The 1,136,492-nt window shown below is 46.8% G+C and overlaps 10 protein-coding genes, 5 long non-coding RNA genes and 1 pseudogene across 24 annotated transcripts; 10 read left to right on the forward strand and 6 right to left on the reverse strand.

The window, feature by feature from the left end:
- The first annotated feature begins 149,697 nt into the window (after positions 1-149,697).
- Positions 149,698-151,519, forward strand: LOC142784937 (THAP domain-containing protein 1-like). Its single transcript, XM_075883307.1, has 3 exons — positions 149,698-149,847; positions 150,002-150,200; positions 150,882-151,519. The coding sequence occupies exons 1-3, from the start codon at positions 149,777-149,779 to the stop codon at positions 151,287-151,289; spliced, it is 678 nt and encodes a 225-aa protein (XP_075739422.1). The 5' UTR covers positions 149,698-149,776; the 3' UTR covers positions 151,290-151,519.
- Positions 151,520-189,262: 37,743 nt separating this feature from the next.
- Positions 189,263-189,817, forward strand: LOC142784988 (uncharacterized). The gene has a single exon (XM_075883411.1). The coding sequence runs from the start codon at positions 189,263-189,265 to the stop codon at positions 189,815-189,817; it is 555 nt and encodes a 184-aa protein (XP_075739526.1).
- A 78,890-nt stretch (positions 189,818-268,707) lies between these two features.
- On the forward strand, positions 268,708-270,941 carry LOC119187700 (uncharacterized). The gene is made up of 4 exons (XM_037435779.2): positions 268,708-269,080; positions 269,495-269,557; positions 269,731-269,793; positions 270,261-270,941. The coding sequence occupies exons 1-4, from the start codon at positions 268,999-269,001 to the stop codon at positions 270,926-270,928; spliced, it is 876 nt and encodes a 291-aa protein (XP_037291676.1). The 5' UTR covers positions 268,708-268,998; the 3' UTR covers positions 270,929-270,941.
- Positions 270,926-276,889, reverse strand: LOC119159455 (putative nuclease HARBI1). Of its 2 annotated transcripts, XM_075883310.1 has the most exons (4): positions 276,673-276,889; positions 276,458-276,597; positions 275,837-276,005; positions 270,926-273,302 (listed from the first exon to the last, which is right to left on the reverse strand). In XM_075883310.1, exons 1-4 carry the CDS (start codon positions 276,880-276,882, stop codon positions 272,625-272,627), a joined length of 1,197 nt encoding a protein of 398 aa, XP_075739425.1. In that variant the 5' UTR covers positions 276,883-276,889; the 3' UTR covers positions 270,926-272,624. The 2 variants fall into 2 exon arrangements, with proteins under 2 accessions (XP_075739425.1, XP_075739423.1); XM_075883308.1 differs by having other exon boundaries at positions 276,458-276,889.
- A 476-nt stretch (positions 276,890-277,365) lies between these two features.
- On the forward strand, positions 277,366-283,313 carry LOC119183429 (putative nuclease HARBI1). Of its 2 annotated transcripts, XM_075883312.1 has the most exons (4): positions 277,366-277,582; positions 277,658-277,797; positions 278,250-278,418; positions 280,937-283,313. In XM_075883312.1, the coding sequence occupies exons 1-4, from the start codon at positions 277,373-277,375 to the stop codon at positions 281,612-281,614; spliced, it is 1,197 nt and encodes a 398-aa protein (XP_075739427.1). In that variant the 5' UTR covers positions 277,366-277,372; the 3' UTR covers positions 281,615-283,313. The 2 variants fall into 2 exon arrangements, with proteins under 2 accessions (XP_075739427.1, XP_075739426.1); XM_075883311.1 differs by having other exon boundaries at positions 277,366-277,797.
- Positions 283,298-285,531, reverse strand: LOC119183428 (uncharacterized). The gene is made up of 4 exons (XM_037433690.2): positions 285,159-285,531; positions 284,682-284,744; positions 284,446-284,508; positions 283,298-283,978 (listed from the first exon to the last, which is right to left on the reverse strand). Exons 1-4 carry the CDS (start codon positions 285,238-285,240, stop codon positions 283,311-283,313), a joined length of 876 nt encoding a protein of 291 aa, XP_037289587.1. The 5' UTR covers positions 285,241-285,531; the 3' UTR covers positions 283,298-283,310.
- A 26,024-nt stretch (positions 285,532-311,555) lies between these two features.
- Positions 311,556-823,971, reverse strand: dachs (unconventional myosin-IXb-like dachs). 7 transcript variants are annotated; one of them, XM_075883320.1, is made up of 26 exons: positions 823,323-823,503; positions 786,103-786,138; positions 785,591-785,751; positions 718,897-719,120; positions 718,402-718,489; positions 705,291-705,475; positions 665,051-665,220; positions 654,092-654,266; positions 635,315-635,389; positions 635,168-635,252; positions 610,798-610,904; positions 586,432-586,677; positions 561,941-562,088; positions 525,644-525,786; positions 521,519-521,692; positions 508,326-508,426; positions 506,639-506,841; positions 505,884-505,938; positions 485,459-485,570; positions 482,169-482,268; positions 448,898-449,004; positions 422,286-422,380; positions 420,170-420,325; positions 373,970-374,114; positions 371,124-371,223; positions 311,556-322,211 (listed from the first exon to the last, which is right to left on the reverse strand). In XM_075883320.1, the coding sequence occupies exons 5-26, from the start codon at positions 718,478-718,480 to the stop codon at positions 322,012-322,014; spliced, it is 2,961 nt and encodes a 986-aa protein (XP_075739435.1). In that variant the 5' UTR covers positions 718,481-718,489; positions 718,897-719,120; positions 785,591-785,751; positions 786,103-786,138; positions 823,323-823,503; the 3' UTR covers positions 311,556-322,011. The 7 variants fall into 7 exon arrangements, with proteins under 7 accessions (XP_075739435.1, XP_075739429.1, XP_075739428.1 ...); XM_075883314.1 differs by lacking the exon at positions 785,591-785,751 and having other exon boundaries at positions 823,323-823,971; XM_075883313.1 differs by lacking the exon at positions 823,323-823,503 and adding an exon at positions 786,271-786,841 and having other exon boundaries at positions 785,591-786,138.
- Positions 470,521-471,494, forward strand: LOC119166651 (uncharacterized). The gene is made up of 2 exons (XR_012888765.1): positions 470,521-471,277; positions 471,404-471,494. It is a non-coding gene; the product is annotated as an uncharacterized LOC119166651 (long non-coding RNA).
- Positions 529,229-530,961, forward strand: LOC142784941 (uncharacterized; annotated as a pseudogene).
- Positions 617,712-620,778, reverse strand: LOC142784942 (uncharacterized). The gene is made up of 2 exons (XM_075883321.1): positions 619,622-620,778; positions 617,712-617,789 (listed from the first exon to the last, which is right to left on the reverse strand). Exons 1-2 carry the CDS (start codon positions 620,096-620,098, stop codon positions 617,760-617,762), a joined length of 507 nt encoding a protein of 168 aa, XP_075739436.1. The 5' UTR covers positions 620,099-620,778; the 3' UTR covers positions 617,712-617,759.
- On the forward strand, positions 621,228-626,886 carry LOC142784943 (uncharacterized). The gene is made up of 2 exons (XR_012888766.1): positions 621,228-622,372; positions 624,205-626,886. It is a non-coding gene; the product is annotated as an uncharacterized LOC142784943 (long non-coding RNA).
- LOC142784944 (uncharacterized) lies at positions 743,766-748,204 on the forward strand. Of its 2 annotated transcripts, XR_012888768.1 has the most exons (5): positions 743,766-743,857; positions 744,772-745,855; positions 745,918-746,022; positions 746,078-746,191; positions 746,486-748,204. It is a non-coding gene; the product is annotated as an uncharacterized LOC142784944 (long non-coding RNA). The 2 variants fall into 2 exon arrangements; XR_012888767.1 differs by lacking the exon at positions 746,486-748,204 and having other exon boundaries at positions 746,078-746,327.
- Positions 793,846-819,721, forward strand: LOC142784938 (uncharacterized). The gene is made up of 2 exons (XR_012888763.1): positions 793,846-794,139; positions 817,058-819,721. It is a non-coding gene; the product is annotated as an uncharacterized LOC142784938 (long non-coding RNA).
- LOC142784939 (uncharacterized) lies at positions 819,025-822,425 on the reverse strand. Its single transcript, XR_012888764.1, has 2 exons — positions 822,049-822,425; positions 819,025-819,130 (listed from the first exon to the last, which is right to left on the reverse strand). It is a non-coding gene; the product is annotated as an uncharacterized LOC142784939 (long non-coding RNA).
- Positions 823,972-836,898: 12,927 nt separating the features above from the next.
- LOC142784990 (uncharacterized) lies at positions 836,899-838,354 on the reverse strand. Its single transcript, XM_075883412.1, has 2 exons — positions 837,694-838,354; positions 836,899-837,203 (listed from the first exon to the last, which is right to left on the reverse strand). The coding sequence occupies exons 1-2, from the start codon at positions 838,352-838,354 to the stop codon at positions 836,899-836,901; spliced, it is 966 nt and encodes a 321-aa protein (XP_075739527.1).
- A 215,998-nt stretch (positions 838,355-1,054,352) lies between these two features.
- LOC119167781 (uncharacterized) lies at positions 1,054,353-1,054,988 on the forward strand. The gene has a single exon (XM_037419305.1). It carries the CDS (start codon positions 1,054,353-1,054,355, stop codon positions 1,054,986-1,054,988), a length of 636 nt encoding a protein of 211 aa, XP_037275202.1.
- Positions 1,054,989-1,136,492: the final 81,504 nt, after the last annotated feature.

The raw sequence follows: 1,136,492 nt of genomic DNA on the forward strand, positions 1-1,136,492 counted from the left end.
CATCGAGGTAGCGCCACCCTAGAACCCCTTAGCAATTTGTCACCAAATCTCTACTCCCTCATACACGTACTATAAAATATCATCATCAAACGCCGGAAGAAAAAGAAAGAAGACTTCTGCCTGGAGCGAGCGCGTGCTACTTCACTTCTTCTAATAAACCGTATTTGTACGAAGCAGTCCATGGTCTCAATCATCTCAATAATGGTGCCGTGAACCAGGATACTACCTCCTCGCCGGCAAGAAAGTTCAAGCTGCCGCGGAGCAGCAGAGAAGAAAACGGCGGAGGAGCAGAGGATCGACCTTGATCGAGCGACGAGACCACGGTGGACAGTACGAGCATCAGAACGAACGATTGACAAGTAAGGAGCCATTGTTAACCACCTCAATATGAACAAGGAAGTGATAACGAAAAGAAAGCGCTTCGCTCCCAGATCACGCGACTGGTTAACGCAGCCCAGCAGTAAATTAATGATGGAGCTTACCGGGAGCAGCTGCTTACAACGCAGGCGCAGATTAAAGCAATAAGCGACAGTCTCAAGAGCGCGAATGAGCAAGTGGAAAAGTGTCTAACAGAAGACAATGCCGAAGCTGAATTCTAAAGCGTCATAAAGTACGACATGAAATTAACGACGACCTTATCTGCAATAGAGTTCAGACTTCGACAGCCTGCACAATCGAACTCAAGCGATAGGACAAGGCAGGTGACGCCCTCAAGGACAGGACAAGAAGCAACGGAACTAGTTAAGCTACTTAAGCTTGAAATGATAAAGTTTGGGGGAAAAGCTTTGGAGTGGAACTGCTTTTGGTCTCAGTACGAGTCGGCAGTTCACCTGAGACCGAACATGAGCAAGGGACAGAAGTTAAATTACTTGTTAGCATCACTAACCGGAAAAGCGGCGGCTGCTATTAATGGACTTCAGTACTCGGCAGAGGAAAATTATGATGACGCAATCAGAATACTGCAAAGAACGTTCGGCAATCAAGAACATTCCATTGAAATGCACAAGAATGAGCTATTTAGTTTGGAGAAAGTGAGGTCTGTTCAAGATACCGATGACCTAAATAGGCTAATACGGAGAGTGCAAGTCAACATATTGGCACTCAAGTCACTAAAAGTGGAAACCAAGAGCTATATGCCGATGTTGTTGCCGGTATTGAAAAGAGCAATTCCACAAGAATTATCCGCGCAGTTCAAGTCAAAAGAGGCTATGACAAACAGCTCAGCTTCAGAAAACGGCGAGCAAAACAACGCAACAGCAAAAGCGTGCGAGGAAAATCTGCAGTGGCTTATGTTATTCTTAAAAGAGCAAGCGGCTTTTCGTGAAGAAACACAACGTGAACAAGAGAGGATAACTGCAAAACCAAGAGAGCACCACGGACAGATGCGCACAACTTCAAGCTTCTATACCTCAGCGGACAGAATATGCTTATTCTGCAAGCAGAAAACCCACGCAACCGAAAACTGTCGTAGAAGCATTCCAATGGATGAAAAGAAAGCTATGCTTACCGAAAATAGAGCATGCTTCAGATGCACGCGACCAAACCACACTGCACGCATTCGCAAGGCCCAAGAAAATGCAAGCAATGCAAGGGACGACATGCCACGTCAGTGTGTAGAATGGTGATGCAGGAAACAAGGGCAGAGCTGGTCTCAACAGCGCAAGCCGAAGCGACGACGTCTACGCTACACGCAATCGAAAATATCAAGCATAAGTTTGTGCTTTTGCAGACGGCTGTAGCGTGCGTAGAAGGAGAAACATGTGGCCTACATTGCCGTTTGTTATTAGACAGTGGAAGTCAACGTTCATTTTTCGAAGCGGGATTAGCGAAAGAAATAGGTGTGAAGGTGTTGCGACAGGAAAGGCTGACGATTGGTTCATTTGGAGGAGACGAAAAGGTCAAACTAATGAACGTTGTGCAAGTGACTGTAGGATCACGAGAAACAAGCGCGACAACAGTGATTGAAGCGTTACAAGTCGACGTTATCTCGCACAGTTGTATAGTCACTCCAACTAAGAAACTCAGTGAGAAAATGAAACAGCTAAAGATGCAAGTGGCTGATCACAGGACCGAAACGACTGCAAAAAATTTTGTAGAACTACTGATCGGCTGAGACTATTATTGGGAATTCTTTACTGGTAGAACTCGAAGAATCGAGGACAGACTGATGGCTTTAGAAACTATACTGGGATGGGTACGGCAAGGGCCGTCAGAGCAAAGCAAGACAAAACTAACACATAATCAAGCAGTCAGGTTTCTGAAGGTCGAAGCTGCGGAGACAGAACTCCAGCAATAGCTACAGAAGTTCTGGAGCCTGGAGTCAATGGGGATCACAATAAATAGTTTGGATAACACCGGAAATGAAGTGGTTGAAGAATTCGAGCGCAAGATTGTACAACAAAACGGTCGCTATCAAGTCAGCTTGCCATGGAAACAGGACGTAAACTTGGAAAGCAACAAGGAACATGCGATAAAAAGACTACATCAACTGACTAAAAGGCTGCAGAAAAATGAAGACATGCTGTATCGCTACGACAAAGCTATATCAGAGTATATGGCATTAGGAGTTAGAGGAGGTCCAATAGCCATCAGAACAGCCAAATTCATTTTGCTATTACATGCCACATCATGCGATAATTAGAGAGGACCGAGCCACAACAAAGGTTCGACTAGTGTTTGACGCCTCATCACATTCTCGAAAAGGCATGTCTTTAAACAAGAACCTAGAGGCAGGACCCAATTTGAATGAGGACATGCTATCGCTGCTCATTAATTTCCGAAAAGAAAAGGTGGCGTTAGTTGGAGCTGTTGAAAAGTCATTTCTACAAATCTCTATACATGAAGAGGATAGAGATGCATTGAGATTTCTGTGGAGGAAGCATGACGCTGAAGGAAGGTTAATGCATGAAGTGCAAACATGGCGCATGACAAGAGTAACGTTCGGAACAACACCAAGCAGGTTTATACTGGCAGCTACAATTAAACACCATTTGAAACAAGTGGAAGACCAGTTTCCTGATACGACAAGGATACTACAGAAAGCGATCTACGTGGATGATGTCATTTTGGGAGCAGCAACGCTTGATGAAGCAGTCAAGTTGTACAAAGAGGCAAAGCAAGTGTTCAGAGAGGCAGCATACTTGATAGTAGTATACCACGATGGAAGCAAAGAATCAAGGCTGGTAACAGCAAAAAGCCGCGTAGCTCCAATTAAAGGGCTGACATTGGCGCGACTTAAACTGATGGCAGCGGTGGTAGCATCAAGATTATGCGACTAAATCAAAGGTCACTTCAACGAAAGTTTTCAGGAAATGGACTGCTGGACGGACTCGATGATTGTGCTGCACTGGATCAAGGGAACAAGCAAAAGAGATCCGTTTGTTGCCAACAGGATTGCAGAAATTAGAGAAAAAACACTTCAAGCAAGCTTGTCATTCGTTCAAAGTGACGACAACCCTGCTGACCTACTTACACGAAGAATAAGCGCAAGGCATTGATAACGTCAAAGTTATGGTGGAACGGTCCCGAATGGATACCATCACTGTAAAAGAACTTAGCATAATTGGCGCAAATACAGACGTGGAAGACCAGTATAAAACACAATGTCACCACTGCATGGGAAGAGCCAAAATTGAGCCAATCTTAAAATTCGAAAGGTATTCTTCATACGAACGGCTTATAAGAGTGACATAATAAGTGTTCAGATTCATAGACAACACAAGAAAGGAAAATCACAAAGGGCCGTTGACAGGAAAGCAGGTATCAAATGCAGAGAAATACTCGATAAGACAGACCCAAGTATCACTGAGACAAACAAAGGGTTAGGCATATTCAAACACTCAATCATTTGAAATTAATGGACACGAAGTCTACCTTGATGACGATGGAATCATCAGACAGAAGGGACGATTGCAGTGCAGCCAAGAATTCAACCAGCACGTTATAGTAATTCCAAAGCATGAGCATTTCACGGAACTGCTAATACGTCACGTGCATAGAATGGTATTACACGGAGGAGTTCAAGTTACGCTAGCGCAACTTCGAACTAAGTTCTGGATATTGCAGGGTAGGCAAGCAGTGAAAAGAGTTCTGAAGAGATGTGTCGTCTGCAAGAGGCATAACTCCAGACCAGCGACTCAAGACATACCTCCACTTCCGGCAGAGTCACTGAAGCAGAGTAATTCAAAGTTACGGGAGTTAACTTCACAGGACCGCTTTATGCAAAGGACAAGTACCAGATTGCGAAGCAATATGTACTGATATTCACATGCGTGGTAACGAGAGGAGTACACTTGGAAGTTACCAACGATTTGTCATTGTCGAGTTTTCTACAAGCATTCCGACGATTTACGGCTCGACGGGGAATGCCAACAGTAATCTACTCGGACAACGCCAAAACATTTATAAAAGCTGGAAAGGAAATCAACAGAATGCTCTAAACAATTCAAAACGACATCTTAAAGAATAACTGCAGTGGCCAACAAATTCAGTGGCCAACAAATTCAGTGGAAAACAATAGCCGAGTGCGCGCCATAATGGAGAAAATTGTACGAGCGCCTCATAAGAAGCTCGAAGACGTCGATGCGAAAAATAATATGGAAATGCACAGCTTCGGTAGAGTAGCTACGCACTATTGTAGCAGAAGTTGAAGGAACACTCAACAATCGACCATTGAATTACGTATATGGAGAACCTGACGAGCCAATGCCACTAACGCCAGCAGACATCAAAGGTGGACGGTGACAGCTTCAAGACGGACAAACAAGACTGTACAACGGTGACATTGAAGACGCATAGCGAAGCAGATGCAAACTCGTGCGCGCTTGGTGGAAAAGATGGCATCAAGAATACATCAAGGAAATAGGAGCTACAGTCAAAGCCAAGACACGGCAAGCAAAACCACTCTCACAGGGTGACATCGTGTTGGTTGAGCACAAGGCTCCAAGAACATTTTGGAAATTGTGCCGGATTGAAAAACTCTACCCTGGGCGAGACGAAATAACGAGAGCTTGTCTCCTTCGCACAGGCAAAAAAGACCTTCTAAGAAGATCGGCGAATGACATATACCCTATGGAAGGTTGTTTCAAATAGCCTGCGAGAGCTTATCACCTTTCAACTTGGGCGGGCGGCAGCCTATAAAATATTATCATCAAACGCCGGAAGAAAAAGAAAGAAGACTGCTGCCTGAAGCGAGCGCGTGCTACTTCGCTTCTTCTAATAAACCGCATTCGTTCGAAGCAGTCCATGGTCTCGATCGTCCTAATACGTACCTCTAACTTGAAGAAGAGAGTTTGTGTGTGTGTGTGTGTGTGTGTGTGTGTGTGTGTGTGTGTGTGTGTGTGCGTGTGTGTGTGTGTGTGCGTGTGTGTGTGTGTGTGTGTGTGTGTGTGTGTGTGTGTGTGTGTGTGTGTGTGTGTGTGTGTGTGTGTGTGTGTGTGTTTTGTACTGCATGGCTAGAGCTGCACAAGGACTATACATGCATCCCTGGTATCAACGGAGCCAAGAGGAAACCAGGGTATGAATATCACTTTATTTTAGTGCACACAATACTGTCACATCCTACTATGAAGCTGACAGGTATAAAATAGAGCTCATTTAGCAAGAAGGCAAGAGTGAAGCTGCACTTGTAATTTGGAAGCATAGTAAAAAAATAACGGATCAAGACAAATCGAAGGAAGGCCAGGCCTATCAGAACCCACTTTTCAAGTGGCTTTTAGGCACACATGTGCAATTCCAGATAATGCACTCAGGGTCTAAGGCGTTAAAGTATGAATGCAGAAAATGAGAAATAGGCTAATGAGTCCATTGATTTGAAAAATGGCAGATCCCACGTACAGTGGGAACCGATGATATGTGAAGCACGAATGAGGAAGGCTGATATGTTGCTTGAAACAAAAATGTTATGTAACGAACGTAAATTATACCGAGCATGACTTCCATGTCATGATTATTATGTATGGACATGTCTTAATTTTACCTTCATCATCTATCCACGTTACATGACACCAAATTTGGTATATGTGGAGCTAGCGAAACGGCCACGAGCCAGCTATGAGCGTAGCATGTAGTGATGTTTTAGAAGACATGCATATCATGATTATCAAGTTTGAACGTGTCGTTTACTTTCATCGTCCATTGAAGTCACATAATTACCAAGTTCGTTATATGTGAAGCTAGCAAAACAGCTGCGATTGCATCATGAGCGTGGTATGATGTCATGTTCTCACAAGACACCCATGTGATGTTTATAACTTTTGCACTAGTCATATACCGTCGTCATTCATTGATGTCACGTAACACCAAATTTGGCGTATGTGAAGCCAGGGGCGGATCCAGCCACTCATTCCGGGGGGGGGGGGGGTCATGACTTTTTTGTTTTACTAGCAGAAAAACTACCCCATAGCGCAAATACTGGTAATGTGTGCTCACAGGAGTTTAATTCACTCATGAAATGAAAATAAAACATTCTGCGTGGCAATCAAGTATTCTACCACAGAGCTACACCAGGTCTTGACACTGCTGTGGAAATAGACACCACTCAGGCAGAATAATGCTCGAAAGGTCAATTGCTGATGCAATGCTAACTATATAATTTCCTGAAAATTTTACATGCACTCCTATAATGCAGCCGTCATGACCAGTTCACGTCGACTGTTGTTAAGCGCCGTACATTTTGATAGATTTATGCAGCAGTGTTCGCGGCTATCACCCTTGAGAGCACAAGCGCTACATATCAGCTTACCACAACTGATGTTGATAACACTCGTGTTGCTTCTGACATCATTATGTAAGTGTAAACAGCTGGTTATATAAAACATATGCAACTGTTGAACGTACATCTGTGGTACAACATTTGTTCATATGTTTAACGTCATTTAGTATGTTTTGCTAAATACACCACTGTCACCTTCCTTCAATGGTATACGTGAGTCTCAAATTGTAAATTATGTCATAGTACAACATTTTTATACATTGAAAGAAGTCACTATTTTTCAGCGCTTTTTTTTGCGGTTATCCTACATGGATGAAGTTTTTTTTCCCTTAAAAATTCGCTTACTTTCTGATTTTAGAAACAAACAAAACAGATGCCTATCTGTTTTTTTATCTCTGAAATGAATTTATCTCTCATTGCTATCTCATTGCATTTATCTCACGTTGCTAGTACTCAGGGGCAACGCGTCCTAAATTTCCCGTGCCTACCGGATGAGCGCGACACGCCGGTCATCTAAAGCGGCGCCGCCTACGTAGGAGTAAGGGTTTTTGTACTTAAGCTTTGAGATCGGCAATTTTGGCGTTCGCTACTAGTTTCAGAGGATGCCTTGTAATAAAACATTTGCTTGTTAAATGACGGCGTCACTTACGCAGGGTTAATTATAATTGCGTTTACGCTTTTTTCAAACTTTTTACGTTATTTTTGTTGCATATAAGCTCAAAAAACGTAAAAAGCTTATTTGAAGACACTCCTACTTGAGTAGCGCCACCTCCGTAGTTCCGACGACCGCCGCTTCCCAAGCGACCACCGATAATCCGGCAGGCACGGGAAATCTAGGAGGCGTTGTCATGGGGTAACGATGGCATGCCGTGGGTAATTGGATTACAATGCCGCACGAAAACCTATAAATACAGGTGCTCGCAACTATGTCCGTTCTTGTTCACTCCGCTTTGGAATGGCGCAGGTCAACTGTGATCGAGCTGTCACTGACGACGGAAGCCATCGTTGCGAAATTTGCAGTATGTTGTTCACCAAAAGGAAAAACATGTTTCGGCATGTCAGGCACGTCCAGAAAGTAACCCCGAAGTTAATACGCGCGTGAAATGAGAGGTTTGTGGCGTTGGCCTGTCTTTACTGGAAGAGTATGTGAGGCACCACATCGCAACGCACGAATTCGTCGCTGACTACGTGCAGCGCACGTTCCTCAACGATAAAGGGGAGTGACCCATTCATTCACTGGTTGATGGTTGTTAGGAAAAGCAATTACAGTACATTATCATCATCTTTTGTGGTGCGGCTGTACAGCACATGATCATTGGCACGTGTATTAACTGATCCAGCTAGGTAATTTTCGTGTGCTTGTCGCGTGGGAAGTAAAAGAATGCACAGAAGGGCTAATTGTCGTTCGCGATCGCACTGGAAGTACCGCGGCTTGCGTAACTTATAGTTTTTCTCTCTAAGCTCACTTGCCCTTTTTGGTGTTGCACAGGACGCACGTGCTCTTGTGAATCGTATCGTCGATTCGATGGAGTAATTCTGACAAATGTTCATAGTAAACTGTAGTACGTGCAATTTCAGTGCACGCTAAACAACACCAGGTGGTCAATATTTGCGGAGCTCTCCACTACGGCGTACCTTATCATATTATTGTTTGGGCACGTAAAACCACAAAAATTACAATTGCCGATGATGACCACTGCCTGAAAAGGGGCACTGATGACAAGTACATTGTGTTGACATTGGCACCGGACTGAGGCTTCTACTAATAACATGTTAGTCTCTAATCTGCTCTATCTGATACAGCTGCTTAATTATTTAACGTATTGCCTAGTGTTTAGTTAGTGAATTTCCTGACCTGCAATTACCAACTATTTATCATTTCAGATTTTGTATATTTTCCAAAGCTCTGTAAAAACCAAGATATCAAAAGGCTGACCAAAGGTTTATAGTCTTTCAGAGTGAAGGCCTAGCACTTACAACAAACAGCATTATAATAAAAGCTTATTGTGAAAACATGACCTGGTTGTCTTCCTGTGTAGATAATGCATGAACGCGGTGTCTGCACTACTTTTATTACGGTGATGCAAGGCAGTTACATTTCAAGCCGCGTAGATTAGATGCATAGCGCGTCAATTGAAGTTTAAGGAGGAGTCTAAATCAGTAGAAATTATTTGTTTTAGATTGCTTAGATTATTATTATCATTCTATATTGCTGCGGTATTTGTACGTTTTTTACGCTGCTTTGCGTTTCGTACCAAATTTACAAAAAGCTTGATCGACATTGACATTGTCTGCAATGGCGGATTGTTTACTTGCAAACATGCATGCAAAGTTCGCGCGATACAAATTATTCTTTCGCGACTTTCTTGAGTTATACGCGTTAAATTTCGCATTTGTTTTGAAGCTGGCGTATGTTTTGTCACATGTGAAGGTGTGATACCTGTTCACTCTTGGATATTCGCACTGGACCTCTACGACAGGTGAGTAAGGTACGCGCTATGAAGCAACTTCGAATTGATCTTAGTGCTTTGTACAATTGTCACGCGCTCTACTTTCGAAAAATACGAGCTGTTTGATCGATCACTTGTGCTAGATGTGTCGAACTCTGAAAATTCATTTCCGATGATTGGAACACGATCGTCAACGTGCATGCACAAGTGGACACCGCATCACGATCAAGTGTATTAAGATTTGCGCGAATAAATATTGCTTTGCTGATGGGGATCAATGGCTGCCCAGCGCCCACTCAGATGATACCGGTAGCGCATAATGCACTGTTTATTGCAGTTAAGCCCAACCAGGATGAAATTTCTGAATAGTGGCCGACTCCTTTCTGCAACCGGCTTGCAGTAACCACGGCAGAGGAATTCTATCTGGTCAGACTCCTTCGTGATCAAAATTGACAGTATGACACCCATAGAATACCTATTTGTCGGGGAGGTCAGCTTGTCGATATGCAGGTGTAACTAGATAAGAAAGGCGAAATACATTGTTCGGTGGAAGTCGATACTCAAGGCGTGGCATGAAACTTTTGCTGAACCCTTCTTGCTCAACTTGTACAATTAGCTTATTTGCGATGTGTGTCTACTTCGTCCTGTTGTTTGCATTTCTTTAATCGAAATGGAACTCTACCAACTGGCCCAACTGTCGACCTTGCTTTGATATACAAATAGATTCAGTCACCTACAGTGCACACTATGCACTCACTTTCTTGAGCTCAATTTTCGTGACGTACAGCCTGACACTTAGAAGCACCTTGCGGCTCTCTTGTTTACAGTTCATACACCTTGGTGCAGTTGACCTGCCAAGATTGTATGCCTTGCAAACTCGTAAATGGTATGGTGTCTTGGTGCCATGCCTTCCATTGCTTTCTCTCAGTAACGTAAAATCTCTGCAGCCATTTTTCGTCTGCACCATAACGGAGATGCCTCAACTTCAGCCGTGCCTGTGTTAACCCAAACTGCCTTCTAAGAACTATGTTAGCAATCCCAGCACTATGTGCTACTGGGCCTCATAACAATAAGAACAGCTTGCTCGATGGCACAAACTGCCCATATTCTTTAGCCCCACAATGCAGCTGCGCAGTTCTCAGTAGGGTGTGTTGGGAAACTGTCCAGTTATACAAACACAGTGATGTGCTGTCAGCTGCAAGAGAATAACTCGTTTATAACAGCTCAATTTTACAGAACGGAGGAGGGGTAATGTATGTGAAAATGACCATCCACTACTGTTTGTTGCACAAAACTGCAATTGAGTCCATATTGACACAATGTGACTTCAAATTACGCACGCTAGCTGATACTTGTGCCTTCTAGATGGTTTGCGACGCACGAGCCTGTGGAACCCAGCTGTGCGCGAACCGTGTTGGAAAAACAGAACGTAGACAAGGAGGCAGAAGTGAATCCTCGAGACAATCTAGCTGTGTTATTATTCTCGGGCACAAGTTCGTCCTGCCTACGTTAGCCTATTAAAAGAGTTCATTGAAGAGTGCGTTACAATATGAATTTGTCATGAAGAACAGCATTAGTTGGTAAAAAAATTTGATATGGTGTGCAGTTTGAAACCGTGACCGACACGTTTTCGGGATGATCTCTGTACCGTTTAAGCTAACCAATATGCTGCCAGCAATCACAGTGCGAGGATGACTTCAACTTGAAGTGCATGGACACTGATAACCAGCTGCTAGTAATCTTTTGAAGTTTGATTTTCATAAATATATGGTAAAGAAGAGTCACGTGCTAAAAGCTTCAGCATGTTTCCGCAGCTCTCTTGCCACATTCAATGTACGTGCTCAGACTTTTTGGCTTATTGGCACTTGCACAACACATTGTTAGCCTCCTAGTCATATCTGTAAAGTAACAACCCCCGAAAGGTGCTGGTTCTAGGCTTAAGCCTACGAGCACAACGTCTTTCTTTCTTTCCAAGAAATCGGTATGTATTTCGTGGTAGCTTTGTGCTAAAACAGGTAAATGGCCAATTTTCAATCCGAAATAATTTGTTCTATACGCAGATAATGTATGTGAGCGCAACTGTGATGTCTTTAACCCCTTTAGTGCTAAATTATTCGTGAAAAATTGTTCGAAATTTGCCATTTTTATATAGCAAGACAGCACCGAATTGGGCTAGTTGGTTGATATTCATTCTTCAAAGGTATAACTGTGCTTTGCTATGTCTCTGTCTGCTTAGTGCAGTTATACCTTTAAAGAATGAAGATTTATGTACGACGTGAAATGCTTCGGTGACGTGTTCAAAAGAGAAAAAATACTTGCAAAAGCACTCTGCATCAGGTAATGCATTATTCATCATTTTTTGCACAGTCATGCAATACCTCATTCCTGAGGCACATGAAGTGTAATCCCAAATAAAATTCAAACATGACTAAAATAATCAATCACCAACGTTTGTATCACTAACCCTTTCATCATCTAAAGGAGAAATATAACCCATGGGAGATCGCCTCACAGATGAGGTCATGTTCGTTTATAATGAACGGGAAACCAAAGCACGCATCGCACGTTTAGTGGGCAGACTCAATAAAAGTGGGAGTCATGAAACCTGTGCTGCCGTCTGTGTTTTACATAGGAAAACATCATTTCAGTGAGCTCCTTGAAACATTGTTGAAGAGCCACGACGAGCACAGGTAGTCATAAGTGCTTGAGGGATTAATCATGTCCAGATGAGCTAGGCTTGAAGCATGCTGCCAAATTTGATAAGAGGAGCTCCGAGTAAATGCCCTCAAATGTTTATTGTTACAGCGCTTCAAGGATGAGGGAAAAGCCAAGAGAATCAAACAATGAGACACAGTGCGGCATACCTTGTCTTCTTTCTTCACGGTGTAACCTAATGAAGCAGTACCAACTAGCCCACACTGCACTTTAAATGTGTTCAGACCTACCTGCTTGGCAAATTCACAAATAGCAATGGAACTGAGTGCTTTCGGAGATAGCAAGGTCATAACTACAAGGCCTGCACATACACATCTGAGCATGCAGAGATATTGTCCTGTATAGACAGTCACTAGCTTGATGAATGTGCAATAAATGCAATTATTTGGGTGTGGTAATATATGTGATTTCTACATTTATTTACTGCAATACAGAAAAGTTCACGATTTTTATTAGTGATTAGCATCAATGAAAGAAAAGTAATGCAAAGTCATGCTACATGTATTTGTTTCAATTGAAATACCCTGGGGCACAATGTTGATTAAAGAAAAGTAATACCATAGTTTCATTATTTTAAGTATGCCCCCTGTTTCTGCTAAACCAAATTGAAAAAAAAGTTTGCTTGTGAATCCAAGCACTCAACCATAGTGCTGTAGCAGAGTTCGGCATGGACCGAGCCTGCATCATGAAGTGGAGGAAGCAGCGGTAGTAGATTTTAAAGGGTGCTGCAACATGCAAGAAGTCAGTAGCATAGCCAAAAATTTTTTCTGGGGGCGGTAGGGGTTCAACCATACTTTTTGCATGTTCGTGTGTGCCTTTGTATGTGTGCGTGTGTATAGACTCGCAAAACTAAAAATTTGGAGGGGTGTGTGAACCGCCAATGGCCCCCATCCCCCCACCCGGTTACACCCCTGCAAAAAGTTCACGGGACTACGCAAGCAGGGGCTACGCCCCTGCTTGCGTAGTCCCGTGATGCAAACTTTTAAAGTTTTGCATGTGTATATACACCCACACATACAAAGGGGTGCACGAACATGCAAAAAGTATGGTAAAATCCCTCCCAAAAAAGATTTCTGGCTACACTTCTGCACGCAACGGTCGGCACCCCGATCTTGAACAGGAAGTCTGCGAGTTTGCAGCGAAGAAAACAGAGACATCACTGTCCTCGCCAAAGCCATCCAGACGAAAACAATGGATATCACGAGACTAATGGAGATTACCCGTGCAGTGTTTGCGACAGTGATCGGAACATTGCTACAACATGTATTTCAGACACATGGAGGTGGATTAAAGTCGACATTGCCATTAGGTCGTCTAAGAAGTGACCGAGGATGATCTCCTGTGGGACACTGAGAGTGGCGGCTCAGATGGTGCGTCGGACACAAGTGGTGCAACAGACTCGAACGGCAGTGCTAGTACTACCTCACGGCGGGTTCACGAAGCGCACTTTTTTTTACAGCAAAAGCTGTTAACAGCTCACAACTGCAGTGGCAGTGGGGTGACGACAGAAAATAGCGCAAAGAAACGGGGACACAAGACGAGGACAAACGGCTTAGCGCCTGTGCCGTGTGTCCTCGTCTTGTGTCCCCGTTTCTTTGCGCTATTTTCTGTCGTCACAATGCACCAACAAGCCCAAATTTCGACAGGGCAGTGGGGCTTTTGTCGCCGCCGCGCGTAGACACAATTGCATGTAATGTGAAAAATGAGAAAAATTCCTAGGAGCATAAGGAACATGAGATGAGTATAGTCAAAGTGTGCTCCAGAGTTTTACAAGTACTTAGTAGTTTGCAACGTTATTTTCCGAACCTTGTTTGGGAATTGGTATCACCTTGACTCACCTCCAATCTGTCGGAACATCACCGGAGTGAAGGGTGAATTGTAAATATCTCCAAAAGAAAAATTAACACCACTCGGCATGTTACCTTAGGAAGGCGTTGGTAATTTGATCAGACCCTGGCACTTTTTTCTCATCTTTTTAAGGAGCAGATCCAGGATACCTTTTTGTGTTATAGTTAGCTCAACTAGACATTGTTCACCACGAAATCGCACTTGTGGGATTGAGCCATCGTCCCAAATGACATGTGGTACAATGCCGGTTTTCCTTTAAAAGTAATGACGCCAATTTCGAATATTTTCGGGTTGTTGCTCTTGATCAGGGGTCAGTAACCTTTTGAAGTGGAGGGCCAAGTTGCACGAAGTAGACACTGCGGGGGCTTGTATGGCAAACTGGAGGGGAGTTGAATTTGCAGTCAAATAGAAAATAGGTGGATTAACAATAATGATCTACAAAACCTGAATGGAAATCAAGTCAAAACTATATAAGCCAAAGGTGCTCACCAAACAGACACAGAAAGTTGTATAGTTGCTCATTGGTTACTTGGGAGGTGCATAGTCGAATTATAGGTGGGGTGGGGAGGGTTCGGATGCTGATGTGTTTGAAGCTGCATAATACTGCCTCGCGGGCCGCAGATCACCGATCCTTGTTTTAAATAAAAATAAGTGTTGAGAACCCTAAAAAGAGTGTCGTAGTGCTTTTTCTGTATCGGAGGTGGCTTCGCAGTGATGTATCAAAACAAGTCTGACATCACGAGAAACTCAAACTCGCAAATACCAGAAACGGCTGTAAATGCCACGTGTTCACGTACACGATGCCGAGTGACTGGTCGTCCAGAGCTCAGACAATGATTGCTGCAATTTAGGCTGCACGCCGGACACAGATTTTGCCAACACAGTGACCTGTGAACTTCTTCATCAGTCTAGCAGACGTCTGCCATCATCTCGTTTCTCGAGCTCCAATCATTCGGGGGCATGAAGTCATCTGTTCTCATTAATTCGATAATCCATTAAAGAAGAAGTGTTCATTCGTACATGCTGTCTTTTGTCTCGCATGACAGCCTGGTCACTGGCGCACCTTGAGGGGCACCACAACCTGTGTTGACTTGTCGTGACAATGTCTCTTGCAATCAGGCTGGCTTACAGATGCTGAGGAATGCTAAATTTAAAACCAAAGTTAAATATGTTATACATATTGTCTTGCTCCGGTGTGTGGAGAACGCTGACTGTGCTCACCATGGAAACAAAAAAAAAATGTCACTACTGGGGCACCCTAAAATCGTGTCAGTATTCTTAAACCATCTAGCGGTCGAAATTTAGTTGCACAGGGGTCTGCAAAGAACATGAAGTCATGAGAATTTTTCAAATGTGTCGTAACAGTAGCGCTACATGCATTTGATGATTTAAAAGAATCTTTTTTCAAGTTTCAATTTTTTCTTAACTATGCTTTGTTTATCGACTTGTTTCTTCCTTACCATGCGAGGACGAAGAGCAGTGAGCACACTTATTTGCGAGCAAACAAGTTCTTTCCATGAATTACATGAGCAGACAAGAATGTTTATGTCACAATAAACTCTCAGGATCACTAAAAGGCTTGTTGAAGAGAAGGGACTATTTCTTAAAATTTGCGGCGGGCTCATTGCTGTTAGTGTCGTGACGTTTGGCATTGTTGACTGCAATGGCATCCTGAATGCGATGCCTGCTTACTTGAGTGTAAAAAATTATCGAAGGCAGTTTAGAGGTTCTTTAATGAGGGTGAATGAAATATCGAATTTTATGGGCAGGCGCCAGAGAAGGAAAATTTCTTTGTTAGATCAAGAACTTTGTCAAATCTGATATTGTTAGATAAAGTATTAAATGTTAATATTTTTATGGACCTTGCTGGTAGAGTAAATTCTAAAACACAGAGGCATTTTTCAATTGATGACCCAATAATGACGACAGTGAAAAAGATGCCTAGCATCTACCCACCTCATACAATGCTTCTGGCATCAAGCGAAGTCGTGCACGTGCTGCACTAAGCAAGGGGTGCATGAATAATACATTTTAGAACCAAATAGAATGCTAATGTGAGTCAAATGCTATTTGAGTAGTTTTTGAGCAGTGATGCGACTGTTTTTGATTGATATGTGAAGTTTAACGTCCCAAAACCATCATATGATTTTGAGAGACGCCGTAGTGGAGGGCTCCGGAAATTTCAACAACCCGGGGTCCTTTAACGTGCACCCAAATCTGAGCACACGGGCCTAAAACATTTCCGCCTACATCGGAAATGCAGCCGCCACAGCCGGGATTTGATCCCGTGACCTGCGAGTCGGCAGCCAAGTACGTTAGCCACTAGACCACCGCGGCGGGGCAAGGCGACTGTTTTTGAAGCAGCACTAGAATGGTTATTATAACCATTTGCTAAATAGCCTAAGAATTTGACATTTTACTCGACCCAAATATTCACAGAAGAAGATTATGTTTAAGTATAGGCGATAAAAGCATACGAAAACTATGTAAAGTGAGGCAAATTTGTACACAGCCGCAACTAAAACCATAGAAATATATTGTAACTGCATGTTGGAATACTGTAGTAACTACAAGGTGGCACCTTGGCAACAGCTTTTAAATTAAACTGGCATATAATTATCAAATAATATTGTCATGTGGCCGTGACGTGTACGAAGGCAGTAGTCGGCAAAAACAAATTTTTAATTTGGCGAACTTCTGCCAAGAAACAAAAATCGCACTACAGCAATGCTCGGTGTACTCTGATGGCAGCGAACAGAGCAGCTTCCATCAATAAACCGACAAGCGGTAACGCGCGTCTGCTTTCATACGTGAACCATCGAAGCTTCCAGCGTTATCGCTGGTGGCTGCGTAATCACTCGAAGAAAGACTATTCGCGCCCATCTTGCAATTTTAACGGATTTACGCGAACTCATGACTCAAATTCTATGTATCACAAACTACTTTAACTATTATTACTGCCCCTGAATTTTTATATTATAAAAGAAAACTTTTGTTGAAACATAATAAAAGCTTTGGCCAGTGCAATGATTATACCAAAACAAACTAGATATTCATAAAAATACATTTTCCAACAATGGTGTTTTTGATCTATGCAGCCATCACTGTGTATGCCTATATGAACTTTCCTGCATCTTGTTGTAGGTGCAGTAGCTGTTCATAGTTATACGCTTACTGAAATTTCTGGAAAAAAGAGGCATACAATAAGGCTATTGCAAGGAAACTACGGATGGAGGGAGAATAAAAATGCTTACATTATACACAATATACATCCTTACCTTGACAGAAAACTATCCCTGGCCAGGCATGCCGACCAGGAAATCTCTAGAGAGGGTAACGGTTGGAAACATTAGGACCTGCCGGACAACACATGGGTGGCCCTGAAAAGGGCCGTTTCATCAGAGTTCAGTGAGGTTGAAAGTTGGGCTGGGCGAATTGGTGACAGAGCATCTTAACATGTGAAGATTCACACAGAAATTAGACATGTAAGGAGGAATACTATTTGACAGGCCAACCACTGCACTTGCATCCAGCTTATTTTGAAGGAAAAAGAAGGTGGAGGTAATACACATATGCACAAGTACACCGCTTGCCACAAAGAGCTTTGCTCATAACAATGCATAAAGTTGTTGCATGTGGTGCACTTGTGCATGTGAGTGTTACCACTTTCTTTTTCCCTTTCAAAACAACCTAATTGCAAGTACAGTGGGTTGGCCTGTCGAATCATATTCTCCCTTAGATGTCTGGTTTCTGTGCGCTGCCTCACACGTTGAGATAGTCTAAAGCTTTTTTGGTCCATGACGAGAGGGCAGGTGAAGGAATTCGGAACATTCTCAAGATTTGTGGCCTTTAGTGTTGCAGTGGCTGCACTTCAGCACCCTGTAGCGGGCACCTGGCTCGCTGCGCCCGGGCGACTGGATTCCGAGTCCAAAGTCTCAAACAAGAAAAGCCACGATGATTTTGGCAAGCTGATTGATGCCCCGGGCTCTGTCTACATTGTAGCCGTCAAATGTGAAGAGCGCACGTCGTGGCTCTTTTGAATAATCGAGAAAGCGATGCTGTGGGAGCAAAAAGTTACTGTGATTAGAAAAAAAATGTAATGTATTAAGGCAAGAAAGAAATCATAGGTCAACTTAATTTGATGCGCGCACACACACACACAAAAGTAATGAACATGGGGCCACAGCATAGTTTCATAAGATAAGGTAGAATGCAAAACTTTGGCAAGTCGGTGGTACATTAAATTGTCTAACAGCGCAAGAAAAAAATAGCACAGCGCTTGTCTGTGTTTCCTTCTCGTCCTTTTTTGTGCTGTTCATGCATTTTCATGACGACGCAAGCTTACCTCGGCGTTCAAGATGCGAACCGATGGCCAGCGCTCTAGCGTAGCGGTCAACTTGCGGTTCAGCAAGCGTGCTTTCTTTTTGTTGCGCTCCGCATCGGCGTCTTCGGGGTGAAAGCAGCGTGAGAGCACCTTGAAGACGTATACAATCGGGGCCACGTCGTGCTGCAGTTGTAAAACTAACTTCTGAAATGTAAAGAAAATGCAACCTTGAGCAACTCACAACAAGCATAGGATAATAATACGTACACCAATATTGTCGCATATACCCTGAGGCTCCGCGTTGACATTGGCCAGGTCGTCGCCTCCAACGTATAAAATGGCAAAATTCACACGCTGGAAGTGCATCGCACTGACAGCCTCGGCCATGCGCACAGCGTCATAGCCAGCGAAACGAAATGTGCAGGTCTTGACGGAGGCGTTCAATGGAAGGTGACTGCTGCACATAAGTTTCACTTGACTGTCGCCAATCACCACGCCGCGCTAAGAAGGCATTGCTAGCTCCAAATGCAAACACAAGGCCGACGAAGCTTGACTGTGTCTGACGACTGGCTGGCTGGGGACAAGGCCGAGAAATCGTCGGATCTTTCCTTAGCTACAACAGTACCTGTTTAGGGGCAGGGCGTACCTCCCTATGGCAACGTCAGATCCGGTTTTGCGCCGCACTGGGGAGCATTACCAACGCCTCCTAGATTTCCAGTGCCTGCCGGATGAGCGCGAAACGCTGGTCATCTATGGCGACGCTGCCTACGTAGGGGTAAGGGTTTTTGTCTTGGCCTTAGAGATCGGCAATTTAGGCGTTTGTTACTAGCTTCAGAGGATGCCTTGTATTAAAAAAGTTGCTTGTTGAATGACGACGTTACTTACGTAGGGTTAATTATAATTACGTTTACGCTTTTCTAAAACTTTTAACGTTATTTTTGTTGCATATAAGCTCGAAAAACGTAAAAAAAAAACCTCTTTGAACACATCCCTACTTGAGTGACACCACCACCGTAGTTCCGACGTCCGCCGCTTCCCAAGTCACCGCCGATAATCCGGCAGGCACGGTAAATCTAGGAGGCGTTGGCATTACATTCCAGCACCGTTGGATGGATGGATGTATGGATGGATGGATGGATGGATGGATGGATGGATGGATGGATGGATGGATGGATGGATGGATCGATGGATGGATGGATGGATGGATGGATGGATGGATGGATGGATGGATGGATGGATGGATGGATGGATGGATGGATGGATGGATGGATGGATGGATGGATGGGTGGATGGATGGATGGATATGGCTATACCCTTTAGATCGGCCGGTGGCTCGCGCCACCAAGCCGTAATACCTAATGAACCAAAACCTAGATTTATTTTTTCCCTTCAATAGTGAGGTTGATTATTCGTACTTTGCCGTGAAGAGTTCAATTTGCACTCGTGCCTTGACTTTAGCCACCAATCAGATAACCTCCTTCTAGTTAAGTCTACCCGCTTAAAGCCTATTTTGCCCTCACTGTCCCTAAACCCCAGTGCTTTGAAAAACTCTGCGCCGTCATCCTGAACTATAAGGTGAAGCCCTTTACAGAACATTATCAAGTGTTCGGCAGTTTCTTCTTCCTCTCCGCACGCACTGCATAGCGTGTCTACCCCTTCGTATTTGGCCCAATAAGCCTTGGTTCGCAATACTCCCGTCCTGGCTTCAGACAGTAGAGAACTTCCCAGAATACTATCATAGATCCTTTCCTTGGCAATTCCCTGATTAAGAGTTCGATAGATCTCTAGTGTGGACTTCTTTATCATGCCAATTCTCCACATGTCAGTTTCCGTTTCCTTCACTTTTTTCTTAACCGATAGTTCTCTTTGGTTTGGCCACCTGCTGTTTTCTAAGTATTTACTAGTCAATTTCCTGCTTCGCTTCCTCCATTTTGTATCGACATTCTTCATGTACAAGTAGCTGAAAACCTTCCTAACCCAACGCTCCTCCTCCATTTCTCTCAATCGCTTCTCAAATTTTATCTTGCTGCTAGCTTCCCTGCCCTGAAATGATGTCCATCCCATATCACCTTGTACTCCCTGATTTGGTGTATTCCCGTGAGCTCCTAAAGCAAGCCTACCTATTCCACGTTGCTTAATTTCTAATCTTGCTTGAACTTCTGATCTCAGGCACAAGACCGCATTGCCGAACGTCAGCCCAGAAACCATGACCCCTTTCCATATTCCTCTCACAACATCATACCTATTGTAATTCCACAGTGCCCTATTTTTCTTCACTGCTGCATTCCTGTTACCTCTGACAAGTCGTCACGTATATTTCGTGTCCACTCAGGTACTCGGTCCCATTGCTTATCCATACGCCCAGATATTTGTATTTATCTGTTATCTCTAGCGTGACCTCCTGTATCCTAAGCTCACTACCTTCGTTATCATTAAAAATCATGACTGCTGATTTTTCCTTACTGAATCTAAAATCTAACCTATCTCCCTCATTATCGCACATGTCCATCAATCTCTGTAAATCTTCCTTGTTGTCGGCCATTAGCACTAAATCATCTGCGTACTATAATGCTGGTAGTGCCTGATCAATGAGTTTTCCTTGTTTGACTAAAGAGAGGTTGAAGCCAAGTCCACTTCCCTCTAATTTGGCCTCTAATCCTTGTAGGTACATCATGAATAACAAGGGTGATAGTGTACACCCCTGCCTAAGTTCCCCGTCTCCCCAGGCAGCTGGCAGACGACAGCGCGGTGCGCTTGCTGTGCGGCCATCTTAAGTTATACGCTGGGAATATTGGATGCGCTCTTGCTGTCTCTTTGCTTTTCTGTCCGCTTTCGCATGTTTTGGATTTCGCATTGTTTGCGCACCCAGTTCTTGTCATCAGTGTTCTAAGCCACGTCGAGCATGTGCGTGTTTCCGAAGGTCGGGCAAACACGCGTTATACTCGCCAGGAGAAACAGCGGTAGGTAGAACGACCGTGCCAGTCTACGATGCACACGCACTCGAGTAGTTCGCTTACAGTAATTTGAATCACAACAGAAATACGTACAATTACCTACCAAACTGCTGTTTAGGTTGGAATTTGGTCAGCGTTGTGGCCTGTGTCACAGGCATGGAGAGAGCAGATGGCATAGAATGGCATAGCAGACGCCACAGCGGATGCAGTCAGCATCAAGCGCGCCGCAGATGGCCCGGGGCCGCTCGGGCTGGCTCGGGACTTTTAGATCACTTGCATGTGACGTAGCCGCTTGTGAGCTGAGGCGCCGGCGGGCCATCCACGAGTGATCCGGGACTTGGTAAATCGATGAAGCTCAGTGTTAATGATAAACACAGAAAGTCAATATACGCGATAAAATAAGGCAAAGTCACAAAAAATCGGTAAAAGTAGCGTTTGTCAGTTTTGGCGACTACGTTTTCATGTCTGGCAACAAGCCTTAGTTGTCGCCGCATGAGCTCACGCTATGTTGACTTCTAATTCTTTTATGCCCCTCTCGAGGAAACCGCGCCGAATGAAATCAAAGACGTGAGGATCAATGCACAAAAGAATGTCCTTGCTGTAGACGTTATGCACCGTAGCGCACTGCAAACCTTCAGTACATAACAGAAATCGGCAACGTGAAAGTTCGGCCAATGGTCGCTACAGGTTGTAATGGCACTGTAGGCGTCATTTATGATGTGGATCTTTCGATCTCAGCTATTGACCTGCCAATACTAATAAAGCCAGCGACTGAAGGCACCCACATCACGCACATTACCAGACTCGGCAACTCACGCTGCTTGAGGCTTGTGTTCGAGGGATTGATTGATGATTGATTGATATGTGGGGTTTAACGTCCCAAAACCACTATATGATTATGAAAGACGCCGTAGTGGAGGGCTCCGGAAATTTAGACCACCTGGGGTTCTTTAACGTGCACCGAAATATGAGCACACGGGTCTACAACATTTCCGCCTCTGTCGGAAATGCAGCCGCCGCAGCCGGGATTCGAACCCGCGCCCTGCGGGTCAGCAGCCGAGTACCTTAGCCACTAGACCACCACAGCGGGGCTTGTGTTCGAGGGAGACAGCCTTCCCTCGTATGTCAGAGTTGGCCATGTTCGCCACTCAGTGCGTCCATACATACCGGAGCCACTGCAATGCTACAAGTGCTTCAAGACGGGACACGTAAAAGGTGTCTGTGAGAAGTTGTGTGTCCGCGGCGCGCTGAGTCTCACTCAAAAGACGCTTGCGGCGGCACCGTGTTACGATATCCAAACTGCCACGGCGCTCATGAGGCCTCATCCAAAGATTGCCCGCGGGTGCGAAATGAGCACGTGGTACTCAGGCGTATGGTGCGGGACAATTCAATGCACAGGGAAGATGCCGCTACACTACGCCAACGACGGCGTCATGGGCAAAGACCATCACGGAAAAACGGCTCTACCGATAGAGAGATGTCATCCTCTATCAAAGAGGCTGACCCACAAACACCGAGCTCACTGAAGACGGATACTGCCAAACAGAAGAAAGGGACAGCAGTCGCACCTTCCGAACAGTGGCCCTCACTTCCACGAAGTCAACTTACTTCGGAGCTGCATCAAATCCCGCCGCCCTCGATGACCCCTCAAACCAGTGATGCGATGAATAAAGGTCAAGTGATAAGCTTGCTTCAATCGCTGATGAGTACCATGCGTGTCCTACTGAGTAATATGAAGACTTCGGCTGCGCAGACTGCACTGCATGTGCTGGACACCCTGAGTCCGGTGCTTGCAGCTCTAAGGTAAAACCATGGCCAGCGAGGCACCGCCGTTTCGAGCGGAAGTCAAGAATGCATCTGCCTTTCAGTGGAACGCCAGAGGACTGAAGTCGCGCATGTCTGACTTTAGACAGTTTGTATTTGTGAACCGCTTTCCCATTATCGTGATTTGTGAACCCAACCTGTGTGCTTCAATCAAGCTGCCAGGATATGAGTGCTTTATGTCCTCCACTCACAGAGACTGCAGCAAAGTTATTGTATTCATGCGCCATGACCTCACTTATGTTCACCACAGAGTCTCGCCTGATGAAGAAAATCAGTATGTGTGCCTTACTGTGAAGAAGGATAAGGTTGCCTTCACGATTATCGGAGCTTACTTATCTCTATCAAGCTGCCTTGACTGCGAGCGCTTACGTGGTATTCTGACATCGACTCCAAGGCCATGGGTGATCACTGGGGACATCAATGCCCACCATTTCCTATGGGGAAGCTCCAGGGAGAACTCTAGAGGAAGGAAATTGGTGTCCTTAGCCTCGGAGTACGAACTCTGCGTTTGTAACGATGGAAGCCCTACATATTTACGCGGATCAGCCTATAGCAGCTGCCTGGACCTTACATTGGTTTATCGCTCACTTACCAGGAAAGTGCACTGGTTTTCGGATCTGGAAACGCGAGGCAGCGACCATATACCAACTTACCTGTGTATAGAAGGTTTCACCAGCTCCAAGTCCTCAAGAGGCCTCAAATACACCGAATGGCCGAAATTCAAAATGTTAATGAAAGACTGCTGTACCGACGGCTCATCATATAACCTAGAGGACTCGATAAAGGATGTCCTGCAGAAAAGCGCGCATACACATTTGACTAGTCACAAGCGCACTGCTTTCGACATCGAGCTTGAGAAACTTCGCACAATACGCCGTCATGCAGAACGAAGGTACCGACGGACAAAGTGCATGGATGATTTGAGGCTGGCTAGACGCATTCAAAAGAAAATGCAGCGGCATATGGATAAACTGGCTAAGCGACGTTGGACATCCTTTTGCGAGTCGTTGGATCTACGAAAGCCCCTATCACTGATATGGCGAACTGTCCGGGGTCTTAGCACAACCTTGGGTGAGCGACACCCGTTTACATCTCTGGCACTTCACCTTCGATGCAGAGAGATTGACGTCGCAGAATCTTTCTGTAGAAGAATTGCCGGTGATTATAATTTCACAGTATCAAGAACGGGAATATTTTACAACCCACCGCCCTCACGTGATCCCCGTATGGAATGCCAGTTTTCTATGAATGAGCTAGAGGCGGCAATGGCACTGTGTAGACGTTCTTCAGCACCCGGACCTGACGGCATTACCTATCGTGCCCTTTGTAATCTTGGAGACAAAGCTCGGAAGGCACTCTTACGCCTATACAACGACTCCTGGCAGACTGGTACTGTTCCCCAGGCATGGAAGTCAAGTCGCCTCATTCCACTTCTAAAGACTGGTAAATCTTCTTTGGATATTGCCTCATACTGTCCTATCGCACTAGCCAGTTGTGTGAGAAAAACGATGGAACGAATGATTCTAACACGAATGCAGTGGTACTTAGAGCACTACGAAATCTATCCAGTATCCATGACCGCATTCAGGCGCGGCCATTCTTCAATCGACAACGTTGTTAATCTGGTGACATATGTTCAACACCAGAAAGCCGGTAAGAGACTGTGCGCCGCCCTGTTTCTAGACGTTAAGGGGGCTTACGACAATGTCACCCATGAAGCCATCCTTAGTGCTTTGGAAACAGTAGGTCTTGGTGGCAACATATATATGTGGGTGTACAGCTACTTACAGCTGAGGCCATTTTACGTGATGACAGCGAATGGCCCAACACCTGATTATTACAGCAGCCGAGGAGTTCCTCAGGGAGGAGTGCTAAGCCCTACACTTTTCAACCTATCTCTCATTGGTCTAGTCGAGCAGCTGCTTAGCACTGTAGAACTTTCTGCCTATGCTGGTGACATCTGCATTTGGACTCAGCTTCGCGCCCGCCTTCAGAAGGCTGCTACAACGACGTCATGCTACCTTCGTTAACAAGGCCTCGAGGTGTCTGCAGGGGTAGCGTTCACGCGGAAACCAATGTCTGCTTACAACATATCAATAATGAAAAATACGTATCGTTCAGCAGAAGCCACAGGTTCTTGGGGGTCATAATAGATAGAAACCTGCCGTGGACTCCACATGTAAACTATGTGAAGAAGCGGTTGATCGCAACATGCCACATGTTCAAATTCCTTGCAGGAAAGAATTGGGGAGTGCCCATACCATCCATGCTACAACTGTACAGAGTGCTGTTTATCGGATTCTTACGGTACAGCTTACCTGCAATATCTAACACCGGCAAGACCAACCTGCGCGCAATCCAGAGCATTCAAGCCCAAGCACTTAAGATATGCCTTGGATTACCCCGCAGTGCTTCAACGGCTCAAACAATTGCCATCGCTCAAGATCACTCGATAAAGACGCATATTATAACCGAGACAATGCGCATTCACCTCAGGCATTATGCCAGGACCCCTTCTGACCACCTGGCGAGCCCAGCTGCTGAAAAGAGCCGCACGACATACGGCACTATCATCTACAAGCATCGTTCATCGTTTACTGAGACATACGCACCTGCATCAAAGCCACTGCTTCCTCCTTGGAGTTTGAGCCGGCCGCGAGATCACTTAATAATTCCAGGAATGAGGAGAAAATCCGACTTACCGACACATGCCCTGAAACAACTGAGTCTATTCCTACTGGAACAAAACTACAGTAAGCACGTGCACATTTACACGGATGGCTCTACTACGCCGTCTAGTTCAGGTGTAGCAGTGGTTATACCATCCCAAGGGGTAACTCTGTGTTTTAAGACTTCACATGTGACAACATCAACGACGGCATAACTCGAGGCTCTGCGCAATGCACTGGAACTCATCAATTCAGAAGAAAGACCAGGTAAATGGGCTGTGTTTTCTGACTCAAAACCAGCATTACAGTGCCTGATATCAGTTCTCCGACGTGGATGCCACAACCAGTTGACCTACCAAACCGTGAAACTTCACCACCTTTTAATACAAAAAGGCCATGACATCGTCTTTCAGTGGTTACCTGGGCATTGTGGTATAGGCGGCAATGATTCTGCAGATCATGCTGCTCGCACGTCACATAAAGAAGTGAAGAGCGTTCCGATTCCGCTTTCAAGAGCGGATGTGGCGAGACAGATTCGTCAACTGGCCCGCAGTCTCACACTGACTGAGTGGAACACACCAAGCATACGACGTACAAGACTGCATGAGCTCGACCCTTCACTACAACTCCGGCCTCCACCCGGCCTACATTGACGTGCAGCTTCGCCTCTCTATCGCCTTTGGCTGGGAATTGCTTTCACGAAAGCGTATACCACGTTAATCGGAATTGCTGACAGTGCGGCGTGCGATGTTTGCGGCAACGACGAAAATATCGTACACCTGCTGTGCCATTGTCCTCGATTTGCCTCAGATAGACAAGTACTTGCCAACGCATTGCGGCGACTGGATGATCGGCATCTTTCTGTGCAGGTGCTATTACAGCAACGTCCACATGCCTCGACGGCCCACAAGGCAGTGAAAGCCCTGCTGTGTTTTCTGAGAAAGACAGGCTTGTGTGAATGCCTCTGGCATGCGGTAGAGTTCTACACGCTGCAGTGAAATTACTGTCAGTCTCTCCTCCACCTTTTTTCTTTTCCCTCTCTTCCCTCTTTCTCGTCTTTATTGTCCCCATCCCTAATCCCCCAGTGTAGGGTAGCCAACCGGATGTCTTTCTGGTTAACCTCCCTGCCTTCTCCCTTTCGTTGCTTCCCCCTTCTTCTGTATACATGTGCTTGTGGACCGAGCGGCGATTATGATCGCATTTACGCAAATCGCGTGCTTGTTTTCATTCATACTGCCATGTTTGTTGTTCAGGACTATGTTATGCAATTGCCAACGTTTTCGAAATACATTATGCTTGCCTTATGCGATTCCGCGCAGCGTCACCGTCGACAGCGTGAGGTATGTAAACAGTGTATATTTTGTGAACGACGCAGTTCATCATTACACCAGTCATTGCATCGCTGTTGCATCGCTTCAGCCTGTCGGATGTTTCGCTTGACAGTGAATTGGTAGCGTTTCCGCGCGAAAAAAAAACGAAGTCACAAAGTAATATTTACCGGTAGGAAACGTAGAATTGAGTCCAGATTGCCGAATAGCCCAAGTTTCAGGGATCGCCAAAATCACGTACCTTTCCTTCCTCCGTGGCAAAAATGGTTCAGGGATCTTCAATAGTATGCTTGCGATCAAAATAAACAAATATAAACGCGGCGAAGCTTCACAAAGGACAAATTGTTCGCAGTGTACTTATATTTATCGCAAATCTATAGAAACAGCAAAACTGCCATCAGAATGGAAAGTAGCAAAGGTGATACCCATACACAAAACCGGAGATACCGCTGTTCCTTCTAATTTTAGACCTATATCCCTCACCAGTACGTCATGTAAGATACTAGAGCATATAATCGCTAAGCATTTAACTATTTTTCTAGAAAACAACAATCGTCTGCCCCCCCCCCCCCCATCAACATGGCTTCCGGAAAGGTTTATCAACAATCACGCAGCTTACCGAGGTTGTCCACGACCTTGCACTCAGTATAAACAACCGTGGCCAAACTGACGTAATTCTACTTGATTTAGCAAAAGCGTTTGATCGAGTGTGTCATACTAAACTGATTTCGAAATTGCAGAACATTATTGGGGATGGGGAAATTACGAACTGGGTAAGAGACTTTCTTATAAACCGGTCACAGTTCGTGGTTTTCGAAGGAGTATTGTCGTGGACGGCCCCAGTTAAGTCAGGTGTTCCCCAAGGCTCCGTCCTAGGGCCATTATTATTTCTAATTTACATAAATGACACCACTAATAACATAGACTGCAAAATTAAGCTTTTCGCAGACGACTGCATTATTTATAGAGCAATTAACAGTTCGGATGACCATTTATTTTTAAATAATTCATTGAGTAAAATTGCTCACTGTTGTGAGCAGTGGCAAATGTTAATTAACCTAACAAAAACAGTTTGCATGACGGTAACCAGGAAAAAAGAACCCTCCGACTTTACCTATACAATTAACGGCGTACCTTTACAAAGAGTTACGCAGCAGAAGTATCTTGGCGTCACCTTGACTTCCGAATTGAGATGGGATGCGCACATTAACAATGTTACAGCATCGGCTTTGCGTAAACTGTTTTTTCTACGAAGGCGTTTACCCTTCGCGCCGACAGATACTAGGCTCCTAACTTACACCACATTCGTGCGACCAATCTTGGAGTACGCTAACACTGTGTGGTTCCCGCAAGGTGTTACTAATATAGCAAAAGTTGAACGGGTTCAAAGGAAGGCCATTAGGTTTATACATAATAAGTACAAACGCACCGACTCACCCACAAACCTTTTAGAAACCTCCGGTCTACCCACGCTTGCAACAAGAGCAAACATCGCGCGTCTCAAATTTCTACACCCCATTCTGCATAACCACAGCCGGATCGATGCATCCAGGTACATATCTTTGGCAGAATCACGAACACTACGACATAAACATGCATACACTATCAAAAAATACTCTTCCAACAACGACTGTTTCAAGCAATCCTTTTTCCCCCTGTAAATCAGCGAATGGAATAGGTTAGATCCCTCCATTACTAACGCACCATCACTGGCAGAATTCACTTCAAAAATTGAGACTATACTTTGAGACAACGGCTTTCCTCAACCATGACCTCCATTATTGTTTTCCAGTAGTATTTATTTGGATGTATAAGTATACACAATGCCTTCTCTGTATAAAACTGTATTGATTCTTTTTATGCAGCAAAGATTCAGTTCGCTGCTTCCGAAGTGTGAATATTTGGAGTGCATAAATACCTATGTCTACTGTTTCTATGTAACTAGGATTATGTTACCAATTTTAAAATAACTACAGTTCTGTATGCCGCCTGTAAGAAAGTACTTAGCATTAATTGTATTCTGATACTCATGCCCTCCTGCTTTGGTCTCGTAAGAGACTGGCAGTATTGTAAACAAATAAGATAAATAAAATAAATAAATAAATTTATGGTTTCGTTTGAAAAAATTGAGAAAGTATCGGCTCTGTTTGCGTCTTACTCCCTACATGCTTAGTTTATTTGGTGCTGTTCACACGCACACACACACACACACACACACACACACACACACACACACACACACACACACACACACACACACACACACACACACACACACACACACACACACACACACACACACACAAAGTGATAGCCATCTTGCGCAGCCAACCACTCTTGCGATAGTGTAATTAGGTTTTTTTTTTTCGAAAACGCTTGACCTCCATAGTGCTGTTATAGCCATTCTAGTTGAACCAAGCATAAAACTGGCTATTTATTGCCTTCTTGAGCATATATGGTTGCGCAATTAGTTACACTGCAAGGTTCACAGTTCTACATTATCTGACAACATCAAAGAATTTCAAGCGCGGATGTCTTTCCTGATTTTGAAAAGTTAATAAATGATGTTATCAACGTTGACTGGAACAATCTAGCATCAAACACAAACATCAACATTATTTTGGTAAAGCTTAACTGTAACCTAGTTCAGGTAGTTACCGATATCATTTATACACTGTGTCAACAGCAACTATACTTAACGTGCAGCAACAAAGTATACCCACTTTGGATAGGCTGCACAAACTGAGGCCACCCTATAAACAGCTTCAATATTATAAAAAATATGTCGCAGGCATTTCGTAGATTTATCGTGTATATCACAGGCTAAAGAAAGTGGAGAGTAGATATGACGGTATGTTGTTTTTGAGCCTGCCAATTAGATAGGTAAGATTTTGTGCAGCTGTGCAGAGAAAGAATGATAGATAAGAAGCAGACAGACATCTTTTTGTAAAACACACCAATGAATTCACTAATTGTCATACAGGTTTGGTTCATAAGGTTACTTTTAGCCGCAGCCATTATTTCTATGTAGAGGGCTGCTGTATTAATCAGAGTTTAATGAAATGCAACAGATTGCTATCTTGAGGCTCACTTTATCTAGACATTCTCAACAGTGGAAGTGCATGCTGCAAATCGATGAATGTGCATTTTTGTACAGGTGCAGGAATGAACAATACATCTGACTATTGAGGCGTGACATATCGATATAGGTGGTAGCTCATGCATAAGTCAACAGTCTATTAACCTACACAAAAAGAAACTAAATGCTTTAACAGTTATCATGTACATAAATTCCCATGCGTGTTGAATTGATAGGTTGACCTATTGCTTGTGCATGCAGAGACAAGTTTTCGTGCCTTCTTTCTTTTTTGCCACTGTGCACCTTTGCAGTTGATATTCAGTATTAATGGTGTTGTGACATCTTTTTTGCGTTTGTGCTCACATGCCTAATCAGAATGAATGCTTACCGAGTAGCCTAGCTTTCTCTTATCCTAACCAGTATGTTGCGCCACATAGCAGAGAAGCTTTCATGCTACACTGTGGAATCGTTCCAATCACAGTACGCAGTCATAGACTTTTATGCGCACTATAATCGTACATACTGCAATTTCCAGAAATTGCAGTATGTACGATATTACCTGACTCTGCTCTGTTTTCTGCTTACAATATAAGAGGAAGTGACACTGAAAAGCCGCACTACATTCACAGCAACTAGTGGAATATGTAAAGTTGTGGCACATTACCGTTTTGCATGTTACCAGTCCATGATCGACTCAGGTCAGATCAAAGCTTTCCATTATTAGACAAAAGAACAGGTACCTAAACATTGATAAACAATGGTATCGGGCCAGTTGGTAAGGATCCATCTTGATAGGAAGCGCAGCCACTATTACAATGTTCTTTGTAATAGTGGCTGCGCTTCCTAGCAAGATGAATCCTAAACATTGGTTCCTGGTCCCTCTAAAATGAGGCATTTAGTGCATATTCTGGGTGTCTGTATTTCAGCGGCGTTACGGTGTCCGACGTGCTGTCGCCACTGGTTTAACGCGAGGACGAAGGTGTGCTGCTTGGGAAGAAAGCAAGATGCCAAAGCAGAGCAGAGGCTGTGGCAGCCAGCTAGCCAAAAGCCCGCGAGCGTTCTATGCGCTTCGCACCACCGATGCTCGTCGTCTTTTTCTCTGGCTGGCTAGCCACTACTAGTGCTGCGCTACAGTATCAAGTCCAGAGCTCAATTTAACTGTTGTGTTGTAGTAGGCAATTTGTCTTCCGCATTTTTACTTTAATAATTTTCCCAAAGCTGGCATAACTTATTGTGTATTTTACCCATAACTGTAATCATTAGAATAACGTCGACCATATGAGGTTTTGGAACATGCACTTAAATCTAAATGCATGGGCCCTTTTGCACTTTCCTCCATAAAAATGCAGCCATCATCTCGAAGAATTTAACAAAGCCATGTCTTTGTGCTTAACAGTGCTACACCATACCCGATAAGGTACCATGGCGAGTTCTGCTCATGTTATCCTTGTTAATGGCTGGTAAAAGTGGGGAAAATAGACGTAAAAAATCTCCATTTCATTTCAACCTGAACAAAAATTAGCCATGTTTGAATAAATGAAAAGTATAGCCGATTTCTAACAGTTGCATTTAAGCATTGATCGGATGTGAAGCATCTTGTTACAGACCACAGGGCAATCTTGCAATGTACATGTACCTTTTTCTCTGTCTGGCTTCTTGTGTCTGCAGTCTCAGGTAGTTTTCCTAATGAAGTGTTGCCATAAAATTTGTAGCTTGCATGTTTTTTATTAAAGATGTTTCTTATTCTTCTAAGAAGTATGATGTGTGTTTCAGGATTCATGTATTCTTGCTAAATAATTTGATATATCCTTATTTACACAAATTACTGCTTCCAGGTGCGGTTTCTTGGAGCCAAGATGGACAGCGATATTACTGCGTTGAAAGCTAGAGTACGTGAGACCACAAAGCTGGAACACACAGAGTGGTGCATCCTCTGCTCTTCAACACACACACACACACACACACACACACACACACACACACACACACACACACACACACACACACACACACACACACACACACACACACACACACACACACACACACACACACACAAGCAACTGTCTGGGCACCGTCAAAATGCAGGAAATTGTCTAATAGAAAGTAATAGCGCGTGTAAAATTCCAGTATAGGCAGAATCTTTGCAGAGTACCCGGTTACTAGACGATGGTATTGGCATCTTGTGACACTTCATGCAACCACATATATAGGAACGTTTCTTTGTTTTTCCTGAGTGATCGTGGTGAAAAAAATGTTCAAAGTTTTGCATTCGTAACTACATCGCTGATCAGAATTGACATCAACAGAGAAGTAGAATGTAGGGCATCAACATTAAATCTTTTTTGTGGCAAAACCGGTTATCCTATTGTTCGATTCATCGGTCATTCGCTTTCGAAAACCGGATTGACCGGGTGGTTACTCAGTTAACAATACTGTGATATTTGGATAATGGAATAATCGGATTTTAATTTCATAGTGCTAGCATAAATATTCGTTTTCTTGTATTCTCGCGTTTGTAGGAAACGTAGCGACCATCCGATGCGTGCTTTTATTGATCATCTCATATTGTTCATTTGTCTTAATGTAGGAACAATACGTGCGTCAGTAGTGATAGTGCCTTTTGAAAGGTAGCCTCTTGAAAGATGATTACCCATTCACAAACATTCCGTTAGATATGAATGTCCACAGGGTGCGGAAGTGCATGCACAGTTGAAAAACGGGAAGTCTTTGCATGGGCCATTAGTGATTACGTCAGTAATAAATTAATGAGCTGCGCACATTGCGTCAGTGCGTATCCAATAGCACTTAAATTTCGAATAAGCTCTTAGCGAGACTAAATATTCGTTTTCGAGTATTCGAATAACAGGATGCACGTTCATTCAAACCGGATAAGCAGAATTGCCATTTCTTTAAATCCGGATAACCAGCTTTTAAGGCCGGGTTCACTTTTCTCCGGTTTAACTAGATAGTCGGTATGGCTGATACTTGCAAGCCCTATTAGAATGTGCCAGATATCTGCAACAACAGTTCTCGGCTGCCCTGATACATCTTAGTGATGCAAAGTGGCCCCACCAATCTGGTCTCACAATTACAGCCACGGTAACGCAGTATGCTTAAACCAAGATGTCTAAACCAACCGAATTTACTGAAGTTTCCTTCAAACTTTTGCATGACGATGCGAAGCACTTTCGTAAATGCTAGCAAGTTTGGCTACTTCACCAACACGCTGAGAAAAATTAGTATGTTAGCCTATTGTTTGCCTGGTGCCCCAGAGCTGTTGGTCAGTCACTGTTCATTGCATGTCACTGTATTGTGGTGTCACGTCACTAAAATTTTTGGTACACTTTCTACACAGCGACGTCAGTGACAGTCGCACTAGCGAGGGTTTTCTACCGCGAGAATGAATATTTAGGCACACTATAGAAGTGAATTAAGATATGTTCTTAACATTTGCAAAGTTCAACGCTTTGTGCTGAGTGTCCTGGCGTACAGAGGAGGCCTACAAAAGGCTTTTTAGGGCCGCCAATTTTGGTTGCACCACCCAATCAACATGGTGTTCAAGGTGCTTCAAGAAACATTTCTGAAAATGCTTTATAATTAGAGAAACTTAATGTTTACTTGCTGCCTTACTGATTACTCTTTCTGTAGTAGAAAATATTGTAGAACACTGAAGACATTCTTTAGGACTACTTAGAGATTAAACTAACTCTTCGATTGATGGCACCAGGTAGTCAAGTCAATTAGAGAATCGGGTCCTTCCTGTGAATAGCTCACTGCTGCTTTGACACGGGTATAATTCTTCAGCAAAATTGCCAACACCAAGAGTGGTGATGTGGGCACTGTATTGTGGTGTCGCGTCACTAAAATTTTTGGTACACTTTCTACACAGCGACGTCAGTGACAGTCACACTAGCGAGGGTTTTCTACCACGAGAATGAATATTTAGGTACACTATAGAAGTGACTTAAGATATGTTCTTAACATTTGCAAAGTTCAACGCTTTGTGCTGAGTGTCCTTGCGTACAGAGGAGGCCTACAAAAGGCTTTTTAGGGCCGCCAATTTTAGTGGCACCACCCAATCAACATGGTGTTCAAGGTGCTTCAAGAAAAGTTTCTGAAAATGCTTTAAAGTTAGGGAAACTTAATGTTTACTTGCTGCCTTACTGATTACTCTTTCTGTAGTAGAAAATATTGTAGAACACTGAAGACATTCTTTAGGACTACTTAGAGAATCAACTACCTTCGAACCTTCGAATATACCTTCGAAGAAATTTTAAATAGGCACCCGTTTCCTTGAAACTCTTATTCTACAAAGTATTGGTACGTAGCAGATTAGAATATGCAGCATCTTTTTGGGACCCTGGTCATGACTCGCTTATCTATGAATTAGAACAAGTGCAGAATCGGGCAGCGCGCTTCATCCTTTCAAATTACCATCGCACCTCGAGCGTCACATCAATGAAAACTACACTAGCATTACCCCTACTGTCTCTTCGCAGGAAAGTGTCTCGGCTGTGTATATTCCATAAAATTTACTTCACCAATCCGTTACTCAGAAGCAGATTATTGGCCCAACCAACTTACGTTTCCACTCGCATTGATCATCGCCATAAAGTAGGACTTCCTTTAGCGCACACCAAGTGTTTTCATGATTCATTTGTGCCAAAAACATCTGTATGTTGGAATCATCTTCCTTGTGATATTGTTGGTATAAAAGATGCCGCTTTATTTAAAACTGCCGTCACTAATTTTATTTGTACGTAGCCTCAGTTCAACCCTGTAGCAAGTGATGATTGCAATTTTTCAGTTGTATTTTGCTTTGTATGCTGTACATGTATGTATGTACCCACTCCCCTCTGTAATGCCCTCGGGCCTTGAGGGTAACTGAATAAATAAATAAATAAATAAATAAATAAATAAATAAATAAATAAATAAATAAATAAATAAATAAATAAATAAATAACTCTTCGATTGGTGGCAACGGGTAGTCAAGTCAGTTAGGGAATCAGGTCCTTCCTGTGAATAGCTCACTGCTGCTTTGACACGGGTAAAATTCTTCAGCATAATTGCCATCACCAAGAGTGGCGATGTGGGCTTGTTCGTGAAACATTTGAAAGAAATTAATGTAGCGCGAGGCGAAAAAACGAACGCAGGAAAGAATAGACTGAGAAGACAGAGCGCTCTGTTTTCTCAGTCTATTCTTTCCTGTGTTCGTTTTTTTGCCTCGCGCTACATAAATTGCCATCACCTTTCGCGGTTTGGCGGTATGAATGCACAGTGTGTGACTGTACACCTAACTGAGCGCAGAACTGAAAGTAGTGCTGTGCTCTTAAAGGGCAACTTTGGCGATTTTTCAGGTCAATGGATCTCAAAAAAATTCACTGCGTATGTTCCTTGCACATTTCATTCATTTATACTAAATTACATGCTTGAGAGATGCACTGATTGTTTGCACATGAATTTCAAAGACTGCCTTGAAACGCTCACTTGGCTTGCTAGAATAATATCCTCCGAATAAATGCACAGAAGCATAATCTGGGCATTAAGTCTGCCGTTAACTTCATGCACAGATTATTTGATCACTGAAGACCTAAGGTACGACGTGGCAATACAGTCTACAACATTAACATGCTGCGATCGAAGGTTTAGCAACAGTCTTGATTATTTAGGGAACTACTGCCAGATCAGATTTTCAAGTGCGGAGGCAATGTCTAGAAAAGGTTTTGCACAACTCTGAGGTCTTCTTCAAGAAAATGTTAACTCTCCTCCGTTTTTTCCAAATGGTTGCTCGCTAGAAAAGCACAGTGCGCTTTTTCAAATGACAGCCACATTTTCACTATCTTGTTCTGTTCTATTGACTGTGTCTGCATGCCTCACCTTCTTTCTTGTTGAATCTCAGTGAACTTTCTCAATTTTTTGTGGTCATGTGCATGCAAAAAATATTAAAACAAATGCAATAATGTAAATGTGGGTCACTTTCTTACCAGAGTGCAGGTAATATGCTGCAGCCCTATCACTCCCACACTAACAAGAAAGTTGTGTTGGCAACGGTGTGGAAACTAACTCAGTTTAAATGAATTGTGAATTCACTCAATTGTGAATTTTGGCGATGTCAAGGGATGATTGCTGCTTCTTTTTCACGCATTATGTTCAATTCGTGCTACATTGTTTTGTTTTTCATGTATATATATATATTTGTCTTGTTTTTTACTTGCTATAATGTCCCTTATGATTGGGCCACAGTATTGGCCTGCAGTATTTCTGAATAAAAACTGAAAATAAGTAATCCACAAGTGATCTTAATTTCAAGCTGCAAAAAAATTTGACGAGAAAACCAGGGCTTGAGAGAAAGTGCGACATGCTAAGTAGCATGTAGCCCACCAAGGCATAATGCTAGAGAACACGGTAACCAGACTGTCTAACCTTCACGCAAGTGTACTAACATGCTAATGTAGCCAGTGCTGGCAGTGCACCGGTATTGCTTGCAGCTGACGCTTATAACCTCAACCTTCATTCGTGCAGTGTTGCAAAGTAAAAGGCAGTTGAATTCCTTGAGCAAGAACATTTGAAGGTATGAAGCAGTTATTGCATGTAAACTATGGGCGCATTAGAAAACGACACTGCTAAACATGCACAACATTTCTAGGATGCATTATTTGCATAGTGAACAGTGCTGCCTAGTATCATTGAATAACTCTGCGATTATGTATGCCGTATTCGGGCTACGTTGTATTGCAAGCCACAAATTCTTTTTTTTTCTAAGCTTTAGCTTGTACACGCTTTTAAACACACGAACAAACAAAGGGCTGTTTCGAATAAGGTTCAGCTTTTACAAATCTTTTTTTTCTATCGTCTGGACTGTACAACATATCATGGTGCATACACGCCTCACACCACGCACGCTAAATATGTCATTTGTTATTCTTGAAGCAACGAACACATGCGTTTACAAACACTGCTGGCACCAATTGTTTTTTGCACAGCTGTACGCGTGACAATCAAACATGCTTTTTCGGCAGTGCGCACAAGTGTTACGTGTCTTGAAGTTGGGGAGTCCGCTGCAACGCAAACATTAATTTGTTGCAACGCAAAGCGATACAGACCATGGCATAGTGCTTTTATTAAGAGGTAACAGAAGGGCAATATAGGAAGAACATGGACACAAAATCCGGTGTCACGAAATCATTAGTATATATATATATATATATATATATATATATATATATATATATATATATATATATATATATATATATATATATATATATATATATATATATACACTAATGAGTGTATATATAGTGCATTTTTTGAAGCTTAGAAAAGTGATAGAAAAGCGTATTCGCTGTGACCTGCATGCTTCCACTTTAAAGATGTATATTGCTACATCAACAGTACCTAAAGGTTTAAGCCTTAACTTAAGGCCTGCTACGTCTGAAATGACTAGCAATAATCTCTCCAGGAGGGACAACACGCTCAAACAAGCGTCTCTGGAACTCACGCGCATTGTGACTAACCAATATGAGTCATCCGTAAAACAGCTAAGGAACAAAGAGAACCAACTCTTTGCTACGCGGAATTTCACTGCCGATAAGAGAGCGTCACTTGATAACTACAGGCAAGAAAAATTTCGCGAGCTCAGCGACAAAAAATATAAAAAATTGATACGCGATAACATTTGCACAAGCGTCAGGACTCTTGATGACGCAACGTCTTCAGTGCATTCGTCTTCAGCAGAAGCTGGAAATATAGTAAATATTTCTAGTGCCACGTTATCGGCTGAAGAATTGAGCGTTCTTTCCCGTGGTTTGAACTTATGTCCTGCCACTGGAGGATACAATAAATTCCAACTAATCAGTGACTTACACAATTTTGAAAGAAGCATGCGTTTACGCGAATACTTTCATAATCGGCCTCCATCTATCAAAACAGCAATTTTTTCTACTAAGCACTGGACTCCCCCTTCCCAAAGAGATAAATGTCTCGATATTTACATCCGAGCAGTGCAGCGAGATGTACTCGAAGCATACAAAAAGCAATCGCCGTTTCACCGCAACCTAAGCGACAAAGAAAAACAAGCGATCCAGACCCTGGCTTCTCGAGACGACATCGTCATCAAACCGGCCGATAAAGGGGGAGCAATCGTAATAATGAATAAGGCTGATTACCTTCGTGAGGCCTACAGGCAATTAAATGACCTCGCATTTTACAGACATTTGAGCTACGACCCAACCGAGGAATTCAAGACCAAAGTAAAAGAAACTTTAAAAAAGCTTGTAAGAAAAAATAAAATTCCAGAAACTGTGCTTAAATCCTTAGTCCCCCTGAGTCCGGTAGCTGGTAGATTTTATCTGCTTCCTAAAATTCATAAACAAAATAATCCAGGCCGGCCAATTATTTCAGGAACAGGAACCATTACGGAAAGCCTGTCTCGATATGCAGACAGCCTAATTAGTTCAATTCCTCCTAACTTTGCTTCATATGTCAAGGACACTAATCACTTTCTGCGTGACATTGTAAATATGCGTGTTCCGAGTGAGGCTCTTCTGGTCACACTAGATGTGGTGTCACTGTACACAAATATACCCCATGCGGACGGGATTCGCTCTGTACTCCAAGCATACAATGACTTGGTAAATAACAAACCCATCGACGGTTCCACCTTGGGCACTATTTTATCACTGATACTCGAGCTTAACAACTTTGAATTTAACGGTGAACATTATGTTCAAACCAGCGGCACCTCGATGGGCACAAAAATAGGTCCCAATTATGCGAACATCTTCATGGGCATTCTAGAAAATAACTTTCTAGCCACTCGTGACCTTAAACCACTTTATTACAAACGCTTCATTGATGACATCTTCTTAATTTGGCACCATGGTGAAGCGGCATTACAATCTTTCATTGCAGACTTTAACAAAGTAGAACCATCCATCTCCTTTTCCCACTCTTATTCACCCGTCACCATAAACTTCCTTGACGTCAATGTAGCTTTAAGCAATGGTAAACTAACGACAAACCTATACAGGAAGCCCACTGACCGACAAAGATATCTTCATTTTAAAAGTAGCCATGTCAAACACTGCAAAACAAGTATCCCTTATAGCCAAGCTATCCGTTTTAAAAGAATTTGCTCGGACAACAGGGATTTCAATCGCAAGTGTGACCAGCTCCGTAAAGCATTAACCGAACAACAATATCCTTCACAAATAATTGACGACGCTCTCCAACGGGCAAAATGTCTGGATCGGAAAGAGCTCATCAGTAAAGACAAGCGATTAGCGCCACCTTCCCGAACCAACCTCGTTCTCACGCATTCTTCATCTATTCCTAACGTGTCGTATATACTCAGAAAGCATTACAACATACTGACACAGAGCGATCGGCTTAAGGACATCTTCACTGATTCACCGCGGGTTGTATATCGGAGATCAAGGAACTTGCGCGACATGGTAACTTCTTCCAAGACTAGATTCATTGCTCCCGTTGGTTGTCACCCCTGTAAAAAAACCCGATGTAAAGTTTGTGCGCACATGACCACTGCAACTGTTGCTAAAAGCACGGCATCTAACTTTTCACTTAGGATTAAAGGGGACTTAAACTGCGATAGCAGCAACATCATTTACTTACTTGAATGCTCAATCTGCCACATGCAATACATCGGTCAAACCGAGACATCTTTTCGCATCCGTTTCAACAACCACAAATCACACGTAAACAGTTTGCCACATCTTCCATTGTCCAAGCATTGTCATCTACCAGGTCATTCGTTTGACAAGATTATGGTAACACTATTGGAATCTGGCTTTAAATCGCACCATGATCGCGAAATTCGAGAATCGTTCTTGATTCTCAAGTTCAGCAGTCTGTTATCCGGCATTAACGAATGCGTAGGAAAAGTGTCATGCCTTTCTACGATGCCCTGACGTGCGAAATTTTGAGAAATATTTAAAGAAGCATCCCTGACGTATATTATACTTCCTAAAGGTTATCACATATTTATATTTTTTTCATGCGTGATCCTCGTCGTCAATGGTGAATGTTAGAAATGTCTTTTACATGCCCACAATCTTGTCTATTGTATTAGATTTTAATGGTTTGTAGTGTGGTCACGGCTGTTTAAAAGAATTTTTGTGACACTCACATGCTGATCGCACGTGTTTTGTACTGACCGTGTTCATGCCTGCCCATAAAAGCGGCCACATACTCGTATTTCTGTTAATCCTGACGAAGGCCGTGCCACGGCCGAAACGTAGAGTAAACAATTATCAAATTTTCGTAAGTGTGCTCCTTTATTCTTCACTATATATATATATATATATATATATATATATATATATATATATATATATATATATAAAGAAGTAGCGAGGAAGGAAGCGCACTGGCTCCGTAGAAAAACGGAAGCGAGAAAGCACGGCGTACGAGGAAACACTTTTATTAATCACATACGTTTTGGCTGGTGGGCCAGCCTTCGTCAGTGCATATACGTTATATATATATATTTATATATATATATATATATATATATATATATATATATATATATATATATATATATATTGAATGAACTTGCAGATAGCACATTTGAAAAGGAAATCGTAATCGTATTTACTAACGTTTCAGCCATGGCGCGGCCTTCGTCAATATAGAAAATACCCGGACCTGTCGTGCCTTCCCTTCAAGTTCTCATATATGTGTATATATATACATACATATATATATATATATATATATATATATATATATATATATATATATATATATATATATATATATATATATATATATATATATATATATATATATATATATATATGTGTGTGTGTGTGTGTGTGTGTGTGTGTGTGTGTGTGAAAGTAGATGCGCTTTCACATAACAACTGTTTATTGTGCCGAAGTTTCGACGGGAACCCCGTCTTTTTCAAGGCATAATAATATTTACACATGTTCCGTGTCTTCTTATAGCCTGTCGAGACAGGAGGAAAGGGGTCAAAAGAAAAGTAAAAAAAGAAAAAAAACAAAAGAGAAAGAGAAAAAAAGAAGAAACAGCGAAACGGGAGGAGAAACAAAAAATAAAATATAGAAAATGTAGGAAAAGAAGCAAGACCGACACGGCGTAATTAGAAAGGGGCAGCATCTCAACAGAGTAGGGCAGAGGTAGATGAGCAATGTCATCGTTGTCAACAACACCTCCCCCGCACCGACTCTTTCCCAAGCGGGCAGAGTGCCGCCGTTTTTGTATTTCACCTTTCCGTGTAGTCCGCTGGTGGCTCGTTCCTCTTTGAAGTTTAAGACAAGTTAATGGGGAGAGCTTAAGCGCTTCGAGTGCGTGCTGGTGGCGTCGGGAGGAATGAAAAAGCCGGTGTTTGAGGCGCCGCTATCGATATTCATTAGATGCAATGGCTCCTTGTCAGTGAAGAAACAGAATGTGCGTTAAAAATTAAAGAAGAAAAAAAATGAACAGGGGAATGGGGGGAGACTGTACGACATCCGGGACAGTCACCACATAGTTGCGGCTCACGTGAAAATTCCAGACGGTGCATTTCTCGTAACATTGAATGTTAGCTCACTCTACACAAATATCCCACATGACGATGGTGTAAGGGCGCTTGTTTAATCGTATGGCACACACAATCCTGTCGCTTATCTAAGCAAAAAAGTAATTGAAATCTTCACAAGACTTGTACTCAAATTAAACTGCTTTGAATTTAACAACCAGTACTACCTTCAAATCAGCGGCACGGCGATGGGTACAAGAATGGCCCCAAACTACGCTAGTATATTCATGCACCCCATAGAGTCCAATTTTCTTTCATCTTGTGATATCAAACCATTATTCTATAAACGGTACCTAGATGATATTTTCAGGGGCTAAGTAGATGCCTGAGGTTTACGACGACGAAGTGCTCTGGGGAACGTGCTCGGACTGCAGCAGCGTTGTACGCATTTTGCTCGCCAGTATATCTATTGTGTATACTTTATTCCCCGTAACATCATGGGAGGAAGGTGCGAAGTACAACTCGCTATACAGCCCCACGAGCTGGATCTTCGCAGCGGACGGCGCATTGCAGCTACCACGATGACTGACCAGGCTACTCAATGTCAACAAGAGCCGTCAGCCCCGCAACCGATCGTTGTGGTGCAACCTCGTGACCCAGGCCCATTCAACGGCACAAGTGGCATAGACGTCGATGACTGGCTGGTCCTATATGAGCACGTCAGCAGCACCAACCATTGGGATCCGACGCTTATGTTGGCGAACATCATCTTCTACTTGCAAGGCACGGCAAAACTCTGGTACGAGACACATCAAGAAGAGTTGACCAGCTGGGACATCTGTAAGCAGAAATTGCGCTATCTGTTTGGGAAACCCATTGGACGTCAAGTGGCCGCCAAGAAAGAGCTTGCGACTCGTGCCCAGACATCCACAGAGCCGTACATCGCGTACATCTAGGACGTGTTGGCTTTGTGCCGCAAGGTCGACAAGGACATGCTCGACGAGGACAAAGTTGGACACATCCTGAAAGGAATTGCTCATGACGCTTTCAATTTTCTGCTTTGCAAGGACTGCTCGACGGTGGAGTCGGTCATCGAAGCATGTCGTCGCTTCGAACAGGCGAGAAGTAGGCGCATAGTTCACCGATTTGAACGCCTTCCCAACATGGCTGCTACGTCCTCTTGCGAAGATTTCCCCACACTACATCAACCACCAGAGCCGGAAAACGTCACCAGAATAATCTGTCGGGAACTCGAGGCTATGGCACCCGCTATGTCTAGCGTCAGCGCGCCAGGACACAACCTCGATGCTCTTTCAATGATACAGGCCGTGGTTCGCCAAGAGATCGCGAATATGGACGTTTCGCCACCTCATCGAAATGCCCCTGCTACTTCAAGCTCGGCTCCAGTCGTTGCGGCTGCCACTCCGAACCGCACGTTCGCGCCAAGACGAAACCCAGCTGAATGGCGCACTCATGATGATCGGCCCATATGTTTCACGTGCCATCGGATAGGACACATCACTCGCCATTACCGTAGCCGTTGGACCTCATCACCTCAACCGAGATTCTACGATTGGGGACCTCGCTCCGGACGTGCACCTTATGCCCCGTCCTACCGTGCAGAGACAGGTGCAGAGCATAATTCAGAACGTCGGACTAGCCGCTCGCCATTGCCCGTACGTCGTCAGTCCCGCTCGCCCGAACCCCACCGTTCTCGGTCTCCCTACGACCGTCGCTCGGAAAACTGGCCGGTGCAGCCCCCAGAGGTGACGCTGCATACACGACTCGGACTGCAAATCCTCTGATTACTCCCGACCAGCGGTGCAACCTTCTCACAATTCTCGTTGATGGTTTACGTGTAACTGCTCTTATTGATACCGGTGCGCAAATATCTGTGATGAGCTAAAACCTCCGCCGCCGCCTCCAAAATGTTCTGACGCCTGCGATTGCACCTACCGTTCGTACAGCGTATGGGAGTACTCCTGCTGTCCTTGGAATGTGCACTGCGCGAATAACGATTTCTGAGCATCAAACTTCAGTTCTGTTTGCTGTACTGGAAAATTGCCCTCATGACCTCATCCTTGGACTCGACTTTCTGACTTCACACGCTGCGCTCATTGACTGTTCCAAAGGTCTTCTTTGGCTCGAACTACCATCCTTCTCAGAGACCGTCTCTACCAGCCCACCTCGTCTACGCTCTGTTGATTTCCTCAGACTTCCGCCGCAAGCCGCAATCCAAGTCCAACTCTCGCCATATCCTCCAGTACCCGATGGTGATTATGTTGCTGCCCCAATTTCTGACGTGGCCATGACACGTAATGTTGCACTCCCCAACACGGTGGTTACCGTCAAGGACAACCGAACTTCATTTCCCGTCCTCAATTTTGGCTTCTCAGTGCAAGTTATTCCTCGCGGCATGTTACTTGCGCATCTGACACCACTGGTCGACCACACAGTTTCCGCCCTAACCACCGATCCGCCACCCGATTTTCCATCAACGTCGCTCTCGTAACGTTCCTGTTCCGACCTTTTCAAGCCAATGCTATCTGACAAGCTCACCTCTGAACAAGTCTCTGCTCTCTGCCGTGTGCTTGCTTCTTATCGGGAGATCTTTGACTTCGGCGACCGTAATTTGGGCCAGACATCCGTGGTAACTCATCGCATTGACACCGGTGACGCTCGGCCCATTCGCCGACGGCCCTACCGTGTGTCAGCCCCGGAGCGTGCTATTATACAGCAAGAAGTCAATAAAATGCTTCATAAGGGCATAATCGAACCATCATCTAGTCCCTGGTCTTCACCCGTTGTACTTGTTAAAAAGAAGGACAATAGCTGGAGATTTTGTGTTGATTACCGCCATCTCAACCATATTACCAAGAAAGATGTCCATCCCCTACCGCGCATAGATGATGCACTCGATTGCTTACACGGTGCCAAATATTTCTCTTCAATAGACCTTCGGTCAGGCTACTGGCAGATTGCTGTGGACGACAAAGACAGAGAGAAGACGGCCTTCGTGACTCCTGATGGACTTTATCAGTTCAAGATGATGCCATTTGGATTATGCAATGCCCCCGCGACGTTTGAGCGCATGATGGACTCTCTCCTTCGAGGCATGAAGTGGACCATCTGCCTCTGCTATCTTGACGACGTTATTGTTTTTTCGACTACTTTCGACGACCATCTTACCCGTCTGTCCACAGTGCTTGATGTTTTCCGACGTGCCAACTTGCAACTTAACTCGTCTAAATGTCGCTTTGGGCAACGCCAAATCTGCGTACTCGGCCATCTTGTTGACGCTGCGGGCGTTCAACCAGACGCTGTGAAGTCCGAGCAGTTCGCGACTTCCCCACACCCCGCTCAGCCAAGGACGTCCGAAGTTTTCTGGGACTGTGCTCCTATTTCCGTCATTTTGTCGAGAAGTTTGCTGAAGTAGCCCGTCCTCTAACCGGCCTCCTCAAAGCCGATGTTGCATTCACCTGGGGCCAACAGCAAGCAAACGCCTTCTCGTCGCTCGTTGAGATTCTCACCAATCCACCAGTCCTACCACACTTTGACTCATCTGCCGCCACGGAGCTTCGTACTGACGCCAGTGGCCACGGCATAGGCGCAGTGCTGGCGCAGCAGCAACAAGGAATGCACCGCGTCGTCGCGTACGCAAGCCGACTATTGTCGCGCTCAGAACAAAATTATTCGATCACAGAACGCGAGTGCTTAGCTCTCGTCTGGGCAATTGCGAAATTCCGACCGTACTTCTATGGCTGACCATTCTCAGTTATTACGGACCACCATGCGCTTTGCTGGCTCTCCTCACTCAAGGACCCTACGGGACACCTTGGTCGCTGGGAGCTGCGCTTACAAGAGTACACTTTTTGCGTATCCTATAAATCCGGACAACTTCACAAGGATACCGACCGCTTGTCCCGTTACCCAGTCGATCCCCCTGACATGATGGAAGATGGACAAGAGGTACTCGTTCTTTCAATTACCGACTTCACCGACATAGCTGCTGAACAACGCCGCGACCCCTCTTTGCGTGCTATTATCAATGGTCTGCACTCCCCCCACCCTGACCACTCCTTACAACTGTTCGTTCTTCACAACGACATCTTGCACCGCTACAACGCCCGCCCAGATGGTGCTGAGCTTTTATTCGTTGTTCCTGCGCATATTCGCTCAGATGTTTTGGCTCAGCTCCATGATGCCCCCTCTGCTGGACACCTAGGGGTGTCACGCACGTATGACCGCGTTCGCCGCCGATTCTTTTGGCCTGGCCTCTACCGTTCTGTGCGACAGTACGTTGCGGCATGCGACCTCTGCCAGCGCCGCAAGACACCTGCTCTGAGACCTGCTGGTACCCTCCAGCCCATTGAAGTACCAAATGAGCCATTTTTCCGAGTCGGCCTCGATCTACTAGGACCTTTCCTCGTGTCGGCCACCGGTAATAAGTGGATTGCTATTGCTACCGACTACGCAACGCGGTATGCCGTTACACTCGCCCTCCCCACCAGCTGCGCTACTGATGTGGCCGATTTTCTTCTTCATGACACCATTCTGCGTCATGGTGCTCCTCGTCAGTTGCTCACCGACCGTGGCCGCTGTTTTCTATCTAAAGTAGTCGACGAGCTCCTGCGATCCTGCTCTACCCACCACAAGTTCACTACAGCGTACCACCCACAAACCAACGGCCTCACGGAACGCCTCAACCGTACCCTGACGAATATGTTAGCGATGTACGTCTCCAAGGATCACAAAGAATGGGACATCCACTTACCTTTCATTACCTTCGCATACAACAGTTCACGTCACGATACAGCTGGATTTTCGCCTTTTTACCTACTGTTTGGTTATGACCCGCCTTTGCCCATGGACACCATGCTTCAATCTGACGCCCCCTCATCGACTGCTTATGCTCGTGATGCCCTGGCCCGAGCTGACATCGCCCGCCAAGTCGCCCGGGATCGTTTATGTGCCTCGCAGCTTAACCAAAAGAGTGCTTACGATCGCCGGCACCGCGACGTACAGTACTCTCCGGGGTCGCTCGCGTTGCTGTGGTTACCATCGCGTCGTGTTGGTCTCTGCGAAAAACTGATGTCCCGTTACGTTGGCCCATATCGCGTCATACGCAAGGTCACCAGCGTGACCTATGAGATGGCTCCACTCCATACCACGTCAGTACCAGCTTCAGTCCCGACCGATATAGTGCACGTCTCACGGCTTAAACCATACTACTCACGCCCCGAGAATTGATCGCACCGGGACGGTGCTTCTGCCGCCGGTTGGTAATGTCACGGGCTAAGTAGATGCCTGAGGTTGACGACGACGAAGTGCTCTGGGGGACGTGCTCGGACTGCAGCAGCGTTGTACGCATTTTGCTCGCCAGTATATCTATTGTGTATACTTTATTCCCCGTAACAATATATTCATAATTTGGACACATTCAGAAAACGAGCTCTTCAAATTCATACAGGCATTCAACCAGGTACACCCCAGCATTTATTTTCCACACTCCTACTCTAACACTGAAATAAACTTTCTTGATGTACTCATTCGAGTTGACGATGGTGCGTTGGTAACTAGCGTATACAGAAAACCTACGGACAGGCAACAATACCTGCACTTCAAAAGCTGCCACCCGCGACATTGCAAGACCAGCATTCCCTATTCCCAAGCACACAGATTCCAACGAATCTGCTCCCACACCGAGGACTTCCACAAAAACAGCACACATATGCGCGAAGTACTCCTTAATTAGGAATACCCGCCAGGTATCATCAATGACGCCATAAAAAAAGCTGAAAATCTGGACCGCCAGATTTTTCTCAACCACCAGAAAAACGCCGACCAACACCGCAACAAAAACTTGCTATTAACTTTCACGAGCAACCCACCGAACATAAACAAGGTCCTATGAAAACACTTTAACATATTGGAACAGAGCGTGCGACTATCCCAAATTTTCACTTCTCCTCCTTTTGTTGTATACAGACGGCCGAAAAATATAAAGGATCAATTAATAAATTCAAAGATAGGTGTGAAATCTCAAATTGGGTGTCACCCTTGCGGAAAAAGCAAATGCAAGGTATGCAAACACATGCAGACAATGACAGTGGCGAAAAGCACCCACTCGGATTTTAAGCACAAGATATGAGGTGCACTAGACTATGACTCAGACACCGTCATATACCTCCTGGAATGTGGGGTATGTAACAAGCAATACGTGGGCCAGACAGACACATCGTTTAGAATTAGATTCAACAACAATCGGGCACATGTACGATCTCTGCCAGGCCTTCCACTTTCAAAACACTGCACATTAAAAGACCACAGCTTTGATGACATCAGGGTTACACTATTAGAAAACAACTTTCGAACAATCAGAGAACGGGAACAACGGGAATTTTATTTTATCTACAAATTTAACACTATAAAATACGGAATAAATGAACACCCAGGCACTCTGTCAGCGTTACGACCACTAAAAGACGCAAACGCTTCTCTCTAATCAGTACAGTTTCATTACGACAATAATATTACCCGCTAACAAAGCTTTTGGCCTATGCATCTGACAACATAGAAATGATTTGCCTCATCAAGCACAGCCGGAACGCACAGATAAGTGGTCCCGGATGTCGTACGGTCCACCCTCCCCTTTTTTCTTTTCTTTTTTTTTTCTTCTTTAGGTTTTAACGCACATTCTGTTTATTCACTGACAAGGAGCTGACAGCTAGGTGGTTTCGTTAACTTTTTCATACATGCGCGCCATGTCTTCCCTGTGAGCCGCAACTGTGTGGTGACTGTCCCGGATGTCGTACAGTCTCCCTCCCCCTCCCCCCTTCCTTTTTTTCTTCTTTATTTTTTATGCACATTATGTTCCTTCACTGACAAGGAGCCATTGCATATAATGAATATCGATGGCGGCGCCTCGATCACCGGCTTTTTTATTCCTCCCGACGCCACTAGCACGCACTCGAAGCGCTTAAGCTCTCCCCATTAACTTCTCTTAAACTTCAAAGAGGAACAAGCCGCCAGCGGACTACACGGAAAGGTGAAATACGAGAACGGCGGCACACTGCCCACTTGGGAAAGAGTCGGTGCGGGGGAGGTATTGTTGACAATTATGACATTGCTCATCTACTTCTGCCCTACTCTGTTGAGATGCTGCCCCTTTCTAATTACGCCGTGTCGGTCCTGCTTCTTCTCCTAGATTTTCTATATTTTATTTAATGTTTCTCCTTCCGTTTCGCTGTTTATTCTTTTTTTTTCTCTCTCTCTATTTTCTTTCTTTTTTTCTTTTTTTTTACTTTTCTTTTGACCCCTTTCCTCCTGTCTCGACAGGCTATAAGAAGACACGGAACATGTGTAAATATTATTATGCCTTGAAAAAGACGGGGTTCCCGTCCAAAACGTCGGCACAATAAACAGTTGTTATGTGAAAGCGCATCTACTTTCATATTTATAACCTTGCGGCAACCGAAGTTATTCTTCTGCATATAAGCCTTATATATATATATATATATATATATATATATATATATATATATATATATATATATATATATATATATATATGTATTGCAACGAGCAAGGTTGCGTAAAAACACAGGTTATTATTCCAGAAACGTTAGCCGCAACAAGCTGGTACAGGCAGGAACCCGGCAAGCACGAGCCACACACGGACGTCAACGTCTTCTTTCACGCTGGCACAGAGCTGGCGCCACTATGCTTCGGTACAATTACTCCCCGCGCAGAAAGGAGCCAACCTGGCGACCTAGGGAAAGGACACGACAAGGGGGTCATAGCACGGTTTGAGGCGTGATACGTGTACTGTTTCACGCCCACGGCAGCGTTGGTCCGAGGGTGGATCAATGGGCTCAACTTCATAGTTGACAGGAGATGTTTGCCGCACCACACGGTAGGGGCCATGGTATTTCGACGAAAGCTTCGGGGAAAGACCGGGAGGGGTAGACGGGACCCAGAGCCAAACCAGCATTCCTGGGTTATAGTGTACAGTAGACGCAGAGGAATCGTGGTCAGTTTTCTGGCGCCATTGGTCTTGTGCGGTAAATGAGCGAGCGAGTTGACGACACTCTTCGGCATAAGCAGCTGCTTCGGAAACAGGCGTCGCTTCGGAAACATCAGGCTTGTAAGGGAGAATGGTGTCCATGGAGCATGATGGCTCACGTCCGTACAGAAGGAAGAAAGGAGAAAAGCCAGTGGTTGTTTGTGGCGCAGAGTTGTACGCGTACGTGACAAAAGGGAGCACTTGGTCCCAATTAGTGTGGTCGTCAGAGGCGTACATGGCAAGCATATCTCCAAGGGTACGGTTAAAGCGTTCTGTCATGCCATTGGTTTGGGGATGGTATGCCGAGGATTTCCTATGGACAGTGCGACATGCCTTGAGTAGCTCGTCGACGGCGTTCGAGAGAAACACGCGTCCACGGTCACTGAGTAATTCACGAGGTGCACCGTGTCGCAAAATGAGATGGTGAAGAAGAAAGGACGCAACGTCTTTCGCAGTGGTAGCAGGCAGCGCAGATGTTTCAGCGTAGCGTGTTAAATGATCTACGGCGACGATAATATACCGGTTGCCTCGAAGAGAGTTGGGTAGAGGACCATAAATATCAATTCCGACGCGGTCGAATGGTCTCGCTGGGCAGGGTAAGGGTTGCAAAGGGCCAGCAGTGCTGTGAGAAGGCGTCTTTCGTCGTTGACACGTGGTGCATGACCGAACGTACTGGCGAACGTGCCGATACATGCCGCGCCAGTAGTATCTTAGACGAAGGCGAGAGTAAGTCTTAAATACTCCAGCGTGGCCACACTGGGGGTCATCGTGAAAGGCAGCGCAGATGTCCGAACGCAAATGACGAGGGATGACAAGGAGCCACCTACGGCCATCCGTCACGTAATTGCGGCGATACAACAAGCCTTCACGGACAGCAAAGTGTCTTGCTTGACGAGAGAGGGAGCGTGAAGTCGTTTCTGACGAACTCTGAGAGAGGACGTCGAGCAAAGAATTGATCCAGGGATCCTTGCGCTGTTCGGATGGCATGTCAGTGATGCTCAACGATGACGAATCGCAAATGGCAGTTGATAAGCAGGCAAGGTCAGGAGGCAGTGGAGAACGGGATAGTGCATCGGCGTCTGAATGTCTGCGTCCTGAGCGATAAACAACACGGATATCGTATTCCTGAAGGCGTAAAGCCCAACGAGCGAGGCGGCCAGTAGGATCTTTCATGGACGCTAACCAGCATAAGGCATGGTGATCTGTGACAACATCAAACTGGCGTCCGTAAAGGTAGGTGCGAAATTTTCCTATAGCCCAAATGATAGCCAAGCACTCCTTTTCCGTGACGGAATAGTTGGACTCTGCCTTCGTTAGTGTACGGCTGGCATAGGCGACAACGTACTCGTCGCAGCCATCCTTGCGTTGAGCGAGAATGGCACCGAGGCCGACACCGCTTGCATCCGTGTGAATTTCAGTGGGTGCATTGGGATCGAAGTGGCGGAGAACTGGCGGAGAGATGAGTAGCCGGCGTAGCGCCGTGAATGCCTCATCGCAGTGGGAATTCCAGCCAGAGAGGTCCGTGCTACGGGAGAGAAGCTGAGTCAGAGGGGCAATTATAGAGGCAAAATTGCGAATGAAACGCCGAAAATAGGAACACAAGCCTATGAAACTACGAAGCTCCTTTACGGTAGTAGGCTTGGGGTACTCAGCAACGGCACGCAGTTTGGCAGGATCTGGCGATATTCCTTCTTTTGAAACGACGTGGCCGAGAATTGTGAGTTTGCGGGCACCAAAACGACATTTCTTGAAGTTAAGTTGCAACCCGGCTGCCGTAAGGCACTGGAGAACTTGTTCCAGACGGGAAAGATGAGTTTCGAAATTCGCCGAGAATACAACTATGTCGTCTAAATAGCAAAGACAGATGTGCCATTTAAGTCCCCTGAGGACACTGTCCATCATTCTTTCAAAAGTCGCAGGCGCATTGCAAAGACCGAAGGGCATTACATTAAATTCATATAAGCCGTCAGGGGTCACAAACGCCGTTTTTGGACGGTCTCGTTCAGCCATTGGTACTTGCCAATATTCAGAGCGCAGATCCAGTGAAGAGAAAAACTCCGCACCTTGAAGGCAATCCAAGGCGTCATCAATGCGTGGCAGGGGATAAACATCCTTGCGTGTGATGTTGTTTAGTCGACGATAATCCACGCAAAACCTGATGGAGCCATCCTTTTTTCGCACGAGGACCACTGGCGAAGCCCAAGGACTGTGTGAGTGCTGAATAACACCACGTTGCAGCATCTCGTCGACGTGTTGAGTGATGACGTCACGCTCGGCCTGCGAGACGCGGTAGGGGCGCTGACGAAGTCGAGTATGATGACCGGTGTCGATATGGTGAGCGACAACTGACGTGCGTCCCAAGGGAGGTTGTCCGTGGTCGAAGGAGGCGCGGAAACGGTCAAGTAGTTGAATGAGCTGATTGCGCTGGTCTTGCGTAAGGCCGGTGTCTACGCTGCGCAACAAAACGTCTTCGTCAGGTAGTGAGGGCGCGGTGCCAGCTGTGACAGCATCCACGGACATCGGTGTCGTATCAGAACGGGCATCGAAAGAAAAGATGTCATCATAAGTGTCAAGACTTCCAATGCATTCGCCATGCAATAAGGTAGCGGGACAAGGGAACGGATTGCACACGTACACGGCACTGGAGCCATCGGCAAGTGTTATGACGGCAAACGGGACGACAAGGTTCCGGCGACGAGCGCATTCTTGTGACGGCATAAATAGGGCAGTTGAATCGGAAACGGAGTTGCACAAAAGAGATACCGCGGTGACCGAAAAAGCAGAAATGACGACGTCAGCGGCGACGATCACCTTTTTGGGTGAGCGAGGGAGATCTATGAATGTCGTGCTGAATGGAAACAAAACGAGTTGAGCACGAGCGCAGTCGACAACCGCATGATTAGCGGAAAGAAAGTTCCATCCCAGGATGATTTCATGCGACGCATGCGGAAGGACGACAAATTCTACGATGTAAAGCACCCCTTGAATCACAACACGAGCAGTGCATGTGGCAGAAGGTTGGACGTGTTGCGAACTCGCCGTGCGTAAAGAAATTTCAACCAGTGGAGTCGTCACTTTGTTCAGTTTGCGGCATAACACTTCACTGATTATACAAATAGCGGCACCTGTGTCGACAAGAGCAGTTGTGGCGAAACCGTCCACAAACACGGCAATCTCGTTAGGGGGCGATAGATGAGGCCTTGGAAATTTTGTCGGTGGCGCAGCTCTTGCCTCAGGAACTGCGACTGTCAGTTTTCCTCCTGGGCGTGGTTGGAACGGCGAAGCATGGGGGAAGGAGACCGAAGACGGGGTGAAGGAGATCGACGTCGGCTGAAGTCTGGTCGACGTGAGCAGGGGTCATGCGAATCAGGTGTCACATGCGATTCTGATGGCCGAGGTATGTTGCCGGAATGCTGCACATCATTAAAATAGAATCCACGGCGACGACAGTAGCGCGCGACATGTCCTGGAATACCACAGTTGTAGCAGATGGGCCGGTTATCCGGAGTACGCCAAGAGTTGGCAGGTGCTCGAGGTGGTGGAATGGGCCGATTTACCGGATAAACTGAAACTGGTGACCTGTAGTAGTTGGTGGATGGACTGTATGAAGGGAGCGGCGGTTGGGCAGAAGGTCGGCGGACGGCTTCTGCATAAGTCAGCGGTGCAGCCACTGATATTGGGGATGTGGGCGAAGGGAGAGCCTCGGCAACTTGCGTCTGAATAGCACGGCGAAGTGAGTGGTCCAGTGTTGGGGGGGTCTCGTTGATGGTGGCGACAAGAGAGAGCTGTCGAGCAACTTCCTCCCGGATGTACTGTTGAATTTGAGGCATTAACACGCTGTAGTCGGGGCCACTGCTTTTGCACTCCAAGGCCGAAATATCAGCTGTCTGCGTATTAGCGCGACGTGTAGAAACTCGTTGCTTGCGCAGCTCATCGAAACTTTGACACAACTGAGTCAAGGCCGTGACGGTCTGTGGGTCTTTGGCCACAAGCATATGAAAAGCATCGTCATCAATGCCTTTCATTATGTTCTTTATTCTGTCAGCCTCCGTCATCCTGTCATCAACTCGCCTACAGAGGCTGGTCACATCCTCAATGTAGCTTGTGAAGCTCTCACCATTTCGCTGAAATCGTCCCCGCAGTCCCAGTTCAGCGCGAAGCTTACGCATGGCTGGACGACCGAAAAACGAGGTGATGGCCTCTTTGAAAACCGACCAGGTGGGGATGTCGGCTTGGTGGTTGGTGAACCATAGGTTGGCCAAATCTGTCAAGTAGAAGATGACGTGAATCAGCTTCGCAGGGTCATCCCACTTGTTAATCGCGCTGGCATGCTCGTACTCTGCCAGCCAGTCCTCGACATCTTTATCTTCAGCGCCGTTGTACACTGGTGGGTCACGACGACGAAGTACACCAGAACACATGACGGGTGGCAGCGTGGAAGAGCCTTGTGGGGGATCGACGCGCTCGGTCATCGTGGACTGAGATGGTAGCTTACGGCTGCGGAGCTCCAGGACGTTACCCAGCACGTTTCCACCAAATGCAACGAGCAAGGTTGCGTAAAAACACAGGTTATTATTCCAGAAACGTTAGCCGCAACAAGCTGGTACAGGCAGGAACCCGGCAAGCACGAGCCACACACGGACGTCAACGTCTTCTTTCACGCTGGCACAGAGCTGGCGCCACTATGCTTCGGTACAGTATATATATATATATATATATATATATATATATATATATATATATATATATATATATATATATATATATATATATATATGTATATATATATATATATATATATATATATATATATATATATATATATATATATATATATATTGTCGCAGTACAACGCGAACAAAGCACAAGTACGCCTTGAGGCAGCAAAAGCAGCGTGTTCTCAACAGCTGAGCCACAAGATCTTCGTTTTCGCGTCAAGCCAGAGGTGGTCCACTACCTGGTGTCCGATAAATCCCCCCATCATCGTTTTTGTCCACATGTAGACACGTGTCATTTGCCTCCCTCTCAAAGAGCATCGACCCGATGCGAAGTCAATAATGCAGTTTTTGTTAAAGTATAAGTCGCACGCAATCACTCGCTCACGTAAGGCTTCATGCGCACTACGTGAACGAGTTCAGGATGGTGCTGGCGACGATTGGTACTACACGAATTGTCGGGAACAACTTCGTAAGTGACGTCACTCAGTTGTCGCAGCACTCGGTATGGCCCAAAGTATCTTCTTAAGAGCTTTTCTGATAGTCCTCGTTTCCGTACGGGTGTCCAAATCCATACTTTGTCGCCAGTTTGATAGACAACTGCTCTGCGGTGAGCATTGTAGTGGCCTGCATCGTACTCTTGCTCCTGGCGGATCCGTAAACGTGCCAGTTGTCTAGCTTCTTCCGCGCGTTCCGTAAACGTGTTGGCATCTGGGTCGATGTCGTCACTTTCGTGCAGCAGCATCGCATCTAACATAGTTCGTACTTATCGTCCATGAACGAGGCTGAACGGGGTCATGCGGGTCGTTTCTTGCTTGGCCGTGTTGTACGCAAACGTTATGTATGGTAAGATTTCATCCCAATTTTTGTGTTCTATGTCTACGTACATCGAAAGCATGTCTTCAATGGTTTTGTTCAGACGCTCCTTCAGCCCGTTTGTTTGTGGGTGGTAGGCAGTGGTCTTACGATGTGTTGTTCCACTCAGCATCAGGACGTGATCCAAAAGAGCTGCCGTAAATGCGGTTCCTCTGTCTGTGACCACGACGGTTGGTGCACCATGCCTCAGTACAATATTTTCGATGAAAAACCTGGCCACCTCCGCTGCTGTACCTCTCTGAATAGCTTTTGTCTCGGCATAACGGGTCAGATAATCCGTCGCGACGATAACCCAGCGGTTTCCTGCAGTGGACATAGGAAGTGGGCCCAAAATGTCCATGCCTATCTGGTAGAATGGAGCTGTTGGGACCTGCACGGGTTGCAGTAGGCCAGCTGGTTTAGTCGGTGGTGACTTGCGTCGCTGGCAGTCGAGACAGGTACGAACGTGGTGCTTCACGGCTGTGGTTAGTCTCGGCCAGTAATACCTTTGCTGTACTCTGGCCAACGTTCTCATGTAACCCAAATGGCCAGAGGTCACCTCGTTGTGGCATGCTTTGAGTATTTCGGTACGAAGGGCTGCTGGTATGACGAGCAGATAGGCGGATCCTGTCGACGAAAAATTTCTTTTGTAAAGTACTCCGCCCCGTAAACAAAACGATGACAATACTCTTGCGAAAACTCTTGGCGCCTTCTGAGATCTGCCTTCCAGGTGGTTAATTAGGCCAAGCAACTCAGTGTCGTCCCGTTGTTGCTGCGCAGTGGCGGTCGTGTCGAGGACACCTAGAAATGCCGTTTCGTCCTCCTCGGGTAGGTTTGCCGACTCGATGGGTGAACGGGACAGACAGTCAGCGTCCATATGTCACTTGTCTGACTTGTGCACGATCGTCATGTCAAACTCTTGCAGTTTTAGGCTCCAACGCACTAATCGGCCGGTGGGATCTTTTAGATTAGTTAACCAGCAAAGGGAGTGATGGCACTAATAACTTTGAAGTGTCGGCCATACAAGTACGGGCGAAATTTCATTACTACCCATACTACGGCGAGGCATTCTTTCTCTGTTGTTGAATAGTTAGCCTTTGCGCGTGTTAGCGTTCGGCTTGCGTAGGCGATCACTCTTTCTGTGTCCTCTTGCCGTTGCACAAGTGCAGCCCCAAGACCTACATTGCTAGCGTCCGTGTGAAGCATCGTCGGGGCTTCTTCGTCGAAGTGGGCGAGCACAGGGGGCGTTTGGAGACGTTGACGCAGGTCATTAAAGGCAGCCTCCTGTTCTTCTTTCCACTCAAAGGCAACATCATCTCTTGTGAGACGAGTTAGTGGCGACGCGATGCGGGCGAAGTCTGCGATAAACCGGCGATAATAGGCACAAAGGCCTAGGAAGCGTCTGACAGCCTTCTTATTGGAGGGTACTGGGAACTGTGCGACGGCGGCAATTTTTCCAGGATCGGGCCGGACGCCTGCGTTGCTGACGACGTGACCGAGAAACTGAAGTTCGTGAAAACAGAAATGGCACTTTTCTGGTTTCAATGTTAGGCCCGCGAACCGTATGGCACGTAAAAAAACTTCCAGCCTTTTGAGATGCTCGTCAAAAGTGGTCGAAAACACTATAACGTCGTCCAGATAGACTAGGCACGTCTCCCACTTCAATCCCGAAAGTACCGTGTCCATAAGCCTTTGAAAAGTTGCGGGCGCGGAGCACAAACCGAAAGGCAAGACTTTAAATTCGTATAAACCATCTGGGGTCACAAAAGCGGTTTGTGACCCCAGATGGTTTATACGCCCTGGCTAAATACCCTGGCTTATACCCTGGCATTTAGCCAGGGTATTTAGATCGCTTTGCAAAATAGCTACGTCATCAGTGCATGTGATCTGTCTATAAATTATACAGTCATCGGCAAACAGTCGAATTGTTGAAGTTATATTGTTCGCAATGTCATTAATATATATCAGGAATAACAAAGGCCCTAAAACTGATCCCTGAGGTACTCCTGACTTAACGACACAGGAACTGGAGAGATTATTATTTATATTTACTTTTTGAGAGCGACCAGATAGAAATTCCTGAATCCAGCGGGTAGTTTTTATGTCTAACTTTAGGCAGTTTATTTTTTGGAGGAGCCGCATGTGGGGAACACGGTCGAAGGCTTTAGAAAAGTCGATAAATACAGCATCTGTGTAAACCGATTTGTGCAAAGAGTCATGTAAATCCGTAGATAATTCAAATAACTGTGTCTGGCAAGACCGCTTGTACCTGAACCCATGTTGATTTTCGAATAACACTTTATTAGTATTAAGATGTCTCATTATGTGGGAGTAAATTATATGTTCGAGGAGTTTACAACAAACCGATATAAGTGAAATCGGGCGGTAGTTTTTTGGACTTGAGGGATCACCAGATTTATAAATGGGTTTAACGTGACCAGATTTCCAATCGTCAGGGACGCACCCAGAATCAAGCGATTGCTGAAAAATTAAGGACAATAAATACGATGATACGTGACTAGTTAATTTCAGAAGTTTTGAGCTGATGCCGTCAGGTCCAGGGCTGGACCGAAGCGGAAGTCTAGCAATTGCACGTGATACACCTACTTCCGTTACGATAATGGGCTCGCTTGGGCAAGTAATTGGAGTAGGAGTGACGGAACAGGACTCGTCAAGAGGTGGTTCGTCTGCAAAAACTTTGCTAAAGACATTGTTTAAAACCTCAGCACATTCAGAGGTGGGTACAATCAACCCATTTGCGTCTTTTAATGTTATTATGGTGTCCGTATCCTTAGGGTTAAGAACTCGCCAAAACTTTTTCGGATCAGATTTTAACAGATTCGGCAGCGTATCATTGAAATAATAATCCTTAGCTTCTTTAATAGCTTTTTCTGACTCCCGAGCTAGTTCTTTATACCTATTCCAAGTGTGGTGACTGTTAATTTGCGAAGCCTTTTTGTAAGCTCTTTTCTTTTTGTTTAGGCAACTTTTAACCTTCTTTGAAAACCAGGGAGCACTTGTTTGTGATGTGAAGGAAACCACAGGAATGCACGTATTTTCAATTTTTTTAAGGAAGTCCCGATATATTATCCAGTTTTCATTTGTTGTATGATTGCTAAATTCGTTCAGAAAAGAACACAAAAACTCGGTTAACATGCAATTAATTTTTTCAATATCTGCTTTTTTGTAATTTAGTATGCGTTTAGGCTTTATTTTCTTGTTAAGGAGAGGCAGAGGGTGGGAACAGTGTACTACTTTGTGGTCACTAATTTCATCAAGGACTTGGACTACAACGTTTGTTGGATTGTTTGTAAAAATTAAGTCGAGGATGTGATGGCCGCGCGTCGGTGCAGTTACCATTTGAGTTAGGTGAAATAGTTTTAAGGTACGAAGGAAGCGAGATATTTCAAGTCCGACAGACATTGATAGCGATGATGGTGTGACCCAGTTAATGGAGGGGTAATTGAAATCACCGCAAAGCAGCAAGACACACTGAGGAAATTTGTTAAAAATTAATTCTAGTACATGGGTTAGGCGATCAACAAAATCTGGTTTGCTGTCAGGCGGCCGATAGCAGACCCCGATAACACAAGTGCAGCCATCAAATTGGGTTTTTACGCAGAGTAGCTCGAGAGTGGTATCGATAGTAACAAGGGAGGGTTGATAAGAGTTTCTTACAGCTATTAAGACGCCACCGCCCCGAGACAAAGTTCTATCTTTACGGAAGACCGTGAAATAATCTGGAAGTGATAGTTCACAATTGCGTATGTCTTCACGGAGCCATGTTTCAGTGCCTAGAATTATATCAGTGGAGCATGCGTGACCTACTGAAAGCAACAAGTCAACTTTATTTATAATGCTACGGAAGTTAGCGAGAAGAATAGATAGGTTTTGAACTTTTGTTTTTCTAGGCTTGAATAGGACAGCTTGTCAATCCGTGATGGGAATTTTCGGAGGGTCTGCCTGAACTACTCTTGCGGAAACCGCGTCATAGTGGTATATGTGTCCTCTGAGCTTCAGTTTGTTATACCGTATGCTGTAGCGTTCATCCTTCTCTTTGTTCTGTTTAGCGAAATCGCGGAGCATTTTCCTTGCGAACTGTATTTTAGGGGAGAAATCTTCCTCGAGCCAGACTTTAGGTTCAGTGTTTTTGAGTTTATGCGCATTTCGAAGAAGGGAATCCTTCGTCTTGAAATTCAAGAACTTTATTATCAGTGGGCACGTAAAACCAGGACGAGGCTGCCCAATTCGATGCGCCCGTTCAATGTCACCGGGTTGCAAGTTTATTTTTAGTTTCGTGGAACAGAAATCCCTGACTAATTTTTCGCTAGCCTCATAGTCCTCTTTCTCCTCTTCCACTAAACCTTTAATTAGCAAGTTATTTCTTCGTGAACGATTATTTAAGTCATCGACAACACCTTCAAGGTCACCATTAGTCCGCGAAAAAGTCATTTTAAATTCCTCAAGCGTGTCATTCACTGCTTTGACGCCCGTGCCTATTTCAGGTACTATAGGTAGTTTTTGTTCAACTGCGCAAACTCGGGACCTAATGTCAGCAACATCCCGTTGAATTTCATTTAAGGTTGCTGTAATGACGTCAAAGTTCTTTTTGTTAGTTTCAATGCATTCTTTCAGTAGAGCATACACATCATCTACTCTGGGGCCTGGATTGGCTTCAATATCTCCAGCACAGAGCAAAAGCAACGTTAGGCAGATTAAAAGTGCTAGAGAGGGTTTGGGGCACAAGACACACAGAAGGCGGGACTCTGCATAAGGGCGTTGAGCATCCGCTATCTTTTTTCTGCAGCAGTTTCTAAAGCTTCCGATACGAACCCTGTAGGTTGCAATGTCAACCCCCATGACACAAGAGACCAGGAGTGTAAGGCAAAATACAACAGTGGGGAATCAGCAGCCACAGAAAAGGGTAAAAAAATAAAACAAAAACAACTAGGGTTCTAGTGCGTACCTATAACAAAGCAGGAAGGTGGTTGATTTCTGCGCTGCGTGGCCGCATATCCCGGAGGGTCAGGGGCGAGCAGTCCTTTTATGCTGAGCGGTAGCGCTGCGACAGCACTTAGCTTTCCTTAATCTGTGACGTCAGACAGCCGAGACGATGGCCCTTCCCTATCACCTTCCAGGCAAGAGCAGCACGACGCACGGGCAGCAGGCGGTGATGATGGCCGATATCTATAACAAAGCAGGAAGGTGGTTGATTTCTGCGCTGCGTGGCCGCATATCCCGGAGGGTCAGGGGCGAGCAGTCCTTTTATGCTGAGCGGTGGCGCTGCGACAGCACTTAGCTCTCCTTGGTCTGTGACGTCAGACAGCCGAGACGATGGCCCTTCCCTATCACCTTCCAGGCAAGAGCAGCACGACGCACGGGCAGCAGGCGGTGATGATGGCCGATATCTTTAGTTTCTTTCACACTGTCCTGAGAGAAGCGACCACAGGCGTCAGCCGTAACCTCGGAGTCCTTTGAGCGCCCGCCCAACCCGCCGATTCCTTGGACGACTCGCACTTGATCCGCACTCGAACAACCGCGGGAATAGGGCGCAATCTTAGCACAAACATATTTATTTCCCAACAGTTTCGGGAGGGGTCCTCCCTTCATCAGGGGATGAGTTTTACTGACATGAGCTTCCAAACTTCGTTGCTGCCGCGTCCCTCTCGCCTTGAAAAATGTTTGCGAGAGTGAGAGGGAACTAGAAAAAAAGGGAGAAAAAAGACGAATAAGAAAAAGAAAGAAAAAAAGAAAGTAAAAAAGAGGAAGAACCACTGTCAACACTGAGAACGAAGCCAACTGTCCGTCTACATCCACATACGGTTCATATCACGGGCTGTTCAGTTCTTGACGTGTGTCGGGCCACCCAAGATTGTCGCCGCGGTGCCGGGAGGGTCCGTGACGGCGTGCATAAAGAAAAGGGTTTCCCCGTAATGGATCGGTCGGCGGGCACCGTGCGTAAAGGAAGGAATTCCCGTTAATGGGTCGGTCGGCTATTTACCTTCAATCTTCGTCCGTTTCCCTTTTATGGTCATCAAGTGGTAGGCGAACGTAAACACTTTGTATGTGCATGTAAAAAAAAAACAAGAAAGGACAGTGTACAAGTACGAGTCAGTCAGAAAAAGGCATGGTCTCCAGCTATCAATGTTTGTCACCAATTTTCTCCTGGCTTACTTCTCGGAGGCAGTTGAGTTTTACGGGGTCCTCGTTGATGCCGGCTACTACTGTACGAAATTTGAAAATAAAATATGCCTCACGCTGTTCGCGCACGCGTCTGTTTGAGAAACCGGACTGCAAAAGAGTTACGCTGATATTTTCAAAACTGTGGTTTGGCAGGCGCAGATGTCTAGATAAAGGTAGCTTCGGCAGTGAAGTGGCGTGGTACCGGTGATTATTGAACCGCAGCCGAAATGGCGTGTCTGTTTGGCCGATATATTCTTGTCCACAGATGTTGCAATGTAGCATGTATATTACGTTACTGGAGTCACAATTAAGGCTTTCAGTTATGCAGAATTTGAAATCCGAGAAGTTCGCTTTGGATTCACGTGTTGTGACCATCTGTGGGCATACCTTGCATCGAGCTTTTCCGCAGGGATGGCACCCTGATTGAAATTTGGGGGTGTTTGTTTTTGCACTGACAAGAATGTCCTTCAGATTTTTATCCTGGCGGTACACCACGTGAAGTGGCTTCGCGAAAATAGAAGTTAGTCGTTTGCTTTGCCTGATTATGTTGAAATGGCGGGAAAGTATGTTGTTGATTCGTGGCGCTGATGAGAAGTAAGTTAGTACAAGGTTCGTTTGGGAAGTCGTTTTAGATACTCTGTTTGGTCCCTTAATTATATCATTCCTGTTCACGTTGTGAGCACGTAGTATGGCATCGTCAATAATGTCTTCCAGATAATTTTGTTTCAATAAGGAATGATTTAGGTGTTCCGCGTGTCTGTCAAATTCCCGCATATCGGTGCATATTCTTCTGTACCGGTAGGCTTGAGAATATGGAATACCCGTTTTGCAATGCTTTGGGTGGCTGCTGTTGAAATGTAGGTACAATTGACAGTCTGTAGGCTTTTTATAAAGGTTTGTTGGCAAGCGGTCATTTTCGACCGTGACAGTGACGTCCAAAAAGTTAATGCTAGTTTTGGAAATTTTGTGCGTGAATTTTATTGACGGGTGGCATTTGTTAAAATCCTCTATGAAGCGGAAAAGACTTCCCTATCATGGTTCCATATCATAAAAATATCGTCTAAGTATCTTCTGTAGTAGAAAGGTTTCAAGGTGCGTCCCTCAATGAATGGGATTTCAAGTGAAGCCATATAGGTGCTCGTGAAGTTTGGGGCCATTTTCGTGCCCATTGCAGTGCCACTGACCTGAAGGAAATGCTTGCCGTTGAACTCAAAATGGTTATAATTTAGTACAAGTTCGAGAAGTGTAAACAGTACCTCGCCACTTACACTAGTTGATGAGTCAGATTTTACATATTCAGAAACCATAGCCGCTATTCCGTCATGGTGGGGTATGTTGGTGTACAGTGAGCAGACGTCCATGGTCACCAGAAAACTGCCGCCTGGGCTAGACTTGAAGTTTCCCAGATGAAGTGGTTTGTGTCCTTTAGGTAATAGGGAAAATTTGGGGGGATGTCTTTTATTAAGGAATTGATGAATTCTGATATATTTTCTGTTGATGTGCTGTTACTGGATACTATCGGACGTCCCGGATTACCTGCCTTGTGTATTTCGGGGAGCAAATAGAATCGACCGGGAACAGAATGGGCCGGTAACATTGCTTTTAACATTTTGTCGGTAATTTTCTCGTCCCGGCGGAGATTGTTTAGAGTTACTTTTATCTCCCTTTCAAATTCGGGAGTCGGGTTTGTTGGAAGTTCTTTGTAGAATTTTGTGTCTGATAGCTGTCGTTCCCCTTCTTTTAAGTAGTCCGACGTGTTTAGAATTACTATGCAGCCCCCTTTATCAGCCGGTTTGATAGTAATTCCAGTGTTTTTTCGTAGTTCATCGAGTGCCCTTCGTTCTGACTTTGATATAATGTTTCGAAATGGCCGATTTTTTTCATACGCTCTGATATCTTTTTGAACTGCTGATATATACATATCGAGGTGTTTGTCCCTCTGCTCACTCGGACATCATGATTTGTCACCACCAATCACTCTATTCTCGTCTGCACAGTCCCCGCGATCATAAAAATATTCACGGAGGCGGAGACTACGCGCAAAGTTATCGAGGTCTTGGTACAGTTCAAATTCATTGAATCTACCGGATAATGGACAAAAGGTCAAGCCTCTCGACAAAAGTTGAAGCTGAGCGGGCGTGAGTGTTGTGTTTGACAGATTGAGGACATTTGTCTCATAAGTTTTCGGCTGCTCTTGGCTATCACGTGGCACGGGAGTGTCAGCGTCATATTCGAGAGTAAGGATGTTTTGATTAGGATTGCACTGTAGTTTTGAGTTCCCATTTTTCTCCTCAAAGTTAGGTTGTGGTACAGGTGGTCCCTGGCGTTCTTGTACGGCCTCATTCCTATTTTCCTGTTGCAGAGCAGTGGAGCTACTGCAGTCCCGCTTGAATTTTCTATCTTTTACTACTGAAATTTCGCCTCTCTTCTTTAGTTCATATCGTTCCAGTTCTCTTGCCTCATGCTCTCCGAGATTAGATACCAAATTCTGCGTGGCCTTTGTGACATTGTATTCGGCGGCCTTACGCTCACTATGGTCCGCAATTACCCGAGTCAGTTGCAAGGACGCTTCTAGTAATATTTTTTCCCACATCCCCCTTTTTGCTTCACTTAGTGTAGACATTGAGGGGTTGCAGGCTAGGCGGAGGCCCTTAGGTGCAATTTCGTGAGATAGATATTTGGTTAGTTGTTCCGCGTGTTTTTCGTATTGCACCCGCTTTTAAATTATTTACCTAATCGATAGAAATGAGTGGGACCATGCGTGTTTAAGACTGCCCGTACCTTTTGTTTCCCCGTGTCATTTGGAAGCCGCCGTTTTGGTCTTCGCCGCATTCGTCCGCCTGGTGTTGTAAGGCCTCGTTAGTGGGGGTGGCGACGTCGTCGCTGCTGGGACCCTGGATGGTTCTTCGTGTCCTTCGGCTCCCTGTTGTTGAGTGGGTTTGCCACTGGAGTTTGCCGTGCAAGCCGTTGCCGCCGATCTTTGACTCACTGGTGGGACCCGCTGGCTCGCTGGCCTCGCTGGTGGTAGTGGCGACATCGTCACTGCTGGTGCCCTGGATGGCTCTGTGGGTCTCTCGGCTCCTTGTTGTTGAGGGGGCTTGGCACTGGAGTTGTCCGTGCAAGCGATTGCCGCCGATCTCCATGCCGCCGACGTCCATCGCAGCTGCACCCTCGTGTGCTGTGCCAGCAGCGGGACTCCCTCGAAGCTTGCATGTAAGCCGTCAGCAGCCAGAAAGCGGCGCAGCGGGAGTGTTTAGAAACCATGTTCGACGTAATAGACGCCTGCTCCCAACAACCCGTAGGGGCAGAGACGGCGGGCCTCTCTGCTGAATCGCTGTACCTCCATATTAAACCGATTCATTGATCGCCAGTTCGAGTCCCGCCGTCGGCGGTGGGGTGCGCGAGGTAGTGGCAGACTAAGATGCAGTGTCTTGATGTTCGGGCTCATCTGCCTCATTCGCTTCAATGCCTCCCTCAACGAATCCAGTGATCTTGAAGAGCTCGTCTTCAGGATGTCCGTGTTGCCCACATGCAGAAACAACGTGTCCACCCGGTAAGGTAGGTACTCAAGTAGCGCCGGAATGTCCGAAAACATAGCACCACCATAGGAGATGAAGCACGGCGTCGATGAGTCCTTCGGGCTGAAGTGCGTGTGGACGTACCGCATGATTGAGTCCCCGATGACGGCACACTTCGTAGGGTAATTTGGATATCTCCGCGACTAACTCTCCGTTGATGATGTACTGGCAGCCATGGTTCAGGTGAGTGGGAGTAATAATTCAATGGGCCAGTTAGTCTTCGTGAATGTATGAGATATGTCACAACGGGAGCGTTGTCAACAAGAATAAATATATTTATTTCCCAACAGTTTCGGGAAGGGTCCTCCCTTCATCAGGGGATGAGTTATACTGACATGGGCTTCCAAACTTCGTTGCTGCCGCGTCCCTCTCACCTTGAAAAATGTTTGCGAGAGTGAGAGGGAACTATAAAAAGGAAAAAAGGGAGAAAAAAGACGAAAAAGAAAAAGAAAGAAAAGAAAGAAAGTAAAAAAGAGGAAGAACCATTGTCAACACTGAGAACGACGCCAACTGTCCGTCTACATCCACATACGGTTCATATCACGTGCTGTTCAGTTCTTGACGTGTGTCGGGCCACCCCAGATTGCCGCCGCGGTGCCGGGAGGGTCCGTTACGGCGTGCATAAAGAAAGGGGTTTCCCCGTAATGGGTCGGTCGGCGGGCAGCGTGCGTAAAGGAAGGAATTCCCGTTAATGGGTTGGTCGGCTATTTACCTTTAATCTTCGTCCGTTTCCCTTCAATGGTCATCAAGTGGTAAAGAGAGAGAGATAAAGATACAAGGAAAGGCAGGGAGGTTAACCAGACGCACATCCGGTTTGCTACCCTGCACTGGGGAAGGGATAAAGGGGAGAAAAGAGGTCGCACAAAGATGAGAAGGTACACACAATCACGAGCACACTCGGGGAGCACACACAGTTCACAGGCGGTCGCTCAGGTTTGTTGATTTAAGGTAAAGAAGCAGTGCTTTAGTTGCTTTCTGCGCAACTGAGGCAGATGCCCAAGGTCCTAGTATCTTCTGCACACAAAATGGTCCGGGGTCAAGTCGATTCAAAACCATCCGTAGCTGGCATCGCTGTGTGTCGTAGCAAGCGCAGCTGCAGAGGACGTGTTCGATGCTTTCTTCATCTCCGCAGTAGTCGCATGCAGGAGTGTCTGCCATACCAATGCGAAAGGAGTACACCTTTGTGAATGCAACACCCAACCAAAGGCGGCATAACAGTGTCGCGTCGGAGCGGGAAAGTTGTGATGGTAGCTTTAGCTTGAGCGATGGATCCAGTTCATGAAAATGACACCTTTGGAAGCTGGTAGACGACCAGAACGTGCGTGTGAGATCTCGAGCCAGCAGGTAAAGTTGCCTTGCTGCATCATTCCTTGATAGAGGAATCGGGACTACACGGGTTTCTTCATGGGCTAAGCGGGCTGCATCATCGGCTAGTTCATTTCCAGTAATACCGATATGTCCAGGCAGCCATTGATATATAATATCATGCCCTCGTGCTAGAGCTTCATGATGGCAATGTCTTATTTCTTGTACCAGTTGGTCATGGCTCCTCCTACGCATGGCAGACTGCAAACTCTGAAGCGCTGCCTTCGAATCACAGAATATGACCCATTTTCCTGGACGTTCTTGAACGAGATATTGTAAAGCAGCCCTTATAGCAGCAAGCTCTGATGCCGTAGATGTAGTCATATGCGACAACTTAAACTTGATTGTCATTTCTGCAGCCGGAATTACAGCGGCACCTGATGAGCTGCTGGATGAGACGGACCCATCAGTGTATATCTGCGTTCGGTCTAGGTACAACTCATGTAATAATAGCAGCGTTGCTTGCTTCAATGCTACTCTGGAGTGACTGCTTTTCTTTTTGATTCCCGGAATTTCTAGACGTACTTGCGGCTGGTCGAGGCACCACAAAGGGCATGCCGTTCTCGCAGCTGGTGTATATCCTGATGGAATGCTGTTTAGATGCCTGGCTATGACGTCTGAAAACGTAGCACGTGGTCTTCCGGAAGGTAGAAGGGCCAAGTGGTGGTCGGGGACACGGCTAGCATGTCGAATGTGCGCTCTGAGGCAATCCACAGCTATATATGTCCTGACCGGATGGTCTTTGGCAAGCATGATTGTGGCATAAGTAGAAGCGCATCAGGGCAGTCCTAGGCAGATACGCAGTGCCTGACCCTGCAAACTCTCCAATGAATGAGTATTCGATTTGCAAGTGTTAGTCAGTACCGGCAAGCTGTAGCGGAATAGACCCAGAATTAGGGCCCTGTACAGCTGTAGCATGGAGGCCACAGAAGTTCCCCATGCTTTACCGCACAAGAATTTCATGATATGCACAATAGATAGCAGTCTCTTCTTCAAGTACGCACAATGTGGGCTCCACGAAAGACTTCTGTCGATTATTATGCCCAGGAAACGATGCGTCCATGCATATTTGACACTCGGCCCATTGATGTAAACAGGGTATGGCATCATTGGTTTGCGTGTAAACGCCATCAACGCGCACTTCACAGTTGACATATTTAGGCCTTGTTTCTGAAGGTAAGCGGTTGTGAGGGTTGCTGCCCGCTGTATTCGTGCACGCACCTGAGGGCGAGTAACTGCAGCACTCCAGAGGCAAATATCATAGGCGTATAAGGATAGGCACACCGACTTTGGCAGAACCTTCACCAGACCAATGAGGGCCACATTGAACAATGTGGGGCTTAAAACACCTCCCTGAGGTACTCCGCAGTAGGTGTAATGTTGGGCAGTTGTACCCTCATATGTTTGTACAAAGAAACCTCTGCCAGTTATATAATCTTTTATCCATTGAAACATTCGTCCACCAATGCCCATTGCTGCGAGAGAAGTGAGGATGGCATCGTGAGCTACATTATCATATGCACCCTTCACGTCAAGAAAGAGTGCCACTGATATGCGCTTGCGACTTTTTTCTTGTTGAACAAATGTCGATAAATCAAGGACACAGTCAATGGAGGAGCGGCCCCGGCGAAAGCCTGCCACGTAAGAAGGGTATTTGGTGTATCGTTCCAAGTACCACTCGAGACGAAATAGAACCATTCTTTCCATCACTTTTCCGAGGCAGCTTGCGAGGGCAATAGGGCGATACGCTGTCAAGTCCAATGGTGATTTTCCCGATTTCAAAAGTGGTATTAATCGACTAATTTTCCATTCTCAGGGCACACTGCCGCTGAGCCAGGAGTTGTTGAAGCATGTTAAAAGTTCTTTCCTAGCTTTTTGTCCAAGGTGTCCCAACGCACTATAAGTAATACCATCAGGACCTGGCGATGACATGCGCTTAGAAGCGACTAACGCACCTTCCAGTTCTTCCATGGTGAACGGAATGTCCATTTCTGGTAATCGCGTCTCAGGAACGATCACGGCGTCGATCTTCTCGTTCACAATATTCCCGGCAACTCTCGTGCAAAATTCTTCAGGCACCTCGAGTTCTCTTTTTCCCTGATGGAGTGCCAAAGCTTTAAAAGGGTGCCGTTGTTGTGGAGAGGAGCGAAGACCACGAACTGTTCTCCAGATATATGACAGCGGTTTATGAGGGTCTAGAGATTCACAGAATGCTTTCCAGCGTTCGCTCTCCAGTTTGTAAATGCGTCGTTGAATCTTTTTCTGGAGCCGCCTTGCTTCCCTCAGATCGTAAATTGATCTTGTGCGTCTGTATCGTCGTTCTGTACGCCTTCGTATAGCTCGTAATTTTTCCAGTTCGATGTCAAACTGTGTTACTTTAGACGAAAATGGTAATTTACATTTGGACGCTTGCATAGCTTCCACTATGGTATTTTCCAGGCTGCAGGCGAGGCCTTCTTGGCAAGCGTTCTCAACACGCGATGCAAACATCGACCAGTCAGTGCCAATTGCAACATGGAAGAGAAATTTTTTATGACACCATCGATCGTCACGTAGGTGGGTATGTGATCACTCCCATGAGTCTCAATATCGCAAAACCACTTAACTTTGTGAGATAAGCACCGTGACACCAACGTCAGGTCAAGGCAACTGCCATACGTGAGACCCCGCAGATATGTGGGGGTACCATCATTCATGATGAAAAGGTCGTAATCGGAAGCAAATGTAACAATGTTCCGGTCCCTGGCATTCATCCTAGTGCTCCCCCAAAGCATGTGATGGGCTTTGAAGTCACCGGTGATGATCCAAAGCCCATCGGTTCTCATTAGGATGTCTTTTAATCTGTCGCAGTCAAATCGCGATGACGGAGATATATATCCACCAATAAGCGTGAACGAAACTGCATTCTTCTTCACACGACGACACACGTACTGATTGTCGTCATTTGAACTTATTGGGTGCGAAAGATAAGTCAAGTCTGTGCGAATGTAAACAATTACTTTGCTTCGTTCTTCGCAAGCGGCTGAACAAAAAGCTTCATAACCGGACAATCTATAAGGCGTTGACACGTTTGGTTCACATATGACAAGTATAGGGAATTGATTGGCCCGAACAAATTGGCGCAAGTCCGAGATACGGGACTTCATGCCTCTGGCATTCCACTGAAAAATCGACGCACTTTCAACTTCAGTGCGGAAGTGGAGATTTTGTTGAGCCATTGTGCTTATACGAAGTTAGCAAGAACTGGATTTAGTGCATCCAGTATTTGCAGTGCACTCTTAGCAGACGGAGATTGTATGCTGCTCAGTAGCGTGCGAATCGTGGCAATTAATGATTGCACGATTGCAGCCACTTGCCTGTCTTGGTTGGAAAGATCTCGAACCGGGACGATTGCAGTCACTTGCCTGTCTTGGTTGGAAAGATATCGAACCGGGAGCGCGGACTGGCCGTCATGAAGCTCCTTCGGTTCGCTTGATGCTGCTTCCCTTTGAAGTGCAGGCCACTCTGTCGCAGTTAGGGTATGCTCACTGGCTTTCACATGAGAGGGGAGTGATGTGCTTCACATGAGAGGGGAGTGATGTGCTCTTAAACGCAATCTTCACACAGCGAGACTTGCCTAGCCGGGTGACATCAACAATTGGAGTATCAGTTGTTGACATGACAAGAAGTTGTAAGTCCTTATTGGAAATAGCGACATCAATGTCGTAGATTACGCCGGTTACTACATCACATCCCAAGGGAACATGAGAGCGCACCTGGTTGCCGTCCAAGTCAGTTACACTGCGCAGAACGCCCAACGCACTTGCGTGCAAAACGTCCACAGCCAGCATATTCTTTCTGGCGTTCACTCTTATGTCCGTGATCTCATCTGGCACGAGCGTTTCCAGAGACCTCGACACAGACTGTCTGTTAAGGCGTTTCATGCTGACGGTAGGAAGTGCAGGCAGAAACAGGATGGTATAAGTGTTCGATTTTGGCGCTTCACTTACAGTTTGAATAGTTGAGGATGAGGATGTCCTCATGTTCCTTCTCTTTGCCTTGCGGCTCAGCACAGGTTGGAAACCGTCATCTGAGAAGTCCTCACTGCTGAGGTAGTAAGCATGAGTATCTTCACTGTCGCTGTCGCTCGCTTGTCCCATCCGCTAACTGGAGGCGGTCGCCGCTGACGCCGCTGGTGCCGGCAGGCGCCCGGAGTGGTCTACTTCCATCCCCTCCAAGGGAGCAGCGGAAACTGATCAACAGACTTAAATTACAACTGAAATACGCCGGATTTAGCAGAAGCAGCTCCTATTCAAAACACACTTCTTCGTCTTCTTCATCAAGTGGTAGGCGAACGTAAACACTTTGTATGTGCATGTGAAAATAAAAACAAGAAAGGACAGTGTACAAGTACGAGTCAGTCAGAAAAAGGCATGGTCTCCAGCTATCAATCTTTGTCACCAATTTTCTCCTGGCTTACTTCTCGGAGGCAGTTGAGTTTTCCGGGGTCCTTGTTGATGCCGGCTACTACTGTACGAAATTTGAAAATAAAATATGCCTCACGCTGTTCGCGCTCGCGTCTGTTTGAGAAACCGGACTGCAAAAGAGTTACGCTGATATTTTCAAAACTGTGGTTTGGCACGCGCAGATGTCTAGATAAAGGTAGCTTCGGCAGTGAAGTGGCGTGGTAACGGTGATTATTGAACCGCAGCCGAAATGGCGTGTCTGTTTGGCCGATATGTTCTTGTCCACAGATGTTGCAGTGTCGCAAGTATATTACGTTACTGGAGTCACAATTAAGGCTTTCAGTTATGCAGAATTTGAAATCCGAGAAGTTCGCTTTGGATTCACGTGTTGTGACTATCTGTGGGCATACCTTGCATCGAGCTTTTCTGCAGGGATGGCACCCTGAATGAAATTTGGGGGTGTTTGTGTTTGCTCTGACAAGAATGTCCTTCAGATTTTTATCCCGGCGGTACACCACGTGACGTGGCTTCGCGAAAATAGAAGTTAGTCGTTTGCTTTGCCTGATTATGTTGAAGTGGCGGGAAAGTAGATTGTTGATTCGTGGCGCTGATGAGGAGTAAGTTAGTACAAGGTTCGTTTGGGAAGTCGTTTCAGATACTCTGTTTGGTCCCTTAATTATATCATTCCTGCTCACGTTGCGAGCACGTAGTATGGTATCGTCAATAATGTCTTCCGGATAATTTTGTTTCAATAAGGAATGCTTTAGGTCTTCCGCGTGTCTGTCAAATTCCCGCATATCGGTGCATATTCTTCAGTACCGTTAGGCCTGAGAATATGGAATACCCGTTTTGCAATGCTTTGGGTGGCTGCTGTTGAAATGTAGGTACATTTGACGGTCTGTAGGCTTTTTGTAAAGGTTTGTTGACAAGCGGTCATTTTCGACCGTGACAGTGACGTTCAAAAAGTTAATTCTAGTTTTGGAAATTTTGTGCGTGAATTTTATTGACGGGTGGCATTTGTTAAAATTCTCTTAAGCGGAAAAGACTTCCCTCATCATGGTTCCATATCATAAAAATATCGTCTAAGCATCTTCTGTAGTAGAAAGTTTTCAAGGTGCGTCCCTCAATGAATGGGATTTCAAGTGAAGCCATAAAGGTGCTCGCGAAGTTTGGGGCCATTTTCGTGCCCATTGCAGTGCCTCTGACCTGAAGGAAATGCTTGCCGTTGAACTCAAAATGGTTATAATTCAGTACAAGTTCGAGAAGTGTAAACAGTACCTCGGCACTTACACTAGTTGATGAGTCAGATTTTACATATTCAGAAACCATAGCCGCTATTCCGTCATGGTGGGGTATGTTGGTGTACAGTGAGCAGACGTCCATGGTCACCAGAAAACTGCCGCCTGGGATGTCGAGACTTGAAGTTTCGCAGATGAAGTGGTTTGTGTCCTTTAGGTAATAGGGAAAATTTGGGGGGATGTTTTTTATTAAGGAATTGATGAATTCCGGAAAACTGAACTGCCTCCCGAAAAACTCAACTGGACCCCGGAAAACTCAACTGCCTCCGAGGAGTAAGCCAGGAGAAAATTGGTGACAAAGATTGATAGCTGGAGACCATGCCTTTTTCTGACTGATTCGTACTTGTACACTGTCCTTTCTTGTTTTTTTTTTCGCATGCACATACAAAGTGTTTACGTTCGCCTACCACTTGATGACCATTGAAGGGAAACGGACGAAGATTAAAGGTAAATAGCCGACCGACCCATTAACGGGAATTCCATATTTTACGCACGCTGCCCGCCGACCGACCCATTACGGGGAAACCCCTTTCTTTATGCACGCCGTCACGGACCCTCCCGGCACCGCGGCGACAATCTTGGGTGGCCCGACACACGTCAAGAACTGAACAGCACGTGATATGAACCATATGTGGATGTAGACGGACAGTTGGCTTCGTTCTCAGTGTTGACAGTGGTTCTTCCTCTTTTTTACTTTCTTTCTTTTCTTTCTTTTTCTTTTTCGTCTTTTTTCTCCTTTTTTTTTAGGGGCGAAGCTCCTTAAAGCGTGGGCTGTGCGTCCCCTGTAGCCTGTATGTAGCCACCTCTAGTTTAGTTCTTGCAGTGTTCACTAGATGGCGGTACCGTCCCCTGTATGCAACCACCTCTAGTTTAGTTCTTGCAGTGTTCATTAGATGGCGGTACCGTCTCCTGTATGTAGCCACGTCTCGTTTAGTTCTTGTAGTGTTTACTAGAAGGTGGTACTTGTAGCTGATGATGAAAAGATGCAAGATGTTATAAACTAGAAAGCGGTACGTGTAGTTGATGAAAGACGCGAGATCTTATAAAATAGGAATGATGTCACATATGGCGCGTGTCATTGGTTGAAGGCAATCGTTCGATTTAGTGCGGCGACGTACGCTAGGGGGAGCGATGTAATAAAATCGAGTGGGCAAAATGTACAGAGGATTCATGGTTTACCAGGTTTACCTCCGGAGCTTCGCCCACTCATCATCATTCACTTCGTGGATATGGCGGAATTTTTTTTCCTTTTTTTAGTTCCTTCTCACTCTCGCAAACATTTTTCAAGGCGAGAGGGACGCGGCAGCAACGAAGTTTGGAAGCTCATGTCAGTATAACTCATCCCTTGATGAAGGGAGGAGCCCTCCTGAAACTGTTGGGAAATAAACTGTTGGGAAATAAATATATTTATCCTTGTTGACAACGCTCCCGTTGTGCCATATCTCATACCTTCACGAAGACTAACTGGCCCATTGAATTATTACTCCCACTGACCTAAACCATGGCTGCCAGTACATCATCAACGGAGCGTTTGTCGCGGAGATATCTAAATTACCCTACGAAGTGTGCCGTCATCGGGGACTCAATCATGCGGTACGTCTACACGCACTTCAGCCCGAACGACTCATCGACGCCGTGCTTCATCTCCTATGGTGGTGCTATGTTTTCGGACATTCCGGCGCTACTTGAGTACCTACCTCACCGGGTGGACACGTTGTTTCTGTATGTGGGCCCCACGGACATCCTGAAGACGAGCTCTTTAAGATCACTGGATTCGTTGAGGGTGGCATTGAAGCGAACGAGACAGATGCGCCCGAACATCAAGACACTGCATCTTAGTCTGCCACTACCTCGCGCACCCCACCGCCGACGGCGGGACTCGAACTGGCGATCAATGAATCGGTAATATAGAGGTACAGCGATTCAGCAGACAGGCCCGCCGTCTCTGCCACTACGGGTTGTTGGGAGCAGGCGTCTATTACGTCGAACATGGTTTCTCAACACTCCCGCTGCGCCGCTTTCTGGCTGCTGACGGCTTACATGCAAGCTTCGAGGGAGTCGCGCTGCTAGCACAGCACACGAGGGTGCAGCCGCGATGGACGTCGGCGGCATGGAGATCGGCGGCAATCGCTTGCATGGACAACTCCAGTGCCAAGCCCGCTCAACAACAAGGAGCCGAGAGACCCACAGAGCCATCCAGGGCACCAGCAGTGACGATGTCGCCACTACCACTAGCGAGGCCAGCGAGCCAGCGGGTCCCACCAGTGAGTCAAAGATCGGCGGCAACGGCTTGCACGGCAAACTCCAGTGGCAAACCCAGTCAACAACAGGGAGCCGAAGGACACAAAGAACCATCCAGGGTCCCAGCAGTGACGACGTCGCCACCCCCACCAACGAGGCCTTACAACACCAGGCGGACGAATGCGGCGAAGACCAAAACGGCGGCTTCCAAATGACACGAGGAAACAAAAGGTACTCGCAGTCTTAAACACGCATGGTCCCACTCATTTCTATCGATTAGGAAAATCATTGAAAAGCGGGTGCAATACTAAAAACACGCGGAACAACTAACCAAATATATATCTCACGAAATCGCACCTAAGGGCCTCCGCCTAGCCTGCAACCCCTCAATGTCTACCCTAAGTGAAGCAAAAAGGGGGATGTGGGAAAAAATATTACTAGAAGCGTCCTTGCAACTGACTCGGGTAATTGCGGACCATAGTGAGCGTAAGGCTGCCGAATACAATGTCACAAAGGCCACGCAGAATTTGGTATCTAATCTCGGAGAGCATGAGGCAAGAGAACTGGAACGATATGAACTAAAGAAGAGAGGCGAAATTTCAGTAGTAAAAGATAGAAAATTCAAGCGGGACTGCAGTACCTCCACTGCTCTGCAACAGGAAAATATGAATGAGGCCGTACAAGAACGCCAGGGACCACCCGTACCACAACCTAACTTTCAGGACAAAAATGGGAACTCAAAACTACAGTGCAACCCTAATCAAAACATCCTTACTCTCGAATATGACGCTGACACTCCCGTGCCACGCGATAGCCAATAGCAGCCGAAAACTTATGATACAAATGTCCTCAATCTGTCAAACACAACACTCACACCCGCTCAGCTTCAACTTTTGTCGAGAGGGTTGACCTTTTGTCCATCATCCGGTAGATTCAATGAATTCGAACTGTACCAAGACCTCGATAACTTTGCGCGTAGTCTCTGCCTCCGTGAATACTTTGATGATCGCGGGGACTGTGCGGACGAGAATAGAGTGATTGGTGGTGACAAATCATGGTGTCCGAGTGAGCAGAGGGACAAACACCTCGATATGTATATATCAGCAGTTCAAAAAGATATCTTCAGAGCGCATGAAAAAAATCGGCCATTTCGAAACAACATATCAAAGTCAGAACGAAGTGCACTTGATGAACTACGAAAAAACACTGGAATTACTATCAAACCGGCTGATAAATGGGGCTGCATAGTAATTCTAAACACGTCGGACTACTTAAAAGAAGGGGAACGACAGCTATCAGACACAAAATTCTACAAAGAACTTGGAACGAACCCGACTCCCGAATTTTAAAGGGAGATAAAAGTAACTCAAAACAATCTCCGCCTGGACGAGAAAATTACCGCCAAAATGTTAAAAGCAATGTTACCGGCCCATTCTGTTCCCGGTCGATTCTATTTGCTCCCCAAAATACACAAGGCAGGTAATCCGGGACGTCCGATAGTATCCAGTAACAGCACATCAACAGAAAATATATCAGAATTCATCAATTCCTTAATAAAAAACATCCCCCAAAATTTTCCCTATTACCTAAAGGACACAAACCACTTCATCTGCGAAACTTCAAGTCTCGACATCCCAGACGGAAGTTTTCTGGTGACCATGGACGTCTGCTCACTGTACACCAACATACCCCACCATGACAGTGTAGCGGCTATGGTTTTGGAATATGTAAAATCTGACTCATACACTAGTGTAAGTGGCGAGGTACTGTTTACACTTCTCGAACTTGTACTAAATTATAACCATTTTGAGTTCAACGGCAAACATTTCCTTCAGGTCAGTGGCACTGCAATGGGCACGAAAATGGCCCCAAACTTCGCGAGCACCTTTATGGCTTCACTTGAAATTCCATTCATTGAGGGACGCACCTTGAAACCTTTCAACTACAGAAGATACTTAGACGATATTTTTATGATATGAAACCATGATGAGGGAAGTCTTTTCCGCTTCATAGAGAATTTTAACAAATGCCACCCGTCAATAAAATTCACGCACAAAATTTCCAAAACTAGCATTAACTTTTTGGACGTCACTGTCACGGTCGAAATTGACCGCTTGCCAACAAACCTTTACAAAAAGCCTACAGACCGTCAAATGTACCTACATTTCAACAGCAGCCACCCAAAGCATTGCAAAACGGGTATTCCATATTCTCAAGCCTACCGGTACCGAAGAATATGCACTGATATGCGGGAATTTGACAGACACGCGGAACACCTAAATCATTCCTTATTAAAACAAAATTATCCGGAAGACATTATTGACGATGCCATACTACGTGCTCGCAACGTGAACAGGAATGATATAATTAAGGGACCAAACAGAAAATCTAAAACGACTTCCCAAACGAACCTTGTACTAACTTACTCTTCATCAGCGCCACGAATCAACAACATACTTTCCCGCCATTTCAACATAATCAGGCAAAGCAAACGAATAACTTCTATTTTCGCGAAGCCACTTCACGTGGTGTACCGCCGGGATAAAAATCTGAAGGACATTCTTGTCAGAGCAAAAACAAACACCCCAAAATTTCCTTCAGGGTGCCATCCCTGCGGAAAAGCTCGATGCAAGGTATGCCCACAGATGGTCACAACACGTGAATCCAAAGCGAACTTCTCGGATTTCAAATTCTGCATAACTGAAAGCCTTAATTGTGACTCCAGTAACGTAATATACATTCTACATTGCAACATCTGTGGACAAGAATATATCGGCCAAACAGACACGCCATTTCGGCTGCGGTTCAATAATCACCGTTACCACGCCACTTCACTGCCGAAGCTACCTTTATCTAGACATCTGCGCCTGCCAAACCACAGTTTTGAAAATATCAGCGTAACTCTTTTGCAGTCCGGTTTCTCAAACAGACGTGAGCGCGAACAGCGTGAGGCATATTTTATTTTCAAATTTCGTACAATAGTAGCCGGCAACAACGAGGACCCCGGAAAACTCAACTGCCTCCGAGAAGTAAGCCAGGAGAAAATTGGTGACAAAGATTGATAGCTGGAGACCATGCCTTTTTCTGACTGACTCGTACTTGTACACTGTCCTTTCTTGTTTTTTTTTCACATGCACATACAAAGTGTTTACGTTCGCCTACCACTTGATGACCATTGAAGGGAAACGGACGAAGATTGAAGGTAAATAGCCGACCGACCCATTAACGGGAATCCCTTCCTTTACGCACGCTGCCCACCGCCCGACCCATTATGGGGAAACCCCTTTCTTTATGCACGCCGTCACGGACCCTCTCGGCACCGCGGCGACAATCTTGGGTGGCCCGACACACGTCAAGAACTGAACAGCACGTGATATGAACCGTATGTGGATGTAGACGGACAGTTGGCGTCGTTCTGAGTGTTGACAATGGTTCTTCCTCTTTTTTACTTTCTTTCTTTTCTTTCTTTTTCTTTTTCGTTTTTTTCTCCTTTTTTTCTGGTTCCCTCTCACTCTCGCAAACATTTTTCAAGGCGAGAGGGACGCGGCAGCAACGATGTTTGGAATCCCCGGATGAAGGGAGGACCCCTCCCGAAACTGTTGGGAAATAAATATATTTATCCTTGTTGACAACGCTCCCGTTGTGCCATATCCCCTATATATATATATATATATATAAATATATATATATATATATATATATATATATATATATATATATATATATATATATATATATATATATATATATATATATATATATATATATATATATATATATATATATATATATTAGTCCACTGGATCTTCCGTGAGCGGTCACAACGTGGTTTATTTCGACGTTTCGGCCTAGAGTCTGGCCTTCATCAGGATTAAAGATACAGTTTGTTGGTGCTCAGCTTTATACAATCTCAAATCAGAGGGCGAGGCTCAGCTTTATACAATCTGAAATCAGAGGGCGAGGAAAGAGGGAAAAAAAGGACAGAAAAGAAAAAAAAGGAAAGAAAAAGAAGAAAAAGAGAAGAAGAAGAGAAAAATGATAAAGGATGGACGCCCCTCGGGTGCCCCCCTTCCACTCTTCCCTCCACTTCCCCCTTCATCTCCTCCCCCTTCTCCCCTTCCCCTTTCTGATGTCAGCGGTCTGTGTATGTTTCCGTTCACTAATGCATTCCTCCCGAGCAGACGGCCCCTCCTGGCACTGGCGGTTCGGTGTGGGGCAAAAAAGAGCTGTTCAGGAAGTCCTAAGCCTTTAACTACTCGGAGTCCCGTAAACAATTCGTCCTAGAAGGAGGGGTGCCGCGTATTGTGGCAGAGGCTGGTAAGCGGGCATTTTAGGAAGTTCTAAGCCTTTAACTACTCAGCGCCCTGTCAACATTTCGTCGTAAAAAGAGGGTTGCCCCGTATTAGGGTAGGCTGTGCAAGCGGGTGCAATGCAAATTCCTTGCCCGCTTCTGGATTACGCGTGTAGTGGGGGCCTCCCGGCTGTGCACAGGGTTGCTGTTGGGCATGTCATGCTTGGCACAATTGATTGGGTAGTAAAAATAAAACAAAAAACAGACGACAGCTGCATTTAGGAAGAGTAGCATTTAGAAGGGTAGTAAAAGTAAAACAAAAAACAATTTAGGAAGAGTAGCAATTAGAAGGGTAGTTAAAATAAAACAGAAAACAGATGACAGCTGCATTTAGGAAGAGTAGTTACACTTGGAATTGTTTTCGGTTGTCCAGTGCCCCTCGCAGCTGCAGTGCCGTGAACTCAGTTACTATTTTTATTGTTGCCGTTATTGTTTTCTAATGCTTTAATTGCTGCAAGTGTACCAGGATTCTCATTTATTCCTCTATCGAGGGTGTTAAATCGGTGGATAAGGTATGACTCTTGTTGTTCACGTTCTCGATTTGATTTAAATCCCGTCTCTAAGAGCGTTACTGGTAGTTTGTCGAATGCATGGTCGGGAAGATTGAGATGTTTTGATAGAGGTAGACTTGGGGCTGATTTCGCATGGGCTCTGTGATTATTGAAGCGGATCCTAAATGGTGTTTCCGTTTGTCCGATGTACTGCGTACCACACACGTTGCATTCGAGTAGGTATACCACATTAGAGGAATCGCATGTTAGGTTTCCTCGTATGTTAATCGAAAACTTGGATTGCGTGCTGGCTGCTTTGTCGGTTTCTCGCATCGCCTTACATACAAGACATCGTGGCTTTAAACAAGGGTGGCATGAATTATTGGGGGGTGATGTGTTAATTTGGAAGTGGACAAGGGTGTCTTTGAGGTTACGTGGTCGTCAGTAAACGACGCCTGGAGCGGATGGGAATGCGCGTTTCAGACGTTCACTTTGTTTCAGAATGTTGTAATGTCGTTTAAGGATTTTGTTCACATTTGGGAAGTTTGTGCTGTAAGTCAGGCAGAGGTTTGTTCGTTGTGGGTCTTCTCGTGGTGGTCGCATCTTAAGTAAGTCTTCACGCTTTAGTTTTCTCGCTTTTTGAACAGCGTCATTAATTACTTGGGGGGGGGTATTTTTGTTTCTCGAGCATAAGTTTTAGCCTCTGTGAGCTCGTGTCAAAGTCAGCGTCTCTAGAGCAGATTCGCTTAAACCGGTGAGCCTGGCTGTATGGAATACTGTTTTTACAGTGGCGTTGGTGATTGCTTTGGTAATGGTGGTATTGTTGTCGATCCGTTGGTTTGCGATATAGGGTTGTAGAGAGCTTCTCTTCTTCTATTGTTATGGTAACATCAAGAAAATTTACGGTAACTTGCGAGTATGTGTGTGTGAAGTGTATGTTCGGATGTACAGCATTGTAAGTGTCGATAAAGCTGAGAAGTTCGTCCTCGCTGTGGGTCCAAATAAGAAAGATGTCGTCTATGTATCTTCTGTATAACATTGGTTTCAAGGAACCTTGTGCAAGAAATTCAGATTCTAGCTTTCCCATAAATATGTTGGCATAATTAGGTGCCATTCTCGTGCCCATAGCGGTCCCGCTGATTTGTCGAAAATATTCTTGGTTAAACTCGAATGAATTTAATTTGAGGACCATCCTCGTGAAAGTTGCAATGGCAGAAAAATCTGGGGTGTTAGATTGTCTATGGTTTGGGTACATGTTTTGTAGTGCAGCTATGCCGTCATCGTGAGGAATATTTGTATATAATGAAGAGACATCAAGAGTAACCAAGTACGAGTTTTTCGGCACACAGATACCTGCAATGTCTCGAAGAAAATGTGTGGTGTCTTTTATGTACGACGCGAGGGTGCATAGAATGTGGCTTATTAGTTTGTCCACGTACCCTGATATGGGTTCAGTTATTGTACCGATGCTTGATATGATTGGTCGACCTGGGTTACTGGGTTTATGGATTTTTGGGAGGATGTAGAAGCGACCTGGACGAGGGTATGCTGCTTGCATCAGTTTGTGGTCAGTGTTGGTTATCTTTTCTGCATCCAACAGTTTCTTTAGTTCTGTTGATACGATACGTTTGTATTCGTCTGTCGGATCACCTGGGAGGCGTTCGTAAAATCTTGAGTCGTCTAGTTGGTGGTATGCTTCTTGTAAGTAGTTGTGACACTGTGGCCCTGTGACACTGCGGTTGTAAACGTATCGTACACGAGCTTGTCACCTGACGAAGAAAAACTGCTATCTAAGGATAAGCTTCTGCCCAAACACAAACTTTTTCGATGAATTCCACTTGCTCCGAGACCTCGACAACTTCGCTCGAAGCTTAAGGTTGCGCGAATATTTCTTGGAGAGGCTTTCTAACCACGAAACTATTTACCGTCGTAAATCAAATGATTGGACACCGAACAGTAATCGAGACAAGTGCTTGGACCTTTACATAACCGCAGTACACAAAGATATAGTACACGAATACCACAGACAGAGAGGAAACCGAGAAAACTTGTCAAAATCTGAAAAATTAACTATGAAAAATTTGGCATCTAGGACAGACATAACATTAAAACCCGCTGACAAAGAAGGAGCAATTGTAGTCCTTAATACAACCAACTTCTTACAAGAAGCATACCGCCAACTAGACGACTCAAGATTTTACGAACGCCTCCCAGGTGATCCGACAGACGAATACAAACGTATCGTATCAACAGAACTAAAGAAACTGTTGGATGCAGAAAAGATAACCAGCACTGACCACAAACTGATGCAAGCAGCATACCCTCGTCCAGGTCGCTTCTACATCCTCCCAAAAATTCATAAACCCGGTAACCCAGATCGACCAATCATATCGGGCATCGGTACAATAACTGAACCCATATCAGGGTACATAGACAAACTAATAAGCCACATTCCATGCACCCTCGCGTCGTACATAAACGACACCACACATTTTCTTCGAGACATTGCAGGTATCTGTGTGCCGAAGAACTCGTACATGGTTACTCTTGATGTCTCTTCATTATATACAAATATTCCTCACGATGACGGCTTAGCTGCACTACAAAACATATACACAAACCATAGACAATCTAACACCCCAGATTTCTCTACCATTGCAACTTTGACGAGGATGGTCCTCGAATTAAATTCATTCGAGTTTAACCAAGAATATTTTCGACAAATCAGCGGGACCGCTATGGGCACCAGAATGGCACCTAATTATGCCAACATATTTATGGGAAAGCTAGAATCTGAATTTCTTGCACAAAGTGAATTGAAACCAATGTTATACAGGAGATACATAGACGACATCTTTCTTATTTGGACCCACAGCGAGGACGAACTTCTCAGCTTTATCGACACTTACAATGCTGTACATCCGAACATACACTTCACACACACATACTCGCAAGTTACCGTAAATTTTCTTGATGTTACCATAACGACAGAAGAAGAGAAGCTCTCTACAACCCTATATCGCAAACCAACGGATCGACAACAATACCTCCATTACCAAAGCAATCACCCACGCCACTGTAAAAACAGTATTCCATACAGCCAGGCTCACCGGTTTAAGCGAATCTGCTCTAGAGACGCTGACTTTGACACGGGCTCACAGAGGCTAAAACTTATGCTCGAGAAACAAAAAATACCCCCCACATGTAATTAATGACGCTGTTCAAAAAGCGAGAAAACTAAAGCGTGAAGACTTACTTATGAAGCGACCACCACGAGAAAACCCACAACGAACAAACCTCTGCCTGACTTACAGCACAAACTTCCCCAATGTAAACAAAATCCTTAAACGACATTACAACATTCTGGAACAAAGTGAACGTCTGAAACGCGCATTTCCATCCGCTCCAGGCGTCGTTTGCCGACGACCACGTAACCTCAAGGACACCCTTGTCCACTCCCAAATTAACACATCACCCCCCCCCCAATAATTCATGCCGCCCTTGTTTAAAGCCACGATGTATTGTATGTAAGGCGACGCGAGAAACAGACAAAGCAACCAGCACGCAATCCAAGTTTTTGATTAACATACGAGGAAACCTAACTTGCGATTCCTCTAATGTGGTATACCTACTCGAACGCAACGTGTGTGGTATGCAGTACATCGGACAAACAGAAACACCATTTAGGATCCGCTTCAATAATCACAGAGCCCATGCGAAATCAGCCCCAAGTCTACCTCTATCCAAACATCTCAATCTTCGCGACCATGCATTCGACAAACTATCAGTAACACTCTTAGAGACGGTATTTAAATCAAATCGAGAACGTGAACAACGAGAGTCATACCTTATCCACCGATTTAACACCCTCGATAGAGGAATAAATGAGAATCCTGGTACACTTGCAGCAATTAAAGCATTAGAAAACAATAATGGCAACAATGAAAATAGTAACAGAGTTCACGGTACTGCAGCTGCGAAGGCCACTGGACAACCGAAAACAATTCCAAGTGTAACTACTCTTCCTAAATGCAGCTGTCGTCTGTTTTCTGTTTTATTTTTACTACCCTTCTAAATGCTACCCTTCCTAACTTATTTTTTGTTTTATTTTTACTACCCTATCTAAATGCTACTCTTCCTAAATGCAGCTGTCGTCTGTTTTCTGTTTCATTTTCACTACCCGATCAATTGTGCCATGCATGACATGCCCAACAGCAACCCTGTGCACAGCCGGGAGGCCCCCACTACACGCGTAATTATGAAGCGGGCAAGGAATTTGCATTGCACCCGCTTGAACAGCCTACCGCAATACGGGGCAACCCTCTTTTTACGACGAAATTTTGACAGGGGGCGGAGTAGTTAAAGGCTTAGAACTTCCTAAAATGCCGCTTACCAGCCTCAGCCACAATACGCGGCACCCCTCCTTCTGCGACGAATTGTTTACGGGATTCCGAGTAGTTAAAGGCTTAGGACTTCCTGAAAAGCTCTTTTTTGCCCCACACCGAACCGCCAGTGCCAGGAGGGGCCGTCTGATCGGGAGGAATGCATTAGTGAACGGAAGCATACACAGACCGCTGACATCAGAAAGGTGAAGGGGAGAAGGGGGAGAGAGATGAAGGGGGAAGTGGAGGGAAGAGTGCAAGGGGGGCACCAGCGGGGCGTCTACCGTATATCATTTTTCTCTTCTCTTTTTCTTCTTTTTCTTACCTTTTTTTCCTTTTCTGTCCTTTTTTCCCTTTTTCCTCGCCCTCTGATTTGAGATTGTATAAAGCTGAGCACCGACAAACTGTATCTTTAATCCTGATGAAGGCCAGACTCTAGGCCAAAACGTCGAAATAAACCACGTTGTGACCGCTCACGGAGGATTCACTGGACTATATACAAAGCTACGTCCACTCAACCACCATGCCTGCCTATATATATATATATATATATATATATATATATATATATATATATATATATATATATATATATATATATGACGTATGAAGGTAGCGATGGTTGGTAGAAGCCGAGAAGGAAGAAGTGCAGAGTAGAATAAACATGGAGTGTGAGCCAGGCCAGGTCTCCCATTCATCATAGCGTTACACAAGTCGACAGGATGAAGACCTCGCAACCACTTCATCGCCCGGCCATCATCATCGAAGACCTCAGCGAGATGCAGTGACCGAACGCGGACCACCAAGACCACCAAGCATCATGACAGCAGCATCAGACGGCCTTTCCATCCCCAAGTACACCAGAGCAGCGGACGATGGACCTGTACAGGACTGGTTCAACCTGTTTGAGTTCCACGCTACCGCTGCATCTTGGTCGGAACGGGAGATGGTTACGAACTTCAGCGACTACGTCACCAGTGAGGCATTTAAATTTTACCTCACCCACATATTCGACAACGACGAGTCTTGGCAAAATATAAAAAAAGAAATGATCGTCTGGTTTCAGGACTCCAATGAAGATTCGATTAGAACACACGCTTTCAGTGCATTCGATCTCAGTCATCGCAGTCATAAGCAGCCTTCACGCGTTTGAGCACAGAGCAGAAGTTAACGATTCCCGTCAGGTGAAGTCAGTCATCTGCTCATAGAAAGACATCCTAGCCGTCTTTCTACAAGGCCGAACCTACCACCTGGTTTCCCATGTACACAAATATCACCAACGCTAAACTCTTCCATACAATACACAAATGAAGACAACATTCAAGCACCCAATGTACTTGACTCTTCATCTTGCTTGCGTAAGTCACCACCTAGTTTTGTGCCAAGTAGCTCGTCTGGTGCTTGTCACTCTCATCGCACCCCTCAAGATATCGCCACATACGCAACTCACCACCTGAAATATCGGCCAAATACCTTGTCAAGCCACTGCCATTCCGAAAGCGATTGTACTTCAAGAACGCTTGGCTCAATTCTCCCGCAAAAAAACGAACCTACGGAATCGGAAACACGTCAAGCGATGTTTGCGGCGATGTCATTCTCAGGAACCGGACCAACCGAAAGGGGAAACATTACGGAGTCACCATTCAATGCGAGTCTCGCCGATAAAAACGAAAATGTATCTACTGCTTTTCTTGACAGAAATCATGATTGCATCCCACTCGTAAAGAATGCTGGCAATACCGACAGCGTCTCCTTATTCAACGACGATGACCAACCACAATTTCCTCAGAGCCATCACCAAACCAAGAAAATACGACGACGAACGAAAACTTCAACGGAAGCACACTCACGACTTGAACAACTTAAAAAATTAGGGACTTTGATCCATGGGTCATTTCAAGAAGTAGGACGTTTCCGAATGAAGGAACATCGCCACAGACGCTCTCTGCGTCTGTGGTTACACAGACAACACCACGGAAAACGCCCAGAAAGACGCGGAAGCACTTCTTGCACGCCGCCAGCACACAGACGTCTAGCCGTCACCATCTCTCAAGAAACACGCATTCTAGATACAATGCGTCTGTCGCAGGTGCGACTCGAAATCCGACGCATTAGACATCCAACCTTCCAACGCTACAAGGACTCCCAACCTTGTTAGTTTTTCGCTACTATCCAGGCTGTGTCATCACCATTTTCCACGTCGAATGCAGGGTTATTCTCTCCAGAACGCAACAGCCAACCTCGCCCACCTGAGGTCTCCTATAGATGTCACTGGACTGCCTTCCCTGTGAAGATTTGTGCAAGTGCATGGAACTGCCGTGTTACATGGAACTACTCTATTTTGTGATATTTTTTCCTATGATGAGACACCACTTGTTCATGCTTCATAGTTTGTACCTCGCGCATTCTTTCGGGGGGAGGGGGGAATCATGTGACGTATGAAGGTAGCGATGGTTGGTAGAAGCCGAGAAGGAAGAAGTGCAGAGTATAATAAACATGTAGTGTGAGCCAGGCCACGTCTCCCATTCATCATAGCGTTACATATATATATATATATATATATATATATATATATATATATATATATATATATATATATATATATATATATATATATATATATATATATATATATATATATATATATATATATATATATATATATATATATATATATATATATATATTTATAACGTATGAAGGCAAGTTTTGTTGGTAGAGGCCGAGAAAGGTGAAGTGAGAATGGAATAAACAGGGCGTATGAGTCGTGCAACGTCTCCTATTTATCACAGAGTCACACCAGTCCACAGGATGAACACAAGCCAGACCCTTTATCAGTCGTTCAACAGTGATGCAGTTTCCCACAAGACACCCTGACCACACATTCACTACGGAATTGTCCCCTAGCAGCACACATCGACCAGCACCATGACAGAACCATCAGTTGACCTTGACATCCCCAAGTACAACGGATCAGTGGACGACAGACTCGTACAGGACTGGTTCAACCTATTGGAGCTCCACGCCGCCGCTGCATCCTGGTCGGAACGGGAGATGGTCACCAACTTCACTGACTACACCTCCGGTTATTAAATTTTACCTTACCCACATATTCAAAAACGACGAGTCATGGCGAAAAATCCAAGAAGAATTCTTCACCTGGTTTCATGATTACGATGAAGACTTGATTAAAACTCGCCATCGGAAGGCAATCGAGCTCAATTGCCACAAATCCAAGCAGTCTTCACGCATTGAAACAGCCAGATAAGTCGGCCATTCCCATTCTGACACGACAAATTAAAGCATCCGCACGCGGAAAGGCAGCCAGACCTGTTATTAGGAAGAATGTACCTTCCACAGCTTTTTGAAACAGCCCGAAAAGCAACCTTTACGTCATCACTGCACCGTAGGACTGATGTTAGGGAGCCACTTTGCGCACTGTACTGCCCGTCTCACACGCTTAAATCACCTTCTGGTTTTCCATCGCTTGGCTCTTTCGTCGCTCACAACACTCACCTCACACCTCACACGCCCGATACGGTCGGGATAGAGCTGCGGAACTCAGAGGATACTCAGCCATGCCCTGCTGCTTCTATCCAGCTCATTCCAGAATGAATCTGGAATGAATCCAGATTCATTCGTCAGAACAGCTCAGCTTCTTAGGTGCACGGAAAGACGGGCATTCAGAACTCAAATCAGACTGAACGACGCCTGTTGTGGTGTCACCGTCCAATGAGCAGCGACTTGTAAATCCTAACACAGAAGGCTCAGAAGCACCAACTCTCACCGGGTGCCCGGTGCCAAAAGCCTTCGTAATGAATGGTATCGCATGTGCCAGTGATATTACTCCAGTCAAGTCTGTTCTGCTAACTTCACTACACGGAAAGCATTGCTACAGCTACCAAGTGAGCACTACGTCAAGTTGCCAAGAAATACATTGCATTTTTTCCGGAAGGGCTAGAACCTCAGCATTTTTCGCAACATCAGCAAGACCAGCACAAGAAAGTCAACCTGGTTAAGCGACATGCTATCTGACATAGACAACCACAGTCACCGAAAGACTGCTCGCAGCTCAAGGAAAGCCATTTGCAAGAAACTCAAGTGAAGTGTCGAGAAATTCAAGAAGTGTCTCTCGAGATAAAGAACACATCAGATTCAAGACATTTTCCCGAAAAGAAACGTCGCACAAGTTTTCTCCAGCAGACGGAGCCTACGATCAAAGCGATTGAAACAACAGGAGACAAAACCACACAAACGGCGCAAAGCAGCACTCTGTTTTTCAAAGAGAAGCATGCATCGCCCCGTATTCCAACGGTTACGCAAACTGGCGTAATCGTGCGTACCATTCACGACAAAGAACACGACGTGTGCGAAACTCGAGCCATGAGTGTACCAAGGCATTCCACACTTGTTTATTCCTCTCAAGAATTGCTGCGTCATCAATATTTTCTGCCTTCAAGACGGTATTTATTAAAAATTGCATGGAAACACTCCAGAAGCATTAGTATTATAAAAGTGTGGTAATAGCTTAAAAATGATCACTTATGATATGTTTACTAATAAGCCCAGCCTTTCTAATAGAATAACACATAATTATGCAAAAACCTTTGTCTTCACCGGTGTCATGAGCTCATAACTAATGGATATATGTCATATTCGATGTTCACTTTTTTGGTTATGCCCACTGAACACCTATCTTCCTATTATTGCAGAACATTTCAATGATTACTTCTGGAGTGTGCTCTGAACTTCTGGAGACTGTTATGACCTAAGCAATGCAAGAGCTGCAGTGCACGAGATTGCAATTTCTCGACAAGGTGTTTTGGAAATGCTTCTTAATCTTGATGTACGTAAATCTGCAGGCCCGGACGGGATATCGAATGTTTTTTATGACGTTACGCGGAAGAGATTTGTGTCTTTTTAACAGAATTTTGCAAGTTAAGTTTACGCTTAGAGAATATTCCATCCGACTGGCGCAAAGCCAGAGTTATCCCAATTTATAAAAAGGGAGACTATCTTGAAGTTCCTAATTATTGACCAGTTCTTATTGCAAGTACTTGTAGTAAATTATTAGAACACATTGTAGCAGGTTTTATTCGCCAGTATTTGAGTGATCACAAGGTCCTCTCTCAACAACGGCATGGATTTCGAAAGGGGTTATCGACTACAACTCAGCTTGTGTCAGTTGTTCATGATATCTCTTAGGTACTTGACTCGTCCGGACAAGTTGACATACTATTTTTTTTATTTCAGTAATGCCTTCGATAGGGTGCCTCACGGAAACTTAATCTACAAGCTTGAGTACATAGGTCTCCCTTCGAACTATATATCATAGATCCAGGCATACCTACAGAATAGGCAACAGTTCGTAGAAATTAAGCAATGCTCGTCCGTTGCGCGCCATATAACCTCGGGCGTGCGGCAAGGCAGCGTACTGGGACCACTCCTATTCCTGATCTATATAAATGATATCTCGCAAAAACTCCCTAGTGACGTGCATGTAAATTTATTTGCGGATGAATGTGTCATATTCAAAAGGTGTTACCTCGCAGAATGATCACCAAAGCTTGCAACAATCAGTCACAGCTATTTCAGAGTGATGTGGGCTTTGGGGAATGGATATAAATACACAAAAACAGTTTTGAAGCGAGTGACAAGGAAAAAAGAACTCAGCATATTATCTTACGTTCTTAACGACACCATAATAACCAAGGTTGACCAGTATAAATATTTAGGCGTCACGTTTATAACAAACTTACTTGGTTTGATCATATGTTTCTTACATGCTCTTCGGCCTTGCGTAAATTGTGGTTTTTGAAAAGAAAGCTTAGCAAAGCTCCGGCGAGTACAAAGCTTTTGGCATACAACGCCATTGTGCGCTCAAAACTTGAATATGCAGTGGTTGTATATGATCCTCACACCAAAAAAACATCATGAATTTGAAGCGTGTGCAGAGGAAGGCTGTTAAATTTATTTTTGGAAAATACAAAAGAGAACATTGCCCTTCACTTCTAATGCTTACCAATAAAATAGGTTCACTAGAACGTTGCCGTAAACTTAGTCGCCTACAGTTCCTGTACAACATAATGAAAGAGAAAATTGTCCTTCAGAAGCCTCACTTTTTATTACCCCTAAACACACGGTTGACTAGACACAGACACAGCTTTTCTCTCACGCCCATATTCGCCGAAACCAAACTTCACGTGAACAATTTTTTTCCGCGCACCATAATAGAATGGAACTCTTCAGCTGTTCACGTCATACAATCCGAAAACTTTACAAAAGAATTCGAAAACCACTCCTCTTAATATTTAGTATAAATATGATCAGTGTTTAAACATTTCTTACAATTGTGTTGTGAATACCATGCTGTGTGTAGTGCTCTGTTATTGTCTTAAGATTTTTTTGTGTTGCTATCGCTTGTGTTAGTGTTTTGAAAAGCAAGCCTTTCTATTAGAATAACACATAATTATGCAAAAACCTTTTTCTTCACCGGTGTCACTGAACGTTTTTCTCCTTGCATTGCTAGTCTTTTTGTGAATGCTTTGTCATTGTACTATTGTATTTGACCCTCCTGCATGGGTCACCATATTGGCCTGCAGTATCGATAAATAAATAAATAAATCATCTACAAAGGTATGCACTTACATGCACACACATATATGTTTTAGTGCGCTTCTCTGTGGTGCAGTCGGCAAACATTTTATTGCTCACAAAATGCCTGATAACACCTGTATCAATGTAACTAGCTGTAACTCTCATTGGCATATCACAGCACATGACTTTATAAGCACCTTTACACAGGGTCTTTCAATCAAGAAATGTCCTCAAAAAAACACAAAAAAGATATTACCACGCTGCTTTCACACTTTTTTGTGGTACCAGGCATCTTAAGTGGGGTGTAAACATACATAATCACAAATAAAATGAAGAATATTGAGTTAACTAACTTTTTCTATTTAGGGGAGACTAGTGGTCCTGTAAAATGGGAAAATTGCAGCTCTTGTTGCTAAGAGCACGTTGCCCCTTTTGGATTTTTTCGATAGTTGTAGCTGGCAATTGCTAGCGAACGAGAAAATTTGCAAGTTTCGCAGAGGAAACCGAAACTCTTTATAACGCACATGCCATGCTCTTTCTCGACATCCAGAATGAGTAATTTCGTTTTGAAAGCCGTTGGTTGACTTCTCTTTGTTCTTGAGCGGGTTTTGTTTGAAATTAGAGCAAGTATGATGCACTAACGTTAACAAAATGCAGAAGGCTGCAATCACTATTGTAAACCGTAAAGTCTATATCTAGCTGTTTTAGTTAACTCGTTGGAGCTTCGGTTTCAGTTTCGCCCGTGAATTGTGTGAATTTCACTGCTCCACAGGATTTACCAGGGCTGATTGTTTTAAATCTCAAAGGAATAATGGGTTAATTACACAAGACAGATAATCTCCTATTTGACCTAAAACGCGTTCCTGGTAAATAAAAGTTAATTTGTTTTATTTCTTTAGGGACATAATTGTTCTGCCGAGTACATTTAATGATACGTTTCTTACCGAAGCTCAAGTAACTGTGAAGGCTGCGAGCGCATGCTTCATTTTCCTTAAATTTGAAGATTGTCAGACACATTTACATTCATAGCCGTTTTGAATTCATATATGGCTGTATATTCTATAGTGATATATTACTTGTTATATACATATAGGTGCACTCAGATATGGGAGCACATAGCGTAATAAGTACCCTGATATGGATACAAGTTTTCTCAAATATGGCAGTATAGTGCCTCTTAAGTTTCATATATTAATGATAATATATATTCACTCCCATAAGGGAGTGTATAGCCATATATAGACAACTTTATATAGCTGCCTAAATTCATATATGACCATATCTGACTTTTAATGAACCACTATATGCAACTAAATAAATTCATATATGGCCATACATGACTTTACATGTGGCCTTATTTCATCATATAAGGCTTTATACTGTTACGTAAATTGAAACGGGACGTGGCTATTTGGCAGTGTATTTATACCGATAAAATCATAGCGCGGCACACAGAGCGAGAAAACCAGTCCTCTACGTCGTCTTCTGTCGACAACACGCTTCACCCTTGATGCGATAGCTACGTAACATTACCCCTCCCCCCCCCCCCCCGAATGTAAAATCACCGACTCGGTGCACTTTATACGCGTTCTTCAGAAGGAGGGCACTATGGTTTCAACTTACTGACGCGGACTACGTCACTGGGGGTGTTTGCAGACAGCTTAGTCCCGGAGACTGGAATGACCTCATAGGTAACGCCCGTTAACCGTCGTATAATAGAGTAAGGTCCCTTGTACGGAGATAGCAACCTCTCTGACAATCCAACCTGACAAACTGGGCTCCGCTCCAGAGAAGAACTAGAGAACCAGGTGAGAAGTCACCGTCGACATGCTTGCTGTCGTAGAGAGCCTTCTGGGTTGCTTGTGAAGCCAACAGCCTAGAGTGGGCAATCTGATGTGCGTGGTCGACACGAGCGATAGCATCACGTGCATATTCGCTCGGCGGAGGTGTAGTAGTCCGTGGTAGGGTGTCTAGTAGTAAGGTAGAATTATGGCCATAGAGCATATAAGAAAGCGAATAACCTGCTGTATCATCACGAGATGAATTATAGGCGAACGTCACGGGAGGTAGCGCTAGATCTCAGTCATGGTGGTCAGCTAGTGGCTAAGGTACTCGGCTGCTGACCCGCAGGTCACGGGATCAAATCTTGGCTGTGGCGGCTGTATTTCCGATGGAGGTGGAAACGTTGTAGGCCCGCGTACTCAGATTTGGGTGCACGTTAAAGAACCCCAGGTGGTCGAAATTTCCGAAGCTTTTCGCTACAGCGTCTCTCATAATCATATGGTTTTTTGGGACGTTAAACCCCACAAATCAATCAACCAATCGATCAATCACTCATGGTGGTCAGATGAGACATACATTGAGAGCATGTCCGTGAGGGTGCAATTTAGGGGTTGGGTAAGACCATTTGTTTGAAGAGAACTTGTTGTTGGGCTAGTTGGTAGATCATTTCGAAAAGTTAATAAGAGCGCAAAAACTTGATACGTTCAGTCACACACGCACACACCCATACACCAAACACACAGCGCTCACTTCCAACTGATTTATTCATAGCTCGAATGCTTGAATATATAAGGACATATTGTTCGCACACACACCAAAGAAGGCCAACAGCATATATTATCAAAACGTACAGTTAATCAATATCATAACCTTGGAGCGATAAACTGAAGTTCGCTTGCTAACAACAAAATTTAAGGGGCGCTTACACAGTTATATTTATTTTTTTTTTCAATGAAAAAGGCTTCTAACACTTCACGTGCAATTTCACTTGCGCTTCTGCCCAGAATCTTTATTTCAGAAAATCGTGCGTCACAACCACACGAGATGACATGCGCAACCAGGTGCGCATACTTGTCATCTCTTTTTGTTAATTTTTTGGCGTGTTCTCTTAATCGGTCATTAATACATCGTTCAGTTTGGCCAATGTTCACTTTTCCGCAGGATAAGGGTATGGACTACACAATTCCCATGGAACACTTAACAAAGGCCCTCTCATGTTTCTTCTGACAGCCGCGCTTCTTTCTATCGCACACACTTTGGCACAGTCTTCCCATTTTTTCTGGTGCGGAAAACACCATCAGTACGCCGTGCCTGGCCGCGACTTTCTTAAGGTTGTGCGAGACCTTATGGATATATGGCCCAACTTGTGGCCTAATCCTTAAGGGCTGCGTAGCAGTCATCGCTTCCCGTGTTGCACATTTAAACTTCTGCAGAAGTGATTCAGCAACGGCCGTCATGACCGATCGAGGGAACCCAGCAGCCTCTAGTCGGCTCACCTGATTAAGGAAACTAAGTTTCATGCTGTGTGGGCACGAGCTTTTTAGCGCTGATTCTAAGCAAAGAGACGCAACGCCCCTCTTCACAATCTTTGAGTGGGCAGAATCGTATGGCAACAGCTGCTTTTCAACACGAGGATGATAACACCAGCAAAGATGCTCATCGTTCCACGTGAGGCTTAAGTCTAAAAACCGCAGACAAGCTTCTTGAGGCAATTCAACAGTAAACGAAAGCCCTCGTCCTAGTCTTATAAAAACGTTTAAAATAAAATAAGGGAATGTAAGGTCACCCTGTTTATCTAAAAGAATTAAAAAATCGTCAATGTACCTAAAAACCTCTGAAACCTTCCCCCTTTAAAAGCATTGTCCAAGTCCCTATCTACATCCGCTAAAAAATATCGCAAAGAAAGGGCTTTTTCGTCAAACATAATAAAAGTTGCCTTGAGATAAAATTCTAAAAGCTATAAAAACTTGTCTACATTAACGCCCACGTCATTGATAAAATCGACGTCACCATTCTCTTCTATGCAGGATTTTACAGAGGCTAGAAGCTTCTCATGCGGCACGGAATAATACAGATCTACAACATCCACTGAAAAGGCGTTGCCTGTGGTAACGTGAGACCGCATTTGTTTGAGGATGGTAAGAAGTGGTCAGTTTGCGTTGCGTTGAGGAAGAGTGCAAAAAGTCGTCCAGTGCGCGTGACAAAAATGGGCGTCCACGATCGGTTAGCAATTGATGAGGAGCGTCATGGTGTAGAATTACACCGTGGAGCAAAAAGTCGGCAACATCAGAAGCAGTGCTGTGTGGGAGCGCTCTAGTGATGGCGAACCTGGTCGCATGGTCTATAGCAACGGCGACCCACTTGTTCCCAGAGTTTCATTCAGGGAATGGTCCGAGGAGGTCCATACCAACACGGAAGAAAGGTTCGGTAAGGATGGAGACCGGGTGAACGATACCAGCAGGGGGTGCGGCAGGTCGTTTTCGTTGTTGGAATTTATCGCAGGAGGTCACGTAGCGTCGAACGGACCGTGCCAGACCACGCCAAAAAAAGCGGCGCCGGACGCGGCCGTACGTGCGAGATACGCCCAAGTGGCCGGCAGTTGGATCGTCGTGAAGCTCATGCAGGACCACTGAAGGGAGATGGTTAGGCTCAACTAGAAGTAGATTAGGGCCATCTGGCTGGATGCTACCACGGTGCAGCGTGCCATTTAGGAGAACGAACATGTGGAGTTACACGTCGTTAGGGTCAGATTCCAGACGGAAAATGAGTGACCACAAGGAAGGATTGCGACGGTGTTCGTCACCAATCTGACAAAGCCTAGACATGGACATGACGCTGGGGCCGGGCTCGCCTACCGATTCATCTAGTTGGTCAACAGGGTAACGGAACAAGCAATCGGCGTCCTTATGGACGCGTCACGACTTGTAGGCAACTGCGTTGGAGTACTCCTGAAGACGGAGCGCCCAATGACCAAGTCGTCTAGATAGGTCCTTCAGCGAAGAAATCCGACAGAGGGCGTGATGATCTGTGCCGACAAGAAACGGGCGGCCATACAAGTAAGGACGAAACTTCAAAACCGCCCACACAAGGGCAAGGCATTCTCGTTCTGGTATAGAGTAATTACGCTCAGACTTTGAAAGGAGACGACTTGCATACGCCATCACACGATCAGTGCCCCTGTGAGTTTGGGCCAAAACTGCGCCGATGCGATAACCGCTAGCGCCTGTCCGCACTCTTGTAGGAGCATGCGGGTCGAAATGTGCAAGTATCAGTGAAGTCCTTAGAGCAGTGATTAGTCGAGCGAAAGCGTTAGCTTGAAGAGGACCCCAACAAAACGGGACGTCGTGTTTGACAAGGTCTGTGAGTGGGCGTGCGAGTGCCGCAAAGTCTTTTACGAACCGGCGAAAGTAAGAGCATAGGCCAACAAAACTTCGAACATCGTCATGGATAGAGCACGGAACTGGAAAGTTTGTTACTGCGCGTACATTTTCCGGGTCTGTTCATACACCTGAAGCGTCAACAAGGTGGCCCAACACAGTAATTTGACGAAGACCAAAGCGGCACTTCGAGAAATTCAGCTGGAGGCCGGCATGTCGGAACGTTGATAGAATGGTCGAAAGGCGTTCAAGGTGTGTGGCGAAGGTGGGTGGGAAGATTACCACGTCATCTAAGTAACACAAGCATGTCGCCCATTTAAATCCTTGAAGCAGCGTGTCCATCATTCTCTCGAAGGTTGCTGGGGTGTTGCCGAGACCAAACGGCATGACCTTGAATTGGCAAAGGCCGTTGGGGGTAACGAATGCAGTTTTCTCACGATCCATTTCGTCTACAGCGATTTGCCAGTAGCCAATGCGGAGGTCAAGAAATGAAAAAAAAAAAGGTGGCGCCATGAAGACAGTCAACTGTGTCCTCAATACGTGGAAGAGGATACACGTCTTTTTTGATTACTTTGTTGAGGTGCCGATAATCAATACAGAAACGCCAGAAGCCATCTTTCTTCTTCACCAAGACCACTGGGAAGGCCCAAGGGCTTGACGATGGTTCGATGTCTTTCGATAGCATGTTGTCCACTTCCCTCTGAATCACTGCTCGTTCTGATGCGGACACGTGGTAAGGACAACGGTGGATGGGCGCAGAGTCACCAGTGTTATTTCGGTGCTTGACATTATTAGTCTGGCCCAAGGAACGATCACAGATATCAAAAATGTCACCATAGGAGACCAAAACGCGGCAGAAAGCGTCGGCCTGATCAGGCAAAAGATCTTGCCCAATCATATTTCGAAAGATTGCTTCGGCAGAATTGGGTAACCGTGAGACTTCGGCTTGGTCCGGAACAGTTACAGCGACAGCGTTTATGTCATCTTCTCTTATGGCAGTGAGTTGAGCAAGCCACACCTGGTAGGGCAACTCTTGAGGAATGCGGCCGAAATTGAGGAGCGGATAAACACACAGTTGTCCACTATGGTGGCGATGGTATGCGGCACTGTAACACTGCGCGTCAGTCGTGCGTCTGTTACAGGTATAACGATGTAGTCTCCGTGAGAAACTGGAGGGGTCGATGACAGACAGACGTATGTCACATGTTGAGGCGGCAAGCGAACAAAAGTGGTTGGACCCAAGCGGCTGACGGGCTTTTCACAGGCATCAGAGAGCAGGGGAAGGTAGAGGCTGAGCGTGCCAGAAGAACAGCCAATTAAAGCTAAGTGTGCTGAGAGGAAATGAAGGCCCAGAATGAGGTCCTAGGGGCAACGATCTAGTACGGCAAAAGTACAACGGCGTGACGACCAGCAATGTTGACACGAACAGTGCACATTCCGACAATTTCTACAGCGCCGCCATCGGCAATACGTATGGCTTGAGTTGTAGAGGGCTTCATGATCTTCTGCAAATGACGGCGTAGATGTGCGCTCATAATAGATAGGTGGGTGCCTGGGTCAACAATGGGCGTAACAAGAACATTGGCGACTTTTAATTTAATGATACTGTGGTGTGTGGGCAGCGTCAGTAGAGGGTTTCCGGGCGTCGTTGGTATTGCAGTTTCACCTCCATAAGCTGCATTATCTAGTTTTCCTGCTGCGAACGTCCAGAGAAGCTCGGCGAGGAAAAGCGCCGAGGCGGCGGAGAGCAGGATTGGGGGCGTAGCGGCGACGGTGAGCGGGAGTAGCGGCGACCGAAAGAAAGGGCGTCAGTGGGGAAAGGCTTGTGAGGAGGCGGCGAGTAAAAGTTGGACGGTGTTGCGGCTGGACGTCCCGAAGTGGTAGGGCGTATGTAAGTAGGGTAGCTCTGACGTGGTGGGTTGGACCAGCAGTGACTGTAATAACGAGAAATATGTCCAGGTTGATGTCGGGAAAAGCAGATAGGCTTGTCGTCAGGGGTTCGCCATTGCGTAGAGTTCCGGAAGGGCAATGATGGAGGAGATTGGCGAGCGTTACCTGAAGGGTATGGGCGTACTTCGGGGTGAGTCATGGGACACGCTGACGGAACACCGAGATTAGCGAACTCCTGCATTACCAAAGCTTAAACTAAGGCTACCGATCGGTGTGATGGGTCAGTGGCTTGGGTAGTAAAAACAGGCTGTTAAATGGGAGCTGGACAGGCAGCTTCGAGATCCCGACGAACAATTCGGGTGTCGTGGCCATAGGTAGGTGGTTGGCTAGCGGCTTCACACGATGAAGTTGAGGCCATGTTCGGCAGTCGCGTGAATCTCTGCGTGATACGGCGGCTCTTGGCGTGTTCAAACCGCCGGCACTCTTTGATAATTTCATCATTGTGGTGACATTAGTGTATACAAGCAGGTTGAAGGCATCGTCGGCGATGCCTTTAAGCGCATTCGATAGCTTCTCAGGCTCGGGCATGTGTTCGTCAACCTGGTGGCAAAGGGAGATGACGTCATGAGTATACGCGACGCAGGATTCGGTAGACGTCTGTGGCCGAGTAGCCAACTGATTTCCCGCAGTTATATGCCGTTAAGCGGTGTTCCCAAAAAGGTCACGGATCTTCTCCTTGAAAGTGTCCCAGCTGGTAATGTCGGCTTCGGGCCTTTCGAACCACACACTCGGAGGGCCATCAATGTAAAAAAGCAGGTTGGCAAGCATGAGTGTCGGGTCCCACCTAAAGCTGGCGCTGATCCGTTCATACACTTTGAGCCACTTGTCACAGTCAAGGCCATCCTGTTCGGAAATTACGCCAGGATCCCGAGCATGAGGAAGTACAACGTAGGTAGGAGTCACAGAAGAGGTGGGTGGTGAAGGCGATGTACCCTGAGCTGGTGACATGGTAGGACCCGTGATGATGCGGCCGTTGCGGAGCTTCGTGATGGCTACAGGGAAGAACCAGCTTGTCCACCACAAATATGTTTCGTAAAATGAGACGGGACGTGACTATTAGCCAGGGTATTTACACCGATAACATCAGAGCGCAGCACACAGAGCGAGCAAACCAGTCCTCTTTGTCGTCTTCTGTCCACAGAATGGTTCACCCTTCATGCGATAGCTACGTAGCAACATAAAACCTACATGGGCCGTATCTAGCATTTTGTAAGGGTTTTTCCGCATCAAACTGACGCATTCCGTCACGTCCAGGAATCGTACTTGGGCGTATTTGGCTTCTGTGACCGTCCGCTACGTCAAACAAACGTTGTGAAGCACCACGTTATTACTGGCGAAGCATCTATGATACATCGACGGCCGTACCGCATTTCTACTACAGAGAATCAAATTATTCAAAAGGAAGTCGACAAGATGCTCGCCAAAGACATAGTTTAGCCATCTCTAGTCCATGGACTTTCCATGTTGTTCTTCTAAAAAAAAATACAACAGTTCGTGATTCTGCGTCTACCACTGACATCTGAACCAGATCACTAAAAACCTCGTCCACCCTCTACCGCGCATTGATGACGCCCTCGATTGCCTTCATGGCGCTAAGTATTTTTCTTCCATCGACCCTCTGTGAAAATACTGGTAAATTGCTGTCGACGGCATGCACCGCGAGAAGGCTGCTTTTGTGACCCCTGATGTTATTTACTAGTTTAAGGTCATGTCGTTCGGATTATGCAATGTTCCAGCGACTTTCGAGCAAATGATGTGAGCCAATGGTGGATTCTCTCTTGCGCTGGTTGAAGTGGTCAATTTGGCTATGTTACCTCAACGACGTCATTGTATTTTCTCCCCTTTGAAACACACCGCGACCGGCTTTACTCATCATTCCTATTTATGGTAACGCAGGACTGCAATTGAACTGATCGAAGTGCCACTATGGACGCCAGCAACTATGTTGGGCCATCTTGCCCACTCCTCTGACTTACGCCCTGATCCTCATAAAATTCGAACTGTGCAAAACTTCTCCGTCCAGACCAGCACTAAGGAAGTCCGCAGCTTTTTATGTCTATGTTTTACTTCCGACGTTTTGTAAACAATTTTCGGACGTGGCCCGACTTCTTACGGACTTGCTGAAGAAGGGTGTTTCATTCTTTTGGGGCACTGCGCAGGCTTCGGCGTTCTCTAACCACATCGCGTTGCTCAACACAACCTATTCCGACTCATTTCCACATTTCCGCCCCAACAGAAGTCCGCACTGATGCCCGCGGCCACGTAATCGGTGCAGTTTTAGTCCAGCATCAAAGTGGCTGCACCCGCGTTATCGCATATGCCAGCCGTCTCCTCTCTGCGGCCGAGCGGAACTACTCGATAACCAAGCGGGAATGTCTTGTTCTAGTTTGGGCGGTTGGCAAATGTTGACCCTACTGACCCTACTTACGTGATCAACCGTTTCACCGTCATAATTGATCATCACGCCTCTGCTGGCTCTCGTCGTTAAAGGATCCCATTTGGCGTCTTGGTGGCTCTGCACTACGGTGTCAAGATTATGACTACTCAGTGTTTAAAAAATATGGCCGCTTACACCATGACGCTGACTGCTTGTCCCACCATCCAGTGGACCGCCCTAAGACTTTCTTTAAGCGCCGTCATGTGTACTCTCTCTCTCTATGCTTGAAGCAACATCCGTGATGAACAGCCCCGAGAGCCCGTCTTGCGCGACATTATGAAGAAGCTGAACTCTATGACGCCACATCCGTCTGCTCGACTGCTTGTGCTTAAAGAAGACACCTTGTGCCGCTGCAAAGTCAACACTAATTGGCACGAATGGTTCCTTGTGGTGCATTCTCACCTACACTGTAAAAAAAATATCGAGTAAAAAAGGTGTCTTTTTGTCTCACAACAATAATCGTCATCAGGCTTGCGTGCGCTTCCTTTCTTGAAAACTCGGCGCTGGCCACTTTCCTATCGAGAATGCAATGTGACCTTGATAATGGGCATGTCGATCGTGACCGGAATGTACTGGGCGCGGGACGATACCGCAAGGATGGAACGCAGCATAGATGACGATGATTATTGTGGGACAAAAAGACACCCTTTTTACTCGCTCTTTTTTTAGAGTGTACGTTCAAGTGTTATCACCAAGCTCCATGACGCCCCCACCGCCGGTCACCTTGGTCTCTCTCGGACGTACGACCATGTTCAGCGTCGACTTTACGGGCCCATGCTTGGCTAACCTCCCTGTTCTTCCTCATTTATTCCTCCTCCTCCTCCAGGCTTTATAGCTCCGTTCACCACTACGTCGCCACATTCGACCAATGCCAATGTCGAAAAAAAGCCGCTATGAGTCTTGCCGGACTCTTCCAGCCACTTGATCTTTTTATTGACCCCTTCTTTTGAATTGATCTTGACCTATAGTAGGCCCTTTCTCTAAGTCTACCTCCGGAAACAAATAGATAGCTGTTGCTACGGATCACACAACCCAGTACGCTGTCACGAGGGCTTTGCCAACCAGCTGTGCCAAAGATGTAGCCAATTTTCTTCCGTACGATGTCGTCTTTCATCATGGCGCTCTATTCCAACTGCTCACAGATCGTGGATGCTATTTTCTCTCCTGAGGTATTGACGACCTGCTTCACTCTTGCGAACCGAACAAAACTTTATGACGACCTACCATTAACAAACAACTAAACTTAGCAAACGATTCAACCGGACTTCAAAAGTATGCTCTCCATGTACCTTCCCTCTGACCACCTAGACTGGGACGTTGCATTGTCCTTTCTGACATGTGCATACACCTTCTCACGCCCCAATACCGCTGGGTGTTCACCATTCTATCTCTTATTCAGCTGCGACCAAACTCTACCTTTCGACACCATGTTTTCGACAGCTGTCGATTCGAAAACTGTATACACCCATGACACTATCACTAGAGCTCGAAAAACACAAGCCACTAGGAAGCGCCTCTCGGCATCGCAAGAGCAACAGAAGCAACGTTACGACACAGATCATTGTGACGTTTCCTTTTCCCCAGGTTCTCGTGTTAGGTCAACTCGAGTCACCCTAGGTTCTCTGCGCCTTCTGCACTTTTTCACGGTGCACTGCACCTCGCTCCTCGATTCTCAAAGGTACAGCGGCACCCCCTCCGCCAGTGTCCTCAATTGTACAGGGTGTTGGTTAGGTGTCACCGTGGTGCCGCGAACCCTTGCTCCTTCTAGCGCGAGCGTGCACCATTTTGGTGCAGCTTTGCGCTAGTGAGGTGTGGGGGCAGTCTCGTGAATTGAAAGGAGGGTAGTGAAGGTAAACTGTGTCATCTGGGGTATGAGCCGGCAGCTCGGATACAGCGTAATGGAGGTGAACCAAGACGTGTAGGAGCCCGGTGCTCGCCCCTTTCTACATTATGAAATTCATTACAGTGGTGTGACGGGCAGGACGGCTGGCAATAGGATGGGTCGTCAAGCCAAAGCGTTTTTAGGAGGACAAAATCGAAAGTTGGGCTAGTTAGATATGCATGGTAAGTTCAAGCGCACGAATGAACAGAAAGAAAGAGAGGACAAGCGTTTTTTCGCAACTAAACTGTTTATTAGAAAGGGCAAAATGTATATACAGGCAAATAAAAACAACGCATGCGTGTGGAGCCAAAAAGTACACTCTTGGCGCATCGAGAACACAGAGTAAAAGAAGAAAGATTATCTGGGAACATAATCTAGAAAAGCTTTTAGGAGGGCCCAGAGCCCTGAGGCCAACAGTGTAGCCAAAGACGATTCTGAAGGGGCACCAATATTCAAGCCACGTGGGGTCCGTGGAAGCATAAATTGACGTAAGCTCAAGAGCCGAGCTAAATCAAGCATAGGCTATATTAACATGCAGGGTGGCAGGAATGGGTTGAAGTGTGAAGAGATAGAAGAGCGGTTTAGGCAAGAGGCAGATGGTGTATGGGGGAGACACATCTTCGGGACATGGAGCAACCACCTTTCAATCCAGACTACGTATTAAAATATTGCAACTGAACAGACGGTAGAAAAAAGGGAGGTGGAATTGGGAAATTTTTACATAAAGGTATGGATTGACAAAGAGTCAAGCAGGGAAGCACCGATAATTTATGGTTAAAAAGAAAAGTAGCTGGACAGATGACATTCTTTTTTGGTGTACTTGTGTATGGAAGCAAATGCCAGAAAGGAAAACCAGGCAATGGTGGAGTGTATAACATATTAAATTGAGGAATTAGGAGGCGAGTGCGAGATAATTATACTAGGAGATATGAATGCGCGCATAGAAAATATAGACGGGTATACTGGCCCAACAGGCAAAATTATCATTGACATATGTGCAAAAGCCGTGATTTATTCATTCGCAACAGTACTGAGACGTGTGAAGGGCAAAAAGATTGCCCGCAGCTTCCCTTGGGGGAACACTGAGGAGGATGCGGAGCATATAATTGGTTAATGGGGTGTTAAAGTGCGACTTACTTGGGTCGATGGCTAAATTGGTTAACGTGGTTGTGAAATTGTGTGTTAAATTGCGACTTACTTGGGTCGATGGCTAAATTAGTTAACGTGGTTGTAGGAGGGGGTGTTAGATGAGTGAACACGTACACACGTATGCGAAAGGGCGGCGCTGGTCGAAGGGACGTCGATCATTGTGTTTGTGGATTCGTTGGAATTCATTTCACCGCGACCTTGGACGTCGACGCGCCGTACAAACCAACCGACGAGCGGCAACTGAGCGAGCGAGCGCCGACCTTGAGTATATATACAGCGCAACGGCGCATGCACTGTCAGCTGTTGAATGTTCTCGAAGCGCGACGGCGCGTCCACTGCGCGTCCACTGGAGAATCATGCGCGTCCACTGGAGAATCAGGAGAATTGTAGAATTTTCTCGAAGGGGAGAAGCGCGCGCGGCACAGATGGTGGGTGACGGTGCATGCGCGCGTCAGCTGTCGAATGTTCGAGAAGGGGAAGAAGCGCAACGGCGCATGCGCGCGCGTCAGCTGCCGATGTTCTCGAAGCGCGACGGCGCATGCCCGCGCGTCAGCTGCCGATGTTCTCGAAGCGTGACGGCGCATGCGCGCTACATTATACAGCTAGCGAATGTTCGTGAAGAGGAGAAGCGCACGCGGTGTGTAGAGGAGGAAGGGTGCACAGATGGTGGAGGAGTGAAGCGCGCGCGGTGTGTAGAGGAGGAAGGGATGCACAGATGGTGGAAGAAGGAGGAGGAAGCTTGCGGACGGCGCCGCACTACAAGCCTCGAGTATTAGATGCTCCGCGTCTAAAACATGGGAGGTAGGAAGGCTGAAGTCCACGGTAGATTTTGCACTGATGTCACTTAAGATGCTTGATAGGCTGAAGGGAATGAACATAGATGAATGTGGCTCCAGAAGTCTGGGTAGTGATCACAAACGTATCGAGCTAAGTTTTGTAAGAGCAATAAAAGTGGGAAGTAGACAAGATGAGCCACTACAGGAGACTTTTTATTCAGAAAGACAAATAGAATTACCCACTAAACAAATTCAGAAAGTAATGACAGATGATAATAAAAAGGTGTGGACGTACACAAATCTAAATAGACTGAGCTACAGCTTGCTAAAACACGTGACATGTCATTCCAAAAAAGAAGACACAAATTTAACTCCTCGTGGGATGAGGAAGTAAAAAGAGCCATAGCAAAACGTCAGGAAGGCTCTAGGGAACACAGATATTTAAACAGTGGAGTGATGTTGAAAAAAAACACCTTTCTAAGCTGTAGAAGGAAAGCATACCATCTGATCGATGAAAAGATTGGAAAAAAGGGGGCTCAGTGGCTGGCAGAAGTACATAAAAAGGATAGAAAGGCCGCTGCGCTATTTTTGAACAATCTAAACTGCCTAAAAATGAGACAAGCATTGAGCAGAGGTTTATAACTGCATCTCAAGGTGTTAGGCTAGAAGTGGATGAAGCTATTGAATATATAAGAACAAGGGTGACAAAAAATTTCAGCAAAGAACTGCCTTATGCACCTTAATAGACAAGGATAAATCAAGTGGCGCGGTAGCTCCATTTTCACAACGAGAGTGGAAAATCGCTGAGAAGAGGGTTCCAAGTGGTACATCTACAGGCCCAGATGACATTCCAATTATGCTTATGAAGACATTGGCTCCGAAGTCTGAAGAGACTTTGAGAGAGACAGTGAGCAGAACAATAATAAATGGTGAAGTCCCCTATGGATGTAAACTTAGCAGGATGAGCATTATCTATAAAGGAAAGGGGGACAAAGCTGACATAAACAACTCCCTTCCTATAACAGTGACATCAGTGGTATACAGGCTGGCGATGCAGGTTATAAAGGATAGACTGCAGGCATGAATAGAAAATGAAGGGTTGCTGGGGGGAACTGCAGAATGAGTTTCGGAAACACAGGCGGTTGGAAGACAATCTGTACTCACTGACGCAGTTCATAGAAATAGCAGAAAAGGAACACAGGTCAATGTGTCTAGCATTTTTAGATATCAAGGGAGCGTACGATTGCATGGTTCAAAAGAACTTGTGGGGAATACTGGGCACACTAGGGATGGAAGATAGAGTCGCTGATCTTTTAAAGGACATCTACTGAAGTGGCAAGGTAGTTATAAAATGGGGAAAACAGGTATCCGAGCCTACAGTGATAAAACGGGGGCTTAGGCAGAGGTGCTCTCTGTCACCCTTGTTGTTCATGATGTATCTACAACAACTACATGTCAATAAGAGGGGAGTCCCCTTGGCTTTAGCATCTCTTTCGTCAAACAAGGAAAACTCATTCAACAGGCACTACCGCATTTATGCACGGAGATGATATCCACTTGGCCGTTAGTTACAGCAAGCGCAAGCCATGGCTGCCCGCGAGAACTTAAGACGATGTTCTGGGGCAGCGCGTGCATTGACTAGTAGTTGCTGATTCTTGAGGTAGCCATCTTGCCAGTTTTCGGTGCGTCTCCCCGCCGGCTCAGTTCTTCCTAGTGTAAGACCTTTTGCAGCACGTGACAACTGGTGGAGCTGCTGGGTAACCACCATCAGATGTTCCAAACGCCTCCAGGTAGCCCTGTACCTGCAGTGACAACACCTGTTCACCACTCAAGCCAGACTCCGAGGGCTACCTCCTGAGCATGTACCTCTTCCCGAGATGACGTATGTCCCACCCCCGAACGCTAGGAAAGGCGTTGCAGCCTCCAACGCACAAGAAAGCGCTGCATCCAGACCTCATACACTGTGGAAGCCACGTGTGCCGAAGGTGTTCCACGGTTCCGTCTTGAAGGATGTCGAAGACTTGCTGGCTAAGTTCAAACAGGTTTCAGATTACAATGGTTGGACCGACCTCAAAAAATGAGGAACGTGTATTTCAGCTTGGAGGACGGCACTCGTACTTGGTACGAAAACCATGAGCCTTTTCCCTCGTGGAGCGTCTTTCGTCGATACTTGCTGGCAAGTTGGGCCAATCCCTATCGCCGTGATTGAGCCGAGCGAGCGATTTAGTCGCGCCTCCAAATGCCGAACGAAAGTGTCATGATGTGCGTCGAGGGCGTGACGAGCCTCTTTCGTCGAGCCGACGCTGACATGGCAGAAGAAAAGAAGGTCCGTAATTTAATGCGAGGAGTGAAGGAGCAGCTTTTCGCTGGCCTCGTTTGCTGTTCCCCAAAGGCCGTGGCGGAATTTTTGACCGAAGCCACAACAATGGAGCAAGTGCTGCAGCAGTGCTCTACTGTGTACGACCGGCAAGTGAGTGCCGCTTCGTCAATAGGTCAGATTGGAAGTGCGGCAAGCAACATCAACATCGAGTCTCTCTGCGACCTCATGGGATCAGTGGTGCGCGACGAACTACAAAGAATTCAGTGCCAGTCCCAACCCATTGCAGGGTCTATTTGCTGCCTTGTTAGAAACGAAGTACGACGGGCTCTCCAAGTGCCGCCTTCCAGCTATGTCCTGCCTGTCCCGACGGAGCCACATCGTGCATCATATGCAGAAGCTGTAAGCTGATATATTCCTGCTTCACGGCGCTTCGTTAATCCTATGTCTCAGGATGCACTTCCTTCGCTGCAGCCAGTTCAGCACTTAGAAAATCGACAGCCGCTTCCCAGAAAAACTGACGTATGGCGCACACTGCACTGACGACCACTGTGTTATCACTGTGGTGAAGCTGAACATGTGTACCGGGAATGTCCCTATTGTCACCTCGGACGACAGGGTTTCGCCGTCAACACACCACGGCAGAGATTTGGCGAAAGACCGAGAGCTATTGATGATTACCTCTCACAGCAGCGCATGCCACTGCGGCGGCAGTCGCGGTCCTCATCCCCAAGGCGATCTTCTCCAAACTTTCGGAGCCTCGCACGGGTGGCGCCGGTGCACTAGCCATGCTCTAGGCGGGAAAACTAACGACAGCGACCTTCGGGAGCGAGGCCGCTGACACTCGACGCAAGCAAGGCCTCCCACCGACGCAAGCAAGGCCTCCCACCAACGCAAGCACGGACATGGAGCGATTCCCCGATGACAGCGACGAAAGCCAGAAGCAGATTTTCTTTGAATATACATGTGGTAGTCAACGGTCACCACGACGTTAGTGCACTATTGGACACAGGTGCGGACTACTCGATCATAAGCGGGAAAGTAGTAGCGCACATAAAGAAAGTTGTTACGCCTTGGTACGAAGCACAGATTCGTACTGCCGGCGGGCACGTAGTCACCCCAGTCGGCATGTGCACTATCAGATTGAGCATCGGGGACGTACGTTTCTCGCCAGCTGCCTCGTACTTTTTGACTGTTCCTGAGGCCTAATCCTAGGATTCGACTTTTCGCGGGAGCACGGCGCTATTATCGATCTTCGAGAGCGTACCGTGACGTTTTCCACAGCTGGATCCTCCGAAAAATCTGACGACATCCGTGACAGCACGCTTCGCGCTTCTGCCGACAGCATCACGTAGCTTCCGCGTTCAAGCGTCCTAGTTGATGTGGTGTCTGACAAGTTATGGGATGGTGAGGTTGCGCCGAAGGCAACTTGACGCTTTTGTTCGCGCTAGGTGTCTGCGCTGCACGCAGCCTCGTCACGCTTTATGACAGACACTCTGCCATACTTTTGACTAATTTCAGTAACGAGTACCGGCACCTGTTTCGTGACACAGTCATCGCTTTTGCCTACCCCATCGCAGACGTTTCTGAATGCGTTGCATCTACATTAGCCGACGATGGGCTTAGACCGACACCAAGCTACGTGACTTCACTACTTGCGAAAGTTAATGTCAACTCGACCCTCTCAGACCAACAACAGACCGAGCTACGTGAACTGCTATATCAATTTAAAGAGTGCTTCGCGTCCACCTCGAAGGTTCGTCATACACCGATCACCAAACACCGAATGATTACGTATACGGATGCTTCACCCATAAAACAACACCCTTACCGCGTTTCGGCAAAGGAACGTGATGTGATAAATGCTCAGGCCGAAGAGATGTTGCAAGATGACGTTATCCAACCTTCGAAGAGTGCCTGGTCATCTCCGGTTGTGCTCGTGAAGAAAAAAAAATGGATCACTGCACTTCTGCGTGGACTACAGGAGACTCAACAGCGTGACTAAAAAAGACGTCAATCTGCTGCCCCGCATTGACGATTTCTTCGAAAAACTGTGGCGGACCAAGTATTTTTCATCGATTGACCTGAAAAATGGCTATTGGCAGATCAAAGTTGATGAACGAGATCATGAAAAAACCACCTTCGTTACACTGGATGGCTTATATAAATTCAAAGTGCTTCCCTTCGGCCTCTGTTCTGCACCTGTGAAATTCCAGAGAATGATGTTACTGTTCTTACAGGTCTAAAGTGGCACACGTGCCTAGTTTATCTGGATGATGATGTCCTGTTTTCTGCGACATTTGAGGAGCACCTGAAGCGTCTGCAGAATGTGCTGGAAGCGCTCCGCTCTGCTAACCTGACACTGAAGCCAAAAAATGCCACTTTGGTTACAAGAAACTTAAGTTTCTCGGCCATGTTGTCGGTGCGAATGGCATTCGACAAGACCCTGACAAAAGTACCACTGTGGCCTCGTTTCCTGTTCCACGTGATAAGAAGGCAGTACGTCGCTTCCTAGGGCTCTGCACGTACTATCGCCACTTTATAGCCAATTTTTCTAGGATTGCTGAACCGCTCACTCGACTCACTCATGGATATATTCCATCCGTCTGGGAGGAAAAACAGGACGCAGCTTTCTTTGAGCTACGAGAGCGTTTGCAGACACCACCAGTCCTCGCTCACTTTGACCAAGACGCTGATACTGAAATTCATACTGAAGCCAGCGACGTGGGTCTTGGAGCTGTCCTCGTACAACAACAGGGCACAGAGCGAGTGATAGCGCACGCTAGCCGCACTCTTTCTAGCGCTGAGGTAAACTACTCCACGTCAGAGAAAGAGTGCCTCGCAGCTGTATGGGTCACGATGAAATTTAGGCCCTACCTTTACGGACGCCACTTAAAGGTAGTGACCCACCATCATTCGTTGTGCTGGTTAGCCAATCCTCGGGACCCGTGTGGACGACTGGCGCCATGGAGTCTTCGTCTGCAGGAATAATATTTCACGACCGCTTTCAAATCGGGCCGCAAGCACGAAGATGCTGATTAATTATCCTGTGCACCTGTGGAAGTTTGTGGCCACGACACCGGAATGACGGTGGTTTCCTTGGGGACCTTACTACAACAGATCTGATTACACGAAAGCGCGCGGACGATGAAATTCGCGCAGTTATTGAAAACCTTGAAGGACGCAACTCGCCCATACCTCGATGTATTTCTCGAAGTCTGCTGTCGTTCTGTCTGCGAGATGGGGTCCTGTATAAGAAAAACTCAACGGCAATGAGAAAACCTATTTTCTAGTTGTGCCCACTGACATGCGTGACGACATTCTTCTTGCCTGCCACGATTAGCCCACATCTGGTCACTTAGGTTCCTCTGAAACTCTCACTCGAGCTCGACAAGCATACTACTGGCCTAAGCTTTCTGCATTCGTTAAGCGATATGTGAAAAGCTGCCGGGAATGTCAACGCGGCAAATCCCCGCCACTAAAGCCCGTGGGGCTTCTTCAACCAATAGAACCACCCAGAGCGCCATTCTATGAAATAGGAATGGATTTACTGGGGCCCTTATCATCTGCCGGCAACAAGTGGGTCGTCATAGTAGCCACCGACTATTTTATGAAGTACATTGAAACAAAGGCACTACAACGCGCTATGGCTTCCGACGTCGCCCAGTTTTTTATGGACCAGATCGTTCGTCGACATGGCGCCCCGTCGTGCGTAATCACAGACAGAGGAACAGCATTCACGGCCCAGCTCATTCACGGCGTATTCAAGCTCAGCTACACGAGCCTTCTTAAGACCACGGCATATCATCCGCAGAGCAACGGCTTGACAGAGCGACTCAACAAGACCATCGCTGACATGTTATCTATGTACGTAGATGTCCAGCATAAGACCTGGGACCAGGTGCTACCATACGTCACATTTGCGTACAATGCTGCCGTCCAGGAAACTACGCGATTCGCGCCTTTCCGTCTTACCTATGAACGTGAGGTCCAGACCATGCTGGATGCGATGCTTCCACACGATGACGACGTTTTGATCACTCCTGATGCTGCGCAGCTTACCCATTACGCCGAAGAAGCACGCCAGTTAGCACGCCTACACATTACGCCCTAGCAGATTACAGACGCTTGCTGCTACAACGCTCGCCATCGACAAGTTGAATACCATCCAGGCGATCAAGTTCGGGTGTGGACTCCAGTCCGACGCCAGGAACTGTCAGAAAAACTGCTCATTCGCTACTTCGGACCATACAAAATATTGCGAAGCGTGAGCGATGTGAACTACGAGGTAGTCCCTGACGGCGCCTTCTCGCCATGGTAACGAAGGCACGCCTCGGAGATTGTGCACGTAGTGCGACTGAAGCCGCACTTCACGTGGTAGTGCGATTGCGCATGAACCTTATCGCTGTTTTTGTGTTTGCGCGTATTTTCTGTTGGTTCGCCCCGACTTTGCCTTTGTACTATCTGAGCATCAGAGTGATGCCTTTTTTTTTTCAAGGGGGAAGATTTCCACTTGGCCGTTAGTTACGGCGAGCGCAAGCCATGGCTGCCCGCAAGAACGGAAGACGATGTTCTGGGGCAGCACGTGCTCTGGCTAGTTGTTGTTAATCATTGAGGCAGCCATCTTGCCAGTTTTCGGTGCGTCTCTCAGCCGGCTCAGTTCTTCATAGTTGAAGACCTTTTGCAGCACGTGACAAATAATAGTGTTCAGATTGACGCAATATATCTTGACTTCTCCAAAGCCTTTGACAAGGTTCCTCACAGAAAGTTAATTAATAAGTTAGCACACCTAGGCATAAATTATAACATAATACAGTAGATAAGTGTGTACCTGACAGGCATAAGACAATATGTAGAAATAAACGGCTTCAAATCTGAGTCATTAAGCGTTACCTCAGGGGTACCGCAAGGTTCAGTTTTAGGACCTATATTATTCTTAACTTACATAAATGACATTTCATGCGGCATAGATAGAAGTACTACAGTGCGACTTTTTGCAAACGACTGCCTACTTTATAGAGAAATACACAATGAAGCTGACCAAAAAAGTTTAATGATATTCTTGATGCTGTCAGTAATTGGTGCACTGAATCTGAAAAGGAAATTAATCAAACTAAAACTGTTGCTTTGCGCGTCACAAACAAAAATAAGCGTGTCTTCTATTCCAATTACACTCGTTTTACCCGCCTGTTTACACTATGTTTTACCCGCCTGTCAACCGTCAATGAAATGAAATATTTAGGTGTAACGATGTCCAGTAATCTATATTGGAGGACCCATTTAGAAAACATTTGTGCGGTGGCGGAGAGAAAACTATAGTACTTGCGAAGAAAATTAAGACTTGCTACGACTCCCGTTAAGCTAGCAGCATATCTTACGTATATTCGGCCAACATTGGAATATGCCAGCATTGTGTGGGATCTCTCGGAAATCGGCCTCATTAATATGCTAGAAAGAGTACAAAGGTGAGCTGCCAGGTCTATTCTTTCAAAATATTCGTCGACTGAGTCAGTAACAGAAAAGCTACACACTCTTCAACTGCCCACTTTAGCCGAACGACGGCGATTGGCAAGAATGAAGTTCTTGTTTTTATTGTCAAAAATAAATTAAACATAAACACAACAAAATACTTAACGCCACGCCGCGGAAGAAACCTAAGAAGTGTAAACGATTACACATACGAAGTGCCACAACAGCGTGTCAACGTATATGCGAATTTTTTCCAAAAACAATTCTTCAGTGCAATGTTTTGCCATTGCCACTGATTTATTGTTATTCACTGGAAAAATTTGAGAAAGGGCTCAAAGATATTTTTCTGTAAGCATGGTCTACTATGTTAATTTATTGCAATTTATTTGTATGCTTACGACTGCACTGTTTTTCCTTCAGCCTCAATGCCGGTGTTTCCAATGCATGTTATGTAACATTTCCAAGTCCAAGTGTTGCTGCTTAAATTGCTGTATGATTTGAGTGTGTTGATAATTATCATTCTTAGTATGTCCCCTCCCCCCCCTCCCCTGTAACAGCCGAAAGGCTAACAGTATTTGGAAAATAAAAAAAATAAAAATACGGTGCTAGTGGCCGAGAACAAGGAAGATTTGCAGAAATAATAGACATCTGCAGTAATTAGGGAGATAGGTTAGATTTCAGATTCTGTAAGAAAAAATCAGCAGTCATAATTTGTAATGATAATGAAGGTAGTGAGCTTAGCATACAGGAAATCAGCCTTAGAGATATCAGATAAATACAAATATCTGGTGTATCGATAAGCAATGGGACCGAGTATCTAAGGGAACACGAAATATACGTAACGACTACAGGCACAGCAGGGTTCAAAAATAGGGCACTGTGGATTTACAATAGGTATGATGTTGTGAGAGGAATACAGAAAAGGATCATAGTTTCGTATAATCCAAGGGATATTCGAAATACCTAAAGACGAGTACACACGCCTTCCCGGAAAACATAGCACTAGATTGAATCATGATGCCCCCATTGAACCTTTCAGCGCTCGCACTGACATCTTTCGGTGGTCATTTTTCCCGGATGCTATAGAACAATGGAATTCTTTACCGCAACATGTTATTATTAGTACCGATGTACAAACTTTTGACAGAGAAATTGATGCTTATTTTGGTAATGGTTGAAGTACTGCTCATTCTGTTTTCCTGTGTTCATTGCTTAGTGGTTTTTTTAGGTGTTCTGTTTGTACTCATATTGTACTCCCTCCCTGTTATGACCCTCAAGCGAGGGTTGACAGTATTATTAAATAAATAAAAAATAAATAAATAGTTCGTGGTCTGACGTTCGGCAATGTGATCTTGTGCATGAGATCAGGCGTTCAAACAAGTTTAAAAATTAAGCAACGCGGTATAAGTAGGCTTGCTGTAGGAGCTCACGGGAACACACCAAATCAGGGAGCGCAAGGTGATATGGGATGCCGTTCACCTTGCGACAACACCTCACTCTGTACTCTAACAAAACCTCAGCCACTCAGGGCAGCTGGCCAAGCTCCCTCGACCAGGGGCGACACCGCTGTGAGTACGCTGATCGAAGACTATAATTAGAATGTCAGTACTGGCTTCGCATGCGGTTCACCCAAAGCCCCATCGAGCTTCGCAGCACGATCACGCGACTCCTGGTCACGGTCAGGGCCTCAACAGCGTCTACTTCCACGATTTTCCCGACGGGCTCACCAGGACTGCACGTCATTGATGAGGCGTTGACCACAGCCGCCTCCTAAGACCACGAAAAGAGCCCACCCGAGAGCCGCAGTAAGCAACAGTTTACCAACACGGAGTTTTTGTACCAACTCAGCTGCTTGGTGTCGACATGCTCCAGAGTTTCGGCATCTGTATCGCCATCGTTGGCTGCCTGTGAATGCCACCATTCTGTGACTGTCAGGACGACACCGTTTACTGGATAGCTATCGTCAACACGCTAGGAGCTCACAATGAATAGACCGAAGAGCACAAGTGGTGAGTAGCCATAGACCACCTTCAAAATCCTGCCGTGGCGTGGCATAGATACGAAGGTGTTTAGCACCAATCATGAGTGGAATGAAGCTGCAAGCTGATTGCTACTTTGAGCCGGAATCCCTCCCACATCTCTGCAAGCGTCAAGACCAACCTGACCGGTAACGATAATGGAGCTCACGGAGTGTTCTATTTTGAGGCTCCAACTGTGCGCTACAGTTCTCCACTTGAGCTTCCAGAATCTTCTCCGGCATCTGACCGAAGTTCATCATGGTCAGAGAGCAGCACCGAAGACAGACCTCATGAAGGGCGTTGATCTAACGACGCTCTTGACGCCATCCAAATCTTTATGCCGCATGAGAGCTACGAGGCAGACAACCTCAATCGCTCAGCTCGCGCTTCCACCATTGTGCCTTTTTTCGAAGACCAAGTTCATAAAAGGACACATATTAAGACACACTGATTAGAGGCTCGTTAAAAGCCACATCATGGTTGTTTTCCAGGAACACATGCTTTCTTAGCCCCTTTGCCATAGCAAGAATGCAGTTCCAGACAAGGCACCCAACATGTGAGGCTTTACATGTACGAGTGTTTTTTGGGTGCATTGGAAACCACTTTAGAGACAAGAGAACAGTAAATCTATCTGCAATAGAATACAGTGTATACCATAGTATAGATGACAATGCACCTTCTCCTGCTCCCTGCAGCAATGTGAAGCACGATAAAAATAAGGCACAACTTTCTTTTAAAGTTAAATACACTTGGTAATCAAGCTTTCAGAATTGAGACGCTTTAAGACACTGATGTCATACATTTAGCACCCTCTTGCAAAGCAAATAGTATGTGCCGAAGCAAAGCGGTGCCATCTATGTGCCAGTGTGAAAGAAGACGATGTTCGTGTGGTTCGTGCTTGCCGGGTTTCTGCCTGAACCAGCTCGTTGTGGCTAACATTTTGTCAATAATAATAACTCTTCGTAGGCGTACTCGCTTGTTGCATTGTAACAAGTTGTAGAGATGTAACTGCCGTGGCCGGTATCAAACTCCCGAACTTCGGGTCGGCAGGCGAGCACCTTAGCCCCTGATCCGCCATGGTGGACACAACTTTACGTAGTCGTGTGGCTCTGGGGTAGAAAAATTGGCTACTTCACAAAATGCCAGGGTTCGCTTTTGGATTTAACTGTGATTTTTATTCTGTATGGTCAAGAAATATTTCACTCTCCGGCATTGTCACTGAAACAGGCAGCAGGTTTTTTTTTCCGACATAAGCTTTGTAAAGTTATCATGGAAAGATTTCCAGTGTCTGTTTTAGCAATACTTGAGAATAAAGCCTTGCTGGGGCTCATAACATTTGGGACACGCCCAAATTTTATGGGTCATGGGTATGCACCAGATGTGCATGGGAAAAGGTTTCATGATTTACGAGACACGTATTTCATGTAATTCGAGCCATGACACGTCGGTCATGTTTGTCTTACACTCATAGTCTTATAAGCCAGTTTTGGAACGTACTAGTGAAGGAGGTGATCACCCGAGCACCCTGACACAGGCAGCTAGATAGATGGATAGATCAAAACGGTCAAAATACCTTTATTTCGCTAAAAAAGGCTTTGATATTCAGATGGTGCAAACACACTTAAGAACCAATTGGAAGATCATTTGGAACGTAGTAAAAGATTGGGCATGTGACAACCATTTCATATATTAACAGTGAAGCTGTTTAAGCAGAGAATTGGTGTGCGATGGGAGAACAAAAGTAACTATCACCATGAAGGGGCACATGCTCTCTTTGGCCTCTTGTTCATTTATGTCCTGCTGTGCTTCACTCCCAGAACACATGCGCCGATACGTCCGGCATAGGATGCATTAAGACTGATGGACTAAAGAATGAGTGAAAGAGAACGAAATGTTGGCATAAAAAGATCTCAATGAAACGGCATTCAAATCTATGTACTGACAATCTGAAAACAACCGCTCTGCTATCCAGGCACGCTACCAAAATTTATCATAGCTTTTTATAGTATAGAGTGTAAGGAGGTTGGAAAGATAAGCGAGAGTGAGGAACAGGGAAAAATGTGGAGAGAAGAAGGTGTCACATAGAAAGAATGAGGAAGGAACAGAATAAAAAGTGAGGAAGGTGAAAAAAGAAATAGAAAGAATCTAAAATAAAGACAAAAACAAATTGTATGAAAGAAGACAGAAATAACATATAAAAAGAAAAAGAGGGAGGAAAAAGTCTAATAACACAAAAACAAGGAAGTTTGTTCAGTATCATTTCTTTGAGACTTGGCACCACTATTGCAAATCTGCCTCAATTTTTTGTCCCATTGTTATCGCGTGAGAACAACACTCAGCACTGGTTGCAGATTAAATCAAAAACCTGAAAAACATGTCCCACCGACTCTTCTTGTGTGACCAAGCATGCACAGAACACTCTGAAGCCAATATTCTTACGCTACTGACAAGGCCCTTGTGATCGACCATGAGGATCGTCTCGGCAGAAGAATACAAACATTTCTTCTTTTGTCACTGCTAAATTTCACAAGGCATCAAGCGAGCATGTTCAGAACTTCTGTAGTTGTTTTGTACTTTACAAGGATGAAGGTTGTGTCATTTTGCTAAATAGCACTCGCACTTATTTCTTGCCTCTTGCTCTTGACAACGTGTTCAGGCAAATCACCCAGATATAATTGGTCTCAAGCTTTTGTTCCACAAGCACCCCATGCAGCCAGAACATACCAACGAAGTAAATGTTCTTTATTTTGTAATCAGCATCCATATTTTAGCCAATCTGAACTTCGGTATTATCATCTTTCTCCAATTTTAATAACAACTCTCTCTAAGAAATGTCCCGTATATAGGATGCGGTAAAAAGGCGTTTTAAATTACATTACTTGACGTTTTTCAGCCCTTCCTCCACATCAAATTTCTGCACTATGCTAGCCTTTCCAGGACTAAACTTTGTGACTGTGGTCCACCAGATCAGGGGAGTTTGGTACTTTTGGTTTCTTTCTAATGGTATGCTTTCTCATAAGGTTAGTTTAGAGATGGCACAGTGATGTGTATTTGTTCTTCCTACGTCCTCGTTTTTTCGCTGTGCCGATTTCTTATGCAATTCCTAAAGAGAAAATTGAGCCCCAAAACTGTCTTCATCAAACTGGGACACCTCAACAGTAGCTCACGAGGAATGGGGGTAAGCAGGGATTAAAAGGATAGCAGTAAAGGTATATATATAGAGAGAGATGCGCAAGGACAGTGAGCAATGACACAAGAGAGATAGGAAATATGGAAACACAGTCACAGGAGTCTGAAGAAGGGGCTTGCGAGAGCTCTTGTTGGGGACAGGAGATGGCGTAGGGCTAATCCAGTCAGCCAGAGCTGCGCTGACGTCGTCGTAGGGGACCGGCGGCAGGAGGTGGCGTAAAACCAACCCAGTCGGCCAGAGCTGCACTGTCGTCGGAAATCGCGAGGGCACAACCGGTCGGCACGAAATCCAGCGAGTGAGTCTGACTGTGTCGATTTTGACATGCATACAATGCATCTGTGCAGAGATTTGAATATAGTCAACACAACTGCAGAAAAAGCAACACTAGTGACACGAGGACAAGCACAGGCTTCCAACGGAAATTTTATAGAACATAGAATGTATAGCCCACATCCAAAATATCAACATGCTCATGGTAAGAAAAAATAACTTAGGTGAAAGTACACTGAAAGAAACTGTAAAAAAAACTAAGGCAAAATAGCACATGACAATGAATACAGGTAAGCCAGTTCATTAGCAGATAGGAACATCGAAGGTTTATTGTCACCAGCTTCCTTTAGCTGTTCATGCAGCCTCAATGATAATCCGGGTGCTACCATAAAGGTGAGCTGCTATAGCTTTTGTTTTCTCGAACAGAGGCTGGCAACCACAATCTCAACAATCACAAGCCAAAGAACCATCTCTATCTATGGTTGTTGCCTTTTGACAGTGTTTCTGCAACCATATACTTAGGCACCCGTCTCTTTGACCCACATAACTGTGTCCACAGAACCAGGATATGTTGTAATCGATGCCTCCTGCACAGTCAACAAAGTTTTGCCGTGCATAGATTGGCTATGATTCAAAGCTCTTTTAACATCACAAGATAATTACATAAATGAGATTGCTTATTCAGTGCATTGGTAAAACAGGAAAGTACCAAAACTTATGGTTACAGGGAAATTTGCAAAAAGTAAAATAAATGGGCAGAGACGCTTCCTTGGGTTCTCATAATTATAAATACGACTGCCAGGGCCTGTTTGAGAAAAGACAAGTTCTCGTAACTCATCCTTATGATGGCGCCTAGAACCTTCAATACTTTTGACTGCAAAGAACTGGCTTACCTGGATTCATAGGCTACTTCTATGTTGCCATTTTTCGTTTTTTTTTGTGTGGGCTCTGTTGTTTTATGCTTCACTTCGTTTTTTTTTGTTGTTTTTAGCATAAGCATGTTGTTTTAATCTCGAGTGTAGGGCAACACATTTGGGAATTGTGAGAAATATCAAGTGGATGTCGGCACTAATCCTCGTCTTAATTGTGTTGCTGTGTTTAGCGCTGAGCAGTTTGAAGTATGGAATACCAACTAGTCCGGTGTCGCATGTTGTGCAGCAACCGTGGGGTGACAGCTGCACGCTCACAGTCGAGTGTTTTTTTATCGCTCGCGCAGCCATGGAAGCGAATAAGGAGGCTTGACTGAGCATGCGAATGTCACATGAGCACTTCCAATCGAAAGTGAATTTCTGGACCCTGATTGACTCATCTCCACATCTAAGACAATGAAAAAACTTGGACTGGTTGGCCATCGGAATTACTTGTGATGAGAGCTTGTGGGCTCAAGCAAAACGTTTATTGAACTCTGGCTACCCCTTGCACTTGTTGACCGCTGTCGCCGAACGTATAAGCAGGAAAGGAAGGGCAAACGTCAAAGACCAGGCAACCGCCACTAAGGCAGGCAAGGTTTCTGTAGTGCCTTACATGCATGCCATTTCGCATAACTTGCGAAGGATAGCAAGGAAGGCGGGTGCGGATGTAGTGTTTTCTGCTCCCGAAAAGTTGCAAGGAATGTGCAAAAAGGTCAATGCAGAAAGTAGCGGGAAACAGGATTGTAAGATTAAGCACCGGGAGAAATTTGTGAAGTGTTGTGGTGTTGTCTATAGCACTCCTTTGACTTGCGGTTGCGAATACATAGGCCAATCTGGAAGGTGTGTGAATGAAAGACTAAGGAAACACTAGTACAATGTAGAAAGAGCTGTATGTGGTCATTTGACCCTTGACTGTCAGAGGTGCGGTTGCGTCCCTATGTTACAAAACACCCGTATACTCTTTAAGGCCCGTGACAGAACCCCACGTGAAATTATTGAAGCTTTTGAAATAGACAAAATGAAAGAAAAATGTGTGAGTGTGGCTTCCATAGCATTATCATCTAAAGAAAAAAAGTATCTAGAATCTTCACTTTTGACGGGCTAGTGTAGATTGTCGCTATCGGTGATGACACGTGCATGGGCTGTGCTGTATTCTTGACGTGACATTATCCAGGTTTTATCGGTCTACTGTTGTATAAACAGCGTGTGTGATCGCAAATAAAACATTAGTTGCAAATTAGCGCTGTGTGTGTGTGCATCTCTCCTTTGTGTGTGTCCTTGTCGTGGTGCGCTATACCAGTGAAAATGAAGAATAGCGTCGTATGATGCTTGTACTTTGAAAACAGGGTGGTTGGCAGCTTTTCTGAATGATGTAGTGGTTAAAGTACCACGCATTTAACAGTTCAGCTAATACAAGTTCGATGCTACTACGCATGTAAAATGCAGTATTCGACGAACAAGTGCACGAATCTGAGCAGGTTGCCGAACGGCCGCGCAAACCACAAAACTTCAAGCGCACTCAGCAAAACTGGCAACACGTACGACCTATCACACCGTCACCACCTCACACACAACAGAAGTGAATATCACGGATGTCAAAGAGCACTGAAACAGGATGACGAGTCATTGATATTGTGGCCTTCACGCAAGCTCAAGCGAACCACATAATTCAGTGGTTCCAAACGCGAGCAAAATCTAACTATTCAGGTTCACAAAGCTCTTTTCAACGACAGATACAATCACAGTGTGCGCCAACGACGTAAACATCGAGCCAACCATAAATACGACAAAAGCATAGCGTCCTTAGGTTGCCTGAACCAGCGTTGTAAACTTTGACGAAAAGCCGCAATGTTCCACAAATCTGCCTAGATCGAAGCCTAGTTGGGTCAAAATAGCGTTTTTGTTATTTTAACCGGGTGAACATAGCATACCGGCTATTCTCACCAGGTCGCAGCAGCGGCGGCCGGCTGGCTGCTGCGCCGTGCGGCGCAGGAGACGCTGCCTTTCGACTTCACATGCTTTTCGCTGGAGTCTGGACTCTGTCGCGAACAATAAATGGCGTCACTGCTACGTCAATCACATGTGACGTCACTTGAAGACTTTTTTTAAAGTTAGTTTTGACTTTCCCTCGTATCGCCACGGAGTGCCTAGTATGCCACGTGCTTGATGAATTTCGTCCCTAGTGTCATCTTCACTACTCACGGGGCATCGATGGCATGCCGTGGGTAATTGGATTACAATGCCGCACAAAAATCTACAAATACAGGTGCTCGCAACTATGTCCGTTCTTGTTCACTCCGCTTTGGAATGGCGCAGGTCAACTGTGATCGAGCTGTCACTGACGACAGAAGCCATCGTTGCGAAATTTGCAGTATGTTGTTCACCAAAAGGAAAAACATGTTTCGGCATGTCAGGCACGTCCAGAAAGTAACCCCAGAAGTTAATACGCGCGTTAAATGTGAGGTTTGTGGCGTTGGCCTGTCTTTACTGCAACAGTATGCGAGGCACCACATCGCAACGCATGAATTCGTCGCCGAGTACGTGCAGCGCAAGTTCCTCAACGATAAAGGTGAGTGACCCATTCATTCACTGGTTGATAGTTGTTAGGAAAAGCAATTACAGTACATTATCATCATCTTTTGTGGTGCGGCTGTACAGCACATGATCGTTTGCACGTGTATTAATTGAGCCAGCTAGGTAATTTTTGGGTGCTTGTCGCGTGGAAAATAAAAGAATGCACAGAAGGGCTAATTGTCGTTCGCGATCACACTGGAAGTACGGCGGCTGGCGTCACTTATAGTTTTTCTCTCTAAGCTCAGATGCCTTTTTTGGTGTTGGACAGGATGCACGTGCTCTTGTGAATGGTATCGTCGATTTGATGGCGTAATTCTGACAAATGTTTGCAGAAACTATGGTACGTGCAATGTCAGTGCACGTTAAACAACACCAGATGGTCAAAATTTACGGAGCCCTCCACTACGGTGTGCCTTATCATATTGCCGCGAACGTAATAACAGACAGCGACGAAACGACATCTTGCTTGCCCTTAGACCAGGACGCAAAAGCCCTCTTCTTTCTTCACTTCCAAGGGATTCCACCTACAGTTGATGGCTCATACCCATTACCTGTGACATTACTCCGTCTCCTCAAAAAGCATCGGCTCGATGCTGGTAATGAGCGTTGAAAAAAAAATGAGAAAAAAAAGATGCTACCATGGAACCGAACAATTCCGTCGAAAGGGAAAAAAATGGGCTGGCGTCATAGAAGTACTCAATAAAGAAATGAGTAAATACACAAGACAATAAAAAAACCAAAGTGACAAAAACATAGTCATTGCATGGTAAGTTAGTCCACGTTCGATGGATGACCCGAGAAATATAGCTTGAGTCTTGACACGTGCACCACATCACTTTGTGGAAACCGACGGGAACGTCTTGAGGCGCCCTCAGGCAGAACTTCATACGTAACGTCACTGAGTCGGCGCAGAACTTTGTAAGGGCCGAAGTAGCGCCGAAGTAGCGCTGAAGCAACTTCTCAGAGTGACCTCGTTGTTGGATGGGAGTCCACACCCAAACTTCATCGCCTGGTTGGAAGGTAACCTTTCGGTGTGTAAGGTTGTAGCGGTGTGCGCCGGCAGTTTGCAAGCCTGAATACGGCATCAGGCGAGTTGACGGGCCTCCTCGGCGCGTTGAGCGAACCATTCAGCGTCCGTGTTGAACATGCTCAAGTTGTTGGGAAGGAGGATTGCGTCGAGCATTGTAGTGACCTCTCGACCATGAACTAAGCGAAATGGGGTGAAACCTGTACTCTCTTGGACTGCTGTATTGTAAGCAAAAGTTACGTAAGGGAGTATATCATCCCAGTTCTTGTGATCAACGGCCACATACATTGACAGCATATCTGCAATGGTCTTGTTAAACCGTTGAGTGAGTCCATTTGTTTGGGGGTGATAACCTGTGGTTTTCCGATGTTCTGTACCACTTAGTCTCAGCACTTCTTGAAGCATCTCTGCGGTGAAGGCTGTACCACGATCAGTAATTATCACACCTGGCGCTCCGTGACGAAGTACAATGCTGGTGACAAAAAAACTGCGATTTTGGCTGTGGTAGCTTTGGGCAGGGCCTTTGTGTCGCTGTAACGCGTTAAATAATTGGTGGCAACCACAACCCACCGGTTTGCAGACGAAGAGGTGGGAAATTAGCCGAGCAAGTCAATGCCAATTTGATGGAATGGTGTCTTCGGCGTGGCAATAGGTTGTAATAGTCCTGCTGGTCGGACAGGTGGAGTCTTACGGCGTTGGCAGTCGCGGCATGTGTGGACGTACTGCTTGACTGTCTTCGTGAAGCGGGGCCAGTAGTATGAGCGGCGAATTCTTTCCAATGTGTGCGTGTAGCCAAGGTGTCCGGATGATGGTTCGTCGTGACAAGCATGTAAAATATTGTCCCGAAGCGAAGTCGGCGCAACCAGTAAGTAGGTAAGTAGCCTGGGTATGGTCAAAATTTTCTTATAGAGGACTCCATCACTGATGCAGAACGAGGCCAGCGAACGTGCGAAGTTCCGAAGAAGGCTGCGTTTTCGGCCTTCGAGGTAGTCAATCAGCGGGCTTAGCTCCATGTCGTCGCGTTGTTGTTGAGCCAAGTCGGTTGCTGACACAGAGGAAAGGAATGTATCGTGCTCTTCAACGTCCGCGTTCGTACTTCCAATTTGTGCACGTGAGAGACAGTCAGCATCAGTGTGTTTCCGTCCTGACTTGTGAATGACTGCAACGTCAAATTCTTGCAGTCGAAGGCTCCAGCGTGCTAGACGACCGGAAGGGTCTTTGAGGTTGGCGAGCCAGCATAAAGAATGCTGGTTGCTAACTACCCTGAACGGTCGACCGTATAAATAAGGGCGAAACTTTGTTATAGCCCAAACAACGACTAAGCATTCTTTTTCTGTTGCAGACTAGTTTTTCTCTGCAGATGATAGTGTTCGGCTTGCATAGGAAATCACGCGCTCTACGCCATTTTGCCATTGAACCAGTACAGCTTCAAGTCCGACGTTGCTGGCATCCGTGTGCAGCTCTGTGGCAGCGTTATCGTCAAAGTGACCGAGTACAGGTGGGGCTTGGAGATGGTTTCGTAGCGTGTCAAAGGCGTGATGCTGATCATAACCCCAAACAAACGGTACGCCGTCTTTCGTAAGTTCATTTTGCGGTTCAGCGATTTTAGAAAAGCCTTTGACGAAGTGTCTTTAATATGCGCAGAGTCCCAAAAATCGGCGGAGGTCGCGCTTGTTCGTTGGGACAGGAAATGCGGCAACAGCTCTCGTTTTCTCAGGGTCTGGGTGTATACCAGCGTGGCTGACGACGTGACCAAGAAATTTCAGTTCCTCGAATGGAAAGTGGCATTTCTCAGGTTTGAAAGTCCAGCTGTTCGAATCGCCTGAAGAACTGCCTGTAAGCGCTGGACGTGCTGCTCAAACGTGTCCAAGAAGACGACCACATCGTTAAGGTATACAAGACACGATTGCCATTTTAGCCCAGAAAGAACCGTGTCCATCATTCTTTGAAAAGTAGCTGGTGCCGAGCATAAGCCGAAGGGAAGGACCTTGAACTCGTAGAGTCTGTCAGGAGTAATGAAGGCGGTCTTTCCGCGGTCGCGCTCATCAACAGATATTTACCAATAGCTGCTGCGTAGATCCATGGAAGAAAAGTAACGAGCATTGCGAATGCGGTCCAGCGAGTCGTCTATTCGTGGTAAAAGATACACGTCTTTCTTCGTGATGTTATTCAACTTTCTGTGGTCGACGCAAAATCGCAGAGTGCCATCTTTTTTCTTTACTAACACAACAGGGGACGCCCAGGGACTGGTCTATGGCTGGATGACATCGTCCTTGAGCATCTGCTGGACCTGTTGGCGTATAACGTCTTGTTATTTTTGCGAGACTCTGTAAGCATGCTGTCGAATGGGTCTCTTGGTAGGCTCGGTGATGATACTGTCACGAGGTTGTGATACACGCAGCACTTGAGAGGAAGCACGCAGGAGTCAGGGCGGTGTCAGGCGAACTGTTTATTGGGCGAACTTGTGCCCAGCAAAACAGGGCCAAACACAACTCATAGCAACAGCGGCGTGAACAGTCGTCGGCCGACGGAAAAAAAAGACCCCCATGCAGTGGCGCACTGCGCCGGCTTTTTATACACGCGTCGTAACGCGTTCCAGAGTGGCATACAAGATAAACGCGGCCTGCGTTGCACTTAACAGAAAGTGATAGCGTCTTCCTTCGTAAACCAAAAGAACCGCGCGTGTCAGTCTTTTATACACGCGTCATAACGCGTTCCAGAGTGGCATACAAGATAAACGCGGCCTGCGTTGCGCTTAACAGAAAATGATAGCGTCTTCCTTCGTAAACCAAAAGAACCACGCATGTCAGTCTTTTATACACGCGTCATAACGCGTTCCAGAGTGGCATACAAGATAAACGCGGCCTGCGTTGCGCCGCACGTGTCAATACGATGCCTGGCAAGCGGTGTTTGGTTAACTTTCAAAGTCGTAACGAAGCAGTCCCGAAATGAGCCGAGTAGCTTCAGAAGACATTCCAGTTGTGCAGACGGTAGACCCTGGTTTACGTCGAGAGTGCTTGCAAATGTCATGGCGGAATCGTCGCACGACGAAAGAGCAGATAATGTTGAGGGACCAGGGACGTCGGCAATATCCTCAAGGTATGCGATCGCAGTGTGTTTGGTAAGATGGTGATACTCCTCGCTGAAATTCGTGACTAATAGGCAAGCCTCCTTTCTACTGGGCTGAACAATACCTCGGGCAACGCAGATTTGTTGTGCAAAAAGTAGGGACAAATTTCCTTCTGCAATTACAGCATCGGGGACGTCTTGGTCACATTAAACGTTGATAAAAAGGCTGCTGCGCGGAGGCAGAGTAACAGATTCGGAGGATGCACGTAGGGCAGCCTTCGATGAGCGGGCATTTTTCGGTTCAGAATGAAACGGGTCCTCGAACGACACCTGCAAGTCTCGTAGGTCAATAGTTGCGCCGTGTTCGCGAAGAAAGTCCAGCCCCAGAATGAGTGGACGGGAGCACACAGGTAATACGAGGAAAGACCCCGTGAACGTCGAAGCACGGACTCGAACACGGGCTGTGCACATTCCAGTTGGCATGACGAGGTGGCCCCCTGCCGTTCCCAACGGCGGTCCTTGCCAAGGGGTAGTTACCTTCCTCAGTTGGGATGCTAGGGTGCTGCTCATAAGCGAATAATTGGTGCTGGTGTTGACGAGGGCAGTGACGACGTGATTATCGACGTGTACGGGGATGTGGGCGGAAACAGTCTTATGACTTTCGGAAACGACTGGAAAGTCAGAACGGTCTTCGTCGGGTCTTCGCGTCGAAGGAGGCTCTTTGACAGTTCGTTGGGACGCGGCTTTATCCCCAGGAGCCACGGTTTCTAGTTTCCCCTGTGGGGATTCGGTGACCTGCCTCTGAAAGGAGCGTAAGATGACGAGGGAATGCTAGGTGACGTTGGGCGGCGATGTGATGGTGATCGTGATTGGGGGCGTTGACCAAGGCGAGGAGCTTGCTGGCCCGTAAGGTACGCTTCGAAGTCGCGGGGACGCTCACCGTAACGCGGGCACCGAGCATCAGAGTGAAAGCCACGGAGACCAAATTGGCGGTACTGGCAGTTACGGTAGACGTGAAACGCTTCGCCACAGTGGTAGCAGAGTGGACGGTTATAGGACGTACGCCACACGCTGGCCTTTGTGGCGTTCTGCCACAATCCAGACGGAGGATAAGTTGGTGCACTCGGAAACCTTGAGGCGGCTGGCGGAGTCGAAGAGGTGCCCTGGAATCGATGGCTAGCCTGATCTATTCTCCCCATGGTGGGATCAGGGTCATGTGGTGCAGGAGATCGCAGAGCCGCCGCATAAGTCAGCACAGGGGCCTCAGGCCTTGTTGGCGCGAGTGGGGTGACCACCTGTCGGATCTCATTTCGGATTAAGTCTGCGAGAGCACTTACGGGTGTTTGGGGTCCCGCTGCTTGGAGTTGGCGCAGCTCGTCCCGCACGACGCTTTTTATGAACTCAGCGAGGGCATGCCTCTCGCTGTCAGCCCCGATAAAGCATGCAGCAGGGGTCACGTCGTGGCGTTCATACTGTGACGACCTATACTGGAGAGTACGCTCCATTGTGGTTGCCTCATTTATGAACTCTGCCACAGTCGTCGGTTGATTGCGCACGAGTCCGTCGAAGAGCTGCTCTTTTACTCCACGCATTAAATGCCGCACCTTCTTTTCCTCTGACATTGCAGGGTAAGCACGCTTGAAGGGTCAAAGCATGTCCTCGACAAACATCGAAACTCTTCTCGTTGGGTCGTTGGTTCCGAGACGAGATAGCCTGCTCCGCTCTCTTTTTCCTTTCAGTGCGGCGGTACGCATCACGAAACTGTCGGCTGAACTCATGCCACGTCGCAAAAGAACCCTCGTGATTCTCGTACCACGTTCTGGCAGAGTCTTCTAACGCAAAGTAAACTCTCCGCAGCTTGCGAGCTTCATCCCATTCGTTGATGTTGGCAACTCGATTGAAGTGGTCAAGCCAGTCGTCAACATCTTCATAAATGTCTCCATGAAATGAGCGTGGTGTTTGCGGCGCATGAAAAACATGCGGGAGAAAAGAATAGTCGTCGTTGGTTTGACTCGCCTGGTTGTTAGTTGAAGATGCCATCTCGTCTTGAGAGAGGGGACCGTACTCGGGAGATAGTCCTCGCAGGCGGCGACTGCTTCTTGCCGTGGGAGCTCTAGCTGTCTCCAAGTAGCTCGGTGTGTCGGCTGAAAATCTGCAGCTGAGGCGCATTTACCCAGCACCTCCACCAGTGCCGCGAACGTAATAACGGACAGCGACGAAACGACGTCTTGCTTGCCCTCAGACCAGGACGCAAAAGCCCTCTTCTTTCTTCACTTCCGAGGGATTCCACCTACAATTGATGGCTCATACCCATTACCTGTGACAATATTGTCACGGGGTCGTGACGTGGCCGAAGACAGGAGACTTCGTGTTAGGATTTAACTGTTTATTTGGGCGAACCTGTGGCCGGTAAACTGAAAGTCCAATTACAGCAGCAGTCTCGCACAGATAGCGGTCTCGGACTGATAGCGGCGAACGGAGCGTCGGCCTTCGATCAACAACTGACAAGCGGCGAAGCGCGTCGGCATTTATACTCTTGCCGTCGAATGTTCTAGCGTTATCGCTGGCGGTGGCGTAGGTTCAAGAACAATCTATACCGTTCGCACAGTGGGCGTGATCTTATCGAAATGATCTACTACAGTCCGGAACCTTCTAGAAAACTGCAGGCGCGGTTTGCGCTGAGAATCGTGTGGTGTTTTCGGACGATAACAAAAGCTTGGGAAATGGAACGTGGCATTGCCCCCCTCTGAAAAAAGGCATCGTCCCGATGCTTTAACTAAAAATGAAAGTACAATAATAATGCAAGAAAGTACAATGAATAAATTACGATACAACAATAATACAAAAAACACTAGTTCAGTTTGTTAACGCGCATGAAACGGCTTGAGGCGCGCGACATGGACGACTTCAGGTCGCGATCGGCGTCGTTGAGAGTTCGTGATGCCGTCGGGGACAACCTCGTAATCAAGTGGGCCGAGCCGTCGAACCACCCTGTACGGTCCGAAGTACCGTCGCAGAAGTTTTTCACTTAGTCCACGTCAGCGTATCGGCGTCCACACCCAAACACGTTCACCGGGCTGGTATTCTACGAAGCATCGTCGAAGGTTGTAACGGTGGCTGTCGGTCGTCTGTTGATTCTTGATACGGAGACGTGCAAGTTGTCGGGCTTCTTGGGCACGTCGAAGGTACTCGCTCACATCCAGGTTTTCTTCGTCGGTGACGTTGGGTAACATTTCATCGAGCGTCGTTGCCGGGCTCCTTCCGTAGACCAATTTGTATGGCGATATCTGCGTCATCTCCTGCACCGCCGTGTTGTATGGGAAGGTCACATACGGAAGAATGGCGTCCCACGTCTTGTGTTCGACATCGACGTACATTGACAGCATGTCGGCGATCGTCTTGTTAAGCCGCTCGGTGAGGCCGTTGGTCTGTGGGTGGTACGCTGTCGTCCGGCGGTGGTTTGTTTGGCTGTATGTCAAGATTGCTTGAGTTAAGTCGGCAGTGAATGCCGTTCCTCTGTCGGCGATAAGGACCTCTGGGGCGCCATGACGTAGGACGATATTTTCGACGAAGAATTTAGCTACTTCGGATGCACTGCCTTTTGGCAGGGCTTTTGTCTCGGCGTAGCGGGTGAGGTAGTCGGTAGCTACCACGATCCACTTGTTTCCGAAAGCCGACGTCGGGAACGGCCCCAGTAGGTCCATACCAATCTGCTGGAAAGGTCGGCAAGGTAGATCAATTGGCTGCAGAAGTCCCGCTGGCTTTGTCGGCGGTGTCTTGCGTCGCTGACAGTCCCGGCATGTTCTCACATAACGAGTGACGTCGGTGGTAAGACGTGGCCAGTAGTAGCTTTCTTGTATCCTCGCGAGCGTGCGAGAAACACCGAGGTGCCCTGCCGTCGGATCGTCGTGCAGGGCCTGCAGGAGTTCTGGTCGCAGAGCTGAAGGCACCACAAGGAGGTACTTAGCTCGAAGCGGTGAAAAGTTTTTCTTTTGTAGAAGACCGTTTCGTAGAAAGAACGACGCAAGTGCGCGCTTGAATACCTTCGGGACTTCGGCGGTCCTGCCTTCGAGGTATTCTATTAGGGCCTTAAGTTCCGGGTCGGCCCGCTGTCGTTCAGCGAAGTCGTCGGTAGTTATTGTTCCCAAGAAGTACTCGTCATCCGGGTCGTCGGGTAGCGGTTGGTCGACAGGCGCACGAGAGAGACAGTCGGCGTCAGAATGTTTTTTGCCGGACTTGTAAATGACAGTAATGTCATACTCTTGACGTCTCAAGCTCCATCGTGCGAGACGACCTGAAGGGTCCTTCAAGGTAGCTAGCCAACACAAGGCGTGGTGGTCGCTCATAACTTTGAAGGGCCTGCCGTAGAGGTAGGGGCGAAATTTCGACGTAGCCCAGATGATGGCGAGGCACTCCTTTTCTGTTGTGGAATAATTTGCTTCTGCTTTGGATAGCGATCGGCTTGCGTAACTAATAACCCTTTCAAGTCCGTCAGCCCTCTGCACAAGAACGGCGCCAAGACCTACGCTGCTTGCGTCAGTATGTATTTCTGTCTCGGCGAATTCGTCGAAATGGGCAATTAACGGAGGCGTCTGGAGGCGACGTTTAAGCTCCTGGAAAGCGTGTTCCTGTGGCGTTTCCCACTTGAACTCCACGTCGGCCTTGGTAAGGTTAGTGAGAAGATCGGCGATGCGGGCGAAGTTTTTCACGAACCGCCTATAATAGGCGCACAGGCCCAGAAATCGGCGCACGGCTTTCTTGTCAGTGGGCGGCGGGAAGTCGGCGATGGCGGCTGTTTTCCGTGGATCGGGACGAACTCCAGACTTGCTGATAACGTGCCCCAGAAACAAGAGCTCCTCATACGCAAATCTGCACTTTTCTGGCTTCAGTGTGAGTCCGGAAGTCTTGATGGCTTGAAGTACAGCTTCAAGGCACCGAAGATGCTCGTCGAAACTCGAGGAAAACACGACGACGTCGTCCAAGTACACAAGGCAGGTCTGCCACTTCAATCCTGCCAGTACTGTATCCATAACGCGTTGAAACGTTGCAGGCGCTGAGCAAAGGCCGAAGAACATCACCTTAAACTCGAAGAGGCCGTCCGGTGTTATAAACGCCGTCTTCTCTCGGTCTCTTTCGTCGACTTCGATTTGCCAATAGCCAGTCTTGAGGTCCATTGACGAAAAGTACTTGGCGTTATGGAGCCGATCAAGTGCGTCGTCTATTCGTGGGAGGGGATACACGTCCTTTCTTGTGATTTTGTTCAGGCGGCGATAATCGACGCAGAAACGTAGGGTTCCATCCTTTTTATTCACTAACACCACGGGGGATGCCCATGGACTCTTGGACGGCTGGATAATGTCATCCCGCAGCATTTCATCAACTTGTCTCTTCATGGCCTCACGTTCTCGCGTCGAAACCCTGTACGGACTCTGACGGAGTGGTCTGGCATTTTCTTCGGTTATGATGCTGTGTTTCGTGATTGGGGTCTGCCGAATTTTCGATGACGACGAAAAGCAATCTTCGTATTGCAGGAGCAGGGCCTTGAGCAGTTCTTGCTTATCGTTCGGAAGTCTGGGATTGACGTCGAAAGCTATGGGAGGGGCTTGGTTTCTCTGAGCAGGTTCCGCAGAATCGGCGAGGGCGAAAGCACTGGTGGCTTCGACAATTTCTTCGATGCATGCGACCGTTGTTCCTTTGTTCACATGTTTGTACTCATTGCTGAAATTCGTGAGCAAAACCGTTGCTTTGCCTCCCCGCAGCTCTGCAATTCCTCTTGCGACGCAAATATTTCGGGTGACCAACAGATGCTGACTGCCTTCAACGACGCCTTCCAAGTCAGGTGATTTAGGAGCGCCGACTGAAATAATGACGCTTGAGCGAGGCGGAATGGTGACTTGTTCTTCCAGCACATTCAAGGCATGGTGTCCTGATGGCGTGCGCGGCGGTAGTGCTTCTTCTGTGGATAACGTTATCGACTTTGTTTTTAGGTTGATGACAGCACCATGGAGGCATAAGAAGTCCATGCCAAGGATGACATCTCTCGAGCAACGCTGTAGGACTACGAAGTCTGTAGGATAAATACGGCCGTTAATGGTGACTCTCGCTGTGCAGATTCCCGCAGGCGTTACGAGATGACCTCCGGCTGTGCGGATTTCAGGGCCTTTCCAAGCTGTCCTAACTTTCTTTAACTTCGCGGCGAACGACCCACTGATGACAGAATAGTCGGCTCCAGTATCGACGAGAGCAGTCACACTGTGGCCGTCGATAAGAACGTCGAGGTCGCTAGTTCGCCGTCTCGCATTACAGTTAGGGCGTGGCGTCGGGTCACGGCTGCGTCGGCTTGTTCCGCTGCTTCCATGCTGCGTCGTCCGGCCACCTTCGGTAAGTGAGCTTTTGCCTTCAGGGCTTTTCCCGGTTGGGGTTGTGTTCAAAAAGCTCCGTCGCGTCGGCGTCGTCGTCGGAGGATCTTCGGTAGTTCGTCGCACAGCAACCGCACCTCCATCGGTTGCTGCCCTTAGTTTCCCGGATACGGGCTAGGAGACCGGCCCCGCGTTGGGCCAGAGTACTGCCGGTGGTGCGGTGGCGTGCGGCGGCTGGGCGACGGCGAACGCGAAGGGCTTCGTGGTGTCCACCGAGTTCCTGTCAGGTAGTCGGCGATGTCACGTGGTCGTTCTCCTGGCTGTGGACGCGGTGCATTGACGGCGAAGCCACGCAGTCCCATCTGTCGGTACTGGCAACGGTGGTATGTGTGTCCGGCCTCACCGCAGTGGTAGCAGAGCGGGCGATGGTCAGGGGTGCGCCAGACGTCAGTCTTTCTCGGTGCACTGCGCTGGGCCGCTGGCGAACGGTATGACGTCGGTGGGGGTGGTGGCGGCGGTGGCGTCTGTCGACGGAAGTGCGATGGGGCGGCGTTTTGGCGTGGACGGGGAGGAGCGTTGTGGCGCAGTGCAGCGGCGTAGCTCATAGCTTCCGGCTCGGGCAGCGGTGCGTGGGGAATTCGAAGCGATTGCCGAACTTCTTCTCGCACAATGTCGGCAATTGAATCCACTTGAGGCTGGGCCGAAGGCAACAGCTTGCGCAGCTCTTCCCGCACGATCACTCGGATCGTTTCACGCAGGTCTCCGGAGTTACTGGCTTGAGCAGCAGCGCAGTCTGCAGTCAGGCGACGATTATACTGTCTCGTGCGCATGTCCAGGGTCTTTTCGATAGTGGTCGCTTCTGCTACAAATTCTTGGACGGTTATCGGTGGGTTTCTCATCAGTCCCGCGAAGAGCTCCTGTTTGACCCCTCGCATGAGGAAACAAACTTTTTTCTCCTCAGGCATGTCTGGATCAGCGTGACGGAATAGTCGGGTCATTTCTTCTGTGAAAATGGCGACATTTTCATTTGGTAGCTGAACCCGAGTCTCCAATAAAGCAGCGGCCCTCTCTTTGCGAGCGACGCTCGCGAACGTTTGAAGGAATGCGCCGCAGAAAACATCTCACGTTCGGAGTGTGGACTCCCGATTTTCAAGCCAAGTCCTTGCGGTGTCTTCCAAATAGAAGAACACACGACGCAGCTTTTCGTCATGGTCCCAGTGGTTGAGGGCGGCCACACGGTCGTATGTCTCCAGCCAGGACTCCGGGTCTTCGAACGATGACCCATGGAAAATTGGTGGTTCCCTGGGTTGATGCATGACCATCGTGGGCTGGGACGCCGCGGTTGTCATTGTCGCTGCAGTCGCGGTCATGGCCTTCGTCTTCCGCGCCTTGTCTGGTAGGAGCCCGTACTCCGGTGGTAGCCCTTGCTGTCGGCGGCTTGTTCGCTGCTCCTGGTTGGTGTCGGTGTCTTCTCCGCGACGTGGGCTGGGTTCACGGCTTGACGGGGGCGTCCGGTACATGAACGAAGCAGCACCTCCACCAGATGTCACGGGGTCGTGACGTGGCCGAAGACAGGAGACTTCGTGTTAGGATTTAACTGTTTATTTGGGCGAACCTGTGCCCGGTAAACTGAAAGTCCAATTACAGCAGCAGTCTCGCACAGATAGCGGTCTCGGACTGATAGCGGCGAACGGAGCGTCGGCCTTCGATCAACAACTGACAAGCGGCGAAGCGCGTCGGCATTTATACTCTTGCCGTCGAATGTTCTAGCGTTATCGCTGGCGGTGGCGTAGGTTCCAGAACAATCTGTACCGTTCGCACAGTGGGCGTGATCTTATCGAAATGATCTACTACAGTCCGGAACCTTCTAGAAAACTGCAGGTGCGGTTTGCGCTGAGAATCGTGTGGTGTTTTCGGACGATAACAAAAGCTTGGGAAATGGAACGTGGCAATATCATTGTTTGGGCACGTAAAACCACAAAAATTACAATTGCCGATGATGGCCACTGCCTAAACAGGTACACTGATGACAAGTACATTGTGTTGAGATTGACACTGGACTGAGGCTTCCACTAATATTAACATTTTAGTCTTTCATCGGCTCTATCTGATACAGCTGCTTAATTATTTAACGTATTGCCTAGTGTTTGGTTAGTGAATTTCCTGGCTTGCAATTACTCACCGACTATTTATCATTTTAGATTTTGTAGATTTTCCAAAGCTCTTGAAAAACCAACATATCAAAAGCCTGGCCAAAGTTTTATGTTCTTTCAGAGTGAAGACCTAGCACTTACAACCAACAGCATTATAATAAAAGCTTATTGTGAAAACGTGACCTGGTTGTCTTCCTGTGTAGATATTGCATGAACGCTGTGTCTGCACTACTTTCATAACGGTGATGCAAGGCAGTTACATTTCAAGCCGCGTGGATTAGGTGCATGGCACGTCTATTGAAGTTTACGGAGGAGTCTAAATCAGTGTAAAATATTAGATTTAGATTGCTTAAATATTTATTAATATTATTGCTGCGGTATTTGTACGTTTTTTTACGCTGCTTGTCGTTTCGTACCAAACTTACAAAACGCTCGATCGACATTGACATCGTCTGCAATGGCGGATCGTTTACCTGCAAAAATGCATGCAAAGTTCCCGCGATACAAATTATTCTTCCGCGACTTTTTTGAGTTACACGCGTTAGTTTTTGAATTTGTTATGAAGCTGGCGTATTTTTGTCACATGTGAAGGTGTGATACTTCTTCACTCTTGAATATTCGTACTCGACCACTACGACAGGTGAGTGAAGTACGCGCTATGAAGCAACTTCCAATTGATCTTAGTGCTTTTTACAATTGTCACGCGCTCTACTTTCGAAAAATACGAGCTGTTTGATCGATCACTTGTGCTAGATGTGTCGAACTCTGAAAATTCATTTCCGATGATTGGGACACGATCGTCAATGTGCATGCACGCGTGGACGCCGCACGACATTCAGGTGTATTAAGTATTGGCGCGAGAAAATATTGCTTTGCTGATGGGCATCAATGGCTGCCCAGCGCCCACTCAGATGACACCGGTAGCGCATAATGCACTGTTGATTGCAGTTAAGCCCAATCAGAATCGAATTTCTCAATAGTGGCCGACTCCTTTCTGCAACCGGCTTGCAGTAATCACGGCAGAGAAATTCCATCTGGTCAGACTCCTTCGTGATCAAAATTGACAGTATGACACCAATAGAATACCTATTTTTCTGGGAGTTCAGCTTGTGAATATACAGGTGTAACTAGATAAGAAAGGCGAAATACATTGTTCAGTGGCAGCCGATACTCAAGGCGTGGCATGAAATTCTTGTTGAACCCTTCTCGCTCAACCTGTACAATTAGCTTATTTGCGATGTGCGTCCACTCGTTCTGTTGTTTTACTGTTATTATATGACTACTGACCTACCTTCGTTTTGGAGACTGAAGACATGAATTCACTTCAACAAAAGTAAAATGAACTACCTTAGTTATGCGATTTGAACTAGAATGCTTTGGTTTCCCGTACAACACAAATAGCACAAATCGGCTCTCTCAACAGCAGACGCGTGCAGATGAGACTCTGGCTAAGATTAAGGTACGCGGCTTGTCTTAAGAGCATGTTCAATGGTGCTACCATTGTCTTGATGGTTTGACATGCTTTCTACCAGTACCTTCATTTCGCTATTTTACATTCCGCTTTATTCGGGTGTGTTGGCAGTGCCGGTCGTGATCCGCACGTCGGCATTTTAAACCTAAGGACCCCTATTACATCATTTTACCGCAAAGAATGAGCGACTAGCGCGGCTACACAGTGTTTTTAAAAAGCTGCGTGCCGACCATGACGGTACGGAATTTTCATGCCGATGCAAGCTTACCTCGGCATTCAAGATGCGAACACATGGCCAGCGCTCTAGCGTAGCTGTCAGCTTGCAGTTCAGCAAGCGCGCTTTCTTTTTGTTGCACTCTGCATCGGCGTCTTCGGGGTTGAAGCAGCGTGGGAGCACCTTGAAGACGTAGACAATAGGGGCCACGTAGTGCAGCAGTTGTAAAACTAACTTCTGAAATGTAAAGAAAATGCAACCTTGAGCAACTCACGCCAAGCATTAGATAATAATACGTACCCCAATATTGTCGCATATCTCCTGAGGCTCCGTGTTGACGTTCAAGGGAGGGTGACTCAAGCACTTAAATTTCACTTCGCTGTCGCCAATCACCACGCCACGCAAAGAAAGCATAGCTAGCTCCACATGAAAAAACAAGGCCGACGAAGCTTGACTGTGACTGCTGACTGGCAGGCTGGGAACTGGTAAATGTTCTCCGGGCTGGGGACAAGGCCGAGGAATCGTCGGATCTCTCCCTAGCTACAACAGTACCTGTCTAGGGGTAGGGAGTACCCCCCTATGGCAACGTCAGATACGGTTTTGCGCCAAACCGGGAGAGTCCCGACTCTGGGCATACGCTTTCTCGACTTCTGGCTACCCGCGGCCTGCCATCATGCCAGAGCCATAGAGTTTCCAAAAATTCACTAGAGGGCACCCTGGCGCTGCGATCGTTCAGCAACAATGGGAATGATGGGTAGTACACACATTTGCGTAGTTTTAGTACTTGCGGGCAGCGAATCGTACTTGCGGCTTCGTTTATTGCTGGTTACGGTTTTGTTTTGAAAGAAAGGACAAACCCTTCTGAACTTAGTGACTTGATTCGAAATGGCAAGTTTAGAAGAACAAGGTTGTAAAGCGCAAACGTTGAACATTTGTTAATCACGTTTTTGTGAAAAAACAGCTCCAAGCCACACGAACACACACGGAGCTAGAAACAGGCCAGAAGTATGAAAATTAGACAAATGTGTGTACTACTAAGGCTGTGTTTAATACTCACCGTAGACGGCTAAATAGACAGCTAAACGGACGGCGGCCATCTTAAGTCCTATTCCAATTTTCACGTAGCCGGCAAAATAGACTGCTCCGAGAAGACCGCATGGTAGACAAATACAATGCAGGCTACTTTGCTGTCTAAACAGTATGGCGGCTCTTTGAATCGCTCAGATAGGTCGGATATCGCCGGAATGGTCGTCTGCACACAAGCTGACGCTTTCCTAGACGCTCAATTTGAGTAACGTTTAATTCTTTTTGATTTCAACGTGAAATAAGCCAGAAAATACAACTATTACGTTTAGTTATTTTACCTTTTCCTTCTCGACGCGAGGTGGCGCATTGTCGTGCAAAAGCAGTCTAAATATCTTCCGTTTCTCGGAGAGCATGGGCTGGATGCTGTCTTCTAAGCAGTCTTCGTAGACTGTCTACGTGCTGTCTAAGATTTGGAACACAGCCCTAGAGGTGTGCGCCGAGGCTAGAGTGTACTACAAGTGTTGAGTGGCGAGACCGTGCCTCGCCACCCGTTCCCTTCCGTGTTGCCAAGTGGTGGCGGCGCTGCAGTCGAATAGTACTGAGAGAGCCACCCGCCACGCGCAGGAATTGCTATGCGCTTCGGCTCCTCCGGCGCGCTTTTTTGGTTCAGATTTCTTCGTACCTGCCAATCATTTATGTCTAACACATGATGACATAACCCTTGAAGTATGACACGCCAACCTACTGAATATGAGCTCCATAAAACCCTTGTGAGAGATCGAAAATTATTTATTTTGTTGCGGTTAAACTGTTAAATTCGTTACTGCAGGTGTGAAAACGATGAAAAAAATATGATCGGCACAATCATTCTTTATAGCCTTTGCATTATTACACACGTTACCTGAAGATAAATGTGCTTCAAGTTACTTTTGTATTGTGAACATTGGTAGGAGCGCATTGTCTAAACCAGCTGGCAATGCGTTGATTAAAGAAAACATGGCTTAAGAGATGTGAAAGATCATAAATATTCGGAGCTTAACACAAGTGAGTTGCACTACATCATAATATAAGTCCCATTAACACGTAAACATTATTCATTATACAAAAACTTGTTTGAGTCCGCTGACTTCCAGTAAAAGTAATACTTATAATTAATGGACAACGAACCACTGGTAGAAGAAATAAGACACAGAAGAAACAGAAAGGGTATGTCTTATTCTTAATTCTTCTGTCCTAACTGTTTTCTTTTTGTTGGTTATGCGTCTACAATATTCAGAATAACTGAGCGGATTAATTGGAAGTTAGATGCGCTCAGAAACCTCTGAGAAAAAAAATACCGTGTCCAACGCACGCAGAACCAGGAGGTCGTAAGTAGATAGGGGAGAGGAAAGGAATCTGAACCCCCAACACCACGAAATACTTTCGTACTTAAACTTTTTAGGGTATACCTAAATATTCACTCGCATTTACAGCGGCCCCCAATTGCCAAAGTTAGTCGTTCTGCTGCACACCCCCTCCTCCTAAAAAAAATTCTGGGTAGCTTTGCGCCAAACGTTTAGCGTGTCTCTGTACAAATTCGCACTGTAAATGTCAACTTTTCGAGAGTATGAGGTCTCAAAACTACTTCAAGTCCAACGTAGTCGGACAAAAAACGCACCGCGTAAAAATAGCGGCTGTATGGATATTGTGAGTGGGGTGTGACGTGTGACTAATGTGCGTATACTTGCGGATATATATATATATATATATATATATATATATATATATATATATATATATATATATATATATATATATATATATATATATATATATATATATATATATATATATATATATATATATATAAGGGATTATAGGAAGTATCACGCAGGCTCTGATAGTATAGAAAAAGGAGTAATTCACACACAACGAACGTTTCAGCACAGTTTAGTCCGACGTTTCGACCGTGGGACCGGTCTTCGTCTGGGAATACAGGGCATAAAATTCGCGCGCTTATATATGTCAATATTCGAGACCCCCCCAAAAAAACACACATGCTCTTGTGTAACGAACAAGGCTCATCTGTATCAGTACAAAAACGGTTTTCAGTGATCAAAAATATATATCTATACAGCACTGTGTGATGTCACCATTTGTAAGTCATTGGCAGCTGATACGGCTTTGCGGGATACACGTGTGCATCGCGACATTACGGATGTCAAAGCTCTTTTCTTACAATAATGGTTCGCGTGTAAAATATACGCGTTGCCGATGATAAATAATTCTATTATATATATATAAGAATCGCTGTTTCTGTATACATTATCAGCACAGCGCACTCTCTGATAAAGAAGCAGACTAGCGTACACTTGTTATATTGTTGACCAATAAGCTTACGTGGAAGGAAGACACGTCAATGTGCCTGCATCCTCATTGATACCATCTGCTACAGTATTGAACTTGAATATCAGGTATGATTCCCGGAGTTCACGATCATGGTTTGAGCGGAAACCAGATTCAAGAATGGTCGCTTTCATTTGATCGAAAGAGTGGCCCGGCATGCGAACGTGTCGTGATAGCGGTAGATGAGGGAATATATTTACATGGGATTTGTGGTTATTAAAGCGTATTCTGAATGGAGTTTCAGTATGACCAATATATTGTTTCAAACAGGCACTACATTCCAACATGTATACGGCATTATAAGTGTCGCAGTCGAAGCTACCACGAATCTTTAATTTAAAGTCCGAAGACGTGCTCGCGGCGTTTTGCGTGGTTTGCATGTGCACACACACTTTGCACCGTGGTTTGTTACAAGGTGCACAGCCACTCTCTTTACGGGTACCAATTTTAGATGACGTTAACATGTCGTGAAGGTTTTTTGACCGTCGGTAAACAACACGAGGCGGAACAGAAAAAATTTTTTTGAGATTATCACTTTCGGTTAAGATGTTGTGGTGCCGTTTCAATATAGCAGATACCTTAGGAGCTGATGATGAAAATGTCAGAACAAGGTTAGTTTGAGCAGAGCTATCGTTCCCGTCCTTTCCTTTCAGAATCTCGGTGCGGTTGAGTTGGTCAGCTCGAGTTATGGCATCGTCTATTAGTTTTTCCGGGTATTTTCTTTTTACTAGAGAACTTTTGAGCCTATTACAATTTTCAATGAAGTCTGTACGGTCAGAGCACAACCGTTTAAAGCGGTGAGCCTGGCTATAGGGAATTCCTGTTTTGCAATGCCGGGGGTGGCTACTCTGAAAATGCAGGAGTTGATGTCGGTCAGTAGGCTTGCGGAACAGCTTCGTAGCAAGTTGTCCACTTCTTACTTTTTCTCGATGTCACAGTCACCATTTCCGAAGGACAACTTGCTACGAAGCTGTTCCGCAAGCCTACTGACCGACATCAACTCCTGCATTTTCAGAGTAGCCACCCCCGGCATTGCAAAACAGGAATTCCCTATAGCCAGGCTCACCGCTTTAAACGGTTGTGCTCTGACCGTACAGACTTCATTGAAAATTGTAATAGGCTCAAAAGTTCTCTAGTAAAAAGAAAATACCCGGAAAAACTAATAGACGATGCCATAACTCGAGCTGACCAACTCAACCGCACCGAGATTCTGAAAGGAAAGGACGGGAACGATAGCTCTGCTCAAACTAACCTTGTTCTGACATTTTCATCATCAGCTCCTAAGGTATCTGCTATATTGAAACGGCACCACAACATCTTAACCGAAAGTGATAATCTCAAAAAAATTTTTTCTGTTCCGCCTCGTGTTGTTTACCGACGGTCAAAAAACCTTCACGACATGTTAACGTCATCTAAAATTGGTACCCGTAAAGAGAGTGGCTGTGCACCTTGTAACAAACCACGGTGCAAAGTGTGTGTGCACATGCAAACCACGCAAAACGCCGCGAGCACGTCTTCGGACTTTAAATTAAAGATTCGTGGTAGCTTCGACTGCGACACTTATAATGCCGTATACATGTTGGAATGTAGTGCCTGTTTGAAACAATATATTGGTCATACTGAAACTCCATTCAGAATACGCTTTAATAACCACAAATCCCATGTAAATATATTCCCTCATCTACCGCTATCACGACACGTTCGCATGCCGGGCCACTCTTTCGATCAAATGAAAGCGACCATTCTTGAATCTGGTTTCCGCTCAAACCATGATCGTGAACTCCGGGAATCATACCTGATATTCAAGTTCAATACTGTAGCAGATGGTATCAATGAGGATGCAGGCACATTGACGTGTCTTCCTTCCACGTAAGCTTATTGGTCAACAATATAACAAGTGTACGCTAGTCTGCTTCTTTATCAGAGAGTGCGCTGTGCTGATAATGTATACAGAAACAGCGATTCTTATATATATATAATAGAATTATTTATCATCGGCAACGCGTATATTTTACACGCGAACCATTATTGTAAGAAAAGAGCTTTGACATCCGTAATGTCGCGATGCACACGTGTATCCCGCAAAGCCGTATCAGCTGCCAATGACTTACAAATGGTGACATCACACAGTGCTGTATAGATATATATTTTTGATCACTGAAAACCGTTTTTGTACTGATACAGATGAGCCTTGTTCGTTACACAAGAGCATGTGTGTTTTTTTGGGGGGGTCTCGAATATTGACATATATAAGCGCGCGAATTTTATGCCCTGTATTCCCAGACGAAGACCGGTCCCACGGTCGAAACGTCGGACTAAACTGTGCTGAAACGTTCGTTGTGTGTGAATTACTCCTTTTTCTATATATATATATATATATATATGTATAAGGACAGAAGTGTATACCTATGTGCTCCTTTTTCCGTCTTTTTTACACATTAATAATGAGATCTAACAGACAATAATGCCAAGGAAAGTATAGGGGAAAATATTAGACCAAATTGTAATGTAAATATGAAAAGTTGGTATAAAGATGACTTGTACTGGGCAGGATCCGAACCTGCGACCTTCAAATAACGCGTTCTATGCTCTACCACTGAGCTACCATGACAGCTATCCCCCCGGCAGCTTTATAGGGTTTATTTGTGAATTAAACGTGGTAGTGTCAGTCAGTGCCACCAGTAGCCATGGCGGCGAGTGCACACTCTTTTGAGCCTGTTAGGCGTCACGTACCACGTGAACTTCTTACGAGTGGGCAGCTGACCAAAAGTCCCTCGTATACTACCTAAAGGCGCTAAGATGCCAGTACGAGACCCTCGTTAATGAATAAGGAAAGAAGTGTACACATAAGGGCTCGTTTTTCCGTGTTTTTACACAGTAATAATGAGATATAACAGACAATAATGCCAACGAAAATATAGGAGAACATATTCAACCAAATTGTAATGTGAATATGAAGAAAAGTGGGTGAAAAGATAACTTGCCGTGGGCAGGATCCAAACCTGCGACCTTCGATTGGCGCGTTCGATGCTGTACCACTGAGCTACAACGACAGCTATCTCCCCAGTCACTTTATAGGGTTCATATGTGAATTAAACGTGGGAGTGTCAGTCAGCGCCGCCAGTAGCCATGGCGGCGAGTGTCGCACACTCTTTTGAGCCTGTTCGGCGTCACGTAGAACTTGAACTTGTTACGAGTGGGCAGCTGACCAATAGTCCCTCGTCTACAAACTAAAGGCACTAAGTCTGCCAGTACGAGACCCTCTTTAATGAATTATGGAAAGAAGTGTACACCTAAGGGCTCGTTGTTCCGTGTTATTACACAATATTACTGAGATCTAACAGACAATAATGCCAAAGAAAGTATAGGGGAAGATATTAAACCAAATTGTCATCTAAATATGAAAAAAAGTGGGTGAAAAGATTACTTGCCCTGGGCAGGATCCGAACCTGCGACCTTCAAATGACGCATTCTATGCTCTACCACTGAGCTACCATGACAGCTATCCCCCCGGCAGCTTTATAGGGTTTATTTGTGAATTAAACGTGGTAGTGTCAGTCAGTGCCACCAGTAGCAATGGCGGCGAGGGCACACTCTTTAGAGCCTGTTAGGCGTCACGTACCACGTGAACTTGTTACGAGTGGGCAGCTGACCAATAGTCCCTCGTATACAACCTAAAGGCACTAAGTCTGCCATTACGAGACCCTTGTTAATGCATAAGGAAAGAAGTGTATACCTAAGGGCTCGTTTTACCGTACTTTTTTACACAATATTGAAATCTAACAGACAATAAGGCCAAGGAAAGTATAGGGGAAGATATTAGACTAAATTGTGATGCAAATATGAAGAAAAGTACACACACACACACACACACACACACACACACACACATATATATATATATATATATATATATATATATATATATATATATATATATATATATATATATATATATATATATATATATATATATATATATAGGATATGGCACAATGGGAGCGTTGTCTACAAGGATAAATATATTTATTTCCCAACAGTTTCGGGAGGGGTCCTCCCTTCATCAGGGGATAACTCATCCCCTGATGAAGGGAGGACCCCTCCCGAAACTGTTGGGAAATAAATATATTTATCCTTGTTGACAACGCTCCCATTGTGCAATATCCCATACCTTCAAGAAGACTAACTTGCCATTGAATTATTACTCCCACTATATATATATATATATATATATATATATATATATATATATAAATATATATATATTTATATATATATATATATGTGTGTGTGTGTGTGTGTGTGTGTGTGTGTGTGTACATATATATATATATATATATATATATATATATATATATATATATATATATATATATATATATATATATATATATATATATATATATATATATACAAGTTAACTTTCTCAAGGCGGAATGCACCACCGCCTGCCTACAGCTTTGGCACTTACTAGAAGAGAGAGAGAGAGGAAACTTTATTAGAACTTGGCCGGCAGCTTGGTCTTGGTGGCCTCAGATGGCGGCGCTGAGTCCCTGAACTCGGGCGGCATCTTCGGCCTGCCGGACAGCCCAGAGCTGGTCGTTGAGCTCCGAGCTTCTGAGCGCCGCCTCCCAGCGGCGGCGTCGCCGACGGAGAAGGTCCCCCGCGGCTCCCGCAGACGGGACGGCGGCGGGAACGAGTGAGCTCGAGGCTTCTTGTTGCCTGGTATTGGCAGCCGCCATAGGCGCATCGCGAACGGCGGCCGTTTCTCGACCAGTGTTACCGGCGCATTCCCAGAGCATGTGGCGCAGCGTTGCTCTGCGCCCGCATGCTTTACATAGATCGGTAATGTGTAAGTGCGGGTAGCAGTGGCGTAAGACGACCGGGCTGGGGTAAGAGTGGGTTTGTAGTAAGCGATAGCTTACGGCATCGTGTCTGTTTAATTTGTCATGCGGTGGCGGGAACTTTCGCCTTTCCAGTCTGTAGTGTTGCGTAATATCTCGGAACGTGATGAGACGATCACCCCATGACCATTGTGGTCTGTGTTGTCGCTGCGTGTCTGTCGAAGTGTCTCGATCCGGCAGGTCAGAAGCCCCGTTCTCGGGAGCGGAGGCGGCGGCCACGGAATGTGCCGCGGCTCGGCGAGTGAGACCTCGAGCCGCGGCGTGGGCCGCCTCGTTGCCCGGAAGCGGGACATCGGTGTGTGCCGGGGTCCAAAGGAGGAAGACTGTTAAATTTTGTTGTGGCGATCGCGACGCTGAGTCACCATCACCGCACATCTTAAGGATGCGGGCCGCTTCCCGCGAGACGCGGCCGCGCGCGAAGCCGCGGATTGCTGCCTGCGAGTCGCTGATTACGATCGTAGCGTTCGGCACCGTGGCGATTGCTAGGGCTATCGCGGCTTCTTCGGCCGCCTCCGTATGTCCCGTGGTCACCGTGGCGCTCGCGAGGCATTTGCCCGCACGGTCAACGACCGCAGCGGCGTGTGCGTGTCTCCCGTCCCCATATCTCGCGGCATCTACGTACACAACTTCGTCGCTAGTGCCGTACTTCTTTTGAAGGTCACTAGCTCGCTGGTTACGGCGCCCGACGTGGTGCGTCGGGTGCATATTCTTAGGAAGCGGCGGAACAATTAGGCGGTCGCGAACCGAGGCAGGAACATCCGCTTTTTCTCCCTGCTGAGTGTGGTACCGGATGCCAAGTGACTCGAGGATGTGTCGACCCGTCTTAGACCCCGACAAGCGTTCGTTTTGCGAAACGACATGGGCCTCAATTAACTCGTCGAGTGAGTTGTGCAGTCCAAGTTCTAGTAACTTTTCAGTGCTCGCATTCAGTGGAACTCCAATTGCTCTCTTGAAAGCCTTTCGTATTATACATTCGATCTTGTTTTTTTCTGAGCCTAGCAATTTGAGGTAGGGGGCAACGTATGTTATACGGCTTATTGCGTACGCCTGCACTAGACGGATCGCGCAGTGTTCGCGCATACCAGTACGTCTGTTCGTGATACGACGTAGGAGTCGGATCGTGTCGTCCACCGAACGACGTAGTCTTCGCACCGTCTCACCGTTATGGCCGTTTGCCTGCAGGTGTAACCCCAGAATTCTAATTTTGTCTACGTGTGGAATGGGAGTGCCATCTGCCAATAGAACGCTTATTTTGTAGCACTCCCTTTCCTCGTCGCGCGGGGTTTTGCGACCTCTACTTGTAGGTTTGTAGATTAGAAGTTCCGACTTGGTTGCCGAGCATTCGAGGCCCGTTCCTCGCAAGTACTCCTGAAATTCGTCTACACCTGCCTGGAGCGTACGCTCGACGTGACCATCACAACCTCCGCGGGGAACCCAGAGGGTGATGTCATCCGCGTAGATACTGTGATACAATCCTTGTATGCCTAATAATTTCTCGGGTAGCCCCAATAGAACTAAATTAAAGAGTAATGGCGAAATTACGGAGCCTTGTGGCGTGCCCCTCGAGCCCATCTCAAATTCTTGCAGTTCCACATCTCCAACGACGACGCGTACGCGTCTGCCGGCAAGGAAGTCACGTATGTAATTATATGTTTTTTGTCCTAGTCCTAATGTTTGAACTCTGTTTAAAATTGCTTCGTGTTTAACGCTGTCGAAGGCCTTTTTAATATCTAGGCCAAGGATCGCCTTGGTTGAGCTGGTAATGTCATCAACAATGTGGTGCTTCAGCTGAAGCAACGCGTCTTGTGCGGAGAGATTGCGGCGGAATCCTAGCATGGTGTGCGGAAATACATCGCGGACTACGAGAAAGTCAGTCACGCGTTTGAGGACTGCGTGCTCCAGAACTTTTCCTACACAAGACGTGAGCGAAATTGGCCTTAGATTATCAAGCGCAACCTGCTTGCCCGGTTTAGGAATCATGATGACTCGAGCTCTTTTCCACGCTTCAGGAAGGGAACCGCGTTGCCAGCACTCGTTGATATAAGTCACAAATCGGGAGATTGACTCGTCATCTAAGTTGCGGAGAGCCTTGTTCGAAACCCGGTCCAGGCCGGGCGCCGATCGGGTGTTTAGTTCAAAAAGGACTGCCCGAATTTCCGCTTCGCTAAATTCGGCGTCTAGTTGCTCATTAGCAACGCCGTCATAATCTGGGTGTTGGACGCTCTCTGCCGACTTAAAGTAACGGTCACGTATTGCACCGAGCAGGTCGTCGCCTTTATGATCGTTCACAAGTCTCCGAGTTTTATGGCCTTGAGCGGCACGAGTATCTTCCGGATCCAATAGGTGCCGGAAAAGGCGCCAAGCACTCGCCCCGCGCATCTGTCGCTCGAGGCCGTTGCACAGGTCTTCCCATTGTGACCTACAGACTTGGAACGCATGTTCCTCAATTTCTCTGTCTAACCGTGCTATGCGTTTCCTCAACGCCCGGTTATGTCTTTGGCGTTTCCACCTCTTGAGTAGGGCTTGCTTTGCTTCCCACATGTGTAGGAGCCTGCTGTCGATTACTTCGAGCTTCGCTTCGGGCGGAATGTGGCACGTTACCGCGTCTACGTCCCGATTGAGCGTCGCGGTCCACTCGTCTATAACCGTGATCGGCTCGTCGCCTCGCCCGCCTTCTGCTCGCTTTTTGCGGAACGCGTCCCACTGCACTAATTTGAGTTTACGGCCTGTGCTTTCAGAGTATGTTCTACGAACGCTCGGGCACGTGTCTACCGTAATCTCTATCAGAGAGTGGTCACTCCCTAAGTCCTCCTGCGTGTTTTGCCAAGACGCCGCGGTGACATTCGACACGAACGCGAGGTCCGGTAGCGTGTCTGCGCTCACGCTGTTACCCCGGCGCGTCGGATCGGCGGGGTTCGCGATCAGTTCAAGCCGTTGGTCTTGCGAGTCTTCCCAAAGGTGTTTGCCCTTGAGCGTTTCACGCGTGTATCCCCAGGCCCCATGGGGCGCATTAAAATCACCTGCAACTAGCAGAGGTGCGCCGTTGGCGGCCGTGCTTGCTCTCCGGAGCAGCTCCCCAAATCGGTGCTGTAGCGTGGGTTTACTGTAGACGTTAAGTACAAACAGGCCTCGGCCGCGCTTAGGAATTAATTCTACAATAACATGCGGTATCCTTACGCACTCAAGTTCGCGCTGCGTCACCGTGATGTTACGTCTAACTAGCACGGCGGCGACCGGCGCCGGACGCGGCGGGGGCGACGGCAGCGACCGCGGGCGCGCCGACGACGAGAGCGGATCGCCCCGCCCTCGGCGACCCGCGGCCGCCCCCGGCGCCCCACCACGCGCCGAGCGCTGTGTAGCACGTTTTTCTTTCCGCCTGTTGTCCGCCGCGGCCGCATTTATGGCTTTGTAACCAGCTAGTTTTGCCAGATAATTTGTTTCCTGCAAAAGGATAATGTCCGGTTTCGTCTCACGGCTTCGAATAAATTGCTCGAGATTTCCCCGCTTCCTCCTATATCCCCGGCAGTTCCACTGCCAGATCGTGTACTGTTGTTTGTGAGTGTTAGTGTGAGTGTGCGCGTGTCTAGCCATGGTGATGCTTGTGTTTAATTTAGCCCATCGCCGTCGAGGCGACTGGGGTGCGGCTGAATCTGCGGCTCGGCGTCTGGCAGCGCGTTCTGCTGCTGCTGACTCTGTTGCTGTCTAGCGTAGGGCTTACTCACCGTTCTAATCGGTCTGCCCGCAGATGGTGGGAGTCGCGCTTCAATGTTTTCTATGCGCGCCGTGTGCGCGGTGAGCATTTGTGTCATTTGTTCAGAGAGCTTAGCTATCGCACTATTGAACATGTCATTAATCTGTGCCACCTGTTTAGCAAAACGTTCATCGAGGCTGGTCTCGATAGTATCGATTTGTTTCTGTAGCTTATCATAACGGCCAAATCGCTGTGTGGATTCGTGCCTGGCAGGATCTAGTGCTATCCTTTTCGCGGTACACGGGTGGTCTTCGCTTCCGCCTGCCCCCTCTCCCGAACTGCTCTCGTCATCCGTGGCCATCCCCGCCGCCTCGGGTCTCGACGGAGTCGAAGACCGAGGCGTCGGTGGTGGCGGCGCCGTCGACTGTTGCTGCGGTTGTTGCATTCGTGGAGCCTCTCCTTTCAATTTGGAATTTTCCGCTCTAAGGGCGGCGTTCTCGCGTTTCAGCTCTGAAATTATCGATTGTAATGGTCCTAGGCGTTGTTCTAGCGCTCGCTCTACCGCTAGCTCGAGCTCGCTCCCACCGCCGCCACCGACGGCGGGACCGCCAGGACGTCCCGCCGAAACAACGCCGCCGGCGCGAAAGGCGGCTACATCCGCCCATCTCACCTGCTGCCATGTGCCCATGGGTCCTTGTTGTTGCGGCTGCCGCCACGTCTGATGCTGCTGACTTTGTTGGGTGCCTTGGTTGACAGCTGCGGCGCCCGGAACGGCGCCACCGCGCGTCTTCGACATGCTTCTCGGCCTTGGTGTCCGGCTGCGAGAGCGGGACCGGGATTTACCGCCGCCGCCTCTCGCGTCTCGGCTTGTCGAGCGTCCTCTTCGGGTGGCGTTAGATGAATGACTGTCAAACGCCGGATAATGATTGTAGTACCCTCCGTTGCCTTCGGTGCTAATGCCGCTGTTGTAGATGCTGTCGGACGCTGCGGCCGCTTGCTCTTCTTCACGCCGCTTTCGCTCTAGGCGGCGACGCTTGACTATGTAAGGAGTCTTGTATCTCGCCTTGCAGACGCGGTCACCCGTGAGATGATCCTTGCCACACAGCTGACACCGCGGCTCGCAGCGATGGTCAGACGGTGGGTTACTGCTTCCGCAGCCACGGCAAATCTTGTCGGCAGGGTTGGGACACACGTCGGAGCGATGGCCCAGCCTCCCGCACGCGTAGCACACGTCAATGTGCTTTCTGTAGAGGGAGCATCTCACAAGCATAGGTCCATAGTATACGTGTCTGGGAACACGGAAACCGTCGAACAATACGATGATGTTGTCCGTGGTGCCCATTCGCTTGGCATGCAGCACGCTGGGGTTGCGCTGCGTCACTAGGTTGTTAACGATGTCCTCCGGGCTCTCGTCTTTGGAAATGTTCCTAATCAGGCCCTTGGAAGTGTTCTCCGGGGCGGCCTGATAGGCGTTCGCCTCGAACTCTCGGTTCCCGATGCAAAGCTTGCTGATGGCTCCGTAGCGTTTGGCTCTGTCCGCGGACGGAGTGCTGAGCACCACGACGTTCTGTTTAACGTTGAGGCAGATGCTGTCCTCTCTAGCCGCTTCTCTACCGATACCTGCCGCGTTACGAAGGCAGCAGTAAATGCGATCTATCTTGTATTCAGCCCCGTTGAATCCGCCGCGGGGGCGCACAATGATCCTGTAGTCATCGGGCGGTAACTCTGGCATTCGGCTCGCCTTAGCGAGGTGCTGCAAGTAACGAGCACACTTCTTTTTATTCTGCGCCGCTGTGGCAGTATCCGGGGCAATCCCTGTAGTCGCCGCGGCAGCCGCCTGTTGCTGCGTCTCCGTCTTCTGGTCTTGCGCTGTCTCGGACGCGCCGTCGGCCTGTTTCGTTCTCTTTACGCTGCACCATCCTGCTCCCTCGCCGAAATCTTCCGGCCGAATGTCCTCTCCTTCTACCTCTACGACATCCATTTAGCCCTGGCAAAGGCCTTGTACGCTGCCGTCGGGGATCGGGAGCTCCGAGGAGGTCCGGCGACACGTTAGGCTTGCAGGCCCCACCGCCGCAGCGGCCGGCCTATGGCGTCGTGCGCAGAGACGCTGGACTTGGCGTTCTTGCTTTCGTGGTGGAATAAAAGGCGCCAATAAGTGGCTAAAAAGTGGTCCCACCTGGCAAAACTTGGTGTCAGGGAAGTCCATGAAACTGCGGTCGATCGATGTTGAGAAGCGTTTTCCACGATAAATTCGACAATCCACCAAAAACATAGGAAAGTTGCGGAGCCGACGCGCAACACGTCCGCTCTCCATGGCCCCCTAGCGGCTCCCTGGCTACTAAAAGAACTAGACTTTTATTACAAAACATAGTCATGAATTTCCTGGCTTTTACAATGACCATACGCCAATAGAATACTTAAAAAGCAGCACAATTTAAGCTGTTAATACAAAATGAGAACAGGTTACAGTGAATTTACGCAGATTAACCGAGGGTCTATATATACCATTGGTACTTTTTCTTATGTTTAGGATAACCCCGTTCGCGTAGAAATTATGACTCTTAGGCAGGCGCTTTCCTTCAGATCGGCCTCTCGGTATTATAAGCACTTGAAGCTTACATAAAAGAAGCAGAGTAAGCGCGAAAGCACGCGGTAAACGATACCAGCTTTTCAGAAAACATTATTTATTTTCTTCTGCAAAACTGACATGACAAAACTGAGTCGTCGCCGATATAATTGTTGTGACAACATTAGTTGTACTCGGGTTTCTCATGAAACAATCGAGCGCATGTGGGCTCATATGAGGAACAGTGCTCTGGATATCGTAGACATTGCCGACAAAGCGAGCATATGATTCTCCTCTCTTTGTAGTTCACCAGTAGCCACTAATGATGTCGCGTAGCTCAAAGGGCTGCTTGAGTAAGAAGCTAGGCGGATCCGCTCAAATTACGACTTAACGTATTCTTTTTTTTTTGGTCGGTAGGTTTTTGAAACAGTGAATGTCTTGAAGCAATTTCGGCATCTCTGCGTATTTATTCGTTCATCATGGGGCGTAGCAGGTGTGGATACATTTGTGAAGGCTCAGAAACGAATTAAACGCGCTAAAAACGAGCCATTACGGGCTTTCGTAGCACGTGCTCCCAATGCAGACGCTCCTGAGATCTTCAGTACCATGGAACTACAGCGCCGCCGCTACTGTAACCCGCCGGAATATCAGCCAAGATCAAGGAGGATATAAAAACTTGCTGGAGTGGAAGCGACGCCCATGAGGTGACGCCAGCGGCAGCCATCTTGCCGGAGGCAGAAAGCGCCCAGCCGGTGTGTCGCCTCCACGCTTCGTTGCTGGTGCACGCTGTTCTCTTCAAAGTTTTCAATGAGTGCAAGTCTTGCTCTTGGATAATGGTTACCTCCTGCGTTGCCTACGGATGCACAAACAGGCTGAAGAAAGGTTGTGGCCTCACATTTCACCTGTAAGTACATGAAATTTAGCGTGTTCTACTCGCGGTCATTTCTTGCGGTTCTACTCGCGGCATCGTAGTTGCTTGCAGGCCCGCGCATGAAAGAGCAGCAAAATGGCATTGTGTGTACGTGTGCCGCAGTTGATTGTCGTATATTTCTTGACAGGTTTCCAAAGAATGCAGAAGTTCGGAGTTTTTGGGAGCGGGCAGTTCGCCGTGAAGGGTGGCGCGCTAAGGATGGAGACCGCCTGTGCTCTGTACATTTCACTCCTGAGTGCTTTGACCACACTGGGCAAACGACGCGACTGCGGGTGGGAAGTGTGCCCACGTCGTTTCCAGCTTTTCCGCCTCATCTGCAGAAACCTGTGAGTATTACTGACATCGTTGGACGAGAAGCGTAATGTTTAGCGTGCATAACGCTTGTGGCGTTACGGCCGCTACATAATACTTGTTCCACGAAATGTTGTTGCGGGTATACGTGGCATTTTTTGCGTGCCGAGAATTGGCGGTACTGTGGAGGAGTAGCTGTAGATTTAGCATATCGTTACCGTGTTTGCGTTACCGTTTACCGCGTTACCGGACACCACCGGCGAAGGTGAAGTTACCGGTAATGGTAACTGCTTCACCTTCGGTTTAACTGGTGATCAAGATACTTATTTATTTATTTATTTATTTATTTATTTATTTATTTATTTATTTATTACTACTGACCTGTTTACCAGGTCTTAAGCAGGAATTGGCATACAGAAATGTTTACTACAGAAACATTATTGACATCTACAGCATACTGACAGTGGTTACAATTCAATACTTAAGGGCACATCCGGCGAATGGAAAGTTATACCAGAGCGGGTGCATGTCCTTTTTGCTGGCATACAATGTCTCGTGCACGACTATGAAAAAGCTTGTTACTTAATACATTTATTATTTCTTCAAAGAAAATGTGTAGCTTAATCGTACCCACATTATACGTGTGAGGTTTCATTTAGTTTTTGCGCTTGCTGCCTTTTTAGCTCGTCTGAGAAAACGTATGCTTTCAAACCCAGGTCAAACAGAAGCGTCCCGACCCCAAGTCTCGAGATTTCCCGGCCCCGCTTGGTCCTGAGTGTTCTGGGTTGTGCGACCTGCCTGGAGCTGAATATTTTCCTGAAGACTCGCCAACCAAACAGTTCTACAAAGACAAGGTCCTTTCCTCACAAGAAGAGATAGCCCAGTTGAAGAAGAAGGTCAAAACACTGCAGCAAACTAAACGAAGGCTGGTCAAGAGAAATGAAACCGCCCAAGAAATCATCAAAGAAATCAGAGAGCGAAAACTCTTGTCAGAAGAAGGCTCGCATGTGTTTTCATCTGTTTTCTCGGATGACATTCAGCAACTACTGTGCAGGGTGGGCAATGAGCAGAAGGGCAAGTACCCACCTGAGCTGCGAGCATTTGCACTGACTTTGCATTTTTAGTCCAGCCGCGTACGAGTATGTACGATCCAAGTTCAACGAAGCCCTCCCATCCCAGCGAACACTAAGGGGCTGGTACAAGTCTCCCCGCACTGCTCGTTTCGGCTATACTGTTCGCATATATTTTTAATGTTTGTGTGATTGTGTTCTTCCATTTTCGAGTTTCTCAAAGCGTTTTCGTAGGCCATTTCGCCACCAAAAAGCAAAGAATAAATGCTTACAACCTGACACAACTGTTTTTATTGCTTTGAAGACGCGAGAAACTGCACCTGCTGCTTAGATAAGCGCGAGCGCAGCTGTACTCGGCTGTTTCTTGCCTCTGCCAAGATGGCCGCCGGCGGCTCGGCGCGGCTTCACCCGCTCCCATGGGTAAGCATAGGCGGCTTCCACTCCAGCAGGTTTTTATATCCTCCTTGGCCAAGATACGGCGCGGCCGCCTCGTTCACTCCACTGCCCCCTTTTAGTACACTGTACCGAGGCGATTTCGACCGGCGGCGGCGTTGTCGGCGCACACCAGCTATTTCATCGGTGGCGGCGCCGGCGGTGCGGAAACCGAAACTAAACATTCAAAAGGCTCTTCTGCCACTGGTTATTGAATTAGTTGAAATTCGGGAATTTTAATCCAAATAGCATAAATGACACTACACAGATGTGTCGACATCCCTATGAATGCAAAGCGTTTTGTAAAATAGTTTTTATTTCGCTTTCATATTACAGTACGCGTATTTCAATCTATGTCCATGATCTACCACGAATGTGCAGCACTTTGCTTGTTTTTTTTTTTAAATTTAAGATACAGCAGTTTGTTTCTGTTGTTGGCTACGTCATAGTTCATGAAACCTTCTTTCATTGAACATTGAGCAAGCACCGACGCACGTCACTCAGTTCGCTTTTTCCGAATCGGATCTCACTTTTACATTGTATGCGTCACGAAAAAAGAAGCACCTCTGCTACGCGTTTTCTTATTGCGATATCAGGAAACCGCTCTTTTGAGTGCTGTCAAGCCTTGAATATTACTTTCCTTTAAACGAATCAAAATACCTACTTTTCACAATGTGAGAATGTTAAAGCAGCGGTATAAGATACGGAAGAAAACAAATCTGCGCATTTAGTCAACTAGTGCTCACTGCAGTGTTCAATGAATGAAGTGTAGACATGGGCGTGGGCGAGGCGGGTGGTGCAAAAAGGGCACTTGACCCCTTCGAGCCGCACCAGCACTTGCTACTCATTCTAGCGACACCAACACGACACCCTCCCTCAGCCATGACGCAAGTTGAAGGAAAGGTTTGCTTACCCCCAAGACAAAAACCTGTCGATGACCATATGTGCAGATGAGAGCAAATGCAATATTTGCTCAGATACACAGTGCACACAAGTCACGACCTGGAAGCCCGTTGACCACGCCTGCAGAGAACGTTGACTCCCAGGCCCCTTTGTGCTTGGTCAGGGGAGGGGAAGACCCCTTGCAAGTGGGACCCATTAAAATTTCTCTTAATACGTCACAAATAAGAATGCTTGATAACTATGTATAAAACATTCAACTTTTTAATGATTTTTGTAGCGTGTACACGTGCTCAATACCCATCAGCCGTGTGAGACAATTGAAATCGCAACTGCAACGCTCGATTAATTCCGTTGAAGACTCAATAAGAAATTGTAATTGGGTGATTCCACGAGAAATCGACACGGGTCCAAAAGTTGATATTTTAGATTTCATTGAGTATTTTATACTACGTGCACTTCTCACCAGGTAGCCCGAAAGTCAACTTCGTTTCATGATTAACGGCATAACTTACGAGAAAATAATATCGAACTTCACCAACACGGAGGCACCAATTTCGTCACCTGCCATTTTCGAAAATTGCAGATGCTATAAAAAGACAAATATTTTTGTTTCAAGGAAGATATTTTTACTTGAAATGCATGTCTAACAAAGAATGAATTCATACGGTTTCAAGCTTGTAGATCTTAAGGAAATAGCTTTTAAAAGTGTCTAATTTTGCGACAGTTTAAACTTAGTTACGTATTCCGCATTTTTTTTTCTCCGAAAGTATTGCAAGCAGCGTTTTCAAACTTGACACGTTTTATGGATATAGTGTGTTTATTAGATACATAAATTATTGCTGCCGTAGGGCAAACGTAATTTTTTATATACTGCCTCAAAGTTCTCATAATGGCAAAAGTGTATCCACTGAAATTTGAATAATAAAAAAACCCCATCTTCGATTTTTCCTAAAGTCTCGTAAATATACAACTGAAGGCCATCATACAGTAATGTAGAAAAACATGTTGCATTATTTTGTTTTTAGCGACAATATTCGTGGTACAAATCAGAGCTTTTCGAGAATGCGCTGATAAGTTGAGAAATCTAGAAATTGGAACGTAAAAGTGGCAATGAGCTTCAAACGCGAGTAAACGTGACCGCATTTGGTAAAGAAAGGCTGTTTTAGCAGATAGGAGTAACTATTTTGAACACGATATTCTACAGTATCTGAATTCACACTTATACGTAGGGCACTGAGACTTCTAATATGTGGTGCCTCTCCATTACTGACACACAGATGGAGCTGCTGTGACGGCCATGTGTTTGCAACACGTTGGGTAAGAGAATTGAATGTTGAATGAGTTCATAAAAGATTCATCACAAATTTTTATCATTTGGGGCACGAAGACTGCCGCATTAGACTTAATAACACGCTTTAGGGCAAGTTGTCATCCGTCGTCTGCTCTACAGATGAATTGCTGTGCGCCGCATCTTGGAGGCAATGCTTTAGATCATACGGTTCAAAGTAGGGACAAAGATTACGCCTCCCATAATTTTATCGACAAAAACATTGCGAAATTAATTTTAACGTACTATACTTCAGTTTTGCATTCACACTGTGGATTTTTGCGCACGCTGTTTTACATCTGCTCTCATTAAAGGTGAGAGACATAAGAACAGACGACAAATAGATCACTTTCATGCTGCTGGGTTCACGCATAGTTGCATTGGCAGTAATTTGAGCCTCAAGGAGCGTGGCGATGGCTGACCACTTCAGCCGGGATAGAGTTTTTTATTCAGATTACCTCATGTTGCATAAAAAGAAAATACCTTATCAAAGAAACTTCCGCAAGGTCGAAGACATCAGCCTGTTTGCCCTCCAGAAGCTTTTATTTTCAATTTGAGATTTATTTTCTGTACGTTGTTATGAATTTGCTCTGTCGCGATGGTAGCGGTGGCGAAGAGCGGCGGGCCGTCGAGCGGACTTCGATGAAGCCTTAGCCCGAACGTGAAACAGGGAGGCAATCCGTTTGGAAAACAGCAACAAAAGTAGCGTTTACTGTAGCAGGTTGTCGTTTTACAGAGCCGGCCAACACGACAAGGTCGGCTGGGGCAAAATCTCTCCTAACATGGGGCCGGCTCGGCCTTAAATAGCGTCTTTGGTCCATTCTCTAAGACCAGTTCTCGGGCTCGGAGGGGGAGACGTAGCCATACCCGGAACTGCAAAGTGGTCCGGCGGAGGAAACGACATTATCCCCGGACTGCACGGTTCTTCTGCACGGAAGGCGGCGCTGGGAGGGGGGGAGACAGAAGGAGAGTAGATGGGCAGAGAAGGTGTTCCGTTATTTGTATAGGAAGAGCGTGGACACACAGTGGAGAAAAAGAACTAGAAGACTCACTAGTAAATATACGGCTGGTATTGTGAGCCATATGTCAACAAAGAGCGTTAAGGGAAAAGTCAGGGAGGCGGAGAGGATTTGCTGGATGGCAGCTATGGAGAAAAAACCGGCTTTGAGTAACTACCGAAAGGGCAAAAATGAAATAAGGAGGGAGGCATTTTACGATAATTCAAGGGGAAGCGCTTTACTGTTTGAAGCGAGATCGGGCTGCCTTAGAACGCGTAGTTATAAAGCAAGATTCAGTAAAGAAGAAGAACAATGCACATGCTGCGGGAAAGATAAGGAAACGGCGGAACATGTTCTGATTGAATGTGGAGATATCCACCCAGGTGTACGTTTGGGCACGAGCCTACAGGAAGCCTTGGGTTTTAGGGACAACAATGGAAAGCTGAACACACCCGCGATTGAAATAAGTAAGAGACGGTTAGAGTATTGGTGGCAGAAAATTAGAGAGAAAGGACAAAAATAAATATTGGAAAAATAAAATATGGACAGTGTGCCGTAAATGGCAGAGAACTTAAGCTGAAAATTTACCTTTTTTCCATTAAGATAGAATTTATCGAAGTAGAGGCATTATGCCAACATAAAAAAAAAGGTTTTTTTTTTGTCGAGCCTGGTGGCATACTTGTCACCACCCCGTTATAAAGGGGACGCTCATAGCATCCATCCATCCATCCACAGTTCGTCGAAACAGGGCTCGATCCTGCGAGACGCGCTCCCGAACAAGGAACATGTCTGTGGCACAACAGCACCCCCGCCGCCAGACAATGCATCCGGAGTTTTGAGCCGTCAGCGCGGCTCGGAAGGAGGGATGCTGGTTGACCATCGGTAGCCGTTCCGCTCTCTCCGCCCGTTGAGACTTCCAAAGGCCTGCAGATGTTCACTGGAATGACGGAGTCGAACACAAAGGCGAACCACTCCGGCCATAGCAAGCACCCTCCAAATGCTGATCAAGTCGCCAGACCAGCAGACACCAAATGTTTCCTCGAGATTACGCTGGGCTAACAAATAGCATCACGAGCAACGAATCTCGGGAGGAATACACAATGCGGACACTCCTTTACAGTGCATGACACTGCTAAACCAATCAGAATTTTTGTTTTCGTGAGCGATTTTCGATTGTGACCCGGGCAGATTAGGGACGATCGAAGCTGCCGAGGTTAACTCAATTCGGCCCAGAATCTAGAATTTAGAATGCCAAGAACACCCGAATTACGCACATTGGCGTCTCTTGCAAGCTTCAGATCGCTAAACAAAAAGTCATTCGATAAGCCCTAACTCAAGGTGCTCAGCCAATGAGCATCCCAACGAAATAAAACATGCTTGAAAAGTAAGAAAATAACAATGAAAATCAAACTTCCGCACGTTAAACAAAACAAAGTGAAAATTAACCTACACTGACACGCTTACCAACACGTAATGCCAAACAAAGAAGGTATTTTAAACAGGGCTTTTACTCAGCCTTCTCTGTTAAAATAAAACACACTAACTGTTACTTTTGAAATATTATGAAAACAAATTTAATCAACCAAACATATTAATATGAGCTTCTGCGATGACAAGGCAAGTAAAACTTACAAAAATTTAGAACCATTCCTTGCTCATCGGCAGACGACAAAACTAGAAAAGTTATTCTCAAATTTAAATACAAAAAAATACACTTTGGGTATCAGCAGGGTGGCACTCTCAGACGAACTCTGGGAAGTCGCCCACTCCATAGTTTGCGTGGGCTGCGGTCTAGACAAAAGGACGACGAAAGAACTTGTTCGCCGAACTCAGTAGTAGCGACTTTTGACCCGCAGCCGCTGGACTCGAAGAAAGGGGCATCTGCACTGCATCGTTTATGCCACCCGTTCGACCAGTGACCCTTTCGCCACGGTGGGAAACAACCGCTTGTGTTACAGCTCAAGCGCTCGCAACGTTTTCCCATTTGCTTGCATCTACAAGGCAGAGAAAAGGATGAGACCAGGCGGTGATTTCGGCGTTCCAATTTCCATGAATTTTGGTTTTTGTTGACGTGCTTCCCGCCTAATCTCCATCTCAGTGATGGTCTGAGCTTCAAACATTTCCTGCAGGGCCCTTTCGCGATCCTACGCCAAGCCCTGAACCTGGCGTATCGAATGAAGACGTCGCAGTACTTAACAGCTGCTTTAACATGTTTGATGCCTATTGTCTCTTCCGCGCTACGCTTTTGCCGACGCTTTTTTCTCTTCGAATGGCTAAGAATGGTGGAAGCCCCGACACACTTATTCACAAGCGCACTGCCTTCGACAGGCTCTGCCAAAACTCTATGCGGCTGAACCAACTTATCTTTGTGGGGAGTCGAAGTTCCCAATTTGTTGGCTAGCGTTTCCTGGCGCCCGGTGCTAGCAGTCTCTGCCTGTGGCATAACGGGAGGCCCGATTAATTTAAGGCTAACAAAGGCGCTTACAGAGCTTTCAATCGGTGGGGGTCTATCGCTGTCGTGGATAGCCCTTTTTCTCTGGCCTTTGAAGTCGGCCTCATGCTTTCTTTTTCGAGCTTTACTCTGTAGCGTTTTATGTCGCGCATCCTTCTCAAGCTTTTGTCGACAGGCGTCAACCTGTAGCGCCTTACGACTCGACTTGTCGTCAAGCTCTTTTTGATGCGATGCATCCGAATCATGTGTGCTGTGAATTGGCTCCGTCTCCAGCGCTTCGCGATGCGCCTCGGCGTCCTTAGCCGTGCGATGGGCCTCGGCCCCAAACTCCTTGCGCTGCACCTCAGCGTCTGGCTCTATCCGACGCACTTCGGCGTCTCGCTCTCTATGGCACACTTTTGCGGCTTGTGCTTCGCGACGGGCCTCAGCTTCCATAGCTTTTTGGCATGTCTTAGCTTTACGCGCTTCTCGACGCGCTTCATCCTTCAGCGCCCTTCGTGGCGCTTCAGCCTTGTCTTCATCACTCCGACTTTCCTCGTCAGCATGACTTGGAAGAAAAAAATATCTTATCAAGGCATATCTAACATGACTGAAGTCTCCTGCTTCCTCGAAGGGTAAGCAATTCAAAACATGCGCTATCTTGCGTGGCAACAGCGTGGCGAGCTTCTCCCCCCAAAGGTCGCGGCTAACACCAACATTACAGCAAACAACTTCAAAATCATCCAGAAAATGCGCGATATTTTCGCCTGTCTGAAAGTTGTGGAGCTGGTGTTTAGCTCGCTCCCATTTAAGTGCTTGAATTCTAAGATCAAGCTCTTTCATTCTGAGAGCATGCTCTCTTCTTTTTCGACACTCCTCGGCCTTCCATTGTTCGTGCCTTTGAGCTTCGAGCTCTTCGCGGCTTTTCTCGGCCTTTCGCTTTTGCTCACAAACGAGCTCCCAAAACTCGTCAGCTTCCTCGGCCGTCACATTCTCTGCCCGCATCACCTCGAGAATCGCTTCCCTTGTTTTAGCGGGCCCGGCGGAAATCCCCATGGCTCCACAAATTTCAAGGAGGTCCTGCACCAGGTACTGCTCCATCGCGATCTCGTCCCTCGTGATGCTCTACTACAGATATTCACCGTACTCCAAAACTAAGGTTTAAAGCAGGTGAATATTAAATTATAACCAACAAAAAACACGAAACACTCTCCTAACATCTGCCTGTGCTAGAGAGGTCTGGCGAAGTGAACAGTAAACGTTGGGCACTCACCCAACCAAAGTAGCCGACGATGGTCCAACCCGTGGCTGCCTTCGAACAGTGCCGTGGGTGTCGTCAGGCCTGCAGGGATCCGGTCCAACTTGCCAAAGTTGAGATCCGGGGTTGCTTGTCCCAACTTGCCGAACGATGAGAACAGGGTAGCGTATCGCAGCGTAGCCAAAGCTATCACGGCGGTCGTCCTCGTGTTCGGAGATCCGATCCAACTTTTCAGCCGTTGAGATCGGGGTAGCGGGTCCCAGAGCAGCAAAACGTTGAGGACAGGGGTCTGATCCGGCGTGCCAAACGTAGGATATCGTATCCCGAAGCTGCCAACCACTGTTATGAATTTGCTCTGTCGCGATGGTAGCGGTGGCGAAGAGCGGCGGGCCGTCGAGCGGACTTCGATGAAGCCTTAGCCCGAAGGTGAAACAGGGAGGCAATCCGTTTGGAAAACAGCAACAAAAGTAGCGTTTACTGTAGCAGGTTGTCGTTTTACAGAGCCGGCCAACACGACAACGTCGGCTGGGGCAAAATCTCTCCTAACATGGGGCCGGCTCGGCCTTAAATAGCGTCTTTGGTCCATTCTCTAAGACCAGTTCTCGGGCTCGCAGGGGGAGACGTAGCCATACCCGGAACTGCAAAGTGGTCCGGCGGAGGAAACGACATTATCCCCGGACTGCACGGTTCTTCTGCACGGAAGGCGGTGCTGGGAGGGGGGGAGAGAGTTCGTCGAAACAGGGCTCGATCCTGTGAGACGCGCTCCCGAACAAGGAACATGTCTGTGGCACAACAACGTGCAACAGAAAAAACGAAGCAAAAGCAAAAGGCTACATAGCCTGACGAAGGCTTTTGCTCCAAAATACAGTCTGGCAAAATAAAATAAAATAAAAACTAAAAATAACATGTCATACACAACTTAGCCGCAATTAGAGAACATCATTATATACAGATACAATTTGCAAATTCTGATCACACATGTAACCATCACAAATATAAAGAAAGAACAGGACGGTAAATAGTAATGAAATACCTAAAAAACATCGTAATATATACAATAGGTGAGGTAAGGAAAGCATCTGGAGACACATACATTCCTAAGCGCCTTGAACAAACAATAAGAAAAAAAAACACCAACAGAAGGACACAAATAGTTTACTTTAAGCAATTGGGACACAGAAAGTAATAAATAATCCAAATTTCTGTATTAAGTGTATTCAATACAATTATAAAGGAAAATTTCTTGAACCTATTTGTGGAAGTTTTCTTATTTAGGTCAAGTACGTCACCCAGTTTGTTGAGGAGACTCGGTATTTGATAATCATTATGTTGTTGACCATAGGTTGTTCTAGTTTTCGGTGTTCTTATACTATGTGTACGGAGATAGTACTCAGCACATCGAGAAGAATCGTACATGGGGTATAGTTTATTATTTTGGATATACAATAATAACTTATAATAATATATTTGGTTTGCTTGTAATATTAGATATTTAGGGAATAACGGACGTGCGCTAAGACCTTGTGGCATACCGTAATATCCCTCCAATAGTCTTAGTACCTTCTTTTGTAGTGTAAGTAATGTTTTATAGTTTTGAGCCGTCGTTGTTCCCCAACATAAGACACAATAACTTAGCCTGGAATATATCAGTGTATAATATAACGCTTTCTTTAGCCAAAGTGGTAATAACGGACATAGTTTGTACATACATCCAATGCTTCTACTTAGATCTGCTGCCAATTTATTTATATGTTCATTCCAGGAAAGGTCTTCCTGGAACCACACACCCAAGAATTTCTGTACCTTGACTTGTTATAAAGTCTGACTCTCAAAGGAGACACTTAGACTTATATTCAGTGGCTTATTAATGGGTGCAAACAATATATATTTAGTTTTACTCGCGTTTAGCCGCAACTTGTTTAGTTTAATCCAGGAAGACAACTTATTTAGATATGTGTTTACAGACTTTTCAAGTTGAGACATCGATGAACCAGCCAAAAATATATTGGTGTCGTCAGCATACATGATTAACTTAGGAGAATCCGGAATGCTACACAAGTTATTTACATAAACTATAAACAACAGAGGACCAAGTATCGATCCTTGTGGGACACCTTTGTTGACCCTCGCACGGGGAGATGTCTCTTGATTAATAGCGACATACTGATAGCGGTCTGTTAAGTAATTTTGAATTAACCTATTGGCAACGCCACGGACACCGTAGTTATTAAGTTTTTCTAAAAGAACACTGTGGTGCACGGTGTCGAATGCTTTGCGGAAGTCAACAAAAAGACCAAGAGTATATAGATTTTTCTCAAAATTGGTTAGTATCTTGTTTTTAATATTGAGTAATGCAAGCTCGGTGGATTTACATTTTTGAAAGCCAAATTGGGCATCACTTATTACATTGTACTTCGCAAAAAATTTTTGTATTCTAATATTATAGCGCTTTCAAAAAATTTGACAGAATCGGAAGTACCGATATCGGTCGGTAGTTTCCAATCTCTTGGTCATTACCAACCTTGAAAACCGGACATACGCGAGCTATTTTTAATTCATCGGGAAATACGCCGGTAACAAGAGTTAAATTATTAATATGTGACAACGCAGGTGATATGACATCACCGACGTATTTTATTGGTATAGCTTTAATATCATCGTAACCTGCTGCATAATTGTTTTTTTTATCTTTGTGATTAATTCTTCGGTTTCATGACATGAGATAGTGTGCAGAACTATAGAGTTAGATAAGCGACGGTCATTGACAGGCAGTTGTGTATCCTCGTCATACCCCGCATCATCGAAATCACAACTTTTTATGAAGTAGTTATTCATTGCCGCCGCCACCTCTCGGTTACCAAGGCCACTAGAGTTTTCCAAAACCCTAGGAAAGTGGCTTTGTTTTATTTGACCAGAAAGATTTTTAACCTCGCTCCAAATTTTGCTCGGATTATCACTTATTCAACTAAATAAATTCTCATAATACCTGAATTTAGCGCGCCTTATTTCACCATTTAGATGGTTTCTGTATTTTTTGAACTCACTGAGTGATTTGATATCTCGTGTCTTTATAAACGCATGGTACATGTTGTTGTTCTTTGTAATTTTTTTAAATAGCGCATTACTTATCCAAGGTTTTCTAATTTTCTGGCGTTTTGCGTTCTTCACAGACACCGGGAAAGCTTCATCATAACATTATATGAGTTTATCAATGAATAGCTTGTATACCAAGTTAGCATCCCTTTCTTGTAACACGTGGTTCCAGTCTGTTGCAATAACACGATACCGAAAGATTCCAAGCGTATCAGCGTTGATCTGACGAGACCGTACTTTTTATTGCTTTTGCAAGTACCATTGGAAGAAGGAATGGTGCAAAAGATCGGTAGATGATCGCTTATATCTACTGCCAGCGATCCAGCAACGCAAGACGTTGGGAGTGTGTTCGTCAAACATATATCAAGAAGTGTCGCAGTCTCTGCAGTTAGGCGGGTTGCTTTAGAAATTACGTTATTACAGGCAAATGAATTTTCCAGCGCTATTAACTGCCGTGAAGTTGCATCCTGAGAGAGCATATCGATGTTTACATCGCCCATTATCACAAATGGAAAGCCAGTAGGACACAAGTACTCAAAAACGTCTTCAATGAATGAAATGAACTTTGTTTTACACCCCGAGGGTGGTCTGTAAACGATCACAGCGAATGCTTTTTCTATGCGAACCATGAGGCACTCTACAACTTCATTAACCAGAGAAAATTGGGGGACAACTTCATGCTTTAAGGATTGTTTGACGTAAATAGCCACTCCACCACCTCTGCCAACGGGACGCACTATGCCATTGTAAGTGTAGTTCTCAAAATATGGTGGATCTTCGCCTACAGTTAGCCAGGTTTCAGAACAGCAACAAGTCAAAGCTAAATGTAAGGGAGCTAAATATACTGAGGATCTTATCTGTCTTGTAGCGTATGCTGCGTGTGTTTCAATGAAAAACCTTTCTGCACCTGCGCGCAGCCCCAAAAAGACCATTCGCAGAACTGCTATCATGGTAGTCATCACTAGGTATTGCTGTATCGGTGCTCATCTTTAACGAACGTATATCAGTTTGTGCATGTTCAAAAAAAGATGTTCACTCTGTGGCAGTTCCGCCCCCTTCCACGGTCATCTTGGCAAGATCATCTGCGTTTCTTATCTTTAGTATAGGGGAGGTTTAGTTTCTACGAGCAAATATCTTGCCCCCCGATGTCCAGACAAATTTCCAACGCATTTCCTTTTTTCTCTGAATAGCTAATCCAAGAAGCTGTTTTCCGTGTTTCGTCAAGTGCTCATTGACATATACTGCAGAAGACGTCTGGCTGCCCAGGTCCTTGCTGTCAATTCTAACTTTTTTTGACTTGCTTAGAATGGCAAGCTTCTTTGTCCTGCGCACAAATCGGACTGCTATATTAGTTTGGTCATGACGAGCAGTCGGTACTCTGTGACAGATATCGACGTCATCTGAAGTTATTTCCTCTTGAATGGCACCACAGATTTTCTTAACCGCATCAAGGGGTTCAACATCAAATGGGACACCCTTAATTTCCAGATTATTTGAGCGCTGGTAAGTTTCGACCTCCTCTATTCTACGATGTAGTCTGTCATTTTCAGCTTTGAGCTCTTGGTTTTCTTTTATTACAGATTGAATATCTGCTATGAGTTCTTTCACTTCGTTCAAAGCATCTTTTATATCTCGAAGTTCCTTTCTTAGTTCTCGTCGTAAGTCTTCGATTGCTTTAGCAGTATCGCGCGCATTCTTCGACATGGTTAGTCAACACAAATGCGTTCACTTGCAAACGATGACACAGGAACAGCACGTCTGGCAGCAGTGCACAAATCGCAAAAAAAAAATAAATGCTGTTGAATACAACAGACAAATTCTCACCTGAAACAGGCGTAGATTTAGTAAGCGATGCCAATGTGCACTGCTGCCGGACTGTAGGCGACGACTTTCTTGCAGCGTCTTTTGTAGCAGCGGTGAACCGTCGCCCTCTGGTGATGCGCTGCTTTCGTCGTCGACAAGCAAACACGCCCCGCTTCGCCTGGGCCAGAGTATCAGGCTGCGTCAACGATGCATCGGTCGTAGGCGTATCTGAAACAGGCGTAGATTTAGTAAGCGATGCCAATGTGCCGAAAGCTGCCCGCCATGCACATAACGATGACCACGTCTGCCAGAACTGCTTCAGACGCCTCAGAGATATATGCTCTCTTCGTCTAATGGCTTCTCAGCTGAAACAGCTGATGAGTTTTTTCCGGAAGAAAAAAGAGGCAGAAGTCAAGAGCGTTGCGTAAACACGCCTGAAGCATTGTCACATATGCGACTGGAGAAGCTGCATGCGCAAAATGGCAAAGTGCATGCAGATCCAAGACAACTTAGCAGCGATTTTACAGTAACCGTGAAATGCCACCGTAACGTGTGTAGCCACCACTTCAACCATCAGATCTAAAATTCAGTGTGTGTGCCCAGTGGTTCAAGAACTTCAAGCAAGTATATGAAGCGTTTTCTTCGTATCAAAAGCGCATGCGTTTGTTGACACTGTTGCCGAGTGATATAGAGCACCGAAAACTCCAAGCGCTTATACCGAACTTGTCAGCTTACATGATATACAGATCCCGACGCTGGCGCGCAAAACACGGGTTATAGTTAGCACGAAATGCGGTAAAAAGGACACGGCTGAACCCAATGGACGTCCAGGCAGCTATGGCTTACTACTCCAAAGATGAGTATAGCTGCTCTCGGCAGAGTCCCAACAAAAAAGATGTAGTATCTGTTATCATTGACGGAAAAAAGGAGCTTGTTTCGAAAAGGTTTATGACCCGTTCAGTGCGAGGGGCTTACCGTCTCTTTAGAGAAGCTAATCCAAACACGTCTATTGGGCTCTCTAAGTTTTATTCACTGAGGCCGAAGTGGGTTCTTCTTGCACCACACCAAGAAGTGTGCCTTTGTATATACTGTGCTAATGGCACGGAGTGTGTTTCTGCCCTACAAGACGTCACCGATGGTGCCTACGCGGCGGACTTCTTGTAAGAACTATGTCTTTGCAGCTCCCCTACAAGTGATTGTTTTTTAGGCCATTGTGACTATTGTGCTAAGGAGGATGCTCTGACAGCCACATGTTTAGGAATCCCTGAAGATATTGAGGAAGCCTATGCAGTATAGGAAAATGGCGATCTAGTAAAAAAAACAGCCCAGGCAAGTGCTTTTTTTTTGCGAGGGCTAAATCTATGGTTTGAGAAGTGGATTACCCATGATTACATAAGATACATTCAAGAATCAGCAATATGCTAGGTGAAAGAGAACCAAGAAAAAGAATCTTGTATTTTTCACTTTGATTTCGCCGAAAATTGGACAGCCATTTTACCGAATGAGGTACAGTCGTATCACTGGCACAAAAGACGGGTGTCTATATTCACGTGTGTCGTCACAAGGAAGCAATCAATTCAAAGTTTTGCCGTCATCAGTGATGACACATGCCATGATGCTGCACATGACTGTTTTGCTCTACAAATAATCCACAACTATACGAAGGAACAACTTAAGTCTGACACGCATGTTACTTATGTTTCTGTTGGTGCATGCAGTCACTTCAAAAACAAGTACCAGTTGTTTGAGTTATGTCAGAAAGATCATATCTCAACAAAGTAGATTTTTTCGGCCACAGGACATGGCAAGAACTCTTGCGACGGTGTTGGTGGCCTACTAAAGCATCAGGCTACGCTCTACAACGTCAGAGCGGCAAGCTCAGCTGTGATTATGTCCGCATCCCAAATGGTGGCGCAAATGAGCGTGAAGCTCAAGAATGTCAAGCTGCTGTGTGCAAATGCAGACGAGCTAGAAACATTCCGTCAGTTTAAGAAGAGCCAGTGGAAATTGTTGCCACGTGTTCCAGGCATACGTTCTTGGCGTGTTTGGCTAAGCACATCTTCGGGCACTGATCGTGGTCGTGTTTTGTTAGCGTCACGTACTGATAAATGTGATCTGCAAAAGATGCAGCCATTTTGAGCGCATCTCTTGTTTCACGCAGTCACCACCAAAATACCAGTGAGGGTACTTCAAGCGCATTTGCTTTTTCTAGCGAGACCCAACACTTGCGTTGGAACATTTTTATGTTTGAGTTTATCTGCAAATATAGACAGATGTTTTGCAACTGAGTTACAGAGTCGGAGATTTCCTCCGTGAGAGCTGTGTTATCAGGAGCATAAATGCGCCTTCATGGGTACATATTTGTCACAGTGCTAAAACAGCCTTTCTTCACCAAATGCGGTCACGTTTACTCGCGTTTGAAGCTCATTGCCGCTTTTCCGTTCCGATTTTTAGATTTCTCAACTTATCAGCGCATTCTCGAAAAGCTCTGATTTGTACCACGAATATTGTCGCTAAAAACAAAATAATGCAACATGTTTTTCTATATTACTGTATGATGGCCTTCGCTTGTCTATTTACGAGACTTTAAGAAAAATCGAAGATTGGGTTTTTTATTATTCAAATTTCACTGGAGTACATTTTTGCCGATATCAGGAATTTGAGGCAATATATAAAAAATTACATTTGCCCAACGGCAGCAATAAATTATGTAGCTAATGAACACACTATATCCTTAAAACGTGCCAAATTTGAAAACGCTGCTTGCATTACTTTCGGAGAAAAAGTGGGGAATACGCAACTTATTTCAAACTATCGCAAAAATAGACATTTTTAAAAGCAATTTTTGCAAGGTCTACAAACTTGAAACCGTATGAATTCATTCTTCATTAGACATGCATTTCATGTAAAAAATATCTTCCTTGAAACAAAAATATTTGTCTTTTTATAGCATCTCCAATTTTTGAAAATGACAGGTGACGAAGTTGTTGCCTCCGTGTTGGTGAAGTTTGATATTTTTTTTCTCGTAAGTTATGCCGTTAATAATAAAACGAAGTTGACTTTCGGGCTACCTGGTGAGAGGTACACGAAATATAAAATACTCAATGAAATCTAAAATATCAACTTTTGGACCCGTGTCGATCTCTGTGGAATCACCCAGTTACGAGTTCTGGGAACCTACGTTCGTTTGTCAATTTGATTTCTAGGCATGATTTTATTTCTTATATAAACAAAAATAAAACCTGCAATATATTAAAACAAAATGGCTGCTATTGCAAGATGTGTGTCCCCCTTCGTGATTTTTCTAGACTTACGCGTCTGCAAGCCACATCTGGTGTCACAAACTTGCAAGTGCCCCCCTCCTCCCCACGACATCTCCCAAGTTTCCCCTCCCCAATAAAAAGGCACCAATGTAGACCTCCGTAGGCCTCCATAGGCCTCCGTGATTGCCTAATGGCGCGCGGCGGGTCATTTCGATGGCTAGGACCAACAGTACCAATTTCGACATGCTTTATTGAAGGAGCTGAAGGATCAAGAAAAGGCCGACTGTTGTAAATTTCTTGAGTTCAGTGATAGTTTTTTTGTCGATAGCGCAGATTATTGAACCTCACTTTGTGTATGATGCTCCAATGGAAAAAAATGGTTTAACCCAAGATCACTGCAGAGTCAGAAGCCATGACATGGGCAGGCCTCATTAAGCTTCTATATAACATTTCTAAGGTTCAGTACATTTGTACAAATATTTATTGTAAAGTGAACATTGAGTATAACTGAGTGTAATCCTTCCTTGGGTTAGTATCTGTGAAACATAAAATTGAGATTTAGAAATTCTCATTGTGGGTTTCTGCAGCAAAGACCCATTGATTACAACTGATGATTCCGGAGCTACGGCGGAGGTAACATTCGTTATGTTTTTTTGGTTACGGTAATGGTAATGCGTTACCTTATATATATTGAAATACAGCGGTTCAGCTGATGCTTCATTCGAGCAATAGCAAGATGGCGCCGATGAGGAAGAGGAACAGGGCGAAGGCTGATGATGGTTATTGACAGATGAGGAAGATTACGTCCAATGAATTCTTACACTAATTTCGCCCGTCGATGGAAGCGGCCAGCCTTGCCGCGAATTACGCTGGGGAACGCATACGATAGGGCTTGAGACGCGAAACGTGCACAATCTCTGTCCCGCGGCAGCGTTGGTCAGTGGGGACATGAACAGGTGTGACAAGGTAGTTCACCGGTGAGGTCTGTTCGACAACTTTGTAGGGGCCAAGATAGCATGACTCAAGCTTCTCGCATAAGTCAGGCGTTCGCGCAGGAGTCCACAGAAGTAAATCGTCGCCAGGGTGGTAGAGAACGACGTGGTGAGTGGCATCGTAACCATGTTTGCGATCTTCTTGGCTAGCTTCGGTGTTTACACGGGCAAGACGACGGCATAGAGCAACACGGGAATGGTGAAGAGTTGACGGGGCCAGAAAAGAATGAAACGTCGAGTGGTGATGTTGGTTGGCGTCCGTATACAAGGAAAAATGGAGAATAGCCTGTGGTTCGTTGAACTGACGTATTATATGCATACGTGACAAAGGGAAGTATGGAATCCCAATTGCTATGGTCCGGTCGGATATACATGGACAGCATGTCACACAGCGTGCGATGAAATCTTTCCGTTAAGCCATTGGTTTGCGGGTGATAACTAGATGTTGTTTTATGAACTGTTTTTGATGCTTGAAGAACTTCACTGAGCATGCTTGAAAGAAATGCCTTGCCCCGGTCGATCAAAAGAACACGAGGGGCTTCGTGACGTAGGTAAATGGCATTGAAGAAGAAAGTTGCTACTTCCGGAGCAGTTCCTGAGGTGATCGAGGCCGTCTCAGCGTACCTGGTAAAGAGATACGGCGGTGACGATCCATCTCTTGCCGTCTGATGTTGTTGGGAGGGGTCCGAAGAGGTCGATTCCGAAGACAGAGAATGGCTCTGATGGACAAGAAAGTGGTTGTAGGGTCCCGACTAGAGCAGTTGTGGGCCGCTTGCGGTGTTGGCAAAGTGCGCACAAGGCAATATATTTAGCTACCGTCGTGGAAAGACCTGGCCAGAAGAATCGACTGTGGATGCGCTCATGTGTTTTGTAGTAACCCAAGTGTCCTTACGTCGGGTCGTCGTGGGAAGCGCGCAGAACTTCAGTGCGTAGTGCGCGTGGTACGACGGGAACCCATCGGTGGCCTTCCGGGTGGAAAATGTGTCGATTTACACATCGTCCTCCAACTTGAATAGTCGGAGTTGTTTCCGGAGCCTGGCATTAGGGGAAGATGAAGCGCCAGTAAGCCGACCGATGATGTCAGTGCAGTAAGAATCGGCTCGCTGGTGAGTAGTAAGTACTGACGGAGGGGTGGATGAAGGTGGGGAAAAAATGGCTGATATTGACGAGGCGTCCTCCGTATAGCCAATTTGACAAGGGGATGTGACGTGCGCTTAAAACTGCGGCAAGGGCTTCGTGACAAAGCGTCGGCATCTTGATGTTGTCTTCCAGTCTTGTAGATGACGTCAAACTCATAAGATTGTAATCGGAGAATCCAGCGGCCAAGTCGTCTTGACAAGTTTTTGATTGTGAACAACCAGCAAAGAGCATGGTGGTCTGTCACAACAGTAAAATGTCGACCATGTAGGTACGGACGAAATTTTTGGATGGACCAGACAACAGCCAAGCACTTTTGTTCGGTTATCGAGTACCTCTTCTCTGCAGAGGTGAGAGTGCGGCTTGCATACGCGACAACTTTCTCGCGAAAGGCATGGGTGCGCTGGAGGAGTACGGCGCCAATTCCTTGTCCACTAGCGTCAGTGTGTAATATCGTAGGTGCCCTGTCATCGAAATAACCAAGCACCGGTGGGGATGTCAGTGCCTGCTTCAGTTCTTGAAATGAGGCTTCGCATTCATCATTGCAATCGGAGGAACCGGTACTGGCAAGGAGCTTGTGGAGAGGAGCGGCAATAGTGGCAAAGTTGCGAATGAAGCGGCAAAAGAAGGATGCGAGTCCAGGGAAACTGCGTAGTTCTTTGGAGCGAAAGGGTCGCGGAAAGTTGAGGACTGCGGAAATTTTGTCAGGATCGGGCTGGATGCCATCTTTACTAACGAGATGTCCTAGAACTTTTATAGCTGTGTTGCCAAAATGGCACTTTGTGTTTAGTCGAGGTCCAGCATTGGAGAGACATATGAGCACTTGATCTAGGCGTTGCAGATGATCAGAAAAATTGGAAGAAAACACGACGATATCATCGCGGTAGCATAGACAAGTTTTCCACTTGAGGTCACGAAGAACAGTGTCGATCCTCCTTTCAAATGTGGCGGTAGCATTACATAGGCCGAATGGCATTCCGTTAAACTCGTAAAGACTGTCCGGCGTAGAAAAGGCGGTCCTTTTTTTGTGTGCTTCGTCCATTGATATTTGCCAATACCCGGACCGAAGGTCAAGGGTGGAGAAGTATTGGGCACCTTGCAATGAGTCAAGTGCATCATCTATACGGGGCATCGGATATACATCCTTTCGGGTAATCTTGTTGAGCGCGCGGTAGTCAACACAAAATCGTACCGATCCATCCTTCTTTTGTACCAACACAACCGGTGATGACCAAGAACTGGTAGAGGGTCGTATGATGTTACTTTTTAGCATAACGGTAATGTTCTCCCCGATGATTTTGCGTTCGGCCAAGGAGACTCGGTAGGGACGACGGCGTACAACAGCCTGACCATCAGTGTCGATGCGATGATGCGCAACTGTGGTCTGTCCTAGAGGCAAAGCATTGGCGTCGAAGGAGGCCTGGTGTTTCGTTAGCAAATTCAGCAACGCCTCACGTTGAGAAGCAGAAAGATGCGGATTTATCTCGAGAGCAAAGGAGGAGGAAGTAACAGACTGGGCCTGCTGTGGCTGAGCTGTCAAGGCGTCAAGAGAGACCAAAGATACCGGTTGGGTATCCACATAACATGGCACTGCAGAACCTTGGGGTAGGAGGACAGGCTCTGGGGTAGAGTTCAGGCCAAGGATTATCGCAGCACTGTCTTTGAACCACACCAGGCTGGAGGGGACTACAACGCCGCTAGCTAGACAGCTGCTGGAAGGGGTGATAAGGACGTCACCATTGACAATATTCGAAGAAGTGATGGTGATGCGTTGCTCCTGACCCGGGAGCAGTATGGACTCGGAAGCTGTGAAGAAACGCAATGGTTTGATGAAAAAGTCAACGCGTTCGCTGCATTGATCGGTCTCGGTCATTTTGACTACACGTTGACGGCAAGAAATTAATGCAGATGCTGATGAGAGAAAGTTCCAACCTAAAATTACTTCATGAGCACATGAAATTAAGACAGCGAAGGTGATGTGATGACGAATACCATCAATGAAGACATGCGCTGTTCATTGGGCCGATGGTCTAATTATTGCTCCATTGGCCCCAATGAAAAATGATCCAAGGTAGGGTGTCTTCACTTTCCGCAATCGAGATCACAAGTCGGCACGCATAATTGAAATAGTTGCTCCCGTGTCTACCAAAGCCAACACCCGCACACCTCTCACAGTTACCAATAACATGTTTGACGATCGTTTAGGAGGACTTGGGTCATTTCGCCGCGATGCAGTTTTCCCTCCAAAAACTGCGCTGTTTAGTTTTACGACCGCTGGGCAGCCAGTTGAAAGACAGGCCGAAGTGGCGAAACAGAGCGTCGGAGTGGCGAAGGGGAGCGTGGTCGGGATGCACGTGTATTGTTGGTCGTGTTGGAAATGCGCACAGGAGACGGTGATCGGTGGTTGGAATGACTGTCGGCATAACGGTAGCAACCTCGAGCACATGTGTCGTCTCGTTCAAAAGTGGCATAACCACGACGTTCATCTTGCTGCCGACGTCGACAGACGCTGGAAATGTGTCCTCGAATTCCACAGTAGTAGCAAATAGGCCGTGTGGCCCGCCAGGAAGAATGGTAGGTTGGGTTCGGTGGACGGGCGACTATAGGTGCGAGATGTTCATGATCAGGCACAGGTGGTGGTACTTGAGACGGCGAGGGTTGCATTGAAGCGATCTGTGCATACGAAGCGGGTTGGGGGCATGGTGGAGCACGGTGGGCGCTTTGAAACGCTGACATTTCTTCCCTAATAATGCCACGCAGATTGCTAGAGGTGGGTTGAGCGGGAACGTTGTTAGAAGGAGGTAGACTGTAGGCTTGCAATTCCTCACGAATTATGACTCGAATGATGGATCGGAGCTCCATACTGTTTGCCAAGGGGTTCTCAGAGAAGTCGGGTCACAGGTGGATTGACTGCAAGGTATCAAGACGCTGGCATACAGAGATGACGTCGGAAACCGTCAAAGGGTTGTGCGCGACGAGGGCGTTGAAAGCGGTAGATCCAATACCCTTCAGAAGGTGCCGGACACGATCACCTTCTGGCATTGTGTCATCGATACGGCGGCAAAGTGCAAGCACCTCATCAATATAGGAAGTGTAGGACTCACCGCAATGTTGAACGCGTTCTGCCAGTTTCTTGCGAGAAACTTCTGAACCGACGATCGGTGTGCCAAAAATGCGTCAGAGCTGGTCTTTGAAGGGAGACCAATCACGGAAGTCGCTCTCATGATTCAGGAACCACGTCTTGGCAACCTGAGAGACATAAAACTGGACACGTGCTAATTTCTATGCCTCGTTCTAGTTGTTGTAGACACCTACACGATCATAGTTGTCGAGCCAGTCTTCGACATCTTCGCCAGGCACACTGGAGAAGATTGGAGGCTCCCGAGGGGGTTGCTGACCGGGCTAGGGTTGGCGGCTGATGGTTGCGCCCGCGGGTGGTTCGGTTGGGCTCGCTCTTGTGCCATGGTGCTCAGCTGGCGTAAGCGACGTCCCGAACGGAGCTCCAGAAGCTGGTTTTGGATGGAGAGAGGTCGAAGAGATCGGGAAACACCTTCTACCACTTGAAATACAATGGTTCAGCTGACGCTTTATTCAAGCAACAGCAAGATGGCGCCGATGAAGAAGAGGTACAGGGCGAAGACTGATGATGGTTATTGACAGATACGAAAGATGACGTCCAATGAATTCTTACAATATATATATATATATATATATATATATATATATATATATATATATATATATATATATATATATATATATATATATATATTTATTTATTTATTTATTTATTTATATATTTATATATGTGTGCGACGTAAGAAGGCAGGGATGGTTAGGAGAAGTAGATAAGGAAGAAGTGCTTTTGGAATAAACATGGCGTATGAGCCAGGCCACGTCGCCCATTCATCATAGCGTCACACGAGTCGACAGGATCTCTCACCCCTGAAGAAGAAGCCGGAGCAGCTTCGAAACATCGGGGTTTTTTTCTTAAATATATTTTGGTTGGAGTTCTCATTCTTTCAGTTTCTATCCAAAACAGACAGGCCTATGTCAAATGTTCACCTTTGATTCCTGTTGTACACTATATCCTCACTGCTCCGATAAACCCCCTCACACCGTAACATTTAGAGAAGCAATGACAGGTGCGCAACCGTAAACAGCCCCTCTTCCTTCTTGGACGCTTATAGCTCTGGTGTGCGTGTGTGTGTGGGGGGTGGGGGGCAGAAAGAGAAGTACTAAAAGAAAAAAAATGTTGCTTCTTGTTTTTTTAATTTGTTGCAGCAGGTAGCTAACGACCTAGTCATTATTTTCCTTTTGAGGAAGCAGCATACAATACAACACAATCATGCCCACCTAAAAAGACGCAAACACAGGCGCTGTATTGCAACTGATGAGTTATTGTCGAAAGACTCAGCTTATGTAGGATAACACGTACATGTCCACTAACCACAGGTCCTTCCAATGAAGACACGTTTTTTTCTTGCAGTGTTTTGCAGGAAGACTTGATGAATATTGAAACATGAATGCACCTTACCTGATACGAAACTCGGGACAGGTAACAAACTTTTAAAAGAACGTGACTCTGTCAAGTCATGGTTCACAGATTTTCTGCTGACAAACATTTTATATTACAGCATTCCGCACAATGACCAAAATCAAGCGTGGGCGAATGTATATACCAGCATATTATCATCAAATTTCAAAGTAGCACAGGTATTTACAACAGCCAATTCATATGGTACTTATTGTATTTAGCGCTATCAGCGCGCATGTGCCCTTCGAGGAAATTGGATGCATCACAACCTGCTAAATACGCGGAAGAGCGTCGTCAGCTTGCCCGCTTCCTCACAAGTGCTGAACAGCAACGCCAGAAATACCACCGCGATAGCCCGACACCTCTGGCGTCTTATGCATCAGATGACCTTGTCTGGCTTCACATCTCTTCAACCAGCCCAGTTCTCTCAACGAAACTGATGTACAAGTATAACGGCCCTTACCTAGTGGTAAAACAAACCTCACCCGTCAATTACATCGTGGAGCCGCTTGAGAAGCCCCATGATCAACGATGCCGTGGACGTGGGACCGCCCACATAGACCGCCTAAAACCGTATTACGATCCCTCTATTGTCTCCTGCCCATCAGTCGCCAGAATGGCTCTTTTCCGGAGGGGAGGAAAATGTAGGGAAGAAGATGAGTGCGACTCAGAAAGGCAAGGGGTATCACTCAGTCTGTGAAGAAGACGACGTTTGGTTTGCTGGGGACTCAGGCTGGTTCCGCCATTACCGCTTGGCTTGCCGTGACCACTCTCCTGTTTTATAAAAGAGTGCCGCTCTAAAACGCGTCATTTTACATGTAATGTTAAGTTTCTCTTTAATGTTAATATTTAGGTGCACGGGAAATAACTTGGTTTTGTATGTTGAAAGCTAATATATACATATTTTTTTCTAGGTTGCTTGACAATTGCAATTCTTTCACATGTGTTTTTTAAATGGTGCGCCTTCGGCATTTATTGTATGAGCCGGACCAAGTCGAATATCACTCGTTTTCAATCCAAGTGCGTCTGTTTTAGAAACATTTGGCGAGTCTATGAGTCCGAGCGAGTCCTTTTCAGGGAAATTTTGGTGAGTCTGAGTCTGCCAGAGTTTTTTTTGTTTTATTTTGGTGAGTTTAAGTCCGAGTGAGTCCGCTAGAGGAACGTTTTGAAGAGTATGAGTATGAGTGGGTGTATTTGAGAAAAGTATTAGTGGATCACTGGCGTCACACTTTGCTAAAAAAAACTTTTTTTTGCTCATAAGTGGTCGTAAGTTTAACATAAGGTGTTCCAGGTAAAGATACACTGAACAGTCTATTTAGTAGTGATTTTCATTGCGTACTGACTGAATGATTTTGATTACTTTTTGTTTTAGGTGAGAAAATTATTCACTTGTTATCTTCGGCGTATCTAAGTTATCTGTGTGCTCGCACGTGTTCATATCTTGTAACAATGGATCCTAACATGAAGTACAAGCTGCGTGGAAGTCAGGAGCATTTAGAGAACATTTCATTTCATTTAATTTTATTTATTTACTCTCAAGGCACTGGACATTACAAAGAGGAGTGGGAGAACAAATATCAATAAGAAGTAAAACAAAACAGCAGGATTAGAATACATTATAATGTACTTCCATAGATGATTGATTTGAACGTGTTGGCGTCGGTGATTGAAGCGATCGATGAGGGAAGGTGGATCCAGTCAGTACATGTTCTAGGGATGAAAGAGTTGAAGTGCTGATTCGTATGGCAGAATAGAAGCCCAACCTTGTATTGATGGTCATTGCGTGCTGATATGTAGGCTGGTTGAAAAAATAGTGAATCAAAGAGGGTTCTGTTAGTGTGATAGATCTTATGAAAGAGAAAGAGACGTGAATTTTTGCTTCGTATTGAGATGTTATACAAATTGAGTTGAGCCTTCATTAATGTGACACTTGCAGTTCGAGAGTAATTGGACAATATGAAACGTGCTGAGCGATTCTGAATGGATTCAATTGTTCTATGAGCATGTGAATATGAGGATCCCAGATAGACGACGCATATTCGAGTTTTGGTTGCACTAATGGTTTATACAGGAGAAGCTTTAGGCCTATTGGAGCAAGAGAAAAAGTTCGACGTAAATAGCCAAGAGTTCGATTAGCGTTGTATGTTATGTAGTCAACGTGAGCTTGCCATGACAGGTTGTTAGAAATATTAACACCGAGGTACTTGTAAGAAGAAACGTTGTTTAGGGGAGTGTTAATAAGTAGGTACGAGGGGGACGCAACTTTTGAAGGGTTACGAGCTGTCCTCATCGATTTGCATTTATTTGTGTTAAGTTTCATTAGCCAATTATTACACCACGAAGAAATATTGTCCAGGTGAGATTGCAGGGTGTCAGTGTCGTTAGAGGCCAAATTTCACGGTAAATAACACAGTCGTCAGCAAACAACCTAATGGAGGGGGAAATGTTATGAGGCAAATCATAATATATATTAAAAAAAGTAAGGGACCCAAAACAAAACCTTGAGGCACGCCTGAGGTTACGGCAGTAGGAGGAGAGTTACATTCATTAGCAGTCACGAATTGCTCGCGGTTATGCAAGAAGCACTCGATCCATTTTAAGATGTGTGGGTCAAGATTTAGTTTACATAATTTTAAAAGTAGTAATTCGTGACAAACTGTGTCAAATGCTTTAGAAAAGTTGATAAATACACAATCAATAAAAGTACCACGATCAATAGCAGAAAACAAATCATTAGTAAAGCATAAGAGCTGAGTTTCACACGAGTAACTTTTTCTAAAATCAAGTTGAAAGTAAGCAAAAAAAGACTTATTCTCAAGAAAGTTGACTAAGTTGCAGTAAATGACATGTTTCTAATAGCTTACATGGCACACTAGTTAGTGAGATGGGTCTATAATTGTGGGGATCAATGGTGTCACCTGAGTTGTGAAGAGAAACCACCTTCCCCAATTTCCAGTCGTTTGGCAGGGTACTCAATTCCAAAGACTGTGAAAAAATTCTGGACAGTATTAAGGACGAAAACAATGCGGCGTTTTTAAGAAACTTGGCATTAGTTCCGTCATTTTCGGGAAAGAAGAAGGCTTGAGATTTTCAATTCACTTCCTTATGCCCTCCCAATCAAGTTGTACTGGCTCCATTAGATCGTAGTTGCGAGTAGACAAGTTAGAAACAGTGGTAGGCGCCACGTTTACAAATGATGATGCGAATACACTGTTAGGAGCTAGGCAACAATTTTCTCTTGGAATAAATGATTCACTCTCTGAAACTTGGTCGATTTGTTTTTTTTTATTTCCACCAATTACGTGCCAAAATCTACGAGGATTAGTTACTAACAAAGAAGGCAACGTTTGTTCAAAATATGAGTGCTTGGCAAGTGAGAGTGCGCGTGCGTACTCGTCGGCTACACTACGATAATCATTCCATCTTTTGATGTTGCCCGAGAGCTTTGCACTTCAAAAGATGTGCTTCTTTTTATTAATTAGCCACCTTAAAGTAGGCGTGAACCAAGCAGACCGACTGTTATCGGCTATTTTACGGCGCGGTAGGAAGCGGTCGGTAAGTTCTTCGATTTTAGCTCTAAAACGTAGCCAGTTTTCGTTTACCGGGTGTTCAGAAAAGCTAGAAAAAAATTCGCGTGAAAATGTCTCCAGTTCAGCATTAATTACCGTGTAGTCAGCTCTCGCGCAATCTCTCAATATTTTTGTAGTTTTACTAATTTTTGACGGCGTGTTCGGTACGAGAAAGTATTAAGCTTGTTCAGGCTAATTGAAGTGATTTATTAGGGAGTATTAGCTTGGGTCCCTATCAAAATGCAGAAAATAAAGACGCCAATTCATTAAAAGGTGGAATGTCAAAATGCTGATAAAAATTAAATGTCATAGAATTAAAACACCTAAAACAAAGAATGCTGGAAAATCAAAATACTGAGAAGACGTATCGCCGAAAATTCCTTGAAACCATGCACGCGAATATTCCTGATTCGAAGGGAAATGGACGAAGATGTTGCGGGGTTCCCAAAAAGGAAAGCCAATACTTTGTTGCAGCTGTGGTTATGTTTATGTTTTCGACAAGGAGGTGTATTCTAGGCAATACTGAAAGTGCGAGAAGTGAGGAGACTGCAACGCCAGAGTGACTACCGACCTTCCTGTAGAAGGTACTCGCATGGCAATCTCGAAGTAAGTTACCTACGGCAGCCATGTACTTTCGGCTTATTGATTGATTGATTGATATGTGGGGTTTAACGTCCCAAAACCACTATATGATTATGAGAGACGCCGTAGTGGAGGGCTCCGGAAATTTTGACCACCTGGGACTTTCGGCTTATTGCTACCATGAAGAGGAAGTAAGCCAGACTCGAAGACATCGTCAAGGGAGCCACAACCACGCCGCTTACAGAGCAAGAAACAAGGGTTACGCAAAAGGGCTTGCTGTTGCTCTGGACAACCCGGACAATGACGATGTTTAAAGTTTTCGACAACGAATTGCACACAAGCTGTTTGCGATAAGCAAGAAATCACTCTGATGTCCGATTGGAGGTCGAAAAGTTTATAGTTTGCTATTTTTATGAAGGCTTGAGATAAATGTAAAGGGACAACTGGAAATGAGGGTGAAAGAGTGTGCTGGCGTAACCTTTATTTTAGTTAGGTACTTCATCTTCCAGTATAGCTAGGTGACGCAGACATTTTGATATTTCTGCATTTGAATAGTTAGGTGTTTTAATTTTTTGACATTTTACAATTTCGGTACCTTGTATAATCGGCTTTTTTATTTTTCGGTGTTCTAATTTTCGGCATTCCAAAAGTTCGCCATCTTGATTTTCGGCATTTCGAGTGCCACATTAGTATAGCTTTAGTCGATAACACGGTGTAAGTATTCTTACACCGTGATCAACAATAAATGCGAACCCTACCCAGGTGCATATAAACCACGTGCAGCTCTCCGATTACCAGTAAGTGATACCAACTTGTGCGACAAAAGCGAAAAATCAATGAAAATTAAGAAAAATGTTGCATGGCAGAGAAGTCAGAGTTATGAACTAACTGAATAGTATTTGAGGGGCCATGTTTCATTAACCAGTAATAATGTGTTGGTTTATAATTGCAACTTATCCACCGCGAAGTATACCTTTTTTATTTTCGCGGATTCTTTGCATGATCGTTGTGCTGTATCAATTTATAAATCTTCGGGTGTAATTAACGAGAAGCTTGACACGTCGGTATCCTTTCACAGTGTCACAAGATGTCCACGTGGTGCACTCTAAAAGTATTCAAATTCCTCGTTGACTAAAGCTATTACTTGCACGGAAATAATTTGATTAAGTACTTTGAGATTTGCATATGCTGTCTAGATATTTCTCGCGTCTGCTCAGCTTGCACTTAATGCTAGGACGCATTGCTTAAGGTATAAACCAACCACTTTCATATAAACACATGCGAGGACTGGGATCAGTAGAACGCCAATTCAAAACTATTTAACTCACTAAAAACAAAAAAAGGCTTTTTTTGGAAAAAACTTACAGTCGGTACACACATGCGCTGTTAGTATATTTCTGTCTGGACACATCAATGTTAAATTTAGAACCTAATGCAGCGTGTCATTGGCTCAACATCTTTCTGCAGAACACCACAGTCTGGATGGTGATAGTCTACAAGTGCTTCAATTAGCAGTTGTCTCTTACATTGTGCTTTACTTTTCCAAGTGTGTCAGGCGTATAGTCTTTTATGCAGCCCCCTAGAATAGGGTTAATTGAAGGACTCATTGAAGAAGAGATACGAGCTAGTTTTCTCTTTGTACCAGCACCAAATCGCACATTAGCACAACTGCCACGTGCTCCACATAGGACCACTCGAAAATTTTATTCAGAAACGTCATGATGAAAAATAGAAATGGGTAAAGTGCATGGATTAACCCAACCCTTTCAAGACTAGAAGTTTTCGTTATAGCGGATGCACAGACAATAGAATGGAAGCTCTTACTTGCCGACTTCACACTCGCCATTATCAAGAGTTACAACATGCAACTTCTGTGCCCCGGGCCCCAGTGCATAAATCGGATTTTCAGCAAAATGTGTGGCATCTTTCAATAAAAACATGCCGGATTGAAAATGCCTGGTGATCGTATGCTTGCTAGTCTGTAGAAATTCCTGTAACTGCGTTGATACGGCTTATTGTACACCATTCTATAGAAACGGCAGCGGGGCTTAACACTCATGAACCACGGAAAAGCGCAGGCAGAGAACAAGTACTCCCACGAGCAAACTTAGTTTTAAAAATGTTTGAGCGATTTCCTTTTTATCGGAGTATCATTTCTAGAAGTCCTTCCCGGCGAATAAATATTTGTAGTACTTCAACCCAAATATATGCGAGTAACAACCGCCTCATACCTCGGTTATTTAAAGAAAATATACTAGAATTACAAGACTTTAAAGAAAAGCTATCGCATACACTGCACGCCTTTTTATAGTAGATGCACGTTACGTACGTTATTGCGACCACTACCAATTCCCTCTCAGAGTGAAACTGTGCGTGCTTATGTGCGTGTGTCTGTAAAAGATGTTAAGATCGGCCTCCCTGGCTGGGCGCCGCTTGGACGCGGGGGACGATTGAAGCTAAGTTTACCCTAATTTGTTCTGGATCAACGCTCTCGAGGTGCGCCAAAAGCGGCGACAACACGAACGTCATACTTTAGGGCTGTTGGCTTCCCTCGTCGAAAACTCTTTGGACACGCCTGACTGGCTGATGGCCTAGGAAGAGCTGTTTGAAATCGAGGCTGCGTGATTTGTTCGACGTGTCACGAGACGCGCTGAACAATTAGCCGAGAGCTTCGGATCCCTCGTCAGGTATGTTTCCCACACTCTTTGGTGCTTGCAATTCTTCCAATCTCACAAGCCCTAGCCTGCCTAGCGCTGCAGACCCTATTCTGCGCATGCGATGCAATGTTATTGCACTGTGATGTGTTATGCGTAATATTGCACTGTGACCTACGTTATGTTTGTCTCTCGCCGTGTGACGAAGTGAACGTGCACTTTCTCTCTTTGTTGAAAGGAAGGCAGTGTTTGACTTTCTCTCTCTTTTTCCCTCTCTCGATTTTTTAATCCTTATTCGCTGCGCCCTGCGCTCCCTGCTGGGCTGCAGAAATTAGGCGCCTTCTTCTAACCACTACCCCCCCCCCTCCCATTCGGCGGACAGAGATGAAGACGACAATTTCTTCGGACTGCCCTGAACTGAATGGACATACAGTCTGTTAATGTACAGTGATCTGCAAGGCGGCTTTTCTGTAAGCTTTGTTTTCCAACCAAAAACTCTCGTGCGCACACTGCTTTCATTTCTCATTTTGTGCACGCGAGTACAACAGAATGTCACCTCTCCAAAGTCCAGCGCAGGCACGCGGGCACAACAAGATCTCATAAAAGGAATGGCAAAAACGAAATGAGTCAGAAAAGCTGCCTGTGAACGAAAGTTCTTGGTTGAAAAACTAACCTTACAGAAAAGCTGCCTAGCAGATTATTGCAAACTGTCAATTGTTTTCTCCTGCAGAGACTTTTCGGAAGACCAGGGCGTAAAGCGCGAGCACCGAGACGCTCTGATTCAGCTCTCAGAAGCTCCCATCAAGCTTCCATGATGCTACCATCAACGTTTATATAATATTCATACGGATGTAAAACGACATCACTATCAGTCCAAGATGGCAGCCTATGATCGTGCACTAAACAGGGCGTATACACAGAAGAACTGAAGTGGCAGCAGTGCAGCACAAATGCAGCGCGTTAGGTGAAGAACTACAGAACATAATATTTATTTTTTGTCAATTTGTCCAATATGTCATTTCATGCAGCGGCCGCCGAACTTTTGCCGCTGTTCTTAGTGGTACTCTCGGTCTCTGAAGCTGGACGAAGATAACCAAGAAGCCTGTTTTTTACTGGCTACATAAATGTGCAACGAAGCTATAAATCAAGATGAAAAAGAAAAAGACAAATCTTTTAAATGTCAGTACAGGCGCATAAATGGCGCGCCGATTGCGCTGATGAAAAACGTCGGCGGCGGCAGCACGCCGATCAGTTCGCGTCGGCGGCGACAGTGCGACGAAAACCCTCGGCGGCGGCGCACCGACCAGTCAGCGCACACCTCTATTCAATCATCCATCCATCCATCGTCCACTCCAATTCACGAGGAGGGGTGCGACGAAAAGTATGGTGGGATCAAGAAGTGCGGAAAGCCTTGGACGAGCGCATAGAGGCAAACCGCTGGCACAGGAAAGCAGTGAAAACCCTTTCCGCAAGTGACGCTCTCCAAGCAAGGCAGGAATACCTAAACTGCAAACAGGCTATGCAGACAATTGTCCAAACCAAAATCGCTGAGCACAACAGCCGACAACTCCAATATTTCACAGCGGACGGACGCAATGGGGCCAGGATGTTTTGGACCTATGTGTCGTCCCTGAGTGGGAAAGCCAAGGTACCCCAAATTCAGCATGAGGATACACGACTGCCAGTATTGGACATGGACAAGCACCTAGCAGACCACATTCGTAAACTGTACGAATTCAGCAATGGTGATCCAGAGATCATAATAACTGACGATAACCCCATCAATGAATACTGCCTGAGCAACAAGGTGAAATGGGAAGTGACCCGTCCAGCCCTGGACAGAGCGATTAAACGCATAGGAGCACGCACCGCTCGAGGGCTGGACGCCGTACCTGCGAGGCTGCTCAAATGCTTAGGAGACGAGGCCAGGCAGAAGCTGGCAGACATCTTCTCAGGAATCATGGCAGGAGAACCAACACCAGATGATTGGTGATGTGACTGAGTAATCCTAGTGCTGAAGAGAGGAGGAGAGGCAGGGTTTTTGCGGGAGTGCATACCCCTCACAGTAACCAGCGTGCTATACCGAACGTTCGCGCAAATCTTGAAGACGTGGATGGGCGTCTGGGCAGAACACGACGACAAATTTATGGAGCTGCAGAATGGTTTCCGCAACGGACGGAGCCTCGAGGACAATGTATTTGTGCTCACCCAGGCCGCCAAGATAGCACGAAAGGAGAACAGAGGACTGTACACTTGTTTTCTCGACGTCGCGAAGGCATATGATAGCGTACCGCATAAACCTTAGTTTCACTGCATGATGCAGAATGGCATGCCGAAAACATGGGCTAGTCCGCTGCGACGGCTGTTCACGGACAATACGGTGGTGGCGTGTTTTGCCTTGGAAATCGCGTGTTTTGCCGACTGGCCTTGGAAATCAGCGGTGCTGGTGTTTGCAGGCACAGATATAACTGCGGCAGTGTTTCTGCCGGAGGGTGGGCAGATTCCATAGAAGGAAGAGTACAGATACCTCGGTGTCCAACTCAGTACATCAGGGCAAGTTCTACAGATTCACGAGGAAAACATTCGCCAAACATCACGCAAAGCGGCGAACATCATGCGAAAACGAAATCTTTGGGGCTGTAACCAATTCCTACTAGTTCGGGAAATGTGGAAATGTGTGCATGTCCCATGCTTGTCGTTTGCCAAGCTGTACTAACCTTCCAACCAGCAACCAGAGAGTGGCTGGAACAAGGGCAGCGGGAGGTTGGTCGACTGGCCTTGGGATGCCACGGACGAGTACCTATAAAGGCCATTCAAGGAGACGTTGGATGGCCTTCGTATGAGGCCCGAGAAGCCAGGAGCAAGATAGCCTACGAGGGCGGCCTGCGTCTTATGAATCACAACAGGTGGGAGAGACGCTTGTTCCGATACACCAGCCTGACTGGAATAACGACCCAGCGGACTGCGCGGGTGTACACCATGCGCCGAAAGTTTGGTTTCTTTGCGAAACCCGTGAAATCAAGCACAGAGTGCGGATGGGCCCGTGCCATCCAAGAACAGGTACGGGAGGAAGAGAAGGACCAGTGGCGGAGGGCGATGCGTTCCAAGGCAACCTTCACGGTAGATCGAAGTTGCAAGAATGAAATAGAAAAGGAGCGGAAGTACGACAACAATGGCCGCAGTGGCCTTCTGTTTGAGGTGCGGGCTGGGGTACTATGAACCCTTGTGTACCGTCGCCGATTCGACGAGGATACAGATCACACGAGTTCGATGTGCCGGGTGTGCGGGCAGGAAGAGGAAACCATCCCCCATCTATAGTTTTACGCTGTACGTGTTCGGGCCCACACCAACGAAAGGGTACCACACTGCCCGAGGCTCTGGGGTTTGTTCACAAAGATGACCCGGGGCCAACCACAGGAGATGGAGCGGCTGGTACAGTGAACTATGCGGCACTACGCACTACCAAAACAAGGCTGGTGCAGTAGTGGCGCACGGCGCAGCGGTAATGATCTATGTGGAGAAAATTGAGGGTTTGCAGATGCGAGTGTGTACGCCTGTGGAGTGTTTTGTTTATTTACTTTTTAATCGTTTATTTTTACTCTGGCTATAGGGCAGATTTATCTGGCCCGCCTGATACAAAAGGATCAGCTTCAAATCATCATCATAATCATCATCAACTGAAGATCTCAGGAGCGTCTGTATTGGGAGCGTGTGCACCGTTGCCTGCGAAAGCATCTGATTGCTCAATTTTTGGGCGTAAAATGCATTTCTGAGCTTTTATCAGTGGACGCACCTGCTTCGCGCCATGGTGCACGAGTTAACATGCAGGCACGCTGAAATTGCGTCGATACATTCACTGTTTAAAGAGCCTGCTGATCCACACACACACACACACACACACAAACACACACAAAAGCAAACTCAATCGGAATTTGCACGGATCTGCCTAGCTTCTCACTCAAGCAGCGCTTTCAGCTGCATTACATCATAAGTGGGTAATGGCGAACTACAAAGAGAGGAGAAGGATCAATACTGCTAATAATGATACGCTCGTTTTATGGGCAGTCTCTATGATATGCAGATCACAGTGATCCTTATATGAGCCTACATGCGCTCGATCATTTCACGAGAAACTCGAGTATAAGTAACGCTGTTACGACATTTATATCAGTGACGACTCAATTTTATCATGCCAGTTTTGCGTAAGATAATAATTGTTGCTCTTGAAAGGCTTATTACATATTGAACATATAACGAAACACACAAGCGTATTAAAATGTGCCAATTGTATATATAGCCTGCCTGCTAATCTACATAAATTCATTGTCACCAGTTCTCATTTTGTATCGACAGCTTGAATTGTGCTGCTTTCCAAATAATCTATTGATATGACGCCATAACGCCTTTGCAAGCCAGCAAATTTATGACGATGTTTTGTATAATAGGTATAGTATTATTATTAAGTGTCAAAAGTGTAGGCAGGCAGTGGTGCATCTTGTTTTGAGAAATTTAACTTCTATATGTACACTATGTACACACTAAACACACACGCAATATCTGAATAAATATATATATATATATATATATATATATATATATATATATATATATATATATATATATATATATATATATATATATATATATATATATATATATACATATATATATATATATTTATATATATATATATATATATATATATATACACTTCAATGGGCCAGTTAGTCTTCGGGAAGGTATGGGATATGGCACAACGGGAGCATTGTCAACAAGGATAAATATATTTATTTCCCAACAGTTTCGGGCGGGGTCCTTCGTTGCTGCCGCGTCGTCTCGCCTTGAAAGATGTTTGCGAGAGTAAGAGGGAACTAAAAAAAGGAAAGAAAGAGAAAAAAAAGAAAAAAAGGGAAAGAAAAAAGAAAAAAGAAAAAGAAAGAAAAGAAAGAAAGTAAAAAAAGAGGAGGAACCACTGTCAACACTGAGAACGAAACCAACTGTCCGTGTACGTCCACATACGCTTCTTATCACGTGCTGTTCAGGTCTGGACGTGTGTCGGGCCACCCAAGATTGTCGCCGTGGTGGCGGTAGGGGTCCGTGAAGGCGTGCGTAAAGAAAGGGTTTCCCCTTAATGGGTCGGTCGGCTCTTTACCTTTAATCTTCGTCCGTTTCCCTTCAGTGGTCATCAAGTGGTAGGCGAACATAAACACTTTGTATGTGCATGTGAAATAAAGAAAAAAGGAAAAAAAGGAAGAAACCCAAAAACAAGAAAGGACAATGTACACGTACGAGTCAGTCAGAAAAAAAATTGCCCGCAGCTTCCCTCGGGGGAACACTGAGGAGGATGCGGACCATATAATTGGTTAACGGGGTGTTAAAGTGCGACTTACTTGGGTCGATGGCTAAATTGGTTAACGTGGTTGTGAAATGGGGTGTTAAATTGCGACTTACTTGGGTCGATGGCTAAATTGGTTAATGTGGTTGTAGGAGGGGGTGTTAAATGAGTGAACACGTACACACGTATGCGAAAGGGCGGCGCTGGTCGAAGGGACGTCGATCATTGTGTTTGTGGATTCGTTGGAATTCATTTCACCGCGACCTTGGACGTCGACGCGCCGTACAAACCAACCGACGAGCGGCAACTGAGCGAGCGAGCGCCGACCTTGAGTATATATACAGCACGACGGCGCATGCACTGTCAGCTGTTGAATGTTCTCGAAGCGCGACGCCACATGCGCGTCCACTGGAGAATCAGGAGAATTGTAGATGTCGAACGCGGTGTGTAGAGGAAGAAGGGTGCACAGATGGTGGAGGAGTGAAGCGCGCGCGGTGTGTAGAGGAGGAAGGGATGCACAGATGGTGGAAGAGTGGGCGACGGCGCGACGGCGCATGCGCGCGCGTCAGCTGTCGAATGTTCGAAAAGCGGCGTGGACGGCGCGGACGGCGCACTACAAGGCGCGAGTATAAGATGCTCCGCATCTAAAACAAGCATGGTCACCAGCTATCAATCTTTGTCACCAATTTCCTCCTGGCTTACTTCTCGGAGGCATGAGAGTTTTCCGGGGTCCTCGTTGATGCCGGCAAATAAAGTTCGAAATTTGAAAATAAAATATGCCTCACGCTATTCGCGCTCGCGCCTGTTTGAGAAACCGGACTGCAAAAAATCTTTCTGAGCGCAGCTAACTTCCAATATATCGGCTCAGTTATTTTGTATATTGTAGACGCCTAACCAACAAATAACTAGTTAAGACAGAAGAAAACATTATGAGACACCCTATTTCTGATTTTTTTTCGATCTCTACAAGGGCTCTTATAGAGCTCAAGTTCAGTAGATTGGCCTGTCATACTTCGAGGACTACGGCATATGTGCTAGACATGAATCATGTGCAGGTACGAAGAAATCTGAATTAAGAAAGCGCGACGAAGTAGCCGAAACGCATAGCAGTTCCTGCATGCGGCGCGCGGCTCTCTCAGTACTATTCGACTGCAGTGCCGCCGCTACGGACAACACGGAAGGGATCAGGCGGCAAAGCGTGGTCTCGCCACTCAACACTTCTAGTACATTCTAGCCATAGACCGCAACGGAATACGCGCGTTGAGCGCGTCGGTTTGCAGTTCTACGATAAAAAAAATGAGATGAAAACCATTCTTAGGTTACACCTTGTTGTCGAGGGATGCTTCGCATATCGAGCTTGCTGGCGCACTATTGCGGTACAAAAGTGTTGTAGTATATATTGGGTTTCTACGAAATGTGCCTGCAGACACTCAAGATCAACGTTACTAGATTATTTTCAGTTGTAAAACTGGCCGGCGCTGCCCGGAACCGCCACCGATCTTTCTCTCTGTGGCGCTGCAGTCGCAACCGGCTCGGTTGCCGGGGCGCTCGCAGGCGGTTTCGCTTATGCGCCGCAGTAGCCGGCGCATTCGGTGCCCCGGTCTCCGGCGTTTCTTGTTCGCGCGGTCGTTTTCAGAAGTGCTGAATGAGCGATGCCGTTCGAGTGGCACATTTAGTGATTTTCCAGCGACTGTATTTCATTGCTGTGGGCCTCTGCATGTGAGGCTGAGGCCGACAATGCCGACCTGCTTCGTTCCCGGGTGTACCAGTGGCTACAGCAGCAACAAGAACAACACGGACAGGCACTTCTTCTCGGCTCCCAAAGATGCGACGCTTCGCTCGCTTTGAATTAAGGCCATCCCGCGTGCGGATAAGGAGCTTTCACCGGATAAGAAGCTTTTTTTTTGTGACGCACATGCATTTCTATTCCAGATTCCTTCAGCGAGAGCGTGCCTCGAATGTGTAGGTCAAGTCGGCGCGCAAACGCGCTAAGCTGCTGTAAGCACGCTGGCAAAGTTGTAGAGTTTGTTGTAAATGAAAAAAAAAACCTTGCATACATGTATCTATTCATTACCTTTTTTCTGTCAACATGATTTCGTATTTTGTAGCCATATTCACCGTAGGCAACAAAGATGTGGAGTCGATTTGTAAATAAAAATGCTTGCATGTATCTATTCATTACTTACTTTGTTTCTCTTAACATGCTTTGGTATATTGTAGCAATATTCACCTCAAGCAAAAAAGGTGTGGAGTTGATTGTAAATTAAAAAAAAACGTTGCATATATTTTTCTACTTTGTGTCTGCCGTAAAGTGTGCACTGTGAAGAAAACCAATAAATTGCTGAAAAGAACATTATGCTTATTGACATGTAAGCTGGTTTAATTTCGTCAGTTAATTGACTCAATTATTCTTTCAATTAAAGCTATTTTGCCTTTTGCAGAAATGTCGCTTCTTGGTGGCGTTTGGTAAAGCTAACTGTTGTCAGGGCAAGACATGGAAAAGGTACTATTCCAAAAAGGACGTCGAGACAATTGGGAAGTTTCGTCTTCGAGTGGCCATAATTACTAGAGCCACTAAATTACGTAGCTCCAATGGCGACCTTGCTTCTTTGGCTGGAAACAAAATGAGCGGTTTCGTGATTTTTTATAAAATTCGGAAGAGAGAATCAAAATAAGTTTTAACGGAGGCTTATTCCATGCTACCAGCTTGCGGCAGACCGTTCACGCTCGTGGTTGACTTCCGGCGAGCAGCCGATGCAAGCGCGCGCAAACTACGATGCGCTTCGGCTGACCTGTTGTAGAAAGCAATGCAATGAGCCGTAACGGACGGCTTTTCTGCCCCACATTAAGTGATCCTGAGCAGCTACTGGAAAGTTCTCTGGCCTAGATGTAGTCTGGACGCGAACAACTTGACGGGTAGCGGGTAATCTTTGATGTTATCATGCGCTAACGTCATGAGAAGGCCGAGGCGGCGTTGGGAGAAGTGCCGTTGCACGCGATGAGCAGCGGCCGGGTAGAGCAAAATGCGGCGGTCCCGCCCTCTCGCGGCACGCCGAGAAACGAAGACGCCGGTGGCGCACGGCGCATGGGGAGAGTTTTACAACTAAAGCTATCTAGTAACGTTGCTCAAGATCAAGGGAATTGCGACATTTGCTCACCTCTTTGATATACGTGCATGTGTGTGTGTGTCGGCAGATTACCACACAATATATATAAGAAAGTTGAAATAATTAAACCTAAATGTAAAAACTAGAGGTAATTAAATAAACTGGGAGGCACCAGTAACTTTTCTAGAGGTATTGAATTCTAACCAATTTACAGGCGGAGCCAATACCGAAGCACCGATGTCGTGTGCAACTGACAAACTCCAGGAGACGTACCCTAAATGAACCGTCTATAAATGTGACAATCATGTGGCACCCCCCCCCCCTTTCCTGATATTTGTTAGCCGCTAGGTTAAGTGGCCCCACCAGGCTCAGTTGGCAACATTGGGCACGGCGGACTCAATAAACACTTCCGATCACAGCCGCTCGGGGGTCAGTCACCGTCCACTAGCCGTAGCAGGTCGTCACTCTGCTGGAGGGTACCCCAGCCCTCCCAGGTTCACGAACGCGCACCAAATCGTGACACTGGCGACGAGGAAAGAAGCCCGCGGAGCAACCGAAGCAACCGAGAACGCCGACACCGCCCCCCACGTCGGCCGCCATTACGCTATGCCGCTCTACGGGAGGCTCGAGCCGTTCCAGGGTGATGGGTCCGCCTGGCCAGTCTACGAGGAACAGGTCGGCGTGTTTTTTCGGGCGAACGACACCCCCGTGGAAAAACAGCGTGATATCTTCCTGGCGAGCTGCGGGACCCGCGTCTTCGGGCTCCTGCTCGACCTGCTCCAACCAGCCACGCTGCATGACAAGTCGCTAGGTGAGCTCCTCGCGACGCTACGCTCGCACTTCCGCCTGGCCCCGTCGACGTTAATGGAGCGCTTTCGCTTCAACAACCGGAGCCACCGAGACGGAGAGACGCTCGGGCAGTTCGTCGCAGCACTGCGAGGATTAGCGAGTGGCTGCACTTTCGGGGAGCAGCTCGACTCGCTGCTCCGGGACCGTTTCGTCTGCGGCATCAACGACCCCGCCATGCAGACGCGACTCCTGGAGCTTCCCGGCCCCTCGCTTGACGACGCGGTAAAGGCAGCACTGGCGATGGAAGCTGCGGCCAAGGACGCGAGCGAGCTAGCACGTGCGGCCCGCTCACCATCGACGGAAGCGCGGTGAACAAGATGGCGACTCGGTGTGGCAAGTGCAGTCGCTGCGGTGGCGACCACCCCCCTCAAAGTGCCAGTTCGCGGAAGCGTAGTGCTTCGCGTGTGGAAGGACTGGGCACATTGCTCGGGCGTGCCGAGGGGGCACGACCGACGGACGGAAGCAGCCGTCGTCGAGCTCGTGTTCCGTGCCAGCCCACGGCCAAGTGAGTCGACGAAAGGGGAGGCGGCGGGGGCGTGCGGCAGCAGCTTCGGGTGCCACGGCTAGGCTTCACGTCGTGGCCGAAGACCCGCAGATTTTCGACGTGTCGTACACGGACATGTGTCAGTCGTCTGTGTCACCGTATATGCTGACCGTCGAAACCTGCGGGCGTCCCATTTCCATGGAGCTGGACACATGGGCCAGTGTGTCAGTGATGGCCGGGAAGGCCTTCAAGCGCACCTTCCCTGGCGTGCCAGTCGAGGCATCGGGCGTCATGCTGTGCAGCTACTCCGGACAGCTCGCCCAGGTCGAGGGTCAAGCCCAGGTCAGCGTCCACCTTGGCGACAGGGAGGCCACTCTGCCCCTGTACCTGACCAAGGGGCCGTCCCCGACGATGCTTGGCCGGAACTGGATCCAGGCACTGGGTTTGTGGCTGCCGGAGTACCAGGAAGCTGTACGCGCGGTGGAAGACGTCCCGAGCCTCCTGACCAAGTTTAAGGCCCTGTTCCAGCCAGGGGTGGGCACATACACCGGCACGGCGGCGAGCAATCATGTGCCAGACGGAGCCAAGCCCCGGTTTTTCAAGCCGCGCCCGCTACTGTTCGCCCTGAAGGACGGGGTCACGCAGGAGCTGCAACGGTTGCAGCGAGACAACGTCTTGGTGCCCGTGAAGTCTTCAGAGTGGGCCGCTCCCATTGTGCCCGTCCTCAAGCAAGACGGCAGTGTAAGGATCTGCGGTGACTTCAAGGTCACCATCAACCCCGTCGCTACCGTGGAGAAGTACCCGCTGCCACGCATTGAAGATCTTTGGTCGGCGCTGTCCGGGGGACAGAAGTTCACCAAGCTCGGCCTCAGACATGCGTACCGGCAGCTGGTGCCCCAGGAGTCGTCCCGGAAGTATGTCACCATATCGACAACGCTGGGACTATTCTAGTACACGCGCCTACCGTTCGGCGTGGCCTCAGCTCCTGCCATTTTCCAGAGGGAGATGGACAACCTGTTCAGGGGCATGAGACACGTGGTGGTGTACTTGGACGACATCCTGGTGACCGGTAGAGATGACGAGGACCCCCTGCAGAACCCACACAGCGTCCTGGCACGATTGCAGGATGCCGGGCTGAAGCTCAAGCTGGAGAAGTGCATCTTCTTAGCCCCCAGCGTTGAGTACCTAGGCCATGTCATTTCTCTGGCAGGCCTGGCCCCCGCTCCTCGCAAGGTTGAAGCGGTGCTCAAGGCGCCCAAGCCCCAGAACAAGAGAGAGCTGCAGAGCTACCTCGGCCTCATCGACTTCTACAGGACCTTCCTGCTGAACCTGTCGTCGCATCTGCAGCCACTCCATCTTCTGCTTCGAGATGGACAGCAGTGGGCCTGGAGGAAGGAACAGGACTTGGCCTTCCAGCGCAGCAAGGAGCTTATCACCAAGGCTCCATTGCTGGTGCACTTCGACCCGGCCAAGCCGGTCGTCCTGACGGTGGATGCGTCACTGTACGGTGTGGGAGCCGTCCTGGCCCACCGGGAAAAGACTGGCCAGGAACGCCTCATATCATTCGCGTCCCGTCGGCTTCATGCTGCAGAACAGCGATACAGCCACCTGGACAAGGAAGGCCTGGCCCTCACGTTTGGGGTCGAGCGCTTCCACCAGTACCTGTGAGGCCAGAGGTTCGAGGCTGTCACGGACCACAAGCCGCTGCTGGGACTGCTGGGGCCCGACAAGGCGGTTCCAGTGCAGGCGTCACCTCGAGTGGTGCGCTGGGCTTTGTAGCTCGCGGCCTACAGCGGTTGGTCTACCGCCCGGGGAAGGACCTTGCACCTGCTGATGCTCTGAGCCGACTGCCCCTGCCGGAGGTGCCTGCTGCAGTTCCTGAACCTGCTGAAGTGTTCATGCTGGAGCACGCTTACCCGGAGGTGCTGTACAGATCGGCAGTGTCGCAGGCAACCAGCCGGGACCCGGTCCTGTCACTGGTGGTCAAGGCGGTGTCCCGAGGGGAGGATTTGGCTGAGAGGACGTACAGCCATAAGTCCGCCGAGCTGAGCCTGCGGCAGGGCTGCCTGCTGTGGCGTTCCAGGGTGGTGATTCTGCAGAGCCTGCGGTCCAGGGTCCTGCAGTTGCTGCATGCGGGCCATCCAGGCGTAGAGAAGACCAAGATGGTGGCCCGGTCCCACGTGTGGTGGCCTTGCCTGGACCAGGACATCGCTCGCATGGTGCAGACTGCCAGGTCTGCCAGGAGAACCAGCGAGCCCCACGCCATGTGGAGATCACCCCCTGGCCGTTCCCTTAGAAGCCGGGGTCCCGCCTGCACGTGAATTTCGGGGGCCCCTTCAAGGGCCACTACTTCATGGTGGTGGTGGACGCCTTCTCCAAGTGGGTGGAGGTACTGTCAGACACCACTCCGTCGGCAGAAGCCACCACTGCGGCGTTGCGGCAAGTCTTCGCAGCCCAGGGGTTGCCGGACGTCATCGTGTCCGACAACGGTCCTGCTTTCGCCAGCGAGGAGTATCTGGCCTGGCTGACGAAGAACGGCATCCGCTGGATGGTTCCGCCGTACCACCCCGCGTCGAATGGTGCTGCCATGTGGGTGGTACAGACAGTCAAATATAAGCTAAAGAAGAGCAAGGGTGGGGATTTCCGGACGTAGGTTGCCCGAGTCCTGTTTCAGTACCGGACCACACCCCACGACGTCACGGGCCATGCCCCCTGTGAGCTTCTGCTGGGCCGGATGGTGAAGACACCGTTGGACGTCTTGCACCCCGACCTCCGGTCCACAGCGCTCCTGAAGCAGCTCAAGCAGAAGCTGGCGGCTGACCGAAGTTTCCGTCCTGGGCCGTTGCCGGAGTCCGGAGCTCCGGTCATCGCCAGGAACTTCCGGCCTGGTCCACCCTGGTCTGCCGGGCACGTGGTCTCTCCAGCCATTGCATCGTCACTGCTCGTTCGCATGTCGAACGAGACCACGTGGCACCGGCATGCTGACCATGTGAGGCTTCGCCTGGCGACCTCAGCCGCCACCCCTTCAGGAAGCCAGCAGGCAGGGAAGCCAAGTGCAGTGACCGATGCCAGCACAGCACCAGGGGCTGGCGCTACTCGCACCACTGTGACGCCGCCTGCAAGTACGGGGTCACCAGCAAGGTGGGCAGACAGTGCGACAGCGACGCAGGCAGCGCCTGATGCGGCCACACCTGCGACACCCTTGCTGAGGCAGAGTGCGAGGCACCGGAGACCGCCAGACCGCTACTCGCCGGATTGACTGTTGCTTGTGTTTGTGTGGACAAACAAACTAGGGGGTGAGGGGTGTGACAATCGTGTTGCACCCCCCTTTTCCTGATATTTGTTGGCCGCTAGGTTGAGTAGCCCCACCAGGCTTAGTGGGCAGCATTGGGCACGGCGGACTCAATAAACACTGCCGAGCACAGCCGCTCGGGGGTCAGTCACCATCCACTAGCCGTAGCTGGTCGTCACTCTGCTGGAGGGTACCCCAGCCCTTCCAGGTTCATGAACGCGCACCAAATAGTGACAATAAGAACGATTGCAGTAGCGTTAGTTATGCATAATATTTATCAACTTCCGTTGTGACGTGTTTCGCCATGGCAAACACAGCCTTCAGAGCCTAGAAACGAGGTAGCTCGATGTTTGATATAACGCCACTCACTCATTTTGGCAACTTCGTCTATCGGCGTTTTGGTTTCGGTTTGTCGAAAAATATGGAATGGATTTGAAAGGTACGTGTCTCATCTTGTTTTAGACGCAATTGCTTATTTTTGGGACTACATTCTATTGAAGCTACGTCAAGGAGCTAGAAACTAACAGGTTTTTGCAGATGTGCTTGGAAAACAGGAAAAATCGAAAGTGCACTGCCAGGCCGCAGTCTCGTTGTCTGCCCCGTTCTGCCGAAGCGGCATTCTTCGAAGTGAATAGAACAGAGGTGGTCACTGTCCGTAGCCCTCCAACTATTTCTTCGAACAGCACGTTCCCAGGCAGAATGCAGCGCTCTGTCTTTCGGAAACTTGTAACATGGATAATCACGCACGGAATTGTTCTCTACGTTTGCGAATGCGTCGATAAACATGCACCAAATTCGATATTCACTCGCCAAAAAATATGCATGCACGCCATCAGTCTTGCCTAGTAAAGCAACATTTTAGAATTTAAAGTGCCTTCAGACGTCTTACTCATTCCAATGTTTGATACGTGCAGCCACAGACCGCAAGTCCTTCGTCAATAAGCTTAAAACTCTGAGACAATGTCGCGTCAGCGAGCATTTAAAGCTTCAAGTTACCTTCCATACAGCTATACGCATGTATTACACGCATGCACACCTTTGATTTTGCTTCTAATTTAACAAAACACGCGAAAAAACAGGTGATCGTAAGCGAACAAAGCGAGAACAATTACACGAGAAAAGCGATCCCAGGCATATTCTTGATGCGATTTGTGCAGCCATAAGCAACGCACGAAGTCACCATGACCTTGTAAAATCTTTGTCTGCTTTATAAATGCATGTCACAGTCTCCAAAAGCCACAGCGAGGGCGGAGCTACGAAGTGCACTGTGTCATATGCTTCCGAGTATTTCCTTTTTCAATATGGCGGCGACCGGCGTCACTTATCATCGGGGCGCACCTCCACTCCAGAAGACATAGTATAGAACCTTTTTGGCGCCGAGTAGTCGGTGCACCAGCCCCGACTGTTTTTTTCTACGTCGCTGCTGCCGACGCCAACCGATCGGCCCGCCGCCGCCGACGTGCTCTTTCGGCGCGCAATTCATGTGGGATACGTTGTTTTCCTCTTTTCTCAATGGGGACTTCGATGCCAAATTCTCTTAGTGTTTCCCGTTCTGTTTTGGTGATGACTAGGCGTATGACTTGATTCGTGCGGTGTGCATGGAATAGTTCTGATACGTATACCACCAGAATGGAGGCAGGACTTCATCATCAAACCACTACCACGCAACATGCATCCTCAGTTCCACGAACATCGACGTCCGGCACGAACAAAAGTTCACGACAACTACTCAGATACTGAGGGCGTCTTCTTTGTCGATGCAACTCGACAAGTGAACGGCAAATATATGGAAAGCGTCATTCATTGTGAAAAACAGGTTCATTGTATATTAGGACAGGACAGAGACACAACTAGTATGGAAGAATCAGGAATTGCCCTCGCCCTACGAAACCCAAAGTCCACCTTCATTCTAACACATTCAAAAGCAGACTGCTGAAATTTTCGTAAATGCTACATTGGCCCCATTGCGCATCGATTTCTCACACAACTAACTCTCGTCCTCACGCTCAGAGGGCGAATGGAAATAGCTGATATGGATACCCGGTCACTGCGGAGCAAAAGGCAATAAGCTCGCCCGTACTTTGGCCCGAGAATTACTCTTCCGGACCTCCAACTCCGGCATATCGCGCCCACCCTCGGCTATGTGTATGGACCCGCTCCTAACATGGACAGATATTCTAGAACATCAAAGACTCGAAAGATCGAAACTTCCGTCCCCGGGGCCAAAGTTCGGTAAAGAATCACAGGTGGCGTGGCGTCGCCTGCAGACCTTGTCTTGCCCAAATCCATACATACTGTCAAAGATGGATCCCGACCCATACGCACCAATGTGCAGTTTCTGCGCCACTAAAACAGCCACCCTGTACCACATAGTATGGAAATGCCCACATAATCCTGCTCTACAACCCAGAGCACAGCACAACACTGTAGGGTGGGAGGCAGCTCTGTCCAGCTCGATGCCGAAGACCCAAGAGGCCCTCGTGAGACGAGCAAGGACAGCGGCCCGTGCCAATGGGATCCCAGACTAAAGATCCCACTCACTAACATTCCTTCCTCAGTCGCAAATAAATGTTTTATTCCCTCTCTCTGGGCACGCCATTTGAATAACTTTTTTGTTCAGCTTACCTACGTTTATTTTGCGCTTTCTGTCACCAGTCTGGCATTAATTCTGTCCACTTCGCAAACGCATCGAAATTGGTTCGCCTGCCATTTCAAGTTAAATAAGTTGACTATAAAAAAACTTCTCGACTGCCCCTAATAAGGCTGGATTAGATTAAACGTGAAGTTTAAGATACGTTTGAGTTCTTTATTTCAGCGAATCCCAGTCAGTGAGCGCCAACGGTGGTGTTTGGGGAGGGCTGTCGACATATTCTAGAGCTGACGAGAATTTGTAATAAGTGAGGCGGGCTTAGAACAATGATGAAAGGTGTGGAAAGTCGGTACTGGAATATTCATATTATGACTGGGCAAGCGAGTCGAAGAACAAAGACAGTTCAAATGCGAAGGGTGGGAGGCAGAACTGGGGACGGGCAAGGTAGAAGCGCGATGTGTATGGAAGATATTGTTATAACTGAGGAAAGACTAGCTGTTTAGAGCATAGTTACAAAGAAAAGGAAAATGACAATTATTATACAAAATGTTCTATCAAACATAATCAATCAACAATATGTACGAAATGGTGATCACCGTAAATTAAGTTTGTGTAAACTGTGAAGTAATGCACAGAAGATGAATGCGGACAAAACACTGAAGCGTGGGCTTGTATTTTCAACGTGCTTTATCTTGCACGCCGTGCGATGCTCCACGCCGCGCTATCAAACCAAGTAATCTGCGTTTACTTCAGCAGTTTTTATCTCGGCCTTTATTCAACTAGCTATTGATACCGATTTTTCGCAACCGGGTTTCGAAAAAGACACCACATGTGTAGCTTGCTCGGCTAGTTGGTTTATAATATTTTTGGAAGAACAAACTAATGAGGTCAGCCTGACAGGACATTGAGCGAAATGTTCATGGCGGAGAGTCCACAAACCCATTTACCAAAAGCGCATTCATGAAAAATAGGCTGAGGCGTTCCACACCAAGCACTACAAAGGCAAGCAGCGTGTCAAAATGGTTCAAACAGCACACTTCTATGATCAACGCCACGGGCACCTGCTATCTGAAAACACGAATTTCTTATCTAGCTTTAAGGACAAGTGGAGGATCAGTTATGCCTTTATTTATTTATTTATTTATTTATTTATTTATTTATTTATTTATTTATTTACTCATTTATTTATTTATTTATTTATTTATTTATTTATTTATTTATTTATTTATTTATTTATTTATTTATTTATTTATTTATTTATTTATTTATTTATTTATTTATTAGCAATACCCTCAGAGCCAATGACATTATAGAGGGGAGTGGGTACATTCATAAGCATAACGAAAAAAGCAGCGAGAGAAAAACATATCAAACAAGCATCTTATACAAAATTTGGCAAAACAAAAAAGAAACGCAGGAAGCAAGCATAACTGTACACAACAAGCAAGAATTACAAATTGTTGACTATGGCATTTTCGAAAAGCGTGTGATTTACAATGGTTGCTTAAGGAGAGGGAAGGCGATTCCATTCTAATGACGTACGTACGTAGATGATTGAGAAAAAGCGGCCGTTCGTGTTGATGCAATACCGACTTTGTAAGCATGATCAAGGCGAGAAGAAACGTACAATGGAGGCAAAATGATTTCTTCACGCATATGTGATAAAATATTTTGTGGAACAACAAAACTCGGGAAATTTTACGTCGAACTGCTAGGGATTGAAGGCTAAGGGTAGATTTCATTGTTGGTACGCTGGCGGTTCGGTTATAGTTAGACAGGATGAAACGGGCAAAATTGTTTTGAACCATTTCAAGTCAGTTCATGAGATTGTTGCAATAAGGATCCCCAATACATGGGGCGTATTCTAATTTAGAACGAATAAGTATTTTGTACAACAGTAGTTTAAAAGAAGATGGTGCCTTAGCAAATATACGCCGCAGGTAACCCGGCATGCGGTTTGCATTGTTCATAATATTGTTACGTGGAAAATAACAGTCGTCAGTCTACAGCCTCAACGCAGTTCACCGTTTGTTTGTTTGTTTGTTTGTTTGTTTGTTTGTTTGTTTGTTTGTTTGTTTGTTTGTTTGTAGCCTCTAATCCATGGCTAGTACCCACTCTGGGGGATTGGCCAAGAGAACATATAGTCTCGTATGGACGATAACTGCATTATTGCTTACAACGAAAAAAAAAAGGGGGGGGGAGTTGTATAGTGAAGACAGTATGGTAAAAAAAGAAAGAAACCAAAGATTTAGATAGTGAGGAAAAAGAATCAACAAGAAAGTAGACACTAATAGCTATAACTTGATTTTAGGAGCCGACCAGACAGCTGGTTTTGCCAAACCCGAATAATTTGGTATGTCACGGATTTATCCAGATTTGAAAATTACTTTTCGACCCGTTTTTTTTAGTACTTGTTAACGTGGGTTTTACGTTGAAAAACGTTTAGAGTCTTGAATAAAATTACACACCGCATCGAATGCTTCCCTGTGGCAATTTCCCAAAACAGAGGCACCAAAATTTAGAACATTTTCTGTGGTTAAATATAAACCCAGCTTCGCAAATGGAATATCTAAAAGTCGTTTCTTAATTAATGCATAGTTACGACATGAGCCAAAATAATGTTCAATAGTTTCTAATTCTTTGCAAAACGGACAAAGGGGGGAAAGTGTCAGACCAGCTCTGTGTAAATAAAAATTTAAGGGGGGACACGGCACCGGAACCTGGAGATTATAATTTCAAGTTTTTTTGACGGACTCCACTGGGCTTTCCATGGAAACTTGAGGTGCTCATAATCTGTCCATTCTGTGATATTTTCTAAACTATCTGTAAAAATAGCAAATTTCCTATATCTAACCCCTATTAAGTATTCTAACTCGGGTAGTACTTAAATTACTTGTCCATCGATTGATGTTCGAGCCAAAGCATCTGCCAATTCATTTCATTGTAATCCGCAGTGCCTGGGACCCACACTAATTTGAGGAGTTTTAAATGCGGCAGTGCTAATGTGTGGAACGCTGCTAGGGCACGAGATTGTTCGGAGGTTGTCAGAGCTGCACGCACCGAAAGTGAGTCTGTTAGGATGACTGCACTGGTCTTGGTCGTAGGAATTTTACGAAGAGCTAAAATAATAGCTACTAGCTCGGCTTCAAATATAGGAGTGAAATCTGGAAGCCTTACTGGAAAAGACCAGTCGAGGAAATCAGACGCAATTCCTACGCCTGCCTTTTCATTGTTGACAGAAGCATATGTAGCTATTACATTTTTTGTTTCTGCATGTACCAAGTGATAGTTGAATGTAGTGGTCAAAAATCTAAGAGATTGCAACTTGGCTTGTGGAGGGAAGATTTCATCGTACTCTATTCTAATGTTGAGGGTTGAGGAATTAGTTTCGATTACTGTGCTAATGTCTACATTTATGCAATCCAGTTTCTTTTTAACGAAAATTATCTGAGGGGTGTGAAATCGAAGCCAATGTGCAAGAAATAAAGAGTCAGGGTCGCTGATAAATGCGTACTCTGATCTTCGCGCCGGTAAACTGTAGAACTTTAACAACGTTTGAACCATTAGAATGCGGAATCGACAGAGGAGTGTTGGCGATCGCGCTTCTTGATACAATACATTATTCGCCACGAACCTGGGAAGTCCCGGGCATATTCGCAGGGCTTCTCGCTCTAATATTACTAGCGGTTTATATTTAAAAACAGGGGCCCCCGAGAATAATACACACCCAAAGTCCAATATTGGTCGCACATACATTTTATATATAACATCGTGTGTCAGTGCAGCCCGTATTTTCTGTTGCTTAACCTGCGTAATAAACCTAACGCCCGTTGTGCCTTTGCTGTTATATATTCAATGTGTGGGCTCCAATTTAGCTTTTCATTATAAATCATTCCTAAGTACTTGACTGAATCTACTTGAGGAATAGGTTCCCGATTATACAATACAGAAATTGAAACTGTATCTGCTATAGGAAACACCAAGAGCGCACTTTTACTGATGTTGAATGACAATGAAATGAATTGCAACCAAATATCTAGTGTATTAATATATCTTTGAAGTTTTTGATGTAGTGAGTAAATGTCGCTCTCTGCAGCGAAGAACGCGATATCATCTGCATAAATGTAGACACTGACATCCTGAACAATTAGAATAGAGCTCATCAGTATATTGAATAATGCGGGAGATAGGATGGACCCTTGGGGAACACCACGTTTCTGTTTGAATTTATGCGAACAACAGCCATCCTTCACGCAATACAATTCCCTTGATTTTAAGAATTCTGCTATCCACTCAGTAATATACTGAGGAAACTTTAGACTCCGCAAGGTGGTCAGTAGATAGAGTGCTCGACACTGTCGTACGCTTTAGCTATGTCGAGAGTTACTAATGCGGCGTACTGTTTCCTTTTACGAGTAAGCTGTATTCGACTCTCTAAATCCGCATGGGCACACCGAATTGAGCAGTCACAACAAAAACCACCGACAACGTCCACTTCTTCACTCTCAGTCTGAGGCACCTTTCTTGGGTATGTCCCACTATGCCCTGTTTCAGTCAGCCGAAATCACGTAACACAACCCCCGGCGGCAAAAGCGCCGACCCGGCGAGTTTACGGGGCCACAGCAGGAGCAGTGTGGTAACGCTTGAGCGTTGATACGTGGACGATGTCCCTTGACAGCAGAGCAGAAGAGGTTGATGGGTTATCAGGAACAATTTCATATGTAGTGTCGGTCACTCGTCTAAGCACGCGGTATGGGCCCGTGAAACGAGAGAGAAGTTTTTCTGAAAGGCCTGCATGTCGCGTAGGGAACCAAAGAAGAACGAGGGAACCTGTTGGAAAGTGTTCGTCGTGATGCCGCTCGTCGTAACGATGCTTCTGCGAGTCTTGGGACGCCATTAATCTGCTGCGGGCAAGCTGACGAGCAAGGTCAGCTCGGGTAATAGCGTCGCGTGCATATTCAGAAGTAGACTGCGCAGCGGCTGGCAGGAAGGTATCCAACGACAATGTTGGTTTGCGTCGAAACAGAAGGTAAAATGGCTAGTACCCTGCAGTGTCATGCCGGGAGGAGTTGTATGCGAACGTCACGTAGGGTAGTGCAAGGTCCTAATCACGATGGTGGGCCGAGACGTATTTCGATAGCATGTCTGTCAGGGTGCGGTTCAAACGTTCTGTAAGCTCATTTGTCTGGGGATGGTACGATGTCATGAGCTTATGTTGGGTAGAGTAGGAACGCAGGATATCGTCAACCACTTTCGAAAGGAACGTACGGCCTCGGTCTGTCAGGAGTTGACGAGGGGCTCCATGCACTAAAATGAGATCGCGTAGTCGAAAATCAGCGACGTCTGTAGCGCAGCTTGTTGGCATGGCTCGCGTAACTGCGTAACGGGTCGCGTAATCTGTAGCCACCACGACCCACTTGTTTCCGGAGGCGGATGTTGGGAAGGGACCGAGAAGGTCCAAACCAACACGGAATAATAACTCCGATAGGGTGTCGATGGGCTGAAGATATCCGGAAGGGTGTCCCGACGGACGGCTTTTTGCGACGCTGGCGAATTCTACAAGCGTTGACATAACGACGTACAGAGCGTGAAAGGCCAGGCCAGTAAAGCGGCGGCGCACACGGTCATATGTGCGAGAGACACCAAGGTGACCGGTGGTTGGCGCGTCATGGAGCTCGCGTAGGGCTGTAGAGCGGAGGTGCTTTGGTATGACCAGAAGTAGGTCGTGACCATTGGCCGATCAATTACACCGATATAAGGTGTGGTCCTTGAAGGTAAACATGCGAACAGAAGCGTCTTGCGGTGAAGATTCGAGCTGTTGTATTAGGCGGCTGATATCCAGATCGTGACGCTGCTCGTCCCCGAGATGAAGCAGCTGGGAGATTGAAAGGATGCAACCCACATAATCAGTGCTCGTAGGATCGAAGTCGGCCGCAGAGTAGCGTGACAGACAATCCACATCTTTGTGCAGTTTTTATGATTTATACACTACGGTGTAAGAATACTACTGGAGGCAGAATGCCCAGCGGGCGAGACGACCTGTGGGATCTTTGAGGAAGGCGAGCCAGCAAAGAGCGTGGTGGTCGGTGAGAACTATAAATGGTCGGCCGTATAAGTAAGCGCGAAATTTCCCGACTTCCCACACCAGCGCTAGGCATTCGCGCTCTGTGATGGTATAATTACGCTCCGAGGGGGACAGCAGCCTGCTGGCATAAGATATCACGCGATGCTGCCCATTTTGTCGCTGATCCAACACAGCGCCTATTCCGTTACCGCTGGCATCGGTGCGGACTTCGGTTGATGCCGTAGGGTCGAAATGAGCCAGCACAGGAGAAGAAGTGAGCAAAGTGGTCAGGTCGGAGAATGCTGCTGCTTGCGAGGGACCCCAGGTAAACGTCTCATTTGGTTTGAGTACATCTGTTAGGGGCCGAGTGATTTCCGCGAAGTTCTTGATGAACCGCCGAAAATAGGAGCAGAGCCCCACAAAGCTGCGGAGATCTTTGGCAGTTTTTGGCACAGGAAAGTCTTTCACAGCTCGAACTTTTTCTGGGTCAGGCTGTACGCCGTAAGCGTCAACAATATGTCTAAGCATTGTAATGTGACGGCGACCAAACCGGCACTTGGATGAATTTAGCTGAAGGCCGGCGAGACGGAATACATCAAGAATTTTCAACAGCCTCTCAAGGTGCGCTTCAAAAGTGGGAGCAAACACAATCACGTCATTCAGATAACAAAGGCACGTAGACCACTTGAATCCATGAAGCAGGGAGTCCATCATTCATTCAAAGGTGGCGGGGGCATTACATAGGCCGAAAAGCATGACTTTGAATTGGTAGAGGCCATCTGGTCTTACAAAAGTCGTCTTCTCTCGATCCATGGGGTCCAAGGCAATCTGCCAATAAGCAGAACGAAGATCGATAGAAGAAAAGTAAGCGGCACCATGGAGGCAATCAAGGGCGTCGTCAATGCGGGGCAGAGGGTATGCGTCTTTCTTGGTGATGTTGTTAAGCTGGCGATAGTCCACACAAAATCGGCACGATCCGTCCTTCTTTTTAACTAATACCACCAGGGATGCCCAGAGACTGGAGGATGGTTCAATAATGTCCTTCGCTAGCATCTTGTTCACCTCCTTCTGAATTATGCTCCTCTCAAAGCAGACACTCTGTAGGGACGGCGGTGAACAGGGTTGGCATCACCTGTGTGTATGCGATGCTGGACAAAGGACGTCTGCCCAAGAGGTCGGTCGCCAAAATCGAAAATATCCTGGTAGGCCTCGAGAAGATGTTGTACGGCTTCAACTTGCGGAGGTGGAAGATCAGTGGCGATCGTGTCTACAATTTGACGGCTGCCCAAATGTGTTGCAAGTGATGTGCGCTGCGGTGAACCAAGGGTGTCTAAGGCAAGCACTTCAATTTGTGAATCGAGCAACCGACACAGGTGGGCCACGGAAATGCCTTGTGGAAGCACATGATTCATGTAGCCGAAATTTACAAGTGGTAGACAAGTTTTGTTATCTCTGATGCTGAGCACCGTATAGGGCACTGCAACAATGTGCGCTAGGAGTACGTCGGTGAGAGGCGTAGCGTAATAGTCACCGTCGAGCACAGCTGGTGAGCACAGAAAATCGACGTACATCACAGTTTTGGAGGGCCGGTAAGCAATGTCGCTGCATTGTAATCGGCATGTAGGTTGGTACGGGGCGTCACTGATTTGTGGAATTTCTAGGCGGAGCACACCAGTGGAGCAATCAATCAGAGCAGAATTGGCGGCAAGAAAATCGAGGCCTGAGGTCGTGGGGACATGTTGCAAGCACGGTAAAAAGGACGACCACTTGATGACTGGCTACGGTAAGTTGAGCTGTGCACATACCGACGACAGGGACTGTTGCGCTATCTGCAACTTGGACGACACTTGTCAAGGGGGGTGTGAGGACCTTCTTCATGTGACGACGTAAACGCGAACTCATAATACAGACGTGAGCGCCCGTATCTATTAAAGCTTCAACAGGTGTGCCATCAACATATACTTCTAGGGTGTTCCGGTTCAGACGTGAAGGCAACAAATGATTTTTGGGTAAGGTCAACAGGGCAGCTTCACCTCCAGAAACTGCGCAGCCTAGTTTTCTGGCGACATGCGGCAGTTAAACGATGGCGAGGGAGAGCGGCGACGCATATTTGAACGAGAAGGGTGGCTTTGAGGTGGTGGCGACGACGGGACAGAGTGGCCGTAGTCCTCAGGGGCAGTAAATGCTGTAGACTCAGTGCGGGTCGGATAACGTTGGTTTGGTGGACGGAATGAGTTACTGTAAGCGGGGTACGAGCCAGAGGACATAGATGGCTATTGGCTGCAGCAGTAACGAGCGATGTGTCCTGCGCGACCACAGCGGAAGCAGATTGGCTTATCATCAGCTTTTCGCCATTCAGATGGGTTCCTGGTTCGAATAGAGTACGGACGGCGATGTCTCATGTCCACAGAAGCTATCGAGGGACCAGTATTATCCAGGGTAGGTGCAGTGGACAGGCTACCAAGGTTAGCGAATTCCTGGCGAACAACAGCCCGGATCAAGGCTACAGCTGGCGTTGAGGCGTCGGCCAACGTTGGTTTGTTAGCAGCCGGGTAAGCCGCCTCGAGTTCACGTCGGATGATGCGCGTTACGTCTTCGGTCGTAGACCGATGACAAGGAGTGGCTTCGCTAGACGACGATGCTGCAGTGTTGGGTAGGCGCTGGAACTGCTGCAAAATGCGTCGACTCTTCGCCTGCTCGAGACGGCGGCACTCTTTGATCACGGCGTCGATGGTCGTTACGTTGGTAAATACAAGCAGGCTGAACGCAACGTCGGCTATTCCTTTTAAAACTTGCGAAATCCTGTCGGCCTCAGTCATGTTGGGATCGGCCCTTTGACACAACGCTAAGACGTCTTGAATATAAGTCAAGTAGGGCTCAGCGGACGTCTTAGTACGTACGGCCAAGTGCTTTCGGGCATCAAGCTGTTGACCAAACGGGTTGCCAAAGAGGTTGCGGAGCTGTTGTTTAAACATTTCCCAGCTTGTTATTTCATGCTCATGGGTCTAAAACCAGATGCGAGGGGTCTTGTCAAGACAGAAAATGACATTCGCAAGCATAACGGTTGGGTCCCAGCCATATTGCTTGCTGACGCGCTCGTACATACTAAGCCACTTGTCCACATTCGCGTTTTCCTCTCCAGTAAACGTACCGGGATCACGGGGTGGCGTTAGGGTGACGTACCGGGTTTCTGTCGTTGCTGAGGTAGGTGACGAAGCCGTATCCTCACCCGCGGCCATGGTAGCAGACTTAAGGAGGCGTCTACTGCGTAGCTCCGTTGTCAGCAGAGTATCCGGCACATCCACCAAAATGTTACGTGGAAAATAACAGTAGTCAGTCTAAAGCCTCAACGCAGCTCACCGACAACGTCCACTTCTTCACTCTCCATCTGAGGCACCTTTCTTGGGTATGTCCCACTATGCCCTGTTTCAGTCAGCCGAAATCACGTAACAATATTGTTACGTGAAGGTACACGCTAAACTAGGCGCTTGAAGATATATTTACACAGCGCCAACACGCAAGCTAAGATGAAGAACGAGTGCTCTGCTCTGCACCAAAATCACGTCGTCTTTCTCCGCGCCTGTCTAACCACTTTTGTGGGACATTGTCTCATAACATAACCCCCGGGTGCTGAAGCACCGTCTTGGTGCTTTCTATGATGTTGCCGAGGGGTAATGCTTAAGGCGAGATACATGAACAATGTCTGTAGACAGTGAAAGAGGAGGAGGAAGACTCGAGCGGGGATATTTCGTAGGTCACGTCTGTCACCTGGCGCAATACGCGGTAGGGTCCCGAATAGCGGGAAAGCAGTTTTCTGAAAGTCCAACGCGTCTGGTCGGAGTCCACATTAACACAAGAGAACCCGGAATAAAGGAAACTTGGCAATGATGGGAGTTGTAACGCTTCGGCTGCTAATCTTGCGATGCTAAGAGGCGCTGACAGGTAACTTCTCGTGCTTTTTGAACTCTGATGATAGCATCGCGGGCGTATTCGGTCGTCGAGTCGACGGCTGTCGGAAAGATGGTGTCAAACGGTAAAGTTTGATCATGGCCAAACACGAGATAGAGAGGTCAAAAACCAGCTGCATCTTGGCATGAGGACCTATAGGCGAACGTAACGAAAGGCAATGCAACGTCCCAGTCCTGGCGGTCGGACAATACGTACATGGCGAGCATATTGGTTAAAGCCCGGTTGAATCGCACAGTCAGTCCGTTAGTTTGTGGGTGGTAGGCTGTCCTAAATTCATGTTTTGTCGCGCAGGAGCGAAGCAGGTCGTCGATAACTCGGGAAAGGAAATAGCGCCCACGATCTGTGAGGAGTTGTTGAGGTGTGCCATGATGAAGTATGACGTTGTGCAGGAGAAAATCGGCAACGTCCGTGACACAGCTGGTTGGTAGAGCGCGTGCAATGGCGCACTAGCTTGTGTGATCCGTCGCAACAGCTATCCACTTATTCCCAGAAGTGGACGCAGGGAAAGGGGCTAGGAGGTCAAAATTAAGTCGAAAGAAGGGATCAAAGGGAACGTCAAGTGGTTGGAGGAACCCCGCAGGGCTCACCGAAGGTTTTTTTCGGCGTTGACACTGGTCGCATGAGGTGACGTAGCTGCGGACCGAGTGATAAAGACAGGGCCAGTAAAATCGACGCTGTACACGGTCATACGCCCGAGACAGTCTGAGGTGACCGGCAGTGGGAGCGTCGTGGAGCTGGCCGAGCACGCTCGCAATAAATGGGAATGTACCACAAGGAGCAGTTTGTTTCCATCAGGGCGGATGCTGTAACGGTACAATGTGCCATCCTTGAGCACGAACAGTTGAGTAGACGGATCGGGTACCGCAGAATGAAGCTTCTCGGTGATGTTACGTAAGACAGGGTCTCGGCGCTGTTCCTCACGGATGTTGCTTAAAGCGCAGAGAGACAGGACACATGGCGCTTCATCGAACGCCTCAGGGGGGTCCACTGAATTCCGAGATAGGCAGTCAGCGTCATGGTGTAAGCGGCCAGATTTGTAGGACACCAAGTAGTTATACTGTTGGAGTCGTAATGCCCATCGACCAAGGCACCCAGTGGGGTCCTTCAAGGATGCGAACCAGCAAAGTGCGTGGTGATCAGTTGTGACGGTAAAATGTTGACCGTGTAAATAGGGACGAAATTTCGCTACTGCCCAAACGAGAGCAAGGCATTCCCTTTCGGTGATTGAGTAGTTCCTTTCCGCCTGCGAGAGGAGACGGCTGGCATAGGCGATAACGCGGGCGCAGCTGCTTTGATGCTGGACTAAAACAGCACTGATTCCGTGGCCACTGGCATCGGTGCGGACTTTGGTAGGGGCAGCATTGTCAAAATGTGCAAGAACAGGTGGTTCTGTTAGTAATGCAATAAGTGTAGAGAACGCCGTAGCCTGCGCAGCACCCCATGTGAATGAGACATGTTTTCTCAGTAAGTTTGTGAGAGGACATGCTACTTCCGCATAGTTGTTCACAAAACGTCGAAAGTACGAGCACAGACCAAGAAAGCTGCGGACTTCCTTGGTGCATGTCAGATTGGGGAAGTTCAGCACGGCTCGCACTTTATCGGGATCCGGGCGTACACCAGAGGAGTCAACAGGGTGGCCCAGCATGGTTAGTTCCTGGCGTCTAAAGTGGCACTTTGACGAGTTCAGTTGAAGACCGGCATTGCGAGAAACAGCCAGTATTGAGGATAGGCGGTCGAGGTGGGTCTCAAAAGTCGGAGAAAAGACGATAACGTCATCAAGGTATCACAGACAAATTGACCATTTAAACCCACGCAAAAGAGAGTCTATCATCCGCTCGAAGGTGGCCGGAGCATTGCATAACCCTAAGGGCATGACCTTAAATTGGTAAAGACCATCGGGCGTGACAAAGCGGTCTTTCGCGCTCCATGTCGTCGACAGCAATTTGCCAGTACCCTGATCTTAGATCAATGCACAAAAAATACTTAGCACCGTGAAGACAATCCAGGGCGTCGTCTGTGCGTGGTAGCGGGTAGACGTCGTTCTTTGTGATTTTGTCCAGATGTCGGTAGTCAACACAGAATCGCCAAGTGTTGTCCTTCTTTTTGAAAAGAACTACAGGGGAAGCCCATGGACTACATGATGGCTCAATTATGTCTCTGGCGAGCATTTTGTCGACTTCTGCTTGAGTTATGTGACGCTCGGTTGGAGATACGCGGTATGGCCGTCGATGGACAGGGGAGGCATCGCCGGTGTCAATGCGGTGCTTTACAGCAGTGGTTTGACCTAGCGGACGATCACAAAAGTCAAATACGCCCCAGTATGACTCAAGGACGTGAAGGAGTGCGTTAGCTTGATGTGGCAAAAGGTCTGACGCGATCATTTTTTTAACGTCAGCAGACGGGCTTGCTTGCGAAGATATAGCATGCGGGTAGCTACAGTGTCCAACATCGTTCGAAGACAGAGCTGAAATGACGCATTCGTCAGAGGGAGTCATCTGGCGAGAACAATTCCACGCGGGAGCACTTGTGGACACAGAGAAACGTTGAGCACAGGAATCAAGGCGCGGTTTCTACGTAGCTGAATAACAGTGTTTAGTAAGGTAACACTGTGAGTCAAAAGAATGAATGTGATGGGCACGAGCACATAGTCGCCATCGAATACAGGTGGTGAGGGCATTATTGTAATGCAGGTCACAGTTTGCGGTGACAAACGGACATGCTCAGCCGAACAAATACGAGCTTGGGGTGGACTGGGCGGATCAATCGGACACGGTAGGTCAAGTTGCACAGTACCAGCTGAGCAGTCGATGAGGGTGGAATGAGTGGACAAAAAGTCAAGACCGAGGATCATATCATTGGTGCAGTGAAAGAGAACAGTGAAGAGAATTGAAGTTTGACGGCCGGCGATAGTGACGCGTGCAGTACAGACGCCAATAACAGTAGCCGTACCACCATCAGCAACACGAACACTGCGTGAAGGGGCTGGAGTAAAGACTTTCTTTAAGCGGTCGCGAATGTGCAAGCTCATCACAGAAATATGGGCGCCAGTGCCCACCAAGGCTTCCAAGGCTTTAACAGATAAACTGTCCACTTCAACGTCGACCAGGTTCTGATTGGTCGGCAGCGTCCACAGAGGAATTGGAGAGCAAGTCTTGTCAGCAGTGTCACCTCCAAGAGCTACAGCCGTTAGTACTCCGAAGAAAACCGTCGGGCAGAGGATGGAGACGGGGAACGGGGCGGTGGCGGAGACCGGGAAAATCTACGTCAAGGTGAAGGTGAGCGACTGTACTGGGTAGTGGTCGTAGTGGTCTGGTCGTAATTAGCTGAGCCATCACGCCGTGGTAGTTCCTGGCCACAGAGATGGGCTGGTGAGTGGAGGTTGGAGAAGCTTGAGTTTGACCAATACGGTGAGGTCCAAGTGCTTCGGCAATGGCGGGAAATGTGTCCCACTCGTTCACATCGAAAGCAAATCGGCCTGTCGTCTGGTGTCCTCCACGCATTTGGGTCACGGTTACGTGGAGCAGGGCGGAGATAATTCTGTGGGTGGCTGGAGGTAGATTAACTGCCAGCGCCGGGACGGTGCACAGAACAGACCGCGTGAATACCTGCGTTGGTTAGTTCTTGGCGAATAACGGTCTGTATTAGCGAAATGGTCGGATGAGGATCACTCGGTGCTAGTGCTCTCAATGGTGCGGGTGATGTGGCCTCGATTTCGCGGCGTGCGATTCTCGTGATGTCACAGGAGTGTGAATCGGGCTGCAGGTCGCTATAGGAATATCCTCGCAAGTTGACGTCGCAGCAGTGTTGGGAAGGCGCGTAAAGTGGTGGACAATGCGACGGCTTTTAGCCTCTTGAAAGCGTTGGCACTCCGAGATAACATCTTGCACGGTAGAACAGCCTCTGCACACAAGGAGGTTAAATGCATCGTCTGCGATGCCCTTGAGCACGTGCGCTACCTTATCTGCTTCAGCCACGGTTCGGTCAATTTTACAGCAAAGGGTCAGCACATCTTGTATATACGCCAGGTAGGACACCGTGGACGTCTGAACACGTGTGCCAAGTTCTTTCCTAGCGGCCTGCTCGCAGCCGGAAGATTGACCAAACAACTCGCGTAACTTGGTCTTGCATACGTCCCAGCTCGTGATCGCGTCCACATTGTTAATAAACCATGCCTTGGTCATTCCTTGCAAAGAAAAGATGATGTTTGCCAGTATCAAGGTTGGGTCCCACCTGTGGTTTTCACTGACGAGCTCGTAGAGTTTAAGCCACTCATCCGCGTCCTCGCATTCCGTTTATGAAAAGTTGCCGGGATCACGGGGTGGAGCGGCCACGAGAAAAACAGGTGAGGTCGGCGCCGTTGATGCATTGGGCGTTGCAGTTGACGAAGCGTTGCTGCCGGTGGACATGTCGGAAGCAGCGACTAGGCGTCCGCTGCGTAACTCTGTCGTGCGTTGTAACCCAACACCTTCCACCAAAATGTTACGTGAAGGTACACGCGAAACTAGGCACTTGAAGATATATACACAGCGCCAACGCGCAAGCCAATATGAAGAACGAGTGCTGTGCTCTACACCAAAATCATGTCGTCTTCCTCCTCGCCTGTCTAACCGCTTTTGTGGGACATTGTCTCATAACAATAGGTTCAATGTGAACGTTCCAGGTGAGGTTGCTAGTAATGTTGACAGCGAGATAATTATAGGAAGAAACAGAGTCTATGGTGATGCTATCAAGGTAGTAAACAGGTAAAGAGGTTATTTTTTCTGGATACACGCATAAATTTACCCTTGCTAACATTGAGTTCTATGCGCCACTTTAAGCACCAAGCCGTTATAGAATTCAGGTCAGTTTGGAGGGTGATAAGGTCATCGTCACAGATTATTTCTCGGAACACTACGCAATCGTCAGCAAATAAATTTATATTAGATGACACACACGACATTAAATCACTAATATATAGTAGGAAAAGCAGAGGGCCGAGAACAGAACCCTGTGGCACACTGCATTGAACGAAGGTATTAATAAAAATTTGGTTGTTAATCGAAATGAACTGCGAGCGAGTAGTTAGAAAAATCTCAAGCCATGCAAAAGTTTCGGTTCAATATTAAGCTGACGTAACTTGTGTAGTAGTAGTTCATGGCACACCTTGTCAAATGCTTTTGAAAAGTCTAAATAAATGCAGTCAGCAGATGATGATCGATCAAGTCTTGCGTAGATCGGTAAATAGATCTTGCGTAGTCTTGCGTAGATCGGTAAATATGATCCCTATTATCGTCATGTGGGCATAGCAACACCCTTCCTCATTCTCCTATATTGCACCATTATGAACGCACACAAAAGGTCTTCATCAACGTGTGACGCGAACGAGAGATGTGTTCCGACTATAAGTTGGCAAACTAATTGATGAGTCTATTAGAGGAATCGAAAGACTCAGATTGAAGCGTGAGTCAGAGTCTGAGTGAGTCCGGCTGAGTTATACTTAGGTAAGCCTCAGTCAGAGTGAGCCCGGCTGAGTTTTACCTCGGTGAGTCTGAGTTGAGCGAGTTCCTAGTTCGGTTCAGCAAAATTTTGATTTATGTGGGTCCTTGCGAGTCCTATGCGAAAAAAAAACTTATTTATTGAGGGCGTCTTTTTATTTTGCTGACCTATGGTTACAAATATTTAGTCTAATTTTATGGCGTGCATTGTAATAGCGTATACGTGCCGGCTTGTAAAGCCGCAGAATTGATTTTCCAAATTGTAAATTTGTGCAATTCCCCACACCCTTTGAACTCGTTCCAGTGAAGGTACTTGATAAAAACCACTTGCTCATATCTTCGAATAAGGATGATAACCTTAACTTAAAGGCACGGAATGAAATGGCGACATAAAATGTACCACTGAGAGGAGATATCAACATTAAAATGCTAACATGGCTAAGAAGAGATAATGCATACTGCCTACTTCCAAGGTGCACATCTAGGTGTAAATTTGTTTGCAGTGTCACGGACTTAATGCCGTATCACGCTGGCGTGATTTCACAATTTGAAGTTAGGATTTCCAAAAAGACGTTTGGAGTCCGTCCCCCCTCCCCCCCCCCAAAAAAAAACTCGTAATTTTTCAAGATGTAATACTTATTTTATGCATCGCACTTGCTTCAACTTTAATGCAAATAGAGTTCGCCATTCACATACTTTGAGAAGGGATATTGAGCAACTCATGCTCATGTATGCTCCAAAACTCGTATGATAATTTCTCAGAGCAGAACGCATATCGGGTTACAATGATAACAAGAGGAAAAACTGAATAATTATCCGTAACTTAATTATTGTGTATCTAGTGTAATTAATAATTGTTCGAAATAAATGAACATGGCTTTAAGAGGGCATGAAAGTGAGTTGTGCAGCATGTTCTTCCTCATGTGCAACTCCCGGGAATTTCATTGCGCAACATCGTGATTTACATTGTGTTTGATCTACAATCACGTACCAAACCGAATGAGAATGAGGACTATATTCCACCTTCATAAATCAGGCGGCTTCCAAGGTGACAGACCCGCACGATTCGCGAGCATTTTAACTGCTTGTCCCCAGACGCCACTTCCGTTCTCGCATGAATAAATGTGGCGATCGGAAAATTACGGAACGCAAAACAAAATTTTCACAAGAACGAGAGAGACGGGATGGGCGCTTGTGAATGCCCTTTCGATGTCTTGTGTTGCGCTAAACCAGTTTACATCTCGAGAAATTTCAAGTTTTGTAAATGTGGTGACAACACATGCTATCAGCTTTTATATTATTTCTTGCGATGTGATACGTCGAAAGCTTTTTAAGTGGGTTTCGAGGAGGAAGGGGACAGGAATTAACACTCAATGCGCGACGCTTGGTCACTGGCAAAAACAAATCATTTCAAGCTGTAAATCGGTCAATGTTTTTTGTGGCCCCCTGAGAAATTGAGGAGCTTCTAAACACTTTGCCTGCACGCCTGCAGTGCAGGACTCCGTACCGACCTAGCATAGCAGCACCCGTTTTTTGTATTTTTCTTTTTTTCTTACTCAAACTCCTTTTCAGTAGCAGTCAGGTTTGACACGCGGAAGCAATTTCAGTGGTTCCTCACCCGTCATTCTGTTCGAGCAGTTCATTCTGCTAAAAGCTTGACGACAAGAGCTTTTCCCAGGCTCAAGTCATTCATACCTGAGCTTTTGCGTTCATTGTACGCCCCAAGGAATGCAGACAAGCTAGAAAACGCTGCAACCAGCTCTACTCTCCGGGTTTAGGGCGTACTGCACAGATATTTTTATTATTTCAAAGGTGAGCATTCGGCAGAAGTCTGCTTGGTTGGGATAACAGAAAAGTGAAAAAAAAACTAGAAAACTCTATCCAATATTTAAATTAAGAAACCCATTGCTTTGAAGCCTGATCGGCTTTTTTCTTCAGGGGTGATAAGGCCTGAGATGTTTGCCAAAACTCGTTGCAAGCCCTAGAAGCAGAGGGAGGGCACTGTCCCCAGTTGTGCGGTTGTTGTCTTCTACTGTCTGCTGACTGTGCCAGGATTCAAAGGGGAGCCGCCGGCGAGGGCTTCCTTCTGTTTAGAAGATCACCGTGCTGTCGGGACTGGTATGGTGGCCAACACACTTACAATGTTCTGCTTCTGCGCTCCATTCACGGCTCATTTGACGGAAGTCATTGCTGTGCTGCCACATTTTTTCGAGCTGTAGGACCACTTAATGTCTCCTGCAGCCCCACACTTCCAAGTCTTAGGACTCGGGCTGCCCTGCCATCGGCCCCTACCCGCTTCCTCTCTGCCAGTTATGGCCATCAGATTTTTCCAAACCTTCTCCTTCTACCTACTTCAAATCTCTTTTTTCTAACCCCCCCCCCCTCCCCTATGCGCTGAGCCATGCTCCCGCAAGGGCTGGAGAAGATAGTGCCTTTTCCTTTCCTTCAACCACACACATTTATTCACATTTTTTTGTTGAAGCTCTTGGTTTAGCCGGTGCACGTGATCCTACACTCGACGCCTTGGGCTCTTCTCGCAGATGCAAGGTCTTTGGACCAGCGGATGAAACTACCGATGGTGGTTGTGGCAACACCGACACCTGCCTTTTTAACTTTTCTGGCACCCACAATGTAGGATATCGACACGTGGCGTTGTCGCGGCGTGGTTGGTGTCACATTTCCCCCTTCTTTTCTCTAACGGAGGGCTCTGCGAATAAACGTCTCTGTAAGTAACCATTGGTGCCGAGGTCATAGATTATTTTCTCCCTTCCACCACTGTGGTGACGAGTAGAGATTGGATAATTGGTTATTTTGATTGCAGTATTCACGTTTGTTCCGATTTCTTCATTCTTGTCCGAGAAAGGTGATTGTGAACATTTTTGTACGTGTATGGCTGCTTTTCAGGGGAAGCCTGCAGTACGTGATCTGTGAGGTTGGTGGTATTAGCTAAGTAGCAGTAATGGTAATAGACTTTTATTTAGCCACGATTTACATGCCGAGCATTTCGACCGCCTGTGCGACCAGTCGACGCTGTTCTTTCCCTTCAGCGTTGATCCAGTCGGGCCAAGAGGTGATAGAAAGGAATGGGGGATGGTAATAGGTGGATTTCTGAGCAATTGGGCAGCAAAACAGGCAGTGTGACAGGTCGGCCTATGGGAAGGGGCAATTAAGACAGCAGGGGTTAGACATATATTTATAAAGAAAAATGCGAGAGGAGGTTATCAGGCAATTCAATTGGTTGTGCCGTAGAGTTCGACCCTCGAGCGCAGTGAGTGATGGATGAGGGGGAGGGTGAAGACACTTGTTGAGCCAGAGCTGGAGATATACCTACTTGATAGTGTGACGCAAGGAGATCTGCCCATCGTTATTCGCGGAGCTCTCACTGTCTTTCGAAAGTGTAGGCCAGGGAAGGAACGGTGCCCAGTGCAATATATCACGGGCAAGCTGATGAGCTAGCTCATTGCCGTCAATACCTGAATGCCCAGGAACCCAATGGAGGAAGACAGTGGAAGGTTGAAGAGCAGAGGCTGCTCGCTCAACCCACTGTTGAAGAGCAGGGGGCAACATGTTGTTCTGGATATGACGGATGGTGGCGTGAGAGTCAGAGTAAATCATGTACTCGGGGAGAGAAGGTAGGGAGCAAAATGACTGCGTGGCGTGCACCATGGAAAGGACCTCGAGCGAAAGTACATTTGGCGGGTGCTAGTATGGCCCACTGGTGTGCGTGTCAGGTGCTGAAAGGTGTGGATGGTAGATAACGTAGCCACACGAGCCCCGAGGCAACGTTACTAGATTATTTTCAGTTGTAAGACTGGCCGGCGCTGCCCGGAACCACCACCAATCTTTCTCTCTGTGGCGCTGCAGTCGCAACCGGCTCGGTTGCCGGGGCGCTCGCAGGCGGTTTCGCTTATGCGCCGCAGTGGCCGGCGCATTCGGTGCCCCGGTCTCCGGCGTTTCTTGTTCGCGCGGTCGTTTTCAGAAGTGCTGAATGAGTGATGCCGTTCGAGTGGCACCTTTAGTGATTTTCCAGCGACTGTATTTCATTGCTGTGGGCCTCTGCATGTGAGGCTGAGGCCGACAATGCCGACCTGCTTCGTTCCCGGGTGTACCAGTGGCTACAGCAGCAACAAGAACAACACGGACAGGCACTTCTTCTCGGCTCCCAAAGATGCGACGCTTCCCTCGCTTTGGAATAAGGCCATCCCGCGTGCGGATAAGAAGCTTTCACCGGATAAGGAGCTTTTTTTTTTTTTGGTGACGCGCATGCATTTCTATTCCAGATTCCTTCAGCGAGAGCGTGCCTTGAATGTGCAGGTCAAGTTGGCGCGCAAACGCGCTAAGCTGCTGTAAGCACGCTGGCAAAGTTGTAGAGTTTGTTGTAAATGAAAAAAAAACCTCGCATACATGTATCTATTCATTACTTTTTTTCTGTCAACATGATTTCGTATTTTGTAGCCATATTCACCGTAGGCAACAAAGATGTGGAGTCGATTTGTAAATAAAAATGCTTGCATGTATCTATTCATTACTTACTTTGTTTCTCTTAACATGCTTTGGTATATTGTAGCAATATTCACCTCAAGCAAAAAAGGTGTGGAGTTGATTGTAAATTAAAAAAAAACGTTGCATATATTTTTCTACTTTGTGTCTGCCGTAAAGTGTGCACTGTGAAGAAAACCAATAAATTGCTGAAAAGAACATTATGCTTATTGACATGTAAGCTGGTTTAATTTCGTCAGTTAATTGACTCAATAATTCTTTCAATTAAATCTATTTCGCCTTTTGCAGAAATGTCACTTCTTGGTGTCGTTTGGTAAAGCTAACGGTTGTCAGGGCAAGACATGGAAAAGGTACTATTCGAAAAAGGACGTCGAGACAATTGGGAAGTTTCGTCTTCGAGTGGCAATAATTACTAGAGCCACTAAATGACGTAGCTCCAATGGTGACCTTGCTTCTTTGGCTGGAAACAAAATGAGCGGTTTCGTGATTTTTTATGAAATTCGGAAGAGACAATCAAAATAAGTTTTAACGGAGGCTTATTTCATGCTACCAGCTTGCGGCAGACCGTTCATGCTCGTGGTTGACTTCCGGCGAGCAGCCGACGCAAGCGCGCGCAAACTACGATGCGCTTCGGCTGACCTGTTGTAGAAAGGAATGCAATGAGCCGTAATGGACGGCTTTTCTGCCCCACATTAAGCGATCTTGAGCAGCTACTGAAAAGTACTCTGGCCTAGATGTAGTCTGGACGCGGACAACTTGACGGGTAGCGGGTAATCTTTGATGTTATCGTGCTCTAACGTCATGAGAAGGCCGAAGCGGCGTTGGGAGAAGCGCCGTTGCACGCGATGAGCAGCGGCCGGGTAGAGCGAAATGCGGCGGTCCCGCCCTCTCGCGGCACGCCGAGAAACGGAGATGCCGGTGGCGCACGGCGCATGGGGAGAGATTTACAACTGAAGCTATCTAGTAACGTTGCCCCGAAGAGCCCCGAGGAGTCCCGACGGCGTCGGCAGAGGCCAAGAAGAGGTTTGAGGCAAGGAAATGGGGAGCTTGCTTCAATTGCCAGGAAACAGGGCACTTTGCGGTACATTGCACGAAGCCAAAAGTGGTTTTCTTCTCCTTAAATGAAGGCGACGAGAACATGAAACTGTTGGAGCCCTATATGTGCGACCTCACCATGAACGGCAAGCACTGTCGGGTTCTTAGAGACTCCGCAGCCACTATGAACGTCATTCATCTGTCATTTGTGCAACCCGGACAGTTTTCCGGAGACTGTGCCTGGATTAGGCAAGCCGTGGAGGCAGAGTCAGTGCCTTCCCGTAGCTAAAGTGCTCCTTACAGGTGCATTTGGCACGTTGGAGACGGAAGCCGCGGTGTCACGCAATCTCCCACTTCAGTATCCTTACTTGTTCTCAAATATGTCGGATCAAATGCTTAAAGAGAAAGACCTCACGTTGGGAGAGGGCATAGTACAGGCACTAACCAGATCAAAGGCGAGAGAACTGGCCGCGAAAGCCACAGTCACGGAGGAAACCGTGCCTCACACCGACAATCAACCCAGTCCAGAGTTAGACGTGGAGGTTGACACCCCGATGATAGAGCAACTAGAGATCGCCGTGGCAACAGAGCCATTTCCTAGTAACACAGAGGATAGCAGAGAGGGTGACCCCTTAAAGGCGGAAGAAAATACAAAGGAGCTGTGTGTCACGCCAATATCGGATAACTTAAATCGGCTGCTGGGCGTGGGCACTTCCTCCTTAATAGCGGAACAAAAGGGTGACCTAACTCTAAAGAATTTCCAAGACATTTCGAAAGAAGGGGTCGCTAAACAGAACCTGAAATTCCAAAAAAGGAGTGGCATACTCTATCGTAAATATCTGGACAGGCGAGGAGTGGAGTTTGATCAGCTAGTTGTACCTCAGGCGTATCGCCCGGACCTACTTTATTTGGTGCATGGAGGATCATGGTCAGGCCACTTAGGAGTAAAGAAGACGAAAAGTTGTCTCTTTCAGGAGTACTATTGGCCCGGATGTTTTAAGGATGTAGAAATATTTGTAAAATCTTGTGATGCTTGTCAGCGAGTGGGTAAGCCAGGGGATAAGGCGAAGTTTCCAATGAAGCTGGTGCCCGTAATCACGGAGCCCTTTCGTCGGCTGGTTATTGACACCGTAGGTCTCTTGCCCAAGACAATCTCGGACTACCGTCATATCCTGACAGTAATCTTCCCAGCTACTAAATTTCCGGAGGTGGTCCCGCTAAAAGAGCTAAGTTCCGTAGAAATAGTAAACGCACTTCTGTCCGTGTTTGCCCGTGTAGGCTTTCCTGCAGAGATACAGTCGGACCAGGGCACCGTTTTCACTAGTGCCTTAACTACAACCTTCCTAGAGAAGTGTGGTATAAAGTTAATACACAGTTCAGTCTACCATCCACAATCAAACTCGGTAGAGAAGCTTCACTCCGTGATGAAACGAGTGCTGAGAGCCTTATGTTTTGAACGAAAAATTGACTGGGAAATGTGCTTACCTGCAACGATGTTTGCACTAAGAACTGCACCACATGAGACAACAGGGTTTACGCCAGCGGAACTTGTTTACGGCCGCAGACTTCGATCTCCTCTTCGTATGCTGAGAAGGTCGTGGGAAGGTCAGGGTGATCATCCTGTAGTAGTGGAATATGTCCTCACCTTGTTGGATTGTCTAACAAAAGCCCAAGAACAGACCGAGAGTGCGATGACCAAAGCACAGCAGAAGGCTAAGCTTTACTACGATCGAACAGCTGAAGCGCGACACTTTGCTGTAGGATACAGGGTCTTGTTGTTGAGGCCCTTCCAAAAGAATAAGCTTGAAGTGCAATGGGTCGGCCCGGCCGAAATTACTCAAAAGTTGTCTGACACCAACTATGTGGTAAAATTACCAGGAAGTCGTAAGGTGGACCATGTGTATCACAGAAATTTGCTCAAGCCGTATAAAGAACGGGAGGCAATCGTGAACATGATGTTGAATGTTCCGGAAGAAGTTCCACTAGAATTTCCTGAATTGGCTTCAGACTTTGGTGAAGTCAAGGTCGAGCAAAAGATCGATGACTTAGTACTGAAGGCGCAGCTGACGACGGAGCAAAAACAGGAATTGCATGCTCTCTTGACCGAGTTTCAGGATAGATTTGTAAGCGATCCAGGCCGGACATCCGTCCTCACTCATGACATAGAGCTTACCTCGTCGGAACCGGTAAGATCTAAGACGTATCGGGTGTCACCTCGCCGGCTTGAGCTATTTAAAGCAGAGGTTAAGAGTATGCTGGAATTGGGCGTGATTGAGCCGTGTGAAAGTGATTACACTTCCCCGTTAATTCTTGTGGAGGTACCCGGCAAAGATCCGCGTCCTTGCGTAGACTATCGTAAGTTAAACCTCATCACCAAGGATCAGACATACCCAATTCCCCACATTGAGGAACGCGTCGGGAGCGTAAGCAGCGCGGAAATTATCTCAACGCTAGACCTAGTGAAAGGTTACTGGCAGGTGCCGCTCACCGAGAGGGCGAGCCGGTACGCTGCATTTATTTCACCATTGGGGACATTCTGCCCTAAAGTGTTGAGTTTCGGCCTAAAGAACGCGCCTTACTGTTTTTCAAACTTAATGGATAATGTTTTTTGGGGCCAAGAGGACTTCGCATTGCGTTACTTGGACGACGTCGCCGTGTTTTCATCGTCCTGGCCAGAACACTTGGCGCATTTGAGAGCAGTAATGACACGCCTACGCGAAGCAGGTTTAACGGTAAAGGCGCCCAAGTGTCAGCTAGCACAAGCAGAGGTATTACTCGGTCATGTTATCGGTCGAGGGCATCGCCGTCCCTTTGAAATGAAAGTGGCAGCTATCCGAGACTTTCCCCAGCGCCGAACGAAAACCGATATTCGGGCTTTTCTTGGAATAACTGGTTACTATCGTAGGTACATCCCTAGATATTCCAACATTGCCAGCGCTCTTACTGACGCGTTGCGCAAGACCGAGCCCCAAATGGCATCCGTGTAGGCTACTCTCTGTGTAGAGAAAGGAGAAGAATGATGTTGTGCTGCCGCATGACGCCGGCCGACGTGAAGAACGGGAGACAAATTGGATGGGAGGGGAAAGATGCGAAGGTTGGAAGCAGCGGTGCTAGCGGCAGAAGGCAAGGTGGGAACGGAAACGGGAATGTGAGGGATACCAGCTTGAGCCAATAGCCATTGGCCTTGACGAGTGAGAGAAAGACGGACGGGCAATATTAGAATCGCGGTGCAGAGAAATAAGAGAACATAATGGATTGAAGAGGCCTGTGGAAAAGAGCTTAGTGGTTGAGGTAGTGACAGGGAGGTTTAGAGCTGCTTTGTAGAGGCCTGATAGAGCTCTTTCTAGTGCATCGAGAAACTTTCTTACAGCGCAACACCAGAAAAAATACAGGACAGGGAAGCAGTAGAACAGAAAGAAAAGACGGCGCTGACTCACAACTGTTGTTTATTGGAAAAAAACGGGGTGAAAAAATATTGGCAATATATATAGGTCCCGGCAGCCTACACCACAACATGCGCAGAATACGAGGTGCACCGAGGTAGCGTTATCACACTCATGGCAGTAAACAAGCTTGGCCTAAATAACTTAATTCTTTTTCATGCAGTGTGACGGATGGTTCACTAACGCACTTGCTACCCCTAATCTTTATATGATATGCCTCAGCGATTTCTCTAGTTATCTGGTTAGGATGCTTGAAGATGATGGTGGTTCTCTCAAAAATGGGACGACAACCGCATGACCTGCAATGTTCCGGCAGATGAAGTCGCGCGATCCCTTGAAGAGACAACTCATGCTCCCTTAAACGAACATTCACACATCGTTTAGTTTGTCCCACGTACTCCCTGCCACACGATAATGGAGTTAAATACACAGCTTTCTTTACGCATGCGATGTACTTGTTTTTATGATTCACAGCGCATCTCCCTTTGGCCTGTTTGTTCCTCAGCGCATTATCGACCATCGGGCAAATGCGACCTACCTTATGTTTGGCGGAAAAAAGAACGTCGACACCATACCTTGAGCCTACATTTTTCAACCCATGCGCCAATTTGTGTACATAAGGAAAAACTGCTCTTTTTCTTTTTCCATCAGAATTTTCTTGAGCTCCTCTGCGTTTCACGAGCTTAACGCTCCGAACCATAGACTCACACACAGACGAAATCACCTTGTCGGGATACCCAGCATCTACTAAGCGTTTTACCTGGTTATTAAAAGCACTATTCGACACGTGCGCATAGGATTTCCTGAGCGACGCATTTAAAATTGTCTTTGCAATCGCTCTCTTCACAATCTTAGAATGGCCAGACTTGTAGTTTAAAATAGGCTTAACTGATCTTGGCTCATATTTCCTACACAAATGATCTTTACGAAAAGTTAGCTTTAGGTCAAGAAACTGTAGCTCGTAATCCTTACTGACTTCGTGGGTGAAGGTGAGGCCTATACCATGCTGACTGAACAATTTAAGAATGTGGTCAATGTCCTTAGGGTGAATGTCATTGTGGGAAAAAATTACAAAATCGTCGACGTAACGAAAAACAGCACTGCAGCACTTACTAAGGTGACCTTCCAGCTGCCTGACAATGTAGCCTAAAATAATGTCACTAATAATAGGGGCCACGCTCGACCCTATGCAGACACCAGACTTTTGTACATAAAGATCCCCCCGCCACGACACAAAGGTACTTTCAAGGTTAAATGACAAAAGTTCGAGAAATGATTCTAAAAAAATACCGCAACCATCGATGAAAGATTGTTCATCGTTGTCAAACACAATGCAGGCTTTTACGCATTTCATAACCTGGCAATGCGGAAGGGAATAATATAAATTTTCCACGTCAACACTGAAGGCACTACGTAGGCTCATCGAGTTATTTTTGAGGTACTCGCACACAAAATCCGAATTCAGTATGCGGAAAGGGTCAACAATATTCAGGCATGCTAGGTTCTTTTGCAGAAAACGTGAAATATCTAACTGCCAGCTACCTTTTTCCGAGACTATGGCCCGGAAAGGCATGTCTTCCTTGTGCGATTTCACCGTAAAGAAAACTTCTAACTCCAGGTTTTTCGCCCTCTTTACGCTGGCTGCCGAACGTTGCACATTCATTCCTTCTAACAAGGAAAGCGCTCGGTGTTTTACTTCTGTGGTCTTAACACTGACACGCCTGAAATTTTTCTTAACTGCGGCCTCGCTCTTCTGTGAATACGCTTCAGAATTCATAATGGCAAAGTATCCCTCTTTGTCGGCTACTAGTACATGCAGTTTGTTTTCACAAAGAAAATCAACTAGCGGCCTTAGTGAGTCCGTGCCCCCCCCCCCCCCGCGCCTTTCCCGTTCTGGCAATGGTATCAACACAGTCCGAAACACACCTTGAACGTTCATCTTCCTTGGCACACCTTGAGACGTTCCTCGCTGTGGCTACCTTTTCAAAGGGATTCAGGCGAGGCTCGAAGCAGTACTTCGGGCCGAGTCCCAGCACCCTCTCATGTTCCTCCGGTATTGGCGTTGCGCTAAGGTTAAGCACATGGCCCTGTACCAACTTTGCTTTCTTCTTCACCGGAAGCGTCGGACGTACAATGTGCCAGAGGAACTCGCTGGTGGATTCGGTCGTGTCGCACCACTGTCTGTACCTGCGTGAACCAGGGTTGTGATCCAGATAACTCGAACATGCAATACGAAGTAGGTCCTTGAGCATCCTAACTTGTCGCCACCATTCAGACTTGAGAATTTTGCAGATCCTTCGCGAATGTCTATCCGAAGGCTTCAGCCAACCACACAACACCTGCACCTCGGCCGGACAAATTCCTTGTCTGACGTGCCACGAAGCAACTCTGGCTTTTCACACGCACACGGCAATCATAGCTGCCAGGCAAGCCGGGTCATGAAGGTTCGGGTTAACACATAGAAAAGAGCCCTGGGTACTAGAAATATATTGTAGTAAGACGGTAAGTCGGGCCAGTTGGTTAGGATCCATCGTGAACTTTCTTACAGCGCAACACCAGAAAAAATACAGGACAGGGAAGGAGTAGAACAGAAAGAAAAGACGGCGCTGACTCACAACTGTTGTTCATTGGAAAAAAACGGGGTGAAAAAATATTGGCAATATATATAGGTCTTTATATATATAGGTTCTTTCCGTTCTACTCCTTCCCTGTCCTGTATTTTTTCTGGTGTTGCGCTGTAAGAAAGTTCACGATGGATCCTAACCAACTGGCCCGACTTACCGTCTTACTCTTTCTAGTGTGTTGAGATGCGTTTGGGTGAATTGAACGTGAGGTACAAAGTACCTCACGCTCAATTCAACCCGGCATGCATGAGCTTCGTGGAGCCCCGACTGCCGAGTGACAACGCGTCGCAGGAGGTGAGTCACCCAGTGGCAAGTCCTCACATCGTGATGTAGGGCCTGCACGTTCTTTGTCGCGTGTAAAGGGAAGCCAAGAACTTTGCATTGCTGAACAGTGGGCATGAGAGACATGAAAGATGTAGGGAGAAGAGGGTGTTGTCGGAGAGCTGGTACGCAGCTGGTGTTGTCGGAAAGCTGGACCGATTTAGCAAAAGTAGCTCACATTGCTCCGGTGCAGGAGACATGCCAGCAGTAGCGAGAAAGGAAGCGACAAGGTCCAGGCCACGTTAAAAATTATCCTGCACGTGACCGGGACATCCAGACGTACACTAGAGAGTGATGTCGTCTGCATAAAAAATACGGTGGAGGTCGGGTATTTGGGACAGTTCGGAGGCAAGGGGGGCCATAGCCATATTAAATAGAGTAGGAGATAGTACGGCACCTTGGGGAGTGCCGCAAGTGAGGGAGTGTGGGTTAGACAAATTAGTATCGACTCTAAAGCGAACAACTCGATTGGAAAGAAAAGATCGGATGTAAGAATACATGCGAGAGCCACATCACAGAGAGGAGAGCTGAGCGAGTATGTGGTCATGACTGACGCCATCAAATGCCTTCCGCACATCGACGGTTACAAGAGCATGAATCTGACTACGAGAAGGTCAAAGAAAAGTGTGCTGAAGAACAAGGAACATGTCCTGCGCACATACGTGGCGTCGGAAGCCAATAAGATAAGGAAGAAAAAACTCGTTCGCCTCAATAAAATCAGACAGTCGAGTCAAGGCAATTCGCTCAAGAGTCTTGCCAACGCTTGACGACAAAGAGATAGGGCGAAGGTTAGAGAGAGATGGAGGCTTCCCCGGCTTTGGAATCATGCCAATTAGAAAGGATGTCCAAGAGCTTGGAAGACAGCCGCTGTTCCATGCTTCGTTGAATGTGTGTAAGAGAAATTCCTTCGCGTTGTCGAGGAGATTGCGTAGTGTAGTATACATTATCTCATCCTCACCGCGGGAGCCGAGCGGGTAAATTGAGTGGCTAAGGCTGCTTCCAGCTCCCTGAGCGTGAATGGGCGGTCCAGGTCTGGGTTAGCTTCGCCGCAGTAATCTGGGTAGGAAGGTGTGAGGAGGGGTGGAAGATACAGAGATTTTAAATTCTCAAAAACATGAGAGGGAGTCCTTTGAGTGAGATCTTTAGCTAGGGTGGGAGCAACGGCATGCTTGGTACCTAACAGTGACCTAAACAGAGACCATGTAGAGCGTGAGTGCAGTGCGGAGTCAAGGCCGTCACACAGCGTGTTCCAACGAGAGTGCTCAAGGGAAGTGACGTAAGCGATAATTTCCGCCCGCAGAGCATCAATGCGGGAAGAAAGTTGGACGTTGTGTGGCTAAGAGCGGAGCGAGCGTTTCAAACGTTGATGACGTCGCCATAAACGGAGGAAGTGAGGATCAGGGTCAGAAATGGGGAGTTGAAAACGAGCACGGCGACTACAGGATGTCATTGCTGCGGAGATCCGCGATGCCCAGTCATCGTAAGTTTTAAAGGAGTCAGACAAAATGTTATTACGGAACGCTTCCCAGTCAGTGTGAGTGACTCGTTGTTTCCGCCTGTTGTGGGAAAGAGGGTTGGTGATGTGTATGAGAAAGTGATCACTGAAAAGGTTTTCAGCGGACACCTGCCAGTGAAAAGGGAGGTAATTTGCCAAGAGCACTAAAAAACGAGGACGTGACAGGGGGGTTGTAAAATGACATCAGAGCGAGAGAAATACGGGTAGATAGTTGGTAATAGACCACAGCAACTAAATATTTCAGAAGGGGGGATGGTACGTCTAATGGTTTAACGAGAACGTCATTGCGTACATAAATGAACGCAAGTGGCATTCCCGTCGTAGCGTACACGTGATAAGCACGGTGCCCGGGACGGTAAGGCCCGTCCGAGTCTCCTGTATAAAGATAAAATGGGGTAATGTGGGGTGGGTGAGAAGATATTGGTGGAGAGGGGTACTATTATGACGAAAGTTGCGGCAGTTCCTATGCAAAATCTCAAGGTTAGAGAGCCTTCATGTGCGCACGTCTCCGTGTTTTAGGGTGGTGACAACTCCGATCATGGTTGCTTACAACTGGCTAAAACGGCCCCGATACTTGACAGGCCGCCATGTTGGTTGTGAGTGGTCGCTCATAGACATTGACGGCAGCTTTTTGTATAGCAAGTGCTGAAGGCTGAAGGGTTGTTTCCTGAAGTTAGCTGTGGTTTGGTAGAACAGGAAAGACATGTTCGTGACTCGAGTTTGTAAAAAATACGGTTAAAACAATTCGTTTCTCCCACTTGGTAGACTTACCACATTGTCTGAGTGAGGTTATTTAGGGAGCCTATATTTGCTAGGGGGATGACCTCAATGTCACTATGTATGGACTTCAATGTCTGCGCGCCATTCATGAAGCATATTCACCTTAGCACTGCAAATACCTCAAAGGCCTCTTAGTGCAAGGCTCAAAACTGTGCTGTTTATATGATGGAACTCGTAACGACAAGAAAGGCAAAACAAACAACCGGGTAGCTCGCGATGTTCTCTGTAAACCGAATAGCTCAGCTAGCCTGCTTCTCATACCCTAAACATTGCGTTTCTCCGTAATATAATTTCCTACAGCAAGTTTAGTTCCTGCTAACTAATCTGTACAATGACTGCTTAAAAACCTTACAAGCTGTAAGCATTGCCCGAAAAAGTAGGGCATTCAATCACATTACACCGCCCTCTTCCTATGCCCACAAGCCTGTATATTAGGCTAGAAGAAAAGCTAAGGGGGGCAACGAGGGACAAATTAAGTTTTTCCAGGTCAGATTTTATTAAGACGATCGAGACCAGGGACTGCTTCGAACGAATATGGTTTATTAGAAGAAGGAAAGTAGCGCGCGCTCGCCCCAGGCAGCTGTCTTCTTTCTTATTCCGGCGTTTGATGATGATATTTTATAGGCTCCCGCCTGCCCAAGTTAAAATGTGATAAGCTCTCGCGGGCTATTTGAAACAACCTTCCATAGGGTCTATGTGGTTCACCGATCTTCTTAGAAGCTCTTTTTTGCCTGTGCGAAGGAGATAAGCTCTTGTTATTCCGTCTCGCCCAGGGTATAGTTTTTCAATCCGGCACATTTTCCAAAATGTTCTTGGAGGCTCAACCAACATGATGTCACCCCGTGAGAGTGGTTTTGCTTGCCGTGTCTTGGCTTTGACCGTAGCTCCTATTTCCTTGATATATTCTTGATGCATCTTTTCCACCAAGCGCGCACGAGTTTGCATCTGCGTCACCATGCGTCTTCAATGTCACCGTTGTACAGTCTTGTTTGTCCGTCTTGAAGCTGTCGCCGTCCACCTAGGATGTCTGCCGGCGTTAGTGGCATTGGCTCGTCAGGTTCTCCATATACGTAAGTCAATGGTCGATTGTTGAGTGTTCTGCTACAATAGTGCGTAGCTCCTCTACCGAAGCTGTGCTTTTCGATATTATGTTTCGCATCGACGTCTTCAAGCTTCTTATGAGGCGCTCGTAAAATCCTCCCCAGCATGGCACGCACTTGGCTATCGTTTTCCATTGAATTTGTTGGCCACTTCAGTAATTCTTTAAGACCTCGTTTTTAATTGTTTCGAGCATGCTGTTGATTTCCTTTCCAGCTTTTATGAATGTTTTGGCGTTGTCCGAGTATATTACTGCTGGTATTCCGCGTCGAGCTGTAAATCGTCGGAATGCTTGTAAAAAATTTGACGATGACAAATCGTTGGTAACTTCCAAGTGTACTCCTCTTGTTACCGCGCAGGTGAATATCAGTACATATTGCTTCACAATCTGGTACTTGTCCTTTGCGTAAAGAGGTCCTGTGAAGTCAACTGCCGTAATTTGAATGGCTCTGCTTCAGTGACTCTGTCTGCCGGAAGTGGAGCTATGTCTTGAGTCGCCGGTCTGGAGTTATGCCTCTTGCAGACGACACATTTTTTAGTACTCTTTTCACTGCTTGTCTACCCTACAATATCCAGAACTTAGTTCGAAGTTGCGCTAGCGTCACTTGAACTCCTCCATGTGATACCATTTTAAGGACGTGACGCATTAGCAGTTCCGTGAAATGCTCATCCTTTGGAATTACTATTATGTGCTTGTTGAATTCTTGGCTGCACTGCAATTGTCCTTTCTGTCTGATGATTCCATCGTCATCGAAGTAGACTTCGTGTCCATTAATTTCAAATGATCTATTGTTTGAATAGGCCTCACCCTTTGTTTGTCTCAGTGATATTTGGGTCTGTGTTATCCAGTATTTCTCTGCATTTGTTAACTCTTTTCCTGTCAGTGGCCCTTTGTGATTTTCCTTTCTTGTGTTGTTTATGAATCTGAACACCCATGCTGTCACTCTTATAAGCTGTCCGTATGATGAATATCTTTCGATTTCCAAGATTGGCGCAATTTCGGCTCTTCCCATGCATTGGTGACATTGTGTTTTATGCTGGCCTTCCACGTCTCTATTTGTGCCAATTATGCTTACTAAGTTCTTTTCCAGTGATGGTATCCATTCGGGACCGTTCCACCATAACTTTGATGTTATTAATGCCTTTGCGCTTATTCCTCGTGTAAGTAGGTCAGCAGGGTTGTCGTCACTTTGAACGAATGACAAGCTTGCTTGAAGTGTTTTTCTCTAATTTCTGCAATCCTGTCGGCAACAAACGGATCTCTTTTGCTTGTCCCCTTGATCCAGTGCAGCACAATCATCGAGTCCGTCCAGCAGTCCATTTCCTGAAAACTTTCGTTGAAGTGACCTTTGATTTAGTCGCATAATCTTGATGCTACCACCGCTGCCATCAGTTCAAGTCGCGCCAATGTCAGCCCTTTATTTGGAGCTACGCGGCTTTTTGCTGTTACCAGCCTTGATTATTTGCTTCCATCGTGGTATACTGCTATCAAGTATGCTGCCTCTCTGAACACTTGCTTTGCCTCTTTGTACAACTTGACTGCTTCATCAAGCGTTGCTGCTCCCAAAATGACATCATCCACGTAGATCGCTTTCTGTAGTGTCCTTGTCGTATCAGGAAACTGGTCTTCCACTTGTTTCAAATGGTGTTTAATTGTAGCTGCCAGTATAAACCTGCTTGGTGTTGTTCCGAACGTTACTCTTGTCATGCGCCATGTTTGCACTTCATGCATTAACCTTCCTTCAGCGTCATGCTTCCTTCACAGAAATCTCAATGCATCTCTATCCTCTTCATGTATAGAGATTTGTAGAAATGACTTTTCAACAGCTCCAACTAACGCCACCTTTTCTTTTCGGAAATTAATGAGCAGCGATAGCATGTCCTCATTCAAATTGTGTCCTGCCTCTAGGTTCTTGTTTAAAGACATGCCTTTTCGAGAATGTGATGAGGCGTCAAACACTAGTCGAACCTTTGTTGTGGCTCGTTCCTCTATAATGATCGCATGATGTGGCATGTAGTAGCAAAGTGCATTTGGCTGTTCTGATGGCTCTTGCACCTCCTCTGCGACTCCTAATGCCATATACTCTAATATAGCTTTGTCGTAGCGATACAGCATGTCTTCATTTTTTGCAGCCTTTTAGTCAGTTGCTGTAGTCTTTTTACCGCATTTTCCTTGTTGCTTTCCAAGTTCACGTCCTGTTTCCACGGCAAGCTGACTTGATAGCGACCGTTTTGTTGTACAATCTTGCGCTCGAATTCTTCGACCACTTCATTTCCGGTGTTATCCAAACTATTTCTTGTGATCCCCATTGACTGCAGTCTCCAGAACTTCTGTAGCTCTTGCTGGAGTTCTGTCTCCGCAGCTTCAGCCTTCGAAACCATGACTGCTTGATTATGTGCTAGTTTTGTCTTGCTTTGCTCTGACGGCCCTTGCAGTACCCATCCCAGTATAGTTTCTGCAGCCATCAGTCTGTCCTCGATTCTTTGAGTTCTACCAGAAAAGAATTCCCAATAATAGTCTGAGCCGATCAGTAGTTCTACAGAATTTCTTGCAGTCGTCTTGGTCCTGTGATCAGCCACATGCATATTTAGCTGTTTCATTTTCTCGCTGAGTTTCTTATTTGGAGTAGGTATACAACTGTGCGAGATAACGTCGACTTGTAACGCTTCAATCACTGTTGTCGTGCTTCTTTCTCGTGATCCTACAGTCACTTGCACCACGTTCATTAGTTTGACCTTTTCGTCTCCTCCAAGTGAACCAATCGTCAGCCTTTCCTGTCACAATACCTTCGCACCTATTTCTTTTGCTAATCTTGCTTCAATAAATGAACGTTGACTTCTGCTGTCTAATAACAAACGGCAATGTCGGCCACATGTTTCTCCTTCTACGCACGCTACAGCCGTCTGCAAAAGCACAAACTTATGCTTGATATTTTCGGTTGCGTGTAGCGTAGACGTCGTCGCTTCGGCTTGCGCTGTTGAGACCAGCTCTGCCCTTGTTTCCTGCATCACCATTCTACACACTGACGTGGCATGTCGTCCCTTGCATTGCTTGCATTTTCTTGGGCCTTGCGAATGCGTGCAGTGTGGCTTGGTCACGTGCATCTGAAGCATGCTCTATTTTCGGTAAGCATAGCTTTCTTTTCATCCATTGGAATGCTTCTACGACAGTTTTCGGTGTCGTGGGTTTTCTGCTTGCAGAATAAGCATATTCTGTCCGCTGAGCTATAGAAGCTTGAAGTTGTGCGCATCTGTCCGCGGTTCTCTCTTGGTTTTGCAGTTATCCTCTCTTGTTCACGTTGTGTTCCTTCACGAAAAGCCGCTTGCTCTCTTAAGAATAACATAAACCTGTCCAGCTTTTCCTCGCACGCTTTTCCCGTTGCGTTGTTTTGCTCGCCGTTTTCTGAAGCTGAGCTGTTTCTTATAGCCTCTTTTGACTTGAACTGCACTGATAATTCTGGTGGAATTGCTCTTTTCAATACCGGTAACAACATCGGCGCATGGCTCTCGGTTTCCACTTTTAGTGACTTGAGTGCCAATATGTTAACTTGCACTCTCTGTACTATCCTATTTAAGTCATCGGTATCTTGAACAGACCTCACTTTCTCCAAACTCAATAGCTCATTTATGTGCATTTCAATGGAATTTTCTCGATTGCCGAAAGTTTTTGCAGTATTTTGATTGCGTTATCATAATTTTCCTCCGCCGAGTACTGAAGTCTTTCAATAGCAGCCGCAGCTTTTCCGGTTAGTGATGCTAACAAGTAATTGAACTTCTGTCCCTTGCTCATGTTCGGTCTCAGGTGAACTGCCGACTCGTACTGAGACCAAAAGCGGTTCCACTCCAAATTTTTCCCCCAAACTTTATCATTTCAAGCTTTGGTAGCTTAACTAGTTTCATTACTTCTTGTCCTGTACTTTAGGACGTCACCTGCCTTGTCCTATCGCTTGAATCCGATTGTTCAGGCTGTCGAAGTCTGATTTCCATTGCAGATAAGATCGTCGTTAATTTCATGTCGTACTCTATGACGCTTTAGAATTCAGCTTCGGCATTGTCTTCTGTTAGACACTTTTCCACTTGCTCATTCGCGCTCTTGAGACTGTCGCTTATTGCTTTAATCTGCGCCTGCGTTGTAAGCAGCTGCTCCCGGTTAGCTCCATCATTAATTTGCTGCTCGGCTGCGTTAATCAGTCGCGTGATCTGGGAGCGAAGCGCTTTCCTTTTTTTCGTTATCACTTCTTTGCTCATATTGAGGCAGTTAACAATGACTCCTTACTTGTCAATCGTTCGTTCTGATGCTCGTACTGTCCACCGTGGTCTCGTCGCTCAATCCAGGTCGATCCTCTGCTCCTCCGCCGTTTTCTTCTCTGCTGCTCTGTGGCAGCTTGACCTTTCTTGCCGGCGAGGGGGTAGTATCCTGGTCACGGCACCATTATTAAGACGATCGAGACCATGGACTGCTTCGTACAAATACGGTTTATTAGAAGAAGTGAAGTAGCACGCGCTCGCTCCAGGCAGAAGTCTTCTTTCTTCTTCCGGCGTTTGATGATGATATTTTGTAGATTTTATTGCAAAGAGCATCCAAACGGCATCTGGCCTTGTGTCTTCAAACCATCCTGCCTCCTTTGCTGGAAGTTTGTGTCCTCGCAGAGGGCCTAGAGTAAAGCAATAAGACGAAAAATCATTCACGGCTCCGACCACATATACGGAGTCCATACACATTTTCTCTACAAGCACTAAATAAAAGCGGACTTTACGATATCAAATCATCTGTGTGTCTGGTTTCATTATGAAACAAAAGGAAGACACAAATAACGATGCAGCACATAGGGCATACTTGAGTTATGGGCTGACAACTGACTTGCTTAGTGCACATATACTGCTCCGTTCAGGACCGACAGATAGGCAGAAGGATGGACGGACACGAACAGTAAATCTGTCGAATTCTATGTTATTAAAGAGAAGTCCTGTTTGCAATTATTGAGCGAGTTTCTGTGTGGTTGCGCGTGTCATTGAAGCGAAGAACGAATACCCCATGGCAAGCCACACAAAAAGTTAGTTGCGTTGCAACTGTGCAAGACAAGTGCCTACAGGGAACCCGTTCATCGGCTCGTCTGTCTACCTCTTTAAATGCCCTTCCTCAGCAACCGAGGTGAAATTGCAGGAATGCGAACATCTGCCAGAAAAGGAAGAAGCGAACGGGAGCGTCTGTAGGTGGTTTACGGGCCTGGCGTTTTCCGCGACGAATGCAGTGATGGTTTCGGAAACCGACAAAGTGCAGATAGTGAACGCATGCACGACCACACATTCGACTAGTCATATCATTCGATTGAGGAACTGCGCTTCGACTACAAGGATAAACAAGCATACTCAACCATATTCCGCTCGCACAGCGTAGCCGAACTAAGCTAATTCATTAATATACTGTGCACGTTGTCATGCTTACTTTGCTCAAACTGCTTTTCGTTGCATGGCTAAGTCAGCCATTTCACAAAATGTGTGGTGATATACTCAACCAACTCGCAATACAACGGGTACACACCTCACAAACACGGCGAGAAGTAGTCGCCGCCAAGTAGTCTCACTTCACTTGTGTAGCCCAGCGTTTCCGTTGGCTAGAGCAAGTCGGGGAGTGGTGAGGTCTCCAGATGGTTTTGCATCGTGGCACGCAGCACCCTGGCATATAGACTTCAAAGTTATTTTGTGTGTGGTTAGCACGAGGATGGTGTCGTAGCGCAAGCTACGTCTATGGGGTAATCAAACGCAGCTCACACCACAGCTTGCACACCCGCGCCAACATTCAGCTGGTGCAGTGCGATGGAGCAGAAACGCCTGGCTGCAAGAACTAACATGGTGCCTGCTGCCACGGAAACCGGGACTGGCAACATTGTGTTTTAGTGGGTGGCGGCAAGTGGTGGGTCAAAGCATAGAGTTTCTCAAAATTAACTAGAGGGCACTCTGGCGCTGCGATCGTTCAGCGACCATGGGAATGATGGGTAGCCAGGGTAGTACACACATTTGCCTAGTCTTCGTACTTGCGGGCGGCGAATCGTACTTGAGGCTTCGTTTATTACTGGTTACGGTTCCGTTGTGAAAGAAAGAACGAACCCTTTTGAACTCGGGACTTCATTCGAAATAGCAAGCCTAAAAGAATAAGGTTGTGAAGCGCAAACGGTGAAAATTTGCTAATTTATGTTTTCGTGAAAAAAGAGCTCCAAGCCATACGAACACACACGGAGCTAGAAGCAGGCCAGAAGTACGGAAATTAGACAAATGTGTGTACTACCCATCATTCCCATGCTCGCTGAAGCGCCGCGTGTTGCAACTCCCATAGAGACTTGCGCCAGAGTTCTCTCTAATAAGTGTTGTGGGAAACTCTATGGGTCAAAGGCTGACACCACCCTAAAACACGGAGACGCACGCACATGAAGGCTCCCTACTCGAGGTCCCTTTCGCGCGCCATCAAGGTCTTTGAAGTAGAGAGAAAGAAATAGACTTTATTGGGCAATCCTGCGTGGGGAGGGTGAGAGCACCGGGCAGGGTTCCGCATCCTCCTGTCTATCTAGACCTCAACGACGGCAGGCCCAGCGCGAGCTACTAGGAGTTTGCTCCGTTCGATTTTGCCGAGCCAGGGTCGCGTCAAGCCGCTGGGTGGCGTTGAGCTGCGCCTCGTGATCGGGCGAGCCTATGTGGTTCACAGTGTCCGGTGGTAGTGCGTCGGTGATCACTCCCCCCGCACACGCATCACACCCCCACAGCACATGTGTCAGCGTTGCCAGTTCTCGCGCACAGATACTGCACTTCGCACTTTTGTAGAGTCCGGGGCACACGTGTCGGGCCAGGTCGGGTGTGAGCACCGTGCCGGTCTGTAGTTGTCTCAGGAGGACCCGTTCGCGCTGCCCCAGCCTCGGGTGAGGCCCGGGAAGCGCTCGACGGCCCTCTCGGTACCATTGAAGTATGCTGCTGTAGTCGAGTAGTGGGTGCCAGTCCGGGGGTTCGGCTTCTTCCGCGTCCGAGGGGCGCGGGGGGGGGGGGGGGGGGCGCCGCACGGTGCGCGAGCTCTCGTGCGACGGCGTCCGCCCTTTCGTTACGGTTGGCCGCTCCGCCCGGGATGGCTCCGACGTGGGCCAGGAACCACCGTAGATGTGTCGTGGTCGACTTGCTTCTCGGCAGCAGGCCTGCTGCCGGGGTCCCGATGCTCCCGCGGCCGAAATTGGCGATGGCCGTGAGGGAGTCGCTCAGGATGGTGGTGACTTCGGGAGTGCCGTTTAGCGCCAGGGCAATGGCGGCTTCCCCCGTTTGCTCAGCAGACGTTGCTCGGACGCTGCAGGCGTTAAGCAGTTTGCCGTCCCTGGCTCAGACAACCACCGCTACGTAGGTGTGCGGTCGGTATTGATGCTTGGCGGCGTCTACGTACACCGCCGTCGAGTCACTGGCGTGAGTCTCTGCCAGCACTCTCGCTCTTGCGACCCGTCGCTCTTCGTTGCGTTGCGGATGGATGTTGCGTGGTAGCGGCAGGACCACGAAGTGTCTCGCGATGTCTCTTCCAATCTCCGTGCGCTTCGGGGCCTCGTCTCTGGGCGGGCGCAGGCCGACTCTTCAGAGAATTTCTCTGCCGGCAGTGGTCGTTGCGAGGTGGGCGAGCTGCGACATGCGCAAGGTGTTTGGACCCCCAGTCGGGCAAGGGAGTCATTGCTCGTGCTTGCGAGAAGACCCAGGGTGGACTTGTGGGCCTTCCTGATGGCTGAGTTGATCTTGTCCCGCTCGTGCTGCAGCCATCTGTGAAATGCGCCGACGTACGATCGTGGCTCATCACAAGCGACTGCAGCAGTCGCAGGACGTTGGCTTCTCTCATGCCGTTCCGTTCGGTGGAGGTTTGCTTGACGAGGTGGGTCGCCAACCCCATCTTCGTCAGAAGCCTGTTGAGGACCATGTGGTGACCATTGCCGGCGTCGATGTGCATGCCGAGCACTCTGATTCCTTGGACGTGCGGAATGGTGGTGCCCTCTTCGGTCCGAAGCGTGATCTTGGCCGCCTTCGTTTCTGCCGACTTGCGCCAGTGTCCGGGTGGTGGAAGTTCCGATTTCTGCGGGTAGCATTTGAGCCCCGTTCTGCGCAGACAGTCTTTGATCTGCTCAATCGTCTCTTGGAGCGATTCCTCCGTGCGTCCGGTCGTGCCTCCGGTCGTCCACAGGGTGATGTCATCGGCGTAGATCGTGTGCCGTACGTGCGGTAGTCGAGCGAGGCGTTCGGCCACTGGTATCATGACTGTGTTGAACAGGAAAGGGGAGATGATAGCCCCTTGCGGTGTGCCGACGCTGCCCAACTTTCGCTTCTCAAGTTGCAGGTGTCTGACGCAGAGGCACGTCGCTCGGTCCGAGAGGAAGGCTCGGATGTAGTTATAGGTCCGTTCGCCCAGTCCAAGTCTCGAGATCTGTGCCAGGATCGCCGAGTGTTTCACGTTATCAAAGGCGCTCTTTAAGCCGAGGCCCAGGATCGTCCTGCAGTCGGTCTCGCTGGGGGACTCAAGCAGGTCTCGTTGAATGAGCAGCATCGCGTCCTGCGTGCTATGCCGGGCCCGAAAGCCCAGCATCATCGCCGGATACGTGTTGTTGTCTTCCATGTACCGTTGCCAGCAGTTGTTGAGTACGTGCTCAAGTACCTTGCCCGCGCACGGCGTGAGGGAGATCGGGCGGAGGTTCTCGATGCCGGGCAGCTTGTTCGGCGCAGAGATCAGTATCGTGCGGGCCGTGCGCCAATGCTTTGGCAGGGTGCCTGAACGCCAGCACTTGTTGTAGTATCCGGTAAGGGCCGTGATAGCCACGTCGTTGAGGTTGCGCAGGGCCTTGTTGTGTATCAGGTCCGGTCCCGCCGCAGAGTTGCAGTTGAACGCCTGCACATCGTGGCGGACCTCCCAACCAATCAAGTGGCTTTGAAAGAATGAAAAGGAAAAAAAAGCGCTGTCTCGTTACTGCCTCTCTTAAATGAGGGCACCTCCACAGTTAAGCGCAGGGAAGGGGGGATAGGAAATAAAGAGAGAGAATAGAAGAGGTAAGAGTAGAGTGGCGAAAAGCTTTAGATCACTCGTATCGCGCACGCGCGTAAGAAACAAACGCGGGAAGCGCGATATACAAAAAGGCCTGCCGAGAAGCCGGGGGTGAGGAGATGCGCCCGTCACGGGGAAGGAAGAGAAAAAAAGAGAGAAAAATGAAATAAATCACTGGACAAGTGGAAAGAAGGTAGGGCGCTCCCTAACTAATTATGAAGGGGGGGGGAGTGTCTGCTGCAAAGGCTGAATGCGCCCACGTAGAATGGGAAGAAAAAAAGATAAGAAAAAAAAACAAGAGAGAAAAAAAGCGGTGAGGCAGCTCCGAGCAGCCCACGTAAACAAGGACACGTGGAACTCGGAGCAGGAAGAAGGTGAGGTGCGCAGCGCGATGTAGCAGTAAGGGGAAGGAAAAGAGAAAGAGCGGAGTACGCATACGCGCAAAGAAGATATGCCACACGCAGTCGACTGGGACTTACCACCAAGAAGGCCAGCGGCACAGTGATGTGCACCATTTATAACGGACGGGAGCCCGCTTCTTGATAACCAGGTGAGTCCTCCAGGTTGATGCCAAACTGTTGGGCACGAGCTTCGAAGGTGAAGAGAGCCCAAGAAGCGACATTGCGATCATAGCAATCTGGTAGTGCCCTGAGCGCCACTCGAAGAGCTGTAGCAAGGGTGGTCAGGAGTTCGTTGCTTTTTTGGATCTCAGGTTGCTGCGAGGTTGCAGTAGCGGGCTCCCTCGTCGTGCTTCTGTTGACGGTGCGGGAACCGGCGGTGGCGAAAAAGCGCGCGGTGTCTGCGTCACTGTCGAGCGCTTTTCCACAACAGTAAGGGCTGGCTGAGCTGTGGCCGAGAGCTGGGCAGTCGTCGTTGTGGTGGGGACGACGGGCGCACTCGTTGCAGGACAAGGGGCGGCCTCCAAAGTCGCGTCGCCGTTACCGGCGAGCGCATCCCGGAAGGAGCGACCCTTTATGATGGAGGCGTTGCTGCCAGGGGTCCTAGCATGCTGCAGGGCTTGGCGGCGAATCACTGTGCCGTCAGTTGAGGCCATGATGACCGCGGCTTTGCAATGGAGTGTCCAAGCTGGACAGCGAGGCTCGGTTGCAGGGTGTTTCCCGCTGCAGTTTAGGCAATGGGGGTGTGCTGCACACGATCTTGGGGCGTGTTTGAGGCCGCAGCGCAGGCACCGTTCGTCCCGATAGCAGGTGGCGGTTGCGTGCCCGAAGCGGCTGCAACGGGAGCACTGCAGATGCCGAGGCATACGGGGTCGAACTGGGCGCCTTTGCTTATAGAGCAGTATATCCGGCGGGATGGTAGTCCCAGCGAAGGTGAAGGTGAGGCAGTTGCCTCTGCGTGCACCGGACACGATGGACACAGGTGAAGCAAGGTTGTCGGCGAGGTCCTCGAAGGGGATCGTTAGGTCCACTCCAAAAACCATGTCAACACAGGTGTTCAGGTCGAGTTGTTTGGCTAGAAACTTGGTGTCACAGATCATTCCGACCTGGAGTAGGGCAGTCAGATCGGCGGTGGGGTAGCTGTTCACAGCAACAAGGTTGCGCCGGAAATTCACCCGCACTTGCTGGGTGGCTGGGAACCCCGAAAGGAAGGCGGTGATCGCATCCCTCGAAGCAGTCAGGAAGTTAGCCTTCTTCCCGACAGGCCGAAAGATGATGGTGGCCGCACATCTAATCGGAGGAATGTCGCCAACCACGTGAGGACCGTCAGAACACGGAAGCGTGCTTGGGGACACGCCGTGCTCACTGGAGGCAGACGCCGTTTGCTCGGCGGCCGCAGTAGTTGAAGGAGATGAGGAGGCGTTGCTGCCAGGAGGGTATCCCTCGCAGATAGCCACGGCCGTGGCAGGAGACGAGCAAGATCCGGTGTACGCCTTCCCTTTGCTCGAAGTCGAGGAGACAGCGGCAGTGTGATGGTTGCTGACTTTCTGCGGCTGGGTTTTTTTGGAGCATGCTGGCTTGGCTTGGGCCTGCTGCTGCTGCTGTGTTGGCACAGAAGATGATGCCGAGGCTGCCGGAACGGCATGCTGCTGCGTGGATTTCTTTTGTGTGCCTCGCTGAGGTGCCATATGTAGCCCTTAAAAGGGCTGCGCGCGAAGAGCGTGGAGCGAAGTTCGGGGTGAGGACGGGAGCGCGAAAACACACGTCCTTGTTGCTTGAAATCTCATACGCCTTTGGGCGGACCTCCCACTCTTCTATGTCCACGTCGAGTGGGGGATTTCCCGGTCCCGCGTAGTCCGGGTGTCGGGTCTGGGCGCTGGTAGGGAGGTATTGGTCGTTGAGGCGTCTGCCCACCTCGTCTTCTCCGTGCTCCTTGATCGCTGCGTGGAGGATCTGTGCCAGCCGATGTTGCTGGTACGATTTACTCTGCGTATCGTCGCGCAGGGGTCGTAGCAGTTTCCACGTGCGGCTGGTGTGGAGTTGGCCGTCCGCCTCGTTGCAGATGGCGCGCCACTGCTGCGCGCAGAGCTGTCGACTGTACTTTTCGATTTCCCTGCCTAGGTGGGCGATGCGCTTTCGCAGCGTTCTGCTATGACGCATTCGTTTCCATCGGCGTTGAACGAATTGGCGCGCTTCGATCAGGTGTGCCAACTTGGGGTCCGTGGGTGAGGTCGTGTCGTCCGTGTCTATTTCTGTGCTCGCACGTTCTGCGGCGTCTACCAGGCTTCGCGTCCATTCTTCGAGGTCTTGGATGGTGGGCGCGATCTCTAACTGGCGGAACGCGTTCCAGTCCGTGAGCTTGTGTTTCCGAGTCGCGGGCAGTTTGCTCCGAATCTTCAGCGGGATTTTCACTTCTGTGATATAATGGTCACTGCCCAGGTTATGTCCCTTGTTGCACCAGCTCACCGGTCTGTCGTCGGGGAGGTGTGCGAAGACAAGGTCTGGGGTGGTGTCCCTAGTGATCGAGGTGCCGATGCGCGACGGCTGTTGCGGGTCCGAGAGGAGCTCGAACTCCGCCTCTTCGAGCAGACTTCATCCCTTAGCAGTCGTGCGAGGGTAGCCCAGTTCCTTGTGTGGTGAGTTGAAGTCTCCCGCCACGGGCACCGGTGCGTCGACAGCTTTCCGCCTGGCTTTGTGAAACAGCGTCTTGAAGCGCTGGCAGCGGAGTTGCGGGTTGCTGTAGGCGTTTACCAGGACGACGGACTTCTGCTTCTTCCTTCCGATAACGACCTCGACTGCGCACAGCTATAGGACTGTGTCGCAGTCGAGGAAGCGATCGAGCTTGATGAGGGTGAGACCCTGGCGGACGAAGGTGCAGACCCCCTGCGCCACAGCAGCGTTACTGGTTGCGTGCGCTGGGAGGCGAGGCGTGAACGTGATACCCCGGGAATTTCGGGAGCCTTTTCATGTGTGTTTCTTGGACCATAATCACGTCTGGGGGCGCGTCCATGGATTGTGTGTGCTGTTGCAGTATTGCCTTGCGACACCGGAGGCCGTTGGCGTTCCAGTACCACACTTTGAGTTTGGCTTGATTAGTTGCTCTGTCCATGGTTAAGCGAGGATCCGGGTGTGTTGCGATTACCGAGGCCGAGGGAGCTCAACTCTTCTTTGAGTAGTTGAACCATGAAGAGTTTCATCTCTTCGAAGTCCGTGGTTATGCGGGCTTCTACATTTGCTTCAAACTTGGTCACCACCGACGCCACGTTGTCTACCTTCTGCGAGATCTCGTTAATGTGACAGTCTTACCTGTTTAGTCGGTTGCAGATTTTCTTGAATCTGGCTCCGCATTTCAGTCCTTCCTGGCCCTCTGTGGTCCTGGAGAGCTGCGTTGAGATCGACGAGACGGATGTGGTTTCGTCTGCGTCGTTGTCCATGTTCAGGTGCTCTTCTTCGTCCGACTCGTTCACTGAGCTGCGACGGGCTTTCTTTCGCCTGGAGGTCTTGTCCGTCCCTTGCGGCGGTGGTAGTGGCAGCGGTGGCATGGCTGTCGCGTCCGATAGGGTGAGCGTCGCTGTTGGTGGAGCGCTTACATTCCACTGCATGCCCAACCGGGGCTGTTGCGAGGTGAGTCTCATATTCATTTCGGCTTGTTTTCTTATGGTCTCTTGCTGATGCCTCATGAATTCTTGCATAAGCTTGATAGTGCTCTCGAGCTGCAACATCTTGGCTGTTAGCGAGTCGTTTTGCGGTTTCCTCGCCAGCGTGCTCGAGTGTTGGCGCGTTTTCATGTCCTTTGCGCTCTTGGCTCCGCCACTAACGACGTCAGTCCGAGAGGCTGCGCTGCCTATTGCGGTTCGCTGAGCGCTCGTGGCGCCGCGCTCTCCCCCTACTCTCGCTGCGGCAGTTACTCCTCTCCCTCTGTGCGCTCTTTGGGAGCGCGAGAGAGTCGTCCTTTCTGGAGAATCTGAATTTGCTCTGGCCCGTTTCCCCCGCCTTTTCGGTCACCGTCTTGCGTTCGCGCTCGCGTTTGCGCAGCAGGAATGGCGTCTTGAACTTGTTCGCACAGTTTCCCGTGCCCGTGGGGTTCGATCTGCCACACAGTTTGCAGCGGGGCTTGCATTCCTTCTCGTGGTCGTCACTGGGGTTCATCTTGCCGCACGCGAAGCATATCTTTACGTTTGGCCGGGGGCACACGTCCCTGCGATGCCCGAGTTGGCCGCACGTTTTACACACTTCCTTGTGTTGCTGGTAGATGCTGCACCGAATTAAGGCTCCGCAATACTTTACGTAAGGTGGGACCTTATTACCGTTGAATAGCATGAGCACTGCATGCGAGGTTCCAATGGGGTGCGCTTCGAGCGCCGTGTCGTTGTAGTCGTTGACCACGTTTGCTCGGATCATTTCGGACGTCTCGCTGAGGGGGATGTCTCCAATAACGCCCTTTACCGTGTTTTCCGGTGCTGCCGCATAAGCGAACACCTCATACGCCTGCCCGCCGATTCCCAGGGCTCGGACGCTCGCATAATGGCTGACCCGTGCCTGTTCCGGCGTGCTTATTACGATAATGTTCTGGGCCAGGTTTGGGCAGACCATGTCCCTTTGTAATTCCTCGCTGTTCACCTTTGCCGCGCTCGCTACGGCTCCCACGAGTTCCGGCATCATTACTTTACCGACAAGCAGTCCCCCGCGGGGCCTGACCACGATCTTGTACTCGCCTCTCGGCACGAAAGGCATGCGTGCCGTCTTCGCGAAGTTCGCATTGACTCTCTTGATACTCTGTGCCCGGGTTGGCTGGGCTGCCCTCTCACCGGGTGTTGGCGCCAAAACTTGAAGCGGAGTTTCTGCGCTGCCCGAGGTCTTCTTTCCGCGCTGGGTGGTCACCACCCAGTCGGCAAGAAGACTCTAAAATCTAACCTATCTCCCTCATTACCGCAGATGTCCATCAATCTCTGCGAATCTTCCTTGTTGTCGGCCATTAGCACTATATCATCTGCGTACATTAATGCTGATAGTGCCTGATCAATTAGTTTCCCTTGTTTGACTAAAGAGAGGTTGAAGCCCAGGGCACTTCCCTCTAATTTGGCCTCTAATGCTTGTAGGTACATCATGAATAATAAGGGTGACAGGGGACACCCCTGCCTAAGCCCCCGTTTTACCTATGCAGGCTTGGATACCTGTTTTTCCCACTTTATAACTACCTTGTTACCTTTATAGATATCCTTTAAAAGATTAGTGACTACATGTTCCACGCCTAGTGTGTCCAGTATTCCCCACAATTCCTCCTGAACCACGCTATCGTACGCTTCCTTGATATCCAAAAATGCTAGCCACAAGGACCTGAGTTCTTTTTCTGCTATTTCGATGCACTGCCTCAGTAAGAACAGATTGTCTTCCAACCTCCTCTGTTTCTGAAACCCATTCTGCAGTTCCCCCAGCACCCTCTCATGCTCTATCTATGCCTGCAGTGTTTCCTTTATAATCTGCATCACCAGCCTGTAGACAACTGATATCACTGTTATGGGACGGTAGTTGATTATGTCATCTTTGTCCCCATTTTCTTTATAAATCATGCTCATCCTGCTAAGTTTCCATCCATCAGGGACTTCACCATCGATTATAGTGCTGCTCACTGCCTCTCTCAAAGTCAGTTTAGACTTCGGCCCCAATGTCTTTATCAGCATAATTTGAATGCCATCTGGGCCTGTTGATGTACTACTTGGAACCCTCTTCTCAGCCCATTCCCACTCTCGTTGTGAAAAAGAAGCCATTGTGCCACTTGATCCATTCCTGTCTATTGTGTTGCATACGGCACTTCTTTGTTGAAATTTTTCTGTCACCCTCGTTCTTGTATATTCAATAGCTTCGTCCCCTTCTAGCCTAGCACCTTGAGCTGTAGTTATAAACCTCTGCTCTATATTTGTTTCATTTCTTAGGGAGTTTAGATGGTTCCAAAATTTCGCAGCGGCATTTCTGACCTTTTTATGTACTTCTGCCAGCCACTGAGCACCCTTTCTTCTAATCTTTTCATTGATCAGAAGGGATGCTTCCCTTCTAGGATGCTTCCCATTTTCTTTCAACATCATCTGTCGGTTCAACCCGTTGCTTAGCATGTCTGTGTTCCCTAGACGCTTCCTGGCGTTTTGCTATGGCTCTATTAATTTCCTCATCCCACCACCTCTTGGGCTTGTGTCTTTTTTTCCGAGTGACTTGTCACGTGCCTTAGCAAGCTCTAGCCCAAACAGTCTAATTAGATTTCTGTATGTCCACACCGTTTTATTATCCTCAGTGATTACTTTCTCAATTTGTTTAGCAGCAATTTCTATTTGCCTTTCTGAATGAGAATTTTCCTGTAGTTGCTCATCTTGTCTCCTTCCCACTTTCGCTGCTCTTCCCAAACTTAGACCGATACGTTTGTGATCACTACCCAGACTTCTGGAGCCACCTTCCTCTATGTGCATTCCCCTGAGCTTATCATACATCCTATGTGACATCAGTGCGTAATCTATCATTGACTGCAGCCTTCCTACCTCCCATGTTATTTGCCCTTCACACTTCTCGGTACTGTTGCAAATGATCAAGTCATGCCTTTCACACAAATCCATGATCATTTTGCCTGTTGAGTCAGTATACCCATCTATATTTTCTATGTGTGCATTCATATCTCCTAGTATAATTATCTCGCACTCTCTTCCTAACTCCTGAATGTCATTTGATATACACTCTACTATTGCTTGGTTTTCCTCTCTGGCCTTTGCTCCTGTCCACAAGTACACGAAAACAAGGAGAGTCATTTGCCCTGCCACTTTCCCTTTTAGCCATAAATGTTCCTTGCATCCCTGCTTGATGCAAAACGCAATGGAAAGAGATCTGCAATGGGATGGAGAACCAGCTGGTACGGGCCAAGACGTGGCATCTCCTCCTGCACTTCTTGGATCCGGAGGAGACGAAAACATCGCACGCACATAAGCTTAACAAGTTGCTGCGCGACTACCAAGGCACCCACGCGGACTTTCTAGATGACGTGCGGAGCCGTTACTTTCAGTCACGTAGTCCCCTCGCGCACTCGGCATACGCCTGGGAGGGTGAGAGTAACGCGGAGCTAGACGAGAAATTTTGCGTTGCAGAGGTGAGGGCGGTGCTGCACAGGCTCAACACAATGTCGGTGCCAGGCCCGGACGGGATAACCAACAAAGCGCTACGTAACTCGGACGATGAGTCGATATAACAACTGAAGGCTTACATGAACGAGTGCTGGAATGCGGGCGCTATACCAAACTTGTGGAAAACGGCGCGCATAATTATGATCCCCAAACCGGGCAAGCGAGTACAGATTGACAACCTTCGACCGATATCCCTGACGTCCTGCGTTGGTAAGGTGATGGAACATGTGGTTCTCGCTCGCCTTATCAACTACCTCGAGGACCGAAACATGCTCCCACACACGATGCTGGGGTTCCGTCGTAACCTTTCCACGCAGGACATTATGCTTCAACTCAAGCACGATGTCGTAGACAATCCCACACGATCCACCAAAGCGATACTCGGGCTCGACCTCAAAAAGGCGTTCGACAACGTTAGCCATGCTGCGATACTTGAAAGTATACGAGTGTTGGGACTGGGCGAGAAAACGTAGTACCACTACGTACGGGATTTTCTTACGGGCCACCAGGCCCGATTAGCGATCGGCGGACTAGAATCGCAAGACATTTACATGGGTTGTACGGGCACGCCGCAGGGCTCCGTAATCTCGCCCATGCTCTTTAACCTCGTGCTTGTCGGATTACCACAAAAAGTCACTGAGATAGAAGGCCTCCACCATAGCTTGTACGCCGATGATATCACCCTCTGAGTTGCCGAGGGAAATGACGGCCACGTAGAGCAAACGCTGCAGGAAGCCGTCGACGTGGTGCAGGACTACCTTCGCGACACTGGCCTCGAATGTTCCGCCGCTAAGTCGGAGGTCCTGCTCTATAGACCCTCATGCAGGGGCCGTAAACCCAAGAACGCCGATTCCACATTCGAGTGCGCATAAAGAGAAATTAATGTACGCACATCAGACGGCGCTGTCATCCGACAAGTTAACACCATTAGGGTACTGGGCTTGCGCCTGTCCGCCAACGGCCACAACGGCGAAACCGTTCGCAGACTAGAGGGCGCGGTCAATGAAACAATCCGGTTGCTGAAACGAATAACAAGTCGGCATAGCGGAATGAATGAAAGCAATACCATTCGCCTGGTACATGCTTTCGTTATGAACCATATAACGTACGTCGCCTCCTACCTCAAGTGGCAGGCGACTGAACGCACCAAACTAGAATGCCTCATCCGCAAGGCGTACAAACGCGCAATGGGATTACCGGCCAATACCAGCACGGAAAAATTTCTCGAGCTGGGGTTGCACAATACTCTAGATGAGATAATCGAAGCACACAACATCGCCCAGTACAAACGTCTGGCGAAGACCAGAACTGGTCGACACAACCTCGAGACACTGAGATCAACTACCATACGCAGCGCGGCGAAAAGGTCGGGATACCCAGACGTATTCGCGAGCGCATCGTCGTTCTGCCGTTGCCTAAGAACCTTCACCCGACACATCACATCGGTCGGCGCAACAGGCGCGCCCAAGACCTTGAAAAGAAATTCGACAATAGCAAAGACACAGTTTACGTGGACGCGGCCCGTTATGACTGCCACCGCGGCTTCGCGGTCGCGATCACGGATCATGTAGGAACTTGCGTCTCGAGTGCGACGATAGGCACGGAAGAGACGGAGGTGGCCGAAGAAGCTGCCATAGCCCTCGCGATAGCCACCATGGACGCCGAGGTGATAATAGGCGACTCGCAGGCGGCGATACGCAACTACGCCAGTGGCCGGATCTCCCGCGAAGCGGCCCACATACTCCAAATTCACGAACGCAACATCTGCCGTAAAAACGACAGTTTCCTCGTATAGACCCACGCCCACACGGACCCTCCGCTTGCGGGCAACGCGACTGCCCACGCCGCGGCTCGAGGACTTACACGCCGAGCTGCGACGCCTGCCGACAGTCCCGATGTCTCGCACACTTCGACAGCGATGCGGGAATGGACGTGGGGGGATCCCATGACCACTTTCAGAGACATCACGCAACACTACAGACTGAACAGATGCAATTATCCACCACCCCACGCCAAACTAAACACGAAACAGCAGGTTGCCTGGAGACAACTACAGACACACACTTACCCGAATCCGGTGATCCTTCGCCTGTGCTACCGAGGCATTTATACGTCCGACGCGTGTAAGGCGTGCGGAGCCAGAGCGACGCTGCAGCACATACTGTGGAAGTGTACCGGTAACGCGCAGCAGTCCCCTACGAACCCGGTAGACATGGCAGTCTCGAAGCGCGAGGCGCAATGGGAGGCGGCTCTGCTCAGCCACGACCTTGCCGATCAACTGTGGGCCGTCCGGCAAGCCCAGGATGCCGCCCGGGTTCAAGGACTCGAGGCCGTCACCTAGGCCGGGGTGCTTGTAGCCCCACCCCGCTCAATGACGCCGGACTTGTTCAATAAAGTTTTACTCACTCACTCACTCCCTGCTTGACTCTTTGCCAACCCATGCTCTTATGTATAAATGCACCAATTCCACCCCCCTTTTTGCTGCCTTCTGTTCTATTGCAATATTCCCATACGTAGTCTGGATTGCAGGGTGGTTGCTCCAGGTCCCGAAGATGTGTCTCCACAACCCCATATACCATCAGCTCCTCCTGCCTCAATTGCTCTTCTATCTCTTCCCACTTTAATCTATTCCTGCCACCCTGCATGGGAATATAGCCAACGTCTGACTTAGCTTGGCCCTTGTGTTTACGTCGATTTATTTTCTCACGGACTTCGTGTGGCTTGAATATTTGTGCCTGTTTAGGTCCGTCTTTGGCTACACTGTTGGCCTCAGGGCTCTGGGTCCCCCTAAAAAAGCTATGGCTTGGCGACTCATTCTGTTACCGACCCTCCTGCCCGTCGCACCACTGTAGTGAATGTCATCCTGTGCAAAGGGGCGAGCGCCGGGCTCGTACACGTCTTAGTTAACTTCCATTATACTGTATCCGAGCTGCCGGCTCAAACCCTTGATCACACAATTGGCCTCCACTACCCTCCTTTCAATCCCACGAGGCTGCACTCAGACCTTTGGGACTGTGCATATGGTCACATGCACACTCCCAGAGGCTTTTCGGAGCTTACGCATCCCATCCTCTAGGTTTCTCTGAAGGTTCTGATCCTTGCCCTTCAACACATCATTGAGCCCAGCATGAATAATGACTAGATTTTCACCCTCCATGCTGTTTTCTACAACCTCCTGAGCTTTGGCCAGTGCATTCACCATTCTCTTCCCTGACTGTGTCTCTACCCTGACTCTCCCATCTTCCTTCACTGTCTTGAAGACGCCATCCCTAACCCTGGCCACGTTAGAGTCCCCCACCTCTAGGACCCTTCTACGCTCCAATCGCTGGCTTCCTGTTTGTGATGGCACCCCTGTTTGCATCACCTGTTTCTCTCTTTGCTGTCTGTCCTGTGTTTCCGCCCTGCTTGAAGACTGCTGCGCCACCGAGCTGTATATTCTCGGAGCCTCCGTGATGTGGCCAGACACTGCGGCCCCCTGACCTCCCTTCTCGCCTGTTCCTTCCCACCTCTCCCCTTCTCCGCTTCCCACGCCTTCCGTCTCACACCGCTTCGGGCCGGGGCAAAGCGCCATTAGTTTCTTTACCCCCTGCTCTAGCTCGTACCGCCCTTCCCGTTCTTTTCGAAGGTCTCCCTTCATTTGCCCTAATAGGCTGGCGGTAGCCTCCTCCCGCTCGCGCGACGCTCCGAGCTCTTTTTGGAGCTCTATATCCTGCACCCGTTCCGCCCTAAGCTTCCCCTGAAGTCCCTTGATGCTAGCCTCCATGCGCTGCACGGCCGCCTTCAGTGCCTCGCACAGCCTGCACACGAAGCTCACTTTGTGCGCTTCGGCCGAACTCGTGAATGATGTCTCACCTAAGTAGCACCAGCGCTTACATTCATCGCACTGCACCAGCTCACTCTCGCTCGTGGTTTTCCTAGCTTCCTTAGCCATCGGCCGCCCGACCATCGGACCGAGTGCCCGACAGGCCTACATTCAACCCTATTGCCGCTATCAGGCCGCCTACGTTAACTCTCCTACCTCAACAACTGTTTGAAGCTGCCGCCTACATCGCACACATACGTGTTCAATTTCGCTAGTAGCCTATCACTAGGTCCCCATCGTGTTCAGCTCTAGCTCTTTAACAACAAACCAGGCGCCCCGACCTTCTTCAAAACAGCCGCCTAGCCCGTTCATGTGGTCAACGTCACTACAACGTTGCCCGTGTCCCACACCTACAGTACTCGCAACGCTAATTATTGATTAGGAGCGAAAAAAAGATAATGGTGTTCACAAACACAAAGAAATAAAGTGAAGCTTATCTCTCGTTGCGCGGTGCTTCTGCACCAACCGACCTTGCACAACCTTGCACGACCTTGAATCCGCCGAAACGGGTGGAGCCTGCGAAAACACGTCCGCACAGCTCGGAAGTAGGGCGAGATGGATGGATGGATGGATGGATGGATGGATGGATGGATGGATGGATGGATGGATGGATGGATGGATGGATGGATGGATGGATGGATGGATGGATGGATGGATATGGCTGTATCCTCTAGATCGCGCGGTGGCTAACGCCACCGAGCCGTAATAATTAATGAACCAAAAACTATATTTATTTTTTTTCTTTAAAAAGTGAGTTTGAGGATTCGTACTTTGCAGTGAAGGGTTTAATTTTCACTCGTGCCTTGACTTTAGACACCAATCAGATAACCTCCTTCTAGTTAAGTTTACCCTCTTAAAGTCCATTTTGCCCTCCCGGTCCCTAAACCTCAGTGCTTTGAAAAACTCTGCGCCATCATCCTGAACTATAGGGTGAAGCCCTTTACAGGACATTATCAAGTGTTCTGCAGTTTCTTCTTCCTCTCCACACGCACTGCATACTGTGTCTACCCCTTCGTATTTGGCCCGATATATCTTGATTCGCAGTACTTCCGTCCTGGCCTCAAACAGTAGAGAACTACCCCGAGTATTATCATAGATCCTTTCCTTGGCAAATTCCTGCTTAAAAGTTTGGTAGATTTCTAGTGCGGCCTTCTTAATCATGCCCATTCTTCACATGTCAGTCTCCGTTTCCTTCACTTTCTTCTTAACCGATAGTTCTTTTTGGTTTGGCCACCTGCTGTTTTCTAAGTATTTACCAGTCAAATTCCTGGTTCGCTTCCTCCATTTTGTATCGACATTCTTCATGTAAAAGTAGCTGAAAACTTTCCTAGCTCAACGCTCCTCTCCCATTTCTCTCAATCGCTTCTCAAATTTTATCTTGCTGCTAGCTTCCCTGCCGTCAAATGATGTCCATCCCATATCACCTTGTACTCACTGATTTGGTGTATTCCCGTGAGCTCCTAAAGCAAGCCTACCTATTCCCCGTTGCTTAATTTCTAATCTTGCTTGAACTTCTTATCTCATGCACAAGACCGCATTGCCGAACGTCAGCCCAGGAACCATGACCCCTTTCCATATTCCTGTCATAACATCATACCTATTGTAATTCCAGAGTGCTCTATTTTTCATCACTGCTGCATTCCTGTTACCTTTAGTCGTCATGTATATTTCGTGCTCCCTCAGGTACTCGGTCCCATTGCTTATCCATACGCCCAGATATTTGTATTTATCTGTTATCTCTAGCGTGACCTCCTGTATTCTAAGCTCACTATCTTCGTTGTCATTGAAAATCATGACTGCTGATTTTTCCTTACAGAATCAAAAATCTAACTAATCTCCCTCATTACCGCATATGTCCATCAATCTCTGTGAATATTCCTTGTTGTCGGCCATTAGCACTATATCATCTGCGTACATTAATGCTAGTAGTGCCTGATGAATTAGTTTCCCTTGTTTAACTAAAGAGAGGTTGAAGCCCAGGGCAATTCCCTCTAATTTGGCCTCTAATCCTTGTAGGTACATTATGAATAATAAGGGTGACAGGGGACACCCCTGCCTAAGCCCCCGTTTTACCTCAGCAGGCTTGGATACCTCTTTGTTCAACTTTATAACTACCTTGTTACCTTTATAGATATTCTTTAAAAGATTAGTGACTACATGTTCCACGCCTAGTGTGTCCAGTATACCCCACAATTCCTCCTGAACCACACAATCGTACGCTCCCTTGATATCCAAAAATGCTAGCCACAGGAGCCTGTCTTCCTTTTCTGCTATTTCGATGCACTGCGTCAGTGAGAACAGATTGTCTTCCAACCTCCATTGTTTCCGAAACACATTCTGCAGTTCCCCCAGCACCCCCTCATCTTCTATCCATGCCTGCAGTCTTTCCTTTATAATCTGCATCGCCAGCCTGTAGACCAATGATGTCACTGTTATAGGACGGTAGTTGTTTATGTCAGCTTTGTCCCCCTTTCCTTTATAGATCATGCTCATCCTGCTAAGTTTCCATACATCGGGAACTTCACCATCGATTATTATTTTGCTCACTGCCTCTCTCAAAGCCTGCTTAGACTTCGGACCTAATGTCTTTATCAGCCTAATTGGAATGCCATCTGGGCCTGTTGATGTACTACTAAGAACCCTCTTCTCAGCCCTTTCTCTTTCTCGTTGTGAAAATGGAGCCATTGTGCCACTATCCATCCCTGTCTATTGTGATGCATACGGCACTTCTTTGTTGAAATTTTTCTGTCACCCTTGTTCTTGTATATTCAATAGCTTCGTCCCCTTCTAGGCTAGCACCTTGGGGTGACGTTATAAAACTCTGCTCTAGGCTCGTCTCCTTTCTCAGGGAGTTTAGATGGTTCCAAAATTTCGCAGCTGTCTATCTTTTTTATGTTCTTCTGCCAGCCACTGAGCTCTCTTTCTTCTAATCTTTTCATTGATCAGAAGGGATGCATCCCTTCTACAGCTTAGAAAGGTTTCCCATTTTCTTTCAACATCATCTGTCGGTTCACCCCACTGCTTAGCATGTCTGTGTTCTCTAGAGGCTTCCTGACGTTTTGCTATGGCTCTCTTAACTTCCTCCTCCCACCAACTTTTGGGTTTTTGTCTTCTTTTCCAGGGTGACTTGTCACGCGTCTTAGCAAGCTCTAGCTCAAAGAGTCTAATTAGATTCGTGTATGTCCACACTGTTTTATTATCCTCCGTGATTACTTTTTCATTTTGTTTATTGGCTATTTCTGGATAAAAATTTTCCTGTAGTTGCTCATATTGTTTCCTTCCCACTTTCACTGCTCTTTGAAAACTTAGCTTGATACGTTTGTGATCACTACCCAGACTTCTGGAGCCACCTTCATCTATGTGCATTCCCCTGAGCTTATCATACATCCATTGTGACATCAGTGCATAATCTATCGTCGACTGCAGCCTTCCTACCTCCCATGTTATTTGCCCTTCACACTTTTCGGTAGGTACTGTTGCAAATGATCAAATCAAGCCTTTCACACATATCCATGATCATTTTGCCTGTCGCGTCAGTATGCCCGTCTATATCTTCTTTGTGCGCATTCATGTCTCCTAGTATAATTATCCCGCACTCTCTTCCTAACTCCTGAATGTCCTTTGATGTACACTCTACCATTGCCTGCTTTTCCTCTCTGGCCTTTGCTCCTATCCACAAGTACACGAAACCAAGGAGTGTCATTTGACCTGCCACTTTCCCTTTTAGCCATAAATGTTCCTTGCACTCCTGCTTGACCCTTTGCCACTCTGTACTTTTATGAATGCATGCCCCAATACCACCCCCCTTTCTGCTGCCTTCTGTTCTATTACAATATTCCCACGCGTAGTCCGGATTGTTCGGAGGTTGTTCCATGTCCCTGAGATGTGTTTCTACAAAACCGTATAACACCGGTCTCTCTTCCCTTAGCTGTTCTTCTATCTCTTCCCACTTCAGCCTGTTCCTACCACCCTGCATGTTAATATACCCCATGTCTGAATTGGCTCGGTGCTCGTGGCTACGTATATTTCTGCCCCGGATCTACCTATCTTAAATACTGGTGCCACTTTGGAATCGCATACCACCTGTCAAGGAGTCTCCCTGGTTGTTTTCCTCGTTACTAGCTATCCTGCACACCGAAGGGCTCGCTTGCTCCCCAAAAAAGCTACTGCGCGTTCTGCGAGTCGCCAACCCACCTAATGACCTAGCCGCCCATCGAAGTGAATTCCGTCTCGTTGAAAACCACCCCACCTATGCACCTCTCTGTTTATTTCCACCACCTCAAAGCCTTTCTCTCGACTCATCCGCCATATCTCTTGGTTTGCGTTGACAACCGCTCTTTTCAGGTTGCTATCACGCACCGGTACCTCCGGTATCGTGCATATCACTACCTCTACCTTAGGAGAAGTGGCGCGCATGTCATCGACACCTTTCGCCAGTGTGGTTGCTAGTCCTGCTGTATCTTCATTTAAGACATCGTTTAAACCACCTGAAATTATCACGAGGTTTCGTCTATCAGCTGTAGTTCTGAGTTTTGCGCTCGCTTGCCTCATGACTGCTTCAAGCTTGCGTCCTGAGAACCCCCCTACTGCAACCCTCTTGTCACCTCTTACCCTCTCTTTGATGGCTTCTGTGCATCGATTTGAATTCGAGTCCCCGGCGATTATCACATGCTGTGACTTTTCAGCTGGAGCGCTCTGCACCTGGGGGCTACTTGCACCTGTGACGCCGGCTGCTTCGTCCCCTCCCAGCCCCACCACTACCTCGCTGAAGCTGGGCCTTGCGACAATCGAACCGGTTGAACCTGTTTTTTCCAAACTAACTTGCTCTTCCTTCTCCACCGTTCTGGTTTCCGGTTCTCTACTGTTCTCTCTGTAGGCCGCTTTTTTGTTCAGCTTCGCTAGTGCTTCTTCGGCAGACTTCAGTCTTTCTCCCATTGCCCTCGTTTTCTCTTGCTCTGTCGCCAACGCAGTCTTGTGCTCGGCGATTCTCATCAGCAGTTCACTCTGGGCAACCATCATTTTCTGCATTTTTTCCTCAACCTCACATTGCCTACACTTCGCGTCAGCCTCTTCTCCATCCGCTTCTATGCTTGGGCCCACTTTCAAACCCACTTCACATCCTAAACACTTTACAGTCTTTTTAACCATGTCTTTCTGACACCAATTGTCCCTATACTCAATAATTACTCAACTCGAGCCCTACACTACGAAAAAAAAGAAAGTCTAAGCTCTACTACAAAAATTTGCGTGTTCAGTGTACGCGCACCTCCCCCACGGGGTGGCAAAAGAAAAAAAACAACAACAAAAAATTCTAACACACACACCCGCACTAACTAATAAATACCTGGTGGCTGGCCCCCGAAAAAGCCGTACCATAAAGTAAGTGCTACGAAGATTTCAACCGTTGCCTTGTAATTTTAAAGACAAGCTCAAAACATGTAAAAACACTTATCTGCGCAGTTGATCCGGAGCACTCCGAAAACACGTCCATCCACCGTGACAGCCCGAACTGAAGTGAAACAAAACGGCGCCACCTGGTGGTCCTCGTATTAGCTAAAACTCGCCTCACCCACAACTGGCAAGCACAAAACAAAGCTGAGCGGAAGGTCATGAGAAGGCATGCAGATAGCACGGCAAGATGAAAAAAAAAATCTTTTGCGCAATGAAGCGTTGCTAGAGCCTTTGCGGCAATCATTTAATTTACGACCATCCCCACTTCCAATCGTACATTACGCCCTAGCACCCTCGCCTTCAACACACTGCGATAGGATATAACTGGTGCGCGTCATAAATACCCCCTATTGTTCGGACCCTATGAGCAAAGAAACACTTACGCAAAAATGTCGCTTTTTTGCAACCCAGGGCTGGAAAGCTCGTTTGCTGGAGCGCGCGATGTTAATTCTTGAAGTCTAAGTTCCACAGAGCGCCGAATGAGACGGGACCCAGAAGGGGTTTTCGCATAGAGAAAAGGAATCCTGTGTTTTCGTGCAAAGCTAACTGGCTTGGTGGACGCACAAAACCAAGTGCACGTGAATCCCCTTGTCACCAAGCTTTTTCAAGGAAGGTTTTGTGGGCGCTCCTGCGAGCTTCTCTCCGGCGTTGTAAATATGCGTGGCCCCTTCAAAGGACACCGCTGAGGCTCGAACACCAGCCTTTGTATTCTTTTAGAAGTGTGGCAGCTTGGGCTAGTTGGTATGACATGACGATAGTTATAGCGCGAGAACAGAACGACGACACAGAGACAAGGACACGAAGCACAGAGACAAGAATGACACGAAGTGTTCGTGTCCTTCTTTTCTCTGTGTCGTCGTTCTGTTCTCGCGCTATAACTGTCGTTTTGTATTCCCGTGCAAGTATGCCCCTCTTTCCATTGAAATGGTTCGCCAGGAGCAGCCAACACAAAACTCGTGACGCGGGGAGGGGGGGGGGTGTTTGTTTACCTCAATGACGAAGCCATAATTAGTATGCCGTAGGGCGACATGTAATTCAAAGTTAATTTTGAATACCTTCTGGGTAACAATATTTGTTTACATTTCATAGACGATGTGTGTATCTACACAAACCCATTTCACAGGTTATCTTGCTTTCAAACCCTATCAGAAAAAACGAATGGTGGGCATGGTGTAAACCACCACCCATTATTATAGTGGACTAATGTAGTGGGTGAATAATGGGAAACGTTCACTGTGGCGCATGGTGGGATATGATGGGTGCTGCAGTGCCGGCAACGCTTGAGCGCGAAATGGCGTCAGAATCACCGTGACGAGCTGCCACAAAAAAATATAAAGAATTCTATAAAAACGGTATTAGAAAAACACCCGTCCCGTAAAAAAAAACGAGGTGCCACAAAGGATCGAACGTGCGAACCTGCGGACTCTCATTCGGAGACACTAACCACTGCACCATACCAACATGGATTAGTTGTGTGTTAAATATATAGTCGTCATACAAATTTACGGTTCAACTTCAGTTATGTTTGTCGTGTACACGACATAGACGAGATCTGCACCTGCTACTAAAAATGCACATTTATAAAACACAAGCAACTGCTCCTGTAACGATTGCCCCTGTGTTAATGGCACCAATGCTATTTTTTTTACAATTCACAACTTCAAGAAAAAAAACCAAGTGGACTGGGGAGCAGCAACAGTTTACCGGCGGGGTCTGCCAAGTTTAATATCCGTTTCGCGCTCGTTCTAAAGGGCGACATCTGCTCACGCTTTATGACGATTCTAGGCTCATTCCATAGATACGCCCGCCTAATTTATTTGATTGAGTATTGGGATGCTTTTCGCGCAATGAGAGGGCGGTCGTGCCAGCGCAATGCTGTAGCTCTTTCGCTAAAGCAACAACTACATAACGGCTTGGCCAAAACGAATGCAGTGTGCCGGAAACATTACGCTATCATATTGGTTCCCCAAGCGTACGAATTGCTACGTCTGAGTTCTCGCATAAAAGCTAGAGAAGTGCCGGCGAGTGCGACCGGCGGCTGTCGGTGAGAAGAGATGTACGTTCTCTAGGAGTGCTTGAATCGCGTCGCATCGATGTTTGTTGCTTCTTGAGCGGACACCATACACCATGAAAAATGCTTCATTAAGGTTAATTGATACCATGGCTGCGCTGTATTGTCATTCTTAATCGTCGAAATCGTGTATTCTGAAACACGGAAGCACGAAAAACACAATTGTACGGGCTCTGTCGGTAGGCCTAACCTTTACCGGAAATCATGGTGGTAGAACATGTAGTGTACAGATCCCAGCTTGGTACACTATATAAATTGCCCACCATTATAAGTCCACCCATCATCTGCTTACTGCTTCCCAGCATTATCGCAATGATGGGCAGAGCTTCTCAGCTTGGTACACCAAGTGGCCCACCATTAGAAGCAGCACCCATCATCTGCTTAGTGCTTCCCAGCATTATCCCAATGGTGGGAAGAGTTTCTCAGCTTGGTACACCATGTGGCCCACCATAATAAGCACCACCCACCATATTGCCGCGACAGGTTGGCCACGTTCAAGTAGCCGCCGCAATCATCATGGCAAGAGCACCAGCGAGACCCGGCTGGCATGCGTCACGCGTTCGGGCGCTCCAACAACGAGAAAGAGGAAGTTAGTTGACTCTGTGCCTCTTGGCTACTTGGACTCGACGACCATAGTCATTAGACTTGTGGGCACAAGTCTAATGACTATGGCATTAGACTTGGAATGACGTGGCAAGTTTGGCCTGTCTGCCTCAGCATCGCTACAATATTCTTAGGGCTTCCCACCATTATCGCAATGGTGGGCAGAGTGTCCCATTATTGCCCACTATCTAGCCTCTGCTTTCCACCATCATTTCCACTTTACCCATCATCTGTACACCATACCACCCAGTATGTCCTGGCATATCCACCATATCTTCCACTACGTCACACCATATCCATCATATTTTCCACCATGCCCACTATTATTTCCACTACGCCCACCATGTTTTCCAGTATCCACCATGGCAATTTTTCCGATAGGGAAATTTTGTTTCACTACTCCTTTTAAGGGAAAGAAAGGGGGGGGGGTATGGGCTGGTATGTAGATAAAGAGAGGGTCTCACAAACAAACAAAACTGAACAATTGCTTTCCACCCCGCCCCCCCCCCCCCCATTTGCACCTCCTCACGTCTTACAAGAATGGAGTCTTTGAAGATGGGAACAAAGAAAAAAGCGCATGTAGTGCTACATTCATTTCGCTCTTTTTGTATTCGTTGCGTTGTAGCACATGCATCATAAAACGCTGAACAGTGTCCCCTCATGGGAGATTAATTTTCGCCTTTCTCGTACGTTTCATGAATCACTATATGCCATTGTGACCTACATAAATTGCCCACCTGTCTGTTACTAAAAAAAAGCAGTACATTACACACGAAGACTGCCAGCTCCCCTTGCCCCTACTTACCCTTTAAAAAGAGGCTACTCCACTATTAATTTATCTAATAGTAGCCTCAAGGGCAGAGGGCATTACAGAGGCAAGTGGTACATTTGATAATATATAAACGATTAACAGTTACCTGTAAGTAAAAACAATACAAAGTGTACCTTAAATTAGGAATAATACCTAGCAGATATAACAGCATCGCAGTGAAAGTAAAAAGAAACGAAATTTCTTGTGATACAGTGTTAGCTATGTGAACAAACGGGGCGCGCTGAAAGAACATATTCTATATGTATGCTCAAAAACAAAACATTTACGGGACGTTTGCCAGTCCTCTTGCATCTCCAAGCTGTTCTCTCAAGCATTACTGTTAAAATAAGTTAATTTCAGCTAAATAAGCAGAGAAAACACAGTAAATTAGTTGTTTTTTTAATTAGAGTTTCAGTTTTCACGCCGCCGCTGATTACGAAAAGTGGCCGTGCGCCGCCGTCGATCATTTTGCCCGGCGTGCGCCGACGACGCCGCTAGGGTGGCTAGAATGGGGAGGTGTGATTAGAGGTGTGCGCCGAGGCGATTTCAACCGGCGGCGGCAAGGGGGTCGTTCAGAGTCGGCGGCGGCGGCGGCGTTGTCGGCGCACGCCGGTTATTTCATCGGCGGCGGCGCGCGGCCAATTTTCATCGGCGGTGGCGGCGCCGGCGGTGCGGAAACCGAAACTAAAAATTCAAAAGGTTCTTCTGCTAAAGGTTGCTGAATTAGTTGAAATTCAGGGATTTTCATCCAGATAGCACTAATGACACTACAAAGATGTGTCGACATCACGATGAATGCGAGTGTTTTGTAAAATAGTTTTTATTTCGCTTTCACAATAAAAAACGCGTATTTCAACCATGTTCTACCACGAATGTGCAGCACTTTCCTTGTTTTTTTTAATTTAATATGCAGCAGTTTGTTTCTGTTGTTGTCCACGTCATACTTCATGAAACCTTCTTTCACTGAACATTGAGCAAGCACCGACGCACGTCACTCAGTTCGCTTTTTCCGAACCAGATCTCACTTTTACATTGTACGCTGCACGAAAAAAGAAGCACCTCTGCTACGAGTTTTCTTATTGCGATTGCAGGACACCGCTCCTTTGAGTATCTGTCATGCCTTGAATGTTACTTTCCTTCAAACGATTCGAAATACCTACTTTTCACAATATGAGAATGTTTTATGTAGCGGTATAGGATGCGGAAGAAAACAAATCTGCGAATTTAGTCAACTAGTCCACACCGTTGTGTTCAATGAATGAAGTGTAGACATGAGCGTGGAGCAAAAGGGGCACTTGACCCCTTCAAGCTGCACCAGCACTTGCTACCCTCCCTCAGCCATGATACAAGTTGAAAGAAAGGTTTCATTACCCCCAAGACAAAAACCTGTCGATGGCCATATGTGAAGATGAGAGCAAATGCAATATTTTCTCAGATCCACAGTCCATACTGGTCATGACCTGGAGGCCCGTTGACCACGCCTGTAGAGAACGTTGACTCCCCGACCCCTTTGTGCTCGGTCAGGGGAGGGGAGCACCCCTAGCAAGTGGGCCCCATTAAAATTTCTCCTAAAAACGTCACAAATAAGAATGCTTGATAACTATGTATAAAACATTCAACTTTTTTAAGCTTTTTTGTAGCGTGTACACGTGCTCAATACCCATCAGGTGTGTGAGACAATTGAAATCGCAACTGCCACTCTCGACTGGTTCCGGAAAAGACTCAATTGAAGAATGCAATTACGAGTGCTGGGAACCTCTGTTCGTTTGTCAATTTGATTTCTAGGCATGATTTTATTTCTTATATAAACAAAAATAAAACCTGCAAAATATTAAAACAAAATGGCTGCTATTGCATGACGTGTGTCCCCCTTCGTGATTTTTCTAGACTTACGCGCCTGCAAGCCACATCTGGTGTCACAAACTTGCAAGTGCCCCCCCCTCCTCCCCACGACATCTCCCAGTACTCCCCCATCCCCAATGAAAAGGCATCAATGTAGGCCTCCGTGATTGCCTACTGGCGCGCGGCGGGCCATTTCGGTTGCTAGGACCAACAGTACCGATTTCGACATGCTTTATTGAAGGTGCTGAAGGATCGAGAAAAGGCCGATTGTTGTAAATTTCTTTAGAATTCAATGAAAGCTTCTTTGTCAATACCATAGATTATCGAACCTCACTTTGTGTATAATGCTTCAATGAAAAAAAAATGGTTTCACCATCGGTCACTGCACAGTCAGAAGCCATCACATGGGCAGGCGTCATTAAGCCTGTATGTAACATTGCTAAGGTTCAGCACATTTGTACAAATAATTCTCGTTAATTGAACATTCAGTATAATCCTTCCTTGGGTTAGTATGTGTGAAACATAAATTTGAAATTTAAAAATTCTCATTGTGGGTTTCTGCAGCAAAGACACGTTGATTAAAACTGATGATTCCGGTGCTACGGCAGAGGTAACATTCGTTATGTTTTTTTTGGTTACGGTAATGGTAATGCGTTACCTTTTTTATGTATATATAGAACGTGGAGCCGTGAAACGTTCCCCTTTTTATTAGAGTAACGAGTAACGTATTTAGTTACTTTTTACTGTAACGGATACAACCCTAAATATATAGACATACAGGAGTGATGTCAGCCCACACCGTCAGTTGCGGTCTATAGGCTGGCTTTAAACATTACATAGATATATTCCCTTCATCCAGCACGTGATAGTGAAGGTTCGCTCGACCATTGATGTTCTTAACCTTTGAGGAATACACACCAGCTTCTTAATAATATGCATATCATCCAACCGAAGCGTGCACTTCGTTTCGCTAAAATTTACACTCAACGTGAGTGCTGTCGTCGCGCCGTATGTTTTAGGTAGAAACTTAGCCTACTCGAAATACCTAAAGACGTCGATCCATCTAGCAACGCGTGGCTACCCGCTGATGGTTCTGTATTAAAATAGCATCCACAGTGGAGCCTTTCGCATTTGCTGAAATTTTATCGCAACATTATTATACTGCCACTTCGCTTGTATTTTTATGTCACTGTCTTGCGCAAAGACACCGCCATTGTGGTTCAGGAGCTAAGGTACTCAGCTGCCGACCCGCAGGTCGCGCGATCGAGTCCTGCCTTTGGCGGCTGCATTTTCGATAGAGGCGAAAATGCTGTAGGCGCATGTGTTCAGATTTGGGTGCATGTTAAAGAACCCCAGGTTGTCATAATTTCTGGAGTCCTCCACTTCGGCATCTCTCATATTCATATGGTGGTTTTGAAACGTTAAACACCTCATATTAATCAATTGCCTTGCGCAAAGCACGCTTGGCAGTCTGCGAAAATTCTAGATTATTTTAGAATCTTCTGATAAGCTTGAGACACGCACAATATGGATGATGTTCGATGCCACGGGTATATATGGCGACGTACCTTCGCAAAGATCATATTACCGACGACCAATGCTCTGATCACCGCTATCTGCGTAAAGCGTGAATTTCTTGTACTTTGTACTTTTCTATGCACATGTTCACGAAATAAAAAGTGTCGTCTTGAGCAACCCAAGTATCATATTCTTTGCCGTCGCAACCACGTGGCAATAAGGTAAGTAAGATGAGAACAGTGAAATAATTTATACAAAATAGTGAGATGGGGCGTAAGTGCATGGCCAAGTTTTATTTAAGATGTGTGTATCACAAGCTATTTTCCAATATAATGTGGATGAATATGGAAGAACCAATATATGGAACCAATATATGGAACCAATATGGAAGAACCAATATAATGTGGATTTGTTGAGTTACTGTGAAGTTGAATGTCAAGAAAGGAAGAACACGAACTTAGAAAGAGACAGTGAAGACGAAAAGTGATAGGTATCGACGTAAACTTTGATCGGTCATTCAACGCCAAATGTCCAAGGCGTTTTGGCGGCTACCTTTAGTGTATTCGAAAAATGTCTGGATGATTTACTCCATTGAAAGCAGTCTATTGAGGAAATGTTTTGCAGAGAAAAATATTTTTGGTCACCCATATGTGACCAAAATACCGGCTATAGGCTGGGCCCTATATCGAGTCCTAAGATAAAAGCACATTTACTGAGCGAGTCTATGTAGGCTCCATTTATTTTGCCGACCCATGGTTCCGAATATTTAAAACATCCTACTATGGCGTGCCTTGTTGTCGTATTGACGTTCCGGCTTGAAAAGCCGAAAACTTTATTTTTCAAATGATTAAACTGTTCATATCTCCCCCTCCCCGGAACTCATTCTAGGTCCTTTGATAAACACCAGTCATATACCTTTAAAGAATGCTTCGATATCAACTATTCATAACTCTCATTTAGGGATGTGGAAATAAAATGACCGTCACTAAATGACCGATGAGGTGAAATATGAACATTTTTTAAAAAGCATAGTAAACGTGACTAAAAAGCTAATTCTGCACTAAAACAATGTAACCTGAACTAATCATTTCACCACACATCTAAAACCTCATGCAATGTATATTGCATACCTGGAAGGTGCAGTTATTCAAGCGCTTTTTGCAGTGAAATTCGGCCATAGAGTCAATCCCGTTCATGGTGGTGCTATTTTTAAATTTGACGTTGGAATATATAACGAAGCATTAGGAAATTCTTTCCGTGAAACCCCTATTTTTTTGGCGATGTAATTGAGGATTGTATGCATTGTGCTGGCACGAAGTTTAATGTAGGTGATGTGTTTGTAGAGTACACCGTTCGCTGACAGTGGTGAAATAGAAACAGCAATTTATGATAATTCATCACGTGATCTGCTCCCAAAGAACAGAATACATAATGAAGTGCGTTACTAACGAACGGAGGAATTAAATATTTCTCGGTCTTTTAATGTTGTTTCTGTAATCCAATCTACAAACGTTTGTATTAAACGAGCATGACGGTACGAAGGGATGAAATTGGGTTCTACAGCTTGTTGTGACACATGTGCTACTCCAGGTCACCTTTATTACGTGACATCGGAATCTACACTGAGCTTGATCTATGGTTATGTACCTGATCCTTCATCACTCGCGGAAATAAATTTATTCAAGCTGAAACGTGGTCGAAGAATTCTTTTACCTCTCGGCAATCAGACGGGCTTTTAATTCTCAAGTCTTTTTATGAGATATTGCTGCCATCTTTTTCCAACAGGCCTGCAGTTCTGTTGTACCTGACACAACATAGCAACGCCCGTGTTTTCGTAGATTTTTTTTTTCATTCCCATTTAAACACTTTTCCATTCATAGTCATCTTTGAAGCGCGTAAGAACTCCCTGTCATTCCTCACCCATCATTGCGTTTTTCCAGTCCACACTGCAAAAGGCTTGATGGCAAGGTCGTTTTCCACGCTCAAGTTTCTCGTACCCAATCTTTCGCGCTCTTTGTGCTCTTCAAGGAATGCAGAAAGACTACAAATTGCAACGATCTCTACACCCTGCCTTCGGGACTGGTATGGGGCAAACATGTTGCGAGTGGTGTCGCAGTGTTCTGCCATTGTGCTCCGTTCGCTGTTCCCTGCGCACAAGTTGGGTCGACATGGGGCGTCGTTGCAGTGCCATTGGTGTCGTGTTTCCCGTGTCTTTTCTTATGCACAGTTTTCTGCGAATAAATGCCTCTGTGAAGCCGCTGGTGTCGAGGTCAAGGATTACGTTTTTTTGTTCCTTCCGCAGCTGTGGTGACAATCGGTGGTTGGATTATCGGTTGTTTATTTATTTTAGTTTTCTCGTGTAGCTAGTTTTCTGTATTCTTGCCCAAGAAAGGTGATCTAAGACATTTTTTTTTTTTGTGGGAATGGCCATAGGTATGTGCGTACGTGGTTGCAGCTCCACATTTCCTAGTCGTACGAATCGGACTGCCCTGCCAACGGCCCCTAATCTCTTTCTGCTCTGCCAGCCATGGCCGTCACGTTCTTCCAAACCTTCTCTTCCTTCCTACTTCTAAACTCTTTTCCCCACTCCTCCCCCCCCCCCACCGTCCCTTCAAACCACTGAGCCCTGATCTCGCAAGGAAAGATAGCGTCTTTTTTTCTGTTCTTCAACCACAGATTCATCTATTCAGGGGAAGCTTGCATGCAGCAACTGGTTTGAAGGCAGGTAAGGTTCGCGGAAACTCACTGTCACACCTGTCCCGTTTATTAGGGAGGCGATCGCCGGGCTAATTCCAAGGGCCGAAGTATTGGCCCTCCGAACCGCACCACGAAAGCGTGGACTATTTAGAAGTGGTCCTTTTTGGCGCGCCAGCGGACGCCGGCTGTGGCCCAAAGAACAAGCCAGAGCCGAGAGTCGATAAACAAAACAAATACTATATTCTCAAAAATGGCAGATCGAAATCAATACACAAGAATGCACACTCCACCATAGTTACATACAATACGTCACCAAACAAACAACGTACAACGTACTACACAGTACAATCAACCACACTTGAAACAAAGGACACAGACAACAATACGCACTACAATGCAGTCACATGCATTGAACAACCAAGACACATAAAACCTATTCAGTACAAAGTCCTTGGAACAAAAGTCTGAATGATACTCTTCCGAGAATCACTCACTCAAAGTCCAGCGTTGTTGTCGTTCCGCGCCCTCGAAGTTTCTCTTCCAGGAAACCTCGCGTCTTCAATTGGCCACTCTCCAAGCTCCAAACTTCTTCGCCCGAACACGTCGGCTTCACTCGCGCAGCTGTCGCCACGCGTCCTCGCTCGATAGCGGTAAACACACACTCTTGCCTGTAGCTCGAGCCTTCACCCCTCAGGTGGAAATCCTCTTCATCTCCTGCTTCGTCCCTACGGACAAAACCTTCGCCGACTACACGGCGGGATCCCTGCGCACTCTGGCGCTAAATTCCGTCTTCTCCTGATCTCTCATCTCGGCTGCTCCGTTAAATACCTTGCGCGCGACATTCCAGACGGTTCTCGTCATTTCGTCGGCGCAATACGCAGCGAAGGCTGGGAAGAGGGCGAGACGGTTGGAATGCCCTCTGCGGCCGATGACTCAACTCGGTATGACCACGCCCCTTTCGTTCTAGAACTTTCGCGGGCTATCTCGGCCGCCGATGTGGGCGAGGAGGTTCGTCGGCGAAGCCACGCTTCCGAGGGGAGAGCGCGCGCCCCGGGGAGCCTTTAGATGTTTGTTTTCTTTTTCTTTTGACCTCGCGGGGCCACTCCGGCGTTTCGTCGCGACAATTTGGCGGCGCGCCCATTTTTAGCGCTCGTTCTGTGACACTGCCCCCCACTTTAAGAATATTATCTCATAATATTCAGAACCACACAAACGAGCGTGAACAGTCCCCACACACTCAAAGACTGTAACATAGTCCGTCGCTCAACACATGAAATATAACTACAGGTACATGACTTCAACACTTCATCACACATTCCAAACAATACAAATGTATAGAGTTCTCTCATTGATTGATATGTGGGGTTTAACGTCCCAAAACCACTATATGATTATGAGAGACGCCGTAGTGGAGGGCTCCGGAAATTTAGACCACCTGGGGTTCTTTAACGTGCACTCAAATCTGAGCACACGGGCCTAAGAGTTCTCTCATTACAACAATTACTATACTCACATCATTACTATACATCACATCACCGAAACAAACATTTTGACTCACTCAACATACAGTTGCGACACAGGACAACAAGAACATTAACACAACATATGGCACTCAGCCCTACCAAACACAATCCGATTCTACCTCAGCACCTATCCTGTGTATTTCGAGCGGCGCTTGCGCCCTTTCTTGCGGTGCTCTCTCGATCTCTTCTTATTGTTTTTGCTCGTTTTGATCCGGCGAGCCCTTTCCAACGACGATATCTGAGGCGGCGTCTCAGCCATCGTTGTCGCTTCCGACACTGTTAACGGGTCATAACTTTCAACGGGTCCTGTCTGTTTATTTACCAGCTCGTTCATGTCACTGCATTGGGCTTGGCTGGCCAACTCCGTCACCATTACACTGTCGGTCGGTTGGGGTCGTGCCGACGTACGTCCAGCTGCCCAGCGCGTGAACTCATTCAACACGATCATCTTCTCATTCACGGTCTCTTGTACCGCGGCTTCAACCTGGGCTCTAGTGAGATCCGTCACGGGCGGCTCCTCCCTTGTATCTCGCGGTCACTGGGTTGGCGAGGACTCTATCTTAGGGTCTTCTCCCAAACATTCTGGATCATTCGATCCTCGCGCCCCGTCGATGTTTCCGATGACAAGGTCGTACAGGGGGGTTGCCATGCATAAAGCTGTAACCTTCCCGCTGAAGTACGGGGTTTCAACCTCAATTTGTGCTTCGGGAAGCATCCGAACCGTACGGTCAATTAGGCAAACCGGTTTCGTTCTGCCTGTCAACTCACTTTCCCGTACCAAATCTCTCCGCACGATAACCGTGGAGCTACCGGTATCCCTTAACACCGTAATCTTTTTGTCCGCAACTTTTCCAGGCAGCGTTGGCATTCCCTTCGTAACACCGGTCGGCTGTTTTGCCATTACAGCACCCACAATAGGAATTTTCTCCCCATTTTTTAACTCCACGAATTCATCGGTGACGGCATTATTATCAGATTTCGGTGCCACTTGCACACAGGATACCTGGTGAGTTTGACTCGCTCCGTTTCGACATGCGTCTGCTTTGTGCCCAGTCTGACCACACTTAAAACATTTTACTGCCGTAGGGCTCGTAAAGATCGTTTGACAGTTTTTCGCGCGATGACCCACTCGGTTGCACAGAAAACATCGCGGAATGCTCTCTGGTGCACGCTTCTTTTCTTCGGGAACCAATTTCTTCGAATCATCGGGACACTCCTTCTTGACCTTGGCCAAATTAGTTCCACCTTGCGCTTCCAAGAATTGATCAGCCAATTCAAGAATTCCTTCAAGTGATTCAGCCTTCCTCTCTTTCAAGTACAGCGACAGGCTTGGGTGGCAACTAGTGAGAAATTATTCTCTAATTAGGAGCTCTCTAAGTTCATCGTACTCCTGCGCTGTCCCTGAAAGTTCAATCCATCTGTCGAAATAATGGCAAAGTCGGGCGGCATACTGTGTAGCCGTCTCACCATCATCTGGCTTTCCTGTCCGAAATCTGTCCCGGAATCTTTCTACGGTAAATCTAAATCGCTTCAGCAAAGCAGCTTTCACCTTTGCATAGTTGGCTGCATCGGTCGGCGTCAGCCTACCGTACACACTGAGCGCTTCACCACTCAAGCAAGTACTCAACGCAGTTGCCCATTGATGTTCCGGCCAATTCTGGCTCCTTGCAATCGTCTCAAATTGGTGAAGGTACGCGTCAAGGTCGTCCTTCCTTTCATCAAACGCCACGAGCAGCTTGCTTGGGTTCAAGCGGAAGCCATGATCTTCCCGTTCGCTGCTTTCAACTCTAGGTTGGACGGGAGTTTCACTTCGCTGTTGCAAACGGAGTCGCTCGAGTTCTATCTCGTGCTGTCTCTGCCGTTCCCCTTCCTCTCTTTCTTCTTTCGCCCTCTCAGCTGCCAGTCTTTCTCTCTCCAGCTCCAACTTCAATTGCTGCTCTCTTTCTTCTCTCGCCCTTTCGGCTGCCAACTTTTCTCTCTCCAACTCCAACTGGTGCTCTCTCTCTTCTTTCAGCTGTCGCTCCTTTGCCTCTCTTTCTTCTTTCAGCTGTCGCTCCTTTGCTTCTCTTTCTTCTCTCGCCCTTTCGGCTGCAGGAAACCTCGCGTCTTCAATTGGCCACTCTCCAAGCTCCAAACTTCTTCACCCGAACACGTCGGCTTCACTCGCGCAGCTGTCGCCACGTGTCCTCGCTCGATAGCGGTAAACACACACTCTTGCCTGTAGCTCGAGCCTTCACCCCTCAGGTGGAAATCCTCTTCATCTCCTGCTTCGTCCCTACGAACAAAACCTTCGCCGACTACACGGCGGGATCCCTACGCACTCTGGCGCTAAATTCCGTCTTCTCCTGATCTCTCATCTCGGCTGCTCCGTTAAATACCTTGCGCGCGACATTCCAGACGGTTCTCGTCATTTCGTCGGCGCGATACGCAGCGAAGGCTGGGAAGAGAGCGAGACGGTTGGAATGCCCTCTGCGGCCGATGACTCAACTCGGTATGACCACGCCCCTTTCGTTCTAGAACTTTCGCGGGCTATCTCGGCCGCCGATGTGGGCGAGGAGGTTCGTCGGCGAAGCCACGCTTCCGAGGGGAGAGCGCGCGCCCCGGGGAGCCTTAAGATGTTTGTTTTCTTTTTCTTTTGACCTCGCGGCGCCACTCCGGCGTTTCGTCGCGACAATTTGGCGGCGCGCCCATTTTTAGCGCTCGTTCTGTGACACTCACCTCACCCTGAGCTACCGAGCACAAAACAAAGCTTAGCCGACAGTCATGAGAAGGCTATAGGAGATTACACAGCAAGATGAAAAGAGAAGATATTTTGCCTAATGATGTATTGCGAAAGCCACTGGGGCCATCCTTTCCTTTACCACCATCCCCACTTCTATTCGTACATTGAAGTAATGAGAAAAGCGCAACCAATACATATTTAAAAAAACGACGTTTTGAAGCCGATCCCTCACCCCTGAAGAAAAAGCCGGACCAGCTTCGAAACATCCGTTTTTTTTTACTTAAACATATTTTGGTTGGAGTTCTCATTCCTTCAGTTTCTATCCAAAACAGACAGGCTTATGTCGAATTCTCGCCTTTGATTCCTGTCGTACATTATATCCTCGCTGCTCCGACAACTTCCCTCACACCGAAACATTTAGAGAAGCAATGACAGGTGCGCAACCGTAAACAGCCCCTCTTTCTTCTTTGCCCCTATAGCTCTGGTGTGCGTGCGTGGGGGGAGGTAGAAAGAGAAGTACCGAAAGAAAAAAATGTTGCATCTTGTTTTTTTTTGTTGCAGCAGGTAGCTAACGACCTAGGCTATATTTTCCTTTTGAGGAAGCAGCATACAATACAACACAATCATGCATACCTAAAAAGACGCAAACACAGGCGCTGTCTTGCAACTGATGAGTTATTGTCGAAAGACTCAGGTTATGTAGGATAACACGTACATGTGCACTAACCACAGATCCTTCCAATGAAGACAAGTTTTTTTTGCAGTGTTTTGCTGGAAGACTTGATGAATATTGAAACATGAATGCACCTTACCTGATACGAAACTCGGGACAGGTAACAGACTTTTTAAAGAACCCGACTCTGTCAAGTCATGTTTCACAGATTTTCTGCTGACAAACATTTTATATTACAGCATTCCGCACAATGACCAAATTACAAGCGTGGGCGAATGTATATACCAGCATATTATCACCAAATTTCAGAATAGCACAGGTATTTACAGCAGCCAATTTATATGGTACTTATTGTTTTTAGTGCTATCAGCGCGCATGTGCCTATCACGGAAATCGTATGTAATGTCAAGATTCTCTTTAATATTATTATTTAGAGGCAGTAGAAATAACTTGTTTTTGTATGTTGAAAGCGAATATATATATATATATATATATATATATATATATATATATATATATATATATATATATATATATAATAGGTTGCTTGGCAATTGCAATTTTTTCACATGTGTTATTCAACGGTGCTCCTTCGACGTTTATTGTATGAGCCGGACCAAGTCGAATATCGCTCATTTTCAGTCCAAGTGCGTCTGTTTTAGAAACATTTGGCGAGTCTATGAGTCCGAGTAAGTCCGCTGGAGGAACGTTTTGATCAGTCTGAGTATGAGTTGGTATATTTGAGGAAAGTATTAGTGGATCCGGCTGACAAAAACATCGGTGAGTCTGAGTCTGAGTGAGTTTAAATAGAGAGAAATTTCGTTAGTCTCAGTCCGAGTGAGTCCAAAGCAAAATATTTATATATATGGTTTCGTTACACCAGCCGTACAGACAACAGCATAGAGGCTTTCACTTGCCGTCTTCGCGCTCGCGATGATCAAGAGTTGCAATTTGGAACATCTGTGCACCGGGCCCCAGTGCATAAACCGGGTTTTCTGCAGAACACCAAAGTCTATATGGTGATGGTCTACAAGTCCTTCAATTAGCATAAGTGGTCTCTTACAACGTGCTTTACTTTTCCAAGTGTGTCAGGCGTATAGTCTATTATGCAGCCCCATAGCATAGGTTTAATTGAAGGACTCATTGAAGAAGCGATCTAAACTAGTTTTCTTTTTGTACCAGCACCAAATATCACATCGGCACTACTGCCGCGTGCTCCACATAGCATCACTCAAAAATTTTATTCAGAAACGCAATAGCAATGGGCAAAGTGCATGGTTTAACCCAACACCCTCAAGACTGGAGGGTTTCGTTACACCGGCCGCACAGACAACAGCATAGTGGCTTTCACTTGCCGTCTTCGCGCTCTCGATGATCAAGAGTTGCAATTTGGAACATCTGTGCACCGGGCCCCAGTGCATAAACCGGGTTTTCCGCAAAAATATGTCGCTTCTTTCAATCAAAATATGCCGGAGGGAAAATTCCTGGTGATCGAATGCTTGGTAGTCTCTAGGAAATCCTGCCACTGCGTTGATATTGCTTATCGTACACTATTCTATAGAAGCAGCAGCGGGGCTTAACACTCATGAACCATGGAAAAGCGCAGCCAGAGAACAAGTACTCCCACGTGCGAACTTATGGTGTTTTTCACTGGGAGATTCAGAGCGACCGCCGAAATCCCGGAGCGAGCACTCGGATCGCACGAAGCCACCTCTGCCAGTGAAACACGAGAATGCTCCGTGAGAGGTGCCCCGGAAGTTGATTATGCATACGTCACGCAAACCGGTTCCGGAAACAGTTTCTTTTTCCGCTCTCTTCGTTTCCTTGGCAACTTTGGCCGCCACTGCAGGGCGCGCATTTCGACCACGCAGTTAAAGCTTTGTAGAACACTTTAACGCAGTCGCGAACAGCAGTTGTGTAGCAAGTATGGACGAGCACGCGGAATTGACACCGGCTGTGCGTCGGCTGTTGCTGGGCGTTTTCAGAAACAGCGGCAACGATCTGAACGGTAAGTGCGACGTACTTGACGCTGATAATAAACTCTGCACGGAATGCTAACTTTGATAGCTCCGCATGAAGACTGGTCAGATAATTGTAAAGCATGCGGGTACACGTGGTAACGGCCGCAATCGGCGCTCGCAAAAATACGGCATGTTGTGAGCAGGCTTTTTTTTTTAATCAGAGCAGTTGCTTACCCAACACCTTACAGTCCTACTATTTAGAATATCACAAGCGCCGGAATTTTCGCAGCGCTCACCAAGCTGCTGTATTACCTTTAATAAAAATGCATGGCGATCTCTGTATTCGCGCATGAATACATGCATGAAAAATTTACTAGAGAAGTAACGTTTTCTTGGTGATTCTTGACCTCTACTCTTTTGGTGTTAACCCGCAAATGTCTTTTCTTTTTCTCTATTTGAAGGTGCTACACAGTGTGACGCCACCGACGCTTTGTCACATACACAGGGCGCATTTTTAGGAAATGGTAAATTGGTCTACATGTGTCTCTGTAGAACTAGTTTTGTATACAGTCGTCTATATATGTAGAGGACAATGCCTTGACGAGCAACGTGTAAGGACTACTTGAAGAAAATTGTGTACCTGCTTAAAATTAACACATATTAACATACTACAATGCTTTTCAATTATCAAACACAGATTCTGCAGCGTCTACTGGTGCGTCACCAAGTCGGGCTTGTCAGCCAGGGACTCCTGCACGTGGTAAGCATGCATACACAAACATGCTAGTGGCATTAGGATGAAGATAGGTCCAGCAGATTGCAAACCCTCTCAAAAAAACCACGAATTACGCAAAACCATTTAATGGCTTCTTGCTCACGCTTCTCAATATTGGGTGCTTAAATAATAAAATTGAATTCAACGAATAGTCAGCTGCACGAAGAGGCCCCATATTTATTATGCAGTGTTTTCAAATTTACTCTCTAAGAAAATTATGCTGTGAATAAGTTATGTATAGTAATATTATGAATTTGCATGATTGTCTGTTCTGATATGCAAAGCGATCCCCACAGCACCCAATATTTGCTGTGCCAAAACAGTGTGACAGTACTAATGCTTTACAGTAAGTGTTCTATGGCTCAGAGAGCATATAGCTTCGTGCCCTGTATCAAAAAAGTCTATTAATGCCAGTTTATATGTATTTTATGTGTGTATAATGCATATTTCAGCTGCAGGGTGTGAGTGGACGAGTGGCGAGACGAAGCTGCTGCTGGACCTCTACGCCTCATATTTCCCTCAAGTTGGCCCTCTGAAAAAATTTCGCAACAAAAAGGCCATGTTTGAAAAAATTGCAACAGACATTAATAATAAACTGGGTGTAATGAGAACTGGTGAGCAGTGCTGCTCTCGGTACAAAACCGTACTGAAAAGAAAAAATGTGGCAGCTGGGAAAAATAATACGTCTGGCTGTTCCCCACAAGAAGTCCCCTACGAGGCCGAGCTTGAAAAAATCAAGTGGCTGGACGACAGCTTGGAACCAGAAGTGGTACGCGACGCAAGTGGAGTGGTATCAAAAAAGACATGTCCACAGTCATCCACCGAGTCTGTTCCACTTGCTGGTTCAAGCTCGTCAACGTCACACTCTCCATCCAGCTCCGTTGGGCAGGACGACACTCCTGATTCAAAAAGAAAACGCCCGAATTCAGCACGCGAGCTCCACCTGCAAACCTTCTTTGAAAAAATGAAGGAGTTAGATGAACGGCGAGCAGAGCGAAAGGCTGAAAGAGACAGCAAGAGGGAAGAGCGACGACTTGCTAAAACACAGCGACGAGAAGAAATGCACAAAGAAAAGATGAATCTTCTCCGTGAAATTTTCAACTTGAAGAAAAATGAATAAAATGTGAAAAGCATGTTTATTGTAAGCATTGTACACATGTGCACGTTGGCAGGCGCATTGATAACAGATTGACAATGTTTGTTGTTGAGGTGAAATAAGGGTTCCAGGGCCCTTTTACAAGACAAAGTTGCAATGATCATTATAATTTCACGCCGTTTTGATGGTAAGAAAAGCTGAACAAAGACTAAGAAATGCAGAACGTTTGTCCATGCAAATTTTCATCAGGCAAATGAAATGTTAATGCACAAGCAATAACCAAATTGCATGACAAAGAAGCCATTTCTCACAGCAGCAGTCACCATGCCTAAAGGACCCCTGACAAATTTTTGTTTTGACTTGAATGCTTTAATTAAGAGCATTGTGTCCGGTAGTCCCCAAACTTTGATCATAAATATTGCAATGTACTGTGTAATTAATGCAAGAATGGCTCCTTGTGACTAATTTTGGCATCACTGTAAAACTACTACTGGAATCACAAAAAATTACACAGCGAACAATCTCAGGAGTCATAAGACTATGTAGACTCGGGCTTTTGTGACGTTCAGAGCGCACTTTTTGAATTTGGGCACCATGCGTGGGAAACAATGAGTCGGGATGGGTGTTCATTACGAATATTCCTCGAAGCGACAGGTTTAACTGACAAGCATAGTGCCCCAACTGCAAGACAAACAACACAAACATTTCAAGCTCGTAATTTTGGTGACATTGTTCCATTAACACAAATGCTCCTCAGTGTAGCCTGCACTAGCTTGGACTTATGCCAATGTCACTACATGTTTCTCAGAATGTTTGTGGTGGCTGACGAGAGCTGGAGCCCAGCTATGTTTGGCCGGTTGACTTTGTCACTTTCTCGTGTCTCACCAGCACGAAGAGTGCAGTTACTATCAATATCACCAGCTATCTTCAGCTGCAGTAGCCATACCGACCAACACGCTGCGGCGTTAGCACTAGTCAGCAATAAGCATGCTGATGGCTTCGCATAGGAAACAATTACACTGATCCAGTCAGATTCCTGCAAACATCTTGGGTTGACTCACGCTATGTGGAAGCTGCTACGTGTCACAAAGCTAAGAAACAAAAAAATCAGGCTGCGCCCTAGCAAGATGAGTCACTACAACACAGTGCGGCATGCATTTTAGCTGGTTAGTACAGTGTTTCCTGTAGAAAACAGTGCTAAAGGATGGGACAAAGCAGGGACACAACCATGGCAGAGACACAACCATGGCACTGACTAACAGCCAAATGTGTCTTATTCTTCCAGTCTAGGTATATACACTCCACCACTAATCTGAAGGGTGAGAAAAAGCAAAAAAAAGACACACACAAATGTTGGCTGACTCAGGAGGAAAGAAATGCTCAATAAGACAGGAGAGGTAACTCCTTCAGAGAGAGGGAAATATAAGGGAAACTGATGCATGTTTCGCCGCCGTTGTAAATGATACGCTTCAGAAATGAGGGGCATGCATTTATCATGATTCTATTTTTTTTTTGTTTCCTTGAGATTGTGGTAAAGTATATATACGCGGATTAGAAGAATAAAACGAATTTGCTTGTTAGTCAGCGCCGTAGTTTGTGTCCTTGCTTCGTCCCGTCTTTTAGTGTTATTTTCTGCTAGAAATCTCTACAACACGAAACAAAATTTACAACACCTTAACGTTTCTTGTTTTGTGTACACGTAGGCAGTCCTAACTTTAAATCAAATGCGCATCGCTTGCATTAAGCGCTCACGCTTCTCCTCGCCTTGGCGACGCAGTGCATCTTCAGTTGATGCAAGCGGGCCATTGTTGGGGGGAACATCATCCGGTTGTGCCTCCCATTCCCACGGTGCATGTTCATCATCGATGTACGGCGGCACATCCACATCACCACAATTAATGCACATATTGTGCAAAACACAACAAGCTATAATGAACTTGTTCATTTTGTCTACAAACAGAAAGTCCAGGTGCAGCAGCTGGCGGAACCTGGCCTTGAGGTCTCCAAAGGCATTCTCAATCTTCACTCTCGTTGCCGAAAAGTGATAATTGAAGGCGCGCTGCCTCGCGTCAAGGTGACCATAATTCCTGAATGGGGTTATGAGGTAATCTCGAAGCGGGTAGGCAGCGTCCCCGAGAACGTGGTACTTCCCGGAACAGCACACATGCGGCAACTTTGAAGAAAGCCTCGATGTCCTGAAGATTCTCGAATCGTGAATCTTGCTGGGGTGTCCAGTAGTCACATCGAGAAACTTCTTTTTGTGATCACACAGAGCTTGCAGTGTCAGTGACGGATAACTGTGCCTGTTCACATAGGTTGAACGCACTTTTTTTGCAGGGCAGCGGATGCTTATGTAGGATCCGTCAATGCAACCGATCGTGTTGGGCACTCCTGACACCTGTGACAGTGAGAGAAAAAGAACACACCTGTAGTGAACTTCTTGAAGTAAATAATCTTAACACTTGATGCAGTAGTTTTGTTGGTATTAGCGGAGTTAACTTTAGGTGACACAAGTCTTTTACATGCCAGAACTATGGAATCATTGTACGGAACACCACAGCAAAAGGCATTAGAAATTTTAAGTGCCAGGGGTCCCTTTCAGGGTGTCTACCAATTTCATATTTCTAAATTCCTTGAATTTCCCAGGTTTTCCATCATGATTCAAAGCAAATTCCATGACTGCCACGTTTGCATGGAAAACACTGTACACTGCAAACAAACCCGAGTAGAAAAAAAAAACCGGGCGCTCTATAAAGGTAAACATAATTACCAGACGCACTCAAAATGTTCTCAGGGCATGCGACAATTGTGAAAAAACATGTAAATCTGGCCAAAATAAAACCCCTGAGCTAGGCAGTGAGCAAGTCAGCTGTTTGATGTTCCGAAGAACCAGGAAGAAAACACACAAGTTAAGAGTAACCGCAGATGAAGTTTGAAGGTGTCTGCGATCGTTTGACATCGCAGTCAAAGCTGCTGAGAAACTTAGAAGTGGTGCCATTTGGTGGCATTCGTGTAAAATGAAAACACAGGAGCCTGGCCGGTTCTGCCACTGGAGTAAAATCTATTTTACTATAATGGCTGTAGCCCACGCCGGTTAGGATGTGGATTGGATTTAATTAGATCGACCTGAACTACTGTATTTACTGACTCACCTATTTATATGTAGATTAGATTAGAACTGATTCGACCTAGATTGATGTATTTACTATTGATTTGCGCCGCCGCCTAATTTGCACACCTCTAAAGTATACTTTTCAACAAAAAAAGTAAATAACTACTACTCGCATATTCTATGTATCTTGCCTTGACAACGAGTAACGACAACGTTGCAAGAACATAGCCATACTGCAAAATGTTTTTTTTTTTTACGACAAGCACATGCATTTATCTGGGCTGTCATACTTGAAGTGAAATGAAAGCTGGGGTCAACGTTTAAAGTGCTGACATTTGAATATGTGGTGGTGAGAATGAATTTGTCAAGGTGGAACAGTTTCCTTGATTCTATAGATGAATCATGAATGTCCGCATGTTACCTTGATTTACGTACTCTGCTGTAGACGTGACACTGAAAAATAATTGCAGATTTATTTACACAATCTCACAAAACTGAAATGAAAAATTTAGCTGAAGTTACCCAAGTTCTACCCTTGAAACACGAGCTACCAGCATAAGTGTGTAGCTGAAGACGTTTGGTGTTGCACCACCAATAATAATAATAATAATAATAATAATAATAATAATAATAATAATAATAATAATAATAATAATAATAATAATAATAATAATAATAATAATAATAATATTATTATTATTATTATTATTATTATTATTATTATTATTATTATTATTATTATTATTATTATTATTATTATTATTAAAAGACATGAGTAGCCCAGCAAGCTTCAGCTGATAGCAGTTCTAGCCTAGAAAAACCAGACGGCCTTCAAGCCGGGCCGAAATCGTGGCATAGACAAAACATGCATAAATCTACAGACGTGAGTCAGATATGCCGTGTGATATGTAGAAGCAACAGGCACCAAAAGAGTGGATATACCAACATGGATGTTAAAGAATGCTTTAGCCAATGTGAAGGACAAGTTGCCGAGCAGAAATTTCCTTAGTCTAGTTTATGCCATAGGCTGACATAATTGTGACCAGTACATCGGTGAAACTGGTAAAAGTTAAACAACACAAATATGATACCACAAAACGAGGCGTGGCCTCGACTGCCCTCCCTGAACACACGGAATCACAGACCACCAAATAGACTTGTAAAACTCTCGAATCCAGATACAGACAACTGTACATACGCTGCACAGGAGTGATGGGAGGCTTCTGACAATGTACTCTCTCTGCTTACGTCACGTATTTAGGCGTACTGAAGTACACTGTGCCTTTTTCATGACTTTTAAACAAGGCTCTCTCCCATATGAGGTACTGAAATGTCAGTAAACTTTGTGTTCTATGGGTCCCTTTCGCGTTTACACTCAGAAGCAAGAGTTATGCACTGTCCTTTTTTTTTTTTCACACACCTTCCAGCAGCCCACTGTAGTTGCAGCTGAGAGACTTTTTAAGCTTTGATGAATGGCGATGCTTATTTTTGTGACGGTCCCACAGAACTGCTGTCAGTTTTCATGACCTGGCCTGGTTTTTTTGAAATTCCCTGACTTTTCCACGTTGGCAGACACCCTGCTTTTATGTGCACTGTAAATGAACAATACATGTTTCTCTAGCATTTCTCATTTGATAGTGAGACTGCTTGACAATAACCCCATCTTTCAAGCGCAACTTAGTACCACATCCCCTGTGCCCCAACGGCAGCTTAACCTGCTACAATCAATGTATTATGTGACTATTCTCTAAAGTAAGCTTCAATTAGACAACTCATTTGTTGTGTTTGCCATGGAACAGTGAAATACCTAAAATTCTTACTTGTTCGAAGTCCGCTGACAGCTGATCAAGATCTCCTGGAAATGATATTACCTCTTCGGCTATATCAAGGAAATATTCGAGCGTGCGCTCCACGACTCTAAATGCTGTCGCAGTTGCCATGCCAAAGCGTCCAGCAACGTCCCTCAGGCACGCCTTGTTTGCAGCAAACCTGACACAGCAAACACACATTATGGAAGAAAGTGATCAAGTAAAGCCTGCTTTGTGAAATAAAGGCATGAAATATTTGCATCAAAATTAGCAGCCGTAAGAAAAGTAGAAGCTCTTAACACTGTTCTCTCTGGCTGTGCAGTTGCAAGCGGTCATATTTCATTGGTTTCCATTGCATCACACTTAGCAACTTTCAAGGACAAAAAGCACAAGCGGCGTAGCCACGGGAAGGCTACTAGGGAGATTTAACGCCGCCGAAATTGTTAAATTTCACATGTGTATATTCTCTACACACGCGCACATAAACACACGAACAAAAATTTATAATGGTTGGACTCCCCGTCAAAATTCTGCGCACGCAACGAAAAAACGTACTTCTACGCCGAAGCACTTGAAAGCATTAAGATTATACACACTGGTAGGCATGACTTTTAAAACAGCGTGCAGACTTACCACAGAAAGACCAGAATGTGCTCTTCCGCGGTTTTCGAGGGGGACCCACCACGATCACTGCATGGGTAGTGACGCGAGCCTTCAAAACCACGGATCAACGTTTCCGCGACACGCCTCGACACCCTGAAGTCTTGACGGAACTGCAGAGAAGGAAATGATAAAAAGATGAAATTAGGTTCATGTAGTATTATGAAAAGAGGGAGCTCCGCGCTTACCTGCTCGTCTGTGTACAGCCGCGCAACGTTCTCGATGAACCCCAAAATTTTGGGACGTTCGCGGTGGGACTCCGAAAAAGTTTCCCGAAAGAAGGCTTCGCATAGCGCTTGTCTTTCCTCGAAGTCTTCGTCGTCTGAGCTGGACGAGCTGCTGCTTGAAGTGCTTTCGTCGCTAGACAGAAGTTCCGCCAAGGCAGCGAACGCAGCCATTTTGCAAAACTCATGCTGTTTTTCACTGGTAGATTCGGAGCAGGTTTTTTTGCTCCGTGGCGACGAAACCGCATTTCACTGGTAGATTCAGAGTGGATCCGCGCTTTTCACTGGTAGTTTCAGAGCAGCTCGCTCCGAGGCGGATTGCTCGCACTGCTCCGCCGACAAGTCGCAGATTCGGGCGGAAACACGACGAGCAGCATACGTCACTTCCGTCGTTGTACGTTGCTGAGTTCCGTCGTTGTACGTTGCTGAAACTCAGCAACGTACAACGACGGAAGTGACGTATGCTGCTCGTCGTGTTTCCGCCCGAATCTGCGACTTGTCGGCGGAGCAGTGCGAGCAATCCGCCTCGGAGCGAGCTGCTCTGAAACTACCAGTGAAAAGCGCGGATCCACTCTGAATCTACCAGTGAAATGCGGTTTCGTCGCCACGGAGCAAAAAAACCTGCTCCGAATCTACCAGTGAAAAACAGCATGAGTTTTGCAAAATGGCTGCGTTCGCTGCCTTGGCGGAACTTCTGTCTAGCGACGAAAGCACTTCAAGCAGCAGCTCGTCCAGCTCAGACGACGAAGACTTCGAGGAAAGACAAGCGCTATGCGAAGCCTTCTTTCGGGAAACTTTTTCGGAGTCCCACCGCGAACGTCCCAAAATTTTGGGGTTCATCGAGAACGTTGCGCGGCTGTACACAGACGAGCAGGTAAGCGCGGAGCTCCCTCTTTTCATAATACTACATGAACCTAATTTCATCTTTTTATCATTTCCTTCTCTGCAGTTCCGTCAAGACTTCAGGGTGTCGAGGCGTGTCGCGGAAACGTTGATCCGTGGTTTTGAAGGCTCGCGTCACTACCCATGCAGTGATCGTGGTGGGTCCCCCTCGAAAACCGCGGAAGAGCACATTCTGGTCTTTCTGTGGTAAGTCTGCACGCTGTTTTAAAAGTCATGCCTACCAGTGTGTATAATCTTAATGCTTTCAAGTGCTTCGGCGTAGAAGTACGTTTTTTCGTTGCGTGCGCAGAATTTTGACGGGGAGTCCAACCATTATAAATTTTTGTTCGTGTGTTTATGTGCGCGTGTGTAGAGAATATACACATGTGAAATTTAACAATTTCGGCGGCGTTAAATCTCCCTAGTAGCCTTCCCGTGGCTACGCCGCTTGTGCTTTTTGTCCTTGAAAGTTGCTAAGTGTGATGCAATGGAAACCAATGAAATATGACCGCTTGCAACTGCACAGCCAGAGAGAACAGTGTTAAGAGCTTCTACTTTTCTTACGGCTGCTAATTTTGATGCAAATATTTCATGCCTTTATTTCACAAAGCAGGCTTTACTTGATCACTTTCTTCCATAATGTGTGTTTGCTGTGTCAGGTTTGCTGCAAACAAGGCGTGCCTGAGGGACGTTGCTGGACGCTTTGGCATGGCAACTGCGACAGCATTTAGAGTCGTGGAGCGCACGCTCGAATATTTCCTTGATATAGCCGAAGAGGTAATATCATTTCCAGGAGATCTTGATCAGCTGTCAGCGGACTTCGAACAAGTAAGAATTTTAGGTATTTCACTGTTCCATGGCAAACACAACAAATGAGTTGTCTAATTGAAGCTTACTTTAGAGAATAGTCACATAATACATTGATTGTAGCAGGTTAAGCTGCCGTTGGGGCACAGGGGATGTGGTACTAAGTTGCGCTTGAAAGATGGGGTTATTGTCAAGCAGTCTCACTATCAAATGAGAAATGCTAGAGAAACATGTATTGTTCATTTACAGTGCACATAAAAGCAGGGTGTCTGCCAACGTGGAAAAGTCAGGGAATTTCAAAAAAACCAGGCCAGGTCATGAAAACTGACAGCAGTTCTGTGGGACCGTCACAAAAATAAGCATCGCCATTCATCAAAGCTTAAAAAGTCTCTCAGCTGCAACTACAGTGGGCTGCTGGAAGGTGTGTGAAAAAAAAAAAGGACAGTGCATAACTCTTGCTTCTGAGTGTAAACGCGAAAGGGACCCATAGAACACAAAGTTTACTGACATTTCAGTACCTCATATGGGAGAGAGCCTTGTTTAAAAGTCATGAAAAAGGCACAGTGTACTTCAGTACGCCTAAATACGTGACGTAAGCAGAGAGAGTACATTGTCAGAAGCCTCCCATCACTCCTGTGCAGCGTATGTACAGTTGTCTGTATCTGGATTCGAGAGTTTTACAAGTCTATTTGGTGGTCTGTGATTCCGTGTGTTCAGGGAGGGCAGTCGAGGCCACGCCTCGTTTTGTGGTATCATATTTGTGTTGTTTAACTTTTACCAGTTTCACCGATGTACTGGTCACAATTATGTCAGCCTATGGCATAAACTAGACTAAGGAAATTTCTGCTCGGCAACTTGTCCTTCACATTGGCTAAAGCATTCTTTAACATCCATGTTGGTATATCCACTCTTTTGGTGCCTGTTGCTTCTACATATCACACGGCATATCTGACTCACGTCTGTAGATTTATGCATGTTTTGTCTATGCCACGATTTCGGCCCGGCTTGAAGGCCGTCTGGTTTTTCTAGGCTAGAACTGCTATCAGCTGAAGCTTGCTGGGCTACTCATGTCTTTTAATAATAATAATAATAATAATAATAATAATAATAATAATAATAATAATAATAATAATAATAATAATAATAATAATAATAATAATAATATTATTATTATTATTATTATTATTATTATTATTATTATTATTATTATTATTATTATTATTATTATTATTGGTGGTGCAACACCAAACGTCTTCAGCTACACACTTATGCTGGTAGCTCGTGTTTCAAGGGTAGAACTTGGGTAACTTCAGCTAAATTTTTCATTTCAGTTTTGTGAGATTGTGTAAATAAATCTGCAATTATTTTTCAGTGTCACGTCTACAGCAGAGTACGTAAATCAAGGTAACATGCGGACATTCATGATTCATCTATAGAATCAAGGAAACTGTTCCACCTTGACAAATTCATTCTCACCACCACATATTCAAATGTCAGCACTTTAAACGTTGACCCCAGCTTTCATTTCACTTCAAGTATGACAGCCCAGATAAATGCATGTGCTTGTCGTAAAAAAAAAAAACATTTTGCAGTATGGCTATGTTCTTGCAACGTTGTCGTTACTCGTTGTCAAGGCAAGATACATAGAATATGCGAGTAGTAGTTATTTACTTTTTTTGTTGAAAAGTATACTTTAGAGGTGTGCAAATTAGGCGGCGGCGCAAATCAATAGTAAATACATCAATCTAGGTCGAATCAGTTCTAATCTAATCTACATATAAATAGGTGAGTCAGTAAATACAGTAGTTCAGGTCGATCTAATTAAATCCAATCCACATCCTAACCGGCGTGGGCTACAGCCATTATAGTAAAATAGATTTTACTCCAGTGGCAGAACCGGCCAGGCTCCTGTGTTTTCATTTTACACGAATGCCACCAAATGGCACCACTTCTAAGTTTCTCAGCAGCTTTGACTGCGATGTCAAACGATCGCAGACACCTTCAAACTTCATCTGCGGTTACTCTTAACTTGTGTGTTTTCTTCCTGGTTCTTCGGAACATCAAACAGCTGACTTGCTCACTGCCTAGCTCAGGGGTTTTATTTTGGCCAGATTTACATGTTTTTTCACAATTGTCGCATGCCCTGAGAACATTTTGAGTGCGTCTGGTAATTATGTTTACCTTTATAGAGCGCCCGGTTTTTTTTTTCTACTCGGGTTTGTTTGCAGTGTACAGTGTTTTCCATGCAAACGTGGCAGTCATGCAATTTGCTTTGAATCATGATGGAAAACCTGGGAAATTCAAGGAATTTAGAAATATGAAATTGGTAGACACCCTGAAAGGGACCCCTGGCACTTAAAATTTCTAATGCCTTTTGCTGTGGTGTTCCGTACAATGATTCCATAGTTCTGGCATGTAAAAGACTTGTGTCACCTAAAGTTAACTCCGCTAAGACCAACAAAACTACTGCATCAAGTGTTAAGATTATTTACTTCAAGAAGTTCACTACAGGTGTGTTCTTTTTCTCTCACTGTCACAGGTGTCAGGAGTGCCCAACACGATCGGTTGCATTGACGGATCCTACATAAGCATCCGCTGCCCTGCAAAAAAAGTGCGTTCAACCTATGTGAACAGGCACAGTTATCCGTCACTGACACTGCAAGCTCTGTGTGATCACAAAAAGAAGTTTCTCGATGTGACTACTGGACACCCCAGCAAGATTCACGATTCGAGAATCTTCAGGACATCGAGGCTTTCTTCAAAGTTGCCGCATGTGTGCTGTTCCGGGAAGTACCACGTTCTCGGGGACGCTGCCTACCCGCTTCGAGATTACCTCATAACCCCATTCAGGAATTATGGTCACCTTGACGCGAGGCAGCGCGCCTTCAATTATCACTTTTCGGCAACGAGAGTGAAGATTGAGAATGCCTTTGGAGACCTCAAGGCCAGGTTCCGCCAGCTGCTGCACCTGGACTTTCTGTTTGTAGACAAAATGAACAAGTTCATTATAGCTTGTTGTGTTTTGCACAATATGTGCATTAATTGTGGTGATGTGGATGTGCCGCCGTACATCGATGATGAACATGCACCGTGGGAATGGGAGGCACAACCGGATGATGTTCCCCCCAACAATGGCCCGCTTGCATCAACTGAAGATGCACTGCGTCGCCAAGGCGAGGAGAAGCGTGAGCGCTTAATGCAAGCGATGCGCATTTGATTTAAAGTTAGGACTGCCTACGTGTACACAAAACAAGAAACGTTAAGGTGTTGTAAATTTTGTTTCGTGTTGTAGAGATTTCTAGCAGAAAATAACACTAAAAGACGGGACGAAGCAAGGACACAAACTACGGCGCTGACTAACAAGCAAATTCGTTTTATTCTTCTAATCCGCGTATATATACTTTACCACAATCTCAAGGAAACAAAAAAAAAATAGAATCATGATAAATGCATGCCCCTCATTTCTGAAGCGTATCATTTACAACGGCGGCGAAACATGCATCAGTTTCCCTTATATTTCCCTCTCTCTGAAGGAGTTACCTCTCCTGTCTTATTGAGCATTTCTTTCCTCCTGAGTCAGCCAACATTTGTGTGTGTCTTTTTTTTGCTTTTTCTCACCCTTCAGATTAGTGGTGGAGTGTATATACCTAGACTGGAAGAATAAGACACATTTGGCTGTTAGTCAGTGCCATGGTTGTGTCTCTGCCATGGTTGTGTCCCTGCTTTGTCCCATCCTTTAGCACTGTTTTCTACAGGAAACACTGTACTAACCAGCTAAAATGCATGCCGCACTGTGTTGTAGTGACTCATCTTGCTAGGGCGCAGCCTGATTTTTTTGTTTCTTAGCTTTGTGACACGTAGCAGCTTCCACATAGCGTGAGTCAACCCAAGATGTTTGCAGGAATCTGACTGGATCAGTGTAATTGTTTCCTATGCGAAGCCATCAGCATGCTTATTGCTGACTAGTGCTAACGCCGCAGCGTGTTGGTCGGTATGGCTACTGCAGCTGAAGATAGCTGGTGATATTGATAGTAACTGCACTCTTCGTGCTGGTGAGACACGAGAAAGTGACAAAGTCAACCGGCCAAACATAGCTGGGCTCCAGCTCTCGTCAGCCACCACAAACATTCTGAGAAACATGTAGTGACATTGGCATAAGTCCAAGCTAGTGCAGGCTACACTGAGGAGCATTTGTGTTAATGGAACAATGTCACCAAAATTACGAGCTTGAAATGTTTGTGTTGTTTGTCTTGCAGTTGGGGCACTATGCTTGTCAGTTAAACCTGTCGCTTCGAGGAATATTCGTAATGAACACCCATCCCGACTCATTGTTTCCCACGCATGGTGCCCAAATTCAAAAAGTGCGCTCTGAACGTCACAAAAGCCCGAGTCTACATAGTCTTATGACTCCTGAGATTGTTCGCTGTGTAATTTTTTGTGATTCCAGTAGTAGTTTTACAGTGATGCCAAAATTAGTCACAAGGAGCCATTCTTGCATTAATTACACAGTACATTGCAATATTTATGATCAAAGTTTGGGGACTACCGGACACAATGCTCTTAATTAAAGCATTCAAGTCAAAACAAAAATTTGTCAGGGGTCCTTTAGGCATGGTGACTGCTGCTGTGAGAAATGGCTTCTTTGTCATGCAATTTGGTTATTGCTTGTGCATTAACATTTCATTTGCCTGATGAAAATTTGCATGGACAAACGTTCTGCATTTCTTAGTCTTTGTTCAGCTTTTCTTACCATCAAAACGGCGTGAAATTATAATGATCATTGCAACTTTGTCTTGTAAAAGGGCCCTGGAACCCTTATTTCACCTCAACAACAAACATTGTCAATCTGTTATCAATGCGCCTGCCAACGTGCACATGTGTACAATGCTTACAATAAACATGCTTTTCACATTTTATTCATTTTTCTTCAAGTTGAAAATTTCACGGAGAAGATTCATCTTTTCTTTGTGCATTTCTTCTCGTCGCTGTGTTTTAGCAAGTCGTCGCTCTTCCCTCTTGCTGTCTCTTTCAGCCTTTCGCTCTGCTCGCCGTTCATCTAACTCCTTCATTTTTTCAAAGAAGGTTTGCAGGTGGAGCTCGCGTGCTGAATTCGGGCGTTTTCTTTTTGAATCAGGAGTGTCGTCCTGCCCAACGGAGCTGGATGGAGAGTGTGACGTTGACGAGCTTGAACCAGCAAGTGGAACAGACTCGGTGGATGACTGTGGACATGTCTTTTTTGATACCACTCCACTTGCGTCGCGTACCACTTCTGGTTCCAAGCTGTCGTCCAGCCACTTGATTTTTTCAAGCTCGGCCTCGTAGGGGACTTCTTGTGGGGAACAGCCAGACGTATTATTTTTCCCAGCTGCCACATTTTTTCTTTTCAGTACGGTTTTGTACCGAGAGCAGCACTGCTCACCAGTTCTCATTACACCCAGTTTATTATTAATGTCTGTTGCAATTTTTTCAAACATGGCCTTTTTGTTGCGAAATTTTTTCAGAGGGCCAACTTGAGGGAAATATGAGGCGTAGAGGTCCAGCAGCAGCTTCGTCTCGCCACTCGTCCACTCACACCCTGCAGCTGAAATATGCATTATACACACATAAAATACATATAAACTGGCATTAATAGACTTTTTTGATACAGGGCACGAAGCTATATGCTCTCTGAGCCATAGAACACTTACTGTAAAGCATTAGTACTGTCACACTGTTTTGGCACAGCAAATATTGGGTGCTGTGGGGATCGCTTTGCATATCAGAACAGACAATCATGCAAATTCATAATATTACTATACATAACTTATTCACAGCATAATTTTCTTAGAGAGTAAATTTGAAAACACTGCATAATAAATATGGGGCCTCTTCGTGCAGCTGACTATTCGTTGAATTCAATTTTATTATTTAAGCACCCAATATTGAGAAGCGTGAGCAAGAAGCCATTAAATGGTTTTGCGTAATTCGTGGTTTTTTTGAGAGGGTTTGCAATCTGCTGGACCTATCTTCATCCTAATGCCACTAGCATGTTTGTGTATGCATGCTTACCACGTGCAGGAGTCCCTGGCTGACAAGCCCGACTTGGTGACGCACCAGTAGACGCTGCAGAATCTGTGTTTGATAATTGAAAAGCATTGTAGTATGTTAATATGTGTTAATTTTAAGCAGGTACACAATTTTCTTCAAGTAGTCCTTACACGTTGCTCGTCAAGGCATTGTCCTCTACATATATAGACGACTGTATACAAAACTAGTTCTACAGAGACACATGTAGACCAATTTACCATTTCCTAAAAATGCGCCCTGTGTATGTGACAAAGCGTCGGTGGCGTCACACTGTGTAGCACCTTCAAATAGAGAAAAAGAAAAGACATTTGCGGGTTAACACCAAAAGAGTAGAGGTCAAGAATCACCAAGAAAACGTTACTTCTCTAGTAAATTTTTCATGCATGTATTCATGCGCGAATACAGAGATCGCCATGCATTTTTATTAAAGGTAATACAGCAGCTTGGTGAGCGCTGCGAAAATTCCGGCGCTTGTGATATTCTAAATAGTAGGACTGTAAGGTGTTGGGTAAGCAACTGCTCTGATTAAAAAAAAAAGCCTGCTCACAACATGCCGTATTTTTGCGAGCGCCGATTGCGGCCGTTACCACGTGTACCCGCATGCTTTACAATTATCTGACCAGTCTTCATGCGGAGCTATCAAAGTTAGCATTCCGTGCAGAGTTTATTATCAGCGTCAAGTACGTCGCACTTACCGTTCAGATCGTTGCCGCTGTTTCTGAAAACGCCCAGCAACAGCCGACGCACAGCCGGTGTCAATTCCGCGTGCTCGTCCATACTTGCTACACAACTGCTGTTCGCGACTGCGTTAAAGTGTTCTACAAAGCTTTAACTGCGTGGTCGAAATGCGCGCCCTGCAGTGGCGGCCAAAGTTGCCAAGGAAACGAAGAGAGCGGAAAAAGAAACTGTTTCCGGAACCGGTTTGCGTGACGTATGCATAATCAACTTCCGGGGCACCTCTCACGGAGCATTCTCGTGTTTCACTGGCAGAGGTGGCTTCGTGCGATCCGAGTGCTCGCTCCGGGATTTCGGCGGTCGCTCTGAATCTCCCAGTGAAAAACACCATCAGCAACGTACAACGACGGAAGTGACGTATGCTGCTCGTCGTGTTTCCGCCCGAATCTGCGACTTGTCGGCGGAGCAGTGCGAGCAATCCGCCTCGGAGCGAGCTGCTCTGAAACTACCAGTGAAAAGCGCGGATCCACTCTGAATCTACCAGTGAAATGCGGTTTCGTCGCCACGGAGCAAAAAAACCTGCTCCGAATCTACCAGTGAAAAACAGCATATAGTTTAAAAAACATTGGAGTGATATCTTTTTTTTTTTTGGAGCATCATTTCCAGAACTCATGCGCGGCGAATAAATATTTGTAGTACTTTAACCCAAGTATATGTGACTTACAACCTCCTCGTACTTCAGCTATATAATGAAAATATTCTAGAATTCCAAGACTTTCAAAGAAAAGAAGCAGGGCATACACTGCACGCCTTTTTGTAGAAGATGCACGTTACGTACGTCATTGCGACCAATTCCCTCTCGGAGTGAAACTGTGCGTGCTTATGTGCGTGTGTCTGTAGAAGATGTTAAGATCGGCCTCCCTGGCTGGGCGCCGCTTGGACGCGGGGGACGATTGCAGCTAAGCCTACCCTGATTTGTTCTGGATCAACGCTCTCGAGGTGCGCCAAAAGCAGCGACAACACGAAAGTCATACTTCGAATTCTTTAGGGCTGTTGGCTCCCCTCGTCAAAAACTCTTTGGACGCGCCTAGGAAGAGCTGTTTGAAATCGAGGCTGCTTGTTTTTTTCGACGTGCCAAGAGATGCGCTGAACGATTAGCCGATAGCTTGGGATCCCTCGTCAGGTATGTTTCCCACACTCTTTGGTGCTTGCAAGTCTTCCATTCTCACAAGCCCTAGCCAGCCTAGCGCTGCAGACCCCATTCTGCACATGCGATGCAATGTTATTGCACTGTGATGTGTTGTGCGTATTATTGCACTGTGAGCTACGTTATGTTTCTCTCTCGCCGTGTGACAAACTGAACGTGCCCCTTCTCTCTTTGCTGGGTTGAAAAGAAGGCAGTGTTTGACTTTCTCTCTTTTTCTCACTCTCTCGTTTTTTTTACGTGACACTTTTACGTGAATCGCTTTTATTACGTGACACATTCGTTCTCCACTGCATTCGCCCGCTCGTGTCTGCAGATAACGTTCCAGTTCTATAGCGACGACACGCCGTTAATCGCAGTCACGTCATTGAATTTCAATTAAACAGAGGTTGCATTATTTATTTGCAAACTACTTCACCATAAAGTATGGTGAAGTAATTTATTACTTAGCCACTTGAGGAGCTTCCTAACTTGATTAACTTTTTTATCAAGACCTGAATATAAAGTTAAGATTTATTTGGTTAATTTTGAGCATTACCTTCGCAACAGAAGTACATCACCACTGTCCGCAACAATCATTATTCATCTTTTACAGTGCCAGTAGGTCCGTTCAAGGTACGCGATGAAAACATGTTTGCTGGGGTACGTCATATATGACATGTCGCTCAAGTGTCTGTCTCCGCATTATTGACGAATCCAGCCGTCTGGCAAGTTTTTTAAATTTTATTTTGTTTTTTTTTCTAACTGGTGGCCTCAGACAAGCTTATTACGCCTCTGCTCACCACTTATATAGCGTTGTTATACTCGGCGCCTGGGCCGACGGGGGAGAGTGGCGTTCTTTGTTCGTCAAACAAGTCACCGAAGGGCTGCCAGCTGTGTTTTGTCCATCTTAGCCGGGAAGTGAGGTGGCACTCCGACACCATAAGACGTTCGACGTGACGACCACAGTGGTTTCTTGGTGTCACAGGTGTAGCGTGGTAGCCACGCCCCAATCGAAGACGTTGACGTGAGTGAGTGCGAGCGGCACCGTCAGAAATGGTGTGTCCCCCGTGATTCAACAGCGCAATCTGGACCTCTTCCCTGATTTAGTCAAAACGCACACTTTATAATGAGCCACCCAGCTCATTCGCAAGAGATCTCTCGCCCTGTCTGTACAGCATGTAATAAATCCTCTGTTAAGTTTGCCATCCTATTCCTGAGTGCACATGCGTTTTCTTTTCTGTCTGTCTACACCCCCTTTCCTGTCCCTATTTCTCCACCCCCAGTGCTGGGCAGCAAACCGGATGCCAAGATCTGGTTAATTCCTCAGCCTTCCTTTCTCTCTCTTGCCATCTTACTGCCTTGGCATCTTCATCCCGGATATCTGATGCCTGAATTAAAAGGCATCAAATATTTTCTGCAGCTTGTTGAGACGCTGCATATAAGTGGTCATCCTCGAAAATTATCAACTTTACCACCATGGACAGGTGATGATATACACTGAGTAGGTTCGAGCATGTATTATGCCTCGACGCTTTTAATCTTCATTAAACTTCTCCCTTTCGATTTCATCCTTCGGGGCTTTGTGTAGTTCACCTAACGCGATGCATTTGTGCTCCACTGCTACCATTTCATTTCTACTGTGTATACGCCCTTTTTCGGGCACGATCATAGGCTGCCATCTTGGACTGATTATGACGCCGTTTTGCATCCATATGAATATTCGAATAATGCTACGGTGAACTCGCATGCATCAACACGCTGGGCCAGTACATTCAACGTTGTATGACCAAAATCATTGCTAATTACGACATGGAAAACCAGCAAAAATTGATTTTAAGCCTAAGATGGCAGCGTCTATGCATTACTGTAACTGTTACATTTATTTTTTGTCAATTTGTTCAATATGTCATTTCATGCAGCGGCCGCCGAACTTGTGCTGCTGTTCATAGTGGTACTCTCGGTCTGTGAAGCTGGATGAAGATAACTAAGAAGCCTGTTTTTTACTGGCTACATAATTGTGAAACGAAGCTCTAAATCAAGATGAAAAAGAAAAAGACAAATCTGTGAAAATTCGGTACTGGTGCATAAATGGCGCGCCGATTGCGCCGATGAAAAACGTCGGCGGCGGTCGCACGCCGCTAAGTTCGCGTCGGCGGCGGCGGCGTGGCGAAAACTCTCGGCGGCGGCGCGCCGACCAGTCGGCGCACACCTCTAGGTGTGATGAGCCTGGCGGTTTTCGCTTGTCGGAGAGGGTCTAACGGCGCGCTGATGCCGCAAGGGCCGCTGACGGCATCTGTTCGGGCTGTCACGGTGGATGGACGTGTTTTTCGAGCGCTCCGGATCGACTGCGCAGATAAGTGTTTTTGCATGTTTTGAGCTTGTCTTTATAGTTATAAGGCAGCGGTTGAAATCTTCGTAGCACTTATTTTATGGTACGGCTTTTTCGGGGGCCAGTCACCAGGTATTTATTAGTGCAGGTGTGTGTGTTTGAAAATTTTTTGTTGTTTTTTTTTGCCACCCCGTGGGGGAGGTGCGCGTACATTGAACACGCAAATTTTTGTAGTACAGCTTAGACTTTCTTTTTTTTTCGTAGTGCACGGCTCAAGTTTAGTAATTATCGAGTATAGGGAAAATTGGTGTCAGAAAGACATGGTTAAAAAGGGTGTAAAGTGTTCCGGATGTGGAGTGGGTTTGAAAGTGGACCCGAGCGTAGAAGAGGCTGACGCGAAGTGTAGGCAGTGTGAGGTCGAGGAAAAAATGAAGAAAATGATGATTGCCCAAAGTGAACTGCTGGTGAGAATCGATGAGCTCGAGACTGCGTTGGCGACAGAGAAAGAGAAAACGATGGCAATGGGAGAAAGACTGAAGTCCACCGAGGAAGCACTAGCGAAGCTGAACAAAGAAGCAGCCTACGGAGATAACAGTAGAGAATCGGCAACCAGAACGGTGGAGAAGGAAGAGCTAGCAAGTTTGTAAAAAACAGGTTTAGCCGGTTCAACTGTCGCAAGGCCCAGCTTCAGCGAGGTAGTGGTGGGGCTGGGAGGGAACAAAGCAGCCGGCGTCACATGTGCAAGTAGCCCCCAGGTGCAGGACGCTCCAGCTGAAAAGTCACAGCATGTGATAATCGCCGTGGACTCGAATTTAAATCGATGAACAGAAGCCATCAAAGAGAGGGTAAGAGGTGACAAGAGGGTTGCAGTAGGGGCGTTCCCAGGACGCAAGCTTGAAGCAGTCATGAGGCAAGCGAGCGAAAAACTCAAAACTACAGCTGATAGACGAAACCTCGTGATAATTTCAGGCGGTTTAAACGATGTCTTGAATGAAGATACAGCAGGACTAGCAGCCACACTGGCGAAAGGCGTCGATGACATGTGCGCCACTTCTCCTAAGGTACAGGTAGTGATATGCACGATACCGGAGGTACCGGTGCGTGATATCAACATGCAAAGAGCGTTTGTCAACGCAAACCAAGAGATATGGCGGATGAGTCGAGAGAAAGGCTTTGAGGTGGTGGAAATAAACAGAGAGGTGCACAGGTGGGGTGGTTTTCAACGAGACAGAATTCACTTCTATGGGCGGCTAGGTCATGAGTTGGGTTGGCGACTCGCAGGACGCGCGGTAGCTTTTTTGGGGGGCAAGCGAGCCCTTCGGTGTGCAGGATAGCTAGTAACGAGGAAAACAACCAGGGAGACTCTTCGACAGGTGTTATGGACAGATACGATTCCAAAGTGGCACCAATGTCTAAGATAGGTAGAGTCCAGGGCATAAATAGACGTAGCCACGAGCGCCGAGCCCATTCATACATAGGGTATATTAACATGCAGGGTGGTAGAAACAGGCTGAAGTGGGAAGAAATAGAAGAACAGCTAAGAGAAGAGAGGCCGATGGTATACGGTTTTGTAGAAACACATCTCAGGGACATGGAACAACCTCCGAACAATCCGGACTACGCGTGGGAATATTGTAATAGAACAGAAGGCAGCAGAAAGGGGCGTGGTATTGGGGCATTCATTCATAAAAGTACAGACTGGCAAAGGGTCAAGCAGGAGTGCAAGGAACATTTATGTCTACAAGGGAAAGTGGCAGGTCAAATGACACTCCTTGGTTTTGTGTACTTGTGGACGGCAGCAAAGGCCAGAGAGGAAAAGCAGGCAATGGTAGAGTGTATATCAAAGGATATTCAGGAGTTGGGAAGATTGTGCGAGATAATTATACTAGGAGACATGAATGCGCACCTAGAAGATATAGATGGGTATACCGACCCGACAGGCAAACTGATCATGGATATGTGTGAAAGGCATGACTTGATCATTTGCAACAGTACCGAGAAGTGTGAAGGGCAAATAACATGGGAGGTAGGAAGGCTGCAGTCAATGATAGATTACGCACTGATGTCACGTGGATGTATGATAAGCTCGGGGGAATGCACATAGAGGAAGGTGGCTCCAGAAGTCTGGGTAGTGATCACAAACGTATCAAGCTAAGTTTTGGAAGAGCAGTGAAAGTGGGAAGGAGACAAATAAGCAACAACAGGAAAATTTTTATTCAGAAAGGCAAATTGAAATAGCCACTAAACAAATTGAGAAAGTAATCACGGAGGATAATAAGACACTGTGGACATACAAGAATCTAATTAGACTCTTTGAGCTAGAGCTTGCTAAGACGCGTAACAAGTCACCCCGTAAAAGAAGACACAAACTCAAAAGTTGGTGGGATGTGGAAGTTAAGAGAGCCATAACAAAACGTCAGGAAGCCTCTAAGGAACACAGACATGCTAAGCAGCGGGGTGAACCGATAGATGATGTTGAAAGAAAATGGAAAACCTTTCTACGCTGTAGAAGGGCTGCATCCCTTCTGATCAATGAAAAGATTAGAAGAAAGGGAGCTCAGTGGCTGGCAGAAGTACATAAAAAAGATAGAAAGGCAGCTGCGAAATTTTGGAACCATCTAAACTACCTAAGAAGTGAGACGAGCCTAGAGCAGAGTTTTATAACTACAGCCCAAGGTGCTAGGCTAGAAGGGGACGAAGCTATTCAAAATATAAGAACAAGGGTGACAGAAAAATTTCAACAAAGAAGTACTTTATGCACCACAATAGACAAGGACGAATCAAGTGGTGCAATGGCTCCATTTTCACAACGAGGTTGGGAAAGGGCTGAGAAAAGGGTTCCTAGTAGTACATCAACAGGCTCAGATGGCATTCCAATTAGGCTGATAAAGACATTAGGTCCGAAGTCTAAGCAGGCTTTGAGAGAGGCAGTGAGCAAAATAATAATCGATGGTGAAGTTCCCGATGGATGGAAACTTAGCAGGATGAGCATGATCTATAAACGAAAGCGGGACAAAGCTGACATAAACAACTACCGTCCTATAACAGTGACATCAGTGGTCTACAGGCTGGCGATGCAGATTATAAAGGAAAGACTGCAGGCATGGATCGAAGATGAGGGGGTGCTGGGGGAACTGCAGAATGGGTTTCAGAAACAACGGAAGTTGGAAGACAATCTGTTCTCACTGACGCAGTGCATCGAAATAGCCGAAAAGGAACACAGGCCCCTGTGGCAAGCATTCTTGGATATCAAGGGAGCGTACGATAGCGTGGTTCGAGAGGAATTGTGGGGAATACTGGACACACTAGGCGTGGAACATGTAGTCACTAATCTTTTAAAGGGTGTCCATATAGGTAACAAGGTAGTTATAAATTGGGAAAAACGGGTATCGAAGCCTGCAGAAGTAAAACGGGGGCTTAGGCAGGGGTGCCCCCTGTCACCCTTATTATTCATGATGTACCTACAAGGATTAGATGCAAAAATACAGGGAAGTGGACTGGGCTTCAACCTCTCTTTAGTCAAACAAGAAAAACTTATTGATCAGGCACTACCAGAATTAATGTGCGCAGATGATATAGTGCTAATGGCCAACAACAAGGAAGATTTGCTGAGATTGATGGACATCTCCGGTAATGAGGGAGATAGGTTAGATTTTAGATTCAGTAAGGAAAAATCAGCAGTCATGATTTTCCATGACAACGAAGGTAGTGAGCTTAGAATACAGGAGGTCACGCTAGAGATAACACATAAATACAAATATCTGGGCGTATGGATAAGCAATGGGACCGAGTATCTGAGGGAACACGAAATATACGTGACGACTAAAGGTAACAGGAATGCAGCAGTCATGAAAAATAGGGCACTGTGTAATTACAATAGGTATGATGTTGTGAGAGGCATATGGAAAGGGATCATGGTTCCTGGGCTGACGTTCGGCAATGCGGTCTTGTGCATGAGATCAGAAGTTCAAGCAAGATTAGAAATTAAGCAACGTGGAATAGGTAGGCTTGCTTTAGGAGCTCACGGGAATACACCAAATGAGGGAGTACAAGGTGATATGGGATGGACATCGTTTGAGGGCAGGGAAGCTAGCAGCAAGATAAAATTTGAGAAGTGATTGATAGAAATGAAGGAGGAGCGTTGGGCTAGGAAGGTTTTCAGCTACTTGTACATGAAGAATGTCGATACGAAATGGAGGAAGCGAACCAGGAAGTTGACTGGTAAATACTTAGAAAACAGCAGGTGGCCAAACCAAAAAGAACTATCGGTTAAGAAGAAAGTGAAGGAAACGGGGACTGACATGTGGAAAATGGGCATGATTAAGAAGTCCGCACTAGAAATCTATCGAACTTTTAAGCAGGAAATTGCCAAGGAAAGGATCTATGATAATACTCGGGGTAGTTCTCTACTGTTTGAAGCAAGGACGGGAGTACTGCGAACCTAGACATATCGGGCCAAATACGAAGGGGTAGACACAGTATGCAGTGCGTGTGGAGAGGAAGAAGAAACTGCCGAACACTTGATAATGTTCTGTAAAAGGGATCACCCTATAGTTCAGGATGATGGCGCAGAGTTTTTCAAAGCACTGGGGTTTAGGGACTGGAAGAGCAAAATAGACTTTAAGCAGGTAGACTTAACTAAAAGGAGGTTATCTGATTGGTGGCTAAAGTCAAGGCACGAGTGAAAATTAAACTCTTCCCTGCAAAGTACGAATCCTCAAACTCACTTTTTAAGGGAAAAAATTAAATATAGTTTTGGGTTCATTAAGTATTAGGGCTTGGTGGCGCTAGCCACCGCCCGATCTAAAGGGTACAGCCATATCCATCCATTCATCCATCCATCCATCCATCCGGGTAGGGAGCGGCGCACTTCCCTGTGTTTGCTGCAGGTGCGCTGGGATTTTCTTGTACTTGTACTGCCAAGTCGTGCTTGTCTCCAAAAATACATCAAGGTATGTGACTGTATATGGTGTACAATAGAGATTGTTCCTAATGTTATTTTGTTCACAGGGATTCACTGCTGCTTATGGGTTCAATACTAAACTCCTCAGCTCTCTGAATGCCAAAGGTAAAAACCTGGATGAAATGAAGGCATAGTAGTGGACGAGATGAAGCTCTCTGCGCATCTGGACGTGTAGTCGTCCACCGATATTGAAGGTTTCGTAGGCCTTGGCAAGTTCACCGATGCCGCTGAAAGACAGAAAAAGGCTGACCATGGGCTGGTCATAATGTTCCAGCCATTTGCAGGGAAATGAACCCTGATCATTGGTAATAATTTCTAGTACTGCCGAAGCACATTTGTCAAAACATCTTGTAATTTTCTGTGTCTCTTCAGGTGTATTTTCGTCCAGCGGGAACGTGAAATCCAGGCTCCAGACAAAAATTTTAATAGAGGCAACAATTCTATGCGAGCAAGTCGGCCTCTACTTGGATTACATTTGCTGTGACGGTGCACCCTGGAACAGAATCATGTGGAACATCCTTGGAATACGCGCCAACTTAAATGACATTCAGTGCAGAGTCGTTCATCCGTGCGACAAACACAGATTTTTGTACTTTATTTCGGATTTCCTTCACCTGATAAAATGTACGTGTGAGAAAAACAATGATGAAGCACGGCTTCAACACCCACAACGGATGAGTAGGCTTGCTCTGATAATTCTGTGAAATTTGTATACGTGATACGTACTGCTCACCACTAATGTTAATGCTTAACAGTTCCTGATGCAACATGCAAATTTTACAGGCTCACTGGGAGCATGTGTCAGGCATGTGGAAGCTTGACAACAGTGCCATCACCTTGAAAGTGGCACCAAAGTGGACTCGACCGCATATCTTCCCAAATGGATTCGTGAAAATGCGAGTGGAATTGACATTTCATGTTTTTTGTCCGCAAGTTACTCGATGTATGGATTTCCACAAAGATCAAATCGAGGCTCGATACGCAAATGTTGGGCCAACAAGACTCGTCATTGGTCTCATGGCGGAATTGATCGAGGTTATGACGTCCAGGTTCCCAGCAGAAGTTTTACGGTAAAAGTGAAATATTTGCCCTGTCAATAATTTGGCCAGGCATCAAGTTTTCTACGCTTCATTCACTTTGTTTCAGACTTCATAGCCGAAAGGAAGCTGTGCTAGACCAGCCACTCAAGTTCCTTGATTTGTGGGAAACTCATGCGAAAGAGCTTGGCTTTCTAAGCAAAAGTACCGCGGTGGGATTGCGTGTGACCTTGCAAAGTCCGAAGCACCTCCTGGAGTACCTGACTGAGGAAGTTCATTTCACATACATTATGACTGCTCGCCTAAGCCAAGACTGCCTTGAGCGCTGTTTTGGAATTGTGCGGCAGGCAGGCGGTGGCAATGATCACCCCACCCCTGCATAGTTTGTTGGCATCATGAGGTAAATAAATATCAATTTTCACACGTAATGTTGCCTGTCGTATAAACATGTTACATATCTCACTACATTTGACTGCTGTTGTGCGTAAGTTATGCATTGTTTATTTATAGATGCCTAAGCTTCTGTAGCCTGGTGAAGAGTCCCAAGGGAGGCAACGTGGCTGACGGAGTGGTGGAGTCTCTTTTGTCCGTAGAAGAAATGATGCATGAAACGGAAGATGGCGAAGAAGACAACGAAAGACTTCCATCTGATGCTGTAGAAGTGTCGATAGATCATGCATCGTACACTGCTGAGCGAAGTGACTCCCGCCTTGTATAATATGTCGCAGGTTACGTTGCGAGAAAGCGTATACTTAGCAATAATTGTGATGAGTGCAAGAACGCCTGTCTTGTTTCGAGAGAAAATGTGCCAGGAAATCTCCCAGCCCAGGCAAGCAAGCTGTGGGATCTCGGCAGACTTTTGTATCCGTCGAATTCCATTTATACCCTCATCCTGAAACTTGAGGACAAAATCACTTTTCTTGAGCTCAGCACGTCTTCACGCCCAGTCAGCCATAGAGATGCTGAAGGGGATTGGCGAGACAAAACAAATTGGCTGCCCAAAGCATGGTGCTCTCTTGACCAAAAGTGCGGTGCGATTTTATTGCCTCACTCGTGTCCACTTTTTTTCGAAAGGCATGAATTAAAAAAGAAGACGAAAAGAAAGGGCAGAGAGTTAAGCCACGTGTACTCTAGTGGCAGAGCATGAGTACCTTGGCATGCATGAAAATAAAGTTATGTTTTTGTTAAAAAAGTATCTCCTCTATTTCTGCTACTGGGGACAATTCTCGAGTCACAGGTTTCGCGGCATACGTAAGTTTTAGCGCTCTTATAGCATTACTCGTATAAGTTAATGAGCAATTGTAGGCTGCTAAAATTTCGACGTTCGAGAACCGATAATTGAATGCCAAGTGAGAATTTAGGCTGTGACTCGCACAAGATTATGCGTTCGCGGCAGAACAGTAAAACGAGGCTCTTGTACCGACGTTTCTGCTCGTGGATGAAGGAACTTAACATGCTCTAAGTAATATGAAGCCTTCCACTAATCGCAACGTCTCGTATTACCCCTGTAGTTCTGCCGTGAGTAACCGAAATATTACGAAATCCACAAAAGTTTGTGTCGGGTCTCGCTCATATGCCTTCTCTAGAATTGTTTTCAGAGGCGAGAAAATATAGAGATACTTAAGCCACGTAAGACATTACGTGGCTTAAGCTCCATGTATTGTCGTACATTGGCTCAATAAAAAAGGTTTTCAGCGAAAATAGGCGACCGCCATATAGCGCGAGAGCAGGCCCGTAGCCAGAAATTTTTTTCGGGGGGGGGGGGGGGCACTTTTTTAAAACTAGGGGAGAGTGGGCCCCTTCCCCCCGGCTACGGGCCTGCGTTTAACTGCGCGAGAGAGATTTCTGCGGAGAGCAGCGCGCGCTCATTCGTATGTCGCCTGCGCAAGGGTACCCGGATAGATGGATAAATATGGCTGTACCCTTTAGATCGGGCGGTGGCTAGCGCCCCCAAGCCGCAATACTTAATGAACCCAAAATTATATTTATTTTTTTTCTTTAAAAAGTGAGTTTGAGGATTCGTACTTTGCAGTGAAGAGTTTAATTTTCATTCGTGCCTTGACTTTAGCCACCAATCAGATAACCTCCTTCTAGTTAAGTCTACTTGCTTAAAGTCTATTTTGCCCTACCGGTCCCTAAACCCCAGTGCTTTGAAAAACTCTGCGCCATCATCATGAACTATAGGGTGAAGCCCTTTACAGAACATTATAGAGTGTTCGGCAGTTTCTTCTTCCTCTCCACACGCACTGCATACTGTGTTTACCCCTTCGTATTTGGTCCGATATGTCTTGGTTCGTGCTATATTGGGGACTGGCTGGTCCCGACGAAGCAGAAGAAGAAGAAGAAGACGGCCGAAGGAGACGTACGTGGCCGGCGGGGACACTGACCAGCCCGAACACGCGGGTTGGCGCGAAGCGCCGAAAGAAAGCACAACAACCGCACTCCACGGTTACCTAACACACACTGGCTTTATTTTACAGTCGCCTTGAAATTCTGGATGCCAGAGCGGCGCCCCCTAGATTCTTCACAAGTCAATCCGAAACCGAAACTGAAAACCCAAAACACAACAGTTCGCAGTACTCCCGTCCTTGCCTCAAACAGTAGAGAACTACCCCGAGTATTATCATAGATCCTTTCCTTGGCAATTTCCTGCTTAAAAGTTTGATAGATCTCTAGTGCGGACTTCTTAATCATGCCCATTCTGCACATGTCAGTCACCGTTTCCTTCACTTTCTTCTTAACCGATAGTTCTTTTTGGTTTGGCCACCTGCTGTTTTCTAAGTATTTACCAGTCAAATTCCTGGTTCGCTTCCTCCATTTTGTATCGACATTCTTCATATACAAGTAGCTGAAAACTTTCCTAGCTCAACGCTCCTCCCCCATTTCTATCAATCGCTTCTCAAATTTTATCTTGCTGCTAGCTTCCCTGCCGTCAAATGATATCCGTCCCATATCACCTTGTACTCACTGATTTGGTGTATTCCCGTGAGCTCCTAAAGCAAGCCTACCTATTCCCTGTTGCTTAATTTCTAATCTTGCTTGAACTTCTGATCTCATGCACAAGACCGCATTGCCGAACGTCAGCCCAGGAACCATGACCCATTTCCATATTCCTCTCACAACGTCATACCTATTGTAATTCCACTATGCCCTATTTTTCATCACTGCTGCATTCCTGTTACCTTTAGTCGTCATGTATATTTCGTGCTCCCTCAGGTACTCGGTCCCATTGCTTATCCATACGCCCAGATATTTGTATTTATCTGTTATCTCTAGCGTGACCTCCTGTATTCTAAGCTCACTATCTTCGTTGTCATTGAAAATCATGACTGCTGACTTTTCTTTACTGAATCCAAAATCTAACCTATCTCCCTCATTACCGCAGATGTCCATCAATCTCTGCGAATCTTCCTTGTTGTCGGCCATTAACACTATATCATCTGCGTACATTATTGCTGGTAGTGCCTGATCAATTAGTTTCCCTTGTTTGACTAAAGAGAGGATGAAGCCCAGGGCACTTCCCTCTAATTTGGCCTCTAATCCTTGTAGGTACATCATGAATAATAAGGGTGACAGGGGACACCCTCCTAAGCCCCCGTTATACCTCTGCAGGCTTGGATACCTGTTTTTCCCACTTTATAACTACCTTGTTACCTTTATAGATACCCTTTAAAAGATTAGTGACTACATGTTCCACGCCTAGTGTGTCCAGTATTCCCCACAATTCCTCTCGAACTACGCTATCGTACGCTCCCTTGATATCCAAGAATGCTAGCCACAGGGGTCTGTGTTCCTTTTCTGCTATTTCGATGCACTGCGTCAGTGAGAACAGGTTGTCTTCCAACCTCCATTGTTTCCAAAACCCATTCTGCAGTTCCTCCCGCACCCCCTCATCTTGTATCCATGCCTGCAGTCTTTCCTTTATAATCTGCATCGCCAGCCTGTAGACCACTGATGTCACTGTTATAGGACGGTAGTTGTTTATGTCAGCTTTGTCCCCCTTTCCTTTATAGATCATGCTCATCCTGCTAAGTTTCCATTCATTGGGAACTTCACCATCGATTATTATTTTGCTCACTGCCTCTCTCAAAGCCTGCTTAGACTTCGGACCTAATGTCTTTATCAGCCTAATTGGAATGCGATCTGGGCCTGTTGATGTACTACTAGGAACCCTTTTCTCAGCCCTTTCCCACTCTCGTTGTGAAAATGGAGCCATTGTGCCACTTGATTCGTCCTTGTCTATTGTGGTGCATAAAGTACTTCTTTGTTTAAATTTTTCTGTCACCCTTGCTCTTATATATTCAATAGCTTCGTCCCCTTCTAGCTTGGCACCTTGGGCTGTAGTTATAAAAATCTGCTCTAGGCTCGTCTCATTTCTTAGGGAGTTTAGATGGTTCCAAAATTTCGCAGCTGCCTTTCTATCTTTTTTATGTACTTCTGCCAGCCACTGAGCTCTCTTTCTTCTAATCTTTTCATTGATCAGAAGGGATGCATCCCTTCTACAGCTTAGAAAGGTTTCCCATTTTCTTTCAACGTCATCTGTCGGTTCACCCCACTGCTTAGCATGTCTGTGTTCCCTAGAGGCTTCCTGACGTTTTGCTATGGCTCTCTTAACTTCCTCCTCCCACCAACTTTTGGGTTTTTGTCTTCTTTTCCAGGGTGACTTGTCACGCATCTTAGCAAGCTCTAGCTCAAAGAGTCTAATTAGATTCGTGTATGTCCACACTGTCTTATTATCCTCCGTGATTACTTTTTCATTTTGTTTATTGGCTATTTCTGGATAAAAATTTTCCTGTTGTTGCTCATCTTGTTTCCTTCCCACTTTCACTGCTCTTCCAAAACTTAGCTTGATACGTTTGTGATCACTACCGAGACTTCTGGAGCCACCTTCATCTATGTGCATTCCCCTGAGCTTATCATACATCCATTGTGACATCAGTGCATAATCTATCGTCGACTGCAGCCTTCCTACCTCCCATGTTATTTGCCCTTCACACTTCTCGGTACTGTTGCAAATCATCAAATCAAGCCTTTCACGCATATTCATGATCATTTTGCCTGTCGGGTCGGTATACCCATCTATATCTTCTATATGCGCATTCATGTCTCCTAGTATAATTATCTCGCACAATCTTCCCAACTCCTGAATATCCTTTGATATACACTCTACCATTGCCTGCTTTTCCTCTCTGGCCTTTGCTGCCGTCCACAAATACACAAAACCAAGGAGTGTCATTTGACCTGCCACTTTCCCTTGTAGACATAAATGTTCCTTGCACTCCTGCTTGACCCTTTGCCAGTCTGTACTTTTATGAATGAATGCCCCAATACCACGCCCCTTTCTGCTGCCTTCTGTTCTATTACAATATTCCCACGCGTAGTCCGGATTGTTCGGAGGTTGTTCCATGCCCCTGAGATGTGTTTCTACAAAATCTTTTACCATCGGCCTCTCTTCCCTTAGCTGTTCTTCTATTTCTTCCCACTTCAGCCTGTTTCTACCACCCTGCATGTTAATATACCCTATGTCTGAATGGGCTCGGCGCTCCTGGCTACGTCTATTTATGCCCCGGACTCTACGTATCTTAGACATTGGTGCCACTTTGGAATCGTATCTGTCCATAACACCTGTCGAAGAGTCTGCCTGGTTGTTTTCCTCGTTACTAGCTATCCTGGACCCCGAGACTCGCTTGCCCACCAAAAAAGCTATTGCGCGTCCTGAAAGTCGCCAACCCACCTCAAGACCAAGTCGCCCATCGAAGTGAATTCTGTCTCGTTGAAAACCACCCCACCTATGCACCTCTCTGTTTATTTCCACCACCTCAAAGCTTTTCTCTCGACTCATCCGCCATATCTCTTGGTTTGCGTTGACAACCGCTCTTTTCAGGTTGCTATCACGCACCGGTACCTCCGGTATCGTGCATATCACTACCTCTACCTTAGGAGAAGTGGCGCGCATGTCATCGACACCTTTCGCCAGTGTGGTTGCTAGTCCTGCTGTATCTTCATTTAAGACATCGTTTAAACCGCCTGAAATTATCACGAGGTTTCGTCTATCAGCTGTATGTTTGAGTTTTGCGCTCGCTTGCCTCATGACTGCTTCAAGCTTGCGTCCTGGGAACGCTCCTACTGCAACCCTCTTGTCACCTCTTACCCTCTTTTTGATGGCTTCTGTTCATCGATTTAAATTCGAGTCCCCGGCGATTATCACATGCTGTGACTTTTCAGCTGGAGCGTCCTGCACCTGGAAGCTACTTGCACCTGTGACGCCAGCTGCTTTGTCCCCTCCCAGCCCCACCACTACCTCGCTGAAGCTGGGCCTTGCGACAGTTGAACCGGCTAAACCTGTTTTTTCCAAACTTGCTTGTTCTTCCTTCTCCACCGTTCTGGTTGCTGGTTCTCTACTGTTCTCTCCGTAGGCCGCTTCTTTGTTCAGCTACGCTAGTGCTTCCTCGGTGGACTTCAGTCTTTCTCCCATTGCCCTCGTTTTCTCTTGCTCTGTCGCCAACGCAGTCTCGAGCTCATCGATTCTCACCAGCAGTTCACTTTGGGCAACCATCATTTTCTCCATTTTTTCCTCGACCTCACATTGCCTACACTTCGCGTCAGCCTCTTCTCTATCCGCTTCTACGCTTGAGTCCACTTTCAAACCCACTCCACATCCTGAACACTTTACAGTCTTTTTAACCATGTATTTCTGACACCAATTGTCCCTATACTCGATAATTACTAAACTCCAGCCGTGCACTACGAAAAAAAAGTCTAAGCTCTACTACAAAAAATTGCGTGTTCAATGTACGCGCACCTCCCCCACGGGGTGGCAAAAGAAAAAAAACAACAACAACAAAAATTTCAAACACGCACACCCGCATTAACTTATAAATACCTGGTGAGTGGCCCGCAAAAAAGCCGTACCAGAAAATTAGTGCTACGAAGATTTCAACCACTGCCTTATAATCATAAAGATAAGCTCGAAACATGCAAAAACACTTATCTGCGCAGTCGATCCGGAGTGCTCGAAAAACACGTCCATCCACCGTGACAGCCCGAACAGAACAGCGTGCAGCGCTCCAAGCGGCATCGACGCGCTTCGGCTTTTACTGTCTTACGGCTTGTGCTTCGTGTCTATTTCCCACCTTTAACCACATCGAGTTCATGGTAAATACTAGTTCATTGTATTCATGGTACTGCGACCCAACGCTCGCGAAACCTTTCTAAAACTAAGCAGGTTACACCCAGCGAGTATAATGTAGCAACCCTTTCTTGTCAGGTAGTGCTCAATGTACATGCCAATGGCTGCTAATGGGGATCGCAGTGTGCGCGTTAACTAAAAGCCGAATGCTCCTGTCTCTCATTCTCCCTTAGCAGCCATTGGCATGTACATTGAGCACTATCTGACAGGAAAAGGTTGCTACGTTATACTCGCACTATCTTTTTATTGTCCAACAACGCACAGATGAAATCTCTCACCGGCACCACCTTAGAGGTCAAAATATTATTCTTGTTACACACTACAATGGCTACGAGGGACGAACGGGTGCCGCTATAAGGCGCTTCGCCCCTAAAATCAGATGTATGCACTAACAAACAAAGAAGGCAAAATAACTAAAAAAATGGATAAGACAGTTAAAATAGCGGAGGAGTTTTACAGAGTTCTGTACAACAGCCAGGACAACCACGACCTTAATATGAGAACTAGCAGTAACCCAGATGGCGTCCCACCAGCAATTATAGAAGTCAGAGAAGCCTTGGATGGAATGGAAAGAGACGAATCTGCTGGTGAGAATCAGATAACATTAGATCTGCTTAAAGACGGAGGCCATATTGTGGTAAAAAACTATCCACCCTGTTTACGAGGTGTATCCTGACGAGAAGAGTACCAGAATATTGGAACAATGCATCTTAATACGTAAGAAAGGAGATGACAAGGACTTGAAGAATTACAGGCCGATCAGCTTGCTCTTCGTCGTATACAAGCTATATACAAAGCTAACAGAATTAAGGCAACATTAGAATTCAATCAACCAAAGGAACAAAGATTTCAAACAGGCTACTCAACAATCAACCACATTAATACTACTATCAATATGGTAACAGAGAAATGCTCTCAATGCAGCCAACCATTACACTTGCCTTCATAGATTACGAGGAGGCATTTGGTTCAGTAAAAATATCAGCAGTCATACAGGCACTGGGGAATCAGGGCGTCGATGAAGCATATATAAACATCTTGGAAGAAATCTACAGGGGATCAACTGCTACCATAGTGCTTTATAAATAAAGGAATGGAATACCAATCAAGAAGGGTGTAAAGCAGGGAGATACAATTTCTCCAATGCTATTTACCGTGAACTTGGCGCTTTAAAGTTAGAACACTATCTAGCGAGGCAAGTTTAACTGTACTATTCGAGGAGCTAGAGGGTGTTAAATGGGATGTAATAGGGCTCAGTCAGGTTAGGAGGACAGATGAGGCCTATACAGTGCTACAGGAGGAGCACGTCTTTTGCTGTCGTGGCTTGGCTGACAAAAGAGAACTGGGCGTGCGGTTCCTTATCTACAGAAATATAGCTGATTTGCGCATCTGACACTTGTTTCTTTATTTTGTTTTTTTTCTTGTGTGTTATATATGTTGTACCCACCCCCTCTGTAATGCCCTACGGGCCCTGAGGGTATTCTAATAAATAAATAAATAAATAAACATAGAGGATTACTATAGCATTAATGAAAGGGTGGTAGATATTATAATTAAACTCAATAAGGGATGCAAGATGAAGGTGGTACAGGCTTATACGCCTACATCTAGCCATGATGACACCTCAGTTGAAAACTTCTACAAAGACATGGAATCAGCAATTGACGTAGAACAGGTTACTCAAAAATCGACCTCATTCATACTATCAATAAGGTAATAGAGAAATGCTCGGAATGCAGCCAACCACTATAAATAGACTTCATAGATTACAACAAGGCATTTGATTCAGTTCAAATATCAGAAGTCATGTAGACACTGCAGAATCAGGGTGTCAACGAAGCATATATAAAAACATGCTGGAAGAAATCTACAGAGGATAACCTGCCACCATTGTGCTCCTTAAAAAAAGGAACAAAATACCAATGAAGAAAGGTGTAAGACAGGGGAATACAACCTCTCCAAAGCTGTTCACCTTGTGCTTACAAGTGGTTTTTCAGAGGCCTAGAATGTGAAGAGTTGGGGGTAAAAGTTAATGGAGAGCATCTTAGTAATCTGCGCTTTGCCGATGACATTGCATTGCTGAGTAACTCAGGAGAAGAATTGCAACTCATAATTACTGAATTAGACAAGGAGAGCAGAAAGGTAGGTCTTAAAAGTAATCCATAGAAAATGAAAGTAATGTACAACCTCGAAAGAGAACAACACTTCAAGATAGGTAATAGTGCACTTGAAGTTGTAAAAGACTACCTGTACTTAGTGTATCGTTTAGCTCAGAGACAAGACGACGATGAACACGTGGCTGGGCCTCGCCATAACGAAAGACCCCTGGCCGTTTATTTGCTGGGCTTAAGTAGCCGCGCTCACAGCGGGGAAGGGGGAAAGAAAGAAAAGGAACGTAAAGCGCACGAAACAGTGGAGAGAAGACGATATCGCCTAGAGCGAATGCTGATAGCAGATAGTCTGGTCTGTTACATCTTCTCTTCACACATTTTCAAAACACTGATTTCTTTTGCACTCATTTCCTTGATCGAAGGATGGCCCGTAGTGAAGGCGCTTCGGTTCGCTGCGCTGGCGTCCTGACCTGCGCAGGCCAGCCAGTGGGCTTCCTGGAGTGTCTGGAGAAGTGGTGGCGCTATAATCTTCTTCTGGCTGAGTTGGTTGCACCTGGTGACACCCCAGTGGGTTGTCCGGCGTGATGTTGCCGCGGTGTCCATCACTGAACTTCGTCGGAGGCCTCGCGTCGGGGTTCGGATTACCCTCGGGGCTGACCTTGTCGTTGAAGTTTTCGTCCGTTCGCAGCAAGTGTTGTCTGTTCCGTCACAGGAGCCCATGGTCTTCCGTTCTTACCACGTATGATCGTGGTGCAGTCTCTCGTACCACTTTCGCTCAGCGTGACCAGCTTCCATGTTTGATCCGGACCACATTTCCGGCTTCCAAGGGTGGTAGTGGCCTGCCTCGGGAAGACTGTCGCTGTTTCCATACGGGCATGCCTCCGTCGACGTTGTATTCTGGAAGAGTGGCGTGCAGGCGACGACCTTGCAGTAGTTCTCCGGGTGAGTGACCGCTGTCAAGGGGAGAAGATGGATAAGCCAACAGACCAAGCCATACATCACCCCGGGACTCGTGGATTTTCGTTAGAATACGCTTTACGATCTGTACCCCCTTTTCAGCTAAGCCATTTGATCGTGGGAACTCTGGACTTGAGGTGATATGCTCGAAGTCATATCGGCGCACGAAGGACGCGAACTCTCGCGATGCTAATTGAGGCCCGTTGTCGGTGCAAACTTGGTTGGGAATGCCGTATCGTGAAAAGATAGCAGATATCTTGTCGATTACTTCCGCCGCCGTGGTACCTCTGAGTTTCTCCACGTCAGGAAAGTTAGAATGGGCATCAAACACAACTACGTAGTGTTCTCCAGCGAATGTAAATAGGTCTATGCCTACGCGATGCCACGGTCGGTCGGGCGTTGGCTGCAGCAGGAGGGGTTCACTCGGTTGACTGTATGCGTACTTTCGACATACGCTGCACGTTCGCGCTCGTCGCTCAATGTCACTGCTCATTCCCGGCCAGAAAACCAGTCTACGGGCTCTAGCTTTGCACTTGTTCATACCTAAGTGGCCTTCGTGAATTCGCTCAAGAATTTCCGCACGCATTGATTTAGGCACCACAACTTTGCAACCCTTTAGCACCACTCCATTGACCACGGATAGCTCTTCCGCATACGGTTTCAGTACACCGTCTATTGCCATGCCATCTTCCATTTGTTTCATGGTGCGGCTGAGAAGCGGATCTTCGAGGGCTTCCTTCTGCAGCCGCAACATAGTCGCTTTGCTTATGATGCTGGTGACTACTTGCGTTGTGTGGACGTCCACGTCCTCGACTTCGTCGCCTACGCCAGTTGGTAGTGCAGCCCTAGACAGCAGGTCTGCGAGTAACAGGTCGCTACCAAGTACAAACTGCAACAAAAAATCATTTCATAAGACGGATGAAAAACCGCTGTATCCTGGGTGGCATATCTGCAATGTTCTTTTCGGCAATCGCACGTAATGGCCTGTGATCAGTTTCTATCGTAATGCTTCGTCCATACACGAACTGATGAAAGTTTTCACAAGCGAAAACAATTGCCAGTGTTTCCTTTTTTCATCAAAAAGAGCCAGCAATGGAGGATTAGCGAGCGCTGCGCAGATCTGGTCCCATTCGCGCTCATGGGCTGTTGTCCACTCAAACACCGATGCTTCTTTCACCAGGCTACGCAGCAACGCCGTTTTGTCACTCAAAGCTGGCATGCAGGTATTTCCGAAAGTAGTTCACAACCCCGAGTAATCTGCGCACACCCTGTTTATCTTTTGGGGCTGGCATGGCACGGACGCTTTCGATTAGATCGGGGTCCGGACGAATTCCGTCTCTTCCGATAACGTCGCCAAGGAATGCAGCCTGCGTGGTGCCGAACACGCATTTAGCTGGATTAAATGTCAGCCCTTCCTCTTGCGCCCGCCTTAGTACTGCGATGACGCGTTCGTCGTGTTCTTCCTTTGAGTCACCCTATATTAAAACGTCGTCTACGTAGACGCGCACTCCCGGCAGCCCTTCGAACATCTCTGTTAGAGTTTTCTGGAACACCTCGCTGGCTGAGGAAATTCCGAAAGGCAGACGCAAAAAACGGTACCGCCCAAATGGTGTCGCGAAAGTGCATATTCGTGAAGTGGCCTCATCTAAAGGAATCTGATGAAAGCCGGCATTAGCGTCGAGCCGGGAGAAATATTGTGCTCCTGCCAGCTCGCTCTCTATGTCCTCTCTTGAAGGGATAGGATAGTGATCCCGCTTAATGCTCATGTTCACTGCTCTAGGGTCCATGCAAATGCGAAGGGTACCATCCTTCTTGTGCACAACTACCAGGGGGCTCAACCATTCAGTTGGTTCATCCACCTTGACGATGATTGAGGCCTTTTCCATTCGTTGCAGTTCTTGTCGCAGGCGTCCTTTCAACGCTATGGGTACTCTGCGGGCAGGCTGCACGACTGGAACGGCATCCTCTCGTAGCACCATTTTGTAGGGTCGCCTGACGCAGCCGGTGCCGCTGAAGAGGTCAGGAAATGCAAGCTGGAATTTCGTTTGCCCATCGCCTACCTTCACGGCGTCCACCGTCACCGGTACCAGACCAAACTGCTGGCATGTCTTTAAGCCAAGGATGGCTTGGCGCCCCTTTTTCACGATAAAGAACGAGACTGAATGCTGTGCTTCGTTTATCTCGAGATCTTTGGTCGCCACGCCAACGTGTTTGATTGTACTGCCGTTGTAGGCGGAGAGGACAGCGGCGCTCTTTCGCGGAGTGCTTGCGTGGGCGATTCGGTTGAACATGGTTAGGGGCAGCAAATTTGCCCGAGACCCGGTATCCACCTTGAATTGTATATCCTGACCGGCTATTTTTCCGCGAACCATCCAATCCGCTCCTATATCTCCGGTGACGCCGCAAATGCTGATGCCCAAGATGTCAAAATTTTCATCGCTTTCTTCGGCTTTGTGAACCTCGCTTATCCTGCGCGCATTGTTGCAGCATGCGGTGAAGTGATTTCGTTTCTTGCATACATAACAAGTTTTTCCATACGCCGGGCACCGCTCGGGGGCATGTACCTTGTTACAATTTAGACACCAAGTTCCATTCGCAAACTTCGTGCGGTGTGTGCGGCGTGTAACGTCAACGTGCATGCTTTCATTTGACCATGCTGCGCTCTGAATGGCAGCAATCTCAGCAGCTTTGCAAATTTCTTCTGCTTTCTGCAAGTTTAAGTCCTTGTCGCTCAGCAACTTTTCTCGAAGTTTCGCATTATTTGTCCCAAACACCGCTTGATCCCTGATCATGGACTCTTCAAGCGTACCGAAGTTGCACAGCTTTGCTTGCTTTTTTAAGTCCCGCAGGAACCGCTCAAAGGGCTCGGCCTCTTCCTGCTTTCGCAGTCGAAAAATGTGCCTTTCGTAGACTTCATTACCCTGGTCGACACAATATTCTTCAAATTTCCGCACTAACGTGTCATAATCTTCTTTGCTCTCACCTGCCGCAAACTAGAAGTTGTTGTAGACCTCGAGCGCCTCGTCCCCCGCGGTGCTCAGAAGAATCGCTGCTTTTACGGCCGATGGGCGGGGCTTCTCCGGTTCCGTAGCGGTGATGAACAGCTGCAGCTTCTGCTTGAATACCAGCCAGTTTTTCCTGATGTTGCCGGACAGTTGCAGCGGTTCCGGGGGCTTGACGAGGTCCATTTCGAACGTCAGTATCCCACTTCTGACACCATGTATCGTTTAGCTCAGAGACAAGACCACGATGAACACGTGGCTGGGCCTCGCCATAACGAAAGACCCCTGGCCGTTTATTTGCTGGGCTTAAGTAGCCGCGCTCACAGGGGGGAAGGGGGAAAGAAAGAAAAGGAAGGAACGTGAAGCGCACGAAACGGTGAAGAGGAGGAAAAGACGATATCGCCTAGGGCGAATGCTGATAGCAGATAGTCCGGTCTGTTACACTTAGGACAGGTAATAACCGCAGAGCCGAACCACGAGATTGAAGTAACTAGAAGAATAAGAATGGGGTGGAGCACATTTGGCAAGCACTCTCAAATCATGACAGGTATATTGCCACTATCCCTCAAGAGGAAGGTATATAACAGCTGCATCTCGCCGGTACTTAGGTACAAAGCAGAAACCTGGAGACATACAAAGAGGGGTCTACTTAAATTGACGATGATGCAGCGTGCAATGAAAAGGAAAATGGTAGGTGTAACCTCAAGGGACAAAAAGAGAGCAGATTGGATCAGGGAACAAAGCATGGTTAAGGATATCATAGTTGATATCAAGAAGAGAAAATGGACAATAGTTATGCCTATTCATTCATAAATGTTGTTGACTGTATGGTAGAGGGATGTTGAAAGGCACAATTGAGCAGGACCTCACTTATCATTGCTTTATAAAAATATCTCACAATGGTACAGTCATTCATTGAGTCACGCATTAAGAGGTGTGCATCAAGAGCCACAGTTTCTGCTTACAGGAGCTGTTCGTAATTGCGAGTATAGTACTTGTGTTTTGGTTGAGAGTAGCTATATCGGCTTTGCTTTGGGGCACACTGCATGGTTTTCCGATAAGCAAATACTAGTTGAATATTGATGGAGCTTACTTTCTGGTAGTATTGCATGCGTGAAGTAGTCATTACGGTCTTGCTAACAGTGCAAATATTTCTTTCAGATGGTTCACATGAGTACGAAATTGCGAGCATCGCAATTTTTGCGATGCGTGCAAATATTTCTTTCAGATACACATGAGTACGAAATTGCGAGCATCGACCTGCCGCCTTTCCAAGGGAGAAATCAAGATGCTTCACGGGCCCTGCACTTCGCCTCGTTTTTTTTTTTTTTTCCTGATTTTGTGTCATGCTTGCTCTATCTTTCGTGAACGCGGCTGTGACTTGCTGGGAAACTGATACAGCATTACACGTGTAGAGTGTCCCATGGTGTTGCCTACGTTGTTGTGAAAGCCTACAAGACAACAATAATTCGGACCTCACCGACGCTTCTGTGGGGCCGCTTCTTTTATCACGTAAAAGGCAACTTTGCACAGTGAGTGTCTCGTTTAGGCACGCCAATTAAGCTGACGGCACAACACCGAAGTTCCCCACACCGACTGCAGAACACGTTTCGCATGTATATGCGCTCCCGTTTCGGCGAAACACGCTGACTCGTCTGCGCCCTCTCTCGCACCTATCCTCAAGTTTTCCGGAGCTTGTCGCCAGAGCCAGGCGTGGCGTTGTCATCGCTCCGCAAACTTAGAACCGAGCAAAAGATGCTCCGTGTTTTGAATGGTTTGTATATGCCAAGCTGTCGCAAAGTTTTTTAAACAGGGTGGTTTGATGCTCTTTGAAGAATGTGAGGAATACAGTCAATGAATGCCGTCTTCACTTGTTGCACACTCCTTGCGGCCCTTCGCACCCTTTCATTTATTAAATTCTATCATTTGGTTTGTAATAAATAACTTATTTTAAACGGTTAGGGAAAAGTAAGGACTTTACTTTTTCTTACTTTTGGAAAATCGATAACATTAACAGAGTTACTCTTCGTTGGCCATGTGCCCGTTGCTGGTTGCACTCAGCTCGGGCCCGTCGCTCCTGGCTGAGAGACCTACTTCTTCTTTGTTCATCTTTACTTTTTCTTTTTGTGTCCTCTGTATTTTTTAGGGGCAAAGCTCCTGAAGGTGTGGTTCGTGCGTCTCCTGTATTTAGTTGCCACGTCTCGTTTAGTCCTTGGAATGTCCGCTGAATGGCGGTACTTTTATATAATTAATAAGTGATGAAAAGATGTGAGATGGCGGTACTTGGAGTGTTCACTAGATAGACCGACGTACCCACAGACGTAGAGTCTTGTGGGCAGATGGACGGACAGACAGAGGGATTGACGGACAGGGGGACAGATATACATACAAGCAGACGGACGGACGGGGCCAGCGGATGATGAACGGTTTGCTCATAAAACCATTCGAACTTCGCCCCCCCCCCTTATCATTATTCACTCCGTGGATATGCTGCGATGCTTTTTGTCTTTTTTCTCTGCTAATTTTCATTTATTTCTCTCTGTATTCTTTACTTTCTTTCCGATCTTTCATTCTCCCACTATTTCTCGTGTGCTTTATCTTTATTTATCACTTTTTTTCTATCCGTCTTTTACTGTACTTCCTTCTCCCTATTTCTCATTCATTGTATACTATGCTTTACTCTCTGTGGCCTTACAGCCCCTTTATATAATATCCCGCAAGACGCGCGAACGGAATGTCATTTCTGCAATAGCGAAGTTTTATTGCAGGAAATGTGATTTTCAAAAGATTTTACTGTACTTATTTACATTTCTAGCAGAAGGCTCTTGAAATTAGTCAACTTATGTCGCATTTGTTTTCGCACATGTGTGCCTATTTTTGGCTACTCATAAGCCCTTGGTTCAAGTTGGCTACTTTTTGGCTAATGTTTTAAATTTCTTGGCTATATTTAATCATGTCGACCTGACAACCCTGTTTCCAGAAAGAAAAGATCTGGGACCTTTCAATAAATATGCGGTAATTGTGAATCCATACAAAACATAAGCACAGATCTTGTAGGAATAAAGAAATACTTAATTTGCATAGTTCCAAAAAGAATACTAGCAGCATAAATAACTTTTGCTCCTTTACCTTTGTTCTTCCCGCGAGAGTTGCGAGCGCCTATTCGAAGGCGTTTTAGGTCAACCTCACTAGTTTAGAGAGAGAATTTATTGAGAGAAATGTCGGCCTTGCTCTGGCCTGCTACTCTACACTGGGGAAGGGTGACAAGGGAGCGAAAGAGTGATGAATGACGATGATAAGATGATTATCTTGATACGCTGGGGTAACTCTAAAAACATGCATCCAGTACAGTGGCTTCCAAGAATGCTATGCTGCTGGCATCAATCTACGGACTTAACACTACCTCATCGGTTAATGGTGGACTCATTTACTTACTAAATTAGTCCCAACAAAAGCAAGGGGTTACCCATAGCGGAGTCGCTGGATATATGTAGGCTCAGTCAAGGGTGCAAGTACTTTGTAAATATATATGATGCAAGAAAAACACTTTGGTGCTGACTGCATTTCTATTACGCTTGAATTTTTCTTCCACATACTATAGCTAATTTCCTTTTTGTGGTTTTAGAAATAATAGAACAATGGGTCACAATACGACATTTATTGGTAGGTTTCAACACGCACAATGTTGGCAAGATCACCCTTCATTTTTTTGCGGGTCAACATGAAGACACGAACTGCAATGTAAGATACCCGTTCATACAATGAGACAAGACAGCATGTCTATACAAATGACAGGAGTGTTAACTGTCTCTCACAATAAGTTGCCACAACATGCGTGCCTAATGTGGTCATATGCAAAGGAACTTTGGCACAGCCTACTTGCCGAGTCGACCAACTTGACAGCAATAACTTGAGAATGAGTTCAAGCTATTGCAATAAAATTTCACCCTGCCAATCGGCACTCTTTACATAAAAGCAACATCTCCAATCCCTGAGATGAGCCAAGAATATTTGACATTGTGTAAATAATTTACTACAAGAAAGCATGCCATCAATAAGAAGCAAGCTGAAAACAATTAGTGTATAAAGCCTAAATTTATATTACTCACAAAAAAATAAGATAGACCGGAGCAGCATGGTAAGTTATCTGTGCAGTGAACAGGTGCTAGTAGAGATGTGTATTGCTTTCAGTAGCATCATACTTTACTAGCATCAAATTATTTGACGAATGATGCAGTCATGAACGATTTTTGTATCTATGACCCAGGGCACTGTACTTGATTACATTAAAGAGCATGGTATAATTTTACTGATTTAAATTATTTTGTATTGACAAAACTGCATAGTGCTGGAATCAACATAACCTAGTGAGCGAGTTTCACTCTAAACCACTGTGATAAATTTAGAAGTGAAGATAAAATGGCTAGGTTTGTTGCTTTTGAAATGCAGGTTCGTTGACCAGGTAAGTGCCGTAGAAACAGAGACGTTGAGGGTGGCATTAATTTGATTGTGCCATGAGACAGCAACATGCGCTTAGCAACGTGCAGTTTATATTTTCTAAACATTGTACCTTCGGTCTCATTTTATACGCTTATCGTTTGACTTGTACATAAGATGGTTTCTGCACTTGTGGCTCGAGAAAAGACACTTAGTAATGCCGTGTAATCGCACAAGTGCCTTAATCCCTTCAATCTGAAACATATTAGGCTGCATTAACAAACTGCCTAGGTGTGTGTGTGCGTGAATGTGTAGTGTGTTTGCTCTCAATTTTGAAACTGTTAGAAGACTCATGTACGACCTTTCACAAAACTGTGTGAAATACAACAGGGAATGAGTTACGAGGACTGTGACAACAGATGAGTGACAATGCATAACATGACATTGGACGGCTTAAAGGCGTATGGTGCCAGTTGGTTGAATAGTGTGCCGCTTCATCGAACAGGAACATGGTTTCACTTCTGATATTAAACAAATATTTTGGCACTCTCATCACACATTTTGCCCGTGAACGTTTTATTACGTGTAGAATGCAGAAAGAAATCAGATATGCAACTATGTAAAAAAAAAAAGAATATAATGTATCTTGAAATTAAACTTAAGCCTGATAATAACGAAGTTACAACTTACACACAAATAAGTTTGTTATATCAGAAAACTTCGTTATGAAGGTACAACTCTAAGACTATCTTTTAAAACCTTATCCATCGTATGCTTCATTTTAACCAATATTCCATTATATAAAATTCGTTGCATCGAGTTCATGATCATGAAGCTAGTAAGATAAAAAGCTATCTGAAAATTGTGCATAATTAATTATACTTTCAGCCAAGACTCTAGTATTATCAAACACCTTTGAAATTCCTTTGATGATTCTGAACGGGAAATTTTGGCAGCCTGCCCTGTTCGTAGCACAAGCCTACAAAGAAATTCGTATGAAATTTTGTATAGGAAAAAAAAAACGGTAGCAAGGGGAAGGTAGTAGCTTGCGATGAAAAGCTTGTAAACGGGCGTGGTGTCGAGCCGACATTTAGACACAACCCCTGTTTACAGATTTGTATAGGAAAGCTTCAGAGTTGACAAAACCTTTGTGCAAGAGTCGGTTGATCTGGTAGTTGAACTTATCAGTACACTAACAATCTGTATCACAAGGACAAAATAATCGACAGCTTGAAGCAGCCTTCTATGAAAAAATGAGCTTCAGGTTTTGCTGTCCTAGCTTTCGCTGCCACCTAGTTCAATTTTACAGAACTGATTGAGCACATTCAGTGTCCAGGCTTCTCATTCTCGGTTTGGGGACCTTGTTTAGAAAATTCTGTTGCTCTATGAACAAATGCAGTGCACCAGATATCATATTGTCTAAGCAGCACTGGAAGTTATTGAAGTAACCTTTGAAGAATAAGCTAGCACCCCTTTGATACTTGTAGTATCCTATAATGACATTGACATTATCATACAAAATGAAGACACTGATGACACAGATCCGCATGCAGAGAGTACCCTCTCTTCGCTTCAGTAAAACCTTTCCACTTCATTGGAAATGTTTTGACTGCTATTCATCAATGAAATAGTTCTTTTTGAATGAATAGGGAATGGTTAGTGATAGGCAGACATTTCTTAAGAAATGTTTAGTGTGCAGGACTTCATTACCATACGGCAGCATTGAAGGCGTGAATCTAAGTTAGAAGCATGCGAGACACTTGGTTGGCATTCATGAGCGCCAAAAAAAAAAATGCGGAGAAGAAGACACAGGACTACTGCTGACTGCTAGCTGTTCTGGTTGATTAGTCCCCTGTCTATGTCCAATTTTTTTCCCCTGTTTAGCAATGAAGTTTAGAAGATTCTGCCAACTGTGAATGACCACATGTATACACACAAGCCTTCACTTGCTTCAGTATTTTCAGCCACAGTGATTGTTTGTAATCAATTGATGTTGAGCTGCATTTGAGAACATGTACTCAAAACGCTAATGAGATGGTTTTGAAAGCGATGAACATTTCGGAACTTCTGACACACATGGACATATGACAACCTGGTCAGTGTGACGTTAATAAAGTGGGAGCTGTTACTCCCCCAATAATTGCTCCATTACCGTAGCTAATACTTTTTACAGGAAAACAGGGAGCCAATGGTATCATGTTGAGACTCCTTGTGGGATGAAATAACCCGAGTATTGTTTGTCGCAATTTACAGAACAAAATTACATGCACAGGTAACATGATCGGTTAGGAGCATGTTAATGAACCTACACACCTCGAACAACACTGTATAGAACTAACTGTAAAACAGGCTGCATCCTTCACCAAACAATAGCTGCCTGCAACTTCTTTTGTCATTCGTGACGACCGACTTACAAAAGAAATACATCACTGCAGCATTGTTCTGCACTGCAGTTTAGAATTTTCATAGTCTATGTAGGAGATATTGTAACAACTGTAGCACTTCCACCATAGCTGCTCCTGCGGGACAAAGATAACACTGTGTTAGAAAAAATAATTTCACACATATATGCTCAGGGTGTGTTTGGCGATATCTTCAAAAATTTTTAAAGGTAAGGAAAATGTAACATTTCAACCCTGCCTTCAAAATTCATTTTTTTTGTGCATGGAGTCAGGCATTTGAACAAGACTAGAGGCGTAAGTTACGGTAATAATAAAAGAGTTTATCAGTTTATTTTTAAAGTGGCGGAAGCAAGCAGTGGTGGCAAATAGGACACTTTTGAGTTGTTCTTGGGAAGCACTTGTTTCCGCTTAAGGATTTCTGGGTAATTTTAACATAGCGGTAAAATCTGACAAATTTTGCCAGCGATACGAAACCAAAAAAATTCGGCAGATCCCACCTTCCTGGGAATCGACTTTATGCGAAGCATGCGGAGGGAATGTGACCATGTTGCATTTTTCTAATTGAGTGACACGCAATAAAATGACGCTAAATATGTGTGCAAATGTTGCACGTACAGACACATGCTAAAGACCTGCAGATGTTTGCACCTGCGCAACGATGCTAACTAGAACATGCGTATTAGCAACACCAGAAGCTGATATGAAGCGCTGTGCTTGCAAAGATGGCGAAGATGCTGGCCCTAGACACTGCTACATAAATGAACTTCAGCACATGGCACCTAACCACAATCGATGTCAACTCGATGTGATGGCTGTATCAAAGGAGTACATATGTAATGTTTGTAAAATTCGGTAGGCAGCACTGCAACCACTACTGATGTTTCACCAAAATTAGCGTCTATTTGAAATAGTAGTTCCGAGACCTGATGTAGCTCTGTGGTAGAATGCTTGACTGTCTCGCAGAATTCTTCGGTTCGATTCGTGTTGGGACCCTAAAATTTATTATTTGCATTCGCGAGGGGGTGGGGAAAGTAAAATCTGCCTATGTCCGGTTTTTCTTAACACTGAGATTTATTCTATGCCTTAGTTGGGTTGACGCCATCGATGTCGGGTATTGTTCACGCACTACAATTGCCCATGTGTGTTCTTGTCGTTGCTGCCTAGATACCAAGTGTCAATCACCTGTGGCACATACCCGCTAACCAGTGGCACATACCCGCCTGTGGGTATGTGCCACTGTCTGGCGTGAATTGTTTGATGAAGTACGTGAGAGGATTGTGCAATCATTCATGTCTTGACCAGCGCGTCATATTCGTCAAACCATCTCACCTTCCCATACTAATTTTGGTTCTTGCCAAATTAAGGGCGTGGCCACGAGAGCCCCCAAACGTAAGCAGCTAGATTAGATAGATAGATAGATAGATAGATAGATAGATAGATAGATAGATAGATAGATAGATAGATAGATAGATAGATAGATAGATAGATAGATAGATAGATAGATAGATAGATAGATACGCTCAAAGTGGCCAAAGTTTGCTAAGAAATGCTTCGCATTTAACAAGGAAGAGGGCAAGTGCCATATTCCTCTGAGAATTCTAGGATGAGCGAAATTAAGCTTCTCTTTGTGCAGGCCATGCTTGCGATTAAAGCACGCAAGCATGCACGGTGTGCATTTATCAATACAAAATGAAAAACACTACTATAGTCCTTCGCATGATCCTTGTTGCACTCATTTGCGCTTCAGTTTCGATTTCACCACTTAAATTGGCTGAATTTCTTTGCACCGGAATAACTGGGAAATGCCACTTTCTCGAAATTTCTAATTGGTAATAGGATCTTCACAGGAAGGGCTTCAATTCTAGAATACACCCCGACCGCCTCTCTTCACTAAGTGACATAAATAATAATCATTTGTGGCTTTTAACGTTTTCAAACCATGATATAATTGTGAAGGACACCTTATAAAGGGCTTCGGAAATTTCGGCCATGTGAAATTCTTTAACATGCTCCTAAAGATAATGCACAGGCCTTGAGCATTTTCGCCTGTATCGCAAATGCAGCCAACGCGGCAGAATTCAATCCCGTGACTTGTGGGACAGCAGTCGAAAAACATGACTACTAGACCACAATAGTGAGCTGTACTAATGAAGGGCGCTAACTTAATTTGTTTAATTACTGTCATATTTGAAGTATCTGGTAATCCAAAGATATGCACTGTCACAAAAAAAAAGCAATTATGAAAGAAGCCAGGGAACATTATATTTTATTCTAGTTCTCAGCCTTTCAGACACTTTTCTTAAAACAGTCTGTTGTGCTGAGGGAGGATCATAATTACTGTCATATTTGAAGTATCTGGTAATCCAAAGATATGCACTGTCACAAAAAAAAAGCAATTATGAAAGAAGCCAGGGAACATTATATTTTACTCTAGTTCTCAGCCTTTCAGACACTTTTCTTAAAACAGTCTGTTGTGCTGAGGGAGGATCATCTATACAGCTCTGTAAACAATGAATGTGTTCTCAAGCATACTGCTCAGTTCCCAACCTCTCATGCTCCCAAGACATTTATATTTACAACACACTTTTATGAATGGCAGTGCTGTTGCTTGTACCTTGAATCTTCCAAGGCATAAAAGGCAGTTCCCCTCAAGCTCAAAGTGTGTTAGAGAATTGCACAGTGACATGGGGAAACACTGCCTTGCTTTATTATAGCTTTACTATGTTCCTTCAATAACTGAATAATGAATGCCAATTGAATAACATCATAAGAAAGCAGCCACTTCTCGTGGCATGGTCTACAAGTACATTGATATGACAGTTCAAGCATACTGGCTGTTCTGCCCCATCAATTAAACACTTGCAGTATATGCACGCTGAGTGCCGGTACTTCGGAGTTGAGTGGACAGAAGTCTTCGAAGCACTTCAATTGAGAACACAGTGCCAGAAATACAGGTGGACCGATAGAGCCAGCCACGCACTGCGTCGAACTTTGGCTCTTCCGCTTCTTCACGCCACAAAATGGCAGTATTAGTCACGAGGCTCAAAGCCTGCGTTGCTGACAACTGGACGCGTGGGCTCCTATTGTGCAATAGTGGTGAACAGACACCTTCTAGCCACAGCAGTTGCCACAACCTTTTGCTTTTGCTTTATTCTTTTCGTGTGATGATAGGCTATCCTATTCTTGTGAGCAAGCCATGAAATGGGCAAGAAGTGTTCTGGGCCACGGTACGAATCTGATGACAAGAACTGCACTCAAAAAGTGCCACTTTTCACTGCCTGGTGAGAAGCGAACCGCCTCAAGGTATGGCGCCATATGCTTCCGCGCAAGGACCGCATGCTGCAGTTGACTGATCATGTCTGCGCGAAGCTCTTCGAGCCAAGGTACACAATGAAGAGGTGGAAAGCAGTTTACAAATGACGAGTGCACCACGAAAGGCATCTTATGCTAAAGAGGCCGTACCGACAAGGTTTTTCGACTGCTGTGCTCACCGAAAAAAAAAAGGAAAGCCCCTGTGGATCGTTCACGCCCTCCAGCAAGCAAACGCGCTGCCTCAAACTGGAAAATACTACCATACTTCAAAAACTTATGCCAATGGCGACCTAGCAGGCATGTGGCGTGGTCTGTGAGACAAATAAACAAAACCATGTGGCATCTGATGCCACAGAATTCGAAGCAATAGCAGATACGGTATTACCCACAAGTTTGATCAATATAGTTTTTGAGAACGATAGTGCCTTTCCCAACAATAACCTGAGCTTAACACAAGGTTGAGGTTGACGGGCTGAGAACAATCATGTTTTGTGAAGTTTTCATTACAAGTAAGGCAGCTACTAAGCCAAATGATTCCGCAACTGGCGCGAGCTAATTCTGCTATGCTACTGTTCCCAGCCGCGTCATCTTTGAAAGAGTGGGGAACTTGTCGAACAACTGACTGTAATTCTAGCTCAGTCGGGCAAACTTATGCCTATTCAATACACCCAACTCCCTCGCAACATCAATGATATTGAAATGCTTGTCAGGCGATTCAGCCCAACCCGTTTGTGTGCCAGCTGGTCACCTCTAGATCACCACAATAAAATGCATCTCTACATCACTGTAACAAAATGTGCTGTTTTTGAGTTCATCCTCACCCTGAGTTGGTAATTTTCTATGAACCATCCCTGCCTGCGTGTGCTGTCTTCTCCCCGTGAGATTTCTGCACTTGTTAATAAGAATATCCAGGGTTTTATGAGCTGGAATCACGTACGCTGTAGTAGGGCTCCAGAGATTTCGCCAACGTGATGTTGTTTAACGCGTACTGACCCACACAGTGCATGTGCCTCTATGATGTAGCGTACATCAAACGTGACCGCTGCGACACATATTGACTGTTTGTTTTTCTGCAGTAATACTATAGCTAATAGGTTATTTTTGTTCCTGCAAAGAATATATGCACGATGCCACGTGTCCTAATGTTGAAGCAAGCGCCTATTGCGGAACATAGGGGCAGTGAATTGATCATTTTTCACTGATATCTGCGGCTGTATCATCAGAATTCTGCATTATTTGTTCAATGCTTTTGTTCATTTATTTATTTTTTTGCTCGTTATAGAGCAGAGACAGTGTTTGCTCTTTTCATTTACTTCGAGCGGCGTCCCTGGCCCCGAAACGACCACGCATGAAGCGGCATAATAGCCCTCCTGAGCTATGGTTACCGTGGTGCCATCTCTGGCCCTCTCTGGTTGAGAAGATAGCTCTGCCCTTGGCCTCTCAGCTATCTCCGGGCCGGAGCAGAGTGTGGCGAGGGACGACCACGGCTGCTCTTGGAAACTGCAGTCTTCTTGCATTCCTGTGAACTTTTTTTAAACTGAGATGGCGCAATAAATTTGTCCAATCACATTTTGGCAGCAATACACGCCCCAACTTTGTAAGTGACATGTGGGCTGGCAAAGAAGCCCAAGGTCCTCCTGCTACAACTCCATCACATATGGCCTCTTTGGCACAGTATCTGGCAACCGCTTCCCAAATAATGCTTAGATAAACGTAGCTTAGTATTGTCAGTCCCGTGTTCTCGTATCGCCTAAGTTCGTCTTCCATTAGGGTTTTTCTTCTAAAAGATCACAAATGAACCTCAGGACTTAACCACAGACACTCCCAGCCACTGAACAACTGACCATAGCAGCAGTTGAACATGAGAAGCTGCGGAGAATGATAATAATGTCTTGAGTCGAACAGCTCACCACTGGAATCTGAACCTGGAAACGTTCTATGCAAGGCTCTATCAAGTGAAGTGACATTCTTTTTATGCACTTCACAAGTGGTTTTCAGGCTAAGAAAAACTACAGCAAGCTAGACTACATCAAGAACCCGATAAAGTAAAGCTATAGAAGACTACACTTAACTGAGGTTACAAGGTCACAAGCCAACATGCCCAATGCAAAAATGCTGAAGAGGACGGTATGCAGTCGGTTGAGCAAGAGGTGAGCGTGTTTTATATTTAAGAAACTTGTGATACCCTGTTAAAGTGAATGTCTCAAAACATATGTGCCACTGAGCTGAAATCATAGGAAGATTTAGGAGACTTCAAGAATAATAGACCCATCAACTTAATTTCAGTATTGTATACTAATATTTACGAAGATAACTGCATACAAGATAATTGGAGCACAATCTCAACAGACTTTCAGAACAAGCAGGTATCAGGAAAGGATACTCTACGATAGATAAAAACCATGTAATCAATCGCAAAATTCAGATATCTGCTAAATACAACCAGGCCTTCTATTCAGCTTCCATATACTGAATAGATACATTTGACTCACTAGAAATTCCAAAGGTTATTCACGGAAGCATGAAGTGACCAAGGAGTACTTGAAAGATATGAATGTCCTAGCCACCATCTACAAAGATTGTACAGCTACCAGAAAAAGAATCTAGTACTTGTGAAACAGAAAGCGGTCAGAGAGAGACTGAAAGCTTTTATTTGTATAGTTATAAGTGATCTTCCCGTAGTGAGCATAGAAGAAGATATTATTTCCCCAACTTTATTCAATGCATGCTTGAAAGTGTTGAAACATCCAAACTGGGCAGAAACAGGAATAAGTGCTTACGGAAAATATCTCGCCAGCCTACGATTTGTAGATGACACCAATGGGGACTGCGGATAAAAAAAATGACCGGAGGCCTAAACTGAGAAAATGCTAAAGTAGGGCAAACATTACCATTACTATGGAAACAAAGGTAATGATTATTAGTATCGCGAGAGTTCACAACTGGAAACCTCTCTATAAAGTGGCATCCCCGCTATACAAGAGTATGTTTACTAAGTAGGGAGCCTATTCAAATTCACCAAAAAATAAAGATGAACTGGAGCTTTTATGGACAGGCACTTTAGCATCGCAGGAAAAAAAGCAAATATACAGCCACTGTGTGTGATAATTAACAGAGAAATTTAATAAGAGCTCCACATGGGGACTAAACGAGAGCAGAATAGGAAATACTGAACAAGGAGGAGGAGCCGCCAGTATACCTGGCAAGGCAGGTCACGGACAGATGGCTGCTGGTAATGACAAAATGGACACTGAAGGATGGAGCTTAAGTGAATACAGTGAGATAGATAAAATGGAGAAACCATGAAGTTCCCAGTCATAAAATGGAATCAGTTCGCTCAAGATGGGATAAATTAGAGATCATTCGGAGCGGCCTTCACCATGGAGTTTACATAAAGCAGGTCAATCTAATGATGCTGATGATGATGCACATTATTAATTGCCTTATAGTGATGCTCATAAGGCAACAATTCTCATGTTCGTATACAGTCTTGTAGACAACTGGTGATGCTGCTGAACTTGGCAGAAATGAGGTCCTTTCATCAATATTGACACCTTTAGGTCCAGGCATCACTGTGGCATTGATGCTGATGGAAGGCACTCAAAACTGCTCATCCGAAAGAGAACAGGATCAGCAACTGCATTACAACACCGTGTAACAGCAAGCGGATAGTGGCTGACACAAACAGCACCTACAATAAATGCTCTACACTTGAGAATCAGTGTGGAGGAAACAGTTTCCAATGAGCCTCCTACTGTTGTTCGGCTGATAATCTCGGATAGCAATGTGGTTAATAAGTATCAAACTGAACTTTAGCTGGCAGGTGAGCAAGTAACGAGCTAGGCACAGTTCCACTGATGAAACCAGAATGTTATGACACGACAGTCTTCAGTGTAATTTGTCAGAGTGAGCACCACCGCTCTAAGTAGTTCTGCTCCTCAGGAAAATTTATATGTTGACTCGGGATGCAGGAGGCCCACTGATGCTGCCTGGATTGCTAGGCTGGGATGGCTTGAGCTCAAGGAACTGGTATGGCACATGGTAAGTCTGCCCCTTGTATTCGACGAGCAGGTGACCGCGCTGTGGTGAGGCGCCCACAACAACCACGGTTTCACTTTTGGGCAGTTTCACTTCACCCGCAGACTCTTCTGAAAGTAAAGGACAAGAAAATATTACCTGAGATATGTTTCGCAAGGTCAACAACAAGCAAAGGTGTACGAACATAGTGCGTACGTGCACAATGATGAAGCACTAAAAAGAAATCGATACTCGTGAAAAACACATGACAAGGCGCTATCGAGTTTATTCAGAAATAGCATCCAGCCCATATATAAAAATGTAAGTCATTGCTTTAATCAGATTTTAATGCGTGATCATAAGAGAAACAAACAGGCAAGAAATAAAATACCGTGCATGCACTCACACCAAGGCAACAAACACACTTGATTTTACCTTCTCTATAAAAAAGCAACTGCCCATTGAGAGGGCGAAACGGACGGCTGGTTAATGCAACTCCTTGTTCATTTCATTCAATGCCAGCGTATATGCGTGCTCCTTTACGAGAGCCGTCAGTCTGCTTTAGTGCAGGGAGTGGTCGTGATGCAATGCCACGTGATGGGTAGGGCTAGAGAGCATCAGTGCGCGCGAAAGAAGTGGAGCTGAACGAGCGCATCGAGGCACTCAAGGTAGGCTGCTTGCGTCACACATGTGTCTGAGTGCTTTCCTCACGAAAATGCAATAGATGTGTTTTCCTGTCCAAAGTTATGCTTCTTTGTTCCTTCGTGCTCCAACTTTGTGGCTCTAAGCAAATGCCACCTCAAAGCGATCTTGATGCAGCAGCGTCCCAGTGATGCATCCCCATCAGTTGCCCAGGTAATGCCACAAAAAAAAAAAGTGCTATCTCAAACAAACATCGTGTCTCTTACAGAGCCAGCGTAACTGCTAAGATTGTGGACACGAGGATTGCAAGACGTCACCCCTGGGATCTGTACACAACTGAACAAAAAATTACTTTGTACGATTGCCTTCATGAGGCACCACATGATGGGTTCTTTTAAAAAGCCCATAAACTACCTAGAGGTCGAAATTCAGTTGTGGTAGGAAAATTGTGCAGAGTGTACGACGAACATGAAGCTGTGAGAATTTTTCGAAACGGTGCCGTAATGGCGCGGTTAGATGTGTTTGATTATCAAAACCACGATGATGCCTCCTTTTGCTCTCTTCTCTGCTGCCATGGTATCCTTATCCAAGGACGCCTTGGCCTCTCGCCGAGCACCCCTCCCGTGCCCCTCCTTATCTCACAGGGCATGCAACTGAATGTTTGTTGGCAAACCATGCCAGCCATTCTCACCCGTGCTTATATGAATCGTGCCCATATGTATCCTGCATTGCGCGCATGCCTTCAAAGGGTCGCCAACACGATGAACTCGTAAGCATGCACGCGGGCAACACGACTAACAACGAGCAGCACGGACAGCTGCTTGCAGACTAACTGGAAGTCAGAGGCTCTACTCGACCAATCACAACATATCTGTGCCTAGCGTGGATATTTGAACGGCGCGTCACGCGGAGGCCTGAAAGGCCTGTACAGAAGAAGGGATTGTTTCTTCGTATTTGTGGCACGCCGGCGACTCGTAGCTCTGCCCCATGTAAAACCATTTATCGCGACAGCATTCTACAGATGATGTGCGTGGTCACTTGAAAAGTTCAAACAAAAAATATTGGAGTTATTTTAGGGGCACTAAAGCCATGTTCTCTCCCCAGTGACAGCAAAGCACACGCGAAGGCTAGGAGATGGGTGAGAGCCGAAAAGGGAAAGAGGAGAGGATGGTGAACGGCTGGCTTGGGCACATCTGGCTGGCATTAAAAAAAAATCGCAATGTTCATAGACTGCCGCGCTGCCAAGCGAAATTCAGGAGCGTCCCCTCTCAAGAATGGTCAGTAAGCAGACACTCCATTGTTTTTAAGGCATTCGTTACGACTTCGCATGTTTCCTGCATCAGTGAATAAACTTGTCCCTCCATGACATCACAAATCTGACTCGTTCTTGCGAGACACACGTGAAAATACATGGCAACTTGCGCTTTTGATGATAGCCCGCAGAGTGCACATAACGGCTTCACGAGGTTATCTATAGCCACATAGGTTCACCTGATCTCATTTTACTAGCATTCGCTAGTGATAATGCAGGGAATGAATCCTGTTCGCAGAATGCGATAACAAATTGACCAGTGCGGCTTGTCTTTAATAGATGGCAGCACACTGTGAGCAATTTGAATATTGACTGGTGCGCAAAATGTTCTCCAAAGGTCTTTCGAAGTGTTCGAAGCCGTTCGGCATAGGGAATTCTCAGATTGCTTTCAACAGTGGTGTTGAAAAAAATTATCTTGATGACGAGAATTTTCATTGGATGTAGAAAGCTGCCGACACATTGAGAGTGACAACGACGATGAAGGATCTGCTGCTAACTCACGAGGACCAAGTTGAACTTCTCGTCTCCTTGTGTGCTAATGTTTTTTTTATGCTCGTAAGTCGCTTCAATTGTATTTATAGTATAACATAATTCAGCAAGGTCAAAATAAATGCATATTTTTCTTCTGAGCATGGCATTTAGCCCAATTAATGTGACTATCATGGAGCGTCCCAGGGATGGCACCCTGATTGAATTTTGGAGGTGTTTATTTTTGGGGGATAAAAATCTGAAGGACATTCTTGTCAGAGCAAAAACAAACACCCCCGAAATTCAATCAGGGTGCCATCCCTGCGGAAAAGCTCGATGCAAGGTATGCCCACAGGTGTTCACAACACGTGAATCCAAAGCGAACTTCTCGGATTTAAAATTCTGCATAACTGAAAGTCTTAATTGTGACTCTAGCAACGTAATATACATGCTACATTGAAACATCTGCAGACAAGAATATATCGGCCAAACAGACACGCCATTTCGGCTGCGGCTCAATAATCACTGGTACCACGCCACTTCACTGCCGAAGCTACTTTTATTTGGACATCTGCGCCTGCCAAACCACAGTTTTGAAAATATCAACAACTCTTTTGCAGTCCGATTTCTCAAACAGACGCGAGTGTAAAGAGCGTGAGGCATATTTTATTTTCAAATTTCGAACATTAGTAGCCGGCATCAACGAGGACCGCAGAAGACTCTCCTGCCTTCGAGAAGTAAGCCAGGAGGAAATTGGTGACAAAGATTGATAGCTGGAGAACATGCTTGTTTTTTAAGAGTGACTCGTACGTGTACACTGTCCTTTCTTTTTTTTTTCTCCTTTTTTTCTTTTTTTCACATGCACATACAAAGCGGTTCTGTTCGCCTACCACTTGATGACCATTGAAGGGAAATGGATGAAGATGAAAGAGAGCCGATCGACCCATTAAGGGGAAACCCTTTCCTTACGCACGCTGTCACGGACCCCTCCCGCCACCGCGGCGACAATCTTGGGTGGCTCGACACACGCCGAGAACTGACCAGCACGGGATTGGAACCGGATGTGGACGTACACGGACCTTTGGTTTTGTTCTCAGTGTCGACAGTGGTTCTTCTTCTTTTTTACTTTCTTTTTTTCTTTTTTTTCCTTTGGTTCTTTTCGTCTTTTTTTCTTTCTTCCTTTTTTGTAGTTCTCTCTCACTCTCGCAAACATCTTCCAAGGCGAGAGGGATGTGGCAGCAACGAAGTTTGGAAGTTCATGTTAGTATAACTCATCCCCTGATGAAGGGAGGACCCCTCCCGAAACTGTTGGGAAATAAATATATTTATCCTTGTTGAAAACGCTCCCGTTGTGCCATATCCCATACCTATATATATATATATATATATATATATATATATATATATATATATATATATATATTGTTACGTCTACGAGGGGGGTTTATTCAGAGCCGACGTAATGGTCGACTGAACGGTATGCAGCAGTGAACGCGCACGAGCGAGCTCTTGCCACCAACGAACGTCCTCTTCTTTTGCCACCACCCTGTTCCCCACTACACAGGTGCGCATACCTAAATTACATATGTGGTAACATTTCCCTCCGCGCAGACGAAGCCCACAGGGCGAGTCAAACAGTCTCTCGAAGAATAAAGCGCTTCAAACGTGCAACATGGGCAAGTTCAGTTTTTGCAGACCGTCGGCCGTTCGAATGGAGACGCGCTATGCGGTTAACTAAATCACTGATACGGTTTAGAATAAGATATCCCGCATATTGCGCTAGAAGTTTCTCGCACAACCGCCTTTTCTAGTTGGTGTCCACAGCAACACTAGGTCGCCGCGATTGTATGTCACGTGTCGGTGCCGGTGGTCAAAATGTGCATTCGAGCGGAAGCAAGAGGACGCAAATAAGCAAAGTGTTTAGCTTTTTCTGCCCGACAGATGATCTCAGATATGCAGCGATCATGATGGTCCAAACACGGGAAGATGGTATTCAGGGTATGACGAGGTGGTCGAGCATATAGAAGAAAGAAAGTACTGTAGCCGGTAGTTTCATGCAGTGCGGTGTTGAATGCATATGTGATAAAAGGTAGAATACTGTCCCAGTCCTTGTGATCTGATGCGACATACATAGACAGCATGTTCAAGAGAGTTCTGTTCGTTCATTCAGTTAGACCGTTCATTTCGGGATGATACAGTTAATTGGATACGTGAATTCTGGACCGATCGCCTTCAATTTGTTTCCACCAACTCACTTTCCTCGTCTCTATCCCCTGTTTTATCTGGTGTGCCCCAAAGCTCCGTACTTGGACCGCTACGCTTTCTCATTTATATTAATGACCTACTTGTTGTTGTATCATCTAATATACGCCTTTTTGTAGATGACTGTGTTCTGTATCGTCCAATAACAAACTCCATAGACTCTTCCTTTCGCCAGGATGACCTTCTTAAAATCCAGGCGTGGTGCAACCAATGGTACATGTCCCGCTACGTCAGTAAGTGCTCTCACGTGTCCTTTCATCGTCGCCGTAACTATGTAGCTTCTTCTTACTCTCTCAACAACAACACATTAACCCAACAAGACATTTAAATACCTAGGAGTACATATATCTAGTGATCTGTCTAGGGCCCATCATATGGGCCGTAACCTATCATCAGCAACCCCTAAAGTCAAACGACTTGCATATAAAACATTGATTCGATCCAAACTAGAATATGCCTCTGCTATTTATGAAAATCACAAGGTTAATATAATCAATTCCCTCGAATCAGTCCAGAACCGCGCTGCCAGGTTCGTTCTTTCCGATTATTCTTACAGGTCAAGTGTATCCACCCTAAAATCTCAACTCTGCCTCCCCTCACTTTCTTCTTGCCACAAGACTGCTCGTCTAATATTATTTTTTAGGTTTTTCCATTCGCTGCCTCCAGGAAATCAAATCATCATTCCTGCACATCGTTCCTCTCGCCACTCGTACCAAAATGCTGTGTATCTACCACGTGTACATACGGCCACCTACCAACGTTCATTTTTCCTGCATACTACCGGAGAATGGAATGCCCCTCCATCCGATATCGCCCTCATCACCCACATTGCTCAATTCAAAGCTGCCATTGAAGACCATCTTTCAAATCACGACACCTAACCTGACCTGCCAGTTTTTTCATTCGCCCACCCCTCATGTAATGTCCCATATAGGACCTTTGAGGTACTATGAATAAATAAATGAATATGGTGTAGAGTGCCGAAACCTTGATGCACAGACACGAAGCATCTCTTCCACCAGGTCTGCTGTGAATTGTCGGCCACGGTCACTGATTACAATTTTGGAAGGTCCATGTCGAAGAATTACAAAACGTAGCATGAAGAAAGACACATCGGCTGCAGTTGCCGATGGTATGGCAGCTGTCTAGCAGTACCGTGTTAAATGGTCGGTGCAGACGACTATCCAGCGATTTCCATCAGAAGACCGGGGAAAGGGCCCAAGGAGGTCAATCCCGATTTGCTCGAATGGAGCTCTAGGGGGTGGCACCGGATGTAATCGCCATGGAGGAGGACTTGTTGGGAACTTATGACGTTGACACTCATTACAGCTAGACACGTATTGTTCCGTCGTCTGGTGCATTTTGGGCCAGTAGAATCTTTCTTGAAAACGGCGAAGAGTTTTCGCTGTGCTTAGATGACTGGATGTCGGGTCATCATACATAGCCTGTAAGACATAAACGCGAAGACTCTTCGGAACCACCAGAAGATATCGTGAGCCAGTGCTGGTGTAGCTCTTTTTGAAAACTAGCTCGTCTCAGATGCAGAAGTGTGCAGGCGATAATTTTGGTTTGGTAGCAAGAAGTTGCTGTATGGTGCTGTCCCTTTGTTGCTCATTCTTAAAGGTCTTGGCATCGGGAAATGGTTGGTCCAGTGATGTGATGTAGGTGTCGAAGTTGTCTGCGTCACATTCCGTCATTGGAAGCGGTAGTCGCGAAAGACAATCTGCGTAAGCGTGACGTCGGCCACTTTTAGAGGAAACCGTGAAGTCATATTCTTGTAAACAGTGCCCAGCATGCCAGCCGACCAGATGGGTCACGCAGATTGACCAACCAGCAGAGAGAATGATGGTCTGTCATGGCGGTAAAGGGGCGTCCGTACAGGTAGGACCGGAAGCGCTGCTCTGCGAAGACTACTGCAAGGCATTCTTGCTCTGTGACAGTGTAGTTACGCTCAGACTTGCTGAGCGAGCGACTTGCATACGCTACGACGTGTTCTTGATTATCCAAGCTTTGAACCAGGACAGCACCTACACCAATACCGCTGGCGTCTGTGTGAAGCTCAGTGGGAGCAAGAGGATTGAAGTGTCGAAGAATCGGATGAGACGTCAAAAGAAACTTCCACTCCAAAAAAGCAGACTCACATTCAGGGGTCCAGTCAAACTGCGCTTCTTTCTAAAGCAGACACGTGAGTGGGTATGCGATATTGGCAAAGCCTGGAATGAATTGGCGAAAATAGGAACAAAGCCCCAAAAAGCTGTGCAGTTCTTTCATCGAGTGAGATTGCTTAAATGCTTCCACTGCGGCCGTCTTGGCGGGATCCGGTCGTATGCCTTCTTTGTCTACTAAGTGTCCAAGGACGAGTGTTTGGCGCTCTCCAAAACGACATTTCTTTGAGTTGAGCACCAAGCGAGCTTTGCTTAGGCAGTCTAGCACGAGGCCAAGGCGTGTGTTGTGCTCACAAAAGGTGTGCCCAAAAATTACACCGTCGTTCAAGTAACACATACACACGTCCTACTTCAATCCTTGCAGAATGTTGTCCCTAATGCGCTCAAAAGTTGGAGGTGCGTTGCAGAGTCTAAACAGCATCACATTGAATTCAAATAGTCCATTTGTTGTAACAAATGCCGTTTTTTCCTTGTCTTCCTCGTGCATTGGAATCTGCCAGTAGCCTGACCTCAAATCTACAGACGAAAAGTAAGACGCCGATGATAGACAGTTGATAGCATCATCAATCCACGGAAGTGGGTATACGTCTTTTTTAGTGATGACGTTGAGACGGCGGTAGTCAACACAAAATCGCCATGTCCCATCCTTCTTCACTTGAATTACTGGAGCGGCGCACGGACTACATGATTCTTGAATTACATTCTTCTTGAGCATCTCGCAAACTTGTTCATTGATTACTGCGCATTCTGAAGGCGATACACGATACGGTTTCTGTCGGAGAGGTCTGTGAGATGTCATGTCGATTCTGTGCTTTATACGAGAAGCAGGGAATGATGATGGACCGTGCTGAGCGAAATCGAAAATACCGGCATGTTTGCGCAAAATACTCGCCAGTTCATTATGTTGTTTGGTGCTGAGTGACTTGTCAATCATAGCCATAATAGTGGTGTCTCTGGCTTGCAGATTATCTCAACGTGTCTTATCCGGGGAATCGCTGCTTTCTGCAAGGATGGCAAGCGAGAATACTTGGTGTTCACGAATCTCTACAAGTTTCAGATCCTCCAGCAGCACTGTTGGTTCGTCAGAGCAGTTAATCACCCATAAACCAGTATGCCCTTGCACAACCGATAGCGTGCAGTAGGGTATTAAAACTGTCTTCTTTATGCAACTGAGATGCACGGGCTCCACAGTTGCGTCAAATGTTTTCTCGCTTGCAGGTGAACAGACAACAGGGACACATTCGCAGACAACGGCGACACAGTTGTGTCCACGGACACGCAAAGAGCACCTTCCTGACAGGGCGAGTTTTCTATAAACGCAACTGGGATATCGGAATCTACTGTAATTTGTCCTGTGCGACAATCGAAAGTGGCACCACATAGCTTCAAGAAATCGACTCCCAGAATGACGTCACGTGTAGTATGAGGGAGAACAGCAAACTCTGCAACAAAGTTCTGGCACGCCAAATTAACAGCTACAGTGTAGACACAAACAGATTGTAATACCTCTCCACTCACTTTACGAAACGTATCAGGACGGTCCCGACGAAACATAACTTTTCGTCCAAGGAGGTGGATGAAAACTAAACTCATCACTGACACGGTTGCACCTGTGTCCACTAAGGCCATTGTTGGTACACTATAGATAAGCACTCGAACCTCATCGATAAGCACTCGAACAGCACCTCTACCACTCTGTTATGTCTACGAGAAGGGTTTATTCAGTACTGATGTAACGGTCAACTGGACCGTTACATCAGTACAATGTTACAACGAAGACAGAATAAGAACAGCTGGCCCAGGATCGGGTGTTGTCTCTTGTTCTCTGTCTCACTCATCACGATGGCACAGTCGACGAAGAAGAAGTCTTACGTCCCGGCTTCGTCATCCAGGACAGCCGTGATAAGCGTCGCTTGAGGACAGCGTCAAGGCCTCCTCGGCAGCTGTTCACCTGCCGCCACTGCCACCACCGTTCGGGGACGGCGTCAAGGCCTCCTCGGCGGCTGCAGCACACAAGGAACGCCGTCCACGCGTCCTTGGCTATGGATTCTGCCATCAGCGCAAGCCGACAAGTGAACCCTCTGCGGGAAGCCACTGGTACGTGTCTTCGTGGTTTGTCGGCAGTGTGGGCTTATCCATCCAGGAACGCCGTTCACGCTTCTTTGGCGATGGAGTCAACAACCCGACCGCCGTTTCATCTGCTTATCGGACCATCAGTGGACGGTGTCCATGCCTCCTCCGTGGTACCAGGGCATCACCCAATGGACGCTATGCTACCACTACGCGGCTGTAATACGCACGGGCTCCTGTCCTTTGGGAATGCTGTTCAAGTTTCCCACGGCCTGCATTCCCTGCCCGGTACTCTTCCAACACATAAGCCGCCAAGAAACGCTGTTCATGCTTCCTTGGACGTGCGTGTCACCACCGTGAGTACTACTAGAACCACTTACTTCACGAAGGCGAGCCAAAGCGGTTCAGAAGCCTCGTGCGACAGTGCCGTGGAGCTGCGGCGTACCATCGCACTGCTCCGCGCCGAGACTAACAAACTGACAGTGTTGATCGCCGAGCGAGCTCCTACAATGTTGCCAGCATTGTGTGACATTAACGCAGTGTTGGATGTAGCTGCCTCATACGACCTTGAGGCAAGCACACCGAAGCAACGCAGGGAGCTTCGGTCTTCTCTGATCGAGCTCTCACACCAGCTCGACTGCTTCGCGTCGGTGATCTCTGCGTTGCCACCTGCCACCTCACAATCACCAGCCGTCTGTGAACTACCGGAATTCCACGGGGTCCAAAACGATGCCGACAGCTGGGTGGCAACCGTCAACGCGATAGCAATGCGCGAGGCCTGGACGGAATCTCAGAAATAGACCATGGCTGTAGACCGTCTTCGGGAAGGTGCAGCGGCGTGGCACCGGTATGAAGGCTTCAAGCAGCAGTCCTGGGTGGAGTAGAGCTCCAAGCTCATAGCTGCTTTCGGCCGGACACTCTCCGATCTCCCTTCCACCACCCAGTCCAACCTGACCGGTACCGAGGATGGAGTTCAAGAAGGATTTCATCTCGAGGCTCCAGCTGAGCACTCCATTTCTCCACATGAGCTTCCAGACTCGTCGCTGGTACCGGACCCAAATTCGTGTCAGCCATCGGTCACCCCGTCGTCTTTCATGGGGGGAGATACAGAGGGGCACAGGGTAGCTGGACCCTCTGTAACAAGCAGAGACAGAGATGGCGGCGCACAGGCTCCTGCGTCAAATCATGATGCCCGGGCATCGCAGCCTGTCCAGAACGCCAACGGCAATGAAGACCAGGGCCCCAAACTGTACCAACGGAATTGCCTGCTAAGCGTGCTGCGACCACTACGAGATAGCCATGGTCACCGACCAGAGTGTTCGACAGCCCCGCAAGGCGAGTCATCGCGTCCACGAGAGGGACCCCACAGACGCAGCCAATATGATGACAGCCTCACAGAATGTCCTGCCGCAGATTGCAAGACTGGCCGTGAATTATGTTTTCTGCCACACATCACAGAAGTTGCGTACCCACTCTCGACGCCAGTCAAGGCACCTAGCGCGTCTTTCGGGATACGCCTTCGGCAACCCTCATCCGGCATTTTACGTCAGCCGCTGATTTTGCGGCCCGTCCAAAGCGCGCTGTCAGATGCATGTTTGGCTGCTTCCCACAGAGAGCCTCTGCATGGCCGAGACCGAACAAAACGATGCAGCCAGTCTCGACCTCCCAATAGACTTGTGGCAGACTCTGGCACTCAGTTCCAGCGTGGCCGAGGCCGACCTCTGAGATGCAGCCAGTATCGACAGTCAGATATACTTCTGGCAGATACCCCGACCAAATCACAGCATGGCCGAGAGCGTCTGCCGCAACAGAGCAGCCAGTGCCGGCCGCCTGAGTCCACAGCACTTTTTCAAGAGACATCGTGGTGTGCAAAAGAGCGACCAGCTCGAGGCAGCCAGTGCCATCCACCAGAGACGGTTCCCCCAGACCGTCGCTCCATGTTGCATTGTGGTCCGGACTGATCACCACGATGCAGCCAAGCCCGCCCACCAAAAACTTTGCCGCCAGCTCCACGCGCGCGCAGTCATGGCCGAGTGTCATGACCAAGAAAGACGCTGGCACTTCGGCGTGCGGGTAGCTAGAGCAAAGAAGAGAAGAACGAAGATAGAATAAGAACAGCTGGCCCAGGATCGGGTGTTGGCTCTTGTTCTCTGTCTCGCTCATCACTGACACGGTTGCACCTGTGTCCACCGTGGCCATTGTTGGTACACCATAGATAAGCACTCGAACCTCATCGATAAGCACTCGAACAGCACCTCCACCACTCTGTTACGTCTACGAGAGGAGTTTATTCAATACTGATGTAACGGTCGACTGGGCGGTATACAGCAGTGAACGCGCACCAGCGCGCTCTTGCCACCAACCTAACGTCCTCTTCTTCTGCCACCACCCTGTTCCCCGCTACACAGTTGCACATACCTAAATTACATATGTGGTAACAATTTATATATATATATATATATACGGTAGAAAAAGAGGTGGACAAACGTGCAAAAAAACACTAGTTTTACTTTTTATATATATATGTGTATATATATATATATATATATATATATATATATATAAGTAAAGGCACAAACAAATAAACGAAAGAAGTTCTAAAGCCCCGACTGGGGATTCGAACCAGCGCCCTGCCACTTCTCTGGGCAGTGCGCTAACCAACTAGACAACACTGCTCATGCTATCCATATCATTAAAGGCGAGCTATATATATCTAGGGTTGTTCGTTTTCGGGTTTTATATTTTTTCAAATTCGAGGGGTAAAAATCGGGCGGTATTTTTCAAACTGATATTCGGGAAAAAATTGGTTTTTTTGCGAAACCATTCTTTACTTCGGGTTTTTTCAGGTTAAATATACGGTTGTACTTATCAGAACTTACACTGAGCATATCAAAACGTATCACGGGCTTTTTAAGTATAACACGTTAAATGCGGTGTTTCAAGTGGTAATTGGGACAGACACCAGAGTATTATAGCAAAACAGTATACGACCCGAAATTTTGTGTTTGTTTGAAAATGAATCAGTGGTGTTTGAAAATGAATCAATCAGTAAACATTGACTCTTAGAAATTACACATTTTATTCTCGAAAATCTGGTCATCGATTTCTTACACGTCCTTGTTGACATACATTATCATCTGCATGCGCAACATGTCAGTCTCCATTCGAGATTTGTCCGGTCGTTGAACATATCTCAGCGGGGAGAAAGTTCTCTCCACATCACAGCTACCATTAGCTAGGCACAACAATGTCAGTGCAGCATTTGCAAGCTTTGGGTAGCGAGAAGTAGAGTCATGCCAATACTCGATTAGTTCGACAGCTGGGTTTGTGGGGCTCGCTTCCAGCAAATACTGGTTGAACTCGTCATTAAGGGAATCTACATTGTCGGTTACGAACATGAACAGAGGTCGGTAGTCCTCAAATGACTGCCCCAGCAGACGCTTCTGAAACGGATCAAGGACGGCTCCCAACTTCCACAAAGTTAGCTGGTTTTCCTCTTTTTCTGAGACGTTCCGTCCAAGAGTGCAGCGCCATTTTGTGGCGAATTTTGTGCAGAACTCTTCAGAACATGTTTTTACTAAATTAGCGCTGCGCTTGGGTAACATAGACAAAACAGCTTTGGCCTGATCGCTTTTACCGATCATCGCCGAAAGCTCCCCGACAATCTGCTGCAGCTTCACGTTTACCAGGTGATCAAAGCTGGGCATCAAAAGCTTCCCACTTTCAAGCGTTTTCTGGGCTTCCAAAAGTGGGCCGAGTGCATCTCTCATCAAGATTTCCTTCGCATAAACAACTTCTTTTTCAGAAAGTATCCCTCGAATAGCTTCCCCTTTGCTGCTATCATGCGAGCTTTCAGCAAGTCCTGTTAACGAGCTCCACATTTCTACGAGTACCACAAGTGCCTTGTAGAAGCTTTGCCATCGATTCGGGACAACAGAAGGTGGCTTCTTAATGTCAGGTCCAAAGAGGCCATTAGAAGAACAAATTTTAGTGTAATTTTGGTAAAGCTTGTTAGCGTGCTTAAATAACGCTCCAAACTTGATCACTACGGATCGAACATCACACATGCATGGTAAAGAAATGGCATGGTCAACACTTACATGAATAAGGTGTGCTATATCTTTCACGTGCAAGATTTGGATCCCTTCAGCCTGACAGATTTCTCGAACCATCTTTCGCATGTACTCCGCTGAGTTTGTGGCTACTGCCACAACGTCTTTCCACGTCTTGCCAACCGTCAGGAGTGCCTTGCTAACTGCGCTGGCCACCGTGTAACTGTTCGATGCATTTACCCTGTCGACGTCGACCAGAACAACGTGCTTCTTCACGTTTTTCTGGCTATAGTAGCACAAGAGAGTGTTGATAGTAGGCACACCAGTGATGTCTGGGGATTTATCGACGATGACGCTCACTTTCACATCTCGCATATCATCGCGGATTTTCTCCATGTCCTTGTCAAAAGCTTCTTTCAGGTATTTCAGCCGAAGTCTTTGTCCTGTTGGCATGGTCTTCGCGGCCTTGCAGTATTCGCGTGCGAAGTCTCCCAGTGTTCCGTCCGCCTGGTGCATGCTTATTCCGCTGTACACTAGGGCACGAACAAAGTCATGGATAACGCCGTCCGCTTCAGTTTCTTTCGCACGCTGTCTACAGGACATATCAAAAAGCGTCTGCTGAGACGTTCCCACAGTCTCAGCTTCTTTGGAAGCCGTCTTGAACTTCTTATGACGAGATGACATAAGATGCTCACGAATTCGGTTGTAGGGCTTCTTCGCTGGATCGGTGACCATCTCGGTGTTGCAATATTTGCACACTAAAGTGCGGGTGCCTTCACTGTCTTTCGTTGCGATCTGGAGATCATGTTCTTTACACCAGTCATCCAGTGTCTCGTTTTCTTCCCATCTCCACGCTGAAGTTTCCGGTGCCGCCTTATGTCCGCGACGGTGGCTTTGCGCTCACAAGACGCGCCTGGTAATGCTAAGTGAGGATGGCGATATGCGTCTCGTCTCGTGTCGCGCGAGAGAGTGAGGGGTGTTCGCGCGGGGCTGGACGCTGGGGGATGGTATGGCTGGCTTCTTCGTCGCTCAATCTCTCCCCCACCGACTGGTCACCCGTCCCTTCCGCGTGAAATTCTTGGAAGCAGGTGCACATACCCGAGACTAATCTTCAGTGGGCAAAGGGGCAGATTTCTTTGCTTTTATTTCACCCTAAATTTGTTCACAATGTACTCGAAGCGTGGCTGGCCTCAAACGTGTTTCCCACTTTCTTCTGCAAGCATTTTTTTAGGGGGGGGGGGGGGGGGGGTGCATGTACGCTCTCACGCATGTGCGTGCAGAGGAGAGAGGGGATGTAAAGATTAGAGAGGAGAAAGGGGTGACAGAGGAGACAGGTAGTGGTGAGAAGAGAAGGGGAAGAGCATCAACACGAGTTAGCAGCAACTCACGATTGTGCAGATCACTACAGGGAGGTTTATTCGGGGAGAAATCGGGTTTAACCCGATTCTCCTGAAACTTGTTCGGGGTGCAAGAATCGGGTAAAATCGGGTTTTACCCGAAAACGAACAACCCTATATATATCCACCATTTATTATTACTGACTTACTGTCAATGGACATGTAGTCATACGTTGGTTATTCTAAAAAATTTGTTTATTCTCATGGCGATCAGTTTCTCCATCACCCCTTTTCAAAATTAAAAATTTTCTTTATATTAATCACTGGTTTCATGGCCAATTCTCCATGGTGGGTGGCAGACATATATCAAGGAAGAAGCAAGCAAGCTGCAAGCTTCTCCCACCATCCAGCTATATTCAGAAAATTAGGCATTACTGCTAATTCTTAAAATATCCTTTTCCTTTGGGCTACTTATCTGGGTCGCAGCAACAGGAGTGTCCGCATAAGAGTTTAGGAATTTCTTGGGGACACAAGGTTTTGTTGTTAGATTTCTTAATAATGTAATTATAGTTCTTTGAAATTATCATGCATTTATTAATATAAAGTGCTTTATTTACTGTACTTGTAGGTAACCTTATGATTGCCCAATTTTATTTTCTCTAGATGACTAAATAATTATTTTTGTCTTCATCAAAATTTGAAATTCCCTTTTCTCCATTGGATTACCTGCCAGCTTACTGGCCGATCCCCCGTACACGGCTAGAACACGGATAGAACAAGCACGCAAGCAAGCTTCTTCCGGCGTCAATGTGCACACTGCAATGTCTGTGACAAGCTGATGTGGACGTTTTCGTGAAGGGCATTGCAACTGTACTTTTCCCTATCTTCGCTGGTATCGTCAACGTGGACTGACGCCGAAGAAGGAAATGCCGGACAAACGCAGGCGAAAACGCGATATGTAGCTTGGCCTTTGTGATTTCACTATGTGTTGTACGAACATCTGCAGAACAGCTCCAATAAAATGCTAGTCGCGTTGAAGCAAAGTGGGCATGCATATGTGCCCAGACACATGAAGAACGATCTGCTGCGTGTGCGAGAAACGATAGAGCTCAACGCACATTCGACTATGTTCACTAGATTTCGTATGGTTCCTAAATATCCTAGCCTTACTTCGTATAACAGTCTGATGTGTTGCATTTACTGCTTCGGCCTTTGCTGAAACGGTGACTTCTTACCATCAGATGCTCGCATCAAGGCTGATTTGACGTGTGACATCACTATGCCACTCTTCGTGGTTCTGCAATGTGCTGAATTATAGTTCAAGATATTTCTTGTTTTTCATTCTAGGGCCATACATTCAGCAAGATTTATCAGGCAGAAAATTAATTAGTAAGTCTAAAAACTGAATTTCATATTCTTTTGTTGATCTGAAGGTGAACACAAGACCCACTCTTTCTCTTAAACGTTCCTAAAACATTTACAAGAATGCTGCTCCATCTTTCACCAAACAAGATACATCTCACACAGCTTCTAACAGATACAAAATGAAAAAAGTTCATAAGATGGCTTATAGATTCATAATTAATGAATATCAACTTGCATGTTGGAAAAAGAGAGACAACAAGCAAGACGACAATTTGTTCTGCCATCGATTCACGTGCTGCAGCAGCAACGCACGGAGTCAGGTTGTGGTCTTATTGAAAATAAACTCCTTTTTCTACACAATAGGAGGCTCGATTTTCTACAGCATACACTCCGATCTTAGAACTTTGTAACAGTGCAAACTTTTCTTTTTTAGAAATAGAAACAAAGTAAGACCGTGTGAAATTTCTATTCCTTATTATTCATCTGAGGGCTAAAATGAAAGAGCTTTTTGTAAGTTCTACAGATTCACACTTTTGACAAAGACACTGTTTATACATACAACTGCTAGTCATCCAAAATGACACATTTCAATGCAACTTCCTCCTGAGGGTAATTAAAAGAACTGACAACTGACTTTTTTTGACCCAGTTTTTTCCAAAGCAACTGAAAGCTTACCCTTCATAGTTTTTGTAGCTGCACTGGTTAATCCCACAAGCATGCAGTTACTTTATAGGCAGTATTTTTAGATCTGAATGGCTCTGAACACGGATGTCCCATTTTGTATCGCAACGCTAAAAATTGATAGCGATACTGGTAGGCTTTCTAGCGACTTGTAAATGCTGTAGTTCTGCTTTCACAAGAGTTCCTGCAACTATGTTTAACCTTGTTTGTTCTGAGCTTTACAACTATTTTTGAAAATAACAAGCCGTTACAATGAAACAATGTGGCTTTATACAGCTTCCCTATATTTTTAACGTGTTGTGTGAACCTGCACCCAAGTTTGATGCACCTGTGTCGTGAATGGCTTGTCCTGTCGTCATTACTTTCTTTATACAGGAGCCGAGCCAAGTCCCCAGAAACGTGACTGCCCACATGTGCTCCTGCACTGAGTAGAAGTACATGTCCTTTCTTAGAGAAAGTGTAGGTATAAAAACAATGTTGGGCTCCAAAATCTTAGCGGCCTGGAAACTGCATGCACAGATTGATGAGCACGCAGAAAAGTTGCTCAAGATGCCCTGACGAGCATTGGAAAGCAGTGCCACTTTAATGCATACTACTAATGCAGGCCTATATGCAGATTTTTATGCAGTAATATCTTTTATCATGAAGGAGCGAACTACATTTCAGTACCAACAAGAAAATTTTTGATCGCGTACACTAATCTATGGTTACGTGACAGGGTACGTCAAATAATTAAAGTTTCTGCCAGAAGGTGGCGCCATAGGCCATTTTTTGGACTGGCACAAATGATGGACGTGTTTTTTAAGTGCTCCTGATCGACTGCACAGATAAGTGGCCTTGCATGTTTTGAGCTTGTTTTTATAATTAATAAGGCAGCAGATTAAACATTTGTAGCACTTACTACATTGCACAGCTTTTTAGTAGGTTTGTATGTGTGTTTTGTTTGTTTGTGTTTTTTCTTTTGCCACCCTGTGGGTGAGGCACGCTACACTGAATACACAAATTTTTGTAGTAGAGCTTAAACTTTCTTTTTATCCTAGGGCAGGATTCGTCTTACGCCGTGTTTTGTAATTATCGAGTGGGACAATTCATAAGGAGTATTGGAGTCAAACAGACATGTTAAAAAGGCTGTAAAATGTTCAGGATGCACGGTGGGTTTGAACATGAATGTTAATGCAGATGCAAAAGAAGAGAAGGCTAACCCCAAGTGTAGGCAATGCGAGGTCGAGGAAAAAATGGCGAAAATGATGGTTTCCCAGAGAATCATTGATGAGAATCACTGAGCTGGAGACTGTATTGGCGACATAGCAAGAAAAAACAAGGGCTATGGGAGAAAGGCTCAGGTCTGCCAAGGAAGCACTAGCGAAGGTGAACAAAGGAGTGGCCGATGGAGAGAACGGTAGGGCACCGGCAACCAGAACGGCGGAGAAGAAAGAGCAAGCAAGTTCGGTAAAAAACAGGTTCAGCTGGTTCAATGGTCGCAAGACGCAGCTTCAGCGAAGTAGTGATGGGATTGGGAGTGGACAAAGCAGCCAGCGTCGCAGGTGGAAGTAACCCCCAGTTGCAGGACGCTCCAGTTGAAAAGTCACAGCACGTGATCATCGTCGGGAACTCGAATTCAAGTTGATACACAGAAGCAATCAAAGAGAGGGTAAGAGGTGATAAGAGGGTTGTAGTAGCGATGTTCCCACGATGCATGCTGGAAGCAGTCATGAGGCAAGCGAGCACAAAACTCAAAACTACAGCTGATGGACGAAACCTCGTGATAATTGCAGGCGGTTTAAACGATGTCTTAAATGAAGATGCGGAAGGACTAGCGACCACACTGGCGAAAGGGGTCGATGACATGCGTGCCATTTCTCCTCAGGTACAGGTAGTGATATGCACGATACCGGAGGTATTGTTGCGTGACGGCAACCTTTAAGAAGTGGTTGTCAATGCAAACCAACAGATATGACGAATGAGTTGAAAGAAATGCTTCGGGGTGGTGGAAATAAATAGAGCGGCGCATAGGTTGGGTGATTTTCAATGAGACAAAATTCACTTCGATGGGAAGCTAGGTCATGAGGTGGGTTGGCGACTTGCAGGACGCGCAGTAGCTCTTTTGGGGCTGATGCGGTTTCTTCAGGGTACAGGATAGTTACTAACGAGGAAAACAACCAGGGGGACTCTTTGACAGGTGGTATAGACAGATACGATTCCAAAGTGGCACCGATATATAAGACACGTCCAGGGCAGAAATCAACGCAGCCACAAGGGCCGAGCCAATTCAGACGTATGATATACAGTATTTACTCGCTTAATACTCGCACTCGCATAATTCTCGCACCCCCACATCGCCCAACCATAGCCTCCTTTATTTTCTGTGCCTGCGCTTTGCCGCCGGGATCAAAGGGAGCTGACCATCAGGCTGAGTTCCCACAATCACCACCAGGCGGCGCTGCCTTCCCAGAACCGGCACAGCCTGTTCACTGACTCCGGTGCTACCGCCGGCACTGACGGGTGGGTCCTTCGTTGCGCGTTTGTAAGCGCGGCAAGCTTAAAAAACAAAAGTGTGATACCACTCCCGTGTGCCACTTAAATATTTAGGAAATAACATATGCAAGAGAGAAAGAATAAGTACGCAAGATAGCACATTGAACAGAACACCATACCTTCAAGGAAACGGTAGAGAAACTTGTTTATTGCGTATTAATTCATTCGCAACCTGCGGAAACGAACAAGAGGGCGTCGATCGAAACGTTCCTCACACGCACACAGTCTGACGAGCTTTAGTACCCTCGTTGACACTGTTCACAAGCAGCAATCACAATTTTAGCAATCACAATTTTTTTTTCTGATCGCCGCGTCACTTCTCGGGGCTTTTGTCGAAGGCTGCAAGTAGCGCGGATATTCTTCGAATACGCTAGGCACCACACCTTTCATAAGCCTTCGTGTTTTACATCCTTGCTTAAAATCAGAAGCAGCGAAATGACGACTGCACACGGTTGAGTAGCAGGAAGTGGTGTTCGGCGTCCAATTGTCTCGTGAAATGACTTTTATCCACTTTTGCCGCAACTCCTCGTCGCTTGGAATTTCGTGGAATGAAATTCCTACTTCCTTTTTTTTGCTTGAAGACTTGCAACCGGGCACGCAACAGTACGCCATCGCACCTGACGCGGGTCATCACAGCCGAATAAACCACGGAGACTTGTGTGCGTAGGCCGCTGCACGAGACAGAAACGAGAGAAACCGTAAACTAACATTCCTGATTACTTAGCGAAATTCGCTAATAGGTGCGCGGAAAAGCCTCATGAGAAAGAAGCGCGAAAAATGATAGCAAAGCATGAAACCGGCCCTGCAAACACGGGGTGCAAACGACGTTGTTTGTTTACACGCACTCACTTATTGCCGCGTGTCATCTGTTCACGCAACACAATGAAGCAACAGTTAAATATCATACTTGCTGAAAGTACCACGCTGCGAAGATAGGTGCGCGGAAAAGTATTGCCAGAAAGAAGCGCGAAAAATGATAGCCGCGCTTGACAACGGCCGTGCAAACGCGGGGTACAAACGACGTTGTTTGTTTATACGCACTCAGTTAATGCCGCGTGTCATCTGCTCACGCAACACAATGAAGCAACAGTTACAATTATACTTGCTGAAAGTACTACGTACCGTTTTGGTCGTAAATAATTGGTGTTGCAAACGTATGCGACACGAACAAAGGTTTCCTGGAGATGTGTCGCCGCGGCTGAATGCGCCGACTCGATGGATGGATGGATGGATGAATATGGCTGTACCCTTTGGATCGGGCGGTGGCTCACGCCACCAAGCCGTAATACTTAATGAACCCAAAACTATATTTATTTTTTTTTCTTAAAAAGTTACTTTGAGGATTCGTACTTTGCAGTGAAGAGTTTAATTTTCACTCGTGCCTTGACTTTAGCCACCAATCAGATAACCTCCTTCTAGTTAAGTCTACTTGCTTAAAGTCTATTTTGCCCTCCCGGTACCTAAACGCCAGTGCTTTGAAAAACTCTGTGCCATCATCCTGAACTATAGGGCAAAGCCCTTTACAGAACATTATCAAGTGTTCGGCAGTTTCTTCTTCCTCTCCACACGCACTGCATACTGTGTCTACCCCTTCGTATTTGGCCCGATATGTCTTGGTTCGCAGTACTCCCGTTCTGGCCTCAAACAGTAGAGAACTACCCCGAGTATTATCATAGATCCTTTCCTTGGCAATTTCCTGCTTAAACGTTCGATAGATCTCTAGTGCGGACTTCTTAATCATTCCCATTCTCCACATGTCAGTCTCCATTTCCTTCACTTTCTTCTTAACCGATAGTTCTTTTTGGTTTGGCCACCTGCTGTTTTCTAAGTATTTACCAGTCAACTTCCTGGTTCGCTTCCTCCATTTTGTATCAACATTCTTCATGTACAAGTAGCTCAAAACCTTCCTAGCCCAACGCTCTTCCCCCATTTCTCTCAATCGCTTCTCAAATTTTATCTTGCTGCTAGCTTCCCTGCCCTCAAATGATGTCCATCTCATATCACCTTGTACTCCCTGATTTGGTGTATTCCCGTGAGCTCCTAAAGCAAGCCTACCAATTCCACGTTGCTTAATTTCTAATCTTGCTTGAACTTCTGATCTCATGCACAAGACCGCATTGTCGAACGTCAGCCCAGGAACCATGACCCCTTTCCATATTCCTCTCACAACATCATACCTATTGTAATTCCACAGTGAACTATTTTTCATGACTGCTGCATTCCTGTTACCTTTAGTCGTCACGTATATTTCGTGTTCCCTCAGATACTCGGTCCCATTACTTATCCATACGCCCAGATATTTGTATTTATCTGTTATCTCTAGCGTGACCTCCTGTATTCTAAGCTCACTACCTTCATTGTCATTGAAAATCATGACTGCTGATTTTTCCTTACTGAATCTGAAATCTAACCTATCTCCCTCATTACCGCAGATGTCCATCAATCTCTGCAAATCTTCCTTGTTGTTGGCCATTAGCACTATATCATCTGCGTACATTAATGCTGGTAGTGCCTGATCAATAAGTTTTCCTTGTTTGACTAAAGAGAGGTTGAAGCCCTGTCCACTTCCCTCTAATTTTGCCTCTAATCCTTGTAGGTACATCATAAATAATAAGGGTGACAGGGGGCACCCCTGCCTAAGCCCCCGTTTTACCTCTGCAGGCTTGGATACCTGTTTTTCCCACTTTATAACTACCTTGTTACCTTTATAGATACCCTTTAAAAGATTAGTGACTACATGTTCCACGCCTAGTGTGTCCAGTATTCCCCACAATTCCTCTTGAACCACGCTATCGTATGCTCCCTTGATATCCAAAAATGCTAGCCACAGGGGCCTGTGTTCTTTTTCTGCTATTTCGATGCACTGCGTCAGTGAGAACAGATTGTCTTCCAAACTCCTGTGTTTCCGAAACCCATTCTGCAGTTCCCCCAGCACCCCCTCATCCTCTATCCACGCTTGCAGTCTTTCCTTTATAATCAGCATCGCCAGCCTGTAGACCACTGATGTCACTATTATAGGACGGTAGTTGTTTATGTCAGATTTGTCCCCCTTTCCTTTATAGATCATGCTCATCCTGCTAAGTTTCCATCCATTGGGAACTTCACCATCGATTATTATTTTGCTCACTGCCTCTCTCAAAGCCTGCTTAGACTTCGGACCTAATGTCTTTATCAGCCTAATTGGAATGCCATCTGGGCCTGTTGATGTACTACCAGGAACCTTTTTCTCAGCCCTTTCCCACTCTTGTTGTGAAAATGGAGCCATTGCACCACTTGATTTGTCCTTGTCTATTGTGGCGCATAAAGTACTTCTTTGTTGAAATTTTTCTGTCACCCTTGTTCTTATATATTCAATAGCTTCGTCCCCTTTTAGCCTAGCACCTTGGGCTGTAGTTATAAAACTCTGCTTTAGGCTCGTCTCATTTCTTAGGGAGTTTAGATGGTTCCAAAATTTCGCAGCTGCCTATCTATCTTTTTTATGTACTTCTGCCAGCCACTGAGCTCCCTTCCTTCTAATCTTTTCATTGATCAGAAGGGATGCATCCCTTTTACAGCTTAGAAAGGTTGCCCATTTTCTTTCAACATCATCTGTCGGTTCACCCCGCTGCTTAGCATGTCTGTGTTCCCTAGAGGCTTCCTGACGTTTTGCTATGGCTCTTTTAACTTCCTCATCCCACAAACTTTTGGGTTTGTGTCTTCTTTTCCGGGGTGATTTGTCACGCGTCTTAGCAAGCTCTAGCTCAAAGAGTCTAATTAGATTCGTGTATGTCCACACTGTCTTATTATCCTCCGTGATTACTTTCTCAATTTGTTTAGTGGCTATTTCAATTTGCCTTTCTGAATAAAAATTTTCCTGTAGTTGCTCATCTTGTCTCCTTCCCACTTTCACTGCTCTTCCAAAACTTAGCTTGATACGTTTGTGATCGCTACCCAGACTTCTGGAGCCACCTTCATCTATGTGCATTCCCCTGAGCTTATCATACATCCTATGTGACATCAGTGCATAATCTATCGTCGTCTGAAGCCTTCCTACCCCCCATGTTATTTGTCCTTCACACTTCTCGGTACTGTTGCAAATGATCAAATCAAGCCTTTCACACATATCTATGATCATTTTGCCTGTCGGGTCGGTATACCCAGCTATATCTTCTATGTGCGCATTCATGTCTCCTAGTATAATTATCTCGCACTCTCTTCCTAACTCCTGAATGTCCTTTGATATACACTCTACAATTGCCTGGTTTTCCTCTCTGGCCTTTGCTCCCGTCCACAAGTACACGAAACCAAGGAGTGTCATTTGACTTGCCACTTTCCCTTTTAGCCATAAATGTTCCTTGCACTCCTGCTTGACCCTTTGCCAGTCTGTACTTTTATGAATGAATGCCCCAATACCACCCCCCTTTCTGCTGCCTTCTGTTCTATTACAATATTCCCACGCGTAGTCCGGATTGTTCGGAGGTTGTTCCATGTCCCTGAGATGTGTTTCTACAAAACCGTATACCATCGGCCGATGGATGGATGGATGGATGGATGGATGCTATGAGCGTCCCCTTTATAACGGGGTGGTGACAAGTATGCCACCAGGCTCGACAAAAAAAAAAAAACCTTTTTTTCTTTTTATGTTGGCCTAATGCCTCTACTTCGATAAATTCTATCTTAATGGAAAAAAAGGTAAATTTTCAGCTTAAGTTCTCTGCCATTTACGGCACACTGTCCACATTTTATTTTTCCAATATTTATTTTTGTCCTTTCTCTCTAATTTTCTGCCACCAATACTCTAACCGTCTCTTACTTATTTCAATCGCGGGTGTGTTCAGCTTTCCATTGTTGTCCCTAAAACCCAAGGCTTCCTGTAGGCTCGTGCCCAAACGTACACCTGGGTGGATATCTCCACATTCAATCAGAACATGCTCCGCCGTTTCCTTATCTTTCCCGCAGCATGTGCATTGTTCTTCTTCTTTACTGAATCTTGCTTTATAACTACGCGTTCTAAGGCAACCCGATCTCGCTTCAAACAGTAAAGCGCTTCCCCTTGAATTATCGTAAAATGCCTCCCTCCTTATTTCATTTTTGCCCTTTCGGTAGTTACTCAGAGCCGGTTTTTTTTTTCTTCACAACGAACGACGCTCAACAGCGTCGTTCGTTGTGACAAGCAGGAGCACTGCCTAACCGTCACTGACCTACAAGTCGTTCGTCGCCGTTCTGCTTCATCATGGTGCCCAACGCGATTTCGCTGAACACTGATTGCTTCATCTGCGCCATCCACCACGCGACTTATGGATATGCACTCGTTCTACGCATTGTTGAAACCCCGTGATGGATGGATTCTGGGATGCGAGCGCCCCTGGCGGACAGCAGACGCAAAAAGAGAGGAGGCTGCGGGAGGCGGCCGAACGGGCCCGGCGGACTGACTGCGCGGGCACAGAAAATAAAGGAGGCTATGGCCCAACAAACATACGACTTCTTTTTTTCCTCAAGTAATTATCACACCCCCAAAAACTGACACAATAATGTTGTCTGCGCGTTCCAGCCACTGATAATAGCGCGCGTCATTTGGCGCTATCTCTTAAGCCTCAATCGTACTATTACTGCACGGATATACAATCTAATCCAAGCCAAGCCAAAGTGGCAAGTGCGCGTTGCAGCGTGTTTTGTATGTTGTGTTGGTAATCTTGTCACGTTGTGGGGCAATACTGAAGCTACACGGCTGCTTTCAAGTTGAAAATGATAGATCATGCACTAAACAATGACAACAGGGCCGCCGGTAGGCCCTACGGAGTCTTCGAATTTTGTGTTTGCTACTGGTGACGGCAGCTGAAAGCTACCAAGACGCGTTGGGCCTACCGTGTGCCTAAAACTGGGATTGACCGTAAACTTTATTTCTTCAGAAGGAAACTGCAGACGATCCTATTAAATAGCTATCAGCCCAATACTGACGTCCCACGCTTACCTTTTGAGGGCTCCTGTTGCACGACGAATGCTACCGCTACGGCCGGAACACCCACAAGCTTTGCATATGGTATTCTAATGCTCGACTACTTGCTTGCACTTTCAGTGTCTCAAATAAATCTTGCGTTGTGTTGAACCAGTGCTTTTAATGTTGAGGTAAGTTTTAATTAGTACTTCTCAAAGCTTGCTGTTAGTTGCTGGTGTGAGAATCCGATTTGCGGCCACTTCGTTTTCTTTTTTGCACTGTACAATTTCGTGGAAAGTTTTCTCGGCAAGGTTCTGTATGGCATTGCATAAGTCAGTTGCCAGACTTTGGGGTGGTTGTTGCCAGACTGCCACCAAATTGATTGGATAAGTTTGCCCCTGTCGTTGTGGTTTTTTCGTGAGGATTTAGTGTCAACCGCGGTGCATTTTGCGAGTGCGTGAGCTACCTTGGCCATTTTAATTAACAAAATGAACGGAAAACGAATGTTCCAGAAGTCGGGGTGCATTCTCTTGCGGCGTGCGCTGCTGTGCAATTAAGAGATTGTGTCTTAGAGTTAGGGAATTAATGATGCGTCGTCCGTGCGATGAACTTTTTCACGAGTGTGTGTGCAATGTAATTAACGCAATGAACCGCGCGTTACAGCAGTCGGGGACCATTCTCTTGCTATGTGCGCTGCTGTGCAATTAAGAGATCGCGGCTCAGTAATAGGGACGACAGGGAAAACTGAATAGAGTCGCAGCAGGCGGTGCGCTGCCCTCCCCTCTTTCTGTTGTTTTTTCACAGCTGATCGTGCCGCTTCGACCACTTGCCACGACCGCGTGCCCTTGAATGAATAGGGTCCAGATAGATGAATATGGGTCCAGAAGCTTAGGTAGTGATCACAAACGTAGCAAGCTCAGTTTTGGAAGAGAAATGAAATTGGAAAGGTTGCATTACGGGCAACCACACGGTAGTATTTATTCAAAAAGAAAATTAGAAATAATAACTGAAGAGATTGAAAATATAATCACTGAGGATACTAAAACAAAGTGGACGTACACACATCTAACTCGATTGTTTGAGTTAGAGCTTGCTAAGGTAGGAGTAAAATCAACAGGAAAAAGCAGACACAAACCGAAGAGCTGGTGCGATGAGGAAGTTAAGAGAGGCATAGTAAGACGTCAGGAAGCCTTCAGGGAACACAGGTATGCTAAACAGAGAGGCAAACCGGAATATGATGTTGAAAGATAATGGGATAACTTTTTGAGCTGCAGAAGGGAAGCTTTCGATTTGATCAGTGAAAAGATTAGAAGAAATGATGGTGGAAGTAATCAAAAAGGATAGAAAGGCAGCTGCAAAGTTTTGGAACCATCTCAATTCTCCGAGTAATAAGACAAGCACGGAACACAGGTTTATATCTACAGTTCTGGGGGTCAGACCAGAAGTGGGTGAGGCAGTGGAATATATAAAAACAATGATGACAGAAAAATTTAAACACCAAGAAAACACAGCATGCACCATACCAGATGAGGATGGACCTTAGCTCAGTGGCTCCACTGGAACAACGAGAGTGGGAAAGGGCAGAGAAAAGGGTTCCTAATAGCACATCAACAGGCCCTGACGGCATCCCAATTATGCTAATAAGGAAATTAGGACCAAACTTTAAGCAAACATTAAGAGAGGCAGCGGGGAAAGCAATAATGAATGGTGAAGCTCTCAATGGGTGGAAACTAAGCAGAATGAGCATGATCTGTAAAGAAAAGAGGGACAAAGCCGATATAAAGAACTACCGTCCTATAACAGTGACATCAGTAGTTTACAGACTGGTGAACAGATAATAAAGGAAAGACTACAGGCATGGGTGGAGAATGAGGGGGTGCTGGGAGAACTACAAAATGGGTTCCATCAACGAAGGAGGTTGGAGGACAATCTGTTTCCATTGATGAAGTGCATTGAAATAGCAGAAAAAGAATACAGAACCCTGTGGCTGGAATTTCTAGATATCAAGGGAGCTTACAATAGTGTGATTCAAGAAGACTTGTGGGGAATACTGGACACACTAGATGTGGAAGATGAAATAACTAATCTTCTAAAGGTTATCTATAAAAGTAACAAGGTAGTTATCAAATGGGAAGAACAGGTATCTGAACCTATAGAGATATAACGCGGGCTTCGACAGAGATGGCGCTTGTCCCCTTTATTATTTGTGCTGTATCTCCAGAGACTAGAAGTCAAATTAGAGGGGAGTCGACTCGGCTTCAGCCACTCTTTTGCCAAGCAAGAAAAACACATAGAACAGTCATTACCGGTATTGATGTATGCAGATGATATAGTAATAATAGCCGACAACAACGAAGATCTGCAGGAATTGATAGACATCTGTGGTAATGAGGGAGACAGGTTAAATTTGAAGTTCAGCAGAAAAAAATCAGCAATCATAATTTTTAATGATAAAAAAGGCAGTGAGCATAAGATACAGGAAGTCACACTAGAAATAGTGGATAAATACAAATACTTGAATGTATGGATAAATAACGGGGCTGAGTATCTAAGGGAGCACAAAAGATACGTAATGACTAACGGCACCAGGAATGCAGTTGTAATTAAAAATATGGCACTGCAAATTACAATAGGTATGACATTGTGAGAGGGGTTTTGTCATGGTCCCGGGTTTGACGTTTGGCAATGCGGTCTTGGGTATGAAATCAGAAGTTCAAGCAAGATTAGAAATCAAACAACGTGGCATTGGTAGACTTGCTTTGGGAGCACACGGAAATACCCCAAATCAGGGGGTACAGGACATGGGATGGACATCGTTTGAGTGCAGGGAAGCTAGAAGCAAGACAGAAGTTGAGGAGCGATTGAGAAAAAAGGAAGAGGAGCGTTGGGCTGGAAAAGTTTTCAGCTACTTGTACATGAAGAATGTTAATACTAAATAGAGGAAGGGAACTCGAAAACTGTCAAGCAAGTATTTAGATGACAGCAGAATACCAAGCCAAAAGAAAACATCGGTTAAGAAGAAGGTGAAGGAAACAGAGAGGGATATGTGGAAAATGGGAATGCTTACGAAATCATCACTGGAGACCTACCGAACTGTTAAGCAGGCAATTGCAAGAAAAAAGATCTACAATAATTGTCAGGATAGTTCTCTGCTCATCAAGGCTAGAGAGAGAGTATTGCAGACCAAGATGTACCGAGCAAAATACGAAGGCACAGACCCGGTATGTATTGCTTAATGTCCTTCAGATGCTCTGCGATGGTATTCGTTGGGGTTGTCCACACGGCCGCGAAGCCCTGTAAATTTCGCTGAAAGAACCAACCAGTCAAAAGGGGCGAGGCGCAACGGACAGAAGTGGTACACAGAGCGAAAAAGATGAACATTTGATAATGTTCTGTAAAGGGCTCCACCCCATAGTCCAAGATAATGGCGCAGAATTTTTCAAGGCATTGCGGTTTAAGGACAGTGAATGCGAAATAGACTTTAAGCTGGTAGAAATAACCAGGAGGAGGCTAACTGATTGGTGGCTCCAATCGAGGCACAAGTAAAATTGAATCCTTAAACACACAGTGATAGTACTTAACTTTATGGCTAGGTGGCATGAGCTACCACCATATCTATTGGGCACAGCCGGATACATCCATCTATCCTGATTTTAAATGAAGGCATAAAAATAAAACTCCGCTTCTCACGAGAAAGACAGGGTTAGTTTGAGTCACTATGAGAGGATTTTTCCATCCGTGCAGTCATCTGATTTCACACCCTGGCCAGTTGTCGGTCCCTCTAAAGCATAGAAGAACTACCAAGTCCAGTTCTGTCTTCTTTCATCATTGCAACTATAGATTCACCTATTTTTGTGCTACAAATGCATCATAGTTTAATTTTATTAGCTTTTTTATTTTTTGTGTGTACGGTCTCATTGTATTTCGCCTTTCTTTTTTTCTTAGGGGCAAAGCTCCTTAGGGTGTGGGTCTGTCCATCCTCCGTTGGTGTATGTAGCCACTGCTGGCACATACCCAGAGTTATTCAATCATATGAGTTTCGAAACTGGGTTCCGAAACCCGGACACGCCATTGGCCGACTTAGCGAGTGTGAGCCGATCGTGGCGCCTCTGGGAGCGACAATACAAAACACTGCATTGCCACTTGTGCGCGTGCTTTTTTTTTTAGGCAGCTCAACGTCGCACGCAACACTGACGTCGCCTCAGTAAATGGCCTTAGCTTGCACGGCGCCCGCCGCCGCTGTCAGTCGTTTTCGCTCTGCAAAGGCGTAATCAAAGTCGGTGATGATGATGATGGTAGATTTTAGTGGCGCAAGGGCAACTCAGGCCAAAAAGTGCCAAACACAGGGTTTTTTGCAATCAAAGCCGGATCAAAGCGTCAAGATTTATTTGGTTGAAGGTGGTGCTTGCAATTTCGTGCTATCATGGTTTTAACGCTGCGCCCTGATTATTTCTATTACTCCTCGCTTGCTCGTTTGAAAATATGCGCTTGAGATCGATTGCTTACAGGAGGTTCGATAAATCTATTTAACTGTTCCACTCTGCGGTTCAGGATGTGTCTCACTAACATGACGGGAGTGATGGTCGCGCAAACAAGACACAGATACGGTAGAGTGCAAACCAAAGCACAACAATACAGATCAGTACTTACCGCGAATTGGCCGCTTTGTTTTGCATGCAGCGGCCGAATTCCACTAATCGCGAAATCAATGAGACACTGGCTGGAATCTCATATAATTATGAAAGCCCGATGACAAGAAAGTGGAAACTTGAACATTGCTATTTACTTGCAACTAGCACTGCAAACGTTCTTTTCTCTTCAGGTGCAATGTTCGAGGAGTCTTTCCAACGGCACCCACATTGGCTGCTCGGGCAACGTCGTCTACTGCCATCAACAGACTCACAGGTTGGATCCACCCGAATCAACGCTGCATCCCGCTTGCATCTTGCCTTGCCGCTGACTATTTTGCCGAAATGTAAACATTGTGGGCCCACCACATGAATCTCATAAACTACCGGCTTCGCTGCGCCGTTCATTATGCTGTGCTAGCTGTGTACCACACGAACATGCCGCTTATATAGCCACGTTACTTCTAGCGCAATGTGGAAAACGTGAAAAAGAACACAACATCAAGAGAACAAGCAGCTCCTCTGTCCTTTACCACGTCTCCAATACTGTGACAAAGTAACATGTTCAGCACCCTTAGGCACCAACTGACCTAAGAACGAATTCTAGGTGCTGCCATTCTGTTTGGCAGAATGCGGCAGCACTCACAATCTTTCTAAATGCAAAAACACGAAATATTTCATTTTCTAGTTAGTTTTGTTGTCAAGAGATGGCGCTACAATCTACTCACTTCCGCCATTTCAGCCAATGTTTTGTTTGTATTTTGATACATGGAGTTTATGGGGAGTTTCGCAACTCATATGATTGAATAACTCTGGCACATACCCACTCTAGAGTGGGTATGTGCCACAGCGGACACGAGATGGGAGATGGGTGTACTTGGAGTGTTCACTGGATGGACATACGGATGGATGGACGACTGGATGGACAGACAGACTAGCAGGCAGACAGACTAGCAGGCACACGGACTAGCAGGCACACGGACTAGCAGGCAGACGGACTAGCAGGCAGACAGACGCATGGGTGGACGGACGCATGGGTGGACGGACGCATGGGTGGACGCGCGGATTGGGTATGTGCCAGAGGGGATGCGGGATGCGAGATGGCTGTACTTGGAGTGTTCACTAGATGGATGCACGGACGGATGAATAGATATACTGGAAGGCGGACAAACAGAAGGCATGGATGGAAGCACGGATTGGGTATGTGCCACAGGGGATGCGGGATACGAGATGGCTGTACTTGGAGTGTTCACTAGATGGATGCACGGACGGATGAATAGATAGACTAGAAGGCGGACAAACAGAAGGATGGATGCACAGACAAACGGATGCATGAAGAGTTGGACGGACGGGCTCACGGACAGATGCACGGATGCATGGATGGACGCACGGACAGACGGAAGCACGGACGGGCTTACAGATGCTTTGCCATGCTCATCATCATTCACTCTGTGGATATGTTGTGGTAATTTTTTTTCAATTTGTATTTTCAATGCACACAGTGTATGTGTACATGCCTGCGTTCGCTGTATGTCATCCATATTTTGCAGTGTACAGGGGGGGGGGATGTAAAAAAGTGATACTAGGATAGGAATACATAGAATAGTAGCCTGCGAACTTATGAACAACCCTGTACATCCTGGCCACTTAATTTATTGCTTGAATCGCAGCACAACATTGTATGTTATCAGATAAAAATTGCAATTGTTTTTATTCCTGCAACAACAGCCAGTTGATGTGGACAATATTAATAAGCAAGCAAGCAAACAACAAGCAAAGTAGTCATAGAAGAATCTGAAAAGCTTTAAGTTCTCGCTATCCAGGTGCCCCTATCTCCATTGTTGACCACGCATAGAACAATTTGGAAAAAACGAGACAACAGAGCCAAGGACTTCCAACAGAGGTGCTCTTTGCCTCTGTCGTCTCGTTCTTTCCTAATTATTTTGTGCACTGTGAACATTTTGAAATGAATTCCCACCAACTTGCCCATGTGTGAGCTGCCTCAAACTACATTGTAAAGTTAAGCTTCATGTTTTTTTTAATTAGGTTCTGGAAGGTACACGAAAACAACTTGTACTGACAATTCGGGGCCAAGGAGACACAAAGTGAAAGAATAATTATTTCTGTCTGCAGTGCAATCAATTACAAACTTTATAATTAAGTTGTTACTGGCTACAGTAAGTTGGTTTTGCCTTTATTGAAAAAAATGTGGCCAGTGGTGTTTGCCCAAAGTTTTACTTGAAAGATTTCTTCCAGCATGTCAGTGCTCCGAGATATCAGGCTTCAAATTTTAATTCTCTTTTGCGTGGTTACCCATACAAGAGGGTGAGGGCTAGCGCAAAGGTTCTCCCTAAAGGGACATGTCTGTTGTGTGCGGCGTCTTATCTGTGAACAGGGTGAAGCATAGGCAGAGATGATAACAGTTAGCTTTGCCCTCTCGACCGGCAAAATCTAAACTCGAAGAACCCCTGCAACAAGTGTCGTAACATGCAACTGCAGAGCCTCTACCGAAAGCAGCAGATGCCTTACCGAGATGAAGGCATGAGCGGAGAATCCGGACGTCAGTGCGCATGCGTAATAATGACTAGAGAAGTGTTCAAGGTCATGAGGTGCGTGTGTCGTATTTTCTTTCGCCACGCCATTCTTCCCTGCTTAACTTCCAGCTATTTCGTCGGGACAAGAAGAAAGAATGCAATTGCAGCGTGCGACAAATTTGGGAACACCGCTCGTACTGAACTGATTCTAGAAACTTTGCGGCGGTAAATTTGTGGGGCAACAAGCATGCTTACTGGCTCCATGGCTACTTGAAAAAATGTTGCAGGGCCCCTTTAAAAGAACATGTTACCCTCAAATCAGTTCTTAATTTTATTAAGCCTGTTATGACGGCTTATATACTCCAAGTATAATTTAAAGACATTAAGCATCTTGGAGGTTATCACTCGCATCCTACCGAAACTACTACTCAAGGTTGTTTCGACTTTCTTTAAACGAAAAAAAAAAAAAGGCATTTTCATAGAGCCTCTATTTTAATTCAAAAGAGATATTGTGCAGGTTATTCGGGCCATGATAAATATTCCTTTTTTCATATATGATACATACCATTTGAACTGGATTCGAAATTATTCAATCAAAATCACTATTTGCTTCGAACCTAAAATTCACTATTCGCACAAGCCTAATCAAAACGCTTCACCTGTCAAGACGCCAATGCCCAAAAAAGGGTTCAAAATTGTACCTGACTTTTGGAGCCACGCAAAGCACAAACTGATCTCGCATCCACTTGATGACTCGACGGAGTACTTTTGTCAGAATACTCACACACGCAAATGTTATCCCGTCCTTCATGTCGTTCACATCGCTGAGCTCTGTTACATAAACTCGTTTTTTAACAAAGCGCCAAACTAAAAAAGTTACACCACCTCCTGCTAAAAGAAACCATGTGTAGACGCGAAGCAGCAGGCCCAAAGGCTTACACAGGCGGCAGCATTGCGCAGAAGAGAAACCTGGGGAAGCGCAAAACACCCAGTGATGGATTGGTGTTTCCTACAGGAACATTCCACTCGCTGCTAATGGGCAATGAGAGACAGAAAACTCCAGTTGATTCGGTTTCAAGAAACGCTCTAACAGATGCTGCCTGTGTCGACGTTATGAGCCAGGAGAGTGCAGTAAAGAAGGGGGAGGAAATGTAAGTGCCGCTGGGTGGGATGCCTAGAAGAGAGAAAGGGGGAGCGAGCATAGGCTAGCAGATGCTACCTGCGTCGGGGTTGTGAGGGGAGAAAAGGAGGAAGTGTAGGAGAGGAGAGAAAGAGGAAATGTGCACTAAGGGTGATCATGCCGCACATCGGATTGAACTCGGCTATAAGGTGCTTCGCATGTAAATGTCGAGTGAAGCAAGGACAGGGGATCTTAGTGGCCAAAACAACACTCCTGCACACCCAATGCACTGTTGTGGGAAACGTCTATCCCACAGTTTCTTCGCCCTGGTAGAGGAATGTGATTTATTATTTTTATTTACAGATACTGCAATCACCATTTGGTGATTTTAGCAGGGTGGTACATGAAGTTAGTCATGAACAAATGGCAAGTACAATGACATATAATATATACAGGTTATACAATGTGTATAGGGCAAATACAAACTTCAACTGGCAATAACATACAATAAAAAATAGGAGACTACAATTATACAAGCTTGTACAGTGGTATGTAATGCTATTTAACAATTCAACTGGTTAGTGCACTTTCTAATTCCGAGGAAAACAATGCCAATGAGGGTGCTGAAACAATTGCATTAGTTAGTTTGTTCCACTCGACTATGGTGCGAGGAAAAAATGAATACTTAAAGCAATTATTGCGTGTGGGAAAGGGGGTTATGGCGAGGTCATGTCTCTGCCTGGTAGAGTAGCCAGAAGAAAAAGAAAAAATATCGGCTATGTCTACTTGATATTGACCGTTAATTAGTTGTTACAGAAACTTAAGCCTTGAGTTACGGTATCTTAATGATAAAGGTGAAAGTTGAGCTCTGCTTAATAGGTCAGTAACAGAAGTCCTCGAAAAATTATTGTAGACAAAACGAACTGCTCTTTTTTGCACTTTTTCTAATTTGTTAATGTTAGTCTTAGTAAAAGGATCCCGTATAGTAGCGGCGTAATCTAATATTGGTAAAACAATTGATTTGTACGCTAAAAGGCGGACAGAAGGAGTGGATAGTTTGAGAGCACGACATAGAAAAAACAGTTTGTAAGTTGCATTGGCCGTTACATGTGTAATGTGTTTGTTCCAGCAGAGATCATTCGATATGTAAAGCCCCAAGTACTTATAATTAGTGACTTCAGTCAAAAAGGTGTTGTTAGCATTGTATCTGAAATGCAAAGGTTTTTTCATGTGTGTAATTCGCATAAAAACAGTTTTATCAAAGTTAATGACCATCTGCCATTCCTCGCACCAGGAGGCTACTTTTTGAAATGCCTTATTTAACAGAAGTTGGTCGGATGTGCTATGAACCTCAGAGTACAAAACACAGTCATCTGCGTAAAGTTTCACTTTAACAGGAATTTGTTTTACAATATCATTAATGAACAAAATAAACAGTAGAGGCCCTAGAACTGAGCCCTGGGGAACGCCAGAACCAACCATTACATATTTTGAGTTGCAATCGCGAAAAGAAACAAGTTGTTGTCGTTTAGTTAGGTAGAAAGAGAGCCAGCCCATTAACTTTTTGTTTTTAAGTATTTTCTCTAATTTAAAAAGTAATTTTTTGTGGGAAACCTTATCGAAGGCTTTGGCGAAGTCCATAAAAATAGCATCTAATTGTTTGCCGTGGTTAATACTTTTCGCTAAGTCATGTACGGTTTCAACTAGCTGAGTGCAGGTTGAAAAACCTTTTCTAAATCCGTGCTGATGTCTCGTTAAGAAATTGTGTTTGTTGAGAAACTCTACGATATGATTGTGTATTATATGTTCTAATATTTTGCAACATGTTGAAGTTAATGAAATTGGTCTATAGTTACCGACCTGGTTTTTGTTTCCCTTTTTGTGTAATGGTTTAATTCGGGCAGTTATCCAATCATGCGGTAGTTCACCATCGAGTAATGATTTACAGAACAGCACATACAAATACTTTGATGTCCATTCTGCATACCTTTTTAAAAAGTCATTGGGTATGCAATCAGGGCCAGGTGATTTTTTCGTGTCTAGTTTCAGTAACATGTTTAAGATACCCCTTTCCGAGATAACAACATCAGACATGGGAGGTAAGGAGACATCAAAAGTTGGCAAGGTACCATTGTCTTCAGTGTAAACAAATCTGAAGTGTTCATTAAAAAGGTTCGCGATTGATTCATGATCACTTATCTCTCTGCCATCGTCACTAAATATTTCGCATTCATTTGACTTAGGAGAAATTGTTCTCCAAAACTTCTCTGGCGATGAAGTAATGAAGCTAGGTAAGGACTCACCAAAGTAATGCTTTTTATCTGAAATAACCTTAAGTTTAATTTGAGATGTCAATTCTGCAATTCTTTCTTGACAACTGAAATCAGCACAACAAGTTTTACTTTTCTTTTTTAATCGCTTTACCTTCCTTCTCAATTTCAATGTCTCCCTAGTTATCCATGGGTTCTTGGTTCTGGGCTTTTTACACGTGGTTGGGACATAACGCTCAATGCTTTTGCTTACAATGCCCGTAAACTTAATCCAAAGATCATTTACACTATCATCACTATCGGCAAAATCATCAAAATGAAAAGAAAGGATATCGAGTATCGACTCATCATTGGCTTTACGAAAGTTATAAAAAGTAGTCACCTTGGGTTTTTCACAGACAGAAAGATTTGACACGGTTAGCACTACAGCAAGGTGATCGGAAATACCGGGGACAATGTCACAAACGCAATCATGTGTTATATTTCCAGAAACAAAGACAAGGTCTAGAATTGATTTCGAGCTTCCTTGAGTCCTTGTGTAACTTTCAACTACCTGTGATAAATCATGTTGAAAGGCAATGTCTATCATGGTATCTGCGGAAGCATCGCAGTGACTAATGTGTGTCATTGTTGGCCAATCAACACCTGGCAGATTAAAGTCACCTGCCAAGATTATTCGGTCACCCGGCTTTACATAATTTTCCATATATTTTTTTAGCTCATCGATAATATTGACTGAAGAACCAGGGGATCTGTATAAAGCACCCAATACATATCTAGTGTTACCATGATTGACCTTACAAATAATACATTCGGCATTAGGCACATCTGGCATTTTAATTAATTTTAACCCCTTTTTAAACAGAATACATACACCTCCTCCTTTCGAGCTGCGATCCTTTCTATATGCACTGAAACCCGGTGGAAACACTTCGCTGTCATAGATCGAATCTGTTAACCATGTTTCAGTTAGGAAAGCTATGTCAGGATTCTGTGAGAGCAGAACCCCTTCTAACTCAACAGCCTTGTTTACAACACTTCGGCAATTAATATTCAGAATTTTAAGCGAGGTGTCATGTGGGATGCTTTGTCAGTTTCTAATTTTGTTCTTAATGCGGTAACAAGATTTTTTAATGTCGTCCCGCCCATTTGTTACCCCATCAAGAATTAGTTTGTCGTACGAGAGCTTGACTTTCGCGCCTTTGGCCCTTTCGGTAGTTGATGTTTGCCATAATTGCCTCCTGATATCTCTAACTCGCCTAGAAAAGTCTTCAGATATGGATAGGTCACTGTTCTTTAATTTATAGGCTGCCTTCAGGATAGACACCTTTTCGCGATGATCCAGGAAATTTATTACAACTGGTCGTACTTTGTTCTCAGCCTTTTGACCTAGTCTGTGGATTCTCTTAATACCATTGACTGATACGCCAAGTTTGAGTTGGAAAACTTCGTCACTTACGGCCTTTGTGAGTGTTTCGTAGTCCCGGTGCGTATCTCAGTTAGACCGTATATTATCAGGTTATTCCTGCGTCCTCTGTTTTCAAGCTCATCTATTTTTGCTTCAAGTGTTGTAAGCTGTTTTGACAATTTCACATTATTTGCCTCAAGTTCTTTTACTGTTCCCGACAATGCGTTCATTGTCGACAGCTGTTTTTCTATGCCATCAACTCGGTCTGCCAGAGCAGACATTTTTCGCTCAATGTCTGCCTGGGATACCGTGATGGCATCAATCGAAGACTGCATTTTACCCTGGCCGGCTAACAAATCACGCAGCATTTCTTTTTCTGTAGGGCCAGGATTTGATTCTATATCGCCGCAATCTAGTAGATCTTTCGTTAAAACACTCACGCAACCAAAAAAACATTTCAGGCACAGTGATGGTGCTCCATTGTGCTGAATGTATACTTGGCGCAGGTCATTCAGAGAGAGACTGCGGACAAGGTCATCAACAACTTCTAGTATTTGTGTTGCGTGAATCTTTTCGTTCAAGTTGTCCTCAAAAAAAAAAAATAAGGTCCGATGATCCTGTCCCCGAGTATGCCGCACAACACATTCACACTCCAGTGAACTTGATTCTTGTGCTGCCTCAGCCAGTGTAGATTTTCTTGTGCCAAATAATGGGCGTTTTGAAGATTAACAATTATATTTCAGCAAAACCGAGCTTCATCAATCCAAATTATTCTGGGCAAAAAGTAATTTTCTCGACCAGTTTTGATGAGGCCCCAATTGCAGAAGTCAACTCGCCTTTCAATGTCCGCCTCATTTAGGTCCCGATGAAGGCAAACGTCAAATAAATTGAACTTCTGCTTTTGCAGCATATTTGTGACTCCTCCGACGCTGCGAATGCATTGATCGGATGCTGAGCTGTCAAATGATGAGCTCTGACATCAAGGTTACACATGCAACAATGTCCATTTCAAAGTATTTATCACCGATTGCCTTCCTAATCTATCTCAAAAGGTGGACAAAGCCTGTTGTGCAAAAGCGTCAAAGTGGGCCTTGTTGGAAAGGGACGTTGTGGGTGGCAAGACGCAGAATAGTCTTACCACCAACAAAGCGTTGCCATTCATTTTAGTCATTGCAAGCATCATGCCTACTTTTTTTTGGTAGAATATGACTGCTTCACACAAGAAGCAGCCATATTAGCTCGAGAGGACTCTATGTGGACTTCTTTGGTAGTCTTTCAATGCAGAGAGGCTGTGATACCGCAGGCACCCTAGTACAGGACGGTCAAGCTAACCCGTTCACAAGATGTCTCCATGTCATCTTAAGTCATAAAAGAATGTCGTGAAAAATGGTTTTGTGTTTATCAGGGCCATGCAGATGCCTCATGGCAAACATCTTCATTTCACCAGCCGAGAGGACAAACGTAACTGTTATCATCTGTGCCTATGCTTCCACCCTCTCCACAAACATAACGCCACACGCAACAGACGCGTGACTTTAGGGAGGAACTTTGGGCTGACCTTCACCCTGTTGAATGAGTAATCATGCTAGAGCACTAAATATTAGAGCTTGAGGCAAGCCAGAAAAAATCTTCCAAGTGTTCTCATTCCAGTGTTTACACTAAGGGACCTCTTTCTGTATAGCTCTCCCTATATGTAACTCTCCACCCAAATACGCCCAATAAACTAAAAGTACACAAACACCACCGCCCACATTTTTCAATGCAAACATGTGAACTTACCGCGCCCAGTAAAAAGTCAATTGTTAAAGTTTAGCTGCTGACAGCAATAATTATCATCTCACTTTGTGTTCCCCTGGCCTTATTACCACAAGAGGTCTTGTGTTTTCTAGCACCTAATTAAACAAAACAAAAAAAATTCTGCAAAGCATGACTTTGAACATCCGGTATATTGCAAAGTAGTGGGGTGACAAGAGAGCCGATAGGTATGCCTTCTTCCTGGATATATACAACCGGTCAATCCATTACGTGATTTTGGGAGTGAACAACTGGGCGAGTTCATATTGCATGATTCAAAATATAAGACACAATGAAAACGTCGCACGAAAAGGGATGCACGCACACACACACGCATGCATTGTGTATGTGAATGGCGCAAAGCGCCCTGCAGTGGGGTTCTTCGGTTTTCGACTTCTGGCTACCCGCGGGCTGCCAAAGCGCGCTTGTTTTTCTCGGGCTGCTCTGTCTCCCCCGCGGTGCACTTCCGGTTGGCGTTCGTTTTTCTCGGGTTGGACGTTCTGGCGACCCGTGGGTAGTCCGAGGGTCGCCAGACGCTTTCAGGACAATTTAGTCGTGGAAGCTTTCTGGAAGGTTTCGGGCAGGTTTCCGGCTAGCAGACGCCGAAAAGGTACGATGCGCGCTCGGGGCCATTTTTGTGAGGACTCCATGGATTGTAATGTGGGCCCCTGAGTACTGCGCCTTCGCTTGTTATTACGCGTGGCGTTACGGTAATTACTCTAATCTAACGCGCACCTTTTTTCCGGTTAAGCGAGTTCATAAATCGCATGCACGTTATAATCGAGTACGAAAAAAAAATACGTTCAATCTATTGCCATCGGCAAATCAATATGGTCGCCCCCTTCGTGCGTCGGTATGGCGCGTCAGCCAATTCCGACTATGTGTTTACCATGTGCGGCACTTCGTACGTGAGCTGAAGAGTTCGTCATCTAGTAGTGCATTAGAATCGATGGCGTGGAAGGGCCGACTCCAAAAACTAGTGCACCACGATGCCGCTTTTAAAAGAAAAGCCATCGCGTGTGCGGAAACGGACGGAAATCGGGGCGCATCGCGGTCGTTCGGAGGTCCCGAAACGTGCGTGCGGGATCGGCGGAAACAAACGCAGAAGATTGTCGACAGCAAAGCTTCACGCAAAGGCTTCAGTGGACCACAGCAGGGTCGGTTTCCGCAAATTAAAGAGCTGCTCGGCGAGTATGTGCTTGAGCGACAGAGCGGCCCGTGACGACAGAACTGCTCCAAGTGCGGGCTATGCAATTAGTCTTAGAAAAAGTTCTAATTTGGAGCCACTTTAAAGCGAGCAGGTGCTGGCTAACTAACTTTATGGAGAGGAAAGGCTTCTCCCTCCGAAGGGGAACATGCATATGCGAAAAGTTTTGCGGAGGAGTACGATGAAAAGCTTCACAGTTTTCAGAGGTTCGTCCTAAACTTGCGGCGCAAAAACAACTACCTGGTTGGGCAAATCGGGAATGCCGATCAGACGCCTCTTTACTTCGACATGCCTGGCACCACAACCGTCGAGAAGAAGGGGGCGAAGCAAGTTCGCGTGCTGACATTGGTCCACGGTAAAACTACAGTGACGGCAATGCTCTGTTACACGTCAGATGGGCACAAGGTTCGCCCGTACCTCATATTTAAATGGAAGACGCACCCGAAAGGAGTCGTTTTTTCGAGTGGTGTGATCGTGCGGGCCAGCGAGAAAAATGGGTGCGCGTTGCAATCGATGTCCTACGTTTTTTTTTTTATATTTTCGCGGTGGAAATCGGGTGCGCGTTACAATCGAGGGCGCGGTAGAATCGAGTAAATACGGTATCTTCTAAGCCTGTTCCGCTTTGCGAGTTGAGGCGATTACGAGTGGCGGCGAGTGTTTGAAGCTACTGTTCATCGCATTTGTTATGTTTCCCGTGAAGCTTCCTCCTGTGAACAACGCGGTGAACTGTTGCCTCTTGACTGCGTCGTGCACATGCCTTAAAAGTTATGTACGTAGTACACGTTCGTACGCATGCATGGAAACAACTTTGGAGGTTTTTTTTTTTTGGTAGTAGTCTTTGTGAAGCTGTGCCTGCTTTCTGTGCACTTAGCGAAGACGATTGGGATCGAACTTGCTCGCTCCGTCGTATGTTTGCGTACGTGAACCTCTTAGAACCTTTGACCTTACTACTCGATTGATCTTCGATGATGATAGAAGGCCCTAGATTGCGACTGTTGGTAATGCTCGCTGGTCGCGAACGGCGCGCGAAGCCATTTCCATCTATGAGCCAGCATATGTGGTATAATATTATACGATACAGTGTGAGAAAAAAAAAAAAAAAAACGGAGTATGGAATCTGAAATGTATACATCCTTTCGTGGCCCATTTCATCGTTGGCTTTGTCTTTTTTCACCTCTTCGTAATAATGCCGCACAGTACGTACTATGAACTAGTACACTGAATCAAAGCTGATATACATGACATTCGTCAAGTGCCACTTAGGACTAAAAAACAGGTCAAGGCAAGTTCTAAAAATGGGTCAAGAACGTGTCATGCAAATGTTTATTTTATATACAACGCGCACTCGCGGTACCGATACCTGCGCATATCATAAACTTTAGACAAAAACGTAAGTTGGTCAACGTGTGTTTGCGACGTATGATACGCGATAGCTGAGCTGGTATATCTCTTCAAGCTCTTTTGGTGGCACGATCACTTTCGTGTGACTTCGCGTCGTGTTAATTGTGCAGTGACTGATACATGTACTACAGAGACGTGAGCTTGTCAAGTCGTCACCGTCGCAGCAGCTCACCTTGCATTGTTCTCATGATAGCGTGCGCCAGCTGGCTGTTTCGTTTGTGGACGCGGCGAGTGATCGTGCGAGCGCACGAAGTCGTATCCCAAATGCATACACTCGAGGATATAATTTCAGCTTTTTGGCGAGCTTAGCTACGCATTTCCAAGTGGACAATGCAGAAAAAACTAACATACAGGCGGCGCATTGTTTTGTTTGCTGCCATGACGGTAGAGTTCGTTTACCTTTACGCTGGCTGTCCTGCGTTCGATTTTGCGACCTTCGGGCTGTCCCTGGGCGTGCGCATAGCCAGCCTACATCATTTTCTATCACAACTGGATGCAGCGGTAGCTTTCAGGGAGCCCGCGGTTTCCAGAACCAACTCAGGAATCCGAAAATTGAAGAGCCCCAGTGTCACAGACACACGCTGCAGGGTGCCTTGCATGCGTGCATGTGTGTGTGTTGTGTCCCGCTTCGTCTGACGTTTTCATTGCATCTTATATTTCGAATCATCAATACGGACTTAAGAAAAGTGCCAGCAGCTAACTTCATTGTTGCATTCCATGAAGCACTCTTTTAGATATTGTAGTAAATAAGCATGACGTATTTGAGTAGCTTAGCTCAAGCACATCAATACTGAATGTCATGCACTCCATCAGTCCTGAGATACTGACGTCTTCCATGGTGTTTGCTGCCTTGGTGTTAGTGCACGCATGTTCTTTTTTTAACTCTTGCCTGTTTGTTTTGTTTCAGGTCACGTGTTAAATTCTGGTTTCAACGATGACATACATTTTATATACATGAGCGTGTTTTTTCTAAATAAAACTCAGTTGCTAGTAGAACCTTGTCTTGTGTTCTTAAAAAGTGCATGTTCCTCTTATGTAGTGCTTCACGATCATGAACCAACACGCCCAAGTGGAAGTTATTCTGAACAGCTTGGGTAGTTACATAGTTTCAGTGGTTGGTTTCAAAATATTGTGATTTCTGAATGACAGAGAGGATAAGATAGTTGTTTCTGAGTAACGTTTAACTCAGGAACAAGACGACGATGAACACTTGGCTGGGCCTCGCCATGACGAAAGACCCCTGGCTGTTTATTTGCTGGGCTTAAGTAGCCGCGCTCACAGCGGGGAAGGGGGAAAGAAAGCAAAGGAAGGAAAGTAAAGCGCACAGAACGGTGGAGAGGAGGAGGAGACAATATCGCCTAGGGCGAATGCTGATAGCAGATAGTGCGGTCTGTTACATCTTCTCTTCACACGCTTTCAAAACACTGATTTCTTTTGCACTCATTTACTTGATGGGAGGATGGCTTGTAGTGAAGGCGCTTCGGTTAGCTGCGCTGGCGTCCTGACCTGCGCAGGCCAGCCAGTGGGCTTCCTGGAGTGTCTGGAGAAGTGGTGGCGCTATAATCTTCTTCTGGCTGAGTTGGTTGCACCTGGTGACACCCCAGTGGGTTGTCCGGCGTGATGTTGCCGCGGTGTCCATCACTGAACTTCGTCGGGGGCCTCGCGTCGGGGTTCGGATTACCCTCGGGGCTGACCTTGTCGCCGAAGTTTTCGTGCGTTCGCAGCAAGTGCTGTCGGTTCCGTCTCAGGAGCCCATGGTCTTCGGTTCTTACCACGTATGATCGTGGTCCAGTCTCTTGTACCACTTTCGCTCAGCGTGACCAGTTTCCATGTTTGATCCGGACCACATTTCCGGCTTCCAAGGGTGGTAGTGGCCTGCCTCGGGAAGACTGTCGCTGTTTCCATACGGGTATGCCTCCGTCGACGTTGTATTCTGGAAGAGTGGCGTGCAGGCGGCGACCTTGCAGTAGTTCTCCGGGTGAGTGACCGCTGTCAAGGGGAAAAGATCGATAAGCCAACAGACCAAGCCATACATCACCCCGGGACTCGTGGGTTTTCTTTAGAATACGCTTCACGATCTGTACCCCCTTTTCAGCTAAGCCATTTGACCGTGGGAACTCTGGACTCGAGGTGATATGCTCGAAGTCATATCGGCGCACGAAGGACGCGAACTCTCGCGATGCAAATTGAGGCCCGTTGTCGGTACAAACTTGGTTGGGAATGCCGTATCGCGAGAAGATAGCAGATATCTTGTCGATAACTTCCGCCCCCGTGGTACCTCTGAGTTTCTCGACGTCAGGAAAGTTCGAATGGGCATCAAACACAACTACGTAGTGTTCTCCAGCGAATGTAAATACGTCTATGCCTTCGCGATGCCACGGTCGGTCGGGCGTTGGCTCTAGCAGGAGGGGTTCACTCAGTTGACTGCGTACTTTCGACATACGCTGCACGTTCACGCTCGTTGCTCAATGTCACTGCTCATTCCCGGCCAGAAAACCAGTCTACGGGCTCTAGCTTTGCACTTGTTCATACCCAAGTGGCCTTCGTGAATTCGCTCAAGAATTTCCGCACGCATTGATTTAGGCATCACAACTTTGCAACCCTTTAGCACCACTCCATTGACCATGGATAGCTCTTCCACATACGGTTTCAGTTTGCCGTCTATTGCCATGCCATCTTCCATTTGTTTCATGGTGCGGCTGAGAAGCGGATCTTCGAGGGCTTCCTTCTGCAGCCGCAACATAGTCGCTTTGCTTATGATGCTGGTGACTACTTGCGTTGTGTGGACGTCCACGTTCTCGACTTTGTCGCCTCCGCCAGTTGGTAGTGCGGCACGAGACAGCAGGTCTGCGAGTAACAGGTCCCCTACCAGGTACAAACTGCAACAAAAAATCATATTTGATAAGACGAATGAAAAACCGCTGTAGCCTGGGTAGCATATCTGCAATGTTCTTTTCAGCAATCGCAAGTAATGGCCTGTGATCAGTTTCTATCGTAATGCTTCGTCCATACACGAACTGATGAAATTTTTTACAAGCGAAAACAATTGCCAGTGTTTCCTTTCACTCGGCGTCAGTGCTCTTGAGGCGTAGGTCACTGGGCGCCAGTCATCCCCGTGTCTTTGCAATAAGCCAGCGCCGATACCTGTTCCTGAGGCGTCCGCAGTTATCTTAGTGTTTCTTTTTTTCATCAAAAAGAGCCAGCAACGGAGGCTTAGCGAGCGCTGCGCAGATCTGGTCCCATTCGCGCTCATGGGCTGTTGTCCATTCAAACACCGATGCTTCTTTCACCAGGCTACGCAGCAACGCCGTTTTATCACTCAAAGCTGGCAGGTATCTCCGAAAGTAGTTCACAGCCCCGAGTAATCTGCGCACACCCTGTTTATCTTTTGGGGCTGGCATGGCACGGACGCTTTCGATTAAATCGGGACTAGGACAAATTCCGTCTCTACTGATTACATCGCCAAGGAATGCAACCTGCGTGGTGCAGAACACGCATTTAGCTGGATTAAATGTCAGCCCTTCCTCTTGCGCCCGCCTTAGCACTGCAACGACGCGTTCATCATGTTCTTCCCTTGAGTCGCCCCATATTAAAACGTCGTCTACGTAGACGCCCACTCCCGGCAGCCCTTTGAAAATCTCTGTTAGAGTCTTCTGGAACACCTTGCTGGCTGAGGAAATTCCGAAAGGCAGACGCAAAAAACGGTACCGCCCAAATGATGTCGCAAAAGTGCATACTCGTGAAGTGGCCTCATCTAAAGGAATCTGATGAAAGCCGGCATTAGGGTCGAGCCGGGAGAAGTATTGTGCGCCTGCCAGCTCACTTTTTATGTCCTCTCGTGAAGGCATAGGATAGCGCTCCCGCTTAATGCTCCTGTTCACTGCTCTAGGGTCCATGCAAATGCGAAGGGTACCATCCTTCTTGTGCACAACTACCAGGGGGCTCACCCAGTCAGTTGGTTCATCCACCTTGACGATGATTGAGGCCTTTTCCATTAGTTGCAGTTCTTGTCGCAGGCATCCTTTCAACGCTATAGGTACTCTGCGGGCAGGCTGCACGACTGGAACGGCATCCTCTCGTAGCACCATTTTGTAGGGTCGCCTGACGCAGCCGGTGCCGCTGAAGAGGTCAGGAAATGCAAGCTGGAATTTCGTTTGCCCATCGCCTACCTTCACGGCGTCCACCATCACCGGTACAAGACCAAACTGCTGGCATGTCTTTAAGCCAAGGATGGCTTGGCGCCCCCTTTTCACGATAAAGAATGAGACTGAATGCTGTGCTCCGCTTATCTCGAGGTCTTGGTCGCCACGCCAACGTGTTCCATTGCACTGCCGTTGTATGCGGTGAGGACAGCGGCGCTCTTTCGCCGAGTGCTTGCGTGGGCGATTCGGTTGAAAAGGGTTAGGGGCAGCAAATTCGCCTGAGACCCGGTATCTACCTTGAATTGTATCTCCTCACCGGCTATTTTTCCGCGAACCATCCAATCCGCTCCTATGTCTCCGGTGACGCCGCAAATGCTGATGCCCAAGATGTCAAAATTTTCATCGCTTTCTTCGGCTTTGTGAACCTCGCTTATCTTGTGCGCATTGTTGCAGCATGCGGCGAAGTGATTTCGTTTTTTGCATGTATAACAAGTTTTTCCATACGCCGGGCACCGCTCGGGGGCATGTATTTTGTTACAATTTCGACATTGAGTTTCATTCGCAAACTTCGTGCGGTGTGTGCGGCGTGTAAAGTCAACGTGCAGGCTTTCATTTGACCATGCTGCGCTCTGAATGGCAGCAAGCTCAGCGGCTTTGCAAATTTCTTCTGCTTTCTGCAAGTTTAAGTCTTTGTCACTCAGCAACTTTTCTCGAAGTTTCGCATTATTTGTCCCAAACACCACTTGATCCCTGATCATGGACTCTTCAAGCGTACCGAAGTTGCACAGCTTTGCTTGCTTTTTTAAGTCCCGTAGGAACCGCTCAAAAGGCTCGGCCTCTTCCTGTGTTCGCAGTCGAAAAATGTGCCTTTCGTAGACATCATTACCCTGGTCAACACAATATTCTTCAAACTTGCGCACTAACATGTCATAATCTTCTCTGCTCTCACCTGCGGCAAACGAGAAGTTGTTGTAGACATCGAGTGCCTCGTCCCCCGCGGTGTTCAGAAGAATCGCTGCTTTTACGGCCGATGGGCGGGGCTTCTCCGGTTCCGTAGCGGTGATGAACAGCTGCAGCTTCTGCTTGAATACCAGCCAGTTTTTCCTGATGTTGCCGGACAATTGCAGCGGTTCCGGGGGCTTGACGAGGTCCATTTCGAACGTCAGGACCACTTCTGACACCATGTAACGTTTAACTCAGAAACAAGACGACGATGAACACTTGGCTGAGCCTCGCCATGACGAAAGACCCCTGGCCGTTTATTTGCTGGGCTTAAGTAGCCGCGCTCACAGGGGGGAAGGGGGAAAGAAAGCAAAGGAAGGAAAGTAAAGCGCACAAAACGGTAGAGAGGAGGAGGAGACAATATCGTCTAGGGCGATTGCTGATAGCAGATAGTTCGGTCTGATACAGAGGGGGGTAAAAGATGGTAGGCATGCAAACACGCATACAAGTGAGGAATTGAAGGAGACAGGTCTTCTTGTCTGCCGCAGGCGCACTACGACGGGAGAGAAAGTACTCACAAAATCTGGACGCCTTGTCCTAGTAGTGCGAGGCTGGACTAACAGTGGAGCCTGTGGCGGATTCGCAAGGTCCTAGACAGCATGGTTATAATTTCTATAACTTTGATTAAAGGGCCAGTAAAAGAGCTCTGACTTTTTTTTTTTTAGCGTAAGCTACACTGGCCGAGGTTGAGCAGTTTCGCACGGCTTATGCAGAGCAGTATTGCGCATGCGTGAGGAGAAGAAACGTCACACGGCACACAGCTAGTACGCCTGAGAAAGTCTAGAAGCTTCTTAAGTGACGTGTTACTAGAGGACTGCCGCTTCACTCGCATGAGCTCGCTCGCTAGTCCATCCTTCCATCGATTCGTCTGTCTGTGTCTATCCGCCCGTCCATCTGTCTGTTCGTCCATTAATCTGTCTGTTCATTCACGTCTATCTGCCTGTCTGTCCATCCATCCAGCAGTAAGCATGGTAACCTAATCATAGACAACCAGGAAAACTTAAGATAACCAGCTGAACTTTAGCTCACGCTACGTATAGCCTGGCATATGTTGTGCCCCTGAAGTAAGCATGCTAATTCGTAATGTACACGACGGCAATCACATTTCCTGAATACTGCAGTGCTTTGCGCCGCGCAGATTCCCCATTTGGAGAAACAATTGCCAAGTTGTTTTCCAATGACCGACCAATCTTCCTTCTAGACACAGTGACGAAATTGTTGCCAAAGGGCAACATTAAGCACTCCTGAGCTAGAGTTTCGCGCTGAGACGCCACTGAAGTTCAGAGAGTAACTATGTCCCCACCGCGCAATAGTTACGGCGAGCTGTCGATTCTCTTTTATACGTGCACAATACGGGCATAACAAGCATAAAATGCATCACTTAAAGGGGAAAGCTCTTCTCAAAGTGTCCATTTAATAGGCTATCTCAGCCGCTACTGATTGACAGCTCACCCTCTCTTTCCAGTTCTCCCTCTTAAACGTCATTTTGACGTCATGAAGATGTCACAATTCTGGATTCAAATTAGAGAAACACAATGCACTTCAATCATAAAGGAAAAAACTAAAACCGTCCAAGCACTCCATACAGATGGTTAACCGTCGAAGATGAAACATTAGACCGAAGGTGGTTGCAGACAACATAGGCGAAGCCAAAGTGTTATTCGAGAAACTCCTGCGAAAAGTGGGGCACCCGCTATTGCCCTGTTGATGCTGCTCTGCCTGCAATGCCACTTCTTTGGCTTGCCATTGTTGCTACATTAGGCTCAGAAGACTGCCCCATCCTCGGTGCACAGTTTACGTTTGCGCTTCCCCACCCAGACTTGTCCCTGAGCCCAGACTGCTGCACTGACCCAGTGAACATGAATTTTCTCACGGATCGGATGTCGGCACTGTTCTTGAGAAAGTTTCTGCTCTTCAGGTGTTTTTAGGATTCCCGCCCTCCTCATGTGCAAGTTGTAAGTTGAAACTTCTGCGCATGGCTTAGCGACATGGCTGCGGCAGCATGAACGACTTCACTGATGGCGGAGCCAATAGCACGTGCGCTTGTGAATGACGCAGAGAATGACGTCACTAACAACGTTAGTAACGTCGCTGTCAATGGCGTGTGCTTGGGTGCGAGGTAGCCAACGACTTTACAGACAGCGCAGTCAGTGGAGACGGTTATCGTTTCTCGTCAGAAATGGTTTTCGCTTCGCCTACCTATACGTAGCTTTCGCTGTAAAAACACTTATCCAGTGGGAGGAGTCTCCTTAATGTATGTAATACTGCATGGCACAAGTGTGGAATCGTGCCAAGTGCCAAAACATGCGAATTGCACGAGTGCGTGTTTTAAAATTATGCCAATTCACTGCAATGCGTTCTGACTTATTTAATGATCATTAGCGGCATGACCTTACGGACGCGTAGTGGGCCCTTCGCTGATTCGGGAAAAAACCATGGCGAATTGGCCACAGCCCAACTGTACTTGCAGTAGGCATTCTGGGATAATTTGAGACTGCCAATGTTTTACAAGAAGCTTTCCTTTCCTTGCGAGATGGTAGAGTGATGCCTCGAGAACTGAAGCAGCAACTGCGAAGGCCTTGCGCATGAAGGCCGAATACGTTGCACTCTTGAAGGCGGAACTGAAGTGTCCTTGAAGTGTCCTTGGCCATGAATGGTTATCGACGTCTTGCCTAGTTTAACATTGTCAAAGAACCAGCACATGCTCTTCAGCGTACTGTAGTGAAGCACTCACCAGGGTAGTTCATCTTCATCACTCGGGTCTGGGGGTAGCCCAGCTTCGTGTTGCCACTCACGGTATATGGACGGCTGGGTGGCACAGGAGGTGGTCTCTCCTAAAGAGAAAGAAGACATAGCTTGCATTGTCTTGGAACATTTGTAAAATTGTATGTTAAGTATACCAATGAAAAAAGAAGAGCGACTTGCGGTAACTTTCAAGAAATAGGTTTATTGGACAAGAGGAAGAAATTTATTAGCCTCAAGAAGATGGGTCGGCGTCACCTGGCGGTAGGTCAAGGTGACGTCACAGCAAACATTCTTCGATGCCCGCCGTGGTGACCTACATGACATGTGCTCGCTTCGTTCAGTGTTTCACTGTTTGCTGTCGCTTCTCTCTTTTCTCAAGCTTTAGATAAATGATGAAAACAGCCTCATTAATGCTTGTATTAAAACGTCAAAAAAATTTGTCCAGTACAATTGCCAATGATTCCCAGGCTTCATCGTATACACTTTGATCAGGTTGTGTCCCACAGCTAAACTCGAGGATAGGTTCAATTGTTGGCCACGACAACCACATTATGACAGAAGTAAGAATATGTTTGTGCTTACATACAGCAGCACGTTCAGAAATGCCAGGCAGTCAAAGTTATTCTATGATGTGCCCCGTAATCAAGTCGCGGTTTTGACGCGTAGGAAACCATACCTACATTGATTGATTGCACTGTTCACGGACATTTCCTTTGGGAGATAAGATGTTTTCACCTCCACAAGTGTTATATGCAACAGATCCATGAAGGTATATGCGGACAGTTTTCTGGCCGATGTGCCAACCGAGTTGCGAAAACCCGTGAAATATCGATGCTCGCTAAGCATCCTGAAAGTTCTTGTCAACGAACAACACTGCAGCTGTTGCCTTTTTTTTTCTTTTGTACTCACTAATCCATCATGTACATAGTTGCATTTAACGCTTTCCTCGCAATCACTTTGGGTTGTCATCTCAATACAAAATCAACTGTAAACTTCACGCAGCATCGTAGCAATGGTGCGGTTACACTCATAATTTAGACACCGTGCTCGTAAAGTAATTTTCCGAGCATTTGATTACCCCCGAGCTTCAATAACCTGCATGTAGACATGATGTGCAAGACCACACCATTCAGAAAGCTGATGTGTACCTTCAGGCTTTTGTTTTGCAAACTATTGCGATCAGTAGTGCTTCCGCATGAATTAAACTTTTCTGTTTATGATGCAGCAATCCTGCAGCTAAGGGACATCAGAGTACATAAGTACACAACTTTAAAAAAAAAAACGTTTTAAGGAAATCTTTACGCGGTCCTAGTATACTAACATCGGGGCATTTTCTTAGACGTTTTGTGCGTGGCAGTATCATTTTGTTTAATATTCTGAATATATTAAGCACTTTCTATCTTTTAATGTCTCCTGTAGCAGATTTATATAATGTCTCTTGTAGCAGAAAGCGCAACTTTGTCAAATCATCTCAATAATCTGCAGATGTAGTGAGTGAATTGCAAACGTAATTTTATTGATAATAGGTCTAAACTTGGACGGTAAACCAAGTTGTATTGAAGTTAAAACGCAAATGTCTTTAGCATCGACTCCTTGAAGTAAGCGGTGGAAGCAACGAATACCTTTCATTTTCGCGGTTCATTACGACGAGAAGCTCAAAACTTTCTCCAGATCGCTTTGATTTGGGCCATAACATCCCTGGTAGATTTGCATCGCAAGAATGAGCAGTAATGAGAAAAAGAGGGCACACAGCGAGTGCAAAAAATATGCGATCTTCGAACGCGGAGCAAACGAGTCCTTGCCGTGACGACACATCATCGCAGCTGCCATTTCACCAGTGTTCATTTTCGGGGCTATAATACAGAACTGATGATGGCCATATGCTGCAGCAATCCTTGTAATATCTGCCCTTCTAAAATTGCCCACTGCGAACTGCAGTGGCAGTTTCCCTTTGAATTTTCACATTTTTGACGAACTTGCTCTAATGTTTGCTTGATGAAGTAAATTCTTAAGCTCCCAGACCTGGTAATTTAAAAAAATTCTGGTATTGCACTCTTTCATCATATTGAATTTCACAATAGATGGCTATTACTCTCAGAGCCTACTCAGTTTTTAGCACATCTAAACCACCCTGGCAAAGTGACTGCCTGCTTTGCTATAGTCTATTGTATGTTCAGAAAGCGAGCGGAACGTGGAATCACCCTCTTTCTTATGTTGCTGCCACTGAGGATGTAGCTTTGTTCAAATCTTCTGGTATAGGTGCAACCTAATGCATTTCCATTTGAGGACCCTTGTTGCTTGCATTTAGTACTCTCATTACACCCTCTCTACTACCCTGGGGGTCTTGGATGTGCACTATAACAAATAAGCAAACAAATAATTAAAATGCAACAAAATAGAATAAAAGTACAACTCTGTGTAGTTGCACAACAGCATGCAACTTCAATGAAAGTGCCACAATGTCACCTGTTTTCCCGTTGTACCACAATGCTACAGAGGAGCCACGAAAATGTACCCAAAGCTTTATGGGATATATATGCTGGAAAATGATGGTTAGTGTTCACTGTAACTTAGTTAAGTTCATGACAAAAAACAATAACAAAACAATAAAAGTCGACAAGTCTCGCTACTGTAGCTGCACAACTTACATGAAAACAACAAACACAATTTCAAACATTATATCTGGTAAGTGATTTATTTATACTTGCTCATTCTATGCTTACAACTTACGCAATATCACACCTTTGTTTAGTGTCTTCAACTTGTAATGTAGTCAACGCGAATGTAGTCTACAAGCAAGCTCTATTCGTACAGAAGATACAGTAGAGGGCGTACCAAATCTAGACCAAAGAGGGAGCAAGTCTGCTGGATGGTCTTGGCGTCACATCGTTCCATTTCCGGTGGAGGGGTTCCCGAGATCGGCTGAGGCCGAGGGCGGCCTTGTATTGCCACCCCTGCTGGCGGTGCCGCTGGCTGTGACCTGTAATAAGGCAACATAAAGATTATGCTTACACGAGGTAGCACTAGAACAAGTAGGATGGCCATTTGGGCTAGTTTGAAGAAAGGAAGTAAGGAAAATAGAGAAAAAAGAATGGCAGGGAGGTTAACCAGCCTATAGGCAGCCAGTTTGCTACCCTGCATATGGGAGAGGGATGGGGGAGATGAAAGATAGAGAGCAGAGAGGGAAGAGAGAAACACAGCACATTCGGCAGCACACGCGCGCACACTCAGTCATAGTCCAGTCTTGTCTTTCGTGGTGTGTGACATTGCTGTTACAGTCGCTTGTTCAAGTCCGTCTAGCGTAGGAATTTCAACAGAGCTTTCGTCGCCTTCTGTTGCAATGTCTTCTCTAGTTTGAAGAGCATTGTGAAAAGATTTGCAGCACATGAACAGAAGTGCTAAAGGAAAGGTGTAAAGCAAAGAGGGATGACACCAGCGTGCATCACACCTCCTTGCTCTCCGTTCCTCCCTGTTACACCTTTCCTTTAGCACTTCCACGCTTTTGCTGCAAACACTTTCAGGATGCTCAGCACAGAAATGCTCTAACATGAAAGTGTTTTATGCCGCAGCTCACCATGGCTCCTTGACGTATTTCTGAATGGATATGATGTTATAAATATGCTTATCAGATGTTGAAGAAAAAGCTAGAAAAAAATGTTCCATCGTTGGGAACCTACGACACCTCGCTCTGCAACGTGAAACTACTCGGCCGCAGAGCGCACGTTTTTCAACATACAAACGGGGAGCTATTTGCATATGCATGTTACTGTTGGCCGTATTCAGAGCTCGCTGGCACAAAAGCGTGTTGTCGTTATCACTATCGAGATGGCGCGAAAGGCGCACTTTGAGGGTCACCCTGCACGTTGCGAGCGAGGTGGCTGCTCGTGCGTGCGCTTACTATTTCATGTTGGGGACGATTTACACGTCTTGTGCTTCCATGGCAAGCTTGCGTTTGACAGGGAGCACGAAGGTCACATTGCTCTCTGCAGCGGCAGCATTTGCGAATGGAGCATGCTGCTCACGCATAAAGAAAAAACTGTGGCGGATAGTTTGCACTCGTCCTGTGTATACTTGTGCACTTGTTTTGTGGGTCATTTGTGCTTGAGCAGCGAGCTTTACGTGCCGAACTGTGCCAGTTGTTACGTCAAGCTCGTCCTATGTGTATATTTCTTTCTTGAGCCTTTTCTGCTTGAGGAGCACACTGCAAGTTACGAGCCACTTGCCATTCTTCGTGTGAAATTGCAACTTGTTGCTATAGCCCTCATTCCTTCTCCCTTGTGTCGAAACAATGCACAATAGACACTCAACTACCTCTGTCAAGGCACGTTTCACTTTCAACTGGCTTTTATGACAGAGATCTGCCATTCCTTCTCTTTCATAACGTGGGGGCACCCTAAGTAAAGATATATCTGTAGGATTAGCATGCCTTTGCATATAACAATGACCACCAGCAGACAAAGACGGAAAATGTAGTTGACATTGCTTGTAGTATTTAGCTATATTGTACTAAGCAAGAACGAGTAAATTTGAGGGCTCGTTTGTTTTTGTTAGACAAAATATTTATGAGAACTGAAAGGCAATCCTGTCAAGAAAAGTGGACGAAAAGATAACTTGCCACCGGCTGGGACCGAACCTGCGACCTTCAAGAAATGCGTTCCATGCTCTACTAATATATTGCTGATCATAGATGCAGACGTGAGAAGCATGCCGACAACACGTGCCTTTTCCCCTTGTCACGGCGCATGCTCCGGTTTCCTGGTCAGAGTATAAAAGCAGCCTCTTGAATAAACATTCAGTTCTTCCTCTCGCCAAGAAGTTCCTTGCACTTACCTACGATACTACAGTAGCGGCGATGATGGGACCGTCGATCGCACTTCGATTCTGACACCAGAGTAATAGAGTTTCAACCCATAGCATTCAAAAATGCTGTGAGTAGCTGGAGCACGTATCGTGTATGCTTGAAAGCCTACTTTGAGGGCAACGAGATTATCGACACAGCTAAACGCCGAGCCCTACTGGTTGCATCATTGAGAGACAGTGTCGTCTGGATTTTGCAAGGACACCACCAGGGGGTCTTCATCAACTCTTTGACGTATGATCACGTTGTAAAATGCCTGGAGGACCATTTCAACCCTCAAACGAAATAGCTTCCAGCTATACCTTCTTCACACGAAGGCAAGAAGAGCAAGAAAGCATCTGGGACTACATTGCTGAGTTGAGAAGACTAGCCATAAATTGTAATTTCGGAACAACACTAGACTGTATGTTGCGGGACCGGATCGTTTGCGGGATTCGGGACGATGTAGCACTCTGGTGCTTGCTGGACTGCAAGAAGTTGACTTGTGAAGAAGCCTAAGAATGTGCCTTAGCTTCTGAAAAAGTGAACGAAGACGCTCGTGGCATGCAAGCTCCACACGCACTAACAGCAGGCGGCGTCAACATTGTACAGAAACAGCAGCAAGGAAGGAAGTACAGGAGAAACGACCTACCGCGAGGTCTCAGTCTCTCAAGCAACAGATGCAAATGGCTGCATAGAAGGGTGTCGTGTCGGCATCGCAGTTCCATCTGCCATCAATGTGGCAACAGAGGGCATCTTGCTAGGACTTGCATGCCCTAACGTCGGGAACGTTCGCCGTCGACGGAACAGAATGCAAAGATGAAGAAGAGAATTTGTATGCTCTAGTCGCACACAGTTAGGCCAATAAGCGCTTAGTGCAGCCAGTACACCTCAATGTGGGAAAACCGTCGGCTGCGAATGATTGTCAATGTGGGATCACCAGAAAGTGTAATTCCCAAAAATGTGTACAAGAAACCCAGCAAGTTGTGGCCAGCCTTACAGAAAACCCCCATGCGCCTTTCATATTTCCTGGGACCATTATTGGTATGGGGCAAGGTGGATATGAAGGTACAGCTTGGTCCAGTAACGGTAAGTAGTTCGCTGATAGTGATGGACCATCAGAGGCCTCTGCTGTGCGGAAGAGACACGATAGAGGAATTTGACAAAGCAGGCGTCTTCCTTCTGGAGAGAGGTATGTTGTCTGGGGTGAATGTTATGCATGTCGACAGTAAGCTTACTGCACTTCTTGACGAATTTTCATACTGCTTTAAGAACCTCGGATGTTGTAAGGGGCCACTGGTGAAACTATACCTCAAGGGAGGTGCTCAACCTTGATTTCTGAAGGTTCGGACAGTTCTGCACGCCAGAGTGTGCAAGTATATTCCAAAATAGAACGATTGGTGGAAGTGGGAGTGCTGTCTCCAGTGAGCGTGGCTGAATGGGTAAGGCCTGTAGTGCCGGTGGTAAAGAAGAACAGAGACATCCAGCTGTGTGAAGATTTTAAGCTGACGGTCAATCCAGCGACAAGAACAGAACAGTACCCGCTTCCGAAAATTGAAGACACCTTTGTGACGCTAACGAGAAGCGAGGAGTTTAGCATGCTCGACTTACGAAATGCATACAACCAACTTCCCCTGGATGATGATGCCAAGAAGATAGCTGTGTTGAATACACACAAACCCTTTGCTTTTGGTATTGCCTCAGCACCTGCACTGTTTCAGTGTCAGTGGAGCATAGAAGCGTTACTACAGCGACTAGCCGGGGTGAAAGTTTGCCTGGACGACATTATTGTAGTGGAAAAAGTGCACAGTATCATGCTACTACGCCAAGTGTTGGAACGACTGCGAGTGAAGGCCTCACGCTGAACGAAGAGAAGTGTCGGTTCCGGGGAAAAGAAGTGGTATTTCTTAGGCATTGAATCGATGCGAGAGGCCTTCACCCCCTGCAGGACAACTTAGAAACCCTGCTGGCGCTGGCGCCACTGGCCTTGGCTTGCCAGCCTAAATCATTCATGGGACTAATGATTAGTCGAAGTCTCTACCGAATTTGTCATTCACTTTGGTTCCATTACACCGTCTGTTATGAAAAGCAGTACCCTGGTGTTGGGGGACACACAGGTAACAGCATTCCAAGAAACCAAACACGCCATGAGCAACACAAACTTTTTTGTACATTATGATCCTCTGAAACTCCTGCGGCTTGAGTGTGATGCGCCGGCGGAAAAAATAGGCACAGTATTGTCTCAGTGCATTAAAGGGGTGAATCATCCTATAGCTTTCCGCTACGGAACTCTTACGTCGGCAGAGCGTAGCTATTCACAATTAGAAAAGGAGGCACTAGTGCTCGTTTTTGGCATTGTCAAATTCCGAGATTATTTGTTTGGCAATAAGTTCATTCTGGTGACCGATCACAAGCATTTGACTGGCTTGCCGAGTCCGGATAAAGTCATCTTGCAAATGGCAGTGGCGCGAATTCAACGTTGGGCGCCGTTCTTAGCAGGTTATCAGTATGATTTGGAATACAGAAAAGGGGAGCTGAATGCGAATGTCGACGCTCTGAGCCGCTTGCTTTGACTGTCCGTGATAACGGCAGCGAAAAGGAACTTGCTGATCATGTCCTGCATGCGCAGGCTCTGGATGACTTTGTTTTGTCTGCGCAGAATGTGTCTGATCACACCAGCAAAGATTGCACCCTTCAGCAAGTAAAGACTTGGATCCTGCAAGGCTGCCCCAAGCGTCTGGGGGCAGACAAACAACAGTATCAACCCTATTTCACATGAAGGTAGGAATTGACCTCGAGTAAGGGGATACTGTATTGGGGTCACCATGTGATTCTTCTTAAAAGCTGCTTGAAATTTTGTTTCGAAAGAGCTGCATGACACGCATGCTGGCATCACAACAATAAAAAACCTCGTGCGCTTGATTTTCAGGTACCTAGGGCTAGACAGTGATATTGACTTGCAAAACGGTGTCCTCAGTGTGTGCAGCGTTTGCCCATGACCCCAGCGCAAGTTGCAGTAAACTGATCGAAGACCAACGCATGTTGGTACCGCCTACAGATAAATTTTGCCGGTCCTGTGGGAGGACACTGTATTCGTTCTTGCCGATGATAAGACTAAGTGGACAGAGGCAGTGACAATAAAGACGGCCACGGTGGCAACGACAGTGGACATATTCAGGAGCATTTTCGCATGGTTAGGCCTAACACGGATTGTTCTGTCAAACAACGGTCCGCAAATCACCAGTGCAGAGACAGCACGTTTTTTCCCGGAAAATCATGTGCACCACGTAACGACTGCCTCATACTACCAGCAATCCAACGGGTTGGCAGAACGGGCAGTATGGATTATTAAGGAGCGCCAGAAAAATATTAGGTGGGAATGCTGCAAAGTCGACTTTCCAAATTTTTGCTGCATTACAGGACCATGTCTACCTAATAAGAGCTGTCGCCCACAGAAAGACTTCTAGAATTCTAAATCACGGACCCGCCTGAGCAACTTCTCTGCAAAGAAAAATGAGGCGAAGGAGGCTACCGTCAAATGAGTTCCAAGCCCACAAAAAAGAAGTATGCACCAGGTATGCAGGTTTGGAGTTGACAATATGGTCAGCCAGGTCAAAGGTGGCTTCCAGGAACCGTGACAACAGTCGAAGGCAAACGATTGGTAACAGTCAACACGCCAAGGGGGTACAGCGTAGGCACCTGAATCAAGCAGTAGCTCCCGCCTCATCGATGCCAGTTAAGAAACAACAGCCCATGGCCCCGGAGCACTCATCTCTGGAAGGGGCCCTCCCTTCCGCTGGCAACCAGACAACTTGCAGCGATGCTCTGCAAGCCAGTCAGTCTGTGCCGGGTGAGGCAGTGTGTGGAAGTAGAATCGAGCCGGCAGGTCTAAGGCCAATAGAACCAATCCAAGTCAGACGTTTCACCCATACCTGCAAGCCCCTGGATAGGTTCTAGCTCGGGGGGGGGGGGGGGGGGGGAATCGATATATTGATAATCAAATACAGATGCAAGAAGCATGCCGAAACACATGCCTTCACCCCTCACCACAGCGCATGCTCCGGCCTTCTGGCCAGGGTATAGAAGCAGTCCCTTGATTAAACATTCAGTTCTTGTTCTTTCCATGAGGTGTCTTTTCCTCGCACTTACGTACGATACTACACTCTAACACTGAGCTTCAGCGGCGGTGATCCCTTTGACGACATTAAAGCGGTGTGGGAATTTAAGTGTAGGAGCGTCACTCAGTGCTGCCACTAGCCATTACAGTGAATGTAGAACATTTTTTAAGGGCGAAGCTCCTTGTTTAACCTTGTCACTAGTCCCACGTAACCGAGAGAAGAGATCAAAAGGAGAAGTGGGTCACCATTTCTCACCTCATTTCCTGGATAGCATTAATCTGCCCCTACTCTCCGATTGCCTGCTGCGCGTGCTTTGCTTGAGTGCGCGAACGAGTGCCTCTTTCAGTCTCCTGGATAGTCGTTGTACTTGGTGGATCGTTGGTGGGGCATGGATGGAGCAGAGCGGCGGACGGGTTGAAGACGCTTTCGCTTGGCTTCTCTGGCTCGCGTTTCGTCGGTGTTACCCGAGCGCCGTCTGCATTCTCAAACGCAATCGGACGCATAATTGCATGCACAGATGGATGGACGCATGGATGAATGGACGAACGCATGGACGAACGCTTCGTGCCACTCATCATCATTCAGTCCATGGATATGCTGTGATTTTTTTGCTTGTTGGCGTCACAGGGAGACGTGCGCTTTACTACGAGCTGGCAGGTGACTAATAATTCCTCGGATACTACTTGAAGGCATCATGTCTGCCAGAATGAGACCCTCGCTATGAATGAAGCAAATAAGTGTAAATTGAAGGGCTCATTTTATTTGGTCTGTTGCCACCTCATAATGGGATTATACATATACCCCATAAATATGCATATACCCCATCATACATAAGCGGACCGGGCGGGCTGACGGCCGCCTTAGCTTAGTGGTTGAGCACCGGACGTGTTATTAAAAAGACGGAGGTTTGGTCCCTGCCCACAGCATTACATTACTATAACTTTTAATAACATGTCCTACATTTTCCTTGGCATCACTGTCTGTTAGTTTGCTTTACTAATGTAGTATCTATGGCAGAAATGGAAAGAGAACTAACTGGACTGGTCAAGATGGGTAAAAAAGACGGGGACGTTGGTGGAACCAGTTGCATGTTTAAAGGCACCAACTCGCAAGAATGTGGGATTAGATATTGGTAGACAGGAAAAAAACATGACATATGGTGACAGATCGCAGGATCCTTGTCCCATTGTGACTAAGATGAATATTTTTGAATTCTGTTTGAATGTAAAAAAAAACAAGTATGTCGCACCGCAGAGCGGAAGATCCTTGAAGCTGGATTATGGAGTAGTCAAGCACTTTGCTGTATCATCATCATCAGCCTGACTACGTCCACTGCAGGACAAAGGACTCTCTTATGTTCTGCCAGTCAACTCGGTCCTGTGCTTGCTGCTGCCACTTTATACCCGCAAACTTCTTAATCTCATCAGCCCAACTCACTTTCTGTGTCTCCCTAACCCACTTGCCTTCTCTGGGAATCCAGTAATTTACCCTTAATGACCAGCGGTTATTCTGCCTATGCGCTACATGCCTGGCCCATGCCCATTTCCTCTTCTCGATTTCGAGTATGATATTGTCAGGTTCCTTTCCTCAAGTTTTGTTATCACCCTGTTACACTAGGTTCAGCGCAAATCGCGTCTACGATGTCCGAAAAGATTCGAGGCTGTAGTAGATTGTTTTGTCAAGATTACATCCACTTTGTGAACATTTCAGATTATTCTGTAACTTACGTCGCTGTTAGCGATAATGCTAAAACATTCGATGGTAAGTGTATAAATGTCAACCCGCTTCGTCGTTTGTCAGTTGATCGACTGCCGATGCTCCATTCGCCGCTATCAGTGCAAGGCTTTCCGTTTACCAGGCACAGGTTTGCCCAAAGAAACAGTTCATTATTAGACCTGTAGTCTCCTTCATTCTTCCACGTCATCACTCCCTGACATCTGGTGGAGGTGCTGCTTTCATGTACCAGACGCCCCCTTCAAGCTGTGAAGCCAGCCCACGTCGCCGAGAAGACCCCGATGCCAGCCATGAGCAGCAAGTTAACCGCAGAAATCAAAGCCTGGCACCGGAGTACGAGCTACTACCTCACAAGACTACGAAGACCAAGATGTTGACGGCGACCACGGCGACAATGACAGCGCCTGTGCCATCTGCAGCACTCCTGCTCCTGCAACCTAGGGAGCCGCCAACTTTCCGCTGTACACCGCTTGGAGACCCGGAAAGCTGGCTTGAGAGGTTCGACCAAGACGCAGTCTTCAACATCTGGACTGAGGATGACAAGCTTCGGCATGTCTATTTCACTTTAGAAGACGATGCTCGAACTTGATTCGACAGTCAAGAGCGAAACCTGACGTGGGACGTTTTTCAGGCCAGGTTCCTTGCCGCTTCTGCAAGCGTGGTCCGCAAGGAGAAGGCTGAAGTGCTCCTCGAAACCAGCATGCAGCTGATAAATGAAAACGTGGCACTATTCTCGGAAGACATGACCAAACTCTTCTGCATGCCGACCCGAACTGCCCGAGGACAAGAAAGTCCACTACCTTATGCGAGGAGTTAAGCAGGACCTTATGTGGAACTGATGCGAAACCCTCCGAACAGCGCCGAAGAATTTGTGTCAGAAGTGACGACTATCGAAAAGAGCCTTGAAATGTGCACTCGTCGATTCAACCGCCGCTCGACGCCAGCCTGTACAGAGATCCAGCCACTCTGCTCAGATAAGCTACATGAAACCATTAGAGCCGTAGTGCACGAAGAACTTCGCCGAACGTTCCCATCGTGCCAGCTTCAAGTTTCGTCAATTGTAGACGGCATCAGAAAAAAGTGTTGCCATATCCTCGAAGTGAATAATGATGAGTGGGCGAAGCTCTGGAGGTAAACCTGGTAAACCATGAATCCTCCATACATTTTGCCCACTCGATTTTATTACAACGCTCCCCCTAGCGTACGTTGCCACACTAAATCGAACGATTGCCTTCTACCAATGACACGCGTCATATGTGACATCATTCCTATTTTATAACATTTCGCATCTTTCATAATCAACTACAAGTACTACCGCCTAATTTATAACATCTTGCACCGTTTTTGTTCTCTCGTGCATCGTAACGGTTTAGTGCGGTTATTTCATGCACTGTAATGTTTATTTGCCGATTCTTTATTACATTAGATTGTAAAAACTTTAGTTAATTCTTTATTAATATTGTATAACTTTTCAAGTTACACTTTTCTGAAGTGCCTTTATAAAATCTTTCTTTTTTGGACCCAAACTAGCCTATGGCTATGGGTCCACGCAGTGTATGCAAATTTTTGTAAAAAGTGTGAGCAATAAAATTCAATTCAATTCAATCTTTTCATCATCAGCTACAAGTACCGCCATCTAGTGAACACTGCAAGAACTTAACAAGAAGTGGCTACATACAGAAGACGCACAGCCCACGCCTGAAGGAGCTTTGCCCCTAAAAATTAAGCAATCGCTGGGCATGCCTGAGTCAGCGCAACCGCAACCCCAAGCCATGAGCTACGCTGCTGCCTCCAGACGCTACGCTCCTCCCCCACGTTCACATCGAGAGGCCGCACCATCGCATTTTCGTTGCCAGACACAGCGGCCACCACCACTGACGACATACCACCCACCTGCCTCTCAGCGCTACACGCCGAGGAAGACCGACGTTAGGCGCGCGCTGACAACCGCCCACTCTGCTACCACTGCGGAGAAGCTGGCCACACATACCGCCATTGCCAGTACCGCCAAATGGGTCTACACAGCTTCGCCATCAACGCACTGCCCCTGAAGCGCGGCGAACGACCACGCGACATCACTATCTGACCACCACAGAACGGGCACCTCGACGTTACTCCCGTGTGCCATCACCGGGACCTCCGTACCGACGACATTAGTACAGCAGCCCCAACAGGGGCCATTCTGTGAGCCCATATTAGAAAAACTAAGGGCAGCAACCGATGGAGGACAGTTACTAATCGATGAAACACCGAGACCCACCGCTGCCACCGCGACAAAACGTTAACACACCACAAGACGGACAGAACCCCGAAGTTGAAACTTCCCGGCCAAAAGAAGACCTGACGATGCCGCGTGGAAGCAGTGGAGCAAACCGACGTAGCCGTCACTTGACGCTACAACCAAACTGCAATGCATGGCGATGAACAAGCAACCTCGATGTAATATTCAAGGCCACGACGTCACCACTCTCGCCGTCTCTGGGGCTGGCTATTCCGTCGTCAGTGGGCATTTTGCAATGAAGTTGAAGAAAGTGAAGACTGCTTGGCAAGGCCCTAAAATCCGGACTGCTGGGGGTCATCTAATAACGCCAGCCGATGTTTGTACAGCAAGAGTCACCTTGGGCAACTGGATTTATCGCGCCAGTTTTTTAATTCTATAGCACTGCTCCAGGGATGCGGTACTTGGGATGGACTTTTTAAGTCAACACGGCGTCATCATCAACCTGAGGTATGAGGCAATAACGTTATCGACAGAAAAAGTGCTGCCGCCGCACACGCCGTCAGGAAGGCACGCCTTGAATGTGCTTGAAGACCCAAGTCACCGTTCTTCCTCGCCCCAGCGCCAGCATTTCCGTCAGCTCCCAAGAATCAGAAGACATACAAGGCACCATTGAAGGCGACCAAAACCTGTGCATCAACCAGGAATTTTATGTCACCAGAGGGATAGCCAAACTGCGGGGAGGTATCGCAAGAGTGCTGCTCACGAACTTCAACAATGAGTGCAAGCATGTGAGCAAAGGTATGACGGTTGCCTACATAGAAGAAACACTGGAAGCCAGCAATGCTTTCGCCGTCATCAATTCTGCCGAATGCACTCTGACGACTCGAGCATATCAACCAGCTTGTGACGTTAATCCGAGCCTTCCGACGCATAAACAAGAGCAGCTCAAAAACATGCTCCTGAAATACAAGAACTGCTTTTTGTCATCATCGAGAATTCGGCAGACTCCTGTTGTGAAACATCAAATTGTAATAGCCAGGCCACTCCATCAGAGTCCGTACAGAGTATTGACGCGAGAACGCGAGGTCATAAAAAAACAAGTTGACAAAATGTTCCGCGACAACTTCATCCGGCCTTCAGAGCCCATGGGCGTCATCGGTGGTGCTTGTGAAGAAAAAGGATGGAATACTACTCTTCTGCATTGACTATCGCAGACTCAACAAGATAACAAAGAAGGACGTATACCCTCTCTCCCGAATAGATGACGCCCATGATCGACTCCACAATGCGAAATGCTTCTCATCGATGAACCTCAAGACAGCCTATTGGCAGATAGAAGTAGATGAGAGAGACCGAGAAAAAACCCTGTTCATAACACCAGACGACCTCTTTGAGTTTAAGGTCATGCCCTTTGGTCTTTACTCGGTGCCTGCACACGTTCCAGCGTGTTATAGACACCGTGCTCGCTGGATTGAAGTGGCAGGCATGCCTCATGTACTTGGACGATGTCGTGTTTTCCTCAAGCTTTGACAACCCTTTACAGCGGCTTGAAGCTGTACTTAAAGCAATAAAAACCTCTGGATTCGCTCTGAAGCCAGAAAATTGCCGCTGTGCATACGAGCAACCCTTGTTCCTGGGACACGTGATAAGCAAGTTTGGAGTACGCCCCGACCGGCAGAAGACAACATCAATCGCTGCATTTCCGCCACCCACCGACAAGAAAGCCGTGTGCCGATTTCTTGGCCTCTGCGTCTATTACAGGCGTTTCGTCAGAAATTTTGCCCGCTTCGCCAAGCCACTCACTAACTTGACAAGAACCGATATTGAGTTCAAGTGGGAAACCTCGCAGGAGGAAGCATTTCAAGAACACCGCCAATACTTGCTTATTTCGACGAAAATGTGGACACGGAAATCCATACCGACGCAAGCAGTGTAGGACTCGAAGCCGTCCTGGTGCAGAAGATCGACGGACCTGAAAGGATCATCAGTAATGCAAGCCAGTCGCTATCTAAGGTGGAAGTCAATTATTGCACGTTAAAAAGTTTTTTATGCTCTACACGAAGACCCGACGGCTGGACACCTTGGTGTTTCGTTTTCACTCGCAAGAATACAGAAGTATTACTGGCCACGAGTTGCCGCCGACATCACTCATTACCTCAGGACATGTCGACACTGTCAATGACAAAAGACACCGCCGACTAGGCCAGCCGGACTTCTCCAGCTTATCGAGCCACCCAGCCGGCCATTTCAGCAAATCGACATGAGCTTACTGGGGCCTTTCTCATCGTCGAATTCCGGAAACAAATGGATCGTCATAGCTACTGATTACCTCACACGCTATGCCAAAACAAGGGCTCTGCCCAAGGACAATGCCACCGAGGCAGCAAAGTTCTACGTTGAGAACATCATCTTGCATCACGGAGCTCCAGAAGTCCTCATCACAGACGAAGGTCTGGCCTTTACGGCGGACCTAACTCGGGCAATCCTAAGGTACAGTCAGACAAGTCACTGCTGGACCACCGCCAACCACCCACAGACCAATGGCCTCACCGAGCGTCTCAATAAGACCATATGATATGATAGCCATGTACGTTGACGTCGAGCACAAGACGTGGGATGCAATTCTTCCGTACGTGACCATCACGTACAATACCCTCGTACAAGAAACCACGCAGATGATGCCGTACAAGTTGGTCTACGAAAGAAAACCAACAACGATGCTCGGCGTTGCTACCAAACGTTGCTGATGAAAAAAACCTCGACGTCACCGTTTACCTTCAGTGTGCAGAATAAGCTTGTCAACTCGCTTGCCTGGGCATCAAGAATCAGTAGGCCGCCGTTACTGCCGCCGTTACAATCTTCGACGAAGCTTCGTGGAGTATCAGCTCGGTGACCGTGGTCTGAGTATGAACGCCGATACACTGATGTGGACTCAGTGATAAACTTCCACGATGAAACTTCAGACTGTACAGAGTAGTTTGATGTCTAGGCCCACTTGACTACGAGGTTGTTTCCGACGGGATTTTGAACTCCTAACGGCGCTGTGTTCGATCTGAAGTCGACCATGTTATGCGCCTCAAGCCATTTCATGCCCTCACCAGAGGACTCCATCTTGTTGTTGATGTGCTTTATTGCTTGTACTTACTGTTTATTGTCTTTATTACTGTACATTCGACTTTTGTTAAAGCATCGGGACAATGCTTTTTTCAGAGGGCGGCAATGCCACGTTTCTTTATTCAAGTTTTGTTGTCACCCCGTTACACTTCCTTCAGCGCAAACCATGCCTACGATGTTCGAAAAGCTTCGAGGCTGTAGTAGATCGTTTTGTTAAGGTTACGCCCTCTTCGTGAACATTTCAGATTATTCTAGAACCTATGTCACCGCTAGTGATAACGATAGAACATTCGATGGCAAGTGTATAAGTGCGGACGCACTTCACCGCTTGTCAGTTAATCGACTGCCGCTTTCAGTATTCGCCGCTATCAGTGCAAGACTTTCCATTTACCAGGCACAGGTTCGCCCAAATAAACAGTTTATTATTAGACCTGCAATCTGCTTCATTTGACACCGTCACAACTCCGTGACAATATCTTTAACTCTGGTTTGTTCTCTGATCCAATCTGCTCTTTTCTTGTCCCTTGAAGTTACTGTTGTGTTCTGGGTTTCGGTTTCGGAATGACAAGTGAGGATGCCAGGGGGCGCCGCTCTGGCATCCAGGGTTTCAAGGCGACTGTAAAATAAAATCAGTGTGTGTTAGGTAACCGTGGAGTGCGGTTGTTGTTCTTTTCTTCGGCGCTGCGCGCCAACTCGCGTGTTCGGGCTGGTCGGCGTCCCCGCCGGCCGCGTACGTCTCCGTCGGCCGTGTTCTTCTTCTGCATCATCGGGACCAGCCAGCCCCCAATACAGCAATGGCGACGAGGACGTGTAAGAACCCATTTTGTTCTCCGTGTTCGTCTTTTTCTTGCTTCTAACGAACCTACCCTGCTAACCCAAGACACTCTTTGTTCCCAGCAATGTGGCTACTGCGTGCTGCGTCGCTTCATTCCTTCTTCATTCAGCTACGCCGCCTCTGTCGTCTTCTTCAAACAGTGTACTGGCGTCATTTTCGTCTCGTCTGCACCTCTCCATTCTTGTTTGGAATGGCGTCTCCTATTCCACCTCCCCTATTTCTTCTTTCGCCCGGAGACCCGCCACTTCCGTGGGCGGACTGGAAATTGGTGTTTCAGGCCTACGCAGATGCGGCCGGGGAAGACGCCAGCAAGCCCGAGCGTCGTAAGGCTCTGGTGCTCAGCGCGTTGGGCCCTGCCGGGTTAAAGCTCTTCTATACTTTGGAAGCAACCAACACGTCGCCGACGCTAGCGTCGGGCGATGCTTTCAAGAATGCTGTTGCTCTTTTCGATGAGCATTTTAAAGATGTCTCGTGCGATCATCTCGCACGCGTAAAATTCCAAGAAAGGCGACAATTGCCTGGTGAGCCAGTCGTCGAGTTCATTACTTCTCTTCGAACGCTCGCCGCGTCATGCGGCTTCGGCGCGCTCGAGGACGATATGATCCGCGATCAGCTTTTCACCGGGGTAGCCTCGTAAAACGTCCGCTGCCGCATGCTTCAAAAGGGCTCCTCAATTTCATTATCCGAAGCCCTCTCGATTTCGGGAGAGGACGAGCTTATTCGCTCCCAGTTGGAGCAATTTGCTCCGCATTCAGTGCAGAAACTTTCTGCTGCGGGGGGCCAAGGCGGCGGCTCTTCATCTTCGTCTCGGCACGGCGGCCAACATGGCGGCTATCTGCGTCACGGGGGCGAGGAAGCCGACAATATGGCGACCCCATTCCGCCAAATTCTGGTTTTCAGGAACAGCACCGAGCTCCTAACTCGTGCTCGCAATTTTCTTCTCCAAGCGCAACCGCACATTGCTTTCGTTGTGGATCGGCTCGGCATTTAGCCAATTTTGCGCAGTGTCCCGCGAGAAACCGCACTTGTCTTGCGTACGGAAAAATCGGACATTTTCAGTCCGTATGCAATTCCGGTCCAGCAAATCTTCCTGAACCAGTTTCTTCGTCCGCTCCTCCGAGCACTGCACAAACCAATACGGTCACTGTTTTAAATGTGGATGGCCTCCACACTACGTCCGAGCCCAGCATCGTAGCTTCAGTGGGCCATGTGCCCTTGTCATTTCTCGTGAACACTGGTGCCTCAGTCTCTTTAATCAGTGCCGCTGACTTTCATAGTCATTTTTCCAACATTCAGCTTTTGCCTTAACACGTCGTTCTACAAACATATTCCAAGGGAACGATTGATAATTTAGATCAATTCAAAGCTCAGGTCTCCTATCACAGTCGCACTGCTTCCATTACTTTTTATGTAACAGCCAATGGCAACTCACTTTTGGGACGTGATGCCATCAGGGCTTTGTCCATCAACATCGTCGGTGCGTCTATGACGTGTGCTCAAGTCGACGTCCAAGTTGATCTTCCGGCCAACGCGCCTTCTGAATTCCACCATCTGTTCACCCGTCAACTGGGTTGTGTGGGCGGTTTTGTGCATAAAGTGATGTGTCGACCAGGTGTGTGCCCTGTGCGTGCCAAGCTGCGCCGCATTCCTCTTCTTCTCCATGAGCAAGTCTCTGCAGAACTGTCTCGCCTTCAAGCCAGCGGAATCATCGAGCCTGTCTCTGCTTCCGACAGGGTTTCTCCACGGTCATCGTCAAGAAAAAAGATGGATCGCTCCGACTGTGCGTCGACTTACGAGAACTGAACAAGGCGATCGTCGTAGACGGGTTTCCACTTCCTCACATTGAAGAACTGCTTTATCAGCTCTCCGGAGCGGTATGTTTCTCCAAGCTGGACTTCGCGTCCGCTTATCACCAAGTTGAACTTTCTGACTGCAGTAGAGACTTAACCACATTTGTATCGCACGAAGGCTTGTTTCGGTTTTGCCGTGTGTGTTTCGGGCTTGCATCTGCCCCTGCAGTGTTTCAAAAAATGATGTCAATTATTCTTAAGGGTTGTAATGGCGCCCTTTGTTACTTGGATGACATTTTGGTGTGGGGACATACTCGCGAAGAGCACGATGCTAACTTGCATACTGTTCTCAACCGCATAAGTGAATGTGGTATCAAACTTAATAACAAGTGCATTTTTTCTGTGAATGAGTTACAATTTCTAGGACATAAAGTCAGTTCCCGCGGCTTGACACCTGTTGAATGTAAAGTTCAGGCCATTGTCAATGCCCCACGGCCTACTGATGCCAAAACCTTGCAATCTTTTTTAGGTCTTGTTGGTTATTATGCCAAGTTTGTTCCTCACTATACTGTTGTTGAACCACTGCGTACTATACTTCGTCAAGCACAGCCTTTTAACTGGTCAGCTGAAGCTGAGCAGAGCTTCATTCGAGTTAAGTCAATACTGGCCTCAAAGCCAGCTGTTAGTATTTTCAATGAGAAGCTTCCCATCATCATCACGACGGATGCGTTTGATGCTGGACTGGGAGCAGTGTTTCAACAACTCAGAGGTGATCAGCTGATCACTATCGCTTTCGCATCTCGTACATTGACCCCTGCTGAACGCAGATATTCAGTAGGAGAGCGTGAAGCTCTCGCGTGTCTTTTTGCCTGTGAGAAATGGCATGTTTACTTGTGGGGCCGGCACTTCACAATACGTACAGATCACCAAGCACTAGTTGCTCTTCTTTCTGCAGGATCCGAAGGCCGCCGCCCCATTCGCATTTCCCGTTGGTGTGCCAAACTCATGTATTATAATTTCAGTGTTCAATATTGTAAAGGTTCTAATAACGTGGCTGCTGATGCACTGTCGCGCCTTCCTCTTCAGATACCGGTTACTGAAGAGCAGGATGAGGAAGTTGTTTCATTATATAGTTACTTCCTGCATTACTAAAGCTGAGCTTCAGGCAGCTACAGCTGCAGATTCCACTTTGTCTCAAGTTCTCAAATATTTACGTGAAGGATGGCCTTCCAAATGTGCTCTTGCTTCTGAATTCTTGCCTTACTCCGCAGTCCGACAGGAACTGTCTTGTGTCGAGGACTTGCTTTTCCGCGATGAATGCGTGATTCCCCCTGCTTCTTTCCGTAACAAGCTAATACAGCTTGCCCATGAGGCCCATCTAGGCATTGTCCGCACCAAACAGAATCTCCGAGACAGGTACTGGTGGCCAGCCTTAGACAAGCAGGTCGAGCATGCAGTTTACAACTGCCATATATGTCAGGCAGCTGACAAGTCTGCCAAACCTGCAATTTATCCGTTGCAGCCAGTCCAGTGGCCTGATCGGCCTTGGCAGAAACTCGGCATAGACATCATCGGTCCTTTGCATAATGTTCCGCAAAATGCCCGGTTCATTGTTTCTCTCATTGACTACTATTCCAAATGGCCAGAGCTTTGTTTCACACATACGGTTACTTCTGAGGTCACCATGAGTTTCTGTCTTCAATCTTCAGCCGGGAAGGTTTTTCTGATGCCATAGTTACAGACGATGGTCCACAGTTTCAGTCCCAACATTTCGAGGCCTTTCTTTCACAACGAGGAATTCTGCACTTGAGGTCATCAGTTTTCTATCCCCAATCAAATGGGCAAATCGAGCGCTTTAATAGCGTTCTGAAGGAACATATCCAGATCGCCCAATTAGAGCACCGTCCCCTCAAGCAAGTCTTGACTGAATGTTTAGCTTCGTACAGGTTCACACCACAAGGCACCAATGGAGTGTCTCCTGCTCAACTTCTCCACGGTAGGCAACCGCGAGGTGCTCTTGACATAGTCTCTTTGCCTCGTAACATAGCAGTGTCTTCTCCTGATCAAATCCGTACCAGGGTTTTTTCTCATCAACAAGCCATGAAAAAGTATAACGACACCGGTCGAGGTGCAAAGCAGTCCAAAGTTCGCACTGGCGATCTAGTCAAGGTTCGTGTGCCAGGCAAGCGTCCCAAGTATCAGGGTCCTTACAAAGTCTTGGGCCAGGTTAGCCCCACTTCATTTCGCTTAAGTGATGGTAACATCTGGAATGCTTCGCACCTTGTTATTTTTCATACGGATTCGCCTTCAACACCTAAAAGTCTTCCTCATCACGTCCTGTGCGCGCCTTTCAACTACGCATCAGACTGTTACATGTGGCCTCCATGTACAGGCATTTCTTCTTCAAGGGGGGAGGAGTTACCAGTCGGTGTCGCTGCTTCAAGTACACCAAGTCTTACGGTTCACTTCGAACCTTCAAATACGGCTGAGACCGTTGAACCAGACTCCGGTCCACAAAGTTTTTTCGAAGCTCATGCTGTGAGCTCTAATGAGACCGCGAATTTCAACGCTCGTTCGGAGCCTTCACAATCAGGTGCAGAGACACCTGATTCTACACCCAAAAGGGCCCGCCCTAAGCTGAAGCGGCAGAAGCCGCGTCGGTTCGAAGACTACGTGATGTAGAACTCTTGTTCCGTACAGTTGTGTACATTTTTTTGTTTGTCAGTGCACTTTCAGGACTCGTAGTGTGTGAGTTTGGTGTGCCGTGCTCTGAATTTTCATGTGTTCTAACGTACATACCTTGTATATACTTTTGTATCGATCATGTATAAATATAAACAGTGTATAGGTGAACTTTGTTCGAGGAGGGGATGGTTGTTGTGTTCTGGGTTTCAGTTTCGAAATGACATGTGAGGATGCCAGGGGGCGCCGCTCTGGCATCCAGGGTTTCAAGGCGACTGTAAAATAAAATCAGTGTGTGTTGGGTAACCGTGGAGTGCGGTTGTTGTTCTTTTCTTCGGCGCTGCGCGCCAACTCGCGTGTTCGGGCTGGTCGGCGTCCCCGCCGGCCGCGTACGTCTCCGTCGGCCGTGTTCTTCTTCTGCTTCGTCGGGACCAGCCAGCCCCCAATACAGCAGTTACACCTACCATTTTCCTTTCCATCGCTCACTGCTGTCATCCTCAATTTAAGCTGAACCCTCGTTGTAAGCCTCCAGGTTTCTGCTATATAGCTAAGTGCCGGCAGATGCAGCTGTTATATACATTCCTCTTAAGGGATAGTGGCAATCTACCGGTCATGATTGGAGAGTACTTGCCAAATGCGCTCCACCCCTATCTTATTGTTCTAGTTACTTCAATCTTGTGGTTCAGCTCCGCAGTTATTACCTGTCCTAAGTAGACGCAGTCTTGTACAACTTGAAGTGCACTGTTACCTATCTCAAAGCGCTGTTTTCTTCCAAGGTTGTTGTACATTATTTTTGTTTTCTGCAGATTAGTTTGAAGACCTACCTTTTTGCTCTCCTTGTCTAACTCCCTAATCATGAGTTGCAATTCGTGCCTTGATTTACTCAGCAATGCGATGTCATCGGCGAGGCGCAGGTTACTAAGGTACTCTTCATTAACTCTTATTCCTAATACTTCCCATTCTAGGCCTCTGAAAACTTCCTGTAATCTTGTGGTAAAGAGTATTGGGGAGATTGTATCCCCCTGCCTTCCACCCTTCTTCATTGGTATTTTGTTGTTTTCTTTACGGAGCACTATGGTGGCAGTTGACCACTTGTAGATTTCTTCCAGGATGTTTATATATGCTTCGTCGACCCGCTGATTTCGCAGTGTCTGCATGGCTGCTGATATTTCTACAGAATCAAATGCCTTCTCATAATTTATGAAGGCTATGTATAGTGGTTGATAGTATTTTGGGCATTTTTCTGTTAGTTGATTGATAGTATGAACGTGGTCCATTGTTGAGTAGCCTATTCAAAACCCTGCTTGTTCCTTTGGTTGCTTGAATTTTAATGTTACCTTAACTCCGTTAACGAGGAAGCATCAAAGCAGTGAAGAAGAAACTTAGGATAGGCAGAAACCAGATGTATGCTCTAAGGGACAAGGAAGGCAAAGTATCTACCAATAAGGATAGGACAGTTAAAATAGCGGAGGAGTTTTACAGAGATCTGTACAACAGCCAGGACAACCATGACTTTAATATAAGAACTAGCAGTATCCGAGACGACACCCCACCAGTAATGATAGAATAAGTCGGAAAAGCCTAGGAGAGAATGAAAAGAAGCAAAGCTGCTGGTGAGGACCAAGTAACATCGGATCTGCTGAGAGACGGAAGAGAGATTGCGCTAGAGAAACTAGCCACCCTGTTTACGAAGTGTCTCTTGACAGGAAGAGTACAAGAATCTTGGAGGAATGCGAACATCATCTTAATACATAGAAAAGGAGATGACAGGGACTTGAAGATCTACAGGTCGATCAGCTTGCTCTCCGTCGTATACAAGCTATTTACAAAGGTAATCGCTAGCAGAATTAAGACTTTGCTGCATACGTAGCCTCAATGTGTGATGCTGTCATGTGCATAATAACAAGTCCTCAAAATTAGTGTGCAGATATTATTCTTCATTCCCGCTCACTTCTGTAATACTGGCAAAGTAAAAAAAACTGCATAGTGAGAAGCTGCACTGCCTTCACAGCCCCCAGTGTCGAGCTGTGGCGGATGCGCATAGTGGGTGCATGTGCAGTAAGCACTTAGACAGGAACCGCTCTTGCGCTTACCGTTGGTCACAGCGTGTGTTGTCACGTGTGTATACGACTTCATATTTGCCACAGATTGAAAAATTCTCTTCACAAATGTTGGGCGGTGTTTCCCTCACAACAGTTTTGTGATTAAGCATGTGGTGAACTGTACATGTGACAAGCTGGCAGCGCCACAGCTCCACCACCGAGCACTCTTAGTTTACCGCAGCCTAATGGTGCATCTGGCACAAAAGTGTGCATGGTCAGCGGTTTCCCAGTTCAGCCTCGCATAGCAGCCACTGTAGGCACTCCAGCTGTATGTGCAGTCCTACAAGTATCTACAGGTGTTATTATAATGATCGACTTATCCTGGAGCACACACATGACAAACATTGTTCCATCTGCTAACAAATCACTCGGTTTTTTCAAGTGTTCTTTAGCGTATTCCCAAGGCGTCTAAACAACTGGCCTACCAGGTAATAGCCCGACCAAAACTTGCAATATGCATCCCGAATATGCCTATGCAATAATCTGACCGAAACTCAAATATGCACTGAACACATCCCATCAACGCACTTGAAGCCCTTCAAAACCACACCGCAAGGTTCATACATTCTAATTATTAATATGATGCAAGCATATCCTACTTTGAAAAAGGATTGAATTTGCTTCCTCTTTGTACGCACTGCAACCCTTTAGCTTTTCTACAAGTTTTATCACACCTTGCATAATCAACCACCCTATATCTTGAACATCTCACTGTACACTCTTCAAGTGGGTCGCCCTCACATGCGCACTGCTACCTTTTGCACCTCGTTTTTTAGCCATGCCATTACAGAAGGGAACGACCTGTCCCACCAGATCACTGCTGCCACTTACTTATGAACATTTACGGAGAATGTCACTGCCCACTTTTCGCAATGTGTAATTTCATTTTGTACAGCGACTGTGAAATGCTGTCAAAGTGCAAAACATGCTATTAACTGTCTGCAGCCGTCTTCCCAGTGGTGTGGTGTCTCTATTTTTTGATCATCTTGATTTTTTACTTACGGTAAATGACCTAGGTAATATAATTAATTCACTCACTAGAATAACTCATAATTTCACATCTTTAATGGATAACTTTCAGCAAACATAAATTATACAAATGTTAATGCAGGTGTTTTTGTGTATGATATAAGTGATAACCCACCAATACTTTTTGTTGCAGCAGGAACATACATATACATAGTAAGAGGCCGAAATTAAAACATTTTTTTCAAAAAAAAACTGAAAAAAGTTTATCTAGGTTTCATAGTCAAATAGAACACACTTCTTGGGAGGAAGTGTCAAGGTGTTGTGACACCAATAGGGCCTACGAAATCTTTTTTTCATATTGTAACGGAAAGTATTTAATAAGTTAACGCCTGTTGGGCTAACATCACTGCACACAGTGCACAACAATGCAGGACAACAGGGCGGTCCAGACACAGCTGTACAACATTCTTCATTCCTTCTGTGTCATTTCTGTGCTCATGCCTGAGGTACCTTTTTATAACCGTGACACTACCGTGGGCAGCAAAGCACCGTCCCGGTGCCTGCTGTTATTACACGGATGGGTCACTGTGATAGGGCTTCAGGCGAGAAACATGCACAATGTCACTTCTGGATGTCACAGTGGGGTTTGTAGTACGAGAAATTTCATAGGTGACAGGTGTGACTTGGCGCAGAACTCGCTAAGGCCCAAGGTATTGCGATAAAAGTTTCTCGCAGAGGTCGACTTACGGGATAGGAGCTACAGTAGCACGAGAGATCCAGGAGAAAAATCGACCTCCCTATGTCGGCTGTCGCATAGTGACTTTTGTTTTCTCTGGGACGATGAGAACCTGGTGAGGGCTACTGTACGTACGATAAGAGCACGGGAGATGGCATCTTGTGCATAAAAAGTGGTGGGCGCAAGGTCAAGCGCAAGCAGGGTATCAAAAGTGTAGTAAGAAATCACAGCTAAAGAGAAGATAAGATGGTGAGTAGCCGGCAGTTTCATGACGCGATGAGTTGTAGGCGAAGGTTACGAACAGAAGGGCAGTGTCCAAACAGTGTGGTTGTCAAAAACATACATAGCAAGCACGTTCGTCAGTGTGAGGTTGAGGAGTTCGGTAAGTCTGTTAGTCTGAGGATGGTAAGAAGTTGTAAAGTTGTGCCGCGTAGCACAGGATCTAAGGAGGTCGTCAACCACACGTGACAGGAAGCAGCGGCCACAGTTCGTGAGTAGGTGAGAAGGAGCACCATGCTGAAGGATGATTTCATAAAGTAGAAAATCTGCGACGTCCATCGCGCATATGGTCGGTAGCGCTCGAGTAATTGCATACTGAGTTGAAGGTGACCGGCAGGGAGAGACGTAGGCTTCTTCCGACGCTGGCACAGGTCATATGCTGCAACGCAGCGGCGAACGGAACGATATAGGCCCTTCCAGAATACCCATCGGCAGAAGTGGTCATAGGTTCTGGAGACACCTAAATGTCTGGAAGTTGGGGCATTGTGAAGTTCTTGCAAGATATCCTTCAGCAGATGACGTGGGACGACGAGCAAAAGTTCTGCGCCATGGGGCTGCAAGTTGTGGCGGTACAAAACGTTGTCTTGAAGCAAAAACAGGCTCAGTGAAGGATCTGTATGGCCGGATTGAAGACGATCGATCATCAATAGCATCAATAGATCTCGGCGTTGTTCCTCGGCTATGTGCAGACAATCTGTTATGGCTAGGATGTTGGCATCAGCTTCCAACTCAGAGGAGTTTGGTGGATCAACAGGGTGTGGAGATAAGCAGTCGGCATTGCTGTGAAGCTTGCCAAACTTGTACACCACAGAGAACATGTACACCTGCAATTGCAATGCCCATTGCCCGAGTCATTGATATCACGGTCGTCGATATCAAAAATGTCGAACTAAGAAAATAGAAGACCACGAAGCTCTTCAACATGAGGTGGCGACAGGTTGTTTGATATCATTTATTCTAGGAAAGCTCTATTCTGTGCGGCTGTGACAGGTTCGGCTACGGTTTTAATGTCAGGAGTGAGCGATGAAATTGTACATTGCTACGGAGTGGAGAATTCTGCTAAAGCAATACCTTGAGGAATGACCTGGGTCGACACAGAGAAGTTAAGGACAGGAAGAAGCAATTGTTGTAGCTAATCCTCACTACAGTATGAGGAAGTATGATGTTCCGGGAAAAGGTCAGGTCAATGAGTGGAGCTGCCAAGTAGTCGCCATAGAACGGCGACATAGAAAGGTACACAGCGGCCTGAGGCGGTAATCGTACACACTCCACGGACTGTAGCCGTGTGCGAGCTGCAGGAGGGACATCAGAGTACAAAGGCAACTCTATCTGTAAAGTGCCGGGTGAACAATCGATGAGGGCTGAATGCGCGGTCAAGAAGTCAATGGCGAGAATCACGTCATGTGGGCAAGTAGCTAGAACAGCGAAGAGGACTGAAGTGTGAAGGCCGACAACAGTGACGCGGGCAGTGCACATACCAAAAAATGATGTTTACCTGCCGTCGGTTACTCGCACAGTTGAAGGCATGCAGGGGTAAGAACTTTCTTCAGGCGGAATTGAAGACGTGAACTCGTAACAGATATGTAGGCACCAGTGTCTATTAGAGCTGTAACGGTGAGGCCATCGATGAGAACACCAAGTAAATTTCATCTGGAATTAATGGTTGATAGAGGTTTTTCGGTCTGAGTTGTCAATGCAGCGCCACCTCCAGGAGCTGCATCTTTTAGTGTCCCAAGAACTGCCCAGAATACGCTGGTGACAGGGAGTGATGGCGTTGAGAGGAGTGCGTGGCTGGCGACCCTGAGGCGACGGCAAGCGACTGGACCGGGTTTTCTGGGCGTCGACATTGGCGTAGGATGGTTTGGAGCATGGCGTAGGATGGTTTGGAGTGTAGCGTAGAATGGCTAGGCGGGAGGTCCTGAAGGTAGTCATCGGCAAAACGAAGTGACGAATACTGCCCCCGATCCTGTCGGTGGTCGTCTAGAAAAAGTTGCCGGAAAGACCATCTGTTGCGACAGTGGAGGGAAATGTGGCCAACATGATGGCAAGAGAAGCATATCGGTCGATCATCTTGTGTGCGCCACTCAGATAAATTTTGGCAGCGCGATGAGAACCGTGGGACCGACGCGGCAGCAGCAACAATGCGGCAGCGTGGTAGTGAGTGTTATGAGCGTTAGGATTTATGGGCTGCGGTGTGTGCCTGGAGTTTTGTGGAACTAAGACGTCCATGTTGGCAAACTCTTGTCGCACAACAGCCTGAATAAGAGATATTGGGGCCAATTTGTCAGGCACAGGGGGTTGATAAGCGAAAAGAGCCATGGCTTCCAGGTCCTAGCGGACAATTCTTGTGATGTTGGGAGAATTCACGAATGGACATGGCGCCACAGGATCCTCCGAGGAAGAAGTCGTAGCGGTGTTTGAGAGTCAGGAAAAGCTTCGAGTTATTCTCCTGCTTTTGGCTTGTTCGAACCGCCGACATTCACTGATAATTGAGTCAATGGTGGTACAGTTCTTGCAGATTAGAATGCTGAAGGCATTGTAAGCTATGCCCTTCAACACATTGCTGACCTTGTCTAGTTCGGTCATGTCTTTGTCGGCCTTCTGGCACAAGGCGAGCACGTCTTAGATATAGGTGACGTACAACTTAGTGGAAGATTGAACTCGTGATGCGAGTTCCTGCCTGGTTGCCATTTGTCGAGCAACTCACCGGCCGAACAAGTAACGGAGCTTCTGCTTGCACACATCTCAACTCGTCAGGTCCTCCTCGTGCGTCTCGTACCAGGCGCATGCAGTACCTCGCTGGCAAGAGATGATGTTGGCCAGCATAAACGTCTCATGCCACCTGTACTGCTTGTGACGCGCTCGTATAAGGCGAGCCACACGTCAACGTCAGTTGTGTACATGCCGCAAAATGTATCTGGATCGAGAATAGGGGAAGGAATCACAGGTAACGGAGCAGGCGTAGACTGAACGGACGGCGCACTGCCTTCAGGCATTGTGGCTGGACGAAGCTGACGTCCGCTACAGAGTTCCAAAGTCGGAATGTTACCCAGCACTTCCACCAAAAATATGTAACGGAGAGTATTTAATAGGTTAACGCTGGTTGGGCTAACACTGCAGTGTGCAAGAATGCAGGACAACACGGCAGTCCAGACACAGCCCCATAACAACATCGTCTTCATTTCTTCTGTGTCATTTCTGCACCCGTGCCTGAGGTACCTTTCTATACCAGTGACAATTTTCTTAAACCTATATATGCAACTAGTTGTCCTACCATTTGCATCAAGCAAGGGCGGAGAATTTTAAAGCCCTGGATAAGCTCCGAGCTTCTTTTTAGAATCAAGAAAAACAAACTTTACGAAAGATTTATTCAAACTAAAGACTGTGAGCTATTTGGCTAATTGAAATCATGCCATAATCGCTTGGCTAAGGATATAAAGGAAGCTAGACATAACTACATAGTAAACTATTTCAGCACTGGATGCTCTGAGCTTGTGTGAAAAGAATGCCATTTCCAGAAAGATTACGAAATTAGAGATAATTGGTCAAGAGCTCTCAGGTACACTCTTGCAAATGCTTTCAATAAGTATTTTGCTAGCATTGCAAACATTCCCGTTGGGCAATACAATGTAAATAGCCTTCTCTAAATTACAAACACAATATTTTTGAATTCTGTAATTGAGCTTGAAGCAATGTATGTAGCTCGTCACCTAAACACAAGTAAAGCATAAGACATACATGGTTTCCAGATTAAACCTATGAAGCATGTGATTGATCTAGTAGCCCCTCCTCTTTCTTACATTTTCAACCTTTGTCTAAATTAGGCCATCTTTCCCTACAGAATGCAAGCCGCACATGCGACAGTGTTATTTAAAAAAGGTAGTAAAAATGACATGGGTAACTACCAGCCTATATCTGCCCTTCCTGTATTTTAAGAACACTCAAAAAATAATTTATATCAATTTACTGAATTTGAAGAAAAACATCACTTTATGATACCGTTCCTACTTGGTTTTCGCAAAGGTCTTAGCACTCAAGTGGCGTTATTGCCTGAAAAAGACTTAATATTAACAGCACTTAACAAAACTAAATTATTCCTAGGAATTTTCGTCGAATTCATTAAAGTATTTGATCTTATAAACCACACCCTTTTATTAGAAAAACTGTTTTGCTATGGCTACCACGGTAAAGTGGCTTACCTCACAAAATCCTACCTACAACATCGTATCCAGGGAGTCGACAAAAACTAGTATCTCTCTAGTCCTCACGTGGTGTCTTCAAGTGTGCCACAAGACAGTATTTTGAGCCCACTCGTTTTTTAATCTCTATAATGAAATTATCAATACAAACCTTCAGGCAAGATATATATTTATGCTGATGATACTACCACCTTTCTAATAAAGAATTCGGTTGATGAATTAATAGACGTAGCCATCTTAAAGGAGCCCTGACATCTAATTTGCTATGTGGGGTTTAACGTCCCAACACCACTATATGATTATGAGAGACACCGTAGTGGAGGGCTCCGGAAATTTTGACCACCTGGGGTCCTTTAACGTGCACTCAAATCTGAGCACATGGGCCTACAACATTTCCGCCTCCATCGGAAATGCAGCCGCCGCAGCCGGGCCTGACATCTAATTTCAAGATCGAGATGTGCCCATCATTTGATCGCTTGGTATGCATAGGTATTCTTGGCCAAATTTGAATGGCATCTGTCGTGTGGTCGTTATTTTAATTCAATGTCAAACTGCGAAAAAAAGCTAAAGAGAAAAAACGAAAAATAGAGTGCCCTGCGACATCGACACTAGTACTACGTGTTCAGTGTGATACATTCTACAAATATTATCCTGAGTGACGATGCCCTAGTAGCGATGACGTGTACGATCGAAGTGTTCTTAATGTGGCGCCGACTGGCGCCAAAGTGCAGAAACAAACTCGCTCGTCGCGTCTGATCGTCCCAGCCCCCAGCGGTGCTCTAGTGGCTAAGGTACTCGGCTGCTGACCCGCAGGTCGCGGCATTGAATCCCAGCTGTGGCAGCTGCATTTCCGATGGAGGCAGAAATGTTGTAGGCCCGTATACAGTCAAGCCCGCTCATAACGAACCTGAGCGTCCCGCGGCATCCGTTCGCTGTATCTCGAAGTTCGCAGCAAATGAAACACAGCTTTTAAAAAAAGTTGCGAGTGAAAACACAATGTGTTTTTGCCGCAAAAAGTCTGTGATGCACGTGTTTTGAATAGCAGAAGCGATAAGGGCGGTCTCCAGTTCATTTAAAACGGCAGGGCGCTCGTTCGCCGGGGCCCGTGGCATAAGCTGCATAAGGCACTGACTCCAAAGTTTCATCATTCTCGCAATTCAATTCCTCCAAATTGCTCTCACCACGTACTTCATTCACAATGTCCTAATCCGTGCATGGTTCTGCAGTGTCGGCATCATCATCAACCGTAATTAAACCATCGCAACAGATGTCCTACCCGCTCTCCCAGGTCGGAGTCGGCGACACGCTGCCACAAATCCCTGCCGCAGTGGTCCTGTTCGGAATCTTCAGGCTCAGCATCGGGCCCGACGTCGAGAAAGTCGGCATCGGGAAAACAGTTTCGCGCGCATGTAGCAGTCACTGCCGCTCACGAAATATTCACCATCTCCACAGATGAATAACTCGGATGCCTGAAGTGGAAAGTTGGCTGCCAGGTGGTGAACAGCTATGAGCAAGCACTACGCAATGCGGCACCTAACGCGCGGGTTACGCTCAAGCTAAGCGGTCACACTTTCGACGTTTTGTGGAGCGGCGGAAAAAAAAAGCGTGCTAGTCCTCCCATCTGCCATCCTGATCACACACGCACACAAAGAACGAGCAAGATGCGCACACACGACACAGATGCCAGAACGCGTGGAACAGCTCTGGGTCCGTTTCCGGTCAGAAAACAAAACTAATTCGAACCAGTGTGGCGGGTGCCATAGACTGGTAAGTGTTCTCTGGCGTCGCGGAGGGATGGAGACAGGCAAAGGCGTTGTGGTCAAAAGAAGAGAGCAGACTTGCGAGAGAAGGGCAAGGAGTTGCGATAAAGAGAGGGGAAGATGCGGTGGGAGGGCGACCTTGAAAACCAAAACACATGGGCAGGAGGCAGGTTAGGTAGCTTACTTGAAAGGTCCGTGAAACTCGCACGTAGAAAAACTTAGAAACAGTGCACGGCCGCCTGAATCAGGGCGCGCGGCGGTGTTCGAAGAATCGGCTGCCGTGGTCAAAAAATCATTTCGTTGTGCCGGCGGGTTTGTGTGGCCTCACGAACTTCAATATTTCGCGATTCGTTCTGCACAAATTAACAACAGTTTTCGCCCTTCCGCACACGTGCGGAAGGCATGTTGAGTCAAGTGCGAAGTGAGCGAGAACAAATCCTAAAAACGAAACGAATCGCGAATTATCAGAGTCGGTGGGGTAGCGTATGCACGTGCACTAGACGCAGACTAATTGGATACAGTTGGTGGCCGACGATGTTGGCAAATGGTCTGGTCACTCCACGCCGGCGGCGCCAATGACAGTACCAGCGATCAAAAACACAGGAGATGGCCGACCGGTCTTCGAAAGATCCGTGGCAGTGTGAAAACACGGGCCTCGTCTGGCGATGCAGGGTGCTAAGAGTGGGGGGAGGACGGAGGGGAGCGTAACAAAAAGTGGTCGGGCAGAGCGGCAACTAGAGGGGCGCAAAGACAGGGTCGGGGTTTAACAATAAGAATGTATGGGCACCTCGCCGATGCCTGATCGGTGGTCGAAATTCGTTTCCCGGGAAGTCGGCAGACCGCCGACTCCGTTCGCTGTAACCGATCAGCGGCGCTCGGCGACGTTCGTTGTAAGTGCGGTTTTGTGCCATTGAACCAATGTATATTTATTTATTTTTTATTTATTTCAAAGTACCTTACAGGCCCCATGGGGGGCATTGAGTAAGGGGGGCTATACATATATACAAATAAACTGGAAAAAAAAATATACAAGACAGACAATTTGAGCAAGGGGGGAATACATATAGACACATCAAAAATGAAGAAAAAAGTACAAAAGAAACAATTGGAAAATAATAAGTCAAACAAAAAGCACCAACATGTACAAAAGATACACGCATAGTAACCGTGGGCGATACACTGTATTTCCTGCGCATGCAGCGGCCACAAGGCAGAATCCTCGCGCACATGAATGTGACAATCACAAAAATGAACCAATACGGACCAATGAATTATGATACGGCATCTACTTGCTGAGGCTTGTGAAGTGGCTTGATAAGATATGACGGAATGTGTCAAAGTTTGTCTGGGGTGCAATGTCGTCAGGCAAACTGTTCCACAGACGGATAGCACGTGGAAGTGCGGACTGATTGAACGCGTTTGTTGAGCCGTATACACGGGAATAGCTAAGATGATTGTGTAGCCTACGTTTTCCTATATTTTCTACGTTTGCCTATATTTCCACGGTCATGCGGATATTGTTCGTTTTAAGTGAAAGTTCGTTATATGTGGGCTCGACTGTACTCAGATCTGGGTGCACGCTAAAAAACACCAGGTGGTAAAAATTTCCGGAGCCCTCCACTACGGCATCTCTCATAATTATATGATGGTTTTGGGACATTAAACCCCACATATCAATCAATGATCTTCGTCAAACCAGTTTGAATTATTTCCTGAAGTTATCAAGATAAAAACCACGTTTAGAAGAATGAGGAAAGAAAAGAGCATGATTAAACGTGTGCTTGCCGGTAAGCATGCCGGGGAATCGTTGTGAGTTGCAGGTGAGTTGCGGAAAAGCGCAATGAGGGTGTCTTTTCATATCACGTATGTGTTACACATCAACAGGACCACAAGCTATTAAAAGTGAAACAGCGTACAGTCAGATATCATCGCTAACAAGTAACACGCAGGTATCGTTGAATTTCAGTTCATCTGCATACTTTGCGTCCACGTAAAAGTGGCAATACCGTTTTAACCGCGAAAGGCTGGATAGGTAGGGCCATCTGGAGGTGCAAAAAAGAACCTGGCAAGCAGAAAATGTGTTCTATTTTTCCGCTGATGCTCATTCGCGATAGCTATATTGCATGGACCCCTCTGCGTATACCTGAGTGTTTTGCACGCCGAAACACACCAATATAGCTAACTGAGACACACGAGTGAACATGGGAAGCTTGCATATTCGGGCACCTCTGCAGTTCTGTTTGGAATGGCGTCCATTTTGGAATCACTGTTCTGCAAAAAGTCGATCGAACCAAAAATAACTCACGAAGTCGCGAATCGCGGGCATTCCATGTTCCTGACTATTGTATTAAACCCGTGTCGACACTTTTTACGGCGACGACAGCAATGCAGGTGACCAGGCATGACTTAATGTGTCCGCCTAGCATACGAAATGTTTGCGGAGCTGCTGAGCATGACGTCACTCTTTTCTGTGGAGAAGTGGTCAGCTGTGGCGTGATCTGGAGGTGACTGCGAGGTAGCGCCACTGCTGGTGCTGCTGGCACTAAAAATGGCAAGATTGCCAGCCGTTTTGAATTGTGCTAGATACAAGTGATATAAATCAATAATAGTTATTGATATAAATCAATAATATAATAGTTATTCATCCCTCAGTTGCGTTTTAGGTCGCGAATCGCTGCTACGGGGCCTATAGCTACTCGGTGACGCAAAAATCTTGGCATGAGTAAATTTGATGTCAGTGCTCCTTTAACCTTACAAGCGTTAGACGAATGGGCTTGTCAAAACAGTTTTAAAGTACTGTATTTACTCGCGTAATGAACCCACCTTTTTTTTTTTTTCTGAGAAGTTGACGCCAGTTTAGGGGGAGGATTCATTACATGGTAGAAAAAAGTCATAAGAGTTATAACAGCGAAAGTTTTCGGGTGACGAGCTTGCTTGTTTTGACTCGTGAAATGCGGGACAAATTTTTTTGCAGCTTGAACCTCTTTTTGTTTCATCTTGTAACAAAAGAGCATAGATCGACGCCGAAGTGTCATCCAGCCGCTCGGTTTCAATGCTCCAGCACTTGCTAGTAGTAACCAGCCATGCAGCTAGCTATCGGCTGAACGTGCCCTGCACAGCAGGCGTCCCAACTAAGTTCACAACGACCAACCCAACAACAAAAATGCAGCGTCAGATGGCGGCGCACAAACGTGTTAGATGTTGTGGGTGCGCAACGTGCCATCGACTCAGTGGGTGCGACTGCGCTTTGCGTAGATGGCGAGGTGTGTTCTATGACGCAGTGCAAGCGCCAGTTTGGACGCCACACGCTTTGTTTTTATGCCCCTGTGTTTGCGTGGCGCTATCAGTAAAGAGGTTTCTCCTGCATTTGACAGATAGCGCTTTGCCGCAGAAGGTGCAAACGTCACATTTTCATTGACGTCGTCCGCGCTTCGGCTGCTCGCAGCTGTTTAGCATGATTGCATAATTATCTTTGGCTTTCATTGAATTGTTATTTTGTCATATAATGGCTTTATTTACATTGTTTCGATTGTTAACGGCCCTGGCTATGATAAGAAATAAAATAAAGATATACATATAAAAAGTTTTTTTTCTTTTTTCAAGGAAAAATGTTGGGGGTGGGTTCATTATGCCAGTGAGTTCATTACGCGAGTAAATATGATAAATACAACTACTAAAACAAAAGCTAATTAACTTTGCAGTAAAAATAAATAGATTATGGTCAATAAAGATATAACACTAAACCCCTTGCCCATCGTTCTCGTATTTAGCTTTAAAACACTAGACGTCGTCTTTCAGGAAACATTATCTTTGGCTGCACATGTCGATTGCCTAGCAACAAAGCTGTCTAAAGTATTGGTATGGTGATATACTGCTACAGAATGTTATGATGCAAATTTTCAACAGTTTGTTTCACTCCATACTTAAATACTGTCATTTGCTCTGGGGCACCACTACTCAAGGAATCACAGAATACACATTTTCCAAAAAAGGTTCTTATGCACAAATGAAAATGTCCCAGGCCATTTCTACACACTTGAGTATTTCTTAAAATATAGGTTACTATCTGCCACAACACTACTATATGATTACCGTTTGTGTAAGGCGTATAAACAAGAGTTAAAACTAGATTAGATTTTCCTAAGCGTCTTTCAAGGTTGCAAGAAAACACCCCTGTTTATGCAACACATTAAAAGGAAATACTGGAAAATACCAACAGTGCGAACAACACATAGAAAACAAACAATCGGAAGTAACTTACCAAGATTATTAAACATATTAATTTGGAAAGGGCTACAATTATAAAACATGTCTTTTAAAGCTATATACAGTTATATTGATCTTGAGACAAATATTCTCGTAACATATTCTTCTGATGCCTCTCACTTGTAAATCTTGCACACGTGTATGTTTTTTTTTTCTTTATATTTCTGGCATTCTACAGTAACCAAGGTTACGTGTAAGTAATCTTATTATCTTGCGGTTTTTTCTTTTTTGTCTCTGCAAAGAATTCAATTTTATAAGATTAGACATTATTGTACTTTTTTATAGTATATTCCTGAATTATGTTGGTATATTGTTAATGTATCGCTGCTGTTAAGCGCCAATAAGGGGGCAGGCGGCCTCATTAAGCTTCCTGAACGACAGCTTTTTCTGCCCACCTCTTCATATTATTAACTGTATTGATGGGAAAATAAAAGTCATTGTCAAAAAAATCATTGTCATTGTCACTTATTTGCGTTAACGTAAGCAACACCTTACTCTATGTACCTTTTCAGCATGTTTTAAATGCGAAACATTTCTTAGTGAACTTTGGCGACTTTGAGCGTACTTATCTATCTAGCCACTTACGTTTGGGTGCTCTCGTGGTAACCCCCTTACCTTGGCGTGAACAAAAATTAGCATTGGAGGGTAAGATGGTTCGACGAACATGGCGCACTGGTCAAAAGATGAATAATCTCACAATCCAGTCGCCTACGTCGCCAAATACTTCCCGTCAGACAGCGGCACATACCCACATGTGAGTATGTGCCGCTAATATGCGGGTACGTGCCACAGGTGATTGACACTTAGTAGATTCTACCTATAAGAACGATGAGAACACACATGGTCAATTTTAACGTGTAAGCGTTAAAATTGGCCATGTGTGTTCTCATCGACATCGGTAGCGTCGACCCAAGGATGGCGCAGAATAAATGTCAGTGTTAAGAAAAACCTGACATAGGCAGCGTTTGCCCCCCCCCCCCCTCAATGCGATGAATGCAAATAATGAATTTCAGCGTCCCAGCAAGAATCGAACCCAAGCATTCTGCGTGGCAGTCAAGCTTCTACCGCAGAGCTATCCCAGGTCTCGGAACTACTTTTCAAATAGACGCTAATTTTCATGAAACGTCAATAGTGGTTGCAGTGCTGCCTACCTGTTATAAAAATTATATATGTACTCCTTTGATACAGCAGTCCCGTCGAGTTAAAGTCAATTGTGGTGTTGATTTATGTAGCAGTCTCAAGGGCCAGCATCTTCGGGAGCATCAGCGCTTCATATCAGCGTCTGGTGCTGCTAATACATAGGTTCCAATTGACATCGTAGCGCAAGTGCAAACTGGTTATATAAACATCTGCAACTCTTCAACATATATCTGTGCGTACAACATTTGTGCATATACTTAGCGTCATTTCACGATCTGCCACTCAATATATAAAAGAAAAACTACAACTTCGTCACCTTCCTTCTGCATGCTTCGCATAACGATTCCCATGTACGTGGGTTCTGCCGAGTTTTTTTCTTTCTGTGCTGAGTTATGTGTTATGCAAAAAATGTACTAATGTATTCCCACTACTTATGCAGTACCCCAGCCAAATGAAGGTAACAAAGTAAAGTGAAGAAGAGTGGCGAATCTCATTGAGCATTCGACAGGTATTGGTTGGGAGAGAAGAATATCATGCAGTTCACTCGTGGTGCCAGCAGATGGAATGTTGGCCACCACGGTGTGGTATTTGATGGCGTCATGTGTCAAACGAAGATTCTAGTCGGACGAACCAAAATGCCGGTTCACTGCAGTACTAAAGAAAGGAAGCTTCACATCTAAAACAGCTACTGTCAGGCTGGCGACGGTGTCAGGATGGGAACTGCGGATTACCAGTTGCTGGTGCGCCTAAGCGATGAGGCCTGTTGAGAGGAGTGCCAATACCAACTAGTTTTTATCAAAATTGGCAGTAATGCATTACAAATAATAAATAATGCCGTTACCAGTAATGCGTTAGTTTTTTTGGTAACTGAGTAACGTACCCATTAGAGTGCCATACCTGTCATGGGTGTCGTAGTACTTGCGTTACTATTTTTCGATATCGTGTGATGTCACGTCACTCGGTATTTTGTCATCTCGTAGGTGCCATTTTCTCAGAACTCGCCCGAACGAATTCTTTTGACGCAGCGTCAGACAGCTGCTGACCTGCATGTGCGAGTGGAATCTGTTTTGTTCGTGGAAATCGCTTGTAGAAATTTTCTAAGACACGTCGAATCCCTGAGGGGAAGGTTGGGACATTGCCACGCAAAGCTTAAAGAAAGCCACGGAATCTGGCATGACCCGCTGTACAGACGTTGCTTTTCGTGGAAATAGACTGTAGCTGGTCGATTGTAGCACGCACCTGGCCTTTCTGTGTCCAAAGACAGGCTGTCCAAAAAAGAAAGCACATGAGCCAGTTTACTCCATACGATGTGGTCAATGTGACACCACGTTCGAGGGGAGGGGGGAACTTTCCAGAGAGAATGCGGCTGCATAAAAAAAAAAACACCCGCAAGTTTCCCTGAAAAAGAAGCACACTCCCCGAGCACAGAGTGGTGAATGTGATAGGAAATGTCAATTTTTTTTCTCTGAGTGCAAAATAAATTAATAAAAAATTTAAATTTTTGTTTTCTACCCGCTACCTTGATTGGCGTCCCTGTTTCAAGTGAAGCCCATTAATATCGCTGTCTCACGAGAACTATGGCTAACCACAGTGACAGATAGCTACACGGCACACATAATAGCAGTTAGTCTCCTAACCGTGATTATCGCAGATGGGTGATTCCATGAAAAATCAACACAGATCCGACATGAATATTTTAAACTTGATTCAGCATTTTATAATTTATGCATACACAGTCAAATCTCATCAATTCGAACAAACTTAATTAGAACTTCGTTTAATTCGAACTTGCGATGGGGTCCTGTCCAAGCTATGTGTATTCCAGTGGGTGAAGATGCCCGGTAATTCGAACGCGCAAGCACTTGTGAAAAGTAATCCGAACATACCGCACTCCGAAAATGCTCTCAGCACCCCGCCCCATCCCACGGCGGCACCTGCGACACTTCAACACTGTGCACGAGGAAAATGAAAAGGAAAAAAAAGGCTGTGATGGAATGATTTCTATCTCTCCAATGCCGATCTGCTATGTGACTCTGCCACGCTTCTCCCTAGTCCGCCCCTTACCATGTAAAGACTCTTCTCCTTCCAACACCGCGTGCAAAGAAAGAGAGTAAAAAAAAAAAAGAAAGCTGTCATGGAGTGTGGCTCTCTCTCATGCGCTGGTGCCATGCTTTGCCCTTTCCCCTCCCTGCCACATAACCCTTCTCCTTTTAGCAACGTGCACAAAGAGAGCAAAAAAAAGCTGCCGTAGAGCTTTGATTCTCTCTCAAATGCCGATCTGCTTCTCTCCGCGTAGAGACGCTCCTCCTTTCTCGTCACGTGCTGGCCACGCTGCGGCTTTGGCGTAGAGGGTAGTAGCTGAGATGCAGTCGTTGTTGTCGCCGTCTTGAGAGAGTGTTGACGCTGGATATTGCCGCGCGCAACTTCTCTTGCCAGGAGAATGCTGAAGCCGAAGTAGACTTACTTTACAAGCTGCGTGCAGAATTGATTGACTCGTTGCAAGGCAAATGTGTGCAGATGCGCATGACCAAGTACTTGAATTAATGACGAATATCCTGTGATTTCTGAATAAATGTAAGTCTCCTGAAACATCCCCCTCGTGTGTTAGCTCAATGCACATGCGCCACTGCATGGGGAGCCCTCCGTTTACTTTGCTTTCATTAATTCGAACTTCTTTTATTTCGAAAAAATTTTCGGGCCCCTACAGGTTTGAATTATCGAGATTCGACTGTACATCACAGTAGTCCATAAAAGAACTTAGTTTTCATTGTGCCTAATTTACGAAGCACAAAATGTCAACCATATTGCTACGATACTGAGGGTATGCGTGGTAGAAGAGAACGAGGTTGGCATGAGCGGTGATCTGCCAGATCCCTGGACTCTCGCATTCATCATCTCTTGTAAATAAAGGCATCTCACCCTAACAAGATTGGTGAAAGATTCGGGGTACAGCTGAGCGATCCCAGGTGAACGATCATGCAAGTGCTACCTCAAGAACTACGTCGAAGCCGCCAACTGGCCAGTCTACCAACACTCTCTATGGATCCGATTGCTGACGGTGACACCACGCACTCTTGATCTGGCGCCACGTGGCCCCGACACATGGTACCACAAAGCTTCTCTGGGAGGGTTGGAGAAGATGTCGACGAATGGCTGAAACACTTTAACCGTGTGAGTAAATACAATTGTTGGGATGCGGTTTCCCGGTGGTCTAACGTCGGATTGAATCTTCAAGGAACAGCATTAGTGTGGTTTAAAAACAACGAAGAAACAATAACGAAAGAAATAGCGAGCTGCTTTGGGGACCCCTTGATGTAGAAGAAGCGCACTGAGCAAACTTTGATGTAGCGTGCTCAAGTCCCCAGTGAAACATGCACAACTTAGAGTGAAGAGATTCTGAAATCGTGCAAGTCTATAAACCCACGCATGAAAAAAGATGACAAGGTTGGGCATCTCTTCAAAGGGGTTGCTGAGCATGTCTACAATTTCCTCATCCGCAAGGACACCTTGGCGTCTGTAGCGGACGTAATCCAACACTGCCACACATTTGAGACACTAAAGGCTACGCGCATCAATCCCAAATTTGGTAGACTTGCCAATGTCACCACTGTTGCAAGTGTCGACGTCCCTCCAACATCATCCTGTTATCTTGCCTCAATGATCAGGCAAATCGTACGTGAAGAACTTGGAGGACGTGATGCTGTCAACCCGCCGAGGGCACATGCTAAGGGCACCTCCCCACCATACGACGCAATGTGTGCTGCCATTGATGCCATGCTATATGATGTGCCCCAATTAAGAGCACCAGAGCCTCCAACTGACAACCTAAATCAACACCGCGGTTTCCAGAACACCTCCCGTCAAACACCTACAATGGTGTCACTGTGGGACCATCATGGGTACATGGCGCCTCGTGGAAGGTTTGGCGACGTGCGTGAGGCCTCTGTGTGCTATGACTGCGGTTTCCGTGGACATGTGGCTCGATTCTGTGGTCAGAGGTGTCGCCCCCAGCTGTGCTACTACGAGGGACCATCAGCTTTTTTTCGACAAAGCAGCTGGTGCGGTGGTATGCGCTCGATGCGGGACGCGTGCGTTGGGGACGGTTTCCAGCAAACCGCCACAGTGACACACATGTGGGACGCAATTTCCACCGAAATTTTCGCAACGACTTGCCTTCCTTTGTGCGAAGCTTGATACCTCCCGCAGCATCCCGGTTCTGTTCATCGTGTCCTGGTCGACGCATCACCTCCCCGCCTCTTGGAAACTAGGTGGTGCGGCCAATGGAGGTGAAGTTGCCGAACATCTTTCACTACATCCACTTATGCCTCCACCCATTTTTATGATGCAAAATAAGGTCCTCGTGCTTATTGATGGACTTCCTATGGCTTTGATAGATGCTGGAGCAGCTGTTCCAGTGATAAGTCTTAGCTTCAAATTGCAGCTAGGACATAAAGTGATGTTTTGCTGGGACAGTTGTGCATAATTTCATGCAGTGAGTGGAGAGACACTGTGCTCAATTGGTGTGTGTGTTGTGTCACTTTGGGCGACAAGGTGTCCAAGGCTGAATTCGCTGTCCTGACCAGCTCCACCCATGACATCATCTTGGGGATCGATTTTCTACGCGAGTGCGTAGCTACTGTAGATTGTGGTGCTGGCGAGATTATGCTATCGGCATTTACTGACAATCCCAAACGCTGTCAATGATCCATCACCGTCATTGAGGATGTTGTCCTGTCTGTCGCCCAACTCGATGAAAAACGTTTGCGTTGATGCCTCTGCCTCGGACGCCGGCACGTCTGATATTCTTGTGGAGTCCATTCCTCTCATTTGTGCCAAGAAAAATGTGCTCATTCCACATTGTGTTCTGTCCATCAGTGATAGGCGATCGGCCTTATGAGTGTTGAACTATTCAAATGAACCTGTCATGCTACCCTGTGAATTGCGACTCTCTCTTTTCGAACAAAATGCGAACAGTTTTATGGCATCTATAAGCGACGCGAAAAGACCCTATGCGTGCGACGCACTATACAGAAGCCAACTTTCTGAGTATGGTAAACAAGTCGCTATCATTAGAAAAACATCAAACTTTGACCAAAGCCCTTGCGAAGCTTGCTACTATATTTGACTTTGCGCCAAATGAAGAGCAAATAAGTGTACCCGAGTCGCGTACTCTCCACAGAATTGACACAGGATCCGCTCACCCTATTCGGCAGAAACCGTACCGTGTCTCATCTGTGGAGCGCAAGATCATTGCTCAACAGGTAGAAGAGATGTTAAAGAAACTTGTCATCCAAGAGTCGTGTAGCCCTTGGGCTGCCCCTGTGATTCTTGTCCGAAAGAAGGATGGTACATGGCAATTCTGCGTGGACTACAGACGGCTCAACTCTGTTACTAAAAGGAATGTATACCCGCTTCCCACGATTGATGACGTCATCGATTGTTTACATTCGGCATCGTACTTCTCCGTGGATTTGAGATCTGGTTATTGGCAAATCCCCATGCACCCTAATTACAGAGAAAACGGCCTTCATAACCCCAGATGGTCTATTTGAATTCAATGTAATGCCTTTTGGCCTATGCAACACTCAAGCCACGTTTGAGCACTTCATGGTCTCTATATTACGTGAACTAAAGTGGGAAGTTTGTCTTTGCCCATGCACCCGAATTACAGAAGAAATGGCCTTCATAACCCCAGATGGTCTATTTGAATTCAATGTAATGCCTTTTGGCCTATGCAACGCTCAAGCCACGTTTGAGCACTTAATGGACTGTATATTACGTGAACCAAAGTGGGAAGTTTGTCTTTGCCACCTGGATGACATTATAATTTTTGGCTGTACATTCAACGAGCCCAACTATCGTCTAGACATTGTTCTAACCTGCCTTGAGAGAGCTAAGCTCACGCTGAACTCTAAAAAGTGTCACATTGGCAGCCGTGAGACTCTCGCTCTCGGTCACCTGGCTGGACAAGCATGACGTTCGACCGGACCCCAAGAAAGTCGCTGCAGTCGGCAGCTTCAAACAACCTCAGTTTATACGAGAGTTGCGAAGCTTTTTGGACCTATGATCGTATTTCCGTCGCTTCATGCCCAAGTTTGCCGACCTCGCTTATCCTTTGATGTCCCTACTCAACAAGAACGCACCTTTTCGGTGGTCAGCGGAATGCAAGTCGTCTTTTTCGCAACTCAAGTTTGTTCTTACGTTAGAGCCCATGCTTCGCCACTATGACCCATCTGCTGCCACAAAAGTTCACACCAATGCCAGTGGTGTAGGTATCGACGCCGTTTTGGTCCAACCCCATGGAGCTGCCGAACACGTTGCCTATGCCAGTAGCTGTTTAAGAAAACCGGAGCGAAACTATACTGTCACAAAGCAGGAATATCTCGTGGTCATATTCGCCGTGCACAAGTTTTGCCCTTATATCTATGGACGCTGATTCTCAGTTATCATGGACCACCATTCTTTATGTTGGCTCACTGGACTACGGGGCCCACCGGTCGTCTTGCTCGTTGGGCGTTACAATTGCAAACTATGAAGTCTGTTACAAGAGTAGTCGTTGTCATGCCGACGCCGATTGCCTTTCACGGCTTCCCCTTCCAACAACTGAGTGTGACGCTGACAACTTTGATGAATATTTGGAAGTAGTAGATGCTCCGTTTCCTGACCTAACAACTTTTTTAGCAGAGCAGCGCAGTGACAACAGTCTCACTTCTTTCTTTATTTCCAGAAGGAACGGTCAACGTGCTTTTGTCGTAAAGGATGACGTTCTTTACAAAAAGAATTATTCCGGCATAGGCCCTCACGTACTTCTAGTTGTGCCTACAAGTTTGCGACAATACGTACTTCGAGCAATGCACAACAACCCAACATCTGGCCATATGGGTTTTTCGAGGACATTTTATCGCACGCAAAAATACTTCTCCTGGCCAAAGATGCGTAAAAGTGTGACTGCATACGTTCCGAGCTGTGAGCAATGTCAACGCTACAAGCGTCCTACGATTCTGCCAGCTGGACTACTTCATCCCATAGCACCCCAAGGATCACCATTTGACGTGGTTGGTGTTGACCTGCTCTGCCCTTTTCGGCGATCAATGAATGGGAACCAATGGACTATTGTGGGCGTTGACCACCTCACACGCTACGCTGAAATTGGACGATTCTTGCAGCAACAGCTACTCAAGTTTCACTCAAGGCCATTCAAGTTCATGCTGTCACACTTACCGTATTTATTCGCTGAATGCTCGCACTCGCATAATTCTCGCACCCCCACATCACCCAACAAAAATAAGACTTCTTTTTCTCCTCGAGTAATTATCGCACCTCCAAAAATTGACGCAATAATGTCGTCTGGTCGTTCCAGCCACTGATGATAATAGCGCGCGTCATCTGGCGCCATCTCTTAAGCATCAATCGTACTATTACTGCACGGAGATTCAATCCAATTCAAGCTAAGCCAAAGTGGCAAGTGGGCGTTGCGGCGTGTTTTGTATGTTGTGTTGGTAATCTTGTCACGTTGTGGGGCAATACTGAAGCTACACGGCTGCTTTCAAGTTGAAAGTGATAGATCATACACTAAACAAGGACAACAGGGCTGCCAGTACCCTAACAGGGCCCTTCGGAGTCTTCGAGTTTTGTGTTCACTACTGGTGACGGCAGCTGAAAGCCACCAAGACGCGTTGGGCCTGCCGTGTGCCTAAAACTGGAATTGATCGTAAACTTTATTTCTTCAGAAGGAAACTGCGAACGATTCTATTAAATAGCCATCAGCCCAATACTGACGTCCTACACTTACCTTTTGAGGGCTCCTGTTGTGCGACGAATACTACCGCTACGGCCGGAACACCCACAAGCTTTGCGTATGGTATACTAATTCTCGACTATTTACTTGCACTTTTAGTGTCTCAAATAAATCTTACCTTGTGTTGAACCGGTGCTTTAAATGTTGAGGTAAGTTTTAATTAGTACTTCTCAAAGCTTGCTGTTAGTTGCTGGTGTGAGAATCCCGATTTGCGGCCACTTCGTTTTCTTTTTTGCACTGTACGTTTTCGTGGAAAGTTCTCGCTGCGTAATTCTCGCACCCCCCTACTTTGCATTGGTTTTCCGCCAAAAAAAGCGCGAGGAATATGCGAGTAAATACGGTAATATTACGCCATGGATCCCCTGATGTCATCATCAGTGATCGCGGGCGGCAATTTGTTGCCGATGTAGCTGAAGACCTCCTTCGTCTTGCTTCGTGCCATTTTCGTCACACTACCCCGTATCACCCGCAGGCTATTGATTTGACGGAACGAACTAATAGGACTCTCGTCAACATTATTTCTATGTACGGTATGTTCATTTCAAACACAAAACATGGGACGCCATCTTGCCATTTATAACTTTCGCCTACAACACGGCAAAGCAGGAAACATCGAGATACAGTCCATTTTATCTGCTCTACGTACGCCACCCCCGCATAGCTCTTGACACTATTCTTCCTTTTTCCGAGACTGATCAACCTACTCTCACCGAAAATATTTGTCATGCAGAAGAGGCCCGGCGCATCGCCTCTCTTCGAATTCTTGTCTCCCAGAAACACTCTAAGAAGCGTTCCGACGGAAGTCACTGGTTCGTATTGTTTGAGAAAGGGGATTGCGTGTGGCTTTGGACACCGCTTCGCAAGCGCGGTCTCTGCCAAAAGTTTCTGGCCAACTACACTGATTCGTTTGTTGTCCTGGAACGTCTCAGCGATGTCACGTACGTGATATCTCGGCTGTTGGCAACTGGCCGCCGCTCAAGCAAGACCAACGTCATTTTTGTGCCTGTTTAAAATGCTTTCATCATCGCATTGAAGCCTAACTCGCCCGGTGGGCATCATCTGCAAAGGGGGAATTGCTACGATACTGAAGCGACACGTGGTAGAAGAAGAGAACCAGGTTGGCACGAGCAGTGATCTGCCACATCCCTGGACTCTCGCATTCATCATCTCTTGTAAATAAAGGCATCTCACCGTAACAATATTAAAAACGAAAGAACCGATTTCATTGCCCATTGTTCTGGAAACCTCACGACAATGTAGCACATATATATTGTCATGAACAAGGAAAACATTTCGTGTATGAAAGGTTTGTGCAACAAAAAGTAAACTAATATTGTCTAAAAAAACTTGTAGAGTGAAGAAAAGTACTTTGAAATGTATAAATATGGGACATTTTGTTACATTTCGTACATAATAGTTCTGCAGTTGGAAGTTCAGTGCCGTATGTGTCTCTTCTTTCCTGTGTGCTGTGTTTAAGCGCTGTTTTATATTTTTAACATGGAGCCTCACCAACTCGCCCAATCTGTTTGTCTTATTCACTTGCTACAAAGTCGATAAGTGACTCTGTCTTGAAAATAACTTTTGCTTCTTTTTTTATGCATTTGGGAACTGCGATTATGGAACTCCTGAGCGAGCGAGGCTTATCTTGAACAGCCTGACATAAAAGCTCGCAAACTGTTGTGGTAATTATATAAATAATTTGTGGTAATTAAAGTAAATAGATTATGCTCAGACATTTCTTCCCAGACTAGGCCGTAGAAACATTTTTTTACTACTACATAGTTGTGCATCTACTTTGCTAGTACATACCCTCCGTAAAAATGGGCTATTTTTTTCCTGTGTAGATATAGTCTGCGCATACACATGATTTTTGGTGGCCGAAATGCAATGACAGGTGCGGACCAAGAGATATCTGGTGTCACAAACATCCTCCCTTCGTGAAATGGCCCCAATGCAGGCCTCCGCGATCGCCTACTGGTGTGCGGCAGGTTATTTCAGAGGCCACCGATGACCAGTTCTGAGTTCAATGACTTCCACTGGAGGTCCTGTTCCGACTGGTAAAGACCGTTCACTGTAAATCTCTTGACACTTCGGTGATGCTTTCATTGCGAATAGCGTGGATTATTGAATCTCGTATCGTGTATAGTATAATGTCACATTAAGAAAAATGGCTTGAATCTTCTCATTGATAATGATAAGAATAAATCCTATAAATATCATATTTAATCTTGTCATTGTGGAGTAACATCGGTTACTTCTTTTTTGAGGCAATGTAGGGCGGTATCTTGTTCCTTTCTTGTTTGAGTAATGAATTTAATAACTTTTTTTTTTTCGGTAACGTGTACAACAGTGGTTTTTATGTCTCAGTCAACATGGTCCGTGGAGTGGGATACGGATTTCCTCTATCCTCTTTGTGTTTTTGTTGGCGGTGCACAGGAAGAAAATAGATTGTCGTTCTGCAACACGCTGAGTTCACCACACACTGTGGCCAGTAAGCTTTCCGCTGCGCTAAAGACAATAGCTACCATAACAGTCGGTCCCTTTGAAAAAGTCTTACCAGAGCCACGTTGTGAAAGCTGTCAGATAACGAAGCTTTTGCCACTTTAATTCGGTTCCTTTAAGTCTCCTCTTATGTTTTGTCCTGTGACTTCTAAATCCTATTTTGAGGGCTTCTTCATTCAGCCTGAGTCAGATCTTTAGTTCCAGTTGATGGATCTGGTCGGCGTGGATTGCCCTAACTTGCCTGTCTTTCATTCTTCTAAGTCTCTTCCTGTCACCATCATTTACCTTCTGCCAATTCAGGGATAACTACCCTCTCAATCTACCACTTGAGTTCACTGTCTTACAAAAACACGCTTCATCAAGTGACTCCCATTTGAGACCACTCTTTGATTCACCCACCTTATGACAAATGCTTTTATTGCAAGTTGTTAGCATCATATCTGTTTGTACTAGTGTCATAGCCTATCGCTGCTCGTATTTATGACCACACAGTTTCTTACAGCATTCACCGATGAAAACTGTGGTGCTGCAATCATTCAGCCACTATGAGAATGATGGGAAGAACGTGAATTTGCACATTTTTCATGCTTGAGGCTTCAAACGCACTTAATACTTTGTTTATTGTTGTGTCCTACCTTGTGTTAGATAAACAAGAATGTGTCCTTATGAGCTTCGAGAGCCAGTCTGAATTCGCAAAACTAATTTAAACAATATCTCGGGTTTCATGTGCCAAAACCAAGAGATGATTATGAGAAATGCCGTAGTGAAGTGCTCCGGAAATTTTGACCATCCGGTGTTCTTTAAAGGGACACTAAAGTCAAATAACAATTTACGTCAGAGTGAAAGCTCAATGTATGACAACATCTAAAACGACAATATTATCAATTACATTGCCTTACTTACCCAGAAACTAAGGTAAATGCACAAGAACACATGCGCCGCAGTAGGATGTTCTCAGAATGATCCCGATGACATCAGACGAACCGCCTAAAATTAATCCCTAGTAATCAATATAGTTGCACTAAATAAAGAACCTTCCATGCATCAAAAAATGCAATAAAATGCTGCATGTTCGTTTATGTTTGATTTATGAATATAGGAACCACTGAATGTTACTATGGAGAATGGCGCGAGTTGTTGAAAAATTCAATTTTCGTGTAGGTACACGAGACAAATGGTGCCATCTAGCGGGGCCCAGTTGAACCAAAAAACGTCTGCAATCTTGGAGCTAATTGGGGGAAATTGATCAATGACCATTGTTGCTGCTGTGGCTCTCGCTGCTTTCGGTATGCTGCTACTAGCGCAGTAAATCCGGGCATTAATGTGCGCGGCAACAGTGACATGGGTCGGTCTGGTGGGTCCACTTCTTGAGGCGCCTAATTTGAAGTGCGCCAACCCGATGCGAACCACTAAAACATGGTTTTATTTCCAAATAGGCCCTTCCTTGGCACAAAAGTAATACAATGAGGTTTCTGGACCGCTATTTCTACAATCAACGTCACTGCCTTTAACGTGCACTGACATCGCACAATACATGGGCCTGTACCATTTCGGCTTCATCAAAATGCGACCGCCGTGGCCGGGATCACACCTGCGATATTTGGATCAGCAGCAGACATGGCGAAACTAAGAAAGTCAAGGTGGGGAAGTGAAACTGCTGATTGTTTGCTGAACGTCATCTTGCGATAATGTGGCTGAAGGCCAGACGATGCTGCATCCAGCCAAAAGAACGAAGCTTAGGCAAATTCATGTATGTTGGCTAAATGAATGCTATGCGTTGCAGGGCCGTTAATATTATGTAAGTATTTTTTTACTAGAATCACTTTCACAGGTGACAAAGGCAGCCGGTCCTTCAGTGATGTCAGCTGTTGAAACATGTGGCATCAATAAAACTTTTGAGAGTAACGCCGAACAAAGCGCGTGACTTTCTCAGTGAGAAAGAGCAGTGCACACCTCGTGTTGGCAACCCTTCCGTGCAGCTGTAGACTCCGGCGTAAACTGGGCCACCGCAGCCGCTGGTGCCAACCACGCCACACTGCCTGGATGAGCAGGGCAGCTGCGTGACGCCGCGCCTCGCGCAAGAGCTCCAGTTGTTGCCGGGCATTCTCACTGGAACAGGAACAACATCCAAAACATTGAGTGAGAATTGCCTCAAAATCTTTGGAAATGAAGTGAGAGTACACACAAATCGTAAAAGAGGTTCATCTATGCAGTGCATTGTTGCACTTGAAAAAGACATACTGTCAACAGAGTTAGTGGTGAATCATGTGCGGTAATTATTGACGTGAGGAACGTAATAAAAGAAAATGTTACAGAACATTCGCCTTCGAAAGCAAATCAAGATAGCGTAATTAGGCCTCGTGCGCACAGCCACATGAGCTGCTAGTCTGCTTCAATTCTCAGTGCATGCCTCAACCCTGATGTAAGCAAACGAATGGCTATTATATCATAACATTGGCTGTTTCAAAGTATCATTCAAGGCCTATTGCAAGCACAGTTCTTGAATGCCCACTACCACGCCATAATTATTCCTCTTGCGAATCAACGAAGGGCTCACTGCACGTCTGTAACATAGAGAAAGAAAAAAGTTGGGAGCAGACACTCCGCGAAATCTGGCCTCAGGAAGTATGTCACGAATACGTAACAAACTGGTACCCTCACCAAATGCAAGAGGATGCAAGTTCGAAAAACAAGGAGTTATGATCAATCTAACGGAATGTTTTTTACAAATTATAATTATACACCCATATTTGGCATGTTTTTTATACATAAAAACAATTTATTCAACACGTCTTACGCTGTTATTTTTGTAAAGTCGCACTGCCATAAACAGCATCCACGAGCCTACTAGCGCGGATGCGCGAACATCCGCTCCCACTCTTGTGAATGTTTTCTATCAGAAACGCCTCTCATCATCAGCGAGGTTTTGTATTATTGAATGCAGTTCTTTCAGAGTACCATGCCGATACCAAGTTTGTGCTGGTGGGTGGTATTTTCGCCATTTTTCGAGACTTTTCGCTCTGACGCTGAGGCAAGGTTGTTTGACGCGTCAAGGCCTAGCTTTTGAATACTACCGTGCACTCGCTACTTCCAAGTATGTCCATGCAAGTATGGTCGAGGGGGAGGACGAGAACCCCGAAGGGTGCCAGAATCGGATGGACTTTTAGATGCGGAGCATCTTATACTCGCGCCTTGTAGTGCGCCGTCCGCGCCGTCTGCACCGCTTCTCAAACATTCGACAGCTGACGCGCGCGCATGCGCCGTCGCGCCGTCGCCCACTCTTCCACCATCTGTGCATCCCTTCCTCCTCTACACACCGCGCGCGCTTCACTCCTCCACCATCTGTGCACCCTTCCTCCTCTACACACCGCGTTCGACATCTACAATTCTCCTGATTCTCCAGTGGACGCGCATGTGGCGTCGCGCTTCGAGAACATTCAACAGCTGACAGTACATGCGCCGTCGTGCTGTATATATACTCAAGGTCGGCGCTCGCTCGCTCAGTTGCCGCTCGTCGGTTGGTTTGTACGGCGCGTCGACGTCCAAGGTCGCGGTGAAATGAATTCCAACGAGTCCACAAACACAGTGATCGACGTCCCTTCGACCAGCGCCGCCCTTTCGCATACATGTGTACGTGTTCACTCATTTAACACCCCCTCCTACAACCACGTTAACCAATTTAGCCATCGACCCAAGTAAGTCGCAATTTAACACCCCATTTCACAACCACGTTAACCAATTTAGCCATCGACCCAAGTAAGTCGCACTTTAACACCCCGTTAACCAATTATATGGTCCGCATCCTCCTCAGTGTTCCCCCGAGGGAAGCTGCGGGCAATTTTTTTGGAAGTGCAAGTCGTAAAGCCAGCACGGAGTCAGCATCGGGGCAAGTTTTACCCAACGCCGCAGCGTACTGAGGAATCAACGCGTCTCCAGAGAATATCGCGAAGTGATGGCAGACATTTGCAAGTCACCCAATTTCTTCTCCCTTTTTCGACTAAAGAATATGCTACCCGTGACAGCCAGTCCCAAGTTGACTGCAAAAAAACTCGTGTTTTGTGAACATTACCTGAGGAAGATGTGCCTCTTGCCCAAAGCCCAATTGACAGTGGCATTGGAGAGCTTGACATTGGCGATTGTCTGGCTGAAGTGCTCCAGGATGAGCTGCAGTGTTAATGTGCAGAATGAGCTGCACATTCTAACCACCTTTATACAGTGTCACATCCGACACCAAAGCACTGTCGGTATAAGCAAAAAATGAGATACCTTTTAGACAAAGAATTGCAGCTAGTTTGGTGTGACATACGATACAAAGACCAAGCACTGGAACAAGCAAGTGCCCTACACTCCGTGAGAACTTACCTGTCGTTGGAGCGAAGGAGGGGATTCCGCAAATTTGTGTTACTACGCAAGTATTATGGCAGCTTGGGCCGATTTTCGTTTCACTCACTCGCAAGCTTAAAAATAGCGTCACACATGGCCATATTTTTATTCCATTGCACTCCGTTCTTCTCGGCTTCAACCAATGATCCTACATACCTTCTTACGTCACCATGTTCCCTCTCTCTTTGAAAGATGCACCGATTAGAAACTATAACAAAATGATGTAGACATTAAAGTAGAAGAATGTCCAAATTCACAGCTTAAAACCCAATGGAGTTTCACAATATCACTAAAACTGCAAGGCCGAGACCAGTCTACAACTATGTTGGGCGAGGTTGACTGCTGTGTTCAGGGCCGTGCGGGCACTGACACATTTGAATGGATACGAACACTTGCACGGATACGGACACTTGAACTCTTTGTGGAGAATGAGAAAGGCTGGAACGCCCATCGGATGTCCTTGGGGTTGTATTTTTTGCCGTGAAGGGTGCACTTTCGTGTTTCTAGTTTTGCGTGCTTTTTTGACAGGTGGTGATGGCGTGATGCCGAAGTGCTTGTGGTAACCGAAGAGTCCTGCGTATTTCTTGGCATTTGGTGTGGTGCTGTAGTCGGTGTCACCATTGGTGCAGAAAGCGTCTATGACGGCGTAGCTTTATGTGAAAACGTCTTACATCTCGAAACGACCTTAAGGCTAAAGATCTTATTGTACAATATTCTTGAAATCGTGAGTGTGCTTCCGTTAAAGTTTTTGTTCAGCGATGCCTTTGTTGCAGTCTCCTGTTGTCGCATAATTTTGTAGAATCACCTTTGCTTGTTCGCTGATGACACTGTGGAAATTGCGAGCTGTCATTATCGCTGAATGAGTATATTATTATTATCTATGGATTCAGTCACCCGACTTTTGTGACTTGGACTTTTGGGAGCCCATCGGCGCATGGGCGTCACCAGCGTCACCAGCTGGCCACTTCTGGCCTGCTATAAAGCTGACAACGAATATTGCTCTCTCCAGTGGGTCTTTCGGCGGCACGATTTTGACTTGGTTGTCTGTCTTGTCTGTCTGCACCATCTTACAGCAACGGCCAAAATACGACTTCTCTTGCTATAGAAAGGAGGATCGATGTCTAGTGCTGCTGCCTGACCCACTCGTGACGGCATTATCATTTTAAATGTGAAGCATTCCTTAGCGAACTTCGGCGACTTTGAGTGAGTGAGTCGGTCAGTCAGTCAGTCAGTCTGTCTGTCTGCCTGTCTTTCTGTCTAGCCGCCTACATCTATACCAAACCTGGTATGGCATAACATGACTGTATGAATAACATATTTGACTAGTTATAACATGAAAATCATTACATATATGTCACTAATGTCATGATTTACATTTCATGGTCCTGTAGCTATTGCGATGATTTCGTTCACATGGCAGGTTGAAAAACTGGTATGGTATGGCATGACTGTATGGCAAACACAAGCGACAGACCCTAACATGAAAATCATGACATGCGTGTCATGTAACAACATGACTACATGCTACGCTCATAATGCGCTCGCGGCCGTTTTGCTAACTTCACTTGTGACAAACTCGGTATTATGCAATGCGAACGGACGACCTAGCTAAATGACACATCCAAACACGATAATCAAGACATGGGTGTCAGGTAACAGCATGACTACATGCCACACTGATGATGCGCTCGCGGCCGTTTCGCTAGTTTCCCATACGCCAAACTTGGTACGTGACGCCAAAGGATGACGAACGTATGTGACTGGAGCAAACATGATAATCATGAAATGCGTGTTATGTGAGAACATGACTACATGCTACAGACAAGGCGCCAATACATTTCGATGTGACGCGGTGCGCATGCTTGCCGGCATTCATTTCATCGCCTCACACCGACGTTGCCACGCCAGGTTCCGGTCCTGCCATATACTCGCAGGCGCACGCCACACTGCGTTACTTTGACGCATGCGAGTTCCTGCGCGTCCGGCGTCCCTCCGTCACGAAAAGAGGGGGATGCAGTGTTCTTTGGGTAACGCATCGGTGCGAAATGCAACATCGGTCGCGCCTGGCATCAGACTATTAGAGTGTTTGCGTTTTGCTAACGTAGCGTCGCTGTGCCCAATGTTTGCGCGCGTTAACGCTACATTGAAGTATACTGGGCCCTTCACGATGCGCTCGCGGCCGTTCGCTAGCTCCACATATGCTAAATTTTGTCTTACTTGACGTCAATGGATGATGAAATATATGACTGGTGCAAACATGATAATCCTGACACGCGTGTCATGTAAGAACATGACAACATACGACGCTCATAGCGTGCTCGTGGTTGTTTCACTAGCTCCACATATACTAAGTTTGGTATCACGTAATGTGAATAGATTGTGAAGGTCACAGACACATCCAAACATGATAATCATGACACGGAAGTCATGTACGGCATCATTTACCTCCACCTCGTAACTTTGTGCTGATTTTAAAGTAACATATCAACATTTCTCATTAGTGCTTCAGATATCATCGATTCCCACTGTACGTAGAATTTTCCAATTTTTTTTTCTTTGTCAGTAGAGTTTTGTTGCTATCATATGGCAATGTTGACAGCAATCCTGGTCCTGACAAGTTAAACAAAGAACTGTTGCAGCTGCTCGTGGACAAGAAAAATTTCGTTCTGAGCTTTCTTCATGGACAGCCAAGTTCACTTCCATTGAAGAAAGGCTAAATAGGTTTGAGGTCTTGGTATTATCAACCAAGGAAGCAATTCCACGTGTTAAACAACTTGAAAAAAATGGTAACTCATCTTGCTAACTTGGTGTCAAAGTTAGACAACCATTCTGACGAACTTGAACACAGGTCCCGTAGAAATAATATTATTGTCTACGGATGGCCTGAACACCATTCTGAGTTTCCTGAGCAGCTGCTTGATTTGTTCATTAGCCTAATGTCTGAAAAACTTGGTCTTGAATGTACCGACATCGAATGATGACACAGGCTTGGAGAGCATAGAGGGCGAAAGCCCTGCTCTGCTATATTTAAATTTTTAGACTACAGATCTAAACTTGCCCTTTTAAAGAATGCCAGAAAGCTAAAGGAGCACAAATATATGTAAATGAGGACTTCTCAGAGCGTGTTAGAAAGATACGCAGCACATTTCAGCTAACCAAAGTGGGAGGTCCCACCTGCGGTTCTTACCTTGGGACCTCCCAGTGAATCTGTACCCATGCACTTTTCCATGTTCACGCTTGATGAATAAAGTATGAAGCACTGAAACCATGTGTAGGGTAGCAAACTGGACGAAAAGTCTAGTTATCTTCCCTACCTTTCCTACATTTCTTCTCTCTCTTTGTTCCTTCAATTTCGCTGTGAAGGAGCATTCCATGGCTGTGGCAGGAATGTCGTTGCAAATTACCGACATGGATATGGATTCGATGATGCGTTCGCTGTCATCAAATTGGCTGCGTACGCGAACCTCGATGACCTTGCATTTTTTCGCGCACGAGGAGGTGTCTGATGCAAATGTGTTCACCGACAAGCAAGCCTCCAGAATAATCTGCGGACCCAACCTCCTCGCCAGATCTTCTTTGATGAAAGTTCACTGGCGGTCTCCGTCTAATATTCCTCTGACGTAAGACGTCTCGTTGTCATCGACGACACAAGTATGAAAGGTCTGCAAACGTTCACATTTTTGATAATTCATTCTGAAGCACAGCTGCTCACCCATACCAGGCAGGTGAACGTGGAATGGAATACCTTACTACCTGCTGATGTGTGTTCAGAGATGCAGCCCAACACTTTTATTCAGCCGCATTAAAACAAAGCATTACGTTTATTTGTTAATAAACTCTCATCTCAACCGATTATGTACAGAGGTGAAGACGGAGTACCACTTTTGCTAACATAGCCTCATTGCAGTTGAGTCGCATAGCACAAGTGTGTTTTGGCAAGGTTGACTTCTAGAAAGACATCTAGTGGTCGGCAATTTCAGCTAGACAACGCTCCTAGCAATAGAATTTTCGTTATATTTTTTCTTTTTATTCGTGTACATCTCCAAGCTAAGGGTTATAAATACTCCGGGAGTCGCTTAAGAAGTACTGTCACGTATTGAACTTATTTTGTCTCTCGTTCACGACACACTACACAAGATTACCGGTGGTTATATTGTAATGTGTCGAAAAAAACACGTTCAAAATGTTTGAAATAAAATAAATAAAAAAATAAATACGAATAAATAAGAAAGCCACCACTTCTAGTCTGCAGTATGACTTGGCCGCAGCGGGGGCAGCGAAAGCTTGTTCCTCACACGCCTGTGTTCGATTATTTCAGTTGACAACTCAATGGCTGATCATCGTCGGCACATCGTCACATGCTGTGCTGCCCTGCATCGCTGACTGCGTCACACGTTTCGAGAGGCAAGCCCTGACGAAGCAAAAAAGCTACCACCGTGGAGCAACACCAGGGGAACCGTCTTTAAAACCAGTAACAGGGGAGGCCTGCACTTCACTTGGCAGCAGGGGGGGGCAGCGAAAGCTTGTTCCTCACACGCCTGTGTTCGATTATTTCAGGTTTGCATTCATTTTTTTTACATACTAAACAAAGATTATTCTTTTTGCTGCCTTTCTGCTGCCAAAGTGGTGATACATTTCTTGTGTGAAGTATTGCTGTAGTCATGAGTGAATTGACTAAGTTGCGAGAAGAAATGAAAAAGAAGATGATTGAATTCAAATCGTCAGTTGAAAGAGAGCTAAGAAAGGAAATAAGAGACCTGAAAAACAGTGTGAGCTTTTTGAACGTTGAAGTTGAGAAAATAAAGAAAGAGAATGCGGATCTTGTGGGGGATAATAAGTCACTCAGAAGCGCTAATGAGCAGTTGAGAACCGAGTGCGAAGCTTTCAAGAAACAATGTCTCAACAAGAGCAGAGGATAACTGTATCTGAGCAATACTCCCGCAAATGTAACCTTGAGATTAAGGGAATACCCAAACTTGCTGAGGAAGATCTTGGAAATACCCTTCATAGGATCGGCAGACTGCTGAATGTGCCTGTAACCAAAGATGATGTTGAAAAATGTCACCGTGTACCAGCAAAGAATGCCAGTTGAATACCGAACATAATAGTACAATTTTGCAGCCATTCAATACGTGATTTGGTGCTGCAGAAAGCAAAGAAGACGCGCATCTCGACACAGGACCTCGGTCACGCCTCTAACACACCTGTGTTCATCAATGAACACTTATGCCCGGTCCTAAAGCAGCTTCTTTGAGCGGCAATAGCTAAAAAGAAAGCAGCGAACTGTAGGTTCGTGTGGACGAATGATGGGCATATTCTCGCGCGAAAGGATGAAGGCTCACATGTATTGCACATTCGCGACGCAAGCGACATTGAAAAGATTGCCTAAAAACCCTATCCGGAATTGCGGTGCAGCTTCTGTTTCGCCATGGCGGTATCACCTTATGACGTCAATAACCTTGTAGGAAATCGGTGTAGCGATAGTCTGTGCTGCCTTCACCTAAACATTCGTTCAGCACGGAACAAGGAAGATGATCTATCTATTTTTCTAGATACGTTTTTTTTCTTTCGTCGTAATAATGATTACGGAAACTTGGTATTATACTTCAGGCGACGAGATTTACAAGCGAGATGGTTATAATACTTTCTTTCTTAACCGAACAAAGAAAAAAGGCGGTGGCCTCATGGTTCTAGGGAAAAACTGCATAGACGCTCAAATAATACCACAATTTTCTTATGTCAGTGCTGACATTGAGTGCTTAACTTTGACTACACGTAATTATGTATACATACATAGCCTTCATAGATTACGAGAAGGCGTTTGATTCAGTAGAAATATCAGCCGTGATGCAAACACTGCGGAATCAGGGCGTAGATGAAGTATATATAAACATTCTGGAAGAAATCTACAGGGGATCAACTGCTATCATAGTGCTTCATAAAAAAAGCAACAGAATACCAATCAAGAAAGGTGTAAGGCAGGGGGACACAATTTCCCCAATGCTATTTACCGCGTGCTTACAGGAGGTTTTCAGAAGCCTAGAATGGGAACAGTTAGGGATAAGAGTCAATGGAGAATATCTTAGTAACCTGTGCTTCGCCGATGACATTGCATTGCTGAGTAACTCAGGGGACGAATTGCAACTCATGATTACGGAGTTAGACAAGGAGAGCAGAAAGGTGGGTCTTAAAATTAATCTGCAGAAAACGAAAGTAATGTACAACAACCTCGGCAAGGAGCAGGGCTTCGAGATAGGTAATAGTGCACTTGAAGTTGTAAAAGACTATGTCTACTTAGGGCAGGTAATAACCGCAGAGCCGAACCACGAGATTGAAGTAACTAGAAGAATAAGAATGGGGTGGAGCACATTCGGCAAGCACTCTCAAATTATGACAGGTAGATTGCCACTATCCCTCAAGAGGAAGGTATATAACAGCTGTATCTTGCCGGTACTTAGTTACGGAGCAGAAACCTGGAGACTTACAAAGAGGGTTCAGCTTAAATTGAGGACGACGCAGCGAGCAATGGAAAGAAAAATGGTAGGTGTAACCTTAAGAGACAAGAAGAGAGCAGAGTGGATTAGGGCACAAACGGGGGTTAAGGATATCATAGGTGAAATCAAGAAGAAGAAATGGACATGGGCAGGGCATGTAGCGCGTACACATGATAGCCGCTGGTCATTAAGGGTAACTGACTGGATTCCCAGAGAAGGGAAGCGGGTTAGGGGGAGACAGAAGATTAGGTGGGCAGATGAGATTAAGAAGTTTGCGGGTATAAATTGGCAGCAGCAAGCACAGGACCGGGTTAACTGGCGGAACATGGGAGAGGCCTTTGTCCTGCAGTGGACGTAGTCAGGCTGATGATGATGATGATGATGATGATGAATTATGTATATGCTGTCATGTACAGACCACCCGATTCATCTGTGAATACATTTATTAGTAGCCTTGAAGAATTATTAAATTATGTAAATGACAACAATTTAAAACTTATTCTTGGCAGTGACCTTAATATCAACATACTGGAGTCGTCTGCTGTCCCAATTACATTTGTGGCTACGGTCGAGTCGAGTGGCTATGATATAGTAACGGAAACTCCCACACGCATCACCCCTACCTCATAAACGTTAATCGGTCTATTTATTACTAACATAAACAAAGATAATGTAGAGACTGGTGTAATATGTTGTGACATCAGCGACCGCTTTGCACTCTATTTTGTTACGGAGAATGCAATCAAGAAGTTCCAAACACTGCCCGCTAGAACAGTTCAAAATATCACACCTCACACTTTAACAGCATTCAGCACAAGCCTTTCCCAAACAGACTGGAGTGTGGTATACCACTCAGAAAATGCAGATTTAGCCTATGAAACATTCTTGATTATATTTAAAAAAGTCTATTTTAGACACATAAAGAAAAAGTTCTACAGAAATGCCGTAGAAGTCGCAAACCATGAATCAATCGCGAGTGTTTAAGAATGATCAAAAATAAATCAAGTTATTCAGAAGGTTTTTAAAAACTAAGGATGAGTCACACTTAACCGCATTTAAAAAATACCGCAATAAGGCAAATTCCTTTATCATGAAAGAAAAAAGAAATTATTTAAATCAATGATTCCATGCAGACAACTGCAAAGGGAGTGCAGAACTGTGGAAGAAACTTAACCCTTTGCTTCACAGGACACCGATCTCTCCTGGGGTTACTGAAATAAATATAGATGGTCGAGCGGTTACAGATGTAGAGCTCGCAGAAAGATTTATTCATTTTCTCACAAACCTTGCACAGCCGAGGCAAACAGCGCAGACAGCTATAACTGACGCAATGACAATTAGGACAAAGAACATCTTTCTTCGACCAACCGATGATCAAGAAATAGTTTCAATTTTTTCCACCCTAAAACAGAGCAGCGCTCGTGACATAGATGGTATTCAGATTTCCCCGATCAAACATGCAATCGATATCATAGCTCCCGTGCTCTCTTACATTTACAATTTGTCCCTATCAACAGGCTGTTTCCCAAAACAAATGCAAACATCCGTTGTCAGCGTGTTATACAAGAAAGAAGACAAGAATGATCTTACGAACTATCGGCCAATTTCTATATTACCCATATTTTCAAAAGGCTTGGAGAAAATTATGTTTAAAAGACTCATGAATTTTTGTATGAAGTTTAACATAATATCTCAATCTCAACATGATTTTATGAAGGGCAGGTCGACGGAGACTGCTTTACTAGCTCAGAAAGAAATAATCCTTAAATCGTTCGAGAGTAAAGAACTTTGCATTGGTGTTTTCATAGATTTTTCTAAGGCTTTCGACCGTCTGTCATCATACTTTATATGAAAAATTTGAAATATATGGTGTTTGCGGCATTCCACTTTCCCTCTTGAAATCTTACTTTAAGTACCACTCACAATGTGTAAAAATTAAGGATTCGCTTTCTTCTCTCCAGGCAATAACCACAGGGATTCCGCAAGGTAGCCTTCTAGGACCGCTGCTTTTTAACCTATACATAAATGACATTGTCAAGGTCAGTGACAAACCTAAATACAAATATACGCGGATGACACCAGCAGTTTTTTTACAGGTAACGATATGACTGTCATGACCACACTTATAAACACTACGTTAGAAAGCTTAAACACATGGAGTGAACGAAATTCATTACTCATTAATGCAACAAAAACAAAAGCTGTAGTTTTTCATTCACGGGGACAGATTTCCTTAGACAATAGATTACGTATAGGTAGCGCGGCTGTTGAAATTGTAGAAAACTTTAAAACTTTAGGAGTACTTTTTAATTGCACAATGTCGTGGGATCCTCAGATTAATAATATAATTACGAACCTATCAAAATGTGTGGGCATACTTGCACGAATGGGTTATTTTTTTCCAGTTTCCATTAAACTAACACTTTATAACAGCTTCATTTTGTCCCGTGTAAATTATTGTCTTTTGGTATGGGCAAGTACGACAGCAACCAACATAAGTAAAATATACAGACTACAAAAAAAAAGCGATCAGGTTTATAGCAAATGTCGACTACTAAGCACACACTGATGAACTGTTTCAGCGCTATAATATTGTCCCAATTCACAAACTTCACGAGTATTCCCTAGCAATAAGATATAAGCAATCTCTTTTTCATAACAATCGTGCCTTCTTAGATATCTTTGTACTGGAAACGCATGCTATTCTGTACCCTACTCGTCACCAACAACACTGGAACCTTCCATTCGGTAGAACAAATTTTGGGTGACAAATGTTGTGTTTTAGTGTTCCTTTGTTATTAAATAAATTACTGGAGGCAAAAATAATCCTTGAGAAATGAAGTGCACGTGACATTAGAGAAGTGCTTTTATCGTGAAAATCGAGAAAATGGTGGTCCAGGCATTCATGTAACTGTCTATATATATATATATATATATATATATATATATATATATATATATATATATATATATATATGTGTGTGTGTGTGTGTGTGTGTGTGTGTGTGTGTGTATATATGTATCTACATATATGTGCGTATTGTTATGTGTATGTGCATACACGCAATTTCTATGCATAGCATTGTTGTCACATATATAGTATTTTGTATTCTGTCATATTTTGCATTGTACTTCGGAATTTGTGCCGAAAGAAACTACTTACGCATATTAGTCTCTGTACATAGCATTACTGTACGTGCATCTTCCGACTTGTACTGCGACAAACATCTCATGGCCTATGTTCATTGCCTATATGTTCATGGCCTATATTTCTTCACCCATGTCCACGTTGCTTGCCATGTATTAGGGAGGGATTCCATGTCAAGTACGAAAAGTATCTATTTTAATATTACTTTGGCGTTGTTCATAAAAGACAAGCCTTCAATGTTCTGGAAAGCCATTAATCCCCCAAGTCAGAGCTGTCCTTTCTCATTTATTATTTTTGATAAACCATGCTCTGGTAATCTTAGTATTTCTGAAGCATTTAATGACTATTGCAAATCAGTGTTCACATGTGATGATGGGCGCAGTCTCATATTTTGCACTAACTTAGCAGCACCACCTTTCCCAAGCATGTTAATCACTACTGTGGGCGATCGTAACCTTGTACTCAAAATAGGTACAACAAAAAGTGCAGGGCCAAATGATATACCTAATATGTTTTTGAAACATTATTCTGAATGGACCTCTCGGTATTTAACAGTCATTTTTTTCAAAGTCTGTTGAGTCATCTACTGACCCATTACTCTGGAAGTGTGCCAAGGTCGTTCCCATACATAAGGATGGTAATAAACAGGTGGTGTGCAGCTCTAGGCCAATTTCATTAATATCAACGTCCTGTAAACTACTGGAACACATCATCTATAAATATATTATCGAGTACTTGTCTGAACAGAATATTCTCTCATATGCTCAACATGGCTTTCATTCTGGCTTTTTGATTATGCCACAAATACTAGAATTCTCCCACGATATTGCATTCACACTTAACGCCAGAGAACAGCTTGATGCCATCTTCATTGACTACAGGAAATCCTTTGATACAGTATGTCATAATAAGCTTCTCATTAAACTCAAGGAACTAATTCATGACACTAAACTTACAGACTGGATACAGGACTGTCTGAGCTCAAGAACACACTTTGTTGCATTTAATGGTGCTCACTCATCTCAGGTCAGTGTTACATCTGATGTACCAAAAGGGTCGGTACTGGATCTATTACTCTTCATCATTGATGTAAACGACCTCGTTAAAGTAACTGCTGGGACTTTTGTTAAATTTAGAATTTATGAGGATGACTGTGTTGTATATTCTGATGTGGTTGGCACTCAGGACCAATTGTAGTTAAATAAAGTTTTTGACCGTTTTTGCAAGTGGAGTAAGACATGGTAGATGTCACTGAAGTTCAAAAAAACTGTCTCAATGATTTTCTCAAATAAAAAGCACCCATTAAATTTTTCATATTTCAGTTGTAACCACAAGCTAGCAAGTGTAGACATCTTCAAATACCTCGGTGTTCCTTTCGCCCCTGACTGGAAATGGCATGCTCACATTTAAAATATATCCAATAAGGTGTTAAGAAAGCTGGGTTACTTAAAGAAAAACCTTCGAAATGCAACTAGGGAATGTAAAGTAATAGCATACAGATCTCTTATAAGACCTCTTCTAGAATACGCGTCTGTCGTATGACCACCGCATCATGCCAATGATATAAATATGCTTGATTCTATTCAGAAAAAAGCCATCAGATTTATATGTAAGTGTTATGATTGCCAATTTTCCCTTACATTATATGCTAATGAACTACACTCAAATCTCGTTATAACGAAGTTGAAGAGGAGGTACAATCATTTTGTTATGTCCATTATTTTGTTATATCGATTATAACAGCTTGTGGCTACACCTATAGGCATGCAAAGAAGGAAAACGCTTCACGGCTCAATGTACCGCTACACGACCACGCATGTGATAGAAAATAAACACAGTCGAAATTCCTTAATTCGAACAGGCTTAACTCGAACTTTCGGTTAATTAGAACCCACTCTGTGGTCCTGTCAAAGCTACGTGTATTCCAATGGGCGAAAACGCCCTGTAATTCGAACAAACTGTGCTTTGAAAGTGCTAAATGCTCTCAGCACCATTCCCAATCCCGCAATGGCACCTCTCAATGCTGCACACAAAGGAAAAGAAGAAAAGGAAAGACTGTGGTGGATTGTTTGTTCTTTCTCGAATGCCGATTTGTGACGCACCTGTGCTAGCTGTGCCACGCTTCTCTGTTTTCCGTCTTTGCACGTAGAGACCCTTCTCCTTTCAAGGTCGCGTGTGGAGAGAGAAAAAAAGGAGACTGTCGCAGAGAGATGGTTTTCTCTCTAATGCCGATCTGCCACTCTCCGCATGAAGACGCTCCTCCTTTCTCAGTGCAGAGGGTATCAGGGGAGACGCAGTCATTGACGTCATCTTTAGAGAACGTTGGCGCTGTACTTAACCGCGTCCTACTATGCCTTGCAAACTGCGTGTGAGTGAAATTGATTGACTCGCTGCAAGGCAAACGTGTGCAGACACGCATCACCAATTACTTCAATTCATGACAGATGTCCTCAGATTTGTGAATAAATGTTAGTCTTCGGAAGCTTTCCTATCATGTGCTCTTAAGTGAGAGGTAAATCGCTTTGCACCGCAGTGCCGCTTCTCGGTCATGTGACTCACTAAATGCTTCCTCAATCCTCTACCCTTGCTGTGTGAGAAGGACGGCTCTCTCGGCTGCGTGTGACGTGGCTGCAAAGTCAGCGCGGGATTTTCACAACAGTCGGCGCTTTTTCGACAGACTAATTTAGTTTGTTATATCCATTTACCGGCCAATTTTACTTCATTACAACGAAGTTTAAAATGCATGGTTCTCAATGGAGCTTTCAAGAGGAACTTCATTAACTTTGTTCTATCCATTATTTCATTATATCCTGTTACATTATAATGAGGTTTAATTGTACAGTTAAAAAGTTTGGCTCTCCGATGCACTTTTGACCGTCTTGTCCTGTTGCATAAGATCACTCATGGGGAAATATTTATCAATGTACCCATTACCTTTACTAACCCTTCTCGAATCACAAGAAGTAACCACCTTAACATAACTCCTTCAAAGCCATCCATTAATTGCTTTCAGTTTTCCTTTTTTTCTCACACTATTGATATTTAGAATGGTCTTCCGGGCTCCCTGTGCGAGCTGTCAAGCGATAAATTTGTTGAACAATTTCCAAAGTTTTTCACTGATGAGCTGTGTATACTTTCCTGATGTTCTGTTTATTCAATTTGTATACTCGTTAGTTTTATTGAATTGTATTTTATCTTTGTACTCACTCCTGCAATATCTTGCTGTGCAAGATGGCAGTATTTGTAAATAATAATAAATGATAATAATAATAAGTGATTGTCTCAGCATAACTTACGAGTGGAATGAAAGCATGCTTTGCTTCAAGAAAACCAGCACCTGGCTTTTCATTTTCATTGGTGAGACCTGTATTGAATGGTGATTCCATACTGTTTCAACTTTTGGCTGGGCCAGCTCCTGAACAAGACATCGCCGCAAACATGGTTTGATCTGCTTCCAATTCTGAATGTTTCATTTTTTTTGCTGGATAACTGAGCCAAGTTATCCTGAAGTACGACCACTTTCGGAATGGTAGTAGCTTGACAAGGTATTTGGCTGATATTTCAGACGGTCTGTCATGTATGTAGCAATATCGTGCGGTGAGAGTGATGAGCACCACACAATGAGCACCACACAGCAATATGCGAAGAGTGCGCGTGCGCCAGGTAAATGCACTGTGCATAACCTTTCTTCTTACAAGCCAAACGTAGCCGAGACTGCTGTTCTAAATCTGAGGCTCAATTTCAATACAGGCCCTGAAACAGACTGTAAAAACATAATTTGTGCCGTCGAAAATGCGGTTAACCAAAGAACTTTCTCGTAGGGACGAAACCCGTATGCGTGCTGTGTCTGTGCTCTCTTCACTTTGTCATATGCAGCCTTCCTCTCTGAGCTCAGCTGAACTTCAGCCAGTGAAGTCCCTGCACAATAATAAAAAAATTGTAATACTTCCTGCGGACAAGGGCAAGGCTACTGTCTTGCTCGACACGAATGAATAAGTGAACAAGGTTAACGCCCTCTTCGAGGATGCCAGCACATACTTTCTACTAGATAGGAACCCAACAGCAAAACTTCAAAGGGACCAACAAAAGCTGCTCGCAGACATCTTTCGCTTCATGCCGCCTCAACACAAGTCTTTGTATTACTCTTTTCTTTGCAACAGTGGTTCAGCACCAGCCTTGTATGGTTTGCCTAAGATTCACAAGACAGCTGTCCCAATCTGCCCTACTGTTGATTTTACAAGGTCGACTCTGAACAAGCTTTCAGTTAACCCACACAGGGCACTCTCGCCATTAGTTGTAAAAAGTTGTTGTGTGGTGTTTTGTGGTGTAAGGGCCATTTGATGGCCAAAGAGCACCAGGTCATAAGACGAGATGTGAGCAACGAATATGTTGGGTGGCTGTATAAGAACCTTAAGATTCCTCTCCCTAAAATGGGTAAAACATAGAAGTAATAAAATAATAACAGTGACATGAAATGTAAAGTAAAAATGAGTGACGAAAGGTTCTGATAATAAAAGCATGAGTAAAGATATTTGGCACTAGCACAAGTGCCTCATCAGCGCCCTTGTGTCCAAGGGCCGCGAGGCAAGTGCCTTTCAATGTAGCCACCGCAGCAGCAACCTTTCTTGAGAGGTCGCGCTACGCAATGCCTGGGTATATTACATGGTAGAAGCAGACATCATTTAAAAAAACTAGCAAGGATTTATGAGTGAAAAGTGGTTCCCTACCGACGAACATTGCAGGGTGTAATGGTATATGTTGTCGGTAGGGTAATAGTGTTCTCTTCTTAGAGTGTCAAATTGTTCAGACTAAATTAAAATGTGAAGAACTGTTAGTGCTTCACCGTATCTGTCACACAATGGTGGATCGCCACCAGACAAAAGATATGAGTGTGTCGTGTATGTGTGTCCTATCCTGAGCCTTGTTAATGTTACCTGAGTACGGCGTGATTTCGACACTAGCGGCAAATGATCAAGGTGTGGCTTAATAACGTGTAGTTTGTTTTGTGTGTGTCTATCCCACTTGCTAGTCAGTAGTACCCGAGCTTTCAATTGAGAGACAGTTTGGGGTCAAGGGCCGGGATCGATATGGGTGTAGTGGCAGTGCTTTGATGGACGAATGCCGCAAGCTGATCTGCCATCAAGTTGCCCGGATCTTATGATGCCCTGGAACCCAGGACCCTACGACATGTTGTTTGATTTTGTAGAGTGTGCATAAAGTAAAGTGAGACAAGGACAGGGTTTTTTTGTTTTTTTAGCAGCTTGCAGAGCTGTTACCATGCTGAGGGAGTCTATATAAATTACTGCTTTTTGTAGTTGTAATTGTTTGATGTGTTTAGGGACCACAAATATCGCGTAAGCTTCCTCTGTGAAGATACTTGTGTCTGGATGTAGAGGGCCAGCATTCGAAAAGGATGGGCCGACAGCAGCGTACAGTCGAACCCAAGTATGTCGAACTCGCCAAAAAACGTTTATTAGTTCGGTATATGGCATAATTCGATATAGGCCCGGTATAGGCTTTGACACAAAGGCACATAACAAACTAGAAGAAAAGTACTTTATTAATATGGTGGCTTAGTTGCGTGCCCTACTGTGAAACAAAATAGTCCCGAATTTTTTTCTTTGTCAACGACTTCGCTGCCTGCGACAGCACGCACGCCTCCACATTGCCCAACGAGTCGGAGCAGCTGAGACCGCAACCTTCCACATTCAAGCAATAGCGCTGGACCAACACAAGTGCACTAATCACTTCGGAGGATGTAGGCAATAGGCTGTCGTCGATTTCCATATTTCTGTCGCTTTGGCTCGTGGTCGGCACGACGTCTGCAATGTATTCCTCATCCTGTAATTGGCCCATGATGAGGACATCATCATCTGCACTGGTGAACTCGTCGAATGCCGATCCGTCGATAGCACCTGGGAACTCTGCCAGCTCGTTTCAAACTTCGTCAGAAACACCTGCGGTGTCTTCAGCGCTGTCAAAATTTGGGGTGTCATCACCAGGCATGCAGAAGCCGGCATGCCTAAAGCAGTTCTGGATCATCTCCTTCTTGACATCTGCCCACGATCTACTACACATAGAAATAGCTCTGAGCAAGTGGATCTTAAGCTCCCTGCTGACCCAAAGGTTCTGCAGCAGCCTCTCCACTATGCACTTCCGATAGCTGGCTTTCATTGCGCGTATAACGCCTTGATCCAGTGGTTGCAGTACAGACGTAGTGTTCGGGGGCAAAAAAAACGCAGCTCGATGTTGCTGAAGGTTGTACTGCAGTGGTGCGATGAACAATTGTCCACGAGCAGACACACTTTGCGATTTTCGCCTACCAAATCATCATTCCACGACGATAGCCATCTGCTGAAAAGCTCCCTGGTCATCCACGCTTTTGAGTTTGCTCGGTAGATAACTGGAAGCGACAGCGCATTTCGAAAACACCGCGGTGCCGTGCTTTTCTCGATAACCAAAGGTCGAAGCTTTTTTGATCCATCTAAATTAGCTGCCAACAGCACGGACACATGAATTTCGTTTGCCTTGCCGCCGCTTGTCTTGTCGCCACGACACGCAAGTGTCTTGTTTGGCAACATTTGCCAGAAGAAAGCGGTTTCATCTGCATTGAAGATATCTTAGGCTCTATATCTTGCTGCAATATCTCGACAGTTTTCCTCAAATCATTTTTCTACGCTGTCCAGGTCCGCCGCTCTGCTTTCACCTATAACAGCTTTGCAAACAATGTCGTGCCGTTCTTTGAACCGCTGAAGCCAGCCTGAACCGCCTTGGAAATCATTCCTGCCAAGCAGAAAAGCAAAGTCCTTGGCTTTCTGCTCGATCATAGGGCCGGACACCGGGATGTTTCACGACTGAACATCCACAAACCACTTGTAAATGTCCACTTCATCTTCGTCCACAGCAGCGCGCACACCTCGGGCGCCACGGGCACCTGGCCTTTTGTCGACTTGGCCCTAATGTCTGCCTTGTTCTTCAGGATAGTACTCAAGGTCCTCCTTGGGATTTTGTATGCGGCGGCGACGTTGAACTTCTTTTCACCGTGCTCAACCCGATTGATGATTTCGAGTTTCGCGGCGAACGGCAAATTTTGCCTCTTTGTGCAAGCCATGATGACAACGCGCCAATACAGTTCACAGAGCACCAACAGGCAACACCACAGACCACGCTGAATCGGCAGCAGCAGGCACACAAGCATAAAGAAAGAAAAAATGGCGCTCACTTCTACCGTCTCCGCGCCTCGGAGAAAGCACGATGTCCTCTGATTGGCTGTAAGCACTGCGAGCGGGCCAGGATCATTTCTTGGAGGGGGGTGTTCGCCCGCGCACAACCGGGTCTAACCAACTTTTTCTAGGGTGACGCTGGCAGTTTTCCCCACCACCGCGAGGGAAAGCCAACTTGCTGGGGCACTTTTGAGGCACATGGAGTTTGATATATCAGTTGTCGTTGCTATTTTCGTTCGATAAAACAGTAACTTTTGCTATATATTCCCAATGTAAACTTACCGTGTTTAGGAATTGTTCGATATAAGGGATAATTTGATATAAACAGGTTCGATATAGTCGGGCTCGACTGTAGAAGAGGAGTTAGACTTAGAGGCATCTGTAAAAAACTCAGAACGTGTGTGTTTGTGTTGAAGTTCCAGGAAGTATGTTCGGATATGGGCAATGGGCGTGTGTTTTGTAACTTCCAGGAAAGACACATCGCAGTCTATAGTCTGCCACTGCCACGGTGACGGGTACGCTGCAGGAGCCATTAAACTGTGTTCAAGTGACGCACCAGTTGGCACATACCTATGCACGAAGCGGACAAAGAAAAAACTGCCTATGCAACACCAGGCGGGCTGAATGAATTCAACATGATGCCATTCGGTTTATGTAATGCTCCTGCTACGTTTGAATGCATGATTGACACAGTTCTACGTGGCCTAAAATGGAAAACATGTCTCTGTTATCTAGATGACATCGTCATTTTCTCCTCTTCTTTTCGTCAGCATCTTGATTGTTTGGACGAAGTTTTGACGTGTATTTCTAATGCTGGACTTAAGCTAAATACAAAGAAATGCCATTTCGCCAACAAGAACATCAAGGTGTTGGGCCACCTTGTCAGCAAAGATGGCGTTCGCCCGGATCCTGACAAGCTTGCTGCCATGATATGCTTCCCTCGGCCAGAAAATCGTAAGCACCTACGAAGTTTCATGGGCCTGGCATCCTACTTCCGCCGCTCCATCAGCCATTTTGCTGCCATCGCGTTGCCACTGCATAAGTTGCTGACATCTGGATCAACTTTCGCTTGGAACGACGACTGCGAGCGTGCCTTTCAAGCCCTCAAGGATGCTTTAACATCCGACCCTGTTCTGTGCCATTTCGACGAAAACGCACCTACATGTCTTCACACGGATGCGAGCGGTCATGGCATTGGTGCATTTCTTCTACAGCGGGATGCCACTTCACGGGAAAGAGTTATTGCGTATGCTAGTCGTGCTCTTACGGCTGCTGAACAGAACTACTCCATAACTGAGCAGGAGTGCCTTGCTGTCGTTTGGGCCACACAAAAATTTTGACCGTATCTTTACAGATGCCACTTTGTAGTTATTACAGACCATCATACCTTGTGCTGGCTATCGACACTGAAAAACTTGTCTGGTCGCCTCGGTCGTTGGGTGCTCCGCCTACAAGAGTACGATTTTGACGTCATCTATAAGTCTGGCAAAAGACACCAAGATGCAGATGCTCTCTCTCGCTGCCCCCTTCCACTGTCATCATCGAGTACGACAGGTGATTGCTCGTCTGGTGGCCAAAACACTGCGTCACCCCTCACATTATCACAACTTACGGTTATCGACATGCCTGCTTCAAATCGCTACACCGAGTTCGCCACGCGCCAGCGTGATGATCCATATTGCAATCGCATTATCCAACGCCTTAATGGCATATCACCTACTACTAATGCTAGATTGCACCGACAACTACGGCAATTTAAGCTCGATAACAATGTGCTCCATCGTTACGTTTACACTACTTATGGACACCGCTGGGTTCCAGTACTTCCGCGTTCTCTACGTCATCAAGTCCTCGAAGCCTTTCACGACGACCCATGTGCAGACCACTTGGTTTTTCACAAAACACAAAGCCACAATAGGAAACGTTTCTTCTGGCCTGGCATCTCTACTTTAGTGGCCAAGTACGTTGCATCTTGCCATCTGTGTCAACGGCGGAAGCGACCAACTGTGTCTCCTGCTGGCCTTCTGCAACCCATCCCGTGTCCCGAGACTCCTTTCGCCATCGTTGGCATAGAACTACTCGGACCTCTCCCCATCACGCCAGCAGGTAATCGTTGGATTGTGACTGCTGTCGATCACCTGACACGGTACGCGAAGACTGCTGCACTACGCACAAGTTCTGCTTCAGATGTCGTAGACTTCTTTCTCAATGCCATTGTATTGCATCACGGTGCACCTTGCGTCCTCCTCAGTGATCGCAGCAAGACGTTCCTGTCCACCATAATCGAAACCCTGCTCACAACTTGTGGTGCAGTACATGAGACGACGTCAGCCTATCACCCCCAAACTAATTGACTGACAGAGATATTTCATCGGACACTAACAGACATGCTATCGATGTATATCGCACCAAACCATGGCAACTAGGATATGATTTTGCCTTTTGTGACGTTTGCCCATAACACCGCTGTTCAAAGAACCACTGGCTACTCGCCTTTCTGTCTCGTGTACGGCCGTTCACCGACATTCACCATCCACGCCCCTTTTCTAAATGTTCCAACTGACGCCTCGGCAACCGTATCAGAGCAGTTCATCACAAGGCTCGAGGAATGTCGACAGCGGACTCGCCTTAATACAGAAGCCAATCAGCAAGATCGCAAACAACGCTACGACAGCTCTCATAGCGACGTCTCCTTCAGTCCGGGGGATGAAGTGTTGCTTTGGACGCCCATTCGTACTCCAGGATTGTGCGATAAATTTCAGTCACGCTTCATTGGACCCTATACAATCAATGAACAAACGTCACCAGTGAGCTACCGTGTCACTCCCAGCGACCTTTCTTCGGATCGTCGCTGTCGTGGTTCAGAGATTGTCCACGTATCGCGTCTGAAGCCATTCGTTCGAGGTTCCGTTTCCGTCTAAGACGCGTCCGGGCTGGTCGCTCACACGTGGGGGGGAAAACAAGTGTGAACATTATTCATGCGCGTCATCTTATCATATGTACATACTCATCATCATCAGTCTGACCTGTGTTGTGGGGCAGAGGCTTGGCAAGTAAAAAAGAAGAGTCTTGCAGCCAAAACGTTGCCTTACAATATGTACAATAGAACATATTGCGGGGGGATGGACAAGTGCAAAGAATTCATTTTAATAATAAAAAGTGTACAACTAAGTACATCGCCTTGCGATACTCCCGTTTCTTGGACAAATTTTTGAGAGAGAACACTGCCCACATGGACACGAAATGTCCGATTGGACAAGTAACCCTCGATTATGGAAAGCATTCTACAGAGCACACCAGGTGAGACAAGTCTCTTAATATGCCAAAATGCCATGTTGTGTCGTGAGCCTTCTTGATATCGAGGAACACAAAAAAAATGGCAGCATATCCACGGAGTGAATGATGGAGAGTGGGGCGAAGCATTCGTCCTTCTATGCGTCCGTCTGTGTGACCGTCCATGCGTCTGTCCGTGCGCCCGTCCCTGCATTCGTTCATGCATCCGCCACTGCGTCCGTTCATGCGTCCATCCATGCATCTGTCTGTGTGTCCGTTCGTCCATCTATTAAACACTCCAAGTCCCACCATCTCGCATCTTTTTATCATATATTCCCCATATAGAAGCACCGCCATTCAGTGGACATTCCAAGGACTAAATGAGAGGTGGCACACGCACACTTTCTTACGGCTTGCGCTTTGGGTCTACTTCCCACCTTCAACCACCTTGAGTTCATGGTATATACTAGTTCACTGTATTCATGGCACTGCGGCCCAATGCTCGCTAAACTTTGCTAAAAACAAGGAGGTTACGCCCAGCGAGTATAATGTAGCAACCTTTTCCTGTCAGATAGTGCTCAATGTACATGCCAGTGGCTGCTAATGTGAAATAAGAGACAGGAGGATTCAGCTTTTAATTTCTTACGGCTTGCGCTTCGTATCTGCTTCCCCCCTTTAACCACTTGGAATTCATTCATGGTATATACTAGTTCATTTTATTCATGGCCCCGCAGCTCAACGCTCGCTAAACCTTTCTAAAACTAAGGAGGTTACACTCAGCGAGTATAATGTAGCAACCATTTCTTGTCCAATAGTGCTCAATGTACATGCCAATGGCTGCTAATGGGGATCGCAGCGTGGGCGTTGACTAAAAGCCGAATTCTCCTGTCTCTCATTCCCCATTAGCAGCCATTGGCATGTACATTGAGCACTATTTTTTATTGTTAAACAATGCACAAAAGAAATCTCTCACCGGCACCACCTTGGAGGTCAAATGTTATACCTATTTCGGGTATGTGCCACTGGTGGTTACGTACTACGAGGGACATGCAAGCCACACCATAAGGAGCTTCGCCCCTAAAAGGAAGCATTGTTTGTGGATGAAAGTGTCTTTGATCTCTGCCTCGATACGCACCAGATCTACCCTCTCGAAACCCACACTGGAATTGGTGGAGCAGATTGTGTGTTTCAAGGAAATATAAAAGTCAGCGGTTTATAATCTTTTCAGAAAGTTTACAAAGGCAGCTTGTAAGTGAAATGGGCCTATAACTCGAAACTGAGGAAGGGTCCTCGCCCTCTTTTAAAATGGGAATAATTATATCCTCTTTCCAGAAAGTGGGGATAGCGCCAGAAAACCAGATAGCATTGTACAAGCAAAGTAGGGTTTTTTGCATTTTGATTGGTAGGTTTTTCAACATCTTGTACACCACACAATCAGAACCTGGGGCAGAATGACTGCAGAAGTTTAGTGATGTTTGGAGCTCAGCTAAGCTGAAAGCTTGGTTGCACGCTTCGTGTTTTGTACATTTGTGTTCTAGTTTCTGCTTTACAACTCTTGTTTTGTATCTTTGAAAGGGTTCACTATAGTGTGACGAGCTGGACACTTGTTTGATGTGTGCACCGAAGAAGTTTGCTTGATCTTCCAAGCTGAAACCTGGTGTGTTTACGAGAGCGGATGAATGTACTTGCCAGCCTGCTATTCTCTTAACCATTTTCCAGACTTTAGCCTCTTGTGTATATGAACTGATGCCTGATATAAAGTTGTGCCAACTTTCCCTTCTGGCCTGTCGGCACGTCTTCCTGCCTTGAGACTTTATGTTTTTAAAATTTGTAAGATTCTCCGCTGTCGGAGAGTCTCGAAGCAGCTTCCATGCTTTATTTTGCTTTCTATGTGCATTCCGACACTCACTGTTCCACCAAGGAATGTGTCGCCTGGTGGACCGTCCAGTTTGTGGGATACACTTTGTTGCAGCATCAATAAGAAGTGCTGTCAAAAAGTCTACAGCTGCATCTATACTTAATTCACATATGTCCGACCAAGCGAGTAGCTTCTCTGAACTTTTCCCAGTTCGCTTGGTCGGTCTGCCATCTGAGAACATGTGGAGGACTTTTGTCTGGTGATCCACTTAGACTGATCGGAAAGTGGTCACTTCCGAAAGGATTGTTGATCACTTTCCATTGAAAAAGGGGTACAAGCAATGGGGACACAATTCTGAGGTCTATGCATGAGTAGGTTTTGTTGGCGAGGCTAAAGTATGTTGTCTCTTTCCTATTCAACAGATATGCACCCAAAGAAAAGAGAAACTGTTCGATTAGGTGACCTCGTGCATCACAGCGAGAGTCGCCCCATAGACCATTATGTGCATTCAAGTCCCCGAGGACTTTATAAGGTTCCGGTAGTTCATCTATAAGTGACTGGAATTCGTGTTATTCGAGACGGTACTGTGGAGGTATGTAAAGAGAGCAGATGGTGACAAGTTTGCTCAAAAGAACTGCCCGAACAGCCACTGCCTCAAGGTATGTTGGTAGCGGTAGGTGTGTACATGCTACGCCCTGATCAACTATAATGGCTACACCACCATATGACCCTACAGCGTCATTGCGGTCCTTTCTGAATACATATTACATATTGATGTAGGAAATTGGTGTTTCTGGAATTTAAGTGCGTCTCTTGTACACACAACACTTTTGGGGAATGTTTGTGTAAGAGTTCCTGAATATCGTTGTGTTTTCTAAGCAGTCCTCTGACGTTTCATTGCACTATTTGTGTATTCATTATGAGTGTAAATGAGTGCTGTGTGTACTAAAGAAGTATTGCGTTAAGTCAGGAGGCCTTGTCAGGCCCCGTGATGATGATTTCTGACTTTCTGGTGCACTCTAAAGAGTCCCGCTTGTCCTTCGGCGACGAAGACTCCGTTGGACTTGTTGTGTCCAACACCTTAGACGAGGTGCTGGATGCCCACTCACGGTTCACGCGTGCGGGCATGAAAGTGCTAGAGCTATCTGTCAAGACAGAAGGCCCTGGGGCTTCAGATCCGGAGGGTTGGAAAAAGTGAAATGCACTAAAGGAATTCCAAAGGTTTCATTGATAGGGTACAGGACACAAACACAACCTCAGGACATCCTCAGTATGCCTCCGTGAGGACACTATGACGCCCTCAGAATGTCCTCTTATGATACTAGAATGGCACTAATCCCGTCCCCTTGTCCATACACATAACAACCTCAGCACATCTTCAAAACAACATTTCAGGACTTTTTCAGTATCTTTTCAGAACAACGATAGCGTGACCGGTTCGGTACTATGGGCAGTGATACTACTTAGGATTTACTTTTTTTCATGATGTTTCGATACATCAAAAGAAAAACACCTGTGAGGTCTCGTTTATATATACTGTATCAAACAAAAGAGAGGTGACAGTGCTGGACTATTACAGTAAAACAAACAAAGCTTGTTGACTGAAATTTATTCATTTAACAGTAATTAATCACAACTGACAGCTTTGTTAGGCATTCGAGTCCACTTATAGTCTGAAAAAAAAAGAAAAGCAGTATCAAAGCAGTCGACACAGCTCAATCAACTACGTTTATAGTCTTCCTCGAAAGCTTGACACAGTGTCCTCATCACCACGTGTATTGTGCCGAATGCGCTCACTAGTGTTAGAGGCTCCGCTCTGACATCTTACCAGTACACTTAACACTGGCATTTTGCTTGACTTGCCCGAGGTCAGGCCATGTGTCAGATGCAGAAGTCGATCCTTTCACGTTGGGACCAGGCTGCTTCGAAGCACAGTTGATTGCGATTGGCTGGTGTTCTAGGCTGCTTCGAACCACACCTCGCCGCGGTTGGCTGGTGACAATACATCCATGATCAGTCTGAGCCTTGAGCAGCCCAGTGCACCCATCAACACGGCAATTTATCTCCTGTCACCTATGACTTACACTCTCACACATACCTATCTCACTTTTAACCATGCACACAAACAACAAAGAACACGAACCTTCACTAGAACACTGCACGTTCCCTGACTCCATTTTGACAGTCAGTTGGCTTGGAATGGCTTGGCTACTTGACTATCCAGAATAGTGCCACATGGTCAATGGTTGCCAGCTGCTAGTTTGTTATTACGCGCTACAGCGGCGTATAATGACTAATTTAAGGCTGTGACATTTAAGAACACACTGTTTCAAGAGGACATTTTGCAATACTAGGTTCGACACCTAAGCCAATTAATTACCTGTGTCTCATTAAGCAGAACGCATAATTTGAAGATTTTCTGCCAAAAAAGAAACCAACGAGGGAAAAATATACAATAACTATATGACTGCATGAAAAGAACGTGTGGAAAAACTTTTCACATATGAAAAGCATCTAGTTCTTGGTGCGCAAAGGTCATGAGGAATTATACGTAAGTTCTCAGTGCAATGCTTTTGTCGTCCCCTAAAAGTCCTTGACAAGACCTTTTCTGGACAATTTGTCGTCCTCAGAAAGCACTCGAAAAGACGTCTGAACCGCTGCTAGTGCACTACCTTTGTTCTCTCCAAAACGTCCTTAAAATTACTTTTTCAGGATAAACTGCTGTTCTCAAAAAGCACTCGAAAAGACGTTTCTGCGTCAAACCAGCTTGTGTCATCCTCAGTAGGTACCAAGGTCAATGAGAACTGTGCGAGGACGATTGTACCATATGAGGACGGCCTCAGGACATCGAGTGTTGTCTGGGATAGTACTTGATGACAATGACGTTCTCGCATCTTTTGATGTACGGTCGCTTTCTACAAGTATGCCTGTTGTTCTGGCAATTGACGTATGTAAGGCAGCCCTTGTGTCAGACCAATCATTGCCGGACAGAACACCCATCGATGTTCCCGATTTGTTAAGGTTGCTGCAGTCCTGGTCAGAAACACCTATTTTATATTCAGGAGCAAATACTACAAACAAGTTCACGGCCCCGCGATGGGTTCTTCTGTATCCGTCGCTGTCTCAAATCTTACCATAGAGGATGTTGAGAACCAAGCTGTCACTTCAGCTGCTGTCCCGCCCAAGACGTTTCTTCAGTATGTGAATTATTGCTGTTGTGTCTTGCAACAGGATGCCCTGCCTTTATTCTTGGAACTGCTAAATTCTGAGGAGGCCGTGATACAGTTTATCGTAGAAGAAGAATAAGACAGCTGCCTTCCGTTCTTTGACGTCGTCGTGAAACGAGATGGTAGGTAGGTGCCTGACTTTCAGTGTGCACAAAAACAATACACACACCGGTCGTTTCCTGAGCTTCGATTCTGTGCACTCCTCTTGCCATAAACCTTCTGTTGTGTCCACACTTGTAATGTGCGCTCAGAAGATTTGTTCTAAGAAAGAAGACGCACTAGAAGACGAGGATACCATCGGACGTGAGCTGGCTGCTTGTGGATACCCGCCTACTTTCATGAACTCGGTGCAGTGACAACTGCAGCTCAATCGCTCAATTCCTTCAAGAAAACGCGCGTCGGTGCCCTACGTCCCAGGCTTTAGTGAAATCCTCATTTTGGTTTTGCGTGGCTACAACGTCCAAGTGGCTCATGTTTCAACACGAACAGAGGTCGTCTCACAAATGTGAAGGATAAGTTGGACAGACACGATTTTCCTGGTGTAGTATATAAAATTCCTTGCAAAGACTGTGAATACGGATATATTGGCGAGACAAGCAATTTTAAAAGAAGGCTCTGTGAACATTTCAATGACGTCAAGAACAAGAAAGTGGCTTCTGATGCCCTTGCAGAACACGTTGCATCTACTGGACACACCATTGACTGGGATAAAGCCTTTATTATTGGAGCGGAAAGAAAGTTATTACCGGAATTGCATATAGAATCTCTAGCCATTAAAACTACCGTGCACACGCTGAAAAGAAATATTGGGACCCCCCCCTCCCCCCCCATTGTACTCGCTATGTCTGCAACACGTGAAGAAACGCGCATAAGAAGAATGCACTATGCCAATTGCGGTCACTGTGAATAAAGCTCCCGTGTGGGGAGCCAAAACGTCTTTTTAATTTTTGTGTATTTTACCTTGGTCGGCGTTTTTGTTATTTTGCACCAGCCTCTTTGTAGTATAAATAAATTACACAATGCAGACGTATACATAAAGATTGTGCCAAGGTACGCTGATTGCAAAGGGGCCTACCTTGCAATCTCCGACTGCCTTGTCGTCAGTCTTCTTGAGTATCTTGAAAGGAGCCAGGAGGCGGTAGCGCACGTTGAAAGCCTTGAAGCGCATGCGATGGGGCAAGCCTGGATCGTGGCAGTCGACAGAGAGAAGGAACGATGCATTCACATGCGACATTTCTAAACAATTTCGCTATCACTATGATTTTTTACCCGCTTGGCTCCTCATTCGAGAGAGGAAGCTATATGAAACATCCTGACATGCTTGCAGTTATGTCTGAAGTCAGGGTCTAAGCTTTAAAAGACCTTATGCCAATCGAACCACCATACCGGTCAGCTGCAACATCATCTATCTTCAATTTATATTTCATGCAACCGCTGCTGAGATCGATATGACAGTCATGTACACACAAGTGCTGCCGGACACCACTTCGCTCAATGGCACATAGTATTGCTTCTTTTCGAGAAATTTTGTTCTGATGACACAATGATGACAGAAACACCATTCCACGGTCACTATATCTATGTCTGCATTTAAATTGCATTATGCAAACTACTTCAACGTACTACAGAAGGACTTGTTCTTGAACTAGTCGGTGCTACTGAAAATCATAATGTAGCGCAAAAGAGACACCTTTCTGCTGCCCTAATCACTTTCATTTGAATGACCTTATTCAGAGGTGAGATCAAGCGCTATTTAGGCATTCTCAATCACACCTGGAGGACTTTCATTGCGCTGTGCTCAGGAGAAGCTCAGGTGCTAGTGTTTTCACAGAAGCTTGAGGTCTTCTGTGGGTACCTCAGTAGTGAGTCTAAGATTTTTAAAAGGATGGTTTTACTACGATGAGTGTGTGTGTCAAGGATGCCTTCTATAAAGTTGAGCGTCCTTACCGTGGTTCTGTGCTTAGTGTTTTTAAAGCATATGGACACGAACTCAGATTTACTACAGAGATAACCACAGAAACCTCTCTACAGCTTTTAGACCTCAAGCTATTGTAGGACCATGAACAGTTTTGTTGGTGGTATTACCAATCTCGTGTGAAAAAGGGGTTGTTGCCGTATCACTCTGCACACTTTAAGATTGCTAAAAGAGGAATTGCATCACTTTGCTTAGAATATTTATTGAAAAAGTCGTGTCTACAACACATGCACACTAGTTTTTGTGATCAGATCAGCCGATTGATGGCAGTGGGCTTCCCTTCCTCGGTCATAAACACTGTCACCAAGTCACTAATGCAGAAGATGAACCGTGGAACACAAAGAAATAGAGCTGCTAGGGGTTCATTGGGCTCCAAACCTCAAGTGATGCCGTACTAGCACAAGCTCTCCCATAACCTTAAGAAGGTCACTGCTAAGCATGGTGTGGCTCTAGTCTTTTCGGTGCCAGAAAAACTAGCCAAGTTGTGTCTGCGCACTTGCGATAGCGGTTGCCTGAAAAAACACGAGAAAGCCTTTGTTATGTTACACAAAAGTCGTATACTGCATTCCTTTATCCTGCGGAAAAGTGTACATTGTTATAACCGAGATGCCTAGATGACCGGCTAATGGAGCATGCTCTAAAGGTTGAGAAAAACAAGGATAAGAACGTAGATCTTGTGGCATATACTGCCACTCGCGGGTGTGAACCATGATATACAGATATGCAGGTTCTTGGAAGAAGCTTGAATTCATCTGCACGTCTGCAGTTGGAAGCATACTCTATTTATTAAACAAAGATAACTGTGTCAGCGAGCCATCTTTGGTGTTACATCAATAAAAAATATTCTTTCTCGAGGCGAGAATTCAGTGCTTCTAGCTGGTTTATCCGTTTTTCGTATTTCTTTTTCAATTTTTTTTTATTTGTTACCTTGTTGGGCAGCAGCGCTACATACATCACTTGTTGATTAATGCTTTCCCAAGCAACCTTCACCGACTGGCCACGATTGGCGGATGGCTGGCTGCTAGTTGGCAGCCGACTTCACTGGCCCCCAGACATTCCAAAATGATCGGCCTGAAGTGCGCTGCCGGCTACAGCAGCACTTGTTCGGCGGCGTGGGCCGGGCCAGCGTTGATGGATGAGCGAATGCCGAACGCGCCAAATGCCTGTAAGCTGCACGGTTCAGGCCACCGTCGGTGGCCGAATGAACAGCAAGCATACCAAACCCTTATCGGAGTTAGCAGTCAGCAACACATCGTCAATTAGCATAGTGAAATAAGGTGTATATATTTAGGGTGGCATAAAATATATTGTTGCGTGATTTGGCTAATATTCTTATGTATACGTATCACTATAAACACCAGTGTGTTTTCTTTACTTATCAGAAACAATACCTGGGAGACAATGAGAGAGAATATATCTGTGGTCTTAAGCTTGATAACTTTAATTCGCATGGAGTACTTGTGTGACAATTCGATTACATTATTGACTAACTAACCAAAAATATTAGTAATTTAATTCGTACATGGTTCTGCCAGGTGAGCATATTCACTTTGAGAAATTTTTCGGCTCCATCATTTGCCAAGAGGGCAAAAAAATGTATATACAGTCGAGCCCGCTTATAATAAACATGAGCCTGACGCGGCATTTGTTCGCTGTATCCAAAAGTTTGTAGTAAATGAAATGCAGCTTTTCAAAAAGGTGCGAGTGAAAACACAAAATTTTTGCCCAAAAAGTCTGTGACTCACATGTTTCGAAGAGCAGAAGCGATAAGGGCGGTCTCAAGTTTATTTAAAATGGCAGTGTGCTTTTCGCCAAGGCCCGTGACATAAGCTGCATGAGGCACTAGCTCCAAAGTTTTGTCATTCTCGCAATCCGATTCCTTCAAATTGTTCTTGCCCCATACTTCATTCACAATGCCCTAATCCGTGCACGGTTCTAGGGTCTCGGCATCATCATCGGCCGTAATGAAACCATCACAACAGATGTCCCACCCACTCTCCCATGTCGGAGCTGACGATGCGCTGCCATAAATCGCCACCGCAATGGTCCTGTTCGGAAGCTTCACCCTCGGCATCGCGAAAACAGTTTTCCCAAAGTCAGCCTCGTGAAAACAGTTTTGCATGCATGTAGCCGTCACCACCGCCCCCAAAATATTCACCATTTTCACAGCTGAATACCGGGACGCCCAAAGCGGCAAGTTGGCTGCCAAGTGGTCAACATCAAGTGCTTTGCAACGCACCTAATGTGTGGATTACGCCCAAGCCAGGCGGTCCTATTTTCGACGTTTTGTTTAGTGGCAGGAAAAAGAAAAAAGCATGCAAGGCCTCCCATCCGCCATCTTGACCACACACACGCACCTAAAGACCAAGATGCGCACACGCGACACACATGCCAGAACAGGTGAAACAGCTCCGGGCCGTTTCTAGTCAGAAAACGAAGCTTCTGAATTCGAGCCAGCGTGGCTAGCATGGCGAAGCGGTGGAGGCAGGTGAAGGAGTTGTGATCAAAAGAGGAAAGCAGATTTGCGAGAGAAAAGCAAGGAGTTGGGATAGGGTGAAGCGAGGAGAAGATACGGCGGGAAGGCGACATTGAAAAACAAAACACGGCGGGAAGGAGGCAGGTCGGGTCAACGTTTATAGATACTTTTTCAGTTTTCGAACTCCTCATTTCGAGGCAGGCACGATTTCCTTCTACAGTGTGCGAGGGCGCTGCAGTTTAACTTTGCGCCAAGTAACTGGCTGCTTCCCACTGGCTTCACTGCCGATGCAGTTTCGTGCATTCCGTGCTAGTGTTCGGTCGCACTTCTTTTTCTGTGTGCATGTCTTGTCGCCTGGCATGCTTCCATGGTCTTCTGAAGACGATTCAACGCCTACCGTCAGGATAATACCCTGCCATCCACGATGTAGGAAACTCTCCAATTGTTCACATCGCGAGTACGATCTAAGCATTGACCATGTGTGGACACACCGAGCACGTGTGTATGTCTCTTTAGGTTAATTCTACTGTTGCTACTATCACGAGCGATGGCTCAGACACTGCGGACATCATAACAATGTGTTTTGTGACCGGGTACATCAGCAGGTAGAGGAAAAGCTCCTAAGAACGCCATTCTCCCCGCCGTCCGTCCTACGCTGTTACTGCAGAAGAAGGAAAGATCCATGAAAAGTTTGGGAAAGACGGGCAAGGTGGACAATATTTGTGCAAAACATCATTGGCGCAAACTTAAAAGACGAAAGAAGAGACTCGGAAAAGCGCACACTCGCAACTGACTTTTATTGAACTGAAGCTCGTCTTATAAAACCCTCATGCATGTGTACAACCACAAGAAGAGACCAACCAACTATAATCACAATCTGTCAGATAGAAAATCAAATTCATTATCATACAATGACAGAGATGGAACACTGATACATTGTTTGCCAAATTGTCGAATAAACATCGCCTCTGCCAATTCACGTGCCACTTTGTCTTTGCTTCTTAGCAATATTTTCGTACGGTGCAGTAGCGGTTCACAAGAGCATTCCTTAAAATAATGCGGCAAATGCGAACCCGTGCCGTTTCTAATAATATTGGGACGCCTTTTTCTCTTCTTTCAGCAATTGCTGCACCTTCTCGCATTTTGAACGATGGTGCAACACTTAGGAGTGCAATCATCCTGTCATAGTCTGGTATCGACCCACCGAGCCACCTTACTGTGTGCAAACACATACTTCTTCTTGTTCAGTGAAAGCATCTTGTGAAATAGCAACATCCAGATCTGTTTCGTTGGTCTCTGCTTTTCGCTTGCTTGAGGTTTGATGTAGTGGCAAAGCTCGTAAAGCAGGATCTTTGGGAGGCTTCTATGCACTTGAAAGCAAGTAGAAAGGATAGTCCTCAAAAATAGTAGGCGCAGAGTCTGGAGTAAGTTTTCTGATGTGGAACACAAGCACATAGTCTTAATCGCGCAAGTGTCTGCTGCCTACGACTGTTGGTTCAGACTTGTATGTCACTTGGTGCACAGCTCTTTTTTAGGAATTGGTGAGAAAAAACACCAGGTGTTTTCCTCGAACGAGACTTGGAATAAGTAACCACGGCGATCAAGCAGCTGTGACGGAATACAGAAATACACCTTGACACAGATTATATCCATGTGCGTAATGCGCGTAGTGAAGGCTGTGCGACTGCCTTCTCGACTCAAGAAATCGCAAAGCACAAAATGAAATGCAGCCATGGTGGGTAAATCCTAGAATAAGACAAGCCACACTAGATATAAAAGGAAAGTGACAACAACCTGCTTGTAGCACTAAGCCACAAAAGAATTTATACAGATTTTTTAAAAAAAAAAGGATGGTTATATATTTGACGAAAAGTTGTAATGTTGTCAGTTTCTATTTCCAAACATGTTCCTTTACGAACTCAAGGGATAGCACAGAACTTATTTGCACTAGAGTTTTAGTACTGGGGCAAGCGGTTTGCGAGCGTACTTCGCATCATGGACGTGGCTTACAATACAAAGGAATGCAAAAGGGCTTGAGGTCTCCAGAATCAATATTTGCAGGTGCTGTGAACACCGTGACAATGAACACCACCACACTCTGTGTGTGCTGTCCAAAGGGGTTATTCAGCAGTAAGGGTCCTCTTTTTTTTTAACATTCTTTTTTCCATATGCACTTTTTTTTAACCATTAAATATACAACACACATACGTGTTTATATATTTGTCAGGCTTCAGACCACAGCTTTTAGCCCTGAAAACCACTCAAAATTTGGAAAAATAAAGAAAAAACTATAGAAATTAGCTAGCAAAGGGAAGGTGCGATTGTCATTCTGTGAGCGAACTCTCCTAAATGCGTCGTCGTTGTCTAACGAGACCAAGGGCCAAAGGTATTTGGTGCCTTCTACTTGTAGTACAGGTGAAGCAATATTCATCTTTCTCTCTGATCATCCCCAGTGCTTTATGCCTCCTGAATTATGTCTCTCATTAGCCGATTCTTCCGCATTTTTACTGAGTTTCAGCTTGTATTTTCCATAAGCACATACCTACCTAAATTAAGCGGAAAGCTGTCTGGTAAGATTAGTTTTTTTAAGTTGACGAGCCTCCCTCTTTTTCTGATTTCTTTAATAATCCACCTCCCCCTCTTCGTCAAGAACCCCCATTCCATGGTTTCACATCGACAAACTCCTTTGCGCCATGTGCGCGGCGCAGAAGATGCAAGTTCAGGGTTGCTGTGCCCCTATCGCCGATGGGTGGCGAAAGATATTTAGAAACTCTTCCATTTGTATTTGTGACAGGTGAGAAGGCTGTAAGAAAAGAAGCACGCGCTTGCTCAGAATAGCCCGGCCCTGAGACAGTATCCATTGAGTCGAGCACCCTTTCGATGGTCCAAGGCCAAAGACCCGAACTTGAAATCCCCCAAAAAACCTGTCCACGACAGGTGTGACCTCATGTAAGATTTTAGTAGAGACACAGAAACAATATAAACTGGAAATATTCTTTCAACATTCTTTGAATGAACACATAATAACTGTAGTCTTCTCAGAAAAGATTGCAAGCGCAGGAAAAACACAGGCAAGCAGCAGTCAACACAGGAATCACGTGCTGCATTACAGACAGCAGAAAACATGCAAGAAAAAAATGCAAAAAAAATTTTACTACTGGTTCAACCGCTCCGGCTGCTCATTCTTACTGTTTACCACACAGAGAAGAATGTGAATTCTTTCGAAAGGAAAAAAAAGAGTTGGGGACCCGCCGTTCCGCCTTGGATCACACCACGCGTCAGGTCTCTCTCCCAGAAAAAATATACAGATTTAGTTGCGCGTCTGTAGCAGCTGAAAGGACGCGGCCTGTCAATGCAAGAGGCACTGCCCCGTGCTCCCCGGGCTGCAGAAATTAAGCCCCTTCTTCTTTTAACCCCTACCACCACCACTGAAAATGGCTAGCAAGCTCCGCCCGGCTGCTGCAGATGCGGGACTAAATTTGTCTATTGATGACACTTGAAAAGAGGAAAGAAATGCGCTCGCCATGGAGTGACGGACTTGCTGGGACCGATTGGCATGGTGTGTGTGTCAGGCCTTTCACTTTGTTTCCTTACTTTTTTGTGTGTGTGTGTGTGTGTACTAGGAAGGAAACAACGCCATTTCAGTCCCAGGACTTGCTGAAGCAGTACCAAGCAAAGTGACACACATGCATTGGGCAGCACTTCTTTTGCTACGTTCCTAGAGGCAGCCGCGTCTTGCCACCAAGAATTTCATACGTACTCGTAAGTGGCATTTTATTTCCCGACACATTGCCAGTTTTCTTTCCTGACAAAAATCGCTTTGATCTGCATAATTGTGCAATCCGCTAGTCTCTTCTAGCTGACGAATAAGAATGATTCAAGCGAACGGCTGTTGTATCAGTCGCCATTGATCGTTCACGAAGAATATACACATTTCGTGTTTTTTATTTTTTCATTTGTTTATTGAAAAATCGTGACAAATATTGATATTTTTTTCCTTCAGGGAGCACTGCAACAAGGACTGAAAAAAGTGTGGATAGCGTGAAGCACTGGTCTCGCCGTACTGAAAGGAAGTTGGGTAAGATGCATGCTTGGTTGCTAAAGTCCTACTAATTTATACAAGCTGTAAACGCCGACAGAAAAATATCTGCCCGGTTTGTCCTGGAAGTCAGATGTCTTGTACTTGATCTATTTGTTGTACTGTTTGTTTTCCAGCAACATATTACGAGAAAACTGTGTACTCTGGGGCTTCAAGTACTTTTCGGAATCTGAACTGAAAGTGCACAGTTTTTTTCTTATTTGTGTATATACCCACCAAAATGTTTTGCCAAATTTCGTGAATAGAGCTTATAAATACATGTGACTGTGCAACTAGTCATGTAAATAGTCTGCCTCTCTCAAAGTATTAATCGTTCTGTTTGTTCTTTTCAGCCCTTCCCAGCAATTAACAGAACATTACAAGCCTCACATCTCGGTGGTAAAACGTCACACACGGAATACGTATTCACGGCCAAGAGCACTATAATTGACCGAAAAAGAGGACTGATCTAGCAGGAATACCACTCCATCGACTGTATACGCCAAAACGCAGCTAGCTCGGTGATTACTGCCATATTGAAAAGTGCGTGGCACCATCTCTTGCAAGCATGGCGAAGCAATACTCTCAATTGCCACGCGAGCAGACACTCTGCAAATTAAACGCGAAACTTCACAAACCGAGTCCGGCTGGAAGCATGTTTCGCGCTGTTTTTTTGCTGGAATTTTGTGCTGATTGATGTTAAACATTGAGCAGAAATGTCTGCAGCACGTGCATTGTAAACCACGGAAGCGGCTTCATCAGGTACGTACTATTGCGATTGAAAGAAATGTGAACAGCGAAAAGTGAATTGCGGCGTGCCTTGTCTGTGACAAGGCAGAATTTGTGATGTAAGTCGGCGTCAACGCAGCACTAGAATCTGGCTCCAACTTACACTCATGCACCGTATGTGTATCAATTGCCAGTCTGCCGGGCACTCAGAACACACACGCGGTGCAAAAGTGCCAGCCAAAACAAGATTTTAAAATGCTACGCTGGCCAAAAGCACATGCACATTCACCTAGTGACAGTCAAAGCATGTTAGAGTTCGACCGAGTCGAAAGTCATGCTTTCCGAATTGTTCACACATCGCAATAGTAGGCCGTTACAGTTGTACTAAACATGCGCGGTGCATGCATCCACGCATGTCATAATACGTGTATCCTATTATTGAAATGCAGCCTGCAAAATAGTATGGCAATAGTTTTGTGCCTCATACTACAGGCATACTGCATGCAAATGGCTGCTGTAAAGTTAAACAGCTGGAGTCACACTTGAACACAAAAAGTATACTTACTCGTACACTTCACAGGGCTCATAGTTCTTTCTGCTGATCACGATTATATCCTAAGGTGGTGAAGCTCAGCATTTTTCGTTGTGGACGGAAATTTGTGCAATCGCAAAACTATGCACCAGCACAATTCCCGTGATGCATTGTGAACTTCACAGGCAGTGCTCAGCAATCTCTTCCTCTTGCGTTGGTTATTGTCGCATCAGATGACAGCGCAGTGGTACCCAGATGACATTTTATAAGCGGGCGCAGCATGAACAGGTGGTTTTTCGCATTTTAGACTCCCAGAGCCACTGCATGCCATGCTAGCGAGGCGCGCCTTGGCAGTTCCAAACAAATTATGGCGTCTCTGGGAGTGAGAGTGTACCGCCAAAGACGCCTGGGTGCAAGATAGGTGTGCTCTCGTCTATAGTTGGGTTGCACAAGGCCTGTTGCGAATTGTTCCTTGTGAACGATGTTGCATGAAAGTGAATTTATGAAACAGCGGAATAAACATATAAAGTGAGGAAGCTTACGTTTGTCTTTTTTTATTGCATGTTACGTACTTACACGCTAACAAGTGCATACTTTAGAGGCGTTTACTTTCGTCTTACATGTGCACTGAGCCAACGTCATGTGCACAAAATACAAAAAAAAGAAAAGCAGAGCAAGGGACATTAGCAATCGACCTGCAACCGACGGTAAATTGATGCTTAAGTAAGGTCGAGTTATGGTCAACCCGCTTGAGGCACGCACTCAGGCTCGTCGGCCAATGCGATCAGGCCTATGTTGTGTTCCAACATTGGCCAGCGTGACACCAATGTCGATCCCCAAGACCAACCCTACGTTGGTTGCCAAGGTCTAGCCAACCATTTAGCAGTCAGTCAAAAAGCTCTTGCCGAGCTCTTGCCAAGGACAAATTCTTGCTTGGGTTCCACATGTGCATCATTGTTCATCATTGCCTTCGCGCATTTTTCTGTATGCATATAAAAGGCTCATTTAGAAGCAATAAACAGTTGGCTGTGAGTGCTGATTGTCGTGTGTGTTACTCAGGTGGAAGAGCGAGCATTTGTATGAGTGTTTGTGGAAGTCAAGGCTGTGCTAATTATTTTGCAGTATGTCGAATAAGCAACTAGCTCAACAATAAGTTCTAAGACACAGCAACAAGCCTCTTGTACTGATCATAGCCTTTGCTCGTTAAGCATGCTGCAGACGTCAAGGTTGAAGGAAACGCGGACGATGCACCTTAATTCGCTTATGATGCAAAATACTAAGACAGCATCAAAACCACAACTGAGGCAACCTAGACTAAGGCAAGGAAAGAATGCTTCTAAGGTGAACACAGCCAAGATGAAGGAAGCTTCTCAGAAGTAGTTACTGCTCATCCTCCTGGAAGAGTCTGTGAAACGAATGTTCAAACAGTGAAAGCCGATCATCAGAGGCACAAGTCTACTAAAGGCAACACGTTCAAAAACACGCACATGGAACTTGTGAAGGCAGCACCACTGGAAGAGCAGGCGCATGAGGAAACCAAAATTGTCCAACATGGATTCACTTGGACCTGATAGAAGAACTCATGAACAGGTACTGTGTGTACTCAGAACCCGGGTGTTTTTTGTCATCAGGCATCACTATGGGAACGCTGAGAATGTTAAAAACTGTCCACAAGATGAAGTGGAACTGTCATCTTTATGATCACAGCTGTGAGAGAGAGAGAGAGATAAATAGAGAGGAAAGGCAGGGAGGTTAACCAAGCTTGGCTAAATTGGCTACCCTACACTTGGGGTGGGGGAAAGGGAGAATAATAGAAAGGAAAGAGATAGAAAAGAAGAGGAGTAAGAAATAGAAGGATGAATAGTCAGCTCGAGACTACACAGCATGGTGTCACACTGTTCTTTCACAAGCGGTCGTGAAGTCTGGTGGTCCTTAAGCAGTGCAAGGGGGCTTTCGTAGCTTTGCATGTATGGGAGACCGTCGGCCAAGGTCCCAGGATCCTCTCTTCTGTAAGCGGCCGTGAATCTAGCTGACGGAGCTTGACTTCCATAATACGTCGTTCAGACTGGTATGCTGGGCAATGACATAGAATGTGCTCGAGCGTTTCCTTACAGGCACAGATGTTGCATGCCGAAGTGCTCGCCATTCCAAAGAGACGACAGTACGCATTCGTAAATGCCATGCCCAACCTCATGCGACACATTAAAGTTTCAGCGCATCGTGGGAGCCCGTGTGGCAAACGAAGTTGCAAGTTTCGGTCGATCGAATACAGGTGCATGTTGAAAAACCCGGTGTATTCCACTGTAGGAGAGTTATACGGCGAGCAAGTGATTGTAGTCGTCTTGCAGGGTCAGTTCTCAAGAGTGGTATGGGCTGACGCAGGTCTTGGTCATAAGCCGATTGAGCAGCTTCATCCGCGCGATCATTGCCGACAATTCCGCAATGACTCGGCAACCACTGAAATACAATATCGTGACCCTCCTTGAGCGCTTCTTATAGTCATGTCTTATCTGATATACAAATTGTTCGTGTAACCCATGCTGCATAGCAAACCGTAGTGTCTGTAAGGCTGACCTCGAGTCGCAAAAGATGGCCCATTGGTTATGTTGCTGCCAAAAAATGCACTTTACTGCACTTTGAAGCGCTGTGAGCTCTGCTGCTGTCGACGTCATGGTGTGAGAGAACTTGTATTGAAGTAACACATTATCAGATGGAACAACCACTGCTCCTGTAGAGCTGTTGGAATTAGTGGAGCCATCGGTGTAAACATGCATGCGGTCGAAGTACCTTTCGTCCAACAGTCGCAAAGTGAATTGCTCCAGGGCTAGCGGTGACATGGGTGCCTTCTTAACGGTTCCAGGAACTGATAAGCACACGTCAGGTTGACGGTTACTCCATAACGCAGCTGCTGGATGTGTTGCAAGTTTGAAGCCAGACGGTAATATTTCCTGATGTTTTGTCACAATACCGCAGAACGAGTAATGGGGCCTCCGCACTATCAAAGACGCTAAATGATGTGACAGTAGCCGTGATAAATGCTGAATGTGCGCTCTCAGCATCTCGACAATGATATGCGTTGTGACCGGCTGTTCTTGTGTGATGACAATAGTTGCCACTGTCGATGAGCACCTTGGAAGGCCAAGACATGTCCGAAGTGCTTGTGCTTGTACGCTTTGTAGTACAAGGATGTTTGGCTTGCACGTGTTGGACAGGACAGGAAGGCTGCACCGGAGAATTCCGAGAAAGAGGGGTGTATAAAGCTGCAACACGGAGTGCACAGATGGGCCCCATGATTTTCCGGCGGCGAACTTGTATACATTCTCATTGCCAATAAGCTTTTTCTTCAGGTATGGGACATGTGGGCTCCAGGTTAGGTAACGACCTACGGTGACACCTAAGAATCTATGACTGCTCTTATATGCGATAGCTCTGCCGTCGATGCACAATGGGTAAAAAGACATCGGTTTGTGTGTAAACGCCATTGCTGCTCATCTTTCTGTGGCGATAGTCAACCCTTGCTGGCGAAGGTATGCCGATGTCATCGTTGCCGCTTTCTGTATCCTTGCGCGCACTTGAGGCCGTGTCACGCCGGATGCCCAAATGTAGATATCATCAGCGTAGAGAGATATATAAGCAGTCTGTGGTAGCGTTTTGGTGAGCCCCACCAGAACTTCAGAAATGTTATAACCACCCCCACGCGTGTTACAAGTGTATCTTCATCAATTATAGATCATGCTCTAACAAATATAGATACCGACATTCATGCTGGCGTTTTCAAAGAACCCATTGCGGATCACCTTCCGATGTTTATTGTACTTAGTAACTTAATCCAAAATAAGAAGGAACATCGACGACATATTATCAAGACAGACTACGCAATGCTGAGAAAGAGCCTCTTGCAGATCGGTTTTGATGATATATACGACAATGATGTCAATACTAAGTTCTCAAACCTGATAAGAATTCTTAAAAACGCAGTTAATAACTGCTGTCGCGTACTCCCTGCACGTTCATATCAATTACCAATTTGCCCTTGGATGAATGATGACATTTTGTAACTGTTAAAAACGAAGAATTTCTGGTACAATAGATGGAAATGCCATAAGACGAACCGTTACTATTTAGGTCAGTACAAGCTACTGCGCAACAAATGCGTAACGATAATCAGGGCCCGTAAAAAACAGTACTACTCACGCTGCATCCAGGAGGCATCTGGCGATACACGCAAAATATGGGGTATCATAAATGAGGTTACTGGGGGCCGTCAATCACAACATGTTACTCTTGACAGCGTTGACAACAGCACCGTCGAAGCATTCAACACCTTCTTTTCTGGTATAGGCAAAACTCTGGCAGACAAAATTCCCCGCTCTGCAGACAGTTACATTTCGTCACACCCAGTTGTCAATACGTTTGTGATGTATGATATTAAACATTCCGAAGTTTTTCATATTATTAAAAACCTTTCAACTAACAAATCTGCTGGGCTAGACCAAATTACCGCGCGATTGTTAAAAGAAAACGTGGATATTTTAGGCCCAATCTTATGCAATTTATTTAATCACTCTATACAAAACGAAACTTACCCATCCATACTAAAAATTGCAAAAGTAATTCCAGTTTACAAAAACGGTGACATTTCCGATCCGTCTTGCTACAGACCGATATCGGTTCTTAGCGTTGTAAATAACATTTTTGAAAAAATTCTATAAAACCGCATAAATAAATTTTTACAGAAATACATGGTTCTTTGTCCTCAGCAACATGGATTCCGGTCTAATTATTCGTCATCTGCAGTGTTGACATTAGCACAATCGATTAACATGGCCGTAAACAACAAGCTAGCGGGAGTTGTTTTTCTTGACTTACAGAAAGCATTCGATACGGTAGATCATTCAATTCTTTCGCATAAATTAAAGGACTACGGCATACGTAATCAAGCCTATGAGTTATTTTCTAATTACATCAAAAACAGACAGCAGGCTGTTGTGATGACCGATATTACTTCCACACTGCAATATCTGAACACAGGGGTGCCACAGGGATCGGTTCTCAAGCCGCTGTTCTTCTCCCTTTATATCAATGACTTGCCTCACGTATTAAGCTCTTCCGAAATTATTATGTATGCCGATGATACAGCATTAATATGTACGGCCGACAATGTTCTTGAATTACAAAGACAAGTAAACGCAGAATTGAAAAAAATTTCCCAGTGGTTTTTTTGCTAATAGGTTAACGGTTAATGCTAAAAAAACGAAGTACGTTATATTTCATTCCCGTAGGAAATTAATTAGTTACGAAGATATTCAGATAAAAATTGACAACTGCATATTGGAACGTATGGACACGTTTAAATACCTCAGGATTATACTAGATAATCACTTTCACAGGGCAGGTCAAATAAATGCCGTCGGTGTAAAGCTGGCTTCCGGCTGCCACGCGCTTTTACAAGCTATAGGCTACATTGATAAAAGCATTTTGCGGGCGCTTTACTTTCCTTTCATTAATAGTCATTTAATCTACTGCATGGAATCGGGGGCCTGGACTTATGATTCTTATCTGGATCCCCTTCGAAGGCTACAAAAGCGTGCCATAAGAATAATAACTCACAGTAAGTACAACGAGCCAAGCCGGCCGTTATTCCGATCGCTAAAAATACTACCCTTCGATCTTTTGCGTGACTATAAGATGACCGTTTGTGTTAACAGTATCGTAAAATACAATAGCCCATTTGATGTCTCGTTATTTTATTCCTCTTCCCGCCCTACTAGAAGCCTGACGTTCGGTAACTTTAACTTGGCACCAAGAAATGACGTTTATGGTGAGAGATGAATGCAATTCACAAGGATAAAGATCTGGAATAGTTTGCCCACTGAATTGAAGACATCACACAATGCTGCGGTAAAACTAAAAAATCAATTCTTGAGCAAGCTGTAAATACTTCTTTTTCTCTTAGGTGGTAAGCACTTACATTTGTATAAATATACGCTGGTGAATCTTGTAAACCTAGCATTATTTTTTTCCTTCTAACTAAAACTTGTGATAGTTTGATGTTCTTCATGTATTTTAACTGATGTTTTTTGGGTGTGTCCACGAAGTTATCTGTCATAACTTTTTGTATGCGCACACGCAGTTTTGTTTTGTGTGACTAGATTGTTTAGGAAGAGAAAGACTTCTCTACTCTGTATATGTGTATAATTTACAGTGTCTGTATAGCTACATATGTATTATGTGTAATTGATATTTCCCGCTTCTGTCCATTACTTTTCTCACTGGACCCTACACTAGCCTCAGGCTATGGGTCCAATCAGTGTTTGTAAACCTCATGTGACAAATGATAATAAACGTTCAATCAATCAATAAATCAACCAGGTTGAAAAGAGTCGGACTCAAAACGCCGCCTTGTGGCACCCCACCACTTGTGAAATGCTTATTCGTAGGCCCATCTTCAGTTAGAACGAACATCGATCTCTTTGTGAGGTAGCTTCTTACCCATCGAAAGATACAACCTCCAAGTTCAGCTGCTTCAAGAGCATTGAGAACAGCCTCATGGGTCACGTTGTCATAGGCACCTTCTTTCACGTCTAGGAACAGAGCTACCGACAGCCGCTTCTTAGCTTTCTGTTGCTGAACAGAGGTCACTAAGTCAATGATGCTATCAATTGAGGACCGACCTCGTCGAAAGCCTGCCATAGCATCAGGATAGATGTTATAACATTCCAGGTACCATTCCATGTGTGTAAGCAGCATCCTCTCCATGACCTTGCCAACGCAACTTGCTAGTGCTATAGGCCGGTATGATGCCAAATCCAATGGAGACTTTCCAAGCTTCAGCAAAAGCACCAGTTGACTGCACTTCCACTCATCAGGCACCGTTCCATCATGCCAATACTTATTGAAAATGTCCAGGAGACAGCGCTGGGCCTGCGAACCTAGGTGACGTAGGGCACTATAGGTTACTCCATCCAGACCTGGGGACGATGAGCGTCTGCATGTGTTCAAAGCCGCATGAAGTTCTTCCATAGTGAATGCAAGCTCCATTTGCTGATCTCGTGCCACTGGAACATCCTGTGGCAATAGATCAATCGGTATAAAGATGTCGCCAGCGATCTTTGCACAAAATTCACCAGAAACATCAAGCTGTGAGCGACGTTGATGTAGCGCCAGAGCGGCGAAGGGATGACGCTGTTGCCGATGTCAGTGAATACCTCGAAGAGTCCTCCATACGAGAGACAAAGACTTTCGAGTGTCTAGTGAGTCACAAAAACTCTTCCATCGTTGTACATTCGATGCTGGATTTTCTTCTGAATGCGTCTAGATTCTCTGAGGTCATAGATAGATTTCGTGCACCTGTATCATCTTTCGGCACGTCGGCGGACCGCTCGGAGTTGTTCCAACTCTTGGTCAAGTGCGGTACGTCTCGATTCTTTCGGACATATCTTCGTGGAAGTCTTCATTGCACAACAAATCACTTCTTCAATGAATTCCGGCAGTTCGTACATGCACTTGCTCTCCACTGATATCTGATACTCTTTCCAGTCAATGTGTCTTGAGTGTCCAGGGGAAGAAGAATTGTCCAGACCTCTGACTGTCACGTACGTGGGGATATGGTCGCTGCCGTGGGTTTCAATATCCGTGAACCATTGGACTTTCATGAGGCAACTGCTATAAATTCCTTCTCGAAGATAAGTAGGGCTGCCGTCGTTCAGCACCTGAAGCCCGTGCTCTGATGCGAGATCAACTAGGTTCGTGCCTTTTCGATCTGTCCTGATGCTTCCCCACAGTGGATGATAGGCATTGAAGTCACCCAATAATATCCAAGGTTCTGGAGTCGTTGCAAATATATTAGTTAATATCTGTCGATCCAGTCGATGTGACGGCACTATATATACGCCTATCAGCGTAAACGACAATTTCTTCTTTTTAACATATAGACACACGTAGTGATTTCCATTGTGAGACTCTACTCTTTGGCAAACATAAGTGAGTTCTTTACGGATGTACACAGCAACTTGACTTCGCTCAATGCACGATGAAGAAACGAACAATTCATAGCCCGACAGTCGAGGTATTTTTGAAAAATGTGGTTCATAAATGACGATGATGAGAAACTTATTCTCGAAAAAGAATTGTCGAAACTCAGGCATTCTTTACTATAGACCTCTGGCATTCCACTGAGTTATGAAAGCACGCTTGACTTTTTCTCGAAAAGACTGATGTGGTCATGGTGTACCCGCTTATTACTGAAGTGCGGCAAGAATTGGTTCTAGTGTGTCCAAGACTTGCCGTGTGCATTTAGCGGCAGGGATCTGTAGACTAGCCAATAGAGTACGAATAACACTCATGAACGACCTCAATACAGAAAAAACTTGTACATCTTGGGCGCTGCTAGGGGCATATCCGTTGTTGACTGTCGATGTTGAGGTTCCGTAGACACGTGTACCCACGGTAAAGTGGGCCAGTCAGAGCCAGATGTTCTCTGTTGTGCCACAGTGTCTTCCGGCACCTCCGGACGTACACCACCTGGTGGCGGGGGCGGGGGAGGTCGCTGTGGTGGTGGCGGCGGCGGTGGTGGCGGTGGCGGTGTAAGTGAAGGCACTTTCGGTACAGGACTGCTCTTTCTTTTCTTCGAGCATCACCGTCGATGGGAACGTCGTCGTTGAACAACCGTTACCGCTTCCTTTCGTGAGGTCAACGGGGCGCTTCACCATGACAATGGCAGTGCGCGTTTAATTTTCTCAACAAAGCTAGCAGTTACTGCTGCAATACAGTGAAACCTGAACGTAAGGTAAATTCTCGGCAACATTCGTTATAAAAAAGATTTATTTATATGCAGGCTCGAAACAAAAATTTAAAAAATGCATAAATAAACAAAAAAGGGACAGAGGTAGAGGTAACACTTAATTTATAGTAAAAGACTGCGTTATTATTGCGATAGCAATTATATAGACACTCTCGGCGGGTTATTTTCGTCGCCACGATCCGTAACAAGTCCAAATTGATAACATGGCCCCTGGCACCGTAACTTTCACGAGCGGGTAAAAGCATGGGAGTGCTGCTCAAGGAGAGATCAAATGAGTCGGCTCGTCCCTATTGCCCGGAAAGAGCATAAGATAACATCTCCCGCGCGTCAGAACTACCGCCGAATGCTCAAACAAAAAGTAAACCACCCTTTTTGAATGAGCATGAAACAACGCAGGGGAGAGGGGGAGGATCAATTGAGTAGCAATAATGAACTTGAATTGTACGAGCGGACGCGATCTGGCGCGCTTGCTATCTCGGTGAATATCAGTGTGGTTTCAATGCGAAGGGACTGTGTGAAGAGAGCAATTCTCCCTGGAGCGGCCATATTCGCTCGCACCAGCGTTGTTGGAGTTTCGTGGCATCGGATCCAACAGCTGGCAGCCAGCCTCCCTTCTCATAACATTACGATTTCCTGCTATCTCGTTGATTGCATTGCATTCAACGCATCGTTGTGTTGCCAGAACTACACGGCTAAACGCGAAATCTACATGCATGCGAACTGGCGGCGTGGTGCAAGACAGAAGTGCGTGAGGAGTCGACCTCCGAAGATCGTTGTCCCCATGGTCACAAAGAGTTTCCATCAGCGCCTAATATGACATCCTGTCGGTGGCGACGACACGGTCGTCCAAAATTAAGAAAAGTCACTGTTTCGCCGGAAGAGCGAAGCAATGAATGCGATAGCAACAACTTGGAATGTAACGCTGAGAACGGAAAGCAAATTATAACGTGCAATGCACTGCTCACGCACAAATGATGCCCGAAAGCAACATACACAGGACAAGAGCCAACTAACAACATTAACCACTCGACACTTAATGCGCTGTTTAAGCAAAAATGAGGCACAAAACATATTCACAGGTACAGACATGAGTGCAAACTAACAAGAGCCCCAATTGTTACTTTGCAAGGTTTCAAAAGTGCACTCTTTTCGCAAACGGTGCCTGTTCAGCGAGCAAAGTGATCTTTGAGCGCCCAGCAACTAAACCCAATCGTTCCAGTCAAAGGCGCACGATTCTCCCCATCGAAGGATACGCACGTGCGTACAACCATCTACTCCCCCCCCCCAACTTGCGGGGCAATTTGTGTGTGTAGATAAGTGCCCGTTGGCGCATCGTGACGAGCTGGGCGCCAAGCGCAGGGGGCTTTTTTTTTTTTCATTTTTGAGTTTTCCCATATACAGTTACATGTACATATGCGGTGAATGACGGTGGTGGCGATGGCAAAAAACCAGCCGAGATTGTTTATATAATTGCTATCACAATAAAAAAAAGCAAAGATGAACATCGTCGGGAGCCACACCATGTGCCCGCAGTGAAACCAAAGTTTTTTAATGCTTTTACTGGTCATGAAGCTTTGGGGGAAGTTTGGTATAGAGACAGAAGCAACCGCTAGGGGCACCCTCGCCCACGGCGGGGCATCCGAGCGGCCGGGGCGCTGAAGTTGTACGTCTCGCGCTGGAGCTGTGAAACGTTAATATATGTTGAAAGTTGAATACTTCAGAGTGATGTTAGTTTCAAGAAAATTTGGGAAAGCTCTAATACAGTGAAAATTAGTGTCAAATGAAGCTCTGAAACTAGTAATTCAATGGCATGCTGATTCCACTGTAAGATATGCTACCGCTAGAAAAGCGTGCTTATTTTTTCCCCTGAAACATCTAGTGAACATTCAGTTCCTCAAGGACTCTGGTGGTTCTTAGCGCTTCGCGGAAGTGCAGTGGTTGCAGCTTTTGACAGCGCATACCCAACTTTCCAGGCTATATATACATATTCGGTGCTTCTATATATGAAGATATTATTCCTAATATTGTCTCACATTTATTAAACCGATGACCACTTTGAATGAATCAGTGCTTTTAATTTAGAAATTGATGAGGATCTAGCAATACTTCATATGATGTTTGCCTCATTTTCATGTTTTGTTTTGCATTAGTTTATCACTACGATGCCGTAGCGCGATCTAAGTTCAGTTGGCCATGCAATATAATTTTTCGGTCCTTCACTCTGCTGTGTAGCTTACTCATGCTGTGTTTTCCCTGTCGTTCTTTACTGTTTTTACTGTAAAAGCTTAAGCCTTACAAGCCTCCTCAAACGTGAAAATCGACCGACTGCGTCCCGCACCGGAGGCGTCAGCATGTGACGCAAAATGTTATCTGTTCGTGCTCATGATGCATTAATATCGAAAAATTAACTTTGCATGCTTTTTCAGCTTGTGCAAGTTTTGTACAGCATTGCCGTACAGCTGCTTTTGCGACGTCACTGTAGCAAACATCTGTTGGTAGCGCTGCAGTATCTTTTGCATGCAACGAATGTGACCTTTAATTTTTTCAAGCTGTGAGGAGATGCATGTAGCTCCATTTGTTCGGCATATCACCTCTACACTTTTGATCATCTTAGTGCCTGCATAAACGAAAATGGTGAGCATTCCACTCATCGGGCTTCTGTATGCTTCCCTTCATCAAATGCGCCATTATCCAATGCAGTCATGTCAAAAGGGCTCATGCACAGCGTCACTATAGCCTCAACAGTCTACAGCTCGCTGATGGTTACCTTCTATGTTTGGTAGGCGGGCGAGCTCTGCATCTTTTTGCAGTGTTCAAATACGCCGTGAGGCTGTGGAATTTCCTTGGCATCGCATCGGCAAAAGCTTTGGAACTTCGCATGGTGACTTCACAAAAACACCTCCGATTAGCCACTGGTCCACACAAATGACGTCACTCTGATCAAAGTGCTTTTTGAACACGCACACATTTGGGGAAACAAATGTGAAACCACTAGTTTTTTGTAACTGCATTGCGGGCTTCCACTTTTCGCACCAATCAATGTAGGCAGCAAGAACTAGGAGACTTTTTCGTCTTTTCTTTTGAAACCGAATGGACAACCAGGTACCCAGCAGGTATATCGTATCCTTCCCGATCTTCAGGCACAGCACACTAGGCACAATAGTAATAATACAGTGAAAAACTATGCTATGGCACGCCACGATATTATGCATTGACCTCATAGCAGCACCAGCAGCCAGCTTCCCTCTGGTGCCCCACAGGGTGATGCAGCGCCACTCCGCGGGCTCCTCTTGCAGCGCACAAAGCTTTCCCATAGAGTTATGGCGAAGCTTCACAACCAGTAAAAGTATTAAAGAACTCTGGTGAAGCTATGCACGCGCGCAATGGGACAAAAACGAAGAGCGAACGACACGAACACAGAGACAGATACCTTGGAAAACTATTAGATAAAGCACCCTCCATATGCATAGCGGCCGCACATATGTGACGCTAACTAAACAGTGGCATTGTCAACACGCAAAAGTAATTTTATTTTTTATTATTTTTTTTGCTTTAGAGTGGTGGAAAGGGGCACAACCAGGCATGCGCCCGTGGCGGAGAGAACGGCGGCAACGCCATCTCGTGAGGTGCAGGCCCACCTCGCGCTCGCCCGCCTGCAATAACGAGCGTTTGCCCTCGTCTGGTGCGCCGTGCGTGACGCTACCACTTCACACTTTGTCGGTGGCGGGGCAGCCATAGATGACGCATGCTTGCACCAAAATGCCAAAATACGGAGCGAAATTCCTAGATTGTTTGTGGGGAAAATTCATTATATCAAGGTTGTCTTCTGATGTTACTTTGTTACATAGAGGTCACAAATACATGTGCTTCTATGGAGCAACGGCAGGGTATAAAAAGCTACGTTATATTGGGGAATTCGTTATATGGGGGTTCGTTATAAGCACCTTTAACTGTATTCAGAGTTGATCAGAACCTTTGTATAGGACTAAAATGCATTGAATCTGTACTGCTCCTTTCAGGCGAAATTGTTTTTTTTTTTGGGGGGGGGGGGGGGGGTAATGCCTGCAACGATGCTCGGCTTCTGACGTGAAGGTTGCGGGCTTGATCTCCGGCGTGGCGGTTGCATCTCAATAGAAGCCATAAGCGTGAGCGCGGTTCTCCTACAAGGGAGGGGGGGGGGGGGGGGAGGTTCGCCACAGTGTCGCTCCTCACATTACAATTACTTCTAATAACATTCTCTATACTTTACTTGGCGTATTTGTCTGTCAGCTCTTATTAATATTAAGCTTTATGAATGTATTTTTGTGTGCTTGATTATATGTGCCGTATTTACCTTGCTGTGATGCCATATTACAAAGCGTGTACTTAATAAATAAATGAATTGATTAATATCGCTTACAACTAAATGCGACCACTGCAGATGGTTCGAACCCTTTACATTCTGTTCAGCATGAAAAGACTATAACCGTTATACAGTTATAACCGTTATAACCGAGTTTGGCAGTAGCGGTGACCGGCGATAGACGCCCGTTCTGACGTGTTCATCTGCATTTTTCACAGGACTCGGCGGCCGACGGAATCTGGCATCGCAAACATTGGGATTGCGTCATGATCTGAGACGCCCCTGCCCCCACCTGTTATCGGCAGTTTGGCAGTAGCGGTGACCGGCGATAGACGCCCGTTCTGACGTGTTCATCTGCATTTTTCACAGGACTCGGCGGCCGACGGAATCTGGCATCGCAAACATTGGGATTGCGTCATGATCTGAGACGCCCCTGCCCCCACCTGTTATCGGCAGTTTGGCAGTAGCGGTGACCGGCGATAGACGCCCGTTCTGACGTGTTCATCTGCATTTTTCACAGGTTCGTCCCTGTCCTGCCGCTGATACCGGTGGTCCTATTCTCTGGATAGCTGGTTCTGCCGCACTGACGAGCGTGGTACCTTGCAACGCCGGCAACTGCTACATTATTCTTCTTTTGGATGTCCAGGACTCGGCGGCCGACGGAATCTGGCATCGCAAACATTGGGATTGCGTCATGATCTGAGACGCCCCTGCCCCCACCTGTTATCGGCAGTTTGGCAGTAGCGGTGACCGGCGATAGACGCCCGTTCTGACGTGTTCATCTGCATTTTTCACAGGTTTGTCTTCACACATTCACACAGTGTTTTCCTTTTCCTATTTTTCTGCTGGTTGCTGCTACTGCCAAACTTGTCGTCGTAGTCATGCTTTTCGAGGTGTATGAGAGATGAGTGTTTCTGGGGAGGACATATGCCTTGCCTGCATGCTTACCCTAGAAACTACTGATGCTAAAGTGAAATGCAAAAAGTGTGGTAATTCTTATCACATCGAACAGTGCTCTGGACTGACTGAGCCGCTTGATAAGACGAGAAGTGGCACCAATTCTCGCAAAAACTATGTGTGTTCCACGTGTAAAACTGGTGCGCCATGCGTCGGTGCAGGTGCCGCTGCTGCGGCTCGTCAGGATTTTAACTTTGCTGTTGCTTTTGCGGAGTTAAGTCAAAAACTTGATTTTCTAATGCCACTAAATGAAAAGATGAACAGCATTGAACAGGCAGTGCAAACAATGTCTGATCATTTCGATACCATTCTGAAGCGATTGGACAGCCAAGATAAACAAATTGAGCAGCTCCGTAAGAGAACTGAACAGTTGGAACGAGCAAGGCCTGACGAGGAACTACACCAGATAAACTCTGACTTGAATGACCTGGAAATGCGTAGCAGGAGCCGAAACTTGGAAATTCATGGGAAACTTTTCAACGAGCACGAGAATCTACTCCAAAAGATAAACGAGATAGCCAGGATGATCCAAGTTCCTGAGGTCAGCGATCACGACCTTGAAGCTTATCATCGCCTTCCGGCGAAGGCAAATAAGACCCCCGCCATTATCATACGTTTTCAAAGCCAAAAGCTGAGGGATATGTGGCTGCAGAAAAGGCGATTACTAAAGGAAAAGGATGCAAACATATACTTTTCGGAAAACCTAACGCACAGGGCAAGAACACTATTGTGGACTGTGAAGCAATGGGCTCGCGATAATGGCTTCCGTTACGTGTGGTATGCAAACGGGAAAATCTTCATCCGCAGGAAAGATGGCGAACCGTCCCATGTTGTCAGGGACGCGAGTCAGCTGGCTAATTTTACTGTGGTTAGGCACGTCAGCACATAATATGTGAACATCACGTCAAAATGGCTAACAATAGATTCGTGTTGCCTTGCAACATTCGCAGCGTCATGCCTACCGATTGGTTGGGCTCATCAGTGAAATGTTTTCATTTGAATGTACGATCACTGAACAATAAGGCTGATGAACTGCAAATTTTGTTAGACAGTTTTAACCTGTCTTTTGATTTCGTCATGGTATCTGAGTCATGGCTGAGCAGTAGCTTTTGTTTGCCATCATTTTCCACATTTGCCGTCAATCGTAATGTGGGTCGTGGTGGAGGTGTTTGCATTTTCGTTAATAAGAAAATCGAATGTGAATTGATCTCGGAACTTTGTTGCATGTCATCTGCTGTTGAGGTTGTTTCTGTATTGGCAAATAATACCGTTTATTCAGTGTTCTACCGACCACCCAGTGGAGATGTTGACGTATTTTTTGAGTACATTGAATCATATATTTCTTTTACTTCTGCGCATCACTATGATGTCATTATGGGCGGTGATTTTAATATAGACATGATGTCTAATTCTGCCCATGCAATTGATTTTGATGTGCTGTTAAGAAGTTTTGGCTTCAGTATTGTTACTAAGCTTCCTACTCGTATAACTACTAACTCAGAAACACTGATTGACCTGTTTATTACTAATATTAACAATTCTGTTATACATTCAGGGGTAATCTGTTGCGATTTAAGTGACCACATGGGCATTTATTTGTTTTTTCAGAAAAAGCAGCCTAGATCTAAACACACATATACCCCAATGGTTCAGTACGTCACACCTAATGCTCTTGAAAATTTTCACAGTGAAATGTCACTTATGTCATGGAGTGATGTGTTCAATGAAACTAATGCAGAGGCAGCTTATGAAAAGTTTCTTAGTAAATTCTGCGGTGTTTATAATAGGCACTTTCCGCTAAAAAAGAAACGTACTATGAAAAAGATAAGAAAACCTTGGATATGTAATGAACTTCATACACGCATTAAACAGAAGAATAAACTCTATAACACATACATTGCCTCCAAAAGCACACAGCTGTTTCAAGAGTTTAAAAGCTACAGAAACAAGTTGACCAGTGACATCCGAAATGCCAAAAGGCGATATTATGAAAAACAATTCGAAAATTCATTTCGGCATCCTGATAAACTATGGAAACAAATCCGTTCTCTGGACGCTAATTTCATTGAGGATACGCATTTCGACAAGATCACTCATAAAGGAGAAGATTACACAGGGGAAAAATTAGCTGAGGCATTTAGTTTGTACTTCGCAAGGGATCATTCTACACCACATAACTCACAAGACACCCCTACTGCCAGATGTTCATCTACTCTTTTTCTTGAACCAGTAGGTGAGAGTGAAGTAACGCAAACGTTTCTTGAGCTTTCAAACAGTACGTCATGTGATTTAAACAACATACAAATTCGTCCAGTAAAATATGTCATTGAATTAATCTGTGTGCCGCTTACACATATCTTTAATTTGTGCCTGCAAACCGCTACATTTCCTTCGGCTATGCAAATAGCAAAAGTAATTGTGCTTTACAAAAAGGGAGACAAAAATGACTTTAGCAATTATAGGCCAATTAGTATCCTTCCTGTTTTTTCTAAATGTCTGGAAAAAATCATACTGAAACGCATGGACAAGTTTTTACAATCTAACAATATTATCAATGATTCTCAGTATGGATTTAGAAAAAACCGTTCTACGGAAATTGCTTTGATTCATCAAAAAGAATATATTCTTGATAAATTAGAAAAAAATAAGTTCGTGTTAGGCATTTTTGTAGATTTTACCAAAGCATTTGACTGCATAGTACACAGTATCTTATTTAGAAAATTGGATTTATGTGGTATTAGAGGGCACGCTTTAGATTTAATAAAATCTTATTTATCTCATCGGAAGCAGTACGTTCAAATCAGCAATTTTCAGTCCAAAACGCGTGATATTACAGCCGGTGTGCCACAGGGCAGTATACTTGGGCCTCTTCTCTTTAACATTTATATTAATGATATTGCGAACATTGATGATCAATCCAGGTTTATTATTTATGCGGATGACACTACAATCCTTTTGTCAGCTGATACACACAATGAGCTATCTTCCCGTGGTAACAATGTATTAGGTAAGCTAGAAGTTTGGACAAAGGAAAATGCACTGTCAGTTAATGTAAATAAAACTAAAGCTATAATTTTTAATTCTATTAATAAAAAATCTGATACTTTAGTACATTTGCTGTATAAATCCCAGCCAGTTGAAATTGTCAGGTCAATAAAATCACTAGGAGTTTATTTCACACTACATTTGCAATGGAATGATCATGTCCACAACATTTTATTAAAAGCATCGAGAGCGGTTGGTATACTTTGGCGACATAAATCTGTTTTACCTTTAAAGGCAAAGCTTGCTATATACCACGCTTTATTCCTTTCACACTTGAACTACTGCACGTTAGTGTGGGCGACAACGACTAAAACTAATTTAAGAAAAATTTCATCACTCCATAATAAAATCCTCCGTCTAATTTACAACCTTCCTCACAGACATACAACAGATCACTTGTTTAGTGAACATGAAATCATCAATGTTTACCACCTATACATTTACAGGCTTTTACGCCGCTATAAGATCGAACAAAAAAAACGTTCATTTACTATTACAGATATCGCTTCCATGATACGTTATCAATCAAAGTACCCTCACCGTCATCAACCACCTTGGATGCTTCCTCGTATAAGAACTAACTATGGACAACAAAAAATTACTTATCAGCTACCGTTACAATTAAACAGGTTATATTCATCAGGTGTTAACATAGCAGATATCACCCTTTCTCAACTTCGCCAATATCTTATTAACACTCCTGACAATTAAGACCTTATCTTCAAAGTTCGTAGATAACAATTAGGGAAAACAATAAACAAAAACACAAAGGATGAAAATGCAGTCACCGCTGCATGTAAATAATATGTTTAATGTATTCGTGCTTTACATATTGCGACTTTTGATTTATATTACTATATATGTTTATTGCACTGTGTCTGTGTGGGTTTTTTTTTTTTTTCTTTTTTAGTTTGAAGGCTTTATCAATTCTAATTTTGTTAATGTTGTGTATTCTAGTCAGCTGTGGTGTTCTGTTGCCGCCACCGCCACTGCCTTATGTACATTGGGGGGTGAGAACTTAGTCAAGCGGATAATCGCTTTTATTCTCACCCCCTCCATCAACTGTGTATTGGTGGAAATAAAAACCATTATTATTATTATTATACCACTACGGCAGACTTCGCCAAAGGAAGTGGCCACTGCAGATGGTTCGAACCCGTTACCTTCTGTTCAGCATGAGAACACTATAACCACTATACCACTACGGCAGACTTCACCAAAGGAAGTGGCTTCAGTGGCTATTTAAAAAAGAAAAAAAAGGGGGGGTGTCGGCTGGACACTTTATCAAGGTGTGGCTAGCACATGATGCATGCACAGTGAAGACAACCAAAGGTGATTGCACACCCTGTTTCGAAGCAGTCAATGAAACAGCTAGGATAGCTTCAGGAGAGCTGGTACAGACCTCAACTGTGTTTGTCGCGACGGTGGATCTTGTAAACGATGTCGAAGTAGGCAAGGACACCGAAGATAGCTGAAAAGCAGCCAAAGCGGAGAGTGAGAAGAACAGTGCGGTTGTTGGCAGCTCCCTGCACGGCGAGCGAGATTTTTCGAAGGGAAGCAGCTGCACTGTTCCTAAGAGCGTCAAGCTGTCTGCCAGTCTAGAGTGTGAAGTAGGTGATTTTTTCAAAAATCATTTAGACGACGCGGGTTCGACAGCTGACGAAAGCTGTGAGAGGGTTCACGAGTGTGAGATGCGATCGGGTGGCTCGGAAACGAAACACAAAAGGCGGCGCAGACGCAAGAGGTGTCGGAGAGCCGTGAGCGAGACAAAAGTCACTACGCGTGTTGAGGAAAGCTCGAAACACTTGAGCGTACCAGGCAAAAAAAATTTTGCATCGGCGTCAAAGTTGCTCTGCATGCGTCCGACCACCGGATGAAAAGAAAAAGAAAAGCGGATTCTACGCGAACGCATTCCCGTGTAAGTCGTCAGTTCTCTCGACTGCACGTTTCAGGGCGCACGCGATTGCAGGTTCAGTACAGGTGAGTCGGCCCGACATAGCAACGATGCCAAGAAATTGAACTGCCGCAGTGCTATGGAAGGTAGTACAGAAGCGCCCTTAGGTTATAATTTCACCGATGACGCAACCAGAGGCTCACTTCCTAATGGTGAGGAAAAGGTCGGTCACAAACGTCACCGTAGAAGAGTGAAGAGTTCGCGCGCGACAAAGCAATGGGAGAACAGAGGTGGCAGGCAGCCGGACGAAAGAAAGAAGGGTAGTTCATCGACCAGTTAAGCGAAGAGGCCTTTGTGGCAGGAAGTAAGGCGCCAGCGGCAAAAAGGTGTAAAAGCGATCCTGTGCTTGCTGCTGCCAATTTATACCCGCAAACTTATTAATCTCATCTGCCCACCTAACCTTCTGTCTCCCCCTAACCCGCTTGCCTTCTCTGGGAATCCAGTTAGTTACCCTTAATGACCAGCGGTTATCCTGTCTATGCGCTACATGCCCGGCCCATGTCCATTTCTTCTTCTTGATTTCAACTATGATATCCTTAACCCCCGTTTGTTTCCCAATCCACTCTGCTCTCTTCTTGTCTCTTAAGGTTACGCGTACCATTTTTCTTTCCATTGCTCGCTGCGTCATCCTCAATTTAAGCTGAACCCTCTTTGTAAGTCTCCAGGTTTCAGCTCCGTAGCTAAGTACCAGCAGGATACAGCTGTTATATATCTTCCTCTTGAGGGATAGTGGCAATCTACCTGTCATAATTTGAGTGTGCTTGCCAAATGTGCTCCACCCCATTCTTATTCTTCTAGTTACTTCAATCTCGTGGTTCGGCTCCGCAGTTATCACCTGCCATAAGTAGACATAGTCTTTTACAACTTGGAGTGCACTAGTAATACCTATCTCGAAGCGCTGCTCTCTTCCGAGGTTGTTTTACATTACTTCCGTTTTCTGCAGATTTATTTAAAGACCCACCTTTCTGCTCTCCTTGTCTAACTCTGTTAGCATGAGTTGCAATTTGTCCCCCGAGTTACTCAGCAATGCAATGTCATCGGCGAAGTGCAGGTTACTAAGGTACTCTCCATTAACTCTTATCTCTAACTGTTCCCATGCTAGGCTTCTGAAAAGCTCCTGTAAGAGCGCGGTAAACAGCATTGGGAAGATTTTGTCCCCCTGCCATACACCCTTCTTGATGGTTATTCTGTCGCTTTCTTTATGAAGCACTATGGTAGCAGTTGATCCCCTCCAGATTTCTTCCAGGATGTTTATATATACTTCATCGACACCCTGATTCCGCAGTGTCTGCATGAGGGCTGATATTTCTACTGAATCAAACGCCTTCTCGTAATCTATGAAGGCTATGTAGAGTGGTTGGTTATTTTCTGAGCATTATTTCTCTATTACCTGATTGATAGTATGAATGTGGTCGATTGTTAAGTAGCCTGTTCGAAATCCTGCTTGTTCCATGTTGACTGAATTCTGATGTTTTCTTTACTCTGGTAGCAATTACCTTAGAAAATAGCTTGTATACTACAGAGAGCAAGCTGATCAGCCTTCAAGTCCTTGTCTTCAAGTCCTTGACTTCAAGTCCTTGAAGTTCTAATTGAAGAGTCCTAATTCTTCAAGTCCTTGTCATTTCCTTTCTTATGTATTAAGATGATGTTAGCATTTTTCCAAGACTCTGGTACTCTTCCCGTCAGGAGACACCTCGTAAACAGGGTGGCTAGTTTTTCTAACACAATCTGTCCTCCATCTTTCAGCAGATCTGATGTTACCTGATCCTCACCAGAAGCTTTGCCTCTTTGCATGCTCTCCAAAGCTTTTCTGACTTCTTCTTTCATTACTGGTGGGGTGTCATCTTAGTTATTGCTAGTACTTATAGTATTAAGGTCGTGGTTCCCGGCTACTGTACAGATCTCTGTAAAACTACTCCGCCATTTTAACTATCCTGTCCATATTGGTAGTTATTATGCCTTCTTTGTCCCTTAGTGCATAAATCCAATTTTTGCCTATCCCAAGTTTTCTGTTCACTGCTTGAACGGTTCCTCCGTTTTTCCTCTTAGCACCCTCTGCATCACAGCAGAGAGTGCTAAGAATATCTGGATCCGGACAGGCCTCCATTGGAACCTGAACTTGGCAACGCTTAACGCTAGAACCTTATCTAGTGAGGGAAGTCTAGCTGTACTATTCGAGGAGCTAGAGGGTGTTGAATGGGATATAATAGGGCTCAGTGAGGTTAGGAGGATAGAAGAGGCCTATATGGTGCTACAAAATGGGCACGTTCTTTGCTATCAGGGCTTGGCTGACAGAAGAGAACGTTTCTAATTCACAGAAACATAGCTGGCAACATAGAGGAATACTATAGCATTAATGAAAGGGTGGTAGGTATCGTAATAAAACTGAATAAGAGATACAGGATGAAGGTGGTACAGGCTTACGTGCCTACATCTAACCATAATGACGCTTCAGTTGAAAGCTTCTATGAAGACGTGGCATTGGCAATGAGTAAGGTAAAAACACAGTATACTAAACTGATGGGAGACTTTAATGCAAATGTAGGGAAGAAGCAGGCTGGAGACGAGGCAGTCGGAGATTATGGCATCGGCACTAGAAACGCCAGAGGAGAGCTACTAGTAGATTCGCAGAACGCAATAATTTACAGATTTTGAATATCTTCTACCCAAAAAAGAGGAGACCGGAAGTGGACATGGAGGAGCCCTAAATGGAGAAAATAGGAAAGAAATAGATTTTATAATGAGTGCACACCCAGGCATCGTGCAGGATGTGGAAGTGGTTGGCAAGGTACGAGGCAGCGACCATAGAATGGTACAGTCTCGAATTCACCTAGACTTGACGAAGGAACGAAAGAAACTGATACGCTAGAAGCCAATCAATGAGCTAGCACTTAGAGGTAAAGTACAGAAATTCAGAGTATCGCTTCAGAACAGGTACTCGGCTCTTAGTGAGGAGACCAACCTTAGCACAGATACAATGAATGATAATCTGACGAGTATCATTACAGAGTGTGCAGTGGAAGTTGAAGGCAGGGTAGTTAGACAGGACACTGGCAAGCTTTCCCAGCAAAAGAAGAATCTCATCAAGAAGCGTCAAATATGAAAGTCTCAAGTACAACAGACAAAATAGAACTGGCAGAATTTTTGAAGTTGATTAATAAGCATAAGGTATGCAATGTAAGAAGGTATAACATGGAGAGAATTGAACATGCTCTGAAAAACAGAGGAAGCGTCCAAGCAGTGTTTATGGTTATCTGAGGCCAAATTGTATTTGCCTTTGTGTGTTTTTCTCGCACGGCAAATTATTCCATCTTTGGTAAGTATCTCCACATCCACGATTGTTGTAACTTTAGTGGCACAAAATTCTGTCAAAATTTTAGAATATAATTGGTTTGCGTTTTTTTTTTTTAGCCTGGAGGGTTCTAAGCGAGTCCAATGTGCTTGACTGCAGCATGGTATTGTGTTGTGTGGTTCCCCTTGCTGTTGTTGATCATTGTGTTGTGGTTTGGGAGTTGGTTACAAGTTCGCAGCTGGAGGGTCCAAGCCAGGCCATCGTCCTCGTCACCAGCCATTCTCTTCCTGCCCAGCGGTTGGGAGCACTGGCCAGCTGAGATTTTACGGGCGGCGGAGGAGCTGTTACGTTTGGCCCGGCAATTTGTCTGGGCAGACGCCATTGTGCGTAAGCTGGTCTATTGGGGAGGCTTTCAACCCCATTGGCGCCATCTCTGCAAGACGCTGTCAGGTAGGTGTTCCGGGAAGCAGTCAGGTCTCAACGAAAGATTTGCAAGGCAAACCTTTTGTTGTACGGGCTCGTACAGCAGGGGAAGGGCGCCACTGTGGCGGGCCTCCTTAAGACCCGGCTTTTGTCATCTATGCGAGGCTATTTCAGCACACCGACAGCCCGGAACGCGTCGAAGAAGCCGTTCACCGGAATCGAGCGTTTGGACTGCCTGAAGCTGAAAGCAACGTGGACCGCTGCTGACGGTCGGGTTAGCAGCCATCTCCCCGGAGGAGCTCAACTTTCCCTCTTTGGACTCTACCTCTTCGCCCTGTGGTGCCTTCAAGGAGTGGGCCAAGTGCGTGTTTGCGTGGTGCTTTCCTGTTACCATTGGACCGTTTCGCCCAGCCGAGTGGTGCAATATCTGCACCATTCCCGGTGGGTGGACCACAAAGACTTCGTCCCTTGCTTTCTGGCAAGAGTGATCAGCGCCTCCTTTTGACGGCGGTGACAATGGGCTATAAAAGTCGAAGCATTTTTGTGAATAGTGCTGAATCTTTTTCTGAATCTCGTGCACGGAATCTTGTACGAAATCATGTGCTGAATCTTTTTCTGAATCTCTGTTGTACATATTGTGGGATCTTCTGGATCCCTGTACAGTTCCTTCCCTTTTTCAATAATGCGAATAAATCTTTCGTTCTATTTCAATATGAACGCGTCTCCTCACTGGCGAAGATCAGCTATGCGGGCGATGGCGAGTGCCAGCTACCCTAAAGAGAAGCCCGCCGTTCCTGCCATCAACTTCTCTACCCTTTACAGTGCCACCACCAACTCATCTTAGCAAAGCGTTGGAAACACTCACCTTTTTATGCAAGCGTTGCTTGGTCAGCGCAACCTGATAAGTGCTACGATCCTTAAAATTACTTATGTATGCCTTTTCTAGTAAAAGATGCACATGCAGAATATATACGTGTTTTGTGGTGCCCCAGACATGCACAATAATCACTTTTTAATTGACAATTTCACAAGTATGAACGCTGAATCTTGAGCAACATTAGTTGGCGCTGCGAATGGGGTTGGCCGTTTCAAGTACCCAATGCCGTTAAGAGTGCACAAACAGACAAACGTATAGACAGACAGACCAAAATTTTCGCGTCTAAGGTCCCCAAGAAAGACTATCGTCTTTAAAATGACAGCACATCCACTGAGTGAATGATGATGAGTGGGCTGAAGTACTGTAGGGTTTTATCGCTAAACTGTGAACCATCCGCAAATATAAGCCACTACATTGTCAAAGATGTGACAAACACTGTATATATTTTTACAAAAAAATTTATTATTGGTAGGTGGTAGCTATACGTCGCTTCGATACTCCTTTCAATAAAACTACTTTATGGTCGGTGAAGTGATAGTATCAGTAATGGGGCGTCGCAGGATGTTTGTGAGGACGAAGTAGTGGGCAGTTTGCAAAGGTAGAACTATAGGCGGTCACGTAAAAACAAGGAATGGACACAGCGGGAAAATCTATGGATACAAGTACACGACTATCTTGCATTTGATATTGGCTACTTCTCAACAGTATTGGCTATATGGTCGCTGAAATGGTGAATCAATGATGGGGTGTAGTGGGATGTTTTCGAGGTAGCTACATACACCAACGGAAGGACAGACACCCTAAGGAGCTTCGCCCCTAAAAATAAGTGCAAAGAAAAGTTTGGTTGTTCAAGCGGGCCTCACCTCCAGCCATTAGGTTGACGGTTTCCAGTACCTGCAACGCCCTCAGCTGCTTCATGACCACAGTGCGTTCAAAGTGACCGGCTTGCTCGTGCTTGTTGGCCTACATCAGCAAGAGAATGACGACCCAGATGGTCTAGACTGAAAGGTTGGCCATAGATTGGAGATATCGTCTTGGCACTCAATTTACGGCAACTTCTAATTGTGTGAGGGCATGCAAGCTTGAACAGGCTAAATAAAGAAAAATATTCCTGCACTTCGTTAGACGGCATGTTTAAGCTATCTGAATGCAGCCTTCAACCGGAAGAGAACATTTAACTTTTTACATTGCGCATGGCAAGTTTACAAGAACAAGTATTAGCTTCGCTATTGAATCAGCTATCGTATTTTTGCAAATTTCATCAGGGCAGTTAACTCAACGAGTTGGTCTTATGAGTTCCCAGCATTTGAAAGAAACAGGAAAAACAAAACAGAACATGGATACATAAAATGATGTAAGAACTGTGAGAACGCTGGTTTTGAACAAATTTTACTGCACAGAAGGAGCAAGCTTTCGTAAGAATTACAACGCACCACCTCAGAAAGGGTGGCCGCCAAGTGTGGTGTTCGTGCTCTCTTCGGCACAAAAGCTGTTGTGAAGAACTGCTAGCGCAGAGGTACCACGTGCACAAAAAAAAAAAAAAGACGGCGCATTTAAGTGCTTTGTAGCAAATTTCGTCGAAAGATGATAGTCTTCAACCAGCCAAGCGGCCATTTATGTGTTTTTTTTCCAATCAATCTATTTCCTTTTGATAGGAGAAGTACAGAACTAGAAGCTCAACAGCTTGATAAAGTCCCGACTTCGTTACAAGTTGGCAAAGCAGCAGGATGACAAACAATCATGCATAAATAATACGGATCTAACAGACAACCATGCCTAGAAAAGTATAGGGCATGTCATTGGAAGTAATTGTATTGTGAAGAAAAAAAAGTGGATAACTTGCAGAGGGCAGGATCGAAACTGTGACCTCAGAATAAATAAACACAATGGTTATCCCCTGTTTACTTTATAGGGTATATGTGTGCGTCAAACATGGGAACGTCACTCAGGGCCATCTGTAGCCATGGCGGTGAATGCGGTTTATGGGATAAAAACTGCTCCACACTCACCGCCATAAACAGTGCTTCACACTCACCGTCAGGACTACAGATGGTGCTGACTGACGCACCCACATTTGATGCATACATATACCCAATAAGGTAGACGGAGGAATATCCGCCGCGGTAGCTTAGTTGCTAGAGCATTGGACACGTTATTCGAAGGTAGCAGGTTTGGTCCCTGCCCTCAGCAATTTATTTTTTCTTTCTTTACGTGTACATTACGATTACTTCTAACATTCCCTATACTTTCCTTGGCATGTTTGTCTGTTAAATCTTATTAATATTGCATCTAACAAAAAAAACGAGCCCTTAGCTATACTTCACTTTCCTTCACACTAAACTTTAGACATTTAACATTGTATTAAATAATAAAAAGATTATGAAAGAAAGCACTAGTCATGGTGGTCTGACCATGACTAATTTAAACCAATTTAAAAAATGCAGAAGTATATCAGTCCCATTTTACTAACATGCACTTTGTCTTACAGAAATTGGTAAACGCCTACATTATCTGCCACTGCCCACAAACGCAAGCTCCTCATCGAACAGGTGCTCAGATGGTTACGAGCTGAGAGTTTACAAAAAGACACAAAAATTAGCGCTCGCTATCGAATAACAAAAACAGCTAGTAAGTGCTAATCTGTCAGCTCGCGACAATGTGACCACATTTCCTAGCACATGTCTACTTAGCGCATATGGATTGAAGGACAATGCAAAACAATAATAGCCAGTTGCAAGTTTGTGCCTGTCCCTGTTCCTTCTTACAGCACCCCTGCCTTTTTTTTTGCATACCAGTTTTATCTGGAAGTATGAGCCATCTTGCCAAGATACAAGCTTAATTGAACTCAGAAATGTTGTTGGTCTCTCATCTTTTTATTTATCCGTGATTTTTTTATTTATTTCTCTTAATTAAGTGAGGAAATGCCTCAATCATAAAATCAGCAAGCAACTAAAAGCGAGCACACAAGGTCTGTGCTAGTGGCCTCGCGAGATATGGGACTCTCACAGGTAGCACTTGTGTGTAATACAAACGCAGAGGGAATATATGTGATTTATTGCTTGAAAATGCACCAAAAGATGGTCACAATAGAAACGCGATACACACAGGACGACGCGCAACTAACAGTCGAAATTTTTTTATTTAAGATGCACGTTTAAAGCACACAATTCCAGTAACCCCCTGCAATGATGACCGATAACCTAAAGCAGCATGTCATCTGCTAGATAGGGTGTCTACGACACATGCTTGCGGATGACGTGGTTCTTGTGGAGGTGCCAACACCCCCTGTAAAGTAGTTTGCACCTCGTGGCGCACGTGTTTCGCGCATTGGTCTCATTTTGGGTTCACAACTACCCAGCAGTAGGTGGTGTTGTATTCGCAAGTGTGTTTTCACCGCTATCATCATCATGATCATGGTTAGATCGGTAGCGCCGGTGGTGATGCCTGGCTAAAAGATGCTTTGGTGATGGTGCGGGAGAGATAACCTGTTTTTGGCGCGTGGCAGTCAACTCGGACGGTTGTCTCTTGCGTGGGTCCCCGGTGCACGGCACCATGGGCCATCTGCCTTTGTGGTAAATCGATTGCCGTTGGCACTGCCGCCTTGTGTTTGTTATGCTGTTGAGTTTTGCGTGATTATGTGTAAGGTTGTTTTGGCGTGTTGATTAGAATTCATGTTGTAATTATTCGGATGACGATATCGTTGTTCTAATGGTAGTTAAATAAATGTGTGTTGTTTGGTTTGGTCCAACTGTGTCTACTGTGTCCGTTCACTCCAAGAGCCTGGCCCTCGCCGCATCAGACCCCACATGCTTCAGGTAACTGCCTCTTATCGGTCGTCATGGCGGGTGATTACTGGGATTGCGTTCTTTAAATGTGCGTTGTTAATATAAAAAATTAGACCACCTCCCAGTAAAGGGACATACGAGTGCTGCTTCACATGCTACTTGCATGTTCCTTGGCGGATCTGCACAGCTATGTTCGGTTTCCCTATTTAAGCGATGCTCTACAGTAACAAAAAAAAAAAAAAAACACTTCACAACTTGCGCTCGACCTGTTTAGGTGTTCTTTTGTTGTGGTGTCATTTCTTTTTTAGCACAATTTTGTGCTGTATATTCGATCAACTCACAAATCCACGGAGGAACGTCACACGCACCCGTATGCAGCGCACAAAGTGCGGCTTGGCGTGCACCAATGTCCGAAGCAGGTTGTCCAGTCGCGTATGAAAGTCCTGGGTTAGTGTGGACACGGGCTCATCGCCATTTTGCCTGTTACCACAAGATAAGAAGAGAAAATGACATAATAATGAAAATGATACGAGACATAACAAAGATATGGTTGAACTAATTTTAACTCCCTAATTAAATCAAGGTATACACAATAGCTTTAGGATTTCACTACCATCGAACTGCCACTTCGGCAACTGGGAAATAAACATGCAACCTATCTACCTAGCACCACAGCTGGTCAGTGAGATTCATAAAAGCCACACATAGCTTCAACAACCCCATAGTTTCAGTAGCATGGATTAAGCGCAGCAGACACTAAATGCTGAAATAAAACACCTGTGTTTTTTTTTTTTTTTATAGCATCTGCTCAGTGGTTCCCACAGCAGTTGTCATGCAGGCCATTTAAATTTTTTTCTTGGCATATTTTCACTCTCTATGTAACGCGTTCATTGTGTGCCCTTCTTCATCCTGTCAGAACTGCTTATGGAATCAAGGGCTACCACTGGAGAGGCCAGCGCTGCTGTCGCTGTGACCCAGTAAATGGCATAACGTGACTCGCCTCTGCCGTGGTCAGTGCAGTGAGCTTGGTTTCAACGCAGAGTCAGTTCATTTTCCAACTTATAGGTTTGTTTATATGCTCATTGCCACAGTACCAGATGCCTTCGAGTGAGCCTTAATTTAAGTGAGCCCGTTCAAAACATCACGGCACCAATACACTTCAATAATAAAACTGAAATTGGCGAAACAACTCGGCATTCATCCTTAGGTGTGCAGCTCACTCAGCGGCCACTCCTTTTTTTTTTTTTTTTTTGAGTGTGCGTGCATCGGCAAAGATTTTGTGTCTTGGATTGGAGTTAAAATGTACGGTATGCATGGCAGTGTACTTAGCAAATTTGTAGGCATAGAAATTGATTGGCTTTATTTGTACAAGGCTAGAAAGAATGATTCCCAAAGCATGGAATCAGAGCAACCATTCTGTTCAGCTTTTCTATGCTTAAATGAATGCATGATGCGGTATCTATTTTTTGACCTGGTGCGAGTTTTTGTGCATGCGCTAAAACTAAGAAGATGCATGTTCGATAACTTGCCGAGAAAAGGAAAGAATAACCCAGCATTTATTATCGCATGTGCAGCAAGCATTTTCGCGAAAATCGTTTTTGTACTGCGTTGGGGTTGATTTCTTAACATTGCGATATAGAACTTTCTGGAAATGTACACATTGATGTGCAATTTATCCCTGCTAGGCTGAGGGATCTTTTCCAGCTATCTGCAGCTCAGGGTGGCGACAATGATTTTGTCCTAATGCTATCATTTCGCGTTGCGTATTCGGGCGTCTCGTTTGCTAGCACCCATGGTGTGCTGGGCTGCTGGTAAACAAATTGGTTGATACCAGCGACCAGCAGAGTCATTCAAAACAATATAGAGTACGTAATTGTATTTAATAGTCGAGCAAACAATGTGAGCAGGTATGATTGCAACACTCGCACATCACATCAATCAATACACCTCGCACATAGAAGCGCGTGTAGCAATAGCAAGGATTAGGGAGACAAAGTATACGTGGGTGAAATTCCCCTTATTGAAATATATGCTAAAAGATCGTCCAGCAATAATTCTGGTGAAAGCAGCAGGCCGTACAAACCACGGTTGTTGTGAAGAGTAATGTTACTGCTGCAAAAAACTCTAGATACCCTTACGAAAGGTCAAGTGAATTCAACCAATGCCAAAGCATCCCCCGTTCCCTTCGGCCACGTGATACCTCTATGAAAACTATAGGGCGTGGTGTTGCCATGAATTCTGCACAGCAGTCCACCCTGATCAGAATGTTACTGTGCGGCCGTGCACTTTCCACGCAAAAGCATGAGGCAGGTGCGCGCTATCAACATAAATACTCGTGCAAAGTGAAAATGCTTTAATTTACAGATTACAGATTACTAGACAATTTTCACAACAACCCGCCTTTTACCAGAGCACCTCTTCACATTGTGCATCCATAGCGCCATGCGGATACCCTCCGTCGAAAGTGCGCGACGCAGCGAAGACCATACGTTGGCTCGCTAAAAATTCTTCTTAGGGAACACTCCAGATTGTTTCGCAGCTAATAAAAACGCAACCGATGCTTTCGAAGCGAAAACAGATATGGCAGACCAGCCTGAATCAGAGGAGTTGTTGAAAACATCGCACAACCGGTACCACCTGATGTTTTATACGTCACAGAAAAATTCTAGCAGATGACGCCATGGTATGTTCTCGCCCCCAATAGCCCAGCTGTACTTAGCTACTGGTTTCCCACTGCGAAAAAGGCAGCTCGTGAGCCTATGTACTGCTGCTTTCGGATGGAGCATAGAGCATAGTGGGAAACATTATTGGTTTCATTTCATTTGTCAGCATTAGGATACACTTACACAGCATTTTTTTAACTATGTCTATTTTGTTCATAAAGCACTCTTACAAGAAAAGAGAGTTGCACTGGAAACAACTTTGAAGCACAACAAGCAAGGACGGAAGAGAAGAGCGGACACAGTGGCGTATTAACTCTCACATAGAACCAACTCGTACCAACTCTTTCACCAGTGGGGGGGGGGGGGGGGGCAAACTTGTCAATTGGGACACACACACACGCACGCGTGCACAAACACACGCACACTCACACACACACACACATATAAGGGAAAGAAGTATACCTAAGGGCTCGTTTTTCCGTGTTTTGACACAATATTAATCAGATCTAACAGACAGTAATGCCAAAGAATGTATAGAGGAAGTTATTAAAACCAATGGAACGCGTTATTCGAACGTCGTAGGTTCGATTCCTGCTCACGGCTGGTTATTTTTTCACGCACTTTTCTTTCTTCTTATTTAGATTCCATTGTTTCTAATAACTTCCCCTATACATTCCTTGGCATTACTGCCTGTTAGATCTCACATATATATATATATATATATATATATATATATATATATATATATATATATATATATATATATATATATATATATATATATATAGGCAAGAAAGAGACGACGAAGCTTTCGTAGAAGCGTCTTTACTAAACGTTTTCAGCTGGTGGACCAGCCTTCGTCAGAGTCCTCTCTGACGAAGGCTGGTCCACCAGCTGAAAACGTTTAGTAAAGACGCTTCTACGAAAGCTTCGTCGTCTCTTTCTTGCCTACAATACGTCGGGTCCAGCGTGAATGACGTTCAAAGAATCTGGTATACATATATATATATATATATATATATATAAAGAGAGAACTTCATCGATGCAGCTGCTCTTTGTTGTGATTTTTATACACACAGCGCCTGTTCAGTAGCGTAAAAAAAAGGACATGTAGTCAGTTTTAAGGAGCATGCACTATATATGTGTGTCTTGTGACATGAGACGCTTTTTTTGCATTGCCTTGCAACTTTCCGCATGAATTCAATTATGCTTGTGGTGGCCTCCCCAACAGTACATATTTGCACCATTGAATGATTTTTTTATGACTAAAAGCAGCTCAAAAAGAGTGATATTTTAAATGCGGAGCAACCCTAGAGAACCAAAGGTGTTTTGAGTGTTTCTATTTACTTATCTAGATATCTGCTTAGCTACATCTGGGTACTCTCGTATTTGCCTCATAACTTTAGTACAGACCAAAATCGGCATTGGAGGGAAAGGGGGGACGACGCAGGGGTTTTGACACTCTTTCTTGCAGTCATGTGTGTCCCATACCCGTTGTGATGTGTTTGTGCACGTTTAAAAAGTGCGCAACTTCATCAGCCAGAAGAAGATGAAGGTAATGCTCGGTTGCGGCACGTGAACATTTTGGTCCAATGAGGTCCCACCATGGAGATTTCATGGCCCAATGGCTGGGTACCACGAAAGTAGAGAATCTCCAATCGGGACGAGACAAGTGGGCCAGAGCTGAAGCAGAAGCCTGAGCAGAGCAGATCAAGGAGAGTTCGAAGAAGACGGGGCAAGCGAAAGGTCGTCACCGGACCAGGCGCTGAAGATGAGCCGTCGGGCGTCGGACCCGAGCCTGCAGGACTTCAACCAGCCGGGGCCTCCTGTCGTCGTATTCCCGCAACTACAGGAAGGTGTGTTATAGGAAACGCTACAAGGTTTTAATTTTGCATTCTGATGAAAGAAACAAATATGCTGTTGGTCTGGTATGGGACGCTATCACCTGAGAGTCGTGTTCAAATAACCCGTTGATCCATCCGGATTTAGACCATATGGACAAGGACTTGCATAGTTTGTACATATGCTGGGTTTAAAACTTTACTTCACAAGAAGTGTGATTTTCTTAGTTTTGGGCAGGACGCTGTAGCGTGGCTGTGAACTGGACTTTCAGAAAATTTTGTCTGAACGTGCAAGGTATAATAAGTGGATTGATTGTAAGGTTGTAGTGAACGTTAGGCAGGATATGTGTTGTGTGTGGTGAAACGTGCACTTATCTGCAGTTTTTTAATAGCAGAAAAAAAATTTTCGAAAGGGGGGCTTTTGTAATGTGTTTGTGTGCACTTAAAAAGTGCGCCACTTCATCAGCCAGAAGAAGACGAGGATAACGCTCGGTTGTGGCACGTGTAGGCATGAACATTTAGGTCCAATGAGGTCTTTCCACGGAGATTTAGGAGAACCACTGGAGAGGAACAGCGAAGCTATAGGCAGACGTGGCCGAGTCGGGACTGAGTGAAGAAGGTGGCCAGGGCACGGGAGTGGCGGCCAGCAGAGCTCCTGCATCAAGGTTCCAGCAGTCTCCCACCTGGACACAGAGCTTTTTCTCCTCACCTGACGTGGGCCAGGCTTGTCTGGTCTTCTGGCGTTGGCCAAGAAACGTCTCCGGCTTCCTGTGCGAGCCGCGGCTGCCGAACGCCGAAAGGTCACTGACTTTGACAAGCCTGACGCTTCCTTACGTGCCAGTCAACGACATGAGCGTCTCCACCTATTCGCAAGTCTTTCCCCTGCTGCACGAGTGCGTCTTCACCATTACTCTGTCGCATCAGTTGCAAGCCCCGCATCACCGCTGTCATCGTTTGCGTGAGTGCATCCATGCCTTGGTAGCACAGCCTTCGCTGCAAGCACCGCGTTCCACTATGTAGTGAAAAAGCTTATTTTCCACTGAACAGTTATGTCCATGAACTGTTCACGTCTTTAGCTGTTTGTTCTTCTTGCTAACCTCTTTCTAGTTATGCATGCTGTGTTCTTTGTCTGCTATTTGTATTTTAGTGGTTTCTAAATATATTGAGTGTTGGGAATTTGGGTGGAAGCAAATGGTCTCGTCGGCTCATTTTCCGATAATGGTTATATCATTGGTTGTTTTTGTTTTACACGAACCTACACGAGAGCTTGCCCATTGAACGGCCCCGTGACACCCGTATAACATGGGCTGCGGGTATGCGCCTTAAAGTTTATAGCGACCTAGGAGCAGCGACAACAGACGCCGGCAGTTTAAATGGGAGAACCTTTCAAAAAGCTGGCATTGGCAGTGTTGGTACAATGAGTGCAAGGAATGAAAATGAGGATCCCATAAGAAATCAAAATCCAGCATTTCGTGTGGCAGTCATGCAGTCTATCACAGAAATACGCAAGGTATTGAATCTGCTTTGGTAAAGGTACTATGCAGACATCAAGTCGGTGCAAAGTGATTATGGTTACTATGCCAGCTATCTAAATTTATAAGAAGGAGATAAAAATTCCATATGTACTCCTACTATACAGATGCACGTCATTTCCAGTTAGCATCAGTTGCAGCTTCAGTATTGCACCGCAAGGAGCCTTCAGAGACAATGGTCACAGCAGAAATTTTGGAAAAATTTTTACTATATTAAGACATTCCCTGATAACATTTTCATTTCCTCGCGACAGTATGACTGAGTGATTACTGTGGTCAAACAAACATTGTCTTGATTTTCGGTTTCCTCAGCCTGCAGCCGACAGTGACCACTGTCAAAAGTGAGGGGGGGAGGCTCAGCCCTTCCCCAACTTTTCTTAGTGAGGGAAAGCTCGTGCCCCCCCTTGCCCCCCCTTGCCCCCCCCCCCCCAGCTGATACGCCTATGAGTGGACACAATGAGCGCTAACTTTAAACTGAAATTTATAGCAAGAATGAATAGAAAAAAGGTACACCCCTTTGATCGGCGCACGTGCGTGCACACTTGCGCAGAATGCCTGCAACCCCCCCCCCCCCCCCCCCTCAGACACACTTAGATAAGACAGGAGACTTAGGTAGTAAAATACTACCTTTACATTCCAGCCCACTGAAGGCTAGCTTACACATGCGTTGCTTTTCTCTTTTATCATAAAGGCTTCGACAATTTGCCTTGTTAATTTGTTTCATGTCTCAAAATCAGAGAAGTGTCGGAGAAATTAGGTTGACATCCACAGTCACGGCAATGAAATGCAAGGTGCGAACGGGTTGTTCGTTTAAGAAGGCCATGATGTTCTCGTAAGTAGGACACTCAGACCCGACTGACCAATGTAGCATCGCTCACACGTGAAAGGAGTCTAAGAGCGAGTTAGTATCATTCAGTTGAAAGCAATTTACATCTAACTTTTCTTATTCTCTAAACAGTACAGAACTGCCTTGTGCCTCATCATACACTTATTTAGGAATAAATTTAACTTCCATCCTCTCTTAGAAAGAGCATGTAACTTCAGTGTGTGCAAAGGCATCTAAAACACTTGGGTATCTGCGCCGTAACATGCGTCATACTAACCCTAGCTTACGTAAAATAGCTTATCAAACTTTCGTTCACACACAGCAGGAATTTGCCTCAGTGGTGTGGTCTTCTCATCGGAAGTACGTTATTAACAAGCTAGAGTCAGTTTAAAACAGAGCCGCTCGATTTGTCTCATCTAACTATGATCGACATTTTAGTGTTGCTAACCTTAAGCAAGAACTTGATCTACAGGCATTAGAAGCCCGCTGCTTTGTTTCACTTTTATGTCTGCTTCATAAATATGTTCACGTTCTGCCTTGTCATCAATTACCGATTCAAACCCCTACGCGTACATCAAGATGTTTACACAACAGTCTAAGCAACAGAATTGAAAGTTGGGCTAGTTGGATATGCATAGTATAACTGTCAGTTCAAGTGCACAAATAAACAGAAAGGAAAAGAGGACAAGCGCTTTCTCGCAACTAAACTGTTTATTAGAAAGGCAAGAATATATAAACAGGCAATCAAAAAACAACGCATATGTGTGCAGGCAAAAAAGTACACCCGTGGCACATCGAGAACACAGGGTAAAAGAAAAAAGATTACCTCGGAACATAATCTAGAAAAACAAACTGTTTATCGTGCAGTAAAACAGAAGGCTGGCTTTGTTTGGCTGACGCATTGTTCCCCTCTTTTTCTTATGTGAAAAGCTTCTGTCAACTATGGAGCTATGGAACCTGTCCTCCCGATATTCAAGCCTTGTGTGGATGGTTTCAACCCTCCGTCAGGCATTCAAGAAGAATGTGACCAATTCTGCGGTCCGAATTGCTCTGGCAAGTAAGGAGCTACAAGGACTGGTTAAAGGTGTCGTGCAGCTAGATCCACGGTACTGGCTGGCAGCCGTTCTACAGGGACTGGTGCCTGGCAATGACACGGTTGAGTATCTCTGGCGACAAGTTCTTACACTACTTCTAAAGAGAAAGAAGTCACCTGCGCAAGCCGGAAAAGTGTTGAACCTCAGCGCCACAGCACTTCCTGACAAGCACCTTAATGTTTTTGGTCTTGGTCCCAAGTTTCGTTTCGAGCCGCCACTAAAGGGGGTGGACAAGTTGGTGTTAGCACGGTCTATTTCCAGGCAAGTGGTGGAAGAGGAGCGACCCAGGTGCATTTCGGAGTGTGTGGATGCTATTGGTAAGACTGAGACGAACCCACAGGGTAGGGACAAAGTTCGCCCAATTTGTAAATTTCTGGCAAATAACAAACTACAACTTCTTGCAGCTGACAAGGAGGGTTCCTTTGTTGTTATGGATGAGGGCACCTTTTCGGAGAGCGCCGTGAAAGCACTCGACAAGAACTTTGTACCTGCAAATTGCAAGAGCTCAAAAGTGAAAAAAAATGCTTGTTGTATGCTTTCTGACATGAATTTTGAGCGGTTAGCTTCTGCAGTCAAATCTGCTAAGCGATCTGAACTTGATATATTCTTTTCGGTCAAAACACACAAGCCAGAAATGCCTTTCAGAACGATTGTGTCCGAAAGAGACACGTGGCAAAACGTTGTTTCGAGATACCTGCAAAGCAATTTAGAAACGCTTTCTATCCCAGATCCTTTTCGTGTCAATAATTCTGAAGAGGTGCTACAGTTTCTGAGCACCAATAGCTGTAGCAAATGTAGCGCTTTCAGTATAGACATTGAGGACTTGTACTATTCGATACCTCAAGATGAGCTGATGGCGTGCATTCAAAGCTGGATTGCACAGGATAATGATGAATTGTCTTTTAGCCTGAAGTGTGGAACATCTGTATCTAGTTTTCTAGAATTACTTAGCTTCTACCTGAGGTCCACTTTTGTAGCTTGGGGTGGTAATCTTTATGTCCAGAGATCAGGGATATGCATAAGCTCTTCAGTAGCTCCGATTTCAAGCGAAATTTTTCTCGGAAACATTGATGTAGCACTTGAAAATCATTTGTCAGGACTCCCGGTTTAGGTTTTCAGATACGTCGATGATTTTATTGTGTTCACTAGGTCCTCAGATTTTATGCGAGATGGGAATATTTTCAAGGTCTTTAGAGAAACAGGCAAGAAACTAAACTTTTCTTTTGAATTGCCGCGTCTAAAGCAACTGCAATTTCCAGATCTTAACCTGGTCTTCGAACCCCAGCATGTTTGCTGGTATTATTGTCCTAGATCCGTACAGCCTATACTCAATTACAGGTCGAGCCACTCTCAGCTAGTAAAGAGAAGTATCGATACTACGAGTTTGGGTTTCACTCTGAAAAAGTTCTGTCAGCACAGAATGAAAATGAGCTTTGATAGTCAAGTAAAGAAACTAGTACAAGCAGGGTATCCTAATGACGTCATCACATCCGTTTGTAACAACATGATTAAAAAACTCAAATTTGAAGGGAACCACTCGGGGCATCGTGATGAGAGTAGAAAAGATAGGAGGAAAGCAGTGATTTCTTACCTTCATAAGACATCGCATGAACTTAAGCAACTCGCTAATAGATATAAAGTCGATGTGCTTTTCTCAGCCAAAGGCAAACTCCAGTCTATTTGTTCACGCATGCGCAGAGAGTTTCCGCAATGTCGCATGAAACACAGCAAAAAGTTCGTGGGCTGCGCAATGGGCATTGTTTACATGACTCCTTTTAGCTGTGGTAAAGTGTACATCGGTCAGTCGGGAAGGTGTGTCAATGTTCGTCTCAGAGAGCACGATTCTTCTTTGAAATCCTTGGGTGCATCGCATCTCGCGGCTCATTGCAGAGAGTGCGGTTGTTATCCTCTTTTTCAGAATACTGAAGTGGTTTTTCGATCTCACAATCAATTAACTCGTGAGTGGACAGAAGCTTTTCACATAAAAAAAAAGGGAAACAATGCGTCAGCCAGCCTTCTGTTTTGCTGCACGATAAAGAGTTTGTTTTTCTAGATTATGTTCCGAAGTAATCTTTCTTCTTTTACCCTGTGTTCTCAATGTGCCACAGGTGTACTTTTTTGCCTGCACACGCATGCATTGTTTTTTGATTGCCTGTTCATATATTCTTGCCTTTCTAATAAACAGTTTAGTTGCGAGAAAATGCTTGTGCTCTCTTCCTTTCTGTTGATTCGTGCGCTTGAACTGACAGTTCAAGACAATGGCTGTGTTTCATTTACTACGAACTTCGGTATACAGCGAATAGATGCCGCGTCACGCTCAGGTTCCTTATAAGCGGGCTGAACTGTATTACTAACTCGAATTCGGGAACATCATTGGAGTCATCTAGGGGAAAACTCTCACAGAACGCTTCTATGAAGAAGCTTTAAACGATCTAGCGTGCAGCAGCATGGCAAAACACGGCAGGGTATGGCGAAAAGATCAGCAGCACGGCAAAACACGGCAGGGTATGGCGAAAAGATTGATGCAAAATGTTTCTTTCTTTTAGTTCTGAAGCCAGAAAACCAAGGCAGCTGCATTGGGTTCTGAAATATTTAACGAGATGCAGGCGTAACTGCATTGTCTACTGCGCACAAACTTGCGACATAAAGAATGCTGCAACTGTAATAGCATCACACTATGCCATAAAAATTTTGGTATGCACAGTTTTCTTTTTGACTCATGGACACAGCCATCTTGGACTGATAAGGGCTTGTTTTGTAGATTTTTTATGTCACAGTATAAAATGATCGTAATCACGAATGGTTGAATGTGCCGGCGAAGCGATACCGTGCGTGTGAGTTCACCGTAGCACTGTTTGTTTATTTGATACGAATACTAAACTGCAACCTTATTAGTCCAAAATGGTGGTGCTTGAACGCGTTTGAAAAATAGTATATAGACCCCATCATCGAAATGGCCAGGAGAGCTAAAAGTCATAGGCGGCTAGATAGGTACGCTCAGGTTTGCTAAAAAATACTTCGCATAAAAAAAACCGAGTCTGCCCCTGTGCTTTTGGCATAAATGCTTTGAATTCTCGGAATAGCTGTATTTGGTTGTTTGTTTTGTACACATATGTACATTTACTTTCCTGGAACATTGAAAAAGCAATCTTGCGTGACGCGAGACACCATGTGTGCAGTTGGGCTGCATTTCATGTTGGGACATGGCAGTGCGTGATATCGGTTGTGCTGCTAGAAGTGTGAATTAGGCATTTAGAGCAGGGCACAGGGCTGATGTTGAATTCTGCATACGAGATACTGATGAGTCACCGCCAAGCTTTTTATCGTATTACAGTTAAGTCCCTCGCTAAAATTACTTCTGTGTTTTTGGATGCTAAATCAAAGTGCATAGCAACACATTAAGAAGCTATTTATACATCTTTATATTTAGAATTGTTCAAGTCTTTTTATGTCAGCCCAGGATTGTCTGGCTTAAGGCAGCCGTGGGAGAAGCCATCCTCATGATGATGTAACCCTTGGAGGTACTTTTCTATCACACTCTGTCGTTCGGAAGGCTCGTGCATCATTGCATCACACCTCCGGCCACAGGCGAAACACGAGAACGGATGCCACGAACCGAACAAACAGAACACGCCCCAATCACCGCATGTGTATATATATAGATTGTTGGAGGAAAAGAAAAGGGCACTCATTTCTGTCTGCTCATTGGTGACACGACTAAGTGCTCACCGCATGCACGCCCGAAACAGCGCTTGTACCACCAAAGCGAAAGAGAGAGAGAGGGAGAGAGGGTCAAATAAAAAAGGAAATTAAGAAGGGTGAGCACTCCACTGCAGTGGAGAAAGAAAAAAATTGTGACTGCGTCATCTAGGCGAGGCCCCACGCTGTGCGGATTTGTTGGGAAAACAGTATCACCCGTTTCATCCCAGCTGGCTTAATGTGGCCATGTGCAGACATTCAACAGGCAAGACAATCTCACTCCAAATTTGCTTGATTGTGGCTATAATAATGCAAATTAGCTTAATCCAGCTTAATCTGCACCATTTTGTAATCATACTCCATCATCCAACTGATTAGATAAACTAAAGTTATCTCAAAATGGCTGGTTCACGATTGCTTTAGCCTGGATTAGCTTAATACAGAATAGTCAATACGGCCTAATCTCTGTTGTCTTACTGTGGCCATACTCAGTTATCAAATGGCTGGGCAAATACAACTTACTGATAGGAGACTTGCTCAAGTATAACTTGATTTGGATTAGCTTATTCAGGATGTGCTTAACGTGACCCTGCTCTGGCATCCAACAGGCTATACAATCTCAACTCCCTCTAAGTTCATTTGCTCATCATTAAATTATTGTGGATTAGTTTTAGCCAGATTAGTTTAACCTGGCTTAATCCACATTGCCTTGTTGTACCCATACTCTGTCATCGAACTGGCTAGACAATCTCAACTTACTCAAAGTTGCATGGTTCAAAATACGGATTATTTTAATCCAGCCTAATCAAATTTAATCGGATTGGCTCAATGTGACCATATGCAGTCACCGAAATGGCTAGTCATTCTCTATTCACTCAAAATTGACTTGTTCAGGATTAGTTTAACCCGAATTTATTTAGTCATGCTTAATCTGAAAGAACATAACCCTGTTGGGTCTAATCTATTTCATGGCTACGCCATCTCATTTTGGACTGGCTACGCGACATCCGACATAATCTTGACTAATCTTGCCTAATTCATCTTGATAAATATGTATTTTATTTATTTATTATTTATTTACAGAATACTACGGGCCCGACTGGGGCCTTAGCAGGAGGGGCAAAAGTGTACTCGAAAAGGCAATACATAGACACATTTACATACAGTACATTGAAAACAAAAGAAAGGCAGTGTCTAATTATAGAGCAAAACTCGAAAGTAATAACACTTGGAATATCTCAAAAAGTGTAAGGAAAAGCAAAGAAAAAAGCAACACTCACACAATAAAGGAATATAACTAAAACAACTCATCCTGAAGACTTTCAATTATTTTTATACATTGCACTGATGACATTGGTAGCGAGTTCCACTCGTTAATTGTGAGCGGGAAAAATGAGAACTTGAATAGGTTAGTTTTTATGCTGTACTGGGCTTTTTTTAAACATACTCTGGTATTTATTAGTACCAATCAGGACTGATTTGTAGCGATTACTATTGATCACCTTGATTATGCTTATTTCGCATGAGTAAATGATTAACCTGTCTTGACCAAGCTTATCTAAGCTTCTCGGCAAGGTAGCTGAAGCATCTATTCATACTCCACATGGCTTAACGCAATGCTTAACATCCTCTTTGTGAAAGTAGCTTCACCCGGTGATTATGCGATGCAGCTATAGCGAGACAAGCAAGAATTTCCTCAACAGCATGCTCGCTGGCAGCGATTAAAGAATGCACAGCGACACGACCACAGCGGTCGCGTTTCATTTGTGCTTCCCATTTTAGGGCCGAAAAAGGGAAGTTTATTGTATACTTAACTTGTACGTACACAAACAAAACATCGAAAACGAGTAAAGACATTGTATACATCTTACAAATGAGCACCAAAGTCTAATTGATGACTGGGTATCCTAATGTTACAAGTGAAAGAAAAATTGAAAAGAATCAAGTTAATCACATTTTACAGGATTACACTTATGCATGCATACTAGAGTAGGCGCATGGCTAGTATGGGACAACTGGAAACCTCAGGGCACGGCGAAGGCCTCTTCGCCATGCGTTTCCAGTTGCTGATCTTGGTAATTCCACACAATGAGTCTAATTTTCTGTAGTGCGGGATAGGCACCTCTATGCGGCTTGTGTCGTACTTCCGCTAAACAGCGTCGCCGCCACAGTACGTACAAGGTTACTGTAAAGACCAGTCTTGCAAACAGCCCACGTTTCTGTTCCCATGTGCGACGTGCGAAAGTCAAAGAGGCGTACCATGTTCCAGACGCCCCTCGCCACCGAGCACTGAAACAGAGCATGTTGGGCCGTCTCTCTTTTGCCACAGTTTGGGCAGTGGTCATTTAGAACGACTCCCCAATGTGCTAACCGGTCACGCGTAGGCAATGCCCTCCATCTTCTCAACCAATCATATTCGCGCGCCTGGTTAGGTACGCGATTGCAACGCCATCGTTTCCATTTTCTCGTGCAGGATGCTGTTTCTTCCTCTTTGCTAAGTGTGCTACTTGCCACCTTTTCGCTTATTTCTTGCGATGAAACATCTTCCAGACTGCATGAACCTATTGATTCCACTGTTCTTTTTAAGCCACTGGCAGCTCTGTAAAACTTAAGCGGAATTTCTGCTCGTGGTCCGATGTACGGATTCGCCGTGAAAGTACCTTTTAGTGTACTGCTACAGTACATCATGAGCCTGTACCCAGGGTAGTTGCTGTTATCAAACAGCTTCTGTGTGGTTTTTGCAGCCAGCGCTCTCGTGAACGATGGTATATCTGGGAAGCTCAAGCCTCCACGGTTTGTGGGAAGCTGTAAAAATTTCCTCCGTACCTTTGCTGGTTTTCCTCCACAGAGGAAGGTCCCCGCCATAGAGGCGAGGCGTTCTGTAACACGGCGAGGTAGCAGGGTGATGTGTGCTACGTAAAACGCAAAAGCGCATGCCTGTGTCTTGGTGACTGTTGCTTTTGCCGTTAGTGACAGGTTAAAATGAGTGGCTGCTGCTCTGCTATGACATCGGTAGATCTCCTAAGCACGTCATCCCAGGTCTTTTTTGATACATCTCCTTCCTCAAAGTAAACGCCTAACACCTTAACAGCTTGAACGTATTCTAAGTCTCCTGGCAACAGTTCTCTGAAGCCTCCAAAGCGCAATGCCTTACATTTGGTGGTGCTTAAAAGAGCACCAGACAGATAAGAATACTCATAAAAAATGTCAAGGAATATACTATAGCTAGACCAGTTACGAAAAAATACCGAAATATCATCGGCATATGCGACAATTTTGAAGGTTTCCTTGCCTGGCATAGGGAAACCCACTATGCGCTCGCAGTTTGCAACCTTTCTAATCAAAGGCTCTAGAGACAAAATGAATAATACTGGAGACAACGGACAGCCTTACCTCACCCCTTTTTGAATTGTAAAGCTTCTGGTCACTTCATTGTTGAAATAAATACAGCTTGACAGGTCCTGATAAAGTATTTCTACCAGTCGCACATACTGCTCTGGGAGGCCAATTATGCACAAAAAAGCAAAAAGATACCCATTTTCAACTCTATCAAATGCTTTGGCCTGATCAAGAGAAATATATACTCCTGAGATTTGTTTTTCTTTGGCATATGCAAAGAGGTCTCTGATGATTGTAAGAGGTACGAAGACGGAACGTCCTGGTACTGCACATGACTGTAAGGAGGACACAATCTCTTCCAAGAAAGGCCGCAGACGCCGAGATAGCAGCGTGGCTACTAACTTATAGTCTGTGTTTAGAAGGGTAACGGGCCTCCATGATTTAGGATCTGACGGCTCCATATCCTCTTTCAGTAATAGAATCACCCTTCCCTCGCTAAAGGACTGCGGTTTGTGGCCATCACGCAACAAAATATTCACGAGATCGGTGATCGCATCTCCCAAGATATCAAAGAAGCACAGATAAAATCCCGTGAGTATTTCGTCTGGGCATGGTGACGTGGACATATTCATTGATTTTAGGGCGTACTATACTTCTTCTTTATCAGTTTCTGTATATAATACTAAACAGTTCTCCGAGCCTAGCGATGACAAACCTTCGCAAAAGGCAGAGAGTTTAGCAGTAAACTCGTCGTCCTGTGCGTCATGGTCTGCAGTAAACAGTTTTGCAAAGTAGTCTCAGAAAACTTTTTGAACTTCGTCCGGGTCATTAACAACGGTACCATCCTCTTTCAGTGCCTCATTGATGTAGCGGGGCTGGCATCGACGATCTCGGTTTCTTTGCCCATATGTCAAGTTTTCAATTTCATCCGTCGATAAGTGCATTTCTCTTGCGAGCCTTGTAGCCTGGGACCTCTGCTTTAGAAGATTTTGATACTTAATTTTTTGTGCTTCAAGGTATTCGAGCATAGCGAACGTAGCTGACCCACCTCTTTCAATAATTTGAATGCGTCGGAGAATCTCATTCATCTTGGCCATGAGGCGAGTGTGGCCCGCTTTTCCTGCCTGTTGAGCTATGAGGCGCCAGCGAGATTTCAAGTGGTCCCATGTAGTCGTAGTTATGCAACCCACTTCTGCCAGTGAGGCTGCCAGCTCAATTTGAAGTACAAAAACGCTTTCGTCATCATGAAGAATAGTTGGGTCCATCCTCCATGGTTTGTGGATTCTCGTTGTTGTGCTCACGTTAAGCGTGACGAGTAATGGAGCATGATCGCTGAGTTTCTGCTGGCTTGGCGCAAGCTGGACCACCTCACATGCTTGTAGGTTCGCTGAAAAGTCTTCGGGCACATAAACTCTATCAATTCGGCTTTGTTGAATGCCACAAGCGCGGGTTGCAACAAACCCGACTCTATGTATAGTTAACTACCCATCTGACAGCTTGAGATCTTGAACAGATTGCTGTAGTTCTCTGGCGTAGTAATTGTCGGCGCCTTGGCCGGGACCCCTGACGTCTCGTGTAGTATCGAGCACGCAGTTGAAATCTCCGACAAGCACATATATTATCGGCTCGATCGAAAAATTTCTGACACCTTTATAGAACCCGTTCGTTTCTGACCTTGTTACGGACGCATATACGTTGACAAATCTGACTTGTTTGGAGTTAAGTACCACATCTACTGTTATGATGCGGCCTTCGGTGTCAACAAGACAATGAGCACCCCTCCTCAGCGTTGCGTTCATAAAAACAACTCCTGTGCCACGTGGACGTGCGTCTGTGAGTGAGAAGAAGGCATCTACATGAAACTTTTTCTGAAACTCTGCAACGTCAAGCTTAGTACGAAAGTTTTCCTCCTGCAAAAAGAGCATGTCTACGCGATGCGCCCGCGCGAGGTCAAGTACTGCGTGCTGCTTCACCGGATTTCGGAAACCGCGAACATTGAAAGACATAAAAAAAAGTGATGCCAATGTTGAAATAAAGGTGAGGAAGTTGCCTAAAGGAAAAAAAAGGTAAGAGAGAGGAGAGCCAAATGCTAAAAGTACATATCGTCGTCGCTCACAGTTGGTGACGTTTGCTGTGGTGGTGATCCCACCCGGGGTTTCTTAAATGTTCCCTGTTTAGTGGAGTCACTGCCACTGCTCCCACTGCCTGGCTTGGATCGGCGTTGTGAACTCGAAAGACTCAATGCGTCTGCAGATCGTGCCGGTTTGGTAGAAACCTCGGTGTCCGCCGGTTTGCTCCGCATTCATGTTCTTCAAGGTTGTCGACATTCCAAGGTTAGCGTTTGGTGTGCTGTCACTGGCGTCTGTCCCTGTCGTGGCAGAATAAATCAAAGCAGTGCTTTCTGCGATGCCTCTTGTAATGGGTACCTGGTCGTCCGGCATTTGGCGCTTCTCGGGCGCCATTGATGCGCTGCAGTTATGTCGAGTTTTGATGCTGCCTACTAGTGAAAAAAAATTCCGCCATATCCACGAAGTGAATGATGATGAGTGGGCGAAGCTCTAGTGAACACTGCAAGAACTAAACTAGAGGTGGCTACATACAGGGGACGGTACCGCCATCTAGTGAACACTGCAAGAACTAAACTAGAGGTGGCTACATACAGGCTACAGGGGACGCACAGCCCACGCCCTAAGGAGCTTCGCCCCTGAAAAAATCACTGGGCGTTTCACTGGAACTCCCATTTGGGTGTTCATGTTGCGTCTGAGCGGGCTGTTCATCTGAAGTTGCCCCGTCTTGCGTACTGGCGGGCTTGACACAAGTAGCGTCTTCCGACTGCGCGTCTGCGAAATCATAAGACAGGCTTTCTTCATCCCAGTGGTCTGGTGTCTTGACTCGTGTCGTTTTCTTATGAGGACGCAGTACTTCATAGGTTCTAGATTGCGTGGCCACACTTGAGGAGCTTGAAGAGAATTCTTCAATTGTTTGGAAGTCTTGGACACTCGGTGACGGCGTCTTCTGAGCTGCGTCTGCGTATGATCTGCGCTTGAAACATTCTTTGGTCGGGTGATCACCTCCACACCTTCTGCAGGCTTCAGTGCTCTTCCACAGCGTGTCCGTACGCACTGCACCTATGACAAAAAGGTGTTGCACATGCCATGGCCATGTGGCCTTCATTGTGGCGACGCGCACAGATGCAACGCATGCCACGGTACTCCAACATAACGTGGTGTCCATGGATTGAAATAAATTTCGGTGCCGGCTTTGCCATTTCCATCTTCACCATTCGTGTACCAGTAAATGTAGACTGACATCGTTGCAGAGTAACATGTGTAACATACTATGTACTTTTCCGAAAGGCTGCAAAGCAGAGACGACCGCGTCATCGGGTACGTACGGTGGCAACCTGTACACACTCACTTGGTGTGCCGATGACTTCCCCTTGAAATTTTTTTCTTCTGAAAGACAAAACCTTCATTCACCATGAGCTTGGTGGCTTGTTCCGCTGTCCTCGTTGCTACCAAGAACTTCAAAGCGCCGAGGTGTTGCAGGAACAACACCCCTTCGCTACCGGTCGTCTCTTCGAGACACTCGATGATGTCATCGACGGAGACCGCGCCTTCAGAAACGGTAAACATGAAACAATGTTTTTTTGGCGGGGTGCATACTGGCCTAGGGGCGAAGCTCCTTACAGCGGCACCCGTTCGTCCCTCATGGTCGTAGTCGTAGTGTGTAACAAGTGTTATATTTTGACCTCCAAGGTGGTGCCGGTGACAGATTTCTTCTGTGCGTTGTTGAACAATCAAAAATTCGCAGTGTGCAGGTTAACTAAAAGCCGAATGCTCCTGTCTCTCATTCCCCCTTAGCAGCCATTGGCATGTGCATTGAGCACTATCTGACAAGAAAGGATTGCTACGTTATATTCGCTGGGGGTAACATCCTTAGTTTTAGAAAGGTTTAGCGAGCGTTGAGCTGCGGGGCCATGAATAAAATGAACTAGTATATACCATGAATGAATTCCAAGTGGTTAAAGGGGGGAAGCAGATACGAAGCGCAAGCCGTAAAAAAGTAAAAGCCGAATTCTCCTGTCTCTCCTTTCCCATTAGCAGCCAATGGCATGTACATTGAGCCCTATCTGACAAGAAAAGGTTGCTACGTTATACTTACTGGGCGTAACCTCCTTGGTTTTAGAAAGGTTTAGCGAGCGTTGGGCCGCAGTGCCATGAATACAGTGAACTAGTATATACCATGAACTAAAGGTGGTTAAAGGAGGGAAGTAGACCCGAAGCGCAAGCCGTAAGAAAGTGTGCGTGTGCCACCTCTCGTTCAGTCTTTGGAATGTCCACTGGATGGCGATGCTTCTATATGGGGAATATATGATGAAAAGATGAGAGATGGTGGTACTTGGAGTGTTCAATAGATGAATGAACGGACACCCAGACAGATGCATAGATGGATGCATGAACGGACGCTGGGGCAGATGCATGGATGAATGCAGGGACGGACGCATAAACAGATGCACGCACAGACGCGCGGATGGACGCATGGACGGTCACACAGACGAAAGCATAGACGGACGGAAGCAAGAATGAATGGATGGACGAGTTCTTCGCCCCACTCTCCATCATTCACTCCGTGAATATGCTGCCAACTTTTTTTTTTCTTCACTCACTGTTAGAAGAGAAGCAAAACATCTGGTGGCCTTTGACGTGTAAACTAGTACACAGTCACACACACTAGCCTACAATTGCAGCCAAAGAACGTATTTCAATACATCAAGAACGTATTTACAGCACCATTCCAGCAATAACCTCTGTGCTGCACCAGACACTTTTGAACCAACATGGCCGCCAGGCGCCGCGGAGCTTTCGAAGGGTTTTTCAATTGGAAGCGGAGACGTGCGAACGATGAGGCACCCTAGCGCTTTGAGCGCGCCATGTAGTGAGCATTTCTGAAATCACCATAGAAGCTTACACACCGCCGCCGGCAAAGAATGCGCGAGCATAAGAGTTGCCAAACAAGCTCCGTAAAAAAACGTTTTTTTTTTGTCCTCCACGGGGCGACGCAAGCAAAGGTATTAAGACCCAGGATACTAGCCCGTCATGCTCCAAACATTCAACTGACACTGACATTCATACCCACGCTGACCCTACTTCAGGTACATAAATGCTCCTAAATTGAAGCAACAATGCGATAGAGACTCTCAATACTTGGTAACATTGCCTAACTATACATGCTTGCAAACACAGTCATCCATACCTATCCCAGGCAGAGCGCTTCCACTGCCGGACACTTCGGGCGGGGCACCAAGACGAAAAGATGACTTGTCTCTAACCGGGCTATCACAGGGCATTGAGATGCTACTCTTGATTGATAGAGGAGGAATTTCAAATTAAGCGGTAGCCACAGATGGCTGATGTGTCAAAAGTGCTTAACTTCCCTGTAACAGGTGCATGAGATGCATGCCTTTTTTTATGTGGATTGCTGCTCTATAAATAATGCAAGCACACACATCTACACAAAATTGCAATAAATTCACATAAATCTCAAGGGAAACGCAGCAGAAGCAAGGCTCCAGCATTTTCGCAGATTTACCACTGAGTGAAATTGGACTGAGTTTGTTTTCTTTGAACATGACAGTGTTTTATGCTGAGGTCTAACTAAATTTCAGTGATTTATTCTGGTCACGGAAATAATGTCAAAAAAATTTACACGATTAGATGACAAAGAAATAAGTTCCATCAATGACATTCGTGGGGCAATGCAAGCTTCACCTAACCAAACTATTTTCATGACACTTACAGCTCTGTGTGCGCTGTCGGCGACACCCTGAAGGAGACACCACGAGGAGCGACGCCTGTAATAGAAGCATTATTTTGTAACAGAAAGAAAGCTTTCCTACTAAACTTCATACAGTTTACGTGACACATGCTTCAATGATGAAAAAAAAAACCTGAAGCCTTAGGAGGCACGTGTTGGGGGCTTGTTGGTGAGACACAATATGTAAGCTTGAACTGCACTCGGGATGCTAAATTACTTGTTAGTCTCCGTTCTTCCTGTCTGCTTCTACTCAACTCAGGTGCAGTTTGTGTTTATGCCTTAGGACTTATAGTCAGGTCAGAAGTTGCTTCAAATCTTTTCATGCGAAAACTAATGATCCCCAAACCTTGAATGCTGTATTCAATTCGATTTCTTCTGAATCATCAATACTTAAGATAGCTGCATTTTGTGAGCACTGCCTGTTTTACACAGTTAGTGCCTTATCCTATGTCGTGATCAGTGAATGCCTTCTCCCTGTTGGTTGTTCTGGAGGCTACCCCTCAACTTGCAGTGGCTCGCCTTTATAATCAAATAAAAGAAGATCTTCTGGGGTTACATGTGCAGAATATTTTTCAGCTCAGGAGGTGCCTTAATTTCATTTGACACTTATATCTGAGTTCCCAGCATTCATTTCATCAATATCTGCATGTCAATCAAGCAGCCATCAAGTTTTCTCTCGATCATTGCGAGCATCTTCCGCAATCGTGCCTAGAAAATACCGCACACATAGGACATACCATCAGCGAACAGCGCCTTCAACTCGCTGCCGAACAGGTGCGTAGCGAAGCCAAAAGCGCAGGAGCTGCGGTGGAAGACGGCCACCACATCGTCGGAAACCACGTCCCGATTGGTCTCGAGAAACCCCGATGCTTCGTAGGTCACATTGCCCGCATAGTGCCGAATGCCGAACGCCACGCCACCACACTTGACTTCAAAGAACCTGCCAATAAAGCCACACACAAGGGACTCTCGTAAGAACACAAGCTCTGAGAGGAACTGCTGGCACTCGGCCATCGCACAAATGGCCTAGAATGAGAGAGAGCCGAGTTGGTGGGTATTTATTCTGAGTCAGGGCCTGCAGACACCGACACATGAATGAAGTCTAGACACACATACTTACTACCGAACGCACAATGGTGAAAAAAAAAAGGCACGAAAACTTGTGTGCCCATGTCCATGCAATATGCGAACCTATCAATCCAGCACGCGTACCTGCAAAATAACTGCTGAGGCATTTGATTTTATCTTTATGAGAGTTAATCAACAGTTGATTGACGGATGCGCTACCACTACTATCGATACGCCATGCCTCAATTATCAACCGTGTTTCTTTATTCCTATGCCAGTACAGACGAAGTTATTGTTATTTCGGTAACGGGGCAATCTTTTTGAAATGCAGCTGTTGGGCACAGTGTTTAAAGAAAATACAAGTCATTTCTCTGACTATGTAAATTATTCTGTATAATTTACAAGTGCAGTATTCAAGACATAAGGCCAATTGAAAAAAAAAAAAGCTTTTTTGAAAATATGCTTTTTAGCTTTTTGTCGTGGTAAATGGGCTATTTACTATCCAACATTTTGGTCCATATTGTTCTTGTGTAAGCACTTCCTTCCAAACTTTACAAGCAAGTATTAGACCACCTATTATATACTAAATCAAAATTCAAAGTTCAAATGTGTGTGAATTATTAAATTTGCTAGATATGTAGCATTATGTTGGTTATTTCACATCACGTTGAGCATAAACATTTATTAGTTCACTAACAGCATTGTCAATCTTTTTTCACTTTGTTCATAAATATCATAGGCTCCTCACCAGGTTAACGCATAACGTCGTTACATGTGTTCTTTGCAGCTAAGAACACATATGTGAGGTCATCAATGATCAACTTTGCTTTATATGGTGCTCGGTGTCATTTTGGTAATCGCAACTACACTACATTTTATATTTTAAACGACGTGCCATGCCATGCCTCAATTATCAACCGTGTTTCGTCATTCCTATGGCGGTACAGAACTGCACATTAATCAATTATTGGTGTGCTTTTACTCTTAACAATGTAAAGGAAAACCGCTAGCTGGGGGCTCATCTTCCAACATTTCTTTATATTGTCGAGATTATAAGTGCCCGACAAAATAGGATGAATACGCAGTTTTGTACCGAAAAGCAGGAATGAAAAAACACATCTGATGATTGAGGCATGGCAAGCCCATAAGTGAACCAACCACCGATTAAGCTTTATATACATGAAAGGAAATGTGCTCGATTTGCAGGTAGAGCTCCATGCATGACGGATTCGCATAGACATGCACAGACAAAAGTTTTTGTGCCTTCTTCGCTGATGGTTTGGTTGCCAGTAGGTGTATACCAGCTTCATTTTTCTTTTCTATAGATTGAAGGAGAGTTTCAATGGTCGAGCATACCTGGGACTAGTCTTGTGCTGCATGCGGACCTTCTGGACGTATGTGTCAGGCGTACCCCGTAATGAGCACTCCACATCCACCATGCTCAGCAAACCCGTGCGCTGAAATAATCACAGCATAAGCACGCTGAGAAACGTTCCTCGTGATTGTAGTATCGTGCGGCGGACGCGCCGCACGGAGAACACAGGGCACAGCGCTGAAGCGCCGGCCGACAAGGAGTATGCAGCAGCTGGTAGCCAAGCAAGAACACAAGCATCACTATATATTGTGACGACGCAGGATCGACGAGCACACAGAGCACCTTGAACAAATATGCTTTATCGATCACAGGACAAAGACTGCAAGTCTTCTTCATCTCTGCCCTCGGCCAAGAACACTCGCGCTGCTTCGTTGTCACTGCTACTGGCACATACGCGCGTAGTTATTCCCCCTTTAAAAAGAAACATCGCCCCAACGTTAAACATTCGAGAGCAAGACAAAACCAAAACTGCACAGTTAATCACTGAAAGTAAGGCTTCATCCAAAGCATGCAGACAATTTCTGGTGAATGTATGGGGCGCTTCGCACACTGAGCACCGTCCGGAACAACCTCGTAGTTGACTTCACTGATGCATCACAGAACCTTGTAGGGTCCGAGTATCTTCGCAACAGCTTTTCGGAGAGCTCACACTGACAAATAGGTGTCCAGACCCACACTTTGTTGCCCACGTTGTATATGATGGTTCTGTGCTGGAGGTTGTAATGTTTGGCGTCATCGCTTGTTGTTTGGTGATTCGCAACCAAGCAAGTTGCCTGGCTTCCTCTGCTCGCTGGGTAAACACTTCGACATCCGTCTAATCACCATCATTTTCATGAGGGAGCATTGTGCCTAACGTCGTAACTCGGCATCTATAAAGGAGACTGAAGGGGGTCTTCTGAGTGGTCTCCTGACGAGCCGTGTTGTACGCGAACATGACATAGGGCAATATGTCGTCCCAGTTCTTGTGCTCTACATCTACGTGCATGCTTATCATCTCAGCCAAGGTCTTGTTGAGATGTTCGGTGAGCCCATTTGTCTGGGGATGATATGCCGTTGTCTTTCTGTGAGCTGCACCACTTAGTCGGAAAAAGGTGTCCAAAAGCTCAGCCAGGAACGCAGTACCTCTGTCGGTGATGGCTATTGAGGGAGCACCGTGTCTTAAAATGATGGCTTCGATAAAAAATTGCGTCATTTCAGCTGCCGTTGCGCGTGGCAGAGCGCCTGTCTCCGCGTATTGGGTCAGGTAATCTGTGGCGACAATTATCCACCTGTTTCCAGTGGCAGACTTTGGGAAGAGGCCCAAAAAATTCATGCCGATTTGTACGAACGGTGCCGCCGGCACTCGGACAGGCTGCAGCAGTCCGGCTGGTTTGACGGATAATGGCTTGCGACGCTGGCAATTTAGACATGCCTGCACCTAAGTTTTGACAACTCCGTCAAGTCTTGGCCAGTAATAGTTTTGCCTTATCCTCGCCAATGTTCTTACGTAACCCAAGTGACCAGCAGTGGGTTCATCATGGCAGGCTTGCAGTACCTCACAGCGAAGCGGAGAAGGAACGACAAGCAAGTAGCTGCTGCCGGCGGGTGAAAAGTTCTTCTTACAAAGAACGTCATTCCACAAGCAGTACGATGGCAGCCCTCTCAAAAATAACTTCGGCACGCTATTCGTTCGCCCTTTGAAGTAATTTATGAATGGTTGCAGTTTAGGGTCATCGCGCTGCTGTTGAGCAAAGGCGGCAGTGCCTACAATTACCAAAAAGGCCATGTCTTCGTCGTCATCTGGCGATGCCGTCTCAACAGGAGATCGAGAAAGACAGTCGGTATCGGTGTGTCATTTTGCCGACTTATACCGTATATACCAGAATATGAGTCGAGATATTTTCAATAAAGTAATAAGCTAAAGTTGCCCCTTGTTTTATATAGCGGTGTGTAGCCGAAAGTGCGCCGCTGCCTGGCAACATGTGGCTTGCATGTGCTTGAGAAGCCGGACGCGGCCATTTCCGCATCCATATCCAATAGCAGGCTGTTTTTTTTTTTCTCCGTCTGTTTCCTTTGTGTTCGTAATTTGCTTCCGATCTGTTCTGAGTTTTCACTCTGCATGACATTGCACTGCATTTTTAGTGGTCTTTTTTTTTCCTTCACTGTATATAAGTAGCGGTGCGAGGAGGCAGTACTCAGCTATGTTTAAACTAGATGTTGTTGAGTTTGCAGAAGCGAACGGGAATATGGCTGCTCAGCACTGCTTTGGTGTATCGAAAAAAAGCGTGCGCTATTAGAAGACGCAGAAAGAGAAGCTGCAGACGAGCAATCCTCGAAAAAATGTCGTTTCGTGGACGAATTGCCGTTCATCCGCTGCTGGAGAATAAGCTAGCGGACTTTGTGCGGGAAGTTCGTGCGCGCTCGCTGCCAGTGGCCGTGGATACCATTCGCAAGAAAGCCGTGGAACTCGCTCGAGAAGCTCAACTCACGAGGAAAGAGTTTCGTGCACCAAACTTTTGGGTGCGTCAATTTATGTGAAGCAAAGGATTTTCTCTCCAGCGGCACACATCCATCTGTCGAAAGTGGCCGGAGGACTTCGAGGACAAGCTCATAAACTTTCAGCGCTTCGTGAACCGGCTTCGGGAGCAGAACGACTACATGATGGGGCCGATTGGCAACACCGATGAGACCTCCGTGTGGTTTGATATGCCTTCATCGACCACGATCACGCAGCGTGGCGCCAAGGATGTGAAGCTGTTGTCCACTCGCAACGAGCACTCGCGCTTCACCGTCATGCTGGCATGCACGACAGATGGTAGAAAGCTTCCGCCTTTTGTCATTTTCAAACGCAAGACAATGCCAAAGGAATTGTTGTCGTTCGTGTCAACAAAAAGAGATACATAGACGAGGCCATAATGCTCGAATGAATAAAAGTGGTGTGGAACCGTCGGCCAGATACACTGCTGCGTCTTTGCAGCATGTTGGTGCTGGATGCATTTCGTGGTCACTTAACCGACGCAGTGAAACGCACACTCGGCGACGGGAAAACGGACCTCGCCGTGATACCAGGAGGTATGACGTCCACCCTCCAGCGGCTCGACGTTGTGCTAAACAAGCCGTTCAAGGACCGAGTGTGGCTGGAATACCAAGACTGGATGTTAGGCAACAACCCCAAGACACCGACGGGCCACCTACAAAGGCCTCCGCTTGCGACTGTTTGTGACTGGGTGCTTTCCACTAGGCATTCCTTGCCAGATTCCATGGAGGAAAAACCTTTCAAGAAATATTGCATCAGCAGCTCGCTGGATGGCACTGAAGACGACGCACTGTGGGAGGCAACCAGCAACAAACTCTTGTCTTCAGAAGACAGTGGTGCTTTGTCAGACGAATAGAAGAAGTTGCGTTGGTGGTTGAGGGGAGCTCCGACGATCGGCGTGCGGTGTGCCCAATTTGCAAATAATTGTGGTTCGGCTGTTTTTGGTTGTTATTTTTTTTTTTTCGGAAACCTGAACTTGGAGGGTCGACCTATATTCCCACTCGACCTATAGTCCAGTTTATATGGTAGGTAACAATAAAGTCAAATTCTTGAAGCCGAAAACTTCAGCGTGCAAGACAACCATTTGGATCTTTCAAGTTGAATAACCAACAGAGTGAGTGGTGATCGCTGATAACGGTGAATGGGCAGACGTACAAATAAGGACGAAACTTCAGGACTGCCCACAGTATTGCTAGACATTCTTTCTCTGTCGTAGTATAGTTAGCTTCTGATCGGGACAGCGCCCTGCTGGTGTAGGCGATCCCCTTTCCATGTTGTCCTTTGACTGTATGAGCACTGCTCAAAGACCCACATTACTAGCGACTGTATGTGGTATTATTGGCGCATCTTCATCGAAGTAGGCGAGCACGAGCGGTGTTTGCATGCGCTGACAAAGCTCGTGAAATGCCTACTGCTGGTCTTGGCCTCATGTGAAGGGGATATCTTCCCGAGTAAGTTGTGTCAATGGCCAGGCGATGCGTGAAAAATTGGCAATAAACCGCCGGTAATAGGCACAGAGCCCTAAAAAACGTTGCACAAATTTTTTGTCTGATGGCGTCGGAAAATTCGCCAGGGCAGCAATTTTATCCTGGTCGGGTCAGATCCCTTGGTTGCTCACAACGTGACTGAGGAATTAAAGTTTGTGGAAGCCGAAGTGACACTTTTCGGGTATTAGAGTAAGACCAGATAAGCATATCCCTTCAAAAACTGCTTGGAGCCTTCGTAAGTGTTCCTTAAAAGTCGCCGAAAAGACAATCACGTCCTCGAGGTACACCAAGCAGGTTTGCCACTTAAGTCCCGACATAACCGTGTCCATTAGACGCTGGAATGATGCTGGTGCCAAACACGAACCGAAAGGAAGTACCTGAAATTCATAAAGTCCATCGGGCGGTCTTCTCGCGATTTTTCTCATCCACTTCAACTTGCCAGTAGCCGATTTTCAAGTCCATGAACGAAAAGTACCGTATGTTTCATAGTCTATCCAATCAATCATCAATATGTGGCAGAGGATAGACGTCTTTCTATGTAATCTGATTTTGCTTTCAATAGTCGACGTAGAAACTGAAGCTGCGGTTCTTTTTTTTGACGAGTACTATTGGTGATGCCCAAGGACTGTTAGATGGTCGAATAACACCATCTTCCAGCATCGTTTTCACCTGTTTTTGAATTGCTTCACACTCTTTTGGGGCCACGCGATAAGGATTTTGTCAGATGGGCCTGGTGTCGGCATCCGTGATGATGTAGTGTTTCGTCAGTGCCGTTTGACCAACTTTTGATGTGGATGAGAAGCAGCCGTGGAACTTGTTGATCAGCATGAGAAGGCGGCCTCGCTCAATGAGAGATAACGTTGGACTAACGTCGACAGATATTGGTGTAGTGATAGTAGATGCTGCTGCTTCCTCCACTAAATGACAATCTTCTATTTGAGTGAGCTTGTTAAAATAGGCAATAGCCGTGCCTTTAACAATGTGTCGGTGTTCTCTGCTGAAAATTGTCAACAAGAGTTCAGCGCATCCGTCAATAACAGTGATGACAGCCCTGGCAATAGAAATACTGCTAGTGAATGCGAGCTCCTTGACGTGTTCAGCGATGGCAGTACCGTTTTGTAAGATGTCGCAGTGCACGGATACGAGGAAGCAACTTTGTGGTGGCAGTATGACGTCTTCATCGGCAATACGAAAGCGAGGTGGTTGGTGTTCCTCATCAGTAGCAGTGTGCGAGCTTATAGCGAACGTTACGCTTTTGTCGTGGAGGTCAATTACAGCCCTGTATTCGGGCAAGAAATCCATTCCTAATATGAGTTTTTTACGACACCATGAAGAATGACGAGGGTGGCGACAAAGGTGGAATCAACGATGAAGAGTCGGGTCATTCACTTTCCAGTCCGTGTCATCAACTGACCACCTGCAGTTCTTATATTGGGTCCGTGCCATGGAATTTTCACCTTCCTTAGTCTTTCGGCTAGCTGAAGGCTTATTATAACTGAACTGAACTGAACTATATAACTGAAGGCTTATTAGAAAAGTAGGAGCCAGTGTCCACAAGAGCCGTCACTTGGTGGCCGTGAACGTGAACAACGAGGTCAGGGCTGATAACCTCGGTTACGTCGGCAGTTGTCTCATTCGACGGATTAGTCGTTGCTGTCGTCTTCTTCGGCATCGGCAGCTTCGAGCTGTCATTTTTCTGCAACGGGGCTGTTCGGAATTTCGATTATTGACAACTCCACCCCTCGAGGTCACTGCGTCTAGTTTCCCTCGTTGAGGGCTAGGGGACCTGTCCCTGGTGACATCGGCAAAACTGCGACGATTAGGTGAACTGGCCCGCGCAGGAGGTGGAGAACGTGATTCGGGATTTACTGGATTTTGCGGCGGTGTGTTCACAGGAGTGTCGTTGTACATGCGCCGATCATCGTACGTAGCGTAATCATGGTAGCGAAGAAAGTTGGAGTACTGAGCGTCGCAATAATGGCAAACTCTGTAGACGTGCCCAGCTTCGCCACAATGAGAGCATACCGCTCGATGGTCAGCGGTGCGCCACAAATCGGTTTTCCGATGCTCGTAGGTAAGCGAGGACTCACTACTGGGCCAGGTTCTGGGTTTCACATATTAGCTATACAGCATACGTCTTGTCAGAGAAATCGGCAAGGTTGGAAAAGTCGTCGGCGCTAATAGCGGCTGTGTTTGCAGGGTTGGCATTGGTCCAGTCATTGGAGTCCGCTGTGCCGAAGGCGCGACGACGGGGCGTCAGACTGCATCAGCATAGGTAAGATGTCGTCGCACATCACCATAGCCAGATGAAGAGAGAGCTTGACAGACCTCATCTCAGACAACATCGGCAACAAAAGACAATGCCGGCATCGGTTCGGTTGCTGTAATTAAAACGCAGCTTCCTGTCTTCCGGCATCTCGGGATCTGCCCTGCCGAAAAGACGGGTCATGTGCACATAACAGGAACAGGCACGACTGGCGCAGACGCGACCAGCGGAAGCACCTCCGCTATATGCTGAATCATAGCTGACACTGGAATCTGGGCTGTTACGCTCGGCAGATACACTTCCGGTGGAGGGCAAACAGAAACAGTATCCCGGAGATCATCATCAGTTGGAAGAAGTACAGCCGAAGTGGAAGTAGCAGCAGGCAGAATGGGAGTAGCAGACACAAGCCAAGTATTGACAGATGAGGCGGAAATGGGGAAGGTATGGTCAGCAGTTGCGGCGCGACCGAAACAGCCATTCTCGCAGTAGAAGTACTCCGAGTCGAAGCATGTATAGTCCAGGTATGCCCAACTACAGGCAACATGACAGGAGCAGGCGCATCAAGAACACAATCATCTGGGACGCCAACAGGTGCAGCCCCAGTGAGCACACTCTTAGTCTGTGCCGGAATCATTGTAGCCACTTGCAGGACAATAACTGTATTGGTCACCGTCGATGTGCCTTGATGACCGGTTGACTCCGTAGTAGTGCGGCAGAATCGCGCGAAGTGTCCACTACGTCCGTACCGCGAACACGTCCGGCTCCTGGCAGGGCAAGCGGCAGAGTTGGCCCAATGTAGCGTGTCACGCCGCAGCGGTAACAGGCACCCATGTGAGACTGCGGTGAAGCGGGAGAGGAGGTGTCCCACCGGCGCCATCTTGCAACGAAGCTTGGGGAGGAAGGCCACCCTTTGGCCTGCCATCTTGAATAGCTCGGTGAGCTGAGCTGCCATCTTGAACCAGACGCGATGACACGGCGTCATTTGTATTCCCGATAACTGCAGCGACTAGCGGTCGACTCCCTCCTCCTCTCTCATTACGTCGAGCGCCTTCTGTAGGGTGAAGTCCTTGCCCATTTCAAAAAAAGTTCTTTAGAGGTGCGGCGACGCGATGCCAGAAACGACCTGGTTGAAGGCGAGGATATTGCCCACCACGCCGAATTCACAAAGCTTGGCTACTCGGCGTACTTCCAGAATAAATTCTACCACCGACTAATCTGAGCCCTGACGCAGGGCTTTGAAGTGGGCGCGCAGACACGCCGCGCCCCGTTGAGGGTAAAATAGTTCATTAAGCAGCGCAAGAGCTTGCTGAACACGTTCGGCGTCGTCTCTTGAGTGGGCCGGTCGGCTACCGGCTGCTGCTCATCTTCGGCGGCACGGAGGTAGGTGTTCAGACCGGCAACGCCCAAGACGTTCAGGAGCAGCACCTTCTTGTGCTCGTGCGTGGCGTCCCTGGCAGCGGCGTCGATGTAGACCTATAACACCGAATGCCACTGCCTCCATGGAATAGGCGGTACACCGGGGAACTGAAGGAATGGAGGCGGAGAGACAGCCGCGTTCATGCTTGTTGAAGAGAGCGTTGATAAGGCAGTTCAGGAGAGACGCGCACGTCGGTAGGTTTTGTGACCGGACTGGCACAGTAAGTGTACAAAAATAGTATGGATGCAGAAAATACAGTACCGGTGAGACAGCTTGCACGGGTGCTGAGTCCAAAGCATGAGAAAGAAGGCTGGATGCCCACCTTGACACCTGAGGCATGTGGATTGAAGATCCTCCTCGCCAAAATTTAGTATCGTGCGGCGGACGCGCCGCACGGAAAACACAGGGCATGGCACTGAAGCACCGGTCGACACGAGGTATGCAGCAGCCGGTAGCCAAGAAGGAACTCTTTTTATATATACAAACATCACTATATATACATACATATCTACAATGCCCCCTAGAGGCCAGCTAACCGGTTCCAAAACCGGAACCGAAACCCCAATACCACAGTGATCTGCATACAAGCTCTACTCGCGAATTCGGATCAAATTGAGCTTCCTAGTTTAGAAACACTTGTGCTGGCTTTACTGTGATGTTGTAATAGCCTGGTGCAGTCGCATTTCTTTTCTTTGTTTGTTTGAGTAGATGGAGGTGTGCTTGCACTCTCGGCACTAGACACCTTAATTTTCAATCGTTAACCTTGTCAAATGTCTGTAAACTCTTAATGCCACTGTACAAATATTATATGACATGGCTTTTGTTCAGTGAGCCATGGCTAATAAATTGGCTGATAAATGAGTTTTACACTTCACGGCCCACAATATACAATTGGCAGTTTATACATTTTGCTCATTGTCTTATCGCTGTGGAACTTTATTTGACCATAAGGCAATAGCAGGAATAGTAACTATAATAACGTAATGTCTTAGTTTTGCCGCAACAGCAAAGCAGTCAATGCGAAGAACACAAACTGGAATGCCTTATAAAAACAAGGTTAGCCGCGAGCTCTATTAAGGTCTTTAGTGACTCATACTCATGGCATTCACCTGTGTCTGCCCTGAAACGATGCCAGCTGTGGCTTCTGCTCCTCACACTAGATAATACTAGATAATATTTAGCACAATGAAACACGAGAAGGGAGGATAGTGTTGTGTTTTCCATTCTTCTCCTTGGGTTTCATTGCTCCAAATATTACCCATTGTCTTACCAACAAGGACACATTTGTTCCGCTCACGCTCTCTCAACAATGAGACGACGGTACAGCATCTAGTCGCAGCCGTCGAATTAGTCGGGTGACTCCCATGCAGCCCGGTGATGATTCCACGGCACAGACTTTCATCGAAAACACTTTGGAACTTACAAAGTGTCTGTCAATTTTTTTATTGAACCCAGCGTAAGTGAACAAATTGGCAATGTAAGGAAAGAGCACTTGCTGTAGCGAGTGAAGCCAATTCTTTATCGTAAATCGAGCGGTGAAAACTGAATGTGAGCTGTGAGCCGTCTTCTGATCGCTTCGTAAAGCGCGCGCACTTGACCACATCTACAGTTCTGAGTATGTCGAAGCCCTTCCCTTTTTTCTTTGCTCCTCTCCCTTTTTGAGCCGCGTACTTCAGCTGCTTTTTGCACTCTTTCACTTACACAAAAACACACAATGCGCGGGGCGATGTCTATTGATTGGAGCTTTATACAGAACATGACGGTGGTGCCAATGACAAAAACATACCCAGATTGTCCCTATGACTGTCCTGGTGGTGGTGGTGGTGGTGGTGGTGGTGGTGGTGGTGGTGGTGGCGGCGGCGGCGGCGGCGGCGGCGGTGGCGGTGGCGGTGGTGGTGGTGGTGGCGGCGGCGGCGGCGGATTTCATACAAGGCCGGCGAAGAGCGGTTCCTTAACTCCCCAAATCAGGTGATGAACTTTCCTCGCCTCGGGCAAGTCAGGGTCAGCGCGGCGAAATAGATGGGCCATATCCTCAGCAAACATAGTGACGCTTTCATTCGGCTTTTGCATGCGAGCTTCAATCATCTGTTGTGCGAGATCCCGTCGGTCCGCACTCAGGAACGCCACAAGAAACGTTTGACGGAAATCGTCCGAGGTTTGGAGAGTAGGCTCCCTGTTCACGTACCATGTGCGAGCGCTATTTTCCATTGCGAAGTAGGCACCACCAAGTTTCTCTTGCGCGCTCCAGTGATTCACCACAGCGGTCCGCTCGAACTGGTTGAGCCAGTTCTCGACATCTTCGTATGGTTCTCCACGGTAGACTTCGGAAACACGAGGAGGCTCAGAAGTTTCCTGGGAAGGAAGAGTCGTCTGAGCCGGAGGAAAATTCGCAGATGTTGAAGGGGCCGCCATGTTGGTAAGGGGAGATGCAGTCAAGGGTTCTGGACTTAGGCCTAGTCCGGGCCGGCTAAATCGGTGGCTGAATCCGAGGCCCCAGAGTGGGTGTACGGTCACGAACAATGCTTTCCTGCATCAGGTTGCAGGCCCCAGAACCTCCACCAGTGTCGCGACGTGAATGTAGAGGTCGTATTTGAAGAAGCTGAGAAAGCAGCAGTGGGTCGGTCTTTTTATTTACTGCACCCCAGAAATTTTCTCGTCTTTCTCGTTGTTGCGTTCTGCATGAAAGCTAAAAGCATGCAGATGAGCGTATGCACTGTCGCCTTTGTCTTTCTCGCAGGACGCACGTGACAATATGTAACTGTATACAAATAAGACAACCTGTCGTATCATTCACTCTATGTGGCAGCATTAGATCAGATGGGGTTCGGTGAGGGTGTTCAGATAGATAGATGTATGAGAGACTTCGTTAGACCTGAGGTGCTCGACTCAATGCTCAGCGGGCCAGATAAAAAAAATTACATACACGCACGGTATGCAACATCATTACGCTCGTTTTATTCTCGACAAAACATTGTTTAAATTCGACTGTTTGGTCCTAGTTCTACGGCAAAACATTGTTTAATTTCGACTGTTTGGTCCTAGTTCTACTGGAGACCGTATTCACTATGGAATAAATATAGCAGACATATTCACGCCATTCCGACACCACTAGGCAGGAGCATACGTTTCTCGCCTGACCGCTTGGATGCAATGCCTCCTCCTTTCTTGTTGATATAATTAGGAAGAAAAAAAAAAGATGCAGGGATACATCCTCCTTATTTCTATGTATTGTTTCACTTGAATTTGCAGCAGTACCGCCAGTGCCCTTTAGTTTTGTTATAGCGATGCGCGTACCAGCTAATACTCTCATCTGCGGGAGCAGTTGAGAAGTCGTGCTTTGACTGCGGTCGTGGAAACTCCAGCGCCGGTTCTCTATTAGACTTTGTCTCGCACGATTCACAGGACACAGCTCCCCCATGTTCTACAAGGTGAGCCCACTGTCGAATCAACATGCTCCTGGGTATCTTGACTGGGAAGGGCAGTGCAGGAGCAGATCGCTAAAAGACCACAAGGAAGCGGGTTGAATCACATAGAGCCTTTCTGGTTGTGAACACTTAAATCACCAACAATACAACAGCCACGTGCAAATCACATTTTTCTTTCTCTTTTTGCTGTCCACTGTTTTTGAAGGCTCTCTGCAGTTTAGCATTGGCCGACCACTTTCGCGAATGCGCCCCGGCGCCTACCATTTTAGTCCTGCTGTTTCCGAAAGTGGGTTGAACTGGTCGTTCCTGCTGCCGACGACCTCTCCACCACGGGGTGCGTTTTTTCGAGGTCCGCGGCCGATGGTACTTCAGGCATGCTTGCTGCCGGCTCGTCTCAGCCGACCTCCATGGCTCACGGCACGGCTGACACGTCGGGTTCTGCGACGGCGGCGTCATCGAGCGCCCTGGCGTCTACAACGACTGCGGACATCGTCACGCCTGCTGTTCACCCCCCGGTCGCGAGGGCTTCAGTGTCAACGATGTCCGGGGGTGCCTCTCCACTCACCTCGGTAATCTGCGTGTCTGGCCGGCAGCAACCATCCTCGCCCTCGCGGTCTCTCGCGGGCGAGGTTGAAGCCAAGGGCTGTCAACCACGGCCAGACTTCCGAGATGTTGCGACTCTGACCGACGCTCCTGAGGACGACGTGCCTGATCTGCCTATGTCACAGCAGACCGCACATCTCACGCCTGGCATGCGGGCACCCATCTTCCATACCGACCTGCGCACGAACCGACGTGCGCCGACTACTGAGGGTGATTCGCCAGGTCAGGGTACGCCCACTGAGCCTCCTCTGGAGTCCAGGTCTGCTGATTCCCGTGACACGCCTCCTGCTGAGTTCTTGACGGAAGCCGTGGGCGAGCTGGCGTGTGACTGGACTGTGGGCACACCCTTTTACGGGCCGCATGCGTCATTCACCTCTGCCCGGCGTGTACAATCCTACTTGCTCACTGCCAGCGTGGGTGGTCAGATCCACTCATATTCAGATGCCACTCACGTCACGACACCTGCGTACCGTCATGGGCACCAGTGCTGTGCACGCCCGCGAGGGCACCGTCAAGGCCATTGCTTGTCGATGGGTGATCTGCAGGACTTCACTACGCCACTTCTAATTGCTTCGCGCGCAGGGGCCAAATCGGCTTTTGTGCACCCGTCGTCACCTCACCCTGAACGCATCTTTACTACCTGCAATGCTCACTCGCGACACCCTGTGCGCTCCCAGCTAGCCCCAGCTGGTCATCCTGTCACCCACTTGTGTGCAAACACAGTTTCGTAACGCTTACTTCTTCGTCCTCTGCGCAATTCCCAGTGTCGCCCACCAGAGACCCGCTGGCTCCCTTTGGTCACTACACGTTGACAAACTGGACTTCCTAAACGGACACCTTGCGGATTCTCGTTCATGTACATAGTCTCTTTCTCTTTCTTTGTCATATACACTTCAAATCGCGCAAAGCGCTAGGGGGGGAGCCCTGTAGTGCATGATCATCATCATCATTTTCTTGATCACCGCGCCGCGCCACTCGCGCAGCTGACGCGAGCTCGAGCTGCGCGAGGATTAGAACGAGCTTCTGGCCTGGCGGTTTGGACGCTGGTAGCCGCCGCGGCTCCTCTTCAGGCGTGCAATAAAGTGGCGAGATCAGCACGGCCCCATCTGCCGCCTTCGACGCCGTCTCACGTCTTTCTCCTCCTCGCCGCTACACTAGGTTTCAGAGTTCCAAGTAGTGAACGGTAAGCGACAACACCCGCAAACAAAGCTTCAGGCTGAACAGTGTTCAAATAAGTGCCTAAATTGAAAATATGCATCCATAGACACAAAAGACCCTTTGTAAAAGCCCCTCATAACTCCTGACTGGTTGTCACATATCAATGGGATGTGGCAGGAGCAGGAGGAAGAAATTAGACATTTGCGTAAAAACCACTTGCCCCTAATGCAACACCTTACGGCAGCGAAAGCCGTGAACCAAGTTAGTGACGATTGCGAAATTGGCAAAAAGAGTGCGACACACCAATGAAGAGACGAGGTCGATGCAGGGCACGTTGTCGGCGTACTCAATCTCAAGGTCGGCCAGGACACCTTCCTCCCGACACGCCTCCATGCTGCTCTTGAAGACGTGCGTGTTGTAGAAGTGCTGCATTGTCTCCGCGCACAGATTGATGCACAGGTGCTCCAGCTGACTCAACTGCATCGTAAATTTAGACCGTTTGCAGGTACAGCCATGTGAACGTTTTGAATCCTTTCTACTGGCTTTTGAGAAATATTTGGGTGCAGATAACATGAAGCTCCAGCGAAACCAACACAAAAAGAAGAACAGACTCTCCAGCCATGCTTAGTTAAGATTGGCGGTGGAGAAAGACCAAAGGGCCAACTTTTTAAAATAAAGACTGAAGACAAAACATGGCTGAAGAGTCTGTTTATACTTACAATTTTACCCAGTGAGACAGACTTGTCAAATATATTAACCTTTAAAATAAAACAATCTAAGCGCATCATTGATGACACCTTTGCGAGTAACAAAGCTTTTCTTCACTTTTTTTAATAACAGAAAGTTAGTAGGTGCAACATTTACGAACTCCTTATCTGCTTCACTGCAAATAGCTGGCCCTTTACTTTACTACGAAAAAATATGAGAGGTGGTAATAGAGGGCCTCATTTTGGGCCTTGTAGGCCTAATAAATACTACAGTAGACTCCCTTTAAGACAAACACAAAGGGGCCACAATCATTTGTTTGTCTTATCAGAAGTGCCCCAAAAAATGAAATGCTAACATGCCAAGTATGCCCAATTAAGTCGCTTGAAAACACTGAATGAAGTGTACTTATAACGCAGAGAAAAGCAACCAAAAAAACATTTATTTGACTCAGCTTGATAAAAACTGTGCTTTTGAGTAGAGTATGTAGACTAATCTAATGAATACTCGATTTCGCTAGTTCATAACAAATATACTAAGGAATAAATTGTTATCACATTTTAACAACAAAACTGTAGCATGATCCTATTTTGACGATTTGGCACACAAAAAAGACACGATGCAGCCATATTTAGTGTGCAAAATTACCTTCCTTTGTTCTGCACTTTCAATATGAAAATGGCGCATCACAACTTGCTGCATTCCACTGTGAACAGGTACCATGCACACAGGCCCAAAGCAAAACAATGCAAACTGACCACATGTGGTCAGGCGCCATTGTGTGACAGCAATGACAATGCATATGACTCCTCTGATAGGAGTGCTAGTGCCGCATATGTGGTTGCCGTTTCATGAAATTATAACGTAAAGACAATCTTTGTTACTGTTTTCACTTTCATTTTTCTTTTTTCCGCTTCCGTTCTCTTACATTTTACCCTCCAGACACACACTTGTGTTCTGTTCTCTACTGTACTCTGGTTGGTGAACTCAACGTGAGCAGAATACGAAAGGACAAACGCTTTTTTTTGCTTTCTTTGCTGATAAAGCCGGCTCTTTTTCCACCTACAAGCCAGCGGTGAGAGAGATACCAGCTTTATGTGGTGACCTTACTTTTCCATTTATCCCGCTTTCTCTCTCCACGTCGCAATTCGTTTTCGATTTGCTTTGAGTCTTAGCACCAGAAGGTATTGGTTTTTTTTTCGGTTTGCTTTCTTTTGTTCGCCTGAATGCCCCCATCAAGATATAAAGTTCGTTGCACAGAATTATCGTCGTTCCTGTTTGCTGCTAACAGAAGACAGAAGAGCCTGGTACATGGTCCGTCTTGAGCAGATTTTTTTGCATTAAGTCTGTGGGAAACCAAACAAACTCTCCTGTGTTGTTCGTCTTAAGCAAGAATTCGTCCTAACAGAGTTCATCTTAAAAAGAGTTTGCCGTAATTCTACATTATGCACCACCAAACCCGAAGTGCTATTTCTCCAGAGAGAACAAGGCGAAGGAGCCACACTGGACGATTGCTAGATTTCTATTGAAATTTCACTTGGAACACATGAGGCCCTCAGTAATGACATCCAAGCAAAACACTGGTACAGAGGAACAAAAATGTTTCAAAAGCCAGGTGAGTTCATGATTCTGAAACATTTACTCTAACTCAACAAAATATGACAAGATTACATAGATACTTCTCGGCACCTATGCGAGTGGTATCTTCAGTATAGACTGACATCAAATGAGTGGAGGCTGTCCAGTCCACTACTCGTGACGTGTGTCTCTGTAAACGTCCACTTAGGTCCGCAGTCATTGTACACCGATTTGTCTTAATGGATAAACTCTGATTCTCCTTTCGCCCACTCAACCACCGCCCCCGTTTGTTGCTGAGCCAGCATGGTCGCATTGTTGAAGACGAAGGTATGTACAGTTAAATCTAGGTACAAGAAAATTTACAAATTCCCAGAAAAATCTGTTATAAAGAAGGTTTGGTTAATGCAGGTTTGGTACACGAATTCTAAAAAGAACTGAAGGCAGAGCTAACGCAAAACAGTTATTGAGCACCAGAATTCTAAAAAGAACTGAAGGCAGAGCTAACCCAAAACAGTTATTGAGCAGTAAATAAACTGTGTTATTATTGTGATAGCAATTATATGGACACTCGTGATGGGGTTTTGGTGTCACCGTCGTGTTCCGTAAACGTCCAAATTAATAACATGCCCCCACGCATTGTAACTTTTACGAGCAAGTAAAAGCACGCAAGCACTGCTGAAGCAGCGATAAAATGAGCTAGCCCATTTCTACCGCCTGCGCGGTGCACACGATAACATCCCTTCGTGTGTTAGAACCACCGTTGAATGCCCAAACAGAAAGAAGGAAACCACCTGTATTGCGCGAGCTAGCAAAAACGCGTGGGGGGGGGGGGGGGCAATTTTTAAGGGCACGGTCGTTGGCGTGCTTGCTATCTCGAAAGCATCAGTGCACTTTCAAGAGTGCGTTTTCAACACAAAGAGACTGTGAAAAAAAGAGCACTTCTCCCTGGAGCGGGGCTGTATTTGCTTACACGAACATTTAGTAGGAGTTCCGCGATATCGGCCGGATCTAAAAGAGTTGGCTGCCAGCTGTTTACTTTGTATAAAATTGAAGTTTGTTGCTATTGCATTCATTGCATTACATTCAACATACCGTCGTGTTGCCCAGGCTAATCGCGAAGGCTACAGTCCTGCAACTCACAGCACGGCGCAAAACGGAAGCGCTTGACGAGTTGACCACTGAAGATCTGCCCTGATCACTTTGGTCTCAGCGTTTCCATCAGCAACTGATCTGACATCTCTTCGATAATGACACAAAAAAAGCAAAGTTGAACATCACCGGGGGTAACGTACACCATGCACGCAAGCCATGCATGTGCGCACGGCATCGAAAACGAGGAGCGAATGGCACGGATACCGCGGAAAACCCTTCGGTAAAGCACCCTCCATATGCTGCGCAGCCCCACATATATGAAGCTAGCTAAAAGCGTGACATTGCCAACGCAAAAGCAGCTTTTTTTTTTTTTTGGTTTGGGGGGGGGGGGGGATAGGTGGGCACATTTGCACAAACAGTGGCAAAACAGCGGCTCGTGGGACGCAGGCCCGCCCGCTCGCCTCGCGCACTTCCGTGCACAGAAAAAAGCCACTGCCACTTTGGGCTTCGTCAGCTGCGGGGCAACCGCGGAAGATGCTCGTGCCAAAAATGACTAAATCCGGGGCTAACTTCTCTAACTGTTCGTGGCAGAAATTCGTTATATCAAGGATGTCTCCTGTTGTTACTTTGTCACATGGAGGCTGCAAACACATGTGTATCTATGGAATAACGGCATGCAATAGGAAAACTTCATTATACTCAGGAACTCATTACGTGGAGGTTCGTCATAAGCAGGTTTAACTGTATGTTCAGCTGCTTTCAACAAGCTCGGTCCTGGAACACATTGCATTAGCGACATCCCCTTTGTATTCTTTGAGACTCATTACGCTTGTCCTGCCTGTTTGGTCGTTGTAACCAGCATCGCAATACCTGCATTGTACTTTGTATACGAGCCGGCTTTGATCATTCACGTGTGGTACGGAGGGTGCCATCCGCATAGGTGATGCAACGTTTATGTACTATATTCTGATATTTTTGTTAAGTCAGAGTAAATAATTCAGAATCACAAGTATATAAAGATGGTGCAATAGACACAGATAGAGCGAACCTCACCTTGACGTCCTCGAAGCCAAACATGTCGAGTATGCCGATGAATCCATCAGTGGCGTGTCGCACTGCCGAGTTGAGCACGCTCATCGACTTGGACGACTTGGCACCACTCGAGCCGATTGTCGACGCATGCTGGCTTCCGGTGTCTGTGAAGTTTTAAAGTATAACACAATCCTCGTGCTTATTTCTGTAAATGAAATCATTGTTGAAACATTTGGCAAACTTATGAGTTGAACATATACCTCATGTGATCAGCAGTATATATGAGAACTGACAGCAAATATTGTGAATGAAGCTATAGTGGATGTTATTAGAAGTAATTATAATAAAAATTAAAGAAAGTGAAGCGGACATAAAGTGGACTTTCCGCCAGCAGAGACCCAACCTGTAACTTTTATAAGTAAGTTGTAACTCAGTTGGTAGGGCATCAGACGTGGTAATTCGAAGGTTGCAGGTCCGGTCTCTGCCAGGGGCGGCAAGGTATCTTTTCATCCACTTTGCTTTCTTCATATGTACATTACAATTACTACTAATGACAATCTCTATGCTTTCCTTAGCATTATTATGTGTAAGTTGTGTCTGAGAAAAAAAAACAAGGCCTTATGTTTAAGTTCTGCTTGGGCAGGTTTGTTCATCATTTTGCACTGGTAAATCAATCTTTAAGTTTCCTTCATGACCAGTCTAACAAGGTATGACTGAGTGTTCAACCAAAACCTTTCAATCGTTTTGTTTCTGTGTTACCGTTGATTCAACTCCTTTGCACAGTGGCCCACTTGCAATGAAGCGCTCACACCCTGCACTCCATTAGCCCTCTACTTGTGGTCTCTATGGCCCCTTTTACCATATTGTTTACTCTTTTACTTTTTCTTTTGAAAGTTTCGCCGCACGGGCAATCCAGTGAGTGGGTCAGCAACAAATTATAATGTCGTTCGAAGAAAGGCTCAGTTCCTAAAAAATGTAGCCATTGCAGCAAGCTTGGTGTGGTCTAAGGCTTCAGTGTAAACTTTGCAATTTAAGCACAACATGTGAGCTTCGGTTTGACCTAGGTATTGTACATCACCGGGCATTCTAGCAAATAAGTGAGAGTTTCTTGTGTCACAGGTCAAATCACTGTTAATTTCCAGCTTGATGTTTGTTCTACTGATTTACACAGTTGCCATTGTCAACGGTGCAAGCACTTGACAGAGGGCATTTTTCTAAAGCATGGCACCATCCTTATAACACCTCAGGCCAGCTGCTCGTGGTAGCTAGTCACACTAAATGTGCCACGCATCTTGCTGCAAGCCATCAACAAAACACGGTCACAGAAGGCACGTTGCACCCGTTGATGGTCAATGATACTCGCGTATGGTCAGTCGACATTGGCAAGTTCCTCCTCTGCTTTCCCTGGTAGGACACCAAAAGAATTACTGACCAAGGCGGGTCTCGTGCCCTCTACGTTAGTTGTTTCTATTCAATTTTTATTACGTTCCTGAGGGTACATATGTTGGTTATATAAATATATACATATACATGCATTGAGAAACGATCGACGAACGTGCAAAAATGTTTATTACTTCCAACGTTTTGACACGAGGGTCTGCCTTTGTCAGGTATTCTCACACACACACACACACACACACACACACACACACACACACACACACAGAAGAATAACTTGGGTTGCCGCAAGACTACAAATATAAAAGTAGATGCGCTTTCACATTACAACTTGTTAATGCCCACGTTACACACCATGCATCAATCGATTGTAAAGCATTGTTTAGTTATATATATATATATATATATATATATATACACACACACACAAAGTATAAAAGTACATGCGCTTTCACATAAAGATAAAAACTTGTTTATTCAGCCGACGTTTTCGATGGGAGCCCCATCTTTTTCAAGGCATAATACTATTTACACATTTTCGTGTCTTCTTATAGCTTCTCGAGACAGGAGGGAAGGGGACAGAAGAAAAATATTAACAACAACAAAAAAAAAGACGAGAAAAAAGAGGAGGAATAAACATTAGAAAGAAGCAAGAGGGACATGGTGGAATTAGAAAGGAACAGGAACTCAACAAAGTAAGGCGAACGTAAACGAGCTATGCCATTATTGTCAACAATACCTCCCAAGCACCCATCCTTCCCCCAAGTGGACATATGGATCCACAGAAGCACTGGATCCACAGAAGCACTTCTTTATTGTAACGGGGTTTGTTTGCAGAGCAGAACGCATAAGGAGAAGCAGTCAGCAGCGTCTGGCCAAGCGCAGCAAGCACGAGCTTATGCTGATGGCGATGCCCCTGCGGGGCATCGCCATCAGCATAAGCTCGTGCTTTTTTCTCACTACAGTCGCCCTCTTTTTCTCACTACAGTCGCCCTCTGCAAAAAAAGGCCCCATCCTGGTGGATTACGGAGAAAAAACAACTAATGGGTCAGAGTAAGGCTTGAGGCGAGAGACGTGGACAGTGTCACGGCAGCAGTAGCGTAGGTCTGGATGGGATGATGGGCTCCATGATGTAGTTGACGAGTGACGTTTGGTCTACAACGCAGTATGGTCCGAGGTATTTGGGAAGAAGTTTTGTGGAGTGGCCAGGTGCACTCGCAGGTGCCCGAAGCTATACCAATGAACCAGGTGAAATGTTTGGAGCCGAACGGTCCACAGGTTGGCAGGATTGCTGCTGCCACTGGTCTTCAGTCGAAAAAGAGCGGGCAAGCTGGCGGCATTTTTTAAGATGTCGGGTAGCTTCGGACAGAGTTGTACTTTCGGACTCATCAGGTTCATATGGAAGAATAGTGTCTACTGTGTTAGAAGGTTCTCGTCCGTAGAAAAGAAAATACGTCGAACCCAGTAGTAGCTTGTACGGCAGTATTAAAGTCAACTGCCGATTTTTCGGACATGCCCGAAATTCGGACATCTTCGCGGCACCGCCATGAGCCCCAAAAAATCAATGTATGAGGAAGTCTAAAATTTCGGACGCTCGAAACCGCCGGAGTCCAATTTTCCGAACTTTTTGACGTGACGGAAGGTAAAAAACTACCACTGACCTCCAGTGGAAACCACCACAACTGCGTCACACGCGATTAGGATCGCATAAATGAGCGCGCTGGTCTACTGTGGCAGCATCTGTTGCTTGGACTCATTGATCGTTAGCGGAGAAACACACGGCCTCCGAGATTCCTAACACTGGCCCTGTTTATCGTGCAAGGGTGTTTCGCTGACAATCACAACTATCCACCCGGAAATTTTTTGGAGCCAATAAAGTTCTTTTCGCTTTAGCGCTTGTGCTCGTGCGTGCCACTTTGGCTTACCGCGCAGCACTTTGGCGAAGCATTTCCCCACTTAGAACTAGAACTAACCGTCACACACCGATTTGGTCTGGCCACGCTGGCTATCTTGAATGTCTACTAGCGCCACCTCCAGAGTACCCGAGACACCGTCGCCTGCAGTGGCACCGTTTTGTTTACGCAGCCCACATGGTGTTTGGCTAACCTAGTGCGTGGTTGTGCGATCATGTGAAGTGTGCTCTGCAACGCTAAGCCTAGGTGCTTCGACGCTCATCAGCAAACTCCTTTGTTCACATCGTCAGGATTTCGCTTGCCTGCGATGGCCCACACTCCGTGTGGTGTCATGTGAAGCCTGTGTGACGTCACACTGATACCGCCGGTGCTTCATGGCTATATAAGTGCTGTGAACCGGGCGCTCAGTGTTCTTTTGAACTCCGCATGCATGTAACAATAAACCGTCTTACTGTTCTTCGTTCACGGCCACTCTGGCTCTGCTCGTCCCTTGAAGCTACAACAGATTGGCGATGAGGATGGAATCCAAATTCCACTGGGCTACAAGACACCATTAGCGGCGGTTCTGAAGCACTGCGAAGATACAAGCAGGATGGCGACATTGGGAAGGTTCGATCAGTTCATCGAGGATGGTGACGAAGATTTTCAGTCCTATGTGGAGCGGTTCGACCACTTCCCGAAGGCCTCCCAGGTGAGCGGCGACCTGAAGGGGTCAGTGTTCATAACGGCAATAGAAAAGAAGGCCTACAAAACTCAGAAAAGCCAGAAAACAAGACGTACACACAGTTAGTACAGACACTGAAAGAGCAGTACGTTCCCGAAACTTCCATGATCGCCGAGCGTTTCAAATTCAATCGTTGTTTTCAACAAGATGGGCAAGCGATGACAGCCTTCGCTGTAAAGCTGAAGCGGTTGGCGACATCCTGTGATTTCGGAACATTTCTGGATGACGCGCTGCGCGACCGGTTTGTGGCAGGACTTTGCGACAAAGAAACACATTCAGAGCTGTTAAAGACAAGCAAGTTGGCTTTTAAAGAGGCCTGCGATATCGCTAGGAGTATTGAGTTGGCCCAGAAAGAAAGCCAGGATTTTCAGCCCAAGTCGGCGCAAGGAATGATCAGCACCCTTAACCGCAAAACAGAGAGCGGGAAACGCCCACCACACTGGAGAGAAGAAACTTCGGGGATGCCTGCTGGCACCAGGAGAACGGAACCAGTGCACTGTTTTCAATGCGGCTCAGAGCATGAAGCATCTATCTGCAAATTTCGAAAGTACCGTTGTCGGGTGTGTAAACGGTTTGGACACTAACCCCCGAATGCAGAGATGTTACTTGACTCGTTCTTGACTCAAGACAGTCTTGCCGGTCGCCATAAATCGTTCTCGAACTTGCGGATGACTTCAAGGCGACTTGGCTCGGTCGAAGTCAGGACAAGTTTCAAGTCAGCTGCGGGGCTAGCTTGAAAGCGACTTCACGCGTTATTCTAACATGGCCACCTCTCGAATGGACGTCGCGTGAAAGGTGGCCGCTTTTGAGTTTGCTTGCCTCGCCATAAGCGTAGCATTTTTTGAGGCGCACTGCCTGTCGAAGATTCTTGGAACCGCTTTACGTGACCAAGGAAATCCGATGGAGTTGTACGACAAGCAACAATTCCACGCTAGGTACAGATTCATGAAGAACGCCGTGCGGCAGCTGCTCATTATGTTGCCGCTCCGTGAAAGTGGGGACAACCGAAGACAGCCCGTGCATCCAGTGTTACAGCTACTGATGGCTCTCAGGTTTTACAGCGCTGGCACATTCCAACCAGTCACCGGAAATTTCGTCCGCATTTCGTAGTCGACAGTGTGCCGTGCAGTCGAAAAAGTTACGCTACTCATCGCAAAGCACCTGTACGCGATGCTGGTGCGCTTTCCGCAGCCGGCGGACTGTTATGAAGTGGCTGAGTTCCCTTGCGTTACAGGTTGTGTCGACTACACACACGTACGTGCGTATTAATAGCCCCGGTGTCGACAACGTCGAAGTGTTCCGTAACTGCAAAGGCTATTTCTGTTTTTATATAACACGACGACATTTTCCGTCTCTTTCGGTAAAAAATAAATGACTCTGTGCTGTGTCCGTGTGCCTCGTCTATCTTTTCGTCCCGTCTAGGGCACTGTTTCTCGCTCAGATAGCATCGCTTGTAGCACAACGCCACGTAGAATTCCACACACATAAAAAAGAGGTGCCCCTATCACGGTTTTTTTTTATCCGCTTCACCATCACGCAGCAAGACACTGCTGCACCCCACGAGACAAAATTCTGCTGAGGGCAATGTGCTGACCCCCGCTTTTTCTCTTGTTTACCAAGCTCAACAAAAGGATACTAAGCACATTTGTTCCCAGAACTTGTTATATATATATATATATATATATCGTGACGTGGCCGAAGACAGGAGACTTCTTGTTGGAATGTAACTGTTTATTTGGGCGAACCTGTGCCCGGTAAACAGAAAGTCCAATTACAGCAGCAGTCTCGCACAGATACCAGTCTCAGACTGATAGCGGCGAACGGAGCGTCGGCCTTCGATCAACAACTGACAAGCGGCGAAGCGCGTCGGCATTTATACTCCCGCCGTCGAATGTTCTAGCGCTATCGCTGGCGGCGGCGTACGTTCCAGAACAATCTGTACCATTCGCACAGTGGGCGTGATCTTATCGAAATGATCTACTACAGTCCGGAACTCTCTCGAAAACTGCAGGCGCGGTTTGCGCTGAGAATCGTGTGGTGTTTTGGGACGATAACAAAAACTTGGGAAATGGAACGTGGCAATATATATATATAACTGCGACCTAGCCCACTACAGGCATGCACACAGGCGAACAGAAAGGCAAATACCGTGAAAATCGCGTCACCTCGTGAGCCAGGTCAGCACAAATACATGCCGTGGCGTTCGATTGAAAAAAAAAAAAAAAAACGAGGAAAGAACCCAACGCGATGCTTGCTTCGCCTCCAAACAAGCAACCACGGAGAAACGCGCCGCATTTGGGTGGCCACTGAAACCAGCGGGTAACGAATGCTTTACAAAAGCAACACTGCGCATCGCTGTGACGGCAGGCACCACGTGCCACTCGTTAGCCGTAAAATGTCAGGAATATGCTTGTGGCCCTTCGTTTTTATAGTTATTTTAAAACGTACGGTGTTTTTTTGATGTAATGCGTGCCTTATGCGAACAACTTCATTATTACCCTCGTTAGCAGGCGAGCAGCGTGTTTCTGCTTTGAAGCTCGTTCTTGACTTGATCAAGCAAGACAGCCTGAGCATCTATGAAACGCAAAGGCTGACTTGGGCGTTTTGAAGTCCGCTGCTTGCTTCGCGTCGACTTGCTCAAGTCAAGTCGAAGTCACGAGCCAAGTAACATCTCTGCATTCGGGGGTTAGCGAAGATGTGTAGGGACAGAGGTAGAGACGCTGCGAACGTGATAGACGAGGAAAGTGACGCGGGTGAACATGTGCTGTTCAATATTTATTCCTGCGAGGGGCGCACCAGACTCTACGAAATTTGCCTGAAGCTAGATCATAAAAGTGTGCGTATGCAGATTGACACAGGGGCATCTGTGTCAATTGTAGCAGAGTCACTGTGCCAAAAATATTGGCCCAGCCTACCCTTAGAGCTATGCAGTCTCAAGCTAAAAACCTATGGTGGCACTCCGCTGACGGTAAAAGGGAAGCTAAACGTTTCCGTAGAGCACAATGGTCAGTACAAGCAACTTTTGCTAATTGTCGTGAAAACAAACGAGAGCACTAACATTATGCTGTTGGGGCGAGACTGGCTGTCAGCACTGAAAATAGACTGGGCTAGTGTGCATGGGGTTTGCTTGGACAAAGTGGTGTTGCTGCTTGAAAAATATGCTAAGATTTTTGAGCCTACCTTGGGTCTAATTAAAAACAGGGCCATTAAGTTAGTGCTTAAAGATAATAATAGCACACCCATTTTTTGTAAACGTGGTCGGTACCGTTTTCAATTAAAGAAGCAGCGTCTTTGAAACTGCAGAACCTCGTGAAAACAGGAGTGCTAGTACCTGTTCAGCAGAGTGAATGGGTGACACCACTAGTAGGGGTACCGAAACCAAACAACCAGGTCAGGGTGAGTGGGGATTTCAAGGTGACACTAAACCCATGCCTAAGAACTGATCATTACCCCCTTCCCGTGATTGAGGATCTGTTTGTAAAGCTGGCTGGTTGCAAATATTTCACGGTGTTGGATTTGTCCACTGCATACCAGCAGCTGGAATTGCATCCCCAAGCGCAGTCGCTAGTCGTGATCAACACGACTAGCGACTGCGCTAGTCGTGTTGATCAGTACTATCGCAGCCGTGATCGCGGTCGACTAGCGCAGTCGTGATCGCAGTCGACTAGCGCAGTCGCAACACAACTTTTTGGAGCCAATAAAGTTCTTTTCGCTTTAGCGCTCGTGCTCGTGCGTGCCACTCTGGCTTCCCGCGCAGCCCATTCGCGAAGCGTTTCACCACTTCGAACTAGAACTAACCGTCACACACGGATTTGGTCTGGCCACGCTGGCTATCTTGAATGTTTATCAGCGCCACATTCCGGAGTACCCGAGGCACCGTTGCCTGCTGTCGCGCCGTTTTGTTTACGCAGCCCACATGGTGTTTGGCTAGCCTAGTGCGTGGTTGTGCGATCGTGTGAAGTGTGCTCTCCAACGCTAAGCCTAGGTGCTTCGACGCTCATCAGCAAACTTTTTTGTTCACATCGTCAGGATTTCGCTTGCCTGCGATAGCCCACAGTTTTCGCCGATGGCATCGAAGCGCGGAAAACAGTACCGTCGTTAACGATGAAGAAGAAAGCCGCCTTTATTAAGTTAGTGAAGAGTGGCAGATCGCAGGCTGACGTGAGCAAGGAGTTCGGCATTAACAAGCAAACAGTTTCCGAGTTCCCGAGGAACAAAGACAAGATCTTGGAAGCGGCCGAAAAACCGTCTGGTGCCCACCAAAAGATCAATGCAAGCCAAGGTGTTCATTCAAAGCTTGAGGACGCTCTCGTCGTGCAGCTTTATTCAATGATTGCCAAGCAGTTACCAGTCTCGGGCTGCATCTTGAAGCAAAAAGCGGAAGTTCTCGCGCCTCGAATAGACATCACAGATTTCAAGTTCAGTGATGGATGGCTGAGAAACTTTAAGCATCGGGATGACCTCAAGTTAAAGAAGATGTGTGGCGAAAGCGGCACCATCGACAGTGCAGTTATTGCGCAGTACCGCAGAGGAAAACTCCAGTCTTTGTTGCAGCAATTCTCTGCTGACAACATTTTCAAATGCGACGAAACTGGCTTGTTTTACAAGCTGCTGCCGGAAAGAACACTCGCTTTTGCTGGTGACACATGCCATGGTGGCAAGCGTAGCAAAGAACGGCTGACCGTTCTTGTCGGCAGCAACATGTCTGACAGCGAGAAACTTCCTTTGTTAGTAATCGGGAAGTCCAAGATCCCAAGGAGTTTTAAAGGGGCAATGCTGCCAGCGTTATACGAAGCCAACAAAAAGGCATGGGTAACACAGCAGTTGTTTGAGAGTTTTGTCCGCAGGTTGGACAGGAAGTTTGAACAACAGAACAGACGTGTTCTGCTCTTCATTGACAGCTGCACTGCTCATGGTCACATCAATACTTTAAGGCTATTTAGCTGGAATTCATGCCACCCAACATGACTGCGATCCTCCAACCGATGGACCAAGGCGTTATCCGTAACCTGAAAATTTTGTATCGTTCACGTATACTCAACCGCATGGTGCTGTGCTCAGAAAACGGGAAAGGCTACAGCGTTGACCTTCGGTCTGCTGTCGGAATGCTTACGGACGCATGGAAGGCAGTAATGCAAGCCACGCTTCGCAACTGCTTTCGCCACATGGGCTTCATACTCGACACAGAGGCAGCAGACTTGCCTGAAGAAAGTGACAGCGTGACTGACTTGTGCCCTCTCATGGACGATATTATCAACGACCTCAGCTCTTCTGGTGCTTCCATGCCCACAGAAATAACTTTCCAGCTGTTCGTCCATGCTGACAATGAGCTCGACTTCTGAGCAGAGCTAACCGACGACGAAATAGTCAGTCAGGTTATGGCGAATTCAGACGACTCCGATGTCGAAAAAGAGGAACCAACGCCTGCGCCACCTACGACCGCCGAATTGATGCGAGCATTGATGACGCTGTCATCGGTGTACAGTGATGACATGACCCTTGCTCAGATCGAGGCGAATGTGATCACATGCAAGCAGAACGCCGTTCAAACAAGGATCAACCAGTTTTTCAAGCCACTGCAGCTCTAACACCGGCTGCCCTGACAGCACCCGCTGTCGGCTGCATGCATTTTTTTTAACGGCTCGATTTAGAGCCACCCCATTGATGCTTTGGCAGAGTTCCGGAAGTCTGGTACTTCGACCTTGACCCTCTTGATCCGAGAAATATCAATGAAATGGTGTGCTTTTTGCTTGCATTGAAAAATATTAGCAAAATGGTGCTTTTTTTTTTTTTGCTTGCATTAAAAATTATCAGTAAAATAATGTGTTTTTTTTTTTTGCTTGCATTCATTTTTTCAGACTGCCCGAATTTCCAGACGGTTTTTCGCTCCCTGGAGGGTCCGAAAAATCGGCAGTTGACTGTATACGTGTAGATGATGAATGGGAGAACTTGGTCCCAATTTGAATGATCAGAGATGACGTACATCAACAGCATATCGCAGAGAGTACAGTTGAACCATTCCATTATGCCATTCGTCTGAGGGTGGTACACTGTACTTGTGCAGTGCACGATTTGGCATTCGTTGAGTAATGCCTTTCGATGCGTCAGAAAGGAAGGCATGGTCTCTGTCACTGAAGAGCTCGCGATGGGCACCATGACGCAGAACGAATCGTTGCAAAAGAAACGTTCCAATGTCACGGGCTGTGGCAGTCAGCAGCGCGGCTGTTTTGGCATAGCGTGTGGGATGGTCTATCGCAACAACAATCCAGCGATTACCAGCTACAGTTGATGGTAGTGGTCTATAAATGTCAATGCAGACGTGATTAAAAGGTCGACTAGGACAAGGAAGAGGTTGTGACGGGTAGACTTGCCCAGGAGGTAACTTTCATCATTGGTACTGAGCACACGAGCTAATGAATTTCTGCACGTAGTTGTACATGCCGCGCCAACAAAATCTGAGTTGAAGCCTAGCGTATGTCTTGAAGAGGCCTGCGTGGGCGCACTGTGGGTCAACATGGAAAGCTTCGCACATAACAGCTTGAAGATGGTGGGGTATTACAAGGAGCCACTTGCGGTCATTGAAAAGGTAGTTGCGTCAATAAAAAAAGATCGACCCTTAGGCAAAAGTTGCTAGCCTGGCCGCGGAGAGCGCGAGATGGCGAAGGAGTGAGAGGATTAGAAAGAATGCTTATGAGGCCACTGATCCAGGAATCTTTTCGTTGTTCACCCGTCATGTTGTGCAAGGCGGATGCGCAAGTGCCGGCTCAAGGGAAGAGAGGCAAACACCTTCATCCGATATGGGTGAGTGAAAAAGGACGTCGACGTCCATGTGCTCGCAACCGGATCTGTAAATACCGTGAATGTCGTACTCCTGAAGTTTGACCGCTCAGCGAGCGAGTCGTCCGGAAGTGTGAATAGCCAATAAAGGGCGTGGTAGTCAGTGACGACGTTGAATGCATGGCCAAGAATAGTGAGCTGCTGGGCACCGAAACAATACTTCTTGAAACTGAGTTGAAGGCCGGCGTCGGTGAGGCGTGTGAGGACATGCTCGAGACGATTTAAATGGGTGTCGAAATCATCGGAAAAGACAACTACATCATCGAGATAGCATAAAGATGTGTTCCACTAGAGGCCTCGTAAAATAGTGTCCATTATTCCTTCAAAAGTAGCTGAAGCTTTACAAAGGCCGAAAGGCTTAACGGTAAATTCGTGTAATCCATCAGTTGTGACAGAGGCTGTTTTCGGTCAGTCAGATGCTTGTATAGGAACTTGCCAGTATACAGAGCATAAATCCAGCAAAGAGAAGTATTCTGCTTCCTGAAAACAATCAAGGGCATCGTCTATTTATGGTAATGGGTAAACGTCTTTACGGGTGATCTTGTTTAAGCGTCGGTAGTCCACACAGAACCGAATGGAGCCGTCCTTCTTAACAAGAACGACAGGTGACGCCTAGGAACTGTTAGAAGGCTGTACAATACACCGCTGGAGCATGTCGGCAACCTGGTCATCAATAACACGGTGGTTCGTCGCTGAGACTCAGTAGGGACGCTGCCGTAGAAACGTATGGCTTCCTGTGTCAATCTTGTGAGATATGTTCAATGTGCGACCGAGGCCAGAAGCGTGGCTGTAAAAAGAAGTGCAAAACTTTTGCAGCAGGTTGCCCAACTGGCTTCTTTCTGAAGAAGACGTTGCGACATCAATGGAGCGGCAGAAAGCATCAAGGAGTGACTGGACAACAACAGGGTCAGAAATGAGTGCGCTGAAGTCCATAGAAAGTAAACTAGACGGATCGTCAAAAATGTGACAGGCGTCGATCGGATGCACGTGATCGCTACATCCACCATGGAATAAAGGTAAAGGCCCTTCTAGCGTGTTGTACACGAGTGTCTTTGTGACGCCATGGCGGAGAGTAAAGAGAGCAACGGGCAGTGAAGGACATTTGGGTTGAATGAACAGGGCAGAGATCATAAATAGAACATCACCGTCGAAACAGCGTCACATGACACAGTCACCAGCAGAGACGAGCGCGATGGTTCGATGGTGTCATCAGAAATAGACAGTTTATAATATGAAATGGCGGCTTCAACAGCGTAAACATTAGGAAGTGCAGACAGCTCAAGTCCAGTGCAACAGCAGTCAATGACGGCATTATTATTCGCAAGGAAGTTCCAGCCGAGTATTATATCATGGGAACACGAGGGCAGCACTACACATTCGACGATATACATAATCCCTTGGATGGCGTCTCGTGTCGTACAGGCTGCAAGAGGTGTTATGCTTTGTGCGTTAACCGTTCTAAGAGAGAGACCGGATAATGGCGTCAGAACTTTGCAGAGTTTGCAGCACAGGTGGGCGGAAAGGACGGATAGAGCGGTTACGGTGTCGACAAGTGCCATGACGACAATACCATCGACTGACACTTCAATGACATTAGCTAGACAGGGGCTAGGACTTGTGCATGGTGATGGGGATGCAGTTTTTGCCTTGGGAACTGCGGTCGTTAGTTTTCCTGATCGGTGGGTGCAGAACGGCATGCATAGGGAAAGGCAAACGTCGACGTGGAGATGGGGAGCGGTGGGTTAGGCCGAGTGGACGATCAGGGGGAAAAGAAGAGGAAGAACGACTTGAAAACACAGAAGAAAGCTGAAGGTCAAACGAGGGCATTCATCGAATGTTCGGAGCAGCCTGGCGATGACGGCAATAATGTGCCACGTGGCCCACACCGCCACAAGCAAAACATATAGGACGGTTGTCGTAGGTCCGCCATTGGTCAACGTAGACACAAAGTTGTGGCCGGGGGGCAGAAAACTGCGGCCGAGTTGGTATCGGCATAGGCAGCTGTGAACAGGTCGGCGGTGAAAAGGGCAGTGACGAATACATAGGCGCTGGCTGGAACGCTTGCTGTCGACAACAAGCAAAGGCCTCGGCGTTTGTGAGAGGTGCGGCGACTGGCGGCGGTTCACGGGCAGGAGGAAGAGCTTGTGCGACCTGGTCTTGAATGAAGTCGCGAAGTGTAGACACCAATCATCATGGTTGATCGGGTACACAGGACATCAAAATGAGTTGACGAGCAACCTCAGTGCGGATGAACTCTTGGATCTTTGAGAGAACAGGGGCATGGTCGTCTTCTATGCCAAGGGTGGACAGGCTGGACAAAGAGTCGTCGGGAACCGCGAAACGTCGGGTGGAAAGACGTTGCCTGCGCAACTTGTCGAAACTCTGGCAAAACACGGTGAGTTCAACGACAGTGCGAGGACTCTTAGAAAGCAACATTTAGAAAGCGTCGTCCTGAATGCCCTTCATGATGTGCTTGATCTTGAGCTCTTCAGACATCGACCTGTTGACTCGCTTGCAAAGGTCCAGAACGTTCTCAATACAGCTTGTGAAATTCTCACCAAGCTGCTGGAACCGAGTATGCTAGCATTGTTCGGCACGACGTTTCCGTACCTCAGGCCGTCTGAAAACTTGTGTGGCTTAGTGGTTTATGAACCACAGCTTGGCCACATCCTACAGGTAAAAGAAGACGTAGGCCAACTTGGCGGTATCATCCCATTTGTTTTGAGCACTCACTCACTCGTACATAGAAATCTAGTCATGAACGTCCTTGTCTTCTGTGCTTGAGAAAACAGGGGAATTTCGCAGACGCAGAGAACCAGCACAGAGGACAGTAGGTGGCGCCGATGGAGGAATTGGAGCGGCGCTTGCGTCGGTAGGCATAATAGACCGTAAAATGCAATTCTGAAGCTCCAGGATGATCAAAACCCCGCAGACTCCACCACTTGTAACGGGGTTTATTTGCAGAGCTGATTGCAGAAGGAGAAGCAGTCAGCAGTGTCCGGCTTAGTGCAGCAAGCACAAGCTTGTACTGATGGCGATGACCCTGAGGCGCAGAAAAATGCCACTGAGGCACTTCTTCTTCGCTACAACACACACACACACACACACACACACACACACACACGCACGCACACGCATATATATATATATCAAGCGAGTGTCTTCTGTGAATCCAGTGATAAATAGAAATTGGCTTGAGCGGACAAACGTACGAAAACTTTTATTACTCCTACGTTTCGGCCATGGTCCGGCCTTCGTTAGGGAATACATTGCAAATGCCAACGTGCTGCTTATATACATTGGGGGCCCCCAACACGTGTCTATTTAATATCTAATGTCACATATATGACAGTGGTACACAAATCAACATGCAAAACAGCACGATGTGATAATGACACGACTATATCACGAAATGATAATATACGGTTAAGTCTGCGCAGCAAAAAAGAGCATTTTTCACAGTCACAGAAAGGATCAACATGATAAGATGGGTGATTATGTACAGCGAATGTATTTAACAACATTGCATTAAAACTACTCGATGAACTAACAAGAGACATAGGTAAACAACCAGCAACAATGCGCTAAAAGAACTAACAAAAAACAGGTGTAAAGCAACAAGAACAGCAATATAAAGAAAACACAGGTGAATTATGTGGCAATGATGATTTGAAAAAAAAGCACAAATAAAAGTGAGATTCATGGGATTCATGAGAATTAAATATAACAGAATTGTAGGTAACATGCTGAAAACTGATAAAAGCGGCAGACATGTGGTATGGAATTTAGCCTTGTCCGTGACATAGTGATCCCGTTGCTAAATGTGCGCCCTGGAACGTGTGTTTTCCTGCGCTTTCGTTAATGCTGAATGACAGTGCTTTAAATTTGTAGATGAGAAATGATTCGCGTGCTTCCCGTTCGTGGTAAGATTTAAAACCAGATTCTAATATGGTTGCTGTTAGGTTATCGAGTGAATGTCCTGTCGCATTCAGGTGCTTAGATAGGGGTAGGTTAGGGAAAGTTGTGACAAGCGCCTTGTGGTTAATAAACCGCAGTCTGAATGGTGTCACTGTCTGGCCTAAGTACTGAAGCTTACAGACTGAGCACTCAAGTAGGTATGCACAGTTACTCGTATCGCAATCGTAATCACCTTTAATTATCATTGTGAAATTTGACGCCGAACTGTGGGCTGAAATAGAGGTGGTCATGTGTACGCAAACCTTGCAACGTGGTTTGCCACAAGGGTGGCAACCTGGATAGGCAGGATGAGTTAGCACAGATGAAGTCAGCATATTGTGCAAGTTTCTCGACTGGCGATAGACTACACGTAGCCATTCTGAAAATATTTTTTGGAGACGGTCGCCCTGCATAAGAACGTTGTGGTGCCTTCCTAGGATGTGGTTAACGTTTGGTGCTGATGCGGAATGCGTTAATATGAGGTTTGTATATGGTCGCTGTTGAGCAGGCTTATTAGAGTGGAGGAGCATGCTCCTATCCATTTCATTAGCATGTTTAATGTCATCGTCAATTATGTGAGGCGGGTACTTTTGTCTTCTTAGGGCATCACTGAGCTTGTCACAATTATCCCTGAAGTCAGATTTTGCGGAGCACAACCTTTAAAAACGGAGTGCCTGGCTGTAGGGTACGCTTGTCTTGTTGTGTCTTACGTGGCTAATTTCAAAATCAAGGTAGCGGTGTCTATCAGTCGACTTTCTGTAAAGCTTTGTCGATAGTTTATCACCTGATATGCATACCGTGACGTCCAGAAAGTTTATGTTTGATGCTGAGTAGACGAGCGAGAAGGAGATTGATGGAAGAAAATTGTTAAAGCTTGCCACAAAAGACAAAAGTTCAGTTTCCCCATGATGCCGTATCAAAAAGATATCGTCAATAAAGCGCTTATAGTAAAACAGTTTTAGGGTGCACGTGGCAAGAAACCTGTCCTCAAATGTGCCCATGAATATATTGGCGTAATTCGGTCCTATCTTCGTGCCCATCGAGGTTCCACTTGTCTGTACATAGTGGGTTTGACTAAATTCGAAGTTATTTAGTTGCAAAATTAGTTTTAAAAGAGAGGCTAGAGTTGAGCTCTCAATAGGTTTGTCTAGTGAAGATTCGTCGTTGCCGAGGCTCTTGGGGAACTTCTACAAAAAGGGAGCATCAGTAAAAAGACGATGGAATTACTAATACCGCTTAGTCCTGTTGCAGGAAAGTTTTATTTATTACCGAAGGTGCACAAACCAAATAACCTCGGTCGTCCAATAGTTTCGGCTATTGGTACGGTTACTGAACCTCTTTCCCGCTACATTGACGCTCCTATCAGAGAAATTCCCGTCTCCTTTCCCTCGTATCTTCGAGACACTAACCATTTCTCGAGTGACATCGCCAATCTAGACGTCCCCGACAAAGCACTACTAGTCACTCTAGACGTAGCTTCTCTATACACGAATATCCCGCATGACGATGGCATTCAGTCCGTAATACGTGCATATGACGAACGCTGCAGATGGTGCCAAGAATCTCTGGATCCGGACAGGCCGCCATTAGAACCTGAACTTGGCAACGTTTAACGCTAGAACCTTATCTAGTGAGGGAAGTCTAGCTGTACTATTCGAGGAGCTAGAGGGTGTTAAATGGGATATAATAGGGCTCAGCGAGGTTAGGAGGACAGATGAGGCCTATACGGTGCTACAGAATGGGCACGTCTTTTGCTATCGGGAATTAGCTGACAGAAGAGAACTGGGAGTGGCGTTCCTAATTCACAGAAACATAGCTGGCAACATAGAGGAATACTATAGCATTAATGAAAGGGTGATAGGTATCGTAATTAAACTAAATAAGAGATACAAGATGAAGGTGGTACAGGCTTACGCGCCTACATCCAGCCATAATGACTCTTAGTGAGGAAACCAACCTTAGCATAGATACAATGAATGATAATCTGACGAGTATCATTACGGAGCGTGCAGTGGAAGTTGGAGGCAGGGTAGTTAGACAGGACACTGTAGAGGACGCCACCTGTTGCTTCTAGTAACTGAGAGGTGGCGCTCCCACTCTGTATAAAAGGCATCGGTGGGCATTAAACGGGGTTTTTTGCTGTTTGTGAACTACGCGTTGTTGGGTCATTCTTCGCGGGCTTCACGCCCACTTTTGGCTCGGCTAGCGGCGTCCGCGCTACCCGGGCACGTCACTACATGGTGTCAGAAGTGGGATCCTGCGACAACCGTGCAACATGCAGGATAACCCAGCCGCCGCCTCCGCCGTGACCGCCAGCTTGCGAACTCCGCCGCAGTTCACTTTTGACAACCCAGCCCAATGGACGGCGTGGCTTCAACAATTCGAGGATTACTCCTTCGCCTCAGGACTGTCCTCCGTCCCCGAAGAAACCAAGGTACGCACGCTCCTCTACTGTATGGGTCCCCAAGGACGCGAGGTGCTTTCGTCTCTCATGTCAGACGCCGAGGCCTATCGCTCATACTCCGGCGTGACAACAAGTCTTTCGGGATATTTTGTACACCCCGTCAACGAGGTATACGAGTCGAGCAGGTTCCACAAGCGCACGCAAGCGGTAGGCGAGTCAGTCGATGCGTTTTTCACGGCGCTCCGAAATCTCGTGAAGAAGTGCAACTACGCCTCTCGGGAAATCGACGACCGGCTGGTTCGGGACAGATTTATCGTAGGTTTGCTTGACTCTCGCTTGACCGACCAGCTCTGCCGCAATCCAAAGCTTACACTGGACAAGGCACTCATCCAAGCGCGTCAGTACGAAGACGCTGAAAATGAGAAATTGCGGCGTCAGGGGACAGGCCTTGCACCAGACGCACTGAACGTCGACGCCGTTGCGAACAACCAGTACCGAGTGGCCGACGCCCCAGCATGCGAAGCTGCCCGAAGTAAAAGTAACGTCTGTCGGCCTCCCGAGTACCGCGCCGGCCCGAAGTCGGCATGCGATTTTCGCGGCCACGCCCCTCATCCGCGATCTGAGTGCCCAGCACGGTGGGCCACATGCAACCAATGTCGCAAGAAGGGACACTTCGCGGCGGTTCGCCGCTCGAATAATACTAGGCGTTTAAGCCAAATCCCGCTCTGCGCCGTGAATTCCTCGCAAACAGAACGCCGGCACGTTATTGTTCATGTCAACGGACGCCCCCTTCAATTCAAAGTGGATACTGGGGCAAACGTTTCGGTCGTACCTCCGAGCTTCACCGGGTGCCCAGTAGACCTTGACAAACCCGATAATGAACGGTTGATGGGGCCGGGCCGCTGAAGCCTAAGGTTGCTTGGGACGTTCCCTGCTACCATGTCGTGGCTAGGCCGGTCGGTATGCAAAACGTCGTACGTTGTAGCAGACATTGACTCTCCTCTGCTGGGGTACTCGGCGGTAGTGGACCTGGGTTGTTGACACCGTGGAAGATGCGGAAGCTCGGAATAGGCCCCCAACGTCATACAAGGCCACAGCTTCGCTGTTCTCAGGCCTTGGCAAGATGCCTGAAGAATACCACATTCGTATCAAGCCGGGAGCGATTCCATTTTCTCTCAGCGTTCCTAGGAGCATCCCTATTCCCCTCGAAGGCGTAGTCAAGAAGGACTTAGATGCCATGGAAAGGGACGGGGTCATCCGGCGAGTCACAGTGCCAACCCCGTGGTGTGCTGGTATTGTGCTGGTACCCAAAGCCGATGGCGAATACGGAATTTGAGTTGACCTCACGAAGTTGAACCAAGTAGTTCTTCGGAAGAGACACCTTATGCCCACAGTGGACCAGGTACTTGGCCGCCTTGGCAATGCCGCGGTCTTCTCGAAACTTGATGCAAAATCGGGGTTTCATCAAGTAAGGCTATCGGAAAGCTGTCAGAAGCTGACTACCTTCATAACACCATTTGGACGCTACTGCTATCGCCGCCTGCCCTTCGGCATCACGTCCGCTCCCGAAGTATTTCAGCGCCAAATGCCTCGGATTCTAGAGGGCCTGGAAAGGTGTGTGAACATGGTAGATGACATTCTAGTATTCGGCAGGAGCCGTTCCGAGCACGACAGCAGACTCCAAGCAGTCCTTCGCAAGTTAGAACAAGTGGACATTACGTTGAATGCCTCGAAATGCTCCTTCAGGGTATCTTCCGTCAAGTTCCTTGGTGTAGTGGTGAGCGCCAGTGGCATCTCGGCTGACCCTGACAAGGCATCTGCTATTGTGAACATGAAGCCGCCGACAGATACGCATGGCGTCCGTCGTTTCCTGGGCATGCTGAACCACATTGGAAGATTTTTATTGAATCTGTCTGCCGTCACTACACCGACACAGCTCCTGTTGAACAAGAACGCGGTCTGGACCTGGGATCATGCGCAAGCAACCGCTTTCGAGACATTGAAGGGAATGGTGGCATCTAATGCTTGTATGGCCAGCTACAATCCAGAGCTACCCACCCTTGTGTCGGCAGATGCCAGTTCGTTTGGGCTAGGCGTGGTTCTCTTGCAGGAGCAACAGACGGGAGAGTGACGGGCTGTCGCGTTCGCGTCAAGAGCACTGACTACCGCTGAGCAGCGGTACAGTCAGATTGAGAAAGAAGCGTTTGGTGTCTCTTGGGCTATCGAGAGGTTTGAAGAATTTCTGCGTGGACTCAGCTTTGTCATTGAAACCGACCATCAGCCGCTCGTCAGGTTGCTTGGTTCCGCCGATCTGGACCTCATGCCCCCTCGCATCCAAAGATTTCGCATAAGGCTCATGCGATATCAGTTCACAGTCAAGTATGTTCCAGGAAAGTATCTGGCCACGGCAGACACCCTCTCTAGGGATCCCGAAGGCTCTTCCACGTCCGAAGAGGACAGCACAGAAATTTTTGTGTCTCTGGTCGTGGCAGCCCTTCCTTCAACCCTGGCCGTACGTCTTGAAGACTTCAGGTCTCACCAAACTTCAGACGGCGAGTGCTCAATGCTGAAAGCATACTGCATGAAAGGGTGGCCTCGACGAGACCGTCTGCCGCTCAACATGACGCGTTACTGGGACCACCGGGGAGACTTCACTGTATGCGAGAACATGCTGTTCATGGGCAGACGCCTAGTTGTGCCCGCAGCACTACACAGAGACATCGTGAGCCTTCTGCACGATGGTCACCAAGGCGTCAATCGGTGCTTGGCGGTGGCTCGAGGCTCTGTGTGGTGGCCCGGTCTCAACAGCCAGGTTAAGGCAGCCGTAGAGAACTGCCCAGCATGTGCTTCTATAGGCGTTCAACGCTGTGAGCCCATGATTGCGACCGAGACACCATCAGCTCCGTGGGAAAGTGTGGCCATTGACTTGTTTCATTTTGCAAAACAAGAGTTCTTGGTGGTTGTCGACTACCCTTCTCGGTACCCTGAGGTCCTCACACTCCAGTCCACTTCTGCGGGAGCCGTTATTTCTGCGATCAAGAACACATTTGCCCGACACGGCATCCCGGTGACTGTTGTCAGCGACAATGGGCCACAGTTTTCCTGCAAAGCTTTTGAGGACTTTAGGAAGACATACGGTTTCACGCATGTCACGAGCAGTCCACGCTACCCGCAGTTGAACGGCGAAGCAGAGCGCATGGTTCGCACGATCAAGGAGTTATTTCTGAAGGCCACAGACCCGTTTCTGGCTCTGCTAGCATACCGTAACACTCCCGGTGTGTCTGGCTACAGCCCGGCCCAACTGCTCATGGGACGCTCTCTGCGAACTCGTGTGCCAGCCACGGCTCAAAGCCTTGTTCCAGATTGGCCCCAGGTGAAAGAATTCAATGATAGAGATGCCGCCCAGAGACGAAGACAACAGAGAGACTACAATAACCAACACGCAGCGCATGACCTTCGTGCTCTCGACGATGGGGAGGAAGTCTGGGTGCGTGACACGCGGGCAAGGGCGACGGTCCTAAGCCCGGCTCAGAGACCCTGCTCGTACATCGTCCAGACGCCCAGTGGCACACTAGTGAGAAACCGCAGACACCTTGTCCCCTGCAGCAATCCTCAGTCGGCCCCCTCAGATGAGACGTAATATCCCCAACCCTACGGCCCCGACATCGGCGCCGTCTCCCGGACCACAGCGGGCAGCAACCGGTAACGCGTCGGACACTCCAGCTCCTGCACCTGCTGCAGGATCGCCAGGTCACCGTTACACACGATACGGCCGGCGCGTGGTGCCACCTCGGAGACTGAATTTGTGAGACTGCTGCAAGGACTGTTTCTTGGTGGTGCTCTTTTGGAACACTTGTGTTTGAGAGCTCTGAAAGGAGGGATGTAGAGGATGCCACCTGTTGCTTCTAGTAACTGAGGGGTGGCGCCCCCACTCTGTATAAAAGACATCGGTGGGCATTAAACGCCGCTTTTTGCTGTTTGTGAACTACGCATTGTCGGGTCATTCTTCGCGGGCTTCACGCCCACTTTTGGCTCGGCTAGTGGCATCCGCGCTACCCGGGCACGTCACTACAGACACTGGCAAGCTATCCCAGGAAACGAAAAATCTCATTAAGAAGCGTCAAATCATGAAAGTCTCAAGTAGAACAGACAAAATAGAACTGGCAGAGCTTTCAAAGTTGATTAATAGGCATAAGGTATCTAATGTAAGAAGGTATAACATGGAGAGAATTGAACACAATCTGAAAAATGGAGGAAGCGTCGAAGCAGTGAAGAGAAAACTTGGGATAGGAAAAAATCGGATGTATGCACTAAGGGACAAAGAAGGCAAAATAACTACCAATATGGATAGGATAGTTAAAATAGCGGAGGAGTTTTACAGAGATCTGTACAGTAGCCGGGACAACCACGACTTTAATACTATAAGAACTAGCAGTAACCCAGATGACACCCCACCAGTAATGATAGAAGAAGTCAGAAAAGCTTCGGAGAGCATGCAAAGAGGCAAAGATGCTGGTGAGGATCAGGTAACATCAGATCTACTGAAATATGGAGGACAGATTGTGTTAGAAAAACTAGCCACCTTGTTTACGAGGTGTCTCCTGACGGGAAGAGTACCGGAGTCTTGGAAGAACGCTAACATCATCTTAATACATAAGAAAGGAGATGACAAGGACTTGAAGAATTACAGGACGATTAGCTTGCTCTCTGTAGTATACAAGCTATTTACAAAGGTAATTGCTAACAGAGTAAAGAAAACCTTAGAATTCAATCAACCAAAGAAACAAGCAGGATTTCGAACAGGCTGCTCAACAATCGAGCACATTCATACTATCAATCAGGTAATAGAGAAATGCTCAGAAGATAACCAACCACTATACATAGCCTTCATAGATTACGAGAAGGCCTTTGATTCAGTAGAAATATCAGCTGTCATGCACACACTGCAGAATCAGGGCGTCGATGAAGTATATGCTTATGCTTATGCTTATTTATAAACAGGTACGAACTGATCGCTCAGGCTTTTATCAGAGGCATCTCCCGAGAGAGCACAGTCACACCCTACGGCACAGGGTGTATACATATGAGAAACCACGTACAAATTATGGCACACAAAAACTATTGTATCAACATATCTAGTCGACATGACCCCCGACGCAAAGTGAAAGAGTATCGTGCAAGAACGACCATGTTTTATAATTCCTTTTTTGTGATGACCATTAGAGATTGGAACTGGCTGCAAGACAAGCAAGTGTGCTGTATAAATGAAGAATTGTTTTATTCCAGTCTGTAACCCCCCTGCTGTAACGCCTTTTTGGGCAAAGCGGGGCACTCACCAAATAAAGAATAAAGAATAAAGAAAATTTCGCATTTCCTGAACGAACAACCGATTGTAGCTTATCTAATTGACAATACAGTCTCATATGGCATTTTTAAAAAGAAGATACAGGAACACTTCCTATTTACACAAACGTAATCACCGTCACCATCTTTGTTTAATATTCCCTGAAGTATTTTCTTGTGTGTATCACATTAACGTTTTGACTATGTTATCCAAACTGTGTTTCATTTATCGGTCAAACATATTCCTTATTGATGTTGTTGTCTTTTGATTGTTAAAACCTTGTATTCAAATTTAAAGTTTCTTCAGGTATTTTACATGTCTTACATTAGTGTTTGTCTATGTTCTCTACAGTTGGCTTCATTTGTCGGACACGCATATGCTTTATTGATTTCATTGCCTGTGCAAATTTTCGCTCATTTATGTTTTCCTGTACATGTTTTGCATGTAGAAACTTATTTATGCTTAATTTCTTATTGACTCTTTACTTTACACTGAGCACTGTGTTATTTTGGTGGGTTTTGGGTTTACAGGGGGCAGGCGCTTTGTCAGGCTTTTATGCCTTTTCGCCGGTCTCCTAGGCAAATTGTGCCTTTCTTCTTTTTTTTTTTTTTGCTTTTGCCTGAAATAAACTTCAACTTCAACTTCTATATATAAACATCCTGGAAGAAATCTACAGAGGATCAACTGCTGCCATAGTGCTTCATAAAGAAAGCAACAGAATACCGATCGAGTACGGTGTAAGGCAGGGGGACACAATCTCCCCAATGCTATTTACCGCGTGCTCACAGGAGGTTTTCAGAAGCCTAGAATGGGAACAGTTAGGGATAAGAGTTAATGGAGAATACCTTAATAACCTGCGCTTCGCCGATGACATTGCATTGTTGAGTAACTCAGGGGACGAGTTGCAACTCATGATTACGGAGTTAGACAAGGAGAGCAGAAAGGTGGGTCTAAAAAAGAATCTGCGGAAAACGAAAGTAATGTACAACAACCTCGGAAAAGAGCAGCGCTTCGAGATAGGTAATAGTGCACTTCATTTTGTAAAAGACTATGTCTACTTAGGACATGTAATAACGAGATAGGTAATAGTGCACTTCATTTTGTAAAAGACTATGTCTACTTAGGGCAGGTAATAACCGCGGAGCCGAACCACGATATTGAAGTAACAAGAAGAAGGAGAATGAGGTGGAGCACATTTGGCAAGCACTCGCAAATTATGACAGGTACATTGCCACTATCCCTCAAGAGGAAGGTATATAACAGCTGTATCTTGCCAGTACTTAGCTACGGAGCAGAAACCTGGAGACTTACAAAGAGGGTTCAGCTTGAATTGAGGACGACGCAACGAGCAATGGAAAGAAAAATGGTAGGTGTAACCTTAAAAAACAAGAAGAGAGCAGAGTGGATTAGGGAACAATATGGGCCGGGCATGTAGCGCATAGACAGGATAACCGCTGGTCGTTAAAGGTAACTAACTGGATTCCCAGAGAAGGCAAGCAGGTTAGGGGGAGACAGAAGGTTAGGCGGGCAGATGAGATTAAGAAGTTTGCGGGTATAAATTGGCAGTAGCAAGCACAGGACCAGGTTAACTGGCGGAACAGGGGAGAGGCCTTTGTCCTGCAGTGGACGTAGTCAGGCTAATGATATATATAAGGAAAAAAAGTGTATACCTGCATATATATATATTGTTATGCCTGCGAGTCCACAGCAAACGTCCGTGCCTCTGAAAAAGGCAATCTGTGTCAAGGCCAGCACGCCAGCCCGCCTGACACGAACAACTCAACGGCATCATCACGCCACGGCGCCTTTCTGGCGTGCATGTGCAGTGAGTCACCTCAGAAAGCGAGCCTGTCGCGTAAACAACCGGCGTCTTCCTGTCTGGCGGCTGACGCAATGCGCGGCGACGTCACTCGTCCTTGGGTGCAGCCACCTGCAGCGCAGCCTCTCCAGATTCGATGAGAAAGAAGGACGCGGCCCAGCGGCGATTTCATTGGAGGATTCTGACCTCGCGATTAGCGGCGCTTCTGGTTGGACATTTGGGTTGGACCCGGGGCATATAAAGGAAGCCCTGCGGTGCGTCGAGAGAGACCCCTTGAACAGCAGACCCATTTGAGAGTAGAGCTATGTGTTAGAGAGAAGAGCTCGGCTCTTCGCGTCTCTGTCGGCCCCAGTGCCGAATTTGTAACGCCTCTGTATATATGCTGTACATAAACCTTGTTTAACTCACCGTCGTCTCGACCGCTCGTCTATCAGCTCAGCGCAGAAGCAGTCGCGAGCTGAGAAACCTACGCTACCAAACGGCTGGTGACCTTCCCTGCGGAGTTCGAAGCAGTGGCACCTTCGGGACCGTGTTGGCGTCCCCGTCTTTCGCAACAGTGGTGGCAGCGGTGGGATTCGTAGCGCCCTTCGTAACGGCGTCGGAGGCACGCGTCGCAACAGTGGTGGCAGCGGTGGGATTTCAGAGGCCGTGCGTCGCAACAGTGGTTGGCAGCTGCGGGATCGGCCGGCGTCAGCGACATCGATGCGGTGAGTGCCTGATGTTTTCCCCTCAGTTCACCAGACTACTCTAGCTCAGGTTGTAGTAGTTTAGAGAAGGGCTGTGTGAAGCAATGAAGTGAGCTTTGATCGTTTCAAGTAAAGTTGAAGTGCTTTGAAACCAAAGTTAATGCGGAGGAGGTAAACACGGGAGTGTGAAAAATTGCTTGCACGTCTTGCTAGTTGACTTATAGTGGGTACGGCAAGTAAATTGTTAACAGGGGCAAACAGCAAGAGGCTAGTGTGAACGATGGAGAACCTTAAAGTGAAGGAACTCATCGAAATTTGTGAAGAACTCGGCATTACTTTGGGCCGTGCGAAACGAAAGCAAGCGATTCTTGAGATCATGAAGGATGAGGGAGTGTCGGCTGAGGAAGTCGATGAGGCCTGGGTGGATATCGAAGCACGCCGCGAGGAGGCTGAAAGGCGAGAAGCTCGCGAACGTGAAGAAGCTGAAAGGCGAGAACGCCGCGAGGAGGCCGAGAGACAGGAGCGCCTCGAGTTGAAACGAATAGAATTGGCAATCCTACAGTGTTCGCAGGCGCCTAGCGTAGCTTCTCCGACGATTCAGGTCAGCGGTTATAGAATTCGGGACCAACTGCCACCGTTCGTAGTAGGCGAGGACATGGCGAAGTATCTCGTCAAGTTTGAGCACGTCTGTGAGCGAAATGCTTTGGAGCGGTCTCTTTGGGCTGTGGGAATTGAGGCTGGCCCGCTGCCTTTGCGCGGGCTTTCCCGCCTTTCTACCATTCTCATGTCCCGACATGTCTGCCCTCCTTTGCTGTCTGCCGCGCTGGGAAGGGCGGAGTGACGTTTAACTCCCTCACCCGGTAGCGGATGTTGACTGTGGCGCCGCGCGCGGGGACCCCCGAGAGGTTTTCGCGCGCTGCGTCGGGAGCAGGGAGTACAGTCCGGGACTTCAAACGGTGAGCCACGCATTCTTTTCCGTCCGTCGAGTCCCGTCGCTCGGGGCTCGTCGGACTTCGCTGACGGCGCCTCGCGCCCATGCGAACGCTCACCTTTTGTTGCCCCGCTGCGTACTCACGGCCGAAGGGCAGTACGGTGTCCTAGTGCGTGGCCTAGCTACGCCGACCCGTCTCCCTTCGAAGCCAACGCGAGCGCCTTTGCCCTCGCTCGAGCAACCGGGCCCCTTTGTCCCGGTGTCCCCGTGGATTACCTTTACCGCGGAGACGTGCTCGTGGCACCCCTGTGTAGTACTTTGTGCCCGTGGCGTGGATAAGCCTACTTGCTTTCCCGCCGCGCCTTTTTGCAACGGGCTGTACTGCGTTTGGTGTTGCCACAATAAAGTGTTGCGACTTGAGCAGTATCGTGTTTCCCGCCACGGCGACGGTTAACGCGTGCCCTGCGGCTCGCTAAGACCGGACCCACGCTGGTGGCCGTACTCCTTCGGGATACGTGTACACCACAGGGCGCAGAACCTGTTAGCTCTTCTTCCTGGCGAAGTGTCCGACGCGATAACTTGCTTGTCGAGGAAAGCGTTTGAGAGCTATGACGAGGTTAAGGAAGTGCTCTTGAGACGTTATAAGTTGTCGCCCGAGGCTTTCAGGCAAAGGTTCCGGTATGCTAAATAGGGGAATGAGTCACACGTTGACTTCGCGTTTCGTCTTAAAGCCGATTTAATTGAATGGCTCAAGGGCGAAGGTGTTTATGACGACCGCGATAAAGTGATGGAATGCGTTGCATTGGAGCAATTCTACCGCTGCATCGAGGAGGATGTCAAACTTTGGCTGCAGGACAAACTTGGGGAAGTACAGCTAAACAAGGCAGCAGAGTTAGCTGAGGAGTATTATACTCGCCGAAAGTTGCATAGCAGGGCAGTGCGCGTGGAAAAGGATGAAAGGAAAGAGGGCTTTTCAAAGAAACCTGATCAACGGAAACCCGCTCCGTACCGTAATTTCAAGAAGAACCCGTCTCTTAGGAAGGACACTGTAGGGGAAGGGCAAACGGAAGAGGAGAAATCGAGTGAGGTTTCTAAACAACGCACTGATACCACACGGGCGTTTGAATCACGGAAGCCACTAATCTGCTACAAGTGCAAAAAGAAAGGGCACATCGCGATAAACTGCAAGCAAAAGTTGACTTTTGCAACAATCCGAGAATCTGAAAAGAACATGCTGTTGTTGGAGCCGTATATTCAAGAAATTAGTGTGAATGGGAAAAAGTGTCGAGTACTTTGTGACTCAGCAGCAACCATGGACGTTGTCCATCCTTCATTGGTGTCTCTGGATGACTTTACAGGAGAATGCGCGTGGATTAGGCAAGTCGCTGAGGAGCAGATTGCTTGCTTTCCAATCGCTACGGTTGTCATTGAAGGCCCGTTCGGTAAGCTTCGCACCGAAGCGGCTGTGTCTGCCGCGCTTCCCCATAGTTTTCCTTATCTTTTCTCTAACAACTCGGAGCAGCTTCTCAAAGAGCAAGGTAAATCGTTCTTCTCCAACTTAGTGTACATAGCCCTCAGGCGATCGCAAGCGCGGAAGCTTTTGCGGGAGCTTGATCTTGTTCTGTGTGGTAAAACAAGTTCAAAAGCAGCATATCTGTGTGATCATAGTGGCGAGTCGACGGAACCTCAAACACGAAATTCTTCGTGTGCGTCATGTGAGCAGTCACACGAGCGGCCCGTCGCCGAAGCGACCGGCGCGGTTTCCGTAGAAAGGGGGGGAGACGACAAGGCGCCATTGAGTCAGAGCGAGAGGGGCGCAACGCTCTTGCCTGTAGCGGAAAGTTGGAGTGAGTTGTCGAGGGTTGATCGAGAAACGCCCATTCGAGAGCAGCGTGCAGACCTCTCAATTAAAGCACTAGTGGAAAGCCATAAAAACGCGGCACAAGTGCTGTCGAAGGAGTACTACGAGAAATCAGTGAAGAAGCGCGCTTTTGAAGTAGGAAGTCAGGTAGTGCTGCTGCGGCCGTTCAAAAAGAACAAGCTTGAGAATCATTGGGAAGGGCCCGCCAAAGTAGGTAATATCTAAGCTTTGCGATACAAATTATGAAGTGAAATTAGGAAGGTGGCCGAACGAAATTTACCACAGTAACTTGAGGAAACCATACATTCTACGTCAAGCAGTCGTAAATCTGCTTTTGAATTCTTCAGAGGAAGAGGGAGCAGAAATTTTGAGTTTCAGTGATGTAATCGAAAGGGGATCGGAGGTAACCTTGGAGCAGTTGAACCTAGAGCCTAGCTTAGGTGAAGTCCAGAAGGAGGACCTGAGAAAGATTGTTTCCGAGTTTAAAGACGCGTTTTTGGACCGCCCCGGAAACACGAGGGTGAGCGAACACGATATCGAGCTAAACGATGAGGAGTCAATCCGTAGCAAGCCGTATCGTTGTTCCCCTGTGCAACGTCGCAAGTGTGAGCCACTCTTGGTACCGCATAGGTATCGTCGCCTAAAAGTGGCCGGTTACTGAGATGGAGCGTGATACTCCGACAGCGCAACTTTGACGTTCGCTAAAAAAAAAAGGAAAGCTAAACGCTAAAGCAGGCGCATTGAGCCGTGCGTTTAGTTAGTACCTTCTCTACCTTTCGGTTTCTCACTGGTGATTCGGGGCAAAATTTTGACCTCATCACGACGTGGGCTGAGCGCTCTCGCCCAGAGTGAGCTCAAGGGGCCAACTTTATGTGGTATTCTAATTCGTTGCGTTGTTGTACGTGTGAAAATTCGAGTTCTTATTTTAAGAGTCTTGTGTCCCACATGTGCCTCTTGACGTAGAGGGAACGAAATTCCGATAGACGCGTAGCTAGGTATATGTTGTACTATACTTTGTCTGGTGTTCTGTCGGGTGAGCGAGGGCACTTGCTTGTGTCGTGTGTTGTCTGTTGTCGAACCGTTCTTGACAAGTTGCAGAACCATCGACAAGTGCTGAAACCAAGGATCGTCAGAGACGAGCGAAGCTGGTCTACAAGTTGTGGCCACAAGCCAGTGGAGCTGGAATCCGTCCTCAAAAATGGGATGTGTTCCCGGAACGGTGTCTGGAGCTGCATTCTCCCCATGGCCCTGGAGACGAACCTGGAGGGACCTGGCGAACGAGCGCGCCTGACATCCGAGCCACGTAGAAGCAGCTCGTCTTTCCGGCGCATTGTCTGGCGGCGGGGGTGCTGTTATGCCTGCGAGTCCACAGCGAACGTCCGTGCCTCTGAAAAAGGCAATCTGTGTCAAGGCCAGCACGCCAGCCCGCCTGACACGAACAACTGAACGGCGTCATTACGCCACGGCGCCTTTCTGGCGTGCATGTGCAGTGAGTCACCTCAGCAAGCGAGCCCGTCGAGTAAACAACCGGCGTCTTCCTTTCTGGCGGCTGACGCAATGCGCGGCGACGTCACTCGTCCTTGGGTGCAGCCACCTGCAGCGCAGCCTCTCCAGATTCGATGAGAAAGAAGGACGCGGCCCAGCGGCGACCTCATTGGAGGATTCTGACCTCGCGACCAGCGGCGCTTCTGGTTGGACATTTAGGTTGGACCCGGGGCATATAAAAGAAGCCCTGTGGTGCGTCGAGAGAGACCCCTTGGACAGCAGACCCATTTGAGAGTAGAGCTATGTGTTAGAGAGAAGAGCTTGGCTCTTCGGGTCTCTGTCGGCCCCAGTACCGAATTTGTAACGCCTCTGTATATATGCTGTACATAAACCTTGTTTAACTCACCGTCGTCTCGTCCGCTCGTCTATCAGCTCAGCGCAGAAGCAGTCGCGAGCTGAGAAACCTACGCTACCAAACGGCTGGTGACCTTCCCTGCGGAGTTCGAAGCAGTGGCGCCTTCGGAACCGTGTTGGCGTCGCCGTCTTTCGAAACAGTGTTTGCAGCAGTGAGATTCGTAGCGCCCTTCGTAACGTCGTCGGAGGCGAGCTTTGCAACAATGTATATATATATATATATATATATATATATATATATATATATATATATATATATATATATATATATATATATATATATATGCATTAAAAACGATGGACGAACGTGCGAAAATGTTTATTACATCGAACATTTTGGCAGGAGTGCCTGCCTTATTCAGGTATTCCCTGATGAAGGCAGGCCCTCCTGCCAAAACGTTCAAAGTAATAAACATTTTTGCACATTCGTCTGTCGTTTCTCAATGCATACAAAGCCCAATAAGTGCCCTGACAGGAGCCAATGCATATAATAAATATTGATGGCTGCGCCACCATTGCCGGCTCTGTCATATCTTCCAACACCCCCAACATGCACTTGAAGTGCTTAAGCTCTCCCCATTGATTTGTCATAAACTTCAAAGGAGGGCAAGCCGCCAGCGGGTTGCACCGGAGGGTGAAATAAAGAAAGGGTGGTCAAAATGTTCACTTGAAGGAAGGGTGGGTGCTTGGGAGGTATTGTTGACACTGATGGCGTAGCTCATTTACGTTCACCTTACTTTGTTGAGTTCCTGTTCTTTCCTAATCCCGCCATGTCCCTCTTGCTTCTTTCTAACGTTTATTCCTCCTCTTTTATTGCTTCTTTTTTTGTTGTTGTTAATATTTTTCTTCTGTTCCCTTCCCTCCTGTCTTGAGAAGCTATAAGGAGACACGAAAAAGTGTAAATAGTATTATGCCTATAAAAAGACGGGCTCCCGTCGAAAACGTCGGCTGAATAAATAAGTTTTTATGTGAAAGCGCATGTACTTTTATAGTTTGTGTGCGTATATATATATATATATATATATATATATATATATATATATATATATATATATATATATATATATATAAAACTAAATCTTTCAAAAACTAAGTTCATTGTGTTTACCAACAAAAAGAAGCCTCTACAATTTACATACTTTTTGGGAAATACTACAATCACTAGAACAGATCATGTTAAATATTTTTTCGTGTATTCTGTGTACTTACGGCATACTATAGTAACTTATTTATGTAATAAGGCAAGCCTACAAAAACTAGAGTAGCGCAGAATAGTATCAAGACTAAAATTCATTTACCAGCTTTATCATGGGGACTTTAAATTATCATGGGTGCATCATCTTCAACATTCTTTGAAACTTTCAGCCCGAACGAATCACAGCAAAACCTTTAGGCAACCAGTTAGCCACATTAATGTCCACAAATTTGCTCTATTTTTTGACGCGATTACTTGTTGGAATAACTTGTGCGAGGAAGTTGTTAACTCTGGGACGTTGGCTGTATTTATAGAGTATATTACTTTTTCTTGATGTATGTTGCCTCTTTGTATGTGTATATAAGAGAGTATATAAAGGTATAAATGTGTAGGTGTGTATATACTGGTGAGTACTATGTCTTTCGACTTGTTAATTTTTTCAGATGTGCCAAGACATGCTGTGCATTTGTATTTATTTTCTGTTTATTTTTTGTATTCCCTCCTGCATGGGCCCGTGAAGGGCCTGCAGTATCTGTAAATAAACAAATATATATATATATATATATATATATATATATATATATATATATATATATATATTGTGAGCGCATCCGAATCTGACAAAGAGAAGACGGCTTTTACCACCCCAGATGGGCTATATGAATTTAATGTAATGTCTTTCGGACTTTGTAATGCGCCTGCTACCTTCGAACGTATGATCGACAGCGTGCTGCGTGGCCTGAAGTGGAAAACCTGCTTATGCTACCTAGACGACATCATAGTGTTTTCGTCTACCTTTTCGCAACATCTACAACGTCTCGAAGAAGTCCTAGGTTGCCTTGCAAAAGCTGGTTTACAGCTGAATACGAAAAAATGCATCTTCGCAAGCAAGACGATCAAGGTTCTAGGGCACTTAGTCAGCAAATACGGTATTCGACCGGATCCTGAAAAGCTTGCCGCCATCCTCGAGTTTACCTGTCCGTTGCGTCAAAAAGACCTGCGCAGTTTTCTCGGGTTGGCATCCTACTTTCGGCGCTTCATACGCAATTTCGCAAGACTTGCCTCTCCGCTCCATCAACTGCTCGCAAGGAACACGGCATTCTTCTGGTCTGAAGACTGTGAAAAGGCTTTCCTGGCGTTGAAGCAAGCCCTAACATCAGACCCGGTACTATGTCATTTCGATCCAGGTGCACCCACAATTCTTCACACTGACGCCAGTGGTCATGGTCTCGGTGCCGTTCTACTGCAGCGTGACAACACCGCACGCGAACGTGTCATCGCTTACGCCAGTCGTGCTTTGACTTCTGCCGAGAAAAATTATACAATAACCGAACAAGAGTGCCTTGCTGTTGTATGGGCGGTACAAAATTTCACCCATACCTCCACGGCTGCCACTTCACAGTCGTCACCGACCACAACGCATTGTGCTGGCTTTCGTCGCTAAAGAACTTATCGAGTCGTCTTAGCCGCTGGGTGCTTCGTTTACAAGAGCACAACTTTGATGTCGTCTACAGGTCTGGTAAGAAGCACCAAGATGCTGATGCTCTCTCTCGCAGCCCTCTACCCAACCGTAATAGCCCACTGTCACCAATTTCCACCGCAGCATTACCCATCGCAGGTCTCAGTTGGCTAAGATCCGGCCGCCCTTCTACCCTTGTGTGGCATCAACGCGTTGACCCTTACTGCCGCTCCATAATAGCACGCTTAGAAGGCACATCCGCTCCTCCGAACGGCCGACTTCGTTGGCAACTGAAACAATTCAAGCTTCACGATAGTGTTTTAGATCACTATATTTACCACGTTGAAGGAAACAAAGGGGTCCCCAATATACCACGTTGCCTACAACGTCAGGTTCTTGAGATATTCCACGATGATCCTGCTGCTGGGCATCTCGGCTATCACAAAACGTACGACAAAATACGCAGTCGGTTCACCTGGCCTGGCCTCTCATCTGCGATTGCCAAATATGTTTCTTCGTGTGCCTTATCAAGTTATGTCAACAGCGGAAACGACCCACTACTGCTCCTTCTGGCTTTCTCCAACCTCTTCCTTGTCCCACTTTGCCATTCCAAGTCCTCGGGATAGACTTGTACGGTCCCCTTCCCTTGACCTCCAATGGAAATCGTTGGATTGTAACGGCTGTTGACCAGCTCACTCGTTACGCGGAAACTGCCTCACTGCACGCTGGTACAGCCACTGAAGTAGCTGATTTTTTTCTGCATAACATATTTTTACGCCATGGAGCTCCACGTGTTCTGCTCAGTGACCGCGGCAAGGTCTTTCTTTCCTCTATTGTTGCTGAGATTCTATGCGCCGCCAACACCATCGACAAAACAACTTCTACTTATCATCCTCAAACAAACGGCTTGACGGAACGCTTTCATCGTACCCTCTCGGACATGATTGCCATGTACGTTAACCCTGACCACACGAACTGGGACGCCATTTTTCCATTCGTAACGTTCGCCTACAATACAGCTACTTAACGCACCACCGGCTTTTCTCCCTATTTTCTGGTTCATGGCCACTCTCCAAGTGTAACTCTGGACGTCTCCTTCCTTTCGGCTCCTGCTACCTCAGCAAGCCCTTTATCCAAACAATTTTTGTCTCGCCTCGAGCACTGCCGTCATCTGGCCCGAATCAACACCGGCATCTCTCAGGGAGCTCGCAAGTCTCGCTACGGCTCAACACACCATGCTGTCACCTTTTCCCCAGGAGACGAAGTTCTTCTGTGGACTCCCGTGCGTGTGCCCGGCTTATGTGAAAAATTCCTGTCGTTTTATAGGGCCTTATATGATGATTGAACAAACGTGCCCCGTTAATTACCGTATTTCACCACTTAACGCTCCCTCCGACCACCGTTGCCGTGGGACAGAAATTGTGCACGTTTCTCGGCTGAAACTGTACACTTGATGCAATTCCTGATATTGTCTCTCGCGCGGCCAGGAGGCCGCTTTCAGCGTGACGGGGAATTAGTGTGGGCGCAGTCACCGACTCTTCTTTATCAATTGGACATGTCATCATCATTTGTATAATTTCCTCATCTGTAGATATCATCATCAGTGTGTGCCAGCTCGAGCTCGCCTCGAATAAAGCTCTTCCTCATAAGATATATATATATATATATATATATATATATATATATATATATATATATATATATATATATATATATATATATATATATATATATATAATATTATGAGCACAAACTACCAAAATTACTCGAATCTATTGCGCACCTTTTTTCCGGTTGAGCAAGCTTATAAATCGCATGCACGTTAGAATCGAGTACGAAAAAAAATGAACACGGGCATTCTATTGCCATCGGCATTTATATTTACATTTCACCCTACATGTATCGGCCATTTCTGCCTATGTGTTTCCCATGTGCAGCACTTCTCACATATGCAGAGGAGTTTGTCATCTTGTAGTGCATTAGCATCGACGGCATGGAAGGGCCGACTCCAAAAACTCGACGAGTGCACCACGACGCCACTTTTAAAAGAAAAGTCATCGCTTGTGCCAAAACGGACGGAAATCAGGCCGCATCGCAGTCGTTCAGAGTTCCAGAAATGTGCGTGTGGGACTGGCGGAAACAAAAGGAGAATATTGTCGACAGCAAAGATTTACGCAAAGGCTTCAGTGGACCACAGAAGGGTCGGTTTCCGCAAAATGAAGAGCTGCTCGGCGAGTATGTGATTGAGCAGTGAGCGGCACAGCAGCCCGTGATGACAGAACTGCTCCAAGTGCAGGCTATGCTTAGAAAAAGGGCTAATGCCGAGCCAGTTTAAAGCGAGCAGGTGCTGGCTAACTAACTTTATGAAGAAGAAAGGCTTTTCCCTCCAAAGGCGAACGGGCATATGCCAAAAGTTGCCGGAGGAGTACGAAGAAAAGCTTCACAGTTTTCAGAGGTTCGTCCTAAACTTGCGGCACAACAATGGCTACGTGCTTGGGCAAAGCGGGAATGCCGATCAGACGCCTCTTTACTTCGACATGCCTGTCACCACAACCATCCAGAAGAAAGGGGCGAAGCAAGTTCGTGTGCTGACATCGGGCCATAGTAAAACTAGAGTGACGACAATGCTTCGTTGCACGTCAGATAGGCACAAGCTTCCCCCGTACCTCATATTTGAAAGACGCTTCCGAAAGGAGTCGTTTTCCCGAGTGGTGTGATCGTGCGGGCTAACGAGAAAAATGGGTGCACATCACAATCGATGTCTTACTTTTTTTTTTTCGTCGTGGAAACCAGGTGCGCGTTACAATCGAGGGCGCGGTAGAATCGAGTAAATACGGTAATGGGGCACAAGATGGGAGATGAATGAGCGCTTATTTGTCTACTTCTTTGCGTCCTGTTAGTTTGCGCTTCCAATATTTTATTATGTATATGTACCAACTAGCCCGCTTATCAACCCTTCTGTAAATATACATACTTTATATATTACGAACTTGATTTACGCCCACTGCAGGACAAAAACCTCTTCCATGCTCGGCCCATCAGCTCGGTCTTGTGCTTGCTGCTGCCACTTTAAACCTGCGAACTTCTCGATCTCATCTGCCCACCTATCTTTCTGTCCCCCCCTCACCCATTTGCCTTCTCTTAATATCCAGTCTGTGATTCTTGAGGAATGACAGTTATCTTGCTTTCCTGATCCGTGCCCTGTCCATGACCATTTCTTCTTAATTTTGACTATGATGTTCTTAACAGCCATTTGTACCTTGATAATTTCTGCTCCCTTCTCGCTGCGTCATCCTGAACTTAAGTTGAACCCTCTTTGTTATCCTCCAGGTTTCTGCTCCATAGGTAAGTACCAGCAACATGCAGCTGTTATATACCTTAGTCGTGAGGAATAGTGGCAATATACCACTCACAACTTGTATATGCTTGCCGAATGTGCTCCACCTCATTCTTATTCTTCAAGTCACTTCAATCTCGTGGTTCGCCTCTGTGGTTACTACCTGTCCTACGCAGACATACTCTTCTACAACTTCAAGTGCACTGCTACCTATCTCTTCTGTTCTCTTCTGAGCTTTTTCTGCTTTCTTCATCTAATTCAGTAAACATGAATTTCAATTTGTCCCCTGAGTTACTCAGCAATGCAAATTCATCGGCGAAGTGCAAGTTCGCCGATGACATTGCATTGACACACACACATACATGCGTGTGTGTGTGTGTATATATATACACATGGAGTAGACAACAGGGGAGTAGACACATGTACAAATCTATTTATGAAACATTTACGCCGCGGGTCACACTTGAACCACCAATTGTAGAGCATGTGCATCTTCAAGATATTGTGTACTTGCTCAAGCACTGGTTCAACAACAACAGGTGGAGTCAACATACCGGTGTGGTTATGAACAGACTCGTTGGAGTCTGAGCTGAGCGTTCCTGAGGTGGACCCCATCCGCTTCAGGCTGTTGGCTCGTCGCACGATTGTGGCTACGGTGCGGCAGTACAGGGCCTTGGCCAGTGCGTCACGAGTCTGGCTCGCCTGAGAAAAAGGAAAGCGAGGTTCGTTAGTCATGCAGGGGGGCTTTTGGAGTACGTTTGAAAGGAGAGGCTCTTAAAACTTGATGTCGGGTAGGTGGGTGCGAAACTTTATTGAGATCTGAATGTAAACTTTTAACAGATAAAGTGCTTACCAGTGCAAACGACTGGGCAGGAGGGGATAGGAGAAGAGGCGAGACAGAGCGCTTAGCTGCCAACAATTATACCAACACGCCCAATCCTACTGTTTCTTGTGATTCAACAGATGTCTGTCTGGTTGGGTATGTAAAGTGGGAAACTATTTAAACTCCAACCAATAAGTACGTGAAGATGTGTAAACTGGAAGTTTTGAAACCGACTTGGTTAATTCCTCAGGGGGGACTGAGTTTTAGCCGCGTCTTCAAAGCACTTGCGGGGTCGTTAATGACCCCCCTTCCCTCTCTTTCTCCCGTTTCGCCGTAGAGCAAAGTCCATGTGTATACGTCAGGGGAAGGGTTCTGAGAGAATGGTTGATGTTTTGGGCCGTTCGCTGTATATGCCACGACCCTAGTAGTAACCTTCTCCTCCAGTTAGTCTGGCTTTCAAGGATGGTCTTTGCGTCGAAATTTATCCGGTGGTCAAACTTCTCAGAATGCTCAGCGACTGCGCTGTGCTCTTTGAAGAGCTTCCAAGCGTCATTGGTGTGTTGTTTGAGTTGCTCTGGTAGGTTTTTCGTCTCGCCGATACATGAAGAAGGGCACTCGGCGCACAAGATTTTGTAAACGACACCAGGGGTCCTGTCTATTGTTGACTGGTCTTTTGGGCGGGGGAGGAGGCGGCCCAGCAAACATGAAGGCACGTGCGTGATGCAAACTCCTTCTTTTATAAAGACCCGTGCTAACATCTTGCTGGTTCCTTCAACGTATGGGACCGGTACACGTTTCAGAGGGCTGCCAATTAATGCTGATTGTGGTTTTCGTATCCTCTGTTGCTCTGTGGTGGCTCGTATAAAGTTTTTGAATATTAGTTTTTTCTATTCTTTCTTTTGCTCTGTGTCGTTGGAGATTATGGCTTTCTGGAGAAATGTGGTCAGAAATGAGGCCGTGTGGCAGGCGGGATAGGATGAATCATATTGAAAGCCGGAGTGCGTTGGCTTCCTGTGAATGAATAATTCCAAGCCGTTGTGCTTTCTTGCCACCTGGACGTCGAGAGAGGGCAGGCTGCGGTCGCTTTCACACTCGGCCATAGCTGGGTGCACTGAATTTAGATGCTGTCTCAAGTTTTCAATTTCAGGCTTCTTTATGACGCAAAAGCAATCGTCCATATAATGAAAAAAGAGGTTGGGTCGCGGCGAGAAGGAGCTGAGTGCTTTTTCTTCCATGTGCTTCATGGTCAGGTTTGCCATCGTGATGCAGATGGAAGCTCCCATCGCGGTTCTACTGTTCTGCCTTAAGATTGTTTCTTTGTAGAAGAAGTACATATTAGACAAACAGAATTCCAGTAGACGGCAGAGCTCGTCAACAGCCAAAGGAGCCCCTTCACACAAGCTTGCGTCACCCTCAAGCCCAGCACAGGCAGAGGACACAGCTAAGGGCACTGGCGCATTGGTGAACAATGAAACGACGTCGAACGAGACCAGGCTCTCGTCATCGTAGATGCTTACCTGTGACGCTAGCTTCAAGAAGTGGCTGGAGTCGCCTGCATGCATCTTCTGGGTTAGGGGGGTGAAGATTCGGCGTAGAAAATTTGAAAGGGCTCTGCATGGAGAGGAAGTGAAGTCTACAATTGATCGAAGAGAAACATCAGGCTTGTGAATTTTTGGTAGTCCATAGAAACCCGGTGCAGATTCGTTACGCAGATTAGTTGAAAGTAAATTGTTTTTAGATCTGGGTAATGCTTGAAAATTTCCAAGAGTAGCTTGTTTAGCTGTGCCTGGGTTTGCTTCGTTGGGTCCCTTCCTAGCTGTGTGTATGCACCCCTTTGTAAAAGAGCTGAAATCTTTCGATCGCAGTCCCAGCTGTCCAACACCACCGTTGAATTGCCCTTGTCGGCAGGCAAGATGACAATGCTCTGATCTTGTCGGGAACTGCCTGGATCTCCTCTGCGGTCAAGTTTCCATAGACGGGGCATTGTTGACATTTGCCAAGGCACGCTTTGGCAGTTTGTGAAAGATCGTGCAAGCCGTTGCTTATCATTACAGACCAGATTATAGACAAATGCTTATTTCGTTCCTTGCGTTCCAATCTCCCCATTTTGATATATGAGTAAAGGTGCTTTTAACGCATTTTTATATATCCTATAAATGCACATTTCTGACGTTGGTGCCTAACTGCCTATAAATGCCTGTGTGGCATCTGGCGTCAATGTTAACGTGAATGAACATAATGCCCTGGAAACCCCGAGTGTGAGGGGGAGTGCGCCTTTGTAAACGGTGTGGTTTTCGTTTACCCCCGAATCCGCCATGCGTGCAGTTTTGAATAGTCAATAATTTTTTGTTACAACGGAACAAAACTGGCGACAAGGATGGGATAGACTTCAAGCATTTTGCCAATGCAACGAGCACTACCAGGAGCAGCCTGCAGCTCAAAACAAGGTGGGGACTGAGCACGGAGAGGGTGATTGCGGACAATGGCTCAGGCTGTTCAGGCACAACTATTGATCGCGGCGCCATTGCCGTTCGCGGCAACTTCAAAATCTTGGATCAACTATGTTGAAAGGCTAAAGGCATTATTCAAAGCCAACGAGGTGACTTCGAATTTGAAAAAAAAGGTCGATCCTAATCTCTGTCCTGAACCCTGCAACCTACGCTTGTCTATAGAGCTCGTTGGCACCGAGCAAGCCGAAGAATGAAAAGTGTGGTATCATTGTTCGTGTCCTGACGTAACATCTTAGTCCCGAGCCATCGGAGATCTACAAAACTTTCAGATTCTAGAACTGGATGCAAAACAGTGGGGAAAGTGTTGCCAACTACCTAGCAGAACTGCAAAAGATTACCGACCATTGTTTGTTCAGAAAAGCCCTGGAAAAGAATCTTCACGATCGTTTCGTCATCCGACTTTGTGAAAAGGGGGTACAGCAGCTACTGCTTGATAAACCTCGTAGCTTGATCTTGAAAGACGCACTAGACACTGCCCTGGCGACGAAGTTGGCCATCTCGAATGCAAGCAACACGCCAGCCGCTACGGTGGCAACCGGCGTGAACGCTTTGGAGCACGATAACCAGAAAGCCAGTCAGGGTAACCAGAAAGCCAGCCGGCCACAGGGCAAGAAGCTCTCATGCATTCCTTGTAGCCAGAAAAGTCATTCACCAGTAGAAGGCCCACACAAGAACACCTTTTAAGTGCAACAAACGTGGAAATTTAGCAAGCCAGTGCTTTGAGAACAAGACTTCCAGCCATCAAGGCAAGTTTCAGTCAAACATGGTAGTTGAAGAAGAACCCGAAAGTTTTTATCTGTCCACCGTTCAGAACCAAAAGGGCGTGCGTAGCAATGCGTACACTACCACACTCAACTGGGGTGAAGTGGACCTCCAAATGCAAGTGGACACCAGATCCCCTGTGTGCGTGATTGCAGAAGAGACCTAGGCTTAAGGCAAATTTTTGGCAGAAGTTGGAGCACACAGACAAAACTCTATATTGTTACACTGGGAAACTGCCTCTACTGGGAATTCTGAAGCTGGTGGTGAACAACCCAACCGGTGAAATGCAAGGGGTGCCACTGGGCCGGAACACTTTGTCGGTGACAAAGTGTTCCGGCCCATCCCTCTGTGGTCGCGACATCATCCAGAAACTGAACATTCTTGGACTGAACAGTGTCCCCTTTGGGCAGGTAGACAGTTTGGCTCAGGAAACAATGACAAAGCTGAGAAGTACTTTGGTTTGGGCTAGTTGGTTCATAGTGCTGAAAGGGCAGCGCAAAAAACTCGGGAAAAAAGAAGGACAGTAGAGACAGAGCACTGACTAACATTGGTTTGGGCTAGTTGGTTCATAGTGCTCACATAGAAAGGGCAGCACAAAAACTCGGGAAAAAAGAAGGACAGTAGAGACAGAGCGCTGACTAACAGAGACAGAGTGCTGACTGTTAGTCAGCGCTCTGTCTTTACTGTCCTTTTTTCCCGAGTTTTTGCGCTGCCCTTTCTATGTGAGGACAAAGCTGATGAGAGAATTCAGCAACTTGTTCTAACCTGGTACGGGGTTGATGAAAAGGTCGCTAGCGCATATCAACTTGAAGAAAGAGGTAAACCCAAAATTCTTCAAAGCACGCTCTCTACCTTATACCATGCGTGACAAAGTGGCTAGGGAGTTGGACCGGCTATGGGAAGAAGGTATGCTATCACCGGTCACCCACAGTGAATTGGCCACCCCAGTGGTATCAGAGCTCAAAGGGGATGGCAGTTTGAAAGTGTGTGGTGATTCAAGGTCACTTTGAACACAGCATAAGAAGTACATTAGTAATAGGATGGAAAGGTGGGCTAATTGGTAATTCATGATGGTTCAGCCTCCTCTTTGCTTTGTGTCTGTGTTTACCCCCGCGCTCCTAGTTCGCTGAACCATCAAGTAGATTAGTACCCACTGCCTAAGGTGCAGGACATGTTTGCCAATTTGAAAGATGACTATTGGTTCATGAAACTGGACTTACGGGAAACACACTGCCCTGTACCGTTAGATGAAGAGTAGAAGAAGGCAGAAGTGCTAAATACTTACAAGGGACTGTTTTCGCACAACCGTTTGCCTTATAGAATAGCACCAGCGCCTGCAATTTTTTAGAGGAAAATGGAGGCAGTGCTCAAGGACATTCGAGGCACTCAAGTGTTCCTGGATGACACTTTGGTAGCTGAACGCCAGCATGAGTTTGGCACCACCCTACGGAAGGTGTTGTCAGCCCTCCGTGACAATGGTATCAAGCTCAGGGAGGAGAAATGCATTTTGCGAAAATTCAGGGAGAAGAAATGCATGTGAAGAGGGAGTGAACTATCTGGCACACCGAATATGTAGTATCGTGCGGTAGACCCGCTGCAGGGATAACACAGGGCACGGCGCTACAGCGCCGGCCGACACAAGGTACGCAGCAGCCGCTAGCTAAGCAGGAACTCTTGTTTATGTACACTAGCATGCTACTACATACATATTGTAACAAGCGTGTTCTTCAGAGGAGTTTCAGCAAGAAACTCGCCAGGGCAAACAAGACAGCTGCAGCACAAAAAACAGGAGGCCGAGAGCGCGACACACGAACTTCGTCCTCTTTTCTCTCACTGGCATAGAGCTAGCGCCGATGTGCACCGGTACAATTTCCTCCCCGTACAATGAGGAGCCATCCTGGCGATGGCGACTTAAGGAAAAGACGCTATAGGTGGGTCGTAGCAGGGCTTAAGTCGCGTGACGTGAACTGTTTCGCGGCCTCAGCAGCGATGATCGGGCAATGGGTTGACCGGCTCGACGACGTAGTTTACGAGAGATGTCTGCTCCAGTATGCGGTAAGAACCGTGATACCTTGACAAAAGTTTAGCGGAAAGTCCGGGAGTTGTGGTTGGGACCCAAAGCCAAACCAGCTTTCCCGGGGAGTAATGGGCATCAGACGCTGCTGTGTCATGACGGAATTTTTGGCGCGACTGATCATGCATGGTGTACGAGCGAACCAGTTTACGGCACTCTTCAGCATAAGCAGCAGTTTGAGAGATGGGATTGCCCTCAGAAACGTCCGGTTGTTACGGCAGAAAGGTGTCCATAAAACATGAAAGTTCACGTTCATCCAGGAGAAAGAAGGGAGAGAAGCCAGTGGTAGTTTAAGACGCAGAGTTGTAAGCGTAGGTGACGAAAGGAAGTACGCGGTGCCAGTTTGTGTGGTCTTCCGACATGTACATTGCCAGCATGTTGGCAAAGGTACGACTGAAGCGTTCCGTCATGCCGTTAGTCTGAGGATGGTATGCGGAAGCGGTATGGTCTACAATGAAGCATTCTTTGAGCAGAGCCTCGATGGAATTTGAGAGAAAGACGCGGCCACGGTCACCAAGTAATTCATGTGGGGCCCCATGGCACAGAATGAGATGACCAAGTAGGAACCAGGCGACGTCTTTCGCGGTGGCGGCTGGTAGCGCAGATGTTTCTGCGTACCGCGTGAGGTGGTCGATGGCGACTATTATCCAGCGGTTGCCGTCAATAGTGGTTGGGAGTGGACCGAAGAGATCGACTCCGACGCAATCAAATGGCCGGGCAGGGCAGGGCAATGTAAAGGACCAGCGTAGCTGTGAGTAGAAAGCTTGCGATGTTGGCACGCAGGGCACGGCTGAACGTACCGGCGAACGTATCGATACATGCCTCGCCAGTAGTACTTCAGGGGAAGACGCGAGTACATCTTGAACGAGCCAGCATGACCACACTGAGGGTTGTTGTGGAAGGCACTGCAAATGTCCGCGCGCAAATGAAGAGGGATCACGAGGAGCCACCTGCGGCCTTTGGTCAGGTAATTGCGACGATACAGCAAGCCTTTACGAAGTGCGAAGTGTTGAACTTGTTGGACTTGACGACGTAGGGTGCCTGAGGCGGGGTTTGGGGCCCGTTGAGACAAAATGTCAAGCAGGGAAGCAATCCAGAGATCTTTGCGCTGTTCTTCCGGCATGTCGGTGATGGCCATAGATGATGAATAACAAGTGGAAGCTGGTGAACTGGCAGTGTCGGAAGGCAGTGGCGATCGAGATAGGACGTCAGCGTCAGAGTGTTTTGTCCAGAGCGACGAATCACACGTATATCGTACTCCTGTAATCGTAAAGCCCAGCAAGCCAGGCGCCCAGTCGGGTCTTTCAAGGATGACAGCCAGAATAGCGTGTGGTGGTCGGTAACAACATCAAACTCGAAATTTACCGATTGCCCAAACAATTGCCAAACACTCCTTTTCTGTGACGGAGTAATTTGACTCTGCCTTTGTGAAGGTACGACTGGCGTATGCTACAACGTACTCGCCAAAGTCTGGTTTTCGCTGGCAGAGTACCACGCCAAGGCCGACACCGCTAGCGTCCGTGTGTATTTTTGTAGGCGCGTTGGAGTCATAGTGGTGCAGAATTGGAGGAGACGTGAGGAGTAGGCGAAGCTTATTATTTTTATTTATTTTATTATTTAGCAATACTGCTAGCCCCAACTTGGGGCCATAGCAGAGTGGGTGTACATAGTACAACAAAATCAACAGTACAATACTGCAGTCAACACAGAACAAAGCACTTCAAACAACATAAAAAATGTTTCACGAAGAAGAAAAAAAAAAAACACTAGTCAGATATAAATTTTTCAAATGCCTCGATACTGTCTGTTTCAATAATTTTGCTGTCAAGCTCATTCCATTCTTTGGCAGTGCGCGGAAAAAAGGAATACTTGAAAGTATTATTATTGGGCTGGAAAGGAACGACAGTGTGTTTATGACGTTGTCTGGTAGAGTAACCGGAAGAGAACTTTAAGTATTCACCTGTGTTACTATTTATTCGACCATTAACTATCCTAAAGAAGAACAACAAACGAGAAATTCTATTTCTTTCTGAAGTCCGTTTGAATCCCGCTTTGGCAACTAATTCAGAGACTGATGTTGGGCCGTGTTTCTTGAAAATAAATCGGACAGCCTTGTTTTGGATTCTATCTAGTTTATGGATATTGACCTTGGTGTAAGGATCCCAGATAATGTTTCCATAATCCAAAATGGGTTGGATAAGAGATTTGTACGCCAGAATTTTAGTGTCGTATGATGAATAGCGAAGAGAACGTCTCAAAAAATGTAATTTCATCATTGCATTATTAGATATGTAGTCGATATGTCGATCCCAGTGGAGGTTGCTACATATATGCAAGCCTAGATACTTGTACTCTGTTACTCGATTTAGGATGTTTCCATCAGCTGTATAATTGTAAACAAGGGGACACTTCTTATTTGTTATCGACATGGCCACACTTTTTTGATAGTTTACACACATTTGCCAAGAATGACACCACTTCATGAGTTTCTCAATTTCTGTGTTAAGCTTAACTTGGTCTTCAACTGTGTGAATAAGTGAATACAACGCACAATCATCTGCATATAATCGTATTTTAACCCTGCAATTATCAACAATATCATTTATGAACACCAAAAACAACAACGGGCCAAGCACGGAGCCCTGGGGAACCCCTGAGCCAACAGGTAACATGTTTGATGGAGTGTCTTTAAAAACAACGTATTGCTGCCGGGATGTTAGATACGATTTAATCCAGCTACACAGTTTCCTGTTTTTTAATAATGTGTTCAGTTTAATGAGCAATTTAGAATGGGAAATCTTGTCAAATGCTTTAGCAAAATCTAAAAAAATTACGTCTATCTGTTTTCTCTCATTAATAGCTGTGGCGAAGTCATGTGTCATTTCAACCAGTTGAGTTACAGTAGAAAAGCCGTGATGGAACCCATGTTGCATTGGTGTTAATATTGAGTAATTTTCCAAGAAAAGCGTAATATGCTTATGAATAAGATGCTCGAGAATTTTACAACACGTGCATGTTAAAGCTATAGGTCGATAATTAGAAATAAGCTGCTTATCGCCATTTTTAAACAGTGGTTTTATCTTGGAAATTCTCCAGTCATCAGGCAAAGTACCCGTCGAAAGGGATGTACGGTAAATAATTAACAAAAATTTAGATGACCACTCAGCGTATCGTTTAAGGAATGCATTAGGTATATTATCGGGTCCATATGACTTTTTCACATCTAAATTAAGCAAGAGGTTAAATATTCCACTTTCTGTTATTTCCAAATCTTCAATCGGAGGTAATGTCTGGAATTTGTCAAATAAGGGTATGCTACCATTATCTTTAGAAAAAACGGATTCAAAGTGGGTGTTGAACGCATCTGAAATCTTAGCAGCATCGGATGTGAAATCATTGCCTATGTTAAATGTATTAGTACTTGAGGTCTTCGGTGTGATGGTCCTCCAAAACTTAGCTGGTGCCTCCTTTACCAGCGTGCTCAAACGAATGTTATAGAAGTTGAAACGTTCCTGCTTCATCTTTTTCTTAAGTTCACGAGAGAGCATTGCCACTTCAGCGATACGTTTTTGACTACTGTTCTTCTTAATTTGTTTCCTGGCACGGTTTAGTTTTCTTTTAATGTGAATGCTATCACGCGTTATCCAAGGATTCGCAGAATTGATTTTTCGATACTTGACTGGTACAAAGAGCTGAATGCAGGCGTGAATTGTATTTTTGAATTTCAGCCATAATGAATTGACGTCATACTCTTCAGTGATCATACTACTGCAAAGTTCATCGTAGGCTATTTCCAGTCTGTCTAATATCGACGTATCATCAGCAGCTGAGAAGTCAGGAAAATGAGATACGTTAAAGATGGGTTTCTGCAGTAATGAAGAGAACTCTATTAAAACACATTTATGGTCGGAAATTCCCTCAACTATTTCACATTTCGAATCACCACGAATACTTGAACTAACAAAAACAAGGTCAAGCACAGATTTACTAGTTCCGTGAACACGTGTGAAGTCTTTAACTAGTTGGGTTAAACCAAATTGAAATGCAATATCAATTAATGCTTCATTATTATTTGCGTCGCTTCTGTCAGCCGAAAGAGTGTTCCAGTTAATGCCGGGGAGGTTAAAATCACCACACAAAATAAATTTATTGTTATCAGTTGTATTGCAATCAATGTACTTTCTAAGATTCTCTAGTACTTCTAAATCACTCGCTGGTGGTCGGTATACAACACCAACAATCACATTTTGGCCCTCATGAAACAGCTTACAGAAGAGTGCTTCAACGTCTACAGCATCAGACATTCTGGCCACGTTCAAATTTTTCTTGAAGAGAAGGGCAACTCCCCCACCACGAGAGTTGCGATCACGACGATAAACATAAAAATTTGGGGGAGTGAATTCGTTATCATAAACACCACTGTGCAGCCAGGTTTCAGTAAGCGCGATAACATCAGGCTCATGAATTGCCACCAAGTGTTCAAGATCAAGACCCTTATTCACTATGCTTCGACAATTCACATTAAGCAGCTTTAAGGAATTGCAACCAGTTGTTCGTCATGTATGATGGCGTTTAGGAACACGAACAATAGAACCACTGGTTTCGTCCCACATGTAAAGAACATCATTAATGGACACTTTGTCGAAGATAAGCCTCACTCGCTGTTTGTTTTTTCTATATTCTGCGGTGCAGTCCCACAATTTTGATCTAATATCTCTCACTTTCTGAGAAAAGTCTTCTGTGACATAGTAGTTTGATCCCTTGAGCTTAGCGCAGTTTTTTAGAATTGTAAGTTTTTCACGGAAGTCAAGTAATTTCACGATGACAGGCCGCGTTTTATCAGGCCGTTTACTACCAAGTCTGTGACATCTTTCTATTCCTGATATAATAAGGCCGAGCTGGTCGAGCAAAAAAGTTTGAGTTACGCTCTCCCGTAATGATGCAGGAGTTTCGCTAGCAGGTTCTTCAAGACCGTGAATAATAATGTTGTTACGACGACTGCGATTTTCTAGATCATCAATTTTATCCACCATAGCAACAACCATTTTTGCAGATTGCTAACTTCGGATTCAACGGCTTCCAGTTTGCCTTGCGTCAAGGATAAATTGGCAAGAGACGATTCCAACGAATCAAGCCTACCCTTACATTCGGTTAGTGTGTCAGATAATGTTTTCTGCGCAGCATTGAAGTCATTCATGTGCTTGATAATTGCTTTCTGACCTGTTAGAACATTGAGTATCAGGTCGCGATCACTTAAACCGGAGAGCGATGCTTTGAACTCGGTTACCCCTTCATCACTATCAGAATCAGGCCCCGGATTTTGCTCGACATCCCCACATTGTACAATCAAGTCAACAAAAACGCACAAAATGGAACAAACATCATTTAGCACATGTGGGCAAGGTAGCAGCACTAAGCAAACATTATTACTACGAACACACTTGGCATTGGGCAGATAACTAACCTGCACAAGAAAGAAGACGTGCTCGTTCAGCATTGCTGTCAACGTGCTGCCACGTTGCCCACTGAAGTGCCAGAGGGACGTCGGCCGGTATAAGTAGCTGTCAAGTCGTGACGTCACTCCGAAGGAAACGCTGTAATCAGTAGCTTCCACACGCTCATACTGCATCGGCTCGATGAAATCGCAGATTGTCGAAACAGTGAATGCGCCGTTTTCCTCTCGAGCTGCGGCAGCTGGCGAATCCAACCGGATGGAAGCATTTTCCACGGCAAGCGCATGCTCACCAAAGGCGACAGTCAAAATCTGCACAAGAAAGAAGACGTGCTCGTTCAGCATTGCTGTCAACGTGCTGCCACGTTGCCCACTGAAGTGCCAGAGGGACGTCGGCCGGTATAAGTAGCTGTCATGTCGTGACGTCACTCCGAAGGAAACGCTGTAATCAGTAGCTTCCACACGCTCATACTGCATCAGCTCGATGAAATCGCAGATTGTCGAAACAGTGAATGCGTCGTTTTCCTCTCGAGCTGCGGCAGCTGGCGAATCCAACCGGATGGAAGCATTTTCCACGGCAAGCGCATGCTCACCAAAGGCGACAGTCAAAATCTGCACAAGAAAGAAGACGTGCTCGTTCAGCATTGCTGTCAACGTGCTGCCACGTTGCCCACGCTTCATAATGACTCTTCGCAATGGGCACTCCAGGCTGAGAGGTTGTTGCTGCCGGCGAGAAGCTGTGTCAAGGGGGATATAATGGAGGCGAAATTGCGGATGAAACGCCGAAAATATGAACACGGCGCAATAAAGCTTTTGAGTTCTTTTAGAGTGCTGGGCTTAGAATATTCGGCAACCGCTCGAAGTTAGGCAGGATCTGGCGAAATTCCTTCTTTGGAGATGACGTGGCCTAGGATGGTAAGCTGTTGTGCGCAAAAATGACATTTCTTCAGGTTTAACTGCAAGCCGGCGTTAGTGAGGTACTCAAGAACTTGTCCAAGGCGAGTGATATGAGAGGGGAAATCTGCAGAAAAAACCACTATGTCATCTAAGTAGCATAGACAGGTCTGCCATTTGAGGCCTCTGAGAATGGCGTCCATCATCCTTTCAAAGGTAGCAGGCGCGTTGTGAAGGCCGAAAGGCATTATGTTAAATTTGTATAAACCGTCAGGGGTGACGAACGCTGTTTTCGGACGGTCGGCTTCAGCCATGGGCACTTGCCAGTAGCCTGAGCGCAAATCCAGTGATGAGAAATATTCTGCTCCTTGAAGGCAGTCCAGGGCGTTGTCGATGCGAAGTAGGGGATAAACATCCTTCCGCGTAATTTTGTTTAGGTGGCGGTAGTCAACGCAAAATCTTATTGAACCGTCTTTTTTCCACACCAGCACGACAGGAGAGGCCCAGGGACTGTTTGATTCCTGAATCACGCCATGTTTCAGCATGTCATCGACGTTGTCGCTAATAACGCGGCGTTCGGCCTGCGATACCCGGAAGGGACACTGTCGCAGGAAAGCATGATGACTGGTGTCAATACGATGAGTCACTGCAGACGTGCGCCCCAATAATGGCTGGCCGATGACGAAAGAGGCGCGAAAGCGTTGAAGCAGTTGAACAACCTTTGTGCGCTGGACTGGCGTAAGCGTGTTATTGATGCTACGCAAGAGGATGTCTTGGACAGGGGAGGTTGTAGCCGTGGCGGAGGTGACGGCACTTATCGTCAATGGTGTCTTTTCGCACGTTGCATCCAAAGTTGAAGATGGCCTCAAAACTGTATAAATGTCCAACACATTCACCGCGTAACAGAGTTGTCGAGCAAGAAAAGGGATTGCACGCATAGAGCACACCGGCACCATGCACAAGGGTAACGACGGCAAATGGGAGTATGAGGTTCCGTCGGCATGCACAGTCTACAGACGGTGTAAACAGGGCGGTCAAATCACAAACTGAGTCAGAGGAAACGGACACCAGGGTGGCAGAGAACAGAGAAATGATAGCGTCAGCAGCGACAACCAATTTAGGCACCGGGCTCAGGACGTCGACGACTGTGGTACTGAAAGAAGACAAAGCGAATCGAGCTCCAGCGCAGTCAACGAGCGCATCATGTGTAGAAAGGAAGTCCCAACCGAGGGTCACGTCATGGGACGCATCTGGTAGGACAACGCATTCTACAATGTAAAATGTGTCGTTGATAACAAGACGTGCCGTGCACACCGCCACAAGCTTAACGTGCTGCGAGCTCGCCGTCCGTAATAAAAGATCAGAAACGGGTGTCGTCACTTTCTGCAGTTTGCGGCAAAAAAGTTCACTTAAAACAGAAACGGCAGCTCTTGTGTCGACAAGAGCGTTCGTCGCGACACCATCAATAATAACCGTGATCTCGTTCGGAGGCCAAAGATGAGGCCTTGAAATTTTCGATTAGGGCGCAGTTCGTGCCTCAAGAACTGCAGCTCTTAGTGTTCCTCTTGTGTGGGGTTGGTGCGGCGGAGCATAGGAGAAATAGAGCGGCGCCGGGGAGGAGGAGATCGACGTGAGGCCGAACTGGCACGGCGCGAATAAGTGCCCGATGAGTCGGCGGAAACAGGGTATCCTGGCTGCTGTGGCATGTAGTCAAGGTTGGGGTTGTAATCATTGCCATAAACACTGCGCTGACGACGACAGTGACGCGCAACATGGCCAGGAATGCCGAAGGCGTAGCAGATGGGCCTGTTGTCTGGAGTGCGCCAAGGGTTGTGAGGGGGTCCGGGGGGCGAAAGGGGTTGCGCGAGAACCGGGCGTATTGGGTGAACAGGGCGTGGTGGCGAGTAGAAGTTGGTGACTGGGGCAGATGGTGTTGGCGAGGGTCAAGCTTAGGAATGGGTAACGGCTTCCGCATAGGTGAGAGGCGTTGCAGGCTGCGTTGGTGGTACAGGAGGTGGAATCACCTTTGCAAATTGAGCTTGAACGACACGACGGAGTGAGTGATCCAGTGCTGTGGGACTCTCGGTGACAGACGTGGCAATAGAGAGCTGACGAGCCACTTCCTCACGGATGTATTGTTTCATTTGCGGCAGTAAGATGGAATATTCAGTGCCAGTGCCCTTAGCTTTCAAAGATGAGAGTTCCACTGTGGGAATTCCGGCTCGATGGGTAGAAAGGCGCTATTTGCGCAGCTCGTCAAAGCTTTGGCACAGTTCAGTGACTTGTGCTACTGTTTGAGGGCACTTGGCTACCAGCATATGAAATGCATCGTCATCTATGCCTTTCAGTATGTGCCTTATTTTGTCAGACTCCGCCATAGATACATTCACGTGTTTACATAGATCAATGACATCCTCAATATACAGTGCAGTCCACTTATAACGATATCGAGAAAACCTAAAAATATGATCGTTATAACCGGTGATCGTTATATCTGGACTGCCGCCAAAAAATCGTCGCCGGACGTACCTTTTGTAGCTCCAGGCTTCATTTTGCTATTTTCACCAATTAATAAATATTGTAGATAGTAGGATGTCAAAAACAAGACTTTATTTCCTACTCCGAACAACGCATCACGGGTTCGCTGAGGAAGAGAGACTGACCGACGGCGGGGTGGGAGCAGTGGGAGGAAGAAAGCACAGCCAGAGGTACACAGCCGGAATGCCAACGAGGCCCCGCCCCCATGCCGCCGCGCCGCTTTGCTTTTCGCTTTTTTTATTTTCTCTCTCTTTCCCGCTTTCGTTCGGCAAGCTACGAGTAGCTTGCCGGCTTGCAGCTGTAGAAGGCGGGGAGCCGCGGAGCGCGGCGCTTTGCTTTGCGCATTTTTTTTTTAAAATTCTCTCAGCCTCTCCGTGGTCGACGCGCGGCGAGGCGCAAAACGTGACACAGCTGGCGCCATCTGTAGCGCGTCGCGCCAACTCGCGATGCTCTCCTCGGCTTTTTGAACGGCCGGGACGCGCTGCCGGCGCTGTCCTGCAGTGGCGGCAGATACGTACTCGCCTACGCTAACTTTTCGTCTTGTCTCGGCATAGTTCGTTTCAGAAGAACTTATCAATCTAAATGTTACGATTATTCTGAATGAAACATGCCGTCCACGGCAAACTTTTCATCGTTGTATCCGATATGCGGTGGATAACATATCGTTATATATGGTTTTTTTTCCCCATAGCCCCAATGCATAAAATGAGACTGTTAAGTCGACCCATCGTTATAACCGATATATCGTTATATGTGGTATCGTTATAAGTGGACTGCACTGTAACTCGTAAACGTCTCACCGTTCCTTTGGGCATTGGCACGGAGGCGATGTTCGGCGCGAAGCTTGCGCACTCCAGGCCGACCAAAGAACGAAGCAATGATTTGCTTGATTGCCGACCAGGTGGTGAACACGGCTTCATGGTTGTAGTACGATAGCTTCGCCACATCGGTCAGATAGAAGCTGACGCGCATCAACTTAGCAGGGTCATCCCATTTGTTGGGACCGCTAACACGCTCAAACTCTACCAGCCAGTCTTCGACGTCAAGTTCGTCGCTGCCGCTGAACATTGGAGGGTCATGTTGACGAAGCGTCCCAGCACACATGACCGTAGGTGATGCTTGGGAAGGAGCAGCGTCCTCTGCCATTCTGGGGGCAGATGGTAAAGTACGGCTGCGGAGCTCCAGGACGAGAAGAGGAACGACCCAGCACCTCCACCAAATGTAACAGAGGAGTTTCAGCAAGAAACTCGCTGGGGCAAACAAGACAGCTGCAGCACAAAAAACAGGAGGCTGAGAGCGCGACACACGAACTTCGTCTTCTTTTTTCTCACTGTCACAGAGCTAGCGCCGATGAGCACCGGTACAATATGTACAACACCCCCTGGGGGTCAGAGAACTGAAACCCAGACACCACACCACAGAGAAGGTCTGCATCCCTGTGAAAAGAAAATGGAGACCATCATGAAGGCACCTGAGCCACGCAGCGTCAAGGAACTTTGTTCATTTTTGGGCCTCATATCTTACTATCATAGTTTCTTACCAAATATGTTCACAATTCTCTCTCCACTTCATAAGCTTTTGAAGAAAAAATCAACATGGAAATGCGGCCAAAAATAAATGGCTGCATTCAGGGTGATCAAGCAAGCACCGCGAAATTCGAACCTACTAATCCACTTTGACCCAAACAAGCGAGTCATCTTGGATTGTGACACATCACCTGAAAGAGTGGGAGCAGTACTTTCACACGTTATTGACAGAGTGGAACGGCCCATTGCGTTTTGCTCAAGAACACTCATGAACACAGAAACAAACTACCCTCAACTTGAATGGGAAGCCTTGTCACTTGTTTTTGCACTCACGAAGTTTAGGAACTACCTGCTAGGTCGCTCGTTTGTTCTCAAAACAGATCATGAGCCATTTGTGAGGTTCTTTAAAGAAACCAAGGCAGTACCTGCAGTAGTAGGAGCCAAAATCCAGAGATGGGGTCTTATCCTGGGAGTGCATCAGTACACCATTAAAATAAATTGGGACAGCAGAATGGAAATGCTGATGCCCTCAGTAGCCTTCCTGCAGAAGAAGCTGAAGTTTTAAACTGCTCTCATGAGTGAGCAAGTACCATCAACAAGTCTTCTGGACAGCAGCCCACTGTCCCGTAAGCAACTTGAGGAGCTGACCAAAAAAGACCCTGTGTTAATGGAAGGTCACCACCGAATTGAACAAGAATGGCCAAGGAAGGTTAAAGATAGCAAGTTGCAACCTTTCTGGCGGCTACGACAGGAACTCACAGTGGACAATGACCTAATCTGCCATGGTGATCGTGTGGTGATTTCTCAGCAAGCAAGGAGGGCATTTATACTAGAACTACTTGACACACATCTCGGAATCAACTCTACAAAAGCTCTGGCAAAAACACTCGTGTAGTGGCCTGGCATAGGGTCGAAGGTGGAACAACTCTTGCATGAATGCAGTGTTTGTCAACAAGCAGCAGCAATGCCTGAGGAACCCTTGGAACCTTTGCCTGAGAAATGCAAACCTTTGCTTTTGAAACCTCTGCCCTTGGAACAATGCCTGAGGAACCTTTGGAATCTAAGGAACCTTTGAGCTGGCCAGCCACAATGCAGCCATGGGCTCGCATCCATGTTGACTATGCAGGCCCAGTGGAAGGCAAGATGATCCTGGTGATTGTGGACAGCCATTCTAACACCATCAGCTATAGCAGCGGGGACCGTAGAACATTTACTGTGTTCGTGCGTTTTGGCCTGCCTGCATGCCTGGTGACAGACAATGTAATGTTATTCATCGGAGTCGAATTCCAAGATTTTGTACAACGAAATGGGAACCAGCATATTCGTATGGCACCTTACAAACCACAATCAAATGGTTTGACCATTTGATTGTGGTCAAACCATTTGACCACAATCAGATTGGTGAGGTGGTTGCACATTCACCGCAGAACACCATCAGGGCAAAGGACACGTTCACCAGCAGAACTAATGCTTTCCTTCACACCAAGAACCAAGCTAGATTTGACCATAAGGGCCACAGAAGTGCCATTGCCAGGAAAGACAAGCGGCTACCAGAAAGGTGACCTAGTCTTTTATAAAAACTTTGGTACTGGTGAACTGTGGTTACCGGAAGAGGTGGTATGAAGTGCAAGAAAATCATCTCTTGGTAGTGAAAACTCGAAGAGGGATCCTTAGACGACATCTGGATCAGATACGCCGGAGGCACACAGCAGACCCAAGAAGATCCAAGGCGAAATCAAATGAAGACCTACTAGAGGAATTCTTCCCCGAATGACAGCAAGAAGAACCCGTGCCAAATGCTTCAGCTCCAGCAGAAGGGCTACCACAGCAGCACCCACCAGTTGTAAAAAACCGACCGCAGCGCTCTCACCGACCACCAAATATATTATACCTTTAGGGGAAGCTTTCGTGTAAGTGTGGGGGGTGTGGCATCAAGTGTCAATGTTCACGTGAATGGACATAATGCCCTGGCAACCCGGAGCATGGGGAGGGCACGCGCCTTCGTAAACAGTGTCGTTTTTAGTCTACCCGCGTATCCATCATTCGTGCGGTTTTAAACAGTCAATAAATTTTTGTTACAATGTTACAGCCTGTTACTAAATTCCTGCCCAAATGACCACTATTTAACTTCAAATTCAACATTTGATGGAGTTTGACAGCGTTATTCATGTTATGAGGCAACACTGGCTGTTAAGGACTCTCTGTAGTTCTGTGTAGTCCTATGGTTTATCCAGCTTCCGGAAAACAACTGCTATACTGGACGACAGCGTAGTATCGTGTGGCGGACCTGCCACACGAAGAACACAGGGCACGGCGCTGAAGTGCCGGCCGACACAAGGTACACAGCAGCCGGTGGCCAAGCAGGAACTCTTTTGATATATACAATGCCATGCATATATACACAGGGTAGCGCCCCTTGAAGGCGAAAATACTTTACATGAAACCGAATCTGGCCACCATGAAATCGAAACCAAAACACCACATCATATCTCCCCTAGAGTGAAAAGGACATGTGGCTCTAAAATCCTTATAGAATGATTATTGGCACATAAGTAACTTTTATAACCCTATACAATTTTAGAAGAATGTCATGACACATAGAACTTCTGTATTTAAAACCTTAACACCACCCCCTCCTTTTGTCATAAAGTAACCAATTGAAGAAGAGAGAAGCGGCATGAGAAGGAAAAAAAAAAGGCTATTTACACAGCGCACCATGGCTGAAAGCATCTATATAGACTATTTACAACAAAAAATCACAGCAGGACAGTGTATTCCTTATACCTTTATACAATAAATAAATGCACAGCATACACACAACAATGCACATGTATGGTACAAATTCCAATATACGAGTAAGAAAGAAGAATTTAGGACACGAAGTCTTTAAACCTGGACGGTTTCTTACGTGAAGGCATAGAACACCGAAGCTCCGTGCCCTCTGAAGTGTTCTCTTGCGGAGCAGCAAGTTTGGTATGTAAGGATGAGCCTACTGGCTCGCTTATGCGTTGCTCAGGCACCGCGAGAGCATTGAAGAGTCTGACGACTCGCTTAAGCGTCCACCAGTTGTAGCTGGAGACGGAGAACCCTGATGCGAAACATGGGAACCTGAAGGTTTGGAAGCATGTTCATTATTGTTGGGAAAGCTACTGACATGGGGACTGGGCTCGTCAGTGAAGTATTGATACAGAGCCTGAGAAGAGCCCGAGGACTCTGAAGCATGCTCGGTGCACAGTAAAACTTCATGGTGGCTGGGCACCACAGCCGGATTTGAAACCAGTGTCTGAATATCCTTTCCCCCAGGAACAGATAGTGATGCTGCAGGAATAGGGATAGAAACCAATCGTGGAACCGAGGCAGAGTACTGTGATTGGTTCTGCAAAGGCATTGAAAGGTGCAAGCGTGAAGGTGGTCCCCGTTTGGAATGAACGATTACAAGTTCAGAAGCATCCCAAACCAATCCATCACTGAGATTAAATGCTTGGGATCCAATTGCAGACATAAGAGCAAACGAGCCTCTATACTTGTGTTTTTTTCCAGGAATGCGTACTTTGACTCTCTGGCCAACCTGTATGACTGGAGGTTTGGCTCCTCACTTCTGATCCACATAGTTTTTCATGTACTTCTGCCTATTAAAAACTCCCGTCCTTATGGTACAGTCGACTCCCGATAGTTCAGTCGCTTAATTGGAATTATCGGTTAATTGAAAGTGGAGTGGGGGTCTGGTCTGTTTTGCATGCAGTTCAACAGGAATAAATTCTCAGTGACTGAAAGCTAGAGGTCTGAAATTTCGGTTAATTCAATTTTATTTTCAATCGAATTCCCGGAGGAAATCATAATGTTTGTTGAATTTCCTATTTTCGTAGTGCTAAACAACAATGCGTGTCCGACCGGCACCCAAGGGCATCGCAGTTGACCACAGCGCCGCAGCTCAAAGCGTCAGCTGATGGCATCGCAGTTGCATGCAGCGCCCCAGATCACGAAGCGGCTGCCCCGGCGGTTCCGGTTCAGGGCCTCATTGTTGATCTCATTACGGTCGTGTGCAGACTCAGCGTTTCCACGTGCGACCAAGCTCCAAGTGCATTTACTATGGCAACTCGCGGCCCTTATCAGACGCTTGACTTGGTGACGAAAGTCAAAATTTTGAAAGAAGTTAAGCAAGGAGGCACCGCCAAGCAAGATATTGCACAGAAATACGGCATCAAGCCTAATACCTTGTCTAACATCCTGTACTGGACGCTCGGTACTAGACGCATTCGAAAATGACCAGTTCAAGATGTCTCGCAAGAGAATGCGCACCGGCGCCCACCCGGAGTTAGAGCAAGCGCTGCTCATCTGGATTCGGGAGGCTCGAAGCAACAGACTTCCTCTCAGCGGCGATATTGTTGCAGAGAAAGCGTCATCGCTTGCAATTATGCTAGGCATAGAGAACTCTGCTTTGTCCGAAGGGTGGCTCATACGGTTCAAGCAGCGCCACGATATGGTGTTTAAAAGCGTTAACGGGGAAAAGGCTGCCGTCAACGCTGAAACTTGTAATACGTGGAGGAAAAATCAGCTTCGCAAATACTTGGGAGTATATCGGCCGGAAGATATCTTCAATGCCGACGAGACAGCACTTTTTTACAGAATGTTGCCCGAGAAGATGCTGAGAAGACGCTGATGTCCCTTTTGAGGAGTACATTGCCACTGACAGTTCGGTAGAAACGTGCGGTGCACTGTCAGACGCTGAGATCGTGGAGATGGTTCGGCCCAGCGAGCCTAGTCACGAAACTGAGGTTGACGACGACGACGCCGCAAGTGAGCCACTACAGCGGGCTTCTGATGTAGCCGCAGGCCTTGCCCTCGCGCAGCGGTTTTTCCCTGCTGAGAGCAACGCCGAGGAAGCACTCGGGCACATATACAGCCTGCAGGACTTGCTTTCTGCTGCAAGATTCAGCAAACAGAAGCAAACGGCAATCACAGATTTTTTCTCATAAACTGCTTTGAAATAAATGTATTTTTCCTTCATTGTGGTTAATTGGAATTCCACTTAATTCGAAGTTTTTTGCGGTCCCCGTGAACTTCGTATTAACGCGAGTGAATTGTATTGTCAGAAAATGACTGAAAAGTAGAAGTCAACAACAGATCAGTTATAACAACCGCTGTGCAAAGTCGACGCTTATGAAGCAACATTGAGAGATAGAATCTTGTAGTTGCCTGAGCATAAAAACGGTAAGTAACCAAGTACTCTGTAATTGCCTTTATTAGAGGACATTGTTCTAGTTGGGTTAATTGAATGTACTCTTTCAGGACCGTGTCAAACCGCTCAACCTGCCCATTGGCTTGAGGATGATAAGTAGAACAGAGGTGTTGAATACCTTGTTTGGAAAGGAAAGATTCAAACTGACGAGACTTAAACTGGGGAACATTGTCTGTTGCTAAGCATGCTGGAAAACCTTCACAGCAGAAGACTGAAGTCAAGAAGATGATGACTGCATCAGACGTAACGTCTCGAATGAAACAAACCTCAGGCCATTTGGAGTAATAGTCAATCAAAGTGACTGTAAAGCAACAATCTGAGGGAACATTTGAAAGAGGACCCATAATGTCCATATGCCTAACTTCTCCCACGGTTTCTCAAGAAAAGAAACTAGTTGTAGGGGTGCAAAGACAAGTTTCGCTCATTTGTCGGCAGCCTGACAGATGTAAGAGTTCGTAACCGCACTTTACAATTGTTTGTCAAGGCACGGCCACCAATACCCATCACGAAGCAGCTGCTTTGTAAGAATTATGCCTGGATGGTTCTCATGGGCTAACTGAATTATTTGCTCTCTGCAAGTTTCAAAAACTGTACCATGTTCTCCACAGAAAATGAGCCCATTGGCATAAGACAGTTCGTCTTTCACTGCAAAGTATGGTACAAGCACTACAAATATCGTGCAGCAGACGTGCCGCATGACAGCGCCGGCCGACGCGAGGTACACAGCAGCCGGTAGAAACACCTTTATTATAGACAATGCCGCGCATATATACACAGGGTAGCGCCCCCTGAGGGCGAAAATATCTTACATAAAACCGAATCTGGCAACCATGAAATCAAAACCGAAACGCCACAGACAGTTTGTTTGGCAGTGAAGTGAAGGAAGCAGGACATACGCACACTTATGCGACTAGTCCAGCAGATTGCAGCCGACTTCGATTACAGTTTCAGTTACTTGCCAAATGTGAATTGAAGAGTAATAAGTTTAAGCAGCTACATCTAACTACTGCACATAAGCTGATATTCAGCAACATGTCCTCTGTTCAGGTTTTCCATTTTGGAGTCTTTTTGACTGTGAAACATGGGTTTCATATGTGTTTGCAGTCCACAGTGTGCATACACTATAGCCAGGGATACGCAGGTAGCTGTCACACGTGATAGAATGGTAATATATATATATTTATTATTGCGGGGGAAAAAAACAGTAAATAAAAGTACCTAGGCTCGCTCCACAAGTGTAGTAGACTTATACCAATAGAAGAAAAATTAATCACCAGGGCAGAAGCCAAAAGGCAATTTGGATGATAAGGAAGATTGGAAAAACCATGTACTCTGTAGAAATGGTTGACCAGCGAAAGCTTAAGCATGTGGCCCGCTGTTCAGCAGTGAGTTCAACCTGACATGGCCTTTCACGATTATTTGTTACATGTTAGTGCTTCTCAATGAGGTTAGACACACGCTTAGTTTGGGTTTACCAGTGTTTATTTCACATGCCTCACATTGTGCCTCGCATGATCACAGTCATGGAGGAGTGTAATGAGCAGTTGAATGTGTTGCTCAATGCATTAATCACAGTGGTTGTTCTCGAACCAGAGGCAGTCATAAACATCGCAGCCGAATTCAAATTTCCACCACTGCAGAAACTCCCCCAAAAAGCGAGCATTGGCCCGGCTAGCTAAGTAACTCTATCCCAGCAAACATGCTTCCCTAACCACCCCGTTGCCATTGTTGAAACCGATGGTGGCGCCAGAATTTTTAGTGGTAGTCCTCGAGGTCACCGGTATCTTTATCAAAAGCAGTTTATTGTGGCTCTTGCATGTCTAACATACATGTTTTCCATAAACTGCATGCCCATTAACGAGAGCATGTGAACTGTCATAATATTTTATTTTGATGCTACCAATGGCGTTTTTACAGTCACATTTTGTACGAATGACAGTACAGCTAAAAAACTTTTGTAGAGAAATACAGTTTCAGCCGGACTGATATTGACAGTTGATGAAATACACTGCTCAATACCCTTTTAGGACACAGCGTTGAAAAAATATTTTGTATGCCTCTTGTAGATTTACAGAGGTGGCTTCTAGGTACTCTGTGTGCAGTGTATATACATAAAGTTTATTTGTAAAAAATACCATGTAAGATAAACGAATGATAAGTATTTTGTCTCTGTGGTGGAGCAAATGCTGGCCATGCAGGACACCCGAGTTTTATCCTGACTGAGACCTGAAAATTATTATTTCCATATTTACTCGTATAATGAACCCACCTTATTTTCAGAAAAGTTGACGTCAATTTGGGAGGAGGGTTCATTACACGGGAAATTTAACTGCGAATGTTTCACGTGACGGCTTTGCTTTTTTTGGCCCGTGAAATCTTTTTTGTAGCCCGAAGCTCTTTTTGTTTCCTCCCATAATGAAAGCGCACAGATCGATGTCGCAGTGTCGTCCAGTGGCTCAGTTCCAATACTCCAGCTCATGCTGTTTTTTAACCAGCCGTGCAGCTAGCATACCGGACAAACGCGCCCTGCGCATCAGGTATCCCAACTATGTTCACAGCGACAAACCCGACAACAAAAACGCAGCGTTGGATGGTGGTGCACAAATGTTGCGGGTGCAAAATGCGCCGTCGGCCTGGTGGGTGTGGTTGTGCTTTGCAAGGCCTCCGAGATGAAGAGTCTGTGGTGTGTTTCTACGCCGTGCGTGCACCATTATGAAGGCCACGTGCTTTGTTTTTGTGCTGCTGTGCTTAATTTGCGCTATCAGCAAACAGTTTTCTCCTGCGTTCAACGAATAGCGCTTGCCCCTAAAAGGCGCGACTTTCAAATTTCGATTGACGTGGTCCACGCTCGTGCTACTCACACCTGTTTAGCATGGTTGCAAAACTATGTTATGACTTTTATTGCGTTATCATTTTGTGATATAATGACTTGCTTTATGTTGTTTGGATCGTCAACGGCACTGGCTATCATGCCGAAACAAAGTGAACGAATACATTGAAAATGTAAAAATGTTTTTTTTTCTTTTTTTTTCAAGGACCCAGATAAGAAGTGGGTTCATTATGCGAGTGGGTTTATTACACGAGTAAATACGGTATTGATTTTACTTGCATCACTGACAACCAACGACGCCCACAGCCACACCTACGCTGGAATTCCTGCAAAATGAGCTCCTTCAACCTATCGCGTTAATGAGCATAACTACCATTCTAAGCTAGGGGGGACTGACCGTGCCAGCGTCCGAGGTGGTCTTGACAATCTGGCCGCGAACGGAGCGCGTGCGCGATGTCAGTCCCTGGAAGAGGGCTCCGCTGGCCACTCCGAGCAGGGAGGCGACTGCCTTGACCTCGCCACCCTTGGTTTCCAGCTGATGGTGGTCCGAGTCTGCGGTGAACTGCACATTGCCCAGAAGCAGCACGGCCGCCAGCACGCGCACTACGTCCAGGAACGGGATGCCCAGCACCGACAGGCAAGTCTGCGCACCACCCGTTCTCATGTTAATCAATGAGGACGGCACTTGCCAATAGGACAATGTCTGCCGTCACCACGTATTTAAGTAGTTATCCTTATTATTTGTGTTAATCATAATTATTTACACATCCTTGCCTCTGATGACTAACTTTTTCAAAGAATCGCAATTTCGATTTTACGGCATACTTACATACATTCACTACAGTTATTCCTGTACGTGCACCGCAGATTGTAAAGCTTTCCTTACCCTTACATGATGATTCCCTCAGCAACTTTGTATACTGGTTGTCTGAAATAAATATGAAATGAAATCAAAATGACTGGGACCAGGTGGGTCATGCCAGAGTCTCATATATGCGTTGTTTCAAAACACCATCGACGAAGAAGACACAGAGAGGAACAGAAGATGAAACAAAGCACTTCGCCTCGGCTACTTCTGGTCGCCTCTGCATCTTCTTCGTCGGCATTTTCACATGAACGGGTTTTATGAAGGGTCTACGGAAACTTTCATAATGTATAATGTGACGTACATGGCCAGCATAGTAGAGATGGTCTTGTTTGGACGCTCGGTCAGGCCATTGGTCTGTGGGTCGTAGCTGGTGGTGCGGCAGTGACTTGCACGCGGTTGTACCTCAGGATAGCAGGTCCGCAGTGAAGGCCCTACCTCAGTCGGTATCAGAACCTCTATGGTACCATAACGCAGGGCAATGTTCTCGACAAAAAACTTTGCTACCTTGGAGCCACTGCCCAAAGGCAGTGTCTCAGCGTGGGGGTGAGGTAGTTAGTAGCTACGGTGATTCATTTGCTTCGAGAAGCCGATGTCGCAAACGGTCCCATTAGGTCTATGTCGATTTGAAGAAATGGCCGGCGAGGTGGCTCAATGGGCTACAGAAGTCGAGCTGACCTAGCTGGCGGTGTGTTTCGTCGTTGACAGTCTCAGCAGGTTTCTATGTAGTGGGTGACGTCGGCAGTAAGGCGAGGTCAGTAACACTTTTACTGTATCCTCGCTAGTGTGAGGGAAAATGCAAGGTGTCCAGCCGTCGGGCCATCATGCGGAGAATCCAGAACTGCTGGACGTAACACCGAAGGTACTGGGATAAGGCGGTTGACCCAATGTGATGAGAAATTTCTCTTGATGAGAATGCTGTTACGCAAAAAAAAATGATGCCACTCCTCCTTTTAATATAATTGGAACAACGGTAGCCTCCCATTTGAGGTATTCCACATGACCCTTGATTTTAAGGTCGGGTCACTGTCGTTCTGCAAAGTTATCAATGCTTGGGGTTACCAATGATGCACATCAACACCTGACACTACGCTTTCTGGATTTAGAACTCTTGGTGTCAAACTCTTCCTTCAAGTTCAAGTACCAAGTGTTTGAACTGGCTAAGATGAAGAAATACTTTTTGCTTATTGTTGGTGACTTCAATGTTGATTTCCTTTCAAAGAATAATGAAAGTACCCAGCTTATTCAAACTATTTTAGCAAATGGTTGTGAAAATCTCATTGACCTTCCTATGCGAATAAGTCGAAATTCAAGAACATTAATTGACTTATGTTTTACTTCTTTCCCAAAAAATGAAATGTGTTACGATGCATTAAGCTGATATGTATATAATATCTCCCCCCTCTAGTGATCTTATTTTATGTCAGTATCTTCACATGTTCAGTCTCTCTGGTGCCTTCAGAATACGACCATAGTGGCTGCGTGGCATACAGTCAGGAATGGTTCCCGGATGTTGAGTGGGATACGTTTCTTCCGACGTTCTTGCTTTACAGCCCTCATCCGCGGATGCACTAGCAGGCAAACCAACCACTGCAAGAGCATCTTTTGTTTCACGGTTGCCTTTGTAAAAATCGTCTTCTGGATACGAATAGTATGATGTTTCTTGAACGGCGATTTCAATATCCATGTGCCTTTTCTTCATGTGATCTACATGAAACCTGTGCCTCCTGCCGTCTTGAGTTATTGTTACAAATGACGGTTTGCCGCAATCTTCAAGTACTACAGTGGGAAGCCATGCGGGGTTAATGAGAAAATTCTTAACCCACACCTTGTCGCCTGGCACATAATGTTCTGTCATGTCATTCACCTTTTCCTCTTGGGTAAGTTTTCGCGGATGTAGCGCATCCAGGTGAGACGACAGCTGCCTTCCGAACATTAGCTCTGCAGGAGTTTTCTGCGTTGTGGTGTGTGGTGACGTATGCTGCTTGAATAGAAACCTCGATAGCCGACAGGAAAGGCTACCATCAGTTAATTTCTTGAGAGCCATTTTCACTTCTGCCACCAGACGTTCCGCTTGCACATTTGTTGCCGGATGATATGGAGCTGATGTTATGTGCTTGATCATGTTCACCTTGAAAAAGTGCTGCAACTCGGACGAAACAAATGTCGTTCCATTATCGAAATCTATGACTTGCAGTATGCCAAAAGTGGCGAACAGTGATTGAAGCGAATCCGTTGCAGTGAAAGTAGACTGTGACAGAACTTGTGTTACTTCTAACCACTTGGAGAATGCATCCACTACGATTAAAAAAACTCTTGTTCTTCACCGGCCCCGCGTAGTCAACGTGAACGACCTTTCATGGTAGATTTGAACGGGGCCATTCCGGAATCGCCATCGCGGAAGGAAGGCGGCTGTGCACTTGTAATGTCTTGCATGATCGCACTTTCAACTCTATGTCAGCGTCCAAACCAGGCCACCAAAAGTGACTGCGAGCGAAACATTTCATCGTAGTCATTCTTGGGTAATTTGCATGAAGAAGAGTCAACGCTTCCTCTCTTGCCTTCATAGGAATCACGACTCATGTGCCGCATAACACAACCACGGTGCGTGAAAAGTTCTTGCACCCGACTCTTGTGCGGTTGAAAACTTGTGCCCTGCCATGATGCTGCTGATTCGATTTGTAGCCCATGATGAACCTGAGAAAGTGTGGGCTCTTTCATTGTCAATCTGGCTATCTTCTCAGCAGTCAGTGGAGCTTTCCGCAATCCTTCAATCATCAACACGTCCCCTGGTGCCGTTAGCTCATGGACCTTGGAAGCCAGAAGAAGCCTACTGAGTACATCTGCATTCTGATGCTTTTTCTCTTCTCTGTACACCAACTTGTAATCAAAGGCATTCAAAGTCACACACTAACGAAGCATTCTTAGTGATAATACTTGCTGAATCTGTTTGTTAGGGCACATGATTCCAAGAAGTGACTTATGGTCAATCACCGAGTACATGCCGACCGGCAATATACTGGTGAAAACGCCTGACTCCAAACACAATTGCAAGGCCTTCCCTGTCAAGCTGAGAATAATTTCTCCCGCATTTCCCGAGGGTTCTCGATGTGAAGGCTATTGGTATTTCTTGTCTGTTCCCGTCCACCTGCGCAATTACTGCTCCTAAGCCATAAGGCGAGGCATCACAGCTCAGCATCAGCGGACGAGAGTCATCGTAATGTGCAAGGATCGTACATTCATGTAGTGCAAGTTTCTTGAAAGCAGCCTTGTGCGGAGCTTCCCATCACCACTTAGTTTCTTTGTCCAAGAAGCGATGTAAAGGTTCGGCAATAGATTGCAGTTCCGCCTGGTTTGTTGGTTCTGGTGCACTCGTTATTGCTTCAACTTTTTTCAGACGTTGGCTCAACCCCCTAGCACGTGCTTTGTAGGCCACGAACCCTACTTCCCGTACAATAAATATGCACTTTTCTTTGTTGGCTTTAAGGCCTGCCTTTTGCAAATGCTGCAGAACTGCCTCCAGTCGATATAAATGTTTTTCATTTGACGCTCTCATGATGAGGATGTGAAGTGAAGTGAAGTTTATTTTCATTTCATACAAAGGAGGAAGCCAGGGCTAAAGGCTGGGGTGCCTGACAAAGGCCTCGGCTCTCTTGTACAGTCTGGCGACAGTTAACAAAACAATATAACTACATACATGACATAATAAATAAATAAATCAGCTACACTTGCAAGTACAACAAAATAAACTGTTCTTAAGCATATAGCAGTGAAAATATTATAGCTAACAGAAACCAGTGTCGAGTAAATATTTCTTTGTTTGTTTCCTAAATATTTTCATTGAGACATGAGAATTAGCATTTGTAGACATTTTGTTCTCAGCCCACAGTAACCTGAGAAGTTAATTTTTGTTTGCCATAGTTTGTACACGTCTTAGGGACCCACAGGCTTTGTTTTCGAAAATGGTATGCATCATTAACCAAAGTAGTGCTTTGAGAATGTAAATAATTGACTTTAATATGCTACAACAGACGAAAAAATAGACTTGATTCACTTTAAGCAAAGCATAGTGACGAACAATGGTGAAGTGAGAAGATCCTAGGGACTGCCACAGTAACCATGAATGCACCGCAAAGTTCTGTTTTGAAGTACTTATAGTTTCTGGTAGTTAGTAGTCATTAGTAGCCGTTAGTAGTGATAATTAATAGTCGTCCAAATAGGCGCAAAAGTCTAGCAGTCGAGGGAGCAGAGTATTCACGAAGCATTGAAATATTAGATGGTGATGCTAAAACAACGAATGGTAGCCACTTTATCGCGTACAATCCTTTAATTGTATTGATAGTCAGCATCTCTTACGTGGCTTTGTCGACATGCAGTTGTTGATAAGCCTGTTTTAAATAAATCTTCGAGAATGTCTGTCTACCTCGAAGGGTTGCAAGCAACTCAGCTGCCATTGGCAAAGAATATGTAGTTAGCTTGATACTACTCCCATTCACAGCACTTCTATAGTCCCTGCACAACTTCAAAAATCAATTCTTCTTCCTCCCCACTATCACGGGTGTAGCCCAGCCTGAGGCGGAGATGGACTCAATTATGCCTTAAGCCTGGAGCTTGTTGAGTTCTCGACAGACGGCATCGCAAAGAACAAATGGCACCTGCCGGCATTTCAAAAACTTGGGTGTCACGTCTTCAGCCAGGTTGATGCACACAGGTGAGCCTGAATGTCTAGTGAGAGCATCATCGAAAACCACAAAAACCATGGCTAAGGTGTCTTCAATGATTCTTCCAGTGAGATTGTCGAGTCCATGCATCCTAATTTGCAGTTTTTCGAACCAATTTCTTCCTAACAAACTGGCTCTCACTCCTCCAGCCACGAGAAATGGTAGCCGAGCTTTGTTGTGTTTGAAAGAAACATCGATGAGCACAAAACCGACGATGTTTAGACACTCTCCCGACCATGTCCGTAAAGTAAGCTTGCGTTCTTTTAACACGGGAGCATCATGAGGCCAGAGGCAAGCAAAAGTCGCTCCACTTATTATTGAGAACACTGCTCCCAGGTTGACTTTCATCTTGAGTGGCTGACAAGAAAGTAGAACTGCCACGATAAACGAAGGTGTGGTTGTCATCTGTGGTTTCGTGTGAAAAACAGTAAGAAGGTAGTCATCCTGTTCTTCTAACAGTTCGTCTTGCTCTTATAAACAATGAATTCTTTGGTACTTCTGAGCTTTAGCCTTCTTAGAGAGACAATCTTTGGCGGTGTGACCCTCATGACAGATGTTACACATCGCGTTTTTTAAAAACCGCTTCTCGGCCTTATGGTCAGGTAGACGTCGGAAGCACTGAGGCGGCTCTCTTGTCATGCACTTTTGAAAATTCTGACAGAACGATAGTGTCACCCTGCTGCTGACTGCCTTGTATCTGCCTCTGCTGGTCTTTTGCAGCTGTCAACACGAGTTTGTAGGCTTTCTTAAACGTTAGCTTATCCTATGCTAGCAACCATTGTTAATGTTGAGAATTGTGGATTCCACATACCAGTCTGCCTCGAAGCATCACTTCCAAAGGCAGCCTCGTACTCGCTGCTTGATGGACCTCGGCGCTACCGTTTGACGCCTCTCGTCCCGCCGTCATGGAGTCTACGTTGCCAAAGTTGCAGTCTTTTGCCAAGGTTCGCAAGGCTGTCCCATAATCTTTGACAGATTCGTTCTGAAGCTTGTTTCGTTTCTGGAAACGATAATGGCCAAGCATCTCAGAACACCTGAGACCAAAGTGCTGTGTCAGTATATTGATGATGTGCACCAAGTTCACCTCAGAAGACTTCTGTGGGGCCATCAGGGCCCTCAGCGTCTCGTAGGCTTGCTCAGCGCAAAGCGTGAGAAGCACTGCTCGCTTCTTGGCCGGTTCTACGATGTCGTTGGCTTCATAGTAGAACTTCAGGCGTTCTACCCACGAGGACCAGACGGTGCTGGGCACCAATTCTGGTATCTTGCCTTTGGGCATCGTCTTCAAAGTGAACCTGCTTTGCAGGGTCTCGTTTCCTCATCAGCAGTATTTATTTTTATTTCATGTGCCCTTTATTTCATGTCCAGAACGCTGAATGCAGCAGCCTGGTCACGAGCTCAGAGTCCTCGGCCATGTCACTTCGTATTCCTCATCTTCGCTCGCTTGTGCTTAAGGTGATATATAATAGGCTACTTGCAGTCAGAGCTGCTTAGAAGGAGTGGTCACCTCTGGGCTGCTTTGTTCATCAAAGTGCACTGGACAATAGGCTGAGCACCTATAATGCACCTTCCAATACATTTTCCACAACACGTGGCGCCATCATGCCCCCAGACACCGTGGGCTGCCTGGCACCGCAGTCGCTATCCATGAATCAACACTACACTTGACTACACAGTGGACCTCTACGTAGGACTCTATGTGCACTGTGTCTTGTGATGTACTTCTCTCTCGTTATAGGACGAACTGAGTGTGCCTCTTCATTTTTTGCTGAAATGTGAAGGAGGCGGCGTTTGACCTTTTCATTTTGGGGGCGGCGATGAAGACTACTTTTTCATTGAACTGTCCTGAACACAATTGTTTTCCCTGCAGGGAATCAGGGAAGACCGAGCACCGAGATGCTCAAAACATGCTATCATAAATACTGCATATAGCACCACACTAGTTTCCGAATCTAAATACCGTAAATAAACATTCCAGTTATTAGCTTGTGCTTGACTTCTTCCCGAAACTTTGCAGGTTCTGGTCCTAAGGGCAAATCACTGACCACATCACAAGAAAAAAGTTTGGTAGACTGTGTCATCAAGTACATAGAGACATCAAGACCAAAAAATGTAGCAAGAATTATTGCGAGAAGTCTGTTATGATAAAGTTGTGGCAAAACCACACTTCAGCGTCTGAAGGTGCAAAATGAAAAAGACGCAAAGCTGAGCATCCATGTCAACTACGAGCATATTCTATTTTGCTCAACATTCTCTTCTTTGTTCTTCTCGAAGTCGCTCCATGTGCATGCCATTCTTGCGGGAGTTCCAAACAAATCACAACATCCTCCGCTCCCAACAAAATTTAATCTCCCAACTACAATGGGCACAACATTTGTAGTGGCCTCCTAACTTCTGTACCTCTTGCCAAGACGACATTGCGTGCTCTAACGTGATTATCTTTTGTAAGTACACAGCAGTCACTCCGCCAGCTTTGCAAAATTTATAGGCCCCTTGTTTTTCTAAATGATGACTACATGGTTAACCTTAAAGGGACTCTGAAGAAGAACAATGACTTGATTTAGATTGACAAACTGCACTTTGAGAATTTTAGTGCCATATGTTTCTCTATGGTGAGTTGATTATTAGGGGTTAAAGTTTCATCTCTGCATTTCGTGCCAAAATCTTTGTTGAGATGTGGCGCTCGGTAGAGCTGCGCAAGTGAACAACTCGCGTTTCAAACAACAACAACTGACTTATAACATCACCCTTTGTCTCGAACATAACTTTCTCGTGCAGGCGCATGCGCTCTCTGCCCCGCACACAGAAGTGCCGCTTTGCGTCGCCACAGGACTCTCGCCCCCCCCCCCAGTGAGTGCACGCACAACGGCCGCACTCGGACGACCCCCTGTGGTTCATAAGTTCATGCGCACCAAGGGTCTCGTACACCGCCCACTCCGCGTGAACCATTTGAAGACTTGTTGGGGCTGCGCTACGTGGTCTGCCAGGGGTGCCTGCGAAGATTGAGCTCGAGGAGGTGCAGGTGCTCCGCTGTCGGATTCCAAGTGTGCTGGTTTTACACGTTCTAGAGAAAACACGTCGTGAGGACTACCTCTGTCGATTGTAATGTGCTTGTCTGCCCGTCGCAACACCTTGAAAGGCCCATCGAACGGGGCCGAAGTGGATGCTGTACGGCGTCGTGCCTCACAAACACGTGAAAGCAGGAGGAGAGTTCCCGGTCCACATAGAGTGGCTGGGCTGCGGGCGGACGCGGAGGAACAGCGCGTAGCTTGCTCATGATGTCTCACAGTCGCGCGGTGTAGTCCACGTTTGCGTACACGTTCTCGTCCTTACTGGTGGCGAAAAACTCTCCTGGGAGGCGAAGCATTGTTCCGTACACCAGTTCAGCATCCTATATCTGCTTTCAGAGCCGTCCTAACGCCCAACAGAACAAACGGCGGTGCCTTTACCCAACTGTGACTAGCAGTAGCCGCCAGGCTCGTCGTCAGATGACGATGAAACGTTTCCACTATACCGTTGCTTATCGGACGGTAGGCCGTTGTTCTAATGCGGGAAGAACCCAAGAGCCGGGTGACGCTTGCGAATAGGGCGGACTCAAACTGTGTTCGGCGATCCATAGTCACGGTTGCCGGCACTCCGAAGCGGGCCACCCAGTAGAAAATAAATGCGCGGGCAACGGTATCAGCAGTCATGTCTGGAATGGGCACGACCTCCAGCCATCGCGTGAAGCAATCGATGCAGGTTAGCAAGTAGCTTTGGCCCTGACACAACGGCAGTGGTCCCGCAACGTCAACATGCACATGGGCAAATCGACAGTCCGGCAGAGAGAAGAATCCCAAGGGGGTCACAGTATGTAGCTTAACTTTGGATCGCTGGCATACGAGGCATTCTCGTGTCCAGTGTCTGACATCCCGGTTTATTCCTGGCCACACGAACCTCGCTGTGCATAGCCGTTGCGTGGCTCGAATTCCGGGGTGCGCCAGGCTGTGCAGCAAGTAGAAAATGCTGCGATGGAGGTTCAAGGAGACGAACGGTTGGGCTCTGCCTGTAGACACGTCGTAGCATATGGATCCTGTTGGTTCTGCCAATATTGCAGCTTCAAGGCGCTGGTTGAAGATGTCAGTAGGCACTTCAATTCTCCATCACTGCGTTGAGCCGTCGTAAGTGTGGTGAAGTCCACACCGCTCAGCAGGCTGATGGCCTTCACTGGACCACACGAAAGAGCGTCAGCAGCAGCATTATTCGTGCCACTAACATGGCGTATATCTGTCGAGCATTCTGCGATGTACGACATTTGGTGGAGCTCCCATGCCATGTGCGCACCCAAATCGGAGTTCGCATGCAGTGCGTAAATGAGTGGCTTGTGATCTGTGAGCACAAATTCTTGTCCTTCCACATAATGTCAGAAATGCCAGATAGCCGCGTATATGGCCAGGATTTCCCTACCAAAGGAGCTGTACCTTTGGTAGGGAAATCCGAGGGCCGACTTGGCGGCAACGTAGTAGCACTGGTCGCCCTCAGTGCCTGCCGTGGCTGTTTCCCTAGTGCAGGCACGGTGGGACAAATTTATGCGCACTACTTCTGAACCTCCGATGGTATCAGCAGATATGCTCGAGCTGCTTTTGCGATAGCGGCGTGTTAGGCTCGGTTAACGTTTGCGCCCTTCTGCTTGCGTTTAAAGCTGATACTGTTGTGACAAGTCGAGAAATCTGCTCACGCATCTTTTGAAGTTCGTTTAGAGGCTGTTGCGCTTGCACGGCAGCCATGGGTGCGGGTGGGGTCATTGCTACCAGTTTGTCAGCAAGTTCGGCGGCTGCGGTTAAATCCTTGTGCTCTGAGGCCGCGACGACTATGCGGACACCTGAAGGCAATTTTTGCAAAAAAAGTTCTCGAAGCAATGCTCCATCTGTCGTGGTTGATGTCCCGCACTGATGTCGGTTGATGTCTGTCGTGGTCGATGTCTCGACTGCGCTCATACTTGTGAACATTGTCGATCCAAAAGCAAATATTGTGCATATCTGAGCCGCAACACCAATATTGTTATGTACAATCCAAATGGTGTACGAATAACTGTTTATTGGGGCTAACTTGTGCTCGAAAAGTAAAGGAAAATGTAGCGACGTTTCTAACAGGCGATCAGCAAAAGGGGATCAATCTCCGAGAAACCCTCGAGCGGTGCATCACTTCTTTTTCATCAAAATCCCGTGCTGAGGAGGCGCGCGCCGTCACGGCCTTTTCTTGTTTCATCATCAAGCCGCTGGTCTCTTGGAGGGTGCACGAACTAGCGCGCGTAGTTTGAATACTGCGTTTGCCTTGCGTCATTATGTAAGTATTGGTCGGTGTGTTCTTGTACTAGAAAATACATAGATACATAATCAGAATGATCCTGTCAAAATGAACTTAAGAATAAATGTAACCTCCGCCCAAGCGGCCGCATCACCTTTATTTTCCATGCCTCCGCGCTAAAAAAGAAGTCGTTCCCAAACAAGGGCAATAATTTTCTTGCACACGACTATTATCTAGAAATCTTCCATTCATATTGAGATAAACAAACCAAAGCGCGATGAGAAAACTTGTGAGGGCACGGATTTTAGCGTCAGCTTAACAATATAATATATCTGCTGTTTAAGGACGGACGCTACCCCGGAAACGAAACTTTTTATTTTTTAGAATATCATAATGAAACTTTCAGGGTATGTTTACTACATTAAAACTCGAAAACTGCTGAAAAGTTTCATGAAATTGTGCTCAAGAGTTCTAGAGAACTGAGGTCTAACTTGGTGGTTCACTTGTGTGTCTGAGGAAGATCTGGAAGAAATCCCAGGACATACAAGAAGGCTTAAATTATTTGTGGTCATTCCTGGATAGATATTCTAGGTTGTTAAAGAGCCATTTTCTTTTTTAATTTCCCCTCCAAGAAACTTTATGCAACATTGAATTTGATGTAGCCAGTAGGTATGACCTTTATCAATAATTATTTGTTTGTTAATAATTATGGGCACAATTTTCAGAAAAAGAAACTTGTAACACCCTTGCAAAATCATCCAGGAACAGAATGAAAGAAATGGCACACAAATATGATCAGCAGTTCTTGAGAAATCCCTTTCCTCAGTACCACAACTACCTATAAAATCCATTTTGAGAAAACAGTCTTTGAAAGTTCAGCACATGTGTTTTCCTCAAAAAGCTCTAGCAGTGTAGTTGAAGTGTCCTTGTACACCCTTTCCTCTTTTGTCTTCTCTCCATCTTCTCTAAGTGCCGTTTAGAATTTTTTTTTCAAAAGTGGAGCATCTCTTTCAAGAGCCGGCTGCATCAGTTCAAATTTTTTCTGCGTCGCTGGCGTATATTCGAGTTCAGCACGAACAGCGTCCCGATGTCTCGCATTCACATCGATTTCTTCCTTAGTTAGGAAATGCGTCCGCAGATGAAGGGTCAACAGCCCATGCATGCTATTGGCCCCGATGCAGACGAAGTGCTGTGTCTGGGGATCTTAGCAACACTCAGTGTCACGCTCAACAGCACCGATTCAGAGCACGCGCTGGATCCGGTGGTCTCGGGTGCGCTCGATGCATTCGCGGCTCCAGGTACACACGTGGTTTGTCAGATTCTGGATTGGTGACAGCTGACAGCACAGTTTCCCCACCGCAAGCATATACGCACTGGGCACTTGCAGCAGAAAAGAGAAATTTCGATTCTCGTAGAAGCCGCATAACGCATTTCCGTGCTCCGAACTAGCGCAGCATCTGTGGCTTCGTTGCCGGCATCACGCACAACAACAAAGATAAAGGGCACAGAACTTGTGCGAAAAGAAAAAATGAGAGAAACTGACCGAAAATACAGCACAAGGCAAAAAATTGGCCCTGTATCTGCATGCTAACCTGCAAATTTCGTCGAAAAACGATAGTCTTGCGTGTGAAGAGAGAGAACAAAACATTCAATTGATGTCCTGCGCAAGAAAATTGGTGAATGATATTCTGAAGGGGCTGCGTTAGAGTGTCTCGAGCGTGCGGCGTAGGTGAACGAGCGCATCAAGTCACGTCACACGTGAGACATGAGTGCTTTCTGGCAGTTTTCTTGGAAAACGAAGCACGCGACTCTGAGACCTGAATGCGCTCCCGTCTCAAAGGCGTAGAACACAAGGCAACGGGTAGGTGCCACAAGTGTCGTCTTGGAAAAGCGTTGGAAACACTCACCTTTTTGTGCAAGCGTTGCATGGTCAGTGCAGCGTGATAAACGCTATGGTCCTTAGAATTACTTATGTATGCCTTTTCCAGTAAAAGGGGCACATTACAGAATATCTATGTGTTGTTATGATGTGTGAGATATGCGCAATAATTGCTTTTTAATTGGCAATCGCACAAGTATGAACGCTGAAGCTTAAGCAACATCAGTGGGTGCTGCGAATGGGGTCGACCGTCCGGGGTGCCAGCTGCTGCTGTTTAGAGTACCCAGTACCACTAAAGGTGAACAAACAGACAAATATACAGACAAACCAAAACTTTTTCGTCCAAGCTCCCCAAAAAAACTATTAAAATCGGCTCGTAAGCAAACGTCTATCGACGCGGACAAAGCAGAGAGCAACGGCGACACGAGCGCGCCGGACGTGCCATCGCCAGGAGGGACTGCCCCCACTTCCAGCGCAGCAGCAAAAGGTGGGCGCGCTTTTGCCCGCGAGATATAAATTAGCTGCTCTCGTCAATCAGCGCTCTGCATCGGATCTTGGGGAAATGCCAATAGCCTCTCAATCGCGCCGTTGATGCACTGAGCCATTTCCTCAACTGGGAGACAGAAATAAGTGCCTCATTCCTCATTCTTTCGCCAACAATAATTTTATATATATATATATATATATATATATATGTGACGCTATGATGACTCGGAGATGTGGCCTGGCTCATACGCCATGTTAATTCCATCTCTGACTTCTTCTTTCTCATCTACTTCTCCTAACCACCGCTTCATACGTCACACGATTCCCCCTCCCCCCGAAAGAATGCATGGATTACGAACAATAAAAAGTTAACAAGTAGAGGTTGAAAAGTTACAAATGCCAAAAATTCACAATTGGTTCTATGCTCCAGGGGAGTTCCGTAAACTTTCAAAGACTTCAGGGGAAAGTGCAGCAGTCCGGTTAACGCAGGAGTTCTGGTGGGCGAGGCTGGTGGTTGCGTCCTGGATAACACAAAAACGCTTTGGACATGGAAACAGATGGAAATACAGCCGGTATTCTTGCAAAGAACGAACGAGGTTGGAACGCTTTGCAGGATTGAATGTTTCGTAGGCGTCGCATTTTTTGTCGTGGGTTATACAAACGTAGTGCATGCAATTTGCACGCCTGTTGATCGTGGCTGATTAGGCGCTGCTTGTGTTCCTGCAGAGCACAAGCGGTTGTTTTGTGGCTTTTGGGGAGTTTTCTGTGGTGATGACGCAGATGTTCCGACCGAAGGCGCAATCTTGAACGCTGGTGCAGAAAAGTTCCTTGGCTTTTCTTTCTGCGGAGATAGCTCAGATGCGGAACCAGTCTTTTCTTCAGTGTATGTTGATCACGACACTCTTCAGGCGGCAAGTATCCTTGCGATGTAGTTTTAGTTGTTCGTTGCCGATGTTGGTGTGGGCGTTTTAGCTGTTGGGGTTCCTCTTGTTGCTTTTGTTGGCATTGCTGATGTTGCACTGTCTGACGAGGTGGACTTCCTTTGGAACCACGAGCCCGCTTTTCTTTGTAGGTTGACGTGACCAGCAAATAGTTTACTTGTTAGGGTGTCGCGATTTGTGTCAGGCAATGAAGATAGTGCGCCAGAATTGGCAGAAAAATCTGCTGAGGCTCTTGCAACGCCTTTTTTGATGGATGTTTCTGGCACAGGGCAGTGCTTGAGAGTTGATCCTTCCGAGCCTCCTGTGTGGGTTGGGCTCTCAGGTGGCTGGGAATTCGACGGCGACACTGCGGAAGGATCGGTTTGGTCATATTTTAATTGCGAATGACTGTCTTTCCGTGGAACGAACGATGCGAACTCTTTTGGCACATGAAACTGAACTGTAGGTGACGGGCTTGACTGAGTATGCTCGGACCTTCTCCGCTCTATTCCGACCATAGTGAACGCGTGAGACGCGAGGTGGGCGTTGTGAGCGACCGAATATCCACGCGACGGAAAAGCAGGAGGTTGGTCAATGCGTGAAGGCTGCTTTTGACTGTGACGACTGGGTGCGGTTGTCTGTGGATGGTTTGAAGTTTTCGTTCGTCGCCGTCTTTTCTTGGTGTGGTGATGGCGCTGAGAAAATTGCGGTTGGTCATCGTCGTTGAAGGAGGAGACACTTTCGGTAGTCCCAGCGTTATTTACGAGTGCATTGCAAGCATCATTTGTGTCAAGGAAAGCAGTAGATGCATTTTCATTTTTATCAACGAGACTTGCATTCAATGGTGACTCCATACTGTTTTGACTTTGGGTTGGTCTAGTTCCCGAGGATGACATCGCCGCAAACATGGTTTGACGTGGTTGCGATTTCGTATGTTTCTTTCTTTGCGCGAGAGTTGAGCTACGCGTTCCTGAAGTACAGTGGCTTTCGGAACGGCAGTGGCTTGACAAGGTATTTTCCCGATGCGCCAGGTCATCTACCATGAATACGGCGTCCTTATAAGGCAAGTGGTGAGTATTAGGAGTGCTGAAAGAACCGCGTGATGAAAACCCAGGTGGTGGACCACGCATGCGAGATGAACAATGAGGGACATCAGGTGGTTGAGAAACGTCCCGTGTCAAGTGCTGGAGCGATGACTTCGAAAATGCCGATTTTCGTGCAGAAGGGAGACGCGCTTGACGGTTAGGTTTTTCCCAATGTATGCATGGCCTTCTGTAAGTAAACGCATGTGCCACTTCGTCTTGAGGCACTTGTCGATTCGCGCTGGACTTTCGAATGCTTGAGGACTGCTTGGGAAATTGACGATAGTGTGCAGTAGTCTCTAGATGGTTGGCAATGAGTAAGTCTTGGTCATAGTCATTAAAACGGGTAATCATCTCCTCTTTGATTTTTTGCCATGACTCGTCGTTCCTGAATATGTGAATAAGGTAAAATTTAAATGCCTCACCGGTGACGTAGTCGCTGAAGTTCGTAACCATCTCCCGTTCCGACCAAGATGCAGCGGTAGCGTGGAGCTCGTACAAGTAGAACCAGTCCTGCACGGGTCCATCGTCCGCTGCTCCGGTGTACTTAGGAATGGGAAGGTCTTCTGATGCTGCTGTCATGATGCTTGGTGGTCTTGGTGGTCCGCGTTTGGTCACTGCGTCTCACTGAGGTCTTCGATGATGATGGCCGGGCGATGAAGTGGTTGCGAGGTCTTCATCCTGTCGACTTGTGTGACGCTATGATGACTCGGAGCTGTGGCCTGGCTCATACGCCATGTTAATTCCATCTCTGACTTCTTCTTTCTCATCTACTTCTCCTAACCACCGCTTCATACGTCACATATATATATATTGAAAGGCGGCAAACGAGAGAGAAAGAATTCACACCTTGCTCATTGGGCTCTGCGCCTCCAGGAATTCACGTACACAGTGGTTTACACCAAGACGCTGACTGCCCCTCTAGGTGCCCTACGGTAGCCACCTGCCCAGTATTGGACCGGCCAGGCTGGTTTTTTAGGCAAGGGACCGGCTGTCATTGGCTGGTTTTTCGCTCACTGTATCCCAAATATTTTTATTTTTACTCGTCTCCGTGTTCGCTGCACCTCTTGACTGAGAAATTTCACCTGCGTGGTCGGGGACTGACTGCACAGGTTGAAACAAAGGACGGGGGAAGAGAAAAGACAGGGGACCTGAGTCGCCGCAAATACTGAGAAACGCAGGGGTTGACATAGCCCACAAGCCACCCACCACCATCGACAGCTTAATTCCTCGGTCCAAAGATCGCGCACCTGAGGAAAAAGCTCAGGGCGTCGTGTACTGGATCGCGCCGACTGCCCCATTTCCTACATTGGGGAAACCAAGAACTTCCACAAAAGAATGCGGCAGCACAAAAAAAACCTCTGTCAGTTGAACCGACAATGAAGCGCAGTAGCAGAACACTGCGAGCGGTTTGACCACCATATTTGTATCGAGGACGCGATGATTCTGGCAAAAGAAAGGAAACCTTGCCAGCGGCTCCTCCTCGAATCCTGGCACATTCAGCGGTAACAGGAAACGCCAACCCCTCTACGGGGACATCGCCCTCTCTTTCCTGCCAGGGCTTGCGAAGAGTCACGGCAAGCTTTGCACGCATCCCCCTTCCCCTTCCCCAAGACCCTGTGCCGTGCTCCCAATAGGACTAAAGAAAACCACTTTCTACCATGTACCCATAAAAGCTCAAAGCAAGAACCCTTCAAGCCCACTGATCGTTGGAACGGAGCGGAAATCAGTATCAGTAGTTAGTTACGTGCTTCCTTTGCTTGCATCATGAGCACGAATTCTTTGCCTTTGAAAAAGCAAAAAATGCATCAGTGCACGTTCCGGAAAAAGTGGAGATCTCAACCCGAGTGTCTACGGTTAATCAAATCGACGCCATCAAATTTAACTCTAGGCAAGTGCGTCTACCGTTAAATTTGATGGCGTCAGCGCTGTGAAGCATCATGCATCAATGCAGAAACAAACAGAAGAGAAGAGAAACAAACAGAAGAGTCAAAAAGTTCTTTTTTCCAGCCATTTCTAGTGCAGAAGATAATGTGACTGCTATGGAGCTGGGCACCATATTCCATGGAATCAAGCACAACTACAGTTACTTGTCAATGAACTATGGCAGCAAGTTGGCACGAAAAGTCTTCTCGGATTCAGACATTGCTTCCAGAATGGGACTCGGAAGAACAAAGCTGGAACACCTCGAGAAACATGTACTGGCGCCTTACGCAGTGGAGTGCATAGTCCAAAAACTTCGCCCAGCAGGCCGCAACCTTCCGCTTGCTTTCTTTACTGACGCTTCCAACAAGGGAAACGGAAAACTTCTTCCCAATGCAGTGCGTTTCTACAATGTGAGTGGTGCCGAAATAACTGATGCTCTTATCGACTTTGTGAGCAGGTGGACGAGACTTCCGGCAGCATCTGCGAACTTTTGGCAGTAAGTTTGGAGAAGGTAGGCCTTTCTTTGGAGCGAGCTGCAGCAGACAGCGTGAATAATGCTTCTGTGAATTATGAGAAACATAACTCAGTTTTGCAGAAGATGCAGAAAGATTAGCCGACTTTGTTGAAGGCCAATTGCAATTGCCATGTTGTGCATAACTCTGCCAAGCACCCACTCAAGTCTTTAAAAATTGACATTGAAACTCTTGTACTAATGATATTCAAAGAATTTTCTTCTAGCTTGAAATGTGTAGAGGAATTGACAACATTCTTTGAATTTTGTGATCAGAAATATAGCAAAGCGTTGTGTCACATTTTGGTCCACTGGTTAACATCCTTAGACAGATTAACTAAGAACTGGACACCCATCAAGTCATAGTTTCTGTGTCGAGGAGAGGAGGAGTGCGAAAAAATAATCTGGAGATTTATAGGCAACCAAGTCGATGGACTTTCAGAGAGTGTCACGCTTCCAGAGTGATACATTCACTTCATGCACTCATTCCTTGCAATGTTCTATTTAGCAATTCTCACCCTTGAAAAGTCACTTTGAGACGACAGAAATTTAGGCTGTAATCACTAAGCTCAGGAAACAGATGATTAATTGAAGGGATGATATGTTCTTCGGTGTCAAGGCTAATCTGGGATTCGAAATCCTTTTATGTGGACAAGTTGCAAAACTGGACTTTGTGAATGTCTATGACAGGGCCCTTGCGTACCTCAAAAACCGGTTTGACTTCAAGAACTCCCCGTTTAAGATACTCGCTGAATCGGATCTGCGCGGATCTGGAGGTCCGCCTACTCTATTGATGGTAATAAATGCAACCAACCTTTTTGGCATTGACTTTAAAGAAAAAGGGGAGGAACTCTACTCAGAGCTTTGTCTTTTGAAGGATGCTCTGCGTGAACTTGTAAAATGTGAGGAGAAATCAAGCTCGATGTGGCTGAAATTCTTAAAAGATGTAAAGTGCCCCTTCCTGCAGAACCTAATGAAGCATGTCTACTCTATTCCCTGCAGCAATGCGTGTGTGGAACGCATCTTAAGCGTGACAGGAAAGTTGTAGACGGATGAAAGAAGCCAGCTAAGCTTCCTAATGGTTAAAGCGGAACATTGTGTGCGGTATAATTTGGTGTACAGCTGTGAAGAATTTATAATGATGGCGAGAGAAAACAAGAAGCTCATCCGAGAAGCTAAGTCCAATTCTAAGTACATATTCAAGTTCAGCGAATAGGAGAAGGTGAGCGCATAGGATTTCTCTATTTCTTTTTATGCGTTGTGAGTGTATTGCACATTATTTCACGTGTAGGTATACATGAATTGTGTACTTTTTAAAGGAGCACTGAACAGCTCAGAAAAAATGATGAAAACATCAAAATCCTATTAGAAAGACACGACTATGCCGATAAACAGACTTCATTACACATGTTTTTGAACAGTGGCCGTATTTTTGCTTGCGTGCGGCAGCTGTAAGCCAGCACGAGCATTGCGGCTGAAAGGTGCACATGTTAGTGTCTGTTACCTTTCTTTCTCTACCTCTACTCTATATCCCACTCTCCTTCTTCCACAAAAACTATGAGATGTTACGCCGTCTTTAGGGGCTTTATACCACCTGAGAACATTGTTTGCTGCAGGTGCCGCTCGTAGTGGATTTAGGAATCGTAGTGGGGGCTGAGTGGGTTGAGAGACACAGGCGGCGAAATGGCATTGTTGGCACGCCTGTTCTAGCCACGGCTGTTCGAGGAAGTTGTTCGAGGAAGTTCACAAACCGCCGCGCCTTCGAGGAAGGCGCGGCGGTTTGTGAAAAACGCATTAAATTAATCATTTTCTGTAAGTTTCTGTCTGAAATAAAGGTTCTGTTTATGGATTTCAGCCCCCACTTTTTTAGTTTGGCTGAAAACTTCGGCGGCAAATATTTTGTTCAGCATACATAATAAATTAACACTCATTTTGAGTGCAAACATTGTAAGACTCATGATAGTTATGCACTTGCCACCAGAGACTAATTGATTCGCTCAGTGCTGTGTTTGTATGTGTGCGGACATATTACGTTGATGTTGAAGGCGGGTACAATAAATGTCATCGCATGTCAAAGATTTAACATTGACTTTGTTTATTTTCCACACAACCTCAACTTCGTGACCCCCACTGGCGGGCCGGCTTTTCTTTTTTTTTTTTCTGGGAAGGGTGGCAACTCTAAGGTACCCCGTGACGCTCCAAATCAGGTAACATACTATGCGTCCATCTGTACATCTTCGCTCTCCGCTTGCAGCAACATGGGCAGTGAGCAACATCGTGACACTTCCCTACGAGATCTATTCAGCCCCCTGAATACTGGCTCAACGGACAGTTCTCTTCGAATGTTCGTCGTCATACACAGCGTTTTATACCGCCAATTTTCTTCTTTAAAGTTGTGCCAATGCCGCAAAAGGCCAACTGTACACCCCGTCGAGCTCCTATAACGAATTGACATACCTACCGAGCCTTTCTTTCATGCCGGCCTCGACCTGCTGGGCCCTTTCCCTTTATCTGACAACGATACTAGGTGGGTCGTCATCGCTACTATATATTGGACCCATTTTGCCATAACGAGACCTCTACCAAGCAGCTGTGCTAAAGACGTCGCGGACTCTATGATTCAAGACGTCATCTTACATCACGGTGCTTCTCGTCAACTGGTCACCGACCGCAGTCCCTACTTTTTATCTAAGATAATCGACAACCTACTTCGTTCTTGTGCAACCAAGCACAAGCCTATGATGCCTATCATCCCCAAAAGAATGACCTCACAGAACGTTTGAATCATACGCTCACTGATATGCTCACCATGTCCTTCCCAACAAATCATCATGACTGGGACATTGCTCTACCATTTGTCACTTTCGCTTACAATAGCTCGTGCCAGGACACTTCTGGATATTCTCCCTTTTGCCTTCTGTTCAGAAGAGAACCAACATCGCTGTGGTGCGTCGATCGACACGCTTGTAACCAACCCTGGCCACCTGTCCACAGCATATGCTCGCCACACTGTTAGCACAGCTGAGAAGGCCCATAAGATTGTCAATCGATGCCTTTCAGACATAGCTCTGTGTCTATGTTTCTGACACGCTCTGTCAGAAACATAGTTATGACAGCCACCACCGGAACGTCTGCTTTAATCTGGGTGACCTCTTTCTTCTATGAATGCCTCGCGGCATGTTTGCTTAGCCAAAAAGCTTTTACCCAAGTACTTCAGGCCTTACCATGTGCTACGGCAGGTAACTGATGTTACCTATAATGTAGCCCCTCTAAACCCTTCGGTGCCCTCAATATCTGATCTGGTGTGGCGACTGTACCAGCATGAGGACCGTCCGTAATCCATTCGTGTTTCTTCTCCAAATCATCAACCTTCTGCCGCCAGTTCGTGCCGGGTGCTCAGGGAGCTGCGAAACGACATCTGCGCATGCCTGCAATGCTCCTATCTGGCGCGTGCCTGATCTGCGAGTATCAACGCCCTGGGACAGCCTGCGTCGTGGCCAAGCAACTGCCTGTGCCGTGGAGCTACAAGTGGTGGTGGAATAGCCGTCCTTGTGAAAGACACAATACAGGCTACAATTATCGCGAGTGTCGATGAACTAGAGTGTGTATGCATCAGAATGTCTTGTTGGAGCCATAGTTTTATTTTATATGCCGCATACAGACCCCCTGAGACTACGTTTGAATGTATGGCAAAATTACATGAACATATGTCCCAGTTTAGCAACCAGAAAATTTTATTAGCTGGTGATTTTAACCTACCTTCTGTTGACTGGGAACGCTTTACGACGGGGCCCTTGTACAAAAAAAAGATGGAGGCTTTGTTTGACGTCATGCTTACTCATAACCTGATGCAAGTTGTGAAAGAGCCAACCCGTGTGCATGGGTCCAGTAGTTCCATTCTTGATTTGGTATTTATAAGCCGTGAACTAGAGCAGCACACTGTTTCCGTGGAACAGGGCCTGTCTGATCACAATTTGGTTAGTATATCCGTTCCCTTTACCAGATGCACGAGCGATAAAAAATCATTGGTTCATTGTTTCAAAGATTACTCACGAGCAGATGACGTATCTGTGATAGACTACATGGAATCGTGTTTTGCCGTATTTGATGCTGAAGATGTCGGAACAATGTGGAACCGATTTAAAGCAATGTGTCACCATTGCATAGACAACTTTATTCCGAATAAACGTAAGAAGGTTCACAAACAAACTCCTTGGATTACGCACAATATTATTCAACTAAAGCGAAAAATAAAGCGATTATGGAAAAAGCAAGAGCAGACTAGTGCTCTTTCAACCCTCAAGGTCAGCCTTGCACGGGCCGTACGCTCCTCTAAAGATCGCTACTTTATGACATTGCTGCCAAATTTCATAAAAAATGACCCAAGTAAATTCTGGAATTATATTGCCGACAAAAAGAAACCCATGACAGAAATAGAAATTGAGGGCGTGATTGTTAATGACCAGAAAGCGGTGGCTGAGCATTTTAATACATATTTTCAAAGTGAGTTTTCTGGTTCTAGTACATAGGTACCAAGCGGTAAAGTTTTCTATCCATCTGAAGCATCTTTTGTGTCTTACTCTGGCATATTCGCGATGCTTTTAAACCTTAAGTCCGAAACATCGTGTGGACCGGATGATCTGCCAAATATGTTTCTAAATAGATATGCTGAACATTTCGTAAAATTCCTGTATAAAATTTTTTGTGTTTCATTGTTGTCATCAAAGCTACCAGGTGACTGGAAGGCCGCTCGCATTAATCCCGTATTTAAAAAAGGGAACCGTCTTTCTCCTCAAAATTATCGTCCTATATCTCTAACGTCATCCTGCTGTAAATTAATTGAACGTATTATTGCCATGCTAAGCATATCATCCCTTAAACGTGAAACTGGTCTTTCGAATCTTTCAGTGCGCCGTCGCATTACCAGCCTTTGTTTGCTACACAAGTTCTTTCACAGCCCTCTTAATCAAGCACCCTACATCGTCCCACCGACGCGCATATCTCACCGCACTGCCCACGCGTTTCAAATTGCCCGTCCACATGCTCGCACTACTACTTTTTCTGCCTTTTTTTTCCCCCGTGTAGCAGTGGACTGGAATGGCCTTCCCTGTGACGTTCCAGCCATCACGTGTCCATCAACATTTAAAGAGATGGTCACCACGCAAATTTCCATTTGAAAACCTGTGTACATTTACCTGTAACCCACCCCTTATGTAATACCCCCTTGGGGGTCTTTAAGGTATTAAAGTGATGTGATGTGATGTGATGCCCCCCAAATAGTAAATTTTTTGGACCAACATTCTATTTTGACACAATTTCAACACGGGTTTAGAAAGGTATATTCAACAGTAACGCAATCAGTTACAGTAATCCACTCATTTGCACTAAATCTTGATAACAATAGGCAAACTGACATAATTTTCTTAGATTTCAGTAAAGCGCTTGACAGACTACCTCACGATAAACTGATTCAAAAACTTAAGCGGATTGGCCTTCCAGACATTCCCGTAAACTGGATTGCCGAATATCTTACTAACCGGTCACAGTTTGTTGCCATTAATGACCACCATTTACCATCTCTTCATGTCTCATCAGGTGTGCCTCAGGGAAGTATATGGGGCCATTGCTTTTTCTCATTTATATCAATGATATTGTCAATGTCATAACACCTACAGTACAAACTAGATTATTTGCTGATGATTGTGTTTTGTTTCGTGATATTTACTCTGTTCATGATCAAAACGAACTTAACACAAATCTTTCCAATATAGATCGGTGGTGCAATGAACGGGGAATGACCCTCAACGTAGACAAAAGTGTGTGTATGCGTCTGACACGTCAAAAAAATCCGTTATACTATATCTACAAACTAGGGCCGTCATCCCTGAGAGAGGTCACTAGCTATAAATATTTGGGCTTGACCATAACTAACAATTTATCCTGGAACGACCACATAGACAACGTATGTTCAGCTGCCCTCCGAAAACTCGGCTATTTAAGACATAAACTGCGTAACTGCCCTCCAAATGTAAAGCTTCTTAGTCATTTTTATTTTGTAAGACCTAAATTAGAATATGCCAGCACAGTATGGGATCCTTACACTAAGTTTAATATTGATAAAATTGAGCGGGTTCAAAGGAAAGCAGTTCGTTTTATATACAACAAATACTTACCATCTGATTCACCCTCTGCACTAATGACTGCAAATGACATTCAGCCACTTGCTTCGCGCAGACTCAAACAACGGCTTGATTTCCTTTTCTTGTTACTTAACAATAAACTCGCCATTGATCCATCACCATATCTATCTTTCCTATCAACTAAGCAAACCCGACATCACCATCCCAATTTGCTTACCCAATATTTCGCGAGAACTGATGTCTTTATGTATTCTTTCTTTCCACGGACAGTGTCTGATTGGAACAAATTATGTGATCCCCATTCATTGTGAATTAAGTAGAATGAATTGCATTATGTATGGTGCATGTTATTTCTGTTTTTTTTTGTATGTAATGTGCCCTTCCTGCTTGGACCATTTATAGTTCGCAGTATGTACTAAATAAAATAAAATAAAATAAGCATCTTCAGACATTGTCCTCGTCACTCGCCTAAAGCCGTACTTTTCGTTCAAAACCTGCTAACAAGCGCTGGATCGGCGCTTTTTGTAGCCAGAGGTCGATATGGCAGGGTCGCGGCTATCTTTATGAGGGGTTGTCCGAAGAAGAGGATGACGATGTGTTGGTGTTTGAAACATACAACAGCCACCATCTTCAATTCTGAACTATTTTTCTACTGTAAAGTAATAAATACATTTGCAACAATATGTTGTGACCACTGGTGCATTGGACACCTCTGTAGACCATGTCATTCTCCCAACTGCCTAGTAAAGGGCTCACTCGCCTCATCAAGCTGTCCAGAAACAGCCTTTAGCTGGCGAACCTCTCCAGTACCTTCTGGGAAAATAAAAATTATTTGATTTGATTTGATAAGCAACAATTTGTTCAAATTCACTCAAGTGTGATCTGAAGAGTCAAGATGAATGGGCTATATTGGCAAAAGTGGTAGCTCGCTCGTACATGACGGCTCTCACCTTCCAGGCTTCAAAACGTGTGGCGTCCTGTGCCTCGTTCTGGCTGACGTCACCTCTATTCAGGTAGCGCAGGTTCTGCACAGAGTACCCGTCAAGGTGCAGCTTTCCTGCATATTGCAAAAAATGCATTCAAGAAAGAAACCTGCATAGTTTCAAGCAAGGCAAGTTTACTTCTAAGAACACGATTGGCAGGAGACAGAGCGAATTACTTTAACAAAAAGCAGAACAAGCGCATCATAATAATCCTTGGAGTGTAATGCCCCAAAATCACCATATGATTATGAGAGATGCTGTAATAGAGAGCTCCAAAAACTTATACCACCGGGGGTTCTTGAACATGCATCTAAATCTAGGCACACTGACCTCAAGCATTTTCGCCTCTATCAAAAACATGGCCACCGTGGCAAGGATTCAATCCCGCGACCTGCAGGTCAGCACTGCTGAGTGCCTTAGCCACTAGGCCACCATGACGGGTTGAACAATTACGTCACTGACGAAAGGTACTCTACATAATTGAGTCCACAATCCGCAGAAGTGGGGGCAGTGGGTTGGAAGCTTTAAACTTGTTCAGAAAATTTTCAACCCATGCATGTATACACACACACACACACAAAGTCACTGCTCTACCCTCCGAATTTTTCTGATGGCACTCGTAAATCGCTATATGCCGAAATCCCTAAACTTTTTAACGAGACTATATTTGTACAAACAGCATTCAAGAACAGCTAGTTGTGTCAAGCTCCCACGTTTTCTGGGGCCATGCGATTGTTTAGTTGAGGCTTGATTCTATTAGTGACACATGCAGTCCAGTGCAAGACCATACGTTGCATATAGCCCGCACTGCACGGTTGGCTTTTTCACGAGAGGAGCTGACATTGTTTATAGAAACAGGTAGCCCCTCTAAACAATAGACCTATCTTACCACACGATCTACGCATACATGAGTTCCCGAATAAAAACATTGTCATCATATTAGCTGAAATGATATTGTTGCGGCTGCTTGCCAGAGGCTCTGGCATAAGGCATTTCGTGCAAATTCTCTAGTACGATGAGTGAACACAGTATAAACTCTAGATTCAAGCAACGCATTTCAGTTTACTGCCTGCACTAACACTTTAAAAAAAGTGCATTCGACACATGAGCAGGTCGTTTCGCTGTCTGGTAACATTGCCCAACATAATTCAGTTCATGCTTCTGGAGAAGTCAGACAATATGGTGAGAAATGACCTTAGCAGCTATGCACAGCAGACTGAGCCTGTACAAAGACCCATTTGCCATAGCTGTGGTTGTAATTTCTAGTTCTCATCAGCAATGGATTCTATGAAACAGCTTACCCAATACAACACCAATTTCCTGAAGCTCTTGCATTACCCGAAAGTTTAAACTATCAGAGTTTGAATTATAGCCAGTCTACTGCAGTGTTTTTTTTTTCATCCTTGTGTAACTGGAGTGAAACACGGAACTTCAAAAAGACTGTAATTAGAAACTAAAGGAATAAGAGACAGCCTCTTCATTTTACATACACTAATGACAGTCTAAACCTGCTATAGGTTACAAGTTTAAATGGATTGGTGAAAGCCTTGTAACAAACTTAAAATGGCACACGCGCGTCTAAACAATATGGAACAAGCTCTTCAAAAACATTGGTATCTGCGACGCATGTTAAGTGACTCGACAAAAGAATGCGGACTGACAGCACATAAGACTGTCCAGGCTCAAATGTGTGTTGGTTGTTTGGTCACCTCACCACAGACACGACATAGCTATGTGAAAATCTATTTAAAAAAAGCAATCAGGTTTTTATTTTGCCGCTATGACCAGTGTTTCTCGCCTACTTAGCATGTGCATGTACAAACATCGGTGCACTTGCCATTGTGCCATTATCCTGCCTAGGATAGTTCACACCGCTTCGAGTGTTCTAGCAACCATATGCTTCCTTCCATCTTCTGCACACCGCATCCAGTAATCCGATCCTCTAAATATTGTGCACCTTAGATATAATGTGAATTGTTTTCGTCCCCTTCCCCCTGCAGAATGTGGATTTATGAAATGAGCTTGATGAGTCTCTGTGCAGACTCAGTGCTGAGCAGTTTAAAAAAAATTGCGCAAACACATATTTTTTTTAAAAGAATCTTTTTCAGGGTGCTGAGCATTTGTATTTAAATGTACTGTCTCAAGAAGTGGCACAGCAGTATTTATAAATAAATAACATTAAAAAATGTTGCTATCACGTTAGCTGTTTCACACTTTTGGGGAAACAGATTTTTTTTCTAATTCTAAGGACAAACTTTTATCTTGAACAACTCTTCAATCTACAGCCCACCCTCACTTCAAGTCGCGCCAATCCGATGAGCTCCCCGCTGTCGACGCGCCACCGCCGAACAGGCAAGCACTGACACGCCGCCACTGGCGATATTGATACCGCCCGAAACGTCTACCACCACAGCATATAATCACTTTTTTTTTTGTTTTTGGGCTTGCACTTCTAATTTCACAGTCAGTTTTTGCACAGTGAAGCTGATATTGTTGTTGACCATGTTTCAAGACATCAACACCAAACGCACAAGATGCACTTAGCACTGATCACCTTCTCGTATTTGAAACTTTCATTGCAAATCTATCTCGCAATAACATGTTTAATTTTATTTCACTCTTCAGTCTAGATAAGTTTATCAACACAATTCATGGCACTGGCTGTACTGCAATTTGCATAATCCTGAAGTAGTACAAAATTCATATTCCTTATTTCTTAAAGCAAAGCATGCAAGCACTGAAACTGTTAAAAGACATACAATATTTGATATTCTACCTAACCACTGATTAAATTAAGGTTTTCATACTAGTATGCACAAGATGAACGATCTCTACAGGAAAACAAAAATAAAAAAGAAAACAGCCATTTAATGTAAGTCGGAGACTAAGGTATGAAAAAACTGTAGCAACATGTTGAAAAACCTACTTAAAGTGACAAAACAATCTTATTGTAAAAAATAACCCATACAAAAACAGAACTTTGCAATCACTTTCTAAAAAGACTTTAGGATGATAATATAATTGATGGCATAAAGTGCACATAAAAAATTTCTACTCAGCATTGATAGTACCATAGATGCATTGATAGTACCATAGATAAGCATTGATAGTACCATAGCTGCATTGTTTTGACGTGTATTCGTTAATTTTTTCTCGTTATTTTCCACCATAATAAAGTCTGTTCTACAATCCTAAATACCGGACACTGTAGCACTGCTATATACAATATATGAGTGTTTCATTTCAAAGCGCAGATATTTTGGCGAGTTTGTTCTGATGTGTTAGTACAAGAGCTCTCGGTTGGAAAATCTGTCTCTTACATGTTCTCTGTTTTATGCCCTTAAATACCAATATGTTTCATTTAAAGCTCACTAGGGAAGCTTTAAGTAATAAAACTGATGCAACATCGAAATTTACCTTTCAGAGCTGAATGAAGAAGGCTGAGTGTACAAAGAGGTAATAGGACAGATGTGGTTTTCAAGGCAAACTGCTACGAAATTTTGCACACCTCAAGAACAATTTATAGGCAGTCCAGCTCAAGATAACGCTATTAGCCAAATTTCAAGTTTGAAATGCAAGTTGGTCTTTGAGAAACAAGCTCACTAGCAATGCACTTTTTGAAACTTCTGATGTCGTTCGTGCTGAACAAAAGTAGTGTAGTCAGTCAGCCAGACAGATGCAGGCAAATAGTCCCTCTCAAGTATGCACCCTAGAGTGTTCTTTTTAGATGATGACAAAAAAAAGCACTATGTAAGCATGCATCATGAGAGACACATGGCTAACAAACCTTCATTAGAATGTCCCTCTGAGCAACAGCTGTCCACTTCCCACCTACTGTCTCATTTTGCTTTCTTGGAAAACATGCTGGTTCACAGTAAATGATGCTGTTGGCTGACACTTCGGGTATATTTGCTTCAATGATAGACTATTTGCGAATGGTAAGGCAGAATTTTGCGATATTTATGCTGGTTTTGCTGACCACCATGTCTGCGCAAAGCGTCCCTGCATCTTTATAATTTGTCTATCTGCGCCCAAAACTTTTGCATTACACATAGTGAGCAACACTTATTTTGTGAAAATACATTTACGCTCTTTATTACTTTGGACCAAGCTGAACTACATTTTTGTCGAACATTGCCCGATTCACAGCTAGAAGCAAGCCGACCAGTTTTCGGAGCTTTGATTACTCATGCGTAGATAATTTAGTGCTTTGCGGGGCATCGTTTTACCGGTTTTACGCTATTTACACTACCCACGAACTACAGGTGACGCACTCTGTGATTCAATATGATGCCCAGAGCATGCTTCCAACATGCCTAAGAACACTAGCAATATATGGCCAAGTTTCTACACTTCACGACGTGAAGGGCTCCGAAAATTTTGGCCATCTGGTGGTTCTTCATCTGCACTGCTATTGCACAGTAGACGCTCCACTCACAAATAAATGTCTGCTGTTACGATCACTACGTGAGACCAGCCAGCGGAGCACTGATAGCTATCGACGACGTCAGTTTTACTCCCTCAAGCCTTTCGTGGAGGCTTTTCTGAGCCTCTTGTAGCGATGACAATGTTCGCAATGACGAATGATATAGTACACTTCATTTGGGACCTACAGGAGGCGCTTTGAAAGTCGCGAACAGCGCCAATTGTAGTGCGGCGGGCACGCAACGTTGAGAATTGTATAACTGACAGCAGCACCTCATTGCTTTGACAGCTATGGTAGCAAAAGTGCCCATAGCAGGCATGTTGGTTCTTCGAGCAGGATTTGAAGATATCTAAAGGAAACATTTTGCTGCAATGCCACTATAAATAAATGGGAAAACCTGCATGAAAGCCCACGTTTTGCATGTTAGTGAGTGCCAGCGCTACCCATTGTCAGTGTACTGAAAGCAAATGCGTGCATCAGGTGTGCGTAATGCAAGATGCTTGCTTCATAAGTGTCACGGTAAGCTCTCATTTTTTCACACTTAGAATATTATTGATGCATGCCCACTACCCGCGTACTAGCAAAGTACTCCAACTATTTAGAAATATCGATGGTTCCAGTGCGATTCCCCATAGAGATCATGGTGAGTGGCCGGCGGCATCCTCCTTTGTTGCGGCTTTGTGTCACGGCGATTTTCAGCTACCGAGTCTCGTGAATTGTTTTGCTTGAAATTGTTGCGGCATCATTCTCGCTCATCATGATCATAGTCTGTACCTCACCGCTCACGCAGCTATGCTAAGAGCTCGAGGCACGAGCGAAAAAGAAAATGCGCTGCGATTTCGGCCATAAAGGACACCCCAGCCCCGTTTCATCTTTTACTTCACCTTGTAAAGTGACAACAACGAAGGCACGGTCACTTCAGCCATCATCACGTCTCTCTCATTCACTACAATCTCTTGCGTTGTTAATGTTACTTTCTGGAAGAAACACTGGTATGCACATTCGTCGCAACAGTGTGTAAAAGTCTCCGTTTCTCACTCGGTAGTTCTGCTTCTCTACGCCCTGCATCATTTTTTTCTAGCTTGCAGATTGTTTACCAATGAAAGAAAAAGACTACTGGATGAACCACTCAGAAAGATGGGATTAAATTTATAATTTCTGGGGACTCTTTTTTGTGGGGCTACAGCACTAGGTTTTAAAGCTGTTTTGATCCTTTTTAGATTGAAAATATTGCTGCACCTGCTGTGTCACTGAATTGAGAGTTCCATTGCTTACAGCTTGTAAAGCATACTGACAAAAGGTGCTCTTTTTTTTTTTTTTCACCTATTTAGTTCCTTTCAGCATAGGTCAAAATGTTTACACTGCTGCTAAAAAAAAGTAGTAAACAGTTTCACGTATGTTTTGCTTGGTTGGATTGTCTGTTGGTTTAATTGGTTTCAGAAAAAAATTAGCCTCTCAATATACTATTAACCTCCTGTCGTACTTATAGCTTGGAAGCATGTTAGCTTCTTTTCTAAGAAATCTTACAGTGGTGCTTCAAAGCCTTGTTTGCTAATCATTGGGACTTTTCTTGTATTTGCAGGCTGTCTCATTGTAAATCATGTTGGCGTATCTATACAGCACGTCTGCAATGTCATCGAAAAATGGTTGGTTAAAACCAAAAGAAAGTGGCCGATCAAAAAAGGCATCACAAAGAGAGCATCCAGAATTTGCCATAAGTGTTTTCGCAACGAATTTGTGTAAATAAAAAATTTTTAGGTTCATGTAACTGTGAGGTGAGCTTCATTGATGCTCCTATAGCTCATAGTGTGAACTACACTGGCTGATGCTACTGCCATGGCCTAAAATTTTATTTGTGTGTGGGGGGGGGGGGGGGGGGGCAGTAGAGTTCAATCATACTTTATGTATGTTCATGCACCGGTTTGTAGGTGTGCATGCATATGTATACAATACAGTACACATGCAAATTAAAGAAAATCAAGAGGAAGTTAAAAGCCCCCCGAGCTGCATCTTAGTGGCCGCCAGCTGGCCACGTGCTAATTTTCACCGGGAAAATTGTGGCCCTACAGAGGCTGGCACTCAGTCAGGTCGGCCAATCAGGTCTGCCCTACGTTGGTGGTTATAACATCGGCCAATCAGGTCGGCCCTACATCGGTGGTCATAACATCGGCCAAAGTGAGGCCAGTGTCAATCCCCTTATGTGGGCAGACCCAGGCAGCCATCCTATGCACAACGTCGGTCAGTTTGGCCAGCGACCTTGGGTCAGCGTTGCGCCGAGCATTTTTGTACCATTGGGAAGGCACCGCAAATTTCATAGCTGTTCTTCCATTGTGGGTTGTGCCAGTTTATTAAGAGTGAACTAATCAGAAGCAAAACTGCGATTCGGCCTAGTTGGAATCTATCCATCCTGAAAATGTATGCGCAGGCGAACAAGGACAAAGAAAGGAATACAAACTGGCGCAATCTAACAACTGATTTATTAATCGAAAAACATTGACTCTTTTTAACCCTCGGAACAGCGCTCCCTGGTGACCTAAAAAAACACACAATGCACTGCGCACTTACGACAACGATAACAAAAACATAAAAACGATAACAGTTTCATTGATTGACAGACAGGAGCGCGATTTCTTTTGTTAGTAAAGCTACTGAAGGGTGGCTAACACAGTTGTCTTTCTGCTTGTCTATATGATATGCCTCCATTATCTCCCTTGACGTCTTGTTTCTACTCCTATACAGCAAGGTAGTGTCGCTAAAGCAAGGAGAGCATGCGCACTCATTGCAATGCATTGCCAAATGGGTTACAGGCCGACCTTTCAGGCTTGACATATGCTCTCTTAGCCTCGTGTTAATGCACCTGCCAGTCTGCCCTATATATACACAACCGCATGATAAAGGTATGCAATACACCACACTGTGTGCACATTCAACAAACCTGAGCTTATGTCTTATGCTACATCTCTTATGTGCGTTGGTCCCTCTGTCGCATTTCTGGTTGACCAACGCGCACACTCCTCCTATTTTGTTTTTGGCCGAAAACACTACTTTCACATCATACTTTCCAGCCACCTTTTTTAATCTATGTGAAAGCCTATGTACATAAGGGACCGCTACTACCTTAGAGCTAGAACCAGTCATCCCACCTGTTTCCAAACATGGCGCCGTTTCCCGTCTGAGCTTCTTTAATAACCTAGTGCCTACGGCCAACATCACAGAGAATGGGTACCCCTCGTCCTGGAGCCTAGAGACCTGTTCATGAAACGACGCATGAACAGTATGGAAACAGGATTTAACCAATGCAGACCGAAAACAATTTGTTATAATTCCATTCTTGACCAGCTTAGAATGACATGAAGCGAAACTCATAAGCGGCTTTCCTGCCCTAGGCGAAAAGGTCCAACACACATGATCTGACAAAAAGTCCAGCTTCAAATCCAAAAACTGTAGCTTATTTTCAACCGGTACTTCTGAAGTAAATGTCAACCCCTTTCCTAGAGAATTAAAAGCATTCAATACCGAAACCCTGAAGTCCTCTTTGTGCACATCGCACCCCAACACCAAGTAGTCATCGACATACCTGAAGACCTTGTAGACTACACCTTGTAGGCAAAACGACAAATCTCTATCTATGCTGCCCATGAAAATGTCACTAAGGACCGGCGCTACCTTTGACCCAATGCATACCCCCTTCGCCTGGATGAACGTTTTATCCCCGAACCCCACGTGAGTGTTCTCTAAATAAAAGCTCAGAAGCTCAAGAAAAGACTCGACGGGCATACCACAGGTGTTGCGAAACGTCACTTCATTATTTTCTGTTATGCACTCTAGGACACAATGCATTAAAGGCACATGCGGCAACGAGTAATACAAGTCCTGAGCGTCAATGCTGATACCCCAACTGTTTTTTCTGTTATCTGATGCAAAAAACCCCGTGAGACCCTCAGAATTAGCCAGCAGAAAAGGGTCATTTACTTTCAACGACTTCAACATCTTTTGCAGATACCCCGCAACTAGCTTCTGCCACGCCCCTTTTTCTGAAACAATAGGCCTAAAAGGAACCTCCTGCTTATGGGTTTTTGCTGTGAAAAACACCTTCAATTCCAATCCCTTTGAATTCCCAACATCCGACGCAAGTTTTTCTAAGTTGCATTTCCTTAATAACTCGACAGCCTTCCTCTTCACGCTTTCTACATTCACATGACATTCTTTAAAGCACTTTTGAATTGCCGCAGAGGCTTTATCTACATACATAGTCTCCGGTAGAACAACCAAAAAACCTTCTTTGTCCGCTTGAACAACTCTTAAGTTGTTCTCAACCAAATAACTAGCAACCCGAGCGACATTACGGCAAGGCGTGGTGCTTACCGAAGCTTTGGCGACAACGTCCACACATTCCACTACACATCTGTCTTTTTCCTTTTCGGGTACTTGCCGGGCAATGTCTCTTGTGAGGGATAGCTTGTCCACAAGGTCAAGTCTAGGCTCCACACAGAACTTCGGTCCCAACCTCAGGACCTTTTGTTGGCGCTCTTCCACCACCGCATCACCCAGGAGTAGAAGGCCTCCCTTCGGCGGATCTCTCTTTTTCCTGGGCAAGCCCCGACGCACGTCATTCCACATGGCCTCAGTTAAAATGTTCGCTTGTCTACACCACTCGCGGAAGACCTTGACGTTTAGACGCCCATCAGAAACAGACGAACACACCACTCTTAGGCAATCCTTGAAGTGCCTAACCTGTCTTCGGCTCTCTGATCGCAGAATCTTGCTGAATTCTTCTCGCATGTCCTTCCGAAGGAGGCAACCACCCGCACACAAGCAGAACTTCCATAGGGCACTGTGCATTCTTTAGGAACCAGCTCAGCTTGCGGGCTCTGCATTCGCAGACCGCGATAAACGGCACCAGAACCGCCGGGTTAGATAAGTCAAAGTTAGGACATGAAGAAAGAAGGCCGGATGAACTAGAAATAAACTGAAGCAAAACTGCGATTCGGCCTAGTTGGAATCTATCCATCCTGAAAATGTATGCGCAGGCGAACAAGGACAAAGAAAGGAATACAAACTGGCGCAATCTAACAACTGATTTATTAATCGAAAAACATTGACTCTTTTTAACCCTCGGAACAGCGCTCCCTGGTGACCTAAAAAAACACACAATGCACTGCGCACTTACGACAACGATAACAAAAACATAAAAACGATAACAGTTTCATTGATTGACAGACAGGAGCGCGATTTCTTTTGTTAGTAAAGCTACTGAAGGGTGGCTAACACAGTTGTCTTTCTGCTTGTCTATATGATATGCCTCCATTATCTCCCTTGACGTCTTGTTTCTACTCCTATACAGCAAGGTAGTGTCGCTAAAGCAAGGAGAGCATGCGCACTCATTGCAATGCATTGCCAAATGGGTTACAGGCCGACCTTTCAGGCTTGACATATGCTCTCTTAGCCTCGTGTTAATGCACCTGCCAGTCTGCCCTATATATACACAACCGCATGATAAAGGTATGCAATACACCACACTGTGTGCACATTCAACAAACCTGAGCATTGGTTAAATCCTGCATTGGTTAAATCCTGCATTGGTTAAATCCTGTTTCCATACTGTTCATGCGTCGTTTCATGAACAGGTCTCTAGGCTCCAGGACGAGGGGTACCCATTCTCTGTGATGTTGGCCGTAGGCACTAGGTTATTAAAGAAGCTCAGAAGGGAAACGGCGCCATGTTTGGAAACAGGTGGGATGACTGGTTCTAGCTCTAAGGTAGTAGCGGTCCCTTATGTACATAGGCTTTCACATAGATTAAAAAAGGTGGCTGGAAAGTATGATGTGAAAGTAGTGTTTTCGGCCAAAAACAAAATAGGAGGAGTGTGCGCGTTGGTCAACCAGAAATGCGACAGAGGGACCAACGCACATAAGAGATGTAGCATAAGACATAAGCTCAGGTTTGTTGAATGTGCACACAGTGTGGTGTATTGCATACCTTTATCATGCGGTTGTGTATATATAGGGCAGACTGGCAGGTGCATTAACACGAGGCTAAGAGAGCATATGTCAAGCCTGAAAGGTCGGCCTGTAACCCATTTGGCAATGCATTGCAATGAGTGCGCATGCTCTCCTTGCTTTAGCGACACTACCTTGCTGTATAGGAGTAGAAACAAGACGTCAAGGGAGATAATGGAGGCATATCATATAGACAAGCAGAAAGACAACTGTGTTAGCCACCCTTCAGTAGCTTTACTAACAAAAGAAATCGCGCTCCTGTCTGTCAATCAATGAAACTGTTATCGTTTTTATGTTTTTGTTATCGTTGTCGTAAGTGCGCAGTGCATTGTGTGTTTTTTTTAGGTCACCAGGGAGCGCTGTTCCGAGGGTTAAAAAGAGTCAATGTTTTTCGATTAATAAATCAGTTGTTAGATTGCGCCAGTTTGTATTCCTTTCTTTGTCCTTGTTCGCCTGCGCATACATTTTCAGGATGGATAGATTCCAACTAGGCCGAATCGCAGTTTTGCTTCAGTTTATTTCTAGTTCATCCGGCCTTCTTTCTTCATGTCCTAACTTTGACTTATCTAACCCGGCGGTTCTGGTGCCGTTTATCGCGGTCTGCGAATGCAGAGCCCGCAAGCTGAGCTGGTTCCTAAAGAATGCACAGTGCCCTATGGAAGTTCTGCTTGTGTGCGGGTGGTTGCCTCCTTCGGAAGGACATGCGAGAAGAATCAGCAAGATTCTGCGATCAGAGAGCCGAAGACAGGTTAGGCACTTCAAGGATTGCCTAAGAGTGGTGTGTTCGTCTGTTTCTGATGGGCGTCTAAACGTCAAGGTCTTCCGCGAGTGGTGTAGACAAGCGAACATTTTAACTGAGGCCATGTGGAATGACGTGCGTCGGGGCTTGCCCAGGAAAAAGAGAGATCCGCCGAAGGGAGGCCTTCTACTCCTGGGTGATGCGGTGGTGGAAGAGCGCCAACAAAAGGTCCTGAGGTTGGGACCGAAGTTCTGTGTGGAGCCTAGACTTGACCTTGTGGACAAGCTATCCCTCACAAGAGACATTGCCCGGCAAGTACCCGAAAAGGAAAAAGACAGATGTGTAGTGGAATGTGTGGACGTTGTCGCCAAAGCTTCGGTAAGCACCACGCCTTGCCGTAATGTCGCTCGGGTTGCTAGTTATTTGGTTGAGAACAACTTAAGAGTTGTTCAAGCGGACAAAGAAGGTTTTTTGGTTGTTCTACCGGAGACTATGTATGTAGATAAAGCCTCTGCGGCAATTCAAAAGTGCTTTAAAGAATGTCATGTGAATGTAGAAAGCGTGAAGAGGAAGGCTGTCGAGTTATTAAGGAAATGCAACTTAGAAAAACTTGCGTCGGATGTTGGGAATTCAAAGGGATTGGAATTGAAGGTGTTTTTCACAGCAAAAACCCATAAGCAGGAGGTTCCTTTTAGGCCTATTGTTTCAGAAAAAGGGGCGTGGCAGAAGCTAGTTGCGGGGTATCTGCAAAAGATGTTGAAGTCGTTGAAAGTAAATGACCCTTTTCTGCTGGCTAATTCTGAGGGTCTCACGGGGTTTTTTGCATCAGATAACAGAAAAAACAGTTGGGGTATCAGCATTGACGCTCAGGACTTGTATTACTCGTTGCCGCATGTGCCTTTAATGCATTGTGTCCTAGAGTGCATAACAGAAAATAATGAAGTGACGTTTCGCAACACCTGTGGTATGCCCGTCGAGTCTTTTCTTGAGCTTCTGAGCTTTTATTTAGAGAACACTCACGTGGGGTTCGGGGATAAAACGTTCATCCAGGCGAAGGGGGTATGCATTGGGTCAAAGGTAGCGCCGGTCCTTAGTGACATTTTCATGGGCAGCATAGATAGAGATTTGTCGTTTTGCCTACAAGGTGTAGTCTACAAGGTCTTCAGGTATGTCGATGACTACTTGGTGTTGGGGTGCGATGTGCACAAAGAGGACTTCAGGGTTTCGGTATTGAATGCTTTTAATTCTCTAGGAAAGGGGTTGACATTTACTTCAGAAGTACCGGTTGAAAATAAGCTACAGTTTTTGGATTTGAAGCTGGACTTTTTGTCAGATCATGTGTGTTGGACCTTTTCGCCTAGGGCAGGAAAGCCGCTTATGAGTTTCGCTTCATGTCATTCTAAGCTGGTCAAGAATGGAATTATAACAAATTGTTTTCGGTCTGCATTGGTTAAATCCTGTTTCCATACTGTTCATGCGTCGTTTCATGAACAGGTCTCTAGGCTCCAGGACGAGGGGTACCCATTCTCTGTGATGTTGGCCGTAGGCACTAGGTTATTAAAGAAGCTCAGACGGGAAACGGCGCCATGTTTGGAAACAGGTGGGATGACTGGTTCTAGCTCTAAGGTAGTAGCGGTCCCTTATGTACATAGGCTTTCACATAGATTAAAAAAGGTGGCTGGAAAGTATGATGTGAAAGTAGTGTTTTCGGCCAAAAACAAAATAGGAGGAGTGTGCGCGTTGGTCAACCAGAAATGCGACAGAGGGACCAACGCACATAAGAGATGTAGCATAAGACATAAGCTCAGGTTTGTTGAATGTGCACACAGTGTGGTGTATTGCATACCTTTATCATGCGGTTGTGTATATATAGGGCAGACTGGCAGGTGCATTAACACGAGGCTAAGAGAGCATATGTCAAGCCTGAAAGGTCGGCCTGTAACCCATTTGGCAATGCATTGCAATGAGTGCGCATGCTCTCCTTGCTTTAGCGACACTACCTTGCTGTATAGGAGTAGAAACAAGACGTCAAGGGAGATAATGGAGGCATATCATATAGACAAGCAGAAAGACAACTGTGTTAGCCACCCTTCAGTAGCTTTACTAACAAAAGAAATCGCGCTCCTGTCTGTCAATCAATGAAACTGTTATCGTTTTTATGTTTTTGTTATCGTTGTCGTAAGTGCGCAGTGCTTTGTGTGTTTTTTTAGGTCACCAGGGAGCGCTGTTCCGAGGGTTAAAAAGAGTCAATGTTTTTCGATTAATAAATCAGTTGTTAGATTGCGCCAGTTTGTATTCCTTTCTTTGTCCTTGTTCGCCTGCGCATACATTTTCAGGATGGATAGATTCCAACTAGGCCGAATCGCAGTTTTGCTTCAGTTTATTTCTAGTTCATCCGGCCTTCTTTCTTCATGTCCTAACTTTGACTTATCTAACCCGGCGGTTCTGGTGCCGTTTATCGCGGTCTGCGAATGCAGAGCCCGCAAGCTGAGCTGGTTCCTAAAGAATGCACAGTGCCCTATGGAAGTTCTGCTTGTGTGCGGGTGGTTGCCTCCTTCGGAAGGACATGCGAGAAGAATCAGCAAGATTCTGCGATCAGAGAGCCGAAGACAGGTTAGGCACTTCAAGGATTGCCTAAGAGTGGTGTGTTCGTCTGTTTCTGATGGGCGTCTAAACGTCAAGGTCTTCCGCGAGTGGTGTAGACAAGCGAACATTTTAACTGAGGCCATGTGGAATGACGTGCGTCGGGGCTTGCCCAGGAAAAAGAGAGATCCGCCGAAGGGAGGCCTTCTACTCCTGGGTGATGCGGTGGTGGAAGAGCGCCAACAAAAGGTCCTGAGGTTGGGACCGAAGTTCTGTGTGGAGCCTAGACTTGACCTTGTGGACAAGCTATCCCTCACAAGAGACATTGCCCGGCAAGTACCCGAAAAGGAAAAAGACAGATGTGTAGTGGAATGTGTGGACGTTGTCGCCAAAGCTTCGGTAAGCACCACGCCTTGCCGTAATGTCGCTCGGGTTGCTAGTTATTTGGTTGAGAACAACTTAAGAGTTGTTCAAGCGGACAAAGAAGGTTTTTTGGTTGTTCTACCGGAGACTATGTATGTAGATAAAGCCTCTGCGGCAATTCAAAAGTGCTTTAAAGAATGTCATGTGAATGTAGAAAGCGTGAAGAGGAAGGCTGTCGAGTTATTAAGGAAATGCAACTTAGAAAAACTTGCGTCGGATGTTGGGAATTCAAAGGGATTGGAATTGAAGGTGTTTTTCACAGCAAAAACCCATAAGCAGGAGGTTCCTTTTAGGCCTATTGTTTCAGAAAAAGGGGCGTGGCAGAAGCTAGTTGCGGGGTATCTGCAAAAGATGTTGAAGTCGTTGAAAGTAAATGACCCTTTTCTGCTGGCTAATTCTGAGGGTCTCACGGGGTTTTTTGCATCAGATAACAGAAAAAACAGTTGGGGTATCAGCATTGACGCTCAGGACTTGTATTACTCGTTGCCGCATGTGCCTTTAATGCATTGTGTCCTAGAGTGCATAACAGAAAATAATGAAGTGACGTTTCGCAACACCTGTGGTATGCCCGTCGAGTCTTTTCTTGAGCTTCTGAGCTTTTATTTAGAGAACACTCACGTGGGGTTCGGGGATAAAACGTTCATCCAGGCGAAGGGGGTATGCATTGGGTCAAAGGTAGCGCCGGTCCTTAGTGACATTTTCATGGGCAGCATAGATAGAGATTTGTCGTTTTGCCTACAAGGTGTAGTCTACAAGGTCTTCAGGTATGTCGATGACTACTTGGTGTTGGGGTGCGATGTGCACAAAGAGGACTTCAGGGTTTCGGTATTGAATGCTTTTAATTCTCTAGGAAAGGGGTTGACATTTACTTCAGAAGTACCGGTTGAAAATAAGCTACAGTTTTTGGATTTGAAGCTGGACTTTTTGTCAGATCATGTGTGTTGGACCTTTTCGCCTAGGGCAGGAAAGCCGCTTATGAGTTTCGCTTCATGTCATTCTAAGCTGGTCAAGAATGGAATTATAACAAATTGTTTTCGGTCTGCATTGGTTAAATCCTGTTTCCATACTGTTCATGCGTCGTTTCATGAACAGGTCTCTAGGCTCCAGGACGAGGGGTACCCATTCTCTGTGATGTTGGCCGTAGGCACTAGGTTATTAAAGAAGCTCAGACGGGAAACGGCGCCATGTTTGGAAACAGGTGGGATGACTGGTTCTAGCTCTAAGGTAGTAGCGGTCCCTTATGTACATAGGCTTTCACATAGATTAAAAAAGGTGGCTGGAAAGTATGATGTGAAAGTAGTGTTTTCGGCCAAAAACAAAATAGGAGGAGTGTGCGCGTTGGTCAACCAGAAATGCGACAGAGGGACCAACGCACATAAGAGATGTAGCATAAGACATAAGCTCAGGTTTGTTGAATGTGCACACAGTGTGGTGTATTGCATACCTTTATCATGCGGTTGTGTATATATAGGGCAGACTGGCAGGTGCATTAACACGAGGCTAAGAGAGCATATGTCAAGCCTGAAAGGTCGGCCTGTAACCCATTTGGCAATGCATTGCAATGAGTGCGCATGCTCTCCTTGCTTTAGCGACACTACCTTGCTGTATAGGAGTAGAAACAAGACGTCAAGGGAGATAATGGAGGCATATCATATAGACAAGCAGAAAGACAACTGTGTTAGCCACCCTTCAGTAGCTTTACTAACAAAAGAAATCGCGCTCCTGTCTGTCAATCAATGAAACTGTTATCGTTTTTATGTTTTTGTTATCGTTGTCGTAAGTGCGCAGTGCATTGTGTGTTTTTTTAGGTCACCAGGGAGCGCTGTTCCGAGGGTTAAAAAGAGTCAATGTTTTTCGATTAATAAATCAGTTGTTAGATTGCGCCAGTTTGTATTCCTTTCTTTGTCCTTGTTCGCCTGCGCATACATTTTCAGGGTGAACTAATCAACCAACATTTTAGCTTGATCCTACCACGTTCACATAGCGCTCCTGGGTGGCTAGTTATGTTTACAATAGTATTGTCACGGGGTCTTGAAGTGAACGAAGGGAGCAGATTGGGTGTTCAGGTTAAACTGTTTTCTCGGCCGTACTTGGGGCCCCGAAAAAGGGAAGTCAGATTACAGCAACACACTGGCCCTGATAACAGCGAGCAGAGTCTTGGCCGTGGATCAACTTACAAGCGGCAAAGCGTGTCGGCATTCATAAACTTGCCATCCAATATTCTAGCATTATCACTAGCAGTGAAATCCCGTATTTACTCGCGCAATCCTCGCACTCGCATAATTCTCGCACCCCCCAACATCGCCCGAGCAAATACAATTTGTTTTTTTCCTCGAGTAATTATCGCACCCCCGAACACTGCCGCAATAATGTCGTCTGCTCGTTCCAGCCACTGATGATGATCGCGCGCACCATCTGGCACCATCTCTTAAGCATCAAGAGTACTATTGCACGCAAATTCAATCCAATCCAAGTCAAGCCGAAGTGGCAAGTGCGCGTTGCGGCCTGTTTTGTATGCTGTGTCGGTAATCTTGGCACGTTATGAAGTGATACTGAAGCTACATGGCTGCTTCAAGTTGCAAGTGAAAGATCATGCACGAATTGACGGCAACAGGGTCGTCAGTAGGACCTTCGGAGTCTACGAGCATTGTGTGCGCTACCTGTGACGGCAGCTGAAAGCCACCAAGACGCGTTGGGCCTGCCGTGGGCCTAAAACTGGGTTGATAGTAAACTTTATTTCTTCAGAAGGAAACTGCGGATGATTCTGTAGAATAGTTATCAGCCCAATACTGACGCCCTACGCTTACCTTTTGAGGGCTCCTGTAGAGCGACGAATACTACCGTTAAACCGCAACACCCACAAGCTTAACGTATGGTATTCTAATTCTCGACTATTTGCTTGCACTTTTTGTGTCTGTAATAAATCTTGCCTTGTGTTGAACCTCTGCTTTTATTGTTGAGGTAAGTTCTAATTAGTACTTCTTAAAGCTTGCTATAGGTTGCTGGTATGAGAATCCCGATTTGCGGCCACTTCATTTTCTTTTTCGCTCTGTACGTTTTCATGGAAAGTTTTCCCCGCGTAATTCTTGCACCCCCCAACTTTGCATTAGTTTTCCGGCAAAAAAAGTGCGAGGATTATGCGAGTAAATACGGTAATTTACAGAATATTCTGTAATGCTCATGAAGTGAGTGCAATCTTAACAAAATAATCTACGATAACCGTGAACCTTCTAGAACAATGAGATGAAGCTAGCACTGAGCATTTCAGACAGGCTTTGTGGGCGAAAACTGAATAAAACATAACTTAAGTGTAGAGAAGAAACGCGCGTGGCATTGCCCCTCCTGGAAAAGCATCGTCCCAATGCTTAAACCTGAAGACCGAGGGGAAATACACGAACAATAAAAATAACAACAATAAAGCAAAAAACAATAATAAATTAGTACAAACAATAAAGCACAATAATAGAGAATTAACTACAAAGAACTCAGTCCTTAAATTCGTTAGTGCGCATGAAACAGCTTGAGGCGCACGACATCCTTCAAGTCACGCACGCCGCCGTTGAGAGTTCATGATGCCGTCAGAGACAAACTCATAGTCAAGTGGGTCGAGACGTCGAACTACTCTGTACGGTCCGAAGTACCATTGCAGAAGTTTTTCACTGAGTCCACGTCGGCGTATCGGCATCCACATCGAGACACGGTCACTGGGCTAATACTCCGCGAAGCTTCATCGAAGATTGTAATGGTGGCTGTCGGTCGCCTAATAATTCTTGATGCGCAGGCGGGTGAGTTGACAAGCTTATTCCGTGCACTGAATGTAGACAGTGACATCGAGATTTTCTTCATGAGCAACATTTGGCAGCATGGAGTCGAACGTCCTTGTGGGGTTCCTTCCGTAGAGCAACTTGTAAGGTGACATCTGCGTCGTCTCTTGCACTGCTGTGTTGTATGCATGCGAAGGTCAGGTACAAAAGAATGGCATCTCACATCTTGTGTTCGACGTCAACGTACATGGCCAGCATGTTGGCATTGGTCTTGTTTAGCTGCTCGGTGAGGCCATTGTTTTGTGAATGGTAGGCGGTGGTCTGGGGATGATTTATCTGGCTGTACCTCAGGATCACCTGAGTTAGATTCGCCGTAAAGGCCGTACCTCCGTCGGCAATGAGGGCCTCCTGCATGCCGTGACGTAGAACGATGTTTTCAACAAAGAATTTGGCTACATTGGATGCACTGCCTTTAGGCAGGGCCCTTGTCTCAGCATAGCGTGTGAGGTAGGCGTTAGCGACGATGGTTAATTTGTTTTCTGACGTCTAGGTCAGAAACGGCCATAGTAGGTTCATGCCAATTTGCTGGAATGGTCGGCATGGTGGTTACATGGGCCGTAGAAGTCCAGCTGGCCTAGTCAGTGGTGTCCTTCGTAGCTGACAATCTTGGCAGGTCTTCCTGTAATGAGCATCGTCGGCAGCAAGGAGAAACCAGTAATAATTTTCTTGTGTTCTGGCAAGCATGCGGGAAACACCCAGGTGTCCGCCAGAGGGGTTGTTGTGCAGGGCTTAGAGTACTTTTGGTCTCAATGCGAAAGGCACGACGAGAAAGTAGTTGGCTCGAAGTGCCAAGAAGTTCTTTTGGGGAAAGCCATTTCGGAAGGTAAACAACGTCATTGTCACTTCAATACTTTTGCGACAACAGCAGCACTGCCTTCGAGGTATTCCATAAGGACCCTAATTTACGGATCGGCTCGTTGTTGCTCAGTGAAGTCGTCGGCGCTTACATTTCCAAAGAAACAGTCATCATCTTGGTCATCTTGTGGTGGTGCGTCGACGGGTGCATGAGACAGGCAGTCGAAGTCAGAGTGCTTTTTTCAGTAAGTGGCTCGACGATCCGGGCAATGTTTTCGACAAATCACCTTTAATAGGCACAGAGGCCAAGAAATCGACGAACGGCCTTGTTTTCGGCGGGTGAGGGAAAGCAGCGATGGCAGCTATCTTCTGCAGAACGGAGCATACACCGGACATGCTTATCCCATGGCCCAAGAACATGAGTTCCTCATTTGCGAAGCGGCACTTTTTTGGGTTGAGGGTGAGTCCAGAGGTCTTGATTTCTTAAAGTACAGCTTTAAGGTGCCGGAGATCTTCGTCGAAGCTTGAGGAGAACATGAGAACATCGTCCAAGTACATGAGGCGAGTCTGCCACTTCAATCCAGTCAGTACAGTATCCATAACCTGTTGGAAATTTGCAGAGATAGAGCAAAAATCAAAAGGCATCACTTTGAATTCGAAGAGCCCGCCTGATGTTATAAAGGTAATCTTCTCTCAGTCTCTCTCAACAACTTAAATTTGCCGATAGCCGGTCTCGAGGTCCATATACGAAACATACCTCTCGTAGTGGAGTCAATCGAAAGTGTCGTTTATCCATGGGAGAGGATACACATTCTTCTTCGTGATTTTGTTCAGGTGATGTTATTTGATGCAGAAGCATAGTGTGCCATCCTCCTTCAGTAGCACCACACGTGACGCCCATGGACTCTTGGAAGGTTGTATGATGTCGTGGCGTGGCATTTCGTCGATTTGTTTCCTTATGGTCTCCCGCTCTCGCGTAAACTCTGTACTGGCTCTGAGGGTGTAGTCTGGTAGTCTCTTCTGTTATGATGCATTCTTTTGCTACTGGTGTCTCCCGAATTTTCGACGATGACAAAAAGCAGTCTTGGTAATGCCGAAGCAGGCTTCCAGCCATTCTTGCTTATGCTTCGAAAGTTTCAGATTGACATCGAAATTCTCATGGAGAACTCAATTCGTTAAAGCAGGTTCAGTCAACTAGGCTAGGGCGATTGCGATGCTGGTTTTCACAACCGTCATCAAAATAGGCAACCATTGTGCTTTTACTCACATGTTTGCCCTCATTGCTGAAGTTTGTGAGGACCACTGTTGCTTTCCCGCCTCTCAGTTTTGCTATTCCTCTTGCGACGCAAATTTTGCAATTCATAATCAGCTGCTGGTCGCTTTCAACGTGCCTTGCAGGTATGTTGATTTCTGAGAGCCGACAAAAAAATTTGATGCTAGAGCGAGGGGGAATAATGATTTGATCTTCCAGAACTTCAAGGCCTGCTTTCCGGGCAGGGTGTGTGGCGGTAGGGCTCGTTTTGTTGATAGTCTTATTGACTTGGATCTCAGATCGATGACTGCAACATGAAGGCTTAAGAAGTCCATACCAAAGATCACAAATCTCAAGCACCGCTGTAGTACTACGAAGCTTGCAGGATAAATCCGATTGTTAATGCAGACGCTGTACAGATTCCCTCCGGCATTACCAGGTGGCCTCCAGCTGCTTTTATTTTAAGGCCTTCCCAGGCATGCTTTGCTTTTTTTAACTTCGCAGCGAACGCTTTACTGATAACAAAATAGTCAGCTCCAGTGTCGAGGAGAGCTGTCACACTGTTGCTGTCAATAAAAACATCGAGGTCGCTAGTTCGTCATTTCACATTATTTTTAGGCCGTGGCGTCGGATCAAGGCTGCGGCGGTTTGTACTGCTGCTTCAACGTTGTGTCATAAAGCTGTATTCCGGCAGCAAAATTTTGACCTCGGAACTAAATTGGCATTGCGGTGGGTTCTTAAGGTTTACTCGTGGCGGCGGCGATGGAGGATCTCCGGCAGTTCGTCGTACAACAACCACACCTCCATCAGCTGCTGCCCTTAGCTTTCCAAGTGCAGGCAAGGTGACCGGCTCCGGGTTAGGCCAGTGTGCAGCCGGCGGTGAGGTGACATGTAGCGGCCCGGTGACAGTGAACAGGAATATCCGCAGGGCATCCACTGCGCTGCTGCGAGGTAGTCGGCGATGACGAGTGATCTTTCACCCCGCTGTTAACGCAGCGCATCTTATGGCAAAACCATGCAGTCCCATCTGGCAGTACTGGCGGCGGTGGTAGGTGTGGCCAGCTTCTCCGCAGTGGTAGCAGAAAGGTCGGTGGCTAGGGGCACGCCACACATCGGTTTTTCTTACCACGTAGCGCTGGCCAGCAGGTGTAGCTATAGCGTCAGCGGTGGCAGTGGGTAGCAGCAGAACTGCGATGGTGTAGCCTCTCGACGTGGGCATGAAGGCGGAGCATAGCATTGGGCTGCAGCAGTGTAGCTCATTGCTTGCGGCTGAAGCTGCAGTGCTTCGTAAACTCCAAGCGATTGCCAAAATTCTTTGCGGACAATGTCGGTGATCGAGCCCACTTGAGGCTGCGCTGAAGGTAACAGCTTGCGCAGCTCTTCCTGCACGATCACTTGAATAGTTTCGCGCAGATCGTCGGAGCAAATTAGTTTAACTTCCACGTACTCTGGCGTCGAGCGGCGATTGAATTTTCAGGTGCGCATCTCCAGCGTCCCTTCAATTATCACCACTTAGTAGATGAATGCCTTCACAATGCACGGTGGGTTTCACATCAGACCTGCGAACAGCTCCTGCTTTACTCCTCGCATGAGGAAGCGAACTGTTTTGTCTTCAAGCATCTCGGGGTCGGCGTGCTAGAAGTGGTCATTTTTTCCGCGAAGAGCGTCAGGTTTTCATTTGGGAGCTGCAAGCAGTCTTCAAGCAGCCTTTTGGCCCTCTCCTTGTTATTGATGCTCGTAAATGTAGCGAGGAACTTTGTGCGCATTGTGTCCCATGTTGTCAGGGTTCGCTCCTGGTTCCCGAACCTTGTACAAGTGGCATTTTTTAAGGCAAAGTACACATGACGAAGCTTATCTTCGCTGGTCCAGGTATTGAAATGGGCAACACGATCGTATGCCTCCAGCCAGCTTTTCGAGTCTTCAAGGACTGAACCGTGGAAGGTCGGAGGCTCCTTGGATTGCCAGAGCAGGATCGGAACAGGCGACACAGCGTCTGTCATTGGTGCTGCGGCCGTGGTCAAGGTCTTGGTCCGCCGAGTATTCTCAGGTAGAGGCCAGAACTCTAGCGGTAGACCTTGTTGCCTGCGGCTTGGTTAGTGCTTCAGGTTGTCATCGATGTCTTCAAGACTGGCGCTGGCTTCACGGCTTGACGATGGCGTCTGGTACACTAAAGGAGCAGCATCTCCACCAGATGTCATGCGGTCTTGAAGCGGACGAAGGGAGCACTGGTGTTCAGGTTAAATTGTTTATTCGGAGGAACTTGGGGCCAGGAAAAAGGAAAGTCAGATTACAGCAATACACTGACACTGATAGCGGCGAGCAGAGCATCGGTCGTCGACCAACTGACAAGCGACGAATCGTGTCAGCATTTAAACACTTGCCGTCGAATATTCTAGTGTTATCGCTAGCAGCGATGTAAGTTCCAAAATAATCTTCAATGTGCACTAAGTAGGCGTAACTTTGACAAAATGATATACAATAACCAAGAACCTTGTAGAACAATAAGCTGCAGTTTGCGCTGAACATTCTAGACAGGCTTTGTGAGCGAGAATTGAATGAAACATGAGTGTAAAGTAAAAACACTCGTAGAATTGTGCTGTGTAACTCAGTTTGCCTCTTAAATGATAATCCTATCAACCCAGCAAAGCACCAATCAACTTTGCATTGCATTCTCGAAAACTGCGAAGGGTAGACTGCGAGTTAATAATTATTAAGGTCTGTTAATGCATTCCCTCAGCCCTGAGCTAAATTTAAATCCTTTGCATAACATTTTTATATCACCAACTCTATGGCAGCAGGAAGATCACAAAAGATCATTGCACACCTGCACAGGTGCTGTCTCAGACCAATTCAAACATGCAGTGGCAGAGGGAGCGGGAACCAAACACTTTCAGCTGTCTGTCTGTCTGTCTGTCTGTCTGTCTGTCTGTCTGTCTGTCTGTCTGTCTGTCTGTCTGTCTGTCTGTCTGTCTGTCTCTCTGTCTGTCCGTCCGTCCGTCCGTCCGTCTAGCCGCTTAGATTTGGGTGCTCTCGTGATCACCCCATTAACTTGGCGTGAACCAAAATTAGTATGAGATGGTAAGATGGTTTGACGAAAACGACGCGCTTGTCAAGACATGAATAACGTCACAATCTCATCACGCATGTCGTCAAACACTTCCCACCAGACAGTGGCACATACCCACGGTATGCGGGTATGGGCCACAGGTGGTTGACACTTGGTATTTTCTCAGGAACGACGAGAACACACATGGGCAATCTTATTGGGCAAGTGTTAACAAATACCCGACGTCGGTAGCGTCAACCCGACGGGTCCCAGCTGGAATCGAACCCAAGCATTTTGGGTGCCAATGAAGCATTTTACCACAGAGCTACGCCAGATCTCGAATCTACTTTTCAAATAGACACTAATCTACGATACGTTTTTCCACATACTTCGCATAACGAGGATTACCAAGTACGTGGGACCTGCTGAATTTTTTACATCTGACAACTGTGATCCACTTTGACTTATTTCACTGCCTAATAATGCAGAGATGAACTGAGAAACTTTACAACATTGTTCCTGAAGGACACGACGTGTACCTTTTGATATGTTAAATACTTTTGATATGTTAAACAGTGGTTTCAGTGCTGCCTGCTCAATTTTATAAACAATACATATGTACTATTTGGATACAGCCGTCACGTCCGGTTAACGTCAGATGTGGTTAGTTGTCATGCGCTGAAAATGATTTATGTAGCAGTGTCCAGGGCAAGCATCTTTGCAAGCATCAGTGCTTCATATCAGCTTCTGGTGTTGCTAATACGCATGTTCCAGTTCGCATCGTTGTGCAAGTGCAAACTACTGGTTAAATAAACATCTGCAACCCTTCAACATATGTCTCTGTGTGCGACATTTGAACATTAATTTAGTGTCATTTTATGACATGCCACTCAAAAAATTACAACACTGTCACCTTTCTTCCACATACTTCGCATAACGTGGATTCCCAAGTACGTGGGATCTGCTGAATTTTTTACATCTGACAACTGTGATCCAATTCAACTTATTTCACTGCCCAATAAAGCAGAGATGAACTGAGAAACTTTACAACATTGTTCCTGAAGGACAAGACGTGTACCTTTTGATGCAATCGACTATGCCACAGTTCACGATTCTGATAAATTACATGCTAGCGGGCATATTGATAGTGTTTGGTTCTGCTCAGGCTCTCAATGGCTGTTTGATTTGAAGGCCATAGGGCAGCACTAGTCACCGTGCATGGATTGCATAGCCGGGCTGGCCTCTCGTACCTCTCTCCTCCTGGTTGAGTCCGGCAAGCATCTGGTAGAAGATGTGGTAGTTCTTCTCGTTGGTAAGCGGTCGCACCACTCTCGTCTGCGGTTATAAGACATTATTGAGATCAGAAACAGTGACAGTCCATGCATTCAAAGACTCACCTGATCGAGAAAGTAGCAGTGAATCTTGGTCCTGTAAAGGGCACCATCGGTCACTTGCACCTCAATGAAGTGACCCTGCATGAAAATGTCAGAAATGTCATTGTCGTCCCACAACTGTCGTAATTTGTAGGATGGAAAACAGGCCGAGTCGGTGCAGATTAATTCTGGTCAACAATGCGATAAATACAGATGCAACGTAACTTTTAACAGAACTTTTTTTACTGTAAAAGCATAACATATATAACACAAGAAAAAAAGACCTTGTGTTTTCGTATTGCAGTAAAAATTCAGTTGACGATATGCGCTGTGCCTAGTACACCTCTCGTCCTTGTTTGTGTTTTTCACGCTTTAATGAGCCATAATATGACTAGGCATACCAGCTTTTGTCACAGAGCATGCGCACCCCCACTATGAAGATTCGTGATTCAGGTGTATGAAATTCAGTAGTAAAAGTTCTCAAAGCGCCAAGAATGAGATTAGCGGCGCAGTTGACACAGCAAATTATAGACAGCACAGATGAAAAGTTCTCTCATGCTGAAGACTACTGAGAGGCAAAAGCCAACTGCTTTTATCAATTGAGAGAGCAAATGCAAAGGGGAGGTCTGTGTCACTTTTTGTTGCCTTGCTCCTCGTATTTCAAATCTCGCAATATCGTCACGCAGCAAAGGACGATGCAGTTGTCTATGAAGAAAACAAGTTTGTTGGAGCGAACCTGTGCTTCCCTAACAACTGAAAAAATACACAGGCGGCGAAGCAGCGGCCAGCAAAACGACGGGCACGCTAGTGAGCGTCGGCGATCGAATGACGCGGCATCGGCTGTGTGGGAATTTATATCCCTCGGCGCGAGGGTTTCTCGAATAGTCGAATTGTATTGGGAACGCCGTGATAGCGTTTGTCAGAAACGCTGTTCGTTCGAACAGCGTTTCTAACAAACAACGCTTGAAGCGTTGTTTCTATCGAACAACGCCTGAAGCGTTGTTCGATAGCGTTTGTTCGAAACGCTGTGGTAGCGTTTGTTCGAAACGCTGTGAAAACGGCGATAGCACAGGCCGGCGCAGCCAGGCCGAAAAAACAAAACACAAATAAACAAACCCAGTGCATGGTTCGCGGCATTACCCCCCCCCCCCCCTCTAAGAGTGCATCGACACGATGCTAACATAAGGGACACCGATGCTAACATAAGGGACAGTCCACACAAATTAAAAGTTCGTCATCGTCCGTAGAAAGGTTTTAAGCAAACCACATGGACGACTTCGGGCCGCGTGCATCGTCGTGATGTACGGGAGTCCCCATCGGGGATCACTTCGTACGTTAGTTCGCCAACACGTCGTAGAATCTGGTAGGGTCCGAAATAGCGTCGTAGAAGTTTCTCACTGAGTCTACGTCGTCGAATGGGAGTCCAAACCCACACACGATCTCCAGGATGGTACTCGGCGTCTCGGCGTCGGAGATTGTAGCGTCCGGCATCCACCAGTTGCTGGTCTGTTATACGAGCTCGAGCGAGCTGGCGGACCTCCTCCGCACGTTGGAGGTATCCTTGGACGTCGGCGTTGAGGTCGTCGTCTTCTACGTGCGGAAGCATGGCGTCGAGCATCGTAGTCGGCCGTCTTTCGTAGACGAGCTCGAACGGTGTCATCTGCATGGTTTCTTGAATAGCCGTGTTGTACGCAAACGTGACGTACGGGAGGACTTCGTCCCACGTCTTATGTTCAACGTCGACGTACATAGACAGCATATCCGCGATTGTCTTATTGAGCCGTTCCGTTAGTCCGTTCGTTTGGGGGTGGTACGCCGTCGTTCTTCGGTGATCTGTGTTGCTGTAGCGTAAGATTCCTTGCATGAGCTCCGCAGTGAAGGTCGTTCCGCGGTCCGTGATTAGGACCTCAGGGGCTCCATGTCGCAGCACAATTTGGCTAATAAAGAACTTTGCAACTTCTTGTGCAGTTCCCCTAGGAAGAGTGGTGGTCTCTGCGTAGTGCTTCATGTAGTCTGTCGCTACGACAATCCATTTGTTCGCGGATCGGGATGTAGAGAACGGGCCCAGAAGGTCCATTCCGATCTGTTGGAAGGGCCTCGTTGGGACGGCGATCGGCTGCAGAAGTCCGGCTGGTCTCGTCGGTGGTGTTTTTCGTCGCTGGCAGTCACGGCAGCTCCGGACATAGTGGGTGACATCGTATGTAAGGCGGGGCCAGAAGTTTTCCGACGGCCAGAAGATGCCGTCGGAAGCATCTTGCGAACCACAAGCGATGACCTACTCCGCTGCTGCTCGTCGACCCCGACCCGTCCCAACCCGTTATCAAGAGGCCCCGCCGTACCGCCGCCCCATGTCGCCCGCCCGACCCCCTGTAACCCGAAACCAGGCGCCCAGGAAGACCGAGGTGTGGCGAACGCCAGATAATCGTCTGCTGTGCTACCACTGCGGAGAGGCCGACCACGTCTACTGCCGCTGCCCGTACAAGAGGCTGGGTTTGCGTGGGTTCTCCGTCGACGCACCCCGCCCGCGAGCCGGCCAGCGCCCATTTGAGATCGAAGAATATCTGTCGTACACCAGCCATGGACCATCCCGTTTCAACCGTTCGCCGTCGCCCTACCCGTACCAATCCCCCAACCGCCGCAGCCATGCTGACTTCGCCCGTGGAAGGTCCCCCAGCCCACGAGGGGGAAACTAAAAGCAGCAACTTCTGGAGGTGAAGTTGCACAACGGCGAGAAAATGAAAACCCTCCAACGACGCAAGACCGTGACTCACGACATGCCCTCATCCCGACGACCCGACGACACCCTGACGAGACCCCCGAAAACGACGACAGCTACGCTGTGCGACGCGCACCCGAAATAACGAAGCCTGCCGCTGAGAAGACGACGATGACGACGCATAGTGCCCGACCATCAACACGTGCAAGCCGCAATACGACGCCCTGACGCACCCAAAATTTGAAGAAAGTGGCATCCGACGTCCAGTTGTCCATCGACGGCCTTGACGTAGTCGCCCTCATCGACACGGGAGCCGACTACTCAGTCATGAGCGGGTCATTCGCGTCCAAGCTAAAAAAAGTTACGACCAGATGGGACGGTCCGCACATACGCACAGCAGGAGGCCACCTCGTGACCCCAAGTGGAATGTGCACATCGCGCATCACCATAGACGGCACTACGTACCCTTCAGAGTTCGTCATTTTGCCTAACTGCTCCCGTGACGTATTTCTCGGAATGGACTTTTTGACGGACAATGGCACAATAATTGATCTGCAGACCAGGTCGATAACGTTTTCTTCCGATCACTCCACGACGCCACAGCCGAATCTCGGACACCGTGCTGCTGTAAGGATCGCCGACGATCACGTCACCCTGCCACCCCACGCAAGCTTGATGATCGCCGTCTATTGTGAAGGTGCTGCTCCTGACGTCGACGCTATCGTGGAGACTGACCAAAGGTTGCTTCTAGACCGCAGTGTATCTGTTGCAAGAGGCATTGCGCGGTTTAAGCAACGCAGATCCCACGTTTTGGTCACCAATTTCACCGAGGAGTACCAGCATCTAAACAAGGGCGCTGCAATTGCGTTCCTCGAAGAAACGCAAGAAGCGAGTCAAGTGATCGCGGTCGCCACCTTTGAACGCGCACGCACAGATGCTTCCAAGCTGCCACATCCTTTCGACGTGAACCCGGCGCTGTCACAAGAAAATCGGGACAGATTACTGGAGTTGCTCCGTCGCTACAGCGAGTGTTTTTCCTCGAACTCGAAGTTACGTCAGACACCTTTGGCGAAGCACCGGATAATAACCGAAGATGGAGCCCGACCTACCAGACAGTCACCGTACCGCGTTTCTTCACACGAGCGCGAAGTCATCCGGACTCAAGTTGATGACATGCTCAGCGACGACATAATACAGCCATCAAAAAGTCCGTGGGCTGCGCCGGTTGTACTCGTGAAGAAAAAAGATGGCACTTTAAGATTCTGCGTTGACTACCGGAGACTAAACAAAATCACCAAAAAGGACGTGTACCCCCTGCCACGAATCGACGACGCCCTCGACCACCTCTGCCACGCCAAGTACTTCTCATCCATGGATCTGAAGACCGGCTACTGGCAAATTGAAGTGGACGAGAGAGACCGAGAGAAGACTGCATTTATAACCCCTGACGGTCTGTACGAGTTCAAGGTGATGCTGTTTGGGCTGTGCACGGCGCCCGCAACGTTTCAGAGAGTCATGGACACTGTGCTAGCAGGCCTGAAGTGGCACACTTGCCTCGTATACCTCGACGACGTTGTCGTATTCGCCCGGACTTTCGACAATTACCTCACAAGGTTGGAATCTGTACTCGAGGCCATTCGTACGTCGGGGTTAACGCTGAAGCCTGAGAAGTGCCGTTTCGCGTACGAGGAACTCAAGTTCTTGGGTCACATCGTGAACGCCGCGGGAGTCCTACCTGACCCGGCAAAAACAAAACACAAATAAACAAACCCAATGCATGGTTCGCGGCAATATTAACAGGCCCAGTTTCCCCATATTGTCGTCCTTGCTGATGTATCGATACCCTCCCATCCAGCTGAATGTTCTTTGACCCAAACGCTGTCTTAAACGTAAACATTTTGACAGCAATCTGTCTGGCTGGGTAGAAAGTTTAGAAAATTGAAATTGCTCCAGCCACAGTTCAAAAAGAGCTCGACGTTTCGAGACCGACTCGGTCCCTTTCTCAGGGGGTGACTGTATTGGTCATGGAAGTGTCGTCGCGTCGTGTTCTCTCACCACGGCTCCGGCTTTCCCTTTCCACCACGTTTCGGAGACCGTGAACGTACACCGAAGGCATTGTTCCCAGCGAGCGGTTCACGTTGGCAGGCGTATGCTGAATGTGCCAAGACTCGAGCAAGAGCCTCTTTCCCAAATTCCGTTCTGTTTCAATAACAGAAGCGCCGTCTAAGTCAATTTTATGGTCGTGCTTCTCGCAGTGCTCCGCCAGAGCGCTACGTTGCACTTCCATCTTCCTGACGTCGTTCTTGTGTTGGCGCATTCTTTCCGGGAAACACTTGCTCTCGCCTATGTAGCTGGCTGGACACCCAGAACACGACACTTTGTAGACAACGCCCGGGTGTAGCTCCCTCGGAGGTCGGTCTTTCGGCCGCGGTAGCAAGCCAGCGAGCGTCGAAACAGGTTTATGGATTACCGTGACCCCGGCTTTTCCTAGTACTCTCAAGAGCTGTTCACTTATGCCCGGCACATATGGAATGGCGACGCGGTTGTTTGGCGTCTTCGTTTCTCTCATGTGCGGTGGTGTGGCCAGGGTGGAAAGGGGGTCGGGCGGTGTGTCGCTTGCAGGTGTCTTTCCGCGGTGCGGTGGTTGTCGTCTCGACAAACGGCGTGACGCCCGGCGGATGAACGCTTCTGTGTAGCCATTCCTTCGTAGCTCGGCGACAATCCTCTTTTCTTCTTTCTTCCTCTCACCCTCCGACGTGCAGATTACTCGTGCACGTGAAAGGAGTGCCGAAACCACTGAAGCTTTGTGGGCAGTTGGATGACAGGACGAAAAATGCAAATACCTGCCGGTGTGAGTTGGCTTTCTATACACCGAAAAGGTCATGCGCTCGCCCTGTCGTCTGACTAAAACATCGAGAAACGGAAGCGCCCCGTCTCGCTCTCATTCCACCGTGAACTGTATCGCTTGGTCGATGGAGTTTAGATGTTCGAGGAAGCTGCCTACTGCTGCCTTCTTTATTATGCAAAAACAGTCATCCACGTACCTCACAAATACTTTCGGCCTGTCAATAAAGGAGCCCAGTGCCGTCTCTTCTATGTGTTCCATTGTGAGGTTCGCAGCCGTAACGGAGATCGCCGCTCCCATCGCGGTCCCGCTGGCTTGTCTGTAGAAGCTCCCGTTGACGCTGAAATACGTCCCCTTGAGGCAGTATTCCAGTAGGCGACACAGTTCGTCGACGCCCAGGCAGGTTCTTTCATCCAAGAACTCGTCTTGGTTCAACGCCGCTCGAGCGCTAGATACCGCTAGTGCTACGGGCACACTGGTGAACAGGGATACGACGTCGAACGAGACGAAGCACTCATCGCTGCTCACGGTCACATCTCTCACGCGCTCCAAGAAGTGGCTGGCGTCGCGTATGTGGGTTGGTGTTTGCCCCACGAGCGGCGCGAGAGTCCGGTGGAGATACTTGGACAGCGCCCGGAGTGGAGATGTTGTAAAATCCATGATAGGACGGAGCGGAACTGTGGGCTTGTGGGTCTTGGGAAGCCCGTAAAATCCTGGTGCAGAGCCGTTCCGGCAGATGAGCTAGAGGTATGTGTTTCTCGCCTTCGGGTGCACTTTAAAGATATCCGCCAGGAGCTTGTTCATTTCCCTTTGGACACTTGGTGTGGGGTCCTTCGTCAGCTTTTCGTAGGCCGGACTGTCCAGCAGGTCTCGCACTTTGTCGTTGTATGCCTCCCTGTCGAGCAGGACCATTGCGTTCCCTTTGTCGGCCGGGAGGATGACAACCTTATCATCATTTCGGAGCGCATGGATCGCCTTACACTCCTCTCTCGACAGGTTGTGCTCACGGCGCTTTCCTATTTTTGATAGTACGCCGATAGCCTTGAGACGCACGTTCTCCCGAATGCCGCTGTCGAGTCGCCTTATGCCTTCCTCCGTAGCCGCGATGATCTTCGGCAGTGACGGACGTGTCGTGGTCGTGTTGAAGTTATGTCCCTTTGCCAGCACGCTGTGCTCTGTCGGGGAGAGTTGTTTGGAGGACAGATTGACGACGAAATTCTCGTTGTCAGGACTGTAGTGGTGTAGTGGTGGTGTCAGGACTGTAGTGGCCTCCTCGAAAGAAGTTCACCTATACACTGTTTATATTTATACATGATCGATACCAACGTATTATACAAGGTATGTACATTAGAACACATGAAAATTCAGAGCACGGCACACCGAACTCACACACTATGAGTCCTGAAAATGCACTGAAAAAACGTACAATGCAAGTCCTGAAAATGCACTGAAAAAAAAATGTACACAACTCAGTACAATATTGATTTGAATGCATTGCACCTTTTCACAGAACAATAATGTTCACAACAGTAATGAACAAGAGTTCTACATCACGTAGTCTTCGAACCGACGCGGCTTCTGCCGCTTCTGCTTAGGGCGTGCCCTTTTGGGTGTAGAATCAGGTGTCTCTGCCCCTTGGTCACTTGTGCTCTGATGTGACACATCAAGAGCAGTGGAAGATGGTGAAGGCTCTGAACGAGCGTTAAAATTCGCGGTCTCATCAGAGCTCGCAGCATGAGCTTCGGAAGAATTTTGCGGACCAGAGTCTGGTTCAACGGTCTCAGCCGTATTTGAAGGTTCGAAGTTAACTGTAAGACTTGGTGTACTTGAACCAGCGACACCGACAGGTAACTCCTCCCCCCTTGAAGAAGAAATGCCTGTACATGGAGGCCACATGTAACAGTCTGATGCATAGTTGAAAGGCGTGGATGGAACGTGATGGGGAAGACTTTTAGGTGTTGAAAGCGAATCCGTATGAAAAATAACAAGGCGCGAAGCATTCCAGATGTTACCATCACTTAAGCGAAAATAAGTGAGGCTAACCTGGCCCAAGACTTTGTAAGGAACCCGATACTTGGGGTGCTTGCCTGGCACACGAACCTTGACTAGCTCGCCAGTGCGAACTTTGGACTGCTTTGCACCTCGACGGGTGTCGACATACCTTTTCATTGCTTGTTGATGAGAAAAAATCCTGGTGCGCATTCGATCAGGAGAAGACACTGCTATGTTACGAGGCAAAGAGACTATGTCGAGAGCAACTCGCGGTTACCTACCATGGAGAAGTTGAGCAGGAGACACTCCAGTGGTGCCTTGTGGTGTGAACCTGTACGAAGCTAAACATTCAGTCAAGACTTGCTTGAGGGGACGGTGCTCTAATTGGGCGATCTGGATATGTTCCTTCAGAACGCTATTAAAGCGCTCGATTTGCCCATTTGATTGGGGATAGAAAACTGATGACCTCAAGTGCAGAATTCCTCGTTGTGAAAGAAAGGCCTCGAAATGTTGGGACTGAAACTGTGGACCATTGTCCGTAACTATGGCATCAGGAAAACCTTCCCGGCTGAAGATTGAAGACAGAAACTCAATAATGACCTCAGAAGTAACCGTATGTGTGAAACAAAGCTCTGGCCATTTGGAATGGTAGTCGATGAGAGAAACAATGAATCGGGCATTTTGCGGAACATTATGCAAAGGACCGATGATGTCCATGCCGAGTTTCTGCCAAGGCCGATCAGGCCACTGGACTGGCTGCAACGGAGAAAATGCAGGTTTGGCAGACTTGTCAGCTGCCTGACATATATGGCAGTTGTAAACTGCATGCTCGACCTGCTTGTCTAAGGCTGGCCACCAGTACCTGTCTCTGAGATTCTGTTTGGTGCGGACAATGCCTGGATGGGCCTCATGGGCAAGCTGTATTAGCTTGTTACGGAAATAAGCAGGGAGAATCACACGTTCATCGCGGAAAGGCAAGTCCTCGACACAAGACAGTTCCTGTCGGACTGCGAAGTAAGGCGAGAATTCAGAAGTAAGAGCACATTTGGAATGCCATCCTTCGCGTAAATATTTGTGAACTTGAGACAAAGTGGAATCTGCAGCTGTAGCTGCCTGAAGTTCAGCTTTAGTGATGCAGGAAGTAACTAATGAAACAACTTCCTCATCCCGCTCTTCAGTAACAGGTATCTGAAGAGGAAGGCGCGACAGTGCATCAGCAACCACGTTATTAGAACCTTTACAATATTGAACACTGAAATTATAATACATGAGTTTGGCACACCAACGGGAAATGCGAATGGGGCGGCGGCCTTCGGATCCTGCAGAAAGAAGAGCAACTAGTGCTTGGTGATCTGTACGTATTGTGAAGTGCCGGCCCCACAAGTAAACATGCCATTTCTCACAGGCAAAAAGACACACGAGAGCTTCACGCTCTCCTACTGAATATCTGCGTTCAGCAGGGGTCAATGTACGAGATGCGAAAGCGATAGTGATCAGCTGATCACCTCTGAGTTGTTGAAACCCTGCTCCCAGTCCAACATCGGACGCATCCGTCGTGATGACGATGGGAAGCTTCTCATTGAAAATACTAAGAGCTGGCTTTGAGGCCAGTATTTACTTAACTCAAATGAAGCTCTGCTCAGCTTCAGCTGACCAGTTAAAAGGCTGTGCTTGACGAAGTAAAGTACGCAGTGGTTCAACAACATCAGCATAGTGAGGAACAAACTTGGCATAATAACCAACAAGACCTAAAAAAGATTGCAAGATTTTGGCATCAGTAAGCTGTGGGGCATTGACAATGGCCTGAACTTTAGATTCAACAGGTGTCAAGCCGCGGGAACTGACATTATGTCCTAGAAATTGTAACTCATTCACAGAAAAAATGCACTTGTTATTAAGTTTGATACCACATTCACTTATGCAGTTGAGAACAGTATGCAAGTTAGTATCGTGCTCTTCGCAAGTACGTCCCCACACCAAAATGTCATCCAAGTAACAAAGGGCGCCGTTACAACCCTTAAGAATAATTGACATCATTTTCTGAAACTTTGCAGGGGCAGATGCAAGCCCGAAACACACGCGGCGAAACCGAAACAAGACTTTGTGCGATACAAATGTGGTTAAGTCTCTACTGCACTCAGAAAGTTCAACTTGGTGATAAGCGGACGTGAGGTCCAGCTTGGAGAAACATACCGCTCCGGAGAGCTGATGAAGCAGTTCTTCAATGTGAGGAAGTGGAAACCCGTCTACGACGATCGCCTTGTTAGGTTCTCGTAAGTCGACGCACAGTCGAAGCGATTCATCTTTTTTCTTGACAACGACCGTGGAGAAACCCAGTCGGAAGCAGAGACAGGCTTGATGATTCCGCTGGCTTGAAGGCGAGGCAGTTCCGCAGAGACTAGCTCACGAAGAAGAAGAGGAATGCGGCGCAGCTTGGCACGCACAGGGCACACACCTGGTCGACGCATCACTTTATGCACAAAAGCGCGCACACAACCCAGTTCACGGGTGAACAGGTGGTGGAATTCAGAAGGCGCGTTGGCCGGAAGATCATCTTGGATGTCGACTTGAGCACACGTCATAGACGCACCGACGATGTTGATGGACAAAGCCCTGATGGCATCACATCCCAAAAGCATGCCATTGGCAGTTACATAAAAAGTAATGGAAGCAGTGCGACTGCGATAGGAGACCTGAGCTGTAAAATGACCTAAATTATCAATCGTTTCCTTGGAATATGTTTGTAGAACGACGTGTGAAGGCAAAAGCCGAATGTTGGAAAAATGACTATGAAAGTCAGCGGCACTGATTAAAGAGATTGAGGCACCAGTGTCCACGAGAAATGACAAGGGCACATGGCCCACTGAAGCTACGATGCTGGGCTCGGACGTAGTGTGGAGTCCATCCACATTTAAAACAGTGACCGTATTGGTCTGTGCAGTGCTCGAAGGAGCGGACGAAGAAACTGGTTCAGGAAGATTTCCTGGACGGGAATGGTATACGGACTGAAAATGTCCGATTTTTCCGCACGCAAGACAAGTGCGGTTTCTCGCGGGACACTGCGCAAAATTGGCTAAACGCCGAGCCGATCCGCAACGAAAGCAATGGGCGGTTGCTCTTGGAGAAGAAAATTGCGACCATGAGTTAGGAGCTCGGTGCTGTTCCTGAAATCCAGAATTTGGCGTAATGAGGTCGCCATATTGCCGGCTTCCTCGCCCCCGCGACGCAGAGAGGCCGCCATGTTGGCCGCCACGGAAGGACTGTGCAGGCGGGCGTCCATGTTGGCCGCCGCGCCGAGACGAAGATGAAGGGCCGCCATGTTGACGCATCCCGTGAAACCAAGAACTGCCGCCTTGGCCCCCACAGCAGAAAGTTGCTGCACTGAATGTGGAGCGAATCACTCCTACTGGGAGCGAATAAGCTCGTCCTCTCGCGCAATCGAGAGGGCTTCGGATAATGAAATCGAGGAGCCCTTCTGAAGCATGCAGCAGCGGACGTTTTGCGAGGCTACCCCGGTGAAAAGCTGATGGCGGATCATATCGTCCTCGAGCGCGCCGAAGCCGCACGACGCGGCGAGCGTTCGAAGAGAAGTAATGAACTCGGCGACTGGCTCGCCAGGCAATTGTCGCCTTTCTTGGAATTTTATGCGTGCGAGATAATCGCACGAGACATCTTTAAAATGCTCATCGAAAAGAGCAAGAGCATTCTTGAAGGCATCGCCTGACGCTGGCGTCGGCAACGCGTTGGTGGCGTCTAAAGTATAGAAGAGCTTTAACCCGGCAGGGCCCAACGCGTTAAGCAGCAGGGCGTTGCGACGCTCGGGCTTGCTGGCGTCCTCCCCGACCACGTCTTCGTAGGCCTGAAACACCAATTTCCAGTCCGCCCACAGAAGTGGCAGGTCTCCGGGCGAATGAAGAAATAGGGGAGTTGGAATCGGAGACGCCATTTCAAGCATGAAGAATGGAGAGGTGCAGACGAGAAGAAAATGACACTAGTACACTATTTGAAGAAGACGACAGAGGCGGCGTAGCTGAATGAAGAAGGAATGAAGCGACACAGCACGTAGCAGCCACCTTGCTGGGAACAAAGAGCGTCTAGGGTTAGCAGGGTAGGTCTGTTAGAAGCAAGAAAAAGACGAACACGGAGAACGAAATGGGTTCTTACACGTCCTCATCGCCATTGCTGTGTTGGGGGCTGGCTGGTCCCGACGAAGCAGTTGAAGACGGCCGACGGAGACGGCCGATGGAGACGTACGCAACCGGCGGGGACGCCGACCAGCCCGAACACGCGGGTTGGCGCGAAGCGCCAAAGAAAAGAAGAACAATCGCACTCCACGGTTACCCAACACACATTGGTTTTATTTTATAGTCGCCTTGAAATCCTGGATGCCAGAGCGGCGCCCCCTGGCATCCTCACATGTCATTCTGAAACCGAAACCGAAAACCCAGAACACAACAAGAAGCTACATGACATCTTTGGGAACCCGACCGGTCGTCACACAGCTGCAGGACAGGAGCTCACTACTCGTATCTAGTCGTCAACTGAATCGTATGCGTCCCACATACCAGAACTGCTCGCTGTTTTCCGCCAAGTGGATAAGGCATTGTTTGAATCTGATAAAGTTGGTCACGTTTTGAAAGAAATCGCGAACAACACTTTCAACTTTCTAGTCTACAACGCCTCGACTATCGACCGCATCATTCAAGAATGCCGCCATTTCAATATGGCAAAAAGTCGTCGTTTGCACCCTCCATTTTCTCGGTTGACAAACACGGCAGCTGCATCCACTTTCTCCGATTCTACCGACTCGCTGCCCTTCGAGCAGAGAGTAACGCGTATGATTCGACGGAAACTTGAAGCGGCAAGTCCAGCGCTGCTTCAGCCTTCTCCATTCCACCATGTCACTACACCAACAACCCTCACGGTCTCAGTTATTCAGGCGGTTGTACGACAAAAATTCGCCAACCTGAAGTTCCCTGTCGCCTGCCCCGTCATTTGGCCCTTCTCCGGACCAATGCCCATCAATGAATCTCGACGTGACCCATATTCATTTCTCCACGATCTCCCAACCCCACGGAATAGTGACGAAAAACCCATCTGCTTCTGGTGCCACCGCGTTGGACCTGTCTCCCGCTGTACTGCCGCACCACCTGGACGCCATACAGGATCTGATTTTTCACGCCTTCTCAATCATATGAAGATCTTAGCCAATATGAATCTAGCTGTGTGGACCCTGCTTTTGACACGCCAAACAACCGCCTTCCTGGTTGCTCACCGCCCCTCAACACTGTCGTTGCCCGGCGCCCCAACCACGCCGCCATCTCTCACCACTCAATTTTGCATGATATCCAACAAAACTAGATTATGCAGCTCCTGGAGGTAGTGCTGCATCATCACTCTCTGAACCAAATCCTCTGTTGACGCTTCCTACGAACAAGAATTTTATCGATGTGCATGTGGACAGTATTTCGATGTACAGTATATTGATGTACATGTGGACAGTACTTCGACGACAATAGACAATACTGGCGCTCACGTGTCCATAATTAGCGCTCATCTTTGTCGCCGCTTAAAGAAAGTACTCACAGCTCCTACTACAGAGCGATGGCAGAACTGTTCTCGTCATCGGAATGTGGACAGCTCGCATAAGCATCGCTTACCGCTACGTTCCTGTCCTATTCACGGTGCTCCATAACTGTCTTCATGACCTCATCTTAGGGATGAACTTCTTATTGACCCATTCTGCCCTGATAGACTGTTCTGCTAGTACTTCTTGCTAGGACCTTCCTCTTCAGCCAGATATTCACCCCGAAGTTCAACGTGGCCTTTGTGCCACAGATTTCATTCGCTAATCGCCTAAAGCCCTCACATTCACTGAATTCACCACGACTTCATCCATGTTGAATGGGACCTACTAGATCGTCACGCCATTTCCTGATGTCATTCTGGCACGTGACATCACTGTCCCTCACTTCATCATCATAAAATAGCCGCCAACCAGTTACATCTTCCTGTTGTAAATTTTGGCTTCACGAAGCAATTCCTCCCTAGAGGCATCTTAACTGCCACGTTGTGGTCCTTAGCCGATGACCACGTCACCACTCTTGCAGCCGACGTATGCTCCAGTCTTCTATGTCGCCCGCCCGATGCCACACGCCTCGACAAGGTATTATGCCCCATGAGCGCCCCAGAAATCTCACCAGCGCAATCAGCTGCCCTTATCAGTCTTTTAGCTTCCTACCACGACATCTTCGACCTTGATGATCCATCATTCGGCCAAACTTCTCCTGTGCAGCACCGCATCAACAAAGGTGATGCTGTTCCGATTCACTGTCGACTGTATCAGGTGTCTGCATTGGAGTGCGAGATTATTTAGGCCGAAGAGAACAAGGTGCTAACTAAAGGCACTATTGAGCCCTCATCAAGCCCTTGGGCATCACCTGTCATCCTGGTTAAAAAGAAGGACAACACATGGTGTTTCTGCATCAATTACTGGCATCTAAATCGAATTATGAAAAAGGACATGTATCCTTTGACTGCATTGATGATGCTCTCGAATGTCTTCAAGGCGCACGCTACTTTTTATCCATCGATCTTCGCTCAGGCTATTGGCAGATTGCTGTGGACGAGAAAGACCAAGAAAAGACTGCTTTCATCACTTCTGATGGCCTGTATCAATTCAAGGTCATGCACTTCTGTCTAAGCAATGCCCCAGCCACGTTTGAACATATGATGGACGTTTGAGCATATGCCGGACCCCGAGAAAATTCATGATGGCATAAGTTTCCCAGTACCCCAATCTGCCATAGATGTCCAATGTTTTGTGGGACTCTGTACCTACTTCAGGTGATTTGTGAAAGACTTGGCGGCAATCACTCGACCACTTACCGATCCTCTGAAGAAGGTGTTTCATTATTATGGGGGTCCACTCAAGCTGCCACCTTCTCTCGCCTCATCAAGCTTTTGAGGACGCCACCTATCTTGGCCCACTTCGACCCATCCGTCAAGACTGACGTTCAAGCTAATGCCAGTGGTCACAGGACCAGAGTCGTTCTTGCCCAGCACCAACAGAAACACGACTGGGTTTTCACCTATGCTAGCCGCCTTCCTACACCTGCGGAGCGCAACTATTCAATTACGGAGCAAAATGCCTTGCTCTTGTCTGAACGGACTTGAAGTTTCATCCATATTCATATGGCACTTACTTCTCTGTTGTTATGGATCGCCATGCACTCTCCTGGCCTTCATCCTTAAGGGATGCCACAGGTCGACTTGGCCGCTGGGCTCTGCGACTGCAAGAGTACATCTTTGCAGTGACATACAATTCTAGGCAGCTGCATCAGGACCCTGATTTCTTCTCTTGCTGTCTGGTTTGTGAATCCCCTACCGTCCCTGAGAACGACGCTTGTGTGTGCTCCCTTTCCTAACTGATCCACATAGCCGACGAGCAATGCCGCGATGCATCCTTGCGGGCTATCATTGCATGCCTCGAATCCTCATCATCGGACCGATCCCATCGCTCGTTCGTACTTCAGAATGGTACACGATATCACCACAACTTCCATCCAGATGGCCTATCTCTGCTGCTTGCAATACCCAAATACCTCCGCTCAGCTGTACTGCACAAACTTCCTAACGTTGCAACTGCCGGTCCCCTTGACGTGTCCTGCACAGATGACCAGATTCGCCGTTGCTTCTATTGCCAGGTTTCGCACGCTCCACCTGAAGATACGTCGCAGCATGTTAAGAATGTCAGCGCCGCAAAACATCGTTGACGCTTCTGGTTGGGTGCCTTGAACCACTCGGCATTTCTTCAGAACACTTCTTTCGCGTCAGCTTGGACGTACTCGGCCCTTTTCCCGTGTCTTTTGCTGGCAACAGGTGAATAGCTGTGGCCACAGACTATGCCACATGCTACGCCATCACAAGCGCTCTTTCATTAGGCTGCCAAAGACATTGCCGATTTTCTTTGCGCGACGTGATCTTGCAACATGGTGCTCCACGCTAGCTGCTCATGGACCGAGGCCGCACATATTTGTCGAAAGTAATAGCGGCTTCGCCGATGACATTGCATTGCTGAGCAACTCAGGGGACGAATTGCAACTCATGATTACGGAGTTAACAAGGAGAGCAGAAAGGTGGGTCTTAAAATGAATCTGCAGAAAACGAAAGTAATGTACAACAACCTCGGAAAAGAGCAGCGCTTCGAGATAGGTAATAGTGCACTTGAAGATTTAAGAGGCTATGTCTACTAAGGACAGGTAATAACGGCGAAGCCGAACCACGTGACTAAAGTAACTAGAAGAATAAGAATGAGGTGGAGCACATTTGGCAAGCACTCTGAAATCATGACAGGTAGATTGCCACTATCCCTCAAGAGGAAGGTATATAACAGCTGCATCTTGCCGGTACTTAGCTATGGAGCAGAAACCTAGAGACTTACAAAGTGGGTTCAGGTTAAATTGAGGATGGCGCAGCGAGTAATGGAAAAGAAAATGGTAGGTGTAACCTTAAGAGACAAGAAAAGAGCGGAGTGGATCGGGGAGGAAACCGAGATTAAAGATATCATAGCTGAAATCAATAAGAGGAAATGAATATGGGCCGGGCATGTAGCACATAGACAGGATAACTGCTGGTCATGAGGGTAACTAACTAGATTCCTAGAGAAGGCAAGCGGGTTAGGGGGAGACAGAAGGTTAGGTACGCAGATGAGATTGATTGATATATGGGGTTTAACGTACTGAAACCACCATATGATTGTGAGAGACGCCGTAGTGGAGGGCTCCGGAAATTTCAACCACCTGGGTTTCTTTAACGAGCACCCAAATCTGAGCAAACAGGCCTACAACATTTCCGCCTCCGTCGGAAATGCAGCCGCCGCAGCCGGGATCCGATCCCGCGACCTGGGGGTCAGCAGCCGAGTACCTTAGCCACTAGACCACCGCGGCGGGGCAAACGCAGATGAGATTAAGAAGTTTGCGGGTATAAATTAGCAGCAGCAAGCACAGGAACGAGTTGACTGGCGGAATATGGGAGAGGCCTTTGTCCTGCAGTGGACGTAGTCAGGCTGATCATGATTGGGAAAATTGAGATAGTGCAGCGTAAGGCAGTTTGCTTCATTTTTAAAGCTTACCACAAAAATGAATCGCCAACAATCATCGTGACCATTATTATTGTCCCGACTTAGCAATACCAAATGGCAGTTGCCTGGCGGAAATTTCTACACTTGCTTTGTTTTGATAAATTTAGCATTCATCTAGAAACTGCATAAGAAATCAAATTTCAAGACCAACTAGACATACACAAGTTTACAGTCTTGAGCCTTACTTTACACATACAAATCTTTTCATGAATTCTTTCTTTTATTGGACCATCCATAAGTGGAACGAGTTACCTTTTGAAGAGTTCTGTGATAATGATTTTTTGGATGTTAATAACTATGTATCCTTCTCTTAACAATACAACACAAGCGCTCGACTGTCTCACAGTGCATTTGATTTGCATTCTGTAGCGGCGATTTCGATTATCTTGCTGTCATCTTAATTCATTTATTTTGTGTTCTGTGGTCAACTGTTTTACCACATTTTTATTGTTTAAAGTTTACTCGTAATAGAGGTAAACTTTGAATTACTTTTTATTATGCCCCCTGCTTGGTCTTTTGATCGCAATATACTGTAAATAAATAAATAAATAAAATAATTTTTATAGCTAAAGCGGGTCAACGTTGAGTTTAAACTCCCGAATGAGAATTTACCAGGAACGAGGCGAGAAGTACACAAGACCACAAGGCGCAAAAGACGCAACGCCAAGTTCGTCCTAGTTCTCACTGTTGACATATAGACGATATCAATTTCACTGTGGCTTTGTGGCTGGCAGCCACTCCTTTTAGCAGCTTTGATGCGAAAAGATTTAAAAAGTGGGCAGCCTTCAAGACACGCCTTCTTCAACTGAAAACACTAAAAATATGTCATAAGGTTGCACACCTCTAAGGCCATGCTTTTCAGGCTCGCATGCCATTGCGTGCTAACAAACAAGGAAGAGAATGCGAACCACATATGAACATCGCACTGAGATCGCCGAATCACTTCGCATTCTTATTTCTGTGCACTCGGCACTCGGTCTTTTGCAAAACACTATGTCTGTGTGCTAAGACTTGCAGATCGCATGAACAGATGTACTCGCAAATGCCATGCAACAAACCAGATCAGCACGATAGAATGACACCAACTTTTTATTGTCTGTGCGCAAAGAATGATCGGAACTTGTGAGAACGCGGCCTAAAAGTGATGAATATTTACTAGGAAAGATGCACTTTCTAGGCTTCAACACAGTGCAGCGTTCGATTTAGCGAATGTCCCGCTGTGCAGGAGTTTGATATGCGTGTGCACCGGTCTCGTATTTTTTCATGGGAAATTCCAGGCAATTTTTCAACTGTTCGATATAACCAATAATTCGATATATTAGAGTTTGATATATCCAGGATTGACTGCATATGTGTGTGCCTTTCGAATACAATCAGTTGATAGTTTACGCTTGTTCGTCTCTTGTTTTTATATAACGCTAAAAGCTACCATAAAAATAAACCAACTCACCCAACAAATCACTTTACTGAAGCACATTTACGTAGGACGCCATACCCTCGCTACACAATATTCCCAGTACGACACTAAAACACAATGAGAAGAACACCAAGGTAACGCGACAATGGCGTCACCGATGTTTGACTCACCATGGGGGGATCCACGGTACGCGGCTGTCGTATCCGTGGACTCCTGTCAAGAGAAGACCATTCACGCCTGCCACCATACACCAAAAGAGATTCCGGAATATTTACTGTGCGGCCAGCTAGCCTTGCTGCTGAGTGGCAGTACTAGGGCTACCACACTAACCATGATAGTGATGATGATGAACTCTTGCAAGCACTGCACCACCTCTTGCGAGACGCTTGAACCTAAATGCAGCCCAGACATGTGCACGCCGCGACGCGCAAACGGCTGATAGACCCCCACAATTCATACAACTCATTATATATCGAAAATATGTAATAAGTGCAGCAAGGAACAGGGCTTCAACTTTCCAAATATATTCGTTATCAACTAGTCTAGCATGGTTGGTAATTAAATTCGGCTAACATTAGTTCCAAAACATTGCCAGTAATGTTCATTCACTACATATTGTTTAGGGAACGCTTCCGATAGTATGAGGCTATAGCCGAAACCGGTCCCATGTGGCGAGACGTAGTACTCACGATTCGACTAGATTGTGCATTCTGCTGCGTCTTGGCACATCCCAGGGAGCGCAGCACAGTGAAGGCGGCAGCCAGGTGCTTGAAGGCATCTGTCTCGCATCCACCGCCGGCCACGTCAAACAGCTGCCGCAGGAGAACCATGGATGCGTACGTCTTGCCACTGCCGTTCTCGCCACTGCACATTTCATTTGCTTATTTATATAAATAATAAAATATCAAAAATAGGAAGAAAACAAACTGTGTGTTACAAAGTGTCTTCGGCAAAAGCTTGTGGCCATTCAAAATAATGTGCCATGCCTTCTTCTATTGTTTTTTCTCTTGTTTTGTTTTGACACATTCTCATCAGTCACATGATCGCTGAGAGAGTGTGAGGAGGCACCGACAGGGACGAAAGAGCGAAACTTTGATTATTATGAAGGCGTCTAGAGATGTGTACAGCTCTCTGAAGCGGCAGACTGTGTTACTTATCATTAAATGTGACTTATTAATAAAGAAAAAGCATTTCTTTGCGTAGTGGGAGAACTTTTGGCATTCTTCTGTTCGTCTTTCAACATAACAATGTTGAAAAGAGTGGGTAATTGCACCGAGCACTGCGGCATCATCCTCCTGTTGCCTAATTTAATGTCCTCGATGGATTCTTCTCCGATTTTTAAAGTGGCTTTTTTGTTCTAAAGGGATGTCCTAGACGTAGTCATAAACTACGTCAAGTTGTAAACTAATCCAACGTTCAGCAAGGTCAGCTTATCCAAGATTGACACGTGCCTCACGTCGTCAAATGCCTTTGCCAGATCTAACTCCACGATAACTCTTGCGTCTCACGTAGGCTTGTCTATAATTTGGTGCTTGAGCTGTAGCATCACATCGGAGGCCGATAGTCTTAGTCGAAAACCGATCAGGGTGTCCGGATACATACCATTTTATTCCGTGTACCTATTGGGCCACGTCTGAGCGACATGCTCCATGAGCTTACCCGTGCAAGACGTCAACGATATCCGCCTGAGGTTCTCAAAACCCACAAATACAAAAGGACTAACCTTTTGTATCAAGACTATGGCTAAATAATTGTCCTTCTAAAGTTTCTGATCTCTCTCTTACTCCTCTCTTGCATCTGCTTTTTACTAAGGTAGACTGGCAGATTGAATAGAATCGTGGCACAGCATGGGCGCAAAGAATGTGTCTCCCACGAGGTACCCACACTCCTTTTTTATCGATAATGTGCACATAGCCTCTGAGTACATGACGCAGCTCGAAGCGGAGCTCGTGCACCATGCTGCTGTCTTCCAGGGGCTTGTCCGCTCTGACAGGTTCTTTTTGCATCCTTCATGCCTGTTCTGATTTTTCGGCATGCCAAACAATCACAGCTTCGACCCACCCTTCACTTAGTCTGTTTGACACTTAGACGCATGGCACTGGTTTTTCGATGTTGCAGCGTGGATCAGTCACAAAGAGGCACACTAAGTTGGTACATGCTGCGCATGGCTAAACGCTGCCAAAAGGAAAAAACGTCAGGCCTGAATAGAAGGCACAGCATAGTCACGGCAAAAGCTACAAGAGTGGCCTTCAGAGCCCTTTCTAAACACTCATTGGATAACTGCTGCAAGCACACTTGCTTGATACCCACTCCGGCATTAAAAATAAAAATATTTGTGTAGTAGGCTGGCATTCGCTATGCTATTTTTCGTCATTCTTATGAGAAGTGTGGTATCCACTAAACACTTGCAAAAAATTTTGGGCCAAATGTTAATGCAGTGGCTGATGACGAAGAGGAATTACCTGAAGTGGGTATGCGCCACAGTTATTAGGGGAACAAAAAGAAGCTTTTGTGATGTGTTGGGGCATTAGACTGACCACTCGTTACTCTAGTCCTGTTGTGCGATGACAGGTAGTTCTTTCGCTGTTTTAAAATGCTTTATAAGTAGTAGTATTAATGCTATTGCTTTCCCGACACCAAGCCTACCTAAGGCAAGTTTAACAAGAAGTCACAATCACCAGTGTAGGTCAGTGGTAGAATACTGGGCTGGCACCCAGCGGACCCAGGTTCGAGCCCCACTGTTCCATTGCTGATATTCCTTTTTTTTTCTAATTTCGTGCGATGTGCTTATGGGCACCAACGGCAACAGCGGCAGACCTGTGCGCCGTAGTTGTCCGCCGTCGCCATAGCTGTTATGAGTTGTGATTTCATAACAGATTTCGCTCTAAAAAACATTGCTGCTACTTCTACAACAATGAAACGTGACTTGACAACTGCTGTTCTGGAAAAGTTGGCCGACTGTTTCAACTGCAACCTCAAGTTCTACTATTGTCGATGCCAGCACCATCGCTCGTGCGAAGAGAGAAGTACAAATTGGCAACGAAGGCACCCCACTATATAGCTTCCACTGGAGAGTGAGCCCACTGCCCTCTTCTACTATACTGTAGCCGGGCTCCGCTTGCCTCATCACGCGAAGGATGGGAAAATATTTTTTTTTCGTTGCGCATGGCTACAACCATATCTGGTGAAGTAAAGATTGGCTCCACACACAAAATCAGGCGCAAGAACTTTCTGCCCACATAAAGCACCCGGCTAACATAAACAAGTGATTCTTTGATGTTTATCACTTCAAGTCGCCTTTTGCTTAGCCAACGTGCTTTTCTTCCAGCGTGAGCATTATCCGAACAATGCTAGTATTGTTCCGGCATTCTTCATGCTGTAGATTTGTGCAAAGTATTCATTGAAGAGTTACACCCGTGTTTCTCATTACATAACTCGAGAAACCAATACAACAGCATTTGTTCATGCAACGCCTCCTATATTTTATCCATGCCAGGCAGATGTGCCCGATTCAGCTGTTCACCACACTCTCCTCTAGCTCTTTCCCACTCTCGGCCATCGCCTAGCCTTCATGAGTGCTTAGCGATGATGGCGGAGAGAGCTCCTCATACAGCGCCTCATGGCCGCTGCTGGCAAAAGCATTTTTTCAATAAGTTGTACCAATATGCACTGGGCGGCACTTTGAAATCCTTGTTAAATATTGTGTGAACGACAAAGAGTGCCCTTATCATCATTAAGATCAGAGTTGTGTTCGAAGAAAGAAGAGTTCAACGAGGGGGCTTCGCCATGGGCATGGCAGCTCGTCTTTTACTCAACATTTTGGTGCCAAAACCCGGGAGGAAGGACCTTGGGAGGTGAGACGGAGCGTACTTCACGAATTTCGACTGCAGTCGTAGCATCGAGGACTTTTGTAAAGCTGTTTGATCTCACTTCTAAAGGTCCTGTCTCCCCTGTTTCTGGGCACCACAATAAAGAGAAAAGGAAGAGCCGCCGTTCCCATGGCGAAGCTCACTCGTCCACCTCTTCTTTCTTTTGAATAGTATTCTAATCACCAATGATGATAATTTCGCTCTTCGTTTTCTACACAACTAGCAACAACCCTGTTAATTATAATGCTGGGCTGTCCGGCTGGGCGTTGATGAGACGGACCGTTTGCTGCTGGCGCTTTTTCGTTTCACTTGTGGTGACATGGCGTGACATGCGCTGTCGGTGGAAGCGCCTGCTTGAAAAAAAGAAACGAACGGGCTTCATGGGCAGTGATTTAATGTACCGTTTCGGCACGCCTAAATGGCGTTGCGCTTCTTTACCACAAAATCAAATGTCAGTAATAAATGAGAGTTTACAGTTCGTTATAACAGCAATAGCTTGTTTTAGAGTACTTCTTGCACAGGTTGCAATACATGCTATCAGCATTTGCAATACCACAGAATGTTCATGCCGAAACCATAAGGTGACTAAGCCACCTCAATTTTAATCTCCCAGTGCAGCCTAGTGAACCGGAAATCTTGCTGGTTAATCTTCCTGCCTTCTTCCTTTCTGTTTACTTTCTGCTTATATAAATTTTAATGTGAAACCTCTCTTGGAAACCTTCTTTCACAACGCGCGTATCTGTCTGTCTGTCTGTCTGTCTGTCTGTCTGTCTGTCTGTCTGTCTGTCTGTCTGTCTGTCTGTCTGTCTGTCCGTCCGTCCGTCCGTCCGTCCGTCCGTCCGTCCGTCCGTCCGTCCGTCCGTCCGTCCGTCCGTCCGTCTTTAATAATACCCGGTCTGAGCACGTGCTTCTTGTCCGACCCGGACTGCGCGTCTCAGCGACCTTGATGCGTGTTCGATATGGCGCACAAGTACGCCTCTTCTGTTGCTGTGAGACGCGGACTGCGTTAGCAGGGCTCATCGATGACTGTCTCTTGCAGGGCTAAATCCTTGCTCTGCCACTGATAACATTGCACACATTCTCGCCCGTTCCCGAAAAAGAAAAAATTCTGCCTCCACCCCCGGTCAGAGATGTCATATATTTAGCAGCCTGGAAAAGTGACAATTTTTATACTCATAAAAAACAATGCAACGATGCACAGTTTAAAAAAAACGAGTGTGATATAACTGATACCTATTTGCTACTGAAGCAAAGACAGCTTCTCTGCTATTTAGACCAAACCAACTATACGGACTAAATGATGTTCGTCAGCAAGGCCCCTGAAAACATAAAAGTGACAACGTATGCCGCATGAAACATTTAGCGATAAACAACTATCAGCGGCACGACCACTGCGAAATGCGAGTAAAGCTTCCGTGGGGTGCCTGAATTCTGTTCATCCCTTATGTGCCAATGTAGAATATCGCAAGCGCAAAAATGCCACATAGCGCATACAAAGAGAAGAAGAAGACCAGAGGAGGAAATCTGACAGACGCGCTATATAGAGGAGAAAAACAGCTCCAGGCAAAGACACAAACAGTCCCTCAGAAGAGTGCGTGACACAAGCAGCACTGCCCCTCAAGTAGCGTCATACAACAACAACTTCTTGAACCAAGAGGGACCAACTGCCCTGATTCAGGCGCGAGCGTTTGCAGTGGCATTGATTGAATAGAGGAGGTGCTGGTTTATTCATATCACGGGGATGAGTTCAACACTAAGAGCTCCTAAAGAAAAAGACCATTCTGAACTACTTTTTTACAACACTAGTATACCCGTGAGGTCGATCAAAGCTCCTTCGTTGAACAACGAAGCGAAAAACAGCCCAAAACACAGGACAGTGAAAGAGACGGACGAAGCGCTGACTTACAACTGAGGTTTTATTCTATATATTGGGGTATATACACCACGCATAAAATGAAATGAGGGAGAGGAGAACAGTGACTTAGAAATTTTGTTCATAAAATATTTGTATGCATCTGATGCAAATAAGCAACTTTCCTGGTGAGGAGCGCTAACAAAGGTGCACTCACGCTCATATCACTTTTCTTGTCAATGCAAAACGCCACATAAATCTCAAGTGCTCGATCACTGTATAATCGAAGTACCTTGCATTGATTAAACATAGCATGACAGCCACATACAAAGCTATGCACAGCTAAGCGGCTGCCAACAGAACCCCGCATCAGATTGCATCATTTACACAGCGCCCAGTTTGCCCGTTGCAGCAGCTACCAAATGAAAGGGGGATTTCGTATATTTCATTAGGCCAGCATTTAAGAAAATTGTTTGTGTGCTTCATATCACACATGTGAGGCTCTTTGTCCTCTCTGTTTACCATAACGCACCCACTAAAGAGCTTATTTCTTGCTGAAAAGACAACTCTGATATGTGCTTTATGTGCTATCTTTTTCAACCAATGCAAAACCCTATGCAAATAGGGAATGATCGTTGTTTTTGAAAGTGTGCTTTTTTCTTGAACACTTAGCCGGTTTTGTCAGCTGTTTGAAGTCTTCTCAAAGACCTTTGGCTATGGAACACAGAAACTTGTCCGGGTAGCCTTCCATGCACAGTCTGCCCACCTGTGAGTCAAAGCGAAGTACACGTTATGTAATGGCATGATAGCATCAATGCCGCCCCTTGACAGGATTTTACAATTGCTCGTTTGACAAGTTTGGTTGACAAATGCACATGACTTTAAGGTAGCAAACTTTTCTTGGAGCTGGAGGTAACTGCCAGCACACGTGGTCGGATCAAAAGATTTCAAGGTGAAAAAAACGGAAGTTAGCAATAGAGAATTCAGTGGTTCGTTGCTCATGCAAGATCGAAACACTTCAAACTCGTTTGTATGCATTTGCTTTGAAGAATTCAGTTTTGCCACCATAAGTTCTTTGACTATTTGGTGTTTTAGCACCATGCCGAATTCGATGGTCAGGGGCCTGACATCAAGTGCAGTTTTACTCGGACTGCCTATGTTATGCGAGTATGAAAAAGGCATCGCAAAACTGTGCTCCAAGGGCCTACTGCAGAGACCTGCATATGGCTTCCCAGACAACAATTTCCTCTGCGGAAGATGTTCTTCAGCTTACCAAGAAAGGAGCTGACACATCAATCTGGGCATCAAGTCATGATTCTCGGAAATGGAAGCATTCCACCTGTCATAAAAAGTGCATTGAAAAAGGACCCGAAAATTTTTCGTGCCACCGAAATTGGACCAAGTAGAGCTCTTGAGCCTGGTAAGAAGCACTGTTGCACGAGCTTCTCTTGAAGATAGAGACTGGTGCGTTTAAAAAGGAGCAGACTGATTGTTGCCAATGAAGCAGATTCAGAACCTCATGCCAAACTTGGCTACGCCATATGCACTGCAGATCTCAAACTGCTTCAAGCCAACGTAAAGGTGGATTTGTCCTTGCGCCGACAGTCATCTACGAAGAAAAGGCAGGTGCTGCAGTCACAAGCAACTTCCAGATCACGATTGTCAAACCTTCCAAAGTCAAGGCAACCGCTACAAAACTTTTTGAAGATGCTGGGCTTCAAAAGTTGGCATCCTTGGTGCTGTCAGCGAAGGGCTTGAACCTTTTAATGCTCTTTTCGGCAAAGACGCACAAACCGGAAGTCCCGTTTCGCGTGACTGTCTTAGAACAGGGCACTTAGCAGCCCTTTGTGGGAAGGTACTTGCGATGCTCCCTATCTGTCCTTTCTGTGAACCACCCATTTGATTCCATGGTGCTTTTGTAAATGAGCCACCACCAGTTCTATATTCTCTGGCATGGCACTTTGCGCTATCTATTCTTCGTGAGTGCCACCGCGTTTCATCAATAACAATTACAACCTCATGTTCACTGTAGCATCCCGAATGCAGGCGGGGCGACCAAGTGTAAACGTAGCAGCGTGTGCTGAAGGCGTAGCAAATAAATTGAGAAATAAAAGCACGGTAATTCTTCCAACACTGTAGTCTACAAAGCATGATTGTTTCCCTTCTGCATTGAATAGCTGCAATCCAAAACCGCCATAGCTCTTGCTCATGAAACGGCACTAGAAACTTGTAAAAGTGCGTTTCTGGCGGGTTTTCGTATGTGTTTGAGCCACCAACAATGCAGAACTTATTTGTCGACATCACTGAAGGTCGATAGAATCATTCAATCACGATAAAAAATCCATCCTTCTGTGCACTTATGGATACGCTCACAAGAACACTGCTCGTCTGACCCAAGGAGGCTATACTAAAGCTTCTGGAGTGGCGGAGGTGCTTCGTGGCTGAACCCGACACGCCGACATATTACAGAGCAGAAAGGGAATGGGTGCATTATAGGGTACGTGGTTTTCGCATTGTTTTTGTGCGAGTAATGTTGTGTGTAGTGCCTCTAATTGAACCAGATGGTTCTGAACAATCTGCGATCACTTTTCGAGACGACGATGGTGGGCTCTTGGGTAGCACTTGGCTGCGCGAATCGTGTGAAGCGGCCACCAAGCACAGCTTTCAAGTGTAGGCATGCTTCGCTCGCTAACTTTTTCTCACATATTTTCGCAACTAGAACAACATTAGCGAGTACATAGTTTTCCTTGTTGCGTCTGGGGGCACAAAGACACTTTGCATAATTTTTGTACATTTCAGGATTCCAAGGATGTCATATTTCACTGCATATGAGAGTGCGCTTTGAGGCGAGATGATTAAGCGCCAGAAAAGAATGACGACTTATGTTCAGTACACATGTTGTAGCAGGCTGCTTCGATGAGACAGGGTAAATAACGAGATGACAGGCTTGTAACTTTACTACCATGTTTGCATCCTTTTCATGCGCACTTACAAAAGCCAGTACGCGAGTGTGCCTAATACAAGCAAGCGCTTCCTTTTTTTAAAGGTAGTTAATATAGCACCGGCTCTACATTTCTGGAATTTCGAGTTTCTTACATTTGCATGAGCACAATGCTCCCAATGCCAAAATTTGTGATGTTGTGGTAAGCCTCTCTTTATGAAGTAGAAAAAGGCAATGAGCTCCTCTGTAAAGTCATGGAAATTAACACTTTCGCCTAAAGTGCCTCTCATTGATGGAGCTGTCAACATCCCACCACCCCCAAACTTCACCTACAAAGGAGTGGTACGGAAAAAAAAAACTGATTAGTTTGCAAACGAGGTACAATTAACAACTGAGAAAGAAAACTGATACATCTTACCAGTACCAATGGGGCCTTCTAAAATGATGAGGCTTCATTGACTAGATAATGGAGCAGGACATAATATCAGATGAAGGATTGGAAATTTTCGAAGCATCATTTCCTTTGGATATCCAGGAGCTTTTCAAAAGAGTACGCGAAAAGGCAAATACCCACCCCCATAATAAAAAAAAGAGTTTGCACGCACGCTGCACTGTTCTCCCCCAAGGGCTTATGGTTGTGTGCGAGTGAAACTTTTATTTTTGCTACATCTCCGCACTGATTGCTTTTACAGTGGAGCAACTGTGTAAACATTTATTATGAATTGATTTCTCTAAGTACCTTTTTTTTTTTCACAGTCAAAGCTGTTATGAGATCACAACACAGGTCACGTGCAGTGCCATAGTTGTCCCTTGCCGCCCGTAACTCGTAGAAAATGAAAAAAACTCGGTAAATAAAAAACACCAATGGCACAATGAGATTCTAACACACGTCTTCTGCATGCCTGCCCAGTATTCTACCACTGAGCCAAGCTAGTTGTATGAACTTAGTAAATAAAAAAACACCAATGACACAAAAGGGTTCGAACCTGGCTCTGCTGCGTGCCAGCCGAGTATTCCTTCACTGAGCCACGCCAGTGCTTGGAACTCTTTTATAAACTGGCCTTAGGCATGCTTGATGTTGGGAAAGGAATCGCGTTAATATGAGTAATAAAATGTTTTATAACATCAAAGGAACAGCCAGGCGTCACAGAATGCAAATTGCATAATGAGTTGGTCATCCGATGCTTCAACCCAGTAGAAAACTTGTTCTTGATCACCTAATAACTATGGCGGATACCCACTTATTTCACGCATATTTCTTTATCGTCGTCAGCCACTGCATCAAAAAAATTGCACAAAATTTTCTACATGTGTGTAGCAGATACCACGCTTCTACGAAGAATGACGAAGGATAGCATAGAGAATGCTGGCCTACTACACAAAGTTTGTCTATTTACAGCGCTGTGGGTACCCATGGTGTGTTATAGCATCCAAATGATTGTTTAGAAAGCATTTTTACAGTGAAAGCTGTTATGAGATCACAACTTGAGTCACGCACAGTTGTCCACCGCCGCTGCTGGTGTCCGTAACCACATCAGACAAAGTTAGAAAAAAACTTAGCACCAATGACACAGTGGGGATAGAATCAGGGTGCCAGCTCAGTATTCTGCCACTGAGCTACGCTGGTGCTTGTAACTTGTTGTCAAACTTGTCTTAGGCAGGCTTGACCAAGCACCAATGACACAGTGGGGCTTGAGCCCGGGTCCACTGGGTGCCAGCCCAGTATTCTACCACTGAGCTACACCGGTGCTTGTGACTTGTTGTGAAACTTGCCTTAGGCAGGCTGGATGTCGGGAAAGCAATTACGTTAACACGACTTATAAAGCGTTCTAAAACGGCGAAAGAACAACCAGTCATCGCACAATGTAGATAGCGTAAAGAGAAGGCCTTCCGATGCTCCAATCCCTTACAAAAGCTTGTTCTTGTTCCCCCATTAACTGTGGCGCATACTCATTTCAGCGATAATCCCACGTCGTTGTCAGCCACTGCATAAACAATTGGCACAAAACTACTTGCAAGCATTTAGCGGATACCACGATTCTCAGAAGAATGACGAAAAATAGCATAGCAAATGCTGACCTACTACCCAAATAAATTTAGTAATAATGACCTAATGTGTATCAAGTAAGTGTGCTTGCAGTAATTACCCAATGAGTGTTTCAAGAAGGTTCTGAAAGGCCGCTGTTCTAGCTTTTGCTGTCACTGTGCTGTGCCTACCGTGCAAGCGTGACGTTTTTTTTTTTAGAGCATTTTCGAAGCGCGGTATGTTCGAATTAGCCGTCGCAAGTGCTTGCGCGTTCGTAATACAGGGTGTTTTTGCCCATTGGAATACACATAGCTATGAGAGGACCTCAGCGTGAGTTCGAATTAATGGGAAGTACAAATTAAGCGTGTTCGAATCGAGGAGATTCGACTGTATAAACACATACCAGATAAAAGTTCAAAAAAAAGGAGGTTTGCATTTCACTAGTTGTTTGACTTATTGTGAGCATGGTATGAAAGCTGAAACATTATTCTTTTTCTATCTTTTATTTTGTTGGTGCACTTGATTTCTTTCATCGAGCATTGTATTCTTTTCTGTTGATGCTGACATGAAATAATTCTGGAATTTTATTTAGAACATGCTGCAGTCACTAAAAACCAGGCAGGTAGAAAACACAACAATAAAAAACTATGCAAACATTTAAAAAATTAAGGCAATAATAAAATTTTACAAAAATCCACAATGAATGATGCATAAAAAAATTGAAAAAAATACAACGCAAATACACAATATGCAGTGATACAGATGAAGCAATATCTTGAAGCTGAAATAAAATCATTATACAAGTACATATGCAGTTATAATATTCGTACACACTGTAATGCCTCAAGTTACGAGTAAATATTCAGCAATATCAATTTCAACAACTGAATCTACAAAAATAAAAACAAGAAAAAGTTTTACATGACTGGTAGAAGTATTATGAGACCGGCATAATGATACCTTAGTATGATGGCCTGCGGGTACCCGGTCTCGGCCTGTTGTCTGGCCGCCTCGTGTACCACCTGAAGCAGCTGTGGGCACCGGGAGGCTGCGTGTGCACTGCGCAGTGTCAGCGGGTTGCCCGTGTCCTGGTACGCGTTCACCGACACTAGGATGGGCCCCACATTGGTCTGTGAATGAGTGCCAGAATTGTGCGTTATATAAAGGAGCATGATGGAAACGAAAGAGCAATTTGGACTGGTGCACTTGTGAAGGGACACTAAAAAGAAAAAGAATTTTTTGCATGATTGTAGAGTACAGTTTCAGAGTCCCATAAACACCACTCTTACCGTGAAATGACACTAGGACGCTTGTTAAGTAAAAAAATGTGTGACAGCAACACCACCTTGCGATTCCCCCCACGAAACACCGTGACGTCATAAATTTTGATGGTGTCTACTGGTTCTGCGCAGCTTCTAATCGATAAAAAAGGTACATTGTCATCTGAGGTTATACAGATACCTAACATACGAGGTTTCAGAAAATTTTACAGAGCCCGTGTCATGAAAATACAAAAAATACATTCAGAAATTTGTGACATGAAGTGCGGAAATCTAGGCAGGAGATTTAACAATAAAACATCAACCTTGATTTCCTCCACTAATAATGAAATGATGATGGTGAACAAAGTTCCCATAATTAACAGTAACGTTCTAAACAGTCATTGTTTCACTTTAGTGTCTCACGTGCAAGCATGTAAGTGGCGGAAAAAAGGCGATGCAGTGTCGAACGGAAGATAAAAAGGGCTTGTGTGTGTTCCTCTCCGTTCTTCACTGCATCAACTTTTCTTCAGTACTTATTTGCTTGTGCAACAAGCGTTTTTGATCAAACGAAGAAGCTGACCTTATTATTAATACGCTTTTCTAGATGCGAAGCATCCAGTATTCAGTGTGACCACCCTTGCTGCGCGTACATGCTCCTCCCCTTTTCTCTTCTCTTTGCCTCTTGCAACGCCAATGCAGGCATCGTCTCCTAGCCTACGCTCGCTTCCTCTCTCTCTTCTTTAGGCATCCCTCGCAGGGGTCTTTACACCTTCAAGGCGTATTCGCGGCCATCCCCCTCCCTCGCTTTTCCTATGCTCCCCCTCTCTCGTCTTGCAACCCTGATGCAAGCAGCGAGTTTCTCGATAGGAAAAACCGGCTGCTCGCGCTACACAATTGTTGAATATGCCCAACCCGTACATATGGGCACTGGACATTGACCTCCAGGGTAAGTGCAGGTGAGAGATTTCTCTTGTGCCTTGTTCAGCAATAAAAATTCGCAGCATGTGCATTAACTGAAAGCGGGCTGCAGTTCTCTGTACAATTGGACTCTTCTGTCTCTCATTGCCAATTAGCAGTGATCGGCATGTTCGAACGCAAGTACATCACTGCATGGTTTGCACCTCCCCATGTTTTACTCCTGTGCAACGCAGCACCGTGCACCAGCATGAACGTTGCCAGCAGAGTAAGCATTAGCGCCGCTGCTTCGCATTTGCACATGGTTTCCTTCAGAGTGAAATGGCATCATTTCTATTCTTGGCAGTCTGTTGGTAAATGTTGTATCGCCGCTGGATGCACTGTGCAACAAGACAATGTACGCGTTAGTGCCGGGGCACTGTAAGGAGCGTGAGGCGAGAGCGAGGAGGGGACTCTTTATTCAGAGTGTGCGCGTCAACCCGTAGCAATGGTTACACACTATAGCCATAGTGTGGCGCTATGCGACACATTCCGCAAAACCAAAACTAATCGGAGGTCTATGACTCCGAGATTAGTATATTTGAATTTAGGACATGAAATGCCCGACACCACATCATCTCACCCTAGAAAGAAAAGGAGACGCAAACTCTTGCGTACTTGTACAGGAGAAGGCAGATTAATTGTCCAGAACTAGCGCCATATAGTAAATTACAGTTGTTTCGAACATAATACAGTGGCAAGGGCTGAAACTTTGACATATAGTGACATGCATAAGATAGACCAGTAGAAATGCAATAAATATTTGGTGCACATGAGAATTTGGCATAAACATTGAAAATATCTTGCAGAAAATAGTAAAATAAAACAACATTATACAGTTGTTATCGCATGTAAAAATGCAGGAATATGCTCAAGAAACATAATCCTTGCGTGCCAGATTTTTATGGCGTCGCTTGGGACGACGGCATGCAAGAGAATGAGGTGAAGGATTCCCTGATGGAACCTTATTTATCTCAGATTTTGAGCCTTGGGGCTCACCTACATGCTCATCGTAAGAGTGCAAATGTGGTAGTGATTCTGGAGTGTCTGTATGTGACACATTCGTACCCGAGACATTTTTCCCCCTTCAAAAAATTGGCTCTGTCGCTGGGCACATCAGCTGTTTCTTGTGGAGGTGCCTGTAAGGTAGTTGGTAGAAGAGTCAATAACTGAGGCATTGCAGAAGAACACGAATGTGGGAAGTAATTCTGCTGCATGAATGAAGAGTGAGGCAGAGAAAGTGGATTCTGCTGTGAAGTTGAGTTTTGCTCGGCACATAAACCAATATGAGCTTTGAAGCATTATATACACTGCCATCATTCAGGCGGAATGAATTCAATTTAAGTTAACTAGTAATTGTTTACGGACCCTCGTAATTAATCTGCTTGCCTGCAAAATGAGCTTTAACCCTGTGGCCCACCTAGAAGCTTAGGAGGTTTAGCTCTGCGCTTTAAATCAATGCATTGCTTGGTTGCCTGTTGCTTATGGAATACTCATGTTTTCACAGGATTCAATGTTGGCAACCTTGCAATGTTGATTTCAGAATGTGGTGGGCCATTACGCAAAAGTTATGCAGGTGAAAAGCCTGTAGTAGCTTGAGGTGTAAAAGGATACGGGCCTAAGTACTCTGTAACAGCATGTTTCAGTGGGCGGCATTCAAGTTGAGCGAGCTGAATTTGCACTTTCAGAACTCTGTTGAAATGTTCAACTTGGCCGTTGGCTTGTCGATAGTAGTTCGATGAGCAAAGCTGCTGAGTGCTTCACTCTGAGAAGAAAGTTTCAAATAGTTGCGACTTGAACTGAGGACCGTTTATTTATTGCTGTTAAATAAACTGCATCCCATGTCTTGTGCTCGACGCCCACGTACATGGCCAGCATAACGGCGATGCTTTTATTGAGACGCTCAATAAGGCCATTGGTCTGTGGAGGGTAGGCAGTGGTCCGGTGATGACTTTTCTGGCTGTACCTTAGGACTGCCTGAGTTGGGTCCACCATAAAAGCCATACCTCTGTCTGTGATGAGGACTTCTGGAGCTCCGTGACACAAGACGATGTTTGCGACGAAAAACTTTGCTATCCTGGTGGCATTGCCTTTGGGCAGAGCCTTTGTTTCGGTGCAGCGGTTGAGGTAGTCAGTAGCTACGACGATACATTTGTTTCCGGAATTCGACGCCGGGAAAGGCCCCAGTAAGTCTATGCCGATTTGCTGAAGCGGCCGGTGAGGTGCCTCGATAGACTGGAGAAGTTTGGCTGGCCTAGACAACGGTATCTTTTGTCATTGACAGTCTCTACATGTCCCGACGGAACGAGTGGCATCGGCGGCAACTCGTGGCCAGTAATGCTTCTGTATTCTCCCGAGTGTACGCGAAACACTGAGGTGTCCAGCCGAGTCATCGTGTAGAGCATCTAAAACTACTGGATGTAACGCTGAAGCTACTACGAGGCGGTAGTTGACCTGATGTGGTGAAAATTTTTTCTTGATGAGGATGCATTACACAAGAAAAGCAACGCCAGTCCTCGCTTGAATACCTTTGGAACGCAGGCAGCCTTGCACCTCTAGGTGTTCTACAAGGCCCTTGATGTCGGGGTCGGCACGCTGTCATTTTGCAAAATCATCGACGCTTAAGGTTCCCAGGAAGCAGTCGCCGTCCTCGTTGTCCTGCGACGGTGGGCCGACAGAGGCACGAGACAGGCAGTCGGCGTGAGAGTGCCTTTGCCCCGACTTGTAAACGACGAGAATCTCGAATTCCTGAAGTCCCGGACTTCACCGTGCGAAGCAACCTGAAGGGTCCCTCAAGTTAGCTTCCCAAAAGAGGGCATGGTGGTCGCTCACAACTTTGAAAGGCCTGCCGTAGAGGTAAAAGCGAAATTTGGAGGTAGCCCAAATGATTGCAAGACACTCCTTTTTTGTTGTGGAATAACAAAAAAGGAGTGAATAACAAAAAAACTTGACTTCCGCCTTAGACAGTGACCGGCTTGCATAACTGATGACCCTTTCAAGTCCGTCAATATTCTTGCCTAGGACAACTCCTAGCCCTACACTGCTTGCGTCAGTATGGATCTTGCAAACGGTGGGTGAAAAGATCGGATGCCCGGTGTCACCATTTGACCTTGACATCGTTCACCGTGTTCCTACAGCAAAGGAATGCAACAAAAACCTTCTTGCGGGATTTTGTTCAAGGGATAAGAAGACTGAGTTCATAAGCAAGGCCAGACGAGCTAAGCTATGCCTGAGGGACATCAACATAACACAGACACCTAACAATCCCGTGTACGTAAATGAGCATTTGACCCCGCGAACAAGGCTCTCTTTTCTAAGGCTATGGCTCTAAAGAAAGAGAAAAAATGGATGTTTTTGTGGAAAACAAAGTGCCAAATCAAAGCTCGCAAGACAACCGACAGTAAAGTATACAGGATACGCGATGAGGCTGATCTGGCTAAAATGAACTAATTGGCTTCCTTTTTTTTTATTTATTTCACAATACTGCAGGCCAATGTGCTGGCCCAAGCAGGAGTGGATACATCAAAACGTAATTGTAGAAAACAACAGACAACAATGCAAAAGAAACAAAAGGTTAAGAAAGAAGGTGACGCTCAAGGTCACCAAGAAACTTATTAGAATGAAAGATGTCACACGGCAAACAATTCCAGTCATCGACAGTTCTAGGAAAAAAACTATATTTAAAAGCATTTGATCGGGCAAAAATTGGGGTTAGAGCATGTTCATGACCATGACGAGTACGTCGAACTGAGAGCGGTTTAACACAGTCAGGGAGATCAATTTTTACAATACCACACAAACAATTGTAAAGAAAGGAAAGACGACTGAACTTTTTCCGAGCTTCTAAAGTAGAAATGTCGTTTAATTGCATTAAGGTGGTCGGGGAATCAAACCTACGATATTTGCCAAAAATAAACCTTACAGCCTTTCTGTTAATACGTTCCAGATTCATAATATCTTTCTTGGTATGCGGATCCCAGATAATAGAAGCATACTCAAGCTTAGAACGAACACAGGCATTATAGGCTAGAATTTTAGTACGCGAGGGTGCAGATGCTAGTTTTCTTTTTAGAAACCATAGCTTACGTAATGCAGAAGTACATAATGCGCATGCGCCAGCCATGCCTTCCTCGTCGGCTCTTCTGTCACCTGTGCAACTAAACTTGTTCTTAGAGAGTAACTCCCACTCTTTTATTCATCTTAACGCCAGAAGCCTACGAGAACATGTTGATGAATTTCAAAACCTTCTTTCCACGTTTACCAACCCTTTCTCAGTAATTGCAGTTACAGAAACTTGGTTATCAGAAGACGATAGAAATCTGTTCGGTTTCCCTTCCTACACGCCATATTACAGTCACAGGTTATCTAGCAATCATGGTGGCGCAGCCACATACGTATCTTCTAACACTTCCTGTAAACGAAGGTTTGATCTCGAATTAAACAGGATCTACTGTGAATTGGTCTGGCTCGAGTTTGAGCATACTTTTCTTAATATAGATAACAAAAGATTCATATTAGGCTGTATATACCACTCACCGTCTTCTCCAGTTACTGAATTTTGCACAGACTTGCAACGCTCCCTAAATGTTATTTCCCTTGAAAATAAAAATGCTATTATCATGGGTGACATCAACATTAATTTACTAGACGATTTGTCACCTAACTCAATCAACTATCTAGCTGCACTAAATAGCTTCGGGTATGAATCTTTAATCAGTTTTCCAACTAGACCAAACAGCAATAGCAATGGGTCCCTCATTGATCATGCATTTTCAAATCTACTCACGGCACCAGACGCTGGAGTGCTAGAAATTAATATTACTGACCACTATCCCATATTTCTGCGTTTCGATTTCACTGCAAAACCTGATTCACCTTCCTTTATTCGTGATATATTGGACAAGCAGAAATTTATTGATACCGTTGCTAACACTAACTGGTCTGAAGTTTATCTTAAAGCTGATGCACAAGAAGCTTTCACCCTCTTTTCATCTTTGCTCCTATCACATGTTCAATCTTGTACAGATAAGCAAAAATGCAAAAAAATAATCGCATCACCAGCAAATCCCTGACTGACAAGGGGATTACTAACAGACATGCGCACACGTGACAACCTCTACAAAAAAACTAAAAGGCAACCGTTTAACACGAATTTGCTTGCTCGCAATAAAAAATTTTGCAACTTAATAAACACCCAGCTAAAGGAAGCTAAAAGAAAGTATTATGCGCAAAAGATAACTGAGGCCGGAAATAGTACGAGAAAAAAATGGGACATCATTAATTCCTTTTTAAATAGGAACCCACGTTCGGATAAAATAGCTACAGTTCTTCATAATGATGTCACTTATAGTGACCCAACTGACATCGCCGATCAGTTTGCAAACTTCTTCTTTAACGTCGAGCACACCCTACCTTTATTAAATGAAATGGCCTTAGATCGCCTACCCCATTCGTTCTTTCTGTTTCCCACAACTCCAGATGAAATAATCAGCGTTATAGGTACCCTTAAAATGACGAGTGCTGGCCTTGACGGCATTCACCCCTCCCATATAAAAATGGTAGCTCACTTTATATCACATGTATTCTCTTCAATTGTGAATTTAATGTTTAAAACAGATGTTTTCCCGCATGAACTGAAGCAGAGTAAAATAATCCCCGTACATAAAAAAGGAGATGCTTCGTTATTGAATAACTACCGCCCCATTTGCATCTTACCCTTCTTGAGCAAAGTAATTGAAAAACTGATCTGTACACGTTTCACAAATTACCTGAACAAATTTATTATACTATCGCCTTGTCAAATTGGCTTCCGTTCTGGCTACTCCAATGACCTTGCGCTAATCTCACTTACTGACCAATTAAAAAAGGCTATTGACAACGGTTACTATGCGGGCAGCGTTTTCATCGACCTAACTAAAGCTTTTGATTCGATCAATCATCACATTCTTTTTAATAAACTTGAAGCATTTGGTATAACTGGCCCAACATTACTATTATTGCGTAGCTATCTCTGCAACAGGACACAGAAGGTGGTAATTTCTAATGCATATTCATCAACCAAATTAACTAATATTAGTGTACCCCAGGGGTCCATTCTGGGGCCCCTTTTGTTTTTACTCTATATTAACGATTTGCCGAAATGCCTTTCTTCATCCAGTTGTATATTATCCGCCGAGGACACCACAATTTTTAACTCCGACAGCAGCATTACATTCTTAACTAGAAAACTAAACTTTGATCTGGCACAACTCGTTCGGTGGTGCAGTAATAACATGTTAGAAATTAGCACGTCTAAGACAAAATTTGTTGCTTTCTCTTCACCACAAAAACCCTTACTTTCTATCCCTCCTGTTATAATTGCGCGCAATGACATCCCTGTGAGCGACTGCTGTAGATTCCTAGGCGTTGAACTCGACAGTAACTTGAAATACCACCGACATGTTGCATATATTACGAAAAAAATGACGTATGGCGTTCGACTACTGATTAAATCTCGTCTTTGTTTCAATCCATCAATACCTATGTCACTGTATTTTTCTTTTGTTCATTCGCACATTTGTTACTGTTACTTCATGGGGTAACACATACACCACTCATCTTACTTCAGTTCTGACAATTCAAAACCAAGCGATAAGAATTCTCACGTCCAGCCAATATCTCTCTAAGACTAAGTCACTACTTCACGAAAACAATATATTAACTGTATCTGAGCTAGTTAAATATAACCTTGGTATTTACATGTATAGAACTATAAATAACCAACTTCCACACTTTACTACCATTCTCTCAGATAACAATGTCACAAGGTTTGCCCTTAACAATAACTTTCTACTGCCAAAAGTTTGCACCAATTATGGCAAACAAACCATTCATTTTTCCGGAATTTCTTTTTGGAATAGTTAACCTTCCGACGTTAAAGTATGCCTTTCCCTGAAGGTAATTAAATCGAAGTTAAAAAATCATATCATGTCAACTAACTAGCCTGTTTTGCTGTTTCTTAATTGATTCCTGTTCATTGTGAGTTGCGTTCTGTAATCACTTGTCATTGAAGTTAGCGCGTTATTCTTGCTTTTAAATTGTTTCTGTGAGATTACAGGGTATATTATTACTTTATTTGTTTCAATTGCATTTTACTGTAGCTCTGTCTCCCTGCTATGTACATCACAATCATTCTCAATTCTACACTGTACAAGAGGTCCCCTTGCAGTCTCTGACTATGGGACCTCTTTCTGTATATCATGCAGATGTATTCTTCATTTAGCACAATAAAACCTTCTGTTCTGTTCTGATTTCTGTCGAAATGAGCAAGTATTGGCGGTGTCTGCAGGCGTTGTTTTAGTTCTTGAAATTATTCCTCCTGCAGGGTTTCCCACTTGAACTCGACGTCGGTCTTTGTCAGGTTAGTGAGTGGCTCGGAGATGCAGGCAAATTTTTGACGAAACGCCTGTAATAGGCGCAGAGGCCGAGAAATCGACACATGGCTTTCTTGTCGGCGGGTGACAGAAATGCAGCGATTGAGGTTGTCTTCTGCCGGTCGGGGCGTACTCCGAACTTGCTTATCACGTGTTCCAGGAACAAGAGTTGCTCGTATGCACAGCGGCACTTTTCTGGCTTCAGAGTGAGTCCAAAGGTTTTTATTGCTTCAAGGCGCTCTATATGGTTGTCAAAGCTTGAGAAAAACACGACATCGTCCAAGTACACGAGGCATGTCTGCCACTTCAATCCAGCGAGCACGATGTCCATACCATGCTGGAACGTTGCAGGTGCTGAGCAAAGACCAAAGGGCATGACCTCAATCTCGAAGAGGCCGTCTAGTGTTATGAACACTGTTTTTTCTCGGTCTCTCTCATCTACTTTGATCTGCCGATAGCCTGTCTTGAGGTCCATCGGTGAGATGTATTTTGCGTTGTGGAGTCGATCAAGCGTGTCATCTATTCGGGGGAGAGGGTATACGTCCTTCTTCGTTACCTTGTTGAGTCGGCGATAGTTAACGCAGAAGCGTAGTGTTCTATTCTTTTTTTTTCACTAACACCCCCGGTGACTCCCATGGGATCTTTGAAGGCTGGATGATGACATCGCGGAGCATTTAGTCAACTTGTTTGTTTATGGCCTCGCGTTTTCACGTCGAAACTTTGTGCAGACTCTGACGGAGTGGCCTGGCATTCTCTTCTATTACAATTCGATGTTTTGAGACAGGGGTATGCCGAATTCTCAATGATGACAAAAGGAAGATCTTGTATTTCAGGTGCAGGTTTTTCAGCTACTCTTGCTTTTGCGTTGGAAAGCTCGGATTAACCTCGAAAAGCAGTTGAAGCGCTTGAGTCGTCGGAGTGCATTCGGCAGAATCGATGACCGCGAAAGCGTTTCTGGCTTCCAGTATTCCTTCGACGTAGGCAATCGTGGTACCTTTGCTCATGTGCTTGTACTCATTGTTGAAGTTCGTAAGCATCACTCTAGCATTGCCTCCCGCAGCTCGGCTATTCCTCTGGTGACGCAAATTTTGCGGTTGATCAACAAGTGCTGGTCATCTTAAACAACGCCTTGCATGTCTATTGATTATTGAGAGCCGACAGAAATGCTGACGCTGGGGCGAGGAGGAATGGTGACTTGGTCTTCAAGCACATTCAAAGCGTGCCTTCCTGACAGCGTACGCGACACAGCGCTTTTTCTATGGATGCCGTTATTGCCTCAAACCTCAGGTCGATGACGGCACCGTGTTGACTTAAGAAGTCCAACCCAAGTATCACATCCCTGGAGCAGTGCTGTAGAATTACAAAGCTGGTGAAATAAGTCCGGTTACCGATGGTGACTTTTGCTGTGCAAACACCGGCTGGTGTTATTAGATGACCCCCAGCAGTCCGGATTTCTGAGCCTTGCCAAGCAGTCTTCACTTTCTTCAACTTCGTCGCGAAAGGCCCGCTGACGACGAAATAGTCGGCCCCAGTGTCGACAAGAGCGGTGAGGTGGCCGTGGAATATTAAGTCGAGGTCGCTTGTTCATCATCGTGCGTTGCCGTTCGATCAAGACGTCGGGTCGTGTCTATGTCGGTTTGCTACACTGCTTCCAAGCAGCGTCGTCAGGTCTCCTTCTGGCGGGGAAGTTTCTACTTTGGGGTTCTGTCTGGCTTGGGACGTGTTAACATTTCGCTGCGTCGGCGACAGAGGGTCTTCGATGTTTCATCGTTCAGCAACCGTCCTCTGTCGGTTGCTGCCCTTAGTTATCTGAATATGTGCTCACGAAACGGCCCCTGTTGGGGCTGCTGTACTGCTGTCGTTGGTGAGGAACCGTGTAAGGTCCCGGTAATGGGGACGGGATGGTAATGGGCCCGTTCTGTGGTGGTCAGGTAGTCAGCGATGTCGCATGGTCGCTCGCCGCGCTGCAGGGACGGTGCCTTGACGGCGAAGCCGCGTACGCCCATTTGGAGGTACTGGCAGTGACGGTATGTGTGGCCAGCTTTTTGGCAGTGGTAGCAGAGTGGGCGGTTGTCAGGAGCATGCCAAACGTCGGTGATCCTCGGCGCGTAGCGCTGGGAGACAGGTGGGTCGTATGTCATCGGTGGTGGTGGCGGCGGTGTCTGGCGACGAAAATGTGACGATGCGGCCTCTTGACCTGAACGTGGGGGGAAGGTGGGGCGTAGCGTCTGGCAGCAGCAGCGTAGCTCATGGCTTGGGGTTGCGGCTGCGCTGACTCAGGCACGCCCAGCGATTGCTGAATTTCTTCTCTGGCGACGTATACGATTGACGAAACTTGAGGCTGGCACAACGGAAACATTTGGCGAAGTTCTTCATCCACTACGGCTTTAATGGTTTTACGTAAGTCTGAGCAGAGTCGCTGGATCTCTGCACAGCCTGGCATCGAGCGGTGGTTGAATTGACGTGTGCACATTTCAAGGGTCTTTACAATAGTTGTCGCTTCTCAGACAAATTCTTGAACGCTGTTCGGAGGGTTCCGCATCAGTCCCGCAAAAAGCTCCTGCTTAAATCCTCGCATGAGGAGGCGGACTTTCTTGTCCTCGGGAATTTCGGGGTCGGCATGACGGAAGAGTTTGGTCATCCCTTCCGTTAAGAGCGCCACGTTTTCGTTAGGCAGCTGCATGCGGGTTTAAAGGAGGGCTTCAACCTTCTCCTTGCAGACCACACTTGCAAAAGTGGCAAGGAACCTCGCCCGAAAAATGTCCCCCGTCAGGTTTCACTCCTGATTCTGAAACCAGGTCCTAGCAGCGAAATAGACATGCCGAAACTTGTCGTCCTCGGTCCAGCTGTTTAAGATGGCGACTTAGTCAAACTTCTCAAGCCAGCTTCCTGGGTCTTCGAGCGGTGAACTGCGAAAAGTTGGCGGCTCCTTGGATTGCCGAAGCAGGAGCGGTGCAAGTGACACAGGCGCTGTCATTTTTGCCGTGGTCACCTTCATTGTCTTGGTCTTTGTAGTCTTGTCAGGTAGAAGCCCGTACTCTAGTGCTAGGCCTTGATGCCTGCGGCTAACTCGCTGCTCGTGGCTGGCGTCGGGGTCTTCTCGGCGACGTGGGCTAGCTTCAGGGCTTGAAGGGGGCGTCGGGTACATGAAAGCAGCACCGCCACCAGATGTCACGGAGTCATAACGTGGACGAATGAAGCAGACTGAGGTCTAATAATAAACTGTTAATTTGGGCGAACCTGTGCCCGGTAAACAGAAAGCCTTGCACTGATAGCGGTGAATGGAGCATCGGCAGTTGATCAACTGACAAGCGGCAAAGCGCGTTGACATTTATACACTTACCATCGAATGTTTTAGCATTATCGCTAGTGGTGAAATAAGTTCCAGAATAATCTGAAATGTTCACAAAGTGGGCGTAATCTTAACAAAACGATCTACTACAGCCTCGAAGCTTTTTGAACATCATAGGCGCATTTGTGCTGAATGTAATGTATTGGGGTAATAACAAAACTTGAGGAAAGGAACGTGGCAATATATATATATATATATATATATATATATATATATATATATATATAGTTATAAACTTCGAGAATAGTGCAGTATAGGAAACAAAACAATAAAATATTTATTTAATCCTAACAGTTTCGGCTGGTGGACCCGCCTTCTTCGGAGGATGTAGGTGAAATGGTACAAGTTCCCGTAGCAGAGGGTCACCCTCACAGTTTGCAGACCCTCCAATAAAAAAAAAAAAAAACTAGACAAACGGGCGAACGAGGTAGCAACAGACAACAAGAAGCAGAAGAAGGAGAGGAACTAGAAAGGAGCGACGGAAAGCCGCCAGAAACGAGCGGGTAATTCTGGCATTGCTACTGGGTATAGGTAAGACGCGCCGCCAGCGGAGGCGACCAAAAAAAACGGAAAAATGTGGAACATGTTGCCGCTTACTCGCATCCCACACATCGATCGAGTTTAAGTTCACGTGGTTCGGCGGCTGGCTTGCGGCATCGGGCCACACAAACACACACACACACACAAGAAGCATACGACCCGCTCCAGCTTTCGGAAAATAATGGCCACGTTGGAAAGCTAATGTGCCCTCTCCCCCTCCCTCCACCTGCCCTCTCTTGCAGAAAACTGTACAACCAGTCATACTGAAAATAAATGAATGGGTATTCTTGTAAAGGATGAACAAACAAAAACTAAACAAAAAAATATAAAAATTAAATAATACTAAATAAGTACTCAGAAATGAAAATAAAGTCTAATAATATTGTCACGGGGTCGTGACGTGGCCAAAGACAGGAAACTTCGTGTTGGGATTTAACTGTTTATTTGGGCGAACCTGTGCCCGGTAAAGGGAAAGTCTAATTACAGCAGCAGTCTTGCACAGATAGCAGTCTCGGACTGATAGCGGCGAACGCAGCGTCGGCCTTCGATCAACAACCGACAAGCGGCGAAGCGCGTCGGCATTTATACCCTTGCCGTCGAATGTTCTAGCGTTATCACTGGCGGTGGCGTAGGTTCCAGAACAATCTGTACCGTTCGCACAGTGGGCGTGATCTTATCGAAATGATCTACTACAGTCCGGAACCTTCTCGAAACCTGCAGGCGCGGTTTGCGCCGAGAATCATGTGGTGTTTCGGAACGATAACAAAAACTTGTGAAATGGAACGTGGCATTGCCCCCCTCTGAAAAAAGGCATCGTCCCGATGCTTTAACTAAAGATGAATGTACAATAATAATGCAAGAAAGTACACTGAATAAGTACACTACAACAATAATAAAAACACTGTTTCAGTTTGTTAACGTGCATGAAACGGCTTGAGGCGCGCGACATGGACGACTTCAGGTCGCGATCGGCGTCGTTGAGAGTTCGTGATGCCGTCGGGGACAACCTCGTAATCAAGTGGGCCGAGACGTCGAACCACCTTGTACGGTCCGAAGTACCGTCGCAGAAGCTTTTCACTTAGTCCACGTCGGCGTATCGGCGTCCACAACCAAACACGTTCACCGGGCTGGTATTCCACGAAGCGTCGTCGAAGGTTGTAACGGTGGCTGTCGGTCATCTGTTGATTCTTGATACGGAGACGCGCAAGTTGTCGGGCTTCTTCAGCGCGTTGAAGGTACTCGCTCACATCGAGGTTTTCTTTGTCGGTGACGTTGGGTAACATGGCATCGAGCGTCGTTGCCGGGTTCCTTCCGTAGACCAATTTGTATGGAGATATCTGCGTCGTCTCCTGCACTGCCGCGTTGTATGCGAAGGTCACATACGGAAGAATGGCGTCCCACGTCTTGTGTTCGACATCGACGTACATTGACAGCATGTCGGCGATCGTCTTGTTAAGCCGCTCGGTGAGGCCGTTGGTCTGTGGGTGGTACGCTGTCATCCGGCGGTGGTTTGTTTGGCTGTATGCCAAGATCGCTTCAGTTAAGTCGGCAGTGAATGCCGTTCCTCTGTCGGTGATAAGGACCTCCGGGGCGCCGTGACGTAGAACGATATTTTCGACGAAGAACTTAGCTACCTCGGATGCACTGCCTTTTGGCAGGGCTTTCGTCTCGGCGTAGCGGGTGAGGTAGTCGGTAGCTACCACGATCCACTTGTTTCCGAAAGCCGACGTCGGGAACGGCCCCAGTAGGTCCATACCAATCTGCTGGAAAGGTCGGCAAGGTGGATCAATTGGCTGCAGAAGTCCCGCTGGCCTTGTCGGCGGTGTCTTGCGTCGCTGACAGTCCCGGCATGTCCTCACATAACGAGTGACGTCGGTGGTAAGACGTGGCCAGTAGTACCTTTCTTGTATCCTCGCGAGCGTGCGGGAAACACCGAGGTGCCCTGCCGTCGGATCGTCGTGCAGGGCCTGCAGGAGTTCTGGTCGCAGAGCCGAAGGCACCACAAGGAGGTACTTAGCTCGAAGCGGTGAAAAGTTTTTCTTTTGTAGAAGACCGTTTCGTAGAAAAAACGACGCAAGTGCGCGCTTGAATACCTTCGGGACTTCGGCGGTCCTGCCTTCGAGGTATTCTATTAGGGCTTTAAGTTCCGGGTCGGCCCGCTGTCGTTCAGCGAAGTCGTCGGTAGTTATCGTTCCCAAGAAGTAGTCGTCATCCGAGTCGTCGGGTAGCGAGCGGTTGGTCGACAGGCGCACGAGAGAGACAGTCAGCGTCGGAGTGTTTTTTGCCGGACTTGTAAATGACAGTAATGTCATATTCTTGAAGTCTCAGGCTCCATTGTGCGAGGCGACCTGAAGGGTCCTTCAAGGTGGCTAGCCAATACAAGGCGTGGTGGTCGCTCACAACTTTGAAGGGCCTGCCGTAGAGGTAGGGGCGAAATATCGACGTAGCCCAGATGATGGCGAGGCACTCCTTTTCTGTTGTGGAATAATTTGCTTCTGCTTTGGATAGCGATCGGCTGGCGCCGTTTCATGTACCGGACGCCCCCGTCAAGCCGTGAACCCAGCCCCCGTCGCGGAGAAGACACCGACGCCAACCAAGAGCAGAGAACGAGCCGCCGACAGCAAGGTCTCCCACCGGAGTACGGCCTTCTACAAGACAAGGCGCGAGTGACCAAGACCATGACCTCGACTGCAGCGACAATGACAACCGGAGCGTCCCAGCCCGCGATCATCATTCATCAACCCAGGGAACCACCAACGTTCCATGGCTCATCGTTTGAAGACCCGGAAATCTGGCTAGAAACATACGACCGTGTGGCCGCCCTCAACCACTGGGACAACGAAGAAAAGCTCCGTCGTGTGTACTTCTACCTGGAAGACACCGCAAGGACCTGGCTAGAGAATCGGGAGTCCACGCTCCGAACGTGGGATGTCTTCTGCGGCGCATTTCTGCAAACGTTCGCAAGCGTCGCTCGCAAAGAGAGGGCCGCTGCTCTACTCGAGACCCGGGTTCAGCTACCAAATGAAAAGGTTGGAATTTTCACAGAGGAGATGACCCGCCTATTCCGTCACGCTGACCCAGACATGCCTGAGGAAAAAAAGTTCGTTTCCTCATGCGAGGGGTCAAACAGGAGCTCTTCGCGGGACTAATGAGGAATCCACCGAACACCGTCCAAGAATTTGTATCCGAGGCGACCACCATCGAAAAAACGCTGGACATGCGCACCAGACAGTATAATCGTCGCATGACTCCAGAATGCGCTGCTGCTCAATCCAGTGACTTTGACGAGCTGCGTGAAACGATCCGAGCGATCGTGCGGGAAGAGCTGCGCAAACTGTTGCTTTCGGCGCAGCCTCAAGTGGATTCGATCGCCGACATTGTGCGAGAAGTCCGGCAATCGCTTCGAATTCCCGAAACACCGCCGCCCAAACTAGAAACTATGAACTACGCCACTGCAGTGCGCCACAACGCTCCTCCCCATCCACGCCAAAACGCCGCCCCGTCACACTTCCGTCGCCAGACGCCACCGCCGCCACCACCCCAACCGACGTCCTACCGTTCCCCAGCGGGCCAGCGCAGTGCACCGAGGAAAACGGACGTTTGGCGTGCACCTGACAACCGCCCGCTCTGCTACCACTGCGGCGAGGCCGGGCACACATACCGCCGTTGCCAGTACCGACAGATGGGACTGCGTGGCTTCGCCGTCAATGCACCGCGTCCGCAGCCAGGAGATCGGCCACGTGACATCGCCGACTACCTGGCAGGAACTCAATGGACACCACGAAGTCCTTCCCGTTCGCCGTCGCCCAGCCGCCGCATGTCACCGCACCCCCGGCAGTACTCTGGCCCAATGCGGGGCCGGTCTCCTAGCCCGTATCTGGGAAACTAAGGGCAGCAACCGATGGAGGTGCGGTTGCTGTGCGACGAACTACCGAAGATCCTCCGCCGACGACGCCGACGCGACGGAGCTTTTTGAACACAACACCAACCAGGCAAAGCTCTGAAGGCAAAAGCTCACTTACCGAGGTGGCCGGACGACGCAACATGGAAGCAGCGGAACATGCCGACGCAACCGTGACCCGACGCCACGCCCTAACTGTAATGCGAGAAGGCGAACTACCGAACTCGACGTTCTTATCGACGGCCACAGTGTGACTGCTCTCGTCGATACTGGAGCCGACTATTCTGTCATCAGTGGGTCGTTCGCCGCGAAGTTAAAAAAAGTTAGGACAGCTTGGAAAGGCCCTGAAATCCACACAGCCGGAGGTCATCTCGTAATGCCTGCAGGAATCTGCACAGCGAGAGTCACCATTAACGGCCATATTTATCCTACAGACTTCGTAGTCCTACAGCATTGCTCGAGAGATGTCATCCTTGGCATGGACTTCTTATGCCTCCATGGTGCTGTCATCAACCTAAAAACAAGGTCGATAACGTTATCCACAGAAGAAGCACTACCGCCGCGCACGCCGTCAGGACACCATGCTTTGAATGTGCTGGAAGAACAAGTCACCATTCCGCCTCGCTCAAGCGTCATTATTTCAGTCGGCGCTCCTAAATCACCTGACTTGGAAGGCGTCGTTGAAGGCAGTCAGCATCTGTTGGTCACCCGAAATATTTGCGTCGCAAGAGGAATTGCAGAGCTGCGGGGAGGCAAAACAACGGTTATGCTCACGAATTTCAGCAATGAGTACAAACATGTGAACAAAGGAACAACGGTCGCATACATCGAAGAAATCGTCGAAGCCACCAGTGCTTTCGCCCTCGCCGATTCTGCGGAACCTGCTCAGAGGAACCAAGCCCCTCCCATAGCTTTCGACTTCAATCCCAGACTTCCGAACGATAAGCAAGAAAAGCTCAAGGCCCTGCTCCTGCAATACAAAGATTGATTTTCGTCGTCATCGAAAATTCGGCAGACCCCAATCACGAAACATCGAATCATAACCGAAGAAAATGCCAGACCACTCCGTCAGAGTCCGTACAGGGTTTCGACGCGAGAACGTGAGGCAATGAAGAGACAAGTTGATGAAATGCTGCGAGATGACATTATCCAGCCGTCCAAGAGTCCGTGGGCATCCCCCTAGTGTTAGTGAAGAAAAAGGATGGGACCCTACGTTTCTGCGTCGACTATCGCCGCCTGAACAAAATCACAAGAAAGGACGTGTATCCTCTCCCACGAATAGACGACGCACTTGATCGCCTCCATAACGCCAAGTACTTCTCGTCAATGGACCTCAAGACTGGCTATTGGCAAATCGAAGTCGACGAAAGAGACCGAGGGAAGACGGCGTTTATAACACCGGACGGCCTCTTCGAGTTTAAGGTGATGCCCTTCGGCCTTTGCTCAGCGCCTGCAACTTTTCAGCGCGTTATGGATACAGTACTGGCAGGATTGAAGTGGCAAACTTGCCTTGTGTACTTGGAGGACGTCGTCGTGTTTTCCTCGAGTTTCGATGAGCATCTTCGGCGCCTTGAAGCTGTACTTCAAGCCATCAATACGTCCGGACTCACACTGAAGCCAGAAAAGTGCAGATTTGCATATGAGGAGCTCTTGTTTCTGGGGCACGTTATCAGCAAGTCTGGAGTTCGTCCCGATCCACGGAAAACAGCCGCCATCACCGACTTCCCGCCGCCCACTGACAAGAAGGCCGTGCGCCGATTTCTGGGCCTGTGCGCCTATTATAGGCGGTTCGTGAAAAACTTCGCCCGCATCGCCGATCCTCTCACTAACCTTACCAAGGCCGACTCTGAGTTCAAGTGGGAAACGCCACAGGAACATGGTTTCCAGGAGCTTAAACAACGCCTTCAGACGCCTCCGTTACTTGCCCATTTCGACGAATTCGCCGAGACAGAAATACATACTGACGCAAGCAGCGTAGGTCTTGGCGCCGTTCTTGTGCAGAGGGCTGACGGACTTGAAAGGGTTATTAGTTACGCCAGCCGATCGCTATCCAAAGCAGAAGCAAATTATTCCACAACAGAAAAGGAGTGCCTCGCCATCATCTGGGCTACGTCGAAATTTCGCCCCTACCTGTATGGCAGGCCCTTCAAAGTTGTTAGCGACCACCACGCCTTGTGTTGGCTAGCCACCTTGAAGGACCCTTCAGGTCGCCTCGCACGATGAAGCCTGAGACTTCAAGAATATGACATTACTGTTATTTACAAGTCCGGCAAAAAACACTCCGACGCTGACTGTCTCTCTCGTGCGCCTGTCGACCAACCGCTACCCGACGACTCGGATGACGACTACTTCTTGGGAACGATAACTACCGACGACTTCGCTGAACGACAGCGGGCCGACCCGGAACTTAAAGCCTTAATAGAATACCTCGAAGGCAGGACCGCCGAAGTACCGAAGGTATTCAAGCGCGCACTTGCGTCGTTCTTTCTACGAAACGGTCTTCTACAAAAGAAAAACTTTTCACCGCTTCGAGCTAAGTACCTCCTTGTGGTGCCTTCAGCTCTGCGACCAGAACTCCTGCAGGCCCTGCACGAGGATCCGACGGCAGGGCACCTCGGTGTTTCCCGCACACTCGCGAGGATACAGGAAAGGTACTACTGGCCACGTCTTACCACCGACGTCACTCGTTATGTGAGGACATGCCGGGAATGTCAGCGACGCAAGACACCGCCGACAAGGCCAGCGGGACTTCTGCAGCCAATTGATCCACCTTGCCGACCTTTCCAGCAGATTGGTATGGACCTACTGGGGCCGTTCCCGACGTCGGCTTTCGGAAACAGGTGGATCGTGGTAGCTACCGACTACCTCACCCGCTACGCCGAGACAAAAGCCCTGCCAAAAGGCAGAGCATCCGAGGTAGCTAAGTTCTTTGTCGAAAATATCGTCCTACGTCACGGCGCCCCGGAGGTCCTTATCACCCACAGAGGAACGGCATTCACTGCCGACTTAACTCAAGCGATCTTGGCATACAGCCAAACAAACCACCGCCGGACGACAGCGTATCACCCACAGACGAACGGCCTCACCGAGCGGCTTAACAAGACGATCGCCGACATGTTGTCAATGTACGTCGATGTCGAACACAAGACATGGGACGCCATTCTTCCGTATGTGACCTTCGCATACAACACGGCGGTGCAGGAGACGACGCAGATATCTCCATACAAATTGGTCTACGGAAGGAGCCCGGCAACGATGCTCGATGCCATGTTACCCAACGTCACCGACGAAGAAAACCTCGATGTGAGCGAGTACCTTCAACGCGCCGAAGAAGCCCGACAACTTGCGCGTTTCCGTATCAAGAATCAACAGACGACCGACTGCCACCGTTACAACCTTCGACCACGCTTCGTGGAATACCAGCCCGGTGAACGTGTTTGGGTGTGGACGCCGATACGCCGACGTGGACGAAGTGAAAAGCTTCTGCGACGGTACTTCGGACCGTACAAGGTGGTTCGACGTCTCGGCCCACTTGATTACGAGGTTGTCCTCGACGGCATTACGAACTCTCAACGACGCCGATCGCGACCTGAAGTCGTCCATGTCGCGCGCCTCAAGCCGTTTCATGCACGTTAACAAACTGAAACAGTGTTTTTTGTATTATTGTTGTATTGTAATTTATTCATTGTACTTTCTTGCATTATTATTGTACATTCATCTTTAGTTAAAGCATCGAGACGATGCCTTTTTTCAGAGGGGGGCAATGCCACGTTCCATTTCACAAGTTTTTGTTATCGTTCCGAAACACCACACGATTCTCGGCGCAAACCGCGCCTGCAGGTTTCGAGAAAGTTCCGGACTATAGTAGATCATTTCGATAAGATCACGCCCACTGTGCGAACGGTACAGATTGTTCTGGAACCTACGCCACCGCCAGCGATAACGCTAGAACATTCGACGGCAAGGGTATAAATGCCGACACGCTTCGCCGCTTGTCAGTTGTTGATCGAAGGCCGACGCTGCGTTCGCCGCTGTCAGTCCGAGACTGCTATCTGTGCAAGACTGCTGCTGTAATTAGACTTTCCCTTTACCGGGCAGAGGTTCGCCCAAATAAACAGTTAAATCCCAACACGAGGTTTCCTGTCTTTGGCCACGTCACGACCTCGTGACATTTGGTCACACGCCGTTTGGTTCACGTAGCATCGAATTCGTTTAGTTTCACGCGCTATATTGACCAACTTACGTGTGCGACTTCACGTATGTATAAATAAATTAATTAATTCAATTTCTGTGTTTCACGAAACGTCGCGGAGGCACGTCAGTCGCCCAGGGCTCTCGTTGATTCCGTGGGTAAGTGATCTGAATTTCTTTATGAAGTATGACTCCCCCTGTTCGCGCTCCCGTGTGTTCTGGAAGCCGGATTGTAGGAGTATGACACTTACGCGTTCGAAAGAGTGACCAGGAAGATTGATATGTTCGGAGAACGACAAATTGGGGAGGCCCTTTACGTGTGCCCTGTGGTTGTTGAAACGCAAACGGAACGCGGTTTCCGTGTGTCCAATATATTCCTGTTTGCACACCTCACAGCGAATTTTGTATACCACATTGGCTGAGTCACAGTTAAGGTCGTCTTTAATTTTGTACACATAGTCTGAACAGGAGGCTTCGGCCGTATCTGTGGTCACCATGTGTGTGCACACCCTGCAGCGAGGTTTCCCGCACGGTCTACAGCCCTGATGGTGGTCGGATTTGTGTGTTTTCGCCCTGACCAGTAAGTCTCTCAGGTTTTTATTTCTTCGGTAAACCACCTTGGGCGGAGTCTGAAAAACGGCAGAGAGGCGACTACTCTGTTTAAGTATGTTGAAGTGGCGGTTTAGTATAGAATTCACCCGAGGGGCAGCGGCGCAGTACGTGAGGATTAAATTTGCCCCTGAAGTTATATCATTTTTATTCCCGCCTTTTTCTGCCATTGTTGATTCTCGGTCCAAAGAGCGAGCGCGCTCAATTGCATTGTCAATTATTTTTTCGGGGTACTTTTGACGCAAGAAGGCTGCTCTCAATTCCTGTGCGTGGGTGTCAAATTGCGTGATTTCAGAGCAAATTCTTCTGTATCTGTGGGCTTGAGAGTAAGGAACACCTGTTTTGCAGTGATGGGGGTGACTGCTATGGAAATGCAGATACAGTTGGCGGTCAGTTGGTTTTTTATACAGGGAAGTAGATATGATGGTGCCACTGAATGATACAGTGACATCCAGAAAGTGAACACACTTCTGCGAATACGTGTGCGTGAATGTTATCGAAGGATGCAGGGAGTTGAAACCGGAAATGAATTTGGAAAGATTATGTTCACTATCAGCCCACATGAAGAATATATCATTGAGGAAGCGTCGGTAAAATTTAGGTTTGAATGGAGAACGGGATTTTGTACCATTTCACTTACATCCTCCGAAGAAGGCTGGTCCACCAGCCGAAACTGTTAGGATTAAATAAATATTTTATTGTTTTGTTTCCTATACTGCACTATTCTCGAAGTTTATAACTTTTATTACGGTAACCGGAAGAAACTCTGATCATCTATTTCATCTATACATATATATATATATATATATATATATATATATATATATATATATATATATATATATATATATATATATATATAGATGAAAAAGATGATCAGAGTTTCTTCCGATCATCTGATCATCTATTTCATCTATATATATATGTATATGATATAACTTCAGGGGCAAATTTAATCCTCACATACTGCGCCGCCGCCCCTCGGGTGAATTCTATACTAAACCGCCACTTCAACATACTTAAACAGAGTAGTCGCCTCTCTGCCATTTTTCAGACTCCGCCCAAGGTGGTTTACCGAAGAAATAAAAACCTGAGAGACTTACTGGTCAAGGCGAAAACACACAAATCCGACCACCATCAGGGCTGTAGACCGTGCGGGAAACCTCGCTGCAGGGTGTGCACACACATGGTGACCACAGATACGGCCGAAGCCTCCTGTTCAGACTATGTGTACAAAATTAAAGACGACCTTAACTGTGACTCAGCCAATGTGGTATACAAAATTCGCTGTGAGGTGTGCAAACAGGAATATATTGGACACACGGAAACCGCGTTCCGTTTGCGTTTCAACAACCACAGGGCACACGTAAAGGGCCTCCCCAATTTGCCGTTCTCCAAACATATCAATCTTCCTGGTCACTCTTTCGAACGCGTAAGTGTCATACTCCTACAATCCGGCTTCCAGAACACACGGGAGCACGAACAGCGGGAGTCATACTTTATAAAGAAATTCAGATCACTTACCCACGGAATCAACGAGAGCCCTGGGCGACTGACGTGTCTCCGCGACGTTTCGTGAAACACAGAAATTGAATTACTCAATTAATTTATTTATAAATACGTGAAGTCGCACACGCAAGTTGGTCAATATAGCGAAACTTAACGAATTCGATGCTGCGTGAACCAAACGGATTGTGTTAGTATTATTAGACTTTATTTTCCTTTCTGAGTACTTTTTTAGTATTATTTATTTTTATATATTTTTTAATATATTTTCATCCTTTACAAAAATACCCATTTATTTATTTTCAGTATGACTGGTTGTACATTTTTCTGCAAGAGAGGGCAGGTGGAGGAAGGGGGAGAGGGCACATTAGCTTTCCAACGTGGCCATTATATTCCGAAAGCTGGAGCGGGTCGTATGCTTCTTGTGTGTGTTTGTGTGTGTGTGTGTGGCCCGATGCCACGGGCCAGCCGCCGAACCACGTGAATTTAAACTCGATCCATGTGTGGGATGCGAGTAAGCAGCAACATGTTCCACATTTTTCCGTTTTTCTTGGTCGCCTCCGCTGGCGGCGCGTCTTACCTATACCAAGTAACAATGCCAGAATTACCCGCTCGTTTCCGGCGGCTCTCCGTCGCTCCTTTCTAGTTCCTCTCCTTCTTCTGCTTCTTGTTGTCTGTTGCTACCTCGTTCGCCCGCTTGTCTTTTTCTCTCTCTTTTTTTGGAGGGTCTTTAAACTGTGAGGGTGACCCTCTGCTACGGGAACTTGTATCATTTCACTTAGATCCTCCGAAGAAGGCTGGTCCACCAGCCGAAACTGTTAGGATTAAATAAATATTTTATTGTTTTGTTTCCTATACTGCACTATTCTCGAAGTTTATAATGTATATATATATATATATATATATATATATATATATATATATATATATATATATAGATGAAATAGATGATCAGAGTTTCTTCCGGTTACCGTAATAAAAGTTATAAACTTCGAGAATAGTGCAGTATAGGAAACAAAACAATAAAATATTTATTTAATCCTAACAGTTTCGGCTGGTGGACCTGGTATATATATATATATATATATATACCAGGTCCACCAGGCTGGTATATATATATATATATATATATATATATATAAGGGAAAGAAGTGTATACCTAAGGGCTCGTTTTTCCGTGTTTTTAACACAATAATAATGAGATATAACAGACAGTAATGCCAAGGAATGTACAGGGGAAGTTATTAACATTAATGGAATGTAAATAAGAAGAAAGAAAAGTGGATGAAAAAATTACCAACTGTAAGCAGGAATCGAACCTACGACCTTCGAATTACGCGTTCGATGCTCTAACCACTGAGCTTTTACAGCGGCACTCCCTCCATCCACTTTTTTGGGTTTATCTGTGAATTTAGAAGTAGGAGCGACAGTCAGCGCCATCTATAAGCCAAACAACGAGTGTGAAAACACTCTTATGCGCATGTTTGGCGTCACGTAGCACGTGAACTTAATATGAGCGGGCAGCTGATTAATTGTCCCTCTTATACAACCTAAACACACCAAGTCTGCCAGTACGAGACCCTCGTTCAATGAAATAAGGGAAAGAAGTGTATACCTAAGGGCTCGTTTTTCCGTGTTTTTAACACAATAATAATGAGATATAACAGACAGTAATGCCAAGGAATGTACAGGGGAAGTTATTAACATTAATGGAATGTAAATAAGAAGAAAGAAAAGTGGATGAAAAAATTACCAACTGTAAGCAGGAATCGAACCTACGACCTTCAATTACGCGTTCGATGCTCTAACCACTGAGCTATTACAGCGGCACTCCCTCCATCCACTTTTTTGGGTTTATCTGTGAATTTAGAAGTAGGAGCGACAGTCAGCGCCATCTATAAGCCAAACAACGAGTGTGAAAACACTCTTATGCGCATGTTTGGCGTCACGTAGCACGTGAACTTAATATGAGCGGGCAGCTGATTAATTGTCCCTCTTATACAACCTAAACACACCAAGTCTGCCAGTACGAGACCCTCGTTCAATGAAATAAGGGAAAGAAGTGTATACCTAAGGGCTCGTTTTTCCGTGTTTTTAACACAATAATAATGAGATATAACAGACAGTAATGCCAAGGAATGTACAGGGGAAGTTATTAACATTAATGGAATGTAAATAAGAAGAAAGAAAAGTGGATGAAAAAATTTTATATATATAATATTTTATATATATAATATAATTTTAAAAAATAATATATATATATATATGGGATATGGCACAACGGGAGCGTTGTCAACAAGGATAAATATATTAAACAAGGATAAATATTAAACAAGGATAAATATATAAGGGAAATAAATATAAATAAATATATTTATCCTTGTTGACAACGCTCCCGTTGTGCCATATCCCATACCTTCACGAAGACTAACTGGCCCATTGAATTATTACTCCCACTATATATATATATATATATATATATATATATATATATATATATTTATATATATATATATATATATATATATATATATATATATATATATATATATATATATTTTTTTTTTTTTTTACCCGACCAGACGGGATTTCCCCGTATTCTTGACTATATATATACTGTCGCCTTTGGTGAGCATGCGCTTGCCTTGAAAAATGCTTCCATCCGGTTGGATTCACCAGCTGCCACAGTTCGAGAAGAAAACGACGCATTCACTGTTTCGACAATCTGCGATTTCATCGAGCCGATGCAGTATGAACGTGTGGAAGCTACTGACTACAGCGTTCCCTTCGGAGTGACGTCACGACTTGACAGCTACTTATACCGGCCGACGTCCCTCTGGCACTTCAGTGGGCAATGTGGCAGCACGTTGACAGCAATGCTGAACGAGCACGTCTTCTTTCTTGTGCAGATTTTGACTGTCGCCTTTGGTGAGCATGCGCTTGCCTTGGAAAATGCTTCCATCCGGTTGGACTCGCCAGCTGCCGCAGTTCGAGAAGAAAACGACGCATTCACTGTTTCGACAATCTGCGATTTCATCGAGCCGATGCAGTATGAACGTGTGGAAGCTACTGACTACAGCGTTCCCTTCAGACTGACGTCACGACTTGACAGCTACTTATACCGGCTGACGTCCCTCTGGCACTTCAGTGGACAATGTGGCAGCACGTTGACAGCAATGCTGAATGAGCACGTCTTCTTTCTTGTGCAGGTTAGTTATCTGCCCAATGCTAAGTGTGTTCGTAGTAATAATGTTTGCTTAGTGCTGCTACCTTGCCCTTATGTGCTAAATGATGTTTGTTCCATTTTGTGCGTTTTTGTTAACTTGATTGTACAATGTGGGGATGTCGAGCAAAATCCGGGGCCTGATTCTCATAGCGATGAAAAGGTAACCGAGTTCAAAGCATCGCTCTCCGGTTTAAGTGATCGCGACCTGATACTCAATGTTCTAACAGGCCAGAAAGCAATTATCAAGTGCATGAATGACTTCAGTGCTGCGCAGAATACATTATCTGACACACTAACCGAATGTAAGGGTAGGCTTGATTCGTTGGAATCGGCTCTTGCCAATTTATCCTTGATGCAAGGTAAACTGGAAGCCGTTGAATCCGAAGTTAGCAATCTACAAAAAATGGTTGTTGCTATGATGGATAAAATTGATGATCTAGAAAATCGCGGTCGTCGTAACAACATTATTATTCATGGTCTTGAAGAACCCGCTAGCGAAACTCCTGCATCATTACGGGAGAGCGTAACTCAAACTTTTTTGCTCGACCAGCTCGGCCTTATTATATCAGGAATAGAAAGATGTCACAGACTTGGTAGTAAACGGCCTGATAAAACGCGGCCTGTCATCGTGAAATTACTTGACTTCCGTGAAAAACTTACAATTCTAAAAAACTGCGCTAAGCTCAAGGGATCAAACTATTATGTCACAGAAGACTTTTCTCAGAAAGTGAGAGATATTAGATCAAAATTGTGGGACTGCACCGCAGAATATAGAAAAAACAAACAGCGAGTGAGGCTTATCTTCGACAAAGTGTCCATTAATGATGTTCTTTACATGTGGGACGAAACCAGTGGTTCTATTGTTCGTGTTCCTAAATGCCATCATACATGACGAACAACCGGTTGCAATGCCTTAAAGCTGCTTAATGTGAACTGTCGAAGCATAGTGAATAAGGGTCTTGATCTTGAACACTTGGTAGCAATTCATGAGCCTGATGTTATCGCGCTTACTGAAACCTGGCTGCACAGTGGTGTTTATGATAACGAATTCACTCCCCCAAATTTTTATGTTTATCGTCGTGATCGCAACTCTCGTGGTGGGGGAGTTGCCCTTCTCTTCAAGAAAAATTTGAACGTGGCCAGAATGTCTGATGCTGTAGACGTTGAAGCACTCTTCTGCAAGCTGCTTTATGAGGGCCAAAATGTGATCGTTGGTGTTGTATACCGACCACCAGCGAGTGATTTAGAAGTACTAGAGAATCTTAGAAAGTACATTGATTGCAATACAACTGATAACAATAAATTTATTTTGTGTGGTGATTTTAACCTCCCCGGCATTAGCTGGAACACTCTTTCGGCTGACAGAAGCGACGCAAATAATAATGAAGCATTAATTGATATTGCATTTCAATTTGGTTTAACCCAACTAGTTAAAGACTTCACACGTGTCCACGGAACTAGTAAATCTGTGCTTGACCTTGTTTTTGTTAGTTCAAGTATTCGTGGTGATTCTAAATGTGAAATAGTTGAGGGAATTTCCGACCATAAATGTGTTTTAATAGAGTTCTCTTCATTACTGCAGAAACCCATCGTTAACGTATCTCATTTTCCTGACTTCTCAGCTGCTGATGATACGTCGATATTAGACAGACTGGAAATAGCCTACGATGAACTTTGCAGTAGTATGATCACTGAAGTGTATGACGTCAATTCATTATGGCTGAAATTCAAAAATACAATTCACGCCTGCATTCAGCTCTTTGTACCAGTTAAGTATCGAAAAATCAATTCTGCGAATCCTTGGATAACGCGTGATAGCATTCACATTAAAAGAAAACTAAACCGTGCCAGGAAACAAATTAAGAAGAACAGTAGTCAAAAACGTATCGCTGAAGTGGCAATGCTCTCTCGTGAACTTAAGAAAAAGATGAAGCAGGAACGTTTCAACTTCTATAACATTCGTTTGAGCACGCTGGTAAAGGAGGCACCAGCTAAGTTTTGGAGGACCATCACACCGAAGACCTCAAGTACTAATACATTTAACATAGGCAATGATTTCACATCCGATTCTGCTAAGATTTCTGATGCATTCAACACCCACTTTGAATCCGTTTTTTCCAAAGATGATGGTAGCATACCCTTATTTGACAATTTCCAGACATTGCCTCCGATTGAAGATTTGGAAATAACAGAAAGTGGAATATTTAACCTCTTGCTTAATTTAGATGTGAAAAAGTCATACGGACCCGATAATATACCTAATGCATTCCTTAAACGATACGCTGAGTGGTCATCTAAACTTTTGTTAATTATTTACCGTACATCCCTTTTGACGGGTACTTTGCCTGATGACTGCAGAATTTCCAAGATAAAACCACTGTTTAAAAATGGCGATAAGCAGCTTATTTCTAACTATCGACCTATAGCTTTAACATGCACGTGTTGTAAAATTCTCGAGCATCTTATTCATAAGCATATTACGCTCTTCTTGGAAAATTACTCAATACTAACACCAATGCAACATGGGTTCCGTCACGGCTTTTCTACTGTAACTCAACTGGTTGAAATGACACATGACTTCGCCGCAGCTATTAATGAGAGAAAACAGATAGACATAATTTTTTTAGATTTTGCTAAAGCATTTGACAAGATTTCCCATTCTAAATTGCTCATTAAACTGAACACATTATTAAAAAACAGGAAACTGCGTAGCTGGATTAAATCGTATCTAACATCCCGGCAGCAATACGTTGTTTTTAAAGACACTCCCTCAAACATGTTACCTGTTGGCTCAGGGGTTCCCCAGGGCTCTGTGCTCGGCCCGTTGTTGTTTTTGGTGTTCATTAATGATATTGTTGATAATTGCAGTGTTAAAATACGATTATATGTGGATGATTGTGCGTTGTATTCTCTTATTCACACAGTTGAAGACCAAGTAAAGCTTAACACAGAAATTGAGAAACTCATGAAGTGGTGTAATTCTTGGCGAATGTGTGTAAACTATCAAAAAAGTGTGGCCATGTCGATAACAAATAAGAAGTGTCCCCTTGTTTACAATTACAACAGCTGATGGAAATATCCTAAATCGAGTAACAGAGTACAAGTATCTAGGCTTGCATATATGTAGCAACCTCCACTGGGATCGACATATCAACTACATATCTAATAATGCAATGATGAAATTACATTTTTTGAGACGTTCTCTTCGCTATTCATCATACGGCACTAAAATTCTGGCGTACAAATCTCTTATCCAACCCATTTTTGATTATGGAAACATTATCTGGGATCCTTACACCAATGTCAATATCCATAAACTAGATAGAATCCAAAACAAGGCTGTCCGATTTATTTTCAAGAAATACGGCCCAACCTCAGTCTCTGAATTAGTGGCCAAAGCGGGATTCAAACGGACTTCAGAAAGAAATAGAATTTCCCGTTTGTTGTTCTTCTTTAAGATAGTTAATGGTCGATTAAATAGTACCACAGGTGAATACTTAAAGTTCTCTTCCGGTTACTCTACCAGACAACGTCACAAACACACTGTCGTTCCTTTCCAGCCCAATAATAATAATTTCAAGCATTCCTTTTTTGAGACGTTGTCTTCGCTATTCATCATACGACACTAAAATTCTGGCGTACAAATCTCTTATCCAACCCATTTTTGATTATGGAAACATTATCTGGGATCCTTACACCAATGTCAATATCCATAAACTAGATAGAATCCAAAACAAGGCTGTCCGATTTATTTTCAAAAAATACAGCCCAACGTCAGTCTCTGAATTAGTGGCCAAAGCGGGATTCAAACGGACTTCAGAAAGAAATAGAATTTCCCGTTTGTGTTCATCTTTAAGATAGCTAATGGTCGATTAAATAGTACCACAGGTGAATACTTAAAGTTCTCTTCCGGTTACTCTACCAGACAACGTCACAAACACACTGTCGTTCCTTTCCAGCCCAATAATAATACTTTCAAGTATTCCTTTTTTCCGTGCACTGCCAAAGAATGGAATGAGCTTGACAGCAAAATTATTGAAACAGCCAGTATAGAGGCATTTGAAAAATTTATATCTGACTAGTTTTTTTGTTTTTTTTCACGTGAAATATTTTTATGTTGTTTGAAGTGCTTTGTTCTGTGTTTACTGCAGTATTGTACTGTTGATTTTGTTGTACTATGTACACCCACTCTGCTATGGCCCCACGATGGGGCTAGCAGTATTGCTAAATAAATAAATAAAATAAATAAATAATATTCCTGCCCACAAACTTCACCCCCACACTTCAGATATACTTATGGAGCCCCTGGAAAACGGCCGCCTTTAAAATTTATTTACATGCAATGTGTGTTGCCAAGGCAATCTGCATGCACAATGATGTTTTCTCTTGCTGATTTTGTCAGTAGTATAAAATCTTCATTGGCGATTACAGTGTACTAGATATCAAAAATAACTCCTGTTACGGTGGCACCATTTGCTGGTATTATAGATCGAATTTTAATATTTCCTAGCTGTGTTACACGCTGCAGCGTGTTTAGCGCACTCGGATTCATCCTGTCGACAGCCAAAATGATTTTTCGTCGTGTTTATCCTGATGTCATAAATCTCTTTCAGCACAGCGTTTTCTACGTACAAGGACATTGCGAGTCTGCTGAGGACACGTAGATTGTCAATAATGCTCTGTGGCACAGACAGAAGCGGGTTCATCGCTAAAGCGCAGTTCTCACAGTGGCTGTACATGGCGCTGACGATGCGTTGGTGACTTTCCGTTTGGCCTTGCGGTATAGTAAAGGTTCGCAGCGGTCCTCTGAGGACTCATTGCCTGATGCGGAGCACAGCTCGGTAACTTCGCTCTCTCTATATACGCATGGTCACACTTTCTCTAAGCAATGCCCATAGATGAACTGGTATTTGCGGAATCTCCGGAGATTGTACATCGATCATCGTAATGTAGGGGCCAGCAGACCCCACTGTTGCAGTGCGAAATACAGAAGAAATGGCAGAGACGGCAAGATGTGTTGAAGTAGCAAATTGGGCTAGTTGGAGCATACTCATCCCAATCAGCGCATAAAAAGTACAAAAAACACAAGAAAGTGCTCGACACAAGCACTGTTTAACAACCGAAAGTTTAATGAAACAAACGTGTCATATAAATGCAAACTAAAAGGCATAAAAAAATTTTGACAGCATACTTGATTTCGTGCTTGGTGAGGGGTGTAAAAGTTTTTGTATGCCTTCTTGTATGCATTTATATGACATGTTTCTGTCATTAAACTTCCTGTTGTTGGACAGCGCTTGTCTTGAGCACATTCTTGTGTTTGCTGTCCTTTTTGTGCAATTGTCATGATGGCAAAATGTGTCCCACAAAAAAAGCACTTCTAGCTGTCAACAGAGTCTGTGCACTGCTTCCGGCACATCTTTTTGCTGTGGCGCGAAGTCTCACAACGCCTTGTCTAGAGATACAGCGGTTGAATCTTCCTCAGCCATTTCAACTTTTTTGCACTTTTCTTCTTGCGGTTTCGAATGAACACTGAAAACAATTTCCAAATCTCTTAGCTCTGAGCAAGCGGCCTGCGCATAGTTATAAGATTTGGAAATCGTTCTCGAATCGTTTTCGCTAAGGCAATGCGACCACATGGTCGTTTCACCTCGGCGGCGCTGCACGCACAAGCTATGTCGCGATTCTGCCGATGATGGGTGATTTCGAGGTGGCACGCATCAGCTACGCCAGTGCTGCAAAGGGCAAAAGTTCATAGCTTAGATCTCAAAAATGAGCCCGGGTCCGCAAATCAAATTCGTTCAATTGAACTAGTCACTTTTGAGAAATCGTTTAACTGAAACGTTTTCGCATGTAGGAAAACCACTGGGGATTTTCTCGAAATTCGTTAGTCTGAAATCTTCATCAAACTGACGTTCGCAAAAGTGATAGTTCACTGTACATAAGAGAAGGAAGGAAGAAAGGAAGGAAGAAAAACTTTTCTCGCAAGGGTTTGGGACAGGGGTCATGAGCTTGATGGTTGGGGCCTGTCATTCGTCAGCTGTACTCAATTCTTCAGCTGTACTTTCAGCTGTACTCAATTTCTTCAGCTGTACCACAAATTCTGCGACAGTTTCTTGAGAGGCTTGCTTCCTTTGGTTAAAATGGTATCTTTCACTCACCACTGACCGCCTCGGAGAATAGTGCTTCTTCAGCGCCGGCACGACTTCCGGGTATGACGACGTGCTCGGCGTCTTGGGTAGTAGCAGACTTCGGAGCGTCACGTATGCTTCTTCTCCGATAGCGCTCAAGAACAGATGTAGTTTCTTGGCCTCGGCAATCTCATTGACTGTGCTGTAGAGCTCGAATCTTTCGGCGAACACGTCGAAGCTGCCGCTGCCGGGAGCGAATTCTGGTAGCTTGCTGAGAGCCATTACCGTCTTCAGTTCTTCTCCAATCCCATCCTCGTCGCCACTTTGTTGCATCAGCCGGAAGAGAAAGGCCAAGGCCTTACAGAACACCTTTATTTACGGCACTGCATGCTTGCAGCACAAAGCAACGGTTCACACAGCAACCGAACAAGAGCCAGAATATATACGCCCACCAGCCCCTCGCGCATGTACGATAACATGGTGACGTCACTAACACTGTTCATCGGCGATGCTTTTCCCGCGCCGTAATACAGATAACAACACAACAGGGCCCCAAGTCCCGGGCTCCACTGCCTGCTGCCGCCTGCCTGACAGGACGCAGAAGTGCAAGCTGCACCTCTGGGTCAGAGCTGGCGAGCTGTGCCTCCCATTGCTCGAAAGTATTACAAAGCTTGTACTGACCTAAAAAAATATCTAAATTTGGTGGTCGGTTTAGGCATCCCCACGAAATGTGGTAGAGGGATGGCGGGCCGCCACACCATGGACACGCATGCCCATACAGCGTTGGAAAAATTTTGTGTAGTTTTTGAAGATTTGGAAAAACTACCGTTTGAATTCTGCAGAGGTCAATCGCATCCTCCCCTTTTAATGATTTGTGGGGGGCGCTGTATTTTTGTTGCTTGCTCGTTGGTTAGCAAGAATTTCTCGAGGGGCCTTTCTGGGTCGGTCATTTTCCTCCTCGATAGCTTCCTCCTGGAGTGTTTCAAAGGATTGAAGGTGCTTTTGAAGCTCTGCTCGGTTTGTGAGCCCTCGAGCAAAAGCGCCGGATTTCGTTTCCTTCCAGGCCTGCGTGTCCTGGACATCAGATCAACCTGTATTTGTTCATCAATCTCCCGCCTAAGAATTTGCTTATTTTAATATAGAAGGCGGCCTCTTGAAAAGAAACGGCACGCTTCCTGCTAGTCGAAGATGATAATTGTCTGCGGTTTATCTTTCTGTTCCTGCACTTTCATTGCAAGGGCAATGGCAAAGCATTCCGCCTTGGCGATTGAGGACGTGTACAGCGATGCACAAGTCACCATGCAGTTACTGATGCAACTGACAGTTTAAAATTGTACTACATGAAAGAAAAATTTCTCGAGGGGCACGTAGGCGCAAACTTCTGGCTAAGCCACTGAAGTGCATATATGACTGTCTTTAGCTCCCTGATTTCAAGCCCGGCTGGTGGTCACCTCTTACAAAAATGGCTAGTAACACTTTGTAACCATATATTGACATGAGTGGTCATCTAATAACATTTTCGCTCTGGCAGCGCATATTAGCAAATCGTTCGAAAAGCTCCTTTTTACTGTTGTAGAAAGAATATTTTATGTAAAGACCACTGAAAGGCCACACCTTGTTTATACAAAGACACGAAGGAGAAGAGGGGAGCTTGCAACGAGAAATTCATAAACACGAGATGCGTGCTGGAGCTGACAAGCAGACTTGTCTTTTTCAAGGATGCAAGGAAATCTGTTGCAGCCTTGAAAAAGACATGTCTGTTTGCTGAGGCATCAATTCCAGCACCCACCTTCTCTTTAAAAATTTCTCATGTGGTCTAAGGACTATCTTTTGTGGACCAAACTCCATCTTCCTGTGCAAAAGCTATTTCATTTACACCGCCAAAAGCCTCCTACACACTTGCGTATCGTTATCAGCTTGGCTACACCTTGCAGGGCAAATGCCTCTCTCATGTTCCATCGATTTCTAACCGCCCTGTGTTTTCTGCTGCCATGTTATAACTGAAAACTTGTTAATCTCAGCATCTCAATTAATTTACTGTCTTCTTCTTGCACATTTGCCTTCTCTAGGAGTCCAGTAAGTTACTGTTAATAATCAGCAGTTATCCTGCCTACTGACGTGTGAAGGCTATTCTAAATACACCCCCTGAAGGCCTCATTTATAGGTACCCTTTTAACTGTAGTCCTGCGCAGTCGTGTAGCGGTTACGGTGCTCGGCTGCTGACTCAAAGGCAGCGGGTTCGATCCCAGCCGCGGCGGTCACTGTTTGATCAAGAACTGCTAGAGGTCCGCTTATAGTGTGCGATTTATGTGCACGAACACTAGATGACCGAAATTTACCGAGCCCCTCACTACGGCATCTCTCATAACAATATCGTACTTTTGAGATGTTCAACCCCAGATATTTAAATAGATTTTGAAAAGATAATTCAAGTATAGCTTGATATGAAAAGTAATCATACATTAAACAGTCCCCATGCATTTCCTCAGCCCAAAATCACTGATGTCATGAATGCATGCATGCTCTTGACCCCCCCCCCCCCCCCACACACACACACACACATCTCATCAGCCTGACTATGCTCACTGCTGCAAAACAAAGGCCTCTCCCATGTTCCGCCAGTCAACTCAGTCCAGTGCTTGGTGCTGCCAGCTTATACCCACAAAATTTTTAATCTCATCAGCGACCTAACTTTCTGCCTTCCTCTCACCTGCTTGCCTTTTCTGGGAATACAGTCAGTTACCCGTAATGACCTGCTTTTGCGCTACGTGCCCGGCCATGGCCACTTCTTATTCATGATTTCAACTATGATATCTTTAACCCCGGTTTTTTCCCTGACCCACTCTGCTCTCTTCTTGTCTTTTAAGGTTACGCCTATCATTTTCCTTCCCATCGTTCGCTGTGTCGTCCTCAATTTAGGCTGAACCCTTTTTGTAAGCCTCCAGGTTTTGGCTTCGTGGGCAACAAGTATCGGCAAGATGCAGCTGTAAAAGACCTTCCTTTTGAGGGATAGTGCGGTGATACGAATGATTTGAGAGTGTGTGTGTGTATATATATATATATATATATATATATATATATATATATATATATATGTGACACTACGATGAATGGGCGACATGGCCTGGCTCGTACCCCATGTTTATTCCATTCTCTACTTCTTCCTTCTCGGCTTCTACCAATCATCGCTTCATACGTCACACGATTCCCCCTCCCCCCCCGAAAGAAGGCATGGATTACTAACAAGAAAAAGTAAACAAGGCAAGGTTGAGAAGTCACAAATGTCAAAATGCACAATTGGTTTCATGTCCCAGTGGTGTTCCGTAAACTCGCAAAACTTCAGAAATGAGCGCGGCCGTCCGGTGAATGGCGGAGTTCTGGTGGGCGAGGTTGGCTGTGGCGTTCTGGAGATGGTAACCGCGTCTTGCAAAACTGCACTGACCATGACATGACTTGAGCAGCTGCGAGGAACGAACAAGGTTGGAAGTCCTTGGAGCACTTGAAGGTCGAATGTCGTAGGCGCCGAATCCTCTGTCGTACGCACTGTATTTTGTGTCGCGGCTGAGACAGAATTAGTGCTTGCAGCCTGCGTGTACAAGAACTGAAGTTCAAGGAATTATGTCTATGTTCGTGCGTTGTACAAATTATAACGTTCAGTCTCTTTCGTAGCTTTCTGTGGCGTTGGCTCCGTTGTCGTAAACTAATGGGATGGTGTCTGAATCTTTGCATAGTAGAACTGGTAACTTCTCGTCTTGTTCGGTGTTTCATGAGGTTTCGGAGCTGTAATCTTAGGTGCAGTCTTGATATTTTGTGCCAAATGCGTTTCTGGTGCCCATCCTTTATGCAAAGTTGCCTCGCTTCTTGAATTTGTTTTAAGAGGTTTGCTTTGCGTCGTCGTCCTTGTTGGTGTGTCCGTTGGAGTGTCTGCGATTCACGGACTTGCTTTTGCTGGCGTTGCTGACGTTGCTGTGGACCATATCGCGGTGGAAGCTCTTCTTGAACATCGCGCTGGTTTTCATGATAACCTGATGGGGTCTCCAGTCGGCAGCTGGTAGTCTTTGAGCAGTTGTCATGCAATTCAGGCAATGAAGATGATGCTTCAGAGTTGGCAGAAAGTTCTTCAGAAGCTTTTTCTGCACTGTTCACTACGAGAGGCTCTTGCGCATGGCAGCGTCTGACGTTCGATGTGCCTAACCCTTCGGTGTTGCTTCGACTGTCGAGTGTGTATGCACCAGGCGGTGATGCATGAACCCGTGCAGAAGAAGCATGGCTCGACTGTGTATTTTCTCGGTGTGTCAACTCGTCTATCGTGAACATGATGTCCTTATGGGGCAAACGGTGAGCGTCAGGAACGCTTGAAGAGCTGCGTCGTAGAAAACCAGGTGGTGGACCATGTATGCGAGACGAAGCATGCAAGGCATCAGTAGGGTGAGCGACGTCTCGTGTCGTATGTTGGTGCCACGACTTTGGAAATGCCGACTTTCGTGCACGAGGGAGCTGCGCTTGACGGTTGGGTTTTTCCCAATATACGCATGGCCTTCTGTAAGTAAACGCATGTGCCACTTCGTCTTGAGGCACTTGTCGATTCGCGCTGGACTTTCTAATGCTTGAGGACTGCTTAGGAAATTGATGATAGTGTGCAGTTGTCTCTAGATGGTTGGCAATGAGTAAGTCTTGGTCATAGTCATTGAAACGGGTAATCATCTCCTCTTTGATTTTTTGCCATGACTCGTCGTTCTCGAATATGTGAATTACGTAAAATTTGAATGCCTCACCGGTGACGTAGTCGCTGAAGTTCGTAACCATCTCCCGTTCCGACCAAGATGCAGCGGTAGCGTGGAGTTCGAACAGGTTGAACCAGTCCTGTACGGGTCCGTCGTCCGCTGATCCGGTGTACTTGGGGATGTCGAGGTCAGCCGATGGTTCTGTCATGGTGCTGGTCGTTGTCCTCCTAGGCGATAATTCGGTAGCCAATGTACGGTCAGGGCGTCTTCTGAGGAACTGCGTCGATGATGAGTGACTGATGAAGGGGCAGGCAGGTCTCCATCCTGTCGACTTGTGTGACGCTACGATGAATGGGCGACGTGGCCTGGCTCATACCCCATGTTTATTCCATTCTCTACTTCTTCCTTCTCGGCTTCTACCAATCATCGCTTCATACGTCACATATATATATATATATATATAGTGGGAGCAATAATTCAATGGGCCAGTTAGTCTTCGTGAAGGTATGGTATATGGCACAACAGGAGCGTTGTCAACAAGGATAAATATTTTGATTTCCCAACAGTTTCGAGGGTGTCCTCCCTTCATCAGGGGATGAGAATATATTTATCCTTGTTGACAACGCTCCCGTTGTGCCATATCCCATATTTATATATATATATATATATATATATATATATATATATATATATATATATTTAACAATTTCCCCCAGCTTGCCATGTTCTGATGCAGTGATTAGTCACATGTAAGTTCTTAATAAAATCATGTACATGCTATGTGACGGAAGCAGGCAGTAAAAGTAAAAGAGTGTTCCACACTCTTTTACTGTCTTTTACAAATATATATATAGGAAAGAAGAGTATACCTAAAGGCTCGTTTTTCCGTGTTTTGACACATTATAATGAGATCCTGCAGACAATAATGCCAAGAAACGTATAGGCAAAGTTATTAGAACCAATGTAATATATATATATATATCGTGGAAAACTTCAGTGTGTTCGGTAAGTAATTAAAAAAAATGCTGGTACACGTACAAGAGAGCAAGCAATGCCTGCATAGATTTGCGTATCGACTGTGGCACGGCCTTCATCGAAGAATGACATTCATTCTCAGATAAATGCAATGCGACACTCGATACACATATCTATAAAGGAATTGCTAGCTTTCTCGTACTGTACCAGCTTCTTTTCATATTAAACCTGCTTATAACGAACCTCCATATAACAAATTCTTGGATATAATGAAGTTTTTCTATTCCCCGCCGTCCCTCCATAGATGCGCATGTATTTGTGACCTCTACGTAATAAAGTAACTGCGGGAGACAACCTTCATATAACGTCTTTTCTCCATGAACAATCTCAGAATGTTGCTCTGCATTTCAGCATTTTGGCAGGAGCATGCATCTTCCGCCGCTGCCCCGCAGCCGCTGAAGCGGTGGCGGCGAACACGCGGTGGGCAGGTGCACCTGCACCTTACGAGCTGGCGTTGCCCCCTTTCTCGCCGCTGTGGTTGCGTGCGCGGGTGTGCCCCTTTTCCCCCTACTCCAAACCAAAATAAAGAAAAACTACATTTGCCCGATCGCAGTGCCACGCTTTAGATTAGTGTCACAAATATGGGGCCGTGCTGCATACTGCCACGTTCCATTTCACAAGTTTTTGTTATCGTTCCGAAACACCACACGATTCACGGCGCAAACCGCGCCTGCAGGTTTTGAGAAAGTTCCGGACTATAGTAGATCATTTCGATAAGATCACGCCCACTGTGCGAACGGTACAGATTGTTCTGGAACCTACGCCACCGCCAGCGATAACGCTAGAACATTCGACGGCAAGGGTATAAATGCCGACACGCTTCGCCGCTTGTCAGTTGTTGATCGAAGGCCGACGCTGCGTTCGCCGCTATCAGTCCGAGACTGCTATCTGTGCAAGACTGCTGCTGTAATTAGACTTTCCCTTTACCGGGCACAGGTTCGCCCAAATAAACAGTTAAATCCCAACACGAAGTTTCCTGTCTTCAGCCACGTCACGACCCCGTGACAATATGGAGGGCGCTTTACCGAATAGCTTCCACGGTAACCGCGTCTGTGTCCGTGTCGTTTGATTTTCGATTTCGGCGCCGTGCGCACATGCATAGTTTCACTGCCCTCGCACGGTGTGTGCCCCGACGACGTTCAGCTTTGCTTTTTTTATTGCGATAGCAATTGTGTATAGGAGCAGTTTCGGCTGCGTTTTTGCCGCCGCCACCTTCATTCACCGTTTTTTTTTTTTTTTTTTTTTTTTTGTACTTCACACCTTTATTTTGTTTTCTCTATTTTTTATGCGCTCAGTTGTACGCTTTGATTTATACTTACGCTCCTGTTGCTTTAATGTGTTTAATAACTCATTGCATTTGTACAGGAGGTCCCGATACAGTCACTTGACTATGGGACCTCCTTCTGTATACTAAATTCCTGTCACTTGTACCGAATTTTATTAATAAATTTCTGATTCTGATTCTTATATGTGTAGTATATGTACACGTACCTATACATACTGAAACTCAAGAAGAAAACAAAAAGCCGCTCGCGCTCGGCGCTCAGCTCGTCACGATGTGCCAATGGAGGCCTATCTCCAACGAGTACTTTTCCCCGCTAATGCGGAGAGGGAGAGGGGGGTTAGATGCTTGTGCGCGCGCGCTTATGCTTCGGCGGGGAGAATCACGGGCCTTCGACTTTGACCGGAATGATTGCCTTTGCTCTTTTCACACAATCCCTTCGCATTGAAACCGCAGTGATACTCGCCGAGATAGGAAGCAGGCCAGCGATCGCACCCACCCTTAAAATTTCATTATTGCTACTCGAGCCACCCCCTCCCCCTCCACACGTTGCTTCATGCTTGTTTAAGACAGGTGGATTACTTTCTGTTTGAGCATTCGATAGCAGTTCTAACACGCGGGAAATGTTATGCATTTTCTCGGCGATAGGGATGGGCTGACTCATTTGATCTTTGCTTCAGCAGCGCTCGCACGCTTTCACCCGCTTGTGAAAGTTAGAATGCGCAGGGGCACGTTGTCAATTTGGACTTGTTGTGGAACATGGCGGCGAAAGCAAGAACCCGCTGAGAGTGTCCATATACTACAATAATAACGCAGTTTTTTTTTTTTTATAAAATGAGTGTTTGGGGGTTAACTCTGCCTTCAGGCTAGCTTTTGTTTAATTTGTGCATTTATTTTCCGAATTTTCGTACCGAACCTGCATATATATATATATATATATATATATATATATATATATATATATATATATATATATATATATATATATATATATATAGATATATATACTTGGTTCTACATAGCTCTAGCAAGGCCTTAACTATTTCAAACAAACAATTGGCCACTTGACAATACTCACGAAGTACTCCCGACAGAAGAACCTCGCGTGCAGTGTCCTCAGCACAGCGTCCTCAGTGAGTGGACCCGTTAGGTGGATGAGATCGCGCACTTCAGCGCAGGACTTAGTGCCGCCCTGGTTGTGCATCCCGGCTGCAGGTGGAATGATGGGGCTGGTTTTGCACGGCGGTAGTTTAGCACCGTCACCTGGAACGCGTTGGAATAATGAGCATATAAGAGCACCACGTGGCAGCATTTGACGTAGGGGAGTATTTATGCGGAATCACCTTTTTGCGCAATATCACGCACTATTAACCCCTTTGCACTTTTAAGCCGGTTTCAAGCATGCAAAACATGACTTAACATAACTATAATTTCTAGAAATGAGGGCATACAGGTGTTTTCTTTCCCCAAATATCCTTTAGGAGTTAATGTTTTCGTTAAGACACCATTTAGGAGCTAAGATGTCATCGCTGATCGAAATACCCCCGGCGTGTCTTTTATTTATTTATTCACAAATACTGCAGGCCCTGTTCGGGCCCAAGCAGGAGTGGGTAACAAATGTCAGTGACAAAACAGAATATAAAAATATAAGAATATATAATACTAGACACAAAAATAAGGAAATTCTCAACATCAGGGAAAATATAAATAATACATAAAAATAATGGCATTCATACCAAAGTACGAAAAATCTCAGCACTAATAAGGAACATAATATATTGCATATTAAAAATCAAGTGTTAGGTCATTGACGAGATAGGCAAGCGATTGTGTCGTGTCCGCATTTATGACCTCCTGAGGTAACTTGTTCTATAATGAAAGAGCATGAGGGAATAATGAGTACTGATGAACGTTCAGATAACTGAATGGTTGTCCAACTGTTTTATTATGATGAATACGGTCAAAGTGCACGGACGGGTTGGTTATGTAGCGATTGGGTGGAATTTTGAAGTGACCATGGTACAATTGGTAGATGAATTTTAATCGAGAGACTATTCTACGATGAGCGAGTGTTTTCAGATTTGCCTTCTCGCGAAGGGCAGAGACGCTTGCAAAATGAGAGTAGCTAGAATAAATAAACTTCAGAGCCAGGTTTTGGATCCTTTCTATTTTTTTAATCAAGTATTTTTGATACGGCACTCAGACCAGGTCTGCATATTCTAACTTAGGCCTGATAAGTGCTTTGTAAGATGTTAGTTTTATAGAAGGTGAAGTGCGACGCAGTTTACGTTTTAAAAATGCTAACTTCTTTAGCGCATTGCTACAGATGTTATCTATATGAGTTTCCCAATTTAAATTGCTTGTAAGCATGACATGCAGATATTTCACTCGCGTAGCCTTTTTAACATAAGCGTAATTAATAGTATATTGGAATTTTAATGGGTTTTGTTTGTTCGTAACTGTGATGGATGCCGCTTTTGATGCATTGAGCTTCAAGCCCCACTTACCACACCAGGCGCAGATGGATTGCAATGCATCGTTGAGTCTGGCTTGATCAGAATGCTGAGCAATGTCGGCATAAATAACACAATCATCCGCAAAAAGTCGGATTTTCACAGGTGATTGAAATGAGAAATAAATATCATTTATGTAAACTAAAAACAATAATTATGCAAGCACAGATGCTTGCGGCACTCCTGAGTGTACATCAGATGATAACTTGGACTCGCTGATCAAAAATGGACTGTATATTCGGCCAGTTTAGAATAAATGTTATATCGCTTCTAGAGCTATATACCATACCTGTACACCTATTCAGTTAACGTTTATCGTCCATCTTTATAAAACCAAAATATTCTCACCAGCAGAAAATAGTGGCCTAGCATACTATGGCTACATATACCAGATGGTAGGGCAGTATACAACGGGGAAAAAAGTGAGAGTCTGGCGGTTACTTTCCATTTTTTTTTGTTTGACACAATAATGAGAACTCGCAGGCATTGGTGCCAAGGAAAGTACAGGGGACGTTACAAGTAGTAATCACAATGTTCATGCGAAGAAAGAAAAGTGGATGAAAAGATAACTTGACACCGGCAGGATCCGAAACTGTGACCTTTGAATAATGCATCCGATGCTCTACCACTGATGCCATAGCAGTGGTCCTCCACTTTACGTGGTATATGTGTCTTTAAACGTGGGAGTGGTAATCAGCGCGGCTAGTAGCCATGACGGCGAGAGTGGAACACTCGTTTACTGCTTGCTCGCGTCAAATATCGCGTGCACGATCTTATTACGAGCTCGCAGGTGACTAATCCCTGAATCAGAACAGCAAGCTGGGCAATTTCTTATTTAAACATGATTTCGCTGTGGGTATCCCGACACGGACAAAAGAACTGAAGATGATTTGCCACTCACTGGTAGCTAACCTGTGATGGGGAATCTTAATTGCATGTTCTCTGACAGGTAGCTATTATTTTTTACAGTTTTTGAAAGAGTGCTTAGGGTGTTGGACAATGGGCTATACCTCATGACAGGGGTGCTTTGCTCCTGAAAACACCCTTTTCCTAGGATATAAGTGTCTTACTTGAAGGCACAACAAAAACCCCTATAATTAGGGCACGAACTCCATGTTGAGCGTAATTTCGTCGCGAACGACCACGCAGTCGTCGTCGCACAAGCGCTGTCTGAAAGACCGTGCTTGAGTGATTGTACTTTGTGAAAACACGAATTGACTGTAGCTTCTGTTGCTGTTACTCGTTCTGAACTAGCATGCCCCGCGGAAGCACGTGGGCTCATTGCGAGTCTGCAGAATCTCGTTCCCCAACGCCATCACGTGGTTGCTGAGAACAGGGAAAGGCCACCGCACACAGCCACTCACACAGGCCTGAATGCGTTAGTGGGTGCCAGTGTGTTCTAGCAATGCTTGGATCAGCCATTGTCCGTGCCCAGTAAGCCTACCGGATCGAGCTTCGCCATAACCTGTTTCACACCTAAAATAATAAATCAATTAAGGCAGCTTTGGTGGCTAACCTCAAGGAAGTGCGAGGCTGGACAGTCTTCATTGTTTCCTTTCACTTTTCTTTCTTTATCTATGCTTCCGTTTTTTTTTTCATCTTTTTTTCTCTCTTTATTTCCATTGATTTCCTCTTGTCTCTTTACTGATTTCTCTCTCTTTCATGCTCTTTCTATTTTTCACTTGCTTTCCCTTCTTTTTTCTTGTCATGTGGGTTCGCATTCATTACGTCGAATGACGACAGCACTTAAGGTATTACTGGGTGAGTTAGTGCAGATTCATTGTGGCCAACAGCGCCAACAATCAGAGATGGACTTGAAAAAGACACGGCACAGCGCTGGCTTTTAACTGAATTTTCATTGAAAAACAGGAACACATATCACATACGGACAGAACAACTCATGACTGAGCCGGTCTTATCACCCGAGAAAAAATTATACACTGCATTGTGAAGTTGACAAAATACTGCGAAAAATAAAAAACTAAAACACTAACAGAGATACCAGACATGAGGTCCTCATCCACTATCTAACATGAAAACTTCGTTATCCAGTAAGACAATAGATGACTGGCTGACAAATAGCGACACCTTCTAATTTATGTATGTATGTGAAAGCTACAAGAAAACAATTCGACTTTATGATAAGGCCAATTATGAAGCTATCAACAGCAAGCTAACCGAATTTTTTCCGGTGTATGAGATGCAATCTGCAAATCATTCAGTACAAGAAAACTGGTTACTTTTTAATGGCAAAGTACTAGAACTAAGTGATAAGTATAATCCACGGAGCAAGAAAGACAGGAGGGGAAACTCTAGGCCGGCTGAATGCAGGAACAGCGCAATCTAGAAGTAGTTACTTCGTAACTACGGAAGCGAAAAAAAAACAAGGACAGAAAAGAGCGCCGACTTTCAACAAAGATTTAATATCTGAGTGGTGTACATATATAGGCGAAAAATGAGAAAAATGGGCATGCGTAGAAGGGTGCAGGAACAACTACTGCGATACAATGTCAGCAAAACTCTTGTCTCTTGTTGAATGGGCTGAAAAAAAGAATACACATGTAACTTAAAAAAGATCGAGATACGCAATCTCCTTTTGCAACAACGCAACCGATGGGTAACTTACAGATTTACCGTCAAACTTGTTTATTTGATAAGCCTCAATTATCTCACGCGTGGCCTGCGAGTTGTGTTTGCTTAATACCTCGCAACGCTCAAAAACTGGCACGCAGCCGCAGTCTCGGCAGTGGATTCCGTGGTGTCCTTGAACCAAGTTGTGTACATTGTTATTGTGCTCTCTTAAACGGTCATTAAAGCACCTTCCGGTTTGCCCTATGTATAACATTCCGCACGAAAGCGAAATGAGACATACGACACCAATAACACAAGGTACAAAGTGTGTTCTGTGTTTCACAGTGCATCTTCCTTTAATAGCAGCTGGATTATTCACCAGCTTACAAGGCTTTGTAAGCTTTTCTGGGGCGGTAAAAATAAGAGTGACACCAGCGCCTTTACCGATTTTTTCCAGCCGATGCGACATGTTATGCAGATACGGAACTGCAACAAATTTCATGGGAACAGAGGCCCTTTGAGGCTGAGATCGCCTCCTTGATTTTTAATTTCTTCTAGTTCACTGTACCCGCGATATCCGATGGCGCCAGAGTGTCGTCTGCTGCATCTTCTTCTCGCCGACTCCACTGTGCTACTGGACGCAGCTATGAAGGTTTTTCACCGGCTTGGTTTGCCAAAACGAAACGAAGCAAGTAGAACGTCTTAGTGCCAACATTTTTATATGTTGGATCAGATGTTCTGCAGACAACAAAAGAAATGAAGTACTGGAATTTAAAAAAAAAGACGATCTGTAATTGCACATGCCTAAAATTCCTAATGTGTAGATTGAGAATATACTTTGCACATTCTTCGATATAATAGTATCATGCAGAACTACTGCTCGCGAAATAAAGACAGATATTGATGAAGCACGTTTGAGCAGACGGCAATCGATTTGAACAGAAGAGCGGAGACTCGAGCTGTGAATCAGTTCTGCGTAACAAAAAAAGTTTGACCTTTCAACGCTCCGTCTTACCAAGAACAGTATCAAGAATGGGCGAAGGCTATATGAAGAGGAGATAGACAATGAAAGGGAAGTGACTGTGTCTAGGAAAATTATTCTCATAGCGGAAAGGTCAGCAGGCGGGACACTACAGCTAAGGTTAAATTTACAGACATCCATGACCAGCTAAAGATCACGTGACTCACTGAAGCGGTGCCTCAAAATTTTGAGCGGATATTTACTTACTTGTGCCCAGAAATGAAGACAATAATTGGCCAGAATACCGCTTGAATTACGGATAAAAGCAGCGCCAAATGAGTAACGGTAGAGGATACTCGTCGCGAGTCAGAAGTCTTCGGCGAATATTTTATCGACTTCCAAACTTCCAGGTAAGCTATGTAGCGAAAGAAGTGTAGTTCTCAGTTTTACGTGTTTCGTTGATGTAGCTTGGCAAGAAGGATTGGTTTTCAGAAAGTTTCAACATAAGACAAGCTCCGGAAGAGAGCAGACACACGAGAAAAGTGTTTTTCCTGGTTTTTTTCTATTTATTGCTTTTTAATTATACAAAAAGCTCCCCTGTGTGTTTTTTCATTATTACAATATATTATATGCCATGTCCCCAAAAATATTTCTAACTTCGCATGCAAAGGTAAAAGAGAGAAAGCGAACCTGTTTGGAGCTCGTGGACAGCTTTGCGAAACTATCGCGGTATGGTATCTCTCCTAAGGCGGTCTGGCTAGCTCAACGAAAACTTATCGTAACGATTTGCCGTCTCGTTTAGCGAGTATATCTGAGCTATGCACTGATACACTGAGCAGTGAGCACAAGCGTTCAAGTGGATGACGCTTCTCGCGTCTGCTGCTCCGGCGCAACAGTTCGGCCGCGGTTCTGTAGGTGACGCTGTCACGACGTTGGTGGCTCTAGATGGCCACTCTGGACGCCCGCTAGGGTTGGTGGGTGCGTTCCTGCTCCTTTTCAAGAAGTGTCTTATATAGACAAGGATGGATCAAGTGGCCCAATGGCTTCATTTTCATAATGAGAGTGGGAAAGAGCTGAGAAGAGGGTTCCTAGTAGTACATCAACAGGCCCAGATGGCATTCCCATTATGCTGATGAAGATGTTGGGTTCATTTCTAAACAGACTTTGAGAGAGGCAGTGAGCAAAACAATAATTGATGGTGAAGTCCCCGATGGATGGAAACTTAGCAGGATGAGCATGATCTATAAAGAAAAGGGGGACAAAGCTGACATAAACAACTACCGTCCCATCACAGTGATATCAGTGGTCTACAGGCTGGCAATGCAGATTATAAAGGAAAGACTGCAGGCATAGATAGAGGATGAGGGGGTGCTGGGGGAACTGTTACATTGTCTAATGATCTAACGTGAATGTCACTGCATGTCACTAACATAATAGCGGCAGCTAACGAATCATTTAGATGTCTAAAACATTCTTTGTGTCATGCTCCTAAACATATAAAACTTCTAGCCTACAAGTCCATAATCAGACCAAAGCTTGTGTATGCCGCTGCCACTTGGAGCCTGTCTCAGGCGTATCTAACAAATTCACTTGAGGCATTGCAGAACCGTGTCGTACGATTTATTCATTCACCCTACTCGTGTCATATCAGTGTGTCAACGTTGAGGGAAGAATCATCTTTATCAACTCTTGCACTTCGTCGTCGCATTGCCTCTCTAGCTCTGTTCTACAAGTTTTAGCCACAAGTTCCAAAAGCGATAATTAATAAGATACTGCTTAGTGCAGTAGCTACGCTAGAACCTATACGAACTCCTGCCCATTGGATCGCTGTCTCCCCTTGCCAGTCTATAAACGTGCATTTCAAATAAATTCCATAAGTTCTAGGAAGCTATAGCAACTGGTATTTTGCTGTTTTCCATGAATTTTAACTCATTCCTTTGGCCCTGGATGCAGTCTTTCATGAATTTCAATAGCTATGTGTGTCACAAGGAATATTATAGGTCTTCTGTGCCTATGCTAAATCATAAGCAGACCCGAGGGTTATTATTCTCTAGAAATTGTACTACGCACTTAAAGTTGGCGACCACGAAAGCGTCCTCCAACTTGAGCAGCATGAGGCGCCTTTTCAAGTTCTCTGAAATAATATTTAACCACGAACTTATTTTCAAAACGATGGTCCGGAAAGGACAATGCTGCCTGTCCAGTTTTTCGGGCTGCTACCCTTAAGCAGTATACATGACGGCCTGGGTCCCTACAATGCTCTGCCCTTCAATGCACTCAAAGATTAAGGAGGAAAGGCCTCCTTGGTGCGAATATGCTATACGAGCTTTTGCCTGCGTTTTTCCAAGCTACAAAATTATTAGATGGCAGCATACGACAGCCCGAAGCGCTTGAGTTCTCTGCCTTTAAAACAGTTACCTCCACACTAGCAGGCAAGAGTCGTGAGTTGTGTATACGTAAGAGATGGTCACTCTTGTTTTTTCACATTATGCCGCTTTAACATCAACATCAAACAGCTAGCTCGGCTGTCGGCTATTCTGTTTTTCATTGCCTCTACTTTTGTAATGATTCGACTAAAACTTGAAACACAAAAGTTCATTAAAACCTCAATATATACAACTCATCTGTTATATTTATATGCGCCTAATGTAGAGTGTCAAAGACACCATGATTATGCTATGCTATGATTATGCTCTCATCTCCCGTTAAGAAAACTCTGAGAGCGCAAGTTTTGTTTCCGGCTTCTTTTTACAATAATTTGTAGCTTTGTGTCTGGTAATGTTGAGATTGAATTGTAAATGCTCTAACACAATGTATAATTGGTTGTAGCATCGTTAAATCAAAATTATTTTGCATCAGTTCAAAACAGGTCCTCCTAAATTCCATAAAAAAAACTAAAGAGCCTCACAGCGGGGCAGTGCCTTAGACTATTCATCATGAACTTATTTACAGCGTAACACCAGAAAACACAGAGAGGGAAGGAGCAAAAGAGAAAGAAAAGACGGCACTGTTTGTTCATTCCCTGTCTGTGTTTTCTGGTGTTGCACTGTAAATAAGTTCACGATGGATCCTAATTAACTGGCCCAACTTACCGTTTTCCTGAGACTGTGTCCGCTCTAGTTTCGTGGACACTGACCGCATCGTTTCCAAATAGGTGGATCCATGGACGGGGAGAATAAAACGACGTGGTGATGTGGGTGCTTTCAGCATGTCCCCATCAAAAAAAGAAAGTATCCCTGGCATAAGCAGGCAAAACCACCTTGAGAGCAGCTAACAACGATGCCGTGGCGGTGAACAGCTCTAGTCCTTGGTAGCTTGCTCTCTGCGTAGACGTTTGTTGCCAGCATTGCCACTTTGCTTTTCACAGGTGAAGGTGCTTTCGCGATCATTTTCATCCATGACAGAAAGAGAATTTGTGGTCTGGAACACACTTATTCTTCACAGCCATCAGCGTCATTGTCATAGTAATGACGTTAGCACAAATGAGCGCTCAGAAAAGAGCGCACCGCCGAATTCTCGCGACAGTGACGATACCAAGTGCCACAGAGACGCCTCAAGGTCAACGCTAAAGAAGAAAACAAGCATCCAGACTCCCCGGGCCCGCCATCTCTCTCCCTCGAAAGCGTAGTTTTGCCGACCAACCTCCACACATCAGCACCCGAGCAAGCCCTGGAAAGATCTGGAAGGAAAGGGGCGTGTTGATGTAGAGTTGCGTCACGAGTCGTGGACGGTCCTCGCTCTTTTCCAAGCCTTGGCTGTGCATAGCGCCGACAAAATGATTAAAAGTTTCTGGAATCTAGCACGAAAGATATTTAAGCGAGCAGCGGAGAAGGGAGATTAGGAGATGAAGACAATTTACACCAGTGTGCGTATGCAGGAGATGAAGGAATTTTAGCGCAAGTGAGCGTAGGGTCATTTCGCCGCGTTGGCGAAAACTTTTGTCGCCAGTGACAAAGCAGGTGATGAAGAGGGTTTCCACCTGAAGGTCAAGGCTGGTGCTACCAGCATAAGAATAGTGTGAGTCTACCCCAGAGAGCGAGGAGGCGTCCTGCAGTCCCAACGCGTGGGAAGCCAGCGTGTTACCGGCGAATAAGTTTGGTGCTTGGATAGCGGCCAAATCAAGACGCAAGGTTTCATGGAAGAGAAACTTCGGGGGGCAGTGAATCGACAACATCGCTGGACTTAGAGTGAGTGATTCTTGGAAGAGTATCATTCAGGCTTTGTTCCAAGGACTTTGGACTGAATAAGTTTTCGAACTCTTTAGTCTTTATATATCATAGTTGTTTGATGCATGTGTTTGCATTGTAGCAGGTATTGTTGTTTGTGTCCGTTGTTTCGAGTGTAGCTGATTGTATTGGGTAGTGCATTGTTTGATTGGTGAAATATTGCACTGAACTACTGCCGAGTGTGCATGTTTGTGTATCGTTTGATCTGCCATACTTAAGAATATAATTTTGTTTTCTTTATCAATTCTCGGCTTTGACTCGTTCGTTGGACCACAGCCGGCATCCGCTAGCGCGCTAAATAGGACCTCTTTTAAATTATCCGCGCTTTTGAGGTGCAGTTCGGGGGGCCAATACTTTGGCGCTTGGAGTTAGCCCGGCGGTCTCCTCCCTAAGTAACAGGACCTGTGACAGACGTACAATAAGTACCTTATATGTGCTGTGCCGAACAACACACAACAAAAAAAACCTATACAGTGACACTCCGCTACAACGAATGCCGCTTCAACGAAATTTCTGCTACAATGAAAAATTCGTGATTCCCCATCAGCAGTCCATAGGAGTCAATGCATAAATATTGTCGCCACAACGAACACTTTTTCTTCGATCGCCCAGCTTCAAATAAATTTTAAAATGCAATTCCAGGCTCAGATACATATTGCTATGTAGTAAACCCAATCTTTAACATTTAAATACATTTTCAGAGCTTCAAAATGCGTCAACGAAGTCTAAAACACGCGTCGGCACCACCAAAAACTGCCGCTATACCAACGCTGTTTAACAAGCATAGGCACCGCCATTGCTCGATGGGGATGGCAATAAGACTGCCCTGCTTTTGTTTTGCCACTGGCTTGCTTTTGAGCCGCAGACGCACCGAAGCTGAAGCTCAGTCGCTCAGTTCATGGTTTCCTTCTCGCAGCTTCTGGGTTCAACCGCGGCACGATGCCTTTTCTCATTCTGATGCTTATCATTAAGTTCGTGATTGGCCAGTAAGGTAATCAGAGCTGCCGTTCGTCCGCATTATCAACAAAATCAGCTAGCCGCAAGTAATGGATGATAAGAATGGCATAGAATAATGCAAAAGTCGCCGCTCCACGATAGCCAGCCTCCATCTCGGCATTGTCGGATACTTCTGATGGCAGACAGCTGCATGTGTCAACGTGTTATTGCAACTGTTTGGTTCCTTCTCAAAAGCGGTTTTAGGCGTTGTTTCAGCATGCTTTTTACCATGGCCTTGCTATGCATGGATGAGAATCACGTCGTGACGCTGTTGGGAAAGAATAGGAAGCAGCGAACATTTTTAAAATTTTGAGAATAAACGTTCCTTTGTTTGACTAGCTCAGCTCAGATATATTTTTTTCGAATACACTAGAACAAAATTTTTGCTTCAACGAAATTTTTCCCGCACTCTATCAGTTTCGTTGTATCGAGGTTCGACTGTATCCTAATTATGCTATGCCCCTAAACAAAAATCATATTTTTATATATTTATGGAGGTGAAACCAATGTCTAGAAATAACTCAAACAAATATAAGTGAACCTCAAAAGGCTTCATGTGTTGCGCTCCACAGGGAATAAACGCTTCCTATATGGATTTTCATTCATGAAGACAGCCTTTTTTAATGCCTGAAGAAAAGAATATTCAAGAAGATGACAGGAAATCAGGATATACACACACACGGATGATGGGCCGAAAATCTCTGGTGCTCTGTTTTGTGCTCTTTTATTTTTTTCTTGCTCCAGTTTGTCCCTTTCAGATTAAAAGCACAATGCATGACGAGGACCGGCACGAAAGAAAGGCTGAAATAAAACGCCAACATAGTCACGCTTGTGTTTCTGAAAATTCAGTAAATGTCTGAAAGTGTTGTGCATGACTTCCCATCAAGAATTGCTACTGAAGGACAATTGGGCTGAAAATAAAGTTCTTTCTCTAAATAAACTTGTTTCTCTCTCTGTGGCTGATGAAGCAGACATTCGCATTAACGATCCGTCATATTGCTTCACTTATATCGCAGCACTTTCGCAAAATTAACGCTTGGCTGGACTTCTGACTCTTCTGAATTGACGCTTTGCCAGGCAGAATGAATTGTATAGATTGTATACACCAGAACACAGGGAGCTCAGTGCTTGCTGCCATATTGAAAATCGTGTGGATCTATCTGTTGCAAGCGCGGCGAAGCAATGCTCTGAACTGCCACGCAAGCAGACGCTCTGCAAATCAAATGTGAAACTTCACAACCCGAGTCCGGCTGTAAGCATGTTTCACGCTATACCTGTGCTGGAATTTTATGCTGATTTCGTGTTAAAGGTCAAGGACACCTTCCTCGACAGTCCTGAATGTCTACAGCACGTGCATTGCAGAATACGGAAGCAGCTTTATGAGGTACGTACTATTGGGATTGAATAAAAAGCAAACAGCGGAAAGCTTTGCTTTCGACTCGGTCTAACTGCAGCGTGCCTTGGCTGAGACACCGCAGAATTTGTGGTGTGGGCCGGGGTCGACATAGCGCTAGAATCTGGCTTCAACTCACGCTCATGCACCGCATGTGTACCGATTTCCAGTCTGCCGGGCACTCGGAACACATAGGTAGTGCATAAGTGCTAGCCAGAATAAGATTTTAAAATGCTGCGGTGACGCCAGCTGAAAGCATGTGTAGATTCCCCTAACTACAGACAAGGCATCTCGCAGTTTGACCGAGTCTAAAGTCGTGCTTTCCGCGCCATTCACGCATCTCGATAGTGGGCTTTTACAGTTGTACTAAACATGCGCTGTGCGTGCATTCACGCGTGAGTCGTAATATGTACATCCTATTATTGACATGCGGCCTGCGAAAGAGTACGGCAATAGCTTGCGGCATACTGTACGCAGATCGCTGCCGTAAAACGAAACAGCTGGAGCCGCGCTTGAATTAACACAATAGGTATACTTACTCGTACACGTCACTGGGCTCGTAGTTTTTCGTGCTGATTGTGATCGTATGCTAAGGTGGCGGAGCTCAGCGTTTTTCGTTGTAGACGGAAATCTGTGAAATCGCATAACACCGCACCGGCACGATTCCCGCGATGTGCTGTGTACTTCACAGGCAGTGCTCAGCAATCTCTTCTTCTTGGGCTGGTTGTTGTCACATCAGATGACAGCGCAGTGGTACCCCGATGAAATTTTATAAGCGGGTGCAATGTCAAGAGACGCTTTCTCACATTTAGCCACTGCATGCCATGCTAGCGAGGTGCGCCTTGGCAGTTCCAAGCAAATTATGGCGTCTCTGGGAGCTAGAGTGCACCGCGAAAGGCACCTGGGTGCGAGATAAGCGTCTCTCGTCTATAGAAAGGTCCCCGAAACAGTGGAATTGGTCTGGCGCAACTTCCATTTTCCTTCCCATTCATCACAGTTGCAAACGATGGAGAAGAAAAACTTGTGCAGAATGTCACACTCTCAACAACACTTGGTGACACTTATATCACTCGGGACCATAATTATTGAAAGGCCCCAGTGTCAGGGCCCTACATTTTCTTGACGCTGACTGACAACTCTCTAATACTGGTTGTAAATTGACAATTGCGAAGTAATCATTGTGAACAGAAGCCCCCGTCATGGTGGTCTCGACTGCTGAGCCACACTTTGCGGGATCTAAAGCGGCGGCTGCATTTTTAATGGAGGGGAAAGTGCTTGAGGTGCTTTGATTCGGGTGCACGTTAAAGACACGCATGCAACCGAGTTTGGCGGAACCCTCTACTACGGCGTCTCTCGCAATTCTAGGACACTGAACTTCAACAATTATTATTTTTAGGAGCATGTCTCAGCTTACATACTAGAAGTCTGGTCATAAGATTACAATATCACTGTACGATGATTTATGCTGGAAAAAATGAATTGGGCCGAACTAGAGTTTCTGTTTTGCGTGAGATGAGACCAAACCTTACCTGGCACGTAAAGTTGAGGCTTGGCATCCTTGAGCACTGGGCCTCCCTGGGAGTGATTGCTCTCTCCGACGGGCAGCATGCAGGGATCCTGCACAACGCATAGCATACTCAGTCAGGCGGATCAATTAGTGCTACCTCGCCACTATTTGGTGGCTGGCAAGTCTAACTGATGAGTGCGCTTCTTGGTATAGCATGATAAGTGATGGTAGCACAGGATAAGGACAGAATTGTGTCAATTGTCTTTTGTTCTTGTCCTTACTATCAATTATCATGCCAAGTCTACGTTCTTGGTAAGACGCCTCATCGAACACACTCCATAGCAAGCAGCCAGTGTATTGAGAAAGCAGTGAATGAGAAATATAACTCCTTTCCATTTTAGCTAGGCGCACTACACTTCTCAAATTGCAATCGCTTCAAGTGTCCCTGTGCTTATTTAGATCAGAACAGAATATTACGTGACGGCAGAGCGGTACACTTGAAGGAAAAGCCCCGTACCCTGGTGGCCGAAGAAGAGATGGCTGCGACTGCTGGCAGGCCGCCGGGCCCCGGTGTGACTCGAGCTGCCTTGGTGGCATCCTGCAGCACTGACGAGGCCGGCGGCGGCGCACCACCTGCCCCGGCCTCAGTCACGTGCAGCCGGTTGCGCAGGGTCACAAGCTCGCAGCTGAGGCTCTTGAGCCTCTGCTGCAGGTGCACCGCCTCATTGGACGAGGACGCATCTGCGAGAGAACAAATGCATTTGTCACGAAACCTGGATGTTTGTTTTTGTTAAGCAAACTAAGGTGCATTGCTAGGGCAGTTGCTAGCATCTACATTCAATCTATTTTTGCCAATTCAACGTTAGTCTAGAAACTTAGTACTACACTAGGCACCCAATTTCAAGACAAACTGGGCATGCACGTGCTTACACTCTTGAACCTTATTTCACACGTGCTAAAAAGGAACTTTTTCTTCACTTAGATCGTAAGAAATTGTAACGTATCACCTCTTTGAAGATTATATAGTAAAAGCTCATTAATGCTACACCCGTTAATTCGGAAATTCGGATAATTTGGACGGCTCTACTGGTCCCGGCCAAAGTGCATGTTAATCTATGGGACCAAACCTTCGTTATTTCGTCGGAATTCGGCTCTGCACCGTTTGATTCGGACAAATGCTGACGGCTGCTGCTACACAAAAGTGTGATAAAGCAGCGCTGGCACCACTGGAGTGAAACCGAAACCTGAGTGGCATCGCCATCATCATCAACTAGTGGGGGCGATCGCAGCGCCTCCGACGCCATTTTCCCTTGTGTTGTCGTGTCGGAACCATCTCTTCTTGCGGAGTTCTCTTTTTCTTCCATTGTGACCGTATTTGCATGCCACCACCATCGTGTGCTACAGTGATGGCAACGCTGAAAAAGGGGCAGAACTACAATGCGAAGAATTTGGCGACTAAAGTGGAAATTTTGGAAGCACTGAAGAACGGCAAACCGCGACAGCAGGTTATGACCAAGTACAACGTGAATTGACTAGAGTATAAAGTTGGGCATGTTGGTAAGACATAGTTGATCGACGTAGCGCGTTTAGAAACAAATGCTTAATGGTGCATTAATGACCGGCTCCGCGAACACGCTTGCAACGTAAGAAATGGTCGAGATGGCTTTCGGCACTACATTGCAGCACGTGTGGCTGCAAACCACTTTTTCATGGTACGATAATCATAGGAAAAAACAGAAATAAAGTGACAAGGGAGATTATTGAAGCAGAAAAGATTAATAGATTAGGGCTGAACTGCGTCAGCACTCCTTCTCTCGGTCTTTGTGAAAAAGAATTGACGTTTTTGAGATCATAAGTTTTTAGCGCATGGCAATAGAGGGTTTTTCATCTGTTTAAAGCGCTCCCCTCTGTCCCTTCCCTTGTCCTATGTTTCTAAACGTGCTACGTCGATCAACTACAATGTGAAGCGGAGCATGTTGGGAACGTACGTGAAAAATGAACAACAGATTCGACAAGCCTTCGAAAGCGAGCAGTTTTATGCCTCTAGAAAGCGGTTGCGAACCGCAGATCATCTCCAGCTCGAAGAAGCTTTGCTCCGGTGGATTAGTACTGACTGTCGCAACGCGCATCTGCCTTTGAGCGGACCTCTCATCATGGCGCAAGGTGAGAAGTACGCTGCAATGATGAACGTTGAATCGTTCAAAGCATCAGAAGGGTGATTTGCGAGGTTTCGAGAGAGACACAAACTTGTCTTCAGGAGTGTGTACGGCGAAAAGGCCAGTGTTGACGAAAGCGTGACCACCGAGTGGAGAAATGTGAAGCTGCTGGAGCACATCGCCGCATATGAACCACGTGACGTGTTCAATGCAGATTAAACTGCTCTATTTTTCAGAGCTCTGCCCAACAAGACAGTGACTTTCAAAGGGGATGCGTGCATTGGTGGCATGAAGTGCAAGCAAAGGATAACTGTGCTTTTTGCCGCCAATATGACTGGCACGGAGCGCTTGCCACTACTTGTCGTCGGGAAGGCACTTAAGCCACGTTGTTTTAAGAATGTCAAAAGCCTTCCTGTCGAGTACACAGCAAACAGGAAGGCATGGATGGCATCAGACATTTTTCGCGGCTGGCTGCAGCAGTTGGACCGGCACTTCACGTCGAACGACCGCAAGATAATTATGGTTGTTGACAACTACAGTGCCTATAACTGTACAGTCGAACTGAAGAGCATCAAAGTAGTTTTTTTGCCGCCCAACACTACGTCTGCTCTTCAGCCGATGGACCAGGGTATCATTCACTACGTGAAGTCGAAGTACCGCAAGCACCTGCTAGAGCGAATGATGCTATGCTCAGAAGCTGAAAAGTTGTATCAAGTGGACTTACTCGGCGCAGTGCACATCATCGCCCACGTGTGGAAAAACACTCCACCGCAAGTCATCGCCAACTGTTTTCGGCACAGCGGTTTTGTGAGGGCCGAGCATGCAGCAGTAGCTGACGATGGCATCGAGGAGGTGTCAGCCGAGTCCACCGACGATGACTGCCCGGCTTTCGATGCTGTCCTTCCCACAGATGTGACTTTTTAGGACTACATCGCGATTGATCATGGTGTCACCACGAGTGGTCTCCTGACCGATCAAGAGATTATTAATGATGTCACGGGTGCCCATGAAGACCACGATTCTGACGAAGAATCATGCAAGGAGATACAGCCGCGACCTCATCGCACCTCACGAGAAGTCTCAGAGGCGCTGTTAATATTAGAGGACGCTTGCCTGAACACTCCCGACTGCTTGCGTGCTGTTGGCCATTTGGAACAGTTAAGAAAAATTGTGATGTCAGCCAGAATCTGCCCGAAAACGCAGACGACAATTACAAAATACTTCAACGAATAAAGGTATGCTTCTGCAGCTTGATTTTAAATGTTGTTTTCCCTGTTCATTCGTTAATTCGGCATTCGGTTAATTCTGACAGTTTTTCTGGTCCCGTGAAAGCCAAATAAACGAGCTTTTACTGTAATAATAATCTTGAATTTGATAACTGCTTGCCGCAAATCGTTTGTTGATTTACTGACTGGTTGCGGTGACGTACAGGAAAACCCGGGTTCTAACACCGAAGAAATTCTCAAGTCATTAACATGTTAATCGATGAAATTAAAATGTCCATCGGTACTAGTAGCGTGACTGAGTTGAACAAAACAACGTAAAAGCTGGCATCAATTTAAACGAAACTGGACATCCTTTCGTCCAGTTTGTGCAATGACAGATCTAGAGTTGATGACCTGCAGAAAACAATTGATGATTTAGTTTTAAAGGTAGACGACCTAGAGAATAGAAAAGTAGAAGGAACAACCTTAAGAAATATAATAATATGGGGTCTCGGGTAGAATACCTCGACAAAGTTACCCACAAATATACTTCATCATGTCTTGGATGTTGATGACGTTAAAATTGGATGAATCCACCAACTGGGGAAGCCGAATGCAAGCAAGTGCTGTCCGGTAATTTTCTAGTGAGTGGGATAGAGAAGGCAAAAATACAGAAAAACTGCGGGAAGCCGAAAAGTACAGTATTTCTGAACATTATTTCTCTCGTGTCCGGAAAAGAATGTGAGGGAAAGGAAATAGAAAGGTGAAAAGAGTGATAAAGCAAAAAAGAACACCAAAACTATTCAAATTGGATGAAGGAAGCAGCATGATGGTTCCATTATACCCTGAATTACATGATTTCTTTCTGTCTAATTATCGCACTTCTAAAAAAATGGCACAATGTCACTATACACCGCCGTGCGCCACCCGATCCGAAATACGTTTTCTGTCATGAATGTTATCAGCATCATATCTGAATCTGCTGATCTCGAGTGTATAACTTAGATATGACAGTAATAACCGAGATGTGGCTTCACGCTAATATTTCGGATGAGATTGTCATGCCAGGGTCGTGTGAGGTTATTCGCCACAAAACGGGGCCCAAAGGCACGGTGGCATTGCAGTTGTGCTGAAGATAAACAACAAGCACACAGTGATATACCAACAATCAAATGTTATGGATACCGGTTCGCCTGCGCCAAAGCAATATTTTCGTTCCTACAATTTTTAGAGATTACCGAATGCCGATCTTTCAAATCTGGAAGACCTGCCTCACTTCATGTATGACCACTGGTAAAGCAATGTTAATTCTCAACATTCCCAAAAAACTAGAATCTGTAGAGTTTCATCATCATGTCGGCATTCCGAAATGATGCTTGGTATTGCTTTTGTAGCATCAGCTGCACTGGCCGAAGTTGAGCAGTTCAGCATGGTTTGTTGAGAGTCGTGATGCGCATGCCTGAGCACCAGTGATTTCTCACGGCGTGCAGCTGGCACGCTGCAGAAAACCTGGAAGCTCCTGGAGTAACGTCTCACTACTGGGCTGGTGCTTGAGTGGTATCAACTTGGTCGCTAGTCCGTGCATCCATCTGTCCGCCAACCCGTTCATCGATCTGTGCACGCGTCCTTCCGTCCGTATCTTACGCTATGTATATGCTGGGCACTAGCAATGAAAACACGAGCGGTGCACATGGCGGCCGGTCTAATAGCGTCCCCTCTAGCAGCGAGAAGTGTACACTCTAAGCCGAAATTCGCAAAGTTGGACCAACTGCAGTCGTTAAACCAACGGACGAACGGTTCGTCCAACAGAGACTAAACGCGTGACAGTGCGTGTCGTGCGGAAACGCCCGGCAGTGAAAGGACCAACGGGGAGGGTAACTGCGCCGCGATCACCTTCTGTCGATGCTGCACTGCAGTGCTCGGCGCCTTCGGCGATCACAAAAACAAGTTATATCGACTAAACGCCACTGTGAAAGAGAAGCACTATGAAACGAATAGAAGATTTCATGACAGGCAAGTATAACACGCAGTCAGTGCACACAGCAAGCGCCCTCGCGTTTCTACCATGCCGGCACGGGCGGGCCGAAACGAAGTGAGTCTCCGCGAACACGGGCAATGCGGACAACTCGCTCCAATGTGCTGAATTAGAACTAAGAAAAACACTGACAACGCTAATAAAAGTTAGCTGTTCGTCAGTGGTCGTGTACCCGCACAGTCAATGGCCACAACTTCAAAGCGATATATAGAAGAAGTAGGCTTCGTACGCCATCAGTATCAAGCCGCCTGCCGGTGTGAGTGAGTGACGCTTTGCCGGCACACGCGAAGGAAACGTCGCACACAATTTCTGTCACGGAAAAAAATATCTCCTGCATTAAAGCTCAGACAAACTTACGTCTTTTTCTCCATGCGACAATCGTTTTCAAACATAAAGCGTGCACGCGATCGCGGATACGACTAGTCGTGCGGCCGGCGGTGCACAGCAACTTATCAGCACGAAGAAAAAACCATGCCTGCGAACGGTCTCGTTGCTGAAAGTATACAGTTATCTACACCACTCTGTAAGACACCGCGAACATTGAACACCTACCTATTGTTCATTTGTGACTATAAAATAACGACGACGAAAATTCCACGCGAGCCGCATGTTGCGATCGCCGGTGGTCGTTTGGCCGTACTCTTCGTAAGCCTAGCGACGCCTTCGCAAGCCGACACGGTATAGCATCGGCTGCTTCGACAGCTTTGCTGCATAAACGCCGCTGCTATGTTTGTGTTTGCGGACTCGTGTACCAGCACTGCGAACGCTGGTTCAGCCGACACAATTGAATGTCAGCTTATAATTCTTAACCTTTGACTGGGGGGATATTGAAGGTAAGATGGATTCATATTAAAGGATCAGTGCGCTTCGATGCAACGAAGCAGCCAATAAAATTTTCACGTTACAGTGCCAATGTTTATTGTTTTTAAGCCGAGTAAAAGTCGCCCACTGGCACTACATTAGAGGTCAAAATACTGTGCTATATATATCTGACAGTTCGTTCTCAGTAGTGTGGGCGGTCAGTATTTGCGGTGTTTTGCTTTGAAACAATAGTGCGTATGCATATATACGTGTGGGTGTTACATGACCAACATGCTGCGTTATTCAGCGCTGATTAAATTAGGCTAAATATAAAATATACTCAACAAGTGCAGGGTCGCCATTTTTTTTTGTCATTTGTCCAGACGGTTCAACAGTTCGCCCCACTGAAGCATTCCACTAGGACCAACATTTAAACCAAGTGGAGTAAGTGCTAGGGGGTAACAGTTGAACCCTTGCAGTTATTCCCGCAGTTAGTCCAAAGTTGGTTCAAAAATTTGTGGCAGCCCATTTAGTCCCCTATATTTTTATTTTTATTTATTTATTTACAGTACCTTACAGAGCCCTCGAGGGGCATTGTGTAAGGGGGGCGGTACAGATAATATGTTAGAAAAATACATATACGTAATATCTACACATACATAGGCAAATAATGAATACAATAGAAAATGCAGTTCTACTTATGAACATGTAAGCAAAATACATACTAGAAAAGTGAGTACAGTATGTGAAAGTGAAATACAAAAATAACTATTATGACAGTAACTACAACCTAGCAATAGTGAAAAACATCGGCAACAGTCCTAGAAACGCTGATGATTACGAAGATGCGATAGAGCAGTTTTTGGTGCATAAGTATTTATTAAGAGTATGATAGAACTTTTTGTGGTCTTGTTCTGACGCAAGATCATCTGGCAAATCATTCCACAAACGAATAGCTATGACCAATGGCATACCCCACCAATGGCATACCCCACTTAAATTGACCAATGGCATACCCCACTTCAATTCTTTTCGGCTTAGAGTGTAGGTTCATCTTAAGGGGTGGTGATTTTTCGCAGACGTGAGCACAAGGAACGATCAATCACAGACAAACAAGCACCAGTGTCTAATAAGTCGTCCACGCAGACACCTATTAAAACAGATATCATATTACATTGACGCACTGAATGTATGTATTTTCGTTAAATTCAGCTTTTTCTCCACAAGCTGCAGAGTTTAGTTTTCTAGACGTGCCTGGCCGCGGTGGCCTAGTGGCTAGGGTACTCGGCTGCTGACCCACAGGTCGCGGGATCGAATTCCAGCTGCGGCGGCTACATTTTAGATGGAGGCAAAAATGCTGTAGGCCCGTGTGCTCAGATTTCAGTGCGCTTAAAAGAACTCCAGGTGGTCGAAATTTCCAGAGCCCTCCGCTACGGCGTCTCTCATAATCATACGGTGGTTTTGGGACGTTGAACATCACATATCACATCACATCAGTTTTCCGGACGTTGGTTGGTGAATAGCGAGACAGTTTGCAATAAGAGACGTAGAGTGGCGGAAGGATGATGGATAGCAGCGTCTAGTAGAGCTGTAAGGAGGGGTTGTCTCGGATGTTGCAGTTGGCGATGAGGAGTGACGTGGCGGCGGATTGTAAAGACGGCGTTGGAAAGTGGCCCCACTTGACCGATCATCCTATTCGTAAGGGTCGAATCTACCACGCTCGCCTGCTGACGCTTCCGACCGAAACATGCAATGTGGCCCCAATAGCCTCAGTAATAACAGATGGGACGAGGTGGTCGCCATTGTGGGTGAAAGGGCTGGCTAGGTGTACTCGTATCAAGGGTGACAGGCATCGAGTGTGCATACATCAGTTGCGAGACAGTTGGTGAACCAGCGAGGGCTTGTGCGTGCGTCGGCTAGAGTCGAGGTACCGGAGAGTCTACATATGCTGGCCCGGTCATGGGCGCCAACTCCTCTTTCACGACGTCGCGCAAAAGAGTGCTGGAGGGGGAGGTGGACTCAGGGTCACTGAGTGGCCGAAATATTTCAGCTCTTCCCCTATATTCACCCGGGTCATAGCACGTAATGATGGATGAGAGGTGCTGGTGTTTTCAGGGCTGTCCGGCGGTAACCGTTGGGACTCAAGTTCTTCTAGGCGCTGGCACGTGGCAACAACGTCGCCGGCTACTGTGGTCGGGTTTTGTAGACTCTTAGGCAAAATTAGCCGAAAAAGGAGTAACGGAGCCCAATGGGCGCGCGCGATGAACGGATAGACCATTGAGGAGCAACCACAGAGGGAAGCGTGCCGCGTGCAAACCACTCAGTCTCCAAACACGCTCCAAAGGGATGAACCAACCGAGAATTGCAGGCAGTGCGACAAGTGTTGCCAAGGTCACTAGCCATCCTCCTCCTCTCCTGGCTCAGCCTTTCCCCGTATTTTCCTGGCGACGGTTCGCGTTGCGTCGCGCTCGGAGTGCTCGACCAGGGCCGCCTGAATTCGACGGTCTAGGAATAACGACGTGGTGCTTGTGTGTACGTTGTAAAGGTAAGGAAGTTGATGATGGCATCCCACAGCTGCCACCAGTTTTAAAGGGCTTGAAGGTCGATGGTAGGCACGGCGGATATCTCTTTAGGGTAGCTGGCTTCCCGCCGTCGTCCGCATAGCCGATCTTCGCCTGTGAGGGGACGCGTTAAGAGAGGTAGAACGGAGATTTATTCACATTATTGAAGAAAGAAAAGAACTGTACATGGATCTAGAACTCGCACTATGTACAACAGCGATTCAGTTTATGATTCAGCTGATGATTCCAATCAAAATTCAGCACTGTTTACAAAAATGCTTCGGCTTTTATAGCCCGCCGTCACCGCTGTCCGAAGGAGGCGGTGACCATTCTTGCCACAAAGCAGGGGACGAAGTCTTTTTGGTCCACCCACCAGAAAGGGTGTAGATATTGCCCCACTCAGCTGGGTGAAACGGTCCAATGGTAACAGGAACGCACCACATAAAGACGTTACGTATGTTTTTATTTCACCTTGCACGTATTTCTCATATGCATTCGTATTCATCCTCTGTCATGTGTGACTCACTATTTTACATACTTATTGTGTAGCCGTGGGCACACACCGTGCTGAAGGCTGTGTGCGGCGTCGTCTGCGATGCCTGTCATCCCTCTCTTTCGTCAGAGCAGCTTCAGAAGAAATGTACGAGATGTGAAGGTAAAGTTATTTGTGTGTCATATTTTACACGTATTTTTATATTAATTTGTACTTACTTGTAATATGCGTAAATCTTCATCTTCTGTCACGTGTGTCTATCTATTTTTACAACCTTATTGTACGTACAGCCGTGGGAACACAACAGGCAGAAGGCTGCATGCGCTGACATCTGCAATGCCTGTCATCTATCGCTTCCGTCAGATGAGCTCCACATGGAGTGAACAAGATGTGACAATGAGACTGGACTTGTACGCTTCACCATGAATTCTCATAACAGAATGGAGAAACTTTATGAGTATGTAGCAAAATAAAAGATTTCGATGTCTCACTTCTGTCTTTCATTGTTGCCGTGACTACGAAATCAGTTACACATAGGTGGCTAACTACTTTTTCGCGTGTTATTTTCTGCGCTATTTGTTGCTCACTGCGCAGAAAAACAGGCGAAAAAAGTATTGGGCCTGGTAGAAAATAAATTAAAAAATTGCTTGAACTGGGGATAAAAAGTTCATCTGATTGGAGTATTTGAGTGGATCAACCGTTCGTCTGGCGAGGTGCAACTGTAAGGACTAACGGCTGCCCGGTAAGGTGTAAATGTGGGGATGAACGGTTGCCCTATAGGTGAAAATGTGAGGACTAAGTGCTAGTCATTTGACGTGAAGTGTGGGACTAACGGTTACTCACTAAGGTGTAAATGTGAGGACTAAATGTTAGTCATTTGGGGTGAACTGTGAGGCTAACGGTTACTCACTAGGGTGTGAATGTGAGGACTAAATGTTAGTCCCCAGAGCTCGTCTATGGGGACTAACTGTTAGACCTGGTGCCGTTAGTCCTTAAAGGAATTAATGGTTGTGGCAGCCCCATTAGTCCCCAAAAGGACGAACCACACACCCTTTTAACACCATTTCGCCTTGGAGTGTATGGTCAATGCATTGAACGCGACAGTGCCAATCTCTTTCAGTAGATGGCAGACCCTCTCTGATTCGGACATCGAAGTGCTGAAACGGCGACAGAGAGCAAGTACATCCTCTATGTACGAGGTGTAAGATTCACCATGTTTTTGCTTGCGAGCGTCCAGGGTCTTCTTCGCGAGGGCTGAAAGAACCACCGGAGTGCCGAAGATTTGCCGAAGCTGTTGCTCAAAATGTGTCCAGTTCGTGATATCCATTTTATGATCGAAGAACCACGTTTTCGCTACGCCTGTAAGATAGAAATACACACGGCGAAGCTTAGCAGGATCATCCCAGTTGTTAGTGGAACTCGCTCGATTGAACGGGTCCAACCAATCCTACACGTCTTCGCCTCGAAGCCCGGTGAACGAGGGCGGATCACGCTGGTGCCCAGTGATAATCCACGATGAATAGGCCGCACTAGCTGGCGCCGTGGAGTTAGATACAGGAGCGACGGTTGGCTCTTCCAGAGGCATGGTACCGAACACCTAACACAGGCGGCGACCTGAGCGGAGCTCCAGGAGGTACAGCGGGTGGGAGAGGACGGAAGATCGCTGAGCACTCTCCACCCCTTTTAACGCAACGGTGAAGATGAACTTTATTAGGCCCCTGAGACACGATTACGTGACCCCACCCGAGGCACAGAAAACAGGCAAACCAAGTTCCTACACCAGATGAAGATGACCCCTCATGACGATGAACATGCGTGACGAAGATAGATGTGCCTAATGAATGCCCAGAATATTACATATGTATTTCTATGATACAGCCGTCACGTCGCGTTAGCGCCAATTTAGTTAAGCGGCATCCGGTGCAATTGATTTACCAGTTCACCATATCTGGTGTTGCTAATACCCATGTTGCTGTTCACATTGTTACGGGACTGTTGACAACTGGTTATATAAAATCGAGGCTTCAACGGATGCCCGTCTGGTCGGAAAGAATCATTTAGTAAATGGCGAAAAACACCGACCACAAAAGAATAAAATATGACGTTTCAACACACATAACAATGCTCCCGTTCTGGGGGCCCGAAACGTGATTACATTTTTATTCTGTAGTGCTCATCGTTTTTTGCTTTTAAATGCGAAGCATTTCTTAGCGAACTTCGGCGACTTGGAGCGTATATATATATATATATATATATATATATATATATATATATATATATATATATATATATATACCTACCGATCTATCTATCTATCTAGCCGCTTACGTTTGAATGCTTTCGAGGTAACCCCCTTAACTTGGCGGGAACGAAAATTAGCATGGAAGGGTAAGATGGTTTGACAAGTATGACGCTCTGCTCAAGACCTCAATAATGTCACAATTCCGTCACGTACGTCGTCAAACACGTCCCGCCAGACAGTGGCACATACCTACGGGCGGGTATGTACCACTGGTTTGCGGGTATGTGCCACAGGTGATTGACACAGTATCTACCCAGGAACGACGAGAACACACATGGGCAATTTTAACGTGTGAGCGTTAAGAAATATCCGAAATAGGTAGCGTTAACCAGACGAATGCAAAGAATAAATGGCAGGGTTCTAGATGGAATCGAACCCAAGCCTTCTGCGTGGAAATGAAGCATTTTACCACAGAGCTACGCCAGGTCTCGGAACTACTTTTCAAATAGACGTTAATCTTCGTGAAACTTCAATAGTGGTTGCAGTGCCGCCTACTCAATTTTATAAACATTACACATGTGTTACTTTCACACATCCGTCACGTCGGGTTACCGCCAATTGGAGTTAGTTTCATTGCGGTGAAGTTGACTTATGTGAGTGTTCGGGGCCAGGATCCTCGCGAGCATCAGCGCTTCATATCAGCTTCTGGTGTTGCTAATACGTAGGTTCCAGTTGGCATGGTTGCGCAAGTGCAAACAACTGGTTATATAAACATCTGCAACTCTTCAACATGTATCTGTGCGTGAAACGTTTGTACGTATATTTAGCGTCATTTCATGACGTGTCAAACAATAAAAAACTGCAACACGGTCACCTTCCCTCCGCATGCTTCGCATAACGCTGATTCCCAGGTACGTGAGATCTGCCGAATTTTCTTATTCACTGGCTATATAAAGCATTTGAGAACTTCAATTCATGGCGAAAACGTTAAGACAGTTAAGCGGAAACGTTAAGATCCGAACCTGCGACCTTCACACGCGTCAGCATCGAACGCGTCATTCGAAGGTCACAGGTTCGGATCCTGCCTACGGCAAGTTATCTTTTCACCCGCTTTTTTTTCAGTATTGATTGATATGTTGGGCTTAACGTCCCAAAACCCCCATTTGATTATGAGAGACGCCGTAGTGGAGGGCTCCGGAAATTTCGACCTCCTGGGGTTCTTTACGTGCACCCAAATCTGAGCACACGGGCCTACAACATTTCCGCCTCCATCAGAAATGCAGCCGCTGCAGCCGGGATTCGATAGCGCGACCTGCGGGTCAGCAGCCGAGTACCTTAGCCACCAGACCACCGCGGCGGGGCCACTTTTCTTCATAATTACATCACAATTTGGTCTAATATCTTCCCCTATACTTTCCTTGACCTTATTGTCTGTTAGATCTCATTAACATTGTGTAAAACACGGAAAAACGAGCCCCTAGGTATACAATTATTTCCTTATTCATTAACGAGAGTCTCGTACTGGCGAACTGAGTGTCTTTAGGTTGTATACGAGAGACTACTAGTCAGCTGCCCACTCGTAACAAGTTCACGTGCTACGTGACGCCAAACAGGCTCAAGATGACTGTGCGCCACTCGCCGCCATGGCTACTTGTGGCGCTGACAGACACTCCCACGTTTATTTCACATATAGTGGGAATCGAGAGCGCCCTCCTCCCTGGCGTCTCGTTCCCCAGCTGCCACGCGCGCGCCGACAGCGTAGCCTGGGCGCGCATAAGCATCGGCATCCGCCAAGATGGCTGCCAGGGCGCCTCTTGGTCTGGGCCAACGCCTCCTTCAGGAAGATGCCTGCCGCATGAGAAAAAAAAAACAGCTGCCACACCCTTTCCCTCCTTTATTTTGAAAATTTTCTCGGTCGCTAACGTCACCTGTGGCAGACAATGCAACAACGCAACACTTTGCATAGCCTCCGAAACAGTGATGCACAGTTGCAGGTCTCAAACAACTCTCGACTGACGCGCCCCTATGGGCTGCGGATGAAAAACGCTTAGCTGGTACCGCCCGTCGCCGTGATGATGGATGGATGGATGGATGGATGGATGGATGGATGGATGGATGGATGGATGGATGGATGGATGGATGGATGGATGGATGGATGGATGGATGGATGGATGGATGGATCGATGCATGGATGGATGGATGGATGGATGGATGGATGGATGGATGGATGGATGGATGGATGGATGGATGGACGGATGGATGGATATGGCTGTACCCTTCAGATCGGGCGGTGGCTAGCGCCACTGAGCCGTAATACTTAATGAACCAAAAACTAGATTTATTTCTTTCCTTAAAAAGTGAGTTTGAGGATTCGTACAGTGCAGTAAAGAGTTTAATTTTCACTCGTGCCTTGACTTTAGCCACCAATCAGATAACCTCCTTCTAGTTAAGTCTACCCGCTTAAAGTCCATTTTGCCCTCCCGGTCCTTAAACCCCAGTGCTTTGAAAAACTCTGCGCCATCATCCTGAACTATAAGATGAAGCCCCTTACAGAACATTATCAAGTGTTCGGCAGTTTCTTCTTCCTATCCACACACACTGCATACTGTGTCTACCCCTTCATATTTATCCCGAATTGTCTTGGTTCGCAGTACTCCCGTCGGCGCCTCAAACAGTAGAGAACTACCCCTAGTGTTATCATAAATCCTTTCCTTGGCAATTTCCTGCTTAAATGTTCTATAGATCTCTAGTGCCGACTTCCTAATCATGCCAATTCTCCACATGTCAGTCCCCATTTTCTTCACTTTCTTCTTAACCGATAGTTCTTTTTGGTTTGGCCACCTGCTGTTTTCTAAGTATTTACCAGTCAATTTCCTGGTTCGCTTCCTCCATTTTGTATCGGCATTCTTCATGTACAAGTAGCTGAAAACCTTCCTAGCTCAACACTCCTCCCCTATTTCTCTCAATCACTTTTCAAATTTTTTCTTGCTGCTAGCTTCCCTGCCCTCAAATGACGTTCATTCCATATCACCTTGTACTCCCTGATTTGGTGTTTTCCCGTGAGCTCCTAAAGCAAGCATACCTATTCAACGTTGCCTAATCTCTAATCTTGCTTGAACTTCTGAACTTATGCACAAGACATCATTGCCAAACGTCAGCCCAGGAACCACGACCCCTTTCCATATTCCTCTCACAACATCATACCTATTATAATTCCACAGTGCCCTATTTTTCATCACTGCTGCATTCTTGTTACCTTCAGTCCTCACGTCCTTTCGTGTTCCCTCAGGTACTCGGTCCCATTGCTTATCCATACGCCCAGATATTTGTATTTATCTGTTATCTCTAGCGTGACCTCCTGTATTCTAAGCTCACTACCGTCATTGTCATTGAAAATCATGACTGCTGATTTTTCCTTCCTGAATCTAAAATCTAACCTATCTACCTCATTGCCGCAGATGTCCATCAATCTCTGCAAATCTTCCTTGTTGTTGGCCATTAGCACTATATCATCTGCGTACATTAATGCTGGTAGTGCCTGATCAATGAGTGTTCCTTGTTTGACTAAAGAGAAGTTGAAGCTCAGTCCACATACCTCTAATTTGGCCTCTAATCCTTGTAGGTACATCATGAATAATAAGGGTGACAAGGGACACCCCTGCCTAAGCCCCCGTTTTACCTCTGCAGGCTTGGATACCTGTTTTTCCCACTTTATAACTACCTTGTTACCTTTATAGATATCCTTCAAAAGGTTAGTGAGTACATGTCTTCCAACCTCCTGTGTTTCCGAAACCCATTCTGCAGTTCCCCAGCACCCCCTCATCCTCTATCCATGCATGCAGTCTTTCTTTTATATACTGCATCACCAGCCTGTAGACCACTGATGTCACTGTTATAGGACGGCAGTTGTTTATGTCAGCTTTGTCCCCCTTTCCTTTATAGATCATGCTCATCCTGCTAAGTTTCCATCCATCGGGAACTTCACCATCGATTATTATTTTGCTCACTTCCTCTCTCAAAGCCTGCTTAGACTTCGGACTTAATGTCTTTATCAGCATAATTGGAATGCCATCTGGGCCAGTTGATGTACTACTAGAAACCCTTTTCTCAGCCCTTTCCCACTCTCGTTGTGAAAATGAAGCCATTGCACCACTTGATTCGTCCTTGTCTATTGTGGTGCATAAATTACTTCTTTGTTGAAATTTTTCTGTCACCCTTGTTCTTATATATTCAATAGCTTTGTCCCCTTCTAGCCTAGCACCTTGGGCTACAGTTATAAAACTCTGCTCTAGGCTCGTCTCATTTCTTAGGGAGTTTAGATGGTTCCTAAATTTTGCAGCTGCCTTTCTATCTTTTTTATGTAATTTTGCCAGCCACTGAGCTCCCTTTCTTCTAATCTTTTCATTGATCAGAAGGGATGCATTCCTTCTACAGCTTAGAAAGGTTTCCCATTTTCTTTCGACATCATCGGTTGGTTCACCCCGCTGCTTAGCATGTCTGTGTTCCCTAGAGGCTTCCTGACGTTTTGCTATGGCTCTCTTAACTTCCTCATCCCACCAACTTTTGGGTCTGTGTCTTCTTTTCCGCGGTGACTTGTCACGCGTCTCAGCAAGCTCTAGCTCAAAGAGTCTAATTATCATCTATTTATTTATTTACTTACAGGTTACTGCTAGCTTGGGTGCCAGGCTTTGAGCAGGTGTGGGCGATACAAAAGAAGAAAACAGGATAACATACAAGCATAACAATACACTTCTAAAGGTACACTTTGAACCGAAAAAAAAAAAAACCCGGAACCGGAATATACTTTGAACCGGAAAAAAAAACTGTACAAGTGCAATCGGTAGGATAACAACTACTATTGAAGACTAAATCATGCCGAATTCAACAGGGCACGAAGAAAAGATGAGACATCAGAACATTGCACAACATTAGCAGGTAACAGATTCCACTCATGGCACGTACGGGGAAAAAAGGAATTTTTGAAGACGTTTGTTTTACACGAAAATTCAGCGACTTTCATTGGGCGATTGGATCGTGTTGGGCGGCAAATGCTCGGCTGGATGTATGCTTCCTTGTCAATTTGAAGTCTATCGTTATACATCAAATAAAAAAATTTTAGCCCATCATGATAACGTCTTACCGCAAGGCTTTCTAAACCGGCCCTGCGGAGAAGACTTGTAGGAGACGTTTTCCAGCTGTATGAACTGTAAACAAATCGCGCGGCTTTTCTTTGTATGCTCTCAAGCTTATTGGTATTAACTAGAGTGTATGGGTCCCAGATGATTGAAGCATATTCTAATAGTGGTCTGATGTTAGTTTTGTAAGCTAGCAGTTTGGTATCCTGAGAAGCTTTCGGTAACATTCTCCTTAAGTATCCCAGTTTTCGCATTGCCTTTTTCTGAATGTACGTGACGTGCTCCTTCCATTTCAGATCGGATGTGATTAAAACTCCTAAATATTTGAAGCATGATACTTCAGCTAGACTATGATTGTTTATTTGGTACGCGTGCTTCAACGGGGCCTTTTTGCGGGTAATGGTCATTGAAACAGTTCTTTTGTAATTAAGAGTCATCTGCCACCTAGTACACCATGTTTGTATTTCTTCAAGTGACGTGTTTAAGACGGCCTGATCGTTATGGTTGCAGATTTCATTGTAAAGAACGCAGTCATCTGCGAAAAGTTTAATTTTTACCGGTATGTCATGTACAATATCGTTAATAAAAACGAGAAAGAAAAGTGGCCCGAGAACAGAGCCCTGTGGGACGTCCGAAGGTACTGGCGAGGCCACAGAACATGCGCCGTTAACGGCTACGCTCTGTTGCCTGTAGGAAAGGTATGATTTAATCCATGCCACTAAAGTTTCATTTTTCAAAATGGCCGTCAATTTACTCAGGAATTTTAAGTGCGACACACCGTCAAACGCCTTCTCAAAATCTAAGAATATGACGTCCACTTGCCCCCGTTTGTTTAGTGTTGCAGCGAAGTCGTGAACCGTTTCCAGAAGCTGAGTTACAGTGGACCGTCCCCGGCGGAAGCCATACTGTCGGGCGCCCACAATGCAATTGCTCTCAAGAAATTGTGAAATGTGCTTAAATATGATATGTTCGAGCGTTTTGACACATGTTGTGAGAATAGAAATCGGTCTGTATGACGATAAGTGAGAACGGTTTTCGTTACCTTTCGGTATTGGAGTGATTTTAGCATACACCCAATCCTCGGGAAGTTCAGAGCACTCGAGAGATTTGTTAAATAGTAAACACAAGTACTTCGCGCACCACTCAGCATATCTCACAAGGAAAGCGTTGGGTATGCCATCAACACCTGGGGACTTTTTAACATCTAGATGGAGCAGAAGGGAAAAGACACCTTCTTCATTGACACACACGTCACTGATAGGAGGCACTTCAATGAAAGAAGGAAATTGCGGGATGTTTCCATCGTCATCAGTAAACACTGAACAGAAATACCGGTTCAAAGCATCTGCAACATCTAGGCTGTCGTAAACAGGCTCATCGTCTACGTAAAGGCTGATAATAGTGTTCTTTTTCTGTGCGAGATAACGCCAGAACTTGTCTGGAGACGAAATCATGAATTCTTTTAACAACACTTGCTGATAACGCTCTTTTGCTGTCTTAATTTTGTTTTTCAGTTGCATTCGCAAATCGTGCATTATATCAGAGGCAGCTGTTGATGGGCGCTGCTTACATTGCTTTCTTTGCTTTTTTTTAGTTTTCGTCCCATGCGTACGATTTCTTTATTCATCCACGGATTATCCTGCCTCAGTACTTTCCTCCGGAAGGGTACAAATTTATTCATTGTGTCAAACACTACGCTTTTAAAGAAACCCCAGATGTGGTCAATCGGATATTCTTTTGATCCGCAAGTAGAAACAAATTCAGGAAACGAGCTGTCAAGCACATCAAGTATGTCTACATCACTAGCACGTGTGAAATCGGGTATTAGACGTTGTTCTTTTGTAACTTGAAGCGGAGCGTTTAATTGCATAGTGAGGCAGGTGATTTTATGGTCCGATATACCCCGAAAAACCTCAACTTGGGGATTTCGTCGCATAATTCCGTTATTTACAAGGAACAGGTCTAAAACGGACTCAGCTTCATTTTGCACTCGGGTGGGTGTAGTAACCAGTTGTGTTAAACCAGTTGTGGAAACCATGAATTAGATTCGTGTATGTGCACACTGTCTTATTATCCTGCGTGATTACTTTCTCAATTTGTTTAGTGGCTATTTGAATTTGCCTTTCTGGATAAAAATTTTCCTGTAGTTGCTCATCTTGTCTCCTTCCCACTTTCACTGCTCTTCCAAAACTTAGCTTGATACGTATGTGATCACTACCCGACTTCTGGAGCCACCTTCATCTATGTGCATTTGTCTGAGCTTCTCATACATCCCTTGTGACATGAGTGCATAATCTATCGTCGACTGCAGCCTTCCTACCTCCCATGCTATTTGCCCTTCACACTTCTCGGTACTGTTGCAAATTATCAAATCAAACCTTTCACACATATCCATGATTATTTTACCTGTCGGGTCGGTATACCCATCTATATCTGCTATGTGCGCATTCATGTCTCCTAGTATAATTATATCGCACTCTCTTCCTAACTCCTGAATGTCCTTTGATATACACTCTACCATTGCCTAGTTTTCCTCTCTGGCCTTTGCTCCCGTCCACAAGTACACGAAACCAAGGAGTGTCATTTGACCTGCCACTTTCCCTTTTAGCCATAAATGTTCCTTGCACTCCTGCTTGACCCTTTGCCAGTCTGTATTTTTATGGATGAATGCCCCAATACCACCCCCCCCCCTTTCTGCTGCCTTCTGTTCTATTACAATATTCCCACGCGTAGTCCGGATTGTTCGGAGGTTGTTTCATGTCCCTGAGATGTGTTTCTACAAAACCGTATACCATCGGCCTCTCTTCCCTTAGCTGTTCTTCTATCTCTTCCCACTTCAGCCTGTTCATACCACCCAGCATGTTAATATACCCTATGTCTGAATTGGCTCGGCGCTCGTGGCTACGTCCATTTCTGCCCCGGACTCTACCTATCCTAGATACTGGTGCCACTTTGAAATCGTATCTGCCCATACCACCTGTCAAAGAGTCTCCCTGGTTGTTTTCCTCGTTACTAGCTTTCCTGCACCTCGAAGGGCTCGCTTGCCCACCAAAAAAGCTACTGCGCATCCTGCAAGTCGCCAACCCACCTCATGACCTAGCCGCCCATCGAAGTGAATTCTGTCTCGTTGAAAACCACCCCACCTATGCACCCCTCTGTTTCTTTCCACCACCTCAAAGCCTTTCTCTCGACTCATCCGCCATATCTCTTGGTTTGCGTTGACAACCGCTCTTTGCATGTTGCTATCACGCACCGGTGCCTCCGGTATCGTGCATATCACTACCTGTACCTTAGGAGAACTGGCGCGCATGTCATCGACGCCTTTCGCCAGTGTAGTTGCTAGTCCTGCTGTATCTTCATTTGAGACATCGTTTAAACCGCCTGAAATTATCACGAGGTTTCGCCTATCAGCTGTCGTTTTGAGCTTTGCGCTCGCTTGCCTCATGACTGCTTCCAGCTTGCGTCCTGGGAACGCCCCTACTGCAACCCTCTTGTCACCTCTTACCCTCTCTTTGATGGCTTCTGTGCATCGATTTAAATTCGAGTCCCCGGTGATTATCACATGCTGTGACTTTTCAGCTGGAGCATCCTGACCCTGGGGTCTACTTGCACCTGTGACGCCGGCTGCTTTGTCCCCTCTCAGCCCCACCACTACCTCGCTGAAGCTGGGCCTTGCCACAATTGAACCGGCTGAACCTGTTTTGTCCAAACTTGCTTGCTCTTCCTTCTCCACCATTCTGGTTGCCGGTTCCCTACTGTTCTCTCGGTAGGCCGCTTCTTCCCTATCGGAAAAAAACGAATGGTGGGCATGGTGGAAACCAGCACCCACCATTATAGTGGATTAATGTAGTGGGTGAATGGTGGGAAACACCCACCATGGCGCATGGTGGGTATGGTGGGTGCTGCAGTGCCGGCAACACTTGAGCGCGAAATGACGTCAAAATCACCGTGACGAGCTGCCACAAAAAATAAAAAATAATTCTATAAAAACGGTACAAAAAAAACACCCGTCCCGTAAAAAAAAAAAAAAAACAAGGCACCACGGAGGATCGAACGTGCAACCTGCGGAGTTTCATTTGAAGACGCTAACCACTGCGCCACACCAACATGACGGTGTTTGGGTGTTAAATACTTGGTTAGCATACAAACTTAAGGTTCAACTTAAGTCATGTTTGTCGTGTACACAACATAGACAAGATCTACGCCGGCTACTAAAAATTCCACATTTATTAAACACAAGCAACTGCGGCCTGTAACGATTGCCACTATGTTATTGGCACTAGTGCTATTTTTTCGTTTTACAATTCACAACTTCAAGGAAAAAAAACCAAGTGGACTGGGGAGCAGCAACTGTTTACCGGCGGGGTCTGCCAAGTTGAATATCCGTTTCGCGCTCGTTCTAAAGGGTGACATCTGCTCACGCTTTATGACGCTTCTAGGCTCATTTCATAGATACGCCCGCCTAATTTATTTGATTGAGTATTGGGATGCTTTTCGCGCAATGTAGAGGGCGGTCGCGCCAGCGCAATGCTGTAGCTCTTTCGCTAAGGCAACAACTACATAACGGCTTGGCCAAAACGAATGCAGTGTACCGGAAACATTACGCTATCATAATGGTTCACCAAGCACACGAATTGCCACGTCTGAGTTCTCGTACAAAAGCTAGAGAAGTGCCGGCGAGTGCGACCGGCGAGTGCGACCGGCGGCTTTCGGTGAGAAGACACTTAATTACGTTCTCTGAGAGTGCTTTAATCGCGTCACATTGATGTTTGTTGCTTCTTGAGCGAACACCATACACAATGAAAAATGCTTCATTTAGGTTAATTGATGCCATATGGCTGCGCTGTATTGTCACACTTAATCGTCGTAATCGTGTATTCTGAAACCCGGAAGCACGGATAACACAATTGTACGGGCTCGGTCAGTAGGCCTAACTTTGGTGGAAATCATGATGGTCGAACATGTAGTGTACAGATCCCAGCTTGGTACACTATATAATTTGCCCGCCATTATAAGCCCACCCATCATCTGCTTACTGCTTCCCAGCATTATCGCGATGGTGGGCAGAGCTTCTCAGCTTGGTACACCATGTGGCCCACCATAACAAGCAGCACCCATCATCTGCTTAGTGCTTCCCAGCATTATCGCAATGGTGGGAAGAGTTTCTCAGATTGGTACACCATGTAGCCCACCATAATAAGCACCACCCACCATTTGCTTAGGGCTTCCCAGCATTATCGCAATGGTGGGCAGAGTGTCCCATTATTGCCCACTATATAGCCTCTGCTTTTCACCATCATTTCCACTTTACCCATCATCTGTACACCATAACACCCAGTATGTCCCGGCATAACCACCATATTTTCCACTACGTCCCACCATCGCCATCATAATTTCCACCATGCCCACTATTATTTCCACTACGCACACCATGTTTTCCAGTATCCACCATGGCAATTTTTCCAATAGGGTTTGTTCAGCTTCGCCAGTGCTTCCTCGGCGGACTTCAGTCTTTCTCCCATTGCCCTCGTTTTCTCTTGCTCTGTCGCACACGCAGACTCGAGCTCGGCGATTCTCTTCAGGAGTTCACTCTGGGCTACCATCATTTTCTCCATTTTTTCCTCGACCTCACATTGCCTACACTTCGCGTCAGCCTCTTCTCCATCCGCTTCTGCGCTTAATTGGGTCCACTTTCAAACCCACTCCACATCCTGAACATTTTACAGTCTTTTTAACCATGTCTTTCTGACACAAATTGTCCCTATACTCGATAATTACTAAACTCGAGCCCTGCACTACGAAAAAAAGAAAGTCTAAGCTCTACTGCAAGAATTTGTGTGTTCAATGTACGCTCACCTCCCCCACGGGCTGGCAAAAGAAAAAAAACCAACACAAAATTTAAACACCCACAACCACACTAACTAATAAATACCTGGTGACTGGCCCCCGAAAAAGCCTCACCATAAAATAAGTGCTACGAAGATTACAACGGCTGCCTTATAATTATAAACACAAGCTCAAAACATGCAAAAACACTTATCTGCGCAGTAGATCCGGAGCGCTCAAAAAACACGTCCATCCACCGTGACAGCCCTAACTTAACCATGATAGTGTCGGTCGCGAGCGCCACCGCGCGGGGCTTGTTTAAAACTGAAGGCAGGCCAACTTCGCTGAGAGCGCGAGCCCTTCCTCAGGCATCTTTCTAGTGGAGGCGTTGTCTGGGCGAGTCGACTTTATGCACCACAATAGACAAGGACGAATCAAGTAGTGCAATGGCTCCATTTTCACAACGAGAGTGGGAAAGGGCTGAGAAAAGGGTTCCTAGTAGTACATCAACAGGCCCAGATGGCATTCCAATTAGGCTGATAAAGACATTAGGTCCGAAGTCTAAGCAGGCTTTGAGAGAGGCAGTGAGCAAAATAATAATAATGGATGGAGAAGTTCCTGATAGATGGAAACTTAGCAGGATGAGCATGACCTATAAAGGAAAGGGGGACAAAGCTGACATAAACAACTACCGTGCTATAACAGCAACATCAGTGGTCTACAGGCTGGCGATGCAGATTATAAAGGAAAGACTGCAGGCATGGATAGAAAATGAGGGGGTGCTGGGGGAACTGCAGAATAGGTTTCGGAAACACAGGAGGTTGGAAGACAATCTGTTCTCACTGACGCAGTGCATCGAAATAGCAGAAAAAGAACACAGACCCCTGTGGCTAGCATTCTTGGATATCAAGGGAGCGTACGATAGCGTGGTTCAAGAGGAATTGTGGGGAATACTGGACACACTAGGCGTGGAACATGCAGTCACTAATCTTTTAAAGGGTATCTATAAAGGTAACAAGGTAGTTATAAAGTGGGAAAAACAGGTATTTCGGCCGGCAGAGGTAAAACGGGGGTTTAGGCAGGGGTGGCCCCTGTCACCCTTATTATTCATGATGTACTTACAAGGATTAGATGCCAAATTAGAGGGATGTGGACTGGGCTTCAACTTCTCTTTGTCAAACAAGGAACACTCATTGATCAGGCACTACCAGCATTAATGTACGCAGATGATATAGTGCTAATGGCCGACAACAAGGAAGATATGCAGAGATTGATGGACATCTGCGGTAATGAGGGAGATAGGTTAGATTTTAGATTCAGTAAGGAAAAGTCAGCAGTCATGATTTTCAATGACAACGAAGGTAGTGAGCTTAGGACACAGAAGGTTACGCTAGAGATAACAGATAAATACAAATATATGGGCGTATGGATAAGCAATGGGACCGAGTACCTGAGGGAACACGAAATATACGTGACGACTAAAGGTAACAGGAATGTAGCTGTGATGAAAAATAGGGCACTGTGGAATTACAATAGGTATCATGTTGTGAGAGGAATATGGAAAGGGGTCATGGTTCCTGGGCTGACGTTCGGCAATGCGGTCTTGTGCATGAGATCAGAAGTTCAAGCAAGATTAGAAATTAAGCAACGTGGAATAGGTAGGCTTGCTTTAGGCGCTCACGGGAATACACCAAATCAGGGAGTACAAGGTGACATGGGATGGACATCATTTGAGGGCAGGGAAGCTAGCAGCAAGATAAAATTTGAGAAGCGATTGAGAGAAATGAAGGAGGAGCGTTGGGCTAGGAAGGTTTTTAGCTACTTGTACATGAAGAATGTCGATACAAAATGGAGGAAGCGAACGAGGAAGTTGACTGGTAAATACTTAGAAAACAGCAGGTGGCCAAACCAAAAAGAACTATCGGGTTAAGAAGAAAGTGAAGGAAACGGAGACTGACATGTGGAAAACGGGCATGATTAAGAAGTCCGCACTAGAGATCTGTCGAACGTTTAAGCAGGAAATTGCCAAGGAAAGGATCTATGATAATACTCGGGGTAGTTCTCTACTGTTGGAGGCAAGAACGGGAGTACTGTGAACCAAGATATATCGGGCCAAATACGAAGGGGTAGACACAGTATGCAGTGCGTGCGGAGAGGAAGAAGAAACTGCCGAACACGTGATAATGTTCTGTAAAAGGCTTCACCCTATAGTTCAGGATGATGGCGCAGAGTTTTTCAAAGCACTGGGGTTTAGGCACCGGGAGGGCAAAATAGACTTTAAGCAAGTAGACTTAACTAGAAGGAGGTTATCTGATTGGTGGCTAAAGTCAAGGCACGAGTGAAAATTAAACTCTTTACTGCACAGTACGAATCCTCAAACTCACTTTTTAAGGAAAAAAATATAGTTTTGGGTTCATTAAGTATTGCGGCTTGGTGGCGCTAGCCACCGCCCGATCTAAAGGGTACAGCCATATCCATCCATTCATTCATCCATCCATCGACCGTCGGCTCCTTCCCGCGCTGGCATGTCTGGGCACGCTACGCTGGCGTGCTGCGCGAGCTTACGTCACAACGCAGCGCCATTTCTCATTGGACGCGCGTGACATCCTCCTCTCCTACGAGCTATGTTGCGCCCGACGATTCGCTCGTCGCGGCAGATGCATAGAGAAAGAAGAAGACAAGAGAGGACACTCCGCGAAACCTGGCCTCAGGAAGTGCGTCACGACTACGTAACGAACTAGTGCTCTCACCAAACTTCAGAGGGCGCAAGCGCAAAAAAAAAACAGTTATAATCAATGCAACAAAATTGTTTTCACAAAATAATAATTATACGCCCAAACTTGGTATGTTCTTTATACATATAAACAATTTATTCAACACACCTTACGTGATTATTTTTTTTTCAGCCGTACTGTCACAAACACCATCTACCCAGCGACAAGCCCATGCATGACTGACAGCGGGAAGCTTTCGTCGCTTTCGTCAACGTCGGCTGCGTCGGCGTTTTCGTGCGTGAGATAACAGGTGAGGCACGTTTTTAAGCGAAGCTTGTTGAATGACATGTTGTTGGTCTTGTTGGGTCATTTTTTTCAGAAAACGGTTACACCTGCGCGAATAAGACACCATGCAACAAACATAGAAAGATGCACACGTTGCGCTTCGTGTGTGCGAGTTTGTTTCTTACGTGGCGTCTCATTCACGCAGTTGTAACCTTTTTCTGAAGCTTGTAAGGACTGGGAGGTTCGCTAAAAAGAAAGTTTGTGGCTCTATGCGGCGGCTAGACGGGAACATTGTGCAACGTATGCAGTATAGCAAAGGCGGCACGGCGTCAAGCCGAGGCGACGCGTGCTGCGTCTGCCACGGACGCGAGCGTCTGTGCGCTGAGCATAGCTGGGCAGCTAGGTCATAGACTCGGTGGCTCGGTGCAAAATATTGAGAAGCGTTCGCTGGGCCTCGCATGCTTCACGACGCGTTTCCCGAATGCTCGGAACACGAATAATTCTTAGTGTGCCGGAGGCAAATCTGGACTAGCTAAGTGGCCATCATCTTCGTTTCTTCGCTAGCCTTGTGCCACTAGTGCAAGCTGCTCAGAAATGTTTTTGACATTTCCAATATAATTTTACTGCACAAATTTCAACTACGATTTTTCTTCCCAATGTACTGCTGATACTGCGTACGTACGAAGGTGTTCTAAAGTTCCCAGGCAGCGATACCATTGCATTACAAGGGATAGCGGCGTGGAAACTTCTGAAGATCTTTGTACGTGGTCTTGACGTATATTTTTGTAAGTCAGAGTTTTATGGGTCAGAGATGTATCACTGGTTTTGTGTTGTGCATCGATTAGCTAATCATTCAAAGGGGTTTGTTGGTACACTTATGACGTGCACATATCTTTTTCGTAATTTCACAGCGAAGCATCCACTTACTAACATTTTCAGACCGCGCTGATGCCATGCCGTCCGGCGGTCGAAGCTACGGCAGCTACTGCTGTGTATCGTGGTGCTTCAACAATGGCAGAACCCACAAGAAGCCTGGGACGAATTTCTTCCGCATACCACGGGACGGGAGGTGTGTTAAAGCTTTTGTATAGTTTGCATGTCTTTAGGCTTACTGTTAGTACTTGCTTAGTGAGGGTAACAATAAAAAAATCACTATTCAAGCACTTCCCCTTTCAGCTGATAGTTCATTGCCAATGCAGAATGAAAGCATGGATGCAGTATGCTGGACGCGATGATCTCCTGAGTAAGCCGGCCAGCCTATTGTACGCAACGTACAGGGTTTGTAGCGACCATTTTACTGCTCAAAGTTTCATGGACTCTGGGCACACAAGGCTTACAAGAATTGCTCTTCCCAGTGTGCAACCAGCTGCACCATGTAAGTGATTGACTGAAACTCAAATATGTGCAATAGCAGCCACTTGTATTGAATCAGTGGCGACAGTTAATCGCGAAGATCTTTGTAACCGATGGAGAAACCTCACTATAGAAGTAACACTTGGAAAGTCTTAAATTTTGTGAATTGTGGGCTATTACCTTCCTAACAGCAGCTTTACATTTCTGTCGTTTTTTGATGCTCTTGACCTGCGCAACTTGTTTTGAAAGACTTTAAATGGCTATTTCACGTTATCTTCAAGCCTGAGTGCACATGTACATATACCTTTCATCGGTGAAAGCTGGCACTGTTGATAATTCCAAAAATCACAAATTACTTGTTTCCTAATTGGTGCCTTCTCTTTTCTTCCACGTTTGACCAATTTATGCGTTTGAAAGAGCTGTTTAAGTTTCCCCATGCTACAAGCTTTGTAACTTGTACCAACTGCACATATATGCACGTTCTCCGAGCGTCGCTTCAAATAGTGACTGTGACATGACTGCAGAAGCTGCACTGCAAGGTGCGGATGAGCTTCAGTTATTGTTATTTTAAGCCTCTTACTGACACATTGTCGTAATTTCATTTCTTCAGAACCTGCGGTAGAGGCTTCAAAAAGCAGCTCCCACACATTGAGGTGCCCCGATGAGCAGGGTGCGTTCAGTGTCGCGATTTCTTTTTTCTACCCAAATTGACTGTTGACCAAACCTCTGCAGGTGGCAGCTCCCTTGTAGCTGGTGAAAGAATTTCTGCTGACTTCGTCTTGCCGGAGAAAACCTTAACCAGTCGTTCAGCTGTCACAAAAAGAACTTAATTGACCGGTAAGTTGTATGTTCACTTCAACACCAGAGTGGATTGATATTGAGACTTCCGCAGGCCGCTCGCAAGATTGTTCCGACAGCACTGTCCGAGGCACTGAACAAGCTTCACAAGACCCTCCAGAAGATGTCTCCGCCAACAGCTCCACGTCTGAGTGCCCTAGAGAAAATGGTGACTATGCTTTTATTGCAGCTGTTTTTAATGTGCTATTTTATGTTTAGGACATTCTGAGGAAACTATCCTCAAAAGGACACTACGTGTGCACTTACAAAATGTAAGGGTGGGCTCTCAGTGATTTTCATTTTTTTGTGCATAGTCAACATTGTGAATGGTTTGTTTTTAGGTAGAGGAATCGAAAACTTTGCACCACAGAAAGTTGTGCACCTTGGGTCTGAAAGAGCGAGGAAAGTGCTCGCATGGGATTAGTTGTTCTTCGCTTTTACATCCATTTTTTGTTTATTGCAGTGCGTTCCTGTGTGCCAGCGACAATGTTTCCATCAATGAAGTACAAGCAAACCATTAAACATCTGCAAGCCAAAGTAGCAGCACAGCGGACCCACCAGTATTTCACAATGCTCAAAGCATACCACGTCCCCAGCAAACTTTTTGGGAATCTCACTGTGCCATCAGAAGCAGCTTTTGCATACGTACAACTTGAATCTCACTTTCTTGCCATGATTGAGGCCACTGCACATCACCTGAAAGTGTGCGATGTTTTGTATCACCATCTGTCAAGTGTTGGCGACTTTCATTTCTGCTCTGCTGGTTGTCGCGCGAAGTTTCTGAAAATGTTTTACCGGGTTCGTTTATGTTGGCATGTGCGTTTTGTGAACCGAAACTTGGATAGGGTTAGATTCCAGTCTTCAATCTCAGGCATACAGCTTGACAAGTTCAAAGGTTAGCAATTAGCGGCGGGTTTACACTAAAGTATTCGAGTTGAGCCGAATCCTGCAATAGCTTTGTTATGTTATTACTTCGTTACAGCAGATTTCATTATGGTCTTATATGCTTATATTCAGTTCAACTGGACTAACCACTCCTTCGTTGCATACATTGTTTAGGTTACCCGCTATGAGGAGTAGGGACACTGTGTATTCGCTCGAAGTGATTTGCATAACCTTAAAAAGAATGTTGGGTATCCTGTCTGTATTTTTGTAGCAAATGCGGGCAAACTGTACACTTTACTGTGGGTCGCTTGGTCCTTGTGTATGCTTTATCTCTCCAGCTCAAGTAATATATCGATAACAAAACCGCTTGTTGAAATGTCTTCGAGCGGGTGAGGAACGCAGTATGAAGTGGGCACGGTTCACGTTATCACGCTTTTCGTATTTTAGCTTCTCATCAACCTCCTCATCTCGCCCATCAAAATTTTCAAAAGAATACCCAAACTTGTAGCGTTTGATTGGGCTGCGGACGCTGCCATTTTATTTTTATATAGCTTATGAGTGATAACGTACGATGTAGAGCCTTTGTGAAAAATAATGAGCCAAAGTGGTTTACTTCTGCTATTTATCAGCCCTGTAATACTGCTCTCGTAGCACCAATTAAGGTCCACAATTCTGGATAAGTGATGACTACAATCTATTTTAGCTCGCAAGCGTCACAGCAACACCCAGACGCAAATCTCTTGGGATCTAAAGTTTTTGATGAAGGCGACGCATAACAAGAGCCACAAGACCTGCCAGTTTGTAGTATAAAGTTTGTCTTTCACGTAGTGAGCAAGCTGCAAAGCCCTACCTTTCTGAGGACAAGCAGGCATCAAGTCTGCTTTTTTTCATTTCGGACTAGCTGTTCTTAAGCACAGCCAGCACACTGCACCTTTGCCTTTCTGCTATATTGTGTCATGTGGTTTCTGTGCGCTCTTTTTTTCTATGCATTATTTCGGTTAACCCCCAGCGTGATTCGCGACTTCATTGCTGTGTATGTCACTTCTTCCTTCTTCATCAGCATTGTGCGCTGTGTTTTGCCATAGATCCTTACTTACCCACTGGCCCGGTGTGTCATACTTCACCAGCTTCTCGGCTTCTGCCAACTCTAGCGATGTGTGCGTTGTCTGTGTTCTCTCTGTATTTGTTACAATTTATTTGTAAGGCGAGATGCATTTGTTGTCTACCTTTGTCATATTGTGCTTTTTATATTCTCATACTCTACCTTGCCTTTGAATAAACCATTGCGGATACTCTCTCTTTGACTGATATATACATTGATCACTTGTTCCAAAAGAAAAACACAAGCGCGATGAATAAAACCATAGTGAATTATCATTACCTGCATCTCGTTTTATTATAACTTATTCGAAATAAAAATCACGTCACGACCAATTCGCACAAACCACTGAACAAAACAAAACAGGGAATCGCTAAATCAAAACGACCTACAAAAACTATCCATTTGGGCGTTGAAAAGTGGTCTGAAATCATGAACTTTCGTCATAGCCAAACGTCGGTTACGCAAAGTAATTCAAAATTTGCGCCAGTGAAACCGAAACAGGAAGCGCATGCCACTTGCTCTCACCAACCACCAGGTGTGCTAAGGTCGATTGAGCCGCTGGGGTCTACGGGAGTGTCCACTCTTCACCTTTTTTTTATTTCTCTATGGCAGATGCTCTCAGACCTCCACGAGAGGTTGACGCGCTGCTTAGCAGGCGGCTTTTCGTTCGAGAGTTCGACTTCGGCCCTTGTGCGGGAGTCGTAGCACCCTAGGCAAGCGTACTTGCTCGGTCTTGCGGAGCTCCCTATACGACCTGCAAGCCCGTGAGTGTCACACTGTGCTGCATCTTGGGCTAATAAACCCGTTGTTGTTGTTATCCTGCCTCGTGCGTGGTTTCTACGCCGTGCCGGAGAAAACGATGAACCCGGCCGCAACGTCTTCGCACGCAGCAGCAGTGGAAGACGTCGCATCCCTACACGGTTGCGCATAGTAGGTAAGCCTTGTGCAAACCTATCTCCACATAACTGGCGCCCAACTTGGTTTCAGTATGGCTTCTGAGCAGACCCCTTCGAGGCGCTCGTTCCTGTTCGATCCTGTGGCGACGGACTTGATCTCGTTCGAGGCGGACGGCTGCAACAGCGCGGGGTGCGGCCCTCTCGGCGACCCTCTGTTTTCGTTCACCGGGAGAGATCCCTTTTTCGGGGCCCCCCGCGGTGATGCGAGTCGCTTGAACGAGGACCACAGTCCTAGCCAAGCCAGTAACGAGCTGTATCAGCTGTTCGAGACTCACGCGCTTACGGGCCCGTCCCCGGTGCAGTCTCCGCTCGCTGGCCTTTACCCGTCAGCAGCACGGTTGACAGCTGAAATCGCCGCACCCAGTCCTTCCTACCGGGGGCACTCAGGTGTTGGCGGGGACGCGCTTACTGACCCGTCGTGGTCGCGAGCGCAAAGGGTTGACGATGTCGTTCGCGAGCCTGCTCGCTTAACCGACAACGTCGCCGCGTTCACTGACCTTCGTTGGCCTGAGACTCGCGTAGACGACGCTTTCGACGGACGTAGGCCACCGTTCTCCTCTGTCGACCCGTTTGCCAGTCGCGCGAGGCCTCAAGCACCAGTCGGAGCGCAAACCCAACCCTCCTCTATGTCGTGTACTGGCCCTTTTCGGTCGGATGCGCATGTTGGGGAACAGGCGCGCGCACCTGTTACGGCCGCGCCCGCGTCTTAGCAGTCACCACTGCACGCAACTGCAGCGCAGCTCCTAAATGTTCTGTTGGATGCGGTGCGCTCGTCGCCTGTGCTTTAAAGGGAGACCCCGAGTCCCCTCAGCCAAGCGTTCCGAGTAGCTTAAGGGTACCTCTGCCAGAGTACAGCGGTTATTCGGACCGCATCAGTTCCACAGAGTACCTCGATGCGCTGCATTGCTATCAGCAGGCTACGAGGCTGAACGACAGCGTTATGCTAGGCTTTGTTTTGCCCGTGTCGCTGACAACCCAAGCGGCGAGGTGGTACCGGTTCGTCGGCCACCAAGCTCGCTCAATGGAGGAGTTTCAGGCGCTCTTTCGTAGCGAATTCCTTCCTCCTGAATACGAGCGCCGCATGCGTCGCGAGTTAGAGCTTCGCACACAGCATCCCGACGAATCTCTTCTCGAGTACGTTCGGGCTTTGCAGGAGCTCTACCTCCTTGCCAATCCTACGGCATCAGACGCCGAGAAGGTGGAGCGAGCCATACGCCAGGCTCATCCAACCTTCACCGCTTACCTTCAGAGCGCCCATTATCGTGACCTAAACGAGCTGGCATCCGATGCGAAGCGTATTCAGGGCGACATTCTGGCGGCGCGAGCCTATCGCCCACCGCCGTCCGCGTCTCTCGAGCCTCGTTGCGCGTGGGCCGGTCGTGCCTCGTCACACTGGGGTTCCCCGAACCATGAAGCGGCCTCTGCCGCGAGGGACCGAGACGCGCTAGACATGTCGCACTGCGCTCTGGACCCGTACTCGTACGGCCGGGCGGCCACCGTTGCTCGGAAACGTGAACAAGAACGGAAACCCCGTGCACCAGTGCACGAGGGGATATTCGATCGCGGAGCCCCCACTGCGGCTAGCGAACGGACACCTTGTAGCTCGAAAGGATAGCCAAAATCCCCCCCCCCCCCCTGCAGGATGAAAAGGCATTGTATGCTTTCGTTGCCGTGAGCGTGGTCACACCGCGCGTGAGTGCAACGCGCCCCAACCGACACAAGGGCCTCCTCACCCGTCGGGAAACAGGGTGAGCCGTCGGCGAGCTCCCCCTTGCCGGCGGCTGCAGCAGTAAGAGAGCACGGGAGTGTAACACAACCTCTGGCACCGATGGCGTGTCGCGCTGGACATGACATTCCAGCCACGCCGGTGCCGTTCATCGCCCTTACGATCGCTGGTCGAGAGTTTGCGGCGTTGCTGTATAGCGGGGCTTCTATCTCGCTGTTCGGCGAAGAGGTTAGGGCTCATTTGCGCGACCGCTCTGTCCGCATTCGAGCTTGCGAAACTGCCTTCCAGCTCACCAGCGGTACCGCCACCTCGTGCGGCGCTGCGAGGTTGGTTGTGCGTTGGGAGAATCGCGCACGCCGACAGCGCTTTGTGCATCTCCTTAGTCTTTCCGTGCCTGTGATTATCGGTCGTGACTTTCTCGCGCGCACAGGTATCGCGATTGACGTCGCAAGCGGAGGCTACAGGGACGGCCCTTCCGGCGCCCTACGACCTTTCGCTGCACCTCCCGTGGTCTCGGCTGCCAGTAAGTCGCCGGACGCCACGAGGAAGAAGGAGGAAAGGAGACTAAGCGTTGCCCTCGCGGCCTACGTCTCCCCCTCCGACGCCAAGACTGGTCATTTGGCCAGTCTCGGCGGAAAACGGTCCGTGCGCACAGCTTTCCCTCGAGCATAATGCTGCCGCGGTGAACGAGGTCTCGGCTATGCCGGTGACCCCCCCCCCCCCGCTAAGCAGCAACTCGAATGGCTCGCTGCCGCCTTTGCCGGACAGCTTGTCGAAACGCGAGAAAGCACGCCTGTCGTCGCTGTTGACACGTTTCAGCGACACGTTCACGGAACGCCCGCGTTACACCTCTCTGGTGAGGCACCGGATTGACACAGGCGACACACAACCATGGAAATGCAATCCTCGCCCCATTAGCGCGGCAAAGAGGAAAGCAATTGACCAGGCACTGGATGAGTTGATTGAGACCGGAGTTGTCCAACGCTCAAACAGTCCTTGGAGTTCACCGGTGGTAACGGTCCCCAAAAGAGACGACTCCCATCGGCTCTGTGTGGACTACCGCCGGCTGAACGAGGTCACAAGGAAGGATACTTATCCTATGCCTAACGTTGACTCGATCGCGGCTGCTCTAGGCGGTGCTTGCTACTTCAGCACCTTGGAAGCTAGCCGCGGTTACCTACAGATTTAGATGGAGCCGGCTGACGCGGAGAAAACTGCGTTCACCTCTCACAGAGGTTTGTGCGAGTTTACCCGCATGCCGTTTGGCTGTTCTGGAGCTGCAGCTACGTTCCAGAGATTGATAGACCGCGTTCTAGGGGACGCTAAATGGCAACACGCCAAGGCGTACCTCGACGACATCGTCATCTTCTCTCGAACGTTCGAGGAACACTTTCACCACTCGGAGGATGTCCTCGGGAGGTTGCGTGCCGCCGGGTTGACTTTGAACCCGAAGAAAGCTCAAATAGCTGAGACTCGCATTTCACTATTAGGCTTTATCATTCAGACCGGCCGTGTTCTGCCGTGCGAGGAGAACGTACATGCCATTGTGGAGCACGCGACGCCGGCAAACATTCAGGACCTGAGACGCTTTTTGGGCATGGTGAACTACTATCGACAGTTCATCCCAAACTGTGCGGCCCTCCAAGCGCCCTTGACTGCACTCTTGAAAAAGTCGGCACGATGGAGCTGGGGGCCCGAACAAGAGCAAACCTTCAAGGCGCTTTCCGAAGCTCTAGTGGCCACAGCCGAGTTAAAGCTGCCCGACCTGAACAGGGAGTTCGTTGTCCAAGCGGATGCGAGCGACCTGGGTCTCGGCGCGGTACTCCTTCAGGAGCACGACGGCGTCCTCCGGCCAGTCACCTTTGCGAGCCGGTCACTTAACGCCGCCGAGCGTAACTATAGCGTCACAGAAAGGGAATGTCTCGCTATAGTTTTTTGCTGTCCGGAAGTTCGACTGCTATGTCGACGGCGTGCCATTCGTGGTGGAAACGGACCACATGGCACTCACCTGGCTTAAGCGCTTGCGCGAGCCCTCGGGCCGCCTCGCGCGCTGGGCGTTGACCTTGCAGCGGTACAACTTTGTTGTGCGCTACAGGAAAGGAAGTTCGAACGTCGTGGCTGACGCTTTGTCACGTGCCCCCATTTTGGTGTCCGGCACTTGTGTCCGCCAATCTCGAGAGCAATCGCATCAAGTACACCCTGGGCCCTCTGACTCCAAAGGGTCGAAAGGCGGGAACCCCGATGCCGAAGTGACTTTCGAGTCTACAGCCTCGGGTGAGGACGCATACCTGGTAAACCCTGTCACGTCCGCCAGTATCGTCTTTAGCAGAGAGGAGCTGCTCAAGGCACAGCAGGACGATCCGTTTTGTCAACACATCGTTGACGAGCTCAAAGAGCTGAGCTCCCAAGCGGAGCGGGGCGGTCAAGCCGCCGGGCGCGAACAGATAGCTGGTATTGCTGTCGGCGCCGAGTGCCGTACGCAGGCTGGTATTGCTGCGGGCACGTTGGATTCGTATCTGCTTGATGCCGACGGCGTTCTCCTGTGCTACGTTCCATCTGAAGAAGCTCCCCAGGAGTCTTTAAAGGTGGTGATACCCCGCAGTCTAAGGAAAGCCACCTTAGGTTATTTCCACGACTCGCGGTTGGCCGGACACGCGAGTGGCCTTTGACTTTGCAAAAGTTGTGCCGCTCCGCAACCTGGCCTGGCATGAAGCGCGACGCCCTTCACTACGCCCGCTCATGCCGCGTGTGCCAATGCGTGAAGCCTCGTGGGGGCAAGCCTCCCGCGCTCATGCAGCCGATCGACAGCCAACAGCCTTGGCAGGTTGCGGCCTGTGACATTATGGGACCTTTCCCAAGAAGCCGGAGAGGCCATGTTTTTCTCCTGGCTGTCACAGATCACTTCACGAAGTGGGTCGAACTGTTTCCCCTTCGGAAGTTAACGGCACGCGTAATCTGGGACAAGTTGACCGAGGTCTTTACCCACTTTGGCTTTCCGGCGGAGTTGATCACGGACAATGCGTCCTATTTCACGGCCAAGGTGTTTGTGGATGCGTGTGCTGCCTTTGGCATTAAGCACCATAAAACAACCACATATCACCCACAGGCCAACCCGACCGAGCAGATCAACTGGAACCTCAAGCCCTTGCTGACAGCCCTTGCGCAGCAACACAGGGATTGGGATGCTTGTCTTAAAGAGATCGGCTTCTCCTTGCGGTCTACGGTCTCTCCTTGCGGCCGTAGACCGTAGATCGGCTTCTCCTTGCGGCCGCTTTCCTCAACTTTGGGAAAGAGCTGCCTAACCCCATGAGACCACGTCCTACGGGGCGGAGGCGGGGCAAGCGCCGCGAAGGTCAGCCCGCCTGGCTACGCGGCGGAACTGCGCTCACGGATGGACGCGGCCCTCGACCTGGCGCGTTCCAACCTGGCAAAAGCGCGAGCTGCTCAGAAGGCTCCATACGACTGGTCGCATCGGGATGTCCGTTACGATGTCGGCGATCTCGTCCTCGGGCGCAATCACGTCTTGAGTGACGCCGCCAAAGGCATCTTATCCTCCCTTTCGTCCAAATGGTTGAGCCCATACCGAGTGCACACCAAAGTGTCGCCCCTGGTATACAAGCTGGCTGACTCCCAAGGGAGACCAGTCGGCGGTCCAGTTAACGTCTCCGACCTCAAACCTTTCGTTGCCCGCAGCAACGACTTCGGGGAGGGGGAGGCGGTCACCGAACCGCAGGGAAACCGGGATAAGGCTGGTTCCAAACCACGCCACCGGTACAACCTGTGAAAACGCACCTAGGCTGATTTTCGCCCCCGGCATGTAGCGGGACGTCATCCCCTCAATGTAAGGGAGCGGAGATTATAGCTGCTGTGCGATCGCCCATCCAGCAGCAACAGTAACGGCTACCTGGTGAGCTTTCTCCCTGGTAACTACATTACGCGCGCTGCGCACGGAATATTCACTCAGTTCCCAGCGCTCCCGGCTGCTCGAGAGAGAAAAGCCCTTTCCCCGGTGGCTCACTCTCTCACTGGGTATTTTCCGCGTAGTCGGCGGGAGAAGAAAAGCGTGCGCCCTATTGGCTGACGCAACCTTCAATCCGACGGAGTTGGCTCTCTTTATTGGGCCAGCCTGTCGCGCCTCCGGCGCCGCACCTTCAGTTGCGTTTCAGCTTTTCCCCGACACCCCAGCTTTCGTTATGTCCTCCTTGGTGACCCGTTCCCCCAAGTAAAAAACCCGGAAGCCAAGCCGCGTGCTCGGTCGTACCGCAGGCACCGGCTGCCTCCGTCAAATGCTCCCCCGGCCCCGGCTAACAAGACACCGCCTCGTCGCGAAGTCGCTACGTGGACGTTCCAACATGACACTGAGGCCCCGATCGCCTTCGTGTCGACTCGTCGCTGGTCCAAGCAACACAAAGTCTGGGTGGGTTAGACCCCGAGTCCGTCCCGCATCCTTTCTGCGGACGCACCCTTTCGGACCTGCTCGACGCTTCCGGAGGTGCCTCGATGCCGCCTGAGGCCTCCTACTGCGACGTTTGTGGTGTCCTGCTGGTGCACGTGGCTACCCACCTCCGTTAGAAGGTTCACCGAGCGAAGTCCGGCGGTGCACCTGCGGTCATGTCCACTCCGGCGGTGCCGCCTGGCCCGAGCCTTCAACCTGCCCTGTCGACCGTCTCTGTTTAGGTGGTCGTGATGGCGCTCGTCACGGTATGTTCATTCAAGTCGGCCATCGCTGCTACGGTGTCTGCCGCCCTCCCGCGGCCCCTGATTCCTGCTGAGACGCCGCCGAACGAAGACACCAGGACCCCCGTCGATCTTGTGGACGGCACAGAGCTGGACCTCAGTTTTTTCGGTGTCGGTGGATGCTGTTACTACGGCGTCTTTAGGGCGGCCTCGGTCTTAGGAGGGGGGGATGTGGGAATCGAGAGCGCCCTCCTACCTGGCGCCTCGTTCCCCAGCTGCCACGCGCGCGCCGACAGCGTAGCCTGGGCGCGCATAAGCATCGGCATCCGCCAAGATGGCCGCCAGGGTTCCTCTTGTTCTGGGCGAGTCGACCGTCGGCTCCTTCCCGCGCTGGCATGTCTGGGCACGCTACGCTGGTGTGCTGCGCGGGCCTACGTCACCACGCAGCGCCATTTCCCATTGGGCGCGCGTGACATCCTCCTCTCCTACGAGCTATGTTGCGCCCGACGATTCGCTCGTCGCGGCAGATGCTCTCAGGCCTCCACGAGGGGTTGACGCGCTACTTAGCAGGCGGCTTCTCGTTCGAGCGTTCGACTTCGGCCCTTGTGCGGGAGTCGTAGCGCCTGTTATGCCAGCGAGTCCTCGTCAAACGTCCGTGCCTCTGAAAAAGGCAATCTGGGTCAAGGCCAGCCCGCAGTCCGCCTGACGCGAACATCTCAACGGCGTGAACACGCGCGGCGCCTCTCTGGCCCACGTGCATTGAGTCAGCTGCGCACGTGACAGCGAGCCGGCGTCCTCGTGTCTGGTGGTCTGACGCATGGCGCGGCGACCCCATTGGAGGAATCTGCCCTGACGACCAGCGGCGCTTCTGATTGGACATTTTGGTTGGACCCGGTGCCTATAAACGAAGCCCTGCGGTGCGTCGCGATCGGCGGTCCTACGAGAGAGGAGTCCCCATGTCGGAGAGCCGACATGTGTGTGAGTCGGCGGTCTTAGGCGAAAAGTTGACCTATGTATTAGAGAGGAATGCTCGGCTCTTCGAGTCTCTGTCGGCCCCAGTGCCGAAATTGTAACGCCTCTGTATATATGCTGTACATAAACCTTGTTTAACTCACCGTCGTCTCGTCCGCTCGTCTTATCAGCTCTGCGCAGAAGCAGTCGCGAGCTGATAAACATACGCTACCAAACGGCTGGTGACCTTCCCGGCGGAGTTGGAAGCAGTGGCGCCTTCGGGACCGTGTCGGTGTCGCCGTCTTTCGCAACAGTGGTGGCTTCGGCGGGATCGGTCCGTCTTGCGCAACAGTGGTGGCAGCGGTGGGATTCGGAGGTGGCTTCGCAACAGTGGTTGGCAGCTGCGGGATCGGCCGGCGTCAGCGACATCGATGCGGTGAGTGCCTGATGTTTCCCCCTCAGTTCACCAGACTACTCTAGCTCAGGTTGTAGTAGTTTAGAGAAGGGCTGTGTGAAGCATTAGAGTGAGCTTTGATCGTTTCAAGCAAAGTCGAAGCGCTTTGAAACCAAAGTTAATGCAGAGGGGGTAAACACGGGAGTGTGAAAAAAATTGCTTGCGCGTCTTGCTAGTAGGCTTATAGTGGGTACGGCAAGTAGATTCTTAACAGGGGCAAACAGCAAGAGGCTAGTGTGAACGATGGAGAACCTTAAAGTGAAGGAACTCATCGAAATTTGTGAGGAACTCGGCATTACTTTGGGCCGTGCGAAACGAAAGCAAGCGATCCTTGAGATCATGAAGGATGAGGGAGTGTCGGCTGAGGAAGTCGATGAGGCCTGGGTGGATATTAAAGCACGCCGCGAGGAGGCTGAAAGGCGAGAAGCTCGCGAACGTGAAGAAGTTGAAAGGCGCGAACGTCGCGAGCGCGAGGAGGCCGAGAGACAGGAGCGCCTCGAGATGAAACGAATAGAATTGGCAATCCTACAGTGTTCGCAGGCGCCTAGCGCAGCTTCTCCGACGATTCAGGTCAGCGGTATTAGAATTCGGGATCAACTGCCACCGTTCGTAGTAGGCGAGGACATGGCGAAGTATCTCGTCAAGTTTGAACACGTCTGTGAGCGAAATGCTTTGGAGCAGTCTCTTTGGGCGCGGAACCTGCTAGCTCTTCTTCCCGGCGAAGTGTCCGACGCGATAACTTGCTTGTCGAGGGAAGCGTTTGAGAGCTATGACGAGGTTAAGGAAGTGCTCTTGAGACGTTATAAGTTGTCACCCGAGGCTTTCAGGCAAAGGTTCCGGTATGCTGAAAAGGGGAATGAGTCACACGTTGACTTCGCGTTTCGTCTTAAAGCCGATTTGATTGAATGGCTCAAGGGCGAAGGTGTTTATGACGACTGCGATAAAGTGGTGGAATGCGTTGCATTGGAGCAATTCTACCGCTGCATCGAGGAGGATGTCAAACTTTGGCTGCAGGACAGACTTGGGGACGTACAGTTAAACAAGGCAGCTGAGTTAGCTGAGGAGTATTATACTCGCCGAAAGTTGCATAGCAGGGCAGCGCGCGTTGAAAAGGATGAAAGGAAAGAGGGCTTTTCAAGGAAACCTGATCAACGGAAACCCGCTCCGCACCGTAATTTCAAGAAGGACCCGTCTCTTACGAAGGACAGTGTAGGGGAAGGGCAAACAGAAGCGGAGAAATCGAGTGAGGTTTCTACCACACAGGCATTTGAATCGGAAAACAAACGGAAGCCGCTAATCTGCTACAACTGTAAAAAGGAAGGGCACATCGCGAGAAACTGTCAGGAAAAGTTTGCCTTCGCAACGATCCGAGAATCAGAAAAAAACATTCGGTTGTTGGAGCCGTATCTCCAAGAAATTAGGGTCAATGAGAAAACGTGCCGAGCACTTAGAGACTCAGCGGCAACCATGGACGTTGTCCATCCTTCATTGGTGTCTCCGGATGACTTCACAGGAGAATGCGCGTGGATCAGGCAGGTCGCCGAGGAGCACAGTGTTCGCTTACCAATCGCCACGGTTGTCATTAAAGGCCCGTTCGGTGAGCTTCGCACCGAAGCGGCTGTGTCTGCCGCGCTAAATGATCGTTTTCCTTATCTTTTCTCCAACAACTCGGAGCAGCTTCTCAAAGAGCAGGGCAAATCGTTCTTCCCCAACTTAGCGTGCATGGCTCTCACGCGATCGCAAGCGCGGAAGCTATCGCGGCAGCTTGATCTGGTTCAATGCGGTGAACTCTCAAGTGACCTTGTCGGCGGGTCGACGGAACCCCAGAAAGGAAAGTTTCCGCATGAGTCATGTGAGCAGTCACGCGAGCGGCCCGTCGTCGAACCGACCGGCGCGGTTTCCGAAGAAAAGGGAGACGACATGGCGCCATTGAGTCAGAGCGAGAGGGTTGCAACGCTCTCGCCTGTAGCGGAAAGTTGGAGCGAGCTGCCGAGAGTTGATCGAGAGACGCTCATTCGAGAGCAGCGTGAGGATCTCTCGATTGAAGCGCTAGTGGAAAGCCAAATTGAAGCGCTAGTGGAAAGCCAGAAAAACGCGGCACAAGTGCTGTCGAAGGAGCACTACGAGAAATCGGGGAAGAAGCGCGCTTTTGAAGTTGATGATCAGGTAATGCTGCTGCAGCCATCCAAAAGGAACAAGCTTGAGGTTGATTGGGAAGGGCCCGCCACAGTATTATCGAAGCCTTGCGATTCAAATTATGAAGTGAAATTAGGAAGGCGGCCGGACAGAATTTACAACTTGATGAAACCATACGTTCAACATCAAGCGGTCGTAAATCTGTTGTTGAATGCTTCAAAGGAAGAGGAAGCAGAAAATTTGAGTTTTAGTGAGGTAATCGAAGGGGGATCGAAAGTAATCCGGGAGCAGATAAACCTAGAGCCTAGCTTAAGTGAAGGAGGACCTGAGAAAGAGGACCTGAGAAAGATTGTTTCCGAGTTTGGGTATGTGTTGTCGGACCGTCCCGGAGACACGACGGTGATCGAACACGATATCGAGCTAAGCGGTGAGGAGTCAATCAGTAGCAAGCCGTAGCGTTGTTCCCCTGTGCAACGTCGCAAGTGTGAGCCGCTCTTGGTGCCGCATAGGTATCGACGCCTAAAAGTGGCCGGTTACAGAGGTGGAGCATGTTGCTCCACAGCGCAACTTTGACGTTCGCTATCAAAAAAAAAGGGAAAGCTAAACGCTAATGCAGGTGCATTGAGCAGTCCGTTCTAGCTAGTACCTTCTCAACCTTTCGGTTTCTCGCTGGCGATTCGGGGCAAAATTTTGACCTCATCACGACCTGGGCTGAGCGCTCTCGTTTAGAGTGATCTCAACGGGCCAACTTTGTGGTATTCTAATTCGTTACGTTGTTGTACGTGGGAAAAAAATGAGTTGTCATTTTAAGAGTCTTTTGTCCCACATGTGCCTCTTGATGTAGAGGGAACAAAATTCCGATAAACACGTAGATAGGTATATGTTGTATTATACTTTGTCTGGTGTTCTGTCGGGTGACCGAAGGCACTTGCGTGTGTCGTGGGTTGTCTGTTGTCGAACCGTTCTTAGCAAGTTGCAGAACCATCGACAAGTGCTGAAACCGAAGATGGTCAGAAGAGACGAGCGAAGTTGGCCAGCAAGTTGTGGCGACAAGCCAGTGGAGCTGGGATCCGTCGTCAAAAATGGGATGTGTTCCCGGAACAGTCTGGAGCTGTATTCTCCCCATGGCCCTGGAGGCGAACCTGGAGGGACCTGGCGAACGAGCGCACCTGACATCCGAGCCCCGTGGAAGCAGCTCGTCTTTCCGGTGCATTGTCTGGCGGCGGGGGTGCTGTTATGCCAGCGAGTCCTCGTCAAACGTCCGTGCCTCTGAAAAAGGCAATCTGGGTCAAGGCCAGCCCGCAGTCCGCCTGACGCGAACATCTCAACGGCGTGAACACGCGCGGCGCCTCTCTGGCCCACGTGCATTGAGTCAGCTGCGCACGTGACAGCGAGCCGGCGTCCTCGTGTCTGGTGGTCTGACGCATGGCGCGGCGACCCCATTGGAGGAATCTGCCCTGACGACCAGCGGCGCTTCTGATTGGACATTTTGGTTGGACCCGGTGCCTATAAAAGAAGCCCTGCGGTGCGTCGCGATCGGCGGTCCTACGAGAGAGGAGTCCCCATGTCGGAGAGCCGACATGTGTGTGAGTCGTCGGTCTTAGGCGAAAAGTTGACCTATGTATTAGAGAGGAGAGCTCGGCTCTTCGAGTCTCTGTCGGCCCCAGTGCCGAAATTGTAACGCCTCTGTATATATGCTGTACATAAACCTTGTTTAACTCACCGTCGTCTCGTCCGCTCGTCTTATCAGCTCTGCGCAGAAGCAGTCGCGAGCTGATAAACATACGCTACCAAACGGCTGGTGACCTTCCCGGCGGAGTTGGAAGCAGTGGCGCCTTCGGGACCGTGTCGGCGTCGCCGTCTTTCGCAACAGTGGTGGCTTCGGCGGGATCGGTCCGTCTTGCGCAACAGTGGTGGCAGCGGTGGGATTCGGAGGTGGCTTCGCAACACGCCCTAGGCAAGCGTACTTGCTCGGTCTTGCGGAGTTCCCTATACGGCCTGCAAGCCCGTGAGTGTCGCACTGTGCTGCATCTTGGGTTAATAAACCCTTTGGTGTTGTTATCCTGCCTCATGCGTGGTTTCTTCGCCGTGCCGGAGAAAACGACGAACCCGGCCGCAACGTCTTCGCACGCACCGGCAGTGGAGGACGTTGCATCCCTACACGGTTGCGCATAGTAGGTAAGCCTTGTGCAAACCTATCCCTACAACATAAACCCAAAAAAGTGAATGAGGGGGATGGCCACCGTTATAGCTCAGTGGTAAGATCATCGAACGCGTTATTCGAAGATCGTAGGTTCGATTCCTGCCCACGGCAGGTTATTTTTTCACCCACTTTTTTTCTTCTTATTTAAATTACATTGGTTCTAATAACTTCCCCTATACATTACTTTCATTATTGTCTGTTAGATCTCATTATATATATATATATATATATATATATATATATATATATATATATATATATTTTGCCACATTCCCTCTTCAAGTTTTGTTTCACTGTCAGTAATTCTCAGCGCAAACTGCGCCTACAGTATTCGAGAAGCTTCACGACTGCATTATATCATTTTGGTAAGATTACGCCCGCTTATTGAAGATCAAAGATTATTCTGGAACCTACATCACCGCTAGCGATAACGCTAAATTTCCGATGTCAAGTGTATGAATGCCGGCACACTTTGCCGCTAGTCAGTTGATCCACGGCCGACGCTCTGTTTGCCGCTATCAGTGCCAGTGGGCATCGCTATAATATGACCTTAAGTTTAAAGGCCACAAATTCAGCCGATTAAAGTTTTATCTTGTAATTACAGTCTCCTTCCATCGTCCACGTCCCGACCCCATGACATATGGTGCAGGTGCTGTTTTTTTTATGTACCGAACGACCCCGTCAAGTCGTCAAGACGCCAGCCAGGAGCAGCGACAAGCCGTAGGCAGCAAGGTCTACCACCGAAGTACGAGCTTCTACAAGACAAGCTTCGGAACACCAAGGCCATGACCTCGAATGCGGCGGCAATGACAACCGCAGCGTCCCAGCCCGCAATCGTCATGCATCAGCCAAAGGAACCACCAACTTTCCGTGGGTCATCGTTTGAAGACCCAAAGGCTTGGCGGGAGACCTACGACCGCATGGCCGGGCTCAACCGCTGGGACACGGAAAAGAAGCTCCGTCGTGCGTACTTCTACCTGGAAGACGCCGCAAGGACCTGACTCGAAAACCGGGAGTCTTCGCTACAAATGTGGGATCTCTGCTGCGGCACATTCCTGCAAACGCTTACGAGCCTCGCTCGCAAACAGGGGGCCGCTGCTTTGCTAGAGACCCGGGTGTAGCTACCAAATGAAAATGTCACCATTTTCCCAGAAGAAATTGCCCGCCTGTTCTGTCACACTGATTTGGGCGTGGCTGAAGAGAAGAAAGTTCGTTTCGTCAAGCGTAGTGTCAAACGTGAGCTCTTCGGGGGATTGATGAGAAACCCACCGAAAACCGTCACGAATTCCTCTCAGAAGCGGCTACAATTGAGAAGACGCTGGAGATTCGCACTCTTCAGTTCAATTGCCGCTTTATGCCAGAGTACGCAGACGTTCAGACAATCTGCTCCGACGACATGCGCAAGACCATCCGAGCGATCATGCGGGGAAGCTGCGCAATCTGTTACCATCCGCGCAGCCTCAAGTGTATTCGATCGCTGGCATTATCCGCTAGGATGTTCTGCAATCACTTCGAATTCCCGAAGTACTGCGGCCTCAGCCACAATCTATGAGTTACGCCGCTGCAGTTCGACGCAAAGCTCTTCCACGCCCCGCGACACGACACTGCCCCACCGCCGTTCCGCCGATATCCACCACCGCCGCCATACCGTCCACTCACTGGCCTGCGGAACGTTCCAAGGAAAATCAAGGTGTGGCGTGCTCCCGACGACCGACCTCTCTGCTACCACTGCGGAAAAGCTGGCCACACCTACCACCGCTGCCAGTACCGCCAAATGGGACTGCGTGGTTTCTCCATCGACGCGTCGCGTCCACAGCGGGTTGAAAGATGCATGCGACATCACCGACTACCTCGCAGCAATACAGTGTACGCTCTGAGAATCTTCGCATTCGCATTCACACGGTCGCTACACGTCACCTCCCCGCCGGCCGTACACTGGCCCTACCCGGGGCTGGTCGCCTACCCCGTATTTGGAAAACTAAGAGCAGCAACTGATGGAGGTGCGGTTGCTGTACGACGAACAAAACGAAGATCGTCCGACGACGCCGCTACGCAACTTCAAGAACCCGCCGAAACCTCAACGTAGTCCCGACGTCGAAACTTCACAGCCAGAGGAAGACCTAATGAAGCAACGTCGAAACAGTGGTACAAACATAGTAGCCGTGATCCGAAGCTGTGACTCAACCGCAACGCCAGGCGACGAACTAGCGACCTCGACATTCTCGTCGACGGCCACAGCGTCCTAGCTCTCGTTGACACACCGGAGCCGTCTATTCCGTAGGATCAGCGGGACTTTCACCGTGAAGCTGAAGAAAGCTATGACCACTCAGGAAGGCCCTGAAATCCTTACAGCCGGAGGTCACCTACTGACACCAGCGGGAATCTGCGCATTGTGAAGAGGTTTATTGGTCGTTGACGACAACGGCAAGACAACGTGAACCATTCAGCAGAGACCGGCGCACCAGTGAACCTAAGCACGAGCCGCGAATGAATGAATGAATGAACAACTTTATTTATCCCTTGTTAAAGGGAAGGGGGCAACAGGAAAGGGTGTGGTGGGGATGAACTACTTGAAGTAGTCCTCCTCTACCCTCTCAGCCCACTCCAGGATGGCCTCCTGGATAGCGGGCCTCGAGCTGCGCAAGGCAGCCTCCCACTGCTCCTCACTAGAAATTAGGCGTTTCAGGAATGGGGGAAGAGGGTGCTTAGGGCAGCGCCACATGATGTGGTTCAAGTCTGCTGTGGAGGAGGCACAAAATTTACATGAGGGGGAAGGATAACAGGATGGATGAATGCGGTGTAGGAGGTAAGGCGAAAGAAAGGTGCGAGTCTGCAGCTGTCGCCACAGAATTTCGCACCTGCGTGAAGATTTGCGCGTGAGTGGCGGGAAGGTTAATCGCTCTAAACGGTAGTGTGTGCAAATATCGTGGAATGAAATAAGGCGATCCCGCGCTGTAAATGGCGCCTCATTCGTAGCGAATTGCGACACATCGGATGCGTGTGCCCGGACTGTGAATCCTCGGGCACTCGCATGAGCCGCCTCGTTTCCGGCAAGGCCCGCATGCGCGGGAGTCCAGATTAGTGCTACAAGTCGATCAAGGGGATGATGCAAAAGTAGGGAAAGGGCTGGCTTAGAAACCCTGCCCGCTCCGAAATTATATATAGCTGTTTTGGAGTCACTGATTATAACGGATGAACTAGGTATTGTCAGGGCCAGGGCTATGGCCGCCTCTTCCGCTTCCTCCGAAGAAGAAGCAAGAACGGAGGCGGCCGCAGCGACCTGGCCGTGAGAGTTGATTACCGATATTGCATAATGATGCCTGTTTCCGTAATCGGCGGCGTCAACATAGAGCACATCATTGGAGGAGGAGAATTGTTTTTTGAGGGCCCTCGCGCGCTGCATCCTGCGCTGTTTCTGGTGCTCAGGGTGCATGTTTTTTGGAAGTGGTGGAATGTATAGGTTCTCGTGTATGTGGTGTGGAATGGTGTACTTGACCTTAGTGATGGATGCCGGAGTGACAGAAAGGGTTTGTAGAATGTGTCGGCCTGTCACGGTGTTAGAAAGTCTGTTATACTGAGATGCAATATGGGCTTCTCCTAGTTCAGCAAGGGTGTTGAAGGTGCCAGTACGCATAAGCCTTTCAGTGGAGGTCCGTATAGGCACCCCTAAAGCGAACTTATACGCTTTGCGTAAAAGGATGTCTATCTGGTCGGATTCTGATTTAAGAAAGTGTAGGTAAGGCGTTGTAAAAGTTATTTTACTGATAACGAAGGCTTGGACCAAGCGGAGGAGTTCGGCCTCCTTTAGTCCGCCATGTTTATTACTGACCCGACCCAAAAGTCGCAAGGTATGATCAACGGTGGTGTGAAGTGTCTTTAGTGTGTATGTGTTGAGCCGATTGCTTTGAATGTGTAAACCGAGCACGCGGATCCTATCCACTCGAGTAACTGGTACGTCATCTAGAATTACCTGTATATTGGATATGTGTTTTTCGCCCCCTCTGTGAGATGGTAGGAGAAGTAGCTGAGATTTCTGTGGGGAACATGAAAGATTCATAGACCCTGTAAGTGCCACAACCGTATTTGCCGCAGCTTGCAGGGTGTCTTGAATCTCTCCATCGGAGCCGCCAGTCATCCAAAGAGTGATGTCGTCGGCGTAGAGTGAAAACTTGAGGTCAGGGATAGATCTCAATGCTTGCGCCAACGGCATCATAGAGACATTAAAAAGAAACGGTGACAGCACAGACCCTTGGGGCGTGCCGTAACTTCCCAAAGCGTAAGACTGAGATTGATCTGCGCCTATGTGTATGGTTGCGGTACGGTTGGCTAAAAAAGTAGCTATATAGTTATATGTCTTTGCGCCAACCCCTATGAGATTAAGCTCGCGGAGGATGGCGGAATGAGCAACGTTGTTGAAAGCTCCATGGATGTCCAGACTCAAGATTGCTTGCGTATCTAGGCTGCTGTTGGGTGTAATGATATCATGCTTCAGTCGAAGCATGACATCTTGACATGACAGAGATTTTCGAAAACCCACCATTTCTGGTGGATAAACATTGTTGTCTTCCATGTATTTATTCAGACGGTTGAGTATAACGTGTTCAAGCGTTTTACCAAGACAAGAAGTTAGTGAAATAGGCCTGAGATTGGAAGTGTTCACTGGTTTGTTTTGCTTTGGAATGAAAATTACCCTGGCATCCTTCCAGGAACTTGGAAGGGTGCCAGTGTCAAAGCAGTGATTGAAATAATCTGTGATTGCCGTGACGGAGTTGTCGTCCAGATTGCGAAGTACTTTGTTGTTAATGTGGTCTGGGCCTGGTGCTGACGTTGTGCGCAGAGTGGCCATAGCATGCCGAACCTCTGCTTCCGTGATAGCGGCGCTCAATAACTCATTGGGCTTTCCAGTGTACTTTGGTGTGTTATACTTCTGAGCAGGAGGCAGATGTTTATCGCGGAGGTCGTCGAAGAGTCCGTTTAGATCGTTTTTGTGAGCATATACAAGTTTCTTTATGCTCTGGTTTTGATGTGTGCGTGATGTGGTAGGGTCTAAGAGGTGGCGCAGTAGTTGCCATGTGCGTTTGCTGTCAAGGTTTCCTTGCATGCTGTCACACACCTGGCCCCATTGCTGGCAGGCCAGTTGTGTGGCGTACTCCTGGATCTGCAGGTCAAGCTTGGCTATTCGGAGTTTTAGCTTTCGGTTGTGCCGTCCTTTTTTCCATCTCTTCAAGAGAGACTGTTTGGCTTCCCACATATGTAAAAGCTTGGCATCAACCGTGGTGAGGGGGGTTTCGGGGGGCAAAGTTGTAGTATGCACCCCAGCATCTGAGTGAAGTTGCTTCACCCATTCTGAGATGTCTTGGATGTTTCTGGGAGCTGATATCTGGCGGGCCTCTCGAAATTTGTCCCAATTGGTGTGACTGATTGGCTTAGGTGCGAAGGGTTTGTGCTTGAAATGTACTGTAGTAGTAATGATGTAGTGATCACTACCGAGATTAACTTGCAAGTTGCTCCATGTAACGTGCTGAATTCTGCGTGTAAGGGTAAGATCGGGAGAGGTATCTCTCGATACGCTGTTTCCTAGCCTGGTTGGTGCATCGACGTCATTATGTAGCGTGAGTCTGTGGTCTTGTATGTGTATCCACAGGGCTCTGCCCTTAGGAGTAGAAACAGTGTGACCCCACAACGGGTTGGGTGCATTGAAATCACCAAGAATTAAAAGGGGATGGTCTTTGGCAGCGGAAATGGCTTGAGTAAAAAGGGAGTCAAAGCGGTGATGTTTGTCTCGAGGGCGGCTGTAGACATTCAGAAGGTAAAGAGCAGATGTGTTATTCTTATGAGGAATAATCTCCAAAAAATCATGCTCTATATCGACGCCGTCGAAGTGGGAGTGATTTGCAGTGAGGTGTTTTTGAGTAAGAATTGCCGTATCAGGCCGGGACAGCTTTTTAGTTTGGTGGACATTATAACCTGGGAAGCTGACTGGCCCGTGAGTTTCTTGGAGGGCAATGACTTCGGGTAGATTAGAACGGGAGGCAAGGAACTGTTGCAGATGTGCTTTCTTTTTTCGGAACCCCCTACAGTTCCATTGCCAAACCTGAAGCTCGGAGCGAGTCGGGTTATTGGCCATTGTTAAGCGAAGCTGGTGCTGAGGTGGAAAGTGGTGCTATGCTAGGATTATTGGCACTAACTTCAGCTATCCAACTTGTAGTTTGTTGGATATGAGCTTGCACAAGGTCCATAAATTTGGCGAGTGCTTCATGTTTGGCTGCGTAATCTGCACTGAGTTTTTCAACTGCGGTGAGTATATTATGAAATTTAGTTTCTAATGCGGTTATTCTGTCATTATAATTTAAAACTGTCTCCTCCAGGGATTCTTCTGATCGTGGAGTGCTCGGAGTTTTACGTTTGCTGGGGGGAGGGAGAAGTGGTGCGCGTTGAGCACAGGGGCTAGTGTCCATGGGCAAATGTGCAGAGGGTTCAGGTGGGGCTGATGAATGGCACATGGAAGAGGCGGAATGAGAGGGAGGGGCTTGGGTGGTTGATGCGGAAGGAGGACGAGAATCAATTTGAGTGGTAGTAGCGGATAAGTGAAAAGACTCGAGTTGTAATTTAAGCCTCTGAATTTCAGCTTTTAGGGTTGCATTTTCTTTAAAGAGGGTGGAGTCGTTGTTACTGGTGTGATTTGAGGAGCAGCTAGAAGAGGCTGACTTAGCCCAGCCTACCTGGTGTGAGTTGACCGAAGAGTTGTTGAGAGCAGGGCTTGGTGATAGGCCTGGCCAGGCGTCGTCTTGCGTCGTTGAATCGGAGCGACGACCGCGATCTTTACTTTTGCTGGCACTGGAGCGTCGCCCGCGTTCCTTGCTTTTGCTTCGACTTTTCCGCCCGCGTTCCTTGCTTTTGCTTCGACTTTTCCGCTGGCTTGAACCGTGAGTTTGTTCGCGACTAGGAGATCGGTGGATGGGTGGGTCTTGCTTTTCCATGGACCGTGTAGGGCGCGGCTTAAATCGTTGTCTACACAGCGATGAACCTGTTTCATGGTTTCCATTGCACACAACACAAACATGGTCACACTCGTGGTCCATAGGTGCATCTTTTAGTCCACATTTGGGACAAAGTGTGTCACTGGTGTTGGTGCAGACGTCTTGGCGATGACCAATCTGACGGCACCGTGTGCAGGCTTCAACCTTTTGCCTGAAGGGACGACATCGAAGTGCACAGCCGTCGTAGTGGACGTAGTAAGGAACGATTTTGCCTTGGAATATGATTAGAATGGTTTCAGTGCTGCCCAGGCGTCGTGCACCTCCGATAGTCAGCTTTGGGTTGCATCGGCGGAGGGTCGAGATGATTTCGTCTTCCGAGTAATCGGAAGGCAGGAGAACGGTTCCTCTGCAGGTATCGACGGGATCAGCGACATGGGTGGCGACTTCATGAGGGGTGCCGTTGAAGTTCAAGAGCCGTATGCCATGGTAGAGGTCGGCACGATCCAGGTCTGGTGTGCTAATCAGAACGGTATGGTTGATGGAGTTGACGCGTATTTGGTCAGAACTGGTGCGGTCAGAGATTGGGAGACCCGCCGCCTTGAGGATTATTTGTCTGAGGACGCATGGATGTATCACAGCACAGTTTAAACCTCCACGGACTCTTAATATGATTTTGTAATCACTGCGCGGCAGTGGTGGGGGCTTCGGTGCTGCTCTTGATTGGCGCTCCTGAGCCACTGCATGGCTTGGTGGTGACGAAGGATGTTGGCGTTGTCTTGAGAGGCTCTCGTGGATCGCGCGCCAGGAACGCGCACCATCGACGCCGGCTGCGTCGCGCCCTGTTCCAGCGCTCATGCTAGGGAGAGGTAGGCCTAGCAGCGATACTGCTAGCCGACAGCCCTAAAAGGGCTGCGGCTTGCGTAAAAAACGTCTTAGTATTGAAAAAGTATCACAGGAAGCGTCGGTAACACTCACATATAGGTCCAGTCAAGTATTCGGGGCGTTTGGAGTGATCAGTTAGCCACAAGAGGAAAATTTGCAGGAGCCAAAGTCACATGCGACCGCTCACCTCCGCGCGCGTCCCAAATCCCCACGAGCCGCGAGAGCCGGGCGTTGGCGATGCTGCTCGCTGCAGGCACATCTTCACATCTTCTTCTTCGCCCCCGCTGAAAAAGGAGCCATCCTGGTGACCTAAGAAGTTTCAGGCAGAGGCTCATTGTACGATTTCAGTCAGGAAACATGAACGATGTCACGTGCACGCCGCCGCATGTCGTCCGATCAGGAAGCTGGCTCAAATGAGGAGTTAACCTGAGAGGTTTTTGCTCCAAAACGGTATAAGGCCCCTAGTACCGGGGGACAAGTTTCGAGGAGAGTCCCAGAGTTTGATATGGGATGGCGAGACACGCAAGAGATCCTAGGGGCATAGCTGGGATCTGAAAGGGCGGTGCTACGGTGCTGCTCTTTCTGGCGTTGCTGCTCTTCCGAGGTGAAGGTACGGGCGAGCTAGCGGCGCTCTTCGGCTTGTCGAGCAGCATCAGAGATAGGTGGACACTCGGAGGCATCAGGACAGTAGAAAAATAGGGTATGGACTGTATGGGAAGGCTCGCGTCCGTAAAGAAGAAAGGTGAAAATGCCGCGTGGTTTGTATTGCGGTATTATATGCGAATGTGGCGTATGGGAGAACACGGTCCCAGTTGCTATGATCAGATGCCGCGTACTTTGAGAGCATATTACCCAGCGTGCGGTTAAACAATTTCGTTAGCCCGTTAGTCTGCGGGTGGTATGCTGTCGTTTTCCGATGAATGACGTGGCATTCCGAAAGCAGAGTTTCGACGACCTCGGAGAACAAAGCGCGGTCTCTGTCACAAAGGAGCTCTCGAAGTGAACCATGTCGAAGGATAAAGCGACGTAAATTGAAAGAGGCGACATCCTGAGCTGTAGCCCTCCGCAAAGCGGCTGTTTCGGCGTAGCGTGTCAGGTGGTCAACCGCCAGTATATTTCACTGATTACCATCTGGTGTCAATGGAAGGGGGTCGTGGAGGTCAATGCCGACGCGACCAAATGGCTTGGCAGGGCATGGAAGTGGCTGCAATGCGCCAGTCGCACGTGGTGGTGTTGATTTGCTTCGCTGGCAGTCAGGAGAGCACTGCACGAATTTGCGTACAAAATTGTGCATGCCGCGTCAGTAATAGCGATGGCGAAGGCGTTCATATGTTTTGAACACCAGGGCGTGGCCGCATTGCGGATCGTCATGAAGACAGGCACATACTTGCGATCGTAAAGTGTGTGGAATGACCAGTAGCCACCAGCGGCCATCGGGAGCGTAGTTGCGTCGATCAAGAAGTTGATCGCTGATGGCGAAATGGAAAGCTTGACGTCAGAGGGATCGAGATACTGGAAGGTTGGGCGTGCCAGATAGATGTTCAAGAAGAGATGCGATCCACGGGTGACGACGTTGTTCGGTGGCAATCGAGTCGAGATTTAGCGATGACAAGGTCTGAAGGCAAGTGTTTCCGCACGTCGGATCTGGTGGTAATGGTGAGCAGGACACGGCATCAGCGTCAGAGTGTTTGCGTCCGCAGCGGTATACGACGTGAATGTCGTACTCCTGGATGCGGAGTGCCCATTGCGCAAGGCGGCTAAAAAGCTTTCAACGTAGCGAGCCAGCAAAGCGCGTGGTGATCAGTTACTAGATCGAACGGGTGGCCGTATAAGTACGGCCTGAACTTTCCAAGCGCCAACGCCAGAGCCAAAGACTCTTTTTCTGTCACGCTGTAATTAGTTTCGGCTTTCGTCAGAGTGCGGCTAGCGTATGCTACAACGTATTCTGAATAGCCGGGCTTTCGTTGAGCGAGGACAACGCCTAGCCCGACGCTGCAGGCGTCGGTGTGCACTTCGGTAGGAGCCGTCGGGTCGAAGTGGCGAAGAATAGGTGGGGAGGTGAGCAGACAGCGCAGAGTAGTGAAGGCAACGTCACATGCAGGGGACCAGGAGGAGAGGTTCACGTCACCGCGTAGAAGCTGGGTTAATGGTGACATGATGGATGCAAAATTGCGAACAAAGCGCCGGAAATAAGAGCATAGGGCTACAAAACTGCGAGGTTCTTTCATGGTCGTCGGCTTGGGAAATTCTGCGACTGCTCGAAGTTTTGCTGGGTCAGGTAATACGCCGTGCTTAGACACGATGTGGCCTAGGATGACGAGCTCGCGTGCAGCAAAGCGGCATATTTTCAGGTTAAGCTGCAGGCCAGCGTTGGTCAGACAAGTCAAAACGTGTCTGAGGCGAAGGAGGTACGTGGGAAAATCATGGAATAAAACCACGACATCGTCGATGTAACCGAGGCACATATTCCACTTGAGGCCACGTAGTGTATTACCCATAAGTTGTTTAAACGTGGCAAGCACGTTACAAAGCCCAAAGGGCATGACGTTAAACTCTTGTAGTCCGTCTGGTGCAATAAATACAGTTTTTTTTTGGGGGGGGGGGGGGGGTGCTCGGCTTCAGCCATTGGGACTTGCCAGTAGCCAGACCACAAATCTAGCGACGAGAATTCCGCTCAGTGAAGGGTGTCAATGGCGTCATCAATGCGCGGCAAAGTATAGACGTCCTTGCGGGTTATCTTATTCAAACTATAGTCCACGCAAAATCGAATAGATCCACCTTTCTTACGCACTAGGACGACAGGAGACGCCCAGGAACTGTGACATGGTCGAATGACGTCTCTACGAAGCATATCTTCGACTTGATCGCTGATGACACGGCGCTTTTCAGCGGAGACACGGTATGGTCTTTGATGCAGTGGCTGGTGTAGGCCGGTGTCAACATGATGTTCGACTTGCGACGTGTGGCCCGGTTGAGGTTGCGACACATCGAAAGAACTCCTGAACTCATGCAAAAGATCCAGCAGGTCGGCATGTTCGGTGGGAGTGAGAGTGTCAGCGATAGCGCTGGAAAACGTATCATTGGACGACTCCCCGAGTGCCGACAGTGCTTTTGGGTGCTCGCCGTAGTCATCCGGGACATTAACCAAAGACGAAGGGTAGAGATCCTGCACGCGGCCGAGACATTCCTACCCGAGCAAAGTGACAGGTGTGGAAAGCAGATTGCTTACGAATATATCGCTTCTTCCGGCGGCAAGGTCAATTGTTGCGAAAGGCAGCGGCAGAGCTCGACGACTCGTGAAGATATCGGAAGGCATAAAAAGTAATGTAGCGTCAGTGTAGGCGTTGCATGAAACAGGAACAAGTGCGAAATTTCCAGGTGGAATATCGGTATCTTCAAGAACGAGCAACTTCGGCGGCTGATAAAGTAATGGGACACCACACAAGGGTGAAAACTCAACTTCGGCGCGTGCGCAGTTGATGACGGCATTATGGCGGGATAGAATGTCCCACCCTAGGATGACGTCATGCGAACAGACAGCGAGGATAACAAACTCCACGATGTAAAGAATGCCTTCAATGGACACTCTTGCAGTGCGGGCTGCGAGAGGCGATACTTGCTGTGTGCTTGCGGTGTGGAGCGACACTCCCGAAAGCGGCGTGATGACTGCGTAATAAACGGCAGAGATTAGCGGCAATAACAGAAACAGCGGTACCGGTGTCCACAAGGGCGAAAGTACAATAATCTTCAACAGTTACTGCGACCACGTTAGCAGGAGAGGAGCGAGGGCTTAGACAGACCGAAAATTGCGCAGTTCTTGCCTTTTGAACTGCGGTGCTTAGTTTTCCTAGTCGGAGCGCGCGAGCCGGTGACGCATGGGGGAGGGCGATCGCCAATGAGGAGAGGGCGCGCGCTGAGGCTGCAAGTCAAGGTGGTCAGCAGGGGCATTGCGAGGTGACGAAACCGGCCCGTATTGGGCGAAGGGTTGGCTGCCAGCTTGCGACGACCGGGCATAGCTGCCGAACGTCTGCGGTCGACGGCGGCAGTAGCGGGCAACGTGTCCGGGAGTGAAGCGGGCGTAGCAAATCGGTCGGTTATCGGGCGTCCTCCAAGGATTGGCGACTGGTGGTGCCGCCCAAGGGGCAGTATAAGCAGCCGGGTGTGCGGGCTTTGAGCGCGTGGTGTACGGCGGTTGCGGAAGCGTCTACGCACAGCGTCTGCACATGTGAGCGGTGCGACTACGGTAGAATGTACTAGAAGTGTTGAGTGGCGTGACCGCGTCTCGCCGCCTGATGCCTTCCGCGTTGCCCGTAGCGGCGGCGCTGCAGTCGACTAGTACTGAAAGAGCCGCGCGCTGGGCGCAGGAACTGCTAGGTGCTCCGGCTTCGGTGCGCTTTTTTGATGCAGATTTCTTCATACCTGCCCATCATTCATGTCTAGCAAATGATGTCATAACCCTTGAAGTATGACACGCCATTCTACTGAACTTGAGCTCCATAAAAGTCCTTGAGAAAGATCGAAAATTATTTAGAAAGAGCGTTCTTATTCTGACTTCCTCTCTCAACTCTTTCTCCATTGAGCAGTACAATATTAAGAATAACTGAGTCAATGTATTGGACGTTAGCTGCGCTCAGAAAGCTGTGGGTTGAAAAAATACCGTGTCAAACGCAAGCCGAATCAGGAGGCCGTAAGTAGAGGGGCGAGGCAGGGAATCTGAACCCCCTACACCACGAAATGTTTTCGTAATTTAACTTTTCAGAGTACACTAAAATATTCACACGTATTCACAACGACAACCAATCGCCAAAGATAGTCATTCTGTTGCACTCCCCCCCCCCCCCCAAAAAAAAAAAATCCTGGGTAGCCCTGCGCCGAACGTCTACAGTTGGCGAAGCTGAATATACTTATTTATTTATTTATACTTACTGTCAATGCCAGAGGGATTATAAGAGGTGGACAATCTAAGGCAGTGATTAGGTACAGTCAAAAGAAAGGGAAAAAATAATAAAAAAATAACAAAACAGCAACAAAAAAAAAGAAAACATATAAGCACATTTGTCAAAGTACAACCATATTGGCACTTTACTTAAATAACAAGAAAGATCACATAGCACCATAGTATGTTTTCGAGACTATCAAGTCGCTTTCTACTAGTTTTGTGAAAGTGGCTAAGGATGTGCTACTGGTAATGGAAGGGGACAGGTTATTCCATTCTCTGATCGCAAGCTGGAAGAACGAAAATTCGAAGGCATCTGTGTGAAATCTGTAAGGGGCAAGGGTATGAGAGTATTTTTGGCGGGTAGTTTTAGCTGCGGATAACTTTATTTAGAGGGACTTGTCTATGTTTAGTAGACCATGTAACAGTTGGTACAACAACCTTAGGCGTGCCAATAGCGCCCGGTTTCTTATGGTTAGTAGCCCAGCCTTCTTAAGCAGCTCCGCGGGTGAATCTGTTGGGTTAAATTTCTTAAAGATGACCCTAATCGCTTTTCGTTAAACACCTTCGAGCTTGCTGGTTAGTTTTTTTTTTGTGTGTGTACGGGAGCCAGGCAGTGTTTGCGTACTCCAGGATGGGTCGTATAAGTGTATTGTAGGCCAGTAACTTTGTGTGGTGGTATTTGCTGTAATCGCCTTTTTATAAATAACAGTCTTTTCAGCGCAAATGATGTGATGTAATGAATATGAGCATCCTACCGTAGGTCATGTGACCTACGGTGGGACGTTCATAGTAGTGTGCCTCTGTACTAATGCGCTCTGTAAATTTCACCTTTTCGGCAGTATGAGCTCTCAAAACTAGTTCAAGTCTAACGTAGTTGGACAAAAATGCGCGACATAAAAGTAGCGGCTGTTCTAAGGGGCATTGCATGGATATTGTGAAGGGGGCGGTGACGTGTGACCTAAATGCGTGTACTTGCATGAATATATCATCATCATCATCATCAGCCTGACTATGTCCACTGCAGGACAAAGGCCTCTCCCATGTTCCGCCAGTTAACCCGGCCCTGTGCTTGCTGCTGCCAATTTATACCCGCAAACTTCTTAATCTCATCTGCCCACCTAACCTTCTGTCTCCCCCTAACCCGCTTCCCTTCTCTAGGAATTCAGTTTGTCACCATTAATGACCAGCGGTTATCCTGTCTATGCGCTACATGCCCGGCCCATGTCCATTTCCTCTTTGTTCCAACTATGATATCCTTAACCCCCGTTTGTCCCCTAATCCACTCTGTTCTCTTCTTGTCCCTAAAGGTTACACCTACCATTTTTTTCCATTGCTCGCTGCGTCGTCCTCAATTTAAGCTGAACCCTCTTTGTAAGTCTACAGGTTTCTGCTCTGTAGCTAAGTACCGGCAAGATACAGCTGTTATATGCCTTCCTCTTCAGAGATAATGGCAATTTACCTGTCATAATTTGAGAGTGCTTGCCGAATCTGCTCCACCCTATTCTTATTCTTCTAGTTACTTCAATCTCGTGGTTCGGCTCTACCTGCCCTAAGTAGACATAGTCTTTTACAACTTGAAGTGCACTATTACCTATCTCGAAGCGCTGCTCTTTTCTGAGGTTGTTGTACATTACTTTCGTTTTCTGTGGATTAATTTTAAGACCCACCTTTCCGCTCTCCTTGTCTAACTCCGTAATCATGAGTTGCAATTCGTCTTTGAGTTACTCAGCAATGCAATGCCATCGGCGAAGCGCAGGTTACTAAGGTACTCTCCATTAACTTTTATTCCTAACTGTTCCCATTCTACGTTTCTGAAAAGCTACTGTAAGCACGCGGTAAATAGCATTCGGGAGATTTTGTCCCCCTGCCTTACACCCTTCTCGATTGGTATTCTGTTGCTTTCTTTATGAAGCACTATGGTAGCAGTTGATCCTTTGTAGATTTCTTCGAGGATGTTTACATATGCTCTGCGACGCCCTGATTTCGCAGCGTCTGCATGACTGCTGATATTTCCAGTGAGACAAACGCCTCCTCGTGATCTATGAAGGCTATGTATAGTGGTTGGCTATACTCTGAACACTTCTCTATTACCTGCTTGATAGTATTAATGTGGTCGATTGTTGAGTAGCCTGTTCGAAATCCTGCTTGTTCCTTTGGTTGATTGAATTCTAATGCTATGTTAGCAATTACTTTTGTAAGTAGCTTGTATACTACAGAGAGCAAGCTGATCGGCCTGTAATTCTTCAAGTACTTGTCATCTCCTTTCTTACGTATTAAGATGATGTTAGCGTTCTTCCAAGACTCTGGTACTCTTCCCGTCAAGAGACACCTCGTAAACAGGGTGGCTAGATTTTCTAACACAATCTGTCCTCCATCTTTCAGCAGATCTGATGTTACCTGATACTCACCAGAAGCTTTGCCTCTTTGCATGCTCTCCAAAGCTTTTCTGACTCCTTCTATCATTACTGGTGGGGTGTCATGTGGGTTACTCCAAGTTCCTATAGTATTAGGGTAGTGGTTGTCTCGGCTACTGTACAGATCTCTGTAAAACTCCTCCGCTATTTTAACTATCCTATCCATATTGGTAGTTATTTTGCCTTGTTTGTCCCTTAGTGCATACATCCGATTTTTGCCTATCCCAAGTTTCATATTCACTGCTTTGACGCTTCCTCCGTTTTTCAGAGTGTGTACAATTCTCTACCTTCTTACATCGTATACCTAACTACCTTACGCCTCTTAATCAACTTCGAAAGTTCTGCCAGTTCTATTTTGTCTCTGTCTCTCTCTCTCTCTCTCTCTCTATATATATATATATATATATAAATATATATATATATATATATATATATATATATATATATATATATATATATATATATATATATATATATATATATATATATATATATATATACTGTAAGATGACGTCGAGTACACTCAAGACTCTCCTTTATTGACTCGAGTATGTGCCCACAACCTAAACTTGACTGGTGATGATGATTATGTACAGATGAAAAGATGGTACGCATAAATAATGCTCACACATATTTTCCCCGCGCCCTTGAGCGGCCGGCCCGGCCGAGACTTAAGCGGGAAAAGTACGGCGAACAAAGGGTTTAAGATGTGAAACGTCGACTATCTCGGAGGCACGGTAACAACGGTCCGAGGAACCCTCGACGGGAGTGACAAGGTAATTGACAGGAGCTGTTCGTTCACAAACCACGTAAGGTCCTAGAAAGCGTGACTGAAACTTTTCACACAATCCGGGTGTGCGAACAGGCGTCCAAAGTAGTAGTTCATCTCCAGGACGGAATGTGACGTCTCGACGAAAGCTGTCATAGCATTGCTTGCGGTCTAGTTGACTGGCCTCCGTGTTGAGTTGAGCACGTTGCCGTGTCTCAGCGAGCCTGGAGACGAAATGTTCTGGCGTAGTCATCGACGTTTTTGTCATTACATTGAAGAAAGAGGCGTCACCGGTGAATTTCGGCGCACGACCATAGACGAGGAAGAAAGGTGAATACCCGGTGGTTTGTTGAACAGCGGTGTTGTGTGCAAATGTTACGAACGACAAGGTTTTGTCCCAATTATCGCGGTTCGGTCCGATATACATGAATATCATGTCGATTAGAGTCCGGCGGAATCGCTCTGTCAGCCCATTTGTCTGCGGTTGGTAAGCGGATGTGGTCTTATGAACTGTGCCACAAGTTTTTAGGATTTCGTCGAGAATTGTAAACAGGAAGGCCTTGCCTCGGTCACTCAACAACGCGCGATGTGCACCATGACGCTACACAATGGCTTCTCAAAAGAAGGCGGCAACGTCTGAGGCAGAGCTAGTGCGTAGAGGAGCGGTCTCCGCGTATGGTGTGAGGTGGTCGACGGCTGTGACGATCCAGCGGTGGCCCGCTGGCGTCACAGCGGGCCACCGCTGGATGACGAGCTGACGACGAGCTGGAAGACGAGCTAACGAGGTCTATTCCGACAATGACAACAGGTGTGTCGGGACATGGAATGGGTTGTAATAAGCCAGCAGGAGCTGAAGTTGGTCGTTTCCGGCGTTGACAAAGTGCGCAAGAAGCGGCATAATTAGCCACAAAGGTAGAAAGACCAGGGCAGAAAAAACGGCTCCTAACGCGGTTGTAGGTCTTTTGAAATCCTAAGTGTCCAGCTGATGGGTCGTCGTGCAATGCTTCGAGAACTTGTTTTCGCAGCGAACGGGGAAGTACTGGCGCCCACCGATGCCCATCCGCATTGTAAGTATAGTGCTGCAGGACATTGTTCTCTAGCTTGAACAGCCGTAGCTGACGACGTAGTCTGGCATTAGGTGGAGAAGGCGAGCCATTCAAGTATCCGATGATGCGGTTACAGTAGGGGTCGTCACGTTGGTACGCGACAAACTGGGCGCTGCTGTTTAAAGATAGTGACCCAGCAACTGCCAGGGGTGATAACATGAGTGAAGAGGAAGCCGCTTCATCACCTGAGGGGCATTGAGGATGCGTGGTTAGAGATGAAAGTGGCAGAGAGCAGCGAGAGAGAGCATCAGCATCCTTATGCTGTTTGCCGGACCTGTACACAACGTCAAAAGTGTACTCTTGCAAACGCAGTATTCAGCGACCGAGGCGCCCAGAAAAATTCTTCAGCAAGGACAACCAGCATAGGGCATGGTGGTCGATAACCACAGTGAAGTGGTGTCCATACAGATAAAGTCGAAATTTCTGGATGGCCCAAACGACAGCGAGACATTCCTGCTCTGTTATCGAGTAGTTCTGCTCCGCAGGTGTTCGTACACGGCTGGCATACGCAACTACTCTCTCACTTGAAGTGTCGTCGCGCTGGAGGAGGACAGCACCGATTCCGTGGCCGCTTGCATCTGTGTGCAGGAACGTGGGTGCACTCTCATCGAAGTGACGGAGGACGGGGTCTGATGTCAAAGCACGCTTAAGGGCTTGGAGAGCACACTCGCACTCGTCACTCCACGTGAAATCCGTTCCTGACGTCAGAAGCTTGTGTAACGGCCCCGCAATGGCAGCAAAGTGAGAACCGGGAACTGCCAACTGGGTCAAAGTTCTGCAGAGACGGCGACCGACGTGTGCTGTTCGGATACAGCCGACGATAGGGTGGTCCAGTCGCGTAGAAGTCGTCCCGTTCAAGGTTATCGTAGCTTCGTCGTTCGTCTTGCTTACGGCGTCGGCAAAACCTTGAAATATGACCTCGGATGCCGCAATAGAAGTAAGTCGGCCGCGAACTGCGCCAGGCGTTGTAAGGCTGGGAAGATGGTCGCGGTGCGAGTGAGTTGAGCGAACCATGCACTTCGGGCGCTGGTAGCTGCATTGGGCTTTGCTGGGGTGCAGGTGTCCTAGCTGCAACCTGAGTATACGTTGGCATGGCCACCGGATATGAGCTCGGGACAGGTGTGACAGTCATTGAGGCCAGGCTTTGGTGAGGCGTAGGTGTCGCTGCAGCAACGTGAGCATAATTTGAAATGGGCATTAGATGTGAACTCGGAACTGGTGTACCAGTCATCAAGGCCAGTTCCTCCCTCACGACGTCGCGTAAACTAGTAGCGGGTGGCGTCGTTCGGATATCGAGGTGAAGCCTGTGCATGAAGTTCCTCGCGGATGATAGATCGGATCAACGCACGCAGCTCGGTTGTATCATGACTTGAGCTAAGATCAGACATATCAGGTTGTACCCGAGTGGTCTGAAGCTCCTCAAGGCGCTGACAGGTAGCGACAACATCGGGTACGGTTTGGGGATTTTGTTCCTCGCGGATGATAGATCGGATCAACGCACGCAGCTCGGTTGTATCATGACTTGAGCTCAGATCAGACATATCAGGTTGTACCCGAGTGGTCTGAAGCTCCTCAAGGCGCTGACAGGTAGCGACAACATCGGGTACGGTTTGGGGATTTTGCACCACAAGCGCATTAAAAGCGACAGTCGCAATTCCTTTTAGCACGTGACGCACACGGTCGTTTTCCGCCATATAGTTCTCAATGCGGCGGCAAAGGGCGAGAGCATCTTCGATGTAAGAAGTGTAAGACTCGCCAGGGCGCTGAACACGTGCACCAAGCCTGTTTTTGGCGATATCCGAGCGCACTGACGGGTTGGCAAAAATCTGGCGGAGCTGACGTGTAAAGGCGGGCTATGTCGGAAAATCTGTGGCGTGGTTGAAAAACCACGTTTTTGCGACGCCGCTCAAGTAGAATGCAACGTGGGTGAGTTTCGCATGCTCATTCCAGTTGTTGATAACACTCACGCCGTCATACTCCTCGAGCCAGTCTTCAACGTCTCCACCCGGAAGCCCTGCGAACAGCGGAGGATCCTTTTGAAGGCTGGCGACCAGTTGAGAAGGGCTTCTTGGCGGTGGGAGCGGTGGCGAAGCTGGCACGCTGGGCTGGGCGGCTTGCGACATTACCGGACCGAGGTCCTTTAAGCGGCGGCCTTAATGGAGCTCCAGAGATGTGTTCTAGAAGACGCTGCGGTGTCCGAGAACGCGAGAGGACGCAGGAACCGGGCAGCACTCTCCACCACTTGTAAGATGGCATCGAGTACACTCAAGACTCTCCTTTATTGACTCGAGTATGTGCCCCACAACCTAAACTTGACTGGTGATGATGATTATGTACAGATGAAAAGATGGGACGCATAAAATAATGCTCAATATATATATATATATATATATATATATATATATATATATATATATATATATATATAATGAGAACTGGTTACATTGAATTTACGCAGAGTTACAGACGGGCTATGTAAATGGCTATGTAAACTATACAACTGGCACTCTTTATTATGTTCAAGATAACCACTTTCGCATAAAGTTCTTGACTAGGAGGTACAGGCGTTCTTTCAACTCTGCTCCATGGCTTGGCCTCCTGGAGCTTGCATAAAAGAAGCCAAGTGAGCACGAAAACAAGACAGCCTTTCGGAAAGCAATAATTATTATCTTCCGCAAAACTGCGTTGATAAAACTAAGTCGTTACCGATATAAATGAGGTGACAGCATTACTTATAATCGGGTTTCTCATGAAACAATCGGGGCGTGTGGACTTATATGAGGAAGAGTGCTCTGGGTATAGAAACTGCCGACAAAACGAGCATATTTTTTATTCGCAGTTTTGATACTTCCCTCTTTGTAGCTCGCCAGTAGCCACTTACGATGTAGCGCCGCTCAAGGCGCTGCTTGAGTGAAAAGCTAGGCCGATCTCTGCAAGTTCTGATTGCACTACATGTTTTTTTGTCGGCAAGCTCTTGAAACAGTGAATGTCCTGACGCAATTTCTGCATGTCTGCATATTTACTCGTGCACTATTGCGCTTGGCAGGGGTGCATACACTGATAAAGGCTCTGAAACGCATAAAACGCGCACAAAACAAGCAAATACACGCTTTCGTCGGCTACTCGCGCGCGCTCCCACAGCAGACGCTTTTGAGATCTGCAGTACCACGCGACTCCAGCGCCACCGCAACTGTCACCCACAGGAGAATCAGCCGAGATACGGCGCGGCCACCTCGTTCACTCCACTGCCCCCATTCTAGTGCACTGTAGCTACGGGCTGCATCTCTTGCGAACACGCGACAGGAGGAGCCACAGGCTGCGCTGCACACGTTAGGGCACGGAGGAAGGAAAAGGTTTCCTTCTTTTCCTTCTTCCGTGCGTTAGGGCAACGCCTCCTAGAAAAACTATGCCTGCAACTTCGCTCTCTTTCCAATTGGGAGCGTCGTGCCCGCAAAAACTCTTGGAGGCCATGCCTTCTGTCGCGTGTTGCAACCGTCCGCCGCGTAAAACCGCTCACCTCCGTACCGCTCAGTCACGTGACATTACCTCACCGCCCTGTCACGTGACATCACAGCTGCTCGGAGGCAACTGTGAGAGCATTGCTGCGTTCGCAAGGGGTCACCGCCAAAGAGGTTCGCCTCCGTACCGGAGGGAGAGGGTAAAATCCGAGGGTAGGGCGGCACGTTTGCGGCTCACCTTCCAGCCATAATTTTTCTAGGAGGCATTTGTTAGGGGCGCGGCCACAGGCTGGGTAGAGTTACTGTAAATTCTACCTTTAGGTAAAGGTAGCATATGCAGCAACTATACCTAAAAGTAGCATATACAGTAATTCTAAGGCTGAACGGCTGGCGGATAGGCGACAGGAGCACCTACCAGCTGTGCGACACGCGGGAAGTGAACACGGCTAGATGGAGGCGGCTCGTAGTGCGCAAGGGGAACAGCTTGTGCAACCTCTTCCGAAATAGCAGTGTGAAGCGGGGCAGGTAGACGGGTGGTGGTCTCGTGAGTAAAGGGCACTAGGGAAAGTTGGCAGGCGACTTCCTCACGGACGAAGGCTCGGACTTGCTAAAGCAACGGTGAATTGTCAGGCATGGTGTCAAAACTGGACAGCGATTCACCACCACGCTGAGGCTGTCGAGTCAGAGTGCGTTGCTTCTTCAACTCGTCGTAGCTCTGACAGAAGCTGACTACTTCGGAAACGGTGCTGGAAATCCTAGCCAAGAGCATTTGAAATGCGCCATCGTCTATGCCCTTCAGGATGTGTTTGACCTTGTCCGACTCGGGCATGGTGTCATTCACGCGTTGACAAAGGTCGACGACATCCTCAATATAGCTGGTAAAATTTTCACCAGTCTGCTGAGAGTGGACGCGCAAGCGCTGTTCTGCCCACTGCTAGCAGACAGCCGGCCGACCGAACACTTCAGAACATGACGTCTTGAAGACGTCCCATGTGGAGATGTTGTGTTTGTGGTTGTTAAACCACAATTAGACGACGCCAGTGAGATAAAACATGACGTGGCCTAGCTTGTCGGCTTCATCCCACTTATTATTGGCGCTCACCAGCTCGTAGTGCTCGAGCCAGTCTTCCACGTCAGTCTCATCCACACCGCTGAAGACCTTCGGGTCCCGTAGCGTAGGACGGCCAGGGCAGTGGACGAAGTGGGGCGAAGACGCCGATGGGTTGACGTTGTCAGTCATGACGGGCGGTAGCGTACGGCTACGCAGCTCTAGGGTGTAGTGACGGGGATAAACAGCACCCTCCACCAAATGTGAAGAGGTTTATTAGTCATTAACGACAACGGCAAGACCGCGTGAAGAACCGTCCAGCAGAGACCGGCACAGCAGCGAACCGAAGCACGAGCCACGAGAGCCGGGCGTTGGCGATGCTGTTCGCTGCAGGCACATCTTCTTCACAGCATCAAGAGTGACCATTAAAAGCCGAATTTATCCCGCAAGCTCCGTCGTATTACAGCCTTGCTCGAGAGATGTCATTCTTGGAATCGACTTCTTGAGCCTCCATGGTGCGGTCATCGACCTCAGAACAAAGTCGATAACACTATCCACAGAAAAAAACACTACCGCCACGCAAGCCATCAGGAAGCCGTGCCCTGAATGTGTTGGAAGAACTAGTCACCGTCCCTCATCGCTCAAGCGTCATCCTTTTCGTCGGCACTCTGAAACCAGAAGACTTCGAAATTGCCATTGAAGGCAATCAGCACCTGTTGGTCAACCGCGATATTTGCATTGAAAAAGAAATCGCCGAGCTGCGGGGACAAAAAGCAACAGTTATGCTCACGAATATCAACAACGAGTAAAAGTACGTGAATGAAGGTACAACGATCGCCTTCATCGACGAAATGATGGAAGCCACCAATACTTTTGCCTTCGCCGATTCTACAGAACCTAGTCCGAGGAACGAAGCTCATCACGCAGCTTTTGACGTCAAAGCGAGCCTTCAGCAGCATAAACAAGAACAGCTCAAGACCCTGCTCATGCAATACAAGAACTGCTTTTCGTCTTCGTCAAAAATTCGCCACACCCCAGTTACGAAACATCGCATCATAACCGAGGAAAGCGCCAGACCGCTACGGCAGAGCCCCTACAGAGTTTTGACCCGAGAACTCGAGACCGCTAACAGACAAGTCCACGGAATGCCAAACGATGGCGTCATCCAACAGTCTAATGGCTAATTCTATTGAGAGAACAGGAGTGAAGGGGCAGGGCACTGAGGAGTGGGGAAGGGGGCAGGGCACTGTGAGCAGGGCCACTCAACCTGCCACTGGAATGCGCCACGCTCCTGGAGGGCAGGTGAGAAGGTGGCGAGTAGGGAGACCATGTGACTGAAACATTCCAAGATCCGGCATATTCTTTGTGGGGCAGCGGCAAAATACGCGTGAAATCGGTCAGCTACATATTCTTCACTATCCTAATACCTATAGTACGCTTGTGCAATTACTCATTCGGCAAACTTCAAGCTCTCATCATAGCCATCCGCACAAAACAGCGCTTTCAAACTACCCATGGTTGCTACCATTTGCGCCACGCTCGCCGGCTGAAAAAAATTTGGAGGCTGTGACGTTCAAGGACCACGTGGCTCGTCGCAATGCGCCTACTTCGCTTTTCAGGCGAGAGCACTGCAAACTGCTCCTGGCTGCTCTCGGCGCAGCAAAAGCACTCTCGCTCTACGAATGGATGACAGCGCTCCTGCACCTCTTCGACCACTGAAACACGCCGGCTCTGAAGAGAGCACTTTAAGCGTACTTTTGAGTGATCCTGCCCTCCCTAAGAAATTCGCCATAAGAGTCCGTTGGCGTCACCCGTGATGTTAGTGAAGAAGGAAGACGGAGCCCTACGTTTCTGTGTCGATTATCATCGGCTCAACAGAATCACGAAAAAAATAGATGTTTATCTTCTTCCATGAATAGACGACGCCTTGGATCGACTGTAAAACACGAAGTACTTTTCGTCGATGGACCTCAAGACTGGCTGCCGGCAAATCGAAGTCGACGATAGAGACTGAGAGAAGACAGCGTTTATAACACCAGACAGCCTTTTCGAGTTCAAGGTCATGCCCTTCGGTCTTTGCTTGGCACTTGAGTCTTGTCAACACGTTGTGGACACAGTGCTAGCAGGATTGATGTGGCCGGCTTCTCTCGTTTACTTGGACGACGTCGTCGTGTTTTCTTCGAGCTTCGACGAGCATCTTCAGCGCCTTGAAGTTGTACTTCAAGCCATCAAGATCTACGGACTCACCCTGAAGCCAGAAAAGTGCCGCTTTGCGTACGATGAACTTGTGTTCTAGGGCCAGGTGATTAGCAAGTTCGGAGTAAGATCTCATCAGCAGAAGACAGCTACCATCGCTGCATTTCTGCCGCCCGCCGACAAGAACGCCATGCGTTGATTTCTCGGCCTGTGCGCCTATTACACGCGGTTCGTCAAAAACTTTGCCCGCGTCGCCAAGCCACTCACTAACCCTACGAGGACTTCATATACGGACTTCAAGACGAAGCTGCCAGAGATCTGCAATAATAATTTTTGGACAGTAACTGAAGAGAAAGTGTGGCTAACGGAATAAAGCTTATTTCGCGTCGTATGGTTTCTTCTTACGCGAGCACAACTACATGTAGAATGCTTAACTTGTGAACGAGAAAGCTTTACATGACATAAGTATTTCGCACCCATCAAAGTCTATTACAACACCAGTAGAAGCGAGCGCGACGCTCCGGGATACCGGAACGCAGCGCCCGCGCGGACTCATGGGGTAACGTCACGCAACCATCGGAAAGGACTTAGTATTCTAGGGGGTGTTGGTGCCTTCGGCGCGTTGGCACGGAGACACGAATGGAAAGTGTTACACTGGCTAATCTGCTTCGCGTCTAAAATCTCACCTTCACGAGCGGCAATGTAGGCCGCACCCCTCCTCACAGACGCTGCGGCCGAAACACGGTGCCCCAACGAGCTGCTGATCGTCGTGGCTCCCACGGGGAAGCCGCGTGGCCCACAAGCAAGCTCGATGCAGTGGGACTGACCCGCGCCACCTGGTGAGACCCTGAAATGATGCCCCGTGGGATATCGCAGCATAATACCATTTATCGAGGCAGTTGACAGCACCCACCGCACCACAAGTTAAGCAATCACCAATGCCAAAAGCAGTCCCGTGCCCATAAACTTATATACCCACACACGCTTGACCCGCATCGCTCAAATTGTGGCCCGCATTTAATCGCATTCTCTGGAAGCACAGGGGTACAGCTACAGCGCGGAGACATCCTCCTCAAAGTGTGACGATAGTAAAGCAACCTTAATACACTGCCCTTCATTTATGGCCGATACAAGGAAAGTTACTGGCACGAACGAATAGGCTTAGCTGAAAAAAAAAACAGAAAAGTGGAAAGCTTACTTGTAGCCGTGGCTTTGTAACTGGAAGTGGCGGCCACTATAATGAAAAGGTGGCAGGTACGAAAATGAGTTATTTAGTTCACTTACGCTTGACAATAGTCGGCAATTTTTGCTCGATTATGTCTACACGATGCGCTTATTTCAATAAAACGCAAGCAACAGAACTTGCCTATAGTTCGGCCACCCATTGACTGAAGATTGCAGAAACCATCGTTTGTAAAATTTTCCTGAATTTCGCTATTCAGAACCAGCGGGGACAACAATACTGATGTAACCTTGACTTTTAATTATGTCACAAAGCACGTGAATATGCACGGAGAGCATGAAACGACGCTGTCCTCGGAAAGTAGAAATAGCAATATCAACCAGTCACGGCTCCCTGTACCAATTATTGCAGTTAAAATGTCGGAATGGACGACAAGAGAGGGGGGAATTAGCGTGACCGTGGACGGCAAAGCAGGCGGGGCGACTAAGTTGATATCCTTGGAGGCATAAAATGAAACGACAGGGTGGAATCATTCGGAGCATATTTTCCTCTAAATACACTAGAGCACACTCTGGCGCTAGTATCCGTGAATGCTGCGACGCACGGGGAGAGGAAAGACGCAACTTTTGCTGCCCTAGTTGGGAGCGCAGCTCATGAATGATGCGTACTACTCGGATTTGTCTAAACTTGGTCTGTCGGCTCCGTTTGGCTGCGAGTGGCCTGGAGCCGAAAATCTGCGAAAGTTCAGCATTATCGTTTCACGACCTTGACTTTTTTAGGCTCACCAATTCAATTTGGTTCACAAACTTCACAGTGATTCATTGTTTTGTCCCCCCCCCCAAAAAAAAACAAAAAAAGCAAGGAACGGGACAGCACAAGAATAAACAAAGTAACAAGTGCGTCTGATGTAGCAAGCGCGACGCCGAGGCTAAACCGTGTACTACCGATCATTACCATCGCGGCTGAGCGATCGTTGCGCTACAGTTCCTCTATTATTAAAAGAGGCCTGAAGTGGACAGAAGACGATAGTGTTCAGCTTACATGGGAAAACAATAAAGGACTTCGTCTGCCGGCCATCAGTTCATTCGCCACAAAAGGACTGTTTGTTTGTTTTTCTTCAAAAAGCAATGAGACGTACCCACTCTAGAGGATCGGACGAGAATTAATATTTGAGACGTTGAAAGGTACGTCATTAAAACAATTTGGGAAATTCAAAAATAATAAAATTAAAAAAAACATGGTTGATCCCTTAATCATAGGAATCGATAAAACACTAAAGTTAATAGCGTCCTTACAGAAGTAGTGAAGTATTTTACAGTTGATATAAATCAACTTGCGCAAAGTCCATTGGTGTTTGACAGCTACAGCGACAACGTGGATGCATCCACGTTGTCGCTTAGTCATACATCTTCATGATAAGCCTATTTTCGAAAGCGGCGTGATGAGAAGCCATGTTCTAATATTTCAATATCGTCGATATGACAAAAAGTAGTGTGCAATATTTTCTAATTCTTTGCAGAATTGGCCGAGGGGTGATATCATCAGACCAGTTCTGTGTAGGTATCAGTTTATTGAGGGGACGCGACATCGAAATCTGATAACCGTCACTTTTGATTGTCGAATGGGCTCCAATGAGTCTTCCATGGGAAGGGCTTGTACTCCGTCCATGTTGTTACTGATTCCATCCTATCTGTGTGGATTTCTAATTTTCTATATTTACAGTGAAGTATTCCATCACTGGAAGAATCTGAAATATTGGGAGATCTAGTCATGCGCGGGCTGAAACCTCGACCATTTCATATAATTTTACCTTACAGTGACACGGGACCAGCAATAGTTTTAGGGGCTTCAGCTGAGGTGGAACTAAAGACCGTAACGTCTTAAGGGCGCGCGAGTTATGTGAAGCTGAATCAGATGTGCATACCGAAAGCGAATATGTTAATACTATCGCCTGGATCTCGTCCGTCGAAAGTCTTCACCGTGCCATGATGATAGCTATGAGCTCAGCTTCGAAACCCGGAGTGAAATCGAGCAGCGTCACGGCGAATCACCAGCCAAGCGACTCACAGACAATACCAACACCTGCACGTTCCTCATTCCCGAAAGCAGCTATTGTTTTACTTGGTTGTGCATGTACCAGGAAATCTTCTAGCATGTTCTGCGAGAATTTGTGGGATTGGAATTTATATTTAGGAGAAAAAATCTCATCCTATTCTATCATGAGAAAGTGATTTGAGAACTTGCTTACCATTACCTCTAAGATGTTGACACTATAATTTTCCGTTTTTTTTTAACGCAGATTATCTGAGGTGTATGAAAACGTGGCCAATGCGCGAAAAAAGGAGTCTGGGTCACTGGTAAAAACGCATTAATCTTTTCTTACTGGCAAGCTATGAAATTTCGGAAATGTTTGTACCATTAATAAGCGGAATAGACAACAACGAAGGCACATGTACTTCTTGATGTATAACATTAATTGCTGCCGATGTAGGGTGCTTCCAGACACAAGCGTAGAGCTTCCCCCTTCAAGGTAATCAATGACTTAGTTTTATAAGCAGGAAAGCCCGAGAACAACCATTCAAGTTCTAGTATCGGGCACATATAAATCTTGTACGGAATGAAGATAGAGTCCCTACGCACACTAAATTTGCGAGTGCTCATTCGACGCAATATTCTCAAAGCTTGTTGAGTCTTAGCCGCTATGTATTCAATATTAGGACTCCAGTTAAGTTTTTCATTGTATAAAACAACCAAATATTTTTGAGGGTCTACTTGCGGAATGGTGTCTTGTTGATATGCAATAGAAAGGAAAATTGAACTTGCTAAAGAAAACGCCAGGAGAGCACCCTTGTTTACATTTATTGCCATTGAAAATGACTGCAGCCGTATATCTAGCACACAAGGGTGGAAGCTTGGGCTAGTTGGTGCGTATTCATATTAGCAAGGTGTTTCAGCGCGCGAACAACATTATGCCGACGTGTTTTGTGCCTGGGTGCACCAGCGGATACAGAAAAAACCCCGAGAAACGCCACTTCTTTTCTCCGCCGTCCGACCCGCTGTTGCTGCAGAAGTGGGAAAGATCTATTCCACGCGCGGACAAAACTTTGGGAAGGACGTGCAAGGTGTGCGATCTTCACTTTCAAAAAAGCGACATCCTGAAGACATATAAGCTTGTCATAAATGCAGAAGTCGTCGATATCGACCGTGGTGCATGGGCATTGAAGAGCGATGCAGTTCCTTGTTTATTTCCGAACCTCCCAGTGTACCTGTCATGCAGCCGCAAAAGACGAAGGCCGCCAAAGAAAAGGGCACCTTTACGTCAACAAGCTGTGCAGCTGCCTTGCGATCTTCCAGAAGAATCTCCGCAACAGGTACACGCTCCTTCGGAGGACTTCAGTTTTTCTGAGCTAGTGGAAAAAACTGCTTCACTACAGCTTCCTCGCAATTGGAGTTCGGCGGTCCCTGAAGAGCCGGGAAAGCCTCCGGTAATCGTATTCTATATTGCAGAATTCAGAGGACACATCTACTGCATTCTCAAGAGCACTGTCATCCGTGAGGATTTGACCTACGTGGTTTCAGCGAACGGAAAATCGCTGAAAAAGTTACCATTTGATATACCACTGCGGTCACTCAAGGACGTAAAAACGGTCGTGCATGTTCTACACTTTTTGCAATCTTGCCTCGGTTGTCCGCCTGTTGGCACAGCGAAACAAGAAAATGTGTCGCTAAGAAATATTCATCACAAGGACTGCGCAGGCTTGACTGATGCTGACAGAGGTACATGTGCTGCCTGTGCCGTTTTAGCGAGAACACTGAAAAAAAGAATGGCAACAAAACCCAAGAGGAAGGTGCAGATTGCAATCGGCGTATTAAGGAAACGCTTGATCTGTGCCACCACCGCACGAGAATGGAATAAACTTGAAATGCGTCGGCTGAGTGAAAAGTTCTCTGGATCATCTCGTTCAAGATTTACCTGAAGTGCAGAAAGTGTCCATTCGTACATCCATGATGCAACAAGCAGTAAAATCACCCAATGGGTATAGGTACACAACAGATTGGCTCATGGTTTGTTTGCTGCTGAGGCTCTCAAGCCCGAAATGTTACAGGGACGCTGTACACATGTCTTGTGTTGGAAATGAAGGTCCTCCCCCTTCCTAGTCCAAGTCGCCTTGTCCAGCTCTTGAGGGGCCTTCCATGTGACTATGGCCTGAATAAGTTTGCTCTTGAGAGCATTAAGAATCACATGGCTGGGAAGCCGGCATACCTATGGTTGTTTGATTATTGATGAAATTAAGTTGCGTGAGGGAACTGAATATAATCGGTCTGCTTACAAGTTTGATGGATTTGTTGATTATGGTGATGTTAGTCAAGTAGACAGTGACAAGCTTGCGGACCATGCTTTGGTGGTCATGTTCAACCCAATGTTTGCATCATGGGTGCAGCCTATTGCTACTTTCGCTGCGAAAGGAGCAGCACCCGGGTGGATTTTAGCTAAAGTTGTAATAAACTCTGTGCTACAATTGCATGAACATGAGGCCAGAGTTCTGGCAGTGATCAGTGACGGTGCTGGAAACAACAAGTCAATGTGGACTCATCTGGGAATAAGTGGCAAGCTTCAGCAACCAAAGTGCAAAATGGCACACCCATGCCTTCCCGAAGGCACATTCCTTCACTTCATATGTGATGTGCCACACATAATGAAGTGTATTAGGAACCATATGATGAAACAAAAACTTGGACAGGTGAGTAAACCACACTGTTACCGACGCAGCAGTAATACCTCTAGGTTATAGAAAAGCAGTGCAGATATTTTGTATGCCATTCTTCTATTACAGATAGGAGACCATGAAGCTAATTACCAGCATTATGAACTGCTTTTCGAGGCTGAGAAGAAAGCAGCCATCAAAGTTGTGCCAAAGTTAACTGAATATCATGTCAAGCCGCAGAAGCTTCAGACAATGTGTGTCCGCCTAGCCACCCTGGTATCGTATCAGCACATTGGCTGCCTCTTTACTTTGGTACCCTCCTGCAGACGCTTTGACACCTTGCTAAGTCAAGCAAACATTTTGATGTTGAATACACATCACATGTGCAAAAACTCGGTTTCCTCTTATGAATGGGTTGCTCATGCATTTTAAGCTGTTTTCAGTTTTATAATGAATATTCTGGCAATGTTTTTTTTTTTTTCAGCTTTTCAGCTGCAGTGTCTCGATCGGCTTGAAAGTGTACCGCCAGTTGAAGGTGCCAGGATTCGCCGACAGTGCTGGAACACAGGAGTTCACATTACTTTTGAATGACCTTTTTCACATCCTCAATTCAAAAATTCCTGCAGCTGGAATAAGAAACGGCTCTCCAAAGATAAAGGTATGCTGTGCACGTAAATTCTTCATTTACTGAAAAAAATATTGCTTCACTCATTTTATGGCAAAGCAGGCTTGTAATAACTGGGTTTGTGCTACACCACTGGTTCTAAAACTGTTATTGTTCACCATGCTAGCCTGCAATACGCATACGTGTGGCGGCATATGTTTCTGCTTTTGCTTGGTTCCTTGCTGCTAGTGCATTTTCCACTTTCATCGTTATGTTCTTTGCAGTTTCTCGAGGGTTTCCTGGAAATGATGAATCAAACAGAGGCAATGAATGTGAAGCTATTTGCATCAAGACAAACCGTGGAGTCTTTGCACGTGACGCTTATGTCTGTTTTGTCGCTTACTGACTTCTTGCTGGGCCAGGGTGTGAACTACATCCTTACTGCAAGCCTCAACCAGGACCCACTTGAGGTAAAGCAAGAGCTTGTCATGTTATTTGTCGCATTATTCATCAGGAATGTCTTTTGTTTCTTTCAGCGTTTTTTTGGCCTCGTGAGGTCCTTTGGAGGCGACAAAGATCACCCCACAGTGGCCAAATTTAGTCAGCTGTTCCACCTTCTCGCACTGTACACTCCAATCAAACTAGCCATCAAAGGCAACTGCGAAGCTAGCCAGGCGGGCACTGAACAAGTCCTGAAGAGCACGTTTGAGAGTCTCGGGGCAAAACGCTGTGAAGCCCTACAGAAAAAGAAAAGCCTCAAGGAAGAGGTTTGGAGGCGTCTGACATCCATACCCCTAAGGGAGTGCAGCAACAGACCTGAAGACCATGTGTACAGCGTCCCTCTACCAGCCAAGACAGCGCTGTACTATTTAGCTGGATATGTAGTTCGCAAGGTCCTCAAAGCCACACGTTACACTGAATGCAAGAAAGAAGCAGTAGGTGCGCAGGATTCCCTTCCTTCTGAAGCATTGTTGGTGTTGGAAAGGGAATACGTGAGCGGCAGCCTTGTGTACCCCTCCAAGAAACTATTCGAATGCGTGAGGAGTGTGAAGTACGTCTTCAGCCAGGAATCGAAAAATTATTCCTGAAATTTTGGAGAGTATTGGATGCACTTACTCAGAAAGGCACCAGCTTTCTTGATTGCAAACAACACTACAGTGAATTTACTGCAGAGTTGATTCACGTCTACATTATAATTAGAATGCATTTCTTTCCAAGACAGAAGTGCCAAGACAATGACAGTGCCATCAAAGCACAGAGAGAAAGAAAGAAGGCCAAAATTGTCTGCAATTTGAATGCTCATGACAAGTGTGCTTTAATAAAGATGCATTTTCCTTTTCATGAGTTAAAGACAGTATACTTGTGAACTAGTGCGTGATAGTGGCAAGTATTTGTGTCAATATGTTGATGTTTTCCCACTTCTTTCCACAAAATTTGCATTTTCTGTTTGAATGATCCTAAATATTATTCACTTGTTGACACACATCCAGAAACCTGAATACTTGGAAAGAAGAAAGCGCAGTGGTTCATGTCACCTGAACAGAGAAATAATGTTGTTTCAGTGGGATTTTCAACTAAGGTCGTACCTTACAGCAAAGGCTCAGTTTCAAATTGCTTTAGGGCATGGCACGCTGAGGCGCTTATTGCTGAAAGGTTAATTTACCGAGTGTCGAAGATCCCTATGCTAAGACTCGCAAAAACAGCTTTTAAATAACGATCGGTAGGAAACAGATGAGTCGCAGCTTTTACCGAGGCTTCGTTGAGACGTAGCTCATACAACTGAGCTCCAAGTTCTAGTATCTGAAACAAGAAATTACAGGGCAGCCAAACGGCTCTTTAATCGACAAGTGCATGCCTGGCACTATGCTTGCGCGAGCGACTGTTTTTACCGAGGTCCCGGAAAGACGGTAACTCGCGTATCTAGGCCCGGAATTATACTCCTCGTGCCTAAAACAAGGAGTTGCGCTGCAGGGCTCTTCGCTGCCCTTTGCTAAGACTCGCGAAAACAGCTTTTAAATAATGATCGGTAGGAAACAGATGAGTTGCAGCTTTTACCGAGGCTTCGTTGAGACGTAGCTCATACAACTGAGCGCCAAGTTTTGCTTCTAGTATCTGATACCCGTGACACACGGGCAAAAGTAAAGTACTTTGAAGTAAACCCCTTTTGTCACCTAAGGGGACCATTTGCAGAAAGAAGTGGCGCTGATGACACACGGCACCGGACTACTGCTTTAGGCGGTGCCTCAGAAGAACGCTGCAGAAAAAATGGCGCTGTTTGTGGAAGCAGCAAGATTGGAAATATTAAAAAGAATCTGCGCATGTATATCACATTCAGCGACGCCGGAGCATAAAACCGTTTTTTTATTGTCTGGTAGCTTATAATGCGCATACCTGTAATTTTCTTTCGTTTTTTGTGTTTTTAGCAGCAAATTAAGTTCATCTGGCAACTATGAACAGTCGGTGTTTTGCTGTTTTTGTTTTTTGTCGTGCTTTTTACATGGCTGCGTCCAGCTGGGTCAGTGACGGCGTGCCGTGTTTCATCGTGGTCCTGCGATGTCTCAGCGCCGAGACAGAGATAAAGCAACAGTTGAGGTGGGCCTTACTCTTGTCGCCCTCGGCTCCATCGAAGATGAGCTAAAACGCTGCGAAGGCTAGAGTGATGAGCCCCAAACAAAGACTCATCATAAAGAGCTTCATTTCGACTGCTTCCGCACTGTCCCCCCGAGCCATCAACCGCGAAAGGTGGGCCTATGTGTGGAACGAACGCTGGTTCGAAGACACATTGTCGTTATTAGGCGACGGCCACTTTAAGCAGTGTTTTCGAGTGAGACAAGATACTACGTCGCCGACACAGCAACTGCCGCTGCCAATCCTAACATGATCGCGCTAGTGACGTAATGCAGGCGTTTGAGAGTATGGACAGACTATAGGCCTTCACTTTTCAACAAATCGCACTGCTGCTGAAAATGAAAACATTTTTTCAGCGCAAAAAAATACTGAGAGGGCACTGCAGTGTTGCGACACGTTTTCTTCTATTGATAAATTATACACACTGTATGCGAGAGTACTTCCTTCCTGCCAGAAAAGTAGATGCGGGATCTGCTTTTGCGAAAAGGATCTTGGTCGGAAAGGAGTTACTCCTTTGTCGTGTGTCACTGCGCCCGAACGCCTTTCCGAAAGATGTCCCCTTGTCTAAAGGACTTCAGGGTGCCCGTGTGTCAGGGGCATGAAACAAGAAATTACAGGGCAGCGAGATGGCTCTTTAATCGACAAGTGCACGCCTGGCACTATGCTTGCGCGAGCTACTGTTTTTACCGAGGTCCCGGAAAGACGTAACTCACGTATCTAGGCCCGAAATTATACTCCTCGTGCCTGAAACAAGGAGTTGCGCTGTAGGGCTCTTTTTTAACATAAAATCGTCGTGTAAATGCTGCACAACGCGCCTAGCAGTAGCAGACGACTCTCGTTTGCGTGGCGCATGGATGGATGGATGGATGCTATGAGCGTCCCCTTTATAACGGGGTGGTGACAAGTATGCCACCAGGCTCGACAAAAAAAAAAAAAAAACTTTTTTCTTTTTTTTTTTATGTTGGCCTAATGCGTCTACTTCGATAAATTCTATCTTAATGGAAAAAAAAGGTAAATTTTCAGCTTAAGTTCTCTGCCATTTACGGCACACTGTCCATATTTTATTTTTCCCATATTTATTTTTGTCCTTTCTCTCTAATTTTCTGCCACCAATACTCTAACCGTCTCTTACTTATTTCAATCGCGGGTGTGTTCAGCTTTCCATTGTTGTCCCTAAAACCCAAGGCTTCCTGTAGGCTCGTGCCCAAACGTACACCTGAGTGGATATCTCCACATTCAATCAGAACATGCTCCGCCGTTTCCTTATCTTTCCCGCAGCATGTGCATTGTTCTTCTTCTTTACTGAATCTTGCTTTATAACTACGCGTTCTAAGGCAGCCCGATCTCGCTTCAAACAGTAAAGCGCTTCCCCTTGAATTATCGTAAAATGCCTCCCTCCTTATTTCATTTTTGCCCTTTCGGTAGTTACTCAAAGCCGGTTTTTTTTCCATAGCTGCCATCCAGTAAATCCTCTCCGCCTCCCTGACTTTTCCCTTAACGCTCCTTGTTGACATATGGCTCACAATACCAGCCGTATATTTACTAGTGAGTCTTCTAGTTCTTTTTCTCCACTGTGTGTCCACGCTCTTCCTATACAAATAACGGAACACCTTCTCTGCCCATCTACTCTCCTTCATATTTCTTAGCCTTTCTTCGAACCTTATTTTGCTCCGCGCTTCCCTCGCCTCAAAACCTGCCCACCCCATATCGCCCTTTACAGCCTCGTTTGTCGTCTTCCCGTGAGCACCCAACGCGAGGCGTCCCACAGTCCTTTGATTTACATCCATTCCCGATTGCACCTCTGCCCTCATGCACACCACTGAGTTCCCAAAAGTAAGCCCTGGAACCATTACACCCTTCCACAGACCTCGAAGCACCTCATACCTATTGTATCCCCACAACGCTCTGTGCTTCATTATTGCCGCATTCCTCTTTCCTTTTGCTGCCGAGGCTTTTTCCTGTACCTCCATGTATCTATCACTCTCATTTACCCATACTCTAAGGTACTTGTATTCACTTACCCTCGGTATTTCTTGGCCTTGTATGGACACCGTCTGATCACAGGGATCATTGAATACCATCAATCCACACTTCGTTACACTGAATCCTAGTCCAAGAGCTTCACCTTCCCTTCCGCATATATTCGCCAGCTGCTGTATATCATCTCGACTGTCCGCAAATAAGACGATATCGTCCGCATAAAATAAACCTGGAAGCTTCTGCTCAATCATCATGCCGCCCTGTTTGTGTGACAGATTAAAACCAATGTTGCTACCTTCTAGCGCTTTTTCCATACTCACCATGTACAGCATGAATAACAGCGGGGACAAAGGACATCCCTGTCTCAGACCCCTGCTAACCTCAACGTTCTCTTTGCTACGCATTCCTTCCCACTCTATGCAAACTGTATTTTCTCGGTATATCTCCCTCAAAAGCTGTATACAGTCGTCGCCCATGCCCATTCCTTTCAATATATCCCACAAAATTTCCTGATTAACGTTGTCGTATGCCCCAGTGATGTCTAGAAAAGCCACGTACAAGGGCCTATTCTCTATTTTAGATATTTCTATACACTGACTGAGAACAAACAGGTTATCGTCTAACCGCCTGTCGACTCGAAATCCGTTCTGAAGTTCTCCCAAAATATCGTTATGTTCGGCCCATGTTTCTATTTTCATTTTTACTGCTTGCATCGCCAACCTGTATAGTACCGATGTAATGGTTAGTGGTCTATACGAGCGAATCTTGTCCTTTTCTCCCTTGCCTTTATAGATTAAGTTCATTCTACTTTGTCGCCAACTGTCCGGTATTTGTCCGTCCTTTAAGCTTTTTTCTACTGCTTTTAACAATGCTTCTTTAGTGTTATGTCCTAGTTCGTTAATGAGGCTAACGGGAATCCCATCTAAACCCGCGGCAGTGCGCTTTGGAATTTTTCCTTCGGCCTTTTTCCAGTTGAAATTATCTAGTACTAGCTCTTCCTCTGTTGCTTTCTCCGCCACACTTTTACTCACCGGGGAGGTCCCCTGGACGCTCTTTTGAAACGAATCGGCTGTTACCTTTTGGATGTAACCTAGCGCTTCGTACCCTTCCAATTGATTTCCTCCTTCATCTAGAATATGTTGTTGCGTTGTGACAGACTTCCTACCTAGCGCCTTTATGTGGCTCCAAAAAATCCTAGGCGCGGCCTCCTTTTTTTCGTGTATCTCTGTCATCCAGCGTTCACTTTCACCTTTAATTTTTGCCTCTACCAATTTCTGTACATGGGATTTTTTCTCTAAATATATTTCCCATATTTTTTTGACTTCGTCCTGCGGCCGCTTCTCCTTTTTTGCCTTTCTATGCTCCCGTGATGCTTCGCGTCGCTTCTCGATCGCCTCCCGGATTTCCTTGTTCAACCAACTTTTTGGCTTCCTTTTTCCTTTCCAGCAAACAGTTTTCTTCTCTTTCCCTATCTCCTTCGTCATTAGATGTAACAGCTCACTATACTCCCAGTCCTTGCCTGGTATTTCGCCTACTTCTTCCTCGACTCTTGCGGCTATATTTATTATTTGTTTGTCATTTAAATACGAGCTGCCAGACTTTGATTCCATGCTCGCAAAGTTCGACTGCAGCGCCGCTGTGGCGAGAACTGCAGCCGGCCGCCTGCTCCTTGTAGGCGAAGCGGGGAGTTCCGAAACTTAAAAAGTATCTATAAACGTTGCCGTGTCCTGCGGAAACGAAGTTTCAAAGTTTTTCGACTTGTTCCTGCTTTATTTGGCAGCGAAATAAGTGAATCACAGCTGTGGAACGTAAAAAGTGTTTCTCAAATTCTGCAGATGCATGCTTGAATTGGTCTGAAACACCCTTTGCAGGTGCAATGATCTTGCGTGATGTTCTTGCTGCCATAGAGCTGGTGAGAAAAGAAACACATGCGAGAAATTTTATTTCAAATCAAGACTGATGGGACGTTTTAATGAACCTTAATAATTGCTACCTCGCCGTGTACCATTCGCAGTTTTGAGGAAAACAATGCGAGGTCAATTAGTGCTTTCCTGAGTTGATGGGTCTATCAGTGAGGGGGCGAACTGAATTACATAGCATTTTAACGTAAACACAAGTAGCCACCCAGCAGCATATGCGCACTCGATAGGGTAAAGCTACTACGACAGTTGATTGGTCTGTCCTTAATAAACGCGCAAGGCACCATGGGGGATCGGCCATGAAATGAGAGGTGCCTTGTTAAATAAATGATTTTGTTTATAAATCTCAAAATCTTTAAAAATAGATCATTTTGTATATAACTAATTAGCTTAATTCACAAAAAAAAAAGTGTAATGTAGTTGAAGAATAAGTTTCACTTACATAACCTTACAATTCAATTTGTTTCGTCTCGCGTAGCCAATCACATATGGCATCCCAAACACTCCTGTGTTTAAAACCAAGTGCTGTAGCTCGGAAATAACCGCGGAAAGTAATGAATTGAATCCCATTTTTCGGATTTGGTTCATTCAAAAGCCCTTTTTCTTTGACTGTTAAACAATCCGCCTGTTAGGAAGAAATGATGCAGGGCGTAGAGTAAAGCAGAACTATACATGGTAAGAGACAATGCTTTGCGAATGCTGTTGCGACGGATGTGCATGTCGGTGTTTGTTTCAGAAAGCAACATAAACAACGCAAGAGGTTATAGTGAATGAAAGACACGTGACAGTGGCCGAAGTGACCTTGCTGTTTCTGTTTTGCAGTGCGAACGACTATCAGATGCTCAAAAGACTGGCAACTGAGGCCTGAGGAGTGCATGATACTTTGAAATAATTTCTCTTCGGTCGTGTATCGCGAAAAACCCAGATGCAGAGACAAGTAAGCGACAGATAGAAAGGACGGGCGCTTCCATTCTGTCGCACGGCTTCTCCAATATAATATATGTAATGTGTCGTCCACTTGTTGTGATTTCTTCATCGACACACAAGCTCAGTATTGTGCTTTGGTACTGGTATACTTTATCATATGCACATAAAAGAAGCAATGTCGTAGCTGACGATTTATAAAGAAATGTTCGGCCAGAAGTTCTACTATAATATCTCTCATTTTCCTATGCAAGAGGACATGATTTATTGTGTATTCAGCTAGCGAAATCTTCGAAGTGTGAGCTCTTTCGAGAATGTCAGAAAACTACTTTCCAAACTATATAAATGAAACGTCTGCAAGGTATAAACGTTCTTTGGCGCAGGTACGCGCCTGTGGCGTTTCGTGGAAAGCAAGTTTTTTCACACTTCTTAAATTTGTAATGATAACTAGGGTGACGTTATGACAGCCACACATTTTTTTCTTGGCAGCCAGGGTGTCGTGATTAATCGTCCAACAATCATTAAAGCCAAGCTATTACACGGACACGTGCATTTGTCGTAATGCTTCTCAAGAACTCGCCAAGACACTAAAGGCAACAATGTAAACACAAACGGGCGCGCTTTCGTATAGCACTAGAGGCGGCTCCCAAAACGCCATACCATGCTTCCAGAAAGCAACAGGCTCAATTTTCTCATGCTTGCACCGAACTTTGAGCTCAACCCTCGTACATCTGCTTCTTAACCTGCACAACGACTATAGAGGCCACTGCGGATGCATGAATCGATACGCGTGGACAAGGCGTTCCACTCAACGACCTTTGTTTTGCAGTGTGCCAAGCTGAACCAGATAACCAGATGGTCTGTTAAAAATTAGAGTTACCTTCAGTCACCCCTCCACCCCCACCCTAAATCAAAGGGTGGTTCAATGATGCGTGCACTTGATGTGCAGTTGGGTTTCTAGTCTTCATCAACGCTCCACGTGTTGCTTCGAGAGCTCCCCTGACTTATTCCCTGAGCCCCACAATGTTATTTATTTATTTCTTACTGCCAGCTTGCTTTGCAAGCCATAAGCAGCAGTGGTTTGCACATAAAAGGCAGAAGAAAAGATCTGAGAATGCACCTTGAGAGAAAAAGAAAAATTATGGGATCAGTCTTGAAAAGTATTCACAGTATGTGAAATACTACAAAGCATATGACCCAACTAACAATTTGCATGCGCTGCTTAAGAACTGCGTTGGAATTCCACGGGTCCCCTCGTATGTCCACCGTCGAGCACTGCGGGAGCGCCTCGAGGACCGCTGATGCGTGCCATTTTAGCCATTTTGGAGCTGACAGCTTAGCGACTACTTGCTATCGCCTTTCACTTCCGAAGCGTTGGTGTGTTCATTCAGTTTACTGCGAAGGATGGAAATACTTCGTGACCTGAGTGTACACGCTGCTTACACTGCCGCAGAAACCCAAACACCGGCATGGCCGCCAAACTTGGTATACACTAGACAGCGCTGCGATGGGGATTGCTTTGAACAGGCACTACCAGAATTGATGTACACAGATTATATAGTGCTAAGGGCCGACAACAAGGAAGATTTGCAGAGATTGATGCACATCTGCGGTAATGAGGGAGATAGATTAGATTTCTGATTCAGTACGGAAAAATCAGCAGTCATGATTTTTAATGACAATGGAAGTAGTGAGCTTAGAATACAGGAGGTCACGCTAGAGATAACAGATAAATACAAATATCTGGGCGTATGGATAAGCAGTGGGGCCGAGTACATAAGGGAACACGAAATATACGTGAGAACTAAAGGTAACAGGAATGCAGCGGTAATGAAAAACAGGGCACTGTGGAATTACAATAGGTATGATGTTGTGACAGTAATTTGGAAAGGTGTCATGGTTCCTGGTCTGACGTTCGGCAATGCAGTCTTGTGCATGAGATCAGAAGTTCGAACAAGACTAGAAATTAAGCAACGTGGAATAGGTAGGCTTGCCTTAGAAGTTCACAGGAGTACACCAAATCAGGGAGTACAAGGTGATATGGGATGGACATCATTTGAGGGCAGGGAAGCTAGCAGCAAGGCGAAATTTGAGAAGTGATTGAGAGAAATGGGGGAGGAGCGATGGGCTAGGGAGGTTTTCAGCTGCTTGTACATGAAGAATTTCGATACAAAATGGCGGAAGCGAACCAGGAAATTGACTGATAAATACTTAGAAAACAGCAGGTGGCCAAACCAAAAAGAACTATCGGTTAAGAAGAAAGTGAAGGAAACGGAGACTGACATGTGGAGAATTGAGATGATTAAGAAGTCCGCACTAGAGATCTATCGAACCTTTACGCAGGAAATTGCCAAGGAAAACATCTATGATAAGACTCGGGGTAGTTCTCTACTGTTTGAGGCCAGGACGGGAGTATTGCGAACCAAGACATCTCGGGCCAAATACGAAGGGGTAGACACGGTATGCAGTGCGTGTAGAGAGGAGGAGGAAACTGCCGAACACTTGATAATGTTCTGTAACGGGCTTCAGCCTATAGTTGAGGATGATGGCGCAGAGTTTTTCAAAGCACTGGGTTTTGGGGACAGGGAAGGCAAAATATGCTTTAAGCGGGTAAAATTAACTAGAAGGAGGCTATGTGATTTGTGGCTTAAGTCAAGATACGAGTGAAAATTAAACCCTTCACTGCAAAGTACCAGTCCTCAACCTCACTACTAAAAGGAAAAAAAAAGATAAATATATGATCTAAAGCGTATAGCCACATTCATCCATCCATCATCACGGTGGCGGACGGTACCCGCCATAGTTAATTTTAAAAAACTCCATGGTACCAGCCATGGAGTTTCCTAAACTCTATGGTACCAGCTAAGAAGTGTGGCAGCTTGGGCTAGTTGGTATGGCATGACGATAGTTACAGCGCGAGAACAAAACGACGACACAGAGATAAGTCCTTCGTGTACTACTTGTTTCTATGTCGTCGTTTTGTTCCATCTAAGCGTTTTTCACCTGCGGCCCATAGGGGCGCGTCAGTCGAGAGTTGTTCGAGACCTGCAACTGTACATCACCATTTCGGAGGTTATGCAAAGTGTTGCGTTGTTGCACAGTCCTCCACAAGTGACCCTAGCGACCGACAACATTGAAGGTCGTGCAAGGTCGGTTGGTGCAGGGGCAGCGCGCAACGAGAGATGAGTTTTCCTTCATTTCATTGTGTTTGTGAGCACCATTATTATTTTTTTTCTCCTAATCAATAATTAGCGTTGCGAGTACTGTAGGTGTGGAACACGGGTAACGTTGCAGTGACGTTGACCATGTGAATGGGGTAGGCAACTGTTTTAAAGAAGTTTGGGGCACACAGTTAGCTGTTAAACAGCTAGAGCCGAACACGGGAAGGGCGGACCGAGCTCAAGCAGCAGGTAAAGGAGCTGATGGCGCTTTGCCTCGGCCCCGAGCTAGAGTGTACTAGAAGTGTTGAGTGGCGAGACCACGCCTCGCCGCCCGTTCTCTTCCGTGTTGCCAAGTAGCGGCGGCGCTGCAGTCAAATAGTACTGAAAAAGCCACCCGCCACGTGCAGGAACTGCTATGCGCTTCGGCTCCTCTGGCGCCCTTTTTTGATGCAGATTTCTTCGTACATGCCCATCATTCATGTCTAACACTTGATGTCATAATCTTTGAAGCAGGACACGCCAACCTACTGAACACGAGCTGCATAAAACCCTCGTGAGAGATCGAAAATTATCTATTTTATTGCGGTTAAACCGTTAAATTGGTTACTGCAGGTATGAAAACGATGAGAAAAAAATATGATGGGCACAGTCATGCTTTATATATAGCCTTTGCATTATTACACACGTTACCTGAAGGTAAATGTGCTTCACATTACTTTTGTATTGTGAACATCGGTTGGAGCGCATCGTCTAAAACAGCTGCTAATGCGTTGATTAAAGAAAACATGGCTTCAGAGATGTGAAAGATCATCATAATTCGGAGCTTAACACAAGTGAGTTGCACTACATCATAATAATGGTCCTATTTACGTGTAAACATTATTTATTATACAAAGACTTGTTTTCGGAGTCCGCTGACTTGCAGTAAAAGTAATACTTATAATTAATGGACGACGAACCACTGCTAGAGGAAATAAGACACAGAAGAAACAGAAAGGGTATGTGTTATTCAGATTTCTTCTGTCTTAACTGTTTTCTTTTTGTTGGTTAGGCGTCTACAATATTCAGAATTACTGAGCGGATTAATTGGAAGTTAGATGCGCTCAGAAACCTGTTAGATAAAAAAAATACCGTGTCAAACGCACGCAGAACCAGGAGGCCGTAAGTAGATAGGGGAGAGGAAAGGAATCTGAACCCCCAACACCACGAAATACTTTCATAATTTAACTTTTTAGGGGTATACCTAAAAGCAACCCCCAATTGCCGAAGTTAGTCGTTCTGATGCACACAATCCCCCCCCCCCCCCCCTTTCTCCTAAAAAAAAAATGCTGGGTAGCTTTGCTCCGAACAATTAGCGTGTCTCTGTAGAAATGTGCACTGTAAATGTCGCCTTTTCGACAGTATGAGGTCTCAAAACTACTTCAAGTCCAACGTAGTCGGACGAAAAATAAAACGTAGGCGGCCGTATGGATATTGTGAGTGGGGCGTGACGTGTGACAGGAGAAGCCGATGAAGAGGAAGTGCGCATGCATTAGAATAGCATTGGAATAAACGCATGGCATCTGGACCACGACGTGTCTCCATTTTGTAGCGTCACACAAGTCGGCCGGATCGACCTCATCAACGTGCCATGGCTAGGCCAAAGCTTCCGCTCAACGTACAGAAGTATAAGGGAACGCCAGAAGACGTCCCCATCGGCAAGTGGCTTCTTCTTTTCGACATGAAGGCAGCCGTGGCGTCATGGACTCACCACGATCGGGTCAGTCACTTCAGCGAATAGATTGAAGGGGAAGCGTTCAAATGGTACCTGACAGAGATTTTCGGCAACGGCAAAACAACTTGGGATGATATCAAGCGCGACATGAAAGCCCGCTTTACTACGACTGACGGAGATGCTTTCCGTCTCTTCATTCACTACCAACTGAAAGGAGGGCAGACCATTAGGGACTACTACGACAAGAAAAAGTGACTGGGTTCCTTGGCTGACCTGAAAGTGTGCCACATCATTTCTGGACTAATGGTGTTCCTCCTGATGTGGAACTGGCGCTCGCCGGACTGTCTTTCAACTCGTCATTAGAGTGGCTCACCGCTGCTAAACAAGTCAAGACATCTTTAAAACGGGTGAGAGGAGTTTCCTTTACTCGTAACGCTAGTATCGCATCAAGAGCTCCACGTCTCTTCAGCAGACCGCAGCAGCCAACAATAACTCCTCAACGGCGTGCCCCACAAAACGAATGTAGATGCTGCTCAGCTGCTTGTTTCCCACGACAGTTTCACTGGCACAACGAATGTCCGCGCCGCGGCAATCTGTCCGCTATTGATACTGAACGGGAAAACGAGGAGGGCGACCCAGAGTTTCATTAATAAACTTCAGTGCTCTTATCAATGGAAAGCCAGTAAATGCAATTCTCGATACAGGAGCAACAATTACTTGTATCAGCGAGGATGTGTACAAACGGCTAAAACTTCAGTTGATAAGAGACTCCAGCATCATGGTCCAGCAAGTTACATCAAGCATTCGAACTTTGGGTCGTGTAAACAGTCAGTTACAAATTGGGAACGTCATAAAAAAAGTTTATGCACATGTGCTGCGAGGCATGAGAACGCAATCATATTCTTGGCCTAGACAGTGCTTCGTACTTCAATCTTTCTGTAATTCTGCAAAGCAAGTCAGTGACACAAGCACGTGAGAATATGAACCTTCCGCATCACTATGAAAAAAAAAACCATTCGAGCCCCGCTGATGCGAACCCTGACTTCAGAAAACTTATCAGAGCATGAGTCTGTGGCGCTCGACTCTTTTTTAAGCAAGTATGACGAGATAGTTTCGAAATCTCAGATAGATATTAGGTGCATCACTACTGAGAAACATAGGATCGCATTTACCAATGCTGTCCCTATTCGTCGAGCACCATACCAATGTTCACAGGCAGACAAAGTGGAGATCAACAAACCAGTTGACGCTCTCCTCAAGCAAGGTGTTGTGAGGCCTTCATTATCGCCCTATGCCGCACCTGTCATTTTAGCAGAAAGGAAAGGTGAAGGGCGCACTCGTCTATGTATTGACTACCGGAAACTCAATGCCATAACGGTACCCGACTTTCAACCAATTCCACGTATAGATGATATTCTTGACCACTTGGGAAAGGCAGAGTTTTTCACTATGTTGGACGTAACGTCGGGATACTGGCATGTCCAAATGCATCCTGACGATGTTCAGAAAACTGCATTTGTCACGCCTGATGGTCATTTTGAGTGGTTGGTAATGCCGTTTGGGCTGAAGAACACTCCAGCTACATTTGAAAGAGCCATGAAATTAATAATAGCGAAACATCAGCTCACCAATGTTAGTAATTACTTTGACGATGTGCTCGTATACTCAGGGACATTTCATGATCATATACGACACCTTGAGGCGCTATTGAAAGCTCTCAAAACCGAGAACGTAAAACTCAAACGAAAAAAGTTCCAATTTGCACGCTGCAGCATTGAATACCTGGGCCACAAAATTTCACAAGGAACAGTGACACCTAAGCAATGTTATGTGGCTGCCATACTCAAATTTCCTACACCAAAACGAGAAAAAGATCTCCAGCGTTTTCTGGGCACTGTAAACACCTACCGTCAGTACATCCCCCACTTCAGCGATATCGCTCTTCCACTCACAAAACTACTCCACCAAGGCAGCAAGTGGGTGTGGACAGAAGCATGTGAGCAGCCCTTTCGTGACCTGAAGAAGCGGATAACTGAAGAAACGGTGCTCGCATATACAACCCTTCGAGACCATGTACTGTGTACAGTGACGCATCTGGCGAAGGCATCGGTGCAGTGCTGAAACAACCTGATGACTAAGGCAAAGAACATTCTGTTGCCTACTATTACCGTAAACTACTTAAGCACGAGGTGAACTATGCTATTACAGAAAGAGAATGTCTTGCCATTGTAGATGCCATTGATAAATGGCATTGCTACCTTGATGGGAAGTCATTCACTGTTGTAACAGGTCACTCTGCACTCCAGTGGCTGAAGAATGTTAAAAATCCTCAACGTCGTCTCTTCCAGGGGTCTTTGAAACTGTTAATGTATGATGTGAACATCAAACATCAATAGGGCGCAAGTAATGTCGATGCAGATACGCTCTCCAGAGCCCCAATAGTTAATCTTCTGTCCCACGACGACCTTCAGCGATGCAACAATGAGCGTCCAAAAGGAGCGGATTCATTGAAAAATAACATCATAATCGCCAAAAGAAAAGGACTACGAAAAATATACGTGCCCCATGAACTACGCCCAACTATTCTGAAGAATGCACATCAACATTTTGGGCATGTCGGAGTGATGAAGACGCTATCACTCCTGTCTCCGCAATATTATTGGCCGCATATGGTAACCGATGTTTCCACTTACATTAGGTAATGTGATACATGCCAGAGATGCAAGAAGACGAAAGCAAAAAAGTTTGGGACGCTTGAATCACTGCCTCCAGCTGAAGAGCCCTTCGACCTCTTTGCAATAGACATCATTGGAGGATTTTCTGGATATGGCTTGTCAAAAAGGTTTATACACTTCGTTATTGATCATGCGACTCGCTACGTGTGGGCGTTTGCTCATAAAAGCAAGAACAGCGACGCCTACATTTCATGCTTAAAAACAATTTTTTTTTCTGGAAAACCACGGAAGCTCCTTTCGGATCGTCGAACAGGATTTACTGCAGGAAAATTCAAGCATTTTTCAAAACATAATCGTATACACCAACTATTCACCTCATCTCATCATCCACAATACAACGGCATGAACGAGCGAACGAACCAGACTATCGTAATAAGACTTAAATGTAAGATCAATGACGAACCACACAAGTCTTGGACTAAGCTGCTTCTGGAGATAATTGACGAATACAACAGAACACCCCACGAAGTGACCGGCTACGCACCTTCCTTCCTGATGTATAGAATTCCATCTCATCCTACTGTACTGGAACAACGAGAAGAAACTGTCGAAGACGCGCGAAAAACTGCAGTTACCAATTCTATTGCCTGCCACAATAAGAACAAAGTCATTTATGATAGAAAATTTCTTCCGACTGAGTTCCAAGTCGGTGACTTTGTCCTTTGCGAGACACCATGGCATCCCAACAATGGCAAACTGAGTTCCGTCATGGAAGGACCTTACAAGATTATACGCAAGGTCTCAACAGTGAACTATGAGATCAACCGCTCCGTGCTACCCCACGACGTGTCTCCATTTTGTAGCGTCATACATACATACATACATACATATATATATATATATATATATATATATATATATATATATATATATATATATATATATATATATATATATATATATATATATATATATATGATTCAAAAAAGAAATTCTGTGGGTCGGGTGAAAATATAATTAGGATAATTAGGAATTAGGAACTTACGAAAATTTGATAGTTGTTTACTCTACGTTTCGGCCGTGGCACGGCCTTCGTCAGCATTCACGGCCTTCGTCAAGATCAGGATAATCCTGACGAAGGCCGTGCCACAGCCGAAACGTAGAGTAAACAACTATCAAATTTTCATAAGTGTGCTCCTTTATTCCTATATATTTATATATAAGGGAAAGAGGTGTATACTTCAGGGCTCATTTTTCCGTGTTTTGACACAATATTAATGAGATCTAACCAACAATAATGCTAAGGAATGTATAGGGGAAGTTATTAGAACAAATGTAATGTAAATGAGAAGAAAGAAAAGTGGGTGAAAAAATAACCAGCCGTGAGCAGGAATCGAACCTACGACCTTCGAATAACGCGTTCGATGCTCGAATGCATTATCCGCACTAGAGAGGTTAAAGTGGGAAGAGATAGAAGAGCAGTTGAGGCAGGAGGAGCTAATGGTATATGGGGTTGTGGAGACACATCTTCGGGACATGGAGCAACCAACCTGCAATCCGGACTACGTATGGGAATATTGCAATAGAACAGAAGGCAGCAAAAGGGGGGGTGAATTGGTGCATTTATACATAAGAGCATGGGTTGGCAAAGAGTCAAGCAGGGATGCATGGAACATTTATAGTTAAGAGGAAAAGTAGCTGGGCAGATGACACTCCTTGGTTTGGTGTACTTGTGGACGGGAGCAAAGGCCAGAGAGAAAAACCAGGCAATGGTGGAGTGTATATCAAAGGACATTGAGGAATTAGGAGGAGAGTGTGAGAAAATTGTACTAGGAGATATAAATGCGCACATAGAAGATATAGATGGGTATACCGACCCGACAGGCAAACTGATCATGGATATGTGTGAAAGGCTTGATTTGATCATTTGCAACAGTACCGAGAAGTGTGAGGGGCAAATAACATGGGAGGTAGGAAGGCTGCAGTCGACGATAGATTATGCACTGATGTCACATGTATGATAAGCTCAGGAGAATGCACATAGATGAAGGTGGCTCCGGAAGTCTGGGTAGTGATCACCAACGTATCAAGCTATGTTTTGGAAGAGCAGTGAAAGTGGGAAGGAGAGAAGATGAGCAACTACAGGAAAATTTTCATTCAGAAAGGCAAAGAGATATTGCTGCTAAACAAATTGAAAAAGTAATCACTGAGGATAATAAAACAGTGTGGACATACACAAATCTAGAGCCACTTCCATCCATCCATCCACCCAATGTCGTTTGCATGTTTCCGATAGTTTCCTCAGACGCGTTCGTCCTCGTTTTTTTTTTGTTCGCGCCCTTCCGGGAGTGGTGTGTTACTTTTTTGTCCACCAGGCTCGCCTGCCCACTCGCTGAACTCTATCCCCCCAGCTACTGTGGGTATGCACGACTTTCAGGAATTCACTCAACACTTTGAGTCAATAGCTCGATCTGGTGCTAATGTCTGTTACCCAAGACCCGTTTCTTCGCATACTCTGCTAAAAGATTTACCTCATGATTCCAACATGTCAAATGACGTCCTCCTATCACCGCCATCCGATGACGAAATCAAAGGCGCATTAGACGCAATGAAAAAGGGATCGGCCCCAGGGCCTGACAGCCTCCCTGCAGAGTTTTATGTACAGTTCTGGCCTATCATTGGTCCAACTATGTCACGAGTCATTCGCAAGTGTTTCCAAGATATTACACTTCCAACCTCTTTCCACAAAGGCCGTATAACACTATTTCCAAGAAAGACCCAATGTCCACGCGACCAGAAGATTGGCGCCTTATTACCCTCCTCAATGTAGATTACAAGCTCTTGGCCAACATTTCGGTGCGCAGAATCAGTCCATTTCTTCCAACATTAATTGCTCCCCACCAGGTCTGCTCTGTTCCGGGCCGAGAAATACACACCCATACGTGGTTAACGCGTGACATCATTCAATACACCACTAGCCGATGTGCGCAAGGACTGTTGGTTTCATTAGATCAAGAGAAAGCTTTTGATTTCATAGAACATGGCTACATACTAAATGTTTTACACGCATATGGATTCCCGGATAAGTTCATTGACCTCATCTACGCGATGTACACTAATTCAGAAAGTACCCTTTACTTAGATTCCCGTGAGAGTCACGCATTTACAGTCACGCGTGGGGTCCGTCAAGGGTGTCCCCTCTCCCCAGTGTTATTTATCCTTGCATTAGAACCCTTCTTAAGGGTCGTTGAACATCACCCGCAGATTCGTGGCTTATTTTTACCCGGTAACACTCAAGTAAAGGTCACTACATATGCAGATGATATTACTCTATATGTACATAATGAACAGTCGCTGCAGTATGCTCTTGATACATTCCATGATTTCGGTATTATCTCCGGTGCAAGGTTAAACTTTTCTAAAAGCCAGTATTTTTTCATTGGCAACCCCAGCGGTCATATTAACATCACGTTGCCTTTACAGTGGTCTCCTGAGATTTCAATACTCGGAGTTACTTTCACTGCATTTGGTATACAGGATAGCATCTGGTCATCCGTTGTACAAACTCTTCTAAGTGATATCAAAGCAGCCAGGTACTTCGAATTCCCCCTCTTGGAACGCCGGTACTTAACTCAAACGGTGTACCTAGGAAAATTTTGGTACCTTTGCCATTCTGTTAAACCACCGCTCCACGTCTGCAGGAAAGTGCAAAGCTGTATCAGTTCATTTTTTCGGTCTGGTGGCACAGAATTGTTATCGTGCCCAGCGTTAGCTCAACCGCGAGATCAAGGCGGTTTTGCATTCCCCGACGTTTCCGTCACGGCTTCTACATTGTGCCCCCGCACTCTATTGCGAATACTAAGCAATGATGGCATGCCCGCTCAGACGCTGGCTCGCTACCATCTGGGGCCATCACTACGTGTCTTCTTGCCAGATAGCCAAATAAACCAAGGTCCCCAATCAACTGAATTACCATCTTTGTATCGAGCCCTTCTGGCATTTCACCGACGTTTGGAAGCTACGTGCCCAGAGATAGAGGTGGCCAATTCTAAAGTGGTGGACACAATGGCCGCCCTTCTACGACCCTTGGTGCCCAAGCATTGTCAATCTGTAATAAACCGCGCTTGGAAACAAATAACTGCCGCAGTGTTGCCAGGGCATCTCAGAGACTTAGTCTGGAGGTTGGGCTGGGGCTTGCTCCCCACGCGAGATCGGTTGCAGCGATGGCAGGTGGTTCGCACTTCCACTTGCCCTAACTGCGTCATGGTAGAGACTAATCGACATGCGACATTTGAATGTGTGGTTTCCCACCTTTTTTGGTGTGCGGTTAATGCTGGTTTTCGGGGACAGGGTGTGCGAACTTTCGTGTCCAACGGCCGATTTCCGTGTAGCCGCTTCTCCGCTCTGTTAATAGTTGCGGGGCTGTTCAGCCTTTGGAGAAACCGTTGTGAGGCCATAGCTGCCAATTGCCGCCGGCGTGCTTTGTGGCCGATACTGGGGAGAATGAGACGAGAGATCCTCGCGTTCCTTTCCGAGGAGCTTTTCTTCCTCGGGGAGCAAGAGTTTCTGCGGCATTGGTCGTGCCCTTTCGTCAAGGTAGAACACGAAAGGATACAACTCATTTTTCAACCGACTTGGTGCTAAGCAGCACCCATTGAGTTGTTTTATATGATTTCATTTGTTACATATCGTGTTTCATTGCATCTATTGTGTCGTTATACCATTGTATCATGATATCGCATTGAGTTCTTGTGTACATATATGCCAACATTGTCATGTATATTAGAGCAAATGTCTTCACTGTAACGTAGTGATGCTAGTCGTGAAATATAGATGTGCCGAGGTGTATATGCCCTGTTACTGGAATGGTATGAAGCCTTTGTGTTCTGTACATGCTGTAAATAAATTTTTTTCTAAACATGGCGGCAGTGATGTGTACGAGTTTCTCTCTGCCGTGATAGCGGCTCACCACGCCGCAATACCACATTGGCGACGAGGATGGCCACCGGTATATCTACCGGTATATCTCCCCCGCCGCCGTTCCTCGAGACCCCGGGCACGCCAGCGATTCCTTGGCACCACTGGTTCCGGTTTTTCCAGAACTTCGTGCTCGCGTCCGGCGCCGACGAGTGGCCAGCAACCCGCCGTCGCGCGCTCCTGCTTCACTGTCTGGGCCCCGAGGGCCAACGGATTTTCGACGCCTTGCCGGCACCGCCCCCAACCCCAGCCGCCACTTTCAACTGAAGCCACGGAACAACAGACGTCCGCGCACACCGCTGCCGCAAGCCCTCCGGACCCATACGACGTTGCCGTCGACACACTGGCACACTACTTCACCGCCACCGTCAACGTCCGAATGGAACGTCATCATTTTCGTGAACGTCGACAGCTTTCCGGTGAGTCGGTTGCCGAATTTGCTTTAGCGCTCCGGGAACTGGCAGCCCCGTGTAATTTCGCCGCTACCGTGGATAATAACTTGTGCGAACAGTTCGTTGCCGGAGTAACTTGCCCGCAACTCAGAGAACGACTGCTCCTCGAAGGCGACGCATTGACATTCGACCGAGCGGTAGAAATTGCCAAACTTCGCGAACAAACTTGCCAAGAAGCTGAAGCCTTCGCGAACCCAATTCGCCGCATCACGCAGCGCCAACGCGGACGCAACCCGGCTAGGCATGATAGCCCCCGATTTCGCTTCAACGGGTCCCGCCCCCCTAGTCAGCATCGTCGTAGCTCGTCGCGCACTCGCCAAAACTACAAGCCCAAGCCGGAAATTGCCGCTGCCGACCCCCTGCACGCCGTATCTCGTGATAACTGCGATAACTGCGGCGCAACAGGATGCGGACGGTCGCGCTGACCCGCCCGCGTCCGCACCTGTTATGGTTGTGGACGCCGCGGACACTTCCAGAGCGTTTGTCGGAGCTCGCGTCGCGGCCAACCACGAAGGCCTGCACCAGTACGCGAACTCCTCTGCGACGATGACGCTGAGAGCGGTCACAGTATTTTGACCATCTGCACAAACAAACGCAGAGGCCTGTATGTTGACGTCGACGTGTCGGTGATTAACCCGAAGCCGCTCACGCGCAAAGTCTCGTTTCTCATCGACACAGGCTCTGCAGTGTCAATAATTGGGGAAGGTCACTTTCGAAACCTTTTTCAAGATAAAGTACAACTCAGGACCCCCAGCATTACTCTGTTTGACTTTTCACGCCAGAAGATCCCTGTGCTTGGCCTGTTTGAAGCAACGCTGTCGTACAAGGCACGAACAGCCGTCGTACCGCTTTACGTAACACGCAGTGGGGCCTCCCTTTTGGGATTAGATGTTGTGCAAGCCCTGAATTTTCAAATTTCAGGGAAGGAGCTACGTTGCCTGCACACGGTCGTTCAGCAAACGTCCGCCTCCGCAACCTCAACATTGCCTGCAATGAGCTCAGACGCACAAGGGCGCATTCCACCGCAAGGCGCTATCGTAGAGCAACCGCAGAGTGAGCCAAAGTTTGGCATGCCTGCATTGCTGTGGGCCAGGTTTTCTCACCTGTTTACCCCAGGTTTGGGCCTTGTCAGAGGTTTTCAGCACAAGGTGAAGATGAAACAGGCAGTCTCCCCAGTCACCCAAAAGTTGAGGCGCCTCCCATTCTCAGTACGCCAACCAGTAAGCGACCAACGACAGACCCTGCTCTCTGCCGACATCATCGAAAGGATCGATGCCTCCGAATGGGTTTCTCCCATCGTCGCAGTCCAGAAGGAAAATGGAAGCATCCGTCTTTGTGTTGACCTAAGGGAGCCAAACAAAGCCATTGTGGTCGACAACTTCCCGCTGCCTCACACTGAGGAACTGCTGCATGCCTTAAACGGAGCCCGCCACTTCTCAAAGCTAGACCTCGCCTCTGCGTACCACCAAGTCCTGCTGCACCCGGGCAGCAGGGATCTCACAGCGTTTGTTACGCACGAGGGTCTTTTTCGGTTTAAAACGGTCTACTTTGGATTGGCGTCGGCCCCAGCAGCCTTTCAGAAGCTCATGACAAGAATCCTGCAAGGCTGTCATGGTGTTCTTTGTTACATAGACGACATCATCGTCTTCGGGAAGACTGAGAAAGAACATGCGAAGAACCTGGAAGAAGTTCTGCATCGCATTGCGAAAGCAGGTCTGAAACTTAACGAAAAATGTGTTTTCAATGCAACAGAACTCTCTTTCCTTGGACATCGTGTCAGTGCGGAAGGCATAGCACCCCTTCAAGCCAAAGTCGATGCAATCGTCCACGCCCCCACACCAGCAGAACCCGGCACACTCCATTCATTCTTAGGACTTGTCGAATACTACGCAAAGTTCATTCCTAGGCTAGCCGAGGAAGTCGAGCCTATGCGTCGACTGCTGCGCAAAGACATACCTTTTGAGTGGGACACAGCCGCCCAAGCAAGTTTTGAGAGAGTGAAGACTCTTCTGTCCTCCCACAAGGTGTTGCACATGTTTGACCCAACTCTTACAGTGACTGTCGCAACTGATGCTGCTGCATACGGGCTAGGTGCCGTTTTGCAGCAAGTGGACGGTCAGAAAACCCTGACCATTGCATTTGCTTCGCGCACTCTAACCAATGCAGAAAGGAAGTACTCCGCCAGCGAGCGTGAAGCATTGGCTTGCGTGTGGGCATGCGAAAAGTGGCATGTTTATTTGTGGGGACGGCCTTTCACTCTTCAGACAGATCACCAGGCATTGGTAGCGTTGCTGTCTAACAAGAGAACAGGGCGACGTCCCTTTCACATTGCAAGGTGGGCTGAGCGACTTCTACGCCACAACTACACCGTCGAATACCGCAAGGGCTTGGAGAACAAGGTAGCAGACGTGCTGCCACGTCTTCCAGCGGAAGGTAAGCCGGAATGCACACCTCAACTTAAAGACGACTCTACAGAAGTTGTGTTCCTAGTCGAGCCGCTGTGCATCGCTAAGGACCAGTTCGAGCAGTCCACCAGTGACGACGCCACTCTGGCAAAAGTCAAAGAATATGTTACTTCGTCATGGCCTCCACACAAGCTCGTCCCAAGCCATCTGCTGCCGTACTTCATGCTACGCAACGAGTTGTCAGTGGTAAACAACTTACTTCTTCGTGGGGAGCGACTTGTAGTTCCACAGTCCCTTGCGCATCAGGTAATCTCCACAGTGCATGAAGCTCATCCCGGCATCGTCAGGACGAAAGCGCGACTTTGAGAACGGTTTTGGTGGCCGGGTATGGACCGGCAAACAGAAGTCGCAATACAAAACTGCAGCGTCTGTCAGAAGGCCGACAGGAGTGCGAAAACGGCACCTGCTCCACTGCAACCTGTTCCATTTCCAGAGCGCCCTTGGCAAAAAGTCGCCATAGACATTGTTGGCCCTCTGGAAAGAGCTCCTCAAGATTGTAGGTTCGCCATTACACTGGTTGACTATTTTTCTAAGTGGCCCGTAGTACAATTCTCCAACGAGGTATCTACAAGAACGATCACCAACTTCTTGCTGTCAATTTTTTCTCGAGAGGGATACCCTGACGAGATAGTCACTGACAACGGGCCCCAATTTTCTTCACGAGAATTTTCGCAATTCTTGGATGAGCGTGGTATCCGACTGACACATTCTTCGGTGTATTACCCTCAAGCCAACGGACTTCTCGAAAGGTTTAATCGTGTTTTTAAGGACTTTGTACAGGTTGCTGCGTTAGAACATGGCCCTCTTCGACAAGCGGCACTGGAGTACTTGGGTGTTTACCGGTGCACACCTCACGCAACCACGGGAGTAGCACCAGCCTTGCTCCTACATGGACAACTGCCCCGAACACGACTGGACATCATTGGGCACCCATCCCCATCATTCTTCACAGACCCTGCCAAAGAACTTGGCCAGCTTCAGAAGAGAGTCGCACAGAAGCAAAAATACAGCAAGATGTACACAGACTTCCGCCGTGCAGCCAAGAAACCAAACATAGCAGTTGGAGACATGGTCCGTGTGAAGAAGCCGGCAGTCTTTTTTAAAGGAGACCTCTCGTTCAGTCGTTCTCGGAAGGTGGTGGAAGAACGAGGGCCAGCCTCTTTCTGCCTAGACGATGGGAGAACATGGAACTCTTCCAAGTTGAGCAAGGTTCCTGCACAGGCCGCCTAGCCTCACCCAGTCATCCAAACGCCAGATGTTCACGCTCACCCAGCACAGCCTTCAAGCCCGTCACCTGTGCCTTGTGACAGTGGGCAATCAGCAGTGCCACTCAGTACCCCCCTCAGTGCAGTGCCTAGTGTTCTGTGCAGCCCTTGTGTAGCATAGCAAGAGACACAACAGGCTGTCTCTTCTCCACCCTCTCCACAACCGCCTTCAAAAGTCTGTTCATTAATGTTGATTTCTTGTTTCGTTTTTTTTTTTTCTATTCCTGCAATAGCCTCATTGAGGCTGCAGTATATAGAAGTACATAAGAAGTGGTGTGCACCCCAAAGATTCTTTTTAGGGCTGCGCATGATGAGCTACATCATTTAAAGGCAGCTCTTCCATCTTTCCGGGAAGTCTGGGCACATACTTAATTACTGACTGATGTCTCAATTAGCTTGCTTCACTAGTCCATTAACTGCCAAATGACTTGGAGCAGTATACCTGAGCGCGATTCGCTGTTGGTTTGCCGTTTATTGGGTTGATGACTCTGTAAATCTCGTTCCTTGTCTCTCAGTAATACCGACTTTTTGTCAGACATCTTTTAGTTTAGAAGGAGATCAGACTGCTGGTATCCATTTTTATGCTTTTGCTGCCACCATCTTTTTACAAGCCATAACTATTAAATTTTTTTACTGCATTCTTCGAAGTTCATGTGAATGAGCTTCAACGGTGAAGAAAAGTATTTCGATTGTACCATTTGTTGAGCCAGCTGTCTAAACTTTACCTTACTAATCTGGCACTCATGATATGATTGTACTTATCTTGTTATTTATTCGTTTATGCTGGATCATGTGAACTGCTTGGTCAGCTTCATGTACAGCCACCGGATGTCATCATGACCACTCAAGTGACAGTGGTTATAACAATTGAATATTTTTTAATTAGTGTGGGTGGCACTGTGATCAATTCTGCTTGTATCAGTTTTAGAACTTCAGTTTCTTCTCAAAGCTTGACCGTATTTACTGTTTTGCACATCAGCAAGTGAGATCTCCAATATGGATACTGCACCACTGTCTTTCGTTTAAGCTTCTGGGTGCCATTAGGATGGCCGGTGCTTCTTCCTCTTTTGTCATGCAATTCACTTCCGCTTCGTAAAATGTGTAGCTGCGTTAACAACCTCGTAAAGTTAGCAACTACTTGACAGTCTTTCATCTCACTATTAGAGTATCGCTCCTATTCACTATTGTGATTCATCTGTATGCAGCTTGGATGGTGGAGCATTCTAGTATGGGATCACGTGACAATTTTTTAACAACGCAAACCTCCCTACACTTTCATTCCTTTAGTTCAGTCTTTTATTTAGCTGCTTGTGCTGCTGTCGGTTCTTGTACTCGATGTTATGCCATCTCTCTGACTTGCTCTGTGATGTTGACACACCTAAAAGTGCAGACTTCTTTCTTCGCATGCAACTGTCCTGAAAAACAAGCAAAAATGTCGCGAGACAGCAGGTTGCTGAACTCGAAATTTAGAACCATTTTGTTCTATCCTCCCCCACATAGAGGCTGACCCCCAAAGCAATGTGGATGATTGACCGGAGCTGGAATGCTGCCGGGTACTGCTGCTCGGCTCAGTGTGGACAAGTACTGCAATGAGGACAGCATCTGCCTTTGTGGACTTTTTCTGAAGGCGTTTAGCACTCATAATTTCTCATTCTGCTTGACAAGAAACTGTTGTGCAACAAAACTTTACTAACATTTGAAAATGTAAAATGAACCCATGAATTGCCAGAGTGAACCAGCTCCTATTGAGACTTCATATTTGTTTTGAATGATAAAAATTGCTATTAGAGTTTGCAGAGCTGGATGTTCTCGCTTTCACTTATCGTAAAACAAGCGAAATTTGCCCTGTTAAGACATCTGCAAGCACAGTTACACCACAGTACTGTCTGCCATTAGATGTGAAAGCAAAGTCCTACCCACCTGAGCTTTTTGAGTGCTGGGTTTACTTTCCACTGTGCAATAAATTTAACTTCTAGCACATTCATGATCCTTTAATTGAAATGCTTTTTATAGGAATAAAGACAAGGCAAACATGTAGTATAAATTCCAGTAAAAATAATAATAAAACAATGTTTAGTATTATACATGGCTATGAAAAATAAATGGCAGCAGAATCTTGAACACACCAGACAACTCAAATCTACATGAGTGATAAATGTAAAAATAACTCTTACAGTAATAGCTCTAAATGTAAGAAAATATCAATATATAAATACAGATTAGTTATGATTGTAAAATGAGATGATGTTTTTCGAAAGTGTTGAATGAGAATTATTTAGTGCATAGTGATACTGAATTTAAAAAATGTATGGCAGCAAATATGGTAGTGTGTTGGCCGTAGTTAGTGCATGTATGTGGTAGTGAAAAATTGTTGTTAGAGGCAAACCTGGTGGGATTAGCATTTACCAATTTAAATTTTGGCAAGACATTGGCTGTTACGGAACCGTTAAAGCACTTAAATACAAGAATCCTCAGTTTGTACTTGAATAAATTACACATTGTTATTACACTATGTTGCTGAAAAAGTGGGGACACACTGGTGAATAGAGCACTGAATGTTAGGATGCAAACGACTTGGTTTTCGAGAAGTTTAAGTGGAAGGATATATAGGTGTTTGCCCATGGCGTGATGCAGTACATCATATGACTGTGGATAAAGGCGTAGTTTAGTGTAAGCAAAGTTGACGAATGGTCATGCTTTAATTATTGTCCTGAGACCAGGAGCTATCCTCTGTCTTATAAGTTAAATGTCATGAGGGTACTTTAGATGAGCATCTAGGAGTGCTCCCAAGAATGTGAACATAGCGGTCCAAAGATGTCTGTGGCCATTGATAGTAGTTGCGAAGGTAGGTGAAAGAGTGTCATGACCAGAACGGAAGACAATGAACTGTGTTTTATTTGTGTTAATTGCTAAACCATTAGCTGTGCACCAATTCTTTAACAGTAATGGTGTACGTGGACTTCTGCAGTGCATTTATAAGAGCTCCTTAGATTCCATTGTTAATCCAAGAAAATGGGGAACCACAAACAGGCCATTGTGAGCAGCACGTCATTGCTCCACTTTGACATTTGTTTCGAAAACCTTCAGTCCTACACCATGCTAGACAGCTAGGGGATGCAAGCTGCTCTAGGAATCAATGGGCTTTGTCACATAGTCTCCGTTAAAAGTGGCACTTGTATACTGCTCCGCTTCACGAGATGGATTCACATTAAAACAAAAAAAAAAGATAGCTGCTGGTATCACATTTTACAATTTTGCAGTTCTACACCTGCACATTTCTAAACAATGTAATTTCATTTATATCTGGATTTATAGATGTAAAAATCTCTTGGTCAGACATAAAAACCAGTATTGTCATGAAGTCATGATGTTGAAGACTGCAGTAGTCGGCGGGATTGAGACCAAACTTTTTATTTCAGTGAATATTTGCCCGAGGAAGAGAAAAAGTCAAACTACGGAAGTCAAGCTGTAGTAGCAATATATGTGGACTTTATATTCTCCAAGCAGTTTGCAATGGCAAATAACTTTTTTTTTCAACACATCTTGTGACAGCCATCTCGCATCCAGAATTCCCTGGCAAAAAAAAATTAACATATTATTTTCTTTTAGGGTCGAAGCTCCTAAAGGCGTGTGTCTGTCCATCTCTTGTATGTATGTGACTGCCCATAGTTCCACTTTTCCCAACTGCCCACTACTTCGTCCTTGCAAACATTTCACTACACCCCATCACCGATCCACCACTTCGCCGACCATAAACCAATTGTTGTTAAGAAGTAGCCAATATGAAATGCAAGATGGTCATGTACTTTTATCTACGTGCACGTTAAAGAACCATAGTATAACTGTCAGTTCAAGTGCACGAATAAACAGAAAGGAAGAGAGGACAAGCGCTGTGATTGCCTGAGTATATATTCTTACCTTTCTAATAAATCGTTTAGTTGCGAGAAAGCGCTTGTCCTCTCTTCTTTTCTGTTTATTCGTGCGCTTGAACTGACAGTTATACCATGCATATCCAACTTGTTTGTACGAGACCGCCCATAGTTCCACTTTTGCAAACTGCCCACTGCTTCGTCCTTGCATACATCCCACAATGCCCCGTGAAGAGAGAATGGAAGCGACGTATAGTTACCACTCACGAATAATAAAACTTCTTATATAAATAAATACAGTGTTTTGTCATGTCTTTGATGATGTAGTGGGCGATATTAGTGGATGGTTCACGGTTTGGCAATAAAACCCTCCAGCGCTTCGCCCCACTCATCATCATTCACTCCGTAGATATGCTGCGATTTTTTTTTTTCAGGACAAAAATTAAATGTTCATGTGAGATTTTGCATTTATTTATTTATTTGTGACCAAGCACCCAGAGTATGTAAACATTTAAATCAGCTTGAGCTAGAAAATGAATGCTTCCAAAGCGCCTCAGAAAATAGATTTTATTGATAATAAAATTATAGTTTAGCCAGGTTGCCACTCATGATTTAGACAAGAATTGCCCCAATGTATTGGCACTCACTGCATTTTCTGTCTGACATGTGCGAAATTGTAAATTGTAATTACATTTTTTGTAATTTACTGGTTTAATTTAATTCCTATCTCAGCAGAGTTAACTGTGCTGTCTTACCGTGTGTTTTATATATGTTGTATAAATATTTCGATAATAAATAAGCAAGTGGATATATACAGGCACATGCTTAGTTTACTGGTGTAAGCTAAGAGTAGAAAAAATGTGCTATAAACTGATCCTTCTTGCTAATGGACAAGATTCAGAACAATTTCCAACAAATACACTTATGCTTTTACTCCCATTTTATGTCATGAATTGGCATCACTCGTAGCCAGGTAGTTTTTTTTTTCATTTACGTACCTTGAGGCATGTGGAAGGGTGTGTTCAATAAGGGATGGGATGAAGCACAAAAAAAAAAAGGACTCAAGATGTTTACAGGTGTGGAATCACATTCACACAAAAAGATGTTGGGTGGTGACATTACTAGGGGCATGGGCATGCAAATATTTGAATAACGAATCATATAGCATTCGCTAGTCAAATAGAACAATACATATGCGAAATATTGAATATTTTAAAAATAATCGGCCCCTACGGGACAACCCTGAAGCAGGAAAACATGGAAACAGCTCAAGGTTTATTTTCTTTTTGTAATCCCTGAATTACCAGCACTACTGATGCTATAACCATTACCAGATCAAGCACTTTTGCTACAAAATGCACTTCTTTCTGTTTTTATTATGGTGGAGCTGCATTACATTAATTATTTCTTTTGTAACCTATTTTTAGCGCACACTTACTAAGAGAGGGAACAACACCGGTGCTGGTGTTGTATACCAACTAGCTCATCTTGCAATATTACTCTATTCATTTCCTGTCATCAGCATTGAAGTGAGGGACTATGGCTGCATTCAGCTTCCCGAATAAAAACACATGCACGCAAATTGTTCTTACAGATACAGCTTTCAACACTTGATTTTTACATGCCCTCTGTGCCAGGGTATATGTTGTGATAATGTTGCCTGTTCTGATAAATCCTTAGCTGAATGCAAGGTGTTCGGTTCAAAATTGTTTAGATTTTATGCCACAAATTTACCTAAAAGCTGACAACAGAGTTTAAACTTGAATAATGTAGTTGCTGTGGTAGTTCAACATACAGTTGAAAAGTATTCCGAAGGCTCTGGTCACTGCTGTATACAAGCTTATCACAGTTTTCATAATTGTAGTATTATTTGGTGACAGCTCGTGAACACTTATGTCAAACTGTTGTGGAGTTCTAGGATTATTTTTAAAAAGGTTTCCTCACTATTTGAAAACTATCAGAATAGTATTAGGTTTGTTAAAGCATTAGATTTGGTTATACTGCTATTGGATTCGTATTGAACTTGCTTCTGAAATTCACTACTCGCAAACCCCTTGCTTGCCCGCGTTTTGTAGTATGACAATGCTCGTGCTGTCAACGCTTCACCGCTCTGTAGGCATGCATTGCGGTGAAGTGAGCAAAAAAAAAAAAGAAAAAAAACGCCGGCTCGAGGCGGGCTCCCTATGTGCGCAACATACAGTGAATTTTGAAGTGTATTTGGCCTAGAGGGAATACGCTGTCACCTGCGTCCTTCTATCCCAACAATAGCACGGCCTCTCGCTCCTCATGTGAACGGAATTGCTTGGCGTGTTTATAGAGAAGACACTACATAGCTATTCGTTTGCAAATTTATCGAGGCGCTGCTACAGATAATCGTGCTTATCATTTCGCATCGCTATCATAATCAGTAGCGGCGGCATTCACTACGAGTAGCCTAAGATATGCCAGAGTGAGTGCAAGCTGAGCGATCGAGTGACGTGCGCGACGTAGGCACTCAAGTGCTCCGACACCGGCTCTTTGAGCTGCAACAAAGGCTTATCGAGTTAGGATTATTGTTATATAGTCCGCACATGAACTCTTTGAACCACCATCATCCATTTTACACTGCATATCTGCACTGACTTCGATGTTTTCGACGATCGTTGCAAACGGAGCGACGAGTCCTGCGACAGCGTCGACACAGGCGTGCGCACAGCGTTTCTGTAGCACTTTGGTAGCACAAGCTACTTGATAGCGCCGTCTTCCCATTCATCGTAGGGGGTTTGCCAGTACGCGTGCGAGCGTCAACTTTGTTCTCGCTTGCGTCGCGGCGTCTTCATCAGCTGTGCCCCCGCCCGACACGCGAACCCTGCAGCCATAGAGTTCCCCAATATACATTTTGAGAAACACTATGCCTACAGCATCGTCATGGGCGCAGCCATGTTTGCTGACGAAATTACGCACGAACCAATGAGCGCGCAGCTTCCGAGAGCCCCGTGAGGCCACCTGGCGCAGTGCATTGGGGGAGAGGGGGGGGGTCTATTCGATCGCTTTGTAAACTCGCGCCGCGGCCCGATTTGAGCCAGCGTACTCAGGATCTGGAGGCCACATTCGTAACCACTTCGCTACCGAGACACGCTATCTGAGCCGACCTTGTTGCATACTATAACATAGCAAGGGAAGTGAAGGAAGCTGGAAGGTGCATGTAAAGCATAACAAGAAAATAACGATAAAGACAAATCGAAAGATCTAGAGTGGGCGACAAAGAAAGGAACAAAATTAGATAGATAGATAGATAGATAGATAGATAGATAGATAGATAGATAGATAGATAGATAGATAGATAGATAGATAGATAGATAGATAGCCGTCACACGCGGTTGTCCCAGGAAGAGAAAAACCATGCATGGATAGACGTCGCAGGGCTGGCAAAAGCACGAAGTAGCACATCCCACCGAAATGCTGACAGCATAAAGCGACACTCGTGCAACTTTGGCCAATTAGTGTATATATCAGCATCCACGTAACTGTTTTGTATGTAACATAAAATAAAACAATGGCAAAGAGGCCGTAACAGAAAAATAAAAACAATCATTCTTAACTTCATTTATTAATTTTAGTTTCAGAGGATCAAAAAAAGTGCTTTCACAGAGAACTTGTCTCAAGCTTAGAAAGCGGCCCTACGTAAAGGCACCTGTCATGTTACCGCACAAAACATCATCGTTGTTGCTCAATGAAGCTTCGCAAACACTCTATATATTCGTTTCATCGTTTAATTACTGCGCACAAAAGAATGCCTGTGCAAGCACGTATTCCTCCTTGCGAAGTGCGCATGCGCACACAGGTTTTTTCACACGAGCGCAAAACTAGGACAAGTGCCGGGGGGGGGGGGGGGAGGGGAAGTGGTCGAGACTCACCCTGCAGTTTGCGCTCCGTCTCCCAAAATTTCTGCAACTCGGCGAAGTACTTGTCCAGTATGAACACCTTGGACAAGCCTAGCGTTGCCATGACGACAAGCGACTGGAGTAGCACCGAGCTGCTGGCTCGTCAGGGCGCGACCTGCGTCGCCACCGAGGAGCTCGCGAACCGGCGACCGTTGTCAAGACCACCGCGCAAAGCACAAAAATCTCCAGTCGGCACCTCACGTTTTGTACGACGCCACAGCAGAAGACAAATCCACGCGCAGACAAAGGCGTATCGTCAGTAGCCACGCATCCTTTGCTGCTGCCGAGCACCAGTACACGTTCTTCGGGCGGGAGCGCCGAGTCCGGACCCGAGTCGGATGGCATGCTCCCCGTCGAGTAGACGAGAAGAAATCATTCACGCGCGCCACTAGTTCCACGGTCAGGCCGAAGAACCTCAGAGCCAGCCGAGGCCAGACGAGATTTTGTTTTCTTTCGACACAGGGCTGCCGCCGAAGAGGCAGTGGTGGTGGTGCTCTCAAGTTGCTCGCCGCTCGCAGAGAGAGGGAAAGGGGGCGCCGGGAGGCCGGTCTCCAGAACTTGCAGGACAGCTCCGACGCCCTCGCTGCCACTCCGGGCAAGAAACAAACGCCCAGAAAAGCTGCCGACCGAACACGCATTGGCCCACGGGGTGCGGGGGGGGGGGGGGGGGGGGGCACAGCAATGGACAGGCGGCAGGTAACGCCGAGAGGGAGAGCCCCGTCTGCTACCGCTGCTGCTGCTGTGCTGGCCTTTCGGGGAATCAAAAGATGCTGCCGGAAGAAGCCCCCCCCTTTCAGCCTCTGGGGCCACGGTGGTTGCCTAAGATGGCGACCCTTTCCACTCCCGGAGGCTTCTAACAACCGCCCGTTTTCAACGTAGATGACAGTCCTATGCCGCGCCGCTCCGAGCCGAGAAAAAATGAAAGAATAAGCAACGGCGGCCAGCGCACCGGTTGACGACGGACTCCCCTCTCCTCCCTCCTATCCCCCCCCCCCCCCTGCCGCCCGCCCCATGAGCTGCCGCAGCCCCAGGAGCCAGCAGATGAAGCCCCCGTCGCTTCGGGATCGAAAGGGGGAGGAGGGCTACGCAAGAATGCGCTTTTGGCGACCGCCGTGCAGGTGCCTCCGGACAACCCGGGCTCCCTTCCTTTGGCAGTACTTTCGGCGGCCGCGATAGGCTGGCTCCGGACCGTGGTGCAAGAATATTGAGACAGCATTCCACATGAAAGTCAGGGCTGCCGGAAAGCACGGTACATTGCTGCAGCATAGGTGTATTGGTGTATTCAAACTGGAGAATGAAATAGTGCTGCTGCCGATAATTAATCGAGAGCAGAGATGGTGTTTACGGGAGGTAGAAATGTTATCCAAACAACGGCTACCGTCTGATAGCTTGCCGAAATGGTTCCCCCGACAGTCAGCTTCAAGAGAGACTGAGTGTGGTGTGCTATTTCGCTTTAGTTTGCATCGTGCTAAGTAGATAATGCCTCACTGCCGGTGAGCCACGCTGAGTGGAGAATTGAATGATTAAGCACCTCGTTAACTTCAGTAGCGACAACACAAAAGGGTAACGCGCCCATTTTTTAAAGGGACTCACGATCGAGTATTCTTGACCCAGTTTTTACGACGCTACAAAAAGCTCCCTTTTAGCGGTTAAAACTGCAGCGGCTGATTTTAAAAACGCGTGGGTACATCGTAAGAAGAATTTTTTTCTGTGTATTTTCTGAGGGGCCACTGAAAAGTACGATTGCCACCTCTAGCAACGCTAAGAATCGACAGTGATTGTGATCGCCACCTTCGCAAACTGCTTGTTACGCTAGACGTTATGCTTAGACAGGAGTGAGTGCAACTGTGGTTAACCTATTTCAATTTGCCATTTGAAACCGCTTTATGTATATAAAAGGCAGTTTAAAAAAAAAGGCAGATCCCACGTACAGTGGGAATCTATTATACGCGAAGCACTAATAAGGAAGGTTGATATGCCACCTTCCGATCAGCACAACGTTAAGATGTGTGGAGAAATTTATGCCGTACACGACTTTCGTGTCATGATTATCATGTTTGTATGTGTCGTTTACCTTCGTCATCTATTCACGTCACGTGATGTCAAATTTATATATGTGGACTTAGCGAAACGGCCGCGAGCACGCTATAAGCGTGGTATGTTGTCTTGTTCTTACATGGCACGCGTCTCATGATTATCAAGTTTGCACCAGTCATATACCTTCGTCATCTATTGACGTCACGTAACACCAAATTTGGTATATGTGGAGCTAGCGAAACGGTCTCGAGTGCATCATGAAGGGCCCAATATGCTCCAACGTAACGTTGACGCGCGCGGACGCTGGGAACAGCGACGCTACGTTAGCAAAACGCGTGCACTCTATAACTCTATAGTCTGACGCCAAGCGCGACCAGCGTCCGTCATCGTGGCCCGACGGCAACCGGCGCCAAATGAGACATGCTGCATTTTGCGCCAATGCGTTACCCGGACAGCACTGCGTCTGCCTCTTTTCGAGACGGAGCCCCGCCACGGTGGTCTAGTGGCTAAGGTACTCGGCTGCTGACCCGCAGGTCGCGGGATCAAATCCCGGCTGTGGGGGCTGCATTTCCGATGGAGGCGGAAATGTTGTAGGCCCGTGTACTCATATTTGGGTGCACGTTAAAGAACCCCAGGTGGTTGAAATTTCCGGAGCCCTCCACTACGGCGTCTCTCATAATCATATAGTGGTTTTGGGACGTTAAACCCCACAAATCAATCAATCTTTTCGAGACGGAGGGACGCCGAACGCGCTGAAACGCGCATGCGTCAATGCAACTCAGCGTGCGCCTGCGAGTATATGGCAGGACTGGCGCCTAGCTTGGCAACGCTTGCGTGACGCGACGAAACGAATGGCGGCGCGCACGCGCGCCGGGTCTCATTGAAGTGTACCGGCGTCTTGACTGTGGCATGTAGTCATATTCTCGCAGGACACGCACCTCATCATTATCATGTTTGCACCATGCAGTTACATCCCTTCTTCATCAATTGATGTCACATAATACCAAATTTGGCATATGTGAAGCTAGCGAAACGGCCGCGAGCGCATCATCAGTGTGGCATGTAGTCATATTGTTTCATGACACGCATGTCGTGATTATCAGGTTTGGATGTGTCCTTTACCTATGTCATTCGTGCACGTAACGTAATACGGAATTAGGCATATGTGAAGCTAGCGAAACGGCCGCGAGTGCATCATGAGCATAGCATGTAGTCATGAGTTGCATCTCATGTTGTTACATGACATGCAACTCATGTTTATCATGTTTGCACCAGTCTCGTACCTTTGTCATCCATCCACGTCCCGTAGTACTACCAAATTTCGTATAAGTGAAGCTAGTGAAACGGCCGTCAGTGCATTATGAGCGTGGCATGTAGTCATGTTGTTACATTACACGCATCTCATAATTATCTTGTTCGCACCAGTCAGATACCTGCGTCATCCGTTGACGTACCGTAACACCGAATTTGGTATATGTCACGCTAGCGAAATGGCCGGGAGCGTGACATGTAGTCACCTTGTTACGATCCACGCATGTCATGATTTTAATGTTAGGGTATGTCGCTTGTGTTCACCATGCAATCATGTCATACCATACCAATTTTGCAACATGCCATGTGAACGAAACCACCGCAATAGCAGCAACACCATAAAATGTCAATCATGACATTCATGTCATACATGCCATGATTTTCATGCTATGACTAGTCAAATATCCTCGTCATATAGTCATGTTATACCATACCAAGTTTGGTATCTATACCATTATCCAGACGGCCAGGAGAGCTAAAAGTCGTAGGCGGCAAGATAGATAGATAGATAGATAGATAGATAGATAGATAGATAGATAGATAGATAGATAGATAGATAGATAGATAGATAGATAGATAGATAGATAGATAGATATGCTCAAAATCGCCTAAGTTTGCAAAGAAATGCTTCGCATTTAAAAAAATGGCACCATATCCACGGAGCATATCCATTGCCTGGTTTTCCTCTCTGGTCTTTGCTCCCGTTCACAAGTACACCAAACCAAGAAGTGTCACTTGCCCTGCCACTTTCCCTTTTAGCCATAAATGTTCCTTGCACTCCTGCTTCACTCTTCGCCAATCTTTAGTTTTATGAATGAATACCCCAATACCACCCCCCTTTCTGCTGCCTTCTGTTCTATTACAATATTCCCACGCGTAGTCCGGATTGTTCTTCTTCTTTCTCTCTTGGTAAACTCTTGGTAGACCTAGAGTGAAAAAAGTAAAAAAAGATGAAAATAAATAAAAGAAAAAGAATTGATGTTAGAGGATAGCCCTCATACATCGAAGCATGGCTCACCAGTCGACGAGGTTCGCACGGGGCCCGAAACTGTGCCTTAGTCAACGCGAATCATGCAGCCATGATCCCAACAAGTCGAGAAAAAAACGACTGCACAGGACACGGAAATGCACTACGTATCTAGGCCAACGTGCGAACCTTAACGCCGCCAGTGGAATATATTATGATAGGAGGCACTTTGTCAAATTATAAGAGGAAAAAAGGGGATAGCGGTCAACTTGACAAGGGCACGCAGCAGGTAGATGACGCGAAATTGTAAAGGAGGACTGATCTTTGCGCGTGAGATGCACGCCCCAAGTGACAAGGCTGATAAAGGGGGGAAAAAAGTCTAATTTCAAAGTACCAACGAGAAAGAAAAAAAGGAGGCAAAATAGGTGGTTATCTTTGGAAAAATGCTGAGCGCATGTGGGAAAGAGAGAGAGATAAAGATGAAAGGAAAGGCAGGGAGGTTAACCAGACGACCATCCAGTTTGCTACCCTGCACTGGAGAAGGAATGAAGGGGAGAAAAGAGGTTGCAGAAAGATAAGAAGGTACACACAATCACGAGCACACTCAGGGGAGCACACACAGTCTACAGGCGGTCGCTCAGGTTTGTTGACTTTAAGTAAAGTAGGAGTGCTTTAGTCGCTTTCTGCGCAACTGAGTAAGTTGCTCAAGGTCCTGGCATCTTCTGCACGCAAAATAGTCTGGAGTCAAGTTGATTCAAAAGCATCCGGAGCTGGCATCGCTGTGTGTCGTAGCAAGCGCAGCTGCACAGGACGTTTTCAATGGTCTCTTCAGCTCCGCAGTAGTCGCATGTAGAAGTGTCTGCCATACTAATGCGAAAGGAGTACACTTTTTTGAATGCAACACCCAACCAAAGGCAGCATAACAGTGTCGCATCGGAGCGGGAAAGTTGTGATGGTAGCTTTATCTTGAGCGAAGGATCCAGTTCATAAAATTGACACCTTTGGAAGCTGGTAGACGACCAGAACGTGCGTGTAAGATCTCGAGCCAGCAGGTAAAGTTGTCTTGCTGCATCATTTCTTGATAGAGGAATCGGGACCACACGGGTTCCTTCATGGACTGAGCGGACTGCCTCATCGGTTAATTGATTTCCGGTAATACCGATATGTCCAGGCAGCCATTGATATATATTGTGACGATGGAACGCGTTTATTTACAAGATGGGTAATGCAGAGGTGTAGCTCAGCGAAGGATCAACAGCGTCGCTCGCGAGCCAGTCGAGTCTCTTCCTCCTCTTCGTCGAATCTTCGCTAGCGCGTTTCACTTCCCGGTTCGCAGACAATGCCCTCTGGGCGAGTCACTCAGATGGTTGATGGTGGTACGGTTTAAGGCGCGCAACGTGTGTCAGTTGTGTTTTGCTAGAGCGGCGACCATTGCTTGTGACGCTCGAGATTACGTACGTGACGTCGCTGAGGCGGTCAAGAATGACGAATGGACCGGAATAGTGGGCCAAGAACTTTTGGCACAAACCACGCTTGCGGACTGGTGTCCATAACCACACAAGATCGCCCTTCCTGTAAGATACGGAGCGATGGCAGGCGTCGTAACGTTTCTGGGAACGCTGCTGGGATGCCAAGGTTCGGAGGCGTGCGATGCGACGGGCTTCTTCTGCGCGGCAGAGCGTCTCGGCTATCGAGGTTTCCACGTCTAGTATAAAAGGTAGTATAGTGTCGAGACAAAATCGTGGGAGCGAGCGTACAACAGGTAAAATGGAGAGTAACCTGTAGTCTCATGCTTCGTGGTATTGTACGCGTACGTGATGTAAGGTAGCACTTCGTCCCAGTTTTTGTGCTTAGAATCGACATAAATAGACAGCATGTTCGTGAGAGTCTGGTTCGTGCGCTCTACGAGACCGTTGGTCTGCGCGTGATATGGTGTGGCATGGCGGAAATGGCAGGCAGACAGACGCAGGATCTCTTCAACGACGTCGGCAACGAACTGACGTCCGTGGTCGCTAATGACAACGCGTGGAGGACCATGGCGGAGAATTATACAGCGAAGCATAAACTGCGACACGTGCATGGCCGTTGCAGCAGGTATTGCAGCAGTTTCTGCGTAGCGCGTTAGGTGGTCAACACAGACGACGACCCATCGATTGTTACTGCTCGATCGTGGAAATGGACCGAGCAGAGCGACACCAACAGTCTCGAAGGGAGAGTTAGGAGGTGGAACAGGATGGAGAAGTCCTGGCGGTGTAGCCGTGGGACGTTTGTGTCGTTGGCATTGTTCGCATCCAGCAACGTATTTTTCCGTGTCGTGTCGTATGTTGGGCCAATAGAACCTTTGCTGGATTCGTTGAAGCGTTCTTGCGAAGCCCATGTGGCCGCAGGTTGCGTCGTCGTGTAAGGACCGAAAGACGTGAGCCCGTAAAGTGCGTGGAACAACTAGAAGCAGACGGGTGCCTTGTCCGGAATAATTCGTCTTGTAAAGGACGCCGTCATGAACCACAAAAGAGCTTGGGTTTGCGTGTTCATTTGCGGAGGCGAACAGAAAATCTAAGGAGCGGTCCTCTTGTTGGGCTGTCCGGAAAGTCGCGAGATCAGGGAACTCAGAGGCAATAGTGCCGATATACTGGTCGAAGTTGTCAGCGTCGCACTCAGTCGTCGGTAGAGAAAGGCGCGGTAGGCAGTCGGCGTCTGCGTGCCGGTTACCGCTCTTGTAGCGTACTATGAAGTCGAACTCCTGTAAGCGCAAAGCCCATCGCGCCAGTCGTCCAGATGGGTCTCGGAGGCCTACCAACCAGCATAGAGAATGATGGTCGGTGATTACCGAAAAGCGACGGCTGTAGATGTATGGGCGAAACTTGTGCACGGCGAAAACGACTGCGAGGCACTCCTGTTCTGTGACTGTGTAATTTCGTTCTGCCTTGCTCAACGAACGACTCGCGTAAGCGACCACGTGTTCAGCATTGTCATGGCGCTGAACGAGCACTGCACCAAGGCCGATTCCACTGGCATCTGTGTGAATTTCCGTTTCAGCAGAAGGATCGAAATGGCGTAGTACCGGTCCTGAAGTCAGTATGAACCGAAGCTGCTTAAAGGCTGCTTCGCAATTCGGTGTCCAGTGGAAAGGGACATCCTTTTTCAGCAAGTCAGTCAGTGCTTGTGCTTTATCAGCGAAATTCGGAACAAATCGACGAAAGTAAGAACACAGGCCCAGGAAGCTACGCAACTCCCTGGGGGACTGCGGCTGCTTGAAGTTGCTGACAGTGGCGACTTTTTGCGGGTCCGGTCTCACGCCATTTTTATCCACCAGGTGTCCCAGAACCAAGATTTCACGTTCTCCAAAGCGACAATTTTTGGAGTTCAGTGTAAGCGCAGCTTCCTCGAGACAGGTTATAACGAGGTCAAGGCGATGATTATGTTCTTCAAATGTTCGGTCAAAAATCACCACATCGTCCAGGTAACACAGGCAAATTTCCCATTTGAGGCCGCGTAAAACGGTGTCCATATATCTTTCAAATGTGGCGGGGGCATTACACAAGCCGAATGGCATAACATTAAACTCAAACAGACCGTCGGGTGTAACAAAGGCCGTCTTTTCTTTGTCAGCCGGGTCCATGGGGATCTGCCAATACCCGGATCGCAAGTCCACACGATGAAAAATAGGACGCTAAATGCAGGCAGTCGATGACATCATCGATGCGAGGAAGTGGGTACACGTCCTTCTTAGTTATAGCGTTGAGACGTCGGTAGCCAACGCAGAACCTCCAGGACCCATTTTTTTTCTTGACCAAGATAACAGGCGCGGCCCAGGGACTTGACGATTCTTGAATTACGCCAGAGGTTAGCATCTCGCTGACTTGCTCTGAAATTACCTTGCGCTCTGACGCGGCAACTTGATAAGGTTTCTGTCTGAGGGGGTGCGCAGATCCGGTGTCGATCTTGTGACGAGTGCGTGTGCTGGGCGTCTGAGGTCTATGCGACTTCCGTGCAAAATCAAATACTTTAGCGTGCCTGGCCAGCAGTGTAACCAACACTTTGCGCTTATGCGAGGGAATAGACTTGCTAACCATCTTATAAAATTCGTATTCCGTGCCGGAAACATCAGCATAGTCCGAATTTGCCACATTGCTGAGAGCTCCTATGCAGATACTGCACTGCCCTTCAAACATGGCAAGGCGCATTCCCTCTGGTAGTACAGCAGACTCGGATGAGCAGTTAACTACCCATAATTTAGTTTTTCCTTCGGTGAGAGACACAACGCAGTGCGACAGAAAGATGTTTTTCTTCATGCAAGGCAAAGGCAACGGTTCAATCACAATATCAGGAGAACTGAAACTCGAGTCGGCATTCGAAGCAGCAACGGGCACGCTGGCAGTAGACCATACCGGTAGAATAGCGTCTTTAACTACAACGAGGTTGTCGTCTCCGCTACGCTGAGGCTGCTGGGCGAGGGCGGACAACAGAACCTCGCCTGCCCCGCAGTCGCCAGTCGCACGGCACTCTTGCAAGAAGTCAATTCCAAGGATAACGACATAAGTGGAATGAGCGAGCACTGCGAATTCTGCCTTGAACGCTTTACCAGCAACACGAACAGACACAGTGCACACACCTACTGGACACAAAGCCGTGCCGCTGACTGCTCGAAAAGTAGAAGATTTATCCCAATAAAACATAACCTTGCGGCCAAGTCTCTCCTTGAAAACTAAACTCATTACAGAAACTGTTGCACCGGTGTCTACCAGAGCCATCGTGGGAACATCGTCAATGAATACATGAACCTTGTTGTGAAGCATGTGAACTAATGGAGGCATACTTGTGTGCAAAGCGGTACGTCCAGCGACCTCGCCTCCATCGGCCGCGCCGGCAAGTTTCCCGGTGGCGGAGAGGAAAGCCGCGGCCGGGGACGGGGAGATGGGGACCGTCGCTGGCGTGTAGTAGGTGGCGTCAAGCTCCTCACAGAGGCAGGCGAGTCACTGCGGATGTTCGGCCGGTGCCCGTGCTTCTGGGCAGTTGAATCCGAAGGCCAGTAGGCGTAATCGGGTTGTTGGCTTCGCCGTACAAGCATCGCTGGTCGGTCAGAAAACGTCGTGCGTGGGCGACGTCGCGATGGGCAAAACCGGGCGATATGTCCGCGAACACCGCACTGGTAGCACACGGGGCGTTCCCGAGGCACATTGGTTGCTGCGGTGTGGAGAGCATGCTCAGGGAACTGTCGCCATTCGGACACAAACGAAGGCGGTTGGCTGTCGTAGCTATAACTGCTGCGGGGCGCATAAGACGACTCGACGTAAGTAGCCTGTGGTGGCGGAGCCCTCAGCCGTGGACTGCGGGTGGAGTAACTGCGCTCGTCGAAACTCGCAGCATTGATGCTTGGGGATAGTGTATCACACTGCGGGTCTCCAGCTTGCATAGGAACAGAGACATGGCGACGCAGTTCCTCCCGTAAAATCTGACGAATGGTGGAGGAAAGGTCGGCAGGTAGAGAATTTTGGCAGACATCGACGGTGGCAACAGTCGTGACGTTGGCCAGACGTCCGAACTTCGATGTGATGCGACGAGTTTTAAGAGCCTCGAAGGTTCGGCAGTGGTTAATCACGTCGGCCACGCATTTCAGGCTCTCCTTGCCAATGAGGAAGTGGTAGACGTCATTGGCGATGCCCTTGAGTGTATGGCCCACTTTGTCTTCTTCCGTCATGTGGGCATCCACCGACTTGCGCAACTTCGGAATCTCTTCAATGTAGGTTCTGCATGTCTCAACGGTGACTTGAGCCCTCTGCGACAACGTCTGCTCGGCACGTTTCTTCTTCGTTGCTGGGTCTCCAAAGCATTTCTTAATTTCCTCCACAAACTGGTCCCAGGTTGTCAATGTATCTTCATGGTTCTCAAACCATACCAGCGCCATGAAATCGAGGAAGAGCCCCACGTGAGACAGCTGGCTAGCCGCATTCCAACCGTTCGAACGGGTCACCCGCTGATAGTGGCTTAGCCATTCGTCCACGTCATCGCCGGGTTTCCCTGTGAAGGTTCGCGGCTCCCTGTAGTGGTAGGGCGATGTCCTTGCGGCTTGTTGCTGGTTGTCTCCGTCCGAGCTCATTTCTTGAGGTAATGGTGCCAAGCCCGCTAGTCGACGGCTGCGGCGAAGCTCGTGTAGCGGTTCCGTCGTTAGGGGACGGTGCCTCTCCGGTATCACTTGGTAGTAGCTAGCTTACCCAGCACCTCCACCACAATTGTGACGATGGAACGCGTTTATTTACAAGATGGGTAATGCAGAGGCGTAGCTCAGCGAAGGATCAACAGCGTCGCTCGCGAGCCAGTCGAGTCTCTTCCTCCTCTTCGTCGAATCTTCGCTAGCGCGTTTCAGTATTATCATGCCCTCGTGCTAGAGCTTCATGATGGCAATGTCTTATTTCATGTACCGATTGTTCATGAATCCTCCTACGCATGGCAGACTGCAAACTCTGAAGTGCTGCCTTCGAATCACAGAATGTGACCCATTTTCCTGGACGCTCTTGAACGAGATATTGTAAAGCAGCCCTTATAGCAGCAAGCTCTGATGCCTTAGATGTAGTCATATGCGACAACTTAAATTTGATTGTCATTGCTGCAGCCAGAATTACAGCGGTACCTGATGAGCTGCTGGACGAGATGGACCCATCAGTGTATATCTGCGTTCGGTCCAAGTTCAACTCATGTAATAATAGCAGTGTTGCTTGCTTCAATGATACTCTGGAGTGATTGCTTTTCTTTTTGATACCCGGAATTTCTAGACGTACTTGCGGCTGGTCGAGGCACCACAAAGGACATGCCATTCTCGTAAATGGCGTATATTCGGATGGATAGCTGTATAGGGGCTTGGCTATGACGTCTAAAAACGTAGCACGTGGTCTTCCGGAGGGTAGAAGGGCCAAGTGGCGGTCGGGGACACGGATTTCATGTCGAATATGCGCTATGAGGCAATCTATAACTCTATATGTCCTGACCGGATGGTCTTTGGCAAGCATGATTGTGGCATAAGTAGAAGCGCATCGGGGCAGTTCTAGGCAGATACGCAGCGCCTGCCCCTGCAAACTCTCCAATGAATGAGTATTGTATTTGCAAGTGCTAGTCAGTACCGGCAAGCTGTAGCGCAATAGACCCAGAAATAGCGCCCTGTACAGCTGTAGCGTGGAGGCCACAGAAGTTCCCCATGCTTTCCCGCACATGAATTTCATTATATGCACTATAGATAGCAGTCTCTTCTTCAAGTACGCACAATGTGGGCTTCACGAAAGACTTCTGTAGATTATTATGCCCAGAAAACGATGCGTCCTTGCATATTTGACACTCTGCCCATTGATGTAAACAGTGTGTGGCGTCATTGGTTTGCGTGTAAACGCCATCAACGCGCTCTTCACAGTTGATATAGTTAGGCCTTGTTTCTGAAGGTAGGCTGTTGTGAGGGTTGCTGCCCGCTGTATTCGTGCACTCACCTGAAGGCGAGTAACTGCAGCACTCCAGAGGCAAATATCATCAGCGTATATGGATAGGCACACCGACCTCGGCAGAACCTTCACCAGACCAATGAGGGCAACATTGAACAATGTGGGGCTTCAAAAACACCTCCCTGAGGTACTCCGCAGTAGGTGTAATGTTCAGCAGTTGTACCCTCATCTGTTTGCGCAAAGAAACCCCTGCCAGTTATATAATGTTTTATCCATTGAAACATTCGTCCACCAATGCCCATTGCTGCGAGAGAAGTGAGGATGGCATCGTGAGCTACATTATCATATGCAACCTTCACGTCAAGAAAGAGTGCAACTGATATGCGCTTGCTACTTTATTCTTGCTGAACAAATGTCGGTAAGTCAAGGACCCAGTCGATGGAGGAGCGGCCCTGACGAAAGCCTGCCATGCAAGAAGGGTATTTGCTGTATCGTTCCAAGTACCACTCAAGACGAAATAGAACCCTTCTTTCCATCGCTTTTCCGAGGCAGCTTGCGAGGGCAATAGGGCGATAAGCTGTCAAGTCCAATGGTGATTTTCCCGATTTCAGGAGTGGTAATAATCGACTTATTTTCCATTCTCGTGGAACACTGCCGCTGAGCCAGGAGTGGGAAAAATTATAAAGAAAGCAAGGGGTTATAGAAGGATAAAAAAGGTGTCTTTTCGTAGTGACTAGTACTGAGAAAAAAAAGGTTGTAAAATTGACCAAAAGGAAATGTTAAAAAAAGAGTAGTTGGTTAAGGTCCGCGGTATCGCACGAATGCGCATAACGCGACGATGATGATGATGATGGTAATGCGCCCATTGTCTTTGTAACGGGCGGGCACACTTTGGCACCCTAGCCGATAGTAAAAAATACAAAGAAAATAAGAAAATAAAATACAGACTGGGCGGGTTGCCGAGTTAAGAACCCTCCCGAAGTCCCTGGCTAGTTATTTTCCTCCATTGTTCTGGGCGACTTTTGCTGCGCCTGACTGCGGCGTAGTCCACCACATCACCTGTGTCCACAAAACCCAGTGCGGCAGTGAGATCTGTGTTTGAACTGGATGGGCTCAGTTGCGGGCACTCAGTCACGATGTGTGCGATGGTCTCGTCAGCCCCACCACACGCGCGACACACCACACTCACGAGTTCACCGTCGTAGGCTTGCTTACGGACGAGAGTACGCAGGGACCCTGCTCTCGCCTCAAACAACAGCACACTTCCAAGGCCATTGTCGTACAGTGGGACTGGAGCAATGGTGTCCTTGTGCTGGCGGTAGAGGAGGAGACTTGACTTGTTCACTTGTGCCTGCCTCCACTTCTCCTCCTCGGCCTCCTTAATACGTTGGCGAATTTCCTTAGTGCGCCCCCGTTGGTTTTCGGCCGTCAGTGGCTCCTGGAAAAACCCGAACTTTTTCTCAAGTTGGTACACTCGTCGTATCCACTTGGTGCGCATACATGTCGCCATGAGGTAGTCAAAAACTCTTCGAGACCACCTCTCGCAGGACATGTATATCAGGCGGCAGTGGAACGTCAGTTTGCTGGCCGCCTCACGCGCTTCGAAGCTCGACCATCCGATGTCCCCCTGGACCGCCTCGTTCGCCACCATGCCATGACAGCCCAGAGCGATGCGTCCTACTTCCCGCTGTCGCCGCTCCAACCATTCCCGGGTGGCCGCTGACATAACCACGACTGCGTTCGCTAATGTCAGCCCAGGCACGTGGACGAGCTTCCAAAGGTCACGTACCATTAAATACCGGTTGCAGCCTCAGAAACAGCGGCGCCAGAGGATGCTCTGAGCCCGCAGTCCAGCTTCACGCGTCTTCGCCTCATGTAGGCTGTACATGTCCGTTGGTGCTGACAATTTTACACCAAGGTACCTGTATTCGGTGCAGCTACTCACTTCGGCATCTCCCAGGGTCACAACACTCTCCTTGGTGCACTCCCCCACAAGTCTGAGAAGGGCTATCTTCTTAACGTTGAAGCAGAGCCCCAGGCGGGTGATTTCATCCTGGCAGATGTCCAGCAGTGCCTGCATTTCCTTGGTGATTTCTGCCATGAGCAGGATGTCGTCTGCGAACGTTAAGCCCGGTAGACGACGCCTCTCGTCGATACCGCTGGTCGTGTGGTGGAGCCGAAAACCGAGGCTGGAACTAAGAAGCTTCCTCTCAAGGCTTGAGACGTAAATATATACAGTAATGGTGAGAGTGGGCAACCCTGACGGAGGCCTTTCACTACTACAACGGGGTCGGACTGAACATCCCCGCAGTGTGCCACTACAGTGTTACCTCGGTACATACGTCTCACGGTCGAGATGAGGATCTCTGGAAGGCCCAAGTGGTTCATGCAATCAAACAATGCTGCCTGCGGGACACTGTCGTATGCTTTCTCTACATCCAGAAAACAGCATAGCAGAGATCGCCCTTCAAGCTTCGCTATTTCGCACACTGGGTCAGAGTGAAAATATTTTCCTCCAATCTACGACCCGAACGAAACCCATTTTGTAGTTCCGTCAGCAAGTTCTTCTTCTCAGCCCAGCCACTTAGCCATTCCCTTAGGATACCGGCAAACATTCGGTACATTACGCTAGTGACTGTTATAGGGCGATAGCTCTGCAGCGGGTCCGCCGCGCCGCCTTGCTTTAGGATCAATGTTATCCGACCCTGACGCCAGTCCTTCGGGATTTCAGCGCCAGAAAGGATGCTCGACAGCTGGTCTGCAAGCTTCTCCCTAGCCTGTGGGCGGAGGCACTTCACCAGGTGCGCTGGCACCTCGTCGGGCCCCGTTGCAGTTCGAGTGCTCATTCGCGCTAAGGCACGGATGACTGTCACACTGCTCCCCGCCCAGCGTGGTTCCCCTTCCTCTTGCCTTTCGCCGAGGGCAGGGTGCAGTGTCGCGGCCGCGGAAGCATCCCTGTCGCCGTCATTTCCCATCGAGCCAAACAGTCCACTGATGTATCGTGTCAGGTGCTGCCGCACATGTGCCACTGGCTGGTTGGTGTCAGCATCCCTCAATTGGGGCGAATTCTGTTGTCGCCTGTCCAGTGTTTGCACATATTGCCAGAACTTCTGGGCTGCGTTCTTGCCCTCGACGCGCAGAGATTGAAATAGCTTCTTGTTGTACTCGGCAATTTTCGCCAGCACCAATGCCTGTACCTCGTGCTTCAGTTCAAGATATCTCTGCCAGGTGGCTGCGCATGCCTCTGTATCCGACGACCGCACCATCCTTCGATGCTCCCTGTTTGCCTCTCGACGCCTTTTCCAGGCTTCCTCAACATCGATATCCTACCACGGACTCTTTAATGCTCGTGTCGACCGTCTGTGTGGGACCATATGTCGTTCCACCACCCGTCGCAGGGCCAACATGTACTCGTCATAAGTGGTAGCCTCGTGGATTTCGGCACAAGCCTCGAAGTCCTCAACGACAGCCTCGATGGAATGGTGTGATAGGTACCTCTTGATCTTCTTTCGTCTGGAAATTATTTTTCCTTTATGACAGGAGTGTCCGAAGTCGAGCCTAAGGCGGTTATGGTCACTGCCGAGACTGTACTTTCCCTCTTCGTCCACACCGCAGCTCTGCAGCATTGCATGCAAACGCAGAGAGACCAGGGCATAATCAATATTGGTGGCGCTGCCGCGAGCACACCATGTGAACTGTCCCTCCCACTGTGACTCGAGGTTCATGATGACGAGGTCTAAGTCTTCGGACAACTGCAGGAGCAGCTTCCCGTTGGCATCCAGGTGCCCGTCCAGCTCACTCAGGTGCCCGTTAAAGTCGCCAATAACGATGAGCTCGTTGTCTGCCTGCAGTCGTCGTGCGTCCTCGCATACACATCCAATAAGCCTTACGTTTCCTTCGTGTAGGCCTTGTAGAGACAAGTATACAACACACACCGCAGTGTTCACACCAAGCACATTCCCTGTTACCCACTTGTGGGCTCTGCACTCCCAGCCAAACGTTGCCAATGGAGGTCGTGGCGCCATAACACACCGACCCCTCCCCCTTTGCGACTCTGGTCAGATCTGTTCTGACCCGTCCAGTGCCAGTCTGGCTGAATTGGTGGCTCTTCCAGATCTCGCAAGTGGGTCTCTGCCACTGCATATAACGAGAAATCTTCATCTCTCAGGGCATTATACAGATCTCCCCACTTTTGTTCCCGGCGGGCACCGTGCGTGTTAAGAAAACCCAATCGGAAGCATTGCCACTTCGCCCGGCGCCTATGGCACTTTGATCGACATGTCCGAATGTCCTCTGGACCACATTGTCTCCCATACTCTCCACTGGGAAAGCTCTCCCGCTCATGTCCTGCTCAGCACGGAGGGAATGTCATTGGGGATGTTGTTGCCTCATGTAGTGATGGACCATGTCGGCTATCATTCGAGCCAGGCCTAGTTCAATAGGCAGTGCTCCCATCGGTTGGGTTAGGTATGGAGGTGGTATGTTGCCCTGCCAGGGCGGGGACTGCTGGGGCTGGACACCTTGTGGTATCACGTCGTTTGATCGCGTCTCCGGGAATAGTAGCCCCACAGGGGACACTTTGGCCCAATGCTCTGTTTTCTGGGGGTCCGTCGGCTCCTGTGGGTGTTTGGTGGTGCCGGGTTGTGGATGCCGGAGAAGCACGGGGTGCTGCATCTGGGGCCGAGCTGGATGACTTTCGCTCCCCTGTCCGCAAACGTCTAAAGCAGTAGGTGTCAACCCGCCCGGACTCGCGTCGCCAGTGGTACTGGTGTCGTTTTCCTTTTTTCTCTTCGGGCCCCTTTTGTCGCGTCTCCGAGGACCTTCTCGATTCCCTAAAAAATTTTTTGCAATCGTTGCCAATCGAGTCGCCACTTGGGAGGCTGTGTGTGCGACATAGAGAGTGCTGTCCCGGGCCAGCCATCCTTCTTACAACTGCTTGCTGTTGTCCAAGAACGTTGCTCTCAGTATGAAACACATCTTTCTTAGCTGGGCATTAAATGTAACAGCTCGAGCCAGTGTAACCTTCCCTCGGGTAGTCACCTCTGGAACAGAGCAAATCACCAGCCTCTCCGCGTACAGGGCCACGCTGTCGCGTATCACTTGGACGACATCTTCAGGGCTGGTCCCCCGAATTGCGTCTGTTGCTTCCACCAGCAGCACCACCAGCCGGCGACAACGGCCAGCTTCCCCTTGGGGTTCTCCTATGCACTGGTGTAGCAACTCCTGTGCACCTTTCACAGTCGCATGTTGCGTCCAGCATGTCTGCAGATTCTGTTTGGGGCCAAGTTGTCGTTGGAGTGCTCTTGCGACGCGTGGCACGTTCCCGTCTCCCACCAGCAAAATCTGCGAGTGGGTATTGCGGGAAGCCTTAGCTGACTTCGCATACTCTTTAGAGTGTCGAAGCTCCTACTTCATCGCATCGTCAATCGGCCTCGGGGGCGCCTCCGGGCCCGTTGCAGATAGATCCATTGTGTTGTCTGGGTGGTTGTCTTCTTGCCTCACACCAACTCGCCGGGTTTCCCCAGGTGAATTTGGTGTAGTACCTAGCTCTTGCAGTGATTCACCCGTCGACCTGTCTACAGCCTCCTTCATATTCGTGTGTATTCGAGGCCGTTCGGGTGGTGCCCTGTCTTGCTCCTGTCTGCATGGCTCGTTGTGATCGTTGTGTGCTGAGTCGTCAGAGTTGACAGGCGCGCTCTTTTTGTCCAGGGGCTGAGTCTCGGGCTGTCCCGATGAGCCTGATGTTGGGGTTCTCATCGCCCCGGTTTCAGGTGTTGATGTGGACAGAGTGGTATCTTGTTCCTGCTCAGACCGGTCAGGTACCTCCTGACCTCGGGCGGTTACTTGCTGCCCCAGAGCTGCTACAATGACCTCAAGTGCATGTAGCCTGGTATGTAAGGCTTCTACTGTCAAGCATGGCTTGCAAGTGAATGGGTTAGCCGCACTTGCCGTGGCGAGGTCAGGGAAGCCAGCCTCGTCAAGGTATAACCATCTGTCACATCTGTCGCGCTGTACGACTGGCGCGCCGGTGCGTTGCTGTTGTTTAGCTCGCTTCGTCATTTGGCCCTTCAGCGTTACCTGTTGCTTGTCACTAGCAGTAGCCTGTTGTCTTTCTGGCCTACCTCCTCGGCGTCATGGTATGCTGCACGTCAAAACGACGTGGGCAGCCGATAACACACCACGAACCGCCTCTCGCACACCATGGTGATGGTAATGAGGTCATTCCCTTCGTAACGGGTGGGCACACTTTGGCACCCTAGCCGATAGTAAAAAATACAAAGAAAATAAGAAAATGAAATACAGACTGGGCGGGTTGCCGAGTTAAGAACCCTCCCGAAGTCCCCGGAAAGTTATTTTCCTCCATTGTTCTGGGCGAGTTTTGCTGCGCCTGACTGCGGCGTAGTCCACCACATCACCTGTGTCCACAAAACCCAGTGCGGCAGCGAGATCTGTGTTCGAACTGGCTGGGCTCAGTTGCGGGCACTCAGTCACGATGTGTGCGATGGTCTCGTCAGCCCCGCCACACGCGTGACACACCACACTCACGAGTTCACCGTCGTAGGCTTGCTTACGGACGAGAGTACGCAGGGACCCTGCTCTCGCCTCAAACAACAGCACACTTCCAAGGCCATTGTCGTACAGTGGGACTGGAGCAATGGTGTCCTTGTGCTGGCGGTAGAGGAGGAGACTTGACTCGTTCACTTGTGCCTGCCTCTTGTTCTCCTCCTCGGCCTCCTTAATACGTTGGCGAATTTCCTTAGTGCGCCCCCGTTGGTTTTCGGCCGTCAGTGGCTCCTGGAAAAACCCGAACTTTTTCTCAAGTTGGTACACTCGTCGTACCCACTTGGTGCGCATACAAGTCGCTATGAGGTAGTCAAAAACTCGTCGAGACCACCTCTCGCGGGAAATGTGCATCAGGTGGCAGTGGAACGTCAGTTTGCTGGCCGCCTCACGCTCTTTTAAGCTCGACCAGCCGATGTCCCCCTGGACCACGATGGATGGATGGATGGATATGGCTGTACCCTTTAGATCGGGCGGTGGGTAGCGCCACCAAGCCGTAATACTTAATGAACCCAAAACTATATTTATTTATTTTTCCTTAAAAAGTTAGTTTGAGGATTCGTACTTTGCAGTGAAGAGTTTAATTTTCACTCGTGCCTTGACTTTAGCCACCAATCAGATAACCTCCTTCTAGTTAAGTCTACTTGCTTAAAGTCTATTTTGCCCTCCCAGTTCCTAAACCCCAGTGCTTTGAAAAACTCTGCGCCATCATCCGGAACTATAGGGTGAAGCCCTTTACAGAACATTATCAAGTATTCGGCAGTTTCTTCTTCCTCTCCACACGCACTGTATACTATGTCTACCCCTTCGTATTTGGCCCGATATGTCTTGGTTCACAGTACTCCCGTCCTCGCCTCAAACAGTAGAGAACTACCCCGAGTATTATCATAGATCCTTTCCTTGGCAATTTCCTGCTTAAAAGTTTGATAGATTTCTAGTGCAGACTTCTTAATCATGCCCATATTCCACATGTCAGTCTCCATTTCCTTCACTTTCTTCTTAACCGATAGTTCTTTTTGGTTTGGCCACCTGCTGTTTTCTAAATATTTACCAGTCAACTTCCTGGTTCGCTTCCTCCAATTTGTATCGACATTCTTCATGTACCAGTAGCTGAAAACCTTCCTAGCCCAACGCTCCTCCTTCATTTCTCTCAATCGCTTCTCAAATTTTATCTTGCTGCTAGCTTCCCTGCCCTCAAAGGATGTCCATCCCATATCACCTTGTACTCCCTGATTTGGTGTATTCCCGTGAGCTCCTAAAACAAGGTGGGGTGAGTTGGTGACTTGCAGGACGCGCAGTAGCTTTTTCGGGGGGCAAGCGAGCCCTTCGGGGTGCAGGATAGCTAGTAACGAGGAAAACAACCAGGGAGACTCTTCGACAGGTGTTATGGACAGATAAGATTCGAAGTGGCACCAATATCTAAGATAGGTAGAGTCCGGGGCATAAATAGACGTAGCCACGAGTGCCGAGCCCATTCAGACATAGCGTATATTAACATGCAGGGTGGTAGGAACAGGCTGAAGTGGGAAGAGATAGAAGAACAGCTAAGGGAAGAGAGGCCGATGGTATACGGTTTTGTAGAAACACATCTCCGGGACTAGGAACAACCTCCGAACAATCCGGACTACGCGTGGGAATATTGTAATAGAACAGAAGGCAGCAGAAAGGGGGGGTGGTATTGGGGCATTCATTCATAAAAGTACAGACTGGCAAAAGGTCAAGCAGGAGTGCAAAAGGGCATTTATGGCTAAAAGGGAAAGTGGCAGGTCAAATGACACTCCTTGGTTTCGTGTACTTGTGGACGGGAGCAAAGGCCAGAGAGGAAAACTAGGCAATGGTAGAGTGTATATCAAAGGACATTCAGGAGTTAGGAAGAGAGTGCGAGATAATTATACTAGGAGACATGAATGAAGGGGGGTGGTATTGGGGCATTCATTCATAAAAGTGCAGACTGGCAAAGGGTCAAGAAGGAGTGCAAGGAACATTTATGGCTAAAAGGGAAAGTGGCAGGTCAAATGACGTTCCTTGGTTTCGTGTACTTGTGGACGGGAGCAAAGGCCAGAAAGGAAAACCAGGCAATGGTAAAGTGTATATAAGGACATTCAGGAGTTAGGAAGAGAGTGTGAGATAATTATACTAAGAGACATGAATGCGCACATAGAAGATATAGATGGGTATACCGACCCAACAGGCAAAATGATCATGGATATGTGTGAAAGGCTTGATTTGATCATTTGCAACAGTACCGAGAAGTGTGAAGGGCAAATAGCATGGGAGGTAGGAAGGCTGCAGTCGACGATAGATTATGCACTCATGTCACAAGGGATGTATGAGAAGCTCAGACAAATGCACATAGATGAAGGTGGCTCCAGAAGTCGGGTAGTGATCACATACGTATCAAGCTAAGTTTTGGAAGAGCAGTGAAAGTGGGAAGGAGACAAGATGAGCAACTACAGAAAAAGTTTTTATTCAGAAAGGCAAATTGAAATAGCCACTAAACAAATTGAGAAATTAATCACGGAGGATAATAAGACAGTGTGGACATACACGAATCTAATTAGACTCTTTGAGCTAGAGCTTTCTAAGACGCGTAACAAAACACCCCGGAAAAGAAGACACAAACCCAAAAGTTGGTGGGATGAGGAAGTTAAGAGAGCCATAGCAAGACGTCAGGAAGCATCTAGGGAACACAGACATGCTAAGCAGCGGGGTGAACCGACAGATGATGTTGAAAGAAAATGGGAAAACTTTCTAAGCTGTAGAAGGGCTGCATTCCTTCTGATCAATGAAAACATTAAAAGAAAGGGAGCTCAGTGGCTGGCAGAAGTACACAAAAAAGATAGAAAGGCAGCTGCGAAATTTTGGAACCATATAAACTCCCTAAGAAATGAGACGAGCCTAGAGCAGAGTTTTATAACTACAGCCCAATGTGCCAGGCTAGAAGGGGACGAAGCTATTGAATATATAAGAACAAGGGTGACAGAAAAGTTTCAACAAAGAAGTACTTTATGCACCACAATAGACAAGGACGAATCAAGTGGTGCAATGGCTCCATTTTCACAACAATAGTGGGAAAGGGCTGAGAAAAGGGTTCCTAGTAGTACATCAACAGGCCCAGATGTCATTACAATTAGGCTGATAAAGACATTAGGTCCGAAGTCTAAGCAGGCTTTGAGAGAGGCAGTGAGCACAATAATAATCGATGGGGAAGTTCCCGATGGATAGAAACATAGCAGGATGACCATGATATATAAAGGAAAGGGCGACAAAGCTGACATAAACAACTACCGTCCTATAACAGTGACATCAGTGGTCTACAGGCTGGCGATGCAGATTATAAAGCAAAGACTGCAGGCATGGATAGAAGATGAGGAGGTGTTGGGGGAACTGCAGAATGGGTTTCGGAAACACAGGAGGTTGGAAGACAATCTGTTCTCACTGACACAGTGGATCGAAATAGCAGAAAAGGAACACAGGCCCCTGTGCCTTGCATTCTTGGATATCAAGAGAGCGTACGATAGCGTGGTTCAAGAGGAATTGTGGGGAATACTGGACACACTAGGTGTGGAACATGTAGTCACTAATCTTTTAAAGGGTATCTATAAAGGTGACAAGGTAGTTATAAAGTGGGAAAAACAGGTATCCAAGCCTGCAGAAGTAAAACGGGGGCTTAGGCAGGGGTGCCTCCTGTCACCCTTATTATTCATGATGTACCTACAAGGATTAGAGGCAAAATTAGAGGGAAGTGGGCTGGGCTTCTACCTCTCTTTAGTCAAAGAAGGGAAACTTATTGATCAGGCACTACCAGCATTAATGTACGCAGAAGATATAGTGCTATTGGCCAACAACAAGGAAGATATGCAGAGATTGATGAGCATCTGCGGTAATGAGGGAGATAGGTTAGATTTTAGATTCAGTAAGGAAAAATCAGCAGTCATGATTTTCAATGACAACGAAGGTAGTGAGCTTAGGATACAGGAGGTCACGCTAGAGATAACAGATAAATACAAATATCTGGGCAGATGGATTAACAATGGGACCGAGTACCTGAGGCAACACGAAATATACGGGACGACTAAAGGTAACAGGAATGCAGCAGTGATGAAAAATAGGGCACTGTGGAATTACAATAGGTATAATGTTGTGAGAGGAATATGGAAAGGGGTCATGGTTCCTGGGCTGACATTCGGCAATGCGGTCTTGTGCATAAGATCAGAAGTTCAAGCAAGATTAGAAATTAAGCAACGAGGAATAGGTAGGCTTGCTTTAGGAGCTCACAAGAATACACCAAATCAAGGAGTACAAGGTGATATGGGATAGACATCATTTGAGGGCAGGGAAGCTAGCAGCAAGATAAAATTTGAGAAGCGATTGAGAGAAATGAAGGAGGAGCGTTGGGCTAGGAAGGTTTTCAGCTACTTGTACATGAAGAGTGTCGCTACAAATTGGAGGAAGCGAACCAGGAAGTTGACTGGTAAATACTTAGAAAACAGCAGGTGGCCAAACCAAAAAGAACTATCGGTTAAGAAGAAAGTGAAGGAAACGGAGACTGACATGAGGAAAATGGGCATGATTAAGAAGTCCGCAGTAGAGATCTATCGAACTTTTAAGCAGGAAATTGCCAAGGAAAGGATCTATGATAATACTCGGGGTAGTTCTCTACTGTTTGAGGCAATGACGGGAGTACTGCGAACCAAGACATATCGGTCCAAATACGAAGGGGTAGACACAGTATGCAGTGCGTGTGGAGAAGAAGAAGAAACTGCCGAACACTTGATAATGTTCTGTAAAGGGCATCACCCTATAGTTCAGGATGATGGCGCCTAGTTTTTCAAAGCACTGGGGTTTAGGGACCGGGAGGGCAAAATAGACTTTAAGCAAGTAGACTTAACTAGAAGGAGGTTATCTGATTGGTGGCTAAAGTCAAGGCACGAATGAAAATTAAACTCTTCACTGCAAAGTACGAATCCTCAAACTCACTTTTTAAGGAAAAAAATAAATATAGTCTTGGGTTCTTTAAGTATTACCGCTTGGTGGCGCTAGCCACCGCCCGATCTAAAGGGTACAGCCATATCCGTCCATCCATCCATCCATCCATCCATCCATCCATCCATGATCTCGCATCATGCGCATTCGTGCGATACTGCGGACTTTAACCAAGTAGACTTTTTTTAACATTTCCCTTCCATCAATTTTACAACCTTCTTTTTTTTCAGTACCTGTCACTACGAAAAGCCCTTTTTTATCCTTCTATAGCCCCATGCTTTTTTCCCTCACGCACTCAGCACTTTTTCTAAAGAAAATCACCTATTTTGCCTTCTTTTTTTTCTTTCTCGCTTGTACTTCGAAATAAGACTTTTTTCCCCTTCATCCGCCTTGTCATTGGGGCGTGCATCTTGCGCGCTAAGATCCGTCCTCCTTTACAATGTCACGTCATGTACCTGCAGTGTGCCCTTGTCAAGTTGACCGCTATCCTTTTTTTTCCTTTTATAATTTGCCAAAGGGCCTCCTATCATAACATATTCCCCTGGCGGCGTTAAGGTCTGCACGTTGGCCTAAATGCCTAGTGTGTTTCCCTGTCCTGTACAGTCGTTTTGTTTTGTCGACTTGTTGGGATCATGGCTGCATGATGCGTGTCGACTAAGGCAAAGATTTGGGCCGCGTGCGGACCTCGTCGGTTGGTGAGCCATGCTTCGATGTATGAAGGCTATCCTCTAACGTCCATTTCTTTCCTTTTTTATTTTCATCTTTCTTTACTTTTGTTCACTCTAGGTCTACCAAGAGTGTTTCTCCTAGTAGTATTGGCATTACAGGCATCAGGCCAGGAGTGTTTTCTCTGCATTCCGGATCAACCTTCAAAGGTACACCTCGGTTGCATACGGTTATAAAATAAGGCTCGTAATTAGGTACATAATAGGGTTGTGTTTTATGTTCCATAAATAGGTCCTTCACTGTCGCTAAGAACGTCCTAAGACTGGGCGTGAGGCTTGCCAGCGATTTCGTGGCTCTTGTTTGTTTTTTGTTAATTCTACACTCGCCGGCGCCCGCATCCTAGTCCTCTGATTTTCGAGAGCTAGTCTCTAAGACACTGCAGCCAGCACCATCTACCCTTCCTGGTAGTCGCCATGGGGCTTGAAGTATGCTTCCTGTTTTATAGAGGGCACTACATAGACAAAGATATTAACATGCAGGGTGGTAGGAACAGGCTGAAGTGGGAAGAGATAGAAGAACAGCTAAGGGAAGAGAGACCGATGGTATACGGTTTTGTAGAAACACATCTCAGGGACTTGGAACAACCTTCGAACAATCCAGACTACGCGTGGGAATATTGGAATAGAACAGAAGGACAGAAAGGGGGGTAGTATTGGGGCATTCATTCATAAAAGTACATACTGGCAAAGGGTCAAGCAAGAGTACAAGGAACATTTATGGCTAAAAGGGAAAGTGGCAGGTCAAATGACACTTCTTGGTTTCGTGTACTTGACGGGAGCAAACGCCAGAGAGGAAAACCAGGCAATGGTAGAGTGTATATCAAAGGACATTCAGAAGTTATGAAGAAAATGCGAGATAATTGTACTAGGAGACATAAATGCGCACATAGAAGATAGAGGTGGGTATACCGACCCGACAGGCAAAATGATCATGGATATGTGTGAAAGGCTTGGTTTGATCATTTGCAACAGTACCGAGAAGTGTGAGGGCAAATAACATGGGAGGTAGGAAGGCTGCAGTCGACGATAGATTATGCACTGATGTCACATAGGATGTATGATAAGCTCAGGGGAACGCACATAGATGAAGGTTGCTCCAGAAGTCTGGGTAGTGATCACAAACGTATCAAGCTAAGTTTCGGAAGAGCAGTGAAAGATGGAAGGAGACAAGATGAGCAACTACAGAAAAATTTTTATCCAGAAAGGCAAATTGAAATAGCCACTAAATAAATTGAGAAAGCAATCACGGAGGATATTAAGACAGTGTGGACATACACTAATCTAATTAGACCCTTTGAGCTAGAGCTTGCTCAGACGCGTGACTAGTCACCCCGGAAAAGAAGACACAAACCCAAAAGTTGGGGGGATGAGGAAGTTAAGAGAGCCTTAGAAACGTCAGGAAGCCTCTAGGGAACACCGTGGCAGACTTGCTAACCATCGGGGTGAACCGACAGATGGAGTTGAAAGAAAATGGGAAACCTTCCTAAGCTGTAGAAGGGATGCATCCCTTCTGACCAATGAAAAGATTAAAAGAAAGGGAGCTCAGTGGCCGGCAGAAGTACATAAAAAAAATAGAAAGGCAGCTGCGAAATGTTGGAACCATCTAAACTCCCTAAGAAATGAGACGAGCCTAGAGCAGAGTTTTATAACTACAGCCCAAGGTGCTAGGCTAGAAGGGGACGAAGCTATTGAATATATAAAAACAAGGGTGACAGAAAAATTTCAACAAAGAAGTACTTTATGCACCACAATAGACAAGGACGAATCAAGTGGTGCAATGGCTCCATTTTCACAACGAGAGTGGGAAAGGGCTGAGAAAAGGGTTCCTAGTAGTACATCAACAGGCCCAGATGGCATTCCAATTATGCTGATAAAGACATTAGGTATGAAGTCTAAGCAGGCTTTGAGAGAGGCAGTGAGCAAAATAATAGTCGATGGTGAAGTTCCCGATGGATGGAAACTTAGCAGGATGAGCATGATCTATAAAGGAAAGGGGGACAAAACTGATATAAACAACTACCGTTCTATAGCAGTGACATCAGTGGTCTACAGGCTGGTGATGCAGATTATAAAGGAAAGACTGCAGGTATAGATAGAGGATGAGGGCGTGCTGGGGGAAGTGCAGAATGGGTTTCGGAAACACAGGAGGTTTGAAGACAATCTGTTCTCACTGACGAAGTGCATCGAAATAGCAGAAAAGGTACCCAGGCCCCTGTGGCTAGCATTCATGAATATCAAGGGAGCGTACGATAGCGTGGTTCAAGAGAAATTGTGGGGAATACTGGGCACACTAGGCGTAGAACATGTAGTCACTAATGTTTTAAAGGATATCTATAAAGGTAACAAGGTAGTTATGAAGTGGGAAAAACAGGTATCCAAGCCTGCAGAGGTAAAACGGGGGCTTAGGCAGGGGTGCCTCCTGTCACCCTTATTATTCATGATGTACCTACAAGGATTAGAGGCCAAATTAGATGGAAGTGGACTGGGCTTCAACCTCTCTTTAGTCCAACAAGGAAAACTCATTGATCAGGCACTACCAGCATTAATGTACGCGGATGGTATAGTGCTAATGGCCAACAACAAGGAAGATTTGCAGACATTGATGGACATCTGCGGTAATGAGGGAGATAGGTTAGATTTTAGATTCAGCAAGGACAAATCAGCAGTCATGATTTTCAATTACAACGACGGTAGTGAGCGTAGAATACAGGAGGTAACGCTAGAGATAACAGATAAATATAAATATCTGGGCGTATGGATAAGCAATGGGACCGAGTACCTGAGGTAACACGAAATATACGTGACGACTAAAGGTAATGTATTAAGCAGTGATGAAAAATAGGGCACTGTGGAATTACAATAGGTATGATGTTGTGAGAGGAATATGGAAAGGGGTCATGGTTCCTGGGCTGACGTTCGGCAATGCGGTCTTGTGCATGAGATCAGAAGTTCAAGCAAGATTAGAAATTAAGCAACGTGGAATAGGTAGGCTTGCTTTAGGAGCTCACGGGAATACAACAAATCAGGGAGTCCAAGGTGATATGGGATGGACATCATTGCAGGGCAGGGAAGCTAGCAGCAACATACAATATGAGAAGCGATTGAGAGAAATGGGGGAGGAGTGTTGGGCTAGGAAGGTTTTCAGCTACTTGTAGATGAAGAATGTCGATACAAAATGAAGGAAGCGAACCAGGAAATCGACTGATAAATACTTGGAAAACAGCAGGTTTCCAAACCAAAAAGAACTATCGGTTAAGAAGAAAGTGAAGGAAACGGAGACTGAGATGTGGAGAATGGACATGATTAAGAAGTCCGCACTAAAGATCTATAAAACTTTTAAGCAGGAAATTGCCAAGGAAAGGATCTATGATAATACTCGGGGTAGTTCTCTACTGTTTGAGGCAAGGACGGGAGTACTGCGAACCAAGACATATCGGTCCAAATACGAAGGGGTAGACACAGTATGCAGTGCGTCTGGAGAGGAAGAAGAAACTGCGGAACACTTGATAATGTTCTGTAAAGGGCATCACCCAGGATGATGGCGCAGAGTTTTTCAAAGCACTGGGGTTCAGGGACCGGGAGGGCAAAATAGACTTTAAGCGGGTAGAGTTAACTAGAAGGAGGTTATCTGATTGGTGGCTAAAGTCAAGGCACGCGTGAAAATTAAACCCTTCACTGCAAAGTACGAATCCTCAAACTCACTTTTTAATAAAAAAAATAAATATAGTTTTGGGTTCATTAAGTATTACGGCTTGGTGGCGTTAGCCACCGCCCGATCTAAAGGGTACAGCCATATCCATCCATCCATCCATCCATGATCTCGCATCATGCGCATTCGTGCGATACTGCGGACTTTAACCAACTAGACTTTTTTTAACATTTCGCTTCCATCAATTCTACAACCTTCTTTTTTTCAGTACTAGTCACTACGAAAAGCCCTTTTTTATCCTTCTATAGCCCCATGCTTTTTTCCCCCACGCACTCAGCACTTTTTTCAAAGAAAATCTCCTATTTTGCCTTCTTTTTTTTCTCTCTCGCTTGTACTTAAAAATAAGACTTTCTCCCACTTTATCCGCCTTGTCACTGGGGCGTGCATCTCGCGCGCTAATATCCGTCCTCCTTTACAATGTCACGTCATGTAGCTGCAGCGTGCCCTTGTCAAGTTGACCGCTATCCTTTTTTTTCCGGTTGTAATTTGCCAAAGGGCCTCCTATCATAACATATTCCCTTGGCGGCGTTAAGGTCTGCACGTTGGCCTAAATGCCCAGTGTGTTTCCCTGTCCTGTACAGTAGCTTTTTTTTCTCGACTTGTTGGGATCATGGCCGCATGATTCGCGTCGACTAAGGCACAGGTTCGGGCTCCGTGTGGACCTCGTTGGCTGGTGAGTCATGATTCGATGTATGAGGGCTATCCTCTAGCGTCCATTCCTTTTTTTTATTTATTTTCATCTTTCTTTACTTTTTTCACTCTAGGTCTACCAAGACTGTTTCTCCATAGTAGTAACAGAATCGAAAGTTGGGCTAGTGGGATATGCATGGTATAACTTCCTTCCTCCGTGGTGGGAGACGTTTTTCTCCGTGCACATGAGAGCGAAGGCGTGGCCAATACGTGTGACGTCACGAACTTTTTTCCTGCGAGTTGTAAATTTTTGTTTTCTTTTTGTTTATTTTTTATTGTTCGCGCGCGTGTGTGCGTTTGTTTTTTTGCTGCCAGTTACGTTATATTTTTGCTTCCCTTTTTGTTTTGTTTTGTGTCCTGAAGAGCAGCGCTTGCGGGCTTGTGTTCATTCGGTCGCAAGCGAGCGCTAGCTATGGCTGAGGAGCCGTTCGCGGCTTCTGCTGAACAACTTGGCGAGGAAGAACAACTTGTGCGGCGATACCTAGAAGAAGCAAGGAAAGCGGATCGGTGCTGGACGGGATACCTCGACAGCGAGGATGCGCTGAAGGAGTTTGAGCGAGACCTTGCGCGCACAAATGTATGACGATAGTTATAGCGCGAGAACAAAACGACGACACAGAGACAAGAAGGACACGAAAGACTTGTCTCTGTGTCGTCGTTTTGTTCTCGCGCTATAACTATCGTCATGCCATACCAACTAGCCCAAGCTGCCACACAATTGTATCGTTTCAGACAGAGTTGTCGACTGCCTTTGATGTTGAGAAAAGTGAGTATGTTCAGTTTCCCAATTAATTGCCATCTGATCGTTTACATGAAGCAACTATATTATATCTCAGAGCTCCGGCCCCACAGCGCCAACTCTGAACTGTTCCGTTATTTTAGCTGGACGACTTCTGTTCAGCGCCAAGCAGAAAGGCTGCATACTTCCGATCGAGCTCGAGTGCCCATTCAGGATCCTCAGCAAGCGCACCAAAGGTTGTGTGTTCGGCCGAGAGCGTCACAATGTTCACTGCGAGAAACCTGTGGTATGTGCAGCTGTGTGTGTATGTTTTTCTTGCTCCATTTGTTTCCTTCTACTTTCCCTTGTTTACACTGGAACACGAGGTTAAAACCAAGGTGAAAAGCAAAAAAATAGTTTTGCATATACAACTCAGCGTGGCTATAACCTGCTCGTTTGCATCTTTTTCAAGGCGCAGGACAGTACTGCTGGTGACTGGGATTGTAAGACCTTCGCTAAAAAAAAAGAGGAAGGTCCAAGGCACAAAGAAAAAGGATGTACTGCAAGGATGCACATAAAAACAATTGAAATGTTTGCAGACTACAAGGTAAGCGTGCTAAAAAGTAATTATATGTGGCTTAACAGCGTCAAGTTAAATTGAAGCATCACTAGTTTGTTCGTGTACAGAGCAACAATTGTCTACAGATTAAACAATAATTAACCAGACTGAACACAATGAAACCTTATGTCCACTTTGGTATCACGAACAAGAGCACCCTTTTTCGGTCATGGAACCACATAAGCAAATTGCACATAAGATGATGTTTGGATATTAAGACTGTCGTCATTTGCCATCATGAAATGACATAATTAAACCCATGAAATGAGAAGTCAGAGCTGCTTTCAAAAATTAGATCAGTTAATCAATGTGGTCACTGCTAGGTTGTATTTCTGCTGTATCTGTTGCGATAAATACCAGGCATTGTAGTTCGATACCATTGTAGGATACCACATGGTCTCGTCAGGGCCATAGTTCTACGCCTTTCTTCCCTGTTCCTTGTCCATCATATCCCATCCAGTGCCATCTTACCCTTCTAAAAGAAATTGATGGTATCCTGGTTGTCAATTTTCAGTCATCCGTATTTTTAGGGGATGGCAACATATGGGGACATACTTTTGAACAAATATTTGAAGCACCTGCTAGGGCTTTGTAAGACTGCAGTATTGAATGAATGAAATGAAGGGTTGGGTGACCTTTGGGGGGCGGTTGTGCCACTCTGTATATTACAGTACTTTGTAAAATCAGGTTTTACACCATCTTCTCTTACAGGGTAGGGCTCTTAATACGCTACAATCAATGGCTTATGGTGGAAGTATGAAATGTGCTTGCAAGTTTGCATATTCTTAAAATCTATTTTACCCACTTTTGCAAGTGCTCAGGTATATCTGCGTATATATGTCTCATGAACAACATGCTATTATGTGCGTATATTTAAAGGTTTTCTTGATTTACATTGCAGATTGAGCTTCCTCCAGCGTGTTCTGCCTACAAGAGGAAAGTGGCCTCGAAAGCTACCCTGGCACGTTTGGAGAGGGCGCTAAGTTCAGGCGATGGATCAGTCACACGTCAGGTGCAGGTGTACGTGAGTTTTTCGTCTATGAATGGCCACGCTGCTCACACGTTTGGAATGGCACTGGCCTACTGGCAGCCTATGAACCCCGAGGTGTCAGCGAAGATCAACATGCTTGTTCAGCAGGGCACCAGCTCAGTCAGTCAAGTGCAGAAATGCGTGCAGTTTTACGTCGAGCATGTCCTGTTTGCTGGCAAGCCTAACCCCCCACCTTCATGCAGAGCTTTTTATCCAACTAGAGAAGACATACGGTCACACATACAGTCATGTATCCGCAAGGACAGATACAGTTCTGTGGACCAGGTCAATGCAGGCAGGTTGGTTGAGGAGCTACAAGGAAAGGACCCCGCGGGAAAATACTTTTTTCAGCCCTACAAAAACCAGAAACAGGACGAAACACTTGCACCAGAGATAAATGACGAGGACAACATACTTGAGGGCATGGCAAATAAATGCGAACAAACATTGATGTTTTGTATTTATTTATTTATTTATTTATTAATACTGTAACCCTCACTTGAGGGTCATTACAGGGAGGAATATAAACACAAAACAAAAATAATACACAATGACAAAACAGACATTACGTTTCATGTTGCCGGTAGTACAATTCTAGCGAACACTCAAACTCTTTGACATTTGCGCTAGCAACAGCGAACTCTGGAAGTCTATTCCACACTTCTATACTATACGGACTATACGGCAAAAAAGAATTTTCAAAGCCATCCAGACGCGTACAAAAAGGCCTTATTGGGGGACTATGGTTCAACCGAGCTCCTCGTTTGGGTGCAGGTTGTATGTATGTGTCTTTATTTATTTTGATTTCGCCTCTTATAATTTGAAACAGGAGTTTTAACCTTTGCTTTTCGCGGCGCACTTGCAGGGGTTCTAGCGCACATGATTTTAACAAATTTGTGACGGATTCTGTCCTCCGGTACCGGGAGCAAATGAAGCGCACTGCTAGCCTTTGAATTTTTTCTATTTTATCTCTCAGTCACTGCTGATGAGGACTCCATACAGAAGACGCATACTCCAAAATAGGGCGAACAAATGTCTTATATGAAAGTAATTTGACATCTCTAGGGGCATCTTCGAGTTTTTTCCTCAAGTAAAACAACTTCCTGTAGGCCTTTGAACACACCTCCTCAACATGAGTGTGCCACCCCAAATCGCTGGTAATAGTCACCCCCAGGTATTTAAAGCTGTGTGTTCTGGTCAGAAGGCTATTTCCGATTTTATAATCATATGCGAGTACGGATTTTTTCTTAGTTATATGGGTGAACGTCGTCTTTGAAAAGTTAATTTCCATCCCCCACTGGGTGCACCAATTATGCAAGGCTTGCAGACAGCGATTAATTTTGATTTGGTCGTTTGCGTTAGTTACAGGAGCGTAAATTAAACAATCGTCTGCAAAAAGTTTGATTTTAACCGGGCTTTCGACAACTACGGAAATATCATTTATAAAAATTAAAAACAACAAAGGACCCAGCACAGACCCCTGTGGGACACCAGACAGTACTTTCAATGAACTAGATGTGCAATCATCTACACGTACTTTTTGTTGACGGTTCTCCAAATACGCGGCTATCCAATTTAGTATATCTGAGCTAAGTCCTAGTTGCTGAAGCTTAAAATTTATTTTCTATGAGGAACTTCATCAAATGCTTTGGCTAAATCTACACAAATGACGTCTATTTGTTGTCGACCTTGGAGAGATAAATAAAAATCATTAGCTGTTTCTACCAGTTGAGTAACAGTTGACAACGCCTTCCTGAATCCGTGTTGATGGGGATTAAAAAACTCTTTTGACTCAATAAAAATAATAATGTGCCTTGCTATGTAGTGTTCTATGATTTTGCAACACACAGAGGTCAGTGAAACGGGGCGATAATTGTTCACATGAAGTCGATTGCCAGCTTTGTATATAGGCTTTACAATCGCAGTGCGCCTGTCTTGCGGTAATGAGGATGTTTCAAGAGATTTTCTGAAAATGGTTGTTAAATAAAAGGACGACCATTCGGCATACCGTCATAAGAATTCACTGGGAATTTCGTCTGGTCCAGTTGCATTTTTAGTGCATTTATGAAGATGGCCATGAAGAAGTACTCGGGTGATGTCGTCTGCCTGGATGCAACGAAAAAAAACAACTGACTATTCACTTCCCCTGTTTTTTCTTGTGGTAAAAACACCAACAGGCTACGTGATTGTAGGCGTTTTCATTGTTCAGTTCGAAACGTCAGAGTGCATTTCGGCAGCACTTAAGATTTTCAAATCATGGTGCCCTAGTTTCAATTTAGAATATTGGATGATGTCACACAGGTCCCGTTAATTAGGGAGGCGATCGCCGGGCTAATTCCAAAGGCCGAGGTATCGGCCCCCCGAACTTCACCACGAAAGCGTGGGCAATTTAGAAGTGGTCCTATTTGGCGCGCCAGCGGACGCCGGCTGTGGCCCAAAGAACAAGTCAGAGCCGAGAGTTGATAAACAAACGAAATTATATTCTCAATATTGGCAGATCAAAACAACACACAAGTATGCACACTCCACAATAGTTGAGTACGATATGTCACCAAACAAACAACGTACTACACAGTACAATCAGCCACACTCGAAACAACGGACACAGACAACAATACGCACTACAATGCAGTCGCATGCATTGAACAACCAAGACACTTAAAGACTAAAGAGATAGGAAACCTATTCAGTCCAAAGTTCTTGGAACAAAAGTCTGGATGATACTCTTACGAGAATCACTCACTCAAAGTCCAGCGTTGTTGTCGTTCCGCTGCCCTCGAAGTTTCTCTTCCAGGACCCCTCGCCGAAGTTTCTCTTCCAGGAAACCTCGCGTCTTCAATTGGCCACTCTCCAAGCTTCAAACTTCTTCGCCGGAAATACGTCGGCTTCACACACGCAGCTGTTGCCAAGCGTCTTCGCTCAATAGCGGTAAACACACACTCATGCCTGTAGCTCGAGTCGTCACCCCTCAGGTGGAAATCATTTTCTTCTCCTGCTTTGTCTCTACGGACAAAACCTTCGCCGACTACACGGCGGAATCCCTACGCGCTCTGGCGCTAACTTTCCTCTTCTCCTGATCTTTCGCCTCGGCTGCTCGATTAAATACCTTCTGCGCGGGATTCCAGAAAGTTCTCATCATTTCGTCGGCGCGATGCGCAGCGAAGGCTGGGGGAAAGGTCGAGACGATACGAGGACCATCCCCGACGGATGACCCAACCCGGCACACCACGCCTCTTTTCATCGAGAAATTTCGAGTGCTTGGTCGACCGCCGATGTGGGGTGAGGAGGTTTGTCGGCGAAGCCACGCTTCCGAGGGGAGAGGCGCGCGCCCGGGGGTCTTTGGATGTTTGTTTTCATTTTCTTTTTTTTATTGTTGTCCTCGCGGCGTCACTCTGGCGCTTCATCGCGAGACTTTGGCGGCGCGCCCTTTTTGAGCACTCGTTTTGTGACAGATGATCGATTATTCCCAAGCGGAAATGAATGCCATAAATTCAACTTTTCCAAGAGGCAAGATAGCACTGTGTGATTTTCACAGAGAGCAAGCCTGGGACCAGTGGCTGCGGAAAAAAGAAAATGGCACTGACCGAGATCAGGCATTGTTGTATTTGCGTCAGTTGGCCAGAGCACACACTGCCGAAGAAGTCGCCGCAGCGGTCACACAAATGAAGGGCAGCGACCTGTGGGCTACCAGCCCTGCCTTTCAAAGCTACGTGGAAGGCCACTGGCTCACTGTGAGTGCAATGTGGGCAACCTGCTTCAGGCCTGGGCTATGCGTTACAACCAACAACGGCACTGAGGCCCAAAACAAAATGCTCAAGGAGCACTATCTCAAGTGGGAAAGTGGCCGACGCAGCTTGACTGGCCTCATCCGGACCCTCAGGACATTTCTATCAGACAGGGAACAACACTTCCATAAAGAAAATTTGAAAGTTTCATCTGATTACAGGCATTATCATGATGCAGTGCCAGAGTACTTGCATAACCGACCACGTAGTGTGGTGCTTCACATCATGAGCAGGCTTGCGGCAGCTGATGACATCGACCAGACGTCTGTGACGCCAGGACCCTGCCAAGGCACTTTCCATGTGAAAAGCTCTAGCTCTGAGGAAGTTTCGCATTGTGTAGATTTTGCCGAACCAAGCTGCACCTGTCATGATTTTAGAAAGCACAAGCTTCCATGCAAGCATTTTTGTGCCATCTTTTTGAGTGATAAGGACTGGGGTATCGACAACCTTCCCGAAGGGTATCGAAATGGACCTTTAATGGCTCTCGATGATCACGTCATGGCAGAAAGCCATGGGTCCGAGGAGCATGACACTGGTGATGCTAGCAGTAATTACATAGAAACTGCAATCACCAATGAGACTTTTGAAAGTGTGCCCGATCTGGAAAGGTCATCTTCTTCCGGTGTGGGCACAATCAAATCAAAAGTACTGAGGGAATTCGATAAAGCAAAAAATCTGGCTTACTACTGCACAGACAGCAAAATTTTAGAGAATGTACTCGAAAAGCTGCAAGAATGCTCTGCACAGCTGCAGTTGGGCACTCGAGCAAATGAAGGCCTAAATTTGAGAGGCTCACCAACAAAAGGTTGTTCAGGAACAAAGCGCAGACATAGCCACCATAAAGAACCTGATGACGTGTCAGAACTGAAAAGATCCACTCCAGCAAGCAAAGAACACTGGAGATCTAAGGGGCGCGTCGGTAGCAAAGCTGAGATGCTGCGAAAAACATACAACAAAGCTGCGTAAGGTGAAAAATAATGTCTCTATTTGTTTTAAATTAATAGCCAAGTGGAATGAGGTCATGACTGCAGTGCTATGTGCAATATTGCCTTGTATAATTTTTTAATTGCTGCAGCTGATTTCCCCGAGTAGTGTTTTTATGGAACTGTTAGATATTTTTGTTTTTGTTATTGTTTCATTTTTTCTTCCATGCTTTATTTTTAGCCACACTTTTCAAGTTAGTTTTAGTCATTTCCATCTTTGTATTCATAACTACTTGTGGTTTGTGAAACAAGTGATGTGAGTGCGTGCGCCTTTGCCTATCCAACTGTTCTAATTTATCTCACTGGTACAACCTAAGTGTCCATCCTGCTTCAGAATATGGTTGGCATCCATCCTTCTATGAGAAAGGAGGAGTTTTTGTTAATAATTTACCTCGGCCTATCAATCGCTGCAGCATGCATTCTTCTAACAGACATTGAAATATCCATGTAGTTATGTTGTGCTTCGGTGAAGATGTAATTCACTTCTGTCATGTGAATGTGTGATGTATTGTTATTACTAGTACTACTATTTCAGCCCAGTAAGATAGTGGTGCTCTTATGTTCAAATGCTTTGTATTTGGGATAAGCGTGACGCTCAGATGTGGTGTTGAACTGCGTAGACTGTTCACCATTGTCTAAGTCGGCTGGAATATTATACACACTTTTTTGTCGGATAAAAATGAAATTATTCTAATTACCGAAGCCTTGATCAAAAAGTAGCCTCTTCTCAGCTTACACTGTTTGATCTACATAGTTGAATGTATTTAACCTTCATTGTTACCTGCCATCATTTGTACAATTTGTTTTTAAATAATTTGTCTTGTATTTTTGTTCTAGTAATCAAATTCTGCGTGCAAATGTACGTTGTGAATTTGTATTTGTGCCTGAATAAAATGCCATGTGTTGTGTAATATATTTTCTTGTTTATGAAGTCAACAATTCGCAATGGGCTGCATTATGATGACGTTTCCCCTAAGACCCTTTCAATATTTTTATTAAAAAGTAGAATGAATTAAACATTAGACAGCTTCATTTTTACCAATGTTGGCGATATTTTATATTACCTTAGAGTCCCTAAGTTGTAGAAACAAGAAGGTAACGGTAGATCGCGTTATCATGAATACAAAAATTCCACTCACAGTAGCAACAGCCACTCAATAAAAAATTGTCAAAGCAATGAAAACAAGTACAAGTGCCTTATCCAATTGTTCTTGGAACAGCACCAATCGTGAATGATGAACATGGTGGGGCGGAGCTTGTCTGAGCACTTTTATGAACCAAACAGAAAGGCAAGTACCTTTAAATCTAAAATAAATGTATGCCAGAACTTCTGCATAGCGCTTGTTTAAAAGGGTGACAGTCAGCTCCAGCTCTTCAACAATGTTCACCAGACCAGATTCTGTCATTATAAATAGGAACAAGATTTGATTTAGTTTTTACTTTAATTATTGTCATACCAGCACTGTCGGAAGCATCATGACGGCACACAAAATTGTTACCATCTGCGTATATTTATATGCGATAACCATGGGCAAAATTGTCTGCAGCTGCTGTTGCAATCGGCTACACGACCTGTTGCGCAGCAATCTGATATTCAAGACTGGTGGTCGCGCTGGCCCGAGTATTCCGAAGGCGCATGCAGTCATTCATGTACAGCGACATTCACGGCCGTCCTCTTTAACTGCCCAGGTGCATATATGCTTTTAACAAGTATGGCTATTTATAAAAAAAATACGTCGTCAGAATGTGTATTCATGAAATCATTGCCCTTTTCCTACAACGAGCAATCAATAAATGCAGCAGAGGTCGCGACCTCCAAGGCACCACGAAGTCACGCACGGCACCACGGCATACTTCGCACCTTCTCTTTCCATTCCAGTGCAGCTACTTTACGTCATGTTAGCTAACAGAGTTGTTTTAGTTAGCATAGTCCACGGCTCATCCGCCGAAAGAGCCTAGGCCCGGTGCGCACAAACGCAACGCGTGCGTGCGCGAGGAAGAAACAAAAAAAAAACGGAAACAAAATATAACGCGGCTCACAGCAAAAAAAAAAAAAGAAGTTCGTGACGTCACACATATTGGCCACACCTTCGCCCTCATGTGAACGCCGAAAAACGTCTCCCGAACATGGTAGTGGAGTGGTACCGCCTGCAGACGAGAGGTGGCGCCAGTTTCTACATGATAGGTGACAGCCCAAGGTGCTAGGCTAGAAAGGAACGAAGCTATTGAATATATAAGAACAAGGGTGACAGAAAAATTTCAACAAAGAAGTACTTTATGCACCACAATAGACAAGGACGAATCAAGTGGTTCAATGGCTCCATTTTCACAACAAGAGTGGGAAAGGGCTGAGAAAAGGGTTCCTAGTAGTACATCAACAGGCCCAGATGGCATTCCAATTAGGCTGATAAAGACATTAGGTCCGAAGTCTAAGCAGGCTTTGAGAGAGGCAGTGAGCACAATAATAATAGATGGTGAAGTTCCCGATGGATGGAAACTTAGCAGGATGAGCATGATCTATAAAGGAAAGGGGGACAAAGCTGACATAAACAACTACCGTCCTATAACAGTGACATCAGTGGTCTACAGGCTGGCGATGCAGATTATAAAGGGAAGACTGCAGGCGTGGATAGAGGATGAGGGGGTGCTGGGGGAACTGCAGAATGGGTTTCGGAAACACAGGAGGTTTGAAGACAATCTGTTCTCACTGACGCAGTGCATCGAAACAGCAGAAAAGGAACACAGGCCCCTGTGGCTAGCATTTTTGGATATCAAGGGAGCGTACGATAGCGTGGTTCAAGAGGAATTGTGGGGAATACTGGACACACTAGGCGTGAAACATGTAGTCACTAATATTTTAAAGGGTATCTATAAAGGTAACAAGGTAGTGATAAAGTCGGAAAAACAGGTATCCAAGCCTGCAGAGGTAAAACGGGGGCTTAGGCAGGGGTGCCCCCTGTCACCCTTATTATTCATGATGTACCTAGAAGGATTAGAGGCAAAATTAGAGGAAAGTGGACTGGGCTTCAACCTCTCTTTAGTCAAACAAGGAAAACTTATTGGTCAGGCACTACCAGCATTAATGTACGCAGATGATATAGTGCTAATGGCCAACAACAAGGAAGATTTACAGACCGATTTCCCTAACCAGTGTTCCTTGTAAAATGTTAGAACATATAATTTACTCCAACCTTGTCTCATTCCTAGAATGAAATTCTTTTTTTACTCCCTACCAGCACGGATTCCGAAAAAGTTACTCATGTGAAACCCAACTTCTTTATTTTACTAATGACATAGCATCGGCTTTAGATCGCGGCTCAGTTGTGCATTGCATTTTTCTTGACTTTCAAAAAGCTTTCGATAAAGTACCTCACCAATTACTCCTCCTGAAAATTAGTGCCTTAAACATTGACCCGAACATTCTTAAATGGATTGAATGCTTTCTGACTAATCGCACTCAGTTTGTAACAACTAATGGCTATAACTCACCTCTTTCTAAAGTAACATCCGGCGTACCCCAAGGTTCCGTATTAGGCCCTTTACTTTTTCTTATATATATTAATGATCTCCCAGACAGCATTAACTCCGCTATAAGGTTATTTGCAGATGATTGTGTAATTTACCGCGAAATAAACAATGAATATGATAACCAATTTCTACAGTCAGACCTTGACACTGTCTCAACCTGGTGCAATAAATGGCTTATGACTCTCAACTCTAACAAATCTAAATGCATGTCAATAACCCGGCGATCTATTTCTCCCCCCTGTACATACAGAATTAACGCCGTTCCCCTCCAGCATGTCTCTTCATATAAGTACCTCGGCGTTTACATTACCAACAATCTATCTTGGCACACGCATGTTAGCTACATCTGTAATAACGCTAACCGAACGCTAGGATACTTACGCCGCAACTTTTCTCGCGCTCCGCTGTCCCTCAAAATTCTATTATACCGATCACTAATTCGCCCAAAGCTTGAGTACGCGTCCGCTATATGGGATCCCGTGCAGCATAATTTAATTAACGCGTTAGAATCTGTTCAGAACCGCTCAGTTCGGTTCATTTGTTCTAATTATTCCCGTACAGCTAGCATATCAGAAATGAAATCTAACCTTGACCTACCCAATTTAACTGTCCGGAGGAAACTGGCGCGACTGCATTTTTTTCATAAGATATTTTTTCACAATCCATCAATGAAGCGAGACCTCATTTCACAACCGCCATACCACTCATCGCGCATTGATCATCAGCATAAGGTTGCCATTCCGTTTTGCCGCACCAAATTCTTTTCAACAGCCTTCTTACCGAAAACAGCCGCCGATTGGAACCACCTTCCCTCTTCCGTTGTATCAATAACAGACCCTTTGTTATTCAAGACTGCAATTTCTCAGCAATGCTTGTAACTATACGCAGTTTCCATTATCTATCTTTGTCTTGTATGTGCTTGAATTCTTATACATTTTTAGTTGACTTATGTTGCCTTCCTGATTTGCGCATCTGATACTTGTTTCTTTATTTTGTCTTTTTTTCTTGTGTGTTATATGTTGTACCCACCCCCTCTGTAATGCCCTACGGGCCCTGAGGGTATTCTAATAAATAAATAAATAAATAAATTTGCAGAGATTGATGGACATCTGCGGTAATAAGGGAGATGGGTAATTTTAGATTCAGTAAGAAAAAATCAGCAGTCATGATTTACAATGACAACGAAGGTAGTGAGCTTAGAATACAGGAGGTCACGCTAGAGATAACAGATAAATACAAATATCTGGTCGTATGGATAAGCAATGGGACCGAGTATCTGAGGGAACACCAAATATACGTGACAACTAAAGGGAACAGGAATTCAGCAGTCATGAAAAATAGGGCACTGTGGAATTACAATAGGTATGATGTTGTGAGAGGAATATGGAAAGTGGTCATGGTTCCTGGGCTGACGTTCGGCAATGCGGTCTTGTGCATGAGATCAGAAGTTCAAGCAAGATTAGAAATTAAGCAACGTGGAATAGGTAGGCTTGCTTTAGGAGCTCACGGGAATACACCAAATCAGGGAGTAGAAGGTGATATGGGATGGACATCATTTGAGGGCAGGGAAGCTAGCAGCAAGATAAAATTTGAGAAGCGATAAAGAGAAATGGGGGAAGAGCGTTGGGCTAGGAAGGTTTTCAGCTACTTGTACATGAAGAATGTCGATACAAAATGGAGGAAACGAACCAGGAAGCTGACTGGTAAATGCTTAGAAAACAGCAGGTGGCCAAACCAAAAAGAACTATCGGTTAAGAAGAAAGTGAAGGAAACGGAGACTGAGATGTGGAGAATGGACATGATTAAGAAGTCCGCACTAGAGATCTATCGAACTTTTAAGCAGGAAATTGCCAAGGAAAGGATCTATGATAATACTCGGGGTAGTTCTCTACTGTTCGAGGCCAGGACGGGAGTACTGCGAACCAAGACATATCGGGCCAAATACGAAGGGGTAGACACAGTATGCAGTGCGTGTTGAGAGGAAGAAGAAACTGCCGAACACTTGATAATGTTCTGCAAAGGGCTTCACCCTATAGTTCAGGATGATGGCGCAGAGTTTTTCAAAGCACTGGGGTTTAGGGATCGGGAGGGCAAAATAAATTTTAAGCGGGTAGACTTAACTAGAAGGAGGTTATCTGATTGGTGGCTAAAGTCAAGGCACGAGTGAAAATTAAACTCTTCACTGCAAAGTACGAATCCCCAAACTCACTTTTTAAGGAAAAAAATAAATATAGTTTTTGGTTCATTAGGTATTATGGGTTGGTGGCGCTAGCCACCGCTCGATCTAAAGGGTACAGCCATATCCATCCATCCATCCAGGTAGCGCCAGTTTCCATGTTTATATAGCGCCCTCTATATAACAGGAAGCATAGTTCAAGCCCCTTTGCGACTACCATAAAGAGTAGATAGCGCTAGCTGCTAAGCGCGCGTAATTCAAATGATTTGGACGCGCGCCGCCAGCGTGTGTAGCCGCAAAAAAAAAAAAAAAGAGCCACGAAATCGCTGGAGAGCCTCACGCCTAGTCTTAAAACGTTTTTAGAGATAGTGCAAGACCTATTTATGGACAATAACACACAACCCTATTATGTACCTAATTACGAGCCTTGTTTTATAACCGTACGCAACCGAGGCCTACCGTTGAATGTAGCCTCGGAATGCAGAGAAACCACTGATTGCCTGATCCCTGTGACGCCAATACTACTAGGAGAAACAGTCTGGGTATCCTAGAGTGAAAAAAAGTAAAGAAAAATGAAAATAAAAAGGAAAGGAATGGGAAAAATTTATAAAGAAACCAAGAGGCTATAGAAGGATAAAAAAGGGCTTTTCGTAGTGACCAGTACTGAGAAAAAGAAGAATTGTAAATTGACGAAAGGGAAATGTTAAAAAAGTCTAGTTGGTTAAAGTCCGCGGTATCGCACGAATGCGCATGACGCGAGATCATCCGTGTTCATATAGCGCCCTCTATATAACAGGAAACATAATTCAAGCCCCTTGCAACTACCATAAAGAGCAGATGGCGCTGGCTGCAGTGTTCATACAAAGTACATAAAAAAGATAGAAAGGCAGCTGCGAAATTTTGGAATCATCTAAACTTCCTAAGAAATGAGACGAGCGTAGAGTTTTATAAATACAGCCCAATGTGCCAGGCTAGAAGGGGACGAAGCTATTGAATATATAAGAACAAGGGTGACAAAAAAATTTCAACAAAGAAGTATTTTATGCACCACAATAGACAAGGACGAATCGAGTGGTGCAATGGCTCCATTTTCACAACGAGAGCGGGAAAGGGCTGAGAAAAGGGTTCCTAGTAGTACATCAACAGGCCCAGATGGCATTCCAATTAGGCTGATAAAAACATTAGGTCCGAAGTCTAAGCAGGCTTTGAGAGAGGCAGTGAGCAAAATAATCATCGATGGTGAAGTTCCCGATGGATGGAAACTTAGCAGGATGAGCATGATCTATAAAGGAAAGGGGGACAAAGCTGACATAAACAACTACCGTCCTATAACAGTGACATCAGTGGTCTACAGGCTGGCGATGCAGATTATAAAGGAAAGACTGCAGGCATGGATAGAAGATGAGGGGGTGCTGGGGGAACTGCAGAATGGGTTTCGGAAAGAAGCGCGGAGAATGGGTTTCGGAGAAAAGGACCATCCATCCATCCATAGAGAAAAGCGCGCGCAAATCAAATGACTAGGACGCGGGCCGCCAGCGAGTGTTTGCTTAACAAAAAAACAAACAAGAGCCACGAAATATCTGGCAAGCCTCAGGCCCAGTCTTAGGACGTTTTTAGAGACACTGCAAGACGTATTTATGGACAGAAAAAAACACAACCCTATTATGTACCTAATTACGAGCCTTATTTTATAACCGTATGCAACCGAGGCGTACCGATGAAGGTAGCCCCAGAATGCAGAGAAAACACTCATTGCCTGTCGCCTGTGACGCCAATACTACTAGGAGAAACCCTTGGTAGACATACAGTGAAAAAAGTAAAGAAAGATGAAAATAAAAAAAGGGAAAGGAAGGGACGTTAGAGGATAGCCCTCATGCATCGAAGCATGGCTCACCAGCCGACGAGGTGGACCCAAGAACGAACAGACAGAGAGACTTGTAGACGGATGGACGGATAGACGAACGCGTAAAGGGAATATGTGCCAAAGGGGATTCGAGATGCGAAATGGCGGCACTTGAGTGCTCGCACGATTAACGCACGGATGATCACATGAACGTATGGACAGACAGACTAGCAGACGGATGGCCAGATAGACGGACGCGTAACGCGGGTATTTGCCCAAGAGCATGCAAAATGCAAGATGGCGCTACTTGGAGTGCTCACTAGATGGACGCATGGATGCATGCATGGATAAACGCACAGACAGACTAGCAGACGGACGGACAGATAGATGGACGCGTAATGCGGGTATTTGCCACAGGGAATGCGAGACGCGAGATGGCGGTACTTGGAGTGTTCACTTGATGGATGCACGGACAGACACATGGACAGACAGACAGACAGATAGACAGACAGACAGACAGACAGACAGACAGACAGACAGACAGACAGACAGACAGACAGACAATCATACAGATGCATGGATAGACGGACGCATAAAGCGTGTATGTGCCACAGTGTATGCGAGATGGTGGTAGTTGGAGTAATCACTAGATTGACGCACGGATGGACACATCGACAGATGGACCGACAGACTAGAAGACGGACGGACAGATAGTCGTATGCGTAAAGCGGGTATTTGCCACAGGGTATGTGAGATGGCGGTAATTGTAGTGTTCACTAGCTGGACGCACGCACAGACGCTTGGACGGACTCACAGACTTAGCAGACGGTTGGACGGATAGATGGACGCGTATTGCGGGCTTGCGCCACAGGGTGTGAGAGAGGCGAGATGGTGGTACTTGAATTGTTTACTAAATGGCTGCACCGATGGACGGATCGACAGACAGACTAGCAAATGTACGGACAGATAGACGGCCGCGTAAAGCAGGTATGTGGCACAGGGTATTCGAGATGGCAGTACCTGAAGTGTTCACTAGATGGATGCACGGCCGGACGCATGAATGAACGCACGGACAGATTAGCAGACGAACTGACGGAATGATGGATGCGTAAAGCTGATATGCGCCGCAGGGTATGTGAGATGGCGGTGCTTGGAGTGTTCACTAGATGGACGCATGGATGGACGCATGGATGGACAGACAGACAGACTTGCAGACGGACGTACGGATAGACTGACGCGTAAAGCGAGTATGTGCCACAGGGGATGCGAGATGCGAGATGCCAATACTAGGAGTGTTGACTAGATGGACGCACGGGCGAACGCATGCAAGGACGACTCGAGAGACTAGTAGACAGACGGATGGATAGACGGATGCGCAAAGCGGGTATAAGCAACAGGGTATGCAAGATGTGAGATGGCGGTACTTTGAAACTTCACTAGATGGATGCACGGACGAAAGCATGGACGGATGCACCGACAAACTAGCAGACGGACGGACAGATAGGCGGACACGTAAAGCGTATATGTGCCACAACTTATGCGAGATGCGAGATGGTGGTTTTTGGAGTGTTCACTAGATGAACGCACGGACGAAAGCATGGACGGACGGAGAGACAGACTAGAAGACGGACAGATGGATAGATGGACACAAAAATCAGATATGTGCTACTGGGTATGCGAGACGGTGGCACTTAAAGTGTTCCATAGATGGACGCATTAACGGACGCATTGACGGACAGTTAGACCTAGCAGACGGATAAACGGATAGATGGACGCGTAACACGGGTATGTGCCACAAGGTATGCGAGATGCGAGATGGTGGTACTTGGAGTGTTCACAAGATCGACGCACGGACTGACGCATGGACGAACAGATAGAATAGATGACGGACAGACGGTTAGACGACCGCGTCAAGCGGGTAGGCGCCATAGTATATGCAAAATGGCGGTACTTGGAGTGTTCACTAGATAAGCACACAGACGGATGCATGGATGGACGGACAGACAGATTAGCAGAAGGACGGATGGATAGATGAACTCGTAAAGCGGATATGTGCCACATGGTATGCGAGGTGGCAGTACTTGAAGTGTTCACTAGATAGACGCATGGACGGACGGACAGACAGACAGACTAGAAGATGGATGTGCGTGTAAACAGTCTATGACCGTGTGAACTGCTCTAAGAAAATTTTGTATTGGCATGATATTTGATCAGGTTTCAGTGTGCTACTACGTTCTTTTTCCTTTCCGTTTTGATAATTTTTGGGTACCGTTCTGTAATATTCTTTTTTTCACTGCTGAATTTTGTGATATGGAGTAGACGAGGCAACATGCTCCTCAATCTCTCCACAGCAAGACAGTTAAAACAGAACAGAACGAAACAGCAGACGGACGTACGAATAGATGGAAGCGTAAAGCAGATATGTGCCACAGGGTATGCGAGATGCGAGCTGGCGGTACTTGAAATGTTCACTAGAAGGACCAACGTACCGATGGACAGACAGACTAGCAAATGGACGGATGGATAGATGAACGAGTAAAGCGGATATGTGCGACAGTGTATGCGAGATGGCGGTACTTTCAGTGTTCCCTACATTTCCGCAAGGATGAATGCATGGACGGACGGACAGACAGAATAGCAGACGGATGTACGGATACACATACGCGCAAAGCGGGTATGTGCCACAGGGTATGCGAGATGGTGGTATTTGAAGTGTTCACTACATGAACACACGGACAGAGGCATTGACCGTCAGACAGACAGACAGACAGACAGACAGACAGACAGACAGACAGACAGACAGACAGACAGACAGACAGACAGACAGACAGACTAGGACACACGGACTGATAGACGGACTCGTAAAGCGTGCATGTGCCACAGCGTATGCGAGATGGCGGTACTTGTAGTGTTAACTTGATGGACGCCCAGGCAGACTAGAAGACGGACGGACGGATAGACGGGTGCGTAAAGCGGATATGTGCCACAGGGTATGCGGGGTGGTGGTAGTTGAAGCGTTCACTACATGGAAGCACGCACGAAAGCATGGACGGATGGAGAGACAGACTGACAGACGGACGGAGGGATAGACGGACGCGTAAAGAGGGTATGTGCCACAGGTTATGCGAGATTAGAGATAGCAGTACTTGGGGTGTTCATTAAATGGACGCATGGACAGACGGAGAGACAGACTAGCAGACGGAGGACTGATAGACGGACGCGTATATCAGACATGTGCCACAGGGGATGCGAGATGTGATATGGTAGTACTAAGACTGTTGATTATATAGACGCAAGTACGAACGCATGGACGAATGGAAAGGCAGACTAGCAAGCGGACGGACGGATAGACAGACGCGTAAAGCGGATATGTGCCACAGGGTATGCGAGATGGCAGTACTTCGAGAGTTCACTACTTGGCCACACGGACGGACGCGTGGACGGACGGAAAGACAAACTAGGAGATGGATGAACAGATAGACGGACCGTGAAGCGTGGGTTTGCCACAGCGTATGCGAGATGGTGGTACTTATAGTGTTCACCAGATGATGCACGGACGGATGGATGGACAGATAGACTAGCAAACGGATGGACAGATAGACGGACGCGTAATGCGGGTATTTGGCTCAGGGTATGCGAGATACGAGATAGTGTTACTTGGAGGCTTCGCTAGATGAACTCACGGACGGACGCATGGACAGACGCACAGACAGTTTAGCAGACGGACGGATGGATAGGCCAAAGCCTAAAGCGGGTATGTGCCGCACGGTATGCGAGATGCCAGTACTAAGAGTTTTCACTAGATGGACGCACGGACGGACGCATGGGTGAACAGACTAGCAGACAGACGTATGGATAGCCGAATGCGTAAAGCGGGTATGTGCCACAGGGCATGTGAGATGCGAGATGGCGTTACTTGATGATGATGATGATATATGTTGTTTAATGGCGCAAGGGCCATTGATGGCCAAAGAATGCCAGGAAATGATATGGGATGAGAGCAATGGTTATGATAAATGGCCGTAAAAGGGCCTAAAGTTCTGAGCTCTAAAGATGCGTAAGACATATATTTATTAAAATCATGAAAGTGAAGTGAAGCATGCCTGGTGAGAATGGGTCTTTAATTGTCATGACATCATAAAATAGGAGCGTTATAATTAGCACCGATTTCTCGCCAGCGCCCTTGGTCCCAAGGGCCGGGAGACAGGTGCTCTTTTGGATGTAGCATCCGCAGCAGCATCCTCCTTTCGGAGGCCGTGCTACCGATCACTTGAGTAAATAACATGGAAAGTATTTACTTCCTTTAAGAATGCATTCAATGCATTATACTTAAAATGAGGTTCGCGACCAATAAACATAGCTGGGTGAAGGGGTATGTGTTCCTTGTACGCTAGTGTAAAATGTTTTTTCCTGTAAGCCTCTAGCTCAGAGCATTCAAGGAGTATGTGAAGTACGGTAAGTGGACGGCCACATCTGTGACAGCTGGGTGGGTCACCACCAGACAAAAGGTGTGTGTGCGTGCTGTGTGTGTGTCCTATTCTAAGCCGACAGAGACTGACCTCTGTGCGGCGTGTTTTCGACATGGGCGGCCAGTTACCGAGGTATGGTTTAATCAAGTGTAACTTGTTATGAGTTATTTGATCCCATAACTTCTGCCAGTAAGCCCTGAGCTTTTTTCGTATGTTTGGTTTTAGGTCCATTATAGGGACCGCAACTGAAGAGTTGGCGGAGCTTCCGTTAATTGACGTGGCGAGCTGGTCGGCCAACACATTTTCTTCGATCTCGCGATGTCCTGGCACCCAGCACACGACGATATGTTGCTTGGAAGTATAGGCCGCGCAGAGTACCGAATAGAGGGATATAATTATAGGGTTTCTGTGTTTTTTCAGATTTTTCAACGCTTTTACGACACTCAGGGAGTCTGTGTATATAACTACCCTTGGCGTATTCAATTTTTTTGATGTGTTTAACGGCTACGAATAACGCGTAAGCCTCGGCTGTAAAAATGCTTGTGCTGGTGGACAGAACGCCGGCATCCGAGAAGGATGGGCCGACCGCCGCATAGGACACGCCAGTATGGGATTTGAACGCATCAGTACAATATTCTGGACAGTCATATTTATGTTGCAGCTCTAAGAAATACATCCGAATGTGTATGGGGGAGGCATGCTTTGTGACAGCTATGAAAGATGTGTCACAGTCTATAACCTGCCACTGCCATGGCGGGAGCCGCAGAGCGGGGGGGGGGGAGGGGGCTGAGGTGGTATTCAAGCAGTGGGACATCTGTTTCTTCAGCTAGGTCTCTGACACGCAGCGAGAAAGGCGTGCCATCGCAGGTCGATTGTAAAAAAGTTGAGAGCTGGACAGGTCGTTGATGGTGGAATATGCAGGTTGCTCACTGTTCGCATTTACTTTAAGGAAATACATGAAGGAAGAATAAGTTCTCTGCAGATGGAGTGACCACTCGTCCGATTCTACATAAAGGCTTTCAACTGGGCTTGTTCTAAAGGCGCCTGTGGACAGGCGGATGCCTTGATGATGAACAGGGTCCAACATTTTCAGAGCGCTTGGCGTGGCAGAGTGATAGACTATTGCCCCATACTCAAGACGTGAGCGTATAAGGCTTCTATACAGATTCATGAGGCACTTTCTGTCGCTGCCGCACGTTGTTCGTGACAGCACCTTCAGGATATTCATTGTTTTCAAGCATTTATTTTTAAGAAGTTTTATGTGCGGTACAAAGGTTAACTTCGCATCTAAAATTATACCTAGGAACTTATGTTCTGTGTTTACGGGTAGACGCTCGCCCTTAACGACCAGTTCAGGCTCAGGGTGCAAGCCTCTTTTTCGTGAAAAAAGGACACAGGTGCTTTTCTGTGGGTTCAGTTTGAACCCGTTTTCATCAGCTCATTTGGATATCTTGTTAAGGGTGAGCTGAACCTGTCGCTCACAGATCCCAAGAGAACACGATTGAAAACCTATCTGCACATCGTCGACATATGTTGAATAAAAAATATTACGTGGAATGTACAGACGGAGAGAATTCATTTTTATTATAAAGAGCGTACAGCTGAGCACCCCACCCTGTGGCACTCCGGTTTCCTGTACAAATGTTCGGGACAGAACATTGCTCACTCTAACGCGGAAGGTACGATCAGACAGATAGCTTTCAATGACATTGAACATATTACCATGTATACCTAAGTGTGAGAGGTGTCTCAATATTCCAAACCTCCATGTGGTATCGTAGGCCTTCTCCATGTCGAGGAACACAGATAAGAAAAACTGATTATGAACAAAAGCCTCACGTATGTGTGCCTCGATACGTATAAGATGGTCGGTGGTAGATCGGCCCTCTCTAAACTCGCACTGGTATGGGTCGAGCAATTTGTTTGTTTCTAAGTAGTGGAGTAAGCGACAATTAATCATTTTTTCAAATAGTTTGCAGAGGCAGCTTGTTAACGCTATGGGTCTATAACTTGATACAGTAGAGGGATCCTTTCCCTGCTTCAAAATTGGAATTATAACAGCCTCCTTCCAGGAGGAGGGGATCACACCTGAAAACCATATGCGATTATAAAGACAGAGGAGGGTTTCTTTAGTTTCGGAGGGTAGTTCCTTCAGCATCGCGTACATTACATTGTCAGAACCTGGGGTAGATGTATTACAGCAGCTGAGTGCTGTTCGCAGTTCTGCTAAGCAGAATGGTTGATTGTATGCCTCATTTCTTGTGGATTTTTTTTCTAACTTTTGTTTTTCTATTCGTGCCTTGTATTTCTGAAAGGATTCGGAGTAGTGTGAGGAGCTCGATATGTGTTCGAAATGTGTGCCAAGAAAGTTGGCTTGATCCTCCAAGCTTTCCCCGAGGCTATTTACTAGTGGAAGGCAATACGTTTGTTTGCCCTTAATTTTCTTGACCTTATTCCACACTTTTCCCTCATCTGTGTACGAGTTGATACTCGATATAAAGTTTGTCCAGCTCTCTCGTCCAGCTTTTCGACGCGTTCCCCTTGCCTGCGATTTGACCCGCTTGAAATTTTCCAGGTTTTCTGCTGTAGGGGAATCGCGAAGCAACGCCCAAGCTTTGTTCTGAGTGGTCCGTGCTTTCCTGCATGCGTCGTTCCACCATGGGACTCGCCGTTTAGAAGACATGCCGCTCGTTTTGGCAATACATTTAGATGCGGCATCAAGTATAAAAGCTGTAAAATACGTGACAGCGTCATCTATGGTCAGGGCAGACAGCTCAGTCCATGTCATGTGTGTAAGAGTTCTATACCCTTCCCAATCAGCTGAGTCAATCTTCCATCGTGGAACCTGCAGGGGTAGTTGTTCTTTGTTCGGCGCACTCAGGATGATTGGGAAGTGGTCACTACCATAAGGGTTTTTAAGAACTTTCCACTTAAAAACAGGTAAAAGGGACGGTGATGAAATGCTAAGATCTATGGAGGAGTACGTGTTGTTTGCAAAGATAAAATACGTAGGCTCCTTTATATTTAAAAGACATAAACTAGAAGAGAAAAGGAGCTGCTCAATGAGACGTCCTCGCGCATCACAGTGAGCATCGCCCCACAGGACATTGTGCGCATTAAAATCACCTAGAACCAGAAACGGCTCTGGGAGTTCATCTAATAATGATTCTAGATCACGTCTGTGTAGCTGTTGATGCGGTGGTATGTACACAGAACATATGGTAATGATTTTGTTAAAAAGTACAGCTCGAATGGCCACTGCCTCAAGGGCTGCTTGGAGCTTCAAATGCTGGCATGCTATACTACGATCAGTTATAATGGCTACACTGCCAGATGGTACGACAGCATCCTCCCGGTCTTTTCGGAAAATAATATATTGCCGTAGGAAGTCCTTGTGCTTAGGAGTGAAGTGCGTTTCTTGCACACATAGCACTTTCGCGTTAAACTTACTCAGAAGTTCTTGGACGTCATCTAAATTTCTAAGTATTCCCCTTACGTTCCACTGTATGATTTTGTCCATAGTGGAAAAAAAAGGGAAAAAGTGATGTGTGCAGAAAAGACGGAGATTATCTCATTTTACAGGGCCTTTGTCAGGCCCTGTAATCGGCGTTCTGTCTTTTTTGGGGCGGTCGAGAGAAGCTCGCCGCTCCTTCGGTGCTCCATGAGCCGTTTGGCATGAACTGGTGTCCATAGCCTCTTGCGAGGCACTGGACGTCCGCTCTACAGAGCGATCTGTGCGTCGCTTAGACTTCGCCTCGATCGACGAAGTCTTTGTCCCCACCGAGCTGGGTGTCGATAAAGCCCCCTTGCCCTCGTGATTGCCCTGGCTGCCGTTAGAGCTTGTCGAGGTCGCTGGTGTGGACAGGCTGAATGTGGGCAGGGCAGCGCTAGCTGCTCCTGCTGTAGGGGCTTGTGGCATTGGCCTCGGCAGGCTAGGCGAGGTCCGGGCAAATGCCAAGGGCCTTTGTGGTGCCGCCCCTCGTTGCACCACTTCGGCAAAAGGTGTTTTTAGTGCCAATGTTAGTGAGACCCGTTGTCTTGCTTCCTTGAATGTGATATTTTCCTTTACTTTTATAGTTATTATTTCTTTTTCTTTTTTCCAGGCTGGGCACGCTCTGGAGTATGCGGGGTGACTACCTTCGCAGTTAGCACAGAGGACCTCATCATGACTACATTCATCAGCACTGTGGCCGGTTGTGCCACACTTAGCACAGATCAGCTGCCCTCGGCAGCTCTGAGATGCATGACCGAATCGCTGGCATTCGAAGCAACGCCTCGGGTTCAGAATGAAGGGTCGAACATGGAGTTTTATATAGCCAGTTTCGAGAGTCTCAGGTAAAGTGGTTGAGTTGAAGGTGAGTATTAAGTGCTTTGTTGCTATTTCGTTGTTGTTGCGTCTGCATATGATGCGCTGGACATGTATTACACCTTGGTCCTTCCATCCATCAAGAAGCTCTTCTTCACTCAGTGTCATCAAATATTCGTCCGATACCACGCCCTTCACTGTATTCATTGTACGGTGTGCACTCACAGAGACGGGGATGTTACCAAAGGCTACGAGGTGCGAGAGTTTATTGTACTGTTCCTTGTCTTTTAATTCGAGAAGCAGATCTCCACTTGCCATCTTCGTGGCCTTATAACCGGTTCCAATGGTTAGCTCTCAAGCACTTGGCCGCAAGGAATGGTGAGATTGCTCTAGCTTTTGTAGATGATCGTTCGCAGTGGAGGACATGGTATTTTGGGAAAGTTTCTCTGTTTTTTGACCAAAGTAGTGAAGTTGCATCGGTGCTTATCCTTTTCGAGGCACGATCAGTTACAGAGGGGGTCGAGGATCCCATGGGAAAATGTGTATTTTTCGGTAACGGCGCCTACCACCCACCACGGAGTCCAACAAGGGGACGTGGCAGAGCATGTGGGCATGTCTGTGCAACGCCAGTAGTACGCAGTTACTATAACCCAATATGGTTTACCCTAGTTTGGATAGCCACACAAGGTTAACCCTTGCCGCCAGGAAAAATTGGAAGTAAAATGAAGTGAGGAGAAGACAGGAAAGATGTAAAGTGAGAACAAAAGACGAAGATATAGGGAGAGAGAAATAGGAAAAGGCGACTGCCGATTTCCCCTGGGTGGGTCAGCCCAGAGGTGCCGTCTACGTGAAGCCGGGGCCAAAGGGGTGTATTGCCTCTGCCGGGGGGCCTTAAAGGTCCAATCACCCAGCGTCGGCTCAACCCCCAGGATCCCCTTTTCCCCGGACACGGCAAAGCCACGCACGGCTAGGCGTGGGAGGGAGCCGAAACTCCCCAGTTAGCTCGGGTCCGTGGTGGCGCTACACACCAAACGCCTACTTGCGCAGGCGCCCCTGCGGGAAGATGGCGTTACTTGGAAAGTTCACTAGATGGACGCACGGACGGACGCATCGACGGCAAAACAGACAGACTAGCAGACGGACGGACGGATAGAGGGACGCGTAAAGCAGGTATGTGCCAAAGTGTATGTGAGATACGAGATGGCGGTACTTGGAGGGTTCACTAAATGGATGCATGGATGGACGCATGGACGGACAGAAAAACAGACTAGCAGACGGACGCGTAAAGCGGGTATGCGCCACAGGCTATACGAGATGGCTGTACTTGGAGTGTTCACTAGCTGGACGCACGAACGTATGTATGCATGGATGCACGGACAGACATAGCACACGGATGGACGAATAGACGGATGCGTAAAGCGGGTATGTGCCACGGGGTACGCGAGGTGGTGGTACTTGAAGCGTTCACTAGAGTGCCACACGGACTGACGGATGGACGGACGTACTGGCATATCAGACGAACGTATCTTAGACGAACGCATAAAGCGAGTATGTGCCACAGGTTATGCGAAATGCGAGATGGTTGTACTTGGAGTGTTCACTGGATGGACGCATGGACGAATGGACAGGCAGACTAGCAGACAGACAGACGGACAGATGGACGCGTAAAGCGTGTATGTGCCATAGGGTATGTGAGATGGTTGTACTTGGAGTGTTGACTGGATGGACGCACAGACGGACGCGTGGACGGACGCACAGACAGAATAGCGGACGGACGGACAGACGGATGCGTAAAGTGGGTATGTGACATAGGGTATGCGACAGGCGAGACGGTGGTGCTTGGATTGTTCACTAGCTGGATGCACGGACGGGCGCATGGATGGCAAAACAGACATAGCAGACGGATGGATGGATAGACGGACGCTTGAAACGGGTATGTTCCGCAGGGTATGCGAGATGACGGTACTTAGAGTAATCACTAGATGGACGCATGGACGAAAATATGGACGAAAGCATGGATGGGTGGACAGACTAGCAGATCGACAGTCGGATAGACGGACGCGTAAAGCGGGTATGTGCCACACGGTATGCGGGATGGCGGTACTTGGAGTGTTCACCAGCTAGACACACGGTCGTATGCATGGACGGATAGACAGACAGAGTACACGCATGGACAGATAGATTGACGCATAATGCTGGTATGTGCCACAGGGTATGCGAGATTCGAGATGGCGGTACTTGGAGTGTTCTCTGGATGGACGCATGGACACACGATTTGATGGACAGACAGAAAGACTAGAAGACAGATGGATGGTTACACGGACGCGGAAAGGAGGTATGTGCGACAGGGTATGCGAAATACAAGATGGCGGTACTTTGAGTGTTCAATAGATGGATGCACGAACGGATGGATGGAGAGACAGAATAGCAAACGGATGGACGGATAGACGGATGCGTAAAGAGAGTATTTGGCACAGGGTATGCGAGATGCGAGATGGTGGTACTTGAAGGGTTCACTAGATGAACGCACGGACGGACGCATGGACGGACGCTCAGAACGACTAGCAGATGGACACGCGGATAGCCGGATGCATTAAGCGGGTATGTTCCACAGGGTAGGCGATATGCGAGATGACGGTACTTGGAAAGTACACTAGATGGATGCGTGGACGGATGCATTGACGGCCAGACAGAGAGACTAGCAGACGGACGGACAGATAGATGAACGCGTAAAGCAGGTATGATCCATAGTGTATGCGAGATGCACAATGGCGGCACTTGGAGGGTTCACTAGATGGATGCACGGACCGACGAATGGACGGCAAAACAGACAGACTAGCAGACGAACGGACGGATAGACGGAAACGTAAAGCAGGCATGTGCCAGAGTTATTGCGACATGGGAAATGGCGCTACTTCGAGCGTTCACTAGATGGATGCACGGACGGATGCATGGACGGACGCACAGACAGACAAGAAGACGGACGGACGGATAGACGGACGCATAAACCGGGTATGTGCCACGGGGTATGCGAGATGGCTGTACTTGGAGTGTTCACTATTGATGCACGGACGGATGCACAGACAGACTAGCAGATAGACGGATGAATAGATGGATGCGTAAAGCGGGTGTGTGCCACAGGGTATGCGAGATGCGAGATGGCGGTACTTATTGTTAAATAGGTGGACGCACGGACGGACGTATTGACGGACAGACAGACCAGGATACGAACGGACGGATAGAGGGGCGCGTAAGGCAAGGATGTGCCACTTGGTATGCGAGATGTGAGATGGTGGTACTCTGAGGGTTCGCTAGATAGACAGACATAGTACACGGATGAAAAGAAAGACGGACGCATAAGCGTGTATGTGCCACAGGGTATGCGAGTGCGTTATTAAGAGTGTACTCTAGATGGACGCACGGATCGATGCATGGACGGATGGACAGACAGACTAATGGGTGGATGGACGGATAGATGGATGCGTGAAGCCGGTATGTGGCACAGGGTATGCGAGATGGCGGTACTTAGAGTGTCCACTGGATGGACGCATAGACAGACGCATGGGCGGACAGACAGACAGACTAGCAGATGGATGGACGAATAGATGGACGCGTAATGCGGGTATGGGCCACAGGGTATGCGAGAGGCGAGATGGTGGTACCTGGTGTGTTCACTAGATGCACCCACGGACAGACTTATGGGCGGACAGACAGACAGACAGACTAGCAGAAGGACAGACGTATAGACGGACGCGTAAAGCGAGCATGTGCCATGGGGTATGCGATATGGCGGCAGTTGGAGGGTTCACTAGCTGGACGCACGGACGCACACATTGACTGATGGACAGACTAACAGATTGACGGACCGATAGACGGACGCTTAAAGGGTGAATGTGCCACAGAGTATGCAAGGTGGCGGTATTTGGAGTGTTCTCTAGATGGACGCATGGACGGAAGACCAGACAGACTACCAGACGGACGGACGGATAGACGAACGGTAAAGGGGGTATGTGCCACAGGGTATGCGAGGTGCTAGATGGCGGTACTTAGAGTGTTCACTAGATGAACGTAAGGACGGACGGACGGAAAGAGAGACTTGCAAACAGATGGACGGATAGACGGACGCATAAAACGAATATGTGCCACGGGGTATGCGAGATGGCGTACTTCGAGTGTTCACTACACGCAGCATAGACGGACGCATGGACGGACGGACAGACAGACTAGCCGACGGACGTACGGATAGACGGACGCGTAAGGCGCGTATGTGCCACAGGGTATGCCAGATTGCGGTACTTGGAGTGTTCAATAGATGGGCGCACAGACGGACGCATAAATAGACAGAAGGACAGGCTAGCAAGCGGTCGGACAAATAGACGGACACGTAAAGCGGATATGTGCCACAGGGTATTCGAGATTGCGGTACTTTGAGTGTTCACTACTTGGCCGCAAGGACAGACGCGTGGATGGACGGAAAGACAGACTAGGAGACGGATGAACATATAGACGGACCGTAAAGCGTGTATGTGCCACAGTTATGCGAGATGATAGTACTTAGAGTGTTCACTAGATGGATGCACGGACGGATGGATGGACAGACAGACTAGCAAACGGATGGACGGATAAACGGGCGCGTAAAGCGGGCATTTGGCACAGGGAAAGCGAGATGCGAGATGGTGGTACTTGGAGGGTTCGCCAGATGAACTCCCGGACGGACGCATGCACGGACGCACAGACAGTCTAGCAGACGTATGGATGAATAGACCGAAGCCTGAAGCGGGTATATGCCGCAGGGTATGCGAGATGCCAGTACTAAGAGTTTTCACTAGATGGAGGCACGGACGACGCATTGGCAAACAGACAGACAGACTAGCAGATGGACGCACGTGTAGCCGATTCGTTAAGCGGGTATGTGCCGCAGGGCGTGCGAGATGCGAGATGGCGGTATATGGAAAGTTCACTAGATGGATGCATGGATGGACGCATCGACGGCCAGACAGACAGACCAGCAGACGGACGGATGGATAGACGGACGCGTAAAGCAGGTATGTGCCACAGCGAATGCGAGATGCGAGATGGCGGTACATGGAGGTTTCACTAAATGGCTGCATGGACGGACGCATGGACGGACGGAAAGACACAATAGCAGGCGGACGGACAGATAGACGGACGCGTAAAGTGGGTATGCGCCACAGGGTATACGAGATGGCTGTACTCGGAGTGTTCACTAGCTGGACGCACGGACATATGATGGATGCATGGACAGACATAACACACGGATGGACAAATAGACGGACGCGTAAAGCTGGTATGTGCCACGGGGTATGCGAGGTGGTGGTACTTGAGATGTTCACTAGATGGCCGCACGGACTGACGCATGGACGGACGTACAGGCATATCAGACGGATGTTCTGTTCTGTTCTGTTCTGTTCTGTTTTAACTGTTTTGCTGTGGAGAGGTTGAGGTGCCTATTGCCTCGGCTACTCCATATCACAAAGTTCTGCAGCGAAAAATAAAATAATAATACAGAACGGCACCCGAAAATTAACATTACGGAAAAGAAAAAAAACGTAATAGTACACTGAAACCAGTGCAACTATCATGCCAATACACAGTTTTCTTCCCGCAGTTCACACAGTCATAAGCTATTTACACGCACACCTTGCTATTCTACTGTCAGTATATACATGACCACAATTTATATGTACCCATCTCTGGCTGTCTGTCATAGGCACTTGTCCAGTCAAGTCTCTATTTAAAAGGCTGTCAGGAAGATCATTGCTTTTTTCTGGAGATGCATCTCAGGCCATGGTCCAAGTAGTTTCTTTATTGTGACGGGCCGTCTGTCGAAACTTGCTAATTTGTTCTTTAATTTTTCTCTTTCATTCGCGTATTTAACGCACTCTAAAAGTATATGGCAAACATTTTCTTCTGCATGATCACAATGGCATTCCGGTGAGTTGGATTGATGTATCTTGTGCAGGAAGCTGTTTGTGTATGGTACTTCCAATCGAAGATGGTGGATTAATGCCACTAGGTGTCGTGGGAGGTCTGTAGTTATGGAAAATTTTCTGTGTGGATCAACTTCAGAAGGTACCGTTTCCTTTGATTTAGGGCTCTCAAACCACTTCTCCATCGAACAGTGGTTAGCTCCTTGCGATATCAAATGTCGAATATCCGCCCCAGACATAGGCATTGCTCAATCTTGTCCTTCCTTCAATGCTTTCTTCGCGAGGCTATCAGCTTCTTCATTTCCCTTTATTGCAATGTGGCAGGGTATCCATTGGAATACGATGTTGTGACCCTGCGATGAGGCATATTGCACAGTTTCTGCAATACATTGTGCTATTTCACCATTTTTGTAAGGTGATCTCACATCTCTGATTAGCTGAAGAACAGGTTTGCTATCAGTGCATATCACCCATTTTCGTGGCTCAGGATTCTTGCAGATAAGCTTAACTGCTTCAAAGATAGCCACCAATTCTGCTGTCGTCGATGAAGATTTGTGCGATAATTTGTACGTCTTTTTCTGAATTTCGGGTATAAGGACCGCACATGCTGACGCTTCTTCTGTGCATGATCCGTCTGTATATATCTTCGTTTTTCATTATGCATTACATGAAGCTGATGAAGTACCAACTTTGCCGCTACTAGAGGTGCCATGTCTGCTTTCTTCTCTGTGCCGTCTATTTCACGGATAACGTTGAGAAGTGGCAGCGTCCAAGGTGGTTTTTAAGGTTTCCATTGTTTAAATTCTGGTACTACTGCTTGAAATAATGATATAGTATCCTGTAGTCTCGTTGCCGTCCTTTGTGTTAGTGCACCAGATAAAAAGTGACTTTCATGTTGCGTGAAAATTCTAAATAAATTTCGAGATGTTTCTTCAGTTCGGAGTACTGTCAAAGGTGGCTCTCGAGCCTCCGCACACACTAAAGCACTGGAAGTTGACCGTGGTAAACCCAGACATACCCTCAAGCTCCTTGCCAATAACAAGTGGAGTCTCCTTTCGGTGGAGGCTGTAAGACCATGCAGCAAAGGCAGTGAGTAAGTTACGATGGGGCGTATCCAGGCAACATGCAGGGCTAATAACGACTTTGTAGTACCACCCCATTTGGCTCCCCAGAGATGCCGGAGGATTCGAATGGCCTGATTCACTTTTTGCTCAAGGTACTGGACAAAGAGGCGACCATGTTAGCCTTCGGTCTAAAATTACTCCCAAGAATTTATGAGTTTTACCAATTTGAATAGGCTGATTTTGCAGAATAATCTGGAAATTTCGAGGTCTTTTTAAAGTAAACGGAAGTATGGCTGTTTTAGCCAGACTCAGTGCCATACCTCTTTTCTTTTAGAAAACGGTCTACATAATCCAATCCTTCTTGTAGAGGTTGTTGTACATCCAAAAACGATAGACCAGACGTCCATATACTTATATAATCAGCATATACTGAACATCTGATGTTAGGTGGAAGATTATACGGGAGCTGCGCCATGGCTGCATTAAAGAGAGTAGGGCTTAGCACGCTGCCCTGTGGTACTCCTTGGTTGACGACATGTTCTGAAATTTGGCCCTTCTGCGTAAATACACAAATTTTCCGGTGATTCAGGACGTCAGCGATCCAACGCAGTATCTTGCCCTTGAATCCCTGTAACGCAAGGCCTTACAGAACGTGAACGTGACTCACTGTGTCGTATGCTCGGTGGACATCAAATAATACAGAGACAGTGATGTTTCCTTGCGTTCGTTGGTTTTCCACATCTGTGACCAAATCCAGAAGGCAGTCCATTGTGCATTTACCTCTTCTGAAGCCGGCTATGCTTTCTGGTAGTAGTTTTTTCATATCTTGCCACCATAAAAGTTGTTCATTGATCATTTTTCCTTCACTTTTGAAAAAAAAACTTGTCAAACTAACCGGCCTAAACGAGTCCAACTGAATAGGGCTCTTCCCTGGCTTTTGCAACGGTACTACGTTTGATATCTTCCAACTTTCCGGAACTTTTTCATCTTGCCAACTTTTATTATAGATGTCTAACAGGTGTAATTTTCCTTTCAATCACAAATTAGCAAGAGCAGCGTATGTAACTCCATCTGTTCCTAGTGAACTTCTTTTTTTACAGAAGACAGCACATATTGAAGCTCCTCTGGTGTGAAGCTGTCATCCAGATCTGATGAACTGATCGCAGAGAACTTTGTTACAACCACTGAAACTGATTCTGCTGAGGATTTATATTCGCTAGCTTGGGCGGTCTCTCCATTTCTCAGTATAAGATTGAAAATTCGTTGACAATCACACGTTCACTAACTCCTCGAGACAGCGCTAGAGCCTGTAGTGGTCTCGAGTGGACTACTGGCTGTCGGAGGGCGCGTACCATGTTCCACTGTTGGCGCCGATGTGAATTGAGAAAGTGAGGCACATAAATCTTGCCACCTTTTGGTGGAAAGCTTCTTCAGTTGGTTATGCATTGCAGAATGTACTTTCTGTGCAACCTTGAAATCTTCTAAATTACCCGACCTGTGATATCTTCTATCAGATCGGCGTCGTATTGCCTGAAGCCTCTCATACTCACCATCAACACCCGAATACGCATCTGGAATGGGTACTGCACGAGTTGCTTTTGTTAGAAATTTTTTTTATATTCAATAGATAGGTTTCTTCGCCAGAACAAGGTTGAAGATTTTGTCTCTGTAGTTCTCAAATGATTGCCCAATTTGTAATTCTTGTTGTGCGGTTATTTGTCGTTTTCTTCAACTTTGGCTGATATATGAATACTGGAAAGTAGTTACTTCCTCTTGTATCAGCGTCTGCAGTCCAGTCTGCTCCAGCCGCTAATTCAGAGGAGCACACAGTGTTGTCTATTACGCTGCAGTAGTTATGCCCCCGTAGAAACGTCGGAGAGCCATCATTTAGTAGAGTGTAACCATGGTCTTCGCATATTTTTACTATAGCACATCCTCTTACATTACAACGCTCACTACCCCACAATTCATGGTGCGCGTTAAAATCACCACATATAATTATGGAATCATGATCACATCTACACACTGCAGCGAATTCTGCGTATGAAACGTTTGCTTTAGGGTGCACGTAAACACTAACTACAGAGACAGTAACGTTACCAAACTTCACCCTGCATCTAACAAATTCCGGCGCATCTGTTTTTGAAGTAGCCACAAGTGTCGACGGAATATCGCGTCTCACACACAACATCACTCTGCTTTTTGCAGCAGGACGTTCTGCTCGGTACACCACATAATTAGACAAGCGAAAGTTAGTGCTTACTCTTGTTTCGGAAATACACAAAATCGAAAACCCGTGCCGAGCGACGAATTTCCGAAAATCTCCACTCTTATTCTGCAAACCGTTGCAGTTCCACTGGAATATTGCACTTCTTTTGTACCAGTTAGATAGTCCGGTAGCCATGATCACGACAAGAGAAGATGCTCAACATCTAGCAGCACTTTCACATCTGGTAAAGAACCTGCTTGTGGCAGGGATCGTAGGATTGCTTTAAGAGCCGCAAAGATTATTGGCAAAATTACTTGCTCGTTTCCAGCTGTCTCCGCCAAGATCGCATTTCTTGAGGATTTTTTTCCTCAGCTAGCTGCTGTGACCCTTCCCTTTGGTAGTCAGTGGCTCCTTGGCTGTGTCTGGCCCGGCAGAAAGTTCCGCTTCAGCAATTTCCTGGGCCTGGACTTCATTGCCAACGCGATGTTTTGGTGCTGAGCGCTTCAATACTTCCGATTAAGAGTCGTGGCGCCACTGTTTTGCATTTCTGTGTGCCGCAGGAACATCTTCGACTATATCCGCATTGGGTGCTGGGCCTCTTTGTATCCTATGGTACTCTTGTACAATTCTCTCTCTTTTGTCCGCTGATGCCGAACGGTTTCGAGAGCAGCCTGAAAACGACGCCGGATGTGGTCCAGCACAGTTGGCACACTGAAGTGCACGCTTCGAGGTGCATTCTTTATAATCATGTGCGCCCGCACATACCTTGCATCTCTTGTTCCTCTGCACGCCTTAGCCTTATGCTCATATCTCTAGCAGTTGTAACACCTTACCACCGGCTCAATGTATTCCTCGACAGTTTGAACCGTAGAGCCGAGAACAACTATTTTTGGCAATGGCATATCATGTCTAAACTCGAGTATACCATTACGTATGGGCTGCATTGTGGAACTTTTGTCTTCATTTCTTGCCCATATCTTTTTTGTCGTGTGACTTAGATTACTCCAGCATCTTTAAGGTATTCCAGCAGGTCATAATCACTGTATTCGTGTGGAACATCTCTTATCTTTGCTAGGGTGTTCATGTAAGACTGAGGTATCATCACATGTACGGGCAATCCAGCCAGACTCTTGATCAGCAGCAACTTGTTTGCAGAGTACAAAGACTGTACTCCAACACAAAAATTTCCGTCTCTGTTGATTCTCGATGATGTCACTTTCTCATTGATAGCAGAGATTATCTCAGATGCCATGCGATTGAGATGCACCTTCCAGAAGGAGTCCTCGGCAGTGATATGTCTGAACATCACCGGTATCCCGGTAGCTCGGTTCTTGTGATGGGTGACCACCGTGTAAGCTCGCTCGTCTTTATTGGGTGCTTCTGTATCCATCTGTGTCATGTCATTAAGGGAGGACGTCGATGTGGTGTCGTCGTTGTCGGATGTATATGTGGATTTATGTATAGATGGACGCATAAAGCGAGTATGTGCCACAGGGAAGAGGAGGAAGAAAGTTTAAGTGGAAAGACAGGTAGGTTAGCCAGTTCTTAGACCGGCTGGCTACCCTGTGCTGGGGAAAGGGGTGAGGGGAATGAAAGTTGTTAAAAAGAAATGTTGCGAAGAGAAAGAGAAACTACAAAAAATTGCGACAGAGGAGCGGCAACATCAAAGAGTATAAGGCACTAAAGTTTGTCTCTGAGGCCAGTTGTCCGCAAAAAGCGCAGCAAAGCTCTCAAAGCCTTCTTAGCTGAGGATGGGCTCGGCCAATGACCCAGAATCCTTCGTTCCGACAAAGGCCGATCGTCTAGTCTATCCAGAGCTGCAGTGAGTTCTTGTCTTTGCGCGTTGAAATGGGTGCACTCACACAGAAGATGCGCGATGGTTTCTTCGCAACTGCAGTAAGTGCATGTAGGAGAGCTGGCCATCCCAATGAGATAAAGGTATGCGTTCTTGAAGGCCACTCCAAGCCACAGGCGGCATAGAAGAGGCTCCTCAGCTCAAGATATCCTTGGGGGAAGACGGGGCTGCAGATCGGGATCCAAGTTATGCAGGCGCGCGTTTGTGAAGTCTGTTGAGTTCCACTGTACCAGTGTGAGGTCACGTGCAAGCGAACGAAGTCTTGTAGCTGCGTCGGTTCTTGAGAATGGGATGGCTGTGTACTGGGTACCATCGTGTGCAGATCTAGCGGCCTCATCTGCGCGGTCATTGCCATATATACCGCAATGACCTGGTATCCACTGATACACTATGCTGTGCTGTTTTTCAATTGCTTGGTGATGAAGAAGCCTTATTTCAGCCACTAACTGTTCAATAGGTTCATGGCGAAAAGGTGACATAAGGCATTGAAGAGATGCCTTCGAGTCCGAGAAGATAGACCAAATTCCCGAAGGTTCTTTCACTATAAACTCGAGAGCTGCACGTATGGCCACAAGTTCTGCAGCTGTCGACGACGTCAAATGCGATGTCATGAATTTAATTGTGATGTGCCTCGCGGGAATAACCACTGCCCCTGCAGAGCTTACTGCAGACACCGAGCCATCCGTGTAAATGTGAAGGCGTTCGTTGTGCTTCTGTTGCAGGAAAAGTAATATGGCCTCCTTCAGGGGTAGATGCGACGACTTTTTCTTATTGTGGATGCCAGGAATTGTAAGAAGGGCTTTGAGTGGGTGTAGGCACCATAATGGTATCGGCGGCTGTGCTGCATGCGTGAAGTGCAATGGAAGCACGGCGCGATGCTGAGCTACAGTTGCGCTGAACACTGAGGGGGGCCTGGAAGTTGGAAGTGAGGCGATGTGATGAGATGGAAGCCGAGGGAAATTTATTATGTGCATTCTCAAAGCGTCTACGCGGATGTATGCGTTGACTGGATATTCACGCGCAATGATGACTTCGCTGCTGTAGACGCGCATTTCGGGAGACCAAGGCATATTCTCAGGGCTTGGGCTTGGATCGAATGGAGGACGCGGAAGTTTGTTCTCCGGATCCCGCAAAGCACGGGTAAGCTGTATCGCATATAACCGAGGAACAGAACAGTGTAGAGTTGGAGCATTGCTCGTACTGATGCACCCCACGTTTTTCCAGCAAGAAACCTCAGTACGTGGGTGATCATGGTGAGTTTAGTTTTCATGTGGGCGATGTGAGCGCTCCAGGAGAGGTCGCGATCAACTATGACTCCAAGGAATAGGTGGGTCTTCACGTAGTTGATCGTGTGTCCGTTGATTTTAATAACATATGGGCTCATAGCCTTATGCGTGAATGCTATAAGCGAGCATTTCTCTGATGACAGCTCTAGTCCCCGTTCTTCCAGGTACTTTGTCGCTATTGTAGCCGCTCTCTGAAATCGGGCACGCAAATGAAGGCGTGTTACGCCTGACGCCCAGATGCAGATGTCATCTGCATAATTTGATAGAGGGACAGCTTTTGGAAGTGCGTCAACCAGGCCGAGAAGCGCTAGATTGAAAAGTGTGGGGCTAAGAACACCACCTTGAGGCACACCACGACGGTTGCAATGGTGCGTTTTTGTGCCATTCTCCATCTGTACAAAGAAAGTTCTGCCTTTCAGATAGCTGTGGATCCATTGGTAAACCCGACCCCCTAATCCAACATTTTCCACGACATCCAGAATGGCTTCATGTGATGCGTTATCGTATGCACCTTTCACATCCAAGAACAACGCCACAGATAAACGTTTCAGTCTTTTTGATGCTGAACAGATGAGACAAGGCCTATAACGTTATCAAGTGCGGACCGCCCACGCCGAAAGCCCATCATAGCATGAGCGTGGTGCTCGAAGTACCACTCTAGGTCACAGGGTATGCAAATTGCGAGATGGTGGTACTTGGAGTGTTCATTGGATGGACGCACGAACGGATGAACCAACAGACTAGCAGACAGACGTACGGATAGATGGACGCGTAAAGCGGGTAAGTGCCACACGGTATGCGGGATGGCGGTACTTGGAGTGTTCACCAGCTGTACGCACGGACGTATGCATGGATGGATGGACAGAGTACATGGATGGACGGATAGACGGGTGCGTAATGCAGGTATGTGCCACAGGGTATGCGAGATTCGAGATGGCGGTGCTTGGAGTTATCACTAGATAGGCGCACAGACGAAAGCATGGACGGATGGCCAGACAGACTAGAAGACGGGTGCATGGATAGACAGACGGGTAAAGCGAGTATGTGCCACAGTGTATGCGAGATGTGAGATGGGGGTACTTACAGTGTTCACTAGATGGATGCACGAACGCTTATATGGACAGACAGACTAGCAAACGCATGGACGGATAGACGGACGCGTAAAGCGGCTATTTGTCACAGGGTGTGTGAGATGCGAGGTAGTGGTACTTGATGGGTTCACTAGATGAACGCACGGACGAATGCATCGACGGACGCACAGACAGTCTAGCAGACGAACGGACGGATAGTCAGATGCGTAAAGCGGGTAAGTGCCTAAGGGTGATGTGAGATGCGAGATGGCAGTACTTGGAAAGTAGACTAGATGAATGCATTGACGGATGCATTGACGGCCAGACAGGCAGGCTAGCAGACGGACGGACGGATAGATGGACGCGTAAAGAAGGTATGATCCATAGTGTATGCGAGATGCAAAATGGTGGCACTTTGAGGGTTCACTAGTTGGATGAACGGCCGGACAAATGGACGGCTAAACAGACAGACTAGCAGATGGATGGACAGCCAGACGGACACGTAAAGCAGGTATGTGCCACAGTGATTGTGACTTGCGAGATGGCGGTACTTGAAGGGTTCACTAGATGGATGCACGGACGGACGCATGGACAGACGTACAGGCATATCAGACGGACGTACGGATAGACGGACGCATAATGCGAGTACGTGCCACAGGGGATGCGAATTGCGAGATTGTGGTACTTGGAGTTTTCACTATATGGACGCACTGACGGATAGACAGACAGACTAGCAGATGAATGGACGGATAAATGGACGCGTATAGTGTGTATGTGCCACAGGGTATGTGAGATGGCGGTACTTGGAGGGTTCACTAGATGGATGCACGGACAGACGCATGGACGGACGGAAAGACAGACTAGAATACGGACGGACGAATAGACGAACGCGTAAAGCGTATATGTGCTACAGAGTATGCGAGATGCGAGGCGGTGGTACTCTAAGGGTTCGCTAGATGGATGGACATCGTACACGGATGGACGGAAAGACGGGTGCGTATAGCGGGTATGTGCCGCAAGTTATGTGAGAAGTTGGTACTTCGAGTGTTCATCTGATGGACGCACGGATGGACGCCAGACAGACTGGTAAAAGAACGGACGGATAGACGGACGCATAAAGTGGGTATTTGCCACAGAGTATGTGAGATGCGAGATGGTGGTACTCTGAGGGTTCGCTAGATGTACCGACATAGTTACCGGATGGACGGATAGACGGACGCGTATAGTGGCTATGTGCCACAAGGTTTTTGAAGAGGTGGTACTTGAAGTGTTCACTAGATGGCCACACGGATTAACGCACTGACAGGCTGGCAGACGGCTGAACAGACAGACAGACGCGTAAGCGTGTAGGTGCCACAGGGTATGCGAGATGGCGGTATTTGGAGTGTACTCTAGATGGACGCATGGACGGATGCATGGTCGCGGACAGACAGACTAGCAAACGGATGGACGGATAGAAGGATGCGTAATGCGGGGATGTGCCACAGCGTATGCGAGATGCGAGATGGTAATGCTAGGAGTGTTCCCTAGATGGACGCACGGACAAATGGACAGTTAGACTAGAAGACAGATGGACAGATAGACGGACGCCTGAAGCGTGTATGTGCCAAATGGTATACGAGATGTTGGTACTTGGAGACTACACTAGATAGAAACTCGTACGGATGCATGGACGGATGGACAGAAAGACAAGCAAACTGACGGACAAATAGACGGACGCGTAAAGCGGGTATATGGCACACGGTATGGGAGATGGTGGTACTTAGAGTGTCCACTAGTTGGACGCACAATTGGACGCATAGATGGACAGGCAATCAGAGTAGCAGATGAACGGACAGATAGATGGACGCGTAAAGCGCGCGCATGTGCCCCAGAGTATTCGAGATGCGAGATGGCTGTACTTGCAGTGTTCACTAGCTGGACGCACGGACGGGCGCAAGGACGGACGGACAGAAAGAATAGCAGACAGAAGGAAGTGCAAAGCGGGTATGTGCCACAGCGTATACGAGATGCGAGATGGTGGTACTTGCTCTGTTCACTAGATACACACACGGATGGACGGGTGGGCGCGCTGACAGAGAGATTAGCAGATGAACGGAGGGATATACGGACTCGTAAAGCGGGTATGTGCCACAGGTTATGTCATATGGCAGTACTCGGAGTGTTCAGTAGATGGACGCATGGACGGACACTTGGACGGACAGACAGACAGACCAGCAGACGGATTGACGAATGGATGGACGCGTAAAGCGGGTATGTGAAACGGGGTATGCGAGAGGCGTGTTCACTAGATGCACCCACAGACGTACGCATGGGCGAACAGACAGACAGACTAGCAGATGGAGAGACGGATAGCCGGATGCGTAAAGTGGGTATGTGCCACAGGGTATCTGAGATGCGAGATGGCGGTACATGGAAAGTACACTAACTAGATGGATGCACGGACGGATGCATTGACGGCCAGACAGACAGACTAGCAGACGGAAGGACGGATAGATGGACGCGTAAAGCAGGTATGATCCTTAGAGTATGCGAGATGCGAAATGGCGGTACTTGGAGGAATCACTACATGAATGCACAGACGGACAAATGGACGAACGGACAGACAGAATAGCAGACGGACGGACGGATAGACGGACGCGTAAAGCGGGTATGTGCCACAGGTTATGCGAGATGGCAGTACTTGAAGGGCTCATAAGCTGGACGCACGGACGCGCGCATGGATGGACGTACAGGCATATCAGACGGACGTACGGATAGACGGACGCATAAAACGAGTATGTGCCGCAGGGGTGCGAATTGCGATATGGTGGTACTTGGAGTGTTCACTAGATAGACGCATGGACGGATGGACAGACAGACGAGCAGACGGACGGACGGATAGACGAACGCGTAAAGCGGATATGTGCCACAGGGTATACGAGATGGCAGCACTTGGAGTGTTCAATAGATAGACGCACGGGCGGACGCATGAATGGGCAGGCAAGCAGAGTATCAGATAAGCGGACACATAGATGGACGCGTAAATCGCTATGTGCCACAGAATATGCGAGATGCGAGATGGCTGTACTTGCAGTGTTGACTAGCTGGACGCATGATCGGACGCATAGACGCATGGACAGACAGAATAGCAGACGGACGGACGCGTAAATCGGGAATGTGCCACAGCGTATACGAGATGCGAGATGGTGGTACTTGGTGTGTTCACTAGATTCACGCACGGACGGACGGGTGGGCGCGCTGACAGACAGATTAGCAGATGGACGGAGGGATAGATAGACTCGTAAAGCGGGTATGTGCCACAGGTTATGCGAGAAGGCACTAGATGGTGTTCACTAGATGGACGCATGGTGTTCACTAGATGGTGTTCACTAGAGGGTGTTCACTAGATGGACGCATGCACGGACGCTTGGGCGGACAGACTGACTAGCAGACGGATTGACGGATAGATGGACGCGTAAAGCGGGTATGTGCAACGGGGTATGCGAGAGGCGAGACGGTGGTAGTTGGTGTGTTCACTAGATGCACCCACGGAAGGACCCATGGGTGGACAGACAGACAGACTAGCATATGTTGGACGGATAGACGGATGCGTAAAGCGGGTATAGGCCACAGGGTGCGCGAGATGCGAGATAGCGGTACTTGCAGTATTTACTAGCGTGACGCACGGGCGTATACATGGTCGTTTCGACTGAAATAGTACACGTATGGACGGATAGATGGGCGCGTTAAGCGGGTATATGACACGGGGTATGCGAGGTGGCGGTACGTGGAGTGTTCACTAGATGGACGTACGGACGGACGCATGGATGGACGGACAGACAGAATATCAGACGGACGGACGCGTAAAGCGGGTATGTGCCACAGCGTATAGGAGATGCGAGATGGTGGTACTTGGTGTGTTCACTAGATGGACGCACGGACGGACGCGTGGGCGGACGGACAGACAGACTAGCAGATGGATGGACGGATAGACGGACGCGTAAAGTGGGTATGTGCCACAGGGTATGTGAGATGGCGGTAGTTATGGTTTGTGAAATGGCGGTAGTATATCCGTCCGTCCGACGAACGGACGGACGGATAGACGGACGCGTAAAGCGGGTACTTGCACCATGGCCTGTGATGCATCTCCAAAAAAAGGCAATAATCTTCCTGACAGGCTTTTTAGTGGAAACCGGACTGGACAAGTGCCTATGACAGACAGCCAGAGATGGGTATATATAAAATGTGGTCATGTATGTACTGGCAGTAGAATAGTAAGGTGTGCGTGTAAATAGTTTATGACTGTGTGAACTGCGCAAAGAAAACTGTGTATTGGCATGATATTTGAACTTGTTTCAGTGTGCTATTATGACTTTTTTTTCTATATCGTTAATTTTTGGGTACCGTTCTGTAATATTATTTTATTTTTCGTTGCAGAACTTCGTGATATGGAGTTGCCGAGGCAATAGGCACCTGAACCTCTCCACAGCAAAACAGTTAAAACAGAACAGAACAGCGTATGTGCCACAGGGAATGCGAGATGCGAAATGGCGATACTTAGAGTGTTCACTAGTGTTCACTAGATAGAAGCATGGACGGACGCATGGGCGGACAGACAGACAGACTAGCAGACGGATTGACGTATAGATGGACGCGTAAAGCGGGTATGTGCCACAGGGTATGCGAGAGGCGAAATGGTGATACTCGGAAGGAAAAGGAAGAAAAATAGGGGGAAAAGAACGGCAGGGAGGTTAACCAGCCTATAGGCAGCCCGTTTGCTACCCTGCGCATTGGAGAGGGATGGGGGAGTTTAAAGATTGTGAGCAGAGAGGGAAGAGAGGAACACAGCACATTGGGCAGCACACGCGCGCACACTCAGTCATAGTCCAGTCTTGTCTTTCGCGGTGTATGACATTGCTATTACAGTCGCTTGTTTAAGTCCGTGTCGCGTAGGAATTTCAACAGAGCTTTCGTCGCCTTCTGTTGCATTGTCTTTTCTCGGGCACTTGACAGAATAGTGTCCACAGACATTTGGCTGTTGTCGATGCGCGCACAAGCGGACGCCAGTGACTGTCTCTGGATTTTATACAACGGACAGTCTCTTCGCAATGTAGCGTCTCTTCGCAATGACAGGCATCGCAGAGAGCGTTGTCAGCCATTCCTATGACAAAGGAATAAAATTTTGTAAATGCCACTCGTAGCCATAAGCAATGAAGAAGGGTGGCTCCTCTTCGGTCGAGTCCAGTGGGCAAGCGGAGAGCCATCAAAGAGGACAGGTGGTGTTGACGATTCGTATCGATGCTTGGTGGGCACCATAGTGAAAACGTGATTTCACGCGCAAGTCGTCGAAGGTTACTGGCAGCATCGGTCCGCGAAAGTGGTATGGCTTCTTCTCGTGTTCCTTCAAAGGCTGCCCGCGCGGCAGTATCGGCATGTTCGTTCCCTATGATGCCGCAGTTACTTGGCAGCCATTGAAGCGTCACATGATGTCCTTTCTCGTGTGAAGTGTGGTGAAGGCATCGAATTTCGAAAACAAGCTGTTCGTATGACCGCGACGCAGTGCCGAGAGCACAGATTGTAGGGCAGCACTTGAGTCGCTGAAAATCGACCACTGTAGCGGTGGTTCCCAATTGACCACAAAAAGTGCAGCGCGCAAAGCAGCTAGTTCCGCTGCTGTAGATGTCGTGGGGTGGTCAGTCTTAAGGCTGTTGGTAACACCTCTTGCTGGGACAACTGCTGCCCCTGGCGAACACTGGCGGTTCGTGGAACCATCGCTGTATACGTGTATGCTGTCCGAATATTTCTCGTGCAAAAGAAGAAGAGGCAGCTGTTTCAGCACGGGTGACGAAAGCTCAGATTTCCTCCGGAATCCTGGTACACTAAGATGCACTGTTGGTCGAATAAGACACCAAGGTGATATGGATGGTTTAAATGTAGGAGTGAAGCCCGAGGGAAGTTTATCGTTGTATTTCACAATCATTTTGGAGAACGATGCTTGGCGCCTCTCTGAATTCAACAGTGCAAGGCGATGACAGGGAGCACGTGCGAAGTGTCTGATGTGCGTTCTCAGGACTTCTACAACAATGTGAGTTTGTATCGGACAGTCACCAGCAATTGCAATTGTGGGTTCCGTTGACGTACATCTGGGCAGACCGAGGCACACTCTCAGCGCTTGGGCTTGTACTGCCTGTAGAACACGAACATTGGTCTTGCAGGTATTGCTAAGCACGGGCAAGCTATATCTGAAGAAACCGAGAAACAGGGCTCTGTAGAGCTCCATCAATGCATCTACTGACATTCCCCACGTCTTTCCTGCAAGGAACTTGAACAGTTGGGAAATAGCGGTCAGGCGCTTCTTCATATAGGCCACATGCGGACTACAACACAGGTCCCTATCAATAATGATGCCCAGAAACTGGTGGGTTTCGGCGTAAGAAATCGGTCGCCCGCAGATTGAGATGACATAAGGGGTCATTGCTTTGCGAGTGGAGGCCACCAGCACGCATTTTTCTGGTGATATGCTGAGACCTTGTTTTAACAAGTTGTTGGCAATCATAGTTGCTGCTTTTTGAAGCCGGGAACGTATCTGAGGACGCGTTACTGCCGAAGTCCAGACACAGATGTCGTCTGCGTATATTGAGATTTTAATGGTGCTTGGCAAGTATTCAGCGAGGCCAATTAGTGCAAGATTGAATAGCGTCGGGCTAAGAACTCCACCTTGAGGAACAACCCTTGAAGTATAGCGTCTCGTAGTTGGGCCATCTTCTGTTAACACAAAGAATAATTTTGCAGCCGGGTAACTCGAAATCCACCGAAAGACTCGACCACCAAGGCCAACCACCGCAAGAGCACCCAAAATGGCTTCATGTAGTACATTATCATGAGCGCCTTTCACATCTAGGAACAAAGCTGCAGATAGTCGCTTACGGGATCTTTCGTGCTGAACGTACGAAACTAGATCAACGACATTGTCAATAGAAGAGTGGTCGCGTCGGAATCCAGCCATTGAATTTGGGTAACTCTTGTAGTATTCAAGATCCCACTCCAGGCAGCCTAGTATCATCCGTTCCACGATCTTCCCTACGCAGCTGGCCAGTGCTATTCGGCGGTATGAGGTGAGTTCGAGTGGGGATTTGCCCTGCTTCAAGATGGGTAACAAGCGGCTTACTTTCCAGTCATCAGGAACATTGCCATCCTGCCACGTGATGTTGTAGAGGCTCAACAGTTCTCTCCTTGCACCTTCCCCAAGGTTGCACAAGGCTTGGTACGGAATACCATCTGGGCCCGGAGAAGTTGAACGCATGCAGAGCGCTAGTGCCGCTTCGACCTCCTCCATTGTAAAAGGGAGGTCCATGTGGTAGTCACGGGAACGGGGGACGTCACCTCTCACTGGAGAATCTGGACGAGTGGCTTGTTTGGTGATCTGTGGACAGAAATCTTCTGCGACATTGATGTCTTGCCTCCTTTGAAATAGCGCGAGCGCTTTGAATGGAAAGTGCTGTTCCGTAGGCTGACGCAGACCATGCACCGTTTTCCAACAGTGTGAGAGTGGCTTGCGAGGGTCTAGTGACTGGCGAAACGTAGTCCATCGTTCCGACGCTAATCTATCCATGCGACGCCGAATCTTTTTTTGCATCCTCCTGGCTGCCCTAAGATCGTGAATTGATTTTGTACGCCGATACCGACGCTCCGCCCGGCGTCGCAGCGCTCGGAGTCGCTCCAACTCTATATCGAAGTCGTTTCGTGTGGAAGATATCGTCACCGTGCGAGTGGCGTTTTGCATTGTGCTCTTAATTGTTTGCTCTAACCCAGATCGTAGGCCATCGCTGCAAGCATCTTCGATGTCAGATTTGAAGTTGGTTCATTGGACTGCTCGAATGGTCGTCCATGTACCATAACTAGACAAGCCTTTGATGTTAAGGTAGATTGGAATGTGATCACTTCCTCGTGTCTCAACATCTGGAACCCACTTGACGTATCTCGCGAGGGAGTTGGAGACAAAGGCAAGGTCGAGGGAGCTGCCGTATGTCACCCCTCGAAGAAAAGTGGGGCTGCCGTCGTTCAGGAGAGTAAGGCCATAGTTGTAGGCGATGTTTGCTAACCTGCGTCCTCTTGCATTTGTCCGCGTACTTCCCCAAGCGTGATTGTGCGCATTGAAATCACCTATGATGACCCATGGTGCAGGACACACTCTCAAAATATCCGCTAATCTCCTGGAATTGAGATTATTCGACGGCGATATGTAAACGCCTATAACAGTAAACATGAGTTTTTTTCCACAGTGATGCAGACATACTGATTGTCATCGTGACATGCAATTGGTTGCACAACATACGTCAGTTCACGACCAACCAAGACCATGATTTTGCTGCACGCACCGTTCGTTGAAGACATGACAGCTTCGTACCCCGACAGTCTTACTGGTTTCAACCAATTGGGTTCACAAATGACGATGATTGGAAACACGTTGGTAAACACAAACTGACGAAAATATTAAAGGCGTGATTTTAGTCCTCTGGCGTTCCATTGGATGACGGATCCAGCTTTCACTTCTTTACGAAATGATGAGGTGTGAGTATCCATCTTCCTAGTTGAGAGATTCAAGCACTGGGCTTAAGGCGTCCAATCGTCCAAGTGCGCTTTGAGCAGATGGTGTCTTCATGTCAACTAATATTGCTCGTGTGGCTTCTATGAGGGAACGCAGTACCGAGATCACTTGACGATTAGTTTTTGGCAAATCTTCCATGGCTGGAGACGGCTCTGGTGTGGCAACAACCTGCAGAGGTTCCTTGGCAGAAGAGCGCGCCGGGAGCGTGGACCATTCCTCCAGAGAAGGAGGCATCTCTGTTTCTTTCGTAAAAGTGGTGGACACTTTCGCGGCGCTACTAGATGGAACCACTAAAGAGTGGGAAGTAGCGTCTCGAGAATGTGCCTTCTTTGAAGACTTTCGATGATGCCGACGTCGACGCCGACGCCGGACTACTTCGGCTGCCTCCCTGTGTGTCGAGTTGTCTCGAGCCATTTGTCTGAGAACCGCGTGCTCCTTTTGGATTCGAGGACAGTCTTTCGGCGAGACAGCATGAGGACCGCTGCATTTGGCGCACTTCAGAGTAGTCGCCCGACAGGCGTCTTCAGCATGAGTTTCAGTGCAGCAGGAACACAGTCGTAAGTTGGGGCATACGCCCTTGACGTGTCCTAGCCTGAAGCACTGATGACATTGAAGTGGCTTTTGGATGAATGGTCGAACAGGATGTCAGAAATGTCCAACTTTAAAGTGGGGCGTTATGCAATCTCCCTTAAAAAACACTTTTACGCAGCGCGTATTTCCAAGGCGCCACAATTGCGTAATGACAGTTCCCTCGTTTGCAGGCTTGATGAGGGTAGACAAGTCAGCATTAGGAATGGCAATGTCGATGTCATAAATTACACCGGCAATTGATTTATCATCCATTGGATTAAAGGGGCGCATTTTAATGCCGCCTAGCTCAGTCATTTGCTGGAGCTGTCCTGGCGCACTCGCATCGTGCACGTCTATGGCGAAAATGTTCTTCCATGGGTTTACTCGTACGTCCTTAATTTGGTACTTGGTGTGTTCACTAGATGCACCCACGTACGTACGCATGGGCGGGCAGACAGACAGACTAGCAGATGGACGGACGCGTAAAGCGTGTATGTGCCACAGGGTCTGCGAGGTGGCGGTACTTGGAATGTTCACTAGATGGCCACACGGATGGACGCACAGACAGACTAAAAGACCGACCGACTGATTGACGGACGCGTAAAGCGGGTATGTGCCACAGGGTATGTGAGATGCGAGATAGCGGTATTGGAGTGTTCACAAGGTGGACGCAAGGACGGACGTATTGACGTACAGAAAGACAGACCAGGAGACGAACGGATGGACAGACGGACGCGTATAGCGGCTATGTGCCACAGGGTATACGAGGAGGCGGTACTTGAAGTGTTCACTAGATGGGCACAAAAATGGACGCACAGAGAGACTAGCAGACGGATGGACATATATACAGACGCTTAAAGCGTGTATGCGCCACAGGTTATGTGAAATGGTGCTACTTGGAGTATACTCTAGATGGACGCACGAATGGATGCATGGTCGGACGGACAGACAGACTAGCAGACGGATAGATGGATAGATGGATGCGTAATGCGGGGATGTGCAACAGGGTATGCGAGATGCGAGTCGATGGTACTAGGAGTGTTCACTAGATGGACTCACGGACAGATGGACAGACAGAGTAGCAGACGGATGGATGGATAGACGGACGCGTTAAGCGTGTATGTGCCACAGGGTATGCGAGATAGTGGTACTCGGAGTGTACACTAGATGGAAGCACGGACGGATGCATGGCAGGTTAGACAGACAGACTAGCAAACTGACAGACAGATAGACGGACGCGTAAAGGGCGTATTTGTCACAGGGTATGTGAGATGGCGGCAGTTAGAGCGTTCACTATCTGGACGCACGGACGGACGCTTGGACGGACTGTCAGACATAGCAGACAGATGGACGGATAGATAGACGCGTATTGCGGGCATGTGCCACAGGGTATGCGAGAGGCGAGATGGCGGTACTTGGAGTGTTTACTAAATGGCTGCACAGATGCACGGATCGACAGACAGACTAGCAAATGTACGGACAGATAGACGAACGCGTAAAGCGGGTATGTGGCACAGGTTATTCGAGATGGCAGTAGATGAAGTGTTCACTAGTTGGACGCACGGACAGCCTAGGAGGCGGACGGATGGATAGATGGATGCATAAAGTGGATAAGTGCCATCGGGTATGTGAGATGGTGGTACTTGGAGTGATCACTAGATGGACGCATGTATTGATGCATGGAGGGACAGGCAGACACTCTAGCAGATGGACGGATGAATGGATGGACGCGTAAAGCAAGTATGTGCCACAGGGGATGCGAGATTCGAGATGCCAATACTATGAGTGTTGACTAGATGGACGCACGGACGAACGCATGCAACGACGGACCGACAGACAAGTAGACGGACGGACGGATAGACGGACACGTAAAGCATGTATGTGCAACAAGTTATGCGAGATGCGAGATGACAGCACTAGGAGTGTTCACTAGATCGACGCATGGACGGACGCATGGATGGACGCACAGACAAACTAGCAGACGGACAGACAGACAGACGGATGCGCAAAGTGGTTATAAGCAACAGGGTGTGCGAGATGTGAGATGGTGGTACTTAAAGTGTTCACTAGATGGACGCACGGACGGACGCATGAACGGACACATAGACGGACGGACAGACAGACTAGCAGATAGACGGACGGATAGCTGGATGCGTCAAGCGGGTATATGCCACAGGGCATGCGAGATGCGAGATGGCCGTACTTGGAGTGCTCACTAGGTGAACGCATGCACGGACACATAGACGGACGGAAAGAGAGACTAGCAGGCGGACGGATGTACAGCCGGATGCGTGAAGCGGGTATTACCACATGGTATGCGAGAAACGAGATGGCGGTATTAAAGAGTTCACTGGATGGACGCACGAACGAAAGCATGGACGGATGCACACACAAACTAGCAGATGGACGGAGAGATAGACGGACACGTGAAGCGTGTATGTGCCACAAGTTATGCGAAATGCGAGATGGCGGTTTTTGGAGTGTTCACTAGATGAACGCACGGACGAAATCGTGGACGGACGGAGAGAATGACTAGCAGACGGAAAGATGGATAGATGGATACGTAAAGCGGATATGTGCTACAGTGTATGCGAGATGGCGGCACTCAAAGTGTTCACTAGATGGACGCATGTATGGACTAATCGGCGGACAGACAGACCTAGCTGACGGATGGACGGATAGTTGAACGCATAAAGCGGGTATGTGCCGCAAGGTATGCGAGATGCGAGATGGTGGTACTTGGAGTGTTCACAAGATGGACGCACGGACTAACGCATGAACGAACAGAGAGGATATATGACTGACAGATGGTTAGACGAACGCGTAAAGCATGTATGTGCCATAGGGTATGTGAGATGCGAGATGGCAGTACTTGTAGTGTTCACTAGATGAACGTGCGGACGAAAGCATGGACGGACGGAGAGACGGACTAGCAGACGGACAGATGGATCGATGGACACAAAAAGCGGATATGTGCCACAGGGTATGGGAGATGGCGGCACTTAAAGTGTTCACTAGAAGTACGCACGGACGGAAACATGCACGGACGGATGGATAGAGGGCTGCTTAAAGTGGATATGTGCCACAGGGTGTGCGACATGGTACTTTGAGTGTTCAATATATAGACGCACGGACGGACGCATGGACAGAAGAAAAAAAATCTAGCACACGCACGTACGGACAGAAGGATACGTAAAGTGGGTATATGCCACAGGGGACTGGAGATACGAAATTGTGGTACTTTGAGTGTTAACTTGATGGATGCATGGATGGACGCATGGATGGACGCATGGATGGACAAACAAGCAGGCTAGCAGACGGACGCGTAAAGCGGGTATGTGTCACAGGGTATGCGAGATGCAATATGGCTTTACTAAGAGGGTTCACTAGGAGGACGCACGGTCGGACGCATGGATGGAAGGAAAGACAGAATAGCAGACGGACGGACGGATAAGCGGACAGTAAAGCGTGTATGTGCCACAGGGTATGCTAGATGCGAGATGCCGCTACTTGGAGAGTTCACTATAAGGACGCACGGACGAACGCATGGACCTATGTACAGACAGACTAGCAGATGGACGGACGGATAGACGGACGCGTAATGCGGGTATGTGCCACAAGTATGTGAGATGCGAGATGTCAATACTTGAAGTGTTCACTAGATGCACGCACGGACGAAAAGATGGATGGCCAGACAGACTAGCAGAGGGACAGACGAATAGGCGGACGCGTAATGTGGGTATGTGCCTATGGTATGCGAGATGCGAGATGGCGGTCCTTGGAGTGTTCACTAGATGGACAAACGGGCGAAAGCGTGGACGGAGGGAAAGACAGGCTAGCAGACGGACGTATGGATAGACGGACGCGTAAAGCGGGTATATGCCACAGGGAATGCGAGATGACGGTACTTGGAATGTTCACTAGATTGACGCATGGACGGACGTACGGACGGACGGACAGACGAACTAGCAGAAGGACGGAAGGATAGACTTACGCGTAAAGCGGGTATGTGCCACGAGGTATGCGGAATGCGAGATGGTGGTACTTGGAGTGTTCACAAGATCGACGCACGAACGGACGCATTGACGAACAGAGAGAATAGATGACGGACAGATGGTGAGGCGAACGCGTAAAGCATGTATGTGCCACAGGGTATGCGAGATGCGAAATGGTGGTACTTGGAGTGTTCACCAGACGGACGCACAGACGAAGGCATGGACGGACGGACAGACAGACTAGAAGAAGAACGGACGGTTTGACGGACGCGTAAAGTGGGTATGTTCCACAGGGTATGCGAAATGGCGGTACTTGGAGTGTTCACTAGATGGACGCACGAACGAATGCATGGACGGGCGGACAAAAGACTAGCAGACGGATAGACGGATGCGTAAAGCGGGTAAGTGCCACAGGGTATGCGAGATGCGAGATGGTGGTAATTGGAGGGCCCTCTAGATGGACGCATGGACGGACAGACAGACAGACTAGCAGAGGGAAAGAGCGATAGACGGCTCGTAAAGCGACTATGTACTACATGGTATGTGACAGGCTAGATGGTGGTGCTTGGATTGTTCAATACCTGGACGCACGGACGGACGCAAGGACAGACCGAGAGACATAGCAGACGGATGGACGGATAAATGGAGGCGTATTGCGTGTATGTGCTACAGGGTAGGGTCGAGAGCTGGGCTAGTTGGTGAGACATCATTTAACCATATGGTATAGTAGCGCAATTTTCACGGGGACGAAGAGGACAAGAACACACGACACTCGCTACACTCGCAACTAAAAACAACATCACGTAAGGAATTTAGTGAACTTTGGTGTAGAAAACAGCTTGAGTTTTCTTACGTCAGATAAGGAAGGTTGTTTGGTTGTCATACCGGAAGGTCTCTTTCAAGATAAGGCGTTGGCAGCCGTAGAAAAAAAATTTTGGCCGTGTAGATGTAAAGGCAAACAAGGTTAAGCAAATGGCTCTCACTTTACTAGAGAACAGTAAATTGGAACGGCTTGCATCAGCAGTAAAAAGCGCAGGTAGCTTACATCTTGAGTTGTTTTTTGCGGCAAAGACTCATAAAATTGATGTTCCATTCAGAGCCATGGTATCCGAAAGGGACTCGTGGCAACTATGCTTGTCTTCGTATCTTCAGTGTCACCTTAAGACTTTGAATGTATCGGATCCTTTCAGTCTGCCAAACTCTGAGGCGTTAGTTTCGTATTTAAGCACACATAACCCAGGAAAATGCTATTTCTTCAGCGTAGACATACAAGATATGTATTACAACATCCCGCATGGTCCGCTATTGTCAAGTGTAAAGCAATGTATAACAGAAGAAAACGATGAGTTAGAGTTTGTGAATAAGTGTGGTGTATCGGTGGATGCCTTTCTTGAATTGTTAACCTTTTACCTTAGGTCGACATTTGTTATGTGGAACAAGGCTATGTACCGACAAAAATCCGGTATCACAATAGGCTCGAAAGTAGCCCTGGTTTTAAGCACAATTTATTTAGCAAATATGGACAAGGCAATAGATTTAAACCTTAAAGGGCTTGCACTCAAAGTGTTTTGGTTTGTAGATGACTTTTTGGTTTTTATTGAATCGGATGGTCGGGATAAAATGGTCGCAGAGGTTTTGAAAGTATTCAAGAAAAATAGTAGTGGGCTTGAATTTACTCATGAATTACCAGTCAATCACAAACTGCAGTTTTTGGATATTGAGTTAGATGCCACAGCAGAACATGTATGCTGGTCATACAATCCGCGAACGGAAAAACCCTTACTTAGCTACCGATCGGCACATTCTAAAGTTGTAAAGAGTGGCATAGCCTTTTTATGTTCGAGAGCAGCCTTAACAAAGTCATGTCCAGAAAAGATTAGCGACAGCTTCAACCAACAAATTATCAGGCTAAAAAATGCTGGGTACGAAAAACACGTGTTGTGTAGATCGGCTAACAAGCTGATTAGTCACGTACGCAACAACTTTCATAAAAAAATGACAAGTAATGAAAAGAGGAAGAACATAGTGTCAGTTCCATATGCGCACAAGATTGCCCATAACTTAAAAAACGTAGGTAATCGCTATGGCCTAGAACTAGTTTTTTCGGCACCCAACAAGCTTAGTAAAATATGTTCCAAACTAGACCGTAAAGTTTCCATAGCAGTAAACACTAATGCTGGTAGTTGTACGGTAAATCACACAACAAAGTTTGTTAAGTGTAGCCTATCAGTCGTGTATTGCTTGCCGCTAACGTGTGGAAAGGTATACATCGGCCAGACGGGTCGATGTTTGAACACCCGACTTTTAGAACACAAGCGATCATTAAGAACTGACATTCATTCTCACATAAAGAGACACTGTTCCCAGTGTGGCTGCTCACCACTGTTCAGTGACACAACCGTAGTCTTCCGTCATGGAAACCAACTAACCAGAGAAATTGTCGAAGCCTTCCACATTAAAAAAAGAAAAGGAGGATGCGTTAGTCAGTCATCGGTTTCGTTAAGTGACCGAGAAGCCAGCTACCTCGAAGGACTTCATTGAGATCAGTGTTTGCATGTGTCATACTCTTCTTTTTGTCGTTTTAAAAATTTTGTTTCAAACACGTGTGAATTCCCGCAAAATTTTTTGGTTTTTTTATTTGATGTTACCCAGGGCTGTTTTAGTTATGTCATCTTAAGGTGTACGCGTAACTGCCGTGTACTATCGCTTGAGTCTGCGCATAAGCTTCTGTTGGCAATGATTCAATGTTCGTAGTTCTTTTCTGTGTCGCTAGGGTTATGGGTTATATATGAAGTGCTGCTTCTGAAATAAAATTAGTTGCGAGTGTAGCGAGTGTCGTGTGTTCTTGTCCTCTTCGTCCCCGTGAAAATTGCGCTACTACACCATATGGTTAAATGATGCTACAGGGTATGCGAGATGCGAGATGGTGGTACAAGGAGCGTTTACTAAATGGATGCACGGATGGACGGACAGACAGACTATCAGACGGACGAAGGAATAGACGTACATGTAAAGCGAGTATGTGCCACAGGTTACGCGAGATTCGAGATAGCAGTACTTGGGGAGGAGGAGGAGGAAGAAAGTTTAAGCGGAAAGACAGGGAGGTTAGCCAGTTCTTAGACCGGCTGGCTACCCTGTGCTGGGGAAAGGGGTGAGGGGGAATGAAAGATGTTAAAAAGAAATGTTTTATTTATTTATTTATTCATTTTACCTGCAGCGCCAACAAGGCATTACAGCAGGGGGGTATATGCAAATACATGAATACGATTCATCATATGGGAAAAAAAGAAAAGGAAAAAGAGAACTGACATGAGAATAAGGGGTACAAATCTGCACAATAGCGCGTCAAATGTACAAGCAGTGCCACAATGAAAAATTTACATGTGCGACAAAAAAGTGTGAAACAGAGCATCAGATGTACAATTAACAATATTACCTGGTAGTTTATTCCAGGCCTCAATGGAATGGGGAAAGAAAGAACCCTTGTACACATCAGTACGGCAATCAATTTCACGAATTTTCCATTCATGGTCGCGTCGCTAAGATACAAAGTGCGGGGTTAGTAAGAAAATTTCAGGATCAAGACCAGTCCTATTGAAATAAATACGATATAGTAGTTAAAGTTTGTGATGCAACCGTCGTTTACTTAGTGTTTCCCAGCCCAACTCTTATTTAAGTATTGTAATGATAGTGCGAAAACTATAATTTTTAGTTACAAATCGGGCGGCGCGGTTCTGGACGCGTTCTAGCAGTGTACATAAATTTTCAAATTGTGGGTCCCACACGGCGCAAGCGTACTCCGTAATGGATCCTACGTTGGTGAAATATAAAAGTTCTTTAACTTTTGGAGGAGCATCACTGAAGTTGCGTTTTAGAAAGTTGAGCATGCGGGAAGCAGAAAAGGACACGTGTTGAATCTGACGTTTCCAGGTTAGGTCAGATGAAAAATACGTTACGAAGAGAAAGAGAAATTACAAAAAAAAATTTGCGACAGAGGAAAGGCAACATCAAAGAGTATAAGACACTAAAGTCTGTCTCTGAGGCCAGTTGTCCGCAAAAAGCGCAGCAAAGCTTTCAAAGCCTTCTGGGCTGAGGATGGGCTCGGCCAATGACCCAGAATCCTTTGTTCCGACAAAGGCCGATCGTCTAGCCTATCCAGAGCTGCAGTGAGTTTTTGTCTTTGCGCGTTGAAATGGGCGCACTCACACAGAAGGTGCGCGATGGTTTCTTCGCAACTGCAGTAAGTGCATGTAGGAGAGCTGGCCATCCCAATGAGATAAGAGTATGCGTTCGTGAAGGCCACTCCAAGCCACAGGTGGCATAGAAGGGTCTCCTCAGCTCGAGATATCCTTGGGGGAGACGAAGCTGCAGATCGGGATCCAAGTTATGCAGGCGCGCGTTTGTGAAGTCTGTTGAGTTCCACTGTACCAGTGTGAGGTCACGTGCAAGCGAACGAAGTCTTGTAGCTGCGTTGGTTCTTGAGAACGGGATGGCTGTGTATTGGGTACCATCGTGTGCAGATCTAGCGGCCTCATCTGCGCGGTCATTGCCATATATACCGCAATGACCTGGTATCCACTGATACACTATGCTGTGCTGTTTTTCAATTGCTTGGTGATGAAGAAGCCTTATTTCAGCTACTAACTGTTCAATAGGTCCATGGCAAAAGGGTGACACAAGACATTGAAGAGATGCCTTCGAGTCCGAGAAGATAGACCGAATTCCCGAAGGTTCTTTCACTATAAACTCCAGAGCTGCACGTATGGCCGCAAGTTCTGCAGCTGTCGACGACGTCAAATGCGATGTCATGAATTTAATTGTGATGTGCCTCGCGGGAATAACCACCGCCCCTGCAGAGCTTACTGAAGACACCGAGCCATCCGTGTAAATGTGAAGGCAGCCGTTGTGCTTCTCTCGCAGGAATAGTATTGTGGCCTGTGTCAGGGCTAGATGCGACGTTTTCTTATTTTGGATGCCAGGAATTGTAAGAAGGGCTTTGAGTGGGTGTGGGCACCATAATGGTATCGGCGGCTGTGCTGCATGCTTGAAGTGCAACGGAAGCACTGCGCAATGCTGAGCTACAGTTGCGCTGAACGCTGAGTGGGGCCTGGAAGTTCGAAGTGAGGCGAGGTGGTGAGATGGAAGCCGAGCGAAATGTCTTATGTGCATTCTCAATGCGTCTACGCGGATGTATGCGTTGACTGGATAATCACGCGCAATGATGACTGTCGCTGCTGTAGACGCGCATCTCGGGAGACCAAGGCATAATCTCAGAGCTTGGGCTTGGATCGACTGGAGGACGCGCAAGTTTGTTCTTCGAATCCCACAAAGCACGGGTAAGCTGTATTGCATATAACCGAGGAACAGAACAGTGTAGAGTTGGAGCATTGCTCGTACTGATGCACCCATGTTTTTCCAGCAAGAAACCTCAGTACGTGGGTGATCATGGTGAGTTTAGCTTTCATGTGGGCGATGTGAGGGCTCCAGGAGAGGTCGCGATCAACTATGACTCCGAGGAATCGGTGGGTCTTCACGTAGTTGATCGTGTGTCCGTTGATTTTAATAGCATATGGGCTCATAGCCTTATGCGTGAATGCTATAAGCCAGCATTTCTCTGATGACAGCTCTAGTCCCCGTTCTTCCAGGTACTTTGTCGCTATTGTAGCCGCTCTCTGAAGCCGGGCACGCAAATGAAGGCGTGTTACGCCTGATGCCCAGATTCAGATGTCATCTGCATATATTGATAGATAGATTCTGGAAGTGCGTCAACCAGGCCGAGTAGCGCTAGATTGAAAAGTGTGGGGCTAAGAACACCGCCTTGAGGCACACCACGACGGTTGCAATGGTGCGTTGTTGTGCCATTCTCCGTCGGTACAAAGAAAGTTCTGCCTTTCAGATAGCTGTGGATCCATTGGTAAACTCGACCACGTCCATGAACAACGCTGCAGATAAACGTTTCAGTCTTTTTTGATGCTGAACAGATGAGACCAGGTCTATAACGTTATCAATTGGGGACCGCCCTCGCCGAAAGCCCGTCATACCATGAGGGTATACCTCGTGGTGCTCCAAGTACCACTCTAGGCGAGTCAAAATCATCCTCTCCATCCCTTTTCCGAAACAGCTGGTAAGCGCGATGGGGCGATAAGAGGTCCAGTGCAGAGGAGATTTACCTGGTTTAAGCACAGGGACGAGGCGGCTGGATTTCCATGAATGAGGGATAAATCCGCTGCTCCACGAGTCGTTGTACACGGATAGAAGGGCCCGTCGAGATGCTTCTCCGAGGCTGCAAAGAGCCATGTACGTGATCCCATCCGGACCAGGCGATGAAGATCGTTTGTATGCCGTCAAGGCCGCTTGTAGTTCCTCTAGAGAGAAAAAGGTGTCCATTCTTGAATCTCTGGAAACTGGAGCGTTTTCTAGCTGGCGCATGGTGCACGTGGACGCATGACCGGCAACTTTCATGCAGAAATCTTCTGCTACTTCATTTTCGGTGCGGCCTTGGTGGAGAGAAAGACTTTTGAAGGGGCGATGTTGATGTGGCGATGTTCGTAGGCCACGGACAATCCTCCCTGTCTGCGTCAAAGGCTTGTGTGGATCCAAAGATTCGCACAGATGTTTCCAGCGGAACGAGTGAAGTGAAATAATTCGCCGCTGAATTTTTTTCTGTAGACGCCTTGCCTCCCTCAAGTCGTGAATGGACTTAGTGCGCCTATATCTTCATTCTGCGCGACGACGGATCGCTCTGAGCCTTTCCTATTCCGCTTGATGTTGACAATATTCTCAAGTATGTTGAATATGATAGGTCGCTTCTTGAGTAGCACCTCTAATCATATTCTCGAGGGTGTCAAGAGGAGGCGCTTTATGTTCTTGACGCCTCTTTTCCGTCAGTGACCTGAACTTCGTCCAGTCGATGCGAGTCGAAGTGTCGTAGTCTGGCGATTTTTCTAGGCTCTTGATCTTCAAATTATTTGGTATGTGGTCACTTCCATAAGTTTCATAGCCTGCGAACCACTTGACCCTTCCATTTAGGCTTCGTGACACAAATGTCTAGTCAAGGCAGCTGCTGTATGTCGTTCCCCGTAGAAACGTTGGGCTTCCGTCGTTTACACAAAGCAGCTGCTGCTCCAGAGCAAAGGAGAATACTTGCCTTCCACGACTGTCTGTCTTCTGACTTCCCCATAGTGGGTGGTGAGCGTTGAGATCTCCGGTGATGATCCATGGTCCAGGTGGGGCTGTTAACAGTGCACGTAGTCTTTCAGGTTCAAAACGATTTGAAGGTGATATATATGCGCCTACAAGCGTGAAATCGAGGTCTCTACGTTTAACTGTCAAGCAGACATACTGGTTGTCACCGGGAGGTGCTACACGGTGCTCGATATAGGTAAGGTCGCATCTGATATATACAATGACTCTACTCTGTTTGTTGCAGGTAGCGGACTTGAAGGCTTCGTACCCGGATAGTCGTATTGCATTGTGTAGCATTGGCTTACAGATAAAAATAATTGGAAACTGGTTTTTAAACACAAATTGTCGGATATCAGAAATGCGGGGCTTGATGCCTCGGGCATTCCACTGCAACATCGAAGCTCCTTTGACCTGTTTACGAAAGGCTTGCAGAGGCGCAGCCATGGTGCCTTTCCAGACTTGATAGCACCGGCTTCAGCGCATCCACTAACTGAAGTGCACTCTTTGTAGCCGGACTGTCAATGCTAGCGAGGAGCATACGTATGGTATTCATAAGGGCCTTTACCATGGCTACGATTTATATGTCGCGACACTTGGGGTGTTCATTAAATGAACACATGGACAGACGGACAGACAGACAAGTATAAGGACGGTCTGATAGACGGACGCGTAAAGCAGATATGTGCCACAGGGTATTCGAGATTGCGGTACTTAGAGTGTTCACTACTTGGCCACACGGACGGACGGGTGGACGGTCGGACAGACAGAATAGCAGATGGACGGATGCGTAAAGCGGGAAAGTGCCACAGCGTATACGAGATGCGAGATGGTGGTACTTGGTGTATTCACTAACGCACGGATGGACGCGTGGGCGGACGGACAGACAGACTAGCAGATGGATGAAGGGATAGACGGACCGTAAAGCGTGTATGTGCCACTGTTGATGATGATATAGGGTGTTTTTTGGTGCAAGGGCCATTCGATGGCCAAAGAGCGCCAGTTCATGGGACAAAGAATGTGGACAATGATTGTGATTAGCGGCTGTATAAGGGCCATAAAATTGCATGCAATAAGGCGGGTAAAAACATACAAGTAATAAAATCATGACCATGCCGTGAAAGGTGTGTGTGATGTGAATAGGTGACAAAAGTTTGTGATAATGAAAAACGATGGTGGACATGTATGGCATTAGCACAAGTACCTCACTCGTTCATACCCTTGCGTCCAAGGGCCGTGAGGCAAGTGCTTTCCTGTGTAGCCACCGCAGCAAAAATCTCTCTAGAGAGGTCGTGCTACGGTATGCCTGGGTATATGATATGAAAATTATGAATTTCCTTTAAAAACGCTAATAATGATTTGTGACTAAAAAAGCGGTTCCCTACCGACGAACATTGCAGGGTGTAAAGGTATATGTTGTCGGTAGGATAGTGGAAAGTGTTGTCTTCTTAGAGAGTCTAAATGTTTACATTGAATTAAAACGTGAAGAACTGTTAATGCCTCACCACATTTATCACACAATGGTGGATCACCACCGGACAAAAGATGTGTGTGTGTCGTGTATGTGTGTCCTATCCCGAGTCTTGTTAGTGTTACCTCTGTTAGACGTGATTTTGATACTGGTGGCTAATGGTCAAGGTGTGGCTTGATAACGTGTAGTTTGTTTGTGTGTGTGTATCCCACTTGCTCTGCCAGGAGTCCCTGAGTTTTCGTTTGAGAGACGGCTTAAGATCAAGGGCCAGGATTGATATGGGTGTAATGGCGGTGCTTTCGTGGGCGGATGCAGCAAGCTGATCCGCCATCATGTTGCCTTGAATCTCACGGTGCCCTGGCACCCAGCACACAACAACATGTCGGTTGAGTGTGTAGAGTGTGCATAAAATGGAGTAAAGTGAAACGAGGACAGGGTTTTTTGTTTTTTAAGACTGTGCAGAGCCGTTACCACACTGAGGGAGTCTGTATAAAATACTGCTTTTTGTATTTGTAATTGTTTGATGTGTTTAGCTGCCACCAGTATCGCGTAAGCTTCCACTGTGAATATACTTGTGCGTGAATGTAGAGGGCCAGCATCCGAAAAGGAAGGGCCAACAGCAGCGTAGGACACAGAGGAGTTAGTCTTGGAGGCATCTGTAAAGAACTCAGGACGTGTGTATTTGTGTTGAAATTCCAGGAAGTATGTTCGAATATGGGCAATAGGTGCATGTTTTGTTACTTCTAGGAAAGACACATCGCAGTCTATAGTCTGCCATTGCCACGGTGGCGGGTATGCTACAGGAGCCATTAAACTGTGTTCAAGTGACACTCCAGTTTCTTCAGCTAGACCCTTCAGGCGAACTGAGAAGGGCTGCCTCATCGAAGGCCTGTTTTGAAACAGAATGTAGCTCGACAGATCATTAATAGTAGAGTATGAGGGGTGCTTCTTGTCTGCTTTCACCTTAAGGAAATAAACAAAGGACATGTAAGTTCTCTGCAGATGAAGCGACCACTCATTTGACTCAACATAAAGGCTTTCTACGGGGCTGGTGCGAAAAGCACCCGTAGAAAGGCGGATGCCCAAATGGTGTACGGGGTCCAGCATCTTCAAGGCACTTTGAGTAGCAGACTGATAGACAACGGCCCCATAATCTAAGCGGGTGCGAATGAGACTTCTATAGAGGTTCATGTGGCATTGCCTATCACTACACCACATAGTACGTGACAACACTTTTATAACATTCATGGCTTTTAAACATTTTGTTTTTAAATACTTGATGTACGGTACGAAGGTCAACTTGTTGTCCAAGATTAAGCCTAAGAATTTATGCTCGGCTTTGACGGACAGACGTTGCCCGTTCAGTCGAATGTCAGGATCCGAGTGCATGCCTCTCTTTCGAGAGAACAAGACACACGTGCTTTTTTGTGGGTTAAGTCGAAATCCGTTTTCATCTGCCCATTTGGAGACCTTATTTAAACCCAGCTGAACCTGACGCTCACACATGGCCAAGTTGCATGACTTGAAGCCAAGCTGAACGTCGTCGACATATGTACAATAGAACATATTGCGGGGAATGGACAAGTGCAAAGAATTCATTTTGATAATAAAAAGTGTGCAACTAAGCACGCCACCTTGTGGCACGCCTGTTTCCTGGACAAATGTTTGGGAGAGCACACTGCCCAGACGGACACGGAATGTCCGGTTTGACAGGTAACTTTCGATTATATGAAACATTCTTCCTCGCACACCAAGGTGGGAGAGGTCTCTTAGAATTCCGAAACGCCATGTTGTATCATACGCCTTTTCGATATCGAGGAACACAGAGAGAAAATATTGTTTATGGACGAAGGCGTCTCTGATCTGTGCCTCGATACGAACAAGGTGGTCTGTGGTGGATCTACTTTCTCGGAACCCGCACTGAAATGGGTCGAGCAAATTGTTTGTTTCAAGGATATGTACAAGTCAGCAGTTTATCATTTTTTCGAATACTTTGCACAAGCAGCTTGTAAGTGCAATAGGCCTATAACTTGAAGCTAAAGAAGGGTCCTTGCCCTCTTTCAAAATGGGAATAATAATAGCCTCTTTCCAGGAGGTAGGGATAGTGCCAGAAAACCAGATAGCATTGTACAAACAAAGTAGGGTTTTTCGTGTTTCGGCTGGTAGGTTTTTTTAACATTTCATACACCACACGGTCAGAACCTGGGGCAGAAGTACTGCAGGAGTTTAGGGATGTTCGGAGCTCCGCTAGACTGAAAGCTTGGTTATATGCCTCGTATCTAGTGGATTTGTGTTCGAGTTTCTGCTTTTCTATTCTTGTTCTGTATTTTTGGAAAGTGTCAGTATAGTGGGACGAGCTGGATACCCGTTCGAAATGTGCCCCGAGGAAGTTTGCCTGATCTTCCAAGGTATCACCTTGAGTGTTTACGAGTGGAAGTGTGTGTACTTGTTTCCCTGCTATCCTACCGACCATGTTCCAGACTTTAGCCTCCTGTGTGTATGAATTGACCCCTGATAAAAACTTCTGCCAGCTTTCTCTTCTGGCCCGCCGACGCGTTCTCCTGCCACGAGATTTTATTTTCTTAAAGCTCTCAAGGTTTTCCGCTGTCGGCGAGTTGCGCAGCAACCTCCATGCCCTGTTCTGTTTCTTTCGCGCATTCTGACACTCAGTGTTCCACCACGGGACGTGTCGTTTGCTGGGCAGTCCAGATGTTTGTGGAATGCACTTGGCTGCTGCGTAAGTAAGAAAAGCCGTGAAGTACTGCACAGCTTCATCTATGCCTAATCCGCATATGTCGGTCCAACTTAGGTGTGTAATCTTTTGTAATTGTTCCCAGTCGGCTTTGTTCACCAGCCATTTGGGAAAATGTGGAGGATATTCATATGTTATTGGTGTACTCAAAACTAAAGGAAAATGGTCACTTCCGTATGGATTATTTATGACTTTCCACTGAAGTAATGGTACAAGTGAAGGAGATGCGATACTGAGATCTATGGAGGAGTAAGTATTGTTTGCAAGGTTATAATATGTTGCCTCTTTTCTATTCAACAGACAAGCACCTGATGAAAAGAGGAACTGTTCAATGAGACGACCTTGTGCATCACGTCGACAGTCACCCCATAAACCGCTGTGCGCATTCAGGTCCCCTAGAACCAAATAAGGTTCTGGTAACTCATCTATTAAAGACTGGAAATCATGTTTTTCCAGGTGGTGTTGCGGCGGTATGTATAGAGAGCAGATGGTGACGAGCTTATTCAATAGAACTGATCGAACAGTCACTGCCTCTAGGGGTGTTAGTAGTGGTAGATGACTGCATGCTACTCCTCGATTAACTATAATGGCTACATCACCAGATGACGCCACAGCATCATCTCTGTCCTTTCGGAAGACAACATATTGACGCAAAAAACTTGTATTCTTGGATTTTAAGTGTGTTTCCTGTACACACAGCACTTTTGGAGAATGTTTGTGTAGAAGTTCTTGGACATCGTCGAGGTTTCTAAGTAGTCCTCTGACGTTCCATTGTATAATTTGTGTCTCCATTATAGGAGTAAAGAAGTGCTGTGTGTACGAAATGAGTGTGGCTGGTGTCTAAAGAGAGAAGTGACTTATCTTACAAAGCCTTAAGAAGGCCCTGTAATTACCGTTTTGTCTTCTTTAGAGCGGTCGAGGGAACCCCGCCGCTCCTTTGGCGCAGTCCGCGCCGGTGCAGTTGATGTGTCCATCGCCTCAGGAGAGGCGACAGATGTTTTCGTTGTAGGCTTCATCGTGACAGACGGAGCCTTAAACCCCACCGGGCTGGAGGTCGAGGGGACCTCTTTAGTTTGTGTGGTGCCCTGGCTGCTGCCAAGATTCACAGGAGCCTTCGGTGGGGCTGTATTCAAGGAGGTTGGGGCAGCCGAGGCTGATCTCTTCATGGGGGCTTGTGGCGTTTGCCTCGGCACGCTGGGCGTGGTCCAAGGCATTGCCGAAAACCGAAGTGGTGCTGACCCCCCTCGCACCACTTCGGCATACGATGTGTTCCCAGCAAAATGCGGGGAAACGCGCTGCCGCGCTTCACGGAAGCTTATGTCCAATTTAAACTTTGTACTAATAATTTCTTTTTCCATTTTCCAGGCCACGCATGACCTGGAATATGCAGGATGGTCACCTTCACAGTTTGCGCAGTGCACTTGTAGCTGACAGTCATCGTCAGCGGTATGACCTTTGGTGCCGCATTTCGCGCAGGTAATCTGTCCTCGGCAGCTCTGGGAGCTGTGCCCGAACATCTGACACTTAAAGCAGCGCCTCGGGTTGGGTATGTATGGTCTAACTGGCAGTTTAAGATATCCTGTTGCTACTTCAGTTGGGAGGGTGCTAGATGCGAAAGTTAGTATGATGTGCTTCGTTGGGATTTCCTTATTTTCTCTTCTTATTTTGATACGCTGCACCTGAATGACGTTTTCCTCGTTCCAGCTTGTTAGAAGTTCATCATCAGAGAGGTCCATCAGGTCTCCATATTATACAACACCCTTCACTGTGTTCAAGGTTCGATGCGGTGTGATTGTGATAGGCTGATCCCCAAATGCTGTGAGTTTATGTAGTCTCTGGTACTGTGCGTTGTCTTTTAATTCAAGTAACAGGTCACCACTGGCAGTCTTTGTGGCCTTGTAGCCTGCGCCCAGCGTTTCTATGAGACATTTGGACACAAGGAAAGGTGAAATACTTCTAGCTTTCTTTTCTGTACTTTCACAGTGAATTATGTGGTATTTGGGGAAGTTATCTTTTTTGTTTGCAACAAACTCATGGATGGATGGATGGATGCTATGAGCGTCCCCTTTATAACGGGGTGGTGACAAGTATGCCACCAGGCTCGACAAAAAAAAACCCTTTTTTTTTCTTTTTATGTTGGCCTAATGCCTCTACTTCGATAAATTCTATCTTAATGGAAAAAAGGTAAATTTTCAGCTTAAGTTCTCTGCCATTTACGGCACACTGTCCATATTTTATTTTTCCAATATTTATTTTTGTCCTTTCTCTCTAATTTTCTGCCACCAATACTCTAACCGTCTCTTACTTATTTCAATCGCGGGTGTGTTCAGCTTTCCATTGTTGTCCCTAAAACCCAAGGCTTCCTGTAGGCTCGTGCCCAAACGTACACCTGGGTGGATATCTCCACATTCAATCAGAACATGCTCCGCCGTTTCCTTATCTTTCCCGCAGCATGTGCATTGTTCTTCTTCTTTACTGAATCTTGCTTTATAACTACGCGTTCTAAGGCAACCCGATCTCGCTTCAAACAGTAAAGCGCTTCCCCTTGAATTATCGTAAAATGCCTCCCTCCTTATTTCATTTTTGCCCTTTCGGTAGTTACTCAAAGCCGGTTTTTTCTCCATAGCTGCCATCCAGTAAATCCTCTCCGCCTCCCTGACTTTTCCCTTAACGCTCTTTGTTGACATACGGCTTACAATACCAGCCGTATACTTACTAGTGAGTCTTCTAGTTCTTTTTCTCCACTGTGTGTCCACGCTCTTCCTATACAAATAACGGAACACCTTCTCTGCCCATCTACTCTCCTTCATATTTCTTAGCCTTTCTTCGAACCTTATTTTGCTCTGCGCTTCCCTCGCCTCAAAACCTGCCCACCCCATATCGCCCTTTACAGCCTCGTTTGTCGTCTTCCCGTGAGCACCCAACGCGAGGCGTCCCACAGTCCTTTGATTTACATCCATTCCCGCTTGCACCTCTGCCCTCATGCACACCACTGAGTTCCCAAAAGTAAGCCCTGGAACCATTACACCCTTCCACAGACCTCGAAGCACCTCATACCTATTGTATCCCCACAACGCTCTGTGCTTCATTATTGCCGCATTCCTCTTTCCTTTTGCTGCCGAGGCTTTTTCCTGTACCTCCATGTATCTATCACTCTCATTTACCCATACTCCAAGGTACTTGTATTCACTTACCCTCGGTATTTCTTGGCCTTGTATGGACACCGTCTGATCACAGGGATCATTGAATACCATCAATCCACACTTCGTTACACTGAATCCTAGTCCAAGAGCTTCACCTTCCCTTCCGCATATATTCGCCAGCTGCTGTATATCATCTCGACTGTCCGCAAATAAGACGATATCGTCCGCATAAAATAAACCTGGAAGCTTCTGCTCAATTATCATGCCGCCCTGTTTGTGTGACAGATTAAAACCAATGTTGCTACCTTCTAGCGCTTTTTCCATACTCACCATGTACAGCATGAATAACAGCGGGGACAAAGGACATCCCTGTCTCAGACCCCTGCTAACCTCAACGTTCTCTTTGCTACGCATTCCTTCCCACTCTATGCAAACTGTATTTTCTCGGTATATCTCCCTCAAAAGCTGTATACAGTCGTCGCCCATGCCCATTCCTTTCAATATATCCCACAAAATTTCCTGATTAACGTTGTCGTATGCCCCCGTGATGTCTAGAAAAGCCACGTACAAGGGCCTATTCTCTATTTTGGATATTTCTATACACTGAGTGTGAACAAACAGGTTATCGTCTAACCGCCTGTCGACTCGAAATCCGTTCTGAAGTTCTCCCAAAATATCGTTATGTTCGGCCCATGTTTCTATTTTCATTTTTACTGCTTGCATCGCCATCCTGTATAGTACCGATGTAATTGTTAGTGGTCTATACGAGCGAATCTTGTCCTTTTCTCCCTTGCCTTTATAGATTAAGTTCATTCTACTTTGTCGCCAACTGTCCGGTATTTGTCCGTCCTTTAAGCTTTTTTCTACTGCTTTTAACAATGCTTCTTTAGTGTTATGTCCTAGTTCGTTAATGAGGCTAACGGGAATCCCATCTAAACCCGCGGCAGTGCGCTTTGGAATTTTTCCTTCGGCCTTTTTCCAGTTGAAATTATCAAGTACTAGCTCTTCCTCTGTTGCTTTCTCCGCCACACTTTTACTCACCGGGGAGATCCCCTGGACGCTCTTTTGAAACGAATCGGCTGTTACCTTTTGGATGTAACCTAGCGCTTCGTACCCTTCCAATTGATTTCCTCCTTCATCTAGAATATGTTGTTGCGTTGTGACAGACTTCCTACCTAGCGCCTTTATGTGGCTCCAAAAAATCCTAGGCGCGGCCTCCTTTTTTTCGTGTATCTCTGTCATCCAGCGTTCACTTTCACCTTTAATTTTTGCCTCTACCAATTTCTGTACAAGGGATTTTTTCTCTAAATATATTTCCCATATTTTTTTGACTTCGTCCTGCGGCCGCTTCTCCTTTTTTGCCTTTCTATGCTCCCGTGAGGCTTCGCGTCGCTTCTCGATCGCCTCCCGGATTTCCTTGTTCCACCAACTTTTTGGCTTCCTTTTTCCTTTCCAGCAAACAGTTTTTTTCTCTTTCCCTATCTCCTTCATCATTAGATGTAACAGCTCACTATACTCCCAGTCCTTGCCTGGTATTTCGCCTACTTCTTCCTCGACTCTTGCGGCTATATTTATTATTTGTTTGTCATTTAAATACGAGCTGCCAGACTTTGATTCCATGCTCATATTTTCAGTTTCGTATCCCATTTGTAATGTTATTCGTTTATGATCACTACCCAAGCTGTTAATGCCTTCCTCGTCTATCCTCATTTCTGTCAGTTTGTGGTAAATTCCTTCAGTCATGAGACAATAATCAATACTTGATTGCTTGTTTCCGACTTCCCATGTGATCTGGCCGTCACATTTAGGCCCCGTGTTAACTATCTCCAGACTATGTTGCTCGCAAAGATCTACTAATAACTTCCCATTGGTGTCTGAATATCCGTCAAGGTCATGTATGTGGGCATTCATGTCCCCTAGAGGGATGATTTCGGCCCCATTACCAAATTCCTTAATATCCGCACTCATGCAATCCACTATCTCCTGATTCTTTTCTCTGCAGTTATTCCCCGTCCACAAGTAGGCTACCCCTAGCCACGTTTCCTTTCCACCTACTGTGCCCCGAACCCAGAGGTGCTCTGAACACGTCTGTTTCACTCTAACCCATTTGGCTCCGCGGTGAATTAGCATTCCTACACCCCCACCTTTCCTTTCCGATATGGTCCTGTTACACCCTTCCCAAACATAATTTTTGATATGTGGTGGCTCTTCCAAGTCTCTAAGGTGTGTTTCTGTAACCGCATACACGCCTATCTGTTCTTTGTTTAACTGCTCCTCAATCTCTAACCATTTTGCCTTCTTTCTGCCACCCTGCATGTTTATGTAACTAATTGCAACACGCGCCTTTTTCCTTTTTCTTTTACCTTTTTTCTGGTTTTTCGCAATTCTACCTGTCAAAGCGTCCTCCTGGTTGCTTTCCCTGTTACGAGCTACCCCGGACTCCGAAGGGCCCGTGAGCCCCCCAAAAAAGCTACTGCGCGTCCTGCCAGTCGCCAGCCCACCTCGTGTCCAAGCCTCTTATCGAAATGAATCCTGTCTCTTTGGAATCCACCCCACCTGTGCACTTCCCTGTTTAAATCCACTACCTCGAAACCCTTCTCTCGACTAATCCGCCATATCTCCTTGTTTGCGTCGACAACCGCTCTTCGCAGGTTGACGTTGCGCACCGGTACTTCCGGTACTGTGCATACTACAATTTGCACCTGGGGGGACACGGTGCGCATGTCATCCACCCCTCTCGCCAAGGCCGTCGCTAGTCCTGACGATTCTTTTTTCAGGACGTCATTTAACCCTCCCGCAATTACAACGAGGTTACGATTGCCAGCCTTAGCTGCGAGTTGTTCACCCGCTTGACTCATTACTGTCCCCAGCGTTTGTCCTGGGAACGTCCCTATCGCAACTCTCTTGTCGCCTTTCACCCTTTCTTTGATTGCCGCTGCGCATCGGACCAAATTTGAGTCACCGGCGATGATGACCTGTTCAGACATTCCTTCTGAAACCTGCACCTGGCTGCTGACTAGGTGACTAGCGTGAGTCACGGCTGCTGGTTTGCTCCCTCCCTCCCTCAAAACTACTTCCCGGTAGCTGGGCCCTGTGGCCAATGTATCTGCCTTTGTCATGCCTGTTTCCTTCATCTCTCCCGCACGGGGGGTCGTCGCCATAATGCTTCCGCCGTCACCTGCGTCTTCGTTCCCTTTCACGACCTTCGATAGGCCCTTCTCGGCTGCCCGGAGCCTTTCTTCCATGGCTGACGTTTTCTCTCGCTCCTTCGCCAATGCCTTCTCCAGCGCTGCGATTTTCTCCATGAGCCCACTCTGGACCGCCATCATATTTTTCATTTTCTCCTCGAACTCGCACTGTTTACACTTGGCGTCATCTTCTGCTTTCTCCTCCGCACTAATTTCCACCTTCCGCCCTACCCCGCACTCGGAACACTTTACGGTCTTTTTGACCATGGCTAGCTCAGTTTACCGATGCCCACGTGTTAGAAAACTGTACTAAAATACACTGGTCTAAGCCAAAAAGAACCACAATAATAAATAAATACGCTACACTTCACAGCACCTGCGCATGCACGTGGTCGGTCTACGCGCAGGCTTCAGCCACGTGGTGGCTGGAGAAAAAAAGACACAGTACAAAATACTAATAAAAAAAAACCGTACACCGTACTAGACCTAATCAAGCCTTACGCTAGCGCCTTACGTTCTCATAACGCTACATATAGAGGCAAGCTGGAAACATGCAAAAACACTTATCTGTAGCTGTCATTCCGGAGCTCTCCAAAAACACGTCCGACCTCTACCACTCGTTGGACGACCTCTACGACTCGTTGGACTCAAAAATTGCATCGGTGCGCCACCTCTTGGAGGGGCGATTAGCTGTAAGAGGGCTAGGGGTTCCCATAAATTTGATAGCTTATTCGGCGGCCATGCCAGCCACCCACCACCGAGCCCATCAAGGGGACGCTGCGAGACGCGAAGGAGGCGCAGGCGCCAGCTGTACATGGCCACTATAACCTAATATATCTACCCAAGGTTGGATATTTACACTAGGTTAACCCTTGCCGCCAGGAAAAATTGGAAGTAAAATGAAGTGAGGAGAACACAGGAAAAATGTAAAGTGAGAACAAAAGACGAAGATGTAGGGAGAGAGAGATAGGAAAAGGCGACTGCCGATTTCCCCTGGGTGAGTCAGCCCAGGGGTGCCGTCTACGTGAAGCCGGGGCCAAAGGGGTGTGTTGCCTCTGCCGGGGGCCCTTAAAGGTCCAATCAGCCAGCGTCGGCTCAACCCACAGGATCCCCTTTTCCCCGGACACGGCAAAGCCACGCACGTCTAGGCGTGGGAGGGAGTAGAAACTCCCCCGTTAGCTCGGGTCCGTGGTGTCGCTACACACCAAACGCCTACTTGCGCAGGCGCCCCTGCGGGGATGTGCCACTGTTAAGCGAGATGGTGGTACTTAGAGTGTTCACTAGATGGATGCACGATCGGATGGATGGACAGACAGACTAGCAAACGAATTATACAGACGCGTGAAGCGGGCAATTGGCACAGGGTATGTGAGATGCGAGATGGTGGTACTTGGAGGGTTCGCTAGATGAACTCCCGGACATACGCATGGACGGACGCACAGACAGTCTAGCAGACGTGCGGATGGATAGACCGAAGCCTAAAGCGGGTATATGCCGCAGGGTATGCGAGATGCCAGTATAAGAGGTTTCACTAGATGGACGTATGAACGGACGCATGGGCGAACAGATAGACCAGCAGACGGACGGACGGATAGACGGACGCGTAAAGCAGGTATGTGCCACAGTGTATGCGAGAGGCGAGATGGTGGCACGTGGAGGGTTAACTAGATGGATGCACGGACGGTCGCATGGACGGCAAAACAGACAGACTAGCAGACGGACGGACGGATAGACGGACGCGTAAAGCAGGTATATGCCACAGTGAATGCGAGATGCGAGATGGCGCTACTTGGAAAGTAGGCCAGATTCTCTGCATGGCCACAATGGCACATTTTCTTCTGCATGTCCACAATGGCATTCCGGTAAGTTGGATCCATGTATCTTGTGCAGGAAGCTGTTTGTGTATGGTACTTCCAATCTAAGACGCTGGATCAATGTCTCTAGGTGTCATATGAGGTCTGTAGTTATGGAAAATTTTCTGTGTGGATCAACTTCATAAAGTACCGCTTCCTTTGATTGAGGGCTCTCAAACCACTTCTCCATCAAACAATGGTTAGCTCCTTGCGATATCAAATGTCGAATATTCGCCCCAGACATAGAGATTGCTCAATCCCGTTCTTCCTTCAATGTTTTCTTCGCGAGGCTATCAGCCTCTTCATTTCCCTTTATTGCAATGTGGCTGGGTATCCATTGGAATATGATGTTGTGACCCTGCGATGAGGCATATTCTACAGTTTCTGCAATATATTGTGCTATTTGACAATTTTTGTAAGGTGATCTCACATTTCTGATTAGCTGAAGAGCAGGTTTGTTATCAGTGCATATTACCCATTTTTGTGGCTCAGGATTTTCGCAGATAAGCTTAACTGCTTCAAAGATAGCCACCAATTCTACTGTCGTCGATGAAGTTTTGTGCGATAATTTGTACATCTTCTTTTTCTGAATTTCGGGTATAAAGATCGCACAGGCTGACGCTTTTTCAGTGCTTGATCCGTCTGTATATATCATCGTTTTGTCATTATGCATTACATGAAGCTGATGAAGTATGAACTGTGCCGCTACTAGAGGTGCCATGTCTGCTTTCTTCACTATGCCGTCTCTTTCACGGATAACGTTGAGAAGTGGCAGCGTCCAAGGTGGTTTTGAAGGTTTCCATTGTTTAAATTCTGGTACTACTGCTTGAAATGATGATATAGTATCCTGTAGTCTCGTTCCTGTTCTTTCTGTTAGTGCACCAGTTAATGTTGCGTGAAAATTCTAAATAAATTTCGAGATTTCCAGATCTTTCTTTAGTTCTAAGTACTGCCAAAGGTGGCTCTCGAGCCTCCGCATACACTAAAGCACTGGAAATTGACCGTGCTAAACCCAGACATACCCTCAAGCTCCTTGTCAATAACAAGTGAAGTCTCCTTTCGGTGGAGGCTGGAAGTCCGTGCAGCAGAGGCAGTGAGTAAGTTACGATAGGGCGTATCCAGGCAACATGTAGGGCTAATAACGAACGACTCTGTAGTACCACCCCATTTGGCCCCGCGGAGATGCCGGAGGATTCGAATGGCCTGATTCACTTTTTGTTCAAGGGACTGGACATGAGGCGTCCATGCTAGTCTCCAGTCTAAAATTACTCCCAAGAATATATGAGTTTTAACCATTTGAATAGGCTGATTTTGCAGAAAAATCTGGAAATTTCCAGGTCTTTTTAATGTAAACGGAAGTATGGTTGTTTTAGCCAGACTCAATGCCACACCTCTTTTTTTAGAAAACAGTCTACATAATCCAATCCTTCTAGTAGAGTTTGTTGTACATTCGAAAACGATGGACCAGACGTCCATATATTATATCATCAGTATATACTTAACATGTGATGTTAGGTGGAAGATTATACGAGAGCTGCGCCATGACTGCATTAAAGAGAGTAGGGCTTAGCACGCTGCCCTGTGGCACTACTTCGTTGACGACATGTTCTTACGTTGGGCCCTCCTGCGTAACTACAAAATTTTTTCGGTGATTCAGGAAGTCAGCGATCCAACGCAGTATCTTCCCTTGAATCCCTGTAACGCCAGGCCTTCCAGATCGTGAACGTGACTCACTGTGTCGTATGCTCGGTGGACATCAAGAATACAGCGACAATGATGTTTTCTTGCGTTCATTGGTTTTCCACATCTGTGACCAAATCCAGAATGCAGTCCATTGTGCATCTACCTCTCCTGAAGCCTGCAATGCTTTCTGGTAGTAGTTTTTTCTTGTCTTGCCACCATAAAATTCGTTCATTGATCATTTTTTTCATCACTTTTGAAAAACAACTTGCCAAACTAACCGGCCGAAACGAGTCCAACTGCATAGGGCTCTACCCTGCGTTTAGCAACGGTACTACTTTTGATATCTTCCAACTTTCCGGAACTTTTTCTTCTTGCCAATTTTTATTATAGAGGCACAACAGGTGTAATTTCTCTTTCTTGGAAAAATTAGCAAGAGCAGCGTATGTTACTCCATTTGTTTCTGGTGAACTTGTTCATTTTACTGAACACAGCACATATTGGAGCTCCTCTGGTGCTAAGCTGTCATCCAGATCTGATGAACTGATCGCAGAGAACTTCGTTACAACCGCCAAGCTGATTCTGCTGAGGATTTATATTCGCTTGTTTGGGTGTTCTCTCCATTTCTCAGAATAAGATCGCAGAATTCTTCGGCATTCACACGTTTGCTAACTCCTCGAGACAGCGGTAGAGCCTGTAGTGGTCTCGAGTAGACTACTGGCTGCCGGAGGGCACGTACCATGTTCTACAGTTGAGGCGCCGAGGTAAATTGAGAAAGTGAGGCACATAAATTATGCCACCTTTTGGTTGAAAGCTTCTGCAGTTAGTTATGCATTGCAGAATGTACTTTCTGTGCTACCTTGAAAGCTTATATATTACGCGACCTGCAATATCTTCTTTCAGATCGGCGTCGTAATGCCCGAAGCCTCTCATACTTAGCGTCAACACCCGAATACCCATCTGGAATGGGTGCTGCACGAGTTCCTTTTGTTAGAATATCTTCGATGCATACGTTTCTGCGTCAGAACATGTTTCAAGATTTTGTCTCTGTAGTTCTCGAAAGATTGCCCAATTTGTAATTCTTGTTGTGCGGTTATTTTTCGTTTTCTTTAACTTTGGGTGATTTATAAATACTGGCAAGTGGTAACTTCCTCTTGTATCAGCGTCTGCAGTCCAGTCTGCTCCAGCCACTATTTCAGAGGAGCACACAGTGATGTCTAGTACGCTGCAGTAGTTATGCCCCCGTAGAAACGTCGGAGAACCATCATTTAGTAGAGTGTAACCATGGTCTTCGCATATTTTTACTATAGCAGATCCCCTTACATTACAACGCCCACTACCCCACAATTCATTGTGCGCGTTAAAATCACCACATATAATTATGGGATCATGACCAGGTCTACACACTGCAGCCAACTCTGCGTATGAAACGTTTGCTTTAGATTGCACGTAAACACTAACTACAGTTACAGTAACGTTACCAAACTTCACCTTACATCTAACAAATTCCGGCGCATCTGTTTTTGAAGTAGCCACAAATGTCAGCGGAATATCGCGTCTCACACACATCACTCTGCTTTTAGCAGCAGGACGTTTTCTTGGTACACCACATAATTGGACAAACGAAAGTTAGTGGATACTCTTGTTTCGGAAATACACAAAATCGGAAACCCGTGCTGAGCGACGAATTTCCGAAAATCTCCACTCTTATTCTGCAAACCGTTGCAGTTCCACTGGAATATTGCACTTCTTTTGTACCAGTTAGATAGTCCGGTAGCCATGATAACGACAAGAGAAGATGCTCAACATCTAGCAGCAATTTCACATCTGGTTAAGATCCTGCTTGTGGCAGGAATCGTAGAATTGCTTTAAGAGCCGCAAAGATTATTGGCAAAATGACTTGCTCGTTTCCGGCTGTCTCCACCGAGATCGCATTTCTTGAAGAATTTTTTCTCAGCAAGCTGCTGTGACCCTTCCTTTTGGTAGTTAGTGGCTCGTTGGCTGTGTCTGGCCCGGCAGAAAGTTCCACTTCCGCATGTTCCTGGGCCCGGACTTCTTTGCCAACGCGATGTCTTTTAGCTGAGCGCTTCAATACTTCCGAGTAAGAGTCGTGGCGCCACTGTTTTGCATTTCTTTGTGCCGCAGGAACATGTTCGTCTATATCCGCATTGGGTGCTGGACCTCTTTGTATCTTATGGTACCCTTTTACAATTCTCTCTCTTTGTGCCGCTGATGCCAAACGGTTTCGAGAGCAGCCTGAAAATGACGCGGGATGTGGTCCAGCACAGTTGGCGCACTTAGGTTGAAGTTTCGAGGTGCATTCTTTGTAATCATGTGTACCCGCACATACCTTGCATCTGTTGGTTACCCTGAGAAGACGACGAAGTGTATTTCTGCCGAAAGCTGCCTATTTTGTTTGGTGTTTTTTGTGTGAATTTACGCTCTATCCGAGAATCATCGCTCTCCTGCGGGCAGCGATGGATCCAGGCCCCACCGTACGCAATCCTGACTTGGCGTCTCTTTCGACGTCAACCTCAAGGAAGCGCAACAGCCGGGAGGATGACAGCACCAGTGACAGCACTGAACTGTACACGGCGAGTAGTGAAGACAGCTACGACGATTTCATTCCTGCAGTGAAGCGTAAGGCTAAAAGAAGAATGATCGGCACGTCTTCGCCAGCTAGCGTCTCTACCGTGAAGGCGGCGTGCAGTTCTGAACGCCATACCATACTTTTTGTTCCTGTCGACTATTCGATCAACCTGAAGAACATGAACAGGTAAGTGATATCAACGCGTCTCGAAGCTATCGTGCCTAATGAGATAAAGGATATTAGACTCAACCCACGGAAGAATATCTTGGCCATAGACGTTGAGAACCCGGCTGCGCTACATACCCTGCGAACTTTCACGGAGCTTGGAGGCATCTATCTGAGAACTTACATTCCGCAGGATAGTGACACGACGACAGGCGTCATTTATGACGTTGATGTTTCCATACCGAACGCAGACCTTCCTGTTCTGATAAAGCCAGCTACTGGGGCAACGGACATATTGCAAGTATGCCGGCTTGGCAAATCCCGTTGCATCAAGGTGACCTTCAGAGGTGATTGCATACCATCTCATGTATAGGTTGTAATTTTCGTCACGTTGTCCGACCATACATACCAAGACAACTACAGTGCCACAACTGTCTAAAACTGGGTCATGTTAGTGCTGTGTGCAACGACAAGCAAGCATGCCCACGTTGTTCCGGACCCCACAAAGCAGAAGCTTGCCTAGCAACTCTCCTAAAATGCAGCAACTGCAACGGGAACCATGAGACCTCGTCCAAAGACTGCCCAGTACTGAAGAAAGAGAGGAGCATTTTGAGACAAACGGTTAAAAACGGATCTTCACGAAAGGAAGCGGTAACGGTTGTTCAACGACGGCGTACCCGTCGACGGCGGTGCTCGAATAAAAGAAAAAGCAGTCCTGTGGCGAAGGTGCCTTCACTAAGGTGCCACCGCCACCACCACCGCCGCCACGACCACAGAGACCTCCCCGCCCCCGCCACCAGGTGGGGTACGTCCAGAGGTGCCGGAAGACACTGTGGCTCTGCACAGAACATCCGGCTCTGACTGGCCCACTTTACCGCGGGTACACGTGTCTACGGAACCACAATATCGACAGTCAACAACGAATATGCCCCCACCAGGCAGTCTGTCCCCCCAAGAGGTGCAAGTTTTTTCTGTATAGAGGTAATTCATGAGTGTTATTCATACTTTATTGGATAGTGTACAGATCCCTGCCGCTAAATGCGCGCTGCAAATCTTGGACACATTAGAACCCGTTCTTGCCGGACTTCAGTAACAAGATGGCGCACCATAGACCGCATCAGCCTTTCCGAGAAAAAGTCAAGCGTGCTTCCATAATTCAGTGGAACGCAAGAGGTCTACATTCAAGAATGCCTGAGTTCAGACAATTCATTTTCGAAAATAGGTTTCCCATCATCATCATTTGTGAACCTCATTTTTCAAAGATACCTCATCTGTCGGGCTATGAATCGTTCGTTTCTTCATCCTGCATTGAGCGAAGTCAAGTTGCTGTGTACATCCGTAAAGAACTCACGTTCTCCAAAGAGTAGAGTCTCACAATGGAAATCACTACATGTGTCTATATGTTAAAAAGAAGAAGTTGTCGTTTACGCTGATAGGCGCATATATAGCGCCGTCAGGTCGACTAGATCGACAGATATTGAATGGTATATTTGCAACGACTCCAGCACCTTGGATATTGATGGGTGACTTCAACGCCCATCATCCATTGTGGGGAAGCATCAGGACAAATTGAAAAGGCACGGACCTAGTTGATCTCGCATCAGAGCCTGGGCTTCAGGTGCTGAATGACGGCAGCCCTACTTATCTCCGAGGAGTAACTTACAGCAGTTGCCTGGACTTGACATTAGTGTCGCATAGCATTGTCATGAAAGTTCAATGGTTCACAGATATTGAAACACATGGCAGCGACCATATCCCCACGTACGTGACAGTAAGAAATTTGGACGATTCTCCTTCCTCTGGAGATTCAAGACTTATTAACTGGGAAGAGTTTCAGATATTAGTGGAGAGCAAGTGCATGCACGAACCACCGGAATCCATTGAAGAAGTGATTAGTTGTGCAATGGAGACTTCCACGAAGATATGTTCGAAAGAATTGAGACGCACGGCACTCGACCAACAGTTGGAACAACTTCGAGCGGTCCGTCGACGTGCCGAAAGACGATACAGACGCACGAAATCTATCTCTGACCTCAGAGAATCCAGACGCATTCAGAAAAAAATCCAGCGTCTAATGCACAAACTTCATGAACAACAGTGGAAGAATTTTTGTGACTCGCTAGACCCTCGAAAGCCCTTGTCTCCCGTATGGAGGACTCTTCGAGGTATTCACTCGCATCCGCAACAGCGTCACCCCTTCGCCGCTCTGGCGCTACATCAAAGTCGCTCACAGCTTGATGTTTCTGGGAAATTTCGTGCACAGATCGCTGGCGACATCTCTATACCGATCGATCTATTGCCACAGGATGTTCCAGTCGCACGAGATCAGCAAATGGAGGTTGCATTCACCATGGAAGAACTTCATGCGGCATTGAACACATGCAGACGCTCATCGTCCCCAGGTCCGGATGGAGTGACCTATACTGTCCTATGTCACCCGAAGGCACCGCGCTGTCTCCTGGACATTTTCAATAAGTCTTGGCATGATGTAATCGTGCCTGATAAGTGGAAGTGTAGTCGTCTGGTGCCTTTGCTGAAGCCCGGAAAGTCTCCATTCGATTTGGCATCATACCTGCCTATAGCACTGGCAAGCTGCGTTGGCAAGGTCATGGAGAGGATGCTGCTTACACGCGTGGAATGGTACCTGAAACATTATATCATCTATCCTGATGCTATGGCTGGTTTTCGACGAGGTCGGTCCTCAGTTGACAGCGTTATTGACTTAGTGACCTCTGTTCAGCATCAGAAAGCTCAGAAGCGGCTGTCGGTAGCTTTGTTCTTAGACGTGAAGGGTGCCTATGACAACGTGACCCACGAGGCTGTTCTCAATGCTCTTGAAGCAGCTGAACTTGGAGGTCGGGTCTCTCAATGGGTAAGAAGCTACCTCACAAAGAGATCCATGTTCGTTGTAACTGAAGATGGGTCTACGGATAAGTATTTCACAAGTCGTGGGGTGCCACAAGGCGGTGTTTTGAGTCCAACACTTTTCAACCTGGTTCTCGTGGGGCTCACCGAAATGCTGCCACAGATATCTCTCTACGCTGACGATATCTGCATTTAGGCGTCCGGCGTGACATGGCCTCAAGTGCGCGCAAGAATACAGAAAACTGCAACAATGACATCGACATACCTTCGCCAGCAAGGTTTGACTATCGCCATAGAAAAATGCGCAGCGGTGGCGTTTTCACGCAAACCGATGTCTTTCTACCCATTGTGCATCGATGGAAGATCAATCCCATATAAGAGCACTCATAGATTCTTAGGCGTCATCGTAGATCGTGACATAACCTGGAGCCCGCATGTCACATACCTGAAGAAAAAGCTCATTGGCATTGAGAATGTATTCAAGTTCGTCGCCGGAAAATCATTGGGCCCATCCATACACTCCATGTTGCAGCTGTACACAGCCCTCTTTCTCGAAACTCTCCGGTACAGCCTTCCTGTCCTGTCCAACACGTGCGAGACTGACATCCGTGCACTGCAAAGCGTTCAAGCCCAAACACTTCGGACATGCCTTTTCCTTCCAAGATGCTCATCGACATTGTCAACTATTGTTATTGCACAAGAACAACCGGTCACAACGCAAATTATTGTCGAGACGCTGGGAGCACACATTCGGCATTTATCACGGCTACCGTCACATCATCTAGCGTGTTTGACAGCTCGGAGGCCCCATTCTTCGTACTGCGGTCTCGTGACAAAACATCAGGACATACTACCGCCTGGCTTCAAACTTGCGATGCATCCAGCAACTGCGCCATGGAGTCTTCGTCAACCTGACGTGCGCTTATCAGTTCCTGGAATCTTTAAGAAGGCACGCATGTCAACGCTAGCCCTGAAGCAATTGACTTTGCACCTGTTGGACGAAAGTTACTTCGACCGCATACATGTTTACACCGATGGCTCCACTAATTTCAACAGCTCCACAGGAGCAGTGGTTGTTCCATCTGAAAATGTGTTGCTTCAGTACAAGTTTTCTCACACCACGACGTCGACAGCAGCAGAGCTCGCAGCACTTCAAGGTCCAGTAAAGTACATTCTTCGCCAGCAACCTAAACAATGGGCCATCTTTTGCGACTCCAGGTCAGCCTTACAGTCACTACGGTTTGTTATGCAGCACGGGTTACATGAAGAATCAGTATATCAGATAAGGCACGACTACCACGAAGCGCTCACGGAAGGTCACGATATTGTATTTCAGTGGTTGCCGAGTCATTGCGGAATCGTCGGCAATGACCGCGCGGATGAAGCTGCTCGATCGGCTCATGACCAGGACTAACGCACGCCCATACCGCTCTTGACAACGGACGCTGCAAGGCTACTACAATCACTTGTTCGCCGTATATCTCTCCTACAATAGAATACGCAGGGTTTCTCCAACACGCACCTGTATTCGATCGACCCAAGCTTGCAACTTAGTTTGCCATCCGGGCTCCCACGATGAGCTGAAACTTTACTGTGTCGCATGAGGTTTGGCGTGGCATTTACAAATTCGTACTCTCGTCTCCTTGAAATGGCGAGCACTTCGGCATGCAACATATGCGCCTGCGAGGAAACGCTTGAGCACATTCTATATCATTGCCCAGCATACCAGACCGAACGACGTATTATGAAAGCCAAGCTCTGTCAGCTGGATTCACGGCCGCTTACAGAAGAGAAGATCCTGGGACCTTGGCCGACCGCTTCCCATACGCGCAAAGCCACGAAAGCCCTCTTATATTTTTTAAGGACCACCAAACTTCATGACCGCTTGTGAAAGAACTGTGCGAGGCCGTACTGTGTAGTCTCGAGCTGACTATTTATGCTTCTCTTTCTTACTCCTCTTCTTTTCTGTCTCTTTCTGTTCTATTATTCTCCTTTTCCCCCACCCCAAGTGTAGGGTAGCCAACCGAGCCAAGCTTGGTTAACCTCCCTGCCTTTCCTCTCTATTTATCTCTCTTTCTCTCTCTCTCTCTCTTGGTTACCCTGCAAGTCTTACCCTTATGCCCATATCTCTGGCAGTTGTAACACCTTACTGCCGGTTCAATGTATTCCTTTACAGTGTGAACCTTAAAGCCGAGAGCAACTCTTTTTGGCAATGGCATGACATGTCTAAACTGGAGTATTACATTACGTATAGGCTGCATTGTGGTACTTCTATCTTCATTTCATGCCCATCTCTTTTGTCGTGTGACTGAGATTACTCCAGCATCTTTAAGATATTCCAGTATGTCATAATCACTGTATTCGAGTGGAACATTTCTTATCTTTGCTAGGGTCTTCATGTAAGACTGAGGTATCATCACATGTACGGGCAATCCAGCAAGACTCTTGATCAGCAGCAACTTGTTTGCAGAGTACAAAGACCATACTCCAACACAAAAATTTCCGTCTCTGTTGATTCTTGATGATGTCACTTTCTAACTGATAGCACAGATTATCTCAGATGCCATGCGATTGGGATTCACCTTCCAGAAGGAGTCCTCGGCAGCGATTGGTCTGAACACCACCGGTATCCCCGTAGCTCGGTTCTTGTGATGGGTGACCACCGTGTAAGCTCCCTCGTCTTCCTTGGGTGCTTCTGTATCCATCTGTATCATGCCATTCAGCGAGTACGTCGATGTGGTGTCATCGTTGTCAACCTCTCCTTCCTCCTCTGTACGCCTCTTCTTACACTACGAGGCCTCGCTGTTCTCTGTATGGGACGACAATATTGTTCCTGAGCCTGCAGCAACTTGAAGTCGAGCGGGATGGATAAGTGGTGCTCCGCTTGGCGCTAGCGGTATCTCGTTGTCCCCCATACCAAGGCTTTGCCAGGTATGAGGCACGGTCCCGCTAAGGGGCAATTCTGATCGCGATGCATAGTGAAACTCCGACTCACCGATGTTTAGCTGCCACTCTGGAGACAGTCCACCCACCGCACACACCGTAAAAAAATCCCGAACTCAATATAATAACTGAATTAAGACAGCCAAATGAAGCTACGGGCTTCTTCCATTCACTTTTTTTCCTCTGGAGTGTTCACTAGATGGACGCATGGACAAAATCATGGATCGACGAACAGACACACTAGCAGGACAGACGCATAGACGGACGCGTAAAGCGAGTATGTGCCATAGGGTATGCGAGATGGCGGCACTTGAAGGGTTCACTAGCTGGACGCAAGGACGGACACATGGACAGATGTACACAAGAGCAGATTGACGGACCAATAGACGTACGCTTAAAGGATGTATGTGCCACAGGGTATGCAAGGTGGCGTTATTTGAAGTGTTCTCTAGATGGACGCATAGACGGACGGAAAGACATACTTGCGAACGGACGGATGGATAGACGGACGCATAAAGCGGATATGTGCCACGGGGTATGCGAGATGGCGTTTTTCGAGTGATCACTACATGGCAGCATAGACGGACGCATGGACGGATGGACAGACAGACTAGCAGACGGACGTACGAATAGACGGACGCGTAAAGCGGGTATGTGCCACAGGGTATGCGAGATGGTCGTACTTGGAGTTTTCACTAGCTGGACGAACGGGCGGATACATCGACGGACAGAACGACATAGCAGACAGATAGACAGATAGACGGACACATAATACGGGTGTGTGCCACAGGGTATGCGAGAGGGCGGTACTTATAGTAATTACTAGATGGATGCACAGATGGATGGATGGACAGACAGACAAGCAAACGGACGTATAGATAGACGGACGCGTAAAGCGGGTATGTGGCACAGGGTACGCGAGATGGCGGTACTTGGAGGGTTCACTAGACGGACGCATGGACGGACGCATGAACGGACAGGCAAGCAGAATAGCAGAAGAACGGACAGACAGATGGGTGCTCAAAGCGGGTATGTGCCACAGATTATGCGAGATACGAGATGGCTGTACTTGCAGTGTTCACTAGGTGGACGCATGGATGGACGCATGGACAGACGGACAGACGGAATAGGAGACGGACACACGCATAAAGCGGGAAGAAAGGAAGGAAAATAGAGGGAAAAGAAGGGCAAGGAGGTTAACCAGCCTATAGACAGCCGGTTTGCTACCCTGCGCATGGGAGAGGGATGGGGGAGATGAAAGAGAGCGGAGAGGGGAGATAGAAACAGCACATTCGGCAGCACCGCGCGCACACTCAGTCATAGTCCAGTCTTGTCTTTCGCGGTGTGTGACATTGCTGTTACAGTCGCTTGTTCAAGTCGGTGTCGCGTAGGAATTTCAACAGAGCCTTCGTCGCCTTCTGTTGCAAGGTCTTCTCTTGGGCACTTGACAGAATAGTGTCCACAGACATTTGGCTGTTGTCGATGCGCGCAAAAGCAGACGCCAGTGATTGTCTCTGGATTTCATACACTGGACAGTCACACAGGATGTGTTGTAGCGTCTCTTCGCAATGACAGGCATCGCAGAGAGCTTTGTCGGCCATTCCTATGACAAAGGAGTAAGATTTTGTAAATGCCACTCCTAGCCATAAGCGATGAAGAAGGGTGCCTTCTCTTAGGTCGAGTCCAGTGGGCATGCGGAGAGCCATCAAAGAGGACAGGTGGTGTTGACGATTCGTATCGATGCTTGGTGGGCACCATAGTGAAAACGTGATTTCACGCGCAAGTCGTCGAAGATTACTGGCAGCATCAATCCTCGAAAGTGTTATGGCTTCTTCTCGTGTTCCTTCAAGGGCTGCCCGCGCGGCAGTATCAGCATGTTCGTTTCCTATGATGCCGCAGTGACTTGGCAGCCATTGAAGCGTCACATGATGCCCTTTCTCGAGTAAAGTGTGGAGAAGGCATCGAATTTCAAAAACAAGCTGTTAGTACGGGCCGCGACGCAGTGCTTAGAGCACAGATTGAAGGGTAGCCCTTGAGTCGCTGAAAATCGACCATTGTTGCGGTGGTTCTCGATTGACCACACAAAGTGCAGCGCGCAAAGCAGCTAGTTCCGCTGCTGTAGATTGCGTGGAGTGGTTAGTCCTAAAGCTGATGGTAAAACCTCTTGCTGGGATAACTACTGCCCCTGACGAACACTGGTGGTTCATGGAACCATCGGTGTATACATGTATGCTGTCTGAATATTTCTCGTGCAAAAGAAGGAGAGACAGTTGTTTCAGCACGGGCGACGAAAACTCAGATTTCCTCCGGATCCCTGGTACACTAAGATGCACTGTGGGTCGAATAAGACACCAAGGTGATATGGATGGTTTAAATGTAGGAGTGAAGCCCGAGGGAAGTTTATCGTTGTCTTTCACGATAATTTTGGCGAACGATGCTTGGCGCCTCTCTGAAGGCAACAGTGCAAGGTGATGGCCGGGGGCACGTGCGAAGTGTCGGATGTGCGTTCTCAGGACTTCTACAACAATGTGAGTTTGTATCGGATAGTCACCAGCAATTTCAATTGTTGCTTCTGTTGACGTACATCTGGGCAGACCGAGGCAAACTCTCAGCGCTTGGGCTTGTACTGCCTGTAAAACACGAACATTGGTTTTGCAGGTATTGCTAAGCACGGGCAAGCTATATCTGAGGAAACCGAGAAACAGGGCTCTGTAGAGCTCCATCAGATAAAGCGGGAATGTGCCACAGCGTATACGAGATGCCAGATGGTGGTACTTGGTATATTTACTAGACGCACGCACGGACACACGCGTGGGCGGACAGACAGACTAGCAGATGGACGGAGGGATAGACGTGCTAGTTAGGCGGGCATGTGCCACAGGTGATGCGAGTTGGCGGTACTTGGAGTGTTCACTAGATGGATGCATGGACGGACGCATGGGCGGACAGACAGACAGACTAGCAGACGAATTGACGGATAGATGGACGCGTAAAGCGGGTATGAGGAGCGGGGTATGCGAGAAGCGAGATGATGGTAGGTTGTGTGTTCACTAGAAACACCCAGGAGGGACGCATGGGTGGACAGACAGACACACTAGCAGATAGACGGACGGATAGACGGACGCGTAAAGCGTGTATGTGCCACAGGGTGTGCGAGGTGGCGGTACCTGGAGTGTTCACTAGATGAACGCATGGACGGACGGACAGACAGACTAGCAGACGGAAGGACGGATAGACGGATGCTTAAAGCGGGTATGTGCCACAGGGTATGCGAGATGCCGGATGGCGGTATTTGCAGTGTTCAACAGCGTTGTGCCCGAACGTATGGATGGTCGGACAGACAGACTAGCAGACGGACGGACTATTAGACGGACGCCTAAAGCGGATATGTGCCACAGGGTGTGCGACATGGCGGTACTTGGAGTTTTCACTAGATGGACGTACGGATAAACGCAAAGGAACAGGCAAGCAGAGTAGCAGATAAATGGAGAGGTAGATGGACGCGTGAAGCGGGTAACTGCCACAGAGCATGCGAGAGGCGAGATGGCTGTACTTGCAGTGTTCACTAGCTGAACGCACGGACGGACGTATGAACGGACGGACAGACAAAATAGCAGACGGACGGAAGCGTAAAGCGAGATTGTGCAACAGCTTATAGCAGATGCGAGATGGTGGTACTTGGTGTATTCCCTAGATTCACGCATGGACGGACATGTTGGCGGACGGACAGACAGACTAGCAGATGGACGGAGGGATAGACAGACTCGTAACGCGGGTATGTGCCACAGCTTATGCGATATGGCAGTACTTGGAGTGTTCACTAGAAGGACGCATGGAGGGACACTTGGGCAGACAGAGAGACAGACCAGCAGACGGATTGACGAATAGATCGACGCGTATTGTGGGTATGTGCAACGGGATATGCGGGAGGCGAGATGGTTGTACTTGGTGTGTTTGTGGGTATGTGCAACGGGATATGCGAGAGGCGAGATGGTTGTACTTGGTGTGTTCACTAGATGCACCCACGGATGGACGCATGGGCGGACCGACAGACAGACTAGCAGATGGACGGACGTGTAAAGCCTGTATGTGCCACAGGGTGTGCGAGGTGGCAGTACTTGTGGTGTTCACTAGATGGACGCATGGACGAAAGCATGGATCGCCGGACAGACAGACTAGCAGAAGGACAGACGGATAAACGGACGCGTAAAGCGGGTATGTGCCACATGGTATGCGAGATGGCGGTATTTGGAGGGTTTCATTTCAACTCATTTCACTTTATTTTCAATTCCAACATCATACATATAAAAACTGTTTGGAAGCATAGCCACAGGCTAGAATAGGGTCCAATGATGCGATACAAAATGGCACAGTATCCGAACGATAGCACAAGGCAGCAATAGCACATCTAGCAAAACAATAGAACAAGGCATGAACCTGGATACAAGATGCTCACCATTGCGGATATAGTAAAGAAGAATAGGCATTGTACAGACAGATATATTCAGATAATTGAACTTGGGTAAGATAACATAAACATGTAATTTTTATACACAGAAAAGAAAGGCAAAGAGTAATAATAACTACGCAGTAGACTTTCGCTGGACGTAGTGATACTTATATCCAAGAGTTGAACGATTTTGTTAGTATGAGGGGGTTACGGAGACACATTAGGGATTGCAAGAAAGTGTTTTTTTTTATTTTCAGAGGAAAGTTAATAACCGATTTTATATCCCGGGGCAATCTATTCCAGATTTCGGTACCGATGAACTGCAGACGCCGTTATCCATAGACGTTGCTCGTGGGAGGAAGGTTAAAATTACCGGCAGCAGCATTCTTCGTAGGGCGGGATGACGAGCAAAGAATGAACGAATGAACAGGACGGTTATACCTTATGATATTATTAATGGCAATGGCTGTTCTCTGTTGACGCAAACTGCCCATTGGTAAAATTTTTAGTTTGCCAAACAGGGGTGCGCTGGGATGATCGTGGCTTGAGTGCGTTATTATTCTTAGTGAGCGCTTCTGTAGTTTTCGTGAAGGTTCCAGGTATGTAGTGTAAGTCCTACCCAATGAATCAATTCAGGAGGACAGAGGACAGTGGATGAGACAAAAGTACAAGATCCGTAATATTGCAATGTCGAAATAATTTCTCGCTTGCAACAATGCCTGACAGCCCGAAGATAACCTCCAGCACACTGATTTATATTCGGTTGCCAGTAGATTGTCGATAACTACACACCTATGTATGTAAATGAATTGATGCGTTCGAGTGCATAATTATTAATCTTTATTTGAGTGCTGTCTAGATTTATTGGCATATGTCGGGAATGGATTATCTAATACTTTGTTTTTTCGCGTACGGTTAGATTTTTACTTGACCCATTGTAATATATTCGCTAGTTCAGCATTTGTTTTTGTTTCAGCTTCTTGCATATTTTCCCCGCAACAATTAAAGCTGCATCATCCACGTACAAAAGTAGCTCTAGGTTCACTAGCTGGACGAAAGGACGGAGACATGGACGAATGGAAAGACTAGCAGAGTGACGGACCGATAGACGGATGCTTAAAGCGTGTATTTGCCACAGGCTATGCAAGGTGCCGGTATTTGGAGTGTTCACTAGATGGACGCATGGACGGAGGGACAGACAGACTAGCAGACGGACGGATGGATAGACGGACGCGTAGAGCGGGTATGTGCCACAGGGTATGTGAGATGCGAGATCGTGGTACTTAGAGTGTTCACTAGATGGATGTAAAGACGGACGGAAAGACAGACTTGCAAACAGATGGACGGATAGACGGATGCATGAAGCGGATATGTGCCACAGGGTATGCGAAATGGCGTAGTTCTAACGTTCACTACATGGCAGCATTGATGGACATATGGACGGACGGAATACAAACTAGCAGACGGACGAACAATAGACGGACGCGTAAAGTGGGTATGTGCCACAGGGTATGCGAGATGGTGGTACTTGGAGTGTTCACTAGCTAAACGCACGGGTGGGCGCATGGATGGACGGAAAGACATAGCAGACCGATGGACGGATAGACGGACGCATAATACGGGTGTGTGCCACAGGGTATGCAAGATGACGGTACTACGAGTGTTCACTAGATGGATGCACGAATGAATGGATGGACAGACAGACTGGCAAACGGACGGATAGATAGACAGACGCTTAAAGCGGGTATGTGGCACATGGTATGCGAGATGGCGGTACTTGGAGTCTTTACTAGATGGCCGCATGGATAGACGCATGAACGGACAGGGAAGCAGAGTGGCAGAAGAAAGGACACATAGATGGACGCGTAAAGCGGGTATGTCCCACAGACTATGCGAGATGCGAGATGGCTGTACTTCCAGTGTTAATTAGCTGGACGCACGGACGCACGCATGGGCGGACGGAAAGACAGAATAGAAGACGGGCGGACGCGTAAAGCGGGTATGTGCCACAGCGCATACGAGATGCGAGATGGTGGTACTTGGTGTATTCACTAGATGCGCGCACGGACGCACGCGTGAGCGGACGGACAGGCAGACTAGCAGATGGACGGACGGATAGACAGACGCGTAAAGCGGGTATGTGCCACAGGTTATGCGAGATAGCGGTACATGGAGTGTTCACTAGATAGACGCATGGATGGACGCATGGGAGGACAGACAGACAGACTAGCAGACGAATTGAAGGATAGATGGACGCGTAAAGCGGGTATGTGCAACGGGGTATGCGAGAAGCGTGTTCACTAGAGGCACCCACAGACGGACGCATGGGCGAACAGACAGACAGACTTGCAGACGGACAGACGGATATCCGGATGCGTAAAGCGGGTATGTGCCACAGGGTATGTGAGATGCGAGATGGCGATACTTGTAAAGTACACTAGATGGGCAAGAAATGAAGATGGTAGTGCCACAATGCAGCCCATACGTAATGTAATACTCCATTTTAGGCATGACATGCCATTGCCAAAAAGAGTTGCTCGCGGCTTTACGGTTCACACTGTCGAGGAATACATTGAGCCGGCGGTAAGGTGTTACAACTGCCAGAGATATGGGCATAAGGCTAAGACTTGCAGGGGAAGCAACCGATGCAAGGTATGCGGGCACACATGATTACAAAGAATGCACCTCGAAGCGTCAACCTAATTGTGCCAACTGTGCTGGACCACATCTGTCGTCGTTCTCAGGCTGCTCTCGAAACCGTTTGGCATCAGCGGCACAACGAGAGAGAATTGTAAAAGGGTACCATAGGATAAAAAGAGGTCCAGCACCCAATGCGGATATAGTCAAAGATGTCCCTGCGGCACAAAGAAATGCAAAACAGTGGCGCCACGACTCTTACTCGGAAGTAATGAAGCGCACAGCACCAAAACATCCCGTTGGCAAAGAAGTCCGGGCCCAGGAACATGCTGAAGTGGAACTTTCTGCTGGGCCAGACACAGCCAAGGAGCCACTGACTACCAAAGAAAGGGTCACAGCAGCTTGCTGAGGAAAAATTCGTCAAGAAATGCGACCTCGGCGGAGACAGCCAGAAACGAGCAAGCCATTTTGCCAATAATCATTGCGGCTCTTAAAGCAATTCTACTATCCCTGCCACAAGCAGGTTCTTTACCAGTAGTGAAGTTGCTGCTAGATGTTGAGCATCTTCTCTTGTTGTAATCATGGCTACCGTACTATCTAACTGGTACAAAAGAGAGAGAGAGAGAGAGAGAGAGAGAGAGAGATAAAGTTACAAGGAAAGGCAGGGAGGTTAACCAGACGCACATCCGGTTTGCTACCCTGCACTGGTACAAAAAAAAGTGCAATATTCCAGTGGAACTGCAACGGTTGGCAGAATAAGAGTGAAGATTTTCGGAAATTCGTCGCTCAGCACGGGTTTCCGATTTTGTGTTTTTCCGAAACACGAGTATCCACTAACTTTCGCTTGTCCAATTATGTGGTGTACCAAGCAGAACATCCTGCTGCAAAAAGCAGAGTGATGTTGTGTGTGAGACGCGATATTCCGTTGACACTTGTGGCTACTTCAAAATCAAATGCGCCGGAATTTGTTAGATGCAAGGTGAAGTTTGGTAACGTTACTGTAACTGTAGTTAGTGTTTACGTGCAATCTAAAGCAAACATTTCATACGCAGAGTTGGCTGCAGTGTGTAGACCTGATCATGATCCCATAATTATATGTGGTGATTTTAACGCGCACTATGAATTGTGGGGTAGTGAGCGTAGTAGTGTAAGGGGATCTGCTATAGTAAAAATATGCGGAGATTATGGTTACACTAAACTAAATGATGGTTGTCTGACGTTTTACGGGGGCATAACTACTGCCGCGTACTAGAGATCACTGTGTCCTCCTCTGAATTAGCGGCTGGAGCAGACTGGACTGCAGATGCTCATACAAGAGGAAGTGACCACTTGCCAGTATTCATATATCACCCAAAATTGAAGAAAACGAGAAATAACCACACAACAAGAATTAAAAATTGAGCAATCTGAGCAATCTTTCGAGAACTACAGAGACAAAATCTTGAACCTTGTTCTGACGCAGAAACGTATTCATCGAAGCTAAAAAAATTTCTAACAAAAGCAACTCGTGCAGTACCCATTCCAGATGGGTATTCGGGTGTTGACGCTGAATATGAGAGGCTTCGGGCAATACGACGCCGATCTGAAAGAAGAGGTCGCAGGTCGGGTAATTTAGAAGATTTCAAGGTTGCACAGAAAGTACATTCTCCAATGCATAACCATTTGCCGAAGCTTTCAACCAAAAGATGGCAAGATTTATGTGCCTCACTTTTTTCATTTACCTCGGCGCCCACACGGTGGAACTTGGTACGCGCCCTGCGACAGCCATTAGTCCACTCGAGACCACTACAGGCTCTAGCGCTGTCTCGAGGAGTTAGTGAACATGTGATTGCCGCAGAATTTTGCGATCTTATACTAAGAAATGAAGAGACCCCCCAAACTAGCGAATATAAATCCTCGGCAGAAGAAGCTTCGGCGGTTGTACATAGTTCTCTGCGATGAGTTCATCAGATCTGGATGACAGCTTCCCACCAGAGGAGCTCCAATATGTTCTGTCTTCAGTAAAACGAACAAGTTCACCAGGAACAGGTGGAGTTACATACGCTGCTCTTGCTAATTTGTGCAAAAAAGGAAAATTACACCTGTTGGACGTCTATAGGAAAAGTTGGAAAAAAAGAAAGACTTCCGGAAAGTAGGAAGATATCAAAAGTAGTACCGTTGCTAAAGCCAGGGAAGAGCCCTATGCAGTTGGACTCGTTTAGGCCGGTTAGTTTGACAAGTTGTTTTTCAACAGTGATAGAAAAATGATCAATGAACGAATTTTATGGTGGCAAGACATAAAAACTACTACCAGAAAGCATAGCCGGCTTCAGAAGAGGTAGATGCACAATGGAATGCATTCGGGATTTGGTCACAGATGTGGAAAACCAACGAACGCAAAGAAACATCACTGTCGCTGTATTCCTTGAAGTCCGCCGAGCATACGACACAGTGAGTCACGTTCAAGTTAGGGAAAACTTGGCGTTACAGGGATTCAAGGGCAAGAAACTTTGTTGGATCGCTGACTTCCTGAATCACCGGAAAATTTTTGTAGTTACGCAGGAGGGCCCAACGTCAGAACATGTCGTTAACCAAGGAGCACCACAGGGCAGCGTGCTGAGCCCTACTCTCTTTATTGCAGTCATGGTGCAGCTCCCGTATAATCTTCCACCTAACATAAGATGTTCAATATGTGCTGATGATATAAGTATATGGACGTCAGGTTCATCGTTTTTGGATGTACAACAAAGTCTACAAGAAGGATTGGATTATGTAGACCATTTTCTAAAAAAAAAAGAGGTATCGCACTGAGTCTGGCTAAAACAGCTATACTTCTGTTTACATTAAAAAGACCTGGAAATTTCCAGATTATTCTGCAAAATCAGCCTATACAAATGGTTAAAACTCATAAATTCTTGGGAGTAATTTTAGACTGGAGACTAACATGGTCGCCTCATGTCCAGTCCCTGGAACAAAAAGTGAATCAGGCCATTCGAATCCTCCGGCATCTCTGCGGGGCCAAATGGGGTGGTACTACAAAGTCGTTATTAGCCCTACATGTTGCCTAGATACGCCCCATCGTAACTTACTCAATGGCTCTGCTGCACGGACTACCAGCCTCCACCGAAAGGAGACTTCACTTCTTATTGGCAAGGAGCTTGAGGGTATGTCTGGGCTTACCACGGTCAACTTTCAGTGTTTTAGTGTATGCGGAGGCTCGAGAGCCTTCTTCGGCAGTACTGCGAACTAAAGAAACATCTCAAAATTTATTTAGAATTTTCACGCAACATGAAAGTCATTTTTTATCTGGTGCACTAAAACAAAAGATGGCAACGAGAAAACAGTATACTATATCATCATTTCAAGCAGTAGTACCAGAATTTAAACAATGGAAACCTTAAAAACCACCTTGGACGCTGGCACTCTTCAACGTTATCCTTGAAATAGACGGCATAGAAAAGAAAGCAGACATGGCACCTCTTGTAGCAGTACAATTGGTACTTCATCAGCTTCATGTAATGCAATAATGAAAAAACAAAGATATATACAGACGGATCATGCACAGAAGAAGCGTCAGCCTGTGCGGTCTTAATACCCGAAATTCAGAAAAAGAAGATGTACAAATTATCGCACAAATCTCCATCGACGACAGAAGAATTGGTGGCTATCTTTGAATCAGTTAAGATATCTGCGAGAATCCTGAGCCACGAGATTGGGTAATATGCACTGATAGCAAACGTGCTCTTCAGCTAATCAGGAATGTGAGATCACCTTACAAAATGGTGAAATAGCACAATGTATCGCAGAAGCTGTGGAATATGCCTCATCGCAGGGTCACAAGTTCGTAATCCAATGGATACCCAGCCACATTAGAATAGAGGAAAATGAAGATGCTGATAGTCTCGCGAAGAAAACATTGAAGGAAGGACGGGATTGCGCAATCCCTATGTCTGGGGCGGAAAATCGACATTTTATATCGCAAGGAGCTAACCATTGTTCGATGGAGAAGTGGTTTAAGAGCCCTAAGTCGAAGGAAACGGTACTTTATGAAGTTGATCCACACAGAACATTTTCCATAGCGACAGACCTCTCATGACACCTAGAGACATTAATCCACCGTCTTCGATTGGAAGTAGCATACACAAACAACTTCCTGCACAAGATACATTGATCCAACTCACCGGAATGCCATTGTGGTCATGCCGAAGAAAATGTTCACCATATTTTTTTGGTATGCGTTAAATACGCGAATGAAAGAGGAAAATTAAAGAACAAATTAGCAAGTTTGGACAGATGGCCCCTCACAATAAAGAAACTACTTGGACCATGGCCTGAGATGCATCTCCAGAAAAAGGCAATTATTTTCCTGACAGACTTTTTAGTGGAGACCGGACTGGACAAGCGCCTATGACACACAGCCAGAGATGGGTATACTTAAAATGTGGTCTTGTATATACTGACAAGAGAATAGCAAGGTGCGCGTGTAAATAGTTTATGACTGTGTGAACTGCGCGAAGAAAACTGTGTAGTGGCATGATATTTGAACTGGTTTCAGTGTGCTATTATGTTTTTTTCTTTTCCGTATTGTTAATTTTTAGGAACCGTTCTGTAATATTATTTTATATTTCGCTGCTTAACTTTGCGATATGGAGTTGCCGAGGCAATAGGCACCTCAACCTCTCCACAGCAAAACAGTTAAAACAGATCAGAACAGAACAAAACACTATATGGATGCATGGACGGATGCATTCACGGCCAGACAGACAGACTAGCAGACGGAAGGACGGATAGATGGACGCGTAAAGCAGGTGTGTGCCACAGTGAATGCGAGATGCGAGATGGCGTTACTTGGCGGGTTCACTAGATGGACGCGCGGACGGACTCATGGACGGACGGACAGACAGACTAGCAGACGTGCGGATGGATAGACGGACGCGTAAAGCGGGTATGTGCCACAGGTTATGCGAGATGGCGGTACTTGGAGTGTTCACTAGATGAGCGTAAGGATGGACGGAAAGACAGACTTGCAAATGGACGGACGGATAGACGGACGCATAAAGCGGATATGTGCCACGGGGTATGCGAGATGGCGTACTTCGAGTGTTCACTGCATGGTAGCATAGACGGACGCATGGACGGACGGACAGACAGAATAGCAGACAGACGTACGGATAGACGGACGCGTAAAGCGGGTATGTGCAACAGGGTATGCGAGAAGGTGGTACTTGGATCATTCACTAGCTGGACGCACGGGCGGTCGCATCGACGGACGGACAGACATAGGAGGCCAACGGACGGATAGACGGACGCATAATACGGGTGTGTGCCACAGGGTATGCGAGATGGCGGTACTTGGAGTGTTTACTAGATGGATGCACAGATGGATGGATGGACAGACAGACAGACTAGCAAACGGAAGGACAGATAGACGGACGCGTAACACGGGTATGTGGTACAGGATATGAGAGATTGTGGTACTTGGAATGTTCACTCGATGGACGCATGGATGGATGCATCGGCGGACAGACAGACAGACTAGCAGACAGATTGACGGATGGATGGACGCGTAAAGCGGGTATGTGCGACGGGGTATGCGAGAGCCGAAATTGTGGTAGTTGATGTGTTCACTAGAAGCACGTACGGACGGACGCATGGCCGGACAGACAGACGCACTAGCAGATGGACGGACGTATAGACGGACGCGTAAAGCGTATATGTGCCACAGGGTGTGCGAGGTGGCGGTACCTAGAGTGTTCACTAGATGAAGGCATGGACGGACGGACAGACAGACTAGCAGATGGACGGACGGATAGACCGATGCCTAAAGCGGGTATGTGCCACAGGGTATGCGAGATGCGAGATGGCGGTACTTGCAGTGTTCAATAGCGTGACGGACGGATGGGCTGACATAGTACACGTATGGACGGATAGACGGACGCGTTAGGCGGGTATCTGACACAGGGTATGCGAGGTGGCGGTACTTGAAGAGTTCACTAGATGGCCGCTAGGACAGACGCATGGACGGACGGAGAGGCATATAAGACTGACGTACGGATAGACGTGTGCGTAAAGAGGGTATGTGCCACAGGGAATGCGAGATTCGAGGTGGCAGTACTTGGAGTGTTCACTAGGTGGACACACGGATGGACGCAAGGAAGGACGGACAGACAGACTAGCAGACGAATGGACTGATAGACGGACACGTAAAGCGGATATGTGCCACAGGGTATGCGAGATGGCGGTACTTGGAGTGTTCACTAGATGGACGCACGGACGGACGCATGAATCGACAGGCAAGCAGAGTAGCAGATAAACGGACAGATAGATGGACGCGTAAATAGGGTATGTGCCACAGAGTATGCGAGATGCGAGATGACTGTACTTGCGGTGGTCACTAGCTGGACGCACGGACGGACGCATGGTCGGTCGGACAGACAGAATAGCACATCGACGGATGCGTAAAGCGGGAATGTGCCACAGCGTATACGAGGAGCGAGATGGTGGTACTTGGTGTATTCACTAGACGCACGCACCGACGGACGCGTGGACGGATAGACAGACAGACTAGCAGATGGATGGAGGGATAGACGGTCTGGTAAAGCGGGTATGTGCCATAGGTTATGCGAGATGGCAGCACATGGAGTGTTCACTAGATGGACGCATGGACGAAAGCATGGATCGCCGGACAGACAGACTAGCAGAAGGACAGACGGATAGACGGACGCGTAAAGCGGGTATGTGCCACAGGGTATGCGAGATGGTGGTGAACGAATGTTATGGTGGCAAGACATAAAAAGCTACTACCAGAAGGCATAGCCGGCTTCAGAAGGGGTAGATGCGGAATGGACTGCATTCTGGATTTGGTCACCGATGTGGAAAACCAACGAACACAAGGAAACATCACTGTCGCTGTATTTCTTGATGTCCACCGAGCATACGACACAATGAGTCACGTTCACTTTCTGGAAGGGCTGACGTTACAGGGATTGAAGGCAAGATACTGCGTTGGATCGCTGACTTCCTGAAGCAACGGAAAATTTTTGTGGTTACGCAGGAGGGCCCAACATCAGAACACATGGTCAATCAAGTAGTACTACAGGGCAGCGTGCTAAGCCGTACTCTCTTTAATGCAGTCATGTCGCAGCTTCCGTGTAATCTTCCACCTAACATCAGATGTTCAGTATATGCTGATGTTATAAGTGTATGGACTTCTGGTTCATCGTCTTTGGATGTACAACAAACTCTACAAAAAGGATTGGATTATGTAGACCGTTTTCTAAAAAAGAAGAGGTATGGCACTGAGTCTGGCTAAAAGAGCCATACTTCTGTTTACATTAAAAAGACCTGGCAATTTCCAGATTATTGTGTAAAATCAGCCTATTCGAATAGTTAAAACTCATGAATTCTAGGGAGTAATTTTAGACCGGAGACTAACATGGTCGCCTCATGTCCAGTCTATGGAACAAAAAGGGAATCAGGCCATTCGAATCCTCCGGCATCTCTGCGGGGACAAATGGGGTAGTACTACAGAGTCGTTATTAGCCCTATATGTTGCCTGGATACGCCCCATCGTAACTTACTGAATGTCTCTGCTGCACGGACTCCCAGCCTCCACCGGAAGGAGACTTCACTTTTTATTGGCAAGGAGCTTGAGGGTATGTCTGGGTTTACCGCGGTCAACTTCCGGTGCTTTAGTGCATGCAGATGCTCGAGAGCCACCTTTGGCAGTACTGCGAACTAAAGAAACATCTCGAAATTTATTTAGAATTGTCACGCAACATGAAAGTCATTTTTTATCTGGTGCACTAACACAAAGGACCGCAACGAGACTACAGGATACTATATCATCATTTCAAGCAGTAGTACTGGAGTTTAAACAATGAAAACTTTCAAAACCACCTTGGACGCTGCCACTTCTCAACGTTATCCGTGAAATAGACGGCATAGAAAAGAAAGCAGACATGGCACCTTTGTAGCGGCACAGTTGGTACTTCATCAGCTTCATGTTATGGAATGATGAAAAAAGCAAGATATATACAGACGAATCATGCACAGAAGAAGCGTCAGCCTGTGCGGTCTTAATACCCGAAATTCAGAAAAAGAAAATGTACAAATTATCGCACAAATCGTCATTGACTACAGAAGAATTGGTGGCTATCTTTGAATCAGTTAAGCTTATCTGCGAGAATCTTGAGCCACGAAAATGGGTAATATCCACTGATAGCAAACCTGCACTTCAGCTAATCAGAAATGTGAGATCACCTTACAAAAAGGTGAAATAGCACAATGTATCGCAGAAACTGTGGAATATGCCTCATCGCAGGGTCACGACATCGTATTCCAATGGATACCCAGCCACATTGGAATAGAGGGAAATGAAGATGCAGATAGTCTCGCGAAGAAAGCATTAAAGGAAGGACGGGATTGCGCAATTCCTATGTCTGGGACGGATATTCGACATTTTATATCGCAAGGAGCTAACCATTGTTCGATGGAGAAGTGGTTTGAGAGCCCTAAATGAAAGGAAACAGTACTTTATGAAGTTGATCCACAAAGAACATTTTCCATAGCGACAGATCTTCCACGACGCCTGGAGACATTAATGTACCGTCTTCGATTGGAAGTAGCATATACAAACAACTTCCTGCACAAGATACATCGATCCAACTCACCGGAATGCGATTGTGGTCATGCAGAAGAAAATGTTCGCCATATTCTGGTGGAGTGTGTTAAATACGCGAATGAAAGAGAAAAAGTAAAGAACCGATCAGCAAGTTTGGACAGACAGCCCCTCACAATAAAGAAGCTACTTGGACCATGGCTGGAGATGTTCTCCAGAAAAAGGCAATAATCTTCCTGAAAGACTTTTTAGTGGAGACCGGACTGGACAAGCGCCTATAACTGACAGCCAGAGATGGGTATTATATAAAATGTTGTCATGTATATACTGGCATTAGATTAGCAAGGTGTGCGCGTAAGTAGTCTTATGACTGTGAACTGCGCGAAAAAAATTGTGTATTGGCATGATATTTGAACTGATTTCAGTGTGCTATTATGTTTTTTTCTTTTCCGTATTGTTAATTTTTGGGTACCGTTCTGTATTATTATTTTATTTTTCGCTGCAGGACTTTGTGATATGGAGTAGCCGAGGCAATAGGCACCTCAACCTCTCCACAGCAAAACAGTTAAAATAAAACAGAACAGAACAGAGATGGTGATATTTGGAGGGTTTCATTTCATTTCACTTTATTTTCAATTCCAACATGATAGGTAAAAAAAACTGTTTGGACCCGTAGCCAAAGGCTAGATTAGGGTCCAATGATGCGATACAATATTGCACAGTACCCAAACGATAGCACAAGGCAACAATAGCACATGTAGCAAAACAATAGAACAAGGCGTTGAACCTGGTTACCATATGCTAAACATTGCGGATATAGTAAAGAAGGTTAGGCATTGTACATACAGATATATTCAGATACTCGAACTTTGGTAAGATAACAGAAACTTGTAATTTTCATACACAAAAAAGAAAGGTAATGAGTAATTACAACTATGCAGTAAACTTTCGCTGGACGTAGTGATACTTATATACAAGAGTTGAACGATTTTGTTACTAATAAGGGGGCTACGGAAGGCGATGATCGCCAAAATAAACGTCGGATCCCAATGGTTGCTGCTGCTGACGCGCTCATATAGTACCAGCCAGTCATCGACGTCTATGCCACTTGTGCCGTTGGATGGGCCTGGGTCACGAGGTTGCACCACAACGATCGGTTGCGGGGCTGACGGTTCTTGTTGACATTGAATAGCGTGGCCAGTCATCGTGGTAGCTGCAATGCGCCGTCCACTGCGAAGATTCAACTCCTGCGGCTTTATAGCGAGTTGTACCCCGCACCTCTACCAATGATGTTACAGGGAACAAAGTATACACAATGAATATACTGGCGAACAAATGCGTACAACGCTGCTGCAGTCCGAGCACGTTCCCCTCAGCACTTCGTCGTCGTCATCCGCAGGCATCTACATAGCCCGTGGCAATATTATTATTGGCAATGGCTGTTCTCTGTTGACGCAAACCGCACATTGGTAAAATTTGTAGTTTGCTAAACAGGGGTGCGCTGGGATGATCGTGGCTTGAGTGCGTTATTATTCTAAGTGAGCGCTTGTGTAGTTTCGTAAAGGCTCCAGGTATGTAGTGTAAGTCCAACCCTATGAATCAATGCAGTAGGACAGATGACAGTGGATGAGAGAAAAGTACAAGATCCGTAATATTGCAAGGTCGAAATAATTTCTCGCTTGCGACAATGCATGACAGCCCGAAGAGAACCTCGAGATCACTGATCTTATATTGGGTTGCCAGTGAAAATGATTTTTGATAACCACGCCTAGGCATTCAAATGAATTGATGCGTTCGAGTGCATAATTATTTGTCTTTATTTGAATGCTGTCTAGATTTATTGGCATATGTCGGGAATGAATTATCATGTACTTTGTTTTTTTTTCACGTGGACGGTAAGTTTATTTGCCTTGAACGAATGTGATATATTCGCTAGTTCAGCATTTGTTGTTGTTTAAATTTCTTGCATATTTTCCCACGTAACTATTAAAGCTGCATCATCCGCGTACAAAAGTAGCTCTAGGTTCACTAGCTGGACGCATTGGTGGACACATGAACGGATGGAAAGACTAGCAGATTGATGGACCGATATACAGACGCTTAATGCGTGTATGTGCCACAGGGTATGCAAGGTGGCGGTATTTGGAGTGTTCACTAGATGGACGCATGGACGAACGGACAGACAGGCTAGCAGATGGATGGACGGATAGACAGACGCGTAAAGCGGGTATGTGCCGCAGGGTATGCGAGATGCGAGATGGTGGTACTTCGAGTGTTCACTAGATAGACGTAAGGATGGATGGAAAGACAGACTTGCAAACGGACGGACGGATAGACGGACGCATAAAGCGGATATGTGCCACAGGGTATGCGAGATGGCGTACTTCTAATGTCCACTACATGGCAGCATATACGGACGCATGGACGGACGGACAGACAGACTAGCAGACGGATGGACTGATAGACGGACGCATAAAGCGAATATGTGCCACAGGGGATGCGAGATGCGAGATGGCAGTACTAAGAGTGTTGACTAGATAGACGCAAGGACGAACGCATGGACAGATGGACAGACAGACAAGCAGACGGATGGACGGATAGACGGACATGTAAAGCGTGTATGTGCCACTAAATTAGCGAGATGCAAGATGGCGGTGCTAGTTCCCTAGATGGACGCACGGACGAAAGCTTGGAACGACGGACAGGCAGACTAGCAGACGGATGGACGGATAGACGGACGATATACGGGTATGTGCCACAGGGTATGAAAGATGGCGGTACTTAGAGTGTTTACTAGATGTATGCACGGATGGACGGAAAGACTAGCCAATGGACGGACACATAGACAGACACGCAAAGCGGGTATGTGGCACAGGGTATGTGAGATGGCGGCACTTGGATAGTTCACTAGATGGACGCACGTACGGACGCATGGACGGACCGGCAAAAAGAGTAGTAGATGAGCGGACAGATGGATGCGTAAAGCGAGTATGTGCCACAGAGTATGCGAGATGCGAGATGGTTGTACTTGCAGTGTTCACTAGCATGACGCATGGACAGACGAATAAATGGACGGACAGGCATAGCAGATGAATGGACTGATAGATGGCCGCATGGTCTTTGATAGATGGTCTTTGATGAACGACGACGGAGAAGTTACTCAGTGATGGAACGCGTCCATCAAAACTAACTATTTTTCATTATATTTTCCACAATACCCTGGACACTCTCCGCATCCCGCCTTGTGGCGATGGCAGCGGCGACTTCGTCTGGCCCACGTGGTCAAAGGTCGATGCCCTCAAGCTCTTCTTTGGCTCAAGGCTCATGGTCAAACACCAACGACGGCTCAAGAGATGCTCCTGCTCTCGTACCCATGGACGAAGAGCCGACTTCTGGCCCGTCTGGCTACAGCGCAACATTCGTAAACTCCGCAAGAAAACGAGGCTCTTGGTGCAGCTCCAGTGAAGACACAGTCATCTACTCAGTCGCCGGCGACGACTCATCAGATCGCAGCTTCGTCTCTGTGAGGATTCGGAAGGCAAAAAAGGAGGCTCATCAAGACGCCATTACCAGCAAGCACGTAAACCATGAAGGCAAGGAGTGAACGCTGGCCGCGTACCACCCTCTCCATGCCAGTGCATCCTTCTGTCAGCCTTCGCAAATTGAACAGACAAGCTATCTCCACTGTTCTTGAGGGATTAGGACAGAATGAAACCAAAGAGGTCCTGCTAAACGCACGTAAGAACGTTTGAGCTGTTGACACAGCACAGGCAGACACGCTGGAGAAGCTTCGAATGAAGACAGAGTGTGGAGATGTCAAAGTACGAGCGGTCATACCGATGACTGGGACCTGTACTGCAGTTGTCATTTGCGACATTGACTTGGCAATCCGAAACACGGATCTACCCATTCTGATAAAACCGGCGTACGAAGGAGTGGTCAATAAGCACATAAGCCGCCTCGGGAACAGCCGCTGCGTTAAGATAGTCTTTAAAGGCGACTCAATTCCTACGCACGTCAAGTTGGGACATTTCCGTCATGTGTTATGGCATTTTGTCCCAAAGCCGCTTCAGAGCCACAAGTGTTGCAAGATCGGCCATATCAAGGGCGTCTGTGCGAACCCTACCGTGTGCCCCTGGTGCAAGGAGCCGCACACAGTAGACCCCTGTTGTGCAACAATTTATAGGTGCGGCAATTGTCGAGGTACGCATTAAGCCACGTCTAAGGAATGCCGAAGACCCAGCGCTCAAGAAAGAAATGGGTATCCTGAAAAAAAATCGTCAGGGATAACTTCACCCGCAAAGAAGCTTCACAGATAATGCGGCTTCGACGTCGCCACCGACGGAAGCGCTCTAGTCATGGTGATATTCATGCCCTACTTAAGTCTACACCACCATCAACATCTAGTAGAAAGCCAGAGAGTACAAAAATGCCTACCCCGGTGAAGCCTCTCTTCCCTGGAGACTGGCTGGTGCTTGCGAACGCATGGCCTTCCGAGCAGCCTTCCCGCTCTCTGCTCCCAGTGAAAGCCAATGCTGCTGTTGACGAGGCTCCAACAGCAGATCGTCAAATTATTCCTATGCTGCGATCTATTGTGAGTGTCATCAGAAGTCTTCTGACAAGCATTCATACTCCAACTGCTAGGAGCGGCCTACAGGTGCTGGACACGTTCAGCCCGGTCCGTGCAAGCCTCCAGTAAAGCCATGGCCGACAATCACAAGTCGTTCCGACAGGAGGTCAGAGAATCCTCAATTTTTCAGTGGAACGCAAGAAGTCTGAGATCTCGCATATCTGATTTTCGCCAGTTCGTTTATCTGTACCGATTTCCTATCATGATTATATGTGAACCGAAATTATCGGACCCAATCAGACTATCCGGCTACGAGTCATTTTTCTCCTTAAGTAACATCAAAAGTAGCAAGGTTATTGTATTTATTCGCTGGGAGCTTATTTACGTCGTCCAGCCAGTGCAACCTCACGACGGCAATCAGTATGTGTGCCTGTCTGTTAAAAAAGACAGGTGACATTTGCACTTCTGGGTGTGTATATATCCCCATCAAGTCAATTTGATGCCTACAAACTAGACGGCATATGAAGGGCACATCCGGGTCCATGGGTTATCACCGGGGATTTTAAAGCACTTCATCCCATTTGGGGAAGCTCAATGCTTAATTAAACGGGACGACGTCTAGCATCATTGGTTTCTAGCCATGGTATCGTTCTTCTGAATGACGCCAGTCCTACGTTTTTTCGAGGCACTACATATAGCAGCTGCCTTGATTTGTCCTTTGTTTCACTCCAATTTGCTACACGGGTGAAGTGGTTTTTGGACTTTGAAACACACGTAGCGACCACATCCCCACTTACCTGAAGATTAATGTTATTTCGAACACGTACTCCTCTACCAAAACACGAAGAATAGATTGGACTGTGTTCAAAACTCAACTTGAGGATGCTTGCGAGGAAGGTCTGTCCAATGGTCTTCAGCGTGCCTTTAAGGAAACTGCACATGCTGCTTTGCGCACAATAATATTCTCTTAGAAGTACTCTGAATTTGACCTCGAGCTGGAGCGACTTCGTGTGATCCGCCGTCGTGCCGAAAGACGATACCGACGCACCGATTCCACAGACGATCTACGAACAGCCCGGCGCATTGAAAAGAAGATACAACGGTGCCTCGACAAATTAGACACCTAACGATGGAGGAAATTTTGTGCTACGCTAGATCCTAATAAAGCACTGTCTCAGATATGGAGAGTTGTGCGAGGCCTACGTTCTGTTCGAGAGCAGCGCCTTCTGTCTAAATTCCTTGTACTTTTTCATCGCCGGCACGAAATTGAGGTAGCAGAAGATTTCTGTGCTGTTACCGTGGGTGAGACAACGTACACAAGCCTACACAGGGTGAATCATGTTCCTCACTCACGGGACCCGCGCATGGATCTACCGTTTACATCACAGGAGCTCGATGCGGTGCTCGTCTTATGTAATAAGTCGTTGTCGACTGGCCCGGATGACATTTCATACAGGATGCTGTGCAACCTTGGTAAACGGGCATGAGAAGCACTCCTTAACATATTTAACGATTCCTGGCAAGCTGGCGTCGTTCCACAAGATTGGAAGATTAGCCGCTTGGTACCGATTCTTAAGCCTGGCAAATCTCCCCTGGACAATACTTCTTACCGACCGATCGCACTTTCAAGTTGCGTAGGAAAGGTAATAGAGAGAATGATATTGGCCTGTCTTGAATGGTACCTGGAATACTGTGAGATATATCTGAACGCCATGGCTGGTTTTCACCATCACGGATGTTCGATCGGCAATGTTATAGATCTCGTCACACATGTCCAGCATCAAAAGGCATGTAAACGACTATCTGCTTCCATGTTCTTTGACGTAAAAGGAGCATACGACAACGTACTTCATGACGCCATCCTCGAAGCCATTGAGCCAGTGGGCCTAGGTGGACAACTGTATTGGTGGACATGCAGTTATTTACAAGGGCGGACCTTATTTGTGAACACTGCAGATGGTACCACATCCCAACACCCAACGCATCATGGAGTTCTGCAAGGTGGCGTCTTGAGTCCAACCCTCTTCAACCTCGTTCTCATTGGTCTTGTAGAACGACTACCAAGTGTGGTCAAGTTATCTATGTACGCTGATGACATGAGCGTCTGGGCATCTGGCGTGAAAAGACCGCAGGTACGCGCAAGACTTCAGAAAGCTGTGACATGGGTATCAGTGTACCTCAAGGAACGGTGTCTGGAAATCTCGCCAGCGAAATGCGCATCGATTGCTTTTAGTCGTAAGCCAACAAGACCATACGTTATATCTATAGACGGCCAAGTCATACCATATGTAAGGACTCACAGATTTCTAGGCGTATTCATTGATAGAGACCTCTGCAGGGGCCCAGATGTGGCCCACTTGAAGAAGAGGCTGACAGAAATTGCTAACTTATTCAAGCATCTTGGAGGAAAAAGCTGGGGGACTTCAGTACATGCAATGATGCAATTGTACAAGACGCTTTTTCTTGGCTATTTGCGCTACAGTTTGCCAGTGTTGACCTGGAGAGCCAGCATTCGGACTCCCGAAAGCACCCAGGGTACGGCTCTGCGAGTTTGTCTGGGGCTACCGCGATGTTCATCAACAGCTGAGACAATTGAGATCGCTAATGACTACACGCTCAAGACGCATATCACAATGGAAGTGCTCACAGCACGCGTGAGGCATCTTACTCGCGCCCCTGCACATCATCTAGCTTCCCTGCCAGAAGACGAACCTCGTGCCTCATTTTGCCAGACAGTCTTGTCATATAGCACACGCATTCCTAGGGGACATACAACTCCATTCAGAATTTCAACTGCCCCCTGGAGTATGACTTATGCACATGTTGAACTCACGGTTCCAGCCATAGGTTCAAAAGCCCGGCTCTCGTCTCCAGCGCTAAAGCAGCTTTCTCTTCTCTTGTTATATGAGAAGTACAGTGAGAATACTCATCTATATACTGACGCTTCAACTAAAGTGGATGGGTCTGCAGGGTCGGTGATCTTTCCTGCAACAGCGACAACGGTGAAGTTTTGTTTATCCCACCAGACATCATCGACAGCTGCGGAACTTGCTGCTCTACGCAGAGCAATTGAAGTCATTAAACACCAAGAAGCCGAAAAATGGAGTATGTTCATGGACTCTAAGGCAGCACTACAGTGTTTATTATTCACCTTACGCCGGGGACCTCATAAACAACTAGTGCTGGAAATTAGAGAGCTACTTCACCACCTCCTCGACGAAGGACACAGAATAACGTTTCAGTGGCTTCCAAGTCACTGCGGCATATTGGGCAACGAACATGCCAATGCAGCTGCTCAATCAGCACACGAAGACGATGAACAAAAATCTATACCATTTTCAAGGACTGATGCTGCAATTACCATCCGAAAAATCACTGATGCAGAATTAAAATCCCTGTGGAACGCCGAGTGTTTACGGCACACGCGACTGCATAGACTGGACACGTCTCGTCGACTCCGGCCTCCGTCTGGACACTCTCGACTCTAGACAACGGTGCTTTGCCGACTATGGCTTCGTGTCGCCTTCACCAAAGCTTTCGCCTTCCGAATCGGCATTGAAGACAGTGCTGCTTGCGGTCATTGCGGCAGCAATAAAACTATAGAGCATGTTCTCTGTCACTGCCCTCGTTACAGCGTGCAAAGACGGCAACTAGCTGCTGCGTTAGCTCACCTTGACGTCTTAACAATTAGTGCTTGAAACGTGACAAGATTTGTGTGTTCACAGAAAATCAGTGAAGGCCTTACTGAACTTTTCGCGTGGCAGTGGCCTATTGTATAGACTATGGCATCCCAGCCCTTTTTTGCGCGCGTCTATTACCCTCTTCGCTTTCTTTCCTATCTTTCTTCCCCATTCCCCCTTCCCCTAGTGCACGGTAGCAAACCGGATGCTACATTTTCTGGTGCACCTCCCTGCCTTTCCCTCATTTTATTCTTTCTCTAGATGGGCGCAGGCATGCTGCAGGCTCAGCAACGATATCGACGTCCCATACAGAGAACAGCGAGGCCTCGCAGTGTAAGAAGAGGCGTACAGAGGAGGAAGAAGAGGTTGACAACGATGACGCCACATCGACGTACTCCCTTAATGACATGACACAGATGGATACAGAAGCACCCAAGGAAGACGAGGGAGCTTACACAGTGGTCACTAATCACAAGAACCGAGCTACGGGGACACCGGTGGTGTTCAGACCAATCGCTGCCGAAGACTCCTTCTGGTAGGTGAATCCGAATCGCATGGCATCTGAGATAATCTGTGCTATCAATGAGAAAGTGACATCATCAAGAATCAACAGAGACAAAAGTTTTTGTGTTGGAGCACAGTCTTTGTACTCGGCAAACAAGTTGCTGCTGATCAGGAGTCTGGCTGGATTGCCCGTACAAGTGATGATACCTCAGTCTTACGTGAAGACCCTAGCAAAGATAAGAAATATTCCACTCGAATACAGTGATTATGACCTACTGGAACATCTTAAAGATGCTGGAGTAATTTTCGTCACACGACAAAAGAGATGGGCAAGAAATGAAGATGGAAGTGCCACAATGCAGCCCATACGTAATATAATACTCCAGTTTAGACATGACATGCCATTGCCAAAAAGAGTTGCTCTCAGCTTTAAGGTTCACACTGTAGGGGAATACATTGAACCGGCAGTAAGGTGTTACAAATGCCAGAGATATGGGCATAAGGCTAAGACTTGCAGAGGAACCAAGAGATGCAAGGTATGTGTGGGTGCACATGATTACAAAAAATGCACCTCGATGCGTCAACCTAAGTGCGCAAACTTTGCTGGACCACATCCGGAGTCATTTTCAGCCTGCTCTCGAAACCATTTGGCATCAGCGGCAAAAAGAGAGAGAATTGTAAAAGGGTACCATAAGATACAAAGAAGTCCAGCACCCAATGCGGATATAGTCGAAGATGTTCCTGCGGCACAAATAAATGCCAAACAGTGGCGCCACGACTCTTACTCGGAAGTTTTGAAGCGCTCAGCACCAAAACATCGCGTTGGCAAAGAAGTCAGGGCCCAGGAACATGCTGAAGTCGAACTTTCTGCCGGGCCAGACACAGCCAAGGAGCCACTAACTACCAAAGGGAAGGGTCACAGCAGCTTGCTGAGGAAAAATTCTTCAAGATGCGATCTCGGCGAAGACAGCCGGAAACAAGCAAGTCATTTTGCCAATAATCTTTGCGGCTCTCAAAGCAATTCTACGATCCCTGCCACAAGCAGGTCCTTTACCAGAAGTGAAATCGCTGCTAGATGTTGAGCATCTTCTCTTGTCGTAATCATGGCTACCGGACTATGTAACTGGTACAAAATAAATGCAATATTCCAGGGGAACTGCCACGGTTTGCAGAATAAGAGTGGAGATTTTCGGAAATTCGTCACTCAGCACGGGTTTCCAATTTTGTGTATTTCCGAAACAAGCGTATCCCCTAACTTTCGCTTGTCCAATTATGTGGTATACCGAGCAGAACGTCCTGCCGCAAAAAGCAGAATGATGTTGTGTGTGAGACGCTATATTTCATCGACACTTGTGGCTACTTCAAAAACAGATGCGCCGGAATTTGTTAGATGCAAGGTGATGTTTGGTAACGATACTGTAACTGTAGTTGGCGTTTACGTGCACCCTCAAGCAAACGTTTCATTCGCAGAGTTGGCTGCAGTGTGTAGATCTGATCATGATCCCATAATTACAAGTGGTGATTTTGACTCACACCATGAATTGTTGTGTAGTGAGCATTGCAATGTAAGGGGATCTGCAATAGTAGAAATACGCGAAGACCATAGTTACACTATACTAAATGATGGTTCTCTGACGTTTCTACAGCGGCATAACTACTGCATCGTACTAGACATCACTGTGTGCTCCTCTGAATTAGCGGCTGGAGCAGACTGAACAGGAGACGCTGATACAAGAGGAAGTGACCACTTGACAGTATTCATATATCACCCAAAGTTGAATAAAACGAAAAATAACCGCACAACAAGAAATACAAATTGGGCAATCTTTCGAGGACTATAGAGACAAGAGAAAATAAAATGAGGGAAAGGCAGGGAGGTTAACGAGAAAATGGAGCATCCGGTTGTCTACCCTGCACTAGGCGAAGGGGGAATGGGGAAGAAAGATCGAAAAGAAAGCGAAGAGGGAAATAGACACGCGCAAAAAAAAGGGGGGGGGAGCTGGGGTGCTACAGTCTATACAATAGGCCACTGCCACGCAAAAAGTTCAGTAAGGCCTTCACTGATTTTCTGTGAGCACACAAATCATGTCGTCTTTCCAGCACTGATTGTTCAGACAAAGTTCTGTCGTCAAGGCGAGCTAACGCAGCAGATAGTTGCCGTCTTGCACGCTGTAACAAGGGCAGTGCCAGAGAACGTGCTTTGTAGTTTCATCGCTGCCACAATGACCGCAAGCAGCACTGTCTTCCATGCTGATTCGGAAGGCGAAAGCTTTGGTGAAGGCGACACGAAGCCATAGTCGGCAAATCACCGTTGTCTCGAGTCGAGAGAGTCCAGACGGAGGCTGGAGTGGACGAGACGTGTCCAGTCTATGCAGTCGCGTGTGCCGTAAAGACTCAGCGTTCCACAGGGATTTTAATTCTGCATCAGCGATTTTTCGGATGGTAATTGCAGCATCAGTCCTTGAAACTGGTATAGATTCTTGTTCACCATCTTCGTGTACTGATCGAGCAGCTGCATCGGCATGTTCGTTGCCCAATATGCCGCAGTTACTTGGAAGCCGCTGAAACGTGATTCTGTGTCCTTCGTCGAGGAGGTGGGGAAGTAGCTCTCTAATTTCCAGCACTAGTTGTTCCTGATGTCCCCGGCATAAGGCGAATAATAAACACTGTACTACAGTGCTGCCTTAGAGTCCATGAACATGCTCCATTTTTTGGCTTCTTGGTGTTTAATGACTTCAATTGCGCTGCGTAGAGCAGAAAGTTCCGCAGCTTTCGATTATGTCTAGTTGTATAAACGAAACTTCACCGTTGTCGCTGTTGCAGGAAAGATCACCGACCCTGCAGACCCATCCACTTTAGTTGAAGCGTCAGTATATAGATGAGTATGCTCACTGTACTTCTCATATAACAAGAGAAGAGAAAGCTGCTTTAGCGCTGGAGACGAGAGCCGGGCTTTTGAACCTATGGCTGGAACCGTGAGTTCAACATGTGCATAAGTTATACTCCAGGGGGGAGTTGAAATTCTGAATGGAGTTGTATATCCCCTAGGAATGCGTGTGCTATATGACAAGACTGTCTGGCAAATTGAGGCACGAGGTTGGTCTTCGGGCAGTGAAGCTAGATGATGTGCAGGGGCACGAGTAAGATGCCTCACGTGTGCTCTGAGCACTTCCATTGTGATATGCGTCTTGAGCGTGTAGTCATTAGCGATCTCAATTGTCTCAGCTGTTGATGAACATCGCGGTAGCCCCAGACAAACTCGCAGAGCCATACCCTGGATGCTTTCGAGAGTCCGAATGCTGGCTCTACAGGTCAACACAGGCTAACTGTAGCGCAAATAGCCAAGAAAAAGCGTCTTGTACAATTGCATCATTGCATGTACTGAAGTCCCCCAGCTTTTTCCTCCAATATACTTGAATAAGTTATCAATTTCTGTCAGCCTCTTCTTCAAGTGGGCCACATGTGGGCCCCGCCAGAGGTCTCTTTCAATGAATACGCCTAGAAATCTGTGCGTCCTGACTTATGGTATGACTTGGCCATCGATTGATATAGCGTATGATCTCGTTGGCTTTCGACTAAAAGCAATCAATGCGCATTTCGCTGGCGAGATTTTCAGACCCTGGTCCTTGAGGTACACTGATACCAACGTCACAGCTTTCTGAAGTCTTGCGCGTACCTGAGGTCTTCTCACGCCATATTCCCAGACGCTCATGTCATCAGCGTACATAGATAACTTGACCACACTTGGTAGTCGTTCTACAAGACCAATGAGAACGAGGTTGAACAGGGTTGGACTCAAGACGCCACCTTGCGGAACTCCACGGTGCGTGTGCTCTTGGGAGGTTGGACCATCTGTAGTGTTCACAATATGGTCCGCCCTTGTAAATACCTGCAGGTCCAACAATACAGTTGTCCACCTAGGCCCTCTGACTCAATGACTTCGATGATGGCGTCATGTACAATGTTGTCGTATGCTCCTTTTACGTCAAGGAACATGGCAGCAGATAGTCGTTTACAAGCCTTTTGTTGCTGGACATATGTGACGAGATCTATAACATTGTCTATCGAACATCGGTGACAGCGAAAACCAGCCATGGCGTTCAGATATATCTCATAGTATTCCAGTGGCAAAATCTTGAACCTAGTTTTGGCGCAGAAACGTATCCATCGAATATAAAAAAACTTCTAACAAAAGCAACTCGTGTAGTACCCATTCCAGATGGGTATTCGGGTGTTTACGCTGAGTATGAAAGGCTTCGGCCAATACGACGCCAATCTGAAAGAATATATCGCAGGTCGGGTAATTTAGAAGATTTCAAGGTTGCACAGAAAGTGCATTTTACAATGCATAACCAACTGTAGAAGCTTTCAACCAAAAGGTGGCAAGATTTGTGTGCCTCACTTTCTCCATTTACCTCGGCGCCTCAACTGTGGAACACGGTACGCGCCCTCCGACAGCCAATAGTCCACTCGAGACCACTACAGGCTCTAGCGCTGTCTCGAGGAGTTAGCGAACGTGTGATTGTCAAAGAATTTTGCGATCTTATACTGAGAAATGGAGAGACCGCCCGAACTAGCGAATATAAATTCTCAGCAGAATCAGCTTCGGCGGTTGTAACAAAGTTCTCTGCGATCAATTCATCAGATCTGGATGACAGCTTCACACCAGAGGAGCTCCAATACGTGCTGCCTTCAGTGAAACGAACAAGTTCAGCAGGAACAGATGGAGTTACATACGCTACTCTGGCTAATTTGTGCAAGAAAGTAAAATTACACCTGTTTGACCTCTCTAATAAAAGTTGGCAAGAAGAAAAAGTTCCGGAAAGTTGGAAGATATCAAAAGTAGTACCGTTGCTAAACCCAGGGAAGAGCCCTATGCAGTTAAACTCGTTAAGGCCGGTTAGTTTGACAACTTGTTTTTCAAAAGTGATGGGAAAAATGATCAATGAAAGACTTTTATGATGGCAAGACATGAAAAACTACTACCAGAAAGTATAGCCGGCTTCAGAAGAGGTAGATGCACAATGAACTGCATTCTGGATTTGGTCACAGTTGTAGAAAACCAACGAACGCAAGGAAACATCACTGTCGCTGTATTCCTTGATGTCCGCGCAGCATACGACACATTGAGTCACGTTCACGTTCGGGAAAACCTGGCGTTACAGGGATTCAAGTGCAAGAAATTTCGTTGGATCGCTGACTTCCTGAATCACCGGAAAATTTTTGTAGTTACGCAGGAGGGCCCAACGTCAGAACATGTCGTCAACCAAGGAGCGCCACAGGGCTGCGTGCTAAGTCCTACTCTCTTTAATGCAGTCATGGCGCAGCTCCCGTAAAATCTTCCACCTAACATCAGATGTTAAGTATATGCTGATGACATAAGTATATGGACGTCTGGTCCATCGTTTTTGGATGTACAACAAACTCTACCAGAAGGATTGAATTATGTAGACCGTTTTCGAAAAAAAGAGGTATGGCACTGAGTCTGGCTAAAACAGCCATACTTCTGTTTACATTAAAAAGACCTGGAAATTTTCAGATTATTCTGTAAAATCAGCCTATTCAAATGGTAAAGCTTATAAATTCTTGGGAGTAATTTTAGACCGGAGACTAACATGGTCGCCTCATGGTAGTTCGCTCACAGGTAGTTTATGTCAATAACATTGCGTCATCTGCTAAGCCAGTTACCATGGGCGTCCCTCAAGGTTCTATCTTAGGCCCTCTTCTATTCCTACTTTTTATTAACGACCTACCTAGTTCCCTTAACCATACTAACTGTCTTCTTTACGCCGATGACACTACTATTTTTACATCCCAGAAAACAACTGCTGAACTTGAAAGTAGCTTAAACTCCGATCTCTGTTATATTTATCAATGATGTGTTAACAATCATCTTTATATGAATCCCTCTAAAACTACATTTGTGGTGTTTTCATCCGCACAGAACACATTTCCCTCAACAGTTTCCGTATCTCTTAACAACCATATTATTTCCGTATCGGATCATGTGAAGTTCTTAGGCGTAATACTAGACAAGCATTTGAAATATAACTATCACGTACTCTCAATATTAAAAAAAGCTTCTTTTGGCATTCATGTTCTCATTAAAGCCCGCCCTTATTTTCAGTCACGCATTATTTTATCATTACACTATGCATATATTCATACCCATCTTTCCTACTGCATTTCATCCAGGGGTAATACATATGCCAGTCACCTGGAGCCACTTCTACATCTGCAGAAACGGGCACTACGTCTGATCGCCTTCGCTCCACTTCGATCGTTTTCTGCGCCACTCTTTATTTATTTTTCCGTGCTTCCAATAATTCTTTTATTCACTCTAAAGTTAGCTGTATTGATGTACCGCCTCATTTATCAAGGTCTATGTGTTTCAGGGCTATCCACACAACATCTTGTCAATACTAATAACACCAGGTTTTCAGCCTGTCACAATTTCCTTCTCCCTAAAGTGCGTAGCAATTATGGAAAACTAACTCTTAAATTTACAGGTGTATCCGTATGGAACAACATACCACTTGAAACCAAGTTATGTCCCACATTCTATTCGTTTCGCAAAATGTTTAAAGAGTACCTAATCACAAAACGTGATTTCTAAACTCTGCCGTCGGGCCTTACTCCTAATTTTAGTATTTCTTTTACTCACTATACCACTTGCTGTTACACAGAACTTTTCTTGCCTTGTTATTATGAAATTTTAACCACTCTTTGTTTAATTCGTACAAAGTGTTTTTCACTGCCTGCTGCATTGTTATCGCACTTGACTTATTCTCTGACGAAGGTCCCCCCGACAGTTTTCTAACTTCGGGACCTCCTCTGTACTGTAGAATTTTATTCATGTAAATGTATGCATTCCTGAAATAAAGTTTGATTTGATTTGATTTGATGTCCAGTCCCTTGAACAAAAAGTGAATCGGGCCATTCGAATCCTCCGGCATCACGGTGGGGCCTAATGGGGTCGCACTTCAGAGTCGTTATTAGCCCTACATGTTGCCTGGATATGCCCCGTCGTAACTTACTCACTGCCTCTGCTGCACGGACTTGCAGCCTCCACCGAAAGGACACTTCACTTGGTATTGGCAAGGAGCTTGAGGGTATGTCTGGGTTTACCATGGTCAACTTCCAGTCTTTTAGTGTATGCGGAGGCTCGAGAGCCACCTTTGGCAGTACTCCGAACTAAAGAAACGTCACGAAATTTATTTAGAATTTTCACGCAACATGAAAGTAATTTTTTACCTGGTGCACTTACACAAAGGACGGCAACGAGACTACAAAATACTATATCATCATTTCAAGCAGTAGTACCAGAGTTTAAACAATGAAAACCTTCGAAATCACCTTGGACGCTGCCACTTCTCAACGTTATCCGTGAAATAAACGGCATAGAGAAGAAAGCAGACATGGCACCTTTGTAGCGGCACAGTTGGTACTTCATCAGGTTCATGTAATGCATAATGAAAAAACGATGATATATACAGACGGATCATGCACTGAAGAAGCGTCAGCCTGTGCGGTCTTTATACCCGAACTACAGAAAAAAAAGATGTACAAATTTTCGCACAAATCTTCATCGACGACAGAAGAATTGGCGACTATCTTTAAAGCAGTTAAGCTTACCTGCGAATATCCTGAGCTACGAAAATGGGTGATATGCACAGATAGCAAACCTGCTCTTCAGCTAATCAGAAATGTGAGATCACCTTAAAAAAATGTTGATATAGCACAATGTACTGCAGAAACTGTGGAATATGCCTCATTGCAGGGTCACAACATCGTATTCCAATATATACCCAGCCACATTGGAATAAAGGGAAATGAAGAGGCTGATAGCCTCGCGAAGGAAGCATTGATGGAAGGACGGGATTGCGCAATACCTATGTCTGGGGCGGATATTCGACATTTTATATCGCAAGGAGCTAACCATTGTTCGATGGAGAAGTGGTTGGAGAGCCCTAAATCAAAGGAAACGGTGCTTTATGAAGTTGATTCACCCAGGAAATTTTCCATAGCCACAGTCCTCCCACGACACTTAAAGACAATAATCCACCGACTCCGATTACAAGTTGCATACACAAACAACTTCCTGCACAAGATACATCAATCCAACTCACCGGAATGCCATTGTGATCATGCAGAAGAAAATGTTTGCCATATACTTTTAGAGTGCGTTAAATACGCGAATTAAAGAGAAAAATTAAAGAACAAATGAGCAAGTTTCGAGAGACGGCCCGTCACAATAAGGAAACTACTTGGACCATGGCCTGAGATGCATCTCCAGAAAAAAGCAATGATCTTCCTGACAGCCTTTTTAATAGAGACTGGACTGGACAAGTGCCTCTGACAGACAGCCAGAGATGGGTACATATAAATTGTGGTCATGTATCTACTGACAGTAGAATAGTAAGGTGTGCGTGTAAATAGTTTATGACTGTGTGAACTGCGCTAAGAAAACTGTGTATTGGCATGATGTTTGAACTGGTTTCAGTGTGCTATTATGTTTTTTTTTCTCATCCGTATTGTTGATTTTTGGGTACCGTTCTGTATTACCATTTTATTTTTCGCTGCAGAACTTATTATATGGAGTAGCCGAGGCAATAGGCATTTCAACCTTTCCACAGCGAAACAGTTAAAACAGAACAGAGCAGATGGGCGCGTAAAGCGGGTATGTGCCACAGGGTATATGAGATGGCTATACTTGGAGTGTTCACTAGATGGACGCACGCGCGGACGTATGGACGGACGAACAGACAGACTAGCAGACGAACGGACGGATAGATTGACAAGTAAAGAGAATATGTGCGACAATTTATGGGAGATTTATGGTAGGTGCGACAATTATGGACAATTTATGATATGTGCGACAATTTATGGGAGATAGCAGTACTTGGGTGTTCACTAGAGGGACGCGAGGACGGACGTACGGACAGACCAACAGGCAGACTAGCAGACAGACTGATGGACGCGTTAAGTGGGTATGTGCCACAGGGTATGCGAGATGCGAGATGACGGTCCTTGAAGTGTTGACTAGATGGATGCATGAACGTACGGATGGACAGACAGACTAGCAAGTGGATGGATGGATAGATGGACGCGTAAAGCGGGTATGTGCCACAGGGTACGCGAGAAGCGAGATGGCGGTACTAGGAGTTTTCACTAGATGGACGCATGGACGGACGCATGGGCGGACAGACAGACAGAATAGCAGATGGATTGACGGATAGATTGACGCTTAAAGCGGGTATGTGCAACGGGGTATGCGAGAGGCGAGATGGTGGTCGTTGGTATGTTCGCTAGATACACCCACGGATGGACGCATGGGCGGACAGTTGGACAGACAGGCTAGCAGTTGGACGGACAGATAGACGGGCGCGTAAAGCGTGTATGTGCCACAGGGTGTGTGAGGTGGCGGTACCTGGAGTGTTCAGTAGATGAATGCATGGACGGAAGGACAGACAGACTAGCATACGGACGGACGGATAGATGGATGCGTAAAGCGGGTATGTGCCACAGGGTATGCGAGATGCGAATGCCGGTACTTGCAGTGTTCACTAGCGTGACGCAGGGACGTATGCATGGGTGGATAAAATGACATAGTACACGTATGAACGGATAGACGGACGCGTTAAGCGGGTATATGACACAGGGTATGCGATGTGGCGGTACTTGAAGAGTTCACTATATGGCCGCAAGGACGGACGCAAGGACGGAGAAAGAGGCATATACGACGGACGTTCGGATTGACGGATGCGTAAGGCGGGTATGTGCAACAGGTTGTGCGAGATTCAAAATGGCAGTACATGGTGTGTTCACTAGGTGGACACACGGACGGACGCAAGGACAGACGGTCAGACAGACGAGAAGATGGACGGACTGATGGACGAACGCGTAAAGGGATATGTGCCACAGGGTATACGAGTTGGCGGTACTCGGAGTGTTCACTAGATGGACGCATGGACAAAAGCATGAATCGACGGAAGGACAGACTAGCAGAAGGACAGGCGGATACAGAGAGAGAGAGATAACGATGCAAAGAAAGGCAGGGAGGTTAACCAGGCGCACATCTGGTTAGCTACCCTGCACTGGGGAAGGGATTAAGGGGAGAAAAGAGGTTGCAGAGAGATCAGAAGGTACACACAATCACGAGCACACTCGGGGAACACACACAGTCTACAGGCGGTCGCTCAGGTTTGTTGACTTTAAGTAAAGTAGCAGTGCTTTAGTCGCTTTCTGCGCAACTTCGGCAGATGCCCAAGGTCCTAGTATCTTCTGCACACAAAATGGTCCGGGGTCAAGTTGATTCAAAACAATCCGGAGCTGGCATCGCTGTGTGTCGTAGCAAGCGCAGCTGCACAGGACGTGTTCGATGGTCTCTTAAGCTCCGCAGTAGTCGCATGTAGGAGTGTCTGCCATACCAATGCGAAAGGAGTACACCTTTGTAAATGCAACACCCAACCAAAGGCGGCATAACAGTGTCGTATCGGAGCGGGAAAGTTGTGATGGTAACTTTATCTTCAGCGAAGCATCCAGTTCATAAAATTGACACCTTTGGAAGCTGGTAGACGACCAGAACGTGCGTGTGAGATCTCGAGCCAGCAGGTAAAGTTGTCTTGCTGCATCATTCCTTCATAGAGGAATCGGGACTACACTGGTTCCTTCATGGGCTGAGCGGGCTGCATCATCGGCTAATTGATTTCTGGTAATACCAATATGTCCAGGCAGCCATTGATATATATTATCATGCCCTCGTGCTAGAGCTTCATGATGGCAATGTCTTATTTCTTGTACCAATTGTTCATGACTCCTCCTACGCATGGCAGACTGCAAATTCTGAAGTGCTGCCTCCGAATCACAGAATATGACCCATTTTCCTAAACGTTCTTGAACGAGATATTGTAAAGCAGCCCTTATAGCAGCAAGCTCTGATGCCATAGATGTAGTGTTCACTACTTGGCCGCATGGACGGATGCATGGACGGACGGACAGACATACAAGCAGACGGACGGGCGGATAGACGGACGCATAAAGCGGGCATGTGCCAAAGGGTATGAGAGATGGTGGTACTTGTGTGTTCACTAGATGGACGCACGGACGGACACATTGATGCAAAGACAGACAGACTATAAGACGCACGGAGGGATAGACGGATGCGTAAGTGGTATGTGCTACAGGATACTCAAGATGGCAGTACTTGGGGGGTTCACTAGATGGATGCACGGACGGGCGCATGGACGGACGGACGTAGAGACATCGCAGACGGATGGACGGATAGACGGAATCGTGAGGCTGGTATGTGCCACAGGGTATGTGAGATGCGAGATGGCGGTACTTGAAGTGTTCACAAGATCGACGCACGGATGGAGACATGGACGAATGGACAGACTAGCAAAAAGACGGACCGATATATGGACGCTTAAAACGTTTATGTGCCACAATGTATGTGAGGTGGCGGTATTTGGAGTGTTCACAAGATGGACGCATGGACCGATATACAGACAGAGTAGCAGACGGACGGACGAATAGACGGACGCGTAAAGCGCGTATGTGCCACAGGGTATGCGAGATTCGAGATGGCGGTACTTAGAGTGCTCACTAGATGGACGTACGTACGGATGGAAAGACAGACTAGCAAACGGATGGACGGATAGACGGACGAGTAAAGCGGATATGTGCCCCGGGGTATGCGAGATGGCGGTACTTCGAGTGTTCACTGCATGGCCGCACGTACAAACTCATGGACGGACGGACAGACAGGCTAGCAGATGGACGTTGGGATAGACGGACGCGTAAAATGGGCATGTGCCACAGCGTATGCGAGATGGTAGTATTTGGAGTGTTCACTAGATAGACGCACGGACGGACGCATGGGCGTACGGACAGACATACTAGCAGACGGACGGACTGACAGATGGACGCGTAAAGCGGATAAATGCCTCAGGGTATGCGAGAAGCGAGACGGCGGTACTTGGAGGCTTCACTAGATGGATGCACGGACGGACGCAATGACGGACGGAAAGACAGACTAGCAGACGGATGAACGGATAGACAGACGCGTAAAGCGTGTATGTGCCACAGGGTATGCGAGATGGCGGTACTTGGAGTGTTCAGTAGATGGACGCACAGACAGACTAGCAGACGGACGGACGGATTGACGGATGCATAAAGCGGATATGTGCCACAGGTTATTCGAGGTGGCGGTGCTTGAAATGTTCACCAGATGGCGTCACGGACGTACACATAGACGCACGGACAGGCATAGCAGACAGATGTACGGATAGACGGACGCGTAAAGCGGGTATGTGCCACAGGGGATACGAGATGCGAGATGACGGTGCTTAGATTGTTCACTAGATAGACGCACGCACGAAAGTATATGGGTGGATGGAGAGACAGACTTAAAGACGGGCGGACGGTTAGATGGACGCGTAAAGAGGGTATGTGCCACAGGTTATGCGACATTCGAGATTGAAGTAATTGGGGTGTTCACTAGATGGACGCGCGGACGGACGCATAGACAGACGGAGAGACAGACTAGCAGACGGACGTACAGATAGACGAAAAGTTAAAGCTGATATGTGGCACAGAGGATGTGAAATGCGAGTTAGTAGTACTAAGAGTGTTGACTAGTTAGACGCAACGACTAACGCGTGGACGGACGGACAAACAGACTAGCAGACGAACAGATGGATAGACGGACACGTAAAGCGTGTATGTGCCACAAAGTATTAGAGATGCGATATGGCGGGCTTGGAGTATTCATTAGATGGACGCATGGACGAAGGTATGGACGAAAAGACAGACAGTCTAGCAGATGGACAGAATGATAGACGGACGCGTAAAGCGGGTATGTACCATAGGATATGCGAGATGCGAGATGGTGGGGCTTGGAGTGTTCACTGAATGGACGCACGGATGAAAGCATGAATCGACGTACAGACAAACTAGCAGACGGATGGACGGATAGACGGATGCGTGAAGTGGGTATGTGCCTGTGATAAGTGAAGTGCGCGTTTCGTGAAGTGCGCGAGTGCAACCAGTGTTCGGTTTAAAATGTGCGCGAGTGCACCGGCATAGGAAAGAAGACGACGATGACCGATGGTGTGGACGCGCGCTTTCGCGATGTATTGGGTGAGGAAGACGATGGGCAGACGAGGCGCGTGAAGTTCGGACCAATGAGAGGCCCCCACGCTGGTTTGGAAGAAGCCCGAACGAAGAACGGGGCAGACGTGGCCGGGACGCGACGGAGGCAAGCAGGCTACCAGGGCGCGGGGGTGGCGGCCGAGTTCCTGAGGCAAGGCTGCTGCGGGCTCCCACCTGGTCGGGCGCCCGAGCATCATCTATTGTCTGGCGTTGGCCAGGCCGCTCGTCGTCTGGCGTTGGCCAGGCCGCTCGTCGTCTGGCGTTGGCCAGGCCGCTCGTCGTCTGGCGTTGGCCAGGCTGCTCGTCGTTTGGCGTTGGCCAGGCTGCTCGTCGTTTGGCGTTGGCCAGGCTCGTCCCGTTTCCAGGGTTACGTCCCAGCGTCGGAGGACGAACGCTGAGAGGTCACTGACCTTGGTGAGCCCGGAGCTGCCTTCAACCACGAGCAACGCTTGGACCTCTGATCTACCTTGTCTGCACCCCATCGCATCAAACCTCGCCGTCTACAAGAGTGCCGCGACCGAACGGTGACAGTCGCTTTTGCTATTGCGGAACTTACGCATCCTTAGCATTTCGCGGTCATTAGGTTAATTTCTCCTCGAATTTCTGTGCTTTGTTTGTTTTTCCTCTTAATCCTTTCTCTTTATCTAGTTTATTGAAAATATATTTAGTTGTTTTTCTTGTGTGCATAAACGGTCTCGTGTTCTGTTTACCGATGTGGGTTTTCTCATCGGTTTGTATGCACAAGAACCTACACGAGAGCTTGTGGGTTGACTAGCCTCGTGAAAGTGCCACAGGGTATGCGAGATGACGGTACTTGGAGTGATCACGAGATGGACGCATGGACGAAAGTATGGATGGACAGACACACTTGAAGATGGACGGACGGATAGACGGACGCGTAAAGAGATATGTGCCAAAGGTTATGTGAGATTCGAGATGGAAGTACTTGGGGTGTTCACTAGATGGACGCACGGACGGACGCATAGACAGACAAAGTGACAGACTAGCTGACGGACGTGCTGATAGACGAAAAATTAAAGCGGATATGTGCCACATAGGATGCGAAATGCGGGATAGCAGTGCTAAAGGTGTTGACTAGATAGACGCAAGGATGAACGCATGGACGGACGGACAGACAGACTAGCAGACGAACGGATGCATAGGCGGACACGTAAAGCGTATATGTACCAGAAAGTATGCGAGATGCGAGATGGCTGGGCTTGGAGTGTTCACTAGATGGACGCACAGACGAAAGCATGAACCGACGTACAGACAAACTAGCAGACGGCTGGACGGATAGACGGACGCGTGAAGTGGGTATTACCGCAGGGTATGCGAGATTCGAGACGGCAGTACTTAGGGTGCTCACTAGATGGACGCACGGACGGACGCATGGACAATTGGACAGACAAACTAGCAGACGGGCGGACTGATAGACGGACGCTTAACGTGGATATGTTCTACAGGGAATTCGAGATGCGAAATGGCAGTACTAAGAGTGTTGACTAGATAGACACAAGGACGAACGCATAAACGGACGTACACACAGACTAACAGACGGACGGAGCGATAGATGGACACGTAAAGCGTGTATGTGCCACAAAGTGGTGCATTCAGTGGTGGTAAGCAGTGGTGCTTGCGGATGCGAACGCTCGTCTAATTGCTGTTCCTGCCTTCTACAGGTGTTCGTCCTAGACAGGCCAGAGTCCCAATAGTGACTGCTGCAGCACCTGTCATTTCATCATCCACGTGTCAACAGGGAACGTTCTATTCTGGATAATCTGGCCGCATTGTATCTACCGTTCCCAGCATTCCTGTCATCGTCCTGCGCCTGCGTGGGTCTTCAGTCTAGGCATCAAAAGCAGTGACAGGAGGCACGCCCGCGTCAAATCAGTGGTGGTTGCGGATGGGAACACTCGTCTGATTGCTGTTCCTGCCTTCTGCAGGTCAGTTGGCTTTACGCAGCCCTTGGTATTGAGCTCTGTCTTATACCGCAACCACTGTTGCTGCTGCTGCTGCTCTTTTTATTATTCGCACGCTCGTGTGTTCACTTGTGTTCTTCAATAAGTTTCCGGCTTGTGGTATCACGAAGCCTACGAATGCCGAATAAGCTAAGAGAATCGAGGACCTTGAGTCAAAATTTGACAGCCGATTGACAAAGCTCGTGGACAGAATTGTGGGTGACGTTACGACGAAGCTTCGAGAGACGGGATTTGATCTCGGGGCTCTAAGTTCAAAGGTTAAAGGTATGGATGCTGGCCTGAAAATGCTTAACGACATTGTAGAGACTGTCCGTACTCAACAACAAGAGCTTTGTTCTACTAACAAAGCTTTGAAAAATGAGAACGAGACTTTAAAGAAGAAGGTGGCGGACCTGGAGCAGTACACTCGGATGAACAACGTCGAGATCAAGGGCGTTCCTTCTTCCCAAGGGGAAGACTGTGTTGCCATAGTGATGTCGATTGGTAACAAAATCGACTGTCCTGTATCAGGCACTGATCTTGACGTTGTTCACAGAGTGCCAGCTAAGTCTGGACACCAGAGTATCGAGGCCCGTTTCTGTTCACGAGTGCAAAAGAATGAGTTTGTTAGGAAGGCACGTAAAGCTCGCTTGAATACACGTGCTCTTGGTTTTTCTGGAGAGGGCACCCATGCTGTCTTTGTTAATGATCACCTCTCGCCGGATAACAAGAAGCTTTTTGCTAAATCACTTGTTCTCAAAAAAGAAAAACAGTGCACGTTTCTTTGGACTGATAACTGTCCGATAAAAGCAAGGAAATCTACTGACACCAGGGTATTTCGCATAAAATTAGAAATCGACCTGTCCATTATGTCCTAGTTATATCATACATTAGCAATTGTTGCGTCAATCCAATTGCAGGATGGCTTATATTTCACCGTCTGAACTCTCATCACGGATGTCTCAACCATGTAGGGCGTTAATTTAATTTAACGCTCGAAGTATAAGAAAAAGTTATGACAATATTGCTGTGTTGGGGGCTGGCTGGTCCCGACAAAGCAGAAGAAGAAAACGGCCGACGGAAACGTACGCGGCCGGCGGGGACGCCGACTAGCCCGAACACGCGGGTTGGCGCGAAGCGCCGAAGAGAAGAACAACAACCGCACTCCACGGTTACCCAACGCACACTGATTTTATTTTACAGTCGCCTTGAAATCCTGGATGCCAGAGCGGCGCCCCCTGGCATCCTCACATGTCATTCCGAAACCGAAACCCTAGAACACAACATCATATCCTCCCCGAAAGAAGTACACCTATACACTGTTTATATTTATACATGATCGATGTACGTTAGAACACATGAAAATTCAGAGCACGGCACACTGAACTCACACACTATGAGTCCTGGAAATGCACTGAAAAAATGTACATTGGAAGTCCTGAAAATGCACTAAAATTGTATATAACTCAGTACAATATAGATTTCGATGCATTGGATCTTTGCACAGAACAAGAATGTTCACGAACAGTAATGAACAAGAGCTCTATGTCACGTAGTTTTCGAACCGACGCGGCTTATGCCGCATCCGCTTAGGGTGGGCCCTTTAGGGTGTAGAATCAGGTGTGTCTGCACCTTGGTCACTTGTGCTCTGATATGACACATCAATAGCAGTAGAAGATTGTGAAGGCTCGGAACGAGAGTTAAAATTCGCGGTCTCATTAGAGCTCGCAGCATGAGCTTCGGAAGAATTTTGCTGACCGGAGTCCGGTTCAACGGTCTCAGCCGTATTTGAAGGTTGGAAGTGAACCGTATGACTTGGTGTACTTGAACCAGCGACACCGACTGGTAACTCCTCCCTCCTTGAGGAAATGCCTGTACATGAAGGCCACATGTAATAATCTGATGGATAGTTGAAAGGCGCGGACGGAACGAGATGGGGAAGACTTTAGGTGTTGAAGGCAAATCCGTATGAAAAATAACAAGGCGCGAAGCATTCCAAATGTTACCATCACTTAAGCGAAACTAAGTGGGGTTAACCTGGCCCAAGACTTTGTAAGGACCCCGATACTTCAGGCGCTTGCCTGGCACACGAACCTTGACTAGATCACCAGTGCGAACTTTGGACTGTTTTGCACCTCGACGGGTGTCGACATACTTTTTTATGGCTTGTTGATGAGAAAAAACCCTGGTACGGATTTGATCAGGAGAAGACACTGCTATGTTACGAGGCTAGAGACTATGTCGAAAGAAACTCGCGGTTGCCTATCGCGTTGTGAAAGAAAACCCTCGAAATGTTGGGACTGAAACTGTGAACAATTGTCCGTAACTATGGCATTAGGAAATCCTTCCCGGCTGAAGATTGAAGACAGAACTTCAATGATGACCTCGGAAGTAACCGTATGTGTGAAACAAAGCTCTGGCCATTTGGAATGGTAGTCGATGAGAGAAACAATGAACCGGGCATTTTGCGGAACATTATGCAAAGGACCGATGATGTCCATGCCGAGTTTCTGCCAAGGCTGATCAGGCCACTGAACTGGCTGCAACGGAAAAAATGCAGGTTTAGCAGGCTTGTCAGCTGCCTGACATAAATGGAATTTGTAAACTGCATGCTCCACCTGCTTGTCTAAGGCTGGCCACCAGTACCTGTCTCGGAGTTTCTGTTTGGTGCGGACAATGCCTGGATGGGCCTCATGGGCAAGCTGTATTAGATGTTACGGAAAGAAGCAGAAACACGTTCATCGCGGAAAAGCAAGTCCTCGACACAAGACAGTTCCTGTCGGACTGTAAAATAAGGCAAGAATTCAGAAGCAAGAGCACAATTGGAAGGCCATCCTTCACGTAAATATTTGGGAACTTGAGACAAAGTTGAATCTGCACCTGTAGCTGCCTTAAGCTCAGCTTTAGCAATGCAGGAAGTAACTAATGAAACAACTTCCTCATCCCGCTCTTCAGTAACTGGTATCTGAAGAGGAAGGCGCGACAGTGCATCAGCAACCACGTTATTAGAACCTTTGCAATATTGAACACTGAAATTATAATACATGAGTTTGGCACACCAACGGGAAATGCGAATGGGGCGGCGGCCTTCGGATCCTGCAGAAAGAAGAGCAACTAGTGCTTTGTGATCTCTACGTAATGTGAAGTGCCGGCCCCACAAGTAAACATGCCATTTCTCACAGGCAAAAAGACACGCGAGAGCTTCACGCTCTCCTACTGAATATCTGCGTTCAGCAGGGGTCATGTACGAGATGCAAAAGCGATAGTGATCAGCTGATCACCTCTGAGTTGTTGAAACATTGCTCCCAGTCCAACATCGGACGCGTCCGTCGTGATGACGATGGGAAGCTTCTCATTGAAAATACTAACAGCTGGCTTTGAGGCCAGTATTGACTTGACTCGAATGAAGCTCTGGTCAGCTTCAGCTGACCAGTTAAAAGGCTGTGCTTGACGAAGTAGAGTACGCAGTGGTTACACAACATCAGCATAGTGAGGGACAAACTTGGCATAATAACCAACAAGACCTAAAAAAGATTGCAAGGTTTTGGCATCAGTAGGCCGTGGGGCATTGATAATGGCCTGAACTTTAGATTCAACAGGTGTCAAGCCGCGAAAACTGACAATATGTCCTAGAAATTGTAACTCATTCACAGAAAAAATGCACTTGTTATTAAGTTTCATACCAGATTCACCGATGCGGTCAGAACAGTATGCAAGTTAGCATCGTGCTCTTCGCGAGTACGTCCCCACACCAAAATGTCATCCAAGTAACAAAGGGCACCATTAAAACCATTAAGAATAATTGACATCATTTTCTGAAACACTGCAGGGGCAGACGCAAGCCCGAAACACGCGGCGAAACCGAAACAAGCCTTCGTGCGGTACAAATGTGGTTAAGTCTCTACTGCACTTAAAAAGTTCAACTTCGTGATAAGCGGACGCGAGGTCCAGCTTGGAGAAACATACCACTCCGGAGAGCTGATGAAGCAGTTCTTCAATGTGAAGAAGTGAAAACCCGTCTACGACGATAGCCTTGTTCGGTTCTGGTAAGTCGACGCATAGTCGAAGGGATCCATCTTTTTTATTGACGACGACCAGTGGAGAAACCCTGTCGGAAGCAGAGACAGGCTGGACGATTTCGCTGGCTTGAAGTCGAGACAGTTCCGCAGAGACTTGCTAGACGGAGAAGAAGCACTTTATGCACAAAACCACGCACACAACCCTGTTCACGGGTGAACAGGTGGTGGAATTCAGAAGGCGCGTTGGCCGGAAGATCGTCTTGGACGTCAACTTGAGCACACGTCATAGACGCGCCAACGATGTTGATGGACAAAGCCCTGATGACATGACGTACCAAAAGTGAGCTGCCATTGGCAGTTACATGAAAAGTAATGCAAGCAGTGCGACTGCGATAGGAGACCTGAGCTGTAAATTGACCTAATATATCAATCGTTTTTTTGGAATATGTTTGTAGAACGACGCGTGAAGGCAAAATCCGAATGTTGGAAAAATGACTATGAAAGTCAGCGGCACTGATTAAAGGGACTGAGGCACCAGTGTCCATCAGAAATGACAAGGGCACATGGCCCACTGAAGCTACGATGCTGGGCTCAGACGTAGTTTGGAGGCCATCCTCATGTAGTGGAGCATACGCACCAACGCGTATGCGCCTTCGGAAGACAACAAAAAGCCCGTGCTCTGCTTGCGCGAGAGTTTGTACCGCCTCTGCCAGACTTGCCGTACGCCCACTTTCCGTTGCGACCTCGCTGCGACTTCTCGGCTCGAATAAACGTCATCACATTTGGTGGAGGGTGCTGAGATCCCCAAGAAGACCTGGAGCTCCGCTCTCGCAAGTTGCCTGAAAGACTACCGCGAAACATGACTGACGCAGTCGCCCACCAGCCCGTCCCAGCCCAGCCAGCACCATCGGCTGCCCCGTCGACCTGCCCCGGTGCTACCCGTCAGCGGGACCCACCAATCTTCAGCGGCAGTGGTGAGCAAGACGTCGAAGACTGGCTCTCCTTGTACGAACGCGTGAGTGCCAGCAACAAATGGGACAACGACTCCAAGCTTGCCTATGTCATCTTTTACTTGGCTGACGTCGCCAAGCTATGGTTCACCAACCGCGAAACCGCCATCGCCAGCTGGTCCACCTTCAAGACCCTCGTGACCGAAGCGTTCGGCCGACCAGAGGTCCGCAAGCTCCGCGCTGACCAGCGTCTGCGCCACCGAGCCCAGCAACCTGGTGAGACCTTTACTAGCTATATTGAGGATGTGCTCGACCTCTGCAGGCGTGTTAACTCATCCATGCCTGAAGAAGAGAAAATTCGACATATTCTCAAAGGCATCGAGGATGGCGCATTCCAGATGTTGCTGGCGAAGAGCCCGACCACGGTGGCGGTCCTCGTAAGCCTGTGCCAGAGCTTCGATGAATTGCGTCGTCAGCGTTCCATCGCCCGACAGAGTGTTCCATCACCAGATTCCATCTCGGCCGTCGCACTCGCCAATGGCAACGTTCACCAAGGAACTCTGTCGAACCAGATTAAAGACTTCATCAGGGAGGAAGTCGCCCGACAGCTTTCCCTGCTGCCGCATAGTGACGCGCCCACGACAAGCCTCCCTTCGAATATGCAGCAGGCCATACGCACTGAAATTTGCAATGCACTCCCTACAGTTCCGGCCTCTTACCCGTGCACTTCGGTGCCATCTGATCTCTCAACTGCTGGCTACGCACCAACTGCGCCGCCTTCACCTCTCAGCTACGCAGCTGTGGTCGCGCGGCCCCCACCGCATCCAGTCGCCTTATCGGCTCCAACTCCTCCGGCAGCGCCACCGGTTTACAGGCCCTCACCTCGCTTTTTCCGTCAATCTAATGAGTGGCGCACCCATGACAACCGTCCTATCTGCTTCGCGTGTGGCATCGCTGGCCACATTGCACGCTACTGCCGCCGCCGTCCCACACCTGCGTACGCCTCCTTTGGAACTCCTACCTATGCGTCGCAGCAGGCCACCTCGTCTGCATACGAACAGAGGCACTCTGACTCGGATCGTCGCCCATCAACTTCTCGTTTCCCATCTCCTCGTCGCCGATCACCATCTCCTATGCGTCGTAGACCACCTCCTGAGGAGGGAAACTAATCAGTGCAGTTCCAGAGGCAAGAACTGCAACTTCTGCGCAATTATCAAGGCCTCCATTTTCGCCGCGAAATGTTGTTGATGTCAATGTTGAGGGAGTCGCCACACAAGCGTTAATTGATACTGGGGCCGCCGTTTCTGTGATGGACGCAAAATTTTGTCGCAAACTGAAGAAAGTGACCACATCTCTCTGTGGCATCGTGCTGTCCACGGCTAGCGCGCAACGCATTCAGCCCTCGTCTGTGTGTACGGCGCGCGTCGTCATCCAAGACGTTTTGTACATCGTCCAATTTTTCGTACTACCATCTTGCTCTCATGACCTCATCCTGGGTTGGGATTTCTTATCAGGTCATGAAGCTATCATCGATTGTTGCCGTGCGGAAGTGTCCCTAGTGCCAAATTGTGAGTTTCCATCGCCCGACCATTCACCACTGCTCTGCAAACTCATCGCTGACGACGACATCACCTTGCCTCCGGAAGCTTCAGTCCCTATTAGCCTTTCATGTGTGGCGCAACCTGACGCCACGGTGGTATTTACGCCATCCCCTGTTTTTACTGAACGCAAGGGCATCGTGCTCCCATTTGCCGTTCTTACGATTGCGTCTGGTTTAACCATAATGCTGGTTACCAACCACTGCAACTACCCCATTGGCTTGCTTCGTGGTGAAACGTTAGGATATGTGCAACCTGTCGACCATATCAATGATATTATTCTTCCCGACGAAACGCCATGTCAGATTGCCGCAATCACTCAGGCGTCTGAGCCATCAAGCTCACCAGCCTTCGACGATGCTATTGACGCAGACCTTCCCCCCTCGCATCGCAGCCAACTTCTTGCTCTCCTTAACAAGTTTCGCTCTTCTTTCGACTTTCAGAAACCTGCTTTGGGCCGCACCACGACTGTCACTCATACTATTGACACCGGCTCACATTCGCCTCTGCGACAGCGTCCTTACCGCGTTTCTGCCGAAGAGCGCCGCGTCATTACGGAGCAAGTAGATGACATGCTTAAACGTGGAGTCATACAGCCTTCTCAAAGCGCTTGGTCGTCACCCGTGGTTCTGGTAAAGAAAAAAGATGGCACCGTTCGATTTTGCGTGGACTATCGCCGCTTAAACAAGATTACAAAGAAAGACGTCTACCCGCTACCACGAATAGACGATGCTCTTGACTGTTTACAAGGCGCCGAGTACTTCACATCCTTGGATCTGCGTTCTGGGTATTGGCAGGTGCCAATGGCTGAATGTGATCGCCCTAAAACAGCCTTTGTAACGCCAGATGGCCTGTATGAGTTCAAAGTCATGCCATTTGGGCTCTGCAACGCGCCTGCGACGTTTGAACGCATGATAGATACCATATTGCGGGCCCACAAGTGGAAAACTTGCTTGTGTTACCTAGATGACATCGTAGTCTTTTCAGCTGATTTCCCGACACATCTTCGTCGTCTCCACGAGGTTCTGGCGTGTCTAGCTTCTGCAGGCCTACAACTTAACACCAAGAAGTGCCACTTCGCAGCCCGCAAACTAACCATCTTGGGACATGTCATCACAAGAGACGGTGTTCTTCCAGACCCCGATAAGCTTCGAGCTGTCGCTGACTTCCCCATGCCCACATCACTGAAAGCCCTAAGAAGTTTCGTTGGTCTTTGCTCTTACTTTCGTCGCTTCGTGCGCAACTTCGCGTCCATCATTGCACCTCTGACTAGTCTGCTTTCCAACAGCAAAGGTATATCTGCATGGTCACCTGCATGTGACGACGCATTTCACCAGCTGCGCCGCCTGCTGACCTCGCCACCTATTCTTCGCCACTACGACCCTACTGCTGCCACAGAAGTTCACACTGATGCAAGCGGCGTTGGTCTTGGCGCAGTTTTGGCACAACGGAAAGGTACCCAAACCGAATACGTAGTCGCTTATGCAAGTCGCGCTCTTAAGAAGGCTGAATTGAATTACTCCGTGACAGAGAAGGAGTGTTTGGCCATAATCTGGGCGCTTACGAAGTTTCGCCCGTACCTTTACGGCCGTCCTTTCGATGTGGTCACAGACCACCACGCTCTATGTTGGCTGTCCACCTTGAAAGACCCGTCCGGACGTCTGGGCCGTTGGGCACTTCGATTGCAGGAATACGACATCCGTGTCGTATATCGTTCCGGTCGCAAGCATGCGGACGCCGATGCACTTTCCCGATCGCCATTAACACCAGATGTGGCTTCTCTGTCACCCCCTTTTACCACCTTGTCACCACTCGACAGCACTGACATGCTTTCGGAGCAGCGTAAAGACCCATACCTTGCCTTGTTAGTCGACTACCTTACCGATCCATCTTCTGTCCCTTCCACGAGAGCGGTACGCCGGCAAGCAGCCCACTTTTCCTTACGTGACAACATTCTGTACCGCCGCAACTACACGCCTGGTGGTCGGAAGTGGCTCCTTGCTGTCCCAACTCATATGCGCTCTGACATCTGCATGAATTTCCATGCAGATCCCCAAAGTGCTCACGCAGGTGTCCTGAAAACCTACGAACGGCTGCGCCAACGCTATTACTGGCGAGGAATGTATCGTTTTGTGCAGAAATACATTCAGTCTTGCACCACTTGCCAACAGAACAAAACACCTCCGCGGCACCTTACCGGCATGTTACAGCCGCTGCCGTGCCCGGCTCGCCCATTCGACCGCGTGGGTATAGACCTCTATGGCCCACTCCCATATAGTAGCTCTGGAAACCGGTGGATTATTGTCGGAGTCGATCATCTGACACGCTACGCTGAGACTGCAGCTCTACCGGCAGCGACCGCCCACGAAGTTGCACTCTTCATTCTCCGCAGCTTCATTCTACGCCATGGTGCTCCGCGGGAATTACTCAGTGATAGGGGTCGAGTGTTCCTGTCGGAGGTCATCCAAGCTATCCTCGCTGAATGCAACATTATCCACCGGAAATCTACCGCATACCATCCACAGACAAATGGTCTTACTGAGCGGTTCAACCGCACACTTGGCGACATGCTGAGGATGTACACCTCCTCCGACCACACTAACTGGGACGCTGTATTGCCCTTTGTTACCTTCGCTTATAACACCGCGACGCAAGCGACTACCGGTTTTTCTCCGTTCTTTCTATTGTACGGCCGCGAACCTTCCCACCCCCTTGACACTATACTACCGTACCGCCCTGATGCATCTGAGTGCTCCCCGCTTTCGGAAGTCGCCAGATACGCTGAAGACTGCCGTCAGTTGGCTCGGTCTCTGACAAGTGAGGCTCAACGTTTACAAAAGACTCGACACGACGACGCTCACCGCATAGCTCCTACATTTCGTGCTGGCTCCCTTGTGTGGCTTTGGGTGCCCCCGCACGTTCCTGGCCTATCTTCCAAACTTCTGGCCCGGTACCATGGTCCGTACCGTATCATTGACGCGACCTCCCCGGTGAATTACATCATCGAGCCGTTAACACAATCACCAGATTTGCGCCGTCGAGGACGCGAGACCGTACACGTCGACCGTCTCAAGCCCTACTACGACCCCATCATTGTGCCTACTCCCTGAGTCGCCAGGATGGCTACCCTTCATCCCGGGGGTATTGTAGTGGAGCATACGCACCAACGCGTATGCGCCTTCGGAAGACAACAAAAAGCCCGTGCTCTGCTTGCGCGAGAGTTTGTGCCGCCTCTGCCAGACTTGCCGTACGCCCACTTTCCGTTGCGACCTCGCTGCGACTTCTCGGCTCGAATAAACGTCATCACACTCATTTAAAACAGTGACCGTATTGGTCTGTGCAGTGCTCGAAGGAGCGGACCAAGAAACTGGTTCAGGAAGATTTGCTGGACGGGAATTGCATACGGACTGGAAATGTCCGATTTTTCTGCACACAAGACAAGTGCGGTTTCTCGCGGGACACGGCGCGAAATCGGCTAAATGCCGAGCCGATCCGCAACGAAACCAATGCGCGGTTGCGCTTGGAGAAGAAAATTGCGAACGCGAGTTAGGAGATCGGTAATGTTCCTTAAAACCAGAATTTGGCAGAATGGGGTCGCCATATTGCCGGCTTCCTCGCCCCAGCGACGCAGAGAGGCCGCCACGGAAGGACTGTGCAGGCGGGCGTCCATGTTGGCCGCCGCGTCGAGACGAAGATGAAGGACTGCCATGTTGACGCGTCCCGTGAAACAAAGAGCCGATGCCTTGGCCCCCCGCAGCAGAAAGTTGCTGCACTGAATGCGGAGCGAATAGCTCCAAATGGGAGCGAATTAGCTCGTCCTCTCGCGCAATCGAGAGGGCTTCGGATAATGAAATCGAGGAGCCCTTTTGAAGCATGCGGCAGCGGACGTTTTGCGAGGCTACCCCGGTGAAAAGCTGATGGCGGATCATATCGTCCTCGAGTGCGCCGAAGCCGCACGACGTGGCGAGCGTTCGAAGAGAAGCAATGAACTCGGTGACTGGCTCGCCAGGCAATTGTCGCCTTTCTTGGAATTTTACACGTGCGAGATAATCGCCCGATACATCTTTAAAATGCTCATCAAAAAAAGCAACAGCATTCTTGAAGGCATCGCCCGACGCGTCCAAAGTGATGGCGTCCAAAGTATAGAAGAGCTTTAACCCGGCAGGCCCCAACGCGTTGAGCAGCTGGGCCTTGCGACGCTCGGGCTTGCTGGCGTCCTCCCCGGCCGCGTCTGCGTAGGCCTGAAACACCAACTTCCAGTCCGCCCACGGAATCGGCGGGTCTCCGTGCGACTGTAAAAATAGAACCAGTGTGTGTTGGGTAAACGTGGAGTGCGGTTGTTGTTCTTCTCTTCGGCGCTTCGCGCGAACCCGCGTGTTCGGGCAGGTTGGTGTCCATGCCGACCGCGTTCGTCTCCGTCGGCCGTCTTCTTCTTCTGCTTCGTCGGGACCAGCCAGCCCCCAACTGAGCAATGGTGAGCAATGGGAAATGGGTTCTTACAGGTCCTCGTCGCCATTGCTGTGTTGAGGGCTGGCTGGTCCCGACGAAGCAGAAGAAGAAGGCGGCCGACGGAGACGTACGCGGCCGGCGGGGACGCCGACCAGCCCGAACACGCGGGTTGGCGCGAAGCGCCGAAGAGAAGAACAACAACCGCACTCCACGGTTACCCAACGCACACTGGTTTTATTTTATAGTCGCTTTGAAATTCTGGATGCCAGAGCGGCGCCCCCTGGCATCCTCACATGTAATTCCGAAACCGAAACCCTAGAACACAACAAATATTACCTCATTGCTGTCGGCCATTGGTCACCAGTTCTCTATCATCTGCATCAGTGAAACGTGGCTATGTGAATATGACAGGGACCTGTTTAAGTTTCCTTCCTATTCTTCTGAATACTGTCACCGAATCGACGATGCACATGGTGGAGTAGCTATTTTTATATCTTCATGCCTTCACTATTATAGGCGACTGGACTTGGCACTAAGTATTCCTGGTTGCGAATCCGTGTGGATCGAACTTCGTGAACCACATTTTTCGCAAGATAGTAAGAATTTAGTTGTTGCTTGCATATATCGCTCTCCGTCGTCATCTGTCGTGGAGTTCTGCTTAGATTTAGGAGAGGCGTTGAAAACTCTGTCATTAGAAGGGAAATGGGTGATTATTTTAGGAGATATGAATATCAATCTTCTTGATGACACCAACGCAAATATTTCTGAATACATTTCCTGCTTCAGTGGGTATGGGTACGAGTGCCTCATAACTGCACCAACTCGCGTTCCACTTCATGGCAATGCCACTATTATAGATCACATTTTGTATAACCTCATTAGTCCTCCTGAAGCAGCCGTCATCGAGGTGCCTGTCACAGATCATTACCCTATTTATGCAAGCATAGGCATCTCCAATAATAATAAAATAAGTCGATGCTTCAAGAATATCTTAAATACTGCATCATTCATTTACATCATCGAGCAGTGTGATTGGTCGGCAGTTAAGAAATGCAATACTGCTGGAATAGCCTACCAACAATTTTCCTCTATTATTTCAAATGCACTCACGGCCGCTTCAACATTAGTAGTAAGCAGAACGAAGTACCTTGCCCCAATTAATCCGTGGTGGACACCTAACCCTTAAAATGTCTGCGGAAAAAGGGTAACTTATACAAAAAGGCGAAAAAGTGCCGTTTCAATGTTCACCTTCAAAAGCGCTATAAAGAATATTCAAACACATTAGGAAAGTTACTTAAAGCCACTAAATTATAGTATTTCGAAGATAAAATAAAGCGAGCTGGAAATGACGTTAAGCAGCAGTGGAAAACTGTAAACAATTTTCTTGGCAGGACTACGGTACACTCAGATATAACCTTGATTCACTCAGAAAATCGTGTGATCGATAACCCATCTGATATCACGAACTCTTTTAATGACTCATTCGGCATAGATATTCCTCATTCGACAGCACCCCTCGAACACACTTGTTCACTATTACCACATTCATTATTCCTTTATCCGACGTCACCCGAGGAAGTGTTCACCGTTATCAATAGTATTATGAATACAAGCGCTGGTCTCGATAAGTTCTTGGCTGCCGACATAAAACTGATAGCACATTTAATCTGTGATGCATTATGTCATATTATAAATCTTTTATTTGGAACTGGGTTCTTCCCTCCATCTCTGAAAAAAGAAAAAAATATTCCTGTTTTTAAAAAAGGCGACAAGCGTTTATTCTCCAGTTACCGGCCTATAGCAATTATTCCATTCTTCAGTAAGGTCATGGAAAAGCTTTTTGCGGGACGTTTACGGTGTTATCTAAACAAGTTTCACATTCTTCCTAACAAACAGTTCGGTTTCAGGCCCGGTTACTCAACTGAACTCGCCATGATATCGCTAACAGAGGAAATTAAATATGCTATTGACAGCGGTAGTGTTGTTGGAAGCGTTTTTCTTGACCTTTCAAAAGCATTTGATTTTATTTCGCACGACATTTTATTTCAGAAACTAGAATCAATTGATGTATCTGGCGTCCCACTAGAACTAATTCGTGACTATCTGCGTGATCGAGAACAGGTGGTATATGTGTCCGGTACCTTTTCCAACCCTAAAACCATAAACATCGGTGTTCCACAGGGTTCAATTTTGGGCCCGCTTTTATTTTTAATTTATATAAACGATCTTCCTCAATGTCTAGCACATTCGTCCTGTATACTCTATGCGGACGATAACACTATATTGACTACAGATAAAGACATTGACTCGATGTTTTTTAAACTAAATACCGACCTGATAAATATCGTTAAATGGTTCAGTAAGAATAACTTAAACATAAATGCTAAAAAGTCAGACTTCGTTGTATTTTTGTCACCTAATCGAATTATACCTAGGAACCCTTCTGTCTTCGTAAGCGATACTGAAATTCATTCTACCTCTAGTGCAATGTTTCTCGGGGTCAAATTAGATGAACATTTAAAGTTTAATTCACATGTTTTAGAGCTTACGCGGAAAGCCGCATATGCCATTCAAACAGTTCTAAAAGTTCGCCCGTTCTTTCGTTTTGAAATATTGTTGTCACTTTACTACGCTTTCTTTTACAGCAACCTAATCTATTGCATTTCATCATGGGGAAATACGTATCAGCCATCCAACATCTTCAAAACCAAGCATTGAGAATAATAACGTTCATGGTTTCATGTCCAATCCTTACTCTGTTCGCATGGAATTTTATCAGTTCAGAAGCTGGCTAAATATTTTCTCTGCATTCTTATTACAAATATGTGAATGGAAAACTTCCGATTCCTTCACTACACTCAAGTCAGTTTCATCAGGCGTCATCGACTCGTTTTGCAAAGGCTAATAACTTCCTTTTACCCAAACCTAGGACTAATTATGGCAAGTTCACCACAAAATTTTCATCAGTTTCCCTGTGGAGTTCTTTAGCTTTGGAGATCAAAAATAGATCCCTCGAAATGTTTGAAAAAGCCTTGCGTTCGCACTCATTAAATTCTTAATGCATGATATTATATGAATTGAATGTCATTGCATTTTTCTGTTAATTTTTTGTGCTCATCGGTACACCTTGTATAACTTATGATCGCTATTTCGTGTTTATCTGTACATTTTATATATCTTAATTTTTCTATTCTTACCGTAATAATGCTTGATACTATACAGAGTGAATGTTATTGCATTTTCGTGTTAGTTTTTGCATGCTTAGCTGTACATTTTTTATAACTTACGTTCGCTATTTCGTGCTTATCTGTACATTTTGTATACCTTAAATTTTCTTTCATTACCACTCTTTACTATTGCGTTGTATCTCTCATGTATAATTTTATAGGAGATCTCACTCAAAGTCTCGTGACTTTGAGACCTCCTTCTGTATTTGTACATAACACATGCACTTGTATCACTTATATTTCAATTCTGAATAAACTAAACTAAAGTATGCGAGATGCGAGATGGTGGTTCTTAGAGTGTTCACTAGATGAATGCACGGACGGACGGACGGGCGGACAGGTATAGCAGACGGATGGATGGATAGACGGATGCGTGAAGCGGGTATGTGCCATAGGGTATGCGAGATGACGGTACCTGGAGTAATCACTAGATGAACACAAGGACTAAACCATGGACAGATGGACAGACAGACTAGGAGACGGACAGACGGATAGACGGACACTTAAAGCTGGTATGTGCCACGGGGTAGGCGAGATGGGGTACTTGGAGTGTTCACTAGCTGGATGCACGGACGGACGCATACACGGACGGACAGACATAGCAGCCTGATGGACCGATAGGCGGACGCGTAAAGCGGGTATGTGCCACAAAAATGCGAGATGCGAGACGGCTGTACTTCCAGTGTTCACTAGCTGGACGCACTGATGGACGAGGGATGGACGTACAGGCATAGCAGACGGATGGACGAATAGATGGGCGCGTAAAGCGGGTATGTGCCACAAAAATGCGAGATGCGAGACGGCTGTACTTCCAGTGTTCACTAGCTGGACGCACTGATGGACGAGGGATGGACGTACAGGCATAGCAGACGGATGGACGAATAGATGGGCGCGGAAAGCGGGTATGTGCCACTGGGTATACGATTCGGCTGTACTTGGAGTGCTCACTAGATGGACGCACGAACGGATGCAGGGACGGACGGACAGACAGACTAGCAGACGGCGGACGGATAGACAGACGCGTGAAGAAGGTATGTGCCACATGGTATGCGAGATGGGAGATGGCGGTACGTAGAGTGTTCACTAGCTGGATGTACTGACGTATGCATGGATGGACGGACAGGCATAGCACACGGATAGATGGATAGAGGCGTAAAGGGTGCATGTGCCACAGGGTATGCGAGATGGCGGTAGTTGGAATGTTCACTAGATGGACGCATGGACGGACACACAGAATAGCAGACGGACGGACGAATGGACAGACGGACGCATAAAGCGTGCATGTGCTACCGGGGCATTTGGAGTGTTCACTAGATGGACGCACGAACGGACGGACGCTTGAACGGATGGACAGACAGACTTGCAGACATACGGACTGGTAGTTGGACGCGTAAAGCGGGTAAATGCCTCAGGGTACGTGATTTGCTAGATGGCCGTTCTTGGAATCTTCACTAGATGGACGCACGAACAGACGCATGGACAGACGGACAGACAGACTAGCAAACGGACGGACGGATAAACGGACGCGTAAAGCAGGTATGTGCCACAGGGTACGCGAGATGGCTGTACTTGGAGTGTTCACAAGATGGACGCAACGACGGACACATCGATTGATGTAAACTAGCAGATTGACGGACCGATAGACGGACGCTTAAAGCGTGTATGTGCCACAGGGTATGCGAGGTGACAGAACCTGATGTGTTCACTAGATGGACGCGGGTATGGACGGACAGACAGACTAGCAGATGGACTGACTTATAGACGGAGGCGTAAAGCGGGCATGTGCCACCGGGTATGTGAGGTGGCGGTATTTGAAGTGTTCACTAGATGGACGCGCGGGCGAAAGCATGGGCACACGCACAGACAGACTGGCAGACAGACGGACGAATAGACGGACGCGTAAAGCGGGTATGTGTCACAGGGTATGCGAGATGCAAGATGGCGGTACTTGGAGTGTTCACTTGATGAACTCATGGATGGATGCATGAATAGAGAGACAGACTAGTAGACAGACGGACGGTATTGGACGCGTTAAGCGGGTATGTACCACAGGGTATGAGAGATGCGAGATGCCAGTACTCGGAGTGTTGTCGAGATGGACGCACGGACGAGCGCATGGACTGACGGACAGACACTCAAGCAGACAGACGGACGGATAGACGGACACGTCAAGTATGTATGGGCCACAAGTTATGCGAGATGGCGGTGCTTGGAGTGTTCACTAGATGGACGTACGGACGAACGCATGGACGGATGCACAGACAGACTAGCAGACGGAGCGACAGATAGGCGGACGCGTAAAGGAGGTATGCGTCACAGGCTTTGCGAAATGCGAGATGGCGGTACTTGGAGGGTTCACTAGATGGATGCACGGACGGACGCATGGATAGACAGAAAGACAGACTAGTAGACGAATGAACGGATAGACGGACACGTAAAGCGTGTATGTGCCACAGGGAATGCGAGATGCGAGACGGTGGTACTTAGTGTTCACAAGAATGATGCACGGACGTACGGATGGACAGACAGACAAGCAGACGGATGGACGGATAGACGGACGCGTAAAGCGGGTATTCGGCACGGGGTATGCGAGATGCGAGATGGTGGTATTTGGAGGACTCGCTAGATGAACGCACGGACGGATGCATGGACGAATGGGCAGACAGAATAGCAGACGGATGGACGGATAGCTGGCCGCGTAAAGCGGGTATATGCCACAGGATGCGAGATGCGAGATGGTTGTACTTGGTGTGTTGACTAGATGTAGGCACGGACGGACGCATGGGCGGATGGGCAGAGAGAACAGCAGATGGACGGACAGATAGACGGACGCGTAAAGTGGGTAATATCGCAGGGTATGCGAGATTTGAGATGGCAGTACTCGGAGTGTTCACTATAATGACGCACGGACGAACGGATAGACGGAGGACAGTAATACTAGCAGATGCACGGACGGACGGATAGACGGACGCATAAAGCGGGTATGTGCCACAGGGTATGCGAGATGCGAGATGGCGGTGCTTGGAAAGTTGACTAGATGGCTGCAAGGACGTATGCATTGACGGCCAGACAGACAGACTATCAGACGGACAGACGGATAGACGGACACGTAAAGCAGGTATGTGCCACAGTGTATGCGAGATGCGAGACTGTGGTACTTGGGGTGCTCACTAGATGGACGCATTGATGAAAGCATGGACGGACGGACAGACAGACTAGCAGATAGACGGACGGATAGAGGGACGCGTAAAGCGGGTGGGGCAAACTTTTCTTCTTCTTCTGGCATGACACACTTGAGACATAATCTAGTAGTGGGTAGTCTGCTGAAGAGAAAGAAGTAGTTGGAACAATGGCGGAGATGCAATAATAAACCGCGCTGTGTTTTCGGAACCGCGTTTCAGAGTGCTATATTTATTGGTGACCCGGACTATGAACGCGACATTCCATGGAGCAGCGTGAGCATCTCGATAGCCTCAGCCGGAAACCGCTGCCACTGCACCCGTCCATGTACCCTCTTTGGGTGTTGTTGGAGGTATTACTACCATGACCACAGCTGTGGCTTGCCGATCCCTCCTTATGGTTCGTTCAAGTCGAGAACAAGTTCCGCATTCATCGCATCACGGCAGAAGTTCGCAAGTATGAGCTCCTCGTTGAAGCGTTGCCGCCACAGGCAATGGCCGAATTACGCGACATCTTCTTGGGCCCGCCTGGTGACACTCCATATACGACAGTCAAGCAGGCTCTTCTTCACCGACTCGTTCCGCCTAAGCGTCGGCGCATTCTGTGCAACGAAGAGCTCGGGGACCGCCGTCTTACACAGTTTCTACGTCACCTGCAGCACCTCCTTGGGGACCAGCCGGACGGCTCGGAAACTTCCATACTACGTGAGTTGTTTCTACGGCGTTTTACACCTACCATGCGAAGAGCTCTTGTCCCAGCTCAGGATGAGCTGCTGTCGGAGCTGGCAGAAATGGCCGATGACATGATGGACGTTGCTCCGGCAGTCATAAACGCTGCCCACACCTCTCCGATTTCCGAAGCAGATTACCTTCGAGAAACGGTGAAAGATCTCGCAGCTGAAGTCGCCAACTTATGTCTGCACTTGCTGAGCATTTGCAAGTTAAATGACCAGCCTCGTCCACATCGACCATCTCTCACGTCGGCTGCTCCGCAACGGCCCCTCCACCAGTCCGAGCACTGCTTTTCACCGCAGAACACATGCTATTATCACCGGCGTTGTCGTGCCGCGGCTCGCAGACGTTTGCCACCTTGCTCATGGCGCATGGGAAACGCTCCGGCCGATCGTCAATAACAGCGGCGGGCGATCAAGGCCAAGCATCAAGCCGCCTCTTCCACATCACCGACAGAACCACAGGTCTGTGCTTGCTGGTGGACACTGGAGCAGAAGTCAGCATAATTCCGGCGTCCAAAACTTACCGGTGTCTTCGCAAGAAGTCAACTCCTTTACAAGCGATCAATTCTCCAGTCATCGCAACTTACGGGAGAAGTCTCTGACCCTTTATCTCGGTCTTAAGGGGAAACTGCAGTGGTTATTTAGGATAGCAGATGTACGCTACGCAATCTTAGGCACCAATTTCTTAAGACATGTCCATCTGCTCGTGGATATGAACCGCTGTCGCCTGGTGGATAGCTATACCGGCTTATCGGTCAATGGTTTTCTGTGACGCGCTACGGCCCTAAGCCTCACATTCGTGAAACCACCCACGTCACCATATACAGCTCTGCTCAACGAGTTTCCGGAGATTACAACTCAGTCTCCCATGTATAAGACCCCCAAGCACACTGTGACCCACTGCATCATTACGACAGGCTCACCAGTTCACTGCCGCCCTCGCCGACTTGGCCCTGATGAACTTCGAATTGCTCGCAACGAGTTTGAGCATATGTTACAGTTGCAAATTATTCGTCCGTCATCAAGCTCGTGGTCGTCGGCGTTGCACATGGTTCCGAAGAAGAACAATGACTGGTGGCCCTGTGGTGATTATCGAGCTCTTAATGCAGTCACCATTCCAGATCGATATTCGTTACCCAATATTCAGGACTGTACTGCCTTTTTAACCGGCTCAACTGTATACTCGAAGACTGATCTTGTAAAAGCTTACCACCAGATCCCCGTTGAGCCTTCCGACACTCCCAAAACTGCAATAATTACCCCATTTGGGCTCTATGAGTATTTATGAATGTCTTTCGGTTTGAGAAACGCAGCTCAGACATTTCAGCGTTGTATAGACGAAGTCACAAGAGGCTTACCGTTTTGTTTCGCCTATATCGACGATCTTCTCGTTGCCAGGAAGGACGCTGAAACGCGCAATGCACATCTACGTCAGCTTTTCACTCGACTGCGTGATTACGACCTTGTCATCAAAGTAGAAAAGTGTCAGTTTTGAGTCTCGGAGATAGCATTCCTTGGACATCAGATCACTAAAGATGAAATCACTCCTCTACCTGACTATCAGACGAACGGACGGATGGATTAGACGTATTGAAAACCAGTGGTAATGGCGTAACCGGTTCTCCAGCGATCGAGCGGAGACAACCCTTCGTCTTCCTCGTCAGGCAGACACGCGCGTCGCCCCCTAGAATATCAATATAGATGCATCAATATATATATATATATATATATATATATATATATATATATATATATATATATATATATATATATATATATATATATATATATATATATATATATATATATATATATATATATATATATATATATATATATATATATATATATATATTAATATATATATATATATTGACGCGTGTGTACTGGTGGACCAAAACGACGATATGGGGATTTGGTGGACACCAGGTAGTGGAGCTCTGGCTGATTGAAGATAAAGAAGGCAATTTTGCTGTTTGGCTGCTGAGAGTCCCTGTGTCAACGTTTATCTGCCTTTGGTTCACTATGTACCGTGACACAGGTGGAAGTGCTGGGACGCAACCCTACCTAGTGCTCCATACTCCCACTGGGAGCCGTTCATCTAGCTCGGACGCATTGTCACCCATTGCAACTCCCGTGCACCGGTTCAGTCGGCGGCTGATAGGCCTCGCTCCAGAGTTCACGCCTTCCACGGAACCTCGCAAGTGCCGATTACCTCTCCAAATGGCCAACGCCAGTCCGCAACCGGCGCCCCAAGGCCCCCCGCCAACACAGCCTTCACAGGTAACCATCTTTCAACCGCTGGTTCCCTATCACTTTAGTGGCGGCGCCCATGAAGACGTGGATGACTGGCTTGAGCACTATGAGCGTGTCGCCAAGATTAATCTGTGGCCTGAACAAGAAAAGCTCTCACGCGCCTATTTCTACCTTGACGGCGGTGCGAAAATTTGGTATGAGAACAGAGAAGCCAGTCTGTTAACTTGGGGCGACTTCCGACAACAGCTTGTCGATACGTTCACCAATGTCGATTGACGCGACCGTGCGCAGCAGCTGTTGGAGCTACGGGTTCAAAAACCCAATGAAAGCATTACTATGTTTGCTGAAGATATGACTCGTCTTTTTCGTCGAGCTGACCCGAACATGAGTGAAGATAGGAAGTTGACCTACCTCATGCGCGGCGTTAAGGAGCAACTTTTCGCCGGGCTACTGCACCTTCCTCCAAGTACCGTAGTCGACTTCATCAAGGAGGCGACGGCTATCGAGCGGGCGCTCCATCAACGATGCAGGCAGCATCATCGGATGTCTAGCAGCGCCCCAATCAATGCTGCCGCCATACCTGAGGATCAAAGCTCCCTGCGAGACCTCATTAGGGAGATATTTCGCGAAGAACTGCAAAAGTTCCGAAATCCAGTTGCTCAAACCCCCGTTGCGTCCGTCGCTGAACTGGTACGTGACGAAATCCGCCACGCATTTTCTACCGCTGGTCCTGGTGACGAGCACCGTCCCATGAGCTATGCCGATGCTTTGCGACGTTCACCATCTGGTACATCGCCGCCATATCACCCAGTGCCGACGGCCCCTACGTCACCACGGCAAGAGCAGACCCTGAGCCGACCGCCAAGCCAACCGACGTACCACCAGGCGTCCACAGCAGCACCATGGACATCGTCGCAAGAAGGAAGGTTCAGACGTCCACCCCTCCGAAGAACAGACGCATGGCGCACAATCGATCGACGTCCACTATGCTTTAACTGCGGAGGTGCAGGTCATATTGCCCGTCATTGCTGGCACCGCAGTGATCCGTTCCGCCCTCTTCGAACATGGTCTGACGATCGACGTGCGAACGAAGAATACATACCACGCCAGGAGGACGCCTCTTTCCATGGAGCCCGTTCTCACTTTTACGAATACCGTACTTCTGACGAGGAGGCAATACCTACCCGCCAGCCAGGTTTTGGACGTAAATACCGCTCTCCTTCTCCTGCTCATTCACCTTCGTCACACCGACGTACCTCCGCGGACCTTAACGCAAGAAGGGCACCCAGCCCGCGACGGGGAAACTGAGGGCGGTGACCTCCGGGGGTGAGGTTGCAGGCCATGAAGATGACGACGAAAAGCCCCCATTACACGGCGCTGTAAATCCGACAAGACGTGAGAGCGACGACATTGTGACTGCTGACCTGAGTGTTTTTCTTGACGGCCAGAAAGTAACAGCCTTAGTAGACACCGGTGCCGACTTTTCTATCATCAGTCAGGACCTCGCCATCCGCCTCAAGAAAGTGAAGACGCCGTGGACAGGCCCTCAAATAAGGACGGCAGGTGGTCTGTTATTGATGCCCTCTGGAAGATGTACAGCGAGAATTGACATAGGAGGTTCTTCTTTCGTTGCGTCGTTCGTCGTTCTCGCCGCATGCTGCAAGGATCTAATTATTGGTATGGACTTCTTACGAGAGTACGGCGCCGTCATCCATATCCCAGACAGTTTAATTACATTCCGCAACAGTTCGGGCGCACCTGATTGTACACAGGCGCGACCAAACCAATTGCGTCTAACTGATGACGATGTGGTTCTCCCTCCTCGGTCATGCACGCTTGTTTCTGTGGCAGCCGCCGTCCAGTTTGACGGCGAAAGAGTAGCAGACCGAATAACCTCGCTCCTTTTCACACACGGCATTTCCGTCGCAAGAGGTATCGTCAGTGTCGCCGCTTGACGCATGGACTTGCTTCTGACAAATTTTAGTGATGAGCGCCGGCACCTTCCAAAAGGCATGGCCGTCGCTTACTTCGACGATATCACAGACGCAGAAGGCTGCTTGGCAGTAGTCGACGAGGCGCCAAAACTTGATTCGACACCAGTCCTTGACGTTAGCACTGCTGTGCCTAAGAACGAGCGAAAGAGGCTTGTTGAGCTACTGGCCGAATTCAAAGACTGCTTTTCGACAACATCAAGAGTTGGCCGCGCGCCTCTCACCAAGCATCGAATAATTAACGAGGACATGGCGAGACCAATTCACCAAAACCCCTATCGCGTGGCTGCAAAGGAACGCGAAGTGATACAAGAGCAAGTCGACAAAATGCTAGACGATGACGTCATTCAGCCCACAAAAAGCCCCTGGGCGTCACCTGTAGTCCTCGTTTAAAAAAAGATGGCAGCCTGCACTTCTGTGTAGATTACCGAAAACTCAATCAGGTGACAAAGAGAGATGTGTATCCACTTCCTCGTATAGATGACTCTCTCGACAGACTTCGACATGCTCGTTACTTTTCATCGATGGACTTAAGGAGTGGGTATTGGCAAATCGAGGTAGACCCAAGAGACCGCGAGAATACTGCTTTTGTGACACCAGATGGCTTATATGAATTTAAAGTCTTGCCCTTTGGTTTATGTTCAGCGCCTGCTGCCTTTCAAAGACTTATGGATACCGTACTTTCTGGGTTGAAGTGGAAAACCTGATTGGTCTACCTTGATGATGTCGTGGTTTTCGCCGCAACGTTTGACCAGCACCTTAAAAGACTTGAGGCAGTTTTACAAGTCATACGGTCTGTGGGCTTGACGTTGAAGCCTGAAAAGTGCCACTTTTGCTATGAAGAGCTGCAATTTCTTGGCCCCGTTGTTAGTCACGCAGGCATTCGTCCTGATCCTGAAAAGATCGCAGCTGTTGCACAGTTCCCGGTGCCGACTGATAAGAAGGCTGTCTGACGATTCCTCGGACTATGTGTTGTTAACATATGAACCGCACGTAGCTGTCATCTACGAAACCTGGCTTTGCCCAGATTTTCCTGATAATTACGTGATTCCGTCTTCATATACGTGCTATCGCAAAGATAGACTTACACGAGGAGGTGGTGTGGCAATTCTTGTGAAGGCGGGCCTTTCATCTGTTTCACTGCCTGCTGTTAACCCTGACCACGAAAGTGTCTTTTGTAAAATAAATATTTCAGAAAACCATATTGTTATTGCGGGAATTTATAGGCCGCCGGGAGCTCCCTGTGAATTTTTACTTGAACTGTATGATCATTTGGCAGTGTATAAGGATCAGAACATTATTGCTGCGGGTGATATTAACTTACCGCACATAGATTGGTGCTCGATGTCATCAGGGGGCACTGATACAAAGAACTCCGAAATCCTTCTAGATACCTTATTAGCTTACAACCTTACACAGACAGTACTATATCCAACACGGGTGACTAGCACTGCTTCCTCCATTCTAGATTTAGTTTTGTGTTCAGCCAGCTTTGCTGATCATACCACAGAAATTCACGAAGGAGTCTCGGACCACAAGCTCGTATATTTTTCCTGCAAGCTTCCAAATCGAATCAAGTTAAACAACGCTAAATTTGTAAAAGTAAAAGACTACAACGCAGCAGATAACCCAAACATTGCCCACCATTTAGAAGAAGCATTACTGACATTTCACGATGACGATGTTAACGTCTTATGGGCAAAGTTTAAGTCATGCTGCAAATATTGCATCAATAAGTTTATTCCAGATAAAATGAAAAAAATCAACAAAGCCAATCCTTGAATAACCAGAGAAATTATACATTTAAAACGTAAACTAAAACGGTACCGAAAAAGGAAGAACAGGGATGCCGCCCTCCTTTTTAAGCTAAGTTCTAAGTTGAAATATAAACTACGAGAAGCTAAAAAGCGCTTCTATTCAACCACCCTTGGGCGCTTTGCTACCGAATCCCCTCACAAATTCTGGCAATTTTTATCAAACAAGGACTCAAGAAGCGTAGATCAAATAGCTGTTGGTGCTCGCATTGTTACAGATAAAAAAGAAATTGCTGAAACGTTTAATTCCTATTTCCAGAGCGTATTCTCAAGGCCAGCCACGCTGGGTAATACGCCTTAAGTCAACGATAGCAACCAATATATCCATATTACTGTCGAAGGTGTTACTGAGCTGCTCTTACGATTAGACCCTAAAAAATCCGCAGGACCTGATAACATTCCCACCGCATTTCTCAAAAGATATGCAGAGCTCCTAGCTAGATTCTTGGTACAGTTGTATTCTAAGTCTCTTGAAACTTCTTGCCTCCCACTTGAATGGTTGGTTGCTCGAGTGAAAGCAATTTTTAAAAAAGGCTCTGTCACCGATGATTGTAATTACCGACCCATATCTTTCACTTGCACAGTTTGTAAAGTTCTCGAACACGTAATTGCTAAACACCTAAATGATTTTCTTGACAACAATAATCTTCTTACTAACGTACAGCACGGTTTTCGAAGATGTTTTTCAACTGCAACTCTATTAGTAGTTACCGTCCATGAGATGGCACAGGTACTTGACGAGGGCGGACAGATTGACGCAGTTCTAATAGACTTCTCGAAAGCGTTCGATAGAGTTCCACACTCGAAACTAATAACAAAAATGAAAAACTTAGGCATTCCATCACAAGTCGTCAATTGGGTCATTTCATACCTAACTGGCGGCAAACAGTATGTTGAAATTGACGGTGCCTGTTCTCGTTTTCTTGATGTTTTCTCTGGCGTCCCACAGGGTTCGGTCTTGGCACCGGTTCAATTTAACATTTATATTAATGATTTTGGCCAAATTGTAAAGCCCCCTCTACGCCTTAAGCTGTTTGCAGACGATTGCATCATATTTAGCCACATAGTGTCTGCCGCTTACCAGCACGTTCTTAACCATGCTTTGCATGCAATAACGGAATGGTGCAATAAATAGGATATGCTTATAAATCTCGACAAGACAGTTCACATGTGCATCTCCAGTAAGAATAAATCTCACTTCATGCATAGTCTTGGCAGTTATCAGATTAAACAAGTGGAGGAACATAAGTACCTAGGGTTAACCTTGACGTCCAGACTTAACTGGTCAACACATATAAATAACATATGTTCCTCCGCGAGAAAGAAGTTAGGATTTCTGAAGCATAAATTAGGTGATGTCCCTCGTCGCTTAGACTCATTGCATACAAATCCATTGTAAGACCCACCCTGGAATACGGAAGCATTGTATGGGACCCCCATACTATCACTAATAAAGAAAAGCTTGAAAAAATTCAGAGATTGGCAGCTCGCTTTATTTATAAACGTTTTAGACGTCGCGACTCCCCTTCAGCCATGTTGGAGCTCGCACACCTAGAGCCATTGGCCAACCGACGTAAAAGTGCCCGTCTAAACTTTCTACACCAGCTATATTTTAATAAATTGGGAATCCAGTCACAAGACTACATAGCTAATATCCCTAGTCGAGCGTCTCGTCACAAACATAGCCGAAGTATTACACCGTTCTTTGCCTGTACAGACCAATACAAATATTCATTTTTTCCCAGAACTGTTTCCGATTGGAATGTTTTGCCAGAGTGTTCACCCTTGCTGTCATCCAATGTATAATGATTGTATACTTACCTCTTGATTATGTACCCTCACATTCATGTGTCGATCTTGCATCCGTACGCATGTCTTCTGGATGTGTACATCCCTCTCCTGCTTGGACCTCTCAAGGTTTGCAGTATTGTACAAATAAAATAAATAAATAAATAAATAAATGTGCGTATTATAGGCGGTTCATCGCAGACTTCGCACGTATCGCATCACCGTTGACCCGCCTCACGAGAGAAGGCGTTGCTTTCCAATGGAGCAACGAAGAGGAAGCTGCTTTTAAGAAGCTCCGCCAGCGACTACAGACGCCTCCAGTGCTTGCCCACTTTGATGAGAAAGCCCCAACGATGCTACACACTGATGCCAGCAATATTGGTTTGGGAGCTGTGCTTGTGCAGCTGCAAGAGGGCACAGAAAGAGTAATCGCCTATACAAGCCGAACACTAACACGTGCCGAGACCAATTACTCCACGACTGAAAAGGAATGCCTCGCCGTGGTGTGGGCGGTCACAAAATTTCGTCCGTATTTATACGGCCGCCCTTTCAAAGTTATCAGCGACCACCACTCACTGTGTTGGTTGACAAATCTTAAAGATCCTACCGGGAGATTAGCGCGTTGGAGTCTCAGGCTGCAGGAGTACGACATGACTGTCGTACACAAGTCAGGAAAGCGCCACATGGACGCCGACTGTCTATCCCACTCACCCACTGAATCGGCAACTCTATCCGATGAGGAGGAAACAGCATTTCTCGGCGTGCTTGACTCAACCGCTATTGCACAGCAACAACGTGGCGACCCTGAGTTACTTGCCCTAATTAATTACCTGGAGGGAAGATCTCAGCAGGCACCAACTGTTTTCGTAAGAGCGCTGTCATCATTTTGCTTACGGAGCGGAGTACTATACAAAAGAAACTTCTCTTCGACAGGATCTGCGTATTTGCTCGTCATCCCAGCAGCCCTTCGCTCCGAAGTACTCGAAGCATGCCACAACGAGGTGACTTCAGGCCACTTAGGTTACACAAGAACGCTGGCCAGAGTACGGCAGCGCTACTTCTGGCCAAGACTGACCATAGCCGTAAAACACCATGTTCGTACTTGCCTCGACTGACCACCGCCGACTAAACCAGCTGGCCTCCTGCAGCCCGTGCAGGTCCCAAGAACACCATTCGACCAGATTGGCATGGATATTTTGGGCCCACTTCCTACTTCTACTGCTGGGAACCCCTGGGTTATTGTCGCGACTGATTACCTTACCCGTTATGCTGAAACAAAGGCTATCCAGAGAGGTACAGCAGCGGAAGTGGCACAATTTTTCATCGAGAGCGTTGTCCTGCGGCATGGTGCACCAAGCGTCGTAATCACAGACAGAGGAACCGCATATACGGCAGCTCTTTTGGAACAAGTCCTCATGCTGAGTGGAGCAACCCATTGTAAGACCACCGCCTACCACCCGAAAACGAACGGGCTTACAGAGCGTCTGAACAAAACAATTGAAGACATGCTTTCTATGTACGTAGACGTCGAACACAAAAATTGGGACGAAATCTTGCCATATATCACGTTTGCATACAACACTGCCAAGCAAGAAACAATCCAGATCACCCCGTTCAGCCTAATTCACGGAAGGGAAGTACGAACCATTTTAGATGCGATGCTAGCGCACGAATGCGACGACATCGAACCGGAGGCCAAGATGTTTACAGAACTAGCGGAAGAAGCAAGACAACTAGCACGCCTGCGAATCCAGCAACAACGAAAGTACGACGCGAGCTGCTACAATTCTCGCCGCAGAACAGTCGTTTACCAGACCGGCGACAGAGTATGGGTTTGGACGCCCATACGGAAACGAGGACTCTCTGAAAAGCTCCTAAGGAGATATTTTGGGCCATATCTAGTACTGCGACGACCGAGTGATGTTACCTACGAGGTCGTCCCCGACAGTTCACATAATACGAGGCTTCGCCAGCACCGTCCTGAACTAGTTCACGTTGTGCGCATGAAGCCTTATGAAAGGTAGTGACTGCGCAAGACACTTCTTAAAGAACAGAAAAAAAAACTACACTACTGGTTTAGCATCGGGGCGATGCTCATTAAGAGGGGGGGGGGGGCAAATGACGCGTGTGTACTGGTGGACCAAAACGACGATAAGGGGATTTGGCGGACACCAGGTAGTGGAGCTCTGGCTGATTGAAGATAAAGAAGGCGATCTTGCTGTTTGGCTGCTGAGAGTCCCTGTGTCAACGTTTATCTGCCTTTGGTTCACGCTGTACCGTGACAATCTATATTGAAAAAGGGTTTATGGACGACTGTTGCGACGGTGGTCCTACGAAGAAACACGATCGTGCAAGAGCAACAGTCAAGCAGATGCCGGCGATGATCAGCACGAGCCGAGCGAGCCAAGCCCAGCACCCAAGCGGTGGCGATGTTGCTTGCCAACGACGCTCTTTCTTCTTCACAATTTGCCCCCGCGGAAGAAGAGCCATCCTGGCGACCTAAGAGTCTGGAGGCAGAGGGCTATAATATGGCTTAAGGCGGGCGACGTGGACGATGTCACGTCCACGCCGGCGCATGTCGTCAGATGGGGAAAGTGGCCCGATGAGAAAATTCAACGGCGAGGTTTGCTCCAAAACGCGGTATGGGCCCTCGTACTTTGGAACGAGTTTTGAGGAAATGCCGGGGGTTTGGTAAGGAACAGCCAGCCATACAAGTGATCCCGGGGAATAGCTGGGGCTTTGGGAAGAGTCGACGTTGTTTTCTTTCTGGCGCTGTTGTTCTCGAGACGTAAAGGTGCGTGCGAGTTCACGGCACTCTTCCGCATTTCGGGCAGCTTCGGACACAGATGGGCATTCGGATGCGTCAGGACTGTATGGAAGGAGAGTATCGATGGTGTGGGATGGTTCGCGTCCATAAAGAAGAAAGAAAGGTGAAAATCCAGTGGTAGACTGTGCCGCGGTGTTATATGCGAACGTAATGAATGGAAGAATGCGATCCCAGTTAGTATGATCGGATGTCACATACATGGCGAGCATATCGCCAAGGGTGCGGTTAAATCTTTCCGTGAGCCCGTTAGTCTGCGGGTGGTATGCCGTGGTCTTGCGATGAACAACATGGCATTCCGAAAGCAGAGACGTGACGACGTCTGATAGGAAGGCTCGACCTCGATCGCTTAGTAGTTCTCGAGGTGCACCATGTCGTAATATGAAGCGATGAAGGATGAAGGATGCTACGTCCCGCGCAGTGACACTTGGAAGGGCGGCGGTCTCAGCGTAGCGTGTTAAATGGTCCACAGCGACTATAATCCACCAATTTTCATCTGATGTTGTCGGTAGAGGGCCATAGAGATCAATTCCGATCCGATTGAAAGGTTTGGCAGGGCACGGAAGCGGTTGAAGAGCACCGGACGAGTGGAAAGGCGGTGATTTGCGACGTTGACAGTCAGGACAGCCCATAACAAATTTTCGAACGAAATTATACATTCCGCGCCAGTAGAAGCGATGGCGAATGCGTTCGTAAGTTTTGAAAACTCCGGCATGACCACATTGGGGATCGTCGTGAAAGGAGGCGCAGATTTGTGATCGCAAGCTGCGCGGGACAGCCAAGAGCCACTTACGACCTTCGGGGGCGTAGTTGCGTCGGTGTAGTAGCCGATCACGAATGGCGAAATGAGCAGCTTGACGTCGGAGAGATCGTGGTACCGCAGTGGTTGACGATCCAGAAAGACAGTTAAAAAGAGAAGCGATCCACGGGTCCTTGTGTTGTTCACTGGTAATGGAGTCGAGGTCGAGAGATGCGATAGAGATACCAGTGGTTCCGCAGGCCGAGTTGGGAGGTAAAGGCGAACGCGACAGGGCGTCGGCGTCAGAATGCTTGCGTCCGCTGCGATAGATGACACGAATGTCGTACTCCTGGATTTGCAGTGCCCACCGAGCTAGGCGGCCAGAAGGGTCTTTCAATGTGGCGAGCCAACAAAGTGCATGGTGGTCCGTTACCAGGTCGAATGGGCGACCGTACAAATAAGAGCGGAACTTGCGAAGCGCCCACACTAGCGCCAAGCACTCTTTTTCAGTGACGCTGTAATTGGCCTCAGCTTTAGTAAGTGTGCGACTCGCATAAGCGACGACGTATTCGGAATAGCCCGGCTTGCGTTGGGCGAGGACGGCGCCTAGACCAACCCCACTAGCGTCTGTGTGAACTTCCGTTGCAGCTGTTGGGTCGAAATGCCGAAGAATTGGAGGAGATGTTAGCAGACCACGGAGCGTGGCAAACGCGACGTCGCAGTCAGAAGACCAGGATGAAAGGTCTGCATCACCGCGTAGGAGGTTGGTCAGTGGTGATATGATCGATGCAAAATTTCGCACGAAGCGCCCGAAGGACGAACATAGTCCGACAAAACTGCGTAATTCTTTCAGTGTAGTAGGTTTCGGGAACTCAGCGACTGCTCGCAGTTTTGCAGGGTCGGGTCGAACACCATGCTTGGAGACGATGTGCCCTAAGATGGACAGCTCTCGCGCGGCGAAGCGGCACTTTTTAAGGTTCAGTTGGAGCCCAGCGTTGGTTAAACACGTCAGAACCAGTTGGAGCCGAAGCAGATGCGTAGGAAAATCGGGAGAGAAAACGACAATGTCGTCGAGGTAGCATAGACACACAGACCAGTTCAGTCCACGCAGTGTGTTGTCCATGAGCCGTTCAAACGTGGCAGGAGCATTACAAAGACCAAATGACATTACGTTAAATTCGTACAGGCCATCTGGTGTAATGAACGCAGTTTTCTGGCGATCAGCTTCTGCCATAGGAACCTGCCAGTATCCAGATCGTAAGTCTAAGGAGGAGAAGAATTCGGCTCCTTGTAGGCTGTCAAGGGCGTCGTCTATGCGCGGTAATGAATAGACGTCTTTCCGCGTCACCTTGTTTAATCGCCGGTAGTCGACGCAAAATCGAATCTATCCATCTTTTTTTCGAACTAGAACGACAGGAGATGCCCAAGGACTGTGCGATGGTGACGGCGTAGCATCTCTTCGACCTGGTCGTTGATGACGTGACGTTCTGCAGCAGAGACACGGTACGGTCTTTGACGCAATGGCTGGTGCGAACCGGTGTCAATGTAGTGGTGCACTGCGGAAGTCCGACCCCATTGCGGCTGAGAAACGTCGAATGAATTCGCGAAGTGCTGGAGGAGATTAAGAAGCTCGGCGCGTTCATGGGCACTTAAGGTGTCAGCGATGGAACTCGAGAAGGTGTCACTCGATGAGCACTCCAGTGGGGAAAGGGCATGAAGTTCGGACGAGGTGCTACTGCACGATTCGTCTGGCATGCTAAAGAATAAAAAGGAATCGAGGTACTCCACTCGACCGAGACTTTCGCCGGCAAGGAGCGTAAGCGGTGCAGAAAGGGGGTTGTGAACGAAAATATTGCTTCGGCCCGCAGTGACGTCGAATGTAGCGAAAGGCAAGGAAACGGCTCTGCGGCTCATGAAAATGTCGGAAGGTGTAAACATTACTGTAGCATTGTTATAGTCATCGCAGCAAACCGGGACAACGGCAAGAGAGGCTGGCGGAATTTCAGTGTCCTCACGCACGACAAGTTTTGGCGACCGCTCAAGGGTTTCATGCAAAGGTTCATCACACAGGTACGAAAATTGAACTTCAGCGCATGCGCAGTCGATGATGGCATGATGATTTGAAAGAAAGTTCAACCCGAGGATAACGTCATACGAGCACACCGAAAGGACGATGAACTCGACAACGTACATAGAGCCTTGGATGAATATGCGGGCCGTACAGGTGCCAAGAGGTCGAACTTGTTGTGCGCTAGCTGTACGAAGCGATAGTCCAGAGAGCGGCGTGGTCACTTTGCGTAGGGAGCGGCAGAGCTGGGCGGCTATAACAGAAACGGCAGCACCTGTGTCGACGAGGGCAAAGGTAGAAACACCATCGACAGATATAGCGACGACGTTAGCTGGTGAAGTGCGAGGACTTGAGCATTTCGACGACGGCGCAGTTCTTGCCTCTGGTACTGCGGCGTTCAGTTTTCCCGGTTGGAGGAAGCGGGTCTAGGACGCATTGGGGACAGTGATCGCCTGCGAGGAGATGGCGAGCGGGGAAAGGAGTTTGAGGCTGGTGTGACCGACACTCAGGAAAGTTAGTGTATCCATACTGCGGTGAGGGATAGGAAGCAGGTATGTGCATGGGCTGTGGGTCATACGGTAACGGCCGAGTAGCGTCGTGGAGTGGTTGGGAGCGACGGCGACAATACCGTGCCACGTGTCCTGGAGTACCGCAGGCGTAGCAGATCGGTCGATTGTCAGGAGTGCGCCAGGAATTGCTGACTCGTGGTGCGGCCCAAGGTGTCGAAAATGGGGCGGAGTGGGGAGCGACTGAAGAGATGGGTGGCAAATGCTGCTGGTGGGGTCTGCTACGTACCACCTGGGCATACGTGAGAGGCGCGGCCACGGGCTGCATAGCCGGCGCATGGGCAACAGGCGTGGCCACAGGCTGCTGGTGGGCAGCGACGGGAACAGCCTGAGCTACCTCTTCGGCAATAACGTCGCGGAGTGGTGAGGGCAGACGAGAGGACGGCGGCTGCTGCGTGAAGGGAATCAACGACAGTTGCCGAGCTACTTCTTCACGCACAAAGCCTTTAATCTCTTGCAGGGTTGGTGAGTGGTCGGGAACAGAAGTGAGACTGGAGAGCGAGTCGGCGTGTAAGGAAAATGGCCGAGTCAGGGCGCGCTGCTTGTTCAACTCGTCGAAACTTTGACACAAAGTGACAAGTTCCGCAACGGTGGCAGGATTACGGGCCAGGAGCAGCTGATATGCACCGTCATTTATCCCTTTGAGGATGTGTTGAATCTTCTCCGACTCGGGCATGGTGGTGTTCACACGGTTGCAAAGACCAATAATGTCTTCGATGTAGCTGGTGAAAGATTCCGTTGGCTTTTGTGCGTGAGTCCGCAAGCGTTGTTCGGCTCTGGACTTGCGGACTGCGGGTCGGCCAAAAACGTCAGCAAACAAGGTTTTAAAGATGGACCACGTCGTGATATCGTTTTTGTGGTTGTTATACCACATTTCGGCCACGTCAGTGAGGTAAAAGATGACGTAAGTCAATTTGTCCGCGTCATCCCACTTGTTTTTGCGCTCACCAGTTCATAGTTAGCGAACCAGTCTTCCACGTCGGTCTCATCAGCTCCGCTAAAGACCTTGGGCTCTCGCAAACGAAGAACGCCGGGGTTGCTGGGGGATGGAGTGGAAGAGCCAGGTTGCGCGTTGTTGGTAGCCATGATGGGAGGTAGCGTTCGGTTGCGCAGCTCCAGGTTCAGGCGACGGCGAATGGCAGCACCCAGGTTCAGGCGATGGGGAATGTCAGCACCTTCCACCAATTGAAAAAGGGTTTATTGACGACTGTTGCGACGGTGGTCCTACGAAGAAACACAATCGTGCAAGAGCAATGGTCAAGCAGATGCCGGCGATGATCAGCACGAGCCGAGCGAGTCAAGCCCAGCACCCAGTACCCAAGCGGTGGCGATGTTGCTTGCCAACGACGCTCTTTCTTCTTCACAATATATATATATATATATATATATATATATATATATGTATATATATATATATATATATATATATATATATATATATATATATATATATATATATATATATATATATATATGTAGTGGGAGTAATAATTCAATGGGCCGGTTAGTCTTCGTGAAGGTATGGAATATGGTACAACGAGAGCGTTGTCAACAAGGATAAATATATTTATTTCCTAACAGTTCCGGGGGGGGTCCTCCCTTCATCAGGGGATGAGTTATACTGACATGAACTTCCGAACTTCGTTGCTGCCGCGTCCCTCTCGCCTTGAAAGATGTTTGCGAGAGTGAGAAGTAACTAAAAAAAGGAACGAAAGAAAAAAAAGAAAAAAGGGGGAAGAAAAAAGACGAAAAAAGAAAAAAGAAAAAGAAAGGAAAGAAAGAAAGTAAAAAGAGGAAGAACCACTGTCAACACTGAGAACGAAACCAACTGTTCGTGTACGTCCACATACGGTTCTTATCACGTGCTGTTCAGTTCTCGACGTGTGTCGGGCCACCCAAGATTGTCGCCGCGGTGGCTGGAGGGGTCCGTAACGGCGTGCGTAAATAAAGGTAAAGAGCCGACCGACCCATTAAGTGGAAACCGTTTCTTTACGCACGCTGCACGCCGACCGACCCATTAAGGGGAGACCCTTTAATTAGAAAGGGGCAGCATCTCAACAAAGTAGGGCAGAGGTAGATGAGCAATGCCATCATTGTCAACAATACCTCCCCCGCACCCACTCTTGCCCAAGTGGGCAGTGTCCCGTTATGTGAAAGTGCATCTATTATATATATATATATATATATACATATATATATATATATATATATATATATATATATATATATATATATATATATATATATATATATATATATATATATATATATATATATATATATATATATATATATATATATATATATATATATATTGTAACGGGGTTTATTTGCAGAGCAGAACGCAGAAGACGATGCAGTCAGCAGCGTCCGGCCAATCGCAGCAAGCACCAAGCATGAGCTTATGCTGACGGCGATGCCCCTGAGGCGCGGAGAAATACCGCTGAGGCCCTTTTCCTTCACTACAATCGCCCTCCGCAGAAAAATGCGCCATCCTGGCGTAATAAGCAGAAGAAACGACTAATGGGTCATAGTATGGCTTGAAGCGAGAGACGTGGACAGTGTCGCGGCCGTGGTAGTGTAGGTCTGTGGACGGGATGATGAGCTCCACGATATAGTTTACGAGTGACGTTTGCTCCAATGCAGTATGGCCCGAGGTATTTGGGAAGAAGTTTTGCGGAGCGGCCAGGTGCGGTAGCAGGTGCTCGAAGACAAACCAATGAACCAGGTGGAAAGGTTGGAGCCGGACGGTCCCCAGGCTGGCGGGATTGCTGCTGCCACTGGTCCTCGGTAGAAAAAAATCACTGCATTTCAAGCTGCTTGAAGATAATTATGGGGCGAAGCTTTCAGAGGTGATTATTGTGATTAAAGTCTATATAGTACTGAGACTGACTGTGGTTTTAATACTTCTGTATTTTTTTATTCAGAGAGATAGTGCTGAGACCGATTGTGATTTAGCAGTGATTCTTTTTTATAGCTGATATGAGGTTCCGAGTTCCGGGTTACGTTTTGACTTCATAATCACAGCTTCATTAGCTATCGTCTCTGGTGTAGAATTTTCTTGTCGGTATTGCCGCCTTGCATCTGCTTCAAGTTGTCTCAACTACGCGTCAGCTTGGCGTTTTTGCCGCTTAGCCTTTGCTTCCTTAGCCCTAGTCTGTGGTGTGGAACTTTGTTATCGTCGTCGCCGCTTTGCATCCGCTTCCTTCTCTTTTGTCCCCGCGGTAGCTTCCCGTCGACGGCGACACTGATACTCAGCACGTCGCGCTTTCCTGCGTTCGTCTTCGTCCATGTGAGAGAAGAGAATGTGTGGTATTGGACGTGGTTATATATATATATATATATATATATATATATATATATATATATATATATATATATATATATATAAGGGAAAGAGTTGTATACCAGGGGGCTCATTTTTGCTTGTTTTGACACAATATTAATGAGATCTATCAGACAATAATGCCAAGGAATGTATAGAAAAAGTTATTAGAACAAATGTAATGTAAATAAGAAGAAAGAAAAGTGGGTGCAAAAATAACCGACCGCGAGCAGGAATCGAACCTACGACCTTCGAATAACACGTTCGATGCTCTAACCGCTGAGCTATCACAGCGGCTTTCCCCCAGCACACTTTCTTGGATTTATATGTGAATTCAAACGTGGGTGCGGGAAGGCATTGTTGACAATGATGGCATTGCTCATCTACCTCTGCCCTACTCTGTTGAGATGCTGCCCCTTTCTAATTACGCCTCTTTCCCTTACTCTTTATATACAACTTTATATACAACAGTATACAACTCTTTTCCTTATTCATTAACGAGGGTCTCGTACTGGCAGACTTGGTGTCATTAGGTTGTATACGAGGTACTGTACGTCAGCTGCCCACTCGTAATAAGTTCACGTGCTACGTGACGCCAGCAGGCTCATAAAATGGTGTTCTACACTCGCCGTTTGGCTAGAGATGGCGCTGACTGACACTCCCACGTTTAAACTCACATATAAACCCAAGAAAGTGGGTTGGGGAAAGCCTCTGTGATAGCTCAGTGGTTAGAGCATCGAACGCGTTATTCGAAAGTCGTATGTTCGATTCCTGCTCACGGCTGGTTTTTTTCACCCACTTCTCTTTCTTCTTATTTACATTACATTTGCTCTAATAACTTCTTCCATACATTCCTTGGCATTATTGTCTGTTAGATCTCAGTAATATTGTGTCAAAACACGCAAAACGAGCCGTTAGGCATACAACTCTTTTCCTTATTCATTAACGAGGGTCTCGTACTGGCAACTTGGTGTCATTAGTTTGTATACGATGTACTGTTGGTCAGCTGCCCACTCGTAATAAGTTCACGTGCTACGTGACGCCAGCAGGCTCATAAGATGGTGTTCTACACTCGCCGTTTGGCTACAGATGGCGCTGACTGACACTCCCACGTTTAAATTCCCATATAAAGCCAAGAAAGTGGGTTGGGGGAAAGCCGCTGTGATAGCTCAGTGGTTAGAGCATCGAATGCGTTGTTGGAAGGTCGTAGGTTCAATTCCTGCTCACGGCTGGTTCTTTTTCACCCACTTTTCTTTCTTCTTATTGCCATTACATGTCTTCTAATAACTTCTATACAATCCTTGGCATTATTGTCCGTTAGATCTCATATATATATATATATATATATATATATATATATATATATATATATATATATATATATATATATATATATATATATATAATGTTGTAGTGACAAATACGATCTCTAAAAACAACGAAGAAGACGTTTGTTGTGGCGGAGGCTCGTGCTGCTGTCTCGGTGCTGTTAGGCCCAATAAACGGTTGCTCCAACTCGGCGTGCATCTAACAGTATTCTTACATTTGGTGGAGGTGCTGGTTGTCTCAAACTGGAACTCTGTTCCCGGACTTTACCTCAGCTCCTCGCCTCGCCAATGCCGGACAACATGACCCAGCTCCCTGCAGTGATAATCCCATCTGTCACCTGTTCCGGAATGCCATTACATCGAGATCCAGTGATCTTAAACGCGACCGACGACCAAGATGCCGAAGGCTGGCTGTCGCAGTATGAAGCGGTAAGCGCCCACAATAGGTGGGATGACAAAGACAAGCTCGTTCACCTCAATTTCTATCTCGCGGGTCTGGCAGAGCTGTGGTTTAACAACCACAAAGCGGAAATAACCTCTTGGTTAATCTTCAAGACGCGCTTCGCAGAAGTCTTTGGCCGACCCGCTGTTCGCAAGCTCCGCGCCGAACAGCACCTGTGCGGCCGCGCACAGCGCTCTGGCGAGACCTTTACTACGTATATTGAGGATATTCTAGACCTCTGCCGTCGTGTCGATTCCCACATGTCTGACAATGACAAAATACGGCACATGAAAGGTATCGAGGACTACCCCTTCCACATGCTCGTTGCAAAAAAAAAAAACCCCGCAAACCGTCGCCCAGCTCATTCAGCACTGTCAGAGTTTCGACGAGCTGTGGAGAGAGCACATTTCTACTCGACGTCCTAACCTCGACACGAGCTTTACATCTGCGTTAACCTTTGGCTCTGTTTCATCCGACAAAGCACCTTAATGTAGCAAATTCAGCAGTACGTCCGAGAAGAAGTGGCGCGCCAAATGTCTCTTGTGCCGCACGTTCCGCCAGTGCGCACACGCTTACTCCAACACTCCGCAAGACAATCGAAGAGCAAGTTTCTGATGCTCTGTATCCTACATACTATTATTCGCCTATCTCCGCCCCTCTCATTTACGCTGAGGCCGCCAGACGATCGCCGCCGTCGCTACAAATGCCACGGATCTTGCTAGACAGCCCCGTCCCATCTACTCAGCAAGTCCCCCTGTCCGTCCCCACCCACCTCCTGTTCGCCACCCCGCACTACCATCAACTAACCCTTGGCGCACTCCGGACAACAGGCCGATTTGCTATTTCTGCCATCTTCCCGGTCATGTAGCACGCTACTGCCGTCGTCGGGATTATAACCCAACTGCTGGTGAGGCGACTTACGGCTATCGTCCAGAGCCACCACAGTCGTCTTCGTTCCCCCCCACGTCGGTACAGTCGGCGCCACGTCGCCACGGCTTCGACAGGGATCGGTCGCCCTCACCACGGTGCCGTTCGATTTCTCCTATGCTTCCTCGATCAGCACCCACCCAAACGGAAACTGACCATCGCATTTCCCGAGGCAAGAGCTGCGCACAAATTGAAACTTCAAAGGCCTCCGTATTTACCTGCTAATGAAATAACTGTGCATATTGATGGTGTACCGGTGCAAGCGCTCGTTGATACTGGTGCTGCCGTGTATACGCTAAGTGGTGAACTGTGCCGAAAGTTGAAGAAGCTTACACTGCTATTTTCCGATGTCTCTCTCCGCATGGCCACTGCACATCACATCCAACCTTCTGTGGCACGCACAGCTCGACTGGTCATCCAAAATATTTTGTATGTAGTCGAATTCGATGTGTTTTCTCCATGCTCGCATGCTATCATCTTAGGCTGGGACTTCCTCTGCGCTCATCATGCCGTCGTTCACTGTGCACGTGCCGAACTAGAGTTGTCGACGACGTCTGAACTGCCCCTGTGTGAAGCGCCAACGTCTGAACGATCTTCCAAGCCGCTATCTTCCCGAGTCACCGTGGCCGCGGACACTCGCATCTCTACTCTATCCTGTGTTCTTGTGCCACTCTTCTGCGACGACGCGCCATCTGTCACCACCCTCTTTTACCCCTCCGACGCCTTTGGCTTTCGCAAAAGCTTCCCTCTCCCGTTCGCAGTTGTCACTGTAGAAACTCCCGTGGCTCCATTTATATAACGAACTCGCTTCCTTCCCCAGCCATATTATTTCGTGGCGAAGTCCTCGGTCACCTTGAGCAAATTGATTCTCTTTCATCCAGTCACCTACCTGACGACTTGCCTGGATGGATGGATGGATATGGCTGTACCCTTTAGATCGGGCGGTGGCTAGCGCCACCAAGCCGTAATACCTAATGAACCAAAAACTATATTTATTTTTTTTCCTTAAAAAGTGAGTTTGAGGATTCGTACTTTGCAGTGAAGAGTTTAATTTTCACTCGTGTCTTGACTTTAGCCACCAATCAGATAACCTCCTTCTGGTTAAGTCTACCCGCTTAAAGTTTATTTTGCCCTCCCGGTCCCTAAACCCCAGTGCTTTGAAAAACTCTGCGCCATCATCCTGAACTATAGGGTGAAGCCCTTTACAGAACATTATCAAGTGTTCGGCAGTTTCTTCTTCCTCTCCACACGCACTGCATACTGTGTCTACTCCTTCGTATTTGGCCCGATATGTCTTGGTTCGCAGTACTCCCGTCCTGGCCTCAAACAGTAGAGAACTACCCCGAGTATTATCATAGATCCTTTCCTTGGCAATTTCCTGCTTAAAAGTTCGATAGATCTCTAGTGCGGACTTCTTAATCATGCCCATTCTCCACATGTCAGTCTCCGTTTCCTTCACTTTCTTCTTAACCGATAGTTCTTTTTGGTTTGGCCACCTGCTGTTTTCTAAGTATTTACCAGTCAACTTCCTGGTTCGCTTCCTCCATTTTGTATCGACATTCTTCATGTACAAGTAGCTGAAAACCTTCCTAGCCCAGCGCTCTTCCCCCATTTTTCTCAATCGTTTCTCAAATTTTATCTTGCTGCTAGCTTCCCTGCCCTCAAATGATGTCCATCCCATATCACCTTGTACTCCCTGATTTGGTGTATTCCCGTGAGCTCCTAAAGCAAGCCTACCTATTCCACGTTGCTTAATTTCTAATCTTGCTTGAACTTCTGATCTCATGCGCAAGACCGCATTACCGAACGTCAGCCCAGGAACCATAACCCCTTTCCATATTCCTCTCACAACATCATACCTATTGTAATTCCACAGTGCCCTATTTTTCATGACTGCTGCATTCCTGTTACCTTTAGTCGTCACGTATATTTCGTGTTCCCTCAGATACTCGGTCCCACTGCTTATCCATACGCCCAGATATTTGTATTTATCTGTTATCTCTAGCGTGACCTCCTGTATTCTAAGCTCACTACCTTCGTTGTCATTGAAAATCATGACTGCTGATTTTTCCTTACTGAATCTAAAATCTAACCTATCTCCCTCATTACCGCAGATGTCCATCAATCTCTGCAAATCTTCCTCGTTGTTGGCCATTAGCACTATATCATCTGCGTACATTAATGCTGGTAGTGCCTGATCAATAAGTTTTCCGCCTTGCCATTATCTTACCTCAACGCCATTACCTCTGATAACACGTCCACTTCATCTCCGGAGGCTTTTTTCCTATCGATTGACACTAAACTTCCCGCGGCTCAGCGCACTCAACTCCTGGCTCTATTAGATCGCTTCAAGATGTCATTTGGCCATAGCCAACCTTCTTTGGGTCGCACAACTGCAATCGTTCACCAAATCGACACCGGTAGCCATGCACCTTTGCACCAGCGCCCATATCGAGTTTCTCACGCTGAACGCCGTGCCATTGATGATCAGGTGAACGATATCCTTTGACGTGGCGTAGTACAACCTGCAAACAGCTCTTGGGCCTCTCCGGTTGTACTGGTGAAAAAGAAGGATGGTAGCATCAGATTTTGCGTTGATTACAGGCGTCCTAATAAGATCGTGAGAAAAGATGTTTATCCACTGCCAAGAATCGATGACGCCCTTGATTGCCTACAAGGAGCAGAGTTCTTCTCTTCTTTAGACCTTCGATCAGGCTACTAGCAGGTTTCTATGAATGAAACCGACCGCCCCAAGACTGCGTTTGTAACGCCTGACAGATCGCATGAATTTAACGTGATGCCACTCGGCCTCTGTACTGCACCTGCCACCTCCGAGCGTCTCATGAACGACACCCTCAGAGGCTTTAAACGGAACGCATGCCTGTGCTATTTGGATGGCGTCGTTGTTCTCTCGAAGGACTTCGACTCCCACCTCAGCCGCCTCGCAAGCGTCCTGACTTGTCTTTCGGACGCTGGACGGCAGCTGAATTTGAAGAAATGCCACTTCGCTGCCCGCCGCCTTACCATATAAGGGCATGTTGTTAGCAAGCATGGTGTTCGTCCTGATCCAGCCAAGCTTAGCGCTGTTGCCGACTTTCGCTATTGCAGATTTCTTAAATCATCATCCTACCGTCATAAACTTGGTACAGGAAACAATACACATGAAATGCTTCAAAAAAAGTTAACCTCATACCTCATTTTATTACAAGAAAAATTCTGTTTTCTTTTTTTTCCTTGCTGCAGTCTATACTGTACATACACTTAGAAAATTTATCCGTTCTATGAGTATATGGAACAATGTATATATTGATACGAAAATGCGACTAAACACGGCTGCAAGAAAGAGGAGGACGAAGTGGGTTTTTCCGTTGGATGCTGTTCTGACGCCATCTTGCTCGTCGGGTTCTCTGCGCCGTAAATAGCTCATTAAACAAGTTACTCGTAACATTATTGGTGGAGGTGCTGGGTAGAAAATCCATACCGAGTATGAGTTCATAAGGGCAATGTTTGATGACGGCGAAAAGAACGACAGTGCTTCTCTCCCCAATAGACACTCGCGCAGAGCACATGCCAAGAATTGCAGCAGTTCCTCCATCGGCGACTCGTACAGCTCGGTTGAGGGCGGGCGTGACAACATTTCTAAGTCGGCGGCGAAGGTTAGCACTCATAATGGACACATGCGCGCCAGTATATATCAATGCACTGACACGAACATTGTCGACAGTAACGTCCAAAAGGTTCCGGTTCGTTGTTAATGTTAATCGAGGATTTCTTACGAAGGTAGTCAACGCAGCTCCACCTCCATAAGCTGCACGGCCTAGTTTTCCGCTCGGAGATGCTGCGAATAGGTCGGGGAGGCAGCGCGGCGTTGTGGGGGCGACCGGGACTGACGACGAGCAGGGGACGGTGACCGGTCGTAGCGAGGTCTGCTCAGATGTGCTGTAGGAGCGGAAAATGTGGTCGGCGTTGATGGAGAAAGCGGTGGGGACGCCTGGCGAGCAGAAGTGGTGTGATACTGAGGTGCATAATGGGACGGTGGAGCCCAGCGGCTGCGGCAGTGACGAGCGATATGGCCAACGCGTCGACAGTTAAAACATATTGGCCTGTCATCCAGAGTACGCCATTCGAACGGATTGCGTTGTATGCGAGGTGCAGAAGGGGTACGATAAGAAGGCTCAGCAGAGTATACGGTAGGAAGAAGATGTAGGCCGACATTCGATAGCTCTTGACAAACGACCGCTTGTATTAAAGAGATCGTGGTCGGGGAAGGCGCAGGCGTCGGTAATGTCGTGGCTACCGGTTGTGTTGCCTCGAACTCTCGACGGATGATGCGTGTAAGGTTGTCACATCGAGGGGCCTGGTGGAAGGCGTCGTCACACAAAGAAGTGGCCGCTGTGTTCGGAAGGCGCACGATGCTTTGGGCTACGCGGCGGGCTTTAGCTTGTTCGAGACGTCGGCATTCTTTAAGGATTGTGTCGATGCTCGAGACGTTGTTAAAAACCAGCAGGTTGAAAGCATCGTCAGCAATGCCTTTCAAGACGTGGTTTACCTTTTCGTCTTCCGACATGGACTGGTCGGCCTTGAAACAAAGGGCCAAGACATCAAGAATGTAAGAGACGTACGATTCGGTTGAAGACTGGGCCCGTGTGGCAAGAGTCTTCTTCGCAGCGAGCTGACGACCAGATGAATCGCCAAACAGGTCACGTATCTTTTCTTTGAAGAGATCCCAGCTCGTTATGTCTGCTTCGTGGCTTTCAAACCATGTTCGGGGAGTGCCGTCCAGGTAGAAAAGCACGTTGGCGAGCATGAGCGTAGGATCCCATCAGTGAGTAGCACTGACGCGCTCGTACCGCTTCAGCCAAGTGTCAAGATCGATCGCAGCATCACCGGAGAAAGTGCCGGGATCCCGAAGGTGCGGGAGTGTGACGTAGGTGGTGGCTTGGACTGATGAGGGCGGCGTAGAGGAAGTACCAGCAGTCGAAGCAGTCGAAAGGTCACCGATGGTGCGACCGCTGCGCGTCTCCATCGAGGTACGGGGGTCGTCCACTGGTCACTGGTTCCTTCCACTGGTCAACTTTTCACTCACCACCCAAGTTCTGCCACAGGGTATCTCCCTGGCAAAAATTACTGCTCTCCAAGATGACCATGTCGAGCCCTTCAGAGTTGACGATTGCTGCAGCTCAGTCAGTGGTTCCCCTTCATCACGTTCTTGGGGCGCCGACATCGAGCGGATGGTGTCATCGGACGTTACGTCTGAGCAAGCTGCAGCGCTTTGCCACGTTCTTGAGGGCTATCGTAGCATTTTCGACTTTGCCAGCAACTCCTTGGGCCAAACGACGATTGTCACTATCGCATAAATACTGGCCATTCAACCCCCATTCGCCGACGCCCCTACCGTGTGTCGGCTTCGGAGCGTGCAATATTACAACACTAAGTCGACAAAATGCTTGCGAAAAACATTATCGAGCCTTCATGCAGCCCCTGGGCTTCTCCAGTCGTCCTTGTTAAAAAGAAAGATGGAACATGGCGCTTTTGTGTCGATTACCATCACCTAAACAAAATTACAAAAAAAAGACGTTTATCCTTTACCTCGCATCGACGACGCCCTCGACTGCCTGTACGGTGCCACCTATTTTTCAACTATTGACCTTCGATCAGGGTACTGGCAGATAGCCGTCGACGAGATGGACCGCGAGAAGACCGCATTTATCACTCCTGATGGTCTTTATCAGTTCAAGGTGATGCCCTTTGGACTCTGCAATGCACCAGCCACATTTGAAAGAATGATGGACTCATTGCTCCAAGGGCTGAAATGGTCCACCTGCTTGTGTTACCATGACGATGTTATCGTCTTTTCGCCCACATTCGACTCGCATCTTGATCGTTTGTCAGCTATTCTGGACGTTTTTCGTCGAGCCGGACTCTAGCTTAACGCCTCCAAGTGCCGCTTCGCTCGTCGTCAAATTTCCGTGCTCGGTCACCTTGTCGATGCCCAAGGCGTGCGTCCAGACCCAGAGAAAATTCGCGCAGTCACGAACTTTCCCGTTCCGAAGACCACAAAGGATGTCCGCAGTTTTGTGGGGTTGTGCTCATATTTCAGACGCTTTGTTAAGGACTTCGCGACCATTGCATGCCCACTCACAGAGCTCTTGAAGAAAGACGCCTCGTTTACATGGGGCCTTGACCAAGCGTCATCGTTTTCACAACTTACGACATTGCTTACAACGCCACCAATCTTGGCTCACTTTGATCCATTAGCTCCAACCGAGGTTCATACGGACGCCAGTGGACATGGCATAGGAGCTGTGCTATTGCAGCAACAACGCGGACACGGCCGTGTTATAGCCTACGCAAGTCGACTGCTATATCCAGCCGAGCGCAACTATTCCATCACGGAGCGTGAGTGCCTCGCCCTTGTATGGGCAGTCGCCAAGTTTCGCCCATACCTGTACGGGCGCTCATTCCGTGTTGTCACGGATCATCACGCACTCTGCTGGCTAGCCTCCCTGAAGGACCCCACGGGACGTCTCGCTCGTTGGGCTCTACGGCTTCAAGAGTACACGTTCTCTGTAATGTACAAAACAGGGCGATTACATCAGGATGCGGATTGCTTATCCCGCTACCCTGTTGACGAAGCAACCGATACTGACGCTATCACGGACGTTTTTTCCGTGTCGCAGCTGTTAAACATTGGCGAAGAGCAACGTCGGGATGCTTCTTTACGAGCCATCATTGACAAACTGGAGTAAACGCCTCGCGACCCGTCCCTACGAATGTTTTTGGCGCAAGACGGGACCCTATATCGCCGCAACCTTTATTCCTTTGGATCAGGCTTACTTCCTGTCATCCCAGCGCACCTGCGTTCCACTGTCCTGCATCAACTTCATGACGCTCCCATGACGGGCCATTTGGGCGTTTCTCGCACATACGATCGGGTACGACGTCGGTTTTTTTGGCCTGGACTTGCCCGCTCGGTTCGACGCTATGTCGCCGCTTGTGAGCACTGTCAGCGTCGCAAAACGCTGTCTGCCCTCCCAGCCGGCTACCTTCAGCCGATCGACGTTCCCAACGAGCCTTTTTTTCGAGTTGGTCTCGACCTGGTGGGCCCTTTCCCACTCTCCACAGCCTGAAATAAATGGATTGCTGTTGCCACGGACTACGCGACGCGGTACGCAATCACACGAGCACTCCCGACCAGCTGCGCTACTGACGTTGCGGACTTTCTGCTGTACGACATAATATTAGTGCATGGTGCTCCCCGTCAACTTCTCACCGACCGTGGCCGCACGTTCTTATCAGCTGTCGTTCATGAAATCCTGAGGTCTTGCCATACCAAGCACAAATTTACTACTTCGTACCATCCACAGTCAAATGGCCTCACGGAGCGCCTTAACAGGACCCTAACCGATATGCTTGCGAAATACGTTGCGCCAGACCACCATGATTGGGACATTCATTTGCCGTATGTGACGTTCGCCTACAACTCATCTCGTCACAACACTGCCGGATATTCGCCCTTCTATCTACTATATGGCCGGGACCCAACTCTACCTTTAGACACATTACTACCTGCGGCCACTGAATATGCTGGTGAAGCCATTGCCCGCGCCAACCACGCGCGCCAAGTCGCCCGTAACCGTCTACAGGCTTCACAAGCGCGCCAACAACAGCTCTACAATTCTCACCATAGGGACGTGCACTTTTCTCCGGGTTCTCTCGTGCTCCTCTGGTCACCTACTCGGCGTGTGGGACTGTCGGAAAAACTGTTGTCGCCCTACACTGGACCATTCCGTATCGTTCGCTAAGTGACAGACGTCACGTACGAGATTGTTCCAACCGATCCAACAAAGTCATCGTCAGCTCCGAGCGACACCGTTCACGTGGTTCGGCTAAAGCCCTATTACCCCCCTTCGACATCATCTGCGTAAATTTAGCACCGGGACGGTGCTTCTACCGCCGGGGGTTATGATACGAAAATGCGGCTAAACACGGCTGCAAGAAAGAGGAGGACGAAGTGGGTTTTTCCGTTGGATGCTGTTCTGACGCCATCTTGCTCGTCGGGTTCTCTGCGCCGTAAATAGCTCATTAAACAAGTTACTCGTAACAATATTTATAGAAAGCTGTATATGTTTTGCCTAAAGATGCATAGTATATGTAATCTTTTGTATGTGTTTTTGATTATCTAACTGTCGCTGATGTTTGAGTTATGTGTCTCTAGGAAGGGATGTGACACTCAGTCAGGCACTCGTGCCTTTTTGTCACACCTCCTAGACAGGACAAATGGACACATTATTTGTCTTTGTCGTTGTCTGAAATAAAACCTTTCAACCTTTTCCAGGCCAGCTACACTAAAAGAACTCCGCAGCTTCATCGGCCTCTGCTCATACTTTTGCCGTTTCGTGCGCAATTCCGCCACCATAATCACACCCCTGACGCAGCTACTTGCCGACAACCAAGACATCTCGGCGTGGTCCTTAGCATGCGATGAAGAATTCGCCTCGTTATGGCATCTACTGATATCACCACCTATCACGCAGCTTTGATCCAGACGCTCCAACCGAAATCCATACGGACGCTTGTGGAGTAGGCCTCGGCGCTATTTTTGCTCAGCGTAAATCGGGCTTCGATGAGTATGTTGTATCTTACGCTAGTCGCACCCTTACTAAAGCGGAAAAGAACTATTACGTCACTGAGAAAAAATGCCTTGCCACTGCTTGGGCAATCACGAAATTCCGACCTTACGTATATAACCACCCATTTGACGTCGTGACTGATCACCACGCATTGTGTTGGTTGTCGTCATTAAAAAACCCATCTGGTCGCCTAGCTCGCTGGGCACTACGTCTCCAAGATTACGACATTCGTGTAATTTATTGGTCAGGCCGCAAGCGTTTGGACGCCGACGCTCTTTCTCGCTCGCCACTTCCCCACGATTATGTTACAGCGTCTGTTTCCCGCTGTCAGAGGACATGTCGACATGTCCTCTGAGCAACACCAGGATCCATGGTTAGCGTCTCTCTTAGAGTACCTGTCTCAGACGTCTTCAAGTACCGACAACCGTTTACCTCGACGAACTGCTCACCATTTTACCATTCGTGACGGTCTTCTGTACCGGCAAAACACCTATCTGATGGCCGCAAATGGTTGCTGGTGATACCTTGCCACTTACGTTCTGACGTCTGTGCCTCCTTCCACGCAGATCCGCAATGCGCCCACGCAGGTGTAGTGAAGACGTATGCTCGCCAACGAATTCGATATTACTGGCGCGGAATATACCGCTTTGGTAGGCAGTACGTCCGTTTATGTACCTTGTGCCAACGCCGGAAGAGCTCCCCTCGCACAACCACAGGACCACTCCAGCCATTGCCGTGTCCTTCTCGGCCTTTCGGCCGCATCGGAATTGACTTGTACGGTCCCCTACCATACACACCAAATGGAAACCGCTCGGTCATCGTAGCTGTGGACACCTTACGAGTTACGCCGAAACTTTGGCGCTTCCAGAGGCCACTGCGCGTGAAGTCAGCTTGTTCATTCTGCACAACCTCGTCCTTCGGCATGGTGCACCCAGTGAGCTTCTTAGTGACCGTGGGCGTTCATTCTTGTCAGAAGCAGTAGAAGCCTTCCTACGCGAATGCAACATCGTGCATCGAACAACCACCGCATATCACCCCAAAACCAACGGGATGACCAAGCGATTTAATCGCACGCTGGGTGACATACTCTCCATGTAAGTTTCCGATGACCATACGAACTGGGACCGCGCACTGCTATTCGTTACTTACGCTTACAACAGTGCAATTCAATCTACAAATGGATTCTCTCCGTTCTTTCTTCTTTGTGGTCAGGAACCTTCATCGTTCTTGGACACTATCCTTCTGTACCACCCAAACCCTTCAGAATCGACGACTTTGGCCGAAGCCGCCACATATGCCGAAGAATGTCGGCAGCTCGCACGTGCGCTTACTACACACGATCAGGCTCGCCAGAAGGACTCCCATGACCAACGCTCATCTCCATCGTCATACGCGCCTGGAACAATCGTGTGGCTTCGCGTCGCGTGCCATCGTCTGCCCCAGGCCTTTGCTCAAAGTTAACACCCAAGTATGACAGTCCGTACAGGATCTTGCACCAGACATCACCAGTTAACTACATGGTTGAACTTTTTCAGACACCTACAGATCAACGGCGCCGCGGGCGTGAAACTGTGGACGTTGACCGTCTAAAACTTTACCACCAGTCGTGTCTGTGCCATGGGTCACCAGGATGGATCCTTTTGCACCGGGGAGTCAATGTAGTGACAGAAATACGGGCTTGCTAGAGACGACGACGAAGACATTTGTTGTGGCAGAGGCTCGTGCTGTTGCAGCTGCTGCTGAAACCACTGGCTGCTGTCTCACTGCTTTTCGTGCCATTAAACGTTTGCAACACCCCTGCGAGGCGTCTAACAGTATTCTTACAATATAAATAAATAAATAAATAAATAAATAATATATATATATATATATATATATATATATATATATATATATATATATATATATATATATATATATATATATATATATATATATATATATATATATATAGTGTTGACAGCAGCGCCATCACATCTACAATTAACCACAGCGCCCTCTGTTGCTTATAAGTTGAAGTTTACATGGCGTTGTTACGGACAGACGGGAGACGGCGGACATCGTGAGGTCTTAAAGAAGTTTCGCCCCTAAAAGAGCGGGCAAGCTGGCGGCATTTTTTCAGCATGTCGGGCAGCTTCGGACAGAGTTGTACTTTCGGACTCATCAGGTTTATATGGAAGAATAGTGTCTACTCTATTTGAAGGTTCTCGTCCGTATAGAAGAAAGTACGGGGAAAACCCAGTAGTCGCTTGTACGAAAGTATTATACGCGTAGGTGACAAACGGGAGAACTTGGTCCCAATTTTAATGATCAGAGGCGACATACACCTACCGCTTATTGCCACGAGTATGGTTGAAGCACTCCGTCATGCCATTCGTTAGAGGTTGGTACGCTCTTTTTGTGCGGTGGACGATTCACCATTTGTTGAGTAATGCCTTCAAGGCGTCAGAAAGGAAGGCACGGCCTCTGTCACTTAAGAGAGCTCGCGAGGGGCACCATGACGCAGAACGAAACGTTGCAACAGAAACGTTTCAACGTCACGGGCTGTGGCAGTCAGCAGTGCGGCTGTTTTGGCATTGCGCGTGAGATGGTCTATCTCAACAATAATTTAGCAATTACCGCTGTATCTGATACTAGCTAGAGTTGAATCAGCTAGAGTTGATGGTAGTGGTCCGTAAATGTCAATGCCGACGCGATCAAAATGTCGACTAGGACAAGGAAGAGGTTGTGACGGGTAGACTTTCGTCGTTGGCACTGAGCACACGAGCGAATGAAATTTCGCACGTAGTTACAAATGCCACGCCAATAAAATCTGAGTCAAAGCCTAGCGTATGTCTTGAAGAGGCCTGCGTGGGCGCACTGTGGGTCAACGTGAAATGCTTCACAGATAATAGCTCGAAGATGGCGGGGTATTACAAGAAGACACTTGTGACCGTCGGAAAGGTAGTTGCGTCGACAAAGATCATCCCTTAGGCAAAAGTTGTTAGCCTGGTGGCAAAGAGCGCGAGACGGCGAAGGAGTGAGAGGATCAGAAAGAATGCTTATGAGGCCGCTGATCCAGGGATTCTTTCGTTGTTCCACCTTTATGTTGCACAAGGCGGATGACGCAAGTGCAGGCTCGAGGGAAAAGAGGCAAACATCTTCATCTGATATGGGTGAGCGAGAAACAGAGTCGGCGTCCATGTGCTTACGACTGGATCTGTAAATAACGCGGATGTTGTACTCCTGAAGTTAGAGCGCCCAGCGAGCAAGTCGTTCGGAAGGGTCTTTAAGTGTGGATAGCCAACAAAGAGCGTGGTGGTCAGTGACGACGTTGAATGCATGACCATAGAGGTAGGGGCGAAATTTTCCAAGGGCCCAAATAATAACTAAACACTCTTTCTCGGTCGAGGAGTAGTTAGCCTCGGCTTTCGTCAGAGTTCGGCTTGTGTAGGCGACAACATATTCATCAAACCCTGCCTTTCGTTGCGCGAGTACAGCGCCAAGTCCAACACCGCTGGCATCAGTAGGAACCTCCATGGGAGCGGTAGGATTGTAGTGGCGGAGGATGCATGGTGAAGTTAGCAGGTGGCGTAATTTGGTGAACGCATCGTCGCATGCTGGTGACCAGGCGGAAAGGTCCTTGTCGCTGCTAAGAAGGTGCGTAAGGGGCGCACATATGAAAGCGAAATTTCGAATAAAGCGTCGGAAGTATGACAAGCCGACAAAACTTCTAAGTTCTTTTAAGTACCCTGGCTTTGGAAAATCGGCGACTGCTCGAAGCTTGGCGGGGTCGTGAAGTATGCCGTCCCGCGATACGACGTGGCCAAGAATGGTGAGCCTCCGGGCACCAAAATGACGCTTCTTGAGGTTGAGTTGAAGGCTGGCGTCGGTGAGGCGTGTGAGGACGTGCTCGAGACAATTTAAAGGGGGGTTGAAATTGGTGAAAAAGACAACTATATCATCGAGGTAGCATAAACATGTGCTCCACTTGAGGCCTCGTAAAAGAGTGTCCATCATTCTTCCAAAAGTGTCTGAAGCATTACAAAGGCCGAAAGGCATAACGTTAAAATCGTATAATTCATGAGGTGTGACAAATGCTGTTTTCGGTCGGTCAGATGCTTCCATAGAAACTTGCCAGTATCCAGACAGTAAATCCAGCGAAGAGAAGTATTCTGCTCACTGCACACAGTCAAGGGCGTCGTCTATTCGCGGTAACGGGTAAACGTCCTTACGGGTGATGTTGTTTAAGCGTCGGTAGTCCACTGTCACAGAACGAGCGCTCAAAAAGAGCGCGCCGCCAACTCCTCGCAAAGAAACGCCGGAATGACGCCGCGAGGTCAACGATAAAAGAAAAAGAAAAAGAAAACAAGGTCCCCGGGCACGCTCCCTCTCCCCGCGGAAGCGTGGCTTCGCCGACGAACCTCCTCACCCCACAACGGCGGCCGAGCAAGCACTCGATTTTTCAAGAAGGAAAGGGGCAGGGTCATACCGAGTTGAGTCATCTGCCGCGGAGGGCATCCCAACCGTCTCGCCCTCTCCCCAGCCTTCGCTGCTTATCGTGCCAACGAAATGACGAGAACCTTCTGGAATCTCGCGCGGAAGGTATTTAATCGAGCAGCCGAGACGAGAGAGCAGGAGAAGACGGAAGTAAGCGCCAGAGCGCGTAGGGTATACCGCCGTGTAGTCGGCGAAGGTTTTGTCCGTAGAGACAAAGCAGGACAAGATGATTTCCACCTGAGGGGTGACGACTCGAGCTACAGGCAAGAGTGTGTGTTTACCGCTATCGAGCGAAGACGCGTGGCAACAGCTGCGGGTGTGAAGCCGACGTGTTTCTGGCGAAGACGTTTGAAGCTTGGAGAGTGGCCAAGTGAAGTCGTGAGGTTTCCTGGAAGAGAAACTTCGAGGGCCGTGGAACGACAACAACGCTGGACTTTGAGTGAGTGATTCTCGGAAGAGTATCATCTAGACTTTTGTTCCAAGAACTTTGGACTGAATAGGTTTTCTATCTCTTTAGTCTTTAAGTGTCTTGGTTGTTCAATGCCTGCGACTGCATTGTAGTGCGAATTGTTGTCTGTGTCATTTGTTTCGAGTGTGGCTGATTGTACTGTGTAGTACGTAGTTTGGTCGGTGACATATTGTACTCAACTATTGTGGAGTGTGCATTCATGTGTATTGTTTTCGATCTGCCATTATTGAGAATATAATTCTGTTTGTTTATCAACTCTCGGCTCTGACTTGTTCTTTGGGCCACAGCCGGCGTCCGCTGGCGCGCCAAAAAGGACCACTTCTAAATTGTCCATGCTTTCGTGGTGCGGTTCGGGGGGCCGATACTTCGGCCCTTGGAATTAGCCCGGCGATCGCCTCCTTAATTAACGGACCTGTGTGACAATTAATCTGGCGTCCGCGACAGGACATATTGGTGCACAGTGTGTCCAAAGTAGTGAGAAAGAGCCTCGAGTTGTTGATAGTGCTAGCGGAACGATTTTGTGTGTTGTTCAGTGTTCTCGTTAACGAGTGCAGGGGAGTGTTCCGATAGGCTGATTTAGGCAGTTACTTTTTGCACACGGCAAGACTTTAATTGCGAGACACGATGGATCTCGAAAAGTTAGTAGCTCTTGGTGAGAAGATGGTTCTTTCTGGTGTGGAACTACGGAAGTGGGTAACCCAGAAGGAAAAAGAAGAAAAGGAGAGGGCCAAAGAAGAAAAGGCAGCTGAGCTGGAAAAAGAAGGTTTGGCGGTCCAAAGAGCCAAAGCGGAAAAGGAAGCTGAATTGGAACAAGAAAGGTTGGCAGCAGAGAGAGCCAAGGAAGAAAAAGCAGCTGAGTTGGAGAGAGAGAGGTTGGCAGCTGCGAGAGCTAAAGAAGAAAGGAGGCAAAGGAGCGACAGCTGAAAGAAGAAAGAGAGCAGCAATTGAAGTTGGAGCTGGAGAGAGAAAAGATGGCAGCCGAAAGGGCGAGAGAAGAAAGAGAGGCAAAGGAGCGACAGCTGAAAGAAGAAAGAGAGCAACAATTGAAGTGGAAGCTGGAGAGAGAAAAAGTGGCAGCTGAGAGGGCGAAAGAAGAAAGAGAAGCGGAGATGGCTGAAAGGTAACGGCAGCGGCAGCACGAGATGGAACTCGAGCGGCTCCGTTTGCAACAGCGAAGTGAAACTCCCGTCCAAGCTAGAGTTGAAAGCAGCGAACGGGAAGATCATGGCTTCCGCTTGAACCCGAGCAAGCTGCTAGTAGCGTTTGGTGAAAGGAAGGACGACCTTGACGCCTACCTTCACCAATTTGAGACGATTGCAAGGAGCCAGAATTGGCCGGAACATCAATGGGCAACTGCTTTGAGTACTTGCTTGAGTGGTGAAGCGCTCAGTGTGTGCGGTAGGCTGACGCCGACCGATGCAGCCAACTATGCAAAGGTGAAAGCTGCTTTGCTGAAGCGATTTAGGTTTACTGTAGAAGGATTTTGGGACAGATTTCGGACAGGAAAGCCAGCTGATGGGGAGACGGCTACGCAGTATGCCGCCCGACTTTGCCATTATTTTGACAGATGGATTGAACTTTCAGGGACAGCGCAGGAGTACGATGAGCTTAGAGAGCTCCTAATTAGAGAACAATTTCTTACTAGTTGCCACCCAAGCCTGTCGCTGTACTTGAAAGAGAGGAAGGCTGAGTCACTTGAAGGAATGCTTGAATTGGCTAATCAATTCCTGGAAGCGCAAGGTGGAACTAATTTGGCCAAAGTCAAGAAGGAGTGTCCCGAAGATTCGAAAAATTCGGCACCCGAACAAAAGAAGCGTGCACCGGAGAGCATTCCGCGATGTTTTGTGTGTAACCGTGTGGGTCACCGTGCTAAAAACTGCCGAACTAACTTTACGAGCCCTACGGTTGTAAAATGTTTCAAGTGTGGTCGGACTGGGCACAAAGCAGACGCATGTCGAAACGGAGCGAGTCAAACTCACCAGGTATCCTGTGTGCAAGCGGCACCGAAATCTGGTAATAATGCCGTCACCGACGGATTCGTAGAGTTGAAAATGGGGAGAAAATTCCTATTGTGGGTGCTGTAATGTCAAAACAGCCAACCGGTGTTGCGAAGGAAATGCCAACGCTGCCTGGAAAAGTTTCGGACAAAAAGATTACGGTGTTAAGAGATACCGGCAGCTCCACTGTTATTGTGCGGAGAAATTTGGTACGGGAAAGTGAGTTAACCGGCAAAACGAAACCGGTTTGCTTAATTGACCGTACAGTTCGGATGCTTCCCGAAGCAGAGATTGAGGTGAAAACCCCGTACTTCAGCGGGAAGGTTACCGCTCTATGTATGACAAACCCCTTTACGACCTTGTCATCGGAAACATCGACGGTGCGCGAGGACAGAATGATCCGGAATGTTTGGGAGAAGACCTTAAGATCGAGCCCTCGTCAACCCAACGACCGCGAGCTACAGTGGAGGAACAACCCGTGACGGATCTTTCTAGAGCCCAAGGTGAAGCCACGGCGCAAGAGACAGCGAATGAGAAGATGATCGAGTTGAATGAGTTCACGTGCTGGGCAGCTGGACGTACGTCGGCACGACCTCAACCGACAGACAGTGTGAAGGTGCCGGAGTCGGCCAGCCAGGTCCAATGTCGTGACATGAACAAGCGGGTGACAGGATCGGTTGAGCGTTATCACCCGTTAACAGTGTCAGAAGTGACAACGATGGCTGAGACGCCGCCTCAGACCCTGTCGTTGGAAAAGGCTCGCCGAAAAAGAACAAGGAAAAACAAGAAGAGATCGAGCGAGCACCGCAAGAAAGGACGCAAGCGCAGCTCGAAATACACTGGATAGGTGCTGAGGTGGAATCGGAATGTGTTTGGCAGGGCTGAGTGACATATGTTGTGTTAATGTTCTTGTTATCCTGTGTCACAAGTGTATGTCGAGCGGGTCAGGGTGTTCTGTGCGATGATGTGATGTATGATGTTGTATAATTGTTGTAATGAGAGAACTTTGTACATTTGTATTGTTTGTAATATGTGATGGAGTGTTGCATTCATGTACCTGCGGTTATATTTCATGTGTGTGAGATTGAATCGTAATGTCCAATCGTATTGAGGGATTCATTGTGAATGTGACGTGTCATGAGCGACGGACTATGTTACTGTCTTTGAGAGTGTGGGGACTGTTCGCGCTCGTTTGTGTGGTTTTGAATATTATGAGATAATATTCTTAAAGTGGGGGGCAGTGTCACAGAACGAGTGCTCAAAAAGAGCGTGCCGCCAAGTCCTCGCGACGAAACGCCGGAGTGACGCCGCGAGGTCAACGATAAAAGAAAAAGAAAAAAGAAAACAAGCTCCCCGGGCACGCTCCCTTTCCCCGCGGAAGCGTGGCTTCGCCGACGAACCTCCTCACCCCACAACGGCGGCCGAGCAAGCACTCGATTTTTCTAGAAGGAAAGGGGCGTGGTCATACCGAGTTGAGTCACCTGCCGCGGAGGGCATCGCAACCATCTCGCCCTCTCCCCAGCCTTCGCTGCGTATCGCGCCGACGAAATGACGAGAACCTTCTGGAATCTCGCGCGGAAGGTATTTAATCGAGCAGCCGAGACGAGAGAGCAGGAGAAGACGGAAGTTAGTGCCAGAGCGCGTAGGGTATACCACCGTGTAGTCGGCGAAGGTTTTGTCCGTAGAGACAAAGCAGGAGAAGAAGATGATTTACACCTGAGGGGTGACGACTCGAGCTACAGGCAAGAGTGTGTGTTTACCGCTATCGAGCGAAGACGCGTGGCAACAGCTGCGGGTGTGAAGCCGACGTGTTTATGGCGAAGAAGTTTGAAGCTTGGAGAGTGACCAAGTGAAGACGTGAGGTTTCCTGGAAGAGAAACTTCGGCGAGGTTTCCTGGAAGAGAAACTTCGAGGGCCGCGGAACGACAACAACGCTGGACTTTGAGTGAGGGATTCTCGGAAGAGTATCATCTAGACTTTTGTTCCAAGAACTTTGGACTGAATAGGTTTTCTAAGTATCATCTAGACTTTTGTTCCAAGAACTTTGGACTGAATAGGTTTTCTATCTGTTTAGTCTTTAAGTGTCTTGGTTATTCAATGCCTGCGACTGCATTGTAGTGCGAATTGTTGTCTGTGTCCGTTGTTTCGAGTGTGGCTGATTGTACTGTGTAGTACGTAGTTTGTTCGGTGACATATTGTACTCAACTATTGTGGAGTGTGCATTCATGTGTATTGTTTTCGATCTGCCATTATTGAGAATATAATTCTGTTTGTTTATCAACTCTCGGCTCTGAATTGTTCTTTGGGCCACAGCCGGCGTCCACTGGCGCGCCAAAAAGGACCACTTCTAAATTGTCCATGCTTTCGTGGTGTGGTTCGGGGGGCCGATACATCGGCCCTTGGAATTAGCCCGGCGATCGCCTCCCTAATTAACGGGACCTGAGTGACATTCACACAGAACCGAATGGAGCCGTCCTTCTTGACAAGGACGACAGGTGACGCCTAGGGACTGTTAAAAGGCTGTACAATACACCACTGGAGCATGTCGGCAACCTGGTCATCAATAACACGGTGGTCCGTCGCTGAGACTCAGTAGGGACGCTGCCGTAGAAACGTATGGCTTCCTGTGTCAATCTTGTGAGATATATTCGATGTGCGACCGAGGCCAGAAGCGTGGCTGTCAAAAGAAGTACGAAAGCTTTGCAGCAGGTTGACCAACCGGGTTCGTTCTGAAGAAGACGTTGCGGCATCAATGGAGCGGTGGAAAACGTCAAGGAGTGACGGGTCAACAACAGAGTCAGAAATAAGTGCACTGAGGTCCATAGGAAGTAAACTAGACGGAGCGTAAAAAATGTGACGGGTGTCGATCGGATGCACATGACCGAGACATTCATCATGGAATAAAGGTAAAGACCCTTCTAGCGTATTGTACACGAGCGTCTTCGTGACGCCATGGTGGATAGTAAGGAGAGAAACGGGCAGTGGAGAACATTTGCGTTGAATGAACAAGGCAGAGGGCGTAAAGAGAACATCACCGTCGGAAATATAGCGTCACACGAAACAGTCACCAGCAGAGCAGAGCGCGGTGGTACGGTGTTGTCGTCAGGAACAGACAGTTTATAATACGGCAGGGAGGCTTCGGCAGCGTCGATGTCAGGAAGTGCAGACAGCTCAAGTTCAGTGCGACAGCAGTCAATGACGGCATTATTATTCGCAAAGAAGTCTCAGCCGAGTATCATGTCATGGGAACACGAGGGCAGCACTACGAATTCGACGATATGCACAATCCCTTCTATGGCGACTCGTGTGGTATAGGCTGCGTGAGGTTTTACACTTTGTGCGTTAGCCGTTCTAAAAGAGAGGCCGGATAATAGCGTCAGTTCTTTGCAGAGTACGCGGCACAGGTTGACGGAAAGGACGGATAGAGCGGCTCCGGGGTCGACAAGCGCCATGATGACGATACCATCGACTGACACTTCAATGAAGTTAGCTGGACAGGGCCGTTAGTTTTCCTGGTTGGTGGGACCGAAACAGCAACGCATAGGGGAAGGCGAACATCGACGTGGAGATGAGGAGCGGTGGGTGGAGCCGTGTGGACGATCAGGGGAAAAGGAAAAGGAAGGAGGGCTTGAAGGCGTAGAAGAAAACTGAGCGTCGTAAGAGGGCATTCGTCGAATGTTCGGAGCAGCCTGGCGACGACGACAATAACGTGCCACGTGGCCAACACCGCGAAGGCAAAACATATCGAATGGTTGTCGTAGGTCCGTCATAGGTCGGAGTAGACGCCGAGTTGCAGCTGGGGGGGGGGGGCAGAAAACTGCGGCCGAGGTGGAATCGGCATAGGTGGCGGTGAGTTGGTCGGCGGGGAAAAGGGTGGTGACGAATACATAGGCACTGGCTAGAACGCAGGGTGTCGAGGTCGAGCAACGACCTCGGCGTACGTGAGAGGTGCGGCGACTGGCGGCGGTTCACGGGCGGGAGGAAGAGCTTGTGTGACCTGGTCTTGAATGAAGTCGCGGAGTGCATGTAGACGTCAATCTGCATGGGTTATCAGGCACACAGGACATCAACGAGAGTTGATGAGCGACCTCAGCGCGGATGAACTCTTGGATCTTTGAGAGAAGATGGGCATGGTCGTCTCCTATGGCAAGAGTGTACAGGCTGGACAAAGAGTGTTCGGAGGGCGAGGGACGTCGGGTTGACAGACATTGCCTGCGCAACACGTCAAAGCTCTGGCGTAACTCGGTCAGTTCTAGGTTAGTGCGAGGACTCTTAGAAAGCAACATTTGAAAAGCGTCGTCCTTAATGCCCTTCATGATGTTCTTGATCTTAGGCTCTTCGGACATTGACTTATTGACTCGCTTGCAAAGGTCTAGAACGTCCTCAATATAGCTTGTGAAATTCTCACCAGGCTGCTGGGACCGAGCAGGCAAGCGTTGTTCGGCACGGCGTTTGTGTACCTCCGGTCGTCCGCAAACTTGTGTGAGGCTCGTTTTGAAGACGTACCGCGCAAGGAGTTCCACTTCGTGGTTTATGACCACAGCTTGGCCACGTCCGATAGGTAGAAGGAGACGTAGTCCAATTTCGCAGCGTCATCCCATTTGTTGTGAGTACTCACTCGCTCGTACATAGAAATCCAGTCATCAAGGTCATTGTCTTCTGTGCCTGAGAAAACAGGGGGATCTCGCAGACGCAGATAACCGGCGCAGAGGACAGTAGGTGGTGCCGGTGGAGGAGTTGGAGCGGCGCTTGCGTCGGTAGGCATATAGGACCATAAAATGTGATTCCGAAGCTCGAGGGTGATCGAAACCCAACAGACTCCACCAATTGTAACGGGGTCTATTTGCAGAGCAGAACGCAGAAGGCGAAGCAGTCAGCAGCATCCGGCCAAGCGCCGCAAGCACGAGCTTATGCTGATGGCGATGCCCCTAAGGCGCCGAGAAATGCCGCTGAGGCCCCTCTGCTTCACTGCAATATATAGATACGTGTGTGTGTGTGCGTGCGTGTGTGTGTGTGTGAGAGAGAGAGAGAGAGACACTACGATGAATGGCAGACGTAGCCTGGCTCATACTCCACGTTTATTCCAATAAGCACTTCTTCCTTCTCGGCCTCTACCAACCATCGCTTCATACGTCACACGATTCCCCCTCCCCCCGAAACAAGGAATGGATTACACACAAGAAAAAGTAAAATAGGGGAGGTTGAGAAGCCATAAATGTCAAAATTCTCAATTGGTTCTACGTTTCAGGGATGTTTTGTAAGCTTTCAAAGACTTCAGGGAAGAGTGCAACAGTCCGGTTAACGCAGGTTTTCTGGTGGGCGAGGCTGACTAAGGCGTTCTGGAAAAGAAAACCGCGTCCTGCACAACTGCACTGACCATGAGACGGCTTCAGCAGCTGTGAAGAACGAACGAGGTTGGACGTCCTTGTAGGATTTGAAGGTGGGGCGTCGCAGGCGCCGAAATTTTTGTCGTGGACGCTGTATTCTGTGTCGTGACCGAGACAAAAGCATTGCTTCCAGATTGCGTTTGCAAGAACGGAAGTTGTTGATACGATGTCTGTGTTCCTGCATTTTGTAAATGGTAGCGTTCAGTCTGCTCCATGGTTTTCTGTGATGGTATCTCCGTCAATAGTATTGTACATGATGCCTTGATATCTGGTACAGACGATTTCCTTGACCTTTCCTTCTAAGAATATGGCTCAGATGTTGAGTTGGTCTTTCATTTACTTGGTGTCGTTCTTGACAGCCATCCTTAAGCAACAATTCTGCTTGTGATCTCATTTTAGTTCGTCGTTGTGCTTCAGGTAACTGCCGTAGTTTCTGGAGTTGTTTGAGTTCTTGATGACACTGCTGATGTCGCAGAGTCTGACGAGGTGGTACTTTAGTAACACGAGCCTGCTTTTCTTTGATAGTTGTGTGACCAATAAATAGTTGGTAGTCGTTGGGTTGTCGTGATTCTCGAAAAAAAATGAAGGTAGACCACTAGAATCGACAAAAAGGTCTTTGGAGGCTTCCTTGCACTGTTCACTACGAAGGGCTTTTGCGCTTGGCAGCGTGTGATGTTCGATGCGTCTGAGCCTTCTGCTTTGCTTCGATCTTGTAATTGATGAACACTAGACGCTTCTGCAGAAGACTTTTCTTCACAAGATGCTGATTGTGAATGCTTCTGTCTTTGTGGAACTGCTGAGCTGAATACTTTCAACGAACAATATTTCAGTGAACATTCGTTGTCTGGTTTGGTTTCGTGTGGATATGCTAACTCGTCATGCGTAAATGCGATGATCTTAAGAGATTCTTCAGCAGGTTTACCAGTAACATTGATGACAGGTGATGCCAAGTAAGTTTTTAAAGTACGCATGTGGCACGGAGTATTAATAAATGCATCTGGGTTATAAATACTGGATTCAAATCTTTTATGCAGTGAAGAGTAAAGCATTGGCGATATTTGCGCAGATGTTGAACCTCGTGGAAGGTTGGGAAGACGACCACGTGGTCTTTCCATGAGCATATGGCTAACATCACCTGACGGGAATGGCAAATTCATGCTCTGTGCTCGAGTCCGTGAAGGCTGCTTATGACTGCGATGACTGAGCTCGAATGCACTGAGAGTGCGTGTTATAATTGAATCTTCATTATAGTCTTGAAACCAAATGATCATTTCTTCTGTTATTTTTTGCCAAGACTCGTTGTTCTCGAATTTGTGGGTGAGATAAAATTTAAATGCATCACCAGTGACGTAGGCGCTGAAGTTCCGACCAAAATACAGCAGTAGAATGGAGCTCGAACAGGTCGAACCGGTCTTGTACTGGTCCATCATCTGCTGCTCTGCTGTACTTGGGGATGGAAAGGTCAGTAGACGATGCTGTCATGATGCTGGTCATGATGTAAGGTTGGCATGCACTTGTGTGGTCCACGTTCGGTCACTGCGTCTTGCTGAGGTCTTCGATGGTAATGGGCGGTTGATGAAGTGGCTGCCAGGTCTTCATCCTGTCGACTCGTGTAATGCTACTATGAATTGCAGACGTGGCCTGGCGCCCCGCCGCGGTGGTCTAGTGGCTAAGGTACTCGGCTACTGACCCGCAGGTCGCGGATTCATATCCCGGCTGCGGCGGCTGCATTTCCGATGGAGGCGGAAATGTTGTAGGCCCGTGTGCTCAGATTTGGGCGCACGTTAAAGAACCCCACGTGGTCGAAATTTCCGGAGCCCTCCACTACGGCGTCTCTCATAATCATATGGTGGTTTTGGGACGTTAAACCCCACATATCAATCAACGTGGCCTGGCTCATACACCATGTTTATTCCATTAAGCACTTCTTCCTTCTCGGCCTCTACCAAGGATCGCTTCTTACATCACTTTCAATTCCAAATAATTCCGGAGCACATTTGCCTGCGCGTTGCCATTCCTGTTCTTGTGAGGCGAGGTTTTCAAGCGTTTCTGTCCTCACCAAAAGCCTAGATGCTCTGGCCCGTGAAATAATGGAAGCGTTCTGAATAAAGAAAAAAGGTGACTTGTGTATAACTGACACGTCAGTCGTCTTGCGCAAGTCTGAGTTTGATTTTTGCGCTTCGTTGCTTGATTAGATATGCCGGTTGAACGTCCTCAGTTTATGTCTGTCGTCATGTCACTAGGTGAAGTAGTGTGCTCTGCACATGCGTGTGCGGCTATATATTTCCTGCGTTTCTCCTGCAAATAAATCAGTTTCGAGTTGACGCTCTTTCTCTGTGATTTTTTGTTCCTGCGGTGCTAGAGGCGTCTAGAATTACCCCTCAGTATGACGAACCGACTAGCCCAATAACAAGTACTTCTAAGTAACAAGGTAGTTATAAACCGAGAAAACAGGTATCCAAGCCTGCAGAGGTAAAACTGGGACTAAGGTGGGAGTGTCCCCAGTCCCCCTTCTTATTCATAATATACCTACAAGAATTAGAGGTCAAATTAGAGAGAACTGGACTGGGCTTCAACCTTCCTTTCGTCAAAAAAAACCTATTGAACAGGCACTACCAGTACAGTGGCTAGAATTGGAAAGTGTGATGAACGGCAAGCGACGCTTACGGAGTGCACTGAAGCCTCCGAGGAGGAGCCGCGTGGGGGAGTGCGCAATCGTTTAAACGTCTTTTGCACGTTTCCGACAGTTCCGTCGGGCGCGTTCGTCCTCGTTTTTTTTTTTATTGCGGTGGCACTCTGACACCAGTGCTTCTGTATGCACTCTGATGGCGCGAAAACAAAGTCATTGCTTCGTCCCCCGAGTTCACTTCAGGCTATAAGTCAGCTGAAAAGAAGCATGCGTTGTTCAGCGTTCCAAAGGACGAAGCTCCGTTAGCGCAGTGGTGTAGAGCGATTGCGCGCGCTGACAAGTTGCTTCAAGATAACTCGGCTGTGTGCGAGCTGCACTTCAGAGAGAGGTACATCTCCCGGCACTTCGAGCACACTTAGATGGGTGAAACTCTCCGCATTAAAAGGGGTGCACCCATGGGCTTGCTTGCCGTTCAGGAGAGGGGGGGTCGAATGTTTATTGCAAGGTGTCTCCTTTATATTAAATCAGTGTATGAGGCAGATTTTACGCCACCCATCTAAATAGAACAGATTTAGCGACCCCATCCCAGGTGGCCAGCCCCCTTTGCCTCCCTCGTGTGGACGCCTATGGGTAGGACTTTCGGAGAAGCTCTTCGCATTTGTCGACGCCTTTGAAATCCCTTTTTCAAAATGCTTTAGCTACAATGAGCTTCACAGTGACAGTTTGAAAGAGCTTGTTTCCTGCTTGAAAAACAAATGTCCCACTGGGCTGCACACAACATGGTCCGAGCTTCACCAATCAAGTAAACAAGTTTTTTTCTGCTCACCCATTTGCGTTTTTACACAAAGGGACTCCACAAAAAGCGAGCATCTTCCCGTGAAAACAGGAAGTGCCTGAAGCTCAGGCACATAACCTAGGCTTGCAGCCTAATTTTCTGTGGGGTGCTTGGGAAGTAATAAACCTTTTTCTTGGGGATAAAAAAAGGACGTTGAACAAATTATTAAGAATGCATTATTGTAAATAGATAGTGAGTCACTACTCGGAAATGTGTTCTATCACCTGTGTGCAGAAATTAAAGGATTTCATTCAGACACCGCTCGTGGTTCTCGCCTCATGATTATGACGCTTTGATTGATGAGGCTTCATTTACAGGTTTCAGATTTTGGTGCACGTTAAAAAAACCCAGTTGGTCGGAATTTCCGGAGCCCTCCACTACAGCGTCTCTCATAAATATATGGTAGTTTTGGGACGTGAAACCCCACATATCAATCAATCATCAATCAATTATTCACAGATTAGCGCTTGAGAAAATAGTGGTTCGCCGTGAAAAGTGTTGCAAGCAATGGCTCACAACTGAGCTCATCGTTCCACTCTTCTACCACTTCTCATCAATAAAATGTTTCAGTACCGTTACGCGCTCACTTTCGGCATCCTGTCGACATGACGATATTTCAGATCAGTCGTGCACCAGCGTAGACATCCTGTTTTTATGAAGCTAATTAACATATTTTCTCGGTCGCCTTTTGAGGCCATCCACGAGCACGAAAATATATTTTAAATGTTTCACATTGCCCCCGCGCGTGGTCGATTGCTGTCTCTGCGAGGCGCAGCGCCGCCTTAGGTAACGTGCAAGCGTGTGCCAGGGCCATCTGGCGGTTTCCTCCCAAGGTGTTACGCGCTAGCCGGCGCATTCATCACACTTCTCCATTCTAGCCACTGTACTACCAGCATTGATGTGCGCAATTGATATAGTGCTAATGGCCGACAACAAGGAAGATTTGCAGATATTGGTGGACGTCTGTGGTAATGAGGGAGATAGGTTAGATTTCAGATTCAGTAAGAAAAAATCAGCAGTCATGAATTTTAATGACAATAAAGGTAGTGAGCTTAGAATACATGAGGTCACGCTAGAAATAACTGATAATAACTAAATAACTAATATCTGGGCGTATGGATAAGCAATGGTGCCGAGTACCTCAGGGAACACGAAATATACGTGACGACTGAAGGTGACAGGAATTCAGCAGTACTGAAAAACAGGGCACTTTGGAATTACAATAGGTATGATGTTGTGAGAGGAATATGAAAATGGGTCATGGTTCCTGGTCTGACGTTCGGCAATGCGGTCTTGTGCATGAGATCTGAAGTTCAAGCAAGATTAGGAATTAAGCAACGTGGGATAGGTAGGCTAGCTTTAGGAGCTCACGGGAATACACTAAATAAAAAGTACAAGGTGATATGGGACGGACATCTTTTGAGGGCAGGAGAGCTAGCAGCAAGATAAACTTTGAGAAGCGATTGAGAGAAATGAGGGAGGAGCGTTGGGCTGGGTAGGTTTTCAGCTACTTGTACATGAAGAATGACGATACAAAATGGAGGAAGTGAACTAGACCATTGACTGGTAAATACTTGGAAAACAGCAGGTGGTCAAACTAAAAAGAACTATCGGTTAAGAAGAAAGTGAAGGAAACGAAGATTGACATGTGGAGAGTTGGCATGATTAAGAAGTCCGCGCTAGAGATCTATCGAACTTTTAAGCAAAAAATTGTCAAAAAAGGATCTATGATAATACTCGGGGTAGTTCTCTACTGTTTGAGGCCAGGACGAGAGTATTGTGAAGCAAGACATATGGGGCCAAATACGAAGGGGTAGGGACGGTATTAGTGCGTGTGGAGAGGAAGAAGAAACTGCTGAGCACTTGAAAATGTTCTGTAAAGGGCTTCACCGTATAGTTCAGGATGACGGCGCAGAGTTTTTCAAAGCACTGTTGTTTAGAGACAAGGAGAGAAAAATAGACTTTAAGCGGGTAGAATTAACTAGAAAGAGGTTATCTGATTGGGGGCTAAAGTTAAGGCACGAGTGAAAATTAACCCTTCACTGAAAAGTACGAATCCTCAACCTCCCTATTTAAAAGAAAAAATCAAGGTTTTGGTTCATTAAGTATTACGGCTTGGCGGCGCTAGCCACCACCTGATCTAAAGGGTACAGCCTTATCCATCCATCCATCCATCCATCCAGCGCGCAATCGTACAAGGTCGAGCAGGTCTGTTGGTGCAGGAGCAGCGCGCAACAAGAAATAAGTTTTGCTTCATGTGTTTGTGTTTGTGAACACTTTTATTTTTTTCTATCCTAGTGAACAACTTGCGTTGCAGTACTGTAGGTGTGGGACACGGGCAGCGTTGCAGTGACGTCGGTCACGTGAAGGGGGTGGGCGGCTGTTTTGAAGAGGTTCGGGTCACCCGGTTGTTTGTGAAACAGCTAGAGTCGAACACGAAGGGGACCTAGATAGAGCCTACTAGCGAAATTGAACACGTGTGTGTGTGGGCCAGGCGGCAGATTCTAACAGTTGTTGAGGTAGGAGAGTTAGCAGAGGCGGCTGGATAGCGGGATTAGGGTTGAGCTTAGGGCTGTCGGGCGCTTGGTCCGATGGTTAAGCGGGCCTTGGCTAAGGAGGCCAGGAAAACCACGGGCGAGAGTGAGCTAGTGCAGTGCGAAGAATGCAATCGCTGGTGCTACTTGGACGAGACAGAATTCTCGAGTTTGGCCGACGCGCAGATGGCGAGTTTCGTGTGCAGGCTGTTCGAGGCACTGAAGGCGGCCGTGCAGCGCATGGAGACTAGCATCTAGGGGCGTAAGGGGGAGCTGAGGGTGGAACGGGAGCAGAGGATAGAACTCCAAAAACAGTTCGGAGCGTCGCGTGAGCGGGAGGAGGCTACCGCCAGCCTATTAAAGCAAATGAAAGGTGACCTTCAAAAAGAACGGGAAGGGTAGACCGAGCTCGAGCAGCGGGTAAAGGAGCTAATGGCGCTTTGCCTCAGCCCCGAGCGGTGTGAGACGGAAGGCGTGAGTAGCGGAGAAGGCGACAGGCGGGAAGGAACAGGCGAGAAAGGAGGTCAGGGGGCCGCAATGTCTGGCCACAGCACGGAGGCTCCGAGAACATACAGCTCGGTGGCGTGGCAGTCTTCGAGCAGGACAGACGGCAGGGAGAGAAACAGGTGAAGCAAACAGGGCGCCATCACAAACAGAAAGCCAGCGATTGGAGCGTAGAAGGGTCCTGGTGGTGGGAGACTCTAACGTGGCCAGGGTTAGGGATGGCGTCTTCAAGACAGTGAAGGAATATGGGAGAGTCAGGGTTGAGGCCCAGTCAGGGAAGAGCATGGTGGATGCACTGACCAAGGCTCAGGAGGTTGTAGAGAACAGCGTGGGGGCAAAAATTTCGTCATTATTCATGCTGGGCTCAATGATGTGCTGAAGGGCAAGGATCGGAACCTTCAGAGACAGTTACAGAATGGCATGCATGAGATCTGAGAAGCCTCTGGGAGTGTGCATGTGACCATATTCACAGTCCCAGATGCCTGGGGGCAGTCTTGTGGGATTGAAAGGAGGGTGGTGGAGGCCAACTGTGTAATGAAGGGTGTGAGCCGGCCACTCGGATACAGCGTAATGAAAGTGAACCGAGACGTGTACGAGCCCGGCGCTCACCCCTTTGCACAGGATGGCATTCACTACAGTGGTGCGACGAGCAGGAAGGTCGGTAATAGAATTGGTAGTCAAGCCACAGCTTTTTTAGAGGACCCAGAGCCCTGAGGCCAACAGTGTAGCCAAATACGGTTCTAAATGGGCACAAATGTTCAAGCAACATGGAGTCCATGGTAGAAGAAATCGAAGTAAGCACAAGGGCCGAGCTAAGTCATACGTAGGCTATATGAACATGCACAGCGGCAGGAATAGGTTAAAGTGGGAAGGGATGGAAGATCAGTTGCGACAGGAGGAGCTGACGGTATATGGGGTTGTGGAGACACATCTTCGGTACATGGAGCAACCACCTTGTAATCCGGGTTACTTATGGGAATATTGCAATAGAACAGAAGGCAGCAAAAATGGGAGGTGGAATTTGTGCCTTCATAGATAAGAGCATGGGTTGGCAAAGAGTCAAGCAGGGATGCATCGAACATTTATGGTTAGGAAGGAAAGTAGCTGGGCAGATCTTTGGTTTGGTGTATTTGTGGACGGGAGCAAAGGCCAGAGAGGAAAACCAGGCAATGGTGGAGTGTAAATCAAAGGACATTGAGGAATTAGGAGGAGAGTGCGAGATAATTATACTAGGAGATATGAATGCGCACATAGAAGATTAGATGGGTATACTGACTCAACAGGGAAAGTGATCATGGATATGTGTGAAAGGCATGATTTGATCATTTGCGACAGTACTGAGAAGTGTGAAGGGCAAATAACATGGGAGGTGGGAAGGCTGCAGTCAACAATAGATTATGCACTGATGTCACATAGCATGTATGATAACCTCAGGGGAGTGCACATAGATGAAGGTGGCTCCAGAAGTCTGAGTAGTGATCCCAAACGTATCAAGCAATGTTTCGGAAGAGCAGCGAAAGTGGGAAGGAGACAAGATGAGCAACTAGAGGAAAATTTTCATTCAGAAAGGCAAATAAAAATTGCTGCTAAAGAAATCGAGAAAGTAATCACTGAGGATAATAAAACAGTGTGGACATACACAAATCTACAGCCACATCCATCTATCCATCCACCCAACGTCGTTTGCATGTTTCCGATAGTTTCCTCAGACGCGTTCGTCCTCGTTTTTTTTTTAAATTGTGCTGGCACTCTGACACCAATGCTCTGTATGCACTTTCATGGCGCGAAAACAAAGTAATTGCTTCGTGTCGGGGTTCACTGCAGGCTACAATTATGATAAAAAGAAGCATGCGTTGTTCGGCGTTCCAAAGGACGAAGCTTTGTTAGCGCAGTAGCGGAGAGTGATCCCGCGCGCTGACAAGCTGCCTCAAGAAAACGCGGCTTTGTGCGAGCTGCACTTCGGCGAGAGGTACATCTCTCGGCACTTCGAGCAAACTGTGAATAGGCGAAACTGTCCGCATTGAAAGGGGTACACCCATGGCCGTGCTTGCCGTTCAAGAAAGGGGGGAGCGAAAGTTCATTTCAAGGTGCCTCATTTCTATTAAATCAGTGTATCAGGCAGGCTTTACGCCCCCCATCTAGATAAATAAAAAAGTGCCCCACTGCCTAGTCAATGTATAGAATAGATTTAGTGGCCCCCTCCCGGGTGGCCAGCCCCCTTTTCCCCCATTGTGTGGACGCCTATGGGTAGGACTTTCGGATAAAGTTTTTGCGACACCTTTGAAATCCCTTTTTCGAAGTGCTTTAGCTGCGACGAGCTTCACAGTGACAGCATGGAAGAGCTTGTTTCCTGCTTTAAAAATAAATGAAAGATGTTACACTGGGCTGCGCACAACATGGTCCGAGCCTCACCAATCAGGTAAACAAGTTTTTTCTGCTCAACGCGTTGCGCTTTTACACAAAAATTCTCCACAAAAAGCGAGCATCTTCCCGTGAAAAGAGGAAGTGCCTGAAGCTCAGGCGCATCACCTAGACTTGCAGCCCAATGCTCTCTGGGCCGCATGTGAACTATAAATATTTTTTCTTGGGGATAAAAAATAGCGTGCAACAAGTTATTAGAAATGCATTGTTGTAAACAGATAGTGAGTCACTTCTCGGAAATGTGTTGTATCACCTGTGTGCAGAAAACAAAGGACTTCATCCATATACCGCTCGTCGTTCTCGCCTCTGAGTATGACGTTTTGATTGACGGGGTTTTATTTACAGATTAGTGCTTGAGAAACTGATGGTTTGCCGTGGAAAGTGTTGCAAGCAACGGCTCACAACTGAGTTCATCGTTCGACTCTTTTACCACTTCACATCGATAAAATGTTTCAGTGCCGTCACGCGCTCACTTTCGGCATCCTGTCGAGCTGACGATATTTCAGATCAGTCATGCACCCACGTAGGCATCTTGTTTTCCAGAAGCTAATAACATGATTTCTCGGTCATGATTTGAGGCCATCCACGAGCAATAAAAAATTTTAAATGTTTCACATTGCCCGTGCGCGTGGTTGATTGTCCTCTATGCGCAGCGCATCGCTGCCTTGGGTTACGTGCAAACGTGTGACCTTGCCTACTGGCGGTTTCCTCCCAAGACGTCACGCGCTAGCCGGCGCGTTCATCACACTTGCCTATCCTAGCCACTCTACAAGAAGCGAGCAGTGGAGTGAACGAGATGGCCGCGCCATATCTCGGCTGATTCTCTGGCGGGTGACAGTAGTGGCGGAGCTGCATTCGCATGGTACTGAAGATCTCAAAAGCGTCTGCATTGGTAGCGCGCGCGAAAAGTCCGCGAAAACGTGTATTTTCTTGTTTTTAGCGCGTTTAATGTGTTTCTGAGCTTTTATCAGTGTATGCACACCTGCTAAGCGCAATAGTGCACAAATGAATGTGCACACATAACTGCGTCGGGACATTCGTTGTTTCGAGAGCCTGCCGACGAAAAAAAAGAAAACATGTAGTACAATTACAATTTGCCAGGATCCGCCTAGCCTTTCACTGAAGCAGCGCTTTGAGCGGCGCTACATCGTAAGTGGCTACTGGCGAGCTACAAAAAGGCAAGTATCAAAAGAGCAAATAAATCATACGTTCATTTTGTCGGCAATTTCTATATCCAGAGCACTCTTCCTCATATAGGTGCACACGCCCTCGATTGTTTCATGAGAAACCCGACTATAAGCAATGTTGTCACCACATTTATATCAGTGATGACCTAGTTTTATAATCTCAGTTTTGTGGAAGATAATAAGTAATACTTTCCAGCGGAGCCTTGGGATAGGGGTCCGACCATTCGGAATGCTCCGCGTTATGCGCAGATAAACTTTTCTATCTGTCTTTCTCTCTCTGACAGGCTTTCTTGTTTTAACCGCGTGTTTCGCGCTCAGTTTGCTTCTTTTATGCAAGCTTCATGACGCCGAGCCAGGGAGCCGAGCTCTCCTTGTCAAGAACTCTATACAAAAGGGGTTATCTTAAACATTATAAAGAGTGCCAGTTATATACTACACATAGCCTGTCTGTTACTCTGCGTAAATTCACTGTAACCAGTTCTCATTTTGTATATATATATATATATATATATATATATATATATATATATATATATATATATATATATATATATATATATATATATATATAGTCTAGTAGATCCTCCGTGAGCGGTCACAACGTGGTTTATTTCGACGTTTCGGCCTAGAGTCTGGCCTTCATCAGGAATATATATATATATATATATATATATATATATATATATATATATACAAGCATATGTATATATATATATATATATATATATATATATATATATATATATATATATATATATATATATATATATATATATGCTCGAGCTAAATGACACTGGTGATGATATTTACACATGATTAACATGTACAAGTGATGATGATATCTAAAGAGAATGAAGAGTCATTCGCTTGTCGCGCTCACACTAATTCCCCCGCGCGGTGAAAGCGGCCACCTGGTCACTTGACAGTATTATGAAGTGCGTCGCGCATAAGGCTTTAAAAAAGATACGTGCACTATCTCTGTTCCTCGGCAACGATGATCATGATTAGCGCTAAGAGGGGAAACGCGGTAATTGACAGGAGATGTCTCTTCGACCACCGTGTACGGCCCAATGAAGCGACTGATGAATTTGTCGCATAAGCCGGGGACGCGCAGTGGAGTCCATAGAAGAACTTCGTCACCAGGGGGAAAACTCACAAGACGGTGAGACGAGTCGTAGCGAGATTTTCGAGTGTCTTGAGAGAGGCCGGTGTTAACGCGGGCCTAGTGACAGCATTGTGCGAGACGAGATAAAAATTCTTCAGAGAAAGGAGCCGTCGAGGGTGCAGGGGCTGAAGGGAAAGAGACATCCAGAGCGAAACTCGGCGAGTGACCATGGACGAGAAAGAAAAGGAGAAAAGCCGGTAGTGCTTTGAGCAGCCGTATTATAGGCAAATGTCACGAAGGGTAGAATTGCATCCCAGTTCGTGTGGTTGGGCTGAATGTACATGGCGATCATGTTCGATAGGGTCCGTTGAAACCATTCAGTCAATCCGTTGGTCTGCGGGTGGTAGCTAGAAGTGATCTTGTGAACAGTGTTTGAGGCACGCAAAACTTGCTCGACAATTGAAGAGAGAAAGACTTTGCCACGATCACTCAGGAATATGCGTGGAGCTCCATGACGCAAAAAGATGTGACAAAGAAAGAAATTGGCGACCTCAGTGGCAGTCCCAGATGGCATAGAAGCTGTTTCCGCGTAGTGAGTAAGGTGGTCGACGGCCGTGACAATCCAGCGATTCCCATTAGATGATATAGGAAGAGAGCCATACAAGTCGATTCAACCGACTTCAAAAGGCGGGGCGGGACAAGGAAGAGGTTGCATTAAGCACGCCGGAGCAGTTGTCGGTCATTTTTGCAGTTGGCAATGGATACATGAGGCAACGTACTTAGCGACGGCGGAAGAGAGGCCAGGCCAAAAACAACGACTTCGTATTTTGTCGTACGTCTTGTGATAGCCTAGATTAGCGGTGGTTGGATCATCATGAAAGGCTTCCAGAACTTCACGTTGCAGAGAATGTGGTATGACGGGTACCCACTTGTTGCCATCGATGTGGTAAATGTATCGGTATAAAGCACCACCAACAAGCTTAAATTGTTTAAGTTGTCGACGGAGTCTGGTGTTTGGAGGAGTAGTAGAGCCGATCAAGCAGTCAAAAATGGTGCGGCAGTGTGGGTCAACATGTTGTTGTGAAACAAGAACGGGTAGGGTGGCAGGTGATGAACTTAGCGCTGCGATTAGAGAGGTGCTGTCATTCTGGAGTATCGATGGTGAGTGGCTTCCGCTTGGCAAAGGACAGCGCGATAGAGCATCAGCATCTTGATGCTTCTTGTCAGATCTGTAGGCGACATCTAAATCATACTCCTGCAAGCAAAGCGCCCAGTAACCGAGGCGACCCGATAAATTTTTCAGCGATGAAAGCCAGCATAGAGCGTTATGTTCGGTAACGACGCTAAAATTACGGCCGTGAAGATATGGGTGAAATTTTTGCACTGCCCAAACAACCGCAAGGTACTCCTGCTCAGTGATAGTGTAGTTCTTTTCTGGAGCGGTAAGAGCACGACTTGCGTAAGCGACGACGCGTTCACGTGAGTTTTTGTCATGCTGCAAGAGTACCGCACCAAGGCCACGACTACTTGCGTCGGTGTGAAGGATGGTGGGTGCTGTGGAAACGAAGTGGCACAGTACAGGATCAAACGTGAGGGCTTGCTTCAATGCCATGAAAGCGCTTTCGTAGTCTTCGGACCAAATGAAGGGGACGTTCCTTGCGAGGAGTTGATGGAGCGGAGACGCAAGTTCCGCGAAGCCACGTATGAAGCGCCGGAAGTAAGAAGATAACCCAAGAAAGCTGCGCAGGTCCTTTTGACGTAGTGGACGAGGAAAATCGAGGACGGCGGCAAGCTTCTCGGGGGGTGGGGGGGGGGAGGCAGGCCGAATTTTTTCTTTGCTGACGACGTGGCCGAGAACCTTGATTGTCTTGCTAGCAAAGGTACATTTCTTGGTGTTAAGCTGTAGACCAGCTTTTGCAAGGCATGTGAGGACTTCGTTAAAACGTTGTAGACACTGCGAGAACATGGATGAAAACACTAATATGGCATCTAGATAGCACAGACACGTTTTCCATTTAAAACCACGCAATACGCCGCCTATCATCCGTTCGAAGGTGTCGGGCGCATTACAGAGTCCAAAAGGCATCACATTAAACTCATACGGCGTTGAAAAGGCGATCTTCCGTTCATCAGACTCCGACATTGGTATCTGCCACTAGCCTGACCTAAGGTAGAGGCTAGAAAAATACTCTGCGCCCTAAAATGAATCCAGTGCATCGTCGATTCGAGGGAGGGGATAAACATCCTTGCACGTTATTTTGTTTAGCGCACGGGAATCGACGCAGAAACGCACTGTCCCATCTTTCTTTTGAACAAGAACAACTGCGGATGAACAATGCTCGAGGAAGGACGTATGATGTTGCGTCGTAGCATGTCTGAGACGTTTTCCTCGATGATCTTGCGTTCTGCCTGAAACACGCGATATGGACGCTGATGTACACTACGAGAGCCGTATGTATGGATGCTGTGAGTAGCGGTGGTAGTCATGCTGAGGGCGGGTGAGTTCACGTCAAATAGAGAACGGTGTGTATTCAACAGGACGAGCAAATCTTCAGTTTGATCAGGTGTTAAGTCAGTGATTATGGTTCAGACCGGATGCGACAGCGTCGAACTCATAGATGAGGAATGATTTATGGGCTTCTCTATCACAATTTGTGCGGAAACCAGATTCTAGTAATGTGACCTGTAGATTTTCAAAAGAGTGGCCAGGAAGGTGCACGTGTCTTGAAATGGGCAAGTGGGGCAAGGTGTTAGCATGAGATTTATGGTTGTTAAAACGCAGTCTAAAAGGCCCTTCTGTTTGACCAATGTACTGTATTTCACATAGCGCACATTCTATCATGTATATCACGTTCTTAGAATCGCAGTCAAGATTGCCTTTGATTTTTAAGGAAAAGTTGGAACCAGTACTGGTGGCCTGTTGGCATGTGCGCATGTAAGGGCATACTTTGCATCGCGGTTTTTGGCAAGGATGGCACCCGATCGTGTCAGGACTGTTTGCTTTCGATGATGATGACGATGAGAGTATGTCTCGAATAGTTTTAGCTTTGCGATACACTGCTTTAGGTGGTTCGGTGAAAATGTTTCTTAAGCGTTCACTTTGCATTAGAATATTGTGGTGCTTTCTCAGCACATTCGAAACACGCAGAACTGACGCAGAATATATATATATATATATATATATATATATATATATATATATATATATATATATATATATAAAGTACACGCATTTAAGCCCCACGTCACCGTTAACAATATCCATGCGATGCCCCTTAGAACCGCCGCAATTTTTACGCCGTGCATTTTTTGTTCGACTATGTTATATTTGAACTAGATTTCAGACCTCATACTGTCCAAAAGGTGAAATTTACAGTGCGCTTTTGTACAGAGGCACACTATATTCAGCTTCGCCAACTGTAAACGTTAGGATTTTTTTAGGGGGAGGGGTGCAGCAGAACGACTAACTTTGGCAATTGTTAGTCGCTGTGAATAGGTGTATATATGTTAGTATACCCTAAAAATAAATTACGGAAAAATTTCGTTGTGTAGTGGGTTCAGATTCCCTTCCTCTTCCCTCTTTATTTACGGCCTCCTTGTTCTATGCGAGTTTGACATGGTATATATATTTTTCATCTCACAGCTTTCTGGGCACAGCTAACTTTCAATAAATCGGCTCAGTTATTCTCAATATTGTAGATGCCTGCCCAACGAGGAAAGAGTTAAGACAGAAGAAATCTCACTAAGACATGCCTTTTTAAGGTAACTTTTCATCCCTCACAAGGGATTCTATGGTGCTCAAATTCAGCAGATTGGCGCGTCATACTTCAAGGGTTATGACATCATGTGCTAGACATGAATGTTGGGCAGGTACGAAGAAATCTGCATCAAAAAAGCGCACCAGAGAAACTGAAGCTCATAGCAGTTGCTGCACGCGGCCTTTTCAGCACTATTCGACTGCAGCGCCGCCGCTACGGGCAACACGGAAGGTCTTAGGCTAGGATAAATATAATGGGGAGTTGTGATGAGCGTGGCACTTTTTGCTTGCCGGAGAAGGTCCTTCGGCACACCGATGCCGCTAGAGGCGCTGATGGCAGTGGCGTGGGTAGTGAGCGGTGCACTTTGCACAGTTTTTCTCGGGTGCGCTGCTTTTTTTTCATAAGCAGTAGCTGCTTTACAAGTAGTTCGTTCATCGGTGATTGCGCTGGGTTACTCTGAAATGCCTGAAGGTGTCAACGACAAAAAAAATGTAGATCCAGCGTCGCTGCATTATGCTAGTCGGCGAAACCTAATGCTTCAGTTCAGCCTCTTGAAGAGTCCAAAGGGTGGCAACGAGGATCACTTAGTGGAGGAGTCACTCTGTCAGCTGAAAAAAAAATGCTGCATGAGATGAAATAAAATTAGGAAGACTACGAAAGACTTCCATCTGATTCACTAGCAGTGTCTGTCGACCATGAATCCTACACCACTGAGCGGCGGATGGTCGCCCTGTATATTATGTGGCAAGCAACGCTGTGAGAAATCTGGTGCTTCGTAATAATCGTGGTGAGTGCAAGAACGCCCACATTGTTTCGAAGTGTTGGTGGTTACGCGTTATAAGTAACACCGTTGCTGGTATATCACGTTACTTCGGCAATTAGTATTTGACACACTCGTTACTTATGTAGAAATGGAGCTGCTGCTTAAATTGTGCGAGTTGTAGTTGTCAGCAAGTCGTTCCTGTAACACGGTGGCGCTATTTATCAGTTATGTTTTCAAAATAAAACTTGCTTCTGCTGATAGTACAGGTCGCGGAGCATTAAGTTTGCAGTACCTGTAAAAGCAAGGCTCACGTTTTCATAAATAGCTGCTATTCTAGTGGGCCCTGTGTAGGTTAAAAGGGCAAAACTTATTTACACTGCAAATACCTGCGATTATAGTCCGCAAGCAGATGCAAGCTGCCAGAATTTCTGTAATTTGATCACAGACTTGAAAAGGTGAGTGATCACATCTTTGCGGAGAGGGTCGACGGTGAAATAATATTTCGGCTTTCTCTGACAATAAGAAATAGGTGTAACTTGTGTGAAGAGGTTTATTAGTAGTGCAAAATTGCGAACAAAGCGCCGGAAATAAGAGCATAGGGCTACAAAACTGCGAGGTTCTTTCATGGTCGTCGGCTTGGGAAATTCTGCGACTGCTCGAAGTTTTGCTGGGTCAGGTAATACGCCGTGCTTAGACACGATGTGGCCTAGGATGACGAGCTCGCGTGCAGCAAAGCGGCATTTTTTCAGGTTAAGCTGCAGACCAGCGTTGGTCAGACAAGTCAAATTGTGTAGGCGAAGGAGGTGCGTATAAAAGTCATGGGAGAAAACCACGACATCGTCGAGGTAACAGAGGCACATATTCCATTTGAGGCCACGTAGCGTATTATCCATAAGACGTTTAAACGTGGCAGGCGCGTTACAAGGCCCAAAGGGCATGACGTTAAATTCATATAGTCCATCTGGTGTACGAAATGCCGTTTTTTGGCGATCGGCTTCAGCCATTGGGACCTGCCAGTAGCCAGACCGCAAATTTAGCGACGAGAAAAATTCAGCTCCGTGAAGGGTGTCAATGGCGTCATCAATGCGCGGCAAAGGATAGACGACCTTGCGGGTTATCTTATTCAAACGACGATAGTCCACGCAAAATCGAACAGCTCCATCTTTATTACGCAACAGGACGACGGGAGACGCCCAGGGACTGTGAGATGGTCGAATTACGTCCCTACGAAGCATATCTTTGACTTGATCGTTGATGACGCGGCGTTCTTCAGCGGAGACACGGTATGGTCTTTGACGCAGTGGCTGGTGTCGGCCGGTGTCAACATGATGTTTGACCTGTGATGTGCGGCCCAGTTGAGGTTGCGACACACCGAAATAGCTCCTGAACTCATGCAGAAGATCCAGCAGGTCGGCATGTTCGGTGGGAGTGAGAGTGTCGGCGATGGCGCTAGAAAACGTATCATTGGACGACTCCCCGAGTGCTGACAGTGCTTTTGGGTGGTCGCAGTAGTCATCCGGGACATCAACCAAAAACGAAGGGTCGAGATCCTGCACACGGCCGAGACATTCCCCCGCAAGCAAAGTGACAGTTGTGGAAAGCGGATTGCTTACGAACATGCTGCTTCTTCCGGTGGCAAGGTCATTTGTTGCGAAAGGCAGCGGCAAAGCTCGACAACATTTGAAAATATCGGAAGGCGTAAAAAGGACTGTAGCGTCAGTGTAGGCGTTGCATGAAACGGGAGCAAGTGCGAAATTTCCTGGTGGAATATCGGTATCTTCATAAACGAGCAACTTCGGCGGCTGATGAAGAGCGTCCAGTAATGGGACATCACACAAGGGTGAGAGCTCAACTTTGGCGCGTGCGCAGTCTATGACTGCATTATGGCGGGATAGGAAGTCGCACCAGACGATGACGTCATGCGAACAGACAGGGAGAACAATAAACTCCACGATGTAAAGAATGCCTTCGAGGGAGACTCTTGCAGTGCAGGCTGCGAGAGGCGTTACTTGCTGTGCGCTTGCGGTGTGAAGCGACAGTCCCGAAAGCGGCGTCGTTACTTTGCGCAATGAACGGCAGAGATAAGCGGCAATAACAGAAACAGAGGCGCCAGTGTCCACAAGGGCGAAAGTACAATAGCCTTCAACAGTTACTGCGACCACGTTAGCAGGAAAGGAGCGAACGCTTAGACAGTTCGAAAACGGCACAGTTCTTGCCTCTTGAACTGCGGTGTTTAATTTTCCTGGTCGGAGGGTCCGGGCCGGCGACGCATGGGGGAGGGCGATCGCCAACGGGGAGAGGGTGCGCGTTGCGGCTGAAAGTCAAGGCGGTCAGTAGGGGCATAGCGAGATGGCGAGACCGGCCCGTATTGGACGAAGCCTTGGCTGCCGGGATGCGACGGCCGGGCATAGTTGCCAAACGTCTGAGGTCGACGGCGGCAGTAGCGAGCAACGTGTCCGGGAGTGAAGCAGGCGTAGCAAATTGGTCGGTTATCGGGCGCCCTCCAGGGTTTGGCGACTGGTGCTGCCGCCCAAGGTGCAGTATAAGCAGCTGGGTGTGCGGGCTGTGAGCGCGTGCTGTAGGGTGGTTGCGGGAGCCTACGTACAGCGTCTGCATATGTGAGCGGCGCGGCTACGGGCTGCATTTCTTGCGAAAAGGCGACAGTAGGAGCCACAGGCTGCGCTGCATAGGTTAGGGGCGCGGCCACAGGCTGAACGGCTGGCGAATAGGCGACAGGAGCGCCTACCGGCTGTGCGACACCCAGGCAGTGGCCACGGCTAGATAGAGGTGGCTCGTAGTGCACAAGAGGAACAGCTTGTGCAACCTATTCCGATATAGCAGTGTGAAGCGGGTCAGGTAGACGGGTGGTTGTCTCGTGAGTAAAGGGCACTAGGGAAAGCTGGCGGGCGACTTCCTTCCGGACGAAGGCTCGGACTTGCTGAAGCAATGGTGAATTGTCAGGCATGAAGTAGGAACTGGACAGCGACTCACCACTAGGCTGAGGCTGCCGAGTCAGAGTGCGTTGCTTCTTCAACTCGTCGTAGCTCTGACACAAGCTGACGACTTCAGAAACTGTGCTTGGATTCCTAGCCAAGAGCATTTGAAAAGCGCCATCGTCGATGCCCTTCAGGATGTGTTTGACCTTGTACGATTCGGGCATAGTGTCATTCGCGTGTCGACAAAGCTCAACGACATCCTCAATATAGCTGGTAAAATTTTCTCCAGTCTGCTGAGAGCAGACGCGCAAGCGCTGTTCTGCTCGCTGCTTGCGGACAGCCGGCCGACCGAACACTTCGGCACATGACGTCTTGAAAACGCTCTATGTGGGAATGTTGTGTTTGTGGTTGTTAAACCACAATTCTGCAATGCCAGTGAGATAAAATATGACGTGTCCCAGCTTGTCGGCTTCATCGAACTTGTTATTGGCGCTCACCAGCTCGTAATGGTCGAGCCAGTCTTCCACGTCGGTCCCATCCGCACCGCTGAAGACCTTCGGGTCCCGTAGCCTACGATGACCGAGACAGTTGAACTGGGGCGACGACGCCGATGGGTTGGCGTTGTTAGTCATGACGGGCTGTAGCGTGCGGCTTCGCAGCTCCAGGGTTGAGCGACGGGGAGCTTTGAGGGTCAGACTTTAGAACAAGTCAAGGTACAGAAATTCTTGGGTGTGTGGTTCCAGGAAGACCTTTCTTGGAATGAACATATAAATAAATTGGCAGCAGATCTAAGTAGAAGCGTTGGATGTATGTACAAACTATGTCCGTTATTACCACTTTGGCTAAAGAAAGTGTTATATTATACACTGATATATTCCAGGCTAAGTTATTGTGTCTTATGTTGGGGAACAACGACGGCTCAAAACTATAAAACATTACTTACACTACAAAAGAAGGTACTAAGACTATTCGAGGGATATTACGGTATGCCACAAGGTCTTAGCGCACGTCCGTTATTCCCTAAATATGTCATATTACAAGCAAACCAAATATATTATTATAAGTTAATATTGTATATCCAAAATAATAAACTATACCCCATGTACGATTCTTCTCGATGTGCTGAGTACTATCTCCGTACACATAGTATAAGAACACCGAAAACTAGAACAACCTATGGTCAACAACATATTGATTATCAAATACCGAGTCTCCTCAACAAACTGGGTGACGTACTTGACCTAAATAAGAAACTTCCAAAAATAAGTTCAAGGAATTTCTCCTTTATAATTGTATTGAATACACTTAATACAGAAATTAGGATTATTTATTACTTTCTGTGTCCCAATTGCTTAGAGTACACTATTTGTGTCCTTTTGTTGTGGTTGTTGTTTTTTTTTTGCTTATTGTTTGTTCAAGGTGCTTAGGAATGTATGTGTCTCCAGATGCTTTCCTTACCTCACCTATTGTATATATTACGATGTTTTTTAGGTATTTCATTACTATTTACTGTCCTGTTCTTTCTTTATATTTGTGATGGTTACATGTGTGATCAGAATTTGCAAATTGTATCTGTATATAATGATGTTCTCTAATTGCGGCTAAGTTGTGTATGACATGTTATTTTTAGTTTTTATTTTATTTTATTTTGCCAGATTGTATTTTGGAGCAAAAGCCTTCGTCAGGCTATGTAGCCTTTTGCTTTTGCTTCGTTTTTTTCTGTTGCACGTACAGAAAAATAAAAAAATTGAAATTGAAAATTGAAATTGAAATTGAATAAACAGCACGCTCCACCAAATGTGAAAAGGTTTATTAGTAGTTAAAGACAACGGCAAGACGGCGTGATGAACCGTCCAGCAGAGACCGGCACAGCAGCGAGCCGAAGCACGAGACGAGAGAGCCGGGCGTTGGCGATGCTCCTCGCTGCAGGCACATCTTCTTCTTCACACATGCGCCACGTTGTTATAAGCCATCACATGCAACTCCCCGGTTCACATTAGGCCACTGTGTTATACGTCCGGCATCTTGTGCAAAATTCGCTAGTTTAATTCTCCTAAATTAGCTATAGTTGTTTTGGTCAGAGATTTCATTTTTTTTTCTTTCAATAGGTCGAGGAGCACGGGACTAAAAGCTCGAGGGATTGACAAATACCGACCTAATCACAAGTTGGCAAAGCAGCAATACACGACAGACATTCATACATGCAGAAAAAAATAAGCACTACAAGTATACAATGACACAAAGTACGAGTACAAGAGTTATGAAATAAAGCTCCACAAATAGAAAGAAAGGGAATACATATATATAATAACTTGGCATGAACATGAAAAGCACAAGTCAATAAGTGGAGCGACCAAAATTCCGCGAGATCTACACTTCGGGAAAGTGAATTAGCTGGGCGAAGCGTCTAATGTGGCAATTTTTATTACTTAAAATTACATATATCGACAGCGCTATAGTTGGGAATCAATCGTAAGAAATTAAATACACATAATATAAATGAAGTGTCAGAAATCATCAGGATCAAAACTATACACTAAGACACACAGACATCACAGTAATAAGAAGTATTTAAAAAATTGTCAAGACAGCCAATCGTAGCGACGTTGCTTGCAATATTTAAATAGATTCATAGGAAGTTCTCAATGACAGAAGGAAAGACAAAGGGTCAATGTCTTCGTGGTTTAAGGTGGTTAATAGGTAAAATAGCCTGTAGAACAATGTTCATCCTAAACGCTTCTAGGAACAGGTAAAATCCACTTTTAATTCTTTGTGCCTAGCTAGACAAACAATTGGGTTTACGTTTATCTTAGCAAGACAAATTATGGTACTACAATCATGTTTAACGAGTGCTCTATGGCATGTCACTTATAAGTACAAGGTTTATTAAAATGATATTCTGTCTCCCGCAGCGCGGGCGCATTTATTCAAACTTCTTATCTTGGAGTAAAAAGAACCCCAGGTGGTCAAAATTTTTGGAGCCCTCCACTACGGCGTCTCTCTTAATTATAATGCCACGTGCCATGCCGTTCTGCGCAGCTGCCACTATAGAGCGACAGCCGACGCGTCATTTAGATAGGCTTGAGCGGACTGCGATTAACTTCCGATGGGCCCATTGTATCAGACAGTGCAGTATCTGATGATAGGTGTGCGCATGTTCTGTGTTGTCTTCTCATGGCTTAAATAACTGGCAGCGCGTAAACTGTTGGTTGTTCTTTGGTGGAACGGCTGCTGTGCATGGGCACGCCACTCCGATCCTGTTAGGGTTCCTTTTGTGTCCTAAGCGAGAGGCACAAGTACGCCTCCTTACTAATAAACCTTGTCTTCCGCACCTTCGTCTTCTGTGGATTCCAGTGACGACGACGCACGTGACATCTGGTGGAGGTGCTGGGTATGTTCAGTAACCCCTCGTGCAGCCGTGACACCAGTCCTCACCAAGCAAAGGAAGACGACCAGAGAAGAAGCCGCCGCCGGCTAGGACTTCCCCCGGAGCACGGCCTCCTTCCAGAAAAACCACCCACCATGAAACAAGCCAGGCCTGTCAAGATGAGTGAAGTCCAGATGCCAACAGCCGTCATATTGCAGCAACCCCGTGAACCCCCTAAATTCCGCGGAACGCCGTGCGACGACCCCGAGGACTGGCTGGAACAGTTCTAGCGCGTCGCGGCCATCAACAAGTGGAATGACGAAGCGAAGTTGCAGTGGGTCTACTTTACACTGGAAGACTCTGCGCGTACCTGGTTTATCAACCACGAATCCGTGCTTAGGACGTGGGAGGATTGCAAAGGCAGCCTTTTTCGGACGTTTTCAAGCATCGCTCGCAAGGAACGGGCGGAGAGGGAGCTGCATTCACGCTTCAAGCTCCCTAACGAGAGCGTCGCTTTCTTCGTCGAAGAAATGAAGCATCTATTTGGTCTAGCAGATCCGGAAATGCCAGAAGAAAAAAACATGGTTTCCTTATCAAAGGTGTGAATGAAGAACTTTTTGCTGGATTAATGCGCAATCCACCGCAAACTGTCTTCCAATTCGTAACGGAAGCAGCCACCATGGAAAAGATTCTCGATGTGCGGCGGAGACAGTATGGACGCCCTGCTCTGGTTGGCGGTACGTCACCGGCCGAGCTTAATGCTGTAACCGTCAGCAACCTTCGGGACACCATAAAGGCTGTTGTGCAAGAGGAACTTCGGAAGACGTTCCTGAGTTCTTCTCCTCAAGTCGCGACGTTGAGCGATGTCGTCAGACAAGAAGTTCAGCAGACGCTGGGGACCAGACCATTAGTTCCACCAAGCCAGGAGCCTGAGTGGGCTCCACGAGGACCGCAAATCATGTCGTACGCCGCGGCCGCGCGCAACCTGGTGCGCCCCACCCAACCGACGTACTCTCCACCGCCACGACCACAACCAAATGTCTACCGACCTCCTGCCGAAAGAGCCGTCCCTAGAAAGTCCAACGTGTGGAGGACTGACGACCATCGCCCGCTGTGTTTCCATTGCAGTGAACCTGGCCACTTGTACCATAACTGTTTCTATAGGAACCTCGGAATACGTGTATTTCACGTCGGCGCTTCACGTCCGCAACCTGGTCAAAGGCCAGCTGAGATTGAAGACTATTTGCAGCGACAAAGTTTGCCAGCGGGCCGCTGCAGGTCACCATTGCGTTCGTCTCGCCGTTACCCATCGGCACACCCTGCCAACACAGGAGCATCACGGGGAAGGTCTCTAGCCCTCATTTGGGAAACTAAAGACGGCAACCAATGCAGGTGTGGTTGCTGCCCGGCGCACCCCTGAAGACCCTACCCCGCCCGAAATTCCCAGTGGAGCAACACTCCCTGCAGCGTGTGAGAGACACGAGCGACATATCAGCTCGAAGTTCCGTCCAAGGCGCAACAGTACACCACGACAGACCTGCAACGCCAAGGTAAAATCGACCAATCTGGCAGTGAAAATCGACAACCGGGACCTAATTGCGTTGGTTGATACCGGTGCTGACTTCTCCGTCATGAGTGCGGTGTTCGCCGATCAGTTGAAGAAGGTGCTGACTTCGTGGGAAAGCCCGCAGGTACGAACAGCGGTCACGTCATAACACCAAAGGGAAGATGCACAGCTCGTGTGGATGTGGAAGGGCATACGTACCCTACTGTTTTAGTCATCCTGAACCAGTGCTCTCGGAACGTCATTCTCGGTGCGGACTTCCTTTCGGCAAACAAAGCAATCATAGATCTTCGAGTCCAAATAATCGCCCTGTCACCAAATACGGGCATCACGTGAAATCAAAGTCCTGCATTATAAGCGGCGCTAATGATTCTCGACGAGCACGTCACATTGCCACCACGCTCGAGTGCTGTCATCCCCATGGGCGCTGACAGCTGCATCTGCGCGGAAGGTTTGATCGAGGCCAACCAGAGTTTGCTCTTTGAAAAAGGTTTGGCTATCGCCAGAGGAATTGTTGACATCGTTGAAGGAACCGTCAGTGTACCAATCACTAATTTCTGCTCGGAATATCGTCCCCTTGCAAAGGGCACCACTGTGGCACTATTCGAGACCATTCCGGACATAAGCGATGTACTCACGATCGACGATGCACTTCATCCTCGTACACATGACGTGTTCTTTAACGTGAATCCGGCGTTGCCCCTGGAAAGACACGAAAGGCTGCGGAAACTGCTCTATAGCTACCAGGATTGTTTGGCCACGTCACCCAAGATCCGCCAGACAACGCTTGTGAAACATCGTATCATAACTTATGAAAATGTGCAACCAAGTCACCAATTGCCGCACCGTGTATCCATGAAAGAGCGCGAGGCAATCCGGAAACAGGTACAAGAAATGCTTCATGACAATATCATTGAGCCCTCCCAAAGCCCGTGGGCTTCCCCTGTAGTGATTGTGAAAAAACGGGACGGCACTCCAAGACTCTGTGTCGACTATCGCTGACTCAATAAGGTAACGAGAAAGGACGTTTATCCGCTCCCTCGAATTGATGACGCCCTCGATCGTCTCTGCAATGCCAGATACTTTTCATCTATGGATCTAAGGACTGGCTACTGGCAGGTGGAAGTTGATGAAAGGGATCGCAAAAAGACGGCGTTTATTACACCATATGGACTATACAAGTTTAAAGTCATGCCATTTGGACTTTTCACTGCTCCTGCAACTTTCCAAAGGGTAATGGACACCGTATTGGCTGGCCTGAAATGGCAAACTTGTTTGGTGTATTTGGACGACGTCATAGTCTTCGATCCATCTTCCGAGGAACACATCAACAGGTTGAAAGTGGTACTTGATGCACTTAAGGCTTCAGTACTTACGTTAAAGACCGAAAAATGCCGTTTTGCCTACGAGCAGCTGAAGTTCCTTGGTCACGTCAGTTCTGCCGGCGTTCTACCAGACCCAGAGAAGACAGCTGCAGTTCGAGACTTCCCGCAGCCCCGCGAAAAGAAGAGCCTCCGAAGCTTCCTCGGACTTTGCACGTACTATAGGCGCTTTGTCAAGGACTTCTCGCAGGTCTCCGAGCCCCTGACACGTCTAACGAAAGAAGACAGCTTGTTTGTGTGGGAAGCACCCCAAGAAGAAGCGTTTCGGGAGCTCAAAAAACGTCTTCAAGCACCCCCTATTTTGGCCCACTTTGACGAGAACACGGCAACAGAAATCCACACCGACGCCAGCAGTGTCGGCCTCGGTGCCGTTCTTGTTCAAAGGCGGGACAGATGAGAACACGTCATTGCCTACGCCAGTCGATCTTTGCCTAAGGCAGAGTACAATTATTCCACGATCGAAAAGGAATGCTTGGCAGTTGTGTGGGCAACTTCCTAATTTCGCCCATACTTGTTCGGCACGCCTTTTACCGTCTTTACCGACCACCATGCTTTATGCTGGCTTGCGAACCTAAAGGATCCATCCGGACGTCTCGTAAGGTGGAGCTTGCGGCTCCAGGAGTTCGATATTTCGGTACTGCACAAGAACGGAAGAAAGCATTCCGACGCAGATGGTCTGTCTCGAGCCCCGGTTGAGCAACCACCACCGTGTGCAGATGACGACGACGCCAGTTTTCTGGGCATGATCACCGCTTCCGACTTAGCCGCCCAACAACGGGCCGACCCTGAACTGAACTATCTCATTGAACATCTTGAAGGAAAACGTACGGAGATACCCAAAACTTTCAGGCGTGCTCTTCACACATTCTGCTTAAAAGACGGTGTCCTTGTGAAAAAGAACTTCAACTCTAGGAAGAGCACCTACCTTCTCGTCGTGCCGTCGTCATTGCGTCAGGAAATCTTGCAGGCGTCACATGACGAACTAACCTCCGGGCAACTTGGGTGTACACGAACGTTTTCGCGGATCCGTGAGCGTTACTACTGGCCGCGCATTCTAGAAGACGTTCAGCATTACGTACGGACGTGCCGAGAGTGTCAACGCCGCAAGAGACCGCCAGCAAAACCCGCTGGACTACTCCAGCCACTTCAACCCTCAACAAGGCTCTCCCAAAAATCGGAATGGACTTTCTGGGACCCTTCCCGACGTCTACCGCAGGAAATAAGTGGATCGTTGCGGCGACAGATTACCTGACTCGCTACGCAGAAACCCGTGCCCTTGCTCGAGCCACTGCTGAAGAAGCCGCCAGATTCTTCGTTCACCAAATTGTCCTGCGCCACGGTGCACCTCAGGTCGTTATCACTCACAGAGGGACAGCCTTCTGTCACGAACTGATGCAAGCCATTTTGCGGTACAGCCACATCACCCATCGCTGTACTACCGCATACCACCCGCAAACTAACGGTCTCACAGAACGGCTCAACAAGACCCTGGCGGACATGATGTCGATATACGTCGATATTGAACATAAAACATGGGATGAAGTCCTCCCATATGTCACCTTCGCATATAATACGGCCGCCCAGGAGACAACCGGGCTGACACCATTCGCTCTTGTTTACGGAAGGGAAGCGACAACCACTCTGGACGCAATGTTGCGGCATGTAAACGAAGGCGACCCGAACCCAGACGTAGCGATATTTCAACAACGCGCTGAAGAGGCCAGGCAGCTGGCTCGACTGCGAACGGCAACCAAGCAAGCAACGGATGCCCGACACTACAACAAGCGACACCGAAATCAGGAATAGACACCCGGCGAACACGTTTGGCTATGGGCACCAGTTCACCGACGAGGCCTCCGCGAAAAGCTTCTGCGGCGTTATTTTGGCCCCTACAAAATTGTTGGTAGCGTAGGGCCACTGATCTATGAAATCGTCCCGAATGGTGTGACAGACTCTCAGCGTCGACGTGTGCGGTCTGAAATTGTTCACGCCGTGCGTTTGAAACCCTATTGTGCGCGCTAGCAGACATTATGTGCGCTTGTTCCTCTATCTTTTTTCGTGAAAACTTCAGTGCCTTATGACTTCAGTGCTTGCTTTCAACATCGAGGCGATGTTTTTGAAGGGGGGAGCAATTCCACGTGCCATGCCGTTCTGCGCAGCTGCCACTATAGAGCGACAGCCGACGCGTCATTTAGATAGGCTTGAGCGGACGGCGATTAACTTCCGATGGGCCCATCGTATCAGACAGTGCAGTATCTGACGATAGGTGTGCGCATGTTCTATGTTGTCTTCTCAGCGCTTAAATAACTGGCAGCGCGTAAGCTGTGGGGGTTGTTCTTTGGTGGAACGGCAGCTGTGCATGGGCACGCCGCTCCGATCCTGTTAGTGTTCCTTTTGTGTCCTAAGCGAGAGGCACAAGTACGCCTCCTTACCAATAAACCTTGTCTGCCGCACCCTCGTCTTCTGTGGATTCCAGTGACGACGACGCACATGACAATATGGTGGTTTTGGGACGTTAAACTAGACATATCATAATCTTTTCAAGAATGGTTTTCAGAGATGAGACTTTAAAGAGCTTAGATTCCATGTACTGCCCTACACTTGATCTATCAAAACGATTTTACCGAAAACGGGTCACCACCACACAACGTGGGTGCACATTTTGTGGAGAGTGGTGCGTGTTGTCTCGTTTGTCTCCTCCACAAGGTTTCCCGCGCGCATGTTTGACAACCGTATGCTAGACAACGCGCTAGAGAGAGGGGAGACGCCCATGTCGTCTGCTACGGCGTTCATTGGCAGCGGCTACCACGAACGTCATTTGAACGTTCAGTTAATTTTTTTCTGTTTTTTTTTTTGCGGTCGCCGCGGACTCGCCGATAGCGCCGGTACGGAGAGCAGCTGTGTGTGTGGTGTGTTTTGTGAATCAGATTGCTTTTGGGTTTTTTCCGAACTACTGAAACCCCAAGTAAACAGCAACACATCACACAGCTGCTCTCAGTACACCCCCTACTGCGTCGGCGGTGTACTGAGAGCAGCTGTGTGGTGTGTTTTGTGAATCAGAATGCTTTTGGGTTGTTTCCGAACTACTGATACCGTTCGTGAACATTCTCGGGCAAATTACGTAGACAGACTGCCCACAAGACGTATTTGTTTGCCGCAGCGTCACTGGCATCAAAGCTCGTTTTTCCCCGTAAATCTCGCAGCATCTTCATCACGGCCCTTAAGCGCATGTCAAATTTTCATCCGGTCGGCTTATTACGCTGTTGCAGGTACGGCCGTACGTCACCATTCATTTATTGACCAATTTAGAGGCTACCGACGGTATTACCAACAAGATCGATGCATATCGTTAAAAATTGCGAGTTTAAACTGTCATGTGCTCATAATACACCCCAGTCAGTTTTTCACCTGCAGCGAAAGCGGCGCAAAAACGTAAAACAGTTGTTCAATCTCTGAGTATGTCCTGTTTAAAAATAAATTGCCTAGCTACTTGGCATTGCAGTGTCGGTTCGTAATGCCTGCCGCAGATTTGCGGACATTGTGCAGCAGTCATTCTCCAAAATACTGCACGTGTATAACTTGCAGGAGACCGTGGGTAATATATGAAGCAAAATCAGATAGATATGGGGCAGTTGCAGTGCAAAAAAAATCAGATTTGACAACATGTGTGTGGCTCCCAACTGTATCACTTTGACGGTACTGAGCAGCCTAATACAATGGCGAAAAAATAAAGATACATTGCGGGCAGATGGTGCAAAACGAAACTGAATGACGGTTAAGGGTGCCTTTAGTTTTCAATACATTTCTGCAACAGTGTGTTCGTTTATGCCGGACCTTCTCTTTCTATTAATTCCAAGGCACGAGCACGCCGCCGGAGGGAGTAGAAAATTCATTGCACACAAATAAAGTAAGCATTAGTAGTTTCTAACTGTCACGAACGGCCATTTTTGGCGGCCCCGCGTCACGGCAATTAACGGGCGCCGTACTTCCCCACTGACCATGGGAACGACGGGCGCATGAAAGGGACCCGAGAAGTGCAGAATGGGGTGCTCTTCTTGGAACGTCGCCGCAGACGATTGATCCTTTTGTAACTGCGGCGGCGTCTGCAAGGTCGTGGAAGGCCGCGATGTACCCCGAACAAGGATTAGGCTAAGGGACGCACCGGCTGAGAGCCAAACAGTCTGACCATTTTCCACGGGGAAAAGCGTGGGAAACCCTCTGGTGGCCAAGCCGTATGACAACAACCCAACAGGTTGTCACTCTCACTAGTTGAGGGCCCTCTCCCAATTAAAAAGGGGTGGGGTCAAAATATTTTTGGGGCGGAGTTTCCATCAAATAAACGCGCATGATTGGACCCATGTAGAGGTCTTTCGTCCCCAAGGAAGAGAGCGAGGAGACAAGAGGGGGATTTAAGCGCAGGATTTTGCCCTGCTAGGCAGACTAGTCGCTGACCAACATGGTGTAGAAACAGATCAACAAGCATCTCTTCAAGAAGTTTTTAGTGTGGCTCTGTATCGGCTGGCCACCTAAACTTAGCATTTCGACAAGTTGTGACGCGATATTAACGTCTGCAACGTAAACATCAGGATTTCGCCTCGAGTTAGCTCAACCTGCCCGAGGTCACCTGCAAGCACTAGCCTCCCGGAGCCACCAGTGTAGCAACACCGCTGACATCGCAGTCGTGCCAGGACTCTCTTCGACTTCTCGCATCCGATCGTCGGGGACACAACGCTGCCGGTCATCACACGTACGCCTTCACCTGTTTATATGTTCGAACTTTCTCCTCCGTAGTTCTATTGTTGTTAGCTTGTGTAGTTTGTAATACTTCCCTCGCGTAAGCTGATTTATTGTTTTTATATGTTTTTTAGTTGTATCAAGTGTTGATGTATTTTGTTAGTTGTATGGAAGTGTTGTACTAGATCCCGTGTGCTTCAATATCGAAAGAGTAAAGTTTGTTTTGTTTTCTTACGTCTCTGATCTCTTCACTGTCTCTGCTTGCGTACGGAACGAACCAACCTGCTGTCATTCCCGTCGCCGACTTCGCGCTGGCGACGCTAGAGCGGCAGCTTGTAACAAAACTGGCGTCCGCGAAACAGGACGTTCTGTACAAGAGTAAGACAGTGAGGGGTGAACGAGAGCCGCGTGGACAGCGTGGTGATAGAGCCGCACAGTTGAAGCGGTTGCATCCTGCATATGATTGCGCTGTTTTTATAGGGGCATTATAGTGACAGTTTGCAGTATGGAGTGTATGGATTTGAATAAGTGGATCACGCACGGTAAACAGTTAGGCTTCGAGGGTGCCGAACTGAGACAATGGGTTAAGGAGCAGCAGGAACAGGCGCAGGCGTTAGCCAGAGAAGGGAGGGCACTGGCCCGGGAGGAAAAAGAAAGGGAGGGAGAACGCGAAGAAAAGGAGAGAGAACGCGTTGAAAGGGAGAAAGAACGAGAAGCGGCAAGAGAAGCGGCTAGGGAAGCCGGAGAACGGTAAGTGCAGTTACCGCAATTAAAGATTCGCCTCAGTGAGAGTAGCAGTGGGAGCCGATCCAGCAGTGAGCACGGCGATGCCGGGGAGGAGCCGAGTTTGAGAATACATGCAGGTAGACTGCTCGTCACCTTTTACGAAGGAAGGGACGACTTAGATGCGTTTATACGCCGGTTTGAGAGCATCGCCAGAGGGAAAAAGTGGCCTGAAAGCCAATGGGCGACGGCGCTTTCGACATGTCTTACAGGAGAGGCGCTAAGTGTTTATGGCAGGCTACCACCTACAGATGCAGCGGACTACACCAAGGTTAAAACCGCCCTCCTGAAGCGCTTTCGCTTCACGGCGAATGGGTTCTGAGACAAGTTTAATAAGGAGAGGCCAGTAGGGGGTGAAACAGCAACACAGTACGCGGCTCGCTTAAGACATTACTTCGATAGTTGGGTTGAGCTGTCCAAAACTGAGACTTAATTCGAGTCCCTCCGCGCATTGTTGATTAGAGAGAGGTTTTTGCATGGATGTGGTTCGAACCTGGCATTATATTTAAAAGAAAGGAGGGCGGAATCCCTGGGAGACATGCTTGAGCTGGCAGACCAGTTTTTGGAAGCTCAGGGTGGAGCAAGCCTAGCGAAAACAAAGAAAGATGGTCCCATAACGGACGAGAAGGGGAAATACGAGAAAGGAGGCAACAGCCACGCACCACTACCACGGTGCTATATTTTCGATCGTGGGAATCACCCGCGCACTTGTGTCGCAACAGACCTGCCGCTAATGTAGCCATCGTCTGCTTCAAGTGTGGAAAAAAAGGACGTAGGGCAAACGACTGCCGGTCAGGAGCAAATAACTCACTCCGGGCATCCTACCTCCATGCACCAAGGTAAATGCATGAGGATCCCATATTAGACGGGTATATCGAGCTTAGGAATGGCGAAAAAGTCCCCGTCGTCAACGCCGTAAGGGTGACACCGCCGAAAAATCTGGCCGAGAACCTACCAGTGGCCACAGGGACCCTCCGAGGCACAGACATATCAGTGTTGCGGGATACGGGGTGCAACACAGTAATCGTGCGGAGGAAGTTGGTGAAGCAAGACGAGCTGACAGGTACAAGCAGACTCGTCTACTTGGTGGACGGAACAGCGAGGATGCTGCCCGAAGCAAGGATTGAGGTTGACACCCCCTACTTTACTGGAAATCTGACAGCACTATGCTTGCAAGATCCACTGTATGACCTCATTCTGGGCACTATCGATGGCGTAAGACCTCCTAATGATCCCAGAAAGGAGACTGAAAAACCTGTCTCGACAAAGGAGTTAAGGGAAGAGCCTGTAGCGTCAGCTATCACCCGTTCCCAAGCACATGCACAGCCGGAAAAATTTGCCAAGCTTCGTACGCCTGGGACCACGGCGGGATTGCCGGGAGGCAACTATGGCTGTGAGAAGAGGGGAGATGCGACACTCAAACAGTGTTTTAAGAAGATCGGCAGGAAGCAAACATGCCGAAATGAGAAGGGAAGCGTCGAGTACAAACAAGAACAGGGACTGCTGTACCGACAGTACACAGGTGCCAACGGACGGCTTGTACGCCAATTAGTCGTTCCGCACTGCCACCGAGAAGCTGTGCTTAAAACAGCACACGATGGTATAATGGCAGGACACTTGGGCACGCAGAAAACCAAGGACCGGATCTCGGAGGAGTTCTTTTGGCCAGACATCACAGCTGACGTAAAAAGGTTCGTCGCCTCATGTGACATTTGTCAGGGCACCATACCAAAGGGCCGTGTACCACATGTTCTACTGGGGAGGGCACCCATAATCGACACCCCGTTCAAGCGAGTAGCGATCGATATAGTGGGACCAATTCACCCGCCCTCAAAGCATGGGAACCGATACATTTTGACTTTGATTGATTATGCCACCCGGTATCCAGACGCAGTGGTGCTCCCGAGTATCGAAACTGACCGAGTGGCCGAAGCCCTGGTCGAGATGTTCTCCCGATTTGGCGTCCCCCGCGAGGTACTGAGCGACCATGGCACGAACTTCACATCGGACCTGATGAAGGAAGTAGTGCGGCTCCTTTCCGTGCGCCAGCTCCACACCACCCCATATCACCCCATGGTGAATGGCTTGGTGGAAAAATTCAACGGCACCTTAAAATTAATGTTGAAGCGCATGTGCGCCGAAAAACCGAGAGATTGGGACCGCTACCTGGCACCTCTCCTCTTTGCCTATAGGGAGGTTCAGCAGGCCAGTATGGGGTTTTCACCCTTCGAGCTTCTCTACGGCCGCCATGTCAGGGGACCCTTGGCGATATTGAAGGAGCTGCGGACGAACGCCGACTTGACTGAAGAAGCTAAGACGACGTACCAGCATGTCTTCGACCTTCGGAAACATTTGGAGGAAACGTGCCACCTGGCACACGAGGAGTTGGAGAAAGCCAGAGCACGGTACACGAGGCTGTACAATCGAAAGGCGAAGGAGCGGAATTTCGTCCCACGAGACAAGGTACTGATTTTACTTCCCACCGACACGAACAAGCTGCTGCTGCAATGGAAGGGCCTTTTTGAAGTCTGGGAAAAGAAAGGTGAAGCTGACTACGTCGTAGACACGGCTGATGGCAGAAAAATCTTCTACGCCAACTTACTGAAAAGATACCAGGAGAGGGACAGCCCCTCCACCAAGGTGTGCAACGTGACATTTGGTGTTGTGGAATCGAGCGAGAACGAGAATATTCCAAGCCCTGACTGGCTGAAAGTAGAAGGGGAAGAAGACGTGAAGCTCTCCGACAAACTGGACGCTCCGCATATCGGACAGCTGTAAAGAATTGTCAGGGAACACGCTCGTATTTTCTCGGATGTGCCGGGCAAAACTGACTGGGTCCACTGCAACCTTGAACTCACCATGAGTAAACCCGTCCACGTGAAACGATACCCTCTTTTCTTTGCAACGCGGGAAGGTGTAGAGAAAGAGGTGCGGGAGATGGAGAAGCTCAGCATTATTGAGAAATCAGTCACCTTATAATTCGCCAGACATTTTGGTAAAAAAACCCGACGGTACAAATCGACTGCGTATCGATTTTCGACGCCTGAACAACGTTCTGGTGGCCGACTCCAAACCTATGACAAGAACTGACGCGGTGTTTGCTACAGTGGGAAAGAAGAAGTATTTCTCGAAGCTCGACTTCGTGAAGGGCTATTGGCAGATCCCGCTGACCGAAGAGTCCAAAGCGAAGACGGCCTTCTCGACGACATCGGGACTATATCAGTTCCGCTTCATGCCATCCGGCATCAAGACAGCGCCTGCTGTATTTGCTAAGTTGATGCGGATGGTTTCAGAAGGTATACCCGGTGTGGACCACTACTACGATGATGTACTGGTAGCCACCGAGACATGGGAAGAACACCTCAGGTCTCTGGGACATCTTTTTGAGTGCATACAGAGGGCTGGGCTTAAACGTAAACATTTTGACAGCAACAGTGGCTTACAGTGCGCCCCAGTAAATGCGAACTTGGTGTGGAAGAATTCGACTTCTTGGGACACCGAGTTGGCAGAGGCAGATTGCGACCACTGGGGAAAACACTCGACAAGATCGAAGCTGCACCACGTCCTTCAACCAAGCGACAAGTGCGCGCTTTCCTCGGTTTGACCGGGTACTATCGGGAATTTATCCCGAATTACGCAGAAGTCAGCGCTCCCCTTACAGATTTAACCCGGAAGGGCGAAGCTAACTCGGTGAAATGGACAGCAGCCCACGAGGAGGCTTTTCGAAGTCTCAAACAACACGTCTCTACGGAGCCGATACTACGGCTACCAAATTTGCACAAACCATTCGTACTTCGAACGGACGCATCGGACACAAGTCTCGGAGCCGTGCTCATGCAGGTCCACGAAGGCAAGCTCCACCCTACAGCTTATGCCAACCGAAAGCTGCTTCCACGGGAAGCTTCCTATAGTACCATCGAACGCGAATGTCTCGCGTTGGTATGGGGAATTCAGAAATTCTCCATGTACTTATATGGAGTACATTTTTGCGTCCAGACAGACCACCAGCCTCTGAGTTATATCCAACAGGCAAAACAGCTGAACGCTCGAGTACTTCGGTGAAGTGTACTACTCCAAGAGTACCAGTTCACCATTAGGCATATTAAGGGTAGCGAAAATGTGGGAGCCGATTACTTGAGCCGGATATAGTTCTTGAGGTCTATGAGCAAGTTATTTTTTTCCTTTCGTCGTTTGTTTTCTGTTTGTATGTGCATATTTCATTGTACAAGAAGCGTATTCTGAGTTATTTTCTTTTTGCTTGGTGCATTGGTTGTTTTTACATGTTGTAATGCCCATTGAAGGATTTCACTACAGTAGAGGAGCGCACCTGTTCCGTTTTATTCGTAGTATACATTCGTGCATTGTATTCTGTATTGATGGCTGCCGTACACGGCTATTTCTTTTTCTTGTTTGCATGGCGCATTGATACTGTTGCGTGTAACTAAAGCTGGTACTCTAACAATTGTTTTTTTTCCTTTTGTTGTTACTTTGATGCACTCTGCCTATTTTTGTTGTGTATGAGAGGGACAGTCCTCATGTCTCCCTTGTTGGTGGTGTTTTGTTCCTTGTTGCCGAGAAATTCCCCTCCGTGTGAGCCAATGTTATGAATAACATTCTGAAAGTGGGGGGCAATGTCACGGACGGCCATTTTTGGCGACACCGCGTCACGGCAATTAACGGGCGCCGTACTCCCCGACTGACCGTGAGAAACGGCGGCGCATGAAAGGGAGCCGAGAAGTGCAAAATGGGGTGCTCTTCTTAGAACGTCGCCGCCGACGGTTAATCCTTTTGTAACAGTGGCGGCGTCTGCAAGGTCATAGAAGGCCGCGGTATACCCCGAACAAGAATTAGACTACGAGACGCCCCGGCTGAGAGCTAAACGGTTGACCGTTCCCACGGGGAAAAGCGTGGGAAACGCTCTGGTGGACAAGCCGTATGACAACAACCCGACAGGTTGTCACTCTCGCTAGTTGCGGGCCCTCTCCCAATTGAAAAAGGGGTGGGGTCAAAATATTTTGGGGCGGAGTTTCCCTCAATTAAACATGCATGATTGGACCCAGGTAGAGGTCTCTTGTCCCCAAGGAAGAGAGCGAGGAGACACGAGGGGGATTTAAGCGCAGGATTTTGCACTGCTAGGAAGACTAGTCGCTGACCAAGATGGTGTATAAACAGATCAACAAGCATCTCTTCTAGAAGTTTTTAGTGTGGCTCTCTATCGGCTGGCCACCTAAACTTAGCCGTTCGACTAGTTGTGACGCGATATTAACGTCTGCAACGTAAACATCGGGACTTCACCTCGAGTTAGCTCAACCTGCCCGAGGTCACCTGCAAGCACTAGCCTCCCGGAGCCACCAGCGTAGCAACACCGCCGACATCGCAGTCGTGCCAGAACTCTCTTCGACTTCTCGCATCCGATCGTCGGGGACACAACGCTGCCGGTCATCACACGTATGCCTTCACCTGTTTATATCTTCGAACTTTCTCCTCCGTAGTTCTATAGTTGTTAGTTCGTGTAGTTTGTAATAGCTGCCTCGCGTAAGCTAATTTATTGTTTTTATATGTTTTTTAGTTGTATCAAGTGTTGATGTATTTTGTTAGTTGTATTGAAGTGTTGTACTAGATCCCGTGTGCTGCAATATCACTAGAGTAAAGTTTGCTTTGTTTTCTTACGTCTCTGATCTCTTCACTGTATCTGCTTGCGTACGGAACGAACCAACCTGCTGTCATTCCCGTCGCCGACTTCACGCTGGCGACGCTAGAGTGGCAGCTTGTAACACTAACTTTACAGTGTTACCTGTATGGTTGCGTGCTTCAGATACCAATAGGTGTTTTATTATAAGTAAGCAAGAACTAATGGACAGAGAAAGTAAAAATTCTGTGAATAATGTCATCAGGTTCCTCTTGTCTCAGCCATTTTTTTAATTTTTCATTGCACCAAACTAATTTATTATTTCTTCGCTTTCACATTGAGCTTGCTGCGAGTCACTCTTGCTGCCTTCATGTGGATGCCTTCGTACAGGCAACATGCATATTCACAATAGGCTCCCAGCAGTTCTTCTTAACTCTGGGACCTGCTAATGTGACATTGTTTGCAGTATAGCTCTTCCTCAACTGTTCTAATAAACTTGACATATATTGACTTGAACACGCTGCGCTCAAGTGTAAAAAGTGTTTTCCGAAGAAAAATGAAGAAAGTTCACCTACATTAGTGAACTGAACTGGGCCGGTTTGTATGTACAATATAAAATGTTGTATTTAGACAAGTCGTACCAATCTGTTTAAAACTCGCAAGTATTAGCAAGCACTCGAAACTGCTCAAAACATGAACGGCAGCGTTTGGCTGTTAGATGCGGCCGTTAGAATGGGGATTCAAGCTACAACTATGGGTGGTTAAAACTTAGGCATGAGCTAAACACGCGTGACGAAAAACGAGCTCCCCACGCTATGGAACCCCGAGGCAGCGGCCGTACGTCTCGCCCCAACGCGTTATTCTTGTCCGTCTACTACTCCTTGTAATGCCACAAGTGTGCAGATGCCGCTTGTCCACGCAGTCAGCCCCGACACTGTTTACTTATGGCTTCAGTACTTCGTAAACAACCCCACAGGCAGTCGGATCACTGGCACATTATTGACACAACGCAGCACCGCGATCACCCGCTCTTCCCCCCGCGAGTGCGGCGACGGCGGCGAGAACAGACGAAGGCGTCAAGCATTGCGCGGAAATGACGTTTGCAGCGGAGGTCGCCAATGAGCGCTGTAGCAGACGACATGGGCATCTCCCTTCTCTCTCGTGCGTTCTCCAGCATGCGGCTGTCAAACACACTACCCCGCGTCGTAGAGTTACTCTATATGCTACCTTTAGGTAGCATATAGAGTAACTCTACCGCGTCGGTGCATGCAGCACCCCAAGCGGCATCGGCGCGCTTTGGGGACCGGTTTCGGCTGCCGCTTTTCACACCTCCCCATTCTAGCCACCCTACTCAGGCGGCGAGGTGCGGTCACGCCGGATGGATGGATGGATGGATGGATGGATGGATGGATGGATGGATGGATGGATGGATGGATGGATGGATGGATGGATGGATGGATGGATGGATGGATGGATGGATGGATGGATGGATGGATGGATGGATGGATGGATGATTGTAGCTCTACCCTTTAGATTGGGTGGCGGCTAACGCCACCTAGTCGCAATACTAAGGTAACTAACCATTAGATTTATTTTTTTTCCTTTAAATAGTGCAGTTGAGGACTGGTACTTTGAAGTGAAATATTTAATTTTCCCTCGTGCATTGACTTTAGTCACCAATCAGATACCTTTCTTCAAGTTAATTCTACCCACATAAAGTCTATTTTACCCTCCCTGTCGCTTAACCCCAGTGCTTTGAAAAACTCTGCGTCATCATCCTGAGCTATTGGGTGCAGCCCATTACAGAACATTATCAAGTGTTCGGCAGTTTCCTCTTCCTCTCCACATGCGCTGCATAACATGTCTAACCCTTCGTATTTGGTCCAATATGTCTTGGTTTCTCTACTCCAGATCCAGTATGTCTTGGATCTCTACTCTATCCTGTGTTCTTGTGCCACTCTTCTGCGACGACGCGCCATCTGTCACCACCCTCTTTTACCCCTCCGACGCCTTTGGCTTTCGCAAAAGCTTCCCTCTCCCGTTCGCAGTTGTCACTGTAGAAACTCCCGTGGCTCCATTTATATAACGAACTCGCTTCCTTCCCCAGCCATATTATTTCGTGGCGAAGTCCTCGGTCACCTTGAGCAAATTGATTCTCTTTCATCCAGTCACCTACCTGACGACTTGCCTGGATGGATGGATGGATATGGCTGTACCCTTTAGATCGGGCGGTGGCTAGCGCCACCAAGCCGTAATACCTAATGAACCAAAAACTATATTTATTTTTTTTCCTTAAAAAGTGAGTTTGAGGATTCGTACTTTGCAGTGAAGAGTTTAATTTTCACTCGTGTCTTGACTTTAGCCACCAATCAGATAACCTCCTTCTGGTTAAGTCTACCCGCTTAAAGTTTATTTTGCCCTCCCGGTCCCTAAACCCCAGTGCTTTGAAAAACTCTGCGCCATCATCCTGAACTATAGGGTGAAGCCCTTTACAGAACATTATCAAGTGTTCGGCAGTTTCTTCTTCCTCTCCACACGCACTGCATACTGTGTCTACTCCTTCGTATTTGGCCCGATATGTCTTGGTTCGCAGTACTCCCGTCCTGGCCTCAAACAGTAGAGAACTACCCCGAGTATTATCATAGATCCTTTCCTTGGCAATTTCCTGCTTAAAAGTTCGATAGATCTCTAGTGCGGACTTCTTAATCATGCCCATTCTCCACATGTCAGTCTCCGTTTCCTTCACTTTCTTCTTAACCGATAGTTCTTTTTGGTTTGGCCACCTGCTGTTTTCTAAGTATTTACCAGTCAACTTCCTGGTTCGCTTCCTCCATTTTGTATCGACATTCTTCATGTACAAGTAGCTGAAAACCTTCCTAGCCCAGCGCTCTTCCCCCATTTTTCTCAATCGTTTCTCAAATTTTATCTTGCTGCTAGCTTCCCTGCCCTCAAATGATGTCCATCCCATATCACCTTGTACTCCCTGATTTGGTGTATTCCCGTGAGCTCCTAAAGCAAGCCTACCTATTCCACGTTGCTTAATTTCAAATTTTGCTTGAACCTCTGATCTCATGCACAAGGCCGGATTGCCGAACGTTAGATCAGGAACCATGACCCCTTTCCATATTCCTCTCACAACATCATGCCTTTTGTAATTCTACAGTGCGCTATTTTTCATCACTGCTGCATTTCTGTGTCCTTTAGTGTTCACGTATATTTCGTGTTTCCTTAGGTACCCGATCCCATTGCTTATCCATACGACAAAATATTTGTATTTATCTGTTATTTTTAGCATGACTTCCTGTATCCTAAGATCACAACCATCATTGTCAATAAGAATCATGACTGCTGATTTTTCTTTACTGAATTTGAAACCTAACTTATCTCCCTCATAACCGCAGATGTCCATCAATCTCTGCGAATCTCCTTTGTTTCTGGCCATTAGCACTATATCATCAGCGTTCATTAATTTTGGTAGTACCTGATCAATTAGTTTTCTTTGTTTGGCGAACGAGAGGTTGAAGCCAAGTCCACTTCCCTTTAATTTGGCCTCTAATCCTTGTAGGTACGTCATGAATAACAAGGGTGACAAAGTACATCCCTGCCTAAGCCCCCGTTTTACCTCTGTGGGCATGGATACCTGTTTTTCCCACTTTATAACTGCTTTGTTACATTTATAATTTCCTTTAAAAGATTAGTGACTCCGTCTTCTACACCTAGTGTGTCCAGTATTCCCCACAAGTCCTTTTGAACCACGCTATCGTACGCTCCCTTGATATGCAAAAATGCTAGCCACAGGGGCCTTAGTTCCTTTTCTGCTATTTCGATGCACTGCGTGAGTGAGAACAGATTGTGTTTCAACCTCCTGCTTTTCCGAAACCCATTCTGCAGTTCTCTCAGCACCCCCTCATCCTTTATCTATGCCTGCAATCTCTCCTTTATAATCTGCATCGTCGGCCTGCACACCGCTGATGTCACTGTTATAAAACGGTAGTTGTTTGTGTCAGCTTTGTCCCCCTTTCCTTTATAGACCATGCTCATCCTCCTAAGTTTCTATCCATCGGGGACTTCACCATTGCTTATTATTTTGCTCACTGCCTCTCTCAAAGTATCCATAGACTTCAGACCCAATGTCTTTATCAGCATAATTGGAATGCCATCTGGGCCTGTTGATCGATGTACTACTATGAACCCTCTTCTCAGCTTTTTCCCACTCTCGTTGTGAAAATGAAGCCATTGCGCCAATTGATTCATTCTTGTCTATTGTTGTGCATAATGCACTTCTTTGATGAAATTTTTCTGTCTTCTTGTTCTTATATATTCAATAGCTTCATCTCCTTCTAGCCTAGCACCTTGAGCTGTAGTTATAAACCTCTGCTCTAGGCTTGTTTTATTTCTTAGGGAATTTAGATGGTTCCAAACGCCACTCAACACTTATAGTACACTCTGGTAAGGGTATTTGAACATTGATCTAGCGCCGCCTGTTGCTCCACTCGGAGACTTGTTCCAGAGGTAACCATCTAATGACATTAACTACCATGTTCCGCTTGGCGCCAAGCGGAACAGTATTGTTCGTCGTTGGTGCAAGCAGGTTGTGCAAGGTCCAGCAGGTCTGTTGGTACAGAAGCAGCGCGCAACAAGAGATAAGATTTCTTTTATTTGTTTGTGTTTGTGAACACTATTATTTTTTTCTATCCTAATCAATAACTTGCGTTGCGAGTACTGTGGGTGTGGGACACGGGCAACGTTGCAGTGACGTTGACCACGTGAGCGGGGTAGGCGGCTCTTTTGAAGAAGTTCGGGGTCCCCGGTTAGTTGTTAAACAACTAGAGCCAAACACGAAGCGGACCTAGTAACAGTCTACTAGCGAAATCGAACACGTGTTCGTGGCGCTGGGCGGCAGCTTCTAACAGTTGTTGAGGTAGGAGAGCTAGTGGAGGTGGCTGGATAGCGGGGTTGAGCTTAGGGCTGTTGGACGCTTGGTCCTATGGTTGGGCTTGCGATGGCTAAGGAGGCTAGGAAAACCACGGGCGAGAGTGAGTTGGTGCAGTGCGAAGAATTCAAGCGCTGGTGCTACGTGGACGAGACAGAATACTCGTGTTTGGCTGACGCGCAGAAGGCAAGCTTCGTGTGCAGGCTGTGCGAGGCACTGAAGGCGACCGTCCAGTGCATGGAGACTAGCATCTAGGGGGTTCAGGGGGAGCTTAGGGAGGAATGGGCGCAGAGGGTAGAACTACAAAGGCAGCTCGGAGCGTCACGTGAGTGGGAGGAGGCTACCGCCAGCCTATAACAGCAAATGAAGGGTGACCTTCGAAAAGAACGGGAAGGGCGGTACGAGCTAGAGCAGGGGGTAAAGAAACTAATGGCGCTTTGCCCCGGCCCGAAGCGGTGTGAGACGGAAGGCGTGGGAAGCGGAGAAGGGGAGAGGTGGGAAGGAACAGGCGAGAAGGGAGGTCAGGGGGCCGCAGTGTCTGGCCACATCACGGAGGCTCCGAGAATATACAGCTCGGTGGCGCAGCAGTCTTCAAGCAGGGCGGAAACACAGGACAGACGGCAGAGAGAGAAACAGGTGAAGCAAACAGGGCGCCATCACAAACTGGAAGCTGCCGATTGGAGCGTAGAAGGGTCCTGGTGATGGGAGACTCTAACGTGACCACGGCTAGGAATGGCGTTTTCATGACAGTGAAGGAAGATGGGAGAGTCAGGGTGGAGACCCAGTCAGGGAAGAGCATGGTAGATGCACTGGCCAAAGCTCAGAAGGTTGTAAATAACTGCATAGAAGGCAAAAATCTCATCATTATTCATGCTGGGCTCAGTGATGTGTTGAACGGCAAGGATCAGAACCTTCAGAGACAGAGGATGACATGCGTAAGCTCCGAGAAGCCTCTGGGAGTGTGCATGTGACCATATGCACAGTTCCGTAGGTCTGGGGGCAGTCTCGTGGGATATAAAGGAGGGTAGTGGAGGCCAACTGTGTGATCAAGGGTGTAAGCCGGCAACTCGAATACAGCGTAATGGAAGTGAACCAAGACGTGCACCAGCCCGGCGTTCGCTCCTTTGGACAGGATGGCATTCAGTTCAGGGGTGCGACGGGCAGGATGGTCGGTAATAGAATTGGTCGTCAAGCCACAGCTTTTTAGGGGGATCCAGAGCCCTGAGGCCAAAAGTGTAGCCAAAGACGGGTCTAAAAGGGCACAAATAATGAAGCCACATGGAATCCATGGGAGAAGAAATCGACGTATGCACAAGGGCCGAGCTAAGTCACGCGTAGGCTGTATTTGCATGCAGGGTGGCAGGAATATGTAAAGTGGGAAGAGATTGAAGAGCAGTTGAGAAAGGAGGAGCTGATGGTATATGGGGTTCTGGAGACACATCTTCGGGACATGGAGCAACCATCTTGTAATCCGGACTACGTATGGGAATATTGCAATAGAACAGAAGGAAGCAAAAGGGGGGTGGAATTGGTGCATTCATATATAAGAGCATGGGTTGACAAAGAGTCAAGCAGGGATGCATCGAACATTTATGGTTAAGAAGGAAAGTAGCTGGGCACATCTTTGGTTTGGTGTATTTGTGGACGGGAGCAAAGGCCAAAGAGGAAAACCAGGTAATGGTGGAGTGTAAATCAAAGGACATTGAGGAATTAGGAGGAGAGTGCGAGATAATTATACTAGGAGATATGAATGCGCACATAGAAGATTAGATGGGTATACTGACTCAACAGGGAAAGTGATCATGGATATGTGTGAAAGGCATGATTTGATCATTTGCGACAGTACTGAGAAGTGTGAAGGGCAAATAACATGGGAGGTGGGAAGGCTGTAGTCGACGATAGATTACGCACTGATGTCACATAGGATGTATGATAAGCTCAGGGGAATGCACATAGATGAAGGTGGCCCCAGAAATCTGGGTAGTGATCACTAACTTATCAAGCTAAGTTTCGGAAGAGCAGCGAAAGTGGGAAGGAGGCAAGATGAGCAACTAAAGGAAAATTTTCATTCAGAAAGGCAAATAAAAATTGCTACTATAGAAATTGAGAAAATAATCACTGAGTATAATAAAACAGTGTGGACATACACAAATCTAATTAGAATGTTTGGGCTAGAGCTTGCTAAGGCACGTGACAAGTAATCCCTGAAAAGAACACTCAACCCCAAGAGTTGGTGGGATGAGGAAGTTAAGAGAGCCATAACAAAACGTCAGGAAGCCTCTAGGGAACACAGACATGCTAAGCAGCAGGATGAACCGACAGATGATGTTGAAAGAAAATGGGACATCTTTCTAAGCTCTAGAAAGGAAGCATCCCTTGTGATCAATAAAAAGATTAGAAGAAAGGGTGCTCAGTGGCTGGCAGAGGTACATAAAAAGGACAGAAAGGCAGCTGCGAAATTTTGGAACCATCTAAACTCCCTGTCACCTAGTTTATTTACGTATAGCCCTACTGGAAGGCCAAGAAACGCCAGAAGAGCGAGGAACGTCATCGGGCCGAAAATACAAAACAAGCGCAAGCTCGGGTCGCGCGTGTGCACCAACGCTGTGGCTTGCCGCTTCTTGCTTCTTCGTCGTCGTTCGCATAGTTTCCCACATTGGCCCCCGGTGAATAGCGTAGCCAACCTGGCGACTTAAGGCGTAGTCACTATCGCGGGGTCGTAATACGGCTTCAGGCGACTCGCATGCACAATTTCTCGACCACAACGGCGTAAGTCATGAGACTGTGTGAAAGGCTCAATCTCATAATTTACTGGTGACGTACGGGCGAGAATGCGGTAGGGCCCGTGGTATCGTGCCAGTAATTTCGAGGAAAGGCCAGGAGTACTCGGTGGAATCCAGAGCCAAACAAGAGCACCAGTCGTGAAAGAAGAGAGATGTCGGTCGGTGTCATGCCGTAACTTCTGGTGGCCTTGGTCCTCGGTTGTCAGTGAACGGGACAATCGTCTGCAATGTTCTGCGTACCAGGCAACATCAGAAATTTCAGTGTACTCAGAGGAGTCGGGCGTGTATGAGAGGATAGTGTCCAGCGTGCACGATGGTTCGTGTCCATACAACAGAAAGAAAGGGGAAAACCCTGTTGTCGCGTGCGTAGTGGTGTTATACGCATACGTGACGAATGGAAGGACAGTGTCCCAATTGGTCTGGTCTGAAGCTGTGTACGTCGTCAACATATCACCGAGAGTGCGATTACATCGTCCTGTGAGGCCATTCGTCTGCGGGTGATATGCTGTCGTCATGCGATGAACCATGTTGCACTGAGCGAGCAAGGCCTGAATGACGTCAGACAAGAAAACGCGCCCCCGGTCACTCAAAAGTTCGCGGGGAGCACCTTGGCGAAGAACGAAGTTGCGCAAGATGAAAAACGCAACTTCCCTCGCGGTTGCTGCGGGTAGTGCTGCCGTCTCCACTTGAAGCGTGAGGTGGTCCACGCCGACAATTATCCACCTATTTCCAAAAGACGACGTAGGAAGTGGTCCGTATAAGTCAATACCGACGCGGTCAAATGGACGCACTGGACAAGGCAGAGGCTGAAGTGTACAGGCAGGGCGTTGAGATGGGGCTTTACGTCGCTGGCATGCAGTACAAGCAGGTACGTACTTGCGAACAAATGTGTACATGCCGCGCCAGTAGTACCGCTGACGTAGACGGTTGTATGTTTTGAGAGCGCCGGCGTGAGCGCTTTGCGGGTCATTGTGGAAAGCTGTACAGATTTCCGAACGCATGTGGTTGGGTATCACTAACAGCCACCTCCGACCTTCAGACGTGTAATTCCGACGATAGAGGAGGTCGTCTCGAATAGCGAAATGTGTGGCTTGACGGCGGATAGTTCTGGAGACCAAATTAGCTGACGGATCAATCAGAGAGGCGAGGAGTTGGGAAATCCACACATCTCTGCGTTGTTCTCATGCCATGTCTGTGAAGTCGATTGGTGTTATGACAGCTGAAGAAGGTGACGAGGAGGATGGGTAAGCCGGTAGCGGCGAGCGGGATAGCGCATCAGCGTCGGAGTGCTTGCGGCCGGATCGATATACAACACGAATGTCGTATTCCTGTAGGCGAAGCGCCCAACGACCCAGGTGCCCCGACGGGTCTTTGAGCGATGATAGCCAGCATAGAGCGTGGTGGTCCGTAACGACTTCGAAAGGGCGGCCATAAAGGTATGGGCGGAACTTCGTCAAAGCCCAGACAATTACGAGGCGCTCTTTCTCCGTGACGGAATAATTACACTCGGCTTTCTAGAGGGTTCGACTCGCGTAAGCAACCACGTATTCTTTGTATCCTGGTTTTCGTTGAGTCAATACAGCACGAAGACCGACACCACTGGCGTCGGTGTGGACCTCCGTAGGCGCATCGGGGTCAAAATGTTGTAGTATTGCAGGTGATGATAATAACTGCCGAAGCGCGGTGAAGGATTCGTCGCACTCTTTTGAACAAGCAGAAATGCCTTTGGAAGTTGTCAACACGTTGGTAAGAGGCGCGATGATGGAAGAGAAGTTCCGCACAAATCGACAAAACTATGAGCACAGGCCGATAAAACTTTGAAGCGTCTTGATGGAATTGGGCTTCGGATAGTCGGCCACGGCGCGGAGTTTCGCCGGATCCGGGAGAACACCCTCTTTGCAGATGACGTGACCCAGTATAGTGAGCTGACATGCGGCTAAATGGCACTTCTTGATGTTAAGTTGAAGGCCAGCAGAGGTGAGACACGTGAGAATAGCACGAAGACGGACAAGCTGAGTCAAAAAGTCGCGAGAAAAAATGACGATGTCGTCTAGGTAGCAGAGGCACGTGTTCCACTTGTAGCCGCGAAGGATGGTGTCCATCATCCGTTCGAATGTAGCTGGGGCGTTGCAGAGTCCAAACGGCATGACGTTAAACTTATACAGTGCATCAGGTGTTACAAATGCAGTCTTCGATCGGTCAGGATCAGCCATTGGAACTTGCCAATATCCTGAGCGTAAATCTAAAGAGGAGAAATATTCTGCTCCTTGCAAGCAATCGAGAGCATCGTCAATGCGTGGCAATGGGTACACATCCTTCCGAGTTATCTTACTGAGTCGGCGGTAGACGAAACAGAATCGGATAGACCCATACTTTTTGTGCACAAGTACACCAGGGGACGACCAAGGGCTCTGCGATGACTGGATGACACCACGCTTGAAAATATCGTCGACTTGTTCGTTGATAATGCCACGTTCCATTTCCCAAGTTTTTGTTATCGTCCCAAAACACCACACGATTCTCAGCGCAAACCGCGCCTGCAGTTTTCGAGAAGGTTCCGGACATTAGTAGATCATTTCTATAAGATCACGCCCACTGTGCGAACGGTAGAGGTTGTTCTGGAATCTACGCCACCGCCGGCGATAACGCTAGAACATTCGACGGCAAGAGTATAGATGCCGACGCGCTTCGCCGCTTGTCAGTTGTTGATCGTAGGCCGACGCTCCGTTCGCCGCTATCAGTCCGAGACTGCTATCTGTGCGAGACTGCTGCTGTAATTGGACTTTCCGTTTACCGGGCACAGGTTTGCCCAAATAAGCAGTTAAATCCCAACACGAAGTCTCCTGTCTTCGGCCACGTCACGACCCCGTGACATCTGGTGGAGGTGCTGCTTCGTTCATGTACCAGACGCCCCCGTCAAGCCGTGAACCCAGCCCACGTCGCGGAGAAGACACCGACGCCAACCAGGAGCAGCGAACAAGCCGCCGACAGCAAGGGCTACCACCGGAGTACGGGCTTCTACAAGACAAGGCGCGGAAGACCAAGGCCATGACCGCGACTGCAGTGACAATGACAACCGCAGCGTCCCAGTCCACGATGGTCATGCATCAACCCAGGGAACCACCAATTTTCCATGGGTCATCGTTCGAAGACCCGGAGTCCTGGCTAGAAACATACGGCCGTGTGGCCGCCCTCAACCACTGGGACAACGAAGAAAAGCTCCGTCGTGTGTACTTCTACCTGGAAGACACCGCAAAGACCTGGCTAGAGAATCGGGAGTCTACGCTCCGAACGTGGGATGTCTTCTGCGGCGCATTTCTTCAAACGTTCGCAAGCGTCGCTCGCAAAGAGAGGGCCGCTGCTCTACTCGAGACCCGGGTTCAGCTCCCAAATGAAAATGTCGCCATTTTCACCGAAGAAATGACCCGACTATTCCGTCACGATGACCCAGACATGTTTGAGGAGAAAAAAGTTCATTTCCTCATGCGAGGGGTCAAACAGGAGCTCTTCGTGGGACTGATGAGAAACCCACCAAAAACCGTCCAAGAATTTGTAGCCGAAGCGACCACTATCGAAAAGACCCTGGACATGCGCACCAGACAGTATAATCGTCGCCTGACTGCAGACTGCGCTGCTGCTCAAGCCAGTAACTCCGGAGACCTGCGTGAAACGATCCGAGCGATCGTGCGGGAAGAGCTGCGCAAGCTGTGGCCTTCGGCGCAGCCTCAAGTGGATTCAATCGCCGACGTTGTGCGAGAAGAAGTTCGGCAATCACTTCAAATTCCCCACGCACCGCTGCCAGAGCCGGAAGCTATGAGCTACGCCGCTGCACTGCGCCACAACGCTCCTCCCCGTCCATGCCAAAACGCCGCCCCATCGCACTTCCGTCGACAGACGCCACCGCCGCCACCACCACCCCCACCGACGTCATACCGTTCGCCAGCGGTCCAGCGCAGTGCACCGAGGAAGACTGATGTCTGGCGCACCCCTGACCATCGCCCGCTCTGATACCACTGGGGCGAGGCCGGACACACATACCGCCGTTGCCAGTAGCGACAGATAGGACTGCGTGGCTTCGCCGTCAATGCACCGCGTCCACAGCCAGGAGAACGACCTCGTGACATCGCCGACTACCTGACAGGAACTCGGTGGACACCACGAAGCCCTTCGCGTTCGCCATCGCCCAGCCGCCGCACGTCACCGCACCACCGGCAGTACTCTGGCCCAACGAGGGCCGGTCTCCTAGCCCGTATCCGGGAAACTAAGTGCAGCAACCGGTGGAGGTGTGGTTGCTGTGCGACGAACTACCGAAGATCCTCCGACGACGACGACGCTGCAACGGAGCTTTCCGAACACAACGCCAACCAGGCAAAACCCTGATGGCGAAAGCTCTCTTACCCAAGGTAGCCTGACGACGCAACACGGAAGCAGCGGAACAAGCCGACGCAGCCGTGACCCGACGCCACGCCCTAACTGTAATGCGAGACGGCGAACTAGCGACCTTGACGTTCTTATCGACGGCCACAGTGTGACCGCTCTCGTCGATACTGGAGCCGACTAATCTGTCATCAGTGGGTCGTTCGCCGCGAAGTTAAAGAAAGTTAGGACAGCTTGGAAAGGCCCTGAAATCCGCACAGCCGGAGGTCATCTCGTAACGCCTGCAGGAATCTGCACAGCGAGAGTCACCATTAACGGCCGTATTTATCCTACAGACTTCGTAGTCCTACAGCGTTGCTCGAGAGATGTCATCCTTGGCACGCACTTCTTATGCCTCCATGGTGCTGTCATCAACCTAAAAACAAAGTCGATAACGTTATCCACAGAAAAAGCACTACCGCCGCGCACGCCGTCAGGACACCATGCCTTGAATTTGCTGGAAGAACAAGTCACCATTCCGCCTCGCTCAAGCGTCATTATTTCAGTCGGCGCTCCTAAATCCCCTGACTTGGAAGGCGTCGTTGAAAGCAGTCAGCATTCGTTGGTCACCCTAAATATTTGCGTCGCAAGAGGAATTGCAGAGCTGCGGGGAGGCAAAGCAACGGTTATGCTCACGAATTTCAGCAATGAGTACAAACATGTGAACAAAGGAACAACGGTCGCATACATCGAAGAAATTGTCGAAGCCACCAGTGCTTTCGCCCTCGCCGATTCTGCGGAACCTGCTCAGAGGAACCAAGCCCCTCTCATAGCTTTCGACGTCAATCCCAGACTTCCGAGCGATAAGCAAGAACAGCTCAAGGCCCTGCTCCTGCAATACGAAGATTGCTTTTCGTCGTCATTGAAAATTCGGCATAACCCAATCACGAAACATCGCATCATAACCGAAGAAAATGCCAGACCACTCCGTCAGAGTCCGTACAGGGTTTCGACGCAAGAACGTGAGGCCGTAAAGAGATAAGTTGATGAAATGCTGAGGGATGATATTATCCAGCCGTCCAAGAGTCCATGGGCATCCCCCGTGGTGTTAGTGAAGAAAAAGGATCGGACCCTACGTTTCTGCGTCGATTATCGCCACCGGAACAAAATCACAAGAAAGGACGTCTATCCTCTCCCACGAATAGACGACGCACTTGATCGGCTCCATAACGCCAAGTACTTTTCGTCAATGGACCTCAAGACTGGCTATTGGCAAATCGAAGTCGATGAAACAGACCGAGAAAAGACGGCGTTTATAACACCGGACGGCCTCTTCGAGTTTAAGGTGATGCCCTTCGGCCTTTGCTCAGCGCCTGCTACTTTTCAACGCGTTATGGATACAGTACTGGCAGTAATGAAGTGGCAGACTTGCCTTGTGTACTTGGACGACGTCGTCGTGTTTTCCTCGAATTTCGACGAGCATCTTCGGCGCATTGAAGCTGTACTTCAAGCCATCGAGACTTCCGGACTCACACTGAAGCCAGAAAAGTGCAGATTTGCGTATAAGGAGCTTTTGTTTCTGGGGCACGTTATCAGCAAGTCTGGAGTTCGTCCCGATCCACAGAAAACAGCCGCCATCGCCGACTTCCCGCCGCCCACTGACAAGAAAGCCGTACGCCGATTTCTGGGCCTGTGCGCCTATTATAGGCGGTTCGTGAAAAACTTCGCCCGCATCGCCGATCCTCTCACTAACCTTACCAAGGCCGACGTGGAGTTCATGTGGGAAACGCCACAGGAACACGCTTTCCAGGAGCTTAAACATCGCCTCCAGATGCCTCCGTTACTTGCCCATTTCGACGAATTCGCCGAGACAGGAATACAAACTGACGCAAGCAGCGTAGGTCTTGGCGCCGTTCTTGTGCAGAGGGCTGACGGACTTGAAAGGGTTATTAGTTACGCCAGCCGATCGCTATCCAAAGCAGAAGCAAATTATTCCACAACAGAAAAGGAGTGCCTCGCCATCATCTGGGCTACGTCGAAATTTCGCCCCTACCTCTACGGCAGGCCCTTCAAAGTTGTGAGCGACCACCACGCCTTGTGTTGGCTAGCCACCTTGAAGGACCCTTCAGGTCGCCTCGCACGATGGAGCCTGAGACTTCAAGAATATGACATTACTGTCATTTACAAGTCCGGCAAAAAACACTCCGACGCTGACTGTCTCTCTCGTGCGCCTGTCGACCAACCGCTACCCAACGACTCGGATGACGACTACTTCTTGGGAACGATAACTACCGACGACTTCTCTGAACGACAGCGGGCCGACCCGGAACTTAAAGCCTTAATAGAATACCTCGAAGGCAGGACCGCTGAAGTACCGAAGGTATTCAAGCGCGCACTTGCGTCGTTCTTTCTACGAAACGGTCTTCTACAAAATAAAAACTTTTCACCGCTTCGAGCTAAGTACCTCCTTGTGGTGCCTTCAGCTCTGCGACCAGAACTCTTGCAGGCCCTGCACGACGATCCGACGGCAGGGCACCTCGGTGTTTCTCGCACGCTCGCGAGGATTCAAGAAAGGTACTAATGGCCACGTCTTACTAATGACGTCACTCGTTATGTGAGGACATGCCGGGACTGTCAGCGATGCATGACACCGCCGACAAGGCCAGCGGGACTTCTGCAGCCAATTTATCCACCTTGCCTACCTTTCCAGCAGATTGGTATGGACCTACTGGGGCCGTTCCCGACGTCGGCTTTCGGAAACAACTGGATCGTGGTAGCTACCGACTACCTCACCCGCTACGCCGAGACAAAAGCCCTGCCAAAAGGCAGTGCATCCGACGTAGCTAAGTTCTTCGTCGAAAATATCGTCCTACGTCACGGCGCCTCGGAGGTCCTTATCACCGACAGAGGAACTGCATTCACTGCCGACTTAACTCAAGCGATCTTGGCATACAGCCAAACAAACCACTGCCGGACGACAGCGTACCACCCACAGACCAACGGCCTCACCGAGCGGCTTAACAAGACGATCGTCGACATGCTGTCAATGTACATCGATGTCGAACACAAGACGTGGGACGCCATTCTTCCGTATGTGACCTTCGCATACAACACGGCGATGCAGGAGACGACGCAGATATCTCCATACAAATTGGTCTACGGAAGGAGCCCGGCAACGACGCTCGATGCCATGTTACCCAACGTCACCGACGAAGAAAACCTCGATGTGAGCGAGTACCTTCATCGCGCCGAAGAAGCCCGACAACTTGCGCGTCTCCGTATCAAGAATCAACAGACGACCGACAGTCACCGTTACAACCTTCGACGACGCTTCGTGGAATACCAGCCCGGTGGACGTGTTTGGGTGTTGACGCCGATACGCCGACGTGGACTAAGTGAAAAGCTTCTGCGACGGTTCTTCGGACTGTACAGGGTGGTTCGACGTCTCGGCCCACTTGATTACGAGGTTGTCCCTGACGGCATCACCAACTCTCAACGACGCCGATCGCGGCCTGAAGTCGTGCATGTCGCGCGCCTCAAGCCGTTTAATGCGCGTTAACAAACTGAAACAGTGTTTTTTGTATTATTGTTGTATCGTAATTTATTCATTGTACTTTCTTGCATTATTATTGTACCTTCATCTTTAGCTAAAGCATCGGGACGATGCCTTTTTTTCAAATGGGGGCAATGCCACGTTCCATTTCTCACGTTTTTGTTATCGTCCCAAAACACCACACGATTCTCAGCGCAAACCGCGCCTGCAGTTTTCGAGAAGGTTCCGGACTGTAGTAGATCATTTCTATAAGATCACGCCCACTGTGCGAGCGGTACAGATTGTTCTGGAACCTACGCCACCGCCGGCGATAACGCTAGAACATTCGACGGCAAAGTATAAATGCCGACGCGCTTCGCCGCTTGTCAGTTGTTGATCGTAGGCCGACGCTCCGTTCGCCGCTGTCAGTCCGAGACTGCTATCTGTGCGAGACTACAGCTGTAATTGGACTTTCCGTTTACCGGGCACAGGTTCGCCCAAATAAACAGTTAAATCCCAACACGAAGTCTCCTGTTTTCGGCCACGTCACGACCCCGTGACAATAATACGGTGCTCTTCCGCTGAAACTCGATATGCTCGTTGGCGTAAGGGAGCATGAGTACCGGTGTCAATGTGGTGCGTGATGTTCGCTGTGCGACCCAAAGATGGTTGAGCGCAATCGAACGCAGAACGGAACTCTCGAAGAAGGGACAAGAGTTCGCGTCTTTGTGTCGGCGAAAGTCCAGCGGCAACAGAGGGCTGGAATGAGCCTGGCGCGGGCAGTGTGGCCACAGGTGGCGTCATAGCATTGAGCTGCAGGTGAGGTGGGTGTTCAGCAAACTCTAGAGGGCGCAAGAGGTCAACGTCTTGTATGTTACCCAAACATTCTCCACGAAGTAAGGTGACTGGCGACAATAGCGAGTTCGCAACGAGCATGGCGGTAGCACCGGATTCCATGGTGAGTACGGCAAAGGGCAGGTGTAAGCTACGGGGGCGGGTAAATACGTCAGACGGAGTGAACAAAACAGTTCCGGCAGGAGTGGCCGTACAAGTCAGGGCTACAAGGTTGGATGTTCTCGGTGCTATTTCTGTGTCTGCAAAAACAACAAGTTTGTAAGCTTCAAAAAGAGAATCTACCAAACAAGAGCTCGGCAGCGGTGTAAGGGCAACTTCTTCACGTGAGAAATCTATGATGGCCCGATGACGCGAATGAAAGTCCCATCCAAGAATGACTTCGTGGGAGCATGATGCCAGCACAAAAAATTCAATGGCATAAAGTTCACCTTGGATAATGACACGTGCGGTGCACACAGCTGTAGGTTCTATGCACTGCGAGTTGGCCGTGCGGAGCATCAGACCCGAAAGAGCTGTCGTCACCTTTTTCAACTAACGGCATAAGGTCCCACAGATTATGGAAACGGCGGCTCCTGTGTCGATAAGCGCTTGTGCGGCGGTCCCCTCAACATTGACGTCGATAACGTTTTGCGGCGAGAAAGATGGAGGCCTTAAGCAGTTCGAATGGTATGCAGCTGTTGCCTCCGGAGCTGCAGCGATCAGTTCCCTTCTTCCGTAGCAGGTCGGCGACAAGTAGGTGATAGGGAGCGTCGTCGGGGCGATGGTGACCGATGGTTTGCGAAGGGTCGATGACCGTCAGTAGTGTACCTTGATGGTGTCCTAGACGACGACGCAATCGGCCTGTCCACGGTGTCAACTGGAGGGGGATCTCGGCGACAGTGGTGGGCGACGTGTCCAGCGATACCACAGGCGAAACACATGGGCCTATTATCCGGCGTCCTCCAAGCGTCTGCTCGACGGTAAAATGGAGCTGAAGATCTCGCGTAGGGATACGGCGCAGCAATTGGGGTTGTAGGCACGACTTAGGGCGGCGTGGCAGGTTGAGCATACGGCATACGCTGTTGCGTAGGCCGAGCAGCGACGGCAGCGTACGTGAGAGGCGTAGTGACAGGTGGTTGCTGATGCGTCGGTAGAAGGGCCTCAGCGACTTGGGTTCGAATGGCGTGTTGGAGGTCTGGTGCCAAAGCTTGCGCGGGCTCATGTGTCAGTGGCAGCAGTGAAAGCATGCGCGCTACCTATTCGCGGAAGAAGTCCTTGATTGTCGAAAGCAGCGGCTGCTGATCGGTAGGATGGGCAGCTAGGCGCAAGCTTGCGAGTGTGTCTGGCGTCGTGAGGGCTGGACGAGCAATTGCGCGCTGCCTTCGCAACTCATCGAAGCTCTGACAGAAACGAGTACAGCAATTGTCGGGGGGGATTTCTCGCGAGCAACATCTGAAAGACGCCGTCGTCAATGCCTTTCAAAATGTGCCTGATTTTTTCTTCCTCAGGCATGGTAGAGTTGGCGCCGTTGCACAGATGTAGCACATCTTCAATGTAGCCCGTGTAGGTCTCGCCTGGTTGCTGCGCACGGTGACGTAAACGGTGCTCGGCTTGAAGCTTGCGTGCCACAGGTCGTCCAAAGACGTCCGTAATAGCAGTCTTGAATGCAGACCACGTAGGAATGTCAGCTGCGTGGTTATTAAACCACAGTTGCGCGGTGTCCGCAAGGTAGAACGTGACGTAGCCCAGCTTACTTGGGTTGTCCCATTTGTTACTTACGCCGACTTTGTCGTGCCTCGCCAACCAATCTTCGACATCCGACTCAGTGGAGCCCGTGAAGATAGGCGGGTCTCGTTGAGGATACACGGCGCCGCAAGTGACGTGGACGGTCGAAGGTCCCACCTGGAGAGGCGTCTCGGTGGCCAGTTCGTGTCACGTAGAGGGGGAAGCTTACGGGAGCGAAGTTCCAGGTTTGTATGGGAGTCCACACACCTCCACCAGATGTCACGTAGTTCACTTACGTATAGACCTACTGTAAGGCCAAAGAACGCCAGAAGAGCGAGGAACGTCAACAGGCCGAAAATACAAAACAAGTGCAAGCTCGGGTCGCGCGTGTGCACCAACGTTGTGGCTCGCCGTTTCTTGCTTCTTCGTCGTCGTTCGCATAGTTCCCTACATATCTAAGAATTGAAACAATACTAGAACAGAGGTTTATAACTACAGCTCAAGGTGCTAGGCTAGAAGGGGACGAATCTATTGGATATATAAGAGCAAGGGTGACAGAAAAATTTCATCAAAGAAATGCCTTATGCACCACAGTAGACAAGGGTGGATCAAGTGGCGCAATGGGTCAACTTTCACAACGAGAGTGGGAAAGGGCTGAGAAGAGGGTTCCTAGTAGTACATCAACAGGCCCAGATGGCATTCCAATTATTCTTATAAAGACATTGGGTGCGACGTCTAAACAGACTTTGAAGGAGGCAGTGAGCAGAACACTAATCGATTGTGAAGTCCCCGATGGATTGAAACTTAGCAGGATGAGCATGATCGTAGGAAAGGAAAGGGGGGCAAAGCTGACATAAACAACTACCGTCCTATAACAGTGACATCAGTGGTCTACAGGCTGGCGATGCAGTTTATAAAGGAAAGACTGCAGGCATAGATAGAAGATGAGGGGGGTGTGGAGGAACTGCAGAATGGGTTTCGGAAACACAGGAGGTTAGAATACATTCTGTTCTCACTGAAGCAGTGCATCGAAATAGCAGAAAAAGAACTCAGGTCCCTGTGGCTAGCATTTTTGCATATCTAGGGAGCGTACGATAGCGTGGTTCAGGAGTACTTTTGGGGAATACTGGACACACTAGGTTTGGAAGATGAAGTCACTAATCTTTTAAAGGAAATCTATAAAGGTAACAAGGTAAATATAAAGTGGGAAAAACAGGTATCCAAGCCTGCAGAGGTAAAACAGGGGCTTAGACAGGGGTGTCCCCTGTCACCTTTATTATTCATGATGTAACTACAAGGATTAGAGGCCAAATTAGATGGAAGTGGACTGGGCTTCAACCTCTTTTTTGTCAAGCAAGGAAAATTCATTGATCAGGCACTACCAGCCATGATGTGCGCAGATGATATAGTGCTGATGGCCGACAACAAGGAAGATTTGCAGAAATTGATAGACATCTGTGGTAAACAGGGAGACAGGTGAGATTTAAGATTCAGTAAGGAAAAATTAGCAGTCATGACTTTTAATGATAATGAAGGCAGTGAGCTTAGGATACAAGAAGTCACGTTAGAGGTAACAGATAAATACAAATATATGGGCGTATGGATAAACAATGGGACAGAGTACATAAAGGAACACGAAATATACGTGACGACTAAAGGTAACAGGAATGCAGCAGTGATGAAAAATAGGGCACCGTGGAATTACAATAGGTACGATGTTGTGAAAGGAATATGGAAAGGGGTCATGGTTCCTGGGCTGACGTTCGGCAATGGGGTCTTGTGAATGAGATAAGAAGTTCAAGCAAGATTAGAAATTAAGCAACGTGGAATAGGTAGGCTTGCGTCAGGAGCTCACGGGAATACACCAAATCAGGGAGTACAAGGTGATATGGGATGGACATCATTTGAGGGCAGGGAAGCTAGCAGCAAGATAAAATTTGAGAAGGTAATGAGGGAAATGGGGGAGGAGCATTGGGCTAGGAAGGTTTTCAGCTACTTGTACATAAAGAATGTAGATACAAAATGGAGGAAGCGAACTAGGAAATTGGCTTGTAAATACTTAGAAAACAGCAGGTGGCGAAACCAAAAAGAACTATCGGTTAAGAAGAAATTGAAGGGAACGGAGACTGACATGTGGAGAGTTGGCATGATTAAGAAGTCCGCACTAGAGATCTATTGAACTTTTAAGCAGGAAATTGTCAAGGAAAGAATCTATAATAATACTCGGGGTAGTTCTCTACTGTTTGAGGCCAGGACGGGAGTATTGCGAACCAAGACATATCGGGCCAAATACGAAGGGTTAGACACGGTATGCAGGGCTAGTGGAGAGGAGGAGGAAACTGCCGAACACTTGATAATGTTCTGTAAAGGGCTTCACCCTATAGTTCAGGATGATGGCGGAGAGTTTTTCAAAGCACTGGGGTTTAGGGACAGGGAGAGAAAAATAGACTTTAAGCGGGTAGAATTTACTAGAAGAAGGTTATCTGATTGCTGGCTAAAGTCGAGACACGAGTAAAAAGTAAACCCTTCACTGCAAAGTACCAGTCCTTAACTTCACTATTTAAAGGGAAAAATTGATAAATCTAGTGGTTAGTTCACTCAGTATTACGGCTTGGTGGCGTTAGCTGCCGCCCAATCTAAAGGGTACAGCCACATTCATCTATTCATCCATCCATTGTCGGCTGCTTCAGCGACGAGACCTGCAAACCTAGGCAATGCCCATAATGTTGCCAACGAGCTTTTTCGCGCTGCGCATGCGCTAGTAATCGTGTCTGGGGCATATTTTTGCCTAGGTACAACTGCGGATGACACTCGTCAGCGATACCAATGCCTCCTAGATTTCCCGTGCCTGCCGGATTTTCGGCAGTCACTTGGGAAACGGCGGTCGTCGGAACTACGGTGGTGGCGCCACTCAAGTAGGGGTGTCTTCAAATAGATCTTTACGTTTTTGGAGCTTATATGCAGCAATATGAACGTAAAAAGTTATTAAAAGCGTGAACGTAAGTATAATTAAACCTACGTAAGTGACGCCGTCATTCAGCAAACAACTTTTTAATACAAGGCATCCTCTGAAATTAGTAGCAAACGCCGAATTTGCCGATCTCAAAGGCCAAGTACGAAGACCCTTACCGCTACCTAGGCAACGCCGTCATAGATGACCGGTGTTTTGCGCTCATCCGGCAGGCACGGGAATCTAGGAGCCGTTGGTGATACATAGTCTTCGCATCCCTAGTACCTAGATGGCCAGGATTTCCTCGTGTGCATGGTTGGTCGCACAACTCACAGCCGGTGTGGCAGCTTGGGCTAGTTGGTATGGCATGACGATAGTTATAGCACGAGAACAAAACGACGACAAAGAGACAAGGTGACAAGAGACAAGGTATGTGAATATTGTCACGGAATCGTGACGTGGCCAAAGACGGAAAACTTCGTGTAGGGATTTAACTTTTTATTTGGGCGAACCTGTGCCCGGTAAAGGGAAAGCTTAATTACAGCAGCAGTCTTGCACAGATAGCAGTCTCGTACTGATAGCGGCGAACGCAGCGTCGGCCTTCGATCAACAACTCAACAACTGACAAGCGGCGAAGCGTGTCGGCATTTATACCCTTGCCGTCGAATGTTCTAGCGTTATCGCTGGCGGTGGCGTAGGTTCCAGAACAATCTGTACCGTTCGCACAGTGGGCGTGATCTTATCGAAATGATCTACTACAGTCCGGAACCTTCTAGAAACCTGCAGGCACGGTTTGCGCCGGGAATCGTGTGGTGTCTCGGAACGATAACAAAAACTTGTGAAATGGAACGTGGCATTGCCCCCCTCTAAAAAAAGGCATCGTCCCGATGCTTTAACTAAAGCTGAAGGTACAATAATAATGCAAGAATGTACAATGAATAAATTACAATACAACAATAATACAAAAAAAAACACTGTTTCAGTTTGTTAACGTGCATGAAACGGCTTGAGGCGCGCGACATGGACGACTTCAGGTCGCGATCGGCGTCGTTGAGAGTTCGTGATGCCGTCGGGGACAACCTCGTAATCAAGTGGGCCGAGAAGTCGAACCACCTTGTACGGTCCGAAGTAGCGTCGCAGAAGCTTTTCACTTAGTCCACGTCGGCGTATCGGCGTCCACACCCAAACACGTTCACCGGGCTGGTATTCCACGAAGCGTCGTCGAAGGTTGTAACGGTGGCTGTAGGTCGTCTGTTGATTCTTGATACGAAGACGTGCAAGTTGTCGGGCTTCTTCGGCGCGTTGAAGGTACTCGCTCACATCGAGGTTTTCTTCGTCGGTGACGTTGGGTAACATGGCATCGAGCGTCGTTGCCGGGCTCCTTCCGTAGACCAGTTTGTATGGAGATATCTGCGTCGTCTCCTGCACCGCCGTGTTGTATGCGAAAGTCACATACGGAAGAATGGTGTCCCACGTCTTGTGTTCGATATCGACGTACATTGACAGCATGTCGGCGATCGTCTTGTTAAGCCGCTCGGTGAGGCCGTTGGTCTGTGGGTGGTACGCTGTCGTCCGGCGGTGGTTTGTTTGGCTGTATGCCAAGATCGCTTGAGTTAAGTCGGCAGTGAATGCCGTTCCTCTGTCGGTGATAAGGACCTCCGGGAGCCGTGACGTAGGACGATATTTTCGACGAAGAACTTAGCTACCTCGGATGCACTGCCTTTTGGCAGGGCTTTTGTCACGGCGTAGCGGGTGAGGTAGTCGGCAGCTACCACGATCCACTTGTTTCCGAAAGCCGACGTCGGGAAAGGCCCCAGTAGATCCATACCAATCTGCTGGAAAGGTCGGCAAGGTGGATCAATTGGCTGCAGAAGTCCCGCTGGCCTTGTCGGCGGTGTCTTGCGTCGCTGACAGTCCCGGCATGTCCTCACATAACGAGTGACGTCGGTGGTAAGACGTGGCCAGTAGTACCTTTCTTGTATCCTCGCGAGCGTGCGGGAAACACCGAGGTGCCCTGCCGTCGGATCGTCGTGCAAGGCCTGCAGGAGTTCTGGTCGCAGAGCTGAAGGCACCATAAGGAGGTACTTAGCTCGAAGCGGTGAAAAGTTTTTCTTTTGTAGAAGACCGTTTCGTAGAAAGAACGACGCAAGTGCGCGCTTGAATACCTTCGGGACTTCGGCGGTCCTGCCTTCGAGGTATTCTATTAGGGCTTTAAGTTCCGGGTCGGCCCGCTGTCGTTCAGCGAAGTCGTCGGTAGTTATCGTTCCCAAGAACTAGTCGTCATCCGAGTCGTCGGGTAGTGGTTGGTCGACAGGCGCACGAGAGAGACAGTCAGCGTCGGAGTGTTTTTTGCCGGACTTGTAAATGACAGTAATGTCATATTCTTGAAGTCTCAGGCTCCATCGTGCGAGGCGACCTGAAGGGTCCTTCAAGGTGGCTAGCCAACACAAGGCGTGGTGGTCACTCACAACTTTGAAGGGCCTGCCGTAGAGGTAGGGACGAAATTTCGACGTAGCCCAGATGATGGCGAGGCACTCCTTTTCTGTTGTGGAATAATTCGCTTCTGCTTTGGATAGCGATCGGCTGGCGTAACTAATAACCCTTTCAAGTCCGTCGGCCCTCTGCACAAGAACGGCGCCAAGACCTACGCTGCTTGCGTCAGTATGTATTTCTGTCTCTGCAAATTCGTCGAAATGGGCAAGTAACGGAGGCGTCTGGTGGAAAGCGTGTTCCTGTGGCGTTTCCCACTTGTACTCCGCGTCGGCCTTGGTAAGGTTAGTGAGAGGATCGGCGATGCGGGCGAAGTTTTTCACGAACCGCCTATAATAGGCACACAGGCCCAGAAATCGGCGCACGGCTTTCTTGTCAGTGGGCGGCGGGAAGTCGGCAATAGCGGCTGTTTTCCGTGGATCGGGACGAACTCCAGACTTGCTGATAACGTGCCCCAGAAACAAGAGCTCCTCGTATGCAAATCTGCACTTTTCTGGCTTCAGTGTGAGTCCCGACGTCTTGATGGCTTGAAGTACAGCTTCAAGGCGCCGAAGATGCTCGTCGAAACTCGAGGAAAACACGACGACGTCGTCAGAGTACACAAGGCAAGTCTGCCACTTCAATCCTGCCAGTACTGTATCCATAACGCGTTGAAAAGTTGCAGGCGCTGAGCAAAGACCGAAGGGCATCACCTTAAACTCGAAGAGGCCGTCCGGTGTTATAAACGCCGTCTTCTCTCGGTCTCTTTCGTCGACTTCGATTTGCCAATGGCCAGTCTTGAGGTCCATTGACGAGAAGTACTTGGCGTTATGGAGCCGATCAAGGGCGTCGTCTATTCGTGGGAGAGGATACACGTCCTTTCTTGTGATTTTGTTCAGGCGGCGATAATCGACGCAGAAACGTAGGGTCCCATCTTTTTTCTTCACTAACACCACGGGGGACGCCCACGGACTCTTGGACGGCTGGATAATGTCATCTCGCAACATTTCATCAACTTGTCTCTTCATTGCCTCACGTTCTCGCGTCGAAACCCTGTACGGACTCTGACGGAGTGGTCTGGCATTTTCTTCGGTTATGATTCGATGTTTCGTGATTGGGGTCTGCCGAATTTTCGATGACGACGAAAAGCAATCTTCGTATTGCAGGAGTAGGGCCTTGAGCTGTTCTTGCTTATCGATCGGAAGTCTGGGATTGACGTCGAAAGCTATGGGAGGGGCTTGGTTCCTCTGAGCAGGTTCCGCAGAATCGGCGAGGGCGAAAGCACTGGTGGCTTCGACAATTTCTTCGATGTATGCGACCGTTGTTCCTTTGTTCACATGTTTGTACTCATTGCTGAAATTCGTGAGCATAGCCGTTGCTTTGCCTCCCCGCAGCTCTGCAATTCCTCTTGCGACGCAAATATTTCGGGTGACCAACAGATGCTGACTGCCTTCAACGACGCCTTCCAAGTCAGGTGATTTAGGAGCGCCGACTGAAATAATGACGCTTGAGCGAGGCGGAATGGTGACTTGTTCTTCCAGCACATTCAAGGCATGGTGTCCTGACGGCGTGCGCGGCGGTAGTGCTTCTTCTGTGGATAACGTTATCGACCTTGTTTTTAGGTTGATGACAGCACAATGGAGGCATAAGAAGTCCATGCCAAGGATGACATCTCTCGAGCAACGCTGTAGGAATACGAAGTCTGTAGGATAAATACGTCCGTTAATGTTGACTCTCGCTGTGCAGATTCCTGCAGGCGTTACGAGATGACCTCCGGCTGTGCGGATTTCAGGGCCTTTCCAAGCTGTCCTAACTTTCTTTAACTTCGCGGCGAACGACCCACTGATGACAGAATAGTCGGCTCCAGTATCGACGAGAGCGGTCACACTGTGGCCGTCGATAAGAACGTCGAGGTCGCTAGTTCGCCGTCTCGCATTACAGTTAGGGCGTGGCGTCGGGTCACGGCTGCGTCGGCTTGTTCCGCTGCTTCCATGTTGCGTCGTCCGGCCACCTTCGGTAAGTGAGCTTTTGCCTTCAGGGCTTTGCCTGGTTGGGGTTGTGTTCAAAAAGCTCCGTCGCGTCGTCGTCGTCGTCGGAGGATCTTCGGTAGTTCGTCGCACAGCAACCGCACCTCCATCGGTTGCTGCCCTTAGTTTCCCGGATACGGGCTAGGAGACCGGCCCCGCGTTGGGCCAGAGTACTGCCGGGGGTGCGGTGACATGCGGCGGCTGGGCGACGGCGAACGGGAAGGACTTCGTGGTGTCCATTGAGTTCCTGCCAGGTAGTCGGCGATGTCACGTGGCCGATCTCCTGGCTGCGGACGCGGTGCATTGACGGCGAAGCCACGCAGTCCCATCTGTCGGTACTGGCAACGGCGGTATGTGTGTCCGGCCTCGCCGCAGTGGTAGCAGAGCGGGCGATGGTCAGGGGTGCGCCAGACGTCAGTCTTCCTCGGTGCACTGCGCTGGCCTGCTGGGGAACGGTAGGACGTCGGTTGGGGTGGTGGCGGCGGTGGCGTCTGGCGACGGAAGTGTGACGGGGCGGCGTTTTGGCGTGGACGGGAAGGAGCGTTGTGGCGCACTGCAGCGGCGTAGCTCATAGTTTCTGGCTCGGGCGGCGGTGTTTCGGGAATTCGAAGCGATTGCCGGACTTCTTCTCGCACAATGTCGGCGATCGAATCCACTGGAGGCTGCGCCGAATGCAACAGTTTGCGCAGCTCTTCCCGCACGATCGCTCGGATCGTTTCACGCAGGTCGTCGGAGTCACTGGCTTGAGCAGCAGCGCATTCTGGAGTCAGGCGACGATTATACTGTCTGGTGCGCATGTCCAGCGTTTTTTCGATGGTGGTCGCCTCGGATACAAATTCTTGGACAGTGTTCGGTGGATTCCTCATTAGTCCCGCGAAGAGCTCCTGTTTGACCCCTCGCATGAGGAAACGAACTTTCTTTTCCTCAGGCATGTCTGGGTCAGCGTGACGGAATAGGCGGGTCATCTCCTCTGTGAAAATTCCAACCTTTTCATTTGGTAGCTGAACCCGGGTCTCGAGTAGAGCAGCGGCCCTCTCTTTGCGAGCGACGCTTGCGAACGTTTGAAGAAATGCGCCGCAGAAGACATCCCACGTTCGGAGCGTAGACTCCCGATTCTCTAGCCAGGTCTTTGCGGTGTCTTCCAGGTAGAAGTACACACGACGGAGCTTTTCTTCAGTGTAACAATGGTTTAGGGCGGCCACAAGGTCGTATGTCTCTAGCCAGGTCTCGGGGTCTTCGAAAGACGACCCACGGAAAGTCGGTGGTTCCCTGGGTTGATGCGTGACGATCGCGGGCTGGGACGCTCCGGTTGTCATTGTCGCTGCAGTCGAGGTCATGGTCTTGGTCTTCCGCGCTTTGTCTTGTAGCAGGCCGTACTCCGGTGGGAGACCTTGCTGTCGGCGGCTCGTTCGCTGCTCTTGGTTGGCGTCGGTGTCTTCTACGCGAAGGGGGCTGGGTTCACGGCTTGACGGGGGCGTCCGGTACATGAACGAAGCAGCACCTCCACCAGATGTCACGGAATCGTGACGTGGCCAAAGACGGAAAACTTCGTGTAGGGATTTAACTGTTTATTTGGGCGAACCTGTGCCCGGTAAAGGGAAAGCTTAATTACAGCAGCAGTCTTGCACAGATAGCAGTCTCGGACTGATAGCGGCGAACGCAGCGTCGGCCTTCGATCAACAACTCAACAACTGAGAAGCGGCGAAGCGTGTCGGCATTTATACCCTTGCCGTCGAATGTTCTAGCGTTATCGCTGGCGGTGGCGTAGGTTCCAGAACAATCTGTACCGTTCGCACAGTGGGCGTGATCTTATCGAAATGATCTACTACAGTCCGGAACCTTCTAGAAACCTGCAGGCACGGTTTGCGCCGAGAATCGTGTGGTGTCTCGGAACGATAACAAAAGCTTGTGAAATGGAACGTGGCAAAATAGAAGTGGAAGTGTCAGTCAGCGCCCTCTGTAGCCAAGCGGCGAGTGTGAAACACCTTTTTATGCGCATGTGTGGCGTCACGTAGCACGTGAACTTATTACGAGTGGGCAGCTGGCAAATAGTCTCTCGTATACAAGCTAATGACACCAAGTCCGCCAGTACGAGACCCTCGTTAATGAATAAGGGAAAGAAGTGTATCCCTAAGGGCTTGTTTTTCTGTGTTTTGACACAATGTTCACGTGCTACATGACGCCACACATGCACATAAAAGGGTGTTTCACACTCGCCGCTTGGCTACAAAGGGCACTGACTGACACTCCCACTTCTAAATTCACATATAAACCCAAAAAAGTGGGTGGAGGGAAGGGTGCTGTGATAGCTCAGTGGTTAGAGCATCGAACACGTTATTCGAAGGTCGTAGGTTTGATTCCTGCTCACGGCTGGTTATTTTTTCACCCACTTTTCTTTCTTTTTATTTACATTCCATATGTTCTAATAATTTCCCCTATACATTTCTTGGCATTACTGTCTGTTAGATCTCATTAATATTGTGTCAAAACACGGAAAAACGAGCCCTTAGGTATACACTTCTTTCCCTTATTCATTAACGAGGGTCTCGTACTGGCAGACTTGGTATCATTAGGTTGTATACGAGGGACTATTGATCAGCTGCCAGCTCGTAATAAGTTCACGTGCTACGTGATGCCACACATGCACATAAAAGAGTGTTTCAGACTCGTCGCTTGGCTTATATATGGCGCTGACTGACACTTTTACTTCTAAAATCACATATATACCCAAAAAAGTGGATGGAGGGAAGGCCACTGTGATAGCTCAGTGGTTAGAGCATCGAACGCGTTTATCGAAGGTCGTAGGTTCGGTTCCTGCACACAGCTAGTTAATTTTTCACCCACGTAAATTTCTTCCTTTTTAATTTCCATTGGTTCTAATAACTTCCCCTATACATTCCTAGGCGTTACTGTCTGTTAGATCTCATTATTATTGTGTCAAAACACGAACAAACGAGCCCTTAGGTATACACTTCTTTCCCTTGTATATATATCTATATTTATATGGTATATATGGGGGGGGGGTGAGTGCGCGGCCGGAGAGCACTTGATGAGAGCCTTGCTGAAATCTCAGAAATTATTGTTTTTATAGCGTAGCTCTGGTGCGCCTGTCCCTGCATTTTGCGGCCTCATTGTCGGCGATGTAACCGCGCGAAAAAGAATGTGCCACAAGAATTTTGAAAGCGCCACTACAGTGTACAGCGTGTGCAGAGTCAAACGTAAACGGTGTATGTGCCAAAGGAATCGGGCAAGCAAAGAGGACATGCGTTAGTCGAAGCCACTTGTTATCTGTATTTATACTTTTAATTCTATTATTTAACATTCGTGCTGTACTGGGGCTGGCTGGTCCCGACGAAGCAGAAGAAGAAGAAGACGGCCGACGGAGACGTACGCGGCCGGCGGGGACACCGACCAGCCCGAACACGCGGGTTGGCGCGATGCGCCGAAAGAAAGCACAACAACCGCACCCTACGGTTACCGAACACACACTGTTTATTTTACAGTCGCCTTGAAATCCTCGATGCCAGAGCGGCGCCCCCTGGCATCCTCAGATGTCAATCCGAAACCTAAAACCCAGAACACAACAATCATCCCCTCCTCGAAAAAAGCACACCTATACACTGTTTATATATATATATACATGCTCGATACCAACATATTTTACAAGGTATGTACATTAGAACACATGAAAATTCAGAGCACGGCACACCGAACTCTCACACTACAAGTCCTGAAAATGCACTGAGAAACAAAAAAAAATGTACACAACTCTTCGGAACAAGAGTTCTACATCACATAGTCTTCAAACCGACGGGGCTTCTGCCGCTTCCGCTTAGGGCGGGCCCTTTTGGGTGTAGAATCAGGTGTCTCTGCACATTGGTCACTTCTGCTCTGATGTGACACATCAAGAGCAGTGGAAGATTGTGAAGGCTCTGAACGAGCGTTAAAATTTGCGGTCTCCTCAGAGCTCGCAGATTGAGCTTCGGAAGAATTTTGCGGAACGAAGTCCGGTTCAACGGTCTCAGCCGTATTTGAAGGTTCGAAGTGAACCGTATGACTTGGTGTACTTGAACCAGCGACACCGACTGGCAACTCCTCCTCCCTTGAAGAAGAAATGCCTGTACATGGAGGCCACATGTAATAATCTGATGAATAGTTGAAAGGCGCGGACGGAACATGATGGGGAATACTTTTAGGTAATGAAGGCGAATCCGTACGAAAAATAACAAGGCACGAAGCATTCCAGATGTTACCATCCCTTAAGCGAAACGAAGTGGGGCTAACCTGGCCCAAGACTTTGTAAGGACCCCGATACTTGGGGCGCTTGCCTGGCACACGAACCTTGACTAGATCACCAGTGCAAACTTTGTACTGCTTTGCACCTCGACGGGTGTCGACATACTTTTTCATTGCTTGTTGACGAGAAAAAACCCTGGTACGAATTTGATCAGGAGAAGACACTGCTATGTTACGAGGCAAAGAGACTATGTCTAGAGCAACTCGCGGTTGCCTACCATTTGATTGGGGATAGAAAACTGATGACCTCAAGTGCTGAACTCCTCGTTGTGAAAGAAAAGCCTCGAAATGTTGGGACTGAAACTGTGGACCATTGTCCGTAACTATGGCATCAGGAAAACCTTCCCGGCAGAAGATTGAAGACAGAAATTCAATGATGACCTCAGAAGTAACCATATGTTTGAAATAAAGCTCTGGCCATTTGGAATGGTAGTCGATGAGAGAAACAATGAACCGGGCATTTTGCGGAACATTATGCAAAGGACCGATGATGTCCATGCCGAGTTTCTGCCAAGGCCGATCAGGCCACTGGACTGGCTGCAACAGAGAAAGTGCAGGTTTGGCAGACTTGTCAGCTGCCTGATATATATGGCAGTTGTAAACTGCATGCTCGACCTGTTTGTCTAAGGCTGGCCACCAATACTTGTCTCGGAGATTCTGTTTGGTGCGGACAATGCCTGGATGGGTCTCATGGGCAAGCTGTATTAGCTTGTTACGGAAAGAAGCAGGGGGAATCACGCGTTCATCGCAAGAAAGCAAGTCTTCGACACAAGACAGTTCCTGTCGGACTGTGAAGTAAGGCAGGAATTCAGAAGCAAGAGCACCTTTGGAAGGCCATCCTTCACGTAAATTTTTGAAAACTTGAGACAAAGTGGAATCTGCAGCTGTAGCTGCCTGAAGCTCAGCTTTAGTAATGCAGGAAGTAACTAATAAAACAACTTTCTCATCCCGCTCTTCAGTAACCGGTATCTAAAGAGGAAGGCGCGACAGTGCATCACAACCACATTATTAGAACCCTTACAATATTGAACACTGAAATTATAATACATGAGTTTGGCACACCAACGGGAAATGCGAATGGGGCGGTGGCCTTCGGATCCTCCAGAAAGTAGAGCAACTAGTGCTTAAGCGGTGATCTCTACGTAATGTGAAGTGCCGGCCCCACAAGTAAGCGTGCCATTTCTCACAGGCAAAAAGACAAGCGAGAGCTTCACGCTCTCCTACTGAATATCTGCGTTCAGCAGGGGTCAATGTACGAGATGCAAAAGCAATAGCGATCAGCTGATCATCTCTGAGTTGTTGAAACACTGCTCTCAGTCCAACATCGGACGCATCCGTCGTGATGACGATGGGAAGCTTCTCGTTGAAAATACTAACAGCTGGCTTTGAGGCCAATATTGACTTAACTTGAATGAAGCTCTGGTCAGCTTCAGCTGACCAGTTAAAATGCTGTGCTTGACGAAGTAGAGTACGCAGTGGTTCAACAACATCAGCATAGTGAGGAACAAACTTGGCATAATAACCAACAAGACCTAAAAAAGATTGCAAGGTTTTAACATCAGTAGGCCGTGGGGCATTGACAATGGCCTGAACTTTAGATTCAACAGGTGTAAAGCCGCGGGAACTGACATTATGTCCTAGAAATTGTAACTCATTCACAGAAAAAATGCACTTGTTATTAAGCTTCATACCACATTCACTGATGCGGTTGAGAACAGTATGCAAGTTAGCATCGTGCTCTTCACGAGTACGTCCCCACACCAAAATGTCATCTAAGTAACAGAGGGCGCCATTACAACCCTTAAGATTAATTGACATCATTTTTTGAAACACTGCAGGGGCAGATGCAAGCCCGAAACACACGCGGCGAAACCGAAACAAGCCTTCGTGCGATACAAATGTGGTTAATTCTCTACTGCACTCATAAAGTTCAACTTGGTGATAAGCGGACGCGAGGTCCAGCTTGGAGAAACATACCGCTCCGGAGAGATGATGAAGCATTTCTTCAATGTGAGGAAGTGGAAACCCGTCTACGACGATCGCCTTGTTCAGTTCTCGTAAGTCGACGCATAGTCGAAGGAATCCATCTTTTTTCTTGATGACGACCAGTGGAGAAACCCAGTCGGAAGCAGAGACAAGCTCGATGATTCCGCCGGCTTGAAGGCGAGACAGTTCCGCAGAGACTTGCTCACGGAGAAGGAGAGGAATGCGGCGCAGCTTGGCAACACAGGGCACACACCTGGTCGACGCATCAATTTATGCACAAAACCACGCACACAACCCAGTTCACGGGTGAACAGGTGGTGGAATTCAGAAGGCGCGTTGGCCGGAAGATCATCTTGGACGTCGACTTGAGCACACGTCATAGACGCACCGACGACGTTGATGGACAAAGCCCTGATGGCATCACGTCCCAAAAGTGAGCTGCCATTGGCTGTTACATAAAAAGTAATGGAAGCAGTGCGACTGCAATAGGAGACCTGAGCTGTAAATTGACCTAAATTATCAATCGTTCTCTTGGAATATATTTGTAGAGCGACGTGTGAAGGCAAAAGCCGAATGTTGGAAAAATGACTGTGAAAGTCAGCGGCACTGATTAAAGAAACTGAGGCACCAGTGTCCACGAGAAATGACAAGGGCACATGGCCCACTGAAGCTACGATACTGGGCTTGGACGTAGTGTGGAGGCCATCCACATTTAAAACAGTGACTGTCACGGACGGCCATTTGTGGCGACACCGCGTCACGGCAATTAACGGGCGCCGTACTCCCCGACTGACCGTGAGAAACGGCGGCGCATGAAAGGGAGCCGAGAAGTGCAAAATTGGGTGCTCTTCTTAGAACGTCGCTGCCGATGGTTAATCTTTTTGTAACTGTAGCGGCGTCTGCAAGGTCGTAGAAGGCCGCGGTATACCCCGAACAAGGATTAGACTACGAGAAGCCCCGGCTGAGAGCTAAATGGTTGACCGTTTCCACGGGGAAAAGCGTGGGAAACGCTCTGGTGAACAAGCCGTATGACAACAACCCGACAGGTTGTTACTCTCGCTAGTTGCGGGCCCTCTCCCGATTAAAAAAGGGATTGGGTCAAAATATTTTTGGGGCGGAGTTTCCCCTCAATTAAACGCGCATGATTGGACCCAGGTAGAGGTCTCTTCTCCCCAAGGATGAGAGCGAGAAGACACGAGGGGGATTTAAGCGCAGGATTTTGCCCTGCTAGGCAGACTAGTCGCTGACCAAGATGGTGTAGAAACAGATCAACAAGCATCTCTTCTAGAAGTTTTTAGTGTGGCTCTGTATCGGCTGGCCACCTAAACTAAGCCGTTCGTCTAGTTGTGACGCGATATTAACGTCTGCAACGCCGACATCGGGACTTCGCCTCGAGTTAGCTCAACCTGCTCGAAGTCACCTGCAAACACTAGCCTCCCGGAGCCACTAGCGTTGCAACACCGCCGACATCGCAGTCGTGCCAGAACTCTCTTCGTCTTCTCGCATCCGATCGTCGGGGACACAACGCTGCCGGTCATCACACGTATGCCTTCACCTGTTTATATCTTCGAACTTTCTCCTCCGTCGTTCTATTCTTGTTAGTTTGTGTAGTTTGTAATACTTCCCTCGCGTAAGCTGATTTATTGTTTTTATATGTTTTTTAGTTGTATCAAGTGTTGATGTATTTTGTTAGTTGTATGGAAGTGTTGTACTAGATCCCGTGTGCTTCAATATCGAAAGAGTAAAGTTTGTTTTGTTTTCTTACGTCTCTGATCTCTTCACTGTCTCTGCTTGCGTACGGAACGAACCAACCTGCTGTCATTCCCGTCGCCGACTTCGCGCTGGCGACGCTAGAGCGGCAGCTTGTAACAAAACTGGCGTCCGCGAAACAGGACGTTCTGTACAAGAGTAAGACAGTGAGGGGTGAACGAGAGCCGCGTGGACAGCGTGGTGATAGAGCCGCACAGTTGAAGCGGTTGCATCCTGCATATGATTGCGCTGTTTTTATAGGGGCATTATAGTGACAGTTTGCAGTATGGAGTGTATGGATTTGAATAAGTGGATCACGCACGGTAAACAGTTAGGCTTCGAGGGCGCCGAACTGAGACAATGGGTTAAGGAGCAGCAGGAACAGGCGTTAGCCAGAGAAGAGCGGGCACTGGCCCGGGAGGAAAAAGAAAGGGAGAGAGAACGCGAAGAAAAGGAGAGAGAACGCGTTGAAAGGGAGAAAGAACGAGAACCGGCAAGGGAAGCGGCTAGGGAAGCCGGAGAACGGGAAGTGCAGTTACTGCAATTAAAGATTCGCCTCAATGAGTGTAGCAGTGGGAGCAGATCCAGCAGTGAGCACGGCGATGCCGGGGAGGAGCCGAGTTTGAGAATACACGCAGGTAGACTGCTCGTCACCTTTGACGAAGGAAGGGACGACTTAGATGCGTTTATACGCCGGTTTGAGAGCATCTATAGAGGGCAAAAGTGGCCTGAAAGCCAATGGGTGACGGCGCTTTCGACATGTCTTACAGGAGAGGCGCTAAGTGTTTATGGCAGGCTACCGCCTGCAGATGCAGCGGACTACACCAAGGTTAAAACCGCCCTCTTGAAGCGCTTTCGCTTCACGGCGGATGGGTTCCGAGACAAGTTTAATGAGGAGAGGCCAGTAGGGGGTGAAACAGCAACACAGTACGCGGCCCGCTTAAGACATTACTTCGATAGATGGGTTGAGCTGTCCAAAACTGAGACAGAATTCGAGTCCCTCCGAGCATTGTTGATTAGAGAGAGGTTTTTGCATGGATGTGGTTCGAACCTGGCATTATATTTGAAAGAAAGGAGGGCGGAATCCCTAGAAGACATGCTTGAGCTGGCAGACCAGTTTTTGGAAGCTCAGGGTGGAGCAAGCCTAGCGAAAACAAAGAAAGGTGGTCCCATAACGGACGAAAAGGGGAAATACGAAAAAGGAGGCAACAGCCAATCACCACTACCACGGTGCTATATTTGCAATCATGGGAATCACCCACCGCACTTGTGTCGACCAGACCTGCCGCTAATGTATCCATCGTCTGCTTCAAGTGTGGGAAAAAAGGACATAGGGCAAACGACTGCCGGTCAGGAGCAAATAACTCACTCCAGGCATCCGTCGTCTACGCACCAAGGCAAACGCGTGAGGATCCTATATGCGACGGGTATGTCGAGCTTAGGAATGGCGAAAAAGTCCCCGTCGTCAACGCCGAAAGGGTTACACCGCCGAAAAATCTGGCCGAGAACCTACCAATGGCCACAGGGACCCTCCGAGGCACAGGCATATCAGTGTTGCGGGATACGGGGTGCAACACAGTAATCGTGCGGAGGAAGTTGGTGAAGGAAGACGAGCTGACAGGTACAAGCAGACTCGTCTACTTAGTTGACGGAACAGCAAGGATGCTGCCCGAAGCACGGATTGAGGTTGACACCCCCTACTTTACTGGCAATCTGACAGCACTATGTCTGCAAGATCCACTGTATGACCTCATTCTGGGCAATATCGATGGCGTAAGACCTCCTAATGATCCCAGAAAGGAGACTGAAAAACCTGTCGCGACAAAGGAGTTGAACGAAGAGCCTGTGGCAGCAGCTATCACCCGTTCCCAAGCACATGCACAGCCGGAAAAATTTGCCAAGTTTCGTACGCCTGGGACCACGGCGGGGTTGCCGGGAGATAACTATGGCTGCGAGCAGAAGGGAGATGCGACACTCAAACAGTGTTTTGAGAAGATCGGCAGGAAGCAAACATGCCGAAATGAGAAGGGAAGCATAGAGTACAGACAAGAACGGGGACTGCTGTACCGACAGTACACAGAGGCCAACGGACGGCTTCTACGCCAATTAGTCGTTCCGCACTGCCACCGAGAAGCTGTGCTTAAAACAGCACACGATGGTATAATGGCAGGACACTTGGGCACGCAGAAAACCAAGGACCGGATCTCGGAGGAGTTCTTTTGGCCAGGCATCACAGCTGACGTAAAAAGGTTCGTCGCCTCATGTGACATTTGTCAGCGCACCGTACCAAAGGGCCGTGTACCACATGTTCCACTGGGGAGGGCGTCCATAATCGACACCCCGTTCAAGTGAGTGGCGATCGATATAGTGGGACCGATTCACCCGCCCTCAAAGCATGGGAACCGATACATTTTGACTTTAATGGATTATGCCACCCGGTATCCAGATGCAGTGGCGCTCCCGAGTATCTAAACTGAGCGAGTTGCCGAAGCCCTGGTCGAGATGTTCTCCCGATTTGGCGTCCCCCGCGAGGTACTGAGCGACCGTGGCACGAACTTCACATCGGACCTGATGAAGGAAGTAGCGCGGCTCCTTTCCGTGCGCCAGCTCCACACCACCCCATATCACCCCATGGCGAATGGCTTGGTGGAAAAATTCAACGGCACCTTGAAATTAATGTTGAAGCGCATGTGCGCCGAAAAACCGAGAGATTGGGACCGCTACCTGGCACCTCTCCTGTTTGCCTATAGGGAGGTTCCGCAGGCCAGTATGGGGTTTTCACCCTTCGAGCTTCTCTACGGCCGCCATGTCAGGGGACCCTTGGCGATATTGAAGGAGCTGCGGACGAACGCCGACTTGACTGAAGAAGCTAAGACGACGTACCAGCATGTCTTCGACCTTCGGAACTGTTTGGAAGAAACGTGCCGCCTGGCACACGAGGAGTTGGAAAAAGCTGGAGCACGGTACACGAAGCTGTACAATCGAAAGGCGAAGGAGCGGAGTTTCAACCCCGCAGACAAGGTACTGATTTTACTTCCAACCGACACGAATAAGCTGCTGCTGCAATGGAAGGGCCCTTTTGAAGTCCGGGAAAAGAAAGGTGAAGCTGACTACGTCGTAGACACGGCTGGTGGCAGAAAAATCTTCCACGCCAACTTACTCAAAAGATACGAGGAGAGGGACAGCCCCTCCACCAAGGTGTGCAACGTGACATTTGGCGTTGTGGAATCGAGCGAGGACGAGAATATTCCAACCCCTGACTGGCTGAAAGTAGAAGGGGAAGAGGACGTGAAGCTCTCCGATAAACTGGACGCTCAGTAGATCGGACAGCTGCAAAGAATTGTCAGGGAACACGCTCGTATTTTCTCGGATGTCCCGGGCAAAACTGACTGGGTCCACTGCAACCTCGAACTCACCACGAGTAACCCCATCCACGTGAAACAATACCCTCTTCCCTTTGCAACGCGGGAAGGTGTAGAGAAAGAGGTGCGGGAGATGGAGAAGCTCGGCATCATTGAGAAATCAGAGTCCCCTTATAATTTGCCAGTCATTTTGGTAAAGAAACCCGACGGGACAAATCGACTGTGTATCGATTTTCGACGCCTGAACAACGTTTTGGAGGCCGACTCCGAACCTATGACAAGAACTGACGCGGTTTTTGCTACAGTGGGAAAAAAGAAGCATTTCTCGAAGCTCGACTTCGTGAAGGGCTATTGGCAGATCCCGCTGACCGAAGAGTCCAAAGCGAAGACGGCCTTCTCGACGACATCGGGACTACATCAGTTCCGCTTCATGCCATTCGGCATCAAGACAGCGCCTGCTGTATTTGCTAAGTTGATGCGGAAGGTTGCAGAAGGTATACCCGGTGTGTACCACTACTACGATGATGTACTGGTAGCCACCGAGACATGGGAAGAGCACCTGAGGTCCCTGGAACTGCTTTTTGAGCACATACAGAGGGCCGGGCTTACAGTGCGCCCCAGTAAATGCGAACTTGGTGTAGAAGAAATCGACTTCTTGGGACACCGAGTTGGCAGGGGCAGATTGCAACCACTGGGGAAAACACTCGACAAGATCGAAGCTGCACCACGTCCTTCAACCAAGCGACAAGTGCGCGCTTTCCTCGGTTTGACCGGGTACTATCGGGAATTTATCCCGAATTACGCAGAAGTCAGCGCTCCCCTTACAGATTTAACTCGGAAGGGCGAAGCTAACTCGGCGAAATGGACAGCAGCCCACGAGGAGGCTTTTCAAAGTCTCAAACAACATGTCTCGACGGAGCCGATACTACGGCTACCAGATTTGCACCAACCATTCGTACTTCGAACAGACGCATCGGACACAAGTCTCGGAGCCGTGCTCATGCAGGCCCACGAAGGCAAGCTCCACCCCACAGCTTATTCCAGCCGAAAGCTACTTCCACGGGAGGCTTCCTATAGTACCATCGAACGCGAATGTCTCGCGTTGGTATGGGGAATTCAGAAATTCCCTATGTACTTATATGGAGTACATTTTTGTGTCCAGACAGACCACCAGCCTCTGAGTTATATCCAACGGGCGAAACAGCTGAACGCTTGAGTACTTCGATGGAGTTTACTACTCCAAGAGTACCAGTTCACCATTACGCATATTAAGGGTAGCGAAAACGTGGGAGCCGATTACTTGGGCCGAATATAGTTCTTGAGGGTTATGAGCATGTTTTTTTTTCTCCTTCCGTCGGTTGTTTTCTGTTTGTATGTACGTATTTCATTGTATAAGAAGTGTATTTTGAGTTATTTTCTTTTTGCTTGGTGCATTGGTTGTTTTTACTTGTTGTAATGCACATTGAAGGATTGCACTACAGTTGAGGAGCGCACCTGTTCCGTTTTATTTCGTAGTATACATTCGTGCAGTGTATTCTGTATTGATGGCTGCCGTACACGGCTATTTCCCCTTCTTGTTTGTATGGCGCATTGATATTGTTGCGTGTAAATGAAGCTGGTACTCTAACAATTGTTTGTTTTTCCTTTTTACTTTGATGCACTCTGCCTATTTATGTTGAGTATGAGAGGGACAGTCCTCATGCCTCCCCTGTGTGTAGTGTTTTGTTCCTTGTTGTCGAAAAAATTCCCCTCCGTGTGAACAAATGTTATGAATAACATTCTGAAAGTGGGGGGCAATGTCACGGACGGCCATTTTTGGCGACACCGCGTCACGGCCAATAACGGGCGCCGTACTCCCCGACTGACCGTGAGAAACGGCGGCGCATGAAAGGGAGCCGAGAAGTGCAAAATGGGGTGCTCTTCTTAGAACGTTGCCGCCGACGGTTAATCCTTTTGTAACTGTGGCGGCGTCTGCAAGGTCGTAGAAGGCCGCGGTATACCCCGAACAAGGATTAGACTACGAGAAGCCCCGGCTGAGAGCTAAATGGTTGACCGTTCCCATGGGGAAAAGCGTGGGAAACGCTCTGGTGGACAAGCCGTATGACAACAACCCGACAGGTTGTTACTCTCGCTAGTTGCGGGCCCTCTCCCAATTGAAAAAGGGGTGGGGTCAAAATATTTTGGGGCGGAGTTTCCCCTCAATTAAACACGCATGATTGGACCCAGGTAGAGGTCTCTTGTCCCCAAGGAAGAGAGCGAGGAGACACGAGGGGGATTTAAGCGCAGGATTTTGCCCTGCTAGGAAGACTAGTCGCTGACCAAGATGGTGTATAAACAGATAAACAAGCATCTCTTCTAGAAGTTTTTAGTGTGGCTCTGTATCGGCTGGCCACCTAAACTTAGCCGTTCGACTAGTTGTGACGCGATATTAACGTCTGCAACGTAAACATCGGGACTTCACCTCGAGTTAGCTCAACCTGCCCGAGGTCACCTGCAAGCACTAGCCTCCCGGAGCCACCAGCGTAGCAACACCGCCGACATAGCAGTCGTGCCAGAACTCTCTTCGACTTCTCGCATCCGATCGTCGGGGACACAACGCTGCCGGTCATCACACGTATGCCTTCACCTGTTTATATCTTCGAACTTTCTCCTCCATAGTTCTATAGTTGTTAGTTTGTGTAGTTTGTAATAGTTCTCTCTCGTAAGCTGATTTATTGTTTCTGTTATATATTTCTTTAGTTGTATCAAGTGTCGATGTATCTTGTTAGTTGTATTGAAGTATTGTATTAGATCCCGTGTGCTGCAATATCACTAGAGTAAAGTTTGTTTTGTTTTCTCACGTCTCTGATCTCTTCACTGTCTCTGCTTGCGTACGGAACGAACCAACGGGCTGTCATTCCCGTCGCCGACTTCGCGCTGGCGACGCTAGAGTGGCAGCTTGTAACAGTAACCGTATTGGTTTTTGCAGTGCTCGAAGGAGCGGACGAAAAAACTGGTTCCGGAAGATTTGCTGGACGGGAATTGCATACGGACTGACAATGTCCAATTTTTCCGCGCGCAAGACCAGTGCGGTTTCTCGCGGGACACTGCGCAAAATTGGCTAAATGCCGAGCCGATCCACAACGAAAGCAATGCGCGGTTGCGCTTGGAGGAGAAAATTGCGAACGCTAGTTAGGAGCTCAGTGCTGTTCCTGAAAACCAGAATTTGGCGGAATGGGGTCGCCATATTGTCGGCTTCCTCGCCCCCGTGACGCACAGGGGCCGCCATGTTGGCCGCCGCGCCGAGATGAAGATGAAGGGCCGCCATGTTGACGCGTCCCGTGAAACGAAGAGCCACCGCCTTGGCCCCCCGCAGCAGAAAGTTGCTGCACTGAATGCGGAGCGAATCGCTCCAACTGGGAGCGAATAAGCTCGTCCTCTCGCGCAATCGAGAGGGCTTCGGATAATGAAGTCGAGGAGCCCTTTTAAAGCATGCGGCAGCGGACGTTTTGCGAGGCTACCCCAGTGAAAAGCTGATGGCGGATCATATCGTCCTCGAGCGCGCCGAAGCCGCACGACGCGGCGAGCGTTCGAAGAGAAGTAATGAACTCGGCGACTGGCTCACCAGGCAATTGTCGCCTTTCTTGGAATTTCACGCGTGCGAGATAATCGCACGAAACATCTTTAAAATGCACATCGAAAAGAGCAACAGCATTCTTGAAGGCATCGCCCGGCGCTGGCGTCGGCGACGCGTTGGTGGCTTCCAAAGTATAGAAGAGCTTTAACCCGGCAGGGCCCAACGCGTTGACCAGCAGAGCCTTGCGACGCTCGGGCTTGCTGGCGTCCTCCCCGACCGCGTCTGCGTAGGCCTGAAACACCAATTTCCAGTCCGCCCACAAAAGTGGCGAATATCCGGGCGAATGAAGAAATAGGGGAGGTGGAATAGGAGACGCCATTTCAAGCAAGAAGAATGGTGAGGTGCAGACGAGAAGATATTGACGCCAGTATGCTGTTTGAAGAAGACGACAGAGGCGGCGTAGCTGAATGAAGAAGAAATGAAGCGACGCAGCACGCAGTAGCCACCTTGCCGGGCACGAAGACCGTCTAGGGTTAGCAGGGTAGGTACGTTAGAAGGAAGAAAAAGACGAACACGGAGAACGAAATGGGTTCTTACAGGTCCTCGTCACCATTGCTGTGTTGGGGGCTGGCTGGTCCCGACGAAGCAGAAGAAGAAGAAGACGGCCGACGGAGACGTACGCGGCCGGCGGGGACACCGACCAGCCCAAACACGCGGGTTGGCGCGAAGTGCCGAAAGAAAGCACAACAACCGCACTCCACGGTTACCCAACACATACTTTTTATTTTACAGTCGCCTTGAAATCCTCGATGCCAGAGCGGCGCCCCCTGGCCTCCTCACATGTCAATCCGAAACCGAAAACCCAGAACACAACAATTTGTATAATATTGCACTGATGCGAGTGATCCTATATATTGTTGATTGTTCTCGCTCAGTGTCGGCATGGTCAGGATCGAATTCTTGGCAGCCGCCTTCTATCCGAATCTCAGTGGAAATGTTCGATCTCAGTGAGCAAGTACCTGACTGATGTTTGTAGTGTAGAGAAATATTATTTTTATCTGTGCTGCAGTTTATTCAGCAATCTCACTTCTGGCTAAAAAACTGAAGACATGGCAAGTTGCGATGGGGTATAAATATACAAGAAGCATGAACTGGAGACCAATACACATCGTAAGGAAACATGACATAAATATCTCTCTCTTTAAACATCATCCTGGTCATCATGGGAATCGGGCTTTACGACTTCATCAGTACTCGTACATGTCTACAAATCTGGCTGCTTCTGCCAATATGCCAACTGCCTTTCTTTCCTCCCCGTATATCTACCAGAAACTGCGCCGCGTGATGCCAGTTTGTGTGCATGCCATATCTGAACTCATCGACATTGGTGCTGAACAGTGCTATGGCTTGACTCTCTGCAAGACTATTGACCGGTTAAACTCAACGATTTGAGATGCCTCCCTGTGCCTTTGATCAGAGCCTGCTTTGTCACAGTTTACTGCTTGACAGTCTTGCCTCTTGCTCGATTCTGGCACACCTTCCAACTGTTCCCCCTCAGCTTCACTATTTGCTAATAACACGAAACGTTGCGTTTTTTTGTACATCTTCAGTTCTAATGGTCAGTGCATCGTTAGGTGACCTTGCACAACCCTTGTCAGTGCTGGAAAAAGTTAACGTTCCCATTTTCTAGCCATTCCCAGATGAAGCAAAAGCCTATCAAGAGTACCCTCAACTCGCTGGCCCATCTCGTATGTCTTCCTTAGCAAATAGATTTATTGCCATTGCCAGAAACTATGGTCTGCAATTATTTGATCACTTGAAACAAGCTGTGTGACCGTTGCAATTCACACCTCCTGCTTCAAATCATCTCCTGAAACATCGGGCAACATGCCGGAAGACCATCATCTTGTTTTCCGCAGTAAACATTTTGGCTCAAAGGTTGATGGGCGATGTCATCACCATGGGGAAGTCTATGATGAATCCATTCCTTCTCCCAATAGACAGGCATGGGAGGCAGCCTTACTCTTCATTACTCCCTTTGAACACTCGTGAAATTTAAATATGTTTAATGATTATACCCATACACATTTATGTATGTTGCTCTTGTACATGGGACTCATTTTTTTTTCATTGGCCCCACAACTAGCCTTTAGGTACGGGTCCAATCAGTTTTGGTGTTTCTGTAATTTACGTCTGGAAATAAATAATTTAAATTGAGTCACTCGAAGCGAAGGGCTCTAGTGCAGAAGATGCGGGTATCAGCCCTATTCAACGGTGTCCCGAAGTAAGGACTCCCACTTTGTAAATGCTCATTTTGCGCCTGCAAACTGTCATTGCAGGGCTCTTTAGCTTATCTCACCTAACTGGCTGCAGCCATGCAATTTAGCAATCCTGCAAGAGCCGGGACAGAGAAAAATACAGTAGGAGGGTGGGAGAGGCACGAACAATGCAAGTTAGCGGTGTCATTCGAAAGACATCTACCATATGCAATGTAGGGGCCATCTCTGAAATGGATGTCGTCTTGTCAATCAATAAACATATCAATACAAGTCTACAGAACACATACATTCTGGGGACACCGATTCTGAAATATGCATTTATTTTTCATGGTTATGTTTCAACACATAGTAACCTCATGGGGTGCCTCACGGGAAAAAAATGCTTGAGACCAGCCATGGCAGTGTATCACACCTGAATCAATGGAGCTTTATCTTATTACTCCCAATAAGTGAGAAAAAATGCAGGTACCATTTAGTGGTGATACAACTTTATTCCTTGTGAAGCACAAACTAAAGACCAAAGCTCTGTACATATTGACTTGATACCTCACAACGTTTAGTTTGCCACGGGAGCAGAGTTGCCTTTACTGGTGTGGAGGTAATCCTCAATGCTGATAGCAACTTTTCATTAATGGATGAGGAGAACAGTTATTCACTCGAGTAGGTACTACCAAACAGTTGATGGACCTGTCAGCCTGTCGACTTGGCACGAGGCTGCTAGCTAAAGGTCTGCTCGCCTCGGTTTGAGACCCCTGCTTCATTGAATAAGAGTTTTTCATGCTTACATGTAAACTATGAACCGACCGTGGTAGGCAGTTTGGTATATCAGTGACATTCCAAAGTCTTCTGCCTGACAATAAAAGCTCACCGCTGCTTATCCACAAACAAGTGTGACTTGAAAGAACTGAACGAAAACCATGACTGTGACACACCATTATTAGAATACTCCACTGTGTTTTGTGACACTTGCATATAACATGTCTTTACATGAGACAGGAGAACATTTCCATTTGCTTCTGTTAATTGGCTGAAATCCAAATTCGCCTATGGACACACTAATAGTTCGATTTGCCTGCCACTCATTACGCTCAAGAGTGCGCTCGGGTGCCTGTGCAAACCATACACATGAAGTTGTGCATGCACTATCTTTTCGTTGTCCCAAGTGAAGTGCCAGTTTCATCATAGCTGCCACAGAAACGCCAGCTCTCCTCTTGATTGATATTTGGGGCTTAACGTCCCAAAACCACCATGTGATTATGAGAGATGCCGTAGTGGAGGGCTCCGGAAATTTCGACCTCTTGGGGTTCTTTAACGTGCACCCAAATCTGAGCACACGGGCCTACAACATTTCCGCCTCCATCGGAAATGCAGCCGCCGCAGCCGGGATGCCAGCTCTCCTCTTGGATCTATAGTCTTTCTCTGATCACCAGTATGCACTGTCAGACTCTGAGAAGCTGGTGTCCTCATACACCAGTTTTCTCCACTGACTGTGCACCACACTAACATCGTTTGTGTTGTCTTTAAACACTATCATGTACCGATGCCAGCTATCCATAAGAATTTCTTCAGTCTTTGTTTGGGTGCACGAAGTCGGTGCCTTCATTGCTGTAGGTATGTGTCAATTTAACGTGCGGATGAAGACGACGAGCTACCACCTGGTTTGCTTTTTTTGTTGCAATGGGTCTGTCTGCAAAGCCTTGGGGTAAATATTGACATAACTGCACCTACAGCTGTGCAAATATCAAGTTTCGAATTCTTTTGCAAAATGCAAAGCAAATTTGAAAAATAAAGCTTGAGTGATTGCAAATAGAATAGAATATTTTTGGAATAGCTGTTGAACATTTGTTTAATATTTTTTCTAATTCTTCGAAGTGAAATTACAGGAAAAAAAGCTGCAGAGGATCGCCACGTGATAGGAACATGGAAGTGTTTCTGTTGGCTACGTTGGTGAAGTGCTACATGGATGGTGTTCCCTAGTTGATTATCAAGGATGAAATGCAGAGGCCGAATTGTATTCACACAATTTGGTGCAACCAATTTGGCGTCACAACACTTTACATGTGATAGGCAGAGACGCTATTTCCTCCACCTCTCCTCTTCCTAGTTCTGTGAAGGCCCAACTCATTTGGCAGACAAGGGTGCGCTTCCTGCAAATTTTGGGGCTCCTAATCTGCCTCATAGACAATGTTGAATGGCCATCCGTTATTTCGGGTGCTAAAATTTCAATCTTCGGCGTCCAATGTTTCGAACTTTCAGGCCAAATTTCAGGTCCAAAATGGCATTATTTGAACCCCCTGCTCTGTTTCGTCTATCTTCTTGTTGCAGCCAGGCTTTTTTTTTTCAGCTAGTAACTTAGCGACCAAAGCAGAGTCTGATAGGCAGCTTTGGCGCTTTGGCACAATGCAAGAATGTAATGGGGTGAAGCGTAAGAAAAAATTTGAAGGGGCCACTGTTTATCGGTCGTTGACTGTACTTGTGTTCAGGAAGTTGGAATGCTTCAAGTAGTTTAATTCCAGTGCGAATCAAATTGAATAGCAAACGTAAAAAAATATTCTAATATTTGCACACCCCTAGTATAAACCTATTTCTCAACATCTCCTTAAAACACTATTGTAAAGGGAGTAAACATTTTACAGGATGTTTCAGGGGACAATTCACAAGAAGTAAGTCCTTGTTGGCTATATTATTCCTTCATTAATCTTGTTGCTATGAAAGAGGCATAAAACTCTTATGTTAATAACATCAGGTATGCCAGCCACCAGCAAAACTTGCAACAGCTTCTTTGGAGCTATAAAATTAACAGCGAAACATAGATTATAAGGACAAACTGGTGGCATGTTTCGAACCTATGTCTCGATCCTTTATAGCAACAAGCTAATAAGCTTGTCGAATGCTTTGACAAAGTTACCAAATATATCCAGCTTGCAATTTCAGAAGTCAGGTACAATATTTGAGTATTCCACGATATTTACTGCTCTACATAATTACTTTCTTAGGAAACAAAGATGACAAGTAGCATGGCGATTGGCATCCACTTACACAATGGGCATCATTGTTTCATACGGGCTTTTTGGCATAGCATTTTTGAATAATGTTGTAGTGTATATGCACAAGCAAGGCACACACAACACTACACCTCCACAAGAATTCGTTGGAAGTGCAAAACTGTTTGTTGTCCCTATTATATGCCTTGCAGTATTAAACAAAAGAGACCACTGTTTCTGCACAGTTGTGACGAAAAAGCAGTTTTAGAGCAAAAATTTTTGGTCGTTATGTCCTTTTGTTCATAAATGCTCATGCTTTTTTTCTGTTTTCAATATTTAAGTGAATTCTGCAGTCTCCTAAAGGGGTCTGCAACACTTTTTCAAGTATTTGTTGAATGACTTTTTTAAAACAGTTTAACTCTGATGAATCCGCTTTTGCAATAATTTATAGATTGTTAAGAACGAGTGGAGTTGCAGGAATTTGCCACAGACTTTTTCCCTCTCTTTGCACGAGTGAGCCTGCTGAAAGCTTTGCAAGGAAGGATGACAGGGCAAGCAGCTACTACATCAGTTTGTCACTCCATCATTACATTGAGCATTTTCTTTTATTGGTTCTTTGCATGTGCCTTGCTTTGATTGTAATCAGGGGTGTACAGTGTAGGCATGGCAGCCATGATAACTCAGTGGCTATGAACGTTTGATTATGGCATGATTTGTCACCAGAAGACTGAGCAATTTCTAGCTGCATTCGATAATGAATTCTAATTTATGAGTAGTGCGCTGTGCTATAATGTTTGGCTGATGTTTCAGGTGCCTCAACTACCAATCAAAAGCACTTTTTTACCATGCTCTAAATGTTGCAGGGCCTCTTTACAACTGCTTACTTCATTGACTAACGACATTAAGCCAAAAACCTAAAAATATCTAGTGTTTATTAAGCAAAGAGTGCAATTATTTACTCATGATGTGAGCTTTTCCTGTTGAAAAAGACATGGTGACTTTATTAACTTGCAATATCCCATTCTGCAAAAAAGCGTGAATCTTTGTCCAAGGCATCTGTGTGCGAAATTCCTGTATCTGCAACAATCTACGCTAGGTCCTTGGAGGATTCATTGAGGAAAATATGTTGCTTGCTTCACCTCTATAGGCCAAAGCAGGCACTGTCTGAATGACAAAGAAAAGACAATACGTCAATATTATGGGAAGCAAAAAGTAATATATGCACATAGCCATAATGATTTTATGAAAACTCTAAATTATATTCAAAAGAAACCGAAAGTAAAAGAAAATCACGAACAAGAGAGAAAACTAGGTTACCTTTAACTATTATTTCTAAGCGTAAATTAACAGTCATCTGAAGTAGCATAACAATCTTTTGAAGCAGTTTTAACACATGCTCTAACAAATTTACTTTATGCACAAATACACACACAATTACTCGGGATACATCCGTACTTCTTCCTTAGTGTGTGGTAGGAGACTGGATGCTTTGCTGGTTAACCTTTATGAGTTTCACGTAGCCTTTATCTCCCTATAGAATATTAAATAGCCCAGAAGATTAAATTAGGTTATTGCTCTTCGTTTTTCTGTGGAATGTACTAAGTTTCTGTAGTTGCAGTACAGGAAGCAAAAGCTGTGTAAATTTTCTATGCATGGTGTTCAGAATCACAAACAACGTAGGTCTTCACTGCTTGGTGAAGTGGCTGTTGTTGTGCTTAATGGAGAGACCTCATAGAGATGCTGTTGTGGTTCATTGTTGGTTAATAAAATACAGGCTTTGTTCTTGAGCACAAAATCAAGGGCTTCATAAATTTTGGAATAATGGAAGGCTTTGTATTTAACATCGAAGAATTTCAAACACACACTGTTGCTGCTGTCAAGGAAAACAAGAGTGAAATACCGGAATTCTGGTACACCATACTTTCTTTACAAAATCCCACAGTCCACTGCAGCACATGAAATTTTTAATAAAGTGTGGTGTTCTTGTGTTCATTCATTTAGTCCCCTTGCTTTATACTTTAGATGTGAAGCATTTCTTAGTGAACTTCGGCGACTTCGATTATATGCATCAATATATCTAGCTAGCCTGCTACGACTTTGTGCTCTCCTGCCCGTTTCATTTATGGGATTTATGCCAAAATTGACATGGCATAATGTGACAGCATTACAAACATAAATGACTGGTTGTAACACGCATGTCATGTAACAGTCATGATGTATATGACATCTTCTCTGGGTGCTCGTGGCCGATTAACTGAGTGTGTATATACGAAAATTTGTATGGCTAGGCACTTCTGTATGACGAACATTAATGACAGGTGGTAACATGAAAGCCGTGACATGCATGACCTCTATACGTCACTTGTGGTGTGCTCGCGGCCGTTTAACTTGCTTGATAGACACCAGCAATGGAATTGCATGACATGGCTGAACGATGAACATAAATGATTGGTGGTAATATGACAATCATGACATGCATGTGACGTACGGCACGATTTACGTACATGCCACACTCATGGCATGCTTGCGGCTGGTTCACCAGCTTCAGATAAACCCAAATTGGCATAGCGTGGCATACCTATTTTAATAACATCAATGATAGGCCCTAACATGGATCGTGACATGAATGTCACGAACGGCATGATTTACACCCCACGCTTGTGGTGGGCTTGTGACCGTTTTGCAACCTTGATATACACTAAAATTGGTATTGTATGGCGTGACTGTAGGACGAACATAAATTACAGGCGCTAAAAAGCAAATCATGCCATGTATGTTATAGACAGCATAATTTACATGACACGGTTTTGGCACGCTGTAGGCCATTTTGTTAACTAGTCACGTTCCAAAGTTGGTGTGGTGGTGGTGGTAGTGGTTAGAAGATGAGAAAAGGCACCTAATTTCTGCAACCCGGTCGGGAGCCCGGCGCAGTGCCTGATTGGTGTGGCACACCATTGCTTATCATATAGTGATGATCATATAGTGATCCTTATCATATAGTGATGCTTATCATATAGTGATAAGTCATATAGTGACTTGTCATTTATGCTTATCATATAGTGATGGTGTGCCACACCATTGTTGTGGCACACCATCACTATGTGATAAGCATAAATTACAAGTCATGTATTCTCTCTCACACACACGTACATACTTACACACACACACACACACACACACACACACACATTATATATTGTCGCGGGTTATAAATTACAGGTCGTTTATTTAAAAACACGGCAAGTGGAACTTGGAGAGACGCTCTCAGAGAAGGCCGCTAAGATTGTCGTCTTCTTCACTCGCCTGCGCTGCGCCTCTCGAGCGAACCCGCGTTCTTCGTTGTCGTCGCTATCTCGCCGCTAAATGCAGCTATGCACGGGGCATTACCCTCCCGCCAGAGTGAGCGTCGTCCCGATGCTCAACAGGTAGAGATGCGGCCAGCGGGTGTTAACATTACTGAGAGTGGTAAAGTTTCATGCGGACCACGTGCACCGTCTCAGGCAGATGCTGGCGACGTTTCGAACAGGAGGAGGCGTCGGGCACGACTTCGTACGTCACGTCGCTAAGACGGCGCAAAACCTTGTAGGGTCCGAAGTATCGGCGTAGGAGTTTCTCTGAGAGGCCTCGTCGTCGTACCGAAAACCAAACCCAGACTCTATCTCCAGGTTGATAAATGGCGAATGGATGGAGAAGGTTGTACCGTTGGGCGTCAAGTTGCTGCTGGTTCATTATTCTGACGCTGGCAAGCTGCCTTGTTCCTCGGCGCGCTCAGTGAAGTCTGCGGCGTCTGTCTCTGAATCATTGCAATCGTAAGGCAGCATGGCTTCAAGCATTGTTGTAACTTCTCTGCCATGAATTATTGCGAACGGCGTCATTTTTGTTGTTTCCTGGCGCGCCGTATTATACGCGAATGTGATGTACGGCAATATTCGGTCCCAATTTTTGTGTTTCACATCGACGTACATGCAAAGCATGTCAGCGATTGCCTAGTTAAGTCGTTCTGTAAGCTCATTCGTTTGTGGATGGTAAGCTGTCGTCTTCCTATGCGCTGTGTCACTGAGCGTAAGCAGAGTGCGCAAAAGCTCGGCTGTAAACGTGGTACCTTTGTCTGTTATGACGACAGCTGGAGCACCATGTCTCAGGTCAATGTTCTCAATGAAGAACTGGGCCGCTTTAGCTGCAATGCCACTCGCGATTGCCTTGCTCTCCGCGTATCGGGTGAGGTAGCCCGTCACCACTATAACCCATTTGTTGCCACTGTCCGATGTTGGGAATGGGCCCAGCATATCCATTCCGATTTGAGAAAACGGGGTTTCTGGCACGGGCACAGGATGTAATAGCCCAGCGGGTTCGACAGGTGGTACCTTGCGCCGCTGACAGTCAATGCATGTTCGGACGTAATGTTTCACCTCTGCTGCGATTCTTGGCCAGTAATATTTTTCTTTGATGCGTGTCAGTGTTCTTGTGAAACCAAGGTGGCCCGCGGTGGCTTCGTCATGACAGGCTTGTAAAATTTCGCTGCGGAGAGCTCCAGGAACTACCAGCACATAGCTCCTACCTGTTGATGAAAAATTCTTTTCTTACAGAATTCCGTCTCGTAAACAGAATGATTATAAGTTCTTCGAAAACACTCTTGGTGCATTGGCGGCTCGTCCGTTCGAGAATTCTACAAGCGAGTTGAGCTCCCAATCATCTTGTTGTTGCCGAGAAATGATAGCTGCATCAACAACTCCTAAAAAAACCTGTGAATTCATCATCCTCTATAGCCGGTGACTCAATCGGTGACCTTGACAAACAGTCGGCGTCTAAGTGCTGCCTTCCGGATTTGTAAACTACGGCCATGTCGTACTCTTGGAGCCGTAAACTTCATTGTGCTAAACGTCCAGATGGGTCTTTCATGTTGGTCAACCAACAAAGAGAGTGGTGGTCGCTTACGACTTGGAAAGCGCGGCCATATAAGTGCGGGCGGAACTTCGCAACTGCCCAAGTGACAGCCAGATACTCCTTCTCCGTTGTTGAGTAGTTGGACTGGGCACGTGTCAACGTTCTGCTAGCGTAGGCAACCACTCTCTCCACCCCATCTTGGCATTGGACAAGAACAGCACCTAGGCCCACCTTGCTGGCGTCTGTATGGATGGCTGAAGGTGCATTCTCGTCGAAGTGAGTGAGGACAGGTAGAATTTGTAGACGCTGTCGCAGCTTGTTGAAGGAAGCTTAATTATTGCTCTTCACCCCATACAAATGCAACGTCTTCCCTTGTAAGGCGGGTGAGTGGAGAGGCGATGTGTGCAAAGCCTGCTATAAATCGCCGGTAGTAGGCGCAGAGACCCAGAAAACGCCTGACCACCTTCTTATCGACAGGCCTTGCGAACTTTGCGACGGCTGCCGTTTCATCTGGGTCATGCTTCACACCTTCGCGACTGATCGCGTATCCCAGGAACTGGAGTTCTTCAAAGGCGAAGTGGCATTTTTCTGGTTTGAGTGTGAGTCCAGCGGACCGTATGGCTTGAAGGACTGACAGTAATCGCTTTAGATGCTCTTCAAACGTGGCCACAAAAACGATCACGTCGTCGAGGTACACAAGGCATGTTTTCCATTTCAGGCCGGACAAAATGGTATCCATTAGTCTCTGAAACGTGGCTGGGGCTGAGGATAGACCGAAAGGGAGGACTTTGAATTCATAAAGCCCGTCTGGCGTCATGAAGGCGGTCTTTTCTCGGTCACGCTCATCTACTTCTATTTGCCAGTATCCACTTTTAAGGTCCATTGACGAGAAGTAGCGCGCATGCCGTAGCCTGTCCAAAGAGTCATTGATCCGTGGTAATGGATAAACGTCTTTTTTTGTAACATGGTTCAGCTTACGATAATCGATGCAGAAACCCAAGCTGCCATCTTTCTTTTTCACGAGTACCACTGGCGATGCCCAAGGACTCTTTGATGATTGGATTATATCATCCTCTAGCATCTTCTTGACTTGCTGCTGGATTACCTCACGTTCTTTCTGAGCGACGCGATAAGGGTTCTGTCGGATCGGTCTTGCTGCGCCTTCCGTAATGATGCGATGCTTAGTCAGAGGCATTCGACCCACTCGTGATGTCGATGAGAAGCAGTCCTTGAACTGGTCGAGCAGCTCCATAAGACGGCATCTTTCAGTCGGTGTTATACTCGGACCGATATCGACTGGTGGTGTATGTGGAGGTGATTGAGCTGTGGCTTCCCTTGCATTAGAAGACAGTCGTGAGAGTAGTCGAGCCTTCGAGGTACGCCACAGCCGTGTCTTTACCGATGTGCCGGCGCTCATTCGTGAAGTTGGTCATAAGCACGTCTGCGTGCCCATCCACTAGGCTGACGATGCCGCGAGCGATGGCGATGCCTTAGCAAAAAAGAAGGCCAGTGATGCGTTCGGTTATGGCATCTTCATTACAGTGTATGCCGCAACACACGGAAACAAGACTACATGACAGTGGTGGCACGCAGACGTCGTCGTCGACCACACGTAACACCCCGGGTTCTTCGTCTGGTTCATGGGTCACAGACTTGTCAGCGGCAATGTGATCACACCATCGCGTATGTTGACCACAGCACCGTACTCTCTTAACAAGTCCATTCCCAGCATCATAGGTTTGCAGCACTCCGGTAGGATCAGAAATGTGGCTACAAAAGCCACATTCTCAATCGTGAGTCTTGCTGTACATTTTTCCGTGGGAGTCATTATCTGGCCTCAATATTTTCAGATATAAGGGCCCGACCATTCCATCCTGACTTTCTTGAGTTTGTCTGCCAATCGTTCACTCATTATGGAGAAGTCTGTACCCGTATCGACTAAGGCCATCACTTCAACGCCCTCAATCGTCACAGCGAGGTAGGCAGTCACAGTTTTATCGGCGGAGTCTTCATCGTCGTCTCTCACATGTTTCGGCAGCAGTGGGGGATTTTCGGCTATTCGACGGCTTGCAACCTTCCCCCCAGAAGCCGCTGCTTTCACTTTCCCCGCCTGTTCGGGTGAGTTCTGTTCGGGCTATCACGGTGGATGGACGTGGTTTTCGAGCGCTCCGGATCGACTGCGCAGATAAGTGTTTTTGCATGTTTTGAGCTTGTCTTTATAATTATAAGGCAGCGTTTGAAATCTTCGTAGCACTAATTTTATGGTACGGCTTTTTCGGGGGCCAGTCACCAGGTATTTATTAGTTAGTGCGGTTGTGTGTGTGTTTGAAATTTTTTTTTGTTTTTTTTTCTTTTACCACCCCGTGGGGGAGGTGCGCGTACATTGAACACGCAAATTTTTGTAGTAGAGCTTAGACTTTCTTTTTTTTCGTAGTGCAAGGCTGTAGTTTAGTAATTATCGAGTATAGGGACCATTGGTGTCAAAAAGACATGGTTAAAAAGACTGTAAAGTGTTCAGGATGTGGAGTGGGTTTGAAAGTAGACTCAAGCGTAGAAGCGGATGGAGAAGAGGCTGACGCGAAGTGTGGGCAATGTGAGGTCGAGGAAAAAATGGAGAAAATGATGGTTGCCCAAAGTGAACTGCTGGTGAGAATCGATGAGCTCGAGACGGCGTTGGCGACAGAGCAAGAGAAAACGAGGGCAATGGGAGAAAGACGGAAGTCCACCGAGGAAGCACTAGCGAAGCTGAACAAAGAAGCGGCCTAAGGAGAGAACAGTAGAGAACCGGCAACCAGAACGGTGGAGAAGGAAGAGCAAGCAAGTTTGGAAAAAACAGGTTTAGCCGGTTCAACTTTCGCAAGGCCCAGCTTCAGCGAGGTAGTGGTGGGGCTGGGAGGGGACAAAGCAGCCGGCGTCACAGGTGCAAGTAGCCCCCAATTGCAGGACGCTGCAGCTGAAAAGTCACAGCATGTGATAATCACCGGGGACTCGAATTTAAATCCATGCACAGAAGTCATCAAAGAGAGGGTAAGAGGTGACAAGAGGGTTGCAGTAGGGGCGTTCCCAGGACGCAAGCTTGAAGCAGTCATGAGGCAAGCGAGCGCAAAACTCAAAACTACAGCTGATAGACGAAACCTCGTGATAATTTCAGGCGGTTTAAACGATGTTTTATTTATTTCGGAAGTACTGCCAGCCTCACACATGAGGCCTGTATGTTTTAAATGAAGATACAGCAGGACTAGCAGCCACACTGGCGAAAGGCGTCGATGACATGCGCGCCACTTCTCGTAAGGTACAGGTAGTGATATGCACAATACCGGAGGTACCGGTGCGTGATAGCAACCTGCAAAGAGCGGTTGTCAACACAAACCAAGAGATATGGCGGATGAGTCGAGAGAAAGGCTTCGAGGTGGTGGAAATAAACAGAGAGGTGCTTAGGTGGGCTGGTTTTCAACGAGACAGAATTCACTTCGATGGGCGACTAGGTCGCCCATCGAAGGTGGGTTGGCGACTTGCAGGACGCGCAGTAGCTTTTTTGGGGGCAAGCGAGCCCTTCGGGGTGCAGGATAGCTAGTAACGAGAAAAACAACCAGGGAGACTCTTCGACAGGTGTTATGAACAGATACGATTCCAAAGTGGCACCAATGTCTAAGATAGGTAGAGTCCGGGTCATAAATAGACGTAGCCACGAGCGCCGAGCCCATTCACACATAGGGTATATTAACATGCAGGTTGGTAGAAACAGGCTGCACTGGGAAGAGATAGAAGAACAGCTAAGTGAAGAGAGGCCGATGGTATACGGTTTTGTAGAAACACATCTCAGGGACATGGAACAACCTCCGAACAATCCGGACTACACGTGGGAATATTGTAATGGAACAGAAGACAGCAGAAAGGAGGGTGGTATTGGGGCATTCATTCATAAAAGTACAGACTGGCAAAGGGTCAAGCAGGAGTGCAAGGTACATTTATGGCTAAAAGGGAAAGTGGCAGGTCAAATGACACTCCTTGGTTTCGTGTACTTGTGGACGGGAGCAAAGGCCAGAGAGGAAAACCAGGCACTGGTAGAGTGTATATCAAAGGACATTCAGGAGTTAGGAAGAGAGTGCGAGATAATTATACTAGGAGACATGAATGCGCAGTTAGAAGATATAGATGGGTATACCGACCCGACAGGCAAAATGATCATGGATATGTGTGAAAGGCTTGATTTGATCATTTGCAACAGTACCGAGAAGTGTGAAGGGCAAATAACATCGGAGGTAGGAAGGCTGCAGTCGACGATAGATTATGCACTGATGTCACATAGGATGTATGATAAGCTCAGGGGATTGCACATAGATGAAGGTGGCTCCAGAAGTCTGGGTAGTGATCACAAACGTATCAAGCTAAGTTTTGGAAGAGCATTGAAAGTGGGAAGGAGACAAGATGAGCAACTGCAGGAAAATTTTTATTCAGAAAGGCAAATTGAAATAGCCACTAAACAAATTGAGAAAGTAATCACGGAGGATAATAAGACAGTGTGGACATACATGAATCTAACTAGACTCTTTGAGCTAGAGCTTGCTAAGACGCGTAACAAGTCACCCCGGAAAATAAGACACAAACCCAAAAGTTGGTGGGATGAGGAAGTTAAGAGAGCCATAGCAAAACGTCCGGCAGCCTCTAGGGAACACAGACATGCTAAGCAGCGGGGTGAACCGACCGATGATGTTGAAAGAAAATGGGAAACCTTTCTAAGCTGTAGAAGGGCTGCATCCCTTCTGATCAATGAAGAGATTAGAAGAAAGGGAGCTCAGTGGCTGGCAGAAGTACATAAAAAAGATAAAAAGGCAGCTGCGAAATTTTGGAACCATCTAAACTTCCTAAGAAATGAGACGACCCTAGAGCAGAGTTTTATAACTACAGCCCAAGGTGCCAGGCTAGAAGGGGACGAAGCTATTGAATATATAAGAACAAGGGTGACAGAAAAATTTCAACAAAGAAGTACTTTATGCACCACATTAGACAAGAACGAATCAAGTGGTGCAATGGCTCCATTTTCACAACAAGAGTGGGAAAGGGCTGAGAAAAGGGTTCCTAGCAGTACATCAACAGGCCCAGATGGCATTCCAATTAGGCTGATAAAGACATTAGGTCTGAAGTCTAAGCAGGCTTTGAGAGAGGCAGTGAGCAGAATAATAATCGATGGTGAAGTTCACGATGGATGGAAACTTAGCAGGATGAGCATGATCTATAAAGGAAAGGGGGACAAAGCTGACATAAACAACTACCGTCCTATAACAGTGACATCAGTGATCTACAGGCTGGCGATGCAGATTATAAAGGAAAGACCGCAGGCATGGATAGAAGATGAGGGGGTGCTGGGGGAACTGCAGAATGGGTTTCGGAAACACAGGAGGTTGGAAGACAATCTGTTCTCACTGACGCAGTGCATCGAAATAGCAGAAAAGGAACACAGGCCCCTGTGGCTAGCATTCTTGGATATCAAGGAAGCGTACGATAGCGTGGTTCAAGAGAAATTGTGGGGAATACTGGACATACTAAGCGTAGAACATGTAGTCACTAATCTTTTAAAGGGTATCTATAAAGGTAACAGGGTAGTTATAAAGTGGGAAAAACAGGTATTTAAGCCTGCAGAGGTAAAACGGGGGTTTAGGCAGGGGTGCCCCCTGTCACCCTTATTATTCATGATGTACCTACAAGGATTAGAGGCAAAATTAGAGGGAAGTGGGCTGGGCTTCAACCTCTCTTTAGTCCAACAAGAAAAACCTATTGATCAGGCACTACCAGCATTAATGTACGCAGATGATATAGTGCTAATGGCGGACAGCAAGGAATATTTGCAGAGATTGATGGACATCTGTGGTAATGAGGGGGATAGGTTAGATTTTAGATTCATAAGGAAAAATCAGCAGTCATGATTTTCAATGACAACGAAGGTAGTGAGCTTAGGATACAGGACGTCACGCTAGAGATAACAGATAAATACAAATATCTGGGCGTATGGATAAGCAATGGGACCGAGTACCTGAGGGAACACGAAATATACGTGACGACTAAAGGTAACAGGAATGCAGCAGCGATGAAAAATAGGGCACTGTGGAATTACAATAGGTATGACGTTGTGAGAGGAATATGGAAAGGGGTCATGGTTCCTGGGCTGACGTTCGGCAATGCGGTCTTGTGCATGAAATCAGAAGTTCAAGCAAGATTAGAAATTAAGCAACGTGGAATAGGTAGGCTTGCTTTAGGAGCTCACGGGAATACACCAAATCAGGGAGTACAAGGTGATATGGGATGGACATCATTTGAGGGCAGGGAAGCTAGCAGCAAGATAAAACTTGAGAAGCGATTGAGAGAAATGAAGGAGGAGCGTTGGGCTAGGAAGGTTTTCAGCTACTTTTACATAAAGAATGTCGATACAAAATGGAGGAAGCGAACCAGGAAGTTGACTGGTAAATACTTAGAAAACAGCAGGTGGGCAAACCAAAAAGAACTATCGGTTAAGAAGAAAGTGAAGGAAACGGAGACTGACATGTGGAAAATTGGCATGATTAAGAAGTCCGCACTAGAGATCTATCGAACTTTTAAGCAGGAAATTGCCAAGAAAAGGATCTATGATAACATGATGATGGATGGTAGCGCAGACAACGAACACGGACAAGAGAAGGCACATAGACACAACACCGCTCTCTTGTCCGTGTTCGTTGTCTGCGCTACCATCCATCATCATGCAACCATACCAACAAGCCCAAATCGCCACCCTCATTGATCTATGATAACACTCGGGGTAGTTCTCTACTGTTTGAGGCAAGGACGGGAGTACTGCGAACCAAGACATATCGGGCCAAATACGAAGGGGTAGACACAGTATGCAGTGCGTGTGGAGAGGAAGAAGAACCTGCCGAACACTTGATAATGTTCTGTAAAGGGCTTCACCCTATAGTTCAGAATGATGGTGCAGAGTTTTTCAAAGCAGTGGGGTTTGGGGACTGGGAGGGCAAAATAGACTTTAAGCAAGTAGACTTAACTAGAAGGAGGTTATCTGATTGGTGGCTAAAGTCAAGGCACGAGTGAAAAGGAAACTCTTCACTGCAAAGTACGAATCCTCAAGCTCACTTTTTAAGGAAAAAATAAATATAGCTTTGAGTTCATTAAGTATTACGGCTTGGTGGCGCTAGCCACCGTTCGATCTAGGGGTACAGCCATATCCATCCATCCATTCATCCGCCGTGGGCTGGGAGACCGACCTCTGACGGCATCAGCAAAACTACGACGACTTGGTAAACCAAAGCGAGCCGGGGATGGTGAGCGCATCCGGAAGGTAGCAGAGCCTTCCCGCCTGCCAGCCTGGTCGTCGTCGAAGGGGGCATGGCTTTCGTCGAACTGTCGGCGCGTAACTGTAGGTGCACTACCGCGGTATTCAGCTCTGCGATGTGGGCAAAAACGCTTAATGTGCCCTGGCTCTCCACAGTTGTAGCAGAGTGGTCGGCGATCCGCAGTGCGCCATATGTCGGTCTTCCGCATATAGGGTCGCCTGACAGAATCCTGTAAGTCTAGGCTGCCACAGGATACGGTTCGAGGTACCGCGGCGCTGGCATAGGGGTGGTTCGACGAACAGCGTCTGCATAGCTGTATCCGTTCGGCTGGTAGGATACTTCTGGAGCCAATGGACGACGCACAGCGTCTGCGTAGGTACACGATGTTGGACGGTGCGGTAGAGCAGAATATAGGGGAGACCCGCTCAAGTTTGCCCGGCGACGCCAGCGCTTGCCTTTCCCCTGCCAGAAAAAGCGCACAACAGTAGCGTCTTCCGACCCTTCCGCTCCCTTTGGCTTCCACGCATTTGCGAAGCGCGCGGTGCACGTGAAACGTCCCTCGTTCCGCGATGTCACCCCAACAGAAAAGGGGGAACTATTGCGGCGTCGTCTACAGTCACAATAACCATGCAAACACGAAGGGGTTGACTCCACCAGTGAAATTCTACCGATTCCCAAACCGATGGTACGAAACAAGCAGACGACAGGAATGGATTAAAGCAGTGCGCTTAAAAAAGTAAGTAAACAATTTTTTCATAAAAATTAGAAGGCTCACAATGCATTAAAAATAACAGGTGTTAATTTCTGTGCCACCGTTCCTCTAATCTATCGAGTTACTGGGAAACGCACGTCCCCATCTTAAAAGTGTAAATTTTCAACGTCCATCTTTAGAGCGCTGTTAAAAATAGCGAAGAAAAATTTTATGCTGCTACTATTGTTCATTATTGTTGGGGACGTAGTAGTTGATGCTGTGTACACATGTGGTATTGGTGATGTGTTGTTATATATTTTTATATCTGCGCAGCGCCGATAGAAGTGTGTGGTTGCCAAAAGCTTGGACAATGATTTGTAGCAGACATTTTGTGAGAAACTGCAAAAATGACTCAAGTCTGCACCCGTCTTATGTGCCGACAGTGTTTCCAGCGGCTTACAAGAAACGGGCACCTCACGCGGAAACGGCGCAGAGGTATGATAGGCCGTGAAGCGCATAACTATCTACGCATTTTAAAGCATTTTCTGAGGACTCTTGATTCCTCGTTTCAAGCTCAGCGGGAATTCGTTCCACGTATGCGCAATTATCAAGTCGAGCGAAAATAGAAGGGTTTTGATCGAACATGAAACTTTAGCACCGTTACATTTCAAGGGTAAGATTGGAACGCGGTTAGTAACAAGCTCCTTACTTTTTTGATAGTTTTAGTACAAAGTAAAAATGATTCAAGCAACAGACAATGCAAAATGTTTAATCAATAAATTTTCATGCGCAGCTATCTCCATGAAATTCTTGTATGAAGTGTTTCTGTGCAAACAGATGGACACAATTGTAGTTTTTTTAATTTGGCATTTTGCCATCGTACATGTTTTTTATAGAGTTTGATTTCACATGCAGTACCTGTTTTATTTTGTGAATGTAATGAGTTACTAACAGGATCACGGAAACCACGTCTACTCATTTTCAGACTTCTCGTACATTTTATACTTGAGGATGATAAAAAAAAACTATTATTATCTGCCGCACTACAGATATTCTCAATGATGATCACCGTACAATATCTGCATAAAAAAAACTCCAACGCATGAACTTTGTTGTGAACGGCACGGATTAATCTCTGCCACAACTTTATTTTGCTTAGGTGGAAGCGTCATTCTGTGACGGCAGCCGGATCAGCACAAAATTCTGTGGAGCAGGCTGCCACAATGTATTGCTCAAGACGACCCAGCAATGCGAGATAAAGAGAACTCTGTTTTCCTCGATGTCTATGACTCGCTTTCAAGTGATTTAGAATCGCTAGAGACGCCAGCGATGCAATTACATTTGCCGCTGGAGATGCGATGCTCCCGCTCTAGTGTGCACGGCCACGACAACTATGAAAAAAAGAAAAAAATGCATTAGCCGTTGTTGCACGTCCATTGGCAGACACAGTGAACTAGTTGTTACTGAGTGTGCAGAAGCAGCCCGAACAACACGGTGCATTTTTCATACGTGACCAAGATAAAATGCCTTTATAGCAATGCGCTCTTCCCCTGCAGATTAGACACACAGAAAAAAGTTTATCTGAAAGCTGGGCGCTCGTCATGATTGTACGCACGCTGTTCGTGAACTCAAAGTACCCGCGATGAGAACGGTGATAATGTAAGGAAAGACACGCGAGATAGATGTCAATTTTCGTTGTGGGTCAGAAACAAGCCACAAATAGACGATTTATTTTTGAAGTGCTGTGTATATACCCCACGATAACTTGGGTGGGTGCTAGTAAATTAAGGTATCCCAACTAATAGCAGTGTCAGCGCAAGAACCGCTTAACCTAAAGCACGAGAAGCGGCCTTACCCATGCATCCAGTAACAAACATAGTGCATAGTACACACAGTAAACCAAATAAAACAGGTATATAATTATGAACGTACAGAAAGTTTTATTCACCTTGCGAAACACTTCGATCTGACGAGGACGGCGTCGTCTGCTACAACTTGCTTCGCTGCCCTTTTACCACATTGCTGCCACAGAAAAAAAAAAAATCCTCAATTGCGGCACTCGCCACTTGGCTACTGAGGGCGCTGACTGACACTCCCACTTCTAAATTCACATATAAACACAAAAAAGTGGGTAGAGGGAAGGTTGTTCTGATAGCTCAGTGGTTAGAGCATCGAACACGTTATTCGAAGGTCGTAGGTTCGATTCTTGCTCACGGCTGCTTATTTTTTCACCCACTTTTCTTTCTTCTTATTTACATTCCATTTGCTCTAATAACTTCCCCTATACATTCCTTGGCATTATTGTCTGTTAGATCTCATTAATATTGTGTCAAAACTCGGAAAAACGAGCCCTTAGGTATACACTTCTTTCCATTACTCATTAATGAGGGTCTCGTACTGGCAGACTTGGTGTCATTAGGTTGTGTACGAGGGACTACTGGTCAGCTGCCCGCTCGAAATAAGTTCACGTGCTACGTGACGCCACACATGCGCATAAAAAAGGGTGTTTCACACTCGCTGCTTGGCTACAGAGGGCGCAGACTGACACTCCCACTTCTAAATTTACATATAAACCCAAAAAAGTGGGTGGAGGGAAGGCCGCTGTGATAGCTCAGTAAGAAATTCCAATTCCGGATGCCGAAGCGAACGAACGTATGATGGCAAGCTCCAGTGGAGCGGTATCAGCGGCCCGTTTGAGCCGCGAAACAGGTCCTTTGAAGATGGCAAGGATTATGAAGTTGTGTTGCCAACCATTTCTACGGGACGTATTGTTTTAAATACGTTTTTTTTTTGCACGCTGACGTACGAGCCCGACGTTATCAAGTGGAAGATTTCCGTGACACTTTGACCAGCCTGCAGCTGCTCCCCGAAGTGGTTGCTTTGGGGGCGTATAGGATGAGCCACGTGCGGGCGGTAACGTTCAAGAACATGGACGCTGTCAAGACGATTATATCACAAGGCGATATCAAGGTAAAAAATTGTCGCTGTCTTTTCATTAATCCGGCAAACCAGGATGTTCGTATGTTCGTATGAAAGTGCACTGGCTACTGCACAATGTTCTTGATGAGGATGTGCGACGCGCTTTCGAGCCGTACGGCCAAGTGGTTGACGTCAGCAGAGAGTGGTGGCGTGCAAACGGCATCAGTGAGAAAGGCTCCACTACCCGTATTGTGACACTTCGGTTGAAAGTGGGCGTCAAAATTGATGACCTGCCTCATCAAGAGAACGTAAGCGGTGAGCAAGCTTTGGTGGTTGTTCCGGGCAGAGCGCCAGTGTGCTTACGCCGTCGAGCAAAGGGGCACATACGGCGAGATTGCCGTGTGCCAAGCTGTGGTGCCTGCTGAAGATTTGGCCACGAGGAGAACGACTGCATGTTTTCTTATGCCAGCGTCACCGAACCCGCCAGTGGCAACGACCACGCAGAGCTGTTAATGGACGAGCATGAAGCTGAAGAGGCAGTGAGCGCGACTGCGAGGAAAGAACAGGTGACCCCAGAGTTGGTGAAACTGAGCAGGCCTAGCAGGATGGACATTGAAAAGGTTGAGATCAAGGCATTCGAACAAGAGCCAGAGAAACCGAAAACGACAGACAAGGCAGAACAGCAGCTGCCGACTGTGAAGGCTCCCAACGACGCAGACACACTGCAAGACGACTTGGAAGTCAACGACAGCGCAGGCAGTGGACTAGCTAGAAAGCGACCAAGAGACATTGTTGGTGAAGACTTGACTACCTCCGGAGACGTTGGTCGAGAAGAACCACCAGCAAAAACCACAGGAATGAGGCCACCAACGTTGAAGCCATGGCCGAACTTGCAGACTAATCCACGGGTGGAGGCCAAGCAGCCTTCGCAAAAGCTTCCTGGGACTTGAGTTTTTTTGTGTGCTTTTTCGGAGGGAAAAAAAGCCGTAAATGAGCGGAGTTCGCACACCATGCCTCTGTAAAAGCAGGACCGATTACCGCAAAGTTTGCAATAAAACTAAAGCCTTTTTTTTTTAGAAACGTTCACCTAAAGTAAACACTGTGTTTTGTACTCCCCCCAAAAAATCATGGCTTACAATACAGAATCAGCCTTACGCGTCGCAACTTTTAACGTTAGAGGTTTACGCTAGAAGAGGCGACAGTATCAGTTACGTCGTTTGTTTCTCGAAAATGTCGTTGATATCGCTGCTGTGCAGGAAACAAAAATTGAATCTGAAGAGCAGATGGACACCAGATTTTTGAACTACCGCTCCAGATACAATATATGTGTGAGTCATTCTGTAGGTACTTCAGGCGGATGTCTTCTCTTTATAAAGAACGCAATTGGCATTGTCGAAAAAAGTGTACACAGTGATAATGAAGGGCGATTAATTGCATGTAATTTTTTTCTTTCCGGCAATATTGGCGCGTTGTGTGCGTAAATGCGCCAAATAGACAACAAGATAGAAAAGTATTCTTTGAAAGTCTTGATACGTATGTATCATGCGAGAAGGCAGTTATATTTTTAGGCGATTTCAACTGTGTGTGTAATACCGAAGACAGGGCATGTAAAACACATGTATGTTCTTGGTATTGAATTCAATGGCGCGTGAGCGAAACTTGGAAGACGTGGGATATGTACTGGCGCAGGGTACCCACTATACGCATTACCAGCTCAACAGTCAAGCAAGGCTTGACAGAGCATACGTGTCTACACCCCTGCTTCCTATGTGCCAGGGCTACGCAGTGAAGAATGTTTCATTTAGTGACCATAGTCTAGTAATGTTCACCATTAATAAAAAAGAAAAGCTCAAATTCAATTGGGGACTCTGGAAGGTAAATGACAAGCTACTTGAGGATGAGAACTTTGTAGAAAACGCTGAAAAGGAATTAAAAGTAGTGGTGAAAGGTAACGCAAGTAGTTCAATTTACACATGGGAGTGCTTCAAGGAAAAAGTAAAAATAGAAGCAATTGGAAGGTCAGTTTCAATAAAACGCACTAACCTGAAAAAAGAAAGACAACTGCAATGCGAGCTAGATTTTTTGTTATGTCAAGAATGTGCGCAGCCAGGAGTGCGCAGTAAAGAAATAAGAAGAGTGAAACAAGAATTAGAAGCCGTAGATACGGAAAGGTACAGAAGAGCGGTGGTACGCGCACGCGCAGAAAGACTATGGTGTTGCGAGGTTCCCACAAAACGTGCAGTCACAGATAAAAAGAGCTACGTGACAAGAAACGAAATAAGGGCGATAGAATACAAAAACGAAGTCACCACAGATAAAACCGAGATTGAGCACGCATTCGTAGAATATTTCCAAGATGTGGGGGGGGGGGGGGCGTCAAAGCGGACACGAGTGCGTATAGTCGGCGTTTCTTGTCACTTATGCCGAAGCTTGAGGATGACGTAAAAGCGAGATTAGAAGCACCCATCTCGGTCAGAGAAATCGAAATCACGATTGAAAAAATTAAAAACGGTAAAACACCCGGTCCAGATGGACTAGGTGTAGCATTCTATAAGAACTTTAAATTTCTTGTGGCAGAAGCTTTATGGAATGTGTTACATGAGGCATACGAAAGGAAAGAGTTACCAATATCTTTTCGGAGAACACACATCGTGTTAATTCCGAAAACTGAAGATCCCAGGAAACAGCTGTCCGTCATATCCTACAGACACATAACCATAGCGAATGTTGACTACAAAATATTCATGGGTGTTTTGGCCAGGCGAATCCAAACAGTGATTACAGAAATGGTCGGACCACATCAGACCTGCGGCATAAAAGGCAGAACAATTATCATGAACATTCATATTGCACAAAATATGTTAGAATGCTGCGATGAGTTTGACTGTAAAGTAGCTATGCTACAAATCGATCTAGAGAAGGCATTTGACCGCGTGAACCATGATGTACTTTTCAGCACTCTTTACACTATGTCAACATAGGGTCTGTGGTGTTGGAAGGGGTCCGAATGGCGTACACGGGATGCACTACGAGAATTGTAACAAACAAACAGCTTAGTGATAATATACAAGTCTTATCGAGCGTAAAACAAGGATGCCCTGCATCGGCACTGCTTTTTGCTATGTATTTAGAACCTCTATGCCAGAAAGTGCTACAGAATGATCAGGTGCGGGTATCAGAGAAGCACTAAATGATGTGAAGTTCTTCTGTGATTGCACTTATAGTAGAGTCAACTGGAGTAAATGCCTTGGACACGGAAACTGGCAAAGCACATCATCAATATTTGAAAGCATTACGTGGAAGGTTATACCTGACAAGTACTTAGGGGTACCTCTTCAACACTACAGGGACACAACAGAATATTGGAAAGAAGAGACAGGGCAACTAAGAGACAGGACCAAAAAGTGGGGTGGGCACGATTTCTCATGTTTACGAGGTCAACAGTGAGCAACATATTTCTTATTCCACGAGTATGGTATATTTTACAAGTGCTATTCATGTCGCGGGTTGCTGTACAAAAGCTACACAGAGTGATCGCAGTGTTTATCTCGGCGTCCACATGGGAAAGGACAAGCCGAACAAATCTGTTCCGTTCTGTGAAAAGGGGGGGGGGGGGGGGGGGGCTTGGTCTTGTACACTTGTTCCTGAGGCGGATAGTATCTAGGTTTGTTCTTTTACGAGATCGATATGATCGTTTTTTGAGAACGTTGATACATGTGCGGCTGTCCCATTTTTTGCCTGATTTTATTGTAACCACAGTCAATGGGGTGACAAAAAGACCTAAGGTGTACATGAAAGAAGTGATTGCTGCTTTGGAAACATTGAGAGTGCGATTTTCAATGGAGCATCTCTCTGGGGTTTCGCGAAAGAGACTCTACAAGGACCTTGTAGAAACCGTGTTGCCAGAGCCTCTGTATAGAACATTGTACCCTAATGGGCCCCGGGATGACGTCTTGAAGAGAGTGAAGAAGATGCAAATTAGACCGTCAATGAAGACATTCTTTTTCAAACTTCACAGCGGCACACTCCCTACCAATCCATGGCTCCGAGAAAAAGAAATATTCGTCCCCTCAGTGGATTGCATTATCTGCAGAAAACTCTAGACAGTTGACCACATCTTTCTAGACTGTACTGGTGCAGTCTTTTTCTGGGACATCCTTCAAACGACCCTAAAGAAAGACCTGCCAGTTACACAGTATGGCATCCGTTTTCTGCCAGTCATAAACGTAGGTGGTGTGCCCTACGATACGTTCATGGTATTGGTTATTCACAGTGTGTGGTGAACACGGATGACAGTGCGAAATGCAGACGTGAATCCCCTGCCCGCTCGAGAGTACTTCATAGAAAGTGTACAGTATTTGATGACTGCATACGAGGCACAAGATGAGCCAGAGTGGTTGCCATGTTTAGATAAGTTGGTGGGTATAAAGCGTCTGCCTTTTTAACCCCCATGTGCAGGAAGATGAGGCAGCACTTTTACACAAGACACTGCACTGTATTCTTATATTGATTTGTACTGTTTGCGAAGCAGGCAATGAAGAAAAAAAAAGCTGTGATAGCTCAGTGGTTAGAGCATCGAATGCGTTATTCGAAGGTCGTAGGTTCGATTCCTGCTCACAGCTGGTTATTTTTTCACCCCCTTTTTTTCTTCTTATTTACATTCCATTTGTTCTAATAACTTCCCCTATACACTCCTTCCTTGGCATTACTGTCTGTTAGATCTCATTATTATTGTGTCAAAACACGGAAAACGAGCCTTAGGTATACACTTCTTTCCCTTTATATATATATATATATATATATATATATATATATATATATATATATATATATATATATATATATATATATATATATAGAGAGAGAGAGAGAGAGAGAGAGAGAGAGAGAGAGAGAGAGAAGACGCACGTACGAAGTAGTTTTATTGACGTTTCGGCCGCGGGTCCGGCCTTCATCAGAATACAGTTGATGGCACGAGTGCTGTTTATATACATGTGCATATCAATGAGATACAAATATGAAAACCGGCATGAAAGGCGATATATGGGCATATATATATGCAAGTCGCACAATATGAAGGGCACTTAATACATGAGCAAAAAGATGTTGTTTCCATGCGCAAGCACGTGGCGAGTACGTTGTTCACAAATAAAAGATGAAACGCATAAAAGATAAAGCACATAACATGAAGAGTAGTCCGACCGGTAATAGCAAGAGGAAAAAGAAGAAAAAATAATAAAATACTAATAAAAGATCCCAAAGACGTTACAAAGCTGCTACGTAATCAACGGATACAGACAATGTAGTGCGACTTGCTGAGCAAGGTTGAAAAAAGATGGACAGGGTGATACAGGTTACGCAGATAGGCAACTAAGTTTTCCTACGTTTTCATTTAGACCGGATGCGACAGCGTCGAACTCATAGATGAGGAATGATTTATGGGCTTCTCTATCACAATTTGTGCGGAAACCAGATTCTAGTAATGTGACCTGTAGATTTTCAAAAGAGTGGCCAGGAAGGTGCACGTGTCTTGAAATGGGCAAGTGGGGCAAGGTGTTAGCATGAGATTTATGGTTGTTAAAACGCAGTCTAAAAGGCCCTTCTGTTTGACCAATGTACTGTATTTCACGTAGTGCACATTCTATCATGTATTTCACGTTCTTAGAGTCGCAGTCAAGATTGCCTTTGATTTTTAAGGAAAAGTTGGAAGCAGTACTGGTGACCTGTTGGCATGTGCGCATGTACGGACATACTTTGCATCGCGGTTTTTGGCAAGGATGGCACCCGATCGTGTCAGGACTGTCTGCTTTCGACGATAATGACGATGAGAGTATGTCTCGAATAGTTTTAGCTTTGCGATACACTGCTTTAGGTGGTTCGGTGAAAATGGTTCTTAAGCGTTCACTTTGCATTAGAATATTGTGGTGCTTTCTCAGCACATTCGAAACACGCGGAACTGACGCAGAATGGGTAAGGACTAAGTTTGTCTGCGGTGAGGGAGTCGAGTTTTTAGCAGCGCACAACAGCGTTCTACGATTATGCATGTTGGCACGTTTTATTGCGTCATCAATTAATTGTGGCGGATATTTTTGTTTGACTAGAGCATCCTTTAGTGTTCTGCAATTTTTTTGAAACTCTGATTGCTCTGAGCAGATTCTTTTAAAGCGTAAAGCCTGACTATAAGGGATGCTAGTTTTGCAATGTTTCACGTGGCTACTGTCAAAGTGCAAATACTGTTGCCGGTCTTTAGGCTTCCTGTACAGAGCAGTGGATAGCTTATAATTTACAAACGAAATGCTTACATCAATAAAACTAAGCGTTGATGTGGAATAGGTATGAGAAAATGATATTGATGGATGGGCATCATTAAAGTCAGATATGAAGGAAAGCAAGTCCTGTTCACCATGCGGCCAAATAAAGAAAATGTCATCAATGTAATGTTTATAATAAAAAGGTTTTAGCGCGCGGGTTTGCAAAAATTCACTTTCAAGCTGGCCCATGAATATATTGGCGTAGTTGGGTCCAATACGTGTACCCATTGACGTGCCGCTAACTTGGACATAGTGTTGCCCTTCAAAATGAAAGTTATTTAGCTCTAAAATGAGCCTGAGCAATACTGCTAGTGTGTAGCTGTCGATAAATTTACCCGGTGATGCTGATTCATAGGACCTGGCGACTGCCGCTATTCCGTCTACATGCGGAATGTTGGTGTATAAGGACGCTACGTCTAACGTGACCAAAAAGGAACCTTGAGGAATAATCAGATCAATTATACCAGAAACAAAGTCGGTAGTGTCCCTTACGTAAGACGGAAGTGATGCTGGTATACTACTGATCAGATAATCGACATAGCTGGACAATTTTTCTGTGACAGTACCAATACCTGAAATAATGGGACGGCCGGGGTTGTTTATCTTGTGTATTTTAGGCAAAAGGTAAAAACTACCGGGAACAGGACTAAGGGGAATAAGAGAATGAATCGCATTGTCAGGCACCTTTTTGTTTTCCAGAAGCTCTAGCAAAGTGCTCTGGACAAGAGATTTAAATTGTTCAGTGAGGTCGTGATCCAGACGCTTGTAAAAACTCGTGTCTGCGAGCTGTCTTTGGGCCTCTGCTTCGTAATCAGACTGGTTCATTACGACAACAGCCCCACCTTTGTCCGCAGGCTTGATGACGATGTCGTTGCGACAGGACAAGGCATTTAATGCTTTCATTTCACTGGTGGTTAGGTTACGGCAAAACGGCGTTTGCTTTCGATACGACTGTAGTACGTCTCGTTGTACAGCTTTTATATACATATCTAAGCATCTGTCTCGTTGTGAGGGAGGTACCCAACGTTTTCCAGAAGGCAATGCGCTTGTGGAACCATTTGTATTTTGCCGGTCATGAAAAAACTCGCTCAAGCGTAAGTTGCGGGCAAAATTATCCAAGTCTTTCAGTAATTGAAATTCACTGTGTCCACCTGTGGCAGGACAGAAATTGAGACCGCGGCACAGAACGCTGCGCTCCTCAGCAGTTAGTACAATGTCCGAAATATTTACTATATTATCCTACTCCTTGATGATATCTTTGTCTATGGAAGGTGACAAAGAAGAATCGGGGTAAGCTTGTACTGGATTCGTTTGCAAAGGGACGTAATGGCATGCATTGTTCTGGCTACGGCATCAAACACCGTCACGCGACATTTTCTTGACTGTAGAACGCTGTTCGTAGAACGCTGTTGTGCGCTGCTAAAAACTCGACTCCCTCACCGCAGACAAACTTAGTCCTTACCCATTCTGCGTCAGTTCCGCGTGTTTCGAATGTGCTGAGAAAGCACCACAATATTCTAATGCAAAGTGAACGCTTAAGAACCATTTTCACCGAACCACCTAAAGCAGTGTATCGCAAAGCTAAAACTATTCGAGACATACTCTCATCGTCATTATCGTCGAAAGCAGACAGTCCTGACACGATCAGGTGCCATCCTTGCCAAAAACCGCGATGCAAAGTATGTCCGTACATGCGCACATGCCAACAGGTCACCAGTACTGCTTCCAACTTTTCCTTAAAAATCAAAGGCAATCTTGACTGCGACTCTAAGAACGTGAAATACATGATAGAATGTGCACTACGTGAAATACAGTACATTGGTCAAACAGAAGGGCCTTTTAGACTGCGTTTTAACAACCATAAATCTCATGCTAACACCTTGCCCCACTTGCCCATTTCAAGACACGTGCACCTTCCTGGCCACTCTTTTGAAAATCTACAGGTCACATTACTAGAATCTGGTTTCCGCACAAATTGTGATAGAGAAGCCCGTGAATCATTCCTCATCTATGAGTTCGACGCTGTCGCA

Source organism: Rhipicephalus microplus, unplaced genomic scaffold, assembly GCF_043290135.1.
Source record: "Rhipicephalus microplus isolate Deutch F79 unplaced genomic scaffold, USDA_Rmic scaffold_16, whole genome shotgun sequence".
Classification (NCBI taxonomy): Eukaryota; Metazoa; Arthropoda; class Arachnida; order Ixodida; family Ixodidae; genus Rhipicephalus; species Rhipicephalus microplus.

Excerpts from the sequence above, each read along its gene's own strand:
- dachs (XM_075883313.1), bottom strand. The coding sequence starts at position 785,783 with ATGCTGCGATATCCCACGGGGCATCATTTCAGGGTCTCACCAGGTGGC. Across the intron at positions 586,678-610,797 it reads CACGTTTTGAAGCCTGGAAG|ACTTGCCTGTCGGTGCTGGG; the intron begins GTGAGAGCCGTC and ends GGTGGTGCGCAG. Across the intron at positions 322,212-371,123 it reads GATGAAGATGAACTACCCTG|AAGAGTCTGCGGGTGAAGTG; the intron begins GTGAGTGCTTCA and ends CTTTACTTTCAG.
- LOC142784937 (XM_075883307.1), top strand. The coding sequence starts at position 149,777 with ATGGTTACCTCCTGCGTTGCCTACGGATGCACAAACAGGCTGAAGAAA. Across the intron at positions 149,848-150,001 it reads TGTGGCCTCACATTTCACCT|GTTTCCAAAGAATGCAGAAG; the intron begins GTAAGTACATGA and ends ATTTCTTGACAG. Across the intron at positions 150,201-150,881 it reads CGCCTCATCTGCAGAAACCT|GTCAAACAGAAGCGTCCCGA; the intron begins GTGAGTATTACT and ends TTTCAAACCCAG.
- LOC142784988 (XM_075883411.1), top strand. The coding sequence starts at position 189,263 with ATGCCGCTCTACGGGAGGCTCGAGCCGTTCCAGGGTGATGGGTCCGCC.
- LOC119187700 (XM_037435779.2), top strand. The coding sequence starts at position 268,999 with ATGGACGAGCACGCGGAATTGACACCGGCTGTGCGTCGGCTGTTGCTG. Across the intron at positions 269,081-269,494 it reads CAGCGGCAACGATCTGAACG|GTGCTACACAGTGTGACGCC; the intron begins GTAAGTGCGACG and ends CTCTATTTGAAG. Across the intron at positions 269,558-269,730 it reads GGGCGCATTTTTAGGAAATG|ATTCTGCAGCGTCTACTGGT; the intron begins GTAAATTGGTCT and ends TATCAAACACAG.
- LOC119167781 (XM_037419305.1), top strand. The coding sequence starts at position 1,054,353 with ATGATTCTCGACGAGCACGTCACATTGCCACCACGCTCGAGTGCTGTC.
- LOC119183429 (XM_075883311.1), top strand. The coding sequence starts at position 277,373 with ATGGCTGCGTTCGCTGCCTTGGCGGAACTTCTGTCTAGCGACGAAAGC. Across the intron at positions 277,798-278,249 it reads CACATTCTGGTCTTTCTGTG|GTTTGCTGCAAACAAGGCGT; the intron begins GTAAGTCTGCAC and ends TTGCTGTGTCAG. Across the intron at positions 278,419-280,936 it reads TGTCAGCGGACTTCGAACAA|GTGTCAGGAGTGCCCAACAC; the intron begins GTAAGAATTTTA and ends TCACTGTCACAG.
- LOC119183428 (XM_037433690.2), bottom strand. The coding sequence starts at position 285,240 with ATGGACGAGCACGCGGAATTGACACCGGCTGTGCGTCGGCTGTTGCTG. Across the intron at positions 284,509-284,681 it reads GGGCGCATTTTTAGGAAATG|ATTCTGCAGCGTCTACTGGT; the intron begins GTAAATTGGTCT and ends TATCAAACACAG. Across the intron at positions 283,979-284,445 it reads GCCAGGGACTCCTGCACGTG|CTGCAGGGTGTGAGTGGACG; the intron begins GTAAGCATGCAT and ends TGCATATTTCAG.
- LOC119159455 (XM_075883308.1), bottom strand. The coding sequence starts at position 276,882 with ATGGCTGCGTTCGCTGCCTTGGCGGAACTTCTGTCTAGCGACGAAAGC. Across the intron at positions 276,006-276,457 it reads CACATTCTGGTCTTTCTGTG|GTTTGCTGCAAACAAGGCGT; the intron begins GTAAGTCTGCAC and ends TTGCTGTGTCAG. Across the intron at positions 273,303-275,836 it reads TGTCAGCGGACTTCGAACAA|GTGTCAGGAGTGCCCAACAC; the intron begins GTAAGAATTTTA and ends TCACTGTCACAG.
- LOC142784942 (XM_075883321.1), bottom strand. The coding sequence starts at position 620,098 with ATGCACAGTGCCCTATGGAAGTTCTGCTTGTGTGCGGGTGGTTGCCTC. Across the intron at positions 617,790-619,621 it reads ACGTTGTCGCCAAAGCTTCG|GTCACCAGGGAGCGCTGTTC; the intron begins GTAAGCACCACG and ends GTGTTTTTTTAG.
- LOC142784990 (XM_075883412.1), bottom strand. The coding sequence starts at position 838,354 with ATGGTGCGGTCGTCGGATACAGAGGCATGCGCAGCCACCTGGCAGAGA. Across the intron at positions 837,204-837,693 it reads AATGTACCGAATGTTTGCCG|ACGACATCCTGCTCATGGCA; the intron begins GTATCCTAAGGG and ends TAACGTTCGCAG.